This window comes from Anomaloglossus baeobatrachus, chromosome 11, assembly GCF_048569485.1.
Source record: "Anomaloglossus baeobatrachus isolate aAnoBae1 chromosome 11, aAnoBae1.hap1, whole genome shotgun sequence".
Lineage (NCBI taxonomy): Eukaryota > Metazoa > Chordata > Amphibia > Anura > Aromobatidae > Anomaloglossus > Anomaloglossus baeobatrachus.
In genome coordinates, this window is record NC_134363.1 from 107,442,322 (window position 1) to 108,458,626 (window position 1,016,305).

General features: G+C 48.7%; 2 protein-coding genes across 4 annotated transcripts in view; both read right to left on the bottom strand.

The window, feature by feature from the left end:
• Window positions 1-154,098: 154,098 nt before the first annotated feature.
• LOC142257217 (NXPE family member 1-like) lies at window positions 154,099-814,618 on the bottom strand. The gene is made up of 6 exons (XM_075329362.1): window positions 814,569-814,618; window positions 539,444-539,534; window positions 457,981-458,672; window positions 361,330-361,394; window positions 359,857-360,072; window positions 154,099-154,827 (listed from the first exon to the last, which is right to left on the bottom strand). Exons 2-6 carry the CDS (start codon window positions 539,525-539,527, stop codon window positions 154,289-154,291), a joined length of 1,596 nt encoding a protein of 531 aa, XP_075185477.1. The 5' UTR covers window positions 539,528-539,534; window positions 814,569-814,618; the 3' UTR covers window positions 154,099-154,288.
• A 194,502-nt stretch (window positions 814,619-1,009,120) lies between these two features.
• Window positions 1,009,121-1,016,305, bottom strand: part of LOC142256092 (NXPE family member 2-like) — a 340,673-nt gene continuing 333,488 nt past the window's right edge. For 2 of the 3 annotated variants that reach the window (XR_012727480.1, XR_012727482.1), the window contains one exon: window positions 1,009,752-1,009,831. Coding sequence is in view for 1 of the 3 variants with exons in the window: in XM_075327612.1 (XP_075183727.1) it covers window positions 1,009,296-1,009,831; window positions 1,013,469-1,013,652 (720 nt within the window). In the remaining 2 variants the exon portion in view is untranslated. Of the gene's footprint in view, window positions 1,009,832-1,013,468; window positions 1,013,692-1,016,305 lie in introns of those variants that run through there. The other variant, XM_075327612.1, reaches the window with a different exon arrangement.

The window sequence follows — 1,016,305 nt, forward strand, 5'->3', positions numbered from 1 at the left end:
AGACAAAACCAATCAGTAATATTGAGTGGGGTGAATGATATATCTGAAAGTGCACAGATATTATAAACAAACATCTAAGGGTTAGGTGCCCAAAAGAATGTGTATACCCACATATTCAAGGTACAAAAAGGAAATGTACATATAAGGCTAGGTTCACATTTCTGTCAATTTGTATCAGTCACAATCCGCGGCTCTGGTAAACAACGGAATCCATTTGGCGGATTCCGTTGTTCCCATAGACTTGTATGAGCAGCAGATTGTGACTGATGACGCTGCGTTGCATCCTCCGCCCGACTAATCAGTCGTGGAATGACTGACCGCCGAGCGGCAGGAACGCAGCATGTAACGTTTTTTGAGCAGCGCAATCTGTAGGCTTTTGTTGCGCATGCTCTCTCTGGCTCCCTGCACACGTAACCAGGGTACACATCGGGTTACTAAGCAAAGCGCTTTGCTTAGTTACCCAATATTTACCTGGCTACGTGTGCAAGGAGCCAGCGCTAAGCGGAGTACACTGGTAACCAAGGTAAATATCGGGTAACCAAGCAAAGTGCTCTGCTTAGTTATCTGATATTTACCCTGGCTACGTGTGCAGGGAGCCTGACACTTCCCCACTCAGCTCCACCCCTTCCCGCACTCCGCATGTACACACACACAGACACACACACACACACACACTCTCACCTGTCCCCAGCCATGCAGTCCCCGGCACTGACGTTCTCAACGCCATGGCCCCGCTCGGCTCCACCCACCCCGCACTCCGCCCCCCCGCACACATTCTCGGTGGCCGAACGATTAGCTGATCCCCCGGTGGCCGACTACTGTGAGCGATCAGCTGATCACCCAGCGGCCGGCTGCTGTGAGCGATCAGCTGATCACCCAGCGGCCAGCTGCTGTGAGCGATCAGCTGATCACTCTCATTAGCCGGCCGCCGGGAGATCAGCTGTTCGCTCTAAGCCGGCGGCCGGGTGATCAGCTGATCGTTCTCTCTTTTACAACGGAGTCCGATAATGAATTAAATTCTTGTCATTCGTTGTACAATGCATCAGTCACAAGCATCAAGCAACGCATGTGACTGATGCAAAACAACGGAAATGTGAACCTAGCCTAAGAGCGAGGTCAAGATGCAGCACACAGAGGAGGAGGATTCAGTGGTAACTCATTTCTGCACGTGTCAAATCAACTGTTGCCAGTACAAAATAAAGGCCTAAGCTGTCCTAAGGGAAACCCTGGGATGAGCCCTACCTGACAGCAGAGGATACCACCCTAAAATTACGACAATTGTGCCCCCGCTCATCGTGATCTCTCTCTAGTGTATCCCTATAAATAAATCCCTGTGGATAAAACACATTAGAAAAAAATGCAAAAAATGAAATCACACCAAAATCACACCCGGGCCACCCAGTTTGTTTCAGCCAGATGTCGAGCCTAGATTTTTCTGGCCAGAGGCTTGAGGGGCGAGGTCTTCAGGGTCAGTAAAGCATTTTCAGTGACCACAGGTGGCGGTGGCTTGGCCTCTGGAGCAGACAGGGCCTCTCGCATCCCAGGCTTCTGTTCCGGCTAGGCCTTCATCAATTGCCGGACCCACTTTCCGCGACTCACTTTGGAGTCAACACTGCAATTGCTACTTAAGGGGGCATTATCTCTTCCACTGCAGTGGCCAACTCCTGCCACATATACCCAAACTCCAGGGTCCATTTTCACAACTACAGGCCCCCGGGTCACCCTTTTTGGCTTTGTAAGTCAGCTGAGTGACCCAATTTTGCCAACCCCAATGAGCACAGTTATTTTTGGACCACAGACCATACTATCGGCCATCTTTTGCCAGAAAAGGCTCCATAAGATGGTCCTTCTCCATCTTTAGAGACTACAATGGCGCCGGTCTTCAAGGTTGGGGAGTCTCTCTTTTGTAGACTGCACCCTCCAAGGTTGGGCCTCTTCCAGTTCCTCCTCGCATTTCTTCATGGCTGCCGCCCATTCTTCATCAGCTTCTTGGGAAAGGCATGCTGTCATGTAAAACTCTTTAAGGGTCCTTAAGCGGGCTTTACACGCTACGATATAATTAATGATTTATCGTCGGGGTTGCGTTGTTTGTGACGCACATCCAGCGTCATTAACGATATCACAGCGTGTGACACTTATTTGTGACCTAAAACGATCACAAAAGCGGCCAAAATCGTTTGCCGCGGAGAGGTCGTCCTAAAACAAAAAATTGTTCTCTTCTTATTAGTGATATTGTTCCTCGCTCCTGCGGCAGCACACATCGCTGTGTGTGACACCGCAGGAGTGAGGAACATCTCCTTACCTGCCTCCACTGCCAATGCAGAAGGAAGGAGATGGGTGGGATGTTTACATCCCGCTCATCTCCGCCCCTCCGCATCTATTGGACGGCTGCCGTGTGACGTCGCTGTGATGCTGCACGACCTTCCCCCTTAGAAAGGAGGCGGATCGCTGGCCAAAGCGACGTCGCAGGACAGGTAAGTCCGTGTGATGGGGGTAAGCGAGGTTGTGCGCGACGGGTAGCGATTTGCCCATGTCGCACAACTGACGGGGACGGGTACGATCGCTTGCGATCTCGCTAGCGAGATCACAGAGTGTAAAGCCCGCTTTACTCCCCCTCCCCACCATCAGCCACAGATCGTCATGATGATTATCTCATCGGCCTGAAAGTTTAGGAATTTACGACTCGGGGATGGTAGAGCTATAGCCAAAAGATGTACAGAAAAGACAATCCTTTATGCTGTTTAAGGGAAAACTCCTAATACAATTTTTAACGTGGCCCATTAATGCTAGAAAAATTAAAAACATACTGCCAGAATCCCTGTGGAGCGCTGAACCCAGCGCACCGTTTAGCTTGACTGGGAGATCGCTGGTATCACAACAAATTAGTATTGGCCAGTAAAATCATGCTAGATGCGTTGTGTTTGGTATCTATGTAAATGTAAAATCGAGATATAAAATATGACGCTAATATCTTTCACCTGTGTAGCCTAGGGGCAAAGATATGTGAAAAGCTAGTATTAAAGAACTTTGTGACACTCTTGGCACAGCCCACAAGAGACTGTAAAATGAGGTCACAGAGAGGGGGGTTACCTGAGGGCATAAGAGCGATTAGCTCCTTGCAGGGGGGAGTCAGTACTGGAGGGCATCAGTAAGTGGTGATGCTGGTCGTCTTTCTACCATCTTCTTCTCTTGGAGCTCCTCCCTCTCTAAATTTGGACGTAACATCTATGGTACGAGTTTAGTAAGTCTCACGTTTATACCTTTTATTTTTATGTAACTGTCTATACTGTATTTGTATTGTTCCCTTTTGTTAATTCTTGTATTTTTTTTAAACACTGCCTATTTTCGGATTAAATATAAAAAAATTAATTGTTTGTTTCCTTCTGTTCTATATACGAACCCAAACCCGTCAGAAAGCCTTCTGCTATCTGAAATGGGTCCCCAGCTACCTGTAGAAAGTCTGGGTGGTGGCAGCATAATTATTATTGCATAGAATTATTGGAGCGCTATCATTAAGGGTACCGAGGTATATATATATTCCATTAGCGGGAATCGGTGATATATACAATTACCCTTGCTGTGAGACCTCCAATATTTGGCATTATTAGCTCAGCAGCCTGATTTTATGCATTAAATGGAAAAAGCTCTGGCACACTCAATGAAAAAATGAGAAAATAGAGATGCTTTTGATGCTTCCAATGTATATTTATTTGTGCAAGGATCAAAACAATTTTTCAAATTTCATCCAACGTTTCGACCGTGTGTTTTACGGTCTTTATCAAGGATGGAATTTATTTAAGATAAAAGATCAGATGGTCAACATCCATTATGTACAATAAAATACAAAATAATTTTTTCAAAGCCAAAAACCGTACATAATTTATCACATAAATCTTTTTATCACAAAGACTTTCTTGGCAGAAAAATATACATTCATGAATTATATGACAACATGACAAGACATCTGGATGTAATCAAATTAGCCTGAAGAAGAGTATGGGATTACCCATGATACATTGAACATAAAGTCACAGACAAACACCCACCTAAATATAAGATGAGTGAAATTGGTGATATTTGACAATTATTTGTCACAACGAATCAATGAATGGATATACTTGAGATCCTGTACAAAATAGTGAAGATACTGTTATAAACATCATACGATATACGAATCTATTCCAAAAAACAGACTGAAAAAATTGATCATAGTGCGCACATAAATTATCTACCTTGTGCATCAAATTTTGATAGGTAGTTGATGATGAAATCCACTTTCATAAATGAGGCATCATGTGCGCCTGAATAAAGATATGCGAGGTATTCTAGATGAATATACATTTGAGTATTAGTGTAATCTATGTGACATACATAAAAAAAAAACACTGCGCACTGTAACCAATGTATTTCTAGGAATTCTCTGATGTATACAATCAGACAGAGTATAGGACACATAAAGCATAAAACTACCTTGTACACTTTGTCTTAGCAGACGCAAAAGGAGGAATTAGTAATTCTGTAAAGGGTATTCTCATTTTTCTATAGGAAATAAATAACTCCATATTAAAGACATCATGAGAATCAACATGACAGAAAATGAATTCTCAGTATGTCAACCCCAATATAAGGCACATGTAGCAATGAATGAACATAACATGGGAATTACCTTAGCCTGGTGTGAATAGATAAACAACCAGATCAATGGGTGATATGAGAGAGACACGTCTCTGAAAGGCTATGGAGAAAACCTGCTAATATATGACAAATATTAGGCAATTGATCTAGCGTGCTTTTCATATGAAAAGTGCTCAATAAGGCACATACCTCACAAGACACTTTTGGTTAAAGGGGAAGACAGCCAAGCTGTAGTGACATGGGTCTATAAAGAAACAACACATAAGTTTTAGTAATACGCTATGCCAGGTGAAGATAGTTGCAACCGCCTCTTTGTATACCTTGTAATTGGTGGTCCAGGGTGGGGGCCCTCAGGAAAATGTGCAGGGTGGCTGGGGTGAGGGCGCTTTATATGCTGATGGCTGCGTCCACTTCCTGCTGGGTGGAACGCAGTGTGCTGGTCCGTGGAGCGCACGCCGCGCATGCGCAGTGCGCCAAATGCACCGCGCATGCGCTGGGCATGGAGCACAGGCCAGTGTGTGGGGATTACGTGTCAGCTGCGTCCCTCCGAAGTGGAACGCAGCGTACTGGCCGGTGGAACGCACGCCGCACGTGCGCAGTATGCTGAACACACCGCGCAGGCGCGGGGCACGGAGCACCGGTCAGTGTGAAGGGATTGGTGCTGATACGGAGGTGTGTTTAATGTGTAGTGTCCATCCCTATCTTGCAAGGGATGGACACGTGTGTACTGGGCGGTGTAGTGCAGACAACGCCCGCGCAGCCCAATTGCTTGAACTGCACAGGCGCCGGGCGCAGAACACCGGCCAGAGTGTGGGAAGAAGCAGAAATTACAGAGGCATAGTGTACTGGCACATGGATCGCGCACCGCGCATGCGCCGCACAGTATACTGTGCAGCACACTTGCAGGGCACGGAACATAAGTCAGTGTGCGAAATATACATAATACAGTGAAAACCGCTTGATGGCGGTATACTAAACCTATCGACGTGCATTATAGTGCCAGGTAGTGCTCTGGAGAGGTGAAGTGCCATTTTCAGGTCATGGGTGATTAATATCACGGGAGATAAGAGGAACCTAAAAGAGAAAAATAAATTAGTATAAATGGACTCACTATATTAAAGACATTCATTGCTAGTCCGTCTATTGGAGTTTTACAATAGTTCATGATAATAACTGCCCTGATTTGGGGAGGGGGGGGGAAAGGAGGGAGAAAAAAGAAAAAAGGAAAAGGAAAAAAAGAAAAGGAAAAAAAGGGGGGGGGGAATTCATTAAAACCCATCAAGATCTTAGACATAAAAATCACCTTAGGTTAAGCGGAGCACCACGGCTGTCCGCTAAGAATCATATATGTACATCGTATTCTCTATTGAGTCCTCTAGGTTCTAATGTGTTCAAAGTGAATATCCAGTATGATTCTCTCTCTTTGAGACTACGTATCCTAGTACCACCCCTGCGTGCGGGGGGCACATGGTCTATTACCTGATATCTGAGTTGAGCGACAGTGTGGCCGTGTGTTATAAAATGGTATGGAATGGGCAGCAGGGTCTGTTTACACCTTATTGTGGACTTATGTTTACTGATGCGGTCCCAGATATGCTGGGTAGTTTCACCAACATATCTGAGACCGCACAGACACTTGATCAGGTAGACAACAAACGTGGATTCACATGTAAAGAACTAATGTATTGGAAATATGCGGCCTGATAGAGGATGAGAAAAGGTGTCCCCTCTGGTTAAATTGTTGCATTGTATGCAGTGGTAACATGGGAAGTTACCTTTTCGAGGGGTTCCTAAAAAAGTCTGTCTTAGTTTCCCTTTATTGGATCCAATATCTGCCCTTACCAAGCTATCTCTTACATTTTTTGGTCTTTTGTTACAAAATAACGGTGGTTCTTTAAACTCTTCAATTTCAGGGTATGACTTATTCAGGAGTGGCCAATGTTTGTGAATGATGTTTTTAAAGAGTGGTGAGAAAGGGTGATATGTATTGATACAAGGGATACGGGCAGTGTTTTTGTTAGTGATAGGTCTTTGTGATATGCTTCTGTTAGCAATCATCATAGGATAACCCCTTTGGAAAAACTTCTCACTCATTTCAGAGGATCTCACTTCCCGTTGCGTGGGATCGGATACAATCTGTTCCACCCGTTTGTGCTGCGAAATTGGTAACCTTTGCTTTGTATGTCTAGGATGACAGCTGGTATAATGGAGCAGGTTGTTACGATCCGTAGGCTTAACATATAAGTCCGTACTAACATGACCCTCAGATAGTATGACCATAGTGTCAAGAAAATTGATTTGATGTTGGTCAGAGTGAATGGTGAAAGAGAGACCCTGCCTCAATGAGTTAATGTCATCAAAGAATTGGGATAAAGATTCGTGATCACCTTGCCAAATTAGAAAAATATCATCAATGAATCTTTTCCATATGATGACATGTTCACGCCACATGGGGTGGTTGTAGATATAACACTCTTCAAAGTGCGCCATATATATGTTTGCATAGGGGGGCGCTAGGTTCAAACCCATCGCGGTACCGCGTTTTTGTAGGTAAAATTGATCTTGAAATAGGAAGAAATTATTTTCAAGAACAAGTTGGAGCAAATCAATGCAATGTTTGTTTTGTGAGTTGGAATACGAGCTGTGTTTACTGAGGAACCAGTTAATGGCCTCAATCCCATGTTGATGCTCAATGCTGGTATACAAGCTATTAACGTCTAAAGTTACCAGAATGCATTGTGCTGGGGGTGATCCGATGTCATGTATGAATGATAAAAAAATCCGAAGTATCCTTCAAGTATGATCTGTTGCTAGGAACCAATGGGGTTAGGATTTTCTCAACCACGATAGCTAGAGGGGATAAAATGGACTCAGTAGAGGCCACAATCGGACGTCCTGGAGGACTTTGCATATTCTTATGGATTTTTGGCAGTGTGTAGAACACTGGAGTTATAGGGTGTGTCTTAACAAGGAAATCAGCTAATTTCTGGTCAATAGTATTGTTCCGTGCATAATATTCAATCAACCGTTTAATGAGTCCTTGTATATGACATGTTGGATCTTTAGAGATGGGTTGGTATGTCCTTGTGTCACTCAATTGACTTAATATCTCATTAATGTAGTAACTTTTATCTAATACCACAATCGCACCGCCTTTATCGGCGGGCTTAATGATAATTCTAGAGTTATTTTTTAGATCTTGTATGGCCCTGCTCTCTTCCAAAGTAATATTATGCCTGATCCTAAATTGTCCATCCTCAGCTGCCTTAAGTGTTCGTGTGATATCTCGAGAGACTAGGGAGATATACGTCTCTATTAGATTATATGTTTTCGGAGGATTATATGAACTGGGGACTCTTAAACCAAGTTGTCTGAGTCTGAACATATCCTCGGGTTCTGTTTGAGCTGCGTCCATATGTGTGCCTCTTTCTGTATTGAAGTGTGCTTTAAGTCTAAGAGTTCTATAAAATCTCCTCATTTCCTGATCTAACTGGAATGTGTTCAGTGGTGGAGTGGGACAAAATGACAAACCCTTTTGAAGAACACGTGATTCAATTACAGACAGATTATACGATGAGATATTGTACACTAAATTAGTCCTAGATCCTCTGAAATGAGTGAGAAGTTTTTCCAAAGGGGTTATCCTATGATGATTGCTAACAGAAGCATATCACAAAGACCTATCACTAACAAAAACACTGCCCGTATCCCTTGTATCAATACATATCACCCTTTCTCACCACTCTTTAAAAACATCATTCACAAACATTGGCCACTCCTGAATAAGTCATACCCTGAAATTGAAGAGTTTAAAGAACCACCGTTATTTTGTAACAAAAGACCAAAAAATTTAAGAGATAGCTTGGTAAGGGCAGATATTGGATCCAATAAAGGGAAACTAAGACAGACTTTTTTAGGGACCCCTCGAAAAGGTAACTTCCCATGTTACCACTGCATACAATGCAACAATTTAACCAGAGGGGACACCTTTTCTCATCCTCTATCAGACCGCATATTTCCAATACATGAGTTCTTTACATGTGAATCCACATTTGTTGTCTACCTGATCAAGTGTCCGTGCGGTCTCGGATATGTTGGTGAAACTACCCAGCATATCTGGGACCTGTAAAAACATTAAAATTAATACATCTAGTTATCAAATATTTCATAGTAAGACATATACGTTCACAGTTCTGTTTATGTTGGAGGGCATAGTTTATTAATTAAGTTTTTATAAGGAATAAGTATTAAAATATCTATATTGAGTATACTTGAGTACTGACGTGGAAGAATATATATAAATCCTTCCCGAAGCTTCCAGAAGATTATGTCATATGGAACTATACAACTAAACCACCCTATATGGACTGAACAGCTGGTATATAATACACGATGGAGGGGGCCACTGTTCGCTCCTCCACATTGCCTGCTGTCAGAAGACTCGAGGCTGCAAGATGAAGACACGCTAAGAGATGACACCCCCTGCTTTGCCATTCAGGACCCAAAGAGAGATGGGTAAAGATTTCCCATTGATCAGTATGGACTAAATGAACTCTTTTTACATAAGCTGACAAAGTATATTATTTTTCCTTTCTGTAACTGAACCCTGGCAACCATTTTTAAATAGATAAAATACATTTATTTTTTATAATTTTGAAGTTCTTTCTTTCATGCGCTTTAACGTATTTGAAGAAAAATATATTTAAGAGTATATTTTTTAACATTTGGCGAGCCACCCATTCGTAATTTTTTTTACATTTTTGTTGTTCCTTCACTTTGCATAAGGGGGGTCGAAGTATCTCAAGTATCTCCTGCAAAGGATCAGGAATCGACAATTTATAAAAAATCACGCAGAACCTAGGAAATAAGTATAAGTCAAGTTGCATGAATGTTTTTTTTAATGAACTTTAAAGTCTTTACAAAGCTACAGAAGTTAACTTTTGACGTATTTTTGAGTAAGAAAGATAAAGTCAGTCCAGAAGAAGTATTGGACGTGCTGAGCAAGGTGAATCAAGTCTTACAGGATCATCCATCAGATCATCTGATCATTTCAGGTAAGAAAATGGATTTTATCTCTTCATATGTTAAGCAAAGTAAACTTCAGTTCACTTATCCAGATATTTCCAATGTGGAAGAGATTTGGTTACGCTTTTATGAGGAGTGTGAACTTGAGAATTCACGTATAGAATGTGTAAGGTCTTTTAATAGAGAGAAACAGAAAATCAGAAATGTCTGTCATTTAGTCTATGATTTTAACAAGTTAATCGTAGAAAAGTGTAAAAATGGTGGAAATAGACAACCTGAATTGTCAGGAAAGTCAGTGACAGAGAAATCCAAAGACTGCTTAGAACCTGGAATGTCAGTCAGTGATATTGTGAATTCTGACTGTAATGTTGGCTGTAATTTTGCAAATCAGAATTTTGATAATGGCGGCAGACATGTGCTACGTAATCAAGGTCATTTTCAGGACACTGGGAAAGAAGCAGGAAATGACGTAGAGAAGCCAGAAGGGGGAGGAGCCAGAGTGGGACATGTGCAGAAAGGACACGTGGAGAGAGAAAATGGCGACGATCAGTTTCTAAAAATAGAACAGACAAATTTAGGAATTAAACTTAGAAAGAGTCTATTGGACATATGCAAATTAATTCCCGCATATAATCCTAAAATACATGTTTGCAGAAATTCAGAGATATTTGAAAGTTCCGTTGAGAAGTTAAATTTAACCAATAGTGAGACGAATCAGTTATTCCGTATGTGGATACCTCAGCATTTCTTTAGACAATTGGCATTAAAAAAGTCTTCTGGCAATGAGACATTTGATTGTTCAAATGATAATGATATCATAAGGCTGAAAAATCTCATCTTCTGTGCAAGGAATGAATCTGATCCAAATTATGAGATGTTGAAGGAATTACAAATTGAACAGAATGAGAGTACGTTCTCATTTATGTCCGTTTTTGAACGTTTGTATAGGGCGGTCATTCCAAATGTCAGATTGGATGGAATGATACGTTTATTCATCAAGAAATTTAATTTCCTTGATAATGCAGCCTGTGCGGTGGCATTAAATAAAAAGTCCCTATTCGAATGTACGACATTTATCGATTTTGTTAGAAGTCTCCAAAGTCAATCAAAACAGAAATTAATTAATTCTGAAAAACCAACACGAAAAAGGGAGAGTTTCCGTGAAAAACCAACAGTGTCTCCCAGATCCAGATATTTCTGTGACAGGATATATGAAATTCGGAGGAAGATGCATACGTGTTACAAACCATACAATCCACCCCGATTTTTATCATCTAAAAGTCTTTTTCCACAGGAAAAACCCTTGTCACCAGTGACGGGATCGGTCACTGGGATTGAGGATTCCAGACAAATTCTGAGTAAAAGCTTTGAAAGACAGAAACAGGTGTCTTGTGCAGATTCTTTCCCTGGGTTAGGATTTGATAGTCCGCGACAGCTGGGTGGTCTTTCAGAGAGAGACATTCTCTCTCATTTAACAGAAAACCTTGAATTACATAAGTTCCGAGATTCCTATAAGTTCAAAGTGAATTTAATAAAGCGAATCTTTGAAGAAAAAATTAGGTTTGGTCTTCAGCTAAATAAAGTGGATTTCTGGGTAAATTAATTTTATTGTTTGATAAATATGTTTATTTATATACAGTGAATCTATGTATATATATATATATATATATATATATATATTAAAGGTAGTGATAGTAAATCAAGGTCATATTTTCATTTAGTAAAATGATAGTTTAATGTTATAATTAATAATTTGATCTCTGTATATGAATAATAATATTTAAAATAAAATAATAAGAGAAAGTAACAGATTTTAAGTGTTTTCATTTTTTATCATAAATATGATAATAATTTTATTCTTTTATTTCCCTCAGAATTTATCAGTAAAGCAGATTGATGAAGTATTAATTTTTTATTTATACATTTGTTCTTGTCCTCATCAGGTAACATATATTTTATTGGGTAAGGTTAAACGCGAAAGCACGATCAATTAATAATTATTATTTTCTCAGGTACCAATTGCCAGAGTATTATTGCTTTGACGTTTCTTTTATGAATATATATCTTCTTTAGAGTTATTAGAAATGTAATCTGAGCTTTGGAGTGTAGTAAAACTGCTTGCTGTTTTGGAATGGTGTTCTTTGCACGTACTAGAGCATGTGACTTGGTACTAAAGCTAATAATAAATGTTTGTTCTATGGTCAAATGTACAGTATGTAATACATTGGAATTTGTATTTTTTTCGAGAAGTACTTCAAATTAGTAACATAATTTTTGAAATGCGCATAGAATATTGGAAAAAAAGGGATATGTGTTTGTCAGTTTCTATGTAGAAGTATATGTTAAAGAACCATGACAGTCTTGTGTGCATAGATGTGTCTATGAATGATTGATTGTCTGAGCAGCTGCTAAAGTCAAAGTACTTGGATCCAGAGAAAACAAAAGGGAATTTTTGTTTTAACTTCGAGGTTATAATATATGTATATATACTATTAGAATAAATAGGTTATAGTACATAAGTATAAATGAAGGAATTTATACCGGATATATATATATCTTATTCTTAGACATATTTCTTTAATATAGAGATGTTAGGATCTTTTGTGTTAAGTCACTTCTTTTACTGATACATAGATTGGTAATCATTTTTCTTTTCAAATATGGAAGTGATATTTATAATATGGTCTTGAAGATATACAACACAAATTTTTAATTTAATTTAATCTAAACATATTAATTTTTATAATATCATATTTCATGATATTGAAAGGGGGAGGTTTGGTCTCAATCACACATTTTATATTTGATAAATATATGTGTTTACAGGATACTTTAATAATTAATATTTCAAGTACAAAGGAAGAATTGGAAAAAAAAAATATATTTGAAGTATATCATAATGCATTTATATACTAAGAGAAGTGTATTATTTGCAAGGTTACATGACTTAATTATTAACATTAAGGTTCTGTATTATTAAAGACATAGGTGTTATATACATAGAAGGCCTTATTTTTATTTCAATTTTTATTTTTATTCCGATTTTCATTTTTCCTTTGATTCCTATTTTTTTTTATATTAATTATTATTTAATATTCACATTTTTAATCAAAATTTTAATTCTACAATTTTTATTTTTTCTTCAGATTTTAAATATCTCAATTAAGAAAACATTTTAATATTTAGTTCAGTAATATCTAATATAAGAATATTACTTTATTAAATATGAATCATATTAAAAGGGAAAAGTTCCACTTTTTTTTTTTTTGGAAGAAAAGATACTTCCTTCATCAATATATACAATTGTTTACTTTCTGGTAATATATTATTTTTATATTAGTATGTTAACACAATAAGGATGAAATATTACTTATAGTTACACATTTTCTTATAATAGGTTCTTTAATAAATAATAGACAAATCAAATGATTAAATTAGAGTAATAAAGATGGAAGATCGAGGTACATCTAGGTTTACCTTCCTATATTTACAAATAATATTATATTATATTTTTTAATCAATAATAATTTATAATGGGTATTATTGTGTTTTGATGAAATCATCCAGTCTTTTCTAAAAGGTTATTTGCTTTGGTTTATAATTTTATAAGTGATCTAACTAAATAAGCCACATTGTTGCCTTTCATATTTATAATATGATACATGGTATAGGTACACATTACATTATTTCATATTTTATATTATATTTCGGCTACATTCAACACATTGCCACTTATGGGTTTGGAAGGGTAATGCACCAACGACAAAAAGGTCATTACAAGAAAATACTATTGTCTATACCATTATGCAGTATTTTATCATTCTGAGTATCAATTATATTAATACTTCTACGATAATAATGACATGGTATTATAGTATTAGAGTTATGATACGCTGTGACATTTATTAGTGATAGTTATTGCCATATTTGGTATTTAGATTAGGGAATGAAGTCTTCAATCAAGATTACAAAAGATAAAAAGACTTTATAATTATCCTAAAGTTAAAAGGGATTCTGCAAAAAGGTCCAAAAGGTAACGTCTCAAATAAGACTGTGAAACATTCAAAATACACTTACCGCATTTGCACCTCAAACACAGTGGTCTAATTGTTCAAGGATGGACAATGACACATGGTCTGTGCATTAAGACCTCCCTAAAGTTACTAAGAAGAGCAATGACGTGTTAAAGTTAACCCCTGTCGTGCTGACCAAGAACGTCTTAACATCTGTTCCAGGATTTGACAACAGGCAGCATGGAGGATGAAAGGTGACTAATGTAAATTACACTGCACAGACATCAAAGACTTCTGCTATTCTCCTACACTCATGAACTGTGGTTTATTAACATTGGCTATGGACTTTGTAATAAAGAATAAAGTTTATGGACTTTGATTTAACGATGATAAACGCAATACGGGACTGTATAAATTGGTAACCATTCATTTTTATCAAAGGATTTATTTCTAAGAGACTGTGTTTATGCTGGATTACATCGGAGATAAGAAGACATCAACTCAGAGGACATCATATGGTGACCGGATTTGGTTTTTTGCATTTCTTTTTAGGTCTAGCGAAGTATAGTTATATATTTTTATATGATTGATCAGTCATGGCCTATCATAACATGAATCCACATTATTATATTATTGAACTTACAACATGAATAATGCAAATTAATTATTATTCATCATTATTATTGATATTAATCCATTATCACCAAATAAGGAAAGAAGATTCCTTAATGATGTATTAATTAATTTTCGGGGTTACTCCACCCGCTTCAAGGGGGGTTTGTAAAAACATTAAAATTAATACATCTAGTTATCAAATATTTCATAGTAAGACATATACGTTCACAGTTCTGTTTATGTTGGAGGGCATAGTTTATTAATTAAGTTTTTATAAGGAATAAGTATTAAAATATCTATATTGAGTATACTTGAGTACTGACGTGGAAGAATATATATAAATCCTTCCCGAAGCTTCCAGAAGATTATGTCATATGGAACTATACAACTAAACCACCCTATATGGACTGAACAGCTGGTATATAATACACGATGGAGGGGGCCACTGTTCGCTCCTCCACATTGCCTGCTGTCAGAAGACTCGAGGCTGCAAGATGAAGACACGCTAAGAGATGACACCCCCTACTTTGCCATTCAGGACCCAAAGAGAGATGGGTAAAGATTTCCCATTGATCAGTATGGACTAAATGAACTCTTTTTACATAAGCTGACAAAGTATATTATTTTTCCTTTCTGTAACTGAACCCTGGCAACCATTTTTAAATAGATAAAATACATTTATTTTTTATACTTTTGAAGTTCTTTCTTTCATGCGCTTTAACGTATTTGAAGAAAAATATATTTAAGAGTATATTTTTTAACAGGACCGCATCAGTAAACATAAGTCCACAATAAGGTGTAAACAGACCCTGCTGCCCATTCCATACCATTTTATAACACACGGCCACACTGTCGCTCAACTCAGATATCAGGTAATAGACCATGTACCCCCCGCACGCAGGGGTGGTAATAGGATACGTAGTCTCAAAGAGAGAGAATCATACTGGATATTCACTTTGAACACATTAGAACCTAGAGGACTCAATAGAGAATATGATGTACATATATGATTCTTAGCGGACAGCCGTGGTGCTCCGCTTAACCTAAGGTGATTTTTATGTCTAAGATCTTGATGGGTTTTGATGAATTTCCCCCCCCCCCTTTTTTCCTTTTCTTTTTTTCCTTTTCCTTTTCTTTTTTTCTTTTTTCTCCCTCCTTTCCCCCCCCTCCCCAAATCAAGGCAGTTATTATCATGAACTATTGTAAAACTCCAATAGACGGACTAGCAATGAATGTCTTTAATATAGTGAGTCCATTTATACTAATTTATTTTTCTCTTTTAGGTTCCTCTTATCTCCCGTGATATTAATCACCCATGACCTGAAAACGGCACTTCACCTCTCCAGAGCACTACCTGGCACTATAATGCACGTCGATAGGTTTAGTATACCGCCATCAAGCGGTTTTCACTGTATTATGTTTATTTCGCACACTGACTTATGTTCCGTGTCCTGCAAGTGTGCTGCACAGTATACTGTGCGGCGCATGCGCGGTGCGCGATCCATGTGGCAGTACACTATGCCTCTGTAATTTCTGCTTCTTCCCACACTCTGGCCGGTGTTCTGCGCCCGGCGCCTGCGCAGTTCGATCAATTGGGCTGCCCGGTGGTTGTGTGCACTACACCGCCCAGTACACACGTGTCCATCCCTTGCAAGATAGGGATGGACACCACACATTAAAACACACCTCCGTATCAGCACCAATCCCTTCACACTGACCGGTGCTCCGTGCCCCGCACCTGCGCGGTGTGTTTGTGAAGCCCCACAGGTGTTGTGTCGGTGCATTACCTTCAGGGACTCCACTCAGCTGGATCTGGTCACAGGTAGGAGATCTTCTTCTTGTCGTGACGCCACTCTCAGTATTGCGGCCAGTAGGGACCGCCACTGCAGGTTGAGGGTCGCCTGGGGCTGATGGTGTGTGCAGTTAGTTGGAATAGCCTCCTGAGAGTGAGGCAAGCCCCAGGGCCCGGTGTAGGTGCGTAGTACCACAAGGCGCAGAATGACTCAACACAGGCAGGATGTCTTTCAGGGTTTTTATTCACAGTTGATGGCAGGGTGAGTGACCCGGGCGTAGCTGGGATGAACCAAGTGGGAACCAGGTATCCTTCAGGCTGACTTGTGAGGGTGACTACTAACTCGCCTTCCTTAGCCCTTGGTGGTTTGGGGTAACCCCGACTTTGAGTCCCTATGGGGGTCACCCAGGGAAGATGCTGAAGCCTCTCTCCCCTTCGTTTGCCGTGTGCTTGTTGCCTGGGCCAGATCACTCCAGCTTCTTGCCTCCTGTGAGCTATGGGCCCTAACTGTGGCTACGTGGCTGCGGCTTTTGTGGTGTTGTGGCGTGGGCTTTGAGAGCCCCACACCGGCAGGTTTAGCAAAAGAAAGCTGGATCTATCTCCGCTTCGGGATCTGCCGCCCGTTTGGGCCTGGTACTCTCTAGCAGTCTCCTTACTTCCCACTCCGTTGCTCTCTCTCTAGCTGAAGATGGATTTCGGGTAGCACTCCTAGTTGACCGTTCTCCCCCGTCGGTAGCCACTGCGCGGACGCTGTCAGACTCCAGCAGCCCAGGGGAAGGGGTCAGCTCCTCGGAGCTCCCTGGACTCTGCTCTGAACCGGCTCACATCTGGGACCTTCACTGCTGCTCCTGTCTGAGCTTCACTTTCCTGCTCCTCACTCCTCCACACTCTGCTGCAGACTCTAGACTGTTTACTCCTCCTTCTCTTTTCCCTTTTGTGCCTACCTACGCCACCTAGCAACCAGACTCTCTTACCACACCCCTTGAGAGGAGATGGAGGCTTTTGGCCCCCTCCACTATTCCAGTGAAGGTCAAGGCTTTTCCCCCTCCTGGGATCCCCAGGGGTCCTCTCATGGGTACATGTGTGAGACCTGATCACTATGCGCCTGTGTTCCACACCCCAGTCAGCCTTCTGGATTACCTGTATTGTACTGTCCCCAGCATGGGTGCAGTACTCAGTGGTGCCTGACCAGGTCAGGGGCGCCACATTCCCCCTTAGTTATCACCAGCACGTCCTCGGGCTGCAAGACAACATTTTAAAATGCATAAAACATTAAAACATGTAAAACATTTTAAAAGCACCAGGTACCATACATCACCACCCTCCACCCACAAGTCCGTTAACCCACCCAAAACCCTTTCACGTTGGCCGCGACTTCAGCCACTTCTGGCAGGATGTAGAGGCGGCTTTCATGGGCTGGTGGTTTCAGGGTATACCTGGCCTGGTGGATCCGCGCCTTCAGCCTCTTCTGGCAGGATGTAGAGGCGGCCTCCACAGTTGGTGCTGACCAGGTACCCTCTTTGTGGTGGAGAGCCAGGCCCCATAAACAGGCATGCTCTCTGGTCGCAGGTAAGCCAAGGCCCTATATACGGACGTGCTCCCTGGTTGCAGACGAGCCAAGCCCCTAAACAGGCTGACTCTGGTGGTGGTGGTGCCCTCTGGTGTAACTATTTACACTGCGAGAGTTTGTGGCTATAGCCAGTTCATAGCCTTAAGGTTCATTTCTCACATCAGTTTATGTGGGCACATCTCTTAAACAGTAACGTTGCAAACTTTCAAAACTGGTAACTTGCTGTATTTCTTATGTTATCTACATGGATTCCTCCTCACCAGGGCTTGGGCCTGTAGGGCTGCGGCACCTGTTGCTTTCTTGGCCTTTTTCTTCATCTTGGTCATCAATGGGTTCCTTTTCTTTTCTTTCCTCTGTATCTTCTGTATCTGTTTCTTTCTCTGTATCTGTTTCTTTCTCTGTAGGACATGGTGTTACGTCTAGCGCATACCACCCTCTTTCTCCTTGATGCATTGTAAATTGTACGGAGTCTCCCATCTTTAAGTTTCTTCCAGGATGTCCTCTGGGCAGATGAGCTCTCACATCTCTTCTATTGACGAAGATACCTTCCTTTATACCAGGTGCAACGATGAATCCGTATCCTGACTTTAGGCTGAAGTCCTCCACTACTCCTCTACAAAGGGGTCCTCTGATCTGTGCTTTGGCTCTTCTCAGGAACCGTTTTTCTTGTAGGTCTCTGGCCGTGACTTCTCTCTGCTCTGGGGATGGCGGTGCAGGGAAAGACTGGGTTCTGCTACGGCGCCGTGTCTTGCGGGTTGGATTCTGCGAGGTGCAGCTTACAAGCTCCCAGGTGAGGCTTTGGGGCAGATCTTCCTCAGCAGAAGGTGTCAGGTCTTCTTCGTCCCAACGGGAATATGGCAGCATCTCCGGCTCTGGGACTAGCACTGCTGCTGGCTCCTGAGTCAGCTACTCAGTTTCCTGGCCTCCTCTCCCCCTTAGTTCTTCTTGGCACTCCTTTGGTGGCGGTGCTGGGGATGAACTTCCTTCAGCAGGCCCAGGCGGGGGACTCTTTGGCGTGGTTGCTGCAGGGGTTGCTGGAATCCTCTTGGGGGTATGCGGAGGGAGCATGTACTGGTCCACCAACCATTGTGGAAACTTGGCCTCCATGTCAGCCTTCAGCTGCCAGTATGCGGGGTCCTCCCCCAGCGTGGGCTTTCCAGCAGGGACCTCTTTGGACTGGGGAGCGGTGTCTGCTCTGGCCTTGCAGGCCGGGGTAAATGGTGATGCAATCTCTTGGCGGGCCGAGCAGGGCATCGCTGCGGCGGCCTGGGCTTGGCGGGCCGCACCTGGCGTGGCTGCGGCCTGGCTCAGCGTCGCCGCGCCTGGCGCCTCTTCAGGGACCGCGGGCGTGGCAGCAGGGGTCGGGGCATCCGGGCCGGCAGGGGTAATACTGGACTCACCCATCGGTGGCAGCATCGGGGTCTGAGTCGTCGCCGTCCGGTCTGGCACTCGTCGTGCGGTTCCCCTCTCATAGGCCTGAACCGCGGCAGCCATCTCCAGAAGTTCCATTCGTTCTTCTCTGATCTGCTCCACGACCCGGGTCTCCAGTCGGTCGCAGAACTGGGCCAGCTCCCGATACCACCAGGCAGCGGAGCCCGGTTCTGGGTTTCTGCGGTCAGACGCCATTTCTTCTGCGCCGTCTTCTGCACGATTTCCCAGCAGTGGACTCGCCGTTGCCTCTAGTAGCAAGCTGTTCAGTTTCCGCTCTGCCTCTTTCAGCAGCTCCTCTCCCAGCAGCAGGCTTCTGGCTCCCTTTCTGTCCCGACGTCTCTGGACGCTTCCGCTCTCTTCACAAGCGAGGTCAGAACTCTGCAGGGGATCTCTGGGTAGCCACACCTCTTCGTGGGCGGTAACTTCTCCCAGCGCGGGCTGCTGTTGTTTTTCAGCGCGCTTTTCATGGTGGCAATATGGCGGCGCTTCCAATTTTTCAAGCGGACCGCCCAGGCACATGGTCACCTGTCTGAACAGGTCTAGTCCTTATCCTGTTCGTGACGCCAGATGTGAAGCCCCACAGGTGTTGTGTCGGTGCATTACCTTCAGGGACTCCACTCAGCTGGATCTGGTCACAGGTAGGAGATCTTCTTCTTGTCGTGACGCCACTCTCAGTATTGCGGCCAGTAGGGACCGCCACTGCAGGTTGAGGGTCGCCTGGGGCTGATGGTGTGTGCAGTTAGTTGGAATAGCCTCCTGAGAGTGAGGCAAGCCCCAGGGCCCGGTGTAGGTGCGTAGTACCACAAGGCGCAGAATGACTCAACACAGGCAGGATGTCTTTCAGGGTTTTTACTCACAGTTGATGGCAGGGTGAGTGACCCGGGCGTAGCTGGGATGAACCAAGTGGGAACCAGGTATCCTTCAGGCTGACTTGTGAGGGTGACTACTAACTCGCCTTCCTTAGCCCTTGGTGGTTTGGGGTAACCCCGACTTTGAGTCCCTATGGGGGTCACCCAGGGAAGATGCTGAAGCCTCTCTCCCCTTCGTTTGCCGTGTGCTTGTTGCCTGGGCCAGATCACTCCAGCTTCTTGCCTCCTGTGAGCTATGGGCCCTAACTGTGGCTACGTGGCTGCGGCTTTTGTGGTGTTGTGGCGTGGGCTTTGAGAGCCCCACACCGGCAGGTTTAGCAAAAGAAAGCTGGATCTATCTCCGCTTCGGGATCTGCCGCCCGTTTGGGCCTGGTACTCTCTAGCAGTCTCCTTACTTCCCACTCCGTTGCTCTCTCTCTAGCTGAAGATGGATTTCGGGTAGCACTCCTAGTTGACCGTTCTCCCCCGTCGGTAGCCACTGCGCGGACGCTGTCAGACTCCAGCAGCCTAGGGGAAGGGGTCAGCTCCTCGGAGCTCCCTGGACTCTGCTCTCAACCGGCTCACATCTGGGACCTTCACTGCTGCTCCTGTCTGAGCTTCACTTTCCTGCTCCTCACTCCTCCACACTCTGCTGCAGACTCTAGACTGTTTACTCCTCCTTCTCTTTTCCCTTTTGTGCCTGCCTACGCCACCTAGCAACCAGACTCTCTTACCACACCCCTTGAGAGGAGATGGAGGCTTTTGGCCCCCTCCACTATTCCAGTGAAGGTCAAGGCTTTTCCCCCTCCTGGGATCCCCAGGGGTCCTCTCATGGGTACATGTGTGAGACCTGATCACTATGCGCCTGTGTTCCACACCCCAGTCAGCCTTCTGGATTACCTGTATTGTACTGTCCCCAGCATGGGTGCAGTACTCAGTGGTGCCTGACCAGGTCAGGGGCGCCACATGTTCAGCATACTGCGCACGCGCGGCGTGCGTTCCACCGGCCAGTACGCTGCGTTCCACTTCGGAGGGACGCAGCTGACACGTAATCCCCACACACTGGCCTGTGTTCCGTGCCCGGCGCATGCGCGGTGCGTTTGGCGCACTGCGCATGCACGGCGTGCGCTCCACGGACCAGCACACTGCGTTCCACCCAGCAGGAAGTGGACGCAGCCATCAGCATATAAAGCGCCCACACCCCAGCCACCCTGCACATTTTCCTGAGGGCCCCCACCCTGGACCACCAATTACAAGGTATACAAAGAGGCGGTTGCAACTATCTTCACCTGGCATAGAGTATTACTAAAACTTATGTGTTGTTTCTTTATAGACCCATGTCACTACAGCTTGGCTGTCTTCCCCTTTAACCAAAAGTGTCTTGTGAGGTATGTGCCTTATTGAGCACTTTTCATATGAAAAGCACGCTAGATCAATTGCCTAATATTTGTCATATATTAGCAGGTTTTCTCCATAGCCTTTCAGAGACGTGTCTCTCTCATATCACCCATTGATCTGGTTGTTTATCTATTCACACCAGGCTAAGGTAATGCCCATGTTATGTTCATTCATTGCTACATGTGCCTTATATTGGGGTTGACATACTGAGAATTCATTTTCTGTCATGTTGATTCTCATGATGTCTTTAATATGGAGTTATTTATTTCCTATAGAAAAAGGAGAATACCCTTTACAGAATTACTAATTCCTCCTTTTGCGTCTGCTAAGACAAAGTGTACAAGGTAGTTTTATGCTTTATGTGTCCTATACTCTGTCTGATTGTATACATGGGAGAATCCCTAGAAATACATTGGTGACAGTGCGCAGTGTTTTCCTTTTATGTATGTCACATAGATTACACTAATACTCAAATGTATATTCATCTAGAATACCTCGCATATCTTTATTCAGACGCACATGATGCCTCATTTATGAAAGTGGATTTCATCATCAACTACCTATCAAAATTTGATGCACAAGGTAGATAATTTATGTGCGCACTATGATCAATTTTTTCAGTCTGTTTTTTGGAATAGATTCGTATATCGTATGATGTTTATAACAGTATCTTCACTATTTTGTACAGGATCTCAAGTATATCCATTCATTGATTCGTTGTGACAAATAATTGTCAAATATCACCAATTTCCCTCATCTTATATTTAGGTGGGTGTTTGTCTGTGACTTTATGTTCAATGTATCATGGGTAATCCCATACTCTTCTTCAGGCTATTTGATTACATCCAGATGTCTTGTCATGTTGTCATATAATTCATGAATGTATATTTTTCTGCTAAGAAAGTCTTTGTGATAAAAAGATTTATGTGATAAACTGTACGGTTTTTGGCTTTGAAAAAATAATTTTGTATATTATTGTACATAATGGATGTTGACCATCTGATCTTTTATCTTAGATAAATTCCATCCTTGATAAAGACCGTAAAACACACGGTCGAAACGTTGGATGAAATTTGAAAAATTGTTTTGATCCTTGCACAAATAAATGTACATTGGAAGCATCAAAAGCATCTCTATTTTCTCATTTTTTCATTGAGTGTGCCAGAGCTTTTTCCATTTATTGTATGTTCTTTTTCTCTGAGCACCTACTATTTACACAGTGAGCCAGGTATAACCACTACTACTCATTTTATGCATTGTCCTGCAGTACCAAAAGTGGCCTGCCGACAAGGGGGGCGCTAGAGAGTAGTCGTGTTCATGACAAATTAGTGAACAGCTGCGGGATATCTGAGTGACTCCCCCGGCTGTTCATGACAATTTTGTGGCAAGTGGTGGTATATAGAGCATTAGTGATCTGGTTTGAGCAATCATCCCTTTCACTAAATACTTGCAAAAGTTTTGAGGATCGAACTCAGTGTTTAAATATACCTGGAACAATACTGTACTTGTAGCAGTTACCACCTCCCTTCTCTCTTGTTTTTCTATCCTATCTTTTATTTGGCAACTATGGCTGCGCTGACCGAAGCCTGGTACAGACAGCTGACGAAGGAGACTCTGATTGCCATCTGCACGACCAGAGAGATTGATGTCAATGGCAAAAACAAGCCAGACCTCATTAAAGAACTGTTACAATGGGACGCAAAGCAAGTCCGATCCCCCAGTGCTGATGACGGGGAGACAAGCCAAGCCCTGGATGATACTGAGGCCAGGGCCTCTTCTGCAGCTTCCAGCCAGAGTAGCGATCAGAGCAGCATGGACTCCTACCTGCAGATGGCCCTACAACAACTCGCTGCAGATGACCGGGAGGGATGGCTGAAGCTCATTCAGCAATATCAGGAGAGAGCTGAGCGCCAGGCCCAGGCTGAGAGAGCTGAGCGCCAGGCCCAGGCTGAGAGAGCTGAGCGAGAGGCCGAGCGAGAGGCTGAGAGAGCCGAGCGAGAGCGCCTGGCCCAGAGAGACTATGAATTGAAGGTCCTCCAAGCCAGCAGCAGACATCTTCCCTACTGAACTGTGAGTCCAATAATGCCAACAGTTTTAAGCCCCGACCGGAGCACTTTCTGGTGATGGAAAGGGACGGGGACTTGGACACCTTTGTGAGGGGATTTGAAAAGACTTGCTTGCAGTACCAGTTGCCCCCAGCACAATGGGCATGATACTTAACCCCAGGGCTGCGAGGCAAGGCCCTGGACGCGTTTGCCAGTCTCCCTCAAGAGCAGAGTGGAGACTATGAGGCCATAAAGCAGGCCCTAATAGGGAAGTATCAGCTAACTCCAGAGATGTACCGCAAAAAGTTCCGGACCCTCCAGCGTGGACCACACGACAGCAACAGAGACGTTGTGGATGGGCTCCGGACCAACTTTAACCAATGGGTCCAAGGACTGTTCGCCACCACTGCTGAGCAGATAACAGACCTGATGGTAAAGGACCAATTCCTACACCTTTGTCTTGCGGGCGTGCGACAGTTCGTGATGGACCGGGAACCAAAGGATGCGAATACAGCAGCACAGATTTCTGACACCTATGAGGCCAACCGTGCATCGGAGGTGCGGAAACCATCCTCCGCCACCTGGAAGGGCGGTAAGGTGACAACTACCACTACTACCCCCCTTGCTCCTGCCAGCCGACCTCCTGTAGGTCCTGTGTCATCCACCAGTGCCTTGCCCACCTCTGACACTCGCAGGTGTTTTTCCTGCAACCAGCCTGGACACCTCAGCTCTGCTTGTCCAGAGAGGCAGAAGAGGAGCTTCACACCTGAGGCCCGAGGGCCTAGTGCCAATGTCCTGTTTGTGGTTGAGACGGGTGGTCGAGCCCGTGAGAACTGGCAGCCCGTTACCGTTGGCGACACCATCACTGAGGGGCTGAAGGACACTGGTGCAGAACGAACTCTCATCCACCCTGAATTCATGTTGCCTAGTGAACTTATCCCAGGGAAGACCCTGACTGTCACTAGTGTTGAGGGTGTTCACCAATCTTTCCCAATGGCCCGGGTTTTTCTGGACTGGGGTGCTGGGAGGGGATGGAAAGATGTGGGGGGTCCCGAGACCTTCCAGCAAATGTTTTATTGGGGACTTATTTGGGACGGTTGGTGGCCCAATACGTCCCTGACAACCTTCCCCAATCTGATAAGTAAGGGTACCTTCACACCTAGCGATGCAGCAGCGATCCGACCAGCGATCTGACCTGGTCAGGATCGCTGCTGCATCGCTACATGGTCGCTGGTGAGCTGTCAAACAGGCAGATCTCACCAGCGACCACTGAACAGCCCCCAGCCAGCAGCGACGTGCAAGCGACGCTGCGCTTGTACGGAGCCGCCGACTGGAAGCTGCGGAGACTGGTAACTAAGGTAAACATCGGGTATGGTTACCCGATGTTTACATTAGTTACCAGCGCTGTGTGCAGGGAGCAGGGAGCCGCGCACACTGAGCGCTGGCTCCTTGCTCTCCTAGCTGCTGTACACATCGGGTTAATTAACCCGATGTGTAATGCAGCTACATGTGCAGAGAGCAAGGAGCCGCGCACACTGCTTAGCGCTGGCTCCTTGCTCTCCTAGCTGCTATACACATCGGGTTAATTAACCCGATGTGTACAGCAGCTACATGTGCAGAGAGCCGGAGCCGGCAGCACAGGCAGCGTGAGAGCTGCGGAGGCTGGTAACTAAGGTAAATATCGGGTAACCACCTTGGTTACCCGATGTTTATCTTGGTTACAAGCTTACCTCAGCTGTCAGACGCCGGCTCCTGCTCCCTGCTCGCTTCATTTGTCGCTCTCTCGCTGTCACACACAGCGATGTGTGTGTCACAGCGGGAGAGCGGCTTTGAAGAAAACGAACCAGGGCTGTGTGTAACGAGCAGCGATCTCGCAGCAGGGGCCAGATCGCTGCTCAGTGTCACACACAGCGAGATCGCTAATGAGGTCACTGCTGCGTCACAAAAAGCGTGACTCAGCAGCGATCTCGGCAGCGAGCTCGCTGTGTGTGAAGCACCCCTAATGTGATGCAAGCGCCGTTGATAACTTATGTGATGCAAATGTTGTTAATAAGTCATGTGATGCAGGCGTCGATGATAAGTTATGTGATGCAAATGTTGTTGATAAGTCATGTGACCCGAATATTGATGATCAGAAGGTGATTATTTTTTTTTAAACTCGTTTTATTGAAGGTTAAGTATAACGTATCATCAGAAATCAGTACAGCAATTCGTACCTGGAGGATAAAATTTGAACATTAGAAGGTGTACAGGTATCCAATCACAGGTTGTATCCAAAAAAGAAAATTTAATACTATATAGACACATAGTAATATTATCGAGTGCTGGGAACCGTGTCACACTGCCAGCATGGAAACTGGTACATTCTATAAGATTCCACTGTCCGAGTGGGCATTATATCAGAAAGAAGGATTTAAGACGAAAGGTCTTGTAGGTTTGTAGCCAGGGAACTGGGCGAACCCCCTGTCAAGGGCGATCTCAACCACCCGCCCCAAATTTTCTTAAATTTATTTAAAGAACCCCGTTCTTGAATACAAATTGCTCTAGAGGAATTATGGCATTCACAAGGGCAATCCAAGAAGCTCTGGATGGGGGTCTAGGGTTCAACCAATTTAGTATGATGCCCTTTCGGGCCAGGAAAAGGACATTCTTTAGTAGCAGACTCTCCAATTGGGACCAGGAGTTAATATTTAATACTCCAAACAAACACAGGATCAGGCTCATAGGGACTTCTTTCTCCAACACAGATGAGAGCGCTGATGCAACTTCTGTCCAATAGGAGTAGACAACACGACATTCCCATATCATATGCCAAAAGTCAGCACCGCCTCTCCCACACCTTGGGCAAGTGTCCGCAACCGTGCTATTCATTTTATTTAGTCTTACCGGATTAATATAGCTCTGATGGATAATATATAGCTGAATGAGTCTATTGTTAATTGCAGGAGAAACCAAGGTGTGGGATTCAATAATGTCGTCCAAAACTATATCATCTAACTCAGGAGTTTTGGTTTTCCACTTCCATAAAACGGGAAGAGGGTTGTTCATGGCCTTGGCCCGGATGAGGGATGAATATAATTTGGAGATTAACCCCCCAGGGCCCTGTGATCTAATAATTCCGATTATCGGGAATGAGGAAAATCTAACCCCTTGACCAGAAAATTGCGCAAACCATACTCAGCCTGCAGTTGCGCAAAGGAACGGAGCTCATTGTCACGGACTATTGAACTCAGGGAGACTATTCCTCGACTCCTCCATTCCGCAAAGCCCGGCAATCCACAGAAATGCGGAAGTTCCAAATTTCCCCATAAAGGGGTCTCAATGGGCACATCCTGAAATCCAAAGATGGACTTAGCTTCCTTCCAAATCTTGGCCCCAAGTTTGTGAATTGGGAGAATTCGTCCCTCAGGGGCTCGTTTATGATCAGATAGTAGGGGCCATAGAAGTTCCACCCTCGTGAAATCCGCCAGGAATCCTTCCGGGGAGCTACCCACACCAGGCAATGTCCAGTATCCCAGATATTTCAACTGTCCAGCTGAATAGTATATGCATAGGTCAGGGAGGGCCATACCCCCCAGATCTTTCGGTCTTTGCAATTTAGCTAGCTGGATTTTAGATCTAGAAGATCCCCAGACAAAAGAAATCATTAAGGATTCCATGGAGCGGAAAAAGGAGCGGGGAATTTGTATGAAGATATGCTGGATAATATAAAGGCATTTCGCTTGTACTATCATTTTAAGGAGGTTAATCCTTCCCGCTACTGAGAGGGGAAGCTGACTCCACCTATTAAATTTTTCCCCGAAGTATGTTAGGAGAGGCGCAACGTTTCTAGCACTCATCTCTGCTGGACTTTTCGTTAATATAATCCCCAGGTACTTAAACTGTTCGACTACCGGTATTCTACATAAGTATGCGTCCACCGATTCACTTCTACCATGGGATAAGAATAGGAGATATGATTTTGACCAATTTATCGCTAGGCCCGAGAACCTCCCGAACCGATCAATGAGTTCCACAGCTCTAGGAATGGAGGAGTCCGGCTTGGTGGCAAAAAGCAGCAGGTCGTCCGCATACAGTGACAGACGTTCCTGTCCCCCTCCATACCTTACTCCCTCGTACACTGGGTCCGCCCGAATGCACACTGCTATCGGTTCCATGGCCAAGGCGAATAAGAGGGCAGACAGGGGGCACCCCTGTCTGGTTCCCCTCCCCAGGGAAAAGGACTCAGACACACCGCCACCCACCTGAATGTTGGCTGCTGGCGCTTTGTATATAATTTCAACCCATCGAATGACATTATTACCGAAACCAAGCCCGCAGTTCCTGCAGCAGATAGGGCCACTCAATGGAATCAAAGGCCTTAGCCGCATCCAATGAGACCAGAGCCCAGTCCTCGTCCAGTTTTGAACCAGCCTGTAAAATCACCTGCGCCCTCCTCAGATTGTCCGAAGTGCTCCTACCTGGGATGAATCCAGACTGATCCCTATGTATTATGGAGGAGATCACTTTATTGAGTCTAGTTGCCAGAATTCTCGTAAGTATCTTGTAATCAGAATTTAGCAATGAGACTTGTCTGTAAGTCCAGGGGGTCCTTATCCGGCTTCAATAATAAAACTATAGTGGCCTCATAGAAAGAGTCGGGCAACCTACCCATCCGGAATGAAGCCCCAATCGTTTCCAGGAGGGCTGAAGCAAACGCCCCCTGGTACTTTAGGCGGGCTTTGCACACTACGACATTGCAGGTGCGATGTCGATGGGGTCAAATTGAAAGTGACGCACATCCGGCATCGCATGCGATATCGTAGTGTGTAAAGCCTAGATGATACGATTAACGAGCGCAAAATCGTCGTAATCGTATCATCGGTGCAGCGTCAGCGTAATCCATAATTACGCTGACGTGACAGTCCGATGTTGTTCCTCGCTCCTGCGGCAGCACACATCGCTGTGTGTGAAGTCGCAGGAGCGAGGAACATCTATCGGCGTCACCGCGGCTTCCGTAGGATATGCGGAAGGAAGGAGGTGGGCGGGATGTTTACATCCTGCTCATCTCCGCCCCTCCGCCACTATTGGCCGCCTGCCGTGTGACGTCGCTATGACGCCGCACGACCCGCCCCCTTAGGAAGGAGGCGGGTTGCCGGCCAGAGCGACGGTCGCAGGGCAGGTGAGTGCATGTGAAGCTGGCGTAGCGATAATTTTCGCTACGCCAGCTATCACATGATATCGTACCTGCGACGGGGGCGGGGACTATCGCGTGCGACATCGCAGCATCGGCTTGCGATGTCGCAACGTGCAAAGCCCGCCTTAGTATATATCTCAATCGGGAGTCCGTCAGGGCAAGACGCCCTACCTTTATTAAGGGCCCCCATAGCTTCCACCAGCTCCTCCTGACCAATGTCCTCATCCAAAGCCAGTCTCTGGTCCGAAGTCAATTTGGGAAACCTAAGGTCTCGCAGATAGTCAGAGATCTCCTCCCTGGAGAAAGTCAGTCTGGACTCATACAGGCACTTATAAAAGGACGAGAACAATTCCAAAATGTCATCGACGGAAGTGACAATCTCTCCACTAGAAGCTCTGATCTTGAGGCGTGCAGGTGAGCTATTGGACTGGTGTACCAGGAATGCCAAAAGGCTACTAGATTGGTTTCCCTGCTCAAAGTATCTCTGGTTCGTGAAGAAGATATGTCTTTTGGCCTTATCCTGCAAAAATAGAAGATATTGCCTCCCTACTTGTAGCCAGCGGGACCTATACTCTTCAGACGGGTCCGAGGTAAATCTGTGTTCCAATAATTTATTTTGAGCAGCTAGGTCCTGCTCTTCCCTGGCCGCTTGTTTCTTGGTGTATGAGATGGAAGAATGGCAACAGCCCCTAAGGTATGCCTTGAGTGCGTCCCAATAAGCTGAGTAATTTTCCTCAATAGAATTCATCTCAGTGTATGTCTTAATCTGGTCAGGAATCCTATCATTGGCTCCAAAGAGTGACAGCCACCAGGGGTTAATTTTCCGAGATAATCTATGTGACGTGCATCCCTCCCATCGGACACTCACAAATACTGGGGAATGGTCTGAAACTGTTCTTGGTAAGTGGCATACCGATTGTATGGAAGAGAAGACCCTCTCATTCCCACATATGTAGTCAATCCTGGATAGGGAGTGTTTCCCGGGGGTGTAGCAGGTATATTCCCTCAAGACTGGGTTATGGAGTCGCCACATATCACACCACCCCACCTCTTTGAGGAATGCACTCAATCTGGTTTGTATCGTTTGAGAGATAGAGGCCTGTTGGGTACTAAATTTATCTAGCCCAGGATTATTGATCAGATTAAAGTCACCCATACAGAATACCAGTGCCTGAGGGTATTGTGAAGCAAACTTAGCCACCTCATACAGAAGTGAGGTGCCCATCGTAGGAGGAATATAGATGGCTAGGATCACCACCATTGATCCGTCGATGTGGGCTTGAATGAACACATATTTACCCTGAGGGTCTTTTACCACCTTACCCGGGTCCCAGCATAATGATTTGTGAACCAATACCGAAACCCCCCTGGAGAATGAGGAGTGAGTAGAATGAGCTGACCATTGGATCCATGGCTTTTTAAGAAATCTAACTAACTGTCTCAGACAGCAGATGGGTCTCCTGTAAGCATACAATCAGAGCTTTGGAAGATTTGATGTGTGAGAACACTGCCGCCCTTTTCCTGGCCGTGCCCAGTCCCCTGACGTTCCATGTCATTAAACTTATAACCATTAGTGAATATTACCTGTGAAACTGAATAAAGTATGTCAAATACTCAACCTACAATTTAACGTGGGTAGACGTACCCCTAAACACTAAACACTCGGCTGCCCAACGCAGACGACAAGAAACAGTTTAGTAGTGTGACCAGAAGAAATTTTTTCCCCTAGAAACGTCTAGGGTTAACTAACGTGGCTAGTTTTTGTACTTGGTACGGGGGAGTCCTCAATCAAGGACCTGAGCCACTCCTACAGTCCAACTTATTACAATTGTCAATTATTATGAATGAATGATATATAAAATTTTAGAGGTGGGTGAAAGAGGACCCTGGAAAGAGGGAAGGAGCCAGAAGCGAGGGGAAGGGGAAGAGGGAGAGAGAAGGAGGGAAAAGATAAGGGGGAGGGGGGAATAGAAGAGAATAAAGAATAAGGGTAGAGCAAGGGGTGGGAGAGAAGTAGAAGGTTGGGGGGGGAGGGGAAAAGTGGGGAATCAGAATGTGTCTCAGCAGCAGAGGGGGAGTGTGAATTGGGAAAAATATGGGGGTGGTTGGGGATTGGGGATTATCCTGCTCTCCCCACAGGACTACTCCTCCTATTATACTCCTCTCCCTCAGGACTACTCCTCCTATTATACTCCTCTCCCCCCAGGACTCCTCTTCCTATTATCCTGCTCTCCCCCAAGACTACTCCTCCTATTATACTCCTCTCCCCCAGGACTACTCCTCCTATTATCTTCCTCTCTCCCCAGGACTACTCATCCTGTTATACTCCTCTCCCCCCAGGACTACTCCTATGATACTCCTCTCTCTCCAGGACTACTCCTCCTATTATACTCCTCTCCCCCCAGGACTACTCCTCCTATTATACTCCTCTCCCTCCAGGACTACTCCTATGATACTCCTCTCTCTCCAGGACTACTCCTCCTATTATACTCCTCTCCCCCCAGGACTACTCCTCCTATTATACTCCTCTCCCTCCAGGACTACTCCTCCAACACACACACACACACTGCACAAAACATACCTCCCCCCAAAACACTCACACACCCACACAAACCGTGCAACACATACAGCACCACACACACACACAATGCTGCAGACACACAGCGCTCCACAAACAACACAACACACACAACGCAACACACAGCACCACACACACACACACACAACGCTGCAGACACACAGCGCTCTACAAACAACGCAACACACAAACAACAGTGCTCTCACACACCCCCACACCCAGACAACACACAGAACATTTACAGCGCCCTACACAAACACTTGGCAACTACAGACAACATCTATATATATATATATATATATATATATAAGAAAAATCATACAGTAACTACACAATAAATTCTAGAATACCCGATGCGTTAGAATCGGGCCACCTTCTAGTGGTAATATAAGTAACAATGTCATAGGATAAGAAATAAGTGTTAGAGATCACCAAGAGGGAAAAAAGGGGGAAATAAATATAAATGGTATATAAGTACTGGAGTATATAAAAAGGAAAATTGGTTAATATACAGGTATCCAATTCATGATAACAATATTTAGACAGAATGAGTATGTGGACGCATATAGATGTAAAGTAATAGCCTCCAATACCAGGGCCAACTCAAGACACTACGATTGGGTGGGAATAAAGGTGAGAGGGAATTAACTAAAATGATGTCTCGTATTTACGGTTCAGACTGTGCGGTTCTAGTGTGCCCAAGGTGTGTATCCACCAAGCCTCCCTGTCAAGCAACCGCTTGACTCTGTTTCCACCTCTCCGCTTAATATCAATTTGGTCAATTACCTGAAATTTAAGTTGTTAGATTTGATGTCCTGCTGTGTGGAAATGATGGGGTATGGGCAATAGGGTATTGCCACATCTGATGTCCGACTTGTGTCAACTTATGCATATCCGAGACCGCACGGACACTTAATGTAGTATATCGCAAACGTACTGTCGCATGTATAAAAGCCCTGAATCTGGAATGTTTTACCCATTCTAACATGCGTGAAGGTACTGCCTTTAGTCACGTTGGCACATTGTGCACATCCTAAACATGGGAAGGTACCTCTCTGCTGAGTATCCAGAAATGTCTGGCATGAGATAGTCTTTGTGGAACCTATGTCAGCTCGTACCAGTTTATTTCTTAGATTAGGGGATCTTTTGTGACAAAAGAGAGGTAAATTATGAAAAGCCTCAATTTTCGGATATGCTGACTTGAGGAGAGGCCAATGTTGGCAAATGATCTTTCTCACCAGGGGTTGAAAGGGGTGGTACGTAGTGACACATGGCACTTGGTTCTGTGATACGGCATTCCGCTGAGATGCAGAGGATTTGGTGTCCGCTATGTGTTGTGGATAACCCCTCTGTAAGAATTTTTGACTTATCTCATCATGTCGTATGGCTCTAGTTTCTGGTTTGCTGACTAGCCCATCCACATGGGTGTGCTGTGATATGGGCAGGGCTTTTTTGACATGCCTGGGATGGTTGCTGGTATAAAAAAGGAGGCTGTTCCTGTCCGTGGGTTTGACAAATATGTCGGTGACCAGGAGGCCATTATCCTCCCGTATCACCAGACAATCGAGGTAATTGATGTGATGTTGATCTTGGTGGATAGTGAAGGTGAGTCCAGGCATGAAACCGTTCAGGTCAGTAAAGAATTCAAGGTGAATGTCAAGTTCACCATCCCAAACCATGAAGACATCATCAATATATCTTCGCCATAGTAGGACATGTCTATTGATGAGTGGGTTGGGATGGATGAAGCGGTCCTCAAAGGAAGCCATGAAAATGTTAGCGTAAGGGGGCGCCATGTTCGAACCCATGGCGGTCCCCTTACGCTGCATATAGAACTTGATCCTGGAACAAAAAGTGATTCTTCTCTAGTACAATCCTAAGAAGATCCAGGCAAAATTGTTTGTTGTCTACTGGTAAGGTTGTGAATTCATTAAGAAACCAGTGTACCGCCTCGATACCTTCCTCGTGTGAGATGCTTGTGTGCAAGCTATTTACATAAAGTGTAACAAGATATGTGCTGTTTGGAATATGGTGTAGGTCCCCAATAATGTCAAGAAAATGAGAGGTATCCTTCACATATGATGGTATAAGTGGTATAAAGGGTGAAAGTATTTTGTCAATCATTTTGGCCAGAGGAGAGAGTATGGAGTCTGTGGATGCTACTATCGGTCTGCCGGGTGGAAGGGTAAGGTTCTTATGTATCTTGGGCAACGTATAAAAAACTAGAACAGTGGGATGTGGATTAAGTAGAAAGCTAGCCAGTTTCTGATCTATGGTGCCCAGTTGTAAGTACCGTGTGGAGATGGTCTTAATCAAGGAGGAGATCTGTGGTGTAGGGTCCCTTGGTATTGGTTCATAGGTACTGATGTCAGATAATTGTCCTAAGATTTCCGTGATATAATAATCCCGATCCAATACCACCGTAGCTCCGCCTTTATCGGCTGGCTTGATTATGATACTTGTATTATCTTTCAGACTCTGAATCGCTCTGGAATCCTCAATGCTTAGGTTATGATTAAGATGAAAATCACCCGTATGGTTACCCTATATTTGTCTATTGTTTTACCTCAGAGCACCTATTTATCAGTGAAGCAGAGCTTCCTCTATATTGCCACTATTTTTTGGCTCTTGCTCCTGATCTCCCGTTCCAACTGATATATAAGCAAATGTCACAAACAAATTTTTCTACGTTTTCCTACAATGACGAGGAATCTTCCACTATTATTATTTCCAAAGTAACCACGTCTAATAAATTCTTAGCAACACCTCCTGAAGAATTACAGGGCAGAGACTATGAGACAGAATTAGAAAGAATTACAAATCTTACATTATCCTATTTGCCAGTTCCATAGGTAATACCCTGCTTTAACCCTCCTAGGTCTGTATATTCATTATATTATTCTAATTCTAATTTTAGTGACCCTTAACATATGTTGTATACTCTTTTTGAGGTTCTTGGACCCCATAGCATACTTCCCACTGGCATATCTCGTGAATACGCCTAATAACTATATTACTGCACTCCTGACAGTGCCATACCAGCAAGCTCTCTTGCACTCGTACACAATCTCTTCATGTGCACCCTGCAATTTTAGCAGAAATCACCTTAATGACATATTATCCGTGAGATGCAGTTCTCTAACATATGTTCTTTCATTGTAGTGCAATTCATATCAGACGCTATCATCTTATCCTCTCCTGGCTCTTTGTGCTGAGATACTGGAGTACCTGTATGGTACTCTTATCACAGTGCATTCCTTCCTCATATCAGTATGTTCTGAGCATCAGGTATTTAACGGTTATTTGATACCGTCACATACATACTAATATCGGTTTACCTATACATTACTCTCAGGTGTTTTATCTCTTAACATAATTGTTTCCTATTGTAGTGATGATCACATCAATATAAACTACGTTGTATTGTCCAGCTCTCTTGGCTGACGTATTTGCCACAATTGTAATTGTTTTGGTGAGTTTCTCATACTTTTTGCCTGCCTACCATACTTTCTTTTGCATTTACCTCCTTCCTTCCCCCCCTCCCCCTCCCCCTCTTTTTCCACTCTCTCGCTCTACTTTTTCTCCTTTTCTTGTTTCCCCCCTCATTTATGGTCGGTTTACCCATCAGCTCTGCCACTAGTATTTTATCACTCCACGAGTTTACGCATGATCCTATGTGTTTACTATCCCTATCATAACTACTATGACTTATTCACCCTGACCTCTAATGAATGATATTATTGTGCTTGCTTTACCCTATGTTATTTTATCAGAATTATATGCTATATAACTGTCTCATCTGTGTATCCTTGTCATATCACTATATTGTTGGATATTGTACTATGTTCCTTCTACTTATGTGTGATATTGATTATTGTTATTTCTCATTATATTTAGAAAAGTCCAGTCTGACGAAGGCCGATGGCCGAAACGTCAGCTTGTTTTGGACAGAGCATATATGCATAATTAATTTATAAAAACAGATCAATAAAGAGAAAATTTGCAAGATCTCTTCTCCGGTCAGGGCTGACTTCATTTGCTGGAAGGAGTCTTCCTGCTCTTTGCCCCAGGCAAATGGAGGACTGGGAATTTTACAATGTTTGGTTTGTCCTACAAAGAGATCTTGCATAGGAGCTGCCATCTTAGTGTAACCCTTGACGAAGCGGCGGTAATAGCCCATCAGGCCCAGGAATTGCCGTACCTCTTTGATGGTCGTGGGGGTTGGCCAGTTCTGGATGGCAGTTATCTTCTCCAAATCCGGAGCCACACCTTCTGCGCTTACCACATGGCCGAGATATTGGACCTTGGGCTTTAGCAAGTGGCACTTAGACAGTTTCAACTTCATCCCGTACTTGGAGAGGGCTTCAAAGACTACAGCAAGATGTTCCAAATGCTCTTCATACGTCTTCGAATAGACAATGATGTCATCCAAGTATAGCAGGACCGTTTCAAAGTTGTGATGTCCCAAACAGCACTCCATCAACCTCTGGAAAGTTCCCGGTGTGTTGCACAACCCAAAGGGCATGCTGTTGAACTCGCAGAGGCCCATCGGGGTCGCGAAGGCGGTCTTCTCACGGTCTTCTTCTGCAACGGACACCTGCCAGTAACCACTAGTGAGATCAAGAGTAGAAAAGTAATTTGCAGTTCTCAATGCAGCCAGCGATTCCTCAATACGGGGAAGAGGGTATGCATCCTTATGGGTGATCTGATTAATCTTCCGGTAATCCACACACATCCTCATGGTGCCGTCCTTCTTCTTTACCAGGACCAACGGAGCTGCTCAGGGGCTACAACTATCACGGATGACCCCTGCCTCCCTCATGTTCCTCAACATGTCCTTGGCACACTGGAAATGTGCAGGCGGTATCAGCCTATACCTCTCTTTGATGGGTGGGTGTGCACCTGTAGGGATGTAGTGTTGGACCCCTTTTATCCTCCCGAAATCTAACTGGTGCTTACTGAAGACATACTCATACTCTCGTACTACCCTGTAAACCCCCTCCTTGTGATGTGAAGGGGTGGAGTCAGTGCCTACGTGTTGTGCTTCTCGGTACCACTCCCCTGGCTGATTTGATGAACTGTCACTAGCTTGTTGAGGTGCAATGTCGGGAGGTACAGTGGTTTGAATGGCATGTGCATCTACAGTGAATAGCTTACCAATGGTGGCATATCTGGGTAGCTTAACCTCTTCCACTCCACAATTCATTAAGGGCGCTTTACACACTACAATAAATCTTACGATGTGTCGGCGGGGTCACGTCGTAAGTGACGCACATCCGGCATCGTAAGTATGATTGTAGCGTGTAAAACCTCCGTGCAATTGCGATTGAACGAAAATCCATTCATCGCATGCACGTCGTTCATTTCTCAAAAATTGAATGTGAGGTTGTGCAATGTTCCCGAGGCAGCACACATCGCAGTGTGAGACACCCTGGGAACATTGAACGACAGCTTACCTCCGTCCGCGGCTCCCGCCGACAATGCGGAAGGAAGGAGGTGGGCGGGATGTTTACATCCCGCTCATCTCCGCCCCTCCGCTTCTATTGGCCGGCTGCCGTGGAACGTCAATGTGACGCCGAACGTCCCTCTCACTCCAGGAAGTGCACGTTCGCCGCCCACATCGAGGTCGTATGGACAGGTAAGTACGTGTGACGGGGGGATAATCGTTTGTGCAGCACATTCAACAAATTGAACGTGCCGCACATACAATGGGGGCGGTTACGATCGCATACGATATCGTATGCTTAATCGTAACATGTAAAGCAGGCTTTACTCTCACGGGCACTCTCGCCTTTCGGACATCAATTACTCCTCTGGCTGCCAAAACTGTGGGTCAGTGTTCTGAAGGCAGGGGCTCCACCACCGCCTGATAATCCTGTCCACGGGTACCTACTGCTGCCCTACCCCAAATCATCTTCTCACTCCGCGCAGGCACACAAGATGTGCCACATCCATCACTCGCACACCACCAATCTCTCTACCGGACAGATTCACCTGTTGCCGCTGCAGGAGGGCCAGAATTTCACGTTGCAGAGCCCTCTGCTGGCCCACTCCTGCCATGGCAGACAGCTGTTGCAATAAATGCAGTACTTCCCCCATGCAATTTTCAATGACATTAGTTCCTAAGACCATTTTCGGATTACGATCACTAGGGTCATTCTACACCACAATAAGTCCTTGATGCTCTAGCTCCACTCGCCCCACCTTAAGAGTCACCTCCTTGAACCGCATTTGGGTCATTGGGAGTCCATTGGCTGCAATAATAGTAAGGCCAGTGTCTGGTGGGGAGAGATCATCATCAGACCAGTAACGCTTATACAGTACATAGGGTATAGTCGTTACTTGCGAGCCGGTGTCCAGGAGTGCAAACGTTGGGATCCCGTCTACGGTGAGGGAGATGATGGGGCGGCCTTCGACATACCGCTCACGCCAATCAGCTGGGCCTTGTGGATCTATTCCTGAGGATTGGCCCTTGGCCTCAGGGGTTGCTCGTTTAAAGGACACCGACGGGAATAGTGGCCAGTCTTGTTGCATCTGTAACAGACGGGCTGTCTGTACCGGTTGTTGCTCCTTCTCTACATCCAGGGGATGTCCTCAGGGTTGTCAGCAAGCTGAATCTTCTCCGTCGGCTTGGGCTTTGGCTGGAGCTGCAGGACCTCGAGGATCCTGTCGACGTCCTTGCTCAGTTGCTGAACTTGGGATGACAGGTCACTGAGACCCCCAGGGGGTGCTGTTTGCACTGCAGGCGCTGTCAGGGCTAATAGAGGAGGCTTCACCAATAAGTGAGAGGTGTCAGCTGGCCAGGGTGAAGGTACAGAGTCACTAGCTTCCGGGGTTTGTAAGGCCTTGATGGCCCAGTCCTTTAAGACTGCGAAGTTTAAGTCCGGATGCTCCAGGGCCCACAGCTGCAGCTGCTTATGGTTCTCCGCTGACCCTAGCCCCTGCAGGAATTGCTCCACCAGCATTTTGTTAGACTCTATCAGCGAGCCGGAGAGTATCTGCCTCAGGGTGCACAAAGCAGTTTGTAGCCTCAAGGCATAGTCTCTGATGCTGTCCTGTGGGCGCTGGCGGCAATTGTAAAACCGCATCCTTAGCTCCGCTTCCATGCGGGTCTCAAAGGCTACTTATAGCTTGTCAAAGATGGCGGCTTCCGAGACCGGTCCTCATCAGTCCAAATTTCCACTTCTTGTTCCGCGACGCCGGTCAGCTGTCCAAGCACCACTGACGCGCGCTGCTTGCCGATTATGGCGTACATATCAAGCACGGTATGTATCTTCTTGAATACCTGCAAGGCATCGGGTCGCCCATCATACTGGGGTAGCCAGGCAGCCGCGGGCATGTAAGGTAGGTTGATCGGCATAACCTGGGTAACTGCCAGAACCGCAGGTTCCACCGATCCTGCGCCCGTAGTGGGGCATGCCACTTCTCCGTCATATTGCACCACTGCGGGAGCCACCGCTCTACCATCGCCATCACGTGCCGACATTCTTCTCGTCTTTCCCCCTTGGTTTTTCGACAGTAGTCTCGCGGGACCCACTGTCCTTTTCGCTTCCTGTCTTGGAAGTTACCAGCTTCCGCCCGCATTCCCAGAGGGCGGGGCTTCAACTTCGCGCCTCTTTTGGCGCCAAAGATGGTGGGCAAGATGGCTGCCGTTAAAAATTTTCAAACAGTTCACGGAATTTGAAGCAAGGCGCACGTCATCTACTGATGGGGTAAGAATCCTGTTCGTGACGCCAGGTTTGGGTTGTTGCGGGCGGGGGCCGCTGACGCTTCTCTCTCTCGGTGGCCTGCTCGGATCTGGGTTCGCTGCTGCTTCTCGAGTGGTGACCGGACCCAGGCTCACACGGCCGCCCGTCCTCACAACCGTCGGAAAGGCGATATTTACAAGGGAGGTTGTCTGTGACGCCACCCGTGGGTTGCGGTGAAAGATGTTGGCACCGCCGCTGCCTGTTGATGGGGGCGCACGGGGCTGATGGAGCGGGGCAGCAAGGTGGTATCCCCTCCACGGGTAGGGGAGGTGTAGTCCCGGAGCCCTAGGATGGAATACAAGCGTGATGGCTGCTGGAAGTGGTGCGCTGGACCAGACCGGTGGACAGTGGTATACTCACAGTTCAATAACTTCACACAGGTCCAGTAGTAAACCAAGTTGTCAGTGGCCGGCTGCCTTTGGAGGGTGCATTTGGGTCCCACACCCAGGTTGATGAGCAGATAACCCTTCCTCCTGCACTTTGTGTTTCCTTCTCTTTTGGACGACTTTGCATGGAACGGAGAAGTCCACTCCTGGTTCTATTTGTGTTGGGAGCTGTGGCCCACGAAAGCTGACCCTTGGGATTTCAGTGGGTTCTTGGTGGACACCCTATCCCCCGCATTGGGCTTCCATTTTGCTCTATCTGGGCAGTAAATTGGGACAATGTCTGGAACCTTGTCCCCGGCTGGTTAATTGGAGAGGGGCTTGCAACCTTCCTCGCCCTAGGGTCCAGGCACCCCGCCTGTGCACGGCCTCTGGACCGGATTCCTGCTGTCGGTACCGGCGGGCTACAACCCTGCACCAGTCCACTTTAGGTCTCCCGTGACCAGATCTCTGTCGCCTGTGACTCTGCTCACCATCTGCCACCTAGCCAAGTAGTCCAGGGACTACGACCCCTGACTACACTGCTGTCAGCTCTCCACACTTCAACTTCACTTCTCATCCGCCTGATCCCGCCCACTGGTGAGTCCTAGTTATCATGAGGGGGTGACTAGGATTTTATGGCTGTGTGATATGCCTAAGTGTGAGTTGTGATGGTAACAAGGAGGATGTGAACTATTTGTGACTACCTGGTTTTGCCAGGGAGTCACATATATATATATATATTTATATTATAATCTCCTTTTGGGAAATGTTGATGTCAACTTTTGTTAATTGACTTATATAGACTGTCTGAATGTCAATTATATATGTATATCAACAATTTTGGTTGATGGATATGTGCCGCCCCCACGTCAGTAGCAGCCGGGCTGCATGGATCCGGATCCGCAGGGTGGCTCGAGGGGTTCTCTGGACCCGGGGGTCACGCGGACACTCCAAATGAAAGGGGACGTATTTGTACTGGATTTACCATAGTCAGTCTGTGACGCCACCCACGGTGTGTGGTGAAGTGTGGCACCACCGCTGCTGTTGTGGGGCACCCGGGGGCGATGGAATGGAAGCTGGTTGTTAACCCCTCCGTGGGTAGGGATGGTTGCCCCGGAACCCGGTGGCTTGGTGCAGGGGATGGTGATGGCAGGGGCCGGCGCGCCTGGTCAGACCGGGGAGTCTCAGTTCACTCACGGTTAAATAAATCAGACAAGTCCAATGCTTAACCAAGGTGCTGGTGGCTGGCCGCGGCAGCCGGCTGCACTCTGGTCCCTCACCCGGGCAGGTGGTCTGTGTCACTTTCCTCTGCACTGTGTTGTGATGTGGTGGACTTCCCGGTGTGGAACACGGGAGTCCAATCCCGGTACTTCTGTTGGAAGCTCTGCCCGCTGATGCTGACCCGTGGGATCTACCGGGCCCTGGCGGATGCCCTATCCCTCTCTGTGGGTGGTTGTCTGCTTTTAGGACTTTGGTTGGGACAGGACCTGTAATCCTGCCCTTAATTGGATAATTAGCTAGGCCATTGGTTCCGGTCCTGGATCCAGGGTCCAAATACCCCATCTGTGCACGATTTCTGGGTCGGGTCTCCGATGTCGGTACCGGCGGGCTCCAACCCTGCCCCGGTCCACCTCGGATCTCTGGCTGCCATCTTCCCGTCTCCTGTTATACACAGACTACCGTCTGCTACCTAGCCAATACACCGGGGCTCCAACCCCGGCGCCTCTGCTCCTTAACTGCACTTTCTCCTCCTGCTCCACTCTCACTCCTCTACCATGTGTACTCTCTCTTTTCTTCCCGCCGCGGGTTCTCTAGACCCCTTGGTGGGCGTTCTCCATCCGCCTGGTCCCGCCCACTGGTGTGCCTTTCCTACCTTGGGGGGGTGACTAGGATTTGGTTGGCAAGGTTTAACCCTGTGAGGGAAGGTGTTGTGCGGGAGCCTGCTGTGTGACCACCTGGCGGTGCCAGGGCGTCACATTCCCCCTTGGTTTAATACAGACCGTCCGCAGGCTGTCCGACCACCAACATTTATTAAACTGCATCTGTTTTGGATGGGAAAAAGGTGTATTTCAACATTAACATTTAAAACATTTAAAACACTTCTTCCCTTGACGGGAGGCACACATTTTGAATGTTACGATAACGGAACGGCCTGGGCCATCTTCTTTTCGCCCCCGCCACCCAAAACAACCTGTTACCTGGTGCCACCCGTTTGCCCAAGTCCAGGAACGGGTCCGGGTAACGCCCTCACGGGCCGGGTAAAAAGTTCCTTACCCGGCAGTCCTTGTTACAGGTCCCACGGTCTGGAGGGTAGTCACCGGTTGCAATGATGACAAGGCCTCGGCCTACTCCACCGCAGGCCCTTCCTCCAAACAGCCTCTCTGGAGACCGGGTCGGTGCTACAAGAAGGTGGTTTTAGGGTCTATTTACAAAGCCCAATAGTTCTTGGGTTGGCCTGCCATTTCTCGGCCTTGGTCCATGTTTAAAACTGAAGAACTGTAGAACTGTCCCAACGGGGACACAAAACTGGGCTAGCCGGGAGTCTGCTACCTATTCATTCTGGGCAATCAGGTGAAGTATTCGGTCAATTGAAATTCATTAACACACATACAGGACTATGTACACAGCAAGCGGGCACCACTCACTAGACTACAGTTTCCCTGTATCTACGTGGTGGCTGACCTAAGTTAGGGTGTCTGGACCTCCTCAGCCCCCTACTCTCACTTAGGACTGGTGGGGTAGAGTGAATCACGGGTTCCTCTTCCCTAATGTCAGGTACAGCTGGTAAGGACCTATGGGGGAGTGGTTTCGGTACAGGTGCATCCCTGGGTGCAGGTGTTAGTGTATTGCTGATAGGCCTCTCTGGCTCTGTATCTTCCATGGGTTGTGGGAACATTATAACGGGAACAATCACCGCTCCATTCTCCATGGGCCAATCAGCCGGGAAGTCACCCATAACGGTGTGGATCACCTCTTTCTTCTTCTCCACGCCCAGAGTGGGAGCAGGAACCTTCTCCACCATCTTCAGGGGTTCTGGACACTTCTTCAGGTAGTCCCTGGAAATAGTGGCCGTAGTCCTCCCTTGATCGTGGCTGACAAGGTACGTGTTCTTTTTTTATAACTGAATGTTTTATTAAGATTTTTAAAACAGATACAAAAAAAAATACATGGATGCATGGATATGTCTCACAAACTTGTTAATAACTGTAAACCAGAAATCAGTATCCATATTATCCACTAATACACTGAAAACAGGGAATATGACAAGACGAATAATACAATACTAGACAGGGAAACATAAGGGAGGGGGGATGGATTGGGGAGGATGAGCATATCAGGCTTCCATCAAGGCCGTACTTCACTGTTATTCTTTGTTGGCCCAATAAGTATCCCAAAGTGACCAAACACTCTCAAAAAGATCTACTGTGTTATTTGACAGGGCAGATAAATACTCCATCCTTCTCACATCTTGGATCCGAGATTGGAGATCTGTAAGTGAGGGTGGATGGGTCAACCTCCAGTTACGTGCAATCAGACATCTAGCTGCTGTGGTCATGTGTAATAGTAACCGCTTCACTCTTTTCCCCAGCTGAGCAAGTGGTATATTTAATAAATAGAATTTAGGGTCCAGGGGAATCCGAAGATTAGTTACTTTATAAATAAGAGATTGCACCAACCTCCAGAAACACTGGATATTGGGGCATACCCAGAATATGTGCGGTATGTCTCCTCCTGTGGCTCCACACCTCCAACAGTTGTCAGCTATAGCTGGGTTTAGTTTATGAGAGAGGGGAGCCAGCACGATCTGAAATTGGCATGCATCATATAAAAAGTGAAAATTCACAGATTTATTCCAACTGTACTACAATAAAAAAAAAATGAGATTTTTAGCAAATAATTGATCAATTTTTTGAGCCACCCCTGCCAACGTCACGGCAAATCTCAATAGGGGGGTCCTACTCTACATTCTGTATTTCATGTGCCATGCGGCCTCCTAGATAAAGTTAAAAGCAGAACCATAATAGAGCACACATATCTGTAACCTGTATATAACCGCTTCTATGTTGCAAAAAGGCACTTGTGGATAGAGACCAGCCCAGGTCCCAGCATGTGGAGCAAGCTCTGCACCATACCAGGACTATAGCAGAACTGATCCTCCAAGTGCCAAACAGCAACCATTGATAAAGGCGGACCAGATCCAAGATGGTGCTTAATTAGCATTGCCTGTGGAAAGGGGTGAGGTAACTGAATCTGAACAGCTACCAACAGGAGGAATACATAGCAAACCAAAATCAGGCGTGCATGGCATGGTGGTGACCGGCCACCAGAATTTGTAGCATAACTACGACCAAACAGAGAGAGAGGGGAGCCAGCACGATCTGAAATTGGCATGCATCATATAAAAAGTGAAAATTCACAGATTTATTCCAACTGTACTACAATAAAAAAAAATGAGATTTTTAGCAAATAATTGATCAATTTTTTGAGCCACCCCTGCCAACGTCACGGCAAATCTCAATAGGGGGGTCCTACTCTACATTCTGTATTTCATGTGCCATGCGGCCTCCTAGATAAAGTTAAAAGCAGAACCATAATAGAGCACACATACCTGTAACCTGTATATAACCGCTTCTATGTTGCAAAAAGGCACTTGTGGATAGAGACCAGCCCAGGTCCCAGCATGTGGAGCAAGCTCTGCACCATACCAGGACTATATCAGAACTGATCCTCCCAGTGCCAAACAGCAACCATTGATAAAGGCGGACCAGATCCAAGATGGTGCTTAATTAGCATTGCCTGTGCAAAGGGGTGAGGTAACTGAATCTGAACAGCTACCAACAGGAGGAATACATAGCAAACCAAAATCAGGCGTGCATGGCATGGTGGTGACCGGCCACCAGAATTTGTAGCATAACTACGACCAAACAGAGAGAGAGGGGAGCCAGCACGATCTGAAATTGGCATGCATCATATAAAAAGTGAAAATTCACAGATTTATTCCAACTGTACTACAATAAAAAAAATGAGATTTTTAGCAAATAATTGATCCATTTTTTGAGCCACCCCTGCCAACGTCACGGCAAATCTCAAATGTAGAGTAGGACCCCCCTATTGAGATTTGCCGTGACGTTGGCAGGGGTGGCTCAAAAAATTGATCAATTATTTGCTAAAAATCTCATTTTTTTATTATAGTACAGTTGGAATAAATTTGTGAATTTTCACTTTTTATATGATGCATGCCAATTTCAGATCGTGCTGGTTCCCTTTTTTTCTGGGTTTAGTTTATGTAGTAGTGATGGGGTGTGATACCAATACATGAGTAATTTATACTGATTTTCCTTATAGACATAGCATGAAGGACAAGGTATGTGTTCTGATCTTCTCGGCCAGTGGGTTGGATAACGTAGGGGGTCCTCTCCCACTGATCATCCAGCTTGTGTAACCTTCTTTTCCTCCTTAGCACTACATCTTCAGGTTCAAAGGGAGTAGACTGGGCTCACCGGTTGAAACGCCGATCTTGCCCTTCTCGGCTCTGGCGCAGGTTTCTCACCAAATATTCTTGGATCTGTCAGTACTGCTTTTGGCGCTTGGCGTCCCAATTGGTGGTTGGTGGGATGGTCTCAGGCACCTCAACATCCAACTCCAGACCCACCAGCAGTCTTCCGGGCCTTGCCCTCATCAAATATGCGGGTGTGCATTTAGTGGAGCTGCTAGGAATATTGTTATACATGTCCACCAAATTGGGCAGTTTTTCAGGCCACAGGTTCCACTCCTCAAGGGGCAAAGTCTTGAGAAGATTGAGGACCAGGTGGTTCATCTTTTCACACATCCCGTTAGTCTGGGCATGATAGGGTGTGGTCTAGATCTTTTTACATCCATACAGGTTGAAAAACTCCTGGAAGATCTCTGCTTCGAAGGCAGGGCCTTGGTCTGTAAGCACCTTCTCCGGGTAACCATGCGGCCGACAGAAGTATGCCTGGAAGACCCTTGCTGCGGTATTAGCTGTTAGATCCTTGACGGGTACCACCACCATGAACCTGGAGTAATGGTCTATGATGGTAAGGGCATACATGTAGCAGCTCCGGCTTGGCTTGAGCTTGACATGGTCAAAAGTAACCAGCTCCAGCAGCTGATGAGTGACAATTGGCTGTAACGGGGCTTTCTGACTGGTTCCATCCTTTCTTCTTAGCGTGCAGGGACCACAATCCCTGCACCATGCTTCGATGGAATCTCTCATTCTATTCCAGTAAAAGCGCTCCCTCAGCAGCATTTCTAGCTTCTTCCAGCCGAAGTGTCCAGCTCGTGATAAGCCTTCAAGACCACGGGTACATAAGCTTGCGGCACTACGATCTGGCAGACTTTCTCATGCGTCTTCGGGATAATTAGCCCTCTACACAGCTTGCCCTGCTACAACTACAAGTGGTCTCTTTCCTTCCACAGCCGCTGCGCTTCTGTGGGGGTAGTGGGCTCCAACCTGGAACTGGTTTGGGAGATTAGCATCTTGACTAGCTGGACCGCAGGCTCCTGATCTTGGGCTTCCTGCCAACCATGGTGGGGTAATGTGTCGCCCTGGGCAAGCCAGGGGACACAGATAACAACACACACGCACCCCACATTCCCTGCAGGTACACCAGCTAACCCACAAATCCTTGTTGCCTTCCTCCAGAGGCTGATGATTCACACCAGGGGGTGGAGCCAGGCGGTTGGTGTCCGCCCACCTAGGAGATCACAGCTCTGGAGGCAGGAAGTTCCAGGCAGAGTAGCCCAGGCAGGGCTCAAGTGCAGTTGAGTTGAGGAGAAGAAAGGAGAAGGAGTGAAACAGCAGTGAAAGTGACAGAAAGCCTGGAGTTGGTCTGTGGCTGTGTGCCCAGACGGAGTCAGCAAGGTCAGCAGACAGTGGTGAAGGTCTGCAGTGGGACTGTCTGGAGGTTGCTGGAAGGGCCACGGAGGCTGTGTGTATCCGGGGGTCTGGAGCAGTACACAAAGGGCAGTCAGCACCAGAGCAGGGGCTTTTCGGATCCCAGCAAGGCTTGGAGTCGCTGTAAATTGCTAAATCCGTTAGTGAAGGGGACGCAGATCTCCCAACAAGCAAGTCCTGATAGACAGCAAAGGTCCAACCACAACGGGGAAACACCGCCACCGCCAAGGCACCAGTTTCCCAGGGCCGGCGCCTGCGGGCAAAGTGTGGAGCTCCTCCAGCACAGATTGCAGTTGGGGAGCGGGTAACCGGTGGGAATCCACCGCTACCAAACAGACATTTCAAAGGTGCAGGGAAGAGACCGTCACCGCTAACTGCAGGGAACCGCAGCACCGTGAACCGTCCGAGGGACCCGTCCAACAAGCCGTTTGTTTACCGAGAACTGTGTCGTGTTTACTGGCTGAGTGAGTACCTCAGTGCCACAAGGCACAGCGCTGCCCCTGCGCCCCTGCACCCCACTGGGCCCCGGGATCACCAACCCCTACCCACGGAGGGGCAACACAACAACTGGCTGCTCCGCATCACCATCCCCGGGAGCCCCATATTGAGCAGCGGTGGTGAAATCACCACAACCGTGGGTGGCGTCACGAACTATAACAATCCCCACACCCAACCACAAAATTCCCCTTTCACTCACGGGCGAGGAGTGTCGCTCGAGAAACCCCGGGATCCGGCCCACATCTCGAGCCACCACTGAGCAGCTGCCGGACCCGAGCAGAAGGGGTGAGCATAGTGTGCCGACACCCTCCTCCCCGCCCGCGACAACTTGGCGTCACGAACAGGATCTTACCGCTCTGCCGTCTGGTAGAGGTGCGCCTTGTTACCGCCGGAGGTATCCGGCAGAAAAATTTCAGAAGCCGCCATCTTTGGCGCGAAAAGTTCCCGCTCGAGCGTCTTCTCGAGCAGTAGAGGTGCGAAGGCCAAAACCCCGCCCCGAGAGAGGAGGGGCCGGAAAGAGCTAAGGGGGACGCGATGGCGGCTGGATGCATGTAGCTGCGGCTATAAAAGCAGAGACGTCAGGACTCTGCAGCAATCCTGGGTTCCTGGAAGGCACGATTGCCAAGATGTACAACCCAACTCCCAATGAGGAAGCCCCCGCGCCCGGCACGGCGACGTGGCTGAGGGACCGGACTGTCCCGCTGAGTAATCGTCTGCAGGCTCATATGCAACTCCTCCTGGAGGAGTGGGAGACCGACATGGCGGATGTGGTGGCTGCTATGTGGAGACGCGAAGCAGAAGAGGATTTGGAGGAGCGGGTAAGCGACCCACGCCCCTGTATTCCGGAGGGATCGGCCGTTGGAGCTGAGGGGCCCGGCCGCCTTCCGCTCACCCTGCCTCTCTCCCTGCTACCCGTAGTAGCTGCTGCCGCCCCGCCATTAGGCCCGCTACCTGCCCAACCGGTAGCGATACCCTGCCCAGCCGCTCCGGCGGACCCGCCGGCTGCAGACGTCAGGGACATTCCTGAAGTATGCCAGGGGGAACCGCTGGAACCGCGACCCCTTAACAGCATGGTGCCAGAAGTCCCAGTAGAGACTGTGCCAGACCCTGAGCCCGAGACCGTGGCCTGGATGAAGGCCCGGGTGATGCAATTCCACCAGCGCCAGCAGGATCAGATCTTCCGGATGATGGAGCAGTGGACCAACGAGATGGAGGAGCTGCTTACAACTGCCCCGAGGTACGGAGGGGGAATGGATGTAGCAGAACCGACTGGTGACCCACGTCCCTATGTCCTACCAGGACCGGCCGCTGCGGCTGAGGGGCCCGGCCTAGTCTCGGCCTGTGCATCGCCCTTGCCGTTACTTATGAGGCGCCTTAATGTCAGCTCGCCAAATCTGCTGCTCCGTGCCACCGCAGAAGGGGCTGAAGTTCTGGATATTGGAGGCCAGGAGGCTGCGACAGCTGGCGGCAACCCGCCTGACGCAGAAGCACGAGATGACGACTCCGGCCCTAGTCCCGGGCCTGCTGCTGGGTTTGAAGAGGCAAGTGAGCGTTCCCGCTATGTGTGGTACCCCGTGGTTGTCCATACCCCGTGTGCCGGTGGAAATGGGTATCGGGTGCCCCTGTCACCGCAGGCATGTCAGTGCAAGTTTGATGTGCCGGTGGCAGAGGATGGGTCCGCCTCAGCAGAAAAGTACGAGTAGGGCAGCGGAGCACCGTTGTCCAGTCCCCGTTGGGACCACCATTGTGTTGTTTGAAAAGTTGAAAGTTTAAAAGTTGAAAATGATAAGAAAATGATGATAACCGAAGATTTACCTGATTTGCTTGTGATTGAACCGGCAGGAGCCGGCACCGTTGTCCCCGTGGGGACCGTTTAAGTTTGGCATGGGAACAATCCATGGACATGCCCGTGAACTTGCAGGGCACCACAAACGTTAAGTGGCTTGTAAATATGTTGTTTACCGTTACCGTTTCCGCCATGCCGCCTCCGGAGAGGCAGGTTGGAGGGAGGGCCCTCAGCAGAGCAGGCTAGGGCCCAGCCACCAAAGGAACCGGTGGCTACCCTCTGGAGGGCAAGGACAGATCCCGCTCGGGTGACTTGTGCTGGACTGTGGGTCAAGGGGTGCTGCCTGGGTTTTAGGGGCAGCATCAGGGCCAGGTTGCTTGGGTGGGAGAGAGCGGAAACCGTGACCGTACACCGTTGTAACGTTAAAAGTAAATGTGCCTCCCGTCTTGGGAGGAGTTATTATTAAAAATGTACATAATTTACCGTTTATCCTGTTATACCTTTTTTACTTTACAGAAAACAAAAGGAAAATAAAACCGGTGTTGGACGGGCAGCCCGAGGACGGTCTGCGTTTTGCTAAGGGGGAATGTGTCGCCCTGGGCAAGCCAGGGGACACAGATAACAACACACACGCACCCCACATTCCCTGCAGGTACACCAGCTAACCCACAAATCCTTGTTGCCTTCCTCCAGAGGCTGATGATTCACACCAGGGGGTGGAGCCAGGCGGTTGGTGTCCGCCCACCTAGGAGATCACAGCTCTGGAGGCAGGAAGTTCCAGGCAGAGTAGCCCAGGCAGGGCTCAAGTGCAGTTGAGTTGAGGAGAAGAAAGGAGTAGGAGTGAAACAGCAGTGAAAGTGACAGAAAGCCTGGAGTTGGTCTGTGGCTGTGTGCCCAGACGGAGTCAGCAAGGTCAGCAGACAGTGGTGAAGGTCTGCAGTGGGACTGTCTGGAGGTTGCTGGAATGGCCACGGAGGCTGTGTGTATCCGGGGGTCTGGAGCAGTGCACAAAGGGCAGTCAGCACCAGAGCAGGGGCTTTTCGGATCCCAGCAAGGCTTGGAGTCGCTGTAAATTGCTAAATCCGTTAGTGAAGGGGACGCAGATCTCCCAACAAGCAAGTCCTGATAGACGGCAAAGGTCCAACCACAACGGGGAAACACCGCCACCGCCAAGGCACCAGTTTCCCAGGGCCGGCGCCTGCAGGCAAAGTGTGGAGCTCCTCCGGCACAGATTGCAGTCGGGGAGCGGGTAACCGGTGGGAATCCACCGCTACCAAACAGACATTTCAAAGGTGCAGGGAAGAGACCGTCACCGCTAACTGCAGGGAACCGCAGCACCGTGAACCGTCCGAGGGACCCGTCCAACCAGCCGTTTGTTTACCGAGAACTGTGTCGTGTTTACTGGCTGAGTGAGTACCTCAGTGCCGCAAGGCACAGCGCTGCCCCTGCGTCCCTGCACCCCACTGGGCCCCGGGATCACCAACCCCTACCCACGGAGGGGCAACACAACAACTGGCTGCTCCGCATCACCATCCCCGGGATCCCCATATTGAGCAGCGGTGGTGAAATCACCACAACCGTGGGTGGCGTCACGAACTATAACAATCCCCACACCCAACCACAAAATTCCCCTTTCACTCACGGGCGAGGAGTGTCGCTCGAGAAACCCCGGGATCCGGCCCACATCTCGAGCCACCACTGAGCAGCTGCCGGACCCGAGCAGAAAGGGTGAGCATAGTGTGCCGACACCCTCCTCCCCGCCCGCGACAGTAACGGGTCGAAGGTTGCCTGCTGCTGGCCACTGTATGGTTTTGCATCCTTCTCACCCTCGGCTTGATGAAACGCAGGCAGTTCAATTTCTTCCAACTCATCTTCATCCAACACTCCATCAGGAAGGGGCGGCATCCGAGACACGGCCCTGTACTTGATGGTGAAGTCATAGTTCGCCAGCCGAGTTACCCAGCATTGTTCTAGGGCCCCAAGCTTCACCATATCCAGGTGGGTCAGAGGGTTATTTTCTGTGTAGGCAGTAAACTTTGCAGAAGCTAAGTAATACTTGAACCTCTCAGTTATTGCACAGACGAGTGCCATGAACTCCAACTTGAAAGAGCTGTAGTTCTCAGGATTTCTTTCCGTCGGCCCGAGCTTCCTGCTTGCATAAGCAATCACCTTCTCCCTGCCATCTTGCATCTGGGACAGGACAGCACCCAAGCCCACATTGCTGGCGTCCGTGTAAAGAATGAACAGGAGGCCATAGTCGGGGTAGGCTAGGATCTCTTCTCCGGTCAAAGCCGACTTCAGCTGCTGAAAAGACTCTTCATACTCTTCACTCCAGGCGAACGGGGGGCCAAGAGCCTTGCCATTCGTAGTTTGCCCCACCAGGAGGTCCTGCATGGGGGCTGCCATTTTGGTGTAGCCTTCGATGAAGCGGCGGTAATAGCCCACCAGGCCCAGGAACTGCCTCACTTCTTTAGTTGTGGTAGGTTTTGGCCAGGTCTGGATGGCTGTGATTTTCTCTGGGTCCGGTGCCACACCTTCGGCACTCACCACGTGCCCGAGGTACTGCACTTTAGGCTTCAGCAGATGGCACTTGGAAGATTTCAGTTTCATCCCGTATTTGGAAAGAGCTTCAAACACTTCAGCAAGATGATCCAGATGCGTCTCATACGTCTGGGAGTAGAGAATGACGTCATCCAAATATAGCAGGACTGTTTCAAAATATCGATATCCCAACCAGCACTCCATCAGCCTCTGGAAGGTTCCTGGCACATTACACAGCCCAAAAGGCATGCTGTTGAACTCTCAGAGACCCATCGGGGTAGCGAAAGCAGTTTTCTCTTTTCTCTCGGTCTTCTTCTGCAATGGACACCTGCCAGTAGCCACTAGTAAGGTCAAGAGTAAAGAAATAATTAGCTGTTCTCAATGCAGCCAACAATTACTCAATACGGGGAAGAGGATACGCATCCTTGTGAGTTATCTGATTAATCTTCCGGTAATCCACACACATCCTCATGGTGCCGTCCTTCTTCTTCACCAGAACCAACGGAGCTGCCCAGGGACTGCAACTATCACGGATGACCCCTGCCTCCTTCATGCTCCTCAACATGTCTTTGGTGCACTGGTAATGTGCAGGTGGAATCGGCCTGTATCTCTCCTTGATGGGTGGATGTGCACCGGTGGGGATGTGGTGTTGGACTCCCTTGATCCTCCCGAAATCGAATGGGTGTTTGCTGAATACCTGCTCATACACTCGCTCTACCCTGTACACCCCTCCCTTGTGGTGTGCAGGTATGGAGTCGGTGCCTACGTGTATCTCTTGACACCACTCTTCTAACTGCTTTGGTGAACTGTCACTGTCTGACTGTGATGCAGTGATGGTGGAGGCTGCTGCCTGGATGGCATCAGTGTCTACTGTGAATAGTTTAGCGATGGTGGCGTAACGGGGTAGCCTAACCTCTTCCTCTCTGCAATTCATCACTCTCACGGGCACTCTCCCCTTTCTGACATTAATCACCCCTCTGGCTGCCATTACTGTGGGCCAGTGTTCCGAAGGCAGAGGCTCCACCACTGCCGGGTAATCCTGTCCATGGGGACCTACTGCTGCCCTACACCAAATCATCATTTCCTTCCGCAGGGGCACCACTAAAGGCGCTACATCCATCACCCGTACACTACCAATCTCTCCACCTGACATGTAAACTGTTGCCGCTGCAGGAGAGCCCGGATTTCACGTTGCAGGGCTCTCTGCTGGCCCGCTCCTGCTGTGGCAGACAGTTGTTGTAATAAATGCAGTACTTCACCCATGCAGTTCACAATCATATTTGTCCCTAGGACCATTTTCGGGTTACGGTCACTGGGGTCATTCTGTACCACAATGAGTCCTTGATGCTTTAGCTCCACTCGCCCCACCTTTAAAGTTACCTCCTTAAACCCTACTTGGATCATAGGGAGTCCATTAGCTGCAATGATGGTCAAACTGGCATCAGGTGGGGTGAGTTCACTATCAGACCAATAACGTTTGTACAGTACATAAGGTATAGTTGTTACCTGCGAGCCAGTGTCCAGGAGGGCGAATGTCGGGATCCCGTCAAGAGCAAGAGAGATGATGGGGCGACCTCCAATGTACCAATCATGCCAATCAGCTGGGCATTGAGGATCTATTCCTGTGTATTGGCCCTTGGCCTCAGGGGTTGCTCGTTTAAAGGACACCGGCGGGAATAATGACTAGTCTTGTTGCACTTGTAGCAGACGGGCTGTCCATACTGGCTGTTGTTGTTTCTTCTCCTTTGCATCCAGGGGACGTCTTCTGGGCTGTCGGCGAGCTGGATCTTCTCTGCTGGCTTGGCCTTTGGTGGAAGCTGTAAGGCGGTGAGGATCCTTGCGACGTCATTGCTCAGACGCTGGACTTGCGATGATAAGTCCTCAGGAGTCCCGAGCGTTGCTGCGGGTGCCAGCAAGGCTAACAAAGGGGCAGCTACCGAGACGTGAGCGGTGTCAGCCGGCCAGGATGGCGGGTCGGAGGCACCAGCTTCAGATGTTTGTAGCGCTTTAATGGCCCGATCCTTTAGGACCGCAAAGTTCAAGTCCGGATGTTCCAGGGCCCACAGCAGCAGCTGCTTGCGATCTTCAGCGGACCCCAGCCCCTGCAAGAACTGCTCTACCAGCATTTTATTGCTCTCAATCTCATTAATGGAGTCCATCTGTTTCAAGGTACGTAGGGCGGTCTGCAGCCTAAAGGCGTAGTCCCGAATGCTGTCCTGAGGACGTTGTCGACAGTTATAAAAATGCATCCGCAATTCCGCTTCTGTGCGGGTTTTGAAAGCGACCTGCAGCTTGTCAAAAATGGCGGTTACCGAGGCCCGGTCGGCATCGGCCCAAGTCTCTACCTCTCACGAAGCGGCACCGGTCAACTGCCCAAGCACTACCTATGCACGCTGCTTGCCGGTCATGGCGTACATATCAATAACAGTACAGATCATCTTCTTGAATACCAGCAGGGCATAGGGCTTTCCATCATACTGTGGTAACCAGGCAGCGCCGGGCACGTAGGGTAAGGAGATCGGCATTACTTGATTGATCGCCGGGACCGCAGGCCCTACCGCTCCCGCGACCGGAGCGGGAGCTGCCGCTTCTCCGTCATTCGCCGCAACACCAAGAGGGAGTTCAGGAGAATAGGGGAGCACATTCGTGTCATCCGCCTAGGTAATGATACTCCTGTGGCTCGACATATTTTGCAGAATCATGCGGGGGACCCCAAAGTGATAAGCTTTCAGGGCATTGATGTCATTTCACCCCCTATCAGAGGAGGAAATTGGGACAACAAGATCCTCAAACAAGAAACAAAATGGATCTTCTGGCTAAAAATGGTCAAACCACAGGGTCTTAATGATACTCTCTCTTTTGCACCCTTTTTGGAATAGGACAGGGAGATTTAGGAGGGCGAGTCGCCGTCCGAGTGGGGGCACCATCCACCGTTCTGTCCTAGGGTGCCGACCTCCACAGCTAGGTAGGACCAGTGTTTTTTTGCCAGGGCCATTTACTAGTTGTAGGACCTAGGTAGTGGTTACTTCCCCATTTTTAATGTACCCTGGACCGTCTGTCCTGATACTGGGTTTGATCTTAACCCCCCCACTCTACTACCCCCCATCTATTTGTCCCTGCTTCTCCTGATCCGTTGCTTATGTGGTACATTTCATCCATAAACTATCTTTTTCACATGTGGCTTTTTATCTTTTGTATTTTTCCCTTTGGGGGTTCCTGTTTACTGGCCTCTTCTATACCCTTTTGCAGATTTTTGCTGTTGCTGGGATTTTTTGCCTGTATATCTTATCTCGATTTCTCGCGCTTTAATGTGCGAGTTTACTGTGGCCCATTACGATCTTATTGGGCCAGCTTTATTGGCGATCTAGTGCCTTACTTGTTTTGGCACTACATGTGGCCATTTTCTCATGGACACTATATTGGTGTCTGCGCAGGCGCGCCTCTATGCGCACTGAGATGCTGCCATCTATGACGTGCACATTCCGACCGCGATCATGTGACCCGGGGGCGGGTCCACCGTGGGAGGCGGATGTGACGTCAGACGCCATACTGAACGACCGGCACATTTAAACTTTGCTTTGCGGTGCCATGGACGCGCTCCGCCCAGGATTTGTTTGTGGTCCTTGAAAGTAAGTCTTTGCTATATGATTTAACCGGCCACTCCAGTGTTGAACGGACTTCTGACATACTGTTTATATGCATTTTTTCTACAGTGTGTGTGCCATCTATAGGGGTCTTTATTGACCAGAATTACTGATTATATTTCTTCCCTGATGATTGTGGAAACGCGTTGGGAGACGGTACACTCTGCTAGGAGTTGGTTCACGTTACATGAAGATCCTGTGTCATAAGGATGAGGACCAGGTTATCTGATCTTTGTTAACCATAATATCCAGCAGTGGTGTTCACTCAGATAAGAAATTGATAGCACGGCAGATTAGGTAAGACCATTCCCTTTTCTTCCTGATTTATGTTATAGTGGAGCTGATTTTGGGCACTAATTTCTCTTGACATATATGCCTAGGGCCATCTATCTATATGTTAGGACCACGAGGACGGGTAGGCCCAGGAGGTGGATCCACTGGGCTGAACACCTCACCGAGGGCAAGGTGCCCGGTAGCCGGAGCACTACGGGTAGCAGGACAGTCCGTTCAGAGGAGTGGAGTGAAGAAGTCCCTGGGACCACGGAGTCTCTGAAGGTAGTCCGGGTGACGGAGCTCAGGTTCGGAGGCCGAGATGACGTCAGGCAGAATCCGGAACCAACGGAGCGAGGAGGTGGGTCACCACACGGATCCAGGGATCGGAGATGGTAGGGACTGACAGGATGGCAGGCAGTAACCGTTCGGGGTTCGGGAGTCGTCAGGACCGGTTGGCGAGACGGGGGCGACTCTACAAGACAGATAGGTCAGTATGGCACAAGACACAAGGAGACCTGACTCCTAGCTTAGCAAACACGAAGAACAGGCCCCGCCCACTTGGAAAGGAACCCCCTATATACCCTGTACCTGCATCTTCAATATCCTGTTGGAGGACGCTGGCCCTTTAAGAAAAGGTCAATGACCGCGCGCGCCCTAATGCGCATGCGCGAGGCCCGGGTGCCAGAAGCCAGGGCAGGATGCGGTGTACAGGAGGCAGGAGTGCCGGGCCGGCTCAGAACAGCAGACGGGCGCCGGGACCGGGGACCAGGTTGCCTGGAAGAGGCAGGTGAGGGAGTATGGAGGCTGAGGAGCGGGGGACCGGGTAGCAGAGCCCGGGAGCGGGGAAGCGAGGTCCGGGAGCCGGGGAGCGTGGAAGAGGAGCCGGGAAGCGTGGCAGGGGAGCCGGGGAGCGTGGCAGGGGAGCCGGGGAGCGTGGCAGGGGAGCCGGGGAGCGTGGCAGGGGAGCCGGGGAGCGTGACACTATACAAGGTTAAGGGCAGATCCCACACCCTTTGGGATATTTCTGCTTTAGAGTCATTGGCTATTTGATCATATACGGTATATGTTTGTTTGTCTATGTCTGTTTTAACCTCAGAGTCATGATTATTACCTTTTTTACTATAAATCATTAAAAGGTACTTTTTAGGCGTTTTTCATTTTCTATATTCACTCTGCTACTCATCATATCCTGAGCAGTGAATTGTAGTCCAGTAGCTATTTTAGACAAACAATTAATTAACTCACCCCTGCACCCCTACTTTGGTGGCTGGAGCTGCTTCTCTTTGGTGCAGATGTGATGTTAGGTGATATTGATCATGTGACTTCTCACAACTGCTTTTACAGGATTGTCTCGGTCTGGAGCACAGTCAACAGATTGGTAAATCATATACATCACATAGGAGACACTGGAGGCTGATACATCACAAAAGGCGCTGGGGGAATATATACATCACAGCAGGGGTTGGGGCATATATAAATCACAGGACGAGATGGGGACATATATACATCACAGGATGGGTTGGGACATATATGTGGCACCCCAGGGTTCAGTTGCCACAAATATACCTGTACCTGGGCAGGGAAGGATCTCCACATTAGGTAATCCCACATATAACATTTCCACTCCAAGCCTGGAGGGGGAGCTCTACAAGTCGAGTTCAGGTGAGGTCCCCTTTAAATCCAGGTTTGGAGGCGGAGTCAGAGAGACAGTTGACAGTTGGAGAAAAGGAGACTGTGCGAGCAGAGAGTGAGGGAAGACATAAAAATGGAGAGGGCAGCGCTTAGCCCGCACAAGTAACTGTGTGACCGCCTGAGGGATCAAGAGTGAGGCAAAAGAGGAGAGAACGGGGAGGTGGAGCCCGACCGGTTCATCCCCAAAGGAACAGCGCTGATTATCGGACACCGGCGTCTGAGATTGTGAGGGATCTAATCTGCCCAGCAATAAAGACCGGAGGCCAGGAAGAGTGCAGATCTCCTAGCCGCAGCAGCACCTGAAGGCAAAGCCGCTACACAGAGCTTAGGGACCGCAGTGAGTACAGCAGTGCCCCTTAGAGAAGCTCCCGCCGCCTGCCATACAGGTGAAGACAGTGAGAGAGGGACAAGGTATAGCTACAGGCAGCCTAGTACCAAGGAGAAACATAGCGCAGCAGGGAGGCCACACAACTGACCTGGTGCAGAGATCCTGAACTGTTCCCAGATCACCAAAAACTGTAACATCAGAAACTGAACCCCTTTTTAACACCTGCAAGTAAAATCTGGTCAGAGTTAATGAATTGGTGTGACGCACTTTATTTCTTCATCTGAGGAGCCAAAGGCTGCTGCACTAAAGTGACAGTTGAAAAGGCTGTGAAGAAAAACCGCCATATCTGTCTATTACTAAAACTGCCCTGGGGACCCCGCTTCACCTACGGGAAGTGTAAACAACTGGCTGCCTAACCATCACCCCAGAGGTCTGACCTGCAGCCCCAGTAACCATACTGGAACCGTAGGTGGCGTCACGAAATACTTTTATTTATTTATTTATTTATTTTTTCTTTATTATTTTTTTTATTTATTTATTTTTTTTTTTTAATTTTTATTATTTATTGACTTTCAGCGACCACCAGGGCCACGGAACCGGGCACAGGCCCCCGTGACATAATCCCATTAACCAACACCCGGAACCGAGTACCCCACGGCCCTGGGGCGGGTCAGCTTTTGGTGTCACGAACAGGATCTGGACAAGGCACAGTAACCCTGGGTAACGTGTGCCTTGAAAACTGTTTAATAATAACTAAACTTTGCCGCCATTTTGAGCATTTGAAAAACTAACTGTGCCACAGTGAGGATGGAGATGCAAGGCGATGCTGATGCCGCTGGAGCAGCTTTAGCACCTGAAGCTGTAGCCCCGATCATGCCGCTTGCTCTGCCGTATGTCCCAGGGGCGGCATGGTTAGCGCAATATGCTGGGGAGCCCAATAGCCTAGCTGAATTTAGAGAAAAGATGTGCAATTTCCTGGATATATACTCTATGACTGACAAGCAAAAAGTGTCTGTTTTGCTGGGGCAACTGACGGGTGCAGCAGAGCGAGAGGTTAAATCCTGGCTAAATACAGATAAAAGGACAATAACCCAGATATTTGCTAATTTAAAAGCTGCTTTTGAAACTCGTACTGTAGCTGAGCTAAGAATGAGGTTTTACAACTGCAAACAAAGGCCACAGGATAGCATACGGGATTATGCATTGAACCTTCAGGAGGCGCTGCGGGCTGTAAAGCAGGTAGACCCTGAAAGTGCACGAGAGGAAGATAAAATGTTAATTGAACAATTTCTTGAGGGGCTACATTCACCAATTCATCAAACACAGCTGCGTCTATGGGTCATGGAGCATCCGAGTCTAAACTTTGTAACTCTGAAGAGCCGGGCCATTAGAGCACTGCGAGTCCCTGTGACTACAGACCCCGCACCTCAACCGCGGCAAGCCATCACCTCTCCCTCAGAGGTGGCGTCCCTTTCCTTAACTCCAGCAGAAATCAATGGACAGGCTGTAATACCTGGTGCCTCTGATGACTTGCGTTCCCAGGTACAGCAGCTGACAAAAGATGTGGCCATGCTCCTAAAGGCCATGCAACTCCAGCAGAAACCACAGTCGTCGGAGAGGATCCAGTTGGCTGACACCCCTGAGGAAATCCCATGGATGCGAGGAAGGAGGAACCCACCGCCCAGAGGAAGACCCAACGACCGCTACGACTCGTCAGGACAACCTATCTGCCGCCATTTGTTAGGGCCAGGTGGACGGGCAGACCCAGGAGGTGGATCCACTGGGCTGAACACCTCACCGAAGGCAAGGTGTCCGGTAGCCGGAGCACTACAGGTAGCAGGACAGTCCGTTCAGAGGAGTGTAGAAGTCCCTGGGACCACGGAGTCACTGAAGGTAGTCCGGGTGACGGAGCTCAGGTTCGGAGGCCGAGATGTTGTCAGGCAGAGTCCGGAACCGACGGAGCGAGAAGACGGGTCACCACAGGGATCAGAGATGGTATGGACTGACGGGATGGCAGACAGTCACCGTTCGGGGTTCGGGTATCGTCAGGACCGGATGGCGAGGCAGGAGCGGCTCTAGGAGAGAGATAGGTAAGTATACCAGAAGACACAAGGAGACCTGACTCCTAGCTTAGCAAAACACGAAGAACAGGCCCTGCCCACTTGGAAAGGATCCCCCTATATACCCTGTACCTGATTCCTCAATATCCTGTTGGAGGACACTGGCCCTTTAAGAGAGGGTCAATGACCGCGCGCGCGCCCTAATGCGCATGCGCGAGGCCTGGGTGCCAGAAGCCAGTGCAGGGAGCGGTGTACAGGAGGCAGGAGTGCCGGGCTGGCTCAGCGTAGCCGATGGGCGCCGGGAGCGGGGACCGGGCTGCCTGGAGACCGCAGGCGATGGGGCATGGAGGCTGCGGAGCGGGGGACCGGGACACACGGCACGGGAGTGACGGAGCGTGGCCCGAGAGCGGGGAAGCGTGGCAGGGGAGCCGGTGAGCATTGCAGGAGGGCCGGGAACCGCGGCAGGGGAGCCGGTGAGCATGGCAGGGGGGCCGGGAGGCATGGCAGGGGAGCCGGTGAGCGTGACACCATTGTAACGAGGCGGGCCACTTTGCCAGGTCATGTCCTTTAAACCATCGACTCGTGGGGCAGCGGGCCGGCCACCAGGAAAAAAACAACCAGGCCCATCGAACTGGCGCGATAGATATGTGGGAGGACGACCATTCCTATCTATCGTGCTAGATGGCATTCCCACACTTGCTCTATTGGACACTGGCTCACAGGTGACGATGATCCCGCATATCCTTTACAAAAGATTTTGGGCCGATTCTGAGCTCACTCGCCCAGACCCAGACCTTACTATATATGCTGCTAATGGACAGCCGGTATCACAAGTAGGGTACAAGGAGGTGACGATAAAGGTGGGGAGGGAGGAGCTAAAGGGCCAAGGACTTATTGTAGTGGATACTGATTGTCGTGAAAGAAATCCAACAATGGTATTAGGTACTAATGTTGAAAATTGTCTAGGAGAAGTTCTTTTCTTGCTCCAGCAGGTTGCAGAAACTGCCAGCATCGGGCAGCAGAGGGTCCTACAGAAAGAAATCAAAGCCCTTCTGCAGAGACAACAGGTAGAGTTGTCTGGTGGAGAAATCGGCAGTGTACGGGTAAGCGACCCATTCCCCATTGTGTTACCCCCAAGAAGTGAAGTGATGATTTGGTGTCGGGCAGCTATAGGCCTCAGAGGGCAGGATTACCAGGCAATGGTAGAGCCCATGTACTCAGATAGTAGGCCCACAGTCCTGACAGCCAGGGGGATAGTTGATGTACGCAAAGGGAGGGTACCTGTACGAGTTTTAAACTGTGGAGAGGAAGAGGTCAAGCTACCCAGATATGCTACTGTTGCCAAGTTGTTCACTGTCAACAACAACTCAATTCAGGCAGTGGAACCCTTGACCCCGTCCGACCAGGCGGAGGACAACAGCTCCAAGGGACAGCTGGAAGACTGGTGTCAGAAGCTGCATGTCGGCACTGATTCCACCCCTTCTTACCAAAGGCACGGAGTTTATCGGGTGGTGAAGGAATATGAACGGGTCTTTAGTAAGCATCCATTAGACTTTGGGCGGATAAAAGGGGTACACCATCGCATACCCACGGGAGACCATCCACCTATAAAAGAGAGATACAGGCCTATACCACCAGCTCACTATCAGTGTGCTAAAGATATGTTACGGGAAATGAAGGAAGCTGGAGTTATTAGAGATAGTTGTAGCCCCTGGTCAGCCCCACTTGTCCTGGTAAGAAATAAAGATGGCACAATGAGGATGTGCGTTGACTATAAGCAGATAAACCGCATAACACACAAGGATGCTTATCCGTTGCCCCGCATTGAGGAATCACTTGCTGCACTGAAAGCTGCTAATTTCTTTTCCACCTTAGATCTTACCAGTGGGTATTGGCAGGTTTCCATGGCAGAAGAAGATCGAGAGAAGACCGCATTCACGACGCCGATGGGTCTGTGTGAGTTCAACAGCATGCCGTTTGGACTCTGCAATGCACCCGGCACGTTCCAAAGGCTGATGGAGTGTTGCCTGGGGCACCGAAACTTCGAGACTGTACTGATATATCTTGATGACGTCATCGTGTATTCCAAGATGTATGAGGAACATCTGGAGCACCTGGCCGAGGTGTTTGAAGCATTGTCAAAGTTTGGTATGAAACTAAAGCCTTCAAAATGCCATTTGCTGAAGCCGAAGGTTCAGTATCTTGGGCATGTGGTCAGTGCGGATGGTGTGGCACCAGACCCTGAAAAGGTCACTGCTATCAGAGACTGGCCAAAACCAACAACCGTCAAAGAGGTGCGTCAGTTCTTGGGGCTGGTAGGATACTACAGGAGGTTCATAAAGGACTTCACGAAAATAGCGGCGCCTTTGCAAGATCTCCTGGTAGGCTAGACCAAAAAGGGCAAGACTTCCGGCCCTCCATTTGAATGGGGTGAGAAAGAAGAAGACTCCTTCAAGCACATGAAGTGGGCCCTGACCGGTGAGGAAATCCTGGCCTACCCTGATTATAATCTGCCATTCGTGCTGTACACAGATGCCAGTAATGTGGGATTGGGAGCTGTGCTGTCGCAGGTGCAGAATGGCAAAGAACGTGTAATTGCCTTTGCAAGCAGGAAGCTCCGTCCTACTGAGAGAAACGCAGAAAACTACAGTTCGTTCAAGCTGGAATTCCTGGCCTTAGTCTGGGCCGTCACTGAACGGTTCAAGCACTACCTGGCGGCTGCAAAGTTTACCATATTTACGGATAACAACCCGCTTACTCACTTGGACTCCGCAAAGCTAGGTGCACTAGAGCAGCGATGGATGGTCCGTTTGTCAAACTATGACTTCACCATCAAATATCGGGCAGGCCGCAAAAACGCCAATGCTGATGCATTGTCGAGAATACCCCATTTACCAGATGCAGGAGAAGACTCGGATGAGCTAGAAAAGATAGAGCTGCCGGCTTTTCACCGCAACAGTGCATCCCAGTGTAACCAAGGTGTTAAAGGCAAACGCCAAGAGGCCACGCTGAACCCGTTACCTTACCACGCGTGGGAGGAAACGCAAGACAGCGATCCGGCTGTTCACCTAGCTAAAGAGCTAATAATCCAACCAGACTCAAGTCTTAGACCAGATGCCCCACCGGAAGCGCAGCACCTGTGGAAGGAAAAGAGCAGATTGTTCATCTACAGGGGTAGGCTATGCAGACATTACATCAACCCCCGAACCTATGAGAGGGTGTGGCAAATAGTGGTACCGATGAGAGATGTTCAGATGGTGCTGGAGGCGTACCATGACGGAGCAGGACACTTCGGGTGGAAGAAGCTTGAGGTACTGTTACGCAACAGATTCTATTAGGTTGGCATGAGAACTACCATTGAGAACTGGTGCTGAAACTGTGGTGGCATGCAGAGCCTAACTCGCGAAAATTGTGTCACTGTCCAAATATTTCTGGACCTAACTGTATACCATACTCCCATTTTGCAGCGGAAGGACTGCATTTTTCTGTTTTTATTGGTTTTTGTAATTTTTATTTTTTTAAGACTTTGTAATATTCTTTATTATTGCTAATGTTTTATAAGTTTGTGTTTCCAGTCCAGGAGTACTGAATTTAACTAAGGGGGAATGTGGCACCCCAGGGTTCAGTTGCCAAAAGTATACCTGTACCTGGGCAGGGAAGGATCTCCACATTAGGTAATCCCACATATAACATTTCCACTCCAAGCCTGGAGCGGGAGCTCTACAAGTCGAGTTCAGGTGAGGTCCCCTTTAAATCCAGGTTTGGAGGCGGAGTCAGAGAGACAGTTGACAGTTGGAGAAAAGGAGACTGTGCGAGCAGAGAGTGAGGGAAGACATAAAAATGGAGAGGGCAGTGCTTAGCCCGCACAAGTAACTGTGTGACCGCCTGAGGGATCAAGAGTGAGGCAAAAGAGGAGAGACCGAGGAGGTGGAGCCCGACCAGTTCATCCCCAAAGGAACAGCGCTGATTATCGGACACCGGCGTCTGAGATTGTGAGGGATCTAATCTGCCCAGCAATAAAGACCGGAGGCCAGGGAGACTGCAGATCTCCTGGCCGCAGCAGCACCTGAAGGCAAAGCCGCTACACAGAGCTTAGGGACCGCAGTGAGTACAGCAGTGCCCCTTAGAGAAGCTCCCGCCGCCTGCCATACAGGTGAAGACAGTGAGAGAGGGACAAGGTATAGCTACAGGCAGCCTAGTACCAAGGAGAAACATAGCGCAGCAGGGAAGCCACACAACTGACCTGGTGCAGAGATCCTGAACTGTTCCCAGATCACCAAAAACTGTAACATCAGAAACTGAACCCCTTTTTAACACCTGCAAGTAAAATCTGGTCAGAGTTAATGAATTGGTGTGACGCACTTTATTTCTTCATCTGAGGAGCCATAGGCTGCTGCACTAAAGTGACAGTTGAAAAGGCTGTGAAGAAAAACCGCCATATCTGTGTACTACTAAAACTGCCCTGGGGACCCCGCTTCACCTACGGGAAGCGTAAACAACTGGCTGCCTAACCATCACCCCTGAGGTCTGACCTGCAGCCCCAGTAACCATACTGGAATCGTAGGTGGCGTCACGAAATACATTTATTTATTTATTTATTTATTTTTTTCTTTATTATTTTTTTTATTTATTTTATTTATTTATTTTTTTATTTTTATTATTTATTGACTTTCAGCGACCACCAGGGCCACGGAACCGGGCACAGGCCCCCGTGACATGATCCCATTAACCAACACCCGGAACCGAGTACCCCACGGCCCTGGGGCGGATCATATACAAATGACAGGAGGGGCTGGGGGCATACACACATCACAGGAGGGGCTGGGTCTCAGACATCACTGGCTTTAGGTTATATAGGAAAATCCTGGTGATTGGTTCCCTTTAATTCTTGTAGGATCTGTATTGCTTTCTTTTCCTTCAGTAATTGGAAATGTTTTTGCATATCCTCATTGTGGAACCATCTCTTGAACATAATCGATCATGCAAATATATTTAGGTCTTTTATGGTTACGAATGGCTCAAAACGCATATAGGGTGAAAATGTTAATCCCTTAAAAAGGATAGATCCTTCTATATTAGAGCATTAATATTTAGAGAAATTGGTTAGTGTTTTGACCCGCCCCAGGGCTATGGGGTACGTGGTCCCAGGTCGCATATGTATGGGGATGCTGTGTCACAGGTGTGTAATGGTTGATGCCCAGTTCCGTGACCCTGGCGGTCCCAAGAAAAGGGGTTTTATGCATGGGAGATTAGAGAGTTAATGTCGTGACGCCACTTGCAGGTTGCGGCTAGGTAGATGGAACTGCCGCTGCACAGTCTATTGCCACTGGGGCTGGTGGTGATGGCAGCCAGGATGTTGAACCCTCCGCAAATAGGGCCGAGCCCCAGGGGGTGAGTGATGGAGTTCGGCGTGGAAAGAACGGTGACCACATGATGGGAATGCAGTGAAACTGCTGTTTACTCACAGCGATGGCAAAGCTGGTTCACTGAGGATGGCTGGTTTAAACCCATGGTCCCTTTAGTCTCAGTGCCGGTATGGTAACCTGGTGGCTTCTTTCCCCTGCACCTCTCACTGGTTGGAGGAACCCTGTGGCTTGGAGAATCTGGGGGTCCCCTCCTGTTTGTCATTCAGTCTCTGGTCCGTACGGCGGGTAGTGTAAACCCTGTAGGGTCGGTGTTCTGTTCCGGTCCCTGGCTCTCTCGTTACTGCTGGTGGCCCCAGATTCTTGGGTTAGTGAGGTCCTCGATAGTCCCCTCACTGTGCAGGTATTTGTCAGGTAGCCTGAAGTGTTCCCCTGACCTAGGGCCCTGTGTCCTGTCGGTGCTATGGTTCCAGGGGTAGCTTGTCGTACCCTCCCTGGCAACCACTCTCCTTCACCAGCTAGGTCACTGCTACACGACCCCGTCAGAAGACATGTCTCACTCCTTTCCCCTGGTTGTTGTCTAGTGGACTGGATCGGCTTCACCTCTGGGTGGCCATTCATTGGGTCCCAAACTAGTCAGTCAGTCACCAATGATTGGGAGAGGGAAACTGGGGATGTTTATGTGTTTTGATGTTACCAGCACTGGTCTTCCAGGTCCCTGGGGCTAGGCCCTGCATCTTTGACAGGATGCGGTACCTTGTAGTGCCCTGACAGGTTCAGGGGCGCTACAGTTTCCCACAATTATTTTTTCCCAAATTGTGTCTCGATCGGGAAAGGTGAAGAATCAGATTGGTCTCTGTTAGAAGAGGCAGAGGAAACTGATAAAGATCATTCATTTCGATGAGGCATAGATGAACGTCTCCACTTATATTCCCGTATTTCCGTTTCCCACTTGTTTTAGAGTTGAAGGAGGTAAGACCACCAATGGTGAAGGCATTTTTAAATTTTGAATAGGTTTCACCTAATTCTGTCTCAGACATTAATGTTTTCTGTTTCATTTCGATTAAGAGCTACATAAAGTGGGTAGACCGTTACGTACTTACATCTTTTCATTTTGTAATGAAGTCTAACTCGTTTATAGGCAATTATGAAAATACCTGTATCCTGAGTCCACTGGATATAAATTTCTTTAAAATGTAATTTTCTAGAAATGCTTTCTTCCACCAAATCTTAACACGCTTATGGAGAAGTCGCTGGATAGTTATCTGCAGGCAACTCACACTTCTTTGATCCTCTGATGTGGAAGGGGCTGGTACAATGTTAAGAACTTGGTCTATTTGTGAATATAGGACCCTGGCTATATAGTCGATCTTGACACACACACACAGAGCTGAATGCAGTCTGTGAAATTACACAGCATCAATTAAGAACAATTTAAGCGCTAATGTCAGAGGATTAAGGAATATAAACCAATTAGTATTTGTACACCAATAGGGACTAATAATAATAATGACCAAGCACCATATAGCAATCAATCATTTACAAAGTGCAAAGGAGAGCAAAAAGTCAAATTAATTTGTATTAAACATTAAAAGTAGAAATACAAGTGATATTCTCAAATAGCCAGTAGGTATCACCACACTACTATGAATACTAGTATATAATAGTCAATACTAACATTCCATATAGTATACAGTATATTACGAGTAAAACTAACATAATAGTAACGTATTTAATACTAGTTAAACAGAAAACTAGTTGCCAAAATACGCAATTAAAAATTGGGGTAATAAAGTGCATGGAACTAAGAATAGTATTTGCCAGTATCATAAGCAAGATGCCTCTTCCCCGGCACATTTCAGCGCTGTGCCTTCTTCTGGGGGATGTATAAAGCAGGGGAAAACAAGTGCAATAGGGTCTTACCCAATATGAAAGGGAAAAAGGTGACACACAACCAGTGCAAAAACGTTATCAGCTGCCGCAAAGTGTACGAACCCTAAAGGCCACGTCTCACTAAGCAACATCGCTAGCAACATCGCTGCTGAGGCACGACTTTTGTGACGCAACAGCGATGTTGCTAGTGATGTTGCTGTGTGTAACATCCAGCAACAACCTGGCTCCTGCTGTGAGGTCGCTGGTTGTTGCTGAATGTCCTGGACCATTATTTAGTTGTTGCTCTTCCACTGTGAAGCACACATCGCTGTGTGTGACAGCGAGAGAGCAACAACTGAATGTGCAGGAAGCAGGGAGCCGGCTTCTGCGGACGCTGGTAACCAATGTAAATGTCGCGGGCGGAGAAGGGGACGCTGCACTCTCCCACTGCTCGGGTCCGGCTGCTACTGCTGCTGCTGCTCGGTGGCTCGAGCGATGGGCCGGATCCCGGGGACTCGAGCGGCGCTCCTCGCCCGTGAGTGAAAAAGGGTGGTTTTGGGTTTTGGGGATATGGTCCGTGACGCCACCCACGGTTGTGGTGATTGTGTGGACACCACCGCTGCTCTGGACGGGGATCCCGGGAGCGGTGACAGGGAGCAGCTTTGGTTGTTAATCCTCCCCTCCGTGGGTAGGGCGTTGGTTCTCCCGGGGCCCGGTGATGGGGTAGGGATTGATGACAGGCGGGTTGCGGGGCCTGATGAGGTGCAGGGTCTCAGGGGCAGCGTTGTGCTGCACGGCACGGAGGTACTCACTCAGCCCAATGATGATGACACAGTTCACGGTAAACAAGCGGCTGGATGGACGGGTCCCTCGGACGGCTGCGGTGTTGTTGCTCCCTGCAGGTTAGCGGTGACTGTCTTTTCCCTGCACCTACTCTGTCTGTACGGTTTCGATGGGTTCCCACCGGTAACCCGCTCCCCGACTTGGATATGGGCTGGAGGAGCCCCTTTTGCCCGCAGGCGCTGGGCCTGAGAAATTGTTGCCTTGGCGGTGGCGGTGTCTCTCTCACTGAGTTGGACTGTTGCCTTCTGTCGGGACTTGACTGTTTGGAAACCCGGAGGTCCCCTTCACTAACGGATTCGGCAACTTCACGGCGACTCCTAGCCTTGCTGGCTTCTCTTTGTGTAGCGGGCCGGTACCGCTGGGCCACCACCCGTCCACGGTCCTTACGGTAGACTCCAATTGGCCACTCCTGCACTGCAAACGGTCACCACCGTCTGCCAACCTTGCTGTCTCGCCCGGGCTACACACCCGGACGCTCTTCAGACTGTTTGTTTGCTCTAGTACCACTTCACTTCCTCACTCCTCCAACTCCTGAACTCATCGGACTCTTTTCCCTCCTCCAGGACTGTGATCTCCTCGGTGGGTGGAGACCAACCGCCTGGCTCCACCCCCTGGTGTGGACATCAGCCCCTGGAGGAAGGCAACAAGGGTTTTGTGTCTGACTTCGATGTGCCTGCTGGGAGTGTGTGGTGTTGTGGTGTTGTTCTCTGTGGCCCCTGGCTTGTCCAGGGCGACACATTCCCCCTTAGTTTAATGCAGACCGTCCTCGGGCTGCCCGTCCAACACCGGTTTTATTTTCACCAACTGGAAAATATGAAAAAGGTAAAACGGTAACACACATACAATTATATTAACATCTTCCCACATCGGGAGGTACTCTTACTTAAACGTTACGGTAACGGTTACAGCTTCCGCTCTCACCCACCCAAGCAACCTGGCCCTGATGCTGCCCCTATGCAAACAGGCAGCACCCCTTGACCCCAGTCCTGCACAAGCTGTCCGAGCGGGTTCTGTCCTTTCCAGGGAACCCACGTCCATGGGGAGCCCCTGGAACCCCCAGAGGGTAGCCACCGCTTCCGGTGGTGGCTGGGCCCCAGCCTGCTCCACTGTGGGCCCTCCCTCCAATCTGACTCTCTGGAGGCGGTCACGGAGGAAGCTGCAACATAACTATTTACAGGCCACAAGTTTGTGGTTGCCTTGCAAGTTCTCAGGCATGTTGATAGGAGTTCCTATGTGAACTTGTAAAAGGGGGTCCCAACGGGGACCAGTTGCCGGCTACGACCGGTTCCAAATCACAGTTGCAATCAGGTGACTTTCCACGGTTTCATTCACTTATCATTCTCATCTTTAAAACTTTCAAAACTTTAAAACTTTTAAACACACACTGTTGGTCCCAACGGGGACGGTGCAACGGTACTCCGCTGCCTTCACTCCGACTCTTCGGTGTCTGCTGGGTCCTCTGCCACCAGCATATCAAACATGCAGTGACAGGCCTGCTGTGACATGGGTGCCCGGTATCCGTTCCCACCATTACGTGCGGTGTAATAAACTACCGGTTCTCCCACATAGCGGAGACGCTCACTTGCCTCCTCACCTTCAGGGGTGGGCTCGGCACCAGAGCTGGAGTCGCTGGAGTCGCCATCACTTGTATCTGCGTCAGGCGGGTTGCCGCCAGCTGCCGCAGCCTCCTGGCTTCCAATATCCAGCACATCAGATCCTTCTGCAGTAGCACGGGGCAACAGGTCAGGCGAGTTTCCACTGAGGCGCCCCATAAGTAGCGGTAAGGGCGATGCATGGGTCGAGACTAGGCCGGGCCCCTCAGCCGCAGTGGCCGGTCCTCGTAGGACATAGGGACGTGGGTCGCCAGTCGGCTCCGTTACATCTGTTCCCATCCCGTACATCGGGGTAGTTGCAATCAGCATCTCCACCTCATTGGTCCACTGCTCCATCATCCGGAAGATCTGATTCTGTTGACGTTGGTTGAACTCAACTACTCTGGCCCTCATCCACGCCACAGTCCCGGGCTCGGGCACGGAACCCGGTGCAATCACTGCCGGGGCATCCAACACATTTTTGTTAAGGGGCCTCGGCTCCGGTGGCCTCGGGGGAAGCAGTTCAGGGCTGCCCCGGGCATCTGCAGCCGGTCGGTCCGCTTGGGTGGACGGGCAGGGTACCGCTACCGGTTGGACAGGTAGCGGGCCTAGTGGCGGGGCGGCAGCGGCTAACGCGGGTAGCGGGGGAGGCAGCAGGGTGAACGGGTGTAGGCCGGGCCCCTCAGCCGCAGTGGCCGATCCTTCGGGAATACAGGGACGTGGGTCTCTTACCCATTCCTCCAAATCTTTCTCCACCTTGCATCTCCGCATAGTAGCCACCACGTCCGCCATGTCGGCCTCCCACTCCTCCAGGAGGAGCTGCATGCGGGCCTGCAAACGTTGATTCAGCGGGGCGGTCCGGTCCTCCACCCACGCCGCTGTGCCGGGTGCAGGGGTTTCGCTGCTGTTAGTTGGAGCGGACATCCTAGCAGTTGTGCTCTCCACCAACTAGCAACAAGATGGCCGCAGAGTCCTGGCGTCCCTGCCTTTTTTTTAGCCGCGGCTACATGCGACCAGTCGCCATTTCGTCCCCCTTAGTTTCTTTCCGGCCCCTCCTCTATCGGGGCGGGGTCTTGGCCTTCGCGCCTCCACTACTCGAGGAGACGCTCGAGCGGGAACTCTTCATGCCCAAGATGGCGGCTTTTCAAATTTTCCGGCCGGACACCTCCGGCGGTAACAAGGCGCACCTCTACCCAACGGCAGAGTGGTAAGATCCTGTTCGTGATGCCAAGTTGTCGCGGGCGGAGGAGAGGACGCTTCGCTCTCCCACTGCTCGGGTCCGGCTGCTACTGCTGCTGCTGCTCGGTGGCTCGAGCGATTGGCCGGATCCCGGGGACTCGAGCGGCGCTCCTCGCCCGTGAGTGAAAAGGGGTGGTTTTGGGTTTTGGGGATATTGTCCGTGACGCCACCCACGGTTGTGGTGATTGTGTGGACACCACCGCTCTGTATGGGGATCCCGGGAGCGGTGACAGGGAGCAGCTTTGGTTGTTAATCCTCCCCTCCGTGGGTAGGGGGTTGGTTGTCCCGGGGCCCGGTGATGGGGTAGGGATTGATGACAGGCGGGTTGCGGGGCCTGATGAGGTGCAGGGTCGCAGGGGCAGCGCTGTGCTGCACGGCACGGAGGTACTCACTCAGCCCAATGATGATGACACAGTTCACGGTAAACAAGCGGCTGGATGGACGGGTCCCTCGGACGGCTGCGGTGTTGTTGCTCCCTGCAGGTTAGCGGTGACTGTCTTTTCCCTGCACCTTCTCTGTCTGTACGGTTTCGATGGGTTCCCACCGGTAACCCGCTCCCCGACTTGGATATGGGACGGAGGAGCCCCTTTTGCCCGCAGGCGCTGGCCCTGAGAAACAGTTGCCTTGGCGGTGGCGGTGTCTCTCTCACTGGGTTGGACTGTTGCCTTCTGTCGGGACTTGACTGTTTGGAAACCCGGAGGTCCCCTTCACTAACGGATTCGGCAACTTCACGGCGACTCCTAGCCTTGCCGGGGTCCGAAAGGCCCCTGTCACTGGTGCTGGCTTCTCTTTGTGTACCGGTCCGGTACCTCCGGGCCACCACCCGTCCACGGTCCTTACGGTAGACTCCAATCGGCCACTCCTGCAGACGGTCACCACCGTCTGCCAACCTTGCTGTCTCACCCGGGCCACACACCCGGACGCTCTTCAGACTGTTTGTTTGCTCTAGTACCACTTCACTTCCTCACTCCTCTAACTCCTGAACTCATCTGACTCTTTTCCCTCCTCCAGGACTGTGAACTCCTCGGTGGGTGGAGACCAACTGCCTGGCTCCACCCCCTGGTGTGGACATCAGCCCCTGGAGGAAGGCAACAAGGGTTTTGTATCTGACTTCGATGTGCCTGCTGGGAGTGTGGGGTGTTGTGGTGTTGTTCTCTGTGGCCCCTGGCTTGTCCAGGGCGACACATAAATATCGGGTAACCAAGAAGCCCTTTCCTTGGTTACCCGATATTTACCTTCGTTACCAGCGTCCGCCGCTCTCACGCTGTCAGTGCCGGCTCCCTGCCCCCTGCACATATAGCCAGGGGTAATTAATCCGATGTGTACTCTGGCTAGGAGTGCAGGGAGCCAGCGCTAAGCGGTGTGCGCTGGAAACCAAGGTAAATATCGGGTTGGTTACCCGATATTTACCTTAGTTACCAAGCGCAGCATCGCTTCCACGTGTCGCTGCTGGCTGGGGGCTGGTCACTAGTTGCTGGTAAGATCTGCCTAATTGACAGCTCACCAGCAACCCGTGTAGCGACGCTCCAGCGATCCCTGCCAGGTCAGGTTGCTGGTGGGATCGCTGGAGCGTCGCTTAGTGTGATGGTTCGAGTTGAGCGCGGTTCGCGGTTCGAGGTTCTCCAGTTCTAGGCTCGAGTGATTTTGGGGCCTGTTCTAGATCGAACTAGAACTCGAGCTTTTTGCAAAAGCTCGATAGTTCTAGAAACGTTCGAGAACGGTTCTAGCAGCAAAAAACCAGCTAATTCCTAGCTGGCTTTCCGCTGTAATAGTGTAAGTCACTCTGTGACTCACACTATTATGAAATTTCAGTGTATAGTGTGCGGGAACAGCGCCTTCAGATCACTGCTGTTTGTATAATGGCGATCGCCATTTTTTTTTTTTTTTCCTTGTCTTCCTTCCCTAAGCGCGCGCGTCTAGTGGGGAGGGCCAGCATGGCAGCCAATCCCAGACACACACACAGCTAAGTGGACTTTTAGCCAGAGAAGCAACGGCATGTGTGATAGGATGTCCATGACACATATCCTTGCATTATAAAAACGAGTATCTGCCCGTCCGGACGCCATTATCTCTTCTGCGTCCTTGGTGTCAGACATCACTGGCGCAGCTCCGTCCTTTGTCCTATCGCCGATACTGCTGTATGCGCGCCATACACAGCGCTGGACAGCTTAGGGATAGCACTTTCTATCAGTCCTTTTAAGGGCTCGTACCGGCAGGGTCAGAGCCATAGGTGACAGGTCCTGAAAACAGAGACAGCGTCTGTGTAGCTAAGGTCAGGGATTTCCTCGCTGCATTTCCCCATTAGGAGGGAATAGAAAGGCAGGCTTCCATTCCTCTACCCAGAGCCCCACAATCCTGGCACTGTACCCACCTGTCCTCTGCACACTCCAACTCATTATAACTAAGCCATTATACTAGCAAACACTGAGTGTACCTAGTGGCATCCTAAACGTGGCTATTGGACTTCTGTATAGTCCCACTAGTGCAAAGATATTTGCAGCACGTCTGCCTGCATTGCACACTCAAACTCATTATAACTAAGCCATTATACTAGCAAACACTGAGTGTACCTAGTGGCATCCTAAACGTGGCTATTGGACTTCTGTATAGTCCCAGTAGTGCAAAGATATTTGCAGCACGTCTGCCTGCATTGCACACTCCAACTCATTGTTACTAAGCCATTATACTAGCAAACACTGAGTGAACTTAGTGGCATCCTAAAAGTGGCTATTGGACTTCTGTATAGTCCCACTAGTGCAAAGATATTTGCAGCACGTCTGCCTGCATTGCACACTCAAACTGATATTTACTAATCCATTATACTAGCAATTTATGCTGCCAGTTTAAGGGCCGTAGTTGCATTGTCAGGGATATTTATTCTTTATGATTCTGCTGTTAATAAAGCTAGACCACCGCTGCAATCTACACCACCTCTCAATTTTTACTACCACATTTTCAGTGCACAATCTTGTCGCAATCAACATGAGTGGCAAAATGACAGATGCTGGTGGAAAGGGGAAGAGGCGTGGTGGAAAAGGAAAAAAAGGGTTTGTCCGTGGGGAAGGTGGCAAAGCTACATTATCATCTGCTGAAGATAGACCATCTACCAGCAAAAGTAAGATGTCTACTACTTACCGTGGACAATCCGATGTGCTCCCTTTTTTACGTACACGAACAACAGGAACAAAGGTAGATGATGGCCAAAAAAGGAAAATACTTGAATGGATCTCAAGTGGTCCAACAAGTGCCCTCTCAGCCACTTCAAGTACCGCATCCAAAAAACACCAGTCCTCTGAGTTGTCATCCCAATCAAACTTGCTGTCTCCCAGCTCTGAAGTCTCCATCAGCCCTGCACAGTATGGTGGAACTGAGATCGCTGAGTCTGCAGAGCTGTTCAGTCACACTATAGCCTGGGAATCAGAGGTCTGCTCCCAAGCTACAGTGAGTACAGAACAGGAAATGGTCTGCAGTGATGCCCAGAACCTTTGTGACTCTGATTCAGGCCGTGAGGACCAAGTTTTTGAGCATAATGTTTACCCTTTGTCACAAACTGTAACACCTGTGGTTATAGACAATGAGGAACATACTAATGAAGATGAGACGCAGATACCTGATTGGGATGACAACTTAAATATTCGGTCAGGGCAAGAAGAGGCTCGGTCTGAGGGGGAGGGGAGTGCAAACACAACAATTGATGATGAAGTTGTAGATCCCACCTACTGTCAACCCACAGTCAGGCACTCGAGGAGATCAACAGAGGTGGTGGAGGAGGATGCAACTGATGACGAAGTTACCTTGCGCCTTCCTGGACAGAGTCGGAGTACTGGTAGCACGTCTACAACTGCATCCTCAGCCAACACTCTGCCTCTGAGCACTAGTCGGGGTGGATCAACAGGTCGCATGCCCTCTAAGCCTTGCCTAGCCTGGTTCTTTTTTGACATAGCAAAAGATCGCCCAAATTATGTGATCTGTAAAATTTGTCATGGTTCTATTAGTAGAGGTCAAAACCTCAGCAGTTTGACAACTTCTTCCATGAATCGTCACATGAATAAATATCATATGTCCCAGTGGGAAGCTCACCGTGCTGCAATGCGGCCTAGCGGAGCGAACCACCCACCGCCTGCCCCTTCCAGTGCATCCGCGCGCTCTTCATCTTCTAGGACTGTGGGGACAGCTGTCACACCTGTTTTTCCACGCACAACTTCCACCACTGTAACCGCAACAGGCAGTTTGCTTGGTAGGTCGTCAGTTGGATTGGAAGGGGAAACAAGTGAGTGTGTACAGCTCTCTCAGACATCAATAGCACCAACGTTGGATGAAGGCAACATCATGTCTCCGCCTGCACTTTCCTCACAAACCTGAATTTTTCCAGGGACACCCTACTCAACACCGTCTACACACAGCAGCCAGATCTCTGTCCCTCAGATGTGGTCAAATAAAAGGCCACTTCCTGCGACACATGACAAAGCTAAGAGGTTGACTCTATCCCTCTGTAAGCTCTTGGCTACCGAAATGCTGCCTTTCCGCCTAGTGGACACACAGGATTTTAGAGACCTTATGTCTGTCGCTGTGCCCCAGTACCAGATGCCTAGTCGCCACTACTTCTCTAAGAAAGGTGTGCCCGCGCTACACCAGCATGTCGCACACAACATCACCGCTTCCTTGAGAAACTCTGTGTGTGAACGGGTGCATTTCACCACCGATACTTGGACCAGTAAGCATGGACAGGGATGTTACATGTCGCTGACTGGGCACTGGGTAACTATGGTGATAGATGGTGAAGGGTCTGCTGCACAAGTCTTGCCGTCCCCACGACTTGTGTGTAAATCCTCTGTCTGTCCAAGTTCCGCCACTGCTTCTGCCTCCTCCACCTCATCTGGGTCCTCCACCTCCGCCCCAAGCCTGCCTGGTCAGGCCACCAGCGTTCTCACTGCGCAGAAGGAATCACGCACCCCTTTAGCTTGACATGTCTTGGGAATAAGAGTCACACAGCTGAGTAGTTGTGGTCAGCTCTGCGGTCCGAGTTTAATAAATGGTTGTCTCCACTCAACCTGCAGCCTGGTAAGGCCGTGTGCGACAATGCTGCAAACCTGGGTGCGGCCCTTCGCCTGGGCAAGGTGACACACGTACCTTGTATGGCTCACGTGTTGAACCTTGTCGTCCAGCAATTTTTAACACACTATCCCGGCCTAGATGGCCTTCTGAACAGGGCACGAAAACTGTCTGCTCACTTCCGCCGTTCAAGCGCCGCAGCTGAGCGACTTGCATCGCTCCAGAAGTCTTTCGGCCTGCCGGTTCATCGTCTGAAATGCGATGTGGCGACACGCTGGAATTCAACTCTCCACATGTTACAGCGACTGTGGCAGCACCGCCGAGCCCAGGTGCAATACGTCATGACGTATAGCCTGGGCCAACGAGATGCAGAGGTGGGGCAGATCACCCTGATGGAGCGGTCTCAGATCATGGACTTATGCACCCTTCTGCACAGTTTCGACATGGCGACGAATATGTTTAGCGCTGACAATGCCATTATCAGCATGACAATTCCAGTCATTTACATGCTGGAGCACACGCTAAACACTATTCGGAGTCAGGGGGTGGGACAACAGGAAGGGGAGGAACTACAGGAGGATTCATATGCGCAAGACACAACAACATCACCAAGGTCCAGACGTTCATCATCACCAACGCGGCAGGCATGGGACCATGGGGGACAGGGATCAACAAGGGCGCATGGTAGCAGGCGAAATGTTGAGGAAGGTGCAGGAGAACATGAAGAAATGGAGGACGAACTGTCCATGGACATGGAAGACTCAGCGGATGAGGGAGACCTTGGTCAAATTTCTGTTGAAAGAGGTTGGGGGGAGATGTCAGAGGAAGAAAGAACGGTTAGCACCTCTATGCCACAAACACAGCGTGGACTTGGTCCGCATGGCTGCGCAAGACACATGAGTGCCTTCTTGTTGCACTACCTCCAACATGACCCTCGTATTGTCAAAATTAGAAGTGATGATGACTACTGGATTGCCACACTATTAGATCCCCGGTACAAGTCCAAATTTTGTGACATAATTCCAGCCATAGAAAGGGACGCACATATGCAGGAGTATCAGCAGAAGCTGTTACTCGATCTTAGCTCGGCTTTTCCACCAAACAACCGTGCAGGTGCAGGGAGTGATTCTCCCAGTTGTAACTTGACAAACATGGGACGGTCTCGTCATCTTCAACAGTCTACCCGTACTAGTAGGACCGTATCTGGTGCTGGTAACAGCAATTTTATGGAATCTTTTCATAATTTTTTTAGACCCTCCTTTGCAAGGACACCAGAGACAACAAGTCTGACACATAGTCAACGGCTGGAGAGGATGATACAGGAGTATCTCCAAATGAACATCGATGCCATGACTTTGCAAATGGAGTCTTGCTCCTTTTGGGCTTCAAATCTAGAAAAATGGCCAGAGCTCTCCAGTTACGCCTTGGAGATTTTGTCGTGTCCAGCTGCCAGCGTTGTCTCTGAACGTGTCTTCAGTGCTGCTGGGTGTGTGCTGACAGATAAGCGCACGCGTCTGTCCAGTGACAATGTGGACAGACTGACGTTCATCAAAATGAACAAGTCATGGATCCAGAAGGAATTTACTACCCCTGTGTCATCCTGGGGAGAGTAAATGCTTGTGGATTTGGAATGTGCTTGATGCAAATCAAAACATCCTGTTTGCAACTAGGGCACAAGTGCTGCCACTGATAAGGTGTCTGTGTGGGGCCCAATTTTTGGAAAAAAGGGAGACTCCGCTTGGAGTAACCCTTGCTTGCTGTGTTTTTTATAAATGATCCAAGATGAACAGAGCTGGGATCAGGAAAGACTTTGCTACCTACCGCGGTCTCATCCTGGGGACGGTTAATTATGGCGTATTTTTGAATGTGCTTGATGCAAATCTAGCTGTGAAGTGTATAACTGGGGCACAAGTGCTGCCACTGAATGGGTGGGTGTGTGTGGGGCCCAATTTTTGGAAAAAAGGGAGACTCCGCTTGGAGTAACCCTTGCTTACATTGTTTTTAAAAGAAGCCAAGATGAACAGAGCTGGGATCAGGAAAGACTTTGCTACCTACCCCGGTCTTATCCTGGGGACGGTTAATTAAGGCGCATTTTTGAATGTGCTTGATGCAAATCTAGCTGTGAAGTGTAGAACTGAGGCACAACTGCTGCCACTGAAGGGGTGGGTGTGTGTGGGGCCCAATTTTTGGAAAAAAGGGAGACTCCGCTTGGAGTAACCCTTGCTTACATTGTTTTTAAAAGAAGCCAAGATGAACAGAGCTGGGATCAGGAAAGACTTTGCTACCTACCCCGGTCTCATCCTGGGGACGGTTAATTATGGCGTATTTTTGAATGTGCTTGATGCAAATCTAGCTTTGAAGTGTATAACTGGGGCACAAGTGCTGCCACTGAAGGGGTGGGTGTGTGTGTGGCCCAATTTTTGGAAAAAAAGGAGACTCCGCTTGGAGTAACCCTTGCTTGCTGTGTTTTTTAAAAGAAGCCAAGATGAACAAGTCATGGTTCAGCAAAGACTTTGCTACCTACCCCGGTGTCATCCTGGGGACGGTTAAGAATAGCGTATTTTTGAATGTGCTTGATGCAAATCTAGCTGTGAAGAATATAACTAAGGCAGAAGTGCTGCCACTGAATGGGTGGGTGTGTGTTAGGGCCAGGTGGACGGGCAGACCCAGGAGGTGGATCCACTGGGCCGAACACCTTAATGAAGGCAAGGGGTCCGGTAGCCGGAGCACTACGGGTAGCAGAACAGTCCGTGCAAAAGAGTGGAATGGAGAAGTCCCTGGGACCACGGAGTCACTGATGGTAGTCCGGGTGACGGAGCTCAGGTTCGGAGGCCGAGATGTTGTCAGGCAGAGTCCGGAACCGATGGAGCGAGAGGACGGATCACCACAGGGATCAGAGATGGTACGTACTGACGGGATGGCAGATAGTCAGCGTTTGGGGTTCGGGAATCGGCAGGACCGGATGGCGAGACAGGAGCGGCTCTAGAAGAGAGATAGGTAAGTATATCACAGAGACACAAGGAGACCTGACTCCTAGCTTAGGAAACACGAAGAACAGGCCCCGCCCACTTGGACATTAAACCCCTTTATACCCTGTACCTGTGTGTTCAATTTCCTGTCAGTGGACGCTGGCCATTTAAGAGAGGGTTAATGACCGCGCGCGCGCCCTAATGCGCATGCGCGAGGCCCGGGTGCCAGAAGCCAGGGCAGGGAGCGGTGTATAGGAAGCAGGGGAGCCGGCCTGGAGCAGAGCTGCCAACGGGCGCCGGGAGCGGGGACCGGGCCGCCTGGGGACCGCAGGTGATGGAGGCTGGAGACCGTGGAGCGGGGGACGCCTGACAGAGGAGCCGGGGAGTGAAGCAGGGAAGCCGGGGAGCGTGGCAGGTGAGCCGGGGAGCAGAGCAGGGGACCCGGAGAGCGTGACAGTACCCCCCCACGCCTCCCTCCCCGCAACCGGGACAGGAAGGCACGTGTCAGGGGAGTACCCACATTCTCCCGAGGTTCCCAGGACCTATCCTCAGGACCATACCCTGCCCAGTCCACCAGGAAGAACTGTCGGCCCCGTACAGTTTTCATGGCCACAATATCCCTTACCGCATAGATGTCATCATCAGCAATAGGAGGAGGAGCCGAACTGGCAGCAGCGGAGAAGGGACCAAGGACAACCGGCTTGAGCAGGGAGACGTGGAAGGAGTTGGGTATCCTCATCGTGGCCGGGAGCTGCAGCTTGTAGGAGACCTCATTTATTCTGCAGAGGACTTTAAACGGCCCGATGTAGCGAGGACCCAGCTTGTATGATGGTAGCTTCAATCGGACGTACTTGGAAGCAAGCCAGACCAGATCTCCTGGAGAGAAACACGGAGGATCCAGACGCCTCTTGTCTGCGTGTCTCTTCATCCGCAGGGAAGCACGTCCAAGGGACGCCTTGACAGAGTCCCAAATTGTTGCAAAGTCACGGGCTACAGCATCAGCAGCAGGGACATCCGAGGAAGAGGATACAGGTAATGGGACGGAAGGCTGAAGTCCGTAAACGACATGGAAGGGAGAGCTGGAGGAGGACTCACTGACGTGGTGGTTATGGGAGAATTCAGCCCAAGGAAGAAGCGTGGACCAGTCGTCATGATGGGCGTTGACGTAGTGACGTAAGAAGGAGGTCAAGATCTGATTGACTCGTTCCACTTGGCCATTCGACTGAGGATGGTAGGCTGAAGAAAAGTCCAGAGTCACTCCCAGATGTTTGCAGAGAGCCTTCCAGAAGCGGGAGGTGAACTGAGTTCCTCTATCGGACACAATGTGTGATGGAAAGCCAAGCAACCGGAAGATGTGCTGTATGTAGGCGTCAGCGAGTTCCTGAGCTGAGGGTAGTCCAGCCATAGGGACGAAATGAGCCATTTTGGAGAACCGATCCACCACGACCCATATGACTGTGTGTCCGGAGGACAGGGGCAAGTCCGTAATGAAGTCCATTGCAATGTGTTGCCACGGAACTGAGGGTATAGGCAGAGGCAGAAGACGGCCATATGGCAGGTGTTTGGGCGTCTTGTTCCTGGCACAAGAGGAGCAGGCTGAGACAAAAGAAGCGACGTCCGTGCGAAGGGATGGCCACCAGTAATGACATACAATTGTACTCCATGTTCTCTTCTGACCAGCATGGCCGGCTGTTTTCGAGGCATGGCCCCAGTGCAACAGTTTTTGCCTGTCGGTCTCAGAGACATAGGTCTTCCCGGGCGGTATCTGGGCCAGGGTGACAGGGGCCACCGGAACAATTTTACTAGGGCAGATGATGGGCTGGGATGTCTCCTCCTCCTGCTCCATGGGCATGAATGACCTGGACAAGGCATCTGCGCGTACATTCTTGTCCGCAGGTCGGAAATGGAGCTGGAAATCGAACCTGGCAAAGAACAAGGACCACCTGGCTTGCCGTGGATTCAGTCGCTGAGCGGACCGCAGGTATTCCAGGTTCTTGTGGTCCGTGTAAATGATCACGGGGTACACTGCTCCCTCCAGAAGGTAGCGCCATTCCTCCAGAGCCAGTTTGACTGCCAATAGCTCTCGGTCACCGATGGTGTAGTTGCGTTCAGGCACTGAGAAGCTCTTGGAGAAGAAACCGCAAGTAACCATCTTCCCGGAGGAGGACTTCTGCATGAGCACTGCTCCGGCTCCCGAGGAGGAGGCATCCACCTCCAAGGTGAACTGTCGATTTAACTCCGGACGGTGGAGCACAGGGGAGGAAGCAAATGCCCGCTTCAGAGAGCCAAACGCGGCGTCGGCCGCAGGTGACCAGTCCTTTGGATTAGCCCCCTTCTTGGTCAAGGCGGAGAGAGGTGCAGTCGGAGCAGAGAAGTGAGGGATGAACTGACGGTAATAGTTTGCGAATCCCAGAAAGCGTTGGATTGCCTTCAGTTCAGAAGGAGGGGGCCAGTTGAGAATGGAAGAGACCTTCTCCGGATCCATCTGCAGGCCGGTATCGGAGATTACGTAACCCAGGAAGGGAAGAGAAGACTGCTCGAAGACACACTTCTCGTACTTGGCGTACAGACGATTCTCTCTCAGTCTTTGTAGTACCAGCTGCACGTTCTCTCTGTGGGTCTGGAGGTCCGGAGAAAAGACCACGATGTCATCAAGATACACCACCACACAGATGTAGAGAAGGTCCCGGAACACGTTGTTCACCAATTCCTGAAAGACTGCTGGTGCGTTACACAGGCCGAAGGGCATCACATAGTATTCATAGTGCCCATCGCGAGTATTGAACGCGGTCTTCCATTCGTCCCCAGAGCGGATGCGGACCAGGTTGTAGGCACCCCGAAGATCCAACTTGGTAAACACACGAGCTCCTCTAAGCCGATCAAACAATTCGGGGATGAGCGGCAGGGGGTATTTATTTTTCACGGTGATTTGGTTCAATCCCCGGTAGTCAATGCATGGGCGTAGGTCGCCCTCTTTCTTCTTAACGAAGAAGAAGCCTGCTCCAGCAGGAGAGGAGGATCTCCGAATGAATCCCCTTGCCAGGTTCTCTGTGGTGTAGGTAGACATGGCCCTTGTTTGGGCAGGAGACAGCGGATATATCCGTCCTCGAGGTGGTGTAGTTCCCGGGAGCAGGTCGATGGCACAATCGTAAGGATGATGTGGCGGCAGTACCTCTGACTCCTTTTTATCAAAGACGTCCGCGAAGGACCAATAGGCCGAGGGCAGTCCCGGTAGAGACTCTGGAACCGGAGGTCGTCGGATGGGTTGAATAGTCTTCAGACAGTTCTCGTGGCAAGAGGAGCCCCATCGGGTGATTTCACCAGTACCCCAGCTGACTGAGGGTTCGTGTGTCGGTAACCAGGGGAGTCCCAGCAAGATTTGATGAGACATGTGTGGGAGGACATAGAGAGCGATGTTCTCGGTGTGCAGGGCACCGATACGCAGTTCCACCAGCTTGGTGATCCACGAGATGGTGTCAGAGAGGGGTCTCCCATCCACAGAGGCAATCACGAGGGGTTTGTCGAGTGGAGTAACAGGCACCTGGTACTTGTCCACCGTGGCCTGCTGGATGAAATTGCCTGCTGACCCGGAATCGAGGTACGCCTCGGCCGTGAACCGCGTCTCTCCCGTTGTCACTTGAACAGTCCACGTAACCGGGTCTGAGAGAATCCCAGCACCTAGGGTGGCCTCTCCTACCAACCCTAGGCTTTGGAGTTTCCCGGCCTCTCTGGACAGGAGCGTAGAAGGTGTGTGCCCTCTCTGCAGTAGAAGCAGAGACCCTTGGCGAGCCGTTCTGCTCGGCGTTGTTCAGACTGCCGCAAACGGTCGATCTGCATGGGCTCGTGGACGGAGACACCAGATGACATTGACTGAAGTACGGCGGGCTTCTGCGGAGGAGAGGAATGCCGTATCGGCCGTCTCTCACGAGACACCTCTTTGGATCGTTCCTGAAAGCGAAGATCCACTCGAGTCGCTAGGGCAATCAGGGCATCCAGGGTGGATGGCACGTCACGACCAGCCAGCTCATCTTTGATACGACCCGAGAGACCTTCCCAGAAGGCGGCGGTTAGAGCCTCATTGTTCCACCCGAGTTCCGAAGCCAAGGTGCGAAAACAGATGGCATATTGGCCCACCGTCAGAGTCCCCTGACGTAGCCGGAGGAGAGATGAGGCAGACGCGGAGGCGCGTCCGGGCTCGTCAAAGGTGCCACGAAATGCCTGCAGGAACTCCTGGATGTTGGTGGTCACCGGATCCTCCTTCTCCCACAAGGGGTTCATCCAGGCCAGTGCCTCACCCTCTAGATGGGACATCATGAACGCGATCTTGGCTTGATCGGAGGCAAACAAGTGCGGTAGCTGCTTGAAATGGAGAGAGCATTGATTGATGAAACCCCTGCAGGTCTTGGGATCTCCAGCGTACCGGGGTGGTGAGGCCAAACGAAGACTGGAGGCATCCGAGGAGGCTGCAAAGGGAGCTGTGGCCGTGGATTGTACAGTGGAAGCTCGAGATGTCGAAGATGTGACCGACGCTTGCAGCGTGTTCAGGCGGGCGTCCACAGAAGACATGAAGTTCAGCATGCGGGTCTGGGTCTCACGCTGGCGTGTGAGTTCCTCCTGCAAGGCCGCTAGTGCTTCGGCGGGATCCACGGCCTGTTCTTACTGTTAGGGCCAGGTGGACGGGCAGACCCAGGAGGTGGATCCACTGGGCCGAACACCTTAATGAAGGCAAGGGGTCCGGTAGCCGGAGCACTACGGGTAGCAGGACAGTCCGTACAAAAGAGTGGAATGGAGAAGTCCCTGGGACCACGGAGTCACTGATGGTAGTCCGGGTGACGGAGCTCAGGTTCGGAGGCCGAGATGTTGTCAGGCAGAGTCCGGAACCGATGGAGCGAGAGGACGGATCACCACAGGGATCAGAGATGGTACGGACTGACGGGATGGCAGATAGTCAGCGTTCGGGGTTCGGGAATCGGCAGGACCGGATGGCGAGACAGGAGCGGCTCTAGAAGAGAGATAGGTAAGTATATCACAGAGACACAAGGAGACCTGACTCCTAGCTTAGGAAACACGAAGAACAGGCCCCGCCCACTTGGACATTAAACCCCTTTATACCCTGTACCTGTGTGTTCAATTTCCTGTCAGTGGACGCTGGCCCTTTAAGAGAGGGTCAATGACCGCGCGCGCGCCCTAATGCGCATGCGCGAGGCCCGGGTGCCAGAAGCCAGGGCAGGGAGCGGTGTATAGGAAGCAGGGGAGCCGGCCTGGAGCAGAGCTGCCGACGGGCGCCGGGAGCGGGGACCGGGCCGCCTGGGGACCGTAGGTGATGGAGGCTGGAGACCGTGGAGCGGGGGACGCCTGACAGAGGAGCCGGGGAGCGAAGAATATATAACAAAGCATCATAAAGCAGGGAGAAGTTATGGGTGTCAAACTTTGGACCTTATAAAGTGCTGATGTAAATGTACCGCCCCGCGCTCGGCTGCTGCTACTGAACGGCTCGGATACGGGCTCGGGTGTGTGTCGGTGGCTTGAGCGCCTCCGGACCGGGGGTCACTTCGCTCTGCAAAGGGGTGGTTGTTTTGGTGATCGGGTGGGTGCGCGGCCGGGGCCGCGATGGAGATTGTTCATGACGCCACCCACGGGTCGTGGTGATTATTGGCACCACCGCTGCTGGTGATGGTGGGGGCTCCCAGGTGCGGTGTCGTCGTGGCGCAGCTAGATGTTTGCTCCCTCCTTGGGTAGGGGCGTGTGGGTCCCGGGGCCCGCTGGGGGAGAAGGTGATGCCCGAGTGGTGAAGGGCAGGGCGGCGCAGCGCGGTACGGTGCCGGAGGGCACTGGTGTACTCACTCTGAGGAAACACACTGGAGTCACTGGTAAACCAAAAACGGGATGGTGGTCGGTGCCCGCAGCCGGCTGCGTTGTTCCCCCTACTCGGGTTGATGGTGTCCGTCTTTCTCCTGCACCTCTGTTAGTTGTGTGACTACTATGCCTGAGCAACGGTAGTCCGCTCCCCGACTTGTGGATGCCGGAGGAGCCCTTTTGCCCGCAGGCGCTGGCCCGTGGGATCTTGGTGTCTGGGTGGTGGCTTCCTATCCCCCTCGGTGAGCTGTTGCCTTCTCTCGGGACTTGGGGTGGGAATGAACCTATAGTCCAGACCGCAATCAGTTAATTTGATTTGGTCCAGTTGTTTCTGGACCTTGTACGGGGTCTGAGTACCCTTTCCTGGTGCTCCGGTTTCAGTTTGACTCCCCGATTCAGTACCGGCGGGCCACTACCCTGTCCCGGTGCCTTGACAGTTCCACCGGTTCTACTCCCAGCCTCCTGCAGATGGCCACCACTGTCTGTCTCCTGGCCACAGGGTCCCTAGGCTCCAACCAAGGCCCTGACAGACTTCTGCTGAACCCTCCTCTCCCATCTCTCAACTCCACTCTATTCCACTGTCAACTGTCTGGTTTTCCCCGCCCCTGCCCATCAATCCTCCTCGGTAGGTGTGGCCAACCGCCTGACTCCGCCTCCGGGTGTGGACATCTGGTACAGATGGGGGTGACTCAGAGTTTTTGGTGACTGATGGTACCTTTTTAGGGGACTGGTGTTATGTAAGGGCCTATCTGTGACCCCCTGGCTAGTCCAGGGCATCACATAAACATCATCTTTAATAGACATACAAATGGATGACAGTGAAATTAAAGTGCTAGTGACAATAAATACATATGTCATATCACCATTTTAAAAACTTCTCCCCTCTAAGTGCTCAAAACTACATTCAGGTAGTTTATTAATGCTTTAGTTGCTTCACAAGAATTAAAGAAATGGGAAAGAAAATAAAATACATTTTATTTTTTCCCACAAAAATGTTGCTTTAGCCCTAAATTTTTCATTTTCACAAGGGTAACTAGAAAAACTAGACCAAACAATTTGCTGTGCAAATTTTTCTGACTACCTTAGATGTTGTGAAAAATTACTGTCCGGACACACAGCAGGGCTTGCAAGAGACAGACCGTCATTTGACTTTTGGAGTGCAAAATTGGCTGGAATAGATAGCAGACAACCATGTCGCATTTGCAGAGCACCTGATGTGCCTACACAGTGAAAAACCCTCACAAGTGACCCCATCCTGGAAAGCAGATGTTTTATTTTCACAAGAGTAAGAGAAGAAAATAGACCATAGGTTGTGTGTTGTATGACTTCTCCTGAGTTCAGTAATGTCATATATGTGGTGGAAAACTACTGTTTGGGCACACAGCATGGCTTAGAAGAGGAGAGCAATTTTTGCTGGAATAGATGATGGACTCCATGTCACACTTGAACAGCCCCCGACATGCCAAAACAGTAAAAACCCCAACAAGTAATCTGATATTGGAAACAACACCCCTTTATTTATTTAGTTTCTTCCCGGGATTTTATAACGTTGGATTTGAAAATGAAAAAATACATTTTTCCCACAAACATGTTGCTTTTGAAACCAAATTTTCATTTTTACAAGTGAAATAGGAGAAAATGGACAATTAAAATAGTTGTGCAAATTCTCCTGAGTATAGCAGTACTGCATATGTGGTAAAAAACTACTGTTTGAGCACATGGCAGGGCTCGAAAGAGAAGGAGCACCATTTTACTTTTGGAGTACTACGGTAAGTTGGCTGGAATAGATAGGAGATGTTCCATTTGTACAACATCTAATATGCCAAAAGAGTGGAAAAGACCAAAAGTGACCCCATTTTTGGAAACTACACCTCTCAAGGAATTAATTTAGGGGAGTAGGGAGCATTTGTAAACATCAGATGATTCACGTAATTGTAATACATCACCATAACATTACCATATTTTCCATCAAAATGTTGCTTTGGCCCCAAAATAGTAAAAAATAAATTGTACAGTTTGTTACGCAATTCTTCCTGAGTATGACGATAATCTATATGTGGTCAAAAACTACTTTCCAGGCAAACTCCAATGCCCAGAAAAGAAAGAGTGCCATAATGGAGTGCAGATTTTACTGCAATGGCTTGAGGGTGCAATGTCACATTTCGAAGAGCACCTGACAAACCAGAAAAGTAGACCCTCTATAAGTAGACTCTATCACGACTCAGCGTCAGTCTGGCCACTTTTGCGAGGTGGAACTATTCTTATTAATGCCAGATGTATTGTTCCTTTGGTAAATCAAGGCGTTAGCTATATTAACCATTGTTTCATGCTAGACTGTCTGCAGCCCCTTATCATCTGCTGATTTGTGGAGTGCCTCAGTCCCGGTTCTTTGGGGATTGCCTCAGTCCCCTTAAACTATATTATTATTTATTATTATAGCGCCATTTATTCCATGGCGCTTTACACGTGAAAGGGGTATACCTAATAGGGACAATTACAATAATCATAAACAATACAAGGCACAGACTAGTACAGGAGGATAGAGGTCCCTGCCCGCGAGGGCTCACAGTCTAAAAGGAATAGGTGAGGATACAGTAGGTTAGGGTAGAGTTGGTTGTTCAGCCTTATATCAGACTGAGGGTTACAGCAGGTTGTAGGCTTGTCGGAAGAGGTGGGTCTTCAGATTCCTTTTGAAGCTTGTCAAGGTAGGCGAAAGTCTGATATGTTGTGGCAGAGCATTCCAGAGTAAGTTGGGAGACACAGGAGAACTCTTGGATGCGATGGTGGGAAGAGGAGATGAGAGAAGAGTAGAGGAGGAGATCTTGTGAGGATCGAAGGGTACGTGCAGGTAAGTACCAGGAGACTAGGTCACAGATGTAGGGAGGAGACAGGTTGTGGATGGCTTTGTATTTCATGGTTAGTGTTTTGAAATGGAGTCGCTGGGCAATGGGAAGCCAAGGAAGGGATTGGCAGAGAGGAGAGGTTGGGGAGTAGCGGGGGGACAGGTGGATTAGCCAGGCAGCATAGTTGAGAATAGATTGTAGGGGTGCGAGACTGTTAGAAGGGAGGCCACAGAGCAGGAGGTTGTAATAATCTAGGCGCGAGATAATAAGGGCATGTACTAGGGTTTTTGCAGCTTCTTGGGAAAGGAATGTACGAATCCGGGAATTGTTTTTGAGTTGGAGGTGGCAGGAGGTGAAGAGTGGCTTGGATGTGTGGCTTGAAAGAGAGATCAGAGTCCAGAGTTACTCCCAGGCAGCGCGCACGTGAGACTGGGGAAAGTGAGCAGCCATTGAGATTGATGGATATGTCATTGTTGAGTAAGGAGGAGAAAAGATGATGAATTATTTTCTTTCCATGTTCAGTTTTAGAAATTGAGCAGAGAAAAAGGATGAATTAGCAGACAGACATTTTGGGATTCTAGTTAGTAAGGAGGTAATGACAGGTCCAGAGAGGTGGATCTGCATATCATCAGGGTAGAGATGATACTGAAAGCCATGGGACTCTATGAGCTGTCCCAGGCTGAAGGTGTAGATGGAGAACAGCAGGGGTCCAAGAACTGAACCTTGGGGGACACCGACAGATAGGGAGCGAGATGAAAAAGTGGTGTGAGAGTGGGAGATGCTGAAAGTTCAGTAAGTATGAGGAGATTCAAGATAGTGCCAAGTCTGTGATGCCCAGAGACAAGAGAATCTGTAGTAGAAGGGAATGGTCTACTGTGTCAAAGGCAGAGGACAGGTCCAGGAGGAGGAGGACAGAGTAGTGTCGCTTGGCTTTGGCGGTTAGTAGATCATTAGTAACTTTGGTTAGGGCAGTTTCAGTGTAATGAAGGGGTCGGAAGTAGAGATGAGCGAACTGGCCGTGGTTCGGCTTGAGTTCGGTTCGTCGAACGGAGGTCTCGTTCGAGTTCAGTTCGGCGAACGGAACTCGAACCAATAGGATATAATGGGAGGCAATCACAAACACATAAAAACGCATTATAAATGTACACATACAGTTAATAAACATTGCCATAACACTTACCGGTCCCCGCGATCCCTCATGCACTCTGTCTCCTGCCGCTATTCCATCCGATGATCGCTGAATCCTCCCGGTGACCAGCACTGCCAGCAGTGATGCAGGACCTATCGTGATGTCAAAATAGCCATGTGACCAGTCACGTGGCTATTATCTTATTGGCTACAGACTGGTCACATGACTATGACATGTCATGTAGGACCTGTCATTGCACTCTCCGGTACACGGTGCACATTTGTGTATCGCCGTGTACCGGCGACATGCTCTAGCACACGGTCGACTCCCCGTTCCGTTAGGGACCGGCTGACACAGCCGGTCATTAACGGAGATCACCGTTGCCATAGCAACGCAGTTAGTGGTGATGTCACCGCTAACCGCGGCTCCGGGAGCACCGTTGCTATGGTAATGCGTCTGTCAGCGTTACCGCTGTTACCGCTGACAGCCAGCAGCACTGATCACTCACGGAGTGAAGGCTGCACGCTGCTTCCCGTGCAGCCTTCACGGAGTGAAGGCTGCACGGGAAGCAGCGTCTTCCCCCATGCAGCAGTGATGGAGCAGAGCTGCATTTGTTGAACGAGAAAGACAGAAGACCATGGATCGTGGAGGGCTGACAGGGGGTAATAAAGATAGAGTCTCTAATGTGTCTGTGTATTTATTTCTATTAAAGTATTTTTTCTCTGTGTGGTGTCTTTTTTTTAACCCTTTATTGGAGATTCTTAATGGCCGGGTCAAACGTGCCTGACATTAAGAATCTCTGGCTTAATACTAGCTAGTAAAACAAAGCTAGTATTAACTCATTATTACCCAACAAGCCACCTGGCTTCAAGGATGTTGGAAGAGTTGGATACAGCGCCAGATGATGGCACTTCTATAAAAGCGCCATTTTCTGGGGCGGCTGCGGACTGCAATTCACAGCAGAGGCGCCCAGAAACCTCGGGCTAACCTGTGCTGCGGATTCCAATCCCCAGCTGCCTAGTTGTACCCGGCTGGACACAAAAATGGGGTGAAGCCCACATCATTTGTTTTTTAATTATTTCATTAAATAAGTGAAATAATTAAAAAAAAACGGGCTTCCCTATATTTTTGGTTCCCAGCCGGGTACAAATAGGCAACTGGGGGTTGGAGGCAGCCCGTGGCTGCCTGCTGTACCTGGCTAGCATACAAAAATATTGCGAAGCCCACGTCATTTTTTGGTGGGCAAAAATCTTCTGCATACAGTCCTGGATGGAGTATACTGAGCCTTGTAGTTCTGCAGCTGCTGTCTGCTCTTCTCCATACAGACAGACAGCAGCTGCAGAACTACAAGGCTCAGCATACTCCATCCAGGACTGTATGCAGAAGTTTTTTGCCCCCTGAAAAAATTATGTGGGCTTCGCCATATTTTTGTATGCTAGCCAGGTACAGCAGGCAGGTACGGCTGCCCCCAACCCCCAGTTGCCTATTTGTACCCGGCTGGGAACCAAAAATAAAGGAAAGCCCTTTTTAATTATTTCATGAATTTCATGAAATAATTAGAAAACAAATAACGTAGGCTTCGCCCCATTTTTGTGTCCAGCCAGGTACAACTAGGCAGCTGGGGATTGGAATCCGCAGCACAGGTTGGCCTGAGCTTTCTGGGCCCCACTGCTGCGAATTGCAGTCTGCAGCCGCCTCAGAAAATGGCACTTTCATAGAAGTGCCATCTTCTGGCGCTGTATCCAACTCTGCCAGCACCTGCCTGCTATACCTGGCTAGCATACAAAAATATGGCGAAGCTCGCATCCTTTTTTTGTAGTTTTTTGGCAAAAAAAATAAAAAATGCTTCCCTGGATTTTCCATTGCCAGTGAAGGTAACACCGAGCAGTGGGGGTTAGCAGCCAGTAGCTGCTTGGATTACCCTTAGCTAGCAATACAAAAAATGCAGCGGGAGCCCATATATATTTTTTTTAATTATTTATTTAAATAACTAAAATCAAAATGGGCTTCCCTGTATTTTGATTGCTGGACATCACAGTGCTGTAAAAATAAATCTTTAAAAAAAATGACGTAGCGCTCCGCGGTATTTTTGATTCTCAGCGCAGATAAAGCAGACAGCTATGGGTTGCCACCCCCATCTGCCTGCCGTTACCTTGGTTGGCAATCAAAATACAGGGATGCCCATTAATTTTTTCTATTTAAAAAATAGTTAAAAAAAATGACGTTTTATCCCCCCATTTTGATAGCCAGCTAGGGTAAAGCAGACAGCTGTAGCCTGAAAACCACAGCTGGCAGCTTTACCGTGGTTGGGGATCCAATGTGGAGGTCCCCCCAGGCTCTTTTTTTATAATTATTTTATAAATATTAATAATTACACATAAAAAGTAGGGTCCCCCCCAAATTGGATCACCAGCCAAGGTAAAGCGGACAGCTGTGGTCTGGTATTCTCAGGGTGGGAAGGTCCATAGTTATTGGGCCTTCACAGCCTAAAAATAGCAGGCCGCAGGCACCCCAGACATGGCGCATCCACTAGATGCGCCAATCCTGGCGCTTCACCCCAGCTCATCCCGTGCCCTGGTGCAGTGGCAAACGGGGTAATATATGGGGTTAATACCAGATGTGTAATGTCACCTGGCATCAAGCCCTGGGGTTGGTGAGGTCAGGCGTCTATCAGATACCCGACATCACCAACCCATTTAGTAATAAAAAAAAAAAATAGACGACAAACACATTTTTATTTGAAAAAACACTCCCCAATACATTCCCTCTTTAACCAATTTATTAGAAAGAAAAACAAATCCAGGTCTGGTGTAATCCAAGGGGTTGCCATGATGATCCACACTGTCATGTATTCCCCTTACATAGTCACTGGTGTTGCATACCTTATCTCCCCATAGTGATGTTTTTTTAGGTTTTTGCACCCAGTTCAGACTTAGAATGGTGTTCCAAACGTTATTCCTTATTGTTAGTAGCTTTTCGTTTGGGAACCCTCCCCACACACCTATTGCCAATCCATATCATACGCATATATAGCCTGGGTCTCAGCTTCCCATACACGGTAAGTTTTTTAACTGCATGAGAGGACACACACAAGCTAGGGACCCCAACGTAGAGAAATACTTTGGCGTAGTGTTGGGGCTCTATTGCATTGATCAATTCAGTAGCTAAATTTCTCTTTATTCATATGTTCATGGCAGTAATGCAGATTCCATTTTTCACATTTTCACTCTTACATGTAGCTATTGGATTTTTCAAGTCAGTATTCACACAGCAGTTTCTGCTATTTCATGTATTCCCCTTACATAGTCACTGGTGTTGCATACCTTATCTCCCCATAATGAAGAGCAGGATGTTCCCCATTGGCTGGGAGAGCAGTGCAGTGACCTGAGCTAACATCAATGGGTCAGCCCAGGTCACTGCAGGGGATGACAAGTGCTGCTGTCAGCAAGGTACATTACCTGCGCTGATCTCCTGCACTGCTGACAGCACCTGTCACTTAGTTCAATGACCGCCGCCTTCACATCCAAGTATCGCGAGCGGCCCGTGACGTCACCGCTAGTCAGTCTCGGGTCGGAAGCGAGAGAAGGTGATGTGACAAGCGGCGGCCATGGAGGACAGTGACAGCGCTGAGGACGGGACTTCATCACCGCAGGTAAGCCGAGCAGGACCATGTGTGTAGAGTGCAGGTGGGCGGAGCCATGTGTGCTGGCGGCAGAGTGCGAAGTGGGTGGCGCTGAGGACATCAGTGTCGTGGACTGCTTGGCTGGGGACAGGTGAGTGTGTGTGTGTGTGTGTACATGCCACGTGCAGGAGGGGGCGGAGTGAGCTGAGCGGGGAAGTGTGGGCTTCCTGCACGTAACTAGGATAAACATCGGGTTACTAACCAAAGCGCTTTGCTTGGATACCCGATGTTTATCTTGGTTACCAGCTTCTGGCAGGCTGCCAGCGATGGCTCCTGCACACTGTAGCTGTAAAAAGCCCTGCTTTTGCTGCTAGAACCGTTCTCGAACGTATCTAGAACTATCGAGCTTTAGCAAAAAGCTCAAGTTCTAGTTCGATCTAGAACAGCCCCCAAAATCACTCGAGCCGTGAACTGGAGAACCTCGAACCGCGAACCGTGCTCAACTCTAGTCGGAAGCCAGATTGTAACCGGTCAAAGAGGGAGCAGGAAGAGAGGTGGGAGGACATTTCAAGATGAACATGCTATTCCAGTAGTTTTAAGGCATAGGGGAGAAGTGATATGGGGTGATTGTTTGACACAGAAAAAGGGTCAAGTGAGGGCTTTTTGAGGATGGGTGTGATGGAGGCATGTTTAAAGCATGAAGGGTATACACCAGTTGTTAGTGATAGGTTGAAGAGATGGGTTAGGGCTGGGATGAAGAGTGTGCTGAGATTGGGAATAAGGTGGGATGGGAGTAGATCAACAGGCAGATCGTGAGATGTGATCTTAAGAGTAGAGTGGAGAGATGATCTTCTGTCATGGTGGAAAAGCTGGATTTGGAGGAAGAAGGCTGAGTAGTTGTGAGGAGTAGAGATGAGCGAACCGGTCGCAGTTCGTCTCGAGCTTGGTTCGCCGAATGGAGGTCTCGTTCGAGTTCGGTTCGGCGAACCACTCGAACCCATAGGAAACAATGGGAGGCAATCACAAACACATAAAAACACATTATAAATGTACACATACAGTTAATAAACATTGCCATAACACTTACCGGTCCCGGCGACGCATCCTGCACTCTGTCCCCTGCCGCTATTCCATCCGATGTCGCTGAATCTTCCCGGTAACCTGCACTGCCAGCAGTGATGCAGGACCTACCATGACGTCAAAATAGCCATGTGACCAGTCACGTGTCTGTTATCTCATTGGCTACAGACTGGTCATATGACTATGACGCGTCATGTAGGACCTGCGAGTGCATCTGTCCAGTACGCGGTGATCGTTTGTGTATCGCCGTGTACCGGGGACATGCTCTGGCACGCGGTCGGGTTCCCGATCTGCTTCCCCGTTCCGTTATAAACCGACTGCCACAGCCGGTCGATAACGGAGATCACTGTTGCTATAGCAACGCGCTTGTCAGTGGTGACGTCACCGCTCACAAGCAGCAGCTCGGGGAATAGCACCGCCTTCTTCCTATGCAGCGCTGATGTATAGGAAAACCGGAGGAGGAAAGAACGAAACCAAAAAAGAAGGTAATGGTGAAATATAAATATTTTATTTATTGTAGTGCAAAAAATTCATAAAAGCATAAGAAAAATAGAAGGTCAGATACAAAGGGAATGGGGTTGACATTCAAAAATGAGCTGCACGAAATATGACGGAAAGAGTGAAAGGGCCCCTCTCCTACACAGTGCGACCCACCATAGTAGAGGTGTAACAAAGGGGAATCACAAATAGTAACAGGTAAACCTATTAACATGGAATATGTGGTATGATAGAAGGTCATATGGATTTTTGCCTGGTAGCGAATGCAATGGCATAATGCATGGATTGGAGATTTAGTGTACCACAGTTCAGGGGATAAATACTGTTTCTTTATTTGGTGGTTAAATAACCAGTCCATGCACTAGGACATAAGTTAGAATATAATATCTGTACATATGTATAAAATATATCTATTATGCATGTGTTGCCACTACAAAACAGTTGGGTGTGAGTGAAAAATAATGAAGCTAGTGATAACTACAAAGGTTGGGTTTGTATTTAAGAATGACAAGAGGTTAATATAGATTCCGATGATTACCTGTTAAAGATGGGGGGTCGCAGGGAGCAATAGAGGTGTCCCCCCCAACGATCATTTCGCTGCAGAAGCGCTTTTTCCAGGGGCAGTATAAAGGTATAAAACGAGAGGTGCCTCTTTAAGTAGTGTTGGTACAAATGAGGTAGATCATGAGATTGTAAACAGGTGCGGCGCATGCACCAATCGCCGAGGGGCGGGGGGTGGGGAGGCCACAAGCGCCGTCACTCAGGCACACGCCCAGGAGGTAGGGACGCGTCACCATGACTCCCGGGTACGCGCGCACGGCGACGCAGGACATCCGCGCCGCCCGGCCGTCGGCAGGTCAGCGCGTGCGCACTAGTACAGACAAAAGATCTCCTCTGACAGGACATATAAAAGGTACGTAATAACGGAGTGTAAACACAGATATTACGTGCATAGAAACAACGTTACGGGGCACATAAAAACATAAGAACAGGAGACATGGACACGATAGATACAGGTTTCCATATGTTAATTAATCCAGAAGGCATCAATAGGGATGGTTTGGATATAACAATGTGTCCAAAGACATAGTCTCATATTCATATAAAAGCACATGTAGGGAAAGACCTGGGGGAAAAGAAAATATAAAACAGAGAAGAACATTTAATGAGAAATATGCAAAAGTAAATATTCTATACGTTTATTTGCCAACATCTTGTGATATGGATAAATAATAGGCACAAAGTTGCATTATTAGCAGAAGCTGTCAGTATTTCATACAAAATAGGAGCACATAAGAGGGTATATAGTGCTCAAACACTCTGGTACCCAAAGGCCTCAATGAGGTAGTTAGCTACGCCCCTTTTCTTTAATTTTGTAATTTTATATCTTTACAATATTGGGGAAGGACATTTTCTCTGGAGACTTTCTCTCTTTTTTTCTTTTTTACTATTGGAGACTTAAATTCTCTTCATTGAGTGTTTGCCCTTCTCTCTGATATCCCCACCTTGCTCTGTTCTCTATATATTACAGACCCTCGCTGTGCCCTCTCGCAACCGCGCTTCCAATTTATAATGATTTATTAGTGGTTATTAATTTTTTATATATAAAGTCCTTTTTTGTTGGGAGCACTATATACCCTCTTAGGTGCTCCTATTTTGTACGAAATACTGACAGCTTCTGCTAATAATGCAACTTTGTGCCTATTATTTATCAACATCACAAGATGTTGGCAAATAAACGTATAGAATATTTACTTATTTTGCATATTTCTCATTAAATGTTCTTCTCTGTTTTATATTTTCTTTTCCCCCAGGTCTTTCCCTACATGTGCTTTTATATGAATATGAGACGATGTCTTTGGACCCATTGTTATATCCAAACCATCCCTCTTGATGTCTCCTGGATTAATTAACATATGGAAACCTGTATCTATCGTGTCCCTGCCTCCTGGGCGTGCGCCTGAGTGACGGCGCTTGTGGCCTCCCCGCCCCCCCCGCCGATCGGCGCGTGCGCCGCACCTGTTTACAATCTCATGATCTACCTCATTTGTGCCAACACTACTAAAAGAGGCACCTCTCATTTTATACCTTTATACTGCCCCTGGAAAAAGCGCTTCTGCAGCGAAACGATCGTTGGGGGGACCCCTCTCCTGCTCCCTGCGACCCCCCCATCTTTAACAGGTAATCATCGTAATCTATATTCACCTCTTGTCATTCTTCAATACAAACCCAACCTTTGTAGTTATCACTAGCTTCATTATTTTTCACTCACACCCAACTGTTTTGTAGTGGCAACACATGCATAATAGATATATTTTATACATATGTACAGATATTATATTCTAACTTATGTCCTAGTGCATGGACTGGTTATTTAACCACCAAAAAGAAAGAAAGAAACAGTATTTATCCCCTGAACTGTGGTACACTAAATCTCCAATCCATGCATTATGCCATTGCATTCGCTACCAGGCAAAAATCCATATGACCTTCTATCATACCACATATTCCATGTTAATAGGTTTACCTGTTACTATTTGTGATTCCCCTTTGTTACACCTCTACTATGGTGGATCGCACTGTGTAGGAGAGGGGCACTTTCACTCTTTCCGTCATATTTCGTGCAGCTCATTTTTGAATGTCAACCCCATTCCCTTTGTATCTGACCTTCTATTTTTCTTATGCTTTTATGAATTTTTTGCACTACAATAAATAAAATATTTATATTTCACCATTACCTTCTTTTTTGGTTTCGTTCTTTCCTCCTCCGGTTTTCCTATGCTATCTGAAGAATATACCCACCGAGGGATCACTATTTAGTGACTCCCCAGTGTTACACCTATTTTTGGTATGGCCAGCTTTTTCTTGTGTTTAATGCAGCACTGATGTAGTAGAGCTGCATGTGTTAAAAGAGAAAGATGACAGAAGAGCCGGATCGTGGAGGGATGCGAGGGAGTAATAAACTTGGAGTCTCTAATGTGTCTGTGTATTTATTTCTATTAAAGTATTTTTTCTCTTTGTGGTGTCTCTTTTTAACCCTTTATTGGAGATTCTTAATGGCTGGGTCAAACTGACATTAAGAATCTCTGGCTTAATACTAGCTATTAAAACAAAGCCAGTATTAACCCTTATTACCCAGCAAGCCACCGTCACCAGGGCTGTTGGAAGAGTTGGATACAGCGCCAGATGATGGCGCTTCTATGAATGCGCTATTTTCTAGGGCGGCTGCGGATTGCAATTCGCAGCAGAGGCGCCCAGAAACCTCGGGCTAACCTGTGCTGCGGATTCCAATCCCCAGCTGCCTAGTTGTACCTGGCTGGACACAAAAATATGGCGAAGCCTACGTCATTTGTTTTTTAATTATTTCATGAAATAAGTGAAATAATTAAAAAAAATGGGCTTCCCTATATTTTTAGTTCCCAGTCGGGTACAAATAGGCAGCTGGGGGAGGGGGGCAGCCCGTAGCTGCCTGCTCTACCTGGCTAGCATACAAAAATATGGCGAAGCCCACGTCATTTTTTTGGTGGGTAAAAAACTCCTGCATACAGTCCTGGATGGAGGATGCTGAGCCTTGTAGTTCTGCAGCTGCTGTCTGCTCTTCTGCATACACTAGTGAATGGAGCATGCTGAGCCTTGTAGTTCTGCAGCTGCTGTCTTCTCTCCTCCATACAGACAGACAACAGCTGCAGAACTACAAGGCTCAGCATACCCCATCCAGGACTGTATGCAGGACTTTTTGCCCCCCCAAAAAATTATTGGGCTTCGCCATATTTTTGTATGCTAGCCAAGTACAGCAGGCAGCTACGGGCTGCCCCCAACCCCCAGCTGCCTATTTGTACCCGGCTGGGAACCAAAAATATAAGTAAGCGCTTTTTTTTATTAAATATTTCATGAATTTCATGAAATAATTCAAAAACAAGTGATGTGGGCTTTGCCATATTTTTGTATGCTAGCCAAGTACAGCAGGCACCTACGGGCTGACCCTAACCCCCAACTACCTATTTGTACCCGGCTGGGAACTAAAAATATAGGGAAGCCCTTTTTTTATTATTTCATGAAATAATTAAAAAACAAATGAAGTGGGCTTGGCCATATTTTTGTGTCCAGCCAGGTACAACTAGGCAGCTGGGGATTGGAATCCACAGCACAGGTTGGCCTGAGCTTTCTGGGCCCCTCTGCTGCAAATTGCAGTCCGCAGCCGCCCCAGATAATGGCGCTTTCATAGAAGCGCCATCATCTGGCGCTGTATTCAACTCTACCACCTGCCCTGGTGACGGATGGCTTGCTGGGTAATAATGGGGTTAGGGCTAGCTGTATATTATCAACTGGCTCTAAGCCCGAAATTCATGGTGGCACGCCAATATTAGACATGGCCACCATGAATTTCTAGTACCGATAAAAAGAACACAACACACAGAAAAATATTTTTATTATAAATAAAACAAAACACAATTAGTGACTCCATCTTTATTGAAATAAAGAACCACCCTCCGCAGTAATCCTGGGTCAAGGGTCCCGCGCCGTCCAATCCGGATCCAATATCATCTGATCGGTTTTCAGGAAGGCAAAGCGATCAGACGATGTGCCTGGTTCAAGGGCCTGATTCACATGACACAGCAACTGATTGTATAAACGGCTTTTATACAATCTGCTGATGGATCAGTGCAAAAAAAAAACAAACTACACACTTCAGTGCAGACTCCTGTCCGACAGCATCAGCTGATAGTTTAGCCGGCCGGGCGGTAAAAAGCCGGCCTCACCGCTCGACTTATAGTGTCAGCTGATGCCGTCAGGTGACCGCATCAGCTGATCATCGCCAGGTCTGAGAAAGAGAGAGAGAGAGAAAAGATAGAGAGAGAAAGAGAAAGTAGAGAGAGAAAGAAGCAAAAGAGGAGAAACAAGAGAAAGAGAGAAGAGAGAGAAAGAAGAGAGAGAAGAAAAAGAGGAGAAACAAGAGAAACTAGAGAAACTAGAAAAATAAAGGAGTGAGGGAAAGGAGAGAAAGAAAGGAGAGAGAGAAAGGAGAGAAAGAAAGGAGAGAGAGAAAGGAGAGAAAGAAAGGAGAGAGAGAAAGAGAAAGGAGAGAAAGAAAGGAGAGAGAGAAAGGAGAGAAAGAAAGGAGAGAAAGGAAAGAGAGAGAAAGGAGAGAAAGAAAGGAGAGAGATAGGAGAGAGGGAAAGGAGAGAGAGAGAGAGAAAGGAGAGAATGAAAGGAGAGAAAGGAGAGACAGAGAAAGGAGAGAAAGAAAGGAGAGAGATAGGAGAGAGGGAAAGGAGAGAGAGATAGGAGATAAAGAAAGGATGGAGAGAGAAAGAGAGAGACAAAGGAGAGAAAGAAAGGAGAGAGATAGGAGAGAGAGAAAGAAGAGAGAGAGAAAGGAGAGAAAGAAAGGAGAGAGAGAAAGAGAGAGAAAGGGGAGAAAGAAAAAAGAGAGAGAAAGAGAGAGAAAGGAGAGAAAGAAAGGAGAGAGAGATAGGAGAGAGGGAAAGGAGAGAGAGAGAAAGAAGAGAGAGAAAGAGAGAGAGAAAGGAGAGAAAGAAAGAGAGAGAGAAAGGAGAGAAAGAAAGGAGAGAGAGAAAGAAGAGAAAGAGGAGAAAGAAGATAAAGTAGAGAAAGAAGAGAAAGTAGAGAAAGAAAAGAAGAGAAAGAAGAGAAAGAAGAGAAAGTAGAGAAAGAAGAGAAAGAAGAGAAAGAAGAGAAAGAAAGGAAAGCGAGAAAGGAGAGAAAGAAAGGAGAGAGAGATAGGAGAGAGGGAAAGGAGAGAGAGAGAAAGGAGAGAAAGAAAGGAGAGAGAGAAAGAGAGAGAGAAACGAGAGAGAGAGAAAGGAGAGAGAGAAAGGAGAGAAAGAGATAGGAGAGAGGGAAAGGAGAGAGATAGAGAGAGAGAGCTCACAGCTGATGACCGGCTCCTCCCCTCAGTGCATAATTAAATTATATTTATAAATATATTATAAATATAATTTATTAAAAATAAAAAAAAAATACATTTACCAGGTCTAGAACTCGCGACTTTATGCTCCCTAGGTGAGCACTCTATCTACTCAGCTATTGCTTCTAATGTGAATGATAGGCACATTTGGTAGTCTAGAAGTCTGGATTGCTGAAGTCTCAGCTGACCACATGATTCATTTAAAGCTATGTGAAGCTCATGCAGAGCACTCGTGTTCTGTAGCAGAGATGACAGTGTCGTGTGGATTATGTCGGACCTGGAGGGGTATTGGAGGATTTTAATAAAATGGTGAAACTGTGTTTTTTTGCCTTTTATTCTAAATAAAGGATTTTTCGCAGTGTGTGTTTATTTACTTTCACTTTATAAATAGATAATTATAATTTGAAATTCTAAATAAAATAAAAAAAAAATCTTTACCAGGACTAGAACTCCCAACATTATGCTTCTTAGGCGGGCACTTTACCCACTAGTGTATTGCTTCTTACAAATGATCTAAGCAGATTTTCTAATCTTGAAGCCTGCTGTGCTGACTGAAGTCTCTGCTTCATTGCTACGGAGCCACTACATCCCGAGAGAGCAGAGCTGACCTTGTCGTGTGGATTACTTCGGACCTGAAGGGGTATTTTTGGGATTAATAAAGGGGTGAACCAGGGTTGTTTTTTTGTCTTTTATTCCAAATAAAGGATTTTTCGCTGTGTGTGTTTCTTTACTTTCACTTACAGTTTAATCATGGAAGGTATCTCGTAGAGACGCCTGCCATGATTAAACTCATTATTACCCCAATTGCCACCACACCAGGGCAATTCGGGATGAGCTGGGTAGAGTCCCAGGACTGTCACACCTAATGGATCCGGCAATTCTGGGCGGCTGCAGGGTGATATTGTTAGGGTGGTGAGCTCCCCATACCGTGGTGCTCTCCATCCTGACAATACCAGCCTCCAGCCATGCAGCTTTATCCTGGCTGGTATCAAATATGGGGGAAACCGCATTTTTTATTTTTAATTTATTTATTTATTTTAATGCACTATATAGACCCGCCTACCGGCGGCTGTGATTGGTTGCAGTGAGACAGCTGTCACTCAGCTTGGGGACGTGTCTGACTGCAACCAATCATAAGCGCCGGTGGGCGGGGAAAGCACGGAATAACTAATTGACTAATGAAGTGGCAGCCATTTTCTAAAGAGGAAAAGACGCAGCAGATTTCTGACAGCCAGGGAGCGAGACGCCCGTGATCGGTGAGTAGGAAAAAGAGAGGGATTGTGCTGGGGACGCAGGACACATGCAGATAGCAACATGTGCACATAGCCTTACTGTGAAAAGCCACATTTATAGTGATAGAACCGTTCTCAAACGTAACTCGAGTTACCAAACTTTTAGCAAAAAGCTCGAGTTCGAGTTCTAACTAGAACACCCCCCAAAATCACTTGAACCGCGAACTGGAGAACCGCGAACCGCGCTCAACTCTAGTGAGGAATGACGGTGGTGATTGTGGGATAAAGCTTGCTCTAATGTTGTCAATCTTCTGCTTGAAGAAAGAGGCAAAGTCTTCAGCTGAGATGAGAGGAGAGGGAGGTGGAGTCGGGGGACGGAGGAGAGTGTTGAATAGCTGTTTAGGGTTGTGAGATAGAGAAGATATGAGAGATGAGAAGTAGATTTGTTTTTCAGCAGCGAGTGCAGACTTCAAAGTTGTGAGGGCCTGCTTGTATGTATTGAAGTGCTCAGTAGAATGAGACCTCTTCCAACTGCGCTCAGCGATTCTGGAAGCCCGTCTCAATTCTTTAGTTTGACTTGTGTGCCAGTGTTGCCTGTTGATTCTGTGGGTCTTGGTGTGTGTCAGGGGGGCAGCTGATTCGAGGGCTGCAGAGATGGTGGTGTTGCATAATGTGGCAGCAGCATCTGCATCATGTGAGGAAGCAATGTCTGTAAGAGGGAAAAGAGACTGAGAAAGTGCATGTAAATCAAGGTGATTGAGATTTCTGTGAGGGTGTGAAAGTTTGTGGAGGGGAGGTTGTGTACTTGGAGAAGAGAGGAAGAGAATGTGAGTAGGTTGTGGTCAGACAGGGGGAGAGGCGCGTTAGAGAGGTTAGATAGGGAACAGAGGCGAGAGAAGATGAGGTCCAGCGTGTGGCCATCTTTGTGGGTAGCTGTAGAGGACCATTGGGTGAGGCCGAAGGAAGAAGTGAGTATTAGAAGTTTAGAGACAGATGAGTGAGAAGTGTCAATGGGGATATTAAAGTCACCCATGATGATGGTGGGGATGTCGGTAGAAAGGAAATGTAGTAGCCAGGTGGTGAAATGGTCAAAAAAGGCAGTGACTAGCCCTTGAGGGCGATAAATGACAGCCAGTTGGAGGTTGGAAGGGGCGTAGATGCGTACGGAGTGCACCTCAAAAGAGGAAGGAGTAACAGAGGGTGGTAGTGGAATTGGTGTAAATGAGCATTGGTTGGATAGGAGCAAACCAACTCCTCCACCATGCTTATTACTGGTGCAGGGTGTGTGAGAGATTTGGAGACCGCCATAAGAAAGTGCAGCAGGAGAGGCAGTGTCAGAGGGGGTGAGCCAGGTTTCTGTGATGGCGAGGAAGGAGAGTTTATTAGTGATGAAAAAGATCATGAATGTAGGAAAGTTTATTGCAGACAGAGCGAGCAATCCACAGAGCTCCTGTTAGTGGGACTGGGGGAGCGGGGGCTGGGTGAATGGGTATAAGGTTAGAAGGGTTGCGGAAATTTGTGTTAGATTGTGGATAGCAGTTAAATGTGACAATGGGGATGTGGTGAGGAGGACCAGGATTTGGAGAGATATCCCCAGCAGTGAGGAGAAGCAGAGAGAGTGTTAGTAGGTGGGAGCAGGAGAGACCATGAGGTGGCCGTGTATGTCTGGAGTAGAGATGAGCCACCCCCCTGGCGTTCGAGTTCGGTTCGGTTCGTCTAACGGAGGCCCCGTTCGACGAACCATTCGACGAACCACTCAAACCCCATTGAAAATAATGGGAGGCAAACACAAACACATAAAAACACATTATACATGTACACATACAGTTAATAACATTGCCATAACACTTACAGGTCCTGCAAAGCATCCTGTACTCTGTCTCCCGACGCTTTTCCTTCCGATAATCACTGCATCCTCCCGGTAACCAGCACTGATGATAGGACCTATCGTGACGTCAAAATAGCATGTGACCAGTCATGTGTCTATTATCTCATTGGCTACAGACTAGTCACATGCCTAGACGTCATGCTAGGTCCTGTCAGTGCATCTCTCCGGTACGTGGTGATTGTTCCAGCATCTCCATGTACCGGCAAAATGCTCTGGCACATGGTCAGCTTCCCCGTTCCTGCATGTGTGCACTCTTTACAGAGTCAGCCCACATGCAAGGACTGGTTGCCACAGCCTGTGAATAACGGAGATCACCGTTGCTATAGCAACCCGCTTGTCAGCGGTGACGTCACCGCTTACAGCCCTCAGCTTCTGCTCACTCACTGAGTAAATAGACTGCACGGGAGCAACAGCGTTCTAACTCCCATGCTGTGCTGTCTGATGTAGCAGAGCTGCATGAGTTGAAGGAGAAAGAAGACAGAAGAGCAGGATCATGGAGGGCTGACAGGGAGTAATAAACAAGGAGTCTCTAATGGGTCTGTGTATTTATTTCTATTAAAGTATTTTTTCTCTGTGTGGTGTCTTTTTTTTAACCCTTTATTGGAGATTCTTAATGGCTGGGTCAAACTTGCCTGACATTAAGAATCTCTGGCTTAATACTAGCTAGTAAAACAAAGCTAGTATTAAGTCATTATTACCCAGCAAGCCACTCGGCTTCAGGCCTGCTGGAAGAGTTGGTTACAGCGCCAGATGATTGCGCTTCTATGAAAGCGCCATTTTCTGGGGTGGCTGCGCCTTGTAGTTCTGCAACTGCTGTCTGCTCTCCTGCATACACTAGTGAATGGAGCATGCTGAGCCTTGTAGTTCTGCAGCTGCTTTCTGCTCTCCTCCATACAGACAGGGAGCAGACAGCAGATGCAGAACTACAAGGCTCAGCATACTCCATCCAGAACTGTATGCAGGAGTTTTTTGCACCCCCCCAAAAAAAAAAATTACTTGGGCTTCGCCATGTTTCTGTATGCTAGCCAGGTACAGCAGGCAGCTATGGGGTGCCCACAACCCCCAGCTGCCTATTTGTACCCGACTGGGAACCAAAAATATAGTGAAGCCCCTTTTTTTTTTAATTATTTCATGAATTTCATGAAATAATAAAAAAAAAAATGATGTGGGCTTTGCCCGATTTTTGTGTCCAGCCATGTACAACTAGGCAGCTGGTGATTGCAATCCGCAGATCAGGGTGCCCAAGCTTTCTGGGCACCCTTGTTGCAAATTGCAGTCCGCAGCCGACCCGAAAATGGTGCTTTCATAAAAGCGACATCTTCTGGCACTGTATCCAACTCTTCCAGCTGCCCTGGTGACGGGTGGCTCGCTGGGTAATAATGGGGTTAGGGCTAGCTTTATATTATTAATTGGCCCTAAGCCCAAAATTCATGGTGTCATGCCAATATTAGACATGGCCACCATGAATTTCTAGTACAGATATAAAAAAAGCCACAACACACAGAAAAATATTTTTATTAAAAATAAAACACAAGATAATTAGTGACTCCATCTTTATTGAAATAAAGAACCCCCCTCCACAGTAATCCTGGGTCAAGGGTCCCGCGCCGTCCAATCCGGATCCAATATCATCTGATCGGTTTGCTGGAAGGCAAAGCGATCAGATGATGTGTCAGGTTAAAGGGCCTGAATCACATGACACAGCAGCTGATTGTATAAACGGCTTTTATACAATCAGCTGATGCATCAGGGCAAATAAAAACGCAAACTACACACTTCAGTGCAGACTCCTGTCCGACAGCAGCAGCTGATAGTTTAACCGGCCGGGCGGTAAAAAGCCGGCCTCACCGCTCGACTTATAGTGTCAGCTGATGCCGTCAGGTGACCGCATAAGATAATCATCGCCAAGTCTGAGAGAGAGAAAAAACGAGAGAGAGAAAAAGCGAGAGAGAGAAAAAGCGAGAGAGAGAAAAAGCGAGCGAGAGAGAAAGAGAAAAGAGAGAGAAAAGAGAGAGAGAAAAGAAAAGAGAGAGGGAGAGGGAGAAGAGAGAGAGAAAAGAGACAGAGAAGAGAGAGAAAGAAGAGAGAGAGGATAGAGAGAGAGGAGAGAGGAGAGAGAGAAAGAGAGGGAAAAGGAGAAAAAGAGAGACTGAGAAAAAGAGAAAGAAAATGAGAAAAAGAGAGTGAGAAAAAGAGAGAGATAGAAAGAGAGAAGAGAGAGGGAGAGAGAGAGAGAAAAAGAGAGAGAAAGAGAGAGAGAAAGAGAAAAAGAGAGCGAGAGAGAAAGGGAGAGAAGAGAGAGGAGAGAGAAGAGATAGAGGAGAGAGCAATGCAGCCTCATTCCGTGAACTGCTCCGATTTTAGAGTTGTGTCCCGCGGCTCACAACTGATGTCCGGCTCCTCCCCTCAGTGCATAATTAAATTAAATTATAATTATAAATAAATTATTATTATAATTTAAAATAAACTAAATTCTTTACCGGGGCGGCCGGGACTTGAACTCATGAACTAATGCTTCTTTAGCAAGAGCTCTAACCAGTGAGCCACTGGCTCTAATAAGAAACAAAGGCAGATTTGGTAATCTTTAGTAGAGATGAGCGAACCGGTCGCAGTTCTGCTGGCCGAACGGAGGTCTCGTTCGAGTTCGGTTCGGCGAACCGGTTCGGCGAACCACTCGAACCCATAGGAAACAATGGGAGGCAACCACAAACACATAAAAACACCTAGAAAACACCCTCAAAGGTGTCCAAAAGGTGACAAACAACTCACAACACAACACAAACACATGGGAAAGTGACAAGAACAAATTCTCATGCGAAAACAAAACAGCGTTACGAGGAAAAAGAGGACGACACACAGATATAGGCATGGCATGCCCTTCTAAAATGATGTAAAACACCGCAAGGTGACTCAAAGCGGAGTCTCCCTTTTTTCCAAAAATTGGGCCACACAGACACCCCTTCAGTGGCAGCACTTGTGCCCCAGTTGTACACTTTACAGGTAGATTTGCATCAAGCACATTCAAAAATACGCCATCCTTAACCATCCCCAGGATGACAAAGGGGTAGGAAGCTAAGTCTTTGCTGAACCATGACTTGTTCATCTTGGCTCCTTTTTAAAAACACAGCATGCAAGGGTTACTCCAAGCGGAGTCTCCCTTTTTTCCAAAAATTGGGCCACACAGACACCTACCCCTTCAGTGGCAGCACTTGTGCCCCAGTTGTACACTTCACAGGTAGATTTGCATCAAGCACATTCAAAAATACGCCATCCTTAACCGTCCCCAGGATGACACCGGGGTAGGTAGCAAAGTCTTTGCTGAACCATGACTTGTTCATCTTGGCTCCTTTTTAAAAACACAGCAAGCAAGGGTTACTCCAAGCGGAGTCTCCTTTTTTTCCAAAAATTGGGCCAAACAGACACCCACCCCTTCAGTAGCAGCACTTGTGCCCCAGTTGTACACTTCACAGGTAAATTTGCATCAAGCACATTCAAAATACACAAGCATTTACTCTCCCCAGGATGACACAGGGGTAGTAAATTCCTTGTGGATCCATGACTTGTTCATTTTGATGAACGTTAGTCTGTCCACATTGTCACTGGACAGACGCGTGTGCTTATCTGTCAGCACACACCCAGCAGCACTGAAGACACGTTCAGAGACAATGCTGGCAGCTAGACACGACGAGATCTCCAAGGCGTAAGTGGAGAGCTCTGGCCATTTTTCAAGATTTGAAGACCAAAATGTGCAAGGCTCCATTTGCAAAGTCATGGTGTCGATGTTCATATGTAGATACTCATGTATCATCCTCTCCAGCCGTTGACTATGTGTCAGACTTGTTGTCTCTGGTGGCCTTGCAAAGGATGGTCTAAAAAAATTATGAAATGATTCAATAAAATTGCTGTTACCAGCACCAGATACGGTGCTGCTGGTATGGGTAGACTGTTGAAGATGACAAGACCGTCCCATGTTTGTCGAGTTACAACTGGGAGATTCACTCCATGCACCATGGGTGTTTGGTGGAAAAGCAGAGTTAAGATCGAGTAACAGCTTTTGCTGATACTCCTGCATACATGCGTCCCTTTCTATGGCTGGAATTATGTCACAAAATTTGGACTTGTACCAGGGATCTAATAGTGTCGCAAGCCAGTACGCATCATCACTTCTAATTTTGACAATACGAGGGTCATGTTGGAGGTAGTGCAGCAAGAAGGCGCTCATGTGTCTGGCGCAGCCATGCGGACCAAGTCCACGCTGTGTTTGTGGCATAGAGGTGCTAACCGGTCTTTCTTCCTCTGACATCTCCCCCACCCTCTTTGAACTGAAATTTGACCAAGGTCTCCCTCATCCGCTGAGTCTTCCATGTCTATGGACAGTTCGTCTTCCATTTCTTCATGTTCTCCTGCACCTTCCTCAACATTTCGCCTGCTACCATGCGCCCTTGTTGATCCCTGTCTCCCATGGTCCCATGCCTGCCGCCTTGGTGATGATGAATGTCTGGACCTTGGTGATGTTGTTGTCTCTTCCGCATATGAATCCTCCTGTAGTTCCTCCCCTTCCTGTTGTCCCACCGCCTGACTCTGAATAGTGTTTAGCATGTGCTCCAGCATGTAAATGACTGGAATTGTCATGCTGATAATGGCATTGTCAGTGCTAAACATATTCGTCGCCATGTCGAAACTGTGCAGAAGGGTGCATAGGTCCTTGATCTGAGTCCACTCCATCAGGGTGATCTGACCCACTTCTGCATCTCGTTGGCCCAGGCTATATGTCATGACGTATTGCACCAGGGCTCGGCGGTGCTGCCACAGTCGCTGTAACATGTGGAGAGTCGAATTCCAGCGTGTCGGCACATCGCATTTCAGGTGATGAACCGGGAGGCCGAAAGACTTCTGGAGCGATGCAAGTCGCTCAGCTGCGGCGGTTGAATGGCGGAAGTGAGCAGACAGTTTTTGTGCCCTGTTCAGAAGGCCATCTAGGCCGGGATAGTGTGTTAAAAATTGCTGGACAACAAGGTTCAACACGTGAGCCATACAAGGCACGTGTGTCACCTTGCCCAGGCGAAGGGCCGCACCCAGGTTTGCAGCATTGTCGCACATGGCCTTACCAGGCTGCAGGTTGAGTGGAGACAACCATTTATTAAACTCAGTCTCCAGAGCTGCCCACAACTCAGCCGCTGTGTGACTCTTATTTCCAAGACATTTCAAGATAAAGACCGCCTGATGCCGTTGCGCTCTGCTGCCCGCATAGTAATGAGGGGTGCGTGATTCCTTCTGCGCAGTTACAACGCTGGTGGCCTGACCAGGCAGGCTTGGGGCGGAGGTGGAGGACACTGGTCCAAGTATCGGTGGTGAAATGCACCCGTTCACACACAGAGTTTCTCAAGGAAGCGGTGATGTTGTGTGCGATATGCTGGTGTCGCGCAGGCACACCTTTCTTAGAGAAGTAGTGGCAACTGGGCATCTGGTACTGGGGCACAGCAACAGACATAAGGTCTCTAAAATCCTGTGTGTCCACCAGGCGGAAAGGCAGCATTTCGGTAGCCAAGAGCTTACAGAGGGATAAAGTCAACCTCTTAGCTTTGTCATGGGTCGCAGGAAATGGCCTTTTATTTGTCCACATCTGAGGGACAGAGATCTGGCTGCTGTGTGTAGACGGTGGTGAGTATGGTGTCCCTGGAAAAATGCAGGTTTGTGAGGAAAGTGCAGGCGTAGACATGATGTTGCCTTCATCCAACATTGGTGCTATCGATGTCTGAGAGAGCTGTACACACGCACTTGTTTCCCCTTCCAAACCAACTGACGACCTACCAAGCAAACTGCCTGTTGCGGTTATAGTGGTGGAAGTTGTGCGTGGAAAACCAGAGGTGACAACTGTCCCGATAGTCCTAGAAGATGAAGAGCGCGCAGATGCACTGGAAGGGGCAGGCGGTGGATGGTCCGCTCCGCTAGGCCGCATTGCAGCACGGTGAGCTTCCCACTTGGACATATGATATTTATTCATGTGACGATTCATGGAAGAAGTTGTCAAACTGCTGAGGTTTTGGCCTCTACTAACAGATTCCCGACAAATTTTACAGATCACATGATTTGGGCGATCCTTTGCAAGGTCAAAAAAGGACCAGGCTAGGCAAGGCTTAGAGGACATGCGACCTGCTGAGCCACCCCGACTAGTGCTCAGAGGCAGAGTGGTGGCTGCGGATGCAGTTGTAGATGTGCTACCAGTACTCCTCCTCTGTCCAGGAAGGTGCAAGGTAACATCCTCCTCCACCGCCTATGTTGACTTCCTCGAGTGCCTGACTGTAGGTTGACAGTACGTGGGATCTAGAACTGCCTCATCAATTGTTGTGTTTGCACTCCCCTCACCCTCAGACCGAGCCTCTTCCTGCCCTGACCGAATATTTAAGTTGTCATCCCAATCTGGTATCTGCGTCTCATCGTCATCAGTATGTTCCTCATTGTCTATAACAACAGGTGTTACAGTTTGTGAATAAGGGTCAACATTATGCTCAGAAAGTTGTTCCTCACGGCCTGAATCTGAGTCACAAAGGTTCTGGGCATCAATGCAGACCATTTCCTGGTCTGTACTCACTGTAGCTTGGGAGCAGACCTCTCATTCCCAGGCTATAGTGTGACTGCACAGCTCTGCAGACTCAGTCTCTGTTCCACCATACTGTGCAGGGCGGATAGAGACTTGAGAGCTGGGAGAAAGCAAGTGTGATTGGGATGACAACTCAGAGGACTGGAGTTTTTTGGATGTGGTAGTTGAGGTGGAGGAGAGGGCACTTGTTGGACCACTTGAGATCCATTCAAGCATATTCTTTTTTTGGGCATCATCTACCTTTGTTCCTGTTCTTCGTGTCTGTAAAAAAGGGAGCACATCGGATTGTCCACGGAAAGTGGTAGACATCTTACTTTTGCTGGTAGATGGCCTATCTTCAGCAGATGTTAATGGAGCTTTGCCACCTTCCCCACGGACACAAACGTTTTTTCCTTTTCCAACACGCCTGTTCCCCTTTCCACCAGCATCTGTCATTTTGCCACTCATTTTGATTGCAACAAGATAGTGCACGTAAAATATGGTAGTAAAAATTGAGAGGTGGTGTAGATTGCAGCGGTGGTCTAGCTTTATTGACAGCATAATAAACAACAATAACTATCCCCGACAATGCAACTATGGCCCTTAAACTGGCAGCACAGTTTGCTTTTCTAATAGTTTAGTAAAAATGAGCTTGAGGGTGCAATGCAGAGGTGCTGGAAATTGCTTGGCACCAGTGGGATACTAATGAAGTCCAACTGCCACTTTTAGGATGCCACTAAGTTTCCTCAGTGTTTTCTATTATAATGGCTTAGTAACAATGAGTTTGAGGGTGCAATGCAGAGGTGCTGGAAATAGCTTGGCACCAGTGGGACACTAATGAAGTCCAACAGCCACTTTTTGGATGTCACTAAGTTTCCTCAGTGTTTGCTATTATAATGGCTTAGTAACAATGAGTTTGAGGGTGCAATGCAGAGGTGCTGGAAATAGCTTATCACCAGTGGGTCACTAATGAAGTTCAACAGCCACTTTTGAGATGCCACTAACTGGCAGCACTCTTTTCAATTAAAATGGCTTTGCTAAAATGTGCAGGAGGGGAGAATGCGGAGATGTTGGGACTTGCTTGGCACAAGTGCCACAATAGTAGAGGACAGCAGCCACTCTTTGATGGCACTAACTGGCAGCACTCTGCTATTAAAATGGCTTTGCTACAAAGGACAGGAGGGTACAGTGGCAGGGTTGTGAGTCAGTGTAGAGGAAAGGAAGCCTCACTTTCTATCCCTCCTAATGGTGAAATGCAGCAAGGAAGTCCCTGAGCTTAGCTACACAGACGCTGTTATCTGTAGCTGTTAAAACCTGTTTCCATGGACCTGACTGTCACCTATGGCTCTGAGACGGATGAAATGAGCCCTTAAAAGGGCTGAAAGAAACTTCTATCCCTATTCTGTATAGCGCTGTATGTAGAGCGTATACAGCAGGATCGGTGACAGGTGCTGCGTCTGCGGTGACTGTCACCCAGAAGCAGAAGGCAGATAATGGCGTCCTGACGGGCAGATGCCCGTATTTATAATGCAGGGACATGTGACATGGACATCCTATGACACATGCCCTTGCTTGTCTGGCAAAAAGTCCACTTAGGTGTGTGTGTGTCTGGGATTGGCTGACATGCTGGCCCGCCCCACTACACGCGCACTTAGGGAAGGAAGAACATAAAAAACAAAAAAAAATGGCGATCGCCATTATCACAGCAGCAGTGATCTGAACGCGCTGTCCCCGCACACTACACGCTGAAATTTCATAATAGTGTGAGTCACAGAGTGACTTACACTATTACAGCGAAAAGCCAGCTAGTAATTAGCTTGGCTTATTGTTGCTAGAACCATTCTCGAACGTAACTCGAGCTATCGAGCTTTTAGCAAAAAGCTCGAGCTCTAGTTCGATCTAGAACACCTCCCAAAATCACTTGAACCGCGAACTGGAGAACCACGAACCGCGCTCAACTCTAATCTTTAACTCTATATTGCAGTAGAGAATCTAGAAGCAGATTGTTCAGCTGCAAGGATGGATGGATGGATGGGCGGATGGATGGATGGATGGGCAGAGAGGCGGGCAAACACCGGCAGTACTGCACTCATCACCGCACACACGCAGGCATTATAACCACCATCATCACCGCAGGCACTACAACCCCCATCATCTTCCCCTCAGTGCATAATTAAATTCAATTATAATTATAAATAAATAATTAGAATTTAAAATTAAACATAAATTAAATTTCTTCCCAGGACAGACGGGACTTGAACTCATGAACTAATGCTTCTTAGGCGAGAGCTCTAACCATTCAGCCACTGGCTCTAATAAGAAACATAGGCAGATTTGGTAATCTTGACGTCTGCATTGCAGACTGAAGTCTCTGGTGACAGTGCGATTCACTTCAGGTGCTACGTGGAGAAGACACAGTGATCGTGTTCTACGGTGCTCTCTGTCATCTTCATGTAGCAGAGCTGACAGTGTCGTGTGGATTACTTCGGACCTGGAGGGGTATTTGGGGATTTTAATAAAATGGTGAAAGAGGGTGTATGTTTTTTGTCTTTTATTCCAAATAAAGGATTTTTCGCTGTGTGTTTATTTACTTTCACTTACAGTTTAATCATGGAAGGCATCTCGGGGAGACACTTGCCATGATTAACTCCTTATTACCCCGATTGCCACCGCACTAGGGCAATTCGGGATGAGCTGGGTAGAGTCCCGGGACTGCCGCATCTAATGGATGCAGCAATTCCGGGCGGCTGCTGGGTGATATTGTTAGGGTGGTGGGCTCCCCATGACAAGGCGCTCTCCATCCTGACAATACCAGCCTCCAGCCTTGTGGCTTTATCCTGGCTGGTATCAAAATTGGGGGGAACTGCATTTTTTTTTTAATTTATTTATTTATTTTACTGCACGATATAGAGCCGCCCACCGGCGGCTGTGATTGGTTGCAGTGAGACAGATGTCACTCATTGTGGGGGCGTGTCTGACTGCAACCAATCATGGGCGCTGGCGGGCGGGGAAAGGACGGAATAACTAATTGAATAATGAAGCGGCAGCCATTTTCAAAAGAGAAAACGCTGCTGGAGATTTGTGACAGCCGTGCAGCGAGACGCCCGTGATTGGTGAGTAGGAAAGAGCGAGGGATTGTGCTGGGGATGCAGGACGCATGCAGATACAAAAGGTGCGCACATACTTACTGTGAAAAGCCATGCTTTTGGTGCTCGAACCGTTCTCGAACGTAACTCGAACTGCCGAACTTTTAGCAAAACGTTCAAGTTTGTCGAAGGACTCAAACACCCCCAAAATCACTCGAACATGAAATTGGCGAACCTCGAACATCGCTCATCTCTAGTCTGGAGACACAGGGTGTAAGTGAAGGAACAGATCTGAGGAGAGGGTAAGGTGGGTGGGGAGGATGAAGTGAGAGATGAATATCATTCAGAAGATGATAATGCAGTCAAATTGAAGTAGCGACCAATGAGGGAACAACCATCTCCCACAAATCCTATAAGACACAATACGCTAAAATGAGAATTGAAGGATATAAAAACTTCATTCCTGCTGTCACCAGGGTGATTCTACTGGACTTCATCCAGCTGGAGGATTACAAAACTGCTCCACTGCACAACTCTGAGCTCACAAATTCGCTTGGCGAATCCAGGTTTGGACAATCCAGTCACCTGGCTATGCTGTGCATGGTCAGCTTTCTAAGTTTGCCACTATCTCCTCTTAGTGGGTGCCCACTAGAGTTGAGTGATGTTCGATTTGAACAGTTCGCCAATTTCAAATTCGAGTGATTTTAATCGGTGTTCGAATCATTTGACGAACTCGAACGATTTGCTTCAAGTTCGGCTGTTCGAGTTACGTTCAATAACGGTTTGATCACCGAAAGCGTGGCTTTTTACAGTAAGGCTATGTGCGCACGTTGTGTATTTGCATGCGTCCTGCATCCCCAGCACAATCCCTCTCTTGTTCCTACTCACCGATCACGGGCGCGGCGCTGCACGGCTGTCACAAAGCTCCGCCGGCTTTTCCTCTTTAGAAAATGGCTGCCGCTCATTTTTCAATCTGGTATTCCCTGCTTTCCCCACCCACTAGCACCCATCATTGGTTGCAGTCAGACACGTCCCCACGATGAGTAACAGTTGTCTCACTGCAACCAATCACAGCCGCCGGCGGGCGGGTCTATCTTGTGCAGTAAAATAAATAAATAAATAATAATAATAATAATAAAAAAAAAAACTGCGGTTCTCCCCAATTTTGATACCAGCCAGGTTAAAGCCACATGGCTGGAGGCTGGTATTGACAGGATAGGGAGCGCCACTTTTTGGGGAGCCTACCACCCTAACAATATCAGCAGGCAGCCGCCCGGAATTGCCGAATCCATTAGATGTGACAGTCCCGGGACTCTACCCAGCTCATCCCGAATTGCCCTGGTGCGGTGGCAATCGGGGTAATAAGGGGTTAATCATGATATCGAGATACCTTCCATGATTAACCTGTAAGTGAAAGTAAATAAACACATACAATGAAAAATCCTTTATTTGGAACAAAAGACAAAAAAACACCCTGTTTCACCATTTTATTAAAATCCCCAAATACCCCTCCAGGCCCGACGTAATCCACGAGGTCCCGCGTCACATCAAGCTCTGCTACATGAGGCTGTCAGGAGCGTCAGTAGAGCACGAGCGCTCTGTGTCAGATCCACAGAGCAACTGACGTGAGCCGCGCTGTCACCGGGCACGTCCCTGAGGTAATGCCTGCGTGAGCGGTGATGATGGGGGTTGTAGAGCCTGCATGTGTGCGAGGATGATGCGTGCGGTAGTGTCTGCGTGTGTGCGAGGATGAGTGCGGTAGTGCCAGTGTTTGCCCTCCCATCCATCCCTCCATCGTTCCCTCCATCCATTCCTCCATCCCTCCCTCCCTCCATCTCTCCATCTCTTCATCCCTCCCTTCATCCCTCCCTTCATCCCTCCCTTCATCCCTCCATCCATCCATCCATCCATCCATCCCTCCATCCATTCATTCCTCACTCCATCCCTCCCTCCATCTTTTCATCCATTCATCCCTCCCTCCATCCCTCTATTCCTCCATCCCTCTATTCCTCCATCCCTCTATTCCTCCATCCCTCCCTCCCTCCATCCATCCATCCATCCATCCATCCATCCATCCTTGTAGCCGAATAATCTATTCAGAATTCTCTACTAATCTAACCAAATCTTCCTATGCTTTTCATTACAGGCAGTGGCTCAATGGATAGAGCTACTGCCTCAGAAGAATTAGTTCACGAATTCAAGTCCCGGCCGTCCCGGTAAAGAATTTAATTTATTTATAATTTTAAATTATAATTATTATTTATTTATAATTATAATTTAATTTAATTATGCACTGAGGGGGGGAGCCGGGCATCAGCTGTGAGCCACGGGACTCACCTCTAAAATCGGAGCAGTTCATGGAATGAGGCTGCATTGCTCTCTCCTCTCTTTCTCTCTCTTTCTCTCTGTCTCTCTTTTTCTCTCTCTCTCTCTTTTCTCTCGCTTTTCTCTCTCTCAGACCTGGCGATGATCAGCTGATGCGGTCACCTGACGGGATCAGCTGACACTATAAGTCGAGCGGTGAGGCCGGCTTTTTACCGCCCGGCCGGCTAAACTATCAGCTGCGGCTGTCGGACAGGAGTCTGCACAGAAGTGTGTAGTTTGTTTTTGTTTGTTTTTTTTGGACTGATGCATCAGCTGATTGTATAAAAGCCGTTTATACAATCAGCTGCTGTGTCATGTGATTCAGGCCCTTGAACCTGACACATCATCTGATTGCTTTGCCTTCCAGCAAACCGATCAGATGATATTGGATCCGGATTGGATGGCGTGGGACCCTTGACCCAGGATTACTGCGGAGGGGGGTTCTTTATTAAGATGGAGTCACTAATTGTGTTGTGTTTTATTTCTAATAAAAATATTTTTCTGTGTGTTGTGTTTTTTTTATATCTGTACTAGAAATTCATGGTGGCCATGTCTAATATTAGGGCCAGTTGATAATATAAAGCTAGCCCTAACCCCATTATTACCCAGAAAGCCACCCGTCACCAGGGCAGCTGGAAGAGTTGGATACAGCGCCAGAAGATGGTGCTTCTATGAAAGCGCCATTTTCTGGGGTGTCTGCGGACTGCAATTCGCAGCAGGGGTGCCCAGAAAGCTTGGGCACCCTGCGCTGTGGATTCCAATCCCCAGCTGCCTAGTTGTACCTGGCTGGACACAAAAATTGGGCGAAGACCACGTCATTTTTTTTAAAAAAAAATTTCATGAAATTAATGAAATAATTAAAAAATAAAGGACTTCCCTATATTTTTGGTTTAGGCAGCTGGGGGCAGCCCGTAGCTGCCTGCTGTACCTGGCTAGCATACAAAAACATGGTGAAGCCCATGTAATTTTTTTGGGGGGCAAAAAACTCCTGCATACAGTCCTGGATTGAGTAGGCTGAGCCTTGTAGTTCTGCATCTGCTGTCTGCTGTCTGTCTGGAGGAGAGCAGACAGCAGCTGCAGAACTACAAGGCTCAACATGCTGCATCCAGGACTGTATGCTGGAGGGAGAGACAGGGGGAGCAGAACACCAAGGCTCAGCATGCTCAATTCTCTAGTGTATGCAAGAGAGCAGACAGCAGCTGCAGAACTACTTTGCTCAGTATGCTACATTCACTAGTGTATGCAGGACAGCAGACAGCAGCTGCAGAACTACAAGGCTCAGCATACTCCATCCAGGACTGTATGCAGGGGTTTTTTGCCCACCAAAAAAATGACGTGGGCTTCGCCATATTTTTGTATGCTAGCCAGGTACAGCAGGCAGGTATGGCTGCACCCAACCCCCAGCTGCCTATTTGTACCCAGCTGGGAACTAAAAATATAGGGAAACCATTTTTTTAATTATTTCATGAATTTCATGAAATAATTAAAAAAAAAAAAATGACATGGGCTTCGCCCCATTTGTGTATCCAGCCAGGTGCAACTAGGCAGCTGTGGATTGGAATCTTCAGCACAGGGTGGCCCGAGCTTTCTGGGCCCCTATGCTGCGAATTGCAGTTTGCAGCCGCCCCAGAAAATGGCGCTTTCATAGAAGCGCCATCATCTGGCGCTGTATCAAACTCTTCCAGCTGCCCTGGTGATGGTGGCTCGCTGGGTAATAATAGGTTAATACTAGCTTTGTTTTACTAGCTAGTATTAAGCCAGAGATTCTTAATGTCAGGCAAGTTTGACCTGGCCATTAAGAATCTCCAATAAAGGGTTAAAAAAAGACACCACACAGAGAAAAAATACTTTAATAGAAATAAATACACAGACACACTTACAGACTCCATGTTTATTATTCCCTCTCACCCCTCCACGATCCTGTTCTTCTGTCTTATTTCTCCTTTAACCCATGCAGCTCTGCTACATCAGACAGCACTGCATGGGAGGAAGACGCTGCTGCTCCCGTGCAGTCTAATCACTCAATGAGTGAGCAGAGGCTGCGGGTTGTAAGCGGTGATGTCACCGCTGCCACCGTTGCTATAGTAACCGACTGTGGCATCCAGTCCTTGCATGTGGGCTGACTCTGTAAAGAGCGCTGACATGCAGGAATGAGGAGCCAAGCATGTGCCCAAGCATCTGGCCGGTACACAGAGACGCTGAAACGAGCACCGCGTACCGGAGAGATTCACTGACAGGACCTAGCATGACGTCTAGCCGTGTGACCAGTCTGTAGCCAATGAGATAATACACACGTGACTGGTCACATGCTATTACGACGTCACGGAAGTTCCTATCATCAGTGCTGGTTACCGGGAGGGTGCAGCGATGATCGGAAGGAAAAGCGGAGGGAGACAGAATACAGGATGTGTTGCGAGGACCGGTAAGTGTAATGGCAATGTTTATTAACTGTATGTGTACATGTATAATGTGTTTGTATGTGTTTGTGTTTGCCTCCCATTGTTTTCAATGAGGTTCGAAGGTGTTCGTCGAACGTTCGCCTAACTAAGCCGCCGTTCGACGAACCGAACTCGAACACTAGGGGGGTGGCTCATCTCTAGTGCCCACTAAAAATAGGGAGCTGCTTCCTAGGATATATTGGCCCTGGATGCCCTGAAGTCAAGAAATGTCTAATCCTGGGTGGGCCAAAGGACGGGTGAAACTCTGCTGCTCGTACTATCTTATGTTCTTCCTGGGAATGTAGTATATGCTATTGACTGTAGGGAGCAAAGTCTTACCAGAGTGTGGTACCTTTACCCTGTGTTGTTTGTGTAGTGTATTTCCCCCAGGGAAGGAGAAAGGGTGTTCAGAGGCATGAGCCCTGGTCCGTGCAGTCTTTCTAAAGACAGCCAGTCCAGTGCTGAGGGCACCCACGTGAACCTCAATGAATTTTATTCCTTTGAGTGAAGAAAAAAAATAAATAAATTTTACCAGAAAAATGTTGTGTTGGTCCCAGATCTTACATTTTTACAAAGGGAAATGAGTTAAAATGGCACCAAAATTTGTCATATAATTTCTGTAGAATCTGGAAATACGTCATACATGGTTGTATTGAACTGCTTAACCCACAGTGAGACTTGGGAGAAAAAAGAGCGTGATTTGATCCTTAAAGAGTAATTTTTCTTAGAATAGCTTGCAGACTTCATATTCAAGGCCAGAAAATCAGAATCTCCCTTTATGTGTAATTTTGGAAATTACTCCCCTCTGGGAATTTATCTACAGGTGTAGTGACTATTTTGACTCTATGGGTTTTTTCCAACAAATCTGCTATTGTAGTGCTCCTACATTGTAGTACACAGCTTGTGCTTCTGGAGTTACACATCCTGTAAAATCAAAGGCTTTCCTCGCTAGTATAGACAAATATGTAAACGCTAAATGTGGTTTAGGCACATTGTAAGGCTCAGAAGAAAGGGGGCATTTGGATTTGGGGGTGCAAATGTGCCGCCCCCGCGACAGCCAACGGGCTGCTCAGATCCGGATCTGCAGTGGCTTGAAAGATCTCCAGACCCGAGGCGGGGTCGCGCGGCCACTCGAAAATAAAAGAGGGTAGAAAGGGTGGATTGGATAATGTTCGTGACACCACCCACGGTTCGTGTTAAGAGTTGGGACACCACCGCTGCTGCGTTTAGGGAAAAGGGGAGCGCCCGGGAGCGATGGAATGGCAGCAATTGATGTTAACCCCTTCGTGGGCAGAAGAAGGTGTCCCGGGGCTTGGTGAAGGCAGGTTGGGGACCCGTTGGGAGCCAAGGGGGCACCACATACTCAGACAGTCCAGAGATTCTGCCACTGACACTGGTAAACCAAAGTCTTGAACATCCTGCAGCCTTAAGGCTATGTGCCCACGCTGTGGATTTACCGCGGATTTTGCGCGGATTTTGCTGCGGATTTGCCGCTGATTTCCCAAAAATCTGCAGCAGCGGCACTTCCAAGCCATTTCAATGGCATTTTGGAAATGCTGTGTCCATGCTGCGGATTTTTCCGCTGCGGATTTGCCGCGGATTTTGATCCGGAAAAATCTGCAGCATGTCAAATGTTTGGTGCAGATTTGGTCCGGATTTTTGGTTTTGAATGGGGGAAAAAAAAAAAATGAAATCCGCGGCAAATCCGCGGTAAATTCGCGGCAAATCCGCGGGTGCGGATTTGCCGCAAAAGTCGCGGATTTTCAGGCAGAAAAATCCGCAGGGACATTCTACCGTGGACACATAGCCTAAGGGTACTTTACACGCTGCGATATAGGTACCGATATCACTAGCGTGCGTACCCGCCCCCGTCGTGGCGCACAACATCGCTCGGACCCGTCATACTACTTACCTGCCTAGCGACATCGATGTGACTGGCGAACCGCCTCCTTTCTAAGGGGTCGATTTGTTCGGCGTCAAGGCGACATCACTAAGCGGCCGCCCAATAGAAGCAGAGGAGGCGGAGACGAGCGGGACGAACATCCTGCCCATCTTCTTCCATCCTCATTGCGGGCGGCCACAGGTACGATGTGGTTCCTCGTTCCTGCGGTGTCACACATAGCGATGTGTGCTGCCGCAGGAACGACGAACAACCTGCGTCCTCCAACAGCAACGATATTTGGGAACTGGATAGTGTGTCAACGATCAATGATAAGGTGAGTATTTTTGATCATTAGCGGTCGCTCGTATGTGTCACACGCAACAATGTCGAACGAGAACGGATGTGCGTCACAAATTCCGTGACCCCAACAACATTGCGTTAGCGATGTCGTTGCATGTAAAGCGGCCTTTAGTCCAAACATGTTGGGTCCGTGCCCTTTTGGTGTTGCTGGTTGGTCTGAAGCCTTGTCCCTTGGCACTGTGTTTACACTTGGTGGATCCCTTTCGCCTATAACTACTCGGGTCCTGCTCACCTGCGTGGCTAGCAGGGTGAGCTTGCTCGCAGGGTTCACACGTGGGATTTTCATGACGGTTGTGGAAAGTCCTATCCCTATCATTGCGCTAATACTCCGATTTTGGAGCAGGTGGAGAGCGGTTCATGAAGATTCCGTTCCCGTCGGGTGAATTACTGGGCTGCGAGAAGCTTCTTTCCCAGCCTAGGGTCCGCGTACCCCATCGTGCCCTGGCCCCTGCCCAGTTGTAGCACAAGGCCGCCGGTCTGCCCTCCGTGACAGTACCATGCCCCCTGTCCCTACCCCCTGCGACCGGGGTTCCAGCTCCTTCCAGGCCAGACCAACATCTGGCACCTGGGACTGTTACAGGAGCCCAGCTCTGCAGCGTGACCTTTCCAGTCACCGCTCACTGGCACTTCTCTCCAACTACTCCTCTCTTTCTCCTAACACTACTGGCCCTCCTTCTACCATCCCTCCATCAGGGCGGCCCTATTCCCCTCAGGCCACCCAATGGGTGTTTGGTGGGTGTGGTGCAGAGTGTTCCTAGCAACACCAAAGGGATGGGACCCGTAACCAAGGAGGAACAGGTACCATGCAGAAGGGCAGGTTGCACGGTGCCCTTGTGACGACCTGACAGGCCAGGGCGTCATACAAATTTGCTGAATTTATTTTTAGGGGGAGCAGTAGCTTTTTCACAAAGCCTTTGTGCTAGCAGTAACATGGAAGTCACTTCTACTTTAAGTTGACAGATGATGGACCTGAGTGGGACGTTTTTGTGGATTGAGTTGAAACTATTATTGAGAACATTTTACAAAATATTTTGGACCACGTTTATTGTGTGTTCTAAGATGTGCACTGGCATCATAGTTTTGATTTAAATTTCTAAATGAAATGTTTCAGATGAAAACCCCAAAGGATCCATTCACTATAATGAGGCAGCAGAGTTAGGGGTTCTTTACACGCTGCAACATCGCTAGCATTTGCTAGCGATGTAGAACGAGATTGCACCCGCCCCCGTTGCACGGCCGATATGTGGTGATCACTGCCGTAGCGAACATTATCGCTATGGCAGCGTCACACGCACATACCTGATCTGCGACGTCGCTGTGACCAGCGAACCACCTAGTTTCTAGGGGGAGGTTCGTTCAGCGTCACAGCGACGTCACAGCAGCGTCACTGAACCACCACCCAATGGAAAAGGAGGGGAGGAGATGAGCTGTGGGAACATGCCGCCCACCTTCTTCCTTCCTCCTTTTCCGGTGGATGCAGGTAAGGAGATGTTTGTCGTTCCAGCAGCGTCACACATAGCGATGTGTGCTGCCGCAGGAACGACAAACAACATCGTGACCCCGACGATATTTCAGCAGCGATGTCGCAGCGTGTAAAAAAACGCTTACTCTGGACTCAATCTGGCCTGTGCTCAGCGCTTTCTGTCTTTGTAGAGGTTCACAAAACTGTGGTTGACAGCGATTTTATGTACTTTTGAAAAAGACACCGGCCAAATTATATACCAGGGGGAGTCCAAAGTGACTCCATCTGCTTCATTATAGGGAATCTTGTATTGGGTGCTCCATCTGAATCACGTATTTCAGAGATTGTAAACCCCAGTGCATGCACTCAGCGAAGAGTGCACTGATAAATGTTAGCCGAGCCTTAGGGGCACTTTGCACACTACGACATCGCAAGCCGATGCTGCGATGCCGAGCGCGATAGTCCCTGCCCCCGTCGCAGCTGCGATATCATGGTGATAGCTGCCGTAGCGAACATTATCGCTACGGTAGCTTCACATGCACTCACCTGCCCTGTGACGTCGCTCTGGACGGCAAACCATCTTCTTCCACAGGGGGCGGGTCATGCGGCATCATAGCGACGTCATACGGCAGGCGGCCAATAGAAGCAGAGGGGCGGAGATGAGCGGGACGTAAACATCCCGCCCACCTCCTTCCTTCCGCATAGCCGGCCGGGACGCAGGTTGGAGATGTTCCTCGCTCCTGCGACTTCACACACAGCGATGTGTGCTGCCGCAGGAACGAGGACTAACATTGTAACATCGGTCTTTCCCAATTCATGGAAATGACCGATGCTACACAGATGATACGATTACGACGCTTTTGTGCTCGTTAATCGTATTAAAAATGCTTTAGACACTACGATGTCGAGAGCGACGCCGGAAGTGCGTCACTTTCGATTTGACCCCACCGACATCGCACCTGCGATGTCGTAGTGTGCAAAGTGCCCCTTACTGCGATCATTGTGAGGCAGAATGATCAAATTAACAGAAGGTCAAGAATTTCTTTTATTTATTTTTTACACCATTCACCATGCGGTATAAGTGATATTTTATTTTTTGTGTTGATGCAATTACAATTATGACGCCCTGGCCTATCAGGTCGTTACAGGGTATTGTGCAATCTTCCCTTCTGCACAGTTTTCACCTCCTCCTTGGTTACGGGTCCCTGACCTTTGGTGTTGCCAAGAACAAGCTAATCAAAATCCTAGGAACACTCTGCACCACACCGACCAGACACACCAGTAGCTAATCTGAAGGGAATAGGGTCGCCCACTGTGGGGTTGGTTAAGGGGTGAGGAGACAGTTGAGTGATGACTCTCGAGAGGAGAGGTCAGGAGCTGGGCTCCTTGAGACTACTAGGTGGCAGACGTTGGTCTGAGCTTGGTAGGAGCTGGACCCCGATTGCAGGGGATCGTGACAAGGGGCACGGACTGTCAAGGAGGCCTTGTGCCATCACCGGGCAGGGGCCAGGGCACGACGGGGTACGTGGACCCTAGGTCAGGAAGACGCTTCATGCGTCTTGGCAATTTGCCCGACGAGGACGGAGTCTTCAAGATCCGTTCTCCACCCGCTCCAAACTCGGGGAACTAGCACAACGAGGGGAATATGACTTTCCCACTACATAGTCCAGAAAATCCCAAGTGTGAACACTGAGAGCAAGCTCACCCAGTTAGCCATACCAGTTTTATACTCAAGGGACCAACCAGAGAAACTAGGTGCCAAGGTAAAGGTCACAGACCAACAGGCAACACCAACGGGCACGAGATCCAGGTGAGCTCCTGTGGAGCCCACCTGCAGCGGCTGCCCCAGGGACATCATTTCACCCTAAGGGACGCCACAGGGTCTTCACTTGGATTATATGTGGCAACAGGTATGTCGGTTTAGTATGTATATAGGAGTCGTGACGCCACTCACGGTTTGCGGTCAGGGTATGGATGACCGCCACTGCAGGTTTAATGAGCGTCTGGGACTGTTGGAGTCTGCAGTTGGATGGTGTGGCCTTCCGTGAGTGAGGCTGGCCCCAGGGGCTCGGGTGTGTGGAACAACAGGTTCCAGAATAACTCAGGCTCAGTCCGGAAAGTCTTTCAACTCGTTTTTACTCACTTTTCTTGTTTTCATGAGGTAGCCCGGGTGAGGCTAAGACAAACCAAGTGGAACCAGGAACTTCTTCAGGCCAATCTGAGGGTAACTATTAACTCACCTTCGTAGCACTTCTTTGTTTGGATTACCCCTGTCTTGGAGTACCGTGGGGTCTATTAAGAGAAGTCGCTACTGCCTTTTCTTCCCTTTTGGCCCGTTTGCCGGGAGGGTGGACCAGGTGAGATGGTTGCAAGCTCTGTTTCCTTATGGGTCCCTTCGTTGCTGCTGAGGCTCGGACTCTGGTTGGTGGGGAACCTCTAGTCCCCTCACCGGCAGGTTTAGCAGATCAGTAAATGGAAGTCTACTATAGGGACCTGTTCCCCGTGCGTGCCTAGTTACCAGCAGTCCCCGTACTCGACCGCCTCTCTTCAGATGTCTTTCAGACTGACTAACAGGTAACCGTTCTCCCCCGCTAACAGCTACAACACATGCAGGGTCTGACTAGCGTGTGTCCACGTCTGCGTCTCTTAGTAACCGCGTTCACTGCCACCAGACTGGCTTGCTCCACCTCTTTCCTGACAGCCTCTGCAGCCTAGCTTCCAGCTCCTCCACTACACCCCTTGACAAGAATTGAAGGCTAGCCTCCTTTAGAGGCTACTCAAGGGTCCCATCTAATGGTGTGGGAGATCTGGTTGCTATGTGTCTGTGCGTACACACCTCATTCTGGCCTTTGGAATTACCTGGAAGCACGGTCCCAGCATGGATGCAGTACTCAGTGGTTCCTGACTAAGTCAGGGGCGCCACACTCCCAGCGGCAGCGGTGTCAAGAACTTTGGTTTACCATGGTTGTCGGTGTCAGTGTTATTGGACTGAGTGAATACACAAGTGACCCTTACCGTCCCAACGGCACCTCCCCGTCACCCTCATCGAGACTCGAGGCATCCCCCCTACTCGTGGAGGGGTTAAACATCTGGCTGCCCACATCATCGCCACCGGGTACTCCCAACTGCAGCGGTGGTACTCCACCTTACCATACACCACGGGTGGCGTCACGAACTTCAAACATAACACCCCGTGTAAATATCCCCCCTCTATTCCGAATGGCCGCGCGACCCCAACCCCAGGGTCGGGAGTTCCCTCGAGCCACCGCGGATCCGGATCCAAGCAGCTCGGCTGCTGACGCGGGAGCGGCACACAATGATACCAGATTTATGTATTTTTTATATTTGGCTACTATCCCATTTTTTTTCAAAATAAAGTTTTTGCACCACTTTATTTTGAGCGCTATAATTTGGTATGTTTCTGCTGACAGACTCATGTGAGGGCTTGTTTTTTATTGGAGGAGTTTACAAATTTAGGCCATGTGCGCAGTAGAAACTGACTTTTTCTTAAAGAAAAACTGGACCCCTGAAAGAATCCCGCACCTGCGGTAAAAAACCGCATCAAAATCGCAACGAAATCTGCATGAGGTTTTGCAGCGGTTTTGGTGTGGATTTGGTGCGGAATTTCTGCATTTTTTCCGCAGGTTGGTCCCTGCGGCTTTTTACTAATAATTAATGGCAAGACTGCAGGGACCTGCAGAAAAGACGTGACATGCACATTAATTCCGCAGCGGAAATTCCGTGGGTAAATCCGCAGGTATAAAAAAGCGCAGTGTGCGCACAGAATTTTTTTATACCCATAGGTTTTGCTGGGCAATGACTGCAGAAATGTTAGACACATTTTCTGCAGCAAAACCGCGGCAATTCCACGGCAAATCCGCAGTGAAATCCGCAGCGTGCGCACATGGCCTTATTGGTACCATTTCAGGAACATACCATTTTTGCAAGGCAGAATTAACAAAAGCCTGCAGTTCAGGAATTGTTTTTGACATTCACTATTTGGTAGAGTTGAGCGCGGTTCGCGGTTCGTGGTTCTCCAGTTCGCGGCTCGAGTGATTTTGGAGCTGTTCTAGATCGAACTAGAACTCGAGCTTTTTTGCAAAAGCTCGATAGTTCTAGATACGTTCGAGAACGATTTTAGCAGCAAAAGCAGGGCTTTTTACAGCTACAGTGTGCAGGAGCCATCGCTGGCAGCCTGCCAGAAGCTGGTAACCAAGATAAACATCGGGTATCCAAGCAAAGCGCTTTGGTTAGTAACCCGATGTTTATCCTAGTTACGTGCAGGAAGCCCACACTTCCCCGCTCAGCTCGCTCCGCCCCCTCCTGCCCGCGGCATGTACACACGTACACACACACACACACACACACACTGCACACTGCGCTCTGCACACATGGCCCCGCTCGGCTTACCTGCGGTGATGAAGTCCCGCCATCCCGACCTCAGCGCTGTCACTGTCCTCCATGGCCGCCGCTTGTCACATCACCTTCTCTCGCTTCCGACCCAAGACTGACTAGCGGTGACGTCACGGGCCTCTCGCGATACTTGGCTGTGAAGGCGGCGGTCATTGAACTCAGTGACAGGGGCTGTCAGTGTGCTGGAGATCAGCGCAGGTAATGTACCTCGCTGACAGCAGCACTTGTCATGCCCTGCAGTGACCTGGGCTGACCTATTGATGTTAGCTCAGGTCACTGCACTGCTCTCCCAGCCAATGGGGAACATCCTGCTCTTCATTGACTGGGACAGTGTGGATCGTCATGGCAACCCCTTGGATTACACCAGACCTGGATTTGTTTTTTTTTTCAAATAAATTGGTTAAAGAGGGAATGTATTGGGGAGTGTTTTTTCAAATAAAAATGTGTTTGTCGTGTATTTTTTTTTTATTACTGACTGGGTTGGTGATGTCGGGTATCTGATAGACGCCTGACCTCACCAACCCCAGGGCTTGATGCCAGGTGACATTACACATCTGGTATTAACCCCATATATTACCCCGTTTGCCACCGCACCAGGGCGCGGGATGAGCTGGGGCGAAGCACCAGGATTGGCGCATCTAATGGATGCGCCACTTCTGGGGCGGCTGCGGCCTGCTATTTTTAGGCTGGGGAGAGTCCAATAACCATGGACCTCCCTAGTCTGAGAATATCAGACCCCAGCTGTCTGCTTTACCTTGGCTGGTGATCCAATTTTGGGGGGACCCCTACGTGGTTTTTTTTTTTAATTATTTATTTAATTTAAAATAACAGCGTGCAGTGCCCTCAGTTTTGGATTACCAGCCAAGGTGAGGTTGCCAGCTGTGGTCTGTAGGCTGCAGCCGTCTGCTTTACCCTAGCTGGCTACAAAACTAGGGGGAACCCTACGTCATTTTTTTTTTTCATTTTTTTGGCTAAATACAAAGCTAAGCACCCCTTAGTGCCACATGAAAGGCACCAAAGGGTGCAAAATTACAAAATGCAGGAGAGTGGGACATTATGTGTCTTTCTGCCATTATAATGACAGAAAAGACTGATATGAAGTGTACAAGCACAAGAAAATCACCAGAGCGCTCTACGCTGTGAAAAGCAGTAGAAAATGGCACTGGAGTGAACATGTGACCGCCTCATGTAGGATGAAGCTATGGATCCTGGGTAAATTTATGTATTTTCCCTCCTTCAGTTTTTTTGCAGTACACAAAAAAAACGGAAGGCACACGGATGACAAACAGATGACATACGGACCGTCTACGGAACGGAAACGGATGCCACACGGATGCACCCGTGGAAAAAAACGGACTGTTTTTTGCAGACCATAAAAATGGATCGGTCGTGTTAATGTAGCCTTATTCTGATCTGCCGTTTATAAACAGCAGGCAGAAATAAGTGAATAACGCCCCCCAGCGTCAGAAAATCTCCGGGGTTTCAGGGCTAGCTGAGACCCTGGAGATCATGATTCAGGACGGTTTTTCCGGTCCCCGCTCACGTGATCACAGGTATACACCGTACACCAATGATCACGTTACAGTAAATGACAGCGCCGGTAAAAAATTATTTATCTCCCATCTGGCATGAACAAACACTTCTTCTCCACTTCTTCTCCACTTCTTCTCCACTTCTCCACTTTTTCTCCACTTTTTCTCCACTTTTCTACATTTTTTTCTCCACTTTTTCTACATTTTTTCTCCACTTCTCTACTTTTTCTCCACTTTTTCTTCATTTTTTCTCCACTTTTTCTCCACTTTTTCTCCACTTTTTCTCCACTTTTTCTCCACTTTTTCTCCATTTTTTCTCCACTTTTTCTCCACTTTTTCTCCACTTCTTCACTTTTTCTCCACTTTTTCTCCACTTTTTCTCCACTTTTTCTTCACTTTTGCTCCACTTTTTCTCCACTTCTTCACTTTTTCTCCACTTTTTCTCCACATTTTCTCCACTTTTTCTCCACTTTCTCTCCACTTTTTCTCCACTTTTTCTCCACTTTTTCTCCACTTTTTCTCCATTTTTTCTCCACTTTTTCTCCACTTTTTCTTCACTTTTTCTCCACTTTTTTTCCACTTCTTCACTTTTTCTCCACTTTTTCTCCACTTTTTCTCCACTTTTTCTTCACTTTTTCTCCACTTCTTCACTTTTTCTCCACTTTTTCTCCACATTTTCTCCACATTTTCTCCACTTTTTCTCCACTTTTTCTCCACTTTCTCTCCACTTTTTCTCCACTTTTTCTCCACTTTTTCTCCACTTTTTCTCCATTTTTTCTCCACTTTTTCTCCATTTTTTCTCCACTTTTTCTCCATTTTTTCTCCACTTTTTCTCCACTTCTTCACTTTTTCTCCACTTTTTCTCCACTTTTTCTCCACTTCTCCATTTTTTCTCCACTTTTTCTACATTTTTTTTCTACATTTTTTCTCCACTTTTTCTCCATTTTTTCTCCACTTTTTCTCCACTTTTTCTCCACTTTTTCTCCATTTTTTTCTCCACTTTTTCTCCATTTTTTCTCCACTTTTTCTCAACTTTTTCTCAACTTTTTCTACATTTTTTTCTCCACTTTTTCTCCGTTCTTTTTCTATGGTCGGTCTACCCATTAGCTCTGCCATGCATAGTGTAGCTCTACACCTACTGCACATGTTACTTTATGATTGACATCTCTTTCGTACCAGAGCTGTCTAAGCCTACTCTGACCCCATATTTGTCATTACTATATTGTCCTTGTACTGTATTATGACATTTGTATCATGTGTTTCATTTCTTGCTGTGTTGCAATTTTTTTGCTGCATCCCAATTGTACCTCTACATTGTTCGAGTTTATGTTATTGTTCTCTCACTCTTATGTGATACTGATTATTGTCATTTTTCATGATTACATGCAGATAAGTCCAATCTGACGAAGGCTCAGGCCGAAACGTCATTTGTAACTTGTTTTGGACAAAAACATATATGCTTATGAAAATTTTTTTTTTCTTAATACAGACCAATAAAGAGTGATTTTGCATTACTATCCGTTGTGACTTACTGACTTAGTCTGGGAGATTTAGAGTGCCGAGGTTACTCACTAATTTTATCTATTATTACCTCTGAGCACCTATATACCAGTGAGCAGAGCTTCCTCTACAGTAGGTCTCCTGATTAGGCATGCCCTTACCTCATGAGCAGGGCATTGCAGCTTTGGTAGCAACCATTACGACATGGACTCTGCTGCTGTGGACCCGGGGAGAGTGAGTGCAGATTCATTGCACCCACACTCCTCACATGAAGGGTCCTCACTCCTAGAAAATGGGGGATACATAGTTACATAGTTACATAGTTACTTAGGTTGAAAAAAGACCTAGGTCCATCTAGTTCAACCTTCCTCCACCAGTTCTACATTTAGTCACTAAGTCATTTATAACCAACAATGTTTTGTGTACTGAGGAAATCATCCAGCCCTTTTTTAAAAGCTGTTATAGTATCTGCCATTACTACCTCTTGTGGTAGGGCATTCCACAGTCTGACCGCTCTAACTGTAAAGAACCCTTTCCTATTTAGGTTTCGGAATCGCTTTTCTTCCACTCGCAGTGAGTGCCCCCTGGTCCTTAGTACTGTCTTTGGAAGAAATAAGTCATGTGCCAGTCCTTTATATTGACCACACATGTATTTATACATATAAATGAGATCTCCTCTGAGACGTCTTTTTTCTAAGCTAAACATATCTAACTTTTTCAACCTGTCATCATATGGGAGGCCTTCCATTCCTTGTAATAGTCTAGTTGCCCGCCTTTGAACTGACTCTAACTTCTGAATGTCCTTTTTAAAATGTGGAGCCCAAAACTGGATCCCGTATTCCAGATGTGGCCTTACAAGTGATTTATAGAGGGGTAACAATACGTTGGGATCACGGGATCTAATCTCTCTTTTTATACACCCTAAAATCTTGTTTGCTTTAGCAGCTGCTGCTTGACATTGAGTGCTGCTGCTCAGCTTATTTGTAATGAGAATACCCAAGTCCTTCTCCTGTTCTGTAGTCCCGAGTTTACTTCCATTTAATGTATACGCAGCTATAGGATTACGCCGTCCTAGGTGCATTACTTTACATTTATCAACATTAAATCTCATTTGCCAAGTATCTGCCCATTCTGACATCTTATCCAGATCTTTTTGTAATATTGTACTATCCAGGTCAGTTTTTAATATCCTACATAGTTTGGTGTCATCGGCAAAGACTGACACTGTACTATCAATCCCATCCACAAGGTCATTAATAAAGAGAGTAAAAAGAATCGGTCCAAGCACAGATCCCTGCGGCACCCCACTGCTGACTATAGCCCATTTAGAGAATGTACCATTTATGACTACTCTTTGTTTCCTATCTTTTAGCCAATTCCTTACCCAGTTGCATATTGTGTCCCCTAGTCCTTGCTTCTGGAGCTTTAGTATAAGGCTATTATGTGGTACAGTATCAAATGCCTTTGCAAAGTGCAAATAAATCACATCAGCTGCATTACCAATATCCAGGTTTGAACTTACCCCCTCATAGAACCCCAACAGGTTGGTTAGACACGACTTATCTTTCATGAATCCATGCTGTTTGTCAGTTATCATATTATTTTCTGCAATATATTTTTGCATGTCATCCCTTAAAATGCCCTCAAAAACTTTGCATACTACTGATGTCAGGCTTACTGGACGGTAGTTGCCTGGATCTACCCTCTTACCTTTCTTAAATATCAGTACCACATCAGCAATCCTCCAATCCTGAGGCACCAACCCTGTTACAAGTGAGTCTAAAAAGATGAGATACAGCGGTCTGTCGATTACGGAGCTCAATTCCCTCAATATTCGTGGATGAATGCCATCTGGCCCTGGGGATTTGTCAATGTTTAATTTACTCAGACGTAGGCGTACTTCATCTTGTGTTAAATTAATTATATCGGGTGGTGGACTTTGATTTTTCACTTGTTGAATGATCCCTGGTACAGTCAGTTCCTTGGTGAATACAGATGAGAAATGCCTATTTAATATCTCAGTCTTTTGTTTGTCCTCTATAACTAACTTGTTATTATATTTTAAGGGACCGATACTATCCTTTGTTTTTCTTTTGGCATTAATGTATTTATAAAAGATTTTGGGATTTATTTTAATGTCATTGGCGATTTTTGTTTCAGTAGCTAATTTTGCTTGTTTGATTTCTTTTTTACATTTCCTATTGATATCTTTATACTCCTGAAATGCTATTTCTGTATTCTCAGCCTTTAAGATTTTAAATGCCCTTTGTTTTTGTTTTATTATACTTTGTACAGTCTTATTTATCCATAGTGGTTTCTTTTTATTCCTGGACATTTTATTACCAGAGGGTATACGTTTTTTACAGGACTCTAGTAGTATATCCTTAAACTTACCCCATTTATGTTCGGTATCCCCAGTTACCATGACTTTGTCCCAATCTACACATTTAAGCTCTTCCCTTAATTTGTTGAAATCAGCTTTCCTAAAATTCCAGGTTTTAGCATTCCCCCTTTGAAATGTTCTATTGAATATTATGTTGAAGCTTACCATATTAGGATCGCTGGTGCCCAAGTGCTCCCGGACCTGTATATCTGAAATTGTATCCGGTCTATTTGACAGGACCAGATCTAGCAAATTATCTCCCCTGGTCGGTTCACCTACCATGTGAGAGAGGAAATGGTCTTGAATGGTAGATAAGAACTTACAGCTTTTAGCAGAACCAGAAGATTCTATGTCCCACTGAATGTCTGGATAGTTGAAATCCCCCATAATAAGAACCCGATTATTATTATTAGCTGCCTTTTCAATTTGTTCCAGCATTTCACCCTCTATTTGTTCAGGTATGTTAGGAGGCTTATAGCAAACTCCAATTAGCATTTTTCCATTATTCCCCTCCCCATGTACATTTACCCATACTGACTCTACATTGTTGCTGTTCCCCTCAATGTCATCATACAACACAGGTTTTAGGTTAGATTTAATAAATATACACACCCCACCACCTTTTTGGCCTTTCCTGTCCTTCCTAAATGTACTATAACCCTGTATGTTTGTCACCCAGTCATGGCTTTCATCCAGCCAGGTTTCCGTAATGCCCACCACATCATAATCCATGGTTGACATAAGAGTCTCCAATTCATTCATTTTGTTTGCAAGACTTCTTGCATTTGCCAGTAGACATTTAATCCTATTAACACCTTTATCACTCCTAGCCTCCCTACGTTCCTTGTATGTCCCATCCCCCCCTAATCCTTCATTGACCCCTACCGTCTCCCTGTCTCTATCTGCTCTATCTATCCCCTTGTTTGCTCCACTACCCTCCCTCCCCCCCGATCCTAGTTTAAAAGCTCCTCCATTCGTCTGACCATTTTCTCCCCCAGCACAGCTGCACCTTCCCCAATACGTTCCCTGAGTGTCTCCCCCCCCATATTCTAGATGGTCCAGAGTCGTCGTGGGACCCCTTTATTTTTTTTCTTACAATAAATTGGTGAAAGAGGAAATGTTTTGGGGACTGTTTTTTCAAATAAATTTCTTTTGTCGATTTTTTTTTTGTTAGTACTGACAGTTTATGATGTTGGGTATCTAATAGACGCCATGACATCACAAACTGCTGGGCTTGATCTCAGGTGACTTTACAGCTAGTATCAACCCGATTTATTACCCCGTTTGCCACTGCACCAGGGCACGGGATGAGCTGGGGTGAAGCGCCAGGATTGGCGCATCTAGTGGATGTGCTACGTCTGGGGTGCCTGCGGCCTGCTATTTTTAGGCTGTGAAGGCCCAATAACTTCCCACCCTGAGAATACCAGACCACAGCTGTCCGCTTTACCTTGCCTGGTGATCCAATTTGGGGGGACCCTACTTTTTTTGTGTAATTATTATTTATAAAATAATTATAAAAAAAGAGCCTGAGGGGACCTCCACATTGGATCCCCAACCACGGTAAAGCTGCCAGCTGTGGTTTTCAGGCTACAGCCGTCTGCTTTACCCTAGCTGGCTATCAAAATGGGGGGACCCAACGTCATTTTTTTTTTAACTATTTTTTAAATAGAAAAAATTAATGGGCTTCCCTGTATTTTGATTGCCAACCAAGGTAACGGCAGGCAGATATGGGTGGCAACCCATAGCTGTCTGCTTTATCTGCGCTGAGAATCAAAAATACCGCGGAGCGCTACGTCATTTTTTTTAAAGATTTATTTTTACAGCACTGTGATGTCCAGCAATCAAAATACAGGGAAGCCCATTTTGTTTTTAGTTATTTAAATAAATAATTAAAAAAAATATATATGGGCTCCCGCTGCATTTTTTGTATTGCTAGCTAAGGGTAATCCAAGCAGCTACTGGCTGCTAACCCCCACTGCTTGGTGTTACCTTCACTGGCAATGGAAAATCCAGGGAAGCATTTTTTATTTTTTTTGCCAAAAAACTACAAAAAAAGGACGTGAGCTTCGCCATATTTTTGTATGCTAGCCAGGTATAGCAGGCAGGTGCTGGAAGAGTTGGATACAGCGCCAGAAGATGGCGCTTCTGTGAAAGTGCCATTTTCTGAGGCGGCTGCAGACTGCAATTCTCAGCAGTGGGGCCCAGAAAGCTCAGACCAACCTGTGCTGCGGATTCCAATCCCGAGCTGCCTAGTTGTACCTGGCTGGACACAAAAATGGGCCGAAGCCTACGTCATTTGTTTTCTAATTATTTCATGAAATTCATGAAATAATAAAAAAAGGGCTTCCCTTTATTTTTGGTTCCCAGCCGGGTACAAATAGGCAACTGGGGGTTGGGGGCAGCCGTACCTGCCTGCTGTACCTGGCTAGCATACAAAAATATGGCGAAGCCCACATAATTTTTTCAGGGGGCAAAAAACTTCTGCATACAGTCCTGGATGGAGTATGCTGAGCCTTGTAGTTCTGCAGCTGCTGTCTGTCTGTATGGAGAAGAGCAGACAGCAGCTGCAGAACTACAAGGCTCAGCATACTCCATCCAGGACTGTATACAGAAGTTTTTTGCCCACCAAAAAAATGACGTGGGCTTCGCCATATTTTTGTATGCTAGCCAGGTACAGCAGGCAGCCACGGGCTGCCTCCAACCCCCAGTTGCCTATTTGTACCCGGCTGGGAACCAAAAATATAGGGAAGCCCGTTTTTTTTAAATATTTCACTTATTTCATGAAATAATTAAAAAACAAATGACGTGGGCTTCGCCCCATTTTTGTGTCCAGCCAGGTACAACTAGGCAGCTGGGGATTGGAATCCGCGGCACAGGTTAGCCCGAGGTTTCTGGGCGCCTCTGCTGTGAATTTCACTCCGCAGCCGTCCCAGAAAATGACGCTCTCATAGAAGCGCCATCATCTGGCGCTGTATCCAACTCTTCCAAAAGCCCTGGAGCCGGGTGGCTTGTTGGGTAATCATGAGTTAATACTGGCTTTGTTTTACTAGCCAGTATTAAGCCAGAGATTCTTAATGTCAGGCACGTTTGACCCGGCCATTAAGAATCTCCAATAAAGGGTTAAAAAAAAGACACCACACAGAGAAAAAATACTTTAATAGAAATAAATACACAGACACATTAGAGACTCCATCTTTATTACCCCCTGTCAGCCCAATAAATCCCCAATAAACCAGCGCTGATAAGAGGATTTTTAATTAATATTTTATACTTTTTATTGCTATCCTTGTTTTAGACACAAATTTATTCAAAACAATTCACACAATAGAACAAGGAAAAAGAAAGAAGAATAAACCACATATGGTAGAAATAAAAATAAAAGTAAAAATAAAGAATAAGTCATTGATAGTGCAGCAAACAGATACCAGGTGTCTGGTTGCAGTACCCCGGCCGGTAGTAGAGCAATTATTAAATCTAGTATAGTATATTAAGTGATGCTTCAAGGCATATGATATTTAATGCCAATTGAAACTATCACTGCAATATGATTTTTCAGATACCTGGAGAGTTTTTTTTTAATCCATAAGCAAAAAGGTTTTTAATAGAGGCTTAAATTATAAGCATCAATTTCAGCATTCCAAGTGCCTTTAAATGAATTTGAAGAAACTGCACTTCAGGATTGTAGTGAGGATGAGGTGCCCCAGCTCATCACTTGATGAGCTGGGGCACCTCATCCTCACTACAATCCTCACTACAATCGGGAAGCAGCATGCAGCCTTCACTCCGTGAGTGATCAGTGCTGCTGGCTGTCAGCGGTAACAGCGGTAACGCTGACAGACGCGTTACCATAGCAACGGTGCTCTCGGAGCCGCGGTTAGCGGTGACGTCACCGCTAACTGCGTTGCTATGGCAACGGTGATCTCCGTTAATGACCGGCTGTGTCAGCCGGTCCCTAACGGAACGGAGAGTCGACCGTGTGCTAGAGCATGTCACCGGTACACGGCGATACACATATGTGCACCGTGTACCGGAGAGATGCACTCGCAGGTCCTACATGACGCGTCATAGTCATGTGACCAGTCTGTAGCCAATGAGATAATAGCCACGTGACTGGTCACATGCTATTTTGACGTCACGATAGGTCCTGCATCTCTGCTGGCAGTGCCGGTCACCGGGAGGATTCAGCGATCATCGGATGGAATAGCTGCAGGAGACAGAGTGCAGGAGGGATCGCGGGGACCAGTAAGTGTTATGGCAATGTTTATTAACTGTTTGTGTACATTTATCATGCATTTTTATGTGTTTGTGATTGCCTCCCATTATAGCCTATTGGTTCGAGTTCGGTTCGTCGAACATTCGACAAACCGAACTCGAACGAGACCTCCGTTCGGCGAACCGACCTCGAGCCGAACCGCGACCGGTTCGCTCATCTCTACTATTTGGTAGAAGTGTTAAGACTGCTTTATTCTTTGTGTCCATCTGATTACACTGTTATCACAGTTATATATTTTTTTTTTCATTTATCTTTTGCCACTCTACACAATAAATAGAATTTTATCGAAAAATAATTGTTTTAGATCGCTATCTTCTGAGAGTTATAGCTTTTTTATTTCTCTGCTGATGGAGATGTAAGGTTGCAACAATGGTACAAGATGATGTTTTCAGCTATACCATTTTTAATACATGTGACTTTTTTTATCTCGCAATATTTCACCTTCTTTTCAGAGGCATGATGAAAAAAATAGTTTTTTGCCACTTTTTATTTTTTTTTACGGTATTTACTGAAGGAATTAAATAGTTTGACAGTTTTACAGATTGGGTCGTTACAGATGTGGCAATACCAAATATGTGTACTATTTTTTATTTATGTTTATTTATTTTTGTTTTTTCACAAATATACATGTAGCGCCCCTGAAACACTCAGGGCACTACAGGGAACTGCATCCTTTTGGGGATGCAGAACCTACCCCCTGGGACCTGGAGTAACAGTGCCGATACCACCAAAGCACAACCAAAATCTCCACTCCACACTGGGCATAGAGGGTTAACCATGTAGAGAGATGGTTGCCATGGGAATGAGTCCCGGGGTTAGCCAGCCTGGTGGGAGCAGTCAGCAGTCAGTTAGGAGAGTGTGGCACACAGAAGAGGTGTGTGGACGTGCCTGAGCTGGATCCATGCAATGGTCACCCCGGGGGCACGGGAGAGAGGTCGCCAGGACGGTACCGGAGATACCGCTGGGACCGAAGCACAAACGGAGCACAGGGCCCTAGGTCAGGTGCCAGTTTTACACGGCTTCATAAATACCTGTCCGGTGAGGACACCTTCATGGACTTCACCGAACCAAATAATCCGGAGTCATCAGCAGTAAACTAGGATCGGGGTTCGAACACTTACCTCCCCACAAGGTCTGCACTGCCCGCCATACGGAGAAAGACTGTAGCCCAAAAGGGACAGTCGGACCCCAAACGCTCCAAGCTACGGGGACGGAACCTGGGTCACTACATTGGCACTGATACTCCTGGGATCTGAACCAGCAATCCCTGGGTCCGAGTTAGTAGAGACTGTTAAAGACAACCTGGTGTGGTCTCCGTTATTGCCCCCTTTACATCTCCCAGGCACGGCCCTACTTGCGGAGGACCTAACACCATTGCTGCAATCACCACCAGCTCTGGGAGTACCCACATTCAGCAGCGGTGGTTCTCCATCCTTAACCGCAACCTGCAGGTGGCGTCACATGACAATAACTCTTATCACCCCTGTAAATATCTCCCATTACAAAAGGGGCCCAGGGCACGGAACCGAGCAACGGCCATCAGAGTGACATTCCCATTTGCAACTGCCTGGGACCGAGTACCCCCTTCCCTGGGCGACATATACATATTTATCGGTAAAATGTTTTTTTTTGTTCTTTATTTTGTGATTATTTTTAAATGTTTACATTTTTTTAAACTTTGTTTTACTTGTTTACATTGTCCCTCTATGAGACTTTCACTTTTATTACTCTGATCACTAATATAATGATATTATGCATTGCCATGCACATCCTCACCAATACATTACACCTGTCAGTGTTACACTGACAAAATGCATTTTAGACCATGCTTCTGGCATTGTCTAACAGGCCAATTTAGCTGGCAAGTTATTATTTGACCTCTCATTGCTATCGTTACCATTGGCAGCTTGCAATTACGTCATAGGGGTGCCGATCTTGTGGGAGATGTAGCCCCCTCTGTCTCCTAGCCTTCTAAATGCTACATTTGCTATTAATTGTGGCATTAAGGGGGTTTAATAGCCAGGAGTTGTGTGGACACCGGCCTTGGCAATGATATCACTTAAGTCAAGTGTGACGCCCTGGCCTATCAGGTCGTCACAGGGTATTATTATTATTATTTATTATTATAGCGCCATTTATTCCATGGCGCTTTACTGGTATTGTGCAATCTGCCCTTCCGTGCAATATCCACCTCCTCCTTGGTTACGGGTCCCTAACCAAAGGTGTTGCCAAAACCAACTAATCAAAATCCTAGGAACACTCTGCACCAGACACTCCAGTGGACGGCCTGAGTGGAATAGGGTCGCCCACTTGGGGGGTTGGTTAAGGGGAGGTCAGGAGTATCAGTAGTCAGTCAGTCAGAGAAAGGGAGAGTGTAGTGTTGGAGGTGAAAGTGAGAGGAGGTCAGGAGCTGGGCTCCTTGGAACTACTAGGTAGCAGACAATGGTCTGGGCCTGGTAGGAGCTTGACCCCCGATCGCAGGGGATCGTGACAAGGGACACGGGATTGTCGTGGGGGACAGCTGGCAGCCTTGTACCATCACCGGGCTGGGACCAGGGCATAACGGGGTACGTGGACCCTAGGTCAGGGAGTAGCTTCAGGCAACCTGACAATTCGCCCGACGAGAACGGAGCCTTCAAGATCCGCTCTCAACCCGCTCCAAAATCGGGATACTAGCGCAATGAGGAGGATTGGACTTTCCACAAATATGGTCCAAGAAATCCCAAGCGTGAACCCTGAGAGCAAGCTCCCTCAGTTAGCCACACTGGGGAGAGGGACCCGAATAGTTTTAAGCTTCAGGGACCAACTAGAAGAGAACAAAGTGCCAGGGAAAAGGTCACAGATTAACAGGCAACACCAGTAGAAATGGGACCCAAACGTGCTCCCCCTCAGTGGCAGCGGTGTCCAGAACTTTGGTTTACTAAGTTATTGGTGTCAGCATTATTGGACTGAGTGAGTATGCAAGTGACCCTTACCTCCCCAACGGCACATCCCTGTCACCATCACCGAGTCCCGGGGCATCCCCATACCCATGGAGGGGTTAAACACCTGGCTGCCCACTCCATCGCCACTGGGTACTCCCAGCTGAAGCGGTGGTACTCCACTTTACCACACACCACGGGTGGCATCACAAACTCTAAATATAATCCCCTGTAAATACCCCCTTTTATTCAAGTGGCCGCGAGACACTCCCCTGGGTCCGGACGCCCCTCGAGCCACCGCAGATCCAGATACGAGCAACCCGGCTGCTGACGTGGGGGTGGCATACAAGTGTGGCGCCCTGGACAAGCCAGGTAGCCACATGAATAACATTCGCACCCCCACCCCCCCGGACAGAAACACACATCAAACACAAAACCCTTGTTGCCCTCCTCCAGGGGCTGATGTCCACACCAGGTGGGGTGGAGCCAGGTGGTTGGCCCCACCCACTGAGGAGTTCACAGTCCTGGAGGCAGGAAAACAGTTCAGATGAGTTGAGCAGTGAAAGAGTGAGGAGCAAGACTGGTGTCTGGGTCGGAGCCCGGACACGTACAGCAAGGTTGGCAGACGGTGGTGGCCGTCTGCAGGAGTTAGTGGAGCTCCGCAGAGCCGAAAGGACTGGGGTCGAGCGTCGGCCCGCCGGTACCGGAACAAGGAACGGAGTGAAACTAAGCACACACAGGCAGGGCCATCGGACCCCGACCAGGTTTGGAGCCACCGTTAATTGTCAAATCCAACTGTGACGGGAACCCCAGGGGTTTCCCAACTACCAAGTCCCGTTTGAAGTCAACCGTCCGCACCGTGCGGGTATACAGCCACCGCCAAAGGCTAGAAACCCAAGGGCCAGCGCCTGCAGGCAAATCGGGCTCCTACGGCACCTATACGCCGGGGAGCGGATCACCATTGGGAAGCCATCGGAGTCAGAAGCAAACTACTAAGGTGCAGGGAAAGACAACCACCATCACCTGTCCGGGGAGAGACACTGCAGCCGGCTGCGGGAACCGTCCATCCAGCCGTTTGGTTTACTGGAGACTCTTGTGACTTTCTATTGCTGAGTGAGTACACCAGTGCCGTCCGGCACCGCGCCGCGCTGTCCCAGCGACCCTGCACCTCGCCAGCCCTGCCTCCCCGTCACCTCACCGGGCCCCGGGACCACCAGCCCCTACCCACGGAGGGTGAAAACAACATCCCAGCTGCTCCCTAACAACGCTCCCGGGATCCCCGTCACCAGCAGCGGTGGTGCCCACCTTCACCACAAACCGTGGGTGGCGTCATGGACTCAATCCCCAAACGCTCCTCCCCTTTTCACTCACAGGCGAGGAGTGCCGCTCGAGTCCCCGGATCCGGCCCACCGCTCGAGCCACCGAGTAGCAGCAGCAGCGCCGGACCCGAGCGTCAGCGTTAAGTCGAGCAGCGTCCGACGCCTACGACACAAGCACCCAGCAGCAATTATTGAGGCACAGCTCCTGTGCCCACACAATCACCATGATGCAGCAGTACATCCATTTACGTGAATTGTATATCACACAGAGATTTTCACAAAGTTTGACAATTGTCATGGCGGTATTGGTCTCTGTTCACATTACAGATTCTGACACTCTGCCTGATGGTTTATTTGGTCATTGACCTGCTGTGTGCTGATTAATAGGCAGGCTATAAAAAGTTAATCTCTGCTAGTCTGTTTGTGAGGCTCATTTGATCACATGTAGTGGGGAAACCCTCCTATTTATGGTGTGTGAGCTTTGGTGTCCCAGACTTTCTAGTGAAAGTGTTGCTTTTTGCTTGGAGCAGTTGTGGAGTTTACCTCTGTTGTCTTGTTGCTTACTTCCTGCTCTTGTTTTCCACCTAGTCTCTCATTGTCTTATACCTCTGTGTGTGCGTGCTGTGTGAAAGAGTTTGTGATCATGACTAGAGATGAGCGATGTTCGAGGTTTGCCAATTTCATATTCTAGTGATTTTGGAGGGTGTTCGAGTTGTTCGACGAACTCGAGCCTTTTGCTAAAAGTCCGACAGTTCGAGTAACGTTCGAGAACGGTTCGAGCACCAAAAGCGTGGCTTTTCACAGTAAGTATGTGCGCACCTTTCGTATCTGCATGCGTCCTGCATCCCCAGCTGACAGCTGTCTCACTACAACCAATCACAGCCGCCGGCGGGCGGCTCTATATCATGCAGTAAAATAAATAAATAAAAAAAAAAATGCGGTTTCCCCCATATTTGATATCAGCCAGGATAAAGCCACATGGCAGGAGGCTGGTATTGTCAGGATGGAGAGCGCCACATTATGGGGAGCCAACCACTCTAACAATATCACCCAGCAGCCGCTTGGAATTTCCGCATCCATTAGATGCGGCAGTCCCGGGACTCTACCCAGCTCATCCCGAATTGCCCTGGTGCGGTGGCAATTGGGGTAATAAGGAGTTAATCATGACAGGCATCTCCCCGAGACACCTTCCATGATTAAACTATAAGTGAAAGTAAAGAAACACACACAGCGAAAAATCCTTTATTTTGAATAAAAGACAAAAAAACACCTCATTTACCTTTTTATTAAAATCCCCAAACAACAATCCAGGTCCGAAGTAATCCACATGACACTGTCAGCTCTGCTACATGAAGATGACATTGAGCGATCTGTGTCCTCTCCATGCAGCAGCTGAAGTAAGCTGCGCTGGCACCAGAATTTACTCTGCAACATAGACGTCAAGATTACCAAATCTGCCTATTTTTCTCAATAGAGCTAGTGGCTCAATGGATAGCGCTCCCATCTAAGAAGCATTAGGTCACGAGTTCAAATCCCGGCCATCCCGGTAAAAAATTTAATTTATTTTTAAGTTTAAATAATAATTATTTATTTATAATTTAATTTAATTATGCACTGAGGGGACGAACCGGACATCAGCTGTGAGCCGTGGGACACAACTCTAAAATCGGAGCAGTTCACGGAATGAGGCTGCATTGCTCTCTCTCTCTCTCTTTTTCTCAGTCTCTCTTTTTCTCCTTTTCTCTTTCTCCCTTTTTCTCTTTTTCTCAGTCTCTCTTTTTCTCCTTTTCTCTTTCTCCCTCTTTCTCTCTCTCTTTCTCTCTCTCTCTCTTTCTCTCTCTCTCTTTTTCTCAGTCTCTCTTTTTCTCCTTTTCTCTTTCTCCCTCTCTTTCTCTCACTCTCTTTTTCTCAGTCTCTCTTTTTCTCCTTTTCTCTTTCTCCCTCCCTCTCTCTCTTTTTCTCTCTTTTTCTCAGTCTCTTTCTCTCCCTCCCTCTCTTTCTCTCTCTCTCCCTCTCTCTCTCTCTCTCTTTTTCTCTCTCCCTTTCTCTCTCTCTCTTTTTCCCCTCTGTCTCTTCTCTCTCTTCTCTCTCTTTTTCTCAGTCTCTTTATCTCGTTCTCTCTCTCTCTCTCTTTCTCTCCCTCTTTCTCTCTTCTCTCTCTTTTTCTCTCTCTCTCTTTCTCTCTCTCTTTTTCTCAGTCTCTCTTTTTCTCTCTCTCTCTCCCTCTCTCTCATTTTCTCTTTCACTCTCTCTCTCTCGCCCTCTCACTCTCTCCTCCTCTCTCTCCTTCTCTCCCTCTCTCTCTTTTTCTCTCTCTCCTTTTCTCTCTCTTTTTCTCTTTTTTCTGTCTCTTTTTCTCAGACTCTTTTTCCCTCGCTTTCTCTCTCTCTCTCTCACTCAGACCTGGCGATAATCAGCTTATGCGGTCACCTGACGCATCCGATCAGATGATATTGGATCCAGATTGGACGGCGCGGGACCCTTGACCCAGGATTACTGCGGAGGGGGGATCTTTATTTCAATAAAGATGGAGTTACTAATTGTGTTGTGTTTTATTTCTAATAAAAATATTTTTCTGTGTGTTGTGTTTTTTTTATCTGTACTAGAAATTCATGGCGGCCATGTCTAATATTGGCATGACACCATGAATGTCGGGCTTAGGGCCAGTTGATAATATACAGCTAGCCCTAACTGTTGTGAATGTTAGTTATGTTTTGGCTGCTGGGAAGCTCCCTCTGGTGGCCAGGAATGGTTTGGACTTGGACCAGGTGTGTTGTGCAATGGGTGTTTCCTTTGCTAACTCTCTGCTTATTTAAATCCTGGTCTGATTGCAGGCTGTTGCCGGATGTCAGTTGTTCTTTGTATCTCCAGCCTGCTTCATCCTGCTCTACACCACAGCTACTCCAGATAAGTGCTTGCTCTTTATTGATTGTCTGGTTCTTTTGCTTATCTGGGTTTGTCATTTGTTGTGGTTGTTTTCAGTTTATTTGCTTGCAGGGATTTTCCCCCTCAGTGGTTTGTTGGGGAACTCCCTGCAGTTCTGTTTGGAGTATAGCTCCTTTGGGTCCATGTGTTTGTGGCTTGTTGAATTTGTTATGATTCTTGTTTTCATGTTCATTGGTATGACTAGGGCACCTGCTATAGGACGGAGTTCAGATCGTGCGATCTGAGGGCCTTTTTGTACTATCAGGAAGTTGGTATTTTGCAGGGTTTTTCTCTGTCCACCATCAGTCCCTTTCCTGTCCTTTCCTATTTTAGTCAGCGGGGGCCTCACCTTTTGCTAATCCTGTCATCTACCTGTGTATTGTGTTTTTCCTATATCACCACAGTCTTTGAATGTGGAGGGCTAGCTATTCTTGTCTATTTTCTGAGGCAGAGAGTTATTCATCTTTCCTACCTTTAGGATAGTTAGTGCTCCAGCTGGGTTCGCGGTGCACAAGATGTTAGTTCACCCCTCGGCTACTTCTAGTTGTGATGGTTAGTAAGGGGATGGCGGCCAGATTAGTTGCCAATGCTCTTGTCACCTTTTGCCAATGATTTGTGGTGGTCTCCCATGGTTCCGGATCATAACAGTACATCCGGCCAACAAATTTAAAGGGTACTCTTAAGAAGGAAAAAAGAGAAAAGAAAAAAAGAAAAAAAAAAGAAGCTGCTGAGAAATTTTTTTTTTTTTTGGTGTTTTTCCTCTTCTTCTTTGGGTTCTGTGGAAGATTTCTTTTGTCTAGCATGGATGAATTAGATGAGCGTGTTGCTCATCTTGATGCTAAGGTTCGTCGTATAGAGTCTTATCTTGCAAAGACTCCCCTTGCAGAGCCTAAGATTCCTGTTCCTGAATTTTTTTTCGGGAGATAGGTCGAGATTTTTGAGCTTCAAAAAGAATTGTAAATTATTTTTTGACCTGCGCCCTAAGTCCTCAGGGAATCCCATACAGCAGGTTAAGATTGTCATCTCCTTGCTGCGTGGTGACCCTCAGGGCTGGGCCTTCTCTTTAGCATCTGATGATCCGATTCTCAGTGATGTGGACTCCTTTTTTCAGGCCTTGGGTTTATTATATGATGAACCCAATATTGTGGACCAAGCAGAAAAGGTCTTGTTGTCCTTAACTCAGGGTTTGGATTCTGCAGAAACGTTTTGTCAGAAATTTCGAAAGTGGGCGGTCCTTACCAAATGGAATGATGATGCGCTTGTGGCTCTTTTTCGGAAGGGTATTGCTGATACTGTGAAGGATGTAATGATAGGATTTCCCGTCCCTTCTGGTCTTGATGCCTCTATGACCTTGGCCATTCAGATTGATAGGCGTTTACGTGAGCGCAGGAAGATACCTGCTGGTTTTGTGCCTGTGGAACAGCCTTTGGAGCCTATGGAGTGTGATAGGGTCCTTTCTAATGCTAGTCGGCAGGGATTCAGATGGAAGAATAGACTGTGCTTCTATTGTGGAGATGCTTCTCATAACATCTCTGTCTGCCCTAAACGTGAAAGGAGATTGGCGACTTCTGTTACTGTGGGTTCTTTGCAACCAAAGTTTCCTTTGTCTGTCACATTGATTTGCTCATTGTCTTCCTTTTCTGCATTTGTCTTTGTGGACTCAGGGGCAGTGCTCAATTTGATGGATTTTGGGTTTGCTAGGGATTGCGGTTTCCCCATGGTTCCTTTGCAAACTCCTATTCCTTTAAGGGGCATTGATGCTACCCCTTTGGCAGAACATAAACCCCAATTTTGGACCCAGGTGCCTATGAGAGTTGCACCAGCGCATCAGGAAACTTGTACATTTTTAGTATTGCATAATCTACAGGATACCTTGGTACTGGGATTTCCGTGGTTGCAGACCCATAATCTGGTTATTGACTGGAGATCCTGGTCGGTAGCTAGTTGGGGTTGTCAAGGTTTGCATCAGGACCTTTCCGTGTCATCCACGTCTGCTCAGGCAGTTGATGTTCCGGCCTTCTTGTCTGATTTCCGTGATGTATTTAATGACCAGGAATCTGATTCTCTGCCCCCACACCGGGGCTGTGACTGTGCCATTGAGTTGGTGCCCGGTTGTAAATTTCCCAAGGGGCGGATTTTCAACTTGTCTTTGCCCGAACATGATGCCATGCGGTCATACATCAGGGAATCATTGGAGAAGGGGCACATTTGGCCCTCATCTTCTCCTTTGGGTGCCGGCTTCTTCTTTGTTGCTAAGAAAGATGGTTCGTTGAGGCCTTGTATTGATTACCGTCTTCTTAGAGTGAAGAGTGCCAAATGGTTTACGAAACTGGATCTCAAGGGTGCGTATAATCTCATCCGTATTAAGGAGGGTGATGAATGGAAGATGGCTTTTAATACTCCTGAGGGGCATTTTGAGTACCTAGTGATGCCTTTTGGGCTCACTAATGCACCCTCCGTCTTCCAGGCCTTCATGAATGATATTTTTCGGGACCTTATTGGTAAATGTTTGATTGTGTATTTGGATGACATCTTGATTTTTTCTGATGATTGGGACTCTCATGTTGGGCAAGTACGGGATGTTTTTCAGATACTTAAGGATAATGCACTGTACATTAAAGGGGTCAAAGTGCCTCTTTGGGGTGCAAAGGATTTCCTTTTTGGGCTTCATCATGTCTCTCTCCGCTATCGAAATGGACCCAGTTAAGGTTCAGGCTATTTACGACTGGGTGGAACCGACTTCTCTAAAATCCCTGCAGCGGTTTTTGGGGTTTGCTAATTTTTACCGTAAATTTATAGCCAATTTTTCTGCCATTGTGAAACCTCTGACAGATTTGACAAAGAAGGGAGCTGATGCTGAGCATTGGACCCCTGAGGCAATTGTGGCCTTCCAGGAGCTTAAAAGGCAATTTACTTCTGCCCCAGTTCTGCAGCAACCTGATGTGTCTCGCCCATTTCAAGTTGAGATCGATGCCTCAGAGATCGGAGCAGGTGCTGTTCTTTCTCAACGAGACGCTACTTCGGGTAAACTTAAGCCCTGTGCCTTTTTCTCTCGGAAGTTTGCTCCTTCTGAACAGAATTATGATGTGGGGAACCGGGAATTATTGGCTATGAAGTGGGCATTTGAAGAGTGGAGGCATTGGTTGGAGGGGGCTAGGCATCAAGTTGTGGTGCTTACGGACCACAAGAATCTCATCTATCTGGAATCGGGCAAGAGGTTGAATCCTCGGCAGGCCAGGTGGGCTTTGTTTTTTACCCGGTTTAATTTTGTGGTCTCTTTTTTGCCGGGCACCAAGAATGTTAAGGCCGATGCCCTTTCCAGGAGTTTCTGCGCTGACTCTTTGGAGGTTGTCGAACCGTCTACTATCCTGAATGATGGTGTAGTTTTCTCGGCAATTTCGCCTGATCTGCGGTTGGCACTTACTGGAGGAATTTCAGGGGGATAAACCTGAGAGATGTCTGTGAGACGGTGACCGGGCTGGTCCATGACGGCCGGTACGTCTCGCCCCGGTTGTGCTCCCTCCATGTATAGATGGCAACTCCACTCCAGGGTTAATCCTGTTTCCCTACAGGCTGAGGTGAGGGTTAAAAGGAAACAGGAACATGGGCGTGGCGGCCTAGTGTGTGAGGGAGTGAACACAACTCCCTAAGTATCTGCTGGAGGAACAAGTGTATGCTGTATTGGACTTGTGGTTTGTGAAATAATCCGTGTGCTGTGACCCTTGGTGCCTAGATCCCGTGTCTTTTGCTACGCAGCCGACCACGCTACCTCACATATGGTGGAGAATGCGGGCATGCCAGCCCGATGAGGTTTAGCTTCCATTTCTGGTGACCCGGTAGCACATGTCCTGGATTCAAGCGGCTATACTACAGCCCAAACCCGGCAACGTCATGGAGGACATTCTAAAGCAGCTGGTTCAGGCCAATGCACGTCAGCAGCAAGCCTTGCAATTGCAGGAGCAAAGACACCAAGAACAGATGGTTCTCCTGGCCAAGTCGATCCGTGCCGGACCGGCAGCAACAACCCCGGGACCGGAAAACGGTGAGACAAGCGTTGCAAAAGATGACCCCGGGGGATGATGTGGAAGTGTTCCTGGCGGTGTTTGAGCGGGTGGCCGAGCGGGAAAAGCTGCCGACCCCCCAGTGGGCTGAGGTATTGTCGCCCTATCTGACGGGGGAGCCCCAAAAAGCGTACCTGGACCTCTGTACTGAGGACGCCATAGACTATGCGACCCTGAAAGCCGAAATACTTGCTCGGTTGGGGGTGAATACCTATGTACGGGCTCAGCGGGTAAATCAGTGGTTCTATGAGGAAGCCAAACCCGTACGCTCTCAGGCCTATGACTTGTTGCATCTGGTAAAGAAGTGGTTGCAGCCTGACACTCTAAGCCCTGCGCAAATGGTGGAAAGGGTAGTGGTGGATCGCTTTGTGCGTACCTTACCCGTCACCATTCAACGGTGGGTAGGACAGGGCGACCCAAGTACCCTGGACCAATTAGTAGGTCTGGTGGAGCGGCATGTGGCTACGCAGGACTTGATACGGGACACTGAGACTTTGCGTGCCGCCCGTCGGTCCGGCCCCTCCAAGCCTCGGGCCAAGGACCCACCGCTGACACCGGTGCGGGAGTCCGTTACCGTCCCGTCTGAGGTCGCGCCCGCCATCCCTGCGGTCCGGAAGGCTATGTACCCTAAACGACAACTCGTCAAGGGGGTATCCTTCCCTATTAGATGTTGGCGGTGCCAGCGGGTGGGACATATGGAGGCCCAGTGTCCACTCACCACGGAGCCCATGGATTGTGGGGTTAACCGGCGGGGTTCAATGTATGCTCAGGCGGTATATACCGCGGACCTTGTCTCCCCGGAGACTGAGCCCCACTTGTGCCAAATACAGGTGAATGGACGTCCGGTTACAGGCTTGTTGGATTCCGGAAGCTTAGTGACCCTTGTGCGATCAACCCTAAGGGCTAACATAAAGGCCACAGGACGTACCGTGGGGGTGGTTTGCATACATGGGGCCCGACGAGACTATCCCACGGGGGTTGTCACCATCACAGCACCCTGCGGACAGGTGCAACATGAGGTGGGACTTATGAACTCTCTTCCCTATGACGTGATCCTAGGAAGGGATCTGCCGTATTTTTGGACTCTATGTAAGGGGCCTCCTAAGTCCCTTCAGGTATTGGGCCGTCCGGGACCTGAGCCCGACAATCCCGAATCCGGAACGCCTGCCGTAGGGGTCCCCATGATAGGGACAGAGTGTGAACCCGATAGGTCGCCCCTAGAGGTATTGGCAGGAGAGGCTGAGATGGTCGAGCCCATCCCGGAGTTGGAGGCGTCCCCGGATACGTTTGGGACAGCCCAACTCCAGGACCCTACATTAAGACACGCCCGGAGTCGGGTGACAGTGGTTAACGGGGTTGCACAGCTACCCGGTGCCCAGGTAAGGTACCCCCATTTCGCCCTTAAGCAGGATTTACTCTACCGGGTAGATGAAATAAGGGGCGTGGGGGTAGAGCAGTTGGTGGTGCCCCAGCCGTATCGCCGGCGGGTCCTCGACTTGGCTCATAAACACCTGATGAGTGGCCACCTAGGGGTCAAGAAAACGCAGGAGCGAATATTGCAAAGGTTCTATTGGCCCGGGGTCTTTGGGGAGGTAAAACGGTTCTGTGAAACCTGCCCGGAGTGTCAGCTTACCGCACCCCTGGCCCACTTTCGCAGTCCGTTGGTGCCCTTACCCATTATAGAAGTCCCTTTTGAACGGATAGGGATGGATCTGGTGGGGCCCCTCGTAAAGTCCGCTCGAGGGCACCAACACATCCTAGTGATCGTGGACTATGCCACCCGGTATCCCGAGGCGATACCTCTCAGACATACTGCAGCAAAGCTTATAGCTCGGGAGTTGTTTGCTGTGTTCTGCCGGGTGGGGTTGCCCAAGGAGATCCTTACGGATCAGGGGACCCCATTCATGTCTAAAGTGACCAAAGAGCTATGCCGGCTACTCCAGATCAAGCAGTTGCGTACGTCTGTGTATCATCCTCAAACGGACGGTTTAGTCGAGCGTTTCAATAAAACCCTGAAAACCATGCTAAGAAGGGTGATTTCAAAAGACGGGAAAGACTGGGATATGATGCTTCCCTATTTGATGTTTGCCATCCGAGAGGTGCCACAGGCATCCACGGGGTTTTCGCCTTTTGAGTTGATATACGGGCGACATCCCTGGGGATTGTTGGACCTGGCAAAAGAAACCTGGGAGCAGGAGCCCACCCCCCATAAAAGTGTGATTGAACACATTTTAGGAATGCAGAACCGCATAAGCGCGGTCATGCCAATTGTGAAGGAGCATTTACAGGAGGCTCAGGCCGCGCAAAGCGGCCGCTACAATAGACAAGCCACCGTGCGGACCTTTAAACCCGGGGATCGGGTGTTGGTATTAATCCCCACGGTGGAGAGTAAATTCCTGGCTCAGTGGCAAGGCCCCTACGAGATAAAGGAAAGAAGCGGGGTGGTCAACTATAAGGTATTGCAGCCCGGTAGGCGGAAACCTGAACAAATATACCATGTCAACCTGTTAAAACCTTGGCAGGAACGGGAAAGCCTGATGGTTGATTTTTCCCCATCTCCCTCCTCTTCGGGTCGTTCAACCCCGGCTCCAGCGACCTCCGGAGAGGACGAACCGGAAGTAAGGATTGGAGAAGCCCTCACCAAGCAACAGAGGCGAGAGGCCAGACGGCTGGTTCAGCAGAACCCCGATGTCTTCTCCGAGCTGCCTGGTAGGACAAGTCTGATACGACATGACATTGTCACCGAGCCACACCTGAAGGTACGCCTGAAGTCATACCGGGTACCGGAGGCTCGAAGACAAGCCATATCAGATGAAGTGAAGACAATGCTACGACTAGGGGTCATCGAAAAATCCCGGAGTGAATGGGCTAGTCCCATTGTCCTAATACCAAAACCCGATGGCTCCCTAAGGTTCTGCAATGACTTTAGGAGATTGAACGAAATATCTAAGTTCGATCTCTACCCCATGCCCCGGGTGGATGAGCTGATTGATAGGCTGGGACAGGCGTGATACTTCACCACGCTCGACCTGACCAAGGGGTACTGGCAGGTGCCACTGACGGAGTCCGCAAAGGAGAAAACCGCTTTTGTTACGCCGGAGGGTCTCTTCCACTATGTTGTCTTGCCTTTCGGGTTACACGGCGCTCCGGCCACATTCCAGAGGTTGATGGACTTGGTGTTGGAACCCCACCAGGCGTATGCATCAGCGTACCTTGATGACATCATTATTTACAGCTCTGATTGGCAGGCCCACTTGGAACAGGTACAAGCGGTGGTGGACGCGCTCCGAACAGCCGGATTGACAGCCAATCCCAAGAAATGTGCGTTGGGGCTCACGGAAGCCCGCTACTTGGGCTACGTAATAGGCCAAGGAGTGATTAAGCCCCAAATTAACAAAGTGGAGGCGATCCAGAAGTGGCCTAGACCCCTGACCACGAAGCAGGTTAGGGCTTTCCTGGGTATTGTGGGGTACTACAGGAGGTTTGTAAAGGATTTTGCGGGACTATTGGCCCCCTTGACGGACCTTCTCAAAGGCAAGAAGTCCGTCATGGTGCGCTGGACTCCGCAGGCCGAGGACTCCTTCCGGGCCCTGAAGGGGGTCCTGTGCGGACAGCCCGTTCTTGTCAACCCTGATTTCCGGAAGGAGTTCATAGTACAGACGGATGCCTCTGAGGTCGGCCTGGGGGCAGTGCGGTCTCAGGTGGTTCAGGGGGAGGAACACCCCGTCACCTTCTTGAGTAGGAAGCTCACCCCTCCTGAGCGGAATTATAGCGTAGTGGAGAAGGAGTGCCTGGCGATTAAGTGGGCCTTGGAGTCCCTGCGCTATTACCTGCTGGGACGGCGGTTTCGCTTGGTGACTGATCACTCTCCGCTGGTCTGGATGAGGTCCGCCAAGGAACGGAATGCCCGGGTTACCCGGTGGTTCCTTTCTCTACAGAACTTCTGTTTTACGGTTGAACACCAGGCCGGTAGGTTGCAGGGCAACGCCGATGCCTTGTTCCGCGGCCCGTGTTTGCTGGCGGGAGTTCAACCCCGCACGCTTGAACTGAGGGGGGGGGTATGTGAGACGGTGACCGGGCTGGTCCATGACGGCCGGTACGTCTCGCCCCGGTTGTGCTCCTTCCATGTATAGATGGCAACTCCACTCCAGGGTTAATCCTGTTTCCCTACAGGCTGAGGTGAGGGTTAAAAGAAAACAGGAACATGGGCGTGGCGGCCTAGTGTGTGAGGGAGTGAACACAACTCCCTGAGTATCTGCTGGAGGAACAAGTGTATGCTGTATTGGACTTGTGGTTTGTGAAATAATCCGTGTGCTGTGACCCTTGGTGCCTAGATCCCGTGTCTTCTGCTACGCAGCCGACCACGCTACCTCACATGTCCTACAGGGAAACTGTTTGTCCCAGACCAATGGAGAGACCAAGTTGTCTCTGAGGTTCATTGCTCTGTTTTGGCGGGTCATCCTGGCATTTTTGGTACTCGGGATCTTGTGAGACGCTCTTTTTGGTGGCCTTCCCTGTCCCGAGATGTCCGTCGTTTTGTGCAGTCGTGTGGAGTTTGTTGCAGGTCCAAGCCCTGTTGTTCACGTTCTAGTGGGCTATTATTGCCTTTGCCTGTACCTAAGAAACCTTGGACGCACATCTCTATGGATTTTATTTCAGAGCTTCCCGCCTCTCAGAAAATGACTGTGATTTGGGTAATCTGTGACAGATTCTCCAAGATGGTCCACTTGGTTCCCCTATCTAAGTTGCCATCTTCATCGGAGTTGGTCCCTTTGTTTTTCCAACATGTTGTTTGTTTGCATGGTATTCCCGAAAACATTGTTTCTGACAGAGGGGTGCAGTTTGTATCCAGGTTTTGGAGGATTTTTTGCTCCAAATTGGGTGTTCAGGTGTCTTTCTCCTCGGCGTTTCATCCTCAGACCAACGGTCAGACTGAAAGGGCTAACCAGACCCTGGAGACCTATTTACGGTGTTTTGTTTCTGCGGATCAGGATGACTGGGTTTCCTTTTTGCCTTTGGCTGAATTTGCCCTTAACAATAGAGCCAGCTCTACCACATTGGTGTCACCCAAATTGCAGGAAAAGGGGATCACCCTAGGTTCCTCTCAGGGCAGCTTGAGGCGTCTGACTGTCCGGGGGTGGATTCGGTGGTCAACAGAATGCAGCAGATTTGGGGGCAGGTAGTGGATAAATTGTTTCAGTCCCAAGAAACTGCCCAAAAGTTTGCCAACCGATCTCGGACTGTTGGTCCCCGATTTAAAGTAGGGGACATGGTGTGGTCGTCCTCTAAAAATATTCCTATGAGAGTTCCATCTCCTAAATTTAAGCCCAGATTTATTGGACCTTATAAGATTTCGGAGATTATTAACCCTGTATCTTTCCGTTTGACTCTGCCTGCGTCATTTAAGATTCACAATGTCTTCCATAAGTCCTTGTTGAAGAAACATGTGGAGCCAGCAGTTCCTGCAGCAGCGCCTCCTGACCCTGTTTTGGTACAAGGGGATCTGGAGTATGAGGTTGAAAAAATTCTGGATTCCCGTCGCAGTAGGCGTCAGCTTCAGTACCTTGTGAAATGGAAGGGTTATGGGCAGGTGGATAACTCTTGGGTTGTGGCTTCTGACATTCATGCGGACAGGCTGGTTCGTGCCTTCCATCATGCTCATCCCGAGCAACCCGGTGGCGTGGGTGAGGGTTCGGTGACCCCTCCTCAAGGGGGGGTACTGTTGTGAATGTTAGTTATGTTTTGGCTGCTGGGAGGCTCCCTCTGGTGGCCAGGAATGGTTTGGACTTGGACCAGGTGTGTTGTGCAATGGGTGTTTCCTTTGCTAACTCTCTGCTTATTTAAATCCTGGTCTGATTGCAGGCTGTTGCCGGATGTCAGTTGTTCTTTGTATCTCCAGCCTGCTTCATCCTGCTCTACACCACATCTACTCCAGATAAGTGCTTGCTCTTTATTTATTGTCTGGTTCTTTTGCTTATCTGGGTTTGTCATTTGCTGTGGTTGTTTTTAGTTTATTTGCTTGCAGGGATTTTCCCCCTCAGTGGTTTGTTGGGGAACGCCCTGCAGTTCTGTTTGGAGTATAGCTCCTTTGGGTCCATGTGTTTGTGGCTTGTTGAATTTGTTATTTTTCTTGTTTTCTGTTCATTGGTATGACTAGGGCACTTGGTATAGGACGGAGTTCAGATCGTGCGATCTGAGGGCCTTTTTGTACTATCAGGAAGTTGGTATTTTGCAGGGTTTTTCTCTGTCCACCATCAGTCCCTTTCCTGTCCTTTCCTATTTTAGTCAGCGGGGGCCTCACCTTTTGCTAATCCTGTCAGCTACCTGTGTATTGTGTTTTTCCTATATCACCGCAGTCTTTGAATGTGGGGGGCTAGCTATTCTTGTCTATTTTCTGAGGCAGAGAGTTATTCATCTTTCCTACCTTTAGGATAGTTAGTTCTTCAGCTGGGTTTGCGGTGCACAGGATGTTAGTTCACCCCTCGGCTACTTCCAGTTGTGATGGTTAGTAAGGGGATGGCGGCCAGATTAGTTGCCAATGCTCTTGTCACCTTTTGCCAATGATTTGTGGTGGTCTTCCATGGTTCTGGATCATAACACCTAACCCCATTATTACCCAGTGAGACACCCGTCACCAGGGCCGCTGGAGATTTGGATACAGCGCCAGAAGATGTCGCTTTTATGGGGCGGCTGCGGACTGCAATTCGCACCAGGGGTGCCCAGAAAGCTTGGGAACCCTGAGCTGTGGATTCCCTTCCCCAGCTGCCTAGTTGTACCTGGCTGGAAACAAAAATTGGGCGAAGCCCACGTCATTTTTTTTCTTTTTAATTATTTCATGAAATTCATGAAATAATTTATAAAAAGGGCTTCCCTATATTTTTGGTTCCCAGCCGGGTACAAATAGGCAGCTGGGGGTTGGGGGCAGCCCATAGCTGCCTGCTGTACCTGGCTAGCATGCAAAAGCATGGTGAAGCCCACGTATTTTTTTGGGGGGCAAAAAACTCCTGCATACAGTCCTGGATGGAGTATGCTGAGCCTTGTAGTTTTGCAGCTGCTGTCTGCTGTCTGTCTGTATGCAGGAGAGCAGACAGCAGCTGCAGAACGACAAGGCTCAGCATGCTCCATTTAATAGTGTATGCAGGAGAGCAAACAGCAGCTGCAGAACTACAAGGCTCAGCATACTCCATCCAGGACTGTATGCAGTAATTTCCCCCCCCCAAAAAAATGACGTGGGCTTCGCCATATTTTTGTATGCTAGCCAGGTACAGCAGGCAGGTACGGCTGCCCCCAACCCCCATCTGCCTATTTGTACCGGGCTGGGAACTAAAATTATAGGGAAGCCCTTTTTTTAATTATTTCATGAATTTCATGAAATAATTAAAAAAAAAAAAATCGACGTAGGCTTCGCCCCAGTTTTGTGTCCAGCCAGGTACAACTAGGCAGCTGGGGATTGAAATCCGCAGCACAGGTTGGCCCGAGGTTTTTGGGCCTCTCTGCTGAGAATTGCAGTCCGCAGCGGCCCCAGAAAATGGCGCTTTCATAGAAGCCACCATCTGGCGCTGTATCCAAATCTTCCAGCAGCCCTGAAGCCGGGTGGCTTTCTGGGTAATAATGGGTTAATACTAGCTTTGTTTTACTAGCTAGTATTAAGCCAGAGATTCTTAATGTCAGGCAAGTTTGACCCGGCCATTAAGAATCTCCAATAAAGGGTTAAAAAAAAAAAAAAGACTCCACACAGAGAAAAAATACTTTAATAGAAATAAATACACAGACACATTAGAGACTTCATGTTTATTACTCCGTCAGCCCTCCACGATCCTGCTCTTCTGTCTTCTTTCTCCTTCAACCCATGCAGCTCTGCTACATCAGTCAGCACTGCATGGGAGGAAGACGCTGCTGCTTCCCGTGCAGTCTATTCACTCAGTGAGTGAGCAGCAGCTGCGTGCTGTAAGCGGTGACATCACCGCTGACAGACGGGTTACCATAGCAACGGTGCTCCGATCACGTGATTCCCGCTGCCGCTATTCACCGGCTGTGGCATCTAGTCCCTGCTTGTGGGCTGACTCTATAAAGAGCGCCGACATTCATGGTCGGGGAAGCCGATCATGTGCCAGAGCATCTCGCCGGTAAAAGGACATGCTCAAACGAGCACCGCTTACCAGATGCACTGACAGGACCTAGCAATGATGTCTCGCCACGTGACCAGTCTGTAGCCAATGAGATAATAGACACGTGACTGGTCACATGCTATTTTGACGTCACGATAGGTCCTATCATCAGTGCTGGTTACTGGGAGGACGCAGCGATTATCGGAAGGAAAATTGGTGAGAGACAGAGTGAAGGAGGGACCTGTAAGTGTTATTAACTGTATGTGTACATGTATAATGTGTTTTTATGTATTTGTGTTTGCCTCCCATTGTCTTCAATGGGGTTCAAGTGGTTCCACGAACGATTCATCGGACGTTCGTCGAACGGGGCCTCCGTTCGATGAACCGAACCGAACTCGAGCCTTCAGAGGTTTGCTCATCTCTAATCATGACTTGACATGTAATCAAAGGAGCTTCACAAGCAGACTAGCAGAGATTAATTTTTGCTAGCCTGCCTATTAATCAGCACGTATGTCCATGCCAGAGTCTGCCTGTGTTGATCTCATATACCAGAAAAAAACATTGGGTGAAGTGACATAATCTGCAACGTGAACTGAGATTGCCACCGCCATGGCAGTTACCGAAGTTTGTGCAAAACTCTGTTTGACAGTATACTCAAGATATGACGTATTGGCACATCATATGTCGGGAAAGCTTAACAGATATATGTCATTAGCATTCTAACCTCATTCTCAATAACTTTTTCAGGAGGATGAATTTCATTTGTATCAAACGCATTGGTCATATCCCAGCCATTAACAAAGCCAACATTGAGGTCCTTGAACACTATTTCCATGATGAAGTAATGTATAGAAGCATGAAAATCACTTATAGTTTTAAAATCTTTCAACATGGCGGCGCTTGTATTCTCAGTCTTAATTATCACTTTAGTTTCTGGGCTCCTAATAAATAAGCGCTCTATTGCACGGCGTATATTATAGAGTCTCCTGATGAAATAATGAATGGGATAAACACTAAAATGTATCCCAATATGTATTACAATTACAGTTCGCTGGTCTCCTCTGATTAAATCAATTTCACGGGCAATGGTGCGCTCTTCTTTAAAGGACTGAAATGAGCTGGTAATAAATGGGAAGGTGTGCCTTTTCCAAGATATTTTCACATTCTTCTTCACATCCAAGATCAAAAGCTGACGTGCCCAGTTGTCATCATAGAGACTAAATGGTGTCAAGGCTAAAAGAGAAACATGACAAGTAAATATAAGTAATTTTGCTAGTCTTAGAAATATAATTATAAAAATACATACATATACACTATATATATATATATATATATATATATATATATATATATATATATATATATATATATATATAATTAGCTGTCCCCTGCCAGCTAACGCTCGGCATGCCCATTCCTACGTAGTTAACGCTGCTGGTGATTAATTAAGCTAAAGTTAATAATGACAACATTCAGTAGCGTTGAACTGGTTGAATTACATGTAAAGGAAGTTGATAATTGTTGACTGGCAACGAAAACATGACTTGAAAAATGTTGGGAGTTGCACACACACATCCCAAGCTGAGCTGCTTCAGCCAATGACAGACAAAGGCCACATAATGCTAAATTGCAACTCAGCATTGTTCACGTCCTGTTTTCGTTTATATACAATATATATGTTTATATAAAATATTTATATAAAGATGAAGGATGAATTCATTACATGCAAATTCATTGCAGAAATTTCTATGACTGTTCTTTCAGGAATCCATGCATTTACTGCAGCAACATTCACATTCAGATGAATACAACTAGATTTCCTTCAGCATTTTATTTCAGTTTCATTTGGCTAAAGCATAACAGTTACCTGACAGTCAGATTGGGTACACATTAGGATATTCCAATGGTGAGTCAACACAGAGCCCTGACTTTAGTCAACTTCATCTGCCTTATTTAAAGCTACACCAACAGGCAAAGGGGTAACAATATTCGGATCTTTTGACTTTCAGGCTTTAAATTTCACCATCCACTACAACTTTGAATGTGTAACTAATAGGGATGATCGAATACCCTATTATTCGCTTCGACGGATATCCGACGAATAACTCGCCGCTATTCGAGTATTCGCGAATATTCGACCCCCAATGTAAGTGTGATGCCCCGGACTAGTCGGGTTGTCCCAAGTAGTCACACACAACACCACACCCCCTCCCGGTTAGGTAACACCAGCTAAACTAAAAACCTTGTCACCACCCTCCAGGTTTGATGTCCACACCAGGGAGGACGGAGCCAGGCGGTTGGAGGGGCTGGAGGGGGGAAAACAGTTAGTCAAGTTCAGGTTCTAGGAGAGTCTAGTTTAGGTGCGAGTGGAGAGCAGTCAAGGTCATGGGCAGTCCTGTGTCCGGACCCTGATAAGAGACTACCAGGTGGCTGGGTTGGAGCCCAGTCGCCATTATCAAGGAGGCAGACAGTGGTGGCCGCCTGCAGGAAACCGGGAAGACGACCGGTGGAACCATAAGGGACCGGGACAGGGTAGTGGCCCGCCGGAACCGAACCGGGGAGCCAACTGGATACCGGAGCACCAGGCAGGGTACTCAGACCCAGTACAAAGCCCTGAACCGACAGGGCCGAGTCGAATCAACTGATTGCGAACTGGACTTAAGGACCTATCCCACACAAGTCCCGTTAGAGGACAACAGCCCAACCATACAGGGTAAAGCCACCGCCAAGGCATAGAGACCCAAAGGGCCAGCGTCTGCGGGCAAACGGGCTCCTCCGGCATATGCAAGTCGGGGAGCGGACTACCGGTGTCTAGGCATAGGAGTTAAACATTTACATACAGAGGTGCAGGAGAAAGGCGGAAACCACCAACCGATTCTGGGAGAAGCTGCAGCCGGCTGCGGGCCCCGTTCATCACTCTGTTTGGTTTACCAGAGACTCCAGTGTCTTGTGTCAGAGTGAGTACACCAGTGCCATCAGGCACCGCACCGCACTGCACCGCAACACTTCACCCTGCACCCCGGCCCTCGCCTACTGGGCCCTGGAACCAACACCCCCTATCCATGGAGGGGTCAACACCTAGCTGCGCCATTACACCGCTCCCGGGAGCCCCCATACCTTCACCACAGCGGTGGTGTCTACAATCACCACAACCCGTGGGTGGCATCACGAACTAACATTCAAAACCAAACCACCGCGGCCCCGGCCATGGAACTCATCACCCAAATTCCCGCGTGTAGCGCCAACTCCCTTGCAGAGCGACGTGACCCCCGGGTCCGTGAGAGGCTCGAGCCACCACCCACAGTACGAGCACGGATCCAAGCGGCTCGGCGGTCGCAGCCGAGCCCGCGGGGTGGTACATAAGTCTATGGGAAACCAGAATAATTTTACCTCGGACCTGTCGGTGACCTGTGATGACTGAGGAAAAGGCTGAAATGGATGGGAAAAGGCTGAACCAGTATGGGCACAGCCTGTAGAAGGTGCCTGACTGCATTTCTGGTGTCTTTGAATAACGTGCTCAGAGCAGCACGCGGCGTTTACATAGTCGTCAGAACAGCTCTCAAACCAAAGTAAAAGAGGGGAAATTGCTAAGAAGCAGTTTCTAGTGACGAATAACTGTAATAAAACGTCAAATCAAGCACCGACCACTAAAAAAACCCACTTTAGCATATGTTCACACGTTTCGTTTTTTATATTTTACTTCTTTTTCCATTAGAAAGGTCTGTAACATACATTATATTGGTGTTTGTCTCACACCTCCTTTTTTGGGACATATTTGACAGCACTTTAACACTAGAAGTCCCAGAGAGGGGTCATTTGACATTTCTACCATTGAAACCCTATGGAGCTCGAAATTCCTGGGACTTCTAGTGTTAAAAGGTCAGCTACAATGTGCACGTTAGGATGTTGACCTTGCCCTCCTCCTCCTCCACCAGCACCACCGGCTCCAGTGGCCCTCTAAGGGCTACTGGCTGTCCTCAAATCTCAGACTTCTTAGGGCTCTCAGGTGGGCCCTGTAACATACATTGGGGAGGAATGGCAGTCCTTTTCTGCGTCCCCTATATCATTAGTGTGAAAGTTGGAATACGTATTCCTTAACACTTTACAGTGCTATTGCCAATGTGGCCATTTGGGTGTTGGCTTTGCCCTCCTCCTCCACCAACACCACTGGCTCCAACACCACCGGCACTCTATTCAAATTCTATTCAAATGATTCAGAAATGTATGTTTTATGGACAAATGAACGCCACACTGGGACATCAAAGCTGATGTCGTCATTGATGATGATTGCATCTGGCCAAAAGCAGCTTGGGAACAGGAGGTGTGTCGCCCACCTGCAGCGGTCGCCTCAGTGACTTCACTCCACCTTCTGGGACACCACAGGGGCTCCACTAAATTACCACTGGCAACAGGTATGTCAGTCTTATCTAAATAGGAGTCGTGACGCCACTCACGGTTTGCGGTCAGAGTATGGGTGACCGCCACTGCAGATTTAACGAGCGTCTGGGGCTGATGGAGTCTGCAATCGGGTGGTGTGGCCTCCCGTGAGTGAGGCTGGCCCCAGGGAATCGGGTGTGTAGAATAACTCAGTCTCAGTCCAGAAGGTCTTTCAACTTGTTTACTCACTTTTGGATGTTTTGTTGTGAGAAACCCGGGCGATGCTGAGATTCAACCAAGTGGAACCAGGTATCCTTTAGGCCGGTCTAAGGGTAACCGTTAACTCGCCTTCCTAGCATTTCTTGTTTCGGATAACCCCTGACTTAAAGTCCCGTGGGATTCATCCAGGGAAGTCTCTACTGCCTTTTCTCCCCTTTCTGGCCCGTTTGCCGGCAGTGTGGACCAAGTGAGATGGCTCCAGGCTCAATCCCTCTTATGGGCCCCCTCGTTGCAGCTGAGGCTCGGACTCTGTATGGTTGGTGAGGAACCTCTAGTCCCTCCACCTGCAGGTTTAGCAGACCAGTAAATAGATGTCCACTCTAGGGACCTGTTCCCCGTGCGTGCCTAGTCACCAGGAGTCCCCGTACTCGACCAGCTGACTCCTTCAGCGTCTTTCTGACTGACTTGCTGGTAACCGAATTCCCCCACTAACGGCTACTTCACGTGCAGGGTCTGACTCTTCTGTGCGCGCTTCTGCATCTCCTAGCAATCACGCTCACTATCAGACTGGCCCACCTCCTCTCCTGACAGCCTCTGCAACCTTAGTTTCCAGGCCCTCCACTACACCCCTTGCTGAGATGTGGAGGCAAGCCCCCACTTGGGTCTGCCCAAGGGTCTCCTCTCAAGGTGTGGGAGACCTGGTTGCTATGTGTCTGTGCGTACACACCCTATTCCAGCCTTTAGGATTACCTGGAAGCACTGCCCCAGCATGGGTGCAATACTCAGTGGTGCCTGACCAGGTCAGGGGCGCCATATTCCCCCTTAGTTATCATCAGCACATCCTCGGGCTGCAGAGACAAGAAAATGTTTATTACAACTTTTCCCACACAAGGGAGTCACTTACATATAAAACATACCAGGTACCATTCCACCACCACCCACAAGTCCTGGTCCCACCCCGCAGCTCCCAGGAGGCAGGCCACCGGTCTCTTTGGTGACCAGGTGTGGGCCATCTGTATCCCAGACCTTTCCTCCAATCTTCCTCGCCTGAGGATGGTAGTGTAGGGTAGGTCCCATAAACAGGCATACCAACTTCTTTGGTGTTGGAGAGCAGGCCCCATAAACAGGCGTGCTCCCTGGTGGTGCAGAGCTAGGCCCCATAAACAGGCATGCTCCCTGGTGGTGCAGAGCCAGGCCCCATAAAGAGGCATGCTCCCTGGTGGTGCAGAGCCAGGCCCCATAAACAGGCATGCTCTGAAGTTGGTACCACTGAGGTAACTTTTTTCACTGCGAGAGTTTGTGGCTATAGCCAGTTCATAGCCTGTGGTCCATTTTTGTTAAAGTGCACGTAACCAGGTGCTAACTAAAATATTTTCAACAAGTTCTCGCAACAGTCCTTGCGGGCACATTTCTCTTAAACGTTACTAACTTTAAAACAGGTTAAACATCACTTTACATACTGACATTCTAAATGGGGTTTCTTAAATGGAGTTTCTTCTCTCAAGACCAGGGCTCTCATTTTCAGTGTTCTGACTATGGGAGATTGCAGCGTGGATGTCCCCTGATGGTGATGACTCTGGGTACCTGGTAGAAGCAGTGGGGATGGAGTCTGAGCTCACAAAGGTTTCCTTCGGACATTGTACCACATCCAAGGCAAACCAGGGTCTCTCTCCCTTGTGGCTTGTGAACTCGACTACATCCTCCACATAGAGATCACGACCAGGGTGACCCCTCTGTAGGTGGGACTGTACGTCTCGTCTGGAGACAAAGATCCCCTCCATCACTCCGGCCTCTACAATAAAACCATACCCTGTGCGGCAGTTAAATTCTTCCACTACCCCACGGTGGAGGTGACCTGTGGCCTGTTGTCTGGCCCGCCGCAGGGACTGCTTTTCCTGCAGGTCCCTGGCCTCCACTTGCTCTCTCTCTGGGGTTGGCTTCACAACGGGATGTCTGGCTCTTATTCGCCGCCGCCCTCTGCAGGCTGATCCCCGCATCACTACCACCTTGTCATCAGCAGGTAACCAGGTAACATACATGCCGGGGCTATAAGCGACCAATTCTTCCTGTCGGGGAGGAGACAGCAGCGCAACCTCCTGGCCTCCCTCTCTTGCAGAGGGTGCCGCGACTTCCTCCGGTTGACTGGGGAACGGCAGCGATGGTGGCTGTACTTCTTCTCCCTCCTCGGCGGAGGGTGCTGCAACCTCCACCGGTCGTTGGGGGTACAGCAGCGTGACCTCCTAGGCCTCCCTCTCTCGCAGAGGGTGCTGCAACTTCCTCCGGTCGGTTGAGTGGTAGCTTTGGAATCAGGTACGTCTCCACCAGGTGTGCTGGAAACCGAGCATGCAGTTCTTGCTTTAACTGGGCCAGTTCTTTGGCCGCTTCAGGTATGGGGGTAGGAGCTGTATCCCCAGTCAGCGACTGGGGCACTGGGACCGCTTTGGGTCTGGATGTAAGGGCTGTATCCCCAGTCAGCAACTGGAGCGCAGTGACCTCTTCTGGTCTGGAGGTAGGGGATGGATCCCCAGTCAGTGACTGGGGCGCTGTGACCACCTCTGGTCGGGCAACTGGGACAGGAGGCGTTGCGGCCTGGTCTGGTCTGGCTGTGGGTGTCGCATCTGGTGTTGCATCGGGGGTCGCACCGGACATCGCCTCAGGCACCGCATCAGGCATCACACCAGACATCACATCGGGCACCGCACCGGCGTCTGATGACAATGCCGGCGGGGTCAGCATACCAGGTGAAACAAGGGTGATTTTGCACTCACTCAGGTTCATGCTGGAGACATCCTGTAGCAGGGTCGCTATCGCTGATGCAGAATCCAGTTGAGCGTGGGCGGCGCCTCCATGCGGGCCTTGCTGCACCGACAACCGCAGGTTTCCAATTGCCATTATCATCTTCTCCTTCCAAGCGGCTATTTCTCGCTGGCTCCGCTTCTCCATACTGTTGGCAATTCTTCCCACTTCTGCCTCCAGCTCCTCTGTGGTCATGGGCCTGGTCCATCCCGGCTCCTTGTGGTCACCTCCCGCTGACGCCATCTTGTCTCTCTCGTTGCTCACCAGGTTCTGGTCACGCGTTAGTCTCCGTTTCGTTTCTGGTTGTTCTTCCCCCATAGGACTGGGACGTCCCCGCAGTCCAGGGACAGATCCGTCCCCATCTTCTCCTTTCGCGGGGATTCTGGGACAGCCACACCCCTTCGTGGGTGGTTATTTTTCTTCTGCGCGGACTGCAGCTTTTAAAACCGCGTGCTTTTAACAGTGTCAAAATGGCGGCGGTCCAATCTTTTTCGTTCGGACCGCTGAGGCGCACTTTCACCTGTCCAAACAGGTCTAGTCCTTGATCCTGTTCGTGATGCAAGATGTGTCGCCCACATGCAGCGGTTGCCTCAGGGACTTCCCTCCGCCTTCTGGGACGCTACAGGGGCTCCACTAAATTACCACTGGCAACAGTTATGTTAGTCTTATCTAAATAGGAGTCGTGACGCCACTCACGGTTTGCGGTCAGAGTATGGATGACCGCCACTGCAGATTTAACGAGCGCCTGGGGCTGATGGAGTATGCAGTCGGGTGGTGTGGACTCCCGTGAGTGAGGCTGGCCCCAGGGGCTCGGGGGTGTAGAATAACTCAGTCTCAGTCCAGAAGGTCTTTCAACTTATTTACTCACTTTTGGATGTTTTGTTGTGAGAAACCCGGGCGGGAACCGACTCGGAAACCGGAGCACAAAGGGGGGTACTCAGAAACGCGGTCCAGAAGCTACTGGACTGAGTTAATTAACTGATTGCGGTCTGGACTATAGGTCCTTTCCCACCCAACGTCCCGACTGAAGACAACAGCCCAACGAGGGGGATAGAAAGCCACCGCACAGGCAGAGAGATCCCACGGGCCAGCGTCTGCGGACAAAAGGGCTCTCCCGACATCCACAAAGCCGGGGAGCGGACTTCCGAAGCTGAAACGCAGGTAGCCCACAAATACACAACATGGTGCAGGAGAAAGGCAGAGAACCAACCGGGTGGGGGACCAGACGCAGCCGGCTGCGGGCACCGACCACCATCAACTTGGTTTACCAGAGACTCATGTACGTTACTAACTGTGAGTACAACAGTGCCCTCCGGCCGCACACCTCCCTGCACCGCCCAACTACTACACCAACGGGTCCCGGGGCTACCATCCCTGCCCACGGAGAGGTTAACAACTTGCTGCATAATATCTCCCCCGGGTGCCTCTGTACCGCCCCGCGCTCGGCTGCAGCCGAGCCGCTCAGGTCCGGGCTCGTTTGGTGGGTGGCTCGAGCGCCTCCGGACCCGGGGGTCACGTCGCTCTGCAAGGGGATGCTGGTGATCTCGATGGGGGTGGTTAGGTAGGTGTACGGCTGGAGCCGTGTTTGAGTTCATGACACCACCCACAGGACGTGGTGAAGATGTAGACACCACCGCTGCAGTTACGGTGCACCCGGGGGAGATGGTAGTGCAGCAAGATGTTAACCCCTCAGTGGGCAGAGATGGTGATCCCGGGACCCGTTTGGGGATAGTGGTAGTTGGGCGGTGCAGGGCGGTGCGCGGCCGGATGGTACTGTTGTACTCACGTTTACTGACACACTCAAGTCTCTGATGAACAAAATTGATGGTGGTCGGTGCCCGCAGCCGGCTGCGTCTTGTCCCCCACCCGGGTTGGTGGTCTTGGCCTTTCTCCTGCACCTCTTTATCTTTGTGTAGACTGCCTGTGCCTTAGCAGCGGGAGTCCGCTCCCCGGCTGTGTATGAATCGGCGGAGTCCATTTGCCCGCAAGCGCTGGCCCGTGGGATCTCTCTGCCTGTGTGGTGGCTTTCTATCCCCCTTGGTGGGCTGTTGCCTTCTTTCGGGTCTTGGGATGGGAATGGACCTAAAATCTAGACCTCAATCAGTATATTCGACGTGGTCCAGTGGCTTCTGGGCCTCGTTCCGGGTCTGAGTGCCCCCCTTGTGCTCCGGTTTCCAGTTGGTTCCCCGGTTCGGTACCGGCGGGCCACTACCCTGTCCCGGTCCCTTACGGTTCCACCTGTCCGTCTTCCCGGCTCCTGCAGGCCAGGCAACAGCCTGCCTCCACGGCTACGACCCCGGCACCTGTCAGTTTCCGCTACAGACCTGTGCACAGGTCTGCCGCACTCTACTCCTCTCACTACTCCACTCCACTTGAACTTGAACTGACTGAACACTGTTTCTCCTGCCTCAGGCCCTCTGGACGCCTCAGCGGGCTTGGCCAACCGCCTAGCTCCGCCCCCTTGTGTGACCATCAAGCTCTGAGGGAGGTGACTAGGTTTTAGTGTGGTTGGCTGCTGTTACCTTTTTAGGGGGACGGGTGTTATGCACGGGCCTACCTGTGACTACCTGGCTAGTCCAGGGGCGTCACACCCCCGTAACTGCAGTGGTGGTGCCTACCTTCACCACATCCCGTGGGTGGCGTCACGAACTCAAAACACGGCTCGGCCGTTCCCCTACGTCCCTCTAAAAGCGCCAGCCCCCCCTTTCAGATCGAAGTGGATCACGGGGCCCCCGGGTCCGGAGACGCTCGAGCCACCACCAGCGAGCCCGGATCCGAGCGGCTCGGTTGCCGCCGAGCACGGGGCGGTACACATCGACTCTTCTGGCATCACGAACAGGATACTTACCCATTCACTTACCTAGTGAAGTGCGCCTTGAAGTGAAGTCAGCGGTGATCCGTTGTAAAGTTTTCGGAATACGCCATCTTGGCGCAAAGATTCCCGCCAGAGTCTTCTTCCCTGCAGAAAGGGCGAGAAAGCTGAAGCCCCGCCCCCTGGGAACAAAGCCGGAAAGTGAGCCGGAAGTCGCAAAACGAAACTTCCAGCAAAAAGAAAGGGAAGAAGTGCCGGCAAAAGACCAAGGGGGAGCGGATGGAAGATGTCAGCGTTCAGGGAGGAGAGCGGAGCGGTGCTCGTCACCGGAGTGGCGGGACCCAGAAGCGGCAGAGGCGGAGTAGCTTTTGATGCAGAAGACCGCGACCCGAACAAGCTCCCCGCGGGAACCGCTGCCTGGTTGGAGCGGGAGCTGGGCCGATTCTGCGTCCGGGTAAGAGCCAAACCTTACAGCAGGTGCTCGAATGGAAGGCGGAAGTCCGGAGGATGGTCGCCGTGGTGTGGGTCCGAGAACAGAGGGCCGCGGCAGCCGTGCAGCACCGGGACAAAGCTACGCAGACCCCCATGTCGTACCTGATCAGTTGGGAGCTGGAACCTGCCAGCACCGTGACAAGTGAGCCCTGTGTGTGTAGTACAGCTCCTGGAAGAAGCAGTACCATCCATGCTACCGCCGCCACCGTTCCCGTTGGAGGTCTAGAGCCCAGGCATGTATTGCGCCAGGAAGGGGAGTCCGGTGACCTGGCCGACGACAATGCAGTACGGTCCCCTGCAATGGTAGCCGCATCTGTAAGTTAACCCCGAAGTTAAAAGTTGAGAAGTTTTAAAGAGCTAGCTCCCGATATAATGACTCCTGCCTTTGTTGAACGTCCCCAAGTTCCAGGGAGACGCCATCCAGCATACAGGGCGGAAGGAGGAGGACCTTGCCCGACTTGTTGAACGCCACTGCGGTCGGAGCCGCGGAGGGCGCCATCAGGGGTCGGAGCCCCTGGTGGAGGACGGCAAGGAAGTTAAGAGTAGCGATGGCAGTTTCCATTACAGAGTCCGGTTTACCGTACCCGCACTGCAGGTAGTGGAAGATGGGGTCTTTCTGGACAGTGTCACCGTGAGTGAATGTGGCATTGGGGACCCGTGCTGCCTTGTGGTGGACTGGGGGAAAGTGGCTGGAGAAAGCTGCGCCAGCAGCAAAGTTAAGTGTTGTAAATAATCCCTGGACCACCCTTTCCGGTCCTACAGTCTCCGGAGAGGCTGGTTGGAGGAAGGGCCGGGAGGATATTGTAGGCCGAGGTCCTGTCGTCATGCAGGCCGGTCACGGCCCTCCGGGTCAGGGGTCCCCTGGACGTGGGGCCTCTGAGAGACTGCCAGGTAAGGAACTTATTACCCGGCCCGTGTGGGCAATACCCGGACCTGAACCCATTTCCTGGACTGGGGAAAAGGGGTGCTGACCTAGTTCTTAGAGGCAGCATCAGGGCTAGGTTTGCTTGGTTGGGCAAATGAAAGGACCCGGTCCCGTCCCGTTCCCGGTTAATAAAAATGTTTATGTTGGGAACGTTTAAGCAAACTGCCTCTAAAAAAGGGATGAATACAAAGCCTCCTTGATGTAAATATGTTAGTATACTTGTATACATGTTTTTATTGTCTTTTTGAGAACAAAATAAACGGTGGTGGTCGGACAACCCGCGGATGGTCTGTGGTTATCCAAGGGGGAGTGTGACGCCCTGGACTAGCCAGGTAGTCACAGTTAGAGCCCCGCACAACACCTGTCCCCTAAAAAGGTGTCATCAGCCAACCATTAAAACCTAGTCATCCCCCTCAGGGCTTGATGAACACACCAGGGGGCGGAGCCAGGCAGTTGGCCCCACCCACCAAAGAGTCCAGAGAGCCTGAGGTGGGAAAAGTAGTCAGTTTCTAGTTGCAGTCTGTTAGTGGAGGTGAAGTTAAGTGGAAGCAGACCTGTGCCCAGGTCTGCAGCAGTCTGACAGGTGCCAGAGTTGGAGCCCGGGCACCTTTGGCTAGGAGGCATATGGTGGCCTAAGCCTGCAGGGGCCAGGAAGATGGCTCGGTGGAACCGTGGTGAACCAGGACAGGGTAGTGGCACGCCGGTACCGACCCGGGGAACCGACTTGGAAACCGGAGCACAAAGGGGGGTGCTCAGACCCTTAAACGAGGTCCAGAAGCTACTGGACTGAGTTAATTAACTGATTGCGGTCTGGACTATAGGTCCTTTCCCACCCAAAGTGCCGACTGAAGACAACAGCCCAACAAGGGGGATAGAAAGCCACCGCACAAGCAGAGAGATACCACGGGCCAGCGTCTGCGGGCAAAAGGGCTCTCCCGACATCCACAAAGCCGGGGAGCGGACTTCCGACGCTGAAGCGGAGGTAGCCCACAAATACACAACACGGTGCAGGAGAAAGGCAGAGACCACCAACCGGGTGGGGGACCAGATGCAGCCGGCTGCGGGCACTGACCACCATCAACTTCGTTTACCAGAGACTCATGTACGTTACTAACTGTGAGTACAACAGTGCCCTCCGGCCGCGCACCTCCCTGCACCGTCCAACTACTACACCAAGGGGTCCCAGGGCCGCCATCCCTGCCCACGGAGGGGTTAACAACTTGCTGCATAGCATCTCCTCCGGGTGCCCCGTAACTGCAGCGGTGGTACCTTCCTTCACCACATCCCATGGGTGGTGTCACAAACTCAAACACGGCTCCGGCCGTACACCTACGTCCCCCTAAAAGTGCCAGCCGCCCCTTTCAGATCGAAGTGGACCACAGGACCCCCGGGTCCGGAGACACTCGAGCCACCCACCAGCGAGCCCAGATCCAAGCGGCTCGGTTGCTGCCGAGCACGGGGTGGTACAGCAAGGAGCTTAATACTGTACATTCAGTTCCCCTAGGGCAGTGATGGCTAACCGATGGCACGCGTGCTGTCACCTCGTCCTGCTGCTTAGCACTGCTGGTGCGGTGGCGCCGACAGTTCAAAGATGTGTTGGAGTGGAGGAGACATTTCTCCTCGCTGTGACACTGCTCCTCTCCTAGGCCGCAGGTCTGTTGCCTAGGAGATGGAGCAGCGTCAGTAAGCGGTGCCGACATAATGACGTCTTCTGGCTGCACGGGAGCTGAGGACCCAGCGGCGCGCAGCAGTGGAGCGGGTGCTGGAAGGTGAGTATGGCTTTTTTTTTTTTGGTTTGTTGTTTGTTTGTTTTTTTAACCTGTGCACGCGGCTGTATCGGTGAGGGGAGGGGGGAGTGCCCGCATGGGGGAAAACATGTCAGGGGGGAAAGTGCCCACATGTGGGAAAACATGTCGGGGGGGGGGGGGGGGGGGGAGTGCCCACATGTGGGAAAACATGTCAGGGGGGTGAAAGTGCCCACATGTGGGAAAACATGTCAGGTGGGGGGGGGGGGGGGGGAGTACCGGCATGGGGAAAACATGTCAGGTGGGGAAGTGCCCTCATGGGGGAAAACATGTTGGGGGGGATTGCCCGCATGGGGGAAAACATGCCAGGGGGGAGAAAGTGCCCTCATGGGGGGAAACATGTCAGGCGGGGGAAGTGCCCGCATGTGGGAACACATGTCGGGGGGGGGGAGGGAGGTGCCAGCACAGGGGAAAACATGCCAGGGGGGGAAAGTGCCACCATAGGGGATAACATGTAGAGGGGGGGGGGGAAGCGCCAGCATAGGGGAAAACACGCCAGGGTGGGGGGAGAAGGGCCCACATGGGGCAAAACATGCCAGGATGAGGTACGTTCCAGGATGAGGTGCATGCCAGGATGAAGTACATGCCAAGGTGGGGAAACTGCCAGGATGAGATGCATGCCAGGATGAGGAAACTGCCAAGATGAGATGCATGCCCGGATGAGGTACATGTCAGGATGAGATGCATGCCAGGATGAGATGCATGCCAGGATGAGGTACATGCCAGGATGAGGTACATGCCAGGATGAGGAAACAGCCAGGATGGGGAAACTGCCAGGATGAGATGCCTGAGAGCGGCGGACGCTAGTAACTAAGGTAAATATCGGGTAACCAGCGAAGCACTTCACTTGGTTACCCGATGTTTACCTTGGTTACAGCTTACCGCAGGCTGCCAGAAGCCGTCTCCCTGCTCGCTTCAGTTCGTCACTCTCTCGCTGTCACACACAGTGATGTGTGCTTCACAGCGGGACAGCAACGTCCAAAAAATGAAGCAGGACATTCAGCAACGCCCGGCGACCTCACAGTAGGGGCCAGGTCGTTGCTGGATGTCACACACAGCGACAGCGACGGGACATCGCTGCTACGTCACAGAAAATGGTGACTTAGCAGCGACGTCGTTGTCGCCGTCGCTGTGTGTGACACCACCTTAAAGGCCCTGTCACACACACAGATAAATCTGCGGCAGATCTGTGGTTGCAGTGAAATTGTGGACAATCAGTGCCAGGTTTGTGGCTGTGTACAAATGGAACAATATGTCCATCATTTCACTGCAACCACAGATCTGCCAAAGATTTATCTCTGTGTGTGACAGGGCCTTAAGGTTAAAATCAATTATTTACATAATAGGATTGGTTGGAACTGCAGAAAAAAAATTGATTTAGGGCTATAGTTTAGGCACTTGGCCTCTGAAGGGTTCGCCATGACTGCCCTAGGGTATAAAGGTTCAGACACCATGTAGATAAGCATCACAAGGTACTCCCAAGAGCTCCTAACAGCTTATTTTAAAAAAATTGGTAGCATAGGCAACAGGGCATAACATTCCAAGGAGTTTAATACATTCAGTTTCTTCAGGGGATAATGGTTCATAATGGCCGATACGGCAAAATCTCAAGGGCTACCAATCGTTCAATGTGTACAGTTATGGTTTCTGCCCTTGGGTGCGTAACAGGGTATTTACCTTCTTTTTGAAGGTCTGTGGTATGCGCAACTGAACGGAACGCTGGGACACCGAAGCGGATGTGGTCGTTGATGATTGAGTTTGGCCAACATCAGGTTGGGAGAAGGAGGCATCAGTGCCACCTTCTTGCTCACCAGTTTGGGAAGCAGGCAGCCCAGGGGAAGTGGCAGAGTTTTGAGTCTGGAACTTAGGCTTTATTCCACTAGCAAACACCGAGGATTTCCCCAGGGGATAATGGTTCAGACACTATGGAGCACTGCATCAGTAGGTACTACCAACAGCTTTTAAAAAAAAAAATGGTAGCATAAGCAACAGGGCATAACATGCCAAGAAGCTTAAAAAAATTCTGATTTGCCATCAGGCCATGTGTAACACACCGTGGAGCACAGCATCAATAAAGAACACAAATAGAGACTGCCTGACCAATTGTTCTAGACAGTGTAGCCTCGACAGTGCTTGTGCCAGTGCATAATGTACAAAGGCTTGAAAAATATTGCCCTGTGTGATTGGGCCAAACAATTACATGGCAGCAGCCTAACAAGTTACATTAGTCATGCGGTGTCATTAGATGATAGAAGACAAAATAGTCTTAAATGAAAAACAATGGAACTTATTTGAACTTAAAAAAATCCAAATTTTGGGGCTACACTTATTATTGGGTCTTGTTAACAGGTGGCCTGAGATACTCTGGGGCAATCCATCTATGGTTCATTTTGATCATGGTGAAATTGTCTGCACTTTCCATGGATAGTCGTGTGCGACTGTTATTATTGACCCCGCTGAGCTGAAAACACGCTCTGACAACACACTCGCAGCAGGGCAATCTAGCATTTCCAAAGCATATAATGCGAGGTCTGGCCAAGTGTTGAGCTTGGAAACCCAATAGTTAAAGGGAAAAGTACACTCAGAAAGCACACTGATACAGTCACCTTCATAGTCCCTCACCATCTTACTTAACTGTTCCCTCCTTGTCATCGTTCCCCCAACCAGTATCTGATTCGCAGTTGACAGTTTGTGGAAAATGGACCAGTTTTGGCACATTAGTCCCCCGCCTGTGTTGCTCCTACTATGGGTAGCCCTCTCTTGTAATCCTGTTGTGTGAGATGACACGCTACCGCTGACGCCAGCATGATCTGAGGGTAATCGTTTCATCAACTGCTCCACTAGAGCCCTCTTGAATGTTTCCGTAGTACAACCCTTATTTGCCTCCACAAGTAGCGAAGCAAATTTGTCTTTGTAGCGTGGGTCAAGGAAGGTACATAACCAGTATTTGTTGTCTGCCAAAATGTGGACTAGCCGACAGTCATGAGAAAGGCAGTGTGACATGAACTGTGCCATGTGTCCCAGACTCCGAACTGGAAACCTTTGTGTGTCACTGCTAAGGCTAGTTTCACACTTGCGTTGAACGGTATCCGTTGCATTACGTTGTGTGAGGGATGCAACGGATGTGTTGCATATAGTGGCACAACGGATGTAACGGATGCTGCAAAACAACGGAATCCATTTAGATTTTTTTTTTTTTTACAGTTTTACCGGCGGCAGACTATTGTGAACGATATCAGCTGATCGCTCCCAGTAGCCGGCCGCCGGGTGATCAGCTGATCGCTCCCTGCAGCCGGCCGCCGGGTGATCAGGTGATCGCTCCCTGCAGCCGGACGCCGGGTGATCAGCTGATCGCTCCCTGCAGCCGGCCGCCAGGTGATCAGCTGATCGCTTGGCCGCCGAGAATGTGTGCGGGGGGCGGAGCTGAGCGGGGCCATGGCGCTGAGGAAAGATGAGTGTGTGTGCGTGTGTATATACATGCGGAGTGGAGTGCGGGAGGGGGCGGAGCCATGGCGCTGAGGACAGGTGGGTGAGTGTGTGTGTATGTGTATATATATATATGTATATATATATATATATATATATATACACACACACACATGCGGAGTGGAGTGCGGGAGGGGGCGGAGCCGAGCGGGGAAGTGTCGGTCTCCCTGCACACGTGGCCTGGGTAAGTATCGGGCAAAGCAATTTGCGTGGTTACCCGATATTTACATTCGTTACGGGTGAAGGGAGCCAGAGAGAGAATGCGCAGTGAAATCCTAAGGATTCCGCTGCTCAAAAAAAACGTTACATGCTGCGTTCCTCCCGCTGGGCGGAAGCAACGGAGCGTCGCCCAGCGGAAGCAACGCAGGTCCTTTTGGCACAATTCGCCATCCATACAAGTCTATGGGAAACAGCGGAATCCGTTAACGGATTCCTCTGTTTTCCAAAAAGTCGGATTGTGACGGAAAGAAAACAACGCAAGTGTGAAAGTAGCCTTAGAATACATTCTGTCTCCCTAAACCTCCTCTCCTCCTCAGTCTCTCTCTCCTCCTCCTGCTCCTCCTCAGGCCATCCATGCTGGACAGCCCTGAAGCTTGGGTTGTCAATCCCTTTGTTACCAACTTCAAAGCATTCCTGTTCTTCATCATCCTCTTCATCCTCATGATGCTGAGAAAAGGTGGACTTAGCTTGTTGGCCGAGGTTGTGTGGATTACTAGCAATCATTGTGAAGTCTGGATCCACAGACAACTCGGCTGCATGAACACTTTGGTCAGTCAGACCATCCAGAGAGTGTTTCAATAAACAAATCAGTGGAATAGTAATGCTGATAACAGCATCCTTACTGCTCACAATGTTGGTAGAGTAATCAAAATTCCCCAAGAACTGACAAATGTTTGCAATCCACACCTACTCGGCAGTACTTGTGTCTGGCAGCTGCGTCTGACGGGCATGTTCCAGCTGGAATTGGGATACTGCCCTCTGTTGCTAATGGATCCTGGCCAACATATGATAGGTTGAATTCCATCTCGTAGGGAGGTCACATATTAGTCTGTGACGAGGCAAGTGTAAGTGCTGCTGCAGCACTGCCAGGCCAGCAAAAGAGGGAGATGACTTGCGGAAATGTGCGCTAATACGTCGTACCTTGGTAAGTAGGTCTGGTATCCCTGGGTATTTCTTCAGAAAGTGCTAAACTACTAAATTTACAACGTGGGCCATACAAGGAACGTGTACAAGCTTTCCAAGCTTTAAAGCCGCCACCAGATTACGACCATTATCATTATCGCACACTACCATCCTTGGACGGAGATCCAAAGGCTCAAGCCATTCATCTGTCTACTCAGTTATTGCTTTCAAAAGCTCAGGTGCCATGTGAGATTTGTCACCGATACAGATGAGCTTGAGTAGAGCATGTTGACGCTTAGCTGAGGCAGTGCTGCAGAGATCCCAGCTGGGGAATAATGTTGACGGTTGGACACTGGCGGATGTTGAGGAGGATGCACAGGAGCCAGATGAAGAGTAGGAGGAGAAGAGAGTTGTTGCTGTGTAGGAGGCTACTGAAACTGTGATTGAAGTGGGCCCCGCTATTCTGGTTGTGGGAATTATATGGGATGTTGCCGGCTCAAACTCTGTACCAGCCGCCACCAGGTTCACCAAGTGTGCCATCAGTGAGATGTAACGTCCCTGTCCAATTCCGCTTCTCCACGTGTCTGTGGCTAAGTGGACCTTCCCTGTTATGGCGTTGGTGAGAGCCCGTTTGATGTTTACAGACATGTGATTGTGGAGCGCAGGGATGGCACAACGAGAAAAATAGTGGCGGCTAGGCACAGAGTACTGATGTTCTAACACCGCCAAAGGGTCGCGGAAAGCCTCTGTTCCCACAAGCCGATACGGCAACATCTCAAGGGGTATCAATCGTGCAAAGTGTGAAGTTATGGTTTCTGCCCTTGGGTGCGTAACGGGGTATTTTCGCTTCTTTTAAAAGGTCTGGGGTATGGACAACTGAACGGAATGCTGGGACACTGAAGCTGATGTCGTTGATGATTGAGTTTGGCCAACATCAGGTTGGGAGAAGGCGGCATCAGCGCAGCCCTCTTGCTCACCAGTTTGGTCTGGAAATAGTGTTTTTCACCTACAGCTGTCAACCACCTAGTGGTGTGCTTGGCTAACATATGTTTCTAATGCTGGAGGTGCCCAAGCTGGAAGTATTTCTGCCTCTGTTAAGCTTGGTCTGACAGATTTGACAAATGGCAACCATTTGGTCTGAAGGACTCTTGGAAAAAAACTCCCACACAATCGCACCACGGACCCTTGGACTCCGAGATGGCTGAGGTGGTGCACAGACCATTGGACTCTGAGATGCCACAGGTGGTGTTGTCATGTGCACAGTTGATTGACTCCTGGCAGTGGTCGAAACCCTATGTCTTACAGCCTTATTGCGGACTATGGGCACATGCTCCTCTGCACTGCTGCTCTCGCAATCCCTGCCAGCCGTCCATGTTGGATCAGTCACCTCATCGTCGACCAGGTCATCCTCAAATTCCTGAAGGTCAATATCTTCGGGAATGGAGGTTTCAGACTGACCTGAGGGCAACTGTGTCTCATCATCCTCCAACACTTCCACCTGATTGCCCAGCATGTCACAGCCAACAACATGGCTTTCTTCTGGCCTTGGGTGCTCAAAGATCTGTGCACCACTGCACACCACAGCCTCACCTGCATTGGTGGTGTTGCGCGCTGAGAGGCAAGAAAGGTCAAAGGGTCCCATAAACAGTTCCTCATAGTAACCTGCTTTGGTGTCATATGTTTCCTTAGAATACTGATGTTGTGAGGAAGGATGACCAGGCTGAGGATTCGATGGGCCAGCCTCTGAGCTACTCAAGTCTGTCTGTGTGGACCCTTGGGATTTGCTACTCGACAAGTAACTGGAGGCATTTTCTGCTAGCCAACTCGTTACCTGTTCGCACTGTTCAGGGCGCAAGATTGCTAATGTGACGCCCTTGACTAGCCAGGTAGTCACAGACATAACACCACACACACACACCCTCCCCTGGATAGTTACACCAGTCAAACAAAACCCTTGTTGCCTCCCTCCAGGGCCTGATGTCCACACCAGGTGGGGCGGAGCCATGCGGTTGGCCCCACCCACCGAGGAGTTCACAGGCCTGGAGGCGGGAAAAGTGTCAGATTCGTTTTGGAGGTGAAAGTGTGGGGAGTAGAAACTGTCGGTGTCCGGGTAGGGACCCTGGCACGAACAGCAAGGTTGGCAGACGGTGGTGGCCGTCTGCAGGAGTTAGTGAATCTCTGCAGAGCCATAGGACCGGGGTCTGGCGTTGGCCCGCCGGTACCAAACCGGGGAGCGGAGTGAAGCTAAGCACACAGGCAGGGCCATCGGACCCCGACTAGGCTTGGAGCCGCCGACAACAGTCAAATCCGAGTGTGACAGGAACCCCAGGGGTTCCCCAACAACCAAGACCCGACAGAAGGCAACAGTCCACGCCGATCGGATATACAGCCACCGCCATAGGCTAGAGATCCAAGGGCCAGCGCCTGCGGGCAAAACAAGCTCCTGCGGCACCTATACGCCGGGGAGCGGACTACCGGTGGGCAATCACAGAAGTCAGAATATTCTAACAGGTGCAGGGAAAGACAGCCACCATCACCTGTCCGGGGAGAGCAAAGACACTGCAGCTGGCTGCGGGACCCATCCATCCAGCCGTTTGGTTTACCAGAGACTCTGTCATTGATTGTCTGAGTGAGTACACCAGTGCCATCCGGCACCGCGCCGCGCTATCCCTGCAACCCTGCACCCCCAGCCATCCAGCCTCCCCGTATCACCACCGGGCCCCGGGATCCCCAACCCCTACCCACGGAGGGGACAACATCCTAGCTACTCCCTGCCATCGCTCCCGGGATCCCCGTCACCAGCAGCGGTGGTGCCATCATCACCACGTCCCGTGAATGGCGTCACGAACTATCTCCCCAAACAAACCATCCCTTTTCGCTCACGGGTGAGGAGCGCTGCTCAAGTCCCCGGGTCCGGCCCACCGCTCGAGCCACCGAGCAGCAGCAGCAGAAGCCCCGGACCCGAGCGTGGCGAGCACGTCCCCTCTGCCCGCGACACTTTCACACGTGGAGAAGAAAATTGGGATAGGAAGGCAGAAGTCGGTAAAGCAGGAACCTTTTTCTTTGGCTCGATCACACTGCTTGGGCGACCACCACTGTCACTACCACCTCGTCCACGGTCCTTACCCCCTCTTTTTCCCATTTTTTTTGTTTGATTATTCAAGGTGAATACTGTATCGTGACCTTTTCTACAGGCAGTGGAAAAACACTTATGCCGAGTTGTTAAACTTGCGTTAATAATGTCTCACGATAGCTGTTTCTGTAAGTCTAAAAACCAAACGGTACCTTTATTGGACAAACTACCACTTGGAGGAGTCGACAAAGATGTTGTGAATGTCTTTCAGCCCCAAAAGAAAAACAGGGTTTGACAACACTTTTCTTTTGGTATTGATTTGTGGCACTCAAACTGTGTTTTAGTAAGAGCAAAATAGAAAAAGAACTCCGGCACTCATAGAACCCCAATAAGAAAAACAAGGTATGGATATTCTTATAGATTCTTTATTCAGTGAAATAGGTGTAAAACAGTCCGTAAACCGTTTTTGACGTTTCGGCCCTAGGCCTTTAGCAAAATCGGACCATCAGATGGATTAACACAGAGAATATGTGGGTTAATTCACAGGGAATTATCATCGCTGAATGACCTGTAAAGAGGCTAGGTGGTGTATATGATAGGTAGGTGTATTAGTAGGTACACAGGGAATGTTTGTCGCTATAGTAACCAACAGCCTGTAGAGGCTTAATGAGATTTATGTGAGTCCAGAATATGGACGACAGGGTCCTAATATTAATATCAAGGAATGGGTTAATAATGCCCATGCCGATAATATGGTATATTAGGGATCCAGTGTTGCCTGGATAATTACCTAAACCTAATAGGTGCCACCTTGTAGGTATAGAGAAGGGGGAATTTAAACGTAGGAATCAGGACAAGGTCAATTTCTGTGCAATTGGAGCTGGAGCATGTAATGGCTGGAGGGGAGTTATCGCCTTGTATTGTGAAGAGGTCTCATGCCATAGTGCACGCAGGAGATTCCAGGACGTTTTCCTTGACACTATAGCATGAGACCTCTTCACAATACGAGGCGATAACTCCCCTCCAGCCATTACATGCTCCAGCTCCAATAGCACAAAAATTGACCTTGTCCTGTTTCCTACGTTTAAATTCCCCCTTCTCTATACCTACAAGGTGGCACCTATTAGGTTTAGGTAATTATCCAGGCAACACTGGATCCCTAATATACCCGGGGCATTAGTAACCCATTTCTTGATATTAATATTAGGACCCCGTCGTCCATATTCTGGACTCACATACATCTCATTAAGCCTCTACAGGCTGTTGGTTACTATAGCGACACCCATTACCTGTGTACCTACTAATACACCTACCTATCATATACACCACCTAGCCGCTTTACAGGTCGTTCAGCAATGATAATTCCCTGTGAATTAACTCACATATTCTCTGTGTTAATCCATCTGATGGTGATGACGTGAAAAACTGTTTACGGACTGTGGACTGTTTTACACCTATTTCACTGAATAAAGAATCTATAAGAATATCCATTCCTTGTTTTTCTTATTGGGGTTCTATGAGTGCTGGAGTTCTTTTTCTTTTTTGTTCTAATATTCTCCTGAGCACCTACTTGGTGATGCGGGGTCTCTTCAAAATTTTTTTAAGTAAGAGCAAGTCACTATGTACGTGCTGTAAAGAGCAAGACACTATGTAGGTTCTGTAAGATATGAAGCCCCCAAAACTATACAAGGTTGTTGCTAGGAAGGTACTGGCCTTGAGGCACAATTACGGACCCTGACACCAAGTATTAATAAAAATTGGCTAACTGAGACTGTGTGTTAGTTGCAGCAAGCCACTATCTAAGTTCTGTAAGATATGAAGCCCCCCAAAATCATACCTCCCAACCGTCCCAGATACAGCGGGACTGTACCGGATTTGAGCGGGTGTCCCAGTGTCACGGTCGTGAGCCATGTGTCCCGTGGCTCCGCCCATCCGCTCTCTCTCCATCTGATTTTCTCCCCTTCCTATCCACATGAGCAGAGTCGTGCGCTACTTCACTGCTCTGGCTCTGTGTGCTGCCGCTGTTATGGGTGGGCGGTAGCAGCACTTTCCTGGCTGCCGGATCTTTAAATCCGGCACCTGCAGCCCAGTGCACTGCTCACTGCTGGGCTGCTTGTGTATGGAAGTGCATCTGTGGGCGGAGCTACCGAGCAACATGCTGAGCTATGTCCACAGATGAAGAGACTGGAGGAAGAGGAGCTGCAACACCATAAAACTATGTATGTGACCCCCCCACCTACCCAGAGCGGTATGCCCCAGCCCTCTCCTTACCAGAGCTATATGCCTCCAGCCACCCCCCCTCACCAGATCTATATGTCCCCCAGCCCACTCACCAGATCTGTATGCCCCAGCCACCCCCCCACCAGATCTGTATGCCCCCCAGCCCCCTCACCAGATCTGTATGCCCCCCAGCCGCACCAGATCTGTATGCCCCCCAGCCCACCCACCAGATCTGTATGCCCCCCAGCCCCCTCACCATATCTTTATGCCTCTTAGCCCCCTCACCAGATCTGTATGCCCCCAGCCCCCCCTCACCATATCTGTATGCCCCAGCCCCCCCTCACCATATCTGTATGCCCACAGCCCCCCCTCACCATATCTGTATGCCCCCAGCCCCCCCCTCACCATATCTGTATGCCCCCAGCCCCCCTCACCATATCTGTATGCCCCCAGCCCCCCTAACCATATCTGTATGCCCCCAGCCCCCCCACCATATCTGTATGCCCCCAGCCCTCCCCAACAGATCTGTATGCCCACAGCCCCCCCACCAGATCTGTATGCCCCCAGCCCCCCCACCAGATCTGTATGCCCCCAGCCCCCTCCCACCAGATCTGTATGCCCCCAGCCCCTCCATCGGAGCTGTATGTGCCCCCAGAGCTGTATAAGCCCCAACACTAGAGCTATATGCCTCTTAGTAATATCTATGCTACCAGTAATTTGTATGCCCCACAGTTAAGTGTATTTCCCCCAGTAATGTGTATACCCCTTAGTAACGTGTATGCCCCTCAGTGAAGAACACAGACGTTCTTCACTGACGTGTTAAACACGCAAATGTCCCTTCATACTCCATGATTCACGGCACACAGTGGTTGTCCATGTGCAATCCGTGATAAGTGATCCATACTCCGTGATTGCACATGGACATATACTCACCTGCCCCCGCTCCTGCTCTCCGTGGTGCTGAAGAGCCCCGCGATTCAGCATCCAGCCACTGCTCTCACCTCTGCAGCTACTGCCAGGTTGGCTCTGGCTGCATAAATGAATATGCATGCCATAATGAGCCGGGCAGGAAGAAGCAGAGAGCAGCTGCCGAACTCAGCGTTGCTAGAAAAGGTGAGTTGAAAAAGCTTTTTATTTTCAATGTCTGTGTTTTTCTGGTACGTGTTTCATGGATCACACCATAGTGTGGTCTGTGGGACATCAGTGATGTCAGAAAAAAACGGACATGTTTCTGTGCGGCAACCACGGATACGCATGTACGCCGCATGGAGACCCGGCCAGTGAAAAATCACTGATGTGTGTGCAGACCCATTGATTATAATGGGTCTGCATAGGTCAGTGATTCTGGTACGTATAAAAACTAGCACACACATACCAGAATCACTACCATCTGAAACAGGCCTAATATGTATGCCCCCTCAAGTACTGTCTATGCCCCAAAACCCTCCTGTGATGTATATATTATAACCCCAACCCCTCCTGTGATGTATATACTGTAGCCCCCAGCAGCTCCTGTGCTGTATATACTGTAGCCCCCAGCCCCTCCTGTGATGTATATACTGTAGCCCCCAGCCTCTCCTCTGATGTATATACTATAGCCCCCAGCCCCTCCTGTGATGTATACTGTATATATACAGTATATATATATATATATATATCTATATATATATATCTATATATATATATATATATAGATAGAGATATATATATATATATATATATATATATATATATATATATAGAGATATATATATATATATATATATATATATATATATATATATATATATATATATATATATATATATATATATATATTAGCTGTACTACCCGACTACCCGGCTTCGCCCGGGTTAATAACTGCTGTTAACAAAATAGAATGTATGAACAAAAATGTATTCTGCACGCAAAAACCACAAAACAAATAGATAGAGATGTAATTATTAAAAGGTAAAAACTAAGCTAATAGAAGCATTTCACAACATATATTTCAACACCACAGATATTCCACACAGATTTAACTAAATTGGCCAAGTAATGTGCTCCGTATGCCGCTTTCCTGGTCTGTCTCTTTCCAGTCTGTCTCTTTCCAAGTCTGTCTCTTTCCAGGTATTTCTCTGTCTGTCTCTTTCACCGTTTGTCTCTCTCTATCTGTCTCCCCACCGACATCTTATTACCTCTATACTATGAATGTCTTTTGTTCCTATAGCAACCAATCACAGCTCCTACTAATAACCTGTAGCTCCAGGCTCCATTTACTTTAATGGAGGCATGTTTTTTGGAGAGTAACTGTAAAGTGCGGGGTTAAATTTTCCTGTCAAAACATAGTCTACGACTTTCCCTGGGTCACATGAGGTGTCTGTGCAAAATTTTGTGATTGTAAATGCGACGGTGCGGATACACTTTTCGTTTCACTTTTTTCCCATTATGTAGATAGGGGCAAAATTGATTGGTAAATTGGAACACGCGGGGTTAAAATTTCGCCTCACAACATAGCCTATGACGCTCTTGCGCTCCAGCACCCGGCCCGGCCCGGGATAGTAACTGTCTCTCTGTTTTTCTCCCATTCTCTGTCTGTCTCCCTCTCTGTATATCTCTCTCTGTCTCTATCTCTTTGTCTGTCTGTCTCTTTCCCTGTCTGTCTCTGACTGTCTCTGTCTCTTTCTCAGTCTGTCTCAATCTCTTTCCCTGTCCGTCTATCTCTTTCCCTGTCTGTCTGTCTCTCTGTCACTTTCCCTGTCTGACTCTTTCCCTGTCTGTCTCTTTCCCTCTCTTTCCCTGTCTGTCTCTGACTGTCTCTGTCTCTTTCTCAGTCTGTCTCAATCTCTTTCCCTGTCCGTCTATCTCTTTCCCTGTCTGTCTGTCTCTCTGTCACTTTCCCTGTCTGACTCTTTCCCTGTCTGTCTCTTTCCCTCTCTTTCCCTGTCTGTCTCTTTCCCTGTCTGTCTCTTTACCTGTGTCTGTCTCTTTACCTGCCTTTGTCTGTCTCTTACCCTGTCTGTCTCTTTCCCTCTCTTTCCCTGTCTGTCTGTTTCCCTGTGTCTGTCTCTGTCTCTTTGTCTGTGTCTGTCTCTTTACCTGTCTGTTTCTGTCTCTTAACCTGTCTCTCTCTTTCCCTGTCTGTCTGTCTCTTTGTCTGTGTCTGTCTCTTTGTGTCTGTCTCCTACCCTGTCTATGTCTGTCTCTTTCCCTGTCTGTGTCTTCCTCTTTCCCTGTCTGTGTCTGCCTCTTTCCCTGGCTGCATTGTGACACGCCAACATTCCATTTAAGGGTGTGGCTGCGCATTCTTCTGAAGTTCTGGCTGCACTGTGGCTCCCAGCTCCATTCACTTTAATGGAGGCAGGTTTTTTGGTGAATAACTGTAAAGCGCGGGATTACAATTTCCCCTCAAATCATAGCCTATGACGCTCTCGGGCCCAGACGTCTTGGTGTGCAAAATTTTGCGGCTGTAGCTGAGACGGTGCAGATGCCAATCCCGGACATACACACATACACACACACATTCAGCTTTATATATTAGAGATTATATATATATATATATATATATATATATATATATATATATATATATATATATATATATATATTAGTGTATATAAAACCCCCATCCTCCCTTGTGATACATACACAGCAGTGTCAGTGTGCACAATGCATGGCTGGGTCTGTTAAGGTGATGCCAAGTGATCACACGCCGAGGAGGAGTTGGACAGAGACAAGCGGGGTAGGTGAGTGCGGCTGCTGCCGGCTTCCCCACATTACCTCCAATATGTGTATATGTATGATGTGTATATCTATGTATGTCAGTGTAGATGACTGTGTATAGATTTGTCTGTTTATATGTATTTTAGGGAATTTGTCTTCAAATATGTACCGTATATGTGCGTATGCCTCTACCCACGATCTGGACTCGCTGTGTCCTGGAGGCAGCGGGTCCTGACCTGCGGGGCTGCAAGTCTCCTCTGCAGGAGACCGCAGCTGCCTGTGCCCATGATCAGGACTTGCTGTGTCCTGGAGGCAGCGGGTCCTGACCTGCGGGGCTGCACGTCTCCTCCGCAGGAGAACGCAGGAGACCGCAGCTGCCTGTGCCCATGACCAGGACTCGCTGTGTCCTGGAGGCAGCGGGTCCTGACCTGACCTGTGGGGCTGCAAGTCTCCTCTGCAGGAGAACGCAGCTGCCTGTGCCCACGATCAGGGTTCAGTGCACTGCGGTCTCCTGCTGTGTTCTCCCTATGGAGGACGCATGAAACTGCAGCAAACAATTGACATGCTGCAGTCTGGAAAGACGCTCCGCAGGTCAGTGTTTGCTGCAGAAAAAACAAGCACAGTGGGCACGGGATTTCTAGAAATCCCTCCACTGTGCTTATACTGTACAACGCAGCGTTTTGGACACAGCAAAAACACGCTACATCCAAAATGCTGCAAACACTGATCGTGGGCACGCAGCCTTAGGCTATGTGCGCACGTTGCGTACAAGCCCTGCAGAAATTTCTGCAGCGATCTGAAGAGCACATGTGCGCTTTAGATCGCTGCAGAAATGTCCGTAGTGAGCGCCGATTCCATGCGCTCTGCCTGCAGCTCCTGCCATAGACAGAGCAGGAGCTGCCGGCAAAGCGCAGGAAAGAAGTGACATGTCACTTCTTTTTGCGCAGCGCTTCGGCAGTAGCCGAAGCGCTGCGCTCTTAGACGCCACGTGCGCACGGCCCCTGCACAATCTCCATAGACTGTGCAGGGGCCGCAGGACGCATGCAGTTACGCTGCGCTACAAAGCGCAGCGTAACTGCATGTTTTTACGCAACGTGCGCACATATAGTTAAACAATGTGATCAGCAGTGCTGAAAAGGATTGGATGTGGGCGTGACAGATGATTGCAAAATGGGTGTGGTTAGGGGCGTGTCCCTCTTTCTCATCTTTAAATTTTAGGAGGTATGCCAAAATATGCTAGGTGGCTGATAGGAAGGTACTGGCCTTGAGGCACAATTACTGACCCTGACACCAAGTATTAATAAAAATTGGGTAACACTAAGGGGTACTTTACACGTTGCGACATCGCTACCAGTATATCGTCGGGGTCACGTCTTTAGTGACGCACATCCGGCGCCTGTAGTGACATCGCAACATGTAAATCCTAGATGGAACAATGAACGGGCACAGAAGCGTACAATATTGCTGATCTGTGTAGCGTCCTTCATTTCCATAATGTCGGATCGACCGCAGGTACGGTGTTGTTTGTCGCTCCTGCAGCAGCACACATCGCTGTGTGTAAACCTGCAGGAGCGACAAACATCTCCTTACCTGCGTCCCGACGGCAATGCGGAAGGGAGAAGGTGGGCGGGATGTTATGTCCCACTCATCTCCGCGCCCTCCGCTTCTATTGGCCGGCCGATTAGTGACGTGGCGGTGACGTCGCGGTGATGCCGAACGCACCTCCCCCTTGAAGGAGGGATTGTTCGTCAGTCACAGCGACGTCGCCGAGCAGGTATGTGCGTGTGACGCTGCCGTAGCGATCATGTCGCTACGGCAGCAATCAACGCATATCGTATGTGCGACGGGGGCGAGTACTATCTCGCTGGACATCGCTAGCCGATGCTAGCGATGTCGCAGCGTGCAAAGGACCCCTAAGACTGTGTGTTAGTTGCAGCAAGCCACTATCTAGGTTCTGTAAGATATGAAGCCATACCTCCCAACTTTTAAAGAATGTAAAGAGGGACAAAGTTCGCGGCAACTTTTTACGCCACGCCCATGGCCACGCCTCTTACCACACCCAGTCAGCAATGACAATCATTTAGAAACAATAATTAAAAAAATATACCTTATTTTTCGGATTATAAGACGTACTTTTCTTCCCAAAAATTTGGGAGGAAAATGAGGGGTGCGTCTTAAGATCCGAATACAGCTTACCGGGGTGCTGTTTGTGCGGCGACCGGGTGTGTTCTGGTGGCCGGGTGCCTGTGGCTGCGTGCAGGCAGCCGGGTGCTCCTTGGTGCCGGCTGGCTCTCCGTGCCGGGCGGCTGTGCGGCAGGTATCCCAGTGTGTCCGCAGTCCCAGTTTCAAATGATGGCGCCGGGAGTCAGCGCGTGTGCAGATGGATCTCGTGGATGAGCACTCCATCTGCGCATGCGCCGCTCCAGGCACCATCATTTGAAGCGGGACCGCGGACACACTGAGATACTTACTTCACCGGCCTGCTCCACCTGTCACCCGCCGCCACGGAGCCACCGCGGCTCCCACCACGGATGCCGCCGTGGCTCCCACCACGGACGCCGCTGTCACCACGGACCTGCTGCGGCTGATGCTACTAACCCGCCGCGGCTGCCAGCACAACCTCTGCCTCCTGTGACTCCGCTTCACCACCACTGCTGGCCCCCTCCGGTAAAAGAACACCGGATTATAAGACAGACCCCATTTTTTTTTTTTTTTACCTTTTTTAGCTCTAAATTTGGGGTGCATCTTATAATCTGGTGCGCCTTATAAAACGAAAAATACGGTACATAGATTTGTTTCTAAGTAGTAAATTTAAATATAAATGCAAACTTGGCCATGTTACTTTAAAACTAGAATATTTTAAACCACAAAATTCTGTTTTAAAGCAGATCTGTCCCCTTAAAATCTGCCCCATGTACAAAACTGCAGACTTCATGACAGATCCGCTCTATTAGATAAAATATCTGTAATACTGTGCTTTTGGTTAATGGGAGGTATTAGTGAATACAGGCAACTTACTGTTCTGATTGTTCCAATTGTGGAGACACGGGGGTCAGTGGGTGCTCTCCTGTGGAGACACGGGGGTCAGTGGGTGCTCTCGTCCGCTGATCCGGCCGCCGTTAGAAAGACAGCATGGCTCAGGGCTCATCCCAACTGAACGCCTGACATCCTTAATCCCTCCCTCTCCTCCTCAGCTGTGATCCGACGGCAGTATCAGATCACAGTGTAATGGCTCACGGTCACAGCACAGCAGGAGCCGAGGGTCATTAGCATATTGCATCACATGTGATATGCCAGTGTGACCTCAGCTTGGTATGTGCGCACGTTGCGTTCTGTGCAGTGCGGAAAAGAACACACCCTCTGGCAGACTGGACAAATGTAAACACTGCGTTTGTAAAAAAAAAAAAAAAAAAAAAAATGCACCCAAACCTCATGCATTTTGGATACATTTTCCATGCATTTTGAATGCATTTTTGACGATGCGTTCCCCTGTCAATTCAACTCTGCTACATGCCCGCTGACAGCAGACACAGACAGAGTTGCGAGATGAGAATGAACTCAGATGAACTTCACCCGACTTCATTGTCATCCTGTGGCTCTGTCTGTGTATCGCGTCCTGGTTAGCGGTCACCCTTGAAGGACGCACTGGTGACCGCAAATCCCCTGAGTGACTGAAGTGAGCAGCGCCATCAGTGGTGCCGTCACTCAGGTTACCCGCGGCCAGCTGGAGTCCTCCACCTGAGACCGCAACTTACCTGTGATGTCATTGCTGATCGCGCAGCTCACTTCAGTCACTCGGGCGACTTGCTGTCACAGTTGGAGGATCCAGCAGTGGCCGCGGGTAACCTGAGTGATGTCATCGTTGATCGTGAGGCTCACTTCAGTTGCTGTGTGGAGCTGACAGAGAGCAATCGTGGTCTGTGGCCATTCCTGTCAGCTTCATGTAGCAGAGCTGGATGTGTTGCGGGACCTCGTGTGGATTACGTCGGACCTGGATGGGGTATTTGGGGGTTTAATAAAACGGTGAAAGAGGGTTTTTTTTTTGTCTTTTATTCCAAATAAAGGATTTTTGGGTGTATGTGTTTATTTTCTTTAACTTACAGGTTAATCATGGTAGATATCTCGGATGCCTGCCATGATTAACCTAGGACTTAGTGGCAGCTATGGGCTGCCATTAACTCCTTATTACCCAGATTGCCACCACACCATGGCAATTCGGGATGAGCCGGGTAGAGTCCCAGGACTGTCGCATCTAATGGATGCGGCAATTCCGGGCGGCTGCTGGCTGATATTGTTAGGCTGGGGGGCTCCCCATAACGTGGAGCTCCCCATCCTGAGAATACCAGCCTTCAGCTGTGTGGCTTTACCCTGGCTGGTATCAAAATTGGGGGGGACAGTTTTTTTAAGATTATTTATTTATTTTACTGCATGATATAGACCCGCCCACCGGCGGCTGTGATTGGTTGCAGTGACACAGCGGTCACTTAGTGTGGGGGTGTGTCTCACTGCAACCAATCATAGGCGCCGGTGGGCGGGGAAAGCAGGGAATATGAGATGGAATAATGAGCGGCCGGCATTTTCAAAAGAGGAAAAGCCGCCAGAGCAGTGTGACAGCTGTGCAGCGCCTCGCCCGTGATCGGTGAGTATGAAAGAGGGGGGGGGGGGACTGACCAACGGACAGAGAGAGAGACAGACCGACGGACGGACAGAGAGTGACAGACAGAGCGACCAACTGACAGAGAAAGAGACCGTCCGACAGAGAGAGATTGACCGACATCGACAGAGAGAGACTGAAAAGAGCTGCGTTTTGTTTGTCAAAAAAGCATGCGGAACGCAACAAAAATGCAGTCCAAGTGCATTTTGGTTGCGTTTTGACCCATATAATTGATTTCAATGGGTGGAGAACGCAACTACAACGCACAAAAGAAGTGACATGCTGCTTTTTTTTCCGCAGCGATTTTTGGCATCCAAAACGCTGCGTTTACAAATGCAGCGTGCGCATTGAATTTTCGGACTTCTCATAGACTTTGCTGGGGAAGCAGAACACATGCAATTTGGCACTGAAATGCTGCAGTTCAAAACGCAGCGTTAACGCGGGGAAAAAAACGCAACGTGCGCACATAGTTGTAGTTCGCCGATGCACCGCGATGAGGAAGGAATCCTCGCGGCGAACTACAAGACCCAGGAGGCCAGCGATGAAACGGAAGGTAAGGTGAGCATAACATGTGTACCTTCCGTTACATCGCCGGCCTCCTGGGTCCTGTAGTTCGCCGCTCCAGGAAGTGTATCGGTAACCATCGGCGACGAAGCAGGAACTTCCGCTGTCGCACGCTACTCAAACGCAGCACGCTGACCAATCAGAGGCTCCTGCCTTTGACTTCAGCGCTCTGGATGCGGAAGTTTCTCCCTCGTCGTCATGGTTACCCGATAAACAGCCCATGCTAGCGAACAGCAAGTCCCAGCAGGCCGGCCATGGAACGGAAGGTAAGGTGAGCATATAATATGTGCGTGTGTTTGTGTGTGTTTGTGTGAGTTTGTGTGAGTTTGTGCATGTGTGGAATGGCACAACAGGGTGGGACATTCAACAAGTTGTGGAATGAATTGTCTGCATTGCAATGATTTCCTATACATACACATTACTGGGGCCTGTGGAGCCTACATACTGACAGTGGTGGCCTGTGGGGCATACATACTGGCTCTAGAGATGCTTAGCGCACAGGCTGGCAGCGGTGGAAGACGCTGAGGGCCCAAGCTGGCAGCACTGGAGGGTGCTTAAGGCATAAGCTGGCAGCACTGCGGGGGAGCGCTGAGGGCACATGCTGGCAGCACTGCGGGGACCACTGAGGGCACATGCTGGCAGCACTGCGGGGGGCACTGAGGGCACAGGCTGGCGGGGCGCTGAGGGCACAGGCTAGCAGCACTGGGGGAACTAAGGGCACAGGCTGGCGGGGAGCTGAGGGCACAGGCTTGCAGCACTGGGGGGCACTGAGGACACAGGCTGGTGGGGCGCTGAGGGCACAGGCTGGCGTGGTGCTGGGGGGCGCTGAGGGCACAGGCTGACATGGTGCTGGGGGGGTGCTGAGGGCACAGGCTGGCGTGGTGCTGGGGGGGGGCGCTGAGGGCACAGGCTGGCAGCATTGCAGCACCTTAGCCTGAAAGCTCCTCTGGCTGCTTTCTCTGAGTCCCTTGTTTGTCTGCTTTTTCTATTGCAGGCACAGGGGGGACCTGAGAAGACAAATGCTGGACTCTCCCCTGCTCTCCCCTCCTGCAAGCACACTGCTTTCCCCTCCTGCAAGCAGACTGCTCTCCCCTTCTGCAAGCACACTGCTCTCCCCTCCTGCAAGCACACTGCTCTCCCCTCCTGCAAGCACACTGCTCTACCCTCCTGCAAGCACACTGCTCTCCCCTCCTGCAAGCACACTGCTCTCCCCTCCTGCAAGCACACTGCTCTCCCCTCCTGCAAGCACACTACTCCCCCCTCCTGCAGGTACACTGCTGCCCCCTCCTGCAGGCACACTGCTGCCCCCTCCTGCAGGCACACTGCTGCCCCCTCCTGCAGGCACACTGCTCTCCCCTCCTGCAGGCACACTGCTGCCCCCTCCTGCAGGCACACTGCTCTCTCCCTGCTGCAGGCACGCTGCAATCTCCCTGCTGCAGGCACGCTGCACTCTCCCTGCTGCAGACACACTGCACTCTCCCTGCTGCAGGCACGCTCCACTCTGCCTGCTGCAGGCACGCTGCTCTCAACCTCCTGCAGGCACACTGCTCTCTTATTTTGTTAGTATTTGGTAAATCCACCTTTGACTTTCAACACTGCCTGACTCCTTCTGGGCATGCTCACAGATTCAACAATATCTCACCCAAAATTTAATCCCAAATCTCTTTTACACGTTCCCATTGTTGGTGCATACTATTCGGCCCACTTGACCATGTATACAGCTTTTTCTTCAACTCTACCCTCAAGTGTTCGATTGGGTTGAGGTCTGGGGACTGTGGGGGCCAAACCAAAACAAAAGTGTACAAAGTAACTCATCTTGTAGGATACTCACATATAGCTCTGCATGAAGACCACCATCAATTCTGTTCAAGTATCAAACACCTTTGGCTGTGAAACAACCCCATATAATCAGGCTTCCTATCACAGAGTGTTTGGCTCTAAATTTGTCGAGTGTCATCGTGGCATCAGATGCTATTCAGACTACATACTCTGACACTCCACACTATGCTTTCTCTGGTGCTTCTGAATTGCACAGTCAGGCTCGGGCGTTGACCTGCTGTGTGCTCATTAGTGATCAGGCTAGCAGGAGTTAATTTCTGATAGCCTGCTGGTTACCTTTTGGATCACATGTTGCTGGAGACCTATCACAATTACTCTCTGACTTTTTAAGATAAGAGGGGCCAGTCTTTCCATGCCGACTATAGCTTTTGCTAATCTGGACAGTGTGCTTTTGTGTTCCTGTTGCTGGTGATTTACTGTATATGCTACTGGGTGTACTGTGGAAATCCTGTTGTCATCTAATTATTGCCTCCCTGCTCTTTATTTCCTTCTGATTAGAGATGAGCAAACCTGTTCGATAAAAGTACGCCAATTTCAAATTCGGTACGAGCCTCAGGGCCCATTTACACGCAACAACATCGCTAACCAGATGTCCTTGGGGTCACAGAATTCGTGATGCACATCCGGCCTCGTTAGCGACGTTGTTGCGTGTAACACCTACGAGCGAGTGTTAACGATCAAAAATGCTCACCTAATCGTTGATTGTTGACACGTCGTTCATTTTCATAATATCGTTGCTCGTTGTGGACGCAGGTTGTTCGTCGTTCCTGAGGCAGCACACATCGCTACATGTGACACCCCAGGAACGACGAACAATACCGTACCTGCATCCTCTGGCAACAAGGTGGGTGTGTCTTTCCTTTGGCTGCTCTCCGCCCCTCCGTTTCTATTGGCCGCCTGCTGTGTGACGTCGCTGTGACGCCGCACGGACCGCCCCCCTGAGAAAAGAGACAATTCGCCGGCCACAGCGACGTCGCTAGGCAGGTAAGGATATGTGACGGGGCTAACGATATTGTGCGCCATGGGGAGCGATTTACCCGTGACGAACAAATGACGGGGTCGGGTGCAATCGGCAGCAACATTGCTAGCGATGTCGCTGTGTATAAAGCAGCATTTAGCCTGTTCGTTCAGGCTCGGTAACCCCAAGCCCTTTCCCTAAAAATTGTTAATGTTCATGTAATGCTAGTCACTACTTATGGATAGTATAGATGGAAGGGTAGTCAGGCAACCCAGGGTCAGATAAAAGGAGGACATGTCAGGAGTCAGGACACAGGGAGTAAGCAGAAGCACAGTCAAGTCACAGCCCAAGGTTCAGAATACCAGGAGAGTACATATCAGATTCAGGGAGCAGACAAAGATGAGGTCAGGTAATGGTCCGAGGCCCAAAGCCAGGAGGTAACGACAAAAACAGGGAGCGGGCAGAGAGGAATTCAATAACAGTCCAAGGTCAAGAAACTTAGATCAAAACACAAACACAACTCAAGAGCACAACTGTAGAACCAAAGAGTATGGCTGGCAAAGTTCTGGGAGAGCATGCTCAGTAATGAAGCAGAGCAATTACCAAAAAGGTGGAACACCCAGGGGCGTAACGACCGCGGTCACAGAGGTCGCCACTGCGACCGAGACCGCAGGGTTATAGTGGTCCGGCAGCCACTCTGCAGAGCCGGCTCCTCTCTGTAAGAGAGGAGATGCGCTCTTCAGTGGCAGACCACGCGACCGCCGGGGGCCGATCTGTGAGTCAGGAGGGCTCGGTGTCAGCAGGGGGCAGAGGGGCCCCTGACCTGGAGAGGCCCACCAGGCATTTAAGCTGCGGCAGAGCAGAAGCGCTACTGCACAGAAGACGGAAGCCATCCTTCCAGGACCTGCGACGATGTCATGTGCCCATGTGACTGTGTGGGAGAAGACACAGGATTGTCGGACAGAAAGAGTCAGAAGATGATGATTCCTGAAGGAGATTGGGACACATGACTGGTAATGAAAAAAGAGGGGACATCAGGAGGAGGGGGGCTGCAGGGTGAGTGGCATATGAGGGCTGCAGACTGTGACAAAAGGATGTGAAGGGGTGCAGAGTTTTTGAGAGGGGTAAGTTGGAGTACAGGCAGGGTGAGATATGTGGGGCAGGGTGTGTGACATATGGGGGTGTAGTGTGTGTGACATGGGGGGTACAGGCTGTATGGGGAGCAGGGTGTGTGACATGGGGGTGTAGTGTGTATGATATGGGGGGTGCAGGCTGTATGTGGGGCAGGGTGTGTGAGATATGGAGGTGTAGTGTGTGTGATATGGGGGTGCAGGCTGAATGGGGAGCAGGGTGTGAGATATGGAGGAGTAGAGTATGTGATATGGGGGGTGCAGGCTGTATGGGGAGCAGGGTGTGTGGGATATGGGGGTGTAGTGTGTGTGATATGGGGGTGCAGGCTGTATGGGGAGCAGTGTGTGTGAGATATGGAGGTGTAGTGTGTGATATGGGGGGTGCAGGCTGTATGGGGAGCAGGGTGTGTGACATATAGGGGTGTAGTGTGTGTGCTGTGGGGGGTGCAGGCTGTATGGGGAGCAGGGTGTGTGACATATGGGAGTGTAGTGTGTGTGATATAGGAGCTGCAGGCTGTATGGGGAGCAGGGTGTGTGAGATATGGAGGTATAGTGTGTGTGATATGGAAGGTGCAGGCTGTATGTGGGACAGGGTGTGTGAGATATGGAGGTGTAGTGTGTGATATGGGGGTGTGTGACGCCCTGGACCCCATGGGTCACAGGTTACTACATTCACCACATACACCCCCTACACTAGAGAGGTACCACCAGTCAACCACAGAGACCTGATTGCCTCCCTTAAGGTACCGTCACACTTTAGCGACGCAGCAGCGATCCCACCAGCGATCTGACCTGGTCAGGATCGCTGCTGCGTCGCTACATGGTCGCTGGTGAGCTGTCAAACAGACAGATCTCACCAGCGACCAGTGACCAGCCCCCAGCTAGCAGCGACGTGCAAGCGACACTGCGCTTGCACGGAGCCGGCGTCTGGAAGCTGCGGACACTGGTAACTAAGGTAAACATCGGGTATGGTTACCCGATGTTTACCTTAGTTACCAGCGCACACCGCTTAGCTTAGCGTGTGCAGGGAGCAGGAGCCGGCACTGGCAGCGTGAGAGCTGCGGAGGCTGGTAACGAAGGTAAATATCGGGTAACCACCTTGGTTACCCGATGTTTACTTTGGTTACAGCTTACCGCAGGCTGTCAGACGCCGGCTCCTGCTCCCTGCACATTCAGGATTGTTGCTCTCTCGCTGTCACACACAGCGATGTGTGCTTATCAGCGGGAGAGCAAAAATAAAAAAACGAACCAGGGCTGTGTGTAACGAGCAGCGATCTCACAGCAGGGGCCAGATCGCTGCTCAGTGTCACACACAGCGAGATCGCTAATGAGGTCACTGCAGCCTCACAAAAACTGTGACTCAGCAGCGATCTCAGTAGCGATCTCGCTGTGTGTGAAGTACCCCTTAGAGTCAGACAGGCACACCAGGTGGGCGGAGTCAGGCGTAAAGACACGCCCTCTGAGGAGTCTGCTGGCCTGAGGCAGGAAAACAGCAAACAGTTCAGTTCAGTACATTGGAGTGGAGAGTAGTACAGAGAGAAGTACAGTTATGCGCGGGGCCTGGGTTGGAGCCTAGGACCCCCAAAACAGTCAGGCAGGCAGACGGCAGTGGCCGCCTGCAGGAGACCGGGAATACGAACTGCGGAACAGTAGGAACCGGGATAGGGTAGTGGCCCACCGGAACCGAACCGGGGAGCTAACTGGATACCGGAGCACCAGGCAGGGTACTCAGACCCCGAACTAGGCTATATGCCACCACCATAGTCGAATTAACTGATTGCAGTCTGGACCTCAGGGGTTCATTCCCACCAAAGTCCCGATTGAAGACAACAGCCCAACTCGTCTGGATAGTAGCCACCGCCAAAGGCCAGAGATCCAAGGGCCAGCGCCTGCGGGCAAAGGGGCTCCTACGACATCTACACGCTGGGGAGTGGACTACCAGTGCTCAGGCACAGTGGTCAAACTACAAACATAGGTGCAGGAGAAGGGCGGACATTGCCAACCCGACTAGGAAGTTGCAGCCGGCTGCAGGCCCCGTTTATACGTCCATTTGGTTTACCAGTGACTCTGTGTGGTTTAATCGTGAGTACACCAGTGCTATCCGGCACCGCACTGCAGCCCTGCGCCCTGCACCCCTGCATCTCCCCAACCGGGTCCCGGGACCAACCGCCCCTACCCACGGAGGGGTCAACACCTAGCTACGCCACTACACCGCTCCCAGGAGTCCCCGCACCTTCACCGCAGCGGTGGTGCCGACCATCACCACAACCCGTGGGTGGCGTCATGAATAACCATCCTAAAAACCAAATACCCGCATCCCCCGCGCGTAGCGCCAACCTCCCTTACAGAGCGACGTGACCCCCGGGTCCGTGAGAGGCTCGAGCCACCACCCGTAGAACGCGAGCATGGACCCGAGCGGCTCGGTGGTTGCAGCCGAGGCCGCGGGGCGGTACACATCGACACTTCTGGCGTCTGCGAACAGGATAGAACCAGTCTACTTACCGGTAGAAGTGCGCCTTGTGGTTCCAGTCAGTGGCGTCCCGCTAAAAAATCTGAAGATCCGCCATCTTGGGCGCGAAAGTTTCCCGCTCGAGTCGTCTTCCCCGAGCAGTGAAGGTGCGAAAGTGAAGCCCCGCCCCAAAAGAAGGAAGTGCCGTAAGAAAACCAAGGGGGAACGGGAGGAAGATGTCCGTACCTGTCGGAGACGGCGGGGGGGGCGCTAGCTGCAGGAGTGGCGGCGCCCGAAGAAGGGAATGTGGCAGCCCTCGCCCCAGGCGCAGGAGCGGGGGAGGCAGCCGGTCCAGCGGTCGCCCAGGTAATGCCGATCTCCCTGCCGTATGTACCCGGTGCTACTTGGTTACCCCAGTACGATGGGAAGCCTGACGCCTTACAGGTGTTCCGGAAAAAGATAAACCCGATTCTTGACCTGTATGCCATGACTAGTAGATAGCGGGCGACGGTGGTACTCGGGCAGCTGACCGCTGCAGCCGAGCAGGAGACGGAGACCTGGACCGATGCTGAGTTGCGGATGCAGATTTACGAATGTCGGCAGCGGCCCGCGGACAGTATTAAAGACTACGCCCTGCGCTTGCAGATGGCCCTCCGGACCCTGAGGCGGGTGAACACCATCAGTGAGGCCGACAGCAACAAGATGTTGGTGGAGCAATTCCTACAGGGACTGGGGTCCGCTGAGGATCGCAAACAGCTGCGGTTATGGACTCTGGAGCACGCCGACTTAGACTTTACAGTACTAAAAGAGCGGGCCATCAAACACCAACTGGTGGCGCTCCTGACGCGGCCCCTTGGCCAGTTGAAACCGCTCCCGTCTCAGTGGCACCAACTCCCTTGGTTCTGCCGGCCCCTGCTTCCCCCGTCGAAACAATAGAAGCGCTGGCCTCGCAGGTCCAACGTATGAATGAAGATCTTACCCGGATCCTCGCCGCACTCCAGCTCCCAACGAGAAGCAAGCCCCAGGGGAAGATTCAGCTCGCCGACAGCCCGGAGGACGTCCCGTAGATGCAGCGGAGGAAGAACACTGACCTGCGGTATGGGCCACCCATGTGCTACAGGTGCAACCAGCCTGGCCATTACTCTAGGCGATGTCCGTTAAACGAGCAACCCCTGAGGCCAAGGGCCAATCCTCAGGAGTAGACCCCCATGGCCCGGCTGACTGGAGAGACCGATTTGTAGAAGGCCGCCCCATCATACCCCTGGCGGTGGACGGCGTCCCGACCATGGCCCTGTTGGATACTGGATCACAGGTAACCAATATGCCTTATTCATTGTACCAGCGATATTGGGACGATAGTGAACTTGCCCCTCCCGATGATAGCATGACCGTTATTGCGGCCAATGGGCTCCCTATGGCCCAAGTGGGACTCCGGGAAGTGACCCTGACCGTGGGACGGACCCAGCTGAAACGCCAAGGGATGATTGTGGTGCTGAATGAGTCCAGTGACCGCAACCCGAAGGTGGTCCTGGGGACCAATGTGATTGAGCACTCTATGGGGGAGGTGTTGAACTTGCTGCAACAGATGTCTGCCACTGCAGGAGGGGGGCGGCTAAGGGCCCTACAGCGTGAGATTTGGGCCCTCCTGCACCGGCAGCATGTGAACCTGACAGGTGGAGAGATTGGTGGGGTGCGGGTGATGGCGATCCCACCAAGGAGCGAGATAATGATTTGGTGCAGGGCAGCAGTAGACCCCCAGGGACGGGATTACCCGGCGTTGGTAAAACCCTCGCCTTCAGAGCACTGGCCCACAGTAATGGTAGCCAGAGGGGTGATTGATGTCAAAAAGGGGAGGGCGCCTGTGAGAGTGCTGAACTGCGGGGAGGAGGAGGTTAGGCTCCCCCGCTGCGCCACCATAGCTAAGCTGTTCACCATCGACCCGCACACTATCCATGAAACCGCCCCCACTACCCCTGCACCCAACATGAATAGTGACACCCCATCTCCGCCATTCCAGGAGTGGTGCCGAGAGCTACATGTCGGCACCGAATCCACCCTGGTACATCACAAAGACGGGGTCTACAGGGTAGTACAGGCGTATGGACAGGTTTTCAGCAAGCACCCGCTAGATTTCGGGAGGATTAAAGGGGTCCAACATCACATCCCCACAGGCACACATGCACCTATCAGGGAGAGGTATAGGCCAATACCACCAGCACACTATCATTGCGCCAAAGACATGTTGAGGAACATGAAGGAGGCAGGGGTCATCTGGGATAGTTGCAGTCCCTGGGCAGCTCCGTTGGTGCTGGTGAAGAAGAAAGACGGTACCATGCGGATGTGCGTGGATTACCGGAAGATCAATCAGATAACGCATAAAGATGCCTACCCTCTCCCCCGCATCGAAGAGTTGCTGGCTGCATTAAGAACTGCACCAGAAGATCGCGAGAAGACTGCATTTCCTACTCCCATGGGACTCTGCGAGTTCAAGAGTATGCCATTCGGGCTGTGCAATGCCCCGGGGACCTTCCAGCGGCTCATGGAATGCTTCTTGGGGCACTTCAACTTTGAGACTGTCTTGTTGTATCTGGACGATGTGATCGTGTATTCCAAGACGTACGAGGCCCACTTGGAGCACCTGGCAGAAGTGTTCGCAGCCCTCTCCAAATATGGGATGAAGTTGATGCCGTCAAAGTGCCACCTGCTGAAACCCAAGGTGCTGTACCTCGGACATGTGGTGAGTGCAGAAGGTGTAGCCCCAGATCCGGAGAAGGTTGCTGACATACAGAGTTGGCGCGACCGACCATGGTGAGAGAAGTCAGGCAGTTCCTGGGCCTAGTGGGCTACTATCGCCATTTCATCAAGGGGTACACGAAGATGGCCGCACCCATGCAAGACCTCCTCGTGGGACACCAAAAATGGGAGAGCCTCCGGCCCCCAGTTTGTCTGGAGTGAGAACCATGAGGAGTCCTTCCACCAGTTGAAGTCGGCCCTGACGGGCGAAGAAATCCTGGCCTACCCGGACTACGGTCTCCCGTTCGTCCTCTACACCGACGCCAGCAATGTGGGCCTGGGTGCGGTCCTGTCCCAGGTACAGGATGGGAAGGAAAAAGTGATTGCCTACACTAGCAGGAAACTTCGGCCGACAAAAAAGGAACCCCCGAAAATTACAGTTCCTTCAAGCTTGAGTTCTTAGCCCTTGTGTGGGCAATAACTGAAAAGTTCAGGCATTACCTCGCAGCGGCAAAGTTTACTGCCTACACGGACAACAACCCGTTGACATACCTAGACACAGCCAAGCTGGGTGCCCTGGAGCAGCGGTGGATGGCTCGACTGTCCAACTACAATTTCACTATCAAGTACAGGGCCGGCCGCAAGAACACCAATGCAGATGCGCTGTCCCGAATGCCGCAACTACCTGATGACGGGGTGGAGAACAACCACCTTGAAGAAATTGAGCTACCCGCATTCCATCGGCCCCGAGATGAGAGGCCCTGCGTTAACCAACAGCAGGTGAACTTTGACCTGCTGCCCGGTCAGGGGTGGCAGGAAGCCCAGGATCAGGAACCTGCGGTCCAGCTGGTTAAAGCCATGATTGCGCACGGCTCCTCCAGGATGGATCCTGCGGCCCTCAGAAGCCCAACGGTTGTGGAAGGAGAAAAACCGGCTGCACCTGCATCAGGGGAAGCTGTGCCGGGAAGTGATCAACCCAAAGACGCATAAGAAGGTTCGCCAGGTGGTGGTTCCCCAAGCCAGTGTGTACAGGGTCCTGAAGGCCTACCATGACGGGGCAGGGCACTTCGGGTGGAAGAAACTGGAGATGTTGCTAAGAGAGCGGTTCTACTGGAGCGGGATGCGAGAGTCTGTGGAGGCCTGGTGTCGAGAGTGTGGCCCCTACACGCTGAGGAGGCGGGATGAAGCCAGCCAGAAGGCTCCCCTTCAGCCAATCGTCACCCACCAGTCACTGGAGTTGGTTGCCCTGGACCATGTCAAACTCACGCCCAGCCGAAGCGGGTACACGTATGCCTTGACCATTCTGGACCACTACTCCAGGTTCATGGTGGTTGTCCCGGTTAAAGATCTGACAGGCCGCACCGCAGCTAGAGCCTTCAAGGCCTACTTCTGCCAACCGCACGGCTACCCGAAAAGGGTGCTCACGGACCAGGGCTCGGCCTTTGAAGCAGAGGTGTTCCAGATATTCTGTCATTTGTACGGGTGTAAGAAGATCCGGACCACGCCGTACCATGCCCAGACTAATGGGATGTGTGAGAAAATTAATCACTTGGTCCTGAACCTCCTCAAGACACTACCGCTGGAGGAAAGGAACCTGTGGCCTGAGAAGTTGCCTGACCTGGTGGATATGTACAATAACATCCCCTGTAGTTCTACCAAGTGCACGCCTGCATACCTAATGAGGGCCCGACCGGGACGACTGCCCATAGACCTGGAAATGGACATAGAAGCCCCCGAAGCCCTTTCCCCCACTAACCATTGGGATGCCAAGCGACAGATGCAGTATCGACAGATCCAAGAATATGTGGAAAGGAATCTACGCCAGAGCCGAGAAAAACAGGAGCAGCGCTTCAACCGGCAGACTCCGGCTACCCCCTTCTTACCCGGGGATGTGGTGCTAAAGCACAAGAGAAGGACACATAAGCTCGACGACCAGTGGGAGAGGACCCCCTATGTCGTGCAACCCACTGGATGGGAAAATAAAAAGACTTATTTGATTAGTCGCAAACAGGGGAAGACCACGGCTACCATTTCCAGGGACCACCTGAAGAGATGCCCAGATCCCCTGAGGCTTCAGCTCCCGTGCCGAGTGGGGAGAAGAAGAAAGAAGTGATCCATACAGTAATGGGTGACTTCCCAGCAGACTGGCCTATGCAGAATGGCATGGTGATTGTTCCCGTGCTAACGTTCCCACAACCCGTGGAAGGTAGAGAAACGGAGACACCTGCCAGCGAACCACTCGGACCAATGCCCAAGGATGAACCTATACTGCGCCCCCGTAGGTCTCTACCTGCCATACCTGACACCAGGGAAGAGGGACCAGTTGTCCCCTCTGTCCTACTACCTCCCGCTGATGACACTGGGCCCAGGAGGTCCACACGCCTTAATCTAGGTAGGCCCCTGCTTAGGTACAGGGAAACTGCTATTTAGGGGTGCGATGTGTTGATTGTGTAAATATCTGAATGAATGAGCACTAATCACCCGAGGCTTTCACCTGATTTGAGAAGTTAAAGTTCCCCGTGGGGATCTACAGTTTGTTTTGTGGTAGCCCGTTGGTTACTGAAGTGTCCGTCCCTGATGGGACTGATGTTGTCCCCTTTCGCCAAAGACAAGGCTGTGAACTCGCAAGCCACCCAAAAACTATTGGGTTTGTAAATAGTCCCCAACTGCCCCTTCCGCAATTGTTAGTCTCCGGAGAGGCTGGTTGGAGGAGGGACCCGCAGCAGAGCAGGCTGGGGTCCGGTCACCATCAGGACCGGTGACCATCCTCCGGGTCAGGGGTCCCCTTGGACGTGGGGCCTCTGAATGACTGCCGGGTGCGCATCACCATACCCATTCCCACTTGGGTGGCCTGGGCCAGTTCCCGTTTTCCGGACTGGGGAAGAGGGGTGCTGCCTGTTTCTTAGGGGCAGCATCAAGGTCTAGGTTGCTTGGGTGGGAAAGCGGATGGACCCGTTCCCGAATGTTATTAAAAATGTTTCCCGTTTGTAACGGGTCAAGTGCTGTGCCTCCCGTAAGGGAAGAAATGAAAATGCTTTTTGAATGTTTACCTGTTATTTATCTTTTTGCAGTTAACAACAAAATTAAACCGGTGTGGACGGGCAGCCCGTGGACGGTCTGCATTAAACCAAGGGGGAGTGTGACGCCCTGGACCCCAGGGGTCACAGGTTACTACATTCACCACATACACCCCATACACTAGAGAGGTACCACCAGTCAACCACAGAGACCTGATTGCCTCCCTCAGAGTCAGACAGGCACACCAGGTGGGCGGAGTCAGGTGGAAAGACACGCCCTCCGATGAGTCTGCTGGCCTGAGGCAGGAAAACAGCATACAGTTCAGTTCAGTACAGTGGAGTGGAGAGTAGTGAAGTACAGTTCTGCGCAGGGCCTGGGTTGGAGCCTAGGACCCCCAAAACAGTCAGGCAGGCAGACGGCAGTGGCCGCTTGCAGGAGACCGGGAATACGAACTGCAGAACCGTAGGAACCGGGACAGGGTAGTGGCCCGCCGGAACCGAACCGGGGAGCTAACTGGATACCGGAGCACCAGGCAGGGTACTCAGACGCCGAACTAGGCTATATGCAACCACCATAGTCGAATTACCTGATTGCGGTCTGGACCTCAGGGGTTCATTCCCACCAAAGTCCCGATTGAAGGCAACAGCCCAACCCGTCCGGATAGTAGCCACCACCAAAGGCCAGAGATCCAAGGGCCAGCGCCTGCGGGCAAAGGGGCTCCTACGACATCTACACGCCGGGGAGCGGACTACCAGTGCTCAAGCACAGTGGTCAAACTACAAACATAGGTGCAGGAGAAAGGCAGACATTGCCAACCGGACTAGGAAGCTGCAGTGCCATCCGGCACCGCGCCGCACCGCAGCCCTACACCCCTGCATCTCCCCAACCGGGTCCCGAGACCAACCGCCCTTACCCACGGAGGGGTCAACACCTAGCTGCACCACTACACCGCTCCCGGGAGTCCCCGCACCTTCACCGCAGCGGTGGTGCCCAACATCACTACAACCCGTGGGTGGCGTCACGAATAACCATCCTAAAAACCAAATACCTGCATCCCCCGCGCGTAGCGCCAACCTCCCTTACAGAGCGACGTGACCCCCGGGTCCGTGAGAGCTTCGAGCCACCACCCGTAGAACGCGAGCATGGACCCGAGCGGCTCGGCGGTCGCAGCCGAGGCCGCAGGGCGTTACAGGTGCAGGCTGTATGGGAAGCAGGATGTGTGACTTATGGGGGTGTAGTGTGTGTGATGGACCCATGGAAGCATCCCTAGTGGTGCGAAACGGTGCAGTTGTCCAGCTTTCTTCCTCCCCCTTTTGCCTGCCTTTTGTATGCACGAATGAAGCATGAATAAAAGCAACATTTTATCGGTGAGTGCTGCCAGCCTATTTCATTAATGATAAAAATATAGAATCTGCCCAAAAATGGTATAATTAAAAACATTAGCTCTAGACGCAAAGATTAAATCATCACTGAGCCATAGATCACGAAAAATGAGAACGCTATGGTTTTTGGAAAATGGCGCAAAAAATGTGCAACTTTTTTTGGACAAACGTGTGATTTGTTTAACCCCTTAGATAACAGTAAACCTATACATGTTTGGTGTCAACAAACTTGCACCGAACTGAAGCATCACACTAACACATCAGTTCTACCATAAAGTGAACATGGTGAATAAAATATCCTAAAAACAATCGTGCAATCACACTTTTAAAAATTCTTTCGCACTTGGAATTTTTTTGCCATTTTCCAGCACACTATATGATAAAATTTATGGTTTCATTTAAAAGTACAACACGTCCCGCAAAAAATAAGCCCTCATATGGCAAGATTGACGGAAAAATAAAAAAAGTTACTACTCTTCAAAGAAGGGTGCAAAAAACAAAAATGGAAAATCGCCTGGGGATGAAGGGGTTAATGAGATGGGATGGTTTTACAAATATTTTTCATAAGGAAAGACAGTGTGGCGGCCAGAATTCATGGTGGAGGAATGGTGCAGTGGTCATAGTATATGAGTGGGACAGTGTGGAGGCCATGTATCATAAGGGGGACAATGCGGGGTAACTTTTTTGTCAGGGAGCATAGTGGGGGAATTATTTTTTTTAGGTGCACATGTGTCGCCCTGGGCAAGCCAGGGGACACAGATAACAACACCACTACACCCCACACTCCAGGTAGGCACACCTGCTAACCAGAAATCCTTGTTGCCTCCCTCCAGGAGTCTGTGATGCACACCAGGGGGTGGGCCAGGTGGTTGGCTCCGCCCACCAAGGAGCTCACAACTCTGGAGGCAGGAAGTAACCAGGGAGTGAGCTCAGGGAAGAGCTTGAGAGTGGAGAACTGTCAGGGACATGAAGGAGTGAACAGCAGAGTAGCCCAGGCAGGGGCTAGAGTAAACAACAAGAAGTGGAAGTGAAGGAAAGGAAAGTGGAACAGGAGGAAAGCAAGAAGTGGTGACAGAGCCTGAGAGCCCAGCTGTGTGTAGGGCTAGAACAGCAAGGTCAGCGACGGCGGTGACTGTCCGGAGTGGGACAGTTCGGAAGTTCCTGGAAGGACCCCGTTGGCTGTGTGCCCGGTGGTCTGGAGCAGTGTTCCGAAGGACAGTCAGCACCAGGGCAGGGGCCTCTCGGACCCCGGCAAGGCTAGGAGTCGCCCAATTTGCCGAATCCGTGAGTGAAGGGGACGCAGATCCCCCAGCAACAAAGTCCCGATTGACGGCAACAGCCCGACCATTACCGGGGAGACACCGCCACCGCCAAGGCACCAGTTTCCCCAGGGCCAGCGCCTGCGGGCAAAGTGTAGAGCTCCTCCGGCCCAGATTGCAGTCGGGGAGCGGGTAACCGGAGGGAATCCACCGATACCACCAGACCACACAGGTGCAAGGAAGAGAGAAGTCACCGTCACCTACCGGGAGTGCAGGTGCAGCCGTCTGTGGGACCGTCCTACCAGCCGTTGGTTTACCGTACAAACTGTGTCCGTGTCAGGCTGAGTGAGTACCATAGTGCCGCAAGGCACAGCACTGCCCCCGCGTCCCTGCGCCCTCCAGGCCCTACACCTTGCATCTCTTCACCGGGCCCCGGGATCACCAACCCCTACCCACGGAGGGGCAACACAACACCTGGCTGCTCCCATCACCATCCCCGGGACCCCCACACTGAGCAGCGGTGGTGCCATCACCACAACCGTGGGTGGCGTCACGAACTATAATCCCAACAAACACCCCCTTTTCACTCACGGGCGAGGAGTGTCGCTCGAGACACCCCGGGATCCGGCCCGCAGCTCGAGCCACCAGGAGCAACTGCCGGACCCAAGCAGAAGGGGTGAGCGCGGTGTGCTGACACCCTCCTCCCCGCCCGCGACAACTTGGCGTCACGAACAGGATCTTACCGCTCTGCCGTCAGGTAGAGGTGCGCCTTGTGACCGCCGGAGATATCCGGCAGAAAAATTTCAGAAGCCGCCATCTTTGGCGCGAAAAGTTCCCGCTCGAGCGTCTTCTCGAGCAGTAGAAGCGCGAAGGCCAAAACCCCGCCCCGAGAGAGGAGGGGCCGGAAAGAGCTAAGGGGGACGCGATGGCGGCTGGACGCATGTAAGTGTGGCGTCGCAACAAACACACTGGGACTCCTCCGGTCCGTTGACCCTAATGGAAAATGTCCGCTCCACCTAGTCCGGCAGAGACTACCGAGCCGGTGTCCGGAACAGCGGCATGGCTGAGGGCCCGGGCGGCGGGGATCTGCCGCCACTATCGGAGTCAGATTGACGGGTTGATGGAGCAGTGGGCCGCGGAGGTGGAAGCGCTAGTTGCTGTGGCCCGAGTGTATGGAGTGGAGGCTGTGATGGAGGAGCTGGAGAATGACCCACGCCCCTGTGTCCCCGAGGGACCGGTCGCTGCGGCTGAGGGGCCCGGTCTGCCCCTGGCTCCTGTGTTACCTCCGTCCTACGCACTCGCGTGCTGCACCGCACCTGGCCCATCGGGTGCGCCTCCCTCTGTGACTGCGGCAGGGGCAGAAGATAGCGACTCCGGGCCTGACACTGCGCCTGTGTCGGAAGAAGAGGAGGAGGTCGTTGCCCTGCCCGGCATGGAGGCCACTTATATTCCCCGAACCGGAGGCAACGGGTATCGGGCGGCCCTTCCGCGCCGTGCTTGCCATGCACTGGAGGGGCTGGTGGCCGTGTCCTTCCGCCCCGAGCCGGGTGAGGAGGACGAAAACACCCAGTAGGGCAGCGGATGCCCGTTGCACCGTCCCCCGTTGGGACCACCACTGAGTTATTTGTTTGAAAGTTTTTGAAAATTCTGCAATGATGAAAGATGATTACCCGAGTTTGTTACCTGATTTGCTGCAGTGATTTGCCACCGGCAGGAGCCGGCACCGTTGTCCCCGTGGGGACCGTTTAAAATGCATGGGAACTATCCATGGACAAGCCCGTGAAGTCTGCAGGGCAACCACAAACGTTAGTGGCTTGTAAATATGTTGGGTACCGTTACCGTTTCCGCAGGCCGCCTCCGGAGAGGCAGGTTGGAGGGAGGGCCCTGAGCAGAGCAGGCCAGGGCCCAGCCACCAAAGGAACCGGTGGCTACCCTCTGGAGGGAAGGACAGATCCCGCTCGGGTGACTTGTGCTGGACTGTGGGTCAAGGGGTGCTGCCTGGGTTTTAGGGGCAGCATCAGGGCCAGGTTGCTTGGGTGGGAGAGAGCGGAAACCGTGACCGTACACCGTTGCAACGTTTAAAGTAAAAGGTGCCTCCCGTCTTGGGAAGAGTTTATGATTAAAAATGTTATTTATGTTATGTTTAACCCTGTTATCCCCTTTTACAGAAAAATAAAACCGGTGTAGGACGGCAGCCCGCGGACGGTCTGCATTTTGCTAAGGGGGAATGTGTCGCCCTGGGCAAGCCAGGGGACACAGATAACAACACCACTACACCCCACACTCCAGGTAGGCACACCTGCTAACCAGAAATCCTTGTTGCCTCCCTCCAGGAGTCTGTGATGCACACCAGGGGGTGGGCCAGGCGGTTGGCTCCGCCCACCAAGGAGCTCACAACTCTGGAGGCAGGAAGTAACCAGGGAGTGAGCTCAGGGAAGAGCTTGAGAGTGGAGAACTGTCAGGGACATGAAGGAGTGAACAGCAGAGTAGCCCAGGCAGGGGCTAGAGTAAACAACAAGAAGTGGAAGTGAAGGAAAGGAAAGTGGAACAGGAGGAAAGCAAGAAGTGGTGACAGAGCCTGAGAGCCCAGCTGTGTGTAGGGCTAGAACAGCAAGGTCAGCGACGGCGGTGACTGTCCGGAGTGGGACAGTTCGGAAGTTCCTGGAAGGACCCCGTTGGCTGTGTGCTCGGTGGTCTGGAGCAGTGTTCCGAAGGACAGTCAGCACCAGGGCAGGGGCCTCTCGGACCCCGGCAAGGCTAGGAGTCGCCCAATTTGCCGAATCCGTCAGTGAAGGGGACGCAGATCCCCCAGCAACAAAGTCCCGATTGACGGCAACAGCCCGACCATTACCGGGGAGACACCGCCACCGCCAAGGCACCAGTTTCCCCAGGGCCAGCGCCTGCGGGCAAAGTGTAGAGCTCCTCCGGCCCAGATTGCAGTCGGGGAGCGGGTAACCGGAGGGAATCCACCGATACCACCAGACCACACAGGTGCAAGGAAGAGAGAAGTCACCGTCACCTACCGGGAGTGCAGGTGCAGCCGTCTGTGGGACCGTCCTACCAGCCGTTGGTTTACCGTACAAACTGTGTCCGTGTCAGGCTGAGTGAGTACCATAGTGCCGCAAGGCACAGCGCTGCCCCCGCGTCCCTGCGCCCTCCAGGCCCTACACCTTGCATCTCTTCACCGGGCCCCGGGATCACCAACCCCTACCCACGGAGGGGCAACACAACACCTGGCTGCTCCCATCACCATCCCTGGGACCCCCACACTGAGCAGCGGTGGTGCCATCACCACAACCGTGGGTGGCGTCACGAACTATAATCCCAACAAACACCCCCTTTTCACTCACGGGCGAGGAGTGTCGCTCGAGACACCCCGGGATCCGGCCCGCAGCTCGAGCCACCAGGAGCAACTGCCGGACCCGAGCAGAAGGGGTGAGCGCGGTGTGCTGACACCCTCCTCCCCGCCCGCGACACACAGTATACGGGTTATTTAATGCACAGTATGTATGGATATTTTTTATTTAGGTGTAATAATGACACTCATTTTTTAGGGCATCGTGTTAGGATATGTTGTGGAAAACCAGAGAAGAAGGAAGTCTGGGGAGTCGAGCTGTGGATGTCCAAGGTCATCATGACATCTGGACCAGATGAAGAAGAATGAGATGAGACCATTACAATCTGAGAAGAAGCCACCAATAAGGTACCTGGATCTAAAGGTGGTGTCACACACAGCGACAACGACAACGACGTCGCTGCTACGTCACCATTTTCTGTGACGTTGCAGCGACGTCCCGTCGCTGTCGCTGTGTGTGACATCCAGCAACGAGCTGGCCCCTGCTGTGAGGTCGCCGCTCGTTGCTGAATGTCCAGCTTCATTTTTTGGTCGTCGCTCTCCTGCTGTGACGCACAGATCGCTGTGTGTGACAGCGAGAGAGCGACAAAATGAAGCGAGCAGGGAGCAGGAGCCGGCATCTGGCAGCTGCGGTAAGCTGTAACCAAGGTAAACATCGCGTAACCAAGGTGGTTACCCGATATTTACCTTCGTTACCAGCCTCCGCCGCTCTCACGCTGCCAGCGCCGGCTCCTGCTCTCTGCACATGTAGCTGCAGTACACATCGTGTAATTAACCCGATGTGTACTGTAGCTAGGAGAGCAAGGAGCCAGCGCTAAGCAGTGTGCGCGGCTCCCTGCTCTCTGCACATGTAGCTGCAGTACACATGGTGTAATTGACTCGTCCACCCCAGGGCTATGGGACACCCGGTGCCGGGCCGGACTAGTCCGGGGGTAGTCAGTGGTGGCGGGGCCCGACTCCGTGGCCCTGGTGGGTGTCAATTTAAATATGGCTGGTGACTTGGGAGCAATTAAAGTATTTGTTTCGTGACGCCACCTGTTGTTTGCGGCTATTAAGCCGCCGCTGCTGTGTGAGGCCTCCGGGGTGATGATACGGCAGCAATGGTGGTACTGCTCCCCACAGGTGGAGCGGGGCCCCGGGGACACTGTTGGTGCTCGTGAAAGTCTATGGTGTTGTGTGGATAACACGGTGCAGGGCCGACAGGCAATGAAAGAAACAGGCACAAACAACAGTCTCTTTACCTTCTCCTCTTTTACTTTAAGAACAGTCCAGTCCTGGGAGACCGTCACAGGTGGTGAAGGAGATCCGGTCGGCCTGGAAGTATTTGGGGTGATTTTTTTGGCCAGCTGAGTATGAGGCCTACTTCTTTTCCTTTCTTTACTAATATAGGACCCTGCTCTCTGGATCTAGCAATGGCCCTCTTGCTGCTGGGACCGGTGGTACGTCCCTTTCCCTCTGTGGTAGGCTGCGCAGGCCCTCTCTGGTGCTTCTCTGCTGGAGTCCACACCGGGCCCTGATGATGCAGCTGTACCTTTGGGCTGTTTATGGGCCAGGTGCTTGCAGCTCTCCTGCCCTTCGGATTCGGCTACCAGGAAGTATTTTAGGCCCTGGTGGCCACAGACTCCGATGTCCGAGTCTCTTCTGTGCCTCTCTGCTACTCCCTACTTCCTCCCTCAGGTCAGACTTAAGGGATGCTCCCTGGAATTCTAGGTTCAGAGCTCCCCCTGCTGGCCGGAGGGAGAACTGCGTTGGATGTTAAACTTACTGGCCAATAGATCTCCCAATTACCTCCAGGCTCAGCATTAACCCTTTGGGAGGGCAATGCTGTGGTGGCGACCAGGTCCTGGGGCGCCACACTCCCCCTTAGTTAAATTCAGTACTCCCGGACTGTAGAAACAAACATAACATGTTAGAACGTTTCATCCCATTATGGGAGGCGCATTACTGAAACGTTACAAACTTAAACACTACTATAAGAGTCCAGTGTGGCTCCCTGCCGAGTGTCCATTACACTGCTCCATGGGGGACCCGCCGCGATCAAACCCCCAACGTAGGTTCTGGGCGTGCGTCAGAGCATTGATGACCCCACTCTATGCACGCCGGACGGGTTTTTCTTCAGGGGTGTTGAGCACACTGGTGCTAACTATGTACAATTAGAGTGTTGGCCACCCATAGTCCAGTGGCCCAATTGTCCATTTACTTAATCACCTAAAACAAAACATTACATACAAGACATTTTCACATAACTATTTACACTCTGTTAGGTATTTTACTTTCTATGTTCTATACCTTGGAGGGGGCTGTCCCCGAGTGCTACGTTGGGACCGGCGTAGCTCTGGGGTTTGTCCCTGACTACTTGGAGTGTCTGCCCGCCCCGTGTTATTGGTAGGCCTAACCCTGACAGGGATGCATGTTGGTTGCCTACGGGGTCTCAGATTCGCCAAGGGTACGGCAGGTTCACTACTGGCAGGGGGTTGAGCCTCCTGTTCTGCTGCTGGCATGTCATCTTGTGTTGGAGCGGACGGTTCTTTAGGTGGATCTGGAACCTCTTCTGTTTCTGGCTCGACCAACTGCGGGAACGTCAAGACTGGTACCACTATGGCATTGTTTATTCGGGTCCAAGTTTTGGGGAATTTTCCAAGGATTGTCTGGATCATCTCTTCCTCTTTTTCTTGACTTTGGGGACTTTCTTGTACTTCTACTTCTCTTTGGATTCTGCACCGTTCAGGGCACGCTTTCAGGCGGTCTCGAGAAACTGCTTGATAGGTCTTGCCTTCATCTTTGCTGATGAGGCATACCTTACTATTGTCAAAGTTGGAGGGAATAATGGTGTAGGGTTCATTCTCCCACTGATCATCTAATTTATGCGCCCTCCGCTTTTTCTTGAGGACCTGTTCCCCAGGTGCTAAGGGAGTTGCTGGGGCTGTTTGATTGTAGTTCTGCTCTTGTCTCGTTCTTGCTTGGGACAGGCTCCTTTCTACGCATTCCTGGACTTTGCGGTACTGCTGTTGTCGCTCTGTATCCCAATCTTCTATCTCCTGAACCGCTTCAGGTGACACAGTCCCCATCTCAAAGTCTACAGGTAACTTGCCAGGTCTTGCTCGCATCAGGTAAGCAGGGCTGCAGTTGGTCGAATTTACTGGGATATGGTTGTACAGGTCTACCAGATCTGGCAACTTCTCTGGCCATTGGTTTCTTTCTTCCAGAAGTAGAGTCTTCAGCATATCAATAACCACATGGTTCATCTTCTCGCACAATCCATTGGTTTGAGGGTGGTACGGCGTTGTTCGGATTTTCTTACAGCCGTACATGTTACAGAACTCTCGGAACACTTCGGCCTCGAATGCAGGACCTTGATCAGTCAGTACCCTTTCCGGATAACCGTGAGGCCGACAAAAGTATGCCTGGAATGCTCTAGCTGCTGTTCTGGCTGTCTGGTCCTTCACAGGCACTACTACCAGGAAACGAGAGTAATGGTCCACAATGGTGAGGGCGTACACATAGCCTGACTGGCTTGGTGTTAACTTCACGTGGTCCAGGGCCACCAACTCCAGGGGCTGCTTCGTGACAATTGGCTGTAGGGGAGACCTTTGGCTGGCATCATCCTTCCGCCTCAGGTTACACGGACCACAGTCTCGGCACCACTTCTCGATCATCTTTCTCATGTGCACCCAGTAGAACCGATCGCGGAGTAGGGTCTCCAACTTCTTCCACCCGAAGTGTCCTGCTTTATCATGGTAAGCTGCTAGGACCATTGAAGCATCCCTCTGTGGACCACTATCTGCCAGACGAGTTCATTCGTTCGCCAGTTGACATATCTCTTGCAGAGCTTGCCTTGGTAGGTGAACAGTCGTCCCCTCTCCTTCCACAACTGCTGGGCTTCTTGTGGAGCGTCTGGTCCGAGATGGGTCTCAGCTTGTGCTAGCTTTTCTTTGACCAATCACACGGCCGGGTCACCGTTCTGTGTCTCTTCCCAATTATGGTGGAGTAATGGGTTGACCGAGACCTCGTGCTGGCTCGAGCGCTTCACTCCTACAGCATGCTCACACTGGGAGACACCTTGGTGATGGAAAGCCGGTAACTCTATCTCTTCGAGTTCATCCAGGTCTTCTCCAGACTCGGGTAAGTGAGGCATTCTGGACAGCGCATCAGCATTGTTATTCTTCTTGCCAGCCTGGTACTTGATGGTAAAGTCAAAGTTAGACAGCCGGGCCATCCATCGCTGTTCCAACGCACCTAACTTGGCTGTTGCCAGATGTGTCAACGGATTGTTGTCCGTGAAGATGGTGAACTTGGCCGATGCCAGATAGTGCTTGAAGTGTTCAGTCACTGCCCAAACAATAGCGAGGAACTCCAGCTTGAAGGAACTGTAGTTTTCGGGATTCCTTTCTGTGGGACGAAGCTTCCTGCTGGCGTAAGCTATCACCTTCTCTCTGCCTCCCTGCACCTGGGACAGAACTGCTCCCAGTCCCACGTTGCTGGCATCTGTATACAGTACAAACGGCTGGCTGTAGTCAGGATAGGCCAGAATTTCTTCTCCCGTGAGAGCCCCTTTCAGCCGGACAAAAGATGTTTCTATTTGGCTGTTCCATTCAAATGGAGGGCTCTGCTTCTTAGCCTACTTTGGCTGGCCCACCAGGAGATCTTGAAGAGGCGCTGCTATCTTTGTGAAACCATCAATGAACCTTCGGTAGTAGCCCACCAGCCCAAGGAACTGCCGCACCTCCTTTACCGTGGTGGGTCTTGGCCAGTCCTTGATTACGGTGACTTTCTCCGGATCAGGTGCCACACCTTCTGCGCTGACCACATGACCCAGGTACTGTACCTTTGGCTTCAAGAGGTGACATTTGGACGGCTTTATCTTCAGGCCATACCCCGACAGGTACTCAAACACTTCTGCTAAGTGCCTCAGGTGATCTTCGTAGGTCTTGGAGTAGACTATGACGTCATCCAGGTACAATAGCACGGTTTCAAAGTTGTGATGGCCCAAGCAGCACTCCATCAATCTCTGAAATGTCCCTGAGGCATTGCAGAGCCCGAACGGCATACAATTGAACTCACAGAGACCCATTGGTGTCGTGAATGCAGTCTTCTCTTTGTCCGCCTCTGCCACGGGAACCTGCCAATACCCACTGGTGAGATCCAGGGTGGAGAAATAATTAGCTGATTTTAAGGCCGTTAGTGACTCTTCTATTCTGGGTAGTGGATAAGCATCTTTATGTGTAATGCGGTTAATTTGTCTGTAATCTACGCACATTCTCATTGTACCATCTTTTTTCTTTACGAGCACTAGTGGAGCTGCCCAAGGGCTACAGCTATCTCTGATAACCCCAGCCTCCTTCATTTCCCGTAACATTTCTTTGGCACGCTGATACTGTGCTGGGGGTACAGGGCGGTATCTCTCTTTAATGGGATGATGATCACCCGTGGGGATTTGATGTTTAACCCCTTTTACCTGCCCAAAATCTAGGGGGTGTTTGCTGAAGACCCGCTCGTACTCCTGTACCACCCGGTAAACCCCATGCTTTTGGTGTGAGGGGGTGGAGTCGGTGCCCACATGTAATTTTTGGCACCAGTCTTCCAGCTGCCCCTTGGAGCCATTGTCTTCCGCCTGGTCGGACGGGATCAAGGGTTCCACTGCTTTGATGGTATTGTTACTGACAGTGTACAGTTTTGCTACAGTGGCGTACCGGGGCAATTTGGCTTCCTCCTCCCCACAATTCAGGACACGGACGGGCACTCTCCCCTTGCGGACGTCTGCTACCCCTCTGGCTATCAGGACTCCAGGCCTACTGTCTGAATACACCGGTTCTACCAAGGCCTGGTAATCCTGACCCTTGAGGCCTATTGCTGCCCGAGACCATATCAACATTTCACTTCTTGGGGGTATTGCAATGGGGAGGGGGTCACTTACCCTCACACTGCCAATTTCTCCTCCGGCCAGCTCTACCTGCTGCCTCCTCATCAGGGCTCTGATCTCCCTCTGTAGGGCACGCTGCTGCCCGGAGCTGGCAGTTTCAGACGCCTGTTGCAACAAAATTATCACTTCGGCAATACAATTTTCTATCACATTTGTACCAATGGTTAGCAGTGGGTCAGATTCTTTGCGATCAATATCTACAATTATCATCCCCTGACATGGCAATTCTACCCGCCCCACTTTAATGGTTACTTCTTTATACCCAATTTGAGGTAAGGGCTGACCATTACTGGCCACAATTGTTAAATCATCATCTGGGCCATGGTCAATGTCTGAATCAGCCCAATATCTTTTGTACAGTTTATAAGGGATGGTTGTTACCTGGGACCCCGTATCCAGGAGGGCATTCAAAGGGATCCTATCCAGCACAATAGGAAGGACCGGGCGTCCTCCCACATACTTGCTGCGGCTGGGGGTTGAGCCGGGCTTCCTTACACCTGGGGGTCGGCTCCTGGCCCCAGGCTCGGCCCATTTAAAAGGACAGTGTCTTGCAATTTGGCCCGCCTGGCTGCAGCGGCGGCAGATCGGTTGTCCCGTTAAATCATACCGGTCTGTGTCTTTTCCTCGGGTCGGCGGAATCCTCCTCTGTCGCATCCATGGGACGTCATCCGGGCTGGAGGCCAACTCGATTCTTGCAGGCGATGGGGTCACCTGTAGAGACTGCACGGTCTTGGCAAGGGCAGCTACAGTCTTGGTCAGCTCCTGGACCTGCTGTCTGAGCTCTGCAGCGGGGTCCTTATCCAGGGACTGCGCCTCAGCCCCTGCAGCAGCTCGTGTTGCAGGCATCACCCCGGGGTACGTGATAGCAAGAGGCCGGAGGGGTACTGAGTCATTCGGTGTAGATTCCCTCAGTACCCGGATGGCCTGGTCCTTAAACTTTGCAAAGTCCAGAGCAGGGTTCTGCAGGACCATGATACGCAGCTGGGTCCTGTGGGCATCTGACAGGAGCCCTTCTATGAACTGCTCAGTTAGGAGTTTGTCTTCTTCACGTACACTCTCTGGGTCCACCTGTTTAATTGCTTTCAGGGCCTCCTGCAAGTTTAAGGCATAGTCCCTTATGCTGTCTGTGGCCCGTTGTTTGCACCCAAAGAATCTCATCTTTATTTCTGCTGCGGTGCGGGTGTCGAAAGTACTCTTTAACTTGGCCAGTATCTGGGTTGCTGTCCCTTTATCTGTATCAGGCCAGGACTTCACTTCACGCTGGGCCGCGCCGGCTAGCTGCCCCATTAATATGCCCACCTTCTGGCTCTCAGTCAGCGGATACACCCGGAACAAGCTGTGCAGCCTTTCTCTGAAGTCGCTCAGGGTATGTGACTCCCCGGAGTACTGCGGCAGCCATTCTGCCCCCGGGATGTACGGCATTGTGATCGGCATTACCGGCGCTACCGCGGGGGCTGGGGCGACGGCGACTGGGATTACATCAGCCGGTGCTGCTGCGTCTTGAACTACTACAGCCACCGGCTATCCCTCGGTGTCGGACATCTTCCTCCCCCTTAGTGAACCTTACCAGGCTCCGCTTTCTTTTTACAATCTCTTCCGGGTAGCGCGGGGTTAACGACCCTCCGCTCTGATGGCGCGCTCCCTTCGCGCTCTTTTTCGGGCACGCCCCCCTTCTTCCTGCACTCAGCGAAGCTAATGGCGGCGGCAGTCTTCAAACAGTAAACACACAGTCTTTTCAAAGGCGCACAGTACCCGGTGGGCGCCGGGCGCGAAATCCTGTTCGTGACGCCAAAGTTGACTCGCCCACCCCAGGGCTATGGGACACCCGGTGCCGGGCCGGACTAGTCCGGGGGTAGTCAGTGGTGGCGGGGCTCGACTCCGTGGCCCTGGTGGGTGTCAGTTTAAATATGGCTGGTGACTTGGGAGCAATTAAAGTATTTGTTTCGTGACGCCACCTCTGGTTTGCGGCTATTAAGCCGCCGCTGCTGTGTGAGGCCTCCGGGGTGATGATACAGCAGCAATGGTGGTACTGCTCCCCACAGGTGGAGCGGGGCCCCGGGGACACTGTTGGTGCTCGTGAAAGTCTATGGTGTTGTGTGGATAACACGGTGCAGGCCCGACAGGCAATGAAAGAAACAGGCACAAACAACAGTCTCTTTACCTTCTCCTCTTTTACTTTAAGAACAGTCCAGTCCTGGGAGACCGTCACAGGTGGTGAAGGAGATCCGGTCGGCCTGGAAGTATTTGGGGTGATCTTTTTGGCCAGCTGAGTATGAGGCCTACTCCTTTTCTTTTCTTTACTAATATAGGACCCTGCTCTCTGGATCTAGCAATGGCCCTCTTGCTGCTGGGACCGGTGGTACGTCCCTTTCCCTCTGTGGTAGGCTGCGCAGGCCCTCTCTGGTGCTTCTCTGCTGGAGTCCACACCGGGCCCTGATGATGCAGCTGTACCTTTGGGCTGTTTATGGGCCAGGTGCTTGCAGCTCTCCTGCCCTTCGGATTCGGCTACCAGGAAGTATTTTAGGCCCTGCTGGCCACAGACTCCGATGTCCGAGTCTCTTCTGTGCCTCTCTGCTACTCCTGCTTCCCTGGGCCAAGCTGCGTCAGCTCTAGGCCCCAGATCCACAGGACAGCACACTCTGCGTCTGCTTGCAATCACTTCTCTCTACAGAGTACAGACTGAACACTACTTCCTCCCTCAGGTCAGACTTAAGGGATGCTCCCTGGAATTCCAGGTTCAGAGCTCCCCCTGCTGGCCGGAGGGAGAACTGCGTTGGATGTTAAACTTGCTGGCCAATAGATCTCCCAATTACCTCCAGGCTCAGCATTAACCCTTTGGGAGGGCAATGCTGTTGTGGCGACCAGGTCCTGGGGCGCCACATAATTAACCCGATGTGTACTGTAGCTAGGAGAGCAGGGAGCCAGCGCTCAGTGTGCGCGGCTCCCTGCTCTCTGCACACGTACCACAGCGACGCGTGTCGTTATGATCGCTGCTTCGGCTGCTGTGTTTGACAGCTAAGCAGCGATCATAACAGCGACTTACAAGGTCGCTGCTACGTCACAGAAAATGGTGACGTAACAGCGACGTCGTTGTCGCTGTCGTTTAGTGTGAACCCAGCTTTAGGGAGCATTTATACTGGACAATTGCCTCCTTTAAAGGGAATCGGTCACCAGGATTTGCTCCCCCATGTGAGAGCAGTATAATGTAGAGACAGAGGACCCTGATTCCAGCGATGTGTCACTTACTGAACTGTTTGCTGTCATTTTGATAAAAATCAATGTTTTCTCTGCTGCAGATAAAAGCTCTTGAATATGCTGGACTACCTGGCAACGGGCCAAGTAGTCCTGTAATGATAATCTGCTGCTGATTAATCAGTGATTTTATCAAAACTACACTAAGCAGTCAAGTAAGTGACACATCGCTGGAATCAGGATCTCTGCCCCTATGTTATGCTGCTCTCAGATTAGAAGGGCAAATACCTGCTGACAGATTCCCTTTAAATGATCGTTGACCGTTTGGTTATATGAAGCTGATTGGCAGTTTAACAGCCTGTGACTGCAGACATGTGAATTCTCATTGCATGCGCACAGCGAGCTGTCAGGGTTTTCCAGTGCTGGCGGTGAGAGGGGGCCGTCATGTGATCACAAGTGGGTAATTTGCATACTTCTAGCCACATCGGCATGAGGCTTTAGACTGACTTACTGATAGGGGCAGCATGAACCCCAACTACGGCCCTGACGCTACACTTAAAGGGAACCTGTCAGCAGAAATTTTGCACTAAACATAAAAGATTCCCCCTCTGCAGCTCCTGGGCTGCATTCTAGCAATGTTCCTGTTGTTTTTGTGCCCCCTTTCTGACCAAAATAAAGATTTTATAAAGTGGTACCTTTTTGTATTCAGATACTGTAAATTGGACATGGGGGCGGGCTCTCTGGTGTCCGTTATTCTGCCTCCTGCCGCTTTAGGCCGTCCCCCATCGCTCATTTCCATAGCTGTGGACGCCACCCAGTGCTCCAGAGGTCCCCGCGCATGCCCAGTGCCTATCTCTCGTGGATGAGCACTGTGCCCAGTGTTACCGCTGGTGACGTGTGCTCAGGCTTTAGATTATGGGCGGCGCTTTGATTTTCATTATCAAGTAACCGCCCATAATCGCGTGACTGCGCTTTCCCCCTCTGCCTCCTTCGTTCTGCGCAAGCGCAGGCCTGCTGACCCCACGTTACCTCTTTCCCATCTTGCCCTGAGGCAGGAAATAGATGGTAGGAGCGCGGAGCAGGACAGCACCGATCAGGATTAGACGCAGGAGGCAGAGGGGGAAAGCGCGGTCACGCGATTATGGGCGGTTACTTGGTAATGAAAATCAAAGCGCCGCCCATAATCTAAAGCCTGCACACACGTCACCAGCGGTGACACTGGGCACAGTGCTTATCCACGAGAGATAGGCACTGGGCATGCGCGGGGACCTCTGGATCACTGGGCGGTGTCCACAGCTATGGAAATGAGCGATGGGGGACAGCCTAAAGCGGCAGGAGGCAGAATAACGGACACCAGACAGCCCGCCCCCGTGTACCATTTACAGTATCTGAATACAAAAAGGTACCACTTTATAAAGTCTTTATTTGGTCAGAAAGGGGGCACAAGAACAACAGGAACATTGCTAGAATGCTGCCCAGGAGCTGCAGAGGGGGAATCTTATGTTTAGTGCAAAATTTCTGATGACAGGTTCCCTTTAACTGTATCATTGTGTGCATGCACGCTGCAATTTTTTTTTCCCAGACCACTTGGTCCGAGGACAAAATTGAACATAACTGTGGCGCCCTGGCCTAGCCAGGTCGTCACAGATAACACTCACACACCCCACCCCCACTAGACAGGGACACCAGCCAAACAAAAATCCTTGTTGCCTCCTTCCAGTGTCTCATGTTCACACCAGGTGGGGCGGAGCTAAGCGGTTGGCTCCACCCACCGAGGAGTTCACAGGCCTGGAGGCGGGAAAAGTGACAGTTGAGTTGTGGAGAGTGTAGAGTGAGGAGTAAACACTTAGGTGTCTGAGTTTGTGGCCCAGGCACCGAGATTAAGGTTGGCAGACGGTGGTGGCCGTCTGCAGGAGTGGTGGAGCGACGCGGAACCGTAGGACCGGGGTCGGGCGACGGCCCGCCGGTTCCGACCGGGGAGCGAAGTGCAGCCAGCACACACAGGCAGGGCCATCGGACCCCGACCAGGCTTGGAGACGCCGACAATAGTCAGATCCGAATGTGACTGGAACCCCAGGGGTTTCACAACAGCAAAAGTCCCGATTTAAGGCAACCGCCCACACCGTGAGGGTATACAGCTACCGCCTAAGGCTAAAGACCCAAGGGCCAGCGCCTGCGGGCAAACGGGCTCCTCCGGTACCCATACAGCGGGCAGCGGACTACCGTTGGGAATCCATAGTTGTCAGAAAAGAAGAACATCAAGGTGCAGGGAAAGACAGCCGCCATCACCTGTCCGGGGAGAGACACTGCAGCCGGCTGCGGGACCCGTCCATCCAGCCGTTTGGTTTACCGAGGACTTTGTACCTTTCTTGCTGAGTGAGTACACCCGTGCCATCTGGCACCGCGACGCACTGTCCCTGCGACCCTGCACCTCCCAGACCCTGCCTACCCGTCACAACATCACCGGGCCCCGGGACCACCGACCCCTACCCACGGAGGGGGAAAACAACATCCCAGCTGCTCCCTACCATCACTCCCGGGATCCCCGTTGTTCTGTCCCCACTTAAAGGCGATGGAAGGTGCGTAGTTGTGAGAGGTTGTGAGAATCTTACCTTCGTTTTTCCTATAGGTGGGGCAGACAGGACTAGAGCACTCCAGAGTAAAACATGCACATGCTGAGATGAAACAATGGTGGTTTATTTTCTCCAAAGGTTAGGACATGCAGAGTGCAGTAATCCAAGTACTTGGCATTGTAATTCTCAGTGATGCTTGCCTCTGAAGCTACTACGTGTGGTCAGAAGACTTTGCTCCTAGTAGCTCCAATCCAATATGGGAAGTTGTTCTCACAAACTCTGCTTTGGAAATGAACATCCCAGGATGTGATGCAAGAGGGTCAAGAGACACTCCCATGGGCTGGACAAAATAAACAGAGGAGCCGAAAGGTCTGACCAGTAGAAGGCAGCAGAGACAAGCATGAAAAACATTAAATAACAGTTTTAACTAAGACAAATAGAAACAGCACACTCCCCGTCTGAAATTCACTTTGGAGATTTCACTATTGAGTCCATAATACAACCTGAAAGGAAAGGCATATTAAATGCAAAAACAAGCTCAATTGAGTCCAAAACAAGAAGGATGGCTCAAAGTTCAGGTCCGGTAGCGTTCATCCTGTAGGGACGCTCTCTATGGGCAAAAGCAGAAGAAGTTTGTGGATTGGCCTTGCAAAGGTCTTTGTCTCACCTTTCCTGATGACCTTTAGCTCCGCCTTCCGAACATTGCCGTCCTGACTAGGCAGTATCCTAGTAATTAGTCCCATAGGCCAGTCAGTCCTTTCTGTGGTCTGATCTTTCATGAGAACTAGGTCTCCTTCCTTGAGGTTCGGCTTGGGATGTCGCCACTTCTTTCTTCCTTGAAGAATGGTGAGGTATTCCTTCCTCTATCGGTTCCAGAAGTAGTCAGCCAAGTATTGAACCCGTTTCCAGTGTTTTTGATAAGTGTTCGCGTGGGTGAACTCTCCGCTGGGCATTACCGCGTTGTCAGTTTTTTGGGTAATGAGAACAGTAGGAGTTAATATGGTTGGTGTTTCTGGATCCATGGTCACCGGCACAAGGGGTCTTAAATTGATAATGGCTGAGACTTCAGCTAAAAGAGTGACTAGAGTCTCATGTGTGAGTCTTGAGGAATTGACGTCCATTAGCATGGAGTTCAAGATGTTGCGTGAAATCCCGATCATCCTCTCCCAGGAGCCTCCCATGTGAGAACTGTGAGGGGGATTGAAGATCCAGGTGCAACCTTTCTCTGCCAGCTGATCTTGGATAGGTTTGGTGTCGACGTTCAGTTCTCTACATGCACCGACGAAGTTGCTTCCACGGTCAGACCTCAGCTGTTTCACTGGTCCTCTGATGGCAAGGAACCTTCTCAAGGCGTTGATTAGGCTGGAGGTATCCATGGACTCTAACACCTCAATGTGAACGGCTCGAACACTCATGCAGGTGAATAACACAGCCCACCGCTTGCTGTTTGCTTGGCCTCCGCGAGTTCTGCGTGTGGACACTATCCATGGTCCGAAAACGTCTAGGCCCACGTAGGTGAAAGGTGGCTCTGTAGAAAGTCTGTCTGTAGGCAAGTCAGCCATTTGCTGGTACAGTGGTTTTCCTCTCGCTTTACGACAGTGCACACAATCGTGTAGTATTCGTGCTACACGTCTCTTCATTCCAATAATCCAGAGGCCTGCAGACCGTAAAGCACCTTCTGTAATTTGCCTGCCTTGGTGTTCAGTCTTTTCATGGTGGTGTCGGATCAGCAAGACTGTAACATGGTGTTTGTTGGGAATGATGAGAGGATTTTGTTCTGCAACTCCAAGATGAGCCTGATTTAAACGACCACCAACTCTTAGTAAGCCGAAACTGTCGATGACTGGGTTTAAATTGGCGAGAGGACTTCTTAATGGAATCTGCTGTTTGTTGTATAAACACTTCCATGCTATGGCGAATTCACTCTGTTGGAGGTGGCGTATTATGAGGGACTCGCTATGGGAGATGTCCTCAGCAGAAAGGGCTTTGTGGCAGACATGCCAGCGATGACCGTCTTTGTTTTTAAGGTCAGTACAACAGCATCTGGCGATATGCACTAACCTAGCGAGGTCCTGACGAGCCTCATCCAGCTGGAGAAACGTTCAAAACGTTGGCAACCGAGGTTAGAAGTTTTTTCTGCACTGGTGGCCAGGGTATTGACTTCAGCTCGGACATCTGGATCGTTGTCCGGATCTAGGATGCTGAAGGCTTCCTGGACACCTTCTTCTGACTGTCTCAGCAGGAACTCTGGACCTGTAAGCCAAGAAGAGTTAGCAAAAGAACTTATAAACATAGGTCTAGTTGCGTGATCTGCTGGATTCAGTTCAGATGGTACATAACGCCATTGTTCTGGTTTGGAGGATCTCCTGATCCTTTCAATGCGGTTACTGACGTACACATAAAATCGTCTTGATTGATTGTAAATGTAACCTAAAACGACCTTACTGTCAGTGTAGTATTGGACCTCATCTATTTCGACACACAGTTCTTGTCGTATGAAGTCGGCAATTTCTACTGCCAAAACGGTGCCACAGAGTTCCAGTCTGGGAATGGTATGGTCGGGCTTCGGGGCCAGCTTCGCCTTGCCAAATACAAATCCAACGTAGTTTTGTCCGTTGGGGTCTGTCACTTTCAGGTATGCAACTGCTGCTATAGCTTCTGTGGAAGCGTCTGAGAAGATGTTCAGTTCCTTCTTTATGCTAGAGGTGAGGGAGATTTTGAGATAACATCTTGGGATGTGGATGTTGTTCAACCCACACAACGACTGTTTCCAAGCTTCCCATTTTTCCTGTTTGTCGGAAGGGAGTGGGGTATCCCAGTCCTTGACGGTTTCAGAGAATTGTCTCAGCAAGGATTTGCCTTGTATAGTGATAGGCGCCACAAATCCCAGTGGGTCGAACAAGCTGTTCACTATAGAGAGGACACCACGTTTTGTGAATGGCTTGTCTGAGCAACTTACTTGAAATCCAAAGGAGTCGGCTGCAAGATCCCATCTGATGCCCAGGCTCCTCTGCACGGGTGGACTGTCTAGCCCCAAGTCAATGTCCTTGAACCCAGGGGCGTGATCACCCGACTCAAAGGCTCTCATTACGGTCAGGCTATTGGAAGCAATTTTGTGTAACCTGAGTTTTGCCTGGGACAGCATGCCTTGAGTCCTTTTGAGCAAATCAATGGCTTCTTCCTCGGTGGGTAGTGATTTGAGCCCATCATCTACATAAAAGTCTTTCTCAACAAAGTCTCTGGCATCTGTTCCATACTCGGACTCTCCCTCTAATGCGGTTCTCCGGAGACCATAGGTTGCAACTGCGGGTGAAGGGCTGTTTCCAAACACGTGGACCCTCATACGATATTCCACCATCTCTTTATTGGTGTCATTATCCTTGTACCACAGAAATCTGAGGAAGTTCCGGTGGTCCTCTCTGACTAGGAAACAGTGGAACATCTGTTCAATATCGGCAGTGATGGCGACAAGCTCTTTCCTGAACCTCAGCAATACTCCTACCAAGTTGTTTGTTAGGTTAGGACCTGTGAGGAGAACATCGTTAAGGGATACGCCTTCATGTTTGGCCCTGGAGTCGAAGACAACCCTGATTTGATTCGGTTTTCGTGGGTGGTATACACCGAATGAAGGCAGATACCAACACTCTTTGTTCTTCTTCAAGAATGGAGCAGGTTCTGCGTGGTTGTTGCGGAATATTTTGTCCATAAAGGCAACAATATGTTCTCTCATTTCAGGTTTGCTGCTCATAGAACGCTGAAGAGAGTTAAATCTGGTCTGAGCTTGAGCTCGGTTGTTTGGGAGTCTTACCCTGGTAGATCGGAAGGGTAATGGAGAGACCCAATGGTTGGTTTTGTCTTTAGAAAACTCACAGTCCATTATTCCGATGAATTCTCTGTCCTCTACTGACAAGGCTACTTTATCGTCGTCTTTGGTTGTGAGAAAGACTGATCTTCCCAAGTTGTCGATACGCAGAGAAGCGATGTCAGGTAGCTGTATTGTGTCTGGAGACTTCTCTTTCACTCCATAGTGATGAGGACATGGCTTTAAGCAGGTTGTGCGCCCATCTCCATGCACATAAGTCTTGAAGGAATCAATTTCTGATCGATCAACGCACACATTTCCTATGACTACCCATCCCAAGTCCAGTCTCTGGGCGTATGGTGCATAGTCAGGCCCATTACACTGCTGTCGCACCTTGTGTACCCTTAGATTGTCTCTGCCGAGCAGGAGTAGAATCTCTGCGTTATTGTCCAGAGGTGGGATAACACTAGCGAGGTGTCTTAGGTGTGGTTGATGAAATGCAGCTTCTGGAGTAGGAATTTCATTCCTGTGGCTGGGTATTTGGTCACATTCAACGAGCGTTGGTAGAGGTATTTCAGTCTTCCCATTGATAGGAGAAGCAATGAATCCCTGGGCTCTTCTGCCGCTAGTCTCTATGCGACCCGAGCAGGTGTTCAAGGTGTAGGGTTCTGATGGTCCATTAATTCCGAAGGCTTCAAAGAATTTGGTTCCTGCTAGGGACCGGTTGCTTTGGTCGTCTATGATAGCATACACCTTCATTGCCTTTTCTGGATGTCCCTCGGGATAAACCTTGATGAGGCATATTCGGGCACAACATTTCTGTGTTTGGCCCTCTCCGCATACCTCTGAGCATGAGCAGGAGACGGCTGTGGTGGTGTCAGTCTGATTCTTGGGCTCCCCGCCAGGGCCGGCTCCAGGTTTTTGTGGGCCCTGGGCGGAAGAGTCCCGGTGGGCCCCATCCACACGCAGACACACACATACATATACATATTTAAAGACAAACTCACAAAAATACGTATAGAACTGACATATCTATACAGTCATATACACTGACATACATAGATACACATCATACATGCATACAGACACACACAACACAACTCTGCTAGATACATACACACATAGCTCTGCTACATACGTACACACATAGCTCTGCTGCATACATACACGCATAGCTCTGCTACATACATACACACATAGCTCTGCTACATACATAACTCTGCTACATACATACATACACACATAGCTCTGCTACATACATAGCTCTGCTACATACATACATCTGCTACATACATACATACATCTGCTACATACATACACACATAGCTCTGCTGCATACATACACACATAGCTCTGCTGCATACATACACGCATAGCTCTGCTACATACACGCATAGCTCTGCTACATACACGCATAGCTCTGCTACATACATACACACATAGCTCTGCTGCATACATACACGCATAGCTCTGCTACATACACGCATAGCTCTGCTACATACACGCATAGCTCTTCTACATACATACACACATAGCTCTGCTGCATACATACACGCATAGCTCTGCTACATACACGCATAGCTCTGCTACATACACGCATAGCTCTTCTACATACATACACACATAGCTCTGCTGCATACATACACACATAGCTCTGCTACATACATACCTCTTCTACATACATACATAGCTCTGCTACATACATACATGAATCTGCTACATACATACACATAGCTCTGCTACATACATACACACATAGCTCTGCTGCATACATACAGACACACACGTGGCTCTGGGGGGCCCACACATGCGGCTCTGGGGGGCCCACACACAGCTCCAGAGGCCAGCACATACAGCACCGGGGGGGGGGCAGGGCATACACGTAAGGGGGGAGAAGCCCATACAGCTCACTGAGGGCCCATAAATCGGGGGGCGGGGAGGGCACATACCGCTCAGGTCACGGTGGAGAGGGGGCCCACACAGCGCCGGAGAGGAGGCCCACACAGCGCCGGAGAGGGGGCCCACACAGCGCCGGAGGGACGCGCTGTGCTGGGGGTTGCTGGCTGGCACTGCAACTCCTTCACCTGTGGGACTGAGCAGGCCGGTCGGTAGCTCCGCCCACAGACGAAGTTTAAACCAGGAAGTCTGCGCGCCTTAAAGGCACGACGCTGCAGATTCCTGCCGAGGACTGTGGTCCCCGGAACTCGGCCCGGGGGCAGCAGAACTAAGGCGAGGGGGCCCCGGCCAAGGGGCACCAGAACTGACAAGGCCGAGTGGGCCCCCCCGGCTCTCCAGGGCCCCGGCATTTGCCCGGGTATGCCGCGTGCTGACGCCGGCCCTGCTCCCCGCCATGAGTTGGAGTGGGAGTGGTGGTGACTGCAGCCGGTGTGTCTCTAGCTAGCTGGGTTGGGTGCATGGCTGAAACGTGTTTTTCACTATGACACTCCTCACACTTGACGATGGATTTACAGTCCTTGGCCATGTGCTCAAGTGATGCGCAGCATTTGAAACAGATCCCAAGCTCTGTGAGGACTTTCTTGTGCTCCTGTAGGGTTTTGGATCTAAGCCCTCTGCACTTGTTCAGTGAATGCGGTTTTTTATGGATGGGACATTCTTGATTGAAAGACTTATCTCGTGATGAGATGGTGTTCTGTTTATCTGTGCGTGCTGCAGGTGATGGTAGCTCAGTCTTCCTGACACTCACAGTGCTCTTAATGTCTCTGCGTTTGTGTATGGCACCTTCATACCTTGATGATGATGATGTTGCAGCTGCCGAAGTGTTGAACTCTAGGAAGTCTAGGCTGGGGTCGTTCCTCATCTGGGCCTGCTCGTCAATGAACTTGCAGAACTGAATAAATGGGGGAAAGGTGACGTCATTCATTCTTTTGTACCTTGAGACTGACGTTGCCCATTTCTCCTGCAGACTGTATGGCAGCTTCACCACGATTGGGTTCACTCCATGGGCTGTATCCAGGTAGCACAGCCCAGACAGACGAGGGTCTCTTTTGGCGAGCTCCAGCTCCAAGAGCAGATCACTTAGGTCTTGAAGCTTGTGGACTTCTTTAAGGTTGATCTTTGGGATGTCCTGCAGTCTCTTGAATAGGGCTTTCTCTATTGCTTCTGCGCTGCCAAAGGTGCGTTCCAGTCTCTGCCATGCAGCAGCGAGACCTGCTTCTGCTTGTCCCACATAGACGGTTCTGAGGCTCTTGATACGGTTTGTAGAGCCTGGGCCCAACCACTTGATCAGGAGGTCGAGCTCCTGTTCCGCAGTGAAGTTGAGATTGGCGATGGCTGCCTTGAAAGTTGCTTTCCAGGCCCTGTAGCTCTCTGCACGATCATCGAATTTCGTGATACTAGTGTTGATTAGCTCTCTGCTCACCATGAACCTGGCAAACTCAGACATATCTGATTTCTCACCACTTGTTGCCACGACGACTCGTGATGCCCCTGGGGCGTATGGGCTGCCTGGCGTGAATGGATGAGATGTTCCCGGGTAAAATGACGTTGCTGCAGGGTTGAGCTGTGGTTTAGCCTCTGTAGATTCTGATGACTGCTGCTTGAGCTGTGGAAGTGGGTCAGGAAACACTTGGTTGCCATCTTGCTGTGGTGGCTGTGGTTGAGAGGGCACCTCTTGGTGACTGTTATTAATTTGCTCGGGTGCTTTAGGTGGCACTGGCACTGGTAGAGGTAAGTTGGAGGTTTCGGTGTTGTCGGCTTGGACGGTACTGCAAACCGGGGTTGCTACAGGTAACTGATTCAGTACATAGTCTCTTGTGCGATCAACTGGATTGTCTGCTTCCAGTGGTGGCGAGTCAGCTGGATCAGGACCTTGGATCAATGCTTGCTCAAGTAGTCTCACTTTAGCTAGCGCAACTTCCTCTTCCATCTGTGACCGAAGAATCTTTATCCGAGCCTCCGCTTCTGCCCTTTTGGCTTCTGCTTTAGCGGCTTCTGCTTTTGCAAGGGCTTCTGCTTTAGCAGCTTCTGCTTTTGCAAGGGCTTCTGCTTCTGCCCTTTTGGCTTCTTCCTCTACTTCTCTTTCTGTGAAGGAACGTCTCACCTTGGATTCCTCTGCTCTTATGCGGGCCTCTAGTATCCTGTCGCTCAGGGCTGAGCTTCTTGAGGATGATGACCCGGATGACCGAGAGGAACGTCTAGATGAGGTTGATCGGTGTGATCTGGTTTCTTGCTGGTGAGAGATACGGTGTTTGGCCTTGTCTATGGCATCTTGCACCTTGGCATTTCTTTCCTTGTCTACCTCTTCTGCCTTGCTCAGGTCTGAAAGAGCTTCATCAATTTTAGAGTCTTTTAGAAAGGTAATGTACCTTGTTGACAGTCTCTTGTATCTTTCATGAGCTGTGTTCAGCCGTTCCAGAGCGGCTTGTAAGCATGTGGCATCACCTGATGAGGATTCAGGTCTTGGCATGTAATAGGTGACTCGTTCCCAATGTTCTTCCAGGTGTTCACATAGCTCATCTTTCATAGTGTGATAGTTTTCAGCGGCCTTTATCGTGGGTTTGGAAGAGCGCTTCGGTCGGACAACTTGGTCTGCTGAAAGCATGGGCTCTGCCTCCTGGGCTTCATAATAGACAGTATCAGATTGTATTTGCTCTGTTTCAGCAGTGGGGAACTGTCCAAGGTCTTTTTCGGCCATTTTGATTTAAGGTGTACTGTCTCTTTAAGAAACTTGACTTTTGAATAGGGGTCCAAAAATCGTTGTGCAGCTCTGCAAGGACTCCCTGATGAGATTCCCAAGGTGTCTTTAGCAAAACTTGGGGTTCGCAGTGCAGCAATGTGCAGTAATGAGGTATAATGTACTGCAAGTCTATAGAAGGCGTATAGCAGGAGAGAAACAGCAGGTGTATAAACTGTCCCTTTACAATGCAAGCAGAGGTGACACAGGACGTGGCAGATGGGAGAACTTCCCCTTAGGCTTGTCCAGGCATGCACTGTGCAGGCAGACTAGTGCACAAGGCTTGTTGCTAGGCAGATTACATGGGAAGTTACAGGGCTCTTAGGGATCTGTAGCCGGGGTATTGAGCTCTTAAGCAGTCTTCTGACTGTTCTGTCACCACTTAAAGGCGATGGAAGGTGCGTAGTAGTGAGAGGTTGTGAGAGTCTTACCTTCGTTTTTCCTATAGGTGGGGCAGACAGGACCAGAGCACTCCAGAGTGAAACATGCACATGCTGAGATGAAACAATGGTGGTTTATTTTCTCCAAAGGTTAGGACATGCAGAGTGCAGTAATCCAAGTACCTGGCATTGTAATTCTCAGTGATGCTTGCCTCTGTAGCTACTACGTGGTCAGAAGACTTTGCTCCTAGTAGCTCCCATCCAATATGGGAAGTTGTTCTCACAAACTCTGCTTTGGAAATGAACATCCCAGGATGTGATGCAAGAGGGTCATCAGACACTCCCATGGGCTGGACAAAAGAAACAGGGGAGCAGAAAGGTCTGACCAGTAGATGGCAGCAGAGACAAGCATGAAAAACATTAAATAACAGTTTTAACTAAGACAAATAGAAACAGCACACCCGTCACCAGCAGCGGTGGTGCCCATCTTCACCACGACCCGTGGGTTGCGTCACGGACTAAATTCCCCAAACCAACCACCCCTTTCACTCACGGGCGAGGAGCGCCGCTCGAGTCCCCGGATCCGAGCCACCGAGCAGCCATCGCAGCAGCGCCGGACCCGAGCGTTAGCGAGCGCGTGGCGGCGGCGTCCTCCCCGCCCACGACATAACCACTGCCTCATTGGATCACATTGGTCCGAGTGCGATCCAATGTTTTGTCAGATTGCACTCGGGCCAAAAATACGGGTGTCTACACAAGCTCTGAGCTGAAACCCTAGCTACGCCTCTGGTGTGGACATGCTTTTTTTTTTTTTTTTTTTTTTTTTAACCAGTGAGTAAACGGTGGCCAGAGGTCTATGGGGGTGCATTATACTATATGGAGGATTATGGTCTGTGCATTTATATTGAGGATTATGGTGTGTGCATTTATATGGAGGATTATGGTGTGTGCATTTATATGGAGGATTATGGAGTGTGCATTTATATGGAGGATTATGGAGTGTGCATTATACTATATTGAGGATTATGGGGTGGATGAAGGACTATGGGATGTGCATTATCTTAAATCGAGGACTGTGGGATGTGTATTATATGGAGGACTATGCTATACATTATATTACATGGAGGACTATGAAGTGTATTATAATACATGGAGGACTATGGGAGGTGCATTTTAATACATGTGAGACCCATTATACTATATGGAAGGCTATGTAGGGATCATTATAGTATTTGGATAACTATATACGAAGGGGACAAAGATAAAGCACGGCATAGGAAAGTTTTGTGCTGAGGAAAAGAAGCTCTTTCCCACAGCACCTCAGCACCCAGCTTTCTCCTGCTCGGATATCATGGGAAAGCTGCGTGCTGAGGGAAAGATGTATAGCAGAACATGTGGAAGGTACATGATGAGGACAAGATATAAAGTGTACCGCCCCGCGGCCTCGGCTGCAGCCGCCGAGCCGCTCGGATCCGTGCTCGCGTTCTACGGGTGGTGGCTCGAGCCTCTCACGGACCCGGGGGGCACGTCGCTCTGCAAGGGGGTTGGCGTTACACACGGGGGATGCGGGTATTTGATTTTTGGGATGATTGTTCATGACGCCACCCACGGGTTGTGGTGATGGTGGACACCACCGCTGCGGTAAAGGTGCGGGGACTCCCGGGAGCGGTGTAGTGGCGCAGCTAGGTGTTGACCCCTCCATGGGTAGGGGATGTTGGTCCCGGAGCCCGGTCGGGCTGTGGGCAGGGGGGTGAAGGGCTCAGTGTTGCGGTGCAGTGCCTGATGGCACTGTTGTACTCACGATTAAACCACACAGAGTCACTGGTGAACCAAACAAAGGTATGAACGGGGCCCGCAGCTGGCTGCAGCTTCCTAGTTGGGTTGGCAATGTCCACCTTTCTCCTGCACCTGTGTTTGTAGTGTGACCACTGTGCCTGGGCACTGGTAGTCCGCTCCCCGGCGTGTATGTGTCGTAGGAGCCGCTTTTGCCCGCAGGCGCTGGCCCTTGGATCTCTGGCCTCTGGCGGTGGCTACTATCCAGACGGGTTGGGCTGTTGCCTTCAAACGGGACTTTGGTGGGAATGAACCCCTGAGGTCCAGACCGCAATCAGTTAATTCGACTATGGTGGTGGCATATAGCCTAGTTTGGGGTCTGAGTACCCTGCCTGGTGCTCCGGTATCCTGTTAGCTCCCCGGTTCGGTTCCGGCGGGCCACTACCCTGTCCCGGTCCCTCACTGTTCCGCAGGTTGTATTCCCGGTCTCCTGCAGGCGGCCACTGCCGTCTGCCTGCCTGACTGTTTGGACCGTCTTTCTGCACTGACTGTCTGGACTAACTCCTTCCCTGTCTTCCTGCCTCAGGCCAGCAGACTCCTCGGGGGGCGTGTCTTTCCACCTGACTCCACCCACCTGGTGTGCCTGTCTAACACTGAGGGAGGCAATCAGGTCTTTGTGGTTGACTGATGGTACCTTTCTAGTGTGGGGGTGTATGTGGTGAGTGTTGTGACCTGTGACCCCTGGGGTCCAGGGCGTCACAAAAGCAGAACATAGGAAAGCTGCTGATAGAAAGAGATTTCAGATCATAGGAAACATGGGTGCTGAAGGAAAGAGCCAAGTCTCAGCGACACTATCCCATACCTCGAGTGTCGTCTACTGTTGGGGGGGCCCAGGTCCAAACTTTGCACCGGGGCCCCTCAAACTCTAGTTATGCCACTGGGAACACCTAAGTAAAGGCACATCCCAAAACCTGCATGGAATCCTGTGCTGTTGTTTGTGCTTCTGCACAAAGGAAACATGTCACTACCAGCTCTGTAGTGCAGGAAAGCGCAGCAGAGCATCACCTGTGTGCAATATGCTCTGCACAGAGGAATCGTGACAGTACCCACTCTTCAAGGGGGGACCACTGGACCCCCAGGTTTCTCAGGAAACCTCCGAAGGCCCTGACCAATCGACTGACTCTCACAGAACGAGTCAAAACCCATGATCTCTCTTCGGGTTCGTATCCCTTTCAATGAACTAGGTATTGAAGGGAATTCTGGACCCTATGAGAGTCACAAATCCTCTGCACCTCATACTCCTAATATCCATCAATGGGAACAGGAGGAGGCAGGGTTGAAGAATACTGTCACGCTGTACTCTAAGATGTACAATGGCAGTACAGCGCAGTAATGTGGGACTGAGAGGATTCCTGAAACTATCTGAGAAGGTAGTTAGCTGGTAAACCACTAGGGGGCGTAAAAGTGGAAGAAACATATGAGCAGTGAATTCCCTAGCAGAGGTAATACTAGTCAAGCCCACCAGATTGCAGTAGAATCGTCAGAAAGCAGTGTCACAACATGAGGTCTTGTAAATACACAAGGGCAAAGTCTAAACGTAGTCAGAGGGAAGCAAATAGTCAGTAGCCGGGAAATCAGAGCCTAGAAGCGAGGGGGGATGGGAAGACTAGACAGAATTAAGGTAAACAGATAAGGAACGAACAGGGAGACAGCGGGAGAGACACTGATGGAAACAGACAACAGAGAAGGTTAACAGGTCAGGTGAACAAGGAGGTCAGGCGGGGGCAGGACAGAAAACAGGTCACTCAAGAGCAGAACACAGCAGAGCCAGAAATATCACTGGCGAAGTCCAAGAGAAACAGTGCCCTAATAAACCAGCCTGACCTCCAGAACGAGGCAGGAAGGATTAACCCCTAATGTGACCTTCATCAGAAGGGAAACTAAAAAGAAGGCTCAGCTCCAGCTCAGCCAGGAGTCAATCATGACAAATACAAGGCGGAGGGAACAAATTTTTTTAGCAGGGACTTATGGAACACATTTGGAATACGCAGAGACTGAGGAAGTTTCAGTGTAAATATTGCGGGCGGGGGACAGACCGCAGCAGGGGGAGGCTGCTCGAGACGCTCGGATCCAGGGTCGTTGCGGTGGCTCGAGGGGAAGCCGGATCCGGGCCTGAGCACCCATCCTAAGTCCACAAGTGAAAAGGGGGGTTATTATACAGGGGAGGTTTTGTCAGTGACGCCACCCGTGGTGTGCGGTGATGATTGGTGACACTGCGGCTTCCGCTGGAGGTGATGCCCGGGACCAATGGAGTGGGGAAGCTGGATGTTATTCCCTCCACGGGTAGGGAAGGTGTTGCCCCGATATAGGTGGGATGGTGCTGCGGAGCACAATCTGCAGGGTTGGACCGGATGGTATTGGTGTACTCACAGTTCCTGAATAAATTCACACAGAGTCCAGATGGTAAACCAAATTGCCAGTGACTGATGACCTCTGGCGGGTGTGTTCGGGTCCCACACCCTGGTACAGCAAACAGGGATCCCTTCCTCCTGCACTTAGTGTTTGTGTCCGTTATTTTGACTACTCCGCTTGGAATGGGGAAGTCCAGTCCCGGTGATACTGTGTGTTGGGAGCTGTGGCCCGCGAGAACTGACCCGGTGCCAGGGTGTTGACAAAGGTAAGGCCCGGGGGCCCCAGATCTGGGCCCTCTCCCACAGACACTGCGGGCTCCGCTACCGGTGACTGGGGTAACGGGTCGGTCGGGGCGTTGATTGCGGGCATGGGCAGTGAAGGAGGTGGCGTGGTGGATGGTAGCAGGCCGGGTCCCTCAGCCTGGCAGGCCGGTTCCTGGGGAACATAGGGGCGTGGGTCACTGCTTACCTGCTCCTCTGAGACCACCTCCACTTCGCATACCCAAACGGTTGCGACCAAGCCCTTTATCTCCGACGTCCACTCCGCCAACACGGAGCGGACCTTGGCCTGGAACTTCTGGCACATCTTGCCACTGGGTCCAGGAACATGTGTCTGCAGAGTCCTGGCGTCCCTGCACTTATTAGCCGCGGTTACATCAGCTCTTCCCGCTTCTCCCCCTTGGTCTTTTTCTGGCACTCCTCTTTTTGGCCGGTAAGTTTCGTTTTTCGACTTCCGGCTTTGCTTCACGGCCGTGTTCCCAGGGGGCGGGGCTTCAGCTTCGCGTCCTTTCTCAGGGAAAGAGACCTTGGGCGGGAATTTTCGCGCCAAAAGATGGCGGCAAGATGGCGGATTCTGAAAATCTTGCAACAGATCACCGCTGACTTCAATACAAGGCACACTTCCACAAGGTAAGTGGATGGGTAAGTATCCTGTTAATGACGCCAGAAATTGAGGTGTACCGCCCCGTGCTCGGCAGCCGAGCCGCTCGGATCCGGACCTTCAGTGGGTGGCTCGAGGGTCTCTGGACCCGGGGGTCTCGCGGTCACTTCAACTAAAAGGGGGGGTTGTGGTTTGATAGATAGATGTACGGCCGGAGCTGCGTTAAGTTCGTGACGCCACCCACGGGATGTGGTGAATGTGGACACCACCGCTGCAGTTACGGGGCACCCGGGGGAGATGTTACGCAGCAAGTTGTTAACCCCTCCGTGGGCAGGGATGGTGGCCCCGGGACCCATTGGGGGTGTTTGGCGGTGCAGGGAGATGTGCGACCGGAGGGTGCTGATGTACTCACTATTAGTAAACACACTAGTCTTTGGTAAACCAAGGTGATGGTGGTCGGTGCCCGCAGCCGGCTGCAGTCTGCTCCCCCACCCGGCTGGTGGTCTCTGTCTTTCTCTCGCACCTGTGTTGGATGGTGGACTGCCTGTGCTTGCAACTTCAGGAGTCCGCTCCCAGCTTGTTGTTGCCTAAGGAGCCCTTTGCCTGCAGACGCTGGCCTGTGGGATCTCTGAGCCGTGGTGGTGGCCATTTATCCCCTCGTCGGGCTGTTGCCTTCAGTCGGAACTTTGGGTGGGACAGGACCTCTAGTCCTGGCCGCAGTCAGTTAATTAGCTAGCCCCCAGTAGCTTCTAGACCTAGCTTCAGGGTCTGAGTACCCCCCTTTGTGCTCCGGTTTCCGAGTCGGTTCTCCGGGTCGGTACCGGCGGGCCACTACCCTGTCCCGGTCCACCTCGGTTCCAAAGAGCCGTCTCCCCGGCTCCTGCAGACGGAGACCGCCATCTGCCTCCTAGCCAAAAGGTACCAGGGCTCCTACCCTGGCACCTGTTCAATTTGGGTTCTCGCCTCTGCTGGAGCTGCACACAGCTCCAGCCCACACACCTCTCCAACTTGAACTCTAAACCTATCTCTGGCTACTTTCCCACCTAAGGCTGTCTGAACTCCTCGGTGGGCGTCTTCCAACCGCCTGGTTCCGCCCCCTGGTGTGTCCATCAAGCCCTGAGGGGGGTTACTAGGGTTTTAATGTTTGGCTGTGTGCTACCCATGAGGGACAGGTGTAATGCGGGGCCCTATTTGTGACTACCTGGCCCGGCTAGGGCGTCACACAGTCATCTGTGACACCCTGATTTTGTCAGGGCGTCACATGAAGGCACATGGATTGACCACCTTGAAGATCTCATATGGCCCAATAAATTTAGGACCAAATTTAGCAGAGGGTACTTTGAGCTTAATATTCTTGGAGGACAACCACACCTTATCCCCTACCTTAAAGACAGGACCTGAAGAATGTTTCCTTATCAGCCTTTAGTTTCTGGTGACATTGGGCCACCCGAATGTTTTTCTGTACCTTCCTCCATACTTCCCCAAGTTTTTGTATGGCTACGTCTGCTCCAGGACACCCATAATTTAACCTAGACAATTCTCCAAAATGGGAATGAAACTATAATTACAAAAAAGGGCGAGATCCCAGTAGACTGACCCAACTATTGAAGGCAAACTCTGCAAAATGTAAGGACGAGCACCACTTGCTGAGCCATCACAAAACATTGCAAAATTTGTTCCAATGACTGTTTAGTCCTTTTGGTCTGCCAGTTGGTTTCAGGATGAAAAGCTGATGAAAACAACAAATCAATGCCCAGTCTTCTACAAAAACCCCTCCAAAATTTATAAACAAATTGTACCACCCTATCGGACACAATATTCAGGGGAATACCATGCAATCTCACCACATGACTGATGAACAACCTGGAAAGTGTCTCGGCATTGGGTAACCATGATAAAGGAACATAGTGTGCTTACTTACTTACTAAATCATTCAACTACTACCCAAATCACCGTCTTTTCCCCAGACATTGGTATGTCGGTAATTAAATCCATGGACAGATGGTAATGGAGCCAATTCCCCGACCTGCCGGTCACGATTTGCATTAGCGCGTGTGCAGGTTTCACAAGCGGATACAAAATCATTCACATCATTATGCATAGAAGAGCACCAGAAGAGCATGGAAATAGCCCTCAGGGTGCCCATGACCTAAGGGTGACCACTTAACACAGAATCATGACATTCCTGCAACAAACGCAACCTGAGGTATACAGGAACAAATAAGTTAGACTCAGGAGTAGTGGAAGGAGCCAACGCTTGAGCATCACGGATCTCTGCCTCCAACTCAGAAGACAACATGGCAATTACAATACCCTTGAGAAGAATGGATTATGGAGATTCTGGAGGAGATACAGAATCCAGACTATGTGATAGAGCGTCAGCCTTCCCTTTCTTAGACCCTGGCCAGCTGTAATGCGCTGCTAGTCACTAATTACTGATCGTATAGACCAGGGGTCTCAAACTCGGCTGGGTGTATGGGCCGCACACAGGAAAAAAATAATTTGAGGGGCCGCATTCCTTTCAGGACAAAGTGACATTGGTAGTGGTACCATTTTTTCTTTCTATACACCCTTGAATCACTGTTTTTGAACATTTTTCATTTGTCCATTATAACAAATGTGTACTGTGTGTGTGTATATATATCTACATACATACACATTTTTTTTTTACATTTTTTCCCCTTTTTGTAAGTAATACAGTTTTACAATAACCACCGCATAGTAATTTTGGCCAACATCTTGTAGTAATGTGCCCCATCTTGTTTCCCATTCTGTAAAAATGTGTGCATCCTTGTCCCCTTGTAGCAATGTGCCCCAGCCTCAGCTAACACACACACACACACACACACACACACACACACACACACACCCTGTGCAGCCTCAGCTCACCCCCCCACCCTGTGCAGCCTCAGCTAACACACACACCCCCACCCTGTGCAGCCTCAGCTAACACACACACCCCCACCCTGTGCAACCTCAGCTAACACACACACACACACACACACACCCTGTGCAGCCTCAGCTAACACACACACACACACACCCCTCCCCTGTGCAGCCTCAGCTCTCACACACACACGCACCCCCCCCTGTGCAGCCTCAGCTCACACACACACACGCACCCCCCCCTGTGCAGCCTCAGCTCACACACACACACACACACACCCCCCCCTGTGCAGCCCCAGCACACACACACACACACCCCACCCTGTGCAGCCTCAGCTCACACACACACACACACACCCCCACCCTGTGCAGCCTCAGCTCACACACACACACCCCCCCACCCTGTGCAGCCTCAGCTCACACACACACACACACACACACACACACCCACCCTGTGCAGCCTCAGCTCACACACACACACACACCCACCCTGTGCAGCCTCAGCTCACACACACCCCCCCCCCACCCTGTGCAGCCTCAGCTCACACACACACACCCCCCCACCCTGTGCAGCCTCAGCTCACACACACACCCCCACCCTGTGCAGCCCCAGCTCACACACACACACACACACCCCCACCCTGTGTAGCCTCAGCTCACACACACACACACATCCCCCCACCCTGTGTAGCCTCAGCTCACACACACACACACACCCCCCCACCCTGTGTAGCCTCAGCTCACACACACACACCCCCCCACCCTGTGCAGCCTCAGCTCACACACACACACACACACACCCCCACCCTGTGCAGCCTCAGCTCACCCCCACACACACCCCCACCCTGTGCAGCCTCAGCTCACACACACACACACACACACACCCCCCACCCTGTGCAGCCTCAGCTCACACACACACACACCCACCCTGTGCAGCCTCAGCTCACACACACACACCCCCCCACCCTGTGCAGCCTCAGCTAACACCCCCCCACCCTGTGCAGCCTCAGCTAACACCCCCCCCCACCCTGTGCAGCCTCAGCTAACACCCCCCCCCCACCCTGTGCAGCCTCAGCTAACACCCCCCCCCACCCTGTGCAGCCTCAGCTAACACACACCCCCACCCTGTGCAGCCTCAGCTAACACACACACCCCCACCCTGTGCAGCCTCAGCTAACACCCCCCCCACCCTGTGCAGCCTCAGCTAACACACCCCCCCCACCCTGTGCAGCCTCAGCTAACACACCCCCCCCACCCTGTGCAGCCTCAGCTAACACACACATCCCCACCCTGTGCAGCCTCAGCTAACACACACACTTCCCCACCCTGTGCAGCCTCAGCTAACACACACACACCCCCACCCTGTGCAGCCTCAGCTAACACCCCCCCCCACCCTGTGCAGCCTCAGCTAACACACACACACACACACCCTGTGCAGCCTCAGCTCACCCCCCCACCCTGTGCAGCCTCAGCTAACACACACCCCCCCACCCTGTGCAGCCTCAGCTAACACACACACCCCCACCCTGTGCAGCCTCAGCTAACACACACACCCCCACCCTGTGCAGCCTCAGCTAACACACACACACCCACCCTGTGCAGCCTCAGCTAACACACACACTTCCCCACCCTGTGCAGCCTCAGCTCACACACACCCCCCCCCCACCCTGTGCAGCCTCAGCTCACACACACACACACCCCCACCCTGTGCAACCTCAGCTAACACCCCCCCCCACCCTGTGCAGCCTCAGCTAACACCCCCCCCACCCTGTGCAGCCTCAGCTAACACCCCCCCCACCCTGTGCAGCCTCAGCTAACACACACCCCCACCCTGTGCAGCCTCAGCTAACACACACACCCCCACCCTGTGCAGCCTCAGCTAACACCCCCCCCCACCCTGTGCAGCCTCAGCTAACACCCCCCCCCACCCTGTGCAGCCTCAGCTAACACACACATCCCCACCCTGTGCAGCCTCAGCTAACACACACACTTCCCCACCCTGTGCAGCCTCAGCTAACACACACACACCCCCACCTTGTGCAGCCTCAGCTAACACCCCCCCCCCACCCTGTGCAGCCTCAGCTAACACACACACACACACACACACACACACACACACACCCTGTGCAGCCTCAGCTCACCCCCCCACCCTGTGCAGCCTCAGCTAACACACACCCCCCCACCCTGTGCAGCCTCAGCTAACACACACACCCCCACCCTGTGCAGCCTCAGCTAACACACACCCCCCCACCCTGTGCAGCCTCAGCTAACACACACCCCCCCCACCCTGTGCAGCCTCAGCTAACACACACACACACACACACACACTCTCTGTGCAGCCTCAGCCAGCAACAGAAACACACACACCACACACACGAAAACAATCTTCTCACCTGCTGTCAGCGGCATGCAGGCACGTGGACTCGGTGAAGCCTCAGCTACCACACATACACACACACACACACACACACACACACACAGTGCAGCCTCAGCCACCAACAGAACCACACACACACACACACACGGCATGCCACACACACAGTGCAGCCTCAGCCAGCATCACAGAACCCCACACACACGAAAACATTCTTCTCACCTGCTGTCAGCGGCATGCAGGCACATGGACTCGGTGAAGCCTCAGCTACCACACACACACACACACACACACACACACACACACACACATACACAGTGCAGCCTCAGCCAGCAACAGAACCACACACATACACGGCATGACACACACACACACACACACACACACACACACACACACACACACACAGTGCAGCCTCAGCCAGCAACACAGAACCCCACACACACGAAAACATTCTTCTCACCTGCTGTCAGCGGCACGCAGGCACGTGGATCCGGTAATGATCACAGCTGCTGTCATCGCTGAACTTTCGGCCGGCGCGTGCAGAGCAGTTCTCACTGCACAACAGCCACTGGCCAATCACAGGCAATCATCTGAGGTCATATGCAGCAGGTGCTTGCCTCTGATTGGTAGGCGGCTGTTATTGCGTTCTGCAGCGAGAACTTCACTGTGCGCGGCAAAGACAAAACTGTAGGCTGAAATAAATAACTGGCAGCTGCGGCCCCTGCACCGGTCGCCATCTTTACCAGGTCCACGGGCCTGCGGGCCGCAAGAAGCCACCTGAAGGGCCGCATGCAGCCCGCGGGCCGCGTGTTTGAGACCCCTGGTGTAGACAGAAGGGTAGTAAGGCAAACTGGGATCAGGTAACAGGAGGACACGTTAGGACACAGGGAGTAAGCAGAAGCACAGTTTAGTCACAGGCAGAGGGTCAGAATACCAGGGGAGCACGTATTAGATTCAGGGAGCAGATAGAGACGAGGTCAGGTAACGGTCTGAGGTCCAAAGCCAGGAGGTAACAATAAGAACAGGGAGGGGGGCAAAGAGGAGTTCAATAACAGTCTAGGGTCAAGAAACTTAGATCAGAACACAAGCACAAACACAAGCTATGAGGACAACTGCAGAACCATTGAGTACGACTGGCAAAGTTCTGGGAGAGCATGCGCAGTAATGAAGCAGAGCAATTACCAAGAAGGTGGAACACCTGAGTAAAGGCACTTTCCAGAACCTGCATGGAATCCTGTGCTGACAAACAACCTGCCAGCTAGTGCTCAGAGAAAAATAGCAGAGCATCTCCAAATATGCAAGATGCTCTGCACAAAAGAAACATGTCACTGCCGGCTCTGTAGTTCAGAAAGGCGCAGCACAGCATCACATGTGTACAAGAAGCTCTGCACAGAGGAATCATGTCACTGCCGGCTCCATAATTCAGGAAGCCAGAGGTGTATCTAGGCTTTCCAGCACTCGGGGCAAGAATTCAGTTTGGCGCCCCCACCAAGCAATTTGAGTGGTCTTCATGTGACCAGTCACTCATATGTGATTTGCATACTTACAGTCACTTGATGACGAGCTTCTGTTAAAAATTCTCTCAATGTTCAATGAGAATCATATGAAGAAAAGCTAATTGTTAGCTGCAAGTATGAAAATCACATATAAGTGGAGTGGCCATGTGGTGACCAGCGAGCAGAGCTGAATTGTGACAGTGGGTATATTACACGCTGTTAAGGCACCGTTACACGCAACAACGTATCTAACGATATATCGACGGGGTCACGGATTCCGTGACGTACATCCGGCATCGTTAGCGACGTCGTTGCGTGTGACACCAATGAGCGTCCGTTAACGATTGAAAATACTCACCAAATCGTCCATCATTGACACGTTTCTTTTCAAAAAAACGTTGATTGTTGAGGACGCAGGTTGTTCGTCTTTCCTGAGGCAGCACACATCGCTATGTGTGACACCTTGGGAACGACGAACTACAGCTTACCTGCGGCCCCCTTCAATGAGGAAGGAAGGAGGTGGGCGGGATCTTATGGTCGCTCATCTCCGCCCCTCCACTTCTATTGGGCGGCCGCTTAGTGACGCTGCACAAATCGCTCCCTTAGAAAGGAGGCGGTTCGCCGGCCACAGCGACTTTGCTAGGCAGGTAAGTCCGTGTGTCGGCTCCTAACGATATTGTGCGCCACGGGCAGCAATTTGCCCGTGACGCACAAACGACGGGGGTGGGTATGCTCGCTAGCGATATTGCTGAGTGTAAAGTCTCCTTTAGAACTGAGGATACTACACTGCTTAATTTTGTAATTAAAGGGGTTGTCCAGATTAGGGATGAAAGTCTCCAGTGACTACTATTTGTGACTTCAGGCTTCTGAATTCTTACAAGACATGCTCTGCACACTTTTAGGATTCTCCGGTGCCAGTGACGAGAACGGACGATCATGTGAGCACCAGTATGAGATTTGAATACTTGACCACATTCTGGTTTGATGTGTCCAGCCTCAGTCAAATAATTTTCATTGAGCGAGGCCATGCATGTCTGCTCAGCACGTGACCACAGCTATGTAAATCGCATACTTGCTGCTTCGTAACCTCCCACTGTCACTGCCAGCATCAGAGAATCCTGACAGCATGCAGTGTGCGCACTGTGAAAATTCAGAAGTCTGCAGTCACATAGATTGACACACAGAGTGACTGAAGGCATCACAAACTTGGACAACCTCTTTAATGCTCCTAACAACATAAATAAAAACATAGTAACCCTTGAGTTGTCAGACGGCACAAGACTTTATTAAAGAGATTGTCCACTACTTTAACATTGATGGCCTTTCCTTAGGTACTTTGCACACTATGACATCGCAAGCTGATGCTTGCGATGCCAAGCGCGATAGTACCCGCCCCCGTCGCAGCAGCGATATCTTGTGATTGCTGCCGTGGCGAACATTATCGCTACGGCAGCTTCACATGCACTCACCTGCCCTGCGACGTCGCTCTGGCCGGTGACCCGCCTCCTTCCTAAGGGGGCGGGTCATACGGCGTCACAGCGACGTCACACGGCAGGCGGCCAATAGAAGCAGAGGGGCGGAGATGAGCGGGACGTAAACATCCCGCCCACCTCCATCCTTCCGCATAGCTGGCATGAGCCACGGTGACGCAGGTAAGCTGATGTTCCTCGCTCCTGCGGCTACTCACACAGCAATGTGTGCTGCCGAAGGGCAACGAGGAAAAACATCGTACCGTCGCTGCCGCGCAATTATGAAAATGTCGGACACTACACCGATGATATGATTACGACGCTTTTGCGCTCGATAATCGTATCAAAAACGCTTTACACACTACGATATCGACAGCGACGCCGGATGTGCGTCACTTTCGATTTGACCCCACTGACATTGCAGCTGCGATGTCGTAGTGTGCAAAGTACCCCTAAGGATAGATCACCAATATCTGATTGGTCGGGATCCGGCACCTGCCACCCCAGCCAATCACCTGTTCTAGGTGCCGGTGGTGTCAGGTGGCCGGAAGTGCTCAGTTCTGGATCTGCTCCGTCTTCTGATAGTGGCAGCAGGTTCTTATTAAAATCAATGAGGCGGATGTGCAGTACCCGGCCACGGATACTATCAGAGGATGGAGCAGATCAATAAATAAGTATTTCCGGCCACCTGCACCACAAACAGCTGATCAGTGGGGGTCCCATTGCTCTCACATCAGAAGCAATGCGAAAGTGGGACCAAGGCCTAATGATGGGACACAGTCAGTATCACAAATAAACATTTACATTCAGGTACCTTATAGATGATGTTGCCTCCGAGTCGGTTTTTTCTATTCTTCACCTTGTCCTGATGACTTTTCACATTCACATGTCGTCTCTGCAGATTTCCATCTTCTCCAGTCTTCAGCAGCACATCCCAACATGATGCCCCTAAAAATAGCAGAATGAATTAGAATACTGTTATTTAAAAATATCTGCCCCACACTGTGCCCCAGAATAAATAAACCCACACACTGTCCCTCTTACGGTACATGCCCTCCACACTGCCCTCTCCTTTCCATACTGAGCCCACTCTTCACACTGTCCTTTACACTGTGTCCCCTTATACTGCCCAGCCTTTATACTGTGCCTTCTCATCACACTCCCCCTCCTCGCTATGGCCTCACACTGTCTCCTTATACTATCCCCTCTCCATACTGCCCCCTCCACTACCCAGTCTCGATTCTGTGCCCCTTCACATTCTTCTCATCCCTTACTGTCTCCTCACTACCTCCTGCATGTCCATGTACTTTTACACCTCACTCCCCATTCTGCCTACTTGCTCCTCATACCATGTCACTCTTTATTCTTTGTCCTCAAAATTTCTTTCCCATTTGATACCCATACCATGCCTGTATAAGTCACCCCTCCCTCTCCCTATACATCATCCCTCACCCTCCCTCTCCCCATACATCACCCCTCACCCTCCCTCTCCCCATACATCACCCTTCACCCTCCCTCTCGCCATACATCAGCCCGCTTCCTCCCTCTCCCCATACATCACCCTGCATCCTCCCTCTCCCCATACATCACCCCGCATCCTCCCTGTCCCCATACATCACCCCGCATCCTCCCTGGCCCCATACATCACCCCGCATCCTCCCTCTCTCCATACATCACCCTGCATCCTCCCTCTCCCTATACATTACCCTCACCCTCCCTATACATCACCCTCCCTCTCCCCATACATCACCGCTCATCCTCTCTCTCTCCGTACTGTGTCCAAAGATGCTTCCCCCTCTCTATCCTTTCTTCCCACCATACTGTGTCCAAATATAGTTCCTTCTCAGCCCTACTGTGTCTATAGATAGTGCTCTCTTCCAATTCTCTCTCCTCCATGCTGTCTTTAGATAGAGCCCCGTCCCCCTCTATCCTCTCATACTGTGTCCACTGATAGTTTCCTCTCCCCACCCTCTGTCCCCCCTATTCTGTGGGCATAGATCCCTCCCTCCTCACCCCATAATGTTCCTCCTCCATGTCTTCAGCTCCACAGTGGAGCACTTATCAGCGCTCTCTGCTGCCTCTGCGCTGCGGCCCTGACTTCCGGGTCAGCAGTGTAATCAGCTGACCTGATCACATTACACTGTCTCCTCACTACCTCCTGCATGTTCATATACTTTTCCACCTCACTCCCCATCCTGCCTACTTGCTCCTCATACCATGTCACTCTTTATTCTGTGTCCTCAAAATTTCTTTCCCATTTGATACCAATACCATGCCTGTATACGTCACCACTCCCTCTCCCCATACATCACCCCTCACCCTCCCTCTCCCCATACATCACCCCTCACCCTCCCTCTCTCCATACATCACCCCTCACCCTCCCTCTCGCCATACATCACCCCTCACCCTCCCTCTCGCCATACATCACCCCGCATCCTCCCTCTCCCCATACATCACCCTGCATCCTCCCTCTCCCCATACATCACCCTGCATCCTCCCTCTCCCCATACAATCACCCCGCATCCTCCCTGTCCCAATACATCACCCCACATCCTCCGTCTCCAGTCCCCATACATTACCCTGCATCCACCCTCTCCCCATACATCACCCCGCATCCTCCCTCTCACCATGCATCACCCCACATCCTCCCTCTCTCCATACATCACCCTGCATCCTCCCTCTCTCCATACATCACCTTGCATCCTCCCTCTCCCCATACATCACCCTCACCCTCCCTATACATCACCCTCACCTTCCCTCTCCCCATACATCACCCCGAATCCTCCCTCTCCCCATACATCACACCTCATCCCGTCTCTCCCTATACATCACCCCTCATCCTCTCTCTCTCCATACTGTGTCCAAGGATGCTTCCCCCTTCTCATCCTCTCTTCCCACCATACTGTGTCCAAATATAGTTTCTTCTCACCCCTACTGTGTCTATAAATACTGCTCCCTTCCCATTATCTCTCCTCCATGCTGTCTTTAGATACTGCCCCCTCCCCCACTCTATCCTCTCATACTGTGTCCACTGATAGTTCCCTCTCCCCACCCTCTGTCCCCCCATTCCTTGTGCATAGATCCCTCCCCCCTCACCCCATAATGTTCCTCCTCCGTGTCTTCAGCTCCACAGTGGAGCACTTATCAGTGCTCTCTGCTGCCTCTGTGCTGCAGCCCTGACTTCTGGGTCAGCAGTGTAATCAGCTGACCTGATCACATTACAGCCGTCGCTCTGACCCGGAAGTCAGCGCCGGCGTCACTGCTCCAATTGTCCTCGCGTCTGACAGATGCAAGTACAATTGAGCAGTGGGAGACGCGCGCTGCAGTTTCTATGAATGCGGCTGTCAGCGTGACAGCTGCGCTCAGAGAATAGCGGCTCCCACTACGGGGCGGCAAACGCAGCCCCAGGGGAGACTTTCACAGCGCAGCATCAGGCAGCCCGACAGCGCCCCCCTGACAGCTGCACCCGGGGCAGATGCCCCGCCAGCCCCCCCTAGATTTGCCTCTGCAGGAAGGCACAGCAAAGCATCACCTGTGTGCAAAATGCTCTGCAAAGAGGAATCGTGACAGTTCGGTTTTGTTCAATCACTGATCGTAATTTAAAAAAATGCTTTTCTAATAGCATATTATGCTTTTGTATGGGATTGTGGTGCTATATGATGAATGGGGAGATGTTCTTAATGAGTGGAGGGGGTGGGGACTTGGGAGAAGCCAGAGGCATGCGGTGCCATTTTTTTTTCTCTTAACATTATTTGTGGATGTTCCTGCAGCAAATCATCGTGCAGCAAACATCCACAAGGTTCAGACACAAGGGCTTGTGTCATGGGCTGCCTAAGTCACATGTCCATCTGCATATAAATTGTGGACATGCGGCGTTAGTGCCATTTTGTGAATGTGAAACGTTAGGGAACTTGCTGGCTTGCTAGACAGTTATTTTAGCTAGGCGTTTAATAATAGGTAGTTGAGATGGATAGGAGAGTAATAGTGTAGAATAAGGATGTGCAGTATAGGGAAATCTGTGTGCCACAAATCAGCATTTAATGATAGAAATAGGGATAGCTACTTGTCAGTGCCTGCTAAAGAGTTGCCAGTGAACAAGCTAAATAGCTAAATAAGCTATTCATCCGTATTAGGCTATGTTCGCACGTTGCGTCGGTGTACCTGCAGTTTATTCTGCACGTTTTCCTTCCCTTGGTTTTTGACCAAATGGCTTTTGACCATTTTTTAGCGCTAAAAACGCATGCGTTTTTACCGCGTTTTTAGCGCTTTGTACCTGCGTTTTCACCTGCGTTTCTGCAGATGCGTTTTTGAGATCAAGACACTGAGAAATAAAGTTGAATTAGTCAAAAAGAATGAAAAAAGAGAAAAAAAGTATAAAATTAACTTTTAATAAAATTATATGGGAAATTATCAATTTTAATGTAATAATAGTGGTTATGCACATTTTAACAGAAAAATAGCTAAAGTTTATTATTTTTTAACATTTAAATTTTCGGTTATTGTGTGTGTGTAAAGGAACATTAGAACCCATTAATTTTTGGCCAGAAAAGCATGCGTTTTTGGAGCCAAAAACGCAGTTGAAAAGCAGGTAAAAAGCATGTAAAACGCAGGAATTGTGATTTTGGTTGCTTTTTGCCATTTCTCATTGACTCCAATGTTAACCCCTTCACCCCCGGCCACTAAAACACCCTAATGACCGGGCCATTTTTTGCAATTCTGACCAGTGTCACTTTGACAGGTTATAACTCTGGAACGCTTCAACGGATCCTGGCGATTCTGAGATTGTTTTTTCGTGACATATTGTACTTCATGTCAGTGGTAAATTTAGGCCGATATTTTTTGCGTTTATTTGTGAAAATTTAGGAAATTTGGCGAAAATTTTGAAAATTTCACAATTTTCAAACTTTGAAAATTTATGCCCATAAATCTGAGAAATATGTCACACAAAATAGTTACTAAATAACATTTCCCACTTGTCTACTTTACATCAGCGCAATTTTCGAAACAAATTTTTTTTTCGTTAGGAAGTTAGAAGGGGTCAAAGTTCATCAGCAATTTCTCATTTTTCCAACAAAATTTAGAAAATAATTTTTTTAGGGACCACATCACATTTGAGGTGACTTTGAGAGACCGAGGTGACAGAAAATACCCAAAAGTGACCCCATTCTAAAAACTGCACCCCTCACTCTGCTCAAAACCACAGCCAAAAAGTTTATTAACCCTTTAGGTGCTTCACAGGAACCAAAGCAATGTGGAAGGAAAAAATGAAAATTTTACTTTTTAACACAAAAATGTTACTTTAGCCATAAAATTTTCATTTTCACAAGGGAGAAAAGAGAAAGTGCACCCTACAATTTATTGTGCATTTTCTCCTGAGTACGCCGATACCTCATATGTGGTAAAAATCAATTGTTTGGGTGCACAGCGGAGCTCGGAAGGGAAGGAGCGCCATTTGAATTTTTGAACGCAAAATTAGCTGCACTCATTAGCGGACGCCATGTCGGGTTTGAAGACCCCCTGAGGTGCCTAAACAATGGAGCTCCCCCACAAGTGACCCCATTTTGGAAACTAGAGCCCTCAAATATTTTTTCTAGATGTTTGATGAGCACTTTGAACACCTGGGGGCTTCACAGAAGTTTATAACGTTGAGCCGTGAAAAGAAAAAAATTTTTTTTTTACCACAAAACTGTTGCTTCAACTAGGTAGCTTTTTTTTTCACAAGGGTATCGGGAAAAAATGCAACATAAAATGTATTGTCCATTTTCTCCTGAGTACGCAGATACCTCATATGTGGTGGAAATCAAATGTTTGGACACACGGCAGTGCTCGGAAGGCAAGGAGCGCCATTTAAATGCAAAATTAGCTGCACTAATTAGCGGACGCCATGTCGGGTTTGAAGACCCCCTGAGGTGCCTAAACAATGGAGCTCCCCCACAAGTGACCCCATTTTGGAAACTAGAGCCCTCAAATATTTTTTCTAGATGTTTGATGAGCACTTTGAACACCTGGGGGCTTCACAGAAGTTTATAACGTTGAGCTGTGAAAAGAAAAAAAATTTTTTTTACCACAAAACTGTTGCTTCAACTAGGTAGCTTTTTTTTCACAAGGGTATTGGGAAAAAATGCAACATAAAATGTATTGTCCATTTTCTCCTGAGTACGCAGATACCTCATATGTGGTGGAAAGTAATTGTTTGGGCGCATGGCGGGGCTCAGAAGAGAAGGAGCGCCATTTGACAGCAAAATTGGTTGGAATCATTAGCGGACGCCATGTCACGTTTGGAGACCCCCTATGGTGCCTAAACAGCGGAGCTCCCCCACAAGTGACACCATTTTGGAAACTAGAGCCCTCAAATAATTTTTCTAGATGTTTGGTGAGCACTTTGAACACCTGGGGGCTTCACAGAAGTTTATAGCGTTGAGCCGTGAAAAGAAAAAAAATTTTTTTACCACAAAACGGTTGCTTCAACTAGGTAGCTTTTTTTTTCACAAGGCTATCAGGAAAAAATGCACCATAAAACGTATTGTGCATTTTCTCCTGAGTACGCAGATACCTCATATGTGGTGGAAAGTAATTGTTTGGGCGCATGGCGGGGCTCAGAAGAGAAGGAGCGCCATTTGACTTTTCAAACGCACAGACGCAGTGCTCTGATCGGCCGCTGCAGGACGCACGGTCGGATGCGATAAAAAAAGCGTCGGGGATACGTAAAAAAAAAAAGTCACGCCAAAAATTGACCATGGATGCAGATATGTTATGTGCATCCCTGATCAGCGCTCGGCGGGACGCACAGACGGATGCCATACAAAAATTGTCGCGAATACGGAAAAAAGTCACGCCAAAAATTGAGCAGGGATGCCGATCCGTTATCTGCATCCCTGATCAGCGCTCGGCGGGACGCACGGACGGATGCGATACAAAAAGCTTCGCGAATACGGAAAAAAGTCACGCCAAAAATTGAGCAGGGATGCCGATCCGTTATCTGCATCCCTGATCAGCGCTCGGCGGGACGCACGGTCGGACGCGATACAAAAAGCGTCGCGAATACGGAAAAAAGTCACGCCAAAAATTGAGCAGGGATGCCGATCCGTTATCTGCATCCCTGACCAGCGCTCGGCGGGACGCACGGACGGACGCGATACAAAAAGCGTCGGGGATACGGAAAAAAAAGTCACGCCAAAAATTGAGCAGGGATGCCGATCCGTTATCTGCATCCCTGATCAGCGCTCGGCGGGACGCACGGACGGACGCGATACAAAAAGCGTCGGGGATACGGAAAAAAAAGTCACGCCAAAAATTGAGCAGGGATGCCGATCCGTTATCTGCATCCCTGATCAGCGCTCGGCGGGACGCACGGACGGACGCGATACAAAAAGCGTCGCGAATACGGAAAAAAGTCATGCCAAAAACTGACCACGGATGCAGATCCGTTATCTGCATCCCTGATCAGCGCTTGGCAGGACGCACGGACAGATGAAGTGTAAAAATGGACAGGATACAAGAAAAAAAAAAAAAAAAAAGTTATACTCACAGTACCAAGAGGATCACTGACCAGAAGAGTTGCAGAGGAACAAGAAGGCAGTGAGATAGACAGCTTTACACCAGCAGCAGGCAGGACGTTGGACAGATCAGCAGAAGGACCCAGCGATGGAGGCAGATGTGATCGGGCCAGTGAAGACCTCGGACGACCCGTGAAGGCAGGTAAGAGGACGTCGGGGGGGGGGGCAGGGGGGGATGGGGAGAGGGGGGGGCAGAGGGGGGGCAGATGGGGGGGGTTAGAGGGAGAGCAGAGGGGGCGGAGAAGCAAAGGCAGAAGGAAGGAACCTTGGAAGCAGAATAGAGATGACAGAGGAGGCAGGCAGATCGCGTGGGGAGCAGATCGGGATGCCGGGGGGCAGATCGGGGCGTAGGGGGGCAGATCGGGGCGTAGGGGGGCAGATCTGGGGGGGCACGGGCAGGGGCCTTCACGGGAGCGCGCAGGGGCCTTCACGGGAGCGCGCAGGGGCCATCGCCGGAGCGCAATACTTACCTTTGGAGCTGGCGCGGTGACAGCAGAGGCGGCGTCTGCGGCGGCAGCAGCGGTGGCGTGGTACCAAAAGTACCAGCCACTCCACGCTGCAGCCATGTTGGGGGAGGGTCCCCAGAGCAGCACAGGCCTGGGGAGGGCGGCCACCGGCAGATCAGACCGCCCCACTGCACACTGATTGGAGCGATTGCGCGTCATAGCACGATCGCTCCAATCAGTGCTGCAGGGGCTGGGGGCGGCATGTTTGAGGTCCACCTATGATATGCTGCAGCAGCTGCGGCATCTCATAGCTGGATCTCACAGTATCGCACTAATTCGGGCATTATTTTTGCCGAAATTAGTGCGATCGATGTGGTTGGCGATTCAGATTTGAACAGCCAATCACATCGATCGTCGATAGGGGGTGGCGATGCCACCCCCCCTGGGGTCAAGCAAAGGTCCCCTGCTGTAAGAAACAGCAGGGGACATCATTTGAAAGCCGTCGCTATGGCCACGGCAATCAAATGAAGTTTAGGCCGTAAAATTACGTCCCTGGTCGTTAAGTCACGTTAAAATAGGACGTAATTTTACGGCCCGCGGTCGTGAAGGGGTTAAGGAAACGCTGCAGAAATGGCAAAAACAACTGACATGCTGCTTCTTTTTCAGCATGGTTTTTGACCACAAATATGCAAATTAAACGCTGCTGAACAAAAAGCAAAGTGCAGACAGGATTTCTGCTTTTCCCATAGACTTTGCTGGAAATCAAAAACGCATGCATTTTTGAGCAAAAACGCTGCTGCCAAAAACGCTGCAGAAACGCGGTAAAAAACGCAACGTGCGAACATAGCCTTACTGACTGCTCCCAATTAGCCAGTCAATCACATTTCTAGGTATTGTTAGTACTGCCTGCTGTCAAATTGCTAGTGAACTAGGTAAAAAGGTCTTGACAGTTTTCATAACCTGCTTAAAATTACACAATCACATTTATAGGTATCGTTAGTTAGTACTGCCTGCTTTCAATTTTCTAGTGAACTAGATAAAAAGGTTTTGGCAATTTTCATTGCCTGCTCCAAATTATGCAGTCAATCACAATTGTAGGTAGTTAGCTAGTGACGAAAAGAAGAAAGTCTTACCAGCATCCGCATATTAAAAAGCAAAAAACTTTATTCCAAATCCATAATAAAGAAAAAAAACGCTCTTAATCATGACATATGTCTACATGTTAGAAGGCATTAAAAAGTAAATGCTTAATTAGACAAATACACAAAAGGTGAGATAACTCTCACAACCAACATAGTTGACATCAACAAACAATAGTTGGATTCATTGCACAATGGAAACAAAAAAAATATTTGCATTTAAAACAAACCTCTTTAAAAAAAAAAAAGTCTATGTAGATATAAATGCATTTATCTGCCCAATATAGGCCCGCATTATATGTTCCGGACACGTACCGCCCCAGCAGCAATCGAACCGCTCGGATCCGGGTGTCGCTACTCGTGGTTCGAGGGTCTCCAAATCCGGGTGGCTCGGGGGTCACTCCAAAACGTGATGGGGGTTATTTACAGGGGAGTTAGGTAGTTTGTGACGCCACCCGTGGTATGCAGTAATATGGAGTACCGCCGCTGCCCTTGGGAGTACCCGGTGTGATGGAGTGGGGTAGCCAGATGACGTTACCCTCCACGGGTAGGGAAAGGCCTTGGGACCCCGAATGGTGGGATGGATTGCAGGGGGAGCGCAGGCTCGCTGGTAGCAGCGGTTAGTCAGGTACTCACTCAGAAGGAAAGTAGATGCTGACAATGTGGTAAACCAAGTCTCTGGGTGCCGCTGCCCTCTTGGGGAGCTCGTCCGAATTCCATCCCCTGCAGCACTGCCTGGTGGTCTGTAGCCTGTCTCCATGCACAGAATTTGAAAGTGTTCAGGTGGCCCGTAAGCTTGGAGCTGTCCGGGCCCCGCCCCCTTCTATGGGTAGCTGAGGAGCTTGCTCTCAGGAGCTCGCGCTTGAGATTTCAGTGGGCTGCTTTGCTTGGAAAGCCCTATTCCCCTCATTGCGCTAGTGTCCATGATCTCTAAGCTTCATGGGAACAGTCCATAAAGGCCCTGTCCTCCGCAGGTTAATTGCAGAGTTTGCTTGAAGCTTTTTCCCGACCTAGGGTCCAGTACCCCGACGTGCTTTCGGCCCCACACCGGCTATTGGACTACAGCTGCCGACCGTCCTCCTTAACTAAGCCAGCACCCAGTCCCAATCTCCCGCGACCGGGTCTCCGACTCCTCCGGGTCCAGACCACCGTCTGCAACCCAATCTACGTTTTCCTCTGGGAGCTCCTACTCCCAGCTTCCTTGAGCTCCTCACTGCTCGAGGGCTACCACTAGACTCTTTGCTCCCCTGGAGCCGACTGACTTATCATGTCCCACCTCCCTGCCTGACTCCTAGGTGGGCGGCCCTATTCCAGCCTAGCAGCCCACTGGTGTGCCTGACAGGGTGTGGTGCGAAGCGTGATTGGGATTTGTGGATGCTGATGGAGGCAGTACTGCAAGTTGGGAGCCCGGAACCATGGGGGGGTTGAGTCCTGCACTAGGAGATAAAGAGCGTGCAGTAACCTGTGACGACCTGACTAGTCCAGGGGCGTCATATATATCTATAACAATAATAAACACAGACAAATACAAAAATATAAATGCAGTACAATCGCGCAGATATAAAAAGTTATTCATATTCAATGAATGCAAAAATCCACAAAGCTGAAATAGATAACAAAAAAGTCTATGAATGTTTTATAATAGTGGATAAACCCACCCGGTATCCATTAGAATCCATGGACAAAACATTGGGAAACAATCTTCAATAACATCAGATAATAAATCGGAGGCCAAATTTAGCCCAGCAAAGCTCATAGGCATTCAAACAAAGTGTCTTCAGTATCATCAGGTAGAAAATCAGCAGGGAAAATTTGTCCAGGAAAACTGTCTTTAGTAATATCAGGTAGATAAATCAACAGGTAAATTTGTGCAGTAAAACTCCTAGACTTTTAAGATATGGTATCTTCAAAACTCCAAGTAAAAGGATCAGCAGGCAGAGTTAAGCCCCCATCACTTTTAGCGACTTACCAGCGATCCCAAAAACGATGCGACCTGATAAGGATCGCTGGTAAGTCGCTGGTGAAATGTCACACAGTCAGACCTTACCAACGACTCAGTAACGATACAGGTCGCTGTAGTGACCTGTATAACGATCTCTGCTGTCATTGGGACCCTGTCACACAGTGTCAAACACAGCGATGCGTCCTGCCCAGCAGGACATCGCCTTTGAAGTAAATGGTCCAGGACATTGGCGATCTCACAGCAGGGGTTAGGTTGTTGCTTGATGTCACACATAACGAGATCGCTAGCGACATCGCTGTTGCGTCACGAAAACAGTGATTCAGCAGCGATGTCGCTAGTGATATCGCTTAGTTAGACGTGGCCTTTAGTCCAGGAAAGCTCATGGCATTCAAAAAAGGTGTCTTCAATACCATCACATAGGATGGATCAACAGGCAAAGTTCATCAAGGTATGTGAAAGCTCATAGACCATCCAAACAAGGTAGATATATATATAAAAAAAAAAATCAAACATAAGCCTAAGGGGTACTTTACACTTTGCGACATCGCTACCGATATATCGTCTGGGTCACGGTCGTGGTGACGCACATCCGGCGCCGGTAGTGAAATCTCAATGTGTAAATCCTAGGATCGACAATGAACGAGCGCAAAACAGTAAAAAATCGCTGATCTGTGTCACGTCGTTCATTTTCATAATGTCGCTCCAGCTGCAGGTACGATGTTGTTTGTCGCTCCAGCAGCATCACACATCGCTATGTGTGAAGCCGCAGGAACAACAAACATCTCCTTACCTGCATCCACCGCCAATGCGGAAGGAAGGAGGTGGGCGGGATGTTACGTCCCGCTCATCTCCACCCCTCCGCTTCTATTGGCCGGCCGCTTAGTGACGTTGCGGTGACGCCGAATGCACCTCGCCCTTGAAGGAGGGATTGTTCGTCGGTCACCGCGACGTCGCCGACCAGGTATGTGCGTGTGATGCTGTCGTAGCGACAATGTTCGCTCGCGCTAGCGATGTCGCAACTTGTAAAGTACCCCTAGGGGTTACTGGATACATAGACTTCATTAACATTAACACCTTAAAGAAGTTGTCCAGTTACCAAAACTGATTTTTTTTTCTGATAAATCTTGCTAATATGTGCCCCTCAACACATCTATTATGTTTTTTCAGCAAAATTACCTTTTATTGTGCACTAGCAGCACATGCTCATTGCTGGCTCCAGCTCTGATGGGGTTAATCTCTCCTCTGACTTCCTGTGTTCAGTTCCTACAAGTCCCAGAATTCTTTGTGGGTCTAGGGCGGTGTCTAGCTTATCTAACACACCCATTGTGTCTAATACACCCACTCTGCTCCCACCCAAACCCTCCTCCCTGCCTCTTCCCAGTGGATGCACTCACTGAGAGAAATCACAAAGACAGTAAGCAGCTCTGCACAGCCAGGGGAAGAAAGTGTGTGTGCGCGTATATACAGTGTGTGTGTGCGCGCGTGTATATACAGTGTGTGTATGTGTGCGCGTATATACAGTGTGTGTGTGTGTATACAGTGTGTGTGTGCGTATATACAGTGTGTGTGTATATACAGTGTGTGTATATACACAGTGTGTGTGTGAGTGTGTGTGTGTATATACAGTGTGTGTGTGTGTGTTTGAGTGTGTGTGTATATACAGTGTTTGTGTGTATATACAGTGTGTATGTGAGTGTGTGTGTGTATACAGTGTGTGTGTGTGTGTGTGTATACAGTTTGTGTGTGCGTATATACAGTGTGTGTGTATATACAGTGTGTGTATATACACAGTGTGTGTGTGAGTGTGTGTGTGTATATACAGTGTGTGTGTGTGTGTTTGAGTGTGTGTGTATATACAGTGTTTGTGTGTATATACAGTGTGTATGTGAGTGTGTGTGTGTGTGTGTATACAGTGTGTGTGTGTGTGTATACAGTTTGTGTGTGCGTATATACAGTGTGTGTGTGTATATACAGTTTGTGTGTGTGTGTATATACAGTGTGTGTGTGTATATACTGTGTGTGTGTATATACAGTGTGTGTGTGTATATACAGTATGTGTGTGTGTGTGTATACAGTGTGTGTGTGTGTGTATACAGTGTGTGTATATATACTGTGTGTGTGTATATACAGTGTGTGTGTGCGCGTATATACAGTGTGTGTGTATGTGTGCGCGTATATACAGTGTGTGTGTGTATATACAGTGTATGTGCGTATATACAGTGTGTGTGTATATATACAGTGTGTGTGTGTATATACAGTGTGTGTGTGAGTGTGTGAGTGTGTATGTGTGTGTATATACAGTGTGTGTGTGCGTATATACAGTGTGTGTGTGTGTGCGTATATACAGTGTGTGTGTGTGTGTGTATGCAGTGTGTGTATATACAGTGTGTGTGTGTATATACAGTGTGTGTGTGTGTATACAGTGTGTGTGTTTGTGTGTATACAGTTTGTGTGTGCGTATATACAGTGTGTGAGTGTGTGTGTGTATATACAGTGTGTGTGTATATACAGTGTGTGTGTGTGTATATACAGTGTGTGTGCATATACAGTGTGTGTGTGTATACAGTGTGTGTGTGTATGTGTGTGTGTATATAGTGTGTGTGTGTGTGTATATACAGTGTGTGTGTGTGTGTGTATATATACAGTGTGTGTGTGTATATACAGTGTGTGTGTGTGTATACAGTGTGTGTGTGTGTGTGTGTGTGTATATACTGTGTGTGTGTGTGTGTGTGTATATACTGTGTGTGTGTGTGTGTGTATATATAAAATGTGTGTATATACAGTGTGAAGAAAGGAAGGAATTCCAGCAACTTCAGGAGAAAGTAGAATTTTCTTAAAAAACAGTTTCTTTATTGGTAATAAAAATATTAATATTCCATCCAAGCAAGACAAAAAATGGAGAGGCAAGACAGAGGAGCTGTTTCCTACGCGTTTCAACCTGAATAGGTCTTAATCATGGAATGCCTCCCTTGCTAATATTGTTGTAGCCATCTTTGAGGAATTTTACATTTTCAATGAAGACAATGAATTTTCAGATCATATAGTTTTTTACACACGTTACATAGACGATGTATGGAGAGGGGATGAGGTCACTGCACATTCTTTCATTAACCATCTCAACCAAAATTCTTTTAATCTCAAATTCACATTTCAAACAAATTCCACCAGCATTAACTATCTAGATGTCACTTTGATAGGGAAGGGCAGTGTAGTGGAGATCCTTCCTTATCATAAGGACACGGACTCCAATTCCATTTTAATGGCCAGTTCATGCCATTCTCCGCATGTCATTAAAAATATTCCGCTTGGTGAACTTATCAGGTTAAAGCGCAACTGTTCCTGTCCAGAGGCTCTACAAGTGGAAATGGACTGTGCTGTTACCAAGCTCAAACACAGGGGCTACCCGAAATGGTGTCTAGATCGGGCAAAAATTATAGTTAATGAAATAGATAGATCGGATTTATTTAGAGATAATAATAAAAATAAGAACAATTTTAGTAGGAATAATGGTGTGACGTTTACAACGAATTTTTCTCCCCAATTCCATGATATAGTAAAAATAGTACAAAAACATCTGCCTATTTTACTTAGTGATGATTTATTAAATCGGATTTTCACTAAAAATAAAATTAATTTTGTGGCCAGAAGAGCCCCTAATCTTGCCAATATTCTATCCCCCAGTTTGGTTGTAAGCAAAAAGGACAATGCCATTTCTAAAAATTGGTTATCCTGCACAGGTTTTTTTGGCTGTGGGCACAATTTTTGCATCTCGTGCAAACATGCAAAAAAATGCAAATCATTTACATCTAATTATACAGGACTTTCCTATAACATTAACAGCTTTATAAACTGCAATACCCCAAATGTGGTTTATTTGATTGAGTGTATTTCCTGTCACGTTCAATATGTTGGCTGCACGAGTTGTCCCCTCAAACAAAGAATACGCAGACATATGTCAGACACATTAAATACATCTGCGGTAAATGTGTCCGCTGTTTCTAGACACTTTGCCTCTGTTCACAATAGATGTCTTGACAATCTTGTTTTCACAGGCATTGAAAAAGTTTCCAGACCTAAAAGGGGTGGGGATCTTAGAAGAAAGATTCTTAATAGAGAATCTTTCTGGATTTTTAAATTGGGCACGAGAATGCCGCATGGTCTGAATATGAGGAGAGATCTTGTTATGCAGTATACTTGAATTCTTGAATTATTTGCTCTTTATAGGACATACCTTTCTCAGTACCAATAACTATATCATATTATACTGTAGTAATTATTGGATATTTGATGGTTTGAGGTTATTCCTTTAGCATTTGAATTTAAATTTTCACTATATAGCAATTTGGACATTTACAAATGTTTTTTTTCCCTTCCCCCCTTTTTTTTTTTTTTTGTCCCTGTCAGGAGAAAAAATCTTTCTTGTCTCTAAAGAGCCCCTTCTCTATAGATTATACCGGGCATATGTATATTTCTTATCATGTGATCTCTCTGGTTGCTTCTGTTTTTAATCAGTTTATATATATACTAGAAGGTGGCCCGATTCTACGCATCGGGTATTCTAGAATTTACGTATTGTGTAGTTCATGTATGATTTTTGTTATATATATATATGTTGTGTGTAGTTACCAAGTGTTTGTGTAGGCGCTGTACATGTTCTGGGTGTTGTCTGGGTGTGACGGGGGTGAGAGCGGTGTTGTATGTGTGTTGCGTTGTTTGTGGAGCGCTGTGTGTCTGTAGCGTTGTGTGTTGCGCGGTTTGTGTGTGTGTGGTGTGTTTTGGGGGGAGGTATGTTTTGTGCAATGTGTGTGTTGTGCGGTATGTGCGTATATTTGTGTGTGCCGCAGTGTTTGTGTGTTGGGTGTTGTGTGTGTGCAGCGTTGTCTGTGTGTGTAGGTGTCTGTGTAGGGCAGTTGTTTGTGGTTCCCAGTGTGTGTGTGTGTGTGTGGTGTGTTGTGCACTTCCCATCGTGCTCCATCCGCCATGCTGCGCACTCCCAAACGTGCACCATCCGCCATGCTGCGCACTCCCAAACGTGCACCATCCGCCATTCTGCGCACTCCCAAACGTGCTCCATCCGCCAGGCTGCGCACTCCCAAACGTGCTCCATCCGCCATGCTTCGCACTCCCAAACGTGCTCCATCCGCCATGCTGCGCACTCCCAAACGTGCTCCATCCGCCATGCTGCGCACTCCCAAACGTGCTCCATCCGCCATGCTGCGCACTCCCAAACGTGCTCCATCCGCCATGCTGCGCACTCCCAAACGTGCTCCATCCGCCATGCTGCGCACTCCCAAACGTGCTCCATCCGCCATGCTGCGCACTCCCAAACGTGCTCCATCCGCCATGCTGCGCACTCCCAAACGTGCTCCATCCGCCATGCTGCGCACTCCCAAACGTGCTCCATCCGCCATGCTGCGCACTCCCAAACGTGCTCCATCCGCCATGCTGCGCACTCCCAAACGTGCTCCATCCGCCATGCTGCGCACTCCCAAACGTGCTCCATCCGCCATGCTGCGCACTCCCAAACGTGCTCCATCCCCCATGCTGCGCACCCCCCATTGTAATCCATCCCCCATGCTGCACCAGCATCAGCCTCTCTACCCGCAGCATCAGCCTTCTGTCCCCAGCATCAGCCCCTCTCTGTCCCCAGCCTCAGCCCCTCTCTGTCCCCAGCCTCAGCCCCTCTCTGTCCCCAGCCTCAGCCCCTCTCTGTCCCCTCCTCTGGCGACACTCACACACACGATCGCATCCACTCACACACACGATCGCATACACTCACACACACCCGATCCCGACACTCACACACACGATCGCATCCACTCACACACACGATCGCATCCACTCACACACACGATCGCATCCACTCACACACACCCGATCCCGACACACACACACCCGATCGCATACACTCACACACACAGACACTGACGATATCGCACATACGCGCTCACAGTCACAACATCCGGAGATACCACATGCTTCTGGCCATGTGATCCTCCGTCAGGTCCTGGAAGGTCACAACAGCACAGTATCGAGGCCGAGAAGCAAGGGATATCGCCGGATGCTGTGAGTGTGTGGATGCCATGTGATGTGTGTGTGAGGTGTGTGTGAGAGTGAGTGTGAGAGTGAGTGTGAGCTGATGTGTGTGTGTGTGTGCGTGTGGATCTTCCGCCGCTACAGGACCTCGATGCGCTTGTAACCATGCCAACGTATCCCGTCCCTCGCTCGCACGGGAGCCCACACCACTCCCGTGCGAGCGGGGGATGGGGGATGGGGGGGGAGTACAGTACTCACCCCCCTTAACAGCCGTGTCAGTTCGGGGAATGTGCGGGGGGGGAGATGGGGGGGGGAGTACAGTACTCACCTCCGTGACAGCCCTGTCAGTTCGGGGAATGCGCGGGGGGAGGTGGGCGGGGCCAGAGCTAACGTGCGTTGCGTGAGGGGGGCGGGGCGTGGCGTGGCCGAATTGCCAATGCCTGCAGGGTGCCGGGGCGAGAGGCCAATCTGTGGGGGGGGCGGAGGCTGGGCGAGCGGCTGGCCAATCCGTGTGGGGGCGCAGCCTGGGCGAGCGGCCAATCGGTGTGGTGGGGGCGGGGCCATGGCGAGCCCAGCGGCCAATCAGCTTTGTGTCACCGTAAGGACATGTCACGGTGACACTGTCACGGTGACACAATTTTGGAGCATGACAGACAGACAGACAGACAGAATAAGGCAATTATATATATAGATATATATTTTGGTGTTTTTTTTCCTTTATTTTCTGTTGTTGTGCTGACTTTTTGGTGCAGTGTCTCAGTTTCTATTCCTTCACTTTTTTTTTTCTCTTCTCTGTGCTCTCCACATTAAATGGGCTGGGTGGTAACACATCCAATCAATTCAACCTGTTCTTGTTGTGCACAGACTTTAAATACTGTCTGAGGCCCCCTTCACACGTCCGTGAAAAACACGCACGTGTGTTACGGGCCGTTTTTCGGGTCCGTGTCCCGTTTTTGTGTCCGTTTTCATGGTCCGTGTGGCATCTGTGTGAATTGCGTATGCTAGCCGTGTTTGTGTGCAGAACGTCCGTGTGTGCGTGTGGAATTAACGTGTATGTGTACGTGGAATGTCCGTGTGGAATGTCCGTGTGTGTGATGCACAATGTCGTTTATAAATGTCGGCTGACAGCAGACAGAGTTGCGCGATGAGAATGAACTCGGGTGAACTTCACCCGACTTCATCCTCATACCGCGGCTCTGTCTGTGTCGAGTACTGATTAGCGGTCACCTGTGAAGGATTCACCGGTGACCGCTAATCCCCTGAGTGACTGAAGTGTCCCCCCCTCTCTCATACTCACCGTTCCTCGATCCCCGGCGCTGCACGGCATTCACACTGCTGCGGCGGCTTTTACTATTTTGAAAAAGCCGGCCGCTCATTAAACAATCTCCTATTCCCTGCTTTCCCCGCCCACCGGTGCCTATGATTGGTTGCAGTGAGACACGCCCCCACACTGAGTGACAGCTGTCTCACTGCACCCAATCACAGCAGCCGGTGGGCATGTCTATACTGTGCAGTAAAATAAATAAATAAATAATTAAAAAAAAACGGCGTGCGGTCCCCCCCAATGGAGGATGGAGGATGGAGGATCCAGCGGTGGCCGCGATTAACCTCAGTGACAGCTCAGCCGATCGCGCTACTCACCTCAGTTGCTGCTTGGAGGTGACCAGAGCGGCGGTGTCTTCTGCAGCTCCTGTCACCTTCATGCTGGAAGCGACGCTGGAGAACTGTGGAGTACGCCGGACATGGAGGGTTTGTCGGGGTTAATAAATTGGTGATGAGGGACTTTGTTAGTGTTTTTTATTTCTAATAAAGGATTTTTTCAGGTGTGTGTGTGTTTATTTACTGTAACTTACAGATTAATCATGGAGGGTGTCTCATAGACGCCTGACATGATTAATCTAGGATTTAGTGGCAGCTATGGGCTGCCATTAACTCCTTATTACCCCGATTTGCCAAAGCACCAGGGCAAATCGGGAAGAGCCGGGTACAGCCCCAGAACTGTCGCATACAATGTATGCGGCAATTCTGGGCGGCTGCTGACTGATATTGTTAGGGTGGGGGGCTCCCCATAACATGGAGCTCCCCATCCTGAGAATACCAGCCTTCAGCCGTATGGCTTTATCTGGCTGGCATTAAAATTGGGGGGGACCGCACGCCGTTTTTTTTTAATTATTTATTTATTTATTTTACTGCACAGTATAGACACGCCCACCGGCTGCTGTGATTGGGTGCAGTGAGACAGCTGTCACTCAGTGTGGGGGCGTGTCTCACTGCAACCAATCATAGGCGCCGGTGGGCGGGGAAAGCAGGGAATAGGAGATTGTTTAATGAGCGGCCGGCTTTTTCAAAATAGTAAAAGCCGCCGGAGCAGTGAGAAAGCCGTGCAGCGCCGCGCCGGTGATCGGGGAACGGTAAGTATGAGAGAGGGGGGAAACTGACCGACAGACTGTGAGAGAGGGACAGACAGACAGAGAGACCGACCGACGGACTCAGGGAGATTGACCGACATACACAGAAATAGAAAGAATAGCCGACATCACTAGAAATAAAAACACCAAACGGACACGGACTATAGGTAGATGCATACGTGTTTACTAACGTGTGTGCACATACCCATAGACTTTCATTGTGTCCACGTGTGCGTGCTCCGTGCAGATAACGGACATGCATCCGTGCAAAACGCAAACACATACGGATCACGGACACGCACACACGGACATAATGAAATAACGCACGTGTGACCACAATCATAGATTAACATTGGTGCACGTTTGGCCGTGTCTCCGGTATATACGGAAACGGACCAAACACGCACGTGTATCACGGACGTGTGAAGGGGGCCTTAGAGATTTCCTCTGCGCATTCCATGATTAAGACCTATTCAGGTTGAAACGCGTAGGAAACAGCTCCTCTGTCTTGCCTCTCCATTTTTTGTCTTGCTTGGATGGAATATTAATATTTTTATTACCAATAAAGAAACTGTTTTTTAAGAAAATTCTACTTTCTCCTGAAGTTGCTGGAATTCCTTCCTTTCTTCATGTGTTTCCACCCGGGTCAGGGTGTTTCCGTGCACCGGAGGTAAGATTTGGGAGTGAAGAGGGGAGAGCTGAAGTTTCTCCGTTTTTGATATATACAGTGTTTGTGCGCATATATACAGTGTGTGTGTGTGTGTGCGTATATACAGTTTGTGTGTGCGTATATACAGTGTGTGTGTGTGTATATACAGTGTGTGTGTGTATATACAGTGTGTGTGTGTGTATACAGTGTGTGTGTGTGTGTGTGTGTGTGTATATACAGTGTGTGTGTGTGTATACAGTGTGTGTGTGTGTGTATACAGTGTGTGTGTGTATATACAGTGTGTGTGTATATACAGTGTGTGTGTGTATATACAGTGTGTGTGTGTATATACAGTGTGTGTGCGCGTATATACAGTGTGTGTGTATGTGTGCGCGTATATACAGTGTGTGTGTGCGTATATACAGTGTGTGTGTGTATATACAGTGTGTGTGTGTGAGTGTGTATATACAGTTTGTGTGCGTATATACAGTGTGTGTGCGTATATACAGTGTGTGTGTGTGTATACAGTGTGTGTGTGTGTATATACAGTGTGTGTGTGTATATACAGTGTGTGTGTGTGTGTGTATATACAGTTTGTGTGTGTGTATATACAGTGTGTGTGTGTGTGTATATACAGTTTGTGTGTGTATAACAGTGTGTGTGTGTGTATATACAGTTTGTGTGTGTATATACAGTGTGTGTGAGTGTGTGTGTATATACAGTGTGTGTGTGTGTGTGTATATACAGTGTGTGTGTATATACAGTGTGTGTGTGTATATACAGTGTGTGTGTGTCTGTATATACAGTGTGTGTGTGTATATACAGTGTGTGTGTGTGTATATATACAGTGTGTGTATACATACAGTGTGTGTGTGTATATACAGTGTGTGTGTGTATATACAGTGTGTGTGTGTGTATATACAGTGTGTGTGCGCATATATACAGTGTGTGTGTGTGTGTATATACAGTGTGTGTGTGTGTGTGTATATACAGTGTGTGTGTATATACAGTGTGTGTGTGTATATACAGTGTGTGTGTCTGTATATACAGTGTGTGTGTGTATATACAGTGTGTGTGTGTGTATATATACAGTGTGTGTATACATACAGTGTGTGTGTGTATATACAGTGTGTGTGTGTGTGTGTGTGTGTATATACAGTGTGTGTGTGTGTGTATATACAGTGTGTGTGCGCATATATACAGTGTGTGTGTGTGTGTGTGCGTATATACAGTGTGTGTGTGTGTGTGAGTGTGAGTTTGTGTGTGTGACTGTGAGTTTGTGAGTGCGTGTGAGTGAGTGTGTGAGTGTGTGAGTGTGTACAGAAATTATAATTATTAGCCGGCGCAATATGTGAAAAAAATAATTGGGGAAAAAAAAAGTGAGGGGGTGATGAGATTGCTTTTTTCCCTCTTGCCTAGTCTGTGTGTCGTCCGTATCATCCGCAAACCGCATGTGACCGGATCCTGTGGATTTAATGTGCAGCGCATGCAACCATTATTTTACCGGATCCTTCTGCAGCGGGACACAGAATTTATCGGCCGGCGCTGGAGTCAGCTGACTCCTGATCTCACAGCCCGCACACGCTGCGATGGCTGCAGGTGGGCTCATTCACATGACCGTTCCGTTTGTCCTGGTCAGTTCCTGTTTTTTTGCGGACCCACAGACAGGACCATATTTTCAATGTCTTTTGTGTAGGATCGGATGGTACACGGTAGCACTTCCATGTGCATCCGATCCTACAAAAAAAAAACACATCGGATGCCGTATGTCCACTCCGTTATTATAGAACATGTCCTATTCTGTTCCGTAATAACGAACCGTGACTCAATACAAGTCAATGGGTCCGCAAAATTCCCGGAAGCAACACGGAAGCACTTCCGTGTGACTTCCGTTGGGTGCCCGTGCAGTCAGTGTCCCGCTCCAGCCCCAGCCCCGCGGCTGCCCGCTCAGCAGTGTCAGCAGCCGCGGGGATGACCAGCGCTACCGTCAAGAGTTAAGTAAGTTCATTACCTACGGTGATGAAGTCCTGCCCTCCTGACGTCAGCGGAGCGAAGCGTTTTGCCTTCTATGCCCGCCGCTTGTCACATCACCTCTCGCTGTCGACCCGAGACTGTGACTAGTGGTGACGTCACGGGCCGCTCGCGATACTTGGTTTGTGAAGGCGGCGGTCATTGAACTCGGTGACAGCGCTGCTGTCAGGAGTTCAGCGATCATCGCAGTTAATATACCTCGCTAACCTCCTGATAGCAGCACTCGTCATGCCCTGCAGTGACCTGGGCTGACTTATTGATGTTAGCTTAGGTCACTGCACGGCTCTCCCAGCCAATGGGGAACATTCTGTTCTTCATTGACTGGGACATTGACTATGGTATGGATCATCGTGGGACCCCCTTGTATTACACCAGACCTGGATTTGTTTTTCTTTCTAATAAATTGGTGAAAGAGGGAATGTGTTGGGGAGTGTTTTTTCAAATAAAAATGTGTTTGTTGTCTTTTTTTTTTTTTTTATTACTGCCTGGGTTGGTGATGTCGGATATCTGATACACGCCTGACATCACTAACTCCAGGGCTTGATGCCAGGTGACATTACACATCTGGTATTAACCCCATATATTACCCCGTTTGCCACCGCACCAGGGCAACGGGATGAGATGGCACGAAGCACCAGGACTGGCACATTTAATGGATGTGTGTCGCCCTGGGCAAGCCAGGGGACACAGGTCACACACCACCACACCCCACATCCCAGGTAGGCACACCTAAGCTGAACCAAAAATCCTTGTTGCCTTCCTCCAGGAGTCTGATGATGCACACCAGGGGGTGGGCCACGCGGTTGGCTCCGCCCACCAAGGAGCTCACAGCTCTGGAGGCAGGAAGTGTCAGGCAGATTAGCCCAGGCAGGGCTTGAGTAGAGAAGCAGATTAGCCCAGGGAGGGCAAGTGTAAACAACCAAGTGAAAGTGAGGAGAGAAAGAGAAGTGGTAAAGGAGGAAAGCAAGTGAGGTGACAAGAAGAAAGGAAAGCCTGAGAGCCCAGCTTTGTGTAGGGCCAGAACAGCAAGGTCAGCGACGGCGGTGACTGTCCAGAGGGGGACCGTTTGGAAGTTCCTGGAAGGACCCCGTTGGCTGTGTGCCCGGTGGTCTGGAGCAGTGTTCCGAAGGACAGTCAGCACCAGGGCAGGGGCCTCTCGGACCCCGGCAAGGCTAGGAGTCGCCAAATTTGCCGAATCCGTCAGTGAAGGGGACGTAGATTCCCCCAACAACCAAGTCCCGATTGAAGGCAACAGCCCAACTAGTACAACAGAGGCACCGCCACCGCCAGGGCACCAGTCTCTGAGGGCCAGCGCCTGCGGGCAAAGTGTAGTGCTCCTCCGGCCCAGCTTGAAGCCGGGGAGCGGGTTACCGGTGGGAACCCATCGCAACCATCCGTACATACAGGTGCAGGGAAGAAAGACATCACCGTCACCTGCTGGGGAAGCAAAGCAGCCGTCTGTGGGACCGTCCTACCAGCCGTTTGGTTTACCGTACAAACTGTGTCACGTCTCAGGCTGAGTGAGTACCACAGTGCCGCAAGGCACAGCGCTGACCCCGCGTCCCTGCGCCCACCAAGCCCTGCACCTCCCAAGCCATCACCGGGCCCCGGGATCACCAACCCCTACCCACGGAGGGGCAACACAACACCTGGCTGCTCCCCATCACCATCCCCGGGATCCCCGCATTAAGCAGCGGTGGTGCTACACATCACCACAACCGTGGGTGGCGTCACGGACATTATCCCAACACCCCAAACAACCCCCCTTTCACTCACGGGCGAGGAGTGCCGCTCGAGGAAACCCCCGGGATCCGGCCTACGGCTCGAGCCACCACTGAGCAGCCGGACCCGAGCAGAAGGGGTGAGCGCGGTGTGCTGACACCCTCCTCCCCGCCCGCGACAACTTGGCGTCACGAACAGGATCTTACCGCTCTGCCGTCTGGTAGAGGTGCGCCTTGTTACCGCCGGAGGTATCCGGCAGGAAAATTGCAGAAGCCGCCATCTTTGGCACGAAAAGTTCCCGCTCGAGCGTCTTCTCGAGCAGTAGAGGCGCGAAGGCCAAAACCCCGCCCCGAGAGAGGAGGGGCCGGAAAGAGCTAAGGGGGACGCGATGGCGGCTGGCCGCATGTAGCTGCGGCTATACAAGCAGAGACGCCAGGACTCTGCAGACTGATTGGGTTCCTGGAAAAACCTCGTTACCAAGATGCAAGATCCTACCCGCAACGAGGAAGCCCTCGCGCCCGGCACGGCGACGTGGTTGAGGGACCGGACCGTCCCGCTGAGTAACCGTCTGCAGGCCCATATGCAACTCCTCCTTGAGGAGTGGGAGACCGACATGGCGGACGTAGTGGCTGCTATGTGGAGACGCGAGGCAGAAGAGGATTTGGAGGAGCGGGTAAGCGACCCACGCCCCTGTATTCCTGAAGGATCGGCCGCTGCGGCTGAGGGGCCCGGCCGGTTTCCGCTCACCCTGCCTCTCTCCCCGCTATCCGTAATAGCTGCTGCCGCCCCGCCATTAGGCCCGCTACCTGCCCAACCGGTAGCGATACCCTGCCCGGCCGCTCCGGCGGACCAGCCGGCTGCAGACGTCCAGGACGGCCCTGAAATGCACCAAGGGGAACTGCTAGAACCACGGCCCCTTAACAGCGTGGTGCCTGAAGTCCCAGTAGAGACTGTGCCAGACCCTGAGCCCGGGACTGTGGCTTGGATGAAGGCCCGGGTGATACAATTCCACCAACGCCAGCAGGATCAGATCTTTCGGATGCTGGAGCAGTGGACCAACGAGGTGGAGGAGCTGATTACAACTGCCCCGATGGGCGAAAGGGGAATAGATGTAGCAGAACCGACTGGTGACCCACGTCCCTGTGTCCTACCTGGACCGGCCGCTGCGGCTGAGGGGCCCGGCCTAGTCTCGGCCTATGCATCGCCCTTGCCGTCACTGATGGGGCGCCTCAACATAAGCTCGCCTACTCTGCTGCTCCATGTTACTGCAGATGGGGATGAAGTGGTGGATGCTGGAGGCCAGGAGGCTGCGGCAGCTGGCGGCAACCTGCCTGACGCAGAAACAAGAAATGACGACTCCTGCCCCAGCTCCGGGCCCGCTGTTGCGGCTGAAGGAGCAATTGAGCGTTCCCGCTATGTGGGGGACCCTGTGGTTTATCATACTCCGCGTACCGGTGGAAATGGGTACCGGGTACCCCTGTCACAGCAGGCATGTCAGTGCATGTTTGAGGTGCTGGTGGCAGAGGATGGGCCCACCTTAGTAGAGGAACTGGAGTAGGGCAATAAAGGCCCGCAGCACCGTCCCCGTTGGGACCACCTGTTTGTTTGCAAAGTTTTTGAAAAGTTTTGAAAGTTCTGCAATGATAAGAAAGATGATTATCCGAGTTTTCACCTGATTGTCTGCTGTGATTTGCAACCGGCTGGAGCCGGCACCGTTGTCCCCGTGGGGACCGTTTAAAAATGCATGGGAACTATCCATGGACAAGCCCGTGAACTTTGCAGGGCAACCACAAACGTTAGTGGCTTGTAAATATGTTGGGTACCGTTACCGTTTCCGCATGCCGCCTCCGGAGAGGCAGGTTGGAGGGAGGGCCCTGAGCAGAGCAGGCCAGGGCCCAGCCACCAAAGGAACCGGTGGCTACCCTCTGGAGGGAAGGACAGATCCCGCTCGGGTACCGTGTGCTGGACTGTGGGTCAAGGGGTGCTGCCTGGGTTTTAGGGGCAGCATCAGGGCCAGGTTACTTGGGTGGGAGAGAGCGGAAACCGTGACCGTATACCGTTGAAACGTTAAAAGTAAAATGTGCCTCCCGTCTTGGGAAGAAGTTATTAAAAATGCTTATGTTTTGTTTAACCCTGTTATCCCCTTTTTACAGAAAAATAAAACCGGTGTAGGACGGCAGCCCGCGGACGGTCTGCGTTTTGCTAAGGGGGAATGTGTCGCCCTGGGCAAGCCAGGGGACACAGGTCACACACCACCACACCCCACATCCCAGGTAGGCACACCTAAGCTGAACCAAAAATCCTTGTTGCCTTCCTCCAGGAGTCTGATGATGCACACCAGGGGGTGGGCCAGGCGGTTGGCTCCGCCCACCAAGGAGCTCACAGCTCTGGAGGCAGGAAGTGTCAGGCAGATTAGCCCAGGCAGGGCTTGAGTAGAGAAGCAGATTAGCCCAGGGAGGGCAAGTGTAAACAACCAAGTGAAAGTGAGGAGAGAAAGAGAAGTGGTAAAGGAGGAAAGCAAGTGAGGTGACAAGAAGAAAGGAAAGCCTGAGAGCCCAGCTTTGTGTAGGGCCAGAACAGCAAGGTCAGCGACGGCGGTGACTGTCCGGAGGGGGACCGTTTGGAAGTTCCTGGAAGGACCCCGTTGGCTGTGTGCCCGGTGGTCTGGAGCAGTGTTCCGAAGGACAGTCAGCACCAGGGCAGGGGCCTCTCGGACCCCGGCAAGGCTAGGAGTCGCCAAATTTGCCAAATCCGTCAGTGAAGGGGACGTAGATTCCCCCAACAACCAAGTCCCGATTGAAGGCAACAGCCCAACCAGTACAACAGAGGCACCGCCACCGCCAGGGCACCAGTCTCTGAGGGCCAGCGCCTGCGGGCAAAGTGTAGTGCTCCTCCGGCCCAGCTTGAAGCCGGGGAGCGGGTTACCGGTGGGAACCCATCGCAACCATCCGTACATACAGGTGCAGGGAAGAGAGACATCACCGTCACCTGCCGGGGAAGCAAAGCAGCCGTCTGTGGGACCGTCCTACCAGCCGTTTGGTTTACCGTACAAACTGTGTCACGTCTCAGGCTGAGTGAGTACCACAGTGCCGCAAGGCACAGCGCTGACCCCGCGTCCCTGCGCCCACCAAGCCCTGCACCTCCCAAGCCATCACCGGGCCCCGGGATCACCAACCCCTACCCACGGAGGGGCAGCACAACACCTGGCTGCTCCCCATCACCATCCCCGGGATCCCCGCATTAAGCAGCGGTGGTGCTACACATCACCACAACCGTGGGTGGCGTCACGGACATTATCCCAACACCCCAAACAACCCCCCTTTCACTCACGGGCGAGGAGTGCCGCTCGAGGAAACCCCCGGGATCCGGCCTACGGCTCGAGCCACCACTGAGCAGCCGGACCCGAGCAGAAGGGGTGAGCGCGGTGTGCTGACACCCTCCTCCCCGCCCGCGACAGATGCGCTACTTCTGGGGCGGCTGCAGCCTGCTATTTTTAGGCTGGGGATTGTCCAATAACTGTGAACCTGCCTAGTCTGAGAATACCAGACCACAGCTGTCCGCTTTACCTTGGCTGGTGATCCAATTTTGGGGGACCCCGTGTTTTTTGTTTTAAATTATTTATTTAGTTTAAAATAACAGCGTGGGGTGCCCTCTGTTTTGGATTACCAGCCAAGGTGAAGCTGCCAGCTGTGGTTTGCAGGCTGCAGCCGTTTGCTTTACCCTAGCTGGCTACAAAAGATAGGGGGACCGCATGTCATTTTTTTTTTATTATTTATTTATTTTTTGGCTAAATACAAGGCTAAGCACTAGAGATGAGCGAACGGGTCCCGGTTCGGCTCGAGGTCGGTTCGCAGAACGGAGGTCCCGTTCGAGTTCGGTTCGTCGAACGTTCGACGAACCGAACTCGAACCACATAGGAAACAATGGCAGCCATTCAAAACACATAAAAACACCTAGAAAACACCCTCAAAGGTGTCCAAAAGGTGACAAACAACTCACAACACAACACAAACACATGGGAAAGTGACAAGGACATATACTCATGCGAAAACAAAAGAGCTGGACAAGGAAAAAGAGGAGGACACACAGATATAGGCATGGCACGCCCTTCTAAAATCATGTAAAACACCGCAAGGTGACTCCAAGCGGAGTCTCCCTTTTTTTCCAAAAATTGGGCCCCACACACACCCACCCATTCAGTGGCAGCAGTTGTGCCCCAGTTGTACACTTCACAGCTAGATTTGCATCAAGCACATTCAAAAATACGCCATAATTAACCGTCCCCAGCATGACACCGGGATAGATAGCAAAGTCTTTCCTGATCCCAGCTCTGTTCATCTTGGCTCCTTTTTAAAAACACAGCAAGCAAGGGTTACTCCAAGCGGAGTCTCCCTTTTTTTCCAAAAATTGGGCCCCACACACACCCACCCATTCAGTGGCAGCACTTGTGCCCCAGTTGTACACTTCACAGCTAGATTTGCATCAAGCACATTCAAAAATACGCCATAATTAACCGTCCCCAGCATGACACCGGGGTAGGTAGATAAAGTCTTTGCTGAACCATGACTTGTTCATCTTGGCTCCTTTTTAAAAAAACACAGCAAGCAAGGGTTACTCCAAGCGGAGTCTCCCTTTTTTCAAAAAATTGGGCCACACAGACACCCCATCAGTGGCAGCACTTGTGCCCTAGTTGCAAACAGGATGTTTTGATTTGCATCAAGCACATTCCAAATCCACAAGCATTTACTCTCCCCAGGATGACACAGGGGTAGTAAATTCCTTGTGGATCCATGACTTGTTCATTTTGATGAACGTCAGTCTGTCCACATTGTCACTGGACTTATCTGTCAGCACACACCCAGCAGCACTGAAGACACGTTCAGAGACAATGCTGGCAGCTGGACACGACAAAATCTCCAAGGCGTAAGTTGAGAGCTCTGGCCATTTTTCAAGATTTGAAGCCCAAAATGAGCAAGGCTCCATTTGCAAAGTCATGGCATCTATGTTCATTTGGAGATACTCCTGTATCATCCTCTCCAGCCGTTGACTGTGTGTCAGACTTGTTGTCTCTGGTGTCCTTGCAAAGGACGGTCTAAAAAATTATGAAAAGATTCCATAAAATTGCTGTTACCAGCACCAGATACGGTGCTACTAGTACGGGTAGACTGTTGAAGATGACGAGACCGTCCCATGTTTGTCAAGTTACAACTGGGAGATTCACTCCCTGCACCTGCACGGTTGTTTGTTGGAAAAGTCGAGCTAAGGTCCCTTTCTATGGCTGGAATTATGTCACAAAATTTGGACTTGTACCGGGGATCTAATAGTGGGGCAAGCCAGTAGTCATCATCACTTCTAATTTTGACAATACGAGGGTCATGTTGGAGGTAGTGCAGCAAGAAGGCGCTCATGTGTCTTGCGCGGCCATGCGGACCAAGTCCACGCTGTGTTTGTGGCATAGAGGTGCTAACCGTTCTTTCTTCCTCTGACATCTCCCCCCAACCTCTTTCAACTGAAATTTGACCAAGGTCTACCTCATCCGCTGAGTCTTCCATGTCCATGGACAGTTCGTCCTCCATTTCTTCATGTTCTCCTGCACCTTCCTCAATATCTCGCCTGCTACCATGCGCCCTTGTTGATCCCTGTCCCCCATGGTCCCATGCCTGCCGCCTTGGTGATGATGAACGTCTGGACCTTGGTGATGTTGTTGTGTCTTGCGCATATGAATCCTCCTGTAGTTCATCCCCTTCCTGTTGTCCCACCCCCTGACTCCGAATAGTGTTTAGCGTGTGCTCCAGCATGTAAATGACTGGAATTGTCATGCTGATAATGGCATTGTCAGCGCTAAACATATTCGTCGCCATGTCGAAACTCTGCAGAAGGGTGCATAGGTCCTTGATCTGAGACCACTCCATCAGGGTGATCTGCCCCACCTCTGCATCTTGTTGGCCCAGGATATACGTCATGACGTATTGCACCAGGGCTCGACGGTGCTGCCACAGTCGCTGTAACATGTGGAGAGTCGAATTCCAGCGTGTCGGCACATCGCATTTCAGGCGATGAACCGGCAGGCTGAAAGACTTCTGGAGCGATGCAAGTCGCTCAGCTGTGGCGGTTGAACGGCGGAAGTGAGCAGACAGTTTTCGTGCCCTGGTCAGAAGGCCATCTAGGCCGGGATAGTGTGTTAAGAATTGCTGGACAACAAGGTTCAACACGTGAGCCATACAAGGCACGTATGTCACCTTGCCCAGGCGAAGGGCCGCACCCAGGTTTGCAGCATTGTCGCACACGGCCTTACCAGGCTGCAGATTGAGTGGAGACAACCATTTATTAAACTCGGACCGCAGAGCTGACCACAACTCCTCAGCTGTGTGACTCTTATTCCCAAGACATGTCAAGCTAAAGACCGCCTGATGCCGTTGCGCTCTGCTGCCAGCATAGTAATGAGGGGTGCGTGATTCCTTCTGCGCAGTGAGAACGCTGGTGGCCTGACCAGGCAGGCTTGGGGCGGAGGTGGAGGACCCAGATGAGGTGGAGGAGGCAGAAGCAGTGGCGGAACTTGGACAGACAGAGGATTGACACACAAGTCGTGGGGACGGCAAGACTTGTGCAGCAGACCCTTCACCATCTATCACCATAGTTACCCAGTGCCCAGTCAGTGACATGTAACGTCCCTGTCCATGCTTACTGGTCCAAGTATCGGTGGTGAAATGCACCCGTTGACACACAGAGTTTCTCAAGGAAGCAGTGATGTTGTGTGCGACATGCTGGTGTAGCGCGGGCACACCTTTCTTAGAGAAGTAGTGGCGACTGGGCATCTGGTACTGGGGCACAGCGACAGACATAATGTCTCTAAAATCCTGTGTGTCCACCAGGTGGAAAGGCAGCATTTCGGTAGCCAAGAGCTTACAGAGGGATAAAGTCAACCTCTTAGCTTTGTCATGGGTCGCAGGAAATGGCCTTTTATTTGTCCACATCTGAGGGACAGAGATCTGGCTGCTGTGTGTAGACGGTGTTGAGTAGGGTGTCCCTGGAAAAATGCAGCTGTGTGAGGAAAGTGCAGGCGTAGACATGATGTTGCCTTCATCCAACGTTGGTGCTATCGATGTCTGAGAGAGCTGTACACACGCACTTGTTTCCCCTTCCAAACCAACTGACGACCTACCAAGCAAACTGCCTGTTGCGGTTACAGTGGTGGAAGTTGTGCGTGGAAAACCAGGTGTGACAGCTGTCCCCACAGTCCTAGAAGATGAAGAGCGCGCGGATGCACTTGAAGGGGCAGGCGGTGGATGGTTCGCTCCGCTAGGACGCATTGCAGCACGGTGAGCTTCCCACCGGGACATATGATATTTATTCATGTGACGATTCATGGAAGAAGTTGTCAAACTGCTGAGGTTTTGACCTCTACTAAGAGAACCATGACAAATTTTACAGATCACATAATTTGGGCGATCTTTTGCTATGTCAAAAAAGGACCAGGCTAGGCAAGGCTTAGAGGGCATGCGACCTGTTGATCCACCCCGACTAGTGCTCATAGGCAGAGTGGTGGCTGAGGATGCAGTTGTAGACGTGCTACCAGTACTCCGACTCTGTCCAGGAAGGCGCAAGGTAACTCCGTCATCAGTTGCATCCTCCTCCACCACCTCTGTTGACCTCCTCGAGTGCCTGACTGTGGGTTGACAGTAGGTGGGATCTAGAACTTCCTCATCAATTGTTGTGTTTGCACTCCCCTCACCCTCAGACCGAGCCTCTTCTTGCCCTGACCGAATATTTAAGTTGTCATCCCAATCTGGTATCTGCGTCTCATCGTCATCAGTATGTTCCTCATTGTCTATAACAACAGGTGTTACAGATTGTGACAAAGGGTCAACATTATGCTCAGAAACTTGGTCCTCACGGCCTGAATCAGAGTCACAAAGGTTCTGGGCATCACTGCAGACCATTTCCTGTTCTGTACTCACTGTAGCTTGGGAGCAGACCTCTGATTCCCAGGCTATAGTGTGACTGAATAGCTCTGCAGACTCTGCCATCTCAGTTCCACCATACTGTGCAGGGCGGATGGAGACATCAGAGCTGGGAGAAAGCAAGTTTGATTGGGATGACAACTCAGAGGACTGGTGTTTTTTGGATGCGGTAGTTGAGGTGGCGGAGAGGGCACTTGTTGGACCACTTGAGATCCATTCAAGCATTTTCCTTTTTTGGCCATCATCTACCTTTGTTCCAGTTGTCCGTGTCCGTAAAAAAGGGAGCACATCGGATTGTCCACGGTAAGTAGTAGACATCTTACTTTTGCTGGTAGATGGTCTATCTTCAGCAGATGTTAATGGAGCTTTGCCACCTTCCCCACGGACAAACCCTTTTTTTCATTTTCCAACACGCCTCTTACCCTTTCCACCAGCATCTGTCATTTTGCCACTCGTTTTGATTGCGACAAGATTGTGCACTTAAAATGTGGTAGTAAAAATTGAGAGGTGGTGTAGATTGCAGCGGTGGTCTATCTTTATTAACAGCAGAATAAACAACAATAATTATCACTGACAATGCAACTACGGCCCTTAAACTGGCAGCAGTGTCTGCTAGTATAATGGCTTAGTAGCAATGAGTTTGAGTGTGCAATGCAGGCAGAGGTGCTGCAAATATCTTTGCACTAGTGGGACTATACAAAAGTCCAATAGCCACGTTTAGGATGCCACTAGGTACACTCAGTGTTTGCTAGTATAATGGCTTAGTAACAATGAGTTTGAGTGTGCAATGCAGGCAGAGGTGCTGCAAATATCTTTGCACTAGTGGGACTATACAAAAGTCCAATAGCCACGTTTAGGATGCCACTAAGTTCAATCAGTGTTTGCTAGTATAATGGCTTAGTAGCAATGAGTTTGAGTGTGCAATGCAGGCAGACGTGCTGCAAATATCTTTGCACTAGTGGGACTATACAAATGTCCAATAGCCACGTTTAGGATGCCACTAGGTTCAATCAGTGTTTGCTAGTATAATGGCTTAGTAGCAATGAGTTTGAGTGTGCAATGCAGGCAGACGTGCTGCAAATATCTTTGCACTAGTGGGACTATACAAAAGTCCAATAGCCACGATTAGGATGCCACTAGGTACACTCAGTGTTTGCTAGTATAATGGCTTAGTAACAATGAGTTTGAGTGTGCAATGCAGGCAGAGGTGCTGCAAATATCTTTGTACTAGTGGGACTATACAAAAGTCCAATAGCCACGTTTAGGATGACACTAGGTTCAATCAGTGTTTGCTAGTATAATGGCTTAGTTATAATGAGTTTGAGTGTGCAATGCAGGCAGAGGTGCTGCAAATATCTTTGCACTAGTGGGACTATACAAAAGTCCAATAGCCACGTTTAGGATGCCACTAGGTACACTCAGTGTTTGCTAGTATAATGGCTTAGTAACAATGAGTTTGAGTGTGCAATGCAGGCAGACGTGCTGCAAATATCTTTGCACTAGTGGGACTATACAAAAGTCCAATAGCCACGTTTAGGATGCCACTAGGTTCAATCAGTGTTTGCTAGTATAATGGCTTAGTAACAATGAGTTTGAGTGTGCAATGCAGGCAGAGGTGCTGCAAATATCTTTGCACTAGTGGGACTATACAAAAGTCTAATAGCCACGTTTAGGATGCCACTAGGTTCAATCAGTGTTTGCTAGTATAATGGCTTAGTAACAATGAGTTTGAGTGTGCAATGCAGGCAGACATGCTGCAAATATCTTTGCACTAGTGGGACTATACAAAAGTCCAATAGCCACGTTTAGGATGACACTAGGTTCACTCAGTGTTTGCTAGTATAATGGCTTAGTAACAATGAGTTTGAGTGTGCAATGCAGGCAGACGTGCTGCAAATATCTTTGCACTAGTGGGACTATACAAAAGTCTAATAGCCACGTTTAGGATGCCACTAGGTTCAATCAGTGTTTGCTAGTATAATGGCTTAGTAACAATGAGTTTGAGTGTGCAATGCAGGCAGACGTGCTGCAAATATGTTTGCACTAGTGGGACTATACAAAATTCCAATAGCCACGTTTAGGATGCCACTAGGTACACTCAGTGTTTGCTAGTATAATGGCTTAGTAACAATGAGTTTGAGTGTGCAATGCAGGCAGAGGTGCTGCAAATATTTTTGCACTAGTGGGACTATACAAAAGTCCAATAGCCACGTTTAGGATGCCACCAGGCACACTCAGTGTTTGCTAGTATAATGGCTTAGTTATAATGAGTTGGAGTGTGCAGAGGACAGGAGGGTACAGTGCCAGGGTTGTGGGTCTCTGGGTAGAGGAATGGAAGCCTGCCTTTCTATTCCCTCCTAATGGGGAAATGCAGCGAGGAAATCCCTGACCTTAGCTACACAGACGCTGTCTCTGTTTTCAGGACCTGTCACCTATGGCTCTGACCCTGCCCGTACGAGCCCTTAAAAGGACTGATAGAAAGTGCTATCCCTAAGCTGTCCAGAGCTGTGTATGGAGCGCATACAGCAGTATCAGCGATAGGACTCAGGACGGAGCTGCGCCAGTGATGTCTGACACCAAGGACGCAGAAGAGATAATGGTGTCCGGACGGGCAGATACTCGTTTTTATAATGCAGGGACATGTGACATGGACATCCTATCACACATGCCGTTGCTTTTCTGGCTAAAAGTACACTTAGCTGTGTGTGTGTCTGGGATTGGCTGACATGCTGGCCCTCCCCACTACACGCGCGGAAGGAAGACAAGGAAAAAAAAAAAAAAGGCGATCGCCATTATCCATACAGCAGTGATCTGAAGGCGCTGTTCCCGCACACTATACACTGAAATGTCATAATAGTGTGAGTCACAGAGTGACTTACACTATTACAGCGGAAAGCCAGCTATGAATTAGCTGTTTTTTTTGCTGCTAGAACCGTTCTCGAACGTATCTAGAACTATCGAGCTTTTGCAAAAAGCTCGAGTTCTAGTTCGATCTAGAACAGCCCCAAAAATCACTCGAGCCTAGAACTGGAGAAACTCGAACCTCGAACCGCGCTCAACTCTACTAAGCACCTTAGTGCCACATGACAGTCACAAAAGGGTGCCAGCTTAGAATATGCAGGGGGGTAGGACATTACATAGGTCTTTCTTATCTATCTATCTATCTATCTATCTATCTATCTATCTATCTATCTATCTATCTATCTATCCAGCCCTCTATTCATTCATTCATTCATTCATTCATTCATCCCTCTATCCCTCTGTCTCTATATCCATCTATTCATCTCTATATCTACTCATCTATTTATCTTTCTTGCTGCTTCCGTTTTTTGCGGTCCGCAAAAAAAACGGAAGGCACGCAGATGTCACACGGATGCCACTAGGATGCATCCATGAAAAAAAGGACCGTTTTTTGTGGCCCGCAAAAACGGAACGGTCATGTGAATGTAGCCTTAACAGCAGTCACTGCCTGCTGCCGATCACATGTGACCGTGTGCGGGCTGTGTGTGCGGGCTGTGTGTACAGGAGTTCAGCTGAGTTCAGATCAGCTGACTCAAGTGTCGGCCGATTAGGCTGGGGCCACACGGGGATTACTGCGATCCCCTCGCATTACACTCGGCTCACGCTCAGTACAGCAGAGCTGAGTGTCATGCGTGTGTCCCTGCGACTGAGGTCCGACTGTGCGAGCAGACCTCAGCTGCGGGGGGCGGTCCGCCACTTGAGGGGTGGGCCAGCACTGAGGAGGGGTGGGAGGGATTTCTCTCCCTCTTTCCTCCGTAGTCCACCGATGTACCGCAAGTGCAGTGCGATTTTTCTCTCACCACATACACTTGAATGGGTAAAAGAGAGAGTCTTGCATTACAGTGGCAGCATGCGGCGATTGTTTTCTCGGTCCAATTAGGGCGTAGAAAATAATCGCTCATGTGTGCTGACACACAGGCTAATATTGGTCCGAGTGGAATGCGATGTTTGATCGCACTCCACTCGCACTGTTTTTCTCGCCATGTGGCTTAGACCTTACTTGTTCTATATCCAACTGCATCCATCGCAGCGTGTGCAGGCTGGAGTTCAGCTGAGTTCAGATCAGCTGACTCCAGTGCTGGAGTGAACTCCGCTGACCTCACAGCCCGTACACGCTGCAATGGATGCAGGGGGACACAGAACAAGTAATTGGCAGACACTGCAGTCATCTGATTACTTGGGATGAATTGAGCAGTAAAATGCTCTGGTGCTCGATGGGCGAAGCCCATGTCGATTTTTTTTTTTAAAAAAAATCATTAAAAATAAAAAATAAAAAAAAAATCACATTGTTTGTGGGCTCCCGCTGCATTTTCTATTGTTAAGGGTAACCCAAGCAGCTACTGGCTGCTAACCACCGCTGCTTGGTGTTACTTTCACTGGCAATAGAAATCCAGGGAAGCAATTTTTTTTTATAAAGGTTTTTGCCTGAAAACGATTTTAAAAAAATGAAGTGGGCTTCGCCATATTTTTGTATGCTAGCCAGGTACAGCAGGCAGCTACGGGCTGCCCCCAACCCCCAGCTGCCTATTTGTACCCGGCTGTGAACCAAAAATATAGAGAAGCCCTTTTTTTTTTTTTTTAATTTCATGAATTTCATGAAATAATTAAAAAAAAAAAAAATTACATGGGCTTCGCCGAATTTTTGAGTCCAGCCAGGTACAACTAGGCAGCTGGGGATTGGAATCCGCAGTGAAGGGTGCCCAAACTTTCTGGGCCCCCCGCTGCGAATTGCAGTCCACAGCCGCCCCAGAAAATGGCGCTTTCATAGAAGCGCCATCTTCTGGTGCTGTATCCAACTCTTCCAGTGGCCCTGGTGGCAGGTGGCATGCTGGGTAATAAGGGGTTAATACCAGCTATGTTTTATCAGCTGGTATAAAGCCCGAGATTCTTAATGTCAGGCCAAGTTTGACCTGGCCATTAAGAATCTCCAATAAAGGGTTTAAAAAAAAAAAAAGACCACACAGAGAAAAATACTTTTAGAAATAAATACACAGACACAGTAGGGACTCCATGTTTATCACTCCCTCTCACCCCTCCACGATGGAGAGATTTCTGTACTGACCATGCCAGGAGAGAGCGAGGGAAAAGAGAGAGAGAGCGAGGGGGGGAGAAAAGGAAAGCGAGGGGGGGAGGAAAAGAGAGTGAGGGGGGAAGGAAAAGAGAGCGCGGGGGGGAGAAAAAGAGAGCGCGGGGGGGAGAAAAAGATAGCGCGGGGGGGAGGAAAAGAGAGCGCGGGGGAGCAAAAGAGAGCGCGGGGGGAGGAAAAGAGCACGGGGGGAGGAAAAGAGAGCGAGGGGGGAGGAAAAGAGAGCGAGGGGGGAGGAAAAGAGAGCGAGGGGGGAGGAAAAGAGCGAGAGGGGGGAGGGAAAGAGCGAGAGGGGGGGAGGGAAAAAGAGCGCGGGGGGAAAGAGAGCGCGGGGGGGAGGAAAAGAGAGCGCGGGGGAAGGAAAAGAGAGCGCGGGGGGAGGAAAAGAGAGCGCGGGGGGGAGAAAAAGAGAGCGCGGGGGGAGGAAAAGAGAGCGAGGGGGGGAGGAAAAGAGAGCGAGGGGGGAGGAAAGGAGAGCGAGGGGGGTAAGAGAGCGAGGGGGGTAAGAGAGCGAGGGGGGGAAGAGAGCGAGGGGGGGAAGAGAGCGAGGGGGGGGAAGAGAGCAAGGGGGGGGAAGAGAGCGAGGGGGGAAGAGAGCGAGGGAAAAGAGAGGGGAGAGGAGAGAGGGATAAGAGGGGGGCAGAGAAGAGGAGGAAGAGGGGAGGGGGAGAAGAGTGGGGGAAGAGAAGAGAGTGAGGAAAGAAGGGGGGGGGCAGAGGTGCTCTGTCACCAACTGTCTCCACTCTGTGACTTGTGGTGCAGGTGACAGAGTGCAGACAGTTGGTCCCATGCAGCAGGACAGATGGCAGAGCACAGCGGTGACGTGCCTGTCAGTGTCTTGCTGCGTCCTGCTGTGCTGCTGGGAGGAGCAGATGATCACACTGCCGACACCGGCCGCTCTCCTGACATCGCAGCAGAGCGGGCGGGTGGAGAGTGTGATCAGATACTTACGTGCAGGGGGGGATTCAGCTGAAGAACCCCCCCCCCTGTACTGCACACTGGCGCCCCGTGCCTCACCATCTGCAGGACGCTTTGCCGGCTCCACACTGACGTCCTCCGGCTCCTCCCCTCGATGCTGGGCTGTGATGTGCGGTTGTCACCGCCCACAGCCCTGCCACTCAATCTGAGTGGTGCCAGCCTCCTCTGACGTACCCGACGAGTTTGAGAGCCTGGAATTGCCGGGACGTCAGAGGATGCTGGCGGCCACAGCTCCAGGGGGTCATGTGACAGGCACTGAGCGTGCAAAATTGCGCCGCTCAGTGCCAGAACTGGAAACAAAAGCCAATGGAGAAAATGCCAAGAAAGGTAAGTAGAACTCCTACAGAAAATAAAAAAAATGGGTGAACCACCCCTTTAAGGATGAAGCCAGTTTTGTACTGAATGACCGGGCCATTTTTTTGCAATTCTGACCACTGTCACTTTATGAGGTTATAACTCAGGAACGCTTCAGTGGATCTCGGTGATTCTGAGATTTTTTTTTGTGACATATTTTAGTTTATGATAGTAGTAAATTTAGCACAATCATTTTTGCTTTTATTTGGGATAAAATCAGAAATTTGATGAGAATTTTGAAAATTTCATAATTTTAAAACTTTTAATGTTTATGCCCTTAAACCAGATAGTTATGTCACACAAAATCTATATCTATATATATAATTGCCTTATTCTGTCTGTCTGTCTGTCTTGCTCCAAAATTGTGTCACCATGCCCCCCCCCCACGGATTGGCCGCTCGCCTCGGCCTGGCCCCGCCCCCCGCATGGATTAGCCGCTCACCCCGGCCCTCTGCACGCATCGCCCGCTCCAGCGTACACCGGCTCCCGGTACACATGTGCAAGGAGCCGGCATACGCTGACGCCTCGCCCGCTCAGCCCCGCTCCAGCGTACACTGGCTCCAGGTACACATGTGCAGGGAGCCGACACCCGGCCCTCCGCATGCATCGCCCGCTCCAGCGTACACCGGCTCCCGGTACACATGTGCAGGGAGCCGGCACCCGGCCCTCCGCACGCATCGCCCGCTCCAGCGTACACCGGCTCCCGGTACACATGTGCAGGGAGCCGACATACGCTGACGCCTCGCCCACTCGCCCCCGCCACACGTTGGCACACTCGGCCCCGCCCCCGGCGGACATAACCTTGCGATGCTGGGATCGTGACGGAGCCGGTGTACGCTGGTAACCATGATACACATCGCGTAACTATAGGAACCGCTTCCTTAGTTACCCGATGTGTATCATGGTTACCAGCGTACACCGGCTCCCGGTACACATGTGCAGGGAGCCGGCATACGCTGACGCCTCGCCCGCTCAGCCCCGCCCCCGGCACACGTTGCCACGCTCGGACCCGCCCCCAGCGGCCCCAGCATGGGGGATGGAGCACGATGGGGGGTGTGCAGCATGGAGGATGGAGCACGATGGGGGGTGTGCAGCATGGAGGATGGAGCACGATGGGGGGGTGCAGTATGGGAGATGTAGCACGATGGGGGGTGCGCAGCATGGGGGATGGAGCATGATGGGGGATGCATAGCATGGGAGCTGGAGCACGATGGGGGGTGCGCAGCATAGGGGATGGAGCACGATGGGGGGTGCGCAGCATGGGGGATGGAGCATGATGGGGGGTGCGCAGCATGGAGGATGGAGCACAATGGGGGCTGTGCAGCATGGAGGATGGAGCACGATGGGGGGTGTGCAGCATGGGGGATGGAGCACGATGGGGGGTGCGCAGCATGAGGGATGGAGCACGATGGGGGGTGCGCAGCATGTCGGATGGAGCACGATGGAAGGTGCGCAGCATGTCGGATGCAGCACGATGGGGGGTGTTCAGCATGGGGGATGGAGCACGATGGGGGTTGTGCAGCATGGGGGATGGAGTACAATAGGGGGTGTGCAGCATGGGGGATGGAGCACGATGGGGGGTGCGCAGCATGGGGGATGAAGCACGATGGGGTGTGCGCAGCATGGGGGATGGAACACGATGGGGGGTGCACAGCATGGGGGATGGAACACGATGGGAGGTGCGCAGCATGGGGGATGGAGCACGTTGAGGGGTGCGCAGCATGGGGGATGGAGCACGATGAGGGGTGCGCAGCATGGGGGATGGAGCACGATGGGGGGTGCGCAGCATGGGGGATGGAGCACGATGGGGAGTGCGCAGCATGGGGGATGGAGCACAATGGGGGATGCGCAGCATGGGGGATGGAGCACAATGGGGGGTGCGCAACATGGGGAATGGAGCGCGATTGGGGGTGCGCAGCATGGGGGATGGAGCACGATGGGGGTGCGCAGCATGGGGGATGGAGCATGATGGGGATGCGCAGCATTTGGGAAGGAGCACGATGGGGGGTGCGCAGCATGGGGGATGGAGCACGATGGGGGTGCACACCTCCCCCCAAAACACACACACACCGCCACACGCGCACCGCGCAACACACCACACACACACTGGGAACCATAAACACCGTCCTACACAGACATCCACACACACACAGACAACGCCGCACACACACAACACCCAACACACAAACACTGTGGCATACATAAATATACGCACATACCGCGCAACACACACACTGCACAAAACATACCTCCCCCAAAACACACACACGCACTCCACACCCACACAAACCGAGCAACACACACAGCACCACACACACAAAACACTGCAGACACACAGCGCTCCACAAACAATGCAACACACACAACGCAACAGACATACAACACCGCTCTCACACCCCTCCACACCCAGACAACACCCAGAACATTTACAGCGCCCTACACAAACACTTGGTAACTACACACAACAACATCTATATACACACATTTATTTATATATATATATATATATATATATATATATATATATATAACAAAAATCATACATTAACTACACAATACGTAAATTCTAGAATACCCGATGCGTTAGAATCGGGCCACCTTCTAGTACATATATAATTGCCTTATTTTGTCTGTCTGTTTTGCTCCAAAATGACGTCATTACAGTGACAACCGTCACATTGGCCGCTCGGCTTGGCGCTGCCCCACCCCCACACACGTTGGCTGCTCGGCCCCGCCACCCGCACACATTAGCCGCTCGCTTGTCCCCGCCCCCGCACACATTGCCCGCTCGGCCCCGCCCTTCGCACACGTTCGCCGCTCGGCACCTCCCCCCGCACACATTGCCTGCTCGACCCCGCCCCCGCACACATTGGGCACCTATACACCTCCCCCTGCACACATTGGGCACCTATACACCTCCCCCCCAGGACTACTCCACCTATTAGACATCTCCCCCCAAGGACTACTCCACCTATTAGACACCTCCCCCGAGGACTACTCCTATTTAGACTCCTCTCCCCCCAGGACTACTCGTATTAGACTCCTATCCCCCCAGGACTACTCCTCCTATTATACTCCTCTCTCCCCAGGACTACTCCTCCTATTAGACACCTCCCCCCAGGACTACTTCTATTATACTCCCCTCCCCCCAGGACTACTCCTGTTATTATACTCCTTTCCCCCCAGGACGACTACTCCTATTATACTCCTTACCCCCCAGGACTACTCCTATTATTCTCCTCACCCCCAGGACTACTCCTCCTTTTATACTCCTCACCCCCCCAAGACTATTCCTCCTATTATACTCGTCTCTCCCCAGGACTACTCCTCCTGTTATACTCCTCCCACCCAGGACTACTCCTTCTTTTATACTTCTCAACCCCCAGGACTACTACTCCTATTATACTCCTCTCCCTTCAGGACTACTCCTCAATTTATACTCCTCTCCCCTCAGGACTACTCCTCCTATTATACTCCTCTCCCCCCCAGAACTACTCCTCCTATTATCCTCCTCTCCCCCCAGGACTACTCCTCCTATTATACTCCTTTCTTCCAAGGACTACTCCTCGTATTATAGTCCTCCTATTATACTCCTCTCTGATGGGTGCGCAGCATGGGGGATGGAGCACGATGGGGGGTGCGCAGCATGGGGGGATGAAGCACGATGGGGGGTGCGCAGCATGGGGGGATGAAGCACGATGCGGGGTGCGCAGCATGGGGGGATGAAGCACAATGGGGGGTGCGCAGCATGGGGGAATGAAGCACGATAGGGGTGTGCAGCATGGGGGTAGGAGCATGATGGGTGTGCACAGCATGGAAGATGGAGCACGATGGGGTGCGCAGCATGGGGGATGGAGGACGATGGGGGTGCACAGCATGGGGGATGGAGCACAATGGGGGATGCGCAGCATGGGGGATGGAGCACGATGGGGGTGCACACCTCCCCTCAAAACACACACACAACCACACACGCACCTCAACACACTGGGAACCACAAACACCGCCCTACACAGTCACCAACACAGACAATGCCGCACACACACAACACCCAACACACAAACACCGTGGCACACACTAATATACGCACACACCGCGCAACACACACACACACACTGCACAAAACATACCTCCTCCCAAAACACACACACGCACCCCACACACACACACACACACACACCCACACAAACCACGCAACACACACAGCACCACACACACAACGCTGCAGACACACAGCGCTCCACAAACAATGCAACACACACAACGCAACACACAAACAACACCGCTCTCACACACCACCACACGCAGACAACACCCAGAACATTTACAGCGCCCTACACAAACACTTGGCAACTACACACAACAACATCTATATATCTATATATATATACAGTTAGGTCCAGAAATATTTGGACAGTGACACAATTTTCGCGAGTTGGGCTCTGCATGCCACCACATTGGATTTGAAATGAAACCTCTACAACAGAATTCAAGTGCAGATTGTAACGTTTAATTTGAAGGTTTGAACAAAAATATCTGATAGAAATTGTAAGAATTGTACACATTTCTTTACAAACACTCCACATTTTAGGAGGTCAAAAGTAATTGGACAAATAAACCAAACCCAAACAAAATATTTTTATTTTCAATATTTTGTTGCGAATCCTTTGGAGGCAATCGCTGCCTTAAGTCTGGAACTCATGGACATCACCAAACACTGGGTTTCCTCCTTCTTAATGCTTTGCCAGGCCTTTACAGCCGCAGCCTTCAGGTCTTGCTTGTTTGTGGGTCTTTCCGTCTTAAGTCTGGATTTGAGCAAGTGAAATGCATGCTCAATTGGGTTAAGATCTGGTGATTGACTTGGCCATTGCAGAATGTTCCACTTTTTTGCACTCATGAACTCCTGGGTAGCTTTGGCTGTATGCTTGGGGTCATTGTCCATCTGTACTATGAAGCGCCGTCCGATCAACTTTGCGGCATTTGGCTGAATCTGGGCTGAAAGTATATCCCGGTACACTTCAGAATTCATCCGGCTACTCTTCTCTGCTGTTATGTCATCAATAAACACAAGTAACCCAGTGCCATTGAAAGCCATGCATGCCCATGCCATCACGTTGCCTCCACCATGTTTTACAGAGGATGTGGTGTGCCTTGGATCATGTGCCGTTCCCTTTCTTCTCCAAAATTTTTTCTTCCCATCATTCTGGTACAGGTTGATCTTTGTCTCATCTGTCCATAGAATACTTTTCCAGAACTGAGCTGGCTTCATGAGGTGTTTTTCAGCAAATTTAACTCTGGCCTGTCTATTTTTGGAATTGATGAATGGTTTGCATCTAGATGTGAACCCTTTGTATTTACTTTCATGGAGTCTTCTCTTTACTGTTGACTTAGAGACAGATACACCTACTTCACTGAGAGTGTTCTGGACTCCAGTTGATGTTGTGAACGGGTTCTTCTTCACCAAAGAAAGTATGCGGCGATCATCCACCACTGTTGTCATCCGTGGACGCCCAGGCCTTTTTGAGTTCCCAAGCTCACCAGTCAATTCCTTTTTTCTCAGAATGTACCCGACTGTTGATTTTGCTACTCCAAGCATGTCTGCTATCTCTCTGATGGATTTTTTCTTTTTTTTCAGCCTCAGGATGTTCTGCTTCACCTCAATTGAGAGTTCCTTAGACCGCATGTTGTCTGGTCACAGCAACAGCTTCCAAATGCAAAACCACACACCTATAATCAACCCCAGACCTTTTAACTACTTCATTGATTACAGGTTAACGAGGGAGAGGCCTTCAGAGTTAATTACAGCCCTTAGAGTCCCTTGTCCAATTACTTTTGGTCCCTTGAAAAAGAGGAGGCTATGCATTACAGAGCTATGATTCCTAAACCCTTTCTCCGATTTGGATGTGAAAACTCTCATATTGCAGCTGGGAGTGTGCACTTTCAGCCCATATTATATATATAATTGTATTTCTGAACATGTTTTTGTAAACAGCTAAAATAACAAAATTTGTGTCACTGTCCAAATATTTCTGGACCTAACTGTATATATATATAACAAAAATCATACATTAGCTACACAATAAATTCTAAAATACCCGATGCGTTAGAATCGGGACACCTTCTAGTAGTTAATAAATAACATTTCCAATTGTCTACTTTACATCAGCACAATTTTTGAAACAACCTTTTTTGGGGTTAGGAAGTTAAAAGGGTTCAAAGTTTATCACCAATTTTTCATTTTTTTTATCAAAATTTACAAAACCATTTTTTAGGGACCACCACATTTGACAGAAAATACGCAAAAATTACACCATTCTAAAAACTGTACCCCTCAAAGTACTCAAAATCACATCCAAAAAGTTTACTAACCCTTCAGGTGCTTCACAGGAATTAAAGCAATGTGGAATGGAAAAAAAATATATATAATTTTACCTACAAATGTTGCGTTAGACCTAATTTATTCACTTTCAGAAGAAATAATACAAAATTGACCCCAAACGTTGTTCCCCAATTTTTTCTGAGCACGCTGATACCCCACATGTGGTCAGAAACCTGTTTCGACAAATGTGAGGGCCTGGAATAGAATGAACATTATTTGAATTTTGGAACACAAATTTGACTGAAATAGATTACGGGCACCATGTCGCATTTCCAGGGCCCCTAAGGTGTAGTGAGTAAAGTCGGTGAAGTAAGAGAGGAGTGAGTGAGAGGAAGTTGGGAGTGGTGGTTCCCAAGAGAAGCTGTCTAGATTGTAGACAGTGGTCTGGACCTAAAGGAGTCGGACCCCCTGTCGCAGGGGATTGCGGCTAGGTGCCTGGATCTGTCAAGGAGGATGGTCAGCAGCCTGGCAATGTCACCGGTCCAGGACCGAAGGCACGGCGGGGTACATGGACCCTAGGTCGAGGAGAAGCTTCAGGCAACCCGGCAATTAACCTGAGGAGAACAAAGCCTTTATGATCTGTTCCCACCCGCTCCAGAATCGGGGCACTAGCGCAACGAGGGGGATAGGGCCTTCCAAACAAACGGTCCAAGAAAATCCCAAGTGTGAGCCCTTATAGCAGGCTCCCACACTTAGCCACAGTGGGGAGTGGGCCCGGCAAGTTTCAGACTACTGGGCCACTATGTTGAAGTTAAACTTAGTGCCAGGAGGCAGGTAACGGATCACCAGGCAACACTGTAGGGGACGGGACCCGGACGAGCTCCTCTCAAGTGGCAGCGATACCCAAAGATTTGGTTTACCCAGTTGTCAGCATCTGCTTATTAACTGAGTGAGTACCTGAATGATCCCTGCACCCTACGGAATCCCACTGAGTCCCGGGGCCTTTCCCTAATCGTGGAGGGCAACAACACCTTGCTGCCCCACTCCATCACCCCGGGTACTCCCATTGGCAGCGGTGATATCTCTTCATTGCCGTACGTACAGCACGGGTGGTGTCACGAACTATACCTCCCCTGTAAATAACTTCCCCCCTTTTATGTTTAGAAGTGGCCCCAAGCCCCCGGGTCCGGAGACCCTCGAGCCACAAGTCATCACACGGATCCGAGTGGTTCGATCCGCTGCAGAGGTGGCACACCTCTAAATTACCTGGCGTCACGAACAGGATTCAGACAGGACCCACTAACCTGGGTGACGTGTGCCTTGAAAGTCCAAACTGCATGTCAAAAGTCCCGTTTCCCACTATTTTCGCCATCTTTGGCGCCAAAACGTCGTCTTCTCGACCAAAAGCGCGCGAAGCAGCCCTTCGTCCTGAGAGTCTGCCCAGAACTGAAAGTTCCCAGAGGGCCCCAGAGCAGCAGTGAGTGGCGGGTGGAAACCGAGGGGGCATGACGGCATGTAACAGCGGAAGAGAAGCAGGGACGCCAGGACTCTGCCATAATGTTCCTGGACACCGCAGAGGGAAGATGGCGGCTGCACGAGACTGGTCACCGGAGCGCGCTGCTCCCGGGACCGCGACTTGGATCAAGCAAGAGACGGAACAGCTCTGCAGGAGGATGCGGACGCAATTCTCTTCATACTGGACTACTGGAGGGAAGAGATGAGGAGCCTGGCAATGGCGGTGCGAGCCTGTGAGATAGAAGTCCCACACGAAGAGCGGGTAAGCAGTTACCTAGTCCCAGTTGATCCGATTCATCCGGCCTATGCTGCTGTGGGATCCGGTCTGCCCCCGCCCGCTGCAAGCACTCTACCACCGTCACCCTCGTTCTTGGTGGACGCCGAGCTGCCTATCCCAACCATGGCAGCGGAACCTTCAGCCCCAATCTGCAAGGAGCCAGCTGCATAGCTCCCGACCCCATCACCCGACCAGGCCACGACAGCGGTTACCCCGATACTGGACCAACCAGACCCGGCCGCATCACCGGGCCCGTACCTTGCTACGGAGCACCTGGACTCTGCACCCCCAGCTGCGGAGCAGTTGGTCCTTTTTTCTATTATGGCGGAGGCAGAACCTGAGGAGCTGCCAGTTCCGCCGCTGCGTGGCATCCCGGCGGCTGCTGGGGCCGCAGAAGTGCACCTATGACCCATGCCAGAAACGGAGGCAAGGCCAGACGCTGATGCCCCCTACTGGGAATGACATCAGCGCAAGCTACACCAAGAGATGACAACACGAGACCGACAACGACGGGAGATTACCACCCGTACCCAAAAAGAGAAGGAGATGAGAAGTGCCGCTTCCCGAGTCCGAGGGTCGCGTTACCGTTGCCTCGTGGATTGTTTTGACCCAGACCAGGGATGGGGATTCATCCGGTTAGTGGGCTGCACAGCTGGGGTGTTTGTGTCCCGGCAAGATGTGGCACAGCATCTCCCCAGGGGGCATCCTGGGTGGAATCTGGAGACGGGAGATATGGTTACATACACCCGGCATTGTGGCGAGCGGGGCTAGTATGCCCTGGATATAACCAAGTGAGTGATGGTTGAGGAGGAGTTCTTGCCGGCATCCGTGGTGAGTAGCCACAAGGAATCATGGCTGCGGGACCTGGCTATCTAAAGTTAAACATGTTAGAAAAATCTGTGTTTTCCTTTTCTTGTTTTTCATAGTTTATTTTTGTTAATAGTATATTATTTTACTATTTTAGGCAAAAATGATTACCACTGGGTTTAATCAACTGAATACCTCTTCTGATTATGAACTTATATAATGTTTGCACCAGGTGCATGGACTCCGGTTCTTTTATAGGTGTTTTAGTAGTAAAAATGGACCATGGCTGCGGGACTGGTTGCAGCCAGCATGGACTTGTGCTAATTGTAAACAGTTGCACCTTCTGTGCCTAACAGAGTCGCCTTTTCAACACCCGGAACCTTAACCTGGTCACGGACCCAAAAGTAGGAATGCAGCGGGTCAGGTTGTTTAGGTGGCGGTTTGATGGGATCCGGGATGTTGGGACTGGACGGTCGCAGGAAGAGGCTGCAACAGAGCAGGTTGAGCCTCCGCTACTAGCATAACCTGTAGCGTTCCATGGTTAAAGATGAACTCTAAAAGTTTAACGTAACGTTTAAGAAATGTGCCTCCCTAATGTGGGACGTGAACCTGTAAATAAAATGTTATTCTTTTCTTTACAGTTGCCAAAAATACTCGGGGGACGAGCTACGTTTAACCAAGGGGAATGTGACACCACTGGACTATCAGGTCGTCACAGGGTACTGCACAGATTTCCCTTCCGTGCAGTATTCCAAGTCCCTCATGGTTCTGGATCCCTATCTTATGGTGATCCTCCAACAGCAAATCAAATCCTAGATACACACTGCACCACACCCACCAGGCATACCAGTGGACGGCTTGAGTGGAATAGAGTCGCCCACCTGGGGGTTCAGGAAGGGTAGGTGAGTAGTGTAGTGAGTAAAGTGGGTGAAGTAAGAGAGGAGTGAGTGAGAGGAGGTTGGGAGTGATGGCTCCCAAGAGAAGCTGTCTAGATTGCAGACGGTGGTCTGGACCTAAAGGAGTCATGCCCCCGGTCACAGGGGATTGCGGCTAGGTGCCTGGACCTGTCAAGGAGGATGGTGAGCAGCCTGGCAATGTCACCGGTCCGGGACCGAAGGCACGGCGGGGTACGCGGACCCTAGGTCGGGGAGAAGCTTTAGGCAACCCGGCAATTAACCTGAGGAGAAGTGAGCCTTTATGATCTGTTCCCACCCACTCCAGAATCGAGGCACTAGCGCAACGAGGGGATGGGGCCTTCCAAACAAACGGTCCAAGAAAATTCCAAGCATGAGCCCTTATAGCAGGCTCCCACACTTAGCCACAGTGGTGAGCGGGCCTGGTAATTTTCAGACTACTGGGCCACTATGTTGAAGTTAAACTTAGTGCCAGGAGGCAGGTCATGGATCACCAGGCAACACTGTAGGGGACGGGACCCAGACGAGTTCCTCTCAAGTGGTAGCGATACCCCAAGATTTGGTTTACCCGGTTGTCACCGGTTGCTTATTGACTGAGTGAGTACCTGAATGATCCCTGCATCCTACGGCATCCCACCCAACGTGGGGTCCCCCCATTTTTGATTTGGCAGCTAAGGGAAAGCAGATGGCTGCAGACCACAGCTGGCAGCTTCACCTTGGCTAGTGATCGAACTTGGAGGGCACCCCAGGCTGTTTTTTTTTAACTATTTAAAAATAAATAAAAAATAAATAATTAAAAAACAAAAACATGAGGTCGCCCCAAAATGGATCACCAAGCAAGGTAAAGAGGACAGCTGGGGTCTGGTATTCTCAGAGTGGAACAGGCTATAGTTATTTGGCCCTTCTTAGCCTAAAAATAGCAGGCCGCAGCCGCCCCAGAAGTGGCGCATCCATTATAAGCGCCAATCCTGGTGCTTAGCCCCAGCTCATCCTGTTGCCCTAGTGCGGTGGCAAACAGGGGAATATATGGGGTTGATACCAGCTGTGTAATGTCACCTGGCATCAAGCACTGGGATTAGTGAAGTCGCGGCATCTATCAGATACCCGACATCAATAACCCAGTCAGTAATAAAGAAAAATAGATGACAAAAAATAAAAATTTGAAAAAATGCTCCCCAACAAATTCCCCTTTTCACCAATTTATTGAAAAAAAAATCCGGTCCACCGTAATCCATTTTGGAGCTCTCATGAGTCATGGCGACTCTGGACCTTCTAGATAATGGGGGGCATGCTTAGAGAATGTATCCACAATTTTCTGGAATAGAAGGCACTCCATGTGAGGAAGGTGGCTGCAGTGACCTGACAATACTGCACTCACACTTCCCTGGCCCAACTGAAGGCAGAATGACCTGCAATAACCTAATTCCAGAATAAGGGGGTACGCTTAATGAATGCTTCCCCTATTTTCTGGAAGAGCAAGCCATCCATGTGAGAATACTGCACTCCCACTCCTGCACTCCCCAGGTCCACTGCACGGGAGTGTGAGTGCAGTAAGCTCCATGTTACTGTGCAGTGTTCACAGTGCAGAACAGGCTGAGAGCCGCTGTTTGCGCATACGGCCAGCATTTCTTCTGACGACAAGGAGAAGGAGGAGTGGTGGGGGATCGACGCTGTAGGAGGTACCGACGGAACTGAGGGGACAGTGGGTTACTTGGTTGGACCTAGGGATGACTTTCCTGTCTCATCTGACATGTCCAGGGACCTGGGACATGTCAGATGAGGCAGGAATCACAGGAGGAAGACGCGTGTAACACATCTGGCGGCCATTTTGGGCAATCGTGATGGGGGGCTGTCTGGGGATGGGGGGCACTCTTCCACACCGGGGGACCGGGGGAGGATAATTCAGCTCCCATCTGACATGTTTAATCATGCCAGGTGGGAGATAAATAATTTTTTACTGGCGCTTCCATGTTCAGCAACGCGATCACAATTCTCCAGTGTGTACTGGAAATCACATGACCAGGGACCGGAAAAAATTGCCCAAATTGTGATCTCCAGGGCCCCAGCTACCCTCGTAGCTGAAACCCCGGAAATGTTCTCTGATACGGGGGGGGGGGGGGGATTACCTTTCCCTTCCTGCAGTTTTAAAACGGCAGATCAGAATAAATACCTTATGCAGTTTTGGAACGCAAGGCCGTCATAAAGAGGTTAATATTGCAATAAATAAAGTTAGACAAACATATAAACCATCCAAAAAATGAATGGAAAAAATGATTAAATATTGCAGTGTAAATTGAAACATGTGATACTGAGTGTTTAGCGGACTTTTAAACTACATACCAACAGACGAACATTGCTTGAATGAAGGAAAACCATTGTAATATAGAATAAACAATTAGATGCAGGAAACTTGACAGACTTACAGATCGTGGATCAAAAAACAAATTCATTATCACTGTTATGTAGTGCATAGTAAACACTGTCATTCTGGAAGTTAGTAAGTAATGATGCAGAAAAAAAAAATAAAATAAAAACCCCAAAACCCAAAAAATTAAAAAAAAAAAAAATAAAAAACAAAATCTGCAAAGCAAAAACATACAATTTTGTAGACATGGAAAATCTTAATAGAGAAAGAACAAATGTGTTTTCAAATTTAAACTATGTTGATGTCTAGTTTCCAATTTCAGGATCCATTAAGTAAAAGGGGTTCTAGGTATTGTTAATTAGTTGTGCCTTCTGTAAATTTGCTAGTGAACTAAGTTAAAAGGTCTTGCCACTTTTCATTGCCTGCTCAAAATTATGCAGTCAATCAGATTTGTAGGTTTTGTTAGTACTACCTGATGTCAATTTGCTAGTGAAGTAGCTAAAAAGGTCTTGGCGCTTTTCGGTGTCTGCTCAAAATTACGCAATGAACCACATTTGTATTTCTTGGTACTTTTGAGTGCCTTCACAATATTGCCAACTCAGGCAGGAAATCAATAATTTATCTTTTGTGTCTGACAAGTGTGGCCATAGGGTTGCAAAACATCTGTGATAAAAGGGAAAGGGTACATCAACCATGAATGGTAAATCACAACGAGGTTGTGGTGGAAGAGTAAAAAGGCATAGTGCTGTAGGTGTACATGTCAGAAGTACTGTTAGTTAAGGCTCTATTGAGCAAACACTGGATTATTCTATCCCAAGAGAAATGAGAACAATGTCTGTTACTGGACAGCCTACTCCACTGGATTTCTTTGGCAGCTGCACATCATTTCAACTTCCAAATGGGGATGAGAAACAGCATGTGCTAGAGTGGATGGCAAGCGCTGCATCAAGTGGCCTCTCCTCTTCCTGCACCTCAACATCACACACAATTCATTCCTCAGAGGTGCCACCCCAGTTACACTTGTTTACCCCCATGTTACAAATCCCCACTGACTGTGGGGAACCATACATAGGCGACTATGCAGAGATGTTCACACATTCTATCGCATGGGCATCAGAGGTCTGCTCCAAAGATTCCCAGACTCAGGAGGAGAAAATCATCTCCACCGATGCCCAAAATCTTTGTGACTTGGATCCTGGCCCGGATGAAGTAGGGTCCCAGCAGGTTCCCAAACCTCGTCAACTGACACTGACTGACAACTGACTGAGATCCCACTTGGTGTAAACCCAGAGACACACAGCTGTGTAGCTCAGCAGATGAGGAGGAGGAGGAAGCCAAGGAGGTTACATTGGCAATTCCCATACAAATACGTAGTGATTAGAGTTGAGCGCGGTTCGCGGTTCGAGGTTCTCCAGTTCTAGGCTCGAGTGATTTTGGGGGCTGTTCTAGATCGAACTAGAACTCGCGCTTTTTGCAAAAGCTCGATAGTTCTAGATACGTTCGAGAACGGTTCTAGCAGCAAAAAAACCAGCTAATTCCTAGCTGGCTTTCCGCTGTAATAGTGTAAGTCACTCTGTGATTCACACTATTATGACATTTCAGTGTATAGTGTGCGGGAACAGCGCATTCAGATCACTGCTGTTTGGATAATGGTAATCGCCATTTTTTTTTTTTCTTGTCTTCCTTCCCTAAGCGCGCGGGTGTAGTGGGGCGGGCCAGCATGTCAGCCAATCCCAGACACACACACAGCTAAGTGGACTTTTAGCCAGAGAAGCAATGGCATGTGTGATAGGATGTCCATGTCACATGTCCCTGCATTATAAAAACGGACATTTTCCTCCAGCACGCCATTATCTGCCTTCTGCGTCCTTGGTGTCAGACATCACTGGCGCAGCTCCTATCGCCGATACTGCTGTATACGCTCCATACACAGCGCTGTACAGCATAGGGATAGCACTTTCTATCAGTCCTTTTAAGGGCTCATACCGGCAGGGTCAGAGCCATAGGTGACAGGTCCTGAAAACAGAGTTTAACAGCTACACAAGATGACAGCGTCTGTGTAGCTAAGGTCAGGGATTTCCTCGCTGCATTTCCCCATTAGGAGGCATAGAAAGGCAGGCTTCCTTTCCTCTACCCAGAGACCCACAACCCTGGCACTGTACCCTCCTGCCCTTTGCACACTCAAACTCATTGTTACTAAGCCATTATACTAGCAAACACTGAGTGTACCTAGTGGCATCCTTAACGTAGCTGTTGGACTACTGTATTGCCCCAGTAGTGCAAAGATATTTGCAGCACCTCTGCCTGCATTGCACACTCAAACTCATTGTAGCTAAGCCATTATACTAGCAAACACTGAGTGAACCTAGTGGCATCCTAAACGTGGCTATTGGACTTCTGTATAGTCCCACTAGTGCAAAGATATTTGCAGCACGTCTGACTGCATTGCACACTCAATCTCATTGTTACTTACTAAGACGTTATAATACCAAAAATTGAGTAAACTTAGTGGCATACTAGAAGTGGCTGTTGTACTCCATTAGTGCCCCACTGGTGCCAAGCTATTTCTAGCACCTGTGCAGGACACCCTCCTGCTCTGTTTTTAATAAGCTATAATGATAGCAAAAAATACTGACATTTAGTGGCATCATAGAACTGGCTGTTGTATTCCATTAGTGCCCCACTGGTGCCAAGCTATTTCTAGCACCTGTGCAGGACACCCTCCTGCTCTGTTTTTAATAAGCTATAATGATAGCAAAAAATACTGACATTTAGTGGCATCATAGAACTGGCTGTTGTATTCCATTAGTGCCCCACTGGTGCCAAGCTATTTCTAGCACCTGTGCAGGACACCCTCCTGCTCTGTTTTTAATAAGCTATAATGATAGCAAAAAATACTGACATTTAGTGGCATCATAGAACTGGCTGTTGTATTCCATTAGTGCCCCACTGGTGCCAAGCTATTTCTAGCACCTGTGCAGGACACCCTCCTGCTCTGTTTTTAATAAGCTATAATGATAGCAAAAAATACTGCCATTTAGTGGCATCATAGAACTGGCTGTTGTATTCCATTAGTGCCCCACTGGTGCCAAGCTATTTCTAGCACCTGTGCAGGACACCCTCCTGCTCTGTTTTTAATAAGCTATAATGATAGCAAAAAATACTGCCATTTAGTGGCATCATAGAACTGGCTGTTGTATTCCATTAGTGCCCCACTGGTGCCAAGCTATTTCTAGCACCTGTGCAGGACACCCTCCTGCTCTGTTTTTAGTAAGCTATAATGATAGCAAAAAATACTGCCATTTAGTGGCATACAAAAAGTGGCTGTTGGACTCCTTTATTGTGCCACTTGTGCCAAGCAATCTCAAGCACCTCTGCATTCTACCCTCATGCATATTTAGATTTAGCTATGCTAATTTTATAGCAAACTCAGGGAATTCCTTGCTGCATTTGATCATTAGGAGGGATAGAAAGTGAGGCTTCTTTTACTGTCCTGGTACCCACAGAACACGGCCACTGTACCCATCTGTCCACTTTTGCCACGCTATTTAATTTGCCCAAAGAGCTGACTCTTTTTCTGCCATCCTAAAATTGTCTGGAATACTAAGTTGGGCGGGCTTTGCACGCTGCGACATCGGTAACAATGTGTTACCGATGCTGCAGCAATAGTCCCGCCCCCGTCGCACATGCAATATCTAGTGAAAGCTGCCGTAGCGATTATTATCGCTACGGCAGTTTCACACGCACATACCTGCCGTGCGACGTCCCTCTGGCCTGCGACCCGCCACCTTCCTAAGAGGGCGGGTTGTGCGGCGTCACAGCGCGTCACACGGCAGGCGGCCAATTGAAGTGGAGGGGCGGAGATGAGCAGGATGTAAACATCCCGCCCACCTCCGTCCTTCTCATTGCAGCCGGTGGCAGGTAAGGTGAAGTTCCTTGCTCCTGCAGCTTTACACACAGCGATGTGTGCTGCCGCAGGAGCGAGGAACAACATCGCACCTGTCGCTGCACCGGCATTATGGAAATGTCGGAGTCTGCAGCGATGATACGATAACGACGCTTTTGCGCTCGTTCATCGTATCAAAAAGGATTTGCACGTTGCGATATCGACTGCGACGCCGGATGTGCGTCACTTTCGATTTGACCCTATCGACATCGCACGTGCAATGTCGCAACGTGCAAAGCCGCCCTTAGTGTTCCTTTGCTGCCAAGCAAGGTACAACACAAGTGCATTCTACACTCCTTTCCATTTCTGGAATGCAATTATTAACTGCAGGTAGTCCAGCCAATCTGTGACGAAGGTGCAGGCGTGGATATAATGTAGCCTGCATCCAATGATGGTTCTCTCGATGTCTGACAGCTCAACAATACCTTCTGTTTCCACTTCCAAAACAAGTGATGACCTGCCAATCACACTCCCTGTTGCGGGTAAAGGAGTGGAAGTTCAGTGTGAAAAACCATGTGTGACTGCTGTCCCCACAGTCACAGAGGATGAAGAGCACGCAGATGCACTTGATGGGGCAGGCGGTGGTTGCACAGGCACGCTAGGCCGCATTGTAGCACAGTGAAATTCACATTGCGACTTATGCTTCATTTTAAGTTGTGTACAGGGTGGGCTACCCAGTATGCAGCAAAACCAGGCAACAGGAAAAGGACTCTAGGCAGTTGGGTTGATAAATGATTGTTTAACTTTACCAAAACAAACAATAAGAACCATGCATACAATTTAAATAATTGAACAATCTATTCTGTTGCCTACTACCTGCTAATCCCTCTGTGTAGCAGTAATTGTGTGTTTGTGCGTGTGTGTTTGTGCGTGTGTGTGTGTGTTTGAACACGACTTACCAGTGGCGCATCACAAGAGCTTCCAAGTTATCTACCTAAACATAGTCAAAACACATTACCCCCCCTGAATACCCTTGTTAGCTGAAGCCTCACAGATAATGCAGATGATAACAGTGTGAATGCAAACCACACAGCTCTGCAACACAGTCATGGAAATCTTGAAAAGCAACAGTCAATGCAAACATGTGTTGCTGTCCCTCTATGATTTAAACTGTACGTGACAATTTGACAGTGCAGAGGCAGCAAGTCTTATTGTCTATATAGTCGGCCTACCCAGAACAGATATGTGTTTTGCTAATAAAACAAAGTGTTGCGTGCCCGCATTATTGTCTGGGCACAGCCTACCGTACCCGGGTACTCTGATGTCAAGTTTCCATAAATACAGACTTTACGCTCCTCTCACGGTAAACAGTATAGACAGCACTGTAAGAATGTTGGTCTGTGGCATAGGATGCTGCTCACTGGCATTACGGGGCTCATCATCAAAGTACAACATGACTCCCCTCACAATTGAACGAAGTGTTTCCGCGGTGGCTCCTTGCTGTAACACACACCTTTAGCTTTTCCTTCTGTTCATACACAGCATCTCCAAGTCCACATCCGAAGAGCAATTTAATATTGCTATAGTGACCAAACAAAGGCAGATCCAAAAAAACATCAGCCCCTTGTGTGTAGTCTGCAACAATGCATGCAATGGCAAATAAGCATGTTGCATTGACAGTGGCTAAAGCTGAGCAATACACCTTCACGCTATCAATTCATATCCATGTGACACTTCATGGAGGAACTACTCAAAGGTGTGAGTTTTTGCCTTCTACTTACAGATTGTTGACAAATCTTACAGATTCCATGACTTGGGTGATCCTTTGCGATGTCCAAAAATTCACAGGCTAGGCAAGGCTTACAGCCCATGCGACCTGCATAGCCAACACGACTTCTGCTCAGAGTCAAAGTTGTGGTCCAGGATTCAGTTGTTGACGTGCTTCCAGTACTTTGTCTCTGGCCAGGAAGACGCAACGTAACCTCGTCATCAGTAGCATCCTCCTCCACCTCCTCTGCTGACCTCATCGACTGACTGACTTTGGTTTGACAGTAAGTGTGGTCTCCCACCTCATCAATAACCCTGTGTATTTTCATTCCCCTCGTCCTGAGTCCTCCGAGACAACCTCTTCCTGCCCTGACCGAATAGTAAAGTTGTCATTCCAATCAGGTATCTGTGCTCCTCATCATGTTCCCCATTGTCTCCACCAGGAGGATTTACTTTTGGAAATGAGGGTGTAGATTAGGCTCAGCACCTTCTTCATCGGGGCCTGGATCCCACTCACAAAGCTTCTGGCCATCTGCGCAGATCATTTCCCCTGTTTCATGGAACTCGCTACCTCAACACGTCAGATTATCTGCTACACCCGCAAGCTTCAAACTGAATCTGAAAACTCATCTGTTCAGAAATGACTATAACCTTCAATGACACCACCACCATACGTACTTGACGCTCAACCTACACCACTCCTACTGTCTCCTCCCAAAAATCCTTTAGAATGTAATCCTGCAAGGGCAGGGCCCTCTTCCCTCTGTACCAGTCTGTCTATAGTTACTTGTATATGTATTCTGTATGTAACCCCCTTCTCATGTACAGCACCATGGAATCAATGGTGCTCTATAAATCAATAATAATAAAAATAATAATAACTTCCTTGTCTGTACTCATTGCAGCTTTGGAGCAGACCTCTGATTCCCAGGCTATAGTGCAACTGAACAGCTATGCAAACTCAACCATCTCTGTTACCCCATACTCAGCAGGGCTGGTGGAAACTTGAGAGCTGTTAGGAAGCAAGTGCGATTGGATTGACACCACAGAGGAATGGAGTATTTGGGATCTTGAAATTGGGGTGGAGGAGAGACAACTTTATGGAGCACTTCAGATCCATTGAAGCAGCTGCTGTTTTGGCCTCATCTACATTGGTTGTGTCCGTGAAAAAAAGGATCATATCAGATTATCCATGGGAAGAAGTACACCTGTTCTTTTGGATGGTATTTGTTGTTACAAAACCTGAAACCTGAAGCCTGCTGCGGTTTCATTTGCGCCCAGGCGTCAGCTGCCATTTAGGGCTGTGCCTTGGGTTGTCCAGCTGGCTGCTTTCTCCTCCACGTCTAAGTGTGGAGAGGCAGCTAGTGCGCATGCATGTGCCTATTTACCCCAGCCGCAGCCTAACTACAGTGTTTCGCCTAGTGAGTATGCTCAGCCTGACTGTGCCATTGCTGAGGCTAAGTCTTCATTTCGGGATACAGCGCATGCTCCCACACTTAGTGCGAAAAGCCTCTTTGCACAGGTACTTGCACTCCGTGCCGGGTCTAGGTCCTGTGTTGTGCCTAGACACCATAAAGCTGATAGTCTTTTTTCAGACACTGTATTTCATGCTACTGAGCATGCTCAGGCACTTACTGCATCAGAGACTATGTCTGGTAATGAACTGTTTGGCCCTGCCCCTGATGTGGGGGTCCCATATAGACGATAGGGCATCAGGTGTCCTGACGATGTGGCCAGGCCACTCACAAATAGCTTGCAGAGGCCCGCCCCTATGACTTGTCACCGCATTATTGATGGTCAGACGATAACTGGTGAGGTGTTTGGGTCATGGCAGCCATGAGGTCATCATTGAAGTTGCGGTTCCAAATAGGACACTAGTTATGCCACTCATGACGTGTCACTCTGCTTTTGTCTCCAGGAGGTGCATTGTGGTTCACCCTGGTTTGGGGCGGACCCAGGTTATAAAAGGGGCTGGAGCCAACAAGGAGGTGCGCAGTCTTCTATTATGCTCCGAAAGAGCACACCTCCATGTGTTGAACCCATTGCGGCTTTAGGCCAGAGGTAGGCAGGGATAGGGTGTCGATGCAGGCCACCACCACAGTTGGTAACGCAGAACGGTTAAGACCAGCTCCTGTCCTACCAGTCCTGCTTGTGCAGCCCAGTGGCATTAACAGGCCTGCTGCTGCTGATGCACCTGCTGTCCACAGGTGTGGCCCCTACGCACACGGTCAGCGTACTCAATGGCCCCTGTGTTGTTAACAGGGAGTTCCTGGGCTGGGTGGGCATGTGGACCCTGTGACGCTAACAGGGCTCCCAGTCTCCAGAGAGGACGGAGCATTGCCCCCCCCCCCCCCCCCCGGGGCATTTGCGGAGGCCGGCATGACCCCTGATTGGTGGGGAGGTCAGGATGTCATGGGTGGGGGAGGGGGAGTGAGCCCGTTTTGAAAGGATTGGATGGCCAAAGGGGAGGAGCGGCACTTTCCCGCTCCCCTGGCTGAAGGAAGAGTCCCGCCCGCCCTCCCTGATATTTATGGTATGTCTGGGTGTGCATCATATGGGGAGACGGGGGGGTGGGGGGTGTTTCTCGGGTCGTAGTGGCTGAATGGCGTGTTATTGGTGGGTCCTTGAAGTTGGTTTAAAATTGTTCGGGGAATCCATACGGGTGTGGATCCCCTCATTGGCACAATTGCTGGTCACCTGGTGATTTGGAGGGGAATCCCGACGGGGATGTCGGGGCCCCTGTGGGTGTGTTGGGGTTAACGAAGGGTTAACCCTTACAGTTTGGTGCGCCTGAGCCAGTGTGGGTAACGGCTGGGAGCAAGTTGGTTTTATGGTTCGGTTTATGGGAATCACCAGGGTCGTAGCTTCAAGGACCTTACCATATTGCAATTTTATTGGTTATGTATTTATGTTAATAAATGGCTGCTATGGCCAGAATTATCCAAAAGATATTCGGTGTCTGTGTAGTCATTTTAGATAAGAATGGGAATGGTGGAAGGAGACGTGAGGAAGACCGGAGTCAGCAATTCCAGGGTCAAGATCCGAATGGCGTCTAACTCGGTTCAGGCTACTATTAGTTTCATAGCCACACAGCTCTGTATCCTCCACCAAACCTTCCAGTTGCCAACCTCTCCTTTTCCATCTGGGAGCACGGTGGACACTGACTGCTGATGGGGATATATACCTTTCTCTTTCTTTTCTTAATAATTTTCGGTATATATCAGTAACATAGTATATACCACCTTATCCAAATCTGCCAGTCCCACTGTAACAGATGGTGTTTCTTCAGCAAATGTTACTGTTGCTTAACCACCAAATCCACGGACCAAAACTTTTTTCCCCTTTCCAACACACCTGTTCCCCTTTCCACCAGCATCTGTCCTTTTTCAACTCATTTTGGTATATGACCAAAAGTGCAACTCTGCAGGGACACCGTACTCAACGCCATCTCAGCACAGCAGCCAGCCCTCGGTCCCTCAGATGTGGACAAGTAAAAGACCATTTCCTCCTATCCATGACAAAGCGTTGAGATTCACTCTGTGCAGCACTGGTGTTTACTGGAAAAGCAGATCTAAGAATCCGTACCACCTTCTGCAGATACTCCTGTATACGTGCGTCCATTTCTATGGCAGGAATTATTTTGCCAAATTTTGTCTTGTACCGGGGATCAAACAGTGTGGCAACCCAGTAGTCAGGATTACTTTGAATTCGTACAATCCGAGGGTCATGTTGTAGGTAGTGCAGCAAGAAGGCGCTCATGTGTCTTGTGCATCCAGGAGGACCAAGTCCTTGGTGTGTTGGTGGCAGAGAGGTGAGAATCGTGCCTCCTTCCTCTGCCCTCTCCCCACAACCTCGCACAACCGAAATGTGAGCAAGCTCTCACTCATCTGCTGAGTCTTCCATGCCCATCGCCAGTTCGTCCTCCATTTCTTCATGGGCTCCTGCACCTTCCTCAACACTTTTTGCTGATACTATGCGCCCTTGTTAATCCCTCTCCCTCACCATGACTGCCGCCTAGGTGCCGCTGACCATCTGGACCTCGTAGATCTTGTTATCCCTTCCGCATATGACTCCTCCTGTACTTCCTCCCCTTCCTCTTGTCCCAACACCTGACTCCGAATAATAATTACAGTGTGCTCCATCATGTAGATGACCAGAATTGTCACGCTGAGAATGGCATCGCCAGTGCTAAACATCTTCGTCGACATTTGTAAACTGTGTAGAAGGGTGCATAGGTCCTTGATCTGACACCACTCCAGCAGCGTGATCTGCACCACCTCTGGATCAAGTTATCCCAGGCTATATGTCATAACGTATTGCAGCAGGGTTCGGCGGTGCTGCCACAAACGCTGCAACATGTGCAGATTCAAATCCCTGCGTGTCGGCACATCGCATTTCAGGCGTTTAACCACCAGACCTAAAGACTTCTGTAGCAACGAAAGTTGTTGAGCTGCTGTGTGCGCACGATGGAAGTGAGCACATAGCGAGCGTACCCGCTGCACAAGGCCATGTAGGCCGGGATGGTGTTTTAAAAATTGCTGGAGAATTAGGTTCAACACGTGAGCCATACAAGGCACGTGTGTCACATTGCCCTGACGATTGCCCGCAGCCAGGTTTGCATCATTGCCGCACACGGCTGTTAAGTCACCAACGGAGTCCGCTCCGTCAATTTGTACTCCAGTCGCCAGGTGACAACGTGTTCCTTTCATGCATAGTGCTGATGATGGGAGAGGAGTCGATGCCAGCGGCGCAGGTGGACGCAGGTTATGCTCACCCACTGGGCTGCATTACCTTGACAGATGCAGAATCTCTGGCTGAATGTAACTGGTGGGTATCTCACAGATGAAGTACCTTCATTCAGCTACAACCAATGGGAAGACACCACACCCTTTTTTATGCCCATCCTGTCTGCAGACCACTGCCAGACATAGCTATGAACCTCTGGTTACTTTTACCCCCAGTTCAGTTTTATGATTTTGTGTGCTTGTTACCTGACTAGTACTTTTCCTGCTTGCTGTTTATGTACCTTGTTGGCCGATCCGCATTTCACCTCTGCTTGTTTTCTGATTAAGTCCTGGCCGTCCCATTCTGTTCCTGTTCCTCAATTAATGTTTTGACCCTGCCTGACTACTATTCTCTGGAACTGCAGCCTTCCACAGGTATTGATCACCTTGGGCCCTGTGTAATTCCTAATCCCTGTATAGGGGTTAAAGGGGTCCTGCTTGGTGAGTGGCTTCCCTCTAGCCTATCATTTATAGCCCATCTGAGTGTGTGGATCATGGAAGGCGTTACACCGTGCTCTCTGCAGAAGGCCATGTGGGCCAGGATAGTGCTTTAAAAATTGCTGGACAACCAGGTTCAACACGTGAGCCACACAAGGCACGTGTGTCACATTGTCACAGCGAAGGGCCGCACCCATGTTTGCATCATTGTCGCACCCGGCCTTCCCTGGCTGCTGGTTGAGTGGAGACAACCATTGATGAAACTCGGTCTCCAGAGCTAACTGTCCACAACTTCTCAGCGGTGTGACTCACATTTCCCATACATTTCAAAGTAAACCTTTGACCGCCTGATGGCATTGAGCTCTGCTGCCAGCATAGTAAGGAGGTGTGTGGTATTCCTTGTGCGCAGTTACAAGGAAGGGTGGCCTGACCACACAGGGTTTGGGCCAAGGTGGAGGACCCACACGAGGTTGAAGAGGCAGAAGCAGTGTATTAACTTCTACATACAGAAGAAGGATTGATACAACTCGTGGGGACAGCAAGACTTGTACAGCAGACCCTTCTCCATTTCTCCCCACAGTAACCCATTGCCCAGTCAGCGACATGTAACGCCCCTGTCCATGCTTACTGGGCCAATTATCTGTGGTGAAATGCACCCTGTCACACAGGGTTTCTCAAGGAAGGAATCAGTGATGTTTAGTGCGACATGCTGGTGTAGTGCGTGCACGCCTTTGTTGGAGAAGGAGTGGCGCCTGGGCATCGGCTCTTGGGGCACTGCGATGGGCATAAGGTCTCGAAAATCCTCGGTTAAAAAGGTTGGAAAGGCAGCATTTTGGTAGCCAACAGTTTCCAGATGCTGAAAGTCAACCTCTAAGCCATGTCATGCCCTTCTAAAAGCATGTAAAACACAGCGAGGGGACTCCAACCACAGTCTCCCTCGTTTCCACTAACTGGGCCACACACACCCCACTTGACTGGCATCAGTTGACCCCCATTTTCAAGCTTACAAAGATGCTTTGCATGAAGCACTCTCAAAAATACGCGTGCCTTTCGCCTCCCCTGGATGACCCAGGGGAAGAAAAGTCCTCTGAGAGCCATGACTTGTTCATCTTGGTTCTTTTTTCAAAAGCGAGGGGAATCCAACCACAGTCTCCCTCGTTTCCACTAACTGGGCCACACACACCCCACTTGACTGGCATCAGTTGACCCCCATTTTCAAGCTTACAAAGATGCTTTGCATGAAGCACTCTCAAAAATATGCGTGCCTTTCACCTCCCCTGGATGGCCCAGGGGAAGAAAAGTGCTCTGAGAGCCATGACTTGTTCATCTTGGTTCTTTTTTCAAAAGCGAGGGGACTCCAACCACAGTCTCCCTCGTTTCCACTAACTGGGCCACACACACCCCACTTGACTGGCATCAGTTGACCCCTATTTTCAAGCTTACAGAGATGCTTTGCATGAAGCACTTTCAAAAATACGCGTGCCTTTCGCCTCCCCTGGATGACCCAGGGGAAGAAAAGTGCTCTGAGAGCCATGACTTGTTCATCTTGGTTCTTTTTTCAAAAGCGAGGGCACTCCAACCACAGTCTCCCTCGTTTCCACTAACAGGGCCACACACACCCCACTTGACTGGCATCAGTTGACCCCCATTTTCAAGCTTACAAAGATGCTTTGCATGAAGCACTCTCAAAAATATGCGTGCCTTTCGCCTCCCCTGGATGAGCCAGGGGAAGAAAAGTGCTCTGAGAGCCATGACTTGTTCATCTTGGTTCTTTTTTCAAAAGCGAGGGGACTCCAACCACAGTCTCCCTCGTTTCCACTAACTGGGCCACACACACCCCACTTGACTGGCATCCGTTGACCCCCATTTTCAAGCTTACAAAGATGCTTTGCATGAAGCACTCTCAAAAATACGCGTGCCTTTCGCCTCCCCTGGATGACCCAGGGGAAGAAAAGTCCTCTGAGAGCCATGTCCACATTGTCAGCTTATCTGCCAGCAGACCCCCAGCAGCACTGAAGACAGGTTCCGAGAGAACGCAGGCTGCAGGACACGACAAGATCCCCATGGCGTACGTGGCAAGCTCAGGCAATTTATCCAGATTGGAAGCCTAAAATGAGCAGGGCTCAAGTTGCACAGTAATGGCATCGACGTTTCCTTGCATATACTCATATATCTGTGTGTCCTCCTCTTTTTCCTTGTCCTGCTCTTTTGTTTTCGCATGAGTATATGTCCTTGTCACTTTCCCATGTGTTTGTATTGTGTTGTGAGTTGTTTGTCACCTTTTGGACACCTTTGAGGGTGTTTTCTAGCTGTTTTTATGTGTTTGTGAATGCCTGCCATTGTTTCCTATGCGGTTCGAGTTCGTTTTTTTCGAACGTTCGACGAACCGAACTCGAACGGGACCTCCGTTCGGCGAACCGACCTCGAGCCGAACCGGGACCGGTTTGCTTATCTCTAGTAGTGATGCAACCATGAGAAGCACTGCATCCTGAGCCACAACAGCAGTTGCTGGTCTGCAGTTTACATGAAGGATTGCCTAATCTGGGCCTTTTTTGTGACCGCAAAGGATGACCCAACTTTTGTTATCTGCCAACATTGTAAACAACGACTCAGTAGAGGCAAAAATTAAAATAATTTGACATGCATGAACTGGCACATGCGCTAGCAACATAACTTACTGTGAGAATCTTACTGAGCTAAAGTGCGTACTACCCGGGCCTACCCAACCATCAGTTGGCAAATCAACAGCATCTGCTACTTCTTCCTCCTCTTGTGTCACCATCAAAACAATTCTCACACAGGTCTCCGACTGCATAACCTTAACTTGTTTAACTGTTACAGTCAAGGTGAGTGAGAGCCCGTCAGCTGCCACAGAAGTGATCATGCCTGATGTTTTTGACTCATGTGAGACACCGAGACCACATCATATGTGTTGCATGGACCATACCGCCCTGTTATGCAAACACACTATGAAGAAATGGGGGGGCAATTGATGCCACTGTCCTGCTGTCCACCTGAAAGTTTTTTAATCTCAAGACTCCTAGATGGGTCTCTAAATTCTCTTTTGTCTGTATTGCCAGGGTTCTGGCAGCAAAAGGCCTTTGCCTGTCACTTATGCATCTCTTGATCTTCAAAATTAAAATGCCAGAGCACATCCTGTTTGTTGCATGGACCATACTTCACTGGTGTGCAAACACACTATTGGGAAATGTGGGTGAAGAGGGCAATTGATTCCACTCTCCTTCTATCCATCTGAAAGGTTTTTAATCTCAACACCCAGATGGCTCATCAAAATCTTTTTTGTCTGTATTGCCAGGATTCTTTGAGCAAGAGGCCTATGCCTTTCTGTCATCTTGCTGTCTCTGGTAAAGGTAGAAATGTTGGTTCAGGTCTTGTTACAGTGCCAGTCCCAAGCATCCATGTTGCTTTGTTGGACTATTATAGTCTGTGCCAATTGTTGCCACTTTTCCGGTTGCCTTACCTTAATTTTTGGAAATATGGTACTCCAAGTAGGGTCTCAAAATCGTCTTTTGTCTGTAGTGCCAGACATGAGCAAGAGACCTACACCTGTAATTCATGCATCTCTTGATTTTTTAAATGAAATGCCAGCCCACATTCTGTGTGTTGCATGGAGCATAATTCCCTGCCATGCAAATACACTATGGGCAAATGGGGGGAGGAGGAAACTGATGCAGCTGTCTTGCTGTCTGCCTGAATGGTTTTTAAATGTCAAGACTCCCTCCAAGATGGGTCTCCAATTTATGTCTTGTCTGTACTGTCAGGCATGTGGGAGCACTAGCCCCACACCTGTCTTTCATCCACCTCTATATTTCTTAGATCAATATAATCTAGGAAGCTAATGGCTATGCCAAAACAGTGGTGCTGCACTGTAAAACATATTTTTGCTGTTTTGAAAGCTTTTCGACCCCCTTAAAGGTGTTTTTTTGCTTTACATTTGTTCTCCTTTTGAATCCAATGGTGTTTGATAAAGGTTTTAAAAAGTTTGAAGTTCGGCGAATATTCTGGCACCCTCACTCTGTGCTTTAGAAGAACAAGTTGACAGACAGCTAAACTCTTTTCCATCGATACATTGACTCGGACGCTGGGGTCCTTTACAACTTTTATTAATGGGGTCAGTGTAAAACTACAAAAAATAAATGAAAATACTAAGTACAACATACAACATATCTGAGTTAAATAGCATTCTATTTGATATAAGACGTGGTGTAATGCACTACATTGCTAATACACTATCTATAATGACTAGAGATGAGCGATGTTCGAGGTTCGAGGTTCGCCAATTACATGTTCGAGTGATTTTGGGGGTGCTCGAGATCGAATTCGAGCTTTTTGCTTAAAGCTCGACAGCTCTAGTTACCAATTATATATATCAGCTCACCATGTAGAAGCTCAGTCCTGGTTTTGTCCTGGAGTACGGACAGGCACTGCCACAGCCCGATATAACATAGAAGAAGATAGGGATGTCCAGCTCTTCAGGCAGAGAAAACCAAGGTGTTTATTTCATCATGCAGCTACAACGAATGACATGACCAGCACTACGCGTTTCAGGTGAAACACTCACCCTTAATCATGATCAGGCAGAGAAAACCAAGGTCTTTATTTCATCATGCAGATACAACGAATGACATGACCATCACTACGCGTTTCAGGTGAGTGTTTCACCTGAAACGCGTAGTGCTGGTCATGTCATTCGTTGTATCTGCATGATGAAATAAAGACCTTGATTTTCTCTGCCTGAAGAGCTGGACATCCCTTTCTTCTTCTATGCTCTAGTTACGTTCGAGAACTGTTCGATCACCAAAAGCAGGGATTTTTACAGCTACAGTGTGCAGGGAGCCATCGCTGGCAGTCTGCGGTAAGTTGGTAACCAATGTAAATATCGGGTATCCACTCACCTGTCCCCAGCCATGCAGTCCTCGGCACTGACGTCCTCAGCGCCACATGGCCCCGCTAGGCTCCACTCACCTCGCACTCCGCACACATTACCCTGCTTGGCTCCACCCACCTCGCACTCCGCACACATGGCCCCGCTCAGCTCCACCCACCTCGCACTCCGCATACATGGCCCCGCTCGGCTCCACCCACCTCGCACTCCGCACACATTACCCCGCTTGGCTCCACCCACCTTGCACTCCGCTGTCCGCACACATTACTCTGCTTGGCTCCACCCACCTCGCACTCCGCACACATTACCCCGCTTGGCTCCACCCACCTCGCACTCCGCATACATGGCCCCGCTCGGCTCCACCCACCTCGCACTCCGCACACATTACCCCGCTTGGCTCCACCCACCTTGCACTCCGCTGTCAGCACACATTACTCTGCTTGGCTCCACCCACCTCGCACTCCGCACACATTACCCCGCTTGGCTCCACCCACCTCGCACTCCGCACACATTACCCCGCTTGGCTCCACCCACCTCGCACTCCGCACACATTACCCTGCTCGGCTTACCTGCGGTGATGAAGTCCCGCCCTCCCAACCTGAGCATAGTCACTGTCCTCCATGGCCGCCGCTTGTCACATCTCTCGCTGCCGACCCGAGACTGTGACTAGCGGTGACGTCACAGGCTCCCGCGATACTTGGCTGTGAAGGCGACGGTCATTGAAGTCAGTGACAGCTCTGCTATCAGCAGTGCAGGAGATTGTCTCCGCAGTTAATGTACATCGCTCCTGACAGCAGCACTTGTCATGCTCTGCAGTGACCTGGGCTGACCTATTGATGTTAGCTCAGGTCACTGCATTGCTCTCCCAGCCATTGGGGAACATTCTGTTCTTCATTGACTGGGACATTGACTATGGTATGCATTGTCATGGGAACCCCTTGGATTACAGCAGACCTGGATTTGTTTTTCTTTCTAATAAATTGGTGAAAGAGGGAATGTTTTGGGGAGTGTTTTTTAAAATAAAAATGTGTTTGTCATCTATTTTTTTTTATTACTGACTGGGTTGGTGATGCCTGCTATTTTTAGGCTGGGAAGAGTCCAATAACCATGGACCTCCCTAGTCTGAGAATATCAGACCCCTGCTGTCCGCTTTACCTTGGCTGGTAATCCAATTTTGGGGGGACCCCAACGTGTTTTTTAATTATTTATTTAATTTAAAATAACAGCGTGGGGTGCCCTCAGTTTTGGATTACCAGCCAAGGTGAAGCTGCCAGCTGTGGTCTACAGGCTGCAACTGTCTGCTTTACCCTAGCTGGCTACAAAAATAGGGGGAAACCTACGTCATTTTTTTTAAAATGTATTTATTTTTTTGCGCTAAATACAAGGCTAAGCACCCCTTTAGTGCCACATGAAAGGCACCAAAGTGTGCAAAATTACAAAATGCAGGAGAGTGGGACATTATGTGTCTTTGTGCCATTATAATGACAGAATAGGCTGATATGAAGTGTACAAGCACAAGAAAAATCACCAGAGCGCTCTACACTGTGAAAAGCAGTAGAAAATGGCACTGTGAACATGTGACCGCCTCATGTAGGTTAAAGCTATGGATCCTGCGTAAATGTATGTATTTTCCCTCCTTCAGTTTTTTTGCAGTACGCAAAAAATTGCAAGGCATATGGATGACAAACAGATGACATACGGACCGTATACGGAACAGAAACGGATGCCACATGGATGCACACGTGAAAAAAACGGACCGTTTTTTGCGGACCGCAAAAACGGATCGGTCGTGTGAATGTAGCCTTATTCTGATCTGCCGTTTATAAACAGCATACAAAATGGAGTCGAGAAGGGGTTAAAGCCGCCCATCAGCCGAAATGAAGATGTAACGTGTTGATGAAGATAAACTTTCTTTTATTCCATAGGTCTACGCGTTTCGAGGTGAAACCTCTTCTTCAGGACCAGTACATCAACATAAAAGCATTAAACAGATGAAGATGACAGATATATATACATAGCTGATAAAAGGAGAACCGCCTACTACAAAGAAAAAAATCAGCGGGAGGATCCTCTCCTCGGATGACATGGCAAAAACATAATAATACATCAAATCCTCATATACTTGATAATTAAACATATCATTGTGAAACAGCAAACATTTTTCATGTAATAAAAGTCCAAAAAAAGTTTTTTGTTTGTGAAAGTAATAAAGAGAAAAATAAAAAAGCAAAAACGTGTATATATGTGTGTATATGAGATGACTAGAACCCATTATATTGGTCATGGGTATTCTTTAAAGTAAGACTTCGTTTTAGTGATTGTGACCACCAGTGTTCTCAGGAAGGAAAGCTAAAGAGAAGGTATAGTCATAGACCAGAAAAAAAGAAAGAGAGAAACAATAAAAATCTTTATTAATAAAAATATATTCATTAAAAAAATTATATATTCATTAAAAACGAGAGCTCGAACCATATGTTGGATTTATAGAGGAGAAGACAGACTATGTGCTGTTGTATCAATGTTATACTCGAGGCTCCGGAGCGGGAGACTAACATAGCGCTGTTCAGTATAGGTCAAATAGGTTCAGACCGTGGGAAAAAAAGTTTCTGCGCAAGCTCTGCAAGGTAACTAAAGTGCAGATATTCATCGTGGGAGAAAGCATTGAACGGCAAGGTAATTCTTAAAAAGAACGAGTGCAAGCAACCATCTGCAGTCCCCGCAGGGCCACAGACCCGCACACATAGCAAAGATAAGCAGTGATCGCAATATAGTCATTTACCCAAAGAATTTTACAACCGGAATGTCAATCTTGAAAAACACTAAGTAAAGAGGCATATGGAAGACACAATACAACAATAGCAGACACAGGCAAGGGAAAAAAACGTCCAAATTACATATTCATAAATAGGGAGATCGAATAATATATTAAATCTATAAAAATGTATATAAATAAATAAAAAATAATTAAATAAAATCCAGATTAAAAACACACACATAAAATATTAAATATTAAATTATTAAGAATATATAAAAAAAAATAATAAAATAGATCAGTCACCTCATTCAGACCCACAGGTGTCAAAGTATTCAGCTTGTAAATCCAGAATGTTTCCTTCTTACTCAACATATCAAATCTATTAGGAATATTCATAGGGATCTACTCAATGGGAGTGATGGTGAAACTGACCTTTCTCCCATGTACAACCGTACAGTGACGGGAAACACCATGGAGAAGAAAACCCTTTTTGATATCATGTCTGTGCGAATTTAAATGGTTGTGTAGTGCCTGTGTCGTCCTCCCTATATATTGTTTCCCACATGTACAATCTTTATTTTAAAGAACAATTTTTTTACCTTTTTAGATATTTTATACCAGCAGACCCTTGGTACTGCGATGGGTAGTAAAATAGCACCTACGTATGCAAATTTATTTATGGGTATTTTTGATTCTATTTTTATCTATAATTCTATTTTTAAGGACTGTATTGTGATTTATAAGAGGTACATAGACAACCTATTCTTTATCTGGGATAATAAGGATAATAATATAGCAGATTTTATCACACATGTGAATAATAATAATTGGGGTTTAACTTTTTCACCATGCATGGATAATCTAACTATTGATTTCCTGGATCTCACTATCTACCAGAAAGATAACCATATAGTTACAAAAACTTTCTTTAAAAAAGTCGATACAAATGGATATATACACTACAATAGCGGCCACTATAACAAATGGCTTTTGAATATATCCAGAAATCAATATAGAAGAATAAGGAAAAATTGTACCCTGGATGGGGATTTTGAAACACAAGCCAAAATTTTGCTTGATCGCTTTATCGAAAAAGATTACCCCAAAAACTCTTAAAAAATGCTTTTAAAGAGACTCGCTTTTTAAATCAGGAATCCCTTATTTTACCTGATATAAATAAACCCACATCTGAAACAGCTAATGACTTTACATCAAATTTTATCACCACTTTTAATCAGGACAATTTGTCCATTAAAAGAATATTAACCAAACACTGGAGTATTCTTAAGAATGATCCATTTCTGGGCGCTAATATTCCTAGTCATCCTGGCATTACCTTCAGAAGGGCACCTACAATTCGGAATGTTGTGGCACCCAGTAGACTTAAGACTATGACCAGCACTAAGAAAATGGTTGATCTACCTATGGGTGCTTTTAAATGTTTTTCTAATAAATGTCTATGTTGTGGTATTATTTGTCATAGGAGAAAGAAGTTTGGCCCTATTGGGGAACCTGAACTCTTTTCCATTAAGGGACATATGACCTGCCAGTCAGAGTTTGTGATATATTTGATAGATTGTACATGTGGGAAACAATATATAGGGAGGACGACACAGGCACTACACAACCGTTTAAATTTGCACAGACATAATATCAAAAAGGGTTTTCTTCTTCATGGTCTTTCCCGTCACTGTACGGTTGTACATGGGAGAAAGGTCAGTTTCACCATCACTCCCATTGAGCAGATCCCTATGAATATTCCTAATAGATTTGATATGTTGAGTAAAAAGGAAACATTCTGGATTTACAAGCTGAATACTTTGAAACCTGTGGGTCTGAATGAGGTGACTGATCTATTTTATTAAATTTTTTTTATATATTCTTAATAATTTAATATTTAATATTTTATGTGTGTGTTTTTAATCTGGATTTTATTTAATTATTTTTTATTTATTTATATACATTTTTATAGATTTAAAATATTATTAGCGATCTCCCTATTTATGAATATGTAATTTGGACGTTTTTTTCCCTTGCCTGTGTCTGCTATTGTTGTATTGTGTCTTCCATATGGGGTGCTTCACACACAGCGAGATCGCTACTGAGATCGCTGCTGAGTCACGGTTTTTGTGACCTCATTAGCGATCTCGCTGTGTGTGACACTGAGCAGCGATCTGGCCCCTGCTGTGAGATCGCTGCTCGTTACACACAGCCCTGGTTCGTTTTTTTATTGTTGCTCTCCCGCTGATAAGGACACATCGCTGTGTGTGACAGCGAGAGAGCAACAATCCTGAATGTGCAGGGAGCAGGAGCCGGCATGTGACAGCCTGCGGTAAGCTGTAACTGAGGTAAACATCGGGTAACCAAGGTGGTTACCCGATATTTACCTTCGTTTCCAGCCTTCGCAGCTCTCACGCTGCCAGTGCTGGCTCCTGCTCCCTGCACATGCTAGGTTAAGCGGTGTGAGCTGGTAACTAAGGTAAACATCGGGTAACCATACCCGATGTTTACCTTAGTTACCAGTGTCCGCAGCTTCCAGACGCTGGCTCCGTGCAAGCGCAGAGCCGCTTGCACGTCGCTGCTGGCTGGGGGCTGGTCACTGGTCGCTGGTGAGATCTGCCTGTTTGACAGCTCACCAGCGACCATGTAGCGATGCAGCAGCGATCCTGACCAGGTCAGATCGCTGGTCGGATCGCTGCTGCATCGCTAAAGTGTGAAGGTACCCTATGCCTCTTTACTTAGTGTTTTTCAAGATTGACATTCCGGTTGTAAAATTCTTTGGGTAAATGACTATATTGCGATCACTGCTTATCTTTGCTATGTGTGCGGGTCTGTGGCCCTGCGGGGACTGCAGATGGTTGCTTGCACTCGTTCTTTTTAAGAATTACCTTGCCGTTCATTGCTTTCTCCCACGATGAATATCTGCACTTTAGTTACCTTGCAGAGCATGCGCAGAAACTTTTTTTCCCACGGTCTGAACCTATTTGACCTATACTGAACAGCGCTATGTTAGTCTCCCGCTCCGGAGCCTCGAGTATAACATTGATACAACAGCACATAGTCTGTCTTCTCCTCTATAAATCCAACATATTGTTCGAGCTCTCGTTTTTAATGAATATATAATTTTTTTAATGAATATATTTTTATTAATAAAGATTTTTATTGTTTCTCTCTTTCTTTTTTTCTGGTCTATGACATGTTTTTGATGGTTCTACCAGGATCCTCCAAGAACAGATAATGTATATTTTTTTTAGATACATTTAACCCTTTGAGATACCTCTATACCTGTGAGCACATTGATTTTTCACTTTCATCCCCTTTTTCAGGGAATATATTTTTTGATCTTCATACATATAATATACGCATTTTTCTAGCACAATTTTTTTTAGTGAAACTAACAACCCAAAGTTTCATATGTTCATACGCATTCTCTTAAGTTTGATTCACTATTCACTATTTTTGGATCCACTAATTTCTATTGTATATATATTTATTTATATTTATAAATTTGTTCATTGATTCTTTTCTATACCTTCTCTTTGGCTTTCCTTCCTGAGAACACTGGTGGTCACAATCACTAAAACGAAGTCTTACTTTAAAGAATACCCATGACCAATATAATGGGTTCTAGTCATCTCATATACACACATATATACACGTTTTTGCTTTTTTATTTTTCTCTTTATTACTTTCACAAACAAAAAACTTTTTTTGGACTTTTATTACATGAAAAATGTTTGCTGTTTCACAATGATATGTTTAATTATCAAGTATATGAGGATTTGATGTATTATTATGTTTTTGCCATGTCATCCGAGGAGAGGATCCTCCCGCTGATTTTTTTCTTTGTAGTAGGCGGTTCTCCTTTTATCAGCTATGTATATATATCTGTTTAATGCTTTTATGTTGATGTACTGGTCCTGAAGAAGAGGTTTCACCTTGAAACGCGTAGATCTATGGAATAAAAGAAAGTTTATCTTCATCAACACGTTACATCTTCATTTCGGCTGATGCGCGGCTTTAACCCCTTCTCGACTCCATTTGTATGCTCATCCACGTGGGGCTGCAGCAGACGCCATTATCTTATGTGCATTAGTGGTTGTGACTATCACAACCCGTTCAGGTGAGTGTATACTTACAGTTTAACCTCACCGATCTCTCTGGTGTTACACTATCAGCGCTCCTTATTTTCAGGTTTATAAACAGCAGGCAGATATAAGTGAATAGCGCCCCCCAGCGTCAGAAAATGTCTGTGTTTTTAGGGGGTAGCTGAGACCCTGGAGATCATGATTCAGGCCGGTTTTTCCGGTCCCCGCTCACGTGATCACCGGTATACATCGTATACCGATGATCACGTTACAGTAAATGACAGCGCCGGTAAAAAATGATTTATCTCCCATGTGGCATGAACAAACATGTCAGATGGGAGATAAATCTCCTCCCCGGTTCCCTCTGGTCCCCCGGTGTTGTCAAAGTGCCCCCCCCGACCCCCTCCCGGAAATCCAAGATGGCTGAGCGCACAGCAGCGCGCCAGCCGCATTCACCCTACTCCTCTAATTTCTGTTGCATGTGCCATGACACATGTGACAGAAAACTCCTCCCCAGGCCCTGCCAGGTTCCCCCTTATAACCCCACCGGTGTTCCCTGGTGTCCCACGGTACCTGTGCAGCATTGATCTCCCGCGGCCCCCTCCTTCACAATAGACACTGCCGCATGCACAAAGCTGCTGTCAGCACAGCTGTGTTCAGACAGTGAGTGGTGGTAACCATGCATCTGTAAGCTACTGCAATGCCCTGCTCATGAGGTAAGGAACATAGTTAATCAGGAGAGCTATACTACATTTCCAAATGAAGGTATTTGATTTTATAGTTGCCCTGCTGAACGACTACCAAACATGACAGTCCGTTATACGCCACAAGAAAACATGTCTAAATAGCGAGCTCTGTTGTTTAGTATTCATTCAGCTGCATAACTGGACTTAAAGGGGTATTACATCTCCAAGATCCTATCCCCAATATATAGTAGGTGGAATAGTAATAATATTAGGACATACCTTTATTAGCAAATTTAGTATAGTTCTCCTGATTAAGCATGCCCTTTCCTCATGAGCAGGGCATTGCAGCTTTGGTAGCAATAGTTACGACATGGACTCTGCTGCTGTGGACCCGGGGAGAGTGGGTGCAGATTCAATGCACCCACACTCCTCACATGGAGGGACTACACTCCTAGAAATAGGGGGATACGTTCCCTGAGCGTGTCCCCCCATATTCTAGATGGTCCAGAGTCATCGTGGGACCCCCTTATTTTTTTTTCCTTACAATAAATTGGTGAAAAAGGGAATGTTTTGGGGAGTGTTTTTTCAAATACATTTTTTTGTCTATTTTTTTGTTAGTACTGACAGTTTGTGATGTCGGGTATGTGATAGACGCCATCACATCACAAACTGCTGGGCTTGATGTCAGGTGACCTTACAGCTAGTATCAACCCAATTTATTACCCCGTATTCCACTGCACCAGGGCACAGGATGAGCTGGGGTGAAGCGCCATGATTGGCGCATCTAGTGGATGCGCCACTTCTGGGGCGCCTGTGGCCTGCTATTTTTAGGCTGTGAAGGGCCAATAACTATGGACCTTCCCACCCGGAGAATACCAGACCACAGCTGTCCGCTTTACCTTGGCTGGTGATCCAATTTGGGGGGGGCCCTACTCTTTTTTTTTTGTAATTATTAATATTTATAAAATAATAATAACAAAAGAGCCTGGGGTGACCTCCACATTGGATCCCCAACCACTGTAAAGCTGCCAGCTGTGGTTTTCAGGCTACAACCTTCTGCTTTACCCTAGCAGGCTATCAAAAATGGGGGGACCCAATGTCACTTTTTTTTTTTAACTATTTTTTTAAATAAAAAAAAATAATGGGCTTCCCTGTATTTTGATTGCCAGCCAAGGTAACGCCAGGCAGATGGGGGTGGCAACCCGTAGCTGTCTGCTTTATCTGCACTGAGAATCAAAAAACCGCGGAGCGCTACGTCATTTTTTTTTAAAGATTTATTTTTACAGCACTGTGATGTCAGGCAATCAAAACAAAGGAAAGCCCTTTTTGTTTTTAGTTATTTAAATAAATAATTAAAAAAAAATATATGGGCTCCCGCTGCATTTTTTGTATTGCTAGCTAAGGGTAATCCAAGCAGCTACTGGCTGCTAACCCTCACTGCTTGGTGTTACCTTCACTGGCAATGGAAAATCCAGGGAAGCATTTATTTTTTTTGCCAAAAAAATACAAAAAAAATGACATGAGCTTCGCCATATTTTTGTATGCTAGCCAGACACAGCAGGCAGGTACGGCTGCCCCCAACCCTCAGCTGCCTATTTGGACCCGGCTGGGAACTAAAAATATAGGGAGGCCCTTTTTTTTTTTATTATTTCATGAAATAATTAAAAAAAAAAAAAAAAACTACGTGGGCTTCGCTCCATTTTTGTGTCCAGCCAGGTACAACAAGGCAGCTGGGGATTGGATCCGCAGCACAGGTTAGCCCGAGCTTTCTGGGCCACCCTGCTGCTTATTGCAGTCCGCAGCCGCCCCAGAAAATGGCGCTCTCATAGAAGCGCCATCTTCTGGCGCTGTATCCAACTCATACAGCAGCCCTGAATCCGGGGGGCTGGCTGGGTAATAATAACTTAATACTAGCTTTGTTTTACTAGCTAGTATTAAGTCAGATATTTTTAATGTCAGGCAAGTGTGACCCAGCCATTAAGAATCTCCAATAAAGGGTTAAAAAAAAAAAGACACCACACAGAGAAAAATTACTTTAATAGAAATAAATACACAGACACACTTAGAGACTCCATGTTTATTACTCCCTCTCACCCCTCCACGTTCCATGGCCTTCTGTCTTCTTTCTCCTTCAGCCCATTCAGCTCTGCTACATCAGACAGCACTGCATGGGAGAAAGACGCTGCTGCTCCGTGCAGGCTTTTCACTCCGTGAGTGATCAGTGCTGCTGGCTGTTAGCGGTAACGTCACCGCTGACAGACGGGTTACCATAGCAATGGTGCTCCGATCCCCGGTGCCGCTGCGTGTTCTTAGCGATGACGTCACCGCTAACAGGCGCGTTGGTATGGCAACGGTGATCTCCGTTATTGACCGGCTGTGTCAGCCGGTCAATAACGGAACGGAGAAGAAGAACGGGGAGTCGACCGTGTGCCAGAGTATGTCGCCGGTACATGGCGTTACACAAACGTACGTCGTGTACCGGAGAGATGCAATGACAGGACCTAGCATGACGACAAAGCCATGTGACCAGTCTGTAGCCAATGAGATAATAGACACGTGACTGGTCACATGCTATTTTGACATCACGATAGGTCCTGTCATCACTGCTGGTTACCGGGAGGACGCAGAGATTACCGATGGAAAAGCGGCGGGAGACAGAGTGCAGGACGGATCGCGGGGACAGATAAGTGTTATGGCAATGTTTATTAACTGTATGTGTACATTTATAATGTGTTTTTGTGTGTTTGTGATTGCCTCCCATTGTTTTCAATGGGGTTTGAGAGGTTTATCGAACGGGGCACCGTTCGACGAACCGAACCGAACTCGAACTCTAGGGGGTGGCTCATCTCTAATAATGACAGGATTAATATGCAAAACGGAGCAACTACATTTTACAATTTGATGAGCCCTAGCCAGGGGATCATAACTCATCGACTGTGCTATGTAGAGGCAAACAAAAACAGTAGAGATCTGGAGAGATGATCAGCATGCAGAATATCTGTGTCCATGTAATTAATATGGCTGCTGAAGAAGAAGGGGCAAAGCTCATGCAATAGTGATGTGTCGGTTGTGAACGATCCGACACAAAGATCCAGCTCCCTGCTGTGACTGACAGGAGCCGGATCACCAGTATGAGTCACTAAAATCTCTAAACGTCTCTTTTCGCCCCTGAAACCACACCCACCCGCGGCTAAACTCCGCCTACTCAACAATCTAATTGGTCACTTGTAAGTGGGCGGGGTTTAGCTGTGGGTGGGCGGGGTTTTGGCGGCATTACTATAATCTTAATTATGTGTTCACACGGGGAGATATAATAATAAGGAGCCGAGAACGATCTGAAAGATCCGGCTCTTTTTGGTGAGCGGAGCCATGGGAACCGGATTAACAAAAAGAGCCGGACTGCCCATCACTATCATGCAAGGTCTGATGGGAAACTACATAAGCCTTGGTGGGACAATTTTCATTGCTCAGTAACCAATGAAACATTAGATAAAACAAGCTACAGTAAGAAAACATTGTCAACAGATGGCGCTGTTGGATAAGTTATTACTGGACAGTATCAATGTCAATTAAACTAAACTTTATCTTATTACTAGAGATAAGCGAACCAGTCGCGGTTCGGCTCGAGGTCGGTTCGCCGAACGGGGGTCCCGTTCGAGTTCGGTTCGTCGAACGTTCGACGAACCGAACTCGAACCAATAGGCTATAATGGGAGGCAATCACAAACACATAAAAATGCATTATAAATGTACACAAACAGTTAATAAACATTGCCATAACACTTACCGGTCCTCACGATCCCTTCTGCACTCTGTCTCCTGCCGCTATTTCATCCGATGATCGCTGAATCCTCCCGGTGACGGCACTGCCAGCAGAGATGCAGGACCTATCGTGACGTCAAAATAGCCATGTGACCAGTCACGTGGCTATTATCTCATTGGCTACAGACTGGTCACATGACTATGACGCGTCATGTAGGACCTGCGAGTGCATCTCTCCGGTACACGGTGCACATATGTGTATCGCCGTGTACCGGCGACATGCTCTAGCACACGGTCGACTCCCCGTTCCGTTAGGGACCGGCTGACACAGCCGGTCATTAACGGAGATCACCGTTGCCATAGCAACGCAGTTAGCGGTGACGTCACCGCTAACCGCGGCTCCGAGAGCACCGTTGCTATGGTAACGCGTCTGTCAGTGTTACCGCTGTTACCGTTGACAGCCAGCACTGATCACTAACGGAGTGAAGGCTGCACGCTGCTTCCCGATTGTAGTGAGGATTGTAGTGAGGATGAGGTTCCCCAGCCCCAAGTGATGAGCTGGTGAACCTCATCCTCACTACAATCGTCACTACTACTACACTAGTGAGGATTGTAGTGAGGATGAGGTTCCCCAGCCCCAAGTGATGAGCTGGGGAACCTCATCCTCATTACAATCGTCACTACTACTACACTAGAAAGAAAGAAGACAGAAGAGCAGGATCGTGGAGGGCTGACAAGGGGTAATAAAGATGGAGTCTCTAATGTGTCTGTGTATTTATTTCTATTAAAGTATTTTTTCTCTGTGTGGTGTTTTTTTTTAACCCTTTATTGGAGATTCTTAATGGCCGGGTCAACCGTGCCTGACATTAAGAATCTCTGGCTTAATACTGGCTAGTAAAACAAAGCCAGTATTAACTCATGATTACCCAACAAGCCACCCGGCTCCAGGGCTGTTGGAAGAGTTGGATACAGCGCCAGATGATGGCGCTTCTATGAGAGCGCCATTTTCTGGGACGGCTGCGGACTGAAATCCACAGCAGAGGCGCCCAGAAACCTCGGGCTAACCTGTGCTGCGGATTCCAATCCCCAGCTGCCTAGTTGTACCCGGCTGGACACAAAAATGGGGCGAAGCCCACGTCATTTGTTTTTCAATTATTTCATGAAATAAGTGAAATAATTAAAAAAAAACGGGGTTCCCTATATTTTTGGTTCCCAGCCGGGTACAAATAGGCAACTGGGGGTTGGAGGCAGCCCGTGGCTGCCTGCTGTACCTGGCTAGCATACAAAAATATGGCGAAGCCCACGTCATTTTTTTGGTGGGCAAAAAAATTCTGCATACAGTCCTGGATGGAGTATGCTGAGCCTTGTAGTTCTGCAGCTGCTGTCTGCTCTTCTCCATACAGACATACAGCAGCTGCAGAACTACAAGGCAAAGCATACTCCATCCAGGACTGTATGCAGAAGTTTTTTGCCCCCTGAAAAAATTATGTGGGCTTCGCCATATTTTTGTATGCTAGCCAGGTACAGCAGGCAGGTACGGCTGCCCCCAACCCCCAGTTGCCTATTTGTACCCGGCTGGGAACCAAAAATAAAGGGAAGCCCTTTTTTTATTATTTCATGAATTTCATGAAATAATTAGAAAACAAATGACGTAGGCTTCGCCCCATTTTTGTGTCCAGCCAGGTACAACTAGGCAGCTGGGGATTGGAATCCGCAGCACAGGTTGGCCTGAGCTTTCTGGGCCCCACTGCTGCGAATTGCAGTCTGCAGCCGCCTCAGAAAATGGCATTTTCATAGAAGCGCCATCTTCTGGCGCTGTATCCAACTCTTCCAGCACCTGCCTGCTATACCTGGCTAGCATACAAAAATATGGCGAAGCTCACGTCCTTTTTTTGTAGTTTTTTGGCAAAAAAAATAAAAAATGCTTCCCTGGATTTTCCATTGCCAGTGAAGGTAACACCAAGCAGTGGGGGTTAGCAGCCAGTAGCTGCTTGGATTACCCTTAGCTAGCAATACAAAAAATGCAGCGGGAGCCCATATATATTTTTTTTAATTATTTATTTAAATAACTAAAAATAAAATGGGCTTCCCTGTATTTTGATTGCTGGACATCACAGTGCTGTAAAAATAAATCTTTAAAAAAATGACGTAGCGCTCCGCGGTATTTTTGATTCTCAGCGCAGATAAAGCAGACAGCTGTGGGTTGCCACCCCCATCTGCCTGCCGTTACCTTGGTTGGCAATCAAAATACAGGGAAGCCCATTAATTTTTTCTATTTAAAAAATAGTTAAAAAAAAAAATGACGTTGGGTCCCCCCATTTTTGATAGCCAGCTAGGGTAAAGCAGACGGCTGTAGCCTGAAAACCACAGCTGGCAGCTTTACCGTGGTTGGGGATCCAATGTGGAGGTCCCCTCAGGCTCTTTTTTATAATTATTTTATAAATATTAATAATTACACAATAAAAGTAGGGTCCCCCCCAAATTGGATCACCAGCCAAGGTAAAGCGGACAGCTGTGGTCTGGTATTCTCAAGGTGGGAAGGTCCATAGTTATTGGGACTTCACAGCCTAAAAATAGCAGGCCGCAGGCACCCCAGACGTGGCGCATCCACTAGATGCGCCAATCCTGGCGCTTCACCCCAGCTCATCCCGTGCCCTGGTGCAGTGGCAAACGGGGTAATAAATCGGGTTGATACTAGCTGTAAAGTAACCTGAGATCAAGCCCAGCAGTTTGTGATGTCATGGCGTCTATTAGATACCCAACATCATAAACTGTCAGTACTAACATAAAAAAAAATCGACAAAAGAAATTTATTTGAAAAAACAGTCCCCAAAACATTTCCTCTTTCACCAATTTATTGTAAGAAAAAAAATAAAGGGGTCCCACGACGACTCTGGACCGTCTAGAATATGGGGGGGAGACACTCAGGGAACGTATCCCCCATTTTCTAGGAGTGCGGACCCTTCATGTGAGGAGTGTGGGTGCAATGAATCTGCACTCACTCTTCTCGGGTCCACAGCAGCAGAATCCATGTCGTAATGGTTGCTACCAAAGCTGCAATGCCCTGCTCATGAGGTAAGGGCATGCCTAATCAGGAGAACTACTGTAGAGGAAGCTCTGCTCACTGGTATATAGGTGCTCAGAGGTAATAATAGATAAAATTAGTGAGTAACCTCAGCACTCTAAATCTCCCAGACTAAGTCAGTAAGTCACAACGGATAGTAATGCAAAATCACTCTTTATTGGTCCGTATTAAGAAAAAAATTTTTTTCATAAGCATATATGTTTTTGTCCAAAACAAGTTACAAATGACGTTTCGGCCTGAGCCTTTGTCAGATTGGACGTATCTGCATGTAATCATGAAAAATGACAATAATCAGTATCACATAAGAGTGAGAGAACAATAACATAAACTCGAACAATGTAGAGGTACGATTGGGATGCAGCAAAAAAATTGCAACACAGCAAGAAATGAAACACATGATACAAATGTCATAATACAGTACAAGGACAATATAGTAATGACAAATATGGGGTCAGAGTAGGCTTAGACAGCTCTGGTACGAAAGAGATGTCAATCATAAAGTAACATGTGCAGTAGGTGTAGAGCTACACTATGCATGGCAGAGCTAATGGGTAGATCGACCATAGAAAAAGAACAGAGTAAAAGTGGAGAAAAAGTGGAGAAAAAAATGGAGAAAAAGTGGAGAAAAAGTGGAGAAAAAGTGGAGAAAAAGTGAAGAAAAAGTGGAGAAAAAGTGGAGAAAAAGTGGAGAAAAAATGGAGAAAAAATGTAGAAAAAAATGGAGAAAAAGTGGAGAAAAAGTGGAGAAAAAGTGGAGAAAAAAATGGAGAAAAAGTGGAGAAAAAGTGGAGAAAAAGTGGAGAAAAAGTGGAGAATAAGTGGAGAAAAAATGGAGAATAAGTGGAGAAAAAATGGAGAAAAAGTGGAGAAAAAGTGGAGAAAAAGTGGAGAAAAAGTGGAGAAAAAATTTAAAAAAAAAAATGGAGAAAAAGTGGAGAAAAAGTGGAGAAAAAGTGGAGAATAAGTGGAGAATAAGTGGAGAAAAAAAGTGGAGAAAAAAATGGAGAAAAAGTAGAGAAAAAGTGGAGAAAAAGTGGAGAATAAGTGGAGAAAAAGTGGAGAAAAAAGTGGAGAAAAAGTGGAGAATAAGTGGAGAAAAAGTGGAGAAAAAGTGGAGAAAAAGTGGAGAAAAAGTGGAGAAAAAAATGGAGAAAAAGTGGAGAAAAAGTGGAGAAAAAGTGGAGAAAAAGTGGAGAAAAAAATGGAGAAAAAGTGGAGAAAAAGTGGAGAAAAAGTGGAGAAAAAAGTGGAGAAAAAGTGGAGAAAAAGTGGAGAAAAAATGGAGAAAAAAATGGAGAAAAAGTGGAGAAAAAGTGGAGAATAAGTGGAGAAAAAGTGGAGAAAAAATGGAGAAAAAGTGGAGAAAAAGTGGAGAAAAAGTGGAGAAAAAGTGGAGAAAAAATGGAGAAAAAATGGAGAAAAAGTGGAGAAAAAGTGGAGAAAAAGTGGAGAAAAAGTGGAGAAAAAAATGGAGAAAAAGTGGAGAAAAAGTGGAGAAAAAAGTGGAGAAAAAGTGGAGAAAAAGTGGAGAAAAAATGGAGAAAAAGTGGAGAAAAAGTGGAGCACCCTTTGGTGCCTTTCATGTGGCACTAAGGGGTGCTTAGCTTTGTATTTAGCCAAAAAAATGAAAAAAAAACGACGTAGGGTTCCCCCTAGTTTTGTAGCCAGCTAGGGTAAAGCAGACGGCTGCAGCCTGCAGACCACAGCTGGCAACCTCACCTTGGCTGGTAATCCAAAACTGAGGGCACCCCACGCTGTTATTTTAAATTAAATAAATAATTAAAAAAAAAAACACGTAGGGGTCCCCCAAAATTGGATCACCAGCCAAGGTAAAGCAGACAGCTGGGGCCTGATATTCTCAGACTAGGGAGGTCCATGGTTATTGGACTCTCCCCAGCCTAAAAATAGCAGGACGCAGCCGCCCCAGAAGTGGCGCATCCATTAGATACGCCAATCCTGGTGCTTCGCCCCAGCTCATCCCGCGCCCTGGTGCGGTGGCAAACGGGGTAATATATGGGGTTAATACCAGATGTGTAATGTCACCTGGCATCAAGCCCTGGGGTTGGTGAGGTCAGGCGTCTATCAGATACCCGACATCACCAACCCAGTCAGTAATAAAAAAAAAATAGACGACAAACACATTTTTATTTGAAAAAACACTCCCCAAAACATTCCCTCTTTAACCAATTTATTAGAATGAAAAACAAATCCAGGTCTGGTGTAATCCAAGGGGTTGCCATGATGATCCACACTGTCCCAGTCAATGAAGAGCAGGATGTTCCCCATTGGCTGGGAGAGCAGTGCAGTGACCTGAGCTAACATCAATGGGTCAGCCCAGGTCACTGCAGGGCATGACAAGTGCTGCTGTCAGCGAGGTACATTACCTGCGCTGATCTCCAGCACACTGACAGCCCCTGTCACTGAGTTCAATGACCGGCGCCTTCACACCAAGTATCGCGAGAGGCCCGTGACGTCACCGCTAGTCAGTCTCGGGTCGGAAGCGAGAGGTGATCTGACAAGCGGCGGCCATGGAGGACAGTGACAGCGCTGAGGTCAGGATGGCGGGACTTCATCACCGCAGGTAAACCGAGCGGGACCATGTGTGTGTGTGTGTGTGTGTGTGTGTGTGTGTGTGTGTATGTATGTGTACATGCCGCGGGCAGGAGGGGGCGGAGCGAGCTGAGCGGGGAAGTGTGGGCTTCCTGCACGTAACTAGGATAAACATCGGGTTACTAACCAAAGCACTTTGCTTGGATACCCGATGTTTATCTTGGTTACCAGCTTCTGGCAGGCTGCCAGCGATGGCTCCTGCACACTGTAGCTGTAAAAAGCCCTGCTTTTTGCTGCTAGAACCGTTCTCGAACGTATCTAGAACTATCGAGCTTTTGCAAAAAGCACGAGTTCTAGTTCTAGTTCGATCTCGAACAGCCCCGAAAATCACTCGAGCCTAGAACTGGAGAACCTCGAACCACGAACCGCGCTCGACTCTACTTATTACATGGCATAATAAAATAATTATATGCATTTCTATGAAAGCATGACAGCAAATGTAGCATTTGTTCGGTAAGGCTTGTCAAACCAAACTTTCAAAGGTTTGCTCATCTGTACTCCTGATCACATATTGTCTTAAATCTCTATGTGTGCTACTTGTGGGATTAAGTTTTGGTTTCCCTGTATCTGTGGGTCAAACACTTCTGTCCTGATCCTCACCTGGGGTGGAAGAGAGGGGGAATTAGATCAGGGCTAGACAGGAATAGGGCAAGGAAGGCGGCCCAGACATCATCACCATTAGATGTGTTACGGTGGGACTGGCAGATCAGGATAAGGTGGTAAATATCCCAATTGCTAGTCGGGGCCCACCATGCTCCAGATGACAAAGGAGCTGCTGGCAACCCGAAGGTTAGGAGGAGAATACAGAGTTGGGTGGCTCTGAGATAACCCAGGAAACCTGGGAACCGGTCACGTGTGTATGGACACGTCAGACCGGACGACAACCCAGTTAGCGTTTTGGTGCACGTGGCGCTACACCGACCATGTGTGCAGGGAACAAGTCAGGCTGGGTGGTGACCAGGTAGCGTTGACCGGAAGACCGCCGCGAAAGCGCCATGTCGGCCACGTGTGTAGGAAACATCAGGCCGAGCAGTCCTCCGATTAGCGTTTCTGGTCACCTCTCGACACACCCTCACCCGGACACATCAGGCCAGGTAGTCACATCAGTAGCGTTGAGTGGGAAGCCGATACGAGGGGAACAGGGTACACACACCCAGCCCAGGAACTCTTTCTTAATGCCACAGAGGTCCTGGGATACGCTGTCCGTGTGCGTAGGGGCACAACCGGACAGTAGGCGTAGCAGCCGCAGTCCAGTTAACTCCACTGGGCTGCACATGCAGGACTGGACGATAGAAGGTGGAAGCCTGGCGCCTGACCCTAACGTGCTGAGCCACGGGTGTCTTGGCGTGACAAGCATCGGATGCCTAACCCTACCTACCGCTTTCAAACAAAGGCTTATGCCGCAGTTGGCTCTATAAATGGAGGTGTGCTCACAACAAGCTTATGAGAAGACTGCGCACCTCCATGTTGTCTCCAGCCCCTTTTATAACCTGGGTCCGCCACAAACCCAGGGTGGACCACAATGGCACCTCCAGGGTCCAATAGCGGAGTGCCATGTCATCAGCGACATCACCAGCGGCCTATGCGGAACTGCCACGTCACTGATGACCTCATGGCTACCACGCCCTAAACACTTCACCAGTCATCGTCTGACAACCAATGTTGAGGTGCCGTGTCATGGGGTGGGCCTCCGCGAGCCAGTCCGAAGTAGCCACATCATCAGGACACCTGATGTGTGTCAGCGTATCAGAGCCTGCCACTTCATGGACATGCCCAGTGAGGTCCTTACCGGACCTAGCCTCTGATGCACTAAGTGCCTGAGCATGCTCTGTAGCCTGAACAACAGTCTCAGAAATCAGTAAAAATTAAATAAATTGTCCTAGGACAATGGTAAGCGCTCAACCCAATTTACTTATAATTCTGCTAGTTTTAAAGGCAAAACACCCCCAAAAATGCCTAGGAATAAACTAATAGTAAAATAGAGATTTTGTTAAAACCTCGAAAAACCAGCGCTGAATAATGGTAAAAATATTTTATTACTATCCTTATTCTTTTATTCTTAAAAATTAACAATACTACTATATAGAAATTAACACACAACCTATAAATGAGTGTACAGATCTACAATCCACATATAACTTATAGGTACAAAGAACCCAAAAAGGTCATGGGGCCCCGGCCGGCGGCAACCACGATCAAATAAATTGATTTAAATCAATATTTTTAAAGGATATAGTATTGTTTTACTGTTTTATTTAACCCCACACCTGTTTCTATCCTTATTCTAATTGTTACACCCTCATGCAACTAAAATGGGGGATCTATGGGAGAACCGTAAAGATAGAATCGTCAAGGTGCAGAGATTTTTTGGATATTCTGAGAATATTGATACAGTTAATGAAAATGCTACGAATATTTCAATCATTAAAAAGAAACTAAGGGAATTGGAACAATTACTTTTGAAGGAGATGCGTGACTTGTGGGAGGTGGCCACACTTGAGAGGTATTTGGAAGCGGATATTGTACTTAAAGGGTTGGTGGTTTTTAAAGCTCTTTCAGGGGATATTGGTGACCGACAAACCTTAGCAGACTGGTATGAACTTTTTAAAGAATTTTCCAGAAAAGCTGTCCAGTTTATCATAGACAAAAGGAAAAAACAACTAATGATGAGTAAAAACCGAATCCTACAACTTTTTGATGAGATAAAACCTTTTAAAAATAATCTGGATATTTATAATTTATCCAAGAATATATTAAAACGGATACAAATAAAAGAAAAGGAAATCATCGAGAAAAAAGAAAAGAAATATGGAAGGGACTTGGGTCTTTCAGTACTTTCGAGTAGGGGAAACCCCAACATACAAAATAGGTTTAATAGAAGGGATTCAATAGAATATAGTCAATTTGAAATCTTGGATGAAATTGAATGTACCCCCGACAGGAAATCTACAGAGGAGGTAGAGCGGTTTTCAGTTCATGAAACCTCTACAGACCAGCTGACTCAGAATTTACTAACTGAACCATCTGGCACTCCAAATACACTAAGTACCCCTCAAAATGATAACTGTATGTCTGACCAAATGGCCAATACAAGAAGTGAAGTTGTTGCCTCCCAATCGGAAACATCAGATAGCCTTAGGAATAACACTAATGAACCGTCCACGTCCTTAGGTCGGAGGTCTAGCTTAATAGGGGAAGGTACCAGTACATTTAATAAAAGAACCAGGTACATACAACCACAACCCCTAAAGAATGGAAGAAAAAGTGGGGGTAATATTAGTAATCCTCCCAAAACAGCATGTACTATTACCGCTCTGGATTTTTTCAGGGTAGGAAAAAGAAACGCCAGAGTGGGTGCAGGGGAGGGACACTCACCAAAAAGAAAATAAATGACCAACCAACAAAGGACCCGCAAAAGATTTTTAACCTTAGTCACTACCAGCTAACTACTAACGAAACTTCTTTATTACAGAAAGGGCTTAAATTTGCGCCATCTATAGGTTTTAATAAATTTCAGACATTTATTGGGGTCAAACAATTTATGAGGAAATTGGCCCTAAAGAAATATTTTTTGAAAAACCCTTCATTAAGACAACTAGGGACTGGCCCTAGTGTGCCGCCTACTGTAACAGTACAGACCACTAACCTTAAATGCAAATCTAATTTTCACCCATTAAACGAGTATTCTGACTCATTCCTCACCTTTCAGAAATGTGTCGTGAATGATATTAGAACCTTAAAAAAATCTAGCAAATGTGTGACCAGGAACAATTTAACGAAACAAGAGAAACTTGCAATTAAGCATTTGCAAGAAAATGAAGAAATCATAATAAGCCCAGCAGATAAGGGTGGGGGTATAGTCCTTATGGACCTGGCGGACTATGAAAATGAGTCAGCTCGACTTTTGGGTGATAACACCACATATGAGATATTGACCTCTGACCCCACTAGTCTTTATAAGGAAGAATTAAATTTATTGGTTAAGAGGTGCCTTGATAAAGGAATTTTAAATAAAGACGAGGCCTTATATATAAGGAATCAAACGCCTAGGTTGGCTGTATTTTACCATATATCCAAGATACACAAAATGCTTTTGAACCCCCCAGGGCGCCCCATTATTTCAGGGATTGGCTGTTTAACAGCCAATCTGTCCAGATATATAGATGTTCATCTCCAAAAGTGTGTCCCACTATTACCTGCTTATCTGAAAGATAGCACACAGGTGTTACAACTTTTACAGGGAATTAAATGGGAGAAGGACTATATTTTTGGTACGATTGATGTGACCTCACTTTATACTGTTATTGAACATCAAAAGGGCTGTGAAGCCTTCAAATATTTTTTGACTAGTTCAGGCTTGTTCCCACAGCCACAAGTTGACTTTTTGGGGGACTGTATCCAATTTATTTTAAACCACAATTACTTTCGCAATGGGGACCAGGTTCGCTCCGAGTTACACAAACCTGTATATGGGACGGTGGGAGGAGTTTACCATATACCCTGGTGGTGTGATTCGGGAGAACCTGGTCCTCTGGCGTCGCTTCATCGATGATATTTTGTTTGTATGGTCAGGTGATGAAAACTCCCTTGTTGAGTATTTGGAAGGTTTGAATGCGAATGAATTTCATTTAAAATTTACATATACAATTAGCATAAAAATGATTAATTTTTTGGATTTGAATATTTTTATTGAAAATGGTAAGGTCGAAACTAAAACTTACCACAAACCAACTGATACCAACAGCTATATCTCACTAACCAGTTGCCATTTACCCAGTTTGCTTCTCAATGTTCCAAAAAGTCAATATATTAGGGCCTATAGGAACTGTAGCAGAATGAATGATTTTGAATTGGAAGCTGCTGTTTTAGCCAACAAATTTGTGGAAAAGGGGTATGAGGAAAGGTTCCTGGACGATATTTATCAACAAACTAAATTAATTGAGAGAAAAAGTTTACTCCAGGACAAACCTACTGATTCTGTGCCATATGAATTAAATAAGTTAAATATACCGATAGTATTGCAATATACGGCACAAGCGAAGTTTTTAAAAAATATTAGAAAGTATTGGAACCTCCTCAAAGAGGATAAAACAATTGGAGATTTGTTGCCCCCTTTTAAAAAATTCGTTTACAGAAAGGCCAATAATATAGGTAATTTGGTGGCACCAACTATACAAAAGGGTAAGAATAAACCTTCTGTTTATACCTATATGCAACTTGAAAGGTTACTTTCCATGCAAAAAATGTATTGTATGTAAAAATACAAAAAATACTACACGAGAAAAAATTTTGAAAGGACAGGAAGAAATTACTATTAAAGATTTGATCACCTGCCAGACAAAAGGTGTTATTTATTGTATTCAGTGCCCTTGTCAAAAGAGACATGTTGGGAAAACAATTAGACCCCTATGCAGAAGAGTGGGTGAACATATTAGAAGTATTAAAAATAAATGTAACAAACACTCGTTATATAAACATTACTTGTTAAAGCATGGGGGATCATTTAGGGGGTCTCAAGTCTGGGGCATACAAAGGGTAATGAAGGATTGGAGGGGAGATGATTTTATAAGAAAAATGTCAAGGGTTGTGTGTCGGGGGGCTGTCTGATAATAAAACCTAAAGGAATATCAGACAGTCAGGGTCCACCGTGCAAAGACTCTGCTGCAGACTATGGCAGAGTGCAATACCTCTGTTAACTCACAGAAGGATATAATAAGTAAATAAGGCAATTCCTCCCTTACTTGGAGGGTGTGTAGAATGATCTCTGTTAATGATCACAGAGACAAAAGCAGTGAGTGTGAAATGGCACCTACCTAGGTCCGTTCCTCTAGTGGTGCCAGGAGACAGACAGCAGCGTATGCCGCACAAAGCTCCTACCTGCGTTCGCTCCACTAGTGTACGAGGACACGAACCACTAGATATGGCACCTGCCTAGGTCCGCTCTTCTAGTGGTGCAAAAGAGACGGACAGCAGCGTAAGCCGCACAAAGCTCCTACCTGCGTTCGCTCCACTAGTGTGCGAGGACACGAACCACTAGATATGGCACCTGCCTAGGTCCGCTCTTCTAGTGGTGCAAAAGAGATGGACAGCAGCATAAGCCGCACAAAGCTCCTACCTCTGTTCGCTCCCCTAGTGTGCGAGGATACGAACAACTGCCAGACGCACGCCGTCACGCTGGCCTATCACCGAGCAAAGCGTCACAAGCACATGACCAGCAACCAATCGGTATAGAAGGTGTCAGAGACATGTGACCACGTGTCACAAGCAAATGACCAGCGGCAAATCAGCTTAGAAGGTGTCAGAGACATGTGACCTCGTGTCAGCGATGATGTCACCCGCACATGTGCAATGGCTCCAAGATAGGACTTAGTCTCCAGCGCTTGCACATGTGCAATAGCAAGAAATCCGAAGATAGTCTCCAGAGCCACAGCAACCGTAACAGTACCTCCCCCTCAAGGGCCCCCTCCCGGCGACGCAGGTAATCGGCAACTAAGTCGGGAGCATGGACAGCCTCCTCAGGCTCCCAAGAGCGATGTCCGGGCCGTAGCCCTCCCAATCTATCAAGAAGAACCTGCGCCCTCTAACCATCTTAGAACCAACTATGGCTCGTACCTCATAGCTAGAGCGAGAGGAATCAGAGGCAGGAGAGTGCACTTCACGAGCGTGAGGTAAAATAGCCAGCTTTAGCAGTGAAACATGGAATTTGTCATGGATCCTAAGATGGACGGGTAACTTCAATTGGTAGACTACAGGATTTACCTGTCGAAGAACCTCATAAGGACCCAGGAAGCGAGGAGCAAATTTGACAGAGCTCACTCTAAGTTTCACGTGTTTTGCAGAGAGCCACACAAAGTCCCCTGGAGAAAAGACAGGAGCCGGGCGATGAAACCGATCGGACACCGTCTTCATATGGTCTGCTTGGATCGACTCTTGAGTCCGATCCCAAACCTCTCTGGCATTAGTTGCCCAGTCGGCCGCAAGAGGAGGAGGTGCAGCAGCGAGAAACGGTACCGGTACCCTAGGGTGTTGCCCATTATTGAGTTCGAACGGTGTCTGCCCAGTGGCCTCAGCCAGCGAATTGTTAAGGGCAAATTCTGCCCAGGGTAGGAGGGAGGACCAGTTATCGTGGTTCTCAGCAACAAAGTGTCGAAGATATATAATCATGGATTTATTGGTACGCTCAACCAAACCATTGGTCTCCGGATGGTATGCCGAAGAGAGATTCAACTCAATTTGCAGAAGGCTACAAAGATCTCGCCAGAAACGGGAAGCAAATTGCGGGCCTCTATCACAAATGATACGATCTGGCATCCCGTGAAGCCTAAAGACATGCTTGAGGAATAGTTTGGCTAGTACCCTGGAAGATGGGATTCTCGATAACGGTACGAGATGAACCATCCGAGAGAAATGGTCCGTAATGACCCACACAAATCTATGTCCCTGTGAACACGGAAGATCACCCACAAAGTCCATGCCTACCACCTCCCATGGTCTATCTGGCACTGGTAAAGGATGCAAGAGCCCAGCCGGTCTCTGCCGTAACGGGCGGTTGCGAGCACACGAGTAGCAGGAACCGACATATCTCTTGACGTGGCTGGCTAAGTGTGGCCACCAATACCACCTCTCGAGTAACTCTCGTGTCCGTCTAATACCAAAATGCCCACCCACCTTTGAGGTGTGGGCCCACGACAGTATATCATTCTGTCGATCCGGCGGAATAAAGGTCTTGCCCAGTGGGATTTGGTCTAACGTCACAGGGGAGAGCGTATGAAAAACCCTGGAGGGAAGAATAAGACGAGGTTCGTCAATCTCTTCCTGGGTAGAAACCATAGAGCGAGACAGGGCGTCTGCCTTGTTATTCTTACTCCCAGACAGATAGTTGATGGAGAAGTGAAAGCGGGAGAAAAACAAGGACCAGCGGGCTTGGCGAGGATTCAGACACTGAGCGGTTTGTAAGTACGTCAGATTCTTATGGTCTGTATAGACCTGGAAAGGATGTTTCGCTCCTTCCAGCAAGTGACGCCACTCCTCCAAGGCTAGTCTCAGGGCGAGCAGTTCCCTATCCCCAATGGTATAGTTTCTCTCTGCCGGTGAAAAGGTTTTAGCAAAGAAGAAACACGGCCTTTTTCTACCTGCACCGTTCTTTTGATACAAGACCGCACCAGCACCCACTGAAGAGGCATCAACCTCCAAGAGGAAGGGCTTATTCTCATCGGGTCTTTGAAGAACGGGAGCAGTTGAAAAGTGTCTTTTTAGTGCCTCAAAAGCCTGGGATGTTTAAGTAGACCAGACTTTTGGATTAGCACCTTTCTTAGTCAAGGCCACCAAAGGGGCCACCAAAGTAGAGAAATGGGGTATGAACTGCCTATAATAATTTATGAATCCTAAGAAGCGTTGCACCGCCTTCAAGGAATGAGGTTCGGACCATTCCAGGACAGCAGAGAGCTTCGCAGGATCCATAGCCAGACCCTCTTGTGAGATAATGTAGCCCAAAAAAGGCAAAGATGACTGCTCGAATACACATTTTTCGAGTTTAGCAAACAATGAGTGCTCCCTTAAACGGGAAAGGACACGAACGACATCCTGACGATGAGTCTCCAGATCAGGAGAAAAAATCAGGATGTCGTCCAGATACACCACGACGGAGGATAATAGTAAATCCCTGAACACATCGTTTACGAAGTCCTGAAATACTGCGGGTGCATTACATAAACCAAAAGGCAAGACGAGGTATTCATAGTGACCGTCTCGGGTGTTAAAAGCGGTCTTCCATTCGTCACCCTCTCGAATTCGTACCAAGTTATACGCACCCCGCAGATCCAACTTCGTAAAAACCTGAGCTCCCCTCAGTCTGTCAAAGAGCTCCGAAATTAAAGGTAACAGGTATTTGTTCTTTATTGTGATTGCGTTGAGACCCCTGTAATCTATGCAGGGACGCAAATCACCCTCTTTCTTCCGAACAAAGAAAAACCCAGCTCCCGCGGGAGAGACAGACTTCCGAATGAACCCCTTCTCTAAACTCTCTCTTATATAGGTCGACATGGCCTCCGACTCAGGTATTGACAGGGGGTAAACCCTGCCCTTAGGTGGAACCGAACCTGGGATAAGGTCTATGGCACAGTCATACGACCTATGAGGTGGAAGAACCTCAGCACCCTGTTTGGAGAACACGTCAGCGAAATCCAAATAGGGTGTAGGTATGGGAGAGAAATCAGTTAATGCAACCGCAACGACCTTAGGTGGTAAGGGAAGACATCGGGACTGACATTTCGAACCCCAACTAATAATGCTGTCGGACTCCCAGTCAATGTGAGGAGCATGAGTCCGAAGCCATGGGAGACCCAGAAGGACGTCGTCTTTACCCTCAGGCAAAACAAGAAAAGAAATCTCCTCTATGTGACCCTGAGACAGGGAAAGGCGCAAGGGAACTGTCCTCAATGTACCGGAGTCTGACAACATAGTTCCATTAACAACACGGACAGGAATAGGCGCCTCTAACATGATAGAGGGAATATTGTGTCTCTTTGCAAATACTGAGGACACAAAAGTCCCGTCAGCTCCGGAATTCACAAAAGCCATAATAGGCCATGTATTCTCAGAGAATGAGAGCTGACCTGGGATTCTACACTTAGAGGGTGCAGAAGACGTCTCTAGTAACCCCCCTCTAATGGTTACTAGGCCTGGGAGTTTACCTGACGGCTAGGACACTTGTTGGCATAGTGCCCAGCCTGACGACATACGTAACATATAGGAGGACCAGACTTGCATAGTCTGGAGGACGTATGACCTAACTCCATAGGAGTGGGAGATGTTTCAGATGCTGAGGAAGATGGTAGTGGAGCCTCAACAACTGGAATAGCCCGATGCTTAGGGCGTGAGGAAGAGACCTCGAGTCTACGTTCCCTATGGCGTACGTCGATCCTCGTTGCTACTGTGATCAAGTCCTCCAGAGAAGCAGGGACCTCACGAGTAGCAAGAGCATCCTTGACATAGCCTGCCAACCCTCTCCAGAAGATAGGAATCAACACCTTCTCTGGCCAATCTAGTTCTGCCACCAGAGTTCTAAAAACAATGGCATAAGAACTAGTGGATAACAAACCCTGAGATAGATCTAACAGTCTCAGGGCTGCATCATGGGTAACCTGCGGACCCATGAATACCGCCTTAAGAGCATCACGAAAGTCTTGATGTCTCAGAGTAACCACATCAGAGCGCTCCCATAGGGGAGTCGCCCATTCTAAGGCTTTGTCCTGAAGTAAGGAGATGATAAAGCCTACTCTGGACCTCTCCGTAGAGAAGCGAGAAGAATTGACCTCTAGGTGTATCTGACACTGACTAATGAAACCACGACATGATCTGGCATCGCCAGAATATCTGTTTTGCAGAGCAAGTCGAGGATCATGTGCAGATGTTACCATGGTCTGAGGTTTATCCTCTATACTCTTGAGCCGTGACTCAAGTACTTGTATGTAACGGTGTAACTGCTGATATTCTGCCATAACTGCCAGACCCTTGGCTCAGTCCTAATGTTACAGGGGGCTGTCTGATAATAAAACCTAAAGGAATATCAGACAGTCAGGGTCCACCGTGCAAAGACTCTGCTGCAGACTATGGCAGAGTGCAATACCTCTGTTAAACTCACAGAGGAATATTATTAGTAAATAAGGCAATTCCTCCCTTACTTGGAGGGTGTGTGGAATGATCTCTGTTAATGATCACAGAGACAAAAGCAGCGAGTGTGAAATGGCACCTACCTAGGTCCGTTCCTCTAGTGGTGCCAGGAGACGGACAGCAGCGTAAGCCGCACAAAGCTCCTACCTGCGTTCGCTGCACTAGTGTGCGAGGACACAAACCACAAGATATGGCACCTGCCTAGGTCCGCTCTTCTAGTGGTGCAAAAGAGACGGACAGCAGCGTAAGCCGCACAAAGCTCCTACCTGCGTTCGCTCCACTAGTGTGCGAGGACACGAACCACTAGATATGGCACCTGCCTAGGTCCGCTCTTCTAGTGGTGCAAAAGAGATGGACAGCAGCATAAGCCGCACAAAGCTCCTACCTCTCTTCGCTCCCCTAGTGTGCGAGGATACGAACAACTGCCAGACGCAGTATAAGGAACGTTACCCTAGCGGCAACGTCCACCTACGAGTAGAATCACAAGGCCCAGCCGGACCATGTGCATCAGGCACCTGCCTATGTCCGCTCCACTAAGAGGTAAGGATACGGACTCCAGCCGAAGCTGTAAGGTATAAGAACGCTACCCTGCCGGTAGCGCTCACCTATCATAGACAGAGAGATGCCTAGAGGGACGTGCACAGGGCGTCTACCCTCATGCATGAACCAAGAGGACTGAGCTCCGGGCGGTGTGCATCAGGGTCTTATATAGACTTTGTGCCTCATCCAAGATGGAGGACACCAAAGCCAATCCGCTGCCAGAACGACAGCAATGACGTCACGCTGGCCTATCACCGAGCAAAGCATCACAAGCACATGACCAGCGACCAATCGGTATAGAAGGTGTCAGAGACATGTGACCACGTGTCACAAGCACATGACCAGCGGCCAATCAGCCTAGAAGGTGTCAGAGACATGTGACCTCGTGTCAGCGATGATGTCACCCGCACATGTGCAATGGCTCCAAGATAGGACTTAGTCTCCAGCGCTTGCACATGTGCAGTAGCAAGAAATCCGAAGATAGTCTCCAGAGCCACAGCAACCGTAACAGGTTGAGAGCCAATGGATTTTCGAATTGAATATATTAAAACCGAATGGACTTAAAGGGAACCTGTCAGCAGAAATTTCGCCCAAAACCTAAAAGATTCCCCCTCTGCAGCTCCTGGGCTGCATTCTAGAAAGGTCCCTGTTATTATTGTGCCCCATGTGAGACCAAAATAAAGACTTTATAAAGTGGTACCTTTTTGTATTCAGATACTGTAAATGTGACACGGGGCGGTCTCTCTGGCGTCCGTTATTCTGCCTCCTGGTCCTGTATGCCACCCCCCATCGCTCCTTTCCATAGCTGATGCACCGCCCACTGCTCCAGCCATCCCCGCGCATGCCCAGTGCCAGTCTCACGGGACTGAGCAGTGTTGATGACGTCCCTTTTGTCACGTGATAGCCCCTATCACGTGACAAAAGGGACGTCATCCCTGGAAGCAGCCCATACAGTCTAGCACTACCCTGAGCACAGTGTGACCGCTGGTGAGGTTTGCGCGCTCACGAGATTATGGGCGGGTACTTGCTGATAACAATCACAGCCCTGCCCATAATCACTTGCCTGAGCACACGTCACCAGCGGTCACACTGCTCAGTCCCGTGAGACTGGCACTGGGCATGCGCGGGGATGGCTGGAGCAGTGGGCGGTGCATCAGCTATGGAAAGGAGTGATGGGGGGCGGCATACAGGACCAGGAGGCAGAATAACGGACGCCAGAGAGCCCGCCCCCGTGTCACATTTACAGTATCTGAATACAAAAAGGTACCACTTTATAAAGTCTTTATTTTGGTCTCACATGGGGCACAATAATAACAGGGACCTTTCTAGAATGCAGCCCAGGAGCTGCAGAGGGGGAATCTTTTAGGTTTTGGGCGAAATTTCTGCTGACAGGTTCCCTTTAATAATGACATTGAGCTTTTTGTCTTTGATTAATTTATATACCGTATTTTTCGCTTTATAAGACGCACTGGATTATAAGACGCACCCCCAAATTTGGTGAAGGAATAGAGAATTTTTTTAATAAATGGGGTCCGTCTTATAATGCCAGTGTCGTCTAACAAATCATATAGAGTATATGTCCCTCATAGCCCCCAATCCTAAAATTAGCCCCCTTAATCTTGATATGGCCACCTTATATTGAATATAGCCCCCCCGTGGCTGGCACACACGGCCCCCTGTGGATGGCATACACGGCCCCCTGTGGATGGCACACACAGCCCCCTGTGGATGGCACACATGGCCCCTGTGGATGGCACACACGGCCCCTGTGGATGGCACACACGGCCCCATGCTGCTGCTTTTAGTAAAATAAACTCTTTCCTTACCTTCTGCAGCACTGTCCTGTCTCGTGTCTCCCTCCTCGGGGTTGAGCTCCTCCTGTCTCCTGCACTTCCTACTTTCTGGTTCTAGTGCCAGTCATGTGAGCAGAGAGATATCGCTACGTGCACAGCAGCAGGAGGGAGACCGGGCAGACATGCTGGAGGAGGTGAGTAAAGAGTTTATTATTTTACTATGGGCAGCAGCATGGGGGCCATAGCTAACACAGGGGGAGGGGGCATGTGCGATCAAAGGTAAGCACAGGCATCGCCGTGGTGCAGTTTCAGCACCATGGTGATGGACAGCGGCTGTGCATATTATATGAGCGGGTGCAGGAGATCTAACACTGCCGCCCGCAGCTTCACAAGCCTCTACCAGCCCCCCCAGCAGCCCACAGCACCGCTCCAGAGTGGCGCACACCTCCCCTGGACCCTGCAGTATATAATCCGTATATTCGGTTTATAAGACGCACCCCCTACTTTCCCCCAAAATTTGGGGAACAAAAGTGCATCTTATAAAGCGAAAAATACGGTATATATGGTTCTGGTTTTTAGATTTTTCATATAGTATCTTTTATTAATTTCTATATATTAGCTATTTAAGGTTTTTATACATTAAAAAGGAAAAAATGTTTTATATTCATAAATGCAAAAAATTGTTTTCTATACAAATATATTTTTTACACTTTCACATTTTTATTTCACTTTCACAAAAGACATATCGTATATATTTATTATTTTTTCCATTAATATTTGCATGTGGTTGCATATACTTTATTATAAGGGTTTGTTACAAATTGTGGGTAAAAATTATCATCTCTAGAGATTTGTTTTTTTTTTTTAAATTATTAAAAAAAAAAAAAAAATTTAAATTGTAAAAATATTGAGATAGAAAAAATTCTCAAAAAAATCTCTGCAATGAATATGGACTATATGTGGACTCTATATGTGGTTTTATGTATGGTTTTATGTACAGTTTGATGCATTTTTAACTGCGGTATATCGTAGCTAAATTTTAACTATAAATAGCATCCAAAGGAGTGACGGAACCATCCTTGAGGAAGGGGACCGGTAACGCCCCCGAAACGCGCGTCGGATCTTGCTCAGTTCATTATCTATGAAAAGGACGTAACTGTCTGATTACTACTGAATGATTGCGGGGCCTGTAAGCTCCCTAACAGGTGGACGCCCAAGCAGCTAACGGAGAAATCTTCACACTTTACTCCTTGTATATAGCACTTAACAGCGCCTGGCCAGCTCTGTTTCTCGGATATGAAGATCGTGTGCAAAGCAGCTTAGCACTAAACTAACTCCCTCCAGGCAGGAGAAAATTACACCACGCAAAGACCACACTATACGGAGCTCCCCTGCCCAGTACCGGTGTCAGGTAAGCTGCACGGGGGATCTGTAACGGGTTCCCGGTGCATTGGTGTAATTACCGCTAGACTCCCTGCTAGGAGCGTGGTATACATAGTATCATCCAGGGCTCTTGAATTACGTGGAACGTGGTTTTTATCAAATTTATAAAAAGCGGTGAAGAAATAGCCTCTGTGGAAATATATTTTAAGCAAGAATATCGATGTGATACACAGATTAGTACTGGCACAGTACTTTTTTATAAGACTTGGCTTTGTAGTATACTGAACCAAAAAATAATATAAAAATTAAAATATAATAATATACAGTATATATATAATATAATTTTTTTTTTTTTCTTGAGAAAAATACTATATCTTTTAAAAATCTTGATTTAAATCAATTTATTTGATCGTGGTTGCCGCCGGCCTGGTCCCCATGACCTTTTTGGTTTCTTTGTACCTATAAGTTATATGTGGATTGTAGATCTGTACACTCATTTATAGGTTGTGTGTTAATTTCTATATGGTAGTATTGTTAATTTTTAAGAATAAGGATAGTAATAAAATATTTTTACCATTATTCAGCGCTGGTTTTTCGAGATTTTAACAAAATATCTATTTTATTATTAGTCTCAGAAATCAGACTATCTGCCTGAGCATGATTATTGTAATTCTTTATTAATTGGCCTCCCCCTCAATACCTCAATAGACTGTCACCTCTCCAGTTCATCCTTAATGCAGAAGCCAAGGTCACCTATCTGACTAATTGTTAATTGGACACTTACGCTCTGTGCCAGTCATTGCACTGGCTGCCCATACATTATAGGATCCTATTTAAATTTCTTCTTCTCACCCACAAAGCTCTCCACAGTGTGACACACGCCTACATCTCCACCCTCATCTCTGCCTAATAGCCCTACCAGTTCGATATGCTCCACAAGTGACTTTCGACTAACATCTGAACCTCCCACTCCCAGCTCCAAGACTTCTCCCAAGCTGCACCAAATCTCTGGAATGCTCTACCCCATAAAATTAGGACAAACAACAATTTACAAGGTTTTAGATGCTCCCTAAAAACACATTTTAGGGCGGTGTGTCACGTTCTCTAATCAAAATCCTTTTATATACAGCCTATTCACTTTTTCTCTGAACATAATTCTACATCAAACTCCACTACACCCAAAAGCACAACAAAGATTGGTTGGTGACTGGCTCATGCAGCCTTTATCTATCTCCCATCTCTTAAAGATGGCTGGACCATCATTGTAAATAAGCACCTGAACTTTGTGTCACCCCTATCATATTGTAGATTATAGATAGTACCTTTCAGGTGGCAGGAGTACTGCCTACTGTTAATATGCTGGTGAAGTAGCTAAAAAGGTCTTTGCAGCTTTCATTGCCAGCTCAAAATTATGCAGTCAATCATATTTCTATGTATTGTTAGTTAGTTATTACTGCTTGCTGTCAGTTTGCTAGTAAACTAGATAAAAAGGTCTTGGCAGTATTCATTGCCTGCTCAATATTATGCAGTCAATCACATTTCTAGGAATTGTTAGTTACTATTGCCTGCTGTAAATTTGCTAGTAAACTAGAAAAAAAGGTCTTGGCAGTTTTCATTGCCTGCTCAAAATTATGCAGTCAATCACATTTCCAGATATTGTTAGTACTGCCTGCTTTAAATTTGCTAGTGGACTAGGTAAAAAAAATTGGGAGTTTTCATTGCCTGCTCAAAATTACACTGTCAACCACATTTCTAGGTATTGTTAGTACTGGTTGCTGTAAATGTGCTAGTGAACTAGTTAATTAGGTCTTGGCACTTTTCTGTGTCAGCTCCAACTTACACAGTGAACCACATTTTGAGTTATTGGTACTTATTAACCATCCGTTTGAAAGGGGAAGGGTACATAGACTATGAGTGGTAAATTATGACGAGGTTGTGATGGATGAGTGAGCAGGGGTGTTGGAGGTGTATATGTGGGAGGTTTTGTCAGTGAAAGCTTTATTCCAAGAGAAATGAGAACAATGTCTGGCCTGAATGCGCTGCTTCAGAAGGCACGAAAGCTGTGTGCTCACTTTTTAAAATGGAAATGCCAGGCCACATCTTGTGTTCCATGGACCATGCCTCGCTGCTATGCAAACACATTATGGGGAAATAGGGGGGGACAATTGATGCCACTGTCCTGCTGTCTGCCTGAAAGGTTTTAAATATCAAGACTCCAAAATGGGTCTCCAAATTGTCTTTTGTCTGTGTTGCCAGGGTTCTGGGAGCAAGAGGCCTATGCCTGTCACTCATGCATATCTTTATTTTTAAAAATGTAAATGCCAGGCCACATCCTGTGTGTTGCATGGACCATACTTCCCTGCTGTGAAAACACACTATGGGGAAATGAGGGTGGGCAATTGATGCCACTGTCCTGCTGTCTGCCCGAAAGGTTTTTAATCTCATGACTCCAATATGGGTCTCCAAATTGTGTCTTGTCTGTGCTGGCAAGGGTATGGAAGCAGCAACCCTACACTTGTCTCTCATCCACCTCTATATTTCTTATATCAATAGTCTAGGAAGCTAATAGCTATGCCAAAAACAGTGGTGCTGCACTTTAAAACATATTTTTGCTGTGTTGTAAGCTTTTTGACCTCTCCTAAAGGTGTTTTCTCTGCCTTAGGTTTGCCCGCCCATTGATTCAAATGGCTCGATGCATGATGAATGAGCGTTTGTTCGGTAAGGCTTGGCAAACTGAACTTTGAAAGGTTCGCTATTCTCTAATAACTAGCCAAGGTAAACAAGCCAGCTGCAGACTGCGCTCAGTGAGACCCGGCAGCTCTGATGAGTGTCCTTGTCACCCGGCACCTGTGAATAGCTGTACTTTACTGCTATTCACAGTTGCTGGAGTTACGGTTGTTGATCACTGATTAAATTGGAGTTTTGTGAGAATAATTATGCAATAAATAAGTGAACGAAGGAAAGTGTGGAATTTATTGTAATACACTATTTGTTTCCCGTGTGTATGTGTGTTTTCTTTAACTTTACACTTACTGAGTTAGTAAAGGGGGTTTCTGATAGATGCCTCTCCATTACTGACCTTTAGGCTTGATGCTAGCTGAAACCACACAGCTGACATCAACCCCATTAAACTATTAACCTGATTGCCACCGCAGCAGGGCAATCAGGGAGAGCCACGGCGAAGCACCTGAATTGGTGCATCTAATGCAGTGTTTCTCAACTCCAGTCCTCAAGACCCACCAACAGATAATGTTTTCAGGTTTTCCTCGATATTAGAAAGGGAATAATTCCATCACCTGTGCAACCCTAAGGAAATCCTGAAAGCCTGCTTGAGGAAAACCTGAAAACATGATCTGTTGGTGGGTCTTGAGGACTGGAGTTGAGAAACACTGATCTAATGTGATATGCCAATTCTGGAGCAGTCGCGAGCTAAAATTTTTTAGGCTGGGAAGTTCGAAATAAACATGGGCTTTCCCAGTCTGATAATACCAGTCCCCAGCTGTCTGCTTTACCATGGTTCTCAAAAATGGGGGGTCCCCCATGCCATATATTTAAATTATTTATTTATAGATAAATATTTTTTTTAAAACAGCGTGCGTCCTCTCTATTTTTGATAACAGCCAAGGTAAAGCAGACAGATCTGCTTTACTTTGGCTGGTTAGCAAAAAGAAGTGGAGGAAGGCCCATGCTGTTTTTTTTTTATATATTAATTTTTTTGCTTCTCTACAGCAACCTAGGAGTCAGAAATGCGTCAATGCGTCAACCCCATGCATTTTCCCAGCCTTCCCAGCTCTAGCTGGTTCTGCCAGAAAAATGCTTGAGTTCCCCCTAGACTTTCATTATACTTGTTACTAAAATTGAGCAGGTCTGAGCTGTGTTACATAGTTACATAGTTACTTAGGTTGAAAAAAGACCTAGGTCCATCTAGTTCAACCTTCCTCCACCAGTTCTACATTTGGTCACTAAGTCATTTATAACCATCAATGTTGTGTACACTGAGGAAATCATCCAGCCATTTTTTTAAAAGCTGTTATAGTATCTGCCATTACTAACTCTTGTGGTAGGGCATTCCACAGTCTGACTGCTCTAACTGTAAAGAACCCTTTCCTATTTAGCTGTCGGAATTGCTTTTCTTCCACTCGCAGTGAGTGTCCCCTGGTCCTTAGTATTGTCTTTGGAAGAAATAAGTCATGTGCCAGTCCTTTATATGGACCACACATGTATTTATACAAATAAATGAGATCTCCTCTGAGACGTCTTTTTTCTAAGCTAAACATTAGAGATGAGCGAACCGGTCGTGGTTTGGCTCGAGTTCGGTTCGTCGAACGGAGGTCTCGTTTGAGTTCTGTTCGGCGAACGTTCGACGAACCGAACTCGAACCGCATAGGAAAAAATGGCAGGCAATCACAAACACATAAAAACACCTAGAAAACACCCTCAAAGGTGTCCAAAAGGTGACAAACAACTCACAACACAACACACATGGGAAAGTGACAAGGACATATACTCATGCGAAAACAAAAGAGCTGGACAAGGAAAAAGAGGAGGAGACACAGATATAGGCATGGCACGCCCTTCTAAAATCATGTAAAACACAGCAAGGGTTACTCCAAGCGGAGTCTCCCTTTTTTCCAAAAATTGGGCCCCACACACACCCACCCCTTCAGTGGCAGCACTTGTGCCCCAGTTGTACACTTTACAGCTAGATTTGCATCAAGCACATTCAAAAATATGCCATACTTAACCGTCCCCAGGATGACCCCGGGGTAGGTAGCAAAGTCTTTCCTGATCCCAGCTCTGTGCATCTTGGATCATTTTTAAAAACAATGTAAGCAAGGGTTACTCCAAGCGGAGTCTCCCTTTTTTCCAAAAATTGGGACCCACACACACCCACCCCTTCAGTGGCAGCACTTGTGCCCCAGTTGTACACTTCACAGCTAGATTTGCATCAAGCACATTCAAAAATACGCCATTCTTAACCGTCCCCAGGATGACACCGGGGTAGGTAGCAAAGTCTTTGCTGAACCATGACTTGTTCATCTTGGCTCCTTTTTAAAGACACGGCAAGCAAGGGTTACTCCAAGTGGAGTCTCCCTTTTTTCCAAAAATTGGGCCACACAGACACCCCATCAGTGGCAGCACTTGTGCCCCAGTTGTACACTTTACAGCTAGATTTGCATCAAGCACATTCAAAAATATGCCATACTTAACCGTCCCCAGGATGACCCCGGGATAGGTAGCAAAGTCTTTCCTGATCCCAGCTCTGTGCATCTTGGATCATTTTTAAAAACAATGTAAGCACGGGTTACTCCAAGCGGAGTCTCCCTTTTTTCCAAAAATTGGGCCACACAGAAACCCCATCAGTGGCAGCAGTTGTGCCCTTGTTGCAAACAGGATGTTTTGATTTGCATCAAGCACATTCCAAATCCACAAGCATTTACTCTCCCCAGGATGACACAGGGGTAGTAAATTCCTTGTGGATCCATGACTTGTTCATTTTGATAAACGTTAGTCTGTCCACATTGTCACTGGACAGACGCGTGCGCTTATCTGTCAGCACACACCCAGCAGCACTGAAGACACGTTCAGAGACAACGCTGGCAGCTGGACACGACAAAATCTCCAAGGCGTAAGTTGAGAGCTCTGGCCATTTTTCAAGATTTGAAGCCCAAAATGAGCAAGGCTCCATTTGCAAAGTCATGGCATCAATGTTCATTTGGAAATACTCCTGTATCATCATCTCCAGCCGTTGACTATGTGTCAGACTTGTTGTCTCTTGTGGCCTTGCAAAGGACGGTCTAAAAAAATTATGAAAAGATTCCATAAAACTGCTGTTACCAGCACCAGATACGGTGCTACTGGTACGGGTAGACTGTTGAAGATGTTTGTCAAGTTACAACTGGGAGATTCACTCCCTGCACCTGCACGGTTGTTTGGTGGAAAAGCCGAACTAATATCGAGTAACAGCTTCTGCTGATACTCCTGCATACGTGCGTCCCTTTCTATGGCTGGAATTATGTCACAAAATTTGGACTTGTACCGGGGATCTAATAGTGTGGCAAGCCAGTAGTCATCATCACTTCTAATTTTGACAATACGAGGGTCATGTTGGAGGTAGTGCAGCAAGAAGGCGCTCATGTGTCTTGCGCAGCCATGCGGACCAAGTCCACGCTGTGTTTGTGGCATAGAGGTGCTAACCGTTCTTTCTTCCTCTGACATCTCCCCCCAACCTTTTTCAACTGAAATTTGATCAAGGTCTTCCTCATCCGCTGAGTCTTCCATGTCCATGGACAGTTCGTCCTCCATTTCTTCATGTTCTCCTGCACCTTCCTCAACATTTCGCCTGCTACCATGCGCCCTTGTTGATCCCTGTCCCCCATGGTCCCATACCTGCAGCGTTGGTGATGATGAACGTCTGGACCTTGGTGATGTTGTTGTGTCTTGCGCATATGAATCCTCCTGTAGTTCCTCCCCTTCCTGTTGTCCCACCCCCTGACTCCGAATAGTGTTTAGCGTGTGCTCCAGCATGTAAATGACTGGAATTGTCATGCTGATAATGGCATTGTCAGCGCTACACATATTCGTCGCCATGTCGAAACTGTGCAGAAGGGTGCATAGGTCCTTGATCTGAGACCACTCCATCAGGGTGATCTGCCCCACCTCTGCATCTCGTTGGCCCAGGCTATACGTCATGACGTATTGCACCAGGGCTCGGCGGTGCTGCCACAGTCGCTGTAACATGTGGAGAGTCGAATTCTAGCGTGTCGGCACATCGCATTTCAGGCGATGAACCGGCAGGTCGAAAGACTTCTGGAGCGATGCACGTCGCTCAGCTGCGGCGGTTGAACGGCGGAAGTGAGCAGACAGTTTTCGTGCCCTGTTCAGAAGGCCATCTAGGCCGGGATAGTGTGTTAAATATTACTGGACAACAAGGTTCAACACGTGAGCCATACAAGGCACGTGTGTCACCTTGCCCAGGTGAAGGACCGCACCCAGGTTTGCAGGATTGTCACACACGGCCTTACCAGGCTGCAAGTTGAGTGGAGACAACCATTTATTAAACTCAGTCTGCAGAGCTGCCCACAACTCAGCCGCTGTGTGACTCCTATTTCCAAGACATGTCAAGCTAAAGACCGCCTGATGCCGTTGTGCTCTGCTGCCAGCATAGTAATGAGGGGTCCGAACGCTGGTGGCCTGACCAGGCAGGCTTCGGGCGGAGGTGGAGGACCCAGATGAGGTGGAGGAGGCAGAAGCAGTGGCGGAACTTGGACAGACAGAGGATTGACACACAAGTCGTGGGGACGGCAAGACTTGTGCAGCAGACCCTTCAACATCTATCACCATAGTTACCCAATGCCCAGTCAGTGACATGTAACGTCCCTGTCCATGCTTACTGGTCCAAGTATCGGTGGTGAAATGCACCCGTTGACACACAGAGTTTCTCAAGGAAGCAGTGATGTTGTGTGCGACATGCTGGTGTAGCGCGGGCACACCTTTCTTAGAGAAGTAGTGGCGACTGGGCATCTGGTACTGGGGCACAGCGACAGACATAAGGTCTCTAAAATCCTGTGCGTCCACAGGCGGAAAGGCAGCATTTCGGTAGCCAAGAGCTTACAGAGGGATAAAGTCAACCTCTCAGCTTTGTCATGGGTCGCAGGAAATGGCCTTTTATTTGACCACATCTGAGGGACAGAGATCTGGCTGCTGTGTGTAGACGGTGTTGAGTAGGGTGTCCCTGGAAAAATGCAGCTTTGTGAGGAAAGTGCAGGCGTAGACATGATGTTGCCTTCATCCAACGCTGGTGCTATCGATGTCTGAGAGAGCTGTATACACGTACTTGTTTCCCTTTCCAAACCAACTGACGACCTACCAAGCAAACTGCCTGTCGCGGTTACAGTGGTGGAAGTTGTGCGTGAAAAACCAGGTGTGACAGCTGTCCCCACAGTCCTAGAAGATGAAGAGCGCGCGGATGCACTGGAAGGGGCAGGCAGTGGATGGTTCGCTCCGCTAGGCCGCATTGCAGCACGGTGAGCTTCCCACTGGGACATATGATATTTATTCATGTGACGATTCATGGAAGAAGTTGTCAAACTGCTGAGGTTTTGCCCTCTACTAACAGAATCATGACAAATTTTACAGATCACATGATTTGGGCGATCCTTTGCAAGGTCAAAAAAGGACCAGACTAGGCAAGGCTTAGAGGGCATTCGACCTGCTGATCCACCCCGACTAGTGCTCAGAGGCAGAGTGGTGGCTGAGGATGCAGTTGTAGACGTGCTACCAGTACTCTTCCTCTGTCCAGGAAGGCGCAAGGTAACTTCGTCGTCAGTAGCATCCGCTTCCACTGCCTCTGTTGACCTCCTCGAGGGCCTGACTGTTGGTTGACAGTAGGTGGGATCTAGAACTTCCTCATCAATTGTTGTGTTTGCACTCCCCTCACCCTCAGACCGAGCCTCTTCTTGCCCTTACCGAATATTTAAGTTGTCATCCCAATCTGGTATCTGCGTCTCATCGTCATCAGTATGTTCCTCATTGTCTATTACCACAGGTGTTTCAGTTTGTGAATAAGGGTCAACATTATGCTCAGAAACTTGGTCATCACGGCCTGAATCAGAGTCACAAAAGTTCTGGGCATCACTGCAGACCATTTCCTGGTCTGTACTCACTGTAGCTTGGGAGCAGACCTCTGATTCCCAGGCTATAGTGTGACTGAACAGCTCTGCAGACTCAGCCATCTCAGTTCCACCATACTGTGCAGGGCGGATGGAGACTTCAGAGCTGGGAGAAAGCAAGTGTGATTGGGCTGACAACTCCGAGGACTGGTGTTTTTTGGATGCGGTAGTTGAGGTGGCGGAGAGGGCACTTGTTGGACCACTTAAGATCCATTCAAGCGTTTTCCTTTTTTGGCCATCATCTACCTTTGTTCCAGTTGTTCGTGTCCGTAAAAAAGGGAGCACATCGGATTGTCCACGGTAAGTAGTAGACATCTTACTTTTGCTGGAAGATGGTCTATCTTCAGCAGATGTTAATGGAGCTTTGCCACCTTCCCCACGGACAAACCCTTTTTTTCCTTTTCCAACACGCCTCTTCCCCTTTCCACCAGCATCTGTCATTTTGCCACTCATTTTGATTGCGACAAGATTGTGCACTTAAAATGTGGTAGTAAAAATTGAGAGGTGGTGTAGATTGCAGCGGTGGTCTAGCTTTATTAACAGCAGAATAAACAACAATAATTATCCCTGACAATGCAACTACGGCCCTTAAACTGGCAGCAGTGTTTGCTAGTATAATGGCTTAGTAACAATGAGTTTGAGTGTGCAATGCAGGCAGACGTGCTGCAAATATCTTTGCACTATTGGGACAATACAGAAGTCCAACAGCCACATTTAGGATGCCACTAAGTTTACTCAGTGTTTGCTAGTATAATGGCTTAGTAACAATGAGTTTGAGTGTGCAATGCAGGCAGAGGTGCTGCAAATATCTTTGCACTAGTGGGACAATACAGAAGTCCAACAGCCACATTTAGGATGCCACTAAGTTTACTCAGTGTTTGCTAGTATAATGGCATAGTAACAATGAGTTTGAGTGTGCAATGCAGGCAGACATGCTACAAATATCTTTGCACTAGTGGGAAAATACAGAAGTCCAACAGCCACTTTTAGGATGCCACTAAGTTTACTCAGTGTTTGCTAGTATAATGGCTTAGTAACAATGAGTTTGAGTGTGCAATGCAGGCAGACGTGCTGCAAATATCTTTGCACTAGTGGGACAATACAGAAGTCCAACAGCCACGTTTAGGATGCCACTAAGTTTACTCAGTGTTTGCTAGTATAATGGCTTAGTAACAATGAGTTTGAGTGTGCAATGCAGGCAGATGTGCTGCAAATATCTTTGCACTAGTGGGACAATACAGAAGTCCAACAGCCACGTTTAGGATGCCACTAAGTTTACTCAGTGTTTGCTAGTATAATGGCTTAGTAACAATGAGTTTGAGTGTGCAATGCAGGCAGGAGGGTACAGTGGCAGGGTTGTGGGTCTGGGTACAGGAAAGTAAGCCTGCCTTTCTATCCCTCCTAATGGGGAAATGCAGCGAGGAAATCCCTGACCTTAGCTACACAGACGCTGTCATCTTGTGTAGCTGTTAAAATCTGTTTTCACTGCCCTGACTGTCACCTATGGCTCTGACCCTGCCGGTATTAGCCCTTAGAAGGGCTGAAAGAAACTTCTATCCCTATTCTGTATAGCGCTGTGTATAGAGCGTACACAGCAGTTTCGGAGACAGGAGCTACGCCGGCGGTGACTGACACCCAGACGCAGAAGAGATAATGGCGTCCGGACGGGCAGATACTCGTTTTTATAATGCAGGGACATGTGACATGGACATCCTATCACACATGCCGTTGCTTCTCTGGCTAAAAGTCCACTTAGTTGTGTTTGTGTCTGGGATTGGCTGACATGCTGGCCCGCCCCACTACACACGTGCGCCTAGGGAAGGAAGACAAGGAAAAAAAATAAAAAATGGCGATCGCCATTATACTAACAGCAGTGATCTGAATGCGCTGTTCCCGCACACTATACACTGAAATTTCATAATAGTGTGAGTCACAGAGTGACTGAGAGAATGCAGATCGCCATTTATTTTTTTTTCCCTAACCGCTCATACAGTGGGGCGGGCCAGGCTGTCAGCAAATTACAGAGACACACACTGCAAAGTGGATTTTTGCTAGACAAGTGTGGCGCCCCTGACCTGGTCAGGCACCACTGAGTACTGCACCCATGCTGGGGACAGTACAATACAGGTAATCCAGAAGGCTGACAGGGGTGTGGTACACAGGCGCATAGTGATCAGGTCTCACACATGTACCCATGAGAGGACCCCTGGGGATCCCAGGAGGGGGAAAAGCCTTGACCTTCACTGGAATAGTGGAGGGGGCCAAAAGCCTCCATCTCCTCTCAAGGGGTGTGGTAAGAGAATCTGGTTGCTAGGTGGCGTAGGCAAGAACAGGGGAGGAGGGGCAGTGAGTCAGTTAGAGCAGAACTCCATAGGGCTCAGTGAGGAGCAGACCTGGGGGGCTGTTGCTGTCTAACAGCGCCCGCGCAGTGGCTACTGACGGGGGAGAACGGTCAACTAGGAGTGCTACCCGAAATCCATCTCCAGCTAGAGAGAGAGCACAGAGTGGGAAGTAAGGAGACTGCTAGAGAGTACCAGGCCCAAACGGGCGGCAGATCCCGAAGCGGAGATAGATCCAGCTTTCTTTTGCTAAACCTGCCGGTGTGGGGCTCTCAAAGCCCACGCCACAACACCACAAAAGCCGCAGCCACGTAGCCACAGTTAGGGCCCATAGCTCACAGGAGGCAAGAAGCTGGAGTGATCTGGCCCAGGCAACAAGCAAACGGCAAACGAAGGGGAGAGAGGCTGCAGCATCTTCCCTGGGTGACCCCCATAGGGACTCAAAGTCGGGGTCACCCCAAACCACCAAGGGCTAAGGAAGGCGAGTTAGTAGTCACCCTCACAAGTCAGCCTGAAGGACACCTGGTTCCCGCCTGGTTCATCCCAGCTACGCCCGGGTTACTCACCCTGCCACCTGAAGTGAGTAAAAACCCTGAAAGACATTCTGCCTGTGTGGAGTTATTCTGCGCCTTGTGGTACTACGCACCTACACAGGGCCCTGGGGCTTGCCTCACTCTCAGGAGGCTATTCCAACTAACTGCACTCACCATCAGCCCCAGGCGTCCCTCAACCTGCAGTGGCGGTCCCCACTGACCGCAATACTGAGAGTGGCGTCACGACAAGAAGAAGATCTCCTACCTGTGACCAGATCCAGCTGAGTGGAGTCCCTGAAGGTAATGCACCGACACTACACCTGTGGGGCTTCACATCTGGCGTCACGAACAGGATAAGGACTAGACCTGTTCAGACAGGTGACCATGTGCCTGGGCGGTCCGCTTGAAAAATTGGAAGCGCCGCCATATTGCCACCATGAAAAGCGCGCTGAAAAACAACAGCAGCCCGCGCTGGAAGAAGTTACCGCCCACGAAGAGGTGTGGCTACCCAGAGATCCCCTGCGGAGTTCGGACCTCGCTTGTGAAGAGAGCGGAAGCGTCCAGAGACGTCGGGACAGAAAGGGAGCCAGAAGCCTGCTGCTGGGAGAGGAGCTGCTGAAAGAGGCAGAGCGGAAACTGAACAGCTTGCTACTAGAGGCAACGGCGAGTCCACAGCTGGAGAGTCGTGCAGAAGACGGCGCAGAAGAAATGGCGTCTGACCGCAGAAACCCAGAACCGGGCTCCGCTGCCTGGTGGTATCGAGAGCTGGCCCAGTTCTGCGACCGACTGGAGACCCGGGTCGTGGAGCAGATCCGAGAAGAACGCATGGAACTTCTGGAGATGGCTGCCGCGGTTCAGGCCTATGAGAGGGGAACCGCACGACGAGTGCCAGACCGGACGGCGACGACTCAGACCCCGATGCTGCCACCGATGGGTGAGTCCAGTATTACCCCTGCCGGCCCGGATGCCCCGACCCCTGCTGCCACGCCCGCGGTCCCTGAAGAGGCGCCCGGCGCGGCGACGCTGAGCCAGGCCGCAGCCACGCCAGGTGCGGCCCGCCAAGCCCAGGCCGCCGCAGCGATGCCCTGCTCGGCCCGCCAAGCCCCGGCCGCCGCAGCGATGCCCTGCTCGGCCCGCCAAGCCCCGGCCGCCGCAGCGATGCCCTGCTCGGCCCACCAAGACCCGGTCCCTGCAGCGACGCCCAGCCCAGCCTGCACAGATCCCATCACAGCTGCGACGCCGATCCAGGCCGCCGCCAAACAGGGCGCGGCCCGCCAAGACCAGGCCGCCGCCATGCCGGGCGCGGCCCGCCAAGACCAGGCCGCCGCCATGCCGGGCGCGGCCCGCCAAGACCAGGCCGCCGCCATACAGGGCGCGGCCCGCAAAGAGATTGCATCACCATTTACCCCGGCCCGCAAGGCCAGAGCAGACACCGCTCCCCAGTCCAAAGAGGTCCCTGCTGGAAAGCCCACGCTGGGGGAGGACCCCGAATACTGGCGGCTGAAGGCTGACATGGAGGCCAAGTTTCCACAATGGTTGGTGGACCGGTACATGCTCCCTCCGCATACCCCCAAGAGGATTCCAGCAACCCCTGCAGCAACCACGCCAAAGAGTCCCCCGCCTGGGCCTGCTGAAGAAAGCCCATTCCCAGCACTGCCACCAAAGGAGTGCCAAGAAGAACTAAGGGGGAGAGGAGGCCAGGAAGCTGAGGAGCTGACTCCGGAGCCACCGGCAGTGGAGCAATACTCAGAGCCGGAGATGTTACCCTATTCCCGTTGGGATGAGGAGGACTTGACACCGTCTGCTGATGAAGACCAGCCCAGAAACCTCACCCGGGGCCCTGCAGGCATTGAGGTAACAGCCCAGCAGAACCCAGCCCGCAAGACCAGGCGTCGCAACAGAACAACGCTGTCCCCTGCACCACAGTCTCCAGAGCAGAGAGAAGTCACAGCCAGAGACCTACAGGAGAAAAGGTTCCTGAGAAGAGCCAAAGCCCAGGTCAGAGGACCCCTTTGCAGAGGAGTAGTGGAGGATTTCAATTTGAAAAGTGGATATGGATTCATTGTAGCACCTGGTGTGAAGGAAGGGATATTTGTCAACCGAAGAGATGTGAGCGCTCATCTGCCTAGAGGACACCCTGGCAGAAACCTAAAGATGGGGGATTCAGTACAGTTTACCATGCATCAAGGCGAAAGAGGACTGTACGCGCTTGACGTAGCACTATGTACCAGCAAACCTTACAGCCACCCCATGCTACAGGAAAGAGAAACAGATACAGGAAAGGAAACAGATGAAGATAGAGAAAGCAGAGACAAGGAACCTGCAGATGAGACAACAACAGATGAAGAAAGAGGCCAAGAAAGCAACAGGTGCCGCAGCCCTACAGGCCAAAGCCCTGGTATGGAGGAGTAAAGGAAAGTAAGAAGTCAGCAGTTAGAAAGTTAAAGTTTTGAAGAGTTTGTTTTGCAACGTTCTCAAGTTCAAGCATGTGCCCACAAAAACTATTGTGAGAAAACCATAAACCTTAAGGCTATGAACTGGCTATAGCCACAAACTCTCGCAGTGTAAATAGTTACACCAGAGGGCACCACCACCACCAGAGTCAGCCTGTTTAGGGGCTTGGCTCGTCTGCAACCAGGAGGAGCCCGTCCGTATATAGGGCCTTGGCTCACCTGCGACCAGAGAGCATGCCTGTTTATGGGGCCTGGCTCTCCACCACAAAGAGGGTACCTGGTCAGCACCAACTGTGGAGGCCGCCTCTGCATCCTGCCAGAAGAGGCTGAAGGCGCGGATCCACCAGGCCAGGTATACCCTGAAGACCACCAGCCCATGTAAGCCGCCTCTACATCCTGCCAGAAGTGGCTGAAGCCGCGGCCAACGTGAAAGGGTTTTGGGTGGGTTAACGGACTTGTGGGTGGAGGGTGGTGATGTATGGTACCTGGTGCTTTTAAAATGTTTTACATGTTTTAATGTTTTATGCATTTAAAAATGTTGTCTTGCAGCCCGAGGACGTGCTGGTGATAACTAAGGGGGAATGTGGCGCCCCTGACCTGGTCAGGCACCACTGAGTACTGCACCCATGCTGGGGACAGTACAATACAGGTAATCCAGAAGGCTGACAGGGGTGTGGTACACAGGCGCATAGTGATCAGGTCTCACACATGTACCCATGAGAGGACCCCTGGGGATCCCAGGAGGGGGAAAAGCCTTGACCTTCACTGGAATAGTGGAGGGGGCCAAAAGCCTCCATCTCCTCTCAAGGGGTGTGGTAAGAGAATCTGGTTGCTAGGTGGCGTAGGCAAGAACAGGGGAGGAGGGGCAGTGAGTCAGTTAGAGCAGAACTCCATAGGGCTCAGTGAGGAGCAGACCTGGGGGGCTGTTGCTGTCTAACAGCGCCCGCGCAGTGGCTACTGACGGGGGAGAACGGTCAACTAGGAGTGCTACCCGAAATCCATCTCCAGCTAGAGAGAGAGCACAGAGTGGGAAGTAAGGAGACTGCTAGAGAGTACCAGGCCCAAACGGGCGGCAGATCCCGAAGCGGAGATAGATCCAGCTTTCTTTTGCTAAACCTGCCGGTGTGGGGCTCTCAAAGCCCACGCCACAACACCACAAAAGCCGCAGCCACGTAGCCACAGTTAGGGCCCATAGCTCACAGGAGGCAAGAAGCTGGAGTGATCTGGCCCAGGCAACAAGCAAACGGCAAACGAAGGGGAGAGAGGCTGCAGCATCTTCCCTGGGTGACCCCCATAGGGACTCAAAGTCGGGGTCACCCCAAACCACCAAGGGCTAAGGAAGGCGAGTTAGTAGTCACCCTCACAAGTCAGCCTGAAGGACACCTGGTTCCCGCCTGGTTCATCCCAGCTACGCCCGGGTTACTCACCCTGCCACCTGAAGTGAGTAAAAACCCTGAAAGACATTCTGCCTGTGTGGAGTTATTCTGCGCCTTGTGGTACTACGCACCTACACAGGGCCCTGGGGCTTGCCTCACTCTCAGGAGGCTATTCCAACTAACTGCACTCACCATCAGCCCCAGGCGTCCCTCAACCTGCAGTGGCGGTCCCCACTGACCGCAATACTGAGAGTGGCGTCACGACAAGAAGAAGATCTCCTACCTGTGACCAGATCCAGCTGAGTGGAGTCCCTGAAGGTAATGCACCGACACTACACCTGTGGGGCTTCACACAAGCAAGGGCATATGTCATAGGCTGTGCATGTCACATGTCCTTGCCTTATAAGACACGGCCATTTTCCCCGTCGCCGCCATTATCTCTCTGCTGCGTGTGGGTGACAGTCACCGCTCCCGCTGCTTTAGGGATTAGGGACTACTGGTTATTTCAGCCCTTTTCAGGGCTGATTTACAGGCGTTCATAGCCATAGCTGCTAGGCAGGTCTGTGCAAACGCTGTGTAGGGCTTTAGATAACAGCGTCTGGTTACCTCAGCTCAGGAAATTCCTTGCTGCATTTTTTCATTAGCAGGGATAGAAAGTGAGGCTTCCTTTGCTGTACACTGACCCATAGCACCCGTGCATTCTACCCACCTGCCCATTTTTGCCACTCTATTTTATTTCCCCAAAGAGCTGACACTTTTTGTGGCATCCTAAAAGTGTCTGGAATACTAAGTTAGTGTTCTTTTGCTGTCCACTGACCCACAGCACTTGTGCATTCTACCCACCTGCCCATTTTTGCTACGCAATTCTAATTGCAAACTGTGCTGCCACTGTTAGGGGCATACTAAAATTGACTGGGATAGTCATTGTCGGTTCTTCAGCTGTCAAAGCTAGACCACCTCTGCAATCTACACCACCTCTCCATTTTTGCTACCACATTTTAAGTGTCCAATCTTGTTGCTAACAAAATGAGTGGCAAAAGGACAGATGCTGGTGGAAAGGGGAACAGGCGTGTTGGAAAAGGAAAAAAAGTTTGTGTCCGTGGGGTGGTGGGAAAGCTACATTAACATCTGCTGAAGAAAGGCCATCTTCCAGCCAAAGTAAGATGTCTACTACTTTCCGTGGACAATCGGATGTGCTAGATTTTTACGGAACTGAACAACTGTAACAAAGGTAGACGATGCACAAAAAAAAGAACATACTTAAATGGATCTTAAGTGCTCCAACAAGTGGCCTCTCCTCCACCTCAACTTCAACATCCAAAAAACAACAGTCCTCTGAGTTGTCACCCCAATCACACTTGTTTTCTCCCAGCTCTCAAATCTCCACCCGCCCTGCAGAGTATGGTATAACAGAGATGGGTAAGTCTGCAGAGCTTTTCAGTCACACTATAGGCTGGTAATCAGAGGTCTGCTCCCAAGCTACAGTGAGTACAGATCAGGAAATAGTCTGCAGTGATGCCCAGAAGCTTTGTGAGTCAGATTCAGGCCCAAGTTTCTGAGCATAATGTAGACCCTCATTCCCAAACTGTAACACCTGTTGGTGGAGACAATGAGGAACATACTGATGACGATGAGATGCAGATACCTGATTGGGATGACAACTTAACTATTCAGTCAGGGCAGGAAGAGGTTAGGTTTGAGGGTGAGGGGAGTGCAAACACAATACTTGATGATGAAGTTCTAGATCCCACTTACTGTCAACCCACAGTCAGGTGCTCGAGGAGGTCACCAGAGGCGGTGGAGAAGGATGCGACTGACAACGAAGTTACCTTGTGCCTTCCTGGACAGAGGAGGAGTACTTGAAGCACGTCAACAACTGCATCCTCAGCCACAACTCTGCCTCTGAGCACAAGTCGGTGTGACTCTGCAGGTCGCATGGGCTCTAAGCCTTGCCTAGCCTGGTCCTTTTTTGACATCGCAAAGGATCTCCCAAATCATGTGATCTGTAAGATTTGTCGCCAATCTATAAGTAGAGGCCAAAACCTCACTAGTTTGACAACTTCTTCCATGAATTGTCACATGAATAACAAGCATGAGTCCCAGTGGTAAGCTCACCGTGCTACAATGCGGCCTAGCAGAGCAGGCCAACCACCGTCTGCCCCTTCAAGTGCATCCGCACGCTCTTTGTCCTCTATGACTCTGGGGCCAGCTGTCACACATGTTTTTCCACGCAGACCTTCCACCTCTTTAACTGCAACAGGCAGTTTGCTTGGCAGGTCGTCAGTTGTTTTGGAAGGGGAAACAAGTGCTGGTGTACAGCTCTCTCAAACATCAAGAGCACCAACTTTGGATGAAGGCAACATCATGTCTCCGCCTGCACTTTCCTCACAGACCTTCAGTTTTCCAGGGACACCCTACTCAACACGGTCTCCACACAGCAGCGAGATCTCTGTCCCTCAGATGTGAACAAATAAAAGGCCATTTCATGCGACCCATGACAAAGCTAAGAGGTTGACTTTATCCCTCTGTAAGCTCTTGGCTACCGAAATGCTGCCTTTCCGCCTGGTGGACACACAGGATTTTCGAGACCTTATGTCAGTCGCAGTGCCCCAGTACCTGATGCCCAGTCGCCACTACTTCTCCAAGAAAGGTGTGCCTGCTCTACCCCAGCATGTCGCACACAACATCACCGCTTCCTTGAGAAACTCTGTGTGTGACAGGGTGCATTTCACCACCGATACTTGGACCACTAAGCATGGACAGGGGCGTTACATGTCGCTGACTGGGCACTGGGTAACTATGGTGAGAGATGGAGAAGGGTCTGCTGAACAAGTCTTGCTATCCCCACGACTTGTGCGTCAATCCTCTGTATGTCGAAGTTCCTCCACTGCTTCTGCCTCCTCAACCTCGTCTGGGTCCTCCACCTCCGCCCCAAGCCTGCCTGGTCAGGCCACCCGCGTTGTACCTCCGCACAAGGAATCCCGCACACCTCCTTACTATGCTGGCAGCAGAGCTCAACAGCATCAGGTGGTCTTTACCTTGAAATGTCTTGGAAATAAGAGTCACACAGCTGAGGAGTTGTGGTCAGCTCTTGTGAGCGAGTTTACTAAATGGTTGTCTCCACTCAACCTGCAGCCAGGGAAGGCCGTGTGCGACAATGCTGCAAACCTGGGTGCGGCCATACTCCGGGGCAAGGTGACACACGTGCCTTGTATGGCTAACGTGTTGAACCTTGTTGTCCAGCAATTTTTAACCCACTATCCCGGCCTAGATGGTCTTCTGCACAGGGCACGGTCACTCTCTGCTCACTTCCGCCATTCAACCGCCGCAGCTGACCGACTTACATCGCTCCAGAAGTCTTTCAGCCTGCCGGTTCATCTCCTGAAATGCGATGTGCCGACACACTGGAATTCGACTCTCCACATGTTGCAGCGACTGTGGCAGCATCGCCGAGCCCTGGTGCAATACGTTATGACGTATAGCCTGGGCCAACAAGATACAGAGGTGGGGCAGATCACACTGCTGGAGTGTTCTCAGATCAAGGACCTATGCACCCTTCTGCACAGTTTCGACATGGCGACGAATAGGTTTAGCGCTGACAATGCCATTATCAGCATGACAATTCCAGTCATTTACATGCTGGAGCACACGCTAAACACTATTCGGAGTCAAGCTGTGGGACAAGAGGAAGGGGAGGAAGTACAGGAAGATTCATATGCGCAAGGTATACCAACATCTACAAGGTCCAGATGTTCAGCATCACCAAGGCGGCAGGCATGGGACGGTGGGGGAGAGGGATTAACAAGGGCGCATGGTAGCAGCCAAAATGTTGAGGAAGGTGCAGGAGACCAGGAAGAAATGGAGGACGAACTCTCGATGGGCATGGAAGACTCAGCAGATGAGGGAGACCTTGGTCAAATTTCGGTTGAACGAGGTTGGGTGGAGATGTCAGAGGAAGAAAGCACGGTTATCACCTCGCCGCCACAAATACAGCGAGGACTTGGTCCGCATGGATGCGCAAGACACATGAGCGCCTTCTTGCTGCACTACCTACAACAAGACCCTCGGACTGTCCGAATTAAAAGTAGTGATGACTACTGGGTTACAACACTCTTAGATCCCTGGTACAAGTCCAAATTTGGCAAAATAATTCCAGCCTTAGAAAGGGACGCACGTATGCAGGAGAATCAGCAGAAGCTGTTAATCTTAGCTCGGCTTTTCCACCAAACACCAGTGGTGAGCGGAGTGAATCTCCTAGTTGTAACTTGCCAAGCATGGGACTGTCTCGTCATTATCAGTCAAACCGTACCAGCAACACTGTATCTGGTGCTGGTAATAGCAATTTTATGGAATCGTTTCATAATATTTTTTAGACCATCCAATGCAAGGCCACCAGAGACAACAAGTCTGACACATAGTCAATGGCTGGAGAGGATGATACAGGAGTATCTCCAAATGAACATCGATGCCATGACTTTGCAACTGGAGCCTTGCTCATTTTGGGCTTTAAATCTTCAAAAATGGCCTGAGCTCGCCGCTTACGCCTTGGAGATCTTGTCGTGTCCTGCAGCCAGCGTTATCTCTGAACGTGTTTTCAGTGCTGCTGGGTGTGTGCTGACAGATAAGCGCATGCGTCTGTCCAGTGACAATGTGGACAGACTAACGTTCATCAAGAAGAACAAGTCATGGATCCGCAAGCACTTTACTACACCTGTGTCATCCTGGGGAGAGTAAAGGCTGGCGTATTTTGGAATGTGCTTCATGCAAATCAACCAGTCAAGTTTGTAACTGGGGGACACCTGATGCCACTGAAGTGGTGTGTGTGGCACATTTTTTGGAAAAAAGGGAGACTCTGCTTGGAGTCCCCTTGCGGTGTTTTTAAAAATGAGCAAAGATGAACAAGTCATGGTTCAGCAAAGACTTTGCTACCTACCCCAGTGTCATCCTGGGGACAGTTAAGGCTGGTGTATTTTTGAATGTGCTTGATGCTAATCAACACATCCAGTTTGCAACTGGGGCACAAGTGATGCCACTGAAATGGTGTCTGTGGGGCCCAATTTTTGGAAAAAAGGGAGACTCAGCTTGGAGTACCCTTGATGTGTTTTACATGATTTTAGAAGGGCATGACATGCCTATATCTGTGTCTCCTCCTCTTTTTCCTCGTCCAGCTGTTTTGTTTTCGCATGAGTATATGTCCTTGTCACTTTCCCATGTGTTTGTGGTGTCTTGGGAGTTGTTTGTCACCTTCTGGACACCTTTGAAGGTGTTTTCTATGTGTTTTTATGTGTTTGAGTTTGCCTTCCATTGTTTTCAATGGGGTTCGAGAGGTTCGTTGAACGGTTCGTCGAACGGGGTCTCCGTTCGACAAACAGAACCAAACTCGAGCCTTCAGAGGTTCGCTCATCTCTAGTTATTATATTATTTTCTGCAATATATTTTTGCGTGTCATCCCTTATAATGCCCTCAAAAACTTTGCATACTACTGATGTCAGGCTTACTGGACGGTAGTTGCCTGGATCTACCCTCTTACCTTTCTTAAATATTGTTACCACATCAGCAATCCTGAGGCACCAACCCTGTTACAAGCGAGTCTTAAAAGATGAGATACAGCGGTCTGTCTATTACGGAGTTCAATTCCTTCAATATTCATGGATGAATGCCATCTGGCCCTGGGGATTTGTCAATGTTTAATTTACTCAGATATAGGCGTACTTCTTGATTTAAATTAATTATATCGGGTGGTGAACTTTGATTTTTCACTTCTTGAATGATCCCTGGTACAGTCAGTTCCTTGGTGAATACAGATGAGAAATGCCCATTTAATATCTCAGTCTTTTGTTTGTCCTCTATAACTAACTTGTTATTATATTTTAAGGGGCCGATACTATCCTTTGTTTTCCTTTTGGCATTATTGTATTTATAAAAGATTTTGGGATTTATTTTAATGTGCTTGGCGATTTTTGTTTCAGTAGCTAATTTTGCTTGCTTGATTTCTTTTTTTACATTATCTATTGATATCTTTATACTTCTGAAATGCTATTTCTGTATTCTCAGCCTTTAAGATTTTAAACACCCTTTGTTTTTGTTTTATTATACTTTGTACAGTCTTATTTATCCATAGTGGTTTCTTTTTATTCCTGGACATTTTATTACCAGAGTATAAGTTTTTTACAGGACTCTAGTAGTATATCCTTAAACTTACCCCATTTATGTTCGGTATCCCTAGTTACCATGACTTTGTCCCAATCTACACATTTAAGCTCTTCCCTTAAGTTGTTGAAATCAGTTTTCCTAAAATTCCAGATTTTAGCATTTCCCCTTTGAAAAGTTCTATTGAATATTACTTTGAAGCTTACCATATTATGATCGCTGGCACCCAAGTGCTCACGGACCTGTAGATCTGAAATTGTATCCGGTCTATTTGACAGGATCAGATCTAGCAAATTATCTCCCCTTGTCGGTTCATCTACCATCTGAGAGAGGAAATTGTCTTGAATAGTAGATAAGAACTTACAGCTTTTAGCACAACCAAAAGATTCTATGTCCTACTGTATGTCTGGATAGTTGAAATCCCCCATAATAAGAACCCGATTACTATTATTAGTTGCCTTTTCAATTTTTTCCAGCATTTCACCCTCCATTTGTTCAGGTATGTTAGGAGGCTTATAGCAAACTCCAATTAGAATTTTTCCATTATTCCCCTCCCCATGTACATTTACCCATACTGCCTCTACATTGTTGCAGTTCCCCCCCCAATATCATCATTCAATACAGGTTTTAGGTTAGATTTGATAAATATACACACCCCACCACCTTTTTTGTCTTTCCTGTCCTTCCTAAATGTAGTATAACCCTGTATGTTTTTCACCCAGTCATGGCTTTCATCCCATAATGCCCACCACATCATAATCCATGGATGACATAAGAGTCTCCAATTCATTAATTTTGTTTGCAAGACTTCTTGCATTTTCCAGTAGACATTTAATACTATTAACACATTTATTACTCCTAGCCTCCCTACGTTCCTTGCATGTCCCATACCCCCCAATCCTTCATTGACCCCTACCGTTTCACTGTCTCTATCTGCTTTGTCTATCCCCTTATTTGCTCTACTACCCTCCCTCCCCCCAGATCCTAGTTTAAAAGCTCCTCTGTCCGTCTGACCATTTTCTCCCCCAGCACAGCTGCACCCTCCCCATTGAGGTGCAGCTCGTCCCTACCATAGAGCCTGTAGCCGACTGAGAAGTAGGCCCAGTTCTCCATGAACCCAAACCCTTCCTTCCTGCACCAATTTATAAGCCACGTATTTATCTCCCTAAGCTCCCGCTGTCTTTGTAGTGATGCTCGTGGCACCGTTAGTATTTCTGAAAACACCACCTTGGAGGTCCTGGACTTCAGCTTCTCTCCTACTTCCCTGTAATCATTTTTAAGGACCTTCCACCTGCCTCTAACTTTGTCATTAGTACCAATGTGCACCATGACCGCTGGGTTTTCCCCAGCCCCACCCAGCAATCTGTCTATCCGATCCGCAATATGCCGAATCCGAGCACCTGGCAGACAACACACTGTTAGTCATTCACGGTCTCGGCGACAGATGACCCTGTCTGTCTGCCTGCCTAATTATAGAGTCCCCTACCACCAACATCTGTTTGGGCTTTGCTGTACTCCTATTTCCCTCCTTCCTACAACAGTCATTTTCCTGGTTGCTAGGAGCAACGTCCTGCTGTAGTGACCCTAGTCCTGGCCCTCCATTCTTAATATCAGCCAAACAGGCATATTTACTAGGTTGTGCCAGGTCAGGACTAGGCTCTCTGACACTTTTCCCCCTACCTCTTCTTCTAACTGTTAACCAGCTACCAATCTCTGGGTCCTGATCTTCCCCACCTCAACCCTCCTCCATATCACTGGCCCCAGCCAGCGAAAGCTCAGTGAGCTCTAAACTCCTCTCCAAGTTGGCAATGCCCCTGAGTGTTGCAAGCTGCTTATTTAGATCAATTACCTTGGCTTCCAAATACGCAACATGCTTGCATCGAGTGCAGACATATTCACCCTCGAACGGCTGCTCAAGGCATGCATACATCTGACAAGATACACACCTGGTAGCATTGTCCATGGACCACCTATTAAATGGGGATAAACAGTAAAGTAGAAAAACAATGAAAAAGAAAACAATGTGAAACGTATAAGGATAAATTCAAACTATGTTCTTGTGTCAAACTATGAGATTGTGTTTAAACTATGCAGCACTTATCTTCAATCCCCGCACTTTGCTTCAGAATCTCGCACGCTCAGAACCTCGCTTGTTCTGGCTGGTTTATATAGTTCCACAAGAAATATTAGAAGCTCCCAGAAGCTTCTAGAAACAGGTGTGGCTAATACTGCTAATTAAATTACAAGACAAACTTTTTTTTTTGCTTTTTCACAGTATCACAGACAAACAGACAAACAATTCCCTAATAAAATTAAACAATTACAGTTATCACCACTATGAGATTGTGTTTAAACTATGCAGCACTTATCTGCAATCCCCGAACTTTGCTGCAGAACCTCGCACGCTCAGGACCAGCTTGTTTCAAGGGACGAGCACTGGAACACTTTAGTGCGCGCTTATCACTACTCTGGAGACAGATTTTCAGGAAGATCTGTGTCCGGCCCATAGACCTTAACAGCTCATTTACATATTAGAAAACGTGGATTTCTCTGTAATAAGACATTGGATTGCAGATATCAAGTAATCATTTTAATCAGCTTTCTATGATCTACATGCCCCACATAGATGGCTTTGGAGGATTCTTCTTACTGACAGATCGCCTTTAAATTATATATTTTTAAACTGGAAAGTCTGCCAAGTTTCTCTAATATGTAATATAGTGCATAGAAATATCAGTTTAGGGAGCTGGACAATCCTATAGGATTTGTATGACAAACACTGACCTAGAATAATACTTTAATAATAAATTCAAAACTTACTCTTGACATATTTCTGAAAATAATGTAGCCACAGTCTTAATGTTGAGTCTCCAAAAATGTAAATGAACTTGTTCGTGAAGCATGTATTCATTGTGTCCAATGTTTTGTATGCCAGCATATTGCATCCCTTTGGGTGCCACACGTCCTTCAAAACATATCCACTGGGATACTCCAATTTTGTTCCAATTTTGCATTTTTCATTAATGGGACTGATATCTGTTAAAAGTAACCCAGAATATAATTTATGAATGTGATAATAACCAAAACATTTCATAGTTGAGTAATGTTAAGGTAGTAATCCACATGAGACAATCCTCATCTGCACACCAAACTAAGAAAACTGATGATGAAAATAGTTTCAAAATATATTTAAGATAAAAAAACATTTCTGAGAAAGATCCAGAGAGACAGACATTTCTTGCCTCCAAAAGTGACTGGACCACCGTCAGAGACTCTGCAAACAGATTGATTTGGAATTAAAATCCTGCTGACAGATCAGTTTTAAATTACATCACTTCAGCTTTCAAGCTTGTTTCCACAGAATGTCTGGGAAGTCTGGTGCAAGTAGAGGACTGTTACCTTACTACCATCGCAGCATTACTTTATCATTTTTCCTACCAGAAAGAAAGATATTGATTATCTGCAACCAGGCTTAGGGGTACTTTGCACGTTGCGACATCGCTACTGCGATATCGCCAGGGTCTAATCGAAAGTGACGCATATCCGGCGCCAGTAACGACGTCGCAACGTGTAAAGCCTAGATGCTCTGATAAACGATCGCAAAAGCGTCATAAAAAATGGTGATCTGTGTAGTGTCGGTTATTTTCATAATTTCGCTGCAGCGACAGGTACGATGTAGTTCCTCGTTCCTGCAGCAGCACACATCGCTGTGTGTGAAGCCGCAGGAGCGAGGAACATCTTCTTACCTGCGTCCCGCCTGCAATGAGGAAGGAAGGAGGTGGGCGGGATGTTTACGTCCCGCTCATCTCCGCCCCTCCGCTTCTATTGGTCGCCTGCCGTGTGACGTCGCTGTGACGCCGCACGACCTGCCCCCTTAGGAAGGAGGCGGGTCGCCGGCTAGAGCGACGTCACAGGGCAGGTAAGTGCGTGTGAAGCTGCCATAGCGATAATGTTCGCTACGGCAGCTATCACAAGATATCGCATGTGCAACGGGGGCGGGTACTATCTCGCTCGGCATCGCTATCATCGGCTAGCGATGTCGCAGCGTGCAAAGTACCCCTTAATGGCCACATCAGCAATTTATTACTAACTAAAACATTCCAGAAAAAAAGTTGTTTGAAATCTGGCTGCTCCTAAATGCATATGAAACTGTAAAATTAAAAAAAAATATTATGACTCCAAAGAGTAGTAAAGTACGGTTCATGTTATTAAAAATATTTGATTCAGGTAACAAATGTACTTTTGCATACCTAATTGTTAGATAAAGATTTACTTTGGAGCAGTTATACTTACTATTTCCACATTGGAGTACTTGGATATGAATAAAGTCTTTTGGAATCTCAACTCTGACATTAGTCCTTAAAATAAAAAGATAAAAAAAAGTTTACTCTCATCTTCTGGAATTGCTAAAATAAACATTAATTTATCTTAATGCAATTGTCCATCCCTGGTGAAATCTTCAGGAAATGCTACAGCAACATCCTAATGTTGAGTAACATACACACTGTTAGAATTTGTCTGCACTTGCCCGTTTCAGTGGTCATCATGTGATCCCAAGAATGTAATTTGAGTCTCAGATTTGCCATGTAAAGTGCTGGAGTGATGAGTGAGGGTCATGGCGGACCTCAACCCACCCCGGCACAGTACAGACATGGGGGGCAGAGTGAAGTGGGTGTTATCTGGTGATGTGGAGGTGGTACCTGCTGACGGCTGCTTGTCCAATACTTCAGCCGGCTTCTCCGGCTCCCGTGCACTCCCATGGGCTTCAGGCCCCATGCGCTCAGTAAAGAGTCAGACGTGGGGTACAACTTTAATGATTTTACTGCACAACACTATAACAGCCATTTTCCATTTTTTCAGTGCATTTACATCGCCATCCTTCTTATCCTTCAGATACTTAAATTCCAACAACTGGCTCGGCTTTGCAGGGACTGCCGTAATGGAGCGACTTAACCTCCTTCTTCGGACCCACTCCCCCAGCATGGTGGAGGAACATTCAGCTTGGTTAACGGACAACAGGACCCACTTGCCCTACCGCCGCAACTGCTTTCCCTCAGGTATCGGTAGATGATGACTCATGTAAGAGCACCCCAATTGTGCCTTACGTCTCCATGACACTTCTGGACTTATGTCATGCTGCAATAGAGCCCCTTCTAACAGCTTGGCTTCCCTTCTTCTTCCTTCTGTGTTGTCTCTGTCACAGGGACCAGGTGATGGAAAAGGTTTGGGCTTCCCTCACCCTTAAACCCTGTCCTTGTCACCTCCACTCTTCTGTACTTTACTTTGAACTTCTGCAATAGTGCCCCTTCTAACAGCTTGGCATTAAGATTATAGTCTCAGCCCCCTGATGAAGCCAGACATGGTGAAACATGTTGGGGAGGATATTAACTTTTTAGAGGCAGAGTAGGGCAATACCAATCTAATATTATAGGACGCTTGTCCACTTGATTTTAGTATCTAAACCAAAAAAGGAGATATATATCCATATCTGTCTAGTTACACACTGAACAACGCAGATCCCACCATATTTATCATATATATAACCGAAAAAAAGGGGTATTCTGCAAGTATGAATATTCAATAATTCATAAACCATCCATCATAGTTAGAGAATTTATCAACTTTTATTTCATCATATTTACAGTACAAAGTTTATTAAATGCTGGTGCACACAGAAATTTAAAAGAACCCTACCCCATAAAAACATACATACATACGTAATTAACCTCACTTGGTCATCTGTTTTTTTCTTTACTGAAGTCAGAAGGTCATCCCTAGGAGTTGCTCTGGCCCTGTCATATCCCTGTTGAATTGCCCTATTCGTATAATGCCTGTTCTTAAAACGTTTTTTCAATTCCAAGGCTTGTCCCTCAAAGAGATCAACATTTGAGCATATACGATGCGCCCTAAGGAACTGACCTGTTGGGATCGAGTTGATGGCCCGTGGGGGATGGGATGATTTGGCACTCAGGAGAGAATTCACAGCTGTGCCCTTTCTGTAAATATCCGTTTTGATGGAGCCGCCCTCACTCTTTACAACCCTTACGTCCAGAAAGTCAATAGAATCCGTGCTGAAATGATAGGTCAAATTTATATTTAAAGCATTATCATTTAATGCTAACATAAACAGATCAAGTTTCTACCGCTCACCCTGCCAGATAACAAACACGTCATCGATAAATCTCACCCACATTAATACTGTACCACAATCCTCCTCAGGGAATTGTATCAGACGCTCCCAATACCCCAGGAAGAGGCACGCATACGAGGGCGCACAAGACGCCCCCACAGCAGTGCCCCTCTCCTGGAGGTAGTAGCGTCCCCTGAAGAGGAAGTAGTTGTGGGTGAGAATAAATCTAAGCAGGGTGAGAAGGAGATCAATTAAAGACCTATCAAGAGACGTGGTACACAAAAAGAATTCCACCGCCCTTAGCCCATCCCTATGTGTGATGGACGTATATAGAGACTCCACATCTGCGGTAAGCATTATGGTGTCACTATCTAGATGTAAATCCTGCAGACAGACCAAGAAGTCAGTGGAGTCCCTTATATATGAGGGCAGATCCAACATTAAGGGCTTCACGTAGTAGTCTAATAAGACACAGACAGGCTCACATAGGCCATTAATACCCGAAACGATGGGTCTACCGGGTGGGTTTTCAATGTCCTTATGGACCTTTGGTAAAAAAATATATGGTCGGTGTTGTCGGCAACCTGTTAATTAGTCCATCAAAAACTGACTCTGGTATAATGTTATCATCAAGGGCTTTTTTCAAGATCCCCTCCAATTCATTTTGAAATGAGACAGTTGGGTTACTATCCAGTTTCCGATAGCATGAACGGTCATTCAACTGCCTGAATGCCTCACGCTCATATTTTGCCGTGGGCCAGATCACTACATTGCCCCCCTTGTCGGCCTGTTTAACAACAATGTCCCTCATCCTAGATAGTTCATCAATTGCTTTCCGTTGGTTCAGATTTAAATTATCATGTGATCGTACCTCGGGAAGTTTCCGCAAATCCTGAACAACTAATATAGTGAAGAGTTCTATCGTTGGACAGGACGACAAAGGGGGAAAGGTCGTAGATCTTTTTTTAATTGATTGTGGAAATTTAGCCCCAATTGGTTCATCCTGTTCAGCCAATAAGGATTCTAAAAGGCTGACAATCTCCCTATCTTGTGCAGATAGGCCAGCCAAATCCACTCCATCCCTATTTCTTGCGAAATGTTTTTTGTATAGAAGCCTACGGCTGAACAATTGAACATCTTTAATGGCCATAAAACTGTCAAATTTGGCCACTGGTGAAAATGATAGTCCCAACTGTAAAGCTGGGGTCACACTAAACGACAGCGACAACGACGTCGCTGTTACGTCACCATTTTCTGTGACGTAGCAGCGACCTTGTAAGTCGCTGTTATGATCGCTGCTTAGCTGTCAAACACAGCAGCCGAAGCAGCGATCATAACGTCGCTACATGTGCAGAGAGCAGGGAGCCGCGCACACTGCTTAGCGCTGGCTCCTTGCTCTCCTAACTACAGTACACATCGGGTTAATTAACCCGATGTGTACTGCAGCTACATGTCACAGTGCAGAGAGCAGGGAGCTGCGCACAGTGCTTAGCGCTGGCTCCTTGCTCTCCTAGCTACAGTACACATCGGGTTAGTTAACCCGATGTGTACTGCAGCTACATGTCACAGTGCAGAGAGCAGGGAGACGCGCACACTGCTTAGTGCTGGCTCCTTGCTCTCCTAGCTACAGTACACATCGGGTTAATTAACCCGATGTGTACTGCAGCTACATGTCACAGTGCAGAGAGCAGGGAGCCGCGCACACTGCTTAGCGCTGGCTCCTTGCTCTCCTAGCTACAGTACACATAGGGTTAATTACCCGCTGTGTACTGCAGCTACATGTGCACAGAGCAGGAGCCGGCACTAGCAGCAAGAGCGGCGGAGGCTGGTAACGAAGGTAAATATCGGGTAACCAGGGAAAGGTCTTCCCTTGGTTACCCGATGTTTACAGTGGTTACAGCTTTCCGCAGTTGCCAGACGCCGGCTCCTGCTCCCTGCTCGCTTCATTTCGTCGCTCTCTCGCTGTCACACACAGCGATGTGTGCTTCACAGCGGGAGAGCGACGACGAAAAAATGAAGCAGGACATTCAGCAACTAGCAACGACCTCACAGCAGGGGCCAGCTCGTTGCTGGATGTCACACACAGCGACAGCGACGGAACGTCGCTGCAACGTCACAGAAAATGGTGACGTAGCAGCAACGTCGTTGTCATCGTCGCTGTGTCTGACACCACCTTAACACCTCAAGTTGTTCCCGAGTGAGTGTTCTATCTGAAAGGTTAATTACCTTAAGGTTATCCTTGGGACCAGAGTCCTTCATGCCTCCTGTTGGGTAATTTGCTTTCCTTTTTGAGGAGTTGCGTGTCATAATTCCCCCCACCACAGATCTTTCAGGGGGGTCGTTAGATAGTACATATTCTGAATTAGGGTGTGGGCTCCTTGAGCGGTCATCAGAGGAAAATGAATTGTTTCTCTGCTGGGATCTTGATCTAGATCTTGGACCAAACCTCCTCGTCTGATGCCATCTAAATACATTGTTGGTTTCATGGTCCGTAATGTCCCGCTGGAATTTTTTGAGTTTAAACTGTTTTATATCATTCTCCCATTCTGTACTTTCTTTTTGTATATCCTTTTCAAGGGCATCGATGGCCTCATTAGACATCTTAGACCTAATTTCAGTATTTATTTGTTCAATTTCAGCTTCAAGAGATTCTATTTTTTTCTTGTCCAAACCGATCAAGAGTTCAAGCATGGTACGAGAACAAAGACTACAGGCTTCCTCCCATCTTTTTTTAAAAATATCATCCGAGACCTCGAATGAAGGGAAAACCTGAATTCTAAGGCCCCTAGGCGTAATCCCCCGAGATAAATACTGTTCCAGGGAAGCTTTGTTCCACCATGCCTTCATCCGCCTCTTCAGAAGGTCTTTAATTTTGGTCTGTAACTCACAATTTGGTAATGAAGATTGGGCGTTACTCTGACCGGCGCTGCCACCGAATATCTCACCGATCTGTGAGGCCCAGCAACCGTCACGACTTTTGTAGTCCATTTTAGGATCTAAATCCAAGAAGGAGAACAGAATATTAAACCAAAAAAGGAGATAGATATCCATATCTGTCTAGTTACACACTGAACAATGCAGATCCCACCATATTTATCATATATATAACCGAAAAAAGGGGTATTCTGCAAGTATGAATATTCAATAATTCATAAACCATCCATCATAGTTAGAGAATTTATCAACTTTTATTTCATCATATTTACAGTACAAAGTTTATTAAATGCTGGTGCACACAGAAATTTAAAAGAACCCTACCCCATAAAAACATACACAGAAAAAACTGGTGCGCTGTGGAACAGCCATAATCTCAGTTTAGGTATTAGTACGCCATATATGTATATGGATTCCTGGGTGTCAATAAATATAGACAAATCTGATAATATCACAACGCTAAAGTAAAGTGCAAATGCAGCTCAAAAGATTATACCTTCACCTTAGAACATAGATCTCATATTGAAAACAGGTCTGCAATCCAAAACGTATGAGTAAACACAATCATAAGGTTACTACATTTCCCAATATTTACGACAATGCAACATTCAAAGAAAGGGATCACAGCATTCAAGAGAATGTATATCAACCTAGTGCCAGGAGAAAAGAGCTTCCGTTGGAGCTGGTAAGTATCAGAAAAATACAATTGTAAATCCAGATGGCGGACCACAGCGCCCAGCACCTCGACGCGCGTTTCGCCTCTCGCTTCGTCAGGAGGTGCTGGGGTAACTGTAGGGCCACTCATATATACTGAGATGCCCACCTGATGTCTGATTTGCGGCGCGCGCCGCATGGCGGAGGCCGCATCATCCACTTCCGCCGGTGTCCTGGAAGGCGTCCTACACATGCGCAAGGAACATCCCACGATTGGGCGCCGGCAAAAGGGGAGAGGCAGGCTCCAACATGCAGAGTGCGCTCTGACATCAGCGTGACCAAGTGGCCATATTGAAAGGGGGCAAAAGTACTGGCAATATCCAGAGAAGGTAAAAACTTTCAGGACGGGATTATAGTAGATTTATTAAACAGGATTGCATATAGAGCAAATCAGTAATATGTGGATAAGAGCACCCACACTTATTGGAGTATATTAACTATAAATTGTCAGAATGAACAGTAATAAATATTCATGAAAGTCTGACATCTAGTGGACAAACCCCTATATGGCATCAGAGGTATATCTCATAATGGACAATAAATCATGATCCACGGATAGGAGGTCTCATGTAAAAACAAATATTAATTTTGACAAATATTATTCACATATTACTGTATAAGAATACATTCACAGAATCCAGAATGGACATTAATTTCAAAGAGAAACTTCTTGATTTCAGATATTAGTTTCATCCAAGGTATAGCTTTCATAATCCAGAGAAGGCCTTCATATGTTTATCAATACTTCATCCCGTCCCTATGAGGTATATATACGCAAAAAGTTCTGTATAAAAAAACACACAATATAGAAAATAATAAATAGAGTGACCACAAAACATGTAAAAAGCGAGATAGACAGTGATAACAGCCCAGCAGTAACATGAAATCTTTAAACAATACTGGATCAGAAACAAAACCAAATCAGAAAGACCACATAAAACGGAGGAGGACGGCACGGCAGACAGTTGAATGACTGTTCATGCTATCGGAAACTGGATAGTAACCCAACTGTCTCATTTCAAAATGAATTGGAGGGGATCTTGAAAAAAGCCCTTGATGATAATATTATACCACAGTCAGTTTTTGATGGACTAATTAACAGGTTGCCGACAACACCGACCATATATTTTTTACCAAAGGTCCATAAGGACATTGAAAACCCACCCGGTAGACCCATCGTTTCGGGTATTAATGGCCTATGTGAGCCTGTCTGTGTCTTTTTAGACTACTACTTGAAGCCCTTAATGTTGGATCTGCCCTCATATATAAGGGACTCCACTGACTTCTTGGTCCGTCTGCAGGATTTACATCTAGATAGTGACACCATAATGCTTACCGCAGACGTGGAGTCTCTATATACGTCCATCACACATAGGGATGGGCTAAGGGCGGTGGAATTCTTTTTGTGTACCACGTCTCTTGATAGGTCTTTAATTGATCTCCTTCTCACCCTGCTTAGATTTATTCTCACCCACAACTACTTCCTCTTCAGGGGACGCTACTACCTCCAGGAGAGGGGCACTGCTGTGGGGGCGTCTTGTGCGCCCTCGTATGCGTGCCTCTTCCTGGGGTATTGGGAGTGTCTGATACAATTCCCTGAGGAGGATTGTGGTACAGTATTAATGTTGGTGAGATTTATCGATGACGTGTTTGTTATCTGGCAGGGTGAGCGGGAGAAACTTGATCTGTTTATGTTAGCATTAAATGATAATGCTTTAAATATAAATTTGACCTATCATTTCAGCACGGATTCTATTGACTTTCTGGACGTAAGGGTTGTAAAGAGTGAGGGCGGCTCCATCAAAACGGATATTTACAGAAAGGGCACAGCTGTGAATTCTCTCCTGAGTGCCAAATCATCCCATCCCCCACAGGTCATCAACTCGATCCCACAGGTCAGTTCCTTAGGGCCCGTCGTATATGCTCAAATGTTGATCTCTTTGAGGGACAAGCCTTGGAATTGAAAAAACGTTTTAAGAACAGGCATTCTACGAATAGGGCAATTCAACAGGGATATGACAGGGCCAGAGCAACTCCTAGGGATGACCTTCTGACTTCAGTAAAGAAAAAAACAGATGACCAAGTGAGGTTAATTACGCCGTACCACTCTCAATGGCACAAAATGAAAAAAGTAGTAGAGAGGTACTGACCCATACTACTTTCGGACAAGGATTTGAAGTCTGTTTTGTCAGACAGACCATTGATTACTCCTCGGAGATCCAAAACGTTAAAAGACATGATAGTGAAGAGCCATTACATACCACCACCCTCTAATTTTTTGGAGAGATCTAGGGGCCCTAGATGGGGCTCCTCCTGCTTTGGGGATTGTGGGGCCTGCTCACAGATGGAGAGGGTATCTACTTTCCATAATTCTGCAAATAATAAAGAGTTTAAAATTGTCCACAATATCAACTGCAGGACGACATATGTGGTCTACTGGGCAAAATGCCCATGTGGACTCATATATGTGGGGCTCACCTCTCGTGAGTTGAGAGTAAGGATCCTAAGGGATATTAAGAGGGCGGCTGGGGTGGTGAAACCAGAGGAGCTTGAGCTATTGAAGAACATCCCGAAGCACTTTAAGGAAAACCACAATTGTAACTGGCGTCTTCTTAAATTTCGTGGCATTGACAGAATATATCTGAGTCCTAGGGGGGGTGATCCTAAGAAAGTTTTGGCGCAGAGGGAGGTCAGGTGGATCACGGTTCTGGAGACGGAGAAGCCAAGGGGGATAAATGATTTCATTTCTTTTAAACCTTTTTTATAAGATCTCCCCCCAGTTTTTTCCCCGTCCCTTTATGTGGTCCCCCAATTTTGATTTTCCGCCGTGCCGTCCTCCTCCGTTTTATGTGGTCTTTCCGATTTGGTTTTGTTTCTGATCCAGTATTGTTTAAAGATTTCATGTTACTGCTGGGCTGTTGTCACTGTCTATCTCGCTTTTTACATGTTTTGTGGTCACTCTATTTATTATTTTCTATATTGTGTGTTTTTTTATACAGAACGTTTTGCGTATATATACCTCATAGGGACGGGATGAAGTATTGATAAACATATGAAGGCCTTCTCTGGATTATGAAAGCTATACCTTGGATGAAACTAATATCTGAAATCAAGAAGTTTCTCTTTGAAATTAATGTCCATTCTGGATTCTGTGAATGTATTCTTATACAGTAATATGTGGATAATATTTGTCAAAATAATATTAGTTTTTACATGTGACCTCCTATCTGTGGATCATGATTTATTGTCCATTATGAGATATACCTCTGATGCCATATAGGGGTTTGTCCACTAGATGTCAGACTTTCATGAATATTTATTACTGTTCATTCTGACAATTTATAGTTAATATACTCCAATAAGTATGGGTGCTCTTATCCACATATTACTGATTTGCTCTATATGCAATCCTGTTTAATAAATCTACTATAATCCCGTCCTGAAAGTTTTTACCTTCTCTGGATATTGCCAGTACTTTTGCCCCCTTTCAATATGGCCACTTGGTCACGCTGATGTCAGAGCGCGCTCTGCATGTTGGAGCCTGCCTCTCCCCTTTTGCCGGCGCCCAATCGTGGGATGTTCCTTGCGCATGTGCAGGACGCCTTCCGGGACGCCAGCGGAAGTGGATGATGCGGCCTCCGCCGTGCGGCGCGCGCCGCAAATCAGACATCAGGTGGGCATCTCAGTATATATGAGTGGCCCTACAGTTACCCCAGCACCTAATGACGAAGCGAGAGGCGAAACGCGCGTCGAGGTGCTGGGCGCTGTGGTCCACCATCTGGATTTACAATTGTATTTTTCTGATACTTACCAGCTACAACGGAAGCTCTTTTCTCCTGGCACTAGGTTGATATACATTCTCTTGAATGCTGTGATCTCTTTCTTTGAATGTTGCATTGTCGTAAATATTGGGAAATGTAGTAACCTTATGATTGTGTTTACTCATACGTTTTGGATTGCAGACCTGTTTTCAATATGAGATTTATGTTCCAAGGTGAAGGTATAATCATTTGAGCTGCATTTGCACTTTACTTTAGCCTTGTGATATTATCAAATTTGTCTATATTTATTGACACCCAGGAATCCATATACATATATGGCGTACTAATACCTAAACTGAGATTATGGCTGTTCCACAGCGCACCAGTTTTTTCTGTGTATGTTTTTATGGGGTAGGGTTCTTTTAAATTTCTGTGTGCACCAGCATTTAATAAACTTTGTACTGTAAATATGATGAAATAAAAGTTGATAAATTCTCTAACTATGATGGATGGTTTATGAATTATTGAATATTCATACTTGCAGAATACCCCTTTTTTCGGTTATATATATGATAAATATGGTGGGATCTGCGTTGTTCAATGTGTAACTAGACAGATATGGATATCTATCTCCTTTTTTGGTTTAATATTCTGTTCTCCTTCTTGGATTTAGATCCTAAAATGGACTACAAAAGTCGTGAAGGTTGCTGGGCCTCACAGATCGGTGAGATATTCGGTGGCAGCGCCGGTCAGAGTAACGCCCAATCTTCATTACCAAATCGTGAGTTACAGACCAAAATTAAAGACCTTCTGAAGAGGCGGATGAAGGCATGGTGGAACAAAGCTTCCCTGGAACAGTATTTATCTCGGGGGATTACGCCTAGGGGCCTTAGAATTCAGGTTTTCCCTTCATTCGAGGTCTCGGATGATATTTTTAAAAAAAGATGGGAGGAAGCCTGTAGTCTTTCTTCTCGTACTATGCTTGAACTCTTGATCGGTTTGGACAAGAAAAAAATAGAATCTCTTGAAGCTGAAATTGAACAAATAAATACTGAAATTAGGTCTAAGATGTCTAAGGAGGCCATCGATGCCCTTGAAAAGGATATACAAAAAGAAAGTACAGAATGGGAGAATGATATAATACAGTTTAAACTCAAAAAATTCCAGCGGGACATTACGGACCATGAAACCAACAATGTATTTAGATGGCATCAGACGAGGAGGTTTGGTTCAAGATCTAGATCAAGATCCCAGCAGAGAAACAATTCATTTTCCTCTGATGACCGCTCAAGGAGCCCACACCCTAATTCAGAACATGCACTATCTAACGACCCCCCTGAAAGATCTGTGGTGGGGGGAATTATGACACGCAACTCCTCAAAAAGGAAAGCAAATTACCCAACAGGAGGCATGAAGGACTCTGGTCCCAAGGATAACCTTTAGGTAATTAACCTTTCAGATAGAACACTCACTCGGGAACAACTTGAGGTGTTACAGTTGGGACTATCATTTTCACCAGTGGCCAAATTTGACAGTTTATGGCCATTAAAGATGTTCAATTGTTCAGCCGTAAGCTTCTCTACAAAAAACATTTTGCAAGAAATAGGGATGGAGTGGATTTGGCTGGCCTATCTGTGTAAGATAGGGAGATTGTCAGCCTTTTAGAATCCTTATTGGCTGAACAGGATGAACCAATTGGGGCTAAATATCCACAATCAATTAAAAAAAGATCTACGGCCTTTCCCCAAATGTCGTCCTGTCCCACGATAGAACTCTTCACTAGATTAGTTGTTCAGGATTTGCGGAAACTTCCCGAGGTACGATCACATGATAATTTAAATCTGAACCAACGGAAAGCAATTGATGAACTATCTAGGATGAGGGACATTGTGGTTAAACAGGCCGACAAGGGGGGCAATGTCGTGATCTGGCCCACGGCAAAATATGAGCGTGAGGCATTCAGACAGTTGAATGACCGTTCATGCTATCGGAAACTGGATAGTAACCCAACTGTCTCATTTCAAAATGAATTGGAGGGGATCTTGAAAAAAGCCCTTGATGATAATATTATACCACAGTCAGTTTTTGATGGACTAATTAACAGGTTGCCGACAACACCGACCATATATTTTTTACCAAAGGTCCATAAGAACATTGAAAACCCACCCGGTAGACCCATCGTTTCGGGTATTAATGGCCTATGTGAGCCTGTCTGTGTTTTTTTAGACTACTACTTGAAGCCCTTAATGTTGGATCTGCCCTCATATATAAGGGACTCCACTGACTTCTTGGTCCGTCTGCAGGATTTACATCTAGATAGTGACACCATAATGCTTACCGCAGATGTGGAGTCTCTATATACGTCCATCACACATAGGGATGGGCTAAGGGCAGTGGAATTCTTTTTGTGTACCACGTCTCTTGATAGGTCTTTAATTGATCTCCTTCTCACCCTGCTTAGATTTATTCTCACCCACAACTACTTCCTCTTCAGGGGACGCTACTACCTCCAGGAGAGGGGCACTGCTATGGGGGCGTCTTGTGCGCCCTCGTATGCGTGCCTCTTCCTGGGGTATTGGGAGCGTCTGATACAATTCCCTGAGGAGGATTGTGGTACAGTATTAATGTGGGTGAGATTTATCGATGACGTGTTTGTTATCTGGCAGGGTGAGCGGGAGAAACTTGATCTGTTTATGTTAGCATTAAATGATAATGCTTTAAATATAAATTTGACCTATCATTTCAGCACGGATTCTATTGACTTTCTGGACGTAAGGGTTGTAAAGAGTGAGGGCGGCTCCATCAAAACGGATATTTACAGAAAGGGCACAGCTGTGAATTCTCTCCTGAGTGCCAAATCATCCCATCCCCCACAGGTCATCAACTCGATCCCAACAGGTCAGTTCCTTAGGGCCCGTCGTATATGCTCAAATGTTGATCTCTTTGAGGGACAAGCCCTGGAATTGAAAAAACGTTTTAAGAACAGGCATTATATGAATAGGGCAATTCAACAGGGATATGACAGGGCCAGAGCAACTCTTAGGGATGACCTTCTGACTTCAGTAAATAAAAAAACAGATGACCAAGTGAGGTTAATTACGCCGTACCACTCTCAATGGCACAAAATGAAAAAAGTAGTAGAGAGGTACTGGCCCATACTACTTTCGGACAAGGATTTGAAGTCTGTTTTGTCAGACAGACCATTGATTACTCCTCGGAGATCCAAAACGTTAAAAGACATGATAGTGAAGAGCTATTACATACCACCACCCTCTAATTTTTTGGAGAGATCTAGGGGCCCTAGATGGGGCTCCTCCTGCTGTGGGGATTGTGGGGCCTGCTCACAGATGGAGAGGGTATCTACTTTCCATAATTCTGCAAATACTAATGAGTTTAAAATTGTCCACAATATCAACTGCAGGACGACATATGTGGTCTACTGGGCAAAATGCCCATGTGGACTCATATATGTGGGGCTCACCTCTCGTGAGTTGAGAGTAAGGATCCTTGAGCACATTAGGGATATTAAGAGGGCGGCTGGGGTGGTGAAACCAGAGGAGCTTGAGCTATTGAAGAACATCCCGAAGCACTTTAAGGAGAACCACAATTGTAACTGGCGTCTTCTTAAATTTCGTGGCATTGACAGAATATATCTGAGTCCTAGGGGGGGTGATCCTAAGAAAGTTTTGGCGCAGAGGGAGGTCAGGTGGATCACGGTTCTGGAGACGGAGAAGCCAAGGGGGCTAAATGATTTCATTTCTTTTAAACCTTTTTTATAAGATCTCCCCCCGGTTTTTTCCCCGTACCTTTATGTGGTCCCCCAATTTTGATTTTCCGCCGTGCCGTCCTCCTCCGTTTTATGTGGTCTTTCCGATTTTGTTTTGTTTCTGATCCAGTATTGTTTAAAGATTTCATGTTACTGCTGGGCTGTTATCACTGTCTATCTCGCTTTTTACATGTTTTGTGGTCACTCTATTTATTATTTTCTATATTGTGTGTTTTTTTTATACAGAACTTTTTGCGTATATATACCTCATAGGGACGGGATAAAGTATTGATAAACATATGAAGGCCTTCTCTGGATTATGAAAGCTATACCTTGGATGAAACTAATATCTGAAATCAAGAAGTTTCTCTTTGAAATTAATGTCCATTCTGGATTCTGTGAATGTATTCTTATACAGTAATATGTGGATAATATTTGTCAAAATTAATATTTGTTTTTACATGAGACCTCCTATCCGTGGATCATGATTTATTGTCCATTATGAGATATACCTCTGATGCCATATAGGGGTTTGTCCACTAGATGTCAGACTTTCATGAATATTTATTACTGTTCATTCTGACAATTTATAGTTAATATACTCCAACTTTTCAATATGAGATCTATGTTCTAAGGTGAAGGTATAATCTTTTGAGCTGCATTTGCACTTTTCTTTAGCGTTGTGATATTATCAGATTTGTCTATATTTATTGACACCCAGGAATCCATATACATATATGGCGTACTAATACCTAAACTGAGATTATGGCTGTTCCACAGCGCACCAGTTTTTTCTGTGTTTGTTTTTATGGGGTAGGGTTCTTTTAAATTTCTGTGTGCACCAGCATTTAATAAACTTTGTACTGAAAATATGATGAAATAAAAGTTGATAAATTCTCTAACTATGATGGATTGTTTATGAATTATTGATTTTAGTATCTAGTCTGCGGCCGGATACATGACTTAAGCGGGCTTTACACGCTACAACATATCTAACGATGTGTTGGCGGGGTCACGTCGTGACGCACATCCGGCATCGTTAGTGACGTAGTTGCGTGTGACAGCTACGTGCGATTGCAATTGAATGTAAAACCGTTCATCGCATACACGTCGTTCATTTGCTAAAAATTGCACGTCGGGTTGTTCAATGTTCCTGAGGTAGCACACATCGCAGTGTGTGACACCCTGGGAACAATGAACAGATCTTAACCTGAGTCCCGCGGCTCCCGCCGGCTGTGCGGAAGGAAGGAGGTGGGCGGGATGTTTATGTCCCGCTCATCTCCGCCCCTCCGCTTCTATTGGCCGGCTGCTGTGTGACGTTGCTGTGACGTCGAACGTCCCTCTCACTCCAGGAAGTGGATGTTCGCCGCCCACATGGAGGTCGTATGGAAGGGTAAGTACGTGTGACGGCAAATAATCGTTTGTGCGACATGGTCAAAAAATTGAACGTGTCGCACATACGATGGAGGCGTGTCACATCGCATACGATATAGTATGCTTAATTGTAAGGTGTAAAGCAGGCTTTAGTACACGTATTAGGTTGCTCTATTTGCTGCTATTTTTAGATTGATCTGTTCTATTTATATTTGGGAATAAAAGTTAAAGGCCACTTTACACGCTGCGATATCGCTAGCAAGGGTACCCGCCCCCATCTGTTGTGCGACACGGGCAAATTGCTGCCCGAGCCGCAGAACATCGCCCAGACCCGTCACACGTACTAAGGGGGCTGTTCGTTCAGTATCACAGCGACGTCACAGCAGTGTCACTGAACCGCCGCCCAATAGAAGCGGATGGGCGGAGATGAGCGGGACGTAACATCCCTCCCACCTCCTTCCTTCCGCATAGCGGCCGGAAGGCAGGTAAGAAGAGGTTCCTCATTCCTGCGGCGTCACACAGAGCGATGTGTGCTGCCGCAGGAACAACTTTGTTACTTGTGCAGTAACGATAATTGAGAATGGACCCCCATGTCACCGATGAGCGATTTTGCACGTTTTTGCGACGATGCAAAATCGCTCATCGGTGTCACACGCAACAACATCGCTAATGCAACCGGATGTGTGTCACAAATTCCATGACCTCAACGACTCCACATTAGCGATGTCGTAGCGTGTAAAGCCCCCTTAAGTTTTTTTAATCTTTAGTTAGGGTACCTCTAGTTGCCCTTTGTGTAAATTGTGTTTGCATTAATAACCCTATGCCGATTAAGGGTATAGATTGAGGTTTCAGTGTTTTATACACTGTTAGTATCCAACAAGCTGCAGTGCTTGACGAAGATTGCACCAGTGTTAGAAAATGTCTTTAATATAAGTGCTTAAAAATTTACAAAATTTAATCTTACTTGTTAGAGAGTAACTATTGTTTTAATTATTAGTGTGACGCCCTGGCCTATCAGGGCGTCACAGGGTATTGTGCAATCTGCCCTTCTGTACAATATCCATCTCCTCCTTGGTTACGGGTCTCTGACCATTGTTTTTGCCAAGAACAAGCTAATCAAAACCCTAGGAACACTCTGCACCACTCCCACCAGACACACCAGTGGCCGACCTGAGTGGAATAGGGTCGCCCACTTGGGGGGTTGGTTAAGGGAGGGTCAGGTGTGTCAGGAGATAGTCAGTTGAGTAGTGACTCTCAAGAGTAGAGGTCAGGAGCTGGGCTCCTTGAGACTACTAGGTGGCAGATGTTGGTCTGGGTCTGGTAGGAGCTGGACCCCGGTCACAGGGGATCGTGACAAGGTGCACGGACTGTCGAGGAGGACAACCAGCGGCCTTGTGCCATCACCGGGCAGGGACCAGGGCACAACGGGGTATGTGGACCTTAGGCCAGGAAGAAGCTTCAGGCGTCCTGACAATTTACCCGACCAGGACGGAGCCTTCAAGATCCGTTCTCCACCCTCTCCAAAATCAGGGTACTAGCGCGACGAGGTGGATAGGACTTTCCCACTACACGGTCGAGAAAATCCCATGAGTGATCCCTGAGAGCAAGCTCACTCAGTTAGCCATACTGGTGAGCGTGACCCGATTAGTTTTACAATAAAGGGACCAACCAGAAGACTAGGTGCCAAGGCAAAGGTCACAGACTAACAGGCAACACCAGCGGGCACGGGATCCAGGCGTGCTCTCTCTCAACGGCAGCAGTGTCCAGAACTTTGGTTTACTACAGTTGTCGGTGTCAGCGTTATTGGACTGAGTGAGTATGCAAGTGACCCTTACCGTCTCAAAGGCACCTCCCCGTCACCATCACCGAGTCCCGGGGCATTCCCCCAACTCGTGGAGGGGTTAAACACCTAGCTACCCACACCATCGCCACCGGGTACTCTCAATCGCAGTTGTAGTACTCCATCTTACCACGCACCACGGGTGGCGTCACGAACTTTAACCATACCATCCCATGTAAATACTTCCTCTTTTATCCAAGTGGCCGCGCGACCCCAACCCCCGGGTCCGGAGACCCCTCGATCCACCGCGGATCCGGATCCGAGCAACCCGGCTGCTGACACGGGGATGGCACACCTCGGAAATGTTGACGTCACAAATAGGATCCGATCAGGACCCACTCACCTGGGTAACGTGCGCCTTGGAGCTGAAAACCGCAAGTCAAAATTCCTTTTCCCGACAATTCCATTTTTCGCCATCTTTTCGCGCCAAAACGCCATATTCCCCGTGAAAGTGCGCAAAGCAGAAGCCCCGCCCTTCGTCCCAAGTGTGAAGCCAGAACCGGAAGTTCTTAGAGGGCCACAGCACGTGAAGGAGTGCTGAGTGAAAACCAAGGGGGCGCAAGAAGATGTCGGCACCAGACGACGGAAGTGTGGCGGCGCTGCCTCCACCCGACCAGGATAACGCTGGTGCGGGGTCTGTTGCCCCCATGCCAGCAGCCAGTGCTGCTCGGATCCGGATCTACGGTACGGCTTGAGGGGTTCTCCGGACCCGGGGGGTCGCGTGGACACTCCGAATAAAAGGGAGACGTATTTATACGGGGTTGTTTGCAAAATGTCTGTGACGCCACCCACGCTGTGTGGTGATATGTAGCACCACCGCTGCAGTTGTGGAACTCCCAGGGTGATGGTCTGGCAGCTGGATGTTAACCCCTCCGTGGGTAGGGATGGATGTCCCGGGACCCAGTGTCTCTATGCTGAGGAGGGTGATTGCAGGGGCCGGTGCACCCGGCCAGGCCGGGGATGTTACTCACGGTCAAATAAAGCACACAAGTCTTGTGGTAAACCAAGGTGATGGTGGCCGGCTGCCACAGACAAGTGTATCTGATCCCACACCCGGGCTGGTAGTCAAAGTCTCTCTCCTCTGCACTCAGTGTTTTGTAGGTAGGACTTCCCAGTGTGAAACACAGGAGACCGCTCCCGGTCCTTTTGTTGGGAGCCGTGCCCGTCTGACGCTGACCCATGGGATCTACAGGTCATGGCGGTGGCCCTATCCCTCTCGGTGTGTGGTTGTCTACTTTTCGAGACTTAGGTTGGGACAGAATCTAAAATCCTGCCCTCAATTGGTTAATTAGATAGGCAGTCGGTGCCAGTCCTGGCTTCAGGGTCCAAGTACTCCCTCTGTGCACACGGTTTCCTGGTCGGTTCTCCGGTGTCAGTACCGGCGGGCTCCAACCCTGTCCCGGTCCACCTCGATCCACCTAGCCGTCTTTCCATCTCCTGCAGACTCTGGCTACAGTCTGCCACCTAGCCAAGGTGTCAGGGCTCCGACCCTGCACCTGTCAGCTTAGGACCTCCACTCCAAACTTAAACTTGAATGTTAACTGACTGTTTTCCCACCCCAAGTTCTCTAGACCCCTAGGTGGGCGTTCCCAACCTCCTGGTTCCGCCCACTGGTGTGTCTGTCCTTCCCCGAGGGGGGGGTGACTAGGGTTTCAGGTCAGCTGTTTTAACCCTGTGTGGGATTGGTGTTCTGCGGGGGCCTATATGTAGAACTACCTGGTTTTCCAGGGCGCTACATTCCCCCTTGGTTGAATACAGACCGTCCGCGGGCTGTTCGACCACCACCATTTATTATAACCGGAACTGGAAAAAAGGTAAAAAAGGCATAATTAGAAGTATAATAACAATGAACAATTTCTTCCCTTACGGGAGGCACATTTCTTAAATGTTGCACATTTAAATGGAACGGGACGGACCAGGCCACCTACTTGTTGCTCCCACCCAAACAAACCTGACCCTGGTGCCACCCCTAAGAACTGGGTGACACCCATTTTCCCAAGTCCAGGAACGGGTACGGGTGGTGCCCACACGGGCCGGGTAAAAAGTTCTTTACCCGGCATTCCTTGTTACGGGTTCCCAAGTCCGGGGACCCCTGGCCTGGAGATTTGTCACTTGTTTTGGTAGTGACTGGGCCTCGGCCGACTCTACCGCAGGCCCTTCCTCCAATCAGCCTCTCCAGTGGCTGCCACGGGACAAGAAGGGTAGCTTCAGGATATTTACAAGGCCCAATAGTTTTTGGGTTGGCTTTCCAGTCCGTGGTCCATGTTTACAAACGGTAACTGTAACGGTGGGTTCAACTGTAACTGGGGTAGCCGGGAACCGCTACCTTAACAATCTGCTGTCAATCAGGTGAAGTATTCGGTTAATTGGTATTCATTTGCACACATATTTACACAACAAGCAGACACCACCACTAGATTGCAGTTTCCCTGTACCTGAGTAGTGGCTGACCTAAATTAGGGCGTGTGGACCTCCGGAGCCCTCTAGATTCCCTTAAGACTGGTGGGGGAGAGTGAGTTACGGGTTCCGCTTTCCTGATGTCGGGTATAGCCGGTAAGGACCTACGGGGCCGTAGTGTAGGTGCATCCCTGAGCGCTTGTGTTGGTGTGACGCTGATAGACCTCTCTGGCTCTATATCTTCCATGGGTTGTGGGAACATTATAACGGGAACAATCACCGCTCCATTCTGTATAGGCCAATCAGCCGGAAAATCACCCATAATAGTGTGGATCACCTTTTTCTTCTTCTCCACGCCCGGTGTGGGAGTGGGAACCTTTTCCACCACCCTCAGGGGCTCTGGACACTTCTTCAGGTGGTCCCTGGAGACAGAGGTCATAGTCTTCCCCTGGTCGCGACTGACAAGATATGTCTTCTGATCTTCTCGGCCAGTGGGCTGTATGACATAAGGGTCTCTTTCCCACTGGTCACCCAACTTGTGCAGTCTCCTCTTCCTCTTCAATACTACATCCCCAGGTTTAAAGGGGGTAGCCTGGGCTCGCTTATTGAAACGCTGCTCTTGCCTTTCTCTGCTCTGTCGCAAGTTTCTTTCCACATATTCTTGGATGTGACGGTACTGCTTCTGATGCTTGGTATTCCAGTTGGTAGTTGACGGGATGGTCTCAGGTACCTCTACATCAAACTCCAGATCCACTGCCAGTCTTCCGGGCCTCACCCTCATCAGATATGTGGGTGTGCACTTATTGGAACTGCTGGGTATGTTATTGTACATGTCCACTAAATCAGGTAGCTTCTCAGGCCACAGGTTCCACTCTTCGAGAGGTAAAGTTTTGAGGAGGTTGAGGACCAGGTGGTTCATTTTTTCACACATCCCATTGGTTTGGGCATGATAGGGGGTTGTACGGATCTTCTTGCACCCATACAGGTTGCAGAATTCCTGAAAGACCTCAGCCTCAAAGGCAGGGCCTTAGTCGGTGAGCACCCTCTCCGGGTATCCATGCGGCCCTCAGAAGGATGCTTGAAAGACCTTGGCTGCAGTGCGAGCTGTTAGATCCTTGACGGGTACCACCACCATGAACCTGGAGTAGTGATCTACGATAATGAGGGCGTAGGTATAGCCACTTCGGCTTGGTGTGAGCTTGACGTGGTCCAATGCGACAAGTTCCAGTGGCTGGTTGGTGACAATTGGCTGCAACGGGGCCTTCTGGCTGGTCCCATCCTTCCTTCTTAGCACGCAGGGACCACAATCCCTACACCATACTTCGATGGACTCCCTCATTCCGATCCAGTAAAAGAGTTCCCTCAGCAGCATCTCCAACTTCTTCCAGCCAAAGTGTCCAGCTCCATCGTAGTAAGTTTCCAAGAGCACAGACACATACGCTTACGGGACTACAATCTGGCAGACCTTCTCATGCGTCTTAGGATTAATCAGCCCTCGATAAATTTGCCCTGATGTAAGTACAACCGGTCCCTTTCTCTTCACAGCCGCTGTGCTTCTGCGGGGGCATCGGGCTCCATCCTGGAATGGGCCTGTGAGATTAGTTTCTTGATTTACAAGACTGCAGGGTCTTGGTCCTGAGCTTCCTGCATTGTGGGGCAAAGGGTTGAAGGCTGCCTCCTGCTGGCCACTATATGACCTGGCTTCCTTCTCACTGACAAGTTGATGGAATGCAGGCAACTCAAGTTTTTCCAACTCATCTTCATCCACCCCTCCATCAGGTGAGTGCGGCATCCGAAACAGCGTATCTGCATTGGTGTTTTTACAATGGAAAGGAAAGGATCCGGCACAACCTCTTCTTAGAATAAAACCATCATAATTTTTATTTCAAAGTATTAAAAATGCCATCCGTGAAAACCAAAAGAGATGTTAATCCATGGGAGCTTTACGCGTTTCGGACTTCAGTATAAAAACAAAAAGATTCCTTAATCATAAGTATGACTCTTTTTGTTTTTATACTGAAGTCCGAAACGCGTAAAGCTCCCATGGATTAACATCTCTTTTGGTTTTCACGGATGGCATTTTTAATACTTTGAAATAAAAATTATGATGGTTTTATTCTAAGAAGAGGTTGTGCTGGATCCTTTCCTTTCCTTTCCATTGTTCCTGACCGGTTGGGACTCACCGGTGGATTCCTGGCACCCGCAAGGATCAGCAGCCTGGGCAGCAGGTGAGCTGAAGAAATTCTTCTCCTCTTTCAATTGGTGTTTTTACGCCTGGCCCTGTACTTGATGGTGAAGTCATAGTTTGCCAGCCGAGCCACCCAGCGTTGTTCTGGTGCACCAAGCTTCGCCAAATCCAGGTGAGTTAGAGGGTTGTTGTCTGTGTAGGCAGTGAATTTTGCAGAGGCCAGGTAATGCTTAAACCTCTCGGTTATCGCCCAGACGAGTGCCAGGAACTCCAGCTTGAAGGAGCTATAATTTTCGGGATTTCTCTCCGTCGGTCGGAGTTTCCTGCTTGCGTAGGAGATTACCTTTTCCTTGCCATCTTGCATCTAAGACAGGACAGCTCCCAGGCCTTCATTACTGGCGTCTGTGTATAAAATGAACGGGAGGCCATAGTCAGGGTAGGCTAAGATCTCTTCTCCAGTCAGGACCAACATCAGCTGCTGGAAGGATGTTTCCTGCTCTTCACTCCAAGTAAACGGGGGGCCAGGAATATGGCCGTTCTTGGTTTGTCCCACCGGGAGGTCTTGCATGGGGGCGGGCATTTTGGTGAAGCCCTTAATGAAGCGACGGTAATAACCCACCAGGCCTAGGAACTGCCTCATCTCTTTGATCATGGTAGGCCTTGACCAGTTCTGAATGGCTGTAACTTTCTCTGCATCCGGCGCCACGCCTTCGGCACTCACCACATGCCCAAGGTGCTGCACTTTGGGCTTCAGCAGATGGCACTTGGAGGACTTCAGTTTCATCCCATTTTTAGAGAGAGCCTCAAACACCTCCGCAAGGTGCTCCAGATGCGCTTCGTACATCTTGGAGTAGACAATGATGTCATCCAGGTACAGCAGAACGGTCTCGAAGTTGCGGTGTCCCAAGCAGCACTCCATCAGCCTCTGGAAGGTTCCTGGTGCGTTGCACAACCCAAAAAGCATGCTGTTGAACTCGCAGAGACCCATTGGGTGGTGAAAGCAGTGTTCTCTCGGTCTTCTTCAGCAACGGACACCTGCCAGTAGCCACTAGTAAGGTTAAGTATAGAGAAATAATTAGCTGTTTTCAGCCAATGATTCTTCAATACGGGGAAGAGGGTACGCATCCTTATGCGTTATCTGGTTAATCTTCCGGTAATCTACACACATCCTCATGGTGCCATCCTTCTTCTTTACCAGGACCAACGGAGCTGCCCAGGAACTACAACTATCACGGATGATCCATGCCTCCTTCATTTTCCTCAACATGTCTTTGGCACACTGGTAATGTGCAGGCGGAATCGGCCTATACCTCTCCATGATAGGTGGATGTGCACCGGTGGGAATGTGGTGTTCGACCCCCTTGATCCTTCCGAAATCTAGCGGGTGTTTTCTGAATACCTGCTCGTACTCCTGCACTACCCTGTACACCCCTCCCTTGTGATGTTTGGGGGTATAGTCAGTGCCTACATGTAACGCTCGACACCACTCCTCTAGCTGCTTTGGTGCGCTGTCACTGTCTGATTGTGATGTGGTGACGGTGGAAGTTGCCACCTGGATGGCTTCAGTGTCTTCGGTAAAGAGCTTAGCAATAGTGGCATAACGGGGTAGCCTAACCTATTCCTCTCCGTAGTTCATCACTCTCACGGGCACTCTCCCTTTCCGGACATCAATCACTCCTCTGGCTGCCATTACTGTGGGCCACTGCTCTGAAGGTAGAGGTTCTACCACTGCCAGGTAATCCTATCCCCTTGGACCTACTGATGCCTTGGACCTACTGCTGCCCTGCACCAAATCATCATTCCACTCCGCGGAGGCACCACTAGAGGTGTTACATCCATCTCCCGCACACTACCAATCTCTCCACCTGACATGTTCACCTGTTGCAGCTGCAGGAGAGCCCAGATTTCACTTTGCAGAGCCCGCTGCCGGCCTGCTCTTTCCGTGGCAGACAGTTGTTGTAACAAATGCAATACTTCCCCCATGCAATTCTCAATCACATTTGTCCCTAGGACCATTTTCAGGTTACGATCACTAGGGTCATTCTGCACCACAATGAGTCCTTGATGTTTCAGCTCCACTCGCCCCACCTTTAGGGACACTTCCTTAAACCCGACTTGGGTCATAGGGAGTCCATTGGCCGCAATGATGGTTAAGCTAGCATCAGGTGGGGTGAGTTCACTGTCAGACCAATAACATTTGTACAGTACATAAGGAATAGTTGTTACCTGCGAGACACCCCGATTGCCAGGCAAATACATAAGGCACATGCTGGGAATCTGGATTGCTTTAGTTTTTCTGTCATGGAAGTGATTGACCCCTCTATAAGAGGAGGAGATTGGGATAAACAAATTTTGCAGAAAGAAGCAAAATGGATCTATCGCCTCAATACAGTGAGTCCCTTGGGGCTCAATGAGCAAATCTCTTTTTCTTGTTTTTTATAGGTTTATCTACTTTTCTAACCTTTCTTGGCGAGTTGAGGGCACCATTTATTTTGTTCCCTATAGTCTTGTACTGAAAGATAAATCGATAACCTTTATACATACAAAACATTTTCTGGTCTGAAAAGCCTTTCTTTAATACTTCCTTTAGATGCACCACTGTTCCTGTGGACCTATGATAATTAATAAATCCGTCGTTATAAGCCCATTGTTCTAGGATGTAGAATTTAGGCTAGACAATTATTTTTATCCGTTCACTTTGGATAAAATATCAGAGATTTATACCCTTTTGGTCCCTAGAATTTTGAGGTCCAAAAATTATAGTCGTTAAAATGTTTAAATAAGTCTCTAACCTTTTTTGGCCACTTGTTTAATTCTCCGAATAATTCAATCCTTTAACCCCTTGTCTCCCGGTCCCTCTTCTTTCCTCCCCTTTTTCGAGGTTTCCCTTCAAATTATGGTTTTTCTAATGCATGGCAGGTTGATAGGCGGAGTTACCTTAGGGGGTGTGTATTTCTTGCACCCCTAGTACTCCGGTATGCTTCCAACTGGAAAGGGGTTTGTTTTAATGCAGGTTGAGGCTAGGTTGCTTTTCTGGTTTATCCTGCTGACCAATTTTTTTTTTTTTCTCTCTCATGCGCGCGCACGACCGCAATGTTTTTTGTGGCAGGCGCTCCATTGTGGATAACACGCACATTTCTATTTATTTAGTACACGGTCACCTCTCTGTTTTTTACTGAAGTGTGCGCTCTGCTTTGAAACGCGGAGCGCATGCAACTACTATTCATACCGTTTCTTCCTTTTTTTTTTTATATTTGGCCACCTCCCTGTTTCCTATATTGTACGTTCCACAATGGAACGCATGCGACCAGCATTTACCGCCTCTTTCATTTGGCCATCTCCCTTTTTCCTGTAGAGTGCGTTCCACGGCGTAACGCACGCTATCACCATGTACCTCTCACTTTCATCGGAAAGAAGGTGAGTGGTTGAACTGCGGGCGTGCGTTCCGCAGCGATTCACACAAACTACTATGTCCACACATCACAGTTGAGAAATGCAATGTGGTATTAAACTTGGAAAGGAATCACAGCCTTGGAATAAATATGGAGAGATTGCTAAGACACTTAGGGAGGAGTGTGACGCCCTGGACAAGCCAGGGGTCACAGGTAATGACATCACCACACCCTACACCCCGGTTAGGCACATCAAAGCTAGACCCAAAAATCCTTGTTGCCTTCCTCCAGGGGCTGATGTTCACATCAGGGGGTGGGCCAGGCGGTTGGCCCCGCCCACCGAGGAGATCACAGTTCTGGAGGCGGGAAAAGAGACCAGATTAGTGTTGGACGTGAGAGTGTGAAGAGTAAAGTGGTAGTGGAGCCACTATCTGAGAGCGTCCGGGTGTGTGCCCCGGACAGAGACAGCAAGGTTAGCAGATGGCGGTGACCGTCTGCAGGAGTGGCCTATCGGAGTTGCCGTAAGGACCGTGGACGGGCGGTGGCCCGGCGGTACCGGACCGGTACACAAGGAGAAGCCAGCACCATTGGCAGGAGCCTTTCGGATCCCGGCAAGGCTTGGAGTCGCCGTAAATTTGCCAAATCCGTCAGTGAAGGGGACCTCCGGGTTTCCAAACAACTAAGTCCCGATTGAAGGCAACAGTCCAACCGTATGAGAGAGACACCGCCACCGCCAAGGCACCAGTTTCTCAGGGCCAGCGCCTGCGGGCAAAGAGGGGCTCCTACGGCCCATATCCAAGTCGGGGAGCGGGTTACCGGTGGGAACCCATTGGAACCAACAGAAGTACTAGGTGCAGGTGTGACGCCCTGGGCAAGCCAGGGGTCACAGGTCATTGCACCAACACACCCTACATCCCAGGTAGGAACACCACAGCTAAACTAAAATCCTTGTTGCCTTCCTCCAAAGGCTGATGTTCACACCAGGGGGTGGGCCAGGCGGTTGGCTCCGCCCACCGAGGAGTTCACAGCTCTGGAGGCGGGAAAAACCAGGCAGAGTAGCCCAGGCAGGGCTTGTGTGAGGAGTTCAGTTAGGGAGCTGAAGGAGTAAACAGCTAAGAGGAGCTGAAGGAAGGTGAAAGGTGACAGAAAGGAAGCCTGAAGTGAGTCCAGCTGTGTGCAGGACAGAGTCAGCAAGGTCAGCAACAGTGGTGATTGTCTGAAGGGGTGACCGTTTGGAAGTTCCTGGAAGGACCGCGGACGGGTAGTGGCCCGGCGGTCTGGAGCAGCGTACCAAAGGACAGTCAGCACCAGGGCAGGGGCCTCGCGGACCCCGGCAAGGCTAGGAGTCACCAGAATTTGCCAAATCCGTCAGTGAAGGGGACGTAGATCCCCCAACAACCAAGTCCCGATTGAAGGCAACAGCCCAACCATTGTAACAGAAACACCGCCACCGCCAGGGCACCAGTTTCTCAGGGCCAGTGCCTGCGGGCAAAGAGTAGAGCTCCTCCGGTCCAGATTGAAGCCGGGGAGCGGGTTACCGGTGGGAACCCATCGCTACCAACACACGAACATTAGGTGCGTCCCTGCGCCCACCAGGCCCTGCACCCTGCACATCATCACCGGGCCCCGGGATCACCAACCCCTACCCACGGAGGGGCAACCCAACACCTTGCTGCTACACGCCCTCATTCTCGGGACCCACATACAAAGCAGCGGTGGTGAAATCACCACAACCGTGGGTGGCGTCACGGACAATATCCCAACACCGAAATTTCCCCCTTTCACTCACGGGCGAGGAGTGTCGCTCGAGAACCCCCGGGATCCGGCCCACAGCTCGAGCCACCACTGAGCAGCGGCAGCCGCCGGACCCGAGCAGAAGGGGTGAGCACGGTGTGCTGACACCCTCCTCCCCGCCCGCGACACAGGGAAAGAGACAGTCACCGTTAACTACCGGGGAAAAGCAAACGCAGCCGTCCTTGGGAACCGTCTTTCCAGCCGTGTGTTTTACCAAGAACTGTGTCATCGTCTCAGGCTGAGTGAGTACCACCGTGCCGTGCGGCACAGCGCTGCCCCCGCGACCCTGCACCTCACCAGGCCCCGCACCCGGCCTGCCATCACTCATCCTCCACCCCATCACTGGGCCCCGGGACAACCAACCCCTACCCACGAAGGGGAGAACTAACAACTCAGCTGCTCCCTGTCACCGCTCCCAGGATCCCCATACAGAGCAGCGGTGGTGTTACCAAAAATCACCACAACCGTGGGTGGCGCCACGGACAATAAATCCGCAAAACCAATCCCCTTTTCACTCACGGGCAAGGAGCGCCGCTCGAGTCCCCGGGATCCGGCCCATCGCTCGAGCCACAGAGCAGCAGCCGCAGCAGCAGTGGCGGCCGGACCCGAGCAGTGGGAGAGCGCAGCGTCCCCTCCTCCACCCACGACAACTTGGCATCACGAACAGGATCTCACCGCTCTGCCGTTTGGTAGAGGTGCGCCTTGTTACCGCCGGAGGTGTCCGGCCAGAAAATTTCAGAAGCCGCCATCTTTGGCGCGGAAAGTCCCCGCTCGAGCGTCTCCTCGAGTAGTGGAGGCGCGAAGGCCATAACCCCGCCCCGATAGAGGAGGAGCCGGAAAGAGGCTAAGGGGGACGAAATGGCAACTGGTCGCATGTAGCCGCGGCTATAAAAGCAGGGACGCCAGGACTCTGCGGCCATCCTGTTGCTAGTCCCTGGAAAGCACGACTGCTAGGATGTCCGCTCCAACTAATAGCAGCGAAACCCCTGCGCCCGGCACATCGGCGTGGGTGGAGGACCGGACCGCCCCGCTGAATCAACGTCTGCAGGCCCACATGCAGCTCCTCCTGTAGGAGTGGGAGGCCGACATGGCGGACGTGGTGGCTACTATGCGGAGATGCGAGGTGGAGAAAGATTTGGAGGAATGGGTAAGAGACCCACGTCCCTGTATTCCCGAGGGATTGGCCACTGCGGCTGAGGGGCCCGGCCTACACCCGTTCACCCTGCTGTCTCCCCCGCTACCCGCGTTAGCCGCTGCCGCCCCGCCACTAGGCCCGCTACCTGTCCAACCGTTAGCGGTACCCTGCCCGTCCGCCAAAGCGGACCGACCGGCCACAGACGCTCGGCACAGCCCTGAACTGCTTCCCCAGAGGCCACCGGAGCCGAGGCCCCTTAATGAAAATGTGTTGGAGGCCCCGGCAGTGATTGCACCGGGTTCTGTGCCCGAGCTCGGGACTGTGGCGTGGATGAGGGCCAGAGTAGTTGAGTTCAACCAACGTCAACAGAATCAGATCTTCCGGATGATCGAGCAGTGGACCCATGAGGTGGAGATGCTGATTGCAACTACCCCAATGTATGGGATGGGAACAGATTTGACGGAGCCGACTGGTGACCCACGTCCCTATGTCCTACCAGGACCAGCCACTGCGGCTGACGCGCCCGGCCTAGTCTCGACCCAGGCATCGCCCTTACTGTTACTTATGGGGCGCCTCAGTGTATACTCGCCTGACCTGCTGCCCCGTGCTACTGCAGAAGGATCTGATGTGCTGGATACTGGAGGCCAGGAGGCTGTGGCAGTTGGCGGCAACCCGCCTGACGCTGATACAAGTGACGGTGACTCCAGCGACTCCAGCTCTGGTGCTGAGCCCACCCCTGAAGGTGAGGAGGCAAGTGAGCGTCTCCGCTGTGTGGGGGAACCGGTAGTTTATTACACCGCGCGTAATGGTGGGAATGGATACCGGGCGCCCATGTCACAGCAAGCCTGTCACTGCATGTTTGATATGCTGGTGGCAGAGGATCCAGCAGACACCGAAGAGTCGGAGTAAGGGCAGCGGAATGCCGCTGCACAGTCCCCGTTGGGACCACCAGTGTGTGTGTGTTTTAAAGTTTTGAAAAGTTTTTGAAAAATGAAAATGATTACCGAAGCCTCATCTGATTAACCTGCTGATTAAACCGGTCGTTGCCGGCACTGTTGTCGCCGTGGGGACCGTCTGAAAGTTGCATAAGGGACTCCTTACGGACAAGCCCGTGAACTTGCAGGGCAACCACAAACGTTAGTGGCTTGTAAATAATGTGTTGTTGCAGCTTCCACCGTTGCCGCCTCTGGAGAGGCAGGTTGGATCAAGGGCCCGCAGTGGAGCAGGCTGGAGCCCAGCCACCACCGGAACCGGTGGCGATCCTCTGGAGGGGAAGGACAGATCCCGCTCAGGTAACTTGTGCTGGACTGGGGTCAAGGGGTGCTGCCTGTTTTCTTAGGGGCAGCATCAGGGCTAGGTTGCTTGGGTGGGAGAAAGCGGAAGCCATAACCGTTTGAAACCGTTAACCGTTTGAAACGTTTAAGAAAGTGCCTCCCGATGTAGGATGATGTTATTTTACATGTATATGTGTGTTCTTATCTTTTACAGTTTAAAAGAAAAATAAAACCGGTGATGGACGGGCAGCCCGCGGACGGTCTGCATTTTGCTAAGGGGGAATGTGACGCCCTGGACAAGCCAGGGGTCACAGGTAATGACATCACCACACCCTACACCCCGGTTAGGCACATCAAAGCTAGACCCAAAAATCCTTGTTGCCTTTCTCCAGGGGCTGATGTTCACACCAGGGGGTGGGCCAGGCGGTTGGCCCCGCCCACCGAGGAGATCACAGTTCTGGAGGCGGGAAAAGAGACCAGATTAGTGTTGGACGTGAGAGTGTGAAGAGTAAAGTGGTAGTGGAGCCACTATCTGAGAGCGTCCGGGTGTGTGCCCCGGACAGAGACAGCAAGGTTAGCAGACGGCGGTGACCGTCTGCAGGAGTGGCCTATCGGAGTTGCCGTAAGGACCGTGGACGGGCGGTGGCCCGGCGGTACCAGACCGGTACACAAGGAGAAGCCAGCACCATTGGCAGGGGCCTTTCGGATCCCGGCAAGGCTTGGAGTCGCCGTAAATTTGAAAAATCCGTCAGTGAAGGGGACCTCCGGGTTTCCAAACAACTAAGTCCCGATTGAAGGCAACAGTCCAACCGTATGAGAGAGACACCGCCACCGCCAAGGCACCAGTTTCTTAGGACCAGTGCCTGCGGGCAAAGAGGGGCTCCTCCGGCCCATATCCAAGTCGGAGAGCGGGTTACTGGTGGGAACCCATTGGAACCAACAGAAGTACTAGGTGCAGGGAAAGAGACAGTCACCGTTAACTACCGGGGAAAAGCAAACGCAGCCGTCCGTGGGAACCGTCTTTCCAACCGTGTGTTTTACCGAGAACTGTGTCATCGTCTCAGGCTGAGTGAGTACCACCGTGCCGTGCGGCACAGCGCTGCCCCTGCGACCCTGCACCTCACCAGGCCCCGCACCCGGCCTGCCATCACTCATCCTCCACCCCATCACTGGGTCCCGGGACAACCAACCCCTACCCACGGAGGGGAGAGCTAACAACTCAGCTGCTCCCTGTCACCGCTCCCGGGATCCCCATACAGAGCAGCGGTGGTGTTACCAAAAATCACCACAACCGTGGGTGGCGTCACGGACAATAAATCCCCAAAACCAATCCCCTTTTCACTCACGGGTGAGGAGCGCCGCTCGAGTCACCGGGATCCGGCCCATCGCTCCAGCCACCGAGCAGCAGCCGCAGCAGCAGCGGCGGCCGGTCCCAAGCAGTGGGAGAGCGCAGCGTCCCCACATCCGCCCGCGACAGGAGCATGGGCCTTTAACAAGGGGGAGGAGTCTTTGGTATAAAAGGTGCCTGCATGCATGGTGGAAACACCAGACCATGCCTGATTTCTGACAGGAGAGGAGGACTTTTATCCACAGCCTTACAATCAGCAGAAGGTATGTAGTTTAAATCTCTGGAAAACTTTGCAATGTTATACAACAAAGTATTATCTTTTTGTGAGGTTGATCTAGTCCATTTTATTTATATTTCAGGGGACTTCTGTGGTTATTTAAACCCTCCATCCCCCTTTTGTCTCTTCTTATCAATATAAGAAGCAGACTTACTTCTGATGAAACATGCATAAAGTTGATTGTGGTTTGTGTTAAATGGTTGTAATGTCATTTGAAGTATCTTTGGTATTTTTTATTCTTCTCATTAGAGGCATTCTATGGTGGCTGGTCCTCCCCTCCCCCCCTCTCCTTTTCTCTACTGTTGCATTTAAAAAGGGTCTTATGATTTCCCCTTTTTTTAGGTCACAGGAATGTTTTTCCTGAATGGATTTATAAAAACAACTGATTAACCATTGAAGGGTTTACTGACCTGTGAGTAACAGTTTCTTGTTATATACCGAGGTCCTTATACACCTTTATGGAGAATTTTGTAAGTGGCATAAGAGAATGTTCTATATATGTGAATGAAAAAGAGAAAAATATTCTTTCTATAGGTTATGGGCTGAGAGCCCTCTCTTGTGAAATATTTCATCAGAGTGAGGCTATATTTATGAATGGAAAAGAGGTCCCACTGATGAATTCTATTACATTGTAAAAATATCTTTATTTGAAGAATGAGAATCTAAACTGATATATTACAACGTGTGATACACTATGGAACATATGTAATATTTATACCCTTGATGAACCTCCACCCAAGGAGGCGGAACGCGTTGGGTAATATTTCTTGGGGCTAACTTGTTTATGCTTTTTTTTTACATAAAAAGAATACTGTATGTTTATTTTATCCTACTACAGTACTCTATAATTATATTTTCTTACACTGTCCTACCAATAATACATAGTTCAAGTTTCTGTATTTGAGAGATATATGCCAAATCTATCTATAAATTTACATTTTATATGTGTCTTTTTCAATGCATGGTTAATTATTGGATCTGGATGATAATTGTGTATTAAAAATGTTTCTGTGATGAATGTTACATAAATTTTTTTATCATCATTTGTAAAGTTGACTGGTGGAGCGATATAAGCCTTTCCCACCATTTGCTGGGATATACCGCTGGCTGGTCCACTAGACTGTATTTTTTTTATTGTACTTTAGACCCTTAGGGTATTTTATATTTTTCTGAACACCCCCCCCACTTCATGTTTCAATATATTGATATTCAATAAAAGTTTAACGAAAAAAAATTTAGGAGTATTTTTTTTTCTGTGATTTATACCTGCGAGCCGGTGTCCAGGAGGGCGAATGTGGGGATACCATCCACCGCAAGGGAGATAATGGGTTGACCTCCAACATACCGGTCACGCCAATCAGTGGGGCCTTGAGGATCTATTCCTGAGGACCTTGGCCTCAGGGGTTGCTCGTTTAAAGGACACCGATGGGAGTAATGACCAGTCTTGTTGCACTTGTAGCAAACGGTTGGTCCATACCGGTTGCTGTTGTTGATCCTTCCTCTTTGCATCCAAGGAACGTCTTCCAGGCTGTCGGCGAGCTGAATCTTCTCCGGTGGCTTGGCCTTTGGTAGAAGCTGGAGGGCAGCGACGATCCGGGTGACGTCTTTGCTCAGGCGCTGAACTTGCGATGTTAAATCTTCTGAAGCCTCAGACGTTGCGGCGGGCGCTTGTAAAGCCAGTGGAGGGGGTGCCACCGAGACGGGGGCAGTGTCAGCCAGCCAGGGTGATGGAGCGGGAGCACCATCTTCAGACGGTTGTAGAGCTTTTATGGCCCGGTCTCTTAGGACCGCAAAGTTCAAGTCCGGGTGCTCAAAGGCCCACAGCCACAGCTGTTTGCGATCCTCAGCGAACCCCATCCCCTGCAAGAACTGCTCCACCAGCATCTTATTGCTCTCAATCTCATTGATGGAATCCGTCTGCCTCAATGTACACAAGGCGATCTGCAGCCTCAAGGCATAGCCTCGGATGCTATCTTGGGGGCGCTGTCGGCAATGGTAGAACTGCAATCGTAACTCCACTTCTGTGTGGGTTTCAAAAGCGACCTGCAACTTGTCAAAAATGGCGGTTACCGAGGCCTGGTCAGCATCTGCCCAACTCTCCACTTCTTGCTCGGCGGCACCGGTCAGCTGCTCCAGCACTACCACTGCACGCTGCTTGTCATGGTGTACATATCAAGGACGGCACATATCTTTTTCTTAAATACCTGCAGGGAATCGGGTCGTCCATCATACTGAGGTAAGTAGGCAGCGTCGGGCACGTAAGGTAAGGTGATCGGCATAAATTGGGTGACTGCCGGAACTATAGTCCCCGCCGCTCCTGCGACCGGAGCGGGAGCCGCTGAATCTTCGCCTACCGCTTCGTTCGTGGGCACCGCCACTCCGGCGGCCGCTGCACCGTCATCGACGACATTTGGTGCGGGCATCTTCCCGTTGCTCCCCCTTGGTTTTTCGGGAGCAAACCTTTTATGCAGCTGCTAGTGTTGATTTCGGCCTCAGGGTTTACCTTCCGGCCTTGTTCCCAGAGGGCGGGGCTTCAGCTTCGCGCCCTTTTCTCAAGGAAGAAGATGCTGGGCTGTTTTTTGCGGCCAAAAATGGCGTCAAAGATGGCGGTTTTCAAAAAATTTTGCAGCGGACCACCGCTGACAGTCCAGAGCAGGTCACACTTTCACCGGGTAAGTGAATAGGTAAGAATCCTGTTCGTGACGCCAGGTTTCAGGGTGTGCCGCCCCCGTGCCAGCAGCCAGTGCTGCTCGGATCTTGATCTACGGTATGGCTCGAGGGGGTTCTCCGGACCCGGGGGGTCGCGTGGACACTCCGAATAAAAGGTGTGTGTGTGAGGTGATATGTAGCACCACCGCTGCAGTTGTGGAACTCCCAGGGTGATGGTCTGGCAGCTGGATGTTAACCCCTCCGTGGGTAGGGATGGATGTCCCGGGGCCCAGTGTCTCTATGCTGAGGAGGGTGATTGCAGAGGCTGGCGCACCCGGCCAGGCCGGGGATATTACTCACGGTCAAATAAAGCACACAAGTCTTGTGGTAAACCAAGGTGATGGTGGCCGGCTGCCGCAGACAAGTGTATCTGATCCCACACCCGGGCTGGTAGTCAAAGTCTCTCTCCTCTGCACTCAGTGTTTTGTAGGTAGGACTTCCCAGTGTGAAACACAGGAGACCGCTCCCGGTCCTTTTGTTGGGAGCCGTGCCCGTCTGACGCTTACCCGTGGGATCTACAGGCCCTGGAGGTGGCCCTATCCCTCTCTGTGGGTAGTTGTCTACTTTTCAGGACTTAGGTTGGGACAGGACCTAAAATCCTGCCCTCAATTGGTTAATTAGCTAGGCCGTTGGTGCCGGTCCTGGCTTCATGGTCCAAGTACCCCCTCTGTGCACACGATTTTCGGGTCAGTTCTCCGGTGTCAGTACTGGCGGGCTCCAACCCTGTCCCGGTCCACCTTGGATCCACCTAGCCGTCTTCTTGTCTCCTGCAGACTCTGGCTACCGTATGCCACCTAGCCAAGGTGTCAGGGATCCGACCCTGCACCTGTCAGCTTAGGACCTCCACTCCAACCTTAACTGACTGTTTTCCCGCCCTGGGTTCTCTAGACCCCTAGGTGGGCGTTCCCAACCTCCTGGTTCTGCCCACTGGTGTGTCTGTCCTTCCCCGAGGGGGGGTGACTAGGGTTTCAGGTCGGCTGTTTTAACCCTGTGTGGGATTGGTGTTCTGCGGGGGCCTATATGTACAACTACCTGGTTTTCCAGGGCGCTACACGCAGGAGCGGTGGCATCGGGACCCGAGGTGGTTGTTCTCATAATGCCGATAACCTTGCCCTATGTGCCGGGCGCCGCCTGGCTCCCACAGTATGATGGCCGACTGGACGCGCTGCAGGGATTCAAAAGGAAAATATGTAATGTACTTGATATGTATGCCTTAATCGGATGGCAGTGGGCGTGTCTAGTGCTCGGGCAGCTAACCGGCGCTGCTAAATTGGAAGTGGACTGAGGCGGATCGTGTCTCCGTATCCGCCATCTTCAGAAGACTGGGAGCTGTCTTTGAGACCTGCACTGAAGCGGAGCTGAAGATGAGGTTCTACAGTTGCAAACAATGGCCCCAAGACAGCATTAGGGATTACGCCTTAACATTGCAAGCGGCGCTACAGATTCTTAGGCTGACCAACGATATTGGAGAGCCAGAGGGGAAAAAGATGTTGGTGGAGCAGTTCCTGCAAGGTTTAGAGTCAGTAGAGGACCACAAGCAACTCAGGCTGTGGGCGCTGGAACATCCTGCCTTGGACTTTGCTACCTTGAAAGAGCTGGTGATCAAAGCCCTGTAGCCCCCAGAGGCTCCTGACTAGAGATGAGCGAACCGGTCCCGGTTCGGCTCGAGGTCGGTTCGCCGAACGGAGGTCCCGATCGAGTTCGGTTCGTCGAACGTTCGACGAACTGAACTCGAACTGCATAGGAAACAATGGCAGGCATTCACAAACACATAAAAACACCTAGAAAACACCCTCAAAGGTGTCCAAAAGGTGACAAACAACTCACAACACAACACAAACACATGGGAAAGTGACAAGGACATATACTCATGCGAAAACAAAAGAGCAGAACAAGGAAAAAGTGGAGGACACAGATATAGGCATGGCACGCCCTTCTAAAATCATGTAAAACACCGCAAGGTGACTCCAAGCGGAGTCTCCCTTTTTTCCAAAAATTGGGCCCCACACACACCCACCCCTTCAGTGGCAGCAGTAGTGCCCCAGTTGTACACTTCACAGCTAGATTTGCATCAAGCACATTCAAAAATACGCCATAATTAACCGTCCCCAGGATGACACCAGGGTAGGTAGCAAAGTCTTTCCTGATCCCAGCTCTGTGCATCTTGGATCATTTATAAAAAACACAGCAATCAAGGGTTACTCCAAGCGGAGTCTCCCTTTTTTTCTTCCAAAAATTGGGCCAGACACACACCCACCCCTTCAGTGGCAGCAGTTGTGCCCCAGTTGTACACTTCACAGCTAGATTTGCATCAAGCACATTCAAAAATACGCCATAATTAACCATCCCCAGGATGACACCGGGGTAGGTAGCAAAGTCTTTCCTGATCCCAGCTCTGTTCATCTTGGATCATTTTTAAAAAACACAGCAAGCAAGGGTTACTCCAAGCGGAGTCTCCCTTTATTCCAAAAATTGGGCCCCACACACACCCACCCCTTCAGTGGCAGCAGTTGTGCCCCAGTTGTACAATTCACAGCTAGATTTGCATCAAGCACATTCAAAAATACGCTATTCTTAACCATCCCCAGGATGACACCGGGGTAGGTAGCAAAGTCTTTCCTGATCCCAGCTCTGTTCATCTTGGCTTCTTTTAAAAACAATGTAAGCAAGGGTTACTCCAAGCGGAGTCTTCCTTTTTTCCAAAAATTGGGCCCCACACACACCCACCCCTTCAGTGGCAGCAGTTGTGCCCCAGTTGTACACTTCACAGCTAGATTTGCATCAAGCACGTTCAAAAATACGCCATAATTAACCGTCCCCAGGATGACACCAGGGTAGGTAGCAAAGTCTTTCCTGATCCCAGCTCTGTGCATCTTGGATCATTTATAAAAAACATAGCAATCAAGGGTTACTCCAAGCGGAGTCTCCCTTTTTTTCCAAAAATTGGGCCACACACACACCCACCCCTTCAGTGGCAGCACTTGTGCCCCAGTTGTACACTTCACAGCTAGATTTGCATCAAGCACATTCAAAAATACGCCATTCTTAACCGTCCCCAGGATGACACCGGGGTTGGTAGCAAAGTCTTTCCTGATCCCAGCTCTGTTCATCTTGGATCATTTTTAAAAAAACACAGCAAGCAAGGGTTACTCCAAGCGGAGTCTCCCTTTTTTTCCAAAAATTGGGCCCCACACAGACACCTTATCAGTGGCAGCACTTGTGCCCTAGTTGCAAACAGGATGTTTGGATTTGCATCAAGCACATTCCAAATCCACAAGCATTTACTCTCCCTAGGATGACACAGGGGTAGTAAATTCCTTCTGGATCCATGACTTGTTCATTTTGATGAACGTCAGTCTGTCCACATTGTCACTGGACAGACGCGTGCGCTTATCTGTCAGCACACACCCAGCAGCACTGAAGACACGTTCAGAGACAACGCTGGCAGCTGGACACGACAAAATCTCCAAGGCGTAACTGGAGAGCTCTGGCCATTTTTCTAGATTTGAAGCCCAAAAGGAGCAAGGCTCCATTTGCAAAGTCATGGCATCGATGTTCATTTGGAGATACTCCTGTATCATCCTCTCCAGCCGTTGACTATGTGTCAGACTTGTTGTCTCTGGTGGCCTTGCAAAGGAGGGTCTAAAAAAATTATGAAAAGATTCCATAAAATTGCTGTTACCAGCACCAGATACGGTCCTACTGGTACGGGTAGACTGTTGAAGATGATGAGACCGTCCCATGTTTGTCAAGTTACAACTGGGAGAATCACTCCCTGCACCTGCACGGTTGTTTGGTGGAAAAGCCGAGCTAAGATCGAGTAACAGCTTCTGCTGATACTGCTGCATACGTGCGTCCCTTTCTATGGCTGGAATTATGTCACAAAATTTGGACTTGTACCGGGGATCTAATAGTGTGGCAATCCAGTAGTCATCATCACTTCTAATTTTGACAATACGAGGGTCATGTTGGAGGTAGTGCAACAAGAAGGCACTCATGTGTCTTGCGCAGCCATGCGGACCAAGTCCACGCTGTGTTTGTGGCATAGAGGTGCTAACCGTTCTTTCTTCCTCTGACATCTCCCCCCAACCTCTTTCAACTGAAATTTGACCAAGGTCTCCCTCATCTGCTGAGTCTTCCATGTCCATGGACAGTTCGTCCTCCATTTCTTCATGTTCTCTTGCACCTTCCTCAACATTTCGCCTGCTACCATGCGCCCTTGTTGATCCCTGTCCCCCATGGTCCCATGTCTGCTGCGTTGGTGATGATGAACGTCTGGACCTTGGTGATGTTGTTGTGTCTTGCGCATATGAATCCTCCTGTAGTTCCTCCCCTTCCTGTTGTCCCACCCCCTGACTCCGAATAGTGTTTAGCGTGTGCTCCAGCATGTAAATGACTGGAATTGTCATGCTGATAATGGCATTGTCAGCGCTAAACATATTCGTCGCCATGTCAAAACTGTGCAGAAGGGTGCATAGGTCCTTGATCTGAGACCACTCCATCAGGGTGATCTGCCCCACCTCTGCATCTCGTTGGCCCAGGCTATACGTCATGACGTATTGCACCAGGGCTCGGCGGTACTGCCACAGTCGCTGTAACATGTGGAGAGTTGAATTCCAGCGTGTCGCCACATCGCATTTCAGGCGATGAACCGGCAGGCCGAAAGACTTCTGGAGCGATGCAAGTCGCTCAGCTGCGGCGCTTGAACGGCGGAAGTGAGCAGACAGTTTTCGTGCCCTGTTCAGAAGGCCATCTAGGCCGGGATAGTGTGTTAAAAATTGCTGGACGACAAGGTTCAACACGTGAGCCATACAAGGTACGTGTGTCACCTTGCCCAGGCGAAGGGCCGCACCCAGGTTTGCAGCATTGTCGCACACGGCCTTACCAGGCTGCAGGTTGAGTGGAGACAACCATTTATTAAACTCGGACCGCAGAGTTGACCACAACTCCTCAGCTGTGTGACTCTTATTCCCAAGACATGTCAAGCTAAAGACCGCCTGATGCCGTTGCGCTCTGCTGCCAGCATAGTAATGAGGGGTGCGTGATTCCTTCTGCGCAGTGAGAACGCTGGTGGCCTGACCAGGCAGGCTTGGGGCAGAGGTGGAGGACCCAGATGAGGTGGAGGATGCAGAAGCAGTGGCGGAACTTGGACAGACAGAGGATTGACACACAAGTCGTGGGGACGGCAAGACTTGTGCAGCAGACCCTTCACCATCTATCACCATAGTTACCCAGTGCCCAGTCAGCGACATGTAACGTCCCTGTCCATGCTTACTGGTCCAAGTATCGGTGGTGAAATGCACCCGTTGACACACAGAGTTTCTCAAGGAAGCGGTGATGTTGTGGGCGACATGCTGGTGTAGCGCGGGCACACCTTTCTTAGAGAAGTAGTGGCGACTAGGCATCTGGTACTGGGGCACAGCGACAGACATAAGGTTTCTAAAATCCTGTGTGTCCACTAGGCGGAAAGGCAGCATTTCGGTAGCCAAGAGCTTACAGAGGGATAGAGTCAACCTCTTAGCTTTGTCATGGGTCGCAGGAAGTGGCCTTTTATTTGACCACATCTGAGGGACAGAGATCTGGCTGCTGTGTGTAGACGGTGTTGAGTAGGGTGTCCCTGGAAAAATGCAGGTTTGTGAGGAAAGTGCAGGCAGAGACATGATGTTGCCTTCATCCAACGTTGGTGCTATCGATGTCTGAGAGAGCTGTACACACTCACTTGTTTCCCCTTCCAAACCAACTGATGACCTACCAAGCAAACTGCCTGTTTCGGTTACAGTGGTGGCAGTTGTGCATGGAAAAACAGGTGTGACAGCTGTCCCCACAGTCCTAGAAGATGAAGAGCGCGCGGATGCACTGGAAGGGGCAGGTGGTGGATGGTTCGCTCCGCTAGGCCGCATTGCAGCACGGTGAGCTTCCCACCGGGACATATGATATTTATTCATGTGACGATTCATGGAAGAAGTTGTCAAACTGCTGAGGTTTTGACCTCTACTAAGAGAACCATGACAAATTTTACAGATCACATAATTTGGGCGATCTTTTGCTGTGTCAAAAAAGGACCAGGCTAGGCAAGGCTTAGAGGGCATGCGACCTGTTGATCCACCCCGACTAGTGCTCAGAGGCAGAGTGGTGGCTGAGGATGCAGTTGTAGACGTGCTACCAGTACTCCGACTCTGTCCAGGAAGGCGCAAGGTAACTTCGTCATCAGTTGCATCCTCCTCCACCACCTCTGTTGACCTCCTCGAGTGCCTGAGTGTGGGTTGACAGTAGGTGGGATTTAGAACTTCATCATCTATTGTTGTGTTTGCACTCCCCTCACCCTCAGACCGAGCCTCTTCTTGCCCTGACCGAATATTTAAGTTGTCATCCCAATCGGGTATCTGCGTCTCATCTTCATCAGTATGTTCCTCATTGTCTATAACCACAGGTGTTACAGTTTGTGACAAAGGGTCAACATTATGCTCAGAAACTTGGTCCTCACGGCCTGAATCAGAGTCACAAAGGTTCTGGGCATCACTGCAGACCATTTCCTGTTCTGTACTCACTGTAGCTTGGGAGCAGACCTCTGATTCCCAGGCTATAGTGTGACTGAACAGCTCTGCAGACTCAGCCATCTCAGTTCCACCATACTGTGCAGGGCTGATGGAGACTTCAGAGCTGGGAGAAAGCAAGTTTGATTGGGATGACAGCTCAGAGGACTGGTGTTTTTTGGATGTGGTACTTGAAGTGGCTGAGAGGGCACTTGTTGGACCACTTGAGATCCATTCAAGCATTTTCCTTTTTTGGCCATCATCTACCTTTGTTCCTGTTGTTCGTGTCCGTAAAAAAGGGAGCACATCGGATTGTCCACGGTAAATAGTAGTCATCTTACTTTTGCTGGTAGATGGTCTATCTTCAGCAGATGATAATGGAGCTTTGCCACCTTCCCCACGGACAAACCCTTTTTTTCCTTTTCCACCACGCCTCTTCCCCTTTCCACCAGCATCTGTCATTTTGCCACTCATGTTCATTGCGACAAGATTGTGCACTGAAAATGTGGTAGTAAAAATTGAGAGGTGGTGTAGATTGCAGCGGTGGTCTAGCTTTATTAACAGCAGAATAATAAAGAATAAATATCTCTGACAATGCAATTACGGCCCTTAAACTGGCAGCATAAATTGCTAGTATAATGGATTAGTAACTATGAGTTGGAGTGTGCAATGCAGGCAGAGGTGCTGCAAATATCTGTGCACTACTGGGACTATACAGAAGTCCAACAGCCACGTTTAGGATGACACTAAGTTCACTCAGTGTTTGCTAGTATAATGGCTTAGTTATAATGAGTTGGAGTGTGCAATGCAGGCAGAGGTGCTGCAAATATCTGTGCACTACTGGGACTATACAGAAGTCCAACAGCCACGTTTAGGATGACACTAAGGGCGGCTTTGCACACTACGACATCGCAGGTGCGATGTCGGTGGGGTCAAATCGAAAGTGACGCACATCCGGCATCACTTGCGATGTCGTAGTGTGTAAATCCTAGATGATACGATGAACGAGCGCAAAAGCGTCGTTATCGTATCATCGCTGCAGCCTCCGACATTTCCATAATGCCGGGGGAGCGACAGGTGCGATGTTGTTCCTCGCTCCTGCGGCAGCACACATCGCTGTGTGTGAAGCCGCAGGAGCGAGGATCATTACCTTACCTGCCTCCCGGCTGCAATGAGAAGGACGGAGGTGGGCGGGATGTTTACATCCTGCTCATCTCCGCCCCTCCACTTCAATTGGCCGCCTGCCGTGTGACGTCACTGTGACGCCGCACGACCCGCCCCCTAAGGAAGGAGGCGGGTCGCCGGCCAGAGGGACGTCGCACGGCAGGTATGTGCGTGTAAAGCTGCCGTAGCGATAATAATCGCTACGGCAGCTTTCACTATATATCGAACGTGCGACGGGGGCGGGACTATCGCTGCAGCATCGGTAACACATTGTTACCGATGTTGCAACGTGCAAAGTCCGCCTAAGTTCACTCAGTGTTTGCTAGTATAATGGCTTAGTAAATATCAGTTTGAGTGTGCAATGCAGGCAGAGGTGCTGCAAATATCTGTGCACTACTGGGACTATACAGAAGTCCAACAGCCACGTTTAGGATGACACTAAGTTCACTCAGTGTTTGCTAGTATAATGGCTTAGTAAATATCAGTTTGAGTGTGCAATGCAGGTGTCCCGCTCCCCGGCTCCCCTGTCACGCTCTCCGGCTCCCCTGCCACGCTCCCCGGCTCCCCTGCCACGCTCCCCGGCTCCCCTGCCTCGCTCCCCGGCTCCTCTGCCAGGCGTCCTCCGCTCCACAGCCTCCATGCCCCATCACCTGCGGTCCCCAGGCAGCCCGGTCCCCGCTCCCGGCGCCCGTCGGCAACTCTGCTCCAGCCCGGCTCTCCTGCCTCCTGTTCACCGCTCCCTGCTCTGGCTTCTGGCACCCGGGCCTCGCGCATGCGCATTAGGGCGCGCGCGCGGTCATTGACCCTTTCTTAAAGGGCCAGTGTCCTCAAACAGGATATTGAAGAATCAGGTACAGGGTATATAGGGAGATCCTTTCCAAGTGGGCGGGGCCTGTTCTTCGTGTTTTGCTAAGCTAGGAGTCAGGTCTCCTTGTGTCTTGCGGTATACTTACCTATCTCTCTCCTAGAGCCGCTCCTGCCTCGCCAACCGGTCCTGACGATACCCGAACCCCGAACGGTGACGGTCTGCCATCCCGTCAGGTCATACCATCTCCGATCCCTGTGGTGACCCGGCTTCTCGCTCCGTCGGTTCCGGACTCTGCCTGACGTCATCTCGGCCTCCGAACCTGAGCTCCGTCACCCGGACTACCTTCAGTGACTCCGTGGTCCCAGGGACTTCTACACTCCACACCTCTGAACGGACTGTCCTGCTACCCGTAGTGCTCCGGCTACCGGGCACCTTGCCTTCGGTGAGGTGTTCAGCCCAGTGGATCCACCTCCTGGGTCTGCCCGTCCACCTGGCCCTAACAGTAAGAACAGGCCATGGATCCCGCCGAAGCACTAGAGACTCAGCTGGGCACCTTGCAGCAGGAACTCGTACGACAGCGCGAGACCCAGTCCTGCATGCTGGCCTTCATGTCCTCGGTGGATACCCGCCTGCACACGCTGCAAGCATCTGCCACGTCCCTGGCATCTCAGGTTACTACTGCACAGTCCACGGCCACGGTTCCCGTGGCGGCTACCTCGGAAGCTTCTAAACTCCGCTTGGCCTCTCCACCCCGATATGCCGGAGATCCCAAGACCTGCAGAGGATTCTTAAACCAGTGCTCCCTCCATTTCAAGCTGCTTCCGCACCTGTTTGCCTCCGACCAAGCCAAGGTGGCGTTTGTGATGTCCCATCTAGAGGGTGAGGCACTGGCCTGGATGAACCCCTTGTGGGAGAAGGAGGACCCTGTGACCACTAACATCCAGGACTTCCTGCAGGCGTTTAGAACCACCTTTGACGAACCCGGACGTGCCGCCGCATCCGCCTCATCACTCCTCAGGCAACGTCAGGGGACCATGACGGTGGGTCAGTATGCCATCCGCTTCCGCACTTTGGCCTCAGAATTGGGGTGGAACAATGAAGCCCTCACCGCCGCCTTCTGTGAAGGACTCTCCAGCCGTATTAAGGACGAGCTGTCAGGCCGCGATGTTCCTTCCACCCTGGATGCCCTGATCGCACTAGCCACCCGCGTGGACCTCAGATTCCAGGAACGATCCAAAGAGGTGTCCCATGAGAGACGTCCGATACGGCATTCCTCTCCTCCGCAGAAGCCCGCCGTCCTTCAGTCAGCGTCGTCTGGTGTCTCTGTCCATGAGCCCATGCAGATTGACAGTTTGCGGCAGTCCGAATAACGCCGAGCAGAACGGCTCGCCAAGGGCCTCTGCTTCTACTGCGGAGAGGGCACACACCTGCTACGTTCCTGTCCAGAGAGGCCGGGAAACTCCAAAGCCTAGGGTTGGTAGGAGAGGCCACCCTAGGTGCTGGGACTCTCTCAGACCCGGTTACGTGGACTGTTCAAGTAACAACGGGAGAGACGCGGTTCACGGCCGAGGCGTACCTCGATTCCGGGTCAGCAGGCAATTTCATCCTGCAGGCCACGGTGGACAAGTACCAGGTGCCTGTTACTCCACTCGACAAACCCCTCGTGATTGCCTCTGTGGATGGGAGACCCCTCTCTGACACCATCTCGTGGATCACCAAGCCGGTGGAACTAGGTATCGGTGCCCTGCACACCGAGAACATCGCTCTCTACGTCCTCCCACACATGTCTCATCAAATCCTGCTGGGACTCCCCTGGTTACGGACACACGAACCGTCAGTCAGCTGGTGTACTGGTGAAATCACCCGATGGGGCTCCTCTTGCCACGAGAACTGTCTGAAGACTATACAGCCCATCCGACGACCTCCGGTTCCGGAGTCCCTACCGGGACTGCCCTCGGCCTATTGGTCCTTCGCGGACGTCTTTGATAAAAAGGAGTCAGAGGTACTGCCGCCACATCGTCCTTATGACTGTGCCATCGACCTACTCCCGGGAACTACACCACCTCGAGGACGGATATACAGTTAGGTCCAGAAATATTTGGACAGTGACACAATTTTCGCGAATTGGGCTCTGCATGCCACCACATTGGATTTGAAATGAAACCTCTACAACAGAATTCAAGTGCAGATTGTAACGTTTAATTTGAAGGTTTGAACAAAAATATCTGATAGAAATTGTAGGAATTGTACACATTTCTTTACAAACACTCCACATTTTAGGAGGTCAAAAGTAATTGGACAAATAAACCAAACCCAAACAAAATATTTTTATTTTCAATATTTTGTTGCGAATCCTTTGGAGGCAATCACTGCCTTAAGTCTGGAACCCATGGACATCACCAAACGCTGGGTTTCCTCCTTCTTAATGCTTTGCCAGGCCTTTACAGCCGCAGCCTTCAGGTCTTGCTTGTTTGTGGGTCTTTCCGTCTTAAGTCTGGATTTGAGCAAGTGAAATGCATGCTCAATTGGGTTAAGATCTGGTGATTGACTTGGCCATTGCAGAATGTTCCACTTTTTTGCACTCATGAACTCCTGGGTAGCTTTGGCTGTACGCTTGGGGTCATTGTCCATCTGTACTATGAAGTGCCGTCCGATCAACTTTGCGGCATTTGGCTGAATCTGGGCTGAAAGTATATCCCAGTACACTTCAGAATTCATCCGGCTACTCTTGTCTGCTGTTATGTCATCAATAAACACAAGTGACCCAGTGCCATTGAAAGTCATGCATGCCCATGCCATCACGTTGCCTCCACCATGTTTTACAGAGGATGTGGTGAGCCTTGGATCATGTGCCATTCCCTTTCTTCTCCAAACTTTTTTCTTCCCATCATTCTGGTACAGGTTGATCTTTGTCTCATCTGTCCATAGAATACTTTTCCAGAACTGAGCTGGCTTCATGAGGGGTTTTTCAGCAAATTTAACTCTGGCCTGTCTATTTTTGGAATTGATGAATGGTTTGCATCTAGATGTGAACCCTTTGTATTTACTTTCATGGAGTCTTCTCTTTACTGTTGACTTAGAGACAGATACACCTACTTCACTGAGAGTGTTCTGGACTTCAGTTGATGTTGTGAACGGGTTCTTCTTCACCAAAGAAAGTATGCGGCGATCATCCACCACTGTTGTCATCCGTGGACGCCCAGGCCTTTTTGAGTTCCCAAGCTCACCAGTCAATTCCTTTTTTCTCAGAATGTACCCGACTGTTGATTTTGCTACTCCAAGCATGTCTGCTATCTCTCTGATGGATTTTTTCTTTTTTTTCAGCCTTAGGATGTTCTGCTTCACCTCAATTGAGAGTTCCTTAGACCGCATGTTGTCTGGTCACAGCAACAGCTTTCAAATGCAAAACCACACACCTGTAATCAACCCCAGACCTTTTAACTACTTCATTGATTACAGGTTAACGAGGGAGACGCCTTCAGAGTTAATTGCAGCCCTTAGAGTCCCTTGTCCAATTACTTTTGGTCCCTTGAAAAAGAGGAGGCTATGCATTACAGAGCTATGATTCCTAAACCCTTTCTCCGATTTGGATGTGAAAACTCTCATATTGCAGCTGGGAGTGTGCACTTTCAGCCCATATTATATATATAATTGTATTTCTGAACATGTTTTTGTAAACAGCTAAAATAACAAAACTTGTGTCACTGTCCAAATATTTCTGGACCTAACTGTATCCTCTGTCTCCTGCTGAAACAAGGGCCATGTCTGCCTACATCACGGAGAACCTGGCAAGGGGATTCATTCGGAGATCCTCCTCTCCTGCTGGAGCAGGCTTCTTCTTCGTTAAGAAGAAAGAGGGCGACCTACGCCCATGCATTGACTACCGGGGATTGAACCAAATCAGCGTGAAAAATAAATACCCCCTGCCACTCATCCCCGAATTGTTTGATCGGCTTAGAGGAGCTCGTGTGTTTACCAAGTTGGATCTTCGGGGTGCCTACAACCTGGTCCGCATCCGCTCTGGGGACGAATGGAAGACCGCATTCAATACTCGCGATGGGCACTATGAATACTGTGTGATGCCCTTCGGCCTGTGTAACGCACCAGCAGTCCTTCAGGAATTGGTGAACGACGTGTTCCGGGACCTTCTCTACGTCTGTGTGGTGGTGTATCTTGATGATATCCTGGTCTTCTCTCCGGACCTCCAGACCCACAGAGAGAACGTGCAGCTGGTACTACAAAGACTGAGAGAGAATCAGCTGTACGCCAAGTACGAGAAGTGTGTCTTCGAGCAGTCTTCTCTTCCCTTCCTGGGTTATGTAATCTCCGATACCGGTCTGCAGATGGACCCGGAGAAGGTCTCTTCCATTCTCAACTGGCCCCCTCCTTCCGGACTGAAGGCAATCCAATGCTTTCTTGGATTCGCAAACTATTACCGTCAGTTCATCCCTCACTTCTCTGCCCTGACTGCACCTCTCTCCGCCTTGACCAAGAAGGGGGCTAATCCAAAGGACTGGTCACCTGCGGCCGACGCCGCGTTTGGCTCCCTGAAACAGGCATTTGCTTCTTCCCCTGTGCTCCACCGTCCTGAGTTAATCCGACAGTTCACCTTGGAGGTGGATGCCTCCTCCTCGGGAGCCGGAGCAGTGCTCATGCAGAAGTCCTCCTCCGGGAAGATGGTTACTTGCGGTTTCTACTCCAAGGGCTTCTCAGTGCCTGAACGCAACTACACCATCGGTGACCGAGAGCTATTAGCAGTCAAACTGGCTCTGGAGGAATGGCGCTACCTTCTGGAGGGAGCAGTGTACCCCGTGATCATTTACACGGACCACAAGAACCTGGAATACCTGCGGTCCGCTCAGCGACTGAACCCACGGCAAGCCAGGTGGTCCTTGTTCTTTGCCAGGTTCGATTTTCAGCTCCATTTTCGACCCGCGGACAAGAATGTGCAAGCAGATGCCTTGTTCAGGTCATTCATGCCCATGGAACAGGAGGAGGAGACATCCCAGCCCATCATCTGCCCAAGTAAAATCATTCCGGTGGCCCCTGTCACCCTGGCCCAGATACCGCCCGGGAAGACCTATGTCTCTGAGACTGACAGGCAAAAAGTGTTGCACTGGGGCCATGCCTCGAAAATAGCCGGCCATGCTGGTCAGAAGAAAACATGGAGTACAATTGTACGTCACTACTGGTGGCCATCCCTTCGCACGGACGTCGCTTCTTTTGTCTCAGCCTGCTCCTCTTGTGCCAGGAACAAGACGCCCAAACACCTGCCATATGGTCGTCTTCTGCCTATACCCTCCGTTCCGTGGCAACACATTGCAATGGACTTTATTACAGACTTGCCCCTGTCCTCCGGACACACAGTCATATGGGTCGTGGTGGATCGGTTCTCCAAAATGGCTCATTTCGTCCCTATGGCGGGACTGCCCTCTGCCCAGGAACTCGCTGACGCCTACATACAGCACATCTTCCGGTTGCATGGCTTTCCATCACACATTGTGTCCGACAGAGGAACTCAGTTTACCTCCCGCTTCTGGAGGGCCCTCTGCAAACATCTGGGAGTGACTCTGGACTTTTCTTCAGCCTACCATCCTCAGTCGAATGGCCAAGTGGAACGAGTCAATCAGATCTTGACCTCCTTCTTACGTCACTACGTTAACGCCCATCACGATGACTGGTCCATGCTTCTTCCTTGGGCAGAATTCTCCCATAACCACCACGTCAGTGAGTCCTCCTCCAGCTCTCCCTTCCATGTCATTTACGGACTTCAGCCTTCCGTCCCTTTACCTGTATCCTCTTCCTCGGATGTCCCTGCTGCTGATGCTGTAGTCCGTGACTTTACAACAATTTGGGACTCTGTCAAGACGTCCCTTGGACGTGCTTCCCTGCGGATGAAGAGACACGCAGACAAGAGGCGTCTGGATCCTCCGTGTTTCTCTCCAGGAGATCTGGTCTGGCTTGCTTCCAAGTAAGTCTGATTGAAGCTACCGTCGTACAAGCTGGGTCCTCGCTACATTGGGCCGTTTAAAGTCCTCAGCAAAATAAATGAGGTCTCCTACAAGCTGCAGCTCCCGGCCACGATGAGAATACCCAACTCCTTCCACGTCTCCCTGCTCAAGCCGGTTGTCCTTGGTCCCTTCTCCGCTGCTGCCAGTTCTGCTCCTCCTCCTATTGCTGATGATGACATCTATGCGGTAAGGGATATCGTGGCCATGAAAACCGTTCGGGGCCGACAGTTCTTCCTGGTGGACTGGGCAGGGTATGGTCCTGAGGATAGGTCCTGGGAACCCCGGGAGAATGTGGGTACTCCCCTGATACATGCCTTCCTGTCCCGGTTGCGGGGAGGGGGGCGTGGGGGAGGGGGTACTGTCACGCTCCCCGGCTCCCCTGTCACGCTCCCCGGCTCCCCTGCCTCGCTCCCCGGCTCCTCTGCCAGGCGTCCTCTGCTCCACAGCCTCCATGCCCCATCACCTGCGGTCCCCAGGCAGCCCGGTCCCCGCTCCCGGCGCCCGTCGGCAACTCTCCCCCAGCCCGGCTCTCCTGCCTCCTGTTCACCGCTCCCTGCTCTGGCTTCTTGCACCCGGGCCTCGCGCATGCGCATTAGGGCGCGCGCGTGGTCATTGACCCTCTCTTAAAGGGCCAGTGTCCTCAAACAGGATATTGAAGAATCAGGTACAGGGTATATAGGGAGATCCTTTCCAAGTGGGCGGGGCCTGTTCTTCGTGTTTTGCTAAGCTAGGAGTCAGGTCTCCTTGTGTCTTGCGGTATACTTACCTATCTCTCTCCTAGAGCCGCTCCTGCCTCGCCAACCGGTCCTGACGATACCCGAACCCCGAACGGTGACGGTCTGCCATCCCGTCAGGTCATACCATCTCCGATCCCTGTGGTGACCCGTCTTCTCTCTCCGTCGGTTCCGGACTCTGCCTGACGTCATCTCGGCCTCCGAACCTGAGCTCCGTCACCCGGACTACCTTCAGTGACTCCGTGGTCCCAGGGACTTCTACACTCCACACCTCTGAACGGACTGTCCTGCTACCCGTAGTGCTCCGGCTACCGGGCACCTTGCCTTCGGTGAGGTGTTCAGCCCAGTGGATCCACCTCCTGGGTCTGCCCGTCCACCTGGCCCTAACAGCAGGCAGAGGTGCTGCAAATATCTGTGCACTACTGGGACTATACAGAAGTCCAACAGCCACGTTTAGGATGACACTAAGTTCACTCAGTGTTTGCTAGTATAATGGCTTAGTTATAATGAGTTGAAGTGTGCAATGCAGGCAGAGGTGCTGCAAATATCTGTGCACTACTGGGACTATACAGAAGTCCAACAGCCACGTTTAGGATGACACTAAGTTCACTCAGTGTTTGCTAGTATAATGGCTTAGTAAATATCAGTTTGAGTGTGCAATGCAGGCAGAGGTGCTGCAAATATCTGTGCACTACTGGGACTATACAGAAGTCCAACAGCCACGTTTAGGATGACACTAAGTTCACTCAGTGTTTGCTAGTATAATGGCTTAGTTATAATGAGTTGGAGTGTGCAATGCAGGCAGAGGTGCTGCAAATATCTGTGCACTACTGGGACTATACAGAAGTCCAACAGCCACGTTTAGGATGACACTAAGTTCACTCAGTGTTTGCTAGTATAATGGCTTAGTAAATATCAGTTTGAGTGTGCAATGCAGGCAGAGGTGCTGCAAATATCTGTGCACTACTGGGACTATACAGAAGTCCAACAGCCACGTTTAGGATGAAACTAAGTTCACTCAGTGTTTGCTAGTATAATGGCTTAGTTATAATGAGTTGGAGTGTGCAGAGGACAGGAGGGTACAGTGCCAGGATTGTGGGGCTCTGGGTAGAGGAATGGAAGCCTGCCTTTCTATCCCTCCTAATGGGGAAATGCAGCGAGGAAATCCCTGACCTTAGCTACACAGACGCTGTCTCTGTTTTCAGGACCTGTCACCTATGGCTCTGACCCTGCCGGTACGAGCCCTTAAAAGGACTGATAGAAAGTGCTATCCCTAAGCTGTCCAGTGCTGTGTATGGAGCGCATACAGCAGTATCGGCGATAGGACAAAGGACGGAGCTGCGCCAGTGATGTCTGACACCAAGGATGCAGAAGAGATAATGGCGTCCGGACGGGCAGATACTCGTTTTTATAATGCAGGGACATGTGACATGGACATCCTATCACACATGCCGTTGCTTCTCTGGCTAAAAGTCCACTTAGCTGTGTGTGTGTCTGGGATTGGCTGACATAATGACCCTCCCCACTACACGCGCGCGCTTAGGGAAGGAAGACAAGGAAAAAAAAAAAAATGGCGATCGCCATTATACAAACAGCAGTGATCTGAAGGCGCTGTTCCCGCACACTATACACTGAAATTTCATAATAGTGTGAGTCACAGAGTGACTTACACTATTACAGCGGAAAGCCAGGTAGGAATTAGCTGTTTTTTTGCTGCTAGAACCGTTCTCGAACGTTTCTAGAACTATCGAGCTTTTGCAAAAAGCTCGAGTTCTAGTTCGATCTAGAACAGTCCCCAAAATCACTCGAGCCTAGAACTGGAGAACCTCGAACCGCGCTCAACTCTACTCCTGACTCTCCACTCCCGTCCTGGCAAGCTGGAACATCCCCGATGCAAGTGAAGCCCCCTGCTTTGGCACTGCCAGAGCCAGCCCCTTTAATAATGCCCGGGAGCGGATCAAGCGATTTATCTGCCCAAGTACTGCAACTGAGTAACAACGTCACAAGAATTCTGGAGGCAATGCAGCTCAAGTCGAAGACCACCCCTTCAAGGGAAATCCAACTGGCTGACTGCACGGAGGACGTCCCCTGAATGAGAAATTGGACCCCGGCATATAAAGGGCGGAGCAGTGACCAGTATGTGTGGCGCCCCTGAGGCTTCCGTCGCCACAGGTCATTGCACCCCATCCAGCGGTGTGATGTCCCATTCTGGGAGAGGAAGAGAGTGAACTCCGGTCCCCTGGTAAATCCACACTACACCCATTGCTAGGAACACACTGGGACCAGGGAAAGTGGCAGACAACCCTCCCATGCTGCATGCTGGGAGGGGTCGTAAGACCCATCCCTGCTCCTATAGGGTAGAACAGAGCAACTGGGGAGGTGGGAGGAGCCACAAGAGTGCAGACACAGAGAGGAAGGTCAAGTTTAGTTAGTCGAAGAGAGGGAGGGGAAGGAGAAGGAGGCCTGCTGGAGGCAGGCAAGGAGGAGAAGAGAAAGGAAACAGAGCTCCAAGTCAGACAGGAGCTGAAAGAAAGAAAGAGACGCTTCCTGGTGAAGATCCTGGGACTCAGAGGGTCCAGGTGACACCACGCAGAGAAAAGAAAGGGTCCCAGGGCCACGGGTAGTCCTAGAGGTACCACGGGTAGTTGTAGAGCTGCGGTGGCCTGCTCCACAAGAACATCGGTGGAGGGATCAAGCTGCAACAGGGGACGGTCCCTAGAAACCGGAGGAGTGCAAAATCATCTCCAGACAGTAAAAACCGAGGCTCAGGGAATGTTGTAAACTCCCCGGGCCACAGCCCACAGCAGTACCCCCAGACAAGGGATAATCAGCTGACAGGTGACTCCCCAGCCTGGAGGCTGTTGTGGAGGCCAAGCCAGGTTCAACCTACCAAGGCAAGGCTAAGGAAGACAGCAGAAGATAGAGACACTTAAGTGAAGGGTACCGGCTTTTACTCTCAGAATCACCCAGAAACGGCGGAGGTCCCTGACAGTGGTTCCAGCAGTCCAAGGGTTCCTACAGAGCTCTGACAAGAATTGTGAGTAAAGAACTTGAAACTGTACCCTTGGAGTTGCCTCTGTTATTTCATCTGCATAGACACACACAAGCACCAACTGTGCCCCTGGACACCGCTCCACCTGTGGGGAGCAATACCACCATTGCTGCCATATCCTCCCCCGGAGGCCTCATACAGCAGCGGCGGCTTATTAGCCGCATACCACAGGTGGCGTCACGAACATAAACTTTATTCATCAAGCCACATATTCTACTGACACCCACCAGGGCCACGGAGCCGGGCCCAGCCACCACTGACTACCACCGGACTAGTCCGGCCCGGCACCGGGTGTCCCATAGCCCTGGGGTGGGCGAGTCATATGGACCACCTGTTTAGTTATAAATGTAACAAGACCGGCCACTACGCAAGGAGCTGTCCTTTAAACGGGCAACCCCTGGGACCAAGGGCCAATCCCCAGGAATAAACTTCTAAGGCCTAGCAGACTGGAGAGAGCGGTATGTAGGGGGACGGCCCATCGTTTCCATCACCCTGGGTGGGATCCCGACCTCTGCACTCCTTGATACCGTCTCCCAGGTAACGACTATTTCCTATGTACTATATAAGAAATTTTGGTTTGACGATGAACTTACCCCACCAGATGACAGCCTTACCATCTATGCCGTCGACGGGTTACCTGTGACTCAAATCGGGTTCAAGGAGGTGACCATTAAGGTGGGCCGGGTAGAATTAACGAGGCAAGGCCTCATAGTGGTACAAAATGACCCTAGTGATCGGAACTTGAAGATCATTTAAGGCACAAATGTCATTCAGAATTGTATGGGAGAGGTACTGTATTTGTTTCAACAGCTGTCTGAGACTGCAGGAGCAGGGCAGCAGAGAGCCTTGCAACGTGAGATCCGAGCCCTCCTGCAGCGGCAACAGGTAAATCTCTCTGGTGGTGAGATAAGTGGTGTACGGGTGATAGATGTGGCCCCTCTAGTTGTGCCCCCATGAAGTTGAATGATGATATGTTGAAGGGCAGCTGTAGGCTCCCGGGGACAGGGTTACCAGGCAGTAGCAGAGCCCCTGTCCTCAGAGCATTGGCCCACCGTGTTTACTAGAGTTGAGCGCGGCTCGTGGTTCGCGGTTCTCCAGTTAACGGTTCGAGTGATTTTTGGGGGGTGTTCTAGTTAGAACTCGAGCTTTTTGGTAAACGTTCGGCAGTTCGAGTTACGTTCAAGAACGGTTCTCTTAGCAAAAGCAGGGCTTTTTACAGCTACAGTGTGCAGGGAGCCATCGCTGGCAGCCTGCGGTAAGCTGGTAACCAAGATAAACATCGGGTATCCAAGCAATGCGCTTTGTTTAGTAACCCGATATTTATCCTAGTTACGTAGTGCAGGGAGCCAACACTTCCCCGCTGGGCTCCGCCCCCTCCTGCCCTCGGCATATGTACACACACACACACCTGTCCCCAGCCATGCAGTCCCTGGCACTGGCGTCCTCAGCGCACATGGCCCCGCTAGGCTCCACCCACTTTGCACTCCGCCGCCCGCACACGTGGCCCCGCTAGGCTCCACCCACTTTGCACTCCGCACACATTACCCCGCTTGGCTCCGCCCACCTGGCACTCTGCACACATTACCCTGCTTGACTCCAGCCACCTGGCACGCCGCACACATGGCCCTGCTTGGCTCTGCCCACCTGGCACTCCGCACACATTGCCCCGCTTGGCTCCGCCCACCTGGCACTCCGCACACATGGCCCCGCTCGGCTTACCTGCGGTGATGAAGTCCCGCCCTCCCGACCTCAGCTGTCACTGTTCTCCATGGCCGCCGCTTGTCACATCTCCTCCTGTCACTGCCGACCAGAGACTGTCACTAGCGGTGACGTCACAGGCTCTTGCGATCCTTGGCTGTAAAGGTCATTGAAGTCAGTGACAGGTCTGCTATCAGCAGTGCCGGTGATTAGCGCAGGTAATGTACCTCGCTCCTGACAGCAGCACTTGTCATGCCCTGCAGTGACCTGGGCTGACCTATTGATGTTAGCTCAGGTCACTGCATTGCTCTCCCAGCCAATGGGCAACATTCTGTTCTTCATTGACAGGGATTATGGTATGGATCGTCATGGGAACCATTTGGATTACAGCAGACCTGGATTTGTTTTTCTTTCTAATAAATTGGTGAAAAAGGGAATGTTTTGGGCAGTGTTTTTTTCAAATAAAAATGTGTTTGTCGTTTTTTTTTGTTTTTTTTTTATTACTGACTGGGTTGGTGATGTCAGGTATCTGATAGACGCCTGACCTCACGAACCCTAGGGCTTTATGCCAGGTGACATTATACATATGGTATTAACCCCATATATTACCCCGTCTGCCACCGCACCAGGGCATGGGATGAGCTGGGGCGAAGCACAAGGATTGGCGCATTTAATGGATGCGCCACTTCTGGGGCGGCTATGGCCTGAAATTTTTAGGCTGGGGAGAGTCCAATAACCATGGACCTCCCTAGTCTGAGAATATCAGACCCCAGCTGTCCACTTTACCTTGGCTGGTGATCCAATTTTGGGGGGACCCCCACGTGTTTTTTTTTTTTTATTATTTATGTAATTTATAATAACAGCGTGGGGTGCCCTCAGTTTTGGATTACCAGCCAAGGTGAAGCTGCCAGCTGTGGTCTGCAGGCTGCAGCCGTCTGCTTTACCCTAGCTGGCTACAAAAATAGGTGGAACCCCAACGTCATTTTTTTTTTTTTTGGCTAAATACAAAGCTAAGCAACCCTTAGTGCCACATGAAAGGCACCAAAGGGTGCAAAATTACAAAATGCAGGAAAGTGGGACATTGTGTCTTTCTGCCACTATAATGACAGAAAAGACTGATATGAAGTGCACAAGCACAAGAAAATCACCAGAGCGCTCTACGCTGTGAAAAGCAGTAGAAAATGACACTGGAGTGAACATGTGACCGCCTCATGTAGGTTGAAGCTATGGATCTGTACCACCCTGGGGGCTCGGCTACTCTTCGCCGAGCCGCTCGGATCTGGGCTCGGGTTGTCGGTGGCTCGAGCGCCTCTGGACCGGGGGCCACGTCACTCTGGAAAGGGGGGGGTTTGGTTGTTTGGTTTGGGGTGGACCGGTTTCACGGCCAGAGCCGCGGTGACCGGTAACAGTTCGTCACACCACCCACGGGTCGTGGTGAGGTGATGGGCACCACCGCTGCGGTGAGGGTGCGGGGGCTCGTCCGGGATCAGTGGCGGGTCGCAGCTGGTGTTGACCCCTCTGTGGGTAGGGTGTTTGATGGTCCCAGGGCCAGGTGGCAGTAGCGGGGGGTTGCAGGACGCAGGGGCTCGCTTGCGGCGCGGTGCCTGATGGCACTGGTGTACTCACGATTAAACCACACAGAGTCAATGGTAAACAAAGTTCGGTGTAGATCGGTACCCGCAGCCGGCTGCGTGTGTACCCAGTGAGGTTGGTGATGTCGCCTTTCTCCTGCACCTTTTTAAATTTGCTATAGTGACCCCTATGCTTCAGCAACGGTAGTCCACTCTACGGCTTTTGGGTACCGGAGGAGCCCTTTTGCCTGCAGGCGCTGGCCCTTTTGATCTCTGGCCCTTGGCGGTGGCTCTTATCCGGAATCGGTGGGCTGTTGCCGTCTATCGGGACTTTGGGTGGGAATGAACCCCTGAGGTCCAGACCGCAAAGTAGATTTGTCTGAGCCCGGTTGCTTCTGGGCTAGAACGGGGTCTGAGTACCCTGCCTGGTGCTCTGGTTGACTTGTTAGCTCCCCGGTTCAGGTCCGAAAGGTCACCACCCTCTTCTCTATCCCTACGGTTCCGCAGTTCAGTCCCTGACTGAACTCCTGTAGACGGCCACCACCGTCTGCCTGCCTGACCGTTCCAAGGGGTCCTAGGCTCCGTCCTAGGCCCCTGACTCTAAGCTCGCCACTTTTACTCCTCTCCCCACTCTACTCACTTGTCCTTTCCCTGCCTCAGGCCAGCAGACTCCTCAGAGGGCGTGCCTATCTGCCTGGCTCCGCCCACCTGGTGTGCCTGGCTAGACCTGAGGGTGGCGGTCAGGACTTGTTGGCTGCTGGTGCCTCACTGGAGTGGGGGGTGTGTGTGGTATTGTTACCTGTGACCCCTGGGGGTCCAGGGCGTCACAGATCCTGGGTAAATTTATGTATTTTCCCTCCTTCTGTTTTTTTTGCAGTACGCAAACAAACGGAAGGCACACGGATGACATACGGACCATATATGAAACAGAAACTGATGCCACACGGATGCACCCGTAAAAAAAACGAACCGTTTTTTGCGGACCGCAAACACTGATCGGTCGTGTGAATGAAGCGTTATTCTGGTCTGCCGTTTATAAACAGCAGGCAGAAATAAGTGAATAGCGCCCCAGAGCGTCAGAAAATCTCCGGGATTTCAGGGGGTAGCTGAGACCCTGGAAATCATGATTTAGGCCGGTTTTTCCAGTCCCCCGCTCACGTGATCACCGGTATACAGTAAATGACACCGTCGGTAAAAAAATATTTATCTGGCATGAACAAACATGGGAGATAAATCTCCTCCCCGGTCTCCTCAGGTCCCCCGCTGTCGCCAAAGTGCCCCCCGACCCCCTCACGGAAATCCAAGATGGCCGCGCGCACAGCAGCGCGCCGGCCGCATTCACCCTACTCCTCTGATTTCTGTCGCATGTGCCATGACACATGCGACAGAAAACTCCTCCCCATGCCCTGCCAGGTCACCCCCTATAACCCCACCGGTGTTCCCCGGTGTCCCACGGTACCTGTGCAGCGTTGATTCCCCGCAGCCCTCTCCTTCACAATAGACTCTGCCGCATGCACAGAGCGGCTGTCAGCTCAGCTTCCTGTGTTCAGACACAGTGAGTGGTGGTTATGCATCTGTAAGCTAAATGGGCGGCACTGTGGCTCAGTGGTTAGCACTGCAGTCTTGCAGCCCTGAGGTCCTGGGTTCAATTCCCACCAAGGACACCATCTGCAAGGAGTTTGTATGTTCTCCCTGTGTTTGCGTGGGTTTCCTCCAGGTTCTCAGGTTTCCTCCCACACTCCAAAGACCTACAGATAGGGAGTTTAGATTTTGAGCCCCAATGGGGACAGTGTTCCCAATGTATGTGAAGCGCTATGGAATTAATAGCGCTATATAAATGAATAAATTATTATTACTGCAATGCCCTGCTCATGAGGTAAGGAACATAGTTGATTAGGAGAGCTATACTACATTTCCAAATGGAGGTATTTGATTTTATAGTTGCCCTGCTGAACGACTACCAAACATGAGAGTCCATTATACGCCACAAGAAAACACATCTAAATGGCGAGCTATGTTGTTTAGTATTCATTCAGCTGGATAACTGGACTTAAAGGGGTATTCCATCTCCAAGATCCTATCCCCAATATATAGTAGGTGGAATAGCAATAATATCAGCAAATACCAATATTTGGAAATGTAGAATAGTTCTCCTGATTAGGCATGCCCTTACCTCATGAGCAGGGCATTGCAGCTTTTGTAGCAACCGTTACGACATGGACTCTGCTGCTGTGGACCCGGGGAGAGTGGGTGCAGATTCATTGCACCCACACTCCTCACATGGAGGGTCTGCACTCCTAGAAATTGGGGGATACGTTCCCTGAGCTTGTCCCCATCATATTCTAGATGGTCCAGCGTCGTCGTGGGACCCCCTTATTTTTTTTTTCTTACAATAAATTGGTGAAAGAGGGAATGTTTTGGGGACTGTTTTTTTTCAAATACATTTTTTTGTCTATTTTTTTTTGTTAGTACTGACAGTTTGTGATGTCGGGTATGTGATAGACGCCATCACATCACAAACTGCTGGGCTTGATGTCAGGTGACCTTACAGCTAGTATCAACCCCATTTATTACCCCGTTTGCCACTGCACCAGGGCACGGGATGAGCTGGGGTGAAGCGCCAGGATTGGCGCATCTAGTGGATGCTCCACTTCTGGGGCGCCTGCGACCTGCTATTTTTAGGCTGTGAAGGGCCAGTAACTATGGACCTTCCCACCCTGAGAATACCACACCACAGCTGTGGGGGGGGGGGAGGGGGACCCTACTTTTTTTTTTTTTTTTTTGTAATTATTATTATTTAGTAAATAAATTATAAAAAAGAGCCTGGGGTGACCTCCACATTGGATCCCCAACCACGGTAATGCTGCCAGCTGTGGTTTTCAGGCTACAGCCTTCTACTTTACCCTAGCTGGCTATCACAAATGGGGGGACCCAACGTCATTTTTTTTTTTTAACTATTTTTTTTAAATAAAATAAATTAATGGGCTTCCCTGTATTTTGATTGCCAGCCAAGGTAACGCCAGGCAGATGGGGGTGGCAACCCGTAGTTGTCTGCTTTAACTGCGCTGAGAATCAAAAATACCTCGGAGCGCTATGTCATTTTTTTTTTTTTTAATGATTTTATTTTTACAGCACTGTGATGTCAGGCAATCAAAATACAGGGAAGCCCTTTTTGTTTTTAGTTATTGAAATAAATAATTAAAAAAAATATATATATGGGCTCCCGCTGCATTTTTTGTACTGCTAGCTAGGGGTAATCCAAGCAGCTACTGGCTGCTAACCCTCACTGCTTGGTGTTACCTTCACTGGCAATGGAAAATCCAGGGAAGCATTTTTTATTTTTTTTGCCAAAAAACTACATAAAAAATGACTTGGGCTTCGCCATATTTTTGTATGCTAGCCAGGTACAGCAGGCAGCTATGGGCTGCCACCAACCCCCGGCTGCCTATTTGTACCCGGCTGGGAACTACAAATATAGGGAAGCCCTTTTTTTAATTAATTCATGAATTTTATGAAATTAAAAAAAAAAAAAAAAAGACGTGGGCTTCGCCCCATTTTTGTGTCCAGCCGGGTACAACTAGGCAGCTGGGGATTGGAATCCGCAGCACAGGTTAGCCCGAGGTTTGTGGGCGCCTCTCCTGCAAATTGCAGTCCGCAGCCGCCCCAGAAAATGGCGCTTTCATAGAAGCGCCATCATCTGGCGCTGTATCCAACTCGTCCAGCAGCCCTGAAGCCGGGTGGCTTGCTGGGTAATAAGGGTTAATACTAGCTTTGTTTTACTAGCTACTATTAAGCCAGAGATTCTTAATATCAGGCAAGTTTGACCCGGCCATTAAGAATCTCCAATAAAGGGTTAAAAAAAACACCACACAGAAAAAAAATACATTAATAGAAATAAATACACAGACACATTAGAGACTCCATCTTTATTACCCACTCTCATCCCTCCACGATCCATGCTCTTCTGCCTTCTTTCTGAACACATGCAGCTCTGCTACATTAGACAGCATGAGAGAAAGGATGCTGTGCTCTGCAAAAATCACTCTGAGAGTGACCACAGGCTCCCTGCTGTAAGCGTCGGGTTGCCATAGCAACGCTGCTCCGATCACGTGATTCCGGTGCTGCTGCGTGTGGTAGCGGTGACGTCACCGCTACCAAGCGCGTTGCTATGGTAACGGTGATCTCCGTTATTGACCGGCTGTGTCAGCCGGTCAATAAGGGAATGGGGACGCAGATCGGGGAGTCGACAGTGTGCTAGAGCATGTCGCCGGTACACGGCGATACACAAACGTGCACCATGTACCAGAGTGATGCAATGACAGGTCCTAGCATGACGCGTCATAGTCATGTTAGTCTGTAGCCAATGAGATAACAGACACGTGACTGGTCACATGCTATTTTGATGACGTTACGTAGGTCCTGTCATCACTGCTGGTTACCAGGAGGACGCAGCAATTATCGGGAGGAATAGCGGCAGGAGACAGAGTGCAGGACGCATCCCGGGGACCAGTAAGTGTTATGGCAATGTTTATTAACTGTATGTGTACATTTATAATGTGTTTGATTGCCTCCCATTGTTTCCTATGGGTTCCAGTGGTTCGTCGAACCGGTTCGCCGAACTAGAACCAGACCTCCGTTCGGCGAACAAAGCTCGAGCCGAAACGCGACCGGTTCGCTCATCTCTAGTGTTTACAGCCAGAGGGGTAGTTGACGTCCAGAAGGGGAGAGTGCCTGTGCGAGTGTTGAATTGTGGGGAGGAGGAAGTCACACTACCCAGATATGCCACCATAGCCACGCAGTTTGTAGTTAATGCAGATCACATCCATGCAACAGGTTCCTCAAACCAGCCAGTCAGTCTCCCAGGGCCCGGTAGAGAAGTGGTGTCAGGAGTTACACGTGGGCACCGACTCTACACCTGCACATCATAAACAAGGGGTCTACAGGGTTGTCAAAGAGTATGATCGGATTTTGGGCGGATAAAAGGGGTACAACATCACATACCCACAGGCACTCACCCACATATCAAGGAGAGGTATAGGCCCATACCACCTGGCCATTACTAATGTGCCAAAGATATGCTCAGAAGCATGAAGGAAGCAGGAGTGATCCGCAACAGCTGCAGTCCGTTGGCCGCCGCACTGGTACTTGTGAGAAAAAAAGATGGTACCATGAGGATGTGTGTAGACTACCGACAGATTAACAAAATCACACACAAGGATGCCTACCCTTTGCCCCGAATTGAGGAATTGTTAGCCGCCTTGAAGTCTGCTACTTACTTTTCTACCCTTGATCTCACCAGTGGGTACTGGCAGGTTAGCTGTTGCCGAGGAAGACCGGGAGAAGACCGCGTTTGCTACCCCGATGAGCCTATGAGAGTTCAACAGCATGCCATTCGGGCTGTGCAATGCACCGGGGACGTTTCAGAGGCTCATGGAGTGCTGTTTGGGTCACTGCAACTTCGAAACAGTCTTGCTGTATCTGGACGACGTCATTGTCTACTCCAAGACATACGAAGCACATCTAGAACACCTAGCAGAGGTGTTTGACACCTTGTCTAGATACGGGATGAAGCCCAAGCCATCCAATTGCCACCTGCTGAAGCAGAAGGTCCGGACCCAGAGAAAATCACAGCTATACAGAACTGGCAAAGGCCCACCACCGTCAGAGCAGTGCGGCAGTTCCTGGGCCTGATGGGGTACTACCGAAGGTTCGTCAAGGAGTACACACAGATGGCGGCCCCCTTGCAGGACCTTCTGATGGGTCAGTCTGTACACGGCAAATCCTCAGGGCCTCCATTCCAGTGGGGTAAGGACCAAGAAGATTTCTTTGAACTGATGAAGTCTGTCCTGACCGGGGACGAAATCCTGGCCTATCCCGATTACAGTCTCCCGTTCGTACTGTATACAGATCCCAGTAATGTGGGGCTCGGGGCCGTCCTGTCACAGGTGCAGAAGGGCAAGGAGAAGGTGATAGCCTATGCCAGTCAGAAGTTGAGACCCACGGAGAGGAACCCGGAGAATTATAGCTCCTTCAAGCTGGAGTACCTGGCACTTGTATGGGCCGTGACAGAAAGGTTCAAGCACTACTTTGCTGCTGCCAAGTTCCTGGAGGACCGAAACGTTATTGTCGCAAAATTGTCGCAAGTGTCACATGTTTTTCAATTGTTGCTATCTTGCCTTCTGTATTAAAAATCTATTAGCATTGAGAAAAAGAGTTATATCTTTATTCATTCTTGCCCATTGAGAGTGCAGTGTTATATTTATAAATGATTTATCAGGGATTTTTGATCCTCTTACACTAGCACCTCCCCCATACTTCTAATTCTAAGTGTGTGCACACTATTTTCTTATTTTTAAGTTCACGGTGTACACGGACAATAATCCGTTGACTCATCTGGATACAGTAAAGCTGGGAGCCTTGGAACAACGCTGTGTTGCAAGGTTAGCAAATTATGATTTTGTTATAAAATACAAGGCTGGTCGCAAGAACACAAATGCAGACGCGCTGTCCAGGATGCCTCATATGTTCGACGATGGAAGGGATGAAGATGACCTAGAAGAAGTTGAATTGCCTGCGATCCATCAGCCCCTGTCTGTGGAGCGGCCTCGACCATGTGCCCATCAACAAGAAATTACTTGTGACCCATTGCCTCACAATGGCTGGCAGGAAGCCCAGGACAGGGACCCTGCAATCAAATTAGTCAAAGCGTTGATGGCCAGAGCTGATGCTCATCTTGAACCAGGCGCCCCAGAGAAGGCCAGAAAATTGTGGCAAGACCGGAGTCTGCTTCATCTTCACCAAGGCATGCTATGCAGGAGCTTAACCAACCCTAAAGGGTGCTTTACACGCTGCGACATCGCTAGCGATTGCTAGCGATGTCGAGAGTGATAGCAACCACCCCCATCGTTCGTGCGACATTTAGTGCTCGCTGCCGTAGCAAACATTATCGCTACGGCAGCATCACACATACCTTGTCAGCGACGTCGCTGTGACCGCTGAACAATCCCTCCCTCAAGGGGGAGGTGCGTTCGGCGTCATAGCGACGTCACTGCACCGTCACTAATCGGCCGGCCAATAGAAGCGAAGGGGCGGAGATGAGCGGGACGTAACATCCCGCCCACCTCCTTCCTTCCGCATTGCCGGTGGATGCAGGTAAGGAGATGTTCGTCACTCCTGCGGTGTCACACATAGCAATCTGTGGTGCCACAGGAACGACGAACAACATCGTACCGGCAGCAGCAAGGACATTAAGGAAATGAGCGACGTGTCAACGATCATCGTTATTGAACCATTTTGCGATCGTTGATCGTCGCTCATTGGTGTCACATGCTGTGATGTCGCTAACTGCGCCGGATGTGCGTCAATAACGACGTGACCCCGACAATATATCGTTAGCGATGTCGCAGCGTGTAAAGCCCCCTTAAGACCCACAAGAGGCTCTGCCAGCTCATGGTACCCCGGGTGTATGTCCCAGTGGTGCTAGAAGCATACCATGATGGAGCCTGGCACTTTGGATGGAAAAAGCTGGAGATGTTGCTGAGAAGTCGCTTCTACTGGATAGGAATGAGAGGCTCCATAGAAGCCTGGAATTGCGGCCTCTGTGCCTTGAGAAGGCAGGATGACACCAGTCAGCAAGCACCACTTCAGCCGATTACCACCAAGCAGCCCCTGGAGATTGTGGCTCTGGACCATGTCAGGTTGACCCCCAGCAGAAGTGGGTATACGTATGCGCTCACAATGGTCGACCATTACTCACAGTTCTTGGTGGTGGTGCCCGTTAAAGATTTGACTGCCAGCACTGCGGCAAAGGCGTTCCATGCATACTTCTGTAGGCCGCATGAGTACCCCGACCGAGTCCTTACGGATCAAGGCCCTGCATTAGAGGCCGAAATCTTTCAGATGTTCTGCAATCTGTACGGGTGCAAGAAGATACGTACTACACCCTATCATGCGCAGACTAATGGGATGTGTGAGAAGATGAACCACCTGGTGATCAATCTACTATAAACCCTTCCTCTTGCTGAGCGGAACCAGTGGGCTGAAAAACTGCAAGACCTGGTAGACCTCTACAACAACATTCCGGTGGGATCCACCAAGTGTACCCCAGCTTACCTGATGAGAGCTCGGCCTGGAAGACTTCCAGTGGATTAGAGATGGAGGTTGAGTTGCCTGAAGCCTACGCACCCAGAGAGGATCGCCAGGTCTAGTATAAACAGATTGAGAAGTGCGTTGAAGAGAGTTTGAATCAAACCCGGGAACGGCAAGAAAGGAACTTTAACAAGCAAGCAAAAGCAACCCCCTTCATCCCCGGTGAGATTGTGATGAAAAGAAAGAAAGCTGAACAAGTTAGATGATCAGTGGGAAAAAGAGCCATATGTAGTACAGCCATCCAACTTTGATAACCAAAAGACCTGTCTGATCAGCAAGGATTAAGGAAGGACCATGGCTACGGTATCCCAAGACCATCTGAAGAAGTGCCCAGAACCCTTAAGAGTGGCAGATGAACCTCAGCCCCAGCCTCAAGTGGTGGAATGAAGAAAAAGAATGATCCGTACCATCCTAGGTGATTTTCCGGCAGATTGGCCTATGCAGAATGGAGCAGTAATAGTCCCTGTGTTAACATTCCCACAACCCATGGAAAAACCAGAACAGGAAAGGCTTCCTGACACTGCACCTACTCCAGCACCTAGAGTAGCGTCTGTACCCTTGCCACGCACACGTAGGCTCCTACCAACTACATCCAACATCGAGGGCGAGGAACCTGTAGAGTGTTGCCATGCCACCAGAGGGGGATGAGGGTTCAGAGTTAAGGAGGTTGACTCGTGCTAACTTTGGTCAGCCTCCACGGAGGTACAGAGAAGAGTGTTGAAGAGTGCTGAAAATACCAGTGGTTTAACAATGCCATAGAAATGTTAGGTATCGGTGCTTTCGTTTGTTGATTTTCACAGTTTGTTATTTTCCATATAGAAAATGTTAGTAAATAAATGCATAGTCAATAAGGGTTTAATGAGCGGAGAGGTTACCTGATTTGCAACAAGATTCTTTACAGTGTGTACACCCAGTACATGGACTTTGTAAGTTATATATTTTGTAAAAATGGACCACATCACAGGACTAGCGTGACCAACACGAACTTGTGTTTTGTAGATAGTTGCACCTCCTGTGCCCACCAGAGTCGTCTAACACAACGCCAGGACCTTAACCTGGTCACAGACCCACCATAGGTATGCAGCGGGTCAGGTTGTTTGGGTAGCGGGTTAATGGGATCTGGAACACTGGGACTGGACTGTTGTGGGTAGAGGCTGCAACGGAGCAGGTTGAGTATCCACTACCACTTAAAGGGTTCATCTCTTCAACGGTGTGATGCTACCGGTTTAAAGTGTTAGTAACGTTTAAGTGACAAGCCTCCCTGATGTGGGATGAATGTGTGAATAAAAATGTTAATCCTTCTTACCTTTTTCTACAGTTTGAAAAAAAAAAAAATAAACCTCTGATGTCCTGTAGCTTGGGGATGAGCTACGTTTAACCAAGGGGGAATGTGACGCCCTGGCCTATCAGGTCGTCACAGGGTATTGTGCAATCTGTCGTTCTGTAAAATATCCACCTCCTCCTTGGTTACGGGTCCCTGACCTTTGGTGTTGCCAGGACAAGCTAATGAAAATCCTAGGAACACTCTGCACCACACCCACCAAACACACCAGTGGCCAACCTGAGTGGAATAGGGTCAACGACTAGGGGGGTTGGTTAAGGGGGGGTCAGGAGTGTCAGGAGACAGTCAGTTGAGTGGTGACTCTCGAGAGGAGAGGTCAGGAGCTGGGCTCCTTGAGACTACTAGGTGGCAGACGTTGGTCTGGGCCTGGTAGGAGCTGGACCCCGGTCGCAGGGGATCTTGACAAGGGGCAAGGACTGTCGAGGAGGACAGCCGGCGGCCTTGTGCTATCACTGGGCAGGGGCCAGGGCATGACTGGGTACGTGGACCCTAGGTCAGGAAGAAGCTTCAGGCGTCCTGACAAATTACCCGACCAGGACGAAGCCTTCAAGATCCGTTCTCCACCCGCTCCAAAATCGGGGTACTAGTGCAACGAGGGGGATAGGACTTTCCCACTACACGGTGCAGAAAATCCCAAGCGTGAACTGTTGTGAATGTCAGTTATGCTTTTGCTGCTGTGAGGCTCCCTCCTGTGGCCAGGAATGGTTTGGACAGAGACCAGGTGTGTTGAGCAATGGGCGTTTCCATTGCTAACTCTCTGCCTATTTAAACCCTGGTCTGCTAGCAGGCTATACCTGATGTCAGTTGTTCTTTCTTTGTTCACCAGCCTGCTTCATCCTGCTCCAGACCACATCTACCCCAGATAAGTGCTTGGCTCTTTATTTGTTGTTTGGTTCTTTTTGCTCTTATCTGAGTTTGTCATTTGCTGTGGTTGTTTTAAGTTTATTTGAATGCAGGATCTTCCCTCTCAGTTGCTTAGCTGAGAAACTCCCTGCAGCTATGTTTGGAGTATTGCTCCTATTAGTCCATGTGTTTGTTGCTTCTTGAATTTGTAATGATTCCTGCTTTCTGTTCATTGGTATGACAAGAGCGCCTGGTATAGGACGGAGTTCAGATCTAGTGATCTGAGGGCTTTATGTACAATCAGGTTTTTGGAATTTTATAGGGTTTTTCTCTGGCCACCATCAGTCCCTTTCCTATCCTGTCCTATTTAGTCAGTAGGGCCCCACCTTTTGCTAATCCTATCATCTATCTGTGTATTGTGTTTTCCTATATCACCGCAGTCTTTAAATGTGGGGGGCTTGCTATTCTTTACCTATTTTCTGAGGCAGAGAGTTATTCATCTTTCCTTCCTTTAGGATAGCTAGTTCTCCGGCTGGGTTTGCGGTGCATAGGATGTTAGTTCACCCCTTGGCTACTTTTAGTGTTGATGGTTAGTAAGGAGATGGTGACCAGATTAGTTGCCAATGCTCTTGTCACCTTTTACCAATGATTTATGGTGGTCTTCCATGGTTCCGGATCATAACCGTGAACCCTGAGCGCAAGCTCACCCAGTTAGCCATACTGGTGAGTGGAACCCGATCAGTTTTACACTAAAGTGACCAACCAGAAGACTAGGTGCCAAGGCAAAGGTCACAGACTAACCGGCAACAATGAGCATGGGATCCAGGCGTGCTCCCTCTCAGCGGCAGTGGTGTCCAGAACTTTGGTTTACTACAGTTGTCGGTGTCAGCGTTATTAGACTGAGTGAGTACGCAAGTGACCCTTACCATCCCAACGGCACCTCCCCGTCACCATCACCGAGTCCCAGGGCATTCCCCCTACCTGTGGAGGGGTTAAACACCTAGCTACCTGTAGCAATATGTATATGTTGTATGGCCTCTAGGGGTCTCACTTCTTGTATGTGTTCACCACAAGCAACTGGGAACTCGCTGGTACTGCAGACGGCAGGCGGCAGCAGAGAGATGTAATGGCTGACAATACCACCTAATAAAGAGCCTGAAGATCTGCATGGAGTGTGATTACTGAGACACAGCAAACAGAACACTGCCCACGCCATTGCCTCCGGGTACTCCCAATCGCAGAGGTGGTACTCCATCTTACCGCGGGTGGCGTCACAAACTTTAACCATACCATCCCATGTAAATACTTCCCCTTTTATACGAGTGGCCGCGCGAACCCGACCCCCGGGTCCGGAGACCCCTTGAGCCACCGCGGATCCGGTTCCGAGCAACCCAGCTGCTGACGCGGGGGCGACACATTAGCATTAATTATTAGAACAGATAAATACAAGAAATATTGTGATACTGTTATTTTATTTTACAAATATGTATTTTTTTTTCCTTTTCCAGTATTAAACTAACCTTCTTGACTTGATGCATCAATGTCACCTGTGCCGGCCTGCAGGTGAGCTATGAGAGGAGAGAGAGCACCTAACATGGCCGGATGGGAAACCAGGATTGGGTGAGTAGAATTTTTTTTTTTTTTATATTAGTGATGAGTGAGGACTAAAATGCTTGGATGCTCGGTACTCAAATCAAGTAAATTGGACTGCTCTGGTGCTCGTTTGAAGTAACTAGTATAATGGGAAACTCATGCATTTACCATAAGACCCTCCCAGGAGGTCTGAGGTAGGAAAATCAATTAAATGGAATGGGAACAGCATGGCAGGACACATCTGACTCTCAGGTTGCTACTGAGAACAATGCTGTCAATGATTTATGTCTATTTTACGGACTGACAAAAAGAAAAAAAAAGCCATACAAAACCGGTTTCCTGTATAATGACTTGTATATTAGGCAAATTTAAAAAAACCCAGAAAAAATGTAAACGTTTCCTCAATAGCTTGTGTGTGTGTGTGTGTGTGTGTGTGTGTATGTATGACATGGACAACTCAAAGTCTAAGCAGTGTAAGCAAGAACTGGCAAAAATTGGAAGGGAGAGGGATTCTGTTACACTTTGTATTAGACATAAAGAAGGGGCTCATACAGGTTCAGTTAAAATTGTTAGGTAGTGGGACTGCTACACTCATAAAGGCTTTGCAATAAGTGCAAAGGCTGCCAAAAACTGAAAGCAGGGATTGCAATACCCCATGGAAGACAAGTAGAGCATAAAACATTTTTTACCATTTTTAAGAAGTGGGACTCCTAGTCTGGTAAAGTTTATGCAGAAAGTGCAAGGCTATCGAAAAATTGCAAGGAGGGATTGTAATACATCTAGCAAGAGAAATAAAAGAGGGACAATGATATTTTGGTACAATTTTAAAAACATTCTGACTTTGAAATTTTGAACGAGGCCTGGCTAAAAATAAATGGAGGCATTACAATACAGCCAGCAAGACACGTAGAGGACAGACTGTGATTCACTGTGTTTCAATTCTAGTACAATTTTAAAAACATTCTGACTCCAAAACTGGGAAAACGTATGCAATCAGATGGGTAGCTAAAATTACAAGAAGACATTGTAATACAGCATTGTAATACATGTAGAAAAGGGACTGTGTTTCAATAATGGTGCAATTTTAAAAAGATTCTTAGGGTACTTTCACACTTGCGTTGTTTTCCTTCCGTTACAATCCGCCCTTTTGGAAAACAGCGGAATCAGTTAACGGATTCCGATGTTTCCCATAGACTTGTATGGTTGACGGATTGTACCAAAAGGACCTGCGTTGCTTCCGCTGGGCGACGCTTCGTTGCTTCCGCCCAGCGGGAGGAACGCAGCATGTAACGTTGTTTTAAGCAGCGGAATCCTCTGGATTTCACTGCGCATGCTCCTTTTTTTTTTTTTTTAAAATCACAAACTTTATTTTGGCTCGCGGTGGCCGAACGTGCAGCTGAGTGCCCGCCGGCATACCCGGGCACCGGCAAGTGACAGCGCTCAGCTAATCACTCGGCGGCCGGCTGCAGGGAGCGATCAGCTGATCACCCGGCGGCCGGCTGCAGGGAGCGATCAGCTGATCACCCGGCGGCCGGCTGCAGGGAGCGATCAGCTGATCACCCGGCGGCCGGCTGCAGGGAGCGATCAGCTGATCACCCGGCGGCCGGCTGCAGGGAGCGATCAGCTGATCACCCGGCGGCCGGGTGCAGGGAGCTTCTACTACATACCTAATGGTACCTTTTATGCCCTAATACAAGCGCAGATCGCTACTGCGCATGCGCGGATGTCTAACGCTATTTCCGGGCTGCAGAGTTAAATAGCCTGCAAGCCCAGCTACACACCGCATTTTGCCACAGTCTGGGAAGACGGCACACCAGGTATGTCTCTGATCTAACGCTTCCACCCCGGTTTTCTCCCCCTCCTTTTTATAATCAACTAACTATGCACTAAATTCCTTATCCTATAGAGGGACCCTCAACCCCCCTTCTTCTTATGCACTCACTGAATGAGGACTATACAGGTAATATGTACCGCTCCTGGAGACTCTATCTCCAACCTAAAGCTGGTGTCACACATAACGACGACGACAACGACGTCGCTGCTACGTCACCATTTTCTGTGACGTTGCAGCGACGTCCCGTCGCTGTCGCTGTGTGTGACATCCAGCAACGACCTGGCCCCTGCTGTGAGGTCGCCGGTCGTTGCTGAATGTCCAGCTTCATTTTTTGGTCGTCACTCTCCCGCTGTGACACACACATCGCTGTGTGTGACAGCGAGAGAGCGACGAAATGAAGCGATCAGGAGCCGGCACTGGCAGCTGCGGTAAGCTGTAACCAGCGTAAACATCGGGTAACCAAGGGAAGACCTTTCCCTGGTTACCCGATGTTTACGCTGGTTACCAGCCTCCGCTCTTGCTGCCAGTGCCGGCTCCTGCACTGTGACATGTGGCTGCAGTATGCATCGGGTAATTAACCCGATGTATATTGTAGCAAGGAGAGCAAGGAGCCAGCGCTAAGCAGTGCGCGCGGCTCCCTGCTCTCTGCACTGTGACATGTAGCTGCAGCACACATCGGGTTAATTAACCCGATGTGTGCTGCAGGAGAGCAAGGAGCCAGCGCTAAGCGCGGCTCCCTGCTCTCTGAACTGTGACATGTAGCTGCAGCACACATCGGGTTAATTAACCCGATGTGTGCTGCAGGAGAGCAAGGAGCCAGCGCTAAGCGCGGCTCCCTGCTCTCTGAACTGTGACATGTAGCTGCAGCACACATCGGGTTAATTAACCCGATGTGTGCTGCAGGAGAGCAAGGAGCCAGCGCTAAGCGCGGCTCCCTGCTCTCTGAACATGTAGCACAGCGACCTTATGATCGCTGCTTCTGCTGTGTTTGACAGCTAAGCAGCGATCATAACAGCGACTTACAAGGTCGCTGTTACGTCACCGAAAATGGTGACGTAACAGCGACGTCGTTGTCGCTGTCGTTTAGTGTGACACCAGCTTTACTGAAGTATACTGACCCCTGCTACTAACACTTACTTTCAGATGTCAGCAAATCTCCTGTCAGCAATTCTTTGCAGCGTGTGTTTTTAAGTAATCACCACTGTCCTAAGGTAATGATATCATATGTCATATTGATATACCCACACATAGTTACATAGTTACTTAGGTTGAAAAGAGACCTAGGTCCATCTAGTTCAACCTTCCTCCACCAGTTCTACATTTAGTCACTAAGTCATTTATAACCAACAATGTTTTGTGTACTGAGGAAATCATCCAGCCCTTTTTTAAAAGCTGTTATAGTATCTGCCATTACTACCTCTGGTGGTAGGGCATTCCACAGTCTGACTGCTCTAACTGTAAAGAACCCTTTCCTATTTAGCTGTTGGAATCGCTTTTCTTCCACTCGCAGTGAGTGCCCCCTGGTCCTTAGTACTGACTTTGGAAGAAATAAGTCATGTGCCAGTCCTTTATATTGACCACACATGTATTTATACATATAAATGAGATCTCCTCTGAGACGTCTTTTTTCTAAGCTAAATATATCTAACTTTTTCAACCTGTTATCATATGGAAGGCCTTCCATTCCTTGTAATAGTCTAGTTGCCCGCCTTTGAACTGACTCTAACTTCTGAATGTCCTTTTTAAAATGTGGAGCCCAAAACTGGATCCCGTATTCCAGATGTGGCCTTACAAGTGATTTATAGAGGGGTAACAATACGTTGGGATCACGGGATCTAATCTCTTTTTATACACCCTAAAATCTTGTTTGCTTTAGCAGCTGCTGCTTGACATTGAGTGCTGCTGCTCAGCTTATTTGTAATGAGAATACCCAAGTCCTTCTCCTGTTCTGTAGTCCCGAGTTTACTTCCATTTAATGTATACGCAACTATAGGATTACTCCGTCCTAGGTGCATTACTTTACATTTATCAACATTAAATCTCATTTGCCAAGTATCTGCCCATTCTGACATCTTATCCAGATCTTTTTGTAATATTGTACTATCCAGGTCAGTTTTTAATATCCTACATAGTTTGGTGTCATCGGCAAAGACTGACACTGTACTATCAATCCCATCCACAAGGTCATTAATAAAGAGATTAAAAAGAATCGGTCCAAGCACAGATCCCTGCGGCACCCCACTGCTGACTATAGCCCATTTAGAGAATGAACCATTTATGACTACTCTTTGTTTCCTATCTTTTAGCCAATTCCTTACCCAGTTGCATATTGTGTCCCCTAGTCCTTGCTTCTGGAGCTTTAGTATAAGGCTATTATGTGGTACAGTATCAAATGCCTTTGCAAAGTCCAAATAAATCACATCAGCTGCATTACCAATATCCAGGTTTGAACTTACCCCCTCATAGAACCCCAACAGGTTGGTTAGACACGACTTATCTTTCATGAATCCATGCTGTTTGTCAGTTATCATATTATTTTCTGCAATATATTTTTGCATGTCATCCCTTAAAATGCCCTCAAAAACTTTGCATACTACTGATGTCAGGCTTACTGGACGGTAGTTGCCTGGATCTACCCTCTTACCTTTCTTAAATATCGGTACCACATCAGCAATCCTCCAATCCTGAGGCACCAACCCTGTTACAAGTGAGTCTAAAAAGATGAGATACAGCGGTCTGTCGATTACGGAGCTCAATTCCCTCAATATTCGTGGATGAATGCCATCTGGCCCTGGGGATTTGTCAATGTTTAATTTACTCAGACGTAGGCGTACTTCATCTTGTGTTAAATTAATTATATCGGGTGGTGAACTTTGATTTTTCACTTGTTGAATGATCCCTGGTACAGTCAGTTCCTTGGTGAATACAGATGAGAAATGCCTATTTAATATCTCAGTCTTTTGTTTGTCCTCTATAACTAACTTGTTATTATATTTTAAGGGGCCGATACTATCCTTTGTTTTCCTTTTGGCATTAATGTATTTATAAAAGATTTTGGGATTTATTTTAATGTCATTGGCAATTTTTGTTTCAGTAGCTAATTTTGCTTGTTTGATTTCTTTTTTACATTTCCTATTGATATCTTTATACTTCTGAAATGCTATTTCTGTATTCTCAGCCTTTAAGATTTTAAACGCCCTTTGTTTTTGTTTTATTATACTTTGTACAGTCTTATTTATCCATAGTGGTTTCTTTTATTCCTGGACATTTTATTACCAGAGGGTATACGTTTTTTACAGGACTCTAGTAGTATATCCTTAAACTTACCCCATTTATGTTCGGTATCCCCAGTTATTATGACTTTGTCCCAATCTACACATTTAAGCTCTTCCCTTAATTTGTTGAAATCAGCTTTCCTAAAATTCCAGGTTTTAGCATTCCCCCTTTGAAATGTTCTATTGAATATTATGTTGAAGCTTACCATATTATGATCGCTGGTGCCCAAGTGCTCCCGGACCTGTAGATCTGAAATTGTATCCGGTCTATTTGACAGGACCAGATCTAGCAAATTATCTCCCCTGGTCGGTTCACCTACCATCTGAGAGAGGAAATGGTCTTGAATAGTAGATAAGAACTTACAGCTTTTAGCAGAACCAGAAGATTCTATGTCCCACTGAATGTCTGGATAGTTGAAATCCCCCATAATAAGAACCCGATTATTATTATTAGCTGCCTTTTCAATTTGTTCCAGCATTTCACCCTCTATTTGTTGAGGTATGTTAGGAGGCTTATAGCAAACTCCAATTAGCATTTTTCCATTATTCCCCTCCCCATGTACATTTACCCATACTGACTCTACATTGTTGCTGTGTAACGGGGTGCCAGGGGTGCCTCCGGCCTTGTAGTCGTGGCCCTTGCTGTCAGGCTTACCCCTGGTTCCGCCGTCACTTTGGGGACAGGAGATGTTGTGGTGGGGCAGAGTTTGGTGGTGGTGCAGGTGTTGTCCGGCGCACAAACACTCTTCAGGCATGGTTCGATGCAAATAACAAACATTCTTTATTCTTCACAAAGCTCCACACGAGGCAGTAAAGGTGATGTTACGCTTTCTTTAGCTGGGGAAAGCCTGTCCTAGCGTCCCCTCCAGTGGGGATGAGCCTGGCTACTCCGCTTCACCAGGCTCCCACTTCTGGCTACCCACAGCCCGGACCCACACCGGACTGCTTCACTCTATGAGGTTCCGCCCCCGCTCCTGTTCTCTCCGGCTTCCCTGTTCTTCAGCTCCCACACTCTGCCCCGGCTCTGCTGCTCCGCTCCCGTCCCCGAGACAACTGCCCTCCTGTTCTACACTTCCCTGCACAACACTTTCTCTTCCCTCCCCTTGTTTCTGCCGGCTCCTCCTCCCCACTGTGGTGACAGCCGTCCCACCCGGCCACTAGGGGGTACCCTAACACAATATACATACATATAAAACATTTTTATTAATAACATTTCCGGGTTAACTATGCTCCCTGTTGTAAGGGGTCTGCCCACCCCCTACATACCTCCCCTCTTAAAGCCTGAGCCTCCCGGCAAGGCTGCAAACTAAAATCACATTTTTAAAACTAGGCAAAGTCATGTTTAATGAAACTGCGAACCTGTCCACAGGAGGGTGCCCGAAAGAGGGTGCACCAGTCCAGCGCCCGGAGTTCCTCCTGGAAGCTCCCGGTCTTAGTCGTGCCCGGAGGCTTGGCAACGCTCCCGGTCTTAGGTGGTAAACGGCAGGAACACAAAAAAACTTCTTCTTCTCAGCGACGCGGAGGAGCCCCTGGCTCAGTCCAGCAGCAGGCTCTCTCCGGGCTCAACAACTTTAACGGTTTCAACCAACACACCTTCTTCCGGCTCGGAACAACGCCGGTGTCTAACACAAAAACAGGCCCGCCATCTTCCGGTCTTGGTGCTCATTCCGGATGGTAGGCCCGTTGCCACTCAGCTCTCTGGGCTTGCACATACTCGGATAAGGACTGCCCGGACAACCGGCGCAGCCTCCGGAAAGGCTCGTATCTGATGGGTTGCTCCGCTGTTTCAGCCTCCGGCTTTGGCTCCTCAGTCCCCGACGGGGGTGATGGGGTCGCTGCGCGGGACGGCGGCGGGCTGCCTATAACAATAACCGGATGGGTGGTGATGTTCTGGTTAATCGCCAGCACCGGCGGGGTTCCCTTCTCCGGGTCAGTGCTCTGCCCGGGCATGACTGCCGGAGCTACAGCCAAGGTACTTTGCGGGTGGGAGGTTTCGGCCAATACCGGTCTTCGCTGTGCTCGTCGCCGGTTCTGACACTCCTCCCATTCCACTTCTTGCTGCCATTGAGCAGCCTCCTGTGCGTTGGGCATTCGGGTCACCCCAACCGCAAAAAGACCCCTGCATCCCACTTCCCTCAGGAACCGTACCTTCTCTCCTTGGTACAAAGTATGTAGTCGCTGTGGGAGGCCTTCCGTGTCTAGGTTGACTCTATTGTAAAAATAGTCGTCACCAGTCTCTCCGTCCCGGATGAAGCCGTACCCCTCCTTCTGGTTGAATTTCACCACAACTCCGGTGGTGTACTGGTGCTCAAATTCCTCACACCGGGGACCCGCCATCATCTCCTGGGCGACGGTCTCGGCGAGCAGCCGCTCCTGTACTGGGTCCGGCTCTGGTGACGGGGACTTTCGTGTAGGTAAGGGTGATGGCTGGACTGGGTCCCAATAGAAGCCCCACTCGTCCTTCTCCAGTTTCCGGGCGTGTGCTTCCTCCGGAGCCAGAGCTTGGGAAAGTGTCGCAGATCCCACCGCGACTGGCGAGGGTATCTCCGGGCAGGGGTATGGGGCTCCCAGAATCCGGCTCCCCGACGGTAGTTGGGCGGTGTAGGTCGCCCGGACCTCTGTTGTGGTCGCTCTGGTTGCGGCGTCCCACGTGGTCACCCAAGTCACTTTTGTGGCTCTTCCCGGTCCTCCGGGTACAGCCGACAGGTGAGCGGGAAATCCCTCCGCAGACGCAGCCGCAATCTGCTTCGGGTAGCTCTTCTCCAGGCCAGGCGCAGAGTGTAGTCCCTCGGCGTTTTCCATCTTGCTTGGGGAACGAGTCTCAGACAAAGGCGTCAGGGTCGGTGGAGAAGCTGGAGGAAATGGAGGCGGGCTTACTTTTCCCGCTCTTGGGCATACTCCACCCCCAGTCTCACACTTCAGGTCGACCCCTCCGCGGCGGTACTTTTTTCTTCTTACAACACCGCCCACTTCACATATCTTCGTACGTGCCCTGGGACCGGCACCTCCCCTCTTTGGGCGGAGTACTCCTAACTTCTTTTTCGGCACCGGCCAGCCCCAGGCTCTTCTTTTAGCGCCAACTTTTCGCGCGCTTTCTGTATCTTCACAGACGACGGCCATCTTGCCGCCATCTTGTGCCCGGTCCAACGCTGCAGACACTGTTTCCTCTTCCCACCACGGGATCGGGACTCTTTTCCAATAATCCGGATCCAGGACCCTAGGCACCATTTGGTCTCCTTCTTCTTGGAGCGGGTCCCCTTGCATAAGATCCGAATCCTGCCGACTACGCCACATGTAACGGGGTGCCAGGGGTGCCTCCGGCCTTGTAGTCGTGGCCCTTGCTGTCAGGCTTACCCCTGGTTCCGCCGTCACTTTGGGGACAGGAGATGTTGTGGTGGGGCAGAGTGTGGTGGTGGTGCAGGTGTTGTCCGGCGCACAAACACTCTTCAGGCATGGTTCGATGCAAATAACAAACATTCTTTATTCTTCACAAAGCTCCACACGAGGCAGTAAAGGTGATGTTATGCTTTCTTTAGCTGGGGAAAGCCTGTCCTTGCGTCCCCTCCAGTGGGGATGTGCCTGGCTACTCCGCTTCACCCGGCTCCCACTTCTGGCTACCCACAGCCCGGACCCACACCGGACTGCTTCACTCTATGAGGTTCCGCCCCCGCTCCTGTTCTCTCTGGCTTCCCTGTTCTTCAGCTCCCACACTCTGCCCCGGCTCTGCTGCTCCGCTCCCGTCCCCGAGACAACTGCCCTCCTGTTCTACACTTCCCTGCACAACACTTTCTCTTCCCTCCCCTTGTTTCTGCCGGCTCCTCCTCCCCACTGTGGTGACAGCCGTCCCACCCGGCCACTAGGGGGTACCCTAACACAATATACATACATATAAAACATTTTTATTAATAACATTTCCGGGTTAACTATGCTCCCTGTTGTAAGGGGTCTGCCCACCCCCTACAGCTGTTCCCCTCAATGTCATCATACAACACAGGTTTTAGGTTAGATTTAATAAATATACACACCCCACCACCTTTTTGGCCTTTCCTGTCCTTCCTAAATGTACTATAACCCTGTATGTTTGTCACCCAGTCATGGCTTTCATCCAGCCAGGTTTCCGTAATGCCCACCACATCATAATCCATGGTTGACATAAAAGTCTCCAATTCATTCATTTTGTTTGCAAGACTTCTTGCATTTGCCAGTAGACATTTAATCCTATTAACACCTTTATTACTCCTAGCCTCCCTACCTTCCTTGTATGTCCCATCCCCCCCTAATCCTTCATTGACCCCTACCGTCTCACTGTCTCTATCTGCTCTATCTCTCCCCTTATTTGCTCCACTACCCTCCCTCCCCCCCGATCCTAGTTTAAAAGCTCCTCCATCCGTCTGACCATTTTCTCCCCCAGCACAGCTGCACCTTCCCCATTGAGGTGCAGCCCGTCCCTACCGTAGAGCCTGTAGCCGACTGAGAAGTCGGCCCAGTTCTCCATGAACCCGAACCCTTCCTTCCTGCACCAATTTCTAAGCCACATATTTATCTCCCTAAGCTCCCGCTGTCTTTCTAGTGACACTCGTGGCACCGGTAGTATTTCTGAAAACACCACCTTGGAGGTCCTGGACTTCAGCTTGTCTCCTAGTTCCCTGTAATCATTTTTAAGGACCTTCCACCTGCCTCTAACTTTGTCATTAGTACCAATGTGCACCATGACCGCTGGGTTTTCCCCAGCCCCACCCAGCAATCTGTCTATCCGATCCACAATATGCCGAACCCGAGCACCCGGCAGACAACACACTGTTCGGCATTCACGGTCTTGGCGACAGATTACCCTGTCTGTCCGCCTAAATATAGAGTCCCCTACCACCATCTGTCTGGGCTTTGCTGCACTCCTATTTCCCTCCTTCCTACAGCAGTTGTTTTCCTGGTTGCTAGGAGCAACATCCTGCTGTAGTGACCCTAGTCCAGGCCCTTCATTCCTAATATCAGCCAAACAGGCATATTTACTAGGTTGTGCCAGGTCTGGACTAGGCTCCCTGACACTTTTCCCCCTACCTCTTCTTCTAACTGTTACCCAGCTACCTACCACTGGGTCCTGATCTTCCCCACCTCCACCCTCCTCCATATCACTGGCCCCAGCCAGAGAAAGGTCAGTGAACTCTAAACTCCTCTCCAGGTTTGCAATGCCCCTGAGTGTTGCAAGCTGCTTATTTAGATCAGTTACCTTGGCTTCCAAATACGCAACATGCTTGCATCGAGTGCAGACATATTCACCCTCGAACGGCTGCTCAAGGCATGCATACATCTGACAAGATACACACCTGGCAGCATTGTCCATGGAACACCCATTAAATGGGGATAAACGTTAAAGTAGAAAAACAAAGATAAAAAAAAACAATGGAAAACGTATAAGGATAAATTGAAACTATGTTCTTGTGTCAAACTATGTAATTGTGTTGAAACTATGCACTTATCTTAAATTCAGCACTTTACTTCAGTTCAGCACCTCGCTTGCACTGGCTGGTTTATATAGATGTACAATGACAACCAGAAGCTGCTAGAAGCTTCTAGAAACAGGTGTGACTAATCCTACTAATTAAATCACAAGACTAACTTTTATTTTTTTTTTTTTTGGATGCAAATTTGTAACTAATTCACATTTCCCTGAAGGGACTACAAGTCACAGGATTTGACTTATCACATAGAAAAAACTATATTATAAAACTCCATGTGAAGTCCAATAAGGTAATTGAGCTTATTCCTACAAACATTTACCATATTTCCAACATATGATGGTTAGTCATATATATTCCTTGATCTATAGGACATATACTCTGGGACCACCACGAATTATGATATATCTGGGACAGACCTGCATATCATCCTTACACTTGCTGATCTGATTATAAAAAGTCTTATGAGGTATGCGTTTAAAAGACTTACATGCTTGTTGGCAGATTCTCCTGAGGAATTGATAATTATTCTTTATTTCATACTAAGGGATTGGAGGTTTATGCCAAGGAATCACAAGTCCTGTACGGCTGCCCCTTGCAAACCCTTTCAGAATACTCACACTGTGAGACTTTATATTAATAACATCCAGGTAATATAACATACTTGCCCATTTCCATACTATAGGTATGCAAACAGGGGTACTTATACCTACTACCCACTCATCTACATACGCTTTGTTCACAGGACTTGCTCTCTGTGACTACCATACTAAAAGGCTATATCCGGGGGTTTCCTCTTCCTTATCTATACTTGCAGTATTCAACCTAAAGAATTAATTCTCTTCTTTTATGGAGGTATGCTGTTCACTTTTTTCATACTGGGGCTGTTGCACTTCATGTAGAACCCAATATCCTATGGGTAACTGTTGATATATATTGTGCTGTCTTTTGCAAAGACTGAATCCCGACATGGAACTTTCTTTACTATGTACATATGTATATTGTCTATAAATAAGTGAAAATGTATTATATTGTAAATAGTGATTACATTTGTTTTTACCACTCTTTCAGTGTAAAGTGGCATGAAGAAGGCCTACGTTTAGGTCGAAACGTCCCCCTCCACTTGAATTGTTCACAAATAAAACAAAAAATCTTTTGACTTAAAAAAAAACGAATCTGTTGGTATTCTTTTTCTACCTTACTTTGAATGAGAGTGCAGTGTTTGAATTTGTATACTATAGTCTGGACCCTGGTCCACTCACTAGCACCTCAAACCCTCCCCATTTATTGCTGTGTGCACACCATATACCTACAGCTAATAACTCGGCGGCCGGCTGCAGGGAGCGATCAGCTGATCGTTCACAATAGTCTACCGCCGGTAAAACTGTAAAAAAAAAAAAAAAAATTAAACCGGATTCCGTTTTGCATCAACCGTTGCATCCGTTATGCCACTATATGCAACACATCCGTTGCATCAGTCACACAACACAATGCAACGAATACCGTTCAACGCAAGTGTGAAACTAGTCTTACTCCTAAACTAGAAAAGCCTATGCAGTCAGTGGGAGGCGCAGCCAATGCAATACAGCCAGGAAGACACGTAAAAAACGGACTGTTAGTCAAATCAATTTAATATAAAACATTCTGACACTGAAATTGGGAAAGCTTTTGCAGTCACTGCAATGCCTAGCTAAAATTACAAAAAGACATTCTAATACAGCTAGACAGACATGTAGAGGAGGGATTATGATTAAATTCTGGTACAATTTTTTAAAAAGATACTTACCGAACTCTGAAACTGGGAAAGCCTTTGCAGTCAGTGCGAGGACGGACTAAAATTACCAGGAGGTATTGCAATACAGCCAGCAAGACACGTAGAAAATGGACTGATTCAATTTTGGTAGAATTTTAAAAAAAGATTCTGACTCTGAAACTGGTAAAACCTATGCAGTCAGTCTGAGGCGTAGTTAATAGAGATGAGCAGACTCGCAGATAACAGAGACCCGCCGATCCCGGTTATCTTTTTTTTTTTAAATCCGGCTTGAATCCGGTCTCCATAAAAGTCTATGGTGACCAGAATTCGGAGATTTAAAATGTCAGTAGAAGGGATGGGGGATAGGTGTGTGCACGCTATACTCACCGAGGATTCGTCATGGCAGCACACTGCTTCTAGGTTGCGCATTCACTTCCGCACATTAGGCTTATCGCATAGGCACTGCTTTCCCTGCTTTCCCCACCCACCGGCCATCTAGGCATCTGTGATTGATTGCAGTCAGACGTGCCCCCAGCCTGTGTGACAGCTTCGGCCTGCAACTAGTCACAGGGCCTGTCTGTGGGTCAGTATCATGGTATGAAAATAAATAAAACAGTTGGCGTAGGGTCCCCCCATATTATAATTGGCATAGGGTCCCCCTAACCCTGCGCTTATCTTGGCTGTGTATCAAAATAAAGGGAATTGCATGTGGCTTTTTTCTTTTTTTTTAAATTATTTAAATAAATAAATAAAAAAACGATGTGCGGTCCCCCTCAATTTTGATACCCAGCCAAGATAAAGCCCGACAGCTGGGGGCTGGTATTCTCAGACTGGGGCGGTCCATGTGTATTTGACTACTCCCCAGACTAAAAATATCAACCCGCAGCCACCCAAGATTGTTGCATCTATTAGTTGAGGGGGTTAATGGCAGCCCACAGCAGCAACTAAGTCCTAGATTAGTAATGGCAGGCGTCTATGAGACAACCCCCCCCCATTACTAATCTGTAAGTAAAAGTAAATAAACACAAACACCGAAAAAAAACTTTATTTGGAATAAAATTCTAGAAACATCCTCTTTTCACCACTTTATTAACCCAAAACACCCCTGCAGGTCTGACGTAATCCACACGAGGTCCCACAACAATTCAGCTCTGTTACATGTAAGTCACAAGGAGCTGCTATACAGCATAACTGCCGACTGTAACTGCAGACAGACTGAGCAGCGCGATCAGCAATAACGTCACTCAGGTTATTTGTGGTCAGAGGTGAGAACCTCCAGCTGTGACCGCAAATCACCTGAGTGATGTCACTGCTGATTGCGCTGCTCAGTCTCTGCACTCACAGTGGGCAGTCATGCTCTATGGCAGCTAGCTTTCACTTACATGTAGCAGAGCTGAATCGTTGTGGAACCTCGTTCGGTGGACATTCCGATTAACTGTGTTGGTGAAAGCACAAGTGATGTTAAAAGACACATACTAGTGTAGGGCAAAAAATAGTGGCAGCTGGGGAGCGAGTACCAAAGGCCACTGCTGCTATGAGATTGCAAATCTGTGTCCACAAACCATCAAGTGTCCATCAACTAAAATATGAACATTTAGTGCTTGGGCCTGTGGGTGGGTATTTTCATTTTCATTTGCATGCCAAGGCCTGGGTAAGGGATACCAGAATGCTGGGCTGGGAAAAAAAAAATCTTACACTGTTGCTGATGATGCTTGTGAATGTGCAACGACAGGTGCAGGCAAGGAGCCATCTGCAACTGCATCCTGGACAGGGTATTGTCAAGCACGTAGCACCCTGTGTACTTTGTTCCTTCACCTCCAGCTGGCCCATATGCCAAGCTTCCTCTTTAATTGTGAGCATGGAACATTTGAAGAGACACAGAAGTAGGATGGTTATGCTGATTATGGCGTCATCATCACCATCTTAGTTGTTTCCTCAAATGTTTGTAGAACCTCACAGATGTCACACATCCATATTCACTTGTCAATTCTTATCTGTGGAGGCTGACCAGAATACCAACGGGCATGTTGTAGTTGGTATTGTAAAGTGCTGTGGAATTTGTTTGGCGCTGTATAAGTGAAAATTATTATTCATATTATGCTGTAGCTAGTGTTCAACTAATGCCCTCTGCTGGTCAGAAGGTCTTGTCAACATGTGTAATGGGGAGTTCCAGATGCTAATGCTGCTGAAGCACTGCCAAACAAGTAACAGCTTGACCCTGGAATTGCTGACTCCGGTCTTCCTCCCGTCTCCTTCCACCATTCCCATTCTTACCTAAAATGACTACGCAGACACCGAATATCTTTGGATAATTCTGGCCATAGCAGCCATTTTATTAACATAAATACATAACCAATAAAATTGCAATATGGTAAGGTCCTTGAAGCTACAACCCTGGTGATCCCCATAAACCGAACCATCAAACCAACTTGCTCCCAGCCGTTACCCACACTGGCTCAGGCGCACCAAACTGTAAGGGTTAATCCTTCATTAACCCCAACACACCCACAGGGGCCCCGATATCCCCGTCGGGATTCCCCTCCAAATCACCAGGTGACCAGCAATTATGCCAATGAGGGGATCCACACCCGTATGGATTCCCCGAACAATTTTAAACCAACTTCAAGGACCCACCAATAACACGCCAATCAGCCACTACGACCCGATAAACCCCCCCCCCCCCCCCGTCTAACGTATAATACACACCCCAGACATACCATGAATATCAGGGAGGGCGGGCGGGACTCGTCCTTCAGCCAGGGGAGCGGGAAAGTGCCGCTCCTCCCCTTTGCCCCTCCAATCCATTCAAAACGGGCTCGCTCCCCCTCCCCCACCCATGACACCCTGACCTCCCCACCAATCAGGGGTCATGCAGGCCTCCGCAAATGCCCCGGGGGGGGGGAGGGGGGGCAATGCTCCGTCCTCTCTTGACCCTGGAATTGCTGACTCCGGTCTTCCTCCCGTCTCCTTCCACCATTCCCATTCTTACCTAAAATGACTACGCAGACACCGAATATCTTTGGATAATTCTGGCCATAGCAGCCATTTTATTAACATAAATACATAACCAATAAAATTGCAATATGGTAAGGTCCTTGAAGCTACAACCCTGGTGATCCCCATAAACCGAACCATCAAACCAACTTGCTCCCAGCCGTTACCCACACTGGCTCAGGCGCACCAAACTGTAAGGGTTAATCCTTCATTAACCCCAACACACCCACAGGGGCCCCGATATCCCCGTCGGGATTCCCCTCCAAATCACCAGGTGACCAGCAATTATGCCAATGAGGGGATCCACACCCGTATGGATTCCCCGAACAATTTTAAACCAACTTCAAGGACCCACCAATAACACGCCACAACGAAGGCACCTTGATAACCTTCAAGTGCCTGAGACCCCCCTCAACCTCAGGGCCCTTTCAATACCTCCCTGTAAGCCGAGGGTCCACAAATCGATCCCTACCGCATTTAGGTGTACCCCGTCCGCCAACCAAAATTCCTCTTCCGTCCTTTCCAACTCCACATGCCGGATACAAACACCCCCATTCCGACTAACAAACTTTGAAATCGCCCTATTAACCTTCGCCCGCGCCTTGTTCAGCCTCTCAACAGACCGTGCTTTCCGCCAACTCCTTCTCGCCACCATCTCTGACCAAACTACCGTAATCCCTGGAAAAGACACCCAGAGCCGCAACAAGTCGTGCTTGATGTCTTTTATTAGGATTCTGAAAGGCCTCTCCCCTAGATCGTTCCCCCCAACGTGTAAGACCAACACGTCAGGAGGCCTGTCTAATCGGGCATATTTATGCACCTCTTGTAACACCCTGCTCCACCCTAACCCCCGAACCCCAAGCCATCGTACAAGAGCCACGTCCCTGGCGAACCCTAACTGTCTCCCGTTCCTTCTCGCATCCGCTCGCCGGGCTCCCCAAAATACGTAGGAATGGCCCAAGATCCAGACCAGCGGGGGGGAGGGAAGGGGTGTTTCTGCAATACAAAAGCACAAACAAACAAACATGTTAGTGCCTGATACCTTCAAACGAAAAAACCCACACCCCGGCCGCCCCCCCCCCCCCCATTCACCGTAAGAGTCCCAACTCAGTTTCCGACCACCGCCTGGGGGCGGACGTATAACTTAAAACGCCCAGACTTCCATCTACCAATCTGTTTAACCGTGTCATCAGACAAACCGCGCCCGGATGCTTCTGTTGCCGCCCCTATGCGAAAAGAGTGCGATCCGAAAGACTTAGGATCTAACCCCAACGACTTCAAACATGCCCTGAAAACGCTCACAAACTGATATCGTGATAGGAAAGACCCGTCGTCATGACATAACAGCGGGCCATCCCCCCTTTTACGAATCTGTTCAAAATTAATGAAACACCTCAACGGGCACATATCCGATCCCCTAACCGCTCCCAAACACACTCGCTTCCCTACCCCCCGTTGGTCAGACTTAGATTTCCTTATCCAAAATTCAATTCCCCTGTCCACCGCCATAATGTCACCACGACTCAAACCCCCGGGGGACACCTTACTGGGAGATACCAATTCCCCAACCCGCAGGGCTCCAAAAAACGCCAAGGAAAACGCCAACCTAAACAAATGTTCCTCAAACGGAGATGTACATACCTCCCCCAACACCCCACCCAGCCGTTCCAATAATCCGAATGACACAGGTCGTCTACCATCCAATATCTTTCGTCCCCTTCGAAAACCCTTCAACGCCTGGACAACCAAAAAACACTTAGTTAAATCTCGTAACCCTCGTAACCGAAAACCAAATGCTAACCCTGCCATAAAACGATTTGCCTTCGCAACCGACCATCCTGCTACTGCCACCTCCCCCAACTTTTCCAGCAATATACCCAACTGATCCTCTTCAGAAAAATCTCCACCCTGCAACCATTGCTCCCACAGCCCCCATGCTGCCTGATATGCTGTCCACGTGTTACCCGACAAGGACGCCCGAATTAGTGGTCCCGCTGCCCGAAGACCACGGTCCAAAGGTGTGCCGGGCACTCCAACCCGTTGGACTCTGCCTCTGGTGCGCAAACCCGGAACCGATCCCACTGAAAACGAGAGAGGGAATCAGCTATTAGATTCTGAACACCTGGCACATGAGTCGCCGTAATACATGCGTTAATTTGCAAACAAACCAACACCAATTCACGTAACACCCGCACGACCGGAGGAGAGGACGCCGAAAACTGATTAATCGCCATCACCACCCCCATGTTGTCACAGTTAAAACGAATCTTTTTGTTTGCCAACTGGCTTCTCCAAAGATGAAGTGCCACCATTATTGGAAAAATTTCCAACAGCGCCACATTCTTTGTCAGGCCTTCAGCCGTCCAGTTGTCCGGCCACCGACCCACACACCACTGACCCTTGAAAAAAGCTCCGAAACCTGAACTGCCCGCCGCATCCGTAAACAACTCCAAGTCAAAATTGTCCACTGCATCCTCCATTATCAATGAACGACCGTTGTAGTGTTCCAAAAACTGCCCCCACACTGCTAGGTCCGCTTTGTGGTCTGCTGATAACCGAACGTAATGGTGCGGAGCAAGCACCCCCGCCGTTGCCCTGGCCAGTTGTCGCGAAAAAATCCGGCCCATTGGCATCACCCTACAAGCAAAGTTAAGCTTTCCCAGTAGGGACTGCACTTCCCTTAATTGCAGTTTCTTCACCCGCCTTGCCCTTGCCACCTCGTCCCTCATGGCCGCAACCTTGTCCTCAGGAAGCCGGACTTCCCAGGCCACTGAATCGATTACAATGCCCAGAAAACTTAAACTAGTAGTTGGTCCCACCGTTTTCTCCGGCGCCAGGGGGACCCCAAATCGATCCGCAACCCACTCCATAGTTGCCAAAATCCCGGCACACTGAGCCGACTCGGCAGGACCTACACACAAAAAATCATCGAGGTAATGCACCAATGCTGACAAGCCTGAAACGTCCCGAACAACCCACTCCAAAAAGCAACTAAACGTTTCGAAAAATGCGCAGGAGATTGAGCACCCCATGGGCAAACAGCGATCTACAAAATACGCTCCCTCCCAAAAGCAACCCAACAACCGGACACAATCTGCATGCACTGGCAACAGCCGAAAAGCTGACTCAATATCCGTCTTAGCCATAAGTGCTCCCCTTCCGCATTTTTTTACCCAACTTGTGGCCTCATCAAATGACGTATAAACCACCGAACACAGTTCAGCCGGTATCCCGTCGTTTACCGACCTACCTCTTGGGTAAGACAGATGGTGAATCAGCCGGAATTTTCCCGGCTCCTTTTTTGGCACCACCCCCAACGGCGAGACCACTAGATCAGGAAAAGGAGGGGCCTGGAACGGCCCCGCCATCCTCCCCAAAGCCACTTCCTTGCCTAATTTCTCGGCCACAACCCCCGAATGCTGATAAGCTGACAAAAGGTTCTTTGTCGCCGCCGGCACTGCAAAAGTGGGAGCCGGAATTCTGAAACCCTCCCCAAATCCCAACCGCAAAACTTCAGCTTTCTCTCTATCTGGGTACCTATTTAGGTACGGAAGCATCGCGGCTAACCTCACCGGCGTCAGACCCTTGGGTATGAGTGGTGCCGGGCTTGGATTTGCCTTTCTTAAAGCACTTTGCCGCTCCATGTGAGGTCCCATTACAATGGGTACAGAGGTGCTTAAAACGGCAGGTGGCCCCGAACTTGCATTGCCCATCATTGAATTGCCAACACACACCGGGCTTTTGCGAACCCCCCTGACCTGGCTGACTACCAGCACCCTGCGATCCGGACTGGCCGGCAGACCCGGCCCCGCCCTGAAAGGGCTGGCCATATCTCGACGGCGCCATAACCCGTAACCACAACCCGATGTCCTTTTGGTCCCATCTAATAGAAGGTCGAACGGCCTTCCGCTGACGAAACTGTTCATCATACCTAAGCCATGTCTGTCCCCCATACACCCTGTACGCCTCACCAATAGCGTCCATATAGCAAAACAAATGTGAACAGTTCTCCGGCGCCTTCTCGCCTATCACACTCGCCAAAATAGCAAAAGCCTGCAACCAATTAGTGAACGTCTGAGGGATCAAGCGCCACCGCCGCTTCTTCTCCTCCTCTTTCTTGCTCTCGTCCTTTTTACCTTTGTCTAAATTAAATTTTGCCAACGGCAGCAGGGAGAAGATCTCTACGTATTCATCCTTCCATATCTTCTCCTTCACCTCTGTCTTAAGATGGGAACCCAAGGGACCCTCAAAACAGACGAAAACCTCCCCCCGCGCCCGATCATCCAAATGAAGCCTGTCCTCCTTATTCTTTTCCGTCTGAACCGACACCGACACCGGGGAAGCAATACCCGCCACTGGCGTTCCACTAATGCCCAAGGGAGGCGGATTAATCCAAGCCCCCACTGGCCCTGCGTGTTCCCGTGCCCCCCCAATCCGCTCCAGCAACGTACGCACACAACCTATAAGCTCTACCACCTCCCCCCCACCTGACACCTCTCCTCCACCCCCCGTGGGTAACCCCTGCCGAAACCCTGGGTGACCTACATCCCCCCTTGCATTCTGTACCTGACAATACTGGGAAGACAAACAAGACATAGAACCATACTCACCGGGCTGCACGAGGGTAGCGGCCCCGTCAGCCGGACTACCAGACTCCTGTCGTCCCTCCGGCTGCTCAGTAGATTCCTGGCCCCGCGCCTCCGCTCCGCCGCCGTTAGCCCCTGCTGCCGCAGGGCCGGAAGATCCCTCCAGGAGCTGATCCTGCGGCTGCTGTCCGCCCCCCCAGCCGGCTGCCAGAGGGGGCTGTCTGCGGTCCTCTGGATCCTGCCGACGCCGCTCCCACATCCCACTCCACGGGGCCCCCCCGACATTCGGGGCCTCTGCTGATGAGGGCCCTGCACGCCAGGCCCGGTGCACTACCGATTCCAGCCGTCGCGATCCGCCCCCTCCGCTAGGGCCCGCCCCCTCATCCGACCTCCACCGCAGACAGGGCTCAGGGCGCTCGGCCGGCACATCACCAGAGCGCCCCGCCGCAGCTCCGACAGCCACCGTTGACATAGTGGGAGCAGGCCCCGCCCCCAACTCCAGGGAAGGCCTGCTCTCCACCGCTGGACCCGGCCGCATTCTTGAATTCCTCCCAGACCGGGGCCTGCTGGACTTCTTTGCACATGGCGCCCGGCCTGGAGGGTCCCCGGAGGGGCTTCTAATGCGTCGCCGGGCCCGGGGAGTCACCTCAGGTGATAACCGCTCCGGCGGTCTGGATCTCCGGAGGCGCCGCTCACGTGGGGGGGGAGCCCCCACCGCCTCCCGACTCCCTCCGATGAGTCCCTGCACAGACGCCTGCAACCAGCCTGGAGGATGGTCGCCAGCCGCCGCTCGCAGCCGCTCCAGGATGTTTTCAACGGACTCCATTGCCGCAGGTAATGTGGCTGCGACTCGTCCTTCAGCCAGGGGAGCGGGAAAGTGCCGCTCCTCCCCTTTGCCCCTCCAATCCATTCAAAACGGGCTCGCTCCCCCTCCCCCACCCATGACACCCTGACCTCCCCACCAATCAGGGGTCATGCAGGCCTCCGCAAATGCCCCGGGGGGGGGGAGGGGGGGCAATGCTCCGTCCTCTCTGGAGCTGACTTGTGGAAATGCGTACACATACAGTGTACCTTCACAGCTAGCTCAGGCAAATTGGGTTATTTTTTCAGACACCGCTGAACCACTAAGTTGAGCATGTGGCCCAGGAATGGTACTAGTGCAACCCTGCAAAGCTTCAAACCACCCACCAGATTGCAGGCATTATTACACACAACCATGCCTGATTGTAGGCTCACACGATGAGAGCTAAAGATTTGTGTGGTCTGTTTGACCTTTCAATAACTCTCAACTGTATGGTTTATCACCTACATGTATGTTTAAGCAGAGCATGTTGCCACTTCACCGTGGCCGTGTACACCCATACAGGGAACAGAAGCAGAATCGGGCACTGCAGAGCGGGTACTGCCAGACAGTGGAGCCGTACTCACAATTTCTCAGAATCAGCTGTTCCTGGATCTCTTATGCGCCTGCATGTTGCGTGCTTAGCGGGGAGGTGCTCAGTGGCAACATGAAACAAAGTTCAATAATCCAGTATAAGAAAGCGGCAACTCACTCCATCAAATGCACAACGTTTCTTTATTCTGCGGTTGCAGACATATGCAGGAACAATGGGGAGAGAGGGGAGTGCGGGGAGCGGTGAACGGACGACAGCCCGTTTCGCGCTGAGTAGCGCTTTGTCGAGACTGGACTTGACAAAGCGCTACTCAGTGCGAAACAGGCTGTCGTCCGTTCACCGCTCCCTGCACTCCCCTCTCTCCCCATTGTACCTGCATATGTCTGCAACCGCAGAATAAAGAAACGTTGTGCATTTGATGGAGTGAGTTGCCGCTTTCTTATACTGGATTATTGAACACCCATACAGGGCCACATACCTAATGTATGAAAGGGCTTTTCAAATTGTATGTGAGAGCCTCCCAAAGATATGAAATAGGGCCTTCACAAATGTATGCGTGTCGGCTGTCTGATGGCCCTCCAAAAATTATGGTTGAGGGCTGTATGATGAGTCTGTGGATATGGTGCAGGAGTAGCAGGCCCAAAAAAAAGATTTGCAAATGCCATCTTGTGTGCAGTGTGCCCAGACACTGCAGTTATAACCATTGAGCCACCATGCTGTCCTCCCAAATGTATGAGAGAGGGCCTTCTAAATATGAGTGAAGGCCCTCCCAAATGTATGAGAAAGAGCCCTACCAAATTCAAGAGTGAGGGCTCTCTGAAATGTATGAGAAAGGATCCTCCCAAATGTACAGTACAGACTAAAAGTTTGGACACACCTTCTCATTCCAAGAGTTTTCTTTATTTTCATGACTCTGAAAATTGTAGGTTGACATTGAAGGCATCAAAACTATGAATTAACACATGTGCAATGAAATACTTAAACAAAGTGTGAAACAACTGAAAATATGTCTTATAGTCTAGGTTCTTCAAAGTAGCCATCTTTTGCTTTGATTACTGTTTTGCACACTCTTGGCATTCTCTTGATGAGCTTCAAGAGGTAGTTACCGGAAATGGTTCTCACTTCACCGGTGTGCCTTGTCAGGTTTAAGAAGTGGGATTTCTTGCCTTATAAATGGGGTTGGGACCATCAGTTGTGTTGTGCAGAAGTCTGGTGGATACATAGCTTGTAGTCCTACTTATTAGACTATTAGAATTTGTTTTATGGCAAGAAAAAAAGCAGCCAAGTAAAGAAAACTGAGTGGCCATCATTACTTTAAGAAATTAAGGTCAGTCACTTCGAAAAATTGGGAAAACTTTGAAAGTGTCCCCAAGTGCAGTGGCAAAAAACATCAAACGCCACAAAGAAACTGGCTCACAGGAGGACCGCCCCAGGAAAGGAAGACCAAGAGTCTCCTTTGCTGCAGAGGATAAGTTTATCCGAGTCACCAGCCTCAGAAATCGCAGGTTAACAGGAGCTCAGATTAGAGACTAGGTCAATGCCAGGCCTTCATGGTAAAATAGCTCCTAGGACACCACTGCTAAGGACAGGCAACAAGCAGACGAGACTTGTTTGGGCTAAAGAACACAAACACAAGGGATGGACATTAGACCAGTGGAAATCTGTGCTTTGGTCTGAGTCCAAATTTGAGATCTTTGGATCCAACCACCGTGTCTTTGTGCGATGCAGAAAAGGTGAACGGATGGACTCTACATGCCTGGTTCCCTCCGTGAAGCATGGAGGAGGAGGTATAATGGTGAGGGGGTGCTTTGCTGGTGACACTGTTGGGAATTTATTCAAAATTGAAGGCATACTGAACCAGCATGGCTACCACAGCATCTTGCAGCGGCATGCTATTCCATCCGGTTTGCGTTTAGTTGGATCATCATTTTATTTTTCAACAGTACAATGACCCCAAATACACCTCGAGGCTGTTTAAGGGCTATTTGACTAAGAAGGAGAGTGATTGGGTGCTACGCCAGATGACCTGGCCTCCACAGTCACCAGACCTGAACCCAATCGAGATGGTTTGGGGTGAGCTGGACCGCAGAGTGAAGGCAAAAGGGCCAACAAGTGCTAAGCATCTCTGGGAACTCCTTCAAGACTGTTGGAAGACCATTTCCAGTGACTACCTCTTGAAGCTCATCAAGAGAATGCCAAGAGTGTGCAAAGCAGTAATCAAAGCAAAAGGTGGCTACTTGGAAGGACCTAGAATATAAGACATATTTTCAGTTGTTTCACACTTTTTTGTTAAGTATTTCATTCCACATGTGTTAATTCATAGTTTTGATGCATTCAAATCTACAACCTACTCTGCTTGTTTTCCCACCCTGGGCTGTCTGGAACCCTATGTAGGCATGTCCCAACCACCTGGTCAAGCCCACCTGTGTGTCTATCTTTCCCTAAGTGGGGGGGTGTTATGATCCGGAACCATGGAAGATCACCATAAATCATTGGTAAAAGGTGACAAGAGCATTGGCAACTAATCTGGCTGCCATCCCCTTACTAACCATCAACACTAAAAGTAGCTGAGGGGTGAACTAACATCCTGTGCACCGCGAACCCAGCTGGAGAACAAGCTATCCTAAAGGAAGGGAAGATGAATAACTCTCTGCCTCAGAAAATAGATAAAGAATAGCAAGCTCCCCACATTCAAAGACTGCGGTGATATAGGAAAACACAATACACAGATAGATGATAGGATTAGCAAAAGGTGAGGCCCTACTGACTAAATAGGACAGGATAGCAAAGGGACTGATGGTGACCAGAGAAAAACCCTGCAAAAATCCAAAAACCTGATAGTACAAAAAGCCCTCAGATTGCTAGATCTGAACTCCGTCCTATACCAGGCGCTCTTGTCATACCAATGAACAGAAAGCAGGAATCATTACAAATTCAAGAAGCAACAAACACATGGACTAATAGGAGCAATACTCCAAACATAGCTGCAGGGAGCTTCCCTGCTAAGCAACTGAGAGGGAAGATCCCTGCAGGCAAATAAACTGAAAACAACCACAGCAAATGACAAACTCAGATAAGAGCAAAAAGAACCAAACAACAAATAAAGAGCCAAGCACTTATCTGGAGTAGATGTGGTCTGGAGCAGGATGAAGCAGACTGGTGTACAAAGAACAACTGACATCTGGCATAGCCTGCTATCAGACCAGGGTTTAAATAACCAGAGAGTTACCAATGGAAACGCCCATTGCGCAACACACCTGGTCTCTGACCAAACCATTCCTGGCCACAAGAGGGAGCCTCACAGCAGCAAAAGCATAACTGACATTCACAACAGGGGGTGACTAGGTTTTCTGGTTGGCTGTATGTTTCCTAGTGAGGTAACTGTGTAATGCCGGGGCCTAACTATGACTACCTGGTTTTACCAGGGCGTCACATTCCCCCTTGGTTAAACACAGACCGTCTGTGGGCTGTCCGACCACCACCATTTATTTAACTGGAAAGAGATAAAATGAATAAAACGTTACAAGTATAATAACTTATTTAGAATTAGGTATATTTTGTTTTCTTCCCATACGGGAGGCATGTTACTTTAACATTGCACATAAAACCGGGATGGGACGGACCGTGTCCTTCTAACTTCACCCACCCAAAACAACCTGGTGCCATCGCTAAGCACTGGTGCGCACCCCTTTGCCCAAGTCCAGGGTAGGTCCGGGTGTTGCCCAAAAGGGCCAGGTAAAAAGTTCCTTACCCGGCAGTCCTTTTTCAAGGGCCCCACGTCCAGGGGACCCCTGACCCGGAGGCTAGTCACCGGTTTTGCTGGTGACAGGGCCTCGGCCTACTTTACCGCAGGTCCATCCTCCAACCAGCCTCTCAAGAGACTGCGGCTTGGTGAGAAGGTTGGTCATGCATTATTTACATGACCCAAAAGTTTATGGGCTGGCTCGCAAGTTCTAAGCCATTGTCTTTTTAACTAAAAACCGGGAATTGTAAAGCACACACAATCCCAACGGGGACTTTAACTGTGGGTAGCCGGGAACCGCTACCACTGCTGCATGGGGCCGTACGGCTCACTTTGCGCCCGGGGGTCAGCATACCGCGGCCAGCTGCAATACATCCCGGAACTTTGTACCTCCATCGGGAACAGAGGTGGTATAGCAGGTGATGCCGCTGCTCCCGGGAGCAGTGCCGGCCGGCACTCTTCCATCACATGGGAAACAGGTTCCAGCTCTGTGCAGGTCAGCGAGGACTAGATGATTTGGTTACCTTTCTCCATTGCGACACTGTCCAGGTAACTCGACTCTCACGGGCCCACACCACGGCTACCATTCTCCGGACCTCCGCTTTCCACTCCAGCACCTGTTGCAAGGATTGTGACCGCACCCGGACACAAAATCTCGCCAGTTCCTGCGCCAGCCAGGCAGCGGTCCCCATCGGTAGGCGGTCTGATTCGCGTTCCTCCACAGGGACCTCCGCTCCGCTCTGGGGCGCCACCGCTCCAGCAGTCGGCGCGGGGCCGGCACCAGGTTTAGGAGCAGACATCTCCCCGCTGCTCCCCCTAGGTCTTTTGCCGGCACTTCTTTTTGCGGCCTTTTAGTTTTGTTTTGTGACCTCCGGCTCGCTTTACGGCTGCGTTCCCAGGGGGCGAGGCTTCGGCTTTCGCGCCCTTTTCTCGGGGAAGACGACGCTGGGCTATAGTTTTCGCTCCCAAAATGTTGGCAAGATGGCGACTTCTGAAAATTTTTGCAACGGGTCACGCTGACTGTCCAATACAAGGCGCACTTTCACAAGGTAAGTGGATGGGTAAGTATCCTGTTCACAGCGCCAAGTTTCGAGGGGTGCCGCCCCCATGCCAGCAGCCGGCGCTGCTTGGGCCCGGACCTTCCGGTGTGGTGGCTCGAGGGTCTCCGGACCCGGGGGTCTCGCAGACACGCCGAATAAATGGGGGGACGTAGATGTATGGGCTAGGCCGTAGTAAGTTTTTGACGCCATCCACAGTGTGTGGTGAGGCGGGACACCACCGCTGCTGCTATGAGGCACCCGGAGATGTTGTGCAGCAAGTTGTTAACCCCTCCGTGGGCAGGGATGGTGGCCCCGGGACCCGGTGGCTCGGTGCAGGGGATGGAGACCGTGGGGGGTGCTGGTGTACTCACTGATAGTAAAACACACAAGTCTCTGGTAAACCAAAGTGATGGTGGCCGGTGCCGCGGCCGGCTGCGTTCGGGTCCCCCACCCGGCTGGTGGTTTCTATCCTTTTCCTGCACTGCTTTGTGTAAGGTGGACTTTCCTAGTGTGAAACTCAGGAGTCCGCTTCCGGCTGGATGTGGCCTATGGAGCCGTATCCGCAGACGCTGGCCTGTGGGATCTATAGGCCCTGGCGGTGACCTCTTATCCCTAATTGGTGGGCTGTTGTCTTCTATGAGGGACTTTGGGTGGGACATGACCTCTAGTCCTGGCCTCAATCGATTAATTAACCAGTTCCACTTGGTTCTGGTCCTGGCTTCAGGGTCCGAGTACCCCCCTTTGTGCTCTAGTTTCCGGGTCGGTTCCCCGTGTCAGTACCGGCGGGCTACAACCCTGTCCTGGTCCACCTCGGTTCTGCCGAGCCGTCTTCCCGTCTCCTGCTGACGGAGACAACCGTCTGCCTCCTAGCCAGTGGCACCAGGGCTCCTACCCTGGTATCTTTCAACTTGAACTTCACTGCTGGAGCTACACTTAGCTCCAGCCCACACTCCTCTCCAAACTGAACCACAAACTACTCTGCTTGTTTTCCCGCCCTGGGCTGTCTGGACCCCTGGGTGGGCGTGTCCCAATCGCCTGGTCACACCCACTGGTGTGTCTATCTTTCCCTAAGGGGGGTGTCTAGGTTTTCTGGTTGGCTGTATGTTTCCTAGTGAGGGAACGGTGTAATGCGGGGGCTTAACTGTGACTACCTGGTTTTGCCAGGGCGTCACACTAGCGTAGATTAATACAGCTATTTATAAATTAAACAGGAGGTGTCTGACCAGGTCACACACCACATGCCCAGATAAGGTAGTAAAATGTTACTATTATATTTTTTGGTAAACTTTTTTTAGGATTAAAAGCAATGAGAAAAACAAAAGCAAAAACGCTTCTTCTGGACATAGGCTAAAGGGGGGGACTTATTTTATTTTATATTTTTTATTTTGCATTATATACAAGTCATTATACCAGAAAGAATGTTTGGGGTTTTTTTAACATTTTTTACTCTAAAATAAAATTTAGATTTGATTTTGGATCTTTTATTGTCAATCCGTAAAATTGGTGTAGTACTCTGACAACATTATTTTCCAGCAACCAGCTGTGAGTCAGAAATGGATGTATGCATCTTCCCCATGCTGTTCCCATTCAGTTTCAGCACTTTTACATCCATTGCAGCATTTCTACAACACAGTTTCACATTGACTTGTTCATTATTCAGTACAAATACATGAATAATACGATTTAAAGGGAACCTGTCAGCAGAAATGTCCCCTAAAACCTAACAGATTCCCCCTCTGCAGCTCCTGGGCTGCATTCTATAAAGGTCCCTGTTATGATTGTGCCCACTTTCTGACCGAAAAAAAGTGTTTATAAAGTTGTACCTTTTTGGCTTCTGATTCTGTAAATCCGTCACGGGGGCGGGCTGCCTGATGGCCGTTATTCTGCCCCCTGGTCCTGTATGCCGCCCCCATCGCTGATTTCAATACTTCTGGACGCCGCCCACTGCTCCAGCCATCCCCGCGCATGCCCAGTGCCCATCTCTCGGGGATGAGCACTGTGCCCAGCGTCACGTGCACGCAGGGTTAAGATTATGGGCGGTGCTGTGATGTTTATTCCTAAGCAACCGCCCATAATCGCGGGACCGCGCTTTCGGTGTAGTCACTGCTCCGCGCTCTTCCCATCTATTTCCTGCCTCGGGGCAAGATGGGAAGGAGGCGAAGTGAGGTCAGCAGCAGCGCGCTTGCGCAGAAAGAAGCAGGCCGAGGGGGAAAGCGCGGTCCCGCGATTATGGGCGGTTGCTTAGGAATAAACATCACAGCACCGCCCATAATCTTAACCCTGCGTGCACGTCACCAGCGGTGACGCTGGGCACAGTGCTCATCCCCGAGAGATGGGCACTGGGCATGCGCGGGGATGGCTGGAGCAGTGGGCGGCGTCCAGAAGTATTGAAATCAGCGATGGGGGCGGCATACAGGACCAGGGGGCAGAATAACGGCCATCAGGCAACCCGCCCCCGTGACGGATTTACAGAATCAGAAGCCAAAAAGGTACAACTTTATAAACACTTTTTTTCGGTCAGAAAGTGGGCACAATCATAACAGGGACCTTTATAGAATGCAGCCCAGGAGCTGCAGAGGGGGAATCTGTTAGGTTTTAGGGGACATTTCTGCTGACAGGTTCCCTTTAATCAGCAGTAGTAGTCCGAACCTGAATATTTTGCTATTGGCCCATCACTAGTGTTTACATGTGTGTCATCCATGTGTTGTTCGTGTGACACGTAGCGGATTAAAATGCATTCAAGAAATTACTGATTTTTATAAGAGATGGGCGAATGGTAACTATTTGTGTTCAAATTTTTCGTAACGAATCCCAAAGTACGTTTCCGGTATTCGTCACAAATAACAAAACTAATGCAAGTCAACGGGGAACCAATCCATTTTTCTTGCCATGACGAATACTGGAATAGTACTTGGTATTTGGAAAGCATAATACGAACACGAATAGTTACTATTCGCCCATCACTAATTTTTATGTTTTAAAGATGAACAAACATAATGATGGATAGAGGGATAGATAGAGGGATAGATACATAGATAGATAGATAGACAAACAGATATCTGGAAGATATATAGCTTCAAAACCACAGAAGACAATACAAAATTGCATCCTTCAGTGTTTGACTTGTGCAGCTTATTGTTCAGATTTGTATTAATCTAAAAATAAATAAATGAAATAAATGAGTGTTAAATTCAATAAAGTATTTTTGTGTGAATTTTTCTTAGAACTTACTGGGCTAGTAATGGAGGTTATGCCAGCTGTGTTTTTGGACAATTCAGAACTGACATCAACCCAAAATATCATTGGTCTGATTGCTACCGCACCAGGGCATTGGAAGAGTCTAGACGAAGCACCATAAATGGAGCATCTTGTGATGCTCCACTTCTGGGGCAGCTGTGGGCTGTTATATTTAGTCTGGGAAAGGTCAAATAATCATGGACCTTCCCATCCTGATAATATCAGTTCATACTCTAGCTGTCTGCTTTACCTTTGCTGGTTACTAAATATAAATCAAAAACCTTGCTCAAAGAAGGTCATATGAAAATTGGCAAAAAAACAAACAGACCTGCGTCAGCGCTAGAAATAATAGAAATCATATAATTGAATTGCGCATGAAACATATAGACTAACTAGTTTCTTAGTCTATATATTTCATGCGCAATTCAATTATATGATTTCTGGTTACTAAATATGTGTGATCCCCACGTCGCTTAATTTAATTATTAATCTAGCAATCTATCTATGAATATACCAGCTTTGTACACCTTTAGCACATAAAAATCAGTAATTTATTGAATGGATTTAATTTTGGTATGTATAACATGTCCCACAAATGCCACACAGATGTCATCCATGTTCTGTATGTATTACATGGACTCATTAACTTATATGGAAAAATACAGACATGTAAGCAGCACCCTAGATTGAAATGAGTACAGATATATACATGTCTCCAGTAAGTGTGAAAATGGATGACACACACCAGAATCATGGACGTGTGAAGAGGGCCTTACCACAACCAGCAAAACCACATTGCTAAGTTTGGTTATTCAAAATGGATAGATAACTATTTTGTTTCCAGAGATAATGTAACATTTTGGTTTCATATAGCACAGGACACTTCAGATGTTCTAAGAATCCATGCTTTTTTTTGGGTCAGAGCTGTTTTCATGGTCCATGAGGGATGGCTAATTACAGTATAAATTAGATTTATATATTTGTTACCTTTCAGGACTACATGTTATAACATCATGGGCCTAACATCAGGTTATAACATCATGGGCCTAATGCAGTGAATATAACAGACAAAACAAGTGATATGTTATAAAGTTACATGATCTTACCTGTCAAATAAACTCTTTTCAATACTTGTAAATGGTATTTTGTCAAGTCTTATCCAGCTCTTCACATGACTAAGAGAATTACAGCTAAAGTTCTCAGGTTTGATACAATAGAAATGTTCTTCATCTCTCTCATCTTTGTAATCACACAATTCTTTGCTTTGATCAATATCAAGTCCACATACTGTCTCTTCCTCATTCTGATATGATGTAAACTTGCCAACATGGTCTACTTTGCCATGCCATTTGTTTCTATAAATCCACAGGGCTGACGCCCCCTCACTTGGATGCATCATAAACACAGTAATATTGATTGTACCTTCCCAGAATAAGATGAAATGGACATGATAGGTTCCATTATTGAAATCCTCAATCCTCCCAGAAGATGCTGCTCCAGAATCGCTCGTTGACATTCTTGCCCTTAAGTAGTCTCCTCCATAGGTTTTCATTTTGCCCAAGTAGTCAAAAACATCAACCTGGACTATTAATTGGTCACCAACACAATATCTGTCTTTTGGATACTTTAAGAAGACTCTGCTATGGTGAGCACTGGTTGTTTTTATTTTCTCAGTAATATTTATCTTGGGGATTTTTTCATCTACTTGATGATAAATTCTGTTCACCATCTGTTGAATTTCACTTCCTTGCTCCGGTGTTGAGGTTGATAAAAGAAATGGAATCCCAGGTCCGCCACACTATCCAGGAACAAGAGAAGAGAAATATAATTAGCTCCGGCAACTTAGAAACTATAAGAAAATCTATAGAAACAAAGATGTTAATATTCACTGCTATAAGTTGCGATAACTGGGTCCAGAAATATTTGGACAGTGATACAAGAGTGGGCTTTTTAGCTTTTTACCAAAATACATTCAATATGCAGCTATATAATTAATATTGGCTTAGAGAGCAGATTCTCAGCTTTAATTTGTGAGCATTCACATCCTTATTGGAGCAAGGATTTAGGAATAAGGGCTCTTTTATACGTAGCTGCCTCTGTTTCAAGGGACAAAAAGCAGTTGAACATATTCTCTAAAGCTCTTTAACCTCTTCACAACAAAAGATGTACCTATACATAATTGGCTGTCTGTCCCTTTAATGTGGGCTCGTGCGTGCGACGAGCCTTTATTATTCCCTGCATATGTCTGCTGATCTGATCAGCAGACATGTGCAGCTAACAGGTTAGAGTGGATCTTTGATCCAGCAGCACCTGTTAACTCCTTAGATCGTGTCATCAAACTCTGACAGCGCAATCTATGATGCTGTTCCCCGCTGCCAACGGCGGTCCTGTGACGCGATAACACGGTGCCAATGGGTTGCCATGACAGTGTGGGGTCAGATAATGACCCCTGTTGCTGTCATGACGTGCGTCCTGTGAATGCTGGCAGAGCGCCAGCATTCACAGAAGATCAGCAGTTCTGCTGATAAGAGTCGTAGTGAAGCATCACTCTGATCAGCAAAAGCGATCAGGCAGTGCAGACATAAAGGAGACTAGTAAAATCAATAAAAAATGTTTTTTAAAAATATGAAAAAAATGCCTAAAAGTTCAATTGAAAATAAAACAATAATAAAGAAATACACAAATTTGGTATCATCAAGTTCAGAAATCCTCGATATATCAAAATATAATATCAATTAATCTGATTACTAAAGGGCATAGGGAGAAAAAAAAAATCACAATGCCAGAATTACATTTTTTTTTGGTCACTGCAACATGGCAATAAAATGCAATAACAGGCGATCAAAAATTCACATATACCCAAAAAATGGCCAAAAGCGCAATTCTTTTTTTGTTGACGAATCTCTGAATTTGTTTTACCATTCAGATAAACGAAAAACTACACATGTTTGGTATCTACGAACTTGTACCGATCTGGGGAATCCTATTACCAGGTCAGTTTTATCATTATAGTGAACATGGTAAATAATAAAAAAAACAATTATGGATTCGTAATTTTTTTTTACCAAGTTCACTGAGGGGATTAATTATTGCAACAGATTTATAGACTGGGTTGATATGAATGCGGCAATACCACATATATCTACTTTCTTCCTTTATTTTTATTTTATTTTTTTTACAGAAATGTACAAATTTACTGGAATATTTTTTTTTTTGTTCTTTATTTAGTCCCTTTATGGGACGAGTTCGGTTCGTCGAACGAAGGCCCCGTTCGAGTTCGGTTCGGCGAACCGTTCGACGAACCTCTCGAACCCCATTGAAAACAATGGGAGGCAAACAAAAAACACATAAAAACACATAGAAAACACCTTCAAAGGTGTCCAAAAGGTGACAAACAACTCCCAAGACACCACAAACATATGTTAAAGTGACAAAGACATATAAGCATGTGAAAACAAAACAGCTGGCTGAGGAAAAAGATTTGGAGACACAGATATAGGCATGTCATGCCATTCTAAAATCATGTAAAACACAGCAAGGGGACTGCAAGCAGAGTCTCCTTTTTTCCAAAAATTGGGCCCCACAGACACCACTTCAGTGGCATACCTTGTACCCCAGTTGTAAACTTAACATGTTGATTTGCATCAAGCACATTCAAAAATACGCCAGCCTTAAATGTCCCCAGGATGACACCGGGGTAGGTAGCAAAGTCTTTGCTGAACCATGACTTGTTCATCTTGGCTAATTTTTAAAAACACCGCAAGGGGACTCCAAGCAGAATCTCCATTTTTTCCAAAAATTGGGCCCCACAGACACCACTTCAGTGGCATCACTTGTGTCCCAGTTGCAAACTTGAGAGGTAGATTTGCATCAAGCACAGTCAAAAATAGCCATCCTTTACTGTCCCCAGGATGACACAGGGGTAGTAAAGTCCTTGCTGATCCATGACTTGTTCATCTTGATGAACGTTAGTCTGTCCACATTGTCACTGGTCAGACGCGTGCCCTTATCTGTCAGCACACACCCAGCAGCACTGAAGACATCTTCAGAGACAACGCTGTCTGCGGGACAAGACAAGATCTCCAAGGCATAAGTGGCGAGCTTCGGCCTTTTTTCAAGATTTGAAGCCCAAAATGAGCAAGGCTCCAGTTGCAAAGTCATGGCATCGATGTTCATTTGGAGATACTCCTGTATCATCCTCTCCAGCCATTGACTAGACTATGTGTCATATAATATACAAAGGATAAGGCTGCACATCAAACATAGATAATGGTATAATGCCTCAAGCATATGGAAAAATATTGGAATATACAATGAAAAATGCTACTTGCTAATTTGAACATGTGAATAATGAATTGCATACTTGCCATGAATATTAGGAAAAAGGAGATATTTAGCAATCGCATTGATCAATGTAACTGAGCCCCAAGACCTCGTCAAGGTATATCTCTATATTGGGGTCCCTAGCTCTGTGACCCTAACTGTGTGTCATCTCATTGCAATTAAAAACTGCTGTGGGTGGAGAGGGGTAACTAAGGACTTTCTTATATAGGAGATGGAAAAAACATGGCCGAAAGGGGCGGAGCTGTGTTCACATTCAGAAAAAAAAACAAAACTACATATAACTGAATAGGATAACTGAAGTGAGCACTAATATATATTATGAGTGCAAGCCAAAAAATACATACTATACAAAGGATAAGGCTGCACATCAAACATAGATAATGGTATAATGCCTCAAGCATATGGAAAAATATTGGAATATACAATGAAAAATGCTACTTGCTAATTTGAACATGTGAATAATGAATTGCATACTTGCCATGAATATTAGGAAAAAGGAGATATTTAGCAATTGCATTGATCAATGTATCTGAGCCCCAAGACCTCGTCAAGGTATATTTCTATATTGGGGTCCCTAGCTCTGTGACCCTAACTGTGTGTCATCTCATTGCAATTAAAAACTGCTGTGGGTGGAGAGGGGTAACTAAGGACTTTCTTATATAGGAGATGGAAAAAACATGGCCGAAAGGGGCGGAGCTGTGTTCACATTCAGAAAAAAAAACAAAAAAAACTACATATAACTGAATAGGATAACTGAAGTGAGCACTAATATATATATTATGAGTGCAAGCCAAAAAATACATACTATTCAAAGGATAAGGCTGCACATCAAACATAGATAATGGTATAATGCCTCAAGCATATGGAAAAATATTGGAATATACAATGAAAAATGCTACTTGCTAATTTGAACATGTGAATAATGAATTGCATACTTGCCATGAATATTTTTTTCTGAATGTGAACACAGCTCCGCCCCTTTCGGCCATGTTTTTTCCATCTCCTATATAAGAAAGTCCTTAGTTACCCCTCTCCACCCACAGCAGTTTTTAATTGCAATGAGATGACACACAGTTAGGGTCACAGAGCTAGGGACCCCAATATAGAGATATACCTTGACGAGGTCTTGGGGCTCAGTTACATTGATCAATGCGATTGCTAAATATCTCCTTTTTCCTAATATTCATGGCAAGTATGCAATTCATTATTCACATGTTCAAATTAGCAAGTAGCATTTTTCATTGTATATTCCAATATTTTTCCATATGCTTGAGGCATTATACCATTATCTATGTTTGATGTGCAGCCTTATCCTTTGTATAGTATGTATTTTTTGGCTTGCACTCATAATATATATATTAGTGCTCACTTCAGTTATCCTATTCAGTTATTGACTATGTGTCAGACTTCTTGTCTCTTGTGGCCTTGCATTGGGTGGTCTAAAAATATTATGAAACGATTCCATAAAATTGCTGTTACCAGCACCTGATACGGTGTTGCAGGTATGGTTTGACTGATAATGACGAGACAGTCCCATGCTTGCCAAGTTACAACTGGGAGAGTCACTCTGTGCACCGCTGGTGTTTGGTGGAAAAGCCGAGCTAAGATTGAGTAACAGCTTCTGCTGATACTCCTGCATAATATTTCACAAAATTTGGACTTGTAAATTTGGACTTGTACCGGGAATCTAATAGTGTGGCAACCCAGTAGTCATCATCACTTCTAATTCAGACAATCCAAGGGTCATGTTGTACGTAGTGCAGCAAGAAGGCGCTCATGTGTCTTGCGCATCCATGCGGACCAAGTCCTCGCTGTGTTTGTGGCAGCGAGGTGATAACCATGATTTCTTCCTCTGACATCTCCACCCAACCTCGTTCAACCAAAATTTGACCAAGGTCTCCCTCATCTGCTGAGTCTTCCATGCCCATCGAGAGTTCGTCCTCCATTTCTTCCTGGTCTCCTGCACCTTCCTCAATATTTTGGCTGCTACTATGCGCCCTTGTTAATCCCTCTCCCCCACCGTCCCATGCCTGCCGCCTTGGTGATGCTGAACGTCTGGACCTTGTAGATGTTGGTATCCCTTGCGCATATGAATCCTCCTGTAGTTCCTCCTCTTACTCTTGTCCCACCCCCTGACTCCGAATAGTGTTTAGCGTGTGCTCCAGCATGTAAATGACTGGAATTGTCATGCTGATAATGGCATTGTCAGCACTAAACATATTCGTCGCCATGTCGAAACTGTGCAGAAGGGTGCATAGGTCCTTGATCTGAGACCACTCCATCAGCCAGCGTGATCTTCCCCACCTCTGCATCTCGTTGGCCCAGGCTATACGTCATAACATATTGCACCAGGGCTCGGCGGTGCTGCCACAGTCGCTGCAACATGTGGAGAGTCGAATTCAAGCGTGTCGACACATCGCATTTCAGGCGGTGAACTGGCAGGCCGAAAAAGTTCTGGAGCAATGCAAGTCCTTCAGCTGCGGCGGTTGAACGGTGGAAGTGAGCAGAGAGTGACCGTGCCCTGTGCAGAAGCTCATCTAGGCTGGGATAGTGGTTTCAAAATTGCTGGACAACAAGGTTCAACACGTGAGCCATACAAGGCACGTGTGTCACCTTGCCCAGGCGAAGGGCCGCACCCAGGTTTGCAGCATTGTCGCACATGGCCTTCCCAGGTTGCAGGTTTAGTGGAGATAACCATTTACGAAACTCAGACCGCAGAGCTGACTACAACTCCTCAGCTGTGTGACTCACATTTCCCAGACATTTCAACGTAAAGACCGCCTGATGCCGTTGAGCTCTGCTGCCAGCATAGTAAGGAGGTGTGCAGGATTCCTTGTGCGCAGTTACAACGCGGGTGGCCTGAACACACAGGGTTTGGGCAAAGGTGGCGGACCCAGACGAGGTTGAGGAGGCAGATGCAGTGGAGGAACTTCTACATAAAGAGGATTGACGCACAAGTCATGGGGACGGCAAGACATGTTCAGCAGACCCTTCTCCATCTCTCATCATAGTTTTTTTTTTTAAATCAGATACTTTTTTATTAAAACAGAATACATACAACAGAATAACAAATCAGCATCCAAATTAAATTTATCACATCTATTACCCCTTTAACTCCCCCTCCCGCCCCCCTCCCCCGCCCCGGCAGCAACACTTCTCCCCAATACTACATCCCATATAGTACACACTTATAATACCCTCCAACTGCAGTATAGCAACCATCCCGTTGTGCAGGAGGAACAACTAGTAACACAAATAAAACAAAACACACACATCAGAGGTCTCAGACGGCTATCCCCGTCCCATATCAGTTTACTGGTCCATCACTCGTCCTATCCGTATTGCAGCCAAGGAGACCATAGCTTCTCAAACATTTTAACATTCCCCCTTCTTTCATACACTCCCTGTTCCAGCTGAAGAATACATTTCACCCTTTTAATGTACTCTCCCCTGGTCGGGGGGTCTTTTTTAATTCAGGACCTGGCGATTAGCTTTCTTGCCGCATACAGCAGCCTAGCAATGACAATTTTCATAGTATTTTCCACCCCAAGCTCCTCAACATATCCCAATAGGCATATCACTGGTTCCCTGGGGAGGACACACCCATATGTTCTTCCTATCTTGTGGATAACCTTAGTCCAAAAGGAGACCAGTCTCGGACAAGACCACATCATGTGAAAAATACCTGCGTCAGATCCCTGACACCTTGGACACTCCGAATTCCTTTTCAACCCCATTTTAAACATCAGTAAGGGAGACCTATATACCCGGTGAATCACGTATAGGTGAGATAGTCTGGCCGGTTCGCTCATGGAAAGTTTAGGGACATACTCTAAGATACTCTCCCACACCTCCTCCGTTATCGGCCCAACTTCCTCCTCCCATTTAGATTTAGTTTTAATTGGGTAGTCTAAAAGAAAGGTATGTAGTATATCTTTATACGTGCCAGAAATTATCCCTTTAGTGCTTCCTCCGCCCTTACACACATACTCCAGTACCAGGTCAGTCTGTATGGCCACACTTCGTTTAGCCGCTTGGGCTGCAATCGCATGTTTTAATTGACTGTAGTGAAGCCAGCCGGACGCCGGTAACTGAAACTCACTCTGTAACTGTGGGAACGATTTCAGAATTCCCCCGTCCAATATCTGATGCATGTATATTACACCCTTGCGTCTCCACTCCTCAATATTCCCCATTTTCTGAATCTCCGGGAGATTACTGTTATCCCAGATAGGTGTAAACTTAGTTAACTGGGTCACCCCTCTCACCCTTTTCAGCCTATCCCAGGTCTTATTTATAAGTGCCATTGTAGGAGATGTTCTACCCAGGAGCCCCACCGCACCATCCTCTAGTCCCATTACCAATGGACTTCTACCCACTATGTATTCCAGTACTTCTTTAATGCCCCCATCTTTCTCTCGATCAGACCAACCCCTGAGGTGTTGACATTGCGCCGCTATATAATACAATTCTGGATTTGGGATTGCTAGACCCCCCTCATCTTTCGGCCTTTGTAAAGTCTCTAATCGCACCCTAGGCTGCTTTTTACCCCACACCAGGTCCCTAAACAGCGAGTTTATCCCTTTAAATCTTTTCCTTGAAATACAAACAGGGGCATTGTGCAGTATGTATAGGAGTTTAGGCATTACTACCATCTTTAGCAAATTAACCCTTCCAACAACTGACAAATGTAGCTTGTTCCAGGCATCCACCTTGGCTCTCAATTTTTTAAGGAGAGGCCATAAGTTCACATGTATGTATTTTTCTACTGGCAGAGATATCTGGATACCTAGATATTTAAATTCGTCCACATTCTTCAATTTGTTAGCCCCAGTATCCTCATTTGTCCAGGCTACTTCCCCATCCACTTTAAAGAGGCTTGATTTAGACCAATTAATGGTCAGTCCCGAAACTTCTCCAAATTTCTCTATTATCTGCATGGCATGATCCAATGAGGCTGATGGATCCCCCAAGAAAAGTAATAAATCGTCAGCATAAAGAGCTATTTTCTCCTCTAAATGCCCATACTTAAATCCATGGATCTCCTTTGATTTCCTAATGGCCGCCGCCAGAGGCTCTATTGCAATAGCAAATAGGAGAGGCGATAGTGGGCAGCCCTGTCTCGTTCCCCGGTGCAACTCAAACGCTGAGGAGGTCATACCGTTAACTCTAACTTTAGCAGTAGGCCTATTATACAACAGCTGCACCCACTTTACAAACTGTGGGCCAAAACCCATATGCTGCAACACTTTCCACAGATACCCCCACTCAACACTATCGAACGCTTTCTGGGCATCTAGCGAAGCGATCACCCTCCGGCCAGGGTTGTCAGGCGGCAACTGTAGATTAAGATATAATCTCCTGATATTAGCAGCTGTCGACCTATTGGCCATGAACCCTGATTGGTCCATATGTATTAGGTTAGATATAACTCCAGTCAGCCGGTTTGACAACACCTTAGCCAGAAGCTTCACGTCCGCTGTTAATAACGAGATGGGTCTATATGAGTCTGGAAGCCTCGGATTTTTATCCTCCTTAGGAATTACTACTATTATTGCTTCTCTCATAGATCCAGGCAATACACCTTCCCCCTCCGCCACCTCAAAGACTTTCAATAGTTTGGGTAATAGGATTTCTTCTAACTGTTTATAAATTTCAACTGGTAGCCCGTCTGCTCCCGGTGCCTTGTCATTGCTCATGCCATGCAGAGCGTCCTCCAGTTCATCAATAGTAATAGGTGACTCCAGTTTATCTCTATCCACCACAGACAACACCGGAAGCTCACCTTGCTCAAGAAATGAGTCCACCTCTTCCACCCTCATCTCTCCAATAGAAGAATATAGCGTGCGATAGAAATCTTTAAAGACCCCAAGGATCTCCTCAACCTCAGTGACCTGTGTCCCCTCCACCGTGTCCATACCATGCACAAATGAGCTACTCCTTTGAGCTGCAGCTATGACCGATAATAGATGACCAACTTTTTCCCCCTCCTCATAAAAATGCAATTTTTGGAATGCCTGCTTCCTTACCGCCTTCTCCAAAAGCATCTTATTAACCTGCTCATGCGCCTGCCTAAGATTTTGCTTCGCGTCCGTAGTAGTACTTCGGATTGCTTCCAGCTCTGCCTTATCTAAGGCCTCCAGGCTATCTTTCTCATCCTGCCTCGTCTGTGTTTTACGTTTACAGATATCCCTGAACAGGAGCCCCCTGAGGTATGCCTTCATCGCATCCCATACCACCAGCGGACCAGTGCTACCCTCGTTGTGGATAAAGAAATCCCCAAGATCCCATTCTATATTCCCCATATTAATATGACGGATCCATGCTGGATGAAGCTTCCACTCTCCCCTCCTTCCCCCTGTCAGGATCCCCCGTCGTATGGACACTAGAATTGGGCTATGATCTGAAATCACTCTTGTCAGATATTGCACGTCGCCTGTCATTGCATCCATCAGATCACTAGCTAGAGCCATGTCAATGCAGGACAGAGTGTTATGCGAAGCCGAATAACAAGAGAAGCAGGATACCCTCCCATTCCTCACTCGCCAGGCATCTACCATTCCAAGTTCCCCAATAAGAGTGCCAAACGAAGTCATACAACTATCCTGAATACCTAGAGGTCTACTACTCCTATCCTAGTACAGATCTATCACATTATTGAAGTCCCCCACCAGTAAAAAAGGGATTACTCCCCCCTTCTCAGAGAACTCCCTCATCTCCCTTAGTTTGGTGCACTTATATGGAGGTGGTATATATATTGCAGCTATACACATGAGTCTGCCAAATATTTTACACTTGACGGCCACACACTGTCCCTCTTTATCCACATACACTTCTATCTCTTCATATTGCACAGAGTTATGGATCAGCAGTGATACACCCCTTGCATAGTTGGAAAAGGTGGAGTGATAGGCCTTCTGCACCCATCTCCTATTTAAAACATGTGTTGTCTCCTTTGTGAGATGCGTTTCTAGTAGACATCTTACTGACGGGTTCTGGTCTTGAACATATTTAATTAATGCCGCTCTCCTTGACCTATCTGATAACCCTCTAATATTCCAACTCAACACCTTAATTCTATCCCCCATTATCCCACCCAGTAAAACCATCAAACCTTGTAGTATCTCCCCATGCTGCCTCCACCCTACCCCTTTCCCCCCTCCCCCCCTGCTCCCCTCCCCTCCTGCTCCCTACCACTTCCTGTTTTTGAGTACTCCCGTGAAGCATCGGGTTTTCCAAACCTGGTCCATAATCCCTACTAAATTCCCCCCTACCTCCCTCGCCTTCCCCTCTTAGACACATTTTAAAACTCATCCCTTTTCCAACAATTCTCCACTCCCACCCTGTCTATGTATAATCATATTCCACTCAACCAATATAACAGTAAAATGGCGAACAGTAATTAAACTGGAATCTCAAATTGTAAATACCACCACCGCGCCTAATTAGGCAGTCCCCATGTCCTGCGAAGCTCACATCAAACCCTTCGCATTCCCCCTGCATACTACCTCAATCCCAAAGGGAAGGAGGAAAAAGAAAAAAAAAAAAAAAAAAAAAAAGGGGGAGAAAAAAAAGAAAAAACAAGAAGGGTCCCCTGTAAGCTCCTAAGGATGTTGTAGAGCCTCAGCCGGCCTTCTCCAACACACTGCAGATTCAGACAGTCAGCTCATTCCTTCAAACGGATCCGCTTTTCGTTTCCGTCCAACCACTGCATGGCTTCCTCCGGAGTTGTAAAAAAGTGCACCCGCTCCAACGCCATCACTCTTAGCTTTGCTGGGAACATCATTGAGTATTGCACCCCAATCTCTCGCAGGCGCCTCTTTACTCCTGTAAAAGTCATACGTAGCTTTTGAACAGAAATGGAGTAGTCCGGGTATATGGAACTTCTCTGGCTGTCAATCATAAGATCCTCCATGTCTCTTGCCTTACGCAGTATAGTGTCCCTGTCTCTGTAGTTGAGGAGCTTGGCTAGCATAGTGCGAGGGCCCCTGCCTGCTGGTTGTGGCTGCATCGGGACTCTGTGTGCACGTTCCACGGCACAGAGCTTGGATAAGACATTAGCACCCATTTTCCCCCTGAGCCAGTCTTCTACATATTCAGTGGGGTTTCTTCCTTCCGCTTTCTCAGGGATGCCGACAAATCGGATGTTATTTCTTCTAGAGCGGTTCTCTAAATCATCATTTTTTGCCATGATTTCAGCTATCTGCTGTGCAAATGTTTTTTCAGACTTTTGTAGTTTTGTAATATGATCCTCTGTTATCCCCACTCTCTGCTCTACAGCCGCTGTTCTCAGATCTGCTTTCTTGAGGTCTTTCTTAATGTCAGCAACCTCTGCCTGTAATCCCTTAACTTGCTTTGTCAGGGTAGTCAGAGCTTCTTTACAAAAAGACACCACTGCAAAAACTTCCTTTAAAGTGGGGTTTTCTGGAGCCTCCTCTGCACTATGTGTTTTCTCCACTTCTGTATTATCTTGCTGTGTTTCACCATCCCCCATATCATCATAGCTGGCATTGTCTTCTCCCTCCTCTATCTCACCTCTGTTATCTAATGCTGAAGTGATTTCTCTGAAGTCCAGGCAAACTTCTCCAGCCTTGCAGCGATCTGCATCCTCTCCTGACAGGCTGCATTAACTTTCTCAGCTTCCTGCCTTATCATGGCACCATCTTGAGAGCTGGGGACTTTCCCGCCTCCATTATCTTTTTGCCTGCAACGGACCATGGCACTCTGCATCCACCAGACTCACCCCAGATAAGTCCTCACCACCTTATCTTCCTGACAGCCAGCTGAGGCAGTGATAACAGCGGTATTCAGGGATTTATCAAGGGAGTTTGCAGGAGAGCTCCACAAACACGTCTCTTCACATTGCCGTCCAGGCCACGCCCCATCTCTCACCATAGTTACCCAGTGCCCAGTCAGTGACATGTAACGCCCCTGTACATGCTTACTGGTCCAAGTATCGGTGGTGAAATGCACCCTGTCACACACAGAGTTTCTCAAGGAAGCCGTGATGTTGTGTGGGACATGCTGGTGTAACGCAGACACACCTTTCTTGGAGAAGTAGTGGCGACTGGGCATCTGGTACTGGGGCACTGCAACTGACATAAGGTTTCTAAAATCATCTGTGTCCACCAGGCGGAAAGGCAGCATTTCGCTAGCCAAGAGCTTACAGAGGGTGAAAGTCAACCTCTTAGCTTTGTCATGGCTCGGAGGAAATGGCCTTTTATTTGTCCACATCTGAGGGACCGAGATCTGGCTGCTGTGTGGAGACCGTGTTGAGTAGGGTGTCCCTGGAAAACTGCAGGTCTGTGAGGAAAGTGCAGGAGGAGACATGATGTTGCCTTCATGCAAAGGTGGTGCTCTCGATGTTTGAGAGAGCTCTACAACAGCACCTGTTTCCCCTTCCAAAACAACTGACGACCTGCAAGCAAACTGCCTGTTGCGATTAAAGAGGTGAAAGGTGTGCGTGGAAAAACATGTGTGATAGCTTTCCCCACAGTCATAGAGGAAGAAGAGCGCGCAGATGCACTGGAAGGGGCAGACGGTGGTTGGCCCGCTCTGCTAGGCCGCATTGTAGCACAGTGAGCTTCCCACTGGAACTTATGCTTGTTATTCATGTGACGATTCATGGAAGAAGTTGTCAAACTAGTGAGGTTTTGGCCTCTACTTATAGATTGGCGACAAATCTTACAAATCACATGATTTGGGAGATCCTTTGCGATGTCAAAAAAGGACCAGGCTAGGCAAGGCTTAGAGCCCATGCGACCTGCAGAGCCACCCTGACTTGTGCTCAGAGGCAGAGTTGTGGCTGAGGATGCAGTTGTTGACATGCTACCAGTACTCCGACTCTGTCCAGGAAGGCGCAAGGTAACTTCGTTGTCAGTCGCATCCTCCTCCACCGCCTCTGGTAACCTCCTCGAGTGCCTGACTGTGGGTTGACAGTAAGTGGGATCTAGAACTTCATCATCAAGCGTTGTGTTTGTACTCCCCTCGCCCTCAGACCTAACCTATTCCTGCCTTGACTGAATAGTTAAGTTGTCATCCCAATCAGGTATCTGCGTCTCATCGTCATCAGTATGTTCCTCATTGTCTCCACCAACAGGTGTTACAGTTTGGGAATGAGGGTCTATATTATGCTCAGAAACTTGGTCATCAGGGCCTGAATCAGACTCACAAAGCTTCTGGGCATCACTGCAGACCATTTCCTTGTCTCTACTCACTATAGCTTGGGAGCAGACCTCTGATTCCCAGCCTATAGTGTGACTGAACAGCTCTGGAGACTCAGCCATCTCTGTTACACTATACTCTGCATGGCGGGTGGAGACTTGAGAGCTGGGAGAAAGCAAGTGCGCTTCGGGTGACAACTCAGAGGACTGTTGTTTTTTGGATGTTGAAGTTGAGGTGGAGGAGAGGACACTTGTTGAAGCACTTGCGATCCATTCCAGCATGTTCTTTTTTTTGTGCATCATCTACCTTTCTTAGAGTTGTTCGGTTCCGTAAAAAAGGGAGCATATCCGATTGTCCACGGAAAGTAGTGAACATCTTACTTTTGCTGGAAGATGGCCTTTCTTCAGCAGATGTTAATGTAGCTTTCCCACCTACCCCACGGACACAAACTTTTTTTCCTTATCCAACACGCCTGTTCCCCTTTCCACCAGCATCTGTCCTTTTTCCACTCATTTTGTTAGCAACAAGATTGGCCACTTAAAATGTGGTAGCAAAAATGAAGAGGTGGTGTAGATTGCAGAGGTGGTCTAGCTTTATTGACAGCTGAAGAACCAACACTGACTATCCCAGTCAATTTTATTAAGCCCCTAACAGTGGCAGCACATTTTGAAATTAGAATTGCGTAGCAAAAATGGACAGGTGTGTAACATGCACAGGTGCTGGACCGTGATTGGCAGCAAAGGAACACTAAGGTAGTATCCCGGTCAATTTTAGTATGCCCCTAAGGGGTACTTTGCACACTACGACATCGCAGGTGTGATGTCGGTGGGGTCAAATCGAAAGTGACGCATGTCCGGCGTTGCTGTCTATATCGGAGTGTGTAAATCATTTTTGATACGATTAACAAGCGCAAAAGTGTCGAAATCGTATTATCAGTGTAGCGTCAGTCATTTCCATAATTTCGGAAGGACCGATGTTACGATATTGTTCCTCATTCCTGCGGCAGCATACATCGCTGTGTGTAAAGCCACAGGAGCCAGGAACATCTCCTACGTGCGTCCTGCGGCTCACGCTGGCTATGCGGAAGGAAGGAGGTGGGCGGGATGTTTACGTCCCGTTCATCTCTGCCCCCCTGCTTCTATTGGCTGCCTGCCGTGTGACGTCGCTGTGATGTCGCATGACCCGCACCCTTAGGAAGGAGGTGGGTCGCCGGCCAGAGCGACGTCGCAGGGCAGGTAAGTGCATGTAAAGCTGCCGTAGCGATAATGTTCGCTACGGTAGCTATCACAAGAGATCGCAGCTGTGACAGGGGCGGGGACTATCGCGCTCGGCATCGCAAGCATCGGCTAGTGATGTCATAGCGTGCAAAGTACCCCTAACAGTGGCAGCACAGTTTGCAATTAGAATTGTATATCAAAAATGGACAGGTGTGTAACATGCACAGATGCTGGACCGTAATTGGCAGCAAAGGAACACTAAGGTAGTATCCCGGTCAATTTTAGTATGCCCCTAACAGTGGCAGCACAGTTTGCAATTAGAATTGCGTAGCAAAAATGGCCAGGTGGGTAGAATGCAGGGGTGCTATGGGTCAGTGGACTGCAAAGGAACACTAACTTAGTATTCCAGACACTTTTAGGATGGCACAAAAAGTGTCAGCTCTTTGGGGTAATAAAATTGCGTGGCAAAATATGGCCAGGTGGGTAGAATTCACGGGTGCTGTAGGTAGCAGGATAGCCAAGCCCAGCACAGCGTTTGCACGGATCTGCCTAGCAGCTATGGCTATGAACGCCTGTAAATCAGCCCTGAAAAGGGCTGAAATAACCAGTAGTCCCTAATCCCTTAAGCGCATGTGTAGATTGCACTGTGTAGATTGCATTGTATCTCTATAGCGCACACAGCAGCAGGAGCGGGAGCAGTGACTGTCACCCACACGCAGCAGACAGATAATGGCGGCAACGGGGAAAATGGCCGGATCTTACAGAGCAAAGAGATGTGACATGCACAGCCTATGACACAAGCCCTTGCTTGTCTGGCAAAAATCCACTGTGCAGTGTGTGTCTCTGATTTGCTGACAGCCTGGCCCACCCCACTGTATGCACGGTTAGGGGAAAAAAAAAAAATGGCGATCTGCATTCTCTCAGCACTCAGCAGCAGCATTGATCCAAACCCTGTCTCCCCCACACACTATACGCTGAATTTTGATAATAGCGTGATTCACAGTGACTCACACTATTACAGTGAAAAGCCAGCTAGTAACTAGCTTGGCTTTTTGGTGCTCGAACCGTTCTCGAACGTAACTCGAACAGTCGCGCTTTTAGCAAAAAGCTCGAGTTCGTCGAGCCTCTCGAACACCCCCCAAAATCCCTCGAACATGAAATTGGCGAACCTCGAACATCGCTCAACTCTAATTATAATATAATAAGATAATCTGTATTCTGAATGCTTTGTGTATTGGTTTCCACATATACCTAACTAAAATGTTAAAGGAATGTATAAGCAAACAAACAATGTTTTAGGGCTAAATAGAACAAATACTTTGAAAACCGGTTAGACTCCTGAATAAGTGACATTCTTGAGTAGACTCTCGTCCACGCCCAGACACACCTGAATAACTTACAATGGAATGTTGCTGTACAGGAAAGACTGTCCAAAAAGCTGTATAAAGTGTTATGCTCTTGAATACAAGGGTCAGAAGAACACAACTGTGCTTCTCCCAAATAGAGATGCATCTCTGAGTGGTCATTTTCCTGATTAATATACATCTGTGCAGATCTGATTTGAAATTCTCCTCTGAGACCCTGAGAGACCCGGAGGTCTCCCCCAACAGTCTGGTGCCCAAATTGTGGGGCCCTCATAAGGAGCACCCCGATACCTTGGACATCACAGACCAGGACCTCCCTCCATTCCAACAGGCCTGATCAACCTACAACCCCGGTAAGTGTTACATACTGTGTATTCACTGCCGACAAGTTTGTTCTTGGAGAGGAGGGGGTGACAGGCCTTGTGCCCCCATCGGAGTTAAAAAGGTACCCGAAAGTGACTAGGTGGTGGTGCCCGCAGGGGACCCGGTAGCTCGAATCCTGCCCTGTGGTGCAGATTTCAATTGTCACAAGGGATCCAGAGGATGGATAGTAGGGGTTAAGATGTCAGCAGCTGGATATAGCTGGTTAGACTGACCCGATCCAAAGTTTGAGGATGCGGGGGGGATACCCGTGGTCGAAGATAGGGATTAGGCCAATAAATTGATACAGCTGACCAAGTCCGGAGGACAGGACATTTTTGTATGTGACATTTTTGTACGTCCTCCTCTTTTCACGGGACACCTTTGTTTTTACATAGCTGAGGGAGCTAGAGTAAGGGGTACTTTGCACACTACGACATCGCAGGTGCGATGTCGGTGGGGTCATATCGAAAGTGACGCACTTCCGGCGTCGCTCTCGACATCGTAGTGTGTAAATCCTATACAATTAAAGAGCGCAAAAGCGTCGTAATCGTATCATCTGTGTAGCGTCGGTCATTTCTATAATTTGGGGATGACCGATGCTACGATGTTGTTCCTTGCTCCTGCGGCAGCACACATCGCTGTGTGTGAACTCGCAGGAGCGAGGAACATCTCCTACCTGCGTCCCGGCTGCCAATGTGGAAGGAAGGAGGTGGGCGGGATTTTTACATCCTGCTCCTCTCCGCCCTTCCGCTGCTATTGGCCGCCTGCCGTGTGACATCGCTGTGACGCCGCACGACCCACCCCCTCAGTAAGGAGGTGGTTCGCCGGCCAGAGTGACGTCGCAGGACAGGTGAGTGCATGTGAAGCTGGCGTAGCGATAATGTTCGCTACGCCAGCTATCACCATGATATCGCACCTGCGACGGGGGCGGGGACTATCGCACTCGGCATTGCAGCATCGGCTTGCGATGTCGTAGTGTGCAAAGTACCCCTAAGGGTGGAACGTTCCAGTGCTGGCCGGACTGTAGCGTGCACCATATAGTCTTGAATTAGTGTAATACAACTGCCGCCAAGACAGCAACAATGTTTAGGTGGAAAAAGAAGAAAGTTGAGAAGCCGTAAGGTTTGAAGAATGTTATAGAATTAGTGACAGACAGAGAGGAAAAGAAAGGTGTGCGCCATGCCTCAGAGATTTTTAAGGTGTTAGGTTTGCCCAGGAGTGGATGGTTACAGCCATCATAATGGAATGCGGCGCTGAAGGGAAAGAAAGGAAAGTTGAAAGATAAAGGATTGTGGGAAGATGCACAGTTGTTTGGTAAAGTAGCACAGATGTTGCAGCCAGAAGGATAGGCTGAAATAGAAGAAGGTGCAAGAGGAGATGCTGTGTTTTATTATATGTTGCCTAAATCCGAGACCAGTGGAAATGTACATGTGGGGTGTTTTGTTGCTACTACTGCCCCACTACCCCAGTCAACCTCAAATTTGTTATTGGAGATGGCAGACTAGCAAATGGTTCTGCAAGGTGGTCAGCCGATTCAGGAAGAATCAGAGGAATATTTTGGACAGTCTGGTGAGAATAGAGAGTTTACAAGTACAAAATGTGTTACTTTGAATCCTTGAAGTGTGGAACCCTTATGGTATGATGCTGCATAGGAAACATGCATAAATGTAGGAGTTTATAGAATAGTAGCCAATAGCAAAGCGCATAAATGCATAATAATGTAGACACTCCCAGGCCCCTCTCAATGGTTCTTTGTTTCAAAGTTTAAACCCCATCCCCTTTATTTAATTTATTTTTTCTTTTTAGGGGGAGGAAAGACGTGTTTTCTGGTATAAACGTCTAAAACATTTCAATAAGTATAATATAGTATATTTGCTTACTTATCTATCCAATAAGTATAAGTCAGATATACTGTAAATAAGTGAAACATTTTAACAATTGGTGTTTTAATAGTCCAGCAGCATTATATCTTAAAAAAAAATAAATAGAGACAGGTAAATACATATCTTTGTATCATGTTAGCTAATCTAAAAATCTTAAAGGACTTACCCCAATGATGTCAGAAGTTATTATTTCTGGGGATGATCGAATACTAAAATATCTGCTTCGATGCGGTACTATGCGGTACTATGCGGTACTTCGATGCGGTGCGTGAGGTCGGCACTATTCGACTATTCGTGAATATTCAATGCGCAATGTAAGTCTATAGGAAACTCGAATAATTTCACGTTGGACCTAACAGTGAGCTGTGGTACCGAGAAAAAGGCTGAAATGGATGGGAAAAAGCAGAAACCGTATGGGTACAGCCTGTAAAAAGTGCCTGACTGCATTTCTGGTGTCTTAAAATAACGTGCTCAGAGCAGTACGCTGCGTTTACTTAGTCGCCAGAACAGCTCTCAAACCAAAGTAATCACTTTTTTGACAAACAGAAGGCAGGTCTTTAGGTCTTTCTGTCTGTCTGTCTCTCCCTCTCCCCCTCTCTCTCATACTCACCGATCACTGACCAATCACTGGCGCGGCGCTGCTGTCACACTGCTCTGGCGCCTTCTCCAGCTTTTGAAAATGCCGGCCGCTCATTATTCCATCTCGTATATGTGGCGCCCCTGTGGTTAGGCACTACAGGGGAATACAGCACCTTAACAGCAAGGTGCAGTGCTCTTTGGTCACAGGTGAAAGAGAAGAAATGCAGAGTCTTATATTAGATTGAGTAACATTGACTCAGCAGCCCCTACCTTCATATTCCTGGGACTGTTTATATAGTAGGTCCATGGGGGGTGGAGCCTAGCTGAGCGTGAGACGCGATGTGGTTGCCAGGACAACTGGGTGACAGTTAGTCAGTTAACAGTCAGTCAGTAAGGAGTGACAAGAAGAGACAAGAGTAAATTGATGACTGAAAGAAGGGCTAGAAATAACATAGGCCCAACGCCCTGAGCGAGGGTACCCCAAAAGAAAAGAAAGACACAGGAAAAGGGGTAACCCAGACGCAAAGGAGACACTTTAGGTCTGGCGAGAGCTGGCTGAAGAGTTCAGGTCGACACCGGTATAACGGAACCGAGGAGGTTTGTCAGGTTTATCCCCAAACCATTGACTGTTAACCTGGGATCCTAAATAAGAGGAGTCCCGGCACCCATCAAGAGTCTGACTACTAACCCCAAGCAGAGTTCACGACGCTGTTGCGGGATAGATAAAGAAATCGTGCAGCATCAGACTCCTGGGAAAACCAGTGACGAGACTAACAAGTGGGTTAAAGAGGGAGTCACAGAGCCTTCAGAGCAGGGACCGAGAAAGAGACGAAGAAAGGTTACCTCAGAGAAAAACTCTGTCATTAAATCTCCTCCGAAATTTGTGACCATTGGCCTTCTGGTAACCGAACTGTTTCTGCTGTGTACTGTGCAAAACAAACCAGATTTACCGTATTTTGCGGACTATAAGACGCACCGGACCATAAGACGCACCCTGGTTTTAGAGAAGGAAAATAGGAAAATGAAATTTTAAGCAAAAAATGTGGTCATGACACACTTATGGGGCGAGGATCTGCTGCTGACACACTATTATGGGGTAATGTCCCCAAATTCTCTAGTAAGGTACCCCATCCTGGTAATGATGCTCCTGCCTTGTATATAATCCCCATCCTTATATTTATTTTTATATATATATATATATATATATATATATATATATATATATATATATATATATATATATATATATATATATATGTGTATGTATGTATGTATGTGTATGTGTGTCCCTCATCCTGCTATATGTGCCTCATCCTGCTATAGGTCTCTCACCCTGCTATAGGTCCCCCATCATCCTGCTATATGTCCCCCATCATCCTGCTATATGTCCCCCATCATCCTGCTATATGTCCCCCATCATCCTGCTATATGTGCCCCATCATCCTGCTCATATGTGCCCCATCATCCTGCTCATATGTGCCCCATCATCCTGCTCATATGTGCCCCATTATCCTGCTCATGTGCCCCATTATCCTGCTCATATTTGCCCCATCATCCTGCTCACATGTGCCCCATCATCCTGCTCATATGTACCCCATCATCCTGCTCATATGTGCCCCATTATCCTGCTCATATGTACCCCATCATCCTGCTCATATGTACCCCATCATCCTGCTCACATGTGCCCCATCATCCTTCTCATATTTGCCCCATCATCCTGCTCACATGTGCCCCATCATCCTGCTCATATGTACCCCATCATCCTGCTCATATGTGCCCCATCATCCTGCTCATATGTGCCCCATCATCCTGCTCACATGTGCCCCATCATCCTGCTCACATGTGCCCCATCATCCTGCTCACATGTGCCCCATCATCCTGCTCACATGTGCCCCATCATCCTGCTCATATGTTCCCCATCATCCTGCTCACATGTGCCCCATCATCCTGCTCATATTTGCCCCATCATCCTGCTCACATGTGCCCCATCATCCTGCTCATATTTGCCCCATCATCCTGCTCATATTTGCCCCATCATCCTGCTCATATTTGCCCCATCATCCTGCTCATATTTGCCCCATCATCCTGCTCATATTTGCCCCATCATCCTGCTCATATGTGCCCCATCATCCTGCGGAACACACATAAAAAAATAAAATAAACATTTATATTCACCTTTCCTCGCTCCACGCAGCATCGCTCCTCCTCCGTCTGTGCCGGCAGCGCTATGTGGAGCCGGCCACGCTCCCTGCTGCACCGCGATCTCCTTCTGTCTGTGCCGGCGATGCTGTGTGGACACGTGCGCACAGCGATGACGTCATCGCTGTGAGCCCCGTTAGTCTCTGCACAGTGCGGCCGGCAATCAGGAGGACATCGCGGTGCTGCGGGGAACGGTGAGTAATGTGCACTGATTCACTGCACCCCGCGCTGATGATGATCATCATCAGCGCGGGGAGCAGTGAATACAGCCGCACATGATCACTCCTGGCTGTAGTCGCCAGGGGTGATCACGGCTGGCTGTTTACTTCGCGCGCGTCCCCGCTCATCACCCCGCCCACCTGTCAGCGCTGAGAGATGGGCGGGAGGATGGGCGTGCATATGTAATGAGCGGGCCCACGTGGTCACGGCAGGCGCTGCTGCTGCCTGCTCGTGCCCCCGATGACCCGCTCCACCGCAGCACCCTCATTCCCCGCAGCCATGCCTTACATTCTTCTGACCATTAGACGCACCCCCCACTTTCCCCCAACATTTGGGGGAAAAAAAGTGCGTCTTATGGTCCGAAAAATACGGTAAGTAAAAAGGACTTGTTTAAGTTGATGTGGACTTGGTGTGTCATCTCTCCGCCATTCGACAGGACCCTGCGACGTCAGAAGAAGGCAGCCATCACCACTCGGTCGCTTCCCTCTTGGTCAGCGACCCGCCACCCTGATGTAAAATAGCTCCACCTGTGGGGAGATGAGAGATCTTAAGCTGCCGTCACCATCGCCTCAGAGGCCGGCCGCGGGCAGCGCTGGTATGTCCCGCTAGCCAGACACCACAGGTGGCGTCACGGATATCCCCAAAATCATCCCTGTACACCATTCCCCAGCCGCAGAGTGAGCGCCCAGGGCACGAAGCCGGGACCGACCACCTGTGATAACCCCATCGAGAGTAAAGTAGCCATAGTCCCGGCGCCAGAGTACCCCCCTACCGAAAGCCCTGATGGTTGACTCAATTGGCGTCACGAACAGGATCATACTTAAAAACCAATAATGTGTGCCTAAAAAAACCTTATTGGCTATGTAAAGTGTGCACAGAACCGCCATAGTCATTGTAATTAAATGGCGTTGCTCATTGGTTTGAAATAGGCGCGAGCTACCACAGAAATAGAAGCTGCGCCACACAACAGGTGAAAAGGAGAGCGAGGATAAGTCCCGCTCAGCGCTCTGCTCAGACTACCTAAAGTGCAGTGGCTGGTTCCGAAAAGACCCAAGAACTGACAAAAGGCGGGCCTGTCTATGCAAAAGCCTAGTGTGTGCTGAACTTTGACTATATCTAAAGGCTGTGCAACTGGCCGCAATTAACTAAGGGGGCACCGCCATGAGTGAGGACAACGAATCCTGGGTCCCCACAGAAGGAGGAGCCGCGCCAGCAGCCTCAATAATACCAATAGTCTTGCCATATGTGCCCGGAGCAAAATGGTTGCCAATCTATGAAGAGAAACCAGGCACTCTGGCAGCTATTAAGAGGAAAATATGTGCGGTGCTGGATATGTATGCTATGACCGGGAACCAGCGAGCCGCTATGGTGCTGGGACAATTAATCGGTGCAGCAGAGCTGGAGGAATGGTGTCAGCAGTTGCATGTAGGGACTGATACCACCCCTTCCTATCAAAAACATGGAATCTATCGGGTAGCACGAGAATTCGAACAGGTGTTTAGTAAGCATCCGTTAGACTTTGGGAAGGTCGAAGGGGTACGTCATCACATAGCCACAGGGAATCATCCCCCAATTAGACTGAGACATAGACCCGTGCCACCAAAACACTACCAGTGTGCAAAAGAGATGCTGCGGGACATGAGAGAGGCAGGGGTTATAAGAAATAGTTGTAGCCCCTGGGCAGCCCCCTTAGTCCTAGTTAGAAAAAAGGATGGCACTATGAGGATGTGTGTGGATTACAGGGAAATAAATAAAATCACTCACAAAGATGCTTACCCATTACCCTGTATAGAGGAGTCTCTTGCTGCATTGAGGACTGCTAATTATTTTTCTACATTAGATCTCACTAGTGGATATTGGCAGGTCTCCGTGGCAGAGGAAGACCGAGAGAAGACGGCATTTACAACACCAATGGGCCTATGTGAATTTAATAGGATGCCGTTTGGATTATGTAATGCACCAGGAACATTTCAAAAGCTCATGGAATGTTGCTTGGGACACAAGAACTTCTTGTACCTAGACGATGTAATCGTATACTCCAAGACCTATGAAGATCACCTGGAACACTTGGCTGAGGTATTTGCATCTCTAGCAAAATATGGAATGAAGCTTAAACCATCAAAATGTCACCTGCTGAAACCAAAAGTCCAATATCTTGGACATGTAGTTAGCGCAGATGGAATAGCACCAGATCCAGAGAAGATAACAGCTATCCAAGATTGGCAGAGACCAACCACCATCAGAGAAGTACGCCAGTTCCTGGGTTTGGTAGGATATTACTGGAGATTTATAAGGGGCTATACGAAAATGGCAGCACCTTTACAAGACCTACTGGTAGGACAAACTAAACGAAGAAGTTCAGAACCATCATTGGTATGGAGTAAAGAGCAAGAAGATTCCTTCCAACAGATGAAGACAGCTCTGACTGGTGAGGAAATATTGGCATATCCTGATTATAACCTACCATTTGTCCTGTATACCGACGTAAGTAATGTAGGCCTAGGAGCAGTATTATCTCAGGTACAAGATGGAAAAGAAAGGGTAATTTCTTATGCCAGCAGGAAACTTCGACCCACCGAAAGAAACCCTGAAAATTATAGTTCTTTTAAGTTGGAGTTTTTGGCCTTGGTCTGGGCCATAACGGAAAGGTTTTAACATTATCTGGCTGCTTCAAAATTTGTCGCCTATACGGATAACAACTCATTGATGCATCTGGACACTGCAAAACTCGGTGCATTGGAGCAACGCTGGATGGCCAGATTGTCAAATTTTGATTTTATCATCAAGTACAGGACAGGCCGTAAAAATGCCAATGCTGATGCCCTGTCTAGGAATCCTCAGGCATATCTACCAGGATCAGAAGTAGAGGAGGATGACTTGGAGGAAGTAGAACTCCCAGCTTTCCATAAGAACAGAAAATGGGAAGTGACAGAGGCCGTTATCTATCAAAACCAGCAGAATATAGCATTGAACCCATTGCCTCACTATAATTGGAAAGAAACCCAAGATAGTGATCCGGCAGTGAGTCTAGTGAAAAAGCTAGTAACCAAATCAAGCTGCAAACTTGACAAAGATTCCCCACTAGAGGCCAAGCAATTGTGGACAGAAAGAAGTAGGTTATTTATCCATCAAGATAAACTGTGCAGAAGATATATTAATCCTAGTACACATGAGATGGTTTGGCAAATTGTGGTTCCAAAAAGAGACACCCAAATAGTGTTAGATATGTATCATAATCAATAAGGACATTTTGGATGGAAGAAGTTGGAGATCCTGTTACGTGAAAGATTTTACTGGATTGGCATGAGATCTACTTTAGAGAAATGGTGTAGAGATTGTGGACCATGCTCATTAAGAAGAAAAGACCGTAACAGTCAGAAGGCACTCATGGGTTAAAGTTTCTTAACATTCAGCCAGACAGGATTATAGATTGTTTATAGACAATATATATAGGGGAGAAGTCCCTCATTGTTTCTACAAGACTCTTGTTGACTCATGTAATTGTGTTGGCCACTGAAAGCCAGACGTATTGTTTCTACAGATTTTTCCAGTAATCATTGTATTGTAGGTGTGTATTGCTAATGTGATTACCATAGTAGCCATTGTCTAGTTGATGACTCCCAGACTACATGTATACCCTCAGTCTTTCTGTAGACTTAATTTGGATGAACATTTTCCATGCAGCTTGAGATTCATCCAATGGGAGAGGCACTCTTGTCCAACCAATCAATGAGGACGCAGTGTATCTAAGTGGAAGGCTGTGGCTATAAAAAGGGGCTTCTTTAAGCCACCAGGTGGTTTTTTGGATGCTGATGGATCCAGTCTAAGCTCTTTGGAGCTGACTAGAGGATCAGGAAATCTTATGGCTTCAATCTAGGGACTCCGGTCCCGGTTGGAGACCATATCCACAGCCTAGGGATTTCGACTCCGGCTGCCAGGATTGTAACATCATACAGGACTACCTAAGGAGGACACTCAGGTTGGGACAGTTCAGTCACCTGTTACAGACTTTGCAGACCTCACACAGCTTCCTAAATCTGGCGTTATTCCTTTCTCGGTGGGTGCCCGCCAAAAGCAGGGTGCTGCTGGACTGGAGTAAGCGGCCCTGGAACCTCTGAGGCATAGACATTCTAAATCCCTGGTGAGCCAGCGGAAGGGTGAGACTCTGTTGCCTGTTACATTTGAGTGTTTTGCTGGTTATGTGTTATGTGCCGTTAATTAATTGTTTGGGGATCCAATAAAGTCTAATTATTGTGGTTCCCTCACCCTGTGTTGTCTGAGTAGTGTTACGCCCACGGTTAAGGAGGCCGGCGTTCAGTTGGGATGAGCCCTGAGCCATGCTGTCTTTCTAAAGGCGGCGGGTTTTAGTGGACGAGAGCACCCACTGAGCCCCGTGTCTCCACAGGCACCACTACAGTCCATCATTACCAAACAGCCATTAGAGCTGGTAGTCCTTGATCACGTCAAGCTCATACCAGCAGATCCGGTTATACTTATGCTCTTACCATGGTGGACCACTATTCCAGGTTCCTAGTAGTAGCTCCAGTAAAGGACTTAACGGCTCGAACCACGGCAAAAACATTCCAAGCCTATTTCTGCAGACCACATGGATATCCAGAACGGGTATTAATAGATCAAAGCCCGGCTTTTGAGTCTGAACTATTTCAAGAATTCTGTAAATTATACGGATGCAAGAAAATTCGCACTATGCCTTATCATCCTCAGACTAATGGAATGTGTGAGAAATGAATCACATTGTGATAGAGCTGCTAAAAGCTCTGCCCTTGGAGGAGCGGAACAGATGGCCACAGAAGTTACCAGATCTAGTTGACATGTATAACAACATTCCAGTAAGCTCAACAAATTGCACCCCTGCATACCTTATGAGAGGAAGACCAGGAAAATTGCCGGTGGATTTAGAGATGGACATAATAGTTCCTGAAGAAAATACCTCGGGTGCAGATTGGGAAGTAAAAAGAAAGGAGCAATATCAGAAAATACAGGAATGTGTCAAGAGAAGCCTGGAAAAATCAAAGGAAAAACAAGAAGCAAACTTTAAACAAAAATGCTCAAGGAACACCCTTACTACCAGGTGAATTAGTCTTAAAGAGAAAAAGACGACTGCATAAGTTAGATGATCAATGGGAAGCAGAACCCCACACTGTACAACCTTCAAACTTCAACAACCAGAAAACCTGTTTGATTAGCAAAGACAAAGGTGAAATAACAGCAATGGTGTCCAGGGATCATTTAAAGAAATACCCTCAACAGCTGCCACCAGTAGAGAGAATTCCTATTCAGAGAAAAGAAGAGAAAGAAAGAATAGTGAAGACAATTTTAGGAGAACTTCCTGCAGATTGGCCGCAAGTAGATGGCGTATACTTAATACCGATGTTGACTTTTCCACAACCTAGTGAAACGCCCAGAGCAGAAGAACCACCTGTCGTAATGGAATCAGAGATTCCCGCAGTCGGTGTACCTGCCATTTCCACTAGGAGAGTAAGTAAACCCTCAAGTATACCAATTTTACGCAGGTCAACACGTATTAACTTTGGGTGTCCACCACTTAGATACAGAGAATAAAATGTAGAAAGTGGAATATGTAAATAGTTGAATAGGTAGATAGTATTAATGTATAAAAGGGGTGAAGGAAGCTGGCATAATGCTGTATAGGGGCCAGGAAGGTGACTCCAGGGACAAGAGGCCTACAGTGACTATGACTGATATGGAACCTCACTACACTTAGAACTCTAAAACTAAAGCACTCGTAACTGTTGATATATTTTTTTTGTGTTGATGCACTTTAAGCGAAGACCGAGCCACAAGACTGGGTGTGGCAAAAGTTTCTTTAATAGCTTACGGCCAATGGACTAATGCAGTATGAGCTGGTGACCTATCTTATTCAATTTTTGTAGTTTTTATTTGTAAGACTGTTAAAAAAAAAGTAGAGTAAATATTACCAACATGTTATGGTTAAATGATAAGAAAATGTTTAGCTTAACCCAAACCTTGTTGCCACACTCGGGGACAAGTGTGATTAACTAAGGGGGTATGTGGTGCCCCTGTGGTTAGGCACTACAGGAAAATACAGCACCTTAACAGCAAGGTGCAGTGCTCTTTGGTCACAGGTGAAAGAGAAGAAATGCAGAGTCTTATATTAGATCGAGTAACATTGACTTAGCAGCCCCTACCATCATATTCCTGGGACTGTTTATATAGTAGGTCCATGGGGGGGTGGAGCTTAGCTGAGCGTGAGACGCGACGTGGTTGCCAGGACAACTGGGTGACAGTTAGTCAGTTAACAGTCAGTCAGTAAGGAGTGACAAGAAGAGACAACAGTAAATTGATGACTGAAAGAAGGGCTAGAAATAACATAGGCCCGACGTCCTGAGCGAGGGTACCCCAAAAGAAAAGAAAGACACAGGAAAAGGGGTAACCCAGACGCAAAGGGGACACTTTAGGTCTGGCGAGAGTCGGCTGAAGAGTTCAGGTCGACACCGGTATAACAGAACCGAGGAGGTTTGTCAGGTTTATCCCCAAACCATTGACTGTTAACCTGGGATCCTAAATAAGATGAGTCCCGGCACCCATCAAGAGTCTGACTACTAACCCCAAGCAGAGTTCACAAAGCTGTTGCGAGATAGATAAAGAAATCGTGCAGCATCAGACTCCTGGGAAAACCAGTGACGAGACTAACGAGTGGGTTAAAGAGGGAGTCACAGAGCCTTCAGATCAGGGACCGAGAAAGAGACAAAGAAAGGTTACCTCAGAGAAAAACTCTGTCATTAAATCTCCTCCAAAATTTGTGACCATTGGCCTTCTGGTAACCGAACTGTTTCTGCTGTGTACTGTGCAAAACAAACCAGATTTAAGTAAAAAGGACTTGTTTAAGCTGATGTGCACTCGGTGTGTCATCTCTCCGCCATTCGACAGGACCCTGCGACTTCAGAGAAGAAGGCAGCCATCATCGCTCGGTCGCTTCCCTCCTGGTCAGCGACCCGCCACCCTGAGGTAAAATAGCTCCACCTTTGGGGAGCTGAGAGATCTTAAGCTGCCGTCACCATCGCCTCAGAGGCCGGCCGCGGGCAGCGCTGGTATGTCCCGCTTACCAGACACCACAGGTGACGTCACGTATATCCCCAAAATCATCCCTGTACACCATTCCTCAGCCGCAGAGTGAGTGTTTCGCCCGGGGACCAGGGGTACTCAGATCCGGGCCACAGGGTCACTCCTGTGGGTATCACGGCAGCGTGACCCGGTCTGTGATCCCAGGCTCCACAGTAAAGGGGATTTTGTAAGGGAGATTGTCATAGTTCGTGACGCCACCCACGGCTGTGGTGACTCCACCACCGCTGCTCAATGCGGGGAACCCGGGGATGGTGATGCGGAGCAGCCAGGTGTTATTTCTCCCCTCCGTGGGTAGGGGGTTGATAGTCCCGGGGCCCGGTGATGGGGTAGGCAGGGGGTGGCAGGGCGCAGTGCTGCAGTGCAGTGCCCGAGGGCACGGGTGTACTCACAAGAAAGTCACACGGAGTCACTGGTGAACTAAGAATTGCCGGTGTCCGCAGCCTTCGGTACGGGGGTGTTTGTATCCCACACACGGTGCAGCAGCCCTGGTTGTTCTTTCCCTGCAGCAAGTGTCTTTCTCTCCTCTCTCTTCCACTGCTCCTCAGCCGGGAACGGGGAATCACTCCCCTGTAGTGATCCGGGTACCCAGGCACCGAGGGGCCACCGCCCTGCTCCGGCTACCTGTTCTGGCCCCTTCCTCACTACGGCCTCTTCCCGGCCCTCTCAGAGCCCACTCTACTCCCCGCCGGGAGCGACAGCTTCAGACTTCCGTCCTGTCTCACCTCCACACACTCTCTGCCCCAGCCCCTCCCCTCTCCTCTGCTTTTCCCTTACACTGGGGGCTGTGCTTTTCTTCATGCTGCACCGTGTGAGATCATATTACCAAGGAGGATTAACTCTTTATGTGACACCCTGGCTGTGCCAGGGCGTCACACACCCCCTTGGTAAAACACGGCCCGTCCTCGGGCCGGCTAGGCACCGACATTTTATTAAACTGGAAAAGATAAAACATCAAACATTTTCAATCCTCCCAAAACGGGATGCACATCACTTTAACATTGCAGTAACAGTCCAACACTTTTAATAATAACAGGGTAACGGTTCCTTTAGTCACCCACCCAAACAACCTAGCCTTGGTGCTGCCCCTAAAACCCAGGCAGCACCCCTTGACCCCAGTCCAGACACGGTTCCAGATTGGTCAACGGGACCGGTACTTTGCTGCCGTTGCGGCCGGGCGGACTGCCGGAGCCATCGTCATCTCCGTCGCGGCCGGGCGGACTGCCGGGGCCGGTGGCAGGGTGGTGACAAAGGTGAGGCCTGGGGACCCCAGGTCTGGGTTCTCCCCAACAGGCGCTGCGGGCTCCGCTACCGGTAACAGGGGTAACGGCTCGGTGCATCGCTGCGGCGGCCTCTTCCAGGAACCAAATGCTGGCAGAGTCCTGGCGTCCCTGCTTCCACAGTCCTTGTCACATAAGCTGCGGTTCCTTTCTACTGCTCCCCCTTGGTACTCGGGAGCAGTCCTTCCAGCAACTTTTAAAGTTTCCCTTTCGTTTCCGGTCCTCCGGAGCTTCACTTCCGCCCGCGTTCTCGGGGGGCGGAGCCTCTTTTTCGCGCCCAACGCTTGGGGAAGAAGGTGCTGGGCGGGAGATTTTCGCGCCCAAAATGGCGGCAAAGATGGTGACTTTAAGATTTTTGCAGCGGATCACCGCTGACAGTCCAGAATAAGGCGCACTTCCTCCAGATAACTGGATGGGTTCGATCCTGTTCGTGACGCCAAATGTTTCGCCCGGGGACCAGGGGTACTCAGATCCGGGCCACAGGGTCACTCCTGTGGGTATCACGGCAGCGTGACCCGGTCTGTGATCCCAGGCTCCACAGTAAAGGGGATTTTGTAAGGGAGATTGTCATAGTTCGTGACGCCACCCACGGCTGTGGTGACTCCACCACCGCTGCTCAATGCGGGGAACCCGGGGATGGTGATGCGGAGCAGCCAGGTGTTATTTCTCCCCTCCGTGGGTAGGGGGTTGATAGTCCCGGGGCCCGGTGATGGGGTAGGCAGGGGGCGGCAGGGCGCAGTGCTGCAGTGCAGTGCCCGAGGGCACGGGTGTACTCACAAGAAAGTCACACGGAGTCACTGGTGAACTAAGAATTGCCGGTGTCCGCAGCCTTCGGTACGGGGGTGTTTGTATCCCACACACGGTGCAGCAGCCCTGGTTGTTCTTTCCCTGCAGCAAGTGTCTTTCTCTCCTCTCTCTTCCACTGCTCCTCAGCCGGGAACGGGGAATCACTCCCCTGTAGTGATCCGGGTACCCAGGCACCGAGGGGCCACCGCCCTGCTCCGGCTACCTGTTCTGGCCCCTTCCTCACTACGGCCTCTTCCCGGCCCTCTCAGAGCCCACTCTACTCCCCGCCGGGAGCGACAGCTTCAGACTTCCGTCCTGTCTCACCTCCACACACTCTCTGCCCCAGCCCCTCCCCTCTCCTCTGCTTTTCCCTTACACTGGGGGCTGTGCTTTTCTTCATGCTGCACCGTGTGAGATCATATTACCAAGGAGGATTAACTCTTTATGTGACACCCTGGCTGTGCCAGGGCGTCACATGAGCGCCCAGGGCACAAAGCCGGGACCGACCACCTGTGATAACCCCATCGAGAGTAAAGTAGCCGTAGTCCCAGCGCCAGAGTACCCCCCTACCGAAAACCCTGAAGGTCGACTCATATTCCCTGCTTCCCCCGCCCACCGATGCCTATGATTGGTTGCATTCAGATGTGCCCCCATGCTGAGTGACAGCTGTGCAGTAACATAAATAAATAAATAATTTAAAAAAAAAACAGCATGCAGTCCCCCCCAAATTTTGATACCAGCCAAGATAAAGCCACACAGCTGAAGGCTGGTATTCTCAGGATAGGGAGCCCCACGTTATGGGAAGCCCCCCAGCCTAAAAATTTCAGCCAGCAGCCGCCCGGAATTGCCGCAACCATTAGATGCGACAGTCCTGGGACTCTACCCGGCTCATCCTAAATTGCCCTGGTGCGGTGGCAATTGGGGTAATAAGGAATTAATGGCACCCCATAGCTGCCACTAAGTACTAGGTTAATCATGGCAGCCTATGAGACACCTCCAATAATTAACCTGTAAGTGAAAGTAAATAAACACATACACCTGAAAAAATCCTTTATTTGGACTAAAAGAAGAAAAAAAAAACCAACACCCTGTTTCACCACTTTATTAAAATCCCTAAATACCCCTCCAGGTCTGGCGTAATCCTCACGAGGTCCCGCGACGCTTTCAGCTCTGCTACATGAAGCTGACAAGAGCGGCCGTACAACACCACCGCTCTCTGTCAGCTCCATGGAGCAACTGAAGTGAGTCGCGCGATCAGTGGTGACGTCACCCAGGTGACCCGCTGCCACAGCTCTCAGGTGGAGGACTCCAGCTGGCCGCTGGTCACCTGAGTGATGGCACCGCTGATCGCTCGGCTTACTTCAGTCACACGGGATTTGCAGTCACCAGTGAGTCCTTCACCTGTGATCGCAATTCAGGCCACTGCACACAGACAGAAACGCGCAATGGCAACGAAGTCAGGTGAAGTTCATCAGAGTTCATTCTGATCATGCGGCTCTGTCTCGCAGGCAGCCATGTTGTATGGGGATGTAGCAGAGCCGAGTGGGACCGCACTGTCAAAAATGTATCCAAAACGCTGATCGGGAATGTTTCCACTCAATGACTGCAAGCAGAGATGGTGGGGAATGTTTCCATTCACTGACAGCAAGCAGACGTGTTCATGAATGTTTCCATTCAATGACAGCAAGCAGAGATGATGGGGAATGTTTCCATTCAATGACAGCAAGCAGAGATGATGGGGAATGTTTCCATTCAATGACAGCAAGCAGACGTGTTCGTGAATGTTTCCATTCAATGACAGCAAGCAGAGATGATGGGGGATGTTTCCACTCACTGACTGCAAGCAGAGATGATGGGGAATTTTTCCATTCACTGACAGCAAGCAGACGTGTTCGTGAATGTTTCCATTCAATGACAGCAAGCAGAGATGATGGGGAATGTTTCCATTCAATGACAGCAAGCAGAGATGATGGGGAATGTTTCCATTCAATGGCAGCTAGCAGAGATGATGGAGAATGTTTCCATTCAATGGCAGCTAGCAGACGTGTTCGTGAATGTTTCCATTCAATGACAGCAAGCAGAGATGATGGGGAATGTTTACATTCAATGACAGCAAGCTGACATGTTGGGGAATGTTTCCATTCACTGACAGCAAGCAGAGATGATGGGGAATGTTTCCACTCATTGACAGCAAGCAGAGATGGTGGGAAATGTTTTCATTCACTGACAGCAAGCAGAGATTATGAGGAATGTTTCCGCCCACTGACAACAAGCAGAGATGTGGGGAATGTTTCCTCTCACTGACAGCAAGCAGACGTGTTGGGGAATGTTTCCATTCAGTGACAGCAAGCAGAGATGGTGGGCAATGTTTCCATTCAATAACAGCAAGCAGAGATGATGGAGAATGTTTTTATTTATTGACAGAAAGCAGAGATGATGGGGAATGTTTATATTTATTGACAGGAAGCAGAGACGATAGGGAATGTTTCTATTTATTGACAGCAAGGAAAGCATAGAGCATGGCTGGCTGTGAGACAGAGCCGCACGATCAGAATGAACTCGGATGAACTTCACCCGACTTCATTGTCAGCACGTGGCTCTGTGTGTGCCACAGCCTGATTTGCTATCACAGGTGAAGGAGTCACCGGTGACTGCAAATCCCTTGAGTGACTGAAGTAAGCCGCGTGATCAGCTGTGCCGTCACTCAGGTGACCCGCGGCAAGCTAAGAGCAGTGGCTACGGGTCACCTGAGTGACGGCACCGCTGATCGCGCGATTCACTTCAGTTGCTCCGTGGAGCTCACCGGAGTGGTGGTGTACTACGGCCGCTCCTGTCAGCTTTATGTAGCAGAGCTGAAAGCGTCACAGGACCTCGTGGAGATTACGCCGGACCTGGAGGGGTATTTGGGGATTTTAATACAGTGGTGAAAGAGGGTGTTTTTTATTCGTCTTTTATTCCAAATAAAGGATTTTTTCGGGTGTATGTGTTTATTTACTTTCATTTACAGGTTAATCATTGGGGGTGTCTCATAGACGACTGCCATGATTAACCTAGGACTTAGTGGCAGCTATGGGCTGCCATTAACTATTTATTACCCTGATTGCCACCGCACCAGGGCAATTCGGGATGAGCCGGGTAGAGTCCCGGGACTGTCGAATCTAATGGATGCAGCAATTCCGGCGGCTGCTGGCTGATATTTTTAGGCTGGAAGGCTCCCCATAATGTGGGGCTCCCCATCCTGAGGATCCCAGCCTTCAGCAGTGTGGCTTTATCTTGGCTGGTATCAAAATTTGGGGGGACCGCATGCCGTTATTTTTTTAATTAATTTATTTTACTGCACTACAGAGACCCGCCCACCGGCGGATGTGATTGGTTACAGTGAAAAATGGGTATAGATTTTTGGTATGCACTCAGCTAGTTTTTAAAGGTGCCAGTGAGGGGACCGTGGTCCAGAAACCATATACTAGTAAAAACACTGCACACTTTTTTTTAGAAAAACGCGTAAGAGAAAAAGTTTTGCTTTACAAAATTAAGTGAGTTTTATTTCGTATGGCGACAGAAAAAAATATATTTATGGTGTGACATTTCGGCCACTTGTGGCCTTTCTCAAACACAGTCGCTGCTGATATTTCTATGACAATCAACAATGTTCTCAATATTGGAGTAGTGATTCCCGCTGGAAAATATCTGCAAGGGCCGTTTTTGGTACCGCCTTGGCTCTGTAGGTTTCATGGTCCCATGACTATAAGGAGTTAATGTTTGTCCTGTATGGGAAGATCATTTGTTTCCATCTGCATTTTGCAGGATGTTGTAGTTATAAAGGGTTAATATTGGTTCTATTAGGGCAAGCAGGTTATCACCATCTGTTAGTTCCAAGATATTATGGCTGTGAAGGGTTAATCTATGTTTTGTACAGCCGAGCAGAGTGTCTCCATCTGAATGGTAGTCACATCAAGTTAGTAAGTATTGGTGAAAGTGGGGTATGTCTATCTGTATGCCGCTTTCCCAGGTTGTGGCTGTCACTTGGAACTAACAGATGGTGATAACCACTCCAATATTGAAAACATTGCCGATTGTTATAGAAATATCAGCAGTGACTGTGTTTGAGAAAGGCTACAAGTGGCCAAAACCTCACACCACAAATATATTTTTTTCTGTCGCCATTGGTTGCAGTGAGACAGTGGTCACTCAGCATGGAGGTGTGTCTGACTGCAACCAATCATAGGCACTGGTGGGCGAGTGAAGCAGAAAATACGAGATGGAATAATGAGCGGCCGGCATTTTCAAAAGAGGAGAAGCCGCCAGAGAAGTGTGACAGCCGTGCAGCGCTGTGCTGGTGATCAGTCAGTGATCGGTGAGTATGAGAGAGGGGGGGGGAGAGGGAGAGACCGACAGACAGAGAGACCGAAAGATCTGCATTCTGTTTGTCAAAAAAGCGATTTATGGAGCTGCTAGCAGCTACTGGACACTGTGTTCAGCCCTTACACGGACTATTTATTAGTTGGATTTAAGAACACTCTACCGCACACAGTACAGTCTATCTACTACCAGCTCTCTATGGCTGCGAGCTCACAAAATGATCGCTGGCTTATATAGCCCCTATGACGCTGTGCAGCCAAGCCAATCACAGAAACACAACAACAAAGATGGCGGCGGCGTTACTGTGAGGGTAAGCAACATCAGATGTGTTCATTGGCTGGAAAACAGGCGCAAGGAAGTCAGAAATGAAAATGAAAGTATCGGAGCGAATACCATATTAGCCATCGGATAGGAATATCTCAAATAACCCAATATCTGTCAGATACCGAATAGTGGCGAATACATTCGCTCATCCCTAATTATATCCATTTGTGAAAGAATTAAAAAATAGATCCAACAGAAATGTGCATTATAGAGAGTAAAAGTTCCAAAGCTGCTTGGCTCGAATTTCCTAGTAGCATCCCCCTTCTGTACTGATAAGAATGTAATGTGGCCCCTCCCAAATGGTAAAGCAAGCCCTTTGTTCAAATTTTACAGTTAAAGACTTGAGAAATGAAATGAAATTATTAATAGTTTGTTATTATTTTCCTGCTCATACCTAAATGATTAAATTAACTTTGCAGGGAAAATTAGATTACTTGAGATATACGAATTAGTTTTTTTTCTTTTGTTTTTATCGTGATTTACTTGGGCAATATATTTTTATTTTGTGACTCTGCATACAGACTGCCAGTATTTCATTAATATTTTGGTTTTCCTTTCTTTCATGGATATTAGTGTACAGTATATACGAACCGTGTTATCTATTAAAAGTCTCAAAATTCCCCAGCAATGTATATTGTTGCAGAGATATGGGTTATATCCAGTGTTTGTCTTGTTTGAGTTTTATAGTAATTTCTTGTCTGCTGTCTTATTTTTCTTTTAGAGCATACCAGCATAAAACTGTGAACTTTTCTAGATTGGTACACAAAAAACAGTAGAGGGTGCAGCAGACATATTAGAGAAAACTTTGAAGCTGGCCCTTCCCCCGCAACGCTCATATTTACTGGACTACTGTGAAACATGTCTGCTAACTGAAACAGGAAAATCTTGTCCTATGTGTTATTTATTTATTTAGTATTTTCAACCATGTCAGATATAGATGACCACTAACTGTATCATGGTCAGAGTTAAAGTTATAAGAATGATCTAATGTATATTTTTAGTTTTTGTTTTCATAGATGGAACAAGATGTTGGTCGATTCTACACTGGATATGCTACGGTTTACAAAACATGAGGTAATAAAAATTTGAACCACTCCCTCCCCTCCTATCGGTCCAGGAGGCAGGGATGTATTGATGCCCTCTCTGAATGGGTAGAACAGAAGTGGGTAAGATGGTCAAATGTGTATGTAGATTGTACTTTCCTGGCTTTCCTGTTGTCAAATGAGCCAGGTATACTGAAGATAAAGTCTAAACCTGAGCTGATGGTGATTGAGCTGGAGGAGATCCCCGCACAGATGCAGCTGACAAAGAAGCAGTGTACGGGACTAGAATTGAGAGTCCTTTACCAATGCAGACCAGTACCATACCTCGGTAGCACCTGTCACAACCGTGACATTTGTCACTCCTTGTGTTCTTAAATCCATACAGGAAAAAGCGATTCAACAAGGAATGGAGTGTGAAACGCAGGGAGACAGCTGACTGAGGAAGCTCTGTGGATAAAGGGTGGTAAGCTTTCTCTGCCATGAGTTCTCTTCTCATTGATGGCCCAGGTAACCTATGGACTAACATCTGTGAAAGACAGTTATCAGTGTGTGTTTTGGTGACACCAGGGTTCAGTACTCAGGTGGGTAGACTCACCAAGTCTTGTAAAACACGTCCTTAAAGCAATGTGAAAACAAATCTGTAAAGAGTCTGCAGAAACACACCCAGCATCTGCTCTACCCATTTCAGAGACTGCAGATTGATTATAGATGGATATCATGAGCAGGTTTTATGTAAGTTTGTGCGTGTTGTGTACATTTCTTTCTGGGTCTGGTCAGAGGCATTCCAGTGCAGAAAACAAAGTTGTTGCTAAAAACCACATGATGGAGGTGGTATGTAAAAAAAATGGGTTTACAGAAGTAAAACAAAGTGTATATTTTATAGAAAGGTGGAAACTGGCAAGTCGTGAACCAAATGTATGTTTTGTTTTCTTTTCGTAATAAACAGGTATATTTGTAAGATTTTTTTTTGAGGCATGTACAATTTTTTATATGATTGACTAAATAGTATAGGTGTATTCTCCAATTCCAGATCTTAAATCAGAGCTAGTAGCATATGGTCTTCAGTCAGGGGACTGATTGATCCAAAAAGGACAAACGAGAAAGAGCCATGAGTCAAGACTAGATGAGCTGATCCAGCTTCTCCCAATCACAGAAATTTCGATGAAGCTTGACGGCAGGGCAACATGGATTCACGCCTCGCATTGCAGAATGGTCGACCCACCGAAGCTGCACTAAGCATCTTGCTTGTATTCACCCTCTTTAAAAGACCTGTACAGTCTCAGGCCACCATTGCCAAAAAAGGTAGAAGAGAGGGCTTAGAGAACCTTGAGACATGGGAAAGTCCAGCTACAAAGGGTGAGGATTCATTTAGGAGTCCTTGGTCTCAAACCGGTGGAGAAAACCCTTCCCCTCTCTGCCCATGCCTCAACGTTCAGTCAGGCAGGTTTTCCCATCAGATCTTTCTTCCTTTCTTCCTAAGGGAACACAGTACCCTTAGTATTCGGAAATGATAGAAATAAGGGGGGGAACTGTTGATGGTAATTATTGAGCAACCTGAAATACTTAATTCAGCTATTTCACAGACCCAGATACGTAGTTTAGTTGATGTAGCCTAACATACATATTTATGAGTGCTTTTGTTTTCTACTAACACATATATAAATATATTCAGTGATTTTTCTTAATACAAAATGCCAGCTGTACACGCTCTAGTCCTGGGAAAAGTTTTGGGAGAGCCCATCTCACCAGGCTGATGTCTCCCCGGCCTAGCCTGATGAGCACTGGCAGTGACACGTGAGTTAACGTCTCGCCTCAGAAACCAATGGACCTGAAACAACTAAAGCAGAGAGCGGCTGCCATTCTACCCATTATCTCAAAGGCTTCTCTGAGTCAGCGCCTCAAACTGTACCATAAAGCCTCATCACGCTTTGGCTCTTTATCAAGAGCAGATCACCAAGGTTCATGAATCGGCCCTGGATGGACTAGCACCGACCATGTAACCCCCGTCTCATTTAACATCTGAAAAAGAACCACAGACAATCTGTAGCAGATGTTTTTTGATTATTTACTGACCTCAAGATAAGATCTAGACTCAACCTTCCTTGGTCAGGACAATGTGCCTAATTAAAGTAATAATGCCAATCCTAATAACCCCTGTAAATCATGGAGTTACCGTCAAACATATAAAATAGGTATCCAAGGGTGGAGCCAGAGCCCGTAGAGCTGTGTCAAACGACCTATTGGAAAACCCCCATGTATATATAGATGTAATTGGAGTCCCAAGGGGGGTCCCAGATGAGTATAAGGCCAGAGATGAAGTAGCAGCAAAATTTGAGTCCTTACTTCCCGTTATTACTGTGAATAAGAATGTTGCATGGGTCAATTATCTCTATTATCAACAGAGATTTGTTGTTTACTCCAGGAACACCTTAACTGGGTTAGCTACTCAGTTGGGTCAGACTACTACAGAATCAGATGGCTTTGGATATATTATTAGCAGAAAAAGGAGGTGTTCCTGCAATGATAGGAGAGGCCTGTTGTACTTATGTCCCAGATTAAACAGGCCCAAATGGTAAGGTCACCCAGGCCCTGAAACAATTAACTTCCCTATCTAAAGAATTGAGAAAAAAAAAATCAGGGGTAACCAATCCTTGGGGTGACTGGTTTAGTTGGATGAGTTCTCTGAAAAGGATACTAATTCAGATAGGGATTCTAGTGTTGGTTTTTGCTATTATTGTTTACTGTATTTTGCCTTGTAGTAAGAAGATTTGTAATAAGGGGACAAACGAGGCTATAGCCATGGCAACCTTCCCTTCAGTATTACATACACCAGTAGCCCCTCCAAATCTGACACAATGGTTACCATCAAAGCTCAACGACCCAAAGTCAAACTTAGGTTGTTATAGAAGTGAGCCACGGGTCTCGGATCCCCTCTGTGGGAACTGAGGTGAAGACAATAGGAAAGACCCGAGGCCATGATTAGCACGCACCTATATACCATAGCTGTGGGACACTGTAGTCTCTGGGTAGCCCTCACGGAGTAAGAAGACAGAAAATCTTATTAAGGGGGGACTGTGAAGGCCTAGGCTATGAATCGTTTGTCCAGTATAATAATATTATAATATAATAAGATAATCTGTATTCTGAATGCTTTGTGTATTGGTTAACATATACACCTGACTGAAATGTTGAAGGAATGTATAAGCAAACAAACTATGTTTTAGGGCTAAATAGAACAGATAACCGGTTAGACTCCTGAATAAGTAACATTCATGAGTAGACTCTTGTCCACGCCCAGACACACCGGAATAACTTACTATGGAATGTTGCTGTACAGGAAAGACTGTCCAAAAAGCTGTATAAAATGTTATGCTCTTGAATACAAAGGTCAGAAGAACACAACTGTGCTTCTCCCAAATAGAGTCATTTTCCTGATTCATATACATGTGTGCAGATCTGATTTGAAATCCTCCTCTGAGATTCTGAGAGACCCGGAGGTCTCCCCCAACAACACTATCTTTCAGTGATCTGATCACTGGTACAATCCACTAAAGTGCTTCATCACTGCAGTGGATTATAAAGGCCCCATCACACTAAGCAACATCGCTAGCAACATCGCTGCTAACGAACAACTTTTGTGACGTTGCTAGCGATGTTGCTGTGTGTGACATCCAGCAACAACCTGGCCCCTGCTGTGAGGTCGTTGGTTGTTGCTGAATGTCCTGGGCCATTTTTTAGTTGTTGCTGTCCCGCTGTGAAGCGCAGATCGCTGTGTGTGACAGCGAGACAGCAACAACTAAATGTGCAGGCAGCAGGAGCCGGCTTCTGCGAAGGCTGGTAACCAATGTAAACATCGCGTAACCAAGAAGCCCTGTCCTTGGTTACCCGATATTTACCTTTGTTACCAGCCTCCGCCGCTCTCACTGTCAGTGCCGGCTCCTGCTGTGTGCACATTTAGCTGCAGCACACATCGGGTTAATTAACCCGATGTGTGCTGTAACTAGGAGAGCAAGGAGCCAGCGCTAAGCATTGTGCGCTGCTCCCTGCTCTGTGCACATTTAGCTGCAGCACACATCGGGTTAATTAACCCGATGTGTGCTGTAACTAGGAGAGCAAGGAGCTAGCGCTAAGCATTGTGCGCTGCTCCCTGCTCTGTGCACATTTAGCTGCAGCACACATCGGGTTAATTAACCCGATGTGTGCTGTAACTAGGAGAGCAGGGAGCCAGCGCTCAGTGTGCGCTGCTCTCTGCTCTCTGCACGTGTAGCTCCATGCGGTGGTAACCAAGGTAATTATCGGGTTGGTTACCCGATATTTACCTTAGTTACCAAGCGCAGCATCTTCCACGCTGCGCTGGGGGCTTGTCACTGGTTGCTGGTGAGCTCACCAGCAACTTGTGTAGCGACGCTCCAGCGATCCCTGCCAGGTCAGGTTGCTGGTGGGATCGCTGGAGCGTCGCAGTGTGACATCTCACCAGCAACCTCCTAGCAACTTACCAGCGATCCCTATCATTGTTGGGATCGCTGGTAAGTTGCTTAGTGTGACTGGACCTTAAGTGTCAGAGCTACACTCACAGGACTGACAGTTTGCCTCACACACACTATGCATTTGGCATGGTCTGTGAGGCTCTGCATAGCTCAGTAACTCAGGGTCGTAATGACGACGAACCATGGTTACCATGGCATCGATCAGGTCCCTGTGATCGCATTACAGGGACGTGATTGCCTGGGAGTGGTAAGCGATCCTCTCCCTGTCTCATCAATGCTGCCATCACTATTGATCACAGCATTTAGGGGGTTAAACTGCCAGGAGCAGTGCAGGCACTGCTCCTGGCAATGAGAGCTGGGTCTCAGATAAGATTTGCTTGAGAAACCGTGGCGATCACAGGGATACAACGCAGGAAATCCCACAATTTCCACGGGGATTGCTCGGAATGGCAAACAGTTTGATGACATACCCAGTACATGCAATGTCCTAAAGAGGTTAAAATACTAAAGAGAGCCAATCAAGCAGACAAAGAACTTTCTAACCAAAATTTATGCACAGAGATAGAAAACAACCATCTGAAGGACAGCACCAGGAATGCATCCCAAAAGGTCAAAGAGATACGACATAAGTCTCAACCAAGAGTGGGAATGATGAAAGACGCCATCAGGAACAAACTAACTGAGCCAGAACAGATTAAGAAAAGATCAAAAGAGTATACACAGCCTCTCTACAAGAACAACTCAGTGATAAAGGAAAGAAACTGAGACTGGAAATAAGGGTATGTGCTCACGCTGCGTTCTTGATTTGACAAAAAAAAAACAAAAAAAACACCCTCTGGCAGACTTGGCAACTATAAACACTGCGTTTGACAAAAAAAAACCTTGGTGAAAACGCATGCGTTTTCAATGCATTTTCGATGTGTTTTTGTCAGTGCGTTTTTTAAATGAGAAATAAAATATGATAGGATAGGATAATTGATAGATAGCTAGAATAGATAGAGAGATAGGAAAAATAGACAGAAAAAATAGATGAATAGAAAGAACATACAGAATAGATAATAAGAAAGAACAGGTAGAATAGATAGAAAGAAATAATAAAATAGCTTGATAGAGGGATATCTAGCTTGGACAGCTGTTTTTTTATTATTTTTGGGTAAAAAAAATGATGTGGGGTGGTCTCCTTCTGTCGCACCCCCCCTCCCCAGTAACAAGCATGGTGGAGGAGTTAATTTGCTCCTCTCCGACCAATGCTCCTTTACACCAATTCCACTGCCACCCTCTGTTACTCTCCCCTCTTTTGAGGTGCACTCCGTCCGCATCTACTCCCCTTCCAACCTCCAAGTGGCTGTCATTTATCGCCCTCCAGAGCCAGCCACCACCTTTTTTGACCATTTCACCACCTGGCTACTACACTTCATTCCATTGACATCCCCACTATCATCATGGGTGATTTCAACATCCCCACTGACACTTCTCACTCACCTGTCTCTAAACTTTTAACACTCACTTCCTCCTTCGGCCTCACTCAATGGTCTTCTTCGGCTACTCACAAAGATGGCCACACGATGGACCTTATCTTCACTCGTCTCTGTTCCTCATCTAACCTCTCTAACTCACCTCCCCCTGTGTCTGACCACAGTCTACTCACATTCTCTTCCCGCTCTTCTCCAAATACACAACCCCCCCTTCAAAAACTTTCCCTTGCAGAAATCTCAATCACCTTGATTTACACTCCCTTTCTCAGTCCCTTCTCCCTCTCACAGACATTGCTTCTTTACATGATGCAGATGCTGCAGCCACTTTATATAACACTACAATCTCTGCAGCTGTTGAATTGGCCGCACTCCTCACACATTTTAAAACTCGCACAATCAAGAGACAACCTTGGCACACGAGCCACACTAAAGAACTGAGACAGGCTTCCAGAAGTGCTGAACGCAGATGGAAGAGGTTTCATTCCACTTAGCACTTTGTTGCATACATAGAGTCCCTCGACACTTTCAAGTCTGCACTCACTGCTGCAAAACAAACTTACTACTCATCCCTCATATCCTCTCTATCTCACAACCCTAGACAGCTATTCAGCACTTTCAATTCTCTCCTCCGTTCCCCAGCACCACTTCCCTCTCCTCTCATCTCAGCTGAAGACTTTGCCTCTTTCTTCAAGCAGAAGATTGACAACATCAGAGAAAGCTTTGGTCCACAATCCCCATAGCCCTTCATCATAGCTACTCAGCCCTCTTCCTCCAAATCCAGCTTCTCCTCTATTACAAAAAATCATCTTTCCACTCTACTCTCAGGATCACATCTATCCATCTGTGCACTTGACCCGCTCCCGTCGCACCTCTCCCCCAACATCACCGCAGTCCTCATCCCAGCCCTAACCCATCTCTTCAACCTATCAATATCAACTGGTGTATTCCCTTCATGCTTTAAACATGCTTCGATCGCACCCATCCTTAAAAAGCCCCATCTTGACCCATCCTCTGATTCTGGCTACTGTCCCATATCCCTTCTCCCCTATGCCTCAAAACTACTGGAACAGCATATCCATCTTGAACGGTCCTCATACCTCTCCTACTGCTCCCTCTTTGACCAGCTACAATCTGACTTCCGACCACATCACTCTACTGAAACTACCCTAACTAAAGTCACCAATGACTTACTAACTGCCAAAGCCAAGTGACACTACTCTATCCTCCTCCTCTTGGATCTGCCCTCTGCCTTTGACACAGTAGACCACTCCCTCCTATTACAGATTCTCTCCTCTCTGGGCATCACAAACTTGCCCCTATCTTGGATCTCTTCATACCTAACCAACCGAACTTTCAGCATCTCCCACTCTCACACCACCTCCTCATCCCACCCTCTATCTGTTGGTGTCCCCCAAGGTTTAGTTCTTGGACCCCTGCTGTTCTCAATCTACACCTTCGGCCTGGGACAGCTCATAGAGTCCCACGGCTTTCAGTATCATCTCTATGCTGACGATACTCAGATCTCTGGACCTGACATTACCTCCTTACTAACCAAAATCCCACAATGTCTCTGCTATTTTATCCTTCTTTTCTGCGTGATTCTTAAAGCTTAACGTGGACAAAACAGAATTCATTGTCTTTCCTCCTTCTCATTCAACTCCTCTACCAAGCCTATCCATCAAAGTTGATGGCTGCACACTCTCCCCAGTCTCACAAGCTCGTTGCCTTGGAGTAACCCTCGACTCTGCTCTATCCTTCAAGCCGCACATCCAAGCCCTCTTCACCTCATGCCGACTACAACTCAAAAATATCTCCCAGATCCATGCCTTCTTTAACCAAGAATCAGCAAAAACATTAGTACATGCCCTCATCATCTCCCTCCTCGACTACTGCAACCTCCTGCTCTCTGGCCTCCCTTCCAACACTCTTGCACCCCTTCAATCTATCCTGAACTCTGCGGCCCACTTAATACACCTCTCCCCTCGCTATTCCCCAGCGTCACCACTCTGCCAATCCCTTCACTGGCTTCCCACTGCCTAAAGACTCCAGTTCAAAACATTAACCATGGCCTACAAAGCCATCCACAACCTGTCTCCTCCTTACTTCTGTGACCTAGTCTCTTGGTATCTACCTGCACGCAACCTCAGATCCACACAAGATCTTCTTCTCTACTCCTCTCTTATCTCCTCTTCCCACAATCGCATACAAGATTTCTCCCGTGCCTCCCCCATACTCTGGAACGCTCTATCCAAGCGTATCAGACTCTGTCCTATCGTGAAAAGCTTCAAGAGGAACCTGAAGACCCACCTCTTCCGACAAGCCTACCACCTACAATAACCCTCAGTCCAGCACACCACTGCACAACCAGCTTTGTCCTCACCTATTGTACCCTCACCCATTCCCTGTAGACTGTGAGCCCTCACAGGCAGGGTTGTCTCTCCTCCTGTAACAGTCTGTTTTGTACTGTTAATGATTGTTGTACTAGTTTTTATGTATACCCTTTTTCACTTGTAAAGCGCCATGGAATTAATGGCGCTATAATAATAAATAATAAATAATAATAATAATAATAATAATAATAATAATGTGCGGTCCCCCCGTTTTTGATATCCAGCACAGAAACAGCAGTAGCTGTAGGCTACAACCCTCAGTTGTCTGCTGTACCTTGGCTGGTTATGATAAAGAGGGGATCCCACACTTTTTTTATTATTTGATTTTGAAAAAAAAAAATGACCTGGGGTCCCCCCCATTTTTCTAAAACCAGCCAAGGTGCAGCAGACAACTGGGGGCTAATATTAGTAGGGTGGGAAGACCCATCGTTATTTGGCCCTTTCCAGCCTAACAATAGCAGCCCACGGCATATTATTAGGGTGGGAAGGCTCATCGTTATTTGGCCCTTTATAGCCTAACAATAGCCGCCCACAGCTGCCCCAGAAGTGGCACATCCATAAGATGTGTCAATTCTGGCGCTGGACATGGCTCTTCCTGTTGCCCTGGTGCAGTGGCAATTGGGGTAATAAGGAATTAATGGCAGCCCACAGCAGCCACTAAGTCCTATATTAGTGATGGCAGTCGTCTATGAGACCCCACCCCATCACTAATCTGTAAGTGAAAGTAAATAAACACATACACCCCCAAAATCCTTTATGTGTAATAAAATACAAAAAACATGCTCTTTCACCACTTTATTAACCCCAACACACCCGGTAGGTCCAAAATAATCCACACGTTGTCCCACGGCGATTCAGCTCTGCTACATCCCTGTCCTGCCACAGTGAGCACCATAGATCATGACTTCCAGATGACAGCACACAGAGACAGAGCCGCACGATGAGAATGCAGTCGGGTGAACCTCTGACATCAGTGCCACCACCACACAGGCAGTAGTGTGGGGCCTGCAGTTGTGCCGTCAGAGGTTCACCTGAGTTAATTTTCATCACACAGCTCTGTCTCTGTGACACAGCTTGATTTGCGGCCAGAAATCACCTGAGTGACGGCACTGCTGATCACGCTGCTTACTTCAGTCATTTGGGTGATTTGCTGTCATAGGTGGAGGACTCCAGCTGTGACAGCAGCTAAATTCAGCGACATCACGACTGATAGCGCGACTTACTTCAGTTGCTGCGTGGACCTCAAAGCGGGCAGTCTTGTTCTATGGCGCCCAGTGTGTCAGATGTAGCAGTGCTGGAAGCATTGTGGGACCTCGTGTGGATTACGTTGGACCTGGAGGGGTGTTTGGGGGTTAATAAAGTGGTGAAAGAGGGTGGATTTTTTGTCTTTTATTTCAAAGTAGCTGTAGTACTCGGGCGTTGCCCGGGATAGTAACGGGCTCTGTCTGTCTGTCTGTGTCTGTCTGTGTCTGTCTGTGTCTCTATGTCTGTCTGTGTCTGTCTGTCTGTGTCTGTCTGTCTGTATGTGTCTCTCTGTCTGTGTCTCTCTGTCTGTGTCTCTCTCTCTGTGTCTCTCTCTCTGTGTCTGTCTGTGTCTGTCTGTCTGTGTCTCTCTGTCTGTGTCTGTGTCTGTGTCTGTCTCTCTGTCTCTGTCTGTGTCTGTCTCTCTGTCTCTGTCTGTGTCTGTCTCTCTGTCTGTGTCTGTGTCTGTCTCTCTGTCTGTGTCTGTCTGTGTCTGTCTCTCTGTCTGTGTCTGTCTGTCTCTCTATCTGTGTCTGTCTGTGTCTGTCTCTCTGTCTGTGTCTGTCTCTCTGTCTGTGTCTGTCTCTGTGTCTGTCTCTCTGTCTGTGTCTGTCTGTGTCTGTCTCTCTGTCTGTGTCTGTCTGTGTCTGTCTCTCCGTCTGTCTTTCCGTCTGTCTCTCCGTCTCTTTCCCCGTCTGTCTCTTTCCCCATCTGTCTCTTTCCCCATCTGTCTCTTTCCCCGTCTGTGTCTGTCTCTTTCCTTGTCTCTTTCCTTGTCTGTCTCTTTCCCTATGTTTCTCTCTTTCCCTGTCTGTGCCTGTCTCTTTCTCTGTCTGTATGTCTGCCTCTTTCCTTTTCTGTGCATGTCTGTCTCTGTCGGTCTCTTTCCCTGTTTGTGCCTGTTTGTGTCTGTCTGCCTCTTTGATTGTTTTGCTCTCTCTTTCCCTGCCTGTCTCAGTCTCTATATCTCTGTCTGTCTCTTTCCCTGTCTGGCTCTTACTCTGTCTGTGCCTAAGTCTGTCTCTGCTTTTCTGTCTCTCTCTATCCATCTCCCCACCGACATCTTAATACCTCACACATAAGCTTCTTATATTAACAATGTATTTTGTTCCTATAGCAACTAACCACAGCTGCTATTAATAACCTTTAGCTCACAGCTCCATTGACTTTAATGGAGGCAGGTTTCTTTGAGTGTAACTGTAAAGCACGGGGTTAAATTTAACTGTCAAAACAGTCTATGACGTTCCCTGAGTCACATGGGGTATCTGTGCAAAATTTCGTGATTGTAAAAGTGACAGTGAGAATTCCTTTAGCAGACATACACACACACATACATTTTCTTTATTTACTTTCACTTACAGATTAGTAATGAGGGGGTGTCTCATAGATGCCTGCCATGACTAAGCGAGTACTTAGTGGCAGTTATGGGCTGCCATTAACTTCTTATTATCCCGATTGCCACCGCACTAGGGCAATCGGGATGAGCCGAGTAAAGTTGCTGGACTGTGCCATCTACTGGATGCAGCAATTCCAGGTGGCTGCTGGCTGATATTTTAGGATGGGGGGCTCCCAATAACATGGATCTCCTCAGCCTGAGAATTCCAGCCCCCAGCTGTGAGGCTTTATCTTGGCAGGGTATAAAAATTGAGGGGGACCGCACACAGTTTTTAAATTTATTTATTTTACTGTATGATATAGACCCGCCCACTGGTGGCTGTGATTGGTTGCAGTCAGAGAGCTGTCACTCAGCTTGAGGGTGGGTCTGACTGCAACCAGTCATAGGAGCTGGTGGGCGGGGGAGCAGTGAATATGAAATGAGCCTAATGAGCAGGTGCAGTGAATACAAAATGAGCCTAATGAGCGGCCTGCACTTTCAGAAGCAGTTTGATAGCCACGCCGGTGATCGGTGAGTATGAAGTGGAGAGAGACAGAGAAACAGACAGAGAGAGAATGGAGTAAAGTTGGTGACCTGTGTTTTTGTTGACAAGAACGGATGCTAAATGCAACAAAAACCTGATGCAAACACATAGCTAAACATTTTGGTTGCATTTTGGATGCACCTCATTCATTTCAATGGGTGACAAAACGCAAAAAAAGAATGAACATGCTGCTTTTTTTAGGCAAAGATTTTGACAAATATTTGTCAAACAAAATTCTGCCTAAAAAAAAGCAACGTGCGGATTTAAATTTTGATTTTTCATAGACTTGGCTGGGGAAGCAAAACGCATGCATTTTGTCATTGACACACTGCAGTTTAAAACGTGACCAAAGAGCAAGAAAAAAACACAACGTGCGAACAAACCCTAATAGTGAACTGATCATCTTGAAAGACAAAGTCGTTGCTGCGATAAATCTTCTGTCATAAAACAAGGCACCTAGCTGTGACAATATTCCAATAGAGCTAATAAATTCTTCTGAAGCAGCAGCTGATGTCATCACAAGCCTGTTTAAACAGATATGGACAACTGGTAAATGGCCAAAACACTGGACAGGATCGGTCTTTATTCCTATTCCGAAGATGGGAGATGATATCGATATTCTGGAAACTATTAGACTATTGTGCTAACACCTCATGCCAGAAAACTACTACTGAAGTTCATACAGAGATGACTAGAGCCTTACTATGACAAAGAGCTGCTAGAGGAACAAGCAGCAATCAGAAAAGGCAAAAAAAAAATGTATAGAAGCATCAGATTGAAGGCCCATTTTGTTCTTCAGCCTGATGTACGGCTGCAACCTAATGCATCTTCTGGAGATGCATCCACTATGTTTTGTATTGACCAATTGGGGTTAAGGAACTAAAGTAATTTCATGCTACCCCACACTAATCACGCAATCGAGACATATATTGGTTTAATCCAGTGGGACATTGATCATCTAATTCAAGACCATAAGCTAGTAAAATACCCCACACATAATAACCTGAGTGAGGTAGAAAGACAAGCACTTAATTCTATCCGCAACAGTCCCAACATTATAATCAAACCGGCCAATAAGGGGGGGTGGAATAGTCATTATGAATAAATCTACGTATTTGGATGAGATTAGACGACAATTATCGGATTCTAACACCTATATGAAAATACCACACGACCCTACCTCAAGAATTCAGCGCCTAATTCAAAATGTTCTTTCTCATTATGCATCTAGTAAAATAATCGAGAATAACAAAACAGAATAAAGTATATGGCCAAAATAATGATTAACTTTATTATATAGAATACAATAACAATTCAATTAAAAAAGTGGTCAGACAGGTGTAAAGGACCAACCAGACCCAATAATACATACAGTGTTGGTAAATTGCTGCCCAATTAATATAATAAATAAATTATGCTCCTGATGGCAATATATGAAAAAAAATTGGTGACAGTGAATTAGCAGCCTACTATATAAAAGGGCACAGAATATATATATATATATATATATATATATATATATATATATATATATATAAAATATATATAAAATTGAATAATACACTGGATTGCACTATAAAATTATTATAATAATAAATTATAAATATTATGAAATATAATAAATTATTATGAATTATGGTAAAGTGCTAGTGACAAATTTAATTTGATTCAACAAGGAATCAATACAAAACAATTTTATAAAGTGCAAAGTGCTATTCACATTGCGGAATCAATTGGAGCCTTTTTTAATAAAGGGAAAAAGAAGAAAAAAAAGTGCTAAGTGCAAAGCATGTAGTATCCAAAAGTGCAATGTTCCAATTTAGTCTCATTAAGAGTACCTATGATACACATAAAGCTATAAATGCTGTTAGTTGCGGTTCAGATAAACCAAGGACAAAGTATTAAGAAGGCTGAAATTAAAACGTCACTTGCATGGGTCTGTATGGTCCTGCCACTCAAACGTACGTTTCATGTATAACTTCTTCAGGGAGCGCGAAAATAAAATAGTAAAATAATCGACAGTAAAACAGATTCATTCCTTACAAATCTCCATCCGAATACCCCTGTTTTTTATATTTTACCTAAAATTCATAACTCCCTACAGAAATCCCCAGGACGAATCATTGTAGCGTCGACGGATTCCGTTTTGGCACCCCTTTTCAATCTATTTAGAAAAAATATTAACGCCATTTGCCAAAAAAACCCCAAATCTTTCATTCTAGACATGGGTGATTTCCTTTGCAAAATTAAGAATCTAAATTCTATACCTCCTGATAGCATCCTGGCCACCATGAATGTTAATAGCCTTTATACTTTATTATTCATGATATTGGAGTAGAAGCTGTGAAAACAACACTTGAAAGATCCAACATTGACTTGGACACTAGAAATTTATGCATAGATCTTTTGAATATTGTCTTGAGGGAAAACTTTTTCCTCTTTGGGGATGAATATTTTCTCCAGACATGCAGGACCGCTATGGGGTCCAATGTGGCCCCTGCATATGCTAATTTATATATGAATATATTCGAAAAGACATGTGTACCCCCACCATCTATTTTCCAGTACTATCTGTTGGTATCGATATATCAATGACATCTTCTTCATTTGGAATAGTGACATGACTACCCTTAAAGTCTTTATTAATGAACTTAATTCCATAAGAGAAGCGTTAGCATTAACTTTCACGTGTAGCCACACAGATGTGGTATTTCTGGACACTAGAATTTCCAAGAACCAGGATGGCAGATTAAGCTCTGACATTTACACTAAACCCACTGACTACAATAATCTTCTCTTATTTGATAGCTGTCACCCCAAGGCTACTAAAACTTGTTTACCTCGGTCACAATTTACAAGGGTTAGTCGAATTGTCATGGATAAAGAAGTGCTTCCCTCACGTTTAGATGACATGTCCAAAAGATTTCAGGAACGCAACAATCCTCAAAGATTACTGAGACAGGAAGTAGAACGAGCTCTAAATTCCTCCGATACGTCACATGTATCCAGACCACAACTAGAACGTGTTCCATTTGTCCATAAATACCATCCTATAGCCCCTAAAGTACAATACGTCATCAAAAAACACTGGCTCCTTTTAAAAAAAGCCCATCCTGAGATCGGCCCATTTGACCCCCCTCAACTTATGTGTATGAAAAGATCTAATTTAAGAGATTAAGAGAGACTGATTAGAGCTGACATCAAAGGCTGTAACCAGCCTGGCCATTACGCTCGTCGTTGTCCGTTAAACGAGCAACCCCTGGGGCCAAGGGCCAATCCTCAGGAGTAGACCCCCATGGTCCGGTGGACTGGCGGGATCGGTATATTGGAGGCCGCCCTATCATCTCGGTGGCGGTGGATGGGGTCCCGACCACAGCCTTACTGGATACTGGATCGCAGGTTACGACCTTGCCCTATACGTTGTACCAGCGGTATTGGTGTGACAGTGAACTTAGCCCTCCCGATAATGGCATGACTGTAGTCGCAGCTAATGGACTCCCTATGATGCAAGTGGGGCTTAAGGAAGTAACCCTGACTGTGGGGAGGACAGAACTGAAGCGCCAGGGAATGATTGTAGTACTGCACGAGTCTAGTGACCGCAACCCGAAGATAGTGCTAGGCACGAATGTGATGGAGCACTGCATGGCTGAGGTGCTGAGCTTGCTGCAGGAGTTGTCTGCTACGGCAGCAGGGAGCCGGCAGCGGGCCCTCCAGCGCGAGATCCAGGCCCTCCTGCAGCGGCAGCAAGTGAACCCGACGGGTGGAGAGATTGGTGGTGTGCGGGTGATGGATGTGGCACCCCTGGTGGTTCCGCCCAGGAGCGAAATGATGATGTGGTGCAGAGCAGCAGTCGGACCCCAGGGATAGAGTTGAGCGTGGTTCTAGGTTCGTGGTTCTCCAGTTCGCGGCTCAAGTGATTTTGGGGGCTGTTCTAGATCGAACTAGAACTCGAGCTTTTTTGCAAAAGCTCGATAGTTCTAGATACGTTCGAGAACGGTTCTAGCAGCAAAAAACCCAGCTAATTCCTAGCTGGCTTTCCGCTGTAATAGTGTAAGTCACTCTGTGACTCACACTATTATGAAATTTCAGTGTATAGTGTGCGGGAACAGCGCATTCAGATCACTGCTGTATGGATAATGGCGATCGCCAATTTTTTTTTTTTCCTTGTCTTCCTTCCCTAAGCGCGCGCGTGTAGTGGGGAGGGCCAGCATGTCAGCCAATCCCAGACACACACACAGCTAAGTGGACTTTTAGCCAGAGAAGCAACGGCATGTGTGATAGGATGTCCATGTCACATGTCCCTGCATTATAAAAACGAGTATCTGCCCGTCCGGACGCCATTATCTCTTCTGCGTCCTTGGTGTCAGACTTCACTGGCGCAGCTCCATCCTGAGTCCTATCGCCGATACTGCTGTATGCGCTCCATACACAGCGCTGGACAGCTTAGGGAGAGCACTTTCTATCAGTCCTTTTAAGGGCTCGTACGGGCAGGGTCAGAGCCATAGGTGACAGGTCCTGAAAACAGAGTTTAACAGCTACACAAGATGACAGCGTCTGTGTAGCTAAGGTCAGGGATTTCCTCGGTGCATTTCCCCATTAGGAGGGATAGAAAGGCAGGCTTCCATTCCTTTACCCAGAGACCCACAACCCTGGCACTGTACCCTCCTGTCCTTTGCACACTCCAACTCATTGTTATTAAGCCATTATACTAGCAAACACTGTGTGAACTTAGTGGCATCCTAAACGTGGCTATTGGACTTCTGTATAGCCCCACTAGTGCAAAGATATTTGCAGCACCTCTGCCTGCATTGCACACTCAAACTCATTATAACTAAGCCATTATACTAGCAAACACTGAGTGTACCTAGTGGCATCCTAAACGTGGCTATTGGACTTCTGTATAGTCCCACTAGTGCACAGATATTTGCAGCACGTCTGCCTGCATTGCACACTCCAACTCATTATAACTAAGCCATTATACTAGCAAACACTGAGTGAACTTAGTGGTATCCTAAACGTGGCTATTGGACTTCTGTATAGTCCCACTAGTGCACAGATATTTGCAGCACGTCTGCCTGCATTGCACACTCCAACTCATTATAACTAAGCCATTATACTAGCAAACACTGAGTGTACCTAGTGGCATCCTAAACGTGGCTATTGGACTTCTGTATAGTCCCAGTAGTGCACAGATATTTGCAGCACGTCTGCCTGCATTGCACACTCCAACTCATTATACCTAAGCCATTATACTAGCAAACACTGAGTGTACCTATTGGCATCCTAAACGTGGCTATTGGACTTCTGTATAGTCCCAGTAGTGCACAGATATTTGCAGCACGTCTGCCTGCATTGCACACTCCAACTCATTGTTACTAAGCCATTATACTAGCAATTTATGCTGCCAGTTTAAGGGCCGTAGTTGCATTGTCAGGGATATTTATTCTTTATTATTCTGCTGTTAATAAAGCTAGACCACCGCTGCAATCTACACCACCTCTCAATTTTTACTACCACATTTTCAGTGCACAATCTTGTCGCAATCAACATGAGTGGCAAAATGACAGATGCTGGTGGAAAGGGGAAGAGGCGTGGTGGAAAAGGAAAAAAAGGGTTTGTCCGTGGGGAAGATGGCAAAGCTCCATTATCATCTGCTGAAGATAGACCATCTACCAGCAAAACTAAGATGTCTACTACTTACCGTGGACAATCCGATGTGCTCCCTTTTTTACGGACACGAACAACAGGAACAAAGCTAGATGATGGCCAAAAAAGGAAAATGCTTGAATGGATCTCAAGTGGTCCAACAAGTGCCCTCTCAGCCACTTCAAGTTTCGCATCCAAAAAACACCAGTCCTCTGAGTTGTCATCCCAATCAAACTTGCTTTCTCCCAGCTTTGAAGTCTCTCTCTCTGAAGTCAGTCAGCCCTGCACAGTATGGTGGAACTGAGATGGCTGAGTCTGCAGAGCTGTTCAGTCACACTATAGCCTGGGAATCAGAGGTCTGCTCCCAAGCTACAGTGAGTACAGACCAGGAAATGGTCTGCAGTGATGCCCAGAACCTTTGTGACTCTGATTCAGGCCGTGAGGACCAAGTTTCTGAGCGTAATGTTGACCCTTTGTCACAAACTGTAACACCTGTGGTTATAGACAATGAGGAACATACTGATGACGATGAGACCCAGATACCAGATTGGGATAACAACTTAAATATTCGGTCAGGGCAAGAAGAGGCTCGGTCTGAGGGGGAGGGGAGTGCAAACACAACAATTGATGATGAAGTTCTAGATCCCACCTACTGTCAACCCCCAGTCAGGCACTCGAGGAGGTCAACAGAGGCGGTGGAGGAGGATGCAACCGACGACGAAGTTACCTTGCGCCTTCCTGGACAGAGTCGGAGCACTGGTAGCACGTCTACAACTGCATCATCAGCCACCACTCTGCCTCTGAGCACTAGTCGGGGGGGCTCAGCACGTCGCATGCCCTCTAAGCCTTGCCTAGCCTTGTCCTTTTTTGACATCGAAAAAGATCGCCCAAATTATGTGATGTGTAAAATTTGTCGTGATTCTGTTAGTAGAGGTCAAAACCTCAGCAGTTTGACAACTTCTTCCATGAATCGTCACATGAATAAATATCATAGGTCCCGGTGGGAAGCTCACCGTGCTGCAATGCGGCCTAGCGGAGCGAACCATCCACGGCCTGCCCCTTCCAGTGCATCCGCGCGCTCTTCATCTTCTAGGACTGTGGGGACAGCTGTCACACCTGGTTTTCCACGCACAACTTCCACCACTGTAACCGCAACAGGCAGTTTGCTTGGTAGGTCGTCAGTTGGTTTGGAAGGGGAAACAAGTGAGTGTGTACAGCTCTCTCAGACATCGATAGCACCAACGTTGGATGAAGGCAACATCATGTCTACGCCTGCACTTTCCTCACAAACCTGCATTTTTACAGGGACACCCTACTCAACACCGTCTACACACAGCAGCCAGATCTCTGTCCCTCAGATGTGGTTAAATAAAAGGCCATTTCCTGCGACCCATGACAAAGCTAAGAGGTTGACTCTATCCCTCTGTAAGCTCTTGGCTACCGAAATGCTGCCTTTCCGCCTAGTGGACACACAGGATTTTAAAGACCTTATGTCTGTCGCTGTGCCCCAGTACCAGATGCCTAGTCGCCACTACTTCTCTAAGAAAGGTGTGCTTGCGCTACACCAGCATGTCGAACACAACATCACTGCTTCCTTGAGAAACTCTGTGTGTGAACGGGTGCATTTCACCACCGATACTTGGACCAGTAAGCATGGACAGGGACGTTACATGTCGCTGACTGGGCACTGGGTAACTATGGTGATAGATGGTGAAGGGTCTGCTGCACAAGTCTTGCCGTCCCCACGACTTGTGTGTCAATCCTCTGTCTGTCCACATTCCGCCACTGCTTCTGCCTCCTCCACCTCATCTGGGTCCTCAACCTCCACCCCAAGCCTGCCTGGTCAGGCCACCAGCGTTCTCACTGCGCAGAAGGAATCACGCACCCCTCATTACTATGCTGGCAGCAGAGCGCAACGGCATCAGGCGGTCTTTAGCTTGACATGTCTTGGGAATAGGACTCACACAGCTGAGGAGTTGTGGTCAGCTCTGCGGTCCGAGTTTAATAAATGGTTGTCTCCACTCAACCTGCAGCCCGGTAAGGCCGTGTGCGACAATGCTGCAAACCTGGGTGCGGCCCTTCACCTGGGCAAGGTGACACACGTGCCTTGTATGGCTCAGGTGTTGAACCTTGTTGTCCAGCAATTTTTAACACACTATCCCGGCCTAGATGGCCTTCTGACCAGGGCACGAAAACTGTCTGCTCACTTCCGCCGTTCAACCGCCGCAGCTGAGCGACTTACATCTCTCCAGAAGTCTTTCGGCCGGCCGGTTCATCGCCTGAAATGCGATGTGGCGACACGCTGGAATTCGACTCTCCACATGTTACAGCGACTGTGGCAGCACCGCCGATCCCTGGTGCAATACGTCATGACGTATAGCCTGGGCCAACGATATGCAGAGGTGGGGCAGATCACCCTGATAGAGTGGTCTCAAATCAAGGACCTATGCACCCTTCTGCACAGTTTCGACATGGCGACGAATATGTTTAGCGCTGACAATGCCATTATCAGCATGACAATTCCTGTCATTTACATGCTGGAGCACACGCTAAACACTATTCGGAGTCAGGGGGTGGGACAACAGGAAGGGGAGGAACTACAGGAGGATTCATATGCGCAAGGGACAACAACATCACCAAGGTTCAGACGTTCATCATCACCATTGCAGCAGGCATGGGACCATGGGGGACAGGGATCAACAAGGGCGCATAGTAGCAGGCAAAATGTTGAGGAAGGTGCAGGAGAACATGAAGAAAAGGAGGACGAACTGTCCATGGACATGGAAGACTCAGCAGATGAGGGAGACCTTGGTCAAATTTCAGTTGAAAAAGGTTGGGGGGAGATGTCAGACTCAGAGGAAGAAAGAAAGGGTACACCTCTATGCCACAAACACAGCGTGGACTTGGTCCGCATGGCTGCGCAAGACACATGAGTGCCTTCTTGTTGCACTACCTCCAACATGACCCTCGTATTGTCAAAATTAGAAGTGATGATGACTACTGGATTGCCACACTATTAGATCCCCGGTACAAGTCAAAATTTTGTGACATAATTCCAGCCATAGAAAGGGACGCACGTATGGAGGAGTATCAGCAAAAGCTGTTACTCGATCTTAGCTCGGCTTTTCCACCAAACAACCGTGCAGGTGCAGGGAGTGATTCTCCCAGTTGTAACTTGACAAACATGGGACGGTCTCGTCATCTTCAACAGTCCACCCGTACCAGTAGGACTGTATCTGGTGCTGGTAACAGCAATTTTATGGAATCTTTTCATAATTTTTTTAGACCCTCCTTTGCAAGGCCAGCAGAGACAACAAGTCTGACACATAGTCAACGGCTGGAGAGGATGATACAGGAGTATCTCCAAATGAACATCGATGCCATGACTTTGCAAATGGAGCCTTGCTCATTTTGGGCTTCAAATCTAGAAAAATGGCCAGAGCTCTCCAGTTACGCCTTGGAGATTTTGTCGTGTCCAGCTGCCAGCGTTGTCTCTGAACGTGTCTTCAGTGCTGCTGGGTGTGTGCTGACAGATAAGCGCACGCGTCTGTCCAGTGACAATGTGGACAGACTAACGTTCATCAAAATGAACAAGTCATGGATCCACCAGGAATTTACTACCCCTGTGTCATCCTGGGGAGAGTAAATGCTTGTGGATTTGGAATGTGCTTGATGCAAATCTAGCTGTGAAGTGTACAACTAGGGCACAAGTGCTGCCACTGAATGGGTGGGTGTGTGTGGGGCACAATTTTTGGAAAAAAGGGAGACTCCGCTTGGAGTAACCCTTGCTTACATTGTTTTTAAAAGAAGCCAAGATGAACAAGTCATGGTTCAGCAAAGACTTTGCTACCTACCCCGGTGTCATCCTGGGGACGGTTAATTCTGGCATATTTTTGAATGTGCTTGATGCAAATCTAGCTGTGAAGTGTACAACTGGGGCACAACTGCTGCCACTGAATGGGTGGGTGTGTGTGGGGCCCAATTTTTGGAAAAAAGGGAGACTCCGCTTAGAGTAACCCTTGATTGCTGTGTTTTTTTAAAATGATCCAAGATGAACAGAGCTGGGATCAGGAAAGACTTTGCTACCTACCCCGGTGTCACCCTGGGGACGGTTAAGAATAGCGTATTTTTGAATGTGCTTGATGCATATCAAAACATCCTGTTTGCAACTAGGGCACAAGTGCTGCCACTGAATGGGTGGGTGTGTGTGGGGCCCAATTTTTGGAATAAAAGGGAGACTCCGCTTGGAGTCACCTTGCGGTGTTTTACATGATTTTAGAAGGGCGTGCCATGCCTATATCTGTGTGTCCTCCTCTTTTTCCTTGTCCAGCTCTTTTGTTTTCGCATGAGTATATGTCCTTGTCACTTTCCCATGTGTTTGTGTTGTGTTGTGAGTTGTTTATCACCTTTTGGACACCTTTGAGGGTGTTTTCTAGGTGTTTTTATGTGTTTGTGATTGCCTGCCATTGTTTCCTATGCAGTTCGAGTTCGGTTCGTCGAACGTTCGACGAACCGAACTCGAACGGGACCTCCGTTCGGCGAACCGACCTCGAGCCGAACCGCGACCGGTTTGCCTATCTCTACCCAGGGACGAGATTACCCAGCGATGGTGGAGCCCTCGCCTTCCGAGCACTGGCCCACTGTAATGGCCGCCAGAGGGGTGATTGACGTCAAGAAGGAGAGAGCGCCGGTGAGAGTGCTAAACTGTGGAGAGGATGAGGTTAGGCTCCCCCCGCTATGCCACGATAGCTAAAAACTGTTCACTATAGACACCCACGCCATTCACGAGACCACTCCTACTGTCCCTGCACCTGACATGAGCCACCATACCTTACCGTTACAACCAGAGGCCTGGTGCCGGGAGCTACATGTCGGCACCGAATCTACCCCAGCACATCATAAAGAAGGGGTGTACCGGGTGGTCCAGGAGTATGGGCAAGTTTTTAGCAAACATGTTCTAGACTTCAGGAGGATTAAGGGGGTCCAACACCATATCCCTACAGGCACACACCTGCCCATTAAGTAGAGGTATAGGCCAATTCCCCCAGCACACTATAAGTGCGCTAAAGATATGCTGCACAATATGAAGGAGGCGGGGGTCATTCGAGATAGTTGTAGTCCCTGGGCAGCCCCACTGATGCTAGTGAAAAAGAAAGACGGCACCATGAGGATATGCGTGGACTACTGCAAAATCAACCAGATCACACATAAGGATGCCTATCCTCTCCCCCGCATCGAAGAGTCGCTGGCCGCGTTAAAAACCGCTAACTATTTCTCCACTCTTGATCTCACCAGTGGCTACTGGCCGGTGGCCGTTGCGCCGGAGGACCGTGAGAAAACCGCGTTCACCACCCCGATGGGACTCTGCGAATTCAACAGCATGCCGTTCGGACTGTGTAATGGCCCGGGGACTTTCTAGAGGTTGATGGAGTGTTGTCTTGGTCATCTTAACTTTGAGATAGTCCTGCTGTATCTGGACGATGTGATTGTGTACTCCAGAACATATGAATCCCATCTAGAGCACCTGGCGGAAGTGTTTGCGGCCCTGGCTAAATACGGAATGAAGCTGAAGCCGTCCAAATGCCACATGCTGAAGCCCAAAGTGCAGTATCTCGGGCATGTGGTGAGTGCTGAGGGTGTAGCCCCAGATTTGGAGAAGATCACAGCCATCCAAGAATGGCCCCGCCCAACCACGGTGAGAGAGGTACGACAGTTCTTGGGCTTGGTGGGTTACTACCGCCGCTTCATCAAGGGGTACACGAAAATGGCCTCCCCAATGCAAGACCTCCTCGTGGGACAGACCAAGGTTGGTAGACCATCTGGGACCCTGTTTGTGTGGGGTGAGCAGCAAGAAGAGTACTTTCGGCAGCTGAAGTCGGCATTGACAGGAGAGGAGATCCTAGCCTACCACGACTATGGGCTTCCCTTCGTATTGTACACGGACGCCAGCAATGTGGTCCTAGGCGCCGTATTGTCCCAGATCCAGGACGGAAAGGAGAAGGTGATCGCCTATGCTAGCCGGAAGCTTCGACCAACCAAGCGAAACCCTGAGAACTACAGCTCTTTCAAACTGGAGTTCCTGGCCCTGGTGTGGGCAATAACCGAAAGGTTCAAGCACTACCTGGCCGCAGCAAAATTCACCGCCTATACGGATAATAACCAGTTAACGCACCTGGACACGGCCAAGCTGGGCGCCCTCGAGCAAAGGTGGATGGCTCGGCTGTCTAACTACGACTTCACCGTCAAGTACCGGGCCGGGCGCAAGAACACCAACGCAGACGCCCTATCCCGGATGCCACATCTATCTGACGAGGGGGTGGAAGAGGACCATCTGGAGGAGATAGAGCTGCCCGCGTTTCATCGGCCACAGGAGGAGAAGCCTTGTGTGGCCCAGCAGCAAGTAAACCTCGATCCACTGCCCAGTCAAGAGTGGCGAGAAATCCAAGACCAGGTGCCTGCGGTCTGATTGGTCAAGACCCTGCTAGCCCAAGGCGTGTGCCGTATAGACTCAGCGGCCCCTTCTGAGGCCCAGCGACTGTGGACAGAGGGACCGCCTGTGCCTGCATCAGCAGAAGTTGTATCGGGAGTTGATTGACCCGAAGACCCATGAGAAAGTTCGTCAGTTGGTGGTGCCTCAAGATTGTGTACCCAAGGTCCTGTGGGCTTATGACGGTGCTGGGCACTTCAGTTGGAAGAAGCTGGAGATGCTGTTGCGAGAGCGGTTCTACTGGAGTGGGATGTGGGAGTCCGTAGAGGCGTGGTGCCAAGAGTGCGGCCCGTGTACGCTGAGAAGACGGGATGAAGCTAGTCAAAGGGCCCCGCTGCAGCCGATTGTTACCCACCAGCCACTGGAACTGGTCGCCTTAGACCATGTCAAGCTTGCACCCAGCCGAAATGGGTACACCTACGCTTTAACCATCGTAGACCACTACCACAGATTCATGGTGGTTGTCCTGGTGAAAGATCTGACGGGCCGCACCACCGCCAGGGCCTTTCAAGCCTACTTCTGCCGGCTCCATGGCTACCCGGAAAAGGTGCTTACAGATCGGGGTCCGGCCTTTGACGCAGAAGTGTTTCAGGAGTTCTGCCACTTGTACGGGTGCAAGAAAATCCGGACCACCCCCTACCATGCCCAGACAAACGGGATGTGTGAGAAAATGAACCATCTGGTCCTGAACCTCCTCAAGACATTGCCCCTGGAAGAACGGAACTTGTGGCCGGAGAAGCTGCCCGACTTGGTAGATATGTACAACAACATACCCTGTAGTTCCACCAAGTGTACCCCGGCGTACCTGATGAGGACCCGGGCGACTGCCGGTAGACCTAGAGATGGGCTTGGAAGCGCCCGAAGCCCTGCCCTCCACCGCCAGCTGGGATGTCAAACGTCAAGTACAATACCGGCGGATCCAGGAGTATGTGGAGCAGAACCTGCGTCAGAGCCGGGAGAAACAGGAACAGCACTTAAACCAACGAGCTCCGGCTACTCCCTTCGAACCAGGGGATGTGGTGCTGAAGCGTAAACGCAGAACCCATAAGCTCGACGATCAGTGGGAGAGGACCCCGTATGTTATACAGCCCATTGGTTGGGAGAATGAGAAGACCTACCTGATCAGTCGCGACCAGGGGAGAACCACGGCCACCGTTTCCAGGGATCATCTGAAGAAGTGCCCGGATCCCCTGAAGTTGGTAGGAGAGGCCCCAGTTCCCGTGCCCCGTGGTGAGGCAATGAAGAAAGAGGTGATCCATACCGTTATGGGGGATTTCCCAGCAGACTGGCCCACGCAGAATGATGCGGTGATTGTTCCTGTAATAATGTTCCCGCAACCCGCGGAAGAAGTGGAGACGGAAACACCCACCAGAGAACCCGTAGAGCCAGCGCCCAGAAATGCACCTACCCCCAGTCCCCCTAGGCCTCTACCTACTCCACCTGACACTCGGGACGAGGGGCCGGTTGTCCTCGCTCTTCCGTTACCTTCCACTGACACTCCAGCACTGAGACGATCCACCCGCCCCAACCGAGGTAGGCCCCCGCTTAGGTACAGGAAAACTGCCATTTAGAGGTGCGAAACTTGATTATGTATTGTGAGACTGTGACCGGGGTTATCTATGACGGCCGGTATGTCTCGCCCCGGTTGTGCTCACTCCATGATAATCCACTATAGGGTTAATGCTGTTTTCCCTACAGGCTGAAGGGAGGGATAAATAGATTCAGGAACAAGGGCAGGTGTGCCGGGTGTGAGGGGGTGATCACATCTCCCTGAGTTCTCTGCCGGAAAGGCACATATGTAATATTGTGGACTTTTTCTTTGGAATAAACCGTGTGCTGTGAACCTTGGTGCCTGGATCCCGTGTCTTCTGCAGCGCAGCCGACGACGCTACCTCACATATGGTGGAGAATCGGCGGGCATGACAGCCGGTGAGGTGTAGCATCCATTCCTGGTGACCCAGTAGCACATGTCCTGGATTCGAGCGGCTATACTACAGCCCAAACCCGGCGACGCCATGGAGGACATACTAAAGCATTTGGCTCAGGCTAATGCACAGCAGCAACAGACCAATGCACACCTGCTCCAATCCTTGCAAATGCAGGAAAAAAAATTCCAAGAACAGATGGATCAGGCCAATGCACGTCAGCAGCAATCCCTGCAAGTGCACCAAGAACAGATGGAGCAGGCCAATGCACGTCAGCAGCAAGCCTTGCAATTGCAGGAAAAAAGGCACCAAGAACAGATGGTTCTCCTGGCCAAGTCGATCCGTGCCGGACCGGCAGCAACAACCCCGGGATCGGGTGATGACGGCAGCGTCCGGAAAGCGGTGAGACAAGCGTTGCAAAAGATGACCCCGGGTGATGATGTGGAAGCGTTCCTGGCGGTGTTTGAACGGGTGGTCGAGCGGGAAAAGCTGCCGACCCCGCAGTGGGCTGAGGTATTGTCACCTTATCTGACGGGGGAACCCCAAAAAGCATACCTGGACCTCTGTACCGAGGACGCCATTGACTATGTGACCCTGAAAGCCGAAATACTGGCTCGGTTGGGGGTGAATACCTATGTACGGGCTCAGCGAGTAAATCAGTGGTTCTTTGAGGAAGCCAAACCCGTACGCTCCCAGGCCTATGACTTGTTACATCTTGTAAAAAAGTGGTTGCAGCCTGACACTCTGAGCCCGGCGCAAATGGTGGAAAGGGTAGTAGTGGATCGTTTTGTGCGCACTTTACCCGTCACCGTTCAACGGTGGGTCGGACAGGGTGACCCGAGTACCCTGGACCAATTAGTGTTCCTGGTAGAGCGGCATGTGGCTACGCAGGACTTGATACGGGACACTGAGACTTTGCGTACCGCCCGGCGGTTCGGCCCCTCCAAGCCTAGGGCCAAGGACCCACCGCTGACACCGGTGCGGGAGTCCGCTACCGTCCCGTCTGAAGCTGCACCCTCCGTCCCTGAGGTCCAGAAAACTATGTACCCTAAACGACAACTCGTCAAGGGGGTGTCCTTCCCTATTAGATTTGGCGGTGCCAGCGGGTGGGACATATGGAAGCCCAGTGTCCACTCACCACGGAGCCCATGGATTGTGGGGTTACCCGGCGGGGTTCAATGTATGCTCAGGTGGTGTGTACCGCTGACCTGGTCTACCCAGAGACTGAGCCCCACTTGTGCCAAATTCAGGTGAATGGATGTCCGGTTACAGGCTTGTTGGATTCTGGAAGCTTAGTGACCCTTGTGCGATCAACCCTAAGGGCTAAAGTAAAGGCCACCGGACGTACCGTGGGGGTGGTTTGCATACATGGGGACCGCCGAGACTATCCCACGGGGATAGTCACCATCACAGCACCTTGCGGTCAGGTGCAACATGAGGTGGGACTTATTAATACTCTTCCCTATGATGTGATCCTAGGAAGGGATCTGCCCTATTTTTGGACTTTATGGAAGGGACCTCCTAAGTCCCCTCAGATATTGGTCAGTCCGGGACCTGAGCCCTACAATCCTGAATCCGGGACGCCTGCCGTAGGGGTCCCCATGATAGGGACAGGATGTGAACCTGATAGGTCGCCCCTAGAGGTATTGGCAGGAGAGGCTGAGACGGTCGAGCCCATCCCGGAGTTGGAGGCGTCCCCGGATACGTTTGGGACAGCCCAACTCCAGGACCCTACATTAATACATGCCCGGAGTCGGGTGACAGTAGTTGACGGGGTGGCACAGCTGCCTGGTGCCCAGGTAAGATACCCCCATTTCGCTCTTAAGCAGGATTTACTCTACCGGGTAGATGAAATACGGGGCGTAGGGGTAGAGCAGTTGGTGGTGCCCCAGCCGTATCGCCGGCGGGTCCTCGACTTGGCTCATAAACACCTGATGAGTGGTCACCTAGGGGTCAAGAAAACGCAGGAGCGAATATTGCAAAGGTTCTATTGGCCCGGGGTCTTTGGGGAGGTAAAACGGTTCTGCGAAACCTGCCCGGAGTGTCAGCTTACCGCACCCCTGACCCACTTTCGCAGTCCGTTGGTACCGTTACCCATTATAGAAGTCCCTTTTGAACGGATAGGGATGGATCTGGTGGGGCCCCTCGTAAAGTCTGCTCGAGGGCACCAGCATATCCTAGTGATCGTTGACTATGCCACCCGGTATCCAGAGGCGATACCTCTCAGACATACTGCAGCCAAGCTTATAGCTCGGGAGTTGTTTGCTGTGTTCTGCCGGGTGGGGTTGCCCAAGGAGATCCTTACGGATCAGGGGACCCCATTCATGTCTAAAGTGACCAAAGAGCTATGCCGGCTACTCCAGATCAAGCAGTTGCGTACGTCTGTGTATCATCCTCAGACGGATGGTTTAGTGGAACGATTCAATAAAACCCTGAAAACCATGCTCAAAAGGGTGATTTCCAAAGATGGGAAAGACTGGGATATGATGCTTCCCTATTTGATGTTTGCCATACGAGAGGTGCCACAGGCATCCACGGGGTTTTCGCCTTTTGAATTGTTATACGGGCGACATCCCCGGGGATTGTTGGACCTGGCAAAAGAAACCTGGGAGCAGGAGCCCACCCCCCATAAAAGTGTGATTGAACACATTTTGGGTATGCAGAACCGCATAAGCGCGGTCATGCCAATTGTGAAGGAGCATTTACAGGAGGCTCAGGCCGCGCAAAGCGGCCGCTACAATAGACAAGCCACCGTGCGGACCTTTAATCCCGGGGATCGGGTGTTGGTATTGATTCCCACGGCGGAGAGTAAATTCCTGGCTCAGTGGCAAGGCCCCTACGAGATAAAGGAAAGAGTCGGGGTGGTTAACTACAAAGTATTGCAGCCCGGTAGGCGGAAACCTGAACAAATATACCATGTCAACCTATTAAAACCTTGGCAGGAACGGGAAAACCTGATGGCTGTTTTTTCCCCACCTCCCTCCTCTTCGGGTCGTTCACATCCGGCTCCAGCGACCTCCGGAGGGGACGAACCGGAAGTAAGGATTGGAGAAGCCCTCACCAAGACACAGAGGCGAGAGGCCAGACGGTTGGTTCAGCAGAACCCCGATGTCTTCTCCGAGCTGCCCGGTAGGACCAGTCTGATACGACATGATATTGTCACCGAGCCCCACCTGAAGGTACGCCTGAAGTCATACCGGGTACCGGAGGCTCGACGACAAGCCATATCAGAGGAAGTAAAGTCAATGTTACGCCTGGGGGTCATCGAAAAATCCCGGAGTGAATGGGCTAGTCCGATTGTCCTAATACCAAAACCCGATGGCTCCTTAAGGTTCTGCAATGACTTTAGGAGATTGAACGAAATATCCAAGTTTGATCTCTACCCCATGCCCCGGGTGGATGAGCTGATTGATAGGCTGGGACATGCGCGATACTTTACAACGCTCGACCTGACCAAGGGGTACTGGCAGGTGCCACTAACGGAGTCCGCCAAGGAGAAAACCGCTTTTGTTACGCCGGAGGGTCTCTTCCACTATGTTGTCTTGCCTTTTGGGTTACATGGCGCTCCGGCCACGTTCCAGAGGTTGATGGACTTAGTGCTGGAACCCCACCAGGCGTATGCTTCAGCGTACCTTGATGACATCATTATTTACAGCTCCGATTGGCAGACCCCCTTGGAACAGGTACAAGCGGTGGTGGACGCGCTTCGAACAGCCGGATTGACAGCCAATCCCAAGAAATGTGCGTTGGGACTCACGGAAGCCCGCTACTTGGGCTACGTAATAGGCCAAGGAGTGATTAAGCCCCAAATTAACAAAGTGGAGGCGATCCAGAAGTGGCCTAGACCCCTGACCACGAAGCAGGTTAGGGCCTTCCTGGGTATCGTGGGGTACTACAGGAGGTTTGTAAAAGATTTTGCGGGACTATCAGCCCCCTTGACGGACCTTCTCAAAGGCAAGAAGTCCGTCATGGTGCGCTGGACTCCGCAGGCCGAGGACTCCTTCCGGGCCCTGAAGGAGGTCCTGTGCGGACAGCCCGTTCTTGTAAACCCTGATTTCCGGAAAGAGTTCATAGTACAGACTGACGCCTCGGAGGTCGGCCTGGGGGCAGTGCTGTCTCAGGTGGTTCAGGGGGTGGAACACCCCGTCACCTTCTTAAGTAGGAAGCTCACCCCTCCCGAGCGGAATTATAGCGTAGTGGAGAAGGAGTGTCTGGCGATCAAGTGGGCCTTGGAGTCCCTACGCTATTACCTGCTGGGACGGCAGTTTCGCTTGGTGACGGATCACTCTCCACTGGTCTGGATGAGGTCCGCCAAGGAACGGAATGCCCGGGTTACCCGGTGGTTCCTTTCTCTGCAGAACTTCCGGTTTACGGTTGAACACCGGGCCGGTAGGTTGCAGGGCAACGCTGATGCCTTGTCCCGCGGCCCATGTTTGATGGCAGGAGTTCAACCCCGCACGCTTGAACTGAGGGGGGGGGTATGTGAGACTGTGACCGGGGTTATCTATGACGGCCGGTATGTCTCGCCCCGGTTGTGCTCACTCCATGATAATCCACTATAGGGTTAATGCTGTTTTCCCTACAGGCTGAAGGGAGGGATAAATAGATTCAGGAACAAGGGCAGGTGTGCCGGTGTGTGAGGGGGTGATCACATCTCCCTGAGTTCTCTGCCGGAAAGGCACATATGTAATATTGTGGACTTTTTCTTTGGAATAAACCGTGTGCTGTGAACCTTGGTGCCTGGATCCCGTGTCTTCTGCAGCGCAGCCGACGACGCTACCTCACAGTATATAAGTTGAATGAACCAGTAACCAATTAACGAGACACTCACCTGATTAACAAAAAGGACCGTTGGGACTTGTGTGTTGTTGATAACCCTGTTGCGTGAGTGACTGCTCATGGACAAGGCCGTGGACTTGCCAACCACCCAAAAACTTTTGGGCTTGTAAATATTGCCCTATCTGCCCCCTTTAACACGCCTTCCTGTTCCGTTGGCCTCCGGAGAGGCGGATTGGAGGAAGGACCCGCAGCAGAGCAGGTTGGGGTCCAGTCACCACCGGGACCGGTGACCATCCTTCGGGGAGCCCTTGATAACTGAACTGCCGGTTGCACTGTGCCCGTTCCCGCCTGGGTGACCTGCCATGTTCCTGTTTCCGGACTGGGGAGAAGGGGTGCTGCCCGTTTCTTGGGGGCAGCGTCAGGGCTGGGTTGTTTGGGTGGGAAAGGCGGAAGGAAATGAACCCGTTCCCGTTTAATAAAGTTTGAAACGTTAAAGTAAAATGCCTCCCGTTAAGAGAAGACCTTCAGTAACCATAGTTTGTATTCATGTTATTATAATTGTAAGTGTTTTCCCATTTTTTACAGTTGAAAAAGAAAAAAATAAATAAACCGGAGTGGATCGGGCAGCCCGTGGACGGTCTGCATTAAACCAAAAAGGTATATGATGCCCTGGACCCCAGGGGTCACAGGTAATAACATCTACCACATACACACACCCCCCCATCCCCTGTGAGGTCACATACATGTCACCTGAAAGGGAGACCTGATGCCTCCCTCAAGGCAAGTAGAGCACACCAGGTGTGCGGAGTCAGGCAGAAAGGCACGCCCACCGAGGAGACTACTGTCCTGAGTCGGGAAGTAGGAGCAGTGAAGTTCTAGAGTTGACAGTGAGTGGTAGTGGAGCAGCTGTCAGGGACCCAGGTAGGAGCCTGGGCCCCCTTGTAAACGTCAGGCAGGCAGACGGTGGTGGCCGTCTGCAGGAGTACCGGTACAGCAACCGGCGGAACCGTACGGACCGGGCCTGGGTTGAAGCCCGCCGGTCCCGAACCAGGGAGTCAACCGTGTACCGGAGCACCAACAGGAGGGTACTCAGACCTCGTCCTAGCTTAGAAGCCACTGAGTATAGGCAAATTAACTGATTGCTGGCCGGACCTCACGGGTTCATCCACACCCAAAGTCCCGAAAGAAGGCAAAAGCCCACCGAATCCGGGTTAGCGCCACCGCCAAGGGCCAAACACCCGACGGGCCAGCGCCTGCGGGCAACAGAGGGCTCCTCCAGCAGCTCAACGCCGGGGAGCGGGCCACCACTGCTTAGGCGGGGTGGGGGCGAAACACAAACATCTACAGGTGCACGGGAAAAGGGGCCGCCATCAACCCCACAGGGCACATCAGCAGCCGGCCGCGGGGACCGACCACTTCCGAACTTTGTTTTACCAGTGACTCTGAGTGTGAATCAATCGTGAGTACACCAGTGACATCCGGGCACGACGCTACACCGCGGCACGGCACCCTGCACCCCGACGACAACATTATCCCTCGCGGTCCCCCACCGGGGCCCCGGGACACACCGTGCCTACCCACGGAGGGGCTAACATCTCAGCTGTGGCCGCAACACTGATCCCGGACGAGCCCGCCATCACCTCAGTGGCAGCGGTGGTGCATCCCCCGTCACCACGACCCGTGGGTAGCGTCGCGACCAGTTACACAACCACCCCCCCCCACCGCCTTCCCTTAACAAGGATGACGTGGCCCCCGGTCCGGAGGCGCTCGTGCCACCGACAACCCGAGCCCGGACCTCGAGCGGCTCGGCCCAAGCAAGCGGAGGAAGCGGCCGGGCCCCCCTCAGGGCGGTACAGATGTATGAGCCGAAATTTCTTCGGCTCTTTTTTGGGGACCACCCCCAATGGCGAAATCATAAGATTGGAAAATGGCGGATCCCTAAATGGGCCCGCCATCCTACCTAACTCCACCTCCTTTACAAGCTTTTCCTTCACCACCTCCGGGTGTTCCTTTGCGGACCTCAAGTTACCCGGGCGAAACACTGGCGCCTCAGATTCAAACGGAATCCGGAAACCCTCAGTAAAACCCCTGCTCAATAACTCGGCCGCCCGAACATCCGGATACCTACTTAAATAAGGAAGCATCGCCTCTACCTTCACTGGCGTCCTCCCTTTTTCCATTTTTGGCAATCCTTGAATAAGGCTCTACTAGCTGAAACATGTTGGATTTCTCTTAATGTGTCCCCCCTCACTGTTTTCATGATTGATGGATCTTTTTCAATAGAACCTCAATAAATATTTTTAACCTTCTTTGAAGTGCTGGAGATCATACTCTAGTTTCCTTGTCTGTGTTCTGCCTGAGGCCAGGGCAGCTCCGTGCACCAACACCGATCCTGACCTGGACTTTAGGAAGGGTGATCTGAACTACTTTTTCTATTTCCTCCCTTTTTCCAGCCCCCTCCCCGGGCTTTCCCTTTCCTTTCTTAAAGCACCTGGCCAAAGAATGGTAACCTCCACATCCGGAACACTTGTGCTTGAAACGACATGAATCCCCGAATTTACACTGCCCGTCATTGAATTGCCAGCAAGCTACTTTTTTCTGACCAGCCGGTGTCCCGCTGTTTTCACACGAGCCCCCGGCAGCCCCCCGAAAGGGCTGGGATGGAGCTGTCATTAACCTCATCCACAAGGAGATGTCCTTGTGGTCCCATTTAATTCCAGCCCACAGAGGCTTCCGTTGCCGGAACTGCTCGTCGTATCTCAGCCACCCTAAACCCCCGTAAACTCTATACGCCTCCCCAATCGAATACATGTATCCAAAAAGTGCGTAACAATTTTCCAGCTCCTTTTCCCCAATGACACTGGCTAGGATAGCAAAAGCCTGCAGCCAGTTAGTAAATGTTCTGGGAATAAGCCTATACCTCCTCTTTTCCTCATCCTCCTTCTCCTTTTTTGAATGAATCACTTGGCTTCACCTTGTCCAAGTTAAACTTCTCAAGGGGGAGCAGGGAAAAGATGTCCACATACTCCCCCTTCCATATCTTCTCCCTCACTTCCTTTTTTAAATGCACCCCGAAAGGACTCTCAAAGCAAACATATACCTTGCTCCGTGCCCTATCATCTAACCTCAACACCTCATCCTCTTTTTCCTTTTCTTTTTCCCCATCCTTTGCCGTGTCGGACCCGGCTGCAACTCCTGCTGCCTGCCCTGCTTCCACCGCCACTGCAGCTCCCTGCGTTGCTACCTCCTGCGTCGCCACTACCGGCTGCATAACACCCGAGGGACCCACCCAAGCCCCCGCCGGAGAACCAGACATACTCACCCCTGACCGCTCAGCCGCCAACCCCCGCAGCTCCCCTAATAACTGACCCCAAAACTCTGACCCTGGTAACCCCGGCTGCTCACACACCCCCGAGCCCTGCGCACTCACACTCAAGAAAGACCCCCCACCCCCACTACCCGCAAAATTAAGCATACTCGTCGTTCGCTCACCGGGCTGCCTCTGAATTGGATCCGGAACAGCCGTATCACGACTCCTCCGCCGCTCCATCCGTCCTGACGCGTCGTCGCCTCCATCCTCATCACCGGAGTCCGAATCACTGCTGAGGACCTCAGGGGGGACCAGCAAAGGGACAGCCTGCACTTGGCAGCTGTCGACCCCCACGGTCACCGCACCCTGCTCCTCCAAATGCCTCCTTCTGGACCGTTTACGTATCACCCGACGTGGCGTCCTGCCGCCATCCACGATCCCGTGCCCGACTGCTGCGCCGCCGCTCCTCCTGCCATCCTCACTGGTCTCCCTCCTTGCCGACTGCAGGAAGGCCGTCCGCATTCTGATGTTCGCCGAGTCCTCCCCCCAGCACGATCCATGCTGGGGGGGACCGTCACCACTGACCGCACACTTGGGCCCTGCCGACTGCAGGACCCATCCTCTGAGGCCCCCTGGCTGCTGACCTGTAGATCCCCGGCTGCACTCTCTGGACGGCTCCCCTGCCGCCTGCAGGGAGTCTCCGCCGCCGCACCATCACGCAGGGCTCTGCCAAGTACATCACCGGGGGATGCTGTTAATCTGGTCCGGGGCCTTGCAGGCCGCGGACCGGAAGTAGGCCTCGCAGAAGCTCCGCCCACCTCCGACCCACGGGATCACCATTACGGATTCCTCCCGGAGGCCGATTTAGCTCCTGCAGGCTGCCGAGGGCTCCCCTGCCCCGGAGGGTCCCCGAGGAGGCTCCTGAATATTGATCTCCTCCCACCTCTGGGGGAGTAACGCTCCGGTGGCCGCGACCGCCGAACGCGCAGCATGGGTCCGGGTGAAGCAGCAGCAGCCATAGTGGCAGGCACCATCGCTCCAGCTCCACAGGCCGCATGCAGCTGCTCCCGCACCACATCCACTCCCAGGACCTCAGAGGCTCCACGAACCCACTCCAGCAGCGCCGCTTGACCACACCACGATGGCACCAACGGCAAAGAGGAGGTACCAGCTCTAACTGCCCCTTATAAACCCCCCTTTCTACCCCACCCCTCACAACCTCTGCCCCAATCCTTACAGCTCACCCAATCCACCAATCCCCTAATCCCTTACACAGCCCTATTAAACCCACCAGGTTAACCTCTTCCTACCCTATACCCTCCCGATCGTCATTGGGCTTATTCACCCCTATAGGGCTCATTGCCCATCTAAACTGTTGGACAATCAACAATCTTAAATACGCATACGATGGAACATTGATAGCAACAAGCATAGATAAAATGAAGGACTCACTTTGGAGTGTCAAAATGGAAAGGTCAAACATAGGACACCTATTCAATGTACAGAAGACAAAGATATTGACCACTGACAAAGACAAAGACACAGCTCATACATAGTCTGGTCTTTGCTATAGTAACACATTGTGGCAAAACTTGGACGATGAAGAAACAAGATAGAAGAATCAATGCCTTCAAAATGTGATGCTGGAGAAGAATGTTATCAATACTATGGATGGCAAAAAGAACAAACAAATCAATTTTGAAACAAACCAAACCAGATAAGTCACTCAAAGTAAAGGTACCGTCACACTAAAAGGTACCGTCACACTAAGCAACATCGCTAGCAACATCGCTGCTGATGCACAAATTGCTAGCGATGTTGCTGTGTGTGACATCCAGCAACAACCTGGCCCCTGCTGTGAGGTCGTTGGTTGTTGCTGAATGTCCTGGGCCATTTTTTAGTTGTTGCTCTCCTGCTGTGAAGCACACATCGATGTGTGTGACAGCGACAGAGCAACAACTAAATGTGCAGGCAGCAGGAGCTGGCTTCTGCGGACTCTGGTAACCACGGTAAACATCAGGTAACCAAGAAGCCCTTACCTTAGTTACCCGATATTTACCTTCGTTACCAGCGTCCGCCGCTCTCAGCTGTCAGTGCCAGCTCCTGCTCTGTGCACATGTAGCCGGAGTACACATCGGGTAATTAACCCGATGTGTACTGTGGCTATGTGTGCAGTGACCAGGGAGCCGGCACTGGCAGCGTGAGAGCGGCAGACGCTGGTAAGGAAGGTAAATATCGGGTAACCAAGGGAAGGGCTTCTTGGTTACCCGATGTTTACCGTGGTTACCAGCGTCCGCAGAAGCCGGCTCCTGCTGCCTGCACACGTAGCAGAGTACACATCGGGTAATTAACCCGATGTGTACTGTGGCTAGGTGTGCAGGGAGCCAGCGCTAAGCGGTGTGCGCTGGTAACCAAGGTAAATATCGGGTTGGTTACCCGATATTTACCTTAGTTACCAATCGCAGCATGCTTCCACGTGTAGCGACGCTCCAGCGATCCTTGCCAGGTCAGGTTGCTGGTGGGATCGCTGGAGCGTCGCTAAAGGCTGCTTTACACGATCCAATCCATCGTGCGATTTCTTTGGCAAAGTCTTTTTTTTTTTTGTTTGTATCGCTGATAGGTAGTTGTCCATGTGTCACACGTTGAGTGTTGTTAAACGACCCCAAAGTGCTCATCGATATATTGATTGGCCATGGCGGACGTCCAAAAGGCTTCACACATGTTTTTCTTTGGTCAATCTGTCTTTTGTATGGGCGTAATTAGGCAAACTATACACCCCTCCGTGACGTTGTCTGGATTGTTGCACACCCTGAATTCTTCTGACCTGCTCAATCCAGTTCTGCTAATGTGGTTGATTGGTTAGATCCCATATATATTGTTTCTCTTCTGCGTCCGTCTTTGTTGCCTCGTGTGTCTATAGCAGGGGTGGGCAATTAATTTTCCCATGGGGCCGCATGAGAAATTGGGATGGTTTTAGAGGGCCGGACTAATATAATTAACTCAGTTTTACCCAATACTGTATATAGCATATATACTATCCCTTCATATACAAACAGTAAGTTACGGACTGTGTGACCCCTCGTGGCCCTGCACGCACACATGTCCTTTTTTTCTCTGGCAGCACAGGTGTCACACGGACCGCACACTGATGTGATCTGTGTGACATCAGTGTGACAAATACCAGAGAAAACACGGGTCTTTTTAATAAAAAGATTTTCTATATTTACCTAACTCCAGCACTGCTGTCTCTGGCTCTGCTGCCTCCCGCTCCTTATCGCTGGTAATTATACTCACTGAATATTCACTGCAGTGAGCAGCTGGAAGCAGGGACAGCGCTGGGGACCGCATCGCTGGGTGAGTATACAGGTGTGTGTGTATGTTGAGAACCTGGAAGCCGGAGCATCTCGGGGACTCGTCACAGTTCCCAATGAACTCTGATGAACCCATGAAGCTGTAGCGTGGGTGTCGCAGGATGGTCATCAAAGTTCATTGGAAACTCTGATGACCTCCTGGAGGTCACTGTGCTTGCAGAATACTCACCTGTCCCTGCAGTGATGTCCTCAACGGTGCTGTGCCCGGTGCTGTCATCGCGATGCTCCGGCTTCCAGGTCCTGAGTGCGGTGAATAATCAATGAATGAGCAGTGGTCAGGAGCGGGAGGCAGCAGAGCTGAAGAAAGCAGGTAAATATGGAAAATCTTTTTATTTCACAGACTCGTGTTTTCTCCGGTACCTGTCACATGTATGCAAACAGGTACCGGAGAAACGCAATCAGGCCCTGTAATGGCAGTATGGCGCTGCAGGGGGCGGGGAGAGAGCACGTGGTACCCGATGTAACTCCAGTACCACTCGCAGTTACGGGCTTTTCTCTCTGCACGCACGCACACATACATACACACACGCACACGCTATATACATATATACACAAACAATCCCCATATACTACATCACTACACCCCCATATACACCTGTAATATACATCACTGCACCCCCATATACACCTGTAATATACATCACTGCACCCCCATATACACCTGTAATATACATCACTACACCCCTATATACACCTGTAATATACATCACTGCACCCCTATATACACCTATAATATACATCACTGCACCCCCATATACACCTGTAATATACATCACTACACCCCTATATACACTTGTAATATACATCACTGCACCCCCATATACACCTGTAAAATACATCACTACACTGCTATATACTCCTGTAATATACATCACTACATCCACATATACATCACTAGACCCCTATATACTACACCTGTAAAACTACATTGCCATATACTACATCACTCCCCCCAAATATTACTTACCAGTTACCCCCCCCTCACCTCCACTCCCCCCATTGTCCCCTCAGGTTACTAGTCACCACTCACCTTTCCCTCCTCAGACACCTCCGTACGGGCTCCCGCTGACATCCTTCTTCTCTTGTACGGCTCCCCGCTGAGCTGCTTCCTCTCTCAGTACGGGCTCCGGCTGCTGCATCTTCTTCTCCTGCCGGGGCGGTCACTTTTCAAATGACACACACGCGCGCCGTACTGACGACATCAGGGCGCGCGCGTGTGTGTCACAGAGAAAGTGCCGGCAAGAAACAGAGGACAGATTCCTGCGTTCCGCTGCTGCACTGTGCGGTGCTGCAGTATCTGTCTTCTGTTCCTTGCCGGCACGCAGCGTGTGATGAGGGCAATCTGACCACGGGCCGCCCGGAGCCTGGAGCTCCGGACAACAGGTCAGATTGCCCTCATCAGTGACCGGCCAGCAAGGACGCCCGGAGCCAGGCGGGCCGGTCACAGAGAGTAGGCGGGCCGGATGTGGCCCGCGGGCCGCCCCTTGCCCAGGTCTGGTCTATAGCATCAGTCTTGTTTTTTGTTTGTGGTCTGGTTTATGTCGATTTCAGAGTATCTATCTTCAAAAGGTGGGTTAGTTTTGTTTTTTTTATGGTTTTTTTATTGTGTTATTTAGCCGTTCACAATGTGTCTCTTAAGGTTTTTTTTTTTTTGTATGTTTTATCGTGTATTATGTTTTTTGCAACATAATAAGGTTTTGTGGGTTTGTGAATTTTTGTTTTTTTTCGTTTACAAAAACAAAAAGATTACATGTTTCTTATAACAGTATAAAATAAAATGTTCTCATATATTCCTGCACAGATGACGGCTCATCAAAACGAATTATTTTTGCGTGATTTCATTGAAAAATATCGCACATTAACCTGTCTTTGGAAAATTAAATCGCCTGAATATAGTAACAAACGCATCAAACAAGCAGCTTATGCGGATCTGATTAGTATCTATAAAAACCATTTTCCTAATGAGCCTGTGGATGTAAATCTTATCAAGAAAAAAATACAAGGAATACGCACTGTATATAAAAAGGAACTCAATAAAGTCGAGGAGTCACGACGTTCAGGGGCTGCGACTGCCGATCTTTATGTCCCACGGCTGTGGTATTTTGATCTACTTGACTTCACAAGAGATCAAGAGATTCCAAGGTCATCAACAAGTATGCTTTCCATTCAGGAGTCACAAAATGGGGCGATAGGCAGCGAACAAACAAACGTAAGAAAAATTAGGACTAATGCACTAAAAAACACTGTGCATGACGCCAAGGCTGAATGTTGACACATCATGACTAGAGTTGAGCGCGGTTCGCGGTTCGAGGTTCTCCAGTTCTAGGCTCGAGTGATTTTGGGGCCTGTTCTAGATCGAACTAGAACTCGAGCTTTTTGCAAAAGCTCGATAGTTCTAGAAACGTTCGAGAACGGTTCTAGCAGCAAAAAAACAGCTAATTCCTAGCTTGGTTTCCGCTGTAATAGTGTAAGTCACTCTGTGAATCACACTATTATGACATTTCAGTGTATAGTGTGCGTGAACAGCGCCTTCAGATCACTGCTGTTTCTATAATGGCGATCGCCATTTTTTTTTTTTTCCTTGTCTTCCTTCCCTAAGCGTGCGCGTGTAGTGGGGCGGGCCAGCATGTCAGCCAATCCCAGACACACACACAGCTAAGTGGACTTTTAGCCAGAGAAGCAACGGCATGTGTGATAGGATGTCCATGTCACATGTCCCTGCATTATAAAACCGGACATTTTCCTCCAGGACGCCATTATCTCTTCTGCGTCTTTGGTGTCAGACATCACTGTCGCAGCTCCGTCCTCCTGAGTCCTATCGCCGATACAGCTGTATGCGCTCCATACACAGCGCTGGACAGCTTAGGGAGAGCACTTTCTAGCAGTCCTTTTAAGGGCTCAAACCGTTAGGGTCAGAGAGCCATAGGTGACAGGTCCTGAAAACAGCGACAGCGTCTGTGTAGCCAAGGTCAGGGATTTCCTCCCTGCATTTCCCTATTAGGAGGGAATAGAAAGGCAGGCTTCCATTCCTCTACCCAGACCCACAATCCTGGCACTGTACCCTCCTGTCCTCTGCACACTCCAACTCATTATAACTAAGCCATTATACTAGCAAACACTCAGTGTACCTAGTGGCATCCTAAACGTGGCTATTGGACTTTGCTATAGTCCCACTAGTGCAAAGACATTTGCAGAGCACGTCTGCCTGCATTGCACACTCCAACTCATTATAACTAAGCCATTATACTAGCAAACACTCAGTGTACCTAGTGGCATCCTAAACGTGGCTATTGGACTGTTGTCTAGTCACACTAGTGCAAAGACATTTGCAGCACCTCTGCCTGCATTGCACACTCCAACTCATTATAACTAAAATAAAGCGTTACTGACCAAATCACAGCAAGTCCAGGCAACCACCAGTCCCTACGCGCGTTTCACCTCTTCTTCAGGGGACGTCCCCTGAAGAAGAGGTGAAACGCGCGTAGGGACTGGTGGTTGCCTGGACTTAATGTGATTTGGTCAGTAACGCTTTATTTTACTATAACTGTGGATAAGAAAATAAGCTGTAGTTATGGTGTCATGACTATTTTCCTATTATCAGCCACATGGGTGAAACCTGGGCTACTTTGTAACCATTATATGGTCCTGACAATTTGATATCGTGGTTGTAACTGGTCATTGTGAGATTGAGTACATTATTTAAAGTAACATCAATGGGAAAGTATGAATTGGACTCTCTGTACAAACTCACTGTGTTGCATCCCTGTTAGTTACCTTGGAATTGATCTAATTGCATAGGATATACGGTGCAGTCGGTTATGGGCTGCCATTGCTAACCAGATTCCAACAGTAACAAACAAGTACGGGATTAATGGTTGTATGAATTTACTGTGATATACCAGTAGTGTCGCGGTGGTTGGGGACAATCTACACACTATGGCAATGCCGGTTGATCACTAGGTGCCCCTTGCGCATGGGCGACGCTCTGGCTATATCACAATGACCATAGATAACTGACATAGGAAATAGTGGTTGCAACTAAACTGATTGTCAGTAGGATACATGATCACCAAACAGTATTGATAGGAAAGTATGGTATGTGCCTACATACAAATTATTGTACTATAATTTCAGTCTGTAATTGTGATTAAATTGTAAATTATCCACCATTACTGCTACTGGCCTACTCCAGCAGTCTAGCTAACCCTTGAGGACTTTTTGCTGTATTAATTTTAATATGATATAATAAAGATTATGTTTTATTCAAAATTATACCACGGTTGTCTCTGTGTATAAATGTTATAGAAGTGGTATTTTGATACTTCAAAGGAGGTTGAGGAGTGACCTTAAGTTAAACGTACCAGTAGGACCGTATCTGGTGCTGGTAACAGCAATTTTATGGAATCTTTTCATAATTTTTTTAGACCCTCCTTTGCAAGGCCACCAGAGACAACAAGTCTGACACATAGTCTACGGCTGGAGAGGATGATACAGGAGTATCTCCAAATGAACATCGATGCCATGACTTTGCAAATGGAGCCTTGCTCCTTTTGGGCTTCAAACCCAGAAAAATGGCCAGAGCTCTCAACTTACGCCTTGGAGATTTTGTCGTGTCCAGCTGCCAGCGTTGTCTCTGATCGTGTCTTCAGTGCTGCTGGGTGTGTGCTGACAGATAAGCGCACGCGTCTGTCCAGTGACAATGTGGACAGACTGACGTTCATCAAAATGAACAAGTCATGGATCCAGAAGGAATTTACAACCCCTGTGTCATCCTGGGGAGAGTAAATGCTTGTGGATTTAGAATGTGCTTGATGGAAATCTAGCTGTGAAGTGTACAACTAGGGCACAAGTGCTGCCACTGAATGGGTGGGTGTGTGTGGGGCACAATTTTTGGAAAAAAAGGGAGACTCCGCTTGGAGTAACCCTTGCTTACATTGTTTTTAAAAGAAGCCAAGATGAACAAGTCATGGTTCAGCAAAGACTTTATCTACCTACCCCGGTGTCATGCTGGGGACGGTTAATTATGGCGTATTTTTGAATGTGCTTGATGCAAATCAAAACATCCTGTTTGCAACTAGGGCCCAAGTGCTGCCACTGATGGGGTGGGTGTCTGTGTGGCCCAATTTTTGGAAAAAAGGGAGACTCCGCTTGGAGTAACCCTTGCTTACATTGTTTTTAAAAGAAGCCAAGATGAACAGAGCTGGGATCAGGAAAGACTTTGCTACCTACCCTGGTGTCATCCTGGGGACGGTTAATTATGGCGTATTTTTGAATGTGCTTGATGCAAATCTAGCTGTGAAGTGTACAACTAGGGCACAAGTGCTGCCACTGAATGGGTGGGTGTGTGTGGGGCACAATTTTTGGAAAAAAGGGAGACTCCGCTTGGAGTAACCCTTGCTTACATTGTTTTTAAAAGAAGCCAAGATGAACAGAGCTGGGATCAGGAAAGACTTTGCTACCTACCCCGGTGTCATCCTGGGGACGGATAAGAATGGCGTATTTTTGAATGTGCTTGATGCAAATCTAGCTGTGAATTGTACAACTGGGGCACAACTGCTGCCACTGAATGGGTGGGTGGGTGTGGGGCACAATTTTTGGAAAAAAAGGGAGACTCCGCTTGGAGTAACCCTTGCTTACATTGTTTTTAAAAGAAGCCAAGATGAACAAGTCATGGTTCAGCAAAGACTTTATCTACCTACCCCGGTGTCATCCTGGGGACGGTTAATTATGGCGTATTTTTGAATGTGCTTGATGCAAATCAAAACATCCTGTTTGCAACTAGGGCCCAAGTGCTGCCACTGATGGGGTGGGTGTCTGTGTGGCCCAATTTTTGGAAAAAAGGGAGACTCCGCTTGGAGTAACCCTTGCTTACATTGTTTTTTAAAGAAGCCAAGATGAACAGAGCTGGGATCAGGAAAGACTTTGCTACCTACCCTGGTGTCATCCTGGGGACGGTTAATTATGGCGTATTTTTGAATGTGCTTGATGCAAATCTAGCTGTGAAGTGTACAACTAGGGCCCAAGTGCTGCCACTGATGGGGTGGGTGTCTGTGTGGCCCAATTTTTGGAAAAAAGGGAGACTCCGCTTGGAGTAACCCTTGCTTACATTGTTTTTTAAAGAAGCCAAGATGAACAGAGCTGGGATCAGGAAAGACTTTGCTACCTACCCCGGTGTCATCCTGGGGACGGATAAGAATGGCGTATTTTTGAATGTGCTTGATGCAAATCTAGCTGTGAATTGTACAACTGGGGCACAACTGCTGCCACTAAATGGGTGGGTGTGTGTGGGGCCCAATTTTTGGAAAAAAAGGGCGACTACGCTTGGAGTCACCTTGCGGTGTTTTACATGATTTTAGAAGGGCGTGCCATGCCTATATCTGTGTGTCCTCCTCTTTTTCCTTGTCCAGCTGTTTTGTTTTCGCATGAGTATATGTCCTTGTCACTTTCCCATGTGTTTGTGTTGTGTTGTGAGTTGTTTGTCACCTTTTGGACACCTTTGAGGGTGTTTTCTAGGTGTTTTTATGTGTTTGTGATTGCCTGCCATTGTTTCCTATGCAGTTCGAGTTCGGTTCGTCGAACGTTCGACGAGCCGAACTCGAACGGGACCTCCGTTCTGCGAACCGACCTCGAGCCGAACCGGGACCGGTTCGCTCATCTCTAATCATGACTACAGCTCCGTATTTTATAACAGTAATAACCAATCAAAACGCATCTGCTACAACCAATCCGATTAGATTAGGCGTGATTATATAAAACCACAAATACGCCCTGAAGGTTTAATGACGTCACAAACAACTACGAGGATGGCCGATTACACGGTGTCACACTTTGCAATGTGTCGTTCATGAAGACTAAAATGAACGATTTTATGGAATTAAACGATGAGTACACGATGGCCGAATTTCAAACGATTAGGCATCGGTTGGACTCGCAAGGAGCTGTCACATGAGAAGATGTCGTTACGAATGACGGAAGTGCGTCACAAAATCCGTGACCCCAACGATGCATCGCACAATAGATCGACTTGTGTAAAGCAGCCTTTAGTGTGACATCTCACCAGCGACCTCCTAGCAATTTACCAGCGATCCCTATCAGGTTGTATCGTTGTTGGGATCGCTGGGAAGTTGTTTAGTGTGACTGGGCCTTTAGCGACGCTCCAGCGATCCTACCAGCAACCTGACCTGGCAGGGATCGCTGGAGCGTCGCTACACGGGTTGCTGGTGAGCTGTCACACAGGCAGATCTCACCAGCAACCAGTGACCAGCCCCCAGCCAGCAGCGACGCGTGGAAGCGATTCCTTGGTTACCAGCGCACACCGCTTACCGCTGGCTCCCTGCACACCTAGCCACAGTATACATCGGGTTAATTACCCGATGTGTGCTCTGCTACGTGTGCAGGGAGCAGAGAGCTGGCTTCTGCGGACGCTGGTAACCATGGTAAACATCGGGTAACCAAGAAGCCCTTCCCTTGGTTACCCAATATTTACCATTACCAGCGTCCGCCACTCTCACGCTGCCAGTGCCGGCTCCCTGTTCCCTGCACTCCTAGCCACAGTACACATCTGGTTAATTACCCGATGTGTACTCCAGCTACGTGTGCAGAGAGTAGGGAGCCGGCACTGGCAGTGTGAGAGCGGCGGACGCTGGTAACGAAGGTAAATATTGGGTAACCAAGGGAAGGGCTTCTTGGTTACCCGATGTTTACCGTGGTTACCAGCGTCCGCAGAAGCCGGCTCCCTGCACATTCAGTTGTTGCTCTCTCACTGTCACACACAGCGATGTGTGCTTCACAGCAGGAGAGCAACAACTAAAAAATGGTCCAGGACATTCAGCAACAACCAGTGACCTCACAGCAGGGGCCAGGTTGTTGCTGGATGTCACACACAGCGACATCACTAGCAACATCGCTGCTACGTCACAAAGGTCGTGCCTCAGCAGCGATGTTGCTAGCGATGTCGCTTAGTGAGACGTGGCCTTAAGTATGAAGGAGGCAGATGTGTCTGAAATGCATCGACCTGTACAAAGAATAAAGGAATTAAATTAATATCAGATTCCGTGGTGATAGCGTGGTGTATATCCGATTTCTTCTTCAATTTGTTTCCACTGGTGTCAGTTGTAAGATACAACGGTCAACCATGGGATTTTGACCTGCAGGGGGCATACATCACTTATTCTTTACCACCATTTTAAAATGACAGTGAGGAAGAAGGCCCCTTACTACTTTAATGCATTAAGGGGTTTATAACACATGCATGTATAAGCAACTTATAAAAAAAATTATGTGTCTTACCTTTATATGTTGGTGATAAATGATGCTCAGAAGGACACAGAATGCTACTAGTGCAATCCAATAACCTTTAAATTTTAGCAGCATTATTGATCTGTGTATGAGACAAAATATTATTTTAAAAATGTTTGTTTCTTTTTCATTTACTAAGCAATATATTAATATAATCAGTGCTTTTTTTGCGGTGCTACGCGCCGGTACGGCGTACCGGAAAATCTGAAGAGCGCCACTGGCTCTGTCCACATGGCTAATTTGCAAACTATACAAATTAGCCATGTGGAGCGGAGGCACAAGCCAGAGGCGTCTCCAGGGGGTGCTGTCGGGCTGCCTGATGTGGTGGTGTGGAAGTCTGCCGGGTGGGAGCCGCTATTCTCTGAGCGCGGCGGTCACGCTGACAGCCGCACTCATAGAAGCTGCAGCGCGCGGCTCTGCTCAATTGTCCTTGCATCTGTCAGACGCGAGGACAATTGAAGCGGTGACGCCAGCACTGACTTCTGGGTCAGCGCGACGGCTGTCATGTGATCAGGTCAGCTGATCAGACTGCTGACCCGGAAGCCAGCGCCACAGCCCGGAGGCGGCAGAGAAATGCTTAGAAGTGCTCCACTGTGGAGCTGAAGAACACACGGACGGAGGAACATTATGGGGTAAGGGGGGAGTATTTATGAAACAGTATGGGGGAGAGAGTGGGGGGAGGGAACCGTCTGTGCACACACTATGGGGGGACAGAGGGTGGGGAGGGGGCAATATGTATATACACAGTATGGATGGGGGAGGGAACTATCTGTGGACAGAGTATGGGGAGAGAGAGGATGAGGTTTCATGCATGGGGAGAGAGGATGAGGGGTGATGTATGGGGAGAGAGGATGAGGTTTCATGCATGGGGAGAGAAATGATGAGGGGTGATGTTTGGGGAGAGAGAGGATGAGGTTTCATGCATGGGGACAGAGAGGATGAGGAGCGAAGTGGAAAGAAATTTTGAGGACACAGAATAAAGAGTGACCTGGTATGAGGAGCAAGTGGGCAGGATGGGGAGTGAGGTGGAAAAGTATATGGACACGCAGGAGGTAGTGAGGAGACAGGAAAGGATGAGAAGAATGTGAGGGGCACAGAATAGAGACTGGGTAGTGGAGGGGGGTTGTATGGAGAGGGGGCAAAATGGGAGGACAGCTTGAGGTTATAGCAAGGAGGGTGAGTGTGATGAGGGGGCACAGTATAAAGATGGTGCAGTATAAGGGGACACAGTGTAAAGGACACTGTAAACAGTAGGCTCAGTTTGGAAAGAGGGAAAATGTAGGCCATGTACCATAAGAGGGACAGTGTGGGTCATATTTTATGCAGAGAATACTGTGAGGGGCCATTATTTATTCTGGGGCACTGCGTAGGGCAGATATTTTTAAGTAGAAGTATTATAATCATTCTGCTATTTTAGGGGCATCGTGTCGGGATGTGCTGCAGAAGACCGGAGAAGATAGAAATCTGCAGAGATGAGATGTGAATGTGAAAAGTCATCATTGCGTCAGGAGAAGATGAAGAATAGAAAGAAATGACTAGGGACAACATCATCTATAAGGTACCTGAATGTAAAAGTTTATTTGTGATACTATGTCTTATCATTAGGCCTTGGTCCCACTTGCGAATTTCTTCTGATGTGAGCGCAATGGGACCCCCACTGATCAGCTGATTATGGTGCAGGTGTCCGGAAATGCTTATTTCTGGATCAGCTCCGTCCTCTGATGGTGTCCGCGGCCGGGTACTGCACATCTGCCTTATTGATTTTAATAGGAGACTGCTGCCACTGTCAGAAGACGGAGCAGATCCAGAACTGAGCACTTTCGGCCACCTGCCACCACCGCCACCTAGTGTAGGGAATTGGCGGGGGTGCCAGGTGCCGGACCCCGACCAGTCAGACATTGGTGACCTATCCTAAGGAAAGGTCATTAATGTTAAAGTAGTGGACAATCTCTTTAATAAAGTCTTGTGCCGTTTGACAAGTTAAGGGTTACTATGTTTTTATTTATGTTGTTAGGAGTAGAGATGAGTGAACCGGTCGCGGTTCGGCTCGAGCTTGGTTCGCCGAATGGAGGTCGCGTTCGAGTTCGGTTCGGCGAACTGGTTCGACGAACCGCTCGAACCCCATAGGAAACAATAGGAGGCAATCACAAACACATAAAAACACCTAGAAAACACCCTCAAAAGGTGTCCAAAAGGTGACAAACAACTCACAACACAACACAAACACATGGGAAAGTGACAAGGACATATACTCATGCGAAAACAAAAAAGAGCTGGACAAGGAAAAAAGGAGGAGACACAGATATATGAGTATATGCAAGGGAACATCGATGCCATTACTGTGCAACTTGAGCCCTGCTCATTTTAGGCTTCCAATCTGGATAAATTGCCTGAGCTTGCCACATACGCCTTGGGGATCTTGTCGTGTCCCGCAGCCAGCGTTCTCTCGGAACCTGTCTTCAGTGCTGCTGGGGGTCTGCTGACAGATAAGCACACGCGTCTGTCCACTGACAATGTGGACATGGCTCTCAGAGGACTTTTCTTCCCCTAGGTCATCCAGGGGAGGCGAAAGACATGCGTATTTTTGAGAGTGCTTCATGCAAAGCATCTTTTTCATTTTGAAAAGGTAGGTCAACTGATGCCAGTCAAGTGGGGGTGTGTGGCCCAATTAGTGGCAACGAGGGAGACTGTGGTTGGAGTCCCTTCGCTGTGTTTCTCCAAGAACCAAGATGAACAACTCATGGCTCTCAGAGGACTTTTCTTCCCCTGGGTCATCCAGGGGAGGCGAAAGGCACGCGTATTTTTGAGAGTGCTTCATGTAAAGCATCTTTTTCATTTTGAAAAGGGGGGTCAACTGATGCCAGTCAAGTGGGGGGGGGGTGGCCCAATTAGTGGCAACGAGGGAGACTGTAGTTGGAGTTCCCTCGCTGTGTTTTACATGATTTTCAAAGGGCATGACATGCCTAAGAGGTTTAGTTTCAGCATCTCAAACTTGTTGGCTACAGAAAGGCTGCCTTTACACCCTTTTGAGACAGAGGATTTTCGAGACCTTATGCCCATTGCAGTGCCCCAAGAGCCGACGGCCATTCGCCACTCCTTCTCCAAGAAAGGGGTGCCCGCGCTACCACAGCAGGTCGCACACAACATCACCGATTCCTTGATAAACTCTGGGTGTGAACGGGTGCATTTCACCACAGATACTTGGACCAGTAAGTATGGACAGGGGAGTTACATGTTGCTGATTGGGCACTGGGTAACTATGGTGAGAGATGGAGAAGGGTCTGCTGTACAAGTCTTTCTGTCCCCACGAGTTGTGTGTCAATCCTTCCTCTGTATGTACAAGTTCCTCCACTGCTTCTGCCTCCTCAACCTCGTGTTGGTCCTGCACCTCGGCCCAAACCCTGTGTGGTCAGGCCACCCTTCCTTGTAACTACGCCCAAGGAATCCCCCACACCTCCTTACTATGCTGGTAGCAGAGCTCAACAGCATGATGCAGTCGACTCTTTACTTAGAAATGTCTGGAAAATGTGAGTCACACCGCTGAGGAGTTGTGGACGGTAAGCTCTGGAGAGTGAGACAGAGTTTCATCAATGGTTGTCTCCACTCAACCAGCAGCCAGGGAATGCCGGGTGCAATAATGATGCAAACCAGTCTGCGGCCCTTCTTCAGGGCAATGTGACACACGTGCCTTGTATGGCTCACGTGTTGAATCTGATTCTCCAGCAATTTTTAAAATACTATCCCGGCCTACATGTCCTTCGGCAGAGGGCACGGTGTAACGCCTGCCTGGATCGACACACTCAGATGGGCTGTAAAAGGATAAACTAGAAGGAAGCCACTCGCCAAGCTGGACCCCCAGAACCCTGAAACCCTTTAACCCCTATAGTGTGATTTGGAATTACACAGGGCCCAAGTTGATCAATACCTGTGGAAGGCTGCAGTTCCAGAGAATAGTAGTCATGCAGGGTCAAAACATTAATTGAGGAAGAGGAATAGAATGGGACGGACAGGACTTAATCAGAAAACAAGTAGAGGTGAAATGCGGATCGGCCAACAAGGTACATCAACAGCTAAAGCTCGATAGTTCTAGATACGTTCGAGAACGGTTCTAGCAGCAAAAAGACAAGCTAATTACTAGCTGGCTTTCCGCTGTAATAGTGTAAGTCACTCTGTGACTCACACTATTATGAAATTTCAGTGTATAGTGTGCGGGAACAGCGCATTCAGATCACTGCTGTTTGGATAATGGCGATCGCCATTTTTTTTTTTTTTTTCCCCTTGTCTTCCTTCTTTAAGCGCGCGCGTGTAGTGGGGCGGGCCAGCATGTCAGCCAATCCCAGACATACACACAGCTAAGTGGACTTTTAGCCAGAGAAACAACGGCATGTGTGAAAGGATGTCCATGTCACATGTCCCTGCATTATAAAAACGAGTATCTGCCCGTCCGGACGCCATTATCTCTTCTGCGTCTGGGTGTCAGTCACCGCTGGCGTAGCTCCTGTCTCCGATACTGCTGTGTACGCTCTATACACAGCGCTATACAGAATAGGGATAGAAGTTTCTTTCAGCCCTTCTAAGGGCTAATACCGGCAGGGTAAGAGCCGTAGGTGACAGTCAGGGCAGTGAAAACAGATTTTAACAGCTACACAAGATGACAGCGTCTGTGTAGCTAAGGTCAGGGATTTCCTCGCTGCATTTCCCCATTAGGAGGGATAGAAAGGCAGGCTTCCTTTCCTCTACCCAGACCCACAACCCTGCCACTGTACCCTCCTGCCCTTTGCACACTCAAACTCATTGTTACTAAGCCATTATACTAGCAAACACTGAGGAAACTTAGTGGCATCCTAAACGTGGCTGTTGGACTTCTGTATTGTCCCACTAGTGCAAAGATATTTGCAGCACCTCTGCCTGCATTGCACACTCAAACTCATTGTTACTAAGCCATTATACTAGCAAACACTGAGGAAACTTAGTGGCATACAAGAAGTAGCTGTTGTACTCCATTAGTGCCCCACTGGTGCAAATCTATGTGCAGCACCTCTGCATGACACCCTCCTGCTCTGTTTTTAATAAGCTATAATGATAGCAAAAAATGCTGCCATTTAGTGGCATACAAGAAGTGGCTGTTGTACTCCATTAGTGCCCACTGGTGCAAATCTATGTGCAGCACCTCTGCATGACACCCTCCTGCTCTGTTTTTAATGAGCTATAATGATAGCAAAAAATGCTGCCATTTAGTGGCATCCTAAAAGTGGCTGTTGGACTTCATTATTGTCCCACTAGTGCAAAGATATTTGCAGCACGTCTGCCTGCATTGCACACTCAAACTCATTGTTACTAAGCCATTATAATACCAAAAATTAAGTAAACTTAGTGGCATCCTAAAAGTGGCTGTTGTACTCTGAATGACTTTTTTTCTACGGTTTTTATACAAGAAAATGCCATGGCAGATGACATGACCAGTGATACCATAAATTCACCCTTGAATATTACCTGCTTAACCCAGCAGGAAGTACGCCGCCGCCTCGAAATCACTAAGGTTGACAAATCTCCGGGCCCGGATGGCATACACCCCAGAGTACTACAGGAATTGAGTTCTGTGATAGATAGACCATTATTTTTAATCTTCTCAGATTCCTTAATAACAGGGTCGGTACCGCAGGACTGGCGCATAGCAAATGTGGTGCCAATATTCAAAAAGGGGACAAAAACTGAGTCGGGAAATTATAGGCCGGTAAGTTTAACCTCTACGGTTGGTAAAATCCTTGAGGGTTTCTTGAGAGATGCTATACTGGAGTATCTCAAGAAAAATAACCTTATGACAGAGTATCAACATGGGTTTATGAGGGATCGATCCTGTCAAACTAATTTGATCAGCTTCTATGAAGAGGTAAGTTCAAGTCTGGACCAGGGAAATGCAGTGGATGTTGTGTATATGGACTTTTCAAAAGCTTTTGATACGGTGCCACACAAAAGGTTGGTACATAAAATGAGAATAATGGGGATAGGGGAAAATATGTGTAACTGGGTTAAAAACTGGCTCAGTGATAGGAAACAAAGGGTGGTTATTAATGGTACGTACTCTGACTGGGTCTCAGTTCATAGTGGGGTACCACAGGGGTCAGTATTGGGCCCGCTTCTTTTCAACATATTTATAAATGACTTTGTTGGGGGCATGCGGAGTAGAATTTCAATATTTGCAGATGATACTAAACTCTGCAGGGTAATCAATACAGAGGAGGATAATTTTATATTACAGGGAGATTTATGTAAATTGGAGGATTGGGCTGAGAAGTGGCAATTGAAGTTTAATGTAGATAAATGTAAGGTCATGCACTTGGGTAGAGGAAATAACATTTATGATTATGTACTTAATTGTAGAACACTGGGTAAAACAGACACAGAAAAAGACTTGGGTGTATGGGTGGATGGTAAACTTCACTTTAGTGTACAGTGTCAGGCAGCTGCTGCCAGGGCTAATAAAATAATGGGATGTATTAAAAGAGGTATAAGTGTTCATGAAAAAAATATAGTTCTACCTCTGTACAAGTCACTAGTGCGACCGCACTTAGAATACTGTGTACAATTCTGGTCACCGATATATAAGAAGGACATAGCTGAACTGGAGAGGGTGCAGAGAAGAGCCACCAAGATTATTAGAGGAATGGGTGGGCTGCAATACCAAGACAGGTTATTAAACTTGGGGTTATTTAGTTTGGAAAAACGAAGGCTTAGGGGGGATCTAATCACAATGTATAAATATATGAGGGGACAGTACAGAGACCTTTCCAAAGATCTTTTTACACCTAGGCCTGCGACTGGAACACGGGGGCATCCGCTACGTCTTGAGGAAAGAAGGTTTAAGCATAATCACAGACGAGGATTCTTTACTGTACGAGCAGTGAGACTATGGAACTCTCTGCCGCATGATGTTGTAATGAGTGATTCACTACTAACATTTAAGCAGAGCCTGGATGCCTTTCTTGAAAAATTTAATATTACCAGTTATGTATATTAGATTTTATGACAGGGTATTGATCCAGGGAACTAGTCTGATTGCCGGATGTGGAGTCAGGAAGGAAATTTTTTCCCCATTGGAACTTGTTTGCCACATTGGGTTTTTTTTGCCTTCCTCTGGATCAACATGTTAGGCTACGGGTTGAACTAGATGGACTTAGAGTCTCCCTTCAACCTTAAAAACTATGATACTATGATACTATGATACTCCATTAGTGCCCCACTGGTGCAAATCTATGTGCAGCACCTCTGCATGACACCCTCCTGCTCTGTTTTTAATAAGCTATAATGATAGCAAAAAATGCTGCCATTTAGTGGCATACAAGAAGTGGCTGTTGTATTCCATTATTGTCCCACTGGTGCCAAGCTATTTCTAGCACCTCTGCATGACACCCTCCTGCTCTGTTTTTAATAAGCTATAATGATAGCAAAAAATGCTGCCATTTAGTGGCATATGTGGCGCCCTGGACAAGCCAGGGGTCACAGAGAACAACACCACAACACCCCACACTCCCAGCAGGCACATCAAGGTCAGACAAAACCCTTGTTGCCTTCCTCCAGGGGCTGATATCCACACCAGGGAGTGGGCCAGGCGGTTGGTCCCGCCCACCGTGGAGTTCACAGTCCTAGAGGCGGGAAAACCAAGAGAGTAGTTTGAGGAGTGGAGAGATAGAGTTTGGAGAGGATTGAGGACATTTGAGGAGTGAGAGTGAGAAAGGAGAAAAGTGACAGCAAAACAGCCTGAAGTTGGTCCGGGTGTGTGGCCCGGACAGATCAGCAAGGTTGGCAGACGGTGGTGACCATCTGCAGGAGTGGCCGATTGGAGTCTACCGTCAGGACCGTGGACGGGTGGTGGCCCAGCGGTACCAGACCGGTACACAAAGAGAAGCCAGCACCAGTGGCAGGGGCTTTTCGGACCCCGGCAAAGCTTGGAGTCGCCATGAATTTGCCAAATCCGTTCGTGAAGGGGACCTCCTGGGTTTCCAAACAGTCAAGTCCCGACAGAAGGCAACAGTCCAACCTAGTGAGAGAGACACCGCCACCGCCAAGGCAACCGTTTCTCAGGGCCAGCGCCAAAGAATGTCCGCTCCACCTAGTTATGCGGAGGCTACCGAGCCGGTGCCCGGGACGGCGGCATAGCTGAGGGCCCGAACGGCAGGGATCTGCCAACACTACCGGAGCCAGATCTGTAGGCTGATGGAGCAGTGGACCACGGAGGTGGAGGAGGTAGCTGCAGTTGCACGGGTCTATGGAATGGAGGCCATGATGGAGGAGCTGGTGAGTGACTGACGCCCCTGTGTCCCTTAGAGACCGGCCGTTGCGGCTGAGGGACCCGGTCTACCCCTGGCCCCCATGCCGCCTCCGTCCTCTTTGCCCGTGCACCGCGCTGCGCCTGGCCCGTCGGGCGTACACCCCTTCGTAACAGTGGCCGAGAGAGTGGCGAGCCTGGAAGCTGCGGCAGCTGGCGGCAACCCGCCTGGCGCAGGGACGGACGATAGTGATTCCGGGCCTGACACCGAGCCCTTTTCGGAAGAAGATGAAGGAGTCGTCGCTCTGCATGACATGGAGGCAACTTACATCCCCAGGAGTGAGAACAACGGGTATCGGGCGTCCCTACCTCACTGCGCTTGCTATGCGCTGGAGGGGCTGGTGCCCGTGTTCTTCCACCCAGAGCCGGGTGGGGAGGACGAAAGTGCACTGTAAGGGCAGCGGAATGCCGTTGTCACCGTCCCCGTTGGGACCACCACTGTTTAAAAGTTGAAAAGTTTTTAAAAATGAATGATAAGTCAATGATTACCGTGAAAAAGTCACCTGATTGGCAACTGTGATTTGGAACTGGTCATAGCCGGCAACTGGTCCCCGTTGGGACCCCCTTTTCAATTTATGCATAAGGAACTCCTTACTATCAGGCCTGAGAACTAGCAGGGCAACCACAAACTTGTGGCCTGTAAATAATGTTTGTTGTGGCTTTCACCGTTACCGCCTCCGGAGAGGCAGATTTGAGGAAGGGCCCGCAGTGGAGCAGGCTGGGGCCCAGCCACAACCGGAACCGGTGGCGATCCTCTGGGGGTTCCAGGGGCTCCCCATGGACGTGGGTCCCCTGGAAAGGACAGAACCCGCTCGGGCAACTTGTGCAGGACTGGGGTCAAAGGGTGATGCCTGTTTGCTTAGGGGCAGCATCAGGGCCAGGTTGCTTGGGTGGGTGAGAGCGGAAGCCGTAACCGTTACTGCAACGTTTAAGTAAGAGTACCTCCCAATATGGGAAGATGTTATAATTGTATGTCTGTTACCGTTTTTTATATCTTTTCAGTTGGTGAAAATAAAACCGATGTTGGACGGGCAGCCCGAGGACGGTCTGCATTTAACTAAGGGGGAATGTGGCGCCCTGGACAAGCCAGGGGCCACAGAGAACAACACCACAACACCCCACACTCCCAGCAGGCACATCAAGGTCAGACAAAACCCTTGTTGCCTTCTTCCAGGGGCTGATGTCCACACCAGGGGGTGGGCCAGGCGGTTGGTCCCGCCCACCGAGGAGTTCACAGTCCTGGAGGCGGGAAAACCAGTTTGAGGAGTGGAGAGATAGAGTTTGGAGAGGAGTGAGGACAGTTGAGGAGTGAGAAAGGAGAAAAGTGACAGCAAAACAGCCTGAAGTTGGTCCGGGTGTGTGGCCCGGACAGATCAGCAAGGTTGGCAGACGGTGGTGACCGTCTGCAGGAGTGGCCAATTGGAGTCTACCGTAAGGACCGTGGACGGGTGGTGGCCCAGCGGTACCGGACCGGTACACAAAGAGAAGCCAGCACCAGTGGCAGGGGCTTTTCGGACCCCGGCAAGGCTAGGAGTCGCCGTGAATTTGCCGAATCCGTTAGTGAAGGGGACCTCCTGGGTTTCAAACATTCAAGTCCTGACAGAAGGCAACAGTCCAACCTAGTGAGAGAGACACCGCCACCGCCAAGGCAACCGTTTCTCAGGGCCAGCGCCTGCGGGCAAAAGGGGCTCCTCCGGCCCATATCCAAGTCGGGGAGCGGGTTACCGGTGGGAACTCATTGGAACCGTACAGACAGTGTAGGTGCAGGGAAAAGACAGTCACTGCTAACCTGCCGGGAGCAACAACACCGCAGCCATCCGAGGGACCCGTCCATCCAGCCGAGTGTTTTACCGTGAACTGTGTCCTCATCATTGGGCTGAGTGAGTACCACCGTGCCGTGCGGCACAGCGCTGCCCCCGCGAACCTGCACCTCATCAGGCCCCGCAACCCACCTGTCATCCATCCCTACCCCATCACTGGGCCCCGGGACAAACAACCCCTACCCACGGAGGGGAGAATTAACAACAAAGCTGCTCCCTGTCACCGCTCCCGGGATCCCCGTCCAGAGCAGCGGTGGTGTCCACAAAATCACCACAACCATGGGTGGCGTCATGGACAATATCCCTAAAACCCAAACCACCCCTTTTCACTCACGGGCGAGGAGCGCCGCTCGAGTCCCCGGGATCCGGCCCATCGCTCGAGCCACCGAGCAGCAGCAGCAGCCGGACCCGAGCAGTGGGAGAGCGCAGCGTCCCCTCCTCCGCCCGCGACACATACAAGAACTGGCTGTTGTATTCCATTATTGTCCCACTGGTGCCAAGCTATTTCTAGCACCTCTGCATGACACCCTCCTGCTCTGTTTTTAATAAACTATAATGATAGCAAAAAATGCTGCCATTTAGTGGCATAAAAGAAGTGGCTGTTGTACTCCATTAGTGCCCCACTGGTGCAAATCTATGTGCAGCACCTCTGCATGACACCCTCCTGCTCTGTTTTTAATAAGCTATAATGATAGCAAAAAATGCTGCCATTTAGTGGCATCCTAAAAGTGGCTGTTGGACTTCATTATTGTCCCACTAGTGCAAAGATATTTGCAGCACGTCTGCCTGCATTGCACACTCAAACTCATTGTTACTAAGCCATTATACTAGCAAACACTGAGTGAACTTAGTGGCATCATAAAAGTGGCTGTTGGACTTCTGTATTGTCCCACTAGTGCAAAGATATTTGCAGCACGTCTGCCTGCATTGCACACTCAAACTCATTATAACTAAGCCATTATAATACCAAAAATTGAGTAAACTTAGTGGCATCCTAAAAGTGGCTGTTGGACTTCATTAGTGTCCCACTGGTGCCAAGCTATTTCTAGCACCTCTGCAAGACACCCTCCTGCTCTGTTTTTAATAAGCTATAATGATATAAAAAAATGCTGCCATTTAGTGGCATACAAGAACTGGCTGTTGTATTCCATTATTGTCCCACTGGTGCCAAGTGTCGCGGGCGGAGGAGGGGACGCTGCGCTCTCCCACTGCTCGGGTCCGGCTGCCGCTGCTGCTGCGGCCTCTGCTGCTCGGTGGCTCGAGCGATGGGCCGGATCCCGGGGACTCGAGCGGCGCTCCTCGCCCGTGAGTGAAAAGGGGATTGGTTTTGGGGATTTATTGTCCGTGACGCCACCCACGGTTGTGGTGATTGTGTGGACACCACTGCTGCTCTGTATGGGGATCCCGGGAGCGGTGACAGGTGAGCAGCAGAGTTGCTAGTTCTCCCCTCCGTGGGTAGGGGTTGGTTGTCCCGGGGCCCAGTGATGGGGTGGAGGATGAGGGATGGCAGGCCAGGTGCGGGGCCTGGTGAGGTGCAGGGTCGCGGGGGGGGGGCAGCGCTGTGCCTCACGGCACGGTGGTACTCACTCAGCCTGAGACGGTGACACAGTTCTCGGTAAAACATACGGCTGGAAAGACGGTTCCCACGGACGGCTGCTGTTGCTTTTCCCCGGTAGTTAACGGTGACTCTTTCCCTGCACCTTGTGTAATGTTGGTAGCGATGGGTTCCCACCTGTAACCCGCTCCCCGACTTGGATATGGGCCGGAGGAGCCCCTCTTTGCCCGCAGGCGCTGGCCCTGAGAAACTGGTGCCTTGGCGGTGGCGGTGTCTCTCTCATACGGTTGGACGGTTGCCTTCAATCGGGACTTAGTTGTTTGGAGACCCGGAGGTCCCCTTCACTGACGGATTTGGCAAATTCACGGCGACTCCTAGCCTTGGCGGGATCCGAAAGGCCCCTGCCAATGGTGCCGGCTTCTCTTTGTATACCGATCAGGTACCGCCGGGCCACCACCCGTCCACGGTCCTTACGGCACCTCCTATAGGCCACTCCTGCAGACGGTCACCGCCGTCTGCTAACCTTGCTGTCTCTGTCCAGGGCACACACCCGGACCAACTTCAGGCTTTCAAACTGTCACTTTTCCTCTTTCACTACTTTCCCTCCTTCTACTTCAAACTCCAAGCCTAATCTGCCCAGTTTTCCCGCCTCCAGGACTGTGAACTCCTTGGTGGGCGGAGCCAGCCGCCTGGCCCACCCCCTGGTGTGGACATCAGCCCCTGGAGGAAGGCAACAAGGATTTCTGGTCTAGCTTAGGTGTACCTAACCGGGGTGTAGGGTGTGGTGATGTCATTACCTGTGACCCCTGGCTTGCCCAGGGCGTCACATTCCCCCTTAGCAAAATGCAGACCGTCCGCGGGCTGCCCGTCCAACACCGGTTTTATTTTTCTGAAAAAGATAAGAAAACAATACAAGTAGAAGAACATCATCCCACAATGGGAGGCACTTTTCTTAAACGTTACGGTAACAGTTTCAAACGGTTACGGCTTCCGCTCTCACCCACCCAAGTAACCTGGCCCTGATGCTGCCCCTAAGAAACAGGCAGCACACCTTGACCCCAGTCCAGCACCAAGTTACCCGAGCGGGCTCCCCATGGATGTGGGTCCCCTGGAACCCCCAGAGGGTAGCCACCGGTTCCGGTGGTGGCTGGGCCCCAGCCTGCTCCACTGCGGGCCCTCCCTCCAATCTGCCTCTCTGGAGGCGGTAACGGTAAGCTGCAACAAAACATTATTTACAAGCCACTAACGTTTGTGGTTGCCCTGCAAGTTCACGGGCTTGTCCGTAAGGAGTCCCTTATGCAACTTTTCAAGCGGTCCCCACGGGGACAACAGTGCCGGCCACGACCGGTTTCAAATCACGGTTCAATCAGGTGACTTCATCGGTTGATCACTTATCATTTTCTCATAACTTTCAACTTTTAAAACTTTAAACACACACACTCTTTCCCTCCTTTTAAAGAACGGTTTCCCTGTTCCTAAGTGGGGGTCTACCTAGGTTGGGGCGGGTGGACCTTCGGGGTCCGGTGTCAGTGGTGACAGGCAGCAGGGGAGAGGGAACAATCAGTCTCTCTTCCCTGTTATCGTGTGGGGCAAGCGGAGGCATAGGGGAGCTGGGCACAGGTTCATCCCTGGGCACTGGCACTGGTTCTGGCTCACGGTTGACCACCTCCATCATTTCTTCATCCACGGGTTGTGGGAATAGTATCACTGGAAGAATCACCGCGCCGTTCTGTGTAGGCCAATCCGCTGGGAAGTCACCCATCATGGTGTGGATTACCTCTTTTGCCTTCTCTGCTGGTGGAGGAACCGGTACTTCAGCCGTTGCCCTCAATGCTGGTGGGCACCTTTTCAGATGGTCCCGGGAAACCGTGGCCAAAGTGCCCCCTTGGTCACGACTGATCTGGTAGGCCTTCCCATCTTCCCATCCTGTGGTCTGTATGACGTACGGGGTTTGTTCCCATTGATCATCCAGCTTGTGGGTTCTCCTCTTCCGCTTCAGCACCACATCTCCAGGCTGGAAAGGGCCAGCAGACGTCTTCTGGTTGAAGCGCCGCTCCTGTTGTTCCCGACTCCGACTTAAGTTCTTCTCCACATATTCCTGAATCTGTCAGTACTGAACCCTCCGCCGGGTGTCCCATTCAGCCGTCAAGGGGAGTGTTTCTGGGGCTTCCAGTCCCATTTCCAGGTCCACCGGCAGTCGGCCGGGGCGAGCCCTCATCAGATATGCTGGGGTGCACTTCGTTGAGCTGGACGGGATATTGTTGTACATATCAACCAAGTCAGGCAGCTTCTCCGGCCACAGGTTCCGCTCTTCTAGCCGCAACATCTTGAGGAGGCCAAGGACCAAATGGTTCATCTTCTCACACCTTGGTTTGGGCATGGTAAGGCGTGGTCCGGATCTTCTTGCAGCCGTACAGCTGACAGAACTCATGGAACACCTCCGCTTCAAAGGCTGAGCCTTGGTCAGTAAGCACCTTCTCAGGGTATCCATGTGGTCGACAGAAGTAAGCTTGGAACGCTCTAGCGGCGGTACGGCCGGTTAGGTCTTTGACCGGGACAACCACCATGAACCTTGAATAATGATCTACTATGGTCAGAGCGTAGGTGTACCCACTTCGGCTGGGGGTGAGCTTTACATGGTCCAAGGCGACCAGCTCCAGCGGCTGATGTGTAATAATCGGGTGTAGGGGCGCCTTCTGGCTAGCTTCGTCCTTCCTCCTCAGCGTGCAAGGACCGCACTCTCGACACCAGGCCTCTACAGACTCCCGCATCCCACTCCAATAGAACTGCTCTCTGAACAGCATCTCCAGCTTCTTCCATCCGAAGTGTCCGGCACCATCATGGTATGCTTGCAGAACGGTGGGGACATTAGCTTGGGGAATCACCAACTGGTGGATTTTCTCATGAGTCTTCGGGTTAATCAGCTCATGGTACAACTTCCCTTGGTGTAGATACAGCCAGGTCCGTTCCTTCCACAAGTGTTGGGCTTCAGCTGGGGCGGCAGGGTCTATTCCAGCAGCGCCTCGCTCCACCAGGGTCTTGACTAGGCGGACAGCGGGCGCCTGGTTTTGAGCTTCCTGCCACTCCTGACTTGGCAGCGGGTCCAGGTTCACCCGTTGTTGGTGGACATGTACCTTCTCAGTTGGCGGCTGGTGAAATGCAGGCAACTCGATCTCTTCAAGGTCGTCATCTTCGCACCCTTCTTCTGACAAATGGGGCATCCGAGAGAGTGCATCAGCATTAATGTTGACACGACCGGCCCTGTATTTGATTGTGAAGTCATAGTTGGCTAGCCTGGCCACCCACCGCTGCTCCAACGCACCCAACTTGGCCGTGTCCAGGTGAGTCAGCGGATTGTTATCCGTGAAAGCGCTGAATTTTGCTGCGGCCAAGTAATGGCGAAACTGCTCGGTGATAGCCCATACCAGTGCCAGGAGCTCGAGCTTGAAGGAGCTGTAGTTCTCAGGGTTCCTTTCAGTCGGCCAGAGCCTTGGGCTAGCATAAGCAATCACTTTTTCCTTCCCGTCCTGGACCTGGGATAGGACTGCCCCCAAACCCACATTGCTGGCATCAGTGTAGAGGATGAATGGGCAGCTGTAATCAGGGTACGCTAGGACCTCCTCTCCAGTCAAGGCCGCATTCAGCTGGTGGAAGGATTCCTCATGCCTTTCTTCCCACACCAGTGGGGCTCCGATGGGTCTACCACCTTTGGTCTGTCCGACGAGGAGGTCTTTCATGGGGGAAGCCATCTTCGTGTACCCCTTGATGAAGCGCCGGTAGTACCCCACCAGACCCAGAAATTGCCTTACTTCCCTCACTGTGGTTGGTCTCGGCCAGTCTTGGATGGCAGTAATCTTCTCGGGGTCGCAGGCGACACCTTCTGCACCCACTACATGCCCCAGGTACTGCACTCTGGGTTTCAGCAGGTGACACTTAGAGGGCTTCAACTTCATCCCGTATTTGGCAAGGGATGCGAACACCTCGGCCAGGTGCTCCAGATGGGCTTCATACGTCTGAGAGTACACAATCACATCATCCAGGTATAACAGGACGGTCTCGAAGTTTAGATGCCCCAGACAGCACTCCATCAGCCGTTGGAAGGTTCCAGGGGCATTGCACAGCCCGAGCGGCATACTATTGAATTCACAGAGCCCCATTGGGGTGGTGAAGGCAGTTTTCTCCCGGTCTTCCGGTGCCACCGCCACTTGCCAGTACCCGCTGGTGAGGTCAAGGGTAGAGAAGTAATTCGCAGTTCTCAGTGCGGCCAAAGACTCTTCAATACGGGGCAGTGGGTAAGCATCTTTATGCGTTATCTGGTTAATCTTCCGGTAATCCACACACATCCGCATGGTGCCATCCTTCTTCTTGACCAGTACCAACGGGGCGGCCCAGGGACTACAGCTGTCCCTAATAACCCTTGCCTCTTTCATGTTCCTCCACATGTCTTTGGCACATTGGTAATGCGCAGGGGGAATAGGCCTGTACCTCTCTTTCATAGGGGGGTGCTCATCGGTGGGGATGTGGTGTTGGACCCCTTTGATCTGCCCAAAGTCTAGTGGATGTTTGCTAAAAACTTGCTCATACTCCCGTACCACCCTGTATACCCCTTCTTTGTGATGTGTAGGGGTATCGTCAGTGCCCATGTGTAGCTGTTGGTGCCACTCGTCTAACTCCCCTTGGGGCGGGTGAGTGCTGGTAGCAGGTGGGGAAACTGGAGGAGCTGCCCCGTGGATGGTGTGGGGATCCAGGGTGAGCAACTTGGCAAGGGTAGCATACCGGGGAAGCCTGACTTCTTCCTCCCCACAGTTCAGCACCCTCACGGGCACTCTCCCCTTCTTTACATCTACCACCCCTCGGGCGGCCATTACTGTGGGCCAGTGCTCGGAGGGCATGGGCTCTATCATGGCAGGGTAGTCACGCCCCTGAGGCCCTACTGCTGCCCTACACCAAATCATCATCTCACTCCAAGGGGGCACAATCAACGGAGCAGCATCCATCACTCTCACCCCACCAATCTCTCCTCCTGTTGAGTTTACATGCTGGCGGTACATCAAGGCTCGGATCTCACGCTGCACAGCTCTCTGTCGGCTCCCCGCCGCCGTGGCGGCCAGCTGCTGCAGTAGGGCCAACACATCACTCATACAGTGCTCCATCACATTGGTTCCCAGCACTATCTTCGGGTTATGATCACTGGGTTCATTCATGATCACAATCATTAGACGACTCTGGTTGGCACAGGAGGTGCAACTATATACAAAACACAAGTTTGTGTTGGTCACGCCAGTCCTGTGACCGTGGTCCATTTTTACTAACTATAAAAATCATCGGAGTCCATGTATCAGGTGTACACACTGTAAATGAATCTCGTTGTTAATCAGGTAACTTCTTCGTTCATTTGGAATTGGTTAATTGAACATTTGCTAACATTTTCTAAATGAAAAATAACAAACTGTGGAAAATAACAACCGAAAACACCGATACATAACAGTTCTATGGTATCGTTAAAACTACTGGCATTATGAAAATTTTTAAACTACTAGTGCCGCCCACTCGGAGGCTGGTAGTCGACCGCGGTAGCTGGCACAACTTGCTCATTTACCATAGCGAGCAGTTTCACATTGAGCATGTACCAGCCCCGCTCGCTCCAGTGTCGTGTATAAGTGACTACTTCCCCTGGCTCCAGATTTCGGCCCGGGTGATCCCTCGGGAGATGCTGCTTGATATCGATTCGAGCCAAAAACACCTCATTAGGGACACTTGCTTCCCAGAGGAAACCCCACCCCTTCTCAGGGTTGAAGCGCCGCACTAGGCCCTTTCTCTGTGGCCCTCGGACTCGAAATGTGGCTTTCTTCAGGTTCTCTTTTTACTTCTTTGTACGGGCAACGATCTTCCACTGCCATTGGTCTGGAGTTGTCATCGCTGGTGTCAGCTGTCGCTGGTGTCGTTCCCAGAAGGGGGCATCAGCATCCGGCCTCAGCTCCCTGACTGGCTCTGGCTTGAGGTGGACTCTTGCGGCCCCAACAGCCGTCGGAATGCCGCGCGGCAGTGGAACTGGTGGATATTTAGGCTCCATTTCTTATCTGCAGGTAGAAAAAAAATGACTGCTCCGCAGCCGTGGTTGCAGGGTCCGGGTACTCCGCCTCTGAGGATGGGCCCAATGATGCGGCCGGGTCTGGCCGGGGTCCGGATGACCGCTGTCATGACTGGGATGATAGTCGAAACCGGGGTTTCTGTAGCTGGAGCCTCATAAACAAGCACCAAAGGTTCCGCTGCCAGGATGGAAGTAGACAGCTCGGCATCCACCGAGGACGGTGTAGGTGACGGTGGAATGCTCGTCGCGAGCGTGGGCGGTCTGGATCCCTCAGCTGCAGTGGACAGATTACGGTAATCGACAGGGACTGGGTTACCGCTTACCCTCTCTTCTCGTGAGACTTCCATCTCATGGGCTCGCACTGCCATCGACAAGCTCCTCATCGGTTCCCTCCAGTGGTTCAATATAAACAGGAACTGTGTCCGCATTCTCCTGCACAGCTGCTTCATCTCTTATTCTATCCAAGTTGCGGTCCCGGGAACAGCACGTTCCGGTGACCAGCTCCGTTACGCCATCTTGCCTCTGCTTTGTCCAGGAACGTTATGGCAGAGTCCTGGCGTCCTTGCTTCTCTTCTGTTCTTGTTACATTCCAGCACGCCCCCTCAGTTTTCACTCAGCACTCTTTCGCGCGCTGTGGCCCTCTGGGAACTTCGGTTCCGGCCTCACACACAAGACAAAGGGCGGGGCTTAGGCTTCGCACGCTTTCACGGGGAAGATGGCGTTTTGGCGCGAAAAGATCATGGAAAACTGCCACTACCTCGACGCAAAGTACGCACATAGCCTAAGAGGAGAATCTGGATGGTGCTCGCTGGATAAGGAAGGCTGGAGAACAATCAATAGAAGGTGGATCCCGGCACAGAGATGTCCAAGAATTTCAGAAGTGTATATAAAACTTCACATTTATTCAAATGCGACCCCATTGCGACCAATCGTATCAGGGGTTGATTCACTCCTGGAACAATTGGGTGAATGGGTGGATGATAGATTACAGCCACTCACACAATGTTCTCATAGTTATATTCAGGATTCAAAACATATTCTCAGTGTAATGCATACAGTGCGATGGTCTTCAAATTATGTGTGGATTAGGTGTGATTTCTCTTCATTATACTCCTCAATTCCCCATTCCTTGGCATTGATGTCCATCAAGGAGTATATGAACAGATATACACATTACTCTGACCAGCTCCTGAATTTTATTCTGGATGCCATTTGGTTCTTGTTGCAAAATAATTTTTTCAAATTTTCTAATCAATTTTTTCTCCAAAAGCTTGGCTGTTCTATGGGGGATAAATTTTGCCCATCAGTGGCAATAATTTACATGAACTATTGGGAGGATTGTTATATTTATAATGAGGCAATCCATTATCTGATCAAATTGTTTATTTTTTTACATTCATAGATGATGGATTGATTGTGTGGAATGGTCCTTGTGAATTGATCCCTTCTTTTATCAATTATCTTAATAACAATCCTTTTAATATTAAATTCACATATAATTTTGGCACCAAGAGTATAGCATTTCTTGATATTTTGCTCACTGGTTCTCTTACCACAGGTGATGTAATTTGTTCTTTATTTCGTAAACCTGTAGCAGGTAACTCCATGCTACTTGCAGCCAGCTGCCATCCTAGGCATATTAAGGACAACTTACCAGTGGGTGAATTTGTTGGTGCAAAAAGAACGTGTTCGCACCATGCGGATTATAATAAAGAATGTGCTCTTATTCAGAAACGCTTTAAAAAGAGAGGTTTTTCTGTCACCACCATAGAACGAGCCAAAAAGAAAGTTGATTTACATGATAGGCAAAATATTTTGCCTATCATAATTCTGATAGTAATTTTTCTGCCCTTTCTCAGGTTCCTTTTTCTACTAATTATAGCATTAATTATCAGCAGATTGTAAAGATAGATATTTTTTCACTACAAGTTTTATTTTCCCTGACCGGTATGATGCTGACGGGCAGCCGTCCTGCCCGTGCTGGGACAAGGTTGGATAGTTTGCCCGTGGGTGTGCATTGAGTGCCCAGAGCCAGGGGATTGGGACCAGCCCTCTGGCACTGTGGCACCCCTGAGGCTTCCGTCGCCACAGAGACATTGCACCTCAGCCAGAGGTGTGATGTCCCATCCTGGGTAAGGACAGGGGTAAACGCCGGCTCACAGGCAAATTCACACTACACCTGTTGTTAGGCATATGTTGGGACCGGAGATAGTGGCAGCTACCCCCATGCTGCATACTGGGGGGTCATAAGACCCATCTCTTCTCACATAGGGTGGGGCCTAGCAATGGGGAAAGTGGGAGGAGCCAACTGAAAGTAAGCGTAGGAACAGGAAGTTCAATGTCAGTTAGCAAGAAGTGAGTTGTTGGAGTTGGTTGAGAGGAGAAGGAGAGGGAGGTAGTTATCTCAGCAGAGTGGAGAGAAAGTGGCTGAAAGAGAAGCTTCCTGGTGGAGACCCTGGGGCCCAGCTAGGCCAAGGTGATGCCACAGACAGTAAAGAAAGGATTCCAGGGCCACGGAAGGCTTTCAAGCTCGTGGCCTGTTCAAATAAAACATAGGGGGGAGGGATCAGGCTGCATCCAGGGACGGTCCCTAGAAGCCAATTGAAGAAAGACATTCCTAAAGATAAACACCGAAGGCCCAGGGTGGTTGCAAGTGCCCAGGGCCACAACCCACCGTAGCTCCCCTGGGAAGAGGGCAAGATTCCATCCAGGCAAGCCTTCTTGACCAGACCCTATGGTGGAGGTTGAGACAAGTTTATTTATAAAGGTCAAGGCTTTGAAGTCAGTCGAGGGAGGAGACATAAACAAGGGTGCACCGGCATTTACCTCAAGAACTACCCAGGATCGGCGGAGGTCCCTGACAGTGATTTTCAGCAATCCAAAGGCAACCAGTTTGCTGCAGCCCTGGAAGTGTGAGTAAAAACCTTGAAACTGCACCCCCTGGTGTTGCTTCATTTATTTTGCCCTGCTCCGCATCACTCACCAAATCACCATAGACTTTAATAAGCACCAACGGTGTCCCCGGGGTACCGCTCCACCTGTGGGGAGCAGAACCATCCCAGCTGCTATTACATCAGCCCCGGAGGCCCTATCCAGCAGCGGCGGTTCCATAGCCGCAATCCACAGGTGGCGTCACGAAGATATTTCCCATAAACTTTATTATTGATCATCACCACAACAGCCGTCATATTAGTTGACCCCGCCAGGGTCACGTAGTCGGGCCCTGCCACCGCTGACTACCCCCGGACTAGTCCGGCTCGGCACCGAGTGTCCCAAAGCCCTGGGGTGGGCGAGTCAGCACCACCAGCAGCCAAGGAAGAATAACTGGTTTTTTTTTCATGTTGATATTAATTGCATGAATTGCTGACTGGTAACTGTTGAAAATGTTTGAAACTGTTTATTGATGATACCTCCCAAAAAGGGAAGAATGTTATGTTATTTCGTCTCTCCTTCAACATAATGTTCAATATGATCAAGAACATATAGTTGTTCGAAACGCGAAATTTGGCCACATTTTAGTTTGGAGTTGCTTTAATCTTTTTCACTATCGTGTTTAACGTTATGGAATAAAGAAAGAAAAATATTTTACCAGTGCTGGATTCAAACTCCTTTTTTCTGTGCTTCCATGTGGACACCGGCCACAGGATCCGTGCATTGTTTCTACATACTCCCGTTGGCTACTGTGAGGAGACATCTATGTGGTGAGCTGATATCTTTTTGTAGCGCCCCTGAACCCATCAGGGTGCTACAAGGTTCTGCATCCCCACCAGGTTGCAGGGCCTACCCTCTTAGGGACCCTGAACCTCTAGTGCTGGCAACACGAAGAACCCAGGTAATCCCAGTTTTCCCAACAATCCCCCATACAATGGTATCCAGGTAGGATGGGACCAATGGATGGCCGCCTGGAGGTGGAGCCACTCCAGTCCACAAGTTCACCAGGTGGGAGGGGCAGACCGTGGAGTGTAGTCAATGGAGAATAGAGTTGACAGTGGAGGTGAAAAGGTGTGACTGAGCAACGTCCTGACTCGGGTTGACGGTGACCTAGTACCCAGGAGAAGTAGTTGCCGGTGGAGTACTGTTACTCCACAAGCCGACCTGTTAACACCTGAACAGCAAAGGGGACCATCAAAGACCTTGCTGACCCTAAAGAATCCAAAGACTCAGTAGCAAAGGGAGAACCGGGAACAGGACCAGAAACTCCAACCCCACAGGGTTCACATTACCGTCAGGTGGACAAACCACAGACTGGGGGCCCCCAGTGTTCTATACCACGAGGACCCACTTACCAGAGACAGGTGCAGGGGAAGAAGGTACCAAAGAACCAGACTGGCACTGGGACGAAGGGGACCTGGAAGCGAAACCAGCCGGCCTCAGGCAACCAGATAACATCCAGAGTGAGTAAACCAGTTGCACTGAATACCTGTCTGGACTCCTTCCGACGCCCACCTCACCATACACCCGCTAGGGCAATGCCCTACTTGTGGGGGGCACTACCATACTAGCTGCCAATACCATCAGCCCCAGTAGAGATATTCTGCAGTGGCAGCTCCCTACACTTAGCCGCAACACTGCAAGTGGCGTCACAAATAAACTTTATTCACCAATCCCCTGTAAATATCCCCATTATAAAAAGGGCCCAGGGCACGGAACTGTGTAACGGCCACCATCGTGACATTCCCAAGATGTATACTGCCCGGAACCGAGTACCCCATATCCCTGGGTGCTACACTTTTTTTTCTTTCCTTTGTATAAATTCAGTAAAATATTTTTGAATTGTGGAACGAATTGTCTGCATTTCAATTATTTCCTATGGGAAAATTCACTTTGATATAAGAGGAACTTGGTTTAAGAGCACAGGTCCAGAACAAATTATGCTCGTAATCCAAGGTTCCTGTATTTTATCATGTTTGCTTGTGCTATTGATTTCTGAAATTTTGTTGAAAAGACAGTGACTATTGGGATGTTGCACCTTGCAACCTGGGGGGTACTCACTCAGCATGCGTGCTTCAGGTAGACACGGGAGGCGCTTCCTTAGTCTCAAGCTGCTTTATATAAAGTGCATAAAGCCTATTGCCAGTACTGCATACAAAATGGCATTACAAGCGGGAGACAGGCACGTTCCCAAACACCAGGTCTCCAGACTCAGTCCAACGATATAAGTCCCAACATAGCCTTCTCAGACAGCAGGTTTCCACACCTCCACCCACAGTCAAGCCCGGCTACTTCCTCCACCACAGGAAATTCAGAGCAGGGCCATGGGTTTGTCCAGAGGTCTGACTTTTACCCCTGGGACCACACCCCGAGGTGGAGATATGGTGAACAGCCGTCCCACGCATCTCTTTAGCTGGCCATAAGGCTGGAAACACATCTATGCGAGTAAAATCGGTCCGACTGGGCTGAAAAATACTCGGCTGATTTTAGTTCACGTTAGGTGCGAGTGCAACGCAAGTGCGATGCTTTTTGCTCGCGTGTGTGTCACGTTTGCGATGCTAGTTTCATGCAACATCTTAATTATATAAAAGCTATTACACATGTGTCATTTAATTTACCTTTGGGAATGTGATGTCACATTCATCTGTTGAATATTTAATGAGCGAAGTTACTGCCACACTCGCAAATGTGAACGCTGGTGCGCGTGTGTGATCCTACTTTTAATCCCCTTCCATAGGAAATCATTGGGACAAATGGTGTGAGAAACTCGCAAAAAAGCAGCATGCTGCGATTTTTTTCTCAGTCCGATTTGGACTGAGAAAAAAATCGCAGATGAGAGCTGAATCATTCACTAACATGTGTCCGATTCCAATGCGAGTTTTTCTCGCATTGCTCTACTGCGAGAAACTCGCAAGTGAGAAGCAGCCATAACAAACACGGCCCAGGTAACCCACATTAACCATCTCAGCACAGTACCAGTGATCATATCTGTCATGATGTGTTTTGCCTTCTCACTGTATTTGCTGTAGTACTATGTCTTGTGATGTAAGTGACCATACCTTCCCCAAGCCTGTATCATATTGCAATCAGGCTTCAGCAGTAGCTATTGTCATTGATTTGGTGGGGGGTGCATATATATATTGTTCTTCTCAGCATGGGACTTCTCCAATCTACAACTTGGTAAACAGAACAGAGCCAGCAGTCTAAAGTCCATTCATGCATCAAATAGCCAGGGGGATGTGTGCCCAACTAAGGGGCTGATCCCAGGAGAGAAGAACATGTTAGAGCAGTTAAGGCCCCGTCACACTAAGCAACATCGCTAGCAACATCGCTGGTAACGAACAACTTTTGTGACGTTGCTAGCGATGTTGCTGTGTGTGACATCCAGCAACAACCTGGCCCCTGCTGTGAGGTCGTTGGTTGTTGCTGAATGTCCTGGGCCATTTTTTAGTTGTTGCTGTCCTGCTGTGAAGCACAGATCGCTGTGTGTGACAGCGAGACAGCAACAACTAATGTGCAGTGAGCAGGGAGCCAGCTTCTGCTGAGGCTGGTAACTAATGTAAACATCGGGTAACCAAGAAGCCCTGTCCTTGGTTACCCGATATTTACCTTTGATACCAGCCTCCTCCGCTCTCACTTGCTGTGCTGCCGGCTCCTGCTCTGTGCACAGATAGCTGCAGCACACATCAGGCAATTAACCCGATGTGTGCTGTAACTAGGAGAGCAAGGAGCCAGCGCTCAGTGTGCGCTGCTCCCTGCTCTGTGCACATTTAGCTGCAGCACACATCGGGTTAATTAACCTGATGTGTGCTGTAACTAGGAGACTGGGGGCTGGTCACTGGTTGCTGGTGAGCTCACCAGCAACTCGTGTAGCCACGCTCCAGCGATCCCTGCCAGGTCAGGTTGCTGGTGGGATCGCTGGAGCGTCGCAGTGTGACAGCTCACCAGCAACCTCCTAGCAACTTACCAGCGATCCCTATCGTTGTTGGGATCGCTGGTAAGTTGCTTAGTGTGACTGGACCTTTAGTTGGGAGCTGAGTTTTGAAGAGGAAGGGAGCGAGATCTGATTCTGCGGACAAATCTCGCCGTCCAGTGGATTGTGTGGGATTTCTGGGACTCTGAAAAGGACTATTACGTCGTGATCTGGCACTTTGGATTATCGGGAGGTGCCCCCGAATCTGTTTTATTTGGACTTGTCGTGTGCTGTTCCTGTATTCCTGTTAGTAAACCTGTTGGATCATCCTCGGCCTGTTGTCTCTCCTTGCTCTGCTGTACACCCCGTCACAAACTGGTGGCAGCGGCGGGATCAGAGCAGAAGAAATGGAGGACAACGGCCAATCAACGTCTGAAACCAGAACCTCAGGATACAGGAACTGGACTGTGGTGAGCCTACAAACAAAGGCCCGTGAATTAGGTGTCGGCTACAAAGGACTCTCTAAGGAGCAACTAATTGAGGCATTGGAAAACGACGCTTGCCTGCAAGATGGCACCGAGGAACATTTTCCACAGCAAGGGGAGCAAAGACGGGAGCCGGAGGTAAATACCCAAAAAAGTCAATGGGTTGTGTGGTACGAGGAGGAGATGGCCTTGCTGGGAGAGGAGACCACCATAGAATATAAGATAGAGGTCATGCGTGGAGCTAAAGAGAAGGAGCGCAGGATGGAGGAGATGGCATTGCTGGATAAGCAGCTCGCTGTGGAAGCCGCGAGAGGTTCCAGACAGACTGTAACCCCAGCACCCATCATGAGGGAACTTCCCAGGGTGTCCCGCAAAGACTTCAAGCAGTTTAATGAGGCTGATGGTGACTTTGAGGGCTTCTTCCAGGACTTTGAGCATCAGTGTCGATTAATGGAAGTCCCAGAAAGGGAGCGCGTCCGGCATCTGGTTGGGCTCTTAGAGGGTGGAGCTGCTGCAGCCTATAGAGCTATGGACCCTCGGTGGAACTGTGAGTATGCGGATATTAAACAGACTATTCTAGAACATTCTGCTGTAACGCCAGACACTTACAGGACTCAGTTCCGTACTCTAGCATGTGATGAGGAAGTGTCCTTCAAGATGTATGCCCACAAACTCAAACATCTGTGGCATCGTTGGTTGGAGGCAGAGGAGGCCTTAACCTTGGAGACCGTCCTCCAGGTCCTCCTAAAAGAGCAGTTTTACTTCAAGTGCCCCGCTGAGATCCGGGAATGGGTGCGTGAAAGGAGACCAGCCACTGTGGAGGAAGCTGCAGCTCTAGCTGATGAGGCTCTCACCATCAAGCCTCAGTGGAAAAAACTACTACCCAGTGAGAAGAAAACCACCAAAATCCCAACGCTGGCGGCCCCTGGTCCTTCTGGCCCCAATGTTCACCATCACCCTAGACCGTCAACTCATGGGGACCTTCGTGTGACTGTGCCTCGCATTACTCATGCTCCACCTTTGGGAATACGACGTGGAGGAAGAATCCCAGAGCGCAGATGTTATGGGTGTGGGCAGCCTGGGCACATGCAATTCCAATGTCCAGGTGTTCAGAGACAGAACAGCTACAGACCGCCTTTGCCTGTTCATTATCTACAGACACCTTCACCAGGAGAAGAGCTGGATTCTGTGCCTGATGACTTGCCAAGTGACTTAGATGTGGGGAATCTTCATTGCCACTTTGTCGGTGCGGTAACCAGAAGTCAAGCGAAGAGAGCAGCCCATGTGGACGTGTACAACCCATCCATGGAAATGAGGCCACCAGAACTGCCATTACAGCCGGTGAGTGATTCTTCTTGTGGGGATAATATGAATGTTACTTGGGATAAAGTTCAGTTTAGACAAGAAGTAGAGACTGACACCACCTTTGCTAGTTTTAGAGCCCGAGCTGAAATAGGGCAGCTTGGGGAGAACAGAGAAAGAATTATGAGAGAAAATGGACTTCTGTATCGGGTTGCCAATGCCGACTCCCTAGATAAGCCCTGGACTTATAGCAAACAGCTGATTGTTCCTCAGAAGTACAGAATTCCCCTATTACACCTGGCTCATGACATTCCTACGGCTGGCCATCAAGGCAAAACCCGCACCGAGAGACGATTGACTCAAACTTTTTATTGGCCGGGGATTCCCAAGCAGTGGCGCATTTCTGCCGAACTTGTGACATATGTCAGCGTAGAGGGCGACCCGGAGATCACCCAAAGGCACCCCTGCAACCGCTCCCTATAATAGAAGAACCCTTTCAAAGAGTAGCTGTTGATATAATTTGACCTCTGGCTAAACCAAGTAAATCTGGAAAGCAGTACATTGTCACTGTTGTGGACTATGCCACCCGATATCCAGAAGCCGTGGCCTTGTCAAGTATCTCTGCAGCCAAGGAGGCCGAGGCCTTGGTTATTATTTTTACCAGAGTAGGATTCCCCAGTGAGATCTTGTCGGACCAAGGCTCCCAGTTTATGTCAGAGTTGGTCCAGTGTCTGTGGCGCACCTGTGGAGTACGAGCGATCCGAACGACCCCGTATCATCCCCAAACAAATGGACTTTGTGAACGATTCAACGGCACTCTGAAGAATATGCTGAGGGCCTTCACGGACCGAGATTCAGACTGGGAGAAGTACCTACCCTATCTCTTGTTTGCCTATCGGGAAGTTCCCCAGGAGTCCACTGGGTTCTCCCCCTTTGAACTACTCTATGAAAGAAAGGCCCGAGGACCCTTAACCCTGCTCAAGGAATACTGGGAGGGGCAAGTTGAAGATACAGGAACCCCTGTTGTCCCTTATGTCCTAAAGCTGCGAGAAACCCTGGCCCAACTTGCTAGTTTTGCCCAGAGTCATTTGCGTATGGCTCAAACCAGACAGAAGACATGGTATGACCGTAAAGCACGCTATCGGGAGTTTGTAGAAGGACAACAAGTCTTAATGATTGTTCCCAATCGGCAGAATAAACTGCAGACCACATGGGAGGGTCCCTTCCGGGTTCTCAGAAAACTGAATGATACCAATTACCTTCTTGCTTTAGATGATCAGGGGCTAAGGCAAAAGACTGTCCATGTGAATATGATTAAGGAGTACCATGACCGGAACATTCCAATGATAGCAAGATGTCGGTTGGCTTCAGAAGATGGTCAAGAGGATGAGGACTCTCTACCTGATGTCGTGGAAGCAGCGAGAGCCCCATACACTGTGTAACAGGTTCCCCTGGGAGATCACCTGGACTCCTTACAGAAAATCCAGATGCTGGAAGTGCTTCAACAGAGACGGGCTGCTTTCTCATCCCAACCAGGTCGAACCACCGTCACCCAACATCATGTGGACACTCAGGGTATCCGTCCCATACAACTGGCTCCTTACCGGGTACCTGAATCAGTTCGAAACACCATGCAGCACGAACTGGAGGAGATGTTACAGCTTGGGGTAATCCAGGCCTCCCATAGCCCTTGGGCCTCCCCTGTGGTGTTAGTACCCAAGAAGGATGGGAGTACTCGATTTTGTGTGGACTATCGGCGACTAAACGACCATACCGTCAACGATCCTTACCCAATGCCTCGTATTGACGAACTTCTAGACCGACTGGCTGGGTCCCGATATGTCACTACCTTGGATCTCAGTAAGGGATACTGGCAGATCCCTCTAACGGATGAAGGGAGAGAACGGTCCGCTTTTATAACCCCCTTTGGTCTGTATGAATTTCTAAGCATGCCTTTTGGAATGAAAAATGCCCTGGCCACCTTCCAGAGAATGGTGGACCAGATCCTCCGGGGATGTGGTGACTTTGCTTGTGCCTACTTGGATGATATCGCCGTCTTCAGCCACACATGGGAGGAACATTTGAATCAAGTAGCCATTATTTTGGACCTGATTCTGGCAGCCGGCCTAACTATTCGACCCGATAAATGCCAATTGGGGATGGGTGAAGTCCAATATCTAGGGCATAGAGTGGGAGGAGGGAAGCTCCGTCCTGAGTCTGCCAAAATCCAGGCTATTAGAGACTGGCCTGTATCCCAAACTAAGAAACAAGTTATGGCTTTTCTGGGCACTGCCAGTTATTACAGAAAATTTGTTTCTCATTTCAGTACTGTGGCCAAGCCTCTTACCGACCTGACCAAGAAAACAATGCCCCGGCTGGTGATCTGGACTCCAGCCTGTGATGAGGCTTTTAACCGGCTGAAGGACGCTCTGGTCTGCGATCCTGTCCTGGCTGCTCCAAACTATAAGTGGAGATTTATTGTGCAAACGGACGCCTCTGCTTATGGACTGGGAGCTGTCCTCAGCCAGGTGAATGCAGCCGGGGAGGAGCACCCCATTGCCTATCTCAGCCGGAAACTGCTGGACCGAGAAGTGGCCTATGCAACTGTTGAAAAAGAATGTCTGGCTGTAGTGTGGGCCCTTAAGAAACTACGGCCGTATCTGTATGGACGAGAATTTACTGTGGTTACTGATCACAATCCCCTCACCTGGCTGAACAGAGTCTCTGGGGACAATGGACGATTACTGCGATGGAGCCTGGCTCTGCAGCCCTATAACTTTACCATACAGTATAGAAGGGGCAGCCAACACCAAAATGCAGATGCACTGTCCAGGCAAGAGGAGCCTTGAGTCCTGTCAGCCATGCCTGCGTGTACTTAACCAGCGACCTGTAGAGGTCCCTAGTACGTACACAAGTTGGGAGGGGAAGGAATTGTCATGATGTGTTTTGCCTTCTCACTGTATTGGCTGTAGTAATATGTCTTGTGATGTAAGTGACCATACCTTCCCCGAGCCTGTATCATATTGCAATCAGGCTTCAGCAGTAGCTATTGTCATTGATTTGGTGGGGGGTGCATATATATATTGTTCTTCTCAGCATGGGACTTCTCCAATCTACAACTTGGTAAACAGAACAGAGCCAGCAGTCTAAAGTCCATTCATGCATCAAATGGCCAGGGGTAGGTGTGCCCAACTAAGGGGCTGATCCCAGGAGAGAAGAACATGTTAGAGCAGTTAGTTGGGAGCTGAGTTTTGAAGAGGAAGGGAGCGAGATCTGATTCTGCGGACAGATCTCGCCGTCTAGTGGATTGTGTGGGATTTCTGGGACTCTGAAAAGGACTATTACGTTGTGATCTGGCACTTTGGATTATCGGGAGGTGCCCCCGAATCTGTTTTATTTGGACTTGTCGTGTGCTGTTCCTGTATTCCTGTTAGTAAACCTGTTGGATCATCCTCAGCCTGTTGTCTCTCCTTGCTCTGCTGTACACCCAGTCACAATATCACACTATTTACATACAGTACATTGTACAATACAGCGATTCAAACATACCCCACTGCTTTCTTTAGTCTGCATCATAAAACCAAGTACATAAGAGTGCTGAATACAGGGTAAAAAAATAGTTTGCATTTTAGACATAGCTTTAAAAAAATATAAATGCCTTTATTAGTTCGATATGCAGTATTTGAAGATTATCTGTCGTTTTAATTTTTATTTCAGTAATGAATAGTACACATTTAAATAAGTAATTTTGGAACAGCTCTGATAAGACAAATTTGCTTCTTTCTCTGCCAAAATTGACCAGTCATTATTAGTGATGAGAAAATATACTCGGCACTATTCGTTACTCGCACAACTAGTACGACATTGGAGCTATTCCTTACTCGACTATAAATCTGGTCTATATAACACAAACACTATTTGTACAAAGGGCAGCTAGAGGTACCCTAACTAAAGACCTATAAAACTTAACTTTCATTAACCCTCTAGCGGTCATAATGTTACTGCTCGCGGTCTGCCGCCGGCAGCATGCCGCGATCGGCGCACATGTCAGCTGATTTTCACAGCTGAGATGTGTGCCTGCTAGGCACGAGCAGATTTGTTATCTGCTCGTGCCGTTTAACCCCTTAAATGGCGCTGTCAATATGTGATAGCGCCATTATAATCGCGATTGTGGTAAACATTTACTTACCGCCCGATACTGGAAATCAAGTGAAGTGAACACGTGACTTCCGGTAGTTGTCATGGTAGCACAGGGTCATATGATGACGCCTGTACCTGCCATGAATTACTTTCAGTTTCACTCGGCCCGGAGCCGTGGGAAGCAGAAAGTGAGCGTATCTGCTGTTTACAGCAGTGTACCTGTGATTAGCAGACAGAGCAGAGCGATCAAATTGTTGATCGCTATAGCACCCTAGGGGGACTATTAAGATAAAAAAAGTAAAAAAAAAGTTTAAAAAAACCCAAAAAAACCTAAAAGTTTAAAACACGCCCCTTTCGTCCCATTGAAAATTAAAGGGTTAAAAAAAATAAAAAATATACACACATTTGGTATCGCCGTGTTCAGAAATGCCCGATCTATCAAAATATAAAATCAATTAATCTGATCAGTAAACGGCGTAGCAGCAAAACAACTCCACATGCCAAAATGATGGTTTTTTGTCGCCACAACTTTTGCGCAAAATGCAATAACAGGCGATCAAAACGTCGCATCTGCGTAAAAATGGTAAAGTTAAAAATATCAGCTCCAGACGCAAAATATAAGCCATCACTGAGCCATAGATCCCGAAAAATAAGAACGCTACGGGTCACGGAATATGGCGTAAAACATGCGCCACTTTTTTCGGACAAATGTCCAATTTTTTTTAACCCCTTATATAAAAGTAAACCTATACATGTTTGGTGTCTAAAAACTCGCACTGACCTGAGGCATCACACCCACACATCAGTTTTACCATATAGTGAACACAGTGAGTAAAATATCTAAAAAACAATAGTGCTATCGCACTTTTTTTGCAATTTTTCTACATTTGGAATTTTGTGCCGTATTCCAGTACACTATATGGTAAAACTTATGGTTTAATTTAAAAGTACAGCTCGTTAGGCAAAAAATAAGCCCTCACATGACCATATTGACTGAAAAATAAAAAAGTTACGTTTCTCAGAAGAAGAATGGCAAAAAAAACCCCCGAAAGCGAAAAATCGGCCGGTCATGAAGGGGTTAATATTCACGAAATAAACAGACCAATTTAAAATTAGTAAGTAGAGCAACCTAATACATTTGCTAAGTCAGGTGTCCGGCCGTGGACCAAACACCACATACAGGTGGACTACTGTCCTACAATGTCATCAGATTAGTACAGCCCTACACTGCCTCTAAAATAAATCAGCTAATATCCTCACTGACATGTTTCACCATGACTGGCTTCATCAGGAGACTGAGGCTTTAATGAGCTGATGATCAGACTACAGCCCCTCTTAAAAGTTCTGGTGATGACATTAACCATAGGTCATTCAATCACTATCAACCAATCAGGTGTCACATCATATGAAATCCCAATATCCATTGGTGTATCTCACAAAGTCACTCATATGCTATGTGCTTATTCACCATCAGGAAGATCAGTCAAACTCATCAGATTGGCTATACTAATCATATTCACTATGAGAAAGTGTGAAACATGTCGAGGAGGCTATTAGCTGATTGACATTAATGACACTGAAGGACGGTCAGGGCCGTATTCACCATTAGGCACCCATGGTCCGGTGCCTGGGGCGGTGGGTTGCGGGGGGCGGCACCTTCTGGCTGCAAAAAAAAAATAATTTTTTTTTTACATCCCCCTCCGTTAGACAGTCTAATAAATCCGCTGTGTTTTCGGAGGGGGGGAGGGGTGAGAGGCGCACCTCCATCTATCTGTAACTGCGTCTTTAAGACGCGCCTACAAATAGACTGCGGGCGCCATACACAGGGAGCTGATTGACCCCGGAAGTGCTGGTGCCTGCACTGCCGGGGTCAGAGGCGCGCCAATCAGCTCCGTGCTGTGGCGGCCAAAGCTCTAGATGCCGCGGAGGAAGAGAACTCCCCGGAGCCAGCAGCAGGAGGAGGATGACAGACACCGGAGGAGGAGCTGCAGCTTCGGCAAGAGGAGGCGGGCAGCGGCGGCTGAACAGGAGTAGGTAATCACTTGCAGAGTTCCTTATGCTGTGAAGTGAGGGGAGGGGGGGAGGCAGGCAGAGGCTATAAAGTTAGGATTGTGGGGGAGGGGAGGCAGAGGTTATAGACTGGGGATTAGGAGGCCTATTAATGTAGTCTGGAGATTAGGGGGCCTATGACTTGACAGTGTTTAGGGGGCTGGGGCTATTAGTATAGTCTTAGAGTTAGGGGGCCTATTAAAGAAGATGGTGGTCAAGGGGGCCTATTGCTGTAGAGGGGAAGGTTTAGGGAGCCTGTTGCTGTAGGAGGGGAGGTTAATGGAGCCTGTTGCTGTTGGAGGGGGTTAATGGAGCCTGTTGCTGTAGGAGGGGGTTAATGGAGCCTGTTGCTGTAGGAGGGGGTTAATGGAGCCTGTTGCTGAAGGAGGGGGGTTAATGGAGCCTGTTGCAGAAGGAGGAGGGTTACTGGAGCCTGTTGCTGTAGGAGGGGGTTAATGGAGCCTGTTGCTGTTAGGGAGGGTTAATGGAGTCTTTTGCTGTTGGGGGGGTTAATGGAGCCTGTTACTGTTGGGCGGGATGGTTAATGGAGCCTGTTGCTGTTGGGGGGGGGGTTAATTGAGCCTGTTGCTGTAGGAGGGGGTTAATGGAGCCTGTTGCTGTTGGAGGGGGGGAATGGAGCCTGTCGCTGTTGGAGGGGGGTTTAGGGGGACCTGTTGCTGTAGGAGGGGGGTTTAGGGGGCCTGTTGCTGTAGGAGGGGGGTTTAAGGGGCCTGTTGCTGTAGGAGGGGGGTTTAGGGGGCCTGTTGCTGTGGGAGGGGGGGTTTAGGGGGCCTGTTGCTGTAGGAGCGGGGGTTTAGGGGGCCTGTTGCTGTAGGAAGGGGGTTTAGGGGGACCTTTTGATGTAGGAGGGGGGGGGTTTAGGGGGACCTTTTGCTGTAGGAGGGGGAGTTTAGGGGGACCTTTTGCTGTAGGAGGGGGGGTTTAGGGAGACCTTTTGCTGTAGGAGGGGGGTTTAGGGGGACCTTTTGCTATAGGAGGAGAGGTTTAGGGGGACCTTTTGAAGTAGGAGGGGGGTTTAGGGGGACCTTTTGCTGTAGGAGGAGGGTTTAGGGGGACCTTTTGCTGTAGGAGGGGGGGTTTAGGGGGACCTTTTGCTGTAGGAGGGGGGGTTTAGGGGGACCTTTTGCTGTAGGAGGGGGGTTTAGGGGGACCTTTTGCTGTAGGAGGGGGGGTTTAGGGGGACCTTTTGCTGTAGGAGGGGGGGTTTAGGGGGACCTTTTGCTGTAGGAGGGGGGTTTAGGGGGACCTTTTGATGTAGGAGGGGATTTTAGGGGGACCTTTTGCTGTAGGAGGGGCTTAGGGGGACCTTTTGCTGTAGGAGAGGGGTTATGGGGACCTTTTGCTGTAGGAGGGAGGTTATGGGGACCTTATGCTGTAGGAGTGGGGTTTAGGGGACCTTTTGCTGTAGGAGGGGGGTTTAGGGGACTTTTTGCTGTAGGAGGGGGGTTTAGGGGACTTTTTGCTGTAGGAGGGGGGTTTAGGGTGTCTATTGCTGTAGGAGGGGGGGTTTAGGGGGCCTATTGCTGTAGGAGGTGGGGTTTTGGGGGCCTATTGCTGTAGGGGGCCTAATGCTGTAGATCAGGGGGGTTTAGGCGGGATTACAGTGGGAGGGATAGTGCAAGGGACAAAATCGATGGGGAAAAGTATAAGGACTCGGTATGTTGGCGGTCTCAGTATGGAGAGGGGGTAGATGTAGAAACTTGGCACCCAAGATCAATGTGAGCAGTGTTTTTTATTGAGAAGAACTTGTAGGACCAGCACAAGCACAGATGTTTTGGTCAAAAGACCTTCATCAGTGCGTGCAGAGGGTCCTCAGAAGGTATAGTAGCGTGGTGGGCGGTGTAGCTGGGAATGACGTGGTGTCATCCGCTATCTATGTGACAATGCTGGGCTTGTGCTGCTCCTACAAGCTCTTCACAATAAAAAACACTATTCACATTGATCGAGCACCAAGTTTCTACATCTACTTGAGATGGTTTTGGACCCTCCTTGTGCACCCCCTCAGAAGTGCAGAGTATCAATTCACTAAGTATGGAGGGGGAAGAATTGGGAGCTCATTCTGGAAAAGGGGTAGCATGGGGGTTCAGTATGGGGGGGGTCATTATGGGGGGGTCAATATGGACAAGGGCAGTGTGAGGGCTCAATATGGAGTGGAGCAATGTAGAGGACTCAGTATGAAATGTGAGGTAGTGTGGGAGGGGGCTCAGCATTAGATGTGAGGTAGCGCGGTGGTCTCTGTATGCTGAGTGGGGCAGCATGGTGGTGTCTGTATGCTGAGTGGGGCAGCATGGTGGTGTCTGCATGCTGAGTGGGGCAGCTTGGTGGTGTCTGCATGCTGAGTGGGGCAGCATGGTGGTGTCTGCATGCTGAGTGAGGCAGCATAGTGGTCTCTGCATGCTGAGTGGGGCAGCATGGTGGTCTCTGTATGCTGAGTGGGGCAGCATGGTGGTCTCTGTATGCTGAGTGGGGCAGCATGGTGGTGTCTGTATGCTGAGTGGGGCAGCATGGTGGTGTCTGTATGCTGAGTGGGGCAGCATGGTGGTGTCTGTATGCTGAGTGGGGCAGCATGGTGGTGTCTGTATGCTGAGTGGGGCAGCATGGTGGTGTCTGTATGCTGAGTGGGGACGCATGGTGGTGTCTGTATGCTGTGTGGGAAGCATGGTGGTCTCTGTATGCTGAGTGGGGCAGCATGGTGGTCTCTGTATGCTGAGTGGGGCAGCAAGTGGTGTCTGTATGCTGAGTGGAGCAGCATGGTGGTGTCTGTATGCTGAGTGGGGCAGCATGGTGGTCTCTGTATGCTGAGTGGGGCAGCATGGTGGTCTCTGTATGCTGAGTGGGGCAGCAAGTGGTGTCTGTATGCTGAGTGGGGCAGCATGGTGGTGTCTGTATGCTGAGTGGGGCAGCATGGTGGTGTTTGTATGCTGAGTGGGGCAGCATGGTGGTGTCTGTATGCTGAGTAGGGCAGCATGGTGGTGTCTGTATGCTGAGTGGGGCAGCATGGAGGTGTCTGTATTCTGAGTGGGGCAGCATGGACTTTGACATTCTATATGACCCCACTATAACGTACTTCGTATGCACCACTGACGTCATCTTGACAATTCATTTGTCATACTACATATGATCAATAATTGTAGTACACATATGACAGTGTCTCATTGCAATCATCCTGTACCCTTATCTACCGTGTGAGCCCCTTCACTCTGTATGCTAACCCCTTATTGGCGTTTCCCTTGTCTACTTTACATGTGGCAACAATCTCCTCTTGCCGGAATAACCCTTTAGCTGACTCTACTAAGTCTTGATGTACCTACATGATCTTTTACCATAACCATTTTCCTCGGTACTCTTGACCCCTGGTGAAGGCTCCTGCGTGAGCCGCAACGTTGGGCGGGCAGTACAGTAATTTTGTGAAAAATAAAGAAATCTTGTTCAAGCATATCATACCTGGACTTACCATTTTTTTCACACACTGTGTGCCGGGACTACCCCTCTTGATTGATATATTTTTTTCCCGAGCACCAGGATTATAGCAGTGAGCACAACTTATCCTCTCCTGTATGCTGACAGAGGCACCAGGGTGGCGTCTGTATGCTGAATTGGGACACCAGGGTGGTGTCTGTATGCTGAGTGGGGCAGCAGGGTGGCGTCTGTATGCTGAGTGGGGCACCAGGGTGGTGTCTGTATGCTGAGTGGGGCACCAGGGTGGCGTCTGTATGCTGAGTGGGGCAGCAGGGTGGCGTCTGTATGCTGAGTGGGGCACCAGAGTGGTGTCTGTATGCTTAGTGGGGCACCAGGGTGGTGTCTGTATGCTGAGTGGGGCACCAGGGTGGTGTATGTATGCTGAGTGGGGCAGCAGGGTGGTGTCTGTATGCTGAGTGGGGCAGCATGGTGGTGTCTGTATGCTGAGTGTGGCAGTATGGTGGTGTCTGTATGCTGAGTGGGGCAGCATGGAGGTGTCTGTATGCTGAGTAGGGCAGCATGGTGGTGTCTGTATGCTGAGTGGGGCAGCATGGTGGTCTCTGTATGATGAGTGGGGCAGTATGGTGGTGTCTGTATGCTGAGTGGGGCAGCATGGTGGTCTCTGTATGATGAGTGGGGCAGCAGGGTGGTGTATGTATGCTGAGTGGGGCAGCATGGTGGTGTCTGTATGCTGAGTGGGGCAGCAGGGTGGTGTCTGTATGCTGAGTGGGGCAGCAGGGTGGTCTCTGTCTGCTGAGTGGGGCAGCATGGTGGTGTCTGTATGCTGAGTGGGGCAGCATGGTGGTGTCTGTATGCTGAGTGGGGCAGCATGGTGGTGTCTGTATGCTGAATAGGGCAGCATGGTGGTGTCTGTATGCTGAGTGGGGCAGCATGGAGGTGTCTGTATTCTGAGTGGGGCAGCATGGTGGTGTCTGTATGCTGAGTGGGGCAGCATGGTGGTGTCTGTATGCTGAGTAGGGCAGCATGGTGGTGTCTGTATGCTGAGTGGGGCAGCATGGAGGTGTCTGTATTCTGAGTGGGGCAGCATGGAGGTGTCTGTATGCTGAGTGGGGCAGCATGGAGGTGTCGGTATGCTGAGTGGGGCAGCATGGTGGTGTCTGTATGCTGAGTGGGGCAGCATGGAGGTGTCTGTATGCTGAGTAGGGCAGCATGGTGGTGTCTGTATGCTGAGTGGGGCAGCATGGAGGTGTCTGTATTCTGAATGGGGCAGCATGGAGGTGTCTGTATGCTGAGTGGGGCAGCATGGAGGTGTCGGTATGCTGAGTGGGGCAGCATGGAGGTGTCTGTATGCTGAGTGGGGCAGCATGGAGGTGTCTGTATGCTGAGTGGGGCAGCATGGAGGTGTCTGTATGCTGAGTGGGGCAGCATGGAGGTGTCTGTATGCTGAGTGGGGCAGCATGGTGGTCTCATTATGGAAAAGGGGCAGGCAGCATTTGGAGTACATTAAAAAGGGGCAGCATGGAAGGCTCAGTATGGAGAGGGGCAGCATGCATGGGACATTGTGAGGAGGGGGCAGCATGCATGGGACACTGTGAGGAGGAGGCAGCATGCATGGGACATTGTGAGGAGGGGGCAGCAGGCATGGGACATTGTGAGGAGGGGGCAGCATGGGAGGCTCAGTATTGAGAGGGGCAATGTGAGGGCTCTGTATGGAGAGGGACATTGTGAGGAGGGGGCAGCATGATGTGAAGAAGACAGTGTGCAGATCATATTTCATAATTGAGGAAGGTGTGGTGGGTGTAGTTTATAAGGGGGGCAGTGTGGCGTTTTATTAGGGGGCTGTGTGGCGATCATAGTATATAAATGGGGATGGTGTGGTAGGAATATTTTATAGGAGAGGATAGTGTGGAGGCCATGTACATTAAGAGGGATTGTGTGGAGTAATATTCTTTTGCGGGGAGCACAGTGAGGAGCAGTTATTTGTTTTCACTCCACAGCATAGGGCTTATTTATGGCACAGCGTTTGTGGTTATTGTCATTCAGGAACATTATAATAACATTATTATTTTACAGGGCACCATGGTGAGATGTGCTGCAGAAGCCCAGAGAAGAGGGAAGTCTGCAGAGATGAGCTGTGGATGTGAAGTCATTATGGAGTCGGGGACATGAGCAAACAGTGATCGGTGAGTGAATTATCATAGACCGTAAACTACACTAACATTTACACAGGTTTAGATGAAAAAGTGACCGGAGTGCTTCTTTAAAGTAAACCTGTCACCAGATTTGGTGACTATAAGCCGCGGCCACTACCAGTGGGCTCTTATATACAGCATTCTAACATGCTGTATAAAAGAGCCCAGGCCGCTGTGTAGAACATAAAAATCACTTTATACTCACCAAAAGGGCGGTGCGGTACAGACTAGTCGAATGGGTGTCTCCGTTCTCCGGTACCGACGCCTCCTCTTTCGGCCATCTTTGTCCTTCTTCTTCTTCTGAAGCGTGGGTGCATGACGTGTTCTACGTCATCCCCACTAGCCGACATTGAGGTCCTGCACAGGTGCACTACAATGCATTCAGGGCAGATCAAAGTGCGACTGCACAGGACCACAATGCCGGCGAGTATGGATGACGTAGGACGCGTCATGCACCCAGGCTTCAGAAAAAGGAGGACAAAGATGGCCGAAGGAGGGGGCGCCGGTACCGGAGAACGGAGACACCCATTCGACCAGTCTGCACCGTACCGTCCCCTAGGTGAGTATTATAATGGGATTTTTATGTTCTACACAGCGTCCTAGGCTCTTATATACAGCATGTTAGAATGCCATATATAAGGGCTCAGAGGTGGTGGCCGCAGTTTATAGACTGAAAAACTGGTGACAGGTTCCCTTTAATATTTGCAGAAAAATCTACTTTTATTTAATATGCAAATGAGTGCGTTTTGGTGCATCATTGGTGTGGTCTTTGCTTTGGTGCACCAATGGGCTGGTTTTTGCTTTGGTGCACCGTTGGTGTGGTCTTTGGGTGGGTGCACCGTTGGTGTGGTCTTTGCTTTGGTGCACCGTTGGTGTGGTCTTTGTTGGGATGGTGTTTACTTTGGTCCACTATTGGGATGGTGTTTGCTTTGGTGCACCGTTGGGGTGGTCTTTGTTGGGGTGGTGTTTGCTTTAGTGCACCAATGGGGTGGTGTTTGCTTTGGTGCACCGTTGGGGTGGTCTTTGTTTCGGTGCACCGTTGGGGTGGTCTTTGTGTCGGTGCACCGTTGGGATGGTCTTTGTGTCGGTGCACTGTTGGGGTGGACTTTGCTTTGGTGCACCGTTGGGGTGGGCTTTGTCTCAGTGCACCGTTACGCTCTCATATTTGTATTTTAAAGTCTTTTGTTTTTATTGACAGCATTCCAATAGTAAAAGCGTGTGCTTTCTAATATCAGCTTGTATGTCTGATTTTTATTGCTCTTACTAAGTGAGCACTGTCAATCAACACAAGGGACTGGCTTTTATATGCAAATATAAGAGTGCATCAAGGCATAGTCCACGCCAAGGATGCACCGAAGCCCCTCATTTGCATTTTAAAAAATAGATTTTGAAGCAAATATTAAAGGGGTTGTCCAGTCTAGAATGACAAGTCTGCTGTCCCTCTGTGTGTCACTGTGTGAGACTGCAGATTTGTGAATCCTCCAAGTGCACTCACTGTGCACTACGAGGATTCTCCGGTGTCTGCGACGGGAACGGCGGTCAAGTATGCGATATGCAGACTCCCAGCTAGAACCCATCTAGGGGACGCCACCTCGCTCAATACAAGTGCATTATGCGAGGCCGTATCCACTAGACGAGTTCTCACTAGGAGTCTGCATATCACATTCTTGACCACTATGAGTGCGCTGGGAGGATTCACAGGTCTGCAGTCAAAGAGTAGAGCGATTGCATGACCGATCGTAACCGCCCATGTCGTTTGTGCGTCACGGGCAATTGATTGCCCGTGGCGCACAAAGTCGTAAACCTCCCGTCACATGTACTTACCTCCCGTGCGACATCGCTGAGGGCGGCGAACATCCACTTCCTGAAGTGGGAGGGATGTTCGGCGTCACAGTGACGTCACTCGGCAGCCGGCCAATAGAGGCAGAGGGGCGGAGATGAGTGGGATGTAAACATCCCACCCACCTCCTTCCTTCCACATAGCCGGCGGGAGCCGCGGGACGCAGGTAAGCGATGTTCATCGTTCCCGTGGTGTCACACGGAGCAACGTGTGATGCCACGGAAACGATGAACAACAGGCGCCATGTTTCATAAACAATTTTATGAAACCTAGCGACGAGTACAGGACTCACGATATGTGATCAATACTGCGTCGCTAGGAGGTGTCACACAGGCCGACGTCGCAAGCGATGCCGGATGTGCATCACAAAAACCGTGACCCCGACGATCTATCGCATGATAGATCGTCTCGTGTAAAGCAGGCATAACACATAGATGCACTGCAGACTTATCATTCTAGACCGGACAACCCCTTTTAAGTTAAACTGTGTGTGATTATTGTAGAGGAATCATTCCTTATATAAATGTTTATTTATGTAAATGGAAAAATCACTTCACTCGACAAACAAACCTTTTGCTTGTGAGTTTGGTGATCTGACAGCCGGTTTAGATAGATCAATCGGTTTCTGATTATTGGCAGCAGTGTAAATGCACCTCCAAAGAGTAACTAAACTTTTTGTTTTTTTGATATTTTATGCCCAATAATTCTGAGCAGATTGGTGAGAAATCTGGTCCAGAGACTCTCAACTACAACTGAAAAGGCTGAACGGAGCCCACAGCGGAGCCATGGGCAAAGTGACTCATGACTGACTTTGAAGGGCAACGAGGGGTTAACACTGGTTGCAGGGAAAGAAAGCGGGGCTGTGGGGGGTCAGAAGTTTAAGGGGCTGGGTTAAGTGCTAGGGGTGGTCAGTTGGGAATATAGAATCAGTAGAAGGGGTGGGTACTATCAGAACAGCATGTGAAGCCAGCAGAAAAGGTGCTGAGCCCCCTTCACCTCGTCTCCTGATGTGACTGTAATCATGGTGATTTAAAACTTCTGGAGCAGCTGCAGGGTGCTGCCAGCAGCAACTGCATCAGAGCACAGGTGCTGGAGATATTGGGACGTTCGGCTGTGGGGGTTGCTGCAGAAGATCCACTTCCCCAGTGGGCACGCAGGGCAAGGGTGCCTGACAGTCTGCCACCAGGAGCAGCTCCTGAGGTCTCAGTGGTGCCGCAAGAACCCCCTCCCCAGGGACCCTCCCTGTCCATCTCTCCATCCTGTTCTTTTAGATGGAACAGGGGAGGAATCTTACAAGGCAGCCGGGACCTGCGGAGGTGGGCGGGGCCTCGGTGTATCATGTGACCGAGGCTCTGCCTCAAGCCTCTAGTGATCAGGGCTTCAACAAGATGGCGGCGGTCCTTCCCAGTGATATACCTGTGGGGGGACTGCTTGTGGTGGCAGCAACTGGACATCCGGAGAAACACTCAGAGACAGAGGTCAGCGCAGAGGGCGGCTTCAGGCTTGAGGTTAGAAAAGCAAAGGTCAACATCGAGGGAAAGGTCAGCGCGGAGATTGTCATCGGGGGCAGAGGTCAGCACGGAGGTCATCATTGGGGACAGAGGTCAGCGCGGAGGTCGTCATTGGGGACAGAGGTCAGCACGGAGGTCGTCATCGGGGACAGGGGTCAGCGCGGAGGTCGTCATCGGGGACAGAGGTCAGCGCGGAGGTTGTCATCGGGGACAGAGGTCGGCGCGGAGGTCGTCATCGGGGACAGAGGTCAGCGCGGAGGTCGTCATCGGGGACAGAGGTCGGCGCGGAGGGCGGCTTCAGGCTTGAGGTCAGAAAAGCAAAGGTCAACATCGAGGGAAAGGTCAGCGCGGAGGTCGTCATCGGGGACAGAGGTCAGCTCGGAGGTCGTCATCGGGGACAGAGGTCAGCTCGGAGGTCGTCATCGGGGACAGAGGTCAGCTCGGAGGTCGTCATCGGGGACAGAGGTCAGCGCGGAGGTCGTCATCGGGGACAGAGGTCAGCGCGGAGGTCATCATCTGGCTGGCGGTCAGCATGGAGGTTGTTTTCAGTGAGGTGGTCAGCGCGGAGGTCATCATCTGGCTGGCGGTCAGCATTGAGGTTGTTTTCAGTGAGGTGGTCAGCGCGGAGGTCATCATCTGGCTAGCGGTCAGCATGGAGGTTGTTTTCAGTGAGGTGGTCAGCGCGGAGGTCATCATATGGCTGGTGGTCAGCATGGAGGTTGTTTTCAGTGAGGGGGTCAGCGCGGAGGTCATCATCTGGCTGGAGGTCAGCGTGGAGGTCGTTTTCAGTGTGGTGGTCAGTGCGGAGGTCATCATCTGGCTGGAGGTCAATGTGGAGGTCATTTTCAGCTCGGTAATGGTTATCAGTAAGGAGGTCGGCGCAGGGATCGGCATCTGGAAGGAGGTCAGCATTGAGGAGGAGGCTGTCGTCATCACAGTGGAGGTTGCCTTTATGTTGGAGGTCAGCAGCACGGAGGGGCTCATCTTCGCGGATGAGGTCCGTGTCGAGGAAGAGGTTGTCATCTAGGAGGGGATGATCCACGTCCTGGGAGGTCGTTCAACAGGTAGTCTGCTCCCTGGTGGTCCCGCTAGGTTTGAGCGCGGCGGCTTGCTGGGGTCTCCCTAAGCAAGCTGCTTAAGCGGCTTGAGTGCCTCAACATCCTGAGGAATCGGGTGTTCCGGCTGGTGGGTCCCATGCCCCCACGCAGCCTGGTGAGTTTAATTATATGTTCTGTGTGTGTTCATCTAGTGCGATTTTCCTAGGCCCAGGGGAAATGGTGGCGGTCTTAGTTTTAGCATGTTGGGGGGCCTCTGTGGGGTCAGTTAGTAGGGTCTGCAGCATGTTAGGGTTTGGGAAGGAGTTGCCGGAACGTGTGGAGCAGGCAAAGGTCGGGTCAATGGGGTCCCCCGTTTCCGTTTTGGGTGTCAGGCGTTGAGGCAGGTCGCCGGTTGGTCATCAAGTTAGGCCACATCTTGTGGTGGGGGTCACGGTGTCAGGGCAGATAGAGAAGGGGGAATGGTTAAACTTTCGATTTTGTTAACTGGCTGCAGGTGTTTGCCATTCTTCAAGCATCCAGGCACACACACACAAAAAAAAAAAAAAAAGGGGGGGGGGGGGGGCCTGAGAATTGTTCAAGGGTATTCTGCTACAAGGAAGGTTCATTGGTTTTGTGGCGATCCCACCCGGTGTTGAAATGATGGGCAGGTCAGGCAGTGGAAGGATGGATGACACTGCATAAAGCCTTGGGGGTTTTGTCGCGTGCGGGGATGGATCTGCGGCGGATCGGTGGTCGCGGTGAAGTTGCGGACAATCAGTGCCAGGTTTGTGGCTGTATACAGATGGATCGGTGTGTCCGGGGTTTTGCTGCGGCCGCGGATCTGCCGGGGATTTGTCCTTGTGTGTGACGGGGCCTTACGGCTCATTGAGATACCAGGGTTCAGGCTGCGGTGGGTTCTAGAATCATAATAATAATAATAGTAAATGTATATAAAATATAATAATAATTTTGGTGCGAGGTATCGTGCAGGTATTGGGCGGTTCAGTTTTATCTCTGCCATTTCTGGTTCTGGTGGTTTTTCTTCGTTAGGGGTGGTGCAAAAGAAGGAGCCGAATAAATTCCGGGTCACTTGTGAGTTATCGTTTCTGACATGCCGTTTGTTGCCAGGGCGTCCTGACAGCATGCATTTGTTAGGTTGTTTTGGGATGGTTCATATTTTGTGGTCTGGTGTTTACTTATGGTTTGCCCTATTTTCTTGTGCCTATTGGAAGGGTTTGGTTCATTTCTAGAATGGGGGGTTGCAGTATGGCTGGGTTGCTGATGATGAGTCTTACCTCAAAAAAAAAAAAAAAAAGACAACAACTTCCTGTACATGGGGCGGTCAGCTCCCCATTTTTTGCCATCTTTGCTAAGGGCTAGGGCATGGATAGTTCAGCAGTTTGCCAGGAGAGAAAGAAGGGCCCTGGCAATTGTCTGAACATCTTGGGAATCTCCATTGATTCTAGGAGGATGGAGAGCAGGGGGGGACTGAAGTGCGCAAAGCGGGTTATATATTTAAAAAAATGAATAAGAAAAATCAAATGCAGTGGCAGACCTTTGGTTGTTGCTGGGCATGCTTTAATTTGCTTTTGCATGTGCCCATAGCCGGAATTTTTTCGGGTAGTGAGAAGGTGGCTATGGCGGGGGCAAGGCCCCCACGCTTTGTATACGGTTGCCGGAGGAATTCTTCAACGACCTGGCAGTGGGGGCCAGGATATATTTTCCTGGGTAGTTATAATGGATGGTCGTTAGGGTTTTGGAGCTTGTGGTCTATTTTGATTGTGAACTTTTACTGTAGCGGCAAGTTGGGTTGGTTGACAGAGCTTTCAGCAGGGCAAATGGGGGATGGACATAGAGCCACAATCCTGGGTGGAGGCAGTATTTTACCAGGAATCAGATTTTGTTCGAGTTTTTCTTGGTAGTGGCCAGTTCCATGTGGGGGGACTACTTCAGCAATAAAAACATCAGTTTTCGTTGCGTCAACAGGTGTTTTTGGCAACTAATTTTTGGTGTTTCTCCTCCGTTAACAGGGCTATGGAGGCATTTTGGGTTACGGCGCCTTTTTGCTTTAGTACAAAGATAGTGGCAGCGCAGGCACCAGGTGTTTGGAAATTAGCGTTAATGCTGTTTTTCAATTGTAGTGGGATCGCTTTTGGTGCCTGGCACTAGAGGCAGAGTCCACCAGCTGCAAGTGGCCGGAGGAGCTTTGTGAGGTGGTATTTGGGCACTAGGCTTATTATGCATTACAGTATCCTTTGCTGGGGGTACTAGGTTAGCATATGAGGCGGATTGGTGAGGCAACGGGGGATCGGAGTCAGGAATTCGGCACGGGGGAGTCTGAGGAGGATTTGGTAGGGGCACTGCTGTGTTGGTTACGTAGGGTGTCGGCTGAAGGAAGGTCTGAGGTTAATAATTTATGGCTCAGGACCACTACTGGTTGTAAGTTTCAATGTCTGGTTGATGTCATTAAACTGTTTAGTGCAATTTTTGAGGGATTTGCGGGATGAGTCCTTTAACTGGACTGGTTAATTGCTTGGAACGGTGGGCACTGCCAAGACCAGTGAGTAATTCCCCCATTTGAGGTGAAGTGGTTTTCGGCTAGTTGTTCTTAGTTGCTCTTTGGGGAATTAGGGGAATTGGTGACTCCATCGTCAAGTGGAGGTGGCATGTTGAGTCAGGTTGTTGTGGGGTTAACCTACCCTATGAAATGTTTGGTTGGAATGGTCAAATTGAATACATCTTAAATAAATATTAAAAAATGGGGGGGTCAGGTTGTGAGCAGTAAAGAGGTTGATAAGGCGGTCGGTAGAGTGTTGCAGGGGGTATTTATTTTTGTTGGGGGGTGATCGCTCAGGCCCATTGGTGGTCTTGGGCCTCAACCAAGGTGGAAAAGTGGGGGACTTCCTGCAAAAGTATAATTTTTTTTTAAAAAAAGGAAAAATGTCCCCCCCCCCTGTTTTTTCTACGTTCTCCTAGGCGGTGCGCCACTGCTTGGATAATTGGGTCACTGCCCTGAATTGGGGGGGGGGCTGATGGCAGGTGAGGGGAGGAATGAGTGCCAGCTGGGTTGGTTGAGAGATCACGTTCTAGTGCTTTGGATCTGGTTCCAGGTATGAGTGGTCTAAGGTAACACTGGATTTTCACCATTTTAAGGTTGGATCGTGCCCCCGATGTGCTGGTGTTGCACACGGGTGAAAATGATGTGGGGATATCCCCCTATGGGGCATTAAATTGGAGTTATTTGCCAAGGTTTACTGCAGCTATGCTCCGCCTCCCCGAGAGGTGAAGATGGTGCGGTCGGATATTGTGCCTACAAAACCTTACTGGTTGTTCGGTCGATAGAGGGGATCGACAGGACTGAAATTAAGGTGGATAGGGCAGTGGGGAGTTTCTTGGCTTGGAACGGACAGGTTGGCGCGGTGGATGCACCTGTGGTTAGCAGGTGTTCAGGAAGGTGGAGCGAGCGCTTTGTTGGTGGGGTGACTCGCATTATGAGGTCTCAGGTAATGCTCGTGGTGGCGGTAGTGAGGTGGGGTTCTTGGAGTTGGTGGTAAAATGGTGGTGGGGGGTTGTACATCAGGTGGATGGTAACCCCCCTTCTTTTATTTGGAATGGTAATTACCTGGCAGACTTTGGGGCTCTCCAGGGTGGGGTCCCCTGGGAGTCGGTGTTAGGGAAATGGTTTTCCGGTCATGGTGTCCCCGAGCTTATGGTCGTTTGGCGGCTGGGGACAACTCTGGATGGTTTATCAATTTTATGGGAACGTCCGCCAGGTTTTGGAGCTCCAAGAACCCTCCTCGCTTTAAAGAAAGATATTTATTTAATGTCATGTTTGTATAATAAAGGCCGATTTGGCCAAATTATCCAAGCGGGTGTCATGTCTTCATTCAAAGGGGAATCTGTGGGATGAAGGGATTAGTGCATAGCGAGAAGGAAGCATCTACAATAGTACAGTCAAGCTCTTTTAGAAGAGGACACACAGCACAGAGCGGATCCTGTAGAAAGTCATTGTCCTGTCTCCTGAACTGTGCACTTCTAAGGGGTCTTTTGAACAATTTACGGGGGTCTGCGGACCCAGACCCACACCAATGTGCTCAGAATTAATGGACCTAAAACATAGAAGATATCGCACAAAAAATAAGGTATTTTTTAAACGTTTATTATCCGCAGGTACAAAGTCCCATGGGCACATAGCCTAGAGGGCCAGTTACACGCTACGATATATTTAACGATATGTCGTCGGGGTCACGTCATTAGTGACGCACATCAGGCATAGTTTGACATATCGTAGAGTCTGACAGCTGTGACTGTGACTGACTGTGATCGTGCAAAAATACTCACCTTATCATTGCTCGTTGACACGTTGCTCATTTTCTAAAAATCGAACGTCCTTCTGCACGCCGGTTGTTCATTGTTCCCGAGGCAGCACACATCGCTCCGTGTGACGCCCCAGGAACGATGAACTGCAGCTTACCTGCATCCCGCCGGCAATGTGGAAGGAAGGAGGCGGGCGGGGTGTTAAGTCCCGCTCATCTCCGCCCCTCCGCTTCTATTGGGCAGCCACTGTGTGATGTCGTGGTGACACCGAACGTCCCTCCCCCTTCAGGAAGTGGATGTTCACCGCCCACATCGAGGTTGTTCGGGAGGTAAGTACATGTGACGGGGGTTATCGACTTTGTGCGACATCGGCAACAAATTGCCTGTGCCGCACAAACGATGGGAGCGGGTGCGATCGCACATGCGATCGCACAAGAAATCGTAGCGTGTAAAGCGACCTTTAGTGTCTTTGAAAATCTGAAGCTGTTACATTAAGCTAAATAAAAGTGAACGTGTGTGCAGCAATTGCAGATCTTCATTCTTAGAGCGTTTAGCACTTTTTCAAGTGTGTTACAGAGCAGATCCACCTTAAATAGATGTTGTGTGCCCAAAATCATAGTTTGACATTGTCAGTAAGGAGCGCGACCACTTAAAGTGCCTAGGGTAGCACGAAGGCAAATACATCCCTGAGGACGGTAGTCCACGTGTATATGGTGTTTGGTCCGTGGCTGGACACCTGACTTAGCAAATGTATTAGGTCGCTCTACTTGCTAATTTTAAATTTGTCTGTTTATTTTGCAAATATTAATAAAAGTTAAGTTTTATTAGTTAATTAGTATACCTCTAGTTGCCCTTTGGGCAAATTGTGTTTGTATCATTTAACCTTATGCTGATCGAGGGTATAGATTAAGGTTTCAGTGTCGGGTCTATATAAGACTCACTGACACCATCTTAGGTGCATTTGATCTGGAGAGAGCAGAGGACAGTAGTTGATTACCAACTCCAAAATGCCCGTTGGACTTCCAATCAGCCTCTGCACATAACAACTGCTGAGCGGGCATAGATGCCTGATATCTGTGAGGTTCTCTAAATCTTTGAGGACTCCACTAAGATGGTGAGCGATGATAATGCCATGACGTATCTAAAAGGGATAATTGGGTCTCCCATGTACCAAAACACCTCTTAACCACTCTACTTGAAATAAAGACATAACAACTTTTTTGGGCGAATGGCCACAGCTTTTATTTAACAGTATACATGTATCAAAACTTGTGGCTCAGCATGCCACCCTCTTTAAACATAAACCGATACATGTATACCCTCCCAACTGGCAAACAACCGATAGGTCCGTCCAAGAAGCCACTAATCATCCTTATCCCCTGGCCGTAACATACCACTGGCCCAGAGGACCACCTCGGCTGTGTCCAACCAACCCAAGGTGTGGGGTACTAACGTTCCATCGTTAAAATACCCCTCCCCAGAACCTGCAGGACCTACGCCCACAAGTTCCCAATCCTGTCTGAAGCCACTACCCCTGAGTGACTTCATACTCCCCACCGACTATCGGTGCTCCCAGCCTCTAGGAACGGACCTATCCCCCCGCTGCGACAAACAAAGAAAACCACCATATAAACCTTTGTTATTTTTTTTTTTTTTTTTTTTTTTTTTATATATTAAGGGCGGGTGGGCGGGCCAAACACGACTGGCACCAACGGCAAAAGAGGAGGTACTGCAATTAACTGCCCCTTATAAACCCCCCCTTTTCTCCCCACCCCTCATGACCTCTGGCCCAATCCTCGCCGCTCACCAAACCACCAATCCCTTAATCCCTTACACAGCCCTATTCCCTCACCATTAACCCCTTCCTACCCTATACCCTCCCGATAGTCATGGGCTCATTCACCCCTATGGGGCTCATTGCCCATCTTGACGTATCTAAAAGGGATAATTGGGTCTCCCATGTACCAAAACACCTCTTAACCACTCTACTTGAAATAAAGACATAACAACTTTTTTGGGCGAATGGCCACAGCTTTTATTTAACAGTATACATGTATCAAAACTTGTGGCTCAGCATGCCACCCTCTTTAAACATAAACCGATACATGTATACCCTCCCAACTGGCAAACAACCGATAGCTCCGTCCAAGAAGCCACTAATCATCCTTATCCCCTGGCCGTAACATACCACTGGCCCAGAGGACCACCTCGGCTGTGTCCAACCAACCCAAGGTGTGGGGTACTAACGTTCCATCGTTAAAATACCCCTCCCCAGAACCTGCAGGACCTACGCCCACAAGTTCCCAATCCTGTCTGAAGCCACTACCCCTGAGTGACTTCATACTCCCCACCGACTATCGGTGCTCCCAGCCTCTAGGAACGGACCTATCCCCCCGCCACAGACCGGCCGCGTGACTCCTTACGTGGCCCGGGCCCCCCACACCCCTATGGCTTGCTCCAGACCATCCCGCAAACCAAGCATCCACAAGTCCAAGCCGATATCTGTGAGATGCACCCCATCTCTCCTCAAATATTGACCTGCCGACTCCTCCAATTCCTTATGTCGCACCACCAAGCCCCCATTCCGCGCCACAAACCGGCCAATCGCCCTATTCAATTTAATACGTGCCCTATTAATACGGTCGACCGACCTCCCAAAACGCCAATTTTCCCTAGCCACAATATCCGACCATACGATAATAATACCCGGGAACGCTCTCCACAGGTGCAAAAGATCCAGCTTAATGTCCCTTTTTAGTTCCCTTGCTGTCCTCACCCCTAAATCATTCCCCCCCACATGCAAAATGAGAACATTAGGATCCTGGGCGATCCTGCTATAGTAAGCCACCTCTGGCCGAACTCTCCCCCAGGTCATGCCCCGAATCCCGATCCATTTGACCCGTGCATCCGTCCTCGCCACTCCAAGTTGCCGACCGTCGGGACGCACATCCGCCCGCAACGCTCCCCAGTGAACAAAGGAATGCCCGAGAATCCACACCAGGCACACACCTAAAAAATATAAAACCAAGAATAAACCGCAACTGAACGAAAACCATGTCTCACAATAACCACCTATTAACCCCCGTAATTCCAAACCAGCCGAGTCACTCCCCCTCACCCCTCAGCAGGTGAGGCCGTATGTACAAACGGAACCTGGACGACTCCCATCTCCCAATACGCCGGATACAATCATCACTCAAGCCCCACCTGGCCGCCTCTGTCGCTGCCCCAATCCGAAAGGAGTGTGACCCATAGTCACCTGGCACCTCCCCTACTCGTGCCAACACAGTTTTTAAAACCGCAATAAACTGGAATCTGGACAGCGCAGAACCATCCATGTGTCTCAAGAAAACCCCAGGATAACCTCCCCTTAACTTCAAAAACTCCGTCACCTGCCCAACCGGGCACAATGGGTGTCCAGGTATCCCATACAAAACCACCAGGCGCCCACGCCCCACCTGGTCCGTTTTGGAAAAACGTAATCGACATTCCACTCGATCAACTCCAAGCGTTACGTCTGCCAACAACAAACCTCCTACTACCTGCTTCGCCGGACTAACCAACTCGCCAATCCGAAAGGCCCCGAAAAAGGCCAACACAAATGCTACTGCAAACAACCTCTGCTCGTAAGGGGACACACATACTTCCCCCAAGCAGCCCACTAAACGCACCAACAATGGTAGCGATATCGGCCGCCTAGAGTCCCGCGACCGCACCCCTCTCCTAAAACCCTTCATGGCCTGCCGTACTAGAAAATCCTTCGTGGCATCCCGCACACCTTGCAACTTGAATAAAAAGGCCAAGGCTGACAAACGGTAACTCATTACCGATACGGACCGCCCCGCTGAAAAATCGCCACTAATCACCGCCAAAACCCCCACCACTCGGCCATTATAACCCGGCCCCATGAACTCCGATCCGCCTAACTCTTCCCACTCATTCCACACTGCCTGGTATCGGCACCAAGTAGCCTCAGACACCGATCTCCTAATGCCCTCCCAAGCTACGCCAAGGCTAGATCCCACAACCATTCCGGACATAGTGCTCCATCGTCGTCTGCTCCCGGCACCAGCCTTCTGAACCTGCGAAACTGAAACCGAGACAGCGCATCAGCCACTTCATTCTGAACCCCCGGCACATGCCTCGCCACAACACAAATGTTCAGTGCCAAGCAACGGAGCACCAGATGCCTCAGATACCCCACCACCGGGGGAGATTTTGCTGACAACGAATTGATCGAATGAACCACCGCCATATTATCACAATGCATGCAAACCTTTTTTCCCGAAAATTCAGAGCCCCACAGTTCGAGCGCCACTATGATCGGGAACAATTCCAGCAAAGCCAAATTCTTCACCAGCCCTTTCTCCTTCCATGCTTGTGGCCACTGTTCCACGCACCAATGAGTCTGGAAAATCGCTCCAAAACCCGTCGCCCCTGCCGCATCCGTAAACAGCTCAATCTGACTATTGGACATTGCCTTGCTCATCCACAGTATCCTACCATTATACTTGTCTAAAAAAGAATCCCAAACCAGCAGATCCCCTTTCATCAACCTCGTCACTCTGACAAAATGATTCGGCGCTGTCACCCCAGCAGTCGCGCTCGCCAATCTCCTATTAAAGATGCGCCCCATCGGCATGATGCGACAGGCGAAATTCAATTTTCCCAAAACTGACTGCAGCTCTCTCAGCTTCACCTTTTTAGCCTGGTATAATGACCGCACTGACGCTTTTAAATCCACCAACTTCCTTTCCGGCAAGCGGCATTCCATTGCCATCGTGTCAATTTCTATGCCCAAAAAGCATAAAGCAGTCACTGGCCCTTCCGTTTTGTCTTTTGCCAAAGGAATACCCAAACTCTGCGCTATCCGCTGCAACGTAAACAACAACAATGAACAAACCGAGGACCTTGCCGGCCCAACACAAAGGAAATCGTCCAAGTAATGGATCACGGAGTGCACCCCCGCCATGTCCCGGACTACCCATTCCACAAAAGAACTAAACGCCTCGAAATAAGAACAAGAAATAGAATATCCCATGGGCAGGCAACGGTCCACATAAAACCCTCCCTCCCACATACATCCCAACAGATGCTGACTGTCCGGATGCACTGGGAGCAAGCGAAAAGCTGCCTCCACATCCGCTTTTGCCATCAGGGCCCCACGCCCGGCTGCCCGCACCAAATCCAAAGCTCTGTCAAAAGAAACATAACAAACCGCTGACAGCTCAGGTGATATCCCATCATTCACCGACAACCCAGCCGGGTAGGATAAATGATGTATGAGCCGAAATTTCTTCGGCTCTTTTTTGGGAACCACCCCAATGGCGAAATCCGAAGATTGGAAATTGGTGGGTCCTGAAAGGGGCCCGCCATCCTCCCTAATTCAACCTCCTTGTCCAGCTTCTCTTTCACAACCTCCGGGTGTTCCCTTGCAGACCTCAAGTTACCCGGGCGAAAAACTGGGGCCCCAGATTCAAACGGAATCCGAAAACCCTCAGTAAAACCCTTCCTCAATAACTCGGCCGCCCGTACATCCGGATACCTACTTAAATAGGGAAGCATCGCCTCTACCCTCACCGGCGTCCTCCCTTTTTCCAGCCCCCTCCCCGGGCTTACCCTTTCCTTTCTTAAAGCACCTGGACACAGGATGGGAACCTCCACATCCGGAACACTCGTGCTTGAAACGGCACGAGGCCCCAAATTTACACTGTCCCTCATTGAATTGCCAGCAAGCTCCTTTTCTCTGACCCGCCGAAGACCCGTTGCTTGTACCCGAACCCCCGGCAGCCCCACGAAAGGGCTGAGCCGGGGCTGTCATTAACCTCATCCACAAGGAGATGTCCTTGTGGTCCCATTTTAGTCCGGCCCGCAGAGCCTTGCGCTGCCGAAACTGTTCGTCGTACCTCAACCAACCTAAACCGCCGTACACTCTATACGCCTCCCCAATCGAATCCATATACCCGAAAAGTGCGGAACAATGTTCCGGCTCCTTTTCCCCAATGACACTGGCTAAGATCGCAAAGGCCTGTAACCAGTTGGTAAATGTCCTTGGAATAAGCCTATACCTCCTCTTTTCCTCATCCTCCTTCTCCTTTTTTGAGTCGCTTGGCTTCACCTTATCCAAGTTAAATTTCTCAAGGGGAAGCAGGGAAAAAATTTCCACATACTCCCCTTTCCATATCTTCTCCCTCACCTCCTTTTTTAAATGCACCCCCAGCGGACTCTCGAAGCAAACGTATACCTCGCTCCGCGCCCTATCATCTAGCCGCACCACCTCATCCTCTTTCTCCTTTTCCTTCTCTTTTTCCCCGTCCTTCACCACGTCCGACCCGGCCGCTACTCCTGCCACCTGCCCTGCTTCTGTCGCCACTGCAGCTCCCTGCGTAACAACACTCTGCGCCGCCACCACCGGCGGCACGCCACCCGAGGGACCCACCCAAGCCCCCGCCGGAGAACCAGACCCACTCGCACCTGCTCGCTCAGCCGACAGCCCCTGCAACACCCCCAATAACTGCCCCCAAAACTCTGCCCCCGGCAACGCCGACGGCTCCCGAACCCCAGAGCCCTGCGCACTCGCCGACACAGAAGACACCCCCCCCACACTACCCGCAACATTAAGCATACTCGTCGTTCGCTCACCGGGCTGCCTCTGAATCGGATCCGGAACAGCCGTATCGCGAGTCTCCTGACGCTCAATCCGTCTCGCTGTGTTGTCGCTTCCGTCCTCGTCACCAGAGTCCGAATCGCCGCTGAGGACCTCAGGGGGGACCAGCAAGGGGACAGCTCGCGATTGGCGGCCGTCAACCCCCACGGTCACCGCACCCTGCTCCTCCAATCGCCTCCTGCTGGACCTTGTTCGTGTCGCCCGACGCGGCGTCCTGCCGCCGTCCACCCACGATGATCCCGAGGTCGGCTGCTGCACTTCGGCTCCACTTGCCATCCCCACTGGTCTCCCTCCCTGCCGACTGCAGGAAGGCCGTCCGGCCTCCGATATACGCTGAGTCCTCCCCCCAGCACGATCCACGCTGGGGGGGACCGTCACCACCGACTGCCTGCTGTGGCCCTGCCGGCTGCTGGACCCATCCCCCGCAGCCCTTTGGCTGGCGATCTGCAGCTCCTGTGCTGCACTATCCGCACGCCTCCCCTGCCGTCTGCAGGGAGTTCCCACCGACACATCGTTCCGCAGAGCTCCGCCCCCGGCCGGCACATCACCGGGGGCTGCCGTTAATCTGGACCGGGGCCTTGCCGCCCGCGGACCGGAAGTAGGCCGCAAACAAGCTCCGCCCACCTCCGGCCCGCAGGATCTCCGATGAGGATTCCTCCCGGAGGCCGGCAAAGCTCCTGCAGGCTGGTGAGGGCTCCCCTGCCCCGGAGGGTCCCGTAAGGGGCTCCTGGATCTCGCTCCCCTCCCGCTGGGGGAGTAACGCTCCGGCGGCTGCGACCGCCGAGCACGCAGCACAGGTCCGGGTGCTGCAGCCGCAGCCACAGCTGAGGGAACCATCGCTCCGTCCCCACAGGCCGCACGCAGCTGCTCCCGCACCACATCCACCCCCAGGACTTCGGAGGCTCCCCGGACCCACTCCAACAGCGCGGCGAGGTCAGCCATTCTGGAACCGGCGATGCTGACCAAACACGACTGGCACCAACGGCAAAAGAGGAGGTACTGCAATTAACTGCCCCTTATAAACCCCCCCTTTTCTCCCCACCCCTCATGACCTCTGGCCCAATCCTCGCCGCTCACCAAACCACCAATCCCTTAATCCCTTACACAGCCCTATTTCCTCACCATTAACCCCTTCCTACCCTATACCCTCCCGATAGTCATGGGCTCATTCACCCCTATGGGGCTCATTGCCCATCTTAATCAGCCTAACCATCCTGCTGCTGTGTCTACTGGAATGCTCACTGTTCACTCTGAAAGAGGAATCTTTGCATGCTGAGCAGGTTGCTATAGAGCAAGAGCTTACACTGAGTGATACTACTATGCACAGCCTCATATCTCATCTTCTTAGCCTAGATTGTGTGATAATTAGGAGGAGGATGCTGAGGAGGAATAAGAGTTGCTTGTCTGCCTTACAGAGGGGACTACCAACACCAGCTTCTTGTCTGTTCAGCATGGATGGCCTGAAGAGGAGTAGCTGGAGTAGGAAAGCCAGGAGAAGGAGGAGGAGGAGATGATGGATCGCCTTCATGCTGGTGGGGACATTGGGAGATTGCCTCTTGGTAGTCTGGCACACATGGCAGAGTTAATGTCCTACTGCCTTTCCCATGACCGGTGCATCATACACATTTTGGCTACCACAATGTATTGGTTGTGCACCTTCCTCGACCCATGGTACAAGCAAAAATTTCGTATAAAATATTTTGCATAAAATACAACAATACTGGAAGGTCATTGTTTAACTGCTGCTAAGAAAAATTCCCCTTCGACAAAACTGGTGGCAGAGCAGTAAGGGGTGGACGGACCCCTGGTGTGGAGAAGACGTTTCCCCCCCCCCTGAAGACGCCACAGGAGTATGGTGGCACATTGTACAATGTTGTGTGTTATGTATGGTTCTTCCCCCCCTAGGTACCAGTGTAGTGAGTGGTTCCCCTGGTAACAGTGACAGGGAAGGAAGGGGCAGGGCAGCCTAGGAGGGAAGAGAAGGGGGGTTGGGCTCTGAATGCAGGGCAGTGTGCTGTGAGATGTGAGAGGCAATCAAGCTCAGTCTGAAGTGCCGGGGCAGAGTGCAGGAGTGGGTGCTGTGGCAGTGGACCGGAGAAGTTGGAGCTAATCCGGAGCCGGTAGTGAGTACTGGAGCTGTCCCCTAGTTCAATACAAATCCCTGGGAAAGGGCTGGACTAAAATCGGGACAGGAGTACCACTGCTAGGGGGATAACAATTGGCCCCTGCAGGCAAAGGAAAGTGCCCGTAGAGAAAAAGGAAACCGTTTTCGTAGGAAAGGACTTGTAACTTGTAACGTACTAAAGTAAGCCTGCTGCAAACAGAAAGATGGAAGCTTTGTTTAATAAAACGGTGTTTGGTTTACCCGCTGCCTGCAATTGTCTCTTTCCTGAAAGTGAAGAAGGAGCTGGAGAGCACAGAAAGAACGCTGTCATGAATGGGCCCCATGCATCCACACTCTGCCCCAGCAACACACCTGTATTGCAAGTAACGGCCGGGCCGGGGTTCAGCCTGCGGCCCACAAGGCGAGGGGACCCGACTACACCCCCTGAGGCGCCCCCTGCCCCCGTTACAGAGCTATGTTTTCTTTAGACAACCATGGATTACAGAGGAGGGACATGCACACCAGGTGCAACACAAAAAAGTCCAAGATCATGGAAGTTTTATGAAAACATCCCAACACCAAGGACGGCTGTGCGGGGTACTCTGACAAGGAAGGAGAAGTTGATGAAGATTGTTGAGTACCTAGATGATTGTACAAGCATCCTCCATGATTTTTTAATGTCATATAACTTAATGGTATTCAAGCTGGACATGAGGCAAAAACTCTTTACACGACTTGGAAGTGCTGCCCTGCCACTATCTTCTTGCCTGATTTGGATTTTAGTGCAAACGAGGTTACCATAACAGATAGCCGCAATTGCATGTCACAGGAAAATGCAGGCATGATGACAGGACCTAGAGGTAGGGCCCTCCCAAATTTCTGGTAATCGGCCACCGGAGGGTCCTCCCAAATGTATGAAAGAAGGCCCTCCAAAATGTATGAGAGAGGGCCCTAGCAAATTTAAGAGTGAGGGCCCTTCCAAATGTATGAGAGAGGACCCTCTCAAATGTAAGAGTGATGGCCTTCCCAAATGTATGAGAGAGGGACCGTCCAAATTTTAAGAGTGAGGACCCTACCAAATGTATCAGAGAGGGCCCTCTCAATTGTTTGAGTGACGTTCGACTGATAGCCCTCCAAAAATTATGGCTGAGGGTCATATGATGATAAAAAAAATAAAATTAGATACACAGATGCCATCATGTAAGAAAGGGGGTCTGCCATCTTGTGAGCACCGTGCTGCCCTACCAAATGCATGAGGGGACCCTCACAAATGTATGAGAGAGGGCCCTACTAAATTTAACCCCTTCATCCCTGGACGATTTTCCATTTTTCATTTTTGTTTTTTGCTCCCCTCTTTCCGAGAGCCATAAGGCTAGTTTCACACTTGCGTTGTTTTCCTTCATTCGCAATCTGCCATTTTGGAAAACAGCGGAACCTGTTAACGGATTCCACTGCTTCCCATTGACTTGTATGGACGACGGATTGCGACTAATGGACCTGCGTTGCTTCCGCTGGCCGACGCTGCGTTGCTTCCGCCGGGCGGAAGGAACGCAGCATGTAACGGTTTTTGAGAAGCGGAATCCTTAGGATTTTGCTGTGCATGCTCTCTCTGGCTCCCTGCACACGTAAATAAGGTACACATTGGGTTACTAAGCAAAGCGCTTTGCTTAGCAACCCGATATTTACCTTGGCTACGTGTGCAAGGAGCCAGCGCTAAGCGGTGTACGCTGGTAACCAAGGTAAATATCGGGAAACCAAGCAAAGTGCTTTGCTTAGTTACCCGATATTTACCCTGGCTACGTGTGCAGGGAGCCCGACACTTCCCCGCTCGGCTCCGCCCCCTCTCGCACTCCACTCCACATGTACACACGTACACACACTCACCTGTCCCCAGCCATGCAGTCCCCGCGGCACTGACGTCCTCAGCGCCACGGCCCCACTCGGCTCCACCCACCCCGCACTCCGCCCCCCGCACATATTCTTGGTGGCCGAACGATCAGCTGATCACCTGGTGGCCGGCTGCTGTGAGCGATCAGCTGATCACCCGACGACTGGCTACTGTAAGCGATCAGCTGATCACACGGCGGCTGGCTGCTGTGAGCGATCAGCTGATCACCCGGTGGCCGGCTGCTGTGAGTGATCAGCTGATCATAAAGCGGCAGACTATTGTGAACGATTAGCTGATCACCCGGTGGCCGGGTGATCAGCTGATCATTCAAAATAGTCTGCCGTTGTAAAACTGTAAAGAAAGATTCCGTTGTTTTGTACAATCCGTTGCATCTGTTGTGCCACTATATGCAACACATCCGTTGCATCCGTCACACAACGCAATGCAACGGATGCCGTTCAATGCAAGTGTGAAACTAGCTTAACTTTTTTATTTTTCTGTCAGTCTTGCATATAAGGGTTTATTTATTGAGGGATGAGTTGTACTTTTGAAGGAAACCATTAATTTTACCATATAGTGTACTGGAAAGTGGGAAAAAAATTCCAAGTCCCGTGAAATTGCAAAAAAAGTGCAATTGCACAATTGTTATTGGGATATTTTATTCACAGTGTTCACTATATGGTAAAATTGATATGTTGTTATCATGCCTCAGGTTTTTATGAGTTCATAGATACAAACATGTATACTTTTACTTTTATCTAAGGGGTTAAAAAAATTCAGAAGTTTGTCCAAAAAAAGAGATGCGCTTTTGGCTCCATTTTCAGAGAACCATAGCGTTCTCAGTTTTAAGGATATGGGGCTCAGTGATGGCTTTTTATTTTTGTCTTGAGCTGACGTTTTTAATTACCGTATATACTCGACTATAAGCCGAGTTTTTCAGCCCATTTTTTTAAGCTGAAAATGCCCCCTTCGGCTTATACCAGGTTCAGGGTCCCACAAAAAAAAAAATGTCATATTCTCAAATCTCCTCCGTTCCAGCACTGCTTGAGCTGCTCCTTGTACTCAACTCTGTGATAGCGTCCGATGAACGGGGCTGCTGTCTGCCATGTTTTTACTGCACTTGAATGCTTTATGACGGCAGGGGCGGCGGCGCAGCAAAGCATTCAACTGCTGTAAGATGACAGAATCGTCGGTGGCCCCGTGTACAGGACACGATCATGGAGGGGTGTATGTACCTGCGGTCTGCAAGAAGCACCGCTGTTAAGCATTCCACTGTTGTGAAGCCACAATGGCAGCCTGCAGCGGCAGCTCCATGCACTGGATGGGATCATCAAGGGGTGCCTCTTGCAGACGGCAGGTACAAAACACCCCTACGTGATTGCGTCCTGTACATAGGGCCACCACCGATTCTGTCAGCGTTTTACAGCAGTTGAATGCTGTGCTACACCGCCGCCGCCGTCGTAAAGCATTCATCTGCAGTAAAGACATGACGGCAGACAGGAGCTCCGTGCATTGCGCACTATCATAGAGGGGTCTACAAGGAGCAGCAGAGGTCACTGCGGGAATGGAGGAGATGTAAGCATAATGTGGAGCATTCCAGTATTTGACTGGGTGCCCCTTGACTGCTGTGCCCCGTATTAAGGGGTTAATCCGGTCGTCCCATGTAATTTTTTCTGTCTCCTCCCTGTTTGATGCAGCCAATGATTCTGATCTCCCCCTCCTGCCTGCCCCTATTTAATCCCATTCCCTGTCTCTTCCGGTCTCTCCCCACTTTGTGGGACCCGGAGGCAGCTGTCCCCGCTGTGCACCTGGAGAGAGTGAGTACGGCAGTCGATCTAACCGCTGCCATTCCGGACTATCAGGAGGAATTCGGATGCATGGCTGTCATCCCTCATTGCTGGCCGGTGTCCCGTCCCTCCTCATTGTCAAGCTCCTGTACCTGCTCCCATCCATGCCAGCAGGAGGTCGGCATGCCCGGCCACCGGATCGCCTAAGACCTGTTATCACAAACCCCAGTGCACAGTCCCCATAGTGCCCCCTCCCCCCCCTCCTCAGTACCAGCCCCACCCAACCGACAGTTACCCAGCGCGGCAGCGCGCACCTGCCCCCCCCTCCCGCTGTGTGTATTTACCTCGCCACCCCCCTCCCTTTAGTATATGAGCCAGCAGCTGTGCACTGGCCCCGCCCACCATTAACACTGAGCGGTTGCTGCTCTCCCTCTATGCAGGGAGCGCGGCGCTGCTATCTTTTTTTAACTGCCCGCACCTACGTGCTCCTTCCCTTGCAGTCCCAGCACCCCTCCTCCCCCTCCTTTACTCTCTCACCTCTGATGGCTGTCTGCTCGGCACCCGTGCACCGTCCCTCCCTGCGGTCGCGTCAAACACATCTGGCCCCGCCCACCCGCACCCACCTGTATAGTTGATCCGGAAGTGTATGGGCTCCTTTCAGGTGGTGGACGTGGCCTATCCAGTGTAACAATTCTCCCTCCCCTGTCTGCATACCCCACTCTACTGTGTCACTGGATATAGCAGGATATATAAAATAGATATATATGTAAGAAATGTATACAAAAATATATAAGAAATACATAAATTAAAATATAAAATTAAATAGGATATATAAAATTTATAAACAAAAAAAAAATTTATATACAAAAATAAATAGCCTATGGACAGTGTGTATGTATATGCATATGCGTTCGTGTGTGTGTGTATATATATTATATATTATATATTATATATATATATATATATATATATATATATATATATATATATATATATATATGTGTGTGTGTATAACCCCCTCTGGAAACACCGCTCTGCAATTTGTACATGCCCCAATCATGTGGCAGCTTTCATCATTCCTGGAAGCAGCCCATACATACATTCCTGGAAGCAGTTGCATTAATTGTCCAGCATCAGTGCCTCATCCAGTGATGTCCCTACCCCACACTCCCTGCCGGTGGCTGAGGCTATAATAATAAACGCACCTGATGGCCCTGTCTCTGATGTTATGCCCCCACTCCATTAATCATACCTCCCAACATTTAAAGACGAGAAAGAGGGACAAAGTATGCGGCGCGCTACGCGCGCCGCGGCAATTTTAAGCCACGCCCCTAACCACACCCATTTTGCAATCTGTCACGCCCACATCCAATCCTTTTCAGCACTGCTGATCACATTGTATAAGGCTGCGTGCCCACAATCAGTATTTGCAGGATTTTGGATGTAGCGTGTTTTTGCTGTGTCCGCATTGTACAGTACAAGCACAGTGGAGGGATTTCTAGAAACCCCGTGCCCACTGTGCTTGTTTTTTCTGCAGCAAACACTGACCTGCTGAGCGTCTTTCCAGACTGCAGCATATCAATTGTTTGCTGCAGTTGCATGCGTCCTCCGTAGGGAGAACACAGCAGGAGACCGCAACGCACTGAACCCTGATCGTGGACAGAGGCAGCTGCGTTCTCCTGCGGAGGAGACGTGCAGCCCCGCAGATCAGGACACGCTGCCTCCAGGACACAGCGAGTCCTGATCGTGGGCACAGGCAGCTGTGGTCTCCTGCGGAGGAGACGTGCAGCCCCGCAGATCAGGACACGCTGCCTCCAGGATACAGCGAGTCCTGATCGTGGGCACAGGCATACGCACATATACGGTACATATTTGAAGACAAATTCCCTAAAATACATATAAACAGACAAATCTATACACAGTCATCTGCACTGACATACATAGATATATACATCATACATATACACACATTGGAGGTAATAATATGGGGAAGCCGGCAGCAGCCGCACTCACCTACCCCGCTTGTCTCTATCCAGCTCCTCCTCGGCATGTGATCACTTGGCAACACTTTAAGAGACCTAGCCACGCACAGTACACACTGACACCGCTGTGTATGTATCACAAGGGAGGATGGGGGTTTTATATACTATAATTTTATATATATATATATATATATATATATATATATATATACATACATACATACATACATACATACATACATACATACATACATACATACACACACACACACACACACACACACACACACACACACACACTGTATATATACAGTATATACAGCACAGGAGGGGCTGGGGGCTACTGTACATACAGCACAGCACAGGAGGGGAGGGGGCTACAGTATATACAGCACAGGAGGGGCTGGGGGCTACAGTATATACAGCACAGGAGGGGCTGGGGGCTACAGTACATACAGCACAGGAGGGGCTGGGGGCTACAGTATATGCAGCAGAGGAGGGGCTGGGGGCTGCAGTATATACAGCACAGGAGGGGCTGGGGGCTACAGTATATACAGCAGAGGAGGGGCTGTGGCTACAGTATATACAGCACAGGAGGGGCTGGGGGCTACAGTATATACAGCACAGGAGGGGCTGGGGCTACAGTATATACAGCACAGGAGGGGCTGGGGCTACAGTATATACAGCACAGGAGGGTCTTGGGGCATAGACAGTACTTGAGGGGTATACATATTAGGCCTGTTTCAGATGTCAGTGATTCTGGTATGTATGTGCTACTTTTTCTACGTACCAGAATCACTGACCTATGCAGACCAATCATAATCAATGGGTCTGCACACACATCAGTGATTTTTCACTGACCGTGTCTCCGTGCGGCGTACATGCGTATCCGTGATTGCCGCACAGAAACACGTCTGCTTTTTTTCTGGCATCACTGATGTCCCACAGACCACACTATGGTGTGATCCGTGAAACACGTACCAGAAAAACACGGACATTTAAAATAAAAATCTTTTTCAACTCACCTTCTCCAGCGATGCTGAGTTCGGCAGCTGCTCTCTGCTTCTTCCTGCCCGGCTCATTATGGCATGCATATTCATTTATGCAGCCAGAGCCGACCCGGAAGCAGCTGCAGAGGTGAGAGAGCGGTGGCTGGATGCTGAATCGCGGGACTCTTCAGCACCACGGAGAGCAGGAGCGGGGGCAGGTGAGTATATGTCCATGTGCAATCACGGAGTACAGATCACGTATCATGGATTGCACATGGACAACCACTGTGTGCCGTGAATCACGGAGTATGAAGGAACACATGCGTGTTTAACACATCAGTGAAGAACGTCTGTGTTTTTCACTGAGGGGCATACACGTTACTAAGGGGTATACACATTACTGGGGGAAATACACTTTACTGTGGGGCATACAAATTACTGGTAGCATAGACATTACTAAGGCTACTTTCACACATCCGGTTTGAGCACTGCGGCTCAATCCGGCTGTGAAACCTATGCAATGGATGCGGCGAAAACACCGCATCCTTTGCATAAGTTTTTACATGCGGCCGGTCCGGTTTTTTCCGGTTGCGGCACGCTACTGAGCATGCACAGTGGAAGAAACCGCATGCGGTGGCCGGATGCGTTTTTTTCCACATTGCTCCGCATCCGGCGTCCATAGGCATGCATTGAAAATGCGCCGCAGCGGCCGGATGCGGCGCGATGCGGTTTTTTTTTGCCGAAGCAAAAAACGTTGCAGGCAACGTTCCATCCGGCCGCGGCATCGGCAAAATCTGCCACATGCGGCAAAAACTGGACCGAACGCATGCCCATGCGGCACAATACGGCACTAATGTAAGTCTATGCAAAAAAAACCGCAACCGGCGGCAAAAAAAACGGTTGCGTTTTTTCTGCAGAGTGCCATATTGTGCCGCAGAGCAAAAACCGTATGTGTGAAAGTAGCCTAAGGGGCATATAGCTCTGGTGTTGGGGCTTATACAGATCTGGGGGCACATACAGCTCCGATGGGGTAGCTGGGGGCATACAAATCTGGTGTTGGGGCTGGGGGGCACACAGATCTGGTGAAGGGGGGGTGGCTGGAGGCATATAGCTCTGGTGAGGAGAGGGCTGCTGGGGCATACATATCTGGTGAGGGGGGGCTGGGATATAATATCTGGTGGGAGGGGGCTGGAGGCATACAGAGCTGGGATGTGCTGGGGGGCATATAGATCTGGTGGGGTGGCTGGGGGGTATACAAATCTGGTGTGGGGGCTGGGGGACATACAAATCTGGTGAGGGGGATGGCTGGAGGCATATAGCTCTGGTGAGGAGGGGTTGGGGCATACAGCTCTGGGTAGGTGGGGGGGGGTTCACATACAGCGTTCCTTGGTGTTGCAGCTCCTCTTCCTGCAGTCTCTTTATCTGTGGACGGAGCTCAGCATGTTGCTCGGTAGCTCCGCCCACAGATGCACTTCCGTACACAAACAGCCCAGCAGTGAGTGCACGCTGAGCTGCAGATTTAAAGTGCCGGCAGCCAGAGTCCTGCTGCCACCCACCCATAGCAGCGGCAGCACAGAGCCAAGCAGTGAAGCAGCGCTCGGCTCTGCTCTGCTCATGTGCATTAGGAGGGGGAGAAAGTCAAACGGGGAGAGAGCGGGTGGACGGAGCCACGGGCGGGACAAAAAGCCTCACGATCGTGACACCGGGACACCCGCTGAAATCCGGTACAGTCCCGCTGTATCCGGGACGGTTGGGAGGTATGCATTAATAACCACTACCTGTGCTGTCTCCCGCTGGTATGGCCCCTTCTAACCCCCCCCCCCCTGGTCTTTGATCTTGAGCATGCGGTTGCTGGATCCCCGACATGCCGCTACGGCTGTGGTACCCGCTCCGCACGACCCTGCTCCTTGGTATCTTTCACTGCTGGCCGGCCTGTAATAGCCGGAGCAGGCGTTTTGGTTTACCACAGGTCCTCAGGAACAAGTCATCACTGAAGACATTCGCTACAGCGTTCACCTTCATCTGAAAATCCTCTCGCTCCTCAGAATGTCCTCGCAGTAGGACATCATAGGTCCCACCGCCGACCCTCCAGGCATCTGCGTGCCAGCCAGCCCCTCCTGGTTCCTCAAGACAGTGGTGAGTACCCTTATTCTAGGGCTTTGGGAGGGGAGATAAGACATGATTCCAGTTTAAAAGTTTAAAAAAAAAAAAAAAAAAAAAAAAATGTAGTTAACCAAATCAACTCCCAGGAGTTAATAAAGTGTGCTATGCCCTGCTAGCAACCGGAGTACTCCATGGATGGCGGATATTTCTTAGAGCTGCTGATTTACTAGGTTGCTATTTACAATGCGCACATGTTGCATCTGCTTTTGAGGGGTTTGCCAACAAATCTTCATGTCCTCTCCCCTACAGGGGCCTCAGGTTCCAACACCTACACTGGGTCAGTTTCTGTTATGACAGCCCTCTGTTACCTACCTAATTATTAGCCATTCCTTATTAAACAATTATTCACCATTCAGTATTAGTTGATGTGATGGCATGTCTGCAATGTGTGGCTCAGTGATAATGTTGCTGCCTACTGTGTGTATATATATATATGCTGTGTATATATATAATATAATCTATATGTATCCGATTCCAACACATTTTGCAGGTTTGCTTCAGGAGCATGCATTGTGTTTTACCGGTTCATCCACACTGTCATCATCAGACATCGGGTCTGCCTTTCGTTTTACCAGTTCATTCACACTGTCACAAATTTTGGTCGCTTTGCAGTCAGACATTAATTTATGACATGCCCTTCTTGGGTTTTTATTCCTCTTATTTTATTGAGCCATTTTAGTCCCTTCCTTGAATGGTCATTAATTGTGTGACGGTATCTTTCTATAATACACCGCTTGATGTTTTAATGCTTGCCCAGTTTATTACTCACGTCATGTTCCTTCATGTTTGGTACAGCGTTCCCCTATTTAGAGTCGCACCCTTTGTTATTGGTTGTTTGTTTGTTTGTTGGTAATTAATTCAACCGTTGGGTGGGATTTCCCTTGTCGGTTTTTCCTTTTCTCCTGATGTGGGGAATTTTCCCATGCCAGTCGCTCCTTTCCACAATGGGCCTTTGACCGTGATTGAGGTATAGTTCAATTGTAATTGTGCGGGTAACATACAGATCTCTGGTTCAGTCCCAGCGTTGACACTTTACATTTCCCCCATCACAATATCATATAACGCTTTAGGGCCAGACGTCTGATGGTTTGATAGATTCTCTTTCATCCTTTAATTGCCTTACTTCAGTCTCTGGTTTGGGAATTTGTTTTTAAATATTTCGGGTCCTGTGCGTTACGGGGTCTCGGGTATCCTAGAGTTTGGTTAACCCCTTAACGACCGCGGGCCGTAAAATTACGTCCTAAATGACATAATGTTACTGCCCGCGGTCCTCCGGCGGCAGCATGCCGCGATCGGCACACATCTCAGCTGATTTTCACAGCTGAGATGTGTGCCTGCTAGGCACGAGCAGAATCGTTATCTGCTCGTGCCGATTAACCCCTTATATGGCGCTGTCAATACATGACAGCGCCATTATAAGCGCGATTGCGGTAATATTTTCCTTACCGCCCGATACCGGAAGTCACGTGACGCAATCACGTGACTCCCGATAGTTGTCATGGTAGCACAGGGTCATGTGATGACTCCTGTACTACACCTGACTTGGTTTCACTTTCGCTGTGCCCGGGGCACAGCAAAAGAGAAAGACAGCGTATCTGCTGTTTACAGCCTTGCAGCTGTGATCAGCAGATACTGCAGAGCGATCGGAATGCTGATCGCAATAGCCCCCTAGGGGGACTAGTAAAATAAAAAAAAAAGTTAAAAAATAAGTTTTAAAAAATTAAAAAAAAACAAAAAAACCTAAAAGTTCAAATCACCCCCCATTCGCCCCATTGAAAATTAAAGGGTTAAAAAAATAAAAAATATACACATATTTGGTATCGCCGCGTTCAGAAACGCCCGATCTATCAAAATATAAAATCAATTAATCTGATCAGTAAACGGCGTAGCGGCAAAAAAATTCCAAACGCCAAAACGACGTTTTTTTGTCGCCACAACTTTTGCGCAAAATGCAATATGAGGCGATCAAAACGTAGCATCTGCGCAAAAATGGTACCGTTAAAAACGTCAGCTCGAGACGCAAAAAATAAGCCGTCATTGAGCCTAAGATCCCGAAAAATGAGAACGTTACGGGTCACGGAATATGGCGTAAAACGTGCGCCACTTTTTTCGGACAAACTTCCGATTTTTTTTTAACCCCTTATATAAAAGTAAACCTATACATGTTTGATGTCTACGAACTCGCACTGACCTGAGGCATCACACCCACACATCAGTTTTACCATATAGTGAACACAGTGAATAAAATATCTCAAAAACCATAGTGCTATCGCACTTTTTTTGCAATTTTTCAGCATTTGGAATTTTTTTGCCATTTTCTAGTACACAATATGGTAAAACTGATGGTTTCATTTAAAAGTACAGCTCGTTCCACAAAAAATGAGCCCTCACATGACCATATTGACTGAAAAATAAAAAAGTTACGTCTCTCAGAAAAAGAATGGCGAAAAAAAAAACCGGAAAGCGAAAAATCGGCCGGTTGTGAAGGGGTTAACTCACCTTATATTTCTGTGTTTCCCACTAATACTACACTTCAGATTTTGTTTTTGCTTTTGGTCCATTAACATGAGCACTGCCATTCTTAGACCATTTGTCATGGCTTCTCCTTTTACCCCCCTGTGCTATCGTCCATCAGAATATGGTTCTTTAGTGTTTGGTTTCCAGTTGGTCCTGGCCCCACTACGGTTTAGTTGGAGAAATAATTGTTGTTTACGCTCCTTCTTGCTTTCATTATACTCTGGGAGCTTTGCCCCAATTCCAGAGTGGAGGGGATCCATTTCCACCCCTCATATGGGAAGTGATGTGTATGGTCGATGATGCTGTGAGGTCTCCTGAGAGGTCTCTACAACATGGTAAGCTTATGGTAAAACATGGTGCAAGGATATTTGTAAGGAAACTAGAGTATGATCTCCAGCACTTCAAAGAAGGTTAAAAATATTTATTGAGGTTCTATTAAAAAAGATCCATCGATCATGAAAACAGTGAGGGGGGACACATTAAGAGAAATCCAACATGTTTCAGCTAGTAGAGCCTTATTCAAGGATTGCACTTACATGTCTAATGTGCACACAGATATACTGAAAAGATATACTCTTTTCAGTATATCTGTGTGCACATTAGACATGTAAGTGCAATCCTTGAATAAGGCTCTACTAGCTGAAACATGTTGGATTTCTCTTAATGTGTCCCCCCTCACTGTTTTCATGATCGATGGATCTTTTTTAATAGAACCTCAATAAATATTTTTAACCTTCTTTGAAGTGCTGGAGATCATACTCTAGTTTCCTTGTCTGTGTTCTGCCTGAGGCCAGGGCAGCTCCGTGCACCAACACCGATCCTGACCTGGACTTTAGGAAGGGTGAGCTGAACTACTTTTTCTATTTTCTGTCAAGGATATTTGTAGGCACTGTTTCTTCATACATTCACTATTATGTGTTTGCTTCCAAAACTAGTAAGAACTAAAAGATAAATAGCGTGGCGCAAAAAAAAAAAAATGAGACGGTAGTTGCCCACTTCTTGTGGGTATGGTTAAGCACCGTTGCACTGGTTTTCTGAATACTGGGTGACTAGTGAGTCTTGATTACAGTTCGACTGGAATAATATAATTTTTATTTCCCAAAACAAGTCCCAGTGGTCTTTATGATACCGTAAATTTTTTCGTTTGGACTTTTTTCATTTGGATTTCAAGGTCTAACAACCAAGTCTTCAGATATTTGTTCTTGAGTACCTCGTTTTCTATCCTTGGACCAATTTTCCTTGTCTATACTTATCTGCTCTTTTGCCGTCAGCATGAGAAAAAGTAATAAAATTATTAGAATGGTCAAACTATAAAATAAATATATATATATATATATATATATATATATATATATATATATCTCTTACAAATATATATCTCTTACAAAAAGGTAGAGGCGTACTTCTGGTAGGTGTGGTAAGTGCCTTTACACTGTTTTCTGCTTACTAGGTGGTATGCAGGGTCCCGATCATAAGAGGAGAAGTGGAATAATACCCTTTTGTTTCCCAGTACCAGTCCTGGTGATATTTGTTATGATACCATAAGTTGTGCAATTGGTCTTTTCAATTTGGATTCCAATGTCAAATCACCGAGCCTTCACATGCTGATTGTTTCCTCAGGTATATTAGACCAGTTTATTGCTTTGGTAACAATTTTCTCTTTTTCAGATGGTGTCAGATCCGTGCTATGGATTTTTGGCTGCTCACCATGAGCAGCCCGGAGAATGGAGAGCTATGCAGGTGGAAGGCATCTGAGACCAGTTTTGGCAGGACCGATTTCCGATTTGCTGAAAGTTATGATCTCACTGGATGCCTTTTTACGTGTTGTTTCTGTTTTTCCATTTTGGGGACACCCTCTGCCTATTCCGCGTAGATTTTCACTATGATGAGTTCCAGGTTGCATTAGGATCTTATATCGGTTTAGTCAGGTCATTCCTTGTGATCTTCTTTGGTTTAGTCAAAGGTCATTCATTGTGAGGTAAGACAGGACGGTTATTGATGGATTGTTGAGTACTCCATGCTGGAGTGCCACGTTTTGTTTTGTTTTTTTATGGTATACATTTCACATTGTTTAAAGTTGAAATAGTTCTTTTGATTTGCAGGTTGGTATCGAGTATGCCTTATTTTCTGGGTGGGGTCGGAGCACAGTTTGCTACTTTGCTCCTCCTTGGCGGTCAATTCAATAACGTTGGTGGTTTTTTGGTACAAAAGCTACCCACGCCGGGAGTCCGGCTGCGACACAACGCTTTGTACTGGTTTACCGTGATTTATTTCAGTGGTTTTTAGTTTGGTAATTTTGGGCTGTGACCGACCACCATCCACTAAAAGATGAGATTTGTTTTTAAATCTCCAAATAAAGAGAGTTCTGATTTATATACCTGCGTCTGATTCTTCATTACATGGGACAATCAGTTATGTGTTTGTTGGGGTCTCAGCAGTCTTTTTATTTCATAATAGAGGACAAGAAGGACCAGGAAGACATTACTGCAGGGGACATAACTACACAAGACATTAGAGGGCACAAGGAAGGGGCACAAGATGGCCACATTACAGTAAGGGGAGGGGGGAGAAGGGCGGGGCACATTACTACAAGGGGGGACAAGGATTGGCCCATTAATATAAGGGGGGACAAGGATAGGGCACAGTACATTTTATTGGGATCTATTTTTCTTTTTGAAACTTCCCAGTAACTGCTGCATTATGCTCCCTAGGCTTATACTTGAGTCAATACGGTTTCCCAGTTTTATGTGGTAGAATAAGGAGCCTCGGCTTATACTCGGCTCGGCTTATACTCGAGTATATACATGTACCGCCCCGCGCTCGGCTGCAGCCGAGCTGCTCAGATCCGGGCTCGTGTGTCGGTGGCTCGAGCGTCTCCGGACCGTGGGTCACGTCGCTCTGAAAGGGGGCTGGCGTGTTGAGAGGGGTTTTTGGATTAGATTAGAGTTTGCGACGCCACCCACGGGTTGTGGTGAATGTAGGCACCACCGCTGCCAGTTACTGGGCACCCCGGGGGAGATGTTGGGGGCATCTTGTGATGTTAATCCCTCCGTGGGCAGGGGGTGGTGGCCCCGGGATCCTGTTGATGTGGTGCAGTGTTGGTGCGTGGCCCGCAGGCACGATGGTACTCACTCTGACAAACACACAGGAGTCTCTGGTAAACCAAACGGAGGATGGTCGGTGCCCGCAGCCGGTTGCTTCGGTCCCCAAAACGGTTGATGGTGTCCGTCTTCTCCTGCACCTGTTTTGTAGAATTGGACAACCGCGCTTCAGCGACAGGAGTCCCGCTCCCCGGCGTGTATGTCGGGAGAGCCCGTTGCCCGCAGGCGCTGGCCCGTTGGATCTCTTGGCCCTTGGCGATGGCCGTTATCCGGTTCCATTTCTTCCATGGGTTGTGGGAACATTATCACGGGAATAATCCCTGCGCCATTCTGCGTAAGCCAATCGGCCGGAAAGTTGCCCATCACGGTATGGCTCACCTCTTTCTCCTTTTCCCCACTCGGTACAGGCACAGGAACTCCTCCCTCCAGCTTCAGGGGTTCTGGGCATCTCTTCAGGTGGTCCCTGGAAACAGGGGCCGTGGTCTTCCCCTGGTCACGACTAATTAGGTAGGTTTTCTCGTTCTCCCAACCAGTGGGCTGGATAACATATGGGGGCCCTCTCCCATTGATTGTCAAGCTTGTGCGTCCTCCTCTTACGCTTCAGTACCACATCTCCGGGTTCGAACGGGGTTGCCGAGCCCGCTTGTTGAAGCGTTGCTCTTGTTTCTCCCGGCTTTGACGCAGGTTTCTTTCCACATACTCCTGGATCTGCCGGTACTGCATCTGTTGCTTGGCATCCCAGTTGGCAGTGGGAGTAAGGGTCTCGGGCACCTCTATGTCCATTTCGATATCCACAGGCAACCGTCCCAATCGGGCCCTCATCAGGTACGTCGGTGTACACTTGGTAGAACTGCAGGGGATGTTGTTGTACATATCCACCAAGTCGGGCAGCTTCTCAGGCCACAAGTTCCGCTCTTCCAGAGGCAGGGTTTTAAGGAGATTAAGGACCAGATGGTTAATTTTCTCGCACATCCCATTAGTTTGGGCTTGGTAGGGCGTGGTCTGGATCTTCTTGCACCCGTACAATTGGCAGAACTCCTGGAACACTTCTGCTTCGAAGGCCGGGCCTTGGTCTGTGAGCACCTTCTCCGGATAGCCATGCAGAAGTAGGCCTGAAAGGCTCTGGCTGCAGTGTGACCTGTCAGATCCTTAACAGGAACAACCACCATGAACCTGGAGTAATGGTCCACGATGGTCAGGGCATAGGTATACCCACTCCGGCTGGGCGCAAGCTTAACGTGGTCTAGGGCGACCAATTCCAGTGGCTGGTGGGTGACAATCGGCTTTCTGGCTGGCTTCGTCCCGTCTTCTCAACGTACAGGGACCACACTCTCGGCACCAGGCTTCCATGGATTCCCGCATCCCACTCCAGTAAAACCGCTCCCTTAGCAGCATCTCCAGCTTCTTCCATCTGAAGTGTCCTGCGCCAGCATGGTAGGCCTGCAGGACCTTAGGTACACATGCTTGGGGCACCACCAGTTGACGAACCTTCTCGTGGGTCTTCGGGTTGATCGATCTCCTATACAGCTTCCCTTGGTGTAGATACAGGCGGTTTCTCTCCCTCCACAGCCGCTGGGCTTCAGAGGGGGCTGTGGGACTCATCCTGGAAGAACCCTGAGCCAACAGTGTTTTGACCAGCCGGACTGCAGGCTCCTGGTCTTGGGCATCCTGCCACCCCTGGCTGGGCAGCGAATCCAGGCTTGCTTGCCGTTGGTTAGTGCGAGGCTTCTCACTATGTAGCCGATGGAATGCAGGCAACTCGATCTCTTACAAATGGTCTTCCTCCATTTCCTCGTCGGGTAAATAGGGCATTCGAGATAGCACATCCGCGTTTGTGTTCTTGCGGCCAGCCCTGTACTTGATGGTGAAATCGTAGTTGGACAGTCGGGCCATCCACCGCTGCTCCAGGGCGCCCAGTTTGGCTGTGTCTAGGTGGGTCAGCGGGTTGTTATCCGTATAGGCCGGGAACTTTGCCGCCGCAAGATAATTTTTAAATCTTTCTGTTATTGCCCACACAAGGGCCAAGAACTCGAGCTTGAAAGAGCTATAATTCTCGGGGTTCTTCTCGGTGGGTCGTAGCTTCCTACTGGCATAAGCGATCACCTTCTCTTTTCCGCCTTGGACCTGGGACAAGACCGCACCCAGGCCTACATTGCTGTCGTCGTTGTAGAGGACGAAGGGAAGGCCGTAGTCAGGATAGGTAAAGATTTCTTCTCCTGTCAGGGCCGACTACAACTGTTGGAAGGACTCCTCATGCTTGGCATCCCAGACGAAAGGGGGTCCCCGAGATCTGCCATTCCTTGTCTGTCCCACGAGGAGGTCCTGCATCTGCGCAGCCATCTTCGTATATTCTTTGATAAAGCGGCGGTAGTAACCCACCAGGCCCAGGAATTGCTTCACCTCCTTCACCGAGGTTGGCCGCGGCCAGCTTTGGATAGCAGTGATCTTCTCGGGATCCGGGGCTACGCCATCCGCACCCACCACATGTCCAAGGTACTGCACTTTGGGCTTCAACAGATGACACTTCGAGGGTTTCAGCTTCATCCCATACTTGGCGAGGGCCGCAAACACTTCTGCCAGGTGTTCCAGGTGGGCCTCGTACGTCTTAGAATACACAATCACATCGTCCAAGTACAGCAGAACGGTCTCGAAGTTCAGATGCCCTAGACAGCACTCCATCAGCCTCTGAAAGGTTCCTGAGGCATTGCACAGCCCGTACGGTATACTGTTGAACTCGCAGAGTCCCATGGTGGTCGCAAACGCAGTCTTCTCGCAGTCCTCGGGAGCAACCGCCACCTGCCAGTAGCCACTAGTAAGGTCAAGGGTAAAGAAATAGTTAGCAGTTTTTAATGCAGCAAGCGATTCTTCAATGCGTGGGAGCGGGTAAGCGTCTTTATGTGTTATCTGATTGATCTTCCGGTAGTCCACACACATCCTCATGGTGCCGTCCTTCTTTTTTACCAGCACCAAGGGAGCCGCCCAGGGACTGCAACTATCCCTTATGAACCCTGCCTCCTTTATGTTCCTCAACATGTCCTTGGCACACTGGTAGTGTGCTGGGGGAATGGGCCTGTACCTTTCTTTAATGGGCGGATTGGCACCCGTGGGGATATGGTGTTGAACCCCTTTTATCCTCCCGAAGTCTAGTGGATGCTTGCTGAAGACCTGCCCATACTCCTGCACTACTCTGTACAACCCTTCCTGGTGATGTGGGGGCGTGGCCTCAGTGCCAACATGCAGCTCTCGGCACCACTCCTCCATGTGTGCTGGTGAAGGATCCCTATCTGGGTGGAGTCTAGCGGTCGTGGGGGTGGTGTTGTGGATATCGTGTGCATCTACCGTGAAGAACTTGGCTATGGTGGCATAGCGGGGGAGCCTGACCTCTTCCTCCCCACAATTCATCACTCGCACGGGCACTCTCCCCTTCTTGACATCAATCACCCCCCTGGCTGCCATAAGAGTAAAATGCTCCGACGGCAAGGGCTCCACCACTGCCGGGTAATCCTGTCCTTGGGGTCCCACCAGATCATCATCTCGCTCCGCGGTGGCACCACCAAAGGTGCCGCCACCAATCTCTCCGCCTGTCACGTTCACCTGCTGCTGCAGGAGGGCCCGGATCTCACACTGCAATGCGCTCTGCCGGCCTTCTCCCGCTGTGGCGGACAACTGCTGCACCAAGCTCAGCACTTCCTCCATACAATTCTCAATCACATTGGTCCCGAGGACCACTTTCGAGTTACGGTCACTGGAATCATTCAGCACCACAATCATCCCTTGATGCTTCAGCTCCGTTCGTCCCACAGTCAGGGTCACCTCCTTGAACCCCACCTGGACCATAGGAAGCCCATTGGCCGCAATAATAGTCAGGCCATCGTCTGGAGGGGCCAATTCACTATCATCCCAATACCGCTGGTACAACGAATAAGGCATGGTGGTTACCTGGGATCCAGTGTCAAGCAGGGCCATGGTCGGGACTCCATCCACCGCCAGGGAGTTGATGGGGCGGCCTCCAATGTACCGATCCTGCCAATCAGCTGGGCCACAAGGGTCTACTCCTGAGGATTGGCCCATGGCCTCAGGGGTTGCTCGTTTAACGGGCATCGCCTAGAGTAGTGGCCCGTCTTGTTGCACTTGTAGCAGACGGGCGGTTCGTACCGTGGGTCGTTGTTCCTTCTCCACTGCATCCAAAGGACGTCCTCTGGGCTGTCGGCGAGCTGGATCTTCTCCATGGGCTTGATTCTCGTTGGTAACTGGAGTGCGGCGAGGATCCGGGTGATGTCTTTGTTCATGCGTTGGACTTGCGAAGCTAGCTCCTCCATCGCCCCGATGGGTGCAGCCGGGGCCAGCAGGGCCAAGAGAGGGGGCGCTACCGAGACAGGGGCAGTGTCGACCAGCCATGGGGCCGCCTCAGGAGTGCCGGTAGTCGGGGCCTGCAGGGCCTTGATGGCCCGCTCCTTCAGCACTGCAAAGTCTAAGTCGGCATGCTCCAAAGTCCATAACCGCAGCTGCTTGAGGTCCTCAGCAGACCCCAGTGCCTGCAAGAACTGCTCTACTAGCATCTTGTTGCTGTCAGCCTCGCTGAGGGGGTTTACCCGCTTCAGGGTACGGAGAGCTGTCTGCAGACGTAAAGCATAGTCTCTTATACTGTTCACCGGCCGCTGCCGACATTGATAAAACTGCATTCGCAATTCCGCCTCCGTGCGGGTTTCAAAGGCAGCCTGGAGTTTCTCAAAGATGGTAGCCACTGAGGCCCGGTCCGCGTCTGCCCAGGTTTCCACCTCCTGCTTGGCAGCGCCGGTCAGCTGCCCTAGCACTACCGTTGCACGCTGTCTCCCGGTCATGGCATATAGATCAAGGATCTTACATAGTTACATAGTTACATAGTTACTTAGGTTGAAAAAAGACCTAGGTCCATCTAGTTCAACCTTCCTCCACCAGTTCTACATTTAGTCACTAAGTCATTTATAACCAACAATGTTTTGTGTACTGAGGAAATCATCCAGCCCTTTTTTAAAAGCTGTTATAGTATCTGCCATTACAACCTCTTGTGGTAGTGTATTCCACAGTCTGACCGCTCTAACTGTAAAGAACCCTTTCCTATTTAGGTGTCGGAATCGCTTTTCTTCCACTCGCAGTGAGTGCCCCCTGGTCCTTAGTATTGTTTTTGGAAGAAATAAGTCATGTGCCAGTCCTTTATATTGACCACACATGTATTTATACATATAAATGAGATCTCCTCTGAGACGTCTTTTTTCTAAGCTAAACATATCTAACTTTTTCAACCTGTCATCATATGGGAGGCCTTCCATTCCTTGTAATAGTCTAGTTGCCCGCCTTTGAACTGACTCTAACTTCTGAATGTCCTTTTTAAAATGTGGAGCCCAAAACTGGATCCCGTATTCCAGATGTGGTCTTACAAGTGATTTATAGAGGGGTAACAATACGTTGGGATCACGGGATCTAATCTCTCTTTTTATACACCCTAAAATCTTGTTTGCTTTAGCAGCTGCTGCTTGACATTGAGTGCTGCTGCTCAGCTTATTTGTAATGAGAATACCCAAGTCCTTCTCCTGTTCTGTAGTCCCGAGTTTACTTCCATTTAATGTATACGCAGCTATAGGATTACTCCGTCCTAGGTGCATTACTTTACATTTATCAACATTAAATCTCATTTGCCAAGTATCTGCCCATTCTGACATCTTATCCAGATCTTTTTGTAATATTGTACTATCCAGGTCAGTTTTTAATATCCTACATAGTTTGGTGTCATCGGCAAAGACTGACACTGTACTATCAATCCCATCCACAAGGTCATTAATAAAGAGAGTAAAAAGAATCGTTCCAAGCACAGATCCCTGCGGCACCCCACTGCTGACTATAGCCCATTTAGAGAATGTACCATTTATGACTACTCTTTGTTTCCTATCTCTTAGCCAATTCCTTACCCAGTTGCATATTGTGTCCCCTAGTCCTTGCTTCTGGAGCTTTAGTATAAGGCTATTATGTGGTACAGTATCAAATGCCTTTGCAAAGTCCAAATAAATCACATCAGCTGCATTACCAATATCCAGGTTTGAACTTACCCCCTCATAGAACCCCAACAGGTTGGTTAGACACGACTTATCTTTCATGAATCCATGCTGTTTGTCAGTTATCATATTATTTTCTGCAATATATTTTTGCATGTCATCCCTTAAAATGCCCTCAAAAACTTTGCATACTACTGATGTCAGGCTTACTGGACGGTAGTTTGCTGGATCTACCCTCTACCTTTCTTGCATATCTTTTTCCGAAATACCTGCAAAGCGTCAGGCTTCCCATCGTACTGGGGTAGCCAGGTAGCACCGGGCACGTAGGGCAAGGAGATCAGCATTACCTGGGCGACCACCGGACCCGCGGCCTCCCCTGCTCGTGCGACCGGAGCGAGGGCCGCCACGTTCCCATCATTGGGTGCCGCTGCTCTCGCAGGCGGCGCTCCGTCACCATCCACGTTGGGCGCAGACATCTTCCCTCCGTCCCCCCTTGGTCTTTTCACAGCACACCTGCTGCACGACTTCTTTTGCAGCCGTGCGCTCTCCGACCCTCTCTGTTCCCAGGGGGCGGGGCTTCGCTTTCGCATTCTTTCTTCGGGGAAGACGGCTTAGGCAGAATTTTCGCGCCACAATATGGCGGCAAGATGGTGGACTTCGCGATTTTCCCACCGCTGACTTCAAGGCGGACTTCCACAGGTAAGTGGGCTGGTTCAATCCTGTTCGTGATGCCAGAAGAGTCGATGTGTACCGCCCTGCGCTCGGCTGCAGCCAAGCCGCTCGGATCCGGGCTCATGTGTCGGTGGCTCGAGCGTCTCCGGATCGGGGGTCACGTCGCTCTGAAAGGGGGCTGGTGTGTTGAGAGGGGTTTTTGGATTAGATTAGAGTTTGTGACGCCACCCACGGGTTGTGGTGAATGTAGCACCCCGGGGGAGATGTTAACCCCTCCGTGGGCAGGGGGTGGTGGCCCTGGGACACGGTTGATGTGGTGCAGTGTTGGTGCGTGGCGCGCAGGCACGATGGTACTCACTCTGACAAACACACAGGAGTCTCTGGAAAACCAAATGGAGGATGGTCAGTGCCCGCAGCCGGTTGCTTCGGTCCCCAAAACGGTTGATGGTGTCTGTGTTCTCCTGCACCTGTTTTGTAGAATTGGACAACCGCGCTTCAGCGACGGGTGTCCCGCTCCCCGGCGTGTACATCGGGAGAGCCCGTTGCCCGCAGGCGCTGGCCCGTTGGATCTCTTGGCCCTTGGCGGTGACCGTTATCTGGAATCGGTGGGCTGTTGCCTTCTTTTGGGACTTTGGGTGGGAAAGGACCTAGAGTCCAGACCTCAATCAGTTAATTAATGGGGTCTGGTAGATTCGTGACCGCATTTCAGGGTCTGAGTACCATCACTTGTGCTCCGGTTTCCAGCTGGTTCCCCGGTTCGGTACCGGCGGCCCACTACCCTGTCCCGGCTACCTACGGTTCCACCGGGCTGTCTTTCTGACTCCTGCAGATGGCCACCACTGTCTGCCTCCTAGCCAAAGTGCCCAGGCGCCTACCCAGTAGTCAGGACACAGACAGGTTTTACTCCTCTTAACTCCTCTCCTAAAACTTATCTGAACGTGTTTTCCTGCCTCTAGGAATGTGAACTCCTGGGGGGTGTGGCCAACTGCCTGGCTCCGCCCCCATGGTGTGGACATCAAACCCAGAGGGAGGTGACCAGGGTTTAATAGGTTGGCTGCTGTTACCTTATTTGGGGATGGATGTAGTGCAAAGGCCTAACTGTGACTACCTGGCTAGTCCAGGGCGTCACATACAGTATACCATTTTTGTGCAGATGCTACTTTTTGATCTCCTGTAATTGCATTTTAAAAAAAATTTGCAGCAACCAAAAAATATAATTTTGTTGTTTGGAATTCTTTTCTCATCGCTTTCTGTACCGATCAGATTAATTGATTTTATATTTTGATAGATTGGGCATTTCTAAATGCGGCAATACCAAATATGTGTACATTTATTATTTTTTTAACACTGTTTTATTTTCAATGGGGCAAATGGGGGATGATTTGAACTTTTAGGCTTTTTATATTTTTTCATATTTTTTAAAACTTTTTACCTTTTTTATTTATTTTACTAGTCGCCCTACTGTCTGATTGTTTGTTTGTTAATTTTTGTTGATCAGTGCTGCACAGCTCTGATAAGCAAAAATGCACTGTTCCTTTAATAGCTGCCGCTCTGTCAGCTCTTACAGAAAGTACGTCATGATCGCGACAGGGGTCATCACATGACCCCGAGCTGTCATGACAACCATTGGCTTCCCGTGATGTTGTAGCGCCCCTGAGACCATCAGGGTGATACAAGGTTCTGCATCCCCACCAGGATGCAGGGCCTACCCCTTTAGGTACCCAGAACCCTAGTGCCGGTACCAACAAAAACCCAGGTAATTCTAGTTTTCCCCAACAATCCCCTATACAATGGTACTTAGACAGGGTGGGACCATAGATGGCCGCCTAGAGGTGGAGCCACTCCAGTCCACTAGTTGACCAGGTGGGAGGGGCAGACTGTGGAGAGTAGTCAGGACACAGGAAGACAGTAAGAGAAGGAAGTCTGCAGTGAAAGAGAGCAGACGTAGTCAGTTCAGTGTTGACAGCAGAGGTGTGAAGGTGGAAGTGAAGTGACACCCTGACTCGGGTTGACGGTGACCTGGTACCCAGGAGAGGTGGTTGCCGGTGGAGTACTCCTGGACTGACCCACCGACGGGGTACAGGACCCCAGGAATAGGAAAGAGCTTCAAGCCGACCTATTAACACCTGAACAGTAAAGGGGACCATCAAGGACCTTGTTGACCCTAAAGAATCCGAAGATTCAGTAGCAAAGGGAAAACCAGGGACAGGACCAGAGACTCCAACCTCACAGGGTTCACGCTACCGTCAGGCGGACAGAGGTGGACAAACCACAAACTGAGGACCCTCAATGTTCCATACCATGGGAACAAACTTACCAGAGACAGGTGCAGGGAAGAAGGTACCAGAGAAACCATACTGGCACTGGGACGAAGGGGACCTGGAGGTGAAACCAGCCGGTCTCGGGCAACCAGCTAACACCTTAAGAACAGTGAGTAAACCAGTTGCACTGAATACCTGTCTGGACTCCTTCAAACATTTACCGCACTATACACCCACTGGGGCAATACCCTACTTGCAGAGGGTCTACCATACTACTTGCAATAACATCAGCCCCAGTAGAGACACTCTGCAGCGGCGGCTCCCTATACTTAGCCGCAACACTGCAAGTGGCGTCACAAATAACTTATTCACAAATCCCCTGTAAATATATCCCCATTACAAAAAGGGCCCAGGGCACGGACACGGGTAACGCCCACCCTCATGACATTCCCCAAATGAGACACTGCCCGGAACCGAGTACCCCATATCCCTGGGTGCGACAATGTCATCACAGGGCCTCCAATGGCAAGAGGGAATGGCGCCTCGGCCATTTAAATTGTGCTGTCACATATTGACCGCGCAATCTAAATGGCAAGCAGGTGTGGGTGGATCATGGATCCACCCACACCTGTTAGCCCCACATGTTTGCTGTTCTAATCAGCAGACATAGAAACAAATAAAGAAATTTTGTAGCAAGACCAAAGTAGCCTTAAAATGCCAAATTTTTAGTAAGAACAGAATTTTTAAAATTACATTTAAAACAGTGTACCACCAGCAGGTGGCGCCAAATGCCATAGCAGGTACTAAATTACATTTGCATGTTAGAGAGATACAGTATCTAGCACATGTTAATTAATCAGACAGGTGTCCATAGGTTTTAAATCCTGCTGTTTGTATACAGATGGTCACATATGTCTCATAAGTAAAGCTTTCCATCAAGTATAGATAGATACCAATCTAGCCTATTTTATATAACAAACACATGCATATAAACTGCTAGTGAATATGTATAATCCTATTTTCACTCCTATGCAGGGGCATACATAGAAATCATGGGGCCCCAAAGCAAAATTTCTAATTGTGCCCCCCCCCCCCCAAAAAAACAACCATAATAATAATAATAATATTCAGCTGGTCAGAGAAGAGCATATCTCAACTTTGTAGCCCTTACCATGTAACTTTCCTCTTATTGAAGCTCTTAGATTCCCCTTTCATTGCAGCCACAAAATATGATGGCAACACAAGTGCCCCACAAACACTGTATGATACCCCACAGTAAAGTCTTCCACAGGACCCTCCACATGCACAGTATGACAACCCTACTGTACCCCCCTTTCAATTACCCTGGCAATGAATGGTTACCCCCCCCCCCCCCCCCAACACAGTAAGATCTCCAACTATGACCCACACACAGCCCTCTATACAGTATAATGGCTCTTACTATACTCCAAATAGTATAATTTCTCCCACACTGCCGTCCGCACAGTATGACAGAACCCACACAATCCTTCCCACTGTATAAATGCTTGCACACAGTATAATGGACCTCATATAACTCTATATAAAGTATAAAGGCTCCTTCATAGCTCTCTAAATATTATAATGGCCCCACAAAGCCTTCCATATAGTATAATGGGCCACACATAGTCCTCCATATAGTAATTGGCCTCACATAGTCCTCCATATAGTATAATAGCCTCACATAGCTCTCCATATAGTATAATGGGCCTGACATAGTCCTCCATAGAGTATAACTAGAAATAGGCCTAATGCTATGAACATCTGTCTCAGTGGCGTAACTAGAGTTTGATGGGCCCTGGTGCAAAATTTGGACCGGGGCCCCCCTCCACGTACACCGACACTTAAGGTATGGGATAATGACACTGACACTAGGGGTACAGGATAATGACGTTGACACTTGGCTTTTACCCTCAGCATACAGATTTCCCATGATCTGAAATCCCTCTATCAGCACCCAGCTTTCCAATGTTCTGATATCCATCTTGTCCTCGGCACTTAGCTTTCCCATGCTCTGCTATACATCTTTCCATCAGCACCCAGCTTTCCCATAACAGAGCATGGGAAAGCTGGGTGCTGAGAGATGTACAGCAGAGCATGGGAAAGCTGGGTGCTGAGAGATGTATAGCAGAGCATGGGAAAGCTGGGTGCTGAGGGAAAGAGCCTTTTTCCCTCAGCACAAAACATTACCATCCCATACTTGTATCTTTGTCCCCCCTTGTATATAGATCTCCAAATACTATAATGGCCCCCACATAGCCTTCCCTATAATATAAAGGGTCCCACATAACCCATCATATATTATAATGCACCCCCATAGTCCTCCATATAGTATAATGCACACCCCATAGTTCTCCATGTATTATAATTCACCCCATAGTTCTTCATATATTATACTGCACCACATAGTCCTCCATGTTTTATAACGCACACCCATAGTCCATGTATAAGGTAGCCATCATAGTCTTCCATATATTATAATGTAGCCCCCATAGTCCTATATGTATTATAATGCAGCGCCATAAATCATCATATTGTATTATGCAGCCCCATATGCCTCCATGTATAATGCACCCCTATATTCCATGTATAAGGTGTCCTTCATGTTTATTATGCAGTCCCATAGACCTCCATGTATCATGGAGTCATCACCCCCAGGCCTCCATGTGTCACGCAGCCAGGCCCCTCCAGGCCTCCATGTGTCATGCAGCCAGGCCCCTCCAGGCCTCCATGTGTCATGCAGCCAGGCCCCTCCAGGCCTCCATGTGTTATGCATCCAGCAAAATAAAAAAACAAGTACCTCTCTTTTCCTTCCGACCCCTGCGACCGCGGTAGTTAAGCCCCTGCCCCTATATGTCACACACCCTGCTCCCCATACAGCCTGCACCCCCATATCATACACACTACACCACGTCTCACACACCCTGCTCCCCATACAGCCTGCAACCCCCAGATCACACACACTACACCCCCATATCTCACACACCCTGCTCCCCATACAACCTGCACCCCCATATCACACACACACTACACCCCCATATCTCACACACCCTGCTCCCCATACAGCCTGCACCCCCATATCACACACACTACACCCCCACATCTCACACACCCTGCCCACATATCTCACCCTGCCTGTACCCCAACTTACCCCTCTCAAACACTCTGCACCCCTTCACATCCTTCTGTCACAGTCTGCAGCCCTCATATGCCACTCACCCTGCAGCCCCTCTCCCCCTCATGTCCCCTCTTTTCTTATTACCAGTCATGTGTCCCAATCTCCTTCAGGATTCAGTATCTTTGCTTTCTGCCCGGCATCCTGTGTCTCCTCCCACACAGTCACATGGGCATGACGTCATCGCAGGTCCTGCAGGATAGAGATTCCGTCTGCTGTGCAGGTCAGGAGCACTCCTGCTCTGCTGCAGCTCAGAAACGGCTGGTGGCCTCTCCAGGTCAGGGGCCCCTCTACTGACACTGGGCTCCCCTGACTCACAGGCTGGCCCCCTGACGGTCGCATTGTCGGCCACTACACAGCGGCACTGCACATAGGGGCCCGGCAGCCAGCTCTGCAGAGCGGCTGCCGGGCCCCTATAACCCTGCGGGCCCGGTCGCAGTGGCGACCTCTGCGACCGCGGTCGTTACGCCCCTGATCTGTCTATGCTTAGTGGTGCTGGCAGGAGCAGTGGACATATGACACACTGTTTCCGCTTTTCAACATATCTGTCGTATGTTATCCCTCTGCATTTGTGTATTGTATATGTTGTGTCATTTGACCTCTTTCACCCCTGTGCATTGTCTCTTCCTTGTTGTGTGCTGTATATTGGTATCGGTTGTTGTGTTTCTTGAGCTGTGTTCACTACGTGGTGTCTCCCCTGTGTGCTGTGTGTTTGTTTACACTATATGGTCTCTTGTAAGCTGTTGTGACTATAATTGGAGGTGATACATTGTGTTCTGCAGTTTTGTGTGTGTGATTGTCCAACCCCAAAATGGACTATAAAACACAAAGGAAGTGAGAGGATACAATTAATTCACGTCAAAATTAATGGCAAAGCTTCTTACTTTGACATAACAGTAACAGAAACACAATAAATAGAAATGTTATTATATTCTATTTCTATGTATTGGGTATATTGATGTAAATATATTATGTATGTACGGGTAAACTATGTATATCTTTAGCTATAATGTCTCCTTGATCTATATATGTCATATATATATAATTATATATATATATATATACATATATATATATATATATCAGTAGACCATTCCCTCCTACTACAGATTCTCTCATCTCTGGGCATCACAGACTTGGCCCTATCTTGGATCTCCTCATACCTAACTGACCGAACTTTCAGCGTCTCCCATTCTCACACCACTTCCTCATCTCGCCCCCTATCTGTTGGTGTCCCCCAAGGCTCAGTTCTTGGACCCCTGCTGTTCTCCATCTACACCTTCGGCCTGGGACAGCTCATAGAGTCCCACGGCTTCCAGTATCATCTCTATGCCGATGACACACAGATCTACCTCTCTGGACCTGACATTACCTCTCTACTAACCAAACTACCACAATGTCTGTCTGCTATTTCGTCCTTCTTCTCTGCACGATTCCTAAAGCTTAACATGGACAAAACAGAGTTCATTGTCTTTCCTCCTCCTCACTCATCTCCTCCAACAAGCCTTTCCATCAAACTTGATGGTTGCTCACTCACCCCAGTCTCACAAGCTCGTTGCCTTGGAGTAACCCTCGACTCTGCTCTATCCTTCAAGCCACACATCCAAGCCCTCTTCAACTCATGCCAATTACAACTCAAAAATATCTCCCGGATCCGTGCTTTCCTTAACCAAGAATCTGCAAAAACATTAGTGCATGCCCTCATCATCTCCCGCCTCGACTACTGCAACCTCCTGCTCTCTGGCCTCCCTTCCAACAATCTTGCACCCCTCCAATCTATCCTAAACTCTGCGGCCCACTTAATCCACCTCTCCCCTCGCTACTCCCCAGCCTCGCCACTATGCCAGTCCCTTCACTGGCTTCCCATCGCCCAACGACTCCAGTTCAAAACATTAACCACGACATACAAAGCCATGCACAACCTGTCTCCTCCCTACATCTGTGACCTAGTCTCCCGGTACCTACCTGCACGCAACCTCAGATCCTCACAAGATCTCCTTCTCTGCTCCTCTCTTATCTCCTCTTCCCACAATCGCGTACAAGATTTCTCCCGTGCATCCCCCATACTCTGGAACGCTCTACCTCAGCTCATCAGACTCTCCACTACCGTGGAAAGCTTCAAGAGGAACCTCAAGACCCACCTCTTCCAACAAGCCTACAACCTACAATAGACCTGAGTCCAGTAGACCACTGCGCAACCAGCTCTGTCCTCACCTATTGTACCATCACCCATTCCCTGTAGACTGTGAGCCCTCGCGGGCAGGGTCCTCTCTCCTCCTATACCAGTCTGTCTTGTACTGTTAATGATTGTTGTACGTATACCCTCTTTCACTTGTAAAGCACCATGGAATAAATGGCGCTATAATAATAAATAATAATAATATATCTATCATCTATGTTTATCGTATTAAGAAATGATATATCTATGTATTTAGCTGTGTGACAGCAGCCGGGGAGGCCCAAGGCCCAGGAGTTCCTTCCTTTAATTATATAACATGGACATGCTGGGAGGTGTAGTTCTCTCCTGTACTTATATAACATGGACATGCTGGGAGGTGTAGTCCCTGTCATCTGTGTACATGTGTGTATGTATGGCTGTACGGTGTGTGTACATGTCGTCTCTGTACGTGTGTGTGTGTGTATATATGGCTGTACACTTTGTTTACATGTTATCTGTGTACATGTGTGTGGATATTGCTGTACGCTGTGTGCACGTGTCATCTATATATGTGTGTGTAAATGGCTGTACGCTGTGTGTACCTGTAGTCTGTGTATATGTGTGTGTATATGGCTGTACGTGTACGTGTGTGTACATGTCATCCGTGTACATGAGTGTGTATATATGGCTGTTTGCTGTGTGTACATGGCAGTACGCTGTGTGTACATGTCATTTGTGTATATGTGTGTATATTTGGCAGTACGCTGCTGCCTCCCGCTCCTGACCGCTCATTATACTCACTGAATATTCAGTCCACTGTGGAGTTGGAAGCACTGCGGACATCAGGGACAGCATCGCTGGAGATAGGTGAGTATCCAGGTGTGTGTGTGTGATGTAAATGGCTGTATGCTGTGTGTAGGTGGCATCTGTGTGTGTATATGTGTGTGTGTATATATGGCTGTACACTGTGTGAAGGTGGTGTCTGTGTGTGTAGATGTGTGTATATGGATGTATGCTGTGTGTAGGTGGCGTCTGTGCGTGTGTGTATATGGCTGTACGCTGTGTGTAGGTGGCAACTGTGTATATATGGCTTTACACTGTGTGTAGGTGGCGTCTGTGTTTATGTGTGTATGTATATGGCTGTACGCTGTGTGTATATGTGTGTGTATATGGCTGTACGCTGTGTGTAGGTGGCGTTTGTGTGTATATGGCTGTATGCTGTGTGTAGGTGGCGTTTGTGTGTATATGGCTGTACGCTGTGTGTAGGTGGCATCTGTGTGTGTGTATGACTGTATTGTTATGATCCGGAACCATGGAAGACCACCACAAATCATTGGTAAAAGGTGACAAGACCATTGGCAACTAATCTGGCCGCCATCCCCTTACTAACCATCACAAGTAGAAGTAGCCGAGAGGTGAACTAACATCCTGTGCACCGCGAACCCAGCCGGAGAACTAACTATCCTAAAGGAAGGAAAGATGAATAACTCTCTGCCTCAGAAAATAGACAAGAATAGCAAGCCCCAATTATATCTATAAACCCTTAAAACATCATTTTATTAATAGGCTTAAAAACATCAAAAATACATACTATAGAACCTAAAGTGCACAGGTGGAGAAGGGAGGAGGGTAAAGGATAAAAAACCCCTAAATATAAACCTCCCTCCTGTCCACTACCTCGCACGGGGGTTGGCACCCTAAAGACACGATGTGGCGCCCCCACTCACCGCCGGCTATCCTTAGCCTGCCCTAATTCACCCTATCGGCAGGTATGAAAGGTGCTCAGAAACTAATAAAGTGCAAAAGTGCGGATAGCCAATGAGGTATAAAAAGAGGATCATGTAAATCAATTTGCCTTATTACCTCATATTCAGAAGTAGATGAGGTAGGTATAGCTTTTTTAGAGGTTAGGCGAGGATGCGCCAATAAAAAAATTGGAGGGGACCTTAATAACTGTCTCCTAACCACTCCCTACCTCAAGCGGGGGTCGGCACCCTAGAAACACGATAAAATATGGCGCCCCCACACCACGAAGGCTGCCCCTAAAGAGTCCCTATTGCACCCTGTCAGACAGTATGCATACAAATATAAAGTGCCTGTGCTGTGGACCTAAAGTGCATAGTGATAAATATATAACGATAAGGAGGCACTTATACTAGGATGCAATAATGAATTTACAGCAGCATTTTAAACCAGAAAGTGCATGTGCTTAATCAAAAATGCAGGGGACTAAAAAAGGGGTGTACTCATCACTGATACATGATCCAGTTGTCGCCTTTGGTTGCCTCAACGCGTTTCTCCCTCCAGGGTCATCAGGAGGCCTGATATTCAACGTGACAGACAGATGTAAAGATGGGCAGATGAGAAAAGGGGCCTGATGCCAGCAGCTCCCTTTTAAACTGAACCAGGCACCTCTAAGCCCACCCCCTCCCAGCCCCACCCCCCAATTCACACCCCCCTCCCCAGATATATATAGATATATTATATTATAATAATTGATGGGGACAGATACTATCTATGTATACATATGTATACCTTTGTTTATCTATTGTCCCTCTATGGTCGTCTGTATGGATGTGGGATGATTGATGCCCTGGTTTATATTTAGCAATGATTTGGAGGAAGGAAGGGGGGTTCCCTGCCCCTATTGCACCGGTCATTAACATGGTGGTGCGTTCCAGACTGGAAGGCAAACACCGGTCACATGACCGTGGTTGTTACCGCGTCACTTCCGGTTTGATGCTGGGTATCGTAGCATCACTTCCGGTCATGTGATGCGGTTCACCCTGGAACGCAAACGGCCTCCACATGTCCGAATCGGCCGGTGGGAGGATTACAGTAGTTGCTACGAGGCGTGTGAGTAACGCCTATGTGGCACCAAATATTGATAAACATGCCGATGGACTAATTATGAACATTTAAGTATATTATCCATATCTGGGGAAGGGGGTGTGGGTTGGGGGGTGGGGCTGGGAAGGGGTGGGCTTAGAGGTGCCTGGTTCAGTTTAAAAGGGAGCTGCTGGCATCAGGCCCCTTTTCTCATCTGCTCATCTTTACATCTGTCTGTCACGTTGAATATCAGGCCTCCTGATGACCCTGGAGGGAGAAACGCGTTGAGGCAACCAAAGGCGACAACTGGATCATGTATCAGTGATGAGTACACCCCTTTTTTAGTCCCCTGCATTTTTGATTAAGCACATGCACTTTCTGGTTTAAAATGCTGCTGTAAATTCATTATTGCATCCTAGTATAAGTGCCTCCTTATCGTTATATATTTATCACTATGCACTTTAGGTCCACAGCACAGGCACTTTATATTTGTATGCATACTGTCTGACAGGGTGCAATAGGGACTCTTTAGAGGCAGCCTTCGTGGTGTGGGGGCGCCATATTTTATCGTGTTTCTAGGGTGCCGACCCCCGCTTGAGGTAGGGAGTGGTTAGGAGACAGTTATTAAGGTCCCCTCCAATTTTTTTATTGGCGCATCCTCGCCTAACCTCTAAAAAAGCTATACCTACCTCATCTACTTCTGAATATGAGGTAATAAGGCAAATTGATTTACATGATCCTCTTTTTATACCTCATTGGCTATCCGCACTTTTGCACTTTATTAGTTTCTGAGCACCTTTCATACCTGCCGATAGGGTGAATTAGGGCAGGCTAAGGATAGCCGGCGGTGAGTGGGGGCGCCACATCGTGTCTTTAGGGTGCCAACCCCCGCGCGAGGTAGTGGACAGGAGGGAGGTTTATATTTAGGGGTTTTTTATCCTTTACCCTCCTCCCTTCTCCACCTGTGCACTTTAGGTTCTATAGTGTGTATTTTTGATGTTTTTAAGCCTATTAATAAAATGATGTTTTAAGGGTTTATAGATATAATTGTTACTTTAAATTTCCCTTCACTTAATATAAAGAATAGCAAGCCCCCCACATTCAAAGACTGCGGTGATATAGGAAAAACACAATACACAGATAGATGACAGGATTAGCAAAACGTGAGGCCCCCACTGACTAAAATAGGAAAGGACAGGAAAGGGACTGATGGTGGCCAGAAAAAACCCTGCAAAATTCCAAATTCCTGATAGTACAAAAAGACCCTCAGATCGCACGATCTGAACTCCGTCCTATACCAGGTGCTTTTGTCATACCAATGAACAGAAAACAAGAATCATAACAAATTCAACAAGCCACAAACACATGGACCCAAAGGAGCTATACTCCAAACAGAACTGCAGGTAGTTCCCCAGCCATGCAACTGAGGGGAAAATCCCTGCATGCAAATAAACTGAAAACAACCACAGAAAATGACAAACCCAGATAAGAGCAAAAGAACCAAACAATAAATAAAGAGCAAGCACTTATCTGGGGTAGATGTGGTGTGGAGCAGAATGAAGCAGGCTGGGGATAAAAAGAACAAATGATATCCGGCACAGCCTGCTATCAGACCAGGATTTAAATAAGCAGAGAGTTAGCAAAGGAAACGCCCATTGCACAACACACCTGGTCCAAGTCCAAACCATTCCTGGCCACCAGAGGGAGCTTCCCAGCAGCCAAAACATAACTAACATTCACAACAGTACCCCCCCCCCTTGAGGAGGGGTCACCGAACCCTCAACAACGCCACCGGGTCGCTCGGGATGAGCATGATGGAAGGCGCAAACCAACCTGTCCGCATGAATGTGAGAAGCCACAACCCAAGAGTTATCCTCCTGCCCATAACCCTTCCATTTCACAAAGTACTGAAGCTGCGACGGGAATCCAGAATTTTTTCAACCTCATACTCCAGATCCCCTTGTACCAAAACAGGAGGCACTGCTGCAGGAACTGTTGGCTCCACATGTTTCTTCAACAAGAACTTATGGAAGACATTGTGAATCTTAAATGACGCAGGCAGAGTCAAACGGAAAGATACAGGGTTAATAATCTCCGAAACCTTATAAGGTCCAATAAATCTGGGCTTAAATTTAGGAGATGGAACTCTCATAGGAATATTTTTAGAGGACAACCACACCATGTCCCCTACTTTAAATCGGGGACCAACAGTCCGACGCCGGTTGGCAAACTTTTGGGCAGTTTCTTGGGACTGAAACAATTTATCCACTACCTGCCCTCAAATCTGCTGCATTTTGTTGACCACCGAATCCACCCCTGGACAGTCAGACGCCTCAAGCTGCCCTAAGAGGAACCTAGGGTGATACCCAAAATTGCAGAAAAAGGGGGACACCAATGTGGTAGAGCTAGCTCTATTGTTAAGGGCAAATTCAGCTAAAGGCAAAAACGAAACCCAGTCATCCTGATCCGCAGAAACAAAACATCGCAAATAGGTCTCCAGGGTCTGGTTAGCCCTTTCAGTCTGACCGTTGGTCTGAGAATGAAACACCGGAGGAAAAAGACAGCTGAACACCCAATTTGGAGCAAAAAATCCTCCAAAACCTGGTACAAACTGCACCCCTCTGTCAGAAACAATGTTTTCGGGAATACCATGCAAACAAACAACATGTTGGAAAAACAAAAGCACCAACTCTGATGAAGATGGCAACTTAGATAGGGGAACCAAGTGAACCATCTGTCACAGATCACCCAAATCACAGTAATTTTCTGAGAGATGGGAAGCTCTGAAATAAAATCCATAGAGATGTGCGTCCAAGGTTTCTTAGGTACCGGCAAAGGCAATAATAGCCCACTAGAACGTGAACAACAGGGCTTGGACCTAGAACAAACTCCACACAACTGCACAAAACGACGGACATCCCGGGACAAGGAAGGCCACCAAAAAGAGTGTCACAAGATCCCCAGTACCAAAAATGCCAGGATGACCCGCCAAAACAGAGCAATGAACCTCAGAGACAACTCGGTCTCTCCATTGGTCTGGGACAAACAGTTTCCCTGTAGGACATCTCTCAGGTTTATCCCTCTGAAATTCCGCCAGTGCCAACCGCAGATCAGGCGAAATAGCCGACAAAAAATACACCATCATTCAGGATAGTAGACGGTTCGACAACCTCCAAAGAGTCAGCACAGAAACTCCTGGAAACGGCATCGGCCTTAACCTTCTTGGTGTCCGGCAAAAAAGAGACCACAAAATTAAACCAGGTAAAAAACAAAGCCCACCTGGCCTGCCGAGGATTCAACCTCTTGGCCGATTCCAGATAGATGAGATTCTTGTGGTCCGTAAGCACCACAACTTGATGCCTAGCCCCCTCCAACCAATGCCTCCACTCTTCAAATGCCCACTTCATAGCGAATAATTCCCGGTTCCCCACATCATAATTCCATTCAGAAGGAGCAAACTTCCGAGAGAAAAAGGCACAGGGCTTAAGTTTACCCGAAGTAGCGTCTCGTTGAGACAGAACAGCACCTGCTCCGATCTCTGAGGCATCGATCTCAACTTGAAACGGGCGAGACACATCAGGTTGCTGCAGGACTGGGGCAGAAGTGAATCGCCTTTTAAGCTCCTGGAAGGCCACAATTGCCTCTGGGGTCCGATGCTCAGCATCAGCTCCCTTCTTTGTCAAATCTGTCAGAGGTTTGACAATAGCAGAAAATTTGGCTATAAATTTACGGTAAAAATTAGCAAACCCCAAAAACTGCTGCAGGGATTTTAGAGAAGTCGGTTGCACCCAGTCGTAAATAGCCTGAACCTTAACCGGGTCCATTTTGATAGCGGAGGGAGACAAGATGAAGCCCAAAAAGGAAATCCTTTGCACCCCAAAGAGGCACTTTGACCCCTTAACGTACAGTGCATTATCCTTAAGTATCTGCAAAACATCCCGTACTTGCCCAACATGAGAGTCCCAATCATCAGAAAAAATCAAGATGTCATGCAAATACAGAATCAAAAATGTACCAATAAGGTCCCGAAAAATATCATTCATGAAGGCCTGGAAGACGGAGGGTGCATTAGTGAGCCCAAAAGGCATCACTAGGTACTCAAAATGCCCCTCAGGAGTATTAAAAGCCGTCTTCCATTCATCACCCTCCTTAATACGGATGAGATTATACGCACCCTTGAGATCCAGTTTCGTAAACCATTTGGCACTCTTCACTCTAGAGAAGAGATCAGACATCAGAGGCAAAGGGTACTGATATTTGACCGTAATTTTATTAAGAAGACGGTAATCAATACAAGGCCTCAACGAACCATCTCTCTTAGCAACAAAGAAGAAGCCGGCACCCAAAGGAGAAGATGAGGGCCGAATGTGCCCCTTCTCCAATGATTCCCTGATGTATGACCGCATGGCATCATGTTCGGGCACAGACAAGTTGAAAATCCGCCCCTTGGGAAATTTGCAACCGGGCACCAACTCAATGGCACAGTCACAATCCCGGTGTGGGGGCAGAGAATCAGATTTCTGGTTATTAAATACAACACGGAAATCAGACAAGAAGGCCGGAACATCAACTGCCTGAGCAGACGTGGCCGACACGGAAAGGTCCTGATGCAAACCTTGACAACCCCAACTAGCTACTGACAAGGATCTCCAGTCAAGAACTGGATTATGGGTCTGCAACCACGGAAATCCCAGTACTAAGGTATCCTGTAGATTATGGTAATAGAAAAGTTTACTCTGAAGCTGGACCTGCCTGTCCGCAGGACTACGTGCATCAACCGCAGACTGAAGGTTCTTACATGGGTGAGCTGAATACCCACTTTTTTTCTCTACTATCCTGTAGATTATGCAATACTAAAAATGTACAAGTTTCCTGATGCGCTGGTGCAACTCTCATAGGCACCTGGGTCCAAAATTGGGGTTTATGTTTTGCCAAAGGGGTAGCATCAATGCCCCTTAAAGGAATAGGAGTTTGCAAAGGAACCATGGGGAAACCACAATCCCTAGGAAACCCAAAATCCATCAAATTGAGCGCTGCCCCTGAGTCCACAAAGGCAAATGCAGAAATGGAAGACAATGAGCAAATCCATGTGACAGACAAAAGAAACTTTGGTTGCAAAGAACCCACAGTAACAGACGTAGCCAATCTCCTTTCACGTTTAGGGCAGACAGATGTTATGAGAAGCGTCTCCACAATAGAAGCACAGTCTATTCTTTCGTCTGAACCCCTGCCGACTAGCATTAGCAAGGACCCTATCACACTCCATAAGCTCCAAAGGCTGTTCCACAGGCACAAAACCTGCAGGTATCTTCCTGCGCTCACGTAAACGCCTATCAATCTGAATGGCCAAGGTCATAGAGGCATCAAGACCAGAAGGGACGGGAAATACTACCATTACATCTTTCACAGAATCAGCAACACCCTTCCAAAAAAGCCGCAAGCGCATCATCATTCCATTTGGTAAGGACTGCCCACTTTCGAAATTTCTGACAAAACGTTTCTGCAGAATCCAAACCCTGAGTTAAGGACAACAAGAATTTTTCTGCTTGGTCCACAATATTGGGTTCGTCATATAATAAACCCAAGGCCTGAAAAAAGGAGTCCACATCACTGAGAATCGGATCATCAGACGCTAAAGAGAAGGCCCAGTCCTGAGGGTCACCACGCAGTAAGGAGATGACAATCTTAACCTGCTCTACGGGATTCCCTGAGGACTTAGGGCGCAGGTCAAAAAATAATTTACAATTATTTTTGAAGCTCAAAAATCTCGACCTATCCCCCGATCCCCCGAAAAAAATTCAGGAACGGGAATCTTAGGCTCTGCAAGGGGAGTCTGTGCAAGATAAGACTCTATACGACAAACCTTAGCATTAAGATGAGCAACACGCTCACCCAATTCATCCATGCTAGAAAAAAAGAAATCTTCCACGGAACCCAAAGAAGAGGAAAAACACCAAAAAAAAAAATTCTCAGCAGACTTTTTTTTTTTTTTTTTTTTTTTTTCCTTCTTAAGAGTACCCTTTAAATTTGTTGGCTGGATGTACTGTTATGATCCGGAACCATGGAAGACCACCACAAATCATTGGTAAAAGGTGACAAGAGCATTGGCAACTAATCTGGCTGCCATCCCTTTACTAACCATCACAACTACAAGTAGCCAAGGGGTGAACTAACATCCTGTGCACCGTGAACACAGCCGGAGAACTAACTATCCTAAAGGAAGGAAAGATGAATAACGCTCTGCCTCAGAAAATAGACAAGAATAGTAAGCCCCCCACATTCAAAGACTGCGGTGATATAGGAGAAACACAATACACAGATAGATGACAGGATTAGCAAAACGTGAGGGCCCCACTGACTAAAATAGGAAAGGACAGGAAAGGGACTGATGGTGGCCAGAGAAAAACCCTGCAAAATTCCAAATTCCTGATAGTACAAAAAGGCCCTCAGATCGCACGATCTGAACTCAGTCCTATACCAGGTGCTTTTGTCATACCAATGAACAGAAAACAAGAATCATAACAAATTCAACAAGCCACAAACACATGGACCCAAAGGAGCTATACTCCAAACAGAACTACAGGGAGTTCCCCAGCCATGCAACTGAGGGTAAAATCCCTGCATGCAAATAAACTGAAAATAACCACAGAAAATGACAAACCCAGATAAGAGCAAAAGAACCAAACAATAAATAAAGAGCAAGCACTTATCTGGGGTAGATGTGGTGTGGAGCAGAATAAAGAAGGCTGGTGATACAAAGAACAACTGACATCCGGCACAGCCTGCTATCAGACCAGGATTTAAATAAGCAGAGAGTTAGCAAAGGAAACGCCCATTGCACAACACACCTGGTCCAAGTCCAAACCATTCCTGGCCACCAGAGGGAGCCTCCCAGCAGCCAAAACATAACTAACATTCACAACACTGTATGCTGTGTGTAGGTGGCATCTGTGTGTGTGTGTATATGGCTGTACGCTGTGTGTAGGTGGTGTTTTTGTGTGTATATGTGTGTATATATGGCTATACGCTGTGTAGGTGGCGTATATGTGTGTGTATATGGCTGTACGCTATGTAGGTGGCGTCTGTGTGTGTATATGACTGTACGCTGTGTGTAGTTGGTGTCTGTGTATATATGGCTGTACGCTATGTAGGTGGCGTCTGTGTTTATAGGTCTGTGTATATGGCTGTACTCTGTGTGTATGTGGCGTGTGTGTGTGTGTGTGTGTGTGTGTATATATGACTTTATGCTGTATGTAGGTGGTGTCTGTGTGTATATGGCTGTACACTGTTTGTAGGTGGAATCTGTGTGTGTGTGTATGGCTGTAAGCTTTGTGTAGGTGGCGCCTGTGTGTATATGGCTGTACGCTGTGTGTAGGTGGTGTCTGTATGTGTATATCTGTGTGTATATGGCTGTACGCTGTGTGTAGGTGGCGTCTGTGTGTATATGGCTTTATGCTGTGTGTAGGTGGCATCTGTGTGTATGTGTGTGTGTATATGGCTGTACGCTTTGTGTAGGTGGCGTCTGTGTGTGTATGTGTGTATATATGGCTATACGCTATGTGTAGGTGGCGTATGTGTGTGTGTATATGGCTGTACGCTGTGTGTAGATGGCATCTGTCTGTGTATATGGCTGTACGCTGTGTGTAGGTGGCATATGTGTATATGGCTGTATGCTGTGTGTAGGTGGAATCTGTATGTATAAGGCTGTTTGCTGTGCGTAGTTGGCGCCTGTGTGTGTATATGCGTATATGGCTATAAGCTGTGTGTAGGTGGCATCTGTGTGTATATGTGTGTGTATATGGCTGTACGCTTTGTGTAGGTGGTGTCTGTGTGTATATGGCTGTACGCTGTGTGTAGGTGGTGTCTGTATGTGTATATCTGTGTATTTGGCTGTACGCTGTGTGTAGGTGGCATCTGTTTGTGTGTGTATATGGCTGTACGCTGTGTGTAGGTGGTGTCTGTGTGTATATGGCTGTACGCTGGGTGTAGGTGGCATCTGTGTGTATATGGCTGTACGCTAAGTGTAGGTGGCATCTGTGTGTGTATATATGTATATGGCTATATGCTGTGTGTAGGTGGCATCTGTGTGTATATGTGTGTGTATATGGCTGTATGCAGTGTGTAGGCTGCGTGTTATGATCCATTGTTCAATGACTACAATGAGCACAATTCACCAACGTCGTAGGTAATAACGTACCGACCACAAGCCCTGAACTTAACACCACACTAGAAGTAGCCGGGCAGCATATCTGACAATTCTAGATTCCTCAAACCCAGCCGGAGGACTACATTACCTACAAGGTAGAAGGTGAAAAGTAACTAACTATCTTGCCTCAGAACAGATTTCCCCAAAGAAAAATAGGCAGCCTCCCATATGTACAGACTGTGAGCAAAGATGAAAAAGACATACTCAGTAAGAGCAAGATGGAGCAAAGAGGGGTCACTCTATACTAAATACAAAAGACAAGATAGGGTTTTTTCATACAAACCGCAAGAGTTCCCTATCAAAACTTCCTACATGGAATGGGCAAAAAAGGAGGAGTAATCTAATACTCGCACGTTCACAATCCGTACAAGACTCTGGTGACATTGTGGGAAAAAACTAGCAATTACCCTGCTGACTAACCCTTGCAAAAATACATAGCAGAGACTGACTAGGAAGACAAATCTTCCTTATCTGAAGGCACAAACAAAACAGGATACGATACAAAAAAACCTTCAGAGATAATTCACAGAAGCTTAAAGCAAATAACACACGAAAAGTATAAAACAAAACCATGAACTTAGCTTAGCTTGGTAGTGGGGAAACCAGAGGGACAAGAGACAGACTCCTATAGTCTCTGGAATTTCAGACAACTGACAGAGATAAACAGCCAGCACACACCTATATCCAAAATCAAGGTTTGAGCTGCAAACCAGGTGTGTAGAACTGTGGAACAGAATCTAACCACTAACCTCAGCGACCACAGGAGGGAGTCCAAGAGAGTAACTCCACCAGACCGTATTGACAACAGTACCCCCCCTTGAGGAGGGGGCACCAAACCCTCACCAGGACCTCCAGGACTATCCAGATTCCACTGATGAAAGACACAAACAAGCTCATCAGCATGAACCTCAGAGGCTAAAACCAAAGAGTTATCCTCCTGTCTATATCCCTTCCACTTCACAAGGTACTGTAGCCTACGTCTAACAAGACGAGAATTCAGGATCTTCTCCATCTCATACTCCAACTCACCATCAACCAACACTGGGTCAGGAGGGGCCACAACGGGAAGCACAGGCTCAACAAGTCTCCTTAACAAGGATTTATGGAAAACATTATGGATCTTGAAAGTATTCGTAAGAGCCAAACAAAAAGAGACAGGATTAATCACCTCCACTATACGATGAGGGCCAATAAAACGAGGCTTAAACTTAGGTGAAGAAACCCGCAAAGGAATAAATCTGGAGGAAAGCCAAACCAGATCACCTACACGAAACCGAGAACCAACTAGAGTTGAGCGCGGTTCGTGGTTCGAGGTTCTCCAGTTTGCGGCTCGAGTGATTTTGGGGGCTGTTCTAGATAGAACTAGAACTCGAGCTTTTTGCTAAAGCTCGATAGTTCTAGATACGTTCGAAAACGGTTCTAGCAGCAAAAAGACCAGCTAATTACTAGCTGGCTTTCCGCTGTAATAGTGTAAGTCACTCTGTGACTCACACTATTATGAAATTTCAGTGTATAGTGTGCGGGAACAGCGCATTCAGATCACTGCTGTATGGATAATGGCGATCGTCATTTTTTTTTTTTCCTTGTCTTCCTTCCCTAAGCGCGCGCGTGTAGTGGGGCGGGCCAGCATGTCAGCCAATCCCAGACACACACACAGCTAAGTGGACTTTTAGTCAGAGAAGCAACGGCATGTGTGATAGGATGTCCATGTCACATGTCCCTGCATTATAAAAACGGACATTTTCCTCCAGCACGCCATTATCTGCCTTCTGCGTCCTTGGTGTCAGTCATCACTGACGCAGCTCCTATCGCCGATACTGCTGTGTACGCTCCATACACAGCGCTGTACAGCATAGGGATAGCACTTTCTATCAGTCCTTTTAAGGGCTCATACCGGCAGGGTCAGAGCCATAGGTGACAGGTCCGTGAAAACAGAGATTAACAGCTACACAAGATGACAGCGTCTGTGTAGCTAAGGTCAGGGATTTCCTCGCTGCAATTCCCCATTAGGAGGGATAGAAAGGCAGGCTTCCTTTCCTCTACCCAGAGACCCACAGCCCTGCCACTGTACCCTCCTGCCCTTTGCACACTCAAACTCATTGTTACTAAGCCATTATACTAGAAAACACTGAGTGAACTTAGTGGCATCCTAAACGTGGCTGTTGGACTTCTGTATCGTCCCACAAGTGCAAAGATATTTGCAGCACGTCTGCCTGCATTGCACACTCAAACTCATTGTTACTAAGCCATTATACTAGCAAACACTGTGTGAACTTAGTGGCATCCTAAAAGTGGCTGTTGGACTTCTGTATCGTCCCACAAGTGCAAAGATATTTGCAGCACGTCTGCCTGCATTGCACACTCAAGCTCATTTGTTACTAAGCCATTATACTAGCAAACACTGAGTGAACTTAGTGGCATCCTAAACGTGGCTGGTGGACTTCTGTATCGTCCCACAAGTGCAAAGATATTTGCAGCACATCTGCCTGCATTGCACACTCAAACTCATTGTTGCTAAGCCATTATACTAGCAAACACTGAGTGAACTTAGTGGCATCCTAAACGTGGCTATTGGACTTCTGTATAGTCCCAGTAGTGCACAGATATTTGCAGCACGTCTGCCTGCATTGCACACTCAAACTCATTGTTACTAAGCCATTATACTAGCAAACACTGAGTGAACTTAGTGGCATCCTAAAAGTGGCTGTTGGACTTCTGTATTGTCCCATGTAAAAACATTAAAATTAATACATCTAGTTATTAAATATTTACCAGAACTAAAGAAAAAAAGCGATCAAACTTCCTATGTGAATAAGATGTTTATTGGTGCAAGATATGACAAACATACAAGAGGGTGTACAATCCAGTGCGGACCACAAGCATAAAACAGATGGAACCCGAATGTGTGGATCTCAAACCAAATAGAGTTTGTAGCCAATAGCCATAACACATGTGCATAGCAATATCAGTATATAAATGAGATCCATAAGAGCCCACTGCGGGAGACAATTAGTGAAAAAATAGACATGCCTAACTACATATTGACATTGCTTACCAGATTGTCTCACCGCACACACTGGACGCCACCCCACCCGACGGACGTGCGTTTCGGCGGATGCCTACGTCAGGGGTGGTGTCATGCCAGAAAGTGTGCCGGTATAAAAAGAATCCTGGAGCCAATCAGCCGATGGTAATCCTGATGACGCATGAGCGTCCATAGCGACGGTCCACTGCATCCACCGCCGCGTCACGAGCCAAGCGACGCCCACCAGGTCACGCGGTGATCACATGACCGGGCGAACGGCGCCGCCCACAAGATACAGCGGATGGATGCAAGGAACACGTCATCACTGGGTGCGCATGCGTACAACTACCAAAACGGCACTTAGAGATTTTATGAGCCTCCACACCACAAGGATACATAAATCCAATGCTACAAAGCCCAATCCATATGAAATCACATGAAGGCTAAGTGCAAAAAAGTATATGCTATAAGAATACCTCACCCATTCTCCCTCAACTATAATAATATATATATATTTTCATATCCTCCGGGGGATAATGATATAGATACAGCAATATTCATAAGCATATACACAAACAGTATCATTATATTAACATCGTGGGTGGTGGTAAGAAGAATTTCATCCGTAAATGGTAGCGATTGCACTTAGCCTTCATGTGATTTCATATGGATTGGGCTTTGTAGCATTGGATTTATGTATCCTTGTGGTGTGGAGGCTCATAAAATCTCTAAGTGCCGTTTTGGTAGTTGTACGCATGCGCACCCAGTGATGACGTGTTCCTTGCATCCATCCGCTGTATCTTGTGGGCGGCGCCGTTCGCCCGGTCATGTGATCACCGCGTGACCTGGTGGGCGTCGCTTGGCTCGTGACGCGGCGGTGGATGCAGTGGACCGTCGCTATGGACGCTCATGCGTCATCAGGATTACCATCGGCTGATTGGCTCCAGGATTCTTTTTATACCGGCACACTTTCTGGCATGACACCACCCCTGACGTAGGCATCCGCCGAAACGCACGTCCGTCGGGTGGGGTGGCGTCCAGTGTGTGCGGTGAGACAATCTGGTAAGCAATGTCAATATGTAGTTAGGCATGTCTATTTTTTCACTAATTGTCTCCCGCAGTGGGCTCTTATGGATCTCATTTATATACTGATATTGCTATGCACATGTGTTATGGCTATTGGCTACAAACTCTATTTGGTTTGAGATCCACACATTCGGGTTCCATCTGTTTTATGCTTGTGGTCCGCACTGGATTGTACACCCTCTTGTATGTTTGTCATATCTTGCACCAATAAACATCTTATTCACATAGGAAGTTTGATCGCTTTTTTTCTTTAGTTCTGGTGTTGTTATAGCGATTTTTCCATGGTCCTTATATACCACACTGTAGATTAATGATATATTGGAGTAATTATTATTATTATTAGAATGGTGTGGATGTTGAAAAGTAACTTTATTACTATTTTTGCTGTGTTCTGCACAGGTACTCTCCTCTTTTTAACGGACATGGACTATCGGGCCAAGGAACAAGCTTGGCTCGGTCAAATTGAGCAAGTATTTGGTACAGTTGAGACGAGCATACCACTTGAAAGTGACTTAAAAATTGAGGATATTTTTAAAAATATGCAGCGGCTTTTGGTGAAACGCACCAAGCTGTGGTGGAATAGGGCATTTCTTAGTAAATACCTTTCCAAAAATCTTATACCCAGAGGTCTAAGGGTACGTGTCATTCCCACATTCCCTGTGGTTGATGATGAATTTATCAGGAAATGGGAGGATGCATGTGGTAGTTGCTCCAAAATATTTTTGGAATTACTGATGGGTCTGAACTCCAACACTATTATGGAATTAGACAAGGAATTGGATGTGATACAGGCTAAATTTAAGTCTGAATGCCCCATTGAGAAATTATCCTCTTATGAGGGTCAATTGGAGAAGACCTTGGATTCTGTGGTTAAGAAAATTCAGGAAACCCAGACACATAAATTTGGCCGTGATCAGCGGGATTATCAACATGGAACAGTATACTTCTGGAGGAAACCTGTGATGGATAATCCAGCAGCATCCATTACTTCTGGGTCGTCAGTCAGTGATGTGTCTGACTCGAATGTATCATCTTGGTCCATGAGATCTGGACGTCAGATTCCAAGGGAAACCACATCTTATTCCAATAAGAACCGGAATTACAAACTGTTTGACCGTCCGCGTGGCGGTAGCCATAAGGTAATCAATTTGAGTGACCATCAATTGTCCTCAGTAGATCTGGCCTTGTTGGAGAAGGGATTTACCTTCTCCCCGGCTGCCAGATTTGATTTATTTTCAGCAATTAAAGATCTTAATTTGTTTGCCCGTTCCATGATTTTTAGGAGACACTTTTATGACGCTAACATTGATATCCTCTTCCCCACAGAAGAGGAACAAACAGCATTACGGGAATTAGAGGAATTAGCCATTGAGCATAACTCCACAGACGGAGGTAAGATCCCTCTCTCCATTCGCCCGAAATCCAAAAAGTTTCCGCCATTATCGGCCTGTACGAGTGTGGACCTGTTTGTAAAGGTGGTCAGTGGTGAATTTGAAAAAATTCCCACTTCCATCATGAATGATAATTTGACCAAGGATGAGCGGAAACGACTACAGGAATTGCGGTCTCTGCCTGACATAGTGCTGAAGCCAGCAGATAAGGGCGGAAATGTTGTTATCTGGCCGAGGATGATGTATGAGAGGGAGGCTTTTAAACAGCTTAATAACAAGATTTGTTATAAAAAATTAACTTTCAACCCTCTCAGCACATTCTCGGCGCAGTTGAGAACAATTATAGATAATGCTCTGTCCAATGATATCATCACAAAAGAACTGGCTTCGGCACTGTGGGTAGCGGAACCCGTAGCTCCTACTTTATACCTTTTACCGAAGGTCCACAAAAATATACAGTCACCACCGGGCAGACCCATTGTGTCGGGTCGAGGGAGCTTTTTGGAGAATATCAACAGGTGGATAGAGTCTATATTGCACCCGTTTGTGGAGGAATTGCCCTCTTACATCAAAGATACTGGTGACTTCTTGAGAAAAATGGACGGATTATACATGGAGGACGGTACAATGATGGTCACTGGTGATATTGAATCATTATACACGAACATTCGCCACGCCGACGGTCTCTCAGCGGTTCAATTTTTCCTCCGTGGCTCCAACCTGTCCGCGGTCTTCGTCTCATTGGTCATGGAACTCCTCGAATTTTCACTGACTCACAATTATTTTGTGTTCAAGGGGTCCTTCTATCTGCAGCTCCAGGGAACAGCGATGGGGGCATCTTTTGCCCCCTCCTATGCCAACCTGTTCCTGGGGCTGTGGGAGAGGGACCTCTCCCTGCCGGATCTGGAGTCGTCAATGGGCCGTGTCCTTCTATGGACACGGTACATTGACGACATGTTTTTGATCTGGCGGGGTACTGAGGGGGAACTGGAGGAGTTCATGGTGATACTTAACAACAATGATAAGAACATTAAGATTATTCACCAATGTAGCACAAGTACTGTGGACTTTTTGGACGTCACAGTGAGGAGGGACAGTCTGAATAATATTCAGACTGATATATTTAGGAAAGAAACATCTTGTAACATGCTGCTTCATGCGGCCTCAGCGCATCCTGGGTATATGGTGGGCTCGGTCCCGACTGGACAGTTCCTGCGGTTACGCAGGATCTGTTCAGTCGAGTCCGGCTTTGAACATCGTGCACAAGAACTTAAAAACAGATTTTTGGAACGGGGATATAGCAGGCGGGCAATTAAGCGTGCTTATAATAGAGCTAAACATGCCTCTAGGGATGATCTGCTGTATACCCCGAAGAAAACTTGTGGTTCAGAACCATTGAGGTTTGTGACTAATTACCATTCCAGGTTTCCACGTATGAGGAGATGCCTTGAAAAAGCATGGCCTATTTTGTTGACTGACCCTGTCTTATCCAAAATCCTTCCGGAACGACCACTTATTTCTATACGGAGGTCCCAAAATTTACGTGATCTATTGGTTGCTAGTCACTATAAGGTGAAAGAATCAATTCCATCTTTCCTTGACTTGGGCAAACGATTGGTTGGTTCCAGGCCATGTGGACACTGCATAGCATGCACGAATATGGATCGTTGTGATCATTTCCTGGATTCAACAGGGACAAAAAACTTTAAAATTAGGAAATCCATCACTTGTACCACCTGTGCGGTTGTATACTACGCGGTTTGCCCGTGCACTAAGATTTATGTTGGGTTGACCACACGTCCACTGAAGATACGCATTAGGGAACATGTGAATGGAATCAATGCCGCGGTTGATGAGACGGATATTTCTAGCTTAAAAACCTTGCCTAAGCACTTTAGAATGCATCATAATTCGGATGGGGCATTGTTGAGATTCCGCGGCATTGATTCCATTGAAACCAATATCAGGGGAGGAAGAATTGGGACCAATTTGGCACGGTTGGAAGCCAAGTGGATTTGGACATTAAAAACAGTACAACCTCTGGGCTTAAACGAAAATATCGGTTTTTCTGCCTTTTTATAAGCACTTTCTAAGTCATGTGTTTTTACTTGTTTTTAATTCCATTTTAAATTATCTTCACAGTGTTGTTGCCTGGTATCTACATCTGCCATGTTGAAACATCCAAGCAATCGCTACCATTTACGGATGAAATTCTTCTTACCACCACCCACGATGTTAATATAATGATACTGTTTGTGTATATGCTTATGAATATTGCTGTAATCTATATCATTATCCCCCGGAGGATATGAAAATATATATATATTATTATAGTTGAGGGAGAATGGGTGAGGTATTCTTATAGCATATACTTTTTTGCACTTAGCCTTCATGTGATTTCATATGGATTGGGCTTTGTAGCATTGGATTTATGTATCCTTGTGGTGTGGAGGCTCATAAAATCTCTAAGTGCCGTTTTGGTAGTTGTACGCATGCGCACCCAGTGATGACGTGTTCCTTGCATCCATCCGCTGTATCTTGTGGGCGGCGCCGTTCGCCCGGTCATGTGATCACCGCGTGACCTGGTGGGCGTCGCTTGGCTCGTGACGCGGCGGTGGATGCAGTGGACCGTCGCTATGGACGCTCATGCGTCATCAGGATTACCATCGGCTGATTGGCTCCAGGATTCTTTTTATACCGGCACACTTTCTGGCATGACACCACCCCTGACGTAGGCATCCGCCGAAACGCACGTCCGTCGGGTGGGGTGGCGTCCAGTGTGTGCGGTGAGACAATCTGGTAAGCAATGTCAATATGTAGTTAGGCATGTCTATTTTTTCACTAATTGTCTCCCGCAGTGGGCTCTTATGGATCTCATTTATATACTGATATTGCTATGCACATGTGTTATGGCTATTGGCTACAAACTCTATTTGGTTTGAGATCCACACATTCGGGTTCCATCTGTTTTATGCTTGTGGTCCGCACTGGATTGTACACCCTCTTGTATGTTTGTCATATCTTGCACCAATAAACATCTTATTCACATAGGAAGTTTGATCGCTTTTTTTCTTTAGTTCTGGTGTTGTTATAGCGATTTTTCCATGGTCCTTATATACCACACTGTAGATTAATGATATATTGGAGTAATTATTATTATTATTAGAATGGTGTGGATGTTGAAAAGTAACTTTATTATTATTAAATATTTAATAGTAGGACATATATGTTCACAGCTCTGTTTATGTTGGAGGGCATAGTTTATTAATAGAGTTCTTATAAGGAATAAATATTAAAATATCCATATTGAACATACATAAGTGCTGACGTGGAAGGATATATATATATATATATATATATATATATATATATATATATATATATATATATATATATATATATATATATATATATTCTCCTGGAAGCTTCTAGAGATTACACCATGTGACATGCGTCCAGCAGTAATTTCCCTATATGGACTGGACAGTTGTCATATAACACACGATGGAGGGGGCTACTGGTCACTCCTGCACGTTGTCAGCTGTCCCAGAAGGCTCCCAGGCTGCAAGATGAACACATGCTGCCTTGCCATTCAGAATCCAAGGAGAGATGGATGAAGATTTTCTTTTGATCAGTATGGACTAAATGAACTCTTTTTCCGTAAGCTAATGAAGTATATTATTTTTTCCTTTCTGTAACTGAACCCTGGCAACCATTTTTAAATAGATAAAATACATTTATTTTTTACATTTTTGAAGTTCTTTCTTTCATGCGCCTTTACGTATTTGAAGAAAAATATATTTAAGAGTATATTTTTTAACATTTGGCGAGCTCAGTCATTCGTGTTTTTTTTTTTTTTCATTTTTGTGCTTCTTCCTTCACTTTGCATAAGGGGGGAGAGAGACATATGCCTCCTGCAAAGTGAGAGGGAATCGACAATTTATAAAAATCACGCAGAACCTAGGAAATACGTATAAGTCAAGTTGCATGAAAGTTTTTTTTTTACATGAACTTTAAAGACTTTATAAAGCCACAGAAGTTAACTTTTGACGTATTTTTGAGCAAGAAAGATAAAGTCAGTCCATAAGAAGTATTGTACTTGCTGAACAAGGTGAATCAAGTCTTAGAAGATCATCCATCAGATCATCTGATCAGTTCAGGTAAGAAAATGGATTTTATCTCTTCATATGTTAAGCAAAGTAAAATTCAGTTCACTTATTCAGATATTTCTAATGTGGAGGAGATTTGGTTACGCTTTTATGAGGAGTGTGAACTTGAGAATTCACGTATAGAATGTGCAAGGTCTTTTAATAGAGAGAAACAGAAAATCAGAAATGTCTGTCATTTAGTCTATGATTTTCACAAGTTAATCGTAGAAAAATGTAAAAATGGTGGAAATAGACAACCTGAATTGTCAGGAGAGTCAGTGATAGAGAAATCCAAAGACTGCTTAGAACTTGGAATGTTAGTCAGTGATATTGTGAGTTCTGACTGTAATGTTGCAAATGAAAAGTCAGATTTAGACTGTAATTCAAATAAGAATCTTGATAATGGCGACAGACATGTGCTACGAAATCAAGGTGATTTTCAGCATACTGAGAAAGAAGCAGGAAATGATGTAGAGAAGCCAGAAGGGGGAGGAGCCAGAGTGGGACACGTGCAGAGAGTTGTCAGAGAAGGACACGTGCAGAGAGAAAATGGCGACGATCAGTTTAAAAAAATAGAACAGACTAAGTTAGGAATTAAACTTAGAAAGAGTCTATTGGACATATGCAAATTAATTCCCGCATATAATCTTAAAATACATGTTTGCAGAAATTCAGAGATATTTGAAAGTTCCGTTGAGAAGTTAAATTTAACCAATAGTGAGACGAATCAGTTATTCCGTATGTGGATACCTCAGCATTTCTTTAGACAATTGGCATTAAAAAAGTCTTCTGACAATGAGACATTTGATTGTTCAAATGATAACGATATCATAAGGCTGAAAAATCTTATCTTCTGTGCAAGGAATTAATCTGATCCAAATTATGAGATGTTAAAAGGAATTACAAATTGAACAGAATGAGAGTACGTTCTCATTTATGTCCGTTTTTGAACGTTTGTATAGGGCGGTCATTCCAAATGTCAGATTGGATGGAATGATCCATTTATTCATCAAGAAATTTAATTTCCTTGATAATGTAGCTTGTGCAGTGGCATTAAATAAAAAGTCCCTATTCGAATGTACGACATTTATCGATTTTGTTAGAAATCACCAAAGTCAATCAAAACAGAAATTAATTAATTCTGAAAAACCAACACGAAAAAGGGAGAGTTTCTGTGAAAAACCAACGGTGTCTCCCAGATCCAGATATTTCTGTGACAGGATATATGAAATTCGCAGGAAAATGCATACGTGTTATAAACCATACAATCCATCCCAATTATTATCATCTAAAAATCTTTTTCCACAGGAAAAACCTTTGGTTCCCTTGTCTCCAGTGAAGGGATTGGTCACTGGGATTGATGATCCCAGACAAATGATGAGTAAAAGCTTTGAAAGACAGAAACAGGTGTCTTGTGCAGATCCTCTCCCCGGGTTAGAATTTGATAGCCAGAGACAGTTGGGAGACATTCTCTCATATAAGAACAAAACCTGAGTTACAACGAATCTTTGAAGAAAAATGTAGGTTTGGTCTTCAGCTAAATAAAGTGGATTTCTGGGTAAATTAATGTTATTGTTTGATAAATATGATTATTCATATACAGTGAATCTATGCATATATATATATATATATATATATATATATATATATATATATTATATATATATATATATATATATATATATATATATTAAAAGTAGTGATAGTAAATCAAGGTCATATTTTCATTTAGTAAAATGATAGTTAAATGTTATAAATTAATAATTTGATCTCTGTATATGAATAATAATATTTAAAAATGAAATAATAAGAGAAAGTAACAGATTCTAAGTGTTTCATTTTTATCATAAATATGATAATAATTTTATTCTTTTATTTCCCTCAGAATTTATCAGTAAAGCAGATTGATGAAGTATTAACTTTTTATTTATACATTTGTTCTTGTCCTCAATCAGGTAACATATATCTTATTGTGTAAGGTTAATCGTGAAAGCATGATTAATAATAATTATTATTTTCTCAGGTACCAATTGCCAGAGAACTATTACTTTAACATTTCTTTTATGAATATATATCTTCTTTAGAGTTATTAGAAATGTAATCTGAGCTTTGGAGTGCAGTAAAACTGCTTGCTGTTTTGGAATGGTGTTCTTTGCACATAACCAGAGCATGTGACTTTTGAAATACTAAAGCTAATAATAAATGTTTGTTCTATGGTCAAATGTACAGTATGTAATACATTGGAACTTGTATTTTTCAAGAAGTACTTCAAATTAGTAACATAATTTTTGAAATGCGCATAGAATAATTGGAAAACAGGGATTTGTGTCTGTCAGTTTCTATGTGGATATATGTTAAAGAATCATGGCAGTCTTGTGTGCATAGATGTGTCTATGAATGATTGATTGTCTGAGCAGCTGCCAATGTCGAGTACTTGGATCCAGGAAAAAAAAAAGGGAATTTTTGTTTTAACTCCGAGGTTATAATATGTATGTATATTATTAGAATAAATAAGTTATAGTACATAAGTATAAATAATGAAGGAATTTATACCGAATATATCTTATTCTTAGACATATTTCTTTAGTATAGAGATGTTAGGATTTTTTATTAAGAGTAAATTTTAATTTAATTTAATCTTGACATATTGATTTTTATAATATCATATTTCATGATATTGAAAGGGAAAGGTTTGGTCTCAATCACACATTTATATTTGATAAATATATGTGTTTACAGGATACTTTAATAATTAATATTTCAAGTACAAAGGAAGAATTGGGAATAAAAAATATATTTGAAGTATATCATAATGCATTTATATACTAAGAGAAGAGTATTATTTGCAAGGTTACATGACTTAATTATTTTTATAGGTTACTGATATGATAGGTATGGAAATCCTATAAAATACTGGTAACATTAAGGTTATGTATTATTAAAGACATAGGTGTTCTATACATAGAAGGCCTTATTTTTATTTCAATTTTTATTTTTATTCCGATTTTCATTTTTCCTTTTATTCCTATTTTTTATATTAATTATTATTATTTAATATACACATTTTTAATCAAAATTTTAATTCTACAATTTTTATTTTCCTTCAAATTTTAAATATCTCAATTGATAAAACACTTCAATATTTAGTTAAGTAATATCTAATATAAGAATATTACTTTATTAAATATAAATCATATAAAAAGGGAAAAGTTCCATTTTTTTGAAGAAAAGATACTTCCTTCATCAATATATACAATTGTTTACTTCCTAGTAATACATTATGTTTATATTAATATGTTAACACAATAAGGATGAAATATTACTTATAGTTACACATTTTCTTATAAAGTTGGTTATTTAATAAATAATAGACAAATCAAATAAATTAAATTAGAGTAATAAAGATGGAAGATCGAGGTACATCTAGGTTTACCTTCCTATATTTACAAATAATATTTATATTATATTTTTAATCAATAATAATTTATAATGGGTATTATTGTGTTTTGATGGAATCATCCAGTCTTTCCTAAAAGGTTATTTGCTTTGGTTTATAATTTTACAAATGATCTAACTAAATAAGCCACATTGTTACCTTTCATATTTATAATATAATACATGTTTTAGGTACACATTATATTATTTCTTATTTTATATTATATTTTGGTTACATTCAACACATTGCCACCTATGGGTTTGGAAGGGTAATGCACCAATGACAAAAAAGGTCATTACATGAGAATACTATTGTCTATACCATTATGCAGTATTATTATATCATTCTAAGTATCAATTATATTAATACTTTTACGATAATAATAATGACATGGTATTATAGTATTAGAGTTATGATACGCTGTGACATTTATTAGTGATAGTTATTGCCATATTTGGTATCTAGATTAGGGAATGAAGTCTTCAATCAAGATTACAAAAGATAAAAAGACTTTATAATTTTCCTAAAGTTAAAAGGGATTCTGCAAAAAGGTCCAAAAGGTGACGTCTCAAATAAGACTGTGAAACATACAAAATACACTTACCGCGTTTGCACCTCAGAAACACAGTGATACTATGGTTCCAGGATGGACAATGACACATGGTCTGTGCTTTAGGACCTCACTACAGTTACTAAGAAGAGCAATGACGTGTTAAAGTTAACCCCTGTCGTGCTGACCAAGAACGTCTTAACATCTGTTCCAGGATTTGACAACAGGCAGCATGGAGGATAAAGGTGACTAATGTAAATTACACTGCACAGACATCAAAGACTTCTGCTATTCTTCTACACTCATGAACTGTGGTTTATCAACATTGGCTATGGACTTTGTAATAAAGAATAAAGTTTATGGACTTGATCTAATGATGATAAACACAATACGGGACTGTATTAAATTGGTAACCATTCATTTTTTATCAAAGGATTTATTTCTAAGAGACTGTGTTTATGCTGGATTACATCGGAGATAAGAAGACATCAACTCAGAGGACATCATAAGGTGACCGGATTTGTTTTTGCATTTCTTTTTAGGTCTAGCGAAGTATAGTTATATATTTTTATATGATTGATCAGTCACGGCCTATCATAACATGAATCCACATTATTATATTATTGAACTTACAACATGAATAATGCAGATTAATTATTATTCATCATTATTATTGATATTAATCCATGATCGCCAAATAAGGAAAGAAGATTTGTTATTTTAATGATGTATTAATTAAATTTCGGGGTTACTTCACCCGCTTCAATGGGGGGATTGTAAAAACATTAAAATTAATACATCTAGTTATTAAATATTTAATAGTAGGACATATATGTTCACAGTTCTGTTTATGTTGGAGGGCATAGTTTATTAATAGAGTTCTTATAAGGAATAAATATTAAAATATCCATATTGAATATACATAAGTGCTGACGTGGAAGGAGATTATATATATATATATATATATATATATATATTCTCCTGGAAGCTTCTAGAGATTACACCATGTGACATGCGTCCAGCAGTAATTTCCCTATATGGACTAGACAGTTGTCATATAACACACGATGGAGGGGGCTACTGGTCGCTCCTGCACGTTGTCAGCTGTCCCATGTCCCAGAAGGCTCCCAGGCTGCAAGATGAACACATGCTGCTTTGCCATTCAGAATCCAAGGAGAGATGGATGAAGATTTTCTATTGATCAGTATGGACTAAATGAACTCTTTTTCCGTAAGCTAATAAAGTATATTATTTTTTCCTTTCTGTAACTGAACCCTGGCAACCATTTTTAAATAGATAAAATACATTTATTTTTTACATTTTTGAAGTTCTTTCTTTCATGTGCCTTTACGTATTTGAAGAAAAATATATTTAAGAGTATATTTTTTAACATCCCACTAGTACAAAGATATTTGCAGCACGTCTGCCTGCATTACACACTCAAACTCATTGTTGCTAAGCCATTATACTAGCAAACACTGAGTGAACTTAGTGGCATCCTAAAAGTGGCTGTTGGATTTCTGTATCGTCCCACAAGTGCAAAGATATTTGCAGCACCTCTGCCTGCATTGCACACTCAAACTCATTGTTACTAAGCCATTATACTAGCAAACAATGCTGCCAGTTTAAGGGCCGTAGTTGCATTGTCAGGGATAGTTATTGTTGATTATTCTGCTGTTAATAAAGGTAGACCACCGCTGCAATCTACACCACCTCTCAATTTTTACTACCACATTTTAAGTGCACAAGCTTGTCGCAATCAAAATGAGTGGCAAAATGACAGATGCTGGTGGAAAGGGTAAGAGGCGTGTTGGAAAAGGAAAAAAAGGGTGTGTCCGTGGGGAAGGTGGCAAAGCTCCATTAACATCTGCTGAAGATAGACCATCTTCCAGCAAAAGTAAGATGTCTATTACTTACCAAGGACAATCCGATGTGCTCCCTTTTTTACGGACACGGACAACTGGAACAAAGGTAGATGATGGCCAAAAAAGGAAAATGCTTGAATGGATCTCAAGTGGTCCAACAAGTGCCCTCTCCGCCACTTCAAGTACTGCATCCAAAAAACACCAGTCCTCTGAGTTGTCATCCCAATCAAACTTGCTTTCTCCCAGCTCTGAAGTCTCCATCCGCCCTGCACAGTATGGTGGAACTGAGATGGCTGAGTCTGCAGAGCTGTTCAGTCACACTATAGCCTGGGAATCAGAGGTCTGCTCCCAAGCTACAGTGAGTACAGAACAGGAAATGGTCTGCAGTGATGCCCAGAAGCTTTGTGACTCTGATTCAGGCCGTGAGGACAAGTTTCTGAGCATAACGTTGACCCTTTTTCACCAACTGTAACACCTGTTGTTATAGACAATGAGGAACATACTGATGACGATGAGACGCAGATACCAGATTGGGATGACAACTTAAATATTCGGTCAGGGCAAGAAGAGGCTCGGTCTGAGGGTGAGGGGAGTGCAAACACAACAATTGATGAGGAAGTTCTAGATCCCACCTACTGTCAACCCACAGTCAGGCACTTGAGGAGGTCAACAGAGGTGGTGGAGGAGGATGCAACTGATGACGAAGTTACCTTGCGCCTTCCTGGACAGAGTCGGAGTACTGGTAGCACATGTACAACTGTATCCTCAGCCACCACTCTGCCTCTGAGCACTAGTCGGGGTGGATCAACAGGTCGCATGCCCTATAAGCCTTGCCTAGCCTGGTCCTTTTTTGACATAGCAAAAGATCGCCCAAATTATGTGATCTGTAAAATTTGTCATGATTCTGTTAGTAGAGGTCAAAACCTCAGCAGTTTGACAACTTCTTCCATGAATCGTCACATGAATAAATATCATATGTCCCAGTGGGAAGCTCACCGTTCTGCAATGCGGCCTAGCGGAGCGAACCATCCACCGCCTGCCCCTTCTAGTGCATCCGCGCACTCTTCATCTTCTAGGACTGTGGGGACAGCTGTCACACCTGGTTTTCCACGCACAACTTCCACAACTGTAACCGCAACAGGCAGTTTGCTTGGTAGGTCATCAGTTGGTTTGGAAGGGAAAAAAAGTGCGTGTGTACAGCTCTCTCAGACATCGATAGCACCAACGTTGGATGAAGGCAACATCATGTCTACGCCTGTACTTTCCTCACAAAGCTGCATTTTTCCAGGGACACCCTACTCAACACCGTCTACACACAGCAGCCAGATCTCTGTCCCTCAGATGTGGACAAATAAAAGGCCATTTCCTGTGACCCATGACAAAGCTAAGAGGTTGACTTTATCCCTCTGTAAGCTCTTGGCTACCGAAATGCTGCCTTTCCGCCTGGTGGACACACAGGATTTTAGAGACCTTATGTCTGTCGCTGTGCCCCAGTACCAGATGCCCAGTCGCCACTACTTCTCGAAGAAAGGTGTGCCCACGCTACACCAGCATGTCGCACACAACATCACCGCTTCCTTGAGAAACTCTGTGTGTGAACGGGTGCATTTCACCACCGATACTTGGACCAGTAAGCATGGACAGGGACGTTACATGTCGCTGACTGGGCACTGGGTAACTATGGTGATAGATGGTGAAGGGTCTGCTGCACAAGTCTTGCCCTCCCCACGACTTGTGTGTCAATCCTCTGTCTGTCCAAGTTCCGCCACTGCTTCTGCCTCCTCCACCTCTTCTGGGTCCTCCACCTCCGCCCCAAGCCTGCCTGGTCAGGCCACCAGCGTTCTCACTGCGCAGAAGGAATCACGCACCCCTCATTACTATGCTGGCAGCAGAGCGCAACGGCATCAGGCGGTCTTTAGCTTGACATGTCTTGGGAATAAGAGTCCCACAGCTGAGGAGTTGTGGTCAGCTCTGCGGTCCGAGTTTAATAAATGGTTGTCTCCACTCAACCTGCAGCCTGGTAAGGCCATGTGCGACAATGCTGCAAACCTGGGTGCGGCCCTTCGCCTGGGCAAGGTGACACACGTGCCTTGTATGGCTCACGTGTTGAACCTTGTTGTCCAGCAATTTTTAACACACTATCCCGGCCTAGATGGCCTTCTGACCAGGGCACGAAAACTGTCTGCTCACTTCCGCCGTTCAACCGCCGCAGCTGAGCAACTTGCATCGCTCCAGAAGTCTTTCGGCCTGCCGGTTCATCGCCTGAAATGCGATGTGGCGACACGCTGGAATTCGACTCTCCATATGTTACAGCGACTGTGGCAGCACCGACGAGCCCTGGTGCAATACGTCATGACGTATAGCCTGGGCCAACGAGATGCAGAGGTGGGGCAGATCACCCTGATGGAGTGGTCTCAGATCAAGGACCTATGGACCCTTCTGCACAGTTTCGACATGGTGACGAATATGTTTAGCGCTGACAATGCCATTATCAGCATGACAATTCCAGTCATTTACATGCTGGAGCACACGCTAAACACTATTCGGAGTCAGGGGGTGGTTTAGCAGGAAGAGGGAGGAAGTACAGGAGGATTCATATGCGCAAGTGATAACAACATCACCAAGGTGCAGACGTTCATCATCACCAACGCGGCAGGCATGGGACCATGGGGGACAGGGATCAACAAGGGCGCATGGTAGCAGGCAAAATGTTGAGGAAGGTGCAGGAGAACATGAAGAAATGGATGACGAACTGTCCATGGACATGGAAGACTCAGCGGATGAGGGAGACCTTGGTCAAATTTCAGTTGAAAGAGGTTGGGGGGAGATGTCAGAGGAAGAAAGAACGGTTAGCACCTCTATGCCACAAACACAGCGTGGACTTGGTCCGCATGGCTGCGCAAGACACATGAGTGCCTTCTTGCTGAACTACCTCCAACATGACCCTCGTATTGTCAAAATTAGAAGTGATGATGACTACTGGCTTGCCACACTATTAGATCCCCGGTACAAGTCCAAATTTTGTCACATAATTCCAGCCATAGAAAGGGACGCACATATGCAGGAGTATCAGCAGAAGCTGTTACTCGATCTTAGCTCGGCTTTTCCACCAAACAACCGTGCAGGTGCAGGAAGTGAATCTCCCAGTTGTAATTTGACAAACATGGGACGGTCTCGTCATCTTCAACAGTCTACCCGTACCAGTAGCACCGTATCTGGTGCTGGTAACAGCAATTTTATGGAATCTTTTCATAATTTTTTTAGACCGTCCTTTGCAAGGCCACCAGAGACAACAAGTCTGACACATAGTCAACGGCTGGAGAGGATGATACAGGAGTATCTCCAAATGAACATTGATGCCATGACTTTGCAAATGGAGCCTTGCTCATTTTGGGCTTCAAATCTTGAAAAATGGCCAGAGCTCTCCAGTTACGCCTTGAAGATTTTCTCGTGTCCAGCTGCCAGCGTTGTCTCTTAACGTGTCTTCAGTGCTGCTGGGTGTGTGCTGACAGATAAGCGCACGCGTCTGTCCAGTGACAATGTGGACAGACTGATGTTCATCAAAATGAACAAGTCATGGATCCACAAGGAATTTACTACCCCTGTGTCATCCTGGGGAGAGTAAATGCTTGTGGATTTGGAATGTGCTTGATGCAAATCAAAACATCCTGTTTGCAACTAGGGCACAAGTGCTGCTACTGATGGGGTGTCTGTGGGGCCCAATTTTTTAAGAAAAGGGAGAGTCCGCTTGGAGTAACCCTTGCTTACATTGTTTTTAAAAATGATCCAAGATGAACAAGTCATGGTTCAGCAAAGACTTTATCTACCTACCCCGGTGTCATCCTGGGGACGGTTAAGAATGGCGAGTTTTTTAATGTGCTTGATGCGAATCTAGCTGTGAAGTGTACAACTGGGGCACAACTGCTGCCACTGAAGGGGTGGGTGTGTGTGGGGCCCAATTTTTGGAAAAAAGGGAGACTCCACTTGAAGTAACCCTTGCTTACAGTGTTTTTAAAAAGGAGCCAAGATGAACAGAGCTGGGATCAGGAAAGACTTTGCTACCTACCCCGGTGTCATCCTGGGGACGGTTAAGGATGGCGTATTTTTGAATGTGCTTGATGCAAATGTACCTGTGAAGTGTACAACTGGGGCACAAGTGCTGCCACTGAAGGGGGTGGGTGTCTGTGTGGCCCAATTTTTGGAAAAAATGGAGACTCTGCTTGGAGTCACCTTGCGGTGTTTTACATGATTTTAGAAGGGCGTGCCATGCCTATATCTGTGTCTCGTCCTCTTTTTCCTCGTTACGCTCTTTTATTTTCGCATGAGAATTAGTTCTTGTCACTTTCCCATGTGTTTGTGTTGTGTTGTGAGTTGTTTGTCACCTTTTGGACACCTTTGAGGGTGTTTTCTAGGTGTTTTTATGGGTTTGTGAATGCCTGCCATTGTTTCCTATGCGGTTCGAGTTCGGTTCGTCGAACGTTCGACGAACCGAACTCGAACGAGACCTCCGTTCGACGAACCGACCTCGAGCCGAACCGGGACCGGTTCGCTCATCTCTAGAACCAACACACCGACGTCAGTTAGCAAACCGCTGGGCACTCTCCTGAGACTGAGCCAAATTATCAACCACACGGTCCCAGATCAGCTGCAAATGCTGAACCATCGAATCAACACCCGGGCAGGTAGAAGGAACCTGCCCAGAGGAAAAGCGAGGATGAAATCCAAAATTGCAAAAGAAGGGGGACACCAAAGTGGCCTAACTGGCCCACTTGTTAAGGGCAAACTATTCTAGACCCAAAGCCTATTTTCCAGGCTTTGGGCTTACTATATGATTAGCCTACTTCCCTTGTAAAAGCGTTCAGGCGAAACAGCTGTTGGGACCGTCCTCCTGCCGCCACCTCCCTCCACTTGTACAGGTAGTCTTTGTCCTTCTCACTTTTCCTCTGTTTTCACTCCCTTTTGACTCACATAACTACTGTGGGTCCAGAGACTTGCTTTTCCTCTCCCTCCTTGTTTTACCTTGGCCGTCATTGTGCTGTACTGCACCTCTCGGCTTCACGACTACTCCCTTTCTTGTACCTACTTGCTTCCTCTCTCTGCCACACGACCAGTCCACTTCTTGAGCTGGGCTGCACACCCTTCTAACTGTTTATATCTGCCCTCTTTTTTGTGTCCCTTAACGGGACCTTCCACATTTTTCTTTTCTTCCTCTCCAGCTCCACGACTAGTCCGGGTATAAAGGACCTGATTGTGTGTGTGTATTTTCCTTCCTCTCCAGCTCCACGACTAGTCCGGGCATAAAGGACCTGATTGTGTGTGTGTATTTTTTATTAGCCGTTTATATGCTATTGGGCACCTCTCGGCTTCACGACTATAATCATTCATTACACACAACGCTTCAGCCTCCTCTCTATTGCCTCACGACTACTCTGGTGGATACTATCTCTTTATACTTCTTCTAAGTACTTTGTCTACCTGTTTTTTGGTCATGTACTTCAATCTTTGACTATACATCCTCTGTGGAGGGTCATCTGGGTTATTTACTACCTTGGGGGGCTGGGGTCCATTTTTTGGACTCATACACTCCAGTGATACACCACCCCCCCAGGGTTCCGTTACGGCAACGGGTAGGACTTTACATCTCCCCCCCTTTTTGTGTTCTACCCACACCTGCATTCCTCATCCCCAGGTTTCCTCATTTTTTCTATTTTCTGTTCTATTTGATATTGTACTATTTATTCTCATGACAAATGTTGCATCCTCATATATTTTATGTGAATAAAATTTAACACTTTTTGTATACAATTTTGGTGCCGTTTTTTCTTCCCTCCTCTTTGTTCTATATGATTAGCCTAGTCCGGTAGATCAAGCAGAAAAAGCCTTGCTGCCCTTGCAGCAAGGTTCTGTGTCAGCTGAAATTTATTGTGAAAAGTTTAGAAAATGGTCAGTGTTGACTAAATGGAATGATGATTCTTTAGCAACTCTGTTCAGAAAAGGCCTTTCTGAAGCCGTTAAAGATGTGATGGTGGGTTTACCCCCCAGCCCGATCCTCGCTGGGGGGGGAACCGTGATCACTGATCGCTGCGTAGGGCCCTGCGGACTGCAAGACCCTGCCTCCGGACCCCTCATGCTGCCACCCGAATCTGCGCCGCCGCTCCATCTCCCCTGCCGTCTGCAGGGAGTCTCCACCTCTGTTTCCCAATGCCGGGCACCACCCCCAGCCCGCACTTCACTGGGGGCTGCCGCCGCTCTGGTCCGGGGCCGTGCAGACTGCAAACCGGAAGTAGGCCTCGCGGAAGCTCCGCCCACTTCCGGCCCACGGGATCTCCGGCGAGGATTCCTCCCGGCGGCCGGTACCTCTCCCAGAGGTAAGTAAGGAGGGCTCCGCTGCCCCGGATGGTCCCCAAGGGGGCTCCTGGATCTTGTTCTTCTCCCCACGCCGGGGGAGTAGCGCTCCGGTGGTCGCACCCACCGAGCGCGCAGCACCGGCCCGGGTGCTGGAGCAGCAGGCATTACCGCTCCAGCCCCGAAGACCGCCGCCAGCTGCTCCCGCAGTGCATCCACGCCCAGGACCGCAGAGGCCCCGCGCACCATGTCCAGCAAAGCTGCCAAGTCAGCCATTGTCCCGTCGGCGAGCAGCAGCACAGGTGGGACACACAGCTTGGGCAGCAAAGAGGAGGTCACCAGGGCACAGCCCCCTTTATACCCCCTAGTACCACCCCACCCCTTCCTTAGTTCCCCCCAATCACCTCCACCGACACTCCCACCAATCCTAAAGCCCCGTACACTGCCCCCTAGCCAAATCCCTTACCCCCTTCCTACCCTGACCCTTCCGCTCGTCATGGGGCCTATTGACCCCTATGGGGCTCACTGCCCATCTAGTCAGTTGGAGTACCAGGGGGTGCAGCCTGCTCATTAGCTGCTGCCACGGTTGAGGAAGGGGGTTCCATCCGCACAGGCGATGTACTGGTTTGCCAGGACTGGGAAACAGAACCTGTGGCTACAGGGGACTGCAGGGCTTTTATAGCTTGGTATTTTAAAACATCAAAGTCCAAATTTGGGTGTTCTAGGGCCCACAGGCGCACTTGTTTGCGGTCTTCTACGGATTGTAACCCCTGCAGGCATGGGCGTACCCAGGATCAAAACTAGGGGGGGCAAGCCATGGTTGTTCAGGTTGGAAAATATTAGAACGGAAAAGGTGAATGAAATGAAAATTTTAACAATTAAATGTAATTATAGCTCGATTAATAACTCCGTGCCCCTCTCCACACACACACACACACACACACACTATAATGCACCCCCATTACCCCCACACACACACATTACAATGCACGCTCCATTGCCCCTCCCCCCATATACACACACACACACTATAATGCACCCCCATTACCCACACACACACACTACAATGCACGCTCCATTACCTCTCCTCCCCCACACACACACACATACAATACATCCCCCCATCACCCACTACATACACACACACACACAAATACTATGCACCCCCCATTACCATCTCCCCACGCACACAATACAATGCACCCCCCATCACCCACCCTCAGACACACACACACACACACACAAACAATACAATGCACCTCCCATCACCCCCTACACACACACACACACACACACACACACACAATGCACCCCTCCATCACCCCCTACACACACACAATGCACCGCCCCATCACCCCCTACACACACACAATGCCCGCCCCATCACCCCCTACACACACACAATGCACCCCCCATCACCCCCTACACACACACAATGCACCCCCCCATCACCCCCTACACACACACACAATACACCCCCCATCACCCCCCCCCACACACACACACACACAAAATGCACCCCCCATCACCCCACACACAATGCACCCCCCATCACCCCCTACACACACACACAATGCACCCCCCATAAACCCCTACACACACACTACAATGTACCCCCCATTACCCCTTCCCACACACACACACACACACACACACAAAATACAGTGCACTCTCCATTACCCCTCCCCCCACACACAATACAATGCACCCTCCATTACACCCTCCCCAGACATAATACATTGCACCCCCCATCACCCCCTGCAGACACAAATTACACTGCCCCATCCCTACACACTCCTGCCTCCCCCCTCCCTCGGAATACAGTGCTCCTCCTCTGCCTGTCACAAAGCTGTGTTCTTTCACAAATGTTCCCCGTTCTGTGTCCTCAGCCCCTCCCCACACATCTCCATTAATTACACCTGTCTCTTCGGCTCCTCCATGGAGCTTTTACCGCTTCCTGATCCTGATGTCTCCTGTGTCTCGGCACCCGCAGCACTGTGATGACGTCAGCAATGTGCTGATCTCATCACATTGCTGTACGTCATGGACGGGGCCCCGACCCGGCGCACTGATCAGATGTATTTACATCTGAAAGATGCAAATACATTTGAATAGGAAGAAGGAGGAAGCTGCAGTCACCGGCGCGCTCCTCTGCACTGTGTGCATGCCGGGCACACACCACACAGCAGGGCCGGCACAGCACAGCGCGCTGCCTCCTGCTGCAGCTAGTGTGCCCGGCATGCACACAATGCTGAGCAGCGTGCCGATGGCTGCAGATACAGCGGCCCACTACAGGCACCGGCCCACTACACCGTGCCCCTGCTTCTAGGGGGGGCAGCTGCCCCCCCTGCCCCTCGGTTTGTACGCCCATGCCTGCAGGAATTGTTCGACCATCATTTTGTTTCCTGCCTGGTTATCAATGGGGTTTGTGTTTCAAAGCCCGTAGTGCAGCTTGCAATCATAACGCATAGTCTCTCATGTTATCCTGGGCTGCTGCCTGCAATTATAAAAGTCCATCCACAGCTCTGCTTCTGTGCGGGTTTCAAAAGCAGTCTTTAATTTTTCAAAGATGGTGGGCACAGATTTCCGATCTATATAGGACCAGGTTTCCACCTCCAGTTCTGCTGTACCCGTCAACTGTCCCAGCACAACAGATGCCCGCTGCTTACCGGTCATTGCATACATGTTCAACACGGGGCATATTTTCTTTTTAAACCCGGGTAAGGCATCCGGTTGGGCATCATATTGGGGCAGCCACGCCGCTCCGGAGACATACGGCAGGGTAATCGGCATGATTGGTACCACCGCTCCAGCTCTGGGTGCTGCCACTTGATCCACCGGAGCTGACCCTGCTGTATTCCCACTATCAGGTGCCTACATTTTCCCATTCCCCCTTGGTGTTTCTCACCACTCTCTCACGGGACTCAAGCACCTATGGGAACTTCGCTTACAGGAGTCATGGGAGGGGTGTCTTTTCATGCCTTTTGGTCTGCTGTGGCGCAGTTATTTTTAACAGCAAAATGGCGGCGGTTTTTCAAACACTAAAGTTCAGTCCATAACACACAGTTTTTTAAGGCACACGTCATCCGGTTTGACTGGGTCCAGTTCAATCTTCTCCGTGACACCAAGAAAAAGGTTTGTAGCACCCAGGGAAATGGGATAATTGGTTCCGGGTAGTACAGGTTTTAGAGAAGTCACGGTGGTGGCCGTTACCCGGTTCTGTGCAATGGGCCCTTTTTGTAATGGGTTTATGTACAGGGGAGAATAAGATAATGTTCACATGTGACGCCATTTGCGGTGTTGCGGCTAAGTGTAGGCAGCCGCCACTACAGAATGTCTCTACTGGGGCTGGTGGTATTGGCAGCTAGAATGGTAAACCCTCTGCAAGTAGGGTTTTGACCCAGAGAGTGTATGGTGCAGTGGGCTTCTGAAGAATGTATATAACAACAATCTGGGCACTATAATGCTCAGATAAGAAGTGGAGCTGAATGCATAGTAATTCTTGAAAAGTACAAAACTTTATTACAAAATCACAAGTAAAAACAGGAAAAAAGCCCTCAAAGTGGAGCACATCATCCCCAGTTAATAACCCTCAGAGAAATATATACAAGGATACATCCACAGGTATATTTATATATAGCCACGACTGGCTGATAACAGAGACAACAGAAGTCTATTAGTCTCCTCAGGCATATATAAGCCAATTTAGAATATCAATGCTATATCAGCCAGTAAATAGCAAAATAGTTAGGTGCTACTATTCATGAAAATGTTCAAGATCATGTCACCTGCCCATCAGCACCAGATAACATGTGCATTATTAAATAAGCTATAAACAGCGTGCAAATGACACACTGGTTTGCAACTGCATAAATCTACCTTGCTGATGGGGAGGTGGTGAAAAGCAAAACCTCACAGAGCTAATTAACATTCAGTAAGCACCCATGGTCTATCATGAAACACTATATGGCTGATAACAGAGACAACAGAGGTCTATAAGGGGTGCTTCACACACAGCGAGCTCGCTGCCGAGATCGCTGCTGAGTCACGCTTTTTGTGACGCAGCAGTGACCTCATTAGCGATCTCGCTGTGTGTGACACTGAGCAGCGATCTGGCCCCTGCTGCGAGATCGCTGCTCGTTACACACAGCCCTGGTTCGTTTTCTTCAAAGGCGCTCTCCCACTGTGACACACAGATCGCTGTGTGTGACAGCGAGAGAGCGACAAATGAAGCGAGCAGGGAGCAGGAGCCGGCGTCTGACAGCTGAGGTAAGCTTGTAACCAAGATAAACATCGGGTAACCAAGGTGGTTACCCGATATTTACCTTAGTTACCAGCCTCCGCAGCTCTCACGCTGCCTGTGCTGCCGGCTCCAGCTCTCTGCACATGTAGCTGCTGTACACATCGGGTTAATTAACCCGATGTGTACAGCAGCTAGGAGAGCAAGGAGCCAGTGCTCAGTGTGCGCGGCTCCCTGCTCTCTGCACATGTAGCTGCATTACACATCGGGTTAATTAACCCGATGTGTACTGTAGCTAGGAGAGCAAGGAGCCAGCGCTCAGTGTGCGCGGCTCCCTGCTCCCTACACACACAGCTAAGCGGTGTGCGCTGGTAACTAATGTAAACATCGGGTAACCATACCCGATGTTTACCTTAGTTACCAGTCTCCGCAGCTTCCAGACGGCGGCTCCGTGCAAGCACAGCGTCGCTTGCACGTCGCTGCTGGCTGGGGGCTGTTCTCTGGTCGCTGGTGAGATCTGCCTGTTTGACAGCTCACCAGCGACCATGTAGCGATGCAGCAGCGATCCTGACTAGGTCAGATCGCTGGTCGGATCGCTGCTGCATCGCTAAGTGTGAAGGTACCCTTAGGGGTGCTTCACACACAGCGAGCTCGCTGCCGAGATCGCTGCTGAGTCACGCTTTTTGTGACGCAGCAGTGACCTCATTAGCGATCTCGCTGTGTGTGACAATGAGCAGCGATCTGGCCCCTGCTGCGAGATCGCTGCTCGTTACACACAGCCCTGGTTCGTTTTCTTCAAAGCCGCTCTCCCGCTGTGACACACAGATCGCTGTGTGTGACAGCGAGAGAGCGACAAATGAAGCGAGCAGGAGCCGGCATCTGACAGCTGAGGTAAGCTGTATCCAAGATAAACATCGGGTAACCAAGGTGGTTACCCGATATTTACCTTAGTTACGAGCCTCTGCAGCTCTCACGCTGCCTGTGCTGCCGGCTCCGGCTCTCTGCACATGTAGCTGCTGTACACATCGGGTTAATTAACCCGATGTGTACAGCAGCTAGGAGAGCAAGGAGCCAGCGCTAAGCAGTGTGCGCGGCTCCCTGCTCTCTGAACATGTAGCTGCTGTACACATCGGGTTAATTAACCCGATGTGTACTGTAGCTATGGTAGGAGAGCAAGGAGCCAGCGCTCAGTGTGCGCGGCTCCCTGCTCCCTGCACACACAGCTGTGCGCTGGTAACTAATGTAAACATCGGGTAACCATACCCGATGTTTACCTTAGTTACCAGTCTCCGCAGCTTCCAGACGGCAGCTCCGTGCAAGCGCAGCGTCGCTTGCACGTCGCTGCTGGCTGGGGGCTGTTCACTGGTCGCTGGTGAGATCTGCCTGTTTGACAGCTCACCAGCGACCATGTAGCGATGCAGCAGCAATCCTGACCAGGTCAGATCGCTGGTCGGATCGCTGCTGCATCGCTAAGTGTGAAGGTACCCTTAGTCTCCTCAGGCATATATAAGCCAATTTAGAATATCTCTGCTGTCTCAGCCGGCAGATGGCAAAATAGTTCGATATAAACCATTAGGTGCAACTGTTCCTGAGAAGGTTCAAGATAATATCACCTGCCCCTCAGCACCAGATAATGTGTGCATAAATAAATATGCTATAAACAGCGTGCAAATGACACACTGGTTTGCAACTGCACACATCTACCGTGCTGATGAGGAGGCGGTGAAAAGCAAAACCTCACAGGGCTAATTAACATTCAGTAAGCACCCATGGTCTATCATGAAACTCTATATGGCTGATAACAGAGACAACAGAGGTCTATTAAGGTCCAGTCACACTAAGCAACTTACCAGCGATCCCAACAACGATAGGGATCGCTGGTAAGTTGTTAGGAGGTTGCTGGTGAGATGTCACACTGCGACGCTCCAGCGATCCCACCAGCAACCTGACCTGGCAGGGATCGCTGGAGCGTCGCTACACGAGTTGCTGGTGACCTCACCAGCAACCAGTGACCAGCCCCCAGCGCCGCGTGGAAGATGCTGCGCTTGGTAACTAAGGTAAATATCGGGTAATCAACCCGATATTTACCTTGGTTACCAGCGCACGCAGCTACACGTGCAGAGAGCAGGGAGCAGCGCACACTGAGCGCTGGCTCCTTGCTCTCCTAGTTACAGCACACATCGGGTTAATTACCCGATGTGTGCTGCAGCTAAATGTGCACAGAGCAGGGAGCAGAGCACAATGCTTAGTGCTGGCTCCTTGCTCTCCTAGCTGCAGGACACATCGGGTTAATTAACCCGATGTGTCCTGCAGCTACATGTGCACAGAGCAGGAGCCGGCACTGACAGTGAGAGCGGCTGAGGCTGGTAACAAAGGTAAATATCGGGTAACCAAGGACAGGGCTTCTTGGTTACCCGATGTTTACATTGGTTACCAGAATCCGCAGAAGCCGGCTCCTGCTGCCTGCACATGTAGTTGTTGCTGTCTAGCTGTCGCACACAGCGATCTGTGCTTCACAGCGGGACAGCAACAACTAAAAAATGGCCCAGGACATTCAGCAACAACCAACGACCTCACAGCAGGGGCCAGGTTGTTGCTGGATGTCACACACAGCAACATCACTAGCAACGTCACAAAAGTTGTTCGTTAGCAGCGATGTTGCTAGCGATGTTGCTTAGTGTGATGGGGCCTTTAGTCTCCTCAGGCATATATAAGCCAATTTAGAATATCTCTGCTGTCTCAGCCGGCAGATGGCAAAATAGTTCGATATAAACCATTAGGTGCAACTGTTCCTGAGAAAGTTCAAGATAATATCACCTGCCCCTCAGCACCAGATAATGTGTGCATTATTATTAAACATGCTAAAAACAGCGTGCAAATGACACACTGGTTTGCACCTGCACACATCTACCGTGCTGATGAGGAGGTGGTGAAGAGGAAAAATTCACAGGGCTAATTAACATTCAGTAAGCACCCATGGTTTATCATGAGACACTGTGAGTCATATCAGTTGTCGGCTAAAATATCACACAGGCATTCATGACAGACCACTAGAAGATGACATTGCATAAAATTACATAATACTATCCACAATCATATACCTGGAAAAGAGGGTAAACTAGGCGAGTGCTCCACCACCCCTGACACCGTTTCGCCTCGCTTCTTCAAAAGGGGCATGTCAGGGTGGGGAGATGTCCAGGCATTTATCTTCGTAAAGCAGCCAATGGCAGAAGCAGTCCAAACAAGCCTCCATACATGCCCCTGTCACATGATGCTGGTAATGTCGGCGCGTGGGTCAGTCACCGCCTACCTCTATCAAGTTCACTCTCCTGGATGCGCGCGCTGGAACACAGCGTGACACGCAATGTCCCAAATAAGGCGCATACCAGGAAGTGTGAGGAGCGGAGACTGGCGCATGCGCACTGCCGGAAACATGTAACTTAATGCCGATATGGCAAACATTGCAAGATATTTTAAATAAGGGAAAAATATTTTAAGGGAAAATTGGCAGTGTCTCTATTATAATTAGATTACAATCGATATACACAGATCATTCAACATGTACAAGCTTATATGCAGATGTCCATACATACATTACATTGCAAACATAGTAAATGTGGAGAAGAAAATATTAAATATTAAACAAGTACTTCATGACAATGTGCAAATCCTCATATTATCAAAAGTAATGCCTATAAATTCTGCCGCTTGTATAAACAGGCAGTCGATATGAATATAAAAGAGACTGCACATAGTGTAGGATTATCCCCAACAGCTATATATATTAGTCACAACCAGATTGCACAATAACAATTATTATTAGAAAAGCCGCTTTAGGAATACAAATTCTTCTGAAATATATGGAAGTTCATATCCGCTTCACCACATTAGATGTTTCAAATCAATTTAGGATTTGTTGCTTGCAGGCAGAAATAATTTGCCAGGAGTGTGATCTCGTATAGACGCACATTAGACTGCTTATCTAGGGCTAAAACAAAAGGAGAAGAAAACATTAAAACAAAAACGTTTAACCTGAACTAAAACCATACCCACCCATAAAAGAAAACCGTAGGACAACTAACATCTGCCTGCTGAGACAGCAGAGATATTCTAAATTGGCTTATATATGCCTGAGGAGACTAATAGATCTCTGTTGTCTCTGTTATCAGCCATACAGTGTTTCATGATAGACCATGGATGCTTACTGAATGTTAATTAGCCCTGTGAAGTTTTTTCTCTTCACCACCTCCCCATCAGCACAGATTTATGCAGTTGCAAACCAGTGTGTCATTTGCACGCTGTTTATAGCTTATTTAATAATGCACATGTTATCTGGTGCTGATGGGCAGGTGACATGATCTTGAACATTTTCATGAATAGTAGCACCTAACTATTTTGCTATTTACTGGCTGATATAGCATTGATATTCTAAATTGGCTTATATATGCCAGAGGAGACTAATAGACTTCTGTTGTCTCTGTTATCAGCCAGTCGTGGCTATATATAAATATACCTGTGGATGTATCCTTGTATATATTTCTCTGAGGGTTATTAACTGGGGATGATGTGCTCCACTTTGAGGGCTTTTTTCCTGTTTTTACTTGTGATTTTGTAATAAAGTTTTGTACTTTTCAAGAATTACTATGCATTCAGCTCCACTTCTTATCTGAGCATTATAGTGCCCAGATTGTTGTTATAGATCAGTGTTTGAAGTGTGTTCATCGAGGACAATTGATATTTAAGTGTTCTGAAGAAGGTAGTCTACAGGTGTTCAGTGCAACTGGTTTACTCCCCGCTGGTAGATGTTGACTGGTTGCCCGAGGCCGGCTGGTTTTGCCTCAAGGTCCCCTTCGTCCCAGTGCCAGTTTGGTTCTCTGGTACCTTCTTCCCCTGCACCTGTCTCTGGTAAGTGGGTCCCCATAGTATAGAACAACTGGGGGTCCCCGTTCTGTGGTTTGTCAACTTCTGTCCGCCTGATGGTAGCGTGAACCCTGTGGGGTTGCAGTCTCTGGTCCTGTCCCCGGTTCTTCCTTTGCTACTGAGTCTTCAGATTCTTTAGGGTCAGCAAGGTCCTTGATGGTCCCCTTGCTGTGCAGGTGTTAACAGGTCACCTTGAAGCTCTTTCCTGTCCTAGGGTCCTGTACCCCGTTGGTGCGTAGTTCCGGGAGTACTTCACCATACTCCACCGTCAACCACTTCTCCTGGGTACTAGGTCACCGTTAACCCGAGTCAGGTCGCTGCTTCACTTCTACTTTCACTCCGCTCCTACTGCTTTCAACTCTCTGACTGACTACTCTCCACATTCTGCCCCTCCCACCCTTTTTACTAGTAGACTGGATTTTCTTCACCTCTAGGCGGCCATCCATTGGTCCCACCCTAGCTGGGTACCGTTGTATGGGGGATTGTTGGGGAAAAACTGGGACTACCTGGGTTTTTGCTGGTACCAGCACTGGGGTTCTGGGTCCCTAAGGGTGTAGGCCCTGCATCCTCATGGGGATGCAGAACCTTGTAGCACCCTGATGGCTTCAGGGGCGCTATACAGACAAGCAACTCCTTTGTCTCCTCCTCCTCCTCAGCATCCTCCTCCTGATTGTCACCCAATCTGGGCTGAGAAGATGGGATGAGGCTGGGCTGAGTAGTATCACCCAGTGTAATTTCTTGCTCAATAGCCACTCGCTCGGCATGCAAAGGTTCCTCTTTCAGAGTGAGCAGGAAGCTTTTCAGTAGATACAGCAGCGGGATGGATAGGCTGATATTATGGCATCATCACCGCTCACCATCTTGATGGAGTACTCAAAGTTTTGGAGAACCTCTGTCGCGGGCGGGGAGGAGGGTGTCAGCACACTACGCTCACCCCTTCTGCTCGGGTCCAGCGGCTGCTGCTCAGTGGTGGCTCGAGCTGTGGGCCGGATCCCGGGGGTTCTCGAGCGGCACTCCTCACCCGTGAGTGAAAGGGGGTTGTTGGGTGTGGGAATTGTTTATTGTCCGTGACGCCACCCACGGTTGTGGTGATTTCACCACCGCTGATCAATATGGGGATCACGGGGATGGTGATGCGGAGCAGCCAGGTGTTGTGTTGCCCCTCCGTGGGTAGGGGTTGGGGATCCCGGGGCCCGGTGTTGGTGAGGGAGGTGCAGGGCCTGGTGGGCGCAGGGACGCGGGGGCAGCGCTGTGCTTTGCGGCACTGTGGTACTCACTCAGCCTGAGATGTTGACACAGTTTTACGGTAAACCATACGGCTGGAAAGACGGTTCCCACGGACGGCTGCACTTGCTCTCCCAGTAGGTGACGGTGATGTCCCTTTTCCTTGCACATTTGTTACTGTGTTGGTAGCGATGGATTCCCACCGGTAACCCGCTCCCCGACTTCAAGCTGGGCCGGAGGAGCTCTACTCTTTGCCCGCAGGCGCTGGCCCTGAGAGACTGGTGCCCTGGCGGTGGCGGTGTCTCTCCTACTCTGGTTGGGCTGTTGCCTTCAATCGGGACTTGGTTGTTGGGGGATCTACGTCCCCTTCACTGACGGATTTGGCAAATTATGGCGACTCCTAGCCTTGCCAGGGTCCGAGAGGCCCCTGCCCTGGTGCTGACTGTCCTTCGGTACACTGCTCCAGACCGCCGGGCCACTACCCGTCCGCGGTCCTTCCAGGAACTTCCACACGGTCCCCCTCCAGACAGTCACCGCCGTTGCTGACCTTGCTGACCTGTCCTGCACACAGCTGGACTACTTCAGGCTTTCTTTCTGTCACCACTCTTGCTTTCCTCCTTTACCACTTTACTTCTTTCAACTTTCACTACTTGTCTACTCCTCCACTTAGCTCCTCACTCCTGCTCCTCCCTGAGCTTTCTCCTTCACCTCCCTCACTGATCTGCCTGGTTTTTCCCGCCTCCAGAGCTGTGAACTCCTCGGTGGGCGGAGCCAACCGCCTGGCCCACCCCCTGGTGTGAATCATCAGCCTCTGGAGGAAGGAAACAAGGATTTTTGGTTAGCTGTGGTGTTCCTAACTGGGATGTAGGGTGTGGTGGTGTGTGACCTGTGTCCCCTGGCTTGCCCAGGGTGACACATTCCCCCTTAGCAAAATTCAGACCGTCCGCGGGCTGCCGTCCAACACCGGTTTTATTTTTCTGTAAAAGATAACAGGGTAAAATAACATATGTACATTTTTAATAAATCTTCCCTTAACGGGAGGCACATTTCTTTAACGTTGCAAACGGTTTACGGTTACGGTTTCCGCTCTCTCCCACCCAAGCAACCTGACCCTGATGCTGCCCCTAAAGCCCAGGCAGCACCCCTTGACCCACAGTCCAGCACAAGTTACCCGAGTGGGATCTGTCCTTCCCCTCCAGAGGGTAGCCACCGGTTCCTTTGGTGGCTGGGCCCCAGCCTGCTCTGCTGAGGGCCCTCCCTCCAACCTGCCTCTCCGGAGGCGGCATTGCGGAAAACGGTAACGGCAAACAACTTATTTACAAGCCACTTAATGTTTGTGGTTGCCCTGCAAGTTCACGGGCTTGTCCATGGATAGTCCTCCATGCAAACAACTTTTTAAACGGTCCCCACGGGGACAACGGTGCCGGCTCCGGCCGGTTGCAAATCACACAGACAATCAGGTGAAACTTCGGTAATCATTTTCTTATCATTTTTCAAAACTTTTTCAAACAAACAAAATGGTGGTCCCAACGGGGACGGTGCAACGGGCATCTGCTGCCCTACTCCGGATATTCAGGCTCTGGTGCTGCCAAGGGAGGGAGTGCTGCGCTCGCTCGGGCCTCTGGGCTGCCCCTCACTTTAGCGTCCAGCGCGAACCACCCCCGCTCCCCAAAGTACCGGGTGTATTGCACGATGTCACCCGGCATCAGATTGCGGTCGGGATGCTCCTCAGGCAGGTGGGCATTCACATCCCGCCGGGCGATAAACACTTCGGCCTCCAGGCCCGGTTCGTAGATAAACCCATAGCCCCGGCGGACATCAAACCGCCTCACCTGCCCCTCGTACAACGGTCCCCGGACACGGGATGTTGCTTGCCGGAGGTTCTCTTTCTCCCTAATGGCCCTGGCCACCAGCTCGGCCTTCTTCCGTTCCCTCTCAGCGATCTCCAGGCCCAGCGGTACCGGCTCCCTATCCCAATACGGCGCCGCTGCGAGCTCCGGCGCATGGGTCGGGCCCCGCAGGACATCCTGGACGTTGCCCACTGTCAGGAATCTGGGCGGCATGTCCCGCGGTGTCTTGGCCTTGGGCGCTGCCTTGCAGCAACAACCCGGCGCTACCTCGGCCGAGGTGTGGGGGATGGGCCTAGGGGCTTTCCGCTGCTGGGCCTTCGGCTCAGAGCGGGTCATCGGCTCCGGCTCGGGGGATTTTTCAGGGGATGCCCCAGTTCAACCTTCGGAATCTTCCACGGTAACACCTCCGGTTAACTGCGGGCTCCGGCTACAGGTTGGCCCGCCTGGGCGGGGACGCTGGGTACTGCTACCGGTTGCGGTGGTAGCAGGCCTAATGGCGGGGTCACAGCCTCCGGGACGGGTGGCGAAGGAGGCAGCGAAGGGAGAGGGCTTGGACCGGGCCCCGCAGCCGCGATGACCGGCCCTTCCAGGGCATCAGGACGTGGGTCACTCACCCTCCCTTTCTCCGCTTCCTCCTCGCGTCTCCGCACGGTGGCTACAACGTCCGCCATGTCGGCCTCCCACTCCTCCATGAGGAGCTGCATCTTCACCTGCAGCCGTTGGTAGAGCTGCGCGGTCCGGATCTCCACCCACGCCGCGGTTCCAGGCGCGGGGGCTACGGTGTCGCGGGACGGCATCCACATGATGGCTTCTTCTTCCAGGAACGGTATGTCCGCAGAGTCCTGGCGTCCCTGCTTTTATAGCTGCAGCTACATGCGTCCAGCCGCCATCGCGTCCCCCTTAGCTCTTTCCGGCCCCTCCTCTCTCGGGGCGGGGTTTTGGCCTTCGCGCCTCTACTACTTGAGAAGACGCTCGAGCGGGAACTTTTCGCGCCAAAGATGGCGACTTCTGAAATTTTTCTGCCGGATACCTCCGGCGGTAACAAGGCGCACCTCTACCAAACGGCAGAGCGGTAAGATCCTGTTCGTGACGCCAAGTTGTCGCGGGCGGGGAGGAGGGTGTCGGCACACTACGCTCACCCCTTCTGCTCGTGTCCGGCGGCTGCTGCTCAGTGGTGGCTCGAGCGGTGGGCCGTTTCCCGGGGGTTTCTCGAGCGGCACTCCTCGCCCGTGAGTGAAAGGGGGCTGTTGGGTGTGGGAATTGTTTATTGTCCGTGACGCCACCCACGGTTGTGGTGATTTCACCACCGTTGCTCAATATGGGGATCCCAGGGATGGTGATGCGGAGCAGCCAGGTGTTGTGTTGCCCCTCCGTGGGTAGGGGTTGGTGATCCCGGGGCCCGGTGTTGGTGAGGGAGGTGCAGGGCCTGGTGGGCGCAGGGACGCGGGGGCAGCGCTGTGCCTTGCGGCACTGTGGTACTCACTCAGCCTGAGACGTTGACACAGTTTTACGGTAAACCATACGGCTGGAAAGACGGTTCCCACGGACGGCTGCACTTGCTCTCCCAGTAGGTGACGGTGATGTCCCTTTTCCTTGCACCTTTGTTACTGTGTTGGTAGCGATGGATTCCCACCGGTAACCCGCTCCCCGACTTCAAGCTGGGCCGGAGGAGCTCTACTCTTTGCCCGCAGGCGCTGGCCCTGAGAGACTGGTGCCCGGGCGGTGGCGGTGTCTCTCCTACTCTGGTTGGGCTGTTGCCTTCAATCGGGACTTGGTTGTTGGGGGATCTACGTCCCCTTCACTGACGGATTTGGCAAATTATGGCGACTCCTAGCCTTGCCAGGGTCCGAGAGGCCCCTGCCCTGGTGCTGACTGTCCTTCGGTACACTGCTCCAGACCGCCGGGCCACTACCCGTCCGCGGTCCTTCCAGGAACTTCCACATGGTCCCCCTCCAGACAGTCACCGCCATTGCTGACCTTGCTGACCTGTCCTGCACACAGCTGGACTACTTCAGGCTTTCTTTCTGTCACCACTCTTGCTTTCCTCCTTTACCACTTTACTTCTTTCAACTTTCACTACTTGTCTACTCCTCCACTTAGCTCCTCACTCCTGCTCCTCCCTGAGCTTTCTCCTTCACCTCCCTCACTGATCTGCCTGGTTTTTCCCGCCTCCAGAGCTGTGAACTCCTCGGTGGGCGGAGCCAACCGCCTGGCCCACCCCCTGGTGTGAATCATCAGCCTCTGGAGGAAGGCAACAAGGATTTTTGGTTAGCTGTGGTGTTCCTAACTGGGATGTAGGGTGTGGTGGTGTGTGACCTGTGTCCCCTGGCTTGCCCAGGGTGACACACCACCCTGATGTCAGACATCCATGCCCTCTCTGCAGTAATGTGCAGAGGCTGATTGGAAGTCCAATGGGCATATTGTAGCTGGTAATCATCTACTGCCCTCTGCTTCTCATCAAGCCTTGCCCACATGTGTAATGTTGAGTTCCAGCACATGGGCAGGTCACAAAGCATTTGGTCAGGTGGGAATTGAAAGCACTGCTGCAGCACTGCCAGAGCAGCAGCAGTGGTAAGTGACATTCGGAAATCGGCACAGACTTGGTGTACGTTGACAAGTAGCTCCAGCAAGTCTGGATATGTTTTCATAATTCATAGTACAACTAAGTGAAGCACATGGTCCAGGCATGGAACATGTTCCAGGTTGCCAATCTTCAGAGCAGCAACAAGGTTTCACCCATTATTACACTCGAACATTCCTGGTTCTAGGTTCAGCAGCGAGAGCCATGAATCGGTCTGGACTTTTAGACTTTTCAACAGCTCTGCTGCATTATGTGGTTTATCACCTAAAGAGATGAATTTCAGCAAAGTCTGTTGCCACTTCGCCAAGGCACTGCTGCAGTGCTCCCAGCTTGGGACTGATGGGGAGGGTAATTTAGCTAAGGATGAGGAGCAGAAGGGGGAGGATGAGAAATAGGTGGGTGCAGAAACTGGCGAACAAAGAGAGGGAAAACTTCATGGACCTTGGGCTTGCTAGTCTATGCGTTGGAAGCACGTGTGATGTCTCAGGGACCAACTCCATCCTTGCCTCCACCAAGTTCACCCAGTGTGTCTTCAGGAAACTGTAGCATTCCTGTTCACAAGCACTTGTCATTGTGTCTGTGGTTATGTGGACCTTTCCCAGTATCTGCGTTGGTCAGAACACAGGTGATGTTATTAGACACATGCATGTGTAAGATGGGGATGGCATACCGAGAGAAATAGTAGCAGATATTCTTGTTTTTGTTTGAGGCAACAGATAATTGAATGCAATCAACCCAACCTAATTAGCTTTTTTGTAACACTGTAGTCCTTACACCACTAAACTGTATAAGCAGTTATAAGGACCGATAGTAGCGATTTTAGAATTCACCCTTTGAAATGGCATTTTCTTTGTTGCAGCAGTAGATCATTTAAAACCATCAACCTTGCCTAAATTCCTTTTTAAGCAAAGTTTACCCCACTCTGATATACCATCCTGCACTAAACTCAGCTTGTAGTGGTCTTCTGATTTAGCCCTAAAAAAGGGTTGATTGTTGAATCTTCAAGCTGGTCCAGAAACACACTAAAGCCTGCTTTACACGATGCAATTTCTCGTGCGATCACATTTGCTATCGCACCCGCTCCCATCGTTTGTGCAGCACGGGCAATTTCTTGCCCGTGTCGCACAATGCTGTAACCCCCTGTCACATGTACTTACCTTCCAAACGACCTCGCTGTGGGCGGCGAACATCCACTTCCTGAAGGGGGAGGGATGTTCGGCATCACAGCGACGTCACACAGCAGCCGGCCAATAGAAGCGGAGGGGCGGAGATGAGTGGGACGTAAACATCCCGCCCACTTCCTTCCTTCAGCATTGCCGGCGGGATGCAGGTAAGCTGTGTTCATCGTTCCCGGGGTGTCACACGGAGCGATGTGTGCTGCACAGGGTACAATGAAGAACAGGACGTGCGATTTTTAGAAAATGAGCGACGTGTCAGCAATGAACGAGACGGTGAGTATTTCTGCTCGTTCATAGCTGTCACACGCTATGATATCACTAATGAGGCCAGATATGCGTCACGACGTGACCCCGCCGACATCTCGTTAGATATATCGTAGCGAGTAAAGCCCGCTTAACATTGTCCCTTCTCAAACAGGAGCACTCCCTGTGCTAGCTCCGGTTGAAATGCACCTAAGATGTACAGACCCAATGACACGATTCGGCCAGCCAATCACACTAATCCCAGTAGCAAAGATGACTATGGCATTGCTGTGATTGATAAGCAATCCCAGCATGTTTAGTGGCTGAAAATCAGGCATCAAACATGCGTGGAGGAGACTCAAATCTTGCGAGGCGAGGAGTAAAATACTCGTTGAGTAATGGATATTGCGAACACCGTACTATATGTATAAGAAACGAATACTGCCGAATATATTCGCTCATCGCTAGTTATTATGCAATATTTAGTGATGGGCAACTAGTGAAATATTTGGGTTTGGATTATTCGTCTGAAACATTTCGTACTATTTGTGTATTTGTCACAAAACACAAATCTATAGCAAGTCAATGGGAAACTTAAATCATTTTCTGGCAGGCCCTCCCAGGATGTCTTGCAGGGCTGTAAAAATGCTGAAATGGATGGAAAAGTACTGAAATTGAATTGGAACAGTATGGGGAAGATGCCTGGATGCATCTTAGAAACACAAGTCTCTTCTGGGAAGAATGTTGTCAGAGTATTATGTCACTTTGATATGCCTATTTGTGATAACCAGTAGAGATAAAATATCTGTGGGCTGCAGCCTTCAGCTGTGTGCTTTATCTTGGCTGGTTATCAAAAATAAAGGCTCCCCCACAACATGTTTTTTTATTATTTAAATAAATAATATTTTATTTTATGTGGTCTCCTGCCCATTTTTAATAACCAGAGCAGATAAAACAGACAAGCGGGGACTAGTATTTTCAGGCTGGGAAGTTCCACGATTATTGGGCCTTCCCCAGTCTATAAATTGCAGCCTGCAGCAGCCTGTTGTGTATACATTTGGACTAGGTTCCAGTTTGGGGGTCCCTCTTGTTGTCAGTACTGGTAGTGAAGTTTGCTTGCTGAATATAAACCAGACAGCTGGGGATGATTGGCAATCAGGTTATTCTGACTGGGCCTATATAACTGAGTAGTGGTCTCTTGTTCCTGACCGGTGCTCAATGTTGTTTCCTGTGTGCTAAGGACATTGTGAAGCCAGCCCTTCCTTCTGTGTCTACCAGAACTTTTCAGATAAGTTTGGTATTTGTACCTCTGCTGGTGGTTTCCACCTTCTTGTTGTTTTTCTGTTTATGTATTAAGGCTTATTTCCTATTTTGCCTGTATGGAGTTCTGGATGGAATTGGATCATTCCTTGCTGGGAATGTCTGTGTACCTTGCTCCATATTCTGCTATACAATTTGTTTTGTCATGCTTGGTACTAATTTCAGTCCCTCCACTATATTAGTGTTTTGTTTGAATCCCAGTAACACCTGAGTACTGATATAGTGGGGGAGAGTCTGTGTGGGCTCAGTATTTTTCCATCTCAGGCGTGTTGGTTCTTTTTCTAGGGTATTGCACGGCTGCAGACAGTGCTCTTTTCTGTTCTTTCCTATTTAGATAGTTTAGTCCACATCTTTGCTGATTCTTTTTTCTACCTGTGTATTGTGTTTTCCTACATCACTGTAATCTTTATATGTGGGGGGGTTATCTATATCTTTGGGGACTGCTCTGAGGCAGATTAGCCTTTCAGGATTTCTCTCTGTAGGAATAATTAGTTCTCCGGCTGTGTCGAGGCGGCCAGGTCATCGTAGGCACGTCCCATGGCTACTTCTAGTGGTGTGTTAGTGTTAGGTCTGCAGTTTGCTGAAATTCCAACCACTCTGGTAACATTCTGGGTTTCCTAGTTTTGTGTCCTTTTTCTGATCCTCCTTGGTCACTGTTTCATAGCAGCAGCCACCCAATTAGCGCATCTATTAGATGCGTCAATTGTGTCCCATCCCGATAGGCATGGTGTGGTGGAAATCGGGGGAAGATATGGGTTGATGTTAGCTGTGATGTTTCAAAAATCACAGCTGCCATGCAGCCCTGAGTTGGTAATGGAGAGGTGTTTATGTGAACTCCCATTACCAACCCAGTGAACATCAGAACACCTGGAGGCTGTGAACTGTTACAAAGTTCACAGCCTCCAGGTGTCCCAACAGCTTCTTTAAGGTTTACGGATCTCACAGCTACCAGACTGTCAGACTGCTGTCCCGCAATCCAACAGTCCGGCAATCCAGCAGTCAGGTCATTGAGGTTCATGCTCAGGGGCTCTCAGTAAACTCCGTTGAACCTGCTGCCTGACTATCATAGTATCATAGTATCATAGTTTTTAAGGTTGAAGGGAGACTCTAAGTCCATCTAGTTCAACCCGTAGCCTAACATTAGATACATATAGTCCAACAGTATATTTAAACCACAATGCATTAATCCCTTAACCCCTTCACGACCGCGGGCCGTAAAATTACGTCCTATTTTAACGTGACTTAACGACCAGGGACGTAATTTTACGGCCTAAACTTCATTTGATTGCCGTGGCCATAGCAACGGCTTTCAAATGATGTCCCCTGCTGTTTCTTACAGCAGGGGACCTTTGCTTGACCCCAGGGGGGGCGGCATCACCACCCCCTATCGACGATCGATGTGATTGGCTGTTCAAATCTGAACCGCCAACCACATCGATCGCACTAATTTCGGCAAAAATAATGCCCGAATTAGTGCGATCCTGTGAGATCCAGCTATGAGATGCCGCAGCTGCAGCAGCATATCATAGGTGGACCTCAAACATGCCGCCCCCAGCCCCTGCAGCACTGATTGGAGCGATCGTGCTATGACGCGCAATCGCTCCAATCAGTGTGCAGTGGGGCGGTCTGATCTGCCGGTGGCCGCCCTCCCCAGGCCTGTGCTGGCCTGTGAGCCCTCCCCCAACATGTCTGCAGCGTGGAGTGGCTGGTACTTTTGGTACCACGCCACCGCTGCTGCTGCCGCCGCCGCCGCCTCTGATGTCTCCGCCGCTGCAGCTCTAATGGTAAGTATTCCGCTCCCTGCGCGCTCCCGTGAAGGCCCCTGCGCGCTCCCGTGAAGGCCCCTGCCCGTGCCCCCCCCGATCTGCCCCCTACGCCCCGATCTGCCCCTCTACGCCCCGATCTGCCCCCCCCGGCATCCCGATCTGCTACCATCGCTGCTGCTGAGGTCACCGCTGCTGCTGCAAAGTGAGTACTGTGCTCACTTTGCAGCCCGTGCGCGCTCCCGTGGTGCCCCTGCGCGCTGCCGTGATAGCCCCTGCCGTGCCCCCCCCGCGATCTGCTCCCCCCAACCACCCCCCCCCGACATCCCGATCCGCTCCCCCCGCAATCTGACTGCCTCCCCCATTATTTCTATTCTGCTTCTGCAGCTCCCTCTCCGGTCTCCCCCTCTGCTCTCACCCCCTCCCCCTCTGCTCTCCCCCCCCTCCCCCTCTGCTCTCCCCCCCTTCCCCTCTGCTCTCCCCCCTCTGCTCTCACCCCCCCCTCTGCTCTCACCCCCCCCTCTGCTCTCACCCCCCCCTCTCCCCCTCTGCTCTCCCCCGACGTCCTCTTACCTGTCTTCACCGGCCTGATCACATCTGCGTCCATCGCTGGGTCCTTCCTGGGCATTCTGCTGATCTGCCTGCTGCTCCTGTAAAGCTGTCCATCTCTCTGCCATCTGTTCCTCTGCAGCTCTTCTGGTCAGTGATCCTCCTGCTAGTCCTCTGGGTACTGTGAGTATAACTTTTTTTTTTTTTCCGTATCCCCTGTCCATTTTTACACCTCATCCGTCCGTGCGTCCCGCCAAGCGCTGATCAGGGATGCAGATAACGGATCGGCATCCCTGCTCAATTTTTGGCGTGACTTTTTTTTCCGTATCCCCGATGCTTTTTGTATCGCATCCGTCCGTGCGTCCCGCTAAGCGCTGATCAGGGATGCAGATAACGGATCGGCATCCATGGTCAATTTTTGGCGTGACTTTTCCGTATTCACGACGCTTTTTGTATCGCATCCGTCCGTGCGTCCCGCCGAGCGCTGATCAGGGATGCAGATAACGGATCGGCATCCATGGTCAATTTTTGGCGTGACTTTTTTTTCCGTATTCACGACGCTTTTTGTATCGCATACGTCCGTGCGTCCCGCCAAGCGCTGATCAGGGATGCACATAACGGATCGGCATCCATGGTCAATTTTTGGCGTGACTTTTTTCCGTATTCACGACGCTTTTTGTATCGCATCCGTCCGTGCGTCCCGCCGAGCGCTGATTAGGGATGCAGATAACGGATCGGCATCCCTGCTCAATTTTTGGCGTGACTTTTTTCCGTATTTGCGACGCTTTTTGTATCGCATCCGTCCGTGCGTCCCGCCAAGCGCTGATCGGGGATGCACATAACGTATCTGCATCCATGGTCAATTTTTGGCGTGTCTTTTTTTTTTACGTATCCCCGACGCTTTTTTTTATCGCATCCGACCGTGCGTCCTGCAGCGGCCGATCAGTGCACTGCGTCTGTGCGTTTGAAAAGTCAAATGGCGCTCCTTCTCTTCTGAGCCCCGCCATGCGCTCAAACAATTACTTTCCACCACATATGAGGTATCTGCGTACTCAGGAGAAATTGCACAATACGTTTTATGGTGCATTTTTTCCTGTTACCCTTGTGAAAAAAAAGCTACCTAGTTGAAGCAACCGTTTTGTGGTAAAAAAAAAAAATTTCTTTTCACGGCTCAACGCTATAAACTTCTGTGAAGCCCCCAGGTGTTCAAAGTGCTCACCAAACATCTAGAAAAATTATTTGAGGGCTCTAGTTTCCAAAATGGTGTCACTTGTGGGGGAGCTCCACTGTTTAGGCACCATAGGGGGTCTCCAAACGTGACATGGTGTCCGCTAATGATTCCAACCAATTTTGCTGTCAAATGGCGCTCCTTCTCTTCTGAGCCCCGCCATGCGCCCAAACAATTACTTTCCACCACATATGAGGTATCTGCGTACTCAGGAGAAAATGCACAATACATTTTATGGTGCATTTTTTCCTGTTACCCTTGTGAAAAAAAAGCTACCTTGTTGAAGCAACCGTTTTGTGGTAAAAAAAATGTTTCTTCTTTTCACGGCTCAACGCTATAAACTTTTGTGAAGCCCCCAGGGGTTCAAAGTGCTCACCAAACATCTAGAAAAATTATTTGAGGCCTCTAGTTTCCAAAATGGGGTCACTTGTGGGGGAGCTCCATTGTTTAGGCACCTCAGGGGGTCTTCAAACCCGACATGGCGTCCGCTAACAGGTGCAGCTAATTTTGCACTCAAAAATTCAAATGGCGCTCCTTGCCTTCCGAGCACTGCTGTGTGTCCAAACATTTGATTTCCACCACATATGAGGTATCTGCGTACTCAGGAGAAAATGCACAATACATTTTATGGTGCATTTTTTCCTGTTACCCTTGTGAAAAAAAAAGCTACCTAGTTGAAGCAACCGTTTTGTGGTAAAAAAAATTTTTTTTCTTTTCACGGCTCAACGCTATAAACTTTTGTGAAGCCCCCAGGGGTTCAAAGTGCTCACCAAACATCTAGAAAAAATATTTGAGGCCTCTAGTTTCCAAAATGGGGTCACTTATGGGGGAGCTCCATTGTTTAGGCACCTCAGGGGGTCTTCAAACCCGACATGGCGTCCGCTAATGAGTGCAGCTAATTTTGCATTCAAAAATTCAAATGGCGCTCCTTCCCTTCCGAGCTCTGCCGTGCGTACTCAGGAGAACATGCACAATAAATTGTATTGTGTACTTTCTCTTTTCTCCCTTGTAAAAATGAAAATTTTATGGCTAAAGTAACATTTTTGTGTTAAAAAGTAAAATTTTCATTTTTTCCTTCCACATTGCTTTGGTTCCTGTGAAGCACCTAAAGGGTTAATAATCTTATTGGATGTGGTTTTGAGCAGTGTGAGGGGTGTAGTTTTTAGAATGGGGTCACTTTTGGGTATTTTCTGTCACCTCGGCCTCTCAAAGTCACTTCAAATGTGATGTGGTCCCTAAAAAAATTATTTTGTAAATTTTGTTGGAAAAATGAGAATTTGCTGATGACCTTTGACCCCTTCTAACTTCCTAACGGAAAAAAAATTTGTTTCGAAAATTGCGCTGATGTAAAGTAGACAAGTGGGAAATGTTATTTAGTAACTATTTTGTGTGACATATCTCTCAGATTTATGGGCATAAATTTTCAAAGTTTGAAATTTGCGAAATTTTCAAAATTTTCGCCAAATTTCCTAAATTTTCACAAATAAACGCAAAAAGTATCGGCCTAAATTTACCACTGACATGAAGTACAATATGTCACGAAAAAACAATCTCAGAATCGCCAGGATCCGTTGAAGCGTTCCAGAGTTATAACCTGTCAAAGTGACACTGGTCAGAATTGCAAAAAATGGCCCGGTCATTAGGGTGTTTTAGTGGCCGGGGGTGAAGGGGTTAATTGGGACGCTGCATTGTGTAACTGAGCTACTCAGATTACAGATCAAAAACAGGAGGAAATGAGTAGAAATGCTTCAAACAATATGTATTTTCCATACGTATTTATTGATGTATTTTTTATACCAGAAAAGTGATGAAAAAATACATATACAAGTATATACAATGTATGAACAAAGTGAGGCCAAGAGGGAGGATATTAAAAGGCACATACATAACCTGCCAGAGCCCTTACAGAGAATCCTACTACTATACCGGGGAATGATGTCAAAGTGTCATACCACATAGTTCCAGAAATAAACATAAATATACAATGTATGTCCACTACTGACAAAGGTGTTTGAAAAATACACAATGAAAAATTGTACCCGAGATCTACATGTACCTGCTATATAAAGGACACAATACTTGTCTTATAAGAGAGTTATTTTTGTATAGAATTTACATCAGCAGGACTCAAAATAGACACCAGGCACAAAAAATTGTTTTGTTTGTATTAGAACCAATCAAACGCCGATGTGTACATCTAAACAGTATCCACAACCAAAAGGCTTGCGTTAATCATTATGTATCCCTAGCAGACACTCATCACATAAGAAGTTTTAGTATGTTATGGTGGTTGTAGGGGGGTCCTGTCCCTACAATGCCAAATACTGCCAAGCACTATTATATTGCACTTTACATCAATCTTACAAAAATATTATGTCAAAGCAGTAAAGGCATATGCGCCACAGGAACCCCATGCATACCACATTCAGCAAGGGAAATTGCTGGCAGATTAAATTACCAATCAACCGCAGATGTATACATTAAAGCAGTATCTGCAATTAGAGAACCCATGTGAATCAATATGTATCCCTAGCAGACACTCATCACATAAAAAGGGAAATATATAGGTCTTAGTATATATAGTGGCTGCAGGGGGGTCCTGTCCCTACAATGCCAAATACTGCCAAGCACTTATATATTGCACGCTGCATCAATCTCATAAAATCTCAGAGCAGTAAAGGCATATGTGCCACAGGAACCCCGTACATACCATACCACACTTTGCAAAGGAAATTGCTGGCAGGTTAGTCAGATGAGAAAGGGTTAAACCCCAGGAAAAACTCCAACGTACGTTTCACAAAACCACTTGTGTACTGTTGCTTCGTCAGGGAGTCAAACCGTAGCCTAACATGTTGATCCAGAGGAAGGCAAAAAAACCCCAATGTGGCAAACAAGTTCCAATGGGGAAAAAAATTCCTTCCTGACTCCACATCCGGCAATCAGACTAGTTCCCTGGATCAATACCCTGTCATAAAATCTAATATACATAACTGGTAATATTAAATTTTTCAAGAAAGGCATCCAGGCTCTGCTTAAATGTTAGTAGTGAATCACTCATTACAACATCATGCGGCAGAGAGTTCCATAGTCTCACTGCTCGTACAGTAAAGAATCCTCGTCTGTTATTATGATTAAACCTTCTTTCCTCAAGACGTAGCGGATGCCCCCATGTTCCAGTCGCAGGCCTAGGTGTAAAAAGATCTTTGGAAAGGTCTCTGTACTGTCCCCTCATATATTTATACATTGTGATTAGATCCCCCCTAAGCCTTCGTTTTTCCAAACTAAATAACCCCAAGTTTAATAACCTGTCTTGGTATTTCAGCCCACCCATTCCTCTAATAATCTTGGTGGCTCTTCTCTGCACCCTCTCCAGTTCAGCCATGTCCTTCTTATAGATCGGTGACCAGAATTGTACACAGTATTCTAAGTGCGGTCGCACTAGTGACTTGTACAGAGGTAGAACTATATTTTTTTCATGAACACTTATACCTCTTTTAATACATCCCATTATTTTATTAGCCCTGGCAGCAGTTGCCTGACACTGTCCACTAAAGTGAAGTTTACCATCCACCCATACACCCAAGTCTTTTTCTGTGTCTGTTTTACCCAGTGTTCTACAATTAAGTACATAATCATAAATGTTATTTCCTCTACCCAAGTGCATGACCTTACATTTATCTACATTAAACTTCAATTGCCACTTCTCAGCCCAATCCTCCAATTTACATAAATCTCCCTGTAATATAAAATTATCCTCCTCTGTATTGATTACCCTGCAGAGTTTAGTATCATCTGCAAATATTGAAATTCTACTCCGCATGCCCCCAACAAGGTCATTTATAAATATGTTGAAAAGAAGCGGGCCCAATACTGACCCCTGTGGTACCCCACTATGAACTGAGACCCAGTCCGAGTACGTACCATTAATAACCACCCTTTGTTTCCTATCACTGAGCCAGTTTTTAACCCAGTTACACATATTTTCCCCTATCCCCATTATTCTCATTTTATGTACCAACCTTTTGTGTGGCACCGTATCAAAAGCTTTTGAAAAGTCCATATACACAACATCCACTGCATTTCCCTGGTCCAGGCTTGAACTTACCTCTTCATAGAAGCTGATCAAATTAGTTTGACAGGATCGATCCCTCATAAACCCATGTTGATACTCTGTCATAAGGTTATTTTTCTTGAGATACTCCAGTATAGCATCTCTCAAGAAACCCTCAAGGATTTTACCAACCGTAGAGGTTAAACTTACCGGCCTATAATTTCCCGGCTCAGTTTTTGTCCCCTTTTTGAATATTGGCACCACATTTGCTATGCGCCAGTCCTGCGGTACCGACCCTGTTATTAAGGAATCTGAGAAGATTAAAAATAATGGTCTATCTATCACAGAACTCAATTCCTGTAGTACTCTGGGGTGTATGCCATCCGGGCCCGGAGATTTGTCAACCTTAGTGATTTCGAGGCGGCGGCGTACTTCCTGCTGGGTTAAGCAGGGACTCTACATTCTCAGTACCCTCACATATGTTGTCACGCAGGATGGGTTTTAAGGATGATTTTACATATAGACACACACCTCCCCCTCGCTTATTTGTACGGTCATTCCTGAATAGGCTATAACCCTGTAAATTAACAGCCCAGTCATAGCTCTCATCCAGCCATGTCTCTGATATCCCCACTATATCATAATTTTCTTCCAACAATATTAATTCTAATTCATCCACCTTATTTGTGAGGCTTCGGGCATTAGTGTACATGCACGTTACGTATGACTCTGTACCTGTATTCCTGCTTACTGTATTGACTGTCCTAACCCTTCCCCCCGTACCACCCCCAATGTCATTACTTGTGCCATGGTCACTATCTGCACTACATTTCCCTTCTATAAAGTGAATACCCTCGCCCCCCATTCCTAGTTTAAACACTCCTCCAACCTTCTAGCCATTTTCTGCCCCAGCAGAGCTGCACCCTCCCCATTAAGATGCAGCCCATCCCTGGCATAGAATCTGTAGCCAACTGAAAAGTCGGCCCAATTCTCCAGGAACCCAAAACCCTCTTTCCTACACCAATTCCTGAGCCACCTGTTAACCTCCCTGATCTCTCTTTGCCTCTCTGGTGTGGCTCGTGGCACAGGTAGTATTTCCGAAAATACCACCTTTGAGGTCCATGCTTTAAGCTTACAACCTAATTCCCTGAAATCATCTTTAAGGACCTTCCACCTACCTCTAACTTTGTCATTTGTGCCAATGTGTACAATGACTGCTGGGTCCTCCCCAGCCCCTCCCAGTAATCTGTCAACCCGATCAGCGATGTGCCGAACTCGAGCGCCAGGAAGACAACACACTGTTCGGCGATCCCTGTCTTTGTGACAGATTGCCCTATCTGTCCCCCTAATAATTGAGTCCCCCACTACCAGTACCTGTCTTGCCTGCCCTGCACTCCTATTCCCCCCCTTACTGGAGCAGACACTCCTCTGGCATTCAGAGGTCATGCCTTGCTGCAGCAATGCTACCCCTGTAATGACATCCCCCTCATCTGCCAAGTTTGCAAACCTATTGGGGTGTGTCAGTTCAGGACTAGCCTTCCTAGCACTTTTCCCTTTACCCCCCTTTCTAACTGTCACCCAGCTACCTACCTCACCGTCCTGCCGCTCCCTACTACGATCCTCCCCCACATCTGACCCAGCAAGCTGCTGCTCAGTGAGCAGCAGACTCCTTTCCATATTGCTAATGCATCTCAGAGTTGCCAGCTGCTCATTTAGATCCAGTATCTGGGCTTCCAAACGTGCAACTTGCGCACATCTCGAACAACAGTATGCACCCTCGAACGGCTTTTCAAGGACTGCATACATGAGACAAGATGTACACTGGATCGCATTAGCAATAGTGGAGCACATTTTCTAATGGGGATAGCACTAAACAAATGTTAAGTAATTAAACAACTAAATACAAACAATTCTACTCACACTTACTTTTGCTCACACTTTGCTCACTCATGCTCACAATGAAGAAGACAGGCTAAAATTCACGCGCCGCTAGGCGCGCGGCTTTCAGAAGTCTTCCTTCCGGCTGTAACGGCCAAAACCCGGTTCTCCTTGAGCTCATATATTACAAAAGAACTGGGAGCAATTCCACATATTCATATCAAAATATCAAATTTTATTATAATTTAGTGACAAAAAGTGAAAAAGACATATATACACAAAAAGTTTTTTCTAAAAATGTAATGTTACAGTTGTACAACACACATGGTGCATTGGATGAATGCGTCTTAATATAATTAATTCATGACAGTTTTACAATAAATGTTCAATTATCATACAAATTTTGTTTAATTTAGTAACTACACTCTGATGGGAGATAACTATTTGTTGTGTTGTTCATAGGTTGGGCTGTATAAATAATTTTATCCTGATGGTAGCCGGCAGATGTAGCTGACATTAGCCATGTGATGGGTGTAATCACATTTAAATGGTATGCATTTGTCTCTCTGGGAGGCTGCCGATTAATTTACTATCCTATACTTGTAGTTGCTGTGATCAAATTTCATTAGATAGAATGTGATTATTTCTACCTTTGCAGTTACTGTATTCAATGACTATTATAACCACAGGTTACCGATTCAGGATTAGGATGACCATGTAAATCATTAGATAAAGCAGCTTAATGCTGTTAAGCATAAATTACAATGAGCCTGGTAATCTGCTGAAATCATTCGGCCACACTGTTAGCATACAGCCCATTAGAATGACCATGTAAATCATTAGAAAAAGCAGCTTAATGCTGTTAAACATGAATTGCAATGAGCCTGGTAATCTGCTGAAATCATTCAGCCGCACTGTTAGCATACAGCCCTTCAGTAGTCATTGTTAGTCATAACATTTACCCATTTGAGTGTAGATCGATCAGATGCGCATCCTCCATACCCCTATGTACATTTCACAGATACTGCTTCCTCAGGGGGCTGTTAATTATCGGTCTCCCCTCACCTTTTATACCATATATGCCTGATGGATATCACCTGCGATCTGCTGTTGGCGCGTGCGCGCTGCTATTCACAGCCTCCAGCAGTGAAGCACCGCTCATCTGCGGTACTGGTGCACGTGCAGTGGTAAACAAACCAGTGCACGTGTCCAGACCTATAGACAGCAGCGCGATACAGCAGGAGAGTGAAGGACAGCGGGCACGCGCTCCAGATTGCATTGCAATTAGCTGCACAGTGTGTACCAGTACTACAACACACTGTGCGCTCACCATATCTGTATAATAATGACCAAGATGATGTGCACATTAAATCGCAGTACCATATATAATTAATATATCACAAGGGTCGATGCACTGGAGGATTCCATCAGTAAACATCCATTTAATAATCTTGGATCCATTGGCATGGAGAGGGGATTCATTGCAGCTGGTACAGGATATACTGCAAACAATACATAAATTAAAAACCGAATTAAAAAACAGTGCATAGAGTCAGTGGAGAGAAACACACGATATATAATTGGTTGTATGTACAAAATAATCTTTCTTAGAGAGAAATTATTCTCTCTTTTTTTTAAAAAAAAATTTTTATCTTTTTTAAAAAAATTTTTTGCTCATTTTTTTCCCAAATAAATCTTAGGATTGCTGCGCAGAAGACAAACTGAGTGGTACAATTGGACTAATAATCAGGGGTCCTGGGACTATCATAAACCTATATGAGCAAGTACAGAGTTGCAAATTATAAAAAGCAGGCAAATGAATTAGTTTCGTTTAATCCTCTTGGTGTTTTTGTTTCCAAAAGGGTGATCCATTTGCATTCTTGCTGCAATAATTTTTTATTAATATTGCCACCTCTGATCCCTATTGACACTTGTTCAATCCCCCTTACCATAAAGGTGCGTGGGTCACTGTCATGTTTCAATTTGAAGTGCCGAGGGATCGTTTTTAGTTCCTCCATATTGGAGATAGATTTTGCAGCAATAATATCGCGTACGTGTTCTCTTGTCCTAACTCTCAATTGTCGCGATGTAAGCCCTACATAAATTAGGCCGCAAGCACAAGTCGCATAATATATCACTTGAACAGTCGAACAAGTGATATATTGGCGAATTTCAAATTCTTTATCTCTCCCTGATGATAAAAAGGTCTTTACTCTGCAGATATTTGCACATGCCTTACAGCCACCACAGGGGTAACATCCCCGAATTGGTGGTCCTGTACTGAAGGGGGTACTGGTAGTCGCCACATAGTGGCTTCTAACCAGTATATCTTTGAGATTTTTACCCCTCCTGTAAGTCATCTGGGGTCGATCAGATATGTATTGCCTCAGAGTAGGTTCGGTTTGAAGGACTGGCCAATGGTGTTGCAAAATTCTTTTTACCTCATCAAATTGCGAGTTATATGTCGTGATGAACCTGATATTATCATTATTTCTACTTTTTCTGGCGGAGGTCTTGAGTAATGTTTCACGTGAGAGTTTTTTCGCTCTATTGTATCCTACCTTAATAGATCTATTGCTGTATCCTCGTGACTGGAATCTCTCTTTCAAAATATCAGCCTGATGTTCAAATTTCTGCGGGGTGGAGCAGATCCGCTTCGTTCTCATAAACTGCCCAACTGGGATAGATTTGATGGTGGCATAGTCGTGGCTAGACCCTGCATGCAGCAGAGAGTTACCGGCAGTGGGCTTCCTGAATAGATCTGTCTGCAGTTGTTGTTTGTCATCAATCTCAATGGAACGGCCAAAACCCGGTTCTCCTTGAGCTCGCGGTGACTCTTCACTTATCCCAGAAGGCACTGGGAATATGCAAATTATCCTCGCAAGACTCCTTCCCTGGCTTTCAGAAGTCTTCCTTCCGGCTGTAACGGCCAAAACCCGGTTCTCCTTGAGCTCGCGGTGACTCTTCACTTATCCCAGAAGGCACTGGGAATATGCAAATTATCCTCGCAAGACTCCTTCCCTGGCTTTCAGAAGTCTTCCTTCCGGCTGTAATGGCCAAAACCCGGTTCTCCTTGAGCTCGCGGTGACTCTTCACTTATCCCAGAAGGCACTGGGAATATGCAAATTATCCTCGCAAGACTCCTTCCCTGGCTTTCAGAAGTCTTCCTTCCGGCTGTAACGGCCAAAACCCGGTTCTCCTTGAGCTCGCGGTGACTCTTCACTTATCCCAGAAGGCACTGGGAATATGCAAATTATCCTCGCAAGACTCCTTCCCTGGCTTTCAGAAGTCTTCCTTCCGGCTGTAACGGCCAAAACCCGGTTCTCCTTGAGCTCGCGGTGACTCTTCACTTATCCCAGAAGGCACTGGGAATATGCAAATTATCCTCGCAAGACTCCTTCCCTGGCTTTCAGAAGTCTTCCTTCCGGCTGTAACGGCCAAAACCCGGTTCTCCTTGAGCTCGCGGTGAATCTTCACTTATCCCAGAAGGCACTGGGAATATGCAAATTATCCTCGCAAGACTCCTTCCCTGGCTTTCAGAAGTCTTCCTTCCGGTTGTAACGGCCAAAACCCGGTTCTCCTTGAGCTCGCGGTGACTCTTCACTTATCCCAGAAGGCACTGGGAATATGCAAATTATCCTCGCAAGACTCCTTCCCTGGCTTTCAGAAGTCTTCCTTCCGGCTGTAACGGCCAAAACCCGGTTCTCCTTGAGCTCGCGGTGACTCTTCACTTATCCCAGAAGGCACTGGGAATATGCAAATTATACTCGCAAGACTCCTTCCGTGGCTTTCAGAAGTCTTCCTTCCGGCTGTAATGGCCAAAACCCGGTTCTCCTTGAGCTCGCGGTGACTCTTCACTTATCCCAGAAGGCACTGGGAATATGCAAATTATCCTCGCAAGACTCCTTCCCTGGCTTTCAGAAGTCTTCCTTCCGGCTGTAACGGCCAAAACCCGGTTCTCCTTGAGCTCGCGGTGACTCTTCACTTATCCCAGAAGGCACTGGGAATATGCAAATTATCCTTGCAAGACTCCTTCCCTGGCTTTCAGAAGTCTTCCTTCCGGCTGTAACGGCCAAAACCCGGTTCTCCTTGAGCTCGCGGTGACTCTTCACTTATCCCAGAAGGCACTGGGAATATGCAAATTATCCTCGCAAGACTCCTTCCCATATTGGAGAACATGGCTGAACAGCAGTCTAGCAATCAAGTAGTCAAGTTACTGGAGTTCACACTCGGGGGATCTCAGTGAACTCCATAGACCTCGGTATTGGACTGTCAGATTGCGGGACCCAGCTGCACAGCAGTCTGGCAATGCAGCAACAGATTCAACTAAGTTCACTGAGTGCAGCAGAGGAGATCTCGTGTGTGAACTCCAACCTGACTGCCGGATTGCAGGACTGTTGTGCCACCATGTCCCACAATCCGACATTTAGCAGAGGAAAAAATCCAGCATCATGGAGATTTTGTAGAAATAAAACTTGATTTTATTGTAGCAGAATAAAAACATGCAGACTGTGCAGTGGGCACAGAGGCACAGGTGAAAAATGTGGGTTAACCAACGCGTTTTGACCAGAGAGTCTTATTAATGGCATGTGATTTACCCCAAACTGATTCAGTATTTAAAAGGTACACATTATACGTCATGGGATGGACTTAGTGGTCAATTAAAACTAAAACTGTGCAGGTGTGCATTCCCAGTGGATAGATGCACCAATAACACGTAGTGGGGATAAAAACATGTATGTAGAAAACCACAATATGAAGAATGAATAAATAAGATTGAGAAAAATATCACAAAAACATTGGATTTGTATGTAAAAATGGTGAATTCATGAGAGAGCTACAAAACAGCTTTCAATACTATTATAAATCATTTCCATATAAGTCATACAGCAATAAATTTGGAATGATTATTGGAAGCTGAAAATAACAGAGGGCAAACATGAGAGAGATGTCTATTAGTCCTGTATAAAGCAGTTATCAAGTACACAGTTAATTTTATATTAGTACATAAAATATATCTGAATGTTAGATAGTGAATTCCTGCACAGGAGGCAAACCAAAAAACAAAAAAAAACCCACCAAAAAACACCAAAAAAAAACCAAAAACAAAACAAAAAAAACCCCAGCATATATACTGCAAATTCCATAGTAAATCCAGGGAATATATATACAGTATATGGACCATTATGCGTTAAGGGAGAGACCACAGATCATTGTTATTAGGTGTACTGCAAGATTAAGTCCTGTCGGGGATTCAGACCATGCGGCACCCTGGTCCCAAGCTTGAATATCCAAAAGGATTCTCTAAGGAGGAGTTTTCTTCTGTGATCTCCCCCTCTAATGGGCTTGGTGACTTTTTCAATGCCCTTAATAGCAAAGGAATCAGTACATCTATCATGAACACTAACAAAGTGCCGAGAAACTGCTGAAATGTTAAGTGCATTTGCATTTGAAGTATCAGACAGATGTCGTCTGATTCGTTTTTTTTAGCGGGTTCCCCGTGCAGCCTACGTATTGAATCCTGCACTTAGTGCATTCGATCAGGTATATAACATACGATGTGTTGCAATTATTATAACTGCCCACATCGTACGTTAAACCTGTATGAGTAAAAGTAATTTTTTTTCTAATATTGGCATAATTACAAGCAGTGCATTGATTGTGACCATAGCGGTAGAAGCCCGTGCAGGATAGCCAAGTTCTGCTCGCTGTTGAACCAGTGACCGCACTAGGTGCAAGTATATTAGCAAGACTCAACGTATGTTTGTCTACAAAGTTCAATCGGTATTTGCCCAAAATGTTGGAAAGATTTTGATCTTGATATAATAACGGAATGTATTTTTTAATGATTCTAATGATTTGATTATATTGTGGAGAATATGTAGTACTAAAAGTAATCCTGTTACATTGGTTCCTTTGCTTGTTTTGTTTTTTTAGCAAATTAGTTCTATCCATATTTTGTATGATTTTTTGAGCCCTGTTCAGACTCCATCCAGGGTAACCACGATTTTTTTAGTTTGTTGACAACTTTATTGGATTCCTGTGGTAAAAGATCAGATGATGAACAATTTCTTTTTGTTCTGATCAATTACCCCCACAGGGATATTTTTAATCATGTGTGCTGGATGTCAAGAACTGGCTAACAAAACAGAGTTGCAGTCAGTATCTTTGTTGTACGATAGAATGTCTATACGGTTCAAGTTCCCCATTAAAATGACATCCAGATAATTGATTTTGTAGGAATCAGTTGAGAATGTAAATTTGAGATTGAAGGGGTTACCATTAATGTAATCTACGAAATTTTGGATTATTTTTGAATCACCCTTCCATATTAATAGTAAGTCATCTATATATCTAGTATAGAAGATATTATCCGTAAAAAGGTTAAGGGGATAAAAAATGTAAATCTCTTCAAAAACCGCCACCATGATATTGGCTAAAGATGGGGAAAATTTTCCTCCCATACTGACTCCACACTTCTGTAAATAAAATGATTTATTAAAAGAAAAATAATTGAGTAAGGAGGAAGTTAACTGCTGTTAGAATGTAATCTCGAATATCTGATGGATATGAGCTGTTTGAGAAGAAATGACTCTAAACATTCTAATGCAACGTGGTGGTGGATAGAAGGGTATAGACTCACTATGTCACAGGTAATCCAGGTATAGTCAGACTGCCAAGCAAAGGAATCAAGGTTGTACAACAGGGCCTTAGTGTCTCTCAAGAAACCTGGAAGTTCTTTTACTAGAGGCTGTAGAAAATAATCAACCCAGGATCCTAGTTTTTCCCCCAGAGACCCAATGCCTGAAATAATGGGTCTAAAGGGGGAGGGGGGAGACCCCTTTGTGGATTTTAGGAAGGGCATGATTGATAGGGATCACTGGGAAATCCAGTTTTAAAAAATCAAAAACTTTGTGTGAATATTCCCTGTGTGAACCCGTCCTCCAATAATTTATCGATTTTTCTTTTGAAGGGAATTGTGGGATCTCCTTTAATTAAGATGAATGTATGTATTTTGATCCTCTAATATCTCATAGTTCATTTTTATGTACAATGGGAGATCAAGGATAACAATTCCCCCCCCTTGTCAGCTTCTCTGAAGACTAGAATAGTATTGTTTTTCAAGGGATCAAGAGCAATTTTTTCAGATGATGTTAAATTACTAAATATTTGTGTGTTGCGATCTTGGACTCTGTTCACATCTTCATTAGATTCCAGATCAAAACGACACCTAAGAGTCAAATTTCTAGCAACCTTGTTAATGTCAAGTAAGGTAGAAAAAATGTCAAATTTTTTAGTCGGACAAAAATTTAATCCCTTTGAAAGGACAGTCATTTGATCTTGGGAAATAATTTGTGCAAATAAATTCCAAACAGGACATGTTAATATTTTCTCTTCTTTTTCTTGCGGCGGTCCGGATATCTGTTTCCTCCTGTCCTTTCTGCCTCCTCTTTGTGAACGTTTTTTGAAGTTTTTTTTTTATTGCTATTAGCATTCTTATGACTAGTTTCTGCTTCAACTGAAGAGTCAGAAGAATCGTCCACTGTATAGTTGGTGGAGGCTGAGGTGGTACTGATTTCACCAAAGTTGACCCTCCTGTTGCGATTGCTATGTGGAGGTTTATTTGTATATCTATAATTTTTTAAGGAGGAATGAGATGAAAGGCGCCATGTATAGACTTTGTTGGACTTGTAATCTTGGGTGTCTCTTTCAAATTTTTTCTTTTTCCTTTCTGCAATGGTGTCTTCTAGAATATTAAGATGTTTGTTGAGATTTTCATGTAAATGTATAAAGTCCTTATGATATTAAAGGATTCCAAAGTTTTTTCCGTTTCCAAGATTTGTTTTTTGGTGTTTTCCAATTCTGATTCCTCATGTTTGATAATGAGCTCCATAAGTTTAATGGAGCAATTGGATAGAATGGAATTCAAATTATTCAAAAATTCCTCTGTATGAGTGGAAAAGGTGGGATTCTTTAGTAATCTGAGTCCTCGCGGTATCATCTTTTTCTCTATGTAAGAGTTTAGTGACGTAGAGTCCCACCATAGTTTTGTCTCTTTAATTTTATATTTTTCAAGTGATCTAAAGAGTTGTACGAAATCTTCATTCACCTGTGCGTGTGCGTTACCTGCTGCGGTGTCAGTAGCAGGCTGAACAGCCTGTGTATTAAAAATTGCATTAAATCGGGTTCTCCTGTTAGCGGAGAGATCCATTAGGAGTGGTATAATGTCACAAACACAGGTTGTGAACGTAGTGTAAAAGTCTAGTGACTAGGGGGGCACGGCAAAAGCAAAGCCATATGAACCATAAGAATAAAAAAAGGTTGTCAGCTCACACCTCTTCACTCCTGGATTCTGCTCTGATGCAAGGAAATGCCCTGGCCCGGGCGGCAATGGATATCAGCAGAGGAAAAAATTCAGCATCATGGAGATTTTGTAGAAATAAAACTTGATTTTATTGTATCAGAATAAAAACATGCAGACTGTGCAGTGGGCACAGAGGCACAGGTGAAAAATGTGGGTACCAACGCGTTTCGACCAGAGAGTCTTATTCATGGCATGTGATTTACCCCAAACTGATTCAGTATTTAAAAGGTACACATTACACGTCATGGGATGGACTTAGTGCTCAATTAAAACTAAAGCCGTGCAGGTGTGCATTCCCAGTGGACAGATGGTCTCTGGTCGAAATGCGTTGGATAACCCACATTTTTCACCTGTGCCTCTGTGCCCACTGCACAGTCTGCATCTTTTTATTCTGCTACAATAAAATCAAGTTTTATTTCTACAAAATCTCCATGATGCTGGATTTTTTCCTCTGCTGATATCCATTGCTGCCCGGGCCAGGGCGTTTCCTTGCATCAGTGCAGAATCCAGGAGTGAAGAGGGGTGAGCTGACAACCTTTCTTATTCTTACAATCCGACATTTAGTAAATCCGTCAGTCAGGTCACCGAAATTCCCACTTCGGATCTCTCCTGTTGCCCTTAGTGAACTTAAGGCCGCTTTACACGCTGTGATATCATGACCGATATCGCTAGCGTGCGTACCCGCCCCCATTGGTTGTGCGACACGGGCAAATCTCTGCACGTGTCGCACAACATCGCCCAAACCCGTCACACATACTCTCCTGCCTAGCGACATCGCTGTGACCGTCGAATCGCCTCCTTTCTAAGGGGGCAGGTCGTGCGGCGTCACAGCGACGTTACTAAGCGGCCGCCCAATAGAAGCGGTGGGGCGGAGATGAGCGGGACGTAACATCCCGCCCACCTCCTTCCTTCCTCACTGCGGGCGGGATGCAGGTAAGGAGAGCTTCCTCATTCCTGCGGTGTCACACGTAGCGATGTGTGCTGCCGCTGGAACGATGAACTACATCGTGCCTTAAGCAGCAACGATATTCGAGAAGGGACCCCCATATCACTGATGAGCAATTTTGCACGTTTTTCTGACGATGCAAAATCGCTCATTGGTGTCACACACAACAACATCGCTAATGCGGCAGGATGTGCGTCACAAATTCCGTGACCCCAACGACATAGCATTAGTGATGTCGTAGCCTGTAAAGCGGCCTTTAGTTGAACCTGTTGACGGATTGTTGGATTGCAGGACACAGCCGCACAGCAGTCCAGCAATCTGGCAGGAGGTTCAACTGAGTTCACTGAGGGCAGCAAGAGAGCCCACGAGTGTGAATTCCAGTGACTTGACTTGACTGCTAGATTGCCAGACTGCTGTGTTAATGGATAATGGATTCACCGGTGTACACACTTAGTACCATGGGGACGTGGCTGTGAACTCCCGTGACCTAATTGACATCACCGCTTCTCACAGAAGGGTCTCCCACTGCCTTCAGTATATCCCAGGAGCTGCAGTAATCATTCACATTTTCCATCACTATAGCTTCTGGATGAAGCAGAGCCAAGATCCTCATGGGACATTTTGAGGATTATGTCTGGCCTGCAGGGGGTGTTTTGGGGATTTATAAATTGGTGAATTAGGCAGTGTTTTTTTTTTACTTATTATTTAAAATAAAACATTTATGTGTGTTTGTGTTTTTTTTTCTTTTTACTTGCAGGATTAGTAATGTGGGGGGGTCTCATACACACTTCCACATTCCTAACCCAGGGCTTGATGGCAGCTGTGATTTTTTTTTTTTTTTTTTTAGCACCAGGGCAATCAGAATGAGCTGTAAAAAAAAGCGTGACAATTGGCAATCTAAAGGGTATGTGGCGCCCCTGAGACTTCAGCCGCCACAGGGTACTGCACCTCACCAGAAGAGGACATTGCCGGTAAACCACCACAATCCACCAAAACACACACAAGTTAGTTGCCCATCCTCCAGGACTGGGTTAGGGTAGGGTTATTTGGATGGTCACCACAAAGTATGGGACCTCCCACCCACTAGTTCAGCATCCTGGGGTATGGAGCTACACATGGGAAGTAAGGCGACACACATACAGACATTCATTCAGTGACAGTTAGTCAGCGACACAGGAAGAAGTGAGACGTGGGGAGAACACGGTCGCTGAGAGGAGAGCGGCGCCATTGCTCCCCCAGGACCAAGCGCAGAGAACAGGGTACGGAGCCCTAGGCTGGTGGGCACTGCATGTTCCACCAGCAGAATCCGCTGGGCAGAGGATTTCAAGTCTTCTGGCCCACACAAAGCACCTGGGGCACAGCAGCATATAGAGCAAGGAGTCGTGACAAGAGATCGGCACCAGTAACAGACTGGCGTTGCCTGCCATGCTGGACAGGAGCACAGCCAGTCTCATGACTCGGGTCCCAGCATAGCTTCAAGCCACAGGAAGGAACACATGTGACGCCCCTGGACTGTCAGGTCATCAGAGGGTACTGCACAAGCTGCCCTTCCGTGCAGTATTCCGCCTTCCTCTTGGTTCTGGGTCCCTATCTAAATAGTGTTGCCTCCAACAGCAATCAAATCCTAAATACACCTTGCACCACACCCACCAGACACACCAGTGGACGGCTTGAGTGGAATAGAGTCGCCCACCTGGGGGTCAAAAAGGGGAAGTGAGGAGTGTAGTTGTGCCGCCCCCGCATCAGCAGCCGGGCTGCTTGGATCTGGATCCACGGTGGCTCGAGGGGTCTCCGGACCCGGGGGGTCGGGGTCGCGCGGCCACTCAAATAAAAGGGGGAATATTTACATGGGACTGTTTGGTTAAAGTTCGTGACGCCACCCGTGGTGTGTGGTAAGGGTGACGTACCACCACTGCATCTGGGAGTACCCGCGGTGATGATGGAGTGGGCAGCCAGGTGTTTAACCCCTCCACGGGCAGGGGGGATGCGCTGGGACTCGGTGATGGTGTCAGGGAGGTGCCGTTGTGCTTTTTAGGGTTAATTGCATACTCCGTCCAATAACGCTGAAGCTGACAACAGTGGTAAACCAAAGTTCTTGCTGCCACTGTAGCAGGGAGGGAGCACGCCTCAATCCCGTGCCTGTTGGTGTTGCTTGTTAGCCTGTGACCTTAATCTTGGCTCCTCTTGTCTGTAGTTGGTCCCTTTTAGCATGAAACTAAATGGGTCCCGCTCACCAGTGTGTCTAACTGGGTGAGCTTGCTCTCAGGGTTCACGCTTGGGATTTTCTGGACTAGGCAGTGGGAAAGTCCTATCCTCCTCGTTGCACTAGTACCCCAATTTTGGAGCGGGTGGAGAACAGATCTTGAAGGCTCCGTCCTTGTTGGGTAAGTTACCAGGACATCTGAAGCTACTTCCTGGCCTAGGGTACACGTACTCCGTTGTACCCTTGCCCCTTGCCCTGTGATGGCACAAGGCCGCCGGCTGTCCTCCTTGACAGTCCGTGCCCCTTGTCACGATCCCCTGCGACCGGGTCCAGCTCCTACCAGGCCCAGACCAACGTCTGCCACCTAGTACAATAAGGAGCCTAGCTACTGACCTCTCCACTTGAGTCACTCCTCAACTAACTGTCTCCTGACACTCCTGACCTCCCCTTAACTAACCCCCCAAGTGGCCAACCCTATTCCCTTCAGGCTGTCCACTGGTGTGTCTGGTGGGTGTGGTTTGATTAGCTTGTTCTTAGCAACACCAAAGGTTAGGGACCCATAACCAAGGAGGAGGTGAATATCACAGCAGAAGGGCAGATTGCACAATACCCTGTGAGACCTGATAGACCAGGGCGTCACATTCCCCCTTGGTTAAACGTAGCTTGTCCCCTAGCTACAGGACACCACAGGTTTATTTTATTTTTTTTTTAACTGTAGGAAGTAAGGAAAAAGGTTAACATTTTTATTTGCATTTTCATCCCATGCAGGGGAGGCACTTTTCTTTACGTCATCAATATTTGAAGAGTTCATCTCTCAACGATGGGACACTACCGGTTTCGATGGTAATGGAGACTCAACCTGCTCCGATGCAGCCTCTACCCATGACAGTCCAGTCCCAATATCCTGGATCCCATTAACCCGCCATGCAAACAACCTGAACTCCTGGAAACCTATGGTGGGTCCGTGACCAGGTTAAGATCCCGGGCATTGTCTTATGCAGGCTTTACACGGTACGATCTATCGTGTGATTTCACGATCGATCGTACCCACCCCCATCGTTTGCGCGTCATGGGCAAATTGCTGCCTGTGTCGCACAGTCATTTAAGCACCATCACATGCACTTAACTGCTGTGCGACCTCGCTGTGAGCGGCAAACGTCCACTTCCTGAAGGGGGAGGGACGTTCGGTGTCACAGCAACATCACACAGCCACCGGCCAATAGAAGCGGAGGGGCGGAGATGAGCGGGACGTAAACATCCTGCCCACCTCCTACCTTCCGCATAGCCGGCGGGTGCTGCGGGACGCAGGTAAGCTGCTGTTCATCATTCCCGTGGTGTCACGCGGAGCGACGTGTGCTGCCACGGGAACGATGAACAACCGGCGCCATGTTTCATAAACAATTATATGAAACCTAGCGATGAGTACACGACTCACGATTTGTGGGCGATACTGCGTCGCTAGGAGGTGTCACACAGGCTGACGTCGCATGCGATGCCGGATGTACGTCACGAAATCCGTGACCCCGACGATTTATCGCACGATAGATCGTCTCGTGTAAAGCCCGCATTAGACGACTCTGGTGGGCACAGGAGGTGCAACTATATGCAATACACAAGTTTGTGTTGGTCACGCCAGTCCTGTGACCGTGGTCCATGTTTACTATATAATAAAACTTAACGGAGTCCATGTACACATTTTAGCAATTTTCTAGCAAATCGGGTTATTTTCACTCTGTTCATTAATACTGGTTAATTAGGCATTTGTTTACTAACATTTCTATATGAAAAATAACAAACTATGGAAAACAATAAACAAAAACACCGATACCTAACAGTTCTATGGCATCGTTAAACTACTGGTATTTTTCAATATTCTTCCCTATACCGCTTACTGGGAGGCCGGTAGTCGACAGCGGCAGCAGGCACAACTTGCTCATTCGCCATAGCGAGCCGTTTCACATCGAGGGCGTACCATCCCTGCTCACTCCAGTGCCGTGTGTAGGTGACTACATCCCCTGGCTCCAGATTTTGGCCCGGGTGATCCCTTGGGAGATGCTGCTCAATATCCCTTCGAGCTACAAAGACTTCATTGGGGAGACTCGCACACCAGAAGAAACCCCACCCCTTCTCAGGGCTGAAGCGCCGCACGAGGCCCCTTCGTTGCGGCCGTCGAACAAGAAAGATGGCTTTTCTCAGATTTTCTTTCTCCCACCGTGTAGGGGCAACGATCTACCGCTGCCGCTGGTCTGGAGTTGTCATCCCTGGTGTCAGTTGTCGCTGGTTTCGGGTTGCTATTTCTGCTTGTAACTGTTGGTGATGTCATTCCCAGTAGGGGGCGTCAGCGTCCGGCCTCAGCTCCCTAGCTGGCCCTGATTTTATAAGGACTCTTGCGGCCCCAACAGCCGTAGGGACGCCACGCGGCAGTGGAACCGGTGGATCTTTAGGTTCCACTTCCGCATCTTTCTGGTAGAAAAACCGACTGCTCCTCAGCCGGGGTTGCAGGGTCTGGGTACTCCGCCTCTGAGGATGGGCCCGGTGATGTGGCCGAGTCTGGTCTGGCTGGGGTCCGGATGACCGCTGTCGTGACAGGGATGAGGGACAGAACTTTGGTTTCTGCAGCTGGAGCTTTCTCTAAAGGCAACGAAGGTTCCGCTGCGTAGGACTCATCGCGAGCGGGGGCGGTCCGGATCCCTCAGCCGCTGTGGCCGGGTTTGGGCAATCATTAGGGACTGGGTAACTGCTTACCCTCTTTTCACGTGGGATCTCAATCTCACAGGCTCGCACCGCCATTGCCAGGCTCCTCATCTCTTCCCTCCAGTGGTTTAGGATGAACAGGAACTGCGTCCGCATTCTCCTGCACAGCTGCTCTGTCTCTTCCTCTATCCATGTCGCGGTCCTGGGAACAGCACGTTCCGGTGACCAGTCTCGGTCCGCCATCTTGCCTCTGCGTCACCCAGGAATGTCCTGGCATCCCTGCTTCTCTTCCGCTGTTGTTACATTCTGGCACGCCCCCTCAGTTTTCACTCAGCACTCTTTCGCACATTGTGCCCCTCTGGGAACTTCCGGTTCCGGCCTCACAGTCGGACGAAGGGCGGGGCTTCTGCTTTGCGCGCTTTCCCTGGGAAGATGGCGTTTTGGCACGAAAAGATGGTGGAAAATGACGGAATTGGCGGAAAAAGGAATATTGACTCGCAGTTTTCGGTTCTAAGGCGCACGTCACCCAGGTAAGTGGGTCCTGCTCGGATCTTGTTAGTGACGGCAGGAAATTTGAGGTGTGCCGCCCACACATCAACAGCTGGGCTGCTTGGATCCGGATCCGCGGTGTCTCGAGGGGTCTCTGGACCCGGGGATCGGGGTTGCGCGGCCACTCAAATAAAAAGGGGATTATTTACATGAGGGTGGAGCCGAGCGGGGTAATATGTGCAGAGTGCGAGGTGGGTGGAGCCGAGCGGGGTAATGTGTGCGGGCAGTGGAGTGCGAAGTGGATGGAGCCAAGCGGCGTACTGTGTGCGGAGTGCAAAGTGGGTGGAGCCGAGCGGGGTAATATGTGCGGAGTGCGAGGTGGGTGGAGCCGAGCGGGGTAATGTGTGCGGGCAGCGGAGTGGAGGGGAGCCGAGCGGGGTAATATGTGCGAAGTGCAAGGTGGGTGGAGCCGAGCGAGGTAATGTGTGAAAGCAGCGGAGTGCGAGATGGGTGGAGCCAAGCGGGGTAATGTGTGCGGAGTGCGAGGTGGGTGGAGCCGAGCGGGGTAATGTGTGCGGAGTGCGAGGTGGGTGGAGCCGAGTGGGGTAATGTGTGCAGGCAGCGGAGAGCGAGGTGGGTGGAGGCAAGCGGGGTAATGTGTGCGGGCAGTGAAGTGCGAGGTGGGTGGAGCCGAGCGAGGTAATGTGTGCGGAGTGCGAGGTGGGTGGAGCCGAGTGGGGTAATGTGTGCAGGCAGCGGAGAGCGAGGTGGGTGGAGGCAAGCGGGGTAATGTGTGCGGGCAGTGAAGTGCGAGGTGGGTGGAGCCGAGCGAGGTAATGTGTGCGGAGTGCGAGGTGGGTGGAGCCGAGCAGGGCCATGTGGCGCTGAGGACGTCAGTGCCGGGTACTGCATGGCTGGGGACAGGTGAGTGTGAGTGTGTGTGTGTACATGCCGAGTGCAGGAGGGGGCGGAGTCGAGCTGGGAAGTGTCGGCTCCCTGCACACGTAGCCAGGCTAAATATCGGGTTACTAAGCAAAGCGCTTTGCTTGGATACCCGATATTTACCTTGGTTACCAGCTTACTGCAGGCTGCCAGCGATGGTTCCCTGCACACTGTAGCTGTAAAAAGCCACGCTTTTGGTGATCGAACTGTTCTCGAACGTAACTCAAGCTATTGAGCTTTTAGCAAAAAGCTCAAGTTCGAGTTCGATCTCGAGCACCCCCCAAAATCACTTGAACATGAAATTGGCGAACCTCGAACATCGCTCAACTCTACTCGGCAGCTCGAGTTACCATTCGAGAACGGTTCGATCACCCAAAAGCCTAGCTAGTTACTAGCTGGCTTTTCACTGTAATAGTGTGAGTCACTGTGAATCATGATATTATCAAAATTCAGCGTATAGTGTGCGGGGGGGACGGGGTTTAGATCAGTGCTGCTGCTGAGTGCTGAAAGAATGGTGATCGCCATTTTTCTTTTTTTTTTTTTCTAACAGTGCGTACAGTGGGGCGGGCCAGGCTATCAGCCAATCACAGACACACACACAGCAAAGGGGATTTTTTCCAGACAAGCAAGGGCATGTGTCGCGGGCGGAGGAGGGGACGCTGCGTTCTCCCACTGCTCGGGTCCGGCTGCTGCTACTGTGGCTGCTCGGTGGTGGCTCAAGCGGTAGGCCGGATCCCGGGGACTCGAGCGGCGCTCCTCGCCCGTAAGTGAAAAGGGTGGGGATTTGATTGTGGGGATTTGGTTATTGTCAGTGACGCCACCCACGGTTGTGGTGAGATTGTGACACCACCGCTGCTCTGGACGGGGATCCCGGGAGCGATGACAGGGAGCAGCTTTGATGTTAGTTCTCCCCTCCGTGGGTAGGGGGTTGGTTGTCCTGGGGCCCCGGTGATGGGGTAGGGATGGATGGCAGGCGGGTTACGGGACCTGGTGAGGTGCAGGGTCGCGGGGGCAGCACTGTGCCGCACAGCATGGTGGTACTCACTCAGCCAATGATGAGGACACAGTTCTCGGTAAAACACACGGCTGAATGGACGGGTCCCACAGATGGCTGCGGTGTTGTTTCTCCCGGCAGGTTGATGGTGACTGCCTTTCCCTGCACCTGTGCACTGTAAACGGTTCCAATGGGTTCCCACCGGTAACCCGCTCCCCAGCTTGGATATGGGCTGGAGGAGCCCCTTTTGCCCGCAGGCTCTGGCCCTGGGAACTTTAGCCTTGGCGGTGACTGTGTTTCCCTCTCTCGGTTGGACTGTTGCCTTCTGTCGGGACTTGGCTGCTGGGAAACCCAGGAGGTTCCCTTCGCTAACGGATTTGGCAAAATCACGTCGACTCCTAGCCTTGCCGGGGTCCGCAAGCCCCTGCCAGATGGTGCTGCTGACTTCTCTTTGTGTACCGGTCCGGTACCACCGGGCCACCGCCCGTCCACGGTCCTTACGGTAGACTCCGATAGGCCACTCCTGCAGACAGTCACCACAGTCTGCCAACCTTGCTGATCCGTCCGGGCCACACACCCGGACCAACTTCAGTCTGCTCACTAGCCACTTTCCTTCCTTCCACTTTCACTCACAAACTGATCTGATCTGTCTACTTTTCCCGCCTCCAGGACTGTGAACTCCTCGGTGGGCGGGACCAACCGCTTGGCCCACCCCCTGGTGTGAACATCAGCCCCTGGAGGGAGGCAACAAGGGTTTTGTTTGACTTAGGTGTGCCTGACTGGGAGTGTGGGGTGTGTTGGTGTTGTTCTCTGTGGCCCCTGGCTTGTCCAGGGCGCCACATTCCCCCTTAGTAAAATGCAGACCGTCCGCGGGCTGCCCGTCCATCACCGGTTTTATTTTCACAACTGAAAAGATAAAACGGTAAAACAAAGATTACAAGTAAAATAACATCTTCCCACATCGGGAGGTACTCTTACTTAAAACGTTACGGCTTCCGCTCTCTTTCACCCAAGCAACCTGGCCCTGATGCTGCCCCTAAGCATACAGGCAGCACCCCTTGACCCCAGTCCAGCACAAGTTGCCCGAGAGGGTTCTGTCCTTTTCAGGGGACCCACGTCCATGGGGAACCCCTGAAACCCCCAGAGGATCGCCACCGGTTCCGGTGGTGGCTGGACCCCAGCCTGCTCCACTGCGGGCGCTTCCTCCAATCTGCCTCTCCGGAGGCGGTAACGGTGAAAGCCATAAAACATTTTTATTTACATGCCACAAGTTTGTGGTTGCCCTGCTAGTTCTCGGGCCTGTTCGTAGTAGTTTCTACGCATAATTTGAAAAGGGGGTCCCAACGGGGACCAGCTGCCGGCAACGACCAGTTCTAATCAAGCAGCAAATCAGGTAAATCTTCTCCAGTAATCATTCTTATCATTCATTTAAACGGTACTTTGGTGGTCCCAACGGGGGACAACTGCAACGGGACTCCGCTGCCCTTACTCCGACTCTTCGGTGTCGGCTGGGGGAGGGGATGCGGTGGACACCCGGGCCTCCTGGCTGCCCCTCAGCTTGGCATCCAGCGCAAACCACCCCCCTCTCCCCACAGTGCCGGGTGTACTGTACCAGGTCGCCCGGCATCAGGTTGCGGCCTGGGTGCTCCTCTGGCACGTGGGCATTAACATCCCGCCGGGCTATAAAGACTTCGGCCTCCAGGCCCGGTTCATATATAAAGCCATAGCCCCGGCGGACATCGAACCGCCTCACCTGCCCTTCATACAGGGGGCCCCGGACACGGAAGGTCGCTTGGCGGAGGCTCTCTTTCTTCCGGATCGTACGGGCCACCAACTCCGCCTTCTTCCTTTCCCTTTCCGCGATCTCCGGGCCCAGCGGTGTCGGCTCCCTGTCCCAATACGGTGCTGCTGCGAGCTACGGCGCACGGGTCGGACCCCGCAAGACCTTCTGGACACTGCCCACCACTGGCAATCTGGGTGGAAGGTCCCGCGGTGACTTGGCCTGGTGTGCTGCTTTGCAGCGGCAACCCGGCACAACCTCAGCCGAGGTGTGGGGGATGGGCACAGGGGCCTTCCTCCGCTGGGCTCTCAGCACGGAGCGTTCTGTCGGCTCCGGGTCGGGAAGTTTCTCGGGGAATGCCTCCGGCTCAGGCTTCTGCACCTTCCAAGGTAGCACTTCCGGTCGGTCATGGGCTCCGGCTACAGGTCGATCCGCCTGGGCGGACATGCAGGGTACCGCTAATGGTTGCGGGGGGTAGCGGGCCTAGTGGCAGGGTCACGGCAGCCGATACGGGTAGCGAGGGAGGTAGCAGGGCGAGCGGGTTCAGACCGGGTCCCGCAGCCGCAATGACCGACCCACTAGGGGTACCGGGGCGTGGGTCACTCACCCTCCCTTCTGAAGCTCCCTCCTCTTCGCGTCTCCATACGGTCGCGATAACCTCCACCATGTCGGCCTCCCACTCCTCCAAGAGGAGCTGCATCTTGACCTGCAGCCGTTGTTGGAGCTGCGCGGTCCGGATCTCCACCCATGCCGCGGTTCCAGGCGCGGGGGCTACGGTGCTACGGGACGGCATATACATCTTGCTGGCGGCCTCTGCCAGGAACAAGATGGCCGCAGGGTCCTGGCGTCCCTGCTTTTATAGCCGCGGGCTACATGCGGCCAGATGCCATCAGTCCCCCTTAGTCTCTTTTCGGCTCCTCCTCTACAGGGGCGGGGTTTTGGCCTTCGCGCCTCCACTACTCGAGGAGACACTCGAGCGGGAATTTTTCGCGCCCAAGATGGCGGCTTCACAAATTTTTCGGCCGGACACCTCCGGCGGTCACACAAGGCGCACTTCCACCAGTTGGTAGAACGGTATTATCCTGTTCGTGACGCCAAGTTGTCGCGGGCGGAGGAGGGGACGCTGCGCTCTCCCACTGCTCGGGTTCGGCTGCTGCTGCGGCTGCTCGGTGGTGGCTCGAGCAGTAGGCCAGATCCCGGGGACTCGAGCGGCGCTCCTCGCCCGTGAGTGAAAAGGGTGGGGATTTGATTGTGGGAATTTGGTTATTGTCCGTGACGCCACCCACGGTTGTGGTGAGATTGTGACACCACCGCTGCTCTGGACGGGGATCCCGGGAGCGATGACAGGGAGCAGCTTTGATGTTAGTTCTCCCCTCCGAGGGTAGGGGGTTGGTTGTCCCGGGGCCTGGTGATGGGGTAGGGATGGATGGCAGGCGGGTTACGGGGCCTGGCGAGGTGCAGGGTCGCGGGGGCAGCGCTGTGCCGCACGGCACGGTGGTACTCACTCAGCCAATGATGAGGACACAGTTCTCGGTAAAACACACGGCTGAATGGACGGGTCCCACAGACGGCTGCGGTGTTGTTTCTCCCGGCAGGTTGATGGTGACTGCCTTTCCCTGCACCTGTGCACTGTAAACGGTTCCAATGGGTTCCCACCGGTAACCCGCTCCCCAGCTTGGATATGGGCTGGAGGAGACCCTTTTGCCCGCAGGCTCTGGCCCTGGGAACTTTAGCCTTGGCGGTGACTGTGTTTCCCTCTCTCGGTTGGACTGTTGCCTTCTGTCGGGACTTGGCTGCTGGGAAACCCAGGAGGTTCCCTTCGCTAACAGATTTGGCAAAATCACGTCGACTCCTAGCCTTGCCGGGGTCCGTAAGCCCCTGCCAGATGGTGCTGACTTCTCTTTGTGTACCGGTCCGGTACCACCGGGCCACCGCCCGTCCACGGTCCTTACGGTAGACTCTGATAGGCCACTCCTGCAGACAGTCACCACCGTCTGCCAACCTTGCTGATCCGTCCGGGCCACACACCCAGACCAACTTCAGTCTGCTCACTAGCCACTTTCCTTCCTTCCACTTTCACTCACAAACTGATCTGATCTGTCTACTTTTCCCGCCTCCAGGACTGTGAACTCCTCGGTGGGTGGGACCAACCGCCTGGCCCACCTCCTGGTGTGAACATCAGCCCCTGGAGGGAGGCAACAAGGGTTTTGTCTGACTTTGGTGTGCCTGACCGGGAGTGTGGGGTGTGTTGGTGTTGTTCTCTGTTGCCCCTGGCTTGTCCAGGGCGCCACACATGTGTAATAGGCTGTGCATGTCACATGTCTTTGCTCTATAAGACCCGGCCATTTTCCCCGTCGCCGCCATTTTCTGTCTGCTGCGGGTGAGTGACTCTCACTGCTCCCGCTGCTGCTGCTATGTGCGCTATAGACATACAATGCAATCTACACAGCGCTTTAGGGATTAGGGACTACATGTAATTTCAGCCCTTTTCAGGGCTGCATTACAGCCGTTCATAGCCATAGTTGCTAGGAAGGTCTGTGCCAACGCTGTGCATGGGTTTATATAACAGCGTCTGGCTACATCAGCTCAGGCAATTCCTTGGGGCATTGTTTCATTGGCAGATATAGAAAGTGAGCCTTCCTTTGCTGACCAGCTAGCTACAGCACCTGTGCATTCTACACACCTCTCCATTTTTGCTTTGCAATTTTAATTGCACAAAGTGCTGACACTTTTAGGGGCATACTAAAATTGTCTGGGATACTACCTTAGGGTGGCTTTACATGCTGCGATATCCGGCCCGATATCGCTAGCATGCGACCCACCCCCATCGTTAGTGCGAAACGGGCATATCGCTGCCCGTCGCGCACAAAATCTGGCACCCACGTCCCACATACTTACCTGCATAGCGACGTCGCTGTGACCGGCGTACCGCCTCCTTTCTAAGGGGGCGGTCCGTTCCGTCACTAAGCGGCCGCCCAATGAAAGCGGAGGGGCGGAGATGAGCGGGACGTAACATCCCGCTCACCTCCTTCCTTCCGAATTGTGGCCGGAGGCAGGTAAGGAGATGTTCCTCCTTCCTGCGGCATCACATGTAGCGATGTGCACTGCCGCAGGAACGAGGAACAATTTCACCCCTGCGACAGCAGCGATAACTGGCAGCGGACCCCCATGTCAACGAGGAGCGATTTTGGACGTTTTTGCAACGATCCAAAATCACTCCTAGGAGTCACACACTAAGACATCGCTACAGCGGCCGGATGTGCGTCACAAAATTCGTGACCCCAACGAGATCGCTGTAGCGAAATCGTAGCGTGTAAAGCCCGCTTTAGAGTTCCTTTGCTGCCAAGCAAGGTACACCATCTCTGCATTCTACACACCTGTCCATTTTTAGCTACGCAATTTTAATTGCAAACAGTGCTGCCACTGTTAGGGGCATACTAAAATTGTCTGGGATACTAAATTAGGGTTTCTCTTCTGCCAAGCAAGGTACACCATCTCTGCATTCTACACACCTCTCCATTTTTGCTACGCAATTTTAATTGCAAACAGTGCTGCCACTGTTAGGGGCATACCAACATTGTCTGGGATACTAAATTAGGGTTTCTCTACTGCCAAGCAAGGTACAGCACCTGTGCATTTTACACACCTGTCCATTTTTAGCAACGCAATTTTAATTGCAAACAGTGCTGCCACTGTTAGGGCCATACTAAAATTGTCTGTGATAATACCTTTGGGTTTCTTAGCTGTCAAGCAAGGTACACCACATGTACATTCTACACTCCTCTCCATTTTTGCTACGCAATTTTTAACTGCAGGTGGTCCAGCCAATCTGTGAGGAAGGTGCAGGCGTGGATATAATGTTGACTTCATCCAAAGGTGGTTTTCTCGATGTCTGAGAGAGCTCAACACCAGCAGCTCTTTCCACTTCAAAAATAACTGACGACCTGCCAATCACACTGCCTGTTGCGGGTAAAGGGGTGGAAGGTCAGCATCAAAAAGCATGGGTGACTGCTGTCCACACAGTCACAGAGGATGAAGAGCATACAGATGCCATTGATGGGGCAGACGGTGGTTGCACAGCCCCGCTAGGCCGCATTGTAGCACAGTGAACTTCCCATTGCGAATTATGCTTCATTTAAAATTATGTACAGGGTGGGCCCCCCAATATACAGCAAAGACCACGCACTAGGAAAAGGACTCTAGGCAGTTGGGTTGATAAAAGATTGTTGAACTTTACCAAAACAAACAATAACAACCATGCATAAAACTGAAAGAATAGAACAATCTATTCACAAGTCCAAAAGCCTACACCCCTATGCTGCGACAATCGTAATGGCGATTTATACCCCCTTCTCACCAACCTTTGCCTAACCAAGGGACTGTCTAAACAGTTGCCTACTACCTGGTAATCCCTCTGCGTAGCAGTAGTAATAGTGTGTGTGTGTGTGTGTGTGTGTGTGTGTGGGTGCGTGTGTGTGTGCACGACTTACCAGTGGCGCATCACAAGAGCTTACAAGTTATCTACCTAAACATAGACAAAACCCATTAACCCCCCTGAATACCCTTGTTAGCTGAAGCCTCACAGATAAGGCAGATGCTAACAGTGGTAAGTCAAACCACACAGCTCAGCAACACAGTCCTCGAAAACCTGTAAATCAACAGTCAATGCAAACATGTGTTGCTGTCCCTCTAGGATTTTAACTGTAACTGACAAATTGACAGAGCAGAGCCAGCGAGTCTTATTGTCTATATAGAAAGCCTAAGCGGAACAGATATGTGTTTTGTTAACAAAACAAAGTGTTGCGTGCACACATTACTGTCTGGGCCCAGCCTACTGTACCCGGGTACTGTGGTGTCCAGTTGCCATAAATAGAGTTTACGATTCTCTCACCGTAAACAGTATAGACAGCACCGGAAGAATGTCGGTCTCCGGCACAGGATGCTGCTCACAGGCGTTACGGTCCTTCTCACTAAACTCCAACACGAGTCTCCTCACAATCCACCAAAGTGTTTCCGCGGTGGCTCTTTGCTGTAACGCACACCTTTAGCTTTTCCATCAGTTGACAGACAGCATATCAGCCGGTCTCCAAGTTCACAGCTGAAGACCATTTTGCTATTGCTATAGTGACCAAACAGTCAAAGGCAGATGCAAAAAAACAGCAGCCCCTTGTGGGTAGTCTGCAACAATGCTGTCACGCTCCCCGGGTCCTTGGCTTCCCTCCCCGGGTCCTCTGCTCCGCTCCCCGGGTCCTCAGCCCCGCTCCCCGGCTCACCTGCCACGCTCCCCGCTCTCCAGCCTCCGGTCCCCGTCCTTCCCAGGCCCCCTGGTCCCCGATCGCGGCGTCCGACGGCTTCCCAGGCCCTGGCCGGCTCCCCTGCGTCCTCTTCTCAGCCTCCTTCCCTGGCTTCTGGCACCCGGGCTGCGCGCATGCGCATTAGGGCGCGCGCGCGGTCACTGACCCTTTCTTAAAGGGCCAGCGTCCATTAACAGGTAATGAGGCTAATCAGGTACAGGGTATAAAGGGGTGTATTGTCCAAGGGGGCGGGGCCTGATCTTCGTGTTCCCTAAGCTAGGAGTCAGGTCTCCTGGTGTTTCAGTGCATGTACTCACCTATCTCTCTTTGTAGAGCCGTGCTTGCCTCGCCATCCAGTCTGCCGTATCCTGAACCCCGAACGCTGTCCTTCTGCCATCCTGACAGTCCGCACCATCTCGGATCCCTGCGGTGACCCGTCATCTTGCTCCCAAGGTTCCGGACCCCGCCTGACATCATCTCGGCTTCCGAACCTGAGCCGCGTCACCCGGACTACCACCCATAACTCCGTGGTCCCAGGGACTTCTCCGCTATTCCCGTGTGCAAGGACTGTTCTGCTGTTTCTAGTGTTCCAGCTGCCGGACTCTTTCCTACCATCTAGGAGTTCGGTCCAGTGGATCCACCTCCTGGGCCTGCCCGTACACCTGGCCGTGACAGTAAGATCAGGCCATGGATCCCGCTGCAGCACTAGCGGCCTTGCAAGAGGAACTCCAACGCCAGCGTGAAGTCCAGACCCGCATGCTGAACTTCATGACTTCCGTGGACACCCGCCTGACCATGCTACAAGCGGCAGTCACGTCTACAACATCCCAAGCCGCCACTAGTCAAGCCACGTCCCCCGCTCCCGTGGCCGCTTCTTCGGATGCTTCCAGACTGCGTTTGGCCTCACCACCCCGGTACACCGGAGATCCCAAGACTTGCAGGGGGTTTATAAACCAATGCTCCCTCCACTTCACGCAGCTGCCACATCTGTTTGCCTCCGACCAAGCCAAGGTCGCCTTCATCATGTCTCACCTGGAGGGCGAGGCACTGGCGTGGATGAACCCGTTGTGGGAGAAGGAGGACCCTATGACCAAGGATCTTCAAGAGTTCCTGCAGGCCTTCCGCAGCACCTTTGACGAGCCGGGACGCGCCTCTGCGTCTGCTTCATCCCTCCTCCGCTTACGTCAAGGAACACTGACGGTGGGCCAATACGCCATCCGTTTCCGCACGTTGGCTTCTGAACTCGGGTGGAATAATGAGGCCCTAACAGCCGCCTTCTGGGAAGGACTCTCGAGTCGCATCAAAGATGAGTTGGCGGGTCGTGACGTGCCCTCCACCCTAGATGCCCTGATTGCCCTAGCAACTCGAGTGGACATTCGTTTTCAGGAGCGCTCCAAAGAGCTGTCTCGGGAGAGACGTCCGGTACGACATTCCCCTCCTCCACAGAAGCCCTCCGTATCGCAGTCATCAACAGCTGGGATTCCCGTCCACGAGCCCATGCAGATCGACCGAGTACGGCAATCTGAACAACGTCGAGCAGAGCGGCTCGCCAAGGGCCTCTGCTTTTACTGCGGAGAGGACACTCACCTCCTACGCTCCTGTCCGGAAAGGCCGGGAAACTCCAAAGCCTAGGGTTGGTAGGAGAGGCCACCCTAGGTGCTGGGACTCTCTCAGACCCGGTTATGTGGACTGTGCAAGTGTCAACGGGAGAGACGCGCTTCACGGCTGAGGCATACCTCGACTCTGGAGCAGCAGGCAATTTCATCCAGCAGGCCACGGTGGACAAGTACCAGCTGCCTGTTACTCTACTCGAGAAGCCCCTAGTGATTGCCTCTGTGGATGGGAGACCCCTCTCTGATACCATCTCCTGGGTCACCAGACCGGTCGAACTGCGTATCGGTGCCCTGCACACCGAGAACATCACTCTCTACGTCCTTCCACACATGTCCCACCAGATCCTGCTGGGACTTCCCTGGTTGCGGACACACGAACCATCAGTCAGCTGGGGTACTGGCGAAATCACCCGATGGGGTCCTGCTTGTCATGAGAAGTGTCTGAAGTCCATACAACCTATCCGACGACCTCCGGTTCCAGAGAACCTACCGGAACTGCCCTCGGCCTATTGGTCCTTCGCAGACGTTTTTGACAAGAAGGAGTCTGAGGTACTTCCGCCACACCGTCCCTACGATTGTGCCATCAACCTGCTCCCAGGAACAACACCACCTCGAGGACGGATATATCCGTTGTCTCCGGCCGAAACCAGGGCCATGTCTACCTACATCACAGAGAGCCTGGCAAAAGGATTCATCCGGAGATCCTCCTCTCCTGCGGGAGCAGGCTTCTTCTTCGTGAAGAAGAAAGAGGGTGACCTACGCCCATGCATCGACTACCGGGGTCTAAATCAGATCACCGTCAAAAACAAGTACCCTCTGCCGCTCATCCCCGAATTGTTCGACCGGCTCAGAGGAGCCCGTGTGTTCACCAAGCTGGATCTTCGGGGTGCCTACAACCTAGTTCGTATCCGCTCTGGGGACGAATGGAAGACCGCGTTTAATACTCGCGATGGGCACTATGAATACTGCGTGATGCCCTTCGGCCTGTGTAACGCACCAGCAGTCTTCCAAGAATTGGTGAACGACATATTCCGGGACCTCCTCTACGTCTGTGTCGTAGTTTATCTGGATGACATCCTTATCTTCTCTCCGGACCTCCAGACCCATAGAGAGAACGTACAGCTGGTTCTGCAAAGACTGAGGGAGAATCGTCTTTACGCCAAATATGAGAAGTGCGTCTTTGAGCAGTCTTCTCTCCCTTTCCTGGGATACATCATCTCGGGCACTGGACTGCAGATGGATCCAAAGAAGGTCTCCTCCATACTCAACTGGCCTCCTCCTTCTGGACTGAAGGCAATCCAACGGTTCCTGGGATTCGCCAACTACTACCGCCAGTTTATCCCTCACTTCTCTGCCCTGACTGCTCCTCTCTCCGCTTTGACCAAAAAGGAGGCTAATCCAAAGGACTGGTCACCTGCGGCCGACGCCGCGTTTTGCTCCCTGAAGCGAGCATTTGCCTCCGCTCCTGTACTCCACCGTCCGGAGTTAAACCGCCAGTTCACCTTGGAAGTGGATGCCTCCTCCTCGGGGGCTGGAGCAGTGCTCATGCAGAAATCCTCCTCCGGCAAGATGGTGACTTGCGGTTTCTTCTCCAAGAGCTTCTCAGCGCCGGAACGTAATTACACCATCGGTGACCGAGAACTATTGGCGGTCAAACTGGCTCTGGAGGAGTGGCGCTACCTCCTGGAAGGAGCAGTGTACCCCGTGATTATCTACACGGACCACAAGAACCTGGAATACCTGCGGTCCGCTCAGCGACTGAACCCACGGCAAGCCAGGTGGTCCTTATTCTTTGCCAGGTTTGACTTCCAGCTCCATTTCAGACCCGCGGACAAGAATGTACGCGCTGATGCCTTGTCTAGGTCTTTCGTGCCCATGGAGCAGGAGGAAGAGACTACCCAACCTATCATCCCTCCTAGCAAGATTATTCCGGTGGCCCCTGTCACTCTGGCCCAGATACCGCCCGGGAAGACCTATGTCTCTGAGACTGACAGGCAAAAAGTGTTACACTGGGGTCATGCCTCCAAAACAGCCGGTCATGCAGGCCAGAAGAGAACATGGGGTGCGATTGTACGCCATTACTGGTGGCCATCCCTTCGCACGGACGTCGCTGCTTATGTCTCTGCCTGCTCCTCTTGTGCCAGGAACAAGACGTCCAAACACCTGCCCTATGGCCGTCTTCTGCCTCTGCCTATACCCTCAGTTCCGTGGCAACACATAGCGATGGATTTTATTACGGACTTGCCATTATCCTCCGGACACACAGTCATATGGGTCGTGGTGGACCGGTTCTCCAAAATGGCTCACTTCGTCCCTATGGCCGGACTGCCCTCTGCTCAGGAACTCGCGGAAGCCTATATACATCACATCTTCCGCTTGCATGGCTTTCCATCCCACATCGTGTCCGACAGAGGAACTCAGTTCACCTCCCGCTTCTGGAGGGCGCTCTGCAAGCATCTGGGAGTGACTCTGGACTTTTCTTCTGCTTACCATCCTCAGTCTAATGGCCAAGTGGAGAGGGTCAATCAAATCTTGACATCCTTCTTACGTCACTATGTCAACGCCCATCACGACGACTGGTCCACGCTTCTGCCTTGGGCTGAATTCTCACATAACCACTATATCAGTGAGTCGTCCTCCAAATCTCCCTTCCATGTCGTTTACGGACTTCAGCCCTCCGTTCCATTGCCTATATCCCCTTCTTCGGATGTCCCTGCGGCTGATACTGTAGCCCGTGACTTCGCTACCATTTGGGACTCTGTCAAGGCGTCCCTTGGACGCGCTTCCCAGCGGATGAAGAAACACGCTGACAAGAGGCGTCTGGACCCTCCGTGTTTCTCTCCTGGTGACCTGGTCTGGCTTGCTTCCCAGTACATCCGATTGAAGATACCTTCCTACAAGCTGGGTCCTCGCTACATCGGGCCGTTTAAGGTCCTCAGCAAGATCAATGAGGTCTCCTACAAGCTACAGCTCCCGGCCACGATGAGGATTCCCAACTCTTTCCACGTCTCCCTGCTCAAGCCGGTCGTCCTTGGTCCCTTCTCCGCTGCTGCCTGTCCGGCTCCTCCACCTATTGCCGATGACGACATCTATGCGGTAAGGGATATCGTGGCCATGAAGACCGTTCGAGGTCGTCAGTTCTTCCTGGTGGACTGGGAGGGGTATGGTCCTGAGGATAGGTCCTGGGAGCCCAGGGAGAACGTGGGCACTCCTCTGATTCGTGCCTTCATGTCCCGGTTGCGGGGAGGGGGGCGTGGGGGGGGGGGTACTGTCACGCTCCCCGGGTCCTTGGCTTCCCTCCCCGGGTCCTCTGCTCCGCTCCCCGGGTCCTCAGCCCCGCTCCCCGGCTCACCTGCCACGCTCCCCGCTCTCCAGCCTCCGGTCCCCGTCCTTCCCAGGCCCCCTGGTCCCCGATCGCGGCGTCCGACGGCTTCCCAGGCCCTGGCCGGCTCCCCTGCGTCCTCTTCTCAGCCTCCTTCCCTGGCTTCTGGCACCCGGGCTGCGCGCATGCGCATTAGGGCGCGCGCGCGGTCACTGACCCTTTCTTAAAGGGCCAGCGTCCATTAACAGGTAATGAGGCTAATCAGGTACAGGGTATAAAGGGGTGTATTGTCCAAGGGGGCGGGGCCTGATCTTCGTGTTCCCTAAGCTAGGAGTCAGGTCTCCTGGTGTTTCAGTGCATGTACTCACCTATCTCTCTTTGTAGAGCCGTGCTTGCCTCGCCATCCAGTCTGCCGTATCCTGAACCCCGAACGCTGTCCTTCTGCCATCCTGACAGTCCGCACCATCTCGGATCCCTGCGGTGACCCGTCATCTTGCTCCCAAGGTTCCGGACCCCGCCTGACATCATCTCGGCTTCCGAACCTGAGCCGCGTCACCCGGACTACCACCCATAACTCCGTGGTCCCAGGGACTTCTCCGCTATTCCCGTGTGCAAGGACTGTTCTGCTGTTTCTAGTGTTCCAGCTGCCGGACTCTTTCCTACCATCTAGGAGTTCGGTCCAGTGGATCCACCTCCTGGGCCTGCCCGTACACCTGGCCGTGACAAATGCATACAATGAATAGCAAATAAGCATGTTGTATTCACAGTGGATAAAGCTCATCAATACACCCTCACGCTATCAATTCATATCCATGTGACACTTCATGGACCAAGTACTCAAAGTAGTGAGTTTTAGCCCTCTACTTAGAGATTGGTGACAATCTTACACATGACATGACTAGAGATGAGCGAACCGGTCGCGGTTCGGCTCGAGCTTGGTTCGGCGAACGAACGGAGGTCTCGTTCGAGTTCGGTTTGGCGAACCGATTTGGCAAACCGCTCGAACCCCATAGGAAACAATGGGAGGCAATCACAAACACATAAAAACACCTAGAAAACACCCTCAAAGGTGTCCAAAAGGTGACAAACAACTCACAACACAACACAAACACATGGGAAAGTGACAAGAACAAATTCTCATGCGAAAACAAAACAGCGTTACGAGGAAAAAGAGGACGAGACACAGATATAGGCATGGCATGCCCTTCTAAAATCATGTAAAACACCGCAAGGTGACTCCAAGCGGAGTCTCCCTTTTTTCCAAAAATTGGGCCACACAGACACCCCTTCATTGGCAGCACTTGTGCCCCAGTTGTACACTTCACAGGTAGACTTGCATCAAGCACATTCAAAAATACGACATCCTTAACCGTCCCCAGGATGACACCGGGGTAGGTAGCAAAGTCTTTGCTGATCCCAGATCTGTTCATCTTGGATCATTTTTAGAAACACTTCAAGCAAGGGTTACTCCATGCAGAGTCTCCATTTTTTCCAAAAATTGGGCCACACAGACACTCCTTCATTGGCAGCACTTGTACCTCAGTTGTACACTTCGCAGGTAGATTTGCATCAAGCACATTAAAAAATACGCCATCCTTAACCGTCCCCAGGATGTCACCGGGGTAGGTAGCAAAGTCTTTGCTGAACCATGACTTGTTCATCTTGGCTCCTTTTTAAAAACACAGCAAGGGTTACTCCAAGTGGAGTCTCCCTTTTTTCCAAAAACCGGGCCACACAGACACCCCTTCAGTGGCAGCACTTGTGCCCCAGTTGTACACTTCACAGATAGATTTGCATCAAGCACATAAAAAAATACGGCAGCATTTACTCTCCCCAGGATGACACAGGGGTAGTAAATTTCTTTGCGGATCCATGACTTGTTCATTTTGATGAACGTTAGTCTGTCCACATTGTCACTGGACAGACGCGTGTGCTTATCTGTCAGCACACACCCAGCAGCACTGAAGACACGTTCAGAGACAACGCTGGCAGCTAGAAACGACAAGATCTCCAAGGCGTAAGTGGAGAACTCTGGCCATTTTTCAAGATTGAAGCCCAAAATGAGCAAGGCTCCATTTGCAAAGTCATGGCATCGATGTTCATTTGGAGATACTCCTGTATCATCCTCTCCAGCCGTTGACTATGTGTCAGACTTCTTGTCTCTGCTGCCCTTGCAAAGGATGGTCTAAACAAATTATGAAACGATTCAACAAATTTGCTGTTACCAGCACCAGATACGGTGCTGCTGGTACGGTTAGACTGTTGATGACAAGACCGTCCCATGTTTGTCAAGTTACAACTGGGAGATTCACTCCGTGCACCACGGTTGTTTGGTGGAAAAGCCGAGCTAAGTTCGAGTAACATCTTCTGCTGATACTCCTGCATACGTGAGTCCCTTTCTATGGCTGGAATTATGTCACAAAATTTGGACTTGTACCGGGGATCTAATAGTGTCGCAAGCCAGTAGTCATCATCACTTCTAATTTTCATAATACGAGGGTCATGTTGGAGGTAGTGCAGCAAGAAGGCGCTCATGTGTCTTGTGCAGCCATGCGGACCAAGTCCACACTGTGTTTTGTGGCATAGAGGTGCTAACCGTTCTTTCCTCCTCTGACATCTCCCCCAACCTCTTTCAACTGAAATTTGACCAAGGTCTCCCACATCAGCTGAGTCTTCCATGTCCATGGACAGTTCGTCCTCCATTTCTTCATGTTCTCCTGCACCTTCCTCAACATTTTGGCTGCTACCGTGCACCCTTGTTGATCCCTATCCCCCATGGTCCCATGCCTGCCGCCTTGGTGATGATGAATGTCTGGACCTTGGTGATGTTGTTGTCCCTTGCGCATATGAAACCTCCTGTACTTCCTCCCCTTCCTGTTGTCCCACCCCCTGACTCCGAATAGTGTTTAGCGTGTGCTCCAGCATGTAAATGACTGGAATTGTCATGCTGATAATGGCATTGTCAGCGCTAAACATATTCGTCGCCATGTCGAAACTGTGCAGAAGGGTGCATAGGTCCTTGATCTGAGACCACTCCATCAGGGTGATCTGACCCACCTCTGCATCTCGTTGGCCCAGGCTATACGTCATGACGTATTGCACCAGGGCTCGGCAGTGCTGCCACAGTCGCTGTAACATGTGGAGAGTCGAATTCCAGCGTGTCGGCACATCGCATTTCAGGCGATGAACTGGCAGGCCGAAAGACTTCTGGAGTGATGCAAGTCGCTCAGCTGCGGAGGTTGAACGGCGGAATTGAGCAGACAGTTTTCGTGCCCTGTTCAGAAGGCCATCTAGGACGAGATAGTGTTAAAAATTGCTGGACAACAAGGCTCAACACATGAGCCATACAAGGCACGTGTCACCTTGCCCAGGCAAAGGGCCGCACCCAGGTTTGCAGCGTTGTCGCACACTGCCTTACCAGACTGCAGGTTGAGTGGAGACAACCATTTTCCAAACTCAGTCTCCAGAGCTGCCCACAACTCAGCCGCTGTGTGACTCTTATTTCCAAGACATTTCAAGATAAAGACCGCCTGATGCTGTTGCGCTCTGCTGCCAGCATAGTAATGAGGGGTGCGTGATTCCTTCTGCGCAGTTACAACGCTGGTGGCCTGACCAGGCAGGCTTGGGGTGGAGGTGGAGGACCCAGACGAGGTTGAGGAGGCAGAAGCAGTGGAGGAACTTGGACAGAGGATTGACACACAAGTCGTGGGGACAGCAAGACTTGTGCAGCAGACCCTTCACCATCTATCACCATAGTTACCCAGTGCCCAGTCAGCGACATGTAACGTCCCTGTCCATGCTTACTGGTCCAAGTATCGGTGGTGAAATGCACCCGTTCACACACAGTTTCTCAAGGAAGCGGTGATGTTGTGTGAAACATGCTGGTGTAGCGCAGGCACACCTTTCTTAGAGAAGTAGTGGCGACTGGGCATCTGGTACTGGGGCACAGTGACACATAAGGTCTCGAAAATCCTGTGTGTCCACCAGGCGGAAAGGCAGCATTTCGGTAGCCAAGAGCTTACAGAGGGATAAAGTCAACCTCTTAGCTTTGTCATGGGTTGCAGGAAATGGACTTTTATTTGTCCACATCTGAGGGACAGAGATCTGGCTGCTGTGTGTAGATGGTGGTGAGTAGGGTGTCCCTGGAAAAATGCAGGTTTGTGAGGAAAGTGCAGGCATAGACATGATGTTGCCTTCATCCAATGTTGGTGCTATCGATGTCTGAGAGAGCTGTACACACGCACTTGTTTCTCCTTCCAAACCAACTGACGACCTACCAAGTAAACTGCCTGTTGCGGTTACAGTGGTGGAAGGTATGCGTGGAAAACCAGGTTTGACAGCTGTCCCCACAGTCCTAGAAGATGAAGAGCGCGTGGATGCACTGGAAGGGGCAGGCGGTGGATGGTCTGCTCCACTAGGCCGCATTGCAGCACGGTGAGCTTCCCACTGGGACATATGATATTTATTCATGTGACGATTCATGGAAGAAGTTGTCAAACTGCTGAGGTTTTTGCCTCTACTAACAGATTCCCAACAAATTTTACAGATCACATGATTTGGGCGATCCTTTGCAATTTCAAAAAAGGACCAGGCTAGGCAAGGCTTAGAGGACATGCGACCTGCTGAGCCACACCGACTAGTGCTCAGAGGCAGAGTGGTGGCTGAGGATGCAGTTGTAGACGTGCTATCAGTACTCCTCCACTGTCCAGGAAGGCGCAAGGTAACTTCGTCGTCAGTTGCATCCTCCTCCACCGCCTCTGTTGACCTCGAGTGCCTGACTGTGGGTTGACAGTAGGTGGGATCTAGAACTTCCTCATCAAGCGTTGTGTTTGCACTCCCCTCACCCTCAGACCTAGCCTCTTCCTGCCCTGACCAAATATTTAAGTTGTCATCCCAATCTGGTATCTGCGTCTCATCGTCATCAGTATGTTCCTCATTGTCTCTAACAACAGGTGTTACAGTTTGTGAATAAGGGTCAACATTATGCTCAGAAACTTGGTCATCGCGGCCTGAATCTGAGTCACAAAGGTTCTGGGCATCACTGCAGACCATTTCCTGGTCTGTACTCACTGTAGCTTGGGAGCATACCTCTGATTCCAAGTCTATAGTGTGATTGAACAGCTCGGCAGACTCAGCTATCTCTGTTCCACCATACTGTGCAGGGCGGATGGAGACTTGAGAGCTGGGAAAAAGCAAGTGTGATTGGGACTGAGGACTGTTTTTTTTTTGGATGCGGTAGTTGAGGTGGAGGAGAGGGCACTTGTTGAAGCACTTGAGATCCATTCAAGCATGTGCTTTTTTTGTGCATCATCTACCTTTCTTATAGTTGTTTGGGTCCGTAAAAAAGGGAGTGTCATGGGCGGAGAGGACGCCGCTGCGCTTGCCAACGCTCAGGTCCGGCGCTGCTTCGATGACGGCTCGGTGGCTCGAGCAATGGGCCGGTTCCGGGGACTCGAGCGACGCTCCTCGCCCGTGAGTGAAAGGGATAGTTTGGTTTGGGGATTTAGTCTGTGACGCCACCCACGGGTTGTGGTGAGGTTGGGCACCACCGCTGCTGGTGACGGGGATCCCGGGAGCGATGGTAGGGAGCAGCTGGGATGTTGTTTTCCCCCTCCGTGGGTAGGGGTTGGTGGTCCCGGGGCCCGGTGAGGAGACGGGGAGGCAAGGTTGGTGAGGTGCAGGGTCGCAGGGACAGCGCGGCGCCGGATGGCACGGTTGTACTCTCTCAGCCACAAATGTACGCAAAGTCTCTGGTAAACAAAACAGCTGGATGGACGGGTCCCGCAGCCGGCTGCTGTAGCTTCTCCCGGACGGTTGGTGGTGGCTGCCTTTCCCTGCACCTCTGTGTATGTTCGGTCCCGATGGATTCCCACCGGTAACCCGCTCCCCAGCGTATATATGCGCCGGAGGAGTTTTTTTGCCCGCAGGCTCTGGCCCTTGGAACTCTAGCTGTGGCGGTAGCTGTATTTCCTTTTGCTGGTCGGACGGTTGCCTTCAATTGGGTCTTGGCTGTTAGGAAACCCCTGGGGTTCTGGTCACTGGCTTATTTGACCTCTAATGGCAACTCCAAGCCTGGTCGGCGTCCGCAGGCCCTGCCTGTGTGTGCTGGCTTCACTTCGCTCCCCCGTTCGGTACCGGCGGGCCACCGCTCGTCCCCGGTCCTACGGTTCCGCGTTGATCTGCCTCTCCTGCAGACGGCCACCACCATCTGCCAACCTTGCTCTTAGTGCCCGGGCCACACACCTGGACACGGTCAGTTTACCCCTACACTCCTCACTCTTTCGCTTTCCTAACTGAACCGCTTTCCTTTCCCGCCTCCAGAACTGTGAACTCCTCAGTGGGTGGGGCCAACCGCCTGGCTCCACCCCACCTGGTGTGGACATCAGCCTCTGGAGGGAGGCAACAAGGATTTTGTGTCTGGCTGTTGTGCCTGTCTCAGGGTGGGGGTGTGTGTTGCAGTACCTGTGACGACCTGGCTAGTCCAGGGTGCTACATTCCCCCTTGGTTAAATGCAGACCGTCCGCGGGCTGCCCATCCATCACTGGTTTTATTTTTCTTTTTTTTTTAACTGTAAAAATATAAAACAAAACAACAACACAGTATACTTTTCAAATCTTCCCATACGGGAGGCAGGTCACTTGAACGTTGCAAAACACAGATATTTATACATTTTTAATAATAACGGACGGATGGCTTCCGCTCTCCCACCCAAGCAACCTAGCCCTGATGCTGCCCCTAAGAAGTGGGCAGCACTTCTTGCCCCAGTCCACATCCAGGCTGCCCGAGCGGGAACGGGTACGGTGACTCGAACCGGCTGTCACTTCAAGGGACCCCACGTCCATGGGGGACCCCTGACCCCCGGAGGATCGCCACTGGTTGCGGTAGTGGCGGGCCTGGGCCATCACATTCCTCCAGGCCCATCCTCCAAACCTGCCTCTCTGGAGGCGGCAACGGAAAACATGCCCCCAACATATTTACAATCCCACCAGTTCGTGGGTGCCCTGCAAGTTCTCAGGCATGTCCATGAAGAGTTCCTCATGCCAACGGTAGCAAAGGGTCCCTACGGGGACAACTTGCCGGCAACGGCCGGATCAATCACGGTGTCAATCAGGTCATTTTCTCGGTTGATTCATTCATTTAACAGGGCAACGGTACTGGTGGTCCCAACGGGGACAACGGTGCAACGGAGGGACCGCTGCCTTACTCCGACTCTTCCTCTGAGGGGGCCTCACCCTCCGCTGCCAATATTTCAAACATGCGGTGGAAGGCCTGTTGGGAAAGGGCCGCCCGGTATCCATTTCCACCCACGCGCGGGACATAGAAAGCTACCGGCCCACTGCCGTGACGAAGATTCTCACCCACTTCCTCGGACTCCGAAACTGGCTCTGTATCAGGCCCGGAATCATCGCTCTTAACCCCCTCACGATCAGGCGCCTCCTCTAGGGCCAGGCAGACTGCCGGGGCCTTCTTCTCCTCCGCGCCAGGTGGATCGTTACCAGTCGCAGCGGCATCCGGGCCTGCAGCCTCCTCCAGCTCTCCGGCCTCCGGGCCCTCGGCACTCAGCATCTCAGGCCCCACCGCCGTAGCACGGGGCAGCAGGTCAGGCAGGTTAGCGCTGGGGAGCCCCATGGGTAGTGGCAGGGACGGTACAAGGGTCAGGATCGGACTGGGTCTTCCAGCCGCAGCGGCCGGTCCCTGTGGGACATGGAGGCGTGGGTCACTCACCAGCTCCGTCACGTTGGCTCCCGTCTTGTGCATCTGGGCAATCGCAGCCAGCGCTTCCACCTCAGTGGTCCACTGCTCCGCCAGGAGACGTATCTGATTCCGATGACGTTGGTTAGACTCAGTTACTCGGGCCCTCATCCATGCCACGGTCCCGGGCGCGGGCTGCTGGGCCTCGGGCGGTGCAGGCGGGGTTGACATGGTATCGCTGCTTCAGGGTTCCAGGAACCGGGTTGTTGACAGAGTCCTGGCGTCCCTGCTTTTTATGGCCTCGGTTTACATGCGGCCGGACGCCATCCTTCCCCCCTTGGCTTTTCTTGGCACCTCCTCTTCAGGGGCGGGGCTTCGTCTTTTGTGCCTCCACTGCTCGAGAAGATGCTCGAGAGGGAAAATCTTCGCGCCCAAGATGGCGGATTCTGAAATTTTTCGGGGCACAAGGCACACTTCTACTAGCCGGTAGAACGGTAAGATCCTGTTCGTGATGCCAAGTTGTCGCGGGCGGAGAGGACACCGCTGCGCTGTGCTCGCCAACGCTTGGGTCCGGCGCTGCTGCGATGACGGCTCGGTGGCTCGAGCGGTGGGCCGGATCCGGGGACTTGAGCGGTGCTCCTCGCCCATGAGTGAAAGGGGTAGTTTGGTTTGGGGATTTAGTCCATGACGCCACCCACGGGTTGTGGTGAGGTTGGGCACCACCGCTGCTGGTGACGGGGATCCCGGGAGCGATGGTAGGGAGCAGCTGGGATTTTGTTTTCCCCCTCCGTGGGTAGGGGTTGGTGGTCCCGGGGCCCGGTGAGGTGACGGGGAGGCAGGGTTGGTGAGGTGCAGGGTCGCAGGGATAGCGCGGCGCGGTGCCGGATGGCACGGTTGTACTCACTCAGCCACAAATGTACACAAACTCTCTGGTAAACCAAACGGCTGGATGGATGGGTCCCGCAGCCGGCTGTTGTAGCTTCTCCCGGACGGTTGGTGGTGGCTGCCTTTCCCTGCACCTTTGTGTATGTTCGGTCCCGATGGATTCCCACCGGTAACCCGCTCCCCAGCGTATATATGCGCCGGAGGAGCCCTTTTGCCCGCAGGCTCTGGCCCTTGGAACTCTAGCTGTGGCGGTAGCTGTATTTCCTTTTGCTGGTCGGACGTTTGCCTTCAATCGGGTCTTGGCTGTTAGGAAACCCCTGGGGTTCTGGTCACTGACGGATTTGACCTCTAATGGCGACTCCAAGCCTGGTCGGGGTCCGCAGGCCCTGCCTGTGTGTGCTGGCTTCACTTCGCTCCCCGGTTCGGTACCGGCGGGCCACCACCCATCCCCGGTCCTACGGTTCCGCGTTGATCTGCCTCTCCTGCAGACGGCCACCACCGTCTGCCAACCTTGCTCTTAGTGCCCGGGCCACACACCCGGACACGGTCAGTTTACTCCTACACTCCTCACTCTTTCGCTTTCCTACCTGAACCGCTTTCCTTTCCCGCCTCCAGGACTGTGAACTCCTCAGTGGGTGGGGCCAACCGCCTGGCTCCACCCCACCTGGTGTGGACATCAGCCCCTGGAGGGAGGCAACAAGGATTTTGTGTCTTGCTGATGTGCCTGTCTCAGGGTGGGGGTGTGCGTTGCAGTACCTGTGACGACCTGGCTAGTCCAGGGCGCCACAGGAGCACATCGGATTGTCCACGGAAAGTAGTAAACCTCTTACTTTTGCTGGAAGATGGCCTATCTTCAACAGATGTTAATGTAGCTTTGCCACCTTCCCCATGGACAAAAACTTTTTTTCCTTTTTCCAACACGCCTGTTCCCCTTTCCACCAGCATCTGTCATTTTGCCACTCATTTTGATAGCGACAAGATTGGCCACTTAAAATGTGGTAGTAAAAATTGAGAGGTGGTGTAGATTGCAGAGGTGGTCTAACTTTATTGACAGCTGAAGAAACAACACTGACTATCCCTGACAATGCAACTATGGCCCTTAAACTGGCAGCAGTGTTTGCTATTATAATAGTTTATTAAAAATGAGCAGGAGGGTGTAATGCAGAGGTGCTGGAAATTGCTTGGAACCTGTGGGACACTAATGGAGTCCAACAGCCACTTTTTGGATGCCACTAAGTTTCCTCAGTGTTTGCTATTATAATAGCTTAGTAAAAATGAGCAGGAGGGTGTAATGCAGAGGTGCTGGAAATTGATTGGCACCAGTGGGACTCTAATGGAGTCCAACAGCCACTTTTTGGATGCCACTAACTGGCAGAACTCTTTTCAATTAAAATAGCTTTGCAAAAATGTGCAGGAGGGTACAGTGGTCGGGTTGTGGGTCAGTGTAGAGGAAAGGAAGCCTCACTTTCTATCCCTCCTAATGGTAAAATGAAGCAAGGAATTCCCTGAGCTTAGCTACACAGATGCTGTTAACTGAAGCTGTATACAGCGTTTCCACGGACCTGACTGTCACCTATGGCTCTGAGCAAGATGTAATTAGCCCTGACAAGGGCTGAAATAAACTTCTGTCCCTAATCTGTATAGCGCTGTGTGTAGAGCATGCACAGCAGGACCGGCGACAGGAGCTGTGTGAGCGGTGACTGACAGGCATCCTGAGGGAAAATGTCCATATTTATAATGCAAAGACATGTGACATGGACAGCCTATGACCCATGCCCTTGCTTGTCTGGCAAAAATACCACTTAGCCGTGTGTGTGTCTGGGATTGGCTGACATGCTGGCCCACCCCACTACACGCGCGCTTAGGAAAAAAAAAAAAATGGCGATCGGCATTTTCTCAGCAACACAGATCTAAAACCTGTCCCCCCCGCACACTATACGCTGAAATTTGATAATAGTGTGAATCACAGTGAAAAGCCAGCTGGTAATTAGCTAGGCTTTTTGCTGATAGAACCGTTCTCGAACGTAACTCGAGCTGCTGAACTTTTAGCAAAAAGCTCGAGTTCTAGTTCTATCTAGAACACCCCCCAAAATCACTCAAGCTGTGAACTGGAGAACCACGAACCACGAACCGCGCTCAACTCTAGACATGACTTGGGTGATCTTTTGCGATGTAAAAAAAGCCCCAGGCTAGGCAAAGCTTAGAGCCCATGCGACCTGCAGAGCCACTACGACTTCTGCTCAGAGGGAGAGTTGTAGCTGAGGATTCAGTTGACGTGCTTCCAGCACTTTGTCTCCGTCCAGGAAGATGCAACCTAACCTCGTCATCAGTAGCATCCTCCTTTACCTCCTCCTCTGGCTGACTTTGGTTTGACAGTAAGTGGGGTCTCCAACCTCATCATCAGCCTGTGTGTTTTCACTCCCCTCATCCTGACTCCTCCGAGCCAAACTCTTCCTGCCCTGACAGAATAGTAAATTTGTCATTCCAATCAGGTATCTGAGTCTCATCAGCATGTTACCCAATGTCTCCACCCGGAGGATTTACAGTTTGGGAATGAGGGTGTACATTATGCTCAGCACCTTCTTCATTGGGGTCTGGATCTGACTCACAAAGCTTCTGGGCATCAGTTCAGATCATTTCCTTGTCTGGACTCACTGCAGCTTTGAGCAGACCTCTGATTCTCAGGCTATAGTGTGACTGAACAGCTCTGCAGACTCAACCATCTCTGTTACCTCATACTCAGCAGGGCTGGTGGAAACTTGAGTTGAGAGCTGTTAGGAAGCAAGTGCGATTTGGTTGACACCACAGAGGAATGGAGTATTTGGCATATTTAAGTTGAGGTGGAGGAGAGGCCACTTGATGGCGCACTCAAGATCCATTGAAGCACCTGCTCATTTGGTGCCTCATCTACATTTGGTAGCAATGGTCGTGTCCGTGAAAAAAGGATCATATCAGATTATCCACGGGAAGAAGTATACCTCTTATTTTGGCTGGTAGTTGGTGTTACGAATTGGTGCCGCCGTAGACGCAAGCAGCCTGCTCTGGTTCCAATTGCGCCCATGCGTCAGCTGCCATTTTTGGCCATGCCTCTGGTCATCCAGCGGGCTGCTTCTTCCTTCATGTCTAAGTGTGGAGAGACGGCTAGTGCGCATGCGTGTGCCGATTTACCCCAGACACAGCCTAAGTCCAGTGTTTTGCCCACTGAGCATGCTCAGCATGACTGTGCTATTCCTGAGGCTAAGTCCTCAGTTCGGGCTACTGTGCATGCTCCAACACTTAGTGAGAAAAGCCTCTTTGCACAGGTACTTGGACTCCGTGCCGTGTCTAAGTCCTGTGTTGGGCCTACAGAGCATGCAGAAGCTGATAGTCTGTTTTCTGAGACTGTTTTTCAGGCTAATGAGCATGCTCAGGCACTTAGTGCATCAGAGGCTAAGTCCATCAAGGAACTCACTGGCCATGTCCGTGAAGTGGCAGTCCATGATAGTCCAGATGGCATCAATTGTTCTGATGATGTGGCCACTCTGGACTGGCTCGCAGAGACCAGCCCCTATGATTTGGCACCTCATCATTGTTTGTCAGACGATGACTGGTGAGGTGTTTGGGGCGTGGCTGTCATGAGGTCAACATTGAAGTGGTGGTTTCAGATAGGCCGCTGGTTATGTCACTGATGATGTAGCACTCTGCTTTTGGCTCCTGGAGGTGCATTGTGGTCCACCTTGGGTTGGAGCGGACCCAGGTTAGAAAATGGGCTGGAGACAACAAGGAGGTGCGCAGTCTTCTATTATGCTCAGACAGAGCACACCTCCATGTGTTGAACCCATTGCAGCTTTAGGCCAGAGGTAGGAAGGGATAGGGCGTCGGTGCAGGACGGCACCACACTTGGTAACGCAGAACGGTTACGACCAGCTTCTGTCCTACCAGTCCTGCTATTGCAGCACAGTGGCATTAACTGGGCTGCTGCTGCACCTGCTGTCCACAGGTGTGCCCCCTACACACACGGACAGCGTACCCAATGGCCCATGTGTTGTTAACAGGGAGTTCCTGGGCTGGGTGTGTGGACCCTGTTACGCTTACAGGGTTCCCAGTCTCCAGATCCAAATGTCGTCTAACTCGGTTCAGGCTACTATTTGTTTCAGAGCCACCCAGCTCTGTATCCTCCTCCTAACCTTCGGGTTGCCAGCATCTCCTTTTCCATCTAGGAGCACGGTGGACACCGATTGGCGATTGGGATATATACCACCTTATCCAAATCTGCCAGTCCCACCGTAACAGATGGTGTTTCTTCAGCAGATGTTACTGTTGCTTAACCACCAAACTCACGGACACAAACTTTTTTCCCCTTTACAACACACCTGTTCCCCTTTCCACCAGCATATGGCCTTTTTCCACTCATTTTGTATATGACCAAATTTGCAACTCTGCAGGGACACCCTACTCAACGCCGTCTCAGTACAGCAGCCAGCCCTCGGTCCCTCAGATGTGGACAAGTGAAAGACCATTTCCTCCTAGCCATGACAAAGCATTGAGATTAACTCTGTGCAGCACTGGTGTTTAGTGGAAAAGCTGATCTAAGATTGCGTACCAGCTTCTGCTGATACTCCTGCATACATGCGTCCCTTTTTTATGGCAGGACTTATTTTGCCAAATTTTGTCTTGTAACGGGGATCTAAGACTGTGACCCAATAGTCAGCATTACTTAGAATTCGGACATTCCGAGGGTCCTGTTGTAGGTAGTGCAGCAAGAAGGCACTCATGTGTCTTGCACATCCATGCGGACCAAGTCTTTGCTGTGTTGGTGGCAGTGAGATGAGAATAATGCCTCCATCCTCTGCCCTCTCCCCCCAACCTCGCACAATAGAAATGTGAGCAAGCTCTCCCTAATCTGCTGAGTCTTCCATGCCCATCGCCAGTTCGTTCTCCATTTCTTCCTGGGCTCCTGCACCTTCCTCAACAGTTTGGCTGATGCTATGCGCCCTTGTTAATCCCTCTGCCCCACTGTCCCAAGCCTGCCGCCTTGGTGCTGCTGACCATCTGGATCTTGTAGATCTTGTTATCTCTTCCGCATATGACTCCTCCTGTACTTCCTCCCCTTCCTCTTGTCCCACCACCTGACTATGAATACTGTTTAGAGTGTGCTCCTGCATGTAGATGGCCAGAATTGTCATGCTGATAATGGCAACGTCAGCGCTAAACATCTTCGTCGTCATTTGTAAACTGTGCAGAAGGGTGCATAGGTCCTTGATCTGAGACCACTCTAGCAGCGTGATCTTCCCCACCTCTGGATCTGGTTAGCCCAGGCTATACGTCATAACGCATTGCAGCAGGGCTCGGCGGTGCTGCCACATACGCTGCAATATGTGCAGATTCAAATTCCTGCATGTCGGCACATCGCATTTCAGGCGGTGAACCAGAAGACCGAAAGACTTCTGGAGCGATGCAAGTTGTTCAGCTGCGGGGTATGAATGGTGGAAGTGAGCAGATAGAAAGCGTGCCCTCTGCAGAAGGCCATGTAGGCCAGGATAGTGGTTTAAAAATTGCTGGACAACCAGGTTCAACACGAGAGCCATACAAGGCACGTGTGTCACGTTGCCCTGGCGAAGGGCCGCACCCAGGTTTGCATCATTGTCGCACACGGCTGTTACGTCACCACCGGAGTCCTCTCCAGCAACTTGTACTCCGGTTGCCAGGTGACACTGTGTTCCTTTCGTAGATAGTGCTGGTAATGGGAGAGGAGTCGATGCCAGCGGCGTCGGTGGCCGCAGGTTCCGCTCAGCCACTGGGCTGGGTTACCTTGAGATCTGCAGTACCACTGGCTGCCTGTAGGTGGTGGTTGTCTCACAGCTGAAGTACCATCATTCAGCTACAACCAATGGGAAGACACCACACCCTTTTTTAGGCCCCTCCTGTCTGCTGACCACTGCCAGACATAGTTTTGAACTTCTGGTTCCTTTTCCGCCTAGTTCTGTTTTCTGATTTTGTGTGCTGACTACCGCTTGTTTCCTGACTACGTCTCCTGCCTGCTGTTTATGTACCTCGTTGCCCAATCCGCATTTGACCTCTGCTTGTTTTCTGATTAAGTTCTGGCCGTCCGATTCTGTTCATGTTCCTCAATTCATGGTTTGACCCTGCCTGACTACTATTCTCTCTGACTTCAGCCTTCCACAGGTATTGATCACCTTGGGCCCTGTGTAATTTCAAATCCCTGTATAGGGATTAAAGGGTTTCAGGGTTCTAGGGGTGCAGCTTGGTCAGTGTCTTCCCTCCAGCCTATCCTTTACAGCCCGTCTGAGTGTGTGTATCCAGGCAGGCGTTACACCGTGCCTTCTGCAGAAGGCCATCTAGGCCGGTATAGTGGTTTAAAAATTGCTGGATAACCAGGTTGAACACATGAGCCATACAAGGCACGTGTGTCACATTGTCACGGCGAAGGCATGCACCCAGGTTTGCATCATTGTCACACACGGCCTTCCCTGGATGCTGGTTGAGTGGAGACAACCATTGATGAAACTCGGTCTACATAGCTAACCGTCCACTACTCCTCAGCGGTGTGACTCACATTTCCCATACATTTCAAAGTAAAGAGTCGACCGCCTGATGCCGTTGAGCTCTGCTGCCAGCATATTAATGAGGTGTGCGGGATTCCTTGTGCACAGTTACAACGCAGGTGGCCTTACAAGACAGGTTTTGAGCGGAGGTTGAGGACCTAGACGAGGTTGAGGAGGCAGAAGCAGTGGAGGAACTTCTACATACAGAGGAAGGATTGACACACAACTCGTGGGGACGGAAAGACTTGTACAGCAGACCCTTCTACATCTCTCACCATAGTTACCCAGTGCCCTGTCAGCGACATGTAACGCCCCTGTCCATGCTTACTGGTCCAAGTATCTGTGGTGAAATGCACCCTGTCACACACAGAGTTTCTCAAGGAAGCGGTGATGTTGTGTATGACATGCTGGTGTAGCGCAGGCATGACTTTGTTAGAGAAGAAGTGGCGACTGGGCATCTGCTCTTGGGGCACTGCGATGGGCATAAGGTCTCGAAAATCCTCTGTGTCAAAAGGGTGGAAAGGCAGCATTTCTGTAGCCAACAGCTTGCAGATGCTGAAAGTCAACCTCTTAGGCATGTCATGCCCTTCTATAATCATGTAAAAACACAGCAAGGGGACTCCAACCACAGTCTTCCTCTTTTCCAAAAATTGGGCCACACACACTACTTCACTGGCATCAGTTGTCCCACAGTTGCAAACTTCGCAAGTTGATTTGCATGAAGCACATTCAAAAATCCACAAGCCTATCGTCAACCCAGGATGACACAGGGGTAGAAAAGTCCTCTTTGATCCATGACTTCTTCATCTTGGTTCATTTTTTTTTAAAAAAAGGGGACTCCAACCACAGTCTCCCTCTTTTCCAAAAATTGGGTCACACACACCACTTCACTGGCATCAGTTGTCCCCCAGTTGCAAACTTCGCAAGTTGATTTGCATGAAGCACATTCAAAAATCCACAAGCCTTTTGTCTCCTCAGGATGACACAGGGGTCGAAAACTCCTTGCGGATCCATTACTTCTTCTTCTTGGTTCATTTAAAACATAGCAAGGGGATTCCAACCAGAGTCTCCCTTTTTTCCAAAAATTGGGCCACAGACAACACTTAAGTGGCATCAATTGTCTCACCCTTGCAAACTTAAAATATTAATTTGCATGAAGCACTATCAAAAATCCACAAGCCTTTACTCTCCCCTGGATGACACAGGGGTAGAAAAGTCCTTGCGGATCCATGACTTGTTCATCTTGATGAACGTTAGTCTGTCCACATTGTCAGTGGACAGACGCGTGTGCTTATCTGTCAGCACACACCCAGGAGCACTGAATACACGTTCCGAGAGAACGCTGGCTGCGGGACACGACAAGATCCCCAAAGCGTAAGTGGCAAGCTCAGGCAATTTATCCAGATTGGAAGCCCAAAATGAGCAAGGCTCAAGTTGCTCAGTAATGGCATCGATGTTCATTTGCAGATACTCCTATATCTGTGTCTCCTCCTCCTTTCACTTGTCCAGCTCTTTTGTTTTCGCAGAGTATATGTCCTTGTCAGTTGTCACTTTTCCATGTTTGCGGTGTCTTGTGAGTTGTTTGTCACCTTTTGGACACCTTAGAAGGTGTTTTCTATGTGTGTGTATGTGTTTTCCTGTCATTGTTTTCAATGGGGTTCGAATGGGTTCGTCGAACGTTCGCTGAACTTGCCCGCCGTTCGACGAACCGAAGCAAACTCGAACACTAGAGGGGTGGCTCATCTCTAAGGTTGAGCCTCTGCTACCAAAATAACCGATAGCGTTCCATAGTTAAAAGGATGAACTCTACCTGTTAAAGTAACGTTTAAGAAATGTGCCTACATAATGTGGGATGAAAATCTTGTTAATAAAATGTTATCCCTTTTTCTTGCAGTTATGAAAATAAACCTCTGGATGTCCTGTAGCTCGAGGACGAGCTACGTTTAACCAAGGGGGAATGTGACACCTCTGGATTATCAGGTCGCCACAGGGTACTGCATAAGCTGCCCTTCTGTGCAGTATTCCACCTCCCTGTTGGTTCTGGGTCCCTATCTAAATGATGTTGCCGTCAACAGCAAATCAAATCCCAGATACACCCTGCACCACACCCACTAGACACACCAGTGGATGGCTTGAGTGGAATAGAGTCACCCACCTGGGGGTCAGGGAGGGGAAGTGAGGAGTGTAGTGAGTCAGAGAGTTGAAAGAGGGTGGTTGGGAAGTAGCCCTCGAGCTGTGAGTAGCTCAGAGGAAGTTGGGAGCGGTGGCTCCTGAAGGTACTGTCTAGATTGCAGACGGTGGTCTGGGCCTAGAGGAGTCAGACCCCCGGTCGCTAGGGATTGTGGCAAGGTGTCTAGACCTGTCGAGGAGGACAGCCGGCAGCCGAGCACTGTCACCGGTCCGGGACCGAAGACACGACGGGGTACACAGACCCTAGTATGGGAGTAGCTTCAGGCAATCCGACAATTCACCTGAGGAGAATGGAGCCTTTATGATCTGTTCCAATGTGCTCCAGAATCGGGGCATTAGTGCAACGAGGGGTATAAGACTTTCCAATCCAGAACGGTCCAGAAAATCCCAAGTGTGAGCCCTGAGAGCAAGGTCCCATACTACTACAGCCATAGTAGGGAGCAGGGCCCGGCTAGTTCCATACTACCGGGCCACCACGTTTAAGTCAAACTAAGTGCCAGGAGGCAGGTCACGGATCACCAGGCAACACTATTGGGTACGGAACCCGGATGAGCTCCCCTCAGCGGCAGCGGTACCCAGAGACTTGGTTTACCTTGTTGTCAGTGTCTGCTTATGAACTGAGTGAGTATGAGTGAACCCCACGGCACCCCTCACCGAGTCCAAGGGCATCCCCCCTACCCGTGGAGGCCTACGGCACCTTGCTGCCCCACTTCATCACCCCGGGTACTCCCAGTGGCAGCGGCTGTACTCCCCCAACTTACCATACACCACGGGTGGCGTCACAAATTACATATCAACTCCCCTGTAAATACTCCCTTTCATTTCAGTGGCCGCATGACCCCTGGGTCCGGAGACCCTCGAGCCACAGCGAACCCGGATCTGGGCAGCTCGGCTGCTTCCACGGGGGCGGGGCACACACAACACAACGCAGGGAGGAAGGACTCACAGAGAAAACCTGTGGTCCCGAGCTCTACCTGTGAGGAGCTTTACCAACTTAGCTGCACTACCACAGGCCCTTAGAGGAAACCACTTGCAGCGGCGGCTCCCATTATTGCCGCACACCACAGTTGGCGTCAAGAATAACTACTACCCCATCATCATTACCCCTTTATTGACACCGCCGGGGTCACAGAACCGGGCCTAGCCGCTGTGACACCCCAAACCCCTACACCGACCTGGTGACGAGTAACCCTTGGGACCCCGTGGGCGTGTCAGATGCGTCAATTGTGGGGTGGTCGCGGGCTGTTGTTTTTAGGCTGGGATGGGCCCAATATCCATGGATCTTCTCAGCCTGAGAATCAGTCTCCAGCTGTCTTTTACCTGCGTTGGTAATCATATAGGTGGGAGACCACACGTCAATTATTTAAAAAAAAAATTACTGCACCTGCCAATCATAGTGATGTAAGTAGCAAAGATGGCTATGACATTACTGTGATTGGCAGACATTTCCCACATGTTGTATTGGTTGAAAATCAGGTGACAAACATGTGGGGCGTGGACTCGATTCTCATGAGGCGAATCCCAAAATACTCGATGAGTATCAAATATCCCAATTATCTTAATATGCGAGTAACGAACAGTGCTGAATATATTCACTCATCACTTGCAATATTATTAAGTACTTATTATCATGTTAAAATATACTACAACTTGTCTAAAAATCTCATAATCATGATCAAATACTGTATATTATCTGATATCTCTCTATTCACTTTCACCATTTGCATTAATATTATACAACACAACAACTAATCATCTTGTCTGCTTATATTAATTATACTTACTTTAATAAGCCAATACTATATAATTAAAACCTATATGACGATTTTGTATTACCGTGTTTTATATAATTGTGATCTTAGTTAACTCTTTGATACCGCTGCTGCTACCATAACATGTCACGTATATCATGATGATTAAGGGTGCCTGAGAGTACCTGAAATGCGTAAATGTTTGAAATTTAACCCATCACCAGTTTGTACTTTCAAATAAACATTTTCTTTTCCATAAAGCTGGATTACACCCCTCTTGTCTTCTGATTGTTGCACAAAGGTGGGTACGCTGTCCATGCTCTAGATTTCATCATTGACACACAACAGTGAGTTGGACTAATACCCCTCTAAACCTTATCTGATGCCTTCCTGGGACTTGTACCTGTAAAATATATACACTGAATGACTTGAATTGCGCAAGTTTTTATATGGATTAAAGTAGAAGTGTCGCGGGCGGGGAGGGAGCCGTCGCTGCTGCGCTCTCGCTGGCGCTCGGGTCCGGCGCTGCTGCTGCTGCTCGGTGGCTCGAGCGGCGGGCCGGATCCAGGGACTCGAGTGGCGCTCCTCGCCCATGAGTAAAAGGGGTGGTTTGGTTTGGGGATTTGGTCTGTGACGCCAACCACGGTTTGTGGTGAAGGTGGGCACCACCGCTGCTGGTGACGGGGATCCCGAGAGCGTTGTTAGGGAGCAGCTGAGATGTTTTTCCCCTCCGTGGGTAGGGGGGTTGGTGGTCCCGGGGCCCGGTTGAGGTGACGGTGAAGCAGGGCTGGCAAGGTGCAGGGTCGCTTGGACTGCGCAGCGCGGTGCCAGTCGGCACGGTAGTACTCACTCAGCCACAAATGGATGCACAGTCTCTGGTAAAACAAACGGCTGGATGGACGGGTCCCGCAGCCGGCTGCTGTGGCTTCTCCCGGACGGTTGGTGGTGGCTGCCTTTCCCTGCACCTTTTGTGTGTGTTCGGTCCCGATGGCTTCCCACCGGTAACCCGCTCCCCAGCGTGTATATGGTTTGGAGGAGCCCTTTTGCCCGCAGGCTTTGACCCTGGGAACTCTAGCTGTGGCGGTAGCTGTATTTCCCTTGTGCTGTTTGGACGGTTGCCTTCAATCGGGTCTTGGCTGCTAGGAAACCCCTGGGGTTCCGGTCACTAATGGATTTGACCTGTTTAACGGCGACTCCAAGCCTGGTCGGGGTCCGCAGGCCCTGCCGGTTTGTGCTGGCTTCACTTCGCTCCCCGGTTCGGTACCGGCGGGCCACCGCCCGACCCCGGTCCTACGGTTCCGCGTTGATCTGCCTCTCTTGCAGACGGCCACCAACGTCTGCCAACCTTGCTCTCGGTGCCCGGGCCACGTACCCGGACACGGTCAGTTTTGCTCCTCTACTACCACTTCCCTAACTGAACTCACTAACTTCCTTTTCCCGCCTCCAGGACTGTGAACTCCTCAGTGGGTGGGGCCAACCACCTGGCTCCACCCCACCTGGTGTGGACATCAGCCCCTGGAGGGAGGCAACAAGGATTTGTGTCTGGCTGATGTGCCTATCTCAGGGTGGGGGCTGTTGTGTTGTTGTCCCTGTGACAAATAAGAAATAACGTTTGGTACTCCATTCTATGTCTGAACTGGGTGCAAAAACCTAAAAAAACATCACTATGGGGAGATAAGGTATGCACACCAGTGACTATGTAAGGGGAATACATGGAATAGCAGAAACTGCTGTGTGAATACTGACATGAAAAATTCAATAGCTATATGTAAGAATGAAATGTGAAAAATGGAACCTGCATTACTGCCATGAATATATGAATAAAGAGAAATTTAGCTACTGAATTGATCAATGCAATAGAGCCCCAACACTACGCCGAAGTATTTCTCTACGTTGGGGTCCCTAGCTTGTGTGTGTCCTCTCATGCAGTTAAAAAACTTACCGTGTATGGGAAGCTGAGACCCAGGCTATATATACGATGTGGATTGGCAATAGGTGTGTATGGGGAGGGTTCACAAACGAAAAACTACTAAGAAATAAGAAATAACGTTTGGAACTCCATTCTATGTCTGAACTGGGTGCAAAAACCTAAAAAAACATCACTATGGGGAGATAAGGTATGCACACCAGTGACTATGTAAGGGGAATACATGGAATAGCAGAAACTGCTGTGTGAATACTGACATGAAAAATTCAATAGCTTCCCATACACGGTAAGTTTTTTAACTGCATGAGAGGACACACACAAGCTAGGGACCCCAACGTAGAGAAATACTTTGGCGTAGTGTTGGGGCTCTATTGCATTGATCAATTCAGTAGCTAAATTTCTCTTTATTCATATATTCATGGCAGTAATGCAGGTTCGATTTTTCACATTTCATTCTTACATATAGCTATTGAATTTTTCATGTCAGTATTCACACAGCAGTTTCTGCTATTCCATGTATTACCCTTACATAGTCACTGGTGTGCATACCTTATCTCCCCATAGTGATGTTTTTTTAGGTTTTTGCACCCAGTTCAGACATAGAATGGAGTTCCAAACGTTATTTCTTATTTGTTAGTAGTTTTTCGTTTGTGAACCCTCCCCATACACACCTATTGCCAATCCACATCGTATATATAGCCTGGGTCTCAGCTTCCCATACACGGTAAGTTTTTTAACTGCATGAGAGGACACACACAAGCTAGGGACCCCAACGTAGAGAAATACTTTGGCGTAGTGTTGGGGCTCTATTGCATTGATCAATTCAGTAGCTAAATTTCTCTTGATTCATATATTCATGGCAGTAATGCAGGTTCCATTTTTCACATTTCATTCATACATATAGCTATTGAATTTTTCATGTCAGTATTCACACAGCAGTTTCTGCTATTCCATGTATTCCCCTTACATAGTCACTGGTGTGCATACCTTATCTCCCCATAGTGTTGTCCCTGTGATGACCTGGCTAGTCCAGGGCACCACTGAAGCAAGTTGTATACAAGAGAAAAAGAAGTAGGCAAAAAGCACTCGACTCACTAGATAAGTACACAAAATATAACAAGAAACTTTTTGAAAGATAATTCAGTGCAAACACCATAAAAACATTTAAAAGAAGGACACTCGTCCCATGGACCCAAATAAAGTGCTAAAGTAATATGTAAGAATAGATTGCTTTCGGTCTGAATATAGCGCAATAAGGACGTCTGCTGGTGATAATTAATGTACTTTATTAGTTAAGTACTCCTATTGATACAACGCGTTTCAGCAGAAACGCTTTCATCAGGATTGCGCTATATTCAGACCGAAAGCAATCTGTTCTTATACCTTCTCCCTATTGGGAATCGGTAATAGCTGCAAAGGACCTGCTGACCCATTAAAGAATCCAGCTGGTTAGCTGGAGGATCGAGGATTAAAAATCTGAACTCCATCGTGCCGGTGAGCTCAGTAGCCGACAACGATACCCCAAGTCTGGATCCTTTAAGCCCGAATACATGATCCAGATCGGAGGAACTCCAGACTGTTAAACTTTCACTGAAGTTGTGCGGGGGCGCACAACCAGCAAAGGTGAGCAGTTCCTATTATTTAAATGCTAAAAGGTTTCCACGGATGCTTCTCATAGTGCGCTTGTTTTGTTATCTATTTTTAAAGTAATATGTAAGACAATGCTGGTACATCAATGTAATAAACAGGACATAGAAAACAATTCTGGCAATATAAGTCAGTATAAAATCCAGAATTAACAGTCCAGGTGGAGCCAACAGTTGTAATGGCCCCAATATTAAGGTGCTAGTGCAGCAATGAAAAATATATCCGCACAAGAACAAAACATGAGCACCGACTGTAACAATCTAAGCCTGTATAGAGCCCTAAGAGTACAAGCAGAGTACCAGCAGGAAATAATCACCCAATGGGGTCCAGGGAACTATCACCCAAGTCAGGGAATCATGTAAGAGTGTCAAGGGTAGACACCGACCCGACGCGTGTCGCTCAAAGGAGCTTCATCAGGGGAGGGTAGTGAAGTGAGGAAACAGCACACATACAAATACAAAAGAAATTATCAAAAATCAAATACCGGTGTGGCAGTAATTTTGACCGTGTGTTTCAGCGTCCGGAAGTGAAGGACAACAGGAAGCAGGCAGTTGTACACCCATAAAGAGCTTCCCCAGGTTGTGAGAACCGTGACTGTAACTGCACATGCGCGAGTATCGGCGAACACAAGCGCAGCTGCAAAAGGTTTCCCCCAGCAATACAGGGACAGCGGACGTACATGCACATGCGCGGAGGCCTCCATGCAAAAAGCGGAATGTCATACTGCGCAGGCGCCCAAGGTTTAACAGCGCAATCGTTCATATAAGGCGTCCTGACATAGATACATAGGGCTACGGATACACACACATAGCGGAGCATAAGTATTGTTATAGCCACATGATAGTACTTATAAGGATGGCTGTAAAGGGGCCATATCCCATTAGTATCCGGGTATACGTAAAAGGTGCCATAAATATACACCAGTAATGGAATATTGATGTTATAGAGGGCAAGCATTATAAAATAACATCTGGACAATGAAACATGCTGTTTTAGGGCAACAAGACCAATAGAAAATAAGATCATTAATTAGGCAAAGGGGAGGAGACAGCTCATCAGAACATCACTGATCTTAAGCACGGAGGAAAAAAGTTTCATATAGTAGAAACAGATATACGAATGACCATTAGGAGTCACTACCCTCCCCTGGGTGAATACACAGACAGGAGGGCACCAAAAATAGAGTACACAAGGTAAAGGAGACCGGACAATAATTCAGATACCACTAAGATGGAAATATGGATATTAGAATGGGACACTATAAAAATACATCTAATAGAATATAATATATAATGGGCAGATAATATCGCATAAAGTACAGCCATAAAGGACCTACAAAATGTATATAGACATAATATCCTTTGTATGACTACATAGTCAAAAAGACCACCACAAGTCTCCAAATTGTAGAAAAAAAGTCCAATTAGAAATCCAAGACAGTGGAATCCAGATAAAAATAGTATCCACCAGTAGACGATGCATCCATATGTTCAATGGAAGCCCAAAGGGGGAAATCGGCGAGGATTCTCCTATTCTTTTTCACACAGGATGGGGGATGATCAAAAGAAATCGGGTTAAATGCTGCGCTAAAAACCACAATCCAAAGATATATCGTGAATTCCTTTTCTTTATTTTCACAGGTCAGACCTGTGAAAATAAAGAAAAGGAATTCACGATATATCTTTGGATTGTGGTTTTTAGCGCAGCATTTAACCCGATTTCTTTTGATCATCCCCCATCCTGTTGCAATATCGGGGCTGCAGCTGACCACTTTTGTATTCATTTATTCCATGCTGACAAGGAGTTGTGCCTGTCACAACTGAAGCAGGTGAGTACCTGTCCTATTCCCTGCACCTATATCTATCGGTTAAAACCCTATGTGCGCTTTCTTTCCACAGTTTTTGCTATCATTCTTTTTCACACATGAGAGGTTAAGGAACTCAGGAAGAGTGAGGATCAGGTCCAATAAGCTAAAAGCTAGAGAAAAAGATGATTATATATAATGAACAAGGCACAAACAGAGAAGGGTGGCCGTAAAAATGGAAGAAAAAAGGGGGAAGGGGGGGGGGTCCCATGCTCACCCCAGGAACCCGGTAAAGAGCAACTCCTCATTGAGGCCTGCTGGAGAGACCGAATTGAGGCACCAAATCCAACGGGATTCTAATTGTAGAAGCCGTTTGGTGAAATCCCCACCTCTGATATTGGGTTTGAGGCGTTCCAAGCCCACTACCCGCAGGCCTCTAGGACTACCACCATGAGTGGTCAAAAAATGAGATGCCACCGAAGTAAGCTTCTTACCTTTCCGTTGGTCGCCGGCCGCCAAATTAATAGTTGATACATGCTTCTGTATTCTTTTCCTGAGCTCCTGGGTGGTCTCTCCTACGTAAAGCCTGTTGCAAGGACAAATGATCACGTATATGACACACAAAGTTTTGCAATTAATAAACCCTTTCAATCTATGTTGGCTACCCACCGTGGGGTGTACCAAGCTATCACGTACAGGCCGCATAAAAGGGCATATATTGCAATCCCCACATGGGTAGGAGCCAGTACCAATAGAACCAAGTCCCAAACGGTGAGTAGGCCGAACAAAATGGCTACTCACCAGTTTGTCACTGAGACTTGGTGCCCTTTAGGCTGTGATTAGGGGTTTTTCTCCAATCAAATCGGAGATCCTCGGATCAATCTTTAAAATCCTCTAATGACCCGAAATTATCTTGCCGAATCCTTCCCAATGATTGTGGAAATTGGTGGTCAATCGAATTTGATGATCTTCAGGTCGCAATTTACGTGTCAAAAGGGAATTTTGAGTCTGCAGACTGGCTCGCTTGAGTGCTTTAGATAAAGGTTTATTAGGGTATCCCCTTTGGGTAAACCGCATTGTGAGGTCCTCCGCCTGTGTCTGGAAATCACCATCATCCGTACAGTTCCTCCTAACCCTCAGATACTGACCGACAGGTATTCCAAGTTTAAGATGATGAGGATGAAAACTGGAAAATTGTAAAAGCCCGTTGGTTGCAGTGGGCTTACGGTACAGGTTGGTGTGTAGATGTTGGTCCACCACGGATAAAGACAAGTCCAGGAAAGTACCGCTTGTGGTGGAAATACAAGAGGTCAAAAAGATGTTATGGAATTGTTATTCAAAAATGCAATACAATTCCTGCAGTCCAATTCAGATCCCCTCCAAAGGAACATGATGTCATCGATGAATCTGAACCATCCAAGGACATGAGTGGTGAAGGGGTCAGATGGATATACAATCGTGTCCTCCCACCACCCAAGAAAAAGATTAGCTACCGAGGGTTCACAACGAGCCCCCATTGCCACGCCAGGTACTTGCCGGAAGAAGTCCCCATCGAAGGTAAAGTGAGAGCACAAACTGTAAAAGATCAATCAAAAAAGAGTCATGAAACCCATCTGAGAATTCCTTTTGATGTAAAAAATACCCCACCGCCTCAAGACAGTCTTGATGAGAGATGTTAGAATAAAGGGATTCCACATCACAAGTAACAATCAGAGTGCCCTCCGGGAGGACAATCTCCTTGATGTTTGTAATAAAGTGAGTGGAATCCCTTATATAAGAAGAAAGAGACTGTACTAGGGGTTGTAAAAAGAATTCCAGATAGGAACATGCCTTCTCACACAGACTACCCATACCTGAGACAATGGGGCGACCCGGCGGCTGGTGCAAGTTCTTATGGACTTTAGGCAAGAGATAAAACGTTGCCACAGTGGGTTTAGGCACCCAGATGAAATCTTTTTCCTTTTTGGTGATGATGTTCATGTCCAAGGCAACTCCAAGTAGACGATCCAGTTTGCTCAAAAAAATGGGTGTAGGATCCAAGGGTAGCCTAGAGTAGAAATGTGGGTTCAGGAGTTGTCGTTTAGCCTCACTAATATACATGTCAATGGGCCAAAGCACGACATTCCACCTTTGTCTGACTCTTTGATCACAAAGGTTTTGTTATCTCTCAGTTCCCTGATAGCCCGTTTTTCTCCTGAACTTAAATTGTCACCAAAGCAAGGTCTATCAGGGAGTTGCATAATATCTGCCTTAGTTAATTCAAAAAAGAGGTTGACAGACGGAATCATAGAAAGGGGGGGTGCGGCAACCGACTTGTTCCTGAGCGGACACATAGGCCTACCTGCAGTGGATTCAGATTCATTTAGTAAGTCAAGAAGGTCTTGAAACACCTGCCTATCAGTATCATTGAGGGAATCAAACATAGCAGGTCTCCTAGGATGGCACGAAAGAGGAGCCTCCTACAAAATAAGTATACATCCTTGATGAGTGTAAATGTATCCACAGTATTGGTAGGAGAAAAAGGGAGTCCTCTCTCCTGCACCCTCTGTTGTTCAGTGGTGAGGACATGATCAGAAAGATTGATTACCTGTAGAGTTCCTGGAGTAATGGATGATGTAGTTGTTACCGAGTCCAATGTTGCATCAGATGAGGGGGAAACATTCATTTGCGTCGAGAGGGCCCCTTGTTGGCATCCCTCCAGCTCGCATTCCTGTAGCCCATTTCTGGTCTTTTTGGGTTTCTTCTGACCCCTCCTGGTACGGTATCACCGTCGCTGTTTTCGGACGTTAAAAAATCACTATCGCTAGTGCTATCTCCATTCCAAGTACTAGTTCCCCAGCTTGTGTTCGCCGATACTCGCGCATGCGCAGTTACGTTCACAGTTCTCACGACCTGGGGAAGCCCTTTATGGGTGTACAACTGCCTTCTTCCTGTTGTCCATCACTTCCGGACGCTGAAACACACGGTCAGAATTACTGCCACACTGGTATTTGATTTTTGATAATTTCTTTTGTATTTATATGTGTGCTGTTTCCTCACTTCACTACCCTCCCCTGATGAAGCTCCTTTGACCGACACGCGTCGGGTCGGTGTCTACCCTTGACACTCTTACATGATTCCCTGACTTGGGTGATAGTTCCCTGGACCCCATTGGGTGATTATTTCCTGCTGGTACTCTGCTTGTACTCTTAGGGCTCTATACAGGCTTAGATTGTTAGTCGGTGCTCATGTTTTGCTCTTGTGCTGATATATTTTTCATTGCTGCACTAGCACCTTAATATTGGGGCCATTACAACTGTTGGCTCCACCTGGACTGTTAATTCTGGATTTTATACTGACTTATATTGCCAGAATTGCTTTCGATGTCCTGTTTATTACATTGATGTACCAGCATTGTCTTACATATTGCATTAGCACTTTATTTGGGTCCATGGGACGAGTGTCCTTCTTTTAAATGTTTTTATGGTGTTTGCACTGAATTATCTTTCAATAAGTTTCTTGTTATATTTTGTGTACTTATCTAGTGAGTCGAGTGCTTTTTGCCTACTTCTTTTTCTCTTGCATACTACTAGCATGGTAGGCTTTGCACCCTCGCTTTTGGATATATTTTCTTTATTAATGTAGCTGTGCAGCTCTGTCTCTTGCTTAATACCTTGTTATTTGACTACGGTCTTTTCTAGGGCTGGCACTCTCGTTTATTATAACGTTTTTCTGTATTTTTGCTTGTTAATTCATTTTCTGGTTTTTGGCAGTATCTTACTGTGTGTTTTTTGAGATGGCCTCATATTGGGATGCCCGTGAAGCCTCCTGGCAGAATGAATCGGCTAGTATTTTTAACAATGCACAAATAGCTGGACTTGCTGATGATGATTTCACTGTGTTAACTAAAGAGATCACTTCTGCACAAAAATTGGGTATCAGGTTGTGGTGGAATATCAGGAGTTTGGAAGAATATTCTAGGACTGGGATTGTTCCCCGTGGCCTTAGGGTCCAGATATTCCCGGCATGGGAAGCACAGGGTGAATTTAAGGCAACGTGGGAGAAAGGCTTATTGCAGTGTTCTAAAATTCTCATCACTATGTTGATTGAACACGATAAAACCCTACTCGCCAGCACCAAGGCTAACATCAGACTGCTTGAGTCAAAACTGTCTGGGTTTGATGCCGATAATCTTGTCCGTCCATTTCAGGAACGTGTAGGGACGGATTTGGATAAATATGAACGCAATATTATTGAGGGCAAAAAGAAGAAATTTGCTAGAGATAGGAATGACTTTTCTAGCCAGACGATGTTTAGGTGGAGACATAAGGGGAATACCAGGATTGTTATACCTGGAGGTGGTTCTTCTAGTACCCGGAATGGAGATAGCACTAGCGATAGTGATTTTTTAACGTCCGAAAACAGCGACGGCGATACCGTACCAGGAGGGGTCAGAAGAAACCCAAAAAGACCAGGAATGGGCTACAGGAATGCGAGCTGGAGGGATGCCAACAAGGGGCCCTCTCGACGCAAATGAATGTTTCACCCTTATCTGATGCAACATTGGACTCAGTAACAACTACATCATCCATTACTCCAGGAACTCTACAGGTAATCAATCTTTCTGATCATGTCCTCACCACTGAACAACAGAGGGTGCAGGAAAGAGGACTCCCTTTTTCTCCTACTAATACTGTGGATAAATTTACACTCATCAAGGATGTATACTTATTTTGTAGGAGGCTCCTCTTTCGTGCCATCCATAGGAGACCCGCTATGTTTGATTCCCTCAATGATACTGATCGGCAGGTGTTCCAAGACCTTCTTGACTTACTAAATGAATCTGAATCCACTGCAGGTAGGCCTATGTGTCCGCTGAGGAACAAGTCGGTTGCCGCACACCCCCTTTCTATGATTCCGTCTGTCAACCTCTTTTTTGAATTAACTAAGGCAGATATTATGCGACTCCCTGATAGACCTTGCTTTGGTGACAATTTAAGTTCAGGAGAAAAACGGCCTATCAGGGAACTGAGAGATAACAAAACCTTTGTGATCAAAGAGTCAGACAAAGGTGGAATGTCGTGCTTTGGCCCATTGACATGTATATTAGTGAGGCTAAACGACAACTCCTGAACCCACATTTCTACTCTAGGCTACCCTTGGATCCTACACCCATCTTTTTGAGCAAACTGGATCGTCAACTTGGAGTTGCCTTGGACATGAACATCATCACCAAAAAGGAAAAAGATTTCATCTGGGTGCCTAAACCCACTGTGGCAACGTTTTATCTCTTGCCTAAAGTCCATAAGAACTTGCACCAGCCGCCGGGTCGCCCCATTGTCTCAGGTATGAGTAGTCTGTGTGAGAAGGCATGTTCCTATCTGGAATTCTTTTTACAACCCCTGGTACAGTCTCTTTCTTCTTATATAAGGGATTCCACTCACTTTATTACAAACATCAAGGAGATTGTCCTCCCGGAGGGCACTCTGATTGTTACTTGTGATGTGGAATCCCTTTATTCTAACATCTCTCATCAAGACTGTCTTGAGGCGGTGGGGTATTTTTTACATCAAAAGGAATTCTCAGATGGGTTTCATGACTCTTTTTTGATTGATTTTTTACAGTTTGTGCTCTCACACAACTACTTTACCTTCGATGGGGCCTTCTTCTGGCAAGTATCTGGCGTGGCAATTGGGGCTCGTTGTGCACCCTCGGTGGCTAATCTTTTTCTTGGGTGGTGGGAGGACACGATTGTATATCCATCTGACCCCTTCACCACTCATGTCCTTGGATGGTTCAGATTCATCGATGACATCATGTTCCTTTGGAGGGGATCTGAATTGGACTGCAGGAATTTTATTGCATTTTTGAATAACAGTTCCATGAACATCTTTTTGACCTCTTGTATTTCCACCACAGGCGGTACTTTCCTGGACTTGTCTTTATCCGTGGTGGACCAACATCTACACACCAACCTGTACCGTAAGCCCACTGCGACCAACAGACTTTTACAATTTTCCAGTTTTCATCCTCATCATCTTAAACTTGGAATACCTGTCGGTCAGTATCTGAGAGTTAGGAGGAACTGTACGGATGATGGTGATTTCCAGACACAGGCGGAGGACCTCACGATGCGGTTTACCCAAAGGGGATACCCTAATCAACCTTTATCTAAAGCACTCAAGCGAGCCAGTCTGCAGACTCAAAATTCCCTTTTGATACGTAAATTGCGACCTGAAGATCATCAAATTCGATTGACCACCAATTTCCACAATCAGTGGGAAGGATTCGGCAAGATAATTTCGGGTCATTGGATGATTTTAAAGATTGATCCGAGGATCTCCGATTTGATTAGAGAAAAATCCCTAATCTCAGCCAAAAGGGCGCCAAGTCTCATTGACAAACTGGTGAGTAGCCCTTTTGTTCGGCCTACTCACCGTTTGGGACTTGGTTCTATTGGTACTGGCTCCTACCCATGTGGGGATTGCAATATATGCCCTTTTATGCGGCCTGTACGTGATAGCTTGGTACACCCCACGGTGGGTAGCCAACATAGATTGAAAGGGTTTATTAATTGCAAGACTTTGTGTGTCATATACGTGATCATTTGTCCTTGCAACAGGCTTTACGTAGGAGAGACCACCCAGGAGCTCAGGAAAAGAATACAGAAGCATGTATCAACTATTAATTTGGCGGCCGGCGACCAACGGAAAGGTAAGAAGCTTACTTCGGTGGCATCCCATTTTTTGACCACTCATGGTGGTAGTCCTAGAGGCCTGCGGGTAGTGGGCTTGGAACGCCTCAAACCCAATATCAGAGGTGGGGATTTCACCAAACGGCTTCTACAATTAGAATCCCGTTGGATTTGGTGCCTCAATTCGGTCTCTCCAGCAGGCCTCAATGAGGAGTTGCTCTTTACCGGGTTCCTGGGGTGAGCATGGTACCCCCCCCCTTCCCCCTTTTTTCCATGTTTACGGCCACCTTTCTCTGTTTGTGCCTTGTTCATTATATATAATCATCTTTTTCTCTAGCTTTTAGCTTCTTGGACCTGATCCTCACTCTTCCTGAGTTCCTTAACCTCTCATGTGTGAAAAAGAATAGGAGAATCCTCGCCGATTTCCCCCTTTGGGCTTCACTTGAACATATGGAAGCATCGTCTACTGATGGATACTATTTTCATCTGGATTCCTCTTTCTTGGATTTCTAATTGGACTTTTTTTCTACAATTTGGAGACTTGTGGTGGTCTTTTTGACTATGTAGTCATACAAAGGATATTATGTCTATATACATTTTGTAGGTCCTTTATGGCTGTACTTTATGCGATATTATCTGCCCATTATATTATATTCTATTAGATGTATTTTTACAGTGTCCCATTCTAATATCCATATTTCCATCTTAGTGGTATCTGAATTATTGGCCGGTCTCCTTTACCTTGTGTACTCTATTTTTGGTGCCCTCCTGTCTGTGTATTCACCCAGGGGAGGGTAGTGACTCCTAATGGTCATTCTTATATCTGTTTCTACTATATGAAACTTTTTTCCTCCGTGCTTAAGATCAGTGATGTTCTGATGAGCTGTCTCCTCCCCTTTGCCTAATTAATGATCTTATTTTCTATTGGTCTTGTTGCCCTAAAACAGCGTGTTTTATTGTCCAGATGTTATTTTATAATGCTTGCCCTCTATAACATCAATATTCCATTACTGGTGTATATTTATGGCACCTTTTATGTATACCCGGATACTAATGGGATATGGCCCCTTTACAGCCATCCTTATAAGTACTATCATGTGGCTATAACAATACTTATGCTCCGCTATGTGTGTGTATCCGTAGCCCTATGTATCTATGTCAGGACGCCTTATATGAACGATTGCGCTGAGAAACCTTGGGCGCCTGCGCAGTATGACATTCCGCTTTTTGCATGGAGGCCTCCGCGCATGCGCATGTACGTCCACTGTCCCTGTATTGCTGGGGGAAACCTTTTGCAGCTGCGCTTGTGTTCGCCGATACTCGCGCATGCGCAGTTATGTTCACGGTTCTCACAACCTGGGGAAGCCCTTTATGGGTGTACAACTGCCTGCTTCCTGTTGTCCTTCACTTCCGGACGCTGAAACACACGGTCAGAATTACTGCCACACTGGTATTTGATTTTTGATAATTTCTTTTGTATTTATATGTGTGCTGTTTCCTCACTTCACTACCCTCCCCTGATGAAGCTCCTTTGAGCGACATGCGTCTGGTCGGTGTCTACCCTTGTCACTCTTACATAATTCCCTGACTTGGGTGATAGTTCCCTGGACCCCATTGGGTGATTATTTCCTGCTGGTACTCTGCTTGTACTCTTAGGGCTCTATACAGGCTTAGATTGTTAGTCGATGCTCATGTTTTGTTCTTGTGCTGATATATTTTTCATTGCGGCACTAGCACCTTAATATTGGGACCATTACAACTGTTGGCTCCACCTGGACTGTTAATTCTGGATTTTATACTGACTTATATTGCCAGAATTGTTTTCTATGTCCTGTTTATTACATTGATGTACCAGCATTGTCTTACATATTGCATTAGCACTTTATTTGGGTCCATGGGACGAGTGTCCTTCTTTTAAATATTTTTATGGTGTTTGCACTGAATTATCTTTCAATAAGTTTCTTGTTATATTTTGTGTACTTATCTAGTGAGTCGAGTGCTTTTTGCCTACTTCTTTTTCTCTTGCATACTACTAGCATGGTAGGCTTTGCACCCTCGCTTTTGGATATATTTTCTTTATTAATGTAGCTGTGCAGCTCTGTCTCTTGCTTAATACCTTGTTATTTGACTACGGTCTTTTCTAGGGCTGGCACTCTCGTTTATTATAACGTTTTTCTGTATTTTTGCTTGTTAATTCATTTTCTGGTTTTTGGCAGTATCTTACTGTGTGTTTTTTGAGATGGCCTCATCTTGGGATGCCCGTGAAGCCTCCTGGCAGAATGAATCGGCTAGTATTTTTAACAATGCACAAATAGCTGGACTTGCTGATGATGATTTCACTGTGTTAACTAAAGAGATCACTTCTGCACAAAAATTGGGTATCAGGTTGTGGTGGAATATCAGGAGTTTGGAAGAATATTCTAGGACTGGGATTGTTCCCCGTGGCCTTAGGGTCCAGATATTCCCGGCATGGGAAGCACAGGGTGAATTTAAGGCAACGTGGGAGAAAGGCTTATTGCAGTGTTCTAAAATTCTCATCACTATGTTGATTGAACACGATAAAACCCTACTCGCCAGCACCAAGGCTAACATCAGACTGCTTGAGTCAAAACTGTCTGGGTTTGATGCCGATAATCTTGTCCGTACATTTCAGGAACGTTTAGGGACGGATTTGGATAAATATGAACGCAATATTATTGAGGGCAAAAAGAAGAAATTTGCTAGAGATAGGAATGACTTTTCTAGCCAGACGATGTTTAGGTGGAGACATAAGGGGAATACCAGGATTGTTATACCTGGAGGTGGTTCTTCTAGTACCCGGAATGGAGATAGCACTAGCGATAGTGATTTTTTGACGTCCGAAAACAGCGACGGCGATACCGTACCAGGAGGGGTCAGAAGAAACCCAAAAAGACCAGGAATGGGCTACAGGAATGCGAGCTGGAGGGATGCCAACAAGGGGCCCTCTCGACGCAAATGAATGTTTCCCCCTCATCTGATGCAACATTGGACTCAGTAACAACTACATCATCCATTACTCCAGTAACTCTACAGGTAATCAATCTTTCTGATCATGTCCTCACCACTGAACAACAGAGGGTGCAGGAGAGAGGACTCCCTTTTTCTCCTACCAATACTGTGGATAAATTTACACTCATCAAGGATGTATACTTATTTTGTAGGAGGCTCCTCTTTCGTGCCATCCATAGGAGACCCCCTATGTTTGATTCCCTCAATGATACTGATCGGCAGGTGTTCCAGGACCTTCTTGACTTACTAAATGAATCTGAATCCACTGCAGGTAGGCCTATGTGTCCGCTCAGGAACAAGTCGGTTGCCGCACCCCCCCTTTCTATGATTCCGTCTGTCAACCTCTTTTTTGAATTAACTAAGGCAGATATTATGCGACTCCCTGATAGACCTTGCTTTGGTGACAATTTAAGTTCAGGAGAAAAATGGGCTATCAGGGGACTGAGAGATAACAAAACCTTTGTGATCAAAGAGTCAGACAAAGGTGGAATGTCGTGCTTTGGCCCATTGACATGTATATTAGTGAGGCTAAACGACAACTCCTGAACCCACATTTCTACTCTAGGCTACCCTTGGATCCTACACCCATCTTTTTGAGCAAACTGGATCGTCAACTTGGAGTTGCCTTGGACATGAACATCATCACCAAAAAGGAAAAAGATTTCATCTGGGTGCCTAAACCCACTGTGGCAACGTTTTATCTCTTGCCTAAAGTCCATAAGAACTTGCACCAGCCGCCGGGTCGCCCCATTGTCTCAGGTATGAGTAGTCTGTGTGAGAAGGCATGTTCCTATCTGGAATTCTTTTTACAACCCCTGGTACAGTCTCTTTCTTCTTATATAAGGGATTCCACTCACTTTATTACAAACATCAAGGAGATTGTCCTCCCGGAGGGCACTCTGATTGTTACTTGTGATGTGGAATCCCTTTATTCTAACATCTCTCATCAAGACTGTCTTGAGGCGGTGGGGTATTTTTTACATCAAAAGGAATTCTCAGATGGCTTTCATGACTCTTTTTTGATTGATCTTTTACAGTTTGTGCTCTCACACAACTACTTTACCTTCGATGAGGCCTTCTTCTGGCAAGTATCTGGCGTGGCAATGGGGGCTCGTTGTGCACCCTCGGTGGCTAATCTTTTTCTTGGGTGGTGGGAGGACACGATTGTATATCCATCTGACCCCTTCACCACTCATGTCCTTGGATGGTTTAGATTCATCGATGACATCATGTTCCTTTGGAGGGGATCTGAATTGGACTGCAGAAATTTTATTGCATTTTTGAATAACAATTCCATGAACATCTTTTTGACCTCTTGTATTTCCACCACAGGCGGTACTTTCCTGGACTTGTCTTTATCCGTGGTGGACCAACATCTACACACCAACCTGTACCGTAAGCCCACTGCGACCAACGGGCTTTTAGAATTTTCCAGTTTTCATCCTCATCATCTTAAACTTGGAATACCTGTCGGTCAGTATCTGAGGGTTAGGAGGAACTGTACGGATGATGGTGATTTCCAGACACAGGCGGAGGACCTCACGATGCGGTTTACCCAAAGGGGATACCCTAATAAACCTTTATCTAAAGCACTCAAGTGACCCAGTCTGCAGACTCAAAATTCCCTTTTGACACGTAAATTGCGACCTGAAGATCATCAAATTCGATTGACCACCAATTTCCACAATCAGTGGGAAGGATTTGGCAAGATAATTTCGGGTCATTGGAGGATTTTAAAGATTGATCCGAGGATCTCCGATTTGATTGGAGAAAAACCCCTAATCTCAGCCAAAAGGGCGCCAAGTCTCAGTGACAAACTGGTGAGTAGCCATTTTGTTCGGCCTACTCACCGTTTGGGACTTGGTTCTATTGGTACTGGCTCCTACCCATGTGGGGATTGCAATATATGCCCTTTTATGCGGCCTGTACGTGATAGCTTGGTACACCCCACGGTGGGTAGCCAACATAGATTGAAAGGGTTTATTAATTGCAAGACTTTGTGTGTCATATACGTGATCATTTGTCCTTGCAACAGGCTTTACGTAGGAGAGACCACCCAGGAGCTCAGGAACAGAATACAGAAGCATGCATCAACTATTAATTTGGCGGCCGGCGACCAACGGAAAGGTAAGAAGCTTACTTCGGTGGCATCCCATTTTTTGACCACTCATGGTGGTAGTCCTAGAGGCCTGCGGGTAGTGGGCTTGGAACGCCTCAAACCCAATATCAGAGGTGGGGATTTCACCAAACGGCTTCTACAATTAGAATCCCGTTGGATTTGGTGCCTCAATTCGGTCTCTCCAGCAGGCCTCAATGAGGAGTTGCTCTTTACCGGGTTCCTGGGGTGAGCATGGGACCCCCCCCTTCCCCCTTTTTTCTTCCATTTTTACGGCCACCCTTCTCTGTTTGTGCCTTGTTCATTATATATAATCATCTTTTTCTCTAGCTTTTAGCTTCTTGGACCTGATCCTCACTCTTCCTGAGTTCCTTAACATCTCATGTGTGAAAAAGAATGGGAGAATCCTCGCCGATTTCCCCCTTTGGGCTTCACTTGAACATATGGATGCATCGTCTACTGGTGGATACTATTTTCATCTGGATTCCTCTTTCTTGGATTTCTAATTGGACTTTTTTTCTACAATTTGGAGACTTGTGGTGGTCTTTTTGACTATGTAGTCATACAAAGGATATTATGTCTATATACATTTTGTAGGTCCTTTATGGCTGTACTTTATGCGATATTATCTGCCCATTATATATTATATTCTATTAGATGTATTTTTACAGTGTCCCATTCTAATATCCATATTTCCATCTTAGTGGTATCTGAATTATTGTCCGGTCTCCTTTACCTTGTGTACTCTATTTTTGGTGCCCTCCTGTCTGTGTATTCACCCAGGGGAGGGTAGTGACTCCTAATGGTCATTCTTATATCTGTTTCTACTATATGAAATTTTTTTCCTCCGTGCTTAAGATCAGTGATGTTCTGATGAGCTGTCTCCTCCCCTTTGCCTAATTAATGATCCTATTTTCTATTGGTCCTGTTGCCCTAAAACAGCGTGTTTCATTGTCCAGATGTTATTTTATAATGCTTGCCCTCTATAACATCAATATTCCATTACTGGTGTATATTTATGGCACCTTTTACGTATACCCGGATACTAATGGGATATGACCCCTTTACAGCCATCCTTATAAGTACTATCATGTGGCTATAACAATACTTATGCTCCGCTATGTGTGTGTATCCGTAGCCCTATGTATCTATGTCAGGACGCCTTATATTAACGATTGCGCTGTGAAACCTTGGGCGCCTGCACAGTATGACATTCCGCTTTTTGCATGGAGGCCTCCGGGCATGTGCATGTACGTCCGCTGTCCCTGTATTGCTGAGGGAAACCTTTTGCAGCTGCGCTTGTGTTCGCCGATACTCGCGCATGCGCAGTTACGTTCACGGTTCTCACAACCTGGGGAAGCCCTTTATGGGTGTACAACTGCCTGTTTCCTGTTGTCCTTCACTTCCGGACGCTGAAACACACGGTCAGAATTACTGCCACACCGGTATTTGATTTTTGATAATTTCTTTTGTATTTATATGTGTGCTGTTTCCTCACTTCACTACCCTTCCCTGATGAAGCTCCTTTGAGCGACACGCGTCGGGTCGGTGTCTACCCTTGACACTCTTACATGATTCCCTGACTTGGGTGATAGTTCCCTGGACCCCATTGGGTGATTATTTCCTGCTGGTACTCTGCTTGTACTCTTAGGGCACTATACAGGCTTAGATTGTTAGTCGGTGCTCATGTTTTGTTCTTGTGCTGATATATTTTTCATTGCTGCACTAGCACCTTAATATTGGGGCCATTACAACTGTTGGCTCCACCTGGACTGTTAATTCTGGATTTTATACTGACTTATATTGCCAGAATTGTTTTCTATGTCCTGTTTATTACATTGATGTACCAGCATTGTCTTACATATTGCATTAGCACTTTATTTGGGTCCATGGGACGAGTGTCCTTCTTTTAAATGTTTTTATGGTGTTTGTACTGAATTATCTTTCAATAAATTTCTTGTTATATTTTGTGTACTTATCTAGTGAGTCGAGTGCTTTTTGCCTACTTCTTTTTCTCTTGCATACTACTAGCATGGTAGGCTTTGCACCACCCTCACTTTTGGATATATTTTCTTTATTAATGTAGCTGTGCAGCTCTGTCTCTTGCTTAACAGAAGCAAGTTGTAACTTGGATCTGGATCAGGTTCTTTGGAATTTTTCTGGGAACCAGTTTGGTTGCTCTAATATCCCATATGGCAGTGTAAAACTGACAGCCCTCCTGCATTGCAGTATAGGTGTGTACATACAGTCAGGGCCAGAAATATTTGGACAGTGACACAAGTTTTGTTATTTTAGCTGTTTACAAAAACATGTTCAGAAATACAATTATATATATAATATGGGCTGAAAGTGCACACTCCCAGCTGCAATATGAGAGTTTTCACATCCAAATCGGAGAAAGGGTTTAGGAATCATAGCTCTGTAATGCATAGCCTCCTCTTTTTCAAGGGACCAAAAGTAATTGGACAAGGGACTCTAAGGGCTGCAATTAACTCTGAAGGCGTCTCCCTCGTTAACCTGTAGTCAATGAAGTAGTTTAAAGGTCTGGAGTTGATTACAGGTGTGTGGTTTTGCATTTGGAAGCTGTTGCTGTGACCAGACAACATGCGGTCTAAGGAACTCTCAATTGAGGTGAAGAAGAACATCCTGAGGCTGAAAGAAAGAAAAAATCCATCAGAGAGATAGCAGACATGCTTGGAGTAGCAAAATCAACAGTCGGGTACATTCTGAGAAAAAAGGAATTGACTGGTGAGCTTGGGAACTCAAAAAGGCCTGGGCGTCCACGGATGACAACAGTGGTGGATGATCGCCGCATACTTTCTTTGGTGAAGAAGAACCCGTTCACAACATCAACTGAAGTCCAGAACACTCTCAGTGAAGTAGGTGTATCTGTCTCTAAGTCAACAGTAAAGAGAAGACTCCATGAAAGTAAATACAAAGGGTTCACATCTAGATGCAAACCATTCATCAATTCCAAAAATAGACAGGCCAGAGTTAAATTTGCTGAAAAACACCTCATGAAGCCAGCTCAGTTCTGGAAAAGTATTCTATGGACAGATGAGACCAAGATCAACCTGTGCCAGAATGATGGGAAGAAAAAAGTTTGGAGAAGAAAGGGAACGGCACATGATCCAAGGCACACCACATCCTCTGTAAAACATGGTGGAGGCAACGTGATGGCATGGGCATGCATGGCTTTCAATGGCACTGGGTCACTTGTGTTTATTGATGACATAACAGCAGGCAAGAGTAGCCGGATGAATTCTGAAGTGTACCGGGATATACTTTCAGCCCAGATTCAGCCAAATGCCGCAAAGTTGATCAGACGGCGCTTCATAGTACAGATGGACAATGACCCCAAACATACAGCCAAAGCTACCCAGGAGTTCATGAGTGCAAAAAAGTGGAACATTCTGCAATGGCCAAGTCAATCACCAGATCTTAACCCAATTGAGCATGCATTTCACTTGCTCAAATCCAGACTTAAGATGGAAAGACCCACAAACAAGCAAGACCTGAAGGCTGCGGCTGTAAAGGCCTGGCAAAGCATTAAGAAGGAGGAAACCCAGCGTTTGGTGATGTCCATGGGTTCCAGACTTAAGGCAGTGATTGCCTCCAAAGGATTCGCAACAAAATATTGAAAATAAAAATATTTTGTTTGGGTTTGGTTTATTTGTCAAATTACTTTTGACCTCCTAAAATGTGGAGTGTTTGTAAAGAAATGTGTACAATTCCTACAATTTCTATCAGATATTTTTGTTCAAACCTTCAAATTAAACGTTACAATCTGCACTTGAATTCTGTTGTAGAGGTTTCATTTCAAATCCAATGTGGTTGCTTGCAGAGCCCAACTCGCGAAAATTGTGTCACTGTCCAAATATTTCTGGACCTAACTGTACTTGATATTACCATGATGGGAACAAATTGAAATTTAAACCTATCACACTGTTTATCCTGTATAGAGAACTCCAGAAGAAAACAAAATAAAAAAAACTTCAAATCTTTTGTTATGTCATTATTCTGACTTAAAAAAAATGGATAAAGAGATAAAAAATATCTATATAAAAATGGTATATCTTAAACGTCATCTCATCCCATAAAAAACAAGCCTCATACAGTCATGTCGGTAGAAAAATACTAAAGTTATGGCTCTCATAGTATATGGAAAATAGGAATTACTACCTACCGGTAATGATGTTTCCAGGATCCATCATGACAGCACCACAGGAATTGCTTCCTCCGCCCTCTACAGGGACAGGAACACAGGAGGTTAAAAACTCCTCCCCCTCCCAACCTCTCCAGTGGCTTTTCAAGTACCACACCAGGATGGGTATAACACCAAGTTTATTTATGCTTGAGCTACATACAATGTAAATGCACACGCAGTAGAAACAAAGGGAGGGAAATAAGGGTGCTGTCATGATGGATCCTGGAAACATCATTACCGGTAGGTAGTAATTCCTATTTTCCAGGACCACATGACAGTACCAAAGGAGAATACCAAATTAATTTATCCTTAGGGGGGGACTACTGCCTGGAGCACCTTCTTACCGAACGAGGTCTGGTGGGAGGACAGAATATCCAACTTGTAGTGTCTACAAAAAGTGTTGGGACCTGACCAAGTGGCAGTTTTGCAAATCTGGTCTAAAGAAGCTCCCGCCCTTTCTGCCCATGTGGTAGATAGTGATCTAGTGGAGTGGGCTCTAAGGTGATCTGGCGGGGTCTTACCCGCCAATTGATAGGTTGAGGATATTGTGGCCCGAACCCATCGAGACAGGACAGCCCTAGATGCCGATTTGCCTCGATATTTTCCCCTAAACTGAAGGAATAAGGTGGAGTCCAATCTTCAGTTCCGGGTGGCCTCCAAATAGTTTAGTACTGTCCGCCTCACATCCAAGGAATGTAGCCGCTGTTCCTTTTGGTTCTTGTAGGTATGGCAAAAGGATGGCAAAACAACTTCTTGTTCTAGGGTAGCAGAGGAGACCACCTTGGGGCGAAACGTCGGATCAAGTTTCAGCACAATCCTGTCATCCAGGACCTGAAGATACGGCTCCCTGATAGACAAAGCCTGTAATTCACCAATCCGCTTAGCCGTGGTGATGGCCACTAAAAACACCGTCTTGAAGGACAAATGTTCCATCGAAATGGTAGATAACGGCTCAAAGAGGGAATCACAAAGGCCATTGAGCACCAAGGTCAGATCCCAGGGAGCCACTGTGGGCCGAATTGTAGGGCGAAGGCGCTGAATCCCCTTCACGAATCTGGCAATCCAGGGATTGGACGCCAGTGGCATGTCAAAGAAGACGCTGAGCGCTGATATTTGGACCTTCAAAGTGCTAGGCGTAAGACCCTTGCAGAATCCCAGTTGCAGGAAATCCAAGATTTTCGGAACATTAGGCCGAGAACTGTCAGCAGGTTCTTCCCCCAGAAAGGAGCAGAATTTCTTCCAGATTTTCCCGTAGATGGTCCGGGTAATCTGCTTACGACTTGCCTGGAGTGTAGAGATGACATCAAGCGACAAACCTTTCAGTCTCAGGAACCGCTCTTCAAAATCCAGGCCGACAGCTGAAGGTGAGCCAGGCCCGGGTGAAGCACTGGACCCTGGCTGAGGAGATTGTCCGTCAGGGGAAGGAGAACCGGATCTGCAACTGACAGGTTTCTGAGCAAAGAGAACCAGCTCCGTTTGGGCCAAAACGGGGCTATGAGAATCACATGGGCGCAGTCCTGTTGAATCTTCCGGAGTACCCTGGGGAGCAATGGCAGGGATGGAAAGGTGTACACCAGTCCCATGGACCAAGGCTGGGCCATGGCGTCGATCGCAGCCGGAGCATCCCAGGGATTCAGAGAGAAGATTTGTAGTTTGGCATTGGTCCTGGACACGAACAAATCTACCTGGGGTGTACCCCATCTTTTGACCAGATCCTGAAAGACACTGTCCTTCAGCTCCCATTCCGATGGGTCGATCGTGCGCCTGCTCAGGAAGTCCACGAGATGGTTGTCCGAGCCCCTGAGATGGATAGCCGAGATGGGCGTTCCGCCCACTGAAAGATCCGTGATGCCAGAGCCTGCAGGGGTGGGTGGCGAGAACCCCCCTGATGACGAAGGAATGCCACCGCCTTAACATTGTCCGAGAGGACCAGAACATGGCAACCGTGAAATAAGGGAGGAGCCGCCTGTAGAGCTTGCCAGACCGCTTGCAGCTCCCTGAAATTGGATGACTGGGATGACACCTCCAGAGGCCACCTGCCTTGAAAGTAAAGGGAGTTCACATGGGCGCCCCAGCCCGTCTGACTGGCATCGGTTGTGAGCGTGACGGAAGGCGAACAGTCCCACAGAACGCCCAATTGAAGATTTTTCCTGCACATCCACCATCTGAGACCTTGAATGACCTGATGGTTCAGGGAAATCTTGCAATGGAGGGACCAGCGGGACCCCACAGTGTAAGACAGGATCAGCTTTTGGAGTGGCCTGGAGTGAAATTGACTACAGCGAACACATTGGATGCAGGAAGTTATCATGCCCAGGATGCTCATGGCCTCTCTGACGGAGCACTGGTTCTTTTGGCCGAAGGTCCGGATTTTTGACCTGATGTCGACTACTTTTTGAGATGGCAAAAAGGATGTTCGCGCATCGGAGTCCAGAAGAATGCCCAGAAACACCTTTCTCATCTCCGCCCGGAGATTGGATTTCTGATCGTCTATGATCCAGCCGAGGGACGTCAGCAGAGTCAAGGTGGTGGCGATCATTCGGGAGAGTTCCTCCGGGAGATCCGCCAACAGCAGAAGGTCGTCCAAGTAAGGGACGATGGACACGTTGGATCTTCGCAGGTGCGCCACAACGACCGTCATTATCTTCGTGAACACCCTGGGAGCAGAAGAGAGACCGAATGGAAGGCACCGGAACTGGAAATGATACATTACTCCATCCCTCCCCAACGCAAACCTCAGGTATTTCTGGTAGTGTGGGTGAATGGCTATGTGGTAGTATGCATTTTTTCAGATCTACCGTGGCCATGACAGAATGGGTGTTGAGAAGAGGGATGGTGGATTTTATTGATTCCATCCGGAATCTTTTGTACCGGACCCACCGATTGAGGGGCTTTAAATTTATGATCGTCCGGAATTCTCCGGTGGGTTTGGGAACAGAGAATAGGGAAGAATAGTGGCCCTGGAACTGTTCTGAGATCGGAACCGGGAGGACTGCTCCGGTGTGTAGTAAGGTATCCACATCCGACCATAGGCGGTTGGCAAGGGACTGCGACTGCGGTTTCGTCAGGAGGAATCTGGTTGGGGGGGTCCCTGAAAATTCTAACCGTAGACCTTCCCCCACCACTTGAAGGACCCATGGATTGGAAGTTATCTGTTCCCAGGTGCCCAAAAACTGGCTGAGCCTCCCCCCGATAATGGCGTCAGGATCTATCCTGTTTCCTGCGGGGTTCGAAGTGGGGTTGCCTATCTGGGCCGCCCTTATGGAAACCCCACCTGCCCGTCTTACCCCTACCCTTATAGTCCTGCCTAGCGGGCTGAAACCTCCGGGAGGGAAGGGAACGTGGGGGTCTAACCTCCGGGAAACCGCCCTTTTTATCGGAAGCCTTTTCTAGAAGTTCATCTAGAGCAGGACCAAACACCCGGGCACCTGAAAAGGGGAGGGAGCACAGCTTATTTTTGGACGCTCCGTCACCAGACCAGGTTTTCAACCATATGGCCCTGCGGGCAGAATTAGTAAGGGCCTCATTCCTGGCAGAAAACCACACAGACTCAGCGGAAGCATCTGCCATGAATCCTGTTGCCAGCTTCAGCATAGGAAGGGATTCCAAGATGGCGTCTCTAGGGACGTTATCCCGAACCTGAGTTTCCAGGTCCGATAACCAACGGGACATAGAACGAGCCACGGAAGTAGCGTCAATGTTGGCCTTAATGGTGGCTGCAGAAGCCTCCCAGGCTTTTTTAAGAAGGCCATCAGCTTTCCTATCCATGGGGTCCCGGAGACCCGAGGAGTCCTCAAATGGAATTGACGTCTTCCGTGCGACTTTTGCCATGGGAACATCAATTTTGGGAACATCCTCCCATTCCTTGATGTCGTCGGGTTCAAATGGCAGCCTGGCTTTAAAGTCCCTGGGAACAAGCAATCTTTTCTCCGCCTCCTCCCACTCGGCCAGGATCATTGCACGCACATGGTGATTTACTGGAAAGACCCTGTGGCGCTGAGACCGGAGTCCCCCAAACATTTCATCCTGTATGGTCCGTGGCTGTTCCGTATCCTCCACCATCATAGTCCTCCGTACGGCACGGAGTAACTCATCCGTGTCGTCTGTGGAAAACAAGTAACGCCGTTCTTCCTCAGGCAAGGGACCCAGGACCTCATCTTCCCCTGGGGAGTCGGAGTTCCTGGACATCTCATCTTTCTCTGAGGACTCTAACAGATGGCGTGGACGCTTTTGTGCAGGAGATGCCGGGGGCTCTGGTGGGGGGACATGACTTGCAACGACCGCCTGAACCTCCTCCCGTATCATGGACCTCATGTCTGATAGGAGGGTAGTCTGCTCTTCAGAGATCAGTTTTGTAATACAGGTCTCGCAGAGCTTCTTAACACAGGTGTCAGGGAGTTTAACATCACACACTGCAAAACGTTTAACTTTAGTGGTACATTTCTTTTGGGGGATGGTGCCAGAACCCACAGAAGAACCTCCACCCTGCAAAAAAGAACAAGGCTCAGACAAGTCTCCTGGCTACAGGGCAATGAAACCCTGAAGGGCTGACACAGAGACCTGGGCATCCTTAGGGGTTTTAGTGTCTGATTCCTTTTCAGCCATCACAGGCAGTGCTGGCAGTCTAACAAAAAACAATATATGAAAAGGGTAGGGATAATTAGACCTGTCATAGTTAGTATCCAAAAACACTAGACCCCATATTGGAAATACAGGAAAACAAGAGAGAACAGGGGTTTCTACTAGTGAGGATATCGATTAATCAAAAATAATGCACAGTATAACAACCTCTTGCAAATAATCCAATGAAATTTTATTAGTACACAATTACAGGCATAAGAGGAAAAAAGTTTGTTTCATAAAAATGTATATATAAAGACAATCAGTTTAATGTCAGGAAAATACCAGGAACCAGTATCCTGGTATTTTCCTGACATTAACCTGATTGTCTTTATATATACATTTTTATGAAACAAACTTTTTTCCTCTTATGCCTGTAATTGTGTACTAATAAAATTTCATTGGATTATTTGCAAGAGGTTGTTATACTGTGCATTATTTTTGATTAATCGATATCCTCACTAGTAGAAACCCCTGTTCTCTCTTGTTTTCCTAACAAAAAACAATGTACCACCCCCCTACCCTTCCAGGTTTTTATTACCTGAGTGAAGGGTCCAGGTCGCAGTCCTGCCGTCCGAGTCCCGTTTTCAAATTTCGCGCCAATTCTTCGGGCCGTACTGACCCGGAAACCGGAAGTGCGGCGTCCGCGCATGCGCCGGCGTTCTCCACGCTGTGCCCGGAAGCATCGCGTGGCTGGAGGCAGGAGGCCGAGAGCCCTCCCCTCGGAGGGAAGCGCCGGGTGCTGCAGCTCGACCGGCGCGGCTGAGGAACCCCGTGTAGCGAGGTGTCGGCCTGGGGCGTCTTGACAGGCCGGAGGGAGAGAGAGCGGAGCCCCCCCTCGATCCACCTGGACCCCGTACATCCCGGTAAGTTCCTACATCCGTCCTGTACAGGGACAGGAAAAACACTGGAGAGGTTGGGAGGGGGAGGGGTTTTTAACCTCTTGTGTTCCTGTCCCTGTAGAGGGCGGAGGAAGCAACTCCTGTGGTGCTGTCATGTGGTCCTGGAAAGAATAGTTTTTAATGTGTGAAAGTAGGAAAACATAAAAAGTGTAATTGTCTGATCACAAGAATAAAGCTCTTATCAATTGTGATCAGACACTTTGAATTGCATTAAATAATATATAATATATTTTTTAACTGCTGTTCATTTTTTCAATATTCCTACCAAAAACCAGCATATGGGTTCATGAAGACTTCAATGAAACTCGGACCAAGCAAGAATCGCAATGTACGGACTGTCAGGCAGCCTCCTGACCTGAACTCCAGAGCCTTATATATGCCTCTGAGTCAGACGCGTTCGGATCAGGAGTGCGGATAGTCCGTGCATTGCAGTCTGTGCTCAGAATGAGTTCCCTGGATACATCCATGAACCTTAAGGCTCAGTTCTCATTCATCAGATTCCACCAAAAAAACCCTACAGAATAACTCATATCATGAGACAGATGAAGTTACTTTGGACCCCTTTTGGCCTCTGTTCCTGTGGTGTCCCGTTATTTTAGCAATTATTAATTTAGCACAAAAAATTGTGAATGATCTCGTTTTATATTTATGCCAAAAAAATGGCACACTGCCGGAATAGAGGACAGACAAAGCTCTGTGGAATTAATGGTGCTATATATATGTCGCGGGCGGAGGAGGGGCTGCTGCGCTCACCCACTGCTCGGGTCCGGCTGCTGCTGCTACTGCTGCTCGATGGTGGCTCGAATGGTGGGCCGGATCCCGGGGACTCGAGCGGCGTTCCTCGCCCGTGAATGAAAGGGGGTGGTTTGGGTTTAGGGATATTGTCCGTGACGCCACCCACGGTTGTGGTGAGATTGGTGACACCACCGCTGCTCTGGACGGGGATCCCGGGAGCGATGACTGGGAGCAGCTTGGATGTTAGTTCTCCCCTCCATGGGTAGGGGGGTTGATTGTCCCGGGGCCCGGTAAGGGAGGTAGGGATGGGTGTCAGGCAGGTTACGGGGCCTGGTGAGGTGCAGGGTCGAGGGGGCAGCGCTGTGCCGCACGGCACGGTGGTACTCACTCAGCCAATGACGAATGCAAAGTCTCCGGTAAAACAAACGGCTGGATGGACGGGTCCCACAGACGGCTGCGGTGTTTCTCCTCCCAGCAGGTTGATGGTGACTGCCTTTCCCTGCACCTGTGTTGTGTTACGGTTCCAATGGCTTCCCACCGGTAACCTGCTCCCCAGCTTGGATGGATGCTGAAGGAGCCCCTTTTGCCCGCAGGCTCTGGCCCTGGGAACTGTAGCCTTGGCGGTAACTGTGTTTCCCTCTACGGTTTGAGCGGTTGCCTTCAATCGGGTCTTGACTGCTGGGAAACCCCGGAGGTTCCCTTCGCTAACGGATTTGATAAATTCAACGGCGACTCCTAGCCTTGTCTGGGTCCGTAAGCCCTGCCGGATGGTGCTAGCTTCTCTTTACTCTCCGATCCGGTACCGCCGGGCCACCGCCTGTCCACGGTCTATACGGTTCACTCCAATTAGCCTCTCCTGCAGACGGTCACCACCGTCTGCCAACCTTGCTGTTCCGTCTGGGCCACACACCCGGACCGCCTTCAGACTGCTCCTCTACCACTTTACTTCCTCACTTCTCAACCTTCAAAACTAATCTGCTTCCTTTTCCCGCCTCCAGGACTGTGAACTCCTCGGTGGGCGGGACCAACCGCCTGGCTCACCCCCTGGGGTGGACATCAGCCCCTGGAGAAAGGCAACAAGGATTTTGTGTTTGGCTTCGGTGTGCCTAACCGGGGTGTGGGGTGTGTTGGTGTAGTTCTGTGATGACCTGGCTTGTATGTATATATATATATATATATATGTACAAAGAGACTCCATATTCTTCATTATACACTATGTACACAATTATTAGTTAAGTGACTATTTTGACCATATCATCATTTTTATACAGATTTTCCAACTCCAAGCTTTTAAAATGTGAATTCTTATTGGTTTAAAGCAGATCAGGTAATGTGTATTTGTGCCATGAGGAGGCTGTGGCCTAAGCATACAACACTCTTTACCGAGGTGTGCACAATTAATAGGCAGCTTAATGTCCTCAGGCAAACTGGACTAAAAAAAAATTTAACTGACTCTGAAAAGTCAAAAAGTCTTACAGAGGGATGAGGCACTTTTGAAATTACAAACATATTGGGGCGCAATAACAGAACCATCAACATTTTTATTGCAAATACAAAAAAAATCTTCATACATTCAGAAAAGCATTATTTTATGTAAATTACAAAGTGTTCAACTAGAATATGATGTTCTCTTGGCTCCATTTCATGTTGGGTCTTTATATACTTCAATATGTCAATAACTGATTGACAGCTGCTGGAGCATGTTATGTAATACAGTATATACAACTAGGAGGATTAACTTTATGATGAATTTATTTGAAATTATGTTGAGGTGTTACTTGTGAGAAGAAAAATTTGGAAACATCCATCTCAGGGATGAGAGACAAATTTGAGATAGAATTTATCCCACGACATTACTACATAAGTGGTAGAAAAAGCCATGAGCATTGATTGTACGATTCTCCTTAAAATTAAATCAAAGAAGTAATCAATAAATAGACTACCATTGGTTTCCACCTTTTGTTAGCAAAACAATGAGATTGACAAAATTATTAATTACATTGGTCAATGTTGGGTAGATGCTCACCTGACATTGAGGAATTTAAGGTCCCTTCTCCATGTTCATATAGATGAGCCAGAAAAATGAAGGGTATACTGGTTTATTCAGATATTAGATTTTTTTAAATGGATTATCTCGGAAAAGCGGAAGTGCTCACTAAAGGTCCAGTCACACTAAGCAACTTACCAGCGATCCCAACAACGATAGGGATCGCTGGTAAGTTGCTAGGAGGTTGCTGGTGAGATGTCACACTGCGACGCTCCAGCGATCCCACCAGCAACCTGACCTGGCAGGGATCGCTGGAGCGTGGCTACACGAGTTGCTGGTGAGCTCACCAGCAACCAGTGACCAGCCACACGTGCAGAGAGCAGGGAGCAGCGCACAATGCTTAGCGCTGGCTCCCTGCTCTTCTAGTACAGCACACATCGGGTTAATTACCCGATGTGTGCTGCAGCTACATGTGCACAGAGCAGGGAGCAGCGCACACTGCTTAGCGCTGGCTCCTTGCTCTCCTAGCTACAGCACACATGGGGTTAATTAACCCGATGTGTCCTGCAGCTACATGTGCACAGAGCAGGAGCCTGCACTGACAGTGAGAGCGGCGGAGGCTGGTATCAAAGGTAAATATCGGGTAACCAAGGACAGGGCTTCTTGGTTACCCGATGTTTACATTGGTTACCAGCCTCCGCAGAAGCCGGCTCCTGCTGCCTGCACATTTAGTTGTTGCTGTCTCGCTGTCACACACAGCGATCTGTGCTTCACAGCGGGAGAGCAACAACTAAAAAATTGCCCAGGACATTCAGCAACAACCAGCGACCTCACAGCAGGGGCCAGGTTGTTGCTGGATGTCACACACAGCAACATCGCTAGCAACGTCACAAAAGTTGTTCGTTAGCAGCGATGTTGCTAGCGATGTTGCTTAGTGTGACGGGGCCTTAACACACATTTAGGCAAATTTGTGAACAACATTTTAAGAGAAAAATGCCTTTTTTTGCACATAGAAAAAGTCTTAGATGTTAGAGATCATGACCAGCTGAGGGAGGATTCTCCGGTCATGATGTCTGTGTAACCAAACCCCCTTATCCTCTAAAAATAAACACACGGACTGCATGCGACTTGGTTCAAATGGCCACAGCAGCCTTTTTATTGCCTATTGTTTTACAGACTAGTACCTTAGGGACGCCGTCCAACGGGCGACCCAAAACAACCACATAACGGTAACAATAGACAATAACATTTACAATACCCCCCGGGGTAGGCCCAGTCCACTACTACTACTCCCCCTGTCCCCGGCCGCAACACACCGACCCAGAGACGAGGTGCCAATCACCCACGGATTGACCCCCACACTTTGGCAGAACCCCGTGCCTGCCACATCCCGGAAACCGAGAGCCACCATACCAAGACAATGACTCCCGGTCCAGCCACCAATCACTTCCAAACCTCTGGACCAGACCTACCCCCACCGCTACTGTGACAAAAGGTATCCCAACTACCCAAAAACATCTCCCACATGACAACACAAAGGGAGGGTGGGCGGGGATCGTTCGGCGTCCGGAAACAGAAGAGGAGGTAACTCCTTCCTCTCCCAGCTAACCCTTTCCCTGCTCCTCCTCTTCCTCCCCGGCTAAAACCATCCCCCAAAGCCATATTAGGCATATACCACTGTCCCTATTAACCCATCACTCCCTACCTCCCCCTTGGTCATGTCGCCCCTCCCCCCAAGTGGGTCCGTGGCTTTCTTGACCAGCTGAGGGAGGATTCTCCGGTCATGATGTCTGTGTAACCAAACCCCCTTATCCTCTAAAAATAAACACACGGACTGCATGCGACTTGGTTCAAATGGCCACAGCAGCCTTTTTATTGCCTATTGTTTTACAGACTAGTACCTTAGGGACGCCGTCCAACGGGCGACCCAAAACAACCACATAACGGTAACAATAGACAATAACATTTACAATACCCCCCGGGGTAGGCCCAGTCCACTACTACTACTCCCCCTGTCCCCGGCCGCAACACACCGACCCAGAGACGAGGTGCCAATCACCCACGGATTGACCCCCACACTTTGGCAGAACCCCGTGCCTGCCACATCCCGGAAACCGAGAGCCACCATACCAAGACAATGACTCCCGGTCCAGCCACCAATCACTTCCAAACCTCTGGACCAGACCTACCCCCACCGCCACAGGACAGACCACGTGACACCTTACGTGGCCTGGACCCGCCACACACCAAAAGCACGCTCCACACCATCCTGCAGACCCAACGCCCATAAATCCAGACCGACCTCGTTGAGGTGCACACCATCACCCCTCCGAAATCGCCAATCAGCCGGCTCCAAATCCCTGTGCCGTACCACAATCCCACCATTCCTGGTCACAAACCTAGCCACTACCCTATTCACCTGGGCCCTGGCCTTATTAACCTTCTCCACCGACCGAGCCCCTCTCCATGCCAACCTGGTCACTATGTCAGACCATACGACCAGCAAACCAGGATACCGCTTCCACAACTGCAGTAAATCAATCTTTATGTCTCGGATCAAATCCCGCGACGCCCTGGCACCAAGATCATTACCCCCCACATGCAATACCAGCACATCCGGGGGCCGCTCAACTTTACAATGGAAACGAAATTCCGGGACCACCCTGCCCCACTCCATGCCCCGAACTCCGATCCATCGAACAGTCGCCTGCGCACGATCCAAACCCAGCTGTCGACCATTCGGGCGGACCTCCGCCCGACGGGCACCCCAAAATACGAAGGAGTGCCCCAAGATCCAGATCAGGCACTTCCCTATAACAAATAAAACAAAAACGAAAATATCAAAACCAATAACAGCACAACCACCAACACATCAAAAAACACCCCTTTCCTCAAACCTTCCGCACGTAACCAAAGTCCCATGATGCTACAACAACTGCGGTCTCACATACCGCCGAAAACAAGAAGATTCCCATCTACCAATACGCTTTACCACCTCATCTCCAAGCCCCCAACGGGCTGCCTCCGTTGCTGCACCAATTCGGAATGAATGCGACCCGAATTCCTCCGGGCGCTCCCCCGCGTTACGTAGACTTAGCCGCAGCACCGCCACAAACTGAAACCTCGACAAAAACGACCCATTCAAATGCCGCAACAACGGGCCAGGTAAGCCTCCCCTCACGGCCATAAATCTCTCGACTAAACGCACAGGGCACAATTCCTCTCCTGGAACCGCATATAACACCACCAATCTACCACGGCCCAGCTGATCCATTTTTGACCGGCGAATCCGGCACTCCACCTGACTACTGCTCACTTGCACGTCCTCAAACATCAAACCACCACCCGTCACCCTGGACGGGCTCACCAGCTCGCCTATCCGGAACGCCCCATAAAAAGCGAGACCGAAAGCCGTTGTAAATAGAACCGTCTCGTACACAGACTCACAAATGCCGCTCAGGCCACCCACCATCCGTCTCAACAAACCAAACGATACAGGGCGCCTCTTGTCCCTCTCCCGTACGCCACGGCGAAAGCCCCGCAAAGCCTGACGAACCCGAAAATCCTGTGAAACATCACGCTCCCCTCTCATTTTTAACCAAAATGCCACTGCCGACACCCGATGTGCCACAGCCGATGCCGATCGCCCGGCTGAAAAATCCGTACTCACCAATGACAACAAAGCCACCAAGTAATCCACGCTTTCCCCACCAAACATCAGACGCAACAACTCCTCCCATTCAGCCCACACCTTAGCATACCGGCACCAAGTCACCTCGGTCACCGAGTTCCGAATCAAGTCTGAGATCACCGCCTCACCAGATGCCACAAATCCTCGGGGCACTCCACTCCAACTTCGTCCGCCCACGGCAACAGCGCCCGAAACCTGCTGAACTGAAAACGAGACAAAGCATCAGCCACCTCGTTGTCAACACCCGGAACGTGCCTTGCCACTACCTGCACATTCAACTGCAGACATCTCAACACTAAATGCCGCAAATACACCACCACCGGCTCCGACTTAGCAGACAAGTTGTTAATCGCGTGCACCACCGCCTGGTTATCACAATGAAAACACACTTTCCTTCCGGCAAAGTGCGACCCCCATAGCTCCACTGCCACTACAATGGGGAATAGCTCTAACAGAGCCAAATTCCTAACCAAGCCGCTCTCCCGCCACGCCTGTGGCCACTGCCCGACACACCAATGACCTCTGAAGACAGCCCCAAACCCGGCCGACCCCGCCGCATCCGTAAACAGCTGCAACGCCCCGTTAGACGCCACCCTCTCCATCACCAGCGTCCGGCCGTTGAAATGCTGCAAAAATTGATCCCATACTTCCAAATCGTCCCTGATCGCCTTTGTGATCCGCACAAAATGCGCCGGCAACCGTACCCCGGCCGTCGCCGTCGCCAAACGCCTCGCAAACACTCTCCCCATTGGCACAATTCTGCAAGCAAAATTCAATTTTCCAAGCAAAGACTGCACCGCCTTAAGCCGCACCTTCTTCGCCGCTTTTACCCCTGACACTGCGGACCTCAAATCACGGACCTTCTCCGCCGGCAACCTGCATTCCATAGCAATGGTGTCAATTTCAATTCCCAGAAAACACATCACCGGCGCCGGGCCTTCCGTCTTATCCGGAGCCAAAGGAATCCCGAAACTGGCCGCAACTTTTTGCAACGCAAATAGCAAACCCGCACAAACCATCGAACCCGCCGGCCCGACACACAGGAAATCATCCAAGTAATGAATGATGGACGTAAGCCCGGACACGTCCCGAACCACCCACTCAACAAACGAACTAAATGCCTCAAAGTACGAACACGAAATGGAACAGCCCATTGGCAAACAACGATCAACATAATAACTGCCATCCCACCAGCAACCCAACAAATGCTGACTATCTGGATGAACCGGTAACAACCGAAACGCTGCTTCCACATCCGCCTTTGCCATCAATGCACCCCGCCCCGCCGCCCTAACCAGGTCCAACGCCTTATCGAACGACACATAATATACCGCCGACAACTCCGGCGCAATGCCATCATTCACCGATAACCCTTCCGGGTAAGACAAATGATGAATCAGCCGAAATTTATTCCGCTCCTTCTTTGGTACCACCCCCAACGGTGACACCACCAAATTCCCGCACGGCGGGGCGACATAAGGGCCGCCCATCCTGCCCAAAGCCACCTCCCTTTCCAGCTTCTCATCCACCACTTCCGGGTGATCCCGAGCGGAACGCAAATTACGATACGGCGGAACCGATGCATTAACAACCGACGGAATATGAAAACCATCCGAAAAACCAGAACTTAACAACGCCGCCGCCTCCTTGTCCGGATACCTATTTAAAAACGGAACCATCACTTCTACCTTCACCGGCGTCGTCCCTCTTACCAGCCCCATCACCAGCCTTTCCTTTTCCTTTTTTAAAACATTTGGACAAGCTATGTCCCCCCCCACATCCGGAGCATTCATGCTTAAAACGGCACGCCGCTCCAAACCTGCACTGCCCTTCATTGTACTGCCAACACAAACCTTTCTTGAAACTTGCCGGGGACCCGGCCCCCCCCGAACCCCCGGCGCCCCCCCGAAAGGGCTGAGCCGGTGCCGACATCAATCGCATCCATAAGGAAATATCCTTATGGTCCCAACGCATATCTGGCCGCAATGCCTTCCGCTGCCTAAATTGCTCGTCGTAGCGCAGCCACGCCAGTCCGCCATAAACTCGATAAGCCTCCCCTATCGCATCCATGTAGCCGAACAAAGCCGAACAATGCTCCGGCTCCTTCTCCCCGACCACGCTCGCCAAAATCGCAAATGCCTGTAGCCAGTTGGCAAAAGTCCGAGGAATAAGCCTATAACGGCGCTTTTCCTCCTCGTCCTTCTCCTTTTTGGAATCACTCGGCTTAACCCTATCCAAATTAAATTTCTCCAGGGGAAGCAGAGAAAATATCTCCACATATTCCCCTTTCCAAATTTTTTTCCGCACCTCCTTCTTTAAATGGGCCCCCAGCGGGCCCTCAAAACAAACATAAACTTCGCTTTTAGCCCTATCATCTAAGCGCACCACCTCATCCTCCTTCTCCTTTTCCTTCTCCTTTTCCTTCTCCTTTTCCTTCTCCTTTCCCCCCCCCGTCTCACTCCCCCCTTCGCCCCCCCCTCTACTCGCACCCGCTCCGTCACCCCCCGTCGCCGCCGAGGCCCCTAAACCGGCTGCACCCACCCACGCCGCCACCGGCGCCTGGGCCCCCTCCCCCCCCCGCTCCCGAAGCCGCCGCCAGCCCCTGCAACAGCCCCAACAATTGACTCCACACTGCGAAACCAGCGGGCGCTGCCGTAGCCGCAGCCGCCCCCCCCCCCGAAGCCCCCCGCCAGCGCAGCCCCTGCCGCCTCCGCGGCCGTCTCACCCGACCGCCGCTCGGCGTCTCCCGAGACCGCCGCCTCGCTGTCCTCCGTCTGTCGTCCATCCGACTCCTCCGAACCGAAAGCCTCTTCCCCCTCCTCGCCGCTGGCCTCATCTTCCATCCGACATCCGGGGGGCGCCGCCGCAGCACCCCCCCCACCACGGCCGCCAGACAGGGCCGCCGCGTGGGCAGAGTCATCCCCGCTCCATCTCTTGCCCCGGGGTGACAACCCAGGAGACCGTCCTGTCCCCCGCGCCGGCACCCCGGGCCTCGACCTCTTGCGCCCGCCCCCCTGCCGACTGCAAGGGGCCTCTGGGCGCGGACGACCAGACGCCCGGCTCCGGATCTCAGCCGTCGTCGCCTCTGGCCCTCCTGGGCTATTGCAGGCCTCCATCCGCCGAGTCCTCCCGCTCCCACGGGAGACTGCCACATCCGGGGGCTGCACAGCGGTACTGAGTGACCCGGCGGTTGCCGCAGGGCTCCCGCCGTCACTCCTTCTCTCAGCCGCACCGGGGTCAGGCACCGCAGACCCCCCCCCGGCGCCGGACCTACCGCCACGTGCAGCCCCGCGGTCCCCCCGCCGACTGCAGGGGGATCTGCTGGCCTCTCTCCTGCGCCGAGCGCGCTCCCGGCCTGGAGCCGCTGCAGTCTCAGTAACTCCAGCCCGGAGGCCGGGACCGGAAGCAGGCCCCGTGCTGGCCACTCCCACCTCCCGACCGCCGCGGCTGGAACGAAGATTCCTCCCGCCGGCCTCTGCAGCAGCCAGACGCTGCTGCTGCGCTGCACTCTGCGGAGGGTCCCTGGAGGGGCTCTTACATCTCCTCCTCGCCCCCCCCCGCGCCCGGGGAATACCTGCGGGGGGGCCGCGACTGGCGCCCGCCGCTGCTGGGGGGACGAGGGGCAAGCGCCGACGGGTTAACCCCGGCAGCCCTGATGTGGGTCTGCACTGCCAGGGGCCCGTGCGCTGCGACCGCTGCCTGAATCAGACGCTGGAGCTCCTGAAGATCTGCCATGGAGGTGCACGTGCAGATCGTTCGGCGTCCGGAAACAGAAGAGGAGGTAACTCCTTCCTCTCCCAGCTAACCCTTTCCCTGCTCCTCCTCTTCCTCCCCGGCTAAAACCATCCCCCAAAGCCATATTAGGCATATACCACTGTCCCTATTAACCCATCACTCCCTACCTCCCCCTTGGTCATGTCGCCCCTCCCCCCAAGTGGGTCCGTGGCTTTCTGTTCATGAAAATTGGGAGCAAAAAAAAAAAGTGGGGTGTATATATTTTGTTCAGTGTATGTAGCAGTAATGCAGTCAAAATTTCATATATTCAATGTTTGCATACATCTTAGCACTTACAAAGTATTGTTGTATTATTTAGTTTGTAGATAGATAAAATGAACACTTAGGGGCCCTTTGCACACTATGACATTGCAAGCCGATGCTTGCCATGCCGAGCGTGATAGTCCCCGCCCCCATCACAGCAGCGATATCATGGTGATAGCTGGCGTAGCGAATATTATCGCTATGGCAGCTTCACATGCACTCACCTGCCCTGCGACGTCGCTCTGGCCGGCGACCCGCCTCCTTATTAAGAGGGCGGGTCGTGCGGCGTCATAGCGACTTCACACAGCAGGCGGCCAATAGAAGCAGAGGAGCGGAGATGAGCGGAACGTAAACATCCTGCCCACCTCCTTCCTTCCGCATTGACGGCCGGGACGCAGGTAGGAGATGTTCCTAGCTCCTGCGGCTTCACACACAGCGATGTGTGCTGCCGCAGGAACGAGGAACAACATCGTAACATCGGTCATTTCCAATTCATGGAAATGACCGACGCTACACCGATGATACGATTACGACGCTTTTGCGCTCGTTAATCTTATCAAAAATGCTTTACACACTACGATATCGACAGCGACGCCGGATGTGCGTCACTTTCGATTTGACCCCAGCAACATCGCACCTGCGATGTCGTAGTGTGCAAAGTGCCCCTTAGATATATGGGATGGATGGATGAATGAATAAATAGGTAGATGGAGAAAGATATGAATGTATTAATATAATAAAGGATATACAGCAGGGAATATATACATTACACAGGGTATATAGCAGTGTATGTAATGTATATACACCCTACTGTAAAAATTCAGATACAAGCAGAGCCACAGCAGCGTGCACAGGAAAGTAGAGGAGAGGTGTATTTAGGCTTTTCTTGCACCCAAGGCAAAAATACTAGGAAGAAGACAGAATCCAGGACTGGGACATATATACTAGAATGTGCCCAGGAGGGGAATATACCAGGAAGCCCCCAGGTTTGTGTGACGCCCTGGATTAGCCAGGTAGTCACAGGTAGGCCCTTGCACAAACATCTGTCCCCTAAAAAGGTGTCACCAGCCAACCTTTAAAACCATAGTCACCTCCCTAAGGATTTGATGTTCACACCAGGGGGCGGAGCCAGGCGGTTGGACACGCCCAATGAGGAGTTCACAGGTCCTGAGACAGGAAAAACCAGTGAGATGAGTTTTTTTTTTCCAATTTAAAGTTTTATTGGTTTTCAAAGGAAAGAGTACAACAACATTGCAAACCATTGAATACAATTTTGATAAACAAGGAGCCATCACGGCGGCTAAAGGCCACAGGCTCAGTAATCTTTACAACTGTCGTTGAGGAAATAATCAAACAACATGACTTACTAATAGAGAACAAGAAACCAAAGTAAAGGTAAAGAAGGATGAACAAGGAAAAGAGTAGATCAGAAGTGGGTGGGGGAGACAAGAGGGGGAGAACCGTAGGGGGAAAGATGTGGATAGGAGTATGTTGGCCGAGACTGGCGTCCCGTCTGTTGGGCGCGAACCTGAAAAGAATGCAAATGACTATGGAAGGTGTGGCTAGCTGAGAGTCTTATTTACTGAGGGTCAACGAGGGCAAGAAACCTTGGGTCAGAGAGAAAAGATTCCCACTGATACCATTTAGAGGAGGCTTCCACTAGCTGGCCTCGCGATTGAGCCATTATCATCTCCATGCGGTGTATTACATTTACTTCTGTCGCCCATTCCTCTATGGACGGGGGGGTAGGGTCTTTCCAATGTCGTGGGATTACTGTCTTGGCGGCCTGGAGTAGATGTCCGGTAAGAGACTTTTTATACACCTTTTCTGGTATTTTAAACATAAACAATAGGGCTGCCTCGGGGCGACTGGGGACTAAGATCCCTGTGACCTCCTGGATGCCCACCAGCACCTTGCTCCAGAAGGCCGCCAAGCTCGGACAGTACCACCAGATATGGGCCATGGTACCTCCCTGTGCTCCGCACCGCCAGCATGTGTCAGGGATTTCGGGGCACCACTTATGAAGGGATGACGGGACCTTGTACCACCTGGAGAGAATTTTGTAGCAAGTCTCTTGCATTCTCGTTGCAACCGCTGACTTGTGGGTCAGGCGGAAGCATCGTTCCCATTGATCCCTGGAGAATGTCTGGCCGAGCTCTGCCTCCCAAGCAGTACAGAAGCGAGGAAGTGGTGTTTCTGCTGCTGCTGTCAAGATCCCATAAATCCTTGATATTGCATGTCTAGTGTCGGGTATCCCTGTACAGATAAGTTCAAAAGGGGTTGGGGATGAGGGACAAGTTAGGTCTAGCCCCTGCGTGGTTATGAAGTGTTTAAGTTGGGCATATTCAAAGTAGAACCGCATTTTGAAGTCTCTCTGCCCCACAATGTCCGGAAGTGGGAGAAGAACCCCTTCTGGTGCCACCTGTCCCAGTCTCAGGGGGTTCTGTTTTGAGCTTCCCAAAAAGTTATTAGACGATGCCCCTGGTAAAAAGTCAGGGTTATCCGTCAGTGGCATGAGGGGTCCCTGAGTCTGGAGCAGGCGCTTAATCCGTGGCATTGAGTGTACTGATTGTAATGTTTGTTTAGTGGTGTAGGACATTCCTATCTTATGTTTGGTAAGAAGTGGCCAGTTCCATGGCATGGATAGAATAGATAAGGGGCACAGGTCGTGTGCCAGGCGGACCCAGAGCTTCGATCCAGAGTTATGTAAGAGGTCTAAGACCCTTGCATGGGCAGCAGCCAGATAATAACGCCGACAGTCAGGCAGCCCCACCCCTCCCGCCCCCTTGGTCCTAGTTAGGACATTCCTCCCGAGTCGGGACCGTCCCTTGGACCACACAAATTGATTAAACAGGCGCTGTAACTTTACCCAATACGACGCCGGGACATATACCGGGACCGTCTGGAGTAAGTAGAGCAGTCTGGGCAGGGCTGTCATCCTGAGGGCACTGATCCTACCGAACCATGAGAGGGTGCCTCTATGCCATACAGTCAGGTCCCTCTCGAGTTTGGAGAGAAAGTTTTGAAAATTAAGCTGGAAAAGTCTGGTTACATCAGATGGGATAGTGATACCTAGGTAGCCGATACTGCCGTGTGGTGGCCATTTGAAGGGGAAGTTTGGTTTTATAGCATCTACTGTTGCTTGGGAAAGTGATATGTTTAGGGCTTCAGATTTGTCAAGGTTGATTTTAAAATTGGACCATTTGCTAAAACGATTGAGTTCACGCATTAAGGATGGAAGGGAAGTGAGTGGGTTTTGCACATAAATAAGTAGGTCATCCGCGAAGGCGGCGCATTTATATTCTTGAGTGGCAACTTTAATCCCCCGTATGTCGGGGTTAAGCCGGATGGCCGACAACAGATGCTCCATGACTAAGATATAGAGCAATGGGGATAGGGGGCATCCCTGTCGAGTCCCGTTATGGATATCAAAGGGACTCGACAGGGTGCCATTAATCTTTAGACGCGCGGTCGGGGAACAGTATAAGGCCAAAATTTTAGATGAGAAGGTTGGACCAAAACCAACATGGGACAAAGTCTGAGAAATAGAATGCCAGGAAATTCTATCGAATGCCTTTTCGGCGTCTAACGATAACATCATCACGGGGATTTTTTGGGTGTGAGCATGTTGGACCAGGTCTAGGGTTTTTAGGGTGTTGTCCCTTGCTTCCCTACCAGGAACGAATCCTGCTTGGTCCAAGTGCACCAGATCTGGCAAAAGGGGATTGAGTCTGTTTGCAAGAAGCTTAGCATAGATCTTCAAATCCACATTGAGCAACGATATTGGTCTGAAGCTGCTACATGCGGTAGGGTCTTTACCAGGTTTTCGGAGCAAAGCCACATGAGCTGTCGTGGAGTGGGGAGGGAATGGGGTCTCATCTGATATAGCGTTAAAAGAAAGGAGCATTAGGGGTGCTAACTGTTCTGCAAACGTCTTATAAAATTTGGCTGGGAATCCATCCGGGCCGGGACTTTTGTTACCGGGTGTGTCACGGATTACTGACAGAATGTCCTCAAGAAGAAATGGCTTCTCGAGGTCCTCAATTGTGGACTGATTAAGAGGTTGAAAGGGAGAGGGCATTGTAGGGGGCTCGTGGTCTATCTCAGGAAACCGAGGGGTCAGATTGTATAATTTGGAATAGTACGCATGGAAGGCAGAAGAGATATCAGGAGTAGCATAGAGCATCTCGTCTCTTGTATTTTTAATACAGGGAATTAGAGTGTGGGCTTTCCCTTCCTTCAGTGCATTTGCCAATAGTCTGCCCGGCTTATCCCCGAATTCATAAAATTTCCCCCTTCCCACTTGCAACAGGCGCTGGTATGACGCATCCAACAATTTCTTGACCTGTAATCTGGCCTGCAAGAGGGCCTGTAAGGTGGTGGCTGATAAAGCTCGCTTATGAGCAAGCTCTAACCCCGAGACCCTGCGGAGGGCCTCTGTTAGATTCTGGGCTTTTTCTTTTTTAATACGGGCTCCATGTTTGATGAAAGTGCCCCTCAAGACGCACTTCAGTGCCTCCCACTTAAACGTGGGGGCTGTGTCGTCTGCCAAATGATCCTCTGAAAAATGAGTGATCGTGGTCAGCACATCAGAAACACAGAGCTCATCCATGAGCAAAGATTCATTAAGCCGCCATGTTCCCGCAGGGGCTGGGAGGGAAGGAACCTCTACCTCACAGTATACTGGGGCGTGGTCTGACCACAATATGCTGCCTATTCCAGTCTGTCGGACCCAAGGGAGAGCATTGTGCTGTATGAAGATGTAGTCTATACGACTGTAGGAGTCTTGTGAGTGCGAGTAGAAACTATAGTCTCTATCCGACGGATGTGTTATTCTCCAAGTGTCAAACAACTGGATACTTAATAGAACCCTTTTGATACGTTTGATGGTGGTGTATGAAATGCTGGACTTCCCCTTAGAGTTATCTAATGTAGGGTCCAGAGTAGCATTAAGGTCAATACAGAGAATTGCTGTACCTCTAATTAGGGGCATCGCAGTGTCGGCAAGGCTAGCCAGAAAGTCATCTTGTCTCTGGTTTGGGGCGTAAGCATTTATGATTGTGAATGTTTGGTCTCCAGCTATTAGTGAGAGGATAATATACCGTCCCGTACCGTCTGATGTGCAGTTTATAATTTGATGTGGAAGAGACTTGTGAATGGCAATCGCCACTCCCTTTGAGCGGGATTCTGGGTTATCTGAAAATAACCAGGTTTGGTAGTACTTGTTCTTTAAGATAGGGGCGTGTCCCTGTTTGAAATGCGTTTCTTGAAAACATACTATTTTCACCTTGTGCTTGTGGAAGTGGTAGAGGACCTGTGCTCTCTTCTCCGGCACGTTAAGACCCTTAGCATTGAAGGAGGCGATTGTCAGGTTGGCCATCTGTAAAAGATTGAAGTGTTATAGGTACATGAGATATAGGGACGGACTAGCCCGTCTCGGCCACCATTTGGGGAGGGAGAAGGAAGTGTGAACTGTGAAAGGCAGATGAAGAGTAAAAAGAATAGGAGTTGAAGCAGAGAAAACAGCAGGAGTATAGCTCCCGCACAATACACTAGCTGAGAACAAACGTTCCGGGGGAGCTTGTCCGCCTCACCCGGGCAAGACAGAGGGTCCCGACCTACTTGGGGGAGAAAAAGATCAGACATAACCGTTGATAGCTCCGTAGTATACTGTTAACATTAGAGATTACCATAAACACTGGCGCATATAATCAAAAGTTTGAGTAATAAGGGCCTTGGGCACTCGGCAGGTTAGAAAGTAAAGTCTATGTACTTAGCTAGTTAAAGTTTACGATACATTGGGTAGTCCCCGATATCTTGACCTTTATCTCGGACGGCCCAATCTCCGGTCCCGAGTCTCTCTCGGGGGGAGTCCCCTTGCATGAACGGGGGATGGATTTGCGTGGGGAGGGGCTGGGCGTTCCCTTGGGACCCACGGTTGGAGCAAGGTGGAGGGCCATTGAGAGATGGAGATTGGGGGTAGACCCAGGTTTGAGGTAAAGGATGGGAGGTCTTCTGGTGACCGCATTACCCACCATCTTGAATTTTTTTGTACCGACAGAGAAAAGGGAAAACCCCAACGAAACGGGAGACCCCTTTCTCTAATGACATCCAACAAGGGTTTGAGAACCGCCCTCTGAGCTAAGGTGTGTCTCGAAAGATCCGGCATGATGCGTATTGTAGATCCATTGTACGTTAGGGACTGTTTCTTTCGAGCTGCTTGAAGGATAGCTTCCTTTGCTGCAAAATAGTGCACCCTGCATACAATGTCTCTCGGGCGGGGGTCCCCTGGGTCCGGGGGGCGTAATGCCCTGTGGGCCCTGTCAAGTTCCAGGGGGGCCCCGGGTGGTCTTTTTAGTAGATTATTAAAGATTGAAATAAGGACTGAAGGTATGTCAGGAGGGGCAATTGACTCCGGCAGACCCCTGATACGCAGGTTATTTCTTCGATTTCTATTCTCTAAGTCGTCCACATGCTGTTGGAGAGAGAATAGCTGCTTGGACTGAACCTGCAGTGTGGCTTGGACAGATTGGATGTCAGCTTGAGATGTTGTTTGTTGGTCTGTAAGGACATCCACCCTTTGGGTGAGTGAAGAAAGGTCCATCCGTAGCTGGGCAAATTCTTGCTTACATTCTGCCACTACCTGGTTGGCCAAAGCAGCTATATCATTTTTAGTGGGCATTGCTTGGAAAAGGGACCGTAGGTCCGCTAAGGATGCTGGACGCTCTTCATTTATCACATTAGTGGAGAAAGATGTTGTGGAAAAAGAGCCGATAGAGTCCTGCAAAGCTGGGTCATATAGTATTTGTGAACTTCTAGAGGTGCTTATATTTCCTCCCAAGTGTGCTACTGTGGTAATCTGTTGTGGAGGGGTCCCTGGTGCCCTGGGCCCATCGTTCCACTGACCTTTAGTGGTTGCCACCATGCTACCTCCTGGGCCCGTCGGGCTATTTTCCCTTGAGGAGCCCGTGGACCACCTCGCAGGGGGAGTATAAGGAGGGGACCCTTGGAGGTTTCCCCCAGTCTGGTCCTGGGGCCCTTGGATGCTGTAGGATCCCCTCTGCTCCACATTAGTGCCCGTATATGGCGGTGTTATAGGGGGGGCCGTCAGGTAAATAATTGTGCCTTTTGCAAATGATGGGGGGCTGCTGTCGCCAGCCATGACTGTGCCCCTTCCCCCCTCCCCCAGTCCAGTTATCGCCTGCGGGCTGGAGATTTTGGTATGCGGTGGGGCCGGGGTGCCCGGGTTTTGTTTCCTACCTCCATCGGTGGTGCTGTTGACAACGCGGGAGACTGGTGACCGCGGGGCCCCCTCACTCTGGGAGCGCTGCTGTAATGGATGTTTCCCGAACGCCGCTCCAGAGCCTGTCTGCGTGTGTGCTGCAGGCTGAAGAGGCATTAGGCATCTGGAAGCGACCGGAGGTAAGTCGATGTTCTGCCGGCCACCGGGAAGTTCCATTCCCATCGCGGGCTGCGATGAAGGAGTAGCGGGCGGTGATGCTGCCGCTGAGGGGTCATCTTGCTGACGCTGCAGGGCCTGGTCTGGAAGCGTGCGGCGGCCATTTTGGAGTGGGGCCTGTGATTCATGTTGTCGGCCGCTCCTCCGCACATCCCCCGGCCCGTGACCGTCACTGCTATCGGTGGTCACCGCGGTTCCCCCGGGTCCCCGCGACTCCACTGTCGACCCCCGCCTCTCCACCGACGTCTTGAGGTCAGTTATCGGGTCAGCAGGCCGCGATTCTTGCTGCCTTTCCAGCTCGGGCTGCGATAGAGCGCTGGAGCCCCGTGGATTAGACAGATATGCCCCGATTTTGCCTTGAGCCATGGGAGCCTTCTTTGGGGTTCGTGCTGTGGCCTTTTTGCCCGTTAATTTGCCCATTTTGGAGTCTTGGGCCAGTGCTATGGAGTTCTGCAGAGAGGAGCTCAGAGAAGCTGCTTCCTCACTCGGCCATGTCCGGCTCCGCCCCCCGTGAGATGAGTTTTGACAGTGAAGGAGAGGAGTGAAGTTCAAGTGCAGACCTGTGCCTAGGTCTGCCACAGTCTAACTCCAGGTGTCTGGGTCGGAGCCCAGTCACCTCTGGCTAGGAATCAATTAAGAAATAACATCTGGAACACCAATTCTGAGTCTGAACTGGGTGCAAAAACCTAAAAAAAACTACACTATATGAAGAGAAGGTATGCACACCAGTGACTATGTAAGGGGAATATTTGAAAAGCAGAAACTGCTGTGTGAATACTGACATGAAAAATCCAATAGCTATATGTAAGAATGAAAATATGAAAATGGAACCTGCATTACTGCCATGAACATATGACTAAAGAGAAATTTAGCTACTGAATTGATCAATGCAACAGAGCCCCAACACTACGCCAAAGTATTTCTCTACGTTGGGGTCCCTAGCTTGTGTGTGTCCTCTCATGCAGTTAAAAAACTTACCGTGTTATGAAACCTGAGACCCAGGCTATATATGCGTATAATGTGGACTGGCAACAGGTGTGGTGGGGCCGGGTTCACAAACGAAAGACTACAAATCAATAATGTCTGGAACACCAATTCTGAGTCTGAACTGGGTGCAAAAACCTAAAAAAACGACACTATATGGAGAGAAGGTATGCACACCCAGGCTAGTCTCAGCTTCCCAACACGGTAATTTTTTTAACTGCATGAGAGGACACACACAAGCTAGGGACCCCAACATAGAGAAATACTTTGGCGTAGTGTTGGGGCTCTATTGCATTGATCAATTCAGTAGCTAAATTTCTCTTTATTCATATGTTCATGGCAGTAATGCAGATTCCATTTTCATATTTTCATTCTTACATATAGCTATTGGATTTTTCATGTCAGTATTCACACAGCAGTTTCTGCTTTTCATATATTCCCCTTACATAGTCACTGGTGTGCATACCTTATCTCGATATAGTGTAGTTTGTTTAGGTTTTTGAACCCAGTTCAGACTCAGAATTGGTGTTCCAGATGTTATTTCTTGATTTGTAGTCTTTCGTTTGTGAACCCGGCCCCACCTCACCTATTGCCAGTCCACATTATACACATATATAGCCTGGGTCTCAGCTTCCCAACGCGGTAAGTTTTTTAGCTGCATGAGAGGACACACACAAGCTAGGGACCCCAACGTAGAGAAATACTTTGGCGTAGTGTTGGGGCTCTGTTGCATTGATCAATTCAATAGCTAAATTTCTCTTTATTCATATGTTCATGGCAGTGATGCAGATTCCATTTTCATATTTTCATTCTTACATATAGCTACTGGATTTTTCATGTCAGTATTCACACAGCAGTTTCTGCTTTCCATGTATTCCCCTTACATAGTCACTGGTGTACATACCTTCTCTCCATATAGTGTACCTCTGGCTAGGAGGCACACGGTGGCCCCAGCCTGCAGAAGTCGGGAAGACGGCTCAGTGGAACTGTAAGGGACCGGGACAGGTTAGTGGCCCGCCGGAACCGAACTGGGGAACCGACCGGAAACCGGAGCACAAAGGGGGGTACTCAGACCCTGAAACGTGGTCCCAAAACTACCGGACCCTGTTAATTAACTGATTGAGGTCTGGACTAGAGATGAGCAAACCGGTCACGGTTCGGCTCGATCTTGGTTCGCCGAACGGAGGTCGCGTTCGAGTTCGTTTCGGCGAACTGCTCGAACCCCATAGGAAACAATGGGAGGCAATCACAAACCTATAAAAACACCTAGAAAACACCCTCATAGGTGTCCAAAAGGTGACAAACAACTCACAACACAACACAAACACATGGGAAAGTGACAAGAACAAATTCTCATGTGAAAACAAAACAGCGTTATGAGGAAAAAGAGGACGAGACACAGATATAGGCATGGCATACCCTTCTAAAATCATGTAAAACACCGCAAGGTAACTCCAAGCGGAGTCTCCCTTTTTTCCAAAAATTGGGCCACACAGACACCCCTTCAGTGGCAGCACTTGTGCCCCAGTTGTACACTTCACAGGTAGATTTGCATCAAGCACATTCAAAAATACGCCATCCTTAACCATCCCCAGGATGACACTGGGGTAGGTAGCTAAGTCTTTGCTGAACCATGACTTGTTCATCTTGGCTACTTTTTAAAAACACAGCAAGGGTTACTCCAAGCGGAGTCTCCCTTTTTTTCCCAAAAATTGGGCCACACAGACACCGCTTCATTGGCAGCACTTGTGCCCCAGTTGTACACTTCACAGGTAGATTTGCATCAAGCACATTCCAAATCCACAAGCATTTACTCTCCCCAGGATGACACAGGGGTAGTAAATTCCTTGTGGATCCATGACTTGTTCATTTTGATGAACGTTAGTCTGTCCACATTGTCACTAGACAGACGCGTGCCCTTATCTGTCAGCACACACCCAGCAGCACTGAAGACACATTCTGAGACAACGCTGGCAGCTGGACACGATAAGATCTCCAAGGCGTAAGTGGAGAGCTCTGGCCATTTTTCAAGATTGAAAGCCCAAAATGAACAAGGCTCCATTTGCAAAGTCATGGCATCGATGTTCATTTGGAGATACTCCTGTATCATCCTCTACAGCCGTTGACTATGTGTCAGACTTGTTGTCTCTGGTGGCCTTGCAAAGGATGGTCTAAAAAAATTATGAAAAGATTCAATAAAATTGCTGTTACCAGCACCAGATACGGTGCTGCTGGTACGGTTAGACTGTTGATGATGACGAGACCGTCCCATGTTTGTCAAGTTACAACTGGGAGATTCACTCCCTGCACCTGCACGGTTGTTTGGTGGAAAAGCCGAGCTAAGATCGAGTAACAGCTTCTGCTGATACTTCTGCATATGTGCGTCCCTTTCTATGGCTGGAATTATGTCACAAAATTTGGACTTGTACCGGGGATCTAATAGTGTGGCAAGCCAGTAGTCATCATCACTTCTAATTTTGACAATACGAGGGTCATGTTGGAGGTAGTGCAGCAAGAAGGTGCTCATGTGTCTTGAGCAGCCATGCAGACCAAATCCACACTGTGTTTGTGGCATAGAGGTGCTAACCGTTCTTTCTTCCTCTGACATCTCCCCCCAACCTCTTTCAACTGAAATTTGACCAATGTCTCCCTCATCAGCTGAGTCTTCCATGTCCATGGACAGTTCGTCCTCCATTTCTTCATGTTCTCCTGCACCTTCCTCAACATTTCGCCTGCTACCATGCGCCCTTGTTGATCCCTGTCCCCCATGGCCCCATGCCTGCCGCCTTGGTGATGATGAACGTCTGGACCTTGGTGATGTTGTTGTCCCTTGCGCATATGAATCCTCCTGTACTTACTCCCCTTCCTGTTGTCCCACCCCCTGACTCCGAATAGTGTTTAGCGTGTGCTCCAGCAAGTAAATGACTGGAATTGTCATGCTGATAATGGCATTGTCAGTGCTAAACATATTCGTCGCCATGTCGAAACTGTGCAGAAGGGTGCGTAGGTCCTTGATCTGAGACCACTCCATCAGGGTGATCTGCCCCACCTCTGCATCTCGTTGGCCCAGGCTATACGTCATGACGTATTGCACCAGGGCTCAGCGGTGCTGCCACAGTCACTGTAACATGTGGAGAGTAGAATTCCAGCGTGTCGGCACAACACATTTCAGGCAATGAACAGGCAGGCTGAAAGACTTCTGGAGCGATGCAAGTCGTTCAGCTGCGGCGGTTGAACGGCGGAAATGAGCAGACAGTTTTCCTGCCCTGTTCAGAAGGCCATCTAGGCCGGGATAGTGTGTTAAAAATTGCTGGACAACAAGGTTCAACACGTGAGCCATACAAGGCACGTGTGTCACCTTGCCCATGCGAAGGGCCGCACCCAGTTTTACAGCATTGTTGCACACTGCCTTACCAGGCTGCAGGTTGAGTGGAGACAACCATTTACCAAACTCAGTCTCCAGAGCTGCCCACAACTCAGCCGCTGTGTGACTCTTATTTCCAAGACATTTCAAGATAAAGACCGCCTGATGCCATTGCGCTCTGTGGGTGCGTGATTCCTTCTGCGCAGTTACAACACTGGTGGCCTGACCAGGCAGGCTTGGGGCGGAGGTGGAGGACCCAGACAAGGTTGAGGAGGCAGAAGTAGTGGAGGAACTTAGACAGACAGAGGATTGACGCCCAAGTCATGGGGACGGCAAGACTTGTGCAGCAGACCCTTCACCATCTATCAACATAGTTACCTAGTGCCCAGTCAGCGACATGTAACGTCCCTGTCCATGCTTACTGGTCCAAGTATCGGTGGTGAAATGCACCCATTCACACACAGTTTCTCAAGGAAGCGGTGATGTTGTGTGCGACATGCTGGTGTAGCGCAGGCACAACTTTCTTGGAGAAGTAGTGGCGACTGGGCATCTGGTACTGGGGAACAGCGACAGACATAAGGTCTCAAAAATCCTGTGTGTCCACCAGGCGGAAACGCAGCATTTCGGTAGCCAAGAGCTTACAGAGGGATAAAGTCAACCTCTTAGCTTTGTCATGGGTTGCAGGAAATGGACTTTTATTTGTCCACATCTGAGGGGCAGAGATCTGGCTGCTGTGTGTAGACGGTGTTGAGTAGGGTGTCCCTGGAAAAATGCAGATTTGTGAGGAAAGTGCAGGCGTAGACATGATGTTGCCTTCCTCCGACATTGGTGCTATCGATGTCTAAGAGAGCTGTACACACATACTTGTTTCCCCTTCCAAACCAACTGACGACCTACCAAACAAACTGCCTGTTGCGGTTACAGTGGTGGAAGGTGTGCGTGGAAAACCAGGTGTGACAGCTGTCCCCACAGTCCTAGAAGATGAAGAGCACGCGGATGCACTGGAAGGGGCAGGTGGTGGATGGTCTGCTCCGCTAGGCCGCATTGCAGGACGGTGAGCTTCCCACTGGGACATATGATATTTATTCATGTGATGATTCATGGAAGAAGTTGTCAAACTGCTGAGGTTTTTGCCTCTACTAACAGATTCCCGATAAATTTTACAGATCACATGATTTGGGCGATCGTTTGCAAGGTCAAAAAAGGACCAGGCTAGGCAAGGCTTAGAGGACATGCGACCTGCTGAGCCACCCCGACTAGTGCTCAAAGGCAGAGTGGTGGCTGAGGATGCAGTTGTAGACGTGCTACCAGTACTCTTCCTCTGTCCAGGAAGGCGCAAGGTAACTTTGTCGTCAGTTGCATCCTCCTCCACCGCCTCTGTTGACCTCCTCGAGTGCCTGACTGTGGGTTGACAGTAGGTGGGATCTAGAACTTCCTCATCAAGTGTTGTGTTTGCACTCCCCTCACCCTCAGACCGAGCCTCTTCCTACCCTGACCGAATATTTAAGTTGTCATCCCAATCTGGTATCTGCGTCTCATCGTCATCAGTATGTTCCTCATTGTCTCTAACAACAGGTGTTACAGTTTGTGAATAAGGGTAAACATTATGCTCAGAAACCTGGTCCTCACGGCCTGAATCTGAGTCACAAAGGTTCTGGGCATCACTGCAGACCATTTCCTGGTCTGTACTCACTGTAGCCTGGGAGCAGACCTCTGATTCCCAGGCTATAGTGTGACTGAACAGCTCTCCAGACTCAGCCATCTCTATTCCACCATACTGTGCAGGGCGGATGGAGACTTGAGAGCTGGGAGAAAGCAAGTGTGATTGGGATGACAACTCAGAGGACTGTTTTTTTTGGATGCGGTAGTTGAGGTGGAGGAGAGGGCACTTGTGGGAGCACTTGAGATCCATTCAAGCATGTTCTTTTTTTGTGCATCATCTACCTTTGTTCCAGTTGTTCGGGTCCGTAAAAAAGGGAGCACATCGGATTGTCCACGGAAAGTAGTAGAATCTTACTTTTGCTGGAAGATGGCCTATCTTCAGCAGATGTTAATGTAGCTTTGCCACCTTCCCCATGGACAAAACCTTTTTTTCCTTTTCCAACACGCCTGTTCCCCTTTCCACAATCAACACTGACTATCCCTGACAATGCAACTATGGCCCTTAAACTGGCAGCACAGTTTGCTATTATAATAGTTTAGTAAAAATGAGCTTGAGGGTGCAATGCAGAGGTGCTGGAAATTGCTTGGCACCAGTGGGACACTAATGAAGTCAAACAGCCACGTTTAGGATGCAACTAAGTTTCCTCAGTGTTTGCTAGTATAATGACTTAGTAACAATGAGCTTGAGTGTGCAAAGGGCAGGAGGGCACAGTGGCCGGGTTGTGGGTCACTGTAGAGGAAAGGAAGCCTCACTTTCTATCCCTCCTAATAGTGAAATGCAGAAAGGAACTCCCTGACCTTTTTAAATCTGCGGACAAAGGGGGGAATGTGGTTATTTGGCCTGTGGAGAAATATGAGCGTGAGGTGTTTAGGTAGCTCCGTAATAAGGAGGTTTATACTACCCTGACCCATAACCCCGTGGGAAGTTTTTCTTCCATCCTACTTAAAATTTCGGAGCAGGCTCTAAATGCAGGTATTATCACCAAAAAAGTCTTCGATGGTCTTATGGTAAAAAATCACATCATTCCTACATTTTACCTGCTGCCAAAAATTCACAAAGATCCTCAGAATCCACCTGGACGTCCAATTTGTTCTGGCATAGGAGGGCTATGCGATCCAATTTGTAAATTTATAGAACACTATTTGCACCCTTTAGTGGAAACGCTGCCCTCCTATGTCAGAGACACTATGGACGTCCTTCAACGCCTTTATGGCATGACCTTGGAGCCAGACATGCTTCTAGAGGTTGCTGATGTTGAAAGCCTCTACACAAGTATAAAACATGCTGATGGTTTGGAGGCATCACAATTCTTCCTTACAGTAATGTTGTAAGTAACAGTAATGTTGATGGGGATTTGGTCAGTCTGGTGTTGGAGTTGTTGCGGTTCATACTCACACATAATTTTTTTATTTTTAAGGACAGGTATTTTTTACAGCAACAGGGTACAGCCATGGGAGCGGCATGTGCCCCGTCATATGCCAACCTTTTCCTGGGACTCTGGGAGAGGGTCATTTTCGGCGGGGCAGATGTTGCTCCCCAGGTACAAGGATGGTACAGGTACATTGATGATGTACTGTTCATCTGGCAGGGTTAACTTTATTATTTAAATACGTTTATGACAGGATTGAACTGCAACGACTCCAACATCAGACTCAACTATAAGGCTGACAAACAGGAGATTGACTTCCTGGATATAAAAATCCTGGTACAGGCTGATGGTGTTGTACACACTGACCTATATAGAAAAGAGACCTATGTTAATGCCCTCCTGCACGCCTCCTCCGCCCACACACCATCTACCATCAGGGCAATTCCCACGGGCCAGTTCCTCAGAGCTAGAAGGATTTGTTCCACTGGCATACTGTTCGAGGAACAGGCCAATGATTTGAGAGATAGTTTTACTGAGAGGGGCTACAGCAGGAGGTGCATTAGGAGAGGTTATTTTAGGGCCAAATCCAGCAATAGGAATGATCTTTTAACACCTATTTCCAGGCAGTCGTCTCCTGGGGTCATTCGGTTTATCTCCACTTATAACCACCGATGGGAGCTGATGCGTCAAATTCTACAGAAGCATTGGTCCATTTTGCTCACTGAGCCAACGTTGGCTGGCGTTTTACTTACATCTCCCCTGATGACGGCAAGGAGGAGCATGAACCTGAAGGACCATCTGGTCAAGAGCCACTATGTGGCAAAGGTGAAGAGTCCCTGGGCTGTGGGTGGGAGGAGGGTCGGTTTTTATCCTTGCGGTGATTGCCGTGCGTGCTCCAATATGGTGAGATCTACAGCATTCTCTTCGGCGGATGGGTCGAGAGAATTTAAAATACTAGATTTTATATCGTGCAGTAGTACATACGTGGTGTATTACACCACATGTACCTGCAATTTAATCTATGTGGGCCTCACCTCCAGGGAACTGCGTGTTTACACACGCGAACACGTAAGAGACATCTTGGCAGCACACACCGCTGAGGAGCCGTCCCTCCTCAAACCCATACCGAGACATTTTTATGCCTACCATAACTGTGATCCTGTTGGATTCAGGGTCCGTGGCATTGAACAGGTTAGGATAGGTGCTAGAGGGGGCAATATGAAGCGCCTTCTGGCACAACGTGAATGTCGCTGGATTCACATTTTGGGTACACTTAGACCAGGTGGTCTTAATGAGCAACAGAGCTTTGTTCCTTTTACTGTAATTTGTGCTGAGCTCCTTTTTGGGTCCTTTTGTTTTTAATGTGTGTTTTTTTTAATATTCTTATTCTTGTTCTTTATCTATTTTCTGTATAGGCTGATGGGATCCATACCATTCTCAACTGTTGACATCTTCGCCTTGAGCAATAATAAACTATTTATGATGTATATTGCTATAAATAATCCTTGCTCTGTTGCTTGTATTAAGATTACATGCATGATCTCTATTCCTATACTTACGTGTTTCATGACACTTTGATCACTGTTTGTCCGTGACATGGCTGGTGCGCATGCGCGCCGGGAGCTGGCAGCTTGGACGTATCCTGGAAGGTCTCTTTGAGTGATGTGGGCGGGACTTTGTGACGTCACCCGGGATTTCCCTGACTCGCGAAGTCACTCTGAGACCGGACGTGATGCGCCCGGGGCGCCCGCTCGCGCTGCGCATCCGCCGCAGATGGCGGTCATCTTGCGTTCATTCGGGGCTTTAAGTAGCCCGGCACACACAATCAAGGCATGGCCCCCCGAGGAAGCCCTACGCAAAACACAGCGTCGGGGCCCCCAGGACAGCTTTTACCGCAATTCCTTACTATGGGTGAGCTTTTATAATCTTATGTAACCGGGTAACATGGTGGCTGTAGTGCAGCTTTGATGCACAGTCGATCTAACTAATCCCATCATTTGTGTGGAGTCTTGGGTGCCTGAAATTCGCTACACACTAGCAGCACTTTTCCATGCAGCTACTGGGATTCCTGTCTTTACCACCGTATTACAAATACATACTTTAATGTCACATGTGCTGTTGTGTCAGTGACGCCAGCTTATGTTATATGGTGTAAGGAGGATTCCCAGGCTTACTGGTTTTACTGCAGTGTGTTTAATGACTTGGCTGACCCAGATATCAGCACTATTACGCAAATATCATTCATATTTGATGTGGGTTGTACCTTTTTGCACTATATGCCATTTGGAACTACTTTATGCTCACCAACTACTCTTATTGTGGTATTCTTGCTGTTCCTTGCACCTCATTTCCCCCCTTTTTTACTGTGTGTTATTTTTATGAATTTTGTATTGAATAAAATTATACCTTTTTAGGGTATGTGCGCACGTTGCTTTTTACCTGCTTTTTACCTGCTTTTTTGCTGCTTTTTCTCCTGCGCTGTTTAATGCCAAAATGGATGTGTTCTTCTATTCAAGCAAAGTCTATGGGAATTTGGGTTTCTTGTTCACACTATGTTGTTCAAAATGCTGCCTTTTTGTGGCAGAACTTTGGTCAAAAACTCAGCTTTGCAGTGCAAAACCCAAATGGCAAAAACAATTGACATGTTGCTTCTTTGAAAAGCTGAGTTTTTGACCAAAGTTCTGCCACAAAAAGGCAGCATTTTGAACAACATAGTGTGAACAAGAAACCCAAATTCCCATAGACTTTGCTTGAATAGAAGAACACATCCATTTTGGCATTAAACAGCGCAGAAGAAAAAGCAGCAAAAAAGCAGGTAAAAAGCAGGTAAAAAGCAACGTGCGCACATACCCTTAAACATAATATTGGATTATGACTCCGCTTTCTTTGAGGTTCTATATTGTTGGGAGTTTCCACATGCAAAAAATATGCTCATGATGTACCGGATGTATTTGATTGTAAGTTTCCTCAGTGTTTGCTATTATAATAGCTTAGTAAAAATGAGCTTGAGGGTGCAATATAGAGGTGCTGGAAATTGCTTGGCAGCAGTGGGACACTAATGGAGTCCAACAGACACTTTTTGGATGCCACTAAGTTTCCTCAGTGTTTGCTATTATAATAGCTTAGTAAAAATGAGCTTGAGGGTGCAATGCAAAGGTGCTGGAAATTGCTTGGCACCAGTGGGACACTAATGGAGTCCAACAGCCACTTTTAGGATGCCACTAAGTTTCCTCAGTGTTTGCTATTATAATAGCTTAGTAAAAATGAGCTTGAGGGTGCAATGCATAGGTGCTGGAAATTGCTTGGCACCAGTGGGACACTAATGGAGTCCAAAAGCCACTTTTAGGATGCCACTAAGTTTCCTCAGTGTTTGCTAATATAATAGCTTAGTAAAAATGAGCTTGAAGGTGCAATGCAGAGGTGCTGGAAATTGCTTGGCACCAGTGGGACACTAATGGAGTCCAACAGCCACTTTTAGGATGCCACTAACTGGCAGCACTCTTTTACATTAAACTGGCTTTGCAAAAATTGGCAGGAGGGGAGAATGCAGAGGTGGTGGGACTTGCAGGGCACAAGTGGCACAATAATGGAGGAGAGCAGCCACTCTTTGGATGGCACTAACTGGCAGCACTCTGCAATTAAAATGCCTTTGTTAAAAAGGGCTAGAGGGTACAGTTGCCGGGTTGTGGGTCAGTGCAAAGGAAAGGAAGCCTCACTTTCTATCCCTCCTAATGGTGAAATGCAGCAAGGAAGTCCCTAAGCTTAGCTACACAGGCGCTGTTATCTGTAGCTGTAAAAAGCATTTCCATGGACCTGACTGTCACCTATGGCTCTGGGCCAGCTGTAATTAACCCTTAAAAGGGCTGAAATAAAATTCTGTCCCTAATCTGTAGAATGCTGTGTGTATCGGCGACAGGAACTGCGTGAGAGGTGACTGACACCCAGACGCAGAAGGCAGATAATGGCGTGCTGGAAGAAAATGTCCGTTTTTATAATGCAAGGACATGTGACATGGACAGCCTATGACACATGCCCTTGCTTCTTTTGCAAAAAGTCCACTTAGCCGTGTGTGTGTCTGAGATTGGCTGACATGATGGCCCGCCCCACTACACGCGCGCTTAGGGAAGGAAGAAGAAAAAAAAAAATGGCGATCACCATTATCCCAGCAGTGGTGGTGGTTCAGTGCTCTGAACGCGCAGCCCCCGCACACTATACGCTGAAATTTGATAATACTGTGAGTCACAGAGTGACTCACACTATTACAGTGAAAAGCCAGCTAGTAATTAGCTAGGCTTTTTGCTGATAGAACCGTTCTCGAACGTAACTCGAGCTAACGAACTTTTAGCAAAAAGCTCAAGTTCTAGTTCGCTCTAGAACACCCCCCAAAATCACTCGAACCGCGAACTGGAGAACCACGAACCATGAACCGCGCTCAACTCTAGTCTGGACTTTAGGTCCTTTCCCACCCAAGTCCCGAAAGAAGTCAACAGCCCACCGAGGGGGATAAACGCCACCGCTCAGGCTTAGAGATCCCACGGGCCAGCATTTGCAGACAAATGGGCTCACCTGACACAAAAAACCGGGGAGCGGGAATCCGGTTGCTGAAGCACGGGTTGTCCACAGCTACTAAGAAGGTGCAGGAGAGAGGCGGAGACCACCAACCCGACTGGGGGACCAGACGCAGCCGGCTGCGGGCACTGACCACCATCTTTATGGTTTACCAGAGACTCTGTGCATCCGTAATAGTGAGTAAGACTGTGCCCTCGGGCCGCGCATCGCCCTGCACCGCCAAGTACCGACACATCACACCAAACGGGTCCTGGGGCCATCACCCCTGCCCACGGAGGGGTTAATATCAAAGCTGCACAACATATCCCCTGGGGTGCCTAGTAAACAGCAGCGGTGGTGCCCACATTCACCACAACCCGTGGGTGGCGTCACGAACTCTAATCTAAAACCACAGCCTCGGCTGTAACCCTAAACCCCCTTTAAAGCGCCAGCCCCTTTCAGAGCGGAGTGACCCCCGGTCCGGAGGCGTTCGAGCCACCGACACCCGAGCCCGGATCCGAGCGGCTCGGCTGCAGCCGAGCCCGGGGCGGTACACATCGACTCTTCTGGTGTCACGAACAGGATACTTACCAAATCACCTACCTGGTGAAGTGCGCCTTGAAGTAGAAGTCAGCGGTGACCCGTTGAAAAATTTCAGAATCCGCCATCTTTTGGCGCGAAGATTCCCGCCAAAGCCGTCTTCTCCGCGAAAAGAGCGCTAGAGTTGAAGCCCCGCCCCCTGGGAACTGAGCCGTACAGTAAAGCGTGCAGCCGAAAAAACGAAACTGCTGAGCAGAAAGAGGGAGTGCCGTGAAAAGACCAAGGAAGGGGGGCGGGTGAAGAATGGCGACATATAACTAGCTCTGCGGAGTGCAGGGACACCAGGACTCTGCAGAAACCCGTTCCTGGACACAAACGCGGCAGGATATGTCGGAAGATCCAGGCCCAAGTCCAATTCATGCTGGCGAAGTGCACGTCGGGGATGAAGGGCCTGGCTGCAGCTTTTCGGGCGTGTGAAGTGGAGATGAGGAGGAGCGGGTAAGCAGTGACCCAAGCCCCTGTGTTCCCCAGGAACCGGCCGTCTCGGCTGAGGGACCCGGCCTGCTCCTGTGCACCGCACCGTCTCCCTCGTCACCCGTGTCCGCAGCCACCGCCCTGACTGACCCGCTGCCTCAGTCCGTGGCAGCGGAGCCCGTACCATCTACGGTCGAGGACCCAGCTACTGGGCCCTTAGGCCTTACCGTCACCATCGCTCCGGCACCGCCGACGACATCCCATCCGGCCCGAGCATGGCTGCAACGGACATGACGATGGTCCCGGCAGTTCACCCAGCCACAACGGAGGCAGCACCCGACCAGAAGTCTACCCCGACCACGGTGCTGGCCACTCCCAAGAACCCCATCCCGGCTGTGAAGCAGCTGGTGTACACCTGCAGAGAGGTGGAGCAGGCCACTGATCGGTGAGGCCCACGGCAGTATGAGAGGCCGGTCGTAGCCGGGGGCACCCAAGTGGGCCTGGCTCCTGAGCAGGAGAGCGGACGTGCATGCCCGCGTTTATAAGAAAAAGAGTATGAAGAGGTAGCGGCTACCATGTTCCCGTCCCCGTTGGGACTCTGCAGTTTTACACCCCGTTTAAAAATAGACAAGACCGAGAACTTGTAGGCCACCCAATAACTTTTGGGCCTTGTAAATAGCCCTTGGAACACCTTTCACACCTGCAGTCTCCGGAGAGGTTAGTTGGAGGAAGGGCCTGCGGCCGAGTAGGCCAAGGTCCCGTCACCATGGCAACCGGTGGCAACCCTCCGGGGCCAGGGGTCCCCTGGACGTGGGGCCCCTGAGAGACTGCCGGGTATGGAACTTTGTACCCGGCCCGTTGTGGGCAACACCTGACCCGTACCCAATTCCTGGACTGGGGAAAAGGGGTGCTGACCTGTTCTTAGAGGCAGCATCAAGGGGTAGGTTTGCTTGGGTGGGCAAATGAAAGGACCCGTTCTCGTTTCATAAAAATGTTTTCTGTTTGCAACGTTTAAGTAACATGCCTCCCGTAAGGAATGATTTCTACAATTTCTTCAAATGTAAATAATGTTATTATACTTGTACCTGTTTTCCCGTTTATCTTTTGCAGTTACAAAATAAACCGGTGGTGGTCGGACAGCCCGCGGACGGTCTGTATTAAACCAAGGGGGAATGTGACGTCCTGGACTAGCCAGGTAGTCACAGGTAGGCCCTTGCACAAACACCCGTCCCCTAAAAAGGTGTCACCAGCCAACCTTTAAAACCCTAGTCACCTCCCTCAGGATTTGATGTTCACACCAGGAGGCGGAGCCAGGTGGTTGGACATGCTCACCGAGGAGTTCACAGGTCCTGAGGCAGGAAAAAACAGTGAGATGAGTTTTGACAGTGAAGGAGAGGAGTGAAGTTCAAGTGCAGAGCCAGACCTGTGCCTAGGTCTGCTGCAGTCTAACTCCAGGTGTCTGTGTCGGAGCCCAGTCACCTCTGGCTAGGAGGCAGATGGTGGCCTCAGCCTGCAGGAGCCGGGAAGACAGCTCGGTGGAACCATAAGGGACCGGGACAGGATAGTGGCCCCCCGGAACCGAACCGGGGAACCGACCGGAAACCAGAGCACAAAGGGGGATACTCAGACCCTGAAACGCGGTCCTGAAACTACTGGACCCCGTTAAAATAAATAATAACCTTATGACAGAGTATCAACATGGGTTTATGAGGGATCGATCCTGTCAAACTAATTTGATCAGCTTCTATGAAGAGGTAAGTTCAAGCCTGGACCAGGGAAATGCAGTGGATGTTGTGTATATGGACTTTTCAAAAGCTTTTGATACGGTGCCACACAAAAGGTTGGTACATAAAATGAGAATAATGGGGATAGGGGAAAATATGTGTAACTGGGTTAAAAACTGGCTCAGTGATAGGAAACAAAGGGTGGTTATTAATGGTACGTACTCGGACTGGGTCTCAGTTCATAGTGGGGTACCACAGGGGTCAGTATTGGGCCCGCTTCTTTTCAACATATTTATTAATGACCTTGTTGGGGGCATGCGGAGCAGAATTTCAATATTTGCAGATGATACTAAACTCTGCAGGGAGATTTATGTGAATTGGAGGATTGGGCTGAGAAGTGGCAATTGAAGTTTAATGTAGATAAATGTAAGGTCATGCTGCCCTTGGGTAGAGGAAATAAAAGTTATAATTATGTACTTAATTGTAGAACACTGGGTAAAACAGACACAGAAAAAGACTTGGGTGTATGGGTGGATGGTAAACTTCACTTTAGTGGACAGTGTCAGGCAACTGCTGCCAGGGCTAATAAAATAATGGGATGTATTAAAAGAGGTATAAGTGTTCATGAAAAAAATATAGTTCTACCTCTTTACAAGTCACTAGTGCGACCGCACTTAGAATACTGTGTACAATTCTGGTCACCGATATATAAGAAGGACATAGCTGAACTGGAAAGGGTGCAGAGAAGAGCGACCAAGATTATTAGAGGAATGGGTGGGCTGCAATACCAAGACAGGTTATTAAACTTGGGGTTATTTAGTTTGGACGAAGGCTTAGGGGGGGATCTAATCACAATGTATAAATATATGAGGGGACAGTACAGAAACCTTTCCAAAGATCTTTTTACACCTAGGCCTGCGACTGGAACACGGGCGCATCCGCTACGTCTTGAGGAAAGAAGGTTTAATCATAATCACAGATGAGGATTCTTTACTGTACGAGCAGTGAGACTATGGAACTCTCTGCCGCATGATGTTGTAATGAGTAGAGATGAGCGAACCGGCCATGGTTCGGCTCGAGTACGGTTCGCCGAACGTTCGACGAACCGAACTCGAACCGCATAGGGAACAATAGGAGGCAATCACAAACACATAAAAACACATTATAAATGTACACATACAGTTAATAAACATTGCCATAACACTTACCGGTCCCCGCGATCCCTCCTGCACTCTGTCTCCTGCCGCTATTCCATCCGATGATCGCTGAATCCTCCCGGTAAACAGCACTGCCAGCAGTGATGCAGGACCTATCGTGACGTGAAAAATAGCCATGTGACCAGTCACGTGCCTGTTATCTCATTGGCTACAGACTGGTCACATGACTATGACGCGTCATGTAGGACCTGTCATTGCATCTCTGTTACACGGTGCTCTAGCTCGACCCCCCGCTCTGCTTCCCCATTCCCTTAAGGTACCGTCACACTAAGTGACGCTCCAGCGATCCCACCAGCAACCTGACCTGGCAGGGATCGCTGGAGCGTCGCTACACGGGTTGCTGGTGAGCTGTCACACAGGCAAATCTCACCAGCAACCAGTGACCACAGCCCCCAGCCAGCAGCACGCGTGGAAGCGATGCTGCGCTTGGTAACTAAGGTAAATATCGGGTAACCAACCCGATATTTACCTTGGTTACCAGCGCACATCGCTTAGCGCTGGCTCCCTGCACTCCTAGCCAGAGTACACATCGGGTTAATTTAACCTGATTTGTAGTCTGGCTATGTGTGCAGGGGGCTGGCACTGGCAGCGTGAGAGCGGCAGACGCTGGTAACTAGGGTAAACATCGGGTAACCAAGGAAAGGGCTTCTTGGTTACCCGATGTTTACCATAGTTACCAGTGTCCGCAGAAGCCGGCTCCTGACCGGCTTACAAAGCCGGTCAATCACGGAGATCACCATTGCCATAGCAACGCGCTTGGTAGCGGTGACGGGGACGTCCCGCTACCAGCACGCAGCTGCACCGGAATCACGTGATCGGAGCAGCGTTGCTATGGCAACCCGTGCCACCGCTTACAGCCGGGAGCCTGTGGTCACTCTCACAGAGTGATTTCTGCACGGAGCACAGCATCTTCCCCCATGCAGCTGTGCTGTCTAATGGAGCAGACAGAGCTGCACGTGTTGAAGGGGAAAGAAGACAGAAGAGCAGGATCGTGGAGGGCTGAGAGGGGGTAATAAAGATGGGGTCTCTAATGTGTCTGTGTATTTATTTCTATTAAAGTATTTTTTTTCTGTGTGGTCTTAATGGCCGGGTCAAACGTGCCTGACATTAAGAATCTCTGGCTTAATACTGGCTAGTAAAACAAAGCCAGTATTAACTCATGATTACCCAACAAGCCGGTAATGTAGATAAGGGAAAAATCGGACCCAGCACCAATTCCAAAATTATGTAAAAATCAAACTTCTTTATTAATACATGGTTAAAAAATTCTTATATGAAGACCATGGTGAAGAGTATGGAACATAGCACTTTACGCGTTTCGGACTTCATAAATTTAAAAACAAAAAACTAGTCCTTAATCATAACTAGTCTATGTGTGGTAAGCAATGGACTTATATAGTGATTCCTACCTGGAAAAGGAAGAATGGGAATTCAGGAATTAGTCATACAAGGGTGTGTGTCCTGAATATGCTAATTGGATGAGAGAGAGAGCGTGTGTAGAAAAAATGCTTGCATAGTTGGATCTGGAAGGTATTATGTGGATAGTGTTAAGTAAGAATGTGTATTAGAAAGAATGAATTAATCGTAAGAATTGGTCATGGGAATTAAACAGAAAATATTGTATGTCTGTATCATAACAGTTTGAAATAAATTATGATATAAGGCTAAGATTTACTCACATATGTGTGATATTTGAGCAATATTGATATTTCTTATATGCCACGGCATAAGAATTCTCACAGAATTATTTGAAGCCCTATATGAAGAAATATCAATATTGCTCAAATATCACACATATGTGAGTAAATCTTAGCCTTATATCATAATTTATTTCAAACTGTTATGATACAGACATACAATATTTTCTGTTTAATTCCCATGACCAATTCTTACGATTAATTCATTCTTTCTAATACACATTCTTACTTAACACTATCCACATAATACCTTCCAGATCCAACTATGCAAGCATTTTTTCTACACACGCTCTCTCTCTCATCCAATTAGCATATTCAGGACACACACCCTTGTATGACTAATTCCTGAATTCCCATTCTTCCTTTTCCAGGTAGGAATCACTATATAAGTCCATTGCTTACCACACATAGACTACTTATGATTAAGGACTAGTTTTTTGTTTTTAAATTTATGAAGTCCGAAACGCGTAAAGTGCTATGTTCCATACTCTTCACCATGGTCTTCATATAAGAATTTTTTAACCATGTATTAATAAAGAAGTTTGATTTTTACATAATTTTGGAATTGGTGCTGGGTCCGATTTTTCCCTTTCCTACATTACCTGCTGGCTGGTTTGGACTTACCAGCGGACCACGTGCATCCCTAGGATCTTATGGCTTCGGGTGTCAGGTGAGCTGAAAATCTCTCTTTTCTTCCCACATATTGTCAGTCCCTTTTTTTCGTGTTCCCTGCCACCCCTGCCACATAATAAGACATATATATATATACAAATATATATATATACATATATTTTTTCACATTGGAAATAGATTTTTTTCTTACATAGACCTCCCCTTATTCATTTTTCTGCATTATGGACACTACTACTTTCCTGGACAATGATGAGCGGAGAAAGCGTGTGGACTCTGTTTTTGCCGATAATTTCGATCCAGGTTCCACCTCTGATTCCAGGAGCGATGATATACATACCTTTTTGGACTTAGAAAAAGTTTCCACACAGAGATTGAAAACCTGGTGGGACTCTATGACACTCAAAAAGTATCTGGAGAAGAAAATGATCCCCAGAGGACTTAGAATAAAAAAATCTCCGACATATATATTTAATGATACCTTTATGAACGAATGGAATAATATTCTTACATCTTGTTCATTAAAATTAATAGAGCTAATTATTAAGGAAGAGGAATTACGCTTGGCATCCTTAGACCACAAAATTAAAGATATACATGACTATTTAGTCAGGACATATGATAAATCTGATTTTGATAAATTGAATATTAGATTTAAGAACACCATTGACAAAATAGAATCCAACATCATGGAGCTAAAGCAAAGCAAATATAGACGTGATACTAAAGACTATGAATCAAATCAAGTCTACACGTGGCATACAGCTAGAAAAACCAAGTCCATTTTGAAAAGACAAGGACCACAGCCTTATAATAATAGATCAGTCTATTTTTCCTCCACCGACTATGATTCCACTGAAGGCAGTGAGAGCTCAGGTGATTATATCAGAGATATCCAAACCCCTAGACACATGAAAAATCTTTCAAAAAACGCAAACCGCGCAGAGGTGGACGTAAACATAAGCGATATAGGAGAGCGGTATCCTCTGCGCTCCAGGAGGCACAGATACTGGAGGAAGTAAATGAACCTGACTCCTCAGAATTTTCTGTCCTTAACCTCTCTGCATGCATCTTGAGCACTGATCAGATCAATGTCCTCAAGAAAGGACTGAACTTTGCACCAAATAATAGAGCAAACCTTTTTCAAACCATAAAAGATGTCAACAAATTCATCAGAAATCTTACTGTAAAAAAACATTTTGCTCATGCTATACAAGATGAAGAAGCGGAAGACACATCCATCAGTCAAGGAGAAAATACAATTCCAGTCCCCCTGTACCTGAATTTAAATGAACAAATTTCCATAGTAAATGTACAGGAATTGGGTGAATCTCACTAAACCATCTCAAAAATTCCTCCTTTAAGAACGAAAAATCCACATTTCTACCCTATAGCCTCCAGATCACCTGTCATGGATACATATCAGGATCTTATGGAGACCGAAGTCCGTAAAATTCTTTCTACTAAATCGGACATCCGGGACAATTTATCTTCACGTGAGAGGTATGCCCTTAAAAATTTAAAACAAAATGAATATATATCCATCCGACCAGCAGACAAGGGTGGGTCCATTGTTATTCTAGACAACACTTTATATGAAAGAGAAATCATCTCTATGCTAAATGATCATTCCACCTACAGGAGGCTGGATAATGACCCCACTACAGTTTTTTCCACCAAACTACAAACCATACTCCAGCAAGGTTTAGAGTGGGGCATTATTAATCAAAAGACATATGAATATATTATGGTTGAGACTCCAACTTGCCCCATTCTCCATGGTCTCCCAAAGGTGCATAAAGGCATATTCCCACCTCCATTGAGACCTATAGTTGCCAGCACTGACTCTTTGACCAGTCCCTTATCAGACTGGCTTGATAATATTCTTCAACCTCTTATGAGATGCACCACGGGATATATTAAGGATACTAAAAGCCTGTTACAGAATCTCAAAGAAATGACATGGACGGAGCATTCTTTTTGGATTACCAGTGATGTTATATCATTATATCCATGCATCCCCCATGACCAAGCTTTGCAGGCTTTATCCTATCACCTGGAAAAATACAGTTCCTTGGAAGATATCCAAAAGGAATTCATCCTCATGGCCACAGGCTTTCTCCTCAAACACAATTTTTTCCAATTTAATGGAGTTTTTTATCTTCAGACTGCTGGATGTCCCATGGGGGCGAGTTTTTCATGCGCCCTAGTGAACATTTACATGGCGCATTGGGAGGAACAGTATATCCATACAGAACGGAATCCTTTCTTGTCACAAATCCGTTGGTATGCTCGCTATATAGATGACCAGTTGATGATATGTGAAAAAGATGAAAATATCATACCGCAAGAGTTTATTACCTTGCTGAGTTCCTATCTCAACAATAACCATCTAAATTTACGTTTCACTGTTAACCTCCATACACACCATGCACCTTTTTTGGACATTCAATTACTTGGTAACTCCACTACAGGAAATATTGATACAGCTCTTTATAGGAAACCGGTGAGTGGCAATACTACCCTCCATGCTAATAGTTGCCACATGCCACATACTCTGCAGAACTTACCCGTTGGTGAACTCCTTAGAGCTAGAAGACTTTGCTCATCAGATACTTCTTTTTCTATTGAAGCCACACATATTAAACGGAGATTAAAAAAGAGAGGCTATACAGACCAGACTCTCAACAGGGCTTCTTCTATTGTAGCTGGCAGATCCCACAATGATTTATTACTGGATCGCCACAAACATGACAAACAACAGAATCGTATCACTTTTTCTACTCCTTTTAGTGACGATTTTTTTCAAATCAAAAAAACCTTTCTCCAATTTACTCCCCTTTTACAGCAGGACAAGGATTTGGATCCCATACTGTCACAAGGGATAAATATAGTTGCCAGAAAAGCACAAACAATAGGTAACCTTGTTTCACCTAGCATGTATAATACCAAAAAATCTAAGAAAACTTGGTTGAGTATCACAGGTTCCTATAAATGTGGCTCACATCGATGTGGCCTCTGCAAATATATGCTGAATAATCGTTCCTTCACTGCTTCCAATAACGATACCATCAATATTAAATCTTTTATGAATTGTTCCTCATCCCATGTAATATACAAAGCATCCTGCACTGCTTGCGACAAAAATTATATTGGATGTACGTCAAGATCTCTCAGAACAAGGATATCCGAACATATAAGATCTGCCTCTACAGCTTCAAATACAACTCCTTCCAATGTGGGCAAGAAAAGATCTATATCGGGACTCACCAGGCATTTTTTGGACTCACATGATGCAAATTTTTCTTTTCTAACCATAACCAGTATTGAGCACATTCCCAGACCCCCTAGAGGTGGAGACTGGTTTACAACATTACTTCATGCAGAAGCACAATGGATTCTTAAACTCGACACAAGATACCCTGCTGGACTTAATTATAGATCGGATCTACGTTTTATTATCTAATTTCTTCCCCCCCCCTTTTTTTTTTTTTTTTTTTTTTTTCTCCATACCAATATTTATTGTATTTTCTTATACTTTCAGGGCTCTCGTTATTTCTATCCATTAGGTGCTCATTTGATTATAGAATGTGTGATGCATATGCATACATTTGTATATATGAGTATGTACACGTGTAGTGAGGTATATGTATATATGCACACATATATTTTCCATCTGCATTTTCCCAATGGTTTTAATATATTTAGGCATAAGAATTCTCACAGAATTATTTGAAGCCCTATATGAAGAAATATCAATATTGCTCAAATATCACACATATGTGAGTAAATCTTAGCCTTATATCATAATTTATTTCAAACTGTTATGATACAGACATACAATATTTTCTGTTTAATTCCCATGACCAATTCTTACGATTAATTCATTCTTTCTAATACACATTCTTACTTAACACTATCCACATAATACCTTCCAGATCCAACTATGCAAGCATTTTTTCTACACACGCTCTCTCTCTCATCCAATTAGCATATTCAGGACACACACCCTTGTATGACTAATTCCTGAATTCCCATTCTTCCTTTTCCAGGTAGGAATCACTATATAAGTCCATTGCTTACCACACATAGACTACTTATGATTAAGGACTAGTTTTTTGTTTTTAAATTTATGAAGTCCGAAACGCGTAAAGTGCTATGTTCCATACTCTTCACCATGGTCTTCATATAAGAATTTTTTAACCATGTATTAATAAAGAAGTTTGATTTTTACATAATTTTGGAATTGGTGCTGGGTCCGATTTTTCCCTTTCCTACATTACCTGCTGGCTGGTTTGGACTTACCAGCGGACCACGTGCATCCCTAGGATCTTATGGCTTCGGGTGTCAGGTGAGCTGAAAATCTCTCTTTTCTTACCCAACAAGCCACCCGGCTCCAGGGCTGTTGGAAGAGTTGGATACAGCATCAGATGATGGCGCTTCTATGAGAGCGCCATTTTCTGGGGTGGCTGCGGACTGCAATTCGCAGCAGAGGGGCCCAGAAACCTCGGGCTAACCTGTGCTGTGGATTCCAATCTCCAGCTGCCTAGTTGTACCCAGCTGGACACAAAATTGGGGCGAAGCCCACGTCGGGTTTTTTTTTTTTTTAATTATTTCATAAAATTCATGAATTAATTAAAAAAAGGGCTTCCCTATATTTTTAGTTCCCAGCCGGGTACAAATAGGCAGCTGGGGGTTACGGGCAGCCCGTACCTGCCTGCTGTACCTGGCTAGCATACAAAAATATGGCGAAGCCCACGTCATTTTCTTTGTAGTTTTTTGGCAAAAAATATAAAATAATGCTTCCCTGGATTTTCCATTGCCAGTGAAGGTAACACCATACAAAAAATGCAGCGGGAGCCCATATATATTTTTTTTTAATTATTTATTTAAATAACTAAAAACAAAAAGGGCTTCCCTGTATTTTGATTGCCTGACATGACAGTGCTGTAAAAATAAATCTTTAAAAAAAATGACGTAGCGCTCTGCGGTATTTTTGATTCTCAGTGCAGATAAAGCAGACAGCTATGGGTTGCCACCCCCATCTGCCTGGCGTTACCTTGGCTGGCAATCAAAATACAGGGAAGCCCATTAATTTTTTTTATTTAAAAAATAGTTAAAAAAAAAATGATGTTGGGTCCCCCCATTTTTGATAGCCAGCTAGGGTAAAGCAGACGGCTGTAGCCTGAAAACCACAGCTGGCAGCTTTACCGTGGTTGGGGATTCAATGTGGAGGTCACTCCAGGGTCTTTTTTTTATAATTATTTTATAAATAATAATAATTACAAAAAAAAGTAGGGTCCCCCCCAAATTGGATCACCAGCCAAGGTAAAGCGGACAGCTGTGGTCTGGTATTCTCAGGGTGGGAAGGTCCATAGTTATTGGGCCTTCACAGCCTAAAAATAGCAGGCCACAGGCACCCCAGACGTGGCGCATCCACTAGATGCGCCAATCCTGGCGCTTCACCACAGCTCATCCCGTGCCCTGGTGCAGTGGCAAACGGGGTAATAAATGGGGTTGATACTAGTTGTAAAGTCACCTGACATCAAGCCCAGCAGTTTGTGATGTCATAGCGTCTGTCAGATACCTGACATCACAAACTGTCAGTACGAACAAAAAAAATCGACAAAAAAAATGTATTTGAAAGAAAACTCCTCAAAACATTCCCTCTTTCACAAATTTATTGTAAGGAAAAAACGGGAACGTATCCCCCATTTTCTAGGAGTGCAGACCCTCCATGTGAGGAGTGTGGGTGCAATGAATCAGCACCCACTCTCCCCGGGTCCACAGCAGCAGAGTCCATGTCGTAACGGTTGCTACCAAAGCTGCAATGCCCTGCTCATGAGGTAAGGGCATGCCTAATCAGGAGAACTATTCTACATTTCCAAATATTGGTATTTGCTGATATTATTGCTATTCCACCTACTATATATTGGGGATAGGATCTTGGAGATGGAATACCCCTTTAAGTCCAGTTATCCAGCTGAATGAATACTAAACAACAGAGCTCGTTATTTAGATGTGTTTTCTTGTGGCGTATAACGGACTCATGTTTGGTAGTTGTTCAGCAGGGCAACTATAAAATCAAATGCCTCCATTTGGAAATGTAGTATATAGCTCTCCTGATCAACTATGTTCCTTACCTCATGAGCAGGGCATTGCAGTAATAATAATAATTTATTCATTTATTTAGCGCTATTAATTCCATAGCGCTTTGCATACATTGGGAACACTGTCCTCATTGGGGCTCACAATCTAAATTCCAAATCTGTATGTCTTTGGAGTGTGGGAGGAAACCAGAGTACCCGGAGGAAACCCACGCAAACACGGGGAGAACATACAAACTCCTTGCAGATGGTGTCCTTGGTGGGAATTGAACCCAGGATTTCAGTGCTGCAAGACTGCAGTGCTAACCACTGAGCCACCGTGCCGCCCATTTAGCTTACAGATGCATAACGACCACTCACTGTGTCTGAACACAGGAACTTGAGCTGACAGCCGCTCTGTGCTTGCGGCAGCGTCTATTGTGAAGGAGAGGGCCATGGGGGATCAACGCTGCACAGGTACCGTGGGACACCGGGGAACACCGGTGGGGTTATAGGGGGTGACCTGGCAGGGCCTGGGGAGGAGTTTTCTGTCGCATGTGTCATGGCACATGTGACAGAAATCAGAAGAGTAGGGTGAATGCGGCCGGCGCGCTGCTGTGTGTGCGGCCATCTTGGATTTCTGGGAGGGCATCAGGGGGGGCACTTTGGTGACACCGGGGGACCGGAGGGGACCGTGTAGGAGATTTATCATGTTTGTTCATGCCAGATGGGAGATAAATAATTTTTTACCGACACTGTCATTTACTGTAACGTGATCATCGGTGTACGGTGTATACCGGTGATCACGTGAGCGGGCACCGGAAAAAACGTCCTGAATCATGATCTCCAGGGTCTCAGCTACGCCTGAAACCCCGGAGATTTTCTGACGCTGGGGGGCGTTATTCACTTATTTCTGCCTGCTGTTTATAAACGGCAGATTAGAATAAGGCTACATTAACACGACCGATCCATTTTTGCGGTCTGCAAAAAACAGTCCGTTTTTTTTCACGGGTGCATCCGTGTGGCATCCGTTTCCGTTCCGTAGACGGTCCGTATGTCATCTGTTTGTCATCCGTGTGCCTTCTGTTTTTTTTGCGTACTGCAAAAAAACTGAAGGAGGGAAAATACATAAATTTACCCAGGATCCATAGCTTCAACCTACATGAGGCGGTCACATGTTCACTCCAGTGCCATTTTCTACTGCTTTTCACAGCGTAGAGTGCTCTGGTGATTTTCTTGTGCTTGTACACTTCCTATCAGCCCTTTGCCCGCAGGCGCTGGCCCGTTGGATCTCTTGGCCCTTGGCGGTGGCCGTTATCCGGAATCAGTGGGCTGTTGCCTTCTTTCAGGACTTTGGGTGGGAAAGGACCTAAAGTCCAGACCTCAATCAGTTAATTAACGGGGTCCGGTAGATTCGGGACCGCGCTTCAGGGTCTGAGTAGCCCCAACTTGTGCTCCGGTTTTCAGCTGGTTCCCCAGTTCGGTACCGGCGGGCCACTACCCTGTTCCGGCTACCTATGGTTCCACCGGGCTGTCTTCCCGGCTCCTGCAGACGGCCTCCACCGTCTGCCTCCTGGTGACAGTGCCCGGGCTCCTACCCAGGGCACAGACAGATTTTACACTCCACTCAACTCCTCTCCTCAAACTAATCTGCTCCACTTCACTCCTCAAACTTAACTCATCTTGAACTTCCTGCCTCTGGGCATGTGAACTCCTGGGGGGCATGGCCAACCACCAAGCTCCGCCCCCAAGGTGTGGACATCAAACCCAGAGGGAGGTAACTAGGGTTTATTAGGTTGGCTGCTGACACCTTATTTGGGGATGGGTGTTGTGAATGGGGCTATCTGTGACTACCTGGCTAGTCCAGGGCGTCACAGTACCAGTTAAGGATTTTACCGCCAGTACTGGAGCAAGGGCGTTCCAGACCCATTTCTGTAGGCCGCATGGGTATCCCGACCGAGTTTTGACAGACTAGGGACCTGCGTTTAAAGCTGAAATCTTTCAGGAGTTCTGCAGCCTATATGGGTGAAAGAAGATCCGCACCACGCCTTACCATGCACAGACAAACGGGATGTGTGAGAAAATGAACCATCTGGTGATTAGTTTGCTGAAAACTTCCTTCCTCTTGAAGAACGAATCAGTGGCCCAAAAAGCTGCAAGATTTGGTGGACATTTACAATAACGTTCCGGTAGGATCAACCAAATGTACCCTAGCATACCTGATGAGGGCTCACCCGGGAAGACTCCCGGTAGACTTGGAGATGTAGGTGGAGTTGCCTGAAACTTACGCATCCGGAGAAGATTGGGACTCATGTCGCCAATCCCAGTACAAACAGATCCAGAAGTACTTTGAAAAAAGTTTGGATCAGACCCCGGAGCAGCAAGAAAGGAATTTTAATAGGCAGGCTAAGGCATCCCCCTTCGCCCCTGGTGAAATTGTATTAAAAAGGAAAAGGAAGCAACACAAGTTGGACAACCAGTGGGAAAAAGAGCCGTATGTGATACAGCCATCCAATTTCGATAATCAGAAGACATGTTTGATCAGCAAGGATGATGGGAGAACTGCCGCTACGGTGTCTAGAGACCACCTGAAGACGTGCCCAGAACCTTTGAGAAGGACAGAAGAACCTCAGTCCCAGCCTCCAGTGGTGGAAAGAAGGAAGAAGATGATCCATACCATTCTGGGTGATTTTTCAGAAAATTGGCCAATGCAGAATGGAGCAGTAATAGTTCCTGTGTTAACATTCCCACAACCTGTGGAAGGACCAGAACAGGAAAGGCTTACTTACACTGCACCCACTCCAGCACCCACAGTATCACCAGTCTTTTTGACACATACACTTAGGGTTCTGCCAGTTACACCTAGCATAGAGGGCGAGGGACCCATAGAGAGTGTAGACACTTCCTTATAGAGAAGTGAGAGCTCAGAGTTAAGGAGGTCAACTCGTGCAAACTTTGGTCAACCTCCACGGAGGTACAGAGAAAAGTGTTGAAAAATGTTACAGTACCAATAGTTATGATGCCATAGAATTGTTAGGTATCGGTGCTTTTGTTTGTTATTTTTCATAGTTTGTTATTTTCCATATAGAAAATGTTAGTAAACAAGTGCCTAATCAACCAGTTTTAATGAAAAGAGTGAAAGTTACCAGATTTGCAAGTAAATTGTTGAAAAGTGTACAACCGGTACATGGACTTCGTTTAAATTTTTATACATAAGTAGATATGGACCACGGTCACAGGACTGGCGTGACCAACACAAACTTGTGTTTTGTATAATAGTTGCACCTCCTGAGCTAACCAGAGTCGTCTAAAAGACAACACCTGGGACCTTAACCTGGTCACGGACCCACAAATAGGTTTCCAGGGGGTCAGGTTGTTTGGGTGGTGGGTTATTGGGATCCGGGACATTGGGAATGGACTGTCGCAGGAAGGGGCTGCAACGGAGTAGGTTGAGCCTTCGTTACCATAGAAACCGGTAGCGTCCCACCGTTGGGCGACGGAGTCTTAATAATGTTAGTAACGTTTAAGTGAAGTGCCTCCCCTGTGAGGGATGGAACCCGTTAATAAAAAGTGTGTTAACCCTCTATATTTCTCTTTTGCAGTTAAAAAAAAAATAAACCTCTGGTGTCCTGTAGCTCGGGGGTGAGCTACGTTTAACCAAGGGGGAAAATGATGCCCTGGCCTATCAGGTCGTCACAGGGTATTGTACAACCTGCCCTTCTGCACAGTATCCACTCCTCCTAGGTTATGGATCCTGGTTCATTGGTGTTGCTAACAGCTTAGCCTGTCAAACTCCTAGGAACACTTTGCACCGAACCCACCAGACACACCATTGGGGGGCCTAAAGGGAATAGGGCCGCCCACATGGGGGTTGGTAGGGGAAAGTGAGAAAGTGACAAAAGAAGTGAAACAGGAGTGAAAGGAGTAGGAGGTGGAAGGTGACTCTCTGAGAGGGAGAGGTCATCGGTCCGGAGCAGGGCTCTTGAAGTTACTAGGTGGCAGACGTTGGTCTGGGCCTGGTAGGAGCTGGAATCCCGGTCGCAGGGCATTGTGTCATGGGGCACGGACTGCCGAGGAGGGCAGCCGGCAGTCTTGAGACATCACCGGGCAGGGGCCAGGGCACGACGGGGTACGTGGACCCCAGGCCGAGAAGTAGCTTCACGCATCCCTGTAATTTACCCGACGGGGGTGAAGACTTCAAGATTCATCCCCAACCTGCTCCAAAATCGGGGTACTAGTGCACCGATGGGATAGGACTTTCCCAAATTAGAGTCCAAAGAAATCCTTCACGTGAATCCTGAGAGCAAGCTCACTCCATTAGCCATATGGGTGAGCGGGACCCAAAAAGTTTCAAGCTTGTGGGTCCAACTAGTGAGAAGGTGCCACAGAAAAGGCCACAGGCTAACAGCAACACCAAGGGCACGGATCCACACGTGCTCCCTCCATTCAGCAGCGGTGCTCAGAATTCTGGTTTACAAGCTGTCGGTTTTGTTATTCTTGGACTGAGTGAGTACACTGAAAAGCCCCTTTTCCTCTACCCAATGTCACCCCAGTCACCAACACCCAACAGGCCCCGTGGCACAAACCCCCTACCCACGGATGGGTAAACATCCTGCTGCTACACCATTGCCACCGGGCTCCCCAACAGCAGCGGTGGTCTCCTACATTACCACGCACCATGGGTGGTGTCACGAACTTCCAAATCCCCTGTACATATCCCCCTTTTCACTTCGAGTGTCCGTGCGAACCCTTCCCCTGGGTCCGGAGACCCCTCAAGCCACCGCGGCTCCGGATCCGAGCGGCTCGGCCGCTGGCATGGGGGCGGTTCACTTTCATCCTCACTTTTATTTCTCTCTTGATCTAATGACTTCCTCCTTAGCAATAAAATATTGATAAGTGTCCTAACCAGATTTTATATTAACACGCACAAGAAGATGAAAGCTGAGCAGTTATCTCACAAGGAAATGTATCTGAAAAAAAGTTGCTCTAACTGCGCCCTTCTCAATTGCACATTTACTCATGACACATCCAAGGATGTCGACTTGATTAAAAATTGACTTAAAAAAACGCTCTGGGTAAAAAACACGGTAAAACACAAAGTAAAACGCGGCAAAAAATGAATGCTGAGGGTGCATTTTTTGGGACAAAAAAAACGTGCATCTTTGTGGTCACCAAAAAAATGCAGTGAGCACACATAGCCGTATTTGTTGAAAGGAAGGTGAATAATCTTGATGAGGAGTCATTAGTCTTAATGTTGGCCTTTACTTCCTTCCTTTTCATTCCTTTAGATGCTCCACCTTGGCAAACACTGCATTTGCCTTGTGTTAAGCTTTCACAGAACCTTTATCTCTCTATGCATACCTCCCAACATACCTCCCAACTTTGGAAGAATAGAAAGGGGGACAAATTATGTGCCGTGGCAAGTTTTGACCACGCCTCTAGCCACACCTCAAGCCACACCCATTTGACATTTCTTTCTACCCTGGCAGGAGGAGATGTTAGAGGGGCGGTGCTAGTGAGGGCTATTCAATAGACACTTAAGAATGCAGAGTGTAGACCTATATCTAGGACTGTCCATTGTATCAAGTATACTGTAGCTGGGACTAGAGATGAGCGGATTGATTCATGTGACTATGGTCCAGAGTCCCGAACAGTAGTACTTGGCGGTGGGATGGGAGGTTGCGAAATTCTTACTTTCCAGGGTTCACAGTGCAGCTTTTGATTAGCCGGGGATAACGCCATGTCATCTGTGCGTCATACTCATCTCTAGTTGGGATGTATGGATTTATTTTTCATTTATTCATAGCAGCCAGAACTTCCTAATCTTTATGTAGCTTCAGTATATGACATCTGGCTTTTTTGTGTCTGGAGGGCTGTGTTCACACGTTGCATAAATACTGTGATTTTTGTTTTCTGCTGGTGTTCACACCAAACACAATAACAATCTTCTCTGGTTATTGCATTTTTGCTGCAATTTTTATGCTATTCCCCCTTTGATATGTTTTTGTTGCAGATGTGGAGCCGCACTTTTAAAGGGAATCTGTCATCAGATTTTTGGTAGCCCATCTAAGAGCAGCATAATGTCGAGACAAACATCCTGATTCCAGCAATGAATCATTTCTGAGCTGTTCATTACTGAGCTGTTTGCTGTCATTTTGATATAATCAATGTTTTCTCTGCTGCAGATCCAGCAGTTCTACAGATCTCATTAGTATGCTGGACTACCTGGCAGAACACCAAGTAGTCCTCTAATGATAAACTCCTCCTGATTAAACAGTGATTTTATCAAAATTACACTAGCAGCCCAGTAAGTGAAACACCACTGGAATCCCTTGAAGTAAATCTGACAGCAGGTTTTTGCTTTGTAAGCTGAAGACAGCATACTGCAAGGGTTAAAACATATAATTGAAGGATGCCTGTCTTATCAAGGTTTGATCTGTTGTTCATATGCTATCTTTAAGCTGCAGGATACAGCAGGATTTATAATTTCTTGGACTAATTTCTTTCATGTCATGTGCATAGCAGTTCAGAATGCCCCCTCCTCTATGGTATTTATTTTTGTATCCACTAATTTGAGTAAAGTTGATTATTTTGTAATGAAAGTCATAATATTAATAGTGATGAGCGAATAGTGAAATATACGGGTTTGAATTATTCGTCTCGAATATTTCATACTATTTGTGTATTTATCAAGAAAAAGCAAAGCTAATGTACTGTAAGTCAATGGGAAACAAATATTTTTTTGGTGGACCCTCCCAGGATGTCTGATGGAGCTGTAAAATAGCTGAAATGGATGGAAAAGTGCTGAGATTGAATGGGAACAGCATGGGGAAGATGCATGGAAGCATCTCTGAAACAGAGGTCGCATCTGGAAACAATCTTATCAGAGTATTGCGCCACTTTATCGTGCGTTCCCCCGCCTATTTGTGATAACCATTGCAGGTAAAGTAAGCAGCTGTGGGCTGCAGCCCCCTGCCGAGTGCTTTATGTTGGCTGGTTATCAAAAATAGAGGCTTACACAAGATTTTTTTTTTTTTAAATTAATTACATAAATAGTAAGAAAAAGAAAAATATGTGGGCTCCTGTCCATTTTTGATAACCAGCACAGATAAAGCAGACAGCTGGTGACTGGTATTCTCAGGCTGGGAAGGAATCACTGGTAACAATTCCTTTTAATGAGGTATATTCCCTGGAAAGAGGGGTTAAATAAAACTTAACCTTTATATTTGATACTAATATTGAACCTACAAAGGTTCACTAAGTAATTCATCCAAAACCTTAGTGAGTAACTAATAAATTAATATATCTCAGTAACTCAGTATTCTCATCTCAATAGTCCCTTGATGCATTTTTTTATCTCTGTATAGTTATGCAGGCATCACACAGGACGATAAATTGTGCGATCGCATAAGTGATCGCACCCGCCGCCGTCGTTTGTGCGTCACGGGCAATTAGTTGCCTGTGGCGCACAAAGTCTTTAACCCCCTGTCATACGTACTTACCTCCCGGGCGAAATCGCTGTGGGCAGCGAACATCCTCTTCCTGAAGGGGAGGGACGTTCGCCGTCACAGCGACGTCACACGGCAGCCGGCCAATAAAAGCGGAGGGGCGGAGATGAGCGGGACGTAACATCCCGCCCACCTCCTTCCTTCCACATTGCCGGTGGGACGCAGTTAAGCTGTGTTCCTCATTCCCGGTGTATCAAACGGAGCGATGTGTGCTGCCTCGGGAACAATGAACAACCGGACGTTCGATTTTTTGAAACTGAGCGATGTGTCAATGATGAACGAGAAGGTGAGTATTTCTGCTCGTTCACCGTCGCTCGTAGCTGTCACACGCTATGAAATATCAGACGATGCTGGATGTGCGTCACTACCGACGTGACCCCGACGACATATTGCCCAATATATCATACCGTGTGACGCCGGCATAAGACAATTCTTCAAAAGACTTAAAAAAACTAGCAAGACTCCAATCCATATCTCACTTCCAGGATATATTCAACTAATAGTGTTACAACAAACTACTCATTGGGGATAGATTTATATATAAATTTCTAGGAATATTCAGAGATCGCACATTCACTATATCTTTCCAGATCTAATATATAAAACTGAGTGTATGTATGTATGTATGTGTGTATGTCCACTAAAGGAATTCGCACCGTCGCATTTACAAGCACGAAATTTTGCATAGACACCCTATTTGACTTAGGGAACGTCATTGACTATGTTTTGAGGGGAAATTTTAACCTTGCGCTTTACAGTTATTCACCAAAAAACCTGCCTCGCAGCTCCATTGATTAAAGTCAATGGAGCTGGGAGCCACAATGCAGCCAGAACTTCAGAAGAATGTTGGCGTTTCACAATTCAGCCAGGGAAAGAGACAGACAGAGACAGAAAGACACAGACAGAGACAGACAGGGAAAGAGACAGACAGAGACATACAGACAAAGAAACACAGATAGACAGACAAAGAGACAGACAGCCAAAGAGACAGATAGGGAAAGAGATAGAGATACAGATAAGGAAAGAGAGAGACAGACAGGGACAGACAGAAACAGACAGGAAAAGAAACAGACAGACCGACAGAGAGACAAAGAGAGTGAGAGACAGGGAAAGAGACAGACAGACATAGAAATAGTGAGAGACAGACATAGGCAGAGAGACAGACAAAGAGGGAGACAGACAGAGACTGGGAGAGAGACAGACAGACAGTTATTTTGTCGGGCTACGCTGGGTACTACAGCTAGTATAATATATAACTTTCCTATATTACCCCTTTAATATATTTGTTTTTGCCATTATTTTTGCACTTTCACTATCAAATACAAGTAGCAGATAGATTGATAATTACAGCTTAGGTCGGTTAAAATAATTAGAATTAAATGAAAGGGCAATCAATCACTTCCATCATGGGACACTTACTCTCAACACCCAGCAATTAGATAGCAAAAAGTGCCTTGTGCAATAAACAGTATAAAGGTTAGATCTATTTTAGTAGGAAATTGATTCACTAATAGAAGGTAGTGCATTAAAGCATTATTCCTTAATTAAATACATTCTCAATCCTCCCTGATTGTAAATGTATTTTTATCACTTGAGGCACAGATCCAGCGTCCTGTCCGCACATCAGTGCCCTTTCTTCTACAAGATAATACACACTTTTCCTACCTGCACATATAATTCAAAATGAACTAAATCAATATATTTAGGGACCCCATCTCATTTGAAGGGACTTTGAAGGTCTTATATGACAAAAATACCTAAAAGTGACACCATTTTAAAAACTGCACCCCTCAAAGTGCGCAGGAAGACATTCAATAAGCCTATTAGGTGATTCAGAGGAATTAAAGTAATGTGTAAGGAAAAAATGAAACTTTTACTTTTTCCTACAAAAAAGTTACTTTAGCCCCAAATTTTACCTTTTCACAAGGATAACAGAAGAACATTTACCTTTCAGTTTGTTCTGCAAGTTCTCCTAAGTGCACTGATAGCTCACATTTGATGGAAAACTACTATTTGGGTGCACGGCAAGACTTGGAAGTGAAGGAGCACAAAAAGTTCAAGAGCAGATGTCATGCTGCATTTGCAGAGCCCCTCATGTGCCTAAATAGTGAAAACCCCCCACACGTGACCCCATATTTTAAACTAGACCCATCAAGGAATTTAACTAGATCTTGGGTGAGCACCTTGAACCCCCAGGTGCTTTACAGAATTTTATAACCTTGAGCCATAAAAAGAAAAAAAATAACATTTTCCCAACAAAAATGTTGCTTGAACTCCAAATTTTAAATTTTCACAAGGGTAACAGGATAAAATACACCATACAATTTGTTCGGCAATTATGCCTGAGTAAGCTGATGTGCTCGAAAACTATTGTTTGGGCGAACGGCAAGGCTCGTAAAGGAAGGAGTGCTATGCAAGAACAGATTTAGCAGGGGTTAAACTACTGCAGTTTCCATGTCACATTGGAAGAGGAGCTATGGTGTCAATCAGCAGCAACCACCCACATATGACCTCTTTTTGGAAAGTACACCTCTTGAGGAATTGTTTTAGTTGTGTAGTGAGCATTTTAACCCCACAGATCATTCATAGAATTGTGTAACAATGAGGCTGCGGAAATGAAAAATGAATTTTTTTCACTAAAATGTTGTTTTAGCACTAGGTTTTTCATTTTCAAAGGGACTATTAGGTGGAAATTGACCACATAATTTCTTCCACAATTTCTTCTGAGTTCACAGAGAGGATATTGACACCACAGGTATGTCAAATAGTTGTATACCATTCTGTGGTGAAGAGCTAATTCCAGTTTTATCACTAAAATACTGTTTTAGCTCCGTATTTTATATTTTCACAAAAGGAAATGGCTAAAAAAGTACCATAATTTGTTATACAAGTTCTGTTTAACATGACAATATGACAATAAATCACACGTGGCTGTACAGTATTGTTTCGCAACACGGCAGGACTCGAGAGTGAAGAAGCCGTATTTCACATTTGAGGGGCATATTTTTCTAGAATAGTTTGCAAGCAACATTTGCAGAGCTCCTGATGTGCCTAAAGAGTGGAAACCCCCTCAAGTGACCCCTTATTAGAATTTACACCCCTCTGGTAATTCATCTATGGGTGTAGTGGCTATTTTTATGCTATGGGCGTTTTCCAGAAACAAACACAAAGTAGAAGTTGCAGAGTGAACATTACAAATATGCTATTGTACTATAGCGCCCAATACATTGTGTCCAGCTCGTGCTATTGTAGCCATGCACCCGTAAAATAAGTGGGCTCTCCGCACTTCGGTAATCTCAAACATGGGGATGCTAACTATTGTGATACTCAGAAGGGAGTGGGTTATTGTATATAAGAGCACAGATTTCACTAGATTTCTTTTGGGAGGAGCCATGTACAGAACAGAGTCATTTTACATGTATCCGATACTCTACGCTGAGCACTTACATCGGGCAATGCATTAAAGATATACAATCAAAAGCCCACAGATCTAATAGACTCTGGACTCAGGTAATTACCACACTGACTTTATTGTGTGGATATGTTACCCCGGTTTCAGGACTACTATCTATGCTAATAAGCTCATACCCCAGCAACATCGCATAGATTTCCCAGGTTGATCTTATCACTTAAATATATTACAGTTTCATTGATATTTATGCTTACATGCCTCCTTGGAAATCTTTACCCTATTTTGTTACTTGCAGCAATCTTTCTATGTGAATATTTTAGTGGTTATTTATTATCTCCTGTGGTCCTATATTTCCTACCATTTTAAGTAGTTGCCTTTGGAGAAACCCTGTCTTTTATAACATTGACCCTAGGTATTGTAATATTACAAGAGAAATATTTTCACTCTATTTTTTACCTTTATGTACTTAATAAAACATGTGTTTTACTGTGTTAATATGTTTAATACTTATTTATCTAAGTGTTGGTGTTGAGACCTCCATGAATAGCATTTGCCTATTGCTACCACATGGAAGGACTTTTTGAAAAATGTAATGCATTAAACATGTCAGTGCTGCACTGACAGAAGCCTTTTAGACAATGCATATTGCATTGTCTTCCAGGCTTGCCGTAGCTGGCTGACCTGGAGGTCACCTTGTGTTGCTATGGCAATGATCAGGCCCTCATGATGATGTCAGATGAGAGAGAAAATGCACTCCCTCTTCAAGCATCCTAAATGTTGCGATCGATATAGATTGCGGCATTTATAGGGAGCAGTGCAGGTATCACTCCGGACTGTGAGAGCCAGGTGTTCAATAAGCCAGGCTCTTGGCAGTGATCATGGATCTCACTTTACTGCATGCCTGAAAAGTCAGGACACCGTTTGTCCAATCTGACTCCATCATCCTCCCTGTAGTGAACTGTTCCATCTACATCATATTTTTCTCAAATGTAAACAGAAACTCTGATAGAAGTGCTCTACCTCGATCATATCATAAATGCGAACCAAGCCTTAAAACAGTAAATAATATTATGTATCCCGAAATGGAAACAATAGAAACGTCAATGCATTCCCCAAAATCTACGCCCCTTCTCAGGTGTGATATCTGTCAACAGAAAAGTAAAGGGTTTCCATATTACAGGTAGAAGAAATACTCTGGTAAAGTGACGTGGATCCCCCAAAAATTCCAGAAAAGCCATACTCCAAAAGGCAAACAGTTGCCCTTCCTTTTGAGACTTAAAGTACTCTGTAGTGGGAAAGTCCATTTTATTTACAGGCTTTATGTGTTCAGAAAATATTTGTAGGAAAAAAAATCATCACAATACCTGTATATATGTGAAATGGGGTCTTTTTTGGGTGCATCATGCTGTTCTAACTCCTCTATTGCTCTGCAACTGGTGCCTACAAACATTACCAGCAGAATCTGCACTCCACATTGCACTCCTTGTAAATGAAAAGCGTGTGGGGGGGGGGGGGGGAGGGGGGATAAAGCAACATTTTAATCATAACAACTGAATTTTTAATGTTATAAAATTTTGTGAAGCACATATCAGAAGAAATTGCTCACCACGCACCTCAACAATTTTTGTCAGGGTCTTAGGTTCCAAAGTCGGTACATTTGTGAGGTGTTTTGCCACCTCAGGAACTTTTCAACTGCAACATGGTAGGTGCAATCTATTTCAGCCAAATTTGTTTCCGAAAAATCTGCAAATTGTCTCTTCAGTGAGAAAGTAGACAAACTCTAGTGCCACCTTTTGGAAGTATCAATCCTAAGGGGTACTTTGCACGCTGCGACATCGCAAGCCGATGGTGCGATGCCGAGCGCGATAGTCCCCACCCCCGTCGCAGCTGCGATATCATTGTGATAGCTGCCGTAGCGAATATTATCGCTACGGCAGCTTCACATGCACTCACCTGCCGTGCGTCGTCGCTCTGGCCGGTGAACCGCCTCCTTATTAAGAGGGCGGGTCGTGCGGCGTCACTGCGACGTCACACGGCAGGCGGCCAATAGGAGCGGAGGGGCGGAGATGAGCGGGATGTAAACATCCCGCCCACCTTCTTCCTTCGCATAGCGGACGAGAGCCGCGGTGACACAGGTAGGAGATATACCTCGCTCCTGCGACTTCACACACAGCGATGTGTGCTGCCTCAGGAGCGAGGAACATCGGACCGTCGTGTCAGCATAATTATGGAATTCGCCGACGCTACACCGATGATACGATTACGACGCTTTTGCGCTCGTTAATCGTATCATCTAGGATTTACACACTACGATGTCGAGAGCGACGCAGGAAGTGCGTCACTTTCGACATGACCCCACCGACATCGCACCTGCGATGTCGTAGTGTGCAAAGCCCGCCTAAAAGTCAAAAGTGACCCTTTAACGAGCCTTGTCATATGACTTAGGATTTATGCCAGATCAGAACCTCAATTTGCAGATACAGTGTTTTGTGATGGTTGTTTCTCGTCAATGCAAAGTATTAGATCTGATCTGGTTCTATAAGAAGTTAAGATGGGGTCTAAAGGGGAAGCTATTCTCCTTGTGCAGTCTGACATACCATTCACAAACAGTGTTAATTTTCTTCCGAGCCCAAACATATGAGGTATTGCTGTGTTTTAGAGAAATTCCATAATACATTTTGGGATTAATTTTCTCTAGCTACTCATTACTAAAGCAACTTTTAATGAAAAAAGCTATTTTTTTTATTAATCTACTTTTCTTTAAATCCTGTGCAGCACCTGAAAAGTTACAAAACTTAATGGCACCAATTACTAATGCCGTGTAAGATCAGTGCAAAATGCAACTCTGATGGCATCTGACAATGTTCAGAAGGGCAGGCTGCTGACTGTGCAGGCAGTTAGTGAGGCAGAAGAGGACGATCTACATAGAATCTTGTGTCCAAACATCCTTATTACAAATAACACTGAAATATTAAAAAAGTTAGGTACTTACAGGGACTTTAACTTCTGCTTTGGACTTTTTAACTCCACTTGTTCACAGTCACTTAGTTCAGGAAGTTCAGAAAGAGCGATTCTCCAACTCTAGTGCTCTTCATAGGGAGTATGTTACTGACGCTGCTCCTACTGACACCTTGTGGACATTATTTTCTAAGGTTAATTTACTTAATTATATGTTAGTCTAACCATGAAAAAATCCCCACTTAAAATTGAATACTTTAATAGATATGCATTAAAAATGACAAAAGGTAACATGTAGACAAAACCAATCAGTAATATTGAGTGGGGTGAATGATATATCTGAAAGTGCACAGATATTATAAACAAACATATAAATATAGCTAAGGGTTAGGTGCCAAAAAGAATGGTTATACCCACTAATATGTTAGGGCGTATACTGTATACTCGAGATACAAAAAGGGAATGTACATGTAAGAGCAGGGTCAAGATGCAGCACACAGAGGATGAGGACGCAGAGGTAACTCATTTCGGCACGTGTCAAATCAACTGTTGCCAGTACAAAATAAAGACCTAAGCTGTCCATAGGGAAACCATGGGATGAACCCTACCTGACAGCAGAGGTTACCACCCTAAAATTACGACAATGGTGCCCCCGCCCAACGTGATCTCTCTGGTGTATCCCTAAAAATCCCTGTGGATGAAACATATTAGAAAAAAACGCTGAAAAACAAAATCACACCCGGTCCACCCAGTTTGTTTCAGCCAGATGCCGAGCCTGGATTTTTCCGGCCAGAGGCTTGAGGGTCAAGGACTTCAGGGTCGGAGATGCATTTTCAGTGTCAGTGACCATGGGTGCAAGTGGCTTGGCCTCTAGAGCAGACAAGGTTTCACGTATCCCGGGATTCTGTTCCGGCTAGGCCTTCATCAATTGCCAGACCCGCTTTCCTCGACTCACGGTCACCTTTAAGTCAACACTACAATGGCCAGTTAAGGGGGTATTATCTCTTCCACTGCAGTGGCCAACTCCTGCCACGGATCTCCAGACTCCAGGGTCAGTTTTCCCAACTGCAGACCCCTGGGTCACCCTCTATGGCTTTGAAAGTCAGTTGGGTGACCAAATCCTCCCAACCCCATTGACCACGGTTATTTTCGGCCAACAGACCATACCACTGGCCATCCCTTGCCAGAAAAGGCTCCATCTTCAGAGACTGCAATGGCGTCGGTCTTCAAGAGTTGTGGAGTCACCCTTTTGCGGATTGCACCCTCCAGGGTGGGGCCTCTTCCAGTTCCTCCTCCCATTTCTTCATTTATGCCGCCTATTTTTCATCAGTTTCTTGGAAAGGCATGCCCTTTGTCTTTGGTGAATCTGCCGGAGACAGGCATCACTGCATATGAGGCATTTCTTAATCCTCAGCTTCTGTACACATGTCGCGGGCGGAGGAGGGGCCGCTGCGCTCTCCCACTGCTCGGGTCCGTCTGCCGCTGCTGCTGCTGCTGCTCGGTGGCTCGAGCGATGGGCCGGATCCCGGGGACTCGAGCGGCGCTCCTTGCCCGTGAGTGAAAAGGGGTGGTTTGGGTTTTAGAGATATTGTCCGTGATGCCACCCACGGTTGTGGTGATTTTGTGGACACCACCGCTGCTCTGGACGGGGATCCCGGGGGCGGTGACAGGGAGCAGCTTTGTTGTTACTTCTCCCCTCTGTGGGTAGGGGGTTGGTTGCCCCGGGGCCCGGTGATGGGGTAGGGATGGATGACAGGCGGATTGCGGGGCCTGATGAGGTGCAGGGATGCGGGGGCAGCGCTGTGCTACACGGCACGGTGGTACTCACTCAGCCCAATGATGAGGACACAGTTCACGGTAAAACAAGTGGCTGGATGGACGGGTCCCTCGGACGGCTGCGGTGTTGTTGCTCCCGGCAGGTTAGCGGTGACTGTCTTTTCCCTGCACCTACGCTGTCTTTACGGTTCCAATGGGTTCCCACCGGTAACCCGCTCCCCGACTTGGATATGGGCCGGAGGAGCCCCTTTTGCCCGCAGGCGCTGGCCCTGAGAAACGGTTGCCTTGGCGGTGGCGGTGTCTCTCTCACTAGGTTGGACTGTTGCCTTCTGTCGGGACTTACTGTTTGGAAACCCAGGATGTCCCCTTCACTAACGGATTCGGCAAATTCACGGCGACTCCTAGCCTTGCCGGGGTCCGAAAAGCCCCTGCCACTGGTGCTGGCTTCTCTTTGCGTACCGGTCCGGTACCGCCGGGCCACCACCCGTCCACGGTCCTTACGGTAGACTCCAATCGGCCACTCCTGCAGACGGTCACCACCGTCTGCCAACCTTGCTGTCTCGCCCGGGCCACACACCCGGACGCTGTCAGTCAGTTGCTCTGTTACTACTTCACTTCTGCTCACTTTCACTTCCAACACTAATCTAACTGTTTTTCCCGCCTCCAGGACTGTGAACTCCTCGGTGGGCGGGACCAACCGCCTGGCCCACTCCCTGGTGTGGACATCAGCCCCTGGAGGAGGGCAACAAGGGTTTTGTCTGACCTTGATGTGCCTGCTGGGAGTGTGGGGTGTTGTGGTGTTGTTCTCTGTGGCCCCTGGCTTGTCCAGGGTGACACATTCCCCCTTAGTTAAATGCAGACCGTCCTCGGGCTGCCCGTCCAACACCGGTTTTATTTTCACCAACTGGAAAATAGAAAAATAGAAAAATAGAAAAACGGTGACAGACATACAAGTATAATAACTTCTTCCCACATCGGAAGGTACTCTTACTTAAAACGTTACGGTAACGGTTACGGCTTCCGCTCTCTCCCACCCAAGCAACCTGGCCCTGATGCTGCCCCTAAGCATACAGGCAGCACCCCTTGACCCCAGTCCAGCACAAGTTGCCCGAGCGGGTTCTGTCTTTTTCAGGGGACCCACGTCCATGGGGAACCCCTGAAACCCCCAGAGGATTGCCACCGGTTCCGATCGTGGCTGGGCCCCAGCCTGCTCCACTGCGGGCCCTTCCTCCAATCTACCTCTCCGGTAGGAGCCATAACAACAAACATTATTTACAGGCCACAAGTTTGTGCTTGCCTTGCAAGTTCTCAGGCATGTTCATAGAAGTTTCTATGCAAGGTGGTGAAGGGGGTCCCAACGGGGACCAGTTGCCGGCTACGACCGGTTCCAAATCACGGTAGTAAATCAGATGAATCTTCGGTAATCATTGACTTATCATTCATTTTAAAACTTTAAAACTTTTAACACACACATATCATCTCTCCCCTTTAAAGAGTAGTTTCCCTGTACCTAAGTGGGGTCTACCTAGGTTGGGACGAGTGGACCTCCGGGGTCCAGTGTCAGTGGGGATAGGCAGTGGGGCAGAGGGAACAATCAGTTCCTCTTCCCTGCTATCGTGTGGGGCAGGCGGAGGCACAGGGGAGTTGGTCACAGGTTCATCCCTGGGCATTGGCACTGGCTCACGGCTGACCGCCTCCATCACTTCTTCATCCACGGGTTGTGGGAACAGTATCACTGGAAGAATCACCGCACCGTTCTGTGTAGGCCAGTCCGCTGGGAAGTCACCCATCACTGTGTGGATTACCTCTTTTGCCTTCTCCGCCGGTGGAGGAACCGGAACTTCAGCCGCTGCTCTCAATGCTGGTAGGCATTTTTTTAGATGGTCCCGGGGAACCGTGGCCAAAGTGCCCCCTTGGTCACGACTGATCTGGTAGACCTTCCCATCTTCCCAGCCTGTGGGCTGTATGACATATGGGGTTTGTTCCCATTGATCATCCAGCTTGTGGGTCCTCCTCTTCCGCTTCAGCACTATATCTCCAGGCTGGAAAGGGGCAGCAGTCGCCCTCTGGTTGAAGCGCTGCTCCTGCTGTTCCCGACTCCGACTCAAGTTCTTCTCAACATATTCCTGAATCTGTCGGTATTGCACCCTCTGTCGAATTTCCCATTCAGCTGTCGAAGGGAGTGCCTCTGGGGCTTCCAATCCCATGTCCAGATCCACCGGTAGCCGGCCGGGGCGAGCCCTCATCAGGTATGCCGGGGTGCACTTCGTTGAGCTGGAAGGAATATTATTGTACATATCGACCAAGTCAGGTAGCTTCTCCGGCCACAGGTTCCGCTCTTCTAGCGGCAACGTCTTGAGGAGGCCCAGGACCAAGTGATTCATCTTTTCACACATGCCGTTGGTTTAGGCATGGTAAGGCGTGGTCCGGATCTTCTTGCAGCCGTACAACTGACAGAACTCATGGAACACCTCCGCTTCAAAGGCCGGGCCTTCGTCAGTAAGCACCTTCTCAGGGTATCCATGTGGTCGACAGAAATAAGCCTGGAACGCTCTAGCGGCGGTACGGCCGGTTAGGTCTTTGACTGGGACAACCACCATGAACCTTGAATAGTGGTCTACTATGGTTAGAGCGTAGGTGTACCCACTTCGGCTGGGGGTGAGCTTTACATGGTCCAGGGCGACCAGTTCCAGCGGTTGATGTGTAACGATCGGGTGTAGGGGCGCCTTCTGGCTGGCTTCGTCCTTCCTTCTCAGCGTGCAAGGGCCGCATTCTCGGCACCAGGCCTCTACAGACTCCCGCATCCCGCTCCAATAGAACCGCTCTCTCAACAGCATTTCCAGCTTCTTCCATCCGAAGTGTCCGGCACCATCATGGTACGCTTGTAGAACAGTGGGCACATTAGCTTGGGGAATCACCAACTGGCGGATTTTCTCAAGAGTCTTCGGGTTAATCAGCTCATGGTACAACTTCCCCTGGTGTAGATACAACCGGGTCCGTTCTCGCCACAGACGTTGGGCCTCAGCTGGGGCGGCAGGGTCTATTCCAGCAGCACCTTGCTCCACCAGAATCTTGACTAGGCGGACAGCGGGCGCCTGGTTTTGAGCTTCATGCCACTCATGACTGGGCAGCGGGTCCAGATTCACCCGTTGTTGATGGACATGCACCTTCTCAGTTGGTGGCTGGTGAAATGCAGGCAACTCGATCTCTTCAAGGTCGTCATCCTCGCACCCTTCTTCCGACAAGTGGGGCATCCGAGAGAGTGCATCAGCATTAACGTTGGCACGACCGGCCCTGTATTTGATGGTGAAATCGTAGTTGGCTAGCCTGGCCACCCACCGCTGTTCCAACGCGCCCAACTTGGCCGTGTCCAGGTGGGTCAGCGGATTGTTATCCGTGAAAGCGGTGAACTTTGCTGTGGCCAGGTAATGGCGGAACCGCTCGGTGATAGCCCACACCAACGCCAGGAGCTCGAGCTTGAAAGAGCTGTAGTTCTCAGGATTCCGTTCAGTCGGTCGGAGTTTTCGGCTAGCATAAGCAATCACTTTTTCCTTCCCATCTTGGACCTGGGATAAGACTGCCCCCAAGCCCACATTGCTGGCATCGGTGTAGAGGATGAACGGGTTGCTGTAATCGGAATACGCTAGGATCTCCTCTCCGGTCAAGGCCGCTTTCAGCTGGCGGAAGGATTCCTCATGCCTCTCTTCCCACACCAGTGGGGCTCCGAGGGGTCTACCACCTTTGGTCTGTCCCACGAGGAGGTCTTGCATGGGGGCAGCCATCTTCGTGCACCCCTTGATGAAGCGACGGTAGTACCCCACCAGACCCAGAAACTGCCTTACTTCCCTCACTGTGGTTGGTCTCGGCCAGTCTTGGATGGCAGTGATCTTCTCGGGGTTGGGGGCGACACCTTCTGCACCCACCACATGCCCCAGTTACTGCACTCTGGGTTTCAGCAGGTGACACTTGGAGGGCTTCAACTTCATAGTATCATAGTTTTAAGGTTGAAGGGAGACTCTAAGTCCATCTAGTTCAACCCGTAGCCTAACATGTTGATCCAGAGGAAGGCAAAAAACCCCAATGTGGCAAACAAGTTCCAATGGGGAAAAAAATTTCCTTCCTGACTCCACATCCGGCAATCAGACTAGTTCCCTGGATCAATACCCTGTCATAAAATCTAATATACATAACTGGTTATATTAAATTTTTCAAGAAAGGCATCCAGGCTCTGCTTAAATGTTAGTAGTGAATCACTCATTACAACATCATGCGGCAGAGAATTCCATAGTCTCACTGCTCGTACAGTAAAGAATCCTCGTCTGTGATTATGATTAAACCTTCTTTCGTCAAGACGTAGCGGATGCCCCCGTGTTCCAGTCGCAGGCCTAGGTGTAAATAGATCTTTGGAAAGGTCTCTGTACTGTCCCCTCATATATTTATACATTGTGATTAGATCTCCCCTAAGCCTTCGTTTTTCCAGACTAAATAACCCCAAGTTTAATAACCTGTCTTCGTATTGCAGCCCCCCCATTCCTCTAATAATCTTGGTCGCTCTTCTTTGCACCCTCTCCAGTTCAGCTATGTCCTTCTTATATATCGGTGACCAGAATTGTACACAGTATTCTACGTGCGGTCGCACTAGTGACTTGTACAGAGGTAGAACTATATTTTTTTCATGAACACTTATACCTCTTTTAATACATCCCATTATTTTATTAGCCCTGGCAGCAGCTGCCTGACACTGTCCACTAAAGTGAAGTTTACCATCCACCCATACACCCAAGTCTTTTTCTGTGTCTGTTTTACCCAGTGTTCTACAATTAAGTACATAATCATAAATGTTATTTCCTCTACCCAAGTGCATGACCTTACATTTATCTACATTAAACTTCAATTGCCACTTCTCAGCCCAATCCTCCAATTTACATAAATCTCCCTGTAATATAAAATTATCCTCCTCTGTATTGATTACCCTGCAGAGTTTAGTATCATCTGCAAATATTGAAATTCTACTCCGCATGCCCCCAACAAGGTCATTTATAAATATGTTGAAAAGAAGCGGGCCCAATACTGACCCCTGTGGTACCCCACTATGAACTGAGACCCAGTCCGAGTACGTACCATTAATAACCACCCTTTGTTTCCTATCACTGAGCCAGTTTTTAACCCAGTTACACATATTTTCCCCTATCCCCATTATTCTCATTTTATGTACCAACCTTTTGTGTGGCACCGTATCAAAAGCTTTTGAAAAGTCCATATACACAACATCCACTGCATTTCCCTGGTCCAGGCTTGAACTTACCTCTTCATAGAAGCTGATAAAATTAGTTTGACAGGATCGATCCCTCATAAACCCATGTTGATACTCTGTCATAAGGTTATTTTTCTTGAGATACTCCAGTATAGCATCTCTCAAGAAACCCTCAAGGATTTTACCAACCGTAGAGGTTAAACTTACCGGCCTATAATTTCCCGGCTCAGTTTTTGTCCCCTTTTTGAATATTGCCACCACATTTGCTATGCGCCAGTCCTGCGGTACCGACCCTGTTATTAAGGAATCTGAGAAGATTAAAAATAATGGTCTATCTATCACAGAACTCAATTCCTGTAGTACTCTGGGGTGTATGCCATCCGGGCCCGGAGATTTGTCAACCTTAGTGATTTCGAGGCGGCGGCGTACTTCCTGCTGGGTTAAGCAGGTAATATTCAAGGGTGAATTTATGGCATCACTGGTCATGTCATCTGCCATGGCATTTTCTTGTATAAAAACCGTAGAAAAAAAGTCATTCAGCAGGTTGGCTTTACCCTCATCCCCTTCCACCATTTCACCAAGACTATTTTTAAGGGGGCCAACACTATCGCTTTTCAGTTTTTTACTGTTTATGTAGTTAAAGAATATTTTAGGATTATTTTTACTTTCTCTCGCAATGAGTCTCTCTGTCTCAAACTTAGCTAACTTAATTTGCTTTTTACATATTTTATTTAATTTTCTATAATTATATAATGCCTCATCACTACCTACCCTCTTTAATTCTTTTAAGGCTTTCTGTTTTTCTTTTATTGCTTTTATTCTTCATCCCGTATTTGGCAAGGGACGCGAACACCTCGGCCAGGTGCTCCAGGTGGGCCTCATACGTCTGGGAGTACACAATCACATCATCCAGGTATAACAGGACAGTCTCGAAATTTAGATGCCCCAGACAGCATTCCATCAGCCGCTGGAAGGTTCCAGGGGCGTTGCACAGCCCGATCGGCATACTAGTGAATTCACAGAGCCCCATTGGGGTGGTGAAGGTAGTTTTCTCCCGGTCCTCGGGTGCCACAGCCACTTGCTAGTACCCGCTGGTGAGGTCACGGGTAGAGAAGTAGTTTGCGGTTCTCAGTGCGGCCAAGGACTCTTCAATACGGGGCAGTGGGTAAGCATCTTTATGCGTTATCTGGTTAATCTTCCGGTAATCCACACACATTCGCATGGTACCGTCCTTCTTCTTAACCAGTACCAACGGGGCAGCCCAGGGACTACAGCTGTCCCTGATAACCCATGCCTCCCTCATGTTCCTCAACATGTCCTTGGCACATTGGTAGTGTGCAGGGGGAATAGGCCTGTACCTCTCTTTGATAGGGGGATGTTCACCGGTGGGGATATGGTGTTGGACCCCTTTGATCTGCCCAAAGTCTAGGGGATGTTTGTTAAAAACTTGCTCATACTCCCGTACCACCTGGTATACCCCTTCTTTGTGATGTGTAGGGGTATCGTCAGTGCCTACATGTAACTGTCGGTGCCACTCATCTGACTCCCCTTGGGGCGGGTGAGTGCTGGCAGTCGGTGGTGAGGTTGGGGGAACTGCCTCGTGGATGGTGTGGGGATCCAGAGTGAGCAACTTGGCAAGTGTAGCATACCGGGGAAGCCTGACTTCTTCCTCCCCACAGTTCAGCACCCTCACAGGCACTCTCCCCTTCTTTACATCTACCACCCCTCGGGCGGCCATTACTGTGGGCCAGTGCTCGGAGGGCATGGGCTCTATCATGGCTGGGTAGTCACACCCCTGAGGCCCTACTGCTGCCCTACACCAAATCATCATCTCACTCCTAGGGGGCACAATCAAGGGGGCAACATCCATCACTCTCACCCCACCAATCTCTCCTCCCGTCGAGTTCACATGCTGGCGGTACATCAAGGCTCGGATGTCACGCTGCACAGCTCTCTGTCGGCTCCCCGCCGCCGTGGCAGCCAGCTGCTGCAATAGGGTCAGCACATCACTCATACAGTGCTCCATCACATTAGTTCCTAGCACTATCTTCGGGTTATGATCACTGGGTTCATTCATTATCACAATCATACCCTGGTGTTGCAGTTCAGCTCATCCCACAGTCATGGCCACTTGCTTGTACCCCACTTGAGTCAATGGGAGTCCATCAGCAGCAATCAGTGTTATGCTGGCATCCTGGGGAGCCAGCTCGTCTTTTCCCCAATACCGTTGATACAGTGTATATGGTATAGTGGTTACCTGTGATCCAGTGTCCAGGAGAGCCATCACCGGTATGCCGTCCACAGCCATGGGGATGATAGGCCGGGCCCCGTTGTACCGGTCCCGCCAGTCTGGGGGGGCCAATGGGTTCTACTCCTGAGGATTGGCCTGTAGCCCCAGGGGTTGCTCGTTTAACGGACACCGTCGGGCATAGTGGCCGGGTTTGCTGCACCTGTAACAGATTGGGGGCCCGTTCCGTGAGCCATTGGCCCTTCTCCGCTGCATCCAGGGGACGTCCTCCGGACTGTCGGCGAGCTGTATCTCCACCGGTGCCTGAGATCTGGTTGGAGGCTGGAGTGCGGCGAGAATCTTAGCAAGGTCCCCATCCATGCGGCGAACTCGAGCAGCGAGCTCCTCCATCGCCCCGCTTGGGGCTGCAGGCACTGGAGGTGCCGGTCTGCTAGGAGCCACCACAACAGGAGCAGTCTCAACTGGCCACATGGTTGGCTCAGGAGCTTCCAATGCGGGGGGTTGCAAAGCTTTGATGGCCCATTCTTTTAATACGGCAAAGTCCACGTCAGGGTGCTCTAGGGCCCACAGCCGAAGCTGCTTACGGTCCTCGGAGGACCTCATCCCCTGCACAAACTGCTCACTTAGCATCTTGTTACTGTCCACACTGCTGATGGTGTCCACCCGCTTCAGTGTGCGGAGTGCGGTTTGCAGGCGCAGAGCATAGTCCCGGATGCTATCTGCGGGCCCTTGTCGGCATTGATAGAACTGCGTTCGCAACTCTGCCTCGGTACGAGTTTCAAATGCAGTCTGCAGCTTTTCAAAGATGGTGGCTGCAGAGGACCGGTCCCCCTCGGCCCAGGTCTCCGCCTCTTGCTCAGCCACGCCGGTTAGCTGCCCCAGCAGTAGCGCTGCACGTTGCTTATCAGTCAGGGGGTACAATTCTAGCAGCGGACTAAGTTTTTTCCGGAAAACCTGCAAGGCATCAGGTTTCCCATCGTACTGCGGTAGCCAGGCAGCTCCGGGCACATAGGGCAAAGAGAACGGCATCACCTCAGCGAGAGCTGGGGCCGCGGCGCCTCCTGCCAGCGCTGCCGGGACCTGGGCAGGCCCTTTCCCATTTACGGGTGCCTCCGTGGCTGCGTCCGCCGCTCCTCCAGCGGCTTCGTCGGGCGCAGACATCTTGTTTCCATCCCCCTTAGCCTCTTTCCGGCCCCTCCTCTATCGGGGCGGGGTCTCGGCCTTCGCGACTCCACTACTCGAGGAGACGCTCGAGCGGGAACTCTTCGCGCCCAAGATGGCGGCTTTTCAAATTTTCCGGCCGGACACCTCCGGCGGTAACAAGGCACACCTCTACCCAACGGCATAGCGGTAAGATCCTGTTCGTGACGCCAAGTTGTCGCGGGCGGAGGAGGGGACGCTGCGCTCTCCCACTACTCGGGTCCGGCTGCCGCTGCTGCTGCTGCTCGGTGGCTCGAGCGATGGGCCGGATCCCGGGGACTCGAGCGGCGCTCCTCGCCCGTGAGTGAAAAGGGGTGGTTTGGGTTTTAGGGATATTGTCCGTGACGCCACCCACGGTTGTGGTGATTTTGTGGACACCACCGCTGCTCTGGACGGGGATCCCAGGGGTGGTGACAGGGAGCAGCTTTGTTGTTACTTCTCCCCTCCGTGGGTAGAAGGTTGGTTGCCCTGGGGCCCGGTGATGGGGTAGGGATGGATGACAGGCGGGTTGCGGGGCCTGATGAGGTTTAGGGACGCGGGGGCAGCGCTGTGCCGCACGGCACGGTGGTACTCACTCAGCCCAATGATGAGGACACAGCTCACGGTAAAACAAGCGGCTGGATGGACGGGTCCCTCGGACGGCTGCGGTGTTGTTGCTCCCGGCAGGTTAGCGGTGACTGTCTTTTCCCTGCACCTACGCTGTCTTTACGGTTCCAATGGGTTCCCACCGGTAACCCGCTTCCCGACTTGGATATGGGCTGGAGGAGCACCTTTTGCCCGCAGGCGCTGGCCCTGAGAAACAGTTGCCTTGGCGGTGGCGGTGTCTCTCTCACTAGGTTGGACTGTTGCCTTCTGTCGGGACTTACTGTTTGGAAACCCAGGATGTCCCCTTCACTAACGGATTCGGCAAATTCACGGCGACTCCTAGCCTTGCCGGGGTCCGAAAAGCCCCTGCCACTGGTGCTGGCTTCTCTTTGCGTATCGGTCCGGTACCCGCCGGGCCACCACCCATCCACGGTCCTTACGGTAGACTCCAATCGGCCACTCCTGCAGATGGTCACCACCGTCTGCCAACCTTGCTGTCTCGCTCGGGCCACACACCCGGACGCTGTCAGTCAGTTGCTCTGTTACTACTTCACTTCTGCTCACTTTCACCTCCAACACTAATCTAACTGTTTTTCCCGCCTCCAGGACTGTGAACTCCTCGGTGGGCGGGACCAATCAGCCCCTGGAGGAGGGCAACAAGGGTTTTGTCTGACCCTGATGTGCCTGCTGGGAGTGTGGGGTGTTGTGGTGTTGTTCTCTGTGGCCCCTGGCTTGTCCAGGGCGACACACGCAGGGCAGCGCTTCACTATCTTTTCCTTACCCCTTGGTGCACCTGCCAGGGGCAGACTCCACTGCACATGAGGAGTTTCTTAATCTGCAGATTCTGAGCATGCTGGATAGCATTTCATGCTCTTTTTCTTTGTTTCTACAATCCATAACTTGTTCTTCCCAAGCATTTTCCTAGCAGCCCATTTTGACAGGTTGTGGAGAAAATGAGCCTGCTTGCAATGCCACTTGAAGGAACGCTGGGCCATAAGGGCTCTGCACCTTTTCACCAGAGAGAAACGGTGCTTGTAGACCACTTTGAGTGGGGTGTGCGTGTAGCACCCAGGGGGCAGGGGTCATCAGGCATGGGGAATCTTGTACCTTAGTTACTCGTCACCGACCTGCTCGGCTATGTGCCCTATGTACATTAGTAAGGAGGGAAAAGGATGGGGTAGTAGTAGAATGAATGTCGTGACGCCACCTGTAGTATGTGGCCAGGGATTTAGCCGCCGCTGCTGTCCTCTGGGGCGGATGGTAGTAGCAGCCAGAGATGGAATCGCTCCCCACAGGTGAGCGGGCCCCGGGGAGGATGATGAGGGTGGTAGTGATGGCGTTGGTGCCGAGGTGCGGGGCTGCGGTGCCAGTAATCAAGAGTCAGAGTCAGTGGCTGAGATTCCAGGTGTCTATACTCACTCTTTGTGCTGTGGCGCTCGCCCGGATAGTACTGGTCACCCGCTATGATGGGCTCTGTCAAACCCGGATAAGTTAGGAGAAGTCACCGGTGTTGGAAAGAAGAAGAAAGTCCTTTTCTAGAGTTGTCTTTCCAGCTTTGAGGCACCTCGGCCGAGCGCTCCGCTCCAAGCCCCAGGCCCTGCGAAGAGAAGAAAGTGGTGGTGTCGTGTCCCAGAACTGGTGTCCCGGGTAGACTGACTAGTGATTGTGTGAGTTTGCTCCTATTTCTACCCCAAGTGGACCCCACCCCCCAGGTGGTTGTCCTAGTGACCGGGGCAGTCCCAAGCCCTGTGTTGGCCACCCCCCTGCCTACCGTAGTCCAGCTCCCCTGAGAGAGGGCTCCTGTACTGTATGTAAATTGTGAGCATGGAACACTGGGAATTAACCCCCTCCTTACCTGAGGTGAATACTGCAGCTTAAATGAGCTGCAATACTCTGCGGCGACTGAAGCCTCAGGGGCTCCACATTCCCCCACAGCAAAAGGCAGCATTTCCGGGCTGCAACTAAACAAAATTTGTACACCGCAATTTTTGTATGCAATACCAAATAACATAACATTCTTCCCTTTATGGGCGGCATCGTCAGTAAACATTTTCAAACATTTTCAACAGTTACCATTCAGCAGTATCATTATGCAATTATATCAACATTTGCATATGGAAAAGAAAAAGAAAACAGTTAGGGGTACTTTGCACGTTGCGACATCGCTACTGCGATATCGTCGGGGTTAAATCGAAAGTGACGCACATCCGGCGCCAGTAACGATGTCGCAACATGTAAAGCCTAGATGCGCCGATAAACGATTGCAAAAGCGTCGTAAATCGGCGATCTGTGTAGCGTCGGTCATTTCCATAATGTCGGGACGACCGCTGTTATGATGTTGTTCCTCGTTCCTGCGGCAGCAAACATCGCTGTGTGTGAAGCCGCAGGAGCGAGGAACATCTCCTTACCTGCCTCCACAGGCTATGCGGAAGAAAGGAGGTGGGCGGGATGTTTATGTCCCACTCATCTCCTCCCCTCCGCTTCTATTGGCCGCCTGCCGTGTGACGTCGCTATGACGCCACACGATCCGCCCCCTTAGGAGGCAGGTCGCCGGCCAGAGCGACGTCGCAGGGCAGGTGAGTGCGTGTGAAGCTGCCGTAGCGATAATGTTCGCTACGGCAGCTATCACCGTGATATCGCATGTGCGACAGGGGCGGGGACTATCACGCTCGGCATCGCTACAATCGGCTTACGATGTTGCAACGTGGAAAGTACCCCTAAGAGTCCAGATTAGATTATTCATGACAGCTGTAGTCCCTGGGCCGCCCCGTTGGTGCTGGTTAAGAAGAAGGATGGCACCATGCGGATGTGTGTGGATTACCGGAAGATTAACCAGATAACGCATCAGGATGCTTACCCTCTGCCCCGCATTGAAGAGTCCCTGGCCGCGCTGAGAACCGCTAACTACTTCTCCACCCTTGACCTCACCAGTGGGTACTGGCAGGTGGCCGTGGCGCCGGAAGACCGGGAGAAGACTGCCTTCGCCACTCCTATAGAACTCTGCGAGTTTAACAGCATGTCGTTCGGGCTGTGCAATGCCCCCGGAACCTTCCAACGGCTGATGGAATGCTGTCTGGGACACCTAAATTTCGAGACCGTCCTGCTGTACCTAGATGATGTGATTGTGTACTCACAGATGTATGAAGCCCACCTGTAGCACCTAGCCGAGGTTTTCGCGTCCCTTGCTAAGTATGGGATGAAGTTGAAGTCCTCAAAGTGTCATCTGCTGAAGCCCAGAGTGCAGTACCTTGGACATGTGGTTGGTGCGGAAGGTGTCGCCCCTGACCCCGAGAAGATTACCGCTATCCAAGACTGGCCGAGACCGACCACGGTGAGGGAAGTGAGGCAGTTCCTGGGCCTGGTGGGATATTACCGTTGCTTCATCAAGGGGTACACGAAGATGGCTGCCCCCATGCAACACCTCCCCGTGGGACAGACCAAGGGGGGTAGACCCCTAGGGGCCCCATTGGTGTGGGAAGAAAAGCATGAGGAATCCTTCCGCCAGCTGAGAGCGGCTCTGACCGGAGAGGAGATCCTAGCGTACCCTGACTACAGCCGTCCATTCATCCTCTACACCGATGCCAGCAATGTGGGCTTGGGGGCTGTTCTATCCCAGGTCCAAGATGGAAGGGAGAAGGTAATTGCTTATGCTAGCCGAAAACTCCGACCGACTGAGAGGAACCCTGAGAACTACAGCTCTTTGAAGCTTGAGCTCTTAGCACTGGTGTGGGCTATCACCGAGCGGTTCTGCCATTACCTGGCAGCAGCCAAGTTCACCACTTACATGGACAACAACCCACTGACCCATCTAGATACAGCCAAGCTGGGTGCGTTGGAGCAGCGGTGGGTGGCCAGGTTAGCCAACTACGATTTCACCATCAAATACCGGGCCGGCCGTACTAATGTTAATGCCGATGCACTCTCCCGGATGCTCCACCTGTCGGAAGAGGGGCCAGAGGATGACGACCTCGAAGAGATCGAGTTGCCTGCGTTTCACCGACTGTTAACTGAGAAGCTGCATGTCCATCAACAACGGGTGAACCTGGACCCGCTGCCCAGTCAGGAGTGGCAGGAAGCTCAGGACCGGGCACCTGCTGTCCGCCTGATCAAGACCCTGGTGGAACAGGGTTCTGCTGGGATAGACCCTGCCGCCCCTGCCGAAGCCCAACGTCTATGGCGAGGACGGACCCGGCTGTACCTACACCAGGGGAAGTTGTTTCGTGAGCTGATTAATCCGAAGACCCACGAGAAGAGTCGCCAGCTGGTGATTCCCCAGGCTAACGTGCCCACAGTCCTGCAAGCATACCATGATGGTGCTGGGTACTTCGGGTGGAAGAAGCTGGAGATGTTGTTGAGAGAGCGGTTCTATTGGAGTGGAATGCAGGAATCCGTGGAGGCCTGGTGCCGAGAATGTGGCCCCTGCACATTGAGAAGGAAGGATGAGGCCAGCCAGAAGGCACCCCTACACCTGATCATTACGCATCAACCGCTGGAGCTGGTTGCCCTCGACCATGTAAAGCTCACCCCCAGCCGAAGTGGGTACACCTACGCTCTAACCATTGTAGACCACTACTCCAGGTTCATGGTGGTTGCCCCAGTCAAGGACCTAACCGGCCGTACCGCCGCTAAGGCGTTCCAGGCTTATTTCTGTCGACCGCATGGGTACCCCGAGAGGGTGCTTACCGACCAGGGCCCGGCCTTTGAAGCAGAGGTATTCCAGGAATTCTGCCAGTTGTACGGCTGCAAGAAAATCTGGACCACGCCTTACCATGCCTAAACCAATGGCATGTGTGAAAAGATGAACCACTTGGTCCTGGGCCTCCTCAAGACATTACCGCTGGAAGAGCGGCACCTGTGGCCAGAGAAGCTACCTGACCTGGTCGATATGTGCAACAACATCCCTTCCAGCTCTACGAAGTGCACACCGGCATACCTGATGAGAGCTCGGCCTGGCCGGCTACCAGTGGATTTGGAAATGGGCTTGGAAGCTCCAGAAGCACTCTCTTCGACAGCTGAATGGGACACTCGGCGTAAAGCACAGAACCGACAGGTCCAGGAATATGTTGAAAAGAACTTGTGCCGGAGTCGGGGACAACAGGAGCAGTGCTTCAACAAGAAGGCGCCTGCCGGTCCCTTCCAGCCTGGGGATGTAGTGCTGAAGCGAAAAAGAAGGACCCACAAGCTGGATGATGAATGGGAAAAAACCCCGTATGTGGTACAGCCCACAGGATGGGAGAATGGGAAGGCCTACCAGATCATCCATGACCAGGGGGGAACTTTGGCCACGGTTTCCCGGGACCATCTAAAGAGGTGCCCACCAGCCTTGAGGGTAGCAGATGAAGCTCCGTTTCCCAGACCGGTGGAGAAAGAAAAAGAGGTAATCCACACCATGATGGGTGATTTTTCAGCAGACTGGCCTATGCAGAACGGCGCGGTGATTCTTCCATTCATACTGTTCCCACAACCCGTGGATGAAGAAATGATGGAAGTGGTCAACCACGAGCCAGTGCCCAGGAATGTACCTGTACCCAGCTCCCCTACGCCTCCGCCTGCCCCACACGATAGCACGGAGGAGGAACTGATTGTTCCCTCTGCCCCACTGCCTGTCACCACTGACACCGGACCCCGAAGGTCCACTCGTCCCAACCTAGGTAGACCCCCACTTAGGTATAGGGAGACTACTCCTTAAAGGGGGGGGCTTTATGTGTTGGGACCACCAGTTTAAAAGTTGTGAATGATAAGTAATCAACAGAAGATGTAACCTGATTAGCACTTTGATTAAACCGGCCGTTGCCAGCAACCAGTCCCCGTAGGGACTTCCTCCAACCGTTGCATAAGGGACTTCTTACAGACAAGCCCGAGAACTGGCAGGGCAACCACAAACTTAGTGGGATGTAAATAAAAATGTTTTGGCTTGATACCGTTACCGCCTCCGGAGAGGCTGATTTGGGAGGATGGGCCTGGAGGAAAGAGATGGCCCAGGCCTGCCACTACCGTAACTGGTGGCGATCCTCCGGGGGTTCAGGGGTCCCCATGGACGCGGGTCCCCTGAAAGAGACCGTACCCGCTCGGGCAGGGACTTCCTGCAACCGTTGCATAAGGGACTTCTTACAGACAAGCCCGAGAACTGGCAGGGCAACCACAAACTTAGTGGGATGTAAATAAAAATGTTTTGGCTTGATACCGTTACCGCCTCCGGAGAGGCTGATTTGGGAGGATGGGCCTGGAGGAAAGAGATGGCCCAGGCCTGCCACTACCGTAACTGGTGGCAATCCTCCGGGGGTTCAGGGGTCCCCATGGACGCGGGTCCCCTGAAAGAGACCGTACCCGCTCGGGCAGCCTGGTGATGGACTGGGGCAAGGGGTGCTGCCCACTTCTTAGGGGCAGCATCAGGGCCAGGTTGTTTGGGTGGGAGAAGACCGTTACCGTTTGCAATGTTTAAGTACTGTACCTCCCGTTAAGGGAAGTTTTATACAAAAGAAATGCTTGTTTTTACTGTTTTACATGTTTTACCCCTTTTCTACAGTTAACCAAAAATAAAACCGGTGATGGACAGGCAGCCCGCGGACGGTCTGCATTTTACTAAGGAGGAATGTGGCGCCCTGGACAAGCCAGGACGTCAAAGGTACTACAACAACACACCCCACACCCCGGCTAGGCACACCGAAGTCAAACAAAAATCCTTGTTGCTCCCCTCCAGGGGCTGATATCCACACCAGGGGGTGGGCCAGACGGTTGGCCCTGCCCATCGAGGAGTTCACAGTCCTGGAGGCGGAAAAAGGAGTCAGATGAGTTTTGGAGTTGGAGGAGTGAAGCGTGGTAGAGGAGACTGACCGTGTCCGGGTGCGTGGCCCGGGCAAATACAGCAAGGTTGGCAGACGGTGGTGACCGTCTGCAGGAGAGGCTGATTGGCGTGAACCGTAAGGACCGGGGATGGGTGGTGGCCCGCCGGTACCGGATCGGGGAACGAAGAGAAGCCAGCACCATTCGACAGGGCTTACGGACTCCGACCAGGCTAGGAGTCGCCGTAAAACCGGTCAAATCTGTTAGCGAAGGGAACCTCCGGGGTTTCCCAGCAGTCAAGACCCAATTGAAGGCAACCGCTCAAACCGTGAAGGGAAATACAGTCACCGCCAAGGCTATATTTCCCAGGGCCAGAGCCTGCGGGCAAAAGGGGCTCCCTCAGCATCCATCCAAGCTGGGGAGCGGGTTACCAGTGGGAAGCCATTGGAACCGTGAACACAACACAGGTGCAGGGAAAGGCAGTCACCACCAACCTACCGGGAGAGCTACCGCAGCCGTCTGTGGGACACGTCCATCCAGCCGTTTGTTTTACCGGAGACTTTGCATTCATCATTGGCTGAGTGAGTACCACCGTGCCGTGCGGCACAGCGCTGCCCCCGCTACCCTGCACCTCACCAGGTTCCGTAGCCCGCCTGCCATGCCTCCCTCACCGGGCCCCGGGACAACCAACCCCCCTACCCACGGAGGGGAGAAAACAACATCGAAGCTGCTCCCTGTCATCGCTCCCGGGATCCCCGTCCAGAGCAGCGGTGGTGTCACAACCTCACCACAACCGTGGGTGGCGTCACGGACAATATCCCTCAACCAAACCACCCCCCTTTCACTCACGGGCAAGGAGCGCCGCTCGAGTCTCCGGGATCCGGCCCACCGCTCGAGCCACCGAGCGAGCAGCAGCAGCCAGACCCGAGCTGTGGGTGAGCGCAGTGTCCCCTCCTCCGCCCGCGACACACTGATGTGGCTTCAAGAGCCACATCCTGTGTCTTGCATGGACTATACTTCCCAGGAGTGCAAACTGACTATGAGGAAATGGGGAGAGGGGAATTGATGCTGCTGTTTCGCTGTCTGCCTGAAAGGTTTTCAGATCTCAGTTTAATATGGGCCTCCAAGTTGTGTCTTGTCTTTAGTGCTAGGGCTGTGGGAGCAAGAGGCCTACACCAATCACTCATGCATCTCTTGATTTTTGTTAAAATGACAATGCCAACTGACATCATGAAATCAGCCAACACATGAGCACCTTCTTGCTGCAATATCTGCAACATGATGTCCATATTGTTAGTATTAGAAATGCAGACTACTGGGTTGCCACTCTGTTAGATCCACTGTACAAGAGTAAATTTAGCAAGCTGTTTCCCACCCTGGAAAGGAACACACGGATGCTGGAGTATCGTAACAAGCTTGTAGACCATCTTAACAGTAGCTTTCTACAAAACAGCAGTGAGGCACATGTACCGCCCCGAGGGCTCGGCTGCGACCGTCGAGCCGCTCGGATCCGTACTCGTACTGCGGGTGGTGGCTCGAGCCTCTCACGGACCCAGGGGTCACGTCGCTCTGCAAGGGGGTTGGCGCTAGTGTGGCGCCCCTGAGGCTTCCGTCGCCACAGGAACATTGCACCCCAGCCAGAGGTGTGATGTCCCATCCTGGGTAAGGAAAGGAGTGAACGCCGGTCCACAGGCAAATCTGCACTACACCCATTGATAGGTACACACAGGGACCAGGGACAGTGGCAGCTACCCTCCCATGCTGCATGCTGGGAGGGGCCGTAAGACCCATCCCTGCTTCCATAGGGTGGGAGCTTAGCAACTGGGGAGGTGGGAGGAGCCAGCCGACAGTAGAGTAGAAAGAGGAAGATCAAGTCAGAGAGTTTCAGTTTTACCTCAGGGAGGAGGGGAGAGAGGAGGTCTGCGTGAGGCAGAGGAGTAGTGAGTTTGGAGTTTTACCTCAGAGAAGGAGGAGAGGAGTAAGAAGAGAAGTGCTCTAGTCAGTCAGGAGCAAGAAGGAGAAAGTGACGCTTCCTGGTGAAGACCCTGGGGCCCGGCTAGGCCCAGGTGACACCAAGCAGAACAAAGGGGATTCCAGGGCCACAGACAGCTTTCAGGCTAGTGGCCTGTTCCACAACAAGATCAAGTGGAGGGATCAAGCTGCATACAGGGGACGGTCCCTAGAAACTGGAGGAAGAGAAGTCAATTCCAAAGGTAAAAACCGAGGCCCAGGGTAGTTGCAAGCACCCCGGGCCACAGCCCACAGCAGAACCTCTGGAAAGGGGGCAGAATGCCCACTAGGCAAGCCCCCGGCCCGGAGGCTGTAGTGGAGGCCAAGCCAGGTTCATTCAGCAAAGGCAAGGCTAAAGCGGGCTTTACACGCTGCGACATCGCTAATGCGGAGTCGTTGGGGTCACGGATTTTGTGACGCACATCCGGCCGCATTAGCGATGCCGTTGCGTGTGACACCGATAAGCGATTTTGCATCGTTGCAAAACAGTGCAAAATCGCTAATCGGCGACACGGGGGTCCATTCCCAATTATCGTTACTTCAGCAGTAACGAGTTTGTTCGTCGTTCCTGCGGCAGCACACATCGCTGCGTGTGACGCCGCAGGAGCGAGGAAGCTCTCCCTACCTGCCTCCCGGCCGCTATGCGGAAGGAAGGAGGTGGGCGGGATGTTACGTCCCGCTCATCTCCGCCCCTCCGCTGCGATTGGGTGGCGGTTCAGTGACGTTTCAGTGACGTCGCTGTGATGCCGCACGGACCGCCCCCTTAGAAAGGAGGCGGTTCGCCGGTCACAGCGACGTCGCCGGACAGGTAAGTATGTGTGACGGCTCTGGGCGATGTTGTGCGGCACGGGCAGCGATATGCCCGTGTCGCGCAACAGATGGGGGCGGATACCCACATTAGCGATATCGGGACCGATATCGCAGTGTGTAAAGTAGCCTTAAGAAGTCAGCTGAAGAAAGGAACATAATAGAGGGGTGCACCGGCTTTTATTCCCAGATCTACCCAGGATCAGCGGAGGTCCCTGACAGGGGGTTCCAGCCGTCCAAAGGCACAGTGCGCCATAAACCAGGAATTGTGAGTAAACAACTTGAAACTGCACCTTTGGTGTTGCCTCTGTTATTTCATCTGCACTGCATAGACTTCCATCATTGCATAGACTTCAGTCACTGCATAAACTCTTACGAGCACCAACAGTTGCCCCGGGGTACCGCTCCACCTGTGGGGAGCAGAACCATCCCAGCTGCCATTCCATCACCCATGAGGCCCCATACAGCAGCGGCGGCTTAATAGCCGCAAACCACAGGTGGCGTCACGAATATAAACTTTAATAATCACCCCCACTGAAGCCATATTAATTGACTCCCGCCAGGGTCACAGAGTCGGGCCCCGCCACCACTGACGACCCCCCGAACTAGTCCGGCCCGGCACCGGGTGTCCCATAGCCCTGGGGTGGGCGAGTTAACTTTGGCGTCACGAACAGGATAACGTGCCCAGCCCCCACCGGGTACTGTGCACCTGAAAAGACTGTGTGTTTTACTGTTGGAAAACTGCCGCCGCCATTACCGCTTGCAAAGCGCGGGAAGAAGGGGGGACGTGCCTGGAGAAGGGCGCGAAAGTAAGCCCCGCCCCCTTGGTCTTGCAAAAGAGCGCAAAGTGGAGCCCGCTATGCAAAGGAGAGGCTTAGAAAATGGCGCGCTAAGAAACTGACAATCCATGGCAGTATATGCTGCTGTCTAGGGGAAGAGAGAAAATGGCTCCTGTAAGCGGAGGCCAGGAGGAGCTCACCTGGATCAGACCTGTGACCGCCGCTGAGCTGGAGGCTGAGGTCGGGAGGATGGCTGACGGAATGAAGGAGCAGAGCGGACAGGAGACAGCCGTGTGGGGGAAGGAGATGGTGCTGGCCATGAGGAGTCTGCAGATGTCTGTGCAGCGAGGCCTATGTGGAGGTGCCGCCCACGCCCATCCGGAGCTCACACCAGCGATGGCGACCCTGCTGCAGAACTTCTCCGGCCTAGCCCTGGGTGAGTCCCATACTGCCCCTGCCCGATTGGGTGTGCTGACCCTGCCAGCATTACTACCGGAGGCCTCAGTGATCCCTGCTGCGCTCCCGAATGTGATCCCTGCTGCGCTCCAAAATGTGATTCCTGCTGCGATCCCGGAGGCGATCCATGCTGCGATGCCCATTGAGATCCCTGCTGCAATGCCCATTGGGATCCATGCTGCGATCCTGACTGAAGTCCCTGCTGAGACGTCCAGTGCAGAAACACCCTATCCAGCCAGATCAGACCAAGCCGCAACGCCGTCTATCCCAGCAACTGTCGTGGCTGAAGAGCAGACTCCTGAACAGCCAGAGGAGGACGCAGCTCCGATACCATTACCCTGCTACAGTCCCAGCACAAGGTCCCAGGGGACCCAGACCAACCTGGCTGCATCTTCCATGTCACCGGGAGCTGAGCCAGATGAGGACCTCTCCAATTAAAGAAGAAGCATCAGAACTGTAAATAGCCCCTGTATGTCTGTCCTTTGTTCTTTTCGAAGATGAAACCCTTCCCTGCATTCCATAGCCCCTGTTCTTTTTGAAGATGACCCCCCCCCACTGTTTATGTGTTACCGGTCCACTGGACTTGAAAGTTGTCTGCAGTTACATGTGTTTATATGTGAAGTATGTTGATGTGTAACCAGGCCACTGGATGTAATGTGGCTGGTCTGCTCTAGTTTAAAAAGACTCTAAAGTTATTTTAATTTCCTGTAACGTTCAAGAATATGCGCCTCCCATAAAGGGAAGAAAAAGTTTTACTGTTTTAATGTTATGCATAACAAAAATGTCTTTTGCAGTTTCTCCACTTTTCTTGTTGTTTCAGCCTGCGGACATGCTGGGATTCGCTGTGGGGGAGTGTGGCGCCCCTGAGGCTTCCGTCGCCACAGGAACATTGCACCCCAGCCAGAGGTGTGATGTCCCATCCTGGGTAAGGAAAGGAGTGAACGCCGGTCCACAGGCAAATCTGCACTACACCCATTGTTAGGTACACACAGGGACCAGGGACAGTGGCAGCTACCCTCCCATGCTGCATGCTGGGAGGGGCCGTAAGACCCATCCCTGCTTCTATAGGGTGGGAGCTTAGCAACTGGGGAGGTGGGAGGAGCCAGCCGAGAGTAAAGTAGAAAGAGGAAGGTCAAGTCAGAGAGTTTCAGTTTTACCTCAGGGAGGAGGGGAGAGAGGAGGTCTGCGTGAGGCAGAGGAGCAGTGAGTTTGGAGTTTTACCTCAGAGAAGGAGGAGAGGAGTAATAAGAGAAGTGCTCTAGTCAGTCAGGAGCAAGAAGGAGAAAGTGACGCTTCCTGGTGAAGACCCTGGGGCCCGGCTAGGCCCAGGTGACACCAAGCAGAACAAAGGGGATTCCAGGGCCACAGACAGCTTTCAGGCTAGTGGCCTGTTCCACAGAAAGATCAGGTGGAGGGATCAAGCTGCATACAGGGGACGGTCCCTAGAAACTGGAGGAAGAGAAGTCAATTCCAAAGGTAAAAACCGAGGCCCAGGGTAGTTGCAAGCACCCCGGGCCACAGCCCACAGCAGAACCTCTGGAAAGGGGGTAGAATACCCACTAGGCAAGCCCCCGGCCCAGAGGCTGTAGTGGAGGCCAAGCCAGGTTCATCCAGCAAAGGCAAGGCTAAGAAGTCAGCTGAAGAAAGGAACACAATAGAGGGGTGCACCGGCTTTTATTCCCAGATCTACCCGGGATCAGCGGAGGTCCCTGACAGGGGGTTCCAGCCGTCCAAAGGCACAGTGCGCCATAAACCAGGAATTGTGATTAAACAACTTGAAACTGCACCCTTGGTGTTGCCTCTGTTATTTCATCTGCACTGCATAGACTTCCATCATTGCATAGACTTCCATCACTGCATAGACTCTTACGAGCACGAACAGTTGCCCCGGGGTACCGCTCCACCTGTGGGGAGCAGAACCATCCCAGCTGCCATTCCATCGCCCCGGAGGCCCCATACAGCAGCGGCGGCTTAATAGCCGCAAAACACAGGTGGCGTCACGAATATAAACTTTAATAATCACCCCCACTGAAGCCATATTAATTGACTCCCGCCAGGGTCACAGAGTCGGGCCCCGCCACCACTGACGACCCCCCGGACTAGTCCGGCCTTGCACCGGGTGTCCCATAGCCCTGGGGTGGGCGAGTTACTACACGGGATTTGGGGTGTTTGGATATGAGGTGATAGTTTGTGACGCCACCCACGGGTTGTGGTGATTGTAGGAACCACTGCTGCGGTGACGGTGTGGGGGCCCCCGGGAGCGGTGTAGTAGCACAGCTAGGTGTTGACCCCTCCGTGAGTAGGGGATGTTGGTCCCGGGGTCCGGTGGGCCGAGGCCCGGGTGCAGGGTGTAATGTTGCGGTGCAGCATGGCGAGGTGCCTGATGGCACTGGTGTACTCACTCTGACACAAGACACTGGAGTCGCTGGTAAACCAAACGGAGTGATGAACAGGGCCCGCAGCCTGCTGCAGCTTTTCCCAGGTTAGGTTGGTAATGTCCGCCTTTCTCCTGCACCTTTATATGTGAATCTTGACTCCTGTGCCTAGGCACCGGTAGTCCGCTCCCCGGCGTGTATCTGTCATAGGAGCCCGTTTGCCTGCAGACGTTGGCCCTTTGGATCTCTGGTCCTTGGCAGTGGCACTTATCCGGAATGGTTGGGCTGTTGCCTTCAATCGGGACTTAGGTGGGAATGAACCCCTGAGGTCTAGACCGCAATCAGTTAATTTGACTATGGTGGTGGCTTATAGCCTAGTTCAGGGTCTGAGTACCCTGCCTGGTGCTCCGTTATCCAGTTGGCTCCCCGGTTCGGTTCCGGCGGGCCACTTCCCTGTCCCGGTCCCTTACGGTTCCACCGGTCGTATTCTCGGTCTCCTGCAGGCGGCCACTACCGTCTGCCTCCTTGCCAATGGTGACTGGGCTCCAACCTAGCCACCGGAGTAGTCTTTGGCAGGCCTGAGCATAGGTCTGCTTCAGGACTTGAACTTGACTCCAACCCTCTCCTCACAACAACTACTCTGTTTCTTTCCCGCTTCCAGGCCTGTGAACTCCTCGGTGGGTGGAGCCAACCGCCTGGCTCCACCCCCCCTGGTGTGGACATCAAACCTGGAGAGTGGTGACAAGGCTTTTAGTTTGAGTGCTGTTACCTAACTGGGAAGGGGGGTGTTTAGTGTTGTTGTGTCTACCTGGGACGACCTGGATAGTCCAGGGCATCACACACACAGCATGCATGGCAGCTCTAGAATTCCAACCACAGGAATGTGGCATCATCAACGCAGAAAAATTAGCAGCAACAGTTCAAGTGGCAGAAGCAATTTCTGTTAGGTTTGGTACACATTTCTTAGACCATCGCATGCACCAGCAGAACAGAGTAGACGTCTGACACATAGTGAACGACTGGAGAGGATGGCGCAGGAGTATCTGGAGTTCAATATCAATCAAAGTAAGGAGGACTCCGGCACAAAATGTCCATGCAGACAAAAAATTGTGAGGATTAAAAAATCATGTTTAATGCCTAGTAGATAAAATACATGGCGAGGATAAAATTTCCTATGATTGACGCGTTTCAGACGCTGGGTCTATAGTCATAATCATAAGGAGAGAACACACAAGTGAAATATAGTCTTGTGAAAGCTAAAAAAAGAAAAAAAAAAAGGAAATGACATGGTCAAAGTAATTATGCAAAATAGAAAACATTAAATATGCAAAAGAGTATATACCCTTGGACTTAATAAATATACCAAAGATCAGTCCGTTTGTTTAAACCTGCAGGTTGTCTGGTATTCATATATAATATCATAAAGGCATCTTGTTGGTGTAACATTTAAATATGATTTTCACCCGTATTATTAGTTATAATTTGTTTCAGGGCATACACTTTAAAATTGCTCATTTGCCACAATGGGCATGTACAAAATGAGAAGAAGCACAAGAAAGATTCCTAGTAGTGGGATTACGTATATCATAAAAATGTTCGGCAAAGTTCAATCACGATGCAGACAGGATCTCCTCAAATACAAGAATTTTACTACATCACAATTATCACAACCTGCAGCAGGCCAAGTGACTTTTTCTGCAGAATTTAGTGTGAACTATAGAGTTGAGCGCGGTTCGCAGTTCGAGGTTCTCCAGTTCTAGGCTCGAGTGATTTTGGGGGCTGTTTTAGATCGAACTAGAACTCGAGCTTTTTGCAAAAGCTCGATAGTTCTAGATACGTTCGAGAACGGTTCTAGCAGCAAAAAAACCAGCTAATTCCTAGCTGGCTTTCCGCTGTAATAGTGTAAGTCACTCTGTGACTCACACTATTATGACATTTCAGTGTATAGTGTGCGGGAACAGCGCATTCAGATCACTTCTGTTTGGATAATGGCGATCGCCATTTTTTTTTCCTTGTCTTCCTTTCCTAAGCGCGCGCGTGTAGTGGGGCGGGCCAGCATGTCAGCCAATCCCAGACACACACACAGCTAAGTGGACTTTTAGCCAGAGAAGCAACGGCATGTGTGATAGGATGTCCATGTCACATGTCCCTGCATTATAAAAACAGGTAACTGCCCATCCGGATGCCATTATCTCTTCTGCGTCCTTGGTGTCAGACATCACTGGCGCAGCTTCTAACGCCGATACTGCTGTATACGCTCCATACACAGCGCTGTACAGCACACGGGTAGCACTTTCTATCAGTCCTTTTAAGGGCTCATACCGGCAGGGTCAGAGCCATAGGTGACAGGTCCTGAAAACAGAGTTTAACAGCGTCTGTGTAGCTAAGGTCAGGGATTTCCTCGCTGCATTTCCCCATTACGAGGGATAGAAAGGCAGGCTTCCTTTCCTCTACCCAGAGACCCACAACCCTGGCACTGTACCTGTCTGCCTGCATTGCACACTAAAACGCATTGTTACTAAGCCATTATACTAGCAAACACTGAGTGAACTTAGTGGCATCCTAAACGTAGCTATTGGACTTCTGTATAGTCAAACTAGTGCAAAGATATTTGCAGCACCTCTACCTGCATTGCACACTCCAACTCATTGTTACTAAGCCATTATACTAGCAAACACTGATTGAACCCAGTGGCATACTAAACGTGGCTATTGGACTTCTGTATAGTCCCACTAGTGCAAAGATATTTGCAGCACGTCTGCCTGCATTGCACACTCAAACTCATTGTTACTAAGCCATTATACTAGCAAACACTGAGTGAACTTAGTGGCATCCTTAACGTGGCTGTTGGACTGCTGTATTGCCCCAGTAGTGCAAAGATATTTGCAGCACGTCTGCCTGCATTGCACACTCAAACTCATTGTTACTAAGCCATTATACTAGCAAACACTGAGTGAACTTAGTGGCATCCTTAACGTGGCTGTTGGACTGCTGTATTGCCCCAGTAGTGCAAAGATATTTGCAGCACGTCTGCCTGCATTGCACACTCAAACTCATTGTTACTAAGCCATTATACTAGCATACACTGAGAGAACCTAGTGGCATCCTAAACGTGGTATTGGACTTCTGTATAGTCCCAGTAGTGCAAAGATATTTGCAGCACCTCTGCCTGCATTGCACACTCAAACTCATTGTTACTAAGCCATTATACTAGCAAACACTGATTGAACCTAGTGGCATCCTAAACGTGGCTATTGGACTTCTGTATAGTCCCACTAGTGCAAATATATTTGCAGCACCTCTGCCTGCATTGCACACTCAAACTCATTGTAGCTAAGCCATTATACTAGCAAACACTGAGTGTACCTAGTGGCATCCTAAACGTGGCTATTGGACTTCTGTATAGTCCCACTAGTGCAAAGATATTTTCAGCACGTCTGCCTGCATTGCACACTCAAACTCATTGTTACTAAGCCATTATACTAGCATACACTGAGAGAACCTAGTGGCATCCTAAACATGGCTATTGGACCTCTGTATAGCCCCACTAGTGCAAAGATATGTGCAGCACTTCTGCCTGCATTGCTTACTCAAACTCATTGTTACTAAGCCATTATACTAGCAAACACTGATTGAACCTAGTGGCATCCTAAACGTGGCTATTGGACTTCTGTATAGTCCCACTAGTGCAAAGATATTTGCAGCACCTCTGCCTGCATTGCACACTCAAACTCATTGGTACTAAGCCATTATACTAGCAAACACTGAGTGAACCTAGTGGCATCCTAAACGTAGCTATTGGATTTCTGTATAGTCCCACTAGTGCAAAGATATTTGCAGCACCTCTGCCTGCATTGCACACTCAAACTCATTGTTACTAAGCCATTATACTAGCAAACACTGATTGAACCTAGTGCTATCCAAAACGTGGCTATTGGACTTCTGTATAGTCCCACTAGTGCAAAGATATTTGCAGCACCTCTGCCTGCATTGCACACTCAAACTCATTGTTACTAAGCCATTATACTAGCAAACACTGATTGAACCTAGTGGCATCCTAAACGTGGCTATTGGACTTCTGTATAGTCCCACTAGTGCAAAGATATTTATGGCACCTCTGCCTGCATTGCACACTCAAACTCATTGTTACTAAGCCATTATACTAGCAAACACTGAGTGAACCTAGTGGCATCCTAAACGTGGCTATTGGACTTCTGTATAGTCCCACTAGTGCAAAGATATTTGCAGCACCTCTGCCTGCATTGCACACTCAAACTCATTGTTACTAAGCCATTATACTAGCAAACACTGAGTGAACCTAGTGGTATCCTAAACGTGGCTATTGGACTTCTGTATCATCCCACTAGTGCAAAGATATTTGCAGCACCACTGCCTGCATTGCACACTCAAACTCATTGTTACTAAGCCATTATACTAGCAAACACTGATTGAACCTAGTGCTATCCAAAACGTGGCTATTGGACTTCTGTATAGTCCCACTAGTGCAAAGATATTTGCAGCACCTCTGCCTGCATTGCACACTCAAACTCATTGTTACTAAGCCATTATACTAGCAAACACTGATTGAACCTAGTGGCATCCTAAACGTGGCTATTGGACTTCTGTATAGTCCCACTAGTGCAAAGATATTTATGGCACCTCTGCCTGCATTGCACACTCAAACTCATTGTTACTAAGCCATTATACTAGCAAACACTGAGTGAACCTAGTGGCATCCTTAACATGGCTGTTGGACTGCTGTATTGCCCCAGTAGTGCAAACATATTTGCAGCACGTCTGCCTGCATTGCACACTCAAACTCATTGTTACTAAGCCATTATACTAGCAAACACTGAGTGAACCTAGTGCCATCCTAAACGTGGCTATTGGACTTCTGTATAGTCCCACTAGTGCAAAGATATTTGCAGCACCTCTGCCTGCATTGCACAATCAAACTCATTGTTACTAAGCCATTATACTAGCAAAAACTGAGTGAACCTAGTGGTATCCTAAACGTGGATATTGGACTTCTGTATAGTCCCACTAGTGCAAAGATATTTGCAGCACCTCTGCCTGCATTGCACACGCAAACTCATTGTAGCTAAGCCATTATACTAGCAAACACTGAGTGAACCTAGTGCTATCCTAAACGTGGCTATTGGACTTCTGTATAGTCCCACTAGTGCAAAGATATTTGCAGCACCTCTGCCTGCATTGCACACTCCAACTTATTGTTACTAAGCCATTATACTAGCAAACACTGAGTGAACCTAGTGGCATCCTAAACGTGGCTATTGGACTTCTGTATAGTCCTACTAGTGCAAAGATATTTGCAGCACCTCTGCCTGCATTGCACACTCAAACTCATTGTTACTAAGCCATTATACTAGCAAACACTGAGTGAACTTAGTGGCATCCTTAACATGGCTGTTGGACTGCTGTATTGCCCCAGTAGTGCAAAGATATTTGCAGCACGTCTGCCTGCATTGCACACTCAAACTCATTGTTACTAAGCCATTATACTAGCAAACACTGATTGAACATAGTGGCATCCTAAACGTGGCTATTGGAGTTCTGTATAGTCCCACTAGTGCAAAGATATTTGCAGCACCTCTGCCTGCATTGCACACTCAATCTCATTGGTACTAAGCCATTATACTAGCAAACACTGAGTGAACCTAGTGGCATCCTAAACGTGGCTATTGGACTTCTGTATAGTCCCACTAGTGCAAAGATATTTGCAGCACCTCTGCCTGCATTGCACACTCAAACTCATTGTTACTAAGCCATTATACTAGCAAACACTGAGTGAACTTAGTGGCATCCTAAACGTGGCTATTGGACTTCAGTATCATCCCACTAGTGCAAAGATATTTGCAGCACCACTACCTGCATTGCACACTCAAACTCATTGTTACTAAGCCATTATACTAGCAAACACTGAGTGAACTTAGTGGCATCCTTAACGTGGCTGTTGGACTGCTGTATTGCCCCAGTAGTGCAAACATATTTGCAGCACGTCTGCCTGCATTGCACACTCGAACTCATTGTTACTAAGCCATTATACTAGCAAACACTGAGTGAACCTAGTGCCATCCTAAACGTGGCTATTGGACTTCTGTATAGTCCCACTAGTGCAAAGATATTTGCAGCACCTCTGCCTGCATTGCACAATCAAACTCATTGTTACTAAGCCATTATACTAGCAAAAACTGAGTGAACCTAGTGGTATCCTAAACGTGGCTATTGGACTTCTGTATAGTCCCACTAGTGCAAAGATATCTGCAGCACCTCTGCCTGCATTGCACACGCAAACTCATTGTAGCTAAGCCATTATACTAGCAAACACTGAGTGAACCTAGTGCCATCCTAAACGTGGCTATTGGACTTCTGTATAGTCCCACTATTGCAAAGATATTTGCAGCACCTCTGCCTGCATTGCACACTCCAACTTATTGTTACTAAGCCATTATACTAGCAAACACTGAGTGAACCTAGTGGCATCCTAAACGTGGCTATTGGACTTCTGTATAGTCCCACTAGTGCAAAGATATTTGCAGCACCTCTGCCTGCATTGCACACTCAAACTCATTGTTACTAAGCCATTATACTAGCAAACACTGAGTGAACTTAGTGGCATCCTTAACGTGGCTGTTGGACTGCTGTATTGCCCCAGTAGTGCAAAGATATTTGCAGCACGTCTGCCTGCATTGCACACTCAAACTCATTGTTACTAAGCCATTATACTAGCAAACACTGATTGAACATAGTGGCATCCTAAACGTGGCTATTGGAGTTCTGTATAGTCCCACTAGTGCAAAGATATTTGCAGCACCTCTGCCTGCATGGCACACTCAATCTCATTGGTACTAAGCCATTATACTAGCAAACACTGAGTGAACCTAGTGGCATCCTAAACGTGGCTATTGGACTTCTGTATAGTCCCACTAGTGCAAAAATATTTGCAGCACCTCTGCCTGCATTGCACACTCAAACTCATTGTTACTAAGCCATTATACTAGCAAAAACTGAGTGAACCTAGTGGCATCCTAAACGTGGCTATTGGACTTCTGTATCATCCCACTAGTGCAAAGATATTTGCAGCACCTCTGCCTGCATTGCACACTCAAACTCATTGTTACTAAGCCATTATACTAGCAAACACTGAGTGAACCTAGTGGCATCCTAAACGTGGCTATTGGACTTCTGTATCATCCCACTAGTGCAAAGATATTTGCAGCACCTCTGCCTGCATTGCACACTCAAACTCATTGTAGCTAAGCCATTATACTAGCAAACACTGAGTGAACCTAGTGCCATCCTAAACGTGGCTATTGGACTTCTGTATAGTCCCACTAGTGCAAAGATATTTGCAGCACCTCTGCCTGCATTGCACACTCAAACTCATTGTTACTAAGCCATTATACTAGCAAACACTGAGTGAACTTAGTGGCATCCTTAACGTGGCTGTTGGACTGCTGTATTGCCCCAGTAGTGCAAAGATATTTGCAGCACGTCTGTCTGCATTGCACACTCAAACTCATTGTTACTAAGCCATTATACTAGCATACACTGCGTGAACCTAGTGGCATCCTAAACGTGGCTATTGGACTTCTGTATAGTCCCACTAGTGCAAAGATATTTGCAGCACCTCTGCCTGCATTGCACACTCAAACTCATTGTTACTAAGCCATTATACTAGCAAACACTGAGTGAACCTAGTGGCATCCTAAACGTGGCTATTGGACTTCTGTATCATCCCACTAGTGCAAAGGTATTTGCAGCACCTCTGCCTGCATTGCACACTCAAACTCATTGTTACTAAGCCATTATACTAGCAAACACTGAGTGAACTTAATGGCATCCTTAACGTGGCTGTTGGACTGCTGTATTGCCCCAGTAGTGCAAAGATATTTGAAGCACGTCTGCCTGCATTGCACACTCAAACTCATTGTAGCCAAGCCATTATACTAGCAAACACTGAGTGAACCTAGTGCCATCCTAAACGTGGCTGTTGCTCTTCTGTATAGTCCCACTAGTGCAAAGATATTTGCAGCACCTCTGCCTGCATTGCACACTCAAACTCATTGTTACTAAGCCATTATACTAGCAAACACTGCGTGAACCTAGTGGCATCCTAAACGTGGCTATTGGACTTCTGTATAGTCCCACTAGTGCAAAGATATTTGCAGCACCTCTGCCTGCATTGCACACTCAAACTCATTGTTACTAAGCCATTATACTAGCAAACACTGAGTGAACTTAGTGGCATCCTTAACGTGGCTGTTGGACTGCTGTATTGCCCCAGTAGTGCAAAGATATTTGAAGCACGTCTGCCTGCATCGCACACTCAAACTCATTGTAGCCAAGCCATTATACTAGCAAACACTGAGTGAACCTAGTGCCATCCTAAACGTGGCTGTTGCTCTTCTGTATAGTCCCACTAGTGCAAAGATATTTGCAGCACCTCTGCCTGCATTGCACACTCAAACTCATTGTTACTAAGCCATTATACTAGCAAACACTGATTGAACCTAGTGGCATCCTAAACGTGGCTATTGGACTTCTGTATAGTCCCACTAGTGCAAAGATATTTGCAGCACCTCTGCCTGCATTGCACACTCAAACTCATTGTTACTAAGCCATTATACTAGCAAACACTGAGTGAACTTAGTGGCATCCTTAACGTGGCTGTTGGACTGCTGTATTGCCCCAGTAGTGCAAAGATATTTGCAGCACGTCTGTCTGCATTGCACACTCAAACTCATTGTTACTAAGTAGTGATGAGCGAGCATGCTTGTCACTACTCGGTACTCGCACGAGTATCGCTGTACTCGGGCTGCTCGGCGGGGACCGAGTAATCTCGCGATACTCGTGCTGTACTCGTGGTCTTCATTTCTGCATGTTGGCGCTCTTTTGAGAGCCAGCCCTCATGCAGGGATTGGCTGGCAGACCACTGCAATGCCACAGCCCTGTTAGTTGTGGAATTGCAGTGATTGGCCGGCCTGCACAGCGTGACCGAGCCTTTATATCGGCCGGCGCGCTGTGCTCTGCTCCCAACTATCCAGACAGTCAGTGCAGGGAGAGTGTCGCTGATTCAGGGAAAGCTTTGCGGCCCTTTATAGTTAGTTCCGGAGCAGGGCTGCAAACAGTGTGACCAGAAGTCCTTCTCAGGACTATTCTAGTTGTATACAGGCAGGCAGGGTACAGCCAGGTCGGAGTACAGTAGCAGAGTCCTTCTCAGGACTATTGTTGCTATATACAGGCAGGGTATAGCCAGGTCGGAATACAGGCTAGTGACCAGAAGAGTCCTTGTCAGGACTATTGTAGCAGTATACAGGCAGGCAGGCAGGGTATATAGCCATTCCTAGTGGTCACGGTATACCAGCCTTCATCATATCTGGGGCTGGTGTACACACTGTAAAACAGTCCAGATAGTGTCAGACTTTTCAGTAATTGTCGCTCCTAAAAACCAGTTAGGTTCTTATTGCGTCCGTGCTTGCATTTAAAAACAGCACGTGTGTGGCAGTCAGTGGCAGCGTACAGGTGCGCGTTTTGCACAAACTATTATATAACGCACAAGTCTAGTGTATAATACACGTCAGTCAGCAGTGTCTGATAGTGTCAGACTTCTCAGTAATTGTCGCTCCTAAAAACCAGTTAGGTTCTTATTGCGTCCGTGGTTGCATTTAAAAACAGCACGTGTGTGGCAGTCGGTGGCAGCGTACAGGTGCGCGTTTTGCACAAACTATTATATAACGCACAAGTCTAGTGTATAATACACGTCAGTCAGCAGTGTCTGATAGTGTCAGACTTCTCAGTAATTGTCGCTCCTAAAAACCAGTTAGGTTCTTATTGCGTCCGTGCTTGCATTTAAAAACAGCACGTGTGTGGCAGTCGGTGGCAGGGTACAGGTGCGCGTTTTGCACAAACTATTATATAACGCACAAGTCTAGTGTATAATACACGTCAGTCAGCAGTGTCTGATAGTGTCAGACTTCTCAGTAATTGTCGCTCCTAAAAACCAGTTAGGTTCTTATTGCGTCCGTGCTTGCATTTAAAAACAGCACGTGTGTGGCAGTCGGTGGCAGGGTACAGGTGCTCGTTTTGCACAAACTATTATATAACGCACAAGTCTAGTGTATAATACACGTCAGTCAGCAGTGTCTGATAGTGTCAGACTTCTCAGTAATTGTCGCTCCTAAAAACCAGTTAGGTTCTTATTGCGTCCGTGCTTGCATTTAAAAACAGCACGTGTGTGGCAGTCGGTGGCAGGGGACAGGTGCGCGTTTTGCACAAACTATTATATAACGCACAAGTCTAGTGTATAATAATACACGTCAGTCAGCAGTGTCTGATAGTGTCAGACTTCTCAGTAATTGTCGCTCCTAAAAACCAGTTAGGTTCTTATTGCGTCCGTGCTTGCATTTAAAAACAGCACGTGTGTGGCAGTCGGTGGCAGGGTACAGGTGCGCGTTTTGCACAAACTATTATATAACGCACAAGTCTAGTGTATAATACACGTCAGTTAGCAGTGTCTGATAGTGTCAGACTTCTCAGTAATTGTCGCTCCTAAAAACCAGTTAGGTTCTTATTGCGTCCGTGCTTGCATTTAAAAACAGCACGTGTGTGGCAGTCGGTGGTAGGGGACAGGTGCGCGTTTTGCACAAACTATTATATAACGCACAAGTCTAGTGTATAATAATACACGTCAGTCAGCAGTGTCTGATAGTGTCAGACTTCTCAGTAATTGTCGGTCCTAAAAACCAGTTAGGTTCTTATTGCGTCCGTGCTTGCATTTAAAAACAGCACGTGTGTGGCAGTCGGTGGCAGGGTACAGGTGCGCGTTTTGCACAAACTATTATATAACGCACAAGTCTAGTGTATAATACACGTCAGTCAGCAGTGTCTGATAGTGTCAGACTTCTCAGTAATTGTCGCTCCTAAAAACCAGTTAGGTTCTTATTGCGTCCGTGCTTGCATTTAAAAACCACACGTGTGTGGCAGTCGGTGGCAGGGGACAGGTGCGCGTTTTGCACAAACTATTATATAACGCACAAGTCTAGTGTATAATAATACACGTCAGTCAGCAGTGTCTGATAGTGTCAGACTTCTCAGTAATTGTCGCTCCTAAAAACCAGTTAGGTTCTTATTGCGTCCGTGCTTGCATTTAAAAACAGCACGTGTGTGGCAGTCGGTGGCAGGGGACAGGTGCGCGTTTTGCACAAACTATTATATAACGCACAAGTCTAGTGTATAATACACGTCAGTCAGCAGTGTCTGATAGTGTCAGACTTCTCAGTAATTGTCGCTCCTAAAAACCAGTTAGGTTCTTATTGCGTCCGTGGTTGCATTTAAAAACAGCACATGTGTGGCAGTCGGTGGCAGCGTACAGGTGCGCGTTTTGCACAAACTATTATATAACGCACAAGTCTAGTGTATAATACACGTCAGTCAGCAGTGGCTGATAGTGTCAGACTTCTCAGTAATTGTCGCTCCTAAAAACCAGTTAGGTTCTTATTGCGTCCGTGCTTGCATTTAAAAACAGCACGTGTGTGGCAGTCGGTGGCAGGGTACAGGTGCGCGTTTTGCACAAACTATTATATAACGCACAAGTCTAGTGTATAATACACGTCAGTCAGCAGTGTCTGATAGTGTCAGACTTCTCAGTAATTGTCGCTCCTAAAAACCAGTTAGGTTCTTATTGCGTCCGTGCTTGCATTTAAAAACAGCATGTGTGTGGCAGTCGGTGGCAGCGTCAGGCTCCATATTGTCCCTGGATAGAGACGTGCATGATGGCCTGTAAACATGAAGTGCCCATTGTAAGGAAGTGGGTCTATTGTAGTATAGCCCTTGAGCAGGGCAGCCAAAAATTGGGAGGCTCCACGTTGTCCCTGGATAGAGACGTGCATGAGGGCCTGTAAACCTGAAGTGCCCATTGGAAGGAAGTGGGTCTATTGTAGTATAGCCCTTAGGCAGGGCAGCCAAAAATTGGGAGGCTCCACGTTGTCCCTGGGTAGAGACGTGCATGAGGGCCTGTAAACCTGAAGTGCCCATTGGAAGGAAGTGGGTCTATTGTAGTATAGCTCTTAGGCAGGGCAGCCAAAAATTGGGAGGCTCCACGTTGTCCCTGGGTAGAGACGTGCATGAGGGCCTCAAAACATTGTTCCCATTGCAAAGGAGCGGGTCTCCTGTCGTTGTAATGTCCATTCTGCAAAGAATGGGCGAAAAAATTTACCACTGGGGGTATACCTGAAACAGAGGCCTCAGTATTGCAATTTGTAACGGTCATCATCATGGTGGCGCATGAGGAGAAGGAGGAGCAGTCCAGCGATTATCCAAAGTCCAGAAGTGTGTACCCATGGGTGAGTGGAGGTACATGGCAAACTTTAAATTCCGCTCTCATTTGCTGGTGGTGTGGTGAAGTCTGGCCCAATCCAACCCTTGTTCATCTTGATCAGAGTCAGCCTGTCAGCATTTTCAGTTGACAGGCGGGTGCGTTTATCTGTAATGATTCCACCTGCGGCACTAAAAACACGCTCTGACAAAACGCTAGCAGCAGGGCAGGCCAGGACTTCCAAGGCGTAGAGAGCCAATTCATGCCACGTGTCCAGCTTGGATACCCAATAATTGTAAGGCACAGAGGAATGTCGGAGTACAGTTGTTCGATCTGCAAGGTACTCCTTCAGCATCTGGGCAAACTTAGGATTTCTTGTGGCACTACCCCGCACCTCAGGGGCTGTGGTACGTGAGGGGCTGAGAAAACTGTCCCACATCTTAAAGACTGTTCCCCTACCTCTGGCGGATTGGACTTGTGCCTCTCTCGGCTGTACGCCTCGGTTGTCCACTGATTCATGACCTATGCCGCTAGCGTTTTGTGAGGGGAATGCTTTGCCTACTTCCGTGACTATGGCCTTCTGGAACTGCTGCATTTTGCCTGACCTCTCCGCCTCGGGAATAAGAGACATAAAGTTCTCCTTTTAGCGTGGGTCTAACAGTGTTACTAACCAGTAATGATTGTCGGCCAAGATGTTCTTAACGCGAGGGTCACGAGACAGGCAGCTTACCATAAAGTCAGCCATGTGTGCCAGACTCTTAACAGCCATCACTTCAGTATCCTGACCAACACGATGACTGAACATGCTGTCCTCCTCCTCCTCCTCCTCATCATCTACCCTGTCCTCTGGCCAGCCACGCTGAACCGAGGATATGACTGCATGTCATATCCTCAATTTGGCCAGAGAGTTGCTCCATGTCTTCATCCTCCTCCTCGTCATAGTCCTCCACTGCACGTTGTGATGAGACAAGGCTGGGCTGTGTGTTATCATCGCCCACACCCACTACTGTTTCTTGCTGCAACTCATCGCGCTCCGCCTGCAATGCATCATGTTTGTTTTTCAGCAGAGACTGTTTTAGAAGGCAGAGTAGCGGTATGGTGACGCTAATAATGGCGTCATCACCACTCACCATCTTGGTGGAGTCCTCAAAGTTTTGGAGGATGGTACATAGGTCTGACATCCATCTCCACTCCTCAGGTGTTATGTGTGGAGTTTGACCCATTTCCCGACGGCTTAGGTGATGCAGGTACTCAACAACTGCCCTCTTCTGCTCACATATCCTGACCAACATGTGCAGAGTTGAATTCCAACGCGTGGGGACATCACACACCAGTCTGTGTGCCGGAAGATGCAAACGGCGTCTTAAGCCGGCAAGGCCGGCTGAAGCAGTAGGTGACTTTCGAAAATGTGCAGACAGGCGGCGAACTTTTACCAGCAGATCAGACAGCTCTGGGTATGACTTTAGAAACCGCTGAACCACGAGGTTGAGCACATGGGCCACGCATGGAACATGTGTCAGCTGGCCTCGCCTCAAAGCCGCCACCAGGTTCCGGCCATTGTCACACACGACCTTTCCTGGCTTTAGGTTCAGAGTTGTGAGCCAGTGATCTGCCTGCTGTTTCAGAGCTGTCCACACCTCTTCTGCATTGTGGGGTTTGTCACCTATGCAGATTAGCTTCAGCACTGCCTGTTGCCGCTTCGCCGAGGCAGTGCTGCAGTGCTTCTGTGTCGCCCTGGACAAGCCAGGGGCCACAGAGCACAACACTTAAACACCCCACACTCCCTGCAGGCATATCATAGTCAAAACACAAAATCCTTGTTGCCTTCCCCAGGGGCTGTTGTCCACACCAGGGTGTGGAGCCAGGCGGTTGGTCTCCACCCACCGAGGAGGAGGGAAAACACAGGCAGTGAGAGTTAAGCTAAGGAAGTGGAAGGAGGAAAGTAGTAGAGAGGAGAAAAGTGACAGCAAAGAGCCTGAAGTTGGTCCGGGTGTGTGGCCCGGACAGGACAGCAAGGTTGGCAGGATGTGGTGACCGTCTGCAGTGGAGGCCGATTGGAGTCTGCCGTAAGGACCGTGGACGGGTGGTGACCCGGCCGTACCGGACCGGTATACAAAGAGAAGCCAGCACCATTGGCAGAGGACTTTCGGATCCCGGCAAGGCTTGGTGTCACCGTGAATTTGCCAAATCCGTTAGTGAAGGGAACCTCAGGGTTTCCAAACAGCCAAGTCCAGATAGAAGGCAACCGTACAACCGTGAAGGGGAGACACAGCCACCGCCAAGGGCAACCGTCTCCCAGGGCCAGCGCCTGTGGGCAAAAGGGGCTCCTCCGGCCCATATCCAGGTCGGGGAGCGGGTTACCGTTGGGAAACCATCACTACCAACACTTAACTTAGGTGCAGGGAGAGACAGTCATCACTAACCTGCAGGGAGGAACAACCGCAGCCGTCCGAGTGACCCGTCCATCCAGCCACTTGTTTAACCGTGAACTGTGTCATCATCATTGGGCTGAGTGAGTACCTCCGTGCCGTGCGGCACAGCGCTGCCCCTGCGACCCTGCACCTCATCAGGCCCCGCAACCCGCCTGTCATCCATGTCTACCCCATCACCAGGCCCCGGGACAACCAAACCCCCTACCCACGGAGGGGAGAAATAACAACAAAGCTGCTCCCTGTCACAGGCTCCCGGGATCCCCGTCCAGAGCAGCGGTGGTGTCCACACAATCACCACAACCGTGGGTGGCGTCACGGACAATATCCCCAAAACCCAAACCACCCCTTTTCACTCACGGGCGAGTAGCGCCGCTCGAGTCCCCGGGATCCGGCCATCGCTCGAGCCAACGAGCAGCAGCAGCCGTAGAACAGCGTCAGCCGGACCCGAGCAGTGGGAGAGCGCACCGTCCCCTCCTCCGCCCGCGACACTTCCAGCTTGGGACTGGTGTGGAGGGTAAAGTGGATCAGGATGCGCAGGAGGAGGAGGAGGCTGAGGAGCATGACATTCCGGAGCTGTAGAGTGTGTGTGAAACCCTGACTGAGGTAGGGCCTGCAAAACTTGGTGTGTGAAGGACGTGTTCCGTCCCTCGCTCAGACTGGGTCCCAGCTTGCACAATATTAACCCAGTGTGACGTCAACGAGATGTAACGGCCTTGCCCACATGCACTTGTCCACGTGTCTGTGGTTAGGTGGACTTTGGCTGAAACAGCGTTGTTCAGGGCACGTGTGATGTTTTGTGACACGTGGTTATGCAATGCGGGGACGGCACACCGGGAGAAATAGTGGCGGCTGTGGACCGAGTAACGTGGGACAGCTGCCACCATCAGGTCGCGGAATGCTTCTGTCTCAACCAGCCTAAAAGGCAACATTTCCAGCGCAAGCAGTCGCGAAATGTTAGCATTTAGAACTGTGGCATGTGGGGTGTTGGCAGTGTATTTGCGCCTGCGTTCAAAGGTTTGCTGAATGGATAACTGAACGTTGCGCTGGGACAAGGACGTGCTTGATGATGGTGTTCTTTCTGCGTAGGCAACTGCAGGTGCAGGAGTGGAGGAGGCTTGTTCGCAGGCAGCATGGACAGGGGATTGGCTCGCATGCACAACCAGCGAAGACGTAGCAGTGACATCAGCAAGCACTGCTCCTCGACTCTGTTGTACTTCCCACAAAGTCGGGTGCTTGGCTGACATGTGCCTGATCATGCTGGTGGTGGTCAGGCTGCTAGTTTTGGTACCCCTGCTGATGCTGGCATGGCAGGTGTTGCAAATGGCCTTTTTAGAATCATCTGGAGCCAACTTAAAAAACTGCCAGTGTCAGAGTTCCGGGTTTTCCAGTTTTCTTTTGAAAGAGCTTGCCCTTTGTTAACATGGAGTTTTCTGTTCTGTTGCCCTACTTCCTGTCCATCTGTTTAAAAGCCGCCCCTAAAGCTTAGTCCAGTGCCTGAGTATACTGCTTCCTGTGTGCTCCTGCCCTGCTGCTTTTGGTTCCTGATTGTTATTCGGATCCTCTTGAAAAACAACCGACACCGACTCTGGACTTCATCTGGTATCATCTAGCTGTGCCCGGACTCCGTTTGCCGTCTTTGGTCGGCACTTCTGCCCGGTTCCTTCCGTTTAATACCACTCTGGACTCACATCACGTACGGACATTTTTGGACTTACCTATTGCCCTTTTGTGTCCCGGCTGCTGCGCATTTAGGGCTTCTGGGGTGATTGCCAGACAGTCCCTGTATAGGGGTTCGCTCTTGGTGGTCTCCCTGGGGGAGTCCGGTGCGCGGTCCCGGGAATTCCCTTTCGCTCCGTCCCTGGAAGGTATTTCCTGTATTTATGTTCTACTGTGTTTTTGTTCCGTTTATGTACATATTTGCTGGTTGCATATTATAAACGTCTTGCACCAAGAACTCGTCTCTGGTTGTCATTGCCCTAATGCAATCGAAATCCTCAATACATACAATAGTATTACAGCCAGACTCGGGAAGACCTAACATTTGTACAGGCACCTTGTGTCGTGTTGTTCCGGGGAACAGTTGCCTGACGTCTGCCTGGGGCCACCACTCTGCTTCTTACTGCCTGTTGTGATGCTACGCCTCACTCCCCCTGTGCACTGCTGTCCTCGCTCTGCATATCCTCCTGCCAGGTTGGGTCATTTACTGGATCATCCACCACGTCGTCTTCCTCTTCCGCATCCTGCTCCTCCTCCTGACTTCCTGACAATTGTGTCTCATCATCGTCCACCCCTTGTTGAGACACGTTGCCAACTTCGTGAGAACGTGGCTGCTCAAATATTTGGGCATCTGTACATACAATCTCGTCATGGCCCACTTCAACAGGAGCTGGCGAGAGGCCAGAATTTGTGAATGGAAACGTGAACGAACAGCTCTTCCGAGTGTCCAAGTGTGGGATCAGTAATGTCCGTGGACGTGTACTCGGCCTGGTGGTAGGAAGGAGGATCAGGTTCTGAAATGTGCGGTGCAGTATCACGGCTACTGACACTTGACCGTGTGGAAGACAGAGTGTTTGTGGTGGTGCCAATCTGACTGGAAGCATTATCCGCTATCCAACTAACAACCTGTTGACACTGGTCTTGGTTCAAGAGCGGTGTACTGCTGCGGTCCCCAAGAATTTGGGACAGGACGTGCGAGCGACTAGATGTGGCCCTTTGTTGTGGCGAAATTAGAGCTTGCACACAACCTCGGTCTCTGCCTGCACCACCATCACGTCCACTTCCTTGTTCGTTGACAACGCCCTTGCGCATTTTGCAATGCTGTGCTGATGTGTACACTAGACTTGTGCGTTATATCCAAGTTTTTGCAAAACTCACACAAATGCAGCGGAAAGCTGGCACCAACAGGCACACACGTGCGGTTTTTAAATGCAAGCACGGAGGCACTAAGAACCTAACAGGTCTCTATCCAGGGACAACGTGGAGCCTACCAATTTTTGGCTGCCCTGCCTAAGGGCTATACTACAATAGACCCACTTCCTTACAATGGGCACTTCAGGTTTACAGGCCCTCATGCACGTCTCTATCCAGGGACAACGTGGAGCCTCCCAATTTTTGGCTGCCCTGCCTAAGGGCTATACTATAATACACCCACTTCCTTACAATGGGCACTTCAGGTTTACAGGCCCTCATGCACGTCTCTATCCAGGGACAACGTGGAGCCTCCCAATTTTTGGCTGCCCTGCCTAAGGGCTATACTATAATACACCCACTTCCTTACAATGGGCACTTCAGGTTTACAGGCCCTCATGCACGTCTCTATCCATTGACAACGTGGAGCCTCCCAATTTTTGGCTGCCCTGCCTAAGGGCTATACTACAATAGACCCACTTCCTTACAATGGGCACTTCAGGTTTACAGGCCCTCATGCACGTCTCTATCCAGGGACAACGTGGAGCCTCCCAATTTTTGGCTGCCCTGCCTAAGGGCTATACTATAATACACCCACTTCCTTACAATGGGCACTTCAGGTTTACAGGCCCTCATGCACGTCTCTATCCAGGGACAACGTGGAGCCTCCCAATTTTTGGCTGCCCTGCCTAAGGGCTATACTACAATAGACCCACTTCCTTACAATGGGCACTTCAGGTTTACAGGCCCTCATGCACGTCTCTATCCAGGGACAACGTGGAGCCTCCCAATTTTTGGCTGCCCTGCCTAAGGGCTATACTATAATACACCCACTTCCTTACAATGGGCACTTCAGGTTTACAGGCCCTCATGCACGTCTCTATCCAGGGACAACGTGGAGCCTCCCAATTTTTGGCTGCCCTGCCTAAGGGCTATACTACAATAGACCCACTTCCTTACAATGGGCACTTCAGGTTTACAGGCCCTCATGCACGTCTCTATCCAGGGACAACGTGGAGCCTCCCAATTTTTGGCTGCCCTGCCTAAGGGCTATACTATAATACACCCACTTCCTTACAATGGGCACTTCAGGTTTACAGGCCCTCATGCACGTCTCTATCCAGGGACAACGTGGAGCCTCCCAATTTTTGGCTGCCCTGCCTAAGGGCTATACTACAATAGACCCACTTCCTTACAATGGGCACTTCAGGTTTACAGGCCCTCATGCACGTCTCTATCCAGGGACAACGTGGAGCCTCCCAATTTTTGGCTGCCCTGCCTAAGGGCTATACTATAATACACCCACTTCCTTACAATGGGCACTTCAGGTTTACAGGCCCTCATGCACGTCTCTATCCAGGGACAACGTGGAGCCTCCCAATTTTTGGCTGCCCTGCCTAAGGGCTATACTATAATACACCCACTTCCTTACAATGGGCACTTCAGGTTTACAGGCCCTCATGCACGTCTCTATCCAGGGACAACGTGGAGCCTCCCAATTTTTGGCTGCCCTGCCTAAGGGCTATACTATAATACACCCACTTCCTTACAATGGGCACTTCAGGTTTACAGGCCCTCATGCACGTCTCTATCCAGGGACAACGTGGAGCCTCCCAATTTTTGGCTGCCCTGCCTAAGGGCTATACTACAATAGACCCACTTCCTTACAATGGGCACTTCAGGTTTACAGGCCCTCATGCACGTCTCTATCCAGGGACAACGTGGAGCCCTCCCAATTTTTGGCTGCCCTGCCTAAGGGCTATACTATAATACACCCACTTCCTTACAATGGGCACTTCAGGTTTACAGGCCCTCATGCACGTCTCTATCCAGGGACAACGTGGAGCCTCCCAATTTTTGGCTGCCCTGCCTAAGGGCTATACTACAATAGACCCACTTCCTTACAATGGGCACTTCAGGTTTACAGGCCCTCATGCACGTCTCTATCCAGGGACAACGTGGAGCCTCCCAATTTTTGGCTGCCCTGCCTAAGGGCTATACTATAATACACCCACTTCCTTACAATGGGCACTTCAGGTTTACAGGCCCTCATGCACGTCTCTATCCAGGGACAACGTGGAGCCTCCCAATTTTTGGCTGCCCTGCCTAAGGGCTATACTACAATAGACCCACTTCCTTACAATGGGCACTTCAGGTTTACAGGCCCTCATGCACGTCTCTATCCAGGGACAACGTGGAGCCTCCCAATTTTTGGCTGCCCTGCCTAAGGGCTATACTATAATACACCCACTTCCTTACAATGGGCACTTCAGGTTTACAGGCCCTCATGCACGTCTCTATCCAGGGACAACGTGGAGCCTCCCAATTTTTGGCTGCCCTGCCTAAGGGCTATACTATAATACACCCACTTCCTTACAATGGGCACTTCAGGTTTACAGGCCCTCATGCACGTCTCTATCCAGGGACAACGTGGAGCCTCCCAATTTTTGGCTGCCCTGCCTAAGGGCTATACTATAATACACCCACTTCCTTACAATGGGCACTTCAGGTTTACAGGCCCTCATGCACGTCTCTATCCAGGGACAACGTGGAGCCTCCCAATTTTTGGCTGCCCTGCCTAAGGGCTATACTATAATACACCCACTTCCTTACAATGGGCACTTCAGGTTTACAGGCCCTCATGCACGTCTCTATCCAGGGACAACGTGGAGCCTCCCAATTTTTGGCTGCCCTGCCTAAGGGCTATACTACAATAGACCCACTTCCTTACAATGGGCACTTCAGGTTTACAGGCCCTCATGCACGTCTCTATCCAGGGACAACGTGGAGCCTCCCAATTTTTGGCTGCCCTGCCTAAGGGCTATATTATAATACACCCACTTTCTTACAATGGGCACTTCAGGTTTACAGGCCCTCATGCACGTCTCTATCCAGGGACAACGTGGAGCCTCCCAATTTTTGGCTGCCCTGCCTAAGGGCTATACTACAATAGACCCACTTCCTTACAATGGGCACTTCAGGTTTACAGGCCCTCATGCACGTCTCTATCCAGGGATAACGTGGAGCCTCCCAATTTTTGGCTGCCCTGCCTAAGGGCTATACTATAATACACCCACTTCCTTACAATGGGCACTTCAGGTTTACAGGCCCTCATGCACGTCTCTATCCAGGGACAACGTGGAGCCTCCCAATTTTTGGCTGCCCTGCCTAAGGGCTATACTACAATAGACCCACTTCCTTACAATGGGCACTTCAGGTTTACAGGCCCTCATGCACGTCTCTATCCAGGGACAACGTGGAGCCTCCCAATTTTTGGCTGCCCTGCCTAAGGGCTATACTATAATACACCCACTTCCTTACAATGGGCACTTCAGGTTTACAGGCCCTCATGCACGTCTCTATCCAGGGACAACGTGGAGCCTCCCAATTTTTGGCTGCCCTGCCTAAGGGCTATACTATAATACACCCACTTCCTTATAATGGGCACTTCAGGTTTACAGGCCCTCATGCACGTCTCTATCCAGGGACAACGTGGAGCCTCCCAATTTTTGGCTGCCCTGCCTAAGGGCTATACTATAATATACCCACTTCCTTACAATGGGCACTTCAGGTTTACAGGCCCTCATGCACGTCTCTATCCAGGGACAATGTGGAGCCTCCCAATTTTTGGCTGCCCTGCCTAAGGGCTATACTATAATACACCCACTTCCTTACAATGGGCACTTCAGGTTTACAGGCCCTCATGCACGTCTCTATCCAGGGACAACGTGGAGCCTCCCAATTTTTGGCTGCCCTGCCTAAGGGCTATACTATAATACACCCACTTCCTTACAATGGGCACTTCAGGTTTACAGGCCCTCATGCACGTCTCTATCCAGGGACAACGTGGAGCCTCCCAATTTTTGGCTGCCCTGCCTAAGGGCTATACTATAATACACCCACTTCCTTACAATGGGCACTTCAGGTTTACAGGCCCTCATGCACGTCTCTATCCAGGGACAACGTGGAGCCTCCCAATTTTTGGCTGCCCTGCCTAAGGGCTATACTATAATACACCCACTTCCTTACAATGGGCACTTCAGGTTTACAGGCCCTCATGCACGTCTCTATCCAGGGACAACGTGGAGCCTCCCAATTTTTGGCTGCCCTGCCTAAGGGCTATACTACAATAGACCCACTTCCTTACAATGGGCACTTCAGGTTTACAGGCCCTCATGCACGTCTCTATCCAGGGACAACGTGGAGCCTCCCAATTTTTGGCTGCCCTGCCTAAGGGCTATATTATAATACACCCACTTTCTTACAATGGGCACTTCAGGTTTACAGGCCCTCATGCACGTCTCTATCCAGGGACAACGTGGAGCCTCCCAATTTTTGGCTGCCCTGCCTAAGGGCTATACTACAATAGACCCACTTCCTTACAATGGGCACTTCAGGTTTACAGGCCCTCATGCACGTCTCTATCCAGGGATAACGTGGAGCCTCCCAATTTTTGGCTGCCCTGCCTAAGGGCTATACTATAATACACCCACTTCCTTACAATGGGCACTTCAGGTTTACAGGCCCTCATGCACGTCTCTATCCAGGGACAACGTGGAGCCTCCCAATTTTTGGCTGCCCTGCCTAAGGGCTATACTACAATAGACCCACTTCCTTACAATGGGCACTTCAGGTTTACAGGCCCTCATGCACGTCTCTATCCAGGGACAACGTGGAGCCTCCCAATTTTTGGCTGCCCTGCCTAAGGGCTATACTATAATACACCCACTTCCTTACAATGGGCACTTCAGGTTTACAGGCCCTCATGCACGTCTCTATCCAGGGACAACGTGAAGCCTCCCAATTTTTGGCTGCCCTGCCTAAGGGCTATACTATAATACACCCACTTCCTTACAATGGGCACTTCAGGTTTACAGGCCCTCATGCACGTCTCTATCCAGGGACAACGTGGAGCCTCCCAATTTTTGGCTGCCCTGCCTAAGGGCTATACTATAATATACCCACTTCCTTACAATGGGCACTTCAGGTTTACAGGCCCTCATGCACGTCTCTATCCAGGGACAATGTGGAGCCTCCCAATTTTTGGCTGCCCTGCCTAAGGGCTATACTATAATACACCCACTTCCTTACAATGGGCACTTCAGGTTTACAGGCCCTCATGCACGTCTCTATCCAGGGACAACGTGGAGCCTCCCAATTTTTGGCTGCCCTGCCTAAGGGCTATACTATAATACACCCACTTCCTTACAATGGGCACTTCAGGTTTACAGGCCCTCATGCACGTCTCTATCCAGGGACAACGTGGAGCCTCCCAATTTTTGGCTGCCCTGCCTAAGGGCTATACTATAATACACCCACTTCCTTACAATGGGCACTTCAGGTTTACAGGCCCTCATGCACGTCTCTATCCAGGGACAACGTGGAGCCTCCCAATTTTTGGCTGCCCTGGCAAAGGGCTATACTGAAATAGACCCACTTCCTTACAATGGGCACTTCAGGTTTAAAGGCCATCATGCACGTCTCTATCCAGGGACAATGTGGAGCCTCCCAATTTTTGGCTGCCCTGGCAAAGGGCTATACTGAAATAGACCCACTTCCTTACAATGGGCACTTCAGGTTTAAAGGCCATCATGCACGTCTCTATCCAGGGACAATGTGGAGCCTCCCAATTTTTGGCTGCCCTGGCAAAGGGCTATACTGAAATAGACCCACTTCCTTACAATGGGCACTTCAGGTTTAAAGGCCCTCATGCACGTCTCTACCCAGGGACAACGTGGAGCCTCCCAATTTTTGGCTGCCCTGCCTAAGGGCTATACTACAATAGACCCACTTCCTTACAATGGGCACTTCAGGTTTACAGGCCATCATGCACGTCTCTATCCAGGGACAATGTGGAGCCTCCCAATTTTTTGCTGCCCTGGCAAAGGGCTATACTGAAATAGACCCACTTCCTTACAATGGGCACTTCAGGTTTACAGGCCATCATGCACGTCTCTATCCAGGGACAATGTGGAGCCTCCCAATTTTTGGCTGCCCTGGCAAAGGGCTATACTGAAATAGACCCACTTCCTTAAAATGGGCACTTCAGGTTTAAAGGCCATCATGCACGTCTCTATCCAGGGACAATGTGGAGCCTCCCAATTTTTGGCTGCCCTGGCAAAGGGCTATACTGAAATAGACCCACTTTCTTACAATGGGCACTTCAGGTTTAAAGGCCATCATGCACGTCTCTATCCAGGGACAATGTGGAGCCTCCCAATTTTTGGCTGCCCTGGCAAAGGGCTATACTGAAATAGACCCACTTCCTTACAATGGGCACTTCAGGTTTACAGGCCATCATGCACGTCTCTATCCAGGGACAATGTGGAGCCTCCCAATTTGTGGCTGCCCTGGCAAAGGGCTATACTGAAATAGACCCACTTCCTTACAATGGGCACTTCAGGTTTAAAGGCCATCATGCACGTCTCTATCCAGGGACAATGTGGAGCCTCCCAATTTTTGGCTGCCCTGGCAAAGGGCTATACTGAAATAGACCCACTTCCTTACAATGGGCACTTCAGGTTTAAAGGCCATCATGCACATCTCTATCCAGGGACAATGTGGAGCCTCCCAATTTTTGGCTGCCCTGGCAAAGGGCTATACTGAAATAGACCCACTTCCTTACAATGGGCACTTCAGGTTTACAGGCCATCATGCACGTCTCTATCCAGGGACAATGTGGAGCCTCCCAATTTTTGGCTGCCCTGCCTAAGGGCTATACTATAATACACCCACTTCCTGACAATGGACACTTAATGTTTTGAGGCCCTCATGCACGTCTGTATGCAGGGGCATTGTTGAACCTCACAATTTTGGACTGCCCTGGCAAAGGAAAATACTACAAAGACTCACTTCCTCAAAATGGGCACATTAGACTCAAGAGGCCTTCATGTACGTCTCTTCTCAGGGACATCGGAGTGCCACACAATGTTTTCACGTAAAATCTTTCATGTATTAATCTCAAAAAGTAACATACACCAGCTCTATCTCACTATTGGGTATATGCCCTTAACAATTCCGCCATGAAAAATCATTTTGGGGTCATTTTGGAAGGTTTTCTGGTGAGTCCGTAAAAATGGCGTAAAACGCGGACAAAATTGTTCACAGCTGTGACTTTTCAGTGATAAATGCTTCAAGGGGTCTTCCCCATGCTGTTGCCATGTCATTTGAGCACTCTTCTGAGACTTTTGTGACATTTTTAGGGTTTCTCCATGCTGCCGGGGGGTCATTTCACAAAAATACTCGGGTCTCCCATAGGATAACATTGGGCTCGTTGCTCGGCCCGAGTACACGAGTATCTTGGGAGGCTCGGCCCGAGATTCGAGCACCCGAGCTTTTTAGTACTCGCTCATCACTATTACTAAGCCATTATACTAGCATACACTGCGTGAACCTAGTGGCATCCTAAACGTGGCTATTGGACTTCTGTATAGTCCCACTAGTGCAAAGATATTTGCAGCACCTCTGCCTGCATTGCACACTCAAACTCATTGTTACTAAGCCATTATACTAGCAAACACTGAGTGAACCTAGTGGCATCCTAAACGTGGCTATTGGACTTCTGTATCATCCCACTAGTGCAAAGATATTTGCAGCACCTCTGCCTGCATTGCACACTCAAACTCATTGTTACTAAGCCATTATACTAGCAAACACTGAGTGAACTTAGTGGCATCCTTAACGTGGCTGTTGGACTGCTGTATTGCCCCAGTAGTGCAAAGATATTTGAAGCACGTCTGCCTGCATTGCACACTCAAACTTATTGTAGCCAAGCCATTATACTAGCAAACACTGAGTGAACCTAGTGCCATCCTAAACGTGGCTGTTGCACTTCTGTATAGTCCCACTAGTGCAAAGATATTTGCAGCACCTCTGCCTGCATTGCACACTCAAACTCATTGTTACTAAGCCATTATACTAGCAAACACTGATTGAACCTAGTGGCATCCTAAAAGTGGCTATTGGACTTCTGTATAGTCCCACTAGTGCAAAGATATTTGCAGCACGTCTGCCTGCATTGCACACTCAAACTCATTGTTACTAAGCCATTATACTAGCAAACACTGAGTGAACCTAGTGGCATCCTAAACGTGGCTATTGGACTTCTGTATAGTCCCATTAGTGCAAAGATATTTGCAGCACGTCTGCCTGCATTGCACACTCAAACTCATTGTTACTAAGCCATTATACTAGCAAACACTGAGTGAACCTAGTGGCATCCTAAACGTGGCTATTGGACTTCTGTATAGTCCCACTAGTGCAAAGATATTTGCAGCACCTCTTCCTGCATTGCACACTCAAACTCATTGTTACTAAGCCATTATACTAGCAAACACTGAGTGAACCTAGTGGCATCCTAAACGTGGCTATTGGACTTCTGTATCATCCCACTAGTGCAAAGATATTTGCAGAACCCCTGCCTGCATTGCACACTCAAACTCATTGTTACTAAGCCATTATACTAGCAAACACTGAGTGAACTTAGTGGCATCCTTAACGTGGTTGTTGGACTGCTGTATTGCCCCAGTAGTGCAAAGATATTTGCAGCACCTCTGCCTGCATTGCACACTCAAACTCATTGTAGCTAAGCCATTATACTAGCAAACACTGAGTGACCCTCGTGCCATCCTAAACGTGGCTATTGGACTTCTGTATAGTCCCACTAGTGCAAAGATATTTGCAGCACCTCTGCCTGCATTGCACACTCAAACTCATTGTTACTAAGCCATTATACTAGCAAACACTTAGTGAACCTAGTGGCATCCTAAACGTGGCTATTGGACTTCTGTATAGTCCCACTAGTGCAAAGATATTTGCAGCACCTCTGCCTGCATTGCACACTCAAACTCATTGTTACTAAGCCATTATACTAGCAAACACTGAGTGAACCTAGTGGCATCCTAAACGTGGCTATTGGACTTCTGTATAGTCCGACTAGTGCAAAGATATTTGCAGCACGTCTGCCTGCATTGCACACTCAAACTCATTGTTACTAAGCCATTATACTAGCAAACACTGAGTGAACCTAGTGGCATCCTAAACGTGGCTATTGGACTTCTGTATAGTCCCACTAGTGCAAAGATATTTGCAGCACTTCTGCCTGCATTGCACACTCAAACTCATTGTTACTAAGCCATTATACTAGCAAACACTGATTGAACCTAGTGGCATCCTTAACGTGGCTATTGGACTTCTGTATTGTCCCACTAGTGCAAAGATATTTGCAGCACCTCTGCCTGCATTGCACACTCAAACTCATTGTTACTAATCCATTATACTAGCAAACACTGAGTGAACCTAGTGGCATCCTAAACGTGGCTATTGGACTTCTGTATAGTCCCACTAGTGCAAAGATATTTGCAGCACCTCTGCCTGCATTGCACACTCAAACTCATTGTTACTAAGCCAATATACTAGCAAAAACTGATTGAACCTAGTGGCATCCTAAACGTGGCTATTGGACTTCTGTATAGTCCCACTAGTGCAAAGATATTTGCAGCACCTCTGCCTGCATTGCACACTCAAACTCATTGTTACTAAGCCATTATACTAGCAAACACTGATTGAACCTAGTGGCATCCTAAACGTGGCTATTGGACTTCTGTATTGTCCCTCTAGTGCAAAGATATTTGCAGCACCTCTGCCTGCATTGCACACTCAAACTCATTGTTACTAAGCCAATATACTAGCAAACACTGAGTGAACCTAGTGGCATCCTAAACGTGTCTATTGGACTTCTGTATAGTCCCACTAGTGCAAAGATATTTGCAGCACCTCTGCCTGCATTGCACACTCAAACTCATTGTTACTAAGCCATTATACTAGCAAACACTGATTGAACCTAGTGGCATCCTAAACGTGGCTATTGGACTTCTGTATAGTCCCACTAGTGCAAAGATATTTGCAGCACCTCTGCCTGCATTGCACACTCAAACTCATTGTTACTAAACCATTATACTAGCAAACACTGATTGAACCTAGTGGCATCCTAAACGTGGCTATTGGAATTCTGTATAGTCCCACTAGTGCAAAGATATTTGCAGCACCTCTGCCTGCAGTGCACACTCAAACTCATTGTTACTAAGCCATTATACTAGCAAACACTGATTGAACCTAGTGGCATCCTAAACGTGGCTATTGGACTTCTGTATATTCCCACTTGTGCAAAGATATTTGCAGCACTTTTGCCTGCATTGCACACTCAAACTCATTGTTACTAAGCCATTATACTAGCAAACACTGAGTGAACCTAGTGGCATCCTAAACGTGGCTATTGGACTTCTGTATAGTCCCACTAGTGCAAAGATATTTGCAGCACCTCTGCCTGCAGTGCACACTCAAACTTATTGTTACTAAGCCATTATACTAGCAAACACTGATTGAACCTAGTGGCATCCTAAACGTGGCTGTAGGACTGCTGTATTGCCCCAGTAGTGCAAAGATATTTGCAGCACGTCTGCCTGCATTGCACACTCAAACTCATTGTAGCTAAGCCATTATACTAGCAAACACTGAGTAAACCTAGTGGCATCCTAAACGTGGCTATTGGACTTCTGTATATTCCCACTAGTGCAAAGATATTTGCAGCACCTCTGCCTGCATTGCACACTCAAACTCATTGTTACTAAGCCATTATACTAGCAAACACTGAGTGAACCTAGTGGCATCCTAAACGTGGCTATTGGACTTCTGTATAGTCCCACTAGTGCAAAGATATTTGCAGCACCTCTGCCTGCATTGCACACTCAAACTCATTGTTACTAAGCCATTATACTAGCAAACACTGAATGAACCTAGTGGCATCCTAAACGTGGCTATTGGACTTCTGTATAGTCCCACTAGTGCAATGATATTTGCAGCACCTCTGCCTGCATTGCACACTCAAACTCCTTGTTACTAAGCCATTATACTAGCAAACTTTGATTGAACCTAGTGGCATCATAAACGTGGCTGTAGGACTGCTGTATTGCCCCAGTAGTGCAAAGATATTTGCAGCACGTCTGCCTGCATTGCACACTCAAACTCATTGTAGCTAAGCCATTATACTAGCAAACACTGAGTAAACCTAGTGGCATCCTAAACGTGGCTATTGGACTTCTGTATAGTCCCACTAGTGCAAAGATATTTGCAGCACCTCTGCCTGCATTGCACACCCAAACTCATTGTTACTAAGCCATTATACTAGCATACACTGAGTGAACCTAGTGGCATCCTAAACGTGGCTATTGGACTTCTGTATAGCCCCACTAGTGCAAAGATATTTGCAGCACCTCTGCCTGCATTGCACACTCAAACTCATTGTTACTAAGCCATTATACTAGCAAACACTGAGTGTACCTAGTGGCATCCTAAACGTGGCTATTGGACTTCTGTATAGTCCCACTAGTGCAAAGATATTTGCAGCACGTCTGCCTGCATTGCACACTCAAACTCATTGTTACTAAGCCATTATACTAGCAAACACTGAGTGAACCTAGTGGCATCCTAAACGTGGCTATTGGACTTCTGTATAGTCCCACTAGTGCAAAGATATTGTTACGTCCGGGTGGTGGAAACTCTGGGCCGTACACCGGTTTCCCCTGTGGAGGCAGCCAGGCCGGTCACCCCGCCAGAGGGTCTTGATGCACGGCAGCCGAAGCACTATTGGTAACCAGACAGTCCGTAGGGGAGCTGGAAAGGTGGATGTTGCTGAACACACGAGTACTGGACGGTAGTCCGGGTGACGAGGCTCAGGGTCCAAGGCCGGGTTGAAGGGTCAGGCGGGATCCGGAACGTGCTGAGCGATGAGACGGGTCACCCAACGGGGCCAGGGACTGGAGACTGGCGGAGCTGCAGAGGTGGTGGAACATCCGCCGTAGTCACCGTCAGGAATGGACGTGGTTCGGAGCGGCTGGCGTGGCAGGACAGGCTCTGCGAGACAGACAGGGTTAATTACAGGGCAAAGCAATACGGGGACCTGAACTCCTAGCTTACTAAACACGTAGAACAGGCCCCGCCCACCAGGAAAGAGAATCCTAATATACCCTGTACCTGTCTATGCAATTTCCTGTTTCTAGGTGCTGGCCCTTTAAGAAAGGGTCAATGACCACGCGCGCGCCCTAATGCGCATGCGCGAGGCCCGTGTACCAGAAGCCAGTCCAGGGAGCGGTGCAGAGGAAGCAGGAGTGCCCGGCTGAGTGTCCCACGTCGCAGAGGAGCGCCGGGAGCGGGGAGCTGGACGCATGGAGGGCGCAGGCGAGGAAGAGGAGGCCGGGAACGGAGTGGTGAGCAGGGGACGCCGCCGGGGAGCGGGCCATGGGGACCGGAGAGCGGGGCACGGGAACCGGGAAGCGTGACAGTACCCCCTCCCCCACGCCCCCCTCCCCGCAACCGGGACAGGAAAGCACGAATCAGAGGAGTGCCAACATTCTCCCGGGGCTCCCAGGACCTATCCTCGGGACCATAACCTGCCCAGTCCACCAGGAAGTATTGCCGACCTCGCACGGTCTTCATGGCCACGATATCCCTTACCGCATAGATGTCATCGTCAGCGATAGGAGGAGGAGCAGGACTGGCAGCAGCGGAGAAGGGACCAAGGACGACCGGCTTGAGCAAGGAGACATGGAAGGAGTTGGGTATCCGCATCGTGGCCGGGAGCTGCAGTTTGTAGGAGACTGCATTGATCTTGCTGATGACTTTAAACGGCCCGATGTAACGAGGACCCAACTTGTACGAGGGTAACTTCAATCGGACATATCTGGATGCAAGCCAGACCAGATCACCTGGGGAGAAACACGGGGGATCCAGGCGCCTCTTGTCCGCATGTCTCTTCATCCGCAAAGAAGCACGTTCTAGGGAAGACTTGACAAAGTTCCATATAGTTGAGAAGTCCCGAACCAGAGCATCTGCTGCGGGGACATCGGAAGCCGAGGATACTGGCAACGGGACAGAAGGCTGAAGTCCGTAAACGACCTGGAAGGGAGAGCTGGAGGTGGACTCGCTGATGTGTTGGTTGTGGGAGAATTCAGCCCAAGGTAGGAGCATGGACCAATCGTCATGATGGATGTTGACGTAGTGGCGCAGGAAGGAGGTCAGGATCTGATTGACCCGTTCCACTTGGCCATTCGACTGAGGATGGTAGGCCGAAGAAAAGTCCAAGGATACTCCTAGATGTTTGCAGAGAGCCCTCCAGAAGCGCGAGGTAAACTGAGTTCCTCTGTCAGACACAATGTGTGTGGGGAAGCCATGCAATCGGAATATGTGCTGTATGAAGGAGTCAGCTAGCTCCTGGGCAGAGGGCAGCCCGGCCATGGGAACGAAGTGAGCCATCTTAGAGAAGCGATCCACCACAACCCATATGACCGTGTGTCCGGAGGATAAGGGTTAGTCCGTAATGAAGTCCATTGCAATATGTTGCCACAGAGCGGAAGGAATAGGCAGAGGCAGAAGACGTCCATATGGTAGGTGCTTGGGTGTCTTGTTTCGGGCACAGGATGGACAGGCTGAGACGAAGGTTGCGACGTCTTTACGGAGGGACGGCCACCAGTAGTGACGGACAATCGTACTCCAAGTCTTCTTCTGACCAGCATGGCCGGCGATCTTCGAGGCATGGCCCCAATGCAGGACTCTCTGTCTCTCAGTATCTGAGACATAGGTTTTCCCAGGGGGTATCTGAGTTAGAGCGACAGGAGTCACCGGAATGACTTTACTGGGGTTGATGATGGGCTGGAACGTCTCATCCTCCAACTCCACGGGCACGAAGGACCTAAACAAAGCGTCTGCCCGCACGTTCTTATCCGCAGGCCGAAAATGGAGCTGGAAATCAAAGCGAGCAAAAAACAAAGACCAGCGGGCTTGTCGCGGGTTCAGTCTTTGGGCTGACCGCAGGTACTCCAGATTCTTGTGGTCCGTGTATATGATCACAGGGTATACTGCTCCCTCCAAGAGGTAGCGCCATTCCTCCAAGGCCAGCTTAACGGCCAGTAACTCCCGATCCCCGATGGTGTAGTTGCGTTCGGGTGCCGAGAAGCTCTTGGAGAAGAATCCACAAGTGACCATCTTTCCGGAGGAGGAGTTCTGCATCAAGACTGCCCCGGCTCCAGAGGAGGAGGCATCCACCTCTAAGGTGAACTGTCGGTTCAATTCAGGGCAATGGAGAACCGGGGAAGAAGCAAACGCCTGTTTCAAAGAGCAGAACGTGGCATCGGCCGCCGGTGGCCAGTCCTTAGGATTAGCTCCTTTCTTAGTCAAGGCAGAGAGAGGCGCAGTCAAGGCAGAGAAGTGCGGGATAAATTGACGATAATAGTTTGCAAAGCCGAGAAAGCGTTGGATAGCCTTCAGTCCGGAAGGAGGAGGCCAGTTGATGATGGCAGACAGTTTCTCTGGGTCCATCTGCAGGCCAGTGTCCGAGATTACATAACCCAGGAAGGGAAGAGACGATTTTTCAAAGACGCACTTCTCGTACTTGGCGTACAGACGGTTCTCTCTAAGCCTCTGGAGAACTAGCTGCACGTTCTCTCTGTGGGTCTGTAGGTCCGGAGAGAAGACCAGGATGTTGTCCAGATACACCACGACACAGACATAGAGGAGATCTCTGAACACTTCGTTCACCAATTCTTGGAAGACTGCCGGAGCATTACACAGACCAAAGGGCATGACACAATACTCGTAGTGACCATCCCGAGTGTTGAATGCGGTCTTCCATTCGTCTCCAGAGCGAATGCGAACCAGGTTATAGGCCCCACGGAGGTCCAACTTGGTGAATACACGAGCTCCTCGGAGCCGATCGAATAGTTCGGGGATAAGTGGCAGAGGGTATTTGTTTTTTACGGTGATCTGGTTTAATCCCCGGTAGTCAATGCAAGGGCGCAGATCACCTTCCTTCTTCTTGACGAAGAAAAATCCTGCTCCGGCAGCGGACGAAGATCTCCGAATGAACCCCTTAGCCAGGCTCTCGGTGATATAGGTAGACATAGCCCGTGTTTCAGCAGGGGACAAGGGGTATATCCTTCCTCTAGGAGGCGTAGTTCCTGGCAGTAAATCAATGGCACAGTCGTAGGGATGATGAGGCGGTAGTACCTCTGACTCCTTTTTATCAAACACGTCCGTGAAGGACCAGTAGACAGAAGGCAGTCCTGGTAGAGACTCTGGAACTGGAGGTCGTTGGATGGGCTGGATGGATTTCAGACATCTCTCGTGACACGAGGAGCCCCATCGGGTAATGTCACCTGTACTCCAGCTGACCGACGGTTCGTGTGCCCGTAACCATGGGAGTCCCAGCAGGATCTGATGAGACATGCGCGGGAGGACGTAGAAGGAGATCTTCTCGGTGTGCAGAGCACCGATCCGTACTTCCACAGGCTTGGTGATCAGTGAGACGGTGTCAGAGAGGGGTCTCCCATCTACAGAGGCGATTACCAGCGGTTTTTCTAGTGGAAGGACAGGTACCTGGTACTTATCCACCGTGGCTTGCTGGATGAAGTTGCCTGCTGCTCTGGAATCGAGATACGCCTCTGCCGTGAACCGGGTCTCTTCTGTAGTGTCGTTCTGCTCTGCGTTGCTCAGACTGCCTCAGACGGTCAATCTGCATGGGCTCGTAGGTAGACGCGCCAGGTGACGCCAACTGGGGAGCGATGGACTTCTGGGGTGGGGAGGAGTGCCTTATCGGACGCCTTTCGCGGGAGACCTCTTTGGATCGTTCCTGAAAGCGAAGATCCACTCGAGTCGCTAGAGCGATCAGGGAATCCAGGGTGGAAGGCACGTCACGACCAGCCAGCTCATCTTTAATACGACCCGAGAGTCCCTCCCAGAAGGCGGCGGTTAGGGCCTCATTGTTCCACCCTAGTTCCGAGGCCAAGGTGTGGAAGCGGATAGCATATTGGCCCACCGTCAGAGTCCCCTGACGTAGCCGGAGGAGGGATGAGGCAGACGCGGAGGCGCGTCCGGGCTCGTCAAAGGTTCTACGAAAAGCCTGCAGGAACTCCTGGATGTCGGTGGTTACCGGATCCTCCTTCTCCCACAAGGGGTTCATCCAGGCCAGTGCCTCTCCCTCTAGATGGGACATCATGAACGCGACCTTGGCTTGGTCAGAGGCAAAAAGGTGCGGCAGCAGCTTGAAATGGAGGGAGCATTGATTTATGAATACCTGCAGGTCTTGGGATCTCCGGCGTACCGGGTTGGTGAGGCCATACGAAGTTTGGAAGCATCCGAGGAGGCTGCCACGGGAGCTGCGGCCGTGGATTGTGCAGTGGAAACCTGAGATGCAAAGGACGTGGCCGTTGCTTGTAGCGTGTTCAGGCGGGTATCCACAGAAGACATGAAGGACAGCATGCGGGTCTGAGTCTCGCGCTGTCGCACGAGTTCTTGCTGCAAGGCCGCTAGTGCTTCGGCGGGATCCATGTCCTGTTCTAGCTGTTACGTCCGGGTGGTGGAAACTCTGGACCGTACACCGGTTTCCCCTGAGGAGGCAGCCAGGCCGGTCACACCGCCAGAGGGTCTTGATGCACGGCAGCCGAAGCACTATTGGTAACCAGACAGTCCGTAGGGGAGCTGGAAAGGTGGATGTTGCTGAACACACGAGTACTGGACGGTAGTCCGGGTGACGAGGCTCAGGGTCCAAGGCCGGGTTGAAGGGTCAGGCGGGATCCGGAACCTGCTGAGCGATGAGACGGGTCACCCAACGGGGCCAGGGACTGGAGACTGGCGGATCTGCAGAGGTGGGGGAACATCCGCCGTAGTCACCGTCAGGAATGGACGTGGTTCGGAGAGGCTGGAGTGGCAGGACAGGCTCTGCGAGACAGACAGGGTTAATTACAGGGCAAAGCAATACGGGGACCTGAACTCCTAGCTTACTAAACACGTAGAACAGGCCCCGCCCACCAGGAAAGAGAATCCTAATATACCCTGTACCTGTCTATGCAATTTCCTGTTTCTAGGTGCTGGCCCTTTAAGAAAGGGTCAATGACCGCGCGCGCGCCCTAATGCGCATGCGCGAGGCCCGTGTACCAGAAGCCAGTCCAGGGAGCGGTGCAGAGGAAGCAGGAGTGCCCGGCTGAGTGTCCCACGTCGCAGAGGAGCGCCGGGAGCGGGGAGCTGGACGCATGGAGGGCGCAGGCGAGGAAGAGGAGGCCGGGAACGGAGTGGTGAGCAGGGGACGCCGCCGGGGAGCGGAGAGCGAGCCATGGGGACCGGAGAGCGGGGCACGGGGAACGGCAAGCGTGACAGTACCCCCTCCCCCACGCCCCCCTCCCCGCAACCGGGACAGGAAAGCACGAATCAGAGGAGTGCCAACATTCTCCCGGGGCTCCCAGGACCTATCCTTGGGACCATAACCCGCCCAGTCCACCAGGAAGTATTGCCGACCTCGCACGGTCTTCATGGCCACGATATCCCTTACCGCATAGATGTCATCGTCAGCGATAGGAGGAGGAGCAGGACTGGCAGCAGCGGAGAAGGGACCAAGGACGACCGGCTTGAGCAAGGAGACATGGAAGGAGTTGGGTATCCGCATCGTGGCCGGGAGCTGCAGTTTGTAGGAGACTGCATTGATTTTGCTGATGACTTTAAACGGCCCGATGTAACGAGGACCCAACTTGTACGAGGGTAACTTCAATCGGACATATCTGGATGCAAGCCAGACCAGATCACCTGGGGAGAAACACGGGGGATCCAGGCGCCTCTTGTCCGCATGTCTCTTCATCCGCAAAGAAGCACGTTCTAGGGAAGACTTGACAAAGTTCCATATAGTTGAGAAGTCCCGAACCAGATCATCTGCTGCGGGGACATCGGAAGCCGAGGATACTGGCAACGGGACAGAAGGCTGAAGTCCGTAAACGACCTGGAAGGGAGAGCTGGAGGTGGACTCGCTGATGTGTTGGTTGTGGGAGAATTCAGCCCAAGGTAGGAGCATGGACCAATCGTCATGATGGATGTTGACGTAGTGGCGCAGGAAGGAGGTCAGGATCTGATTGACCCGTTCCACTTGGCCATTCGACTGAGGATGGTAGGCCGAAGAAAAGTCCAAGGATACTCCTAGATGTTTGCAGAGAGCCCTCCAGAAGCGCGAGGTAAACTGAGTTCCTCTGTCGGACACAATGTGTGTGGGGAAGCCATGCAATCGGAATATGTGCTGTATGAAGGAGTCAGCTAGCTCCTGGGCAGAGGGCAGCCCGGCCATGGGAACGAAGTGAGCCATCTTAGAGAAGCGATCCACCACAACCCATATGACCGTGTGTCCGGAGGATAAGGGTTAGTCCGTAATGAAGTCCATTGCAATATGTTGCCACGGAGCGGAAGGAATAGGCAGAGGGAGAAGACGTCCATATGGTAGGTGCTTGGGTGTCTTGTTTCGGGAACAGGATGGACAGGCTGAGACGAAGGTTGCGACGTCTTTACGGAGGGACGGCCACCAGTAGTGACGGACAATCGTACTCCAAGTCTTCTTCTGACCAGCATGGCCGGCGATCTTCGAGGCATGGCCCCAATGCAGGACTCTCTGTCTCTCAGTATCTGAGACATAGGTTTTCCCAGGGGGTATCTGAGTTAGAGCGACAGGAGTCACCGGAATGACTTTACTGGGGTTGATGATGGGCTGGAACGTCTCCTCCTCCAACTCCACGGGCACGAAGGACCTAAACAAAGCGTCTGCCCGCACGTTCTTATCCGCAGGCCGAAAATGGAGCTGGAAATCAAAGCGAGCAAAAAACAAAGACCAGCGGGCTTGTCGCGGGTTCAGTCTTTGGGCTGACCGCAGGTACTCCAGATTCTTGTGGTCCGTGTATATGATCACAGGGTATACTTCTCCCTCCAAGAGGTAGCGCCATTCCTCCAAGGCCAGCTTAACGGCCAGTAACTCCCGATCCCCGATGGTGTAGTTGCGCTCGGGTGCCGAGAAGCTCTTGGAGAAGAATCCACAAGTGACCATCTTTCCGGAGGAGGAGTTCTGCATCAAGACTGCCCCGGCTCCAGAGGAGGAGGCATCCACCTCTAAGGTGAACTGTCGGTTCAATTCAGGGCGATGGAGAACCGGGGAAGAAGCAAACGCCTGTTTCAAGGAGCAGAACGTGGCATCGGCCGCCGGTGGCCAGTCCTTAGGATTAGCTCCTTTCTTAGTCAAGGCAGAGAGAGGCGCAGTCAAGGCAGAGAAGTGCGGGATAAATTGACGATAATAGTTCGCAAAGCCGAGAAAGCGTTGGATAGCCTTCAGTCCGGAAGGAGGAGGCCAGTTGATGATGGCAGACAGTTTCTCTGGGTCCATCTGCAGGCCAGTGTCCGAGATTACATAACCCAGGAAGGGAAGAGACGATTTTTCAAAGACGCACTTCTCGTACTTGGCGTACAGACGGTTCTCTCTAAGCCTCTGGAGAACTAGCTGCACGTTCTCTCTGTGGGTCTGTAGGTCCGGAGAGAAGACCAGGATGTTGTCCAGATACACCACGACACAGACATAGAGGAGATCTCTGAACACTTCGTTCACCAATTCTTGGAAGACTGCCGGAGCATTACACAGACCAAAGGGCATGACACAATACTCGTAGTGCCCATCCCGAGTGTTGAATGCGGTCTTCCATTCGTCTCCAGAGCGAATGCGAACCAGGTTATAGGCCCCACGGAGGTCCAACTTGGTGAATACACGAGCTCCTCGGAGCCAATCGAATAGTTCGGGGATAAGTGGCAGAGGGTATTTGTTTTTTACGGTGATCTGGTTTAATCCCCGGTAGTCAATGCAAGGGCGCAGATCACCTTCCTTCTTCTTGACGAAGAAAAATCCTGCTCCGGCAGCGGACGAAGATCTCCGAATGAACCCCTTAGCCAGGCTCTCGGTGATATAGGTAGACATAGCCCGTGTTTCAGCAGGGGACAAGGGGTATATCCTTCCTCTAGGAGGCGTAGTTCCTGGCAGTAAATCAATGGCACAGTCGTAGGGACGATGAGGCGGTAGTACCTCTGACTCCTTTTTATCAAACACGTCAGTGAAGGACCAGTAGGCAGAAGGCAGTCCTGGTAGAGACTCTGGAACCGGAGGTCGTCGGATGAGCTGGATGGATTTCAGACATCTCTCGTGACACGAGGAGCCCCATCGGGTAATGTCACCTGTACTCCAGCTGACCGACGGTTCGTGTGCCCGTAACCATGGGAGTCCCAGCAGGATCTGATGAGACATGCGCGGGAGGACGTAGAAGGAGATCTTCTCGGTGTGCAGAGCACCGATCCGTACTTCCACAGGCTTGGTGATCAGTGAGACGGTGTCAGAGAGGGGTCTCCCATCTACAGAGGCGATTACCAGCGGTTTTTCTAGTGGAAGGACAGGTACCTGGTACTTATCCACCGTGGCCTGCTGGATGAAGTTGCCTGCTGCTCTTGAATCGAGATACGCCTCTGCCGTGAACCGGGTCTCTTCTGTAGTGACTTGAATAGTCCAGGTAACGGAGTCTGAGAGAGTCCCAGCACCTAGGGTGGCCTCTCCTACCAAGCCTAGGCTTTGGAGTTTCCCGGCTTCTCGGGACAAGAGCATAGCAGGTGTGTGCCATCACCGCAGTAGAAGCAGAGACCCTTTCCTAGTCGTTCTGCTCTGCGTTGCTCAGACTGCCTCAGACGGTCAATCTGCATGGGCTCGTAGGTAGACGCGCCAGGTGACGCCAACTGGGGAGCAATGGACTTCTGGGGTGGGGAGGAGTGCCTTATCGGACGCCTTTCGCGGGAGACCTCTTTGGATCGTTCCTGAAATCGAAGATCCACTCGAGTCGCTAGAGCAATCAGGGCATCCAGGGTGGAAGGCACGTCACGACCAGCCATCTCATCTTTAATACGACCCGAGCTTCCCTCCCAGAAGACGGCGGTAAGGGCCTCATTGTACCACCCTAGTTCCGAGGCCAAGGTGCGGAAGCGGATAGCATATTGGCCCACCGTCAGAGTCCCCTGACGTAGCCGGAGGAGGGATGAGGCAGACGCGGAGGCGCGTCCGGGCTCGTCAAAGGTGCTACGAAAAGCCTGCAGGAACTCCTGGATGTCGGTGGTTACCGGATCCTCCTTCTCCCACAAGGGGTTCATCCAGGCCAGTGCCTCTCCCTCTAGATGGGACATCATGAACGCGACCTTGGCTTGGTCAGAGGCAAAAAGGTGCGGCAGCAGCTTGAAATGGAGGGAGCATTGATTTATGAATCCCCTGCAGGTCTTGGGATCTCCGGCGTACCGGGGTGGTGAGGCCAAACGAAGTTTAGAAGCATCCGAGGAGTCTGCCACGGGAGCTGCGGCCGTGGATTGTGCAGTGGAAACCTGAGATGCCAAGGACGTGGCTGTTGCTTGTAGCGTGTTCAGGCGGGTATCCACAGAAGACATGAAGGACAGCATGCGGGTCTGAGTCTCGCGCTGTCGTACGGGCTCCTGCTGCAAGGCCGCTAGTGCTTCGGCGGGATCCATGTCCTGTTCTAGCTGTTACGTCCGGGTGGTGGAAACTCTGGACCGTACACCGGTTTCCCCTGAGGAGGCAGCCAGGCCGGTCACCCCGCCAGAGGGTCTTGATGCACGGCAGCCGAAGCACTATTGGTAACCAGACAGTCCGTAGGGGAGCTGGAAAGGTGGATGTTGCTGAACACACGAGTACTGGACGGTAGTTCAGGTGACGAGGCTCAGGGTCCAAGGCCGGGTTGAAGGGTCAGGCGGGATCCGGAACCTGCTGAGCGATGAGACGGGTCACCCAACGGGGCCAGGGACTGGAGACTGGCGGAGCTGCAGGGGTGGTGGAACATCCGCCGTAGTCACCGTCAGGAATGGACGTGGTTCGGAGCGGCTGGCGTGGCAGGACAGGCTCTGCGAGACAGACAGGGTTAATTACAGGGCAAAGCAATACGGGGACCTGAACTCCTAGCTTACTAAACACGTAGAACAGGCCCCGCCCACCAGGAAAGAGAATCCTAATATACCCTGTACCTGTCTATGCAATTTCCTGTTTCTAGGTGCTGGCCCTTTAAGGAAGGGTCAATGACCGCGCGCGCGCCCTAATGCGCATGCGCGAGGCCCGTGTACCAGAAGCCAGTCCAGGGAGCGGTGCAGAGGAAGCAGGAGTGCCCGGCTGAGTGTCCCACTTCGCAGAGGAGCGCCGGGAGCGGGGAGCTGGACGCATGGAGGGCGCAGGCGAGGAAGAGGAGGCCGGGACCGGAGTGGTGAGCAGGGGACGCCGCCGGGGAGCGGGGAGCGGGCCATGGGGACCGGAGAGCGGGGCACGGGGACCGGGAAGCGTGACAGTACCCCCTCCCCCACGCCCCCCCTCCCCGCAACCGGGACAGGAAAGCACGAATCAGAGGAGTGCCAACATTCTCCCGGGGCTCCCAGGACCTATCCTCGGGACCATAACCTGCCCAGTCCACCAGGAAGTATTGCCGACCTCGCACGGTCTTCATGGCCACGATATCCCTTACCGCATAGATGTCATCGTCAGCGATAGGAGGAGGAGCAGGACTGGCAGCAGCGGAGAAGGGACCAAGGACGACCGGCTTGAGCAAGGAGACATGGAAGGAGTTGGGTATCCGCATCGTGGCCGGGAGCTGCAGTTTGTAGGAGACTGCATTGATCTTGCTGATGACTTTAAACGGCCCGATGTAACGAGGACCCAACTTGTACGAGGGTAACTTCAATCGGACATATCTGGATGCAAGCCAGACCAGATCAACTGGGGAGAAACACGGGGGATCCAGGCGCCTCTTGTCCGCATGTCTCTTCATCCGCAAAGAAGCACGTTCTAGGGAAGACTTGACAAAGTTCCATATAGTTGAGAAGTCCCGAACCAGAGCATCTGCTGCGGGGACATCGGAAGCCGAGGATACTGGCAACGGGACAGAAGGCTGAAGTCCGTAAACGACCTGGAAGGGAGAGCTGGAGGTGGACTCGCTGATGTGTTGGTTGTGGGAGAATTCAGCCCAAGGTAGGAGCATGGACCAATCGTCATGATGGATGTTGACGTAGTGGCGCAGGAAGGAGGTCAGGATCTAATTGACCCATTCCACTTGGCCATTCGACTGAGGATGGTAGGCCGAAGAAAAGTCCAAGGATACTCCTAGATGTTTGCAGAGAGCCCTCCAGAAGCGCGGGGTAAACTGAGTTCCTCTGTCGGACACAATGTGTGTGGGGAAGCCATGCAATCGGAATATGTGCTGTATGAAGGAGTCAGCTAGCTCCTGGGCAGAGGGCAGCCCGGCCATGGGAACGAAGTGAGCCATCTTAGAGAAGCGATCCACCACAACCCATATGACCGTGTGTCCGGAGGATAAGGGTTAGTCCGTAATGAAGTCCATTGCAATATGTTGCCACGGAGCGGAAGGAATAGGCAGAGGCAGAAGACGTCCATATGGTAGGTACTTGGGTGTCTAGTTTCGGGCACAGGATGGACAGGCTGAGACGAAGGTTGCGACGTCTTTACGGAGGGACGGCCACCAGTAGTGACGGACAATCGTACTCCAAGTCTTCTTCTGACCAGCATGGCCGGCGATCTTCGAGGCATGGCCCCAATGCAGGACTCTCTGTCTCTCAGTATCTGAGACATAGGTTTTCCCAGGGGGTATCTGAGTTAGAGCGACAGGAGTCACCGGAATGACTTTACTGGGGTTGATGATGGGCTGGAACGTCTCCTCCTCCAACTCCACGGGCACGAAGGACCTAAACAAAGCGTCTGCCCGCACGTTCTTATCCGCAGGCCGAAAATGGAGCTGGAAATCAAAGCGAGCAAAAAACAAAGACCAGCGGGCTTGTCGCGGGTTCAGTCTTTGGGCTGACCGCAGGTACTCCAGATTCTTGTGGTCCGTGTATATGATCACAGGGTATACTTCTCCCTCCAAGAGGTAGCGCCATTCCTCCAAGACCAGCTTAACGGCCAGTAGCTCCCGATCCCCGATGGTGTAGTTGCGTTCGGGTGCCGAGAAGCTCTTGGAGAAGAATCCACAAGTGACCATCTTTCCGGAGGAGGAGTTCTGCATCAAGACTGCCCCGGCTCCAGAGGAGGAGGCATCCACCTCTAAGGTGAACTGTCGGTTCAATTCAGGGCGATGGAGAACCGGGGAAGAAGCAAACGCCTGTTTCAAGGAGCAGAACGTGGCATCGGCCGCCGGTGGCCAGTCCTTAGGATTAGCTCCTTTCTTAGTCAAGGCAGAGAGAGGCGCAGTCAAGGCAGAGAAGTGCGGGATAAATTGACGATAATAGTTCGCAAAGCCGAGAAAGCGTTGGATAGCCTTCAGTCCGGAAGGAGGAGTCCAGTTGATGATGGCAGACAGTTTCTCTGGGTCCATCTGCAGGCCAGTGTCTGAGATTACATAACCCAGGAAGGGAAGAGACGATTTTTCAAAGACGCACTTCTCGTACTTGGCGTACAGACGGTTCTCTCTAAGCCTCTGGAGAACTAGCTGCACGTTCTCTCTGTGGGTCTGTAGGTCCGGAGAAAAGACCAGGATGTTGTCCAGATACACCACGACACAGACATAGAGGAGATCTCTGAACACTTCGTTCACCAATTCTTGGAAGACTGCCGGAGCATTACACAGACCAAAGGGCATGACACAATACTCGTAGTGCCCATCCCGAGTGTTGAATGCGGTCTTCCATTCGTCTCCAGAGCGAATGCGAACCAGGTTATAGGCCCCACGGAGGTCCAACTTGGTGAATACACGAGCTCCTCGGAGCCGATCGAATAGTTCGGGGATAAGTGGCAGAGGGTATTTGTTTTTTACGGTGATCTGGTTTAATCCCCGGTAGTCAATGCAAGGGCGCAGATCACCTTCCTTCTTCTTGACGAAGAAAAATCCTGCTCCGGCAGGGGACGAAGATCTCCGAATGAACCCCTTAGCCAGGCTCTCGGTGATATAGGTAGACATAGCCCGTGTTTCAGCCGGGGACAAGGGGTATATCCTTCCTCTAGGAGGCGTAGTTCCTGGCAGTAAATCAATGGCACAGTCGTAGGGACGATGAGGCGGTAGTACCTCTGACTCCTTTTTATCAAACATGTCCGTGAAGGACCAGTAGACAGAAGGCAGTCCTGGTAGAGACTCTGGAACTGGAGGTCGTTGGATGGGCTGGATGGATTTCAGACATCTCTCGTGACACGAGGAGCCCCATCGGGTAATGTCACCTGTACTTGTCACGCTCCCCGGGTCCTCGGATCCCCTCCCCGGGTCCCCTGCTCCGATCCCCGGGTCCTCAGCTCCGCTCCCCGGCTCACCTGCCACGCTCCCCGCTCTCCAGCCTCCGGTGCCCGCACTTCCCAGGCCCCCTGGTCTCCGCTCCCGGCGCCCGACGGCTTCCCAGTTCCTGGCCGGCTCCCCTGCGTCCTCCCTTCAGCTTCCTGCCCTGGCTTCTGGCACCCGGGCCGCACGCATGCGCATTAGGGCGCGCGCGCGGTCACTGAACCTTTCTTAAAGGGCCAGTGTCAATTAACAGGAAATGATGCACTCAGGTACAGGGTATATAGGGGGTTAATGTCCAAGGGAGCGGGGCCTGTTCTTCGTGTTTTCCCAAGCTAGGAGTCAGGTCTCCTTGTGTTCTATGAGATACTTACCTCTCTGTCTTCTAGAGCCGATCCTGCATCGCCATCCGGTCCTGCTGTGTCTCGAACCCCGAACGCTGCCCATCTGCCATCCTGACAGTCCGTACCATCTCGGATCCCTGCGGTGACCCGTCATCTCGCTCCAACGGTTCCGGACCCTGCCTGACACCATCACGGCTTCCGAACCTGAGCTCCGTCACCCGGACCACCATCCGTGACCTCGTGGTCCCAGGGACTTCTCCATTTGCTCTCAGTGCACGGACTGTCCTGCTACCTACAGTGCTCCGGCTACCGGACTCCTTTCCCTCATCCGGGAGTTCGGCCCAGTGGATCCACCTCCAGGGTCTACCCGTCCATCTGGCCCTAACAGTAAGAACAGGCCATGGATCCCGCCGAAGCACTAGCGGCCTTGCATGAGGAACTCCAACGCCAGCGTGAAGTCCAGACCCGCATGCTGAACTTTATGACTTCCGTGGACACCCGCCTGACCACGCTACAAGCGGCAGTCACGTCTTCGACATCCCGAGCCTCCACTAGTCAAGCCACGACCCCCGCTCCCGTGGCCGCCTCTTCGGATGCTTCCAGACTGCGTTTGGCCTCACCACCCCGGTACGCCGGAGATCCCAAGACCTGCAGGGGGTTTATAAACCAATGCTCCCTCCATTTCACGCAGCTGCCACATCTGTTTGCCTCCGACCAAGCCAAGGTCGCCTTCATCATGTCTCACCTAGAGGGCGAGGCACTGGCGTGGATGAACCCCTTGTGGGAGAAGGAGGAACCTATGACCAAGACCCTCCAGGAGTTCCTGCAGGCCTTTCGCAGCACTTTTGACGAACCCGGACACGCCTCCGCGTCTGCGTCATCACTTCTCCGGTTACGTCAGGGAACACTGACGGTGGGTCAATACGCCATCCGTTTCCGCACCTTGGCTTCAGAACTCGGGTGGAATAACGAGGCCCTAACCGCCGCCTTCTGGGAAGGACTATCAGGTCGAATCAAAGATGAGCTGGCTGGACGTGATGTACCGTCCACTCTGGACGCCCTGATTACCCTAGCGACTCGAGTGGACATACGCTTTCAGGAGCGGTCCAAAGAGCGTCCCGTGAGAGACGTCCGGTAAGGCATTCCTCTCCTCCACCGAAGCCCACCGTACTCCAGTCAACGGCCTCTGGTGTCTCCGTCCATGAGCCCATGCAGATCGACCGTGTGCGACAGTCGGAATAACGTCGAGCAGAGCGGCTCGCCAAGGGTCTCTGCTTTTACTGCGGAGAGGGCACACACCTGCTACGCGCCTGTCCAGAGAGGCCGGGAAACTCCAAAGCCTAGGGTTGGTAGGAGAGGCCACCCTAGGTGCTGGGACTCTCTCAGACCCGGTTACATGGACTGTGCAAGTGACAACGGGAGAGACGCGGTTTACGGCTGAGGCGTACCTCGATTCTGGGGCAGCAGGCAATTTCATCCAGCAGGCCACGGTGGACAAGTACCAGGTGCCTGTTACTCCACTCGACAGGCCCCTAGTGATTGCCTCTGTGGATGGGAGACCCCTCTCTGACACCATCTCCTGGATCACCAAGCCGCTTGAACTGCGTATCGGTGCTCTGCACACCGAGAACATCGCTCTCTACGTCCTCCCACACATGTCACATCAAATCCTGCTGGGACTTCCCTGGTTGCGGACACACGAGCCTTCAGTCAGCTGGGGCACTGGCGATATCACTCGATGGGGGTCTTCTTGCCATGAGAGATGTCTGAAGACCATACAACCCATCCGGCGACCTCCGGTTCCCGAGTCCCTACCGGGACTGCCCTCAGCCTATTGGTCCTTCGTGGACGTCTTTGATAAGAAGGAGTCTGAAGTACTCCCGCCACATCGTCCTTACGATTGTGCCATTGACCTGCTCCCGGGAACTACACCACCTCGAGGACGGATATATCCACTATCTCCAGCCGAAACAAGGGCTATGTCTACGTACATCACAGAGAGCCTGGCTAAGGGATTCATCCGGAGATCCTCCTCTCCTGCTGGAGCAGGCTTCTTCTTCGTAAAGAAGAAAGAGGGCGACCTACGCCCATGTATAGACTACCGGGGATTGAACCTAATCACCGTGAAAAACAAGTACCCCCTGCCGTTCATCCCCGAATTGTTTGATCGGCTCAGAGGAGCTCGTGTGTTCACCAAGTTGGATCTTCGGGGTGCCTACAACCTGGTCCGTATCCGCTCAGGGGATGAATGGAAGACCGCGTTCAACACTCGCGATGGGCACTATGAATACTGCGTGATGCCCTTCGGCCTGTGCAACGCACCAGCAGTCTTCCAAGAATTAGTGAACGATGTGTTTCGGGACCTTCTCTACGTCTGTGTGGTGGTATATCTGGATGACATCCTTGTCTTCTCTCCGGACCTCCAGACCCACCGAGAGAACGTGCAACTGGTTCTACAACGACTGAGAGAGAATCGTCTGTACGCCAAGTACGAGAAGTGTGTCTTCGAACAGTCTTCTCTCCCCTTCCTGGGGTACCTCATCACCGATACCGGACTGCAGATGGATCCCAAGAAGGTCTCCTCCATTCTCAACTGGCCTCCTCCTTCTGGACTGAAGGCAATCCAACGTTTTCTGGGATTCGCTAACTATTACCGCCAGTTCATTCCTCACTTCTCGGCTCTGACTGCTCCTCTCTCCGCCTTGACCAAGAAGGGGGCTAATCCAAAGGACTGGTCACCTGCGGCCGACGCCGCGTTTGGCGCTCTAAAGCGAGCCTTTGCCTCCTCTCCTGTACTCCACCGTCCAGAGTTAAACCGCCAGTTCACCTTGGAGGTGGATGCCTCCTCCTCGGGAGCCGGAGCAGTGCTCATGCAGAAGTCCTCCTCCGGGAAGATGGTGACGTGCGGTTTCTTCTCCAAGAGCTTCTCCGCGCCTGAACGCAATTACACCATCGGTGACCGAGAGCTATTAGCGGTCAAACTGGCTCTGGAGGAATGGCGCTATCTTCTGGAAGGAGCAGTGTACCCTGTCATTGTTTACACGGACCACAAAAACCTGGAATACCTGCGGACTGCTCAGCGACTGAACCCACGGCAAGCCAGGTGGTCCTTGTTCTTTGCCCGGTTCGACTTCCAGCTTCATTTCCGACCCGCGAACAAGAATGTACGCGCTGATGCCTTGTCTAGGTCTTTCGTGCCCCTGGAAAAGGAGGAAGAGACATCTCAACCCATCATCTGTCCAAGTAAGATTATTCCGGTGGCTCCTGTCACCCTGGCCCAGATACCGCCTGGGAAGACTTATGTCTCTGAGGCTGACAGGCAAAAAGTGTTACACTGGGGCCATGCCTCGAAAACAGCCGGTCATGCAGGTCAGAAGAAAACATGGAGCGCTATTGTACGTCATTACTGGTGGCCATCCCTGCGCACGGACGTCGCCTCTTTTGTCTCTGCCTGCTCCTCCTGTGCCAGGAACAAGACACCCAAACACCTGCCATATGGCCGTCTTCTGCCTCTGCCCATACCCTCAGTACCCTGGCAACACATAGCGATGGACTTTATTACGGACTTGCCATTATCCTCCGGACACACAGTCATATGGGTCGTGGTGGATCGGTTCTCTAAAATGGCCCATTTCGTTCCTATGGCTGGACTACCCTCTGCTCAGGAACTCGCGGACGCCTATATACAGCACATCTTCCGCTTGCATGGCTTTCCATCACACATAGTGTCCGACAGAGGAACCCAGTTCACCTCCCGCTTCTGGAGGGCTCTCTGTAAACATCTGGGAGTGACTCTGGACTTCTCCTCAGCCTACCATCCTCAGTCGAATGGCCAAGTGGAACGGATCAATCAGATATTGACCTCTTTCTTGCGTCACTACGTGAACGCTCATCATGACGATTGGTCCACGCTTCTTCCTTGGGCTGAATTCTCCCATAATCACCACGTCAGTGAGTCCTCCTCCAGTTCTCCCTTCCATGTCGTCTACGGACTTCAGCCGTCTGTCCCATTGCCTGTATCCTCTTCCTCGGACATCCCTGCTGCTGATGCAGTACTCCGTGACTTTACATCCATTTGGGACTCTGTTAAGGCCTCCCTTGCACGTGCCTCCCTGCGGATGAAGAGACATGCGGACAAGAGACGTCTGGATCCTCCGTGTTTCTCTCCGGGAGATCTCGTCTGGCTTGCTTCCAAATACATCCGACTGAAGATACCATCCTACAAGCTGGGACCTCGCTACATCGGACCGTTTAAAGTCCTCGGCAAGATCAATGAGGTCTCCTACAAACTGCAGCTCCCGGCCACGATGAGAATACCCAACTCCTTTCATGTATCTCTGCTCAAGCCGGTTGTCCTTGGTCCCTTCTCCGCTGCCGCCAGTCCGGCCCCTCCTCCTATTGCTGAGGACGACATCTATGCGGTAAGAGATATCGTGGCCATGAAGACCGTACGTGGTCGACAGTTCTTCCTGGTGGTCTGGGAAGGGTATGGTCCTGAGGATAGATCCTGGGAGCCCAGGGAGAACGTGGGCACTCCTCTGATCCGTGCCTTCCTGTCCCGGTTGCGGGGAGGGGGGCGTGGGGGGGGGGGGTACTGTCACGCTCCCCGGGTCCTCGGATCCCCTCCCCGGGTCCCCTGCTCCGATCCCCGGGTCCTCAGCTCCGCTCCCCGGCTCACCTGCCACGCTCCCCGCTCTCCAGCCTCCGGTGCCCGCACTTCCCAGGCCCCCTGGTCTCCGCTCCCGGCGCCCGACGGCTTCCCAGTTCCTGGCCGGCTCCCCTGCGTCCTCCCTTCAGCTTCCTGCCCTGGCTTCTGGCACCCGGGCCGCGCGCATGCGCATTAGGGCGCGCGCGCGGTCACTGAACCTTTCTTAAACCCCGAACGCTGCCCATCTGCCATCCTGACAGTCCGTACCATCTCGGATCCCTGCAGTGACCCGTCATCTCGCTCCAACGGTTCCGGACCCTGCCTGACACCATCACGGCTTCCGAACCTGAGCTCCGTCACCCGGACCACCATCCGTGACCTCGTGGTCCCAGGGACTTCTCCATTTGCTCTCAGTGCACGGACTGTCCTGCTACCTACAGTGCTCCGGCTACCGGACTCCTTTCCCTCATCCGGGAGTTCGGCCCAGTGGATCCACCTCCAGGGTCTACCCGTCCATCTGGCCCTAACAGTACTCCAGCTGACCGACGGTTCGTGTGCCCGTAACCATGGGAGTCCCAGCAGGATCTGATGAGACATGCGCGGGAGGACGTAGAAGGAGATCTTCTCGGTGTGCAGAGCACCGATCCGTACTTCCACAGGCTTGGTGATCAGTGAGACGGTGTCAGAGAGGGGTCTCCCATCTACAGAGGCGATTACCAGCGGTTTTTCTAGTGGAAGGACAGGTACCTGGTACTTATCCACCGTGGCCTGCTGGATGAAGTTGCGTGCTGCTCCGGAATCGAGATACGCCTCTGCCTTCTGTAGTGACTTGAATAGTCCAGGTAACGGAGTCTGAGAGAGTCCCAGCACCTAGGGTGGCCTCTCCTACCAAGCCTAGGCTTTGGAGTTTCCCGGCTTCTCGGGACAAGAGCATAGCAGGTGTGTGCCATCACCGCAGTAGAAGCAGAGACCCTTTCCTATTCGTTCTGCTCTGCGTTGCTCAGACTGCCTCAGACGGTCAATCTGCATGGGCTCGTAGGTAGACGCGCCAGGTGATGCCAACTGGGGAGCGATGGACTTCTGGGGTGGGGAGGAGTGCCTTATCGGACGCCTTTCGCGGGAGACCTCTTTGGATCGTTCCTGAAAGCGAAGATCCACTCGAGTCGCTAGAGCAATCAGGGCATCCAGGGTGGAAGGCACGTCACGACCAGCCAGCTCATCTTTAATACGACCCGAGAGTCCCTCCCAGAAGGCGGCGGTTAGGGCCTCATTGTTCCACCCTAGTTCCGAGGCCAAGGTGCGGAAGCGGATAGCATATTGGCCCACCGTCAGAGTCCCCTGACGTAGCCGGAGGAGGGATGAGGCAGACGCGGAGGCGCGTCCGGGCTCGTCAAAGGTGCTACGAAAAGCCTGCAGGAACTCCTGGATGTCGGTGGTTACCGGATCCTCCTTCTCCCACAAGGGGTTCATCCAGGCCAGTGCCTCTCCCTCTAGATGGGACATCATGAACGCGACCTTGGCTTGGTCAGAGGCAAAAAGGTGCGGCAGCAGCTTGAAATGGAGGGAGCATTGATTTATGAATCCCCTGCAGGTCTTGGGATCTCCGGCGTACCGGGGTGATGAGGCCAAACGAAGTTTGGAAGCATCCGAGGAGGCTGCCACGGGAGCTGCGGCCGTGGATTGTGCAGTGGAAACCTGAGATGCCAAGGACGTGGCCGTTGCTTGTAGCGCGTTCAGGCGGGTATCCACAGAAGACATGAAGGACAGCATGCGGGTCTGAGTCTCGCGCTGTCGCACGAGTTCCTGCTGCAAGGCCGCTAGTGCTTCGGCGGGATCCATGGCCTGTTCTAGCTGTTACGTCCGGGTGGTGGAAACTCTGGACCGTACACCGGTTTCCCCTGAGGAGGCAGCCAGGCCGGTCACCCCGCCAGAGGGTCTTGATGCACGGCAGCCGAAGCACTATGGGTAACCAGACAGTCCGTAGGGGAGCTGGAAAGGTGGATGTTGCTGAACACACGAGTACTGGACGGTAGTCCGGGTGACGAGGCTCAGGGTCCAAGGCCGGGTTGAAGGGTCAGGCGGGATCCGGAACCTGCTGAGCGATGAGACGGGTCACCCAACGGGTCCAGGGACTGGAGACTGGCGGAGCTGCAGAGGTGGTGGAACATCCGCCGTAGTCACCGTCAGGAATGGACGTGGTTCGGAGCGGCTGGAGTGGCAGGACAGGCTCTGCGAGACAGACAGGGTTAATTACAGGGCAAAGCAATACGGGGACCTGAACTCCTAGCTTACTAAACACGTAGAACAGGCCCCGCCCACCAGGAAAGAGAATCCTAATATACCCTGTACCTGTCTATGCAATTTCCTGTTTCTAGGTGCTGGCCCTTTAAGAAAGGGTCAATGACTACGCGCGCGCCCTAATGCGCATGCGCGAGGCCCGTGTACCAGAAGCCAGTCCAGGGAGCGGTGCAGAGGAAGCAGGAGTGCCCGGCTGAGTGTCCCACGTCGCAGAGGAGCGCCGGGGCGGGGAGCTGGACGCATGGAGGGCGCAGGCGAGGAAGAGGAGGCCGGGACCGGAGTGGTGAGCAGGGGACGCCGCCGGGGAGCGGAGAGCGGGCCATGGGGACCGGAGAGCGGGGCACGGGGACCGGGAAGCGTGACAGTACCCCCTCCCCCACGCCCCCCTCCCCGCAACCGGGACAGGAAAGCATGAATCAGAGGAGTGCCAACATTCTCCCGGGGCTCCCAGGATCTATCCTCGGGACCATAACCCGCCCAGTCCACCAGGAAGTATTGCCGACCTCTCACGGTCTTCATGGCCACGATATCCCTTACCGCATAGATGTCATCGTCAGCGATAGGAGGAGGAGCAGGACTGGCAGCAGCGGAGAAGGGACCAAGGATGACCAGCTTGAGCAAGGAGACATGGAAGGAGTTGGGTATCCGCATCGTGGCCGGGAGCTGCAGTTTGTAGGAGACTGCATTGATTTTGATGATGACTTTAAACGGCCCGATGTAACGAGGACCCAACTTGTACGAGGGTAACTTCAATCGGACATATCTGGATGCAAGCCAGACCAGATCACCTGGGGAGAAACACGGGGGATCCAGGCGCCTCTTGTCCGCATGTCTCTTCATCCGCAAAGAAGCACGTTCTAGGGAAGACTTGACAAAGTTCCATGTAGTTGAGAAGTCCCGAACCAGAGCATCTGCTGCGGGGACATCGGAAGCCGAGGATACTGGCAACGGGACAGAAGGCTGAAGTCCGTAAACGACCTGGAAGGGAGAGCTGGAGGTGGACTCGCTGATGTGTTGGTTGTGGGAGAATTCAGCCCAAGGTAGGAGCATGGACCAATCGTCATGATGGATGTTGACGTAGTGGCGCAGGAAGGAGGTCAGGATCTGATTGACCCGTTTCACTTGGCCATTCGACTGAGGATGGTAGGCCGAAGAAAAGTCCAAGGATACTCCTAGATGTTTGCAGAGAGCCCTCCAGAAGCGCGAGTTCCTCTGTCGGACACAATGTGTGCGGGGAAGCCATGCAATCGGAATATGTGCTGTATGAAGGAGTCAGCTAGCTCCTGGGCAGAGGGCAGCCCGGCCATGGGAACGAAGTGAGCCATCTTAGAGAAGCGATCCACCACAACCCATATGACCGTGTGTCCGGAGGATAAGGGTTAGTCCGTAATGAAGTCCATTGCAATATGTTGCTACGGAGCGGAAGGAATAGGCAGAGGCAGAAGACGTCCATATGGTAGGTGCTTGGGTGTCTTGTTTCGGGCACAGGATGGACAGGCTGAGACGAAGGTTGCGACGTCTTTACGGAGGGACGGCCACCAGTAGTGACGGACAATCGTACTCCAAGTCTTCTTCTGACCAGCATGGCCGGCGATCTTCGAGGCATGGCCCCAATGCAGGACTCTCTGTCTGTCAGTATCTGAGACATAGGTTTTCCCAGGGGGTATCTGAGTTAGTGCGACAGGAGTCACCGGAATGACTTTACTGGGGTTGATGATGGGCTGGAACGTCTCATCCTCCAACTCCACGGGCACGAAGGACCTGGACAAAGCGTCTGCCCGCACGTTCTTATCCGCAGGCCGAAAATGGAGCTGGAAATCAAAGCGAGCAAAAAACAAAGACCAGCGGGCTTGTCGCGGGTTCAGTCTTTGGGCTGACCGCAGGTACTCCAGATTCTTGTGGTCCGTGTATATGATCACAGGGTATACTGCTCCCTCCAAGAGTCCTGACACAAACAAATTTACTTTGTCCAGCTCACCTGCTTTCTGCCGGAGACCGCTTATCCAGGACAGTGCACGGAAAGGAAGGTAGCAGAACTCATTTCATATAACAAGAAAAAATTCCAGCAACAAGTCCATGGAAAAATCTTCATTAAAAATTCATCTTTTATTTGTCAAACTTGTAAAAACAGTCCATGTTAATAACTGCCCCAACAGAGGACGCGTTTCGAACGACCAAGTTCTTAATCCGTCTCTAATTCTTCTGAGAAAAAAATGGACTCATTAAAAAGGGCTGAAACCCTAACATGGACCTCATTAACCAGTAAAAAAGGTTTGGAAGGAGCAGCAAAGAAATTCTCCTATTAACCCTTCCTATTCAAAGTCCCAAAGAAGACTAAACACAGTCTCCTATAGCACTAGTTCCAATATGTCCAAATTCTAGTTTGTTTTTAATTATTCTTATTTCCATCTAAATTTTTATTCTTATCTTCTTTTATCTTAGTGCTATCACTGTATTTCTCTGTCACTATTTCCCAATCGTAAACAGATTCAAGGGAAAGAGAAAAAAGAAAGAAAAAAACCCCATCTAATAGAATTTATTTCACTAGGGATTTTTTTCTGTAATGTTTTTCATGAATTTTTTCAACAAATTTTTTAACAAACTTTCAATAGAGCCCACTTTTTTCTCAATCAGAAAAAGGACAATGGACAATACTAAACATCACATTCCTGTCCGGTCTTATATTCACAATGATATGAAAACAAAATTATAAAAATTTACAAAAAAATACAAAAAAACAAAAAATCACAAAAAATCAAGACTTTACATTTCACATGTTATCCTTCCCTAATATGCATGTAACACATCATTCCTCCTATTCAAACCCATATTCAAAGTCCCAAAGAAGACTAACCACAGTCTCCTGTAGCACTCGTTCCCATATGTCCAAATTCTGGTTTGTTTTTAATCATTCTTATTTCCATCTAAATTTTTATTCTTATTTTCTTTTATCTTAGTGCTATCACTGTATCTCTCTGTCACTATTTCCCAATCGTAAACAAATTCAAGGGAAAGAGAAAAAAAGAGAGCAAAAAACCCCATCTAATAGAATTTATTTTACTAGGAATTTTTTCTGTAGTGTTTTTCATGAATTTTTTAACAAACTTTCAATAAAGCCCACTTTTTTCTCAATCAGAAAAAGGACAATGGACAATACTAACCATCACATTCCTGTTCGGTCTTATATCCACAATGATATGAAAACAGAATTATAAAAATTTACAAAAAAATACAAAAAAACAAAAAAAATCACAAAAAAATCAAGATTTTACATTTCACATGTTATCCTTCCCTAATATGCATATAACACATCATTCCTCCTATTCAAACCCATAGGATATCTGGTTCCCATCAGGAAAATCCACTTGATCTCTCTGTGCAACAATAACTTCTTCAAATCACCCCCTCTTTTAGGCAACTTCACCTTTTCTATTGCATTTACTCTCATATCTGTCAAAACTCCTGCATGCACGTCCCGAAAATGTTGGGACACTGCAGACAAACACCTTGTCGTTACATTATTCGTGTCATACACATGCTCCGAAATTCTCCTCCTTAAAGTATGCGATGTACTCCCAATATATTGCAATCGACAATTTATACAGGAGATCAAGTAGACTACATATTCCGTACCACAGTTTATCATAGAATTTATCTCGTAACTTTTACCTTGACTGAACGACGAAAAACTCTTGGTACCTTGCATAAAAACACAAGAACCGCACGATTTATGCCCGCACTTGTAAGATCCTTTTGTCGGAAGCCAGTTCCCCGTGGATTCCTCCACACCACCCACATTAAACCTGTTCAAGTGGTCACTAGGTGACAATAACGCATTCAAAGCCGTATTCTTCTTAGACACAAACTTAACTCCTTCCTTCAAGATTTTAAACAGTGTCTCATCGGTTGTTAATATCGGCAAATACTTTTTGACCACATGTACCACTTCATAATAATTTTTACTGAATTTTGTGGAGAAAACCACTGGCAACTTTGACCTCCCCAGGATCTGAGAGATCTTTCCACAGATGATTTGAAGCTTAGTGCTCAAGATGATATGATTAGAAAAAGGAGGATACCTAACCCAGATTTCTATCCAATAGTTTCAAGAACAGATCAAATGACAGATTTCCAAAATATGGTTGAGAAAGAACTTACATGTTTGTATAATCAGAAAAAAGCCATGGCCCAGAATATTTCTAAAAAAGAAAAAGATGCTATAAGAACATTGCAGAATAACCCGAATATCATTATAAAAAATTCTGATAAGGGGGGAGCGGTAGTAGTGATGGACGTGGGATTGTATGAGAGAGAAATTTTGAAATTGCTTAAGGATAGTGAAACATATAAAAGCATAGATTATGATCCTGTGGAGAGAGTTAGAGTGGCCCTGGAGAAGTTGACTGATGAGGGCTTACAATTGGGATTGATTAATGCTAAGCAAAAAGAGTACTTTGTTCCCTCATGTCCACGAACATCGCTGCTACATGCTCTCCCCAAATCACACAAGAATTTATTTCCACCTAGTTTTAGACCTATAATTTCGGGTATCGGGTCAATGACAGAGCATTTGTCAGAGTGGCTTGATGACCACCTACAGGCACTGGCAAAGGCTTCACCGAGTTTTGTTTTAGATGGAAAACATGTGTTGAATATATTGTCACAGGTAGAATGGAGAAAGGGTTATAGTTGGCTGACATGTGATGTACAGACGCTTTATACTTCGATTCCACACTATCTTGCGATTCTGGCTCTGAAAAATCAGCTCGAACGGTATTCTGGCTACACGTCTGACTTACAGGAATTTATATTGGAAGTGACTAATTTCTTATTAAAGAATAATTATTTTTCATTCCTGAATAATCGATATGTCCAACTGCAGGGATGTTCCATAGGTTCCAAATTTTCACCCTCTCTGGCAGGGGTATTCATGTTTTGGTGGGAAGAGCAGTATATTTTTAACCATTCTAATCCTTTTTCACAAGACATGGCTATATACCTTCAGTATATAGACGATATATTGATTATATGGAAGGGGGAGAAGGATAGAGTGAAGGATTTTTTATTTTACATTAGTAACAATGCTCATAACCTATTTTTTACCCACCAGCATGAGAATCGAGAGATACATTTTTTGGATATGAACATGAATGGTAATCCCAACATGGGAATGATAGAATGTAAATTGTATCGAAAACCGTCAGCGGGGAATTCTCTGCTTCATGCAGGGAGTTGTCACCCGAGGCACATTATTGAGAACATCCCAACAGGTGAGTACATACGAGCAAAAAGATGTTGTACGAGCGAGGAGGGTTATAAACTTGAATGTAAAATTATTGATGAGAGATTTGTAGCCAGAGGATACCGTCGGGATAATTTGGAAAGAGCTAAAGAAAAAACTAATCTGAAAAGTAGGGCGCAGTATTGGGAGAAAAAGGAGGTAGTGGGGAGGTCAAAGTTGCCAGTGGTTTTCTCCACAAAATTCAGTAAAAATTATTATGAAGTGGTACATGTGGTCAAAAAGTATTTGCCGATATTAACAACCGATGAGACACTGTTTAAAATCTTGAAGGAAGGAGTTAAGTTTGTGTCTAAGAAGAATACGGCTTTGAATGCGTTATTGTCACCTAGTGACCACTTGAACAGGTTTAATGTGGGTGGTGTGGAGGAATCCACGGGGAACTGGCTTCCGACAAAAGGATCTTACAAGTGCGGGCATAAATCGTGCGGTTCTTGTGTTTTTATGCAAGGTACCAAGAGTTTTTCGTCGTTCAGTCAAGGTAAAAGTTACGAGATAAATTCTATGATAAACTGTGGTACGGATTATGTAGTCTACTTGATCTCCTGTATAAATTGTCGATTGCAATATATTGGGAGTACATCGCGTACTTTAAGGAGGAGAATTTCGGAGCATGTGTATGACACGAATAATGTAACGACAAGGTGTTTGTCTGCAGTGTCCCAACATTTTCGGGACGTGCATGCAGGAGTTTTGACAGATATGAGAGTAAATGCAATAGAAAAGGTGAAGTTGCCTAAAAGAGGGGGTGATTTGAAGAAGTTATTGTTGCACAGAGAGATCAAGTGGATTTTCCTGATGGGAACCAGATATCCTATGGGTTTGAATAGGAGGAATGATGTGTTATATGCATATTAGGGAAGGATAACATGTGAAATGTAAAATCTTGATTTTTTTGTGATTTTTTTTTGTTTTTTTGTATTTTTTTGTACATTTTTATAATTCTGTTTTCATATCATTGTGGATATAAGACCGAACAGGAATGTGATGGTTAGTATTGTCCATTGTCCTTTTTCTGATTGAGAAAAAAGTGGGCTTTATTGAAAGTTTGTTAAAAAATTCATGAAAAACACTACAGAAAAAATTCCTAGTAAAATAAATTCTATTAGATGGGGTTTTTTGCTCTCTTTTTTTCTCTTTCCCTTGAATTTGTTTACGATTGGGAAATAGTGACAGAGAGATACAGTGATAGCACTAAGATAAAAGAAAATAAGAATAAAAATTTAGATGGAAATAAGAATGATTAAAAACAAACCAGAATTTGGACATATGGGAACGAGTGCTACAGGAGACTGTGGTTAGTCTTCTTTGGGACTTTGAATATGGGTTTGAATAGGAGGAATGATGTGTTACATGCATATTAGGGAAGGATAACATGTGAAATGTAAAATCTTGATTTTTTGTGATTTTTTGTTTTTTTGTATTTTCTTGTAAATTTTTATAATTTTGTTTTCATATCATTGTGAATATAAGACCGGACAGGAATGTGATGTTTAGTATTGTCCATTGTCCTTTTTCTGATTGAGAAAAAAGTGGGCTCTATTGAAAGTTTGTTAAAAAATTCGTTGAAAAAATGCATGAAAAACATTACAGAAAAAAATCCCTAGTGAAATAAATTCTATTGGATGGGGTTTTTTTCTTTCTTTTTTCTCTTTCCCTTGAATCTGTTTACGATTGGGAAATAGTGACAGAGAAATACAGTGATAGCACTAAGATAAAAGAAGATAAGAATAAAAATTTAGATGGAAATAAGAATAATTAAAAACAAACTAGAATTTGGACATATTGGAACTAGTGCTATAGGAGACTGTGTTTAGTCTTCTTTGGGACTTTGAATAGGAAGGGTTAATAGGAGAATTTCTTTGCTGCTCCTTCCAAACCTTTTTTACTGGTTAATGAGGTCCATGTTAGGGTTTCAGCCCTTTTTAATGAGTCCATTTTTTTCTCAGAAGAATTAGAGACGGATTAAGAACTTGGTCGTTCGAAACGCGTCCTCTGTTGGGGCAGTTATTAACATGGACTGTTTTTACAAGTTTGACAAATAAAAGATGAATTTTTAATGAAGATTTTTCCATGGACTTGTTGCTGGAATTTTTTCTTGTTATATGAAATGAGTTCTGCTCCCTCCAAGAGGTAGCGCCATTCCTCCAAGGCCAGCTTAACGGCCAGTAGCTCCCGATCCCCGATGGTGTAGTTGCGTTCGGGTGCCGAGAAGCTCTTGGAGAAGAATCCACAAGTGACCATCTTTCCGGAGGAGGAGTTCTGCATCAAGACTGCCCCAGCTCCAGAGGAGGAGGCATCCACCTCTAAGGTGAACTGTCGGTTCAATTCAGGGCGATGGAGAACCGGGGAAGAAGCAAACGCTTGTTTCAAGGAGCAGAACGTGGCATCGGCCGCCGGTGACCAGTCCTTAGGATTAGCTCCTTTCTTAGTCAAGGCAGAGAGAGGCGCAGTCAAGGCAGAGAAGTGCGGGATAAATTGACGATAATAGTTCGCAAAGCTGAGAAAGCGTTGGATAGCTTTCAGTCCGGAAGGAGGAGCCTAGTTGATGATGGCAGACAGTTTCTCTGGGTCCATCTGCAGTCCAGTGTCCGAGATTACATAACCCAGGAAGGGAAGAGACGATTTTTCAAAGACGCACTTCTCGTACTTGGCATACAGACGGTTCTCTCTAAGCCTCTGGAGAACTAGCTGCACGTTCTCTCTGTGGGTCTGTAGGTCCGGAGAGAAGACCAGGATGTTGTCCAGATACACCATGACACAGACATAGAGGAGATCTCTGAACACTTCGTTCACCAATTCTTGGAAGACTGCCGGAGCATTACACAGACCAAAGGGCATGACACAATACTCGTAGTGCCCATCCCGAGTGTTGAATGCGGTCTTCCATTCGTCTCCAGAGCGAATGCGAACCAGGTTATAGGCCCCACGGAGGTCCAACTTGGTGAATACACGAGCTCCTCGGAGCCGATCGAATAGTTCGGGGATAAGTGGCAGAGGGTATTTGTTTTTTACGGTGATCTGGTTTAATCCCCGGTAGTCAATGCAAGGGCGCAGATCACCTTCCTTCTTCTTGACGAAGAAAAATCCTGCTCTGGCAGGGGACGAAGATCTCCGAATGAACCCCTTAGCCAGGCTCTCGGTGATATAGGTAGACATAGCCCGTGTTTCAGCAGGGGACAAGGGGTATATCCTTCCTCTAGGAGGCGTAGTTCCTGGCAGTAAATCAATGGCACAGTCGTAGGGACGATGAGGCGGTAGTACCTCTGACTCCTTTTTAACAAACACGTCCGTGAAGGACCAGTAGGCAGAAGGCAGTCCTGGTAGAGACTCTAGAACCAGAGGTCGTCGGATGGGCTGGATGGATTTCAGACATCTCTCGTGACACGAGGAGCCCCATTGGGTAATGTCACCTGTACTTCAGCTGACCAACGGTTCGTGTGCCCGTAACCATGGGAGTCGTAGCAGGATCTGATGAGACATGCGCGGGAGGATGTAGAAGGAGATCTTCTCGGTGTGCAGAACACCGATCCGTACTTCCACAGGCTTGGAGATCAGTGAGACGGTGTCAGAGAGGGGTCTCCCATCTACAGAGGCGATTACCAGCGGTTTTTCTAGTGGAAGGACAGGTACCTGGTACTTATCCACCGAGGCCTGCTGGATGAAGTTGCCTGCTGCTCCGGAATCGAGATACGCCTCTGCCGTGAACCGGGTCTCTTCTGTAGTGACTTGAATAGTCCAGGTAATGGAGTCTGAGAGAGTCCCAGCACCTAGGGTGGCCTCTCCTACCAAGCCTAGGCTTTGGAGTTTCCCGGCTTCTCGGGACAAGAGCATAGCAGGTGTGTGCCATCACCGCAGTAGAAGCAGAGACCCTTTCCTAGTCGTTCTGCTCTGCATTGCTCAGACTGCCTCAGGCGGTCAATCTGCATGGGCTCGTAGGTAGACGCGCCAGGTGACGCCAACTGGGGAGCAATGGACTTCTGGGGTGGGGAGGAGTGCCTTATCGGACGCCTTTCGCGGGAGACCTCTTTGGATCGTTCCTGAAAGCGAAGATCCACTCGAGTCGCTAGAGCAATCAGGGCATCCAGGGTGGAAGGCACATCACGACCAGCCAGCTCATCTTTAATACGACCCGAGAGTCCCTCCCAGAAGGCGGCGGTTAGGGCCTCATTGTTCCACCCTAGTTCCGAGGCCAAGGTGCGGAAGCGGATAGCATATTGGCCCACCGTCAGAGTCCCCTGACGTAGCCGGAGGAGGGATGAGGCAGACGCGGAGGCGCGTCCGGGCTCGTCAAAGGTGCTACGAAAAGCCTGCAGGAACTCCTGGATGTCGGTGGTTACCGGATTCTCCTTCTCCCACAAGGGGTTCATCCAGGCCAGTGCCTCTCCCTCTAGATGGGACATCATGAACGCGACCTTGGCTTGGTCAGAGGCAAAAAGGTGCGGCAGCAGCTTGAAATGGAGGGAGCATTGATTTATGAATCCCCTGCAGGTCTTGGGATCTCCGGCGTACCAGGGTGGTGAGGCCAAACGAAGTTTGGAAGCTTCCGAGGAGGCTGCCACGGGAGCTGCGGCCGTGGATTGTGCAGTGGAAACCTGAGATGCCAAGGACGTGGCCGTTGCTTGTAGCGTGTTCAGGCGGGTATCCACAGAAGACATGAAGGACAGCATGCGGGTCTGAGTCTCGCGCTGTCGTACGAGTTCCTGCTGCAAGGCCGCTAGTGCTTCGGTGGGATCCATGGCCTGTTCTAGCTGTTACGTCCGGGTGGTGGAAACTCTGGACCGTACACCGGTTTCCCCTGAGGAGGCAGCCAGGCCGGTCACCCCGCCAGAGGGTCTTGATGCACGGCAGCCGAAGCACTATTGGTAACCAGACAGTCCGTAGGGGAGCTGGAAAGGTGGATGTTGCTGAACACACGAGTACTGGACGGTAGTACGGGTGACGAGGCTCAGGGTCCAAGGCCGGGTTGAAGGGTCAGGCGGGATCCGGAACCTGCTGAGCGATGAGACGGGTCACCCAACGGGGCCAGGGACTGGAGACTAGCGGAGCTGCAGAGGTGGTGGAACATCCACTGTAGTCACCGTCAGGAATGGACGTGGTTCGGAGCGGCTGGCGTGGCAGGACAGGCTCTGCGAGACAGACAGGGTTAATTACAGAGCAAAGCAATACGGGGACCAGAACTCCTAGCTTACTAAACACGTAGAACAGGCCCCGCCCACCAGGAAAGAGAATCCTAATATACCCTGTACCTGTCTATGCAATTTCCTGTTTCTAGGTGCTGGCCCTTTAAGAAAGGGTCAATGACCGCACGCGCGCCCTAATGCGCATGCGCGAGGCCCGTGTACCAGAAGCCAGTCCAGGAGCGGTGCAGAAGAAGCAGGAGTGCCCGGCTGAGTGTCCCACGTCGCAGAGGAGCGCCGGGAGCGGGTAGCTGGACGCATGGAGGGCGCAGTCGAGGAAGAGGAGGCCGGGACTGGAGTGGTGAGCAGGGGACGCTGTTACATCTCGTGGCTCTCCTGAGGCAAGGACTGAGGCAGTCTCCCATTCCTTGCCTGCCACAAGCACTCCTGCTCAGCAGCGCCGAAGGTCTGCCAGACTGCGCAGTGTGCAGGAGATACCTTCTCAGAGAGGCAGCAGAAGGGTGACATCTAGTGGTTCTCCTGTTACAAGGAGTGAAGCGGTCTCCCATTCCTGGCCTGCCGCAGACTCTCCTGCTCAGCGGCCCCGAAGGTCTGCGAGGCTGCGCAATGTGCAGAGGTTTACTGCTCAGGGAAGCAGTGAGATTCCCGTTATCTCTCCACATTGTGAGACCGAGGATCCCGCCTCTATTTCCCAGAGGCAGGAGGGTGAGCATGTGCAATGCGTGGTGGGTCCTGATTCGCTCACTGACGTCACACGGCTTGATGACAAGGCTGGTGACGTGGTGAATCCTGACTGGCCAGGCTGGGACGTCGTGGACCCTGATTGGGTCAAGTCCGTCATCTCCGCCTCGCGCCCGCCCTCGGGTGGAGCTGCACCTCCTTAAAAGCTCCCCCTGCCATCATGGCGGCGCGCGACCGTCCTTCTATGTTTGGATGTCTGGCAGCGTGCTGCCACGCCACTGCTCAGGCATTACTGTCTCTTGTGGGCTTGGCCCTTGCTGCTCCGGCAGTACCTCGTTTGCAGGCCGTGTTCCTGCCTTGCTGCTCCGGCAGTACCCCCGTCTACAGGCCGTGTTCTTGTCCCAGGTGAGCTCCTCAAGTCTCCATTGGATTCACCTGGTTATTGAAAGCACACGTGCGTGGGCACCTCTGTGCTACCCTCGTGCCATATTCTCGTGACTTCCACTGGCACACGTGCGTGGGCACCTCTGTGCTTCCCCGTGCAACAGGTACACCAAGCCGTGAGATCTGTGCCATACAACCCTCACGGGTTAGGGCAGATCGGTGTACATAGATCGTCTGTGACATTCCAGACGATCGCTAGCAGCAACCCGCTCACTCTTCACCCACCATAGCGGCGGTCCCTTACACCGCACAGTGGACCTTGACCGGCGGAAGCAGTCCATTTCCCATCTTGGCACGCTTCCCCGGGTCCCCCTCGTAACATTACGGTCGCGCCAAAGGTCTGGCTATGGCTGAAGAGCAGCAGCAGTTGCTGCGTTATGTGCAGCAGTTGGAGTCACGATTGGCAGCAGTGGAGCAGTCTTCCTCCGATAAGACTACTCTGACGACAGTCGCCACCCAGGCGGCTACCCAGGCTGTGCTATTGGGCGTTAAGTCTCCTCGCCTTGCGCTTCCAGAGCGCTTTAGCGGCAACAGCTCTGAGTGCCGTGGTTTTATAAACCAGGTTACCACCTACTTAGAGCTGTCCGCGACTCTTTACGCTACCGAGAAGGCGAAGGTAGCCTTCGTCCAGTCCCTGCTCACAGGGAGAGCGCTGAAGTGGTCCACGCCGTTGTGGGAGCGCGGAGATCGTGTGGTGAATAACTTAGCAGCTTATCTTGGGGCCATGAGAATGGTGTTCCTCGGGCCTCAAGTCACCCACGATTCCGCGCTGCGCCTCCTACGACTTCGGCAAGGGTCTGCTTCAGTCGGGGACTTTGCTGTACACTTTAGGACACTGGCCGCAGAGATGGACTGGCCGGATAAGGTCCTTGTCCCTGTGTTTTGGGAGGGCCTGGCAGGGTTTGTCAAAGACGCACTGGCCACACGTGAGGTGCCTGCCACTTTAGAGTCCTTGATTCAGGTTGCCTCTCGCATAGACATCCGCCAGGCGGAGCGAAGGCTCGAGGTCTCTTCAGCACCCACGTCTTCTCGGCCTAAAAAGCGTCTGACTCCCGTCTTCCATCAGACAGGTCCCCCAGCCAGTCCTGTAGGCGACTCCGTGGAGTCAATGGAGGTGTCCAAGGTGGTCTCCTCTGCCCCAGGTTCTCGGTCTTGTGTCATCTGCTTTTCCTGTGGGCAGAGGGGACACATAGCTACCCTATGTCCCAAACCGTCGGGAAAAGACAGCGTCTAGTTTCTATCAGAGGGGGGACTCTAGACGCTACTTCTCCCTCTAGGTTGACTATCAGCGCCCAGTTGCAGTTCGGCACTACTCTCTTCTCTGCCCTGGCTTGCTTGGACTCAGGCGCTGAAGGCAATTTCATCTCGACCTCCCTGGCAACCCGATACTCAGTTCCCCTGGTTCTGTTGCCCAAGCCACTCAGGGTCCGGGTAGTCGACGGGTCCATACTACTCGATCCTATCACCCAGATCACCATCCCTCTCAGGATGGATGTACCACCGGGACACCATGAGCAGGTGTCCTTCCTGGTGCTTCCAGGGGGGACGGATGAGATCCTACTGGGCCTTCCCTGGTTGAGACAGCATGCTCCTATACTCAACTGGGCAACAGGGGAGATCTCATCCTGGGCAGGATCCTGTAGAGAGCACCTCGTGACTACCGAACCACCCGCTACCATTAGGTCGGTTGGGTCCTCAGGGAATACTGAGGGGCCGGGTTTACCGACACCTTATGAGGCCTACAGGGATGTCTTTTCCAAAAGGGCCGCAGATACTCTTCCTCCCCACCGGCCATATGATTGCCGAATAGACCTGAAGCCAGGCTCCGAGCCCCCTAGGGGCAGAGTGTATCCACTCTCTGCTCCAGAGACGGAGGCTATGTCCAAATATATTCAGGACAGCCTGGCGAAGGGGTTCATTCGCAAGTCTATTTCACCGGCTGGTGCAGGGTTCTTTTTTGTGCAGAAGAAGGAAGGGGATCTGCGCCCCTGTATCGATTACAGGGGATTAAATGCAATCACAATCAAGAACAAATACCCTTTGCCCCTCATTACTGAGCTATTTGATCGATTCCGCGGGGCAAAGGTCTTCACAAAGCTGGATCTACGCGGGGCGTATAATCTAGTGCGAGTCCGAAAGGGCGATGAGTGGAAGACCGCCTTTAACACCAGGGACGGTCACTACGAGTATCTAGTAATGCCCTTCAGACTCTGCAATGCCCCCGCCGTATTTCAAGACTTTGTGAATGACATTTTCCGGGATTTGTATCTTTCCGTGGTTGCATACCTGGATGACATTCTTATCTTCTCCCCCGATCTTACCACCCATCGGAGGGATGTCATCCGAGTACTTAAGAGGCTCCGCACCCATTCGTTATATGCTAAGCTGGAAAAGTGCGTTTTTGAACAGGAATCCTTGCCGTTCCTGGGGTACATAGTGTCCAGTCAGGGGTTAGCAATGGATCCGGGGAAGTTGGAGACAGTGATGAACTGGCCTGAGCCCCGCTCGCTGAAGGCGATCCAGCGATTCTTGGGGTTTATCAATTATTATCGCCAGTTCATTCCCAACTTCTCGACGGTGGCAGCACCCATCATTGCCCTTACCCGCAAGGGCGCTAATCCCAAAGCATGGACACGGGAAACGGTAGAGGCATTTCACACTCTCAAAACTCACTTCTCCAGAGCTCCCATCCTTCATCGTCCAGACATCTCCAAACCCTTCCTACTGGAGGTAGACGCCTCTTCGGTCGGTGCAGGTGCAGTCCTGTACCAGAAAAACGAACGAGGAAGGAAACATCCGTGTTTCTTTTTCTCCAAGACCTTTTCTCCGGCCGAGAGGAACTACTCCATAGGGGATAGGGAGTTACTGGCGATGAAACTAGCATTCCAGGAATGGCGGCATCTCCTGGAGGGTGCGAAGCATCCATTTGAGGTTTTTTCTGACCACAAAAACCTCACATACCTCCAGACAGCACAACGCCTGAACCCAAGGCAGGCCCGTTGGTCTTTATTCTTCTTCCGGTTCCGCTTTATTATCCGCCACCTGGCCGGTGAGAAGAACGTACGGGCCGATGCCTTGTCACGTTGTATGGTTGTGTTGGAGGAGGACGAGGAGGAGCCTCGTCTTATACTACCCCCGGACAGCTTGAGGATGGTCACTCCCACTTCTTTGGACCAGGTGCCACCTGGCAAAACCCTCGTTCCCCCTGAACTACGGAACGAGGTGCTATCGTGGGCCCATGCCTCCAAGGTCGGGGGTCACTTCGGGGTCAAAAGGACCAGAGACCTGGTGACCAGGCATTATTGGTGGCCGAGACTACCCCAGGACATACAGGAATATGTGGGAGCCTGTATGTCGTGTGCTCGGAATAAGCCGTCCCGGCAGAGACCGGCAGGTCTTCTTCACCCACTGCCAGTGCCGGATCGTCCCTGGGAAGTGGTGGGGATGGACTTCCTGGGAGATCTGCCCAAGTCAGCAGGGCACAGGGTCGTATGGGTCATCACGGACCACTTCTCTAAAATGGTCCACTTGGTGCCTCTCCCACGACTCCCGACGTCACGTGCTCTCGCCACCTTGTTCATTCGGCATGTATTTAGGTTGCATGGCATGCCTGACAAGGTGGTGAGCGACCGGGGTCCCCAGTTCACGTCTCGCTTCTGGAGAGAGCTCTGTAAGCTCCTGCAGATAGAGCTGAACATCTCCTCCGCATACCATCCCGAGACCAATGGACTAGTGGAGAGGACTAATCAGACCTTGGTAACTTACCTCCGCCATTTTATATCCGCGCACCACGACAACTGGGCTAACCTCCTTCCTTGGGCCGAATTTGCCATTAACAATTCGGTCCATGAATCCTCTGGCCAGACTCCGTTCCTACTCAATAACGGACAACATCCCAGAATCCCGGTTCCGATGCCCATTACGTCACCCGATACTAGAGTGGAGGATTGGGCGACCAAGGCCCGGGAGATCTGGGATGACACCCAAGAGGCTCTTAAAAGGGCTAAAGACCGGATGGTGACAACGGCTGATGTTTGCCGCCGCCCTGCACCATCCTTCGCCCCTGGTGACCTAGTATGGCTGTCCTCTAAGAATGTTAACCTACGGGTACAGGCAGCCAAATTCGCCCCTAGGTATCTGGGTCCGTTTAAAGTACTACAGCAGGTAAACCCAGTGGCATATCGACTCCAGCTCCCTCCACGCTGGGCTATAGCCAACACCTTTCACGTGTCCCTCCTGAAACCCGTACGACTTAATAAGTTCTCGGGGTCCCTGCCGGCTCAAACCGACTCCCCATCCGACGACCCTGAGGTGGCAAAACTTGTGGAGACAAAAGTCATACAGGGCAAGAGGTACTACCTCGTGGAGTGGGCCGGCCGTGGTCCGGAGCATAGATCCTGGGAGTTGAAGGATCATATCCGCGCCCCGGGTTTGATAGCGGCCTTCGAGCACAGACAGGGGGGGGGCCTAGACGGGGGGGTAATGTTACATCTCGTGGCTCTCCTGAGGCAAGGACTGAGGCAGTCTCCCATTCCTTGCCTGCCATGAGCACTCCTGCTCAGCAGCGCCAAAGGTCTGCCAGACTGCGCAGTGTGCAGGAGATACCTTCTCAGAGAGGCAGCAGAAGGGTGACACCTAGTGGTTCTCCTGTTACAAGGAGTGAAGCGGTCTCCCATTCCTGGCCTGCTGCAGACTCTCCTGCTCAGCGGCCCCGAAGGCCTGCGAGGCTGCGCAATGTGCAGAGGTTTACTGCTCAGGGAAGCAGTGAGATTCCCGTTATCTCTCCACATTGTGAGACCGAGGATCCCGCCTCTATTTCCCAGAGGCAGGAGGGTGAGCATGTGCAATGCGTGGTGGGTCCTGATTCGCTCACTGACGTCACACGTCTTGATGACAAGGCTGGTGACGTGGTGAATCCTGACTGGCCAGGCTGGGACGTCGTGGACCCTGATTGGGTCAAGTCCGTCATCTCCGCCTCGCGCCCGCCCTCGGGTGGAGCTGCACCTCCTTAAAAGCTCCCCCTGCCATCATGGCGGCGCGCGACCGTCCTTCTATGTTTGGATGTCTGGCAGCGTGCTGCCACGCCACTGCTCAGGCATTACTGTCTCTTGTGGGCTTGGCCCTTGCTGCTCCGGCAGTACCTCGTTTGCAGGCCGTGTTCCTGCCTTGCTGCTCCGGCAGTACCCCCGTCTACAGGCCGTGTTCTTGTCCCAGGTGAGCTCCTCAAGTCTCCATTGGACTCACCTGGTTATTGAAAGCACACGTGCGTGGGCACCTCTGTGCTACCCTCGTGCCATATTCTCGTGACTTCCACTGGCACACGTGCGTGGGCACCTCTGTGCTTCCCCGTGCAACAGGTACACCGAGCCGTGAGATCTGTGCCATACAACCCTCACGGGTTAGGGCAGATCGGTGTACATAGATCGTCTGTGACATTCCAGACGATCGCTAGCAGCAACCCGCTCACTCTTCACCCACCATAGCGGCGGTCCCTTACACCGCACAGTGGACCTTGACCGGCGGAAGCAGTCCATTTCCCATCTTGGCACGCTTCCCCGGGTCCCCCTCGTAACAGGACGCCGCCGGGGAGCGGGGAGCAGGCCTTGGGGACCGGAGAGCGGGGCACGGGGACCGGTAAGCGTGACAGATATTTGCAGCACCTCTGCCTGCATTGCACACTCAAAGTCATTGTTACTAAGCCATTATACTAGCAAACACTGAGTGAACTTAGTGTCATCCTAAACGTGGCTATTGGACTTCTGTATAGTCCCACTAGTGCAAAGATATTTGCAGCACCTCTGCCTGCATTGCACACTCAAACTCATTGTTACTAAGCCATTATACTAGCAAACCCTGAGTAAACCTAGTGGCATCCTAAATGTGGCTATTGGACTTCTGTATAGTCCCACTAGTGCAAAGATATTTGCAGCACCTCTGCCTGCATTGCACACTCAAACTCATTGTTACTAAGCCATTATACTAGCAACCACTGAGTGAACTTAATGGCATCCTTAACGTGGCTGTTGGACTGCTGTATTGCCCCAGTAGTGCAAAGATATTTGCAGCACGTCTGCCTGCATTGCACACTCAAACTCATTGTTACTAAGCCATTATACTAGCAAACACTGATTGAACCTAGTGGCATCCTAAACGTGGCTATTGGACTTCTGTATAGTCCCACTAGTGCAAAGATATTTGCAGCACCTCTGCCTGCATTGCACACTCAAACTCATTGTTACTAAGCCATTATACTAGCAAACACTGATTGAACCTAGTGGCATCCTAAACGTGGCTATTGGACTTCTGTAAAGTCCCACTAGTGCAAAGATATTTGCAGCACCTCTGCCTGCATTGCACACTCAAACTCATTGTTACTAAGCCATTATACTAGTAAACACTGAGTGAACCTAGTGGCATCCTAAACGTGGCTATTGGACTTCTGTATGGACGATACAGAAGTCCAATAGCCACGTTTTCACTAGTGCAAAGATATTTGCAGCACCTCTGCCTGCATTGCACACTCAAACTCATTGTAGCTAAGCCATTATACTAGCAAACACTGAGTGAACCTAGTGGCATCCTAAACGTGGCTATTGGACTTCTGTATAGTCCCATTAGTGCAAAGATATTTGCAGCACCTCTGCCTGCATTGCACACTCATACTCATTGCTATCAAGCCATTATACTTGCAAACACTGAGTAAACCTAGTGGCATCCTAAACGTGGCTATTGGACTTCTGTATAGTCCCACTAGTGCAAAGATATTTGCAGCCCCTCTGCCTGCATTGCACACTCAAACTCATTGTTACTAAGCCATTATACTAGCAATCACTGATTGAACCTAGTGGCATCCTAAACGTGGCTATTGGACTTCTGTATAGTCCCACTAGCGCAAAGATATTTGCAGCACCTCTGCCTGCATTGCACACTCAAACTCATTGTTACTAAGCCATTATACTATCAAACACTGATTGAAATTAGTGGCATCCTAAACGTGGCTATTGGACTTCTGTATAGTCCCACTAGTGCAAAGATATTTGCAGCACCTCTGTCTACATTGCACACTCAAACTCATTGTTACTAAGCCATTATACTAGCAAACACTGATTGAAATTAGTGGCATCCTAAACGTGGCTATTGGACTTCTGTATAGTCCCACTAGTGCAAAGATATTTGCAGCACCTCTGCCTGCATTGCACACTCAAATTTATTGTTACTAAGCCATTATACTAGCAAACACTGTGGGAACCTAGTGGCATCCTAAACGTGGCTATTGGACTTCTGTATAGTCCCACTAGTGCAAAGATATTTGCAGCACCTCTGCCTGCATTGCACACTCAAACTCATTGTTACTAAGCCATTATACTAGCAAACACTGAGTGAACCTAGTGGCATCCTAAACGTGGCTATTGGACTTCTGTATAGTCCCACTAGTGCAAAGATATTTGCAGCACCTCTGCCTGCATTGCACACTCCAACTCATTGTTACTTACTAAGACGTTATAATACCAAAAATTGAGTAAACTTAGTGGCATACAAGAAGTGGCTGTTGTACTCCATTAGTGTCCCACTGGTGCCAAGCTATGTGCAGCACCTCTGCATGACACCCTCCTGCTCTGTTTTTAATAAGCTATAATGATAGCAAAAAATACTGCCAGTTAGTGGCATCATAGAACTGGCTGTTGTATTCCATTAGTGCCCCACTGGTGCCAAGCTATTTCTAGCACCTCTGCATTCTACCCTCATGCACATTTAGCTATGCTAATTTTATAGCAAACTCAGGGAATTCCTTGCTGCATTTGATCATTAGGAGGGATAGAATGTGAGGCTTCTTTTACTGTCCTGGTACCCACAGAACACGGCCACTGTACCCATCTGTCCACTTTTGCCACGCTATTTAATTTGCCCAAAGAGCTGACTCTTTTTCTGCCATCCTAAAATTGTCTGTAATACTACCTTAGTGTTCCTTTGCTGCCAAGCTAGGTACAACACATGTGCATTCTACACTCCTTTCCATTTCTGGAATGCAATTATTAACTGCAGGTAGTCCAGCCAATCTGTGACGAAGGTGCAGGCGTGGATATAATGTAGCCTGCATCCAATGATGGTTCTCTCGATGTATGACAGCTCAACAATACCTTCTGTTTCCACTTCCAAAACAAGTGATGACCTGCCAATCACACTCCCTGTTGCAGGTAAAGGAGTGGAAGTTCAGTGTGAAAAACCATGTGTGACTACTGTCTTCACAGTCACAGAGGATGAAGAGCACGCAGATGCACTTGATGGGGCAGGTGGTGGTTGCACAGGCACGCTAGGCCGCATTGTAGCACAGTGAAATTCACATTGAGACTTATGCTTCATTTTAAGTTGTGTACACTGTGGGCTCCCCAGTATGCAGCAAAACCAGGCAACAGGAAAAGGACTCTAGGCAGTTGGGTTGATAAATGATTGTTTAACTTTACCAAAACAAACAATAAGAACCATGCATACAATTTAAATAATTGAACAATCTATTCTGTTGCCTACTACCTGCTAATCCCTCTGTGTAGCAGTAATTGTGTGTTTGTGCGTGTGTGTGTGTGTGTGTGTTTGAACACGACTTACCAGTGGCGCATCACAAGAGCTTCCAAGTTATCTACATAAACATAGTCAAAACACATTACCCCCCCTGAATACCCTTGTTAGCTGAAGCCTCACAGATAATGCAGATGATAACAGTGTGAATGCAAACCACACAGCTCTGCAACACAGTCATGGAAATCTTGAAAAGCAACAGTCAATGCAAACATATGTTGCTGTCCCTCTATGATTTAAACTGTACGTGACAATTTGACAGTGCAGAGGCAGCAAGTCTTATTGTCTATAAATAGTCGGCCTACCCAGAACAGATATGTGTTTTGCTAATAAAACAAAGTGTTGCGTGCCCGCATTATTGTCTGGGCACAGCCTACCGTACCAGGGTACTCTGATGTCCAGTTTCCAGAAATACAGACTTTACGCTCCTCTCACGGTAAACAGTATAGACAGCACTGTAAGAATGTTGGTCTGTGGCACAGGATGCTGCTCACTGGCATTACGGGGCTCATCATCAAAGTACAACATGACTCCCCTCACAATTGAATGAAGTGTTTCCGCGGTGGCTCCTTGCTGTAACACACACCTTTAGCTTTTACTTCTGTTCATAGACAGCATCTCCAAGTCCACATCCGAAGAGCAATTTGATATTGCTATAGTGACCAAACAAAGGCAGATCCAAAAAAACAGCAGCCCCTTGAATGTAGTCTGCAACAATGCATGCAATGGCAAATGGCAAATAAGCATGTTGCATTGACAGTGGCTAAAGCTGAGCAATACACCTTCACGCTATCAATTCATATCCATGTGACACTTCATGGAGGAACTACTCAAAGGTGTGAGTTTTTGCCTTCTACTTACAGATTGTTGACAAATCTTACAGATTCCATGACTTGGGTGATCCTTTGCGATGCCCAAAAATTCACAGGCTAGGCAAGGCTTACAGCCCATGCGACCTGCATAGCCAACACGACTTCTGCTCAGAGTCAAAGTTGTGGTCCAGGATTCAGTTGTTGACATGCTTCCAGTACTTTGTCTCTGGCCAGGAAGACGCAACTGAAATTACCAAAAAACCATACAAAAAGCCATAAAATGTAATTTTTATTAGATTAAAAGTAAAAACAAGGTATAGACAAAGTGATTGATAAAACACCAACATGAACAGCAGGGGAGAAAGTGAGTAAGACAAATATGCCAGTACAACGCTATATGTAGCACTGCTTTATATTGTCACGTGTTTCAGCATAAAGCCTTCATCCGCCGGAGACCCAGTCAGACGCATGCGCATAATCCCGAGTGGAAAGATCCTGCTCTGCGCACACTCTGTTTATATTCCTTCTATGGATTATTTGCACTGATGACTATATATATTTCTATATTTCTTTATTATATCTTCTCATTTCACCTCCCCATTGTATTTTATCATTGTTTCTGTGCGCAGAGCAGGATCTTTCCACTCGGGATTATGCGCATGCGTCTGACTGGGCCTCCGGCGGTCACTGGTTGCCGCGTCAGCATCCTGGAGGGGCGGCGTCGCGTGACCGGACTCCGATCATGTGCTAGGTCACATGGTCGGAGCCTGCTCGCGTCACGTCCTTGCTCTTTGGATGACGCGGCTCTGTGTGTTCGCGGGGGTTTCCTGGTTGGACGCATGCGCTGCCAATTAATCCCGGTTAGTGATGTCATCTAACAGCCCATTGGCTGTCCTGCGCATATAACGTAACCTCTGCTGGTCTGACGCCACGCCCCCTGATGAAGGCTTTATGCTGAAACACGTGTAGGGACGGACGCCAGCACCAGCAGGAGGAGATGCCATTAGGTAATTCTTGGTACAACTTGCTATGGATCTGATTTGATGGTATAATCCTGATTTCTACTTACACCCTCTATTATTCATGATCTTGCCTGCTTATGCATATATTTGCTTGATTATTGCTTAAACCTTTTTGACAATATAAAGCAGTGCTACATATAGCGTTGTACTGGCATATTTGTCTTACTCACTTTCTCCCCTGCTGTTCATGTTGGTGTTTTATCAATCACTTTGTCTATACCTTGTTTTTACTTTTAATCTAATAAAAATTACATTTTATGGCTTTTTGTATGGTTTTTTTGTAATTTCAGTTTTGTTTACACATACAGCCTGGGCCTTCATACCCATAATATGACATGCATGGAACTTTTTGATAATTTGTTATATACATTTATCTTTTGCAATACTAATTGGGTTAATTTGTTCCGCTGTATTTGGCACCTTTAGTCATTTGTTGAATTTTCTGTGTTCTACAGATTCCTCTGCCACTACCAGCATGGATTATAGGTCCAGAGAAAATAACTGGACGGACCATTTAGTCAAGGTTTTCAATAGTGATTGTAGTTTTAATGTATCAGACGGCCAGAATAATATGACTGAATTACAGGAGAATATTAAAAGTTTAATGCATAAAAGAACAAAGTTGTGGTGGAATGGAGCATTTTTAAGTAAATACTCTGAAAAGCAACTGATACCCAGGGGCTTGAGAATTCAAATTTTTCCTTCATTTCCCATTGAAGATTCCAATTTTACTAAACAATGGGAGGAGATATGTACCAATAGTTCTCTGAAATTTATTGAGTTATTGATTGGACTGAACAACACCAATCTGAAGAGTATTGAAAAAGAAATTGATGAGCTATTGGGCAAATTTACTTCAGGAGCATCAAGCTCTGCTGTTACTAATTTTAATCAGCTTATGGAAAAGAATTTTGATTCCTGGGAGAAAGAAATCCAAGATAAACAGGCAAAAAAAATTGAGTCGGGATCTCCAGGATTTCCAAAATAGCAGAGTGTATCGGTGGCATAGAAAACCAGGGAGCCCTACGGCAAGAAATAGATCTGTATCTATATCATCAGTCTCATCTGGGAGTACTACAGATACAGTTCAACACTCCATAATTACAAGATCGAATAGAGCAACTAAGAGAAAATGGACGTATAGGCAACCTTTTAACAATAAAAAGAAGGGACACCCTATGGAAGCCAATGATGAAACTCTTAAGGTAATTAATTAGCGGTCACCTGTGAAGGACTCACCGGTGACCGCTAAACTCCTGAGTAACTGAATTGAGCAGCCCTCTCTCATATACTCACCGATCCCCGATCTCCGGCGCTGCACGGCATTCACACTGCTCCGGCGGCTTTTACTGTTTTGAAAAAGACGGCCGCCCATTAAACAATCTCGTATTCCCTGCTTTCCCCGCCCACCGGCGCCTATGATTGGTTACAGTGAGACACGCCCCCACGCTGAGTGACAGGTGTCACACTGCACCAAATCACAGCAGCCGGTGGGCGTGTCTATACTGTGTAGTGAAATAAATAATTAAATAATTAAAAAAAACGGCGTGCGGTCCCCCCCCCAATTTTAAAACCAGCCAGATAAAGCCATACGGCTGAAGGCTGCTATTCTCAGGATGGGGAGCCCCACGTTATGGGGAGCCCCCCAGCCTGACAATATCAGTCAGCAGCCGCCCAGAATTGCCGCATACATTAGATGCGACAGTTCTGGGACTGTACCCGGCTCTTCCCGATTTGCCCTGGTGCGTTGGCAAATCGGGGTAATAAGGAGTTATTGGCAGCCCATAGCTGCCACTAAATCCTAGATTAATCATGTCAGGCGTCTATGAGACACCCTCCATGATTAATCTGTAAATTACAGTAAATAAACACACACACTCGTAAAATCCTTTATTAGAAATAAAAAACAAAACATATACCCTGGTTAACCACTTTAATCATCCCCAAAAAGCCCTCTATGTCCGGCGTACTCCAGGATGCTCCAGCGTCGCATCCAGCGCTGCTGCATGGAGGTGACCGGAGCTGCAGCAGACACAGCCGCTCCTGTCACCTCCACGCAGCTAATGAAGACAGCCGCGCGATCAGCTGAGCTGTCACTGAGGTTACCCGCTGTCACTGGATCCAGCGGTGGATGCAGCGGTGGCCACGGGTAACCTCAGTGACAGCTCAGCTGATCGCGCTACTCACCGCCGCTCCTCTCACCTCCACGCAGCAACTGAGGTGAGTAGCACGATCAGCTGAGCTGTCACTGAGGTTACCCACAGCCATCGCTGCATCCACCGCTGGATCCAGTGACAGCGGGTAACCTCAGTGACAGCTCAGCTGATCGCGTGGCTGTCTTCATTAGCTGTGTGGAGGTGACAGGAGCGGCGGTGTCTGCTGCAGCTCCGGTCACCTCCATGCAGCAGCGCTGGATGCGACGCTGGAGCATCCTGGAGTATGCCGGACATAGAGGGCTTTTTGGGGATGATTAAAGTGGTTAACCAGGGTATATGTTTGTGTTTTTTATTTCTAATAAATGATTTTTCGGGTGTGTGTGTTTATTTACTGACACTTACAGATTAATCATGGAGGGTGTCTCATAGACGCCTGACATGATTAATCTAGGACTTATTGGCAGCTATGGGCTGCCAATAACTCCTTATTACCCCGATTTGCCAACGCACCAGGGCAAATCAGGAAGAGCCGGGTACAGTCCCAGAACTGTCGCATCTAATGTATGCGGCAATTCTGGGCGGTTGCTGACTGATATTGTTAGGCTGGGGGGCTCCCCATAACGTGGAGCTCTCCATCCTGAGAATACCAGCCTTCAGCCGTATGGCTTTATCTGGCTGGTTTTAAAATTGGGGGGACCGCACGCCGTTTTTTTAAATTATTTAATTATTTATTTCACTACACAGTATAGACACGCCCACCGGCTGCTGTGATTGGGTGCAGTGTGACACCTGTCACTCAGCGTGGGGGCGTGTCTCACTGTAACCAATCATAGGCGCCGGTGGGCGGGGAAAGCAGGGAATACGAGATTGTTTAATGGGCGGCCGTCTTTTTCAAAACAGTAAAAGCCGCCGGAGCAGTGTGAACGCCGTGCAGCGTCGGGGATCGGGGATCGGTGAGTATATGAGAGAGGGGGATAGACTGACATGGACAGAGAGTGAGGGACAGAGATAGTGACCGACTGACAGAGATTACTGAATGACAGACATTGTGAGGCGCTTCAGAACGCAGCTTTTCAGCTGCGCTCTGAAGCGGACCTTTTTTAATCTGCGGTGCAGAGCGCACACCTGCGCACATAGCCTCAGACACCAAAATCGTATGAGGGATGTCACACGTTACAATTGACTAGGTTCGTGCAACAAAACGCTCAATTCTAGACAAAGATACGATGTGTTTGCGATCAACGGTTTTGCGTTCAATCCTGAGCACACGTAGATGTCACACGCAGATACCTCACAAACGATGCCTGATGTGCGTCACTTACAACTTGACCCCAACGACGGATTGTGAGATATATTGAAGCGTGTAAAGTGGGCTTAACTCCTCACACTTCCACTGTCTACTACAATCTGCTGTCTTTTCCCACCTCCAGGCCTGTGAACTCCTCGGTGGGTGGGGTCAACCGCCTGGCTCCACCCCATCTGGTGTGGACATCAAGCCTGGAGGGTGGCAACAAGGATTTTGTTTGACTGGTGTCACCTAACCAGGGGACGGGGTGTGTGTATGTGTGTTATACTGTGACCCCTGGGGGTCCAGGGCGTTGCATTATTATTATTATTATTATTATTATTTTTACACCTACTAAATATTAGCATAGGATCTTGTAGATTGAAATACCCCTTTAAGTTAAGATTACATGCAATTTTTCTGCAGCATTTTTATTGCTACTTTTTTATGCAAGTTTTTACACTACCAAAAATCTCTGCAAATGCTTGATTTCTTTTCTGATGTCTGAATTTCATTACTGCAGCATTTTCTTTAAATCTGCAACATGTCAATTCTTTAAGCATTTTGGCAACATTTTTTTCACCCCCTAGAAAACAATGAGAAAGTTGAAAATATCTACAAAATATGCAGTTTTCACAGTTTTCAAGCATTGCTTGTGAATAAAACTAATGTTATTAAACATGTTCTGTAAATAAACAGAAAAAAATGCTTCAGAAAAGCTAAAAAATCGTGAAAAGCAGGCATTTTTAATGCAGGTTTTGAATGCAGACAAAATGCAACAAAGCTTCACAGTTCCAGCAACATGGATAGGATTTATAGAACTGTCACTCTCACCATCCCTTTTTTTAACGCAGCATAAAGAGACCTGCAATGTATGTTTGAAATACCCAAGATATCAACTTCTCATACCGGTATGATGAGTTTTATAAGCCAGATCCTCCCCATAAAAATTGCAATATACAAAGATAATCCACATATAAAAACTAATATATGTATTTAAAACGCATGTAATCTACACGTGACCGTATCAATGAATCTTAACTCACTAAAAAGTTATCGTTGGCACAAAGCCTTAGGTTACGTACGATGAGTTTCTGATGCTGTGTATTTTCACTGCATCTAAAACTGTATCGTACAGTTCCAACTAAGTAGAGGGGATTTATAGAAATCTCCTGCCCACTGCGCTTCTTTCTTTCCCAGGATAAACTGACCTGCGCCGCGTGTTTCAAACTTGCAGCTGTCAATTTCTCTTGCAGGTTCACTGAGTTTTTTCTCCATAGACTTGTTAAGGCCTCTTTCATGCATCTGTGCAAAACACACACGTTTTGCACAGTCCATGTTTTAGGTGCGCATGTGTGTGCGTGTTCAGCGTGTGCTGTCAGTGTGCTATACATGTGACCTCCACATAGCACACGGACAACAAGAACTTCTATACTCACCTGTCTCCAGTGCTGCTGTCTCCGGAGCTGCTGCTGCTTCTTGGTCCACAATATGCATGAACATAATGACAGTACCGCCAAAGACAGCAGCACTGGAGACAGGTGAGCATAGAAAATAATTTTATTTCAAAGACACATGTTTTCGTCAGTATGTGTCACACTGATGTCACACGGATCACATCAGTGTTTGGGCCATGTGACATCAGTGCTGCCAGAGAAAAACGGACATGTCGCCGTGTGTACCACACGCATGTGTGAAAACATGGAGGTGTATGCAGACCCATTAATTTTTATGGGTTTACGTCTGTCCGTATCTCCGGTACGCATGAATAGGGACGTCACATGTACCAGAAACATGGACGTGTGAAAGAGGCCTTAGATGCACAAACTTTGCAGGTGAACAAAACGCATGTAATTCACACATGACAATATCAATAAAGTTTTTTCAAAGTCAAATACTAAAAAGTATTAAAAAACAAAGCAGTTTTATATAAAACTTGCTATACCTACAAAACACAAAAACTGCAGCATCTAAAACACAATTAAAACACATGTATAAAATACACAAAAACGCAATGAATACAATGCAGGTAACGTAATTTACATATGTGGCGCCCCTGACCTGGTCAGGCGCCACAGAGTATTGCACCCATGCGGGAGCAATGCTTCCAGGTAATCTCCAAAGGCCAGGATGAGGTGCACACACAAACATATAGTGACCAGGCCTCCCACATCACCAGAGGGGACCCTTGGGTAGCCAGAAGGGGTTAACTTTCAATTCCCAGCTAGGGGTGTGTTCAGGGGCTGGTTGCTAGGAAGCAGGGCAGAGAGAGAGAGAGGAAGTGAGGGGTCGAGAGGAAGAAGTTGAAGTGTATGGAGGGGGAGCAGAGAAGCTCCCGTGCAGACAGGTCCTGAGGAGTGCTGTAGCTGAAAGCGGAGGAGAACGGAGTACTGTGGGTCGGCCTGAAGAGCATCCAGAGAAAGAGGGGTGGCTGAGTACGGAGATCCCGGTATCCGAGCACACAAGGGGAACTAGGTCCCCAGTACAGGCAGCAGATCATCCAGAGCTGCTTAACCTACAGGTTGGGGGGGTACTTCATGCCCTCACCACGACTACACAGAGCTTGAGCCAAGCAGCACACCAGGCCCATAAGGGGACAGGGCCAGAAGCCATCCCACCAAGGCCACGCTGCCGGCAGACGAGCCAGAGAGAGGGGAGCAGGGTGGTAACAGCTTCCCTGGAGGGGTCCTACCACGCTTCAAGCAAAGGATCCTCCTAAAACAGAAAGAGTGCAAGGAAGGCGAGTGGACAGCTACCCTCAGAACGGCCTCCTGGAATTCCTGGTTCCACCTGGTTATCACAGTGTCGCCCGGGCATCTCACCGTGACCTCCAAACAGTGAGTAAACACGTTAAAAGACTTCTTGGACTGTGTTTGAGTCATTCTGCGACTTGTGGTACTACAAACTCACACCGGGCCCTGGGGCTTGCCTCACTCTCAGGAGGCTACTATATCCGACTGCACCCACCATCAGCCCCAGGCGTCCCCTAACCTGCAGTGGCGGTCCCCACTGACCGCAATACTGAGAGTGGCGTCACGATCAAAACTGAAGATTCCCTACCTGTGACCAGCACCAGCTACGTGGAGTCCCTGAAGGTATGCACCGATACAACACCTGAGGGGCTTCACACATAATAAGTGCAAAAATGGTGCAGAAAATGGTCAACATCATAGTCACAAAAAGCTCATTGTAGGAACATAGCCTTATGTTCAACCTTCTTCATGGTTGGGGCATGATGGTGTCTTTACTGTATTTACAATCAATAACAACTCAAGAGAATCTGATGACAGAACCTAGTTTCACACTAACTCACCCCATTGATTTTCTTAGGGCACATTATGACCAGCACATACTCACTATATTGTGAGTATCATTATTATATATATACAGTACTGACCAAACGTTTGGACACACCTTCTCATTCAAAGAGATTTTTCTTTATTTTCATAACTCTGAAAATTGTAGATTCACATTGAAGGCATCAAAACTATGAATTAACACATGTGGAATGAAATACTTAACAAAAAAGTGTGAAACAACTGAAAATAAGTCTTATATTCTAGGTTCTTCAAAGTAGCCACCTTTTGCTTTGATTACTGCTTTGCACACTCTTGGCATTCTCTTGATGAGCTTCAAGAGGTAGTCACCAGAAATGGTCTTCCAACAGTCTTGAAGGAGTTCCCAGACATGCTTTGCACTTGTTGGCCCTTTTGCCTTCACTCTGCGGTCCAGCTCACCCCAAACCATCTCGATTGGGTTCAGGTCTGGTGACTGTGGAGGCCAGGTCATCTGGCGTAGCACCCCATCTCTCCCCTTAGTCAAATATCCCTTACACAGCCTGGAGGTGTGTTTGGGGTCATTGTCCTGTTGAAAAATAAATGATGGTGCAACTAAACGCAAACTGGATAGAATAGCATGCCGCTGCAAGATGCTGTGGTAGCCTTGTTGGTTTAGTATGCCTTCAATTTTGAATAACTCCCCAATAGTGTCACCAGCAAAGCACCCGCACACCATCACACCTTCTCCTCCATGCTTCACGGTGGGAACCAGGCATGTAGAGTCCATCCGTTCACCTTTTCTACAAAGACACGGTGGTTGGATCCAAAGATCTCAAATTTGGACTCATCAGACCAAAGCACAGATTTCCACTGGTCTAATGTCCATTCCTTGTGTTCTTTAGACCAAATAAGTCTCTTCTGCTTGTTGCCTGTCCTTAGCAGTGGTTTCCTAGCAGCTATTTTACCATGAAGGCCTGCTGCACAAAGTCTCCTCTTAATTAACAGTTGTTCTAGAGATGTGTCTGCTGCTAGAACTCTGTGTGGCATTGACCTGGTCTCTAATCTGAACTGCTATTAACCTGCGATTTCTGAGGCTGGTGACTCAGATAAACTTATCCTCCGCAGCAGAGGTGACTCTTGGTCTTCCTTTCCTGGGGCGGTCCTCATGTGAGCCAGTTTCTTTGTAGCGTTTGATGGTTTTTGCCACTGCACTTGGGGACACTGTGAAATTTTTCCCAATTTTTTGGACTGACTGACCTTCATTTCTTAAAGTAATGTTGGCCACTCATTTTTCTTTACTTAGCTGCTTTTTTCTTGCCATAATATAAATTCTAACAGTCTATTCAGTAGGACTATCAGCTGTGTATCCACCAGATGTCTGCACACACAACTGATGGTCCCAACCCCATTTATGAGGCAAGAAATCCCACTTATATAACCTGACAGGGCACACCTGTGAAGTGAAAACCATTTCCGGTGACTACCTCTTGAAGCTCATCAAGAGAATGGCAAGAGTGTGCAAAGCAGTAATCAAAGCAAAAGGTGGCTATTTTGAAGAATCTAGAATACAAGACATATTTTCAGTTGTATCACAATATTTTAAGTATTTCATTCCACATGTGTTAACCCATAGTTTTGATGCCTTCAATGTGAATCTACAATTTTCAGTCATGAAAATAAAGAAAACTGTTTGAATGAGAAGGTGTGTCCAAACTTTTGGTCTGTACTGTGTGTAAGTAATATATATATATATATATATATATATATATATATATATATATATATATATATATATATATATTGTGGGTGTGATTATCTGCTCAAGCTGCCTTTGATTTTTTCACAGGTTCTGGATTTTGAAAGAGAAGAGTTTTATTTCTCACACAAAACCATTAGCTGTCAACACCTTCTACCTGAGACAATGAGGGAGAGTGGGTGGTTATTTTTACGACAGCTGCTCTATAGGCCTTATATAGAGTGTTATCTACACATTGTGAAGGTCAGGAGATACGGTTTTTTACTCTTTTCTTCAGTGAAATAAGACAATATGAACCTAGGATGTGTCGCTTGTTTTTCCGTTTTCCATGTTCTATTCTATTTGTGGTGGTGAAAAATGAAAAGAAAAGACTGATACCATCCCAAGACCAACAAAAGTATCACTGTGTGCTGTACATTCCTAAACGGTGACTGGAATATATGTTCTACTAAAGTTTTATGTACAAAAAAATGAGAAAGCAGTATCTAAGATGCCAAAAGGATAAAAACACGGTGCAGTCTCCCTCCTTCTTCCCCCCTTCAGAAAAAATAAAAAGTAATATCTTTGGTATAAGGCACCTGATGCATAGGTGGAGCTAGCACAAGTAGAAAACTATGGGATAGAACAGCGCAAGTAGGGTGTTATCCAAGGGACATGTATAGATATTTGTGTAAAAATGTGCTCACCTTGCTAGGTTGTGTCATACAGACCAAGATCAGAGCCTTTAATCAGCTGCCATAGAAACCACAAGCTCTCAGGACTAGAGATGAGCGAACCGGTCGCGGTTCGGCTTGAGGTTGGTTCGCCGAACGGACCTCCCGTTCGAGTTCGGTTCGTCGAACGTTCGACGAACCGAACTCGAACTGCATAGGAAACAATGGCAGGCAATCACAAACACAGAAAAACACCTAGAAAACACCCTCAAAGGTGTCCTAAAGGTGACAAACAACTCAAACACATTGGAAAGTGACAAGGACATATACTCATGCGAAAACAAAACAGCTGGACAAGGAAAAAGAGGAGGACACACAGATATAGGCATGGCACGCCCTTCTAAAATCATGTAAAACACCGCAAGGTGACTCCAAGCGGAGTCTCCCTTTTTTCCAAAAATTGGGCCACACACACACCCACCCCTTCAGTGGTAGCACTTGTGCCCCAGTTGCACACTTCACAGCTAGATTTGCATCAAGCACATTCAAAAATACGCCATAATTAACCGTCCCCAGGATGACACCAGGGTAGGTAGCTAAGTCTTTCCTGATCCCAGCTCTGTGCAGCTTGGATCATTTATAAAAAACACAGCAATCAAGGGTTACTCCAAGCGGAGTCTCCCTTTTTTCCAAAAATTGGGCCCCACACACACCCACCCCTTCAGTGGCAGCAGTTGTGCCCTAGTTGTACACTTCACAGCTACATTTGCATCAAGCACATTCAAAAATACGCCATTCTTATCCATCCCCAGGATGACACCGGGGTAGGTAGCAAAGTCTTTGCTGACCCATGACTTGTTCATCTTGGCTTCTTTTAAAAACAATGTAAGCAAGGGTTACTCCAAGCGGAGTCTCCCTTTTTTCCAAAAATTGGGCCCCACACACACCCACCCCTTCAGTGGCAGCAGTTGTGCCCTAGTTGTACACTTCACAGCTACATTTGCATCAAGCACATTCAAAAATACGCCATTCTTATCCGTCCCCAGGATGACACCGGGGTAGGTAGCAAAGTCTTTCCTGATCCCAGCTCTGTTCATCTTGGCTTCTTTTAAAAACACAGCAAGCAAGGGTTACTCCAAGCGGAGTCTCCCTTTTTTTCCAAAAATTGGGCCCCACACACCCACCCATTCAGTGGCAGCAGTTGTGCCCCAGTTGTACACTTCACAGCTAGATTTGCATCAAGCACATTCAAAAATACGTCATTCTTATCCGTCCCCAGGATGACACCGGGGTAGGTAGCAAAGTCTTTCCTGATCCCAGCTCTGTTCATCTTGGCTTCTTTTAAAAACACAGCAAGCAAGGGTTACTCCAAGCGGAGTCTCCCTTTTTTTCCAAAAATTGGGCCCCACACACCCACCCATTCAGTGGCAGCAGTTGTGCCCCAGTTGTACACTTCACAGCTAGATTTGCATCAAGCACATTCAAAAATACGTCATTCTTATCCGTCCCCAGGATGACACCGGGGTAGGTAGCAAAGTCTTTCCTGATCCCAGCTCTGTTCATCTTGGCTTCTTTTAAAAACACAGCAAGCAAGGGTTACTCCAAGCGGAGTCTCCCTTTTTTTCCAAAAATTGGGCCCCACACACCCACCCATTCAGTGGCAGCAGTTGTGCCCCAGTTGTACACTTCACAGCTAGATTTGCATCAAGCACATTCAAAAATACGTCATTCTTATCCGTCCCCAGGATGACACCGGGGTAGGTAGCAAAGTCTTTCCTGATCCCAGCTCTGTTCATCTTGGCTTCTTTTAAAAACACATCAAGCAAGGGTTACTCCAAGCGGAGTCTCCCTTTTTTCCAAAAATTGGGCCCCACACACACCCACCCCTTCAGTGGCAGCAGTTGTGCCCTAGTTGTACACTTCACAGCTACATTTGCATCAAGCACATTCAAAAATACGCCATTCTTATCCATCCCCAGGATGACACCGGGGTAGGTAGCAAAGTCTTTGCTGACCCATGACTTGTTCATCTTGGCTTCTTTTAAAAACAATGTAAGCAAGGGTTACTCCAAGCGGAGTCTCCCTTTTTTCCAAAAATTGGGCCCCACACACACCCACCCCTTCAGTGGCAGCAGTGGTGCCCTAGTTGTACACTTCACAGCTACATTTGCATCAAGCACATTCAAAAATACGCCATTCTTATCCGTCCCCAGGATGACACCGGGGTAGGTAGCAAAGTCTTTCCTGATCCCAGCTCTGTTCATCTTGGCTTCTTTTAAAAACACAGCAAGCAAGGGTTACTCCAAGCGGAGTCTCCCTTTTTTCCAAAAATTGGGCCCCACACACCCACCCATTCAGTGGCAGCAGTTGTGCCCCAGTTGTACACTTCACAGCTAGATTTGCATCAAGCACATTCAAAAATACGTCATTCTTATCCGTCCCCAGGATGACACCGGGGTAGGTAGCAAAGTCTTTCCTGATCCCAGCTCTGTTCATCTTGGCTTCTTTTAAAAACACAGCAAGCAAGGGTTACTCCAAGCGGAGTCTCCCTTTTTTTCCAAAAATTGGGCCCCACACACCCACCCATTCAGTGGCAGCAGTTGTGCCCCAGTTGTACACTTCACAGCTAGATTTGCATCAAGCACATTCAAAAATACGCCATAATTAACCGTCCCCAGGATGACACCAGGGTAGGTAGCAAAGTCTTTCCTGATCCCAGCTCTGTTCATCTTGGCTTCTTTTAAAAACAATGTAAGCAAGGGTTACTCCAAGCGGAGTCTCCCTTTTTTTCCAAAAATTGGGCCCCACACACCCACCCATTCAGTGGCAGCACTTGTGCCCTAGTTGCAAACAGGATGTTTTGATTTGCATCAAGCACATTCCAAATCAACAAGCATTTACTCTCCCCAGGATGACACAGGGGTAGTAAATTCCTTCTGGATCCATGACTTGTTCATTTTGATGAACGTCAGTCTGTCCACATTGTCACTGGACAGACGCGTGCGCTTATCTGTCAGCACACACCCAGCAGCACTGAATACACGTTCAGAGACAACGCTGGCAGCTGGACACGACAAAATCTCCAAGGCGTAAGTTGCGAGCTCTGGCCATTTTTCTAGGTTTGAAGCCCAAAAGGAGCAAGGCTCCAGTTGCACAGTCATGGCATCGATGTTCATTTGGAGATACTCCTGTATCATCCTCTCCAGCCGTTGACTATGTGTCAGACTTGTTGTCTCTGGTGGCCTTGCAAAAGAGGGTCTAAAAAAATTATGAAAAGATTCCATAAAATTGCTGTTACCGGCACCAGATACGGTCCTACTGGTACGGGTAGACTGTTGAAGATGACGAGACCGTCCCATGTTTGTCAAGTTACAACTGGGAGATTCACTCCCTGCACCTGCACGGTTGTTTGGTGGAAAAGCCGAGCTAAGATCTAGTAACAGCTTCTGCTGATACTCCTGCATACGTGCGTCCCTTTCTATGGCTGGAATTATGTCACAAAATTTGGACTTGTACCGGGGATCTAATAGTGTGGCAATCCAGTAGTCATCATCACTTCTAATTTTGACAATACGACTGTCATGTTGGAGGTAGTGCAACAAAAAGGCACTCATGTGTCTTGCGCAGCCATGCGGACCAAGTCCACGCTGTGTTTGTGGCATAGAGGTGCTACCCGTTCTTTCTTCCTCTGACATCTGACCCCAACCTCTTTCAACTGAAATTTGACCAAGGTCTCCCTCATCCGCTGAGTCTTCCATGTCCATGGACAGTTCGTCCTCCATTTCTTCATGTTCTCCTGCACCTTGCTCAACATTTCGCCTGCTACTATGCGCCCTTGTCGATCCCTGTCCCCCTTGGTCCCATGCCTGCTGCGTTGGTGATGATGAACGTCTGGACCTTGGTGATGTTGTTGTCCCTTGCGCATATGAATCCTCCTGTAGTTCCTCCCCTTCATGTTATCCCACCCCCTGACTCCGAATAGTGTTTAGCGTGTGCTCCAGCATGTAAATGACTGGAATCGTCATGCTGATAATGGCATTGTCAGCGCTAAACATATTCGTCGCCATGTCGAAACTGTGCAGAAGGGTGCATAGGTCCTTGATCTGAGACCACTCCATCAGGGTGATCTGCCACACCTCTGCATCTCGTTGGCCCAGGCTATACGTCATGACGTATTGCACCAGGGCTCTGCGGTGCTGCCACAGTCGCTGTAACATGTGGAGAGTTGAATTCCAGCGTGTCGCCACATCGCATTTCAGGCGATGAACCGGCAGGCCGAAAGACTTCTGGAGCGATGCAAGTCGCTCAGCTGCGGCGCTTGAACGGCGGAAGTGAGCAGACAGTTTTCGTGCCCTGTTCAGAAGGCCATCTAGGCCGGGATAGTGTGTTAAAAATTGCTGCACGACAAGGTTCAACACGTGAGCCATACAAGGTACGTGTGTCACCTTGCCCAGGCGAAGGGCCGCACCCAGGTTTGCAGCATTGTCGCACACGGCCTTACCAGGCTGCAGGTTGAGTGGAGACAACCATTTATTAAACTCGGACCGCAGAGCTGACCACAACTCCTCAGCTGTGTGACTCTTATTACCAAGACATGTCAAGCTAAAGACCGCCTGATGCCGTTGCGCTCTGCTGCCAGCATAGTAATGAGGGGTGCGTGATTCCTTCTGCGCAGTGAGAACGCTGGTGGCCTGACCAGGCAGGCTTGGGGCGGAGGTGGAGGACCCAGATGAGGTGGAGGATGCAGAAGCAGTGGCGGAACTTGGACAGACAGAGGATTGACACACAAGTCGTGGGGACGGCAAGACTTGTGCAGCAGACCCTTCACCATCTATCACCATAGTTACCCAGTGCCCAGTCAGCGACATGTAACGTCCCTGTCCATGCTTACTGGTCCAAGTATCGGTGGTGAAATGCACCCGTTCACACACAGAGTTTCTCAAGGAAGCGGTGATGTTGTGTGCGACATGCTGGTGTAGCGCGGGCACACCTTTCTTAGAGAAGTAGTGGCGACTAGGCATCTGGTACTGGGGCACAGCGACAGACATAAGGTCTCTAAAATCCTGTGTGTCCACTAGGCGGAAAGGCAGCATTTCGGTAGCCAACAGCTTACAGAGGGATAGAGTCAACCTCTTAGCTTTGTCATGGGTCGGAAGAAGTGGCCTTTTATTTGACCACATCTGAGGGACAGAGATCTGGCTGCTGTGTGTAGACGGTGTTGAGTAGGGTGTCCCTGGAAAAATGCAGGTTTGTGAGGAAAGTGCAGGCGGAGACATGATGTTGCCTTCATCCAACGTTGGTGCTATCGATGTCTGAGAGAGCTGTACACACTCACTTGTTTCCCCTTCCAAACCAACTGACGACCTTACAAGCAAACTGCCTGTTGCGGTTACAGTGGTGGAAGTTTTGCGTGGAAAAACAGGTGTGACAGCTGTCCCCACAGTCCTAGAAGATGAAGAGCGCGCGGATGCACTGGAAGGGGCGGGCGGTGGATGGTTCGCTCCGCTAGGCCGCATTGCAGCACGGTGAGCTTCCCACCGGGACTTATGATATTTAGTCATGTGACGATTCATGGAAGAAGTTGTCAAACTGCTGAGGTTTTGACCTCTACTAACAGAATCATGACAAATGTTACATATCACATGAGTTGGGCGATCTTTTTCGATGTGAAAAAAGGACCAGGCTAGGCAAGGCTTAGAGGCCATGCGACCTGTTGATCCACCCCGAATAATGCTCATAGGCAGAGTGGTGGCTGAGGATGCAGTTGTAGACGTGCTACCAGTGCTCCGACTCTGTCCAGGAAGGCGCAAGGTAACTTCGTCGTCGGTTGCATCCTCCTCCACCGCCTCTGTTGACCTCCTCGAGTGCCTGACTGGGGGTTGACAGTAGGTGGGATCTAGAACGTCATCATCAATTGTTGTGTTTGCACTCCCCTCCCCCTCAGACCGAGCCTCTTCTTGCCCTGACCGAATATTTAAGTTGTCATCCCAATCGGGTATCTGCGTCTCATCTTCATCAGTATGTTCCTCATTGTCTATAACCACAGGTGTTACAGTTTGTGACAAAGGGTCAACATTATGCTCAGAAACTTGGTCCTCACGGCCTGAATCAGAGTCACAAAGGTTCTGGGCATCACTGCAGACCATTTCCTGTTCTGTACTCACTGTAGCTTGGGAGCAGACCTCTGATTCCCAGGCTATAGTGTGACTGAACAGCTCTGCAGACTCAGCCATCTCAGTTCCACCATACTGTGCAGGGCTGATGGAGACTTCAGAGCTGGGAGAAATCAAGTGTGATTGGGATGACAACTCAGAGGACTGGTGTTTTTTGGATGCGGTACTTGAAGTGGCTGAGAGGGCACTTGTTGGACCACTTGAGATCCATTCAAGCATTTTCCTTTTTTGCCCATCATCTACCTTTGTTCCTCTTGTTCGTGTCCGTAAAAAAGGGAGCACATCGGATTGTCCACAATAAGTAGTAGACATCTTACTTTTGCTAGTAGATGGTCTATCTGCAGCAGATGATAATGGAGCTTTGCCACCTTCCCCACTGACAAAACCTTTTTTGCCTTTTCCACCACGCCTCTTCCCCTTTCCACCAGCATCTGTCATTTTGCCACTCATGTTGATTGCGACAAAATTGTGGACTGAAAATGTGGTAGTAAAAATTGAGAGGTGGTGAAGATTGCAGTGGTGGTCTAGCTTTATTAACAGCAGAATAATAAAGAATAAATATCCCTGACAATGTAACTTAGTTATAATTAGTTGGAGTGTGCAACGCAGGCAGACGTGCTGCAAATGTCTTGGCACTAGTCGGACTAAAGCAAAGTCCAATAGCCACGTATAGGATGCCACTAGGTACACTGAGTGTTTGCTAGTATAATGGCTTAGTTATAATTAGTTGGAGTGTGCAACGCAGGCAGATGCGCTCTGCAAATGTCTTGGCACTAGTGGGACTATAGCAAAGTCCAATAGCCACGTATAGGATGCCACTAGGTACACTAAGTGTTTGCTAGTATAATGGCTTAGTTATAATTAGTTGGAGTGTGCAACGCAGGCAGATGCGCTCTGCAAATGTCTTGGCACTAGTGGGACTATAGCAAAGTCCAATAGCCACGTATAGGATGCCACTAGGTACACTGAGTGTGTGCTAGTATAATGGCTTAGTTATAATTAGTTGGAGTGTGCAACGCAGGCAGATGCGCTCTGCAAATGTCTTGGCACTAGTGGGACTATAGCAAAGTCCAATAGCCACGTATAGGATGCCACTAGGTACACTGAGTGTGTGCTAGTATAATGGCTTAGTTATAATTAGTTGGAGTGTGCAACGCAGGCAGATGCGCTCTGCAAATGTCTTGGCACTAGTGGGACTATAGCAAAGTCCAATAGCCACGTATAGGATGCCACTAGGTACACTGAGTGTGTGCTAGTATAATGGCTTAGTTATAATTAGTTGGAGTGTGCAACGCAGGCAGATGCGCTCTGCAAATGTCTTGGCACTAGTGGGACTATAGCAAAGTCCAATAGCCACGTATAGGATGCCACTAGGTACACTGAGTGTGTGCTAGTATAATGGCTTAGTTATAATTAGTTGGAGTGTGCAACGCAGGCAGATGCGCTCTGCAAATGTCTTGGCACTAGTGGGACTATAGCAAAGTCCAATAGCCACGTATAGGATGCCACTAGGTACACTAAGTGTTTGCTAGTATAATGGCTTAGTTATAATTAGTTGGAGTGTGCAACGCAGGCAGATGCGCTCTGCAAATGTCTTGGCACTAGTGGGACTATAGCAAAGTCCAATAGCCACGTATAGGATGCCACTAGGTACACTGAGTGTGTGCTAGTATAATGGCTTAGTTATAATTAGTTGGAGTGTGCAACGCAGGCAGATGCGCTCTGCAAATGTCTTGGCACTAGTGGGACTATAGCAAAGTCCAATAGCCACGTATAGGATGCCACTAGGTACACTGAGTGTGTGCTAGTATAATGGCTTAGTTATAATTAGTTGGAGTGTGCAACGCAGGCAGATGCGCTCTGCAAATGTCTTGGCACTAGTGGGACTATAGCAAAGTCCAATAGCCACGTATAGGATGCCACTAGGTACACTAAGTGTTTGCTAGTATAATGGCTTAGTTATAATTAGTTGGAGTGTGCAACGCAGGCAGATGCGCTCTGCAAATGTCTTGGCACTAGTGGGACTATAGCAAAGTCCAATAGCCACGTATAGGATGCCACTAGGTACACTGAGTGTTTGCTAGTATAATGGCTTAGTTATAATTAGTTGTAGTGTGCAATGCAGGCAGACGTGCTCTGCAAATGTCTTTGCACTAGTGGGACTATAGCAAAGTCCAATAGCCACAGATAGGATGCCACTAGGTACACTGAGTGTGTGCTAGTATAATGGCTTAGTTATGAGTTGGAGTGTGCAGAGGACAAGAGGGTACAGTGGCAGGATTGTGGTGCTCTGGGTAGAGGAATGGAAGCCTGCCTTTCTATTCCCTCCTAATGGTGAAATGCAGGGAGGAAATCCCTGACCTTGGCTGCACAGACGCTGGCGCTGTTTTCAGGACCTGTCACCTTAACTCTGACCCTGCCGGTTTGAGCCCTTAAAAGGACTGCTATAAAGTGCTCTCCCTATGCTGTCTAACGCTGTGTATGCAGCGCATACAGCTGTATCAGCGATAGGACTCAAGACGGAGCTGCGACAGTGATGTCTGACACCAAAGACGCAGAAGGCAGATAATGGCGTCCGTGAAGAAAATGTCCGGTTTTATAATGCAGGGACATGTGACATGCAGATCCTATCACACATGCCGTTGCTTCTCTGGCTCAAAGTCCACTTAGCTGTGTGTGTGTCTGTGATTGGCTGACATGCTGGCCCGCCCCACAAGACGCGCGCGCTTAGGGAAGGAAGACAAGAAAAAAAAAAAAAAAATGTCGATCGCCATTATAGAAACAGCAGTGATCTGAAGGCGCTGTTCACGCACACTATACACTGAAATGTGATAATAGTTTGATTCACAGAGTGACTTACACTATTACAGCAGAAACCAAGCTATGATTTAGCTGTTTTTTGGCTGCTAGAACCGTTCTCGAACGTTTCTAGAACTATCGAGCTTTTGCAAAAAGCTCGAGTTCTAGTTCGATCTAGAACATGCCCCAAAATCACTCGAGCCTAGAACTGGAGAACCACGAACCACGAACCGCGCTCAACTCTACTCAGGACATCAGCATTTCTGCTGATCAGAGCGATGCTGAAGTGTTACACACTGTGCGCAAAATACACTCCTTCTATGCCTCTTGAATGCCAAATTAGTAAGATTTGTTTTACGAACACTAGGGAAATTAATGCAGAGTACACTGCTTAGTATGGTGTACTCAAAAAATTCTTCTTTGTTGGTATGTGTCCAATTTATATAAGATCACAAACAAAGGATAAGGTCCTAATAAGGCTATGTGCGTACTTTGTGTCGAGGTAGTTGCAGTTCTAAACGCATCCTCTGGCAGAAATGGTTTTTGTCAAATTTGGTTTTGACCACAAAAACGCTATAAATACGCTCGCGTTTTTACCGCGTTTTACATGCTTTTTCACTGCTTAAAATCAGATGCGTTTGGACTACAAATACACTTCTAAATAAAGTTTAAACATACAAACACTATAAAAAAAGGGAAAAAATGATAACAAATATCAATATTAAAATCATATAAAAAATGTCTTATTTTATTAAAATGATAACTGTGTGCTAATATTTATGCATAAAATTACATTTATTGATTGATTTTCATACATTTAATTGTCGGACTATGTGTGTGTGTAAAGGGACATATCATGCCATTAATATTTTTTCAAAAACGCATGCATTTAATTGGTCCAAAAAGCATGTTTTCTGCATCAATAAAGCATGTAAAACGCACGAATTTTGAAGTAGATTGCATTTTGCAACTTCTCATTGACTTCAATGTTAGCAAAACACTGCCAAAATGGCAAAAACAATTGACCTGCTGCTTCTTTAAATGCTGAGTTTTTGCCATAATTTCTGCAACTAAAACGCTGCGATTTTAACAGCATAGTGCGCACAAGAAATCCCTATTTCCCATAGACTTTGCTTGAAAATCAAAACGCATGCCTTTTGGCATAAAAACGCTGCAGTTCAAAACACTGTGGAAAGGCAGGATAAAACGCTAAGTGCGCACATAGCCTAAGAGCAGTAGGTGCGTGAACTGAAATGTGAAACTTACCTGCCCATCAGTGTTAGCTGAACCCTATGACATCATCTATATATATAATTGCCTTATTCTGTCTGTCTGTCTGTCTGTTTTGCTCCAAAATTGTGTCTTTACCGTGACATGTCCTTACAGTGACAAACAGCGGATTGGCCACTGGCCTCGCCATGGCCCCATCCCCAGCATGGATTGGCCGCTCGCCTCGGCTCCTCCCCCCCGCATGGATTGGCCGCTCGCCTGGCCTCGGGTCCGCCCCCCCCGCACGGGTTGGCCGCTCTCCTCGCCTCGGCTCCGCCCCCCCACACGGATTGGCCGCTCGCCCAGGCTCCGCCCCCCACACGGAATGTCTTCTCGCCCCGAGGTGAGCGCATCAAGGTCCTGCAGTGGCGGAACACACACACATGCATACACATAAGAACAGACACACACACACACATCAGATCAGATCACACTCACTCTCACACACACCTCACACACACATCAGATCGCATCCACATACTCACAACATCCCGTGATATCGCTTGCTTCTCGGCGGCGATACTGTGCAGTGATCTTCCAGGACCTGCCGGAGGATCACATGGCCGGAAGCATGTGGTATCTCCGGATGTTGTGATTGTGTCAGCGCGTATGTGCGATATCGTCAGTGTGTGTGTGAGTGTATGCGATCGGATGTGTGTGAGTGTGTGTGTGTGTGTGTGAGTGTGTGTGTGTGAGTGTATGCGATCGGATGTGTGTGTGAGTGTATGAGATCGAATGTGTGTGAGTGTGTGTGTGTGAATGTATGCGATCGGATGTGTGTGAGTGTGTGTGTGTGAGTGTATGCGATCGGATGTGTGTGAGTGTGTGTGTGTAAGTGTATGCGATCGGATGTGTGAGTGTGTGTGTGTGAGTGTATGCGATCGGATGTGTGTGTGTGTGTGTGAATGTATGCGATCGGATGTGTGTGAGTGTGTGTGTATGAGTGTATGCGATCGGATCTGTGACTGTCGGCAGAGGAGCACGGCGTGCAGCACAGCTGCTGGGACCGCCCACCGGTGGGCACAGGGAGAAGTGGGGTGTGTGTGTGAGTGTATGCGATCAGATGTGTGTGTGTATACTGTCTGATGTGTGACAGTGGAGCACGATGGGGAGTGCGCAGCATGGGGGATGGAGCACGATTGGGAGTGTGCAGCATGGGGGATGGAGCACGATGGGGGGTGCGCAGCATGGGGGATGGAGCACGATGGGGAGTGCGCAGCATGGGTGATGGAGCACGTTTGGGAGTGCGCAGCATGTTGGATGGGGCACGATGGGGAGTGCGCAGCATGGGGGATGGAGCACGATAGGGAGTGCGCAGCATGGGGGATGGAGCACGATGGGGAGTGCGCAGCATGGGTGATGGAGCACATTTGGGAGTGCGCAGCATGTTGGATGGGGCACGATGGGGAGTGCGCAGCATGGGGGATGGAGCACGATGGGGAGTGAGCAGCATGGGTGATGGAGCACGTTTGGGAGTGCGCAGCATGTTGGATGGGGCACGATGGGGAGTGCGCAGCATGGGGGATGGAGCACGATGGGGAGTGCGCAGCATGGGGGATGGAGCACGATGGGGAGTGCGCAGCATGGGGGATGGAGCACGATGGGGAGTACGCAGCATGGGGGATGGAGCACGTTTGGGAGTGCGCAGCATGGGGGATGGAGCACGATGGGGAATGCGCAGCATGGGGGATGGAGCACAATGGGGAGTGGGGATAGAGCACGATGGGGGGTGCACAGCATGATGGATGGAGCACGATGGGGGGTGCGCAGCATGGGGGATGGAGCACGATGGGGGGTGCACACCTCCCCCAAAACACACACACACACACACACTGCCACACACGCACTGCACAACACACCACACACACACTGGGAACCACAAACACTGCCCTACACAGACACCCACACACACAATGTCGCACACACCCAACACCCAACACACAAACACCGCGGCACACACAAATATACGCACATACCGCACAACACACACACTGCACAAAACATACCTCCCCCCAAAACACACACACACACAAACTGCGCAACACACATACACAACGATACAGACACATAGCGCTCCACAAATAACGACACACAACGCAACACACAAACAACACCGCTCTCACCCCCCCGCCACATCCAGACAACACCCAGAACATGTACAGCCCCTACACAAACACTTGGTAACTACACACAACAACATCTATATATATATATATATATATATATATATATATATATATAACAAAAATCATACATTAACTACACAATACGTAAATTCTAGAATACCCGATGCGTAGAATCGGGCCACCTTCTAGTTAATTATAATAAAGTGGATTCTATTCTCTCTCACACACACAGACCAATGTTATTCAATAAGGCAGTGCAGATTTGCAATATATATTAACCCCTTAACGACTGCGGGAAGTAATCTTATGTCCTAGTGGTTATAGTGTTAATGCCCGCGGTCTGCTGCAAGCAGCTTGCAGTGATCGGCGCACATATCGGCTGATTTTTACAGCTGACATGTGTGCCTGCCAGGCACAAGTGGACTCGTTATCCACCCGTGCCTTTTAACCCCTTAAATGGCACTGTCAAGACGTGACAGTACCAATATATTCACGACCACATGACATGTCACTTCCGGTGGTTGTCATGGTAGCACAGGGTCATGTGATGACTCCTGCAGCTCACATGACTCACTTCCTGCCTCACTCAACTGAGAGCTGGGTGAGACAGGAAATGAGCATATCTGCTGTTCACAGCTGGGTAGCTGTGATCAACAGATATGGCAGAGTGATCAGACAGCTAATTAATATAGCCCCTAGGGGACCTAGTAAACTAAAAATAAAAGTTTAAAAAAAGTTTTAAAAAATTTAAAAAAAAAAATGTAAAAGTTCAAATCAAGCCCCCCCCTTTTGCCCCATTGAAAGTTAAAAAAATTAAAAATATACACACATTTGATATCACCGCGTTCAGAAATGCCCGCTCTATCAAAATATAAAATCAATTAATCTGATCAGTAAACGGCATAGCAGCAAATAAATTCCAAATGCCAAAATTGCATTTTTTGGTCGCCACAAATTTTCTGCTAAATGCAATAACAGGTAATCAAAATGTAGCATCTGTGAAAAAATGGTACCACTAAAAATATCAGCTTGAGACGCAAAAAATAAGCCACATAGAGCCATAAATCCCGAAAATTGAGAACGCTAAGGGTCATGGAATATGGCATAAAACGAACGCCACTTTTTTCAAACAAACGTCTGTTTGGTGTCGACGAACTGGCACCGACCTGAGACATCACACTGACACATCAGTTTTACCATATAGTGAGCACAGTCAAAAAATTATCTAAAAAACAATAGTGCTATCACACTATTTTTGCAATTTTTCTGCATTTGGAATTTTTTTGCCATTTTGCAGTACACTATATGGTAAAACTCATGGTTTCATTTAAACGTACAGCTCATTAACAAAAAATGAGCTCTCACATGACCATATTGGCTGAAAAATAAAAAAAGTTACGTCTCTTGGAAGAAGAATGGCAAAAAAAAATGGAAAGCGCAAAATCGGCCTGTCGTGAAGGGGTTAAATATTGTTATTATTATTTCTTTTTTTATACACTAATGTGAGCATACCCTTAGATTGGATATTCAAGACATCTGTAAAAACTGCCTTGTCAAAAAATTGCATTAAAAAACCTATTAAATAGCATGTAGTTACGTAGTTTTTAACATGCATTTTTTATGTGCTTAACAAGTGCACAAAAAAAAGCGCATTAAAATTGTGATAAGTGTCATGAACACTGTGATAACTAAGTCTTATGCCAGGTTCACAGTCTGGACAAAGGCCGCAGTGCCCGGTCTGGCGGCATCCTTCTTGGTTGGTGACAAAAGGAGGTGGGGAATCCGTTGAGCTGGCAGGTAGCGTGGCCTGGATCACAGTCACACATCAAGGTGGTAAATTTGGGGAAACATAGTGACTCTAGCCGTACTATAACTATTTGTTGTGCCTGTGACGGGGGTGTACAAGAGAGCAAAGGATGGACGAGGCCGAGGAACGATCCAACAGGTTTATTAACAGGAATCCAGGAACAGCACACGATTAGTCCACATAAAACAGATTCGGGGGCCCTTCCCGGCAATCCTCGGACCGGATAACAAAGCAATCGTCCTTACAGTAGTCCAAAGAGTTCCACACAATCCCACGGGCCGCCACACAGGCCTAGCTCCGTCCGTGTCCACAGCCACCCAGGCTGGGGCTCCTGCTCTCTTCAAGTTTCAGCTCACTCTGAAGTTACAAAAAGGGAAATGCATTGTCTGGGCTGCTTGACCAGCCCACCATGTTTGTTCAGGGGGTAGGGGTCACACATCCTATCATCAATGGTTTGGTCCATCACAGGGCTCCAATATGTCTGCCAGCCACAGTAGATGAAGGGATCCCCTGCTGTAAAGAACAATGACTATTCCTTCACTGGCCAATGCAATTACAGATTAGATACACAACTCTGGAAAGAAGAGGACAGGCTATTTACATAATCACATTAGATGCCAAGACTACAATTGTATGAGAGAGACACATTGAGACCAGTAGCTCCCCCAAGGAAATACATGAATTACAACTAATACAACCAGGGAAATATACATATCATGACATAGTATCACAGCATATACAGTGAGAGGGTAAATTACATCTTCACAGTGCCAATCTAAGAATTGTAAAAAAACATGAATGTTGCTGCGTAATCTCTATATAACTCAGAATTACAATATCAGCTGCAAAACTGCAACATGGAAATGTACCTTATATTAAAACTAGGTTTGGGGCAGGAGGAGCTTGTTTTGTTTAACCCCTTAATGACAAGGGGATTTTTCATTTTTGCACTTTGGTTTTTCCTCCCCTTATTTCAAGAACCGTAACTTTTTTCGTTTTCTTCCATCAACATAGCCATGTGAGGGTTTTCTTTTTGCAGGATGAATTGTACTTTTCTAAATCAACATCCATTTTAACATCTAATGTACGGGTAAAACATCCAATTGTTTCAAAATAGCCAAAAAATAAAAACTCAATTCAGCAATTGCTTTAGGTTTTTTATTTATAGTGTTCATTTTACTATATAACTGACCTGGCAATATGATTGTCCAGATTAGTATGTTTTTAGGTGATACAAAGCATGCAAAGTTTTATTTAAGTGATGAAAAAAATTCAGAAATTAGTGAAAAAAATATAGCCTGTGTTCAAAATTTCTAGTTTTTAATTTTTTAGATATAGAGCTATGTGAGGACTTGATGTTTTATTTGATATCATTTTGGGGTAGATACGATGCTTTGATCACCTATTATTATATATTGTTCTCTTGTTGCTATCATGACAACCCATCAGCGTCCCCATAGAATTGCATTAGGTGAGAAAATCGGCAGGTAAAATACCCATGTAATCAGCACATGACTGTATCAATAAAGGTTTGTAGAAGCCAAATACCAGGCATTATCAAAAACAAAGTAGCTTTATTAATGCATGACACAAACAAGAGACAAAAACTGCAGTTTCAAAAACGTGAGAAAAACACATTGAAAAACAAGGCACTAGAAACACAATGAAAAGAACTAGTTTACATAATAGGTGCAGAAATTCTGCAACATCAAAAATTTACCAAATACTGGGGGGCATGGCCTAGGCACCTAACAGGGAAGAAGCACTTCACTTGGGCTCCTGCTTTTAGAACACAAAACTTCCTCTTTAAACTTTACAATCTGCTGCAAAACACACTAACTTGGGTCCCCTGCTACCCTGGAAGATACCTGTAGGATTCAGCACCCCTAAGTAGCCAGCAAGGTGCAAGCCAGGATCTCCAGCTATCACCACAAGATCTGGATACAGACCTAGGCTGGGAGCACAACTCCAGGAGGGCTCCAAGCAGAACACTGAGATCGGAACTATACCCGTGGGACAGCTCCTAGCACGCACCGAGAGACAGTGGAGGTAAGGCCTTCTCCCCCAGAGAAGGAGACCCTTGGCCCCCCTCCCTGAAATGCCATAGCACCTCCACATAGTCAGAGTGCAGCCCTGAGTCTCACCTTCAGTGCTGTCCCAGTTCAGACACAGGAGAGAAGGAGGCATTTCCAAGTGACGGAGAGGTTGTACCCCAGAGGTGCAGCAGCTGTGATTGCGCCCCCCTCAGGACACCAGGGCTCCATGTGGGCGACGCCATTTTGCAGGCTTTGAGAGCTGAAGAAGAAGAAGGCGGGAAACTGTGCTGCAGTTGCCTTAAAAAAAAACAGGAAAGCTTTTACAGAGCTCTGCACTGCCACCTGCTGGATAAAGCTTTTCTCTAAGTGTGCAGCTGAAGAAAGGTCTGCACTGACACCTAGTGGACATTCCTTGGCTCCCTGCACATTACCCTATCGCCACCTGGGGGTCACTGTGACATTGACTTGCTGCAAAGAAAACACCGCATGAGGGAGCTGTGAAAGAGTAATGTAACCCTGTATAATGTCTGAGTAGAGGGGAGGCTCATTCTACCGCCCGAATAGAGGATATAAGTGGACAGCTACAACTTTAATAGTCTCATATATATAAGGAATACTGAAAAGAGACATAATACACTGCACTGACTGAGTAACGATCTGGCTGGGCTGAGGAGGAGAAGAGGACCAGGGTGGTCAATCAGATTAAGAAGGGGACAGCCGTTTGTGACTCCATTGGACAAGTTTCTTACTAAGAAAAACTGTGCTGTGAGAGATCCTATGCCACCTAAGGCACAAAGACAATCAACCCTTAAAGGCAGTCAGGCGAAAAATAAAAGTACGTGGTCGGATCCATTGGATATGGACCTAGACACTACGCCTTCACTGTCTGCTCTAGTGTCTCAGCAGGAGGACGGGGGAGGGTCACGTGACTCCCCATCAGAGACTGAGTTGGGAGAAATGGAACACCATTTTGACCATAGAAGATTTAAAAAGTATCTGGATCTCCTTCCTACCAAAGAAGACTTCAAATCCCTGATCTCAGAGGTGAAAAAAACCTGTAAGTCAGAAAAAATAACTCAATCCATCAAGATGTTGGGCTACTGGCAGATAGAGTGGACTCAGTGGAAAGGGAACACGATGCCAATAGACAGTACATTATCAAATTACAGAAAAACGTGACTTCCTATGCTCAGGCTCTGAGTGAAACTAACAAACATCTGGAAGACCTGGATAACAGAGGACACCGTAATAATATCCGAGTGAGACGTGTCCCTGAAGCCACGGGTAATGAGGATGTCCATGCCATACTTGAAACCATATTTAACACTGTGCTGGAGCGCCCTATAACTCAAAGGATATAATTGGACAGAGCACATAGAGCATTACGCCCCGGGGGGGCTCAAAATCAATCTTGTGACATTATCTGCTGCGTCCACGACTTCGAACTAAAAGAGTCCATTATGGCTAAAGCCCGTACCTCAGAGAGAATTGAATATCAAGGGACTCGGATCCAATTATTTCCTGATCTATCTTGGATCACCCTACAGAAAAGGAGACACCTGCAGCCACTACTTGCATCCTTAAAAGATAAGGGCATCCGATATCGCTGGGGGTTCCCATTTGCCCTCAGAGCCCCAAAAGATGGTCATACGGCTGTGCTACGCTCAATTAGGGACCTCCCAGCCTTCTACACTGACCTGGGAATCCCTCCACCCACCCTAGTAGACTGGGAATTAGAGATGCCATCCAATCCACCCCGTCCAGTCTGGCAGCAAGTGGACTCTAGGGGGGATCTCCCTCATCACGGCCTACGGCACGACCAGCTCCAACCTGAGATGACAATTTTTTATTTTTTTTTCTCTTCTGGGAACTGGAGCCCCTTGTTTGAATCTCTGGTTTCAAGCTGCAGCCCCCTTTGGGGGTAATGGGGGGGGGGGGTGGCTTCATGCCCTCCCTTGTTTATTACAGGGACTTTCGTTGGTCCTTTCTTTCATAAGTTGCTGTTCACTTTTTTTTTTCTTCTCTTTTTTTTTGATATTAATATATCTGGTTATGACTCCTCATAAAATTTGCATTGGTTTTCTACTAGGGCAGTAAGAAATGAATACTCCCCTCTTGTAGATGTTTTGAATCTAGCTTCCGATACTGACTGCGATAGCAGAGTGTCCATAGCTACAAACCCCCTTCAAGGGTTAGAGTTACCCTGGTTCCTCCTACGGAAGAGTTGGTAAAGGAGGTTAGGGTTTAGATATTGGTAACGTTTTTTACGTTATGCCAATTTTTTCTTCTTTGACCCTGGCCGGAGAGGACGGTGGCGGAGGTAAAGGCTTTTGCCCATGGCTTCACTCCTCTCCGGTAACATTTGTGACATGTAAATGTTATGCTCTATATGTTATGTGTTTTGTCATTGTCTTTTCCCATTCCTTATGTGTCTACCCTAATTGTGATGAGGGAATCCTCTGTACCCCATTGAGAGCCATCTAGCATGGGCCTTTAGGCAGTTGTGAGATGGGCAATACCCGGTTATCCTTCGTATGTAATGCTAATTTTGCATTATACTACTACAACTTAAAATATGGTTAAAATTTTAACGTTAAATGTTAAGGGTTTAAACTCAAACATTAAGAGGTGTATGGCGCTTGGTGAGATACGCACCCAGCGAGCTGATGTGGTTTTCTTGCAAGAAACGCACTTGAACCTCAATGGGAACTGCAATTTCGCTAAACATCTGTACCCCACAATTTTTTTAGCTTCCCAGGAAAGGAAAAAAGCCGGTGTGGCTATTTTGATATCAAGGACCTGTCCCATTCAAGTTACGACCTCCTTGGCAGACCCACAGGGTAGGTACCTTATCTTACAAGGGACATATAAGGATCTTCCGATCATTTTGTGTAATATTTACGCCCCTAATACCACCCAGATCCTCTTTTTGAACCGGCTATTCCTCAAACTCACACGCCTTCCCTCCTCAGCGTGGATTGTGGGTGGAGATTTTAACACTATTTTCTCTGACTCTTTAGACAGGTTGACCATTAACAATCAATTGTCGAGCCCGTCTCAGCGTAAATTGACAGCTGCCTTTCGAAGACTGATCCGCAGGTTTGCCTTATTTGATTTGTGGCGAGTTAAACATCCCTCAGAAAAAACCTTTACTTTCTACTCTCCCTCTCATGGTACACACACCAGGATCGACTTCTTCTTTGGCAACATTCAAGTCCTTAGATTGACGAGTAATGTGGATATTGGTGCAATAACGTGGTCAGACCATGTGCCAATGACTCTCACTCTAGATCAGACAACGCCACGCACAAGAGTCTGCCACTGGAGGCTCAATGAGTCCCTCCTCAAGAGAACTCCCCACAGAGACAAACTGGAAGCAGGACTGATAGAATACTTCAAGAACAACGAGGGGTCAGTGCCTAATTTTTCTACGGTTTGGGAAGCCCATAAGGCCGTCTTTAGAGGGCAATGCATAGCATTAAGCTCCCGTATCAAAAAAGATAGACTTTATCAGAGAGATCAGCTCCTCAGAAGTCTCAGAGACAAAGAAAATAGGATGACCCTTAACCCATCAATATGTACCCTTAGAGGTATAGTAAAGACTCGTGCCCAACTGAAGGACCTAGAGGTCAATATAACAGAAAAATTACCACTTTATAGCAGGCATAAATACTATGACAAAGGAAATAAATCTCACTTCATTTTGGCTCGCCAACTTAGAGAGGATAGGGGGAACTCATCCGTTTATGCCTTGAGAGATTCGGGGGGGAATATTTTCTATGACCCCACTAAAGTTGCAAAGATTTTTCAGGATTATTTGTCATGATTGTATTCTTTGCCCAGCACTCTTCCTACAGACCCAGGAAAGCAGAGGGAGCTAATCCACTCCTTTCTTGAGCAGTCTAAGTTGCCTACTCTTACTCAGAGTGCTGCAAATACACTGAATAAAGAAATCACGTGTGAAGAAGTAGAAGAGGTGCTTAAATTACTTCCTAATGGAAAATCACCGGGTCCAGATGGTCTGACATATTTTTACTACAAGGCATTTGCGGATCGACTCACCCCCTATTAGTTAAATTATTTAATAGCCTCCTCACGGGCTCCCCTATACCTACAAGTATGTTACATTCTTATATTACGCTCATACGCTCATACCCAAACCAGGGAAGGATGCTATGGAATGTGCCAATTATAGGCCCATAGCACTCCTTAATGCTGATTTGAAAATCTTTACTAAACTACTAGCTCTACGTCTTTCGGTCCTGCTCCCTCACCTAATACACAAAGACCAGGTGGGTTTTGTCCCATGTAGGCAAGGGGGGGACAACACCAGGAAGAATATTGACTTAGTAGAAGTTGTTAATAAGACAGAGAGTGAAGCACTCCTTCTTAGTTTGGATGCAGAGAAGGCGTTTGACCGTCTGGGGTGGCCATTCATGTTTGAAACATTGCGTCATTTTGGAATCTCGGGTGCATTTATTACAGCCCTGAAAAGTTTATATTCATGCCCCTCAGCATCGGTCAAGCTTCCTTATGCCGCATCTCAACCCTTTCAGATACACAATGGCACTCATCAGGGATGCCCTTTGTCCCCCCTGCTCTTTGTTATGTGCATTGAGCCATTGGCTGCTGCTATTCGCATTGACACTAATATACGTGGAGTAATGGTGAGAGACAAGGAGTTTAAGCTATCCTTATATGCGGATAATGTCCTATTGATTTTGTCCCAACCACATACCACCCTCCCGAATTTGCATTCCCTATTGCTACAATTTGGAAGGCTGTCATGGTATAGGGTCAACCAGAGCAAAACGGAAGCCCTGCCTATTAATATTCCACAGGGGCGAGTTTCCTCCTTACAGGAAAACTACAATTATAAATGGAAAAATATATCCTTGACATACCTGGGGATACAACTAACATCTAAGTATAAGCTCTTTTACCAGCAGAACTATCCTAGTTTATTTACTGAGATAAAAAGGCTCCTGCTCAATTGGAACAAGCTCCCATTGTCTCTGTTTGGAAGAATCTCTGCAGTCAAAATGTCTGTCCTGCCGAAGCTACTTTACCTATTTGAGACCCTTCCGGTGTGTGTACCATACAAAGAGTTGCGCAACATTCAGTCTAGTATACTTCAATCTGTTTGGGCCCACAAGAGACATAGAATCAAGAAAATGACTTTGTTTGACAGTAAACTGAGAGGAATCCTAGGGGTCCCTGATATTACTAGGTACTATTGGGCAGTACACTTACGTCACATCCCTGCATGGTCTAATCGCAGTGCCTTCTCTAGATGGATGGAAATAGAGAAGTTATGGCTCGCCCCAATACACCCCAATTCCTACCTCTGGGGCACCTCATCAAACAAGCCTGACCCACATACTCTGGGCCCTATAGCTTTCACGAAGAGGATATGGGTGTGTTGTGTCAAAAAGTTTCCACTTAAATCTGAACACTCTCCATTGACTTCTTTTCTTTTTAATCCCAGAATGACAGACGGTATGCAGGGTACAGCGACTAAGACATGGTTTGACAGGAAACTCTTTTGCTTTGCTGACATAGTAGACGCACACTCCAGAGTCCTTCTCCCATACGCCACCATAGCTGCTAAATTTAATCTCTCAGGCAATTCCCAATATCGGTATTTACAAGTTAGACACCTGATGCACTCCCTTTTTACCTCCTTAGAAGTCTCTATCCCTACACTTTTTGAGAGATTATGCAGAGCTGGGGTCTCTACTAAAGGCCTCATCTCAGATATATACCGTATTTTAATTACCCCCTGCCCAGAAGATAAGCCAGATCATACATATATGCGCAAATGCGAAGATTTCCTTGGTGAGACCATTCCCCTATGTATGTGGAAACGGATCTGGGATACTGCCTCTAAGGCTATGTGTCCACGGTAGAATGTACAGTTGGGTCCAGAAATATTTGGACAGTGACACAATTTTCGCGAGTTGGGCTCTGCATGCCACCACATTGCATTTGAAATGAAACCTTTACAACAGAATTCAAGTGCAGATTGTAACATTTAATTTGAAGGTTTGAACAAAAATATCTGATAGAAATTGTAGGAATTGTCACATTTCTTTACAAACACTCCACATTTTAGGAGGTCAAAAGTAATTGGACAAATAAACCAAACCCAAACAAAATATTTTTATTTTCAATATTTTGTTGCGAATCCTTTGGAGGCAATCACTGCCTTAAGTCTGGAACCCATGGACATCACCAAACGCTGGGTTTCCTCCTTCTTTTTTTTTTTTTTTTTTTTTTTGTTTTAATGTTTTGTTTATTGAAGCAAAAGAAAAATAAAAATACACAAACAATAGAAATCACAGATTTGACTAATACAATCACATTTGCTTCAGACGCTTTCCATTTCAACTTCATATCTCAGATTACGTATATGCTGTCCGAGCCAACAAATTAATAAACTTAACTATCTAGTATTAGGAAAGCCCTAATTAACTTAGTATTCTGGTTTCTGTTTTAATATGCAACAATTTTTAACAACAAGTATCCTAGATACTAGAGGTAGGGGGGAATCTAGAATCTAGGAGAGCGAACTTCGTCGTCTGAAATTCAGTTACAGGATCAGAGTCAGAGGGTTCAAGAGACGAAAGGGAAGGGGAAAGAAATAGAAAGGAGAGAAAAAAGGAGAAGATTTTGGTCTTGGATCCATTCAGTTCGTGGCAAGGATGTTTAGACAACTGTCATTCATCACAATGGTGAGGGGAAGGGTAACTTACAGTCCCCTATACTACCGTCTGCGAGGTTACTATTGAAAATTGTGGTTTAGACTTATAGGCCTGCCAAGCCTTCCAGACCTGAAGGAAAGAGAGCATATTTTGATGCGAAAGGGCTGAGAGTTCTTCAACGTGATACAATTGATCAATCTTCAGCAAAAGCTGTGTGAGAGTAGGAATTTTCGTTGTGCGCCACAATTGGGCTATGAGGAGTTTACACGCTGAGCCTACAAATGACGCCAATTTTGAAGTAGCTTTGTCTTTAGGCCACATTGGGAAGTTCAGAAGCATTTGCCCAGGTTCCAGAACCCCCTTTTTGCCTGTGAGATCATATATTAACTTTGATGCCATCCTCCAGAAGGTCTGGACTATCGGACAAGACCACCAAACATGTAAATATGTTCCCTTGTCTCTCTCGCATCGCCAGCATTGATCTGAGTTGGAAGAGCTCCATGTGCTAGACGAGGTGGGGACAATGTACCATCTCGCAATCACTTTAAACGAGTTCTCTTGAACTCTCACACAACTCGACGGGCCGTGCGAGGCATTATAAATCTGGCTCGTTTGTAAATCAGTAAATATAGTGCTCAGATCCCTTTCCCATCTTAGTATATATGCTCTCTTTACCACCAGCTTTTTCGTAAGCAGGGTCTGGTACAGGTTAGAAAGAATTTTCCTGGGAGTCCGGGTTTGCATGCAAAACGATTCAAAAGTAGTTAAAAGGTCTGTCAAGATGAGTGTGAGGTAGTAATGGATGAATCACATATTTTAACTTTGTATGATGAAGAAATGTGAGCTTAGAGAGGCCTGGGTTCATACCCATCTCCTGGTCAGAAATCAAAGAGCCGTCCACCAAGATATCAGCTATCGGAACATTCACATTGGTCAGAAATGTGGATTTCGTGGACGCGGCTTGGTTTACATCGGCATCTAATATGTCGGAAACTTGGGTTAGAGGGGAGAGAGGCGGGGCCAGTATCTCTCTGTTTTCTTTCCATTTGTGCAATAGAGTTCTCGTAAGCTCATTTGTGACGGATCTTTTATCCCTCTGGTTAGCAGGGGAAAGTAGCATAGCTCGTAGAGGAGTAGGGGCTAGGTATTCTTCTATGGATATCCACAATTTAGTCGGTGGGCGTCTGATCCAGTCTACCGTTCTAGACAGGACGGCGGCTTGGTAGTATACCGATATGTTGGGAAGCCCCATGCCCCCCCTGTCCCTTGGGAGGTTCAATGTTTGAAAGTTGATTCTCGGTTTATGTTTGTCCCAGACGTAGTTGGAAATTAAAGAGTTACATTGAGAGAGAAAAGCTGCGGGGATTGGAATGGGTAGCATTTGAAAAAGGTAGATAAACTTTGGAAGTATTATGCTTTTAATTATATTTTTCCGACCCATCCACGAAAGGAAGGGAGCCTTCCACGAGGCTATTTGTGTGGTAAGTTTAGGAAGAAGGGACTTGTAGTTTAAATCAAATAGGGACTTGAAGGTTTTCCCTATCTTAATGCCTAAGTATGTTATATGACTATTTGGCCACCGAAAAGGGAACGTGTTCTGTAGAGATTTAGTGACTTTACTGGCGACATTAATGCTTAATGCTTCTGATTTGGATAGGTTTATTTTGAAGTTGGACCATCGGCCATATTCCTCTAATAATTTCATAAAGGCAGGGAAACCCCTCTCCGGCTTGGACATTACCACCAACAAGTCATCGGCGAAGGCGGCGGACTTGTGATGAACTCCCTGTAGATTAAACCCCTCAATGTCCCGATCCTGTTGAATGGAGATTAGTAATGGCTCCATGACCAAAACAAAGAGTAGGGGGGATAAGGGGCAACCCTGCCTTGTGCCATTTTTAATGTCAAAAGGGTTGGTGAGAGTATTATTTATTTTAATCCTGGCTGTGGGGGCTGTGTACATCTGTAGGATTGCGCATGTGGTATCTGGAGGAAAGTGGAAGGCCTCCAGCGTCTCCCGCAAGAAGGTCCAGTCCACCCTATCAAATGCCTTCTCGGCGTCCGTTCCCAGGAGGACTAGAGGCAGCTTGTGTGTCCTGGCGATTGCATTAGGTTTATTACTCTTAGTGCGTTATCCTTCCCCTCTCTACCTCTGACAAAACCTGATTGTTCTGGGGAGATGAGATCTGGAAGGATATCTGCCACTCGATTGGCAATTAAACTAGCATATATCTTTAGGTCTACATTCAAGAGTGAGATGGGCCTATAGTTTCCACAACACTCTGGATCTTTCCCGTCTTTGTGTATTAATGATATATGTGCCTCTAGTGCTTGCTTGGGTATAGGGTCGCCATGTAGAAGGGCGTTGCATGAATCTAATAGGTGCTCCCCCAGAATATCAAAGAATTTCTTATAATAGATAATGGGGAGGCCATCTGGACCTGGAGCCTTCCCCACGGGGCTCCTGGACAGGATGGACTGAACCTCAGCCCGGGAGAACGGTTTTTCTAAGGACGCCTGCTATGTTTTAGAAAGTTTCGGAAGATTCAATTTAGTTAAGTAGTTTTGTATACCCCATTTCCTCTTGTCTCTCTCCAATGCCGACTCTTCTGTTCGAATTTGATATAAATTTTTGTAAAAACGAAGAAATTCATTCGAGATTTGAGAATAGTCTTGCGTACGGTGCCCCTGTGAGGTTTTAATTGCATGTATGAACGTGCGGGCCTGTCTTTTTTTTATCATGGACATCATAAGCTTGGAAGCCTTATCCCCATGGAGGAACATACGATTCCTCCAGCTGAGATAAAACTTTGCCGATTGCTTATTAAGTATATCCCTGAGTTCCACACGCTTCGCAGTCAGTTGTTCTAATGTCTGTTGGGAGAGGGATTTCTTATGCTGGGCCTCCAATGTGGCTATCTCAGCATACAGAGTCTGCAAGAGCAATTTCCTCTGCTTGTTAAGATGTGAGGAGATGGAGATCAGTTCTCCCCTAATGACCGACTTATGCGCTTCCCACAGCATTGGGGCCGCAATATCTGGTGTCTTGTTCTCTGCAAAATAATTACGGAGACATTCAGATATACGTTTCTTATTTTCTTCCGAGGAGAGAATTGATTCATTCAATCTCCACGTACGATGTAGCCAATACGGCCTCAGGAGTGAGAAACTAACTGAAACATAAGCATGGTCAGAGTAGGGTATAGAATGGATCTCTGAGTCATTGACATTGGGTAGCAAATGTCTAGGTAGAAAAATGTAGTCCAGTCTGTGATATGATTTGTGGGGATTTGAGAAGAATGTAAAGTCTTTGGTTGTGGGGTGCTGATAGCGCCAGATATCAATCAAAGAGAGGGATTGAAGAGAGCATTTAATCCGAGATAGGTCCCTTAAAGAGAGGTGACTCTTTTTTGCAGTGGAATCCAGCTTGGGCTCCATAGCCACATTAAAGTCACCGCACAATATTGGAGTACCTTCTGAAAAAATGCGGAATTTTTTGAGCGTGGACATCAACCATCGAATCTGTTTGACATTTGGGGCATATACATTCCCTAGGGTTACCATAGAGCCGGCCAACATACCCTTGACGAAAATAAATCGGCCCTCTGGGTCAGTAGCTACATCTTGAGCCAGGAATGGTATATCTTTAGCGAGGGCTATGGAAACCCCTCTAGATCCCCGACGTGGGGAGGGGGCATGGAACCAATTGTTGTAATGAGCTTTGTCAAAGCTTGGGATTTTGCCGTCACGGAAATGTGTTTCTTGGAAGAATATCATGTCTGCGTTTCTCTTTTTCAGGCTATGCAAAGTCTGTGACCTTTGTACGGGGGAATTTAATCCATGTGCATTAAGGCTTATTGCCGTAAATACCTTATGATGTGATGACATGATGATACAAACGGGAGGACAATCTGTTCTTTTCCCATCGAGATGAATGGACCAGACCTAAGACCAGAGGGAGAGTAGAAAAGATAGAGAGTCTAGGGAGTAGAGAGAGGTTCAAAAGAGAACAGGGTATTAGTATCAACATATTCAACTATGTGAAATTCAAACCAAAAAGAATGTGCATCAAGAGGGAGCAAAAAGTGCAAAACCCCTGTAATAACTTCATGTTTTAAGCTAGCATAAACAGTTATATACTTCAATAGGCCCAATCAACGACCCCCTCAGGGGGGCTCGCCTTCAGAGTTCATCTGGAGTTTCTTCGCCGCTTTACGCCTGGATCTGTGGGTCTTTGGGGTGAGGCTATGCCATGGCGCCGGATCCGGAAGCATTTGTAATGTAGATGCCGAACGATGAATTTCCAGCTCCGGGTATTTCTCCAATGTGATCCCCAGATCTTCACAGATCCGTCTTATCTCCGCAGAAGTTTTGGCTTGATAGTGTTTTCCATCAGCAGTTATAGCGATGCCGAATGGGAATAACCAGCGGTACGGAAACTGGCGTTGGCGTAACACAGTTGTGAAGGGTTGTAGCAATCTTCTTTTGGTCAGGGTGGTGGAAGCAAGGTCCTGAAAAATCAGAATTTTAGAGCCTTCATGACTTATAGACTCCGCTTCTCTGGCTTTTTTAAGAATAAGTTCTTTAATTCGGTAGTCCAGGAAGCGGCATATAACATCCCTTGGTGGTTCCCCTTGTTTGGGTCGAGGTCTCAAGGATCTATGAGCTCTTATCAGCTCTAATGGTGGAACCGGGTCAGAGTCCATCAGGTCAGTGAAGATGCCCTGCAGGGTCGGGATCAAAGCTTCATTTGCTACCGATTCTGGAAGACCCTTTAATCTGAGATTGTTTCGCCTTTCTCTATTCTCATGGTCTTCCAGAATGGCATGAATTTGATTGATGTTGTCCTCCTGTTGGCGAAGACAGGAGATGACAGTGTTGGAAGTGGAGGTTATTGTGGCTTGGGCCGCTTCCAGGGATTCCACTCTGTGTCCAATTTGGCCGATTTCTTGTTTGATATCTGACAGCTCCCTTGCCACCGGTTCCAGTGCATTTTTAAGGATCCGTTTCATAAAGGATCTTGAAATGGGGAGACTCTTGCTATTATCAGCACCTTCCGTGTCACTTTCATCATCATCATCTATATCTTGTGCGTCGTTGGTAGACATGCTTTGGGGGCTGCCTGTTTTAGCGTCAGCTGTATGGAAGTGTTTTTTGAGAAACTTATCGACATCAGCCTGGGTAGTAGATTTGACTGGTCTGGGCAGTGAGCTAGCTCGTGCGTTGCCTATTTTGACCATGATAAAGTCAGACATATGAAGTGTTATGCTTGAGAGAATGAATAGTAGGGGTTAGGTCACTCCGCTCCCTCCAAATTGCACAGATTTTAAAACATTATACTCCTTTAGGGAGGGGAAGGAGGCGAGAAGAGAGTATCCCTATGTTGGAGGTACCACTGTGTGACCTCTCTCTATATCCTCTCCACCAAAAGGCCTCTCCTGTGGCCTCGGTGCCCGTGATGGTGTATGGAGCCGAGACTTAAGAGGTTTTCTTGCTGCCAGTCCGCCTGCCACGCAATGGCGGCCCAGACCCAGATCTACAGGGCTCCCTGTAGTGTGCGGTGGGGGTACAGAGCCACCCCCTATGGCTCTTAGTGTCCCTTTGTGTGATTGAAAAGGGGTCCCCTTAATCAGGGTCCGTTCCCCTATCTTCACCTTTCACCAGGCCCAAGTCCAAAGCGGGGCAAACCCGCTCAGTGTCCTGCACTTAGCACAGCCCACACTCAGGGTCTCCCCCCAGCACCAGACTCTGCTCTCCCTGCAGCCGAGTGCCCGGCAATGTGTCCGGCCTCAGGTCCACGTGTGGCAGCCGGCCGTGTATGGGGACACTGAGGCGGCGGATGTCTGTGCTCAGGCCTGCGAGGTGCAGCAGACCGGCCTCGGGGCTCGTTGAGGGACCGTGGGGCGGGTGAGGGGATGGGTCTCTGGGGGATTCACACTCACCGCCCGATCTCTCCGACGGTCCCTGCGCGGTCTCTCAAAGTGCCGCCCGCACCCACCGCGATACTTCCGACCAGGCCCCAGGAACTCCGAGCAGCCGCCCGAGGATCAGATGCAGCTCGGGAACCACTCCACTCCGGACCCGCGCTCTTCGGGAGCTGGTGAGTGCTGGCGCCTTCTTTCCCCGCAGGTCTTCTGGGTTACCTCCGCCTCCAGTGGAGTCACTGCGCCGTCTCCCTGCCTCGGGTCCCAGCGGTCAGCCACTCAAGATGGCGGCAGCTCCTCTCCGGTCTGCACAGGACGCCGGGCCCGCCGACCAGCCCGGTCGAGGTCGGGTGTGGGGAGGGGGTGATAGCGATACCTCCGAGCCCCACTCTGTTCGGTCTGGACCTGCAGATGTACTCCGGGTCTCCTCCAGCATGCGGTTATCGCCTCAGGCGTCACACCGTTCGGGCCTCGCCGCCTCCAGTGTCCTTCCCGGTCTCAGTAATGAAATGCTCCTTGAGGGTCTCAGTGTGGATGAGACTTGAAAATGGGGGTCTCTCCCGTCCAGGGATGGTCTAGAGACGTGGCTGATGGGGTCTGGCAGATATAGTTACAGCAGGGGATCAGGATGTCAGCCGATATTCAGGAGCTCCCTGATCCACGTCTGCCTCAGACAGCGGCCATTTTGGACCCTCGGGTTTCCTCCTTCTTAATGCTTTGCCAGGCTTTTACAGCCGCAGCCTTCAGGTCTTGCTTGTTTGTGGGTCTTTCCGTCTTAAGTCTGGATTTGAGCAAGTGAAATGCATGCTCAGCTTGTCAGCATGCCCAGCTGGTCCTGGCCAGCTTCATGACGCTGATGGCTTCAGCTGGCCAGGACCAGATGTTAATGAGTTCATCAAGAGAAACCATCAGATCTTTAACCCCTTCATTTTCCATTTTTGTTTTTTTGCTCCCTTTCTTCCGAGAGCCATAACTTTTTTATTTTTCCATCAATATGCCATGTGAGGACTTATCTTTTGTAGGATGAGTTGAACTTTTGAATGACACCATTCACTTTACCATATAGTGTACAGAAAAATGGGAAAAATTCCAAATGTGGAGAAATAGTGAAAAAAAGAAATTGCACAATAATTGTGTTTGTTTTTTTATTCACCAAGTTCATTATATGATAAAACTGATGTGTCAGTATGATCCCTCAGGTCAGTACGAGTTCGTAGACACCAAACATTTATAATAAGCCAGATTCTGTATACAAGTCTCGAACTTGGTTTTCAATTATACCATGCTTGTGTAGGTGCACTGTTTTGATCATCTGTTACTGCATTTTAATTATATGTTGGGGTGAAAAAAAAAAACGTAATTTTGTCGTTCGGAATTTTTTTCTTGCCACACCGTGTACCGATCAGATAAATTGATTAATAGTTTTTTTTATTTTTTTATTTGTAAAACTTTTTTTTAACAACTTTAATGATTACATCAGGGACTTTATGACTGCACAGTTCAATCGCTCTCCTGATTAGAGAGATGTTGCAGCATCGCTCTGATCAGAAGAAATGCTCATCTCCTTTGAGTGCCAGCACTCTGGATGTAAGTCATGGCAGTGTCAGGGGTCATAAGCTGACCCCGCGCTACCATGACAACATATTGGTGCCCCGTGATCCGATCATGAGGCGGTATAACATAAGAGGTATAACACGCTTGCTTTATTCTTATTTTCTTTTTTTTTTATTTCCCTAAGAACTCCGATCCCAGGTCCGGTACTCGAGTACTTTTGAAAATGTGTGGATCTGGACTTTTACAGTCCGGGTCAGCCCATCACTAGTTAGTTGCAAGGTCATTGTTACCACAAAAGGTATACCATAAAAACAATCCCCCCTAAAAAAATGACAGAATTCTTTTTTTTTCACACTTTATCCCCATCTGGCATTTTTCCCCATTTCACCGTACACTATCTGCAATTCAAAAATACATCTCTTACTGCAAAAAACTAACCCTCATATGTCTATTTGAACAAAAAAGTAAAAACTTATGGCACTGAGAATGATGGGAGGAAAAAAAAGAAAACGCATACACAGAAATTCACCTCGTTGGGAAGTTGATAAAATCTTCAGAGTGCACTATATAAAGCGTACCTTTTTGCTGTATCGAAAAAAAATGTTTACAAATTCAAAGTATTCTAGATATTTATTTTATCCAATTTCTCAGAAAACCCCCTTGAGAATTGTAGGAGAATAACTTCTCTGTAAATCGAATTTCTCAAGAAAATCCACTGCAACAAGATAATTAAAATCGTGCCTGATCCGCTCATCTCTAGTATTGATATGGTAAACCCCTCCCCCCAAAAGATCTTCTAAGACCTTATGTTGGGGCACAGTGTATACCATAAATGAAAATAACAAGTATGTTAAAATAGCAAATAAATATAGATAAAAAGATAAAGAAGAAAGACACTCCCAGTTTAAATTGCTGTTTGTAACAGTCCAATATATTAAAATAATTTCTACTGAAAGGGGATCACAACCTAAAATGTTGTGATGATATGATCAGACAGTTTAAAGTGGCGTGGAGTGCATGCGGGGAATAACTGGTCATACCGGCTACTTTTGATGTGTTATGTTTCGCTAGTTGCGGAGGAGTTATGTGGACACTCACTAACATTCCAGATAGCTGATGTGAGATGCAGGACTATGACCCCTACGCATATAGTGAGTCAAAGAAGTCACCCTGTTTCCCTGAATTGTGATAGTACAAACAAGGAAACAATGTAATATGTAAATATATTCAGTGTACCGTGCTTCAATACAGGCTCAATGTAATAGATTATATCAGTGGTTCCCAACCTTTCTGACCTTGAGAGCCACTTTCAGCACTGAGAGAGGGTTTATAGGCCCATCCAGCTCCTGCCCCTCACAGTGGTAACACCCAGAGCCCGCACTACCAGTATGATGACAGCCAAAGCTTTTCCAGAGAAATCACCACACCGAGGCAATATACCAATATCCAGGTGCTCCTAACCCCATCTATAGCTGCTCTTCTGTGTGGAGCTACTCACAAATGTCACCATCTGAAAACCTGCTCTTCATAGCTTTTTGCAAGACCTGGTGCAGATGCATCAAGCTAGTAGACAATCACGGGCCACATATCACAGGCCAAGCCACATGTAGCTCCCGAGCTACAGTTTGAGGAGCACTGGATTATACAGATACCTCTGTATATACCAGTGTATTTCTTTGTACCTGTATTCTAGAAGTCAGATATTTTTTTCTTTTTATAAAATTACTACAAAATAATGAACAATTACAATAGTTACATTTTTAATGCACTTAACATCACAAATCAGCAGATGATAAACATTTTTCATCTCCCTTTACTTGTAGGAATCCATGCAGTGATCAGATTGTATAAAGTGATTGGTAAAGTGGAGCGAAATATGTTGAAATTGATTTTTCTCCATTTGACTACTATGTAGTGTAAATGCAGCGTTTTTTTCATCTGCTGTTTTTTCTGAACATTTTCTGCAGGTGTTCACACCAAATGATGCAATTTTAATTTTTTCTGATTATTGAGTTTTTCAACCGTATTTGTTATGCTTTTTAACCATTATTTGATGTGTTATTTATGCTGATTTGACGTAGTGTTTATTAATACTTTTCTTACACTTTCCTGCATTTTTTTTCAGTCTCCACTTAGAAGCTCATAGTAAGAAAAAAAGCATCAAAACCGCATAGCTCAGCATCGTGTTTAGATGCGGGGGGGGGGGGGCAAGTTTTCAGGAAATTATATTGACTTTGCTGGAAGAGTTAGGCCGTGATCACGCAAAGTATAAATGCTGCATTGTTTTCTGGATTTTTATACACAGAATATCTGCTGCAATTAACTGTCTACACAAATCGGATGTGATTTCATGAGAACAACACCTACTTTGCACCTGAAGATGCTATGCAACTGTGCGTTCTTGTTGTTTTATTTTCTCTATAAGCTTCTAAGTGGAACCACCTGAAAACAAAACCACAAATAAAAATTCAGTTGCTTTTTATGTGCAGAATCAAATTATTTGTACTAAAAAAATGCAATGTAAGTATAGCCACTGGATAATTAATCACATAAATCAGTTTCAGACAGCAAAGTTTTGATACAGCATACAACTGCTGAAAAAATATTAAAATTTAACTTTTACTTCAATTACTAAAATCGTGGTCAGAATCACAAACAACATAGATTAAATTAAAATAATTTGGCCCCTCTTGACAGTGGCCCACATAACACCGCACATAAATAATTGGATTTATCTCACCAAATTAGCAAGACCTCAATACAGAAGGTCTGAAAAATGTCTCCCGACGCGTTTCAATCAATTCTTCAGGGGAGTATTCAAATGCCTCTTAGGTCCCATAAGGACACGGACCTTGCATTTATATAGTATGCTGTAATAAATGCATATATAAAAAAATCAGCATATCAGCAATACAAAAATTTGAACATCCCTGTGTGGGACAACTCACCATTTTATAACTCTGTTCAAGATAGAAATGCGGTAATTCCAAAAACAGGTACTAATTACAGAGGGCCTGTCACCTCTAAAAGCATGCTGCAATAAATACACAATAGGTTCCTATCAGTAAAGTCAGCGGTTATCTTATCTTAATCCATTCAGCCAAATCACTGGGAACTCACCACATGGTATGGACGCCTGTGCCTCTCGCCCTATCAATCAGCTGTTGCCAACAATGGAGTTTAAATACTCCCTCCTTATCACAGCGTGTGACGTCATTTCCCTATTCTCAAGCATACAGCAGCAGTCAGGTGACCGGATATGACGAGCGCTGTTGTATCGTCGCTATAGCAACATGTCTCCATTCCCAAAGACCCGGCAGTCAGGTGACCGGATGTGACGAGCACTGTTATGCCGTCACCACGGTAACATGTCTCCACTCTCAAATACACAATAATCAGGTGACCGGACGTGCCGAGTATTGTTATACTGTTGCTACGGCAACAACATGCCTTCTCTCTACTCTCCATATATAGCAATCATGTGGCCGGATGTGACGCGCGCTGTCACGTCATCCATTTCAATCATCTAGGGTGCCGTACCATAATAACCTGCGGTCATCATAGCAAGCAGATGACCGGAAATGGCGCATATTGTTTATGCAGTTGTCATAGCAACAAACACCATCCTTGCTTACAGATCGCCCAGCCGGTCACATGGCCCACAGTAACCTATCATTATATGCTTTAGTTCTTATAGCAATTTTCTCTTATTTGAACATGTGATTTTCAAAGGACGAGTGAATCACCACCCCCATAATAATCACATGACAATGTATCACACTACCAAAACGAATAGAATGACGTCATTATTTGTATGATTTATTGCAGCACTTCATAATAGTTTCTAAACTGATACCACAGTATAATGAAGGTAACAAAATGTACACCTTCTTCTTTGATTATGATCTGGAATTTATGCCCGCAAAAAAACGGTTAATCCAATATCTTTCACAATCAAACAAACAGGGGGGAGGGTGAAACCAAGCTGTATCACCACAATCTCACCACATCACCCATTTTATACATGCAGATGGAGGCCTACAGACTCCATTATTTCTTATACTACAGCATGTCATCCAGATAGAAACATGGAGGTTCCACTGCCCATTTTTACTTACTCATCAGGGCCACTTTTACAAAAGGTATCTCAAAAAAGAGTTTTAAACAGAACTCTTTTTTGAGATACCTTTTGTAAAAGTGGCCCTGATGAGTAAGTAAAAATGGGCAGTGGAACCTCCATGTTTCTATCTGGATGACATGCTGTAGTATAAGAAATAATGGAGTCTGTAGGCCTCCATCTGCATGTATAAAATGGGTGATGTGGTGAGATTGTGGTGATACAGCTTGGTTTCACCCTCCCCCCTGTTTGTTTGATTGTGAAAGATATTGGATTAACCGTTTTTTTGCGGGCATAAATTCCAGATCATAATCAAAGAAGAAGGTGTACATTTTGTTACCTTCATTATACTGTGGTATCAGTTTAGAAACTATTATGAAGTGCTGCAATAAATCATACAAATAATGACGTCATTCTATTCGTTTTGGTAGTGTGATACATTGTCATGTGATTATTATGGGGGTGGTGATTCACTCGTCCTTTGAAAATCACATGTTCAAATAAGAGAAAATTGCTATAAGAACTAAAGCATATAATGATAGGTTACTGTGGGCCATGTGACCGGCTGGGCGATCTGTAAGCAAGGATGGTGTTTGTTGCTATGACAACTGCATAAACAATATGCGCCATTTCCGGTCATCTGCTTGCTATGATGACCGCAGGTTATTATGGTACGGCACCCTAGATGATTGAAATGGATGACGTGACAGCGCGCGTCACATCCGGCCACATGATTGCTATATATGGAGAGTAGAGAGAAGGCATGTTGTTGCCGTAGCAACAGTATAACAATACTCGGCACGTCCGGTCACCTGATTATTGTGTATTTGAGAGTGGAGACATGTTACCGTGGTGACGGCATAACAGTGCTCGTCACATCCGGTCACCTGACTGCCGGGTCTTTGGGAATGGAGACATGTTGCTATAGCGACGATACAACAGCGCTCGTCATATCCGGTCACCTGACTGCTGCTGTATGCTTGAGAATAGGGAAATGACGTCACACGCTGTGATAAGGAGGGAGTATTTAAACTCCATTGTTGGCAACAGCTGATTGATAGGGCGAGAGGCACAGGCGTCCATACCATGTGGTGAGTTCCCAGTGATTTGGCTGAATGGATTAAGATAAGATAACCGCTGACTTTACTGATAGGAACCTATTGTGTATTTATTGCAGCATGCTTTTAGAGGTGACAGGCCCTCTGTAATTAGTACCTGTTTTTGGAATTACCGCATTTCTATCTTGAACAGAGTTATAAAATGGTGAGTTGTCCCACACAGGGATGTTCAAATTTTTGTATTGCTGATATGCTGATTTTTTTATATATGCATTTATTACAGCATACTATATAAATGCAAGGTCCGTGTCCTTATGGGACCTAAGAGGCATTTGAATACTCCCCTGAAGAATTGATTGAAACGCGTCGGGAGACATTTTTCAGACCTTCTGTATTGAGGTCTTGCTAATTTGGTGAGATAAATCCAATTATTTATGTGCGGTGTTATGTGGGCCACTGTCAAGAGGGGCCAAATTATTTTAATTTAATCTATGTTGTTTGTGATTCTGACCACGATTTTAGTAATTGAAGTAAAAGTTAAATTTTAATATTTTTTCAGCAGTTGTATGCTGTATCAAAACTTTGCTGTCTGAAACTGATTTATGTGATTAATTATCCAGTGGCTATACTTACATTGAATTTATTCAACATGGCAGGTTTCCTAAGCACAGGTTTGGACATAGGCTCTTGGACCAACGAAGCAAAAGATGTATTTTCAGAAAAGACGTATGTGCAGAAAAAATACACTCCCACCCTGAACGGCGCATTTCGGGAACTAACTAAGATCTATAAGAATAGAACAGCCTCATGGTGGGAAGTGCAATCTTTGGAAGTCTACTTGCGTGATAAAATTGTTCCTAGACATTTGAGAATCTCCCTGCAGCCAGGTTTTCGTTATAGGAGTCAGGAATTAGCTGCAAAATGGGAGAAAGAGGCTACAGAAAGCTCTCTTAGGTTGATGGCATTACTTCTGGAAGAAGAGAGAAAGAACCTTGCAGATCTTGAGGTGGCGCTTAAAGAGCAGATTGAAATAACTAATACGTTTTCAAAAGAAATAGATTTTTCAGGAAAAGAAAAGATATTACAAAGTACAATTGAGAAATATCAATACCATCTTAAGGATAAGAAGCATAAATTTTATAATAGAGATCTTCAGGATTTCAGAGAGAATAAAATCTATAATTTTGCCCCTCCACGCTATATAAAACCTAGTGAAACTGAGTGTTCAACAACAGATACAGATATGTCTGACTCAGAAGGTAGGAATATGGGAGGGAGAGGCAGAAAGAAAAAGAACTTTGGAAATGGTAGAGGAAGGTTCAATCAGCCCTATCAGAGTGGCCATTTTTTAGAACAAAGAGATTACTTCCTAAGGAACAGAACAAATCGAGGGGGATTCCAGAATCCCCAAGATCTAACCAAGTAGTGAACCTATCAAGTAGGATATTATCCACTGCAGATTTAAGTGTATTAGGTAAGGGGTGCTTCACACACAGCGAGCTCGCTGCCGAGATCGCTGCTGAGTCACGCTTTTTGTGACGCAGCAGTGACCTCATTAGCGATCTCGCTGTGTGTGACAATGAGCAGCGATCTGGCCCCTGCTGCGAGATCGCTGCTCGTTACACACAGCCCTGGTTCGTTTTCTTCAAAGCCGCTCTCCTGCTGTGACACAGATCGCTGTGTGTGACAGCAAGAGAGCGACAAATGAAGCGAGCAGGGAGCAGGAGCCGGCGTCTAGCAGCTGAGGTAAGCTGTATCCAAGATAAACATCGGGTAACCAAGGTGGTTACCCGATATTTACCTTAGTTACCAGCCTCTGCAGCTCTCACGCTGCCTGTGCTGCCGGCTCCGGCTCTCTGCACATGTAGCTGCTGTACACATCGGGTTAATTAACCCGATGTGTACTGTAGCTAGGAGAGCAAGGAGCCAGCGCTCAGTGTGCGCGGCTCCCTGCTCCCTGCTCACACTGGTAACTAATGTAAACATCGGGTAACCATACCCGATGTTTACCTTAGTTACCAGTCTCCGCAGCTTCCAGACGGCGGCTCCGTGCAAGCACAGCGTCGCTTGCACGTCGCTGCTGGCTGGGGGCTGTTCACTGGTCGCTGGTGAGATCTGCCTGTTTGACAGCTCACCAGCGACCATGTAGCGATGCAGCAGCGATCCTGACCAGGTCAGATCGCTGGTCGGATCGCTGCTGCATCGCTAAGTGTGAAGGTACCCTAAGGGTCTTTCATTCGTACCTACGACGGATTATAATGATTTTGACAGCATTAAGGATCTCAGTCTTTTTGTGAGGAAGCTAAAATGGAAGAAATTCCATATTAGAGATAATAAGAGAGTTTGTTCTGACTTGGGGATTTCGGATGACATCCTAGAAGATGTAAGACTCCTGTTTAATTTGGACAAGATGGGACCAGATCTGACTGGGCGAGGGCCCTTTACAGATCTTAAATTGAAGAGTAAAAAAATGCCACCTGCACAGAGTGACCTGAGTGCAATTGATGTCTTTTCTAATCTTGTCTCTCATGAACTGGAAAGGCTGAAACCAGATCATCATGTTAAATTCAACCTAACTAGGGAAGAGATGAAGAGTCTGGATGCCTTGGGTAAAGCTACAGATGTTGTTATCAAACAATCGGATAAAGGGGGGAATACCGTTGTGATGGACCGGGAAAAATATGTAAAGATGTGTTATGACATTCTGGGGGACCAGAATGGGTATAAAAAATTGGGGTCCAATCCTTTACAACGGTATTCGAAGGAACTTAATTCCCTACTCCTGGATGCCCTGGATAGGGGTTTGATAAGCAAAACTGAATATGAATTTCTTTACCCTAGACATCCGGTAATGGCCACCTTTTATAGTCTGCCTAAGTTGCATAAAGGAGTTGACCCCCTTAGGGGGAGACCCATAATATCTGGGGTTGATAACCTAACGCAGAATCTGGGGGTCTATCTGGATGTCATTCTGAAACCTTTTGTCCTTGGTCTGGGTTCCTATTTGTCAGATACAACTGACTTGCTTAAAAAATTGGAAGGACTCTCTTTTGAGGAAGGAACGCTCCTTGTTGGGATCGATGTTGAATCTTTATATTCATCCATTCGTCATGATCTTGGTTTAACAGCTGCCAAATATTTTCTGAAGGGAAGGGGTGTCCAGTGTGAGGAACACTCTAACTTCGTTTTGGATATTCTCAAATTTTGTCTTACACACAACATTTTTTCCTTTGATGGCCACACCTTCCACCAGCTCAGGGGCACAGCGATGGGGAGTCCATGTGCCCCATCGTACGCAAATCTGCTCCTGGGCTGGTGGGAGGAAACGGTGGTCTTCGGAGAGGATCGTGAATCTGTCAATGAAAAGATTGGCATCTGGTACAGATTTATTGATGATGTATTTATGGTGTGGAAAGGCAATGAGGAGGAATTAAAAGAATTCATGAAGGATCTGAACAACAATGACTTGGGTCTCTTCTTCACCTATGAAACTGATAAATATAAGCTTTCCTTCCTGGATTTGATGATAGAGAAGGATTCACAGGGTAATCTGATGACGAGTACCTATCGCAAGCCCACGTCTACAAATTCACTGCTAAAGTGGGAAAGCAATCATCCATTCAGTTTGAAGAGGGGTATCCCAAAGGGACAATTTGCTAGGATCCGCAGAAACTGTTCGGAGGAGGCACAGTTTCTTGAACAATCAAAGGATTTGGAAAATAGATTTCTTGAGAGAGGGTATCCGAGAGGAGTAGTAAGTAAGGCGGCTGCAGACATTGAGAAAGTACAGAGGGTAGATCTGCTGTACCCCCCAAAAACAAAGACGAAGGAGGATAAAAATGAGATAATAAGATTCATCACGACATTTGATAATGGAGCATCAGGGGTTAGGAGGATCCTTGAAAAATATTGGCCCATATTAAAAATGGATAATGATATAGGAGATTTACTTCCGGATCGACCATCCATTACATACAAAAAAGCAAGATCAATAAAAGACCGTTTGGTCCATAGTTTTCTGGCACCACAAAAAACCTTTTTTCCTAATTCTACACTAAAAGGATGTTACAAATGCAGTGGTTGCGTCGCCTGTGGTTCAATCATTGTTGGTAAAAAATTCCAGAGCCAGGTAACTGGGAAGGAATATGACATCAGATCATTCATTAATTGTAAAACACAGGGAGTGATATATAAGGCGACATGCATTTGTAAACTTGAATATGTGGGCAAAACTCGCAGGGAACTCAGACGGAGGGTTGGGGAACACCTCAGGGACATCAGATTGAATAATGACACACCCTTAGCTAGACATATCAACAATATGCACGGTGGGGATCCTTCGGTTATTGGTTTTCAGGGCATTGATCACATTAGACCACCTCCCAGGGGGGGTGATTGGGATAGGAGATTATTACAACAAGAATCTAGATGGATATTTTGGTTAAAGACACTCCATCCCAACGGGTTGAATGAGGAACTCTCTTTTGCACCCTTTGTTTAGTGGTGGTTAGCGTTTATGTAGTTAGGAGGGCAAGACGACGGCCGAGTGGGGGCGCCCACCCACCGTTCTGTCCTATGGCGCCGACCCCCACATGATAAGTAGGGCCAGAAATTCAAGCGAGTGGAGGTTTAGTATTAATCTTGTATGGGTTTCACCTCTATCCTTCTAGCTCTATAACCTAACCTGATGTTTTTCGCCCCGAATAATAATTACCATTGGGGGGTGGTCTTTATTGATCAATGTGTCTCTTCAATATAATCTTTCCATGTTTTTGGTATGTAATGACAAACTAGTATTACACTCTTTAATTTAGGTGTGGATAATAAAATAATTTTAAACAGAACTCTTTTTTGAGATACCTTTTGTAAAAGTGGCCCTGATGAGTAAGTAAAAATGGGCAGTGGAACCTCCATGTTTCTATCTGGATGACATGCTGTAGTATAAGAAATAATGGAGTCTGTAGGCCTCCATCTGCATGTATAAAATGGGTGATGTGGTGAGATTGTGGTGATACAGCTTGGTTTCACCCTCCCCCCTGTTTGTTTGATTGTGAAAGATATTGGATTAACCGTTTTTTTGCGGGCATAAATTCCAGATCATAATCAAAGAAGAAGGTGTACATTTTGTTACCTTCATTATACTGTGGTATCAGTTTAGAAACTATTATGAAGTGCTGCAATAAATCATACAAATAATGACGTCATTCTATTCGTTTTGGTAGTGTGATACATTGTCATGTGATTATTATGGGGGTGGTGATTCACTCGTCCTTTGAAAATCACATGTTCAAATAAGAGAAAATTGCTATAAGAACTAAAGCATATAATGATAGGTTACTGTGGGCCATGTGACCGGCTGGGCGATCTGTAAGCAAGGATGGTGTTTGTTGCTATGACAACTGCATAAACAATATGCGCCATTTCCGGTCATCTGCTTGCTATGATGACCGCAGGTTATTATGGTACGGCACCCTAGATGATTGAAATGGATGACGTGACAGCGCGCGTCACATCCGGCCACATGATTGCTATATATGGAGAGTAGAGAGAAGGCATGTTGTTGCCGTAGCAACAGTATAACAATACTCGGCACGTCCGGTCACCTGATTATTGTGTATTTGAGAGTGGAGACATGTTACCGTGGTGACGGCATAACAGTGCTCGTCACATCCGGTCACCTGACTGCCGGGTCTTTGGGAATGGAGACATGTTGCTATAGCGACGATACAACAGCGCTCGTCATATCCGGTCACCTGACTGCTGCTGTATGCTTGAGAATAGGGAAATGACGTCACACGCTGTGATAAGGAGGGAGTATTTAAACTCCATTGTTGGCAACAGCTGATTGATAGGGCGAGAGGCACAGGCGTCCATACCATGTGGTGAGTTCCCAGTGATTTGGCTGAATGGATTAAGATAAGATAACCGCTGACTTTACTGATAGGAACCTATTGTGTATTTATTGCAGCATGCTTTTAGAGGTGACAGGCCCTCTGTAATTAGTACCTGTTTTTGGAATTACCGCATTTCTATCTTGAACAGAGTTATAAAATGGTGAGTTGTCCCACACAGGGATGTTCAAATTTTTGTATTGCTGATATGCTGATTTTTTTATATATGCATTTATTACAGCATACTATATAAATGCAAGGTCCGTGTCCTTATGGGACCTAAGAGGCATTTGAATACTCCCCTGAAGAATTGATTGAAACGCGTCGGGAGACATTTTTCAGACCTTCTGTATTGAGGTCTTGCTAATTTGGTGAAATAAATCCAATTATTTATGTGCGGTGTTATGTGGGCCACTGTCAAGAGGGGCCAAATTATTTTAATTTAATCTATGTTGTTTGTGATTCTGACCACGATTTTAGTAATTGAAGTAAAAGTTAAATTTTAATATTTTTTCAGCAGTTGTATGCTGTATCAAAACTTTGCTGTACTAAAAAAATGCGCTAAAAATGCTGCTTCAAATCTGCACTGAAAACATATCAAATAATGGGGAAAAGGCATAAAAAATACAGCAATAATGCAATAACCAGAGAAGATTTGTAGGGCTTTGTTTGGTGTGAATAACTGCAGAAAACATATAGATAAAAAGCATTTTCCACACTGTGTGTGAACATGATGTGGCGCCCCTGACCTGGTCAGGCACCACTGAGTGCTGCACCCATGCTGGGGACAGTACAATACAGGTAATCCAGAAGGCTGACTGGGGTGTGGAACACAGGCGCATAGTGATCAGGTCTCACACATGTACCCATGAGAGGACCCCTGGGGATCCCAGGAGGGGGCAAGCCTTCACCTTCACTGGAATAGTGGAGGGGGTAGAGCCTCCATCTCCTCTCAAGGGGTGTGGTGGAGAGTCTGGTTGCTAGGTGGCGTAGGCAAGAACAGGAGAGGAGGAGCAGTGAGTCAGTTAGAGCAGAACTCCATAGGGCTCAGTGAGGAGCAGACCTGTGGGGCTGTTGCTGTCTAACAGCGCCCGCGCAGTGGCTACAGACGGGGGAGAACGGTCAACTAGGAGTGCTGCCTGAAAGCCAGCTTCAGCTAGAGAGTGCAACGGAGTGGGAAGTAAGGAGACTGCTAGAGAGCACCAGGCCCAACCGGGCGGCAGATCCCGAAGCGAGGATAGATTCACCTTTCCCTGCTAAACCTGCCGGTGTGGGGCTCTTAAAGCCCACACCACAACACTACAAAAGCCGCAGCCACGTAACCGCAAGTTAGGGCCCATAGGTCATAGGAGGCAAGAGGCTGGAGTGGCCTGGTCCGGGGAACAAGCATACGGCGAACGAAGGGGAGAGAGGCTGCAGCATCTTCCCTGGGTGACCCCCATAGGGACTCAAAGTCGGGGTCACCCCAAACCACCAAGGGCTAAGGAAGGCGAGTCAGTAGTCACCCTCATAAAGTCAGCCTGAAGGATACCTGGTTCCCACCTGGTTCATCTCAGCTACGCCCGGGTTACTCACCCTGCCACCTGAAGTGAGTAAAAACCCTGAAAGACATCCTGCCTGTGTGGTCATTCTGCGACTTGTGGTACTACAAACCTACACAGGGCCCTGGGGCTTGCCTCACTCTCAGGAGGCTACTACATCTAACTGCACACACCATCAGCCCCAGGCGACCCTCAACCTGCAGTGGCGGTCCCTACTGGCCGCAATACTGAGAGTGGCGTCACGATCAAAACAGAAGATTTCCTACCAGTGACGGAGATCCAGCAACGTGGAGTCCCTGAAGGTAACGCACCGACACCGACACAACACCTGCGGGGCTTCACAATGACATACATAAATTAAGACCATGCCGAATACCCACAACCAAACAGATATTTTCATATTTCTTACATATCATTAACCATTTATAATGTGTGGATTATCTGGACTTATCAGGACAATCGCAAGAGTACATGTAGAAAAAGGAGAAAAAAAGGCGATTAAACAGTCCAATTAAGTGAAAATATTTTATTATCAGGTGAAAGGTTTAAAACACCATAAAGATAAAAAATATCCAGGTGCAACCACCTATAATCTTGCCATAGTCATACTGACTTCACAGGATAATATTATATATCATATATCATGTTAATGACAGGTAATTAGTAATTACAGAACTTACAAGATTATATATTATGTACATTAACGTTAAGCGACCATATATTATTGTGCCACAAAACCATATGATCCGACAATATCTTATTTTAATGTGTGGATATAATCATGTCCATATATGAACTGTGTCAGCGCAGGGTTGCAGAATTTGCCATAAATCTAATAATTATGATAGCAAATAATATAGATTATACATCTCACCATGCTATCAAAGACAGATTCATAAACATCAATTACTCTGCATAATCAGACAGATATAATTTACCGCAGACTATTGTGAGAAAATTAATATGTCTCACAGTATAATATCTTAACATAAGAATTTGCCTATGTGGCACCCTGGACTAGCCAGGTCGTCACAGGTACTACAACACACACCCCCACCCTGAGACAGGCAGATCAGCCAGACACAAAATCCTTTTTGCCTCCCTCCAGGGGTTGATGTCCACACCAGGTGGGGTGGAGCCAGGCGGTTGGCCCCACCCACTGAGGAGTTCAGAGTCCTGGAGGCGGGAGGAAGAAGTCAGTTTAGTTGAGAGTTCAGTTGAGAGTTGAGTGAGGGAAGTGGAAGAGTGAGGAGCAGACTGACAGTGTCCGGGTGTGTGGCCCGGGCACCAAGAGCAAGGTTGGCAGACGGTGGTGGCCGTCTGCAGGAGAGGCAGATCAACGCGGAACCGTAAGACCGGGGACGGGTGGTGGCCCGCCGGTACCAAACCGGGGAGCGAAGTGAAGCCAGCACACACAGGCAGGGCCTACGGTCCCCGACCAGGCTTGGAGTCGCCATTACAGGTCAAATCTGTCAGTGACCGGAACCCCAGGGGTTTCCTAACAGCCAAGACCCGATTGAGGGCAACTGTCCAACCAACAGAAGGAAATACAGCTACCGCCACAGCTAGAGTTCCAAGGGCCAGAGCCTGCGGGCAAAAGGGCTCCTCCGGCCCATACACACGCTGGGGAGCGGGTTACCGGTGGGAAGCCATAGGTACCGAACATACACAAAGGTGCAGGGAAAGGCAGCCACCACTAACCGTCCGGGAGAAGCCACAGCAGCCGGCTGCGGGACCCGTCCATCCAGCCGTTTGGTTTACCAGAGACTTTGCATACCTTTGTGGCTGAGTGAGTACTACTGTGCCGTCTGGCACCGTGCTGCGCAGTCCAAGCGACCCTGCACTCATCCAACCCTGCCTCCCTGTCACCTCACCGGGCACCGGGACCAGCAACCCCTACCCACGGAGGGGGAAAACAACATCCCAGCTGCTCCCCGCCATCGCTCCCGGGATCCCCGTCACCAGCAGCGGTGGTGCCGAACCTCACCCAACCCGTGGGTGGCGTCACGGACCAAATCCCCAAACCAAACTACTCCCTTTCACTCACGGGCGAGGAGCGCCACTCGAGTCCCCGGATCCGGCCCACCGCTCGAGCCACCGAGCAGCCATTGCAGCAGCGCCAGACCCGAGCGTTAGCAAGCGCAGCGGCGTCCTTCCCCGCCCGCGACACCTATACTTATACAATTAAATTGGCACGGTACTGCAATTCTGCCTAAAAATACATCCTCTGATGGCCGGAGGAGGCTGAATGTTTATGGCACTGCCGTACAGCAACTAGGTCAGACCAGCAAAAGCAACAATGATAATATGTAAGTTGTCAATCGTCACTATGACGCTACAAAAGAGGCCACATTTGCTATTGCCTAATATAAATTCGTATATGAACTGTGTCAGCACAGAGCTGCAGACTTTGCCACAAATATAATATGATAGTGTCGCGGGCGGAGGGGCCGCGCTCGCTACGCTCGGGTCTGGGGCTGCTGCTGCTTGGTGGCTCGAGCGGTGGGCCGGACCGGGGGAGTCGAGCAGCGCTCCTCGCCCACTAGTGAAAAGGGATGGTTTATTTGGGGAGATAGTTCGTGACGCCACCCACGGGTCGTGGTGATAATGGGCACCACCGCTGCTGGTGACGGGGATCCCGGGAGCGATGGCAGGGAGCAGCTAGGATGTTGGTTCCCCCTCCGTGGGTAGGAGTTGGTGATCCTGGGGTCCGGTGGTGGTACGGGGAGGCAGGGTAGCTGGGGTGCAGGGTTGCGGAGGCAGCGTGGCACAGTGCCGGATGGCACTGTTGTACTCACTCAGGCACAGATTCACAGAGTCTCTGGTAAACCAAATGGCTGGATGGACGGGTCCTGCAGCCGACTGCAGTGTCTTTGCTCTTCCCAGACAGGTTGATGGTGACTGTCTTTCCCTGCACCGCTGTGTATGTATTGACTCCGATGGTTTCCCACTGGTAGTCCGCTCCCCGGCGTGTATGTACCGAAGGAGCCCCTTTTGCCCGCAGGCGCTGGCCCTTGGATCTCTAGCCTATGGCGGTGGCTTTTTATCCTCACTGTGTGGACGGTTGCCTTCTGTCGGGTCTTGGGTGTGAGGGAACCCCTGGGGTACCGGTCACTATCGGATTTGACCTTTTCGGCGGCTCCTAGCCTGGTCGGGGTCTGATGGCCCTGCCCCGGCTCGGTACCAGTGGGCCACCGCCCGTCCCCGGTCCTACGGTTCCGCTGACTTGCACCACCTCCTGCAGACGGCCACCACCGTCTGCCGACCTTGCTGTACGTGCCTGGCCTCCTACCCAGACAACAACAGTTTCTCTCCTGTCACTTCCAACTCCAAACTGAACTAACTGCTTTTTCCCACCTCCAGGCCTGTGAACGCCTCGGTGGGTGGGGCCAACCGCCTGGCTCCGCTCCACCTGGTGTGGACAACAGACCCTGGAGGAGGCAACAAGGATTTTGTTTGACTGTTGTTGCCTAACCAGGGGAGGGGGTATGTGTGATGTTGTGTTTGTGACTACCTGGCTAGTCCAGGGCGTCACAATAGCAAATTATAAGGTTCGATATATTTCATTACACTGTCAAAAATAAACTCATAAATATCAATATCGATATATTCAATTTACTCAATATAATCGGATAAATATAAATTTCCGTAGACTAGTGCAATAAATCCATATATCACAACATTATAACTTGACACAATGCCTGCCCATATATATGCAATTAAATTGGCGCGGTACTGCAGACTATGCCTAAAAGATGCAGCCTCTGATAACCAAAGAGACTGTATACTCATGACACACCATGCATCAACTTAGTAGTCAGACCAATGAAGAGATGCAGCGATATAATGTATAAGTTGTCAATCGTCGCTAATGACACTGTATAAAGAAGCCAGGAGATACTATTACCTAGTATAATTCAGGATAGACAGCAGGTGGATATGTACCCGGATACAGAGGGACGCCCTACACGTGTTTCGTCAACACACCTTCATCCAGGGGCGGTGAATAGGAGGTAAACGTCAGTATTTAAATATACGCCCACCAATCAGCGTGCAATGACCAGGTTGGTGACGCATGTGTTGCTATAACGACCCCAATCAACAAGCGGCCGCCGCGTCATGACTCAGGAGGAGCCGACCACATCACATGATCGGCCCACTTCAAAGACATACAGACATGGAAGTCGGGAGGCGAGGGGGGAGGACAGCACGCATGCGTGCAGATCACAGGCACGTTAATTATAGAATGTGCAAATAATCCTCAGATCAATTACCAATAGAGATAATGAAAATTAACGTTAATGTACATAATATATAATCTTGTAAGTTCTGTAATTACTAATTACCTGTCATTAACATGATATACAGTTAGGTCCAGAAATATTTGGACAGTGACACAATTTTCACGAGTTGGGCTCTGCATGCCACCACATTGGATTTGAAATGAAACCTCTACAACAGAATTCAAGTGCAGATTGTAACGTTTAATTTGAAGGTTTGAACAAAAATATCTGATAGAAATTGGAGGAATTGTACACATTTCTTTACAAACACTCCACATTTTAGGAGGTCAAAAGTAATTGGACAAATAAACCAAACCCAAACAAAATATTTTTATTTTCAATATTTTGTTGCGAATCCTTTGGAGGCAATCACTGCCTTAAGTCTGGAACCCATGGACATCACCAAACGCTGGGTTTCCTCCTTTTAATGCTTTGCCAGGCCTTTACAGCCGCAGCCTTCAGGTCTTGCTTGTTTGTGGGTCTTTCCGTCTTAAGTCTGGATTTGAGCAAGTGAAATGCATGCTCAATTGGGTTAAGATCTGGTGATTGACTTGGCCATTGCAGAATGTTCCACTTTTTTGCACTCATGAACTCCTGGGTAGCTTTGGTTGTATGCTTGAGGTCATTGTCCATCTGTACTATGAAGCGCCGTCCGATCAACTTTGCGGCATTTGGCTGAATCTGGGCTGAAAGTATATCCCGGTACACTTCAGAATTCATCCGGCTACTCTTGTCTGCTGTTATGTCATCAATAAACACAAGTGACCCAGTGCCATTGAAAGCCATACATGCCCATGCCATCACGTTGCCTCCACCATGTTTTACAGAGGATGTGGTGTGCCTTGGATCATGTGCCGTTCCCTTTCTTCTCCAAACTTTTTTCTTCCCATCATTCTGGTACAGGTTGATCTTTGTCTCATCTGTCCATAGAATACTTTTCCAGAACTGAGCTGGCTTCATGAGGTGTTTTTCAGCAAATTTAACTCTGGCCTGTCTATTTTTGGAATTGATGAATGGTTTGCATCTAGATGTGAACCCTTTGTATTTACTTTCATGGAGTCTTCTCTTTACTGTTGACTTAGAGACAGATACACCTACTTCACTGAGAGTGTTCTGGACTTCAGTTGATGTTGTGAACGGGTTCTTCTTCACCAAAGAAAGTATGCGGCGATCATCCACCACTGTTGTCATCCGTGGACGCCCAGGCCTTTTTGAGTTCCCAAGCTCACCAGTCAATTCCTTTTTTCTCAGAATGTACCCGACTGTTGATTTTGCTACTCCAAGCAAGTCTGCTATCTCTCTGATGGATTTTTTCTTTTTTTTCAGCCTCAGGATGTTCTGCTTCACCTCAATTGAGAGTTCCTTAGACCACATGTTGTCTGGTCACAGCAACAGCTTCCAAATGCAAAACCACACACCTGTAATCAACCCCAGACCTTTTAACTACTTCATTGATTACAGGTTAACGAGGGAGACGCCTTCAGAGTTAATTGCAGCCCTTAGAGTCCCTTGTCCAATTACTTTTGGTCCCTTGAAAAAGAGGAGGCTATGCATTACAGAGCTATGATTCCTAAACCCTTTCTCCGATTTGGATGTGAAAACTCTCATATTGCAGCTGGGAGTGTGCACTTTCAGCCCATATTATATATATAATTGTATTTCTGAACATGTTTCTGTAAACAGCTAAAATAACAAAACTTGTGTCACTGTCCAAATATTTCTGGACCTAAATGTATGATATATAATATTATTCTGTGAAGTCAGTATGACTATGGCAAGATTATAGGTGGTTGCACCTGGATATTTTTGATCTTTATGGTGTTTTAAACCTTTCACCTGATAATAAAAAAATTTCACTTAATTGGACTGTTTGATCGCCTTTTTTTCTCCTTTTTCTCTGTGTGTGAACATGGTGTACCGCTTCGCCGAGCCGCTCGGATCCATGCTCGTACTGCGGGTGGTGGCTCGAGCCTCTCATGGACCCGGGGGTCACGTCGCTCTGCAAGGGATTTGGCGCTACACGCGGGGATTTGGGTGTTTGGTTTGGGGTGATAGTTCGTGATGCCACCCACGGGTTGTGGTGATTATGGACACCACCACTGCGGTGAAGGTATGGGGCTCCCGGGAGTGGTGTAATGGCACAGCTAGGTGTTGACCCCGCCGTGGGTAGGGGGTGTTGGTCCTGGGGCCTGGTAGGCGAGGGCCGGGGTGCAGGGTGAAGTGTTGAGGTGCAGTGTGGTGCGGTACCTGATGGCACTGGTGTACTCACTCTGACACAAGACACTGGAGTCTCTGGTAAACCAAATGGAGTGATGGACGGGGCCGGCTGCAGCTTCTTCCAGACTAGGTTGGTAATTTACGCCTTTCTCCTGCACCTCAGTGGGTAAATGTTTTGACTCCTATGCCTAGACACCAGTAGTCCGCTCCCCGACTTGTATATGCCGGAGGAGCCCGTTTGCCTGCAGACGCTGGCCCTTTGGGTCTCTATGCCTTGGCGGTGGCTTTACCCTGTATGGTTGGGCTGTTGCCTTCTAAAGGGACTTGTGTGGGGTAGGTCCTTAAGTCCAGCCCGCAATCAGTTGATTCGACTTGGCCCTGTCGGTTCAGGGCTTTGTACTGGGTCTGAGTACCCTGCCTGGTGCTCCGGTATCCAGTTGGCTCCCCGGTTCGGTTCCGGTGGGCCACTACCCTGTCCCCATCGCTTACGGTTCCACCAGTCATTTTCCCGGTCTCCTGCAGGCGGTCACTACTGCCTGCCTCCTTGCCAATGGTGACTGGGCTCTGACCCAGCCACCGGAGTCGTCTTTGGCAGTCCTGAGCGCAGGTCTGCCTGTGAACTTGTCTGCTCTACACTCTACTTGAACTTGACTCTTCCAGAGCCGGAGCTAGACTCCTGTGTTTCCCACCTCCAGGCCTGTGAACTCCTCGGTGGGCGGAACCAACCGCCTGGCTCCGCCCCCCTGGTTTGGACATCAAACCTGGAGGGTGGTGACAAGGGTTTTGGTTTGGCTGGTGTTACCTAACCGGGAGGGGGTGTGGTGTTGTGTGTGACTACCTGTGACGACCTGGATAGTCCAGGGCGTCACAATGGCTTTACAGATTTTTTGGCAAAATAGTATGAAAAAAACTCCAGCTCATCTTGCAAAAAGACCTTATATAGTGAAGCTTATGTAAAAATGAATCGGTTCTGCTATAATATGAATGAAAGAACGAAAAATAAATCCATAGGTCACAACCGTCCTGGAAACAGCGGGACAGTCACAAAATTGGGTAAACGCCAGTGGGCGTCTGCTGAATGTCCCTCACTGCCTTCGCCCCTCTGACACCTGCCAGGGTAAATTGTAAATGGCTGTGGCTTGGGGAGTAGTTGGAGGTGTGGACACAATTTTTGTTCAGCTCTTTCCCCAATTTGTCCCTCATTGACTTCTGCAATAGTTGAGTGGTATGAAGTATGTGATGCAGCTATTGTGTACAATACAGTGTGGGCAGCATGGTGGCTCAGTGGTTAGCACTGTATGGTGGCTCAGTGGTTAGCACTGTTGCATTGCAACACTGGGGTCCTGAGCTGAAATCCCACAAGGACATCTACAAGGAGTGTGTATGTTCTCCCTGAGTTTGTGTGGATTTCCTCCGTGTTCTTTGGTTTCCTCCCACACTCCAAACACATATTGATAGGAAATGAAGATTGTGAGTCCCAATGAGGACAGAAATGATCATGTCTATAATAGCGCTACATAAGTGAGTAAAATAAATAAATATAGAGAGTGGTGGACTAATTGACTGGCAGAGATCACAGGACAATAAGTTAGGTCCAATGACATATTTCCAGTGGCTATTCGGAAGGTATGAAGTGTGGTATCTAAAGTGTTGACAGAGGAAGACTACTTTCTCACTGAGACCATCATCACCTGTATTATAATCACAAAGGCTGGATGCTTTTCTACGCTACGGCAACCATAGGTCTAGCTCACCCCAGTCTTCTATAAGTATCTATTACTTCATGCCAGAATTTGCCAATCAATAAACCACTGAAAATAAAAAACGCTTTCAAATTTTCTGTATTCCTCATAAATGGAAAATGAAAAAAAGTTAACATTTTTGGAATGAACCAACAATCGCACGATCCGCGGGTGTCAGATTGTCGTTGCAGAGCTGTTGAATGATTGCAGAACCCCCTGTAGTGACACTGGGGAGATTGAAATAAAAGTCCCAAAAAGTCTGTTCACATAAGACAGATTTTGTTGCACTCCTTATGTGGCGCCCTGGACTAGCCAGGTCGTCACAAGTAACACACACACACACCCCTGTTGATGTTCCAGTTGGCCCTCAAGATTAAAGAGTCCAGTCGGAGGAGCAGTCGTACCCGCACCACCGGCGGCTGAAAATGGAGTCCTATGGGACAGTGTCACCCACAGTGAGTGAGGGTGGCATTGGGGGCTCGTGCTGTCCGGTGGTGGACTGTGGGAAAGCTGCAGGAGGAAGCTGTACCAGATTCGGGTGTTGTGGATAGCCCCTGGGACCCAACTGACAGTCCCCGTTGGGACCCTACATCAAGTCTCCGTTGGGGCCCTACAGTTTTGTTTGTGGTAGCCCGTTGGCTATGAAGAGCCCCGTCCCCGTTGGGACCACTGTTGCCCCGTTCCCTGTTGCGTGAGTGACCGCTCAGAGACAAGGCCGAGAACTAGCAGGCTACCCACGAACTTGTGGGCTTTAAAATAGTTTGTGGGTCGTTTTTCATTCCGTGCCGCCTCCGGAGAGGCAGATTGGAGGAAGGGCCCGCAGCAGAGCAGGCTGGGGCCCGGCCACCACCAGGACCGGTGGCCATCCTCCGCGGGTCAGGGGTCCCCCTGGACGTGGGGTCCCCTGAAGTGACAGCCGGGTGCGAGACACCATACCCGTTCCCGCTCGGGTAACCTGGACCAGGACTGGGGTAAAGGGGTGCTGCCCATTTCTTAGGGGCAGCATCAAGGTTTAGGTTGCTTGGGTGGGGGAGCGGATGACCTTGAACCCGTCCGTTAGTAATAAAAATGTTTTATATGTTTGAAACGTTAAAGTACCGAGCCTCCCATAAGGGAAGAACTAAAATATACTTATGTTGAATGTTTACATGTTAATTTATCTTTTGCAGAAACAAAAATAAAACCGGTGATGGACGGGCAGCCCGCAGACGGTCTGCATTTCATCAAGGGGGAATGTGGCGCCCTGGACTAGCCAGGTCGTCACAAGTAACACACTCACACCCCCACCCCCAGACAGTTACATTAGTCAGACACAAAACCCTTGTTGCCTCCCTCCAGGGTCTGATGTCCACACAAGGTGGGGCGGAGCCAGGCGGTTGGCCCCACCCACCGAGGAGTTCACAGGCCTGGAAGTGGGAGAAGGAGCAGAAGGAGCAGTTTAGTCCAGGAGGTTGAAGTGAGAGGAGTGAAATGGAGAGTGTCTGGGTTTGTGGCCCAGGCACTGAAAACAAGGTTGGCAGACGGTGGTGGCCGTCTGCAGGAGTGGTGGATCAACGCGGAACCGTAGGACCGGGGTCGGGTGGTGGCCCGCCGGTACATATCCATACACCGGGGAGCGGACTACCGTTGGGGACCCATCGTAGTCAAGACAGTACACAAAGGTGCAGGGAAAGACAGCCGCCATCACCTGTCTGGGGAGAGACACAGTAGCCGGCTGCGGGACCCGTCCATCCAGCCATTTGGTTTACCGGAGACTTTGTGCATCTCTTGCTGAGTGAGTACACCCGTGCCATCCGGCACTGCGCCGCACTGTCCCTGCAACCCTGCACCTCACCGACCCTGCCTCCCCGTCACACCACCGGGCCCCGGGACCACCAACCCCTACCCACGGAGGGGGAAAACAACATCCCAGCTGCTCCCTACTATCGCTCCCGGGATCCCCGTCACCAGCAGCGGTGGTGCCCATCTTCACCACAACCCGTGGGTGGCGTCACGGACTAAATCCCCAAACCAAACCACCCCCTTTTCACTCACGGGCGAGGAGCGCTGCTCGAGTCCCCGGATCCGGCCCACCGCTCGAGCCACCGAGCAACAGCAGCAGCGCCGGACCCGAGCATTAGCGAGCGCAGCGCCCCGCCGGCCGGGACACTTACAGATAAAGGCTGCACATATCAGATATCCAAAACACCATAACAAAATAAAGAATTCTAATTATTTAGTGCAAAATAGTAGTTACATTATATTTGCTTTACCAAAAATTAAGTAAATTTCACAGTAATTTACATGTAGTCGCAAACAGCAACGAAATTTATACAATATCTCACGCATTAAACAATCACACACAACATCATACAGGTGTCAGAATGTGCAAAAAGTAGATAATACCACGAATATGTTTCACCAACAAATAGAATTGAAACTTCAGTGCTATTATATATATATATATATATATATATATATATATATTTATATTTATATTTATGGACTCATTAAAAACAGAGCTGAATCTTTCCTTTACCTAGGCCAAAGGTTTAGTTTGCTGTCCTGAGCAGTTACCCAGTTACCCGGGCAGAGGTGAGTGGTCAGTTACCCTCTCTGACACTTCCAGTGCAAACAGTTTGTGGTGTCAAACCTTTCCCGGAGTCTTAACATGATGGTGACCAAAACTCTGGTATTTAATTTAGCAAAGACATCTCCCTTAGGCTATGACCGCACTTTGCGTCGTGCTACTTGCAGTTATAAATGCACGTTTTTGCCTTAATTGATTTAGCCAAAGTTGCCTTTTCCAGAAATTTAGCGCTAAAAATGTATGCGTATTTACCGCGTTTTAGATGCGTTTTCAGCGCTTTTTCACCTGCGTTTTGACAGAGGCATTTTGAAAATCAAGACACTGCTAAATAAAGTTTACACAGTCAAGCAGAATGAAAAAAGAGAAAAAACCCCAATACATACATATTTTGTGAATTAATAAAGAAAATAGTTATATTTCATGAAATTATAGCGGTTTTATAATATTTAATGCTAAAATAGCAATAAAATCATAATTTTCTTCAATTTAATTGTCGGACTATGTGTGTGTGTAAAGGGACATATTATTCCATTATTTTAATGTTAGAAAAGCATGCATTTTTGTAGTCTAAAACGCAGTGTTTCTGCACCTAAAAAGCAGGTAAAACACAGGTAATTTGAAGTTTCTTGGTTTTTGCCATTTCTCATTGACTTTAATGTTAGCAAAACGCTGCAGAAATGGCAAAAACAATTGACATGCTGCTTCTTTGAACGCATGGTTTTTGTCACAAATTATGCAAATTAATATAGTCCATAGACTATCATGGAAAACCAAAACGCATGCATTTTGGCAATAAAACGTTGCAGTCCAAAACGCTGCGGAAACGCAGGTAAAAACGCAAAGTGCGGTCATAGCCCAAATCCCTCATTTTGTTTTTCACTTTTTTTTTATCTTCAAGTGGTAAAGGACTAAATAAAATCAGCAGAGCATTTGTTTAGATTTCTTACTAGACCATGTATCATTAAATTTCCATTTCAATTAAAGGGTTGTCCGGGACTTAGAGAAGTGAGAATCATTCTTCTAACATCCAGTAGAGGGAAATTATTTTGTTCTTCATTTAGTTCAATTGGAAAAAAGACAGGAAGATAAAGCTTTTCATACTGAGGATTTAATAATTTTGTGTGAGGGGCGAAGAACTAAGGCTAGTTTCACACTTGTGTTGTGCGGCATCCGTCGCATTGTGTTGTGTGACGCATGTAACGGATGCGTTGCATATAGTGGCACAACTGATGCAACGGATGCTGCAAAACAACGGAATCTGTTGTATCTTTTTTTTTTCAATAATTACTCAACTGAGCATGCGCAGTTGTGTAAAAACGGATGCATCATAGGAATCCGTCAAATGACGGATTCCGACGGATTCCACCACCACAAGTTTCCATTATAAAAATGATGAACACCGACGGAATCCAGCACATTGCGTTTTTTTGACGCTCCGGGAAGCACAGAAAAACGTTACATGCTGCGTTCCTTCCGCCCGGCGGAAGCAACGCAGCGTCGGCCAGCGGAAGCAACACTGGTCCATCAGTCACAATCCGTCGTCCTTACAAGTCTATGGGAAGCAGCGAAATCCATTAACGGATTCCGCTGTTTTCCAAAACGGCGGATTTCGACTGAAGGAAAAAAACGCAAGTGTGAAACTAGCCTAAGTGCTACCAACTACCTGTCTATTCGGCATGGGGATGATCTGTGGCGGTCAATAGAGCCCCCAGCTTCAGTTCACATCTCAGCAGCAGAGCAGCTCTTTCTCTTCCGCTCTACTCTGTTAACAAGGCATCATTGGAGACGTCATTCTGATTAACAGCCGGTTCCTCACAGTTAGGCAGTAGGGAACCCATTAGCAGTCACTCCACATCAATAGAGTAGAGCGGAAAACAAGTCGCCACTCTATCGATGGGTCATCAGCAGAAGGCAATATATCACTGGCAGTAGCCGTCTGAGACTGCTGTGTGCTGGCAGAGGATGGCACCAGGCAATACAGGCAATTAGTTGGCAATTATCATATTTTTCATTTTATAAGACGTACCAGATTATAAAACACACGCAAATTTAGAGAAAGAAAAAGGGTAAAAAAAAAAGAAATGGGGCTGAAAATGGGGTCTGTCTTATAATCTGGTTGTATCTTACTGGGGAGGGAGGTAGCAGAGGTGGCGTGGGGTCACAAAAGGAAAGGGTGGTGGTGGAGTAGGGCAATGCTGTGGGTGATGTCAGGCAGGAGCCATCCAGAAAATGTCAGCGCTGCAGGCTTCAAAGAAATGGCACCCAGAGTCGCCGAGTGTGCAGATTGAGCTATTAGCTCAACGAGGAGCCAAGATCTCATCTGCACACGAGCCAGTTTATCAAAAAGCATTATAGTATGAAAGAAATAAGACATACAGTTAGGTCCAGAAATATTTGGACAGTGACACAATTTTCGTGAGTTGGGCTCTGCATGCCACCACATTGGATTTGAAATGAAACCTCTACAACAGAATCCAAGTGCAGATTGTAACGTGTAATTTGAAGGTTTGAACAAAAATATCTGATAGAAATTGTAGGAATTGTACACATTTCTTTACAAACACTCCACATTTTAGGAGGTCAAAAGTAATTGGACAAATAAACCAAACCCAAACAAAATATTTTTATTTTCAATATTTTGTTGCGAATCCTTTGGAGGCAATCACTGCCTTAAGTCTGGAACCCATGGACATCACCAAACGCTGGGTTTCCTCCTTCTTAATGCTTTGCCAGGCCTTTACAGCCGCAGCCTTCAGGTCTTGCTTGTTTGTGGGTCTTTCCGTCTTAAGTCTGGATTTGAGCAAGTGAAATGCATGCTCAATTGGGTTAAGATCTGGTGATTGACTTGGCCATTGCAGAATGTTCCACTTTTTTGCACTCATGAACTTCTGGGTAGCTTTGGCTGTATGCTTGGGGTCATTGTCCATCTGTACTATGAAGCGCCGTCCGATCAACTTTGCGGCATTTGGCTGAATCTGGGCTGAAAGTATATCCCGGTACACTTCAGAATTCATCCGGCTACTCTTGTCTGCTGTTATGTCATCAATAAACACAAGTGACCCAGTGCCATTGAAAGCCATGCATGCCCATGCCATCACGTTGCCTCCACCATGTTTTACAGAGGATGTGGTGTGCCTTGGATCATGTGCCGTTCCCTTTCTTATCCAAACTTTTTTCTTCCCATCATTCTGGTACAGGTTGATCTTGGTCTCATCTGTCCATAGAATACTTTTCCAGAACTGAGCTGGCTTCATGAGGTGTTTTTCAGCAAATTTAACTCTGGCCTGTCTATTTTTGGAATTGATGAATGGTTTGCATCTAGATGTGAACCCTTTGTATTTACTTTCATGGAGTCTTCCCTTTACTGTTGACTTAGAGACAGATACACCTACTTCACTGAGAGTGTTCTGGACTTCAGTTGATGTTGTGAACAGGTTCTTCTTCACCAAAGAAAGTATGCGGCGATCATCCACCACTGTTGTCATCCGTGGACGCCCAGGCCTTTTTGAGTTCCCAAGCTCACCAGTCAATTCCTTTTTTCTCAGAACGTACCCGACTGTTGATTTTGCTACTCCAAGCATGTCTGCTATCTCTCTGATGGATTTTTTCTTTTTTTCAGCCTCAGGATGTTCTGCTTCACCTCAATTGAGAGTTCCTTAGACCGCATGTCGTCTGGTCACAGCAACAGCTTCCAAATGCAAAACCACACACCTGTAATCAACCCCAGACCTTTTAACTACTTCATTGATTACAGGTTAACGAGGGAGACGCCTTCAGAGTTAATTGCAGCCCTTAGAGTCCCTTGTCCAATTACTTTTGGTCCCTTGAAAAAGAGGAGGCTATGCATTACAGAGCTATGATTCCTAAACCCTTTCTCCGATTTGGATGTGAAAACTCTCATATTGCAGCTGGGAGTGTGCACTTTCAGCCCATATTATATATATAATTGTATTTCTGAACATGTTTTTGTAAACAGCTAAAATAACAAAACTTGTGTCACTGTCCAAATATTTCTGGACCTAACTGTATGTGTTCCTTTATTAATTTATATTCTTTCTGTTCACAAGTCTTTTATCCTTTTATATTTCTGGTCAAGTGCCGCAAAAAAAAGCATAAAAAATTCTACATTTCGGTTGAGAACAAATTGCACCAAGAATACCAGCAGAAGAACGCAGCACTTACACAGTGTGTGATGGTCACATAAATAGGGTGAATATTAAGAACTTTTGCCTTTTTACAGCTATAATCCTAAAATGAAAGATCACGTTCACTTATTGTCAATGTAGGAAAGTTCTAAGAAATGAAGGCAGGTTATCACAATATATATACAGTTATGCATAGTATAATATGTAGTAAATATAAGTTACTTTTCTATCCAATTGTTGTGTTCTAAAATATCCCAAGATTGCTGGAGCAATGGATGATTATTTAGTTTCCCTAGTGCTGCATTTATGGATTCTTTGCTAATAGTGATCATATATTTCATCATTTTTTTTTTTTTTTTAAAAAAGGCATCTATAGAATGGTAATAAAGGGTTAATCCTGAAGTTAAGGGGTGATAGGTCTTACAAGTGACATTGTGAGTGAGGGGCTTTCTCTTACCTTGGAACTTGGTCGATCAAAGTTAGATTGTAGAATCTCAGTATAATCAATAAGCTTCTCCTGAATCGCTGCCGCTTTGGTTACTATACGTTTAACTATTGCCCACGACAACAAAGTGAAACATATTTCTAATGTACACAAAGGCTGTGTGGTGAAATAACATACGCTGCGAGATATACATTCAATAGATTGACAAGCATTCACCGGCTGTCAACCTGTCGTACTATTATGTGACGTGCATCACCATAAAAACAAAGAAAAATGCCATTCAAAACAATCCCTCCTCTGGAAAGTACAACAGCATGGGTTACAATTTGTCATCAAATGTGCTGATAGCATAAGAAACACCGATGCAACAGCAAGTAGAGGATTCTCTGGATGAATGCAGTTATTACGGTACATTGTCAACACATTGACTACAATGCTATAAAGTCTTAATTTTAGTGAGTACAAGATTCTTTATGCCCTTGTGTGACCTGGTTTTACAAAAGTTTTGAAGAATTATTGGAGATGATGGAACTAATTAACAAGAATAGAACATTCTCTCACTTGAAGCTTGGTGGCTCAGTGGTTAACGCTTTTTTGCTTCAACAATAGAGTTCTTAGTTGGAAGCAAGAGAAGCTTAGTTAGTTCAAGAGAAACATATAAATAGCTGAGTAGGTTTACACAGTCCAAAAACATACTATTAGGTAAATGGGCAGCATGGTTTGCAGGTTAGGGTGTCCTGGCATCAAATCCAACCAAAGACAACATCTGCCAAGAGTTTGAATGTTCTCTCAGGGTTTGTGTGGGTTTCCTTTGAGTTCTCCGGTTTTCTCCCATGACATACTAAAAGGGAGTTTAGATTGTGAGACAATGGGGACAGTGATGATGATGTCTGTAAAGTGCTGTGGAACATGATAGCTTTATTTAATAAATTATATAGGTAATTTAGCTTCCTTCAAAAATGGCCCCGTCGTAGATGCAATAGACAAATGTGACGCCCTGGGCAAGCCAGGGGTCACAGGTCATAACACCACCACACCCTACACCCCGGATAGGTACACCAAAGCTACACAAAAATCCTTGTTGCCTTCCTCCAGGGGCTGATGTCCACACCAGGGGGTGGGCAAGGCGGTTGGCTCTGCCCACCGAGGAGTTCACAGCCCTGGAGGCGGGAAAACCAGGCAGATTAGGTTTGGAGTTTGAAGTAGAAGGAGTGAAAGTAGTGAAAGAAGAGAAAGTGACAGTTGAGAAAGCCTGAAGTTGGTCCGGGTGTGTGCCCCGGACTGAGACAGCAAGGTCAGCAGACGGCGGTGACTGTCTGCAGGAGAGGCTGCTTGGAGGTTGCCGAAAGGGCCGTGGACGGGTGGTGGCCCGGCGGTACCGGAGCGGTATACGAAGAGAAGCCGGCACCATTGGCAGGGGCCTTTTCGGATCCCGGCAAGGCTAGGAGTCGCCGTGAATTTGCCAAATCCGTTAGTGAAGGGGACCTCTGGGTCTCCCAACAACCAAGTCCCGATTGAAGGCAACAGTCCAACCGTTAGAGAGAGACACCGCCACCGCCAAGGCACCAGTTTCTCAGGGCCAGCGCCTGCGGGCAAAGAGGGGCTCCTCCAGCACATATCCAGGCTGGGGAGCGGGTTACCGGTGGGAACCCATCGCTACCAACATAGACTTAGGTGCAGGAAAAGGGACCATCACCGTCAACTACTAGGGAAAAGCAACAGCAGCCGTCCGTGGGAACCGTCTTTCCAGCCGTGTGTTTTACTGAGAACTGTGTCACCGTCTCAGGCTGAGTGAGTACCACAGTGCCGTGAGGCACAGCGCTGCCCCCGCGTCCCTGCACCCCACCAAGCCCTGCACCGGCCCTGCCATCCAGCATCCCCCACCTCATCACTGGGCCCGGGACAACCACAAAAAATAACAAATCTTTACTCATCGTCTCCTGTCTCTGCCGCTGCTGTCACTTGCTGCCGACCGCCGCTCATTATGCTCATTTAATATTCTCTTCACTGCGGTGGAAGCGGCAGCAGCAGGGAGTTGGCAGGGCTGGAGACTGAAGATCAGCACCATGGACAGCAACGCCAGAGACAGGTGAGCAGAAAGTTCTCGTTCTCCGTGTGTTATCACGGATAACACACGGAGAACACACGTAGTGCAATAAACACGGCACACGGAGTTGAAAACGCACCTTTGACACGTCCGTGAAACATGTGAGTGATTTTCACAGACGTGTGAAGGGGGCCTTTTATACAGCCGACCTGAAACCCTAGCCAGCCCCCCTTAGGGTAGGACAGACACACCAATGGGCCGGACCAGGTGGATGAGAAACGCCCACCTAGGGGTCTGGAGAACCTGGTGCTTGAAAAAGTAGCAGTCTGTAGTTGAGAGTCAAAGTGGAGTGCAAGTGGTAGTGGAGGGGAGCAGTGTAGCTCCAGTGGAGAGAGGAGGTGAAGCTCAAGTTCAGAGAGGAAAGGCATTGGGGTTGGAGCCCCAGCGTGCTGGCTAGGTGGCAGACGGTGGTCCGTGTCTGTCAGGAGACGGGAAGACGGCTGCCAGAGATCTGAAGTGGACCGGAGCAGGGTTGGAGCCCGCCGGTACCGACACCAGAGAACTGACCCGGAAACCGTGCACAAGAGGGGGTACTTGGACCCTGAAGCCAGGACCAGAACCAACGGCCTAGCTAAGTAACTAATTGTGAACATGATTATAGGTCCTGTCCCAACCAAAGTCCCAAAAGCAGACAACCACCCACCGATAGGGATAAGGCATCCGCCAGGGCCCGGTAGATCCCAAGGGTCAGCGTCAGCGGGCAAGGCTCCCAACAAAAAGGACCAGGAGCAGACTCCCGTGTTTCACACCGAGAAGTCCAACACACCACACACTGAGTGCAGAGGAAAGTGATACGGATCATCAGCCCGGGTGTGGGACCAGATACACCCGACCGCGGCGGCTGCCCACCAGCACCTTGGTTTGGAAACTGGATTTGTGTGATTTATTCAACCGTGAGTAACCTAACATCCCCCAGTCCGACCGGGCACACCGGCCCCTGCAATCACCATTCCCGGCATAGAGATACTGGGCCCCGGGGCATCCATTCCTACCCACGGAGGGGTTAACATCCAGCTGCCATCCCATCGCCCCCGAGAGTCCCACAACAGCAGCGGTGGTGCCACACTTCACCACACACACCGTGGGTGGCGTCACAGACAGTTTATGGCAAATCCCGTACAAATACACCTCCTTTTATTTGAAGTGTTTGCGCGACCCCCGGGTCCGGTAGAATCCCTCGAGCCACACTGCGGATCCGGATCCGACCAGCCCGGCTGCTGGCACTGGGGCGGCACAGTTACCTCAGGGTTCCTTGACCATTACTCCTTGTTGCATCTTAAGTCCTTGAACCCTCCTCCAAAACTGACTAATCACAAGTCTCATCTCTAACCAATCCACTGGCTATCTGTCACTCCTCCTCCTATCTTACCTAACCTCTAATTTAACGCTGCTATTACCCAGCCACTGGATGGTGCTGGCTGCTACCTGGTGCCGACTCTGCTACATCAGGGACCTGTGCTTCACTAGCAGCAGCAGTAAGTTTGCCTCCTACATTAACAGCGTGCTTGGTACCTAAAACACATTTCTTTTACAACACAGGCAATTAGCACAAAACAGTAGGGGGAAGGGGCGTGACCACCTTCTACTTATATATGAAATAATATATTTACAAAGCAATCTCCATTAGTGAAATGGTTTGATGCAGGTAGTTACAAACTTTGTGCAGGATATGACAAATTCCTTTTTTATCTCTTTTCCTTTGTTTTTCAGTTTCCTACATGGATTTGTGCCGCCCCGTGCTCAACAGCAGCCTAGCTGCTCAGACCTGGACCTTCAGTGCGTGGCTCAAGGGTCTCCGGACCCGGGGGTCCTGCGGTCACGTCGATCAAAAGGGGTTTGGTGGTTTGGGGATGAAGGTGTACGGCTGGAGCCGTGTTTGAGTTCGTGACGCCACCCACGGGATGTGGTAAAGGTGGACACCACCGCTGCAGTTATAGGGCACCCGGGAGAGATGTTATCAAGCAAGTTGTTAACCCCTCCGTGGGCAGGGATGGTGGCCCCGGGACTCGTTGGGGGTGTTTGGCGGTGCAGGGAGATGAGCGGCCGGAGGGCACTGATGTACTCACGATTAGTAAACACAAGAGTCTCTGGTAAACCAAGGTGATGGTGGTCGCTGCCCGCAGCCGGCTGCAGTTTGGTCCCCCACCCGGTTGGTGGTCTCTAACTTTCTCCTGTACCTGTTTTGTGATTGTGGACTACCTGCACTTGCAACTTCAGGGGTGTTTGGCGGTGCAGGGAGATGGGCGGCCAAAGGGCACTGATGTACTCACGATTAGTAAACACACGAGTCTCTGGTAAACCAAGGTGATGGTGGTCGCTGCCCGCAGCCGGCTGCAGTCTGGCCCCCCACCCGGTTGGTGGTCTCTAACTTTCTCCTGCACCTGTTTTGTGATGGTGGACTACCTGAACTTGCAACTTCAGGAGTCCACTGCCCGGCTTGTGGTTGCCTGAGGAGCCCTTTGCCTGTAGACGCTGGCCCGTGGGATCTCTCTGCCATGACAGTGGCTTTCTATCCCCCTCGTTGGGCTGTTGCCTTCAGTTGGGACTTTGGGTGGGACAAGACCTATAGTCCTGGCCACAATCAGTTAATAAGCTAGCCCCCAGTAGCTTCTGGACCTAGATTCAGGGTCTGAGTACCCCCCTTTGTGCTCCGGTTTCAGAGTCGGTTCCCCAGGTCGGTACCGGCGGGCCACTACCCTGTCCCGGTTCACCTCAGTTCCACCGAGCCATCTTCCCATCTCCTGCAGACAGAGGCCTCCGTCTGCCTCCCAGCCAGCAGTACCAGGGCTCCTACCCTGGCACCAGTTCAGTTTTCTTTAGGCCTGTCACACACAGGCCAGACCTCCCCTTCTGCTTAACACTCAAAAACTGATCTGAACTTTCCCGCCCCAGGCTGTCTGAGACTCCTCGGTGGGCGTCTTCCAACCGCCTGGTTCCGCCCCCTGGTGTGTCCATCAAGCACTGAGGGGGGGTGACTAGGGTTTTAATGTTTGGCTGCTGTCACCTTGTTAGGGGACTGGTGTAGTGCGGGGCCCGATCTGTGACTACCTGGCTCGGCCAGGGCGTCACACTCCCCCTTGGTTAACCACAGACCGTCCGCAGGCTGTCCCAGCACCACCGGTTTATTTTTGCTTTAACTGAAAAAGATAAGAACATATTTACAAGCATAACAACATTTGTACAACTTTAAGCATACTTTTGGTTTTCTTCGCTTACGGGAGGCATGTTACTTGAACGTTGGAATAAAACATTTTATTAACCGGGAACGGGACGGGACCGGGTCCTTTCCATTTTCCCCACCCAAGCAAATCTAGCCCTGATGCTGCCTCTAAAAACCAGGTCAGAACCCCTTTTCCCCAGTCCAGGAAACGGGTTCGGGTCCGGGTGTTGCCCAAACGGGCCGGGTACAAAGTTCCTTACCCGGCAGTCTCTCAGTGGCCCCATGTTCAGGGGACCCCTGACCCGGAGGGTAGCCACCGGTCTGCATGGTGACGGGACCTCGGCCTACAATATCCTGCAGGCCCTTCCTCCAACCAGCCTCTCCGGAGACTGTAGGACTATGAAAAGGGTGGTCTGGGATTATTTACAAGGCCCAAACGTTTTTGGGTTGGCCTGCAAGTTCTCAGCCTTGTCTTTTTTTTTTTTAAATGGGGTAAAACTGAACATTAAAACTTTAAAACTTGCGGCGGTCTACGGCTCCTTCAAGGCCGGCCATTTTCAGGACACATGACTGCAAAGCGCCCTAGCTGCCGACAGTACCTGCAGAGCGCTATCATCGTATCCCCGAGGACGCCGACGAAGAGCAGGGCCTCATCCTCTGAGACGGACTCCGTATCATTCCCTGAGCTGCTGCCATCTGTTGCCTCCGACTCTGAGCTGGTGACTAGGGGGCCTTCCGAACCGGGCGCCATTCCCGTCGCGGCTGGGCGGACTGCCGGGGCCGACATCCTTCCTGCAGCAGGTGGGTCGCCTCCAGCAGTCGCACGGGGAGTCACCACTGGGACCTCAGGGTCCGCCGCTCCTGCGACCAGAGCGGGAGCTGCAGCTTCCTCGCCGGCTGCTTCCCCCGCGGGCGCCGCCGCTCCAGCGGTCGGCACGGGGCCGGCATCGGGTTCAGGAGCAGACATCTTCCATCTGCTCCCCCTTGGTCTTTTTTTGTGGCACTCCTCTCTCCGGCATGTAAGTTTCGTTTTTCGACTTCCGGGTCTGCTTTACGGCCGTGTTCCCAGGGGGCAGGGCTTCAGTTCTCGTGCTGTTTACGCGGGGAAGAAGACTCTGGCGGGATTCTTCGCGCCTAAAGATGGTGGCAAAATGGCGGATTTTTAAAATTTCACAACGAATCACCGCTGACTTCACTTCAAGGCGCACTTCCAAAAGGTAAGTGGATGGGTAAGTATCCTGTTCGTGACTCCAGAAATCGAGATGTGCCGCCCCGTGCTCGGCAGCAGCCAAGACGCTCGGATTCGGACCTTCAGTGGGTGGCTCGAGGGTCTCCGGATCCGGGGGTCCTGCGGTCAGGTTGATCAAAAGGGGTTTGGTGGTTTTCTATGAGCTCTGTTCAGCGAGTGCGGGTTATAAGGTCACAACGCTGCAGTCTCTTTTCTCCCCCCTTCACTTTTCACTGTAAGTCTCTGACTATACAGGGGAAAGTGACAGAACATTATTCACCTAAAAACAAAAAAAAAACAACTTCAATATAATATATCAGATTGAAAAGGTAAGAAGCAGTAGTCAAGTATTATATTATTAGTTAGTGGGTTAGTATTGTGAAATAGATAAAGAAAGAAGACAGAAGAAGAAAAGGAAAGACCTTTAGCAGCATAATTTACAAAATGTACAACTTTGTTTTCAGCATATAGGACAAGACAAACAAACAATAAACATAAAGGCTACCTGAGGAATCGCGAGTTTCCTGTTTATATCCCCCGGAGACTGACTCGTGCTCTCTACCCCCTCTTGAAGAGAAAATACTTTGAGATCGAAAAGATCAACTTACCTAGGTTTAGTATTTTCTGTTCAAGAAGCGAGGAAGATCGCTGTGTTCAGTCCTAGACGGATGGAAAGGGGAAAGTCTTGGTCCCAGTCATGGGGCTCGCTGGGGGCCTCCAACTGTTAAAGCCGGGGTCTTGTTTCCTCTCAGGTAGCAGGGACGGACCGGCCGGTTGTGAGAGCAAGCTTAAAACACCATAAAGACAGGAGTCTATAGTGATTCAAATTAGCTCTGCCCCTTTATTGAATCTGAAGGTTTCTTTATACCTTTCAAGCTGATTACACAATATGAGACATGTGATATAGTTACATAACTTTAGATAGATGCCAAATATAGTCATTATCCCAAATGACCATATTTGGCAGATATCATCACATAAGGAAAGGATTAATATTTCAAGCCAAAGAAATATGTAATAAAAAGTGTTTCAAGAGATGTGATCAATTTAAAACTACAAAAACAAGCTCCAGGTCAAGATGACCGTATAAACAATAAAATAATAGCAGATGTGGAATAGAACATCAATTACTCATTCCAAGCTTTACTCATTCCAAGCTTGCATAACGGATTGTGTAACTGTTTACATAACTATATTAGAATATAATGAACTTTTGTCTAACTATTTGAGGAGTAACTATCAAGGAGACAAAATGGCTTCTCTAACAGGGATGAATGTGTACGGCCGGAGCTGTGTTTGAGCTCGTGACGACACCCACGGGATGTGGTGAAGGTGGACACCACCGCTGCAGTTATGGGGCACCTGGGGGAGATGTTATGCAGCAAGTTGTTAACCCCTCCGTGGGCAGGGATGGTGGCCCCGGGACCCGTTGGGGGTGTTTGGTGGTGCAGGGAGATGGGCGGCCGGAGGGCACTGATGTACTCACAATTAGTAAACACACGAGTCTCTGGTAAACCAAGGTGATGGTGGTCGCTGTCGGCTGCAGTCTGGTCCCCCACCCGGTTGGTGGTCTCTAACTTTCTCCTGCACCTGTTTTGTGATGGTGGACTACCTGCGCTTGCAACTTCAGGAGTCCGCTGCCCGGCTTGTGGTTGCCTGAGGAGCCCTTTGCCCGCAGACGCTGGCCCGTGGGATCTCTCTGCCATAGCGGTGGCTTTCTATCCCCCTCGTTGGGCTGTTGCCTTCAGTCGGGACTTTGGGTGGGACAGAACCTATAGTCCTGGCTGCAATGAGTTGATTAGCTAGCCCCCAGTAGCTTCTGGACCTAGATTCAGGGTCTGAGTACCCCCCTTTGTGCTCCGGTTTCCGAGTCGGTTCCCCGAGTCGGTACCGGCGGGCCACTACCCTGTCCCGGTCCACCTCGGTTCCACCGAGCCGTCTTCCTGTCTCTTGCAGACAGAGGCCTCCGTCTGCCTCCTAGCCAGCAGTACCAGGGCTCCTTCCCTGGAACCAGTTCAGTTTTCTTCAGGCCTGTCACACAGGCCTGACCTCCACTTCTGCTCAACACTCAAAAACTGATCTGAACTTTCCCGCCCCAGGCTGTCTGAGACTCCTCGGTGGGCGTCTTCCAACTGCCTGGTTCCGCCCCCTGGTGTGTCTGTGGCGCCCCAGCACCGGGTTGCCACAACAGTGTTGCCCCCTCAAAAGGGTTAATACTGAGCCTGGAGGTAATTGGGGAAATCATTGGTCAGTAAGTATCAACATCCAACGCAGTTTCTCCCTCAGGCCAGCAGAGGGAGCTCTGAACCTGGAGTTCCAGGGAGCATTCCTCAAGCCTGACCTGAGGGAGGAGTTAGTGTTCAATCTGTGAGGAGAGTCCAGAGAGTGAAGACGCAGACTAGTGCAGTCTGGTGAGCTGGGGCTAGAGCTGGTTAGCTCAGTCCAGTGAAGCAAGAGCTGCAGAGAGGCAAAGAAACAGAAGTGGATATCGGAGTCTGTGGCCACCAGGGCCTAAAATCCTCCCTGGTAGCCGAATCCGAAGGGCAGGAGGACTGCAGGCCTCCTGGCCCCCAAAATAACCCGAGGTTCCAGCTGCATCACCAAGGCCCGGTGTGGACTCCAGCAGAGAAGCACCAGAGAGAGCCTGCGCAGCCTAACACGCGGGAACGGGACACACCACAAGTCCCAGCAGCAAAAGGGCCACTGCTAAACCTCGGATGCAGGGTCCTGTAGAAGCAGAGAAAGAGCAGGGAGTAGGCCTCATACTCGACTGGCCAAAGAGATGACCCCAGCTACTTCCAGGCCGGCCGGAGCCCTCTACCACCTGTAACGGTCTCCCAGGACTAACCGTTTACCCAGTAAAAGAGGAGAAGGTAAAGAGACTGTTGTTTGTGTCCGGTCCTTTCACCGCCCTGTCGGCCCTGTACTACACCGCAACTACACCGACACTTACAAGCACCAACCGGTACCCCGGGGTCCAGCTCCACCATTGCTGCCGTTCCATCACCAGCGGAGGCCCCATACAGCAGCGGAGGCTTAATAGCCGCAAACCACAGGTGGCGTCACGAATATAAACTTTAAGCACCCCCACTGAAGCCATATTAGTTGACCCCGTCAGGGTCACGGAGTCAGGCCCCGCCACCACTGACGACCCCCGGACTAGTCCGGCTCAGCACCAGGTGTCCCATAGCCCTGGGGTGGGTGAGTCAGCCTTTGGCGCTGTGAACAGGATTCCGTGCCCGGACCCACCGGGTACTGTGCGCCTGAAAAGACTGTGCATTTTACTGTTTGAAAATTGCTGCCGCCATTAGCACTGCTGAGCGCAGGAAGAAAGGGGGCGTGCCCAAAAAAGAGCGCGAAGGAAGCGCGCCAGCAGAGCGGAGAGCCGTTAACCCTGCGCGACTCAGAGGAGATTGGAGAAAGAAGCGGAGCCTGGTAAGGTTCGCTAAGGGGGAAGAAAGATGTCCGACGCCGAGGAAGGGCAGGTGGGTGCTGTAGCCCAAGACGTCGCAGCACCGGCCGATGTACTCCCAGTCGCCGTCGCCCCAGCCCCCGCTGCAGCACCAGTGATGCCGCTCACGATGCCGTATCTCCCGGGAGCAGACTGGTTACCGCGGTACTCAGGAGAGTCACATACCCTGAGCGACTTCAGGGAACGGCTGCACAGCTTGTTTAAAATGTACCCTCTAACTGAAGGCCAGAAAGTGGGCATAATAGTAGGACAGCTAACCGTCGCAGCCCAGCGTGAAGTAAAGTCCTGGCCTGACACTGATAAAGGGGCCGTCACCCAGATACTGGCCAAGTTAAAGAGTACTTTTGACACCCGCACCGCAGCAGAAATAAAAATGAGATTCTTTGGGTGCAAACAACGGGCCACAGGAAGCATATGGGACTATGCCTTAAACCTGCAAGAGGCCCTGAGAGCAATTAAACAGGTGGACCCAGAGAGTGTACGTGAAGTAGACAAACTCCTAACTGAGCAGTTCATAGAAGGGCTCCTGTCAGACGCCCACAGAACACAGCTGCGTATCATGGTCCTGCAGAACCCTGCTCTGGACTTTGTAAAGTTTAAGGACCAGGCCATTCGGGTACTGAGGGAATCTACACCAAATGACCCAGTACCCCTCCGGCCACTTGCTATCACGTACCCGGTGGTAGTGCCTGCAACCCGAGCCACTGCAGGGGCCGAGGCTCAGTCCCTGGATAAGGATCCCGCTGCCAAGCTCAGACAAAAGGTTCAGGAACTGACCAAGACTGTGGCTGCCCTTGCAAAGACTGTGCAGTCTCTACAAGTGACCCCACCGCCGCCGGCGAGAATCGAGTTGGCCTCCAGTCCAGATGACGTCCCGTGAATGCGACAAAGGAGGATTCCGCCGACCAGAGGAAAAGACACAGACCTGTACAACCCAGCTGGACAACAGATCTGCCGCCGCTGCAACCAGGTGGGACACTACGCAAGACACTGTCCTTTAAATGGTCCGAACCTGGGGCCAGGAGCCAACCCCTAGCTGTAAGAAAGCCCGGCTCAACTCCCTGTTGCAGCAAGTATGTGGGAGGGCGACCGGTCCTTCCTATTGTGCTGGATGGGATCCCTTTGACTGCCCTCCTGGATACGGGGTCCCAAGTAACAACCATCCCTTGTAAACTGTACAAAAGATATTGGGCTGATTCAGACATTGACCATGGCCCAGATGATGATTTAACAATTGTGGCCAGTAATGGTCAGCCCTTGCCTCAAATTGGGAATAAGGAAGTAACCATTAAAGTGGGGCGGGTAGAATTGCCATGTCAGGGGATGAAATGTTTAAATATTCTTGTTTTTGTTTCTTCAGTCCGGGAGTACTGATTTTAACTAAGGGGGAGTGTGGCGACCCAGCACCGGGTTGCCACAACAGTGTTGCCCCCTCAAAAGGGTTAATACTGAGCCTGGAGGTAATTGGGGAAATCATTGGCCAGTAAGTATCAACATCCAACGCAGTTTCTCCCTCAGGCCAGCAGAGGGAGCTCTGAACCTGGAGTTCCAGGGAGCATTCCTCAAGCCTTACCTGAGGGAGGAGTTAGTGTTCAGTCTGTGAGGAGAGTCCAGAGAGTGAAGACGCAGAGTAGTGCAGTCTGGTGAGCTGGGGCTGGAGATTGTTAGATCAGTCCAGTGAAGCAAGAGCTGCAGAGAGGCAAAGAAACAGAAGTGGACATCGGAGTCTGTGGCCACCGGGGCCTAAAATCCTCCCTGGTAGCCGAATCCGAAGGGCAGGAGGACTGCAGGCCTCCTGGCCCCCAAAATAACCTGAGGTTCCAGCTGCATCACCAAGGCCCGGTGTGGACTCCAGCAGAGAAGCACCAGAGAGGGCCTGCGCAGCCTACCACATGGGAACGGGACACACTACAAGTCCCAGCAGCGAAAGGGCCACTGCTAACCCTCGGACGCAGGGTCCTGTAGAAGCAGAGAAAGAGCAGGGAGTAGGCCTCATACTCGACTAGCCAAAGAGATGAACCCAGCTACTTCCAGGCCGGCCGGAGCCCTCTACCACCTGTAACGGTCTCCCAGGACTAACCGTTTACCCAGTAAAAGAGGAGAAGGTAAAGAGACTGTTGTTTGTGTCCGGTCCTTTCACCGCCCTGTCGGCCCTGCACTACACCGCAAGTACACCGACACTTACAAGCACCAACCAGTGCCCGGGGTCCAGCTCCACCTGTGGGGAGCAGTACCACAATTGCTGCCGTTCCATCACCCCCGGAGGCCCCATACAGCAGCGGCGGCTTAATAGCCGCAAACCACAGGTGGCGTCACGAATATAAACTTTAAGCACCCCCACTGAAGCCATATTAGTTGACCCAGCCAGGATCACGGAGTCGGGCCCCGCCACCACTGACGACCCCTGGACTAGTCCGGCCCGGCACCGGGTGTCCCATAGCCCTGGGGTGGGCGAGTCATGTCCATCAAGCAGTGAGGGGGGTGACTAGGGTTTTAATGTTTGGCTGCTGTCACCTTGTTAGGGGACTGGAGTAATTTGGGGCCCTATCTGTGACTACCTGGCTCGGCCAGGGTGTCACAGATTCTATTCCAGCTTGTAGACAAAAATTATTTGAAGCTATTGAAATGTCTTCCCTTACATTGCGTCACTCTACTCAAACACTGTTTAATTCAAACTCCTGGAAAATGAGTCATTTATAAATGATGGTTTCCGAGTAATTATAAATGGACTGAGGGTGTGAACATCAATAAAATGTGTACTATATAATTTTGAAACGCAATAAAAAATGTTAAATGAGATATTGTGCCAAGAGCTCATCTATTAGGTAATGCGTTTCTTAAATATATCATGTATAGTGATTCAATATACTGAATAGAGAAAGGAAAAGTCTTTCAGCTCACTCAATATCAGAACGTCCAGGCGGTGCACGTGTTCGGGTGGCCCGGTGCAGTAGGCACAGTCTAGGGATACTCCCCTGTAGTCTTCACCCCAGCCATCTCCACAGAGCAAAGGGGTTCATGTCCTTGGGTGGTGGTGTTCCTGGTGGGGTTTGTGGACTTTGTGTGTGCAAGCCATACCTCTGTGCAGACCACGATTTTTCCACTTTTACTAATAGTTATGCATAGTATTTCCGTCACATCATTACTTTTATAAAAAGCTGGGTTGCAAAAATGAAAGTTGTTCACATGTGGGAGTTGGCGGGGTATGCTTATTGTGATCCATAACTCATTTCTCCTTCCCTCCAGGAACAAGAAGATAACTTTAGACTAGAATGTTTAGGTATTTCTGTTTTTTCTCCCTTTTTATATTACAACTATTCTGCATACTTGTATGTAGTTTCTATCTTTATCTTTTATACTTTGTTATTGTAAGCATTGTATTTTTTAAAAATGAAAGCTCAAAACTGTATTACGTTTGATCCTTGTATACTCTAATCTATAGCCTTATAGAGAGATCTGACCGTTTTTGACTGTCAAGTAGTAGTATATTTCAGGGACTCATCACTCCATGTGTTTAATGAGTGGTATTGTGGCAATGTATTGTCACACTAGGTATGGTGGAATACCAGATGAACAGCAAAAGGGGGAGAGGAAAACCGTGTCTGTAGGGAAGAGGAAAGATGGTGACTCCCTGGTAATACCTACCACTGGCTCCTGGCTGCCCTGATGTCCCTAGATAGGTTCCAAACCTAAATTGCTCATCAGGATACCTAGGGCCTGGCTGTCCCTGAAATAAGCCCAATGTAGTGACCGGATGTATGAGCACTAGTCAACCCCACTGAGACCTAAAGAACGCACAGGGAAAACAAACAGGGGGTGGAAACAGACAACGTAATTCCAAGATGACTTTTGGAGAACGTCAGCAACATACAACAACATTTTGTGACAGGCTATTTCAAGATGACTGCTTGCAATCTGGATAGCTTAGGAGAACACACTAAAGGAAATGCAAGTATATAAAGACACAGGGAATGGAGATAAGGCTTTGCAGCTGAAAAGGTCAAGATGTCTACTGGATTCTAAAGAGAAAGAGTTAACCCTAACAGACATATATAGAACTCCATTCATACCAAAGAAGAAAGAATGGAATATCAAGTAGCGGGTTGTGCAACCAAAGGCACATAATTGTCTGTCAATTGTAATACACCCGTGACGTGTGTGACTAATGCTCACCTTAAGGCCCTGTCACACACAGAGATAAATCTGCGGCAGATCTGTGGTTGCAGTGAAATTGTGGACAATCAGTGCCAGATTTGTGACTGTGTACAAATGGAACAATATGTCCATGATTTCACTGCAACCACAGATCTGCCAAAGATTTATCTCTGTGTTTGACGGGGCTTTTATAGTCAATTACAGAGGTTGAGTGCCAGATTGAGTGGGAGGAGAAAAATTAACCCACTGTGCTCCCTGAAGAAAATATGACCCCCTTATTGTCCCTCTTATGGTACAGTACATGCCCTCCACACTGCCCTCTCCTTACCATACTTGTCCCCCTTTACACACAGTCCTGTCACACCATTTCCCCCAATAATGCCTGCACTCTGTACTATGGCCCCTTATCAGACTCCCCCCTCGGCATACTATCCCCTTTTTGTTGTGCTCTTAAACTGTCCCCCAATGCTACTCCCTCTTTATACCCCAAACTACCCAGTCTTTATTTTGTGCCCCGAACAATTTCTCTCTCCATACGTTCTCACCTTCATTCTCCATACTGTCTCCTTATGCATTCTCTCTTCCCATACAATTTCTGCATCCATCCACCCCACTCCTCACACATTCCACACTCACTCTCCTCATATTCACTACTCACACATTCCGCTCTTCTCGCTCCCCATGCCAAGTCCACACTCATCCCCACATCTCCCTATCCATACTGTTTCCTCACACATTCCGCTCTTCTTGCTCCCCATGCCAAGTCCACACTCATCCCCACATCTCCCTATCCATACTGTTTCCTCACACATTCCGCTCTTCTTGCTCCCCATGCCAAGTCCACACTCATCCCCACATCTCCCTATCCATACTGTTTCCTCACACATTCCGCTCTTCTTGCTCCCCATGCCAAGTCCACACTCATCCCCACATCTCCCTATCCATACTGTTTCCCCACACATTCCGCTCTTCTTGCTCCCCATGCCAAGTCCACACTCATCCCCACATCTCCCTATCCATACTGTTTCCTCACACATTCCGCTCTTCTTGCTCCCCATGCCAAGTCCACACTCATCCCCACATCTCCCTATCCATACTGTTTCCTCACACATTCCACTCTTCTTGCTCCCCATGCTGTTAGGGCCAGGTGGACGGGCAGACCCAGGAGGTGGATCCACTGGGCCGAACTCCTTGATGAAGGCAAGGGGTCCGGTAGCCGGAGCACTACGGGTAGCAGGACAGTCCGTGCACAAGAGTGGAATGGAGAAGTCCCTGGGACCACGGAGTCACTGATGGTAGTCCGGGTGACGGAGCTCAGGTTCGGAGGCCGAGATGTTGTCAGGCAGAGTCCGGAACCGATGGAGCGAGAGGACGGGTCACCACAGGGATCAGAGATGGAACGGACTGACGGGATGGCAGATAGTCAGCGTTCGGGAATCGGCAGGACCGGATGGCGAGGCAGGAGCGGCTCTAGAAGAGAGATAGGTAAGGACGCTGGCCCTTTAAGAAAGGGTCAATGACCGCGCGCGCGCCCTAATGCGCATGCGCGAGGCCCGGGTGCCAGAAGCCAGGGCAGGGAGCGGTGAGCAGGAAGCAGGAGAGCCGGGCTGGGGCTGAGTAGCCGACGGGCGCCGGGAGCGGGGACCGGGCCGCCTGGAGACCGCAGGCAATGGAGGCTGGAGACCGGGGAGAGAAGCAGGGAAGCCGGGGAGCGTGGCAGGTGAGCCGGGGAGCAGAGCAGGGGACCCGGAGAGCGTGACAGTACCCCCCCCCACTCACCCCTCCCCGCAACCGGGACAGGAAGGCACGGATCAGGGGAGTACCCACATTCTCCCGGGGCTCCCAGGACCTATCCTCAGGACCATACCCTGCCCAGTCTACCAGGAAGAACTGTCGGCCCCGTACGGTTTTCATGGCCACGATATCCCTTACCGCATAGATGTCATCATCGGCAATAGGAGGAGGAGCCGAACTGGCAGCAGCGGAGAAGGGACCAAGGACAACCGGCTTGAGCAGGGAGACGTGGAAGGAGTTGGGTATCCTCATCGTGGCCGGGAGCTGCAGTTTGTAGGAGACCTCATTGATCTTGCTGAGGACTTTAAACGGCCCGATGTAGCGAGGACCCAGCTTGTAGGATGGTAGCTTCAATCGGACGTACTTGGAAGCAAGCCAGACGAGATCTCCTGGAGAGAAACACGGAGGGTCCAGACGCCTCTTGTCTGCGTGTCTCTTCATCCGCAGGGAAGCACGTCCAAGGGACGCCTTGACAGAGTCCCAAATTGTTGCAAAGTCACGGGCTACAGCATCAGCAGCAGGGACATCCGAGGAAGAGGATACAGGTAATGGGACGGAAGGCTGAAGTCCGTAAACGACATGGAAGGGAGAGCTGGAGGAGGACTCACTGACGTGGTGGTTATGGGAGAATTCAGCCCAAGGAAGAAGCGTGGACCAATCGTCATGATGGGCGTTGACGTAGTGACGTAAGAAGGAGGTCAAGATCTGATTGACTCGTTCCACTTGGCCATTCGACTGAGGATGGTAGGCTGAAGAAAAGTCCAGAGTCACTCCCAGATGTTTGCAGAGGGCCCTCCAGAAGCGGGAGGTGAACTGAGTTCCTCTGTCGGACACAATGTGTGATGGAAAGCCATGCAAGCGGAAGATGTGTTGTATATAGGCGTCAGCGAGTTCCTGGGCAGAGGGCAGTCCAGCCATAGGGACGAAATGAGCCATTTTGGAGAACCGATCCACCACGACCCATATGACTGTGTGTCCGGAGGACAGTGGCAAGTCCGTAATAAAGTCCATCGCAATGTGTTGCCACGGAACTGAGGGTATAGGCAGAGGCAGAAGACGGCCATATGGCAGATGTTTGGGCGTCTTGTTCCTGGCACAAGAGGAGCAGGCTGAGACAAAAGAAGCGATGTCCGTGCGAAGGGATGGCCACCAGTAATGACGTACGATCGTACTCCATGTTCTCTTCTGACCAGCATGGCCGGCTGTTTTCGAGGCATGGCCCCAGTGCAACACTTTTTGCCTGTCAGTCTCAGAGACATAGGTCTTCCTGGGCGGTATCTGGGCCAGGGTGACAGGGGCCACCGGAATGATTTTACTAGGGCAGATGATGGGCTGGGATGTCTCCTCCTCCTGTTCCATGGGCAGGAATGACCTGGACAAGGCATCTGCGCGTACATTCTTGTCCGCAGGTCGGAAATGGAGCTGGAAATCGAACCTGGCAAAGAATAAGGACCACCTGGCTTGCCGTGGGTTCAGTCGCTGAGCGGACCGCAGGTATTCCAGGTTCTTGTGGTCCGTGTAAATGATCACGGGGTACACTGCTCCCTCTAGAAGGTAGCGCCATTCCTCCAGAGCCAGTTTGACTGCCAATAGCTCTCGGTCACCGATGGTGTAGTTGCGTTCAGGCGCTGAGAAGCTCTTGGAGAAGAAACCGCAAGTCACCATCTTCCTGGAGGAGGACTTCTGCATGAGCACTGCTCCGGCTCCCGAGGAGGAGGCATCCACCTCCAAGGTGAACTGTCGGTTTAACTCCGGACGGTGGAGCACAGGGGAGGAGGCAAATGCCCGCTTCAGAGAGCCAAACACGGCGTCGGCCGCAGGTGACCAGTCCTTTGGATTAGCCCCCTTCTTGGTCAAGGCGGAGAGAGGAGCAGTCAGAGCCGAGAAGTGAGGGATGAACTGGCGGTAATAGTTTGCGAATCCCAGAAAGCGTTGGATTGCCTTCAGTCCAGAAGGAGGGGGCCAGTTGAGAATGGAAGAGACCTTCTCCGGATCCATCTGCAGTCCGGTATCGGAGATTACGTAACCCAGGAAGGGAAGAGAAGACTGCTCGAAGACACACTTCTCGTACTTGGCGTACAGTCGATTTTCCCTCAGTCGTTGTAGTACCAGCTGCACGTTCTCTCTGTGGGTCTGGAGGTCCGGAGAAAAGACCAGGATGTCATCAAGATACACCACCACACAGATGTAGAGAAGGTCCCGGAACACGTCGTTCACCAATTCTTGAAAGACTGCTGGTGCGTTACACAGGCCGAAGGGCATCACACAGTATTCATAGTGTCCATCACGGGTATTGAACGCGGTCTTCCATTCGTCCCCAGAGCGGATGCGGACCAAGTTGTAGGCACCCCGAAGATCCAACTTGGTAAACACACGAGCTCCTCTAAGCCGATCAAACAATTCGGGGATGAGCGGCAGGGGGTATTTATTTTTCACGGTGATTTGGTTCAATCCCCGGTAGTCAATGCATGGGCGTAGGTCGCCCTCTTTCTTCTTAACGAAGAAGAAGCCTGCTCCAGCAGGAGAGGAGGATCTCCGAATGAATCCCCTTGCCAGGTTCTCTGTGATGTAGGTAGACATGGCCCTTGTTTCGGCAGGAGACAGTGGATATATCCGTCCTCGAGGTGATGTAGTTCCCGGGAGCAGGTCGATGGCACAATCGTAAGGACGATGTGGCGGCAGTACCTCTGACTCCTTTTTATCAAAGGCGTCCGCGAAGGACCAATAGGCCGAGGGCAGTCCCGGTAGGGACTCTGGAACCGGAGGTCGTCGGATGGGTTGAATAGTCTTCAGACAGTTCTCGTGGCAAGAGGAGCCCCATCGGGTGATTTCACCGGTACCCCAGCTGACTGAGGGTTCGTGTGTCCGTAACCAGGGGAGTCCCAGCAGGATTTGATGGGACATGTGTGGGAGGACATAGAGAGCGATGTTCTCGGTGTGCAGGGCACCGATACGCAGTTCCACCGGCTTGGTGATCCACGAGATGGTGTCAGAGAGGGGTCTCCCATCCACAGAGGCAATCACTAGGGGTTTGTCGAGTGGAGTAACAGGCACCTGGTACTTGTCCACCGTGGCCTGCTGGATGAAATTGCCTGCTGCCCCGGAATCGAGGTATGCCTCGGCCGTGAACCGCGTCTCTCCCGTTGTCACTTGAACTGTCCACGTAACCGGGTCTGAGAGAGTCCCAGCACCTAGGGTGGCCTCTCCTACCAACCCTAGGCTTTGGAGTTTCCCGGCCTCTCTGGACAGGAGCGTAGAAGGTGTGTGCCCTCTCCGCAGTAGAAGCAGAGGCCCTTGGCAAGCCGTTCTGCTCGGCGTTGTTCAGACTGCCGCAAACGGTCGATCTGCATGGGCTCGTGGACGGAGACACCAGATGACGTTGACTGAAGTACGGCGGGCTTCTGCGGAGGAGAGGAATGCCGTATCGGACGTCTCTCACGGGACACCTCTTTGGATCGTTCCTGAAAACGAAGATCCACTCGAGTCGCTAGGGCAATCAGGGCATCCAGGGTGGACGGCACGTCACGACCAGCCAGCTTATCTTTAATTCGACCCGAGAGGCCTTCCCAGAAGGCGGCGGTTAGAGCCTCATTGTTCCACCCGAGTTCCAAAGCCAAGGTGCGAAAACGGATGGCATATTGACCCACCGTCAGAGTCCCCTGATGTAGCCGGAGGAGAGATGAGGCAGACGCGGAGGCGCGTCCGGGCTCGTCAAAGGTGCCACGAAATGCCTGCAGGAACTCCTGGATGTTGGTGGTCACCGGATCCTCCTTCTCCCACAAGGAGTTCATCCAGGCCAGCGCCTCACCCTCTAGATGGGACATCATGAACGCGACCTTGGCTTGGTCGGAGGCAAACAAGTGCGGCAGCTGCTTGAAATGGAGGGAGCATTGGTTTATGAATCCCCTGCAGGTCTTGGGATCTCCGGCGTACCGGGGTGGTGAGGCCAAACGAAGTCTGGAAGCATCCGAGGAGGCTGCCACGGGAGCTGTGGCTGTGGATTGTCCATTGGAAGCTCGAGATGCCGAAGATGTGACCGACGCTTGCAGCGTGTTCAGGCGGGCGTCCACAGAAGACATGAAGTTCAGCATACGGGTCTGGGTCTCACGCTGGCGTGTGAGTTCCTCCTGCAAGGCCGCTAGTGCTTGGGCGGGATCCATGGCCTGTTCTTACTGTTAGGGCCAGGTGGACGGGCAGACCCAGGAGGTGGATCCACTGGGCCGAACTCCTTGATGAAGGCAAGGGGTCCGGTAGCCGGAGCACTACGGGTAGCAGGACAGTCCGTGCACAAGAGTGGAATGGAGAAGTCCCTGGGACCACGGAGTCACTGATGGTAGTCCGGGTGACGGAGCTCAGGTTCGGAGGCCGAGATGTTGTCAGGCAGAGTCCGGAACCGATGGAGCGAGAGGACGGGTCACCACAGGGATCAGAGATGGAACGGACTGACGGGATGGCAGATAGTCAGCGTTCGGGAATCGGCAGGACCGGATGGCGAGGCAGGAGCGGCTCTAGAAGAGAGATAGGTAAGTATGGCACAGAGACACAAGGAGACCTGACTCCTAGCTTAGGAAACACGAAGAACAGGCCCCGCCCACTTGGACACTAAACCCCTTTATACCCTGTACCTGTGTGTTCAATTTCCTGTCAGTGGACGCTGGCCCTTTAAGAAAGGGTCAATGACCGCGTGCGCGCCCTAATGCGCATGCGCGAGGCCCGGGTGCCAGAAGCCAGGGCAGGGAGCGGTGAGCAGGAAGCAGGAGAGCCGGGCTGGGGCTAAGTAGCCGACGGGCGCCGGGAGCGGGGACCGGGCCGCCTGGAGACCGCAGGCAATGGAGGCTGGAGACCGGGGAGAGAAGCAGGGAAGCCGGGGAGCGTGGCAGGTGAGCCGGGGAGCAGAGCAGGGGACCCGGAGAGCGCTCCCCATGCCAAGTCCACACTAATCCCCACATCTCCCTATCCATACTGTTTCCTCACACATTCCGCTCTTCTTGCTCCCCATGCCAAGTCCACACTCATCCCCAAATCTCCCTATCCATACTGTTTCCTCACACATTCCGCTCTTCTTGCTCCCCATGCCAAGTCCACACTCATCCCCACATCTCCCTATCCATACTGTTTCCTCACACATTCCGCTCTTCTTGCTCCCCATGCCAAGTCCACACTCATCCCCAAATCTCCCTATCCATACTGTTTACTCACACATTCCGCTCTTCTTGCTCCCCATGCCAAGTCCACACTCATCCCCAAATCTCCCTATCCATACGGTTTCCTCACACATTCCGCTCTTCTTGCTCCCCATGCCAAGTCCACACTCATCCCCAAATCTCCCTATCCATACTGTTTCCTCACACATTCTCATACTGTCTTTCTACCTCCTCATCTCCCACCATTTACAATAAATCTTCAGTTCATCTGACTTGATCACACTGCTAATGTCACCCTGACCCACAAGTGGCAGTGGTCAGGGCTTCAATTGTACTCATGCCTGAAAGTTACAAGCACATTTGATTGCTGGGAGCTGACATGTTACAATTTCTACGAGCCAGATGTCAGCTTGACAGCCGGCTCATAGAATGGACAAATTCCACTATAGGAGTGTGGCAAAATGCAGCCAACAATTGGTGGGAAACCTTGGACTGCCCCATAAGGAGGCCCGATGATGCCACCTTGCTGGTTGCACCCCAAACCTAGAGATGCCCCTGTAGAGTCTAATACAGTTTAACTACTGTTATCAATGAAGAGTCAATGTGCCCTTGTGTAGTGCTAAGATGTTAGTGGCCACCAGGAATCCATATTGATAGTCTGTCTATAAGAAACCCTTTAAGATAATAGACTGCAAGAGTTCAGTTTATATTAGCTTGTTTTTCTGTAATTTACCCAGACACCTGGAATTATAGTTCTTATCAATATTTAGTGAGAATGTACATGTTTATAGTATCACTCAGTACCACATAGTTTTCTTATCAATTTTTAGAGAGAATGTACATGTTTTTAGTATGGTAAAACATCTGAAACATCTGAAACCAGGAGCCTTTGTCATGTTTCATCCAGTGATGTCTTTGTCCGGTGTAGATTGACATCTGAAGAGGTGGCCACTCCGAAGAGGGATACTATATTGGACAAATGGAACCTGTTAAGAGTTTATGTAACACTCAGTTATGTAAGCAATTTGTTTTCAAGTGAGATATAGACTGGTGAAGATTTCAGCGAAGGTTGAAGCCTGTTTACTTGTAGAGGGGTCACTCCGGACACGACAGTGTGGATCCCCGGAGTTTCTGTCTTCGCTGTTTTTGCTTCTCACAGCTGATGCTCCCGGACCGATGATGCATGTAGCTCCTGGTGAAGTTTTTCCTATGTAGTGTGCAATTTATATTATACAAAAGTGTACACAATATCATACAATTTCCTATTTTCTGTATTCATTGAATCATTATAATGACATTAATCACCTTCTTTAAAGCTATATCCGATCCCTTTAAAGACTTGGCAAAACACCTTGATAAACTACAATTACCTTCATTAGAAGACATTGTAAATATAATTCCTTTTTCAATTTCTTTTGTAATACATTTCTTTTTTAAAATAATATTATTGTATAAAAGGGGACGTTTATCTATTAAATATGTTCCCCAAATATAGACAGTGCCAGTTAAAAGTGTATGGACACTCCTCTTCTTGCAATGGTGTCATTGTTCATATTGGAATTTGCACATTGTAGATTCCGACTGAAGGCAGCAAAGTCCTGATGAAACATACAGTTGAAACGAGACATTTACATATACTAACTAAAAAGACACATCTGCATGTTTTTCTCACTATCGGACATGAAATCAGAATAATCCTTTCCCGTATTAGGATTACCAAAATTATTTATATTTGCCAAATGCCAGAATAGAGAGAGATAAAATGTTTAAGGCATTTTTATTACTTTCTGCAAAGTCAGAGGTTTACATACACAAAGAGTACTATGCCTTTAAACAATATGGGACAGCTCTAATGATAATGTAATGCCTTTGGAAACTTCTGATAGGTTTATTGGCAACATGTGAGTTATTAGAGACACACCTGTGGATATATTTTAATGCACACCTGAAACACCCTGCTTTCTGGTGTAGCATGGTGGGAAAGTCAAAAGAAATCAGCCAAGATCTCAGGAAGAAAATTGTGGACTTGCTCAATTCTAGTTCATCCTTGGGTGCAATTTTCAAATACCTGAAGGTGCCTCATTCATCTGTACAAACAATTATACTCAAGTACAAACAAGATGGGAATGTCCAGCCATCATAACACTCAGGAAGGAGATGGGCTCTTTGTGCCAGAGATGAATGTGCTTTGGTCAGTCATGTGTACATCAACCCAAGATCAAAAGCAAAAGACCTTGTGAAGATGCTGGCGGAAGCTGGTAAGATTTTGTCATTATCCACAGTGAAACGAGTACTGTATCAACATAGGCTGTTACCAGGAAGAAGCCATTAATTCAAAATAATAATCAAAAAGCCAGATTAATGTTTGCAAATGCACATAGGAACAAAGACCTTCATTTTTGCTTATATGTCCTGTGGTCTGACAAACTAAAGTTGAACTGTTGGCTATAATGACCATCGTTACGTTTGGAGGAAAAAGGGAGAAGCTTTGAAGCCTAAGAAGACTATCCCAACTGTAAAACACGGGGTGACAGCATCATATTGTGGGGTTGTGTGGCTGCAGATAGGGCTGGTGCACTTCACAAAATAGATGGCATCATGAGGAAAGAAGATTATCTGGCAATACTGAAGCAAAATCTCAAGACATCAGCCAGGAACTTAAAGCTTGGGCACAAATGCGTCCTCCAAATGGACAATGACCCAAAGTATACTGCCAACCAAACTGGTTACAAAGTGGCTTATGGATAACAAAATCAGTGTTTTGGAGCGGCCACCATAAAGCCCTGTGTTAGGGCCAGGTGGACGGGCAGACCCAGGAGGTGGATCCACTGGGCCGAACTCCTCCCTGAAGGCAAGGGGTCCGGTAGCCGGAGCACTACAGGTAGCAGGATAGTCCGTGCAAAATAGTAGAATGTAGAAGTCCCTGGGACCACGGAGTCACAGATGGTAGTCCGGGTGACGGAGCTCAGGTTCGGAGGCCGAGATGTTGTCAGGCGGAGTCCGGAACCGATGGAGCGAGAGGACGGATCACCACAGGGATCAAAGATGGTACGGACTGACGGGATGGCAGGTAGTCAGCGTGCGGGGTTCGGGAATCGGCAGGACCGGATGGCGAGGCAGGAGCGGCTCTAGAAGAGAGACAGGTGAGTATATCACAGGGACAAGGAGACCTGACTCCTAGCTTAGGAAACACGAAGAACAGGCCCCGCCCACTTGGACATTAAACCCCTTTATACCCTGTACCTGTGTGTTCAATATCCTGTCTGTGGACGCTGGCCCTTTAAGAAAGGGTCAATGACCGCGCGCGTGCCCTAATGCGCATGCGCGAGGCCCGGGTGCCAGAAGCCAGGGCAGGGAGCGGCGAACAGGAGGCAGGGGAGCTGGGCCGGAGCGAAGCTGACAGCGGACGCTGGGAGCGGGGACCGGGACGCCTGGGGATCCTAGGTGAGGAGGCCTGGAGGCTGTGGAGCGGTGGACGCCGGACAGAGGAGCCGGGGAGCGCGCCAGGGAAGCCGGGGAGCGTGGCAGGGGAGCCGGGGAGCTGGACAGGGGACCCGGGGAGCGCGCCAGGGAAGCCGGGGAGCGTGGCAGGAGAGCCGGGGAGCTGGACAGGGGACCCGGGGAGCGTGACACCCTGATCTCAATCCTATTGAATATTTATGGGTAAAGCTGAAAAGGAAGGTGCGAGGGAGGCAACGTACAAACATGACTCAGTTACATCACTTCTGTGAGGGGGAACGGGCTCAAATTCCTACCAACTATTGTGAGAAGCTTGTGGAGGGAGATCCAAAATGTTTTACCCAAGTCATACAGTTTAAGGTCAATGGTAGCAAATACTAATGAAATGTATGTAAACTTTTGACTTTGAAGAAAGTAATAAAAATAAAAACATTCTCTCTCTCTCATTATTCTGGCATTTGCCAAATATAAATAATTTTGGTTCCTAACTGACCTTAAACGGGAAAGGTTTATTCTGATTTCATGTCAGATAGTGAGAAAAACCTGCAGATGTGTCTTTTTAGATAGTGTATGTAAACTTCTAGTTTCAACTGTATGTAAAGACACATGCATTAAGCACCTAGAATATGTGATAAACCTGATATTTCTCTTAGATTCCCTTTTAAGCTGAGGACATCTTTACACCCCCCTTCAAATTTTCATAAGCAGCTTCAAGAAGTAAGCATGAATTGGTAGGTTTGTGAGTGGTTGGTTCATCAGTACTTTGCATGTGTGCTGCCCCCCGTCTGTATCAAGGGGGGCTTCTGCATCCTGTCAGTGTATGGATTTGTTACATGTGTGGGTAAATATGGCTGCCTTTTTTCAGCAATGTTTTCTCAGGTAACCAATTACATAAATCTCTGCTGGTGCTTTGCGCCGTTATGTTGGTCCGCCTCTCTCCCCTGAACATATATATATATTCCCACCCCTTCTAACCTCCCCTGGCCCTTCTAACCCACCCGTTAAACTATTGACCCCACAGAAAACCCGCTCTGCACCCTGCAGCCAAATTAACCCTTGGTTGCCCTGCAAAGAAGAGTCATTGGTAACTACGCTCATGGTTCTGCTATGGCTCCGTTCTGCCTCAAGTAGGCCACTATGTTCACTTCTACCATATTTATTCTTTGCTCTTAGGGTACCATCACACTAAATGACGTACCAGTGATCCCGACAACGATATAACCTGATAGGGATCTGGGAGGTCGCTGGTTAGATGTCACACAGTCAGACATTACCAACGACGCAGTAACGATAGAGGTCGCAGTAGCGACCTGTATAACAATCTTGGCAGTCATTGGGACACTGTCACACAGCGTCAAACACAGCGATGTGTGCTGCCCTGCGAGAGCCCGATGACCAAAAAATGAACCAGAGCAGTGTGCAACGATCAGCGATTTCACAGTAGGGGCCAGGTCGCTGCTTAGTGTCACACACAGCGAGATTGCTAATGAGGTCACTGGTGCGTCACAAAACTTGTGACTCAACAGCGATCTCTCTACGTGAGAAGTACCCCTTAAAGTGGCACTTAGGTGACAATCCTCGGCCTTGCTTTGTAATGGTGGCTCTCTTCTTCCTAAGGCAAACTATAACTGAGTGTAGGATGAAGCTTCTTGCATACTCTTTTTTGTCCCTAACTACTTCCATGGACTGACATGTTAGCAAATGTCATTCACCCCTTACGTCTATCTGGGCGTCTTACTTTTTACTGAAAGTATTGTTTGCAAATTCTTCTGTAATCTAGCATAAAGCAGAACATACAATTTGTACAAATCTAGGAGGCATGGGCACACATGCTAATACTAACCAAAAAGAAATAAAAATCAGCTTACCGTAGGGCTGTCAAGAAGGAAGCCCCTGTAGGTGCGTAGAAAACTCCAAGGCAGTATTCCCAGGAAATCGCAGGATCACAAAAGAAAGAGACAATTTCTAGCACCCAATGAAAGTATTCCCAAATTTTTATTTCATATTAAAATTATAAATCCATTTATTGAAGAACAATTAAAATCCAAGAAAGTGACATTACAAATTGAAAGGAGACATGTAACTTACGCGTTTCAGACCCCTAAAGCAAAAAATAAATGGTTGACATTTATACGTTGAGATAAGATGATTGTTACTGAGTGATAAGTTTACATTTGCTTCTTATCATTCAGTAACATTCATCTTATTTTTATGTCTCGTATTTATTTACCTGAATTTAATGTTACTCTTCCTCCGTATGGAATTCATGTGTTAATGTCACCATCCATTCACAGTTGAATTTTAGGTTGGGATGTTACTCCTTTCCTGTATAAACTCTTTGTCGAAATGTCATCCATTTATTCATTACTTTACCTATAAATAAGGACCTGTTTTGGGAGTCCAAAATGCGTAAAGTCAAATGTCTCCTTTCAATTTTTAGTGTCACATTCTCAGATTTTAATTGTTCCTAAATAAATGGATTCATTTTAATATAAAAAAAAATTGGTGGGGAACTTTCATTAGGTTATGAATATTTTCTCTTCCTTTTTTAATCCTAATACTAATGAAAGTGTGACATTTCTTTACACTCTGTGTACATCACTTCAGACATTGCTCATGCTTCTCAGCAGCTTGCTGTCTGTATATGTAAGACCTATCACGGCTGTGTCAGTCGTGTGGTTTCTGGCCATAGAAGGTCACAGCGTTTGTTTGCACAGAATGCTCCCTGACTTTCTGTTGTTCCTGTTGCCCGTATTCATTGGTGTAAGTAGGTTTCCTGCTGGAGTCATCTCTCCCCTTTTAGACCTAGCAGGAGCTCGACTTCCACTCAGCCGTTGATAATCAGTATTCCCTTGATACTTAAATACCCCTTCCTTCCTTGGACTAGTGGCTGGTGATATTATTCAGTTAATTCAAGCCTAGGTTGCAAGCAGGTGGCTTGTACTCCTCTGTGGTATCATTGCTGAAAACTTTGTTGAACTTCTACCTGTGTCATCTGTGGATAAGTAGTTCATGCTTGTCTCCTGTGCATCCCCCTTGTGTCTTCTATAGTTGTTTAGTGGGGTTCGCAAAGAGCTCATCCTATCCATTCCTTATTTAGGGCCCAGCACTAGGGATACTTAGGGCCAGGTATCCGACTTGGCGCATAGGTGCAGAACCTATTTAGGGTTGTGAGGGACCCCAGGGACCAGTAGTTGGTTTGGTCAGGGGTCACCATCTTCACTTTCCCTAGACACAGGGTTTCCCTTCCCGTTCGCTTGGTACTTCCTAGAGTGACAAGACCAGTGGCAATTCTAGAGAATCTATCAATGTAAGGAAAGGAAATCCCTTGCAATGCCTACCTGGCATTTCATTGGATTTGTTGCACAGCTGTTACACCATCTATATATATAATTGCCTTATTCTGTCTGTCTGTCTGAAATTGTGTCCTTACGGTGACACAAAGCTGATTGGCCGCTGGGCTCGCCATGGCCCCGCCCCCCCACACGGATTGGCCTCTCGCCCCGGCTCTCTGCAGGCCCCGCCCCCCTCACGCAATGCACGCTCGCTCTGGCCCAACTGACACGGAGCCGCGACTCCCAGGTGAGTACACACACACACATCAGATCACACTCACTCTCACACTCACTCTCACACACACCTCACACATCACAACATGCTGGGATATCGCTTGCTTCTACACCGGCTGCGTCAGGATCCCGGCAGCGCCAGACATAACCTTGCGATGCTGGGATCTTGACGGAGGCCGTGAAAGCTGGTAACCATTATACACATCGGGTAACTAAGGTCCCTTAGTTACCCGATGTGTATCATAGTTACCAGTGTACACCGGCTCACACTCACTCTCACACACACCTCACACACACATCACATCGCATCCACACATCAAGGTCCTGCAGCTGCGGAAAATACAGACACATAACAGCACACACACATAACAGCACACACATAACAGCACACACATACACACACACAAATCAGATCACACTCACTCACACACACACATCACATCGCATCCACATACTCACAACATCCTGGGATATCGCTTCCTTCTCGGCGGCGATACTGTGCTGTTAGCTTCCAGGACCTGCGGGAGGATCACATGGCCAGAAGCATGTGATACCTCCGGATGTTGTGAGTATAAGCGCGTATGTGCGATATCGTCAGTGTCTGTGTGTGTGAGTGGATGCGATCGGGTGTGTGTGAGTGGATGCGATCGGGTGTGTGTGAGTGGATGCGATCGGGTGTGTGTGAGTGGATGCGATCGGGTGTGTGTGAGTGGATGCGATCGGGTGTGTGTGAGTGGATGCGATCGGGTGTGTGAGTGTCGGCAGAGGAGCACGGCGTGCTGGAGGAGGCTGGGAGCAGAGAGGCTGATCATGGGGAAGGCTGGGAGGAGAGAGGCTGATGCTGGGGGAGGCTGGGAGGGGGAGGCTGGGACGAGGGAGGCTGATGCTGGTGGAGGCTGATGCTTGGGGAGGCTGATGCTGGGGGAGGCTGGAAGGAGAGAGGCTAATGCTGGTGGAGGCTAATGCTGGTGGAGGCTGATGCTTGGGGAGGCTGATGCTGGGGGAGACTGGGAGGGGAAGGCTAATGCTGAGGGAGGCTGGGAGGAAGGAGGCTGGGAGGAGAGAGGCTGATCCTGGGGAAGGCTGGGAACGGGAGGCTGATGCTGAGGGAGGCTGGAAGGAGAGAGGCTGATGCTGGGGGAGGCTGGAATGAGAGAGGCTGATGCTGGTGGAGGCTGATGCTTGGGGAGGCTGATGCTGGGGGAGACTGGGAGCGGAAGGCTGATGCTGAGGGAGGCTGGGAGGGGGAGGCTGGGAGGAAGGAGGCTGGGAGGAGAGAGGCTGATCCTGGGGAAGGCTGGGAAGGGGAGGCTGATGCTGGGGGAGGCTGGAAGGAGAGAGGCTGATGCTGGTGGAGGCTGATGCATGGGGAGGCTGATGCTGGGGGAGACTGGGAGCGGAAGGCTGATGCTGAGGGAGGCTGGGAGGGGGAGGCTGGGAGGAAGGAGGCTGGGAGGAGAGAGGCTGATCCTGGGGAAGGCTGGGAAGGGGAGGCTGATGCTGAGGGAAGCTGGAAGGAGAGAGGCTGATGCTGGGGGAGGCTGGAAGGAGAGAGGCTGAGGCTGGGAGGAGAGAGGCTGATGCTGGGGAAGGCTGATGCTGAGGGAGGCTGGGAGGGGAAAGCTGATGCTGGGGAAGGCTGGGAGGACGGAGGCTGGGAGGAGAGAGGCTGATCCTGGGGAAGGCTGGGAGAGGGAGGCTGATGCTGGAGGAGGCTGGAAGGAGAGAGGCTGATGCTGGCGGAGGCTGATGCTGGGGGAGGCTGGAAGGAGAGAGGCTGATGCTGGTGGAGGCTGATGCTTGGGGAGGCTGGGAGAGGGAGGCTGATGCTGAGGGAGGCTGAGAGGAGGGAGGCTGGGAGAGGTAGGCTGAGAGAAGAGAGGCTGATGCACACACACACACACACACACACACACACACGCGCGCACTGCACAACACACCACACACACACACACACACACACACTGGGAACCACAAACAACTGCCCTACACAGACACCCACACACACAGACAACGCTGCACAGACACAACACCCAACACACAAACACCGCGGCACACACAAATATACGCACATACCGCACAACACACACATTGCACAAAACATACCTCCCCCCAAAACACACCACACACACACAAACCGCGCAACACACACACACAACGCTACAGACACACAGCGCTCTACAAACAACGCAACACACGCAACACACATACAACACCGCTCTCACCCCCCGCCACACCCAGACAACACCCAGAACATGTACAGCGCCTACACAAACACTTGGTAACTACACACAACAACATCTCTATATATATATATATATAACAAAAATCATACATGAACTACACAATACGTAAATTCTAGAATACCCGATGCGTAGAATCGGGCCACCTTCTAGTATATATATAAGCACATAGTAATCAACATTGGATTATAGATAAAAACAGATATGAACAATAATTAAACATTAACAGTCTGTAATAGTTAGATTGTCCGCAATGTGTATTCATGTAACTATAGTCTGTGATATTTGTGAGCGGGGAGTGAACCACTTTTCAACCCTTTTACACATTTATTTTTGTATAACAAGATAAATAACAGGGCTTCCATGTCACACTGACTATATTCATATTATTTTGCCTATGGTCACGGAGTTATGTTCCCAGACCCTGCACCACTACCAGAACAAGAGAATCCAGAGATATTTTATTATGTACTTATAAATAAAATTGATATGTACACCCCTATACCAGAATAAACTTTTATTTTAGCCACATTGTCCTTGCACAATTTTTAACAGATATATGTCATTAGCATCTTAACCTCATTCAGAATAACCTTCTCTGGAGGATGAACATCCTTTGCATCAAAAGCATTGGTCATGTCCCAGCCATTAACAAAGCCAACATTGAGGCCTTTAAGGATAATTTCCATAATGAAATAATGTATAGAAGCATGAAAATCACTGAGACATTCATAATCCTTCTTCATGTCACTTATGTTCTCAGTCTTAATTATGACTTTAGTTTCAGGGCTTCTGCGGAACAGACGCTCTATAGCACGACGTATATTGTATAGTCTCTTAATGAAGTAATTAATGGGGTAGGATCTGAAGTGCACTCCAATATTCAGTATGATCACAGTCCGCGTATCACCTCTTATTAAGTCAATCTCACGAGCAATGGTGCGCTCCTCTTTCCACGATCCATATGAGGTGGTAATAAAAGGGAAGGTATGCCTCTTCCAAGTAATTTTCATATTCCGCTGTAGGTCCAGAATTAAAAGTTGACGTGACCAATTGTCTTCATAAAGATTGAAGTTTTGGAGTGCTGAAAAGTATAGTATATAGATAGATAGATGTTACAATATTTGATGTTGTTTATTGTAAAGTCAATACTATATTTAGTATAGATTCTAGTGATTTCCCTAAAGGGATTTTCCTAGTTCCTAGATCCTATTCCAATAAGTAGTAGTGTAATAATAATAATAATAATAATAATAGCAAATACCTTCAATTAGAAATGTAGTATAATTTTCTTGATTATTTATGCCACTTATCTTTTGTGCAGAGCATTGTAGCAGCTTATGTATCCATGGTTACGACCAGTAGCAAATAACCTTAAGCTACTGTAATGCCCTGCACATGAGGTAAACAACATAGCTAAATAAGGAGAACTATATTACATATATTGGGATAGAATCTTGGAGATCAGAATAACCTTTTAACTTACTGTATTTGTTAATTATATTTTTATTGATCTAATACCGTGAACAGCAAAAAGGTAACAATGTTATGAACAGGGATGAGAAAATGCATTTGCCACTATTTGGTATCCGATGGATAACAGACTATTCGCACCATTCGGTATCCGATGGATAACAGGCTATTCGCACCATTCGGTATCCGATGGATAAAACAACATCCATTCCGATACTTTCATTTTCATTGATTATGGGCGGGCATTGGATTCATGTGATCGGGAGTCAGAGGATCTGACAGCCTGGAAATGTACGAGAGAGAGAGAGAGAGAGAGTGATTTGGTTTGAGAGCTGTTCTGGCGACTACGTTAAAGCCGTGTGCTCCTCTGACCACGTTATTCCAAGACACTAGAAATGCAGTCAGGCACCTTCTACAGGCTGTGCGCATACTGTTTGTGCCTTTTCCCATCCATTTCAGCCTTTTCCTCAGTCACCACAGCTCACCGTTAAGTCCAACGTGAAATTATTCGAGTTTACCATAGACTTATATTGCGCATCGTACATTCGTGCATAGTCGACTAGTGCTGACTTATTCGTCAGATATTCGCGAAGGCGGATATTTAGGTATTCGATCATCCCTAGTTATGAACTTTTGACTTTGAGGCTCCATATCTCCTCAACCACTACAGCATTGAGTGTGAGACTACCTTCATTTTGTAAACAATCATCTTGGCTATCTCATACATAAATTTGACTTGCAACTATTTAGCACATGATTAGTTTCTGTCTGCACCAGATTTCTGCATCAAATTTGCATCTCCGTCCGACCACCGTGCGGAGCTGCCGCCTGACCACCGTGCGGAGCTGCCGCCCAATCTACACTGCACCTACTGTCTCCTCCCCATAATCCTATAGAATGTAAGCCCGCAAGGGCAGAGCCCTCTTCCCTCTGTACTAGTCTGTCTACTGTAACTTGTATATGTATTTTGTATGTAACCCCCTTCTCATGTACAGCACCATGGAATTAATGGTGCTCTATAAATAAATAATAATAATAATAATAATAATAATCTCCTGGCAGAAAACTGCACCGAAACGGCATCAAAACCATTTTTGTGCTTTTTTCCCTAGAGATGCAGATTTGGTGCTGAAATTTATATACCATATTCCTGCACCAAATCTGCATCTCCTCACAAAAAATCGCATCAAGAAGGTGCGGATTTGATGCAGGAATGTGGTGCATAAATTTGAGCATCAAATCTGCATCTATTGGCAAAAACCCCCACAGTTTTCTGCTACGAGATGCACGTCTGTTTGAACTCCGTTCACCTGAAGTGAGGTCACTGAGTTCAATGGGGTGACTTGAGGTCAGTTTACTTGCAGTCACATGTGGTAACCTCCAGCTGTGACTGCACATAAACTCAGTGATGTCACCACTCACACCTGCGGCTGTCAGTCACTGCCTGCAACCGCAGCGCGGGGTCATGTTCTGTGCCCATGCACTGCAACTGCAGGATGTAGCACAGCCAGGATCGTTGTGGGACCTTGTGTGGATTAAGTTGGACCTAGGTCTTTTGGGAGTTAATTAAGGGGTTAAAGAGAGTGTTTTTTGTATTTTATTTCAAATTAAGGATTTTTTTGTGTTTGTATTTATCTCTTTTCACTTAGAGATTGTAATGGGGGGGGTCTCATAGACACCTTCCATTACTAACCTAGGGGTTAATTTCAGCTGTGAGCTGTAATTGATCAAATATATTACCCTGATTGCCACCACTCCAGGGCAATTGGGATGAGCTGGATAAAATGCCGGGAGTGTCACATCTTTTGGAAGAGACAATTCTGGGCTACTGCAGTCTGCTATTTTTAGGCTGAGGAGAGCTCAATAACCAGCCTAAGAACATCAGCCCCTAACTGTTGGCTTTATCATGGCTGGGTGTCAAAACTGGGGGGTATCGCATGCCATTATTGTAAATGTATTTATTTAAATAATTTTTTGAAAAACACAGATGGGGTCCCTCTTATTTTGATACACAGTCAAGATAAGCAAATGGCTGGGGGCTGCAGCCTTCAGCCATATGCTCTATCTGTGCTTCATAACACAATATGGGGGACTTACACCAATTTATTTAGTTATTTATTTTTACACCACTATGGAGATGCTGACAGCATGTGGGATTCCAAGCAAACAAACTCGCTGTCACACAGGGTGGGGGTGCTGTCTGATTACAACCAATCAGAGACACCGGGACTGCCGGTGGGCAGAGGAAGCAGTAATATATATGAGGGTAATGAGTGGCCCCAGAAGTAGTGTTACAGCTGCTCTGGAGACTTGGTAAGTATAATGCTCATGCTGTAATTCTCCTAGCCCTTTCTACCACCATTTTAAAGAACAATATTCACGTCCCCGTAGACTTATTTGGGGAGTGTCGTGCCCGAAGATATTAGGGATTCATTCTGGACCCGAACCTGGTTGTTTTTTTATATATCCGGTTAGACCCACTGATCCCAAATCTTTGCAGATTTGCCCATCTCTAGTAATGTCCAGTTCTCAATTCATAGTGGCAAGAGCTAAAAAAAAACATATAAATAAACGCTGCACATCTAGTAAAAGAAAAACTATATTTTGATCTTTATTTATATAGAAATCCACATACTAATACATATACATTTAAAAATAATTAAAAATATCCAAAGATAAGAAGGTACAAGATTCTAAGCTAAACTAGATCTAAATACCACCCCACATGAATAATAATCAACAAACAAAACTCAGGCAATACCGTTCCCCTGCGAAAGCTAACTTTATATGGGGATATGAATGGCTAGGAGTCTCTACATGGCTTTCTATAGATGCTCAATACTATTTCTCATATTTAGTTTGTTAATTTTTTGATCACTTCACTGTATGTCTGTCACTGTAGATATACTGCGATTTTTCACCACTATTTGCACTTTGTTATTATTGCAATATTGCACATGTATTTGTTACATATATGTATGTATTGGATTGATGTATGACTCTATTGCCTGAGGTTTGTTTTTGTTGTATAATTATTAACCATGTAGGGTGGTTTTAAGCCATAGTTTAAAAAAAGAACCTGTAATTTTCTTATCTTTGGATGGTTTTAATTATTTTTTTTGGTGTCTATGTACTCATCTGTCAATTTCTCTACAAATAAAGGTATATATATTGTTTTTGTACAGCCTTAAAGGAGTTGTTTCCCTTTATTTTTTTTACCATGGCTGCAAATTGTAATAAAAACTCACTTTTTAGTTTGCTCTCCATGTAGTAATACCACTGTTTTAAAGTTGAGTCTCCGAAGATGTAAATAAACTTCCTCTTAAGGCATGTGTCTAATATCTCTGTCAGGTTTTCATATGCAATCATACTGCATCCCTTTGGGTACCACATATTCTTCATCGCATATCCACTGGGATATTCTAGCTTCATTCCAATTTTGCATCTTTCCTTAATGGACGGACTGGAAGTACTCTCTGTTAAAACAAAATCATCAGTGCACAATACATTATTGCGATTAATCACATTTAGGAAAAGGAGGATGCTTTCACATTGCCACTTTGATGACATTTTAAAGGGGCTTTAAAGAGCGCCTTTCACCATTTTGAACATGGAAAACTGCCACATCATGGAGTAATAGCAAGCTGAGAAAAATGTAAAAATTTATTTTCTTTCTAAATCTCCATTGCACAAATATTAGCTTTTAAAGCTTAGGCTATATTTTATGCAAAGTTCAGTGGGGCATTACCAGAGATTTCTCTCTAGGGGCAGATATCTTTTCCCCTGCATGTGGTAAATCAATCAAAAGCAGGTAGCAGTGTGCAGGGGAGAAAGGAACACACCCTCCTCTCCTCTACTCATTTATAGCTGCAGCTTCTCTGTGGAGATTCATCAGAGCTGAGATATTTATCATTACAAACACTTCTACATGACATCTCATGGCTGTCAGTGTGGGGAGAGTGACAGCTGACAGCACTGTGAGATGAGATCTCAAAGTATTTGTAATGATACATAATTCAGTTATATATCATTATATATCAGATATCATATATCAGAGTTATATATCATTACAAACACCTCCAGATCTCATAACAGTGCTGTCAGCTCTCACCCTTCCCCCACACTGAATGCCAATGTAGTGAGATCTGAAAATGTTGTAATGATACATCTCATCTCTGAGGTATCTCTACACAGCAGCTGAATACATTAGGAGGAGAGGATGGCATGTTCTATTTTCCACTGTGTGTTGCTGCCTGTAATTAATGTAAACACTCTCACACACAGATCTCTGAATACCTGCGGCATATGAAGTTTTTTATGATTAATTAAAAGAGTCTGGATATGCCCCTATTTTCCTTCTTGTTTTTGTCAATCTCACACACAGGTAACGGAAAAAGGAAAGTCTGACGACAGGGAGATGCCGCACCTGCATATAAGTTGTCCCTCTAAAGACTGGAGAGACCTTAGATGTACAACTCAAACAACACGCCCAACCTGACTCGCTAAAAGGCTGTCAAAGGGTTTCTCGTACCTCAGAAGGACCAAATCGATGGCCTGCAACAAACTGCTAACAAGGGAGAGGAAAGTGTGCAGGAAGCTATAAAAACCCAAAGTGAGAAAACTGAAACACATTCATATAAGGTAGAGAAGGAGACATGAAGAGAGCCAGACGTAAGTGGATTAAGTAAAACTGACAAAAAAAACTAAAAGAGGTGAAAAGAAAAGGGGCTGTGTAGGAAAACAAATTGACTCACTGTAGGAACTAAACTGGTGTTTACCCAATAAGATAAATCAATTAGCTAATGGGCTCTGGAACTCCTAAGCACAAGTCCATCTTGAGGTTTAGCCAATAAGGAAGTGCAGTGAAATATGAACATATAATAACCAACTTAGAAGGTGATAGGGCAGACCAAAACAGGAAAATGACAAACACCTGGAGAGGAGCGAACCAAAAGAGGAGAACAAAGACGATTGCAACCATCAGCATTTGGACCGGGACGAAAAGGCAATACCTCTGTAGACAGTGGAACCGACCAAGCAGCGCAGGTGACTGGATCAAATCCTCAAACTGAGCCATTGCAATTAGTCAACCTCATAGAGGGGAAGAAGAACACGCCCCCAGAAACAAATGTCTAGTAACACCCAGTTGAACTTGGAATAAATTCTAGGCTAAACTGTACAAATTATTATCTCACCTGTGTATAGAAAAAAAATGTAAGAAATAAAAACTTTTTTTACTCAGTCTGGACTAAATATTCCTTGATATGGCCAATTTACCAATCTGATACTCATGAAATGTCCTCTTTAAATTCAATGTCAAAAGTAAATTATACAATGAATAAAACTTTAGACCAATAAGTCTTCAAATATTTCTCCACTATATGTTTAAAGAAAACTTATTGTCATGAACAGCTGGGTGGAATCTCGCAAGATCCACACGCTGTCCACCAATTTGTCACAATCAGACTGCTCTCTAGCGCCCTCTTGTCAGCAGGTCAATTTCAGTACTGCCGGACAATAAGTAAATGAGCCTGTTGAGCTACTAATGCCAAATATTGAAGGTCTCCCAGCATGGGTAATATCACCGATTCCCGCTAATGGAATATATATATATATATATATAAATATATCCCAATATCCCATACTCTTACTGGTAGCACCCCAATAATTCTACACAACAATAATTTCGCTGCCACTACCGAACTTTTTACAGGTAGTTCGGACACTCGTTCCAGATAGCAAAAGGCTCTTTGGGTTCGGGGATCATATATAGAGCAAGAGGAATGAAGCTATTACATTTTACATATTTAATCTGAAAATAGGCAATTTATAAAATATACAAGATGTTACAAAAGGGGAACAATACAAATACATTGTAGACAATTACATAAAAATTAAAGTGATAAATATTAAACTTACTAAACTCGTTCCATAAATGTGACGTCCGAATTTATGGAGGGAGGGTCTCCAGTATAAGATGGTACACAAACGGGCAGCACCACCACTTAAGTATGCCCTTCAGTACTGACCAAGTCTAAAAATGGGCTTCTGACTTTTATGACCTCAGCTTACCTGCCCATCTGTG

What these genes read in the sequence shown, in the direction of transcription:
- LOC142257217 (XM_075329362.1), bottom strand. Translation starts at nt 539,527, where the DNA reads ATGCTGCTAAAATTTAAAGGTTATTGGATTGCACTAGTAGCATTCTGT. An exon ending in TTTATCACCAACATATAAAG is followed by an intron (nt 458,673 to 539,443) that starts GTAAGACACATA and finishes GTTCCTGGATAG; the next exon opens with TGTGGCGGACCTGGGATTCC. An exon ending in TTTTCAGAAATATGTCAAGA is followed by an intron (nt 154,828 to 359,856) that starts GTAAGTTTTGAA and finishes TTTCTCTTTTAG; the next exon opens with CCTTGACACCATTTAGTCTC.